Raw genomic sequence first — 1,108,579 nt, 5'->3', positions numbered from 1 at the left:
TTATTTTGGAAACTACATATTTTCCTTTGTGATGCTATAAACAATATAATTTCATGAATCACCATGCCGTAAGGACTGCTATATTTAATATTCTTAATAGAAGGCACAGGCATCAATAAGTTGTTTCTTACTAATGGGTGGGGACTTAGCGTGGGTTTTCTTACCATAGCCTAGGAAAGTCCATGGCGTAGTATAAGGTAGCCGGATCCAAAGAGGATGCCTGACAGTAAAGGTAAAATGTGTTTCACCATCTCTTAATGGTCTAAATTTGTCTTTAGATGCACGAGTCATTTACTTCTTTTTAAAAACCATTAATAGAAAACAGCCTGTGTCCAGAGTGATTCATCTGATATATATGAGAGACCTTGGGATGAGATGATTGCTCTCTGATAGTCCCTAATTTTCTCTCTTGAATAGTCTCTCAAATAATGTGGATAAATCCTTGACGAGGTTTTGGGGGAGCTAACCAACTTTTACATGGGTAAAAGTAAATAAAGTATGTCTTTCCTGCAAAGACAGCCATATCATTCAAAGAAATTTAGATTCCACTATTCCTTCTCAAACTCTTAAATGGAACAATAGTCAAAGAGGGGGGAACTGATAGATACCAATGAAATTATTTTTGGCACATATTTCTGAGAAATGCAGAAGGACTTCAGTATAGTCTTGAATGAAAAAGGAGACTTCTTAAATTAACATGCATGCAAATACTACAGTACATTATAATTTATTGAATAGCTACATGAAATTGATGTGATGTGAGTCACTGAATTTGTGATAATTCTCTATTGCTACTTTCTCAGTTTGCAAAGGCTTCAGTTCAGAAGAAGATATTATAGTGAAATTCTTCTGTTTCAGAAAGTAGGACTGAAACTTTATCAGGAATGAGACTTAGCATATGCTCTGTTGTGATGAAAATTCTTACAGTAAGCCTTAACATGCTAGTGTCTGAAATACTGGTTGAAACAAACTCGTGAAAAAAAGCTATTTTCACTATTGTGCTTATCACCAGACACGAAGGTTTCTTAAATTCTTTGTGTACTAAGTTGCTCTGAAAGTAGTGCCTTCTATTTATTTCCATGGAAATCACAATAGCTATGAAGAGCACAATGATGTTATTTGATACAGCACATTCTCAGCTACAAAACACTCTTTTTCAACACAGTCACCACCATTAGATATGGAGTTTTGCCATCAATAAACAAGAGCCTGCATGGCGTGCTAGTAAATATCTACCCCAGTGGAGAGCTGTTTCACAGCTGCTATGATGGCATCGTTGCTAGGAAAATGTTGCCCATGCGGTCCATCTATCATCAGATCAAACTGGATTATGGAGTCATAACTAGCTTTCTTACTGATGTCAGCATCTAGGTTTGTTAATTTCTGTTTTCTCTGACAGTATTTCATTTTTTTCTTCTCACTCCAGTTTCACAATGAAGTGACTTGTGTTTGGTAGTAGTGTCAATATCACTAGGCCAAGATATGTTACTATGTACCTATTTAAATTCAGGGTAATTCAAGGGTACCAGGCAATTTTTCAAGTCTCACCTAACATTGTATTGGAATTCTTTCAGTTAATCAAGAATTTGTTCAAAATATATTCCAGAATTAGCGCTTAGTGCTTGAAGAATATGCTAGTGCTTTCCAGTACATGAATTAGCACTGTTTGTATGTTTTTCTGTCTTGCAAAGCCAAAAAAATCTTCAGCAAATTGCTCTTTTGTGTAGATTCATACACAATTGGCATTATTTAGCAAAGCATGTGCAACATAAATAACTCATTAATATTTTGAAGTTTAATATGCTAGAGGGAAAAAAGAAATCCAATTATACAAACCCTTGTAGCAATAAATATTTTATTTTGCTTATGTTGTGATGTTCATTGACTGTAAGCCACACAAATTAGAATTTCTATTCTTTGCTTATCCAGCTGCTGCTTCTACTTGTTTCATTCACAGTGCTTTTGCATGAAGCAGCAAGCTGACACTTGCCTTGTTTTTTATTCATTTTTCTCAGAGCACCAGATTGGGATGACATAGTTTATGAACCATGTTTGAATCTATGAACTATGTTTGATTTTTGTAGGCAGAAATCCAGAAGAAGTACATCTTCGTAACTGTTCTGATCTGAAAAATTCTAGGCATTTTAAAAAGAGATTTGTATGGTTAGCCTTATTTCATAGTTACAGAAATTGAAGCAGATCTTGTTTAGCCTTGTGTCCCTAGGTCATTTAAGCAGTGTTGTCTGGATTTCACCCATAACTCACAGAAATAGGATTGGAAATTTTTAATTGCTTGTATGATTTGAGGTCCGAGTGACTGTAGGCGCTTTTGGTTGTTGTGGTTTTCTTCATTTCTTAGGTATTTCTTGTTCAAGCTAGGAACTTGAACCTGGAGCACTTGAGTTCTGACAATGATTCTCACTTTAGCTGGAAAGATAATCAATCTTTCTGTTCTTCAGACAGGCATACATTCATCAGTTAGTTTCATTGCAAGAATAACTCACATTTGGAGTTGTTCAAGTTAAATGAAAAGAACCTTAACTAAGGTCTATCCTCCCATGTTCAATAGTAATTTTATGTATTCCCTTCATTGAAATAGAAGGTGTTTTTCCTCCGTGTATATGGCTTGAGGCTTTTCAGACCACAAAATAATGGAACAAGAGTTCTTGTGAGCTAGGTCTAATGAGAGTTGAAGACTGAATTTGAGATAAACAGGGTCTGACAACTTTCCATTCCCTTATTTGTAGGACTCGCTTTTAACTTTAAAGGAAACTAAACAGTAAGGACAAATAAAACCCCTGAAATTTAAGGTAGTGTACTTGAATAAAAATGATTTTAAAACAGTAAAGCTCTTTAAAAATCACCTGTGTGAAGGAATAACAAAACTGTCTGTTGTTCTAGAAGTAACTTTCATATTCTTCCCCTTTCATCTCCTTTATTTCAACATACATGATGAAATCTGCAGAGATTTACATACAGATATTTTATCTGTAAATCTATCTAATTGTGCTTTGAAGGTTTCTATCAGTACTCTTTTCCAGTACCTTGTAAATCATTACTTTAAACACATCTTTCCCAGATATCCTTGCTCCAAACATCTGCATGGAAATCTGTTGAAAGAAATGGGAATCCTTTTTACTGGCTGTCATGGATCAGATCACCCAAAGATACTTTGGCCTAAGTTTCATGTTTGCTTAGGCACAATGATATGAATCACATTTCACTCTTCTTTAAAGAACGAACTGCTTGTTAACTGTAGTCACAACTAAGCTGGAGACAGACTGGTGAGGAAAGTATAGCTTAATATTAGCCAAAGTTTAAACCTGAATTTTGATGAGAAAAGTATTACACACAGTTTATACTAATTCTGAGTCATAGTGCAATGTGATTTTTAGAAAATTTTCAATTTCGCCTATTTAAATTTTACCATGGAAGAAAACTGCTGTTATTTATGTGCTGAAATATATAAAATAATATTTTTTTATGTTCGCATACTGGCATAAAAACATTGAATACACATTGAAAGAGAGAGTTGTCCTACCTGTTTTCCACTTTATGTTCTCTAATTAAGATACCTTAAATAATTACATGCTCTCATCTGTGCCTGATTGATTTTAATGATATCAGAGTGACTGGAAATGAAATTCTGTACTCCATAAGTCATCCAGTAATTATTTCTGTGAGAAGTTGCAGAATTTTCCTGAAAAGTATCTCAAATGTTTCCATCTGAGGTGAATATGTTTCTGGGAGTCAGGTTGCTGTGAAGTCTAAGTCTTTGCTCTGAAAATTTGGTCAGAAAAGGTACTCTGTCAATACAATGGCAATGTGATGAATATACCTTTAATTGTGAATCTAGCATTTATTTTGATCACAAAAAACATGAGAATTTTTTTAATGATACACAAGGAAAAACAGCCTGTTTTGGAAGCACAGGGAAGGAAAAACCTGCACGTCCTCCCTTATTTTTCTTTTTCTCTGGTAACAGCCAGTGAAGGGGTTTAGGGAAGTGAATGGTGTCCTTAAGAAATGAGCAAAGATCATTGCGGTGGAGAGAGAGGGGAGAGAAGTTTGAGGGAAAGCAGAAAATGCTGTTGTTGGAGAGGCTGAGGGAGTGGAATCAGGGTGATATATACTTTTCATTATCAGGAAAATTATTCCAGCAAGAACAGCATGAGACTTCATGAAATGTTTTTAAACTCAGTCTCCTGATAGGAGAGCATTACATAACTTGTGCTTTGTGAACACTGGCAACCCACAACCTACAGAAAGACACAGCCAGAAGCAATGCACTCAGCTGCTTGCTTAAAAAAAAAATAAAATCTGAGTCAAGCGTTAAACAGGCAAACTTATCTTTACACTTCCCCCATTCTCTCCATCAACAGAAGCCTGGTTTTCATCACAGATTAATAAGTGAAAGCTTTTATCATTTTACCGTGCTTCCCGCAGCCTTTTGGTAGAAATTTACAATGCTCCAAGTCAACACTGCCACAGTGCTTAAGATGTCTTTGCATGTTTGTTCACTTGAAAGAGTAGTGATAGTGGGGTTAGAGAAAGGGTTTTAAACTGCCTAAGAATATAACCTCAGAAACTTTGGGATGTTCTTGATTGCACCTGGTTTGACAAATGCCTGTTGGAGAGCTCTTATTATTGCTTTTGTCTTTCAGTTTTATAATAACTACTATTTTGTTAAAAAGACTCTTTGTTATATATTCTGTTGTCTCCTGAAGTGAACTATTTGTATCAATAGCTGTTAAGGAAATATGTGTAAGTGCTCAGGAATTCTAATTAAGCAGACTCAGCTGGAGCAAATAGCTGGAGGATTTCACAAGACTGTTTTGAAATTATAGGCAGGCCAGAAAACCAGGGAAATTCTTGAACTTTGGAGTTCTACCACAGTGGACTTAGCCACTAAATCTTACTTATTTGCTTTCAAATCAATGGGTTTGTACACCATATTATTTCATAATCCCTGTTGGTAGTTGTTCCTCTTTTTTACTTTCTCTTCCATCTGCCCTAGAAAAGATGCAATTTAGCCAAGCAAGCAGAACCTGTTTTGCATTTCTCGGAGAAGAGTTTATGGAACTAAATACTGTAGAACTTAGTTGGGTTAACATGATTTATTTACGAGAAAACAAAATGGTTAATTGTCCTTAGAGGTAGAGACAATCAAGCACTCAAGAGGAATTGAGTTGTAGGTAGTCACTGAATTTATGAAACTTTAATAGTTAAAGCTAATATTAAAGTCTAGTGTAATATATTTTCTGTGTAATATAGTCATTAAAAAAAAAAAAGGCTAAAACTTTTCTGTGTTATGCAACTCTTTATATCTCTGTTTATATGGTAAACACTTCTCTGTTTTGTTTTCCAAGGGCCATCATTCCCTGTCTAATCTACTCTTGCTAACAAAAATGATAGTAACAAGCCAGAGAGCAAGAGCATTCTCTGTCCCTTTGTTTTCACTCTGCTGAATGAAGACATGTTTTTCCCTTTGCCTTTTCTCTATTTTTTGTCAGGAAAAGGAAGACATTTGTATGTTGCACTAAAGAAAAGTGATTGAAAAGTGGAAGACCATACTTTTCTGTTCAGCAAGCAGTGATCTGTTTTCAGTCTGATGTTTGGTGAAAGGAAGCTTCAGAGCTGTGGGCCAGCTGCCAGGAATGTCTGATTTCCTTTCCACCCACTCCTATGATCCTCCCTTTTGGCAGTGATTACCGATGACCACAGCTGTCATGCTAGGTCATGGTAAGCTGTCAAGCAAGGTAGTACAAGAATTGTACAAGGCCCAGACCTTGATCTGTGCTGAAGAACAGAACCTTAAACTGAACCTTGTATCAGGCAGTATGCTAATATACCAGAGCAACCAGTATTAGACTGACGTCAGCTTATTCTGATTTCTTGAGAAGGTGGACAAATAGAAGTTATTTCTCTAACAAATAAAGCTTCTTCACAACTTTTTCATAGCTAGTGATATCCAAAAGCAAAAGGAAGGGCTGTAACATCAATAATGACAAAATTGGTTTAGTCCTCCCAGCCAGCTGAAACTATAAATAGTACTTTGGCTTGCTCTTGCTCATAAAAATGTAATAACACAGGAGAACTCCATAATCATAAGTCAGGAATCAGAACGATAGTGTTCAGATGGCTGTGCTGCATGCAGCACTCTGAAGGGGTGACCAATGGATGACCAGATGTCAATGCGGTGGATGTGGCTGAAAATCACAACAGGATTGCAGGCTTTGGTTCAGAAAATGATGAATGCTGTTGTCAAGGACATAATTTCTATAAAGAGGACTTTTATTCTATGAAAGGGAGTATTTTGTTAAGCGTCATGTGTTCAGTGCCAAGTGCAAAAATGTCTACTGAAGAGGTAGTGCTTTACTATGTCTTATACTGTACTGGCTTCATAACATACAGCTTTTTGCTGTAACATCTGCTCTTCTTCTAACAGTGTATTAAATAGCATGACTAAAATCCATTAGGTGTTTGCTCTGTATGTCTTTCTCAAAGGTAATGGCATTTGTATAGGAGCATTTGTTTTAAAAACATGCAAAAATAGGTTGTGTTCTGTTTTCCAGATGGGGGGGAGGGGTGGGAAAAAAGGTTAACCCCTGTGGGGCAGGAGGTCATATGTGCTGAGACTGTCCATTGTTTTTGTGGGAGTTTATAGCAGCCTTAGGCTGGCAGAGCCATGACACTTGCCTTAAAAATAGCCTTGGGTATATGAGATGTAGCTGATGTTGTTTTCCTCCAGCTGTCTTTTTAGAAGACAAGATCTGCTCCTTGGAGTCTTACTGCAGATGGAGGGATGATCCACCTTAGCAAGTCCCATCTGAACCTCAGATGGGTTTGATTTAGTTAGGTCATTCTGAAAGTAATGACTTCTATTTAGTTTTATGGAAGCCACAACAGCTACAAAGAGCACAATAACACTATTTGACGGAGCAAATAGTCACTACCACTAGCTGTGCAAGATCCAGCATGCTGTGCTTGTGAAAGTCTCTAACAGCAGAGGTGACCCAGTATTTCACAGCTGCTATGATGATGTTGTTATTAGGAAAATGTTTCTCATGCAGTCCGTCTTGCATTGGTTCAAACCAGTAGAAGTCAGAAGGCATCAAATTTGGACTGTATGGTAGATGTGTTTGGATGATCCAACGAATACTTGAAGTGTGCTCCAAAATCTTCAAACTGGCATGGGGCCTGGTGTTACAGTGTTGCAGGAGAAAGGTTGTCGTATTCTCTGGTCTGACTCTGGAAGTTCAATCTTTCAGTTTAGTCAATGTCACAATGTAGTGGTCAAAGTTGATGGTTTGCCCGGATTCCAGGAAATCCAGAAGGATCATCCCTTTCCTATCCCATAACACAGTCTACATCACTTTACCTGCTGGTGGCTGCATCTTGAACTTCTTTCTTTGATTGAGTGGCAACATGTAAACTTCCTGTAGACTGCTGTTTTGACTCTGGTTCATAGTGGTGACACCACATCTCGTCACCAGTAATGATGTGATGCAGGAAACTGTCACCTTCAGCCTCATATTGGTTCAATAGGTCCTGACAAACTTGCATACAGTGTTCTTTTGGTTCCCGCATGAGCTTTTGTGGAACTTACCTGATGCAAATTTTGTGATATTTCAGTTTTCCACCATCATTTCCAATGCATTGATGCCAGTATGTTAGCTCCATACACAGTTCCCTGGTCATAATCCACCAATCTGCACAGGTGAACTGACTGTGATGCTCTTTATTTGCTGCTGTGACAGCTGTGTGTGGCCATCCAGAACATGGCTTGTCCTTCATATTGCTCATGCCACTGCTGAAACATATCACACACCGCCTTACTGTGTGCACATTCACTGTTTGGTCTCCATAAATGTTCAGCAAGTGTCAGTGAATATTGACAGGTACCATTTTTTTTCTGCATGTAGGAGTTCAATGACACATCTTTGCTTCATCTATATTTCCATGTCAGACACCATTCTGTCAGACTGCCCCTCTGCTGCCATCTGTTGTACAATGAAAAAGTGTAACAATATTGGTGGGAAGATTCAGCCTTTATTGCCATACCACCAACATCCATCTCTGATGTCAGAGTAATAAATTGACATTCAGATCAGCCATTTGAAACAATAAGCACAGTTTCACTCCTTTTACCTTCTGTTAAAAAAAAATAAATACCTATGGTCTAGTAACGGATCATACATTAAATTAAATTAAATTTGATTTTATTAAGGTCTTACACAAAGTTTGGAGAAAATTCCAGGAACTCTCTGGACAAGCACCAGTTTCTTTATATTTCTCCTGGCCAAACAAGGCAACTAATGACTGCTTTTACAAGGCTGGAGAATCCACAGCTACAGTTAAGAGGGGTAAAAAAAAAAAAAAAAAAAAAAAAAAAAAAAAAAAAAAAAAAAAAAGCTGTAATAAATAAACAAGTCCATTCACAAACCCTTCCTCAGGAAACCAGCATGGGAAGTGCAGGCATTTAGAATGACAAAGCATGTTCTGCCAAAGTGCAACTTTCCAAAACAGCTGTAGAAATGGCTACAGTTTCCTTGAATTTTCATTTTAATAGCATTAATAAGCTCAACTGTTTATGTGTTAATCTAATTGTTTTCATGCTATCAACTTTATCTATAAGAATTCTATAAAGCTTTAAACTTGCAGAAGTAGCCCTCAAGAGACAGCGACAAACGAGTAAATGCCACACTGTGAACTCAGCTACCTCCCAGTCTCCATTCATTCAGGTACAGTTGGTTTTGAAACTGTGACAGAAGCTGCTGTTTGGTCGCCCTGTGGGATGCCACGTTTGCTTCATTTGTGCAGAAAGCTTTTCATAACTGTCCCATGTCTGGAGCACTCAGGAATGAATATGCTTCCTCTCTTTGAATAATGGCTGAACTCCCAGTGGAAGAGGATATATTTAAATAACCACGTTGCCATGTGGAGTATCTCATGATTTCAATCCTCAGAGTCCCTGAGCTATCTGAACGCATATTTATAATCATCCTGGTGAGCACTCTCCCTGGCTATTTATCAGCTGTGAGGCTGTGTTTCCATTTCACAAGTGTAATTCTATAACATAAGAAGATTTTATGTTTTGTCATTAGCAAATTTATATACGTATTTTTCTCCAAAAATGGAAGGTTCCTAATATAGGACAAACAGCTTCCTTTGTGTAATATTATATTTTTTTCCTCTTTCCTTTGCTGTCTTGAAGAATGGTGGAAGATAATATGCTGAGGCATTAACATGCTGCCATGTTAGTGAATTAAGCTTTCTCCTAGTATTTGCAACTGAAATTACCTATACCCACACTGCTGAACTCTCCTAAACTCAAACCAGACAAACCCCTGACTTCTGGGAGCAGTCTCTTGCTTATACTATCTCCTGAGCTGTGGTGAATAATTAACTGAAACCTAGTACTCTCCTGAAAGCTAACTGTCACATACTAAAACTGTGTCAGTGATGCTCTACCATTTGAACAGGAAAGGCATTTGGTGTTTTGTTTAATTTACCCATACAGGTGCAGATCTTGTCTATAGTCAGACTTGTCTGTCCTGGTCAAAACAAAGGGATCAAGTTTCTAAAGTGAAATTCAGATGCTAACATTTCAATTTAGGTTAGGAGCCCATATGGCCAACTTTAACCTTGATGGTTTCTGAAAGCCCAGAGAGGCATACAGTTTTGTCAATAACTTCCTTACGTTGCACTGTCTTTATTCGGAAGTGATACTATTTTGTTAAGACTGAGTGTCCTGGCACTAAAGCATCAATAGAAGTCACAAAATGATTTTCTGAGTTGACATTTCCTGAAGGACTGGGTTTGGTAGGTCTATCTGTGGGAGCAGCAGTGGGTTGAGCACAGAAGCCAGCAGCTTCAGCCACTTGTATTCAGAATCCTGGGTTACGATGATAGCTGTAGCTGTGTTGGAGCTCCTACTTAAATGATCAAAGCCACATCTTTCACCTCAGATAAGGACTACCAAAGCTGGTTGTTTCCTGTTTCCTGCAGAAGCCTTCTGTATTCTGGGCTGTAGATAAGGTGAATGGTAATATTAGCACTGGCTGTGTTTAAGAAGCTCTGCACTTTAAAGAAAGGAAGGATTCCAGGTGTGGTTCTCTGTTTGGCATTTTATTCAGCAGGTGTGTACTGTCTGAGGGCTCTGGCTGCTGGAGATCCCATTGTCAGGGATGTAGCTGCTTCTATACGGCACAGGAGTTGCTACGTGGGCTGAGACTGTATGGCCCCCTCTTAGAGCAGGTTACCTGTAGCATAATGTTCCCATATGATGGCTCCACTGAAGATGTAAGCGTAACTGAGGAAGTTGAAGGCAGGTATCCTCAGGTAATGGTTTACCATTTGGTTGTCTGCTCCAGTATAAATTACATGGCTGTAAATAGAAGTGGAGCTTTGAAGCTAGGATGTTCTTGTCTGTCTCAGCAGAAGTTGTGCTAGGAGGAGAAGGAAAGAGACATTCTCCACTGATCAGCTCTGCACGAGAATTGTCTACCTCTTGCAGCAGTTGTCCACATTTCACTTGTCTTGTCAATCAGTCTTATTCTTACGTTTGAGAAATATTCATATCTCATGCTTTCCACAGGGGTGCCTCAAAAGGTTCTTTAATTGTGTGTTCATTAGTAGAGACATATGCTGTATCTCAGACTATCCTTTCTATCACAAATGGTCAGTTAAATATCTTGAACTTCAGGAATCCTAAGAGGCAGAAGATTGCTGTGACCTGAGTATCCTGGATAGAGTTTTCAGGCTGACTAAAAATTACCTTCTGCCACTACACTATTATTTCTCTTTAATTTTTACTGAGGACAGCTGAAGCTACTAATGTCTTCCTGCCTGATAATAAGAGTGTCTTGTGGGGCATTTTTTTTTTTTTTTGTCTGGGATGTGCAGTAAGATTTAATATAGAAAAAAAAATAAGAAATCACAATAAACAGATGAAAATATTTTAAAAACAGCTCCAGGAAATGCAGAAATAAATTATTTTCAGAATGAAGTCCATCAAGCAACAGCTCCAGGGTGGATTTTGTACTCAGAAAGTTCTATTGATCAAAGCTCATATACTACTGATGCAATAACTCCATAGGATATCAGAGAACTGAATGCTCACTTTTTGGAAGCTGCAAACTGGCTCATACTGGATAATCAGAAACTAGAATCAATGCTCAGTTTTGAAAGCTTAGATTTACAGTTGTAAAATAAATCTTCCTACTTCTAGAGCAGTATTTTATGTGCATGGTAAGGAAGGAGTACTAATTTAAAACTGTATAAGAATTACATATTTTGATAACAGGAACTATTTTGAAAAGTGGGTCAACCCAAACTTGTTTAGAAAGATGATCAAGCAAAAACATTAAAGCAAAAAAACTTATTAAATGAATGCAAAATTATATTTTGATTGCAGTCTGGATTGACATTCAGTTAAGGTTAGACTTATGAACATTTATGTATAGTACTTCAATACCTTGACAGAAACTCAGGTTAAGATGTGAAGCAGATTTGCCAGAATAGTGCTTAACACTCTGTGAAGAAGTGCATTTCTGCTAGAGTTAAGAATTGGACTGGAAATTACTGGATTTCTCTGGGAGGAGACAGCAGACATGAAGCTGTATTCCCCAGGGTACTGGGGAGCTGGGGTACTGAGGCTCATGAGGAGCACTGCTGACTCAGGCTCTGCGGGAAGGCACTGAGGAAATCTCTGCCCTTCACATTGCTGCTGTCCATCACACGGGTTTTCCTGACTGGAAAGGAGATGGGAGGGGCTGAGGTCGCTGGGGAGGAAGCAGAACCTGGGACCATTGACCTCAATCTAAACACAATGCAGAGAAAGACAATAAACTCCAGGAGGAAAAACACAGAAGTGATTTACCTAGGAGGAAGTGAGAATATTAAATTCTTTCAAGTAACTTCAGGAGGTGTAGTAGAGGAAATCTATTGAGAACACACAGGGAAAGCAGCTGCCTGTAGCCAGCGAGTCATGTGACAGGCTGAAGTGGTGGTTGTCTGCTACACAACTCATACTTTACAAATGATTGAATCTGTTAATACTGTGGGATTATTGAAATGGTGCATTCACATTGCTTTTCTGTGTCTGGAAAAGTAGAAATGTTAGAAACTGTCATAAAGTCATCCTCATTTATCTCTTCATCTCAGTGTACATTCCACATAGCAAAATTGTAAACCCATTTATCTGGTGTTGACAAAGATGTGGGTCATAGTGACATGTGATGAGTATTATCTCCTCAGAGGTCTGCTTTGTCTATTTCAGCTGCTGCTACCTTTCTCTCTTCCATATATCCAAAAATATGCTGTCTTTAATGCAGACTAGAACTGTAATGATGAGAGTTGCCAAAGGATTTGCTGTTTTCCTTTTCTGGACAGTTTTCATAAATTTGTCACTATGGCTGTAGGCATTTGCAAGACTTCTGTTTTTGCTGCTTTTCCTTACCAGGGTATGAGAAGATAGTTGTGTGATAAATAAATGAGAAATTGGCTGGAAAGTCGGTTTGAACCACTGAACAAGTTATAAATAGAAACTTAAAGTATCTCTCCCTCTAAATAGAAATTCCTTGATTTTGTTCATTACAGTATTATGTTACATCGACTCTGGTTTCCATATAACAGAAGTGTACATCATATCCCTAACACATCCTTAAGTTCTTACACATAGAGATCGATTAACATACGTCAAGAGTAATTCTTATATTCTAACCATGCCTGGCTGACTGACAGCACCTTTGCATATTGAGGAGACGGAACACCAGAATTTAGGTTTCTTGAAGGAAGAATGTCCCATTCGCTGCTGCTAATCAAATAATGAGAATTACTTTCTCTCCAATCTCTTAAATTTGGTAATTTTATAGGCTCTACCGCACACTAAAACTTAACACATTTTGAACTTGAAAAAACACATGACATTCTCTCTCTTATAAAGTACATTTACTAAAAAGGCTGCTAGAAAACCATGGATTTACATCTTCGGAGTGTTTCCTTATGTAGGAAAGTGACAAAAAGGCAGCTAAACCCTTCCCAATTCTCTTGCCCCAGTCAAACTCTAACAACAAAGCAGGTGCAATTCTATAATTAAGTGAAAATAAACTTTTCTCTGTTCTCCGAGCTGATGCCGTACTGCCAAGTAATTGCAGTCTCTTTTGTACTTGTACGTAGGACATTGTGCTCATATTCAGTGCTATGAAAGAAAATCCAGAAAAATTTCATTTTGCAATGTTGAAAGCATTTGTTGTTTCAAGGAAAATAGCTTTTATCAAGTTGACAGTTGTGACTAAGTATTGAGTAAGATGGCACACTTGAAAGCATCTTTATTTTCTACCTATTGCCCGAAGCACCAGAGAAATTGTTCTTCAGGAGCTATCACAGAGCATATAGCTAAAGAAGGTGCATTCCAGCTTCTTGCTCTCAATATGTTTCATCATCCCATGTTTGGGTACAACTTTTTTTTTATTGCCTGTACTAATATAGCAAGTGACTGAACATAAGGAAATATATCTGATCATACCAATATTTCCTTGACATTAGTGGTTTCAAGCAATTATATCAGAAAATAAGGAACTGAGAAAAGCTTTGAAAAAGAATCTTTCTAGCTTTGATGCTGTTGAACCAACCAGCAATGAGAGTGGTTACGCATTTTGTTGAATGCTTGTTCATTCTGCATCATTAAAGATATGTTCAGGGCACCTAGTTTTTATTATTGTAACTAAAAGAATTCCTGAGTGTAGGAGTAATTCTGTGAAAGCAGCAATCACTATGAGTAAAAGAGATTGATTTACGTGGATAATTGTCTCTCTTACATTTTGTTTCCAATCCTTTTAATTTAGGAAGATCTAAATATCAAATGCATAGGAATTTTGTGACAAGGGTTTTAGATTCAGTCTTAGATTTTAGATTCAGTGCTTTCCAGTTTTGTTTCATCCTTCTTAAAACCACTGGCACTGTTGAATAGATAGTGTGTAGAGCACATGCAGCTTCACTTTTGATTTGTGTAACTTTCTTCCTTTGGATAATCTAAAATTAAGTAGTCTGGTCTCAACTGCAGATGTTCAAACTGTAAATCAATCCTACCTTCACATGTATAATAAACGTCCTGCTGCCATGGAGCGGCATGGTGACACTGGCACTTGCTGCAGGATGTTTGGTTTGTTAGCAGACTGGAGAAAGGTGGGAAGTACATGGGGACTTATTGGAACGTATCTGAAGAGTAATGGCTTATAAAGACTTGCCATAAATAATAATTGCCCAAGCTGATATTCATTTTAATGAATGCTTTACTGGTTTCTTTTCCCTGGTAGGGGACTCTCAGACTTCTTAATATAGGCACAGAATAAGCTCTTTGTGCTGCGGCTGTCTACCCTTCAGCACTTTGTTTTCTTCTCGGCTATCCCTTATTGCTGGCTACCAATTTCGCACTGCCTCCAGCTGTGAGGGCAAAGTTTACAGTGTCTTCAAAACCTGTTGTTTGTTTTCCTTGGTTGGGTCAAGGCTTTGCAAGGCACAAGGTGAACTGTGTCTGTCCCTTGCCTACTGGATCGCCCCAGGCAGCAGGGAGAATGTTCCTGCAGCTTAGCCCTGCCACAAGCAAGGATTGAGAGTGGAAGACTCGAGGTTGTGTCTGCAATAAGGCAGTACTGCAAGTTATCTTGGTAGCACAATGAAGATTAGCTGGATAACTTTTAAAACTATCATCAAAGACAGACAATTTTGCAGGGAAGCAATGTATCCACAAGGCATACATTATCAGGCTCTCTCTGTGGCTCATCTTTGTCTATTGAATATTTGCTTGATTCAGGTTTCTTTTTTTTTTAATTTTTTTTATTTTTTATTTCTTCCTTCTAAACTTGCCTGATGGAAAACAACTTCATTTTCTGCACTACCGATCTAACAAATTCCATAATGTCACAAAACCAGAATAGCGATTCTCTATCAAAGCGCTTTGTGTTCAAGTTCCATCCTACTGAGAAATTATGCCTAACCACCTTAAAATGGTTGAGAGATGTATTTTTAACTGGAGTTAGAATATTTCCTAAAGAAACCTAGAATCTGGGATGGAGTCCAGATGTACGTTTGAGATGACTAAAATGGAAAGTCCTGGCTGTTTTATTAGGCATGCCATTCAGAGTGCAAAACGAAGTGTGAGCAAAGAAAGCATGTTGGCATGGCAACAGCAAGTATAATTCTCAGATTCTGATCTGAGAAGGGAGCCATTTGTCCTAAGAGTCAGCTTGTAGCCCATAAAAGTTTTAAAATAGAGCAACTCACCTTCACCAAAGGCCAGCAACTGGAGAGATGGATAATTCCGAGCTTTTTGGCCAACAAAAGAATCTAATTATTCAAATGGTTGTTTTTCTGGCATAAATATGTAAAAAGTAATTGCTTTAATTGCAAACAATCTCTTATGCACAGATGCTCTCTGTTATTTTCAATAAGATATGTGATGTTTGTAAAAAAAAATAAAGACATAAGAGCTTTGCAGAAAATGCACTAGGTGTTAATGATCAAGTAACTAAAATCCCAAATCTGAAATTAATCTACTGCTTCGTACTGGAGCTCAGAAATGTATTTATATGTGTCCACTACTCATTACAGCTACCCGTCTGAAAAGACTAAGAGAAGAAATGAGGATGGGAAAGAAAGCTGTTTTCTAGATTGGTTTATTGAGACTGGAACTGATGGCAGATAGCTTAAACTGCACATGTGACACCAGGTATTTGGATTTGAATGGTGTTCATTTTCCTTTCAAGATTAGCTGCTCTGGATTTCTGAGAGAGGGGCTGGCTGCACAAGCCTCAAAAACATTTGACTTTCATTCCATCTGCCACCACCTCATCTGTCTCCATGGGAAGAAGAAAATTTACAGGAGTTAATGGAGTAATTAACCACTTTTTTTTTTTTTTTTTTTTTTTTCACTTGCACAAAAAAATAAGAAGCACCAGAAATATTGAGAATAATTTTGATCTTGCCAGAATGGCAATTCATGTTGTGGGCTAAAGTTACTTAAGAAATTTGGTTAAGGGTAAGGAACAGTGATCCAGAGGGAATGAAAAATGACTGAGGGATTCACAATGGAGAGGACTTGGGGCATTCCACTGGAAGGCAGACAAAGCTTAAGCATCTGTGTGTGCTCATAGCCTGAGGATCCTTGTATTGTTTTTACCTCATTGTTTGCAGGTGTCTCCACAGAACAGCAGGCAAAGAGATTTGTGCTAACAACCCGCATATTCACTGAAGGCAATAAAATCTTCCATTGTGTAGATAGATGCCTGTGAAGTAGAACTTTCCCAGTTTTCTGACACACCATACCATGCTTTCACTCTGGACAACTTTTAACAGCTGAAGGTATATCAGCCTTTATCACTGCACTCTGATTTGCTATTTAAAACTTGTATGACCCAATTGCATTGCTCTTTTTACATTAGGAAAAAAAAATTCATTAAAAAACATGCAAGACTTGAGCTTCATGCAGTTCTACACTATATTTGGAATGTGCGTTCTGACAAATACTAGCCTATATTAATAATCTGCCTATTTAATATTTTCTTTCATTTAAAAAGAAAGGTATTTACAATGTTTTCACTGTGGTAAAAGCCTTCAATAAATTTGCACTTGAAATGCATGTTATTTGGTTGACATTCTGTTGACATTAAGAAGCACTGGAAGAAGATTATAAGCACTGTACTTCCATGTTGTTTGATGAAGTATGGGTCCAGAACATGTTGAGACCTGAAATGATTTGTGGTGTTCTTTTACATGGTCCTTCCTTTTCTACTGTTGGTGAACCTGTTGAAATGTTCATCAGTAATGACGGAATTTTGCTGTTCAGTAATGTTGCCTGGAGCCTGTCTTACTGCCTGCTGAAATCAATGGAAACAAATGCATCAATCTCATGGAAATTTCTTTGCAGTTCTGATATTATTCTCACCACTGCGTTCTTTCTTGCTAGGTGTATTTGGAATATAGCAGGATATCTGTGCTGTGATAAATTCCTCTAAGCACATGCACTGTTAAGTGTTGCCCACTTAGATACTACCTTGGGCTTCATCACAGTGAATGGAGCATAAGAATGCAGTGATGTATCAATGTATGATGAAAATACTAAAAAGATAGTATTCTTTTATTTATATTTAGAGTATATCATATAGTGTCTCCTTTGGAGGAACACTTTAGTAATTATCGTCTTGCCACCATTTCCTCAGAGTGACTAGATTAACAACAGGTTATGGAGTATCCTGAGCCAGTGAATCTAAACCTTGTTATCATTTATAGTTTCCCTCTCTGTCCTATAATATAACTTCCCATTAGTTAAAAGTGTCATTCCAGGAAATTGCCTGCAAGTATATGTTTTGATGTGGGAAGGAAAGAAAGCTGTTGCCTTATTCCACTGAAACAGTAGCAGGTACTTAGTAAGAAGTAGGTATGTCCTTCCTTTATCTGTCAATTCTTTTCCATTTATCATTCAGTGGTATAGCATCTTCAGAAAGTTCATGCAGACCACTGTATCTCATCATTTTACAGGAAATCTGTAATGAAGTAATAGAGAGAGCGAAGGAATGGCAATAAATTGCCTGGTTACAACTTCCTAGTGGTGCTAGTTGCTGAATTTTATTAGACAGATGCTGGAATAATAGTCATATTAATTAATCATGGCTAAGTGGAAAGACATTTGCCTGTTATCCTCAGGACTAGTAGTTGTACTAAGGTTTTTTATTTTGTGTCATTTCTTTTCTTGAAAGGATAACTCCTTCTGATCTGGAATAGAAGAATTAACAGTCCTCAAGGCCATGTATACTTTGTACATCCCTAAAATACCTCAGCAGTTTTGATTCAAGGTTTGAGAGCTTTACTTGCTTCTGTTCCATGTTTATTGAATTTAGAAATTCATATACGTCTAGTAAAACAATAGCACAAGTAGACAGGTTTGATTTCAGCCTCCAATATATTTTTTCTTACTCTGTATTTTTCACCTTTTTCTGCTTCTGTGAATTCAGGAAGAAAAATGTTATATTTTTACATAAACTACTTTTAATCCAGAATGAATGACATTCTTGCGGGAAAGAAATCTGGCAGATGAAGTTCTGGATAAATTAGGAAGAGGATAATGCCATTGATGAATAATTCCTTGCAGACAGAGCATAAAATAACATCAGAAGTGGGGTTGTTTTACAGTAGGACCAGAGGAGGCCAAAGGATGATCATCACCACCTCTATGAAGAGAGGCTGAGGGAGCTGGGCTTGTTAAGCTTATGGAAGAGAAAGCTTTGTAAGGTCTTCAGAGGAAGACCTTACAGAGACCTTCCAGCAACTAAATGTAGCTCTTAAACAAGATGGAAACCAACACATTATGTGGTCTGATAGTTAAAGGGCAAGGGGAAAATTTTTTAAACTGAAAGAGGGGTGATTTAAATTAGATATTAGAAGAAAATTCTTCAGTGCGAGGGTGGTGAACAAGTGGAACATGCTGCCCAGAGAAGCTGTGGATTCCCCATCCCTGGAAGTGTTCATGACTGGGTTAGGTGGGGCCCTGGGCAACCTGACCTGGTGAGTGGCAATCCTGCCCATAGCAGAGGACTGGAACTTGATCATGGGTGTCAAACTTTTTGGCTTTCCTGGGCCCCACTGCGTGAACAGGATTTGTCTTGATTAATTCTTGTTATTCTTTATTAAGTCTTGCTAATTGAAAAAGTGATCTACAAATTCATTTTTATTCTCATGTGACTTATGAACAGTTCACTTTTTCTCTTTTTTCCCCTATTAAAAGCAGAGAAAGCCCATACCTGGGCATAGAGTTAATCCAGTGATTGTTAGGATTAATGGGGTTTTGGAGAGTGACCAGGATTAGTTGTCTTGGTTTAAGGTGTCTTTGTTTTTCATTTTGCATAGTCTAACAATTCAACGTCTTTATTTTCAAGGGTAATTCTGTTGGATTCGGACATCTGAGTGCCTTCTAGTCTTCCACATGACTTGACTTCAGATGAAAAATAGATCATGTATCTTAGTAAAAAGTCTGGTCGGAGATGTTGTGCTACTTCACTTTTAACTGGATTTTAATTTGACAGATGTATATTTAGGTAGCCTATATCATCTGACTGATGCACAAAACATATATTCCTCTACAGAGACCATGTGTCTGCTGCACCCTTCCCATTCCATTTATGCTCTTCTACAGATACTGCTGGCTATTCAAAAGATATCTATATGAAAATGATGACAACAGATTTTTTTTTTTTTATAACCAGAACATGGCATGACTGGAGCAAATCAAGAATGCTTCGAAGCCTGTGTGCCAGACCTCCTTGACAAGAGCAGGTGGTTGAAGAGTCAACAATATGACATAAGTGCTTTGAGTGTGATCTGAACGAGCATAATTGATTCACTACCTCATGATATCCATACACTTTATGGGGGCCTTTATTTCAATGAATGACACATTGAGACATAAATCAGCAACACAGAGAGATGTTTCTACTAGTGCTGATCAATGAGATACACCATTTATGCATGAGATATGCAGTTCTGTACTCACTCAAGACTTGTTACAGATGCTGTAACAGATGCTGTTGTTAAAGATGTTACCTTCTTTAATGGCGATATTTAGGAATATGTTTTGATGCAAAAGAATTCAAAAGTACTTTTTTTTACTTTTTTTTTCTTTTTTTACATAAAATTAAATTGTACCTTGAGAATCCTGATTTTCAGTTGCATATTGTATGATAAAATCACCAAAATGTCTCAGAAAATTGTGACATGCATAGCTTGTATATTCATAGGCAGCTAGAACACAGCATGCAGAAAGGGAATAGCAAATAATTTGACAGACAAAGTGAACTAACTTCCTGCTATGACAAAGTAACAAGTTCACAAATACAGGGGACACACTGCTCCAATATTACTTCTGACTTGGCACTATCTTGAATGATGTTCTCATAGGAAAGCTAAAGAAATAATCTTGTTCAGTCTTCAGAGTAAATGCAAAGCTGAATGAAAAGTGCATCTCAGAGAATATTTGCCTAACATTATTGTTTAATTGAAATGTATTGCAAATTTTCTATAGGGAGTTGATCTTGATTAAATGCTTTTAAATATTCTCATGGATTATCTGGATGAGAGAATAATATGATATGCAATAAATTTGCATATAACAGGAGATGGGGGATTCTGAACATGTGGGAAGCAGAATTAGAATCCCAAATGGTCTTGACAAATTGGAGAGATCATGTGAAAAAAAAAAAAAAAAAAAAAAACAGGATTAAATCCAATAGGGACAAATGCAAAGTGGTAGGCAGAAATAATTGATTGCACAAATACAGGATAGGGTAACACATGGATGTCCAACTTCTGGCTTGCCTGAGCCCCACTATGTGAACGGGATTTGCCTTGGGCTGCTTATATATAGGGCACTCCTAAAATAATGTCTCCTAATTATTTCCATGGAAGCTACAACAGATACAGTGAGCACAGTATCTCTCTTTGACAGAGCAGATTCTTAGCTACAAATCACTTTTCAGCATAGTCACCACCATTAGCTATGCATTTTTTCCAATTATGAACAAGAGCCCACATGCTATGCATACTCATCAAAACCTGCACCACTGAAGGTGATCCACACTTACTTTCATCACTGCTGAAATGTGCCACCCATTTTATAGACACTGTTTGGTGTCTATAAAAGTTCACCAAGCATCAGTGAGTGTCAATGGGTTCAATATTTTCCATGTGGAAGAATCCAATGTCATACCTTTTCTTCCATGGCTTCCATGTCAGATGCCATTTTGTCAGACTGCCTCTCTGCTGCCATTTGTCACATGGTGACAAAATATAATGGGATATTGTTAGGATGGCTCAGCCTCTACTGCTGTATGACCAACATCCACATCTGATATCATGGGCCAACATAATGAAATAGGAGACATTACTTTTGGAGCAGTTCTCATAAAATATATAGTATAGCTGATGTATATAAGTAATGAAACTTATTTTAACTGGTAATGTTTTTACAAAAACATTTAAACGAAAAGAGAGCAACAAAACCCATAAAACTATTGGAATATTTGACCTTGTTTTTGTGAAACTAGTTCAGTCAGGTACAATGGCAGTGGCAATTCTTTGTGAGCTCTCAAGGAGTTCATCAGAGATTTTTTGATGAAATTTTACTCTTCCTTTGCTTCATCCTTCAAAATAGTTGTTCACAAATGTACACAGTGTGAGAAGACAAGGACATGAATAAGGCACGACTGTGAAGCGAGGGATGTTTTTCTCTGGTAAGAGAGGTCTGATGAAAATCTGGTAAAGAGACGTGATCAAATTGCTTTGAATTGATGATTGCAATGTAATACATTCCATTTGAAAATCTGCAGGATATTTATGTCAACTGAAAAGAAAACCACAAATATACAAAAAAAATTTTTTTTTTCCAGTAATCTTGAAACCTAACCTCAAATTCCTTTATAAGAATGGAAATCCTGGCTGCACATTTTTTGCTGTTCACAGGACTGTGTTTAGCCAGTGCATACAATGCATACAATCATTTGCCATAACTTGAGTTAGCACTGCACTGAGCCCTCCCTGTATTCTTTTTTCAACCCAAACAGCTTTAATAGCACACTGGCTTACTGAATGATGAGTGTATGCCTAGGGCCAGGCTGGGCTGCTTGGTGGGAAAGAGCCTTTCCCTTTACAATGTGGAGTAGGAGGCAGTTGCAATGCGAGCCAGGCTGCAGGTTGGACATGCCTGGGGTAATGCTATAGAGGGCAGTTCTCATTGGAAAACATCTGGAAATTAAACTAAATCAAATTAAACACAAGTTGATGAATTATTAAAAAGCTAAGTGTTCAACTAGTATAAACACAAAAACCAGAATGCAGCCTGCAGAATTAATCTTCTGGTGCTTTTGTTGTGTAAGGACTCAGCTTGGATCACGTGGTCAAGCACTTTGGCTGGATCACTGTGGTAAGGAGAACTTGTCAAAATTTGAGTTATTATGCTCTCAAAAAAAGATGGAAGGGTAAGGGCAATAGTTAAGATGTAAAAAACAAAACCCACCCTGTTGTAAAGAGGGGGTAATATATCCTCTGTGGCCACAGCACACATGTTAAGAAACAATAAGCTGAATTATGCTAGAGAGTCAGAATAGTTATTAGGAAAACCTTTCTAAACATAAACATAGTGAAACCTGGGGATACAGTGAAGTCACTGTCATTAAGAATGTACATCTGTCACAAGGAACACAAATATTGATTCTGCCTGAGGATAAACCAGAAGACCTTTTCATGTCTCTTGCAGCTCTACTCTACATAATTTTATATCAAGACAGGAATAGGTTTTACAACCTTTTCTTATCTTGAATAGCGCCTAATTCCATGAGGAGGGTTATTGTATTAGGAAAAATTCTTAGTCAGCAAGAGCAATGCTAACCTGCTTATAAGAACTACCTTAGGGGAAGTTGTTTGACATTCTTTCTGTGTTAATTCTTTTGCTGAACTTAAATCAACTTGTGCCTGGAAGTATTTTAACATCAGTATTCCAGGTTAGTACAAGTATAATAAAAAAAACTAAAACTTCTGAAATGAGTTGAATGTGAATATTCAGTAAAATCAAATCTTGCTCAGTAACCTATGGAAAATTTTGGAAAAAAAAAGGACCGACTCTTGCCACATTAATACATACTCCTGCTGTGTCTGGCTGCATCAGCCTCAGAAGCTGGTGGCTATAAGAGACGCTTGCAGAGCACTGCATACTTTGGCATTGTGCACTGTGCCCGTGACCTGAAGCTCAGTATCCTTCCCAGCATAATGGTAGAAATTAGTTGCACAAAGTGAACCTTTTTACCATCCAGGCTATGTCATACATTATTCTCTCAGGACATCTTTTGTGCAATGTAAATGGAGAGACCAACGGGCCAAGGAGCAAATTGTACAAATTCGATTCCTGTGCCTACCCAGAACTCTCTCTTTTGGTAGGGACTTGATGTTCTGAAGTGTTACATGTGAACTGCTCTCATTTTCTCATCTATTTAGGCCAGAAATGAAATGCTTCAAGGAAGCAGTGGTACAGAAATATTTGCCCTATACAGAAATATAAGTATTTCTGAATATGTAGCATTTAGGGGAATGCTTCGGACCTCTCTGCTCCCTTATGTCTGTGGTAAGTCTTTTGTATGCTGCTTCCTTCCAGTTTTATGCACCACACGGTACCAAATTACTGTAGCAGAGATTGGGAAACCTCTGCTTAGCAGGTCTGGTTTATGGTTATGCTAAAAATAGAGGTGAAATGTGTAACTCATTTCAAGAGCAATTTCTTCACTGAGATCACAGGATCATTTGAAGCTGTCCAAACACTTAGGGTGAGTGTCCAGATAGTCTGGATTTTTTTTCAAGAAGTTTGGAAGTGGGACAGCTTACTCACTGTAGATGATTCATATCTTTATGTTCTAATTTGAAGTGTTTCACCACACCATGATCACAACTCCAAAGATGCCAGGTGATCATCAGACAGTACTTATACCTCTAAGATGATTTGATCTTTTCCAGCCTTCCAGAATTTTTATAACTTACTGGCATCTCCCCCAAGCACAAACAATTTAGATTCAAGAACAAGCAAAATGAATCTCTTTACTAAGCAATTAATATATTGAGTTCCTCAATAGACAAAGCTCTTAAAGCCAAAGCTCTGAAGACTAAAGTGTAGAGAACCTACCCTTCTCATGGACTCTTAAAGCACTTTTCCATATTCTTCTGTAAAGGTTTTGTCTTTTGCAGTTTTAAATCTTTTTGTCTAGACAGCAGTAAGTTACTGGCATACCTTTCAGTCAAGAATGGTGTGGTTAAATCTTTCAGATAAATATAGCTGGATATTTAAATACAAAAATAAATGTCTAAAGCTCTACTTATTAGTAGCATCTGTCTCGTGCTTGATGTGTACTTCTCAGAAATATTCTAATACCTACAGAGGCTATATTTAAGCAACCTTGCCTCTGCTTTGGTGATCACATGTCATGCCATGCTTATATTGTTGATTTTGTTGCTAAGTCCCACTGTGAGTTCTGGTTTCCAGTGTTTCAGGTTACATGTTTAAATCTGGCCTTCCAACTGTTTCACACTATCCTGCATGTCCTCGTCTACCGAAGCTGATACTCTGGAGGCCCTCTCTTTCCACACTGGTCCACACTGGCATGAAGAATTGAGTGGAAGGAGGAGTTAGGATTACAGATTTTTTGTTTATGATAGTTATTGACTTTCCACTTCGGAAATGTCACTAAGAGGAAGCCTTAGGAATCATATATTGGGAGTATGTGGTCAGCATATCGGCCTTTGCCACCTTCCCCCATTTCTGGACAATTTCATGTGCTTCCAAGGGAAAAAAAAAAGAAAAAGACCCTGGAAAGTATGAACTTGAGAGACATCAAAGCTGAGAAACTGAAGAAGACTAGGTGGAAAAACTCTATAATTATTTTCTATAAGCATTCTTTTTGATGTTTTTCTTTAGGACAGATAAAGAAAAAATCAATCTTATTCACTCATCTTTGGAGGATTACATTTAGTCCATTTGCGTTGTTGGAAGAGAGCTCTGTACACCTGTGAGGTTTCAAGTAACTTACAATATAAAGCGGTCAGTGACTTACATGAGACTTGGGCTATCCCAGTTAAATTCTGTGCATGATGACACATCAGTCAGCATGTGGGGGCTTAATTTGTGCAAGTAGAAACCCCTTGTGTGCTGTGTTATGGAAATTACTGTTCTGTGCCAAGAAATTTTATGTTACTCCATCAGGCACCACTCCATTTCTCTGACTCTGAATGTTTTCTGCATGTGCTATGGGTAGTTGGTGTTTCATCAGTGAAATAACTCTAGGCTCTATCTAAGTGCCTTGATGCATTGTACTTTTTTGGGGCAACATGTAATTACTGCTTTGATTAGAGCAGCCACTGTTGTTTGTTTTTATATTTAGAGCAAAGAAATGCAAACATCCTTACCATCAAGAAGGCTAGGTGGGGCAGTACTGAAGGTAGATTGTTTTTAATCTCTGTACTGCCTGTATGCTTATGTTCACGTGTGCCTATTTTGCCCTCTGGTTCAGAAAAAGTTGCTGTTTTTGAGGATGGAATAGCTTTTGGGGATAAGGAGAGAAAGAATCCAAGCTGAACAAATCCATATGCTAAGGTTTATTTCACCTTAGAAAAGTGATTTTGATTTTCATAGTCCCACAGGTTCAGTGATCTACATGCCAAATGGAGCTGGTTGGTTTTGATTTACAGATTCTACATTGTTTAGGAGATTATAGTCTAATTCTGCTGCTGCTGTGGCTAGTCAGGGCATGAACTGCAGTCATAATGATAGGCACTTTGTTCCTGGATTTTAGCATGCCAGGCAAGGAAGTCACTTCAAAGTAAAGCTGAAACACGTCAAGATGGGATTGCGGGGGAGAGCTCTAGGAGGTGGAAATTAGATTGCCTTATTAAAGTTTATCACACTCTGATGAATCAATGAATTTAGGCAAAAATTAAAAGGATGGACTAGGGAGAAAGTGATACAAATTGCTCTTGTTACTAGAGTTAGTATGAAAAAGCAAATATAAGAAAAAGATAACTGGAAATTTATGCATTTTTACGGGAAAATATTTTATTGCCAGTGGTTGCTTATTATTTGTATCAGACTGTGTTCACTGCCTGATTTGAGGTGAAAGGACGGGGAGGAGTCCCCCTGCACTTCTCACTGTGCATGTGTCTAATAAAAGATTCTCTGTCTTCAATGGATCACAGCTTCCACAGAAGTGGGATAAAGAGAGTTCCCACTTACAGAGAGAATTGACAGCAGGAGCTTGACTACTAGACTTTGAAAATGCCATTGAAATTGCTTGATAAAATGTAGTTTATGAATGTGTAAAGCTGCTTGAGGCATTGTGGTTTCATTGAGATTTTTCTGTTTTTTTTTTTTTTTTTCCTGTTTTTTCTTTTTTCTTCCCCACCCACCTCCCCCTTTCTTCCTCAAGGCTGGCCTGAGATCTTAGGAGCCACTGTAGTTTAGACCTTTTTATTTTATTAAAATGTGTTTCTTTTTGATTTGATACCTTCAGATCACGTCATGTATCATTGCAACACACATGAAGTACAAGAAGAAATCCCTTGGTTAGGACTCTGGTTATTTCTTTGAAACAAACAATTTATTTGCTACATTTTACCTCTTTCCAGCCAAACACAGTCCTCTTCCCTTTGATATTTGAAATTATTTCCTCAATCATTTCTGGGACTAATTTTTGGGTTGCTGCTTGCTCAAGAGTAGTTTATTGTGTGGTCTACTGACAAAATTTGAGCCGATTAGGCTTGCTAGTTCTTGCTTCTATCTAAAATAGAGAAGTGTAATTGTGAAGGCTCTGTTTCTGACATAATATTTACAATTCTGAACTTAAGAGTTGTTTTCTGTGCATTTTCTTCAATAGTCAATTAAGGTTCTTTGTTCTGGTTTCAGTCAGTAAATTTGCTCATTAGAGCATTTTTATGCAACTGCCTTTTGACTGAGACATCTGTGGAAAAGAGACAGTGAAAAAGTGGTAACTAAAGGAAAGGTTAACAAGTTAAACTAGACACTAAACTTTAAAAGATTTCAATTTGTGAAGCATTAAAGCTGCCTTAGATGTAAAATAATTTAGATCTTGATTCACTCATTCATCTTCCTCTTGCAAACAATTCAGGTTGGGGACTACACAGAGATTTTAATTTAGTTGTGTGTTTTTGCCCTGATGGATCAGCCCAAGGTTATTTTGCTCACCTGGAGATCTACATCCTGTAATAGACTGAGCCCAAGTTTGTTTTACAACTGGAATATTAATGCGTATTGAGAAAGCCAGATTTCTTAGAGGAAGTTTGATTTAATCTGGAAGCCCAAACACTTCTAAATTGATACGCTTATGCTGTGGCTGCACACGTGTGCATTCTTTGCCTTCTGACAGTGAGGCACAAGCCATGAAGCAAAGGTTCCTATGACGTTGGCATGGCAGAGCCCACTCTTTCTCCTCTCCTTCTCTCCCCTACCCTGCAGTTTTGGATTCAGGGGTCAGAGAGGTTCAGTGTGGGTATTGAATTACAACATTGTTACTATTCTGAAAAGGAAAATGCTTGAATGAAACATTTCTTTCTCCCCTTTTTGCACAGTGGGTATCCCCAGAAGTGAAGTGTACAGATGCAACTGTGGTACCTTTTGCTATTGTAGAAGTGTGTGAAAGACTTTTTAATCTTTTACCTGTTATATGTGATACAATAACATTAATATACGTTGAGCAGCCATTTGGGATTTTATATATTAGAGCCTCTGAGTATTTTGAAATTTAATCCTTGTGAAATATTTGACATCCTGAATGGGATAATTGACACAGGGATGCTAATTAGGGGGTTGTAATTCAGAAGGTTGTGATCATGTACTTTATACTGACATGTATATTGTCCCCTTGGTGCCTAGATATGTGCATCAAGAGAAGAGAGCAATACCCCTGGGAGTTCTGGAAATCAATCTCCTATGTTATACCATTTTTATAATGCTCTAGAAGGACAGGATTTGTACATTTTTCCATTTATTAAGCTAATTGTTCATAAAATATCCAGGCTTTGGAATAGTTCAACTCAGTTCATGTTTTTGTTTTTAAAACCCTGCAACAAATAATATCTTTCCCCAAAACTGAGCTTTTCACTTGAAGTGCTTTTAGTTCTCAGTGTTTCTTAAAATCTTAAATTCAATTATTTTCAGCTGAACAGAATCTTGTTTACCTTCTGCAGGGATTATTCTAGCAAATCCTGAAATGCAAAACCTTCTGTGGCAAGAGAGAAGAGGCAGTCTTGTGACTATAGCTCTGACCTGATGGACATGCTCTCTCCAAGTATGACTTCATTCAGGTAGTAAGACTAAGAACTACATTAAAAAACAGGAAGACTGGCCCTAGGCAGACAGGTGAGCTCATTTTTTTCTCTCTTTTTCTCCTGGCTTTGTGATCATACTACATGTGTAATCAGACTGTCTGCCTCCCTCTTTCAAACAGATCATTTCTTTAATGGCATTTCAATAAATCCAACAGCTCTTTGACTTGATTTCTTCATATTTATCTGGCTTTTCAAACTTTCTGCATGATAATAAGGCTTAAGTCAGGAACTTAAGCATTCATTTGCTATATTGTAAATGAATACAGGGAATTTTCAGCTAATAGTGCTCAAGGTGCATCTTATGGAGTACTGTTTCCACTGTGGCAGATAGTAAAGTGAAGAACAGGTTAAGATCCAATTAAAATTGCTGAAGTCTAACAAAATGTAATTACCAAATTTAAAACCACCCCGGGGGTATTGATCTCATTCCTGAAATACGCATAGAAGGATTCTTAATTTTTTTGGAATGGAACATTTCTTAGGTCTCCATGTGTGCAGCTTATCCAGGAGCTGGCTCTTTTTGCAGTACAGTGTGTCCTGTGATACTCATGTTTGAATATTGCTTTAGCAGTGATTCAGAGTTCCAGCTATTGTTTTACAAACACCAGTTCCTGCCAGGCTAGGGGTTTCCCCTGTCATCCCTTTCCCAAATTATCAGCCAGACCCAGCCCTCTTCAGTTCATAAAATCCAACAGAAGGCCCCATATGCTAGGATGGCTACAATATACTAATTATGCAATTCCAGAGTTGCAGCTACACTGCAGGATAAATAATGGTTATTCATCTTCATATCTGAACCCAAGTGAGGCATCAATGAGAGGAACATTTATTGCGACACAGTGCAGATGGTGACACTTTGTTAGAGGCTGTGCTTTGGTACAAGTTCCTCCTTTCATAATCACTGCATCATGCAGTTCTGCAGAGCCCCTCCTCAAAAGAGTCACACTGTCATTTCTATATTTTACTTAGGAAAAAAAAATGCAGATAGGCTTAAAATTGAAATGATGTACAAAAATCTGGGGAAGACTTTTTGCTGTTGAAACATAGATGGGCAGTATAGATGGACAGAGACAATGTGTCTTGGGAACAAGACATCAAGTGGATAGCTCTAGTGCAGCTACAAATTCAGCCAGTACAGAGGACCAGAAAGGGGTGAGGATGTCAGTGTCGGAAGCCTGGAGGCACAACTGAGTAAAAAGTGAAAATGGACATGTGACACACAGTCTGTGCCAGTGTTTTAACATCTCATGGCCACCGCAGCCACCTAATGGGGCTGGAACCTGCTATTGTCTAAGAAGCCTTTCTCCAAATTGAATTTCACCTTTTGACAGCTCTCATCTGTGCAACGTATATACCATTGTGATAGGACTGCTAGCGTCATACACTTATGATAAACTTCATCTCATCAAGGCTAATGAGAATAGCCATCGCATGTCTTCAGAAGCGTCCTTGACTTAACGGCAATGCCACATCTCATATTGTTGCAATCTTCCTTGCATATGGATATATCCAAAAGACTTTTTAAATATTTTTTTAAACCTTCATTTACGTCTCTTATGAAAGACAGAAGTTATTCATTTATTCTGTGTATGTGCATTTCTCTGAATTAACATTTACATATATTCTTGTTATCTCTACGTTTTTTTCCTCGTCTCCACGTACAGTTATTTAATCATGTGCAAATATGGATTATAACTTCTTTTGAGAAGAAGCTACATGCCCTTTACCTGCCCTAAAAAGCACACGGCACTCTGAAGTGTCATAAAATAACAGTACTCATCTTAATATATCCATATAATTGCATCTGTTTCATATGCCCTTAACCTAACATCTAATCATCAGTATAAATTCAATTAATTTACTATTTTAGTTCTATCCTCAGACATGGGTTAAGAGGTAGAATATTCAGACTCTTAGTCTCTCTTGGTATTTTGCTTCATTTGTGATGCTTCAGCATAAGACATACAGATTTCCAATTCTGACAGTAAATCTTTATCAGCTTTTTTTTTTTTGCTTTTTTTTTTTTTCCTGCTTACTATGTATAGACCCTTAATATAGCATAGAACAATGCTTTATTAAAACAAGCTGTTGTATTAAATGTGTGCTTACTCAGCTGGAAGCTAGTTGACCATTTCTGCTGCTGCTCTCAAGTTCCCAACTGCAGATGGAGTTGGGTTAATGTAACATAACTTTCCCAAGGGCCTACAGGAGAATTTGACATGTTCTCTACTACATATCCTCATCTTCCAAATTAACTTGAGGACAAATGGGAATTGTTTATTTGATAGTTCTCTGAGAAACAATGTTTTTGTTTCTCACAGAAGTCTCTGCCTTATATTTTGAATAAACCCAATTCCCTAAAAAGCTGATTAACACAGATGAAAGAATACTCTATGTAGAAAAAGGTTAAAGGCACACTTCAGTATGCAAGATAATGGGGAACAAATCTTTTTTTCAATTTTAGTATTTCAGCAGAAAAACAAGAATACTATGAGAGATAGTGTGTATGCTTCATCTTTGGTTCAGTATCATCCCAGCCTTCTCTGGGCATTTGGCATTCAGTTATGTTCAGTTATTCACAGAAAGCCTGAACAACAACAGCAGCAGTGTGGAAATCAACCCATGTACCCATATTACGGAGTGGTTCCAGAAGATGTGGGAAAGCCTACTGATGGAAAAGTTGATTTGTATACTTCTCCCTACCCCAAAGATACAAGAAAGCATCTCCTGTACCCAAGCATATTTGGAATCTGATCACTCAGTATCAGCCAGGTCCTAATGAACAATATTCTTGACAATATTTTTATCAGGAGGACAAAATGCAGTATTCAAGACTAAAGCTCACAAAAATGCAAAGCTAATAATACTATGCAAGTGGATCAGTCTTTAACAGAGATGACTGACAATAGATATCCTTCCTCTCCATTTGTCCCTGCAGACAGACAAACATGCAACTGGGCACGGGTCTACTCAAGGATAAGAAATCATTTTGTGCTGCATATACAATTGTGACACAGTACTGTGTGTTAGAAATAAATGAACTGGCTTGCTGATGGTTGAATTTTAACAGGAATCTTTGGTTGATTCTGCCAGAAGCTGTGCTGGTTCTTGGACTTTATGTTCTTCATAGGTGAAGGGAGCAGGTGACAGTATCAGTAGTAGTATCTTTCCCAACCCAAAATCGGGTTAAAGCAAAATAATTTAAGATAAGTAAAAAGCAGAAACAGTCGAAAAAGACTGCAGGTAGTGTTGCATCCATGGAAATACTAGAAGAAGTTTGCTCTTCCCTGCGCTTGAACACTGATCAATAAGCTGCTTTCATTAATCAGTGATGGTGATCTTGATGAGGTGACGGTCACTTTTTTGACTTCCCTTCTATAATGAGATAAACTCAAAGCACTATTGAAAGTGGTGAAAGATATCAGTAACAGCAACATCAAGGGTGATAGAAACCAGCACCACTGTACAATTTTAGTAATGTGGGGAGCAGATGTAACTTGCAACTTCCTAGAAAAGATATTAGACAAAGTAGCAATAATGATAATAAACCAGTGGAACCCTTACTATTCACTGAGATAAAAACACAGATATGGGTGCCATGGTTTGGTCTGGATTACAGAAGGAAGTTGAAGAATGTGCCTTCAACTCCAGGATCTAACAGGCTGTGAAAGAACAAGACGTGGAAGATATGCACAAACAACACATGTGACAAATTCCTCTAAGAATGTTATTACTCTCTCTTTTCCATTTCATTTGGAATGAAAAGAGAGTCAAACAGCCTATTCCGTTGTGTTCACATTTGCTAACTGTTTACACTTTCTGGTTAATTGCTTTCTATAGTTTAATGGAGAGAAAACCTCAAATACCTTATCTTAAAAGCTTACATTTGCCATACAAAAGAACTCACAAAGTTCATGCTCAATTGTCCCTTTCAGTGCAAATAAGATCTTTCAGTGATTTGAAGAAAGAAGAGCAAACACCTAAACAGACTCAAAAATGCTACTCATGCTGAGACAGCGTCAGAGAGGAAATGAAGGTTTAACAGTTCAAATACGGAATATTTCTTCTCTTTCTGGGGCAAGACAGACTTGCTCAGGAAGCGTGGCAATTTGCCAGAGCAGGGGAGCCTCCAGGAACTGAAACAGAACAGTACTGGTGACCCTTCACTGCCTTAGACCAGCTGTTGCAGAAAAGGCGAGCACTGGTGTGTGCACTGCTACGTGAAAGGGAAGAAACCAGAGTACATGAAAATTGTCACATCAGCATTAGTCTGGGAATGTGTATCTTTGTTGGTGGGAACGTAATGTTTTCAGGGTTTTTTTCATAATATTTTTTTTACGAGGTACATCTGCAATGATACATTTTTGTTCTAAAATGCTGCCTGTATTTGCGCAGTTGGGGGAGTTGGCTTCACCCTATGTACTCTAACTGTGTAGACTGAGGAAGAATCACAAATAGCAGCTGCAAAATTCTGGAAACCTAAACAGTGTTCAGCCTGGCAAGGTGATTTCTCATTCCCAACCGGATCAGCTCTGGGAACATCTATGCTATTGCACACAGACATGAGCTGAGTGGTGGGGACCAAGTGCACAGTGATTCAGCTGGCCTTTGGATATCTGCTCTCTGTACTGGTTGAGATGGAGAGAATACATTTGGGCTGCCTCTGCCTATATTACACACAGTCAGTGGGCTGTAGGAAGCCTATGAAGTTGGCTCGTTGGAGAGACCAGAGTTATGCTGCCACTTCCCTTGAAACCAATGTATTTTTGCCTCTCTATTGATGGGCTGGACAGAAAAAAAATGAATCAGATGTAGCTAAAAGGAAGTTCATGTCATGCACATTGTGGAGAGGTTCACAGGACATGTGAGGATGGGGATATTTCAGTCAGAGAAGAAAAGGAAGAGACAAATATTCAGTGGAGCACATGTGTTTAAGTTGCGCAGTGCTGATACACAGTGGAGGGCACCATGGTACCCTTTCAAAACTCACTTCATTTACCAGTATGAAAAGAAAGCAGTATTTGAGTACAGAAGAGGAACTCGGCAAGCCTAGAAGGAGCAGCAGCTGTTGAGTCAGCTATGGAGAGGGATAACCAGAAACACTGAAAGCTGAGCTCAAGCAGATGAGAGCCGAACAAAGAAACAGCAGAAGAAAATGCAAAAAGATGCAGCCGCATGGGCTGTCTTAACCTCAGTTTTCTCCTAATCCAGAGTGGCCTAAGGTTGGCTTTACAGTTGAGTGGGAAGTTTTCCTAAAACTTTGTTAGCCTTGAATGAGTATCTGATTCCAATGGTAACTGTCTTAATTTTTACTGAAGGACTCCTATTTACACCACTGAGGGATTCTGTTTTCAACACACTTTTATAACTAGAAAGTAATAAATATCCAGTCTGCTATATATTTATATTGTAGGGGAGGAAGAGGCAGATGTACTACAAATAATTTTTAAGCATTCCTATCCATGTTGTCTGGATGAAAATGACAGAACGTGGCCTTTCTTGAAACTCAACTCTTCTCATCTATACAGACATAATGCTGCTAGCTTGAACACTTTTCCTCCTGTTTTGAAATACATCACATGGGAGGATACTCCCAGTGTTCTTTTCCAAATTGATAGAGCTCTATCCTACCCTGGCAGTCACAAGAGCTTGCTGTATTCTTCTCAGATATGTATTTGCAATTAGTCATCCATACAAGGGGACTGTTTAGGACAAGCCTTTCCCCCAAAGCAGTTAATTCTTCAAAATGAAAATAATCAGATAATGAGTTCATTTCCGATTTCACATTTAATGCCAAACATTTTTGGGTAAACAAGATATGCTGGCAGAGCTCTCTCCTCATTGTATGTTTTTTATTAACTGGGAAACAGACAGTTGATTCTTATCCTCTCTATCAGCTCAAATAAATTACACATATTTTAGAATGGGAGGCTTGTGCAAACTGGCTGGCTGGTTTCAGTGTGGGAGCCCAGCAGCCAGGCTGTGCACACTGCACTGAGGTCAGCTGCTAGCGAGAACCGAGAGCCTCCAAAAGCCCAGCTTGGGAATCTCTCACTTTTTGATGGAAACTTTTACCACAGTAACTCATATTTTTGCAGCTTGAAAATAAGGAGGGCAGCAGACAGCCTGTCTTTGAAAACTTTATCATATAAGACAAGTCCAATACCTGAGCTGCTGCATCACTTCTGCTGACAGCCCCTTGGTAGTGAGAGGGTGCACCTGAGCAGCATGTGTGTTCCTTCATGGCTCTGTGCTATTCTTAAACTGACGTGGCCTTCAGCTGCTAGTGATGCACAGGGTAACAGACACTGCTAAGTTTTTGGAGCAAGTTGTTTTAAAAAGTTTGTGTAGAGAGGCAAGAATATAACAGAACGTGGGATGAATAAGTGTTAAATACTGTTTTTCCTCCCGTGAGCTCCACTTTGACTTGCTGTAGTTTTGCAGACCTGCCAAGGAGAACAGAATTTGGGCCCCTGAAGATTTTATAATTAATACCTCTTCTCAGGGAGGAGAAACTGAGAAGATAGAAATTGGGAAGATTTATTTGGAAATGCTATTTATGTCATGTCATACTTTATATTATAAGCATTAAAAGAAGCTTAATAAAGATATCCCAAATTTCAGTTAAGAAGCTGAAGCTTTCAAAATCATTCTTAATTTTAAACATTGTAGATTAAAATTCAGACTATTGTCTCATCTCTCTTGTACAGACAACATTTCTTCTATCTGAGTGTAACAAAAGCTAAAATGTCACTTTGTAAACAAGGGAAATCTGTCTTCCCATTGATGCTTTATACTGGGGAAACACTGAGGCTTATGGTGCTACTCCTGTCCAAAATGAGAACATAGAAACAATCTCTGAGGGAAAGAGCTCACAGTCTAAACATAAAACTAAGAGTGAGAAGATGGAGACAGAAAAGAAGGGAGTACAAATGGCAGCAATATCCATCAACACAGCTTCAGTTTAGCACTAATCACGCTGCCATTAATGTCTTAAATGGTTATTGCAGGAAGGAGCATTTCAAGGTAGGATTTGAAAGGAAGTAATTTGGTTGTTTTTATTGAGCTTTATATAAAAATTAGTGAGAAACATTGTCAGAAGAGTGTTTCTGAACCCAGGTTGTTTTCAGGAAGTCATTATTTCATCTCAAAAGTCTCAGATACAGATGTTGAATAAAAAGGATAAGAAGAACTTATTAAGATAATTTTTTGATGTACAAAACCATACTCATGACAGTGGAGGCTGTAACAGAGGTACATGAATGCAGCTAGAAAAAGACTTTGACTCTGCAAGCTCTGTACAAATCCTGGCTCTGGCAGATCCACTTCCCAGCTTTTTCGGATCCACTGAACAGAACTTGACTGGATTTTTGCAGGGGTACAGAAGACAGGGAGTCTGGTGTCCACAAAATGAAGCCAACGAATGCTGTGATTTCTGGGAAAAACAATATTTGCAGCATGGGCTCTAGACAGGAGAAACTGGGGCATTAGTAACGTGTGACTGGAGACAGTCTCAGCAATGCAGTGCTTGCTGTCAAAAGGATAAAGGAATGTCTTGAGAGAAATGCTCCCTTCCAACCCTCTACTTAGAAGGGAAAAAAGTGCAAATATTTTTCTTTCTGCTGTCATTCTGATGGTGAAGCCACCATTTGGATTTTCCTAACCCAATGTTTAACTTTCAAATGACAGAAATACAACAGGGCACAAGAGCCCAGTCTCAGTTCTCACACGTATGCTAGTTAACACTTTGATGGCTGAGTTATATTCTAAGCAAATCTAAGCTGCTTAAATAGTAAATATTCGGCAAATTATAGCTTCCCCACACTCCTAAAAAGGAAAAAGACTGAATATATTATCTAAGCTTTTTCTTTTTTAAAGCCCTTCTCAGATTGTTTTCTTTTCTTTCTCAGTAAAAGCCTGATTTGGAAAGCTATTGTCTGGAGATTGTATTTGCATAACAACAAATAGAGTCAACCTACATTGTCCAGTGTTGAGGGAAAAAAAAACTTCGGAGAAAAGGAAGGCAATTTGCCCTGCAATGAGTCATCAGCTCGGCTGTGCTGAAGGAAGAAGACATTTTTGAGGAAAAGGCTGCTGTCATATATCTACTGCAGAGGAGAAGAAACATATAGTGTGGGAATGGTCATACCAGGAGAACTGTCAAAGAATTGGGTATGTGCTTTAGTTTTCTGTTCCTAAGAAGCTGGTCCCTGGTAGGTTGATAAGGATAGTTGTCTGTTGCAATGCTTTGGGGTTATTTCAGCTATTTCAAGCCATATGTCTAGCGTCTAGGTTTCCACAAGTTTGAATTCAGTTAAATATCAACCAATTTTTCATTCAAGCAATGACGAATCCTCTGAAATTTCTGGTTCACACTTGTTTGGGATTTTTTTTTTTTTTTTTTTTTTTGTATTCTATTTGTCTCACATTTTCACATTTATAGTAGCTTTTTACCATGTTTTTCAGGGAAAAAACAGCGGTGAAGAGACATTCAGAAAATCATCATAATTCTCTGCAAGATCCTTTGAGGAACTCCACTAAAAGAAAACAAAAATGGTGTAATCTTGAGAAGTGATATTTTTCTAATGGATCTCGGTGCTTCATCATCTGGTTTGCCAGCCCATGTCAGTTATGAGAGTATATTTGGTATGAGCACCCCATTTCATCAGTTAGGAAGTAACCATGTGTTATAACCTGTTGTTGACTTATACACCCTGGTTCCTCTGGAAAATATGAAATGAAGCTGTTGTTCCTGATATTTCTCGAATATGGAATTTCCCTTAGGAATACTGAATTTAGACTGGTCTCCTGACCACTTTGAGGTTTGTCAGAGAGCAAACATCTCCCTTGCCCAAGCAAGATGGCTCCCACCTCCTGGAGAAATAGCTCACGAGAAACACTACAGCCTCCAACTAAAATGTAACTCTAGTTTGTCCTTCACGTGTGAAGCCAATAATGATTCTCTATCAGAGTTTTTGAAGATATTTCCAAGTATGGCAGGGCGCAGTGGCAGGCACATAATAGGACTTTTGGCATGTATTAGACTGTGCTCAACAACTCTGCTCTCTGATCCAAACATGCCCACCAAAAATAACTTCAGTGAACAGCCTTTATTTTAATTATTGCAGCGTGGGACTCATTAAGTTTTGCCAACAGTCTGGTTTATAAAGCTTTTTGTGTCTAAGCACAGAAACCCATAGTGTGCAGTTAACTCCCCACTGGGATTTTCCTGATCCAGACATAGGTCAGTCCTGCAACATCATCTTTCTTTACCTATCTCTTGCTTTTAATGCTGTTTACCCCATTGACTCATTGAAATCTCACCCTTTCTTTGCTTTTGTGACTGTTCTTTCCCAACTTTCTCTTCTAATTTTCTGTTTTCTCATTCAGCTCCACTTTTAGCAGCTGTTGGTGGATAGTTGGTGGTTCCCTCATAGTTCTAATCTCTGCAGGGCTCTTGGTGAGCTCTGTGTGTGGTTCTCCTCTTCCTCTTCTATGCTCTCTGCCCAGCCTACTGAGAGTATAATAACAGAACAACTACATTTTTGCTAATGAATTGAAAATCTGCATTTTCCAACCTGATCTGTTTCCTTTTGTCACTGAATCTTTCTGAGTTCTTCCCTATTTGTCTCCCTCTTCCTGCCTCCTTCACTTCTCATCCATGTCATAAACCTTAAAACAAACATAAGAAAAAAACGTCCCTATGGTTTTGTGGTATAAACTTCTATGTTCTGCAGAACCCTTACATGGCCCTGAGTTGACTGTGATCATTCTTCTGTCTTCAACTATTTGTTTAACCCTCTCTTTATCCAACTCTAATTTGTTTTGCAAGTAAGCATGTGCAATTTGGGACATGGCAATGGTGCAGTATTTAAGTGGTTTCTTTTACCTTGTAAATAACCTCAGATAGGCAATAAATTGTCCCTTTCAAAAAGAGTAGATGTGAAAGGGAAAAAAATATAAAGTCACTAGGAAGTTTAGTTTAGATTAGGTTTATTTCCTTCGGTTCATTTTCTAAATATGCCAAAAGAAACAGCCTTGGAAGGAAAGAATGGAAACTTCCCAGATCAGGATAACCTATAGCCTGGCAGTTCTTAGCAAAGACGTGGGTAATACAGATTCTTTCATACCTAGAGGGAATGGAGCCCAGAGCTCCTGCAGTGGGAGGGAGCACCCCAGCTGTAGTCTTATTGCGCAAAGCCACTAGCAGCAGCAGCACCTTCTTTCTTTGTTTTTGTGGAGGAGGGTGGAGATCCTTGACTTGAGATAGGCAACAAAATTCCATAGAGGCTTAAGATAATTCCAATTTCCTCAGCATTTCCTAATGGCTAATTTGGGTAGCTGCTGTTTGGGATGTTTACATTCTTCAGTGCCCAAACTCTGGATCCCACCAGGCAGGCAAAACCTGGAGTCACTAGCAGCAAGTTTTTTGGCACTGTGGGGCCAAAATCCTGCTTGTGTCCAGACCAGAATATTTATCTGTGTGTCAATAAATGCTTAGCACTACCATACCTTGTTCTTTCTTGCCTTGATAAGTACTACTAATATTAAGAATGTAGATGACATGATATTTGTTTTTAGCATTTGCATAATTTTTTACATGCTGTCTGTTACAACATCTATAACACACTGCTTGAATGCATGGAGCAAAACCAGAGGAATACCTTTGGAACAGCTAAATTCACACACTAGTGCCACTGAACTAGATTATCTATGAAGATTCCTTCCAACTGAACTATTCTATTCTGTTCTGTTATCATACTGATGCTAATAAAAAAAAATTCCTACAAGTTTCAAAATGTCAGAGTATTCTCCTGCAACATATGCAGTCTGTCCCTAATAAGATGTAATGTTTTGTGAGAATCTCTTCTCATTCAAGATATTTTCAAACTACTGGATATTCGTATGCTGCTCTGTATTTGACTCAGCCTGAAATGCAATATCCAACCTTTGGTCTGTACCCTGGTTCTGCTACCTTCCTTTCTGTGAATATGCAGTGGGGAATATGCAATGGGAGACTGTCAAAGGTCTGGAGGTCCTTCAGTCTCAAATTGCATTTGAAATTCCACTTTAGCATTTCCATAAGGCCCACAGATATTTTTGGCAATTTCCAGTAGTCCTTATCCAAAAGCATTTAGAATATAATTCAGATGTAGAATAATAAAACTAAAAACACAGAGAACAAAGGAGTGGAATAACACTGGATATAGTTAGAAGATCAGTGACAATTAGGTGTAAAGGCTTGGATGGAAGGACACTTAATTATTTTTCTTGATTCAATGCGACAGTGTAAGAAATGTTTCTAGAAGTCAGGATTGAATTAGAGGAGGGTTTTACATGAAGTCTGAATGCTTATTAGAGAAAGTGCTACAAACACTAAACTTTGTTATCTAGCATAAATAGTGAGGAAAAATGGTTTGCTGATTTTGTTCCCATCAGTTTGTTTTCTCCCAAGGTCCCAGTGCATTTTCCCATCTGTGATTAAAAATATAGATAACAAAGAAACTGTTGCCTTACTTTAAGTGCAAAGAAAACAGAACCAGAAGATGTGCTTTATAGGAAGCAGAGAGATGCTGCAATATTTAAGTATTAGCCAGCAGCTTTTTTTTTTTTTTTTTCTTAATCAGATTGTCTGAATTAATGGAAAAGCTATTACTTTAAAAATTTTCAACTTTTAAAAAGCAACAATCTCAGATCTTGTCAGTTTGGTGCCTACTCTCTGGAAAGTCACCAAATCTCACTTGTTTTGCTTGGGCCTCACTCAAACATAACTAGCCTCAAGCTAGTAAGCAAGCCAGCAAATGTCCTGGCTTGTAAAGAAATCTGATCCAACTCTGTAAACTGAACCCAGCCTAGGAGCAGTGGTGAGGGGAACATATGGAAAATTAATGACAGATAATAGAATGGTGGGACAGCCTTAAATGAAAAAAAGATTGTTATTAAGTTTATGCAACAATTCCAGCTAATGGTCTTTTGGCTGGAGGGTCTTTTAAGCTAAGAAAGTTACAGAATAGCTAAGAACTCCTTTTCACTTTGCCAGCACCAAAGCTCCAGAAATGGCTGCTGCTACACTGCCCTTACCACTACTGCCTGTTCTTAATTGATACCTGTAGAATTACTATATAAGCTGGTTCAGCTGCAGCAGCACTTTGGGAAGTGCAGCAGTTCTGGTCCCACCTGTTTAAATAAATGGGAGCCTCAGGAAAAGGAGTGGATTGGAATTTGCTTGTGCTCAAACAGTGTATGACAGCAAAAGCTAGGCTGAGAACTGCAAGCTTAGCCAAGCATTAGCATGAGGTGGTAAGGGCAGAATGGGTGTTTTCTTTTTTTCCTCCATAGACCTCCAGGCATTTTACAAAGATAAGCTGCTCATGGTATGGTGTCAGGAATAGGGAAACTGTCCCAGGGAGCTCATAGTCACTTAGCTCCTCTCTGGTGAGGGGAATGAGTTTCACAATGAAAAGAAAAGAAGAATGGCTCACTTTGAGAAAAGAGTGTATATTTCTGGAATACTTGTATCTCATGTTTATTTGGCTGTTGGCCTGGCATGCTCATCTAGCATAGTCATGAAACTATGGTGCCACATAGTAGTCTTTTTTTTTTTTTTTTCTAAAAAGTGATTTTTATTTTCTTTTATTTGTCCAGACTTGAATTACTGCAGACCAGCTAGGATGCCAATCTTCCTAATTAAAGACTAAAATGCCTTTCTTCCTTCCCATTCTCCTCACAGTGGAGGACCATGAAGCTGCCTTTACTTCTGAGTAACTCAGGTGTGTCTCCATTCCTTATCCCCGTGTCCCGTTGATGATTTAGTTGATCCCTTACCTTGAAGGTTTTATGTATGTCTGAGGAAAACCAGCAAGAGCTATGCTGTGGTAAAATGACAGGTGGTGGTCTCCATCTCTGTGTTGCTACATGACAGTCTATGGCTGCCAGATTACTGGCTTTGTTTCTTGGTGAGTAATTTAGCAGGAGGAGCAGAGTTTATGCCCCTGCAGCTGTACCTCACTACAGGAGAAAAATTGTTATTTAGTCTTAAGTTTGTTTCTGTTCCCTTCTTAAGGTGTTTTTCTTTTATAATCTGAAGTGAAGACTGCATGCTGCGATCCTTGCAAAACCATTCCTCTTTCTCAGGAATATACCATAACATTAGCTCAGTGTTTATAGTATTTCCTTTTTCTTGCTCATACTTGCAGTATGGAGTACAACACACCCTATTATCTAGTAAAAAGTAAAGTGTCAGCTGAAATGGAGTGGCATCAGAAAGTGTTTTATACATGGCTGTGATAGAGGAGTAGATCCTCACCCAGCTCAACAAGATCATTACCAAATGCATTTCTGGCATCATTTGCCCTACTGTGCACCAGCAAATGATGAGCTTGATTTTCTCACTCAGAGACCTTTTAGGGCCGAATGTGGAATAACTTACCTGGCTGTCAAGCCTTAAAAATAAATAAAAATTTTGTCGTACCATTTACTATAACTTTCTTTTTCTTTCTGAATCTGTTATTTCTGTGCCAAGAGAATGTGCCAACATTTAGTCCAAGAAGACTAAATCCACAGTGATCCTTCCTAGAAGAGCCTTGGGAAGGCCCTGGAGAGGGCCAGGCTCCTGCAGAATGTGTAAGGAGAGGTCTCTGACATCTTCACTGCCTGATGCTCTACTGACAGAACACACATTTTTCAAGCAAAAGGTTTTTGTTTTTTTTTCTCTCTGCAACTTTACTGCAGCTTAAAATGCAATTTGGGATCAAGATCCCAACAGAAAAAGTGGCTTATATTATATAGACAATTTGATCGTCACAAGGTTTCACATTATCCGTAAAAATTGATATTTATAAAATAAAATAGTTGCATACAAAAACCATAAACATATAAATATACCTTTATTTAATATTATCTATATACAGAGTGGCTGCGCTAATACCAATAGTAAAGCAGAAGAGTTTAAGAGGAAGGGGGAGTGACTTAATAGATTTTTTTCCTGAGAAATAACTTCTTCACATGGCTCAGCAATTGGGAATTAGTGTCAATGGGGAAGGAAAGAAATAAGAAATGTTTAGAAATACTGATGTTTCCAAACATAAATATTGCCATTTCTGTTTTGATAAATCTGTTTAAATCCCTTCAGATTCCTGTGGAGGAGTAAAACAGCCTGAAGGTACGACTTATGATGTAAAAGAGTGTTCTCTGTGACCTTAGCGAACCTATGAACTGACCAAGAAAGATGATGGCTCCAGAGGGCACAGTGCATGTTTTGCTTTTCTAAAGTCCTGAAGATTCAATACATCTGAAATATAAGAAAAAAATTTCCTGCAGGGCAGTAGAGATATCCTACTGACAAGAGGGAGCTGTATTCTTTTCTCATCACCTCATAAACAGTGGGGTTCTGACTAAGGATGTTAGGTAATGTGTGCCATATACAGAACTCAAAGGGGGTATTACTTTCATTGTATAACCCTTTAAGATCTGAGACAGTATTGTTTAACAAAGCATACTGTTTTTCTCTCTTGCTTTTACTGAGCTTTGATGCTGATTTTAGAACTTGACAGCTGTGTTTAGACTTGTCTTACATCTCCCATACAGAGGAGTGGGGGAAATATGGATGTTCAAGGCAGCAGGCAAAATAAATCGCATAAAAAGGCAGGATTTGTCATGAGGAACTGTGGGATATTCCACAAAGATACACTTCTAGCAAACCTCTCTTGGGGAGGAGTTCTCACTAGATGCTACTCCCTTATACACTAGTTGGGAGTGCCTTTTGTCTCAGAAGGGGACTTGTTGACAGATAATACCACCATAGAAAATACCATAGAAAGGTGTGAAGTCTGGTTAGGTGCCATCCTTCCATAGGAATATTTGTTTGGGATTGTGATCCAGAAGACCTTAAGAGATCCTTAGAGCGGTTTGACTTTCCTTGTAGCATTCCTCTTTGTGACAGTACTTAGGTATGAATATGCTGTGTGACAAAATAATTACAGTGGAAAAAATATCCATTATTAATGGATTCCAGAACTGAGAAAGTCAGAACACAGACTGCAGTAGCTGTAGAATGAAATGAAAATATGTCTTTTTTCATTACTTTCAAATCCCTAACATCAAACAGAATTTACCTTGTAAATAATATTAACCTGATAAACTGCTTAAGTTCATCTTTGAGAAATGTGAAGAGTTTATGTTTGTTCAATAGCTGAGTTTTTCAGATGGCCTATTTTTTATTTATTTGAATACAGTGTGAACGTTCAATATCTGGAAACACATGAAAACTGTGATCTAGCCCCATTTCTGTAGATATCCAAGGAGAATCTCTTGAAATAATTCAGTGGAACAGTACAGTGAGAAAAACGGGTTGGAGCCAAAAAAGGAAAAGACAGAAAATCAAGGGACATTCAAAACTCTAATGAAATAGAAGTCGAGGGAATCCTGTTCAGTGTCAAAATAGCTTTTTTTCTCTTTATTATTCTCTATAATGACAGAAGGCTGGATAGTATTCATTATTCTCAGCTACCACAAAACAGCATGCCACTGAGGTCCCTTAGTGAGTTATATGGCACAATATTGATTTTTGTTTGTTTGTTTGTTTGTTTGTTAGAGAGGATGACATTTCACTGATGTTTGATTAAGTCATAGGTACTCAGGGAAGAGTCCTGAGTTTCAGCAAGATTATATTTAAAGAAAGATGCAAAAGCCCAGTTCACTTCAGATATTCTTCATGTGCTATATATAGATGTTCTTGCTTCAAAGTCTGATTGAATTTGTTGGGCACAAAGCCTTTATAGCAACTTCTCTGTATGAATACTACCTCCCGACTATAAGCATGTCTATTCTGTAAATAGACTTCCCCCACTCTGATATGGAATGTCTTCACCTTCATTTCATCACCATTTCTTCAGAATTCATTTGTTTTTAACAGCTGAGCGATAGGGCATGATGACCAATCATTGCCATCTATTGCTCATGTTTTGAACACATCTTTAACTGGGTATCAGAAACAAGGGTAACTTAATATTTGCCACCATTAACCATTTCACATCGATCAGTTTACCAGAAATGTCAAAAAAATATACTTTTAAGCCAATAGAGTACTGTCTGTGTATGGTTGGTATCTCTTCTGTCCTCTATAAGTGGAAATTAGCATATTATAGGTTTTACTTAAGCACTGAACAATGGAATCTGTAATTATTCCCATAGAACAAAATATACAACAGAATTCTCACTACTGATCTAAGACGTTACACAAATATCCTCTTTGCTTAGCCCTCACATTTAGGCCAATTTTGAGATGGACAATCTGAAAAGTTCTCTAAGTATTTTGCAATAGCTTAGATCCAGACCCAAACATCATTGCTTGCAGTGGTCTTCAGTTCCAAACCACTGTGTCTGGTAGAAATGTCTGGAATGTGGAGTACTGTATTTAAAAACAAAGGAATGTGGAGTACTGTATTTAAAAACAAAGGAAAAGAATCCTTAATAGCTGCTCCATCACTTAGCTGAACAAAATCCTGTACCCACAATATCCTGGAAGAAGGGAATGGTAATGATGACAGAAATGATGGAAAAAAATGATTGAAATAAAACTGTGTATATAGTGACCAGAATTAATCATTTTGAGGCTTGGAACAAAGGTGAAATAAATAATTAAATAAGTAAAACAAAACCCCTGCTTTTATCCCATAAAACTCTTAAAAAGCTAGTAACAAAATTCAGAGGGCCCAGTGTTCAATTCCAAAGAAAACTCTGTGAAAGGCCAGGAAGCCATTTCTGCTTGGTTACCCTTAAGCTAAGGATCAAAGTAGAAAGATATCTCATTTCCATATATAACTTCAAAATATTTTTAAGAAGAAAATCAGAAGATGGATCTTAAGACTAGTTATTCTTAAGCTAACTTGTATTAGAGGAAGGATTAAGGAAACTACAATGTCTCTTTTCTGGGAGATGTGCACGTGCTCTATTGTACAGCAAACTTCTTCATATATCTCTTGTAATTTTTGGTCTGTAAAAAAACAAGAAAGAGTGGGACAGGTTTTTTATTGCCTCCTCTCATAAGCTTTCCATATGCTTCTATGACCATGTTTTGTTTTCAATTTCAGTGAAGGTTTTTATTTGGAGACTCATAAAATTGTAATTTATTACAGCTTCTTTTTATAAAATGGAGGGGGTAGGAGGAAAATATTGAGATAGCATGTGCAAGCAACCTCAAGGAATGAAATTGTGAATTTAAAGCATCATTCAGCTTATCAGCCCCTGCTTCAGTTATTGGCAAATGCATTTCCTCATTCTTTAACCTATGATTATGTATTCTCACTGTACATATAGAAAGTCTAAGTGACTTTTCAGGCAATATACATTCTTTTTTGAGGGGTATGGAATTCAAGAGCTGGACCTCTAAAAATCTTAAATAGGTCATTCTGATGTATAATAGGTGTACTGAGAAATGGTGAAGAGAACTGCCTCCTGAGAAATATCACTAAAAATCACATAATCTTGTTAAAAGTTTACAATCTTTGTGGGGCTACATTACTAACTGTCCAAGGCCTAATGCAGCCTACGGACAATGGGTTGGACATGGCTGGGCTATGATGGGTCGATCCTGGTGGGGAACAGAGCACTGAATGCTCTTGAATGTACACAGGTTTATGCTTCATTTGGTCTGCACTGTCACATTTGTGATTTGTTTAGATAGCAAAACTAGTCAACAAACGTACCCAGGTTCACCTGCAGTACCTGATTCTGCTCTGTTTTGAGGATTGGGTCATGGACCAGCCTGGGCCAGAGATCTTGTTCTGGAGTGGGATTTCTACAGAAGAAAACAAAGCATATTTCATTTACTATCTGCCTAGTTATTTTTCTGTGCTGTTCTCCAGTATTAAATTGGTTTGAATCAATCAAAGCCTTACACTTGAAATAGTGTAGAAACCAGGCTCTAATGCATTAGAGCATGGTCCAAAGTTATGATGAAACTTCAGGTAGTCACTGACTTCAGTAGCATGAGCATATCTTTTCCAGCAAGGAACTATGTTACTTTTACAAGATCACACCACTGGTGTGGGATATTGCACCAGCACAGCCTATCTAGAAGGTGCAATCAGGGAGGTAGTTTAAAATTTTGTGAAAACAATGCAAAAGTATATTTGATATGTTCTATGTTTGATAGATGTGTATGCATGTATGCACACACGCACACATGTTATTTGAATATCTTCTTATTTCTGAAACACTTCCCACTCTGATCCTGGAGCTGAAATTATATATGTTAAGATATGGCAGTAATACAGCACTACTGTTGTTTTAAAGTTTGGAGGGAAGGCCCTCCTGGTAAAAAGTTCATTGGGGTGGGTCAGCCTGAGCATTGAAGGAGAAACTCAAGTCCCACAGAATGTTTGAAATCTACTTTTGCAGGGGCTATAAGGAAATATGAGAGCTCCGCCAGAGAGAAACTGTTGGGTAATGGATTTTTTTTCCTCTAAATAGAACATAGAGCAGGCTTTTAACTGCTTTTTCCTCATCATAGATATTGAACCCCATTCACTAATGTTAAAGGGAAAAAAAAAGAAGAAGATTCCATGTAAAATTCCTACCAAGAGTAAATACAGAAATTGAAACGAAGTGTGCAACGCACACTCTTTTCTTTCCTTCCTGTTTTGTTTTGTATTTTCTAGCTCTGCTTTTTGGACAGCTGAATGGGGGCTGGGAAAGTGTTTACAATATTTTCACATGATTGAGATGGCAGAGTTCTTGCAATTCGTGAAAGGCCTTCTGTTTTCAGATGGCATTGAAAGTTTACCGTCTTTCCAGACAAAAGGAAGAGAGCCCGTTGCCAGCGGATGAGTAATGGGCATGGCCTCCAGACAATACCTCCTATCCAGCCCTAAATCTACATGGTGTTCTTAGGCTTCCCGGCTTCTCCAAAGCAACCTTTGTCTCTGCTCTGGGAGACCAAAACTGCTCGTTGGGTGAGTGGGGAAGCAGCCAAGAAGGGAAGGCTCAGTGACAACAGTTGCTCAGTGCTCAATGCCCAATATCTGCCTTCTTGCTATGCTACTATAATAGTTGGAAACCCATCAACACTCGGGCATCTCCTATACAAATATGTTGCAGACCATCTGTATAGTTCCAGTTCCAGAAAATTCCAGTAACTCACTAAGTTTTAATACTATTTTTTTTCCCCTCATTAATCTGATGGGCTGCCCTGAGATAAGTGATTAAAGCAAAACCGTGCCATAATTACCTCAGAGCTAAAGTTGCACAGAATTTGCCAATTCCTGTGTTTGTTTTCTTACGAGGAACTTGAAATAGGCATTTTCCACTGTTAATTTTTAGGTTCTGTTAATACTTTTCTTGTCAGAAAAACATTTTGGTGAAAATGATTGTGAATATATTCTATCAAAAACTCGACCAGATGATTCTAAAGTTTTTCCATAGTCTCTGTGCACTTGTTGATGTTATAGGGACCAGTAGATGATTGTTTAATTGTTTCTATTAAAGTTTCCTAGAGCTAGTCTGAATTGATGTATATATGTAATTACATACTACATGTGTCCTGTGTGACTGTCTCCCTGCCTACCTGCATAAGAGAACTTGCTTTCTGTTCTCATGTACTTTAAGCACATGGATAAGAGCTTTCTAAGAATTAACTGAGCAGCCATTAGCTACACTAAATTTTGAATATTTTCTCAGCTAAGAGTAGCCAGTTACCAGTTCTTATCCTTCTAGACTGATTTGATGGTGTACAGACACCAATTTGTTGGTGTCAGGAAAACAGGCAAAAACATTTTGCCTGGATTTCTTAGGGGGTGGCTGCAACTGCTACCAGCAATGTACTGATTAATCTGTAGTAACCTGTAGTGCTGACAGTCCCAGGTATACAAGGAGCATATTAAAGTTATTAGCCAAACTGTTTTCTAAATTACCTGAGTAGGGCTTTCAAGACAACTGATTCTATTTTTTGGACTTTTTAAAGAGTTAACTGTTTAAAACAGCATTGAAACAATCTGGCTTCATTTCTTCAGCTGAAAGAGCAAGTCAGCTGAAACTCCTTTTTGCTGAAAGGGGGAAAAAAGGGAGGTCGTTTTTCTTCTAAAGAGCATGACCATACACATTCCACTCTGGTGCTTTTAAAGGGGACTTCCCTGTTTCAGGAGCCCTGGAGCACTGAAATACCAACACTTCTTAATTGTTTAATATATTATAACTTAAAACATTTACAGAAGTGTTCTCCAAGAATTTCACTGTTCCATGTGCTTGGTCTTTCACCTCCTAAAATAATAGGCTATTTCCCCTTGGTTTTCTTGTGCTTGGTGCCACAGCAGGACGCACACTGTGCAGCAGGGGAAAGGGAAGTGGAAAGGAAGGCACAAGTGGGGTTCTCTGACATCACGGCTCACACGTGTGGCACACACAACCATCTCTATCTGGCATAATATGGCTGGAGGAAGGGGAAAATAGCATGTCTTGCACTTGGACATAAAATTTTTGAGGAGAAAAATATCACAGTGTTAAGCATTTAAACATCATGCTGCACAAAGGCCTTTAACGCTGTGCCCTCTGAGCAGCATCCCAGAGTGAGTGATAATTCTAGTACCCAGCAGAGCCAAGTTTACAGCACTGTATGATGCAGACATCTTACAGCCTTTCTGAGGCCATGCCACAAACTGTGCGTAGTGTTGCACAGAGGTGGTGTGATGGTGAAGTACTTTGCATGGAGAGAAAAAAGAAGTAATTCTGAAGAAAAACCAAACCTTATTTCGGTTCAGTGGAGGGAAAGTATGATAAAACAATTGGCCTGGCCTGTGCTTAACTAATTTAATTTTCAGTTTGTCTAGCCAAATTGAATGGGATCTTTTTCTGTTCTTAAGAAATCAGTCGCTTAACACTGAGCACTTGGGGCTCTGCCCTGTGCTTCAGTGGGGATCTTCCCTGGCACAGAAGGATCCGGGCTGGATCCAACCACAGCCATGTTATCTTCTGCTGTGGGTCCCAGCTGCCACCCGCATGCCATGTGTGTGGGTCACCTGAATGTGCTGTGGTGGAACTGGGCAAAGGGCCTCGGGACAGTGAACACAGCTGTTTGTAGAGTCTCCCTTCTTCCCGAGTATCCTCTTCAGTGTGCAAATACAAGCTTGCACAGATGGCTTTGGAAGAGTTGGAGTTTGAGGCCCTTCCCCAATGGCTCCCTGCGAGGCTTCCAGCCAGGAGCTGGCAGGAGGGTGGCAGTGGCTGCCCCAGGGAGCACTCGGTGCAAAGCTCAATGCTTCAGTGGCAGCAGAGGAGCGAGCCGCGCAGTGAGCAGCTCCAACCCCATGCTTCCCAGCCAAGCTGCCTGCCATCCCTTTGAACCCAAGGTTCCATGTGACAGGGCAGTGATCTGGCTGCTGAGCCACTAGACTAATATTGTTCTTTTAATCTTGCAAAAATGTGTTATAAAAGAGTTTGATTCACATGAGAAATTAAGTATAAGATCTGTCCTCATAAAGACATTATACCATGAATGCTCTCTTTCTGCTGGCTGCAAGAATAGGTGGCTCAGGGGTGAAAGGCTAGCATTTACATTTAAATACACCTATTGGAATCGCACAAACAGAAGGCTGAAACTACTGCACTCTCTCTGAATGCTTTTAGGGTTGCTGCTTTTTTATACTGCAGCATCTTCTCTCTCTCTCTTTTCTTTCTTTCTTTCTTTCTTTCTTTCTTTCTTTCTTTCTTTCTTTCTTTCTTTCTTTCTTTCTTTCTTTCTTTCTTTCTTTCTAAAAAAAATGGGAAACGGGAACCTAAAAGCCCTTAAAATAAAACAAAGGTCTTTATGTCAGCAGGATAAATGGATGAGCCTTTTCAAACTAATTATTTTACTTTCATCTGGATGTGCCCCTAGAGAGGTGAAATGCAGATATGAACGGCCTCCTCTGCTGTTATACTAACTGGTGCTGCTGGCTGGGTGTGATGCTGTTTACATTTCTCAGAGAAAGTGAACAGCACTTTTTTTATGCCTGCCAAACCCAGATTTCCCCCCTGATAAAACAGAAAGCTCCTTACCACCTGGAGAAAACAGAAACTGAAACACTGCGGAAAGAACACTTGGTGCCAGGGTGGCCTGGCAGCCAGGGTGAAAGCTCAGCAAAACCCTTGAAATGCACTCACTTAACCTGGGCCAGGGCTTTTTCTCTGGCAACTTCCTCCCCTCTGTGCAGTGACAGATGCTTATAGGCTGCAGTTACAAAAATTCAGGTATTACCTTTGCTTTTTCATACAACTCTTTGGTGAATATATACATATAAGCTATGTATTTTCCTTGACATTTTTTAATATTTCAGATATCTCTTTTGTACTTTTCCAGCCAAGCCAGGGGCAAAAACAAACAGTATGAATAAATGCCTTAAAATTACAGTGTAGCTGGAATTCAGAAATCAGGAGCTGCGTTCTGACTGACTTTTGCACAGAATCCCACATTAGCACATAACATAAAGCTAATAACACTAATCATTAAATGTGTTCCAGATGCCTCTCAGCAGTGAATAACTTAAAATCCAGATCTGGATGTGGCAGCTTCTTAATCTCTAGTTAACATTCTTTTCCTTTGGATAAGTATGTAAATCTGCTATCTTTCTATATAACCTTGCGTTGTGATGAATTCTAGTGTATTTTTTTATGAAAGTAATGAAATGATTCCAAATGCAGGAACTCTTCCAAGCTGAGTGAATGATCATATCTTCAGAATGCATGTGAAGAAAGAAAAAGGGAAGGACTCCTTATCTCTATGTCTAGTAGCCATTTATAGCTCTTTTTAAATAACTTATTTAAGTGTATTTTGTATTTTTTGTAGAGTGTGACCTTTATAATGCTGTGTAGCTGTATGAAAGGAAATCACATCCTAGTCTTCCTAGTTCTAGCATGCCTCAGTCTTCCTACTATATCTTCCTAGTCTTTATGAGACATAATAAAAGTTTCAAGAATATTGTCTCTTTTTATTTTGGTCATAATTTTATGCCAAATATTCATCACTCTTCCTTTTTCCAAACTGAAGAATCCTCTGTGACTTAAACTCTTCATGAAGAGAAGATCTCTACACATCGGATAACCCCCGTGGAGCTTTCCTGTTTCTGCTATGCCCTTTCAGAAGTGAGCAGATCAGAGGTGTATGTCCTGTCTGCTTTCTGACTGCTACTGAGAATTAACATGGAGTTTAAAGGTCTCTTGTAAAGAGAGGTTATTCTTCTGACCCACGGACACATAGGGCTGCTTTACCTGAATTCAGACTATTTTATACCCTCTGTGGAGTACTTTAGATAACACTTTGCACACCTATATGTTTTAATCCTACAGTGCAATGGTGGTGCCTCCATGCTCCTGAGGGATAAGTCCCTTTCAACCAGCCAACACTGAATATAAAACACCTCAGCCCAGTCAGAATTCAAGTAGCAATTATCTTCTGAACAATAAAACACCAATTAAAGCCCATGTTTAAAACATGGATGGTATGGTAGATGTTCTGAGGTTCCAGTTCCTGGCCCCAGTTTCCTGGTAAGGTAACTGATAGTGGTCAGGTAATTCCTGAGAGTAAGGACCAGAATTCTACAGCTATCTTCTACCACTATCTGATAGATAAGTTATTTCTCTTGTTTCCTTGTGGGATTCTTAAGTGTTTCTGGGGAAATGTCTTGGGAACTTCCAGGTCAAAGAAGGAAGCCTGTAGTTGCTTTTCAGTTCTCTTATTGTTAGACTGTGTAGGCAGACAGTGGTCTAAGTTGCTGTTTGAGGTTAGAATCAGACACCTCCACTCCAATTTAGGCAGTATTGTTGGAGATGGGTAAAGAAGTTTATGCTAAAAGTTTAGTATCCTTAAGTTATATCAAGCATAGCTTTACTGCAATCAAATACTCATTTCCTAGCTTGAGGCTCTCATTTCACACTCTGAATGAATAAAATACAGCCTGACCCAACAGAGGCTGTGAGAGGAGTGCAAGCTCTACTTAGAGGTTAACAACCTGATTTCTCTCTCCTACTAGTTTTACGGTCACTTAGCTCCATTGACTTTGGTGGAATGAGTCCTGATTTACAATGTTGCTTCAGAGCAGGTTTAAAGCTGTGTTACACAATAGCAATGCTGGTGCCAGGTCTGTGGGAGCAAATCTTGTTTGCATTGCGCATGCCACAATACTATCGGGTCTGAGACCCTAAAGGTCTCAAATTTAGGTCTCTCATTTGATACCTGAATGATTTAATATCAGTTATGGTTTGGATTTTTTTTTTTTTTTCCTCAGTGGCATCATTTATCAAAGTCCTCTTGTGGATTTGAAATTAATGTGTAGCCTAAAGGTTCCCAGACTTCATATTGGTATGTATTTTTTATGGAACACTCTTAGCTTAAAATGCAGTCAGATGTAAAAGCTAAACAAATAAACAACAACAACAACAAAACCAACAACAAAACAGAGAGTTATTTAAGAAACTGCTTGGAAATTAATTTACCTTCTGTCATCTCTCTTTAAAGTTTGCACACAATAGACTACCATTTCTTCAGACAGTTTCCTCAGTTCACAATGTCTGATGTGATGTCCCATTGCAGGCCTCTTCCTAACTCACCTTGGCATCCTATGTGTAGAGCGGATGGTGGAAATGATCTGAGTGAATATACTCAATTTAGGAATAAGGATCCATGTTCTTAGCTTGACTCATGTTGACACAAAATATTTTTTCTATAGGAAAGCTAACCACACCAAACAGGATGGACTTGCAATCTACTTCACAACCATGCCTACTGGAGCCCCTTTTTAGGAACTTCAGCCCATCTGCATTGAAGATATGGAAAAACTGGTGTTGTGCACACACATGCTTTTGTTTCCCCTCTGGTGTGACTTTTAAATTGCTACAGTATACCTTTCATAATTCTTAGGATCTGGTCTGTCACTGGGCAGCTGTTGGAGGACCTTATCTTCTCCGGGAGCCAGCACTTCTGTCTTCTTACTCAGTGCAATGGTGGTGCTCTTTGGAGAAAAGATCAGCTATCCTGCTTCCTGCCTTTTCCCCATAGCATGATCTGAAGTGGGTCAGAAGCATCAGAAGTACAGCGCAGAGGTGAAAAGAGTAATTTGTTTCCTGGGAGATGTCACTGTTCTCCGCTATCCTTCTAGAACACGTAGGCCAGCTCATCCAAAATTCATGTTCATACTGTGATAATTTGATATTGTATTAGGAATATGCCTAGTAGGGATAATGTGTTTTATGGCATTACATTAAGGGTAACAGTAAGCAAAAACATACACTCCCCCACTTAACTCTGCCAAAAGAAAACTCCACTATGGTTATTTATCTGATGCATCTTGGAGGCTTCAAGGCCTTTGTAGATGTCAGGGTTGATGTAAGACAGGCTTTGCTGAAGGAACCAGGTGGCTGCAGTGCCATCTCTCTACTGCTTTCTTTTTCCCCCCGAAATGCTGACTTCAAAATGTTTCTTATGTGCCTGGCTGCTGGAAGAGAGCCTCATAGTTGTGGTCTGTTAGTTCAACATTTACTATGCTGCCCAAATGTGAAAGCAAGCACGGAGGGTAGGTTCTCCCTGACTTCTGTGGGATCTGGAGCAAATCCATGAGGAATGCTACTGTTTTCAACACTTTTTTTGCTATGCCTGAGAACAGGCACACAGATATGAATGTTGTTGCAGCTGCCACATACTACATGTAAGCCACATGTTGATGATTATTGCTTTAAATGAGAAGGTCTTTGTTTAAAATGATTGTTTTCTATTCAGAACTTATCTAATTTTTATATGATATTCAAAAGTTTCTTAATGTTCTTAAGTGTTCTTAATGTTCTTAAGTGTTAATTTACATATCGTAGTCTGTATTTAGAAAAAATACTACTCAGATATATATTTATTTACTTCATAGACAGCTTTATAGTTATGGGGACCTAGCCCTTAATTAGTTGAAACAAATTGGACTGTTCATTCTTCAATTGTTTGTATCATTTTACGTTGTGATTTGTTTATTAATCATAGCTCTGCTTCAATCCCCTTCCCAAACAACAGTACTCTTCTTTAAAACATAATGAACTGTCTTGCATTTATGAGAACCTCATGGTCAAATGATGTTAATCCTGCCACCCTGCTGAATGCCATGTCACGGTGCCAATATTTGGACTGAGAATTGATTGCTGGCTTTGGTAATATTGGAAAGGAAAGAAAGATCTGGGCACACCAACTACATCTAAACTATGAAATAAAATTCTCAGAGCTTTTTCCTGGAAACTAACAGGAATGAAAGAGCTTGCATTAACACAGCTGAACTCCTTTTGCTCTCCAAATCACAACATCCACATCCAAAATCTCTACTGGAGATGGTCCCTGATACCGGCTAATATCCAAACTGTGCTTTGGCACTGCCTGGAATAATGCTAGCTAACTTGAACTAAAATTATGCCAGGGCTCAATTTAGTAGTAGTCACAAAGCCATCCATGATGGTCTATCCATGCCTTGGTGGTCCTGTTAAGTTTACTAGTGTCAGAATGAAACCTCAGTCACACTGGCAAGAGTCTACAGAAAACCTTTATTGGCCTCAATGATCAGAAGATACTGAGAAGTATAATTATTGGTTTGTTCACTTCCTTCATATTTTGGTTCTTTTTTTCCCTCATTCTGGCTATTACCAAAATAATGGTGAAATGAACTTTTTTTTCAGTCGTTCAGACTACTCTTTCAGAGTAATGAAATTGGGTTACTGCCTGACCGAAATTTGCTGTTAGTTTTGAGTGATCCTCTGGGTTAAGAAACAGGCAGACGTTCTGGAAAAGCCAGCTTCAGCTCTATTTCCTGGCAGACAATCTCCAGTGGCTCTGAGCAAGGGGCTTAGGTCATCTGTGATTCCTCAACTCATTTGGATAAAGAGTTAAAAGCTGCAAGGTGTTGAGACACAAACACACCAGGTGCATAAACACACTAAACTGATGTGAGCATAAAACTCCCTTTGATTTCTGTGGCTTTTTTTTTTCTTTCTTTTTCTTCTTCTTCTTCTTCTTTTTTTTTTTTTTTTTTTTTTTTTTTTTTTTTTTTTTTTCCCACAAATCTGGGAAGGGAATTTGTTTTAAACTCTGAGAAATGGACATGAGTGCATTCACCCCCTAATCAGGATATATTCAGCGTAGCTCACAGGGAGAGTGTGGATAAGCCTGAAGTATTCTACAGGGATGGCTGTGCTAATCTGGGGAGTGTCTGCTCTGTTTCTAGAGCTAGCTCTCTGCACCTGGTACCCCAATTAACCCATATAAAACTATCCTTCACTATGCTGTACTTCTGCATGCAGCAATATGAATAGGAATCAGGTAATTCATGCTATTATCTTTTTCTCTATTTTAAAGATAAATGGTAGTGGAGATCAAGTTGATTTTAAAAGCTCATCCTACAAAACAATTACATTAAGCTATGCTGTATTACAGAAATGACCTGCGTGTATTGAATTAAACCATGATTTTCCAGTGATCTCAGCAGCAGCAGCAGAATGGAGACGTTTTAATCATTGTATTATCAGTTTGTGAGGTAGGTAACTACTATGTCAAATTTTTGCTCTAAATGAAAAACAGTATTGTTTTATCCAGAAGGTTTCTGGTTTCTAGCACTAGCCTTTACTTTTCTTGAGGCTCAGACATATGATTGAATTACTGAAGCTGACAAGTACTGATTTCAACAACATCTAAGCAGACATGCTTTTTTGCCTTGGGTTTTCTACAGGCTCTGAGTGTGTTGTCAATTAATTCAGTCATTTGATGTGCAGCACCTTGCTGAACCATGAGAACTTGATTGTGGGCTTTCACTCAATGTTCCTTCTGGGTTAAAAAGCTTCTTTGTTTCTTAATTGACCTATTCACGGATCAGTCTCATAAAAGAGGCTATGGAGTCCAACATATACATGGGTGAATCCTATTTAAGAAAAGTGTTATGAAGAAATAATAAAACTAATTTACATATAAATGTATGTGTGTGTATATATATATTTTCCTCTGTACTTTGAGGACAGATTACTGAGAAAGGTGGAGGATGCCCCATCCCTGGAAATGCTCAAGGCCAGGCTGGACAGGGCTCTGAGCAACCAGATGTAGCTGTAGGTGTCCCTGTTTAGTGAAGGGGAGTTGGACTAGATGACTTTTAAGCATCCCTCCCAACTCAAATGACTCAGTGATTCTATGAAGTGGAATGCACTTCAGCAAAGTAGAAGAGGAACACTTGATTTTCTTCCTTTGGTTCCCTGCTCCTGCTTTGTTGCCCCCAATTCTGAAGCACTCTCCTGTGGCTGCTTGCATATGGCAGTGACTCTGTTCAGACCTACAGAGACTATTGCATCAGCTAAGGCTTGTAAGGCTATTATGTATTTATTTATGCAGCATGATCTTGAGAGGAATCAAGAGGACTTGAATCTCCCTCACGCTGATATCGGTGGTGTAGAAAGTGCTCAGTGCATTCCAGGGCAAAGCCTCAGAGGCTATGGATTAGAGAGCTGTTAACTCCTTTGTAAGTACGTGCAGATTCCTTTGGTCTTCACTGGAGGCGAGTCCCGACCTCCGTTTTAAAACAACAAAACCAACATTAGTTGTAGTGGCCCAAATAACAACAAAAGAATTTCTACCCAGACACCTTCCAGCGTGGGAGTGCTTAGGGATTATGCAGAGACTCAAGGAGTGAACCAGAGCTGAGATCTCCCTCCCTTTCTGTGGGCAGAAGTGCAGGCACTGCCCAGCCCTATCAGTACCTTGTGGCTGTGCAGATGGGGCTCGTGCCCCTTATGCAGGGTCCAGCACAAACTGGCACTTGTTCACAATGCACAGGCGCTGAGCAATGCGTGCAGCCATCACCCCAGGCTCTGTCTCAGGCTCTTTTTGACCCTCACTGTCTATTTTAAAGCTGGATCCTTTCAGTTTACATTCTCCCTCTAACAAATCTTTTTTTTTTTTTTTTTTTTTTCCTTCCTCTCTCTACTTCCACTTCTCAAACCTGCTTTGCCAAACTCCCCATTCCACCATCTATCTACCCCATATGTTTATATTTTCCTACTACTGAGGCATGTTGTGCTGACCTGCCTGGACAGAGCTCCTTTATCACAGAGATAAACACGATGTCCCCCTCACATAGAGCTTCTATCATGTGTGACCTTTCATCTTAAACTGCCATGACTTTTTTTTTTTTTTTTTTAATTAATGCTCTACTGTGCTGCTTGCAGAAGCCAGGAAAGAAAATCTTTTGTTTCTAGATAGAATACTGCTAAAGGACATGATACGGTCTTGTTTTTAATCCAGCTAATTAAAATCTGCATGTGCAGTGTAACTGAGAACACACAGCCTTCGCCCACCACTTTCCCACAGGCAGGGAATAAAGGCCTTTAGTGCAGAAGCAGCTAGCCACCCTTGGATAACAGAGAACAGAGCCCACAATTCATCCCAGCTTTCCTTATCATATCCGTGGAGGGCTTTCCCCTCCCTCCCCCTCTCTCCTCATGGAATCACTTACTGTAGCTATGTGCCTCTATACATCACTGCAGAGTGTAATCAAGTTAAAAATATGCTTGCTCTCATTTATCTATGCACCAGAGTATCTATGCACTCTGAATATAATTCATTTTCGGTAAGAAAATGGAGAAAGGAAAAAAAAAAAAGAACAACAAGAAAAAAAAGGAAAAAAAAAAGCATATTTCTAATCAGATGTCAAGCCTGTTTATGTTAAAACTGTTTTGCCAAGAACTAACTGAATAACACAGTTTAGCATTTCACACTTTTCTATGGTCATTATGTTGGGTTTTTAGGATTTGCTGGATGGCTGTGGTTATTACTAAGGCATGGTTATCACTAAGGCTGGCTTTTGTGTGTGTGCGCCAGGGAGAGGGTGCCATGGAATGTTTTTTTGTGAGGCATTTCCCTGGTTAGTTTTTCACTTGTTGCTTTTTGTTGAGTAACTGAAGTAGGGGAGGGAAGGGGGAGAAGGAAGGCAGCCGGGTGGGAAGAAACAGTACAGGCAGAATGGGAAACTGAGCCTCCACCTGTTTTCTCTTTCTCCAAGTCATGCTTTATATGAAGATGAGGTCAACAGGGAGCACAAAAATGTGCCAGGAGATTCAAAAGTTGGAAGGAGATTGTACAACATTAACAGAAAATGCATTTGAATGACTGTAGAGAAGCCCTCCCTCCTCCCATAAAGCACAAACAGGCTTTCTGTGGGCATCCCCTGGTAACACTCACAAAGAGCTGCTCCAGCAGCTGTGTGTATAGCCAAATACCACCATAGGCTGCTATGGAGAGGGCTGATTTCTGTGTCAGCTTCCTGACTAAAAGGCAACATAGTATACTTACAATTACAAAAATATATATTAAAGGAAAGTAGCTTTGAAACAATGAGAGTCTTGAACAAATATGCAACATGTCTGGAAATAAGTTATGTTCTTACTTTATTTGCCTGTAATGGATTATTCTTACAAGGGTTGTACTCAGGGAATGATTCAAGAGATATGAAAATGCTGTGTTTTGAATTCTAATAATGCTTATTAATCGACACCTGTCTAACTAAAGCACATAAAACCACTTCTTTTTTTTTAATACCTGAGTATTTTAAAAATAGAAAATAGAATGATTAAAAAGCATCAGAAGTACTGAGCTGCCTATATGTTAAAAAAAAAAAATATATATATATATATATGTATATTTACCATATTTGCCATCAAGTACAACAGTGCTTTTTGCCATAATTTGATTATCTTCTACTGACCTCTGTATAAATGAATATGTTGGCTTGTACATGTCACTTTATTTAATGCCTATGGAAGGATAGCAGAATAAGAAACTATTAGTATATTTATATAACACTGATCCTTAGTAGTTATGTAACATATGAAAATATGGTGCAGGATTCTGTATGTTCTCTGGAATATGTTTCTAATCAGTAGAGTGGTGATAGGTAAGAAAATATTGATCTATGTTTTTCCAGTTTTATATTTTCCTTCTCTGTGTATGTTGCAGTTTTCAATAATTTGAAAAAATGTATTAAATAATTGAATGTATTCAATAACTCAATAACATCTGTATTGATGCAATAAAAGGTTGCCAATGGTAAGTCATTTTTAAAAATAAAATTAGTGTTTATTATATAAGCAATATAAGATTTATGAAATGTATTTAAGTATGCTAATCATAATAAATGTGGCTTTTTTTTTTTTTACTGTTACTAAGTAACCTTCCTTAAGTATTAAAATTAATTTGTATTTTGGAGGAACACATAATTTTTACTGGCAGATGTGTTGTTCAGTAATTTCCTGTAATTCTGTATAACTAATAACATAAATTAGGCTGATGATTATTGTTTTTATCGCTAATAACAGTTATTGTAAATCCCTTCTTATGCAGAGGGCACATAACAAGATGTGAAAATTGACCACATTGCTATGTTAGTCACACATGACAAGCAGCATGGCATAAATTCCCACTCAAAAGTCAGTGAAGGGTGCTGAACATCAGGGCATGCTAAAGGTCAGGCTTAATAATGGGATATAAGCCTCAGATCCCTACAGTGAGCATTTAATATGTTGGAAATCAGGATTCCTTTACTAAGTCCCTAAACCTCTTTGTGAACCCAAAACTATATCCCAAAATGTTAGCGTATGATAGGGCTCCAAACTGAAGAGGCTTACAAGTCAAAGATGGAAGTTATTTTAAATGTTCGGCTATGACTGCAATAGGATCACTTCAGCATAACAATTCTTCTTTCCTTTACTAAATTCATATAAAATCACGTTCTTAAATCTGTGCCAGAACAAGTGAAGAGAATGATTGTGATTAACTTTCTTTTGACACTGCAAATTCCTCTCTCAGTCTAATTCTTGGATTTCATTGCATCCCTTCCAAACAAAAGCTGTCTAGGTTATTTGTGCAAGAATGTTTTATAAAGCTATGAAATGAAGGGCTGATTAATTGTGCTTTCTTTCTTCCAGTGATGTAGACTATGGCAATAATACTTAATTCAAACCCCTGATTCAGGAGGACAGTAGGAGGCAGCTGGTGAACTGCAAATGGAAACACGAGTCATCCTTGATTTGGTGCAGCTATGTAGCTCTGGAAATGGAAGGATAAATCTGAACAAAATAGATTCATATAATATCCTGAATTGAAAGGGACCCACGAGGATCACTGATTTCAACCCTGGGCTCCAATACTTAAACACTATGTCTGTCTGAGAGCGTTGTCCAAATGCTCCTTGAACTTCAGCAACTTGAGGCCATGCCCACCGCCCTCTGGTGCAGAACCTTTCCCTAACCTGCACCTGACCCTCCCCTGACATAACTCCATGCTCTTCCCTTAGGCCTCTGTCAACAGACAGCAGAGCTCAGCACTGCCCCTTGTTTCCCTGTGAGGAGTTACAGCTGCCATGAGTTCTCCCCTCAGCCTACTCTGTTCTGGACCAAGCAAACCCAGGGACCTCAGCCACTCCTCATACGCCTTCCCCCTCCAGATCTTTCACCATGCCTTTCTTTGGATGCTCTGTAATAGTTTTGTGTCCTTATTTTGGGGCACTGAATGCTTTAGCCAGGTTTTGCCTGTTGATTATAATTCTGTGTGAATAAAAACTGAGCTGGGAAATTGGGATTTAGCCTATTGCTAGCTTAATAACAACAACAGTAACTCTAACATGTAGTTATAAGTAATGGGAACACAGTGTCAGCAGTCATTGATTTCAGGTAATTAGTTATCAGCAATGGAAAGAGGGTGGTAGCAGCAGGAGGCTGGGGCTGGCTGTCCTTCAGACACTTTGGTGGGAGATACCACCATGACTCCCCTTGGCAGGTGTAAGCCACAGAACAGCAAAATGAGTAACTTCTTATTTTCAGCATTACAGAGGCTTTGTTTTCTCATTCATCCTTGGTCTGTGAGTAAAGTTCAAATTTTTCCCTGGGATGGGGTTAAATCCAGAAGGAGCCAGGAATGTCCACGTGGTTCTTCCTGCACTGGTACCCTTTGACCATGGTGGGCCCATTGGTGGGTGTTCACATGTCACCAAAAGACCACCCAAAGCCAACAAAACAGCCCAGAGGTATAAGGTAAGCAGAATGACTAAAAGCTCTTTCTCACATGGAAAAGCCATTCTGTGCTACCAAAAAATAAGATGAAACAAAAAAGTCTGAATTTAACACAACACGCGCACACTTTCTGAATGAATTTGACATAAAGGTCACTGAGGTGATAAGCAGTGCAGCGAAGCATACACTAGAAGTCATTCTCATAATTTCTCCAAACCCTATTGTTTGCACCTGTGGACTACTCAGGTAACTAGCTCACAACTTAACACATGCCCAGGCCATTCTCTTTCTGTAGGTGGTAATGCTTGCTTCTGCTGCTTGGGTCAAGGCCACGTGATGGACTTTGGCTGCTACTTCCCCTAAATGCTGATGCACCTTGATAGTGTTCTTGTTACTGTTTCCTTTGCTCTGCTTCCAGAAATCATTCTACCTTACAAACCTCTTCATCAATTTTTCCTTATCGTTTGATATTTTTCTTCATCTGTGAAGTGATACAGGTCATGTTTCAAATCTCAGTAATTGTCCTTTATGTAAATTTGCAAAAGATTCTGAGAGGTAGATAACCTTGCTTCTTGGTCTTTTTTCCTCTTTCTTTATGGCTTTTCATTTCATATAATAGTACTATCTATCACCTATAAAGTATAAATCAGGTTTTGTTTGTTTTTGGGTATCTTTTAGCCCATTTAAAATAACTTCACTGCTGAGAATCTAACCCTGTCACTCTGTAGTGCTCTCTGAGCTCTGCTTGTCCCTTTCTCTAGCTCAAGCAACTTCTGATTTCTAAACCTAGTACTTTTCGTATCTCCTATCTCAGGTGCTTTGTTTCAAGAGGGAGGATTATTAAATTTTTAGTTATTTCTTGTACTTCAAATCACTTGAAGTCTTCCTATTTCACATATTGCAATCCTTATCTTAAAGAAACTTTTTCAGGCTTGGATTCCCATGCCATGCATTTTCAAAGGGTTTCTCTTAGTAATTCCCATTGCAATGAGTGGAGTTACTGCCTCTTCCATCTGAAAAGTAAGTTAACAAGTTATGGTTTTTTTTTTTTTTTTTTTTTGTTATGTACTTTGCTTGGATTTCATTCCTCTCTCATTGTAATTGGTTTCCATGGTGAAAATGAAAAGTATGAGCAATTCAGGCTAAGGTTCTGGAGGGACTGTAGTCTTAAAATCTATGAATCTAAGAGGAAAATGTAAACGTCCTTAGTGAAGAAACATAATATGTTCCTGCATTTTAAGAAATGAAAAGTGATAATTAATCATGCTTTGAACTTGGTGTACCAGTCAAAAAGTCAACTCTGACATTGACTTAATAGCATTTAGCCAGCTGATTACAATACTCTTCCAAAACAAAAGTCTATATACCTTACCTTGGTCAATATCATAACGTAAATGTGAGTAATTGTAAAAACCCTTTCTTCCATTTTCAGACATTTTCTCCTGGAACAAATCCCTCTGAAGTCCCTGGGAGCAAAAGAGCAAGCCACCTGGTCTTAGGGCTGGCAGAACTGCTGCTCTCATTCTTACCACAACTCTGCCCTGCCTGCTCTCCTGCTTTTGCCTCTGTCAGGTTCATTGTGGAAATAAATTATGTTGTCACTATGTAGTTGGCAGATTTAAATAATTCTTAATAGATTAGTGAGACTTTTTTTTTTTTTCTGATTAAACTCTGTGACATATTGAACATCCAGCTGTTTTACTATTGTGTTTTTAATGACCGTTTCAAAGGGATGCCTTGAATAACCAGCAGAGAGATTTTTCCAAATGAAGGTACAACTTGAGGTGCTACCTCATTCTACAACAGTGATTACCCTTGTGCATACTGAAATTTTTGTGAAAAAAAAACAAAACTTTTTACAACTTGTATGAGTTAAGATCTGCTGAATTTTTGTTTAATATATTAGAAACTTACAGTCTAGGATAGCTGCTTTTTATTTAGAAACAAAGCACATCAACAACAACAAAACAGTGGAAGGAAAAAAAAAAAAAGGTTTGAGACCAATCACCCCCTGAAAAAGGAGATTAATAGAGGAAAATAATCTAGCTTTCCAACAAAAGGCACTCAACTTTTCTAATTGCTTTCTGTAGATCCTTCTGATCTAACACTGTTGTGTGAGCCTTTTACTTCTGGTGCACTTACTGATTTTTTTTTTTTTTTTTCCCACTAGCTCTTAGCTTCTGATAAACCCAGCAACTCATTGTCCAGCTTCCTGTTCCTGATATGCAGAACACATGTCAGAACAACTGGCCTAATGAGAGATGAAAAATGTGAGGGAAATAAGAAGTGTAAAGAAAGGATGCATAGAGACACCAACACAGTATAAGCTTTAGGATGGTGAAGCTGGGATTATAGCGATTTGGTCATCATGTAAATAAGTGAAATTTTTTTCCTGTTTAATATGGAAGTCTCTGGGTTGTAAAGGATTTGATGAAGGCATGGCTGTTTCTCATTAGCAGTGGCTGTCACTAAAATGAATATGTTGCTGAGTGTTCAGTTTCTGGGAAACGTGGTTGAAACATGAGCGGCTCTTTCGATGCAGAGCTCCAAGTCAGATGTTTTCAGAGGGGATGTTCCCCATTAAGTAATGACAGAGAACCATACGGAACACATTACAAATTGAAATACTGATTGATGAAGTGCCTGTGGTCAGCTTTCTACAGAAATGAGAATTTTGAATGTATTATCACATCAGCATGGAGCTGATCTCACGTACCATCACATTCTGTTTTTATTTCTTTTCTGCTTCACAATCTCACGTGTGCTGGTCCAGATCATATTTATAGCGAGCAGAACCTCAGACTGAAGGAAATAAAGCATCAGGTTTGAGTGCTGATGTTTCATTGATTTAGCTTGGCTCACAGAAGCTTGCTCAGTAAACTGGGTTTGTTCACGCAGCTGGGAAGATAAAAGCTTCTCCCCATAGCAAGCTTTTCCCCTCCTTTTTGAGAGTGGGGACTCAAAACGCTACACTACGTTGCCCTAGGGAGAAGTGGGGGTAACCTGGAAAGGCAGGGTAGTTCTTTGCAGCCTTGGGTTTATCAGACTGCAGGCTCTATTCAGACTTCCTGAGCATTAATGCTTTCTTCTTCCCACTTAGCTAGTTTGCAAGGGGGCAGTGAGGAATATCAGCTGCTTTGTGCTGATTTCAGGGAGAGATTTCTTGGTCTGTTTGCATTCACGTTACTTATTACTTGAGCTTCAAGTTCAGGTTTGTTTCAGACACATTGACCTCTTCTCTTTTAGAGAGAAAGTAAACAGGGCTGGTCACATGAAATGTGTGTAGCTATTCACTGTGTACACAGATGGCAAGTGCATGCATGTCTGAGTCACAGCACATTTAAAGAAAAATGTAGAGTCAAAAGGTAAATTTAGAAACGTAGGTCAAATTATCCAGCTTTCTCTTTTTTTCCTCTCTTTCTCCAAACAGTTCTTAAATGGTGCTCCAGTAAAAACCTGAGCAGGAATGGACTTAGTTATATATTTAGCAGTGTTTCAAACACTCAAATATTCCTATTTGAGATCTCAGTGTGAGATGTTTACAGGGCACCACAGATCAGGTACGAAGGCCAGGTCTTTCTTACACCTTCACTAAGGGGAGCTCACTCAAGAAGATGGAGTACCTTGGTTTATATTAGCACAGCTGAGGTCATAACTTGGCCCAGAACCTAAAAATATCTTATGCGAGGAATCTGAAATAAAATAAATACCTACTGATGCCTATAAATGTGAACAGAAGACTACATCTGAAATGAAAAACAAAAAGCGGGAAATATTAGGAGTTCATGTAAAATCCATTGATGTATTTTAGGGTTTTTGATTATCATTTAAACCAGACAACCAAGGCCTGACTATTCAGAGTAGTTAAGAGCACACATTCCCTAGCTGAATTCTCTTCAAAATACCTCTTTGTGACTTGCAGAGGAAATGATAACAATCTCCAAGCTTTCTTAAATACGTGAAAGGATTTTTTTTTTTTCTTTTTTCTTTCCTTTCATAAAGAATTAGCTGTGGCAAACTGTTTTTCAGGGATCTGATTTCTGCCCTTCAGACTTCTACAGATGTTCTGGAAAGTGCAGAACAAGAGTACCTTGCTGGCAGGCAATTTGTTAGTTCTCACTTGGTGTTTATTCATGGCAGAAATCTATGTTAGAGTGTGTGCCAGCAGTAATGTTTAAGTACGTTGTTAATTCGAAGGATAAGTAAGTGTGTAGAATAAATGATGAAATGCACACAAGTAGCTGTTTGAGGATACCAAATACGAAGCCATCTGCAAACTTCACAATTGTTTCATTGTTGTTACTCTATTAAAAATAAATTTATGCAAATATTAAAATTACATTAATGATTAGCTGAGATATCCTTCAGATCTTTACATCATGAAATCATAGAGGTCTCTGACTGTGTTGGCTAGTCACTGGCATTAGGTATAGCTTTTACTGGATCTGAAGGGCTTTACGGCAGGAGTAAAACTGAGTTATCTGCAGTCATCATTCTGATCATCTTCCCTACTTATATACATCTTCTTACTATGTAGAAGTCATGGGCTCTGCTACAATACTAATGCTCGGTAGATTGTATGCTAGTAGTCCTGAAATGCTTAGATGGGTAATAGATCAGGAAGAGCTCATTGAACCAGTGCCTGATATGAGCTTTGGTTCCTACGTTATTCTGCCAGTTCTGGAGCACCAAATACTCTGGAGTTCTTGCTTACAGATCTCCCCAAGTATAAAGTGAGCAACAGGAGTGATTTTGTTTGGATGTGAAATAGGTTTAGGTAAGGAGAGGAAAATGTTAATGTCAGGTTCTCAAATCTTCTGTGAATGTCCGGAGGAAAAATCCATGTGCAACTCTGCCACAGTGCACTGTTGAACCTGCGATAGATGATCAAGACTTTGATGCCATGAAGATTTGCCTTGGACTGGGTATCTATCAGCATGGGCACACCACCTTGTTTCTGATAGGGCAGTCAGAACTACCCTAAAAATGACAGACTGTCTCAATTAACCTGAAATTTTCCCAAAAGCCAGATAAAAAAAGGAATTCCTTCCTTCTCCCTTTGCTTGGAGTTTCCAAGCTTCTAGTGGGGGGATCTAAATAATGAAATTCAGAATCTATAAATTATTGAATTTACCTATTCATATATATGGAGATGCCAGCATACCTATTGACTCAGATGAAATGCTCAGGTAGCATTATACATATTGCTAATAGCTCTCATTACCATTTTCCATAAATGTAGGTTATAAAAAAGTCTTGCCAATATAATCAGCATTATTCCAGATTTCTATCTACTTTTGTTATTTTGTCTTCAGAATGGCTTTGTTCAGTTTTCTTCTTTTAAAGATGACGGCCTTATTTTTTTAATTGCCAATTTTTATACATTCCGTCTGTTTTAAAAATAATATTTTCACATTGCTCAGGTAACTTAAGATCTTCTTGCTTTCTCAGATGTGATCTGATGCTTACACATGGGCTTGGAAACACTACTACTTGCCAAAATTCTAGTGAAACTAGTGTGTTACAGACATCTAAGACATCTGAGACTTTTGGTCTCCTATAAAAGATCTGGCATCTGTACAGCCATTTAGGTTACTGGATGTGTTTTTGTTGGAAAATTGTCCTAGCACAACCACATTTATAAATATAAAGACATACTATGTTGCTGCTTCTCTATATTGCTATTTCCTTTCTAGATTGACATAGGTGATACTGCTAAGAGTACAAATCTAACTGCATCAGTATTAAGTGTTGTATTAGCTGTACCTGACATCTTGCTGAAAGTTGTGACATAGGCTTTTAAGTATTAGTCTCTTCTGAAACCAAGATTTAAGGTCTAATTCCACAAAATGTCTTCACCATCTTTTTAGATTTGCACTTTTTTGTCTGTTTGGTTTATTTGAAAGTTTCTGCAGTTAGGTTTCTGCTGTCGAATTACATCAGCATTTAGACATCAGGTAGGACCTTGAATATTATTAGTTCTGTCTTATTAATGTTAATACAAGGATTAGGAACAGTGTGGAAAAAAAGTAAGGCACAGACCTTTTGGAGCTGAACTAGTTCTCACCAGATATGAGTCCACACTAATACTGCATTTCTGTTATGAAACTTAATTTGAACTTCCTCAGAACTTTAGAGGCAGTCATCTGAGAACTAAGCGTTGCGGCTGCATAAAGAGTAAACAAATGTTTTTAGATGTGGTGGATAGATCAGACTGGATATGAGTTTCTAAGAACATACAAAATTAACTCAGTTTTATTTAGCAGAAGAATGGTTACTGCACAGTGGTAGCATCACACGTGATGCATCCTGAGTGTTGCAGTATCACCAACCAAAGAGATTTGTCACAGAAATGACTGTTCTTGGCCATGCTGGGAATACCAGTAATACGTCAAACCACTGTCGGTTATGCTGTTTCTCAGTTCGTGTGCTGAGTTGTGTACAGAAAAAAAGTGTATGTAAAGGTGTGGTTGATCTCTACAAAGTTACACTTACTTAGCTTAGTACTTAGCTAAGCATTACAGCCACTGGATTTCAATATGTCATTGCAGGACTCCTGGCATGAGAATATCATAGCTGGATGATCATAGCTGGATGATCACAGCTGGCCATCAGGGAGCAACTGGAGTCTACTGGGTCAGCAGGAACGATAGCTTGGACTTAAGCTTCCCTATGACTGTAACAGTTGCAGTGTCAAGCAATCCATTTTATGTATTGATCTGCAATTTCCTTTTGATTTCAGTATTGATTGTGGAACACTAACTTATGTGTACCACAAAGTTTCTACCACTTTTTTTTTTCCTTTTCTGGTACTACATGTGACTCCTCAAAAAACACACCACCACACGAACAACAAAAAACCTTTTTGGCCTGTTTTGTCTGTGTAGTACCAAAATGTCTTTGCACAAAATGCCAGCAGTTGCTCTAATACTCATTGTGCACTGTATGATTTTTCTTTTTCTCCCTCTGATTTTGACTGAATTGTGAGATAATTCTGAAGCATCAAATAAAAAAGAAGCATAAATCAAAGGTAGGACTCTGTCTTGGGGCCACTCAGCTCCCAAGAGAGCTGAAACAAGAGGGTCCTTCTACATCCCGCAGCAACAGCGTTTTTTTTTTTTTTTTTTTCTTCTGTAAGTGCTCTCTCATTCCTTCTTGCTCTCACTCGCTTTAAAGTGTAAATCTTACATAAATTAATCTGCAGGGTTTTTGGCTGTTTCCCATCCGCTGCTGGGGCGAATTAGACTTGCTGATGTTGTTTTGAGGGGGTCTTGCAACAGCATGAAAGAAATGGCCCAAGGAGAGAGCATGCTCTCTTTGGCTCTTCTTCCATGTACTCTCTGGCCCATTCAACAAAAAAAAATAAATGAGTTCAATTGGCCTGAAAGGCACTGGAAGATTGAAAACCCCTCTGTAGTACCTTAAAGAACCAAAATTACTTAATTAATGTGGAGGCCATTATGTGCGGTTACCATATGAATGAGTAAGTGGACTGCCTGAGTTACAGAGCAGGAAAGAGGAGAGGATATCTGAGGTCAGCCTTGTCAGGGTAAAGGAATCCTAAACAATGAGGGCATTGCTTGAAGATTTGAGGAGGAATTTGAAAAAGAGCCCTGAGAGTGAAATTAAATGAAGCATGGGAGAGTATTAGTGCAGATTAGCAGTGCTGTGAAGGAACCTGGCATTAGCTGCCAATCGCCTCTGAGCGTGGGCAGCCTCAGCTCTGCAGGCAGAAACTGGGCAAACTGCTGGGGTTTGACTGAAAAGTATTTTCTTGAGCAATGGTAAAAAGTTGCTTTTCCACTCTCTGTCATTGAATTCTGAAAGTGAACATGCCCCTTTCAGCTTTTTTTTTTTTTTTTAAATTTTTTTGCTGAGCAGACATGACAGAAGTAGGAAAAAGTCAAGCTTCTAAAAGTACTCAGGCACTCAGTGTAAATGTGAGATTCATTTAGTAGCACTGAGTTGTCATCACTAATGTACTGCTTCAGAGCAGAGGACAAAACCCAGTGAAATTAATGAAATTCAAAGCTGTGGTAGTCAGTCATTGGATTCACTGGAAGAAAAGAACAAACGATGCGATGTGTTTGCACACGTACCAAATGGAAAAGATGGATGTTGCTGTAGTGAAAACCAGACTCTTTTCCAAAATATGCAAGCTTACAGCGATCTAAATTTTTTTTCAGAGGGTTCTTTGAGGCCATTTCAAGATTTTTTCTTTGAGTTTATCTTATCAGCTGTAATAGTGGGCGTTTCCAGACAGCAGTACCTGCAATAACTCAATTTTACCGTATTCTTAAAACAAGAACCAGCTGAAGGTGGTATATTCTGGAAAATGTTGGCTACATATTTATTTTCTTGGGTTTGGTTTCATTTACTGTCTTTTTGAAGCGGTATTTTATTATGTGCTCTGGAGTAAAACTCTTGGCTGCTGGACATGAGTTCTAAGCACTTACCCTTCCTACCAGCTATGAATGGGATTGTTCCTAAAAGCATGCAGAGAGAAAGTGAACAATCTCTCTGAAAACACTTTAGTTGTGCATATGCTTTCCAGAAGAATACAGGTACCATTTGCAAAGCTCTCTAAGGAATCTCAAGGTGAGCCCTGCCAGGGTCTGTGTGAAAATAGGGATCATGTTTAGTTAGACTGTGTCCTTAGTTGTGACTAATGATCTCGACTAATTTCATAGATTGGTATAGCCCAACAAGGCTTAGAATAATCATTCATTACCCAGTGGTAATGCAGTTTAACTTTGTTGCTCACTAGCTGGCTGTATGAGCACAAGGATAGGTATTTCTTTTTGGAAAGCTCTTTTGTAGCTTTCTCAGCATCGTTATTCCTAAAAGCTGTACTTTGCAACTGCACATCTTGGTCACTGGCTTCCAAGGCATCTCTTAGATGCTGTTGAGCTGCCAAGGAAACCCATGTGCTTCAGCTGCCTCTGTGAAATGAGCCTAGATGCTTCAGTTGCTTTGGCAATAGGCACACTCAAAACTAAAAAAGTTTTTAAATAACACCAGAACTAGAGAACCAGGGTTTGGCTAGTAGTCTAAATTGGAGTAAATCTGTGGACTCCACACAAATGGTGCTTCATTGCATAAACTGCATTTCAGAAACAGATTAGATGACATTTTCCAATGTTCCTTCTGCTGCAATTGTTTCATTCTTCTGCAAAAGAACAGTTTAAGTAATTGAATTTTCCCTTGGGGTAGGAAAAATTTACCCCCCCTCCCAGCCCTTTCTTTTTATTTTCTCTTCTATTAATTTAATTGAAACCAAAATTACTTGAAATATTGGAGGCCTCCCATTACTAAACTAGAGCTGTGTGGGAAATGCTTTTCCAACCTGAAAAACTTTTGTATTTTCCTAAATGTTGCTGTTCTGAGAAAAAAAAACAACAACAAAAAAAAAACTTTTAAAGCAGGAGTAGCATGCTCATGTTTATTTAAGGATGCTAGCACTGTGAGACTGGCACGTAACCACCAGAAGTTTCACCTTCAAAATACCTCCTTTTTTTTTTTTTTTGATTGAAGGAAAGAGAAAGCTGCCAAAAGAGTGAATGGTTCCATGATTCCCTCCACTACTCAGAGCTTGAGCAGGCTTGCTATCAGGGCACTGTGTTTCAGCTGTGTGCTTTGCAGGTTGGTTGGTATGAAGGTCACCAGAAGTTTGAAACTAGTAAGAACTAACACAGCATAGTCACACAAGTACCAAGCATTCAAAATGTGTCCTTCAGCCTGACTGAGCAAGAACTACATTTCCTTCGGAAAGCAGTGTTGCTGATAAGTGATTCACTAGTCACCAGGGTTTATTTCTGCAGTTGTCATGCAGGGCTTCCCTGACTAACTGGGAACTGACTAACATGTTCCACCTGGCCTCGATGGGATGCATATTGATGGATTAAGCCTGGCTCTGCAGCAAAGCAGAGACATTCAGACAAGTTGGTTGCAGGTCCACTTGGGAGGCAGAACTACCTGTTACGCTATGAATGAGGATAGATCCTGATGGCATATTGATTTGGATACAGTAGAAACAACTTGGGAAGCCCTCCAAACAAAGTTCCTGACCAACACTGTTGTGTATTTCTGTTTTTCCCTTCCCTTCTTTTTCCTTCTTAAAAAAAATCACACTACATTGAGGAACAAAGAAGAAATTAGGTTATTTTTCTTAACTCTGTGAGAGTGAGAACAGCCTACAGAGGAATCACATACACCTTCTAAACAGTCTGCATTGCTACTGGTAACAATTACATATGTGATGCTTCTACTAATTCTGAATTGACCATGGAGTTAGTCATCATATCCTTCCGCACTGAGCACTGATTTCTCAACATATGGCCTAAATAGAGTCCACAGTTGAGAGTGACTTTATGTTAGCATAATGAATATTGGCCAAATTTTGACAAGTATTAATCTAATCATCAGTGGAGGACACGATTAGTTAGTAATGCTTTTTCTTCTAAATGTGTTGTGGTTAATATACTCCCAAAGCATAAGCAATCCCTTTTTCTCCATATCCATCTAAATAAAACACAGTAATTCTTTTTTCAAAAATTTCTGTGCTACTTTAAAAAGTCAAGTCTTAACCCTGGCACTGCTTCTTAATGAAATCCAATTACAGAAATGTGACTTCATTTTAAGAGCTTTTCTCTGTCCCTACTAGTTCATAGCAATTAGAAATCCTTTGCCTTACTAGTCTTTCTTCTATAAGAATTCTATTACTTAAGCTTTCAGATCTCCTCTGTCATGCATGAATCACAAATACATTAATTTTCAATGATTCACAATTTAAGCTAATAAAAATTAAGGCAAGAGGCTGGTAGCATCATGCTCTAGGATTCTGAGAATAGTTTAATTAAAAAAAAAAAGGTTCAAATCTCAAGAAAAAATGATATATGGGATCAAAAACTATTATTTTTTTCAAAGGATTGTGTATAGCTAATCCATTATTGAGAATGGCTGCTGCTCCTTCTAATTGGTTGAACTACTTAAGGAAATATTTCAGTGCAGTCATTAACATAGAAAGCCTGATTGTTTATGCCTTTTGATCATTGATGCTATCAGGGAAGAAGTTGGATTTTAATATTCTTGAGAAGGATGAGTAGAGTTCTGACTGCCATCCAGGTCTCGTGTTTGAAACAGTATATGTCTAAGATTCTTAAGTTGCATATAGATATCATCTTCTTTCCTCTCATCAAAAGTTTTCATAATAAATGCCTTTTTGTACTATTTATTATAAGCTATCCAGTGAGCATTTTGGGAGTCAAACAGATTAGAAGCAAGGAAGAGAGAACACATTCTCCTTTCTGTGGCCCGAATGAACTGTATCATGCCCTGGAGATTAATACTAGCTTTGGGATTCTTAATGAAGTATTTGACATCTATGATTCATTCTGAATAGCTGTAGAGGCTAAATCATATACCATCTGCATTTTTTTTTTCTGTTTAAAGTGACCCAGGTCTACAAGGTCTAACAGACTAAGGAGAAAGAGGTATTCATCCAAAGAAATGCATCAGCTAGTTTTGGTTTGGCAACTTTACTAGCATTCTCTTTTGCTCTGAAAATTGAGAAGGAATCCTACTGGGTGATCCCACATTTCTAGTGGATCTATCCTTGGGAACCTCTTGCCTTAATGAGGGATTTGTCTGGTTTTACTTGTGGTACTTTCAAATAACTGATCAGCCCAAAGGCTGGATGTGCACCATTCAGAATGTAAAATTAAAATGTGACTGGTCTGCAGACACATTGAGAGTACCTATAAACAGTACTTTCAGAAGTCCGTGCTATGTGTGGCTAAATTCACTCAGACCATCAGGAGATGCCTTAACAGAGCATGACCCTTACTGACATCTGGTAGTAGAAGTCAATGGTTTAGTACCTTAGTACCTTTACACTGAATTGTTTTCAAACTGTTATTATACAGTCCAATTATATGCAGTTGTACATCTTCTGGACTGGAAACTCTGAGAAATTTATATAAAAGAAATCCATTGTGGATGAAGAGGTAAGTCTGAAATTTTGATAGATACGAGGAGAAATAGTACCGGTTGTACAGTCTTGCTATCTTCAACAGTGGACAACAGTAAAACTGATTTTAAAAAGCTTGTTAAAGCTGATCTCAAACCATTCTTTTTTAGGTTGTTAGATAAGGTCATTTTATGCTAATCTTTTTCAGAGTGAGTCTAGAAAGCGATTTTTAAAAACACTTGTTACTAAAATCAGTACTGTGCTTTGTGAATCATTAACTCTCATTATACTCATAGGTAGGCTCCAGTATTTGGGCTGACTTTCAAAATGCTGATGGGAGCACACCCACAGAAGTAGAGCTGAGTGAATAATGAAACAGTGAATATTTTATCTGATACACTTTGGTTAGGTTCATGATGTTTGCAAGAGTAATTATTTTTGGAGGGTAATATTTTACATTGATGTGTGAGCACCAAGTTCTGGAAATAAAAGCTCTGCTGCTTAGCTGCTCGCTGCCTACGTGTGCACACACAGTGCTGGCATGCAGACTTGTGCATGCAAACGAAACCTTTGGTTCTGGAAAGCCACATGTGGCCTTTTCCACCATCCCCCAAACTCTGCTTTCTGCTAATATCTTTGCCAGTAAAAAAAAAACAACCCAGTGAACTTTTGCAGACACCAGTCATAAAAACAGGCCATGCACAGCAACAGTTAAATATTGGTAATGAAATGTAAAGAATCAAAGAAATTATTATTATTTTTTAAATTACTTTATCCTCTCCCACTCCCCCTAAAGCTGTGACTTTAGGAACATTTCACTGGTAAGAAAAATAATTTAGTTATTTCATGACTAGTATTATAGGTTGCTGAATGTTTGGTTAAGGAAAAAGTTACAGATCAGATTCTTTATTTCTGCTTACACAGAGACTTTATAAAATCTTTCAAAGAATCTTTTTATAAAGCTCTTTCACTTGATATAACTTAATTGTATTGAAAAGTTCACGACTTTCCAGTTGTGGCCATTGCCATTTAGACTGCAAAGGAAGAGAAACCTGATCACGGTGGCTGTTTTGAAACGAGAGGCACAGTAGTTGCTTGCTCTCATTCCTCCTGAACTCATCTGATGCTCTTCTACCTTATGGGAACCCCACCACTCAGAGTCTGCTGACCCTAATGCACATGGGCAGCTTCTGTTAGCAATCAAGGAGAGAAGGGACAATTTCACTCATGTGGGTGGGAGGTTATCTTTAATTGTTTACATATTATACCAGCATTATACTTTGTTCACATGTATGAATCAATCAACATGGTGCATGATTGTTCATCTGAATTGTGAGCTTAGGTGGCTAGGAGGAAATTGCTTGCTTGGGGAAGAGTCTATGGCTCCCAGTATTAGGTAGCATAAAGTTAACATGTTCATAAGATTGGAAGATACTGCTTTACTTGCTGGCTGCTCAGGCCCTAGATTCTGTAATTTATGGAAGTACTGATCCACACACGGCATATTTACCTGATAGGGAATAAAGTAGGATATCTACAGCATGTGTACAATTCTCTCTAGACTCATATCCTTCAGTCACCCTTAGTACAGGAAAAAAGAATGAGTTCTTTAATACAGATGAGAAAATGCTAGAAATCCCTACATCCTGAAAAAGCATTGGTAGGCCTGAGTGTTTTTTCTGACTATACCTATAGCTGACTTGAAAAGTGTCTCTCTCGCCATACAAACTCCACCTCAAAAGCATCACAGGATGTCGCTGGCTTCCAAATTCTCCTTTCAGAGCAGAGCATGTTTCCATATGACTTAGCACTGGAAAGCCTGTTTTGAGCAGGACTCATGGTTAATAGTATGACTACTAAATCTCAACAGCACTCTCTGCCCAGCAGTATCCAAACACTGTCTTCAGTGCCTAAATCAAGAGCTAACATTGATTTAGATCCAGACTGAACAGGTATGCTGCCCTCATCAATAAATTCCTAACAGTAATGATTCTCTATTGCTTTCCTGGGTCATTTCATATATAACTGTCCTGTTAATTTATCTTTCCTCCTGAAAGAGGAAGAAGTTAAATCTTTTTTAGAAGAAGCTTGGGACTTCTACACAATCTGAAGCATTATAGCTTGAATTGATAAAATGACTTGCTCTTTTATCTGAGCTTAAAGACTGATACCTGTCTAATCTATTCATAAAAGAAAGCAGCTAGGCTACAGATGTCACCTGGAAGAAACATTATATTCTGACAAAGTGCAAAATACATCCTGTCCTAAATTAAAACATCTCATGTCTGACCATGTGAATTTCAAGAATTTGGTAAGTTTCTTTGCTTAATGAAAGGGAAATCTTTAGCTAACTCACAATTTCACTGGCTGATAGCGTTACAGCTATCACACAAGAATGTCTGTCTCATGGCCATTTTAAGTAGGTGTTGAATCATGTCGTGTTCTTAGTTCAGTGGAAGAAATATGTATTTTTAAAGAATAGTTAGAGAGTGGTTACATTCTATATCACTATATTTATCAGCATTTTAAAATTTTCAGTTAAATTTTTAGAGTCTCACAGGAATTATGCTTCTTAGCTTTGTTTTGTCCTGTCATGAACAAATGTTTTCACAGTTATCTATAACTGGGTTTAATACAATCACTGTTGCACCTGACACTGTCCTGACTTGCAAGGATCACTTGGAAATCTTGACTCAATTTGCTCTCTCTCAACTCAGAAGCCATTTTTGCAATATGAGCCTTGAAACCAGTCTGGAACCATCACTGTCATTTCAGACACTTCAGGGCGATCCTAGCAATGATCTGGTAGGAGAAATCACACCATGTATGAAAGGTGTGTTTGAAAAACTAGTATCTTAAAAAAAAAAATTGCCCTTTTCACTCTCTAGCTGCCTGCTTACTTGTGCTTAGCTACATCACAATAATCTAATGAAAATGATAGACTGCAATGAATAACTTGTACTCCTCTGAATTCCCCAGCTCTTTGCTTTCTCCACAAATTTCCAAGTGTTTTGAAGAAAAACATTTATCCGATAGTACAATTTAGCAATCTAGATACATCAATCCTGAGCTGACTGTAGATGATGAAAGTACACTATTTATCTCTTAAGTGAGCATTATGGATGGAGAAATTAAATTTGGGCCTATATTTTGAGTTAAGTATGAGTCTTAAAAATTGACAGAGAAAGTTGCGATATCATAGTTTCAAAACTCTCAGTATGAGGATTATTTTAAACAAGTCACTGATAGAATTATCATCAGGACCACTACCCTTAGGTTATAGCTTTTCTATGTCTTTAATAGGAATAGACTGACAGTTGCATTTCATTTTGCATGGCATTTTTATTTCTCATAACATCTGGCATTGTTTGCTTCCCCTAACAATCCGATGTCTTCCTTCTGATCTGTTTACATACTTATGCTTTATCACTCCCAAACTCTTTTTTGTTTACAATTTCAAGGAATACAACACAACGCACAGATTGCTACTTACAGAATAAATTCAGGCATGCATGTTGCGTAATTAATTCCAAGAGTTCCAATTTACATATTATACTAATTACATGTAAAGTAGCTAATTACACAGCTAGAGTTACTTGTTATTGCTTGTGCAAGTTCGTGAAGCACAGAGTTTCCTTTATCTGTACCTTGATTCTACAGCGATCGAGCTAGCGAAGTTTGATGATTCAGAAGCAACTGAGGTAAAAACAGGTCATTGGAGTATCCTCTGAGATCTGAGTTGTGGCTTTTTTGTATCCTGACTCAGCTAGGTTTCTGATTCTGGGTTATGCTTCATGACTGTTTATTTTCCTGATTAGACCAGGGAAGTTGCAAAATACCGGTGAAAAGTATACATGGGAGAACCTTGTTCTTCACACAGTCTTACTGCAGTCAGTGAGATTGTCTTACATTTCTCTATAAGTTTGGATAGTTTCTTACGGTAAAATAATGAAATTGTACGAAGCAATAAAGGTGGAAGACAGTATTGTCAAGAGGATGTCTTGATGAAAATGAAAAAAGAAATAATTTACAAAACATTTCAAGTGAGAATTGCCCCTTTTATTTTCAAACCAGGACTTGGCCAAGTCTGGTTCTGGGTACTGCAACAGTGAGACAATAAATAACATTTACAGGAACGTCCAGCTGTAAGTATGTAATTTTGTGTATTTTTCCTTGATCTTAACACCACAGAATCTAAACATCTTACTGATACCAATAGTACCATGCCTTTCCATAATGCATACTTAAAAATTGCGAAGAATGAACTGCAGAACATTTTTGCCTCTTGTTCTGTCACAGCAATCCTGTGCCTAGCAAACTTTGAACATTTCTATACCTTGCTTCATGGTGAAGAATATTCTGCTATGGTACTCATCTGTGAAGAGTAGATGGCAGATCTAAAAGAAGGTTAATTGCAGTGAGCAGTATACCTTTTCCTCAAAAGAACACTACCAGTTTTGGAGTAAGCAGGACACCGTGAAAGAGGTAGTAGGTTGGAGAGACACAAATAAAGGAGTAGATCTTTTGTATTTGTTCAAATTATGTTCATGTTAATTTCTCTAAGCAATTAGATGCATGTATGTAAATATTTCTGCGAATGCAGGCTGACTATATAGCATGTCCAGTATCCTTTGTGGCCTGTCTGTATTTTAGCAACTATCAGTTATCAGAGACTACCTTAAAAACTGAGGATCTGGGCCCATGAACCTGTGAACCCAGAGAAAACAGGATTACCTAAAAGAAATTCACGTAAAAAAAAACTTTTGCAGGGTTAGGGCCCGTCAACGATCAAGCTTGTTTCTCCTAAAAAAAAAAAAAAAAAAGGGCAGCATCATTGTGTTCACATTAGAACATCTTTCTGTAATTGAAAACACATGTAAGGCGGTGCCAGCATGTTGCTGTTTGCATCTAAACAATAATCAAGATCTCACACAGTGATGATTTGTTGTCAGCTCTTTTTCCTGCACTAAACAAGTCTGACACTAGCAGCCCACAAGCTAATTAACTCAAGTATCTGGCATGGGAATCTACAGTATAGGTATCAGCAGAATATCCACAGAGCTGAAACATCCAATTGGACAGATGCTCCAAGGAGACAGAGTGTCTCCTTGAGGTAGAAAAGAAGAAATGTGAACGTTAATTAACAGGATTTCCGATCCTTGCCATCCAAGAAACTTTTGTCTCAGATGTTTGCTTGTTTGCTTTCTTCATTTAACAAAACCTTGAAAGAAAATTTTCCTTACTTGCTGAACTGGATGCTTCAGATTGAATATTAGTAACTTATCCTTAATTCCTTAATACTTCCTATCTCCCTTCAACATTTCTGGTTTACCTTTAGCCTGTTCTTAACACACAGAACAAAGTTCTGGCATCAGTCTATTTTTAATATCTACCCAGGTTCCTTGATGAGTCAAGACTGTGGGATGCCTCACTGTTCAAATGCCTTTTGTTGCTCCCTCAGGGTACCATTGGCATTATATACTCCCAGGGCAACCAGTATTTGGAAACAGCAAAAGTTTTTGGAATTCAGCACGGTTGCTTAAATATTGCTGTGGGCTGAAAGAGGTGAGCTGTCCATGAGGAAAAGGCAAGAACAGACTGAATGAACAGGACATTAATATTTTGACACCCTGTCATGGGGTTCAGATTTCAGTTTTACTATTGTCTGTGCGTCTTCAAGAATGGGAGGAACAGTTGTCTGCTTTTCTATTACACCCATTGAAGTCACGTGGAGATACGCATTCTCAGCCTCTCTTAAAATGGGGCCTAAGTTGTCATCTAAGAAGGGAAAAGAATGCTGCAATACCATCATTTATTAACTGCATCACTGAAACTGTTTTTTAAAAAAGACATGATTATGCCTCATAATAAGCAAAGAATACAGAGAGAGACACCCATATAGAAAGCCCAGTTCAGTGACTGTAGGCAGGTCCCAGGAGATCTAATGGAGACACATTTTAACTAAAGCAAATTAAATCCTTACTGAGCAAACAAGCAAGTGCAGTTGGGTTCATATCCATTAAATAATTGAAGCATTTGGCTCACAGGGTCATATTTACACATCAAAATTAAACACTTATGAGCACTATTCGGTAGAGAGTTTCTTTATTCAGAAAGGAGCTCTTGGGAATCACAGGTCAGCCATAGAATATGCCAAAAGGCAGCTATTTCTCCAAACTTGCCACTTTGCTAAATGTGTCTATACAAAGTCAGGAGTTTCCCACCTAAACTGTGGTGCAGCAATCTGCTCCCATCTATCTTCTGTTTGGCAGATATTGGGTTGCGCACTTGCCTGAAGAACAGGGTGGCCTTATTGAATTAATTCCACAGGGTAAGAGTTGAAAAATACATCTATTACTTTCCTAGCTAGAAGAGTTAGAAGTGAATCATTCTTTTATAACTTTTTTTTTTTTTTTTTTGGTATAGAAAATGTATGTAAGATTCATTAATTCCCAAGAGACTGTAAGTAGAGAGATCATGACTTTCCAGATGTGTGAGGAATGTACTCTCTTGGAGTTGTTATATCAGTAACAAAAAGATCCACAATTATAGCACCTTTAGCTAGGATAAGAATTATGTTTTGGAGCTTGGACCACTCTTCACTTATGAAGGAGGAAGTCTATACTGTGGTTCAAAAGTACCATTACAGCAAATATAACGTCGACTTGCTCTCTGTTGAACAGTATCACAGTTTAACTGCAGCAGCATTTAAGCTCATCCCAAGATTTGAGCATGTTTTGCTGAAATCAGTGCTGCTGTGAGCTAGAAGGCAGAGTTATTTCTCATTTTGCTTGCTCTTGAGCCCTTAAAAAATCCTCAATATTCCAATATTGATAGCCCTTAGATATATGGAGTTCTACTTTGTCCATTTGGTATCTGACCCACTCTGTACAGTAAAGTTTTCCTTTGAGGGAAGCTGTCCATGGATGGTTACATTAAGTTACACCTTCTGCAATTCAGAAGTAAACAAGAGGCTGGATTTATACATTTGTCCTGTCCAAATTTGAATCTATCTCAGCTTCTTGGCCAATTTGAAACAATGACTAAACAAAGAAAAAAACAAAACAAACCACCATAAACTTGAATCTTGTTGTCTTGCCACTGTTTAATTGAGGGTTGACAAGAAAATTTAGGGCGACATCTGTGGCAGTGTTAAACTGCATTTGTTAAGAAAGAACTTTTGCAGCAATATGTATGCTTTTCTTGTTCACTTTCACACTGAGCTATAAAGTTTCACTACAGCATTCTTTTCCAGGTTGCTGCTGTACTCTCATCATTAATCACTGAGTGAAATTTTGCTTCTGCTGTGTCTTCTGTACTGTTTACAAATTTTTTGGTTTTATTTCCCAAGCACTGCTTTCATCCTGCCCTGAATCATTTACTATTTTTCAGTTAATCCACTCTAGTGGAGTGGCAAACAAGACTGTCCACAAAGACATGCCTGCTGCTGATTGCAAGCATTTTTTTATACTGTAATTGTACCAGATGACATTGTGAAATGAATCTCATCTTGTAATACGGACTGTGAACTATATGGAAAGTGATCATAAGAAAGTCTCTATTGTATACAGGTCGAACCTATATTAAATTAATGGAAATCAGTGTTTGTGTTATCAGACCTGAAATTATCATCTTCAACAAAGCCTGGCATGCTATTTGTATAGTTACTGTTAATTAGAATATGACTTGTGAATCAACAACAAAAAAATAAATGTTTCATGCACCATTTATTTTAGAAGATCCCATGGTTCTCATTTGCCCTTGCTCTTTTTCTCTCCCTTGTTGTCACATTTAAAAGTCCAGCTACAGGAGAAGCAAAGGCTTCTGCCTCTGCTACAGGAACAAGTGTCCTAAAAGTCAGATGCAAAAATTCTTCTGGAAGAGATAATACCCAGCTTCAGACTAGCCATACTTGGTCACTATTTGGAGTAGGTCTTTTTAAACCTCTGAAGAAATGTCTTTATGAATTGCACGCCCTGATTTTGCAGTGTGGACACATTCTGAGTCACTTGTGAGACATCGTGTGTGTATTATGCAACTGCTCAAGGATTCAGATCAGTATACACATCAGGGTAGTGAGTGCAATCATGCCTTATTGCATGTCTGGCCTAGAAACATGTTGTGAAGTGTCTTCAGTGAGAAGATTCCACCAGTGTTTTTGTAGCTCCAACTGGCTGCTGAGTGATTTAATTAAGTTTTTTAGGATGACATAACTATTCTGCAAAGTGCCACATACTTAGTAGTTTAACAGTAAGGAAGGCAAGATGAGGGCATGTCAGTAAAGAAGAGCTTCCCACTTTGTTTAGATTTAGAGTTCATTCTTGTAAAAAAACATATTCTGGAGCATGATTTTGTCAGGTCCCTCTCATTTATCAGTAAAACCTCATTTATCGGGAGAAAATACTTCTTAATATGTGATAAAAGGCAGGTTGTTAACTTCATCCAGAGAGAAAAAAATACAAATAGATAAAAGAAGGATGAAGCAATACAACTCCCATCTGAATGTATGACTGTCATCATATCTAATGAGTATCACTGCACATACATGCGTACTCCATTATAGCAACACCAAGAGATAAGAGAGCAGGATTCTACGTGTGTTGACATCTTTTATATCTGGTTTCTGCAGATATAGGACTCCAGATAGATGAGCTCAATTAAATAGTTCACTTGCGAAAAACAAAGCAAATGCTAATATAAGAATTCCTACATTCCATAGTTACAACACATGAACAAATGGAAACACCCTATCTGGCTAACCTCATTGTATCTGATGCTTATAAATGTTTTAAACATGGTTCCTCAAAACGAACAGAATGCTTAGTTCTCCGTGTTAACTGCTTCTCCTGGAAAAAGTAGTGTTGGTACAGCTCGAGGAGGGAGTCATGTTGCAATCTCAGCACCAGCTTTGCGTACACGGAAGTTGGTGGGAGTGCAGGCAGTTTAAATATAGGAAAGATCTAATTGCCACTAATCATGTGATTACCTACAATTACTTAATATAGCTCTGAAATTAAAAAATAAAAATATATCATATTTATGCACTGATATATAACCCTGGCATAAGGTTGTGCTTTTGGCAGAAGTACACTGTAAACACATAGTAAATGGAAAGGCACTGCCTTGAGGAGCTATCAGTCTTGGGTTTATTACAAGGTGCAATCAGAGGAAATACATGTATAGGAGCTGAAATAAGAAGGATGTAGGATGAATACTGCAAGCATGCTTTTTCACAGGCTTGCTGTGTGTATGATATCCCAGTGAGCAAGGGGGCCCCGGGACCCTCCTGCTTTGAGCTGTGGCTTATTTAGGCACAGCTCCCATAGACTTCTGAGTTTTGACTTAAATAGAACCAGGGAAGGGAAATAAGGGCTTTTTGCAAAATGATGATCAGGTATGCACAAAGGGATGAATGTGTTTTCCACTATGCTGGCTTAGCATTGCAAAGAAAAACAAAGCTTGGGAGGAACATAAAGCAGCTTTTTATAATTATGATTCTTTCTGAGTTAGCCTGAGCCCTCCTCTTTCCTTTCTTTACCTTCCCTTTCTCCTCCCAAAATAATAAGTTTTGCCAATAATTTTAAGGAAGTCTCAAAGGGCCAGATGAAATTCAGAGGGAGGGATATAACACAGTTTCATTTCATTCTTTTTTTCTGTTTATTTTACCCCCTCCCCAAGTTTTCTTGCAATTTATTTCTGTGGCTTATTGCACAAAATGGAGGTAGTAAGGCAAAAATAGTAGTTAATGGTACTACCACTGTTTATTTCTATTAGCGTTTACATATGAAATGAAGGTACTTTGGAAGAGAAACAGACTGGCCAGTAAAACCTTTCACCCTTGTAAACTGTACATTTGGTTTGACTTTGGCTTAGATCCCAGAACTTGTCACAAGCTTTATTATAAAGCTGTAGTTCAGCGACAGTTTTGTTAGCTTTATTACAACAGCTCCCCTCCTTTAAGAAAAAAAAAAAAAAAGAAGTGAGCAAGCAAGAAGCTTTTGTTCATTCTGAATGCACTGCAGATTCTGGAGGAAATACACAAGAAAGTACAATTAGCTAGATAACTGGTCAGCATCAATCATCAGAATATAAATGAAGTTTATCTAAAATTTACAAAAAAGATACATCACCTCCTTAAAATAGTCCAAGAGTGACTAATCACATAAACAATAAGGCAGCCACCAACACTCAGGCATGTAACAACTTCTGAGAAAGCACAGGCCTAGCACTGCCAAAGAGTCTACAGATTGACTGGAGATATGGACATCTGGAGGGAAGATGCATGCTACACTTCAATATGAGATTTTTTTCTATAAGCTTTCCCAAAGGGGTAATATAGCTCTGGAGGAATTCACTAAGGGATATATAATGAAAACAAGGAGGAAAAGAAATGTGTTACGCAATATGCGATTATGAAACTGTTGGTCCCATCCTACTGTCGTGTATCCTATCTCCCCTGCACAGAGCTCCCACTTCAGGCCAAGTGTGTGTGAGAATAGTGTAGGTTACACTCTAGTCATGGAATTTAGTATGTCTGCTTCACTCAGTAACTATTTGTGAATTATTAAATCCTGTTACTGCAGATTGAACAGATATTGAGAAGATACGTAGAACTGCATTGGAAGATTAGTTGGTTCATTGCACTAGGTTGGGATTTAAAATACGATCTTGAGCTAAAGGGACTAATTTGAGACACAGAAAGTCTTCTTGACTCTAGCTCCTGTCGTTCAATTCCCTTTTAATACCTGAGTAAGTAAACTACGCTACCTATAGTTCAGTTCCTGTTGAGAGAACAGTGTCCTGATTAGTCCAGTCTAAACAGTTTAGGCTGGTCTTCCAGTCTAAAAATTATTTTAATCTATTTAGGTTTTCCACGCTGAAACCATAGTTGGTACTGGTTGTAAACTGCCGTGGTGCTGCCTGAATCCTCCATGGAGCTGGGCTGAAAACATTACCTTGCTGGTACTTGTGCTAAAGTATGCATCTCAGAGAATCATTGACATCACTGATGAGTAAATCACATTGTGTTGTTTTGCTTTGGGGTCCTTTCTGAATACAGTACAGTAACATCTAACACAATGTAAGCCTCTCTGCCGTGCTAAAACATTGGTGATGTACCTCAGCAACTTGTTAAGAGAGAATTTGTGTAGCAGATGAGTTTTGTATGCAAATGACCATTAAGTTCATTTCCACGGGAAAATCAGTTGTGTAAAAGTACACTGTTAAGGAATTTCATTTCACAATAAAGATGTGCAACTCTGAAGAAGTGTTTAGGGAACATTGATTTGTGAATTTTAATCTGATTATCAGGTATTTCAAACTATCCTTGAAAGCTCAATCAAATTACATCTTAAAAAGTCAGAATGAAATTATGAAGGATTTTCATCTATCAATAAGAGGCAATCAACATGGAGCTTGAAAGAAAGGGCCCCGTGCTGTATGCCACTGCCTATATTCTGTGAAGCATTGAGAATAAGATTGTTTTAACAGTCAGCAGGCGTCAGAGCCTCTATACCTCTACAAATCTCGCTCTCTCTGCTTTACATTCTTATTGCTTTCTTTGAGGGGGAGGGAAGTTTGAAGGTCACAGAATCAAGCTTTGCTTAAACAGAACCAGATGATTAATTACTTTTTGGGGGGTTTTGTTCCTCTGAAAACTTTATCCCAGAAAAGCAAGAGGACACACAAGGTGGTTGGAAGAAAATTATATTAAGATTTCAGAAATATTGTGCGTCACAGTTCTCTGGGAAGTAGCTTTTCATTGTTTAGCACGAGAGAAAGAAATACTAACAACTCAGGCTACACAGCTGGGATTTATGCTGTGTAATAAGTTTCCAAATAAAATAGTTTTATAATAAACTTTTAAATATTGCACTCATACTGAAAGTACTTATATTGGAAAGTTTCAGACTGAAAAATAATCAGTGCAATTAACATTCAAACTGGATTAATTGTGATTTTAGCTTTATAAACTCCCACTTCGTTCTCTCATGCCTTCCCCTCCAAAAAATTTGGAACTCATCACTGTAAATATCACCTCAAAAATCTTGCTCTGCTTTTCTTGTTATTTAAAGCAGAGATGTATGTACTTGCTTGAGCAAAATAAGAATGAATCTAATTTCTTCTTAAATCAGAAGCAGATCCAGATGAAGATTTCAAAATTATGGGAACACTTTTTATTTAGATTTCTGTGCATTTAAGTGGTATGTTCTAGGGAAAATGCTAATTATTATCAAATGTTGAAGTCTAGGTCACAAAACCTATTGAAACCACTGGGAAAACTGCAAACACTTTTGATGTGCTTTGAATCAGGACCATTCTGGAACAACCCCTGAACATAACACTTGGGATGGGCTGAAACATATCACGTTTTGCTATTCCAAAGGTGCTGTTTATCATGGCAAATGGACAACACAGTCTACTTCTTTCTTTGAATTTTTTTTTGGCTCAGTTTTGGCATGGACTGATCACCTTCTCCCAGCTAATGGCTAAATACCATTTGGATGATGGCTGTGGACCTAAGGCTCTTCTCAAGAGGTGATATTGGAGTGCTAACTCAGTTTGGGGACAAAGAAGGGAGGGCTGGCAGTGTGGGCCCAAACCTTGTTGTACCATTTATCCTTAGGGCCAGAGAATGGTTTTGGAAAAGTTAGCAGGTCAAAGGCTTGGTAGACGAGAGGCCACTGTTAAGTCTAGTACAAAAATTGCTTTTTTCCAGGGACATTTTACTGTTTTTAAGTGGGTTTACTCCAGAGTAATATTACCATATGTAGTTTCTCATCCCTCACTTCTTTTTACTAATCTTGTTCCAGCATGTGAGTTGATCGTAGTAGTAAATGTTTTGGCCAAACATATGGCAATGGACAGAATTAAGGTCCTGGTTTGTAGAGAGATCAGGCTGCATGGCCTCTTCGTCAATAAAATCCCATACACACCAGAGTTACTCTGTTTCCTGATGCCAGTCACACAGTCTGTGTGAGGAAACAAAAAGTTGCTGGTGCCACACCAAGCACTGGCTTCTCTAGAGCTTGAGTCCACCATGCCTTGCATCCCATCAGCTGGGCTGCAGGGAGAGGGGTCAAGCAGTAGGGCTAGTTCCTCCAGGCTGAGCTGCTCCGCAGCTCCTTTAGAAGAAAGCAAATGCTTTGCTACCTTTCTTTTGGTCTGCCTTCTGTTGATTTCCCCTTCCTCAGCACCAGGAGCTGGTTGAGCCCACTAATAACTCCATTCTTCATCAATGCCACCCAATGGGCATTTTACAAGGCAAAGTTTGTCTTAAAGCTCTTAGTAAAAGAAAGAAATCCTTTTTATAATTACATGAAAAGAACAATTATTTTCTCTCATTGGGATGAGATCAGAATTGGGCTTTCTGCAATTTTTCTGTCCAATATAGATTTGATTTACCACAATCCCCTGATGATTTTGGAGCTGATAAATAAATGTATTTATATGTTGCGCCTTTACATTTCTAGTACTAACTGAGGAAGCAGAACAATAACATACTCTTGTCAATACAAGCACTGCCCTGGGAATTGACTAATTAACATAAAACTCAGCCCTGCAGGGACATTTCCAGGTTCATTTTTTGCTGCTTCAGCAAACTATAGGGTTTAGCTGTTAACTACTTTCAGATGCTCTTTGTCTCTGAAGAAAGAAATAAAGAACATCCACGTTGCTTTAGGCAAGTTAATGATTCTACAGAACACTTACCTTTTTACCATATGCTTCACGGTGGATTAAAATCCTGAAGGAGTTGAGGATTATATAGCATGTATAGTCCTTTGGCAAAAAAACACTTACTCTGAACTAAAAGTGAATGGCTGAATGTGACATTTATATTCATTGTTTTTCCAGAACTACGTACTGAGGATGTTTGAATTTACTCAAAATAATTCTTCCAGTAATCCCAAAGCAGAAGTTTTGTAGGTGCTTTGATTTCTCTAGTTGTCTTAAGGTTATGACAAATAGTTCACAGCAGCTACTGGGAAAACTGGAGAAGTTTGCATATTCACTTCTGCAAACTAAGAAGGAAATTTGGCCTGACTTGGCAAAGAGATGTGCTTACAGTTTTGAGGAACATATAATACTTGGGTTTTTGTGTGTCTTTGTGATTTACTTTTCACTCACGTTCTTTCCCTTGGATGACAAAAGCAAAGTTTCTTGTCTAAGGAAAAAATAGGAAAGAAAAGAGAAGGAAATTCAAATGAAATAAAATTTTTAATCTCACAGATAAAGAAAAAACTTTCTCCCCTTCTTGTAGTGTTTGCTGTTATTATAGTCTGTTTTTAATTTCCACATCTACCTATTGCTTTTGTTTATGAATGAACAAAATGACGTTCTGCAGTACAGAATTCTGTAGAAAGAAACAAGGGAATAATTTTCTATCACTGCTGAAAACTTTTCAGTAGATCTTCATGTGCTGCAGCTAAAAGGACTTGAAATTTACATTTTGAAATGAGCACATATACTTTCAAAGTATTTTGTCAGAGCAGAAAGATAAGTATGTGTGCAAAATGCACATTTGAGAAAGCTGAAGTCACAGCACTTGCAGATACACGCAATATTCATAGTTTTGTTTTGTACGTACATTTACTTGTTAGTGCATGAATACACATATTTTGTGAGTGTGCTTCAGGCATGAGTATGAGAAGCCATGTGTATATATATGTTTATGCTTATTAGCACAAATTATTATGATTGCTCATACCTATCTGATCCTGGTGTACAGGCTGCATAAGCTTTACCCATTTGGAACAAAATTTTACATGATGTATGTCTGCCTGCACTTTTTTTCTCCCCCAGCAATTTTCAAACACGATAATTCAATGTTTGCTAAAAAAGGAAGAAAAATACCTCGTAAAACACATACTGCTTTACTCTTTATCAGGCATTGTGGATAGGTTTCATTTGTGTTGCTGTGGCTCTTGGGTTTCAGAACAGGAAAGCGCTCATTCAAAATGTAACTTCCAAGTCCTTTTAGCTACAGTACATAAAGATCTATTGAAAAGTTTTTGGGAGTAATATGAAAGGAACTGGGAGAACTTAGAGAAATAGAAGGATAAGAGGAAGTAAAAATAAATATGGAGCCAGCAAGTAGCCAGGACTATCTGCCAGGACAATGGGACTCCTGGGAAAAGAAAAGAGAGATGAGTGACTACAACATGAGGATTCAAAAGTAGGGAAAAGGAAATATTGCTACAGTAGTATTTTGAATAGGATGAGACAGCAAGTATTAGTCTGAGGGTGGTCAGACAAAAAAATAGCCTTGGTGCCCCTCTAGTACTTGGAGCATTACTAAATGTTTGTGAAAGTTACTTGGGAAGATTTTCAGTTCTTCTAATCTCCATCTACGTTAGCAGCAGCAATTTACTTCTGCCACTGCTTACTAGAACAACTGTCATGCCAGTTTGCAGAGATCTGTGCAGTGGACTTCAGTGCTTCCAGTATTGATGATTCTGGGAGTCAAAAAATGCAAAGGTGCTAAAAATAAGTCGATGAAGTGTTGCTATTCCTGTTTATTTGTATGCTCTCATGATCAGTAAAATAACTTTCATTAATTTAGTCTGCCTTTACTCTTCATAGAAAGCTTAAGGAAAACTAGGAATAAGCAGCTCAGTTTTATTCAATTTTTCTACAGAGCTCTCATCCTGCGCACACCAGCGGTGGCCATCTATCATATATTTACAGTATGTTGAAATGGAGGGAACGCAACATTTTTCCTTTATTGTCAGGAAGTGTCGAAAGTATTAATAGCATAAATTTTGCTAGCTAGCTAAAATTCTCACACTGCAATCTTGTGCATCAGCATTTTTTTTTTTTTCTTAAACCACAGATGGTCATTTATGTAACACTGTTGGAAACTGTCGCCATGTTCCACAGCAACAGGAAAATGGGATACATCTGCACTTTGTGGGGAAAAATACAAATGAACTAGAAGCTATGCAAACATTTAAATTACAGGGAAACAGGACTGCGATAAGCCCTGGTCTGCATGAGCAGGAAGAGAGTGTCAGCCTCACCCATGCCCTGAAAAAATGCTCACATTTATGGGCCGCTCTATTGTACTGAGTGGAAGTTTGTTTATGCAGGACCTTCCTTCCCTCAGGACTTCCTCTGAGAGGAAATGTCGTCACCATTTAGTAGGAGTCAATTGTTATGCATTCAAAACTCAAACATAAAATAGTATCCCTGAATGCAACAAAGTGCAAAGGAATAAATAAGATTTATGCATTTATATATTTGGAAACATTTACAAAAGTTGTTCTTGCTCACGAAGACATTCAGAGACCTGGATAAAAGCAAACAAGGCTTAAGTAGCTCAAATACTATCGTTTTAGAGGTGCTCAAGATGCCACTCAGTATTTGATGAATCCCATGACTTTTGTCATCGCTGCTAGTGCTCTATAGCTGATGTGGGAATATGTTTAAACAGAAGGTTGAAAATGAGTCTGCAGCTGTAAAACAAGGGTCATGCTCTTATGGGAATACTTGGCCAAGTCTGCTCCACGTTTTGTACTGAATGGCTCTGAATCTGAAGTGCTCTGGTTAAGCATTTTTCTCACACCATATTTCTGAGTTTAGTACTCCCTGAATTTTCTCTTTTTCTCATGGCAAGATATAGATATTGTTTCATACTGAAATGCCATAGTAGAGCTAATATTAGCATTACTTTCCCTTTGCCGCTGTCATCATGTTGCCAGTCCCCACCTTGTGAGTGGGGAATTTGCTGACCTATTGGAGTGCCACATTCAGAGAAGGCCTGAGGTTGGAAGAGCCTTCTGCAGATCTCCTCATCCACTCACCTGATAGGTCAGGGCCAGCGAGTGCAGATTGTCAAAGATGCCAACTAGCTGAGTTTTGACCTTTACCAAAGGGTTGGTGATGCCATATCTCTGGGCAACCTGCCAGGAGTGTTACTCTCAAAGTAAAAAAGATTTTTTCTCCTATTAACACGGAATCTTCTGTATTTTAGTTTGTGCCTGTTGTCCATATGCTTTTGTGAAGCTCACAATAACTGTGCTTTTCTGACATACAGAAAAAGCACTGATGGGAACCAAAAGAACAAAGACACCATTTTAAGATTTTGTTTTCCAATGACAAGAGTAGGTTAGTAAACATTTCTTTTTTTCAGGTGAGTATCAGTCTCTGGATATGTATTAATACTCTTTATAAGATTTAATTTTAAAAATTCCTATTGAAAGGATCACACTTTTACAGCCCCTTTGCAGTAGTAGGCATTTCCTGGAAATGATGGAACATGGTGAACTGACCATGATCCACAGCAGTCTGCAGGGAACACGTGTGTCCAAAAGATGCAGCCCAACCCTACTCAATGATGGCCCAGAAGTTGTCATGATAGTCTGTGTCCTGAAGATAAAACATCCATGAAGTCTTCTTCCCTACTGTATGATCAATACTAAAAATAAGTTGCCTGTCTCTCAGAGAAATTTTCTTGAAGATACATTATGACAACTTATGGAGCAAGAAGATTTGATGTATCTTTCCTGTGGAACACAAATTTTAATCCAAGGACAATATAGAAGTATTGCACAAGATTACACACTGGTGTCAACCTGATTAAAGCTCTTTTAGAAAAAGCACCATAGTCTTATTATAAGACTTAAAATCAACTTTTATTTATTTTATTTTATTTTATTTTATTATAAGACTTAAAATCAACTTATAGTAGTTGATTTTTTCCTGGCTAGAGACCTGGCCCAACATGATTACACCAATTGTCCCCTCCATCGTCTCTCTCCCAGTCCCTCCCACACATTTTCTCAGCCATGGAGCAAGCAAAAGCCTCTTGTTTCGTGCATGTGGATGTAACCGAGCATCCAGGCCGACCCAGTCCCAGCTCCTGGTCCAGGCCACCAGCCTGTTGTATCACCTCTGAAAGAACGTTGCCTGCGAGGCAGAAATTCCCACCATGGGAATCGCTCCTCTGTGTCACACAACAAAGGGCACCGCATTGTTTCGGTGTTAAGCGGGTGTTAAAATGCGCATATGTTGCCGGGGCTATTGGATAGGAGGGTCCATTTAGGAAGCAGTGGGTTTTCACTACCGCTGCCTGCCCTGAATCCCCTCATATTAGCACATTAGCACACATGCAGGCCTTCTTATCAGATTAGCTACAGTTGTCACAGATTAGTTCGCCCTGTGAAGGAACCGCAAAGCTACCTTTGACCATTCATTCAATAGAGCCAGAAAGGTTTTTTCTTGTTGCAGCCATCGGAGTGCAAAGCAAATTAAAGGGAAAATCTCTCTTTATTTCTGACTCTCTCTCTTTCCTAATTTGGTAACAGGATAACTGAAGAATAGATGTGAGGATAGGCTAAACAGAAAGACACTAATGAATACCTAATATTCACCTAGAAGATAATTATTTTAACCTGCTAAAAACATTTATGTGTTTTCTTCCCTCATCAGTGACAGTACTCTGCTGTTGAGAGATGACCTTTCTGAAACCAGTATGTTCTTTTATTTCGCTCTCTCTCTTTTTTCTTTTTATTTTTTTCCCGTCTCCTGTTTATTACAGTTAATTTACATTGTGATTCAATGATCACTGTTCTGCAAATTGGGGGTTGGGGATAGGAAACTACTTACTAATAGCTCTTTACATCATTTAACCCATCTTTCTCCTTAAAAGTTTGTGTTAGCTGGCAAAGTAAGCAATGATCCAGAATTGGACATGGCTTGTAGCCTACACAGGCATCAAGACTGAGCCTTTACAGGATGTGACACCTTGGAAGTGTGGTCACAACCAAGACTTTGGCAATCATCTCCAAATGAAATTGGTTGTAGAAGACAACTATGTAGTTAACAAAAACATACAGCTGAAATAGCAGGTTGGTATTTACACCTTTGACTTTAGAAAAATGGAAGGAAACTGTGGTGAGGAGGGAATGCAGCAATTCCTTACACCTTGGTGCTCTCTAGCACAGGTGTTCTACATTATTGCTGCCAGTACAGCATTACTGTGCTTAGGTTGACTTTGTCCCTGAGACAGAGAAGATTTAGACTGTAGCACTGGCCTTTCCAGAATCTTCTGTGGATTAACTGAGTGCTGCCTGAGTATGGGAGAGACAGAGGGGGTAACACCAGTATGAAAGTGGTATTCCAGGATTGATGTTCCCTTCGTTATATAGGTGATGTATGAAATTAGACTTGCAGACTCATTTATCAAGGAAATGAGGAAGAAACTGAGAACTGAACTGCGATTTTTCTCTTTATTCCTCTTTTTTTCTTTCTCCTTCCTAACTGCAGATTACCTAACTATTATCATCAGCAGGACTTTAACTGGTAGTTCTTCATTCAGTTTCTCCCACGAATACTGGAGCATAATCTGATCAATGTTGTTTACTAGTCTGTGTCTCCACACAGTCTTAAGCCTGGTTTGCTCAATGTGCTCTGTTGGTAAACAGTAAGAAGTACAATATATCATTTGTAAGAACACCAGTGCATTAACAGGGGTTAATGGGCTTCTGAACAAACAGCTTGTCCGTATGCTCTCAAGTGCATATAATCATATCTTTTTAAGACTATAAGCTTAGGCTCAGAGTGTGGACTCCTGGAATCATTTCTGACAGGGAAACCAAATAATTCCAACCTATAAAAAGTCCTCTGACTTATTTTGAAGATCTTGTTGAAGTGCACAGAGAGGGCTGTGAAGGATGAGGTAAAGCAATCCCTTAGAGCTCACAGTGAAAAAAAAGTCATATTACTAATGGTGGCTACCTGCTTTAAGTTATAAACAACCTCTGTTTATGATCAAGATAGCGAGGCAACAGCAGTAACAGCATAGCAGAGAGTATATGAGAGAAATCAAGCAACTGCATCCTGCTTTTGCCCTAAGTTTTTTGCATCTCGTTAGTCACTGAAAACAGTCTCAATACCACAAGTTTACCCAAAGAGTTCATTGTGACATCTGTTTCTCCTGTTATCAGATGGGTTGGTAAAACCTTACATTATTAATCTCCTGTGTTGTTTTATGACTAAGAACATCCAATGCTTATACTTTTATATTCTTGCATATTCAATGTGATCATTTTAAGATTCTTTATTTGCTGATACATATATATATCTATATATACGGTGCTAACTGATCTGTTCCAGTTTTGAATATATCTTCTGAAAGGGCATTATATGAAAAATGACAGTAAAAGTACAAGTCTTATTCTTGAATTGATTATTTTCCTGTTAATCTAGAAATAATTTTTTGTTTCTGTGAAAAATGTTTTGTTTTTTTTTTTTTATTCCTCCACCAATGTCATTCAACTGCACGCTAGGTGAGTCTACGTAGCTCACGCAACAACTTCAGTCATTAGTCTAAAATTAGAAAAGCCATTTTGTTGATTCTTCTTTCTTTATCCTGAAACAGGAAAATACCTTCAGAGCTGAAGTCCTAAATGCACAGTAACTACACCTTTTTTCTTCCTTTTTTTTCTTCTTTCCTTCTTCTTAGAATAAACTTGTAGGGGTCTAGTTCAGAATACAAATGTTTTGGGAGAGAAGCAACTTGACATGTCTTAATGACACACATAGTTTTGACCACGATGCAGAGGAAATGTCTGGGCTTTGGTCGCTCTATGAGTTAGTTAAAAGCATCACAGTATTTTCTTTGAAATAGCTATGAAATTCTAAAAAGCTATTTCCATCACAATATCAACAACATGTTTTTGAATATTTTGAGTTGCCTGCATTTGTTTGGACAAGCAACTCTTCTCCTAATTTAACTTACTGTATAAAAATCAAGCTTGATCAAGCATGAATAGTAAATAAATTGTTTTAGATACAGAAGAGTTGCTTCACTTCAAACAAGCCTATCCCATGCTGACGTACTCCTGTAGACTTTATGGCAGATGACCTGGTTCTTGGAGCCTTGTTCTGATTTATAATGTAGCTTTATTGTGAGAATAGTGGCTATGCAAGTTCTGACGCTTGGTTTTGCAGATTTGCATTCTAATACTTGGAGAGCTCAGTATGGGTGCGCAGTACGGGTATGCTGGCTCTTGGAACACAATGAGAATTATGGTTGTGCATATCTGGGCCAATAATTATTTCCACGTGCTTGCTAAATGAGTGCAGGAGAGAGAAGGCTTTCCACTTGTTTAGTCTCTTTTACTGACTTTGGTACAGTATTGAATTTTAATATGAACCTCTCCACCACCGCTACCTCAACCCAGCCCTGATAGATATTTGCCTGGCTTTCATTATAACCTTGGTGCATGAATGGCTGTAAATTCACAAGGCTGGAGGGCATCTTTGCTGAAGCTGGTATCTTTGGTAAATAATTTGCAGCAGTTTTGGAAGTGTTCAATGTAACTAAGCATCTAATAAAAGAGTATTTAAACAATAGAATTAGTTAAACTACTCCTATTATTTCTTTCTGCTAGTAGAAGTAAGTAAATAGTGAATGTTTTTTTCAGACACTATCTATACTGTAGGCAACTCGCACTCCCTATCATATGTGTGTAGATTCACAGGGCTAAAGAATATTGTGCTAGTGTATAATGCCCTGAGAAGTTATCAAAAGTAACAGTTTTATAGGCATAGTTAGGCTTTTCATTCTGTCAGAACATACTGAACTACAGAAATAATAGTATCAGAACAACAGCTGGCTTAGTCGCATAATGCTCTGCTATACAGTCTGGAGTTCTTGTTTTCATTTCACTTTCCTTTGTTTTAGAGACAAGAAAGGAAGCCCTTGGGTGAAAAGACTTCCAACTTTATTGCTTGACCGAAGTTAGCTGAATCTGACATCAGTGGCCTTTATTAGCTAGAGTTTTAATTAATTTATTTTTTTTCCCCTCTGGCTGCAACACTGACATGGTACTTCTGTTCAGTCACAGAATCAGTACCAAACAGGCCCTGGTACAGAGCAACAGATCTTTAAGGTCTTTTCCAACCTGAGCGATTCTATGATTCTAACAGGCTTTCTCAAGCAGCCTTTCCAATGTCTTGTAGTGTCATCCACTGTGAAAGCAGGGTTAATAGATAAATCATTCAGTACAGTCACAAACATTCCAGACTCTGCCCTTCAACTGCCCGGTGAGATATCACTCTGTGCTGTGTAGCTGCTATTTTAGGGAATAGCTTGAAATCATCAAACTTACCTTCACATGGAAGAAACAAGGATTTGCCATTGCCAACTCTATTATAATCTGAATTCTGCAGCCTGTATCAGGGGCTGATGCAGATACAGTACAGATAGAAAAGGGAAGGAGTGGTATGTCCTGCCACACTGAACTGTGCTAGCTGAGGGAAACTGATCCAGCTGTCCCAGACAACAAACTTCAGTGCACTGTTCTTGCAGAAAACAAGCAGTGGTCACTCAATAAAGCTGTAGCAAAGAAAATACCCCTTGCACATATAGAATACCTAAAAAATATTGCTGATGCTTTCTAGTTAATAGCATTACCCACACATTAGCCTCTATCACACTTGCTATAAGAGCCAATTCTGTTGCTTTTCTAACTTTTCTGGAAGATCACATAGATCACATAAAATTGAAGAAGAATGAAGTAAGGAATAGCATTAGAAACTCTATCCAAGATGTCTGTAGTTCTGTATGCCGGTGATGGATGACTCTTTGAGTTTTCATGTCCTTATGCAGCTTAGCAGAGTATGATATACAGTTTTCTTTCTGTTGTATTCTATGCTGAGATATACTAACAGCAGTCTGCATTCCTGAAGCAGCATGTGAAATAGTTTGTCCATAAGATCACTTTTGTTATCACATATGGTGTTGCAAGGAAATTTCCAACTTAGTTTCAAAATAGCTTTGGCAGAGCATAATATTATAACTAAGAAAGCCTCCTCCTCCTTCTTTTCCTAGTTTCTGTCAACACCTGATCAAGGGTCGGCAACCCAAACCCATATGAAGTTGGCTAACTTGTTTTTCTGTTTCTCCAGGGACAAAAGTAGACTTCATCACTAAGATAATGGCTCTTCATTTCTACAATGAAACCCTCTTCTTAAGTGTGTCTCATAAGCTAGATTTTTGCTTTCAGTTCTTCGGTTAGGCATGCAGCATATATGTCAGTTTAAACAAACACTGTTCCCAACATGTCTGGTCTGTTCTTTTGACATTCTTTCTTGAACAGGATTTTATTTGCCAGCTAGCTGCCTAAAGATTGGAGAAAATGTAAAGCTTTATTTCTTCAAGATGCACTGTGGTAGGTAGAGTGAAATTCACCTTTGTAATATGTTTTGTTTTTCTTATACTATATCTCATGTTTTGCTATAAGTTTGTGCTTAGAGGTTTTTTTGTTTGTCTGAGCCTGTGTCAAAAATAGAAATAGAGACATAAATTGTGTTGTGTCTTGTTTCTTGGCTTTGAAGTATTACTACAGACTGAAGGTTCACCAATATTCAGGAGTAGGTGTATTCAGGACAGGTATCCATCATTCCATCTATGATACGGCCACCAACAATTGGCAAATAAGACCTCATGCAAGGTCATGTGCTGCTTCTAGCCCATCAGGTAGTCATGTTCAGATACAAATAGTGGATCCATAAGCCTTATAGGAATATCCATTGCTCTGGCCAGACAAAGAAATGGCTTTCATAGAACATTCAAAGACTTTTTGAAGATATGCTTTTTTTTTTTTTCCTCCCTAGACTTCAGACATGTTGTTGTTAGAGGTATTTTTAGCTCTATTGTCTGATTATCTTATTTTATTTTTTGGATTTTTAACTCCTTTGGGAGACATAAGAAATGAGCTCTGATACAAACCAGCGGATTAATTTTGCTCTTATACCTTCAGTACAGCAATTTCACCAAGCATAGGAGATTGAAAACATTTTCTTTTCATTCAGAACAGTCCCACCACTTCACAAGAGAGTACAAATATAAAGCCCAGTTTTCAGAGGAATTAGATCAGAGTGATCAAGGGAAGCCGTGAATTTTCTGACTTAGCATTCTACTTATACTGTAGAAGAGCTTTCTCCACTTTCTTGTTCTTGCTCAGTTCTGGACAAAACAAAACCTTAATAAACAATTTGAAGTGCAGAAGTTGAACACTGTGTAAAACTGAACAGAAACTGTCTGACACATTGGAGGAGGAGGTTAGGAAGAGAAAGGATAGAAGATGCCAGGAAAGAAAATGTTTAGTGGAAAGCTAAGTTATAAAGCTGCTTCTTTTAAAAGAAGGGAGAAAAAAAGAGAGAGAAAAGGAAAGGATTGTATTGGAGAAGGTTGCTATAGTGAGAGTAATCTTACAACCTAATGTATGAGTGCTCTTAAAAGACTGGATGTTCCAGTTCAGTGAAGCAAGATGGCCCCCTGCAGTATTGTCAGCCCCCTCACAAAGAAATTTTGCTTCTAATCTAGGGACATCACTGTATATTGCACAAACAGATCTGCTATGGTTAACATCAGTTTCACTCAAAGGATAAGGTAAATGTTCTTTTACTTTAAAATATCAGTCAAAAAGAAAAAATTTCAGTTACTGACTTTGCTCCCTGTGCTTCTGAATGTCTCCTGAATGGGTTTGATGTGAGACTGAAATAAACGTGCTTTAAAACTCTGAACCCTCAAGAAAAAATACTCTCTCAAACTTGATTGATAGAAGTTGCAAAAGGGTAATAGTAGAGGCTGAAAGAGTCTTGCCAGATTTGTGAAGCCAGGAGAGAAGTAAAACTTCCTCATGAATGAGAAGGTAGACTTCAGGGAAAAAGCACTGTGCTCTACATGCATTTTGAATAGGAACTTTGAAGTGTATTGTGTGCCCGAAAAGCTTTTCATTTCTCCCATCCTATTAAGTTTCTCTTACAGTAGAGAGTACTATAGCATGTTTCCTTGGGAAAAGAAAGAAAAAAGAATTGATAATATATCAGTGTTTTGGCAACGTTTGGGACTTTCAGGATATCAAATTATTTTCAGTGCCACAACAAAATGCTACAAAGCATATGCTTTGTAGCAGCACAACTGCTGCATGCTTTTAGAACATTTAGATACATGTATGTAATGGAGTCGTGTATATGTAATCAATATACATTGTAACCCATGACTGATATCATGCAGCAAAGTGCAGAATTTATTGATTATTTCACAGATGTGCACTCAACCTTCCTCTGAAATAGACAAGGCTGCTGACTGTCAGTTTCAACTTCAGGCATACATCTAGGTCTCACGTTGCAAAAGCTAGGAAAAGGAGAGGAGGACCGGATAAAATGAGGTTTGAATATCATCTTAGCAATTAAATGCAGTGATTCATAAAGTTAATGAAGTCAAATAAATGCCTTTCCTAGTCCTGTTTTCACCCCTCCCTCCCCTCACTTTGTATACTTCTATGATTCCAGTCGCTGTTATTTGCAAGAACTAACATTGTTACTATGTAACTCAGTGCTTGATGGAGATAGATGCCAGCTGACCAAAAGAAAAAGCATTGGAAAAGATCATAACATTTCATATTCACACTTCAGCTAGTTCCCATCATATTTCCAACATAACTCAGGAAAAAAAAATATATACATAAAAAATGCACCAGGGAAATCTGAATGAGTGTGAACTTCAGTAAAAATTAATTTCCCCTGTAACTCCCAGTGTTGAACTTAACATATCACTCACAGAAACCCACCCAAGCTCTAAAGAATCAGCGTTGTGAGATCTGTGTGGCCTTCTACAGACCGCTTTGGTGTGGGAGCTTGGATTGTTTTTGACCCTGTGACACTGAATGGCCAAGAGCTTCCATGCAAACACAATGGTGCTGTTAGTGCCCGTTACTAAAAGCCTTCTTGTTTCTTTCAACTGCTCACAGACCTCCTAAACAATGAAAGAAATCCATACATCATTAATAAGGACATTTAATTTAAATTCTGCTCCAAGAGAATTCTCATATATCCTCCTCATTTTTTTTAAAGTGAAAATTGCTGAAGTCTGAAGTAAGGCAGAATCTTAACGCAGAGAAATGTTGGGCCTTATTTAGGAATGCCTGGAAACTAGTGGGAATTGTAATCATGAAGCAAACTGGAAACCAATACTGGCAATGGGAGCAATGGGAGCAGCTCCCATGAAAGTCTGCCGAGTTTGGGATAAGTCAGCTAAGGGAAAAAGTCTGTGAGCCTTCCCATGTAATGACCTCTTTTGGCTTGGGGAACTGTATGACGTACATTTCTAATGATGGTAACTTTATCCTTATTGAGCATGTATGCATTCAGACTTTCTAACACCCATTTGTTACTCATTTTCAGTAGAAAAGATAATTTCTAAATTCCAACAGGAAGTTTGTGTCAAAGAGAATGGAACAGGATAGCCCGTACTCACCTTTGTTGTGAAAGATTGTGAATCTACACATCGGTAATTCAATTCCAATCGTGAATGCTCGACACGGGCAAAAGAAGAAGGTTATTTGTCATGTGAAAGGAACATGAATCAACTTTTGCTTGGTTCCCTCTCTACTGTCCTCAGTAGAATTAATTATACAAGGAATGAATGCGGTTTAGGAATTTCAAAAGGTTTATTCTGCTGTCAGTTTGAATTTGAAACAATTTTCTTGGTTTTATATTTTTGAGGATAATAAGTGACAGAGTAGAGAAACCTCTAAGTTGGAATATATTGTGTGAGAGATTGGTTTTATATTGCTAAGATCAGTCCATCTGCCAAAGTAAGGCCAGAAACAACTAGTGCTGACTTCAGTATAGACATATATAACATCTTTAAGTGTTTAAAACAGAGTCTGTCATATACATAATCCAGAATGAGCCAGCGTATCGATGAGATGGGGAACAGCTATTGTATCACATTCATTCTTCACAGGATCCAATAACTATGCTCAATTACTTACTGTGTTTCAATAACATAGCAGATATCTATGTTTCTATGGATCTAATCAGCTATGAATCTATATTTGCCTTCCTACACATGCACTCAGAGACACATATAACTGTCTTTGCAAGACCAAAAACAATCTTGGAAAAAAAATTCTTCTCGTGCTATTAAATCTTTGACTTAAATAGAGTTATTGCAGAGTTCCACTACACTAACTGAGCAGAGTTTTTGTTTTAGATAGTAATTTTGCTATCATTCTAATGTATTCCATGTACAGCTCATACATAAATCCTTTTAAATTAGGTGATTCAAATAGACTCATAAAAGAGTTCTTCTATATTTGAGAATATATGTATAAAATATATTTCTCCAAGTCTTCTATGTGTCTTCACAATGGCTTGCAGTGGAAGTAACTGCAAAAATGTGCCAGTGAACTGTCCAAAGCACATTCAATGTTTCTTTTACCCAGATCCCCTTCTCTCTATAAACCTGAGCAGGGTCTTACCGAAGATGTCACATTCAGATTGGGGATCTTAAATTCTTTTTCAGATTCTCCCAACATGATTTGAAGAAGACACAACATCAAGACTGTGTAGGAACCTATCCATTTTAAGTGGATGCTGGAATTCGTGTATGCCAGGTTTTCCCCGTATACTGAGCAAATACATGATCACTTCATAGAGAAGTGAAATATCAGCACAAAACAGCAAATTAATAGGAAACAATGACAGGTATATGCTTCTGAGCATGAAAAGTTTCGTTGGGCTTCTGCAGAGAAGAACCTAGGTGTCCCGGTGGACATCGGGTTGTCCATGAACTAGCAGTGTTCCCCTGTTGCTAAGATGACCAATGGTATCCTGGGGTGCATTCAAAAGAGCGTGGCCACGTAAATAGAGGTGATTCCTCCCCTTCACTCCGGCCTGGTGTCACATATCTGGAGTACTGTGTCTACTTCTGGGCTCCCCAGTTCAAAGATTGACAGGAATCTTCTAGAGAGAGCCCAGTGGAGGGCCACACAGATGATGAGGGCCCTGGAACATCTCCCTTTTGAGGACAGGCTGAGAGACATGGGACTGTCCCACCTGGAGAAGATTGAAAGGGGATCTTATCAATACTTACAAATGTTTAAAGGGTGGGAGTTAAGTGGATAGAACCAGGCTCTTTTTGGTGGTGCTCAGTGACAGGGCAAGGGGCACAAAATGGAACACAGGAAGTTCCATATGAACATGAGGAAAAACTTTGTTGTGAGAGTGACAGACCTCTGGAACAGGCTGCCCAGAGAGGCTGTGGTGTCCCATTCTCTGGATATTTTCAAAACTGCACACTTTCCTATGTAACTTAGTGTAGGGAACCTACTTTAGCACTAGGGTTGGCCTAGATGATCTCCAGAGGTCCTTTACAACCCCTACGAGTCTGTGATTCTTTGACCTTGGGTATCTTTGCATTAGTATCTCAGTGTGGCTCAGGACTGTGAATTTTTAAGTGAATCTCCTGCTTGACCCCATCTATCACATGTTGGTTCATAACAGGCAATGAATACAATGAATTCTTTCAGGAATTCATTAAGCTGTAAGATGCAAACCTAATAAACTCCAAACCACCAGCTAGCAAACCAATTCACACTTGAATGTTCCTTTCAATGTGTAAATAGATTCATGTTGAGCATGTACAAATCTTTGCTATGTTTGTTTTCACAAATATTTGAGCAACTGAGCCTCATTAACTAGAACACTACCAGATCCTTGATCACAAAGTTCCTTAAATGAATATGCATGAAATCACCATTAGTTTTGCATTTACAGTAATTATTCTGCATGCATATTTAGCCAGGAAATGGACAGCAAAGAAATCACTGCACTCATTCCCTTGATCTCAAGAGAGAAAAGTATTTCGGGTCTGCTTCTCTACTGTTTTGCATTTTGTATGCTTCCCCAAAGTAAGTGTGAAATGTTATCCACTCTTTTTTGAAAACATTTCACAATGATGAATAATGCTGTTTCAGTAAGTAGTTATCAGTAAGTTGTCTGTATCTAATTCTATCTTATGCCTAGAATGTAAACTTTTGAGGACAATAATGTCTCATACTGGCACTATGCGGAGCAGAATAGGATCTTGCCCAACATCTGGAAGTCCTGTGCACAGTCACATTACTGCATTGAAGTCAAGCAACATTCAAGATTCCGGAGATTGTCCCCTCCTATTTAGAATAATGTAAAATGTAGAGGCTGTATGTTATCAAGCTATAAGTTAACGTAAGATTTGATAGAATACTAATCACTAATTTGCACAAGTAGCAACCAGAGATATTAATTTTATTAGCAAAAAGAAAGGCAAAACTTACTAAGACAATAGTTAAGAATTATTACCTCTGCTCTGGTAAATACATATAAGGGACGACATTATGATCTTGTCATTCCATGACCAAAAATGGAGATTCTAGTATGGGAAACATTATTTTCTGTTCCCTCCCTTCCTCCTCTCCTCCCCTACCCCCACTCTTTTGTTCTTTGCCATTCAATGTTTTGGTTCAAGTTAATTAAAGATTCCTGTTGCAGCCTCCTGGAGTGAAATTCTGGCACTATGCCCAGTGCAGCCATAGTCATCTGTAAGCAGCCCCTCCAGCGAGCTCCATAATGTCTCTAAGAAACTATACAAAGAGGAAGAAAGAAACTGAATCCAGATGGAATGGGAAATCAGATATTTCTTCCATTTGTGCTGAAATCTGAAGGGTGCCCCATAAGTTGAAAGAGAAGGCAATTCACATACTCTGTAGTCCCAGGGAAAAGCGTTTTCTCCCCCACCCCTCTGCCTTTCATTGAAGATGAATCTGTGAGAAAGCTTACAGTGAGTCCGCAGTCTCAGTAATGCAAAACATGTTTTCCCAACTCTGCATTACTCTGCTAGCTATAGAAAGGTGTAGGATAGACCTATCAGGGGAACACAAAAAAAGCAAAACAAAGGAATCAAAAGAGCAACCCAGGCAGACAAAGACTCTTCCTAATGACAGGGTTACAAGAGCTAGAATTTGATATCCAAACCAACATTTTGACACACAATTCATAATGAAAAGAGGACTTTAGGCATTTTAAATGCCCAAAGGGAGAGTAAACATGTCTAATACACTAAGACATAACCACATCCTGAACTGCTTGTTGTTAAAAGGCACATAAAAAAGATTACAAAAATGTACACTACACTGTCATTTCTTAGATCTCACATGCATAAAAATATTGAGGAATATCCCTGGAGTAGCACAGATGTGATGTATTTTCTGCTTGTCAGCTTCAGTGCCCAGTTCTTAAAACACAGTACAACACTCAATTGGTAATTTCTGAAGAATTCTCTGGGTTAATGACAGAATCAATAGAAATCAAAACTGTAGTTATTTGCAGGTATAATTTATGTAAGAATTACTGTCTGTTTCACGGTAGGTGCTGTGCTCACTAGGGATGTTCTGGAATTTGATAGAGGAAAATAATAAATTATGAAACTATCTGCAGAATAGTTTGTTTTTCAGTATGCATTTCATTTTGCTGTCGGTACCATGTGAATTTGCTGCTCAGTTTTTCATGGGCTTGGCTGTTTGGGGTGGGAACTGTTACATGAATATTAAGCTTTGGCCAGGACAGTTACAGAAGGGAAGTCTTAAACAGTTGTTTGCATTGGTAAAGGGTTCACATTTAATTTTAAAATATCAGGGCAGAGCGAGGTCTTGACCCAGAGAGTAACTTGTAGTGCAGGAGATGACCATCTGAGATACGAACTTTGGGCAGAGGTTAGGGTTCAAGGTAGCAGAGTGCGAACTGTTGCCTTAAAGCAATCCTTCAGGTGAAAGGAACTTGATAATTGCAGTGCGGATTTCCCCACACAACAGGTTGACTGGAATTGCACTGTTTTCCCCGTGACTAATTGAATATTCTGTTTGTTTTAAAACAACAAAAATGGTCCAAAAAGCTATTCAGGTGAAAGGAGTAATAGATGTATGCTGATACAGGTTATGTATGTTTCTTGCCCTTTCAAACCTTTGAAGCCAGGCTGGGGTCAAATTACTCAAACTCTGTTGACAAACATGTGGTCTTCAAAAAACAATCCCAGTATGAGCGGTGATGCTAATTTAAAATAACAGAGGGGGAGGAAAAGAAAAGAAAAGAAAAAAGAAAAGAAAAAACGAGAGGGAAAACCAGCACCAGACTACATGAAACCCAACCCAACTGCCACCTTCCCTGCGAGCCTTCTTTTGTGAGCCTGCCTTCCCTGCAGTGCAAATCAGCCATGGTTGGGGTTAAATGGGTAGCTTTTGTCTCCTCACAATGGCCGGGAGTGACAGGTTGAGCTAAATGATTTACTGGTGGAGATGATTTGAAGGACAGAACTGAGCAGCCTTGGGAACACCCGCACAAGAAAAGGACAGTAGCGCAGCAGCCTCTCCTCCCCCTCCCCTTGTCACGGTTTTGACTGAAAGATCACAGAGTGGGACTCTGGCAGACACAAGAACCATTGAGAAGTTACTTTTATTATTTATCCATGTCAGCTTTGCTTTGCTGAGAACAGACCTGAGGTTAATTAATCTTTACTTTTTTGTTGTTGTTGTTTTTAAACTTTATTGTTTTTCTTATTGGGGATGCAAGCCTCTAAGTTGGCAGGGTCACATGCCATGGGCAAAGGGAAAGTCTCTGTGTGAGACTTCACTACACGAAAGCTCAACAAACCTATCCCTAGCCAAAACAAAGCTTTCCACAGAGAAAGGCAATGCAGCAGGGGCTGTGGCAAAGGCAGCTGCTCAGAACGGAGCTATACCAGATGTTGTCAATTGGAATGTGCTAGAAACAGCACTGCCCCCCGCCCTGTTACACTGCCCCGGCGGCAGTACCAAGCGGGAATATGGCTCCCAGATTGTTTCCTGACGGCTTTTTGATCTGGCTGTGTGGGCGGGAAGGAACCAGCTTTGTCGGGCCGATGTAGGGTGTGCTGGAGCGCTGGCTGCTGCACGTTGCCCTTCTCCTGAGCAGACCAGGCATGTGGGGACAAAACAACGGGTAGGTCACAGGCCCTTGGACTCAGGGAAAGGAAGTTCTTTGCTTGGAAAGCAGGGAGAAGGCTGGTTGGAAAAATCAGCCCCAAAGCCCCTAAAATAGATAAGTATGTCATGGAAGGGGCATGGCACAGAGCAGCTAGGAAGCACCCGTGGACTATCATGCTTGCCCTTGGCTATGGGCATGGTATGGCCTCGCATATGAAGGGTAGCAGGAATTGGCTGCCCTTAGGTCTCTCAGTAAAATGAATATGATGCTTTCTTCAGAAGGTGCATCTCCACACATCAGTAAGGAAAAGAGATGAGCCTCTTTGGACAGTTGCTGTGAATTAGTCTGGGAGAAAAAAAAAAAAAAGACCATAAAAGACATAAAAGTTGGGTTTATGGATAAATCAGAACTCCCAATAAAATCTGTACTGCTCAGAGGAAGCAATGCTCTCTTTCTAAACAATACTTTACTCGCCCTATGATTTGCAAGCTATTGCTCAAGCATAGTGGAATAGTATGTACTGTCGAAGGTTACAACGTGTCATTGTCATTATTTGGTTCTGAGAAACAGATTGTAGCACTACTGTAAAAACCACAATATTTCTAGTGCCTAATGCCTAATGATTCACCCAAAACACTGTGAATCACATTGCAAAACATTCAGCAAAGCTTTATTTCAATATAGTTAGCTAACTTCAAAAAATGTCATTTGATGAATATCTCAGGCATCTTAACTCATTGGGGAAGAAGACTGAACAGTAAAACTACTGTGTGCCACAGCACATGGCTTCATGCTGGATAGATTTCAATCGTATTCTCATTTTTATAGTAGCTTTAATGAGATTTTATAGTTATTAAAAAAAAAAAACAACAATGTGAACATGTGAATATGATGGCAAAGCAACATTTCATACTAACAAATTTGAAAGACATAATTCAATGGAAATAAAGGATCTATAAAACAGCAGTTTTACTTGGAAAACAGAAGTGTTTACTGTTAGTTAATTTGTAGTACTGTAGAGCTGCATGCAGTATGGCATCACATGATTCTAATGGCTTCTTGAGTGTTCAGTTGCAAATAAACACTCCTGTATTCAAATACAAAGAGCAAAACAAACTAAATCTAAAAATACAAGAAGGAACTATGGCATTTTTTTGCTCTGAAAGACTACAGTTTCTGTAAAAGATGAAGCAACTCTTAAAAAAAGCCTATCCGATATGGCTCCAAATATGGATTTGTCTCTGTAAGATTAACAGCAGGTGAGAACAAAAAACCAAACATTTTGTATATTCTTCCAGTTGTAATCACTGTAATAACTTGTAATGTTGTAATGTTGTAATAACTGCAAGTTATGCTTGCTCCAAGTTATCAGTGCTGTTTACGTTTGTTTCTTGCCCAGTCCCCCTAGTTTGCATGAAGTTAGTGCAAAATTCCTACAACTTTTTATGCATTTACTATAGATAATGTGTCCTGTCCTTTCTTTTTCTGTGATCTTTCTCCTAACCTTAACTACTTTACAGCTCTTTTTCCACCCCTAGTTATGTCTCTTAGCTTTCAGCTGCCTTTTCTGACTCCTTCACACATTTCCAAATGTCATAACCCTCTTTAGCCAGTGTATCTGTAATAGTGTTTGTAACAGAGAAGGTCTGTTGCATCTGGCTTTGAGGGTAAAGCTGAGAAAACTAAGAGTGGGGAAGGAACACCTTGTAGGGTCCCCATTTCAGTCCTTATTTTTTATGCTATGCCAGTATTGCCACAGTCTTATCGGCATTAACCTATTTGTGTATGCCTAATGGGCGTCTGACTTGAGCAGAGTGACTGGATGTAATATATTGGTAAACAAAAGCCGTGGAAGAGGTTGAGTCACACAAAAGAGGAGCATGTTAACAGGAACAGGAGATTGTATAGGCTCCATGGGCTCTGTACCGCAGGTCCTCCCACACAGCTGGGAAACAGGGTGCCCTCAAGCAGTGCTGTTGGGTGGCTTCTGGTGATATGACAGATGTGGATTGGTCTTCGGTACAACCTCAAAACACTGCTTGGAGCCAGCTCTGAATGCTTGGTTAACTTCAGCCACTTACGTTTCTTCCCATTCTCAACAATTATTTCCTTCTAGCTGCTCTTTCAAAACCCTTTCTTTACATTACAATTCTTTCATTGCTTTGCAAGAGGTTACGTCACATTACAAGACTGAAAAGCACAGTGCAGCGTAGGGTAACTTTACCCAGATCTGACATTTCTTTGTGATGTGTCATATCAGAAATGTAAAGCAAACATTGTCCTTTTCCTGTTTGGGAAGCAGTGACTGCTGTGGGTTGCCCTACCTTCTGCCTGATGGAATTTATGAGACTAACGAGGATTCTGTATTGGACATAGGAGAAAACACAGTTATGAAGCTGCTCATGCTTTCTGGAGAGCCGCATGACAAAGAGCGGGCTCAGAGTCAGTGCTTCTGAGGTTGCAGAGAAGTTGGCAAGAAAAGCAATAGCAATTACAGTTGATGTTACTTGAGAATGAAAAGTGTTGAGGAAAAATATGTTAACGCACTGCTTCATAGTTTCTGCTGATTTTTTTTTTTTTTTTTTTTTTGCCTACTGAATTTCAACTCCTTTTAGATATGCATCTACCAAAAGGGAGCAACCAGAGAAGGCTAAAATTACCCTTAAAAAAACCTGAAGAATAAGAGACTATAGAGCATTTCACATCCGGTAAAAAAGTACCTCCTTGTACTGAACCTAAGCAAGACCTGACAAACATCATCTGCTATATCCTACATCATGTTTAAAAGAACTTGTGTTAGTTCATACGTGTGTATACAGGGAATGATAACCCCAACTCCCATTGCACAGTGTGCTGCCCTGTTGCTGCTTACTGCGTGTCTGCCTTTCACATCCTCATAATGACAGACTATATTTGCATTGACTATCACACGCTCAAGAGCCTGGATCTTCCCCATGCAAGGATCAAGTAGTTCATGTTTTTAAAAGAAGACTTATCACTTTATCACCTTGGGGATTACAAGCATGAAGCCCTGATTTGAAAGACTTATGTGATCGTATGTCTCAAGGGTTGTTTGCAGATAAAACATGCTTGGTGGGCCCCAAATGCTCAGTTTAGAGTCCTGCTGCTATCCCTTTGAATGACCTCGAGCAGTTCATTTCTCATTGCTGTGGCTCTGTTTTCCATTGATTTTTTGTTTATACCTGGCAATATTCTGGAAGGTTCTGCATAGCACCCTGTAAAATGAGTCCCAATCTCATTTTGGCTGTTAGGCCCTGGGACATTCAACAGAGTAAAAATACTTTTAAGCAGATTTTTAACTCTTTCTCAGACCTGCCTATTTTAACAAACCATCATGCTTTCCTGAAACGTGGTTATTTTTCCTGAAATATTCTGTCTGTACATTGGTCATTCTGGGTTTCTGCTGATGGGAAAAACCTTAGGGTAGTCACATCCATCACAAAACTATCATATATTTGTGTACATTTTACAGCTCGTACATAGAGGTAGTTGCATCAGCACAACCAAGATATCAGTAATGCAGCAGCAAAGAGAAGTAGCTGGCACAAAGGAATTAACAATTTCTTAAGATGGCATTACTGCTGGAGATATTTACATAGGTACCCGTGGCAACGCAGCCACGGACATGATCTCCCAACATAAATCTAGCGTTAATAAGTCCATTCCTATATTCCCAATAGCACAGTAAATTTGTAACTTAAGTGGGGCATGGTGAGCAGTCTAGCTGAACCAAAACAGACATTGGTGTTCTGTGGAGGCTTTTGAGCACCAGTCCTGCTCTCTGGGAGCACTCTGTGCACATGGGGAAAATACCCAAGAATGAATATTACATAGATATTCTGCATTTATCTTTGGAGGCAATGTGGGTTGGAATGGGATGAGTTGGGGGAAATGGAGACATAGCCAATTAAGGATAAACAAAAGTGGAAATTGTTTTGAGTTTCTATACCTGCTTTCTCTGCAGGGAAGAAATATTCCCACATTATGGGTGCAATGTATAGGGTCAGCCGTTCTATAGAGGCGCATGTTTTTGAAGATGATAATACTTTGTACCATAGTCTTTTCTTATATTCATACTTCCTCAGGTGAATAAGGTTACCTGAGTCACATCCCATCTTATAATGTTATTATTATTTGAAATATCTTGCTTCCCTTGATGTTATGCCTTTCCCTGTGGAAAATAAGTGAGACCTTTGTGAATACTGCATATTAATTACAAAAATATTTGAATGAATAGGGACTTTGTCATTCTGAACCCTAAGTCTAACTAACAATGGGATTATCTCAGTGATTTTAACTTGCCAGAAGAGAACACTAAATACAAAACAAAAACTTGCATAATGATAACAACTACAAAAAACTCACAAAACACACCTGTAAGATAGCTTGTGAGCCAGTTTTCAAGTTTATTTCATTTATTTAAGAATCCCTCTTTTACTCAAAATTTTGGCAAATGAATACAACACATTGTGTGAGAATTTTCTCACGTCTTTTAAAATATTTCCTGTGTAGCATCTTAGGTCCAGCTTTTGCCCCTGAAGAGAATGGGCAATTTGAGGATGTACTTATTTAACTGGACGTTCACTGGCCTTATTAGAGACCTACTTTAACGAGGGATGAAAAATGTTCCTCAAGTGCTGTTTCTTTCCATGTCACTGCAAAGGCGTGACAGACAGTTAAGTCTAGATGTAAGCAATGATATTGTAGATGGTGGTGTTTGATTAGACGAGCTGACCAAAGTGCTTGTACAGGAGCTCCAGACAATAAACACCCAAGAAATGTGTGGAAAATTAAGTGGGTGCTTAACTGAAAAGTCTGTTACATTCAAAAGTCATCCTTTACTGTCTCTGAAAATGCTTATTCTCAAGTCAAAGTGGAAATGGAGATTTCTCAGTGTTTATACATCTGTGTACAGGCAGTACCAGATCAATGCCTCCTCAGGACTTTTTTGTACATGGATTTTTTTGTACATGGATGGTGCAACAAGAACAGTTAGAGGTCAGGATGTCTAAATACGGTCTGGCTCTCATGGCCAGCAATGTCCTGCTCTGAGCTGGCTGTCACATAACCACCCTTTGCCAATCTGTGGGGGCTGCCTGCCTGCAGGAGCAGAGCAGCTGGGGCAGGCAGTGCTCAGGGTTGAGCTGGCCCCGTGACATCTGGTGTGCATCTCCAGACCACCTCGTGGAGTCTACTGAAAAGTATTGCACATGGCCATGATTCTGGCTTTCAGTTTTCAAGTTGTAATGAAATCCCTTTTTGTTTGGATGTGCTATAAAGCCCTATGATCTATTTTAGCTGGATTACCAGAGGCAGTTTTTTAAATGCTGCACTGCCAAATGTGCTAATCCATCTCAAGTTACGTCAGGGATATCCACGGCATATGAAAGTGTAAGTTGGCCTGGCATCATTAGAACTTGTAGGTAAACAAACAGTAAACTTTATTACTCACAGTGGGCTTAGATTATCTTCCAGTTATTTAGTAAATATGTGTCTATGTGTTACATAAAAGCATTCAGCAATGATTTTCAGGAAGCTTGCCCTGCAGTTAGAAGTAAAATACTTTTTCTGTATTTCATAATGTTAAAAAATAAAGACAAGAGCAGACCAGCTGAAGAACTGCAGGCAGTGCCCTCTCTGCACAGCTTGAACTCTCCCTATATTTATCTGAAGCAGATGTTCCAGGCAGGATGCACACTGCAGCCAGAGGTGAGGACGGAGGTGTACAGGACTTGAATCCATTTCAGTACAGCTCCCACATCCTGTTTACACATAGCTGCTGGCCTGAGAACAACACTGAGGGGGAAAAAAGGAAGGGGTGGGGGTTGCGATAGGAAGGAACAGTTGATTGGAGTCATGATACTGACACCACTGCTAGGCATGTGCATTGGGAATGCTGCAGATTGCGTTTCCCTCCACATCTCCCACTGCTGGCAACATTTTCTCTGCTACTTTGGCACGCTGTCTTCTGTCGTAAGGAAGGGGAATGGAAGAAAGAAAGAGCACTTCCTTTAAAAAAGAAAATAGAAGACAGCTCACCTGCAGAGACACTATGCTTTCTCTGCTATTCAGCAATGCTCCACAGATTGAAGAAAAAACAGAGCTGGAATTTACTGAGCTAGCTTTTCAGTCTCATTAAAATCATGGGTAGATTTTTAATAGTAGGAAAGGTCTTGCTGAATCACCAATGGGCAATGAGAATTATTCATAATGCTAAGCTCCATTTAAACAGTCATTCTGTTGGAGGATGGATTTTGCAGGCTAGGAACTTACTGGCAATTTGATTTCTACGTTCATGCAGCAGTGAAAGGCCTGCTTTTTTTCCATGCACTGGATATGCACTTCCATTTCAAGCCTCATTCCTTACAGCAATTCCACATCATCCACACGTACTCCTGATTAATGTTATGGAGATAGGAAGAGGAGCATATATACGTTCTACGTCTTTTTTTTTTTTGTTTGACATTTAAAAAAGATCGGTGAGGGCCCAGCTTTTCCTTGTCATAGCTTCAGAAAGCTGCTAATGGCAAATTTCCCAGGAGGCAGAAATGGAAGAAGCAGTTTTTCCAGGTTGTTTTTCACAAAGTTCACAACACGGCCTGGGAACACTATGTATCAGTTAGGCGTCCCTGTAATATTATATTCTGCAGAGACTGGCTACTGGCTTCACATCTCCATGGTCATGCACAGATACAACACGGGGTAGCTTGAAGAACATATATCTTCCTCTGCTAAAATGGTATGAACTTATCAACACCAGGGGTGTCTCTTCAGCTCGTTTTTTAAAATACTTGAGAAGCAGAACATATGTGTGACAGAAGTAATGAAGTACTTTATTTGACTAGGACAGCATAAAAGAAGCTGAAAACTTATTAAAAAGTCTGGAAAACTTTATTATTGTAGGGTTTTATAATCTATTTTATCTCCTACTAATGAGAATATAAAACAATAAAATTGCAACATAAAAGTTTCTACTTCGTTCAACCTTGAAGAGACAAACTTCTTTACCAATGCTGGTTGCTTTTTAAAGGGAAAAAAAAAAAAATCACACTGAACGCTTTTCTTTTTTATCCATGAAGTTTCAGGAGGAGACAGCAACTTCTAAACTATTGGCTGAGACAGGCTGCATCTCCTTGGATGCTTTGCCTTTCTTTACTATTGCTTGTATTATTTTGTTACGCAAGCAACTACTATGGCATCAGATTTTGATTTTATTTCAAATTCTCTAAAAGACCAGAAATTTGGGATCAAATTGGAAGATTGGAAAAAATTAATTCTGTTTTATTCTTAAGCCTATCTTTTAAGCTTCGATCTATGTTGTGCTTGAAATTCAATCTTCAGATAAGGAACAGCAGCCAATCTCTTTGGTTCCCCTTTGTATAAAACTGCCTATTGAGTTTCTTTTTCTCTGAAAAGACTATAAAAAAGACAAATTAAGACTTTACTATATTATTGCTAGTTTTCCCTTCTCACATTTATGTAGCTTTTTATTTACAGTGTTCGTTAAAACCTTTTCAAACCGCATATGGAAAAAGCACCACATCAGTACTAAAAAGTATTTGTGTCAGGGTCAGGTAGAGGCTGTCTGAAAAGTGTTTAATCTTTTGTCACAAAAAGCTTTAGAACAGGATGAAGCACTCTAAATGGAAATGCAGACACTAACTAGGGAATGAGACTATTTTATCTTTCCTAATATTTTCTATTTCCGTGTTTTTTTCCAGTATTTCACTGAAGAATTGGGTCTTTTGCACCATTTTCTGGTGGTGTCTTCAAATGTCTGGCTTAGAATTTGGCGTTAAAGTTCATGAAAACTAAAATGTTTTAAGGAAAAACAGTTACTGGTAGACAAACAGTAATATACCATTTCCTGACTTTTAAGTCTTTGGCCTTCAAAGAGAGGGTATGCTTTGCTACTGCCACATGGAAATACCCCCAGGATGGTCCCTAAGACAAAGGTCTCGTGAATAACAGCATAGTATCAAAGATGTGTAGGAACTGGAGAATGACAATCAAATAAGCGGTACAACGTTCATATCCCTTTCTAGCCAAAAATAGAATAGTAGCTGAAAAAAGCCTGGGAGAAAGTGTGGATATCAGCTCAGACTTATACATTATATATTTAAGCCAAGCTTCACTTCTGTTCATCTTTTACTGGAAGTATGATCTCTCTTTTTTTTCTTTTTCTTTTTTCCTTTTTTTTTTTTTTTTTTCCTACTGTAGTGGAAATGCAAAGTCATGGCTTGAAACAATAATTGAGCACCTGATAGGAAGGCAGGGCCAACCCAGGGGAGCTCAGGTGCACGCATGCACCTGAGTGATTGCACCTGCTAGAGCCAGAATCCACCCCTTCCTGAGCCTCATTTAAGGGCTGGCAGTAGAGGCAAGGGTATCTGGCTGGAAATCCCTGTCTATGGGGGGGTCTTCTAAAGGTAAGCAGTTTTTCTTCCTTTGTTTCTGTGTATGTGACTGGGGCTTCTTCTTATTTGCTGCAGACTAGGATTGTGCTACTCTACTATTATTACTGTACTGTCCATTGCATTATAGCACTACAGTTCCTATTGCTTTTTCTTACATCTGAGCTTTCTCTAAGCCATTTCCTGTCTGAGCTGATTCTTGACCTGTCACAAATGCTGTGTTCTCTCAAATTTTTCTTCTTTTCTTTATTTCCACCAAATGTCATCAGATGTCATCAGCAGCCCTGTCTTCTTCCTCTTGTAACCCCTTTTTCTTTGTCATATGAAGACACTTCAGCTCCTTTTCTTGATTATGACAGTTTTTTATGCGGTTGCTGAAGAGAGTTCTAGGGCTTCACATATGAAGTCTTTCACTTCTAATACAAAATAAACAAATATGGAAAGGATGTTGAAAAGCTATGCTGCTAGCTTATCCAAAAGAAGGATGAAGCCTTGAATGAGCCTTCACAAAGGTGCTTATGGCCAGCAGACAACGCATGTCCACAAGGAGAAGGAATCCAAGCAGTTTTTCCTGACGTGGAAAGGAAGAAGTCAGAATGTCTATGGTAACTGAGCTATCTGAATCACCTTCATCAGTAGGCTTATTTGAGCACAGAGTAAATGATGTGAAACAGACTACACTTATATACAAGGTGGATAATAACTAATTATTCAGACTTCAGAAGTTCTTAATATCTGTAAAATCAAAAGAACTGATGATTAGAAAAAGTAATATTTTCTTTACCAGACTAAAACATTTCCACGTGTTTCATGGGTAAATACTAGCTTATTATTAACTCTAGCATATCAATATAAACGTGCTCAGAGTGACATTTCTATGCCTCTGATAATACTGAGGTTGAATGTAAATATTTCAGCAGTCCAAGCACCCACAAAAGCAGTAGAAAATCATAGGCAACTAACATTTCGCCATTCGTACTTGCTTCTTGGGTAAGCTAAGGAATTTCTTTGGTTTTTTCTTCCCTGTTGAAATGATGAAACTGGATAGGGGTCACTATTACTTTAGTGGCAAATTAATAAGAAATTATATAGAAAACATTAAAAGCATTTGGTACTTATACCAGTCTCCAATAAAACTGAATGGTGGCCCTTCTCTTAAAGGGAATAAATGCTTCAATAATGCTTAATGTTCAGTCTGCAGTCATTCTTCTGGAATAGCGGAAATCAGAAATACAATTATGAATGTGAAGTGTCTGATGACAGTTTTAATTCCATTAATAGCGGACTTAGCTGCTGAGAGAACTTATTCTTAATGCAATTTTTCTGCTTTGAGAAGTATAGAAAGACTCAGTTTAAGTTGCATGCAATACGTTAATTCACATTGCGTACGCTCTCTGTTTGGGAACTTTACTTGCAATTTCATAGTTGCTGTTCTTACAATGAAGTCATTAAGAGAAACAAAAGGTGATAGAATGACTTCAGCTTGTTTAGCCTTGAAGAGCATTATAAAATATAAAGCAAGGAGAAAGGTAGTGAATCCAGTGCTGTATAGAAGATCATAAGCATACCCCTGCCTGTGAAGCTTTCGTATACAGTCTTTTTGTGATTCTTGTGCAGGAAAGATGGGTTTTATTCTCAAAATACTATGAGCTGCTACTACGAATTCTAGTGCAGGAGCTAGCAGGGCTTATCAAGAGAATTTTAGCTATTATGGGGAAAGGGGACAAAACAGGGCTCACCAGAGATAAGCCTAGGGGAACAACGCTGGAGGTGAGGCAGATGTCTCAGATGAAGTGCACCTACACCAATGCGTGCAGCATGGGGAACAAAGAGGAGTTGGAAGTGATTGTGCGTCAGGCTAACTAAGACCCAGTTGCTATTACTGAAGCACGGTGAGACTACCCCAAGACTGGAGTGCTGTGATGGATGGCTACAGGCTCTTCAGAAGGGACAGACAAGGAAAGGAGGATGGTAGTGTCCCTCTTTATATTAAAGAATGGTTTGATGTTGAAGTGCTTGGGGTTGGGAATGATAAAGTTGATTGTCTATGGATAAGGATCATGGAGAAGGCTTGTAGGGGTGACATCCTTGGTGAGGGTCTGTTATAGACCACCTAAGCAGGATAAGAAGACAGACAACTCATTCTATGAGTAGCTTGTAGAAGCTGCACAATTGCTGGCACTCATTATCATGTGACTTCAACTTCCCTAATATATGCTGGAAATATAATACAGTGCAGGGGAAGCAAACCAGGAGGCATCTAGAGAGTGTGCAAGATAGCTTCCTTACACAGCTGGTACGAGAGCCTACCAGGGTGGTGCCCTGCTAGATCTGCTCTTCCTTAACAGAGAAGGACTGGTGGGAGATGTGAATGATGAGGACTGTCTTGGGTAGAGTGACTAGGGAATTACAGAGTTCTTGTGTCAATTGGACAGATCAATATGATTAGAGAGGTGTTGCAATGAAAGTGTGATGGTGGAAGGGTCAGTTACAACAACCCCAGGCAACCCTACAGACTTAGGGAGGAGTGGCTGGAAAGCTGCCTGATGGAAAGGGACCTTGGTGTACTGATGGACAGTCAGCTGAAGATAAGCCAGCAGTATACCCAAGTGGCAAAGAAGGCCGATGGCATCCTGACTTGTATCAGGAATGGTATGGCGAACAAGACTAGGGAAGTAAGCCTGCTTCTGTGCTCAGCACTACTGAGGCCCCACCTGAGGTTTTGGGCACCTCAGTATGGAAAAGGCATTGAGGTGCTGGAGCAGGTCCAAAGAAGAGCAACAAGGCTCATTAAAGGCTTGGAGAATATGCTCTATGAGGAGAGACTGAAGGAATTGGGACTGTTTAGTCTGGGGAGGAGGCAGCTGAGGGGAGACCTTATTACTCTCTTTAAATACCTGAACGGTGATAGCAGTGAGAATGGGGTTGGTCTCTTCACACTGGTGACAGGATGAGGGGAAATGGCCTTACGTAGCACCAGGGAAGGTTTAGGTTGGATATTAGGAGAAACTTCTTTACAGTGGCAATTAGCCCTTAAATGAGGTCTAAGAGCTGGAACCAGTCTCTACCCCTTCTGGTTGCACAGGTGAATTGCCTTCACCTGTGCTCTCAGGGCTGACTGGGTCTCTTCCCAGGTGCTCAATCAGTGGTTCAGGCTGTGGCTTAACAGTTCCCATACAATTCTTCTACATACAAGGTCTCCCACAGCATTCTCCTGGGGAAACTGTTTATCCGTGGCCTGGACAAGTATACTCTACTCTGGGTAAAGAACTGTCTAGAGAGTCATGTCCAGCAGGTGACCCATTACAAGTGGTGTCCTGGCCTGCATTAGAAATAATGTAACCAGCAGGAGCAGGGAGGCAATCATCTCCTTGTACTCAGCTCTGGTGAGTCTGCATCTTGAGTAGCGTGTTCAGTTTTGGGCCTCTCACTACAGGAAAGGCATTGAGGCCCTGGAACGTGTCCAGAGAAGGGCAATGAAACTGGTGAGGGGTCTGGAGCACGAGTCTTATGAGGAACAGCTGAGAGAGCTGAGATTGTTTAGTTTGGAGAAGAGGAGGCTCAGGGGAGACATTACACTCTACAACTTCCTGAAGGGAGGCTGTGATGAGGAGGGGTTTGGCCTCTTCTCCCAGGCAACAAATAGGACCTGAGGAAATGGCCACAAGTTGTGCCAGGGAAGATTTAGATTAGATATAAAGAATAATTTATTCTCTCAGAGAGTGGTCAGGGACTGGAATGGACTGCCCAGAGAGGGGTGGAGTTACTTCCCCTGGCGGTGTTCAAGAGGTGTCTGGATGAGGTGCTATGAGATATGGTTTAGTAAATTAGTGGGTAGTAATGGTGATGGGAGGATAGTTGGACTAGATGATCTCGTAGGTCCTTTCCAACCTTGTGATTCTGTGGTTCTAGATGTGGTACTAAGGAACATGGTCTAGTGGGCAGCATTTGTAGTAGTTGACAGGTGCACTAGATAAACTTGGAGGTTACTCTTCCAACCTCAGTGTGTTCCACAGTACCTGCCCATTCAGAGGGGGCCCAAGTAACTTAGCCTTTCATGTACAGATGAATTAGCCTTCAGGTGTTCATTTGCATTACGCACTTATCTATCTTAAGTCTGTCTGTATCATATCTATCCATACCTATATCTCTATGTATCTGTATCTATATCATTTATCTATCTTAATTTTCCTTTAGCCACCTTACTTAAGTTTTACTTATGAGTTTGCTCAAATCAGAGTGACATATACTAGACAGACAGAAATTTGGTCAGACCTCAGAACTGAACCTACTACGAGCAGGATGTTGGACTAGAACCCTCCTGAGATCCCTTCCAACAGAAATCATCATCTAGTCCTATGATCAGGAGAAATAGCCAAGGCATGGAAAAGGGAAGGATAAGATCCATTTAGACCCAGAAGAAGAGCGTCCTTGTTTCACGGTGCTGCCTTAACTCTGCACTCTAAAAGAAAAAGTGCAGAAGTGGTAGGAAAGCATACAGGACAATCTCCTTGTGAAATAAGTAACAACCCCAAACACTTCAGTACAGAGGAAGTCCCTGAAGCACAGGGAAATCCAGCAACAATCCCCACGCTAGCAAAGAGGAAATGATTAGAAGTAAAATCCAGCTATGGCTTTGCACTCCTAGAAGGTGCAAATAATCATTAGGAAAGTGTTTGTTCATCATTTATGCATTAGCACTTTGAAGATGCTGAATCTGTCTGTTCCATAAAAAATTGTAAAGGTTTCAAAATGTAATTTATTTGTAAAATACAGCTTTATTTTGATCTTAGGATCTTCCTGGTACTAAACTGTTCCAGTTTTCCCTCAATTTCTCTCAGATATGTAGGAAGCCTATCATGGATGAGGAGATGTAATTCCACCAAATACAGTGTATCGATATGCATGGGAGGGATAGATGTAGAGTATTACTGTATTAGACTTTCTGGATACATAGTTTCATGTTAATTAATCCATTTTAAGTAAACGAGTGGAAGAATGAATAAGTAAGTAGAATCCCAGAGGTAAACGCTCCCTATTATTAGCAGCTCTGCTGTCACCTCAATGATCTAACAGAGGATATGCTACATCGTGTTTGAAAAAAATATTTTCTACAGCCCAGTCTCAATGGCATAAGATAGAGCAGATTTAAAAAATAAATAAATAAATAAAAGGTGGAAAAAAGGTAAGTGCGATGCTAAGAACAATGTAGCTGTTAAGTCACCTTGGTATTTATAGCTATTTCCCTGGAGAGAAGCACTATTGGAAACTCCTCTACTAAACAATTCTTTATTATACTAAGAGAATTAACAAACTGATTTCATTTTAAATAGTGTCTTTGATCCTAAAGGAACAACTAGTTTCCTATACTTCTCCCAACTGAGTGTATATATATAAAAAAAAAAGTGTTCATGTTTTAGAGCCTTCATCCTATTCATCCTGCTTATGGGTTATTTAATGAAAAGGGATAAACCTGGATCTCCAGAAAACCTAAGATCACTATGCACTTCTATATTCCTTCTTACTGTAAGGTCTCCGCAGGGTTTGCATGCAGTACTGTAGGGTGACTCAACTTAGTTCCAGTCACTGATATATATGACATGATATTATGTCTCCTAATGTTTGTATTATATTAGATCCTCGTATATTAAGATCTCCATTTTGCTTGATCTTGTGAAGAGATTTTTTTTTTTTTTTTTTTTCAGAGAAGGCAGTCCATAGTCCCGGCAATCTACAGTCTAGATCAGAGAGGGCAATGAAAAGCTTAGCTAGTCGTTAGATCCAGTGAAGTTCACAAGTACAGGAATAGAACTGAAACAACAAATGCACCCAGGAAGCCTATGGAAGAATAAGGCACAAATAATCTCTGGGCTTAGTTCTGCTATCACATAGGACAGATTTGGAAAAGTTCAGTTCTGTGCTCGGGTGATGAACCAACAGAAAGCAAAACATTGGGTTATATTCCTTGAATGTCAGACTCATATGAGATTTATAAATGGTTAGCGTTAGATCAGAACATTCTAGATTGCAACAAACTATTTACTAAAATAACTTGAGGAATCAGAGGATTATTGCAGTGAGTTTCATTTTTTTTTTTTTTCTTTAGTGAGTGGTTCCCTTTTAGACTGAAGTCTACTTAGTAAATATAGTGTTTTTGTGAGAATAGGTCTTCAAATTAAGCAGGGGTTTCTTAGTGTTGAGTGACAGGTGAGTAGAATTAAATTGGTCAGATATCTCAGTTGGTATGTTCCACACAGGTATTTAGTTTGGCCAGAAATAAATAGAGGAGATGCTGCCCCAACAACACTCGCTTGTCTGAATCTGAACACTACTGCAACAGAAGGGCACAGCACTGAGCTAACCTCACCATGTTTGGGTTATCTTGATGCAAAGAGAAGCTCCAAAATTCACTCTTTAAATCGGCTCTATATCTCTTGCAGCCTGAAGAAAGGCAGGAGGTAGGCTAGCATCTGACTGTCACATATATTCAATGTCCTGTAGTTTGAATATTTACCCAGACCTTGTCCACGGTACTACAGATTCCTGGCTCTAGAAATAATTCAAGCAACCTTATGATTCTTCCTGCTAGCTGGTGTTGGACTGGAAGGCAGATATGCAGAAGGAAGAAACTCAAATTGAATAGATATTCTAATTATTTTCAAATACAAATGAGGTCAATACTGATTTTTAGTTTAAATATTAATCATCTCAGCAGTGTGTGTGAGGGTAATTACATCTCTCATCTATGTTCAGAATAAGATGTTTTTGTCTGCCAGTTCTATCAATCACTTTGGCCTCTGTAAGAACAAGTAATGCCCTCTCAGATTACACTTTCTGCTACTAGAAAACTATGACATAGATGCTGTCACTGAAACCTGGGGGGGAATGGTTTCCACAAGTAGAGTGAGGTTATCGCCATATACAAGCTGCTCAGGTTGCATGGGGTTCTAAGCAATCTGATTGAGCTGCACAGGGCCCTGTTCACTGTAGTTGGACTAGATGACATTTAAGGGTTGCTTCCAACTCAATTCTGTGATTCTATGACATATTCTTAAGAAATGTGTGTACATGCGGCTTAAATGGCTTTTTTTTTTTTTTTTTTTTCCAGATGAGGCTTAATGCTGCATCTGAATTAAAGCAATCTTCATTTTTAAGAAGCTTTGGAGTTCTTTGAAAGTAGATGAATTTATAAATCCAGAGCTGGAACAAAATTAATTGTAAATCTTAAAAGAGAGTATGCTTCCAAAACATGAGGACAAGTATGACCTTACTGTAAAACTATGTACTTTAGCCTCTGGGTAAAAGTGGTGCATGAGAAGTTTATTTATGTTTAGGTGTGTAAATAAACAGTAAGCCTTTGGACACTCTTCTAATATTTCAAATGCAGTCTGCCAGGAGTCTTTTATTTCTGTTATGGCTTCAGGACATTAGGACCACGGAAACGCAGCTAAATTAAACGTTGCAAATGCAGAAGTATTTGTGGCACTTCTTGCTTTCTGAGGGCCTTGATTCAGTTGAACATGTGCTTTATTTAAAGGTAGGGATAGCAGCAGTCTGGCATGCTGCCCTCAGACTAAACTATTTTTCTATGTAAAGGTGGCAGAACCAGGTCCTTAGTTTTAACCGATCTGATGATTAAACAAGGGTAACCCTTTATCGATCATGACTGGCTTGAGAATTATACTGAATGCATTTATACAAATATAGTTTTTTTTTTTTTTTTAAGGTGTAGGAGTAAAACTGTTTTGCTCATGGAGTGCTACACAGTAGATTTTTCAGGGGTAAAATATGCCTGAAAGAATGTGGGCCATAAACACAATAGCTTATGAGAAAATAGTTTCCTTTCCCCATGAAACTTTTCCAAATCTCAATTCTTTCTTACTGTATTACCTAGCAAATGTCAAAACAATAGCAGCAGAATTCCTGAGGTAGCACTTGCAGTTGCAACAGCCAATCACTGAACGTTGTTGTTTTCACACCTTCTGCGATCAATTGGTTTTTATACACAGGGACAAAATTAACATATATACATACATTCTCTACGCTTAGCCCGGAAGCAACCTGTATGATTGAAAGAGCCTGTTCTAGAGTGGCAAGCGCTGTATATTATACCCTTCTGTTGTAGTCCAGGTTTAGGCAGAGAGCCATATAAATTCCACGTTAATATCCTCCAAAGTTAAATGTGATAACATATGAGCACTCGGATGCTCCAGTAATCACCCTTTTGTATAATATTCCACTAATTTGTCAAGGTATTATGAGTTCTGTGCTTTCTTCAAGCTGAGAATGCTTGAACCCATAGCTTTCATATGTTATGGAAGTGCTTAGGCCATGAGGTATTTTGGTTAACTTGCTCTCCACCCTTTCTCTTGAAGTACAGCCAGAAATGCTGCATCGTGGGCCAGAAGGAGTACAGCCAAGAAGAAACCTGACTCTAGCTTAAGGCTCAGGCATTTCATTAGAAAAGGAAGAAAAAAAGCCAGGGATGCCAGCACTCTTCCCTCATGTGTGCACACTATATAACTATTAAAACAATCCTGAGAGCAGGGTAAGGGCCTCAGATTATGTTATTAGGGACTCAGCTGAGAAGATAGCTAAATATGTACTGTAGTTTTGTGCTTGTAATAGCTCTGTGAAATACAGTTTCAATAAATCTTAAGTTCTTTCTCACATTTATAGGTAATATCATTGTAGCATTTGTTTTTTTTTCCTGTTTTCTTTTAGTTACCAAGCAGTTCCATTAAGAGCTTTTGAACATGTTACCAAGTGCTTGGATGCCAGTCAAACCGTCGACTTCAAGCTGTGGTGTATTTGGAAGACAGTTTACTTAGACTATTTATTAAGGAAATAGAGCACCCCGCTTAGTATCCAATACGCTACATATAGTTCCATATCTGGGTATGTTTTTGCTTCTTGACATACATAAAATCCATAAAATCACTGTTTTTATTAAATGTTCCCTTTCACGCAATTAGGCAAGCTATTAACAGTGTACCTTAAGACCACCGCTTTGTAGTGCTGCGGGCTTCACTCACTTGCCTTCCACAGAGAAGCATGAGCCTTCTTTGATCTACAAGAATGGACATTTACATAGTCTGTATTTAAATGTTTACGTATGTATACATACAATCATAGAATTGCTCAGGTTGGAAAAGACCTTTAAAAATCAAGTCCAACTGCAACCTCATCATACTACTCTAACAGCCCTCCACTAACTCATACGCCTGAGCACTGTATCCACACAGTTTTTAAATTTACATGTATATACAGGAAATATTTCTATTCATAACCAACCAACGTTCCCTCTTAATCATAAGAAATTAGACTCTCTGAGAATATTGGTCTATATGGAAGAAGTTCAATCCTGGCTGTAATACAGAATATCCTATTGAATCTCCTTCAGCTTTGCTGCATAGGCAATTACTAATTTGAGATTCAGAAAACGAAAACAAAGAAGAGGAAGCTCAACAAAAGAATTTTGCTTGAGAAACAGAAAAATAAAATCTCCCTACGGTATTACTTGAAAGACAGTGGAAAATCTTGACCTTTCTGTGGTCACGATTATGTTTAGGCCATACTGTATATGATATGATCTCTTAGTAGGGCATCTTTTCAAGGGTCAGCTGCTCACAAAGAAGGTTAACATTTATTGGCGTGTACAAAATGGGCGCTGCAAAACCTCAGTCAACTGCAAACCCTTGTCAGTTGGATGCCTAATTACATTACTTCAGCGTAATTACATATTGTATTTAATAATAATTTAACAGAGGCTTACTAATATACTTCAAATATCTTGGTCTCAAAATGATACTTAGCCAAAAATAGTCTATATGTCTATTGTACCAGTTTAAATGTTGCTCAGTTTCCACAAAATGTATTAATTTTACTGTATTACTCCCAAACTCACTTGTGAAATATGATGTCCGCTACTTATTTCAATTTTTGAACAAAAAGTGAATAGTTGCTATAGCAATTGTTACATTGCAGCGTGTTACATCATAACAGTTCAAAACAATGATGGCTGATGTTCTAAGTATTTTTTCACCTGAGCAGTAAAAGCAGGGGAAAACATGCTGAAGAAACCTTGAAAACTACAGCCTTCCTGTTGAGACATGGTTTGACATGGAGTTCAGGAACAGCAGACAGATCTTCTGGACTATTTTCAAACCAAGCTGAGGAAAACAAACAAAAATAAGAACACACAAAAAAAGAACCAAACGCATTTAAAGTTGTATAATTAATTTTTATAAGAAGTTGCTCATTTCAACTGTATTAAAATAGAGTTCTTCTCAGTTCATGTATGAGCTCTTCCCAGAACATTGCTACATTACTCTGGTGGCCTGAAGAAGGTAAAGTGTATAACAGCCTACTGATTTGCTCTGTGTTTTGTCACTTATGCATGTATAATTATTCACAATAAAAGCTCTATGACGTGTTGGGTAAAGCAATGTTTGATAGCGGTCTCTGCCAAGCGTTTTCAGGGATTTTGGCAGAAACAGAATCAACAGAGACAGATGGATCTCTAACCTGTACTTCTGAGATGTTCCTCAGACCATCAGGAACAGTGGGCAACTGCAAAGAAGAACAGGCCTTTGCATTTATCACACAAGAGAGTAGAATGATCTCATAGTTTACACACACTTTTCTCAGTTTTACATTATATTCAATTGACTAAAGTTACGGAGAAAGATTTTTCCATTTCCTATTCTTTCCATTTAAAATTAAATAAAAATTTACTTACTCTGTGAAACCATGCACAATAACAAATTAAATATAACAGTGTGAGAAAAAGAATCCATCTAATTCTCATGGAACTCTTTAATTTCTCCCCTTTCCAGTTCTTGCTTGGTCAATTCATTTTTATTCCTTGGAAAATTCCTTATAACATGGTCATGAATCTGATCAACGTATTTGAGTAACAGGAAATAACAGAGAAAAAGACTGAAAGTGATTGCTTGACTAAAAGATCTTTACTACCCTTGCCCAGATATCTTGCCTTCAGCCCATCCTAATTCAGTTAGGAGAAGTAGTTGGAATGTTTCAGATTACTGCAATTGTTTCAGCAGACAGGGAGAAAGATAATAGAACTAAACTAGGTGAGACTTACTTATCTACAGTAACTCAGTTTCATGTTCTGAAATAACTCTGTTACCTATACCACAATGTAGTGGTGATAGCTACGTTGGAAATGGCATTTATAAAGCACCTTTGACCACTTCACCTGAACTTAGATCACTAATCCATCTGGCCCAGGACAATTTCCAACACTCTCAATCTGTCAACAGTTCCAAGCAGCTGCCATCTCAAAAATGAAGCCAGACTTTCAGACAAATGTCTTCTTTCCTTCAAGATGTGGAATTGTTATTTTCTTTGCTCCTCTCATAAATTCCACTGTTGTGATGTGGGATCAGTAACTGGTCCTTGACAAGGTGACTGAAGAAGTGGCAGATCCAGTAGCTGATAAACCATTTTAAATGGAGATAAAAGATTAGTCACACTCATGATCTGGAACTCCCAATTCTAAAGAAATATGGGAATAATTTCTGCCCGAACTAAGCAGTGAAACATTATACTCAAAACTGCAAAAAGGGTACCTAAATCCTACTTGTATTTTTCAGAGATTTTAAGATATATTTTTGCTTACACACTTAGGAAAACTCCTAAGTTTCATTTTCATTGTAATGCTGTAGTCACTGGAATTAATATTTATATGTGAGAAGAAGTGATGACAGGAGTCCGTTTCAGTGAGAAAAAGGACAAGAAACTCCATTGGACTCACCTACTTCAAGTTCCCATTTACAAAATCTTCATTTTTAACAGAACCAGAATTATATACCTGGGTTAAAAGCAAGAGCATCCACAGGTATGGACTGTTGTGCGAACATGCACTTCCTACAGAACACAAAAGAATTTTCTCTTCGTGAAGGCCTCTTCCCTCTATTGAGTGCCTCCAGCACCCATCTCCTGAGCTGGGGAAAAGCTATTGCAGCTTTTCGAAAGGGATGAAATCCTTCCTCAGTATGTCCTGTTAGTTCCACCACGTTTGACCATTTTGTCTCCCTAAGCTTTGAAAAGAAACTGTTATGATGAAAACATTTTGGGGGGGGAGGGGAGGGGGAATTTTTCCTTTCACTATTCCTATTGCCTCAGCCAGACTGTGAGGGTCAGCACTAAGCTCAAAGCCCTGAATGGCTATGGCTACATTAGCAGCTCTCAACAATATCAACTGGCTTAAGTATAGCTCCCTTCTGATGCTTTCAAACCATTTCTAGGTGTAGAACTAGCAATTTCAAATATTCCTGAAACAATCTGTCTATGGCACAGCATGAAGATGCCCTGTTGACACAGTGTCCAGAACAGCATCTGCCTTGTGCTTTTAAATCTGCCCATAATACGCTGGTACAGAGGATAGATGTACCTACATTTAATAGAAGAGGTTAAACTTGCACAGGGGCTCAACAGCAAAATTTTACGATTTTTCATTAGGCACAGATCTATTTTCTTCCAGTTGGCTGACATTTTCAACTTGAGGTAAACTAATTTCGCAGTTGCAGAAAGGCAAAACAGTAATACTAATAAAACTGTTTAAAGTATGCTAACAACACTTCAAATGTAGTCCTCAGAAACACTGCAATAGCAGCTAAGTGGTGGTTGGAGTATGGTTTGATTTGTATTGATTTTTCTGTTACCTGGCTTTCGAGACATAAGCAATGTGATTAATGCCAATAAACACCAGCAGCTTTTGCATGTTGCACCAGAAATAAAGGAAAAAAAACAAACAAACAAACAAACAAAAAAAAAACCTATTCCATACAAAATGATGAACTTTATAATATCAAATGTATTTAAATTGTGGATTTTACTTCTGTGCATCGCATGGCATGTGGAGCTGTTGTTAGCGCAAATTTGACCTTGATCTCCTTTAATTCAGATGGAGTTGAAAGTACTAAATACTAACGAGGCCATCTAACACGGGCCTATGCTCATAGCCTTTCAAAAAAACAAACAAACTTATCTCTGGAATAAGGAAATAACATATAGAACCAGACATTTACTGCATAAATCAATAACACTTTGCATGACAGATAAAACAATCTCTAAGAAAATACTCTTTCTGGGTTTTTGAACCATCCTACAGAATTTAATTGATGAGATTTCAGTTGCTGCATAAGATGCAGGAGCTTGAAAAAAAAAAAAAAAACAACTGTACAAAACATATATGGTATTTCCAGTCACCAAATGTTTTATATTAGTTTGTATGAGGCCTTATTAAGTGGCAGTATAAGTATGACAGTTAAATTTTGTGTTCTCTCAGGTTTTTTCATCCCTGGGTATGCTATTCAGTAAGATTATTTTTTTCTTCATGAACTTTCCACTACAGCAAACAAAAAACTTTAAAACTTTCCTGGAAACAACCACTGCTGTTAAAGAGGAATCAGTGATATCAGTTATTCCAGATCAAATCCTTTTTTCACTTCTACTTTTTTTTTTTTTTTTAAATAGATCTGTTTAGAGAACACACTCCACGCAATCTAGACGTTGTGAAATTATGCAGTTTATCTTTTGATGAGTTTATCTAACTAGCTGTGGATTAAAAAAACAAAACACAACTTTTATTAAAACGTGGGAGCACTAGCAAAAGGCGGCTTTCCTTTAACAAATCCCATTTCACGACATTAAGAAGAAGAGTTCATTATCTCTCAGTTAAGTGAAATTGCTTCAGTCTTGATACATGCCAGCATCAGAAAGCTTTGGTGACTGTATAGACACTATCAAAGACCAAAGGGCACTAATCCACGCAGAAGAATGGAACCAGAGCAGGTGAAAATTTGTCACCACTATGACAAAATAACTCCTTAAAATAAAAACATCTTTCAGCGCTAAATTTAGTGCTGTATTAGCTGCAGTAGAAATTATAGCCCAATTACTGCTTGTTGAAGTATACTACAACTCCATTTTCACAGCAGTATTTCAGAACTTCAAAAATACAGAAACAAATGTTGTTATTCACGTGGTGCAGAAAAGTTAGCAGGAGTTTTTCTTTCAGAGCAGAGCTACTTGTTCAGAATTTTGAAGGAGTTTGTATCCAATAGCATCTATGTGTGACCAGCTTTTGAGAATTCAGCACTTAGAAATAGACTGAAGAAGTAATCCTACTTGTAATTACAGACCAGTGACTACAGGGGATCCTGAGTGTAACACTATAACGTGATAGAAAGTACAGCAATAACAGCATGGTAGCAAAGTCTTCGGCTGCAGCAAATAAGAACAAGCCCAAATGTAGCAGCCATGGGTAAAAAAAAAAAAAAAAAAAAAAAAAAAAAAAAAAAAAAAAAAAAAGCAGCTTGCCTTACCTTCAGAAGACCCCAGGTATGCAGCTATCTCCAGTAAGATACTCTCCCCTCCACTACCAACCCTTAAATGAGATTTGGGAAGGGGTGGATCCTGGCTCCACCCCTTCCAGCACACTGGTGCATTGCTTGCACCTGAGTTCCCCTGGGTTGGTCCTGCCTTGTCACCAGGTGCTCAATCACTGCTTCAGGCTGTGACTCAGCATTTCCACTGCACTGAAAAACTGGCCACCGGAACATCTTTTGTGTGATTACCATACATTGCCCGAAAAAGGGAGTGGTGTGAAAAGAGGTGTGATGAAGGTAGCCCAAACGGTTTGAGGGAAGGATGAGAATCAAAATAGCTTTAGATTCAAAGCTTCCTAGGTAATGGAAATAAAGACTGCAGAAAACTATTCTCAGTCACAGTTTTTACACCTCGCTAAAAATACGAGTGTAGTCACAGTGGATTCATGATGAATACTCTGTAATACCACAAAACCAAACAATGTTAAACCACCCACCTTTAGCCTATGGATAGAGCAAATGTATTGATAGGCATTTACTGTGAAAATATTTTACAGGGAGAGGAAATGTAAGGTCTTCCACGTGGCCTATCTTTTTTAGAAATTTGCTTCTGTAAAAAGATCTGTTTCAAGCAAAGGCAGAGGATGTTCTGTAACTATTTATCCCTACTCTGCGGCTGGGGGAATGACAGCACTCTCATGCATGCCACATAGGAAAAAAGAGGCCAGGCAGCCAGCAGGAGTCCTCATGTGAGAAAAGCCTTCCAAGGGAAAAGGGGGCTCGCTGAGCTTTCCCGTTGACTCTTAAGCTTCTGGAGGTGAGATTGCACCTTGGGACAGTAAAGACAGTTGGATTTCTGTTCCCGCTGCACGATGAACAAGTTAAGATGGTGTGAGCAGTTCACAAGGGAAGAAACTCACATCTGCAGGGTCGACAGTGGCCTTATATGGAAGATTTTTGGCATGGGGCCCCTTTTACTACAGGCACGGATGGGATTATGATGAGGACGCACTAATGTTTGCTAACCACAACAGAGCTGCCCTGTTTGACGCCACACATACTGAAGAGACTGTAAAAATTCCTTGGGGACTTTACGGAAAATAGATCTCTGTTTTAATTCTGCTCTGTGATTAGTTACTGCTTTTTATTTATTTATTCATTTATATTGCACTCATGGATTTATCTGTTTTGTGCAGTATATACAGCAGTTTACTTTCTGTTAGCACAGCAATGCCTCAATGCCACGTGACAACACAGGGCTTTATGTACTAATGGTGCCTACAGAAAGCCTATTGAAAACTTACCGTGGCTCACATTATCAGATTCTTTCCTTCCTAGCATTAGATCCACTGAAACATCTGTAAGCCTGCCCCGCTAAATAAAAGTGCCTGACTTGTAGAAAAGAATGAAAGCAGCTCTTGTAGAGCCTGTGTTTATAGCATGTCATACGGTAGAGCTTGGTCAGAATATTTTTGAAGTTAAATAGTGTTTAGAGAAGCTCCAAAACAAAAATCAATCCAAGAAAAAATTCCAAATAAAAGATTTCTGGTTTGTAAAACGTTGTCAGTCCTGCTTCCGTTGAGTAAGGTCACTCTACTAAAAACGGCTTTGTCTGCGTAGCTTTAACTTAGGGGCTTGATTTAAGTTTCTTTTTCAGCTGATATAATTCCACTCACATTGTGATGCTGTATTATTTCAGAACACTAAATTCTGCTTGGGAAGGTATATTTGCCTTCAACTTGTGGATGCTCTAGAACATACACCATCATCCATGTAGAAAAACTCCTGTACGTATATACATCTCCATCCAAGGAGACTACCTGAGCATCAACAAGTGTGCCACACAGAGGCCGTATGAGGCCAAACATTTTCAGAGAGACTACTTTGAGAAGATTCTGCTCCTCAGCTCCACCGCTAAGCTAAACTACATAACCGTACAGCAACTTTTAGGAATCTGACCGGGAAGTGGATATTTCTTGACGACAGATGTATAGCTCTCTTTCAATTGTTCTCCCATAAGTTAATTTCCTTTTTGTTAGGTTGCATGTCATGTTAAGCACTTCTTTAAGCTAGCTTCCCAAGCAGGCTTCTAACTAACCACTAAGTATAGGTCACAGCAGTTGTGTCCCAGTTCCCCAGCCAGACCACAGCCCATGCGGACTCCTCTCCTCTACTCTAATGGGGCTTTTGGGTGTTTCCATTGGTCTGAAGAAGAGTTCCTTGTCATGAATGTGACTGGTTCTACTTCACCTGAGTTTCGTGACAGTGTTTTTAATGGTCAAGACCTCAATTTTCCTTAAGATACTAAAAAAAAATTCTATCTTTTGTGATTGCAGGAGAACATCGAAAAAGTGGAGCCCCTCCAAACTGCAGAATCCGGGAGTCAGACAAAATACTTTCCACCACCTTATTTTTAAGGTCCTTATAGTTTCTACAAAAGCTCTCCTTCTTTAGTACCATTTTCTGTGTGTGTTTTTGGTTTCTTTTTCCAAGAGAAAATGGAGATAAGGGAATTAAATCACACCTTTTTACTTATTTTTTCTTCTCTGAGGCTGACAATGGGCATTTGCCAGCCTTTTGACTGTAACTAAAATCAGGGTTATGCTGATTTCATTAGAAGAGAAATAAAGAACAACTAGTCTCAAAATGGCAGCAGCTACCAAATCCCTCCCAGAAGAAAGTCAGGTCACCATGCCACGATGTATCTGAACCTGAGACAATTGGAAGGTGACTTCTTTCTCATCACACTCAAGACAGTGCTAAGAGAAAGGCTTGGGTGAGAGCCTCAGAGGAGGCACAGCCTGCCTGACAGTGTGGGCAGCGTTTGGTGGATCTGAGGAATTTGCAGTGCATGTGTCACATCAATTGTTTTCCTCTAGGAGTGCAAGAAGCTTTGCTTTTCCCTCTTATAAGTCCTACATTCTGAAGGTAACAGTCTGATGCTGACAATACAGGATGTGCATTTCTTGTTTATCTGTTAGCTACTTGCTTGCATAATTTCAGATGATATGAGTAATTGTTTTTTTCCTGCTTTCTTTTCTGTCTTTCTTGCATCAGTGGAAATAAAATATCAGAAGTATGGCAATACTGGAGTGAGTGGAAAGAGTGAAAACAGCAGTTTTCTTGGAATGCATTTTTATGCTGCAGGGGTTAGAAGCAAATGAATCTAAACAATGATATAAGAGAGTGCCTTTATATGTACATTTTTTCTTATTCCATTCTTAGCTATCAAAGATCCAAAGTTACTAATTTTACTGCAGAAGCAATTATTTTTCCAGTCTCTGGGCAGATGGATGAAGGATTACGGTTCTACTGCATTAATTGGTTTCTTTCTATTATTATTATTATTAGTTCTAGTTTTAGTGCTTTCAGTATATTCAGTGCCTTTTTAAGTTTGGTTTCTGTTGCTCAAGAAAGATTGCAACAGACTTATTTCTATTTTGTACACCCAAGGAAGTACTGCTTGTTATCAGCAGGAAAAGATGTGAAGCTCTGAGAAAGGAACTCACTGGTCTGCATTTAACCATACCATTTTGAAAAACACATTTAAACAAGGAATCATTCACATAGTTTACTAAGGGAAAAAAAATTGCAAATTAAATAAGGCTTAAAATAAAACAAATCATCCTCAGAGATGCCAATGGGAATTGTTTCTTTGAGCTTACACAAGAAAAATTACTTTCAAGTTATTTGAAATACCAGATTTTTGCCTTGCAAGTTAGAGATACCTTTTTAGCAAAAACTCTTTTCTTTATCCTCTTCCTCTGCTTTTCCTTTTTCTTTTCTTTTCTTTTCTTTTTTTTTTTTTTTTTGGAGAACATTATTTCAATTAAATTACAGATTTACTTTCTAAATAAAAGAATTTCTTACAAGTGTAGCTAAGAAATTAGTTTATTTTATGTAGGAAAATGGAATTAATGAGCTTAAACTCATATTCAGTAAACAAGATTATTTTTTTTTTTATATAAAGACATAGCTTTAAAAAATAGTAGCTTTAAGAATTATTCCTGATAATCAATTGCAAATCCTAATGAAAACTCTGCTCGTGCAGATATTTATGAAGACAGCATACAGGCTCTTGTTCATTGCTGGCAAAAATGCACAGCTAATGGTGGTGAGTATCCTAAAGAATAGTATTTTGTAGCTGAGAATGTGCTCTATCAAATAGCATTATTGTTATGTCCTTTTTCTTTTTTTGTTCTTCTCCCATTCTCTTATGTTTTTGGGGTCTTTTTTGGAAACAATTTTTTATTTGAAAATCTCTTCAATTCTGTCAGTTAAAAAAGCATTACTTGGAGATTTAACCTTTTTGGATTACAGGAACTTTTTATCTAACTTTGTTAGACATGAAATTTTCCAGACTATTTAGTTCCTACACTTGTTAGAGCAGCCCAAAATAGCTTTTCTGCTTCAATTTTTTATAAGGTAGTCAACAAATTTGTTCTCCCTTTTCCAGCATTCCTTTTTATCTGGAAAGTCTGCCTTTGACTTGACGATATTTAGTAATGTTAATAATTTAAACTTTCTGGATCTCTTTCAGCTACCCCAGATTTTGGGAAAACATTTAGACTATTAGAAATAAACTCCAGTTGACTCACCTCATCCAGCTTTAGAATCTGCACCGAAACAAACATTATACAGAAACATTACATTTTATTTACCCTATCTTCTAATACCATGAAGGCAGCAATAGGTATGGCTCTAAACAGCAGAAGAACAGCCAAGTTCAGTGTTAACAACTTTTTCCTTTTGAAAACTAAAGCCGTAAGCAACAGTAAAGAATTTACATTATACTTCCTACAGATAGCATTCTTATTTCACAAGCTGTTTGCGCCTGGCAAGATGCCCCGCTCACCAGGCCATGAAATTCACAGACACTCGTTTCTGCTACCACTGAGTAACTTGAATGTTGTATTTTGGCTGAGAAGAGTGACTTTTCAGCTGGACAACAGTCTGTAGCACTTAACATTTACAGGAATATGCTACATAACGAAGTTAAAAGAAGAAGAAGCTACTGAAACTTTGGCTCAGTACCCACAACATACAGTAACTTGCTTCATTTGCCATAACGCTGTAGAAGAACAAGAACACGCGAGGTAACTTGCCTGATAGTTGTGAGCTCTGAGTAGGAAACTAGCCAGGATGGAAATAGCTAATACAAAGGTATTACACCCTTGCCTTCTCACGCAGCAGTGTGTTTGCTTATCACCCACAGCAGAGGTACCACCTGGCATCCTAAACTGATACTCAGCGATCTTCACCAGTTCGTTATTCAAATACTTCCCAGCCTCTTTAGAAACCCCTTTGCAGACACATTTTCATCTTTGGCGTGAGATGCAGATCTTTTATTTGATGTAACCCTCAATACAACTTGCTGTAGCCTGCAGTACTGCTTATTCTCTTTCCCTTGTCCTGTGATTCGTGACATGTCTTAGTCACTTTCCAGTTTTGTCACAGGCTTCCTTTGTGCCAAGTTAATTATTCTTTATAAATAAGTTACTGATTTTATGTTCTTTGCATGTGCAAAGCAGCCAGTTCTCAGCCCTTTCTCTCTATTTTCTATATTTGTGGGGCTGCTGCTGTTTTCTAGCTCCAGGAGGGCACCTCAATCTCAGAAATTCTACTTTTCATCAAAAAACAACGGGGCACCAATTCTTACTGTGATCCCTACCCTCTCCAGCCAGGACATGCCTCAACTATACTGGAAAGAACTCTATGTACATCTCCTTCCAGTCCTCCCTTGCCCTGGTGTGTTAGAGAATAGCTGGTGGTAAGACTGAACAATGGTTAGCAGTGGTGACACAATTACTGTGACGTTAGAGGCCATATTAAAATTACCGATCCATTGTATTCATCATGTTTCTTTAGCATCCAGTGAAAAGAGTGGTCTGTGTCCTTCTACTCAGGTCTCAATATGTTAATCCATTCTCATTTGTCTGTCATGTTTTCTTCAGTCTCTTCCTCAAAATACATTTTGTGACACTCCCTTCAAACCACAGAAGTAGTCAAGAAGAGTCAGAGAGGAGGAACTTGCCTCACCTCTGCAATCAAGCCCTGGAAAAAATCAGACAAATCACAGTGCTGAATGAACAGACTGTTATCTCCAAACCCTCAGTGCACCTGCTTGTGCCTTGTTGCTTGGGTACTTTTTTCATCTGTAGCATATGCAACCTAACTCAGGTTATTTGGTATAGGAGTCTCATGTAACGATGTGATTTCGTGTGATTCTCTTCAGACGCTGGCCAGCTGAGAGGGACTTATAAAGAAGTCTCTGTCCTTTTATGGAGGCCTGGCCATATCTCTTCTGGAAATCAGACTCCTCTAAGACTTCATCTTTTCCAGACTCTGTCACTCTGGCAAGCTCCTGGGCAGGTTGTGGAGAAGTTTTTAAATGCAATTAACACAAACGACTTCCAGGATTGTCCTGAATGTAAACAATACCACCAGCAGTTTCCAAAGCAAGGCCTCTGCCTTTTTCTGTAAGATCACTGTGAGAACTCCCTCAGAAATCTCATCCTCAATTTCTTTACTAGTTTTTTTTTCCAAATCTCTGCAAAACCGGAGAGTCTTGAGGAGAACAAGTCGAAAAGTAGGCTACATAATCACAAGAGATGAAAAGAAATTCTGGAAATGACCCTATTCACAAATCTGATACTGATCATCTGCAATAACACACGAAGTATTGAGAAGAAAACCAAGTGTTGGCTGAACGTTTAACAACAAAGAGAGCAAACTAATTAGTTTGAAAAGAGTAAAAACCAAGAAGAAAAAAAAGGAAAAAAAGAAAAAAAGGGAAGTAAAGCTAAAATAATCTCTATTCAAAATTTTATTCCATAACAAGTCTCAAAGGAGCCTTTGGGTCTGTGATTCCCATATTTCAGCCTGCCATGTGTTCCACGAAAAATTTAGATCTGAAGATCACGGAGTCCTTGATTGTTCTTTGCACACTGGCTTTTGTTCTTGCTTCCATGCTTTACCCAACACCTCAGCAGTACGATCATTCCCTTAGGACTTGGAAAACCTGTTGGTTTTTTTTTTCCCTCCCTTTGTCTAACAGAATTCTGGCTTAGAAATCTCTCTCCAAAAAATTTCTGGAGGGTACCTTGGGAAATCTTGGGATTATAGGGGCCTCCAAATATTTCCCTGGAAACTGTTTCATTTTGAGTGGAGTAATTAAATACTTGTTAAGCCATTGGCTTTCAGGTTAAGGAACTTGCCTGGAAGGGGACAGATGAATATTTCAGACTGTTCTGATTAACAGTTCACTATTTTAAGCTAAGCCAAGTAGGGAACAAATCCCTAGCATTCTCCTTCCAAGAAAAGCTTACTTTAAAGTCTCATTCACACACTGCTTTGCTTGGTCTTTCTCCTTTACACGACACTCCTAGCTAGTCCAGAGTTATGAAGACAGTTCTAAAGAAAGCTGGAATTTCACGGTCAACATTTCCTGTTGCCTGGCATTCGTGGCTCTCCAGGCACTGTCATCCTTTGCAAAGGAGATTCTGATGTGCCCAACATAACAAGTCTAGTGAATCTCTATAAATAAGTTTCTTCTGTGGATATCACCTCTAACTGATTAATTTTCTTATGGTTTACCAAATTTCTATTCAGATAAAAATGAAAAAACTCTGCCAATTTCAACAAGCTATGGCAAGCATTTTGCTGCTAGCAATATACATATATGGATTGGAGGCTGTGAGATTTCTTGTGCAGGACCTCATCTTATCTAAAGCACAAAAGTTAAAGTTCAGCTTTTCCTCCTTTCAAGGCATGTCAATCACAGTGTTTGAGGCAATTCAAACTCAGTATGTAGAAAATTCATTAACATTCTTTGTACATTCTTTCCTGAAGTTCCCCATTTACTGAAGAAGTGTCAAAGCTACCATCTTCTAGCACATTTTTTCCAAGGGCAAAGAATTCTGATGGATTTTTTTCTAGCAATACTACAAATAGGCTTCTCCTTTTTTTATTATTTTCTTTTTTTCACAAAGTCAGGGAACAAATTGAGAGAACAAGAAAAAACAATTAAAGATTGTTTTCAGACTTCTTTATTCCTACAGATCTGCAGGTTTTGAGATGGCGGATCCATCCTTCATCCTTATTTTTTGTATGCTGTTATGTTGCAGTAGCTACCACTGCTATTATTAACACTTTTTTTTAGTGGTAGACGTTATAATACGTAAAATCATCCCATGCTGCATTCCCTAGCTATATTCCAAAAGATACACTGGCTTCAAGAAATGTGAACAACTCTCTTCCTTTATAAATTGTGATTATGGATAAAGCAAAGGGACCTATGTGTTTGCAAACTGTTAAAAGTTTTGCCCGCCTGATCCTAAAATGTCCCTGCAGAGTTATTTTGAACTTCCCGGAAAAAGAGAGAGGATATGAGATTGAATTACATCTATGATGCCATGAAGCTGAGAAATAGAGAACTTTAACTGAGAATGAAAGTGATGACTCACAACAGATTCTGCCTAGTTGTCTGTGTTACTCTGTTTCGTATTTTTAAAAAAAAAACACATTTAAATTTGCTAAGAAAGCAAAATAAATAATCTATAATTGGTGCTCATACTGTGAAAACCAAGAAGCCCAATTACTTTCTTATGTATCTTCGAAACAAAGAAACAAAGTTCCAAAAAAGCAGGTCTGAGGCCTGTATTCATAGACAAATCCTTCATTTTCTTCCTTATGAATCCTTCAGTGATTCTCCCAGCTCCTACTGCCTAATAGTGGGCAATCGGTGCTTTACAGAAATGAGGTCCTCGAATCGCCAGCAGCTAAAGGCTGAGAGAAGGGGATGATCTTCATTTTACCTAGGAAGCAGGCAACAACTCTTAGCTGGAGTAACTGCTAGCATTTCAAAACCTTATCTGGTTTATTAATAACAGTGGGACTGATATGAGCCACAAATGCTGTGGAGGATTCACAACAAAAGGACATTTGTTCTTTCTAAATAGGAAAGTGTCACTACAGATTCAAAACGAGAAAAACATACCATACACACACACACACACGCACGCACGCACACAAAAGAAAAATCCAAAAACCAAAACAAAACATACGGATATTTGGCCACATAACTTTGTCTCATACAATGTTAAAGTGAACACTGAATCTTGGAACAAACCCAGTCAGCTGAGGTCAAAGGTTTTCATGGCAATATGCTAGTAACCAATCTGTTCCTTTTTTTAAACATTGGTACATTTCTGTCTGCAAGCTGACCCATTCCTTAAGCGTATAGACACATCACTTAAGGATTTAATAGTCAGAGACACTGAGAAACTGTCCAGATCTCACTTTGACAGTTCAAGAGACAACTCCAAGAGGCTGAAATACTACTGGGATTTGAAATAGCACATACAAAGAGTCTCAATTTCTTCAGCTAGTTAAAGTGGTTTGTTTCTACAGTTTCATATGCATTAAAAATAAATGTATAGCAAGTAATATTTTAAAGTAACTTTCTGTTATACTGCTGGCATCATCTCCAAAACAGTCGTATGTCTTAATGACATTCCATTTACTTAACTGCTTTTCTCATTAAAAACACAGCCCTGGTGGTACTGATTGCTCAACATTCGACTAGATCACACAGAGCAGCCTGGTCTGAAGAGGCAGGCAAAAAACCCAGGGCAGATCAACAACCACAGGGAAGGGAAGTTCCCAGCTAAGAGTATCAGGTTGAGGAACAATGTGCACTGCCTGATGCACTTGATAGCTAGGAAGTTACTCATCACTGTTAGTGATTCTTGCTGAAAATACTAAAATAATTTCCAGTACTTCATCCAAGTATCTTTCAGCTGACGGTGGATCCAACACTATTAAAAAGGCTATGCACAGTTCTACACATAGAGTTTCTGCAAATGAAATTAAACGCAGAAGTTGATGAGGTATCTTCCATTTCATTTTGCTTAGCTGGAGAGTACATTAAAGCAGTGCCTTGAAAAGGATTGTTACAACACAGTCCAGAACTGCACTACACAGTTTAAGACCCCAAGTCCTTGTTTTTTCCTCTCTTTGTAAATCAGATACAACTGAGGCTTTATACTCTGAGGAGTATTTATTATTTCCTACCTTGGTAGGAAAAAATAATGCAAAGTTCTCTTATACTCCCAGGATGAAAGAAATTATTTTCCTTCAAGCTTTCTCATCACATCACTCTGCAGCTAAAATCTGTTTTTTTGCCTTTGCAGTGAAAATCAGTACCTCCAGATGGTGAAGAGCTGTTCGGGGTGTCCTTCCTCACCTATACAGAAGGATGGTGAGAATGCAATGGCCCTCTGATGCTCTCTGAAGGCCTGGTGAAAAGATTCCATCTGCACCAGCCTCTGAAGGAGAGCCCTTAAGGAACACAATGTAGACCCACCCAAAATCTTCCAGGAATATCTGCCAGGCAGAAATATTCCTCCAGGACACGCACGCAAGGTCTTTTTTGTGAAAGGTTCCAGTTGCTCTTACTTTTCACCTGTTTGCCCTGAGGTCTTGGGGGCTGGAGAAGAGAGCCATTAGCACCCAAGAGCCCTACAATTATGTCAAAATGGCACCCTGACTCTCTGTCTGTGCTGCATTTTGCAAGATGTGTATCCCAAAGATGGGAAATTCTGCAGAGTGTTTCTAACCACAAAAGACAAACTGTATGTCCCGTCCCTTGTGTTCCTTCTTCAAGAGGCTCAGCTGTGTTGCACAAGACCAGATGTTACGTGCTGCAAAATCATGACTTCACGTACTCTCCGAAATCTGTGATGCTGATGTTAGAAAATTCAAGGAGCTAACGAGGAAATAGATGCTAGTGCTTAATGCCTTATTTTTGTACTTCTCTTTGCTCATGGATCACTCTTAGTGCAAAGATCAAAATTAAAGTATGTCTCAACAGATTCCTGTTTGGTCTCAGTGATCTGCAGATCAGGAAGACATGAATAATATGCTGCGATTGGACAAGTATAATGGAAACATTTCATTGACGTACCTGGTGATGCCTGAGAATCCCAGCTTTCAGACGAGGCCCTCAGCTCTTTATCTGAGCTCTAATGTTTTGTTGATGAATGATCACATTGCAGTTTTGAAAAGTGCACAGAGACAACCCCAGGTTTGTAACTAGCATTCACTTTGTTAACACATAATATAATATGGAGGGTTGTTGCTGACTGAAGCTTGGCTGTTAATGTTTTCCTGCATAGCCACTACACTTATAGGCACCTAATTTATCTGAAAACAGTTTTTAGGATTCTGAGAGAGATGTTAAATAAAACTAGATTACATTTTTCCATTCTGTTTCACATACAAATCTCTATAAATATAAACCAATTCTGTGTGTGTAGTTTGAAAGTAAGCCTTGCTAGTGAGTACTTTTAGAGGGTTTTTCACATCCTTACTTAGGGGCAGTATCATTTCTCCATTCAACATGAAGAACATACTGGAAGAGACTGGAAAATCTGCAAAAATTACAGCTGTATCTCAATAAGTAACTCAACTCACAGGTACAACTCTGCTGCAGCACTTTCCCGAACACATATCTCTAGTGCAAAAGTCATTTTGGCACAAGAACTTTTTCCATGCTAGCACGTCCTCATTGGTTATCAACAGAATCAAATGTTATTTATTCAAGCAGTAGTTAACAAGCAGGGGTTTAATTACCCTAGAGCCTGTAGGCTGTTCCCTACAAAATGCAATCTCACGTTAGGACTTAATTATTTTTTGAAGAATAAAAAGATCTTGACAAGAAGATAAGTATGAGCTCAGGGAACCAGAGGTCCTGGTCCAAGTCATTTTCCTCTGCTGATTATGGATTTGGTGAAAATCAAATTTAATTTTGGTGAATTAAAATTTCTGACAGAGCCAGACTCTTTGAATGCTAAGTCAAATAAAGAGCTCCATGTGCTGAGTTAATAATTTTCTGGAAAAATTAATACCAATTAATGAGACCATTTGCAAACCTTCAGTAATATACAGAAAGGGATATGAGATACGAGCATTTTGAGAACAAGATGTATTTTCCATTTACTCACCACTTATCCAAGGGACCACTTTTCTTTGTCCTCTTGTCTAGTCAGATTGTTTTTTCTCCCGAAAAAAAAAAGTAAATAATGTAAATCACGTATATATGTGTAATGTACAAAATGGTCATTAACTACACATCTAACTTGAGCAAAAATTTGGTGGTCAGTTGACTATTTTTTTTTTTTTTTTTTTTTTTGAAGTTGTCCACAATGCTTTATAGAAGTAAAAATGAAAACCAAACCAAAACTAACAACCATGAAGATAAACATTCATGACTGACACACAACATCACACAAAAGCTTGACTTTTCAGATGAGAATATATTAGGCTTGGGAGTTTCATTGCTCAATAAATACGTGTTTCCAAAAATTGCAAGAGAGAGAGCTGGCAGAAGATAATGCCAAATGCACATGCAGTCTGTCTCAGACTGTTTTTTGGTAGCCACATCAAGTTTCGGAATTAAAAAAAAAATAAATAAATAAAGAAGAGAAACAAGCAATATGTTACTGGATATCATTTCTGATCTGTGTAGAAATGTGCAAAAAATACCTAAGAAGTTATTTAGAAGTGTTGTGAACTTTTTAATGCTATGACTCGCTATGCAAGAAATTTTCAAAGTAACAAAATTCTTAAAGAGATCAAAAAAAGAACAAAGAGATTCTGTAGAAACAATGGAGCAAATATATCTCAAGGATAACCCCACTGAGATCAGTGGAATTTCACTAGGGATATACTTGGCCCAGTGACTCCAGAAATGATGTTAATAAGGAGCCTTAACACTACTGCTAGAGAAATCTCTATTTAAACCATGCTGTGGCAGTTCATGTGAAAAAGTAAATGGGGCCTTCACACGAACTGCACAGCATGTGAGTGTGAATCAACAGGCTATAATAAATTGGTTTGGTTTCCTTCTCCCAGACTTAAGTAAATGTATTATATTGTTGCATTTGAGATGTTATAATGAAGGTTATGTCATTATTCCATTATGTACAAAAAAGCCTGATTGTGTCCAAAAAAAAAAAAAGAAAAAAAAAAGGCCTGACAATGAAAAATAGTTTTGAGAAAAAAAAGAATCTCTAGATCAAAATTAATGACTGATAAATCCCCGTTAAAAATCCTCTGTTTGTCTAAAACTTGATCTGATAGGCATCAATAAGCTTAGGATGAGGAAATATTTTGTAAAATAAAGGCACTATTTTTTTTTCTTTTTCAATGGAAAACAAACTGAAAGGGTTTCTAAAAAAATCTGCTTTCTTATAGAAAGAGAATGATTTAAACAGCGTGAAGTAGTGCAGTATCTGGCATCTATGATATGGTATATCCTTAAAAACTGTGAAAAAAAAAAAAACAAGCCAAAAAACAGAACTTGAACTGTTAGGGAAAGGAGTGACCTTTTCAACTTAAATTGATGATGATGATAAAGTAAGAAAGGATCAAGATTATTTAGGTAAAATAATCACCAATAACAGGACCGTTCTGGCCTGCCCCATATAGAGCACAACTCACATTTAAAGCTGTTTGTTCATCAGCAGATTTTAAGGCACTTTGCAGTCGCTGTCCTTGAAGTACTGATGGGGAAACTAGGGAAAATGCAAAAAGTTAAGGCAGGCAGTATCACTGGGTCAGTGCAATGGCCATTGGACTACACTACATCTCCCAAGGTGCCAGGCATAACCCAGTGACAACATCTCCATAGCACAGCACCACCTTGAAATATAACTGATTCTTTAAGCTACTTTCTGCTCGAGGGCTTTCAGGATTCAGTCTCCACCGAAGAACAAAATCTAGTTTCCTAATTTAGTGTCTGTTTGCAGTAAAGTGTTCAAAGTCAGCCAAAAAAAAGCCCCCCCAAAAATAAACCTAACAACCCACGCCACAAAACAAGTCTGTGAGCATGTGAAAGAGATTATAAGATGTAGTGTCTGTGCACTGGCCTGAACTCACCGCACTGGACTCTGTGACCCCAAAGGTCAGTTTCAGTCCTTTGCCCTATGAACAAGAAAACCATGTTGGGCTCCTTTTCAGAGCTCGCTGAAAAAGAAATGCAGCATTTCACAGATTTCATCTTGCACATTCAAAGCAATCATATCCTGACATTTCAACTGTTAAAAAGAGACAGTATTTACTACCTTGCATGAAACAGACCAGACGGCTAAAATGCATAACTAAGTTATGAGACAGAGGAATTCATGTAGATAGAATAAGACAAGACTCAAACTTCAAACTGATACCAAGCTAAATGCTTTATTGAAGCAAGATAAACCCATTAATCTTTTTATTTATCTTCCAGTTCTCTTTCACTGAAGAGAATGCTATGGAAGTGCTAGCTGAGATTCTGAGGGGAGCAGCTCCTGCCTCTGGTACAGCCTCTTCAGCTATACTGGGACAGGCGCTTAGCTCCTCCTGCCAGACTTTCCAGTCCCATTTCCCCTCCTTTCTATCTGATGTATATACTTTAAACACAAAAATAAGATCAAGAACTGCCTTTTATTACATGGTTACATAGTACTTGAGGTTTTGGTTTCAGCTGCTGCGTCCAGTGTGTTTGCAGTACTAATGATATTGATGAAGATATTTTTCTCTTCAAGTTCCCCAGCATCACCTTGATGGATCTTGTTGGTAGAGATACATACTTTATGTACATTCTATTTGGTTTAACATCCTGAGTATAAATTATTTCAATTTGGAAAATGCTAGGAGATGAAAGAGAAATGTTGCACGCAATTTTGCCTTCACTGTATTAACTCTATGGCATAACCATGCCTTCAATCCAAAATTAAAAGCAAGCACAGATATTGACCACACTTTAATCTGTACTTCATGGTAAGCAATTTTCATTCTGCTGTGTCATATCCCTCTCTATTGCCACAATTATACTTTGGATTTCTGCATGAATCCTTTGGGTTATAAATGTTCCACATAATAAAATGGAAAATATTTTTATGGAAGAGAATGTTACACAATCCGGAATGATCTCTCTCGTCATCATTTGTTCTAGAATTATTTAGATATGTTAATTACACTATCTGAATTTCATAAATAGCTCAAACACTCCAAGAGAGCACAAAAATTACTTACGTTTGGATCCTTTAACTGCTGTTTCTAAATTAGCTATTTTGGTCTTGTTTTCAGTTGTGCATGGCACAGAGCAGAGGTGGAGCAAACTCTCCGCTCTTCCTACAAATGACCATTTGTGACATAGCCTTTAACCCAAATCAACAATCTTTATGATGGCTCCTAATATATTAAGAACTAATTAATTTGTTCGAAGAAGGAAACATAAAACATAAAAAAAACAGAGGTAGAGAAAAGCCAAGCACAAACATTAAGCCTAGATCTTAGCAGAAATTAAGTGATGTTTTTCTCCCAGTCAGTATCTTTAGGAGTAAAACAAAACATTCCAGAAAGTGAGACTAAAAAAGCCTGAACATCACTATAAAAAATAAGAGCTTGTGGGCTTGCTGAAACGGAGCAGACGAAGTTTAGAAGATCCATTCTACTTAGACTCTTGAAAATATGATCTAATAGCACTAATTAATGGTATCGTTATGTAAATATACTGGTGGGTCTAATTTTATACAATAGTATATAGAAGCAAAACCCATCATTGAAGGCAGCACCTCCACACCCCGCTGCCTTTTATCCACTCTTCCCTATCAAGCAGGACAAAGGAAAGAATTTGAAACAAAATACACTCGTGGGTTGAGATAAAAACTATTTACTAAGGCATAAGAGGAAAATGGAAACAAAACTGCAATGATGGCAATACGGAGAGTCACAATGCAATTACTTGCCACCTAAGGCACAGCAACAATACAACAGCCTACCAGCAACACAAGGCCTCACCTCTTCTGACTGATACCCAGCAACCCCCCAAGCAGCAGCCAGCCCCTAGCCAACTACCCACAGATTTATGACCTTCCACATGATCTTACATGGTATGGAACAACTACTGTCCTAATTCAGGCCACCTGTTCAGGCTCCTCCTTGCCCCCGGTGCTGTGCTATAGAGGTGGCTGAAACCAGAATAAAGGCCAAATGGAACCACTAGTTAAAAATGATTGTTAGAGAGAAAAAAGCAGAAAGAGCTAAACAAACAAACTATATATATATATATATATATATATATGATTTGTGGACCTCCCATAATTAGCTCAATTGGGAAAAGTGAGTCTGCTCCCCTGTGAAACATTAGAGTTCAAAAGGTTTTCTGTGATTGTACTGAACAAGTTTTGAATGTTACTACAATCCTAGTAAGAGTAGCTATCACAAAAACAAAGCATTTTCAATTATCCTGCAATTCTCTTCTAGCCTACTAAGAATCTAAGCGTTGATCATTTAAATGGCTTGCTATAGTTCCATGCTTTATGCACTGGTATTTAAAAATGCTCCTACTGCCCCAGCAAGGCACTGCTGAGTTCATGTCATTATGTGGTTAAATACTTATTTCAAAAACCTACTCAAAGCTGTCTGAAAAGTGAGTAGGCCAGTCACAGCCATCCGCTGAAAGGCAGGAAATGCATTAAGGCAATAGAATACAGTTTTCCTCTAACATTTAGGTTGAGAAGTGTATAAATCACTATGTCATAGCATCTTAGACATTACAAAATGGTCTCAGCTGTAACAGCACGCTTCAGGGCAATATTTACTGCTAATTCTAATTATCTTTATTATAAGTATTCAACTTTGGTATTTTTATTTCCTTAGCTCCTCTCCCTCAGATTATTTAAATTACAAATTTCTGTTCTCATATAATAACTACACTTTACCACTATTATTAGGATGTCAGTTCTCATTCATGGTCACTTCTTTGGTTTATATGTAATTATGAGAAAATTAGTTCTTTCCCTTTATAAGTCTTCAGCCTATTCAGTTTGAATAGTACAATGAAATAAATTTGGTTTCTACTGCAGGGAGATAAGAAAGAATGCTTCAATTTCTGTTCCTGCTACATCCCACATTATATTTTGTTTAATTTATTTTTTTTTTCTCAGAGGGACACTCAGTAATGCTGCTCTGAAGCTTCACTCCCAGAAGAAGTAGGTTTTGACTGTAGGAGATGTAGCAGAACACTGTAATAACTTATAAAATTAGAGAGCAGTGCCCATAAAAGGAAAAGAGGGAGCTGGTAAAGGAGAAAATAAGCAGAAAACCAGAATAGGATGGAAATGCACCTATTCTGCCAACACTGTAAGGGAAGTGAATAAAAGAGAAACTGGAAAAAATACTGCCTAGCTCAACACAGAATGGCTGAGGTTGGAATACCCTTCTGAAAATAATCTAACGCAACTTCTTGACAAAAACAGTCAATAAGAGCTCGTTGCTCAGGACTGTGTCCAGTTGAGTTTTGAGTATTTCCAGGGATAGAGACTCCACAACTTGTTCAAGAGTTTGACCACCCTCATATACATTTTTTTTTTAATACATTTTTTTTTTAATTGAACTTTCTCTGTTTGTACCCATTGCCTCTTGTCTTTCACTGAATACCACTGAGAAGAGCCTGGTTCTGTTCTCTTTACACCCTTCCGTACAGTACTTCTACACTTTAAAGAGATCCCTCCTGAGTTTTCTTTTCTTCACACTCAACAGTCCCAGCTCCCAGCCTCTTTTCACATGCCAGATAATCCAGTCCCTTAATCATCTTCATAGCCCTTGGTATTCCCCAGTATGTCCATGTCTTTGCTGCCCTGGGAAAATCAGAATTAAATCCAGCTCTCCAGGTGTGTCCCATCTGTACTGAGGAGGCAGGAAGGATCCCCTCCATCAACCTTCTGGCAATGCTCTTCCTAACGCAGCCTGGGACACTGTTGGCCTTTTGTTGCAAGGGTGCATTGATGGCTTTGGTCAAGCTGGTGCCCATCAGAACCCCCAGAGCCTTTTCTGCCATGCTGCCTTCCAGCCACCTACACTCCAGCATGTAGTGGTACCAGCCACTATTCCTCCCAGGATGCAGGATTTGGCACTTTTCTGTTGAACTTCATAAAGTTCTTACTAGCCCATTTCTCCAGCCTCCTGAGGTGCCTCCTGAGGGGCATCACAGCCATGTGGTCTATCAACCACTCAGAGAACTTGCTGTGGGTACAGTCTGTTCTATCATTCAGGTAATTAATAAAGTATCCCTACTACTGATCCCTTGGGTATACCATTAGTGATTGGCCTCTAACTAGGCTTTGTACCACTGGTCCCAATTCCTTAAGTCAAGAAATTCAGCCAGTTTTGAGTCCACCCTCCACTGGCCATTATCTAGCCTGTACTTTATTAGTTTGCCTATGAGTAGGTTATAGAAGACAGTGCTGAAAACCTTGCTAAAGTCAAGATTATTTAAATGTTGAGAGTTCTCATCCATTATTACGATATTTGTTCCAAGGTTCATTTGATGCTGATAGTTTTCTTCAGCTGTTAATTAAAACTTGTGTGACTTGGGAAACTTAGCAGACAGATCCAAACCAAGGTAACTTGGGTTGTGTTCTTCTGCTAAAGGCATTCAGGAAATCGATGATTGCAGTTTCTAAGTTTTACGCATTCAAGACTGTCTTATACTTACAGTATAAGGTCCAACTTAATTTTACCAGACTTAAACAGTGCAATCAAATTCCAAAATATGACTGACATGACAAGACAAAGCTTACGAAATATATAAATGAAATTGCAGTTATCTTTAATTCCCAGAAACCCAGGTTTGTAATACTGACATTTAAGAACTCAAATTTATTTGTAGCATCTGTATAGTAGGACTAAAAGCAGCTTTTCTCCTTCTGTTTTCCCAATCCTATATTTTAACATCATTTAGATATATCCTCAGTACAAGCTTAGCTAAATACCCATGCACAAAGATACCTGCCTTCAAAATGCCAGATCTTTCCCAAAGTTAAACAATGGAACCAATTGCCTCATGAATGTTACCTTGATTATCAAGACCCAACTGGACAAAGCCCTGAAAAACTTGTGCTGATTTCAGCATTGACCCTGCTTTTAGCAGAGGCTTGACTGTATGACCTATCAATACTTCTTCCAGCCTGAATTATTCAATGATTCTATAAAGATTTCTTACTCAAATACACATTCTTTATGCATATTACATATATTAAAAAATAAGAGTAGGGAATGCTAGAATTAGATACGCCTGCACAACACTAATTCAGACCATGTGGTATACATATTAAGTACACATACTGGGGGGGAGGATTGAGGGGGAGCGAGATGCTACATCCATTCAGTCCACAAATAGGCAAGCTATACCTGCTTGTTTTCTTTTTATTCTTCTCTTTGGTTCAAGGCATTTTTTTTAATATTCAAACCCCACGCTGAAGAAAGACTTCATCTCTACGTAGTCTTTTCAGTGTAACTTCTCAGTCCGCCACAATTTTCATAGCACCCATGAGGCAAGGTAGTATCTCCGCTCCAACCTTACAGCCAGCCTCTGGTCTGAATTTTTAGAGAACTTCACGTTTAATTGCACATTTGTATGCCCCCACTGTCTTTAGTTGCAGCTGCTTGTGCTCAGCGCGTTTGAAAATCCAGGCTTCTAGGACTGCAGACTGGCTTGTCCAGCACAATTAGCTCAATCATAATGCACAATGTTTTATCTAGTGAGATAACAGTACAGACCAAAGGAAAATCCCATTCAATAGGATCTTAACGGTTACAACTCCCCGAGATTACAACCTTTTCCTCACTCCTTCATTACTTAACCACTGTATGAGATATATAGCATGTGGTAATGAAATATGAAATACACATATTTTACCGGGCAAATATCTCATTTGAAATGTGAAGTCCTCCATTTGAAACTAAACGTGAATCAGAGCTGAGATGTAGAAGTACGTTTGTTACTCCAGCCGCCAGGTCCCTTTGTCCTTCTGCTTTGGCACAGTAGTGGCTTGATCTTACACTTTCCTTGTGACAGGCTTCCAGAAGTAAATGTGAAAAGGCAGATCGCTTTCCACTGCCCACAGAAAACAGAAAGTCCCATTTGTTGTCTGTGGTTGATACATGAGCTATATCCCATGCAGAAGCCAAAGCTAGCATGGACTTGTTCTCTGTGAAAAAAAGGTAAATATTGGAAGAAAATATTTAAACTGCAGTGCAGAACCTGTACATCCACCAGCTGAACTTCCAGAATTAATTCTGTTGGTTTTAAGCCATTCAGCCACGTGGCTGAGATGCTGGACTTTAACTCTCACTCACAAAGCAGAAAAGTGGGATCACAGTCACCATAAACCACACTTGCTTCCCCCTACTCTTAAGGCATTTCAAGGTTTTAATGGCCTAATGGAACAGCTCTAGAGGTGTCTACGTTACGGAAGCTGTATCCCACCTGTCTGCTATTCAGAAAGTCCCCAGTCCATAGTACTGCTTTTAGCAAATGGTCTGCACCCCATCCTTCTGCTGTGTTGGGCAAAATGCAGCTCTCTGACCACATCCTGTTCATCAAGTCCCTGAAGAGCAGTGCAAGGTTCAAAGATTCACCCAAAATTCAGGATCTATTGCTTGACAGGCTACTTTGTTCCTTGCAGTAATCTATCCCAGCTAAAATCCACACCAAGGTAATGCTTCCAACAAACGTTTTCTGGAGATGCAACAAGAGAAAGAGGAAAGAAGTTTTCATACTGCTCCATGGATGACCTTCCCCAGAGAGAACTTCCCTGACTTTCCAGGCATGTGACAAAGGATGTCTCCTTCCACTCCTTCCTCAAGTTATGCCTAGGGATGCTATATTAGAGATAGTCCTTCTGTATATCTGTATACTGTTTCTGAGGCTATTGACCTGAATTATGATAAGAGCATTGACAAACATTGTAGTTGTATAAACTTGGGGGGAAAAATTAAATAATCACAACAAAGCCAACTGTCAAGAATAATAAGATTTTCCTTTTAGTGTAATAATAGTGTCATTAATTATTAAGGAAGAAAAAATAACAATGAATGATTGGGACTAAAAGTAAATGAGCCTAGAGGTTGCAATTCCTTCTTATATAGGAGTGCCCTCTGCAGTCTAGTAAATCAGGAGCAATGTTGTGCCAGCTCGCACTGTATTGTACCAGGGGAAATCAGGAATAACAAAGCCAGCGCAGTAAGTCGGGATGTGGAACTTTTGAAAACCTGTAGTATGGGATTTGCAGTATTCATACACAATTCTAGAGGATAAATGCTAACCTCTTTCTTCTTAGAGACACGTTGAAAGACCTGCGCAATCTTAAGAGGTTGTTTATCAGATGTAAAAGTTGCAGCTGAGAAATAACAACTTTCATCTTTGCTACTTGGACACGGGGTATTTTAGTCTGTTTCAAAGCTTAGCAAAAATTGTAAAGTGATCTTCAGGAATTTTCTTCAAAGGGGACATTGTCTGTGTCCTTTCAAGATTTTAAGCTCTAAAGCTGGTCACATGCTGCCATAATATTTTAATGTCATTCCTAGCTGGCAGGTAGCAACTTGCTTTTCATCAGTGCATTATGTAAGTAACCCAAGCATTAAGATGTGACCTCCTTTTAAAAAACACATTTCCTTATCGACTGCAAATTTTACAGGAACATCACTTCGGCTTTTATAATGCTTCATAAAAATAGTTACTTAAATATAAAAAAGTGTTTGCAAAAGAATATTTAATTAGGGGGAGGGGGAGAAGACTCTAAGCTTCTAAAAGTTTACACCGCCTCCAATTACTTTTCATGCTTGACTATGTAGCAGGGAATACTTCATTATACCAGGTCACCAACTTTGACATCTCTAACCCCACAATAATAGCCCTTTTTGTAATGTACCAAAATTGAAAATCAGTTTAGTTTGTGTTCTCACTAGGTTCATGGCTCCAGAGTCTAATATATTGCTGACTTGTATGCCAGCATTACTCCCTAGTGAGGAATATTAAATAGCCACGGCATATATTAGGAGGGGTGAAAAGGTCCAGCTCAAAGTCTGCTGGGTAGTTCACATTCGTTAGTGTTTTAAAAACTCAATAAGTTGCATAATGTTTCCACTTATTCGTGAAATTGTGGTATGATTCATATCATAGGCATCTTTAAATGATTTGTAGCCCACTTTAGTAGGTATTCCACATAAATAAATACTTCCTATGTTTGTATACATGACTTGTGCTAGTCAATATCATAAAGAGCCACAATAATGCCCGACCTATATTACTATGGCAAGAAGTTCCTACATCTAATGAAACCCCCCAAAGAGCCAACAGGAATGAAATAATGCAAAACACCTCTGCTTGGAATAGCCTTTTTTTTTTTGTAGCTTATCAAAATGTGAAAGCTATTTCCCTCTATCTAAAGTTTGTCTGCTTTCTACTTCTAATATTCTCTGTGTCTTCAAAAAGTTAATAGGTTGTGTCATTAAAATTAATGCTGATACACAGGTTACAGTGTTTGACTGCTGCTAGCTGGTTTGCTCCTTGATGGTGATAGCCCCTTAGCTCTAATCTATATCACAAATTGGACTAGATCCCCGTTTTTCAGGGGTCTTACTTTATTGGTGAGAACATCTGCCTGCAGTAGTATACTGTTTTTTCCAAGTATGTAGTAATTCTTCAAAAGAAAAAATACTTACAGAAGCTGAAGGATGATTGCTGTCCAGAGCAAACTGCTTTTTTTTTTTTCTTTTCTTTTCCCCACCACGATACGGTACATTGTCTTCAAGAAAGCAGGGGATGCTAAATTGAAGAGAACAAAAGATAAATTCATTGGACTTAACAATACAAGGGCTCAGTCAACAGCCCTCTTAAACAAATAAACTGGCTCCTGAGGGATTCTTTGAGAATCACTTATTCTTCCTGTTGAAATTTTGGGAGTGCCAAATGAAGTTTCACCAAAGTACCATCATCCAGAGAATAAAGTAGGTATCACAAACTCCTGTCATGATTTTCACAATCTTTCTGGAGCATCCTTAACACTTTTTGTTACACGTTTGTGTAATCGCAGCTACTGGTAGCAAATCCATGCAATCGTGCAAAGTGAAATGTCATGTGAGGCACAGCAAAGCATGAAAAGAATCTCTTCTATAAAGAACTACAACACAAAGAATTGCCTGACAGTGGGTTCTTCCAAAACAAAGACTCAGATTCCCTGTCTCAGTGTATGTGCACTTGTGACAGATACTGCAGTTACACCATGAAGATTTCCCCACATAACTCCAAGTGATCAAGTATTACCACTGAGTTGGCAGTTGTGGCCAAGCCAGGTGCCCTACTACAAACCATGCTGTGCAACAGCCAGCACCGATGCTCACAGTGCTGTCTAGAGGCAATCCGAAGGGCTGACACCAGGCATTTTCACCTTTTGCAGAGCAGGAGTGGGGCAGAGCTTATTAGTGGTGCTCCTGCTCCTACCAGCCAAGCTCCAGGTGAGGTGACTGTTTTATATGAGCCACATGAGACAGTGATCGTAACACAGTGTTGGCTCAGTGTCTATGAATCTGTAAGTCCCAGCTAAATAAGAAAATAATATCATTTTTTAGTTCTGATTTATCTGATATATTTTGAAAAGGATAATACCTACACTTAAAGCAAAGGTACTTTCTGGAAAACAAAAAGCAAACACAAACACTAAACAAAAATACAAATCTTTGCATTACTTACCAACTGTAAGTTGTTTTTTTTTCACCGTGATTTTTCTTCTTGTTTTCTCTTATCTGTCTTGTCTTATGTATCTACAAGGAGGAAAGTAAAAAAACAGACAATCCACATACATTATTACTTCGTTTTATCATAACGATGATGGACATTTTCAGCTTCTCATGTGGGAAGAACACTGAAATATCCATTGGAGTTTACTATTTATACAAAAAACCACAATATTATTTCACTGAAAAAGACAGCTTGTCTTTTGACATTGATATAAAATACATATTCTTGAATTTTGATTGCAGGGTAAACCTACAGGTTTTTTTTTTTTGTTTGTTTGTTTGTTTGTTTTACTATCTACTCTCTCTTCCACCAGTAGTCTTTTGAATGTTTTCCCTTTCCTCTGTACTCCATGCCAAATCACCTGAAGGAAGTACAATCAATTAGCATGCACGTGGGTCTTAAACGTGCAAAGCAAGCAGCCTGTTGTGCAGACAGATTTTTTAGCTAAAGTATATGAACTGAATCTCCCCCACAACATCATGTAGCAAAGTCTGAACTCTTGCAGCATGTTCTTTATGCACTGTCCCATGCAGATGACCTCTTTCACCACAGCTGGGCCCAACTGTGCTTCCTTTGCAAAGCGATTGCCTCACGCATTCTAGGGAACATGCAGATCTGGGCTCACCTCTCTCCTGGGAAACTATGTTAATTCTCCCTATGGAAAAAAATGCCACTGGGTCTATGTATCCTGACCTAATTTTGACTTCCCTTCTCACACATCAGAATAATTTCACTGAAAACTGTTATTTTCTTGATCAACAAGATGAGGATATGATCCTATTTCTCTTTTCACCTTTAAAAACTTACATACAATGCATGTACCAATGCAGCATGTGCCCATAAATGACACTATACTGGTTCAGGATATATTATGTGGCAGGCAGAAATGTTCATATAACATGGTAAACAAACAATCACTATAATTATTGTAATGTGAGAACCAGACATAAATCACTTTGAGCAGAAACCCAATGCAAATATTACTAAAATGTTGGCTGGCAGCCATTTCAAAAATGGTCAGATTTTCTTTAGGTGAACCAGATATAAATATGTGACACGTCTAATTTCTTTTTCTTTTATTTCCCTGAAGATTACAGTATTTTCAGTCAACACTGTGGTTTTTCTGTACGTTAGAATATGTATTTATGAGATAGATAACACTCAATTCCTCATTAGTCTTCATAATTTCACCATTATCCTTGCTGTTCATATCTTTCCCAGCCACAACATTACACTAATCTGCCAGAGGAGGAGTCTCTTGTTCCAACAGTGTCAGCTGAACATTCAGAATATCTAAGGACACTTTGGGGAAGAAATCTTCCCTGACAAGGGGCAGGACTGGGTGCTAACAGCTGTGAGTTCTTGGGACCACAAGGGTTTATCAGAAGTCTGTCTGTCTAAGTTGGGACCAAAAGCCCCATCCGGCTCCAGGTTTGCCCCCTGAGTTTGACTGGGTGCTCTCAGGAGATGGGATCTGCAGAGGTGACTGTAGAAATAGATTCAATCAACAGAACATGTTACATTTACAGAGCTGCATGAAGCTCACATTTGTGTTCTTTTCTGTCAGCCTCAGGGTTTTCTAAAGGAGGAGCCTAGGTGGCTTTCCGCAGTGCTGACTCAGGGATACCTGCAGGAAGCAGCAGGGACGTAGGAGGGCAAGCAGGGGCAGGAAAGGAAAGAAGAGAGCAGTGTCTGGGTCACTCATGGCGGCATGGAGGCATCAAACCTAAGCTGTCCGCATTATACGGCAATTAGAAATGCTGCTCCAGTAGCTGAGAATATACATTTCTGTGACTGACACTCTTCCTTCTGCTCCCTCCCACTTTGAAGGAGAAGGAGCAAAGACATCCCCTCTCACCCATTCATGCTCCTCTGGGTATCAGTGCGCACACAAGGACCCACCTGAGCATCTCAGAAGGCTGTGCCCACCACGGCAGAGAGGCAGGGAGCTGGCTGCCAGCCCTGGCTGGAAAAGTACTCCAGTGCCCTTTCTAGTGAAGGGTAGCAAAGCATCCCCTGGATTTCAGCTCTGCCTAAGATGCACGGTTCAACTCTTCTGCAGAAGAACTTTTTTTTGCCTTCATAAATTCCTACAACAAACTGACATGACACAAGGTCTGGAAAAGGGCTGTCTTCATGCATTTGTTAAAATAAATGCTAAACTACAAAAAAGTCCCCTTTCTAAGGATGTGGGTATTCTTGATGTTTCTTTAAAGCAAACTGTGATGCATTCTGAACAATGTTCAGAACAATGTTCAGAGTCCTGCTGAGGCTTCTATGGCTTAGTTATGCTTTATTCCCTTTTTACCCACCCACATACATGTTTTATCAATTTAAACTTTTTATAGATCCTCCTGAATTCTTCTCTTCTTTTCTCTTAGTATCACTCTTCTTTGCTTTTCTTGTTTCAAGTACAGAGTGCCTTCCATGTTTTTCATAGACATACAGAATGGTTCCTACGCAATAATAGAATCGATTGAGTTGGAAGCAACTGTTAAAGGCCATTTAGTCTAACTCCCCTGCAATGAACAGGAACACCTACATCTATATCAGGTTGCTCAAAGCCTGATCCAGCCTGACCTTGAGTGTGTAAATAAGGGTAAAAGAAGGTGTAAGGAAGAAGAAACAAATGGACTTCGCATTGCAACACACCTTTCTCCGGCTCTTCTATACAAAGTAAGTTACATTGCTTTAAGGGCCTTTGTCATTCCAAGACAATAAATTACAGGTAGAAGACATAAAAGATAGTAATGGAATCATCACTCATAATCTAACTTGTCAAAAAGCAAAAAATCATGGACCTATAGTACTAATTACACAATTGGATGCCTGAATATACTCCTGAAGTTGTATGGATTCCTTATAAATCAATGCCATGTTCTGGGTGCTAGACAGAGTGAATAAATAAATATATAAAAATATAATCAGATAATATATTTGCATATTTAAAATAAAACATCTAGAAAGTCATAGCAATTTACCTTTCAAACCAGGAATAACTTGAACCATTTTGAGCCCTGTCTTCTTCAGCGTTGAGACAACAACAAATTCCAGTGGGTTCTGTATCACTTTTTTGCAAGACAAGGTAAGATCAGATTCATGCTAAGCTAATATATTCATTCCTCTTTTAGAGCTTATCCAACTAAAATTCTTTTTGTATCTGTGTAGTACAAGTCTCTTAACAATTCAAAAGTATACTTCCTAACAACGCACTGAATTAGGGAGTAGTAACAAATCTGAATTCTAAGAAAGAAAAAAATGCTGGACTTTCTCAGTTGATAACTGCCTACTTGTTATATAAGACCTCTGTGCTAAGCTGAGCTGATTATAAAATAATAATAGTTTTCCTAGAAAAATGTAAGCGCTGTCTTAAAGACAGATCCTCTGCTGATCTCAAATACAAGACTTGAATTCTATTTTTAAGTGGGAATCACAAAGTAACAATATTTATGTAGAAAAGAGCAATGTGCAAAATGTGGAATGTGTGAAGTTTTTCAAATTATTTCTGGCAGTTGCACCACTTTAGATAAGGGATGACGAAGGCATGAGCAAATGTCTTGGCATCACTTGGTGCGAGTTTGGAGCTCTGCCTAGCAACATCTCTAAAATGAATCAAAGATCATCTGGCATCCTGCTTGATCTTTACCTAATGCATACATTGGGGCTAACATCGTTTCATTTCAGCATCACATCTAAGTTGGGAATATTTGTAAGGCATACCCACTGGCGTGGAAATAAACATCGCTTCACTAAAAGTCATAGGTTGGTCTTCATTTACTTTGGCCTTAATCATGCAGTAGGAGATCAAAACATGTTAACAGCTTAGGAAGAAAAAATAAGGCTCACTCCAGAGATGTGCCCCCGACAGTGCACACAGCATTTTATGAACTAATTTGCCTGCTGTAGGGGTGCTGGCCTGCTTTGCAGGGGTGCTGGACTCGATGATCTCTAGAGGTCCCTTCCAGTCCCTACAATTCTGTGATTTCAGTTAGTGTTTGTTTTTGTTCAGTTGAAAAACAAGATTCCATTGGAGATGAATGTTGTGTGAAAGATGTAAATACCCATTTCTGATTACATTTAACTTGGAGTGACTCAAGTAGGATCTGAACCGTATTCAAGATTGCACTGGGAAACACAGAAGTCTAGGGAGAGTACAGTCCCAGAATTAGCTGTATGAGACTGGATGGAATATTCTGTTCAGATAGGGAGCAGATCATTTCAGAAAATGGCATTAGTTTATTTTTTGCAAACTAGGAAAGACTTGCTTCAGGCAACTGAAGGAAGCAGCAATTGCCCTTTTTATTCTTTCTTCTGCTTCAGAGGATATAAAGCAATGAGTCAATTTTGATTCTCTCTTCAGTCCCACAGTCAGAGAGGCTGCCAAGTATATATTTGGTTCCCAAGGGCAAGAGGCCTACAAGCAGATATTTGTGATACTTATCCCTCTGGCTAGTGCTGAAAATTAAAGACACATGATGTTCAAACTGAAAACAACAGGCATAGCTTTCCAAAGACAACCAGCTGCTTCATTGGAAACTGCCAGAGCAAACAACTAGGAATTCAGCAAGGCTATTCACAAAGCCTGCTTTCTAGTTTGATGGTTTGGTATTTTCTGCTATGAGAGGAGACAAGTTAATCCTTTCAGAAAGGTGATAAAAGTGATTATTTATCATCCACTTTGTCCAGTTAAGGAGGTAAGAGTGTGTATGTATTCTGATTGAAAAAATAACTGAAGTTTCCTCAGTCAGCAAAGTAGTCCACGACATTCATATTTCCTAAGTACTAAGCATGTACTACATTCTGAGAAATTAGGAGGTCACTATCAAAACTGAGAGAAACTGTCATGATTATTTATTCTTATTTATTTTTTTTCCACATGGTTTTCTAAAAGAAAGCGAGAGAAACTGACACAACACAAGTTGTCAAATTGAGTCTCTACCAGCTATGCTTCATATAGGTCCAGATAACACTTTGCTGATGTGGTCCGATTACAACAAAAAGCCACAACGAGATATACATAACAACTTCACTGCTGTAGTCAAGTAAACAGAGAGGCAGACCGTCGAGTTAACTCTACTCAGGAGAATCACACTGAATTTATCTGAGTAGGACAGAGAATTTAATCTATTTCATACAGTAATCCATCTCCTATACAAGCATGTGAAGGAATGCCAGAAGTATGTTACTAAACTTCCCAACAGTTTAATATTTCTGCGTACCATCTTTGCACTTGTAAAATACTGCGCTTCTGCCAATGGGTATCACTTCTCATGCTTTGGCTAGGTCATTGACAGTTATTAACTAAAGCCTACAAAACTGAAATAACTCTAGAGTTCTACAGTGTGTAAATATAATGGTGGAAACTGAAAAATGCTGTAAAAACAAGAACAACAGTAGTCCTATAAGAGCTGTTGCCAGAAGAGTAAAATCCAGGCTAAAAAAAAGATGATTTTTAAAAAGGCAGTGCTTAACAAGGTTAGAAACACATGAACTGTGTATCAGCTACATATCAGATGCTCAAATTAGCATCAGCTTCTTCACCAATGGATTAGCATCAGCTTCTTCACCAATGGATGGCAAAGCATCTGGATGTGAACTTTATCTAAACCCTCTCCTGACCTAGACAGCGATTCGATCTATGGAGAGCATGACTTTATACAGTTTCTAAATTTCCCAATTCTAATTGGGTTGAACGCTCTCTGAAAAATAATACTTTGTACAAAGCTGTTAAATGCTGCTTGCTATTTCCTTGAACACTCTCTTTTCTTACTAAGAAGTTACACTGAATATTCCAGTTCTAGTTTTAGAGATTAGTCTGGTTCTTGGTAATTAAGATCTTGTTTCATAGCTTCTCATATCTAAACGCAAATAAGCGGGAGTGCATAGCAGTAGAGGATTAGCAAAAAACAACTTTCTCATTTCTAGCCATTCTAATATCATTGATTTGAACAACCATTTCATAAGTGAGTAAAATTGTATTTGCATTCCCTCAACAGAGGGATAAAAAATGGAACAGCATTTAAAAAAAAAATTGAAACAAATAGGCCAAGGGAGGGAATAGGGCCAAGATATAAAGGTCTGCCAAAAGAAAGGAAAAAAAAAAAAAAAAAAAAAAAGATTTTATCTCTATCCATCTATTACTAATCTATAATTGTAAAGATATAGCTAGATGAAAAAAAGGTGAAAAGGTGACAAGGAGAAAAATGTATTTGTTTTTAAGATAAGACATTGTCAAAGAACAGAAATTGTTGAACAGCTGATCTTCACAGCTTTTCCTGAAGACCCAGATCCGTCAAAGTGGTCTCAACTGAAAAAAACTGGCAACTTAATCCCTGTTCAGCTCATATCTGATCATGCCTTTTACTGATATAGTTTTGATTTCCGATCAGGATCGCATTTTCCGTTTTTTTCCCCTTCTGCTAATAACATTTTGTATGCAAATGAATAGTTCAATAGAAAATATGAGAAAATATGAGCTGGAGAAATTGACAGTTCAGATGAACTACATGAATGTTTGAAAACCAAAAATCTCTCTATACAGGCTAGTCATAACCTGTACTTCGAGATACTATTTTTTAAGTTGATCTTTCTTAAATAGAAAGGTAATTTTAGAAAATTATCATAGAAGCAAACAGGCTATCTTTTCTTTTCTAGAGTTGTACTTTCTGAGGAAGGGTGGAAAAATATGTAGTGTGTTCTAAGGATTTATCCTGAATAGGTGTCTGAAAGTGTCGTAGGCGCTACATTTGTGAGCAGACAATCATGGTTTCCAGTAAACCTTTCAGAAGCATTGAAGTGATGAAACTTCTGAAACTTGGACTTCTCCTCCGAGCATACAATAAACAACTAAAAAAATCAATGAACCAACCAACTAAACAAACAAACAAACAAAATCAAAATCAGAACCACAAAACCAATAATAAAAAATTCAGTTGGAGGCATAACTAGGATCTGTTTATAGAAATGAAAAACAGCTTTGTACTCTTTCTCTGCATGCACACACTGCTGAAGCATGCATTTTGGATGCCTCTGTATGAATACACTACATTCTGACAACGTGGCAAAAAGCCAATAAGATAAAACACATTATGAGATCATATTTTGTAAATCAGAACTTTCCCAAAGAGCATTAATGACATAAGAGATCTAGAAATTAGTAAAAAATATCAGTGTTTTCATCTCTAAGAGCTCATTTTATCTTATACCTATTTCCCACAATCTAAGCAATATGAAATTCATAAAAGTTATGAATACAACAGTTAAAACAGTACTGAAGAACTGGACTGGATCACCACTTTAGGGATCTGGATGACTACAGCATCATCTCTGAATGCAGATGTAAATTCAGTCTGAATTACACAACCGTAAATCTGGAATAACACCTCTCAGGCCCATGGATATTCTGTGAAGTTATAGAAACATAGCAGAGCTCAAAATCTGTCCAAAAACACCATAATGCTATCATTTATTCTCAAAGTTCTTGAAAATGTATTTACTAGCAGAGGAATGGCAAAAATAAAGACAGAAATTCATAAAAAGAGTAAAATGTTTAACAGAAGAAAAATACATTCAAAGATTAATTATTCTGGCACTATAAATTATAACAACTAGCCAATTTCTTGTTTGCTTTCAAACTTTTCAAACACCTGAGCTTACAAGCAGGTTGTATTCTTAAATTGCCTCTAGATATAATATTCACAGAAAGACACAGGCTGTAAACAATGATGCATAATTAAAATAGTTTGAAAAATCCCTGTGAAAATACCTCTGATTAAATTATTTAATCTTTAGGTTGGGCAGCAAATTTCCCAGGATTGTATGTACCTACATTATAGAATGGATCAAAGTGCCAGGCATGTAAAATGAGAAACAGACCACTACAAAAACGACTGAGTTAATCCATGGTATACACTTTTCTATCACAGCAAATGCAGTTCATGTGCAGTGAGCCATCAGTAATCTCAGTTTATTTTCCTGTAAATAATACAGCCCTGGTTAGATCAATTCATACTTTCAAAGCTACTGTACTTTAATTTGGCCGTACTTTACACTTAATCGGCAAACCACAGTCTGATACATTTTATGCAGATGTAATTGTTAGAAGAAAAATGTTATTATGTGTTCATAGTGGATCTGCAGAAGCCTAGAGCTTCATTTTGTTAGCTATAGACACTAGCCTTCACAGTTTCTGTACTGCTTCAGATGATTGTTGATCATGTGATATTTTAAATTCAACATAAATAAGTGTTCCTTTGCGGCCAACTCTCAGCCAATCTATTATGTTTTTTTTTTCATTGCTGTCACTACAGAGTTCCAAAAATATAATAAGAAAGTTGAAAAAAATAACAATTGTGATTTCTATCAATAGCACGATGATAACATAGATGTATAGATCCCATGCAAACAGTTTGTGGTCTGAAGTTCACGTAGCTTTAACTTGGCATACACAATCTGTGTGAGTCTGCGCCCAAACTCACACAGCACATCCTAAAACTTACAGCAATCTGTGTGATACTGCACCTGAATTATTGGTTTTGTACCGTGGAAATCATTCGGTACTATCAGATGCACAAGCTCCTGCTGTTTTGTAGGAGTATCGAGACTTCCTCTTCTGGATGCAAGAAAGCATCATGCACAACATATCACCAAAGACTTGTGACTTACACCAATCTCTGTCAAGGTACAAATGCTCAGTGTGCCTAATTCTCTGGTAGTTATCTCAGGTTCCCCAGGATCCTTACTAGCATGAGTAATTTTTCAGCATATGTAGGCTGCAAAGGAGACATTCACCGGCGTGTCCTCAGTGAAAGGGCTGTGCATGGCATGTAGACTATAATTTAGATTTCACCATCCTTTTCATTTTTAGTCACACCTCTCTTTTTCTCCTTAATTTTATTTGTACACAGCAAACTCATTCTCTTCAAATAGAAAATAAGGATCTTCCTCAATTAGTTAACTTCTCTCAAATTTTTAATAAACTGGAAAGCAACACATAGATTTCAACAACATAATAAATTAAAAAAGTACGTGCCTTGCCATCCCTGAGTGAGCTGGAGTCCATTTTGAGAACCTGGTTAGCTTCCAGCTTTGAAAGCTACTGAAATGATTTTGCTCTGGCCTGTAATGAGAGAAAATGAACAAAAGGGAAAACAATTACCATAGCAGGTTGGTTTCTGCATCAAAAAACCTGCCAGCTCCTTTTTTGCAGACTGACACCTTTTCAGACTTCTTTGTGACAAAACTCTGTTATGTTTATAGTACCCGCTGAGTGGCAAATTGCCATTACGAGAGGATGGATGGGGCTCACTCTCCTACTCTTGTTGCAAACTGTCCACCTAGCTCACGAACTTTCTTTATGATTTTGACTTTGCCTTTGTAATTCGACCTTTTTTGCAGTCTAAATCTTTACTAAAGTTGGAGAATTTCACCTCAAAACGGACAGAGCTGTTCTTATTTCTCCACAGGTCATGCAGAAAAAAATATCTGAGCTTTGCACAAAAGCTCAGTAGCACTTTTAAAAAGACTTACTCTCTTTCGGAGACATTTGCTTTAAATATATTAAGCAGTAGTCAGTGAGTGAGAGAAGACAAAAGAAAAAAAGTTTTAAATTAATGAAGGCCTACAGCATAATGAAAACCAGACAGAATCACAGTAGGGATGTGCTTTTGGACAAGGCTTCTGTTCTGTCCCTCTCTGACAGTTCATTGTCCAACACCAGGCCTGCTACCATTTATGCAGTATAACTGCTCCATGATACTCTCCCAGATGAGATGCTCAGTGCCTCTTGGTGAGCTTTCAGAAAAGGCTCAAACTCTTGGAGAATCAAAGCAATTTTTGCAATGGTTTGAGGACCTACATAGACTTTGTGAAGCCAGGATCCCCTCTGTGCTCTGCCAGTCAGCCAGTTCTCAATCCACCTCACTGTTCACTTGTCTCTCACACTTTCTGAGCTTACCTACATGTGTGTTATAGGAAACAGTGTCAGAAGCTTTGCTGAAGTCAAGGTACTCAACATCTGCTACTCTCCCCCTATCTGCTATTCACTCAGTCATGAGATCATAGAAGGCTACCAGGTTAATCAAGCATGATTTCCCCCGGTGAATACACGACTACTCTTGATTGATAACCCTCCTATCTTCCACTTGCTTAAGACTGTATTCAGAATAAGCTGTTCAATCTTTAATCAAACTGAGTATCTTACAATATTCATAGGTCATAGGGAACCTTCCATAGGCAATATATGTACTGCAAATGCTGTTTTTTTCTGGAAGTTCTAAGAATGTAAAGATAGGTATTTAAAACCACAACATACAAATAAGAAAACAAAAACACGTGTAAAATAACAAGAGGAAGAAGGAAGAGAGAAATAAGACGTAGTGCAACTTTTTTGAATCAGGTCAAAGTTCTAAAGCTTTTTACTTATATCTAAACGGGATCAGTTTTTTTTTTTTTTTTTTTTCTTGGCACAGTGGTTTGCAAGAATATCATTATTAGACACACAGCCTGTTAGTATCAGTTAGTGCTTTGCAATACCATAAATAACCATTCCTCTCCAAGATCTTTCCTAAATAGTAGGTAATCTAAGGAAGAACACACGGAATTTTACTCCAGCTGAGGAACAGAAGAGGATTTACACAAACGTTTAATCCCAAGGTAAATGGGAGGGGGCAGCAGAGAAAATGCCATTTATTTAAGCTGAAACTCTGCTTCAGTCCTATGCATCTCTTTCTGTGGAATTCTCTGTACAAGGCAACTGTTACAGGTGTTACTTGTTTATTAATGCTTTGCATTTTGAATATATAGTAAGATGAAGCTTGATGTTGGTGTGACTTTAAGAGGTCAGAAATTAAAGTCTGTTAATGCTTTTAACTAACAAAGTTAGAGCTACTCTCCCATTCTTTTCTTCTTAAAAAAAATTACTGGAAGGCCAAGCCCAGGAGCTATCATGAAGGCATTTATTACTGACTTACAAACAGCAGCAAAACTTAAAGGTAGATGTTATCACGTGAATAAGGGCTTCCTCTGTGCAAAGATAATCTCTGCCACAGGACTAGAATAGAGTGCCACAGTGAAAGGTGCCAGCAGTGGGAGGAAGCACATAAATTAGCCCTCTCCCCTTCTCACCGTTAAATCCATCCGGTAACAGCTGTTACCTATCCAGTCTATACAATCTCTTCTCCAAAATCTTTGATGTCCTGAAGACTGAAAAATCTAATCATGATACAGAAAAAAGCAAAAATATTGAGAGATTAATAAAAATACAAACAATTCTCTTATTGCAACACTTGATGAGAAAGTTCACCAAATCTGGTTAGTGAGCAAACTCTTTTATAAGCTAGACATGAATAGATGAAATTACTATTCATGGTTATGGAAATAAAAGAAGAAGGATTTGTTTCATTCAGCAGTCTTGCGAACAATGATATCTATTTTCATTTGCTTTGCTAAAGACAACTTGAAAATGAGAGCATTGAGGCTTCATTTGAAAGTTCAGCTTACACAGCCGGGGTACAATTTAGCCCATTGGCCTGGGGGCCTGATTCTCCATTACATCAGCTCTAATGGAATTGCATTTGTGCAATAAAGATGATAACGAAATAAATTGGTCATAATATTTGCGGGTGCCACTGTATGACCAAAACAGCTGGATAAACCGTACACCAGGAAGTCTGTGGTAAGGTGTCAAACGCAGACCAGCTTGTCTTCTGGCTGCCATTCCTTGCCATGGCTTCCTGGCCTGAGAGGTAACTTTCTGCCAGGAGAGGGACACTGAACCATGCACTGGGAATTACAGAACTCGTCCCTTAGGCACAGACAAAATGGCTCGAGATGTACTACTTATGACATATGCCCTACAGTGGCTAAATGAGGAATAAGTCCTCTCGCTTTTGCCCCAGACAAAAAGCGACTTTATGCTAACAGGCACCACTTGCAGCATGTAAACAGGCTGCAGTGCAGTGCCATACCCAGGGTGGGTGCACCATGTTACCCAGCCCCTCAAGTTATGTGGGATTACAAGGGACATAATCAACTGCTCCTCCCGTGACACAGAGAGACTCTGCTGCTTTGCATACACTCGTAGAAAAAAAGACTGTAAGATTTAGGTGAGGAGCACCAATATGCTTTCCTGTACAGAAACTGCACATACACCTGAGGTACCTGGTGGAACTGGTAAAACATTTTCCACAGGGGGACCTGGTCACACTGCTGTGGAACAGCAATATCACTCACACCAAATCTGAACATGCAAAGTGGGAAAGAGGAGATGAATTTAAAATACAAATTCCAAAGCTCTTCCTGCATCACTGTGCTATTCACCTATAGCACCTGTTGGTGCACAAACATCTCCCCAGACTGCTGTTACTTGTCAGCTCATAAACTCTAGAACTACTTCTTTCCAACTGGAGATTATTCATCACAAACTCTCAGCCTGACTAGCCACTGGCTTATCTTTCTTTAAATCACAACAAAATGGCTCTCTGTTTTTGAGGGGTAGAAGAACAAAAGGAGGGACCGATGCATTTTAAATTTTAAGGTAAAGAACCCTTCCAAAGTAGGAAGTATTTCAAAGACAGACTTACAAGGTTTGTGAAACTTATCATATGTGATTGCTGTTTATAATCTGCGCCGCACTCTGCCTCCTTCACCCTCTGACACATAGCAAGAAAACTGGATTCAAAATGAGATTGCACCATGGTGAATTCATTCCTTGAATTGCTTCGTATGTTTCAGCAACACACAGCGTGGGAACATGTCAATTAGCTCTCGCTTTGAAGGCACTGGATTTGCAAAGGTCAGCAGTGGCCTGGCCCATTTCTCAGCAGATCTTTGGCTTGCCTTTCATCCCAGGACTAACAGGGAGGAGGTCAGAGAGGAATGACAAAAAGAGCAAGCTTTCTGAATCAAACCTAAAGAATTTGACCACGCTTACAGTAGTGTGGAGGTTTCTTTTGCTAATAAATATGTAGTTTTTTGACAAAATTTATAGAAATAAGCTTTTGGGTTTACCCTTCATATTAAGCAATTCATTATTTTACTATAAAGTAAGAAATGTTTCTGAGTTCAACTCTCAAACTGGCAATAACTGCGTGAAACTAATCTACAGAAACAGCCTGCTCCCCCCATATTGCTCTTGCTGTGTGAAGGGGAGTAGCTGGGCTGGAAAAAAAGTGGAAAGATGAAAAACCTCAACCTACAGTGGAAGTTCTAAACCTGCGGAGTTTGTGCATTGTATTTTTCACTGAAAACACGTTTTCCAGTTGTTTAGCTTGCATCCATGCCAGCTTACTGAGACAGAGGTAGCTTCATTACCCTTTCAAGCCGGAAAACTCAGAAAATATTTTGGCTACCTTCCACACCTTATTAACATAAACTGGAGTTTCCTACCCCTGCTGGCAGGGCAGAGTGCTGGGAATGTGTGATCATGGCGTCTGGGCAGCTGTCACTGAGGTTAGCACTAGGCTTGCCATGGAGTACAGCTCCTGGATCCTGAACAGTGGTTTGCTGTGGGCACTTACGCCAGGAAGCCGCAAAAGAGGGGAGGAGGTGGGAAAAAGAGAAACAAGAGCAGGTTAGAAAGGAATCCAAGGAAACCAGCAAGCCTGAGTTTCTTCACCTGTACATATTAAATATCCCTTGCAGAAATGTGGTACATACAGTCTGAAAAACGTCTAGAAATCTGGGAATAATAGGCTTGTTTGCTCCATATGCATATTTTTTCAGCAGGTCACTATGCAAGTCTCAATTTCACTGGTGCAAGGGGAAAGTAGAGAGAGTTGCTGCAACTGCTGCAGGTCTTTATGAGCTGTAAAGAAATAGCTTTTTCGTGGCTCTTCCAACAAATAACATTGCAGCATTTTGGCATAAAACAAAATTTAGAAATTATTCAAATCACAGAAGGCCAAATCCCTATGTTCTGTAGGTTCCTGTACAGGAATCCAGCATCAATTCAAGTGATTTTTCCATGACAGTAACTGAGAAAAAGCTGAATGACAGTCTTTGCCCAGTCTTATTCATTCATCTCAGAGAATTCCCTCCTGAGCCTGTTCCAGGGACTTTTGGAGGCTGAGTTGTGGTAGAAGATGTCTGCAGCAACACTACAGGCCTTGGGAAACCTTTTGAAATGAAGCATTTATAGGATGTGTAAAAAAGGTGTAGGGCAGAACAGTTCATGAATACGAAGAAGATTAAAAGAGAGTGGCTATCGTCAAAATGACAGATGAGCAAAGTTTCTGTGACTTAGCAGGAAGTAATAAACACTGGTTTTAGGCTTTTAGCAGGGAAATGGCTTGTTCACCTACTACTGCCTAACTACATCAGGTTTTCCCAATATCTCATTATCTCCATGAAAGAATGAGTCTATGGAGGCCTTGTTACAACCCTATCAAGAAGATTGTGCCAGCAGCCCCGAAAGCATTCTGTTACCAAGTATTACCTCACATACCAGAAACTCTTAGGCTGATCCTTCACTTCCCAGTTGCAGATGTGGAGGAAAACATGGGATTTGAGTAACATTCCCCTGCTAAGGGGATCTGTCTCCAGAAAGGCATTCTGTCGTTCTATAAATAGAACTTTGTGCTAAGAGATCCCATGTAGAGGTTTGCCTGCAGCATTCTTGCAAGAAATTGATTTTTTAATTGTACCTTCCACATTTTGTATCTGTGTGCATGCAGGTAAATATGTATCTAACATACACAGTTAAGGCAAATGGAGGTGTATCTCAATTACCTGTATGCAGCTATTTGTGCTCAGCCATCAAATCCAAGTATCTTCTTTTTTGTACTTAACATCCTCTTGTCTACTTTCATTTTTAGTACACACTTTTATCAGCAGTATTTCCATCAACACTCACTTTAGCTTCCTTCAGTGTAGAAAGGCGTCATTACTGCACTTCTCGCACAAGAATAAGCTCAGTATCTGAAACAAAAAGTGCTGGTTTTAGTTTTCCTTTTTTTCAAAACAAAACAAAGAAAGTCAGAAGGTTAAACAACTGCAGTTGAAGCTATCATGTTGAGCTGCTATAAAAATGAAAAAGATTGGTCTGAACACACATTTTTTTATTAAAAAAGAATGCACATAAATTATAGCTGCTGACCATGTAGTCATTCTTTTTATGAGGTGTTTCCCTCTACTCATATATGATTTCCATATATAAATTCCCTGTTGGTCTGAAAACTGCTCACATGAAACTGGTGCTTTTCTTAACAAATTGTCCACAGAATCTGCATTTCATCTTGGACATGAAAAGTTCATTAGGGAAAAAAGCATCCCACTGTCCTGGTGGAAAGCAACACCAGACACTATTTGAGCTAAAAAAGGATCTGACTGCATAGCCTTTGTTTCCTGCTTTTCTACTTAATTATTTTCCATAATTTAATAAAAACCAGTGTAACATTACAAACTATAACAGTATCTGTAGTAAACCATTTAGACCAAGGCAGAAAAAAACAATTCAGTTTCATTTAGGATTTCAGTATGCTAAACTTTGTTTCTCTTAAAATTCTGTAGGAGAGGGAATGGGCACCTAGTTTTAGAACCGCCTTTTTCCAAGCACAGAAATCCTCTGCTCTGAAAGAGCCTGTTTGATGATATGCTCTCAAACCATGCAGAATAAAGCTTGAGAGCTGCTCCAAGCCTGCTCACCGGGGTCTTGTCACTGGGGAAAACCAGAATCAGATGCTCTTAGTGTTCAGTTGTAAATCTAAGGAAGCATTAAAAATAGCAAATTATGAAAAATTTCTTCCAGCACACATAAGAAAATCAAAATCCACATACATCATTATTTCAGTTACTCCATGTAGAAAAGAGGCAATGCTAAACTAAACCGGTCACATTAAGGGTCAGCTATTCCTCTTACTATGGAAGTGGTGCCGTCTCCTGAAAAAACCCATGGGTACAGCAGAGACCAGGTGAAGAATCTGCTCCAAAGAGATTTCTTCTTCTAGAGAAAAATGCTTGATTTGACGAATGCATGTCAAAGTGTGATAGACGGGGGACAATATTAGCTATGCTTCACTGAACTAATGTAAAAACAGAGCGTGGTCTCCAAAAGCACAGTTGCTTTCATTCCCATAATTTACTTTCATCTGTCTTTTTCAAAACCTTCCCTAATTAAGCTTAATTGCCATGCAGTCACACATTAGTGCAGCATTCTGTCCTCTTAAGGACCACCCATAAAATGTTTCATAGCATTAATCCTGGAAAGTGGTAGATAGCTTGTTTTGTTTTGTTTTCTAATGTGCCTAAGTGCCTATAATGCATAGTAATGGCTTTCTGGAACTGATACTTGACTCTGATTATAACAAAAAGATTTTTAGTTTCCATCAGGAAATTAGCAAGGTCAGAAGGGTGCTTGTGTTTGGGGAAAAACAAATATCTCTGATGGTTCAGAATCCAATGTCTTTGGAGTGCAACTCAGGCACGGTGATTCCCAACTCTGTCATATTCAACTTCTTAGGACAGTTATGGGGCAGACTACAACACTGGACACCCTTGGCTTTTGTGGGTTAGCTAGGTTCTCTCACAATAAGCAATGATTTGATTATCAGTGAAACTCGTGAAAACTATGCTTAGGTCTGAATAAAGCTCTAGTTCGGAGTATGTCTCTAAATAGTTTGTATCCATAATAGGGCATTTAGAAATAGTGAAACAAAACAACAGCAACACAGAATCACAGCTAAGTCAACTGAAGCATTCCCACAAGCAGGTTCACCTTTAAAAGTACAGCTTACCAGAATAGAGTAGATTTTATATCTCCTAAAGTCAAGAAGTTCCCAACATTTCTAGGATGCTCAAGCAAAAGGAGCAAGTTGCAAGTATCTTAGAAGAAACTCACTCCAAAGATGCTCAATCAAGCTGGGTGGGCTGAAAATTCAGATAGTCAGAGGGACAATAATGAAGAAGACAAGAAGAAAGTAGTGCTAGATAAATATACATATATATTTGCACAGCAGTCAGACGAGATCATGTTTTACAGCTCTGAGATTCAACAGCTTTGCTGACTATTGAGGGGATCACACACCTTGGCTAAAAATTTCATTTATCATTTGCACTGACTACTCATTGCTATGGATTCTGGATTGACAATTGCAGTATCTTAACCACTGCTAGAAACATTTCTCTTAGTTCAGAAATGACAAAAGAAAGGGAAGAACAACACTTAGGTCCAAGTTAGCATTTCTAAAATACTAAAAAATTATTAGGCTACTTTTAGTCCTTTCCAAAGTTCTCAAGCTTTGAGAGATATGTACATTGAATAGAGAAAAATTAAAAGAGAAATACCAAGAACTGTCTAACCAGCAAGGACTACTCACATGCATATTCCGTTGGTTAAATTTATCCAAACTACACAATACTAAAGATTCATTCGTTGAAAAAGTAAGACTCTCATGTGATGCACATGAGGCAAAAGTAAAACAGAGAACAAGAAACACACGCATTATTGCTTATGAGCCCAAATGGAAGTTCTGAGGCTGATTTAATATTTTAATGTTAGCAAAAATCAGTCTTTTCACTCATGCCTTTATGAATTTCAGAACTGAGCAAAACAACCTACTCCTAGGTTATTGGATTAGAATAAAAATACAAACATTTCATTTGTATTTTGTTTAATGAAAGCTAGAAATTTTCTAAGGACACAATTTCTTAATTTCTTTCTTACAAACCACAGACATAAAACCCTTTCTACGTTGACACTATCTATCTTTGTGCCTCATTTACTTCCCAGCCCAACATTTCTTTCTGGGTGAGGCCAGTACAAGGCAAACACTGTTGGGAAAACCAAAGTGACAAGCAAGCAAGCAAACCAGAGTGAAGAAAATAAAAGGAATATGTTTGCTCTGCCAAGTATGCTGTAGGACATTGAAGATATCGTAGCAGCAGTTGAGTTAATCTTAGAATTTTAATAGGTCATTATAGAAGTAATCTGCCATATATTATTAAACGGAAGTCTCCAGCTCAGAAATGATGGACTGACCTAGTGGTGTCCACTAGAAGCATCATTCCCATGGAGAAGCTACTGACTTCTTTTATTTTGGACTCACCTCTTTGGTTTCAAATTCTCTTTCAAACACGGCCCCGGTGGCACAAATGGCAGTCCTGGGGATGGCTGCACTTGGCAGGCAGGCTTGCTTGCTGCAGGGATCCTGAGCTTTTGGGCCTCAGCATCTTGTATGCAGCCTACCTAACCCATGGGGTATAGCCAGTAGTGTTGGGATTTTGTGGGATATGACTATCTGGAATAGCTTTGTGGCTATTTCCCCAGAGAACTCATGGTGCCATCTCTCTGGCATTTGTTCTAAGCATCTTTTTCCTTGTTCTTAAAAATAACTGAAATATCTAATCTCTAAAAATACCAACCTCTCACAAAAGTATATAGTTCCTCAGGGAAATGATGTTACAACAGCACTGTGTTCTGCAAATGTTTGTCTATCACTTACTTGCTCTTTCCCCTCAGTTTTAACTAAATCTCACAGAAGGACAGAGTTGTCTTCATGATCTGCAGACCCTTATAAACCCTGTGCAAACCAGGGACATCAAAAGAGCCAAATATCATGCTTCAGGGAAAGGAAAGCAGGCCGGCCCTGCAGCCATGGCCAAGACATGCTGGCAGCTCTCTGTGGCCCATGACAGGGCCTGCAGTGCTGGCCTGGCCATGCAGGTGGCCCTCCCTGCCAGATCCTGAAAGACCAGCAGGGCTGGTGGTTAGTAGAGGGCTGGAAAGCAGATGACAAGGCTGAGGAGACAGAAATCCATAGGAAATGAAGCTGCTTTGGTTTGGCTGCCCATGGGTCAAGTTGCTAGCTGATTTATACTGTTTTTTTTTCCCTCCTTTGTTGAGTTCTGCTGAAAATTCTTTTTCTGCTAATGATGCTTTCCAGGAAAAGTCTGCAGGGCTCCCTTCAAAACTTCTGGACAGTATTATTTATATGTTGAATGAGGGGGCAGAGAAGACAAGATTTTTCTTATGTTTTGCTTTAACCTTACCGATGCCTTTTTAGTGAACTATGAGCCAAACTCTCAATTTCACTGATCTTACAGTTGAGTAGATACTGTCATCTTCAATCCCACTTTTCCAGCTTCGGATCAATTTCATTAAAGACTAACTGAGCCTACAGACCTCCACATCTATCTTCTCCTAACCATTAATCTCACTGACCTCAGTGGGAGAGCACACGTGGGTTGGAGGCTCAGTACTGACATATACTTCATACAGACTTCTGTTTAATTCAGAGATGTAGCTACCCTGACAGTTATAATCCTGTCCTGCAGAAGTCAGTACTGAGTACAGAGCCAGTTCCTATAGATCTAGTTTGAATGTAGTTAATCAAATGAATTCATACTCTGTAGGCTTCACTACTCCTGAGGGTTACAGAAATACAGTAACACCAACAAATAATGATTAAAAATGCAGGAAGTCTCAGCAGGGAATGACTGCAGCATATCTACTTTGTTTTGATTCACATTTAATCCTGGCACAGACAGAAACAAGAATACAGTCAAGGCTGAAGAAAAGGATTTGTTCTAACAAAAGTACTTTGTTCGTATCTCTCTGTGAATAATGAAAGAATTGTGATGAACTCTATCTATTATAAATATATATAATACTTATTACACCAAACATATTTAGGGGCCTAGGTGACAAACATTAGTTACCTGGGGCACCTCAAGGCAGAAACAAACATTATTGATAAAATAAAGTAATATATTTTCATGGTTTATCTGGGTGAAAAGTGTTAAGTAGTTGATGACCAGGTGACTGCAAACTAAATACATACAAACCTTAGGAATCAAATCCAGCAAGCGCCAGACAAAGAGAAGCACTTACTCACCCAGGAGACTGCCTGTCTTTGCATCCTCCTTGGCAGTGGTAACTTGCTGGAAGCCTATAGTTCATCTCTGCACTTTGCTGCATATGGTATCTGAGAAAGAGAAAAGAGACTGATATGAATCCATGAACTACTAATCCTTCTCACTTTAGCTTTAAACTTTAGATTGGGCGTTGCAGCAAATCAGTAACAAGGTAATGATGCCTCAAGGTCAGTGTCTGATATCCTGCATGTTCCTTCTGACAAAAGTTTGAGTTACAAACAATAGCAAAGAGACAATTTCTACCATTGCTTGCACTCAGTCAACCAAGCAGGGAGTTACATTTACTGAAAGCAAAAAGTTGGTAATGCTAAAGTTTCTGATAGAACCAGGAGTTTCTTTGCTTTCTCCGCATTTTGGAAAACATTGAGATCAATAAATCCCTCCTATCTTCTGCAGAGGAAAAAAGAGCCCTGTGATCTACAGTAGCTCAGGAAAGTATAATTGTTGATGACCTACTTCTGATGCCATTTCAGAATTGATTTAATGATTTGCTTGCTGTCCTCATTGTAATGGCTTCTATCACTGTCCAGGAAAAATACACTGTAGCAGTGTATTTATTTATATCATGATGAAAATTCCACAAGAGCAGCACTCAGCAATGTTAGACTCAAGCTGTGTCTCTATGCACCTATAGTTATATTGCAGTTTGGAGCAATGCTCTTTTAAACAAAATCATAAAAAAAAACCAGTAACTCTGATTAGAATCTGAGTAGTACAGAAATGTCACCAGTCTAGAAGCATATCACTTTTATTGATTTATAAACCGTAAATTTAATTGTATCTGCATAGACATTGATCTGAATAAACTTATCTGGCTCAGGAACGTAAAAATCACCAGAAGTTCCTTGGCCTTTAGCTAGACTTTAACAGCATCCAAACAACACTCCAACAACAACAACAACAACTTTTCTTCTTTCTGCTGAAGCCATTACCCAACTTTCCAGCACAAATCCTGAACTCTGTCTCTCGATAGCCTGTGCTGTAAGAACGACAAAGGGCAGACAAGGGCACCAGACAATATAAACTGAAATGTTAGCTTGAGCGTAACTGGAGAACTACACTCTGCCAAATTCTGGCAAGCCTGAGCTTGCACCGCTGTTACCGGCAGGTCATTAGGGGAAGCTCAGCGGTGGTTCCTACTCACGTGGGTAGAGTTAAGGGCACCGCTGGGGCTGAGCCACAGCACGCAGCACCGCACACCCTGGAGCCACTGTCAGTCTGGAAGAAAATAGCATGTAAGCACCGTGCTGCACGACTTCACGCTCTGCATTGGGAAGATGGAATGACAAAGCACTGTGGGGATGGCTCTGAGACTTTTAGTCACACAAAGCAGGACCATTTCTACACACAGCCCCAGACTCCCCTGTATAAATATGGTTATAAAGCTACTAGTGTTCTCTAGCTATAAAGAGATAATACCAAACATAAAATCAGAGGGTTTTCTTCTTGTCTCCTGCACATATGAAAGATAGCATTAAAAGAGATTACTTTTAAATCACTTGCAATTTCCTTTATGCAATAAAAGGTTTTCTTTGCTTGAAATTTTCCTATTTATGGTGTGTATTTGGACTCAGTGTCCCTGCTTTTAATGATGCTAGCAGTATTTGAGCCATTCATCAAACGTGACAATTGAAAAAGCTAGGAGTTAATGGGAGCATGAGCAGTTTGACAAACACAGTCTTTTTGACAAGACTGAGGTCAGGACTAAAAGAACTGCTCTTGGTTAAATAAACAGAAAAGCAACAAAGTAAAAGCAAAATCTTTGCAGCCATTTATCAATGTTAAAAGCCTTTTTGTTACAAGGAACATAAAGTGAAGCTGCACACAGGGATGGGAATTAAATGGGATTGAAAGAATTTAGTCGGCTTATTTTTTTTAGGTGAAATTAAAATGCCCAATTAAAACTGAAGAATTATGTCCATAAAGTTGACATGTTGCTATAGGATCATACAATCGTTAAGGCTGGAAAGACCACTAAGATCATCTAGCCCAACCACAATATCTAAACCTATGCATTACTGTTATCTCCTTCTGAACAAGCTTATTATTTTAATGAACCCAATCTTATTCAAGTTAACAGACTGATTCAGGTGGCATTGAAAGAAGAATGATAAAAAACTGACAACTTTCCTGATTTCTGCAAGGCAGGACAGCAACCTATAGGCATGTCCTCAGCTGAGACTCTATCCACTGCAGCTTCAATAAACGTTTACCTGATATTAATTTGTTACTGGGAAGGCAGACCTTCCAGGGAATCTTTGCAAAATATCAGAGTTCTGCATTTGGCCACAACACTGCCTGTAGGAAATTCCTAGATGTCAAATGACTACTGGATGCTAATAATTAGTGTACTCTCTAACTTCCTCTCTGCTAGCTTCATGGACCATTTCTTTTGAATCCAGAAGATTATTTCAGAGTCCTTTCTCTCCTCCCTAATGTCCAACCCTTCAGAGAGTCCAGGAAAGGTAGCAAAACTGAATCTGTACTTGAACTCCCTAAGTAAAAAGCTTTTCAGAGAGTACAGCAGGCATGTAAAAAAAAAAAACAAAGGATAATTTCTTCACACTTTTAAGCACACAAAGGCAAGCACAATGAAATCCTAATTATCCCTGGTTCAGTCTTGCATCCTGTATACCAGGAAGACTCTTCAGGCATTTTAGCGTAAACTTCAATGGGACAAGACTCACCCTCCTGTGATTCAGCTTTCGTGCTCTATAAATTTGTGAGCAATAATATTCTCATTACTAGGTGAGAAAACACACATTTAGACATTCAAGTTCTTGGATATTATAGCTGTGCAGAGTATTTTTTTTTTTTAATCATCTTTTTAAACATTTGATTACCATAACCTTTTGTTTATATTGCTATGCAGAAACCACATGAATCATAAGGGAATTTCCATCAGAAGCAAGAAATCTGGCAAGACTCAGTAAGCTTTTGCAATCCTAAGTTTCAGGAAAGACTTTTATGACTTTTGGGGTGAACATGCTGCCAGATAAAAAATCCCTTTTCTTTTGAGACTTCTTCATCCCTTCTGTGGCTTGCATGAATTTATAGTTATTGGCAGTTTAGAGACAGTTAAGGAAAAACGTACGCATCTAGGCACAAACACCAGAAAGACTAAGAATGGTCATACAATTACAGGGTAATTTTGCGCATCTTACTGATTTCTCATGACTTTTTCTTCTTTCACAAGATAGTTTCTACAACTAACTAATACATTTAACAATTCCTATGGCTACTGGAAAATCATGAAAGATTTCTTTTCCTGGAAGTGATTGATTATAGTCTGGACAAATGAAATAATTTTCCCTCATTACGCTTGGAGCAAAACACCCATTACAAGAGCACTGCTCAGTGATTTGGAGCTAGGAAATGTATTCCATTTAGCCTGTCAAACACAGTTAAACTGCTGTCTTAACTCTGCCTCACCTCCTTTTCAAGACTATACTAATATAACCTAATTTTCACAGAAAATTCTGGACTCTGGGAGGCAGTGACTCTTGAGCTCTTTTCCAGCTGGAATGGTCTTTTCATCTGCTTAGTCCCAGGCCTTTCTGGCTAGTTTTACATAGTGTTTTTGTAAAGTATAACCTATAGTTTTAAAATAATTTATAGACCTTACTTAGATTCCTCTTTGGAACGTATCAGAGAACAAAACAAAACCAAACCCCGACAAACCAAAAGTAAACAAATCCCAATCCTTTTTTTTTTTTTTTTTTTTTTTTTTTTTTTTTTCATTTCTATTTTCCAATAAAAATATTTTTACCCGAAACACCGGCAGGGATGTCTGAAGATTGCACTGCCTTCTCTAATATAAACTTCCTTCCTAAAGGACATAATAGTTACTTTGTGTCATAGTCACTGCTATTGTTTGTTTTTTAATCTCAGTCTGACAAACTGTGTAAGTATCTGTAATTATATGACTGCAGCTAACCTTCAGTAAGGCTGGATCCTGGAACAGAGCACAACTAGGGCAATGATAATTTTAAGATGAAAATTTCATTGATCCATGCAGAATATACACAAATTACATTATGAACATCATCTTTACTAATGTAGTCATGCAATAGCAAGGTCTGGATTCAAAGATTCAGGAGGTCCCTTGTAGTCTCATGTCTCTTGTATATATTTTATGGATGGAATTATTCCTCAGCGCTATACAAAGAAAATCTCATTCCACAAAGGCGGGTTTGCTGCCTATTTGAATATTGGCTGGCTTTTTCTTCTTTCCCTAAAACTTCTGTGATCAGCAGTGTGTTAAACTGCTTAAGGAAATCAACCCTATTCATGTTTCTATACTCTTTTCTTAACCAAATTAAGTCGGTGCTCAGAGATTCTAACTGTGTTGATGGTGAAAGTATTCCCTTTAGTCTAGTTCTGGGGAGATGGAGGTTAGAATCTAGATTTTACTTTCACTTTGCAACACTATTGCAACCAAACAATAACAACGAAGCCACTATTATTTATTTCTATTATTTAAAAAAAAAAGAAAAAGAAAAAGATGTGAAAGCACTGGCAGTCTACCAAAGTCCTTCTGAGAATTCATATTCACTACTTCCCCATCACTTGTTTCCAAGAAAAACCCCTAAGACACCTGAACAAAAACTAGTACTCATGAGGTACATGGAATAACATGAACTGCAGGACTAAGCAGCTTAGGAAAGTTTTGCTTTGGCTAGCCCCAGGGAAGGATTTTGGGTGCTAAGGAACAGGCTAACTACAGCAGACACTGCAATCTAGGTGAATGCTAATATCTCTCTCAGGTAATACTGAGCAGTCACTGAACAGTCAGCTTGGTTATATTCTATCTAAACCAGTCCCTATATCAGGAGCTAAAATATATACCACAGAATACAAAGTGCATCTTATTGGTTCTCAGGAAAGACTACCTAAATTTTAATTGTAACTTTATTTAATAATAGCCCTCCAGCACACATTAAACACCCTTGTTTCCAGCCCCTATAATTTATTACCTTAATAGAAAATATTATTTTTGCCTGACATCAGTTTTTTTTTTTTTTTTTATGATTTTTGTTTGTTTGTTTTGTTATTAGTTCCTGAGTAGGAAATAACATAGAGTAGGATTTTTCTCAAAAGGAACAGAATAATATCCCTCCCTCACTGCCTGTGGGCAGCAAAGATGAACCAAGTCTTCAAATGGGAAGTGAATAGATAGAACAATATGACATATATAATAGAGACTACACACACATAATTTTCTTTGAAACTGTGATTGAGATGAGATTCTTCTGGGTAGCTAAGGATTTATGAGTACAGACACAGACAGACAAAAAATTGGGCAGGATCTAGAAGATTGGAAACATATTACCAAAAGACTTTTCTGACTAAAATTTCAGTCGAGTTTATCTGGTCCCTACAGCAAGTTATAACAGGAATCAAAACATTATTTAGAGGTGTTTTTTCATTATTTGACTCATCTGGGTGTTGACAATATTTCAGTATTGCCTATGGGAAATGGCCCAAATCATGGAATGAAATTCAAAGTGCTGGGACTTTGATTTGGCTCGGCATTTGATAATGACTGCAAGCAGAGAAAAATTTTATCAGGATTGCTTGCTACACAGTCATCAAAAATTATTTACTTTAACCAGAGAATATTTTGTAGCTATACATTTTTCTTTCAGACAGACTTCTGTAACTCTGTAACTTCATTATAGTTACTTTCGTGACATAAAAAACATTTATTAAACAAGCTAGACATTGGCCTAGACTCATTTTCATTTAAAACGTACATACAGAATAGTGATTTGATATGGTAAACACTTATACATCTTATATCCTTTCCACTGGGTCAATTAATGTGGTCATTGGATGCTACTTGCCCTTTAAGCCAATTCTGAGAAAGAGCAGAGCAAAGCCAGGCTGCAGTAAAAGACATTCTGCAAGGATGCTGGGCACTTAGGTCATATGTTAGAGCTCCAAAACCTTTCTTAATATACTGCAGATGTTGCTAAGCTTTGACTTTTTTTTTAAGCCATGTTTTCATTTACTATTTAGGTGGTCACTGTGTTACAGTGCTGCCAAGAAAGCCTTCGAATCTGCTAACAGTTTAAGAAGGGAATTAATTGTATTAACTCTTAGAGAAGTAACTGAAAAGAGTGAAAGGGTCAGAACATTAATTGCAGGCCTTCTGTCCTGAAATTGGAAGTTAAACCAACAGATAAGTCACAGTTCATCTACCTCAGCAAACAGTTTTTTATTTGTGAGCTGAAATTGTCACTACTGCTTGACCTACTGAGAAATTTTTGCTGGAAGAAAAGAGCTGATACAACGAGGGTCTCCAGAGCTAGCCTCAAAACACATGTTCCAGAGAGCCTGAAAAAATACTACCTTCAAATAAAGGCTCATAAATACTTCATTTCCCTTGTTCCCCAGCCTTTTCAGACTGAGAAAGATATCTGCTTACTCTGGCATTTTTGCATTCAGCCCTCAGCCTTCAGAACAATGTTACAGTTTTAAGGAGAGAGAAGACTTGTGCATTCAGAAGGCACAAAACACTGTGTCAAATTCTCATTCTTGCTCTCAGTGTTAGATCTGTCGCTGGATTTTTGTCTCTAACTGCAAGTGCTTCCAAAATGTCTTAAACTTGAATTTAAGAGAACATTTAATGTACTCGACATATTGGGGCACTACTGACACACAAGCTGCTATCACCGCTCTTCTGTACAGCCAAGCCAGTCCCCAGAGGCTATGGCTACTGTTGCTGAAGTGACATTCACTTGAGAGGAACTAAATCAAATATAGATAACCTGAGCAAACACTGAAGGGATCATTAGAAAATTAACATCCCCCCAGAAAGCTGCTGGAAGTTTATTGCTCCTAGTCCTGTTAATACGGTAAGCTACTGGGCTTATTCTTCTAAATAATTATGGTAGTTTTTCTACTTTTTTTTTTTTTTTTTTTTTAAATAGGGACAGGAGCAGAAGGGAGATGGACAGACCCACCCTCTGACCCAGAGGTACACACCACTGAATATATGTTCATACTTCACTATTAGAATTCTTACAGATGTAGATTTGAGGTCTGCTGTGCCACAAACTCTGCCTTTGACTCTATCCAATTAAAAGTAGGAACTTTCTACCTAAAAGCCAGTTTGCTGGGGTTTTTTTCTTCTTTTTTTCTTCTTTTTTTTTTTTTTAATTTTTTTAAATAGTGGTTGAAAAATCAGCAAAGAGAGAAGTAATCAAGTCCTGATATTGAAAATAGAAACAAATAGTACCTATCAAGCCAACAAGAGAGGTCATAAACTTAAATATCTTGCTCATTTAGTAAGAAACTGAGAATAATTTTCATATTAATAAAGACATTAGCTGCAGTCCAAATCAATACATGAATTATTCACACATGAGAGATAAATTTTTCTGCCATTTCTAAAACTTAGATAAGTGTTAATTCAGTGTATAAAACAGTACTGGAAAATACCAGGTTTTCTAACTATATTTATCTGCCTTAGTCATGTAAGTTCATCATAGCACTAAAGGTGAAAGAAATACCAATACAAGAGTGTTCTATGTCAAATCTCAAACCACTAATACGAAAGAGCGCAATTTATCAGATCCAAAGGAAAACACTATCTCACAGAGTCCAAACTACTACTATTCATTACATACCTAAAGGCTACTGATCAATAGACAGCACTATGCTCTTTCGTTCAATAGGTTCAAGCTCAACTGATTTTCATGGCTTCTTGAATGCTTTTATAACTAACAAGGCATGGTCCACACAGTGCTTTGTCACTGATTTGCAAATAATCTAATAAAATGATAGTAATAAATCACGAGCATCATTAATAAATCACCAACAAGCAAAGCAGCACACTGAAAGCAACATGAAAACGCAGATATTCCTCCAAATACTTCGGTAGGTAAACAAGCTAAATACATACTACCAGTTAAGATATGCAAGTTCAATTCATAGTAAATATATACATCCAAACTTCTACAGGTTTTCTGTTATAGTTGGCAAACTCTGCTTCTATGTTTCTTCAGAGCAGTTTCATGGAGAAAAATAAAAGAGAGAAAAGGAAAAAAAACCCAAAAAACAGAGGGGAAACAAAACTACTTAAGCAAACATATGTTTGGAGGACAAAAATATAAACCAGTCTGGTGATCCTTATGCTGTTAAAATCGCATTTTATGCCTATTTACTTTATCATTTTGTACCTCATAAATACCTACAGTAGTTAAAACTGTCAGTGATGTCACTTCAAAGAGCACTGCCTCTAGGAACAAATTCTTTGAGGTTTGTTCTAGCCACAGTGTGGTTGAGGTTATCACAGTACCTCTTTAAATCGAGAATCTAGTTGGCGTAAATCCATGAAAAGCACATACACTTTCAAATACAAAATTCAAGATTAATTTACTTACCCTTCAGGTATGGATTTACTGAAAGCTGGACATTTGGTGTGGTAACAAAATTTCAGAGTTCATAGAAAAATCCACCTCCAAGATACATATGGCAAAAGCAAAGCAGTTATTTTGACTCTAACATCACTACAAAAATGCATAAGCTTAACAAGCATTTACTTGAGATAGAATTCTAGAAACACAAATTTGTAGCTATCACACAAGTTAACTGGCTGAGGTTAACACTAGACTTCTAAAGTTATTTAAAGTACTTCCTGCTATAGTAAATACAAGGCCTAGTTACTTAATTTGCACCATTTTGAATTTAAAACCAAAAGGTTCAAGCAGTGTCCTTTGCTAGTAGTTCCAAAATTTAAAATAGGAGTGTTAAAATTATAAAGGGAACTCCACCTCTCTGGAATTCCTGTCCTGACCAAAGCTTCTTGCAAATGTCACAAAAAAGTTTTTTTTTTTCCCCTCAAGATTTCAGTTCAATATTTTAAGACTTGTTCTGATAAGACAAGCATCTGAAATCTCAAACATGAATGCAAATTAAATTCCAATTTAAATCTTTAGGTTCTCTCAACCACTTTTCTGATGACCCTTGAGCAAACATGTTTGTGTCAGTGGCTTGAGGCAAAATACATAATTACAGTGAACACTAAAACCACCTCTCCTCCCACAAAGTTTAGAAACAAAGTTTGATTCAATACTAACAGCCATAGAAAAGAAATAAATAAGGTGGTGGCTAATACCAAAGTGAATAATGACTTTCCATTTGAAGACCAGAAGAAAATCTGCTGCTGGAAAAATCAGATCACTGCCCACATTAATTCTTCAGTTGTTTTCTCTTTTAGCATTAAAACAAGAAACCAAAAATTTAATCTAATTTTTATAGCTTCTCTCAGTGGAATACAGAATAAAACAAAACCAATGATCTGATTTTTTTCTTTGGTAATGTGCAAAAGAATAGGAAAGTATGAAACAAAACCCAAATCCATTCTCTCAAATAAAACATATAAAAAAATCACCAAAAAAGAAAAGCACTTTAATGTAGGACAGAATTTAGGGCCAGGAGCTGCCTCTGATCCATAAGGCTTTTGTTTTTCTTTTCCAGGTTAGTTTTAAGATCCTTCTGGGGTTTGCTATGTACGTGGGCCAGTGTCTGTGAGGATGCCAGCGAAATATGAAAAGGTCTAAGGAACAAGCCATTGAAAGCCATAACTCCTGAGTTCTTTTCTGCTTGTTTTGGAGCTGTGGTAGGTGTTTCCCATTTTTAGCCTTCACACCTTTGTTATGTTTGGGTCACACATTAGAAATATTCCAAATGCTGTGGATGGAGACTTCCTCTTGGCCCAAAGAAGAAAAGGTTTTCATCTCCTATGGATTTCCCCTCTGCAGATCAGGACACTTCATCCACCCATATAAGGCTCAGTTTTGTGGTTCTGGTGTTGATGCTTCCACTGACTGCCAGTGCCTGGAACTCAAGTCTAAGCCTTCTTTGAGAAAAAAAGACAAAATTGGCAAATGCTTTCTAACTCAATGGACCTTTTAATTTAGACTTATAAAAACCTCTTGCCATTGCCACTTGGAAGTCAAGAGTAAGTAATGCTTAGCAAAAGAGGTCCATGGCTTAGCCTGACCTTTGCCTGCAGGAGTGACCCCATGGCTCAGCAGAAGACTGTCTGCCCCATCTGCAGCAGTGAAAACCATCAGTCACAGACCCTCCACCTCTCCTCGTCACTCCAAGTCAAGAGACAAATCATAATTCATTTCAGCACAAAACATTGCTCACCCTCTCACATTCACTGAAAAGCTTGCAATTCATGTTTTAAAATGGTATTCATTATAACTGCTTACAAAAAAAAAATTGTGAAGCAGTGACCACACCAACACTAGATCTCTTCCATGAAAAATATGGGCTTAAAAATGAAAAGAGTCTGTGTGGTGATTGCCTGCATCTGGTAGACTGTTGTCTGGCTTAGATTCACCCACGGCATCACTGCAGAGATAAAACTCTCTACAAAGCCACGGTGTCAAGTATTAGATTGCTTATAACCTTCTGCAGCCATACAAAGCAGCATAACACCTGACAATGCTATCTGGCCATCTATTTTGTAAAATATATACCATAACAAGCATAACACATAACAAAAGAAACCATAACAAGGGTAAACTCTACAAGTACTGGAAAAGAAGTTCAGAGGCACAGAATGATTTGGAGATGTCAGTACACACACTGCCTGCTGTGGCTAATGTGGGCTTGCTCAGTAGGGGTTGATTCTAATATCTCCATTTCACTTTCAAAACACATTTGGTGTTTTAAATGTTTCCTCTTAGTCTTCACTATGTTCATGTCTTATAGAAGAAAAGGCTAAAAAGCCTAAAAGAATGTTATAAATCAGAGGAAAGTATGATTTTATTTTCCAATCCTGTTGCTGTAACTGGCATGACTGCCTTGTGTTTACTTACCTCTAAAATAAGATAACAACATATATTAATTAAATAACAGCGCCTCTTGTTTCTTTCCTACATTTTCGTATTTCCTGTCTTTACATCTTTCCATCTCCTATTTTTGCTTTTTAATCATTTTATTTTCTACTCCATTTCTGCCCACAATTATTTTTCCATCTTTTTCCCTTTGCTACTACCTTTTCGTCTTCCATATTAGTCTCATTTTTATCTCTACATACCTGACTACCAGACCTTTTACTATACTGTCCTCTTTAATTTTTCCTTTTTCTCATTCCATTTTTTTTGCTGACTTTTTTAAAAGCTCTGTCTCTTTCCCACTTTCCACTTTCTTCTTCCACTGATGTGTTTTAGAAAACTATTTCACTCTCAATGTATTCTCTTTTACTCTGAGGCAGATTAGTTCAAAGTGCTGTTCTATTTCTGGAAAAAAAAAAAGCTAGACAAAACTTAATGGAAAGATGAAGAACATAGAGATGAAAAATACTAGGTTATCTTTGCAGAAGTTACCTTGTCTAAATTAAAATCTGTTCTTCTTGTGTTTCTTGTAATCTTTTGTTTTTGAGTCAGTCTGCAGGATCCCAAACAGGACCCTAACTAGGATCCTGAAAATATCTTATAATTCACAGAGATACAACACTAGTGCTTTCTTAGGGGTGTTTCCTACTATTTCAGTCACAATCGAAATCTGAAATCGGAAACATTTGTGGAATATAGTTATCTAGAGTGAAAGATTGTTTAGAACAGTGATAATTTTTACATATACTTTGGAGAAACTATGAAACTGAGCTATATTTACAGCTATATTCCTTCCTAAGGACAACAGTAAACTGTATTTGTGGCTGTTACAAACTCCAGAACGTAAGAGCAGGCACAGAAATGCTAATGCATCCTTGATATGCTTTCTTTCTGCCTCCCATTTTGGCTCTCTGTCATTCAGTTCCTTTAATAACATTTCACAAATATTTGCATTTTGAGCAATGATAGGTAATCATCAAATATTTGATGGGTAGCATTAATTCTTCAAAGTGATAAGCCATCTGTTTTCTTGACAGATTGTAGTTCATCTCAGGTAGCAGAGAAGACAATGCAAGAATCTGCAGTTCCTACAGGATCTTACCCCTATTGGACACTTCTGAGGTTGTCTCCTTTTGGTAACAGGTATCCTATAGTGTCCTATCACCTTCTTCCCAGCTTGATACCTACAGCATCATAGGACAATGACCTATAAGAGTCCTAACAGACTATCCATCCTTAACTCTCTTCCTGTGAACAGGAACACCTCCCACTAGATTAGATTAACCAAATCCCAATCCCATCTGGCCTTGAACACTGCCAAAGACGGTGTACCCTATACTGACTTGAAGCATCTCATCTGAGTTTCACTGATGTAGTAACCAAGGAAATTCAATAGCTGTAAAATGCCACACAAAGCAGAGACCACCGAGGGCCTTTTGTCTTGTGTAGTGGAGCTGGCTTGTAAAATCACAGCCATTTCCCCAAACAGCTGTTAAACCCACAGACATCAAATTCTGCTCTACATTATGTTTCCTTCCTTAGAGGGTGCTGAGCAGCTGCCTGCACTTGGCATGAAAAGGGCTTCTCCCTCCCTCTATTTGTTTAAAGCCCACAAGAACCAAGCCTCATGAAAATGCATGCATGGGGGTGGGGAAAGAATACAGACCAACCTGCTGGGTCCTCGCTCCTGACTGTCCACGTGTTTGGCCTCACACTCACAATTGGTCTTGGGTAGCAGTATTCCCAGCCAAGCTAAAGTTCTTCAAAGTCACAGAGAGGATCCATCTGGAGACAAGAAATTTTTCAGTGTTCACTCTTAGAGAAATTATGATTGGTCACACGTGCAAGCAATAATGAAATAATTTCAGGATTTATTCACCACCTACTAAAGTCCTAGTTTTGATGTTAACTTGACTGAGATGAAAATTTAACAGTAGTATGGAAATATGCAGTAATTTGAATTCCTTCCTTATTTCCCACTTCCCCACAACAAGCATGTAATTTTAGCACTTATGTACAACTTTAAATACAGTGGTCCTAAGAACCACCCTGGCAAAGGCTGTGACAGGTACTTACTGACACTGGATGATGCAGAGATCAAAGTGGATTCTGAGAAGGATTAGACAATTTGGAGTTGATAGATTTTTTTTATAGTTATTAAATACACTGATTAAGATGAGTCTATTTCAGAAACTTTCTCAACTGCTGACAGGATCTAGAAGGAAGCTTGGAAGGGAACATAGAGTATGTTCTCTGGTGAAGTATCATGCAACATCAGCAAAAGGATATGGGGCCAGATGGACTGTTGGTCAGACATAGCTCTGCGTCTAGGGAGAAGAAATCAATTAGCCTTTTGTTTGTTTATCATCTTCCTCTATTCACTGCCATTTTAGATTGCATTCTCTTCTTGCTCTGGGTGTGGGAAAGGTTTTATTATCAGCACGGGGTTATCAGTTCTCTATCAGTTAGCTATCAAAGGGTATCGCTCAAGGGGCAGAACCTTTGATGGAGGTAACAGGGCTTTACCAGCAGATTATGTAAGATAACAGTGATGTATGCAAGGTTAAGCCCAAAGAGTTTTCTCAGAAGTAGATAGTGAGTTTAATTTAAAAATTCCTGCATGTTTTTCCTCCTAAATACAGGGAAATAAAGTTACATGACACTATTGAATTTAAATTCCCAATACTGAAAGGAATGAAAGTTTTTGCAGAAGCTATTAAAAGTTTGTCACTATATGTCTGTCATTATACCTGCTGATATTACATGGTTGGTTTGTTAATATAACTAGCTCACCAACAGCATTCACATTAATTTTCACTTTTTACTATGTAACGTTAGTTACATATTTATTAGCCAGCCAGGCCATTTTTAGTAGTGTTATAGGAACAAAGTGTATATTACACAGCAGAACTGGGCTGCACCTGCAGCTGACCATTTCTATATTTATGGCTGTCTGACATCTGTAATAAATGGCAAATGGAAAATATTTGTTTTTTCTTTGGCTTAGTTGATTTTTTTTTCTTTTTTTTTTTCTTCATGTTTTAAAAATAAAAGTGAAGTGAAATACTTGGCATTAATTAGAGGCTTAAAATATCTGCTAGTCTCTTGCCAAGGTGCCCTGAAGGATCGGATCCATAGAGCAGAGCTCAGGAAAGAACTAGTTAGCCAACCTCAACTTTTACTGGAAAACTTGACTGGAAGAGCCCATATTACATTACAATTTAATTTGTAATCATATCCAGCCCCTTCAAGTCTCAGGAACTACAGTCTTTCATTGTGTAATTTTAAGATGAATAATTTACCATGTATTCTTAACAGATGGTTGGATTTTTGCAAACTTTACAGCAATCTCATAGACTTCAAAGTCAAATGAAACGTCTTCATGCAGTAATGTTTATCTCACAGATGTCACTGAATTATAATCAACATGTAGAGTCTATTTTTTCTCCTCCCTTACTCCCACCAATGATGCAACAGTTTCAGTCATAATACAAAGAAATCCACTGAAATGCAATAGAAATTCAGGCTGAAACTATTCCAAAGCAGTTTGTTGTGCAAAAATTCTTATCACGTAGATATCTGCTTTTCAGTTTAAATGTAGAAGTATTTATATAACTAATCGCTAATAAACCCAACTGAAAAGATACCATGATAAAGAGCAGGATTTCAACAAAATAAGATCAGATTGCTCGCTCTGCATACTCACAGATAAAGTAATTACATATTGAGGTAGACTCTTCGGAGCATGTAGCAATCAGAGCCAAACCAAAGTCATTTGAAACAAAGCTGGAGACACGGACAGCAGTCTGGTAACAATGAAACTGTCACTCAGGCCGTGGTCTCTTTTTGACTTGGATAAATATTTTTATTTTATTTTGAGGCATACTAGATCAGGTATAAACAGAATTTTGTCCGTGTTTTAAGGAAAAACTATGCTAAATCAATTTGATTGGTTTCTTTTTTTTTCTTATATTCGGTCAGATTTCTCAAATAAATCAAAATTTAATCTGTTGGCTCTTACCTGATTCATGAAATAGGGAAAACTGACTGTGAAAAAAAGCCATAATGAGCATGGCTTTCATGAGGAGAAACATGATGGCTTGGTGCTACTGTTGTTTCATAAATAACTCTGCTTTGTATGACACTACCTTTGGTAAGCCTCAGAAAAATGTACTTCAGGGAGGCTGGATGGAAGTTTCTTCATGCTGCTAGAAAGAACCCAAAACGCTTGAACTGAATGGAATTTCACATCAGTTCTGCAGTATCTGCTATTAAAATGAATGTTCCAAACCTCAGTGTTTGGTTTAAAATTACCAAGAAATATTCTTCCCAGGGGCATAACTAGGGAGATTTCCTATTCCCACATTCTTCTGCTATTCATCAAAGAGCTTTGTAACCTACTGACAGGGCATATATCACCCTCTATATAGCTGCTGATACTACAGAGATTGCAGGTTAATGTCACCATCAGAGTCTTTCAATCACACTGTGATTTAGAAATAAGTGAAATAATAAGGAGCAGAAGTCAAACTACAAGTCCATATTAATTGCTCCTCAAAGTTAGGAAATCTTGTGTTTATCCTTGTGTTCTTCACTGTAATAAAAGATATTGACTGACAAAGATCTGGCTGGATTTTAACCTCAACTGCTCATAACCTGCATTTTTACTTACTGCTGTAGTTTGTACCTTCATCTGAGAGCTTTTATTGTCATTTTAATACATGAGAAAAGTATCACTTTCCATCAGCTTCCTTTTCATAACTTCACTAAATGTTTCCCTATGGTGTGTCTGCAGCATGGTATGAGTATTTGATCGACAAGGTAGTACCAAAGCTAATCATAATTTAATGAATGGAAATTTTGCCTTTAGCTCATCCTGATGGTGTTGATAGTAGGGGTGGTTCTTTCTTACCTTTTTGTTGTTGTTAAGGATATCCTTGTGGGTGCAATTAAACCGGTGCCAAATTACCTGAAATAATTTGTGGTTATTAAACAAACCACTCTATGATGTGGAAAGTGCATTGTTCACTGGCATTCCATAGGCTAGCATCTTTATTTATTTATTTATTTATTTTCAGGAAAAAAAATGTAGTAACTAATCTCTGAAAAAAATGCTTTGTGTATGCTTTCTCTTGGGTGGTGGAAGAAAAGACTAAGCTATATCACAAAACTGCACATATGATCTACAGCTGGCAAGTCACATTACAATTAAACAAAAATGACCTCATGACTTATAAAAGCTGTTTAAAGAGACATCACTTGCAATGCTAACTATAGCAGTTGATGAAAAGACAAGATGCAAACCATCATCCTATGTCCCTGACACTGAATGATTTAGAAGTGCTGTGTTTGTGTAGTCAAAGTCATCACTGGCATTTGTTTCTGTGCGTGTGTATTTGTTTGCTTACGTAATGGTTTTTGTTTCTTTTAAAAATTGTAGAGTTGAACTAATAAACTATATTATCTTCTATCATAAAACTTACTTTTCTTGTTCTTTCAGTGCATAACGATTCCATGTCTGTATTCATAAGCTTTCTCCACCAGTTATACATGACGGTTGCTTATGGTTCCTACTGTTTGGTCTTTTGATTATTTAGCTATCAAATTTGTTATTCCCAAGGGTTTTAGCATTTCCACTGTATTCACTGAGGAACTCTATACCCACTAATTAACATTAGCTAGGGCAAACTGAGGCATGTATATTTTGGCCAATCATCTACATATCAGAACTAATGTATTGGTCTTAACCACATGTAGCTCTACAAGCATCAATAGCATGAGGTTAATATAAAACTGACATAAATGAGAAAAAAACTAAAAGCATGTGTTATTCTGTGGTAACTCTGGGGCAACTCCATTAGCACCAGTTGTCTGAATTGGGCTTATTCTAGCACGGAGGAGAATTTTAAAAGTGTCCCACTCTATCTTATTTGACTGCTTGATAAAAGTAACTGAAAAATCCCAGCTCGTCTGACAGATTCTTTTGACATTTCCCATAGGAAATGCTTATTTTAACAGTCAATACCTTTCCTAGATACTTGTCAATCTGTTTGGCCAAACAGCATTTACCCAGTCAGCAAATTAAGATGTAAAAGAAGCATATGGGGACATCTTCAGGTACTTTCTTTTCACAAACAATGTACAAGGCTTAATTTTCCTACCAGGAAGTTATAGCATCTACTGAGATTTCAAAACATGATTAGTTTCAGAGGCTTGTGTTTTTTAAAAACCTGTAATTCAAAATAAAGTTATAAACGTTGCAATCACTCCATGCCTGAAATCTGGAGAAACCTGGTTACTGCTGCCTCTTTGGGGAAAGAATGGGACCCTTTAGATTTTTACTGATAAGGTATGAATAACATTCTCATAAAGCTCAAAGATTGCCCAGATATACACATTTAAAATAATTATGGTAATTAAATAGAGTTGCAAGCAGCTATAGCTCGAGGCAACGCCAGTTAAATGTAAAGAGAAAACATCTTCTGCATATGTTTGTGATTTATGTAATTACATGCTTCTACAAGCTACTCACCATTTATTGGCAAACAGCCATCTCTTCTTTCATTACAATTTAGCCACAGTAACATACTTCGTCTGTTTGAAAAGCTCCAGTTAATAATGCCACCGAGGATGCATACAACACTGTAGAGTGAATGTGAAAAAATTAGATGTCATTTGGTTGCATGTTAAAAATAGCCTTTGTTGGCATGCTATTGACGTAAATCATGAATGACTCCATTTTAGACAACTAAATTACACCTTGTGTCAGTGAGAAATGAATAAAACCCAAGGTGTGTTTCATGTATGAGATTATGTGTTTGGTCTTGAGAACTACCATTTTTCTAAACGTAGTAATTTTTGAAAATTAATTTGTACTGAGCCATTCTGGGGCAAGTCCTTACCAAATCCAGTAGAAAGATAGCAAATTAAAATGTTACCTGAACAAAAACAGATTTAAAACTTAAGGGCTCTCCCAGGGTGCAGGCTCCTCTCCAACAGATTCACAGACAAATGTTTTCCCTAATATTTCAGAGATCAAGCCTCTGTACTTAGACACTATAATCTTTAGTCAAAATCCAATTAAATTTTTCAAGGAGATAAAAAGAAAAATGAAAATAATGTTTATATCTATATACACTTCATATTTTACCAGATTTTCTTATTTCTTACTATTCCCAATCAAGCCTGAGTTCACAAGATGACTGTTGTGGAAGTTTTTCTTCAGAATAAAAGGCACCAGGCTCTTGTTCCTTTATATATTATATTCTCTTAGCTAAAATAGTTTCATCACAAACAATTGATTTTGAAGTTCCTTGTAGAGTCTAGTTTGTTTGCACGAAAGGGCTCTGCTAGCTTCAAGTACAATAACAGGAATACAAATAAACAAAAATATATATGGTCACCAGATAGAGACAATGTGCTTGTAAATTTGCTGTGCCTGTAAGATTACATACATTTCTTAATAAATCCAGTATTTTGCTTATGCAACAGTTTTTGCATTTAGATGCGCAATTATATATTGAACTACTTAACATTTGTCAGAGTTGCTATTATGGAAAATATTTGCAAGTATATATGTGTATATACATATATGTTCAACTGCTCACAGATTAGTATTTAAGTACACAGTTAAAAGATACCTTAAATACATGAAATTCACTGTTTGCATACTCTACACTAACGTGCGATGTCTGAGAATCGAAAACACAGTTCTGCTATGCCAAAATACTCAATGAACATATCATGAATATTTAGACATTTCCATCATCCCAATGCCAATACGTTCTTATTTGCAATGTACTTCCTGACTCCTCACTGAATCAGACATAAAAAAAATTGTGGTCTGGAATCCTTACCAATCTCTGACCCTTCCCCACTGCTGGAAGTGAGAAAGCTTAGCAGACAGGGCATTAAAAGACAAGGATCTCTGTCTCGCCTTGAAAGGCTATGATCCGAAGCTACAAAAAAAAAACAAAAACAAAAAACAAAAAACAAACAAAAAAAACCCAACAGTTCTATTCTCATTACTAAACTCCACAATAGTTCTATAGACTCGATCTGTCTCTTCTGCTCATCCTGTAGTTATTCTTTTAGAAAGTATAGGAACTTCTACTGATAATATGAAAATTTCCCCACAAAATCATCAATGCTCTCCAGTTTAGAGTATTTACCCAAGAAAAGGAAGAGCCAAATCCTTGTTCTAAATCACCTTGGACTTCAGATTTGCACCTAAATCTTTGATATTCTGGTACCAAGAATATCCAGTCAAAATTTGCATATTAACATTGGGAAAACCTAACCAAAACCCTTTAGTTAAAGTAATTTCTTAATAGTTGTTCTTATTTCTGTAACTTGTAAATATTTTCCAAAACACAGACTGAGTTGGAAAACATCCAGTCCAAAGGTGATGCTGACTTCTTTATTTCAGCCTACAGGTGAACATGCTGCAGCCCAGACAGGACTTGATTAAGGAAGATTCTGGAAGCAGCATGAAGGCATAAGTGGAGTGAGCCACAGCTTACAGGCCCCCTATCTGTGGGCGTAGTAGTCACTTTTATAGTCATGACAATGTTCTATACTGAGCTTAGACAGTAAGACCAGAAACAAGTTATATTGTTCTGCACATTTTATATCAAAAAGCCATAAGCATCATCACCCAAGACTAAAGCATTTGGTAGCACAACTTACTTCTTCCTGTGTGCTTTTACAGCACAATACAGCTTTAGTAAGTGACTGAGCTCACAAGCGCTGATACAATAAAAGAGATACCAGAAGTCACAACAAATTTAATTGGAGTCAAATCTATAACACGTGCTTGAAATATTTGTACTCCTCATCTGCTAGCTAGCAGAACATGATCTGTTACTTAAGATTTCCTGGTGCTGTAAGGGCTCAGATGTGCCACAGTAACAGCTTTTCCTGTGACACTACAGAACACTGCAAGGATAGGGATCTGGTGTACGTAGAGGCCACGGCAACACAACACAGCACAATCACCACCTTAGAACCTATGGAAAAAAGAACAACTGCAAATGTGACTTCCAAATATACTGAGAGAATTAGGAATGCTGAACTCTCCTAAACCCTTGCTGGAGTAAAGAAGAATAAGGTTTCGTGACTTCTTTCTGTGATTCTATGATCTTTCTCTAAATCTGTTAGAGAAGAGAAAGTGATGAATAAGAGTGAAATTATGACAGATCAAAGTCTCCGTGAATATCATAAGCAGTTCCTAACAAACGTGGCCATCTCTACTTCCAATCTGAGGGGAAGTTTCTATGTGAGGAGCCTGGAAGGTGAAGGAACATTCCGTGTGTCTCTGACTGGCTTCCAAATTGTGGAGGCATCAGAGACTGCCAGGGCCATATCTCACAGGCCCTAAGTGATCTATTGTTAGAGACCATTCATGGGTGGATTTTGAGTGCAGGACACAATGAGGGACTGGTAGCCTTGAGGGCACAATGCCATGGTTTCATCTCTGTTGTGGCAAAAGAAAGGCAATTACGTTAATTTTGCTTTTCTATTTGACTTTGGTCTGCTATGACATTTTACTAAATCTCTGGGGATTGGAGTAATCAGGAACTTCTGGTAAATTAAGAAAGTAGATAAATAGAGACTTTTTAAAAGGCATTTCCCCATCATTCTCTGAAAAGGAAAGCAGGTGTTTGGCTCAAAGGGACTTGTTCTCTTGACAGTGCAGTGAGTGAGTAAAACTGCATTGTCCCCTAAAGCAAAGATAAATAACTTCAGAAAACATGAGAACTGAGCCCTTGGTGAGGAGCTGAATTGGGTGTCCACCCTCTTGAACTAATTTATAACACTGAAGATGTCAAATGACATGCTGAATGAAGAAATGATTTGTGACTTAGAAAAGATTAGCAGAGGCTTGGCCAAAGGCAACTCTATCTTGATAGAAGTGATCGACTGCCAAAATAAAGACTGCTATTAAGATTCTCATCTGGGAAAAGTGGGAGAGCTGTATTTTCCAACTGTGCTCTCAGTTATCCATAGACTTTGCCAGTCTATGTAGCCAGGATGAAAGCGTGCCAAGCTTAGCCTATCCACTGCGTGCCCTTCGGAAGGGCACAGGAAACTTAAGAAAAGTTTTCAGTACTTTAAGTACATCAAAAACAAAATAGCATTGGCAGTCTGACTTTAGAGTAGGCAGCAAACAGGCATCTAGCTTTAGGCACTAGGCATGATGTGAAATCTTACAATAGACATTGTTTAAAACCTGTATGCATGTGCTTACTTATCTGCACAGCTTCCTCACCTTATTCTTCTAAAGAACCCTAATTTGTACAATCAGAGCTTGTAATTCTCATGGGAGAGGCACCAATGTCACAGTCAGTTTACACAACTCAAAACATCCATGACAAACTACACATTCCTGTTTAAACTGGTATTATCAGTCACTGAACACACAACTAATTCCTGAGTGAGTTTGTCACCTTTGGGGCCAACTCCTCAGAGCGCACAAATATGTAGCTACACTGCTCTATGTTAGCAGTGGATCAGCCTGTTGGGTCAAGGCTTTTGGATGCTTTGTGTCAGCCACATGTTCTCCTGCAATTAGAACAGCAAAGAGACATTACAACAGAGTGTAGAAAGACATCCTGCAATTTAAGTTTCAAGGTGCAGAGAAAAGATGTCAGCAGCGATACCACACTGCCAGCTGTGTGATGTGGTGATTCTCTATCTATGGCAAAAAAAGAAAAAAAGAAAAAGAAAAAAAGTTAATATTTTAAAGTTAAAGATCTCATCTAACATTTCCAGTTTACAGGGCTGCAATTCAGCCAAGAGCAACAAGTTGCACACTAGAGGAATTTAGCTTTTGACCTGATTAGATGCTGGAATCATCCAGTTCCATTTTATGTGTGAAACTTCACACAGATTTAATTATTGAAGCCCTGAAGAAAAAGGCTGGAGGTGCTACAGAGCTGGCAGGTGTGAAAAAGTCAGGTATTGGCTCCTTACATTACTCCCCACCTCAGAAATCATATACACTTTCATGAGAAAATTTTCTAAAGGTGTAAGGCAGAGGAAAGAGAGAGATTTGATATCTGAATCCTGCTTGCGACAATGAAAATCCCCTCTTTGTCTGGGGTTAGCAAAGTACTTGAGAACACAATGAAACAAAGATTTTAATTATGATATTTGGGAAATTACTCACAAAGATCTTGTTATTGCTGTTGAGAGAAACTCATTTTCTAATGAAATTGAACAATAGTACAGAGAAAGGTAATTAGTGTGAAAGTTGTACAGGATAGAAGGAAATTCTCAGAGTGAAATGCACTCAAGTCAAAAATACAAAGTAGTCTCGATACAAAAGTGCTGACTGCCTCATACTACATGACTGGAGAATAAAAAACCTAGTTCCCCCTCTTCAGAAAGGGGAAAGAGTAATATGAGCAACCACAGAACTCAGCCTGGACTGTTATTCAGTAACAAAAAAGAGCCTAGGAAGAAGAATTAAGGTTAAAATAAGACTAATTGAATGTAAAAAGAAAACAGAATAAAATACACCTGAGGCATGCCAAAGGTAGATGTAATACACTACCCTTGCAGCACTCTGATGAAGTACTTCTGTCTGCACAAAGAAGGAAATCAGCTTTCATGAAATCATTAGGAACATTTTCAAAGGAAGAAATCAGTTTATTATGAAAATGGTGAGTTTAAGTACCAGTATTTTATTACATTTAAAAAACCTCAAGGACAATTGATCATATAAAAAAGTCAATTGAAGAACTGAAAGGTTATTAGATGTGCACCTCAAAGGCTATCAGGCTGGAACAGAATGTATTTAATACTTTCATTAACGAAGTTGGTAACAAGCAACATAAGTGTGCTCTCCAACAAAGGCTGGTGACCACAAAGAGCCAGGGAGCCCAGTCCATGTAGGAGCGTTGCACAGGCATGATCTTAACAGAGTTTAGCTGCATAGACTGCAGTCTTATATCAACAACAGAAAAACAGACTTTCTTTTACAAGCCAAGACCATGATTTACGCAACAAAGTAGGAAAGTGAGCATGGTATTTTATTTGATCACAGTCAGCACTTACAGAGGCAAATGCAATTTCAGGAGGCTTCAGGCAAGGTACAAAAGGGAATTATTAAAACTCCTGCACCATGCCCTGGTACTAATTCACCTGAGGCTGTGCATATAAATTCTCATCACTGACATTTATGAAAGGTAAACTCAGACTGGAAAATGTACAAAGAAGGACAATTCCAATGATAAGAGTATTGGATAGCCTGTCTAACAAGAGACAAGTAAGGGAACTTGGCTTATTAGCTCAACAAAATGTAGGCCAAGAAGGACTTGAATGTACTCAATTATTTCATCTGCTCTAGGCAGCACAGTGAGCAAAGAGCATGGCACAGCTCTCAATGTAACTGGAAACTAGGGGAAAATCCCCAATTGTTGTGGCAGTATGCTTCCTGTGCAGCTTGCTAGGGCTGTGCAAGCAAGATGCTGTCTGTTTTACCATGAAAGGCATTATATTTATAAACAAGATTGCAGTAATGTTCTTGTCTGCTGCAGTGAAGCAACTGGATTGGTGAGCCATAGCTCTCATTTTTCTTAGAGACTACCATACTACCAAAACATAGCCAGGGCTGTGGTCTGAGATCTTCGGCTCCAGCACCAAGCATCACTTGCTACCCAGTGTGCCAGAACAGAAGCAGCAGAAGTCAAGAGATGGAGCAGATCTCTGAAGAAACCCATAATACACATCAGATCATAGTATCTGATGCCAGAACCCCCAGCTATATCTGTTGATATAAACTGAACACAATTGCTCTCATGGACTTTGGCTGTGCTGTTAAGATCAGCACAAAACCTTTCCTTTACTGATTCTGATGTATTTTCCCTTCCTTGCCTTTCTCCTCCATCATTTTAAACCGATCTCTTAATCTCTCATTTGAAGCACATTATCAGTAGCATTAGTGCTTTTGATTTCATGTTTGACGTCGTCATTTTCTTCTGACATATGAGATCAGAGGTTATAAAGTGCAAAAGGAGAAAGGAGAAAGTTTAGCATTGAAATCAATGTACAGAACAAACACTTAAGCAGTGTAATTTTGTAATCCAAACGGCTGACTCAGACTCAATCACTGACCATTGTGAAGGAGGCATTATAAGACTTTCTAATACTAAGAATAATTATTTGCACCAATATGAGAAAACCTGCTGTAGTTATAGTATTGTAGAAGCACTTATCTTACTAAACTGCTGTTTCATGGCCTCACTGGAAGAAGCGTACGAATTCTAGCTGTAGTCTACTCTAGCAGGCTTACAAATTTACTGAAGATGATAACAAGTACAAAAGGCAGTGCAACGACTCTCATTACAAACAGAGCAGCCCAAATATTTCTATTCTCTTAAACTTTTTCCAGGACCTAAAAAGCCCTCCTCAAAAGAGTTGTTGCATTGTTTTGCCTGTGCTTTTCAGAAAAGGGCCTAGTGGGAATGAATGAGGGCAAAGAATGCTCAGGGTTGGCTTGGTTCAAAGTATGATTCAGAGGTCCTGCTAAACTCAAGGCACAAATCTTTATCCAGTTATTCGCTTTAACCACTGGTTACATATGATCCCATAGAATTACTATGGTGCTAAGTTAAAGGGGCTTAGCTTAATTATATATTCAAAACTATTGCAGCCTTTGAAACGTTATTGTTTTATTCAGAAAGAGGATTAAGGAGAAGTTACTATTCTTTGCACTGTTTCAAATACAGTGGAAAGCTGCTTCAAAGCATCAAAACCCTGCCTCAAGCCCCCGCCCCGTTTTGTACTCTACTAACTGTCCCGAGGTCCTTTGCACATACATAGATTCTATATGATAAAGAATGAGCTATAGAATAATATACTTGTTTCCTATTATTACAGTGTTTGCTGTAAGTGTGGCATTGTTACTTTTACAATGTACATAGCCTTTATGGAGAAGTGTGTTTCATTTCTTTTCCTAAGACAAGTAAAGATAGAGAGAACAATGAATAGAAATGGAAGATTAATAGCAGAAATTTTAAAATAATCTGACAATTTTCACACAATCCTAGGTTAAACTCAAGGAGGTTAGACTCCTACAGTACATCTAGATGATCTGAATTTGCTAATTAACAAACATCATAAGCAATGTACATGGCTTATGGTACTCTAGTAATATGCAGTTTACATCTTTGAATGAAATAGGAACACAGAGTGCAAGTTTAGTTACAAGCAATGAAAAGTGAAGTTGCATTTTCAGGATTTGTGCTTCCAGAAAACGTAGAATTTCATACATTATAGATTATGGAGAAACTTCTGTATTTTCTCAAAGAGGTCAAGTGGAAAATGTACACATAACTAACAATCTAAAAAGTCAAAACACTTCAGGAGATGTGTTATGCTGCATATTATTCACATATTGTGAATATAAAAACTCAAATGACTACTCTTTCTGAAAAAATCCCTCTCTTAGTTCTACCCATTTTTTAGCAAATTAGAGCCATTTCTGTCAGTGTAAAGCACATAATATAAGAAAGTGTTAAGTGGGGCTTACATTAATTTTAGTATATTTTCTTCTGAACTTTTCTCTGCTAAGACTGTGTTCTAGAAACAGAAATATGAGTAATAAAACTGATAATAGACAAAAAGAAACAGTCTGCAGTGTTTCTCTTCGTATTTTGGCAATGCTTCAGTTTAAAATACTTCCTTTAATGTCTTTAGCAATGCCCAGGAAAGATTTTAGTTCTAGCTTTAAAACTTTCCTAACTTCAAGACAGACAAAAAGTAGATCTTCAACTAAATCTATCCAGATTGGATTTTTTTTCCCCACAAATCACTGGGGTTATTTCTGTTTTGAACTTTTATGGTGGAGGACTTAAAACCTATCTGGGCAAATAAGTAAATAGCATATTGCTCAGTAACACCATGATCTCCAAACTTAAATAGCATTACACATCTGGAATTTGGGTGATTTTTTTTTTTCTTTCCATTTTTTCCCCCTTTTATTTTTTTTAAGATGCTGTGCCAACAGTGCCATAAGTCATTGGTTAAAAAAAGTTTAAGATGTACAAAAATGGTTTGCTATGTTTTGTTTTTCTGGCAGAATCGGAAAGAATAATTTGTAGCTTAATTTTGGAACACCATATTTAGTACTCTTTTTAAAAGGTGCAAAACCTGCTTCCCCACAAAAAAGCTTCATTCCTCTGCAAATGGCAACACGTCACTTATTTCTTTTCAGAAACAATCAGCCATAGACATACGTATATAAGTAGGCTTCTCTGAAAGTAATGCATGCTATATATTTCCAAAGAAACTACGACATACAAAGAGCACGAGCACTAATTGATAGAGCAAATTCTCAGCTACAAAATACTATTTTTCAACACAGGCACTATTTGCTATGCATTTTCACCAGCAATGAACAAGAGCCTGTATGACATTCCCTTAAGAATCTGCATCAGCAGAGGTGATCTGCTGTCAGCACTGCTGAAATGCACCACTCACCGTCTCGTTGTGCTCACATCCACTGTTTGGTCTCCAGAAACATTCAGCAAGCCTTGATGAATGTCAATGGCTGCCATTTTTTTCTGCATGTAGGAATTCAGTTCCACTTCTTTACTTCATACACACTTCCATGTCAGACGCCATTCTATCAGACAGCCGCTCTGCTGCCATCCATCACATGGCAACAACGTGTAATGGGATAGTGGGGGGAAGGTTAAATTCTCTACTGCCATAACACCACCATTTGCCTCTGACAATGTGGGCTAACATCATGAAATAGGAGGTATTAATTTTGGAGTAGCCCTTGTATATTCTCTCTATATAATTACATTATACATACATTATTAAATACAACATACAATGTATATATATATATATACACATCATATACATACTTATGTGTGTGTATATATCTATATCTATATACACATAACACGTTAACTTTTGATTTTAAGGGAAAATACTTTTAAAACAGCCAAGAATTTCATAAGCTTTCACTATACAATACCAAATCTGCGCTTCAAGCAAGAACAGCACTAGAACTAATGTCTTGATTTGTAGAAAGGAAAAAGGAATCTCCCCCACATTGTTGGGAATGTGACACGTGGGCTGAATAATCTTGTCTCCCTCTAATAAAAGGTACTCATACTCAAACCTTTATTATCAGCTAGTTGGCTGTCAATATTTAGAAAATGGAGGATATTTTTACTGGCGTTCTTTTGTTGGGAACAGTTAAACAGTTGGCAGCCTTTTAAAGTTTTAATTTTGATTTAATGCTGTCTTGTATCTAACTTATGACAGAATATCAAAGAAATGTGCTTGAGGAACCCATTCTGACAATATCAAGACATTGCATCTAACTTTACAATATGCTAATGATTTGCAGACAACTTCTCCTTCTTTGTTTATTATGCAAGGAAGTGGCTGTCTTCTCATGGGACACTAGACCATCTGTTATGCAGTCAGACAATATCAGCAACAGAGCTGTTCTGTTAGATTGAAAATGGCAAGACCTTGTTTTCTAGTATTGTTTCCTATATCATGCAATAATGATTGACAATACTTACTCAAACTGAATCCAAGTCATGCTAGAAAGGTAAAAATGTACAGGGCATAACTACAAGAAATGAAAACACAAGACAACTGACAAACTAGTAATTCTACTGCGGTGCTGTGAATTTACTAACACTGCTTAGCAATGTATCTTAACTACATAACAATAGTCTAACTGAAGGAAATAATTCATTTATCAGTTAAGATATATTTATAAATCACAGCAGAACAAGACTTTTAATAGAGGGTCACCCATAGCTAAAGTCATGAAAGAGAAGAGTTTTTTGGCAGCAACTGAGGTTGCAAAAGCTCAAATGTCTTGAGAGTTGACCCGCAATCCCTCTGGGAAACATCACTGCCTCAAAATAAATCTTTTTCTCCATTTTCAGGAAGGAGAATGCAGTGAGGAAAGCAAAGATGACTAGACTTCATAAGTACTATTTTCTTTTTGTGAGAGTGGGAAAATTATCCTCTCTGTAATTCAGGACATTGGTAAAATAGCAACACTGGTACCACTTTTAATGAGAATTATGGGGGATTGCATTAAAAATCTAGAGGTGGCAAGATATTGGTAATGGATTACACAAGTATTGGAGATGGATTTATAGTAGATGTCATGAAGATAACATCTTTTTTGCAGCAGAGAAAGAAAGAAAAAGATGATGTGAGATCAACTCTGTAAGGACCTAATTTAAGAAACATCTGATCAAAGGCTTGTTGATTCCTATCTAGAATCATGTTTTATCTTGTGCTTAAATGCTTTTCTTAATAGCGATGTTTTTCTGAATAAGTCTCACATTTAACTTAAAAGGCTTAGAAAGAACAGCCCAAAATACATCTAACTTAACATAACTCTCCAATCTAATCTCTTCAGAGGAGCATGGGTGCAGGCAGCCAGCTGTTACTGAAAACTGTCACTCTTCTAACTTTGAGTGCTCTGAGTACTCAAAAGTTTGTGGGAAATGAAGGTAAGATGAATGCTTTCTATTTCTCAAAATAGTCAGTGCAGGAAAGACTAAGATCTGATCCTATTCTCCTGAAACACTTAGTCCAACTGATGGTAATTGCTCAAAGGGAAGTTAGCGTTAAGTAGAAGAAGCCCAGGCCAGTGTGCATTATCTGATCTCGATGCAATCTCTTACAGCATTTACATACAAGTAAATACAAACAAGTACAAGTACATACAAACAGTGAAGCTAGAAGAACTAACTTACGAAGATAGGACTATATATATATATATATTTTTTTTTCCTTTTTTTCTGCAGGGCTTTGAAAGCAAAGCTGGAGAAAACTTCAAGAATATAAGTACAGTATTCAAAGGGAGGTGGGCTGGGAGCTCTCATCAACAGCAGGGGCATAATCACCATTTATGAGCTGTGATGTGATGGTCTTTGTGTTGCAGAATTTCAGCTAATAAATTAAAATCAAAGTCACATGGTAGTTAGAACCCAACAAGTACTGAACAATGAAAAGAACAAGTAACTTTCCTGGGTCCTCTTCCTTCTTCCACTACAGACACTCTGTTTCTGCTTTCTTGTTTCCAGCCACAGTGCAACTCCCTGACTTTTTCAGTTGGGGCAATTCCCAAAGCATAGAGCACAACATCCCTTGAGTGTAATGAAGAGGAAGACAAATAAACAGAATCACAGAATCGTAGGGGTTGGAAGGGACCTCTAGAGATCATTGAGACCAACCCCCCTGCCAAAGCAGGTTCCCTACACCAGGTCGCACAGGTAGGCGTCCAGGCAAGACTTGAATATCTCCAGAGAAGGAGACTCCACAACCTCCCTGGGCAGCCTGTTCCAGTGCTTCTTCACCCTCACCGTGAAGAAGTTCTTACGCACATTCGTGCAAAACTTCCTATGCTGCAGCTTATGTCCGTTTCCCCTCATCCTGTCTCCACGTACCACTGAAAAGAGACTGGCCTCACCGCTATGGCCGCCACACCTCAGATATTTATAAACCTGGATCAGGTCCCCTCTCAGTCTTCTTTTCTCAAGGCTAAACAGACCCAGTTCACTTAGCCTTTCTTCATAGGGGAGATGCTCCAGGCCCTTCACCATCTTTGTGGCACTCCGCTGGACTCTTTCCAAGAGATCCCTGTCTTTTTTGTACTGGGGAGCCCAGAACTGGACACAGTACTCCAGATGAGGCCTTACCAGGGCAGAGTAGAGGGGGAGGATCACCTCCCTCGACCTGCTGGACACGCTCTTCTTAATGCACCCCAGAATGCCATTGGCCTTTTTGGCCACGAGGGCACACTGCTGGCTCATGGCCAACCTGTCGTCCACCAGGACGCCCAGGTCCCTCTCCGCAGAGCTCCTCTCCAGCAGCTCATCCCCCAGCCTGTATTGGTGCATGCAATTATTCCTCCCTAGGTGTAAGACCCTACACTTGCTTTTGTTGAACCTCATCCGGTTTCTTACTGCCCAGCTCTCCAGCCTGTCCAGGTCTCGCTGAATGGCAGCACAGCCTTCAGGCGTGTCAGCCAATCCTCCCAACTTCGTATCATCAGCAAACTTGCTGAGGGTGGCCACTATCCCCTCATCAAGGTCATTGATGAAGATGTTGAACAACACCGGACCCAGCACAGACCCCTGGGGGACACCACTGGTTACAGGTCTCCAGCCAGACTCTGCACCACCAACAATGACCCTCTGCGCTCTGCCAGTCAGCCAGTTCTCAACCCAAGGAGGCACATGATAAAATGAAAGCTCCATGAGAATGACAGACAAGCCAAAATTTTACCAAGAAAGGATAGACACGGTCACCAAATTGGCGCTTGTCTTGAAAGTATCTCAAGGTTTGATTTAAATCATTATCCAGAAATATCTGACAGTGCAGAGATGTTGTGTAGTTGCTGTACCAAGTAGTAGGGGACATTGGAAACCTAGAACTGAAGTGATAGATGAGGAAGGAGAGTGAAAAACAGGAAATAAATGTACCCAGCTTGGTAACAGATACCCAAGTAGATCATAAAGATTTCTTCAGAACAAACTGCAAGGTCATCCCACTTAAGTAATGGGGCAAGAGGACCTCCTAGTGGTATGAGAGTGTGGATGTACCTACATGGATATCCAACTAGTTCATAGCCTTCAGAACATACAGAACAGCTATCATCCTTTTAGCTGCTCTGAAGGAACGGTAGCTGGAGTCACTGGCTGCTCATGGCACAAAGACATTATTTGTGGAGAAAATAAATACATCCAATAATTGGCAGGAAGTCAGCTGGTCACATATGTCTCACACCATTTTAAAGATCCCTGAAAAGGAACTGATTTTTTTGCATTCTTTTCTTTTACTATGAAAAACGTAAGTGGATTTGAGTAGCTTCAAAGCGTATTGTTAACTATCTCTGAACTTCTGGTGTTAGCTGGAGTTTGAAGTTGTTCCTGAAGACATGTAGCAGAACTAAGACAGTAGTGTTAGGGTAGAAATAGTTTTGGGATCAAGGTTGAATTCATCAGTAAATCTATTCTAAGGTATGTCCTTACCTAGCAGATGTTCCACTAAGAAGTTTGCTTTGTCCTTTGCCAAATATGGCTCTGAGCCCATATCCACTCCATAAGAGTGTTGTCGTTAAGGCAATTACAGGAAGTCTCTTTCCCCATGGAAAGCTCTTTAGGAATCTTTGATTATGAAGTAACAAGCATTTCCTGATGAGAATTTGGAATGTCATTTGTAAAAATTGCATACAAATGTGAACTGTTTACTACATGAAGTACTATTTCCCTAACTGGAAGAGTAGAGTTGGACATATAAAATATAATTAAAAGATAGCTGGGTAAAAAGTTTGTAAGGAATAGCTTGTTCAATGGATTTAAAACCCTCTCTCTGCTCAGAAATTATCTACAGTCAGTCTTTTGTTATGAAGCCCTTCAGTACTTCTCTTTGTTAGTCAGTTTTGTGCAAACAAATTTCTCCCTACTCATTGCACACCAAATGCTGACTGTAAATGTTCTCTTTAGTATTTTAGTATGTTCACCACTTGATAGATTCAAGCTGTGCAATTGGGTGTTTAAGTCACATGATGTTGTTTATGTTCTCAGAATCCTTTTGCCCCTAACGATTTTCATATGGTTGAGACATAAGTTTTGTTTTATGATTAAATGAAACTTGACTCAGAGGAGCCAAAATTAATTTTTCAGGAGCGTTTTGTACAAACAAAACTCGACTAACATAAACACATTAAAAAGGGGCCATGAGCACAGCTAGAGTAAAAAACTATTTAGAAGATGCCAAAGTGCTTGAATATGCTCTGTCCTAACGGACCCAATAGCCACTTTTTCTTCATCAGTTCCTAAATACCATAGTCATTATAGACTTTCTCAATTCAGCATGAGTCTGTATGCCATACCAGCGTTTTACAACATTTAAACTTTACATGAAAGTGATTTTACTGAAAACATGAAGAATATATATTTTCACACCTCTGTTTGTGCATAAATATTTCCAGGGCCAGCTGTCACTCTGCCAACTGTATACAATAAATAATTTGTTATTTCCACTCTCTGAAGAAAGTAGTTTTCTTTAAAACAAACCTTCACAATATGTGTTGTTTGCTACCATTTCAAGGCCTGCTTCCCCAATGGAAAAGAATGTGCTAAATGTAGCATTATCATGCAGGTCAGGCAGGGCAGCCCCGTACACATTTTCCCACAATCTCTGCTCATTAACATCTAGTTCCCCCATTGTGCAGATTTTTGGCTCTGTTCCATCAGAGCAGAGAAGAAAAATGTTTACAATATGCAAACTTGGAGGGACAAAAAAAAAAAGAATAAAGGCTTTGAAACGTCAGTCCTTTGGGATGAAAAGTTTCAAAGGGGAAGGTAAGTCAAAGGTTACTAATGGGATGTCTGCAACACCTGCTTTTAGTGGAGATTTTATAAACAAGCTTTACTTTTCAAGAATGGCTTGGCCTAGACAAAATACCAGCTAAAATATCTGTGGCTAGCTTGAGCAGCCTGGTACCTATGAACAGAAAGGTCAGGTTTGTTATATCCTAGCATGGCTTCTCACCCTGCTTTTATTGATAAAATGCAACTGCCTCAGTGACCAGCGTTGCTTTTCACATTACAAAGCTGAAGGCACTGGCAGTGTAGTATGCTCTGCTCTGCAGAGAAAGAGAAGGAAGGTGATGTTTGGTGCCATTACTAGGGAGCTCTGCTGTCTGAGGAAGAGCTAAACTGTCACACATGGGAACAAATTTGGCAGACTTCTGAAGTTTCCCAGCTCAGCTGAATGACCCTCCCAAGGTACTTGCAGTGGAGCAAGTTCCTGCTCATAACTCAGAGACTTCCAGTACTATTTTTCCTCTGAAAGTGTTAATGTATATTTCTAAGATTTTAACACTCGGAAGTAGGCACAAAAAGTTAAATCCTGCTGAATATTTACTGGGCCATTACAAACTTCCACACTTAATGTCTTTCATCCAGAGAATGTGCGTAAAACTGAAAAGCAATACCTTCATCTCACAGGCAGCAGCAGAGGAAGAAGGCTGTGTGGATGCTTGTTTTATGGCAGAGAGACTCTGAAGCAGAGACAGCATCCAGACTCCAAAGATGACTTCTGGACTCTCTTTGAGAAACCTTCATTCTTGTCCAGGGAAAAAGTGCAGCAGCTTCTACAAAAGCACAGAAATATCCAGCTTTAATACAGAAGAAGGCAGAATAATAGACAAAGCCACAAATTGATGTTTGTGTCTGATTGCATGGAAACTCATAAAGATTTCTCATTTTCATATCACAAAACTAATTACATTTGCACAAAGTTGGCACTGAAACAGCAAAAGAGAGAAAATTTTTCCCACAGGAAAGCATTATAAAATGTCACCTGCTCTCCTGCTCCTGCCATTCAAAAGTTCTGATCCACAGCAACCAACAGAACTGCTTCAGCAGGAACCAATCAAGATCTCTTTAATAGTCCATATTTAGCATCAGCGTGGAAAAGAAAAAGCCCCAAGATAATGAATAAGATGGTGGGTATTACAGTAGCTACAGGCATAGACAGAATTCCAGGAAACTTTGGGAAAACAGTTTCTAGTCCTTACTTAGAAAAACTGTTTGCCAAGTGCCTTAAAAGAAGCTCAATTTGTGGACAGTGGCTGTTTACCACAGATGACAGAAAATCACATTAGTTAAGATCTAATCTCTTCAGCTGAATTTCATTTTTGAACCAATAATTCCTGTTCATATTTCTCCAGAGAATTGCCAGGAGCCCCATGTGTAACAGCTGGGCACCAAGATATATTTGTTGGCTAAGGACATAGTTGCTGCATGAAGTTTTCTAAAGTGTATTTCTATACATGCACTTATCCAGAAAGAAACCATTTCCTATTCAAAACTCTTCAGTAAGCTACAAAAGTCCTAAATGGAGATAGTGATTCATAGAGATGCTGATTCAGTCATGTCATTTATGAACTGACTCATATGTGGCCAGCCCATAGCACAGGCAGAACAGAGCATAAGCTCAACTTTACCTACATCTGCTTATGTAGATACACTTTGGCTCACAAGCGTGTTTTTTTTTTTTTGTTGTTGTTGGTTTGCTGTTCTTTTTTCCCCCCAAGATAACTTTTAGAGCAACTTATCCCTGTAAATAAAATAGCAAACTTGATCTCAATTCACACATACAGATTCCAAATCTTGACAAATCTCATTTTCCAGTCACAAAGTCTCTCTATGTGAGTACAGTTATTTCACTTTCAGCATACAGCAGGTTGAAGAAAACCTTTAGTCAGGTATGAATATTTTAAGGTATTTTTTAAAATTAGACAATGGATGTTTTTAATGTGGTTTAGAAATAGCAGAGATCACTTACTTCACTCTGTGGAGTGATGTAAAGACTAGGAGTGCACTCTGTATGCCACACAAACGTAATCTAAGTTTATTTATTAATGCACCAGACGCTGAGAAATGTCTTCAATAAGCTATCTGCATTTTTCATGTTTGCAAATATGCAACACTCAAAGTTCATCTGGAGAGCTACAACAAGGTTTAGATAAATTCACAAAGATGACACTGCTTCTTATTTCACACAAGACTTCCCTCCCTGAAGTTCACAGAGCTTTCGCCAAGCCCAGTGGAGCTTTTTTACAGTTGGTTGAGATCAGAGTAGGGCCTTTTGTAAATGTTACGTAAAGAAACAAGTCAAATGTAAGCATTTAGAGTAAGAATCTGCTTTCAGTTTATATAATGATATGCCATGTAGAAGGGCTTTCCTATTTTATACTCCCTCCTTTCTCACACAACCCATGACTCTTTTTATACTGCTTCAGATCTTTTCCTCTCATCATTCCCATCACAAACTACATTTCTTTTGCATTATTTAAGCAGCATGTTGATGTGATCCAACTTCCTGCTTTTTGGAAGAAGGAATTAAGAATTTCTGGTGGGCTCTTCAGTTGGGTAGATGTCTGCACACAAGCTGAAAAGTTCAAATTAACTTCCAAAAAGCGACGAGAGGGAGCATTTACGAACCAGTGCTGGCTGCCATCAGTGTCTGTTCAGCAGGACTTTCCATGTAGAAAATTGCTCTGTTTTGCCCCAAGCCAGTTCACAGAAGTCATATAGCATTGTATGGGTGCTTAATCAGAAGATGACAGCATTCCTAAACAACTTCATTCCCTTGTCTGAGTAATAAACAGATCAATTATAATTGATGTTTGAACTCCAGTTTAACTGCAAAGAACCAGAAGCATAAACAACTAGAGGATCAGTGTGATGCTTTGGTATTCTTCAGGACTGCTTAAAACCTTCAAGGTAAATGGGCTTTATGCTGGTGTATGCTGTGTGCATCACAGAAGTGCTGATATGTGTGTTGTTTTGTTTAGGACCACTCAAAACTAAAAATTACTGCCTAAACACTCAAGAACATTGTTCATTTTCTTATCAGATTCAGCATTTAGGCAGTATTTAACTGTATCAATTATTTCAATGATCACTTTCTCTTTTCAGGACCGTATTTTGCATCAAATCCCTCTGTAAGAGTAAGGCTCTAGAAACAGGCTTAGCAGAGAAGCATGAATATTTAGTGGTGGAAGCCCACCTCCCTTAAGGCAAAAATCTCAGCTAAAGCACCTTGGCAGCATATTAATAGCTATAAAAGACTCTTTCTTTGCTGACCACAAATATGCTGTGGTCAACAAGAGGTCTACTCACTGTTTTGTTAAAAACAGTGATGATTTATTTTGCTTCAGCCATGTGTGAAACTAGTCACCACATTATGAATAATAATATCCTCTTAGTCTCAATGGAGCTCTTTTTAGACAGAAAGATCCACAAGGCATTTAACTAAATACTCAATATAGCAATGTACTTGCTGACCACTAAAATATAGCCATATCTGGGATGGAACGCTGCCGCTATTTAAAAATGCATGGCAGCAGAGCAGACAAAGGGGAAAAAAAATCCATTACAAACTAAAGCAAGAGCTTAAGTAAAATAGAACTACCTTAATTAGGCATAAGCATAGAGTGGAGCTAAAATTGTAAGTTTGAAGTGCGCCCTGGAATCCTTCTGCCTATAAGAAATCAGAAGTTAACACAGCACTTCTCGAGAGGATGAACTCCAACGGCACACTGCCCTCTACTGTGAAATGTAATCTGTAGAGGCTCGAAGGGGAGAAAGTTGTGTATTAAGTCACCCAGCCAGCTCATTTGCTGCAGCACTGTCCTGAGGTTATAAAATCTGGGGAGGACCAAACACAAGTGGTACAGCTTCAGCCTGGGCACACAGGACCAAGTTGGTGGCCTCATCTGTGTTCACAATAGTTGGCATTTGCTAAGCCAGCTCCTTCAAAACAATTTCCAAAATGGCAAAGGTGATGAGTAGAATGAGGTTTAGTATGCCTAAATGCATTTTATACATGTACAGTTCTAGTAGTTCTGATATCTAGTTAACCTCCATATTTTAACCCACCTCAGTAACAGTTTGCAATGCAGGAAATGTTATAGAACTGTATTACTTTTTACAACTTTGAATGACAAGCCATCCCAAAATTGACTAGATCTTGCTATGTTAATTTAAAACAAAAACAACACAAAAAAGCATCACTTTAGGAATTAAAAAAATCATTACCCAGTACAATGTGTTGCTGATGCTGCAACATATCAAAGCTAAAATTATTTAAGTCTACTTATGTTTCTGACATTTAAAATGGTTTTCAAACTGAGGACAGTTCTAAGACATGTTATTTTGTTCTCTTAATGCTTACTAAAATGTTCTATAGGGCAAAAACAAAGTGCGGAATTCCAGCAGGGAACGTGAAAGGACCCAGGAAGTTTTAAATAAAGGAAAATTCCTTAGATGACCAAAAATGACCAAAAGAGTTAGAGTTAGTTCAGTAGCAATGTTGAGATCCTTTGACAAATAACACCTCTATTCAGGAAGTTCCTTTTTTCCCCTTCTCCTGCAGTATATTCTGTCAGTTGGGCTTTTTCACCCATGTCCCTGGAACACATACATACACACACCTTCAAGAGCCAGGTGTCCTTAAGAGATCTGCAGCTGGTGTAACATTTTTCCCTACCACTTTCTTCAGCCTGCAAGAAACAAAGCTCTGTGTGATTCTAAATAATGCCAGACAGGACAAGCCACTTTTTGACTTTAGGTTGGCAGAAGTCTCCTGATCTACACTTCAAGTGGTGCTAGGTAAAGGAGAAGCATATAGTTCAGCCCTAAAATAGATTTGTGCATTTCCTTGGGTGTGTGCTATGGGTTATTAAGCAAATATCATCACTATTTGTCAATTGCATATCAACCTGAACTCAAGTTAAAAAAAGGAAGGAAGGTAAAAAAAAAAAAATATCTTGAAAGCCATAAGGAATAATTTATAAACACTACTGGTTTCTTAAGTTTTCCTATGAGAGTCTAAAGAGGATCACAAGACTTACACACCCTGTAAAGTTAAAGGAGTAGTCTAAGCAACTCAATCATAGTTGGTAGTAGTGATTTTGCAGAACATGAGCTGTACAGTAACAGAGATGGCAAACAGTTTCAGCTCTTAAAGTCACTTTTTTGTGACTTTAAGACTTTCAAAAGTGACTCTTTCTTTGTATGCACACTTCACTGCTCTTCAAACTTTGTATGCACAATGCTTAAAAATATTTTTTTTTTCCTTTGCTTTTACAATTTTTATATTTTTTAGCCTTAGCGAAATCTTTGTGGTCTTGGAAATACAGAACTGGGATGATAGAGGGGAAGGGAAATGTGTATATTTGCTGCATACAAATAATCCAAAATCAGATTTCAGCTTCGCCTACCTCAGAAGGAACAGTGTTCCAAGCTTCCTGCAGTTTGAGACATCAAAACTCCTCGAAAATGCTCATCCAACACCACTTTGAAAATCTAGATCACATTTGAGTTTCATATGTAAAGTCACTGTAAAGTCACTGTAAAGTCACTGCTGGACACATAAAACTCCTTTGTTTTGTTGAACTCAACAAAAATCACAGATAACTGTATTTAATTTTTTACCAGTAAGGAAAAAGAGAACGCTGGAAAGAAATGCAGATGATTTACAGTTTAGAAAGGCTTAGAAATAAATCAAACATTTGCTGCATTCAGTAGTGTTCTTTCACTGCTGTTAGCATAGCCCAACAAGCACAATAGCAGTGAAACTTTCAGATAAGTTAAAAGCCATTATTTTAACCCAGAAAAGAAAAAGAACTTTTGTATATGTTAGCAGCTGCTTAATAATAACAAATGAAGCTTCAAAAAAAGGCACATACTAACACCAACACAAGATGCTATTCAGGCTTGAAAATAAAATAAAATAAAAAAATCAGAGTTCTACTCAGCTTGGACATTGATATTAGATGAAAAAGAAAAATACTGTTTTTCTATTGCATTTCTGGAGACAGACATTGCTTGCTGAAGAACGTAAAATTCAATCCCCAAGGGAATCCCAAAAGCTTTCTGGCAGACATTCTGAAACTTAAGTTGACTCTTTTTTTGTAGCAGTTAACATTAGAAAGTAAAGAAATGGAAGACGACGATGAAGAGACGTAATCATGCTTAATAGTTACATGGCTCTGGCTTCTTGAATTGAAAAAGTATTAGACTGCCAGGACTTGACATAGTCTAACTTTATACAATAGACAGGTGGACCACAATTATTTTCAATTATTCTAAGTAGGTATTTAGTTACTTATCTTAATCTTTTTAGAAGAACACTGGGAAATAATATTCAAGTTTATAAGAATAGAAGATGATGTTTTCACTTATTTTTGTACTTCTAGCTCCCTGTAACCTAACAATGTCAGCTTTGTGCCTACAATGACCAGTTAACTAGCCTAACATCAGGGTGGGTATTTTTACATCAGGATATTTTACTGCCAGCATCCCTCCAAACACTGTTTAACAAATGTTCTCCATTCAAGCTGAACAGATGGAAGAAAAATTACTCTGAGGAATTGTAGTTCTATAGGCATAAATTATATGGATGCTTAGCAATAGGAGTGTTCAGGCTCAAGAGGATAGGGGTTGCCATAAAACTGACTTGCTTGTTTGGTCATGCAAATAAAAGCTCTCTGCACCATAAGCAACTGTAGACTAGCAACATTACTCTTACGGATTTTGGATATATATAGTCAGTTGGCATTTTTCTAAATATCTTTTACCAAAGGAAATTCTGCATCACTGTCAAACCTGATTAACTAATCAAAAAAACTCTGATTGCTGTACACTCCTCATGGTTCTCTTTCATATTTAAAGCTTTGACAGTTTAACTGGCTTTCCCTACTCTTCTCATATAGCTTTGTACCCACACATTTATTAAGAATGCATCTTCAGTGTTTTCTGGCTTGAGTAGTGCCCTTCTTTTCCAGTCAACCTAATAGAAACATATTAAACTATATCAGAATGTCAGAAAAAGGTTATTTGATTACGTGGGAAAATAGGAAGAATACCAAGAAAAAAGCTTGGGTCTAGATCTAATCTGTTATGGTTGAGAGCTCAAAAACAATTTTTAATGGATTAATACCAAATGCATTCAAAATGTTATACTTGAAATTCAAGATCTTTTAGACTCATCCATGAATCTTGTCTTATAAATTTGCAGATATATGTTTATATCTGCATAATTATCTTCTTGGTTTCAGTAGTTGTAACCTGTAACTGTAATTTGTTCAAGCACAGCTTTACTAAAGGAATTAAGTATTAGTCAATTCTTAGTCTCTTCCTCTTTTTAGCATCACCTGAACTGCTCTCTCATGCTGTTCCAAACCACCCTTACAATTACAGAGGCCAAGAAAAATTGTTGAAAGGTACTGTTTGAGTGAGAACAGCTCTAGTGGCAAAGATGCTGGAAATGGTAAGGACATTGAGATTATTGGTTATCCCTTTATCTGATTCCCAATTGAGATCAAACCCATTAAATGGCAGTGAAAAGTTTTGTTCACCTGAGATCCTGTCTTGGTAAAAAGACAGTTTTAGCTCATATTAGTTATAACAAACTGCAAGGGCTGCTCTGAAAGTACTGCCTCCTATTTTATTATTTTGACTCACTATATCAGAGGTGAATGTTGGTAATCTGGCAGTAGAGGCTGAACTTCCCACCAATATCTTGTTACATTTTCCCTCTGATGGCAGCAGAGAGGCAGTCTGACAAAATGGTGTCTGACATGGGAAGGGTTACAAGTGAGCACCTTTCCAGAATGACCAGCTTCTGAGACACCTACTGAGAAGTAACACAGAAAAATGGTTGTTTGATATGCTCTCCTTTATCGACTCTGAAGTATCCATTGCCCAGATTACAGAATTTCTCCCATCTTTAATAACACACTGAAAAAAAAAGACAAAGAAGAAACAAATCCATTGTCTGCAAAGTCATACCTATCTCACTTTTGGACTGGTGTAGTGTGTTGAGGCTGATTGGTTAGCAGCACCTTACAGCAAACACAATATGGCAGTGTGGACAGACTAGTCACATAGCAAGAGCATAGTAGTAATCTATGAGAAGAAAAAAAAAATTTCACAGATTCTGAGATTACATGCCTATCAGTTATTCTAAGTACACGGTAAAGGTTACTACACCAGGGATCCATATATTTATCATGGAATCTGTCCCAAAGCAATGGAAGGTAATTAATGAAAGAGATAGTCAGGCATGGCTTCAGGCAGTAATTCAATATTACTCAAAATCACTGCATGAGCAAACCTACGAACCAAAGAGGAAATGCATACTGTACAAGGACACTTGTGTTCTGAAACATGATCCCCCATGGAGTTTCCAGATGAAGCACTTTTCCAGTGATTAACTCAGTACATTTGAATTTCATTACTTAATGTTTTAGGTGACTAGCTGTTTTCTTCTCTGTGAGCTACAAATAAGTTTTCCATGAATAAAATCAGAGTAAAAGTCAGAAAGTGGCTAAACCATCTCAGGTCACTCAGAGCCCCATCTCTCCTCAATGACTCAGTAGAAAGTTGAGTGATTGTTTTTACAGCTCTTTTGATAACTATGCTACGCTTCCCTTACATTCCACTGGTAAGGGATCTATGCTAGATATGTGAACTTTTCCCTACTGGTACATCTCTTCCTACAGGATTCAGTAAGGATCAGCAGAGAGAGGCATTTGAGAACACCATGTTTTTTTAACTCATGCTGAGAATGCCTCAAGACTAACAGCTTTTGTAGTGGTATAGCATTCTCCTGCTCCAGAACCCTGCATGCTCCGTTCTTCCAATCCACAGAGCTTTTGTTGATTTTATAAAAGATGAGAGTCCTCAAAGCTGCCTCACAGGTGCTGTAAGCAATGTGGTTGCCTTGTCCTTCTCCAGGATGCAGGGAGACGTGGAGCATTATTTGTCTCTCCCCATTCTACTGCTAAACAAGAATCAGCTACGCCATCAGCATCAAATTATCTCTTCAAAGATCTCTTCAGAGAAATCTATGCACCATTCTAGAGACTGTCAAGAATGGATATGCCTTGCCATGCTTCTGGGATCACACAGTGGGACTAAAATTCAGCAAAGAAATTCAGATCAGGGCTAGAGAAAAATGAAATCAAATTTCAAAACTTTTTATTGCACTGTATGTCTTCTGGTTAAATTCACCAGGCCCTGGATTTGGTCAGATATGCAACATCAAAATATAGTTTTACCCTTTATCAAAATGTGGTATTTTAAGCCTGTTTATGGTCTTTTAGTTCAGCAGTATTTTCATGGGCTGCCTTTCCCTTTTAGAGATCAAAGATGAAATTTAGACTACGCTGACAAACTCAATTCTGGATTACATATGGATATGAAATGGTGTTTCAGTACCATTAAACTGTTTCAGCTTTCAGCAAAACCTTTTCCTGTTCCCCGTTGGGATGAAAAACAAGGCCTTTTGAAGTTTTATGTTAAAAACAAAAACATGGGAGAGACCCACACCGTCCCAGCTAAATGCCTGGTGGTCAGAGCTCTCATTTGAGCTCTCATTTGTCTGAATTTTGAATAAAAGCCTGTAACTACATTTCCCTTAGACTAAGAAACTAGACTAATTTCCAATACCAAGGGCTACCAAAATCTCTATATCAGCCTATTCTTGCATAAATTCTTCTTGCATAAATTCTGCCCCGGAACAGAAAAGTCTTAGTAGAAGTTTAATTAAAATTGAAAAATTTGTATTAAAATTGTAATGAAGAATAACATCATTTATACTAGTCCCATTTTTATTAAGACTCTCACCAGAAGCAAACTACACTAACCACAGTTGATGAGACTTTTAAAAACAAACACTGAAAAAATCCCTCCCAAGCCCATCTTCATACGTTCCTGGTACTTGTTCTGACATTCCCAAATGTAATACCCTTGGCTTCCTACTTCAATGAATTAACAGGAAGAAATGATGATATTTTCAAATGCTAATTATAAAAGCCTTAAAGATTTTGCTGGTGAATTTTCAAAGCATTACCAGTTTAGCTATGGGCTTACAAAGTCAGCTGCTTAACATAATTTATACCAGTACAAAAAAAAATAAAAAAAATAATCAAGCCGCCTGACCCAACTCCTGAGGAGGTCAGATCTGGAGGAACACCTCTGCCCAGTATCTGTGTAGTCTCCAATCGAAGCTGCAGCTGTTTTGCCCCCAATGCATTAATGCAGTTCAACAGAGTTCTCTTTGTAGGATACTGGTACCCAAGCAAATGAAGGTAAGGCACCTATAGATAACAAGGCCCTGCTAAGAGCCACATCTGTGTTTAATAAGGTGGCACACAGCGATGTGTTTATACTCTGTACTGCCAATATTATTTCAGGTGACTGGGGAAACAGCCCTGTACAAGGTTGCATGCAAGCAATGCTAGTACCTGTGTGAAGCCAAGAGGAAGCATATGGAGAGGTGCAATGCAGAGCTGTGCCAAAGCCCTGAGGTCAGGAGGGACTCCTGAGTGGAGGTCACTGCAAAAATCAAGACTTCTGTGTCTTCAAGTCTGTTTTGCAAGTTGAGTGTAACAGCACAAAATAGGCAGAAAGTGGGCTTTTAGGAAAAAAAACGTGACTGCTTTTTTATTTTGCTTCAAATCCGCAGAGCAAATTTCTCTTTCCCTGTACTTTCCCCTTCCCCTATCCCCACCTTTATCTTTTTTTTTTTCCCCCCCTTTTCACTCTCCCCACTAGATTTTCAAACATCTACACAGGTTTGTAGACAGACTGTTATACAGTAACTACAAAGGCATTATCTCTCACTGTACCAACAGCTGATGAGGAAAATTTGTTCTATCAATCAAGAGTTGACAACAGCTAAAAGAACTACTTTTAATTAGTGAAATACGTATTCTGCGCTTTAAATCATCAAGATTTTTTTTACTCAAAACACTGGTTATTCAACGCTTAAAGTGCTTGTCTTCTCACTTATTAAATTCTTTGAAAATACTCTCTCGCTCCATGACAAAATAATGAAGGAACCTTTTGGCTACTGTTAGAAAAATGTGACAGCACTGCAAGCTAGGAGGATTCTTTACAACTCAGAGGTCTTTACCTAGACATTTGATTCAGAAGTGTGCAACAGGGGCACCTGAAGGCTCCCATGGAATCCAGGACACCATAAAATCAACTCTCCAAAGGCCCAGCATGGCTCTTCCTCTACACCATTCCTTGCTGCACTGGGAGTCTCTGAGGCCTCCTGCTTTTGAAAGAAGTCAGTCACAGGTCATGTTTGCTCCTCAGTTAGTACTACATCTCTGATTATTATGCTTCTTTCCTCTCAAAAAGCACAGCAATGCAGCTGCTGGTAGTTACCCTTGGACTCCTCACATAAGGCTACGTTGCCCTTTTGCAAACAATTCTTTTGCAGAATTCTGACGCTTGAATTGGATTCAATTGGCTACAATTTTAGGCTTTGAGCAGACTCAAAACAACACTTTAACAGCCACATTCTGTTCATATTTTTAACCTTTATTTAATCATCATATATGCAAGTAGATTTGTCTTTTTGAATAAAAACCATCGTATGATAACAGATATCTAAGCTGTCTACAATTTATTCTAGTCTTGAAACTACTGGACAGAACTGTTCCTAATGCATATCTCAGTTTCATACTGTATCATTAAAACCCTAGACTAAGGTAATTGTTTAAAAATGCTGTTGCAATTTTAATAAAGGCATTGTTTTTGAATAAAAGGAAGGTAAGTGTCAGGATGTAACTGTTCTGATGACTGTACCATTTCCACATTATTAATAAAATACACATGTTTTAGAGCAAAAACTATAACATGTTCCACATACTTTTTCATTTGTTGTCTAACATATCTGGAATACATTAAAAAGTCAAATTCAATTATAGTTCAAACAATGCACACCATGAAATATACACTCATTGTTATGGAGAACTAAGACATAGTTTGAATCTCCTTTTCAAAGGGGCACCATTGCTGTGTAAATGCCACTGAGCCCAGCACAGGCCCATCAAACTGTGCATTTAACTCCCACATCAGTTGAAAATTCCTTTTCTAAATTCAACTTTCTTGGCTGTGCAGTCTTTCCAAACATTATCCTTAAAGAGAAAGAGTCATTACCAGCACAGCTTGCTTTTTCTGTTTTGTTATGACAGCTTTACTCTACCTCAAGTTAATGACGTAAAACTGGAATGACAAAATTTCTGTAAATTAATGACAGTGAGAGTTCCCCTTGTTCACAGGCAGCTTATTCACAGCCTTCCAAGTTAGTGACAAAGATTCCATTGACTTTAGCAGCAGCAGACCTTCAGCCATCTCTAAAATCCGTATATATTCTTGTTTTGTGGAGAAATATTTAACAACATTACAAAGTATGCCTTATAAAAACACAGAAAATATCTTTCTTCTTTAAAGTGCAAACGGACACAAAGTCTATAGGAATTTGCTTATTTGAATAAGAAGATTCTTGGCCTCAAATTCAAATCACAGACCACATCTAAAAGGCAGTGAGATAGCAATGTGATCAATCACACCTTATTTATCTTTAGCGCATAATGGGAACGCAGATCAGCAACGTTCCCTTTAGGGTTTTATTCAGCTTCTTCTGAAAAAAAGAAAACAAAAGGATGCCCAGAGACTCCAGTAAGCTGAATTTGAACATACGGTTTCTGAGAAAGAGCTGAGAAGCTGGTGCTTCATATAGAATTTAATTATTAAATGAATGTTTTCACAAAAAAAAAAAAAAAAAAGAAAAGAAAAAAGCTTCCACTGTATATCCACTCTTGCTAAGTTCACCTTTAGCATTCAGTCCTGGAAGTCTTTCTATATCCAATCAATAATAATTCACCTACTCACCAATAAGATGCGCTAGAGAATAATACTCTAATTTCTATCAAGAAGAAAGAAAAAAAAACTGCTACAGACTTTGGAAGTCTGGCATAAATATTTATTTGTTCCTTTCAACTGTTTTATTACTTCCTTGCTATTTAACTGCAACTTTCCTTAACAAAGAGAGCATGTAATAAAGTGCTTTGGTAATAACTGCAAACTTTTAACATTAAGCTGGCAGAAACAATCCAATTTTAATAACAGTCTCTCTTGGTAACCTTGTATTTTGACCCAAGGTGAAAGGTGAAGATTAAATCTCCTTCACCTTTCTGAATGCAGCTGCTGTGCACACAGACTTTAATTGATGTGAGACTTAGCTTTGTAACTCAAGACCATCTCCCGCCTGCAGCACTGAAAAATATGCGATTCAAGGCTCAGTTACTGCTGATAGCAGGTCCCACTCAGCTGATGGTCTGGACAGGAGAATAAAGTCTTTGTCATTATCTATTCTTCATCAAGGTGACTTTTTTCTTCTTCATAACTCCAGTATTCAGGTCAGGCTTGTAATGATGACCTCTCAGAAACATTATAAAGTGAAACAAACCAAAAAAAAAAAGTGACAAACCCACAGGTGAACAAAGCAGAAAGGCTGGAGCAGGGGCTACCCAGCACTCCGTAAGCAAAGGGTTTGTGACTTCTTTTTGTGGGGAAAAATGTTCTCACAGACATATATTTAATTCTGTTTTGCAATTGAGTGATCACAACATATTCCAAATCCAAACCAGTTTCCTCATCCTCTTCTCATCTACAGTCCAAGTGGTTGTACATTCAAGAATCAGCCTGGAGGCCTTGGCATCACAGCAGGTCTGGTTAAATTATTCTTTGGGATAACTAGGCAGAAATTATTTCAAGAATTTAAAATCATAGTCTTAAGTACTTGAACAATTTTAGTATTCAGGGTGCTGATCTAGACACTTCTGTCTGAAATCAGGGACCAAATCAAGACAACACAGCAAATGACAAAGTAAGATTCCATGAGCCTTCTTCTAAGCTTCCATCACATGGACGGATATGCAAAGGTATCCCAAAAACATTAGAAGCTAATCAAAACTGTTTTACAATTCCAAGTTAAATTTGAATAAACAAATAAAGATGACTTGCTGAACTGTGCCTTGCAGTCTTAGAGGCTTAGATATTGCCCTACATGTGACTGTAGTCACAAGGCAGCATCTCTAACACATGGCAACCAAATGCACATGCTGAGTTTAGATGGAGGACCAGTTTGTTGTATACATGCTGGACTCATTACTTCAAAACGAAAAGAAATGGATCTTTTGATGTATACTGGTAATGATGAAAAATGTGTGAGTATTCCCACAATACCTCAAACTTTATATACAAGACTATCAAGTTAGCATGTATTATATATGCATGATCTAAACAATCTGCATTGTTTGCTCTGGAAACAGAAAGAAAGAAAACGAAAGAGCAAAACCAAAGAGCATCACGTACTTCCAATCTAGTTTCCTATGTCATATGTTTCTGGCAGGTTTCCCTCTTGTAGGGGAACTTGGCTTCTTCCACTTTGTGATTTTAATTCCAGCATTTGGCAAAATTTAGGTTTCTATTCGCTGTCTGATTCCAAATTACCAAAGTGAAGATTTTTCCCTACTGCCTGCCAAGATGAGGCGATAAGAGTGGGTCTGCTCTGTAGCTGCCAGAACACCCAGTGGCATGTGTAACTAGATAGCATCATGTTTAAGGGCTGGTGAAGAATAAACTACACTTGAGCTGAGGAACACTGTTGATACATCTCAAACCATTCCAGTAATCCCAAGTCTCTTGATGCTTTCACAGAACAGTATTATTAGAGTATCACCAAGTACCATAGGTTTAGTACAGACAGCTCAGAGAGAGTTTTCCCCCACTCTGAATAGAGCTATTTAATGTGGACTTCAAGATCTTTTAAGATAAATTGCTCTCATAGTATGCTTTAGAATTCATTAGCCTCTCCAAAGAGAAAAATTTAAAACTGACCTCCCTACCTCCCAGTTCATGAAATGAGAACATGAAGATGCCTAAGGATATAGAGCATCTGCTGAATTCCACTGGATTGGGTGACATTTTCAAGGGCTTTAAGCAATTAGTCTGGTCATTCAATTTGTTAATAATTTCATTATTTTTGAAAAGTGGTAGAAGCCACCTTACCAAGGAACCTTAATTTTGTCGTGGCAAGATCTGTGCAACAGCTATGGAAAGCATTTGTAAAACTTCACTCTCATGCAGCTGGTAGCTACGTATTATTAGCAGCTTACGTATTATTAGGCATAGCTGGGACCTGGTTCTCCCTGTTGTTCTTTGCTAGTTAGATGATCATAGTTATGACAACTTCACAAAGTGCCACAGCCTTTAAGAAAAAAGTATGTTATCTGGTGAACTATGATTATCTCTGTGCTCCTCAGAGCTAATTGCCAATCAACAGATGATTAAATACGGCTCACAGATCTTATTTTATTTTTTCCAAAAGAAGAAAAACAGCTTTTCGGAGAGGTTAATATAATATCTTATATGAAACGTAACTTACTGCACATGTTGATTTCACAAGACTTGCTAATTAAGCAATATGTTAGCAGAATTTCACAAGATTCACAAGGAGAACTTGAGCCATACAACTATGATATCATGTAGTGCTACATTGTGTAATTGGTGATCTACTGTACCTTGGTCTAAAGAGGCTAGAGAAGGAGGTGAAATGGGAAACACAGAATCACTAACCTAGTCCTACATTATCATCTGATTAATCTGTGTGTTAGCTAGTGTCTAAGAAAAGAAAAAGGGAGAAAGAGAGGAAGAAAGGAGAAAGAGGAGAAGTAAAGGTCAAAATGAAATAACCAGGAATAGCCCCTATTTTAATACAAAAGCTAATTCAGGAAACAGGCTGAGGGTGCAGGGCTTGTTAATACATTATTGTGCTAAACTCAGAGCCAACAAGCTACACAGGAAAAATTAAGTTTCTATAGGACATAATATAGTCCATCTGTCAAAGCAATTTAGCATTTAAAGCCATAGCTCTACAGTGTTGCATGTGGCACAAATACCTGTATCCAGATCAAGAATCTCTTTTCTCCTCATTTTTCCTGGAGTTGTAATGTGCTACAAGACAGAACTCAGTGTAGAAAAGTCCTAAGTAATTATGGTACACAAAAATCAGAAAAAACCTCAATCATTTCCCTCCTACTCTGCACAATGAAGGGGTTAGACTCTTATTTACTCAGTTCAGAGAATATTAGTTTTAGAGATGAGAAAATTATTTTTGAGGAAAAAAAACAACCAATGAGATTTTACCACAGAAATGTTGACTGAAATATGAGGGATGGGAGGAAAATTCTGCTTGAGCATCCCTTCAAATTCCATGGAATTGCTCAATTCCATTTCTCCCAGAAGGATCCAGCAGTCTGCCATTGGTTTGCATATATATACACTACATGTCACATTGAAGACCAAAATCATATACTATTAAAACAGAACTTTCTTATACCTACGCATACATCTGTATATCTGTTGAATTGTTTTCACATGGGTAATTTTGAGCAATCCATATCATTTCTGATCCCAACTCCTAGTACAGTGAAAGAGCAGTTTCAAAAATATTAGGGTTGCCCTCACACTTCTCAACTCCTTTTCTGAAATGAGAATCCATCTGCTCCACGTCTATAGACAAACAGGAAAAGCACTTCTAACCATCATGCTCTCCAACAGCTGGCAAACATTACCTGGAACATTTCTCAGACTAGTAGAGCAAACCAACAGTTAGTCACATGCTAGAGACGGCTTATCCACTGGGCTTACTTGGAATTTAATTGTTCATACATGTTACTTTTCTGCTACCAAAAACAGGAGATACCTAAACAAGAAATACAGTACCTTCTATTCAACTACTTTACTACCAGCTGGTGCAGTGAGGTTTAGAGACAAGACAATACACTTTAAGCTTGAGGGCTAACATGGGCAATACAGACATTTCAGAGAAGACTTCCAACAAGACAACGTGAAGGCAAGTGTGGAAAAAGTTGCCAAGGGGAAGGTTAATTATGCAGCTTAGGGAGTTGTTATTGGGATTGATAGGCTAGAAGTAGAATTTGGGGTCCTTCCAACTCATTAAGCAATGTCTTACAAGGGTGCCTAATTGGATAAGATTTGAGATTAGTATTGAAAGATCTTCTACTGGACCTTTCTGCCTCACAGGTCCTATGAGGAGGTCAAAAGGACAAAAGAAAAGTCTTCTTGAATAAGGGCAACCGCAATTAGGAGTACTCAATGATCAAAATTGCACAAGTAGAACAGAAGGCTGGAGTGGGTTTCACAGGTATGTAAGAAACAAAAAGATAAATTTAAATTTAGTTTGCAAATGGATACTTATGAACTAGATAGAAATACTCTTTCCCAGGAGTAAACAATCACTGATGAACAAAAAAAAGAGAGTAAATGTAAAGACCAGATGTTGCCTATAAATGTGGCTCTATATGAAACAGAATCTGTCAGTTTAACCTCATAAAAAGCACTTCTCAAAATTTCTTACCTCTGAGATAAAACACGTGCGCTACAGAGTATGGAGACCTCCAGCAAATAAAGCATTAGTAAATTTCTAGTATATCAAGTTAATTTGGCTACGTGATTATTTGCTCTGCAATATGGTGTGAACTAAACTCTCATTATTCACCTCATGGGCCCAAGTCCCCAGATTTATTTAAATGCTTGTCTCTCAGTAGGAATTGTCTGTTTAAAGAAGTTTTGAGGGTCTGGGCTATAGCTCTCAGCTCTTCATTCACTTAAAAAATGTGGTGTGACTGCTTTACGCAGAAAGGGACTTTGACCCAAAACAGCATCTTTGTAAGAGGATTAGAAAAATTCCATTCTTTTAATGACTGGCTAGATGTTTGCTCTCCTTTACTAAATACTCTTTGTCTGTTATTCTTAATTATCAGCATAAATGCTTTAAACCAATCTTGTAAGTAATCTGTCATTTTATCCAAGGTTTTGTTGAATAGTTCTTTTGAAATGATCTGATTATTGGTTTCTTTAGGCCACCATTCAGCTAAATTCCCATGCCTGCCTTTATAATGGCACTTCTGCCATTTCTTAGACCTTCCGTTAAGATCCACAGCAGTACTATGTTTGTGTGAGCACCGGCACAGACATGTAAGGGGCTTCACTGGAAAGGGAAGATGCATATAGCTCTGCCAGAAAAAACTGGCATGAAACCTCTTCTCTAATTTTGCTGTGACACTTTTTGTTCTAAGAGTACTATTTTCACAGTGCTCTGATAAAGACAAAGTTTCTTCCAAAAATCTTGTCCCAATCAACTCCCTCAGATCCTAAGTAATTTAAAACTAGGCTTTCTGTTTGCATGCCTACAGATGGACATCAGCACCTAACATAGCTCCTTAAAATTCTTGGCTTAGGACTAAATTTCACCCCACTAATTTAGTCCTATGTTACAGGATAGCATGTGATAACAGGTCTTTTAAAACAACAGAGATGTATTTTGTAATTTAGAAAATGGCTCTGAGGAATCATTTGTCAGTTTAACGAAAATCTGAAACTACAGGTTTACATAATAGAATTAATTGTAATGGCCCTGCTGGAATGATTTCTTTCAGACAGGTTATTTGAAGGATTGAAAGAGGGATTTCACAGCTGAAAGAAAAAAAGGATTTATCCTAAGACTCATGTAAGCAAAACACGTTTAAGTTTCATAATACAGTGCCTTTGACTCTGTGGGACTACTGGTTTCACATGTCTTGAGATGTGGGAGACACTCCTATTCAAGGAGTATCTTCAAAGAATTCAGTCCTTTCCTAATGCAGGTGTTCATCATGTACAGAGGGCAAATAAGTTCATTTACTTATTAAAACGTGGCCTTACAGAGTCATAAACGTTACACGGGGTGGTGTAACACCCCTGCAAAGGTGGTGCTATAGAGTAAACAAAAAAATGTATATCTAACATGGAGAAGAGGCCTTTGACAAGTGACACTGATGAAAAAACTATAAAATACTACATAGCTCAGTCACCCAGGAAGCTGCAGGGAGTCATCAGCCTCTCATAATTCCAAACATCAGTTCAGTGGTGACCTTGTGGGAGAAAAATGAGTCTTAATAATCCTACGTGCAAGTTCGTTGCACATGTTCCAAAAGAGTCTTATTGGTTGCATTTTACACCCTTCATTCATTGATATTAACATCTGAGCATGTTGTGTGCCTGCATGTGTGTGGCAAGCACAATGCTTTAGGCTGCGGCTCCCCCTACCCTTCAGGCCCTCGGATAAGAGGTCATTTCCATTCCTCATCATTTCTTCCTCAGTGACTGGAAATATTCTGTCAGCCATTTGGCAGAGGGAACAAAAATAGTTTGTATTCTGACAATTGTGTCCTAGCAGCATTGTATCACTCATCCTAGCACAAGGGCAGTGTTAACTGCCACAGCTAAACACTTGTCAGGAAGTAGAATAACACACGAGTTCAACTCCATATGGCTGCTGCTCTCACTAGTGACTTCTTGGCTGGTACACTGCGCCCATGACTGGAGACTGACACTAACAGACAGGAACAAATTACACGGCCGCAGATGCAACAGCACATCTGATGCTCCAAGAAGAGGAGCAGGTGGGGTGAGGGTCCCAGAGCTCTGCCCAGAATTGCAACAAACAAACAGCAACAGTAGATTGTGTGACATGTGTAAAGGGCGAGAGGCAGTGCAGTTTGACATCTTTGCCATAAGGGCTAGATGGGCCAACTGACAGCTCCTGTCCTTCCCTCTCACAGCTGCACTTACCATATTGTACTCATTCCTTCCCTAAAGTACTGCTGAGTATTCAATATGCAAACACTGCAGTTCAAGAACATGTACTATGTAGCATGCTTAAAAACACAAATTCTGATACTGTTGCGAGACTAATTCCTCACATATTAGTTTGAAGACTCTCATCTTATATACATTTTTTGTATGCAAATATATTTTCCAGTATGTGCAAAATTGTTGCTCTGTGTCCTGTTGTAATACAAACGCTAATATGTAAAGTGAGGCATTTGCTTGCCTTCTGCTTCTCGGGCTGTAATTTTCTTAGGAGGAAAGGAAAGAAAAAGATTAAACCACATTTCTGACCTAGAAGCCTGAAGTGCTATTATGGTCATAGCAACATTAGAACTATAAGAAATGCAGTCCTCTCCACTGTGTGATTTAAAATGAAAACATAATTATCACTGTCTTCTGGTAGCAAGGTAGATAATTATGCATTGCATTTGTGCCACTTGTAATTTTATGCAATTTGTTCCAAATCTGTTGACAAGTGTAGCAAAGCACAACTAAAGGCTGGTATTTAAGGGAGTCTCTCAGGAATTACCACAAAATAAATAGATGTTAGTGAATCCCCAGTCCATAGAGGCCCAACTGCAGAAGCTGAGTATGGTTAAATGCTAACCTGCAAGCCACCTGCAACTTCATCTTGCAGAAGTGCTCAGCAAACCTCAGCCACAAGGTGTATTTAAGTTCAAGATATTTTCCCAGAAGGGTATAAAATACCAACTGAAGCAGTGCAACAATACAATAACAGCCATAATAAGGCATTCTCCTCAGCATAGCTCTGCAGCTAGGAGTGCATTTTTGGTTCAGTTGCCTTGTACAGGAAAAAGTTTGCCTCTTAGACTACAATTTACCCTGTATTACTTTGTTTATAACATCTCTCCACCCCTCCCCATGCCACCCAGAGTGAAAGAAAGTTCATGACACTTTTTATGTGTATTTTACAAAGAGCGCATTTTAAATAAGCTGGGGAGGTTAACTCAAGATCCTTTAATCCCGGTATATATCTTTGTTAAGGAGACATAGACATTGACAACTCCTGCTAGAAAACAGGTTTCAGTAAGTCTCTCACCCTGAAAAAGCCCCCTCAGCCCAAATTCAGCGACGTACATTCACTTTTCTTCTGCAAAGTGAAAAGTTGGTAGAGAAGGCAATGGCAGAGGAGTGCAAATCAACTTACACCCAAGTTTTACCCCAGCACTGCAGAGAACTCCTGTGGAAGGCTTGTGCTAACACCAAACACAGAGGAGCTCCCAACACAGAGATAGACTGTGCTTCCAGAATCAGGAGGGAATTTGGATTCTATCTGCTGGATGACAGACCCAAGCCTAGCCAGGTCACACCACGGGAGGAGGAAAGGGTCAGGGCATCACCAGGCTCACAGGTCATCCAGCCTTAAGGCAGAGCAAGGGGCTTAGGGTGGGTGCTGCACCCTACCAGCAAGGCCTGAGACTCCATGCGCTCCCAGTCCCTACCTGGCATAGTAGAAAAGACAGCCATGCCCTCACTAGTTTGCTAAGCTTCGCAGGCTTCCAGCAGCCTCCAAGCATACTATCTTGCAGAGGAGGGGACAAAATCTAGAGAGGCACAGTAGGCCTGTCAAAAGAGCAGCCACTGCTGTACCTGGCAGCTCTCTGGCAGGACAGTTTGCAAGGAGACATGTATCTTTGATTGGGATGGACTGAAAATAATTAGCCCTGTTCCTCTTTCCTATTGCTTTGCAATCTATTGTTCCTCCCCTCCCCCCACTCTGTTAAAGGTCATCAATATTTATTCATGTAAGTAGATGCTACCCCAGTTGACCTAGCTTGATGTCCACCCTAAGCCCTGAGAAAACAACCCATTTGGGTTACAAATGACCTCTATTACCTTCATTGACAGCTCAATGCATGTCTGCTATTCATGAAGTGAAAACGAAAGGGCTAATGAACTGCTGTATCTCCACCCAAAGGAGGAGTTTAAGGCCACTAACCATCCCAGCCTAGCCAAAATTCTCCCTCAAATACTTAAAAATATCATTATTTTCCCATTCCCTATTCAATTCTATTTTGGAGTCAGTCTCAGGGAAGAGCAAGGCATAACCATGAACCATAACGTTTTGAAACTCCAATGTAGTTACACTAACATTCCAAAGCTTTTTATGGTGAAAAGTACTGAGAGGACTGAAAGCAATAGTAGACAGTACATACGGATCAACACCTGCTTACACAAAGACCCACACATACATCAGTTTAGCTCTGGAAAAGAGAACTTCTTGATTATTTTTTTTTGACTGAAACCTAAAACATTTCCATAAACATATAAGCTTAATCATAAAACATTTGCTTTCCATAGAAAGATCCACAACCAGTTTTATTATGACTTGTGATTTTTCTTCCTCACATCAGTTCTGTTCATTTTTCAGCGAACTGCAGTGAAAAGACATGCCAGCTGAATATGTCACAACCCAGAACTGAATCCAGTGATCCAGCACAACCAAGTCAACATCTCACAAAAAGGTTTTTCAGACTTGATTAAGGAGTCCATTTTTTAAGTGATGACATTTCTTTCATGTTCCTATATATCAACCTGAAAAATCCAACATTCAAAAAAGCAGTAAATATCTTCAGCAGTATATAAAATATGGTATCTGGTAGCAGAATTTATCCATCTTTTAAATGTTTCCAGAAAGCCAGTTCAGCTAAAAAAATCTACAGTCTCTTCAGGCTAGAAAGACTGAAGATCTAGAAATATTTGCATGCCTACAGGCAAGATCTTTTTGCTAGGTCTGGTAATTTTCCCCACAGCAGCTGATAAGCTGTCAAGATAAAGCTTTAAGACATCCTTTCATCAATTACTAATTCAATCTTTGTCTAATTAAAATGTTTTAATAGTTCAATCTATATTTCTCTGGGAATTTTATTTGCTCTTTACATAACATTTCTCCCTAAGAAATGTCACACTTTTGCTGTGATTAAGTTGTTGGGTTTTTTTTGTTTGTTTGTTTTTTTAATCAGGACACAACTTCCAATCAGTTTTGCTTTCAAGTAACTTTACATTATTGCTATTCTGTGGTTTTCCAGATCTGAAGGAGAGTATTTACAGGGCAAAAATACTTCTCATTTCAAGTTACTTTTCTTTCTGGCACTTGTGCACCTCCTCATGTTACTACAGCCCCTTAGATCAGCTAGGGGCACACTCAGGAAACTCGAGAGAAGCCCAGGGTAACGATTCTCAGCATGATGCCCTCCTGCCAGGTATGCAGCACGGAGGAAATCACAATTATTTTCCTATTGCTGTTTACCAGAAGTACTTCCTCCTGTGAAGTGAATTAACCTTCCCGCAAAGTAGCTTACAGGAAGGGTTCAGACATGCCATGCACGAGAAATACACAGAGGAATCAAGGACTTAAATTCCAAGATGCAGAAAATGCATCAAGTGTGGACCTAGAAAGCCTCAGCTAAAACAGTGCCTTGCATCATTCCCTTCTCAGTTCCTGATCAGGCTGTGGCAAAACACATCCTCGGGAAAAACGAGTAAAAACAAATAAACAAAAGCTTTATTTAGAGAGTTGTTCTTCCCTGCTTCCAAGTAACTGGTTCTAAGACAAGAGCACTATGGTAAAGCTAAGTTTTAGGGCTTTCAGGCTCACACCTGATACAGCTGGAGGACCTCCTAACTGAGCTGTACAGGTACTCCAGAGATTACAGGCAGCAGAGGTAGGAAACGGACCATGCCATTTTGTTCCTATCATGACTTTTCACAGCCATTACTACCAAACCAGAGTGAAATTGCTCTAAGACAACAAACTTAGAGAGGGAGCCCTGCGAGATGCTAGGATGGCTTGAAGAGACTGAAAGAAAAATGAACTTATCAGCATTTCTTTCCACAGCACCTAAGTATTTTCTGCATTTGCAAACCTGCATTTGCAGAGTTGTGTCATGGCTTAGATTCCAAGAGTCCCTGGTTTGCTGACCTGTTGTATGTTCCATTAGGACCTATGTGCATGGCACATTACTTTGCATAAGTCATCCAGCAACTGAGAAATCCTGGAAACGTACCTTTGCAACATTTGACCAAAGCCACTCAATCTGAATCACTGGATCAAATGTACATTCCATATCCACTGATAAAAAAAACAATTCCAGACTTGTGGTTCAATAAACTTACTTCCATTGGAAATAATGGTTCTTGAAAGTTAAATATCCAAAACTGAAAAATAAAACTTTCAAAAAAAGCACTTGCCAGGAGCATTTGATTTTCTTCATATTAATGTAATTCCACTTCCAACTCAAGGTCTGTGTGTGGCCTTCATCTAATCTACACCTTTAGAGAGATGCAAGTGAAAATTTAAATATTTGGTAGTTAATGGTCCCCACTGTCTTTTTAAAATAAAATACATATATCTTCTGTGAAAAAATGACAAATGCATGTTTGCATCAATGATTTTCCTCCAGGCCTCCTCTTCTGCTTCCAGTCCTTCAAGGAATATTGTCTAAATACTCTCCAAGGATTTTCTCTGCTCTTGGCATGCATATGAAATCTGCTATTAGTGTCACTGAGAGTTATGTCTGCATATAACAAGGAGAATAGATACCTAAATAATTCATCAGACCCTTACGTAAGTATGCTTACCCTGATGAACAGCTACTATCAACATCTGTGGGAAGGTCCATTTCTAAATATTTTTAGAAACAAGAAGCTTTCAGTTATTAAGACTCTGCTTACAATGCAAGTGATTTAAACCAGAGATGTGCAGACAACACTGATTCCCTAAGACTTTTCACAGAAGCATCAGTCACTGATGCTGACACAGGAAAAATATGGGGGAAAGGCAATCAATGGGGCTACATTTTGACTTGACTTAATTCATTAATATTTGAAAACAAGTAAGACTGGTTTGCCCCAGGGATTGGTAATAGGATACAAGCCTTTCACCTCTAGGTCAGCAGTTCAAAGCCAACTTTGGTCAGTACTGACTGAAAGTCATTACTATCTATACGAACACTCTTCAAGAACGTATGTAAAATAAGTTGGTGGTCTCTGTTTATTTCCTAATGGCCAAGGCCCTGATTCAGCAAAGCTCTTAAGCATGCACTTAATGAGAAGCAGATGTTCAAATTCAAAAGGATTTAAACATCTGATTACAGTTAAGCATGTTTTTAACAGCCCTACTACTACGGGTAGACTGGAACACACACTTGCAAAATTTTGCTAAATAAGAGCCTCAGTATATCGGCTTGTCCTCTCTGTCTGTATGTGCACACATATAACTGACAAGCAAGCCCATTTAATCTCTCCCTAACTATTAACCACATGCTGGCACTGTGTGCTAATGATGGCAGAAGAACAAAACTATCAACTGTAGAAGAGTTCCTTTTCATTCATCCATATTAGTGATGCAAGACAGGAAAAAATCCTTGAAGAAATGTTATAAAGGAGAATATGAGGCAACAGAACTGGCTTGTCTTCCTTTCCCCTTTCTTTAATGTGGAATGTGCTTCTAAGCAACGTGGAAGAGAAATGAGGCATTCGCACAGCCTTCCTGGTGCTTATTCACGCATGTTTTGTGTGCATATATGAATCTAGTCTGGAAGAATGGAGGACTCATAGCAAAACCAAATTCAATATTTCTCTGTAGATGAAGTTCATTCCTTAAAAGACATTTAAAGAGGAAAAATGTTCTGAAATTTTATGTTTCAAAGTTTTGTTTGTACTTCAAAATCATTAGATCCAACATACCGTCAGAAGTTACTTAAGCACTATTGAAGTTGTCATCTCTCCTGCTAGATTAAATACCTTCTAGGATTACCAGTGGATCAGATTTTGTTTTGCTTCTTTTAAAAATAGTTGTATTCTGGGACTTCCATGGTGCCACTGCTCATTGTCTTGTACGATCAAGGTCAACTGCTGTGAAACATAAGCTGGTGTTTCAAACCACAACGGGCTCCAAAAACCACCATTTTAACATCGCAACTATGATGCTAGCATGGCAAGCGGAATTTCATCAATTACAAGTACTACTCCCCATCTCTAAAGAGATGAACAATGGTGTTAGCTGTATAACTCAATGTCTTCTCACAAAGTGAGGCTGAGCATTACAGAGCATGTTCTGGTCCCAGTTTCACTGTGCTTCAGTTGAAATGAATTGAGTGAATTATAACATGGAACTAAGATCAGCATCCAATGCTGCATTTGATAAACCTGGCAGGTTTTTGATCAAATATAGATGAGATCGACAAATTGGTTTGTAACAAAACGATCACACCTAATTTACTGAGACTTCAGTTATCACAGAAGATTTTTATCTTACAAAATTTTGGCTAAGGCTGCAATAAACATACTTCAGTAAAATGAATGAAACCAAACTCTTCTAAATTCACCCATTGCTAGTGGAAAAGCAGCCAACTAAGTCAGTGTTAACATTTGGCATGATTGAGAAGCAAGAATTCTCAGAAAAATCTTCCTAGAGAGTGCACTTGTTCTCTTTCTGGAATAACCAAAAAAAGGCTGTTCCAGAAACTCTTTCCTTACTCTGTTACAGGGATCTCTGTGCTGATTCCAGTGTTGGGAGCTGTTAAGAGTTTTGCTAAGGCTCTCCAGGCCTTAAACTCTCACTCTTGAAACATATATATAGAATTCATCCAATTTTTATTTATGAAATACCTACAGTTTTTATTATTATTACTATATTACACGAAGATTGCATATTTCAAACTCTCAACGCTCCTGAAATAACTTAAATGGGTTATTTATTTGTCTGTCTCAAATTCATTAACATCTCTTTGCAGCCCAAGATCAACCACCGACCTTCATAAAAAGCTAACAAAGCATACAAGTATAATCCAGGAAACTGGGAAACAAATAATTGTTCAGCTAAGTGACGCAACAATTTTCCTTACATTTCACACAGTTCTGTGTAGTTTTCTGGTAGAGCCCTTTAACACTGAAAGGAGCTCAGATTTGTCTGGGATACTACTGCAGTGCTCTGGTGCCAGAGCTATGCTTCTGCCCCTTTATTCCAGGAACTTTTTCATTAGTCATAGTAGCCAAGGGAAATTACACGTGCCACCAAGACACATAGATGATAAATAAAGGTTTGGATCTGCCTTTCCTCCTCCACTGTTTATGGAAGGGGTTTATCTGTTATGAGAGTAACTGCTAGGAGAATCAACTTCATTCCTGTCCTCTAGCATACATTAGACTTTGTTGAGAACAAAGAGAAGATCCTAGTTATTTCAAATGCTATGACCATAACTCAGAAAAGAAAGCATAACAATAGTCACTCAATTAAGGAAACACCTGCTTTTCATTTTCCTATAGTGTTTAAATGAAGCAAATTAAACAGTCTAACTGAGGACAAAAGTTTAAATCCAGGTTAGAAATCAAAGCCACTCTACCTCCAACTGATAAGCTGGGTGAATAGCTGCTTCATTCCATTTAATTTTCAGAGATTCTTAATCAAGTTTAAGAATTTGAATGAAGATTTGCTATTACCCTTTATGGTCCCATGATATAACTGCTAGGGTCTCAGAGCCTCAAATAACACTGAGAGATTCTTGTTACCTGTATAAAAGAACCATTCCCAGACCAGATGGGGACTTACTGCAAAACATCTAGGTCAAGGTCTGCATGACACAGAAGTGTTGCAACAGTTGCTCAAGCAGTATAGATGTGATTTGGGGATCTAGCTACCTACATTATGAAATCATATGCAGTAGCTTCATGCAGTAACAGACAAGCAGCTTCTAGCCTATGTCCAAACCTAGTTTATCTACTTAGTTCTATGCTGAACCATGCAGATACCACTCACTATGATGCAAGTAAAATCGTTGCTTCAGAGAACTCCAGCACCCCTAAACACTTTGGATTGCCTAAAGATACCAAAATAACCCCAAGATCTGAGCCTTCAGAACATAAGGTAGATAAAGCCCAAGATGAAAATTCATTCAACCACACATCAGCTAAAAGACTGAAGAAGAAACAAGCTTTTTTTTTTTTTTCTTCCAAACCAGCATATGGCCTACTGGAAAAACCAAGCTCTATCAGTATATCCTCTGAATTACATCCAGCCTCTGCCATAAAAGCTAGCAGCTAGGCTAGAAACTGAGAGAAGTTTGTATGCAGGAATATTCTTAGCATATGGAACATCACAAGGACTTCTCTGCAGCACTTCTGACACTACAGCAATGAATTAACATGGCAAGTAAATTGCTCTTTTCCCAAGTCATTTATCCCCAAAAAGCAGTGAGTTCCCATGGCTCTGTGCTCTGTAGCAGGGCAGGGATAGGCAGGCAGTGCAGACCATGCAGAGCACTTTGTCCAGGTACAATTAACAAATGTACAGTTAAAAGAGTGGTGTGGTTATGATAGTATTTTACAGGTTTACAGTTAGAAAGACAGTGGTGGAAAAAGACAACCAAAGATGAAATGCTTACCCATATCCTAAGCCCCTGGAGTCAAAAACTCCAAAAGGAGAGAACTCCAGAAAGAGATCCTTCTCCAGCGGCAGTCAGCCCTTAAATGGGGTCTATGAGTGGTGCAGCCAGGCTCCACCCCCTTCCAATCACACAGGTGAATTGCCTTCACCTGTGCTCCCGTGGCTGACTCAGAACTTGCCTCAGGTGATCAATCAATGGTTCAGGCCTTGACTCAACAGTTCCCATACAGTCCACAACAGACAAAAGGGCACAATGAAGCATGATACCATGGATTTGTGCAAACTCCTACAAAGCCTCTTAGAAAATGCAGCTTGCAACACCATTTGCAGGGCTGAATGCTGAACAAAGTTACATGTTTATGAGCTAATTCTCCGGTGTTTGGTGATGTGGTTTCATGCTCTTCATGTTTTCCCTTAAGCTGAGTGGGGATGGGTTAAGAAAAACTTCAGAGGGGTGCATTTTTCATGTTTACAAGGAGATATCTCCCAAACTGGCCCTTTCAGCCAGAAAAAATTATGGATGTTAACAGTTCTTCTCCCACTTTCTCATAAAATCTGGACCATTTTCTAACATAATGAAATGTGGAAAGGATTTAATTAAGAAACAGTTTTGCTTTTCCATAGGAATATTTTGCATGACAGTAGTTGGAAATAACTCAGGTCTGTCTGTTTTTCTTGGAAGGCCAAAGTTCATTTAGTACAAACAACTAAAGACATCACCTGTGCACGCTCCCACCTTGTTCCTTTCCCTTGACTTCCTCCTAAAGTCTCCAGACCCCAATTTGTCAGATGTCTACAGTGTCTACAGCAGGGTTTCTTGTGCCTGCTTGGAGACAGACTTCTCTCTTAGGAAAGCCCTTCTGGGAGCCATGGAGGGTTGGCTGGTATGCGGGCACTCCAGCCACAGCATTTGAAAGAAACAAACACATTAAGCCAATGTTGCAAGGATAAAATTGTTATCTGATAATAAGCCATTTTGTTAAGCACTAGAGCACTTATGTAAAAGATACTTTCTCTGCAAGTTTTCTGTTTGAACTCTTCAGCACTTTAACCAACAATATTTTACAGACAGGCACTTGAAACTTAAGCTGACAGCCAAGGTTTGGAATGAAATTTCTCTTCCATCTGTTTCTGCCAGTCTTCCAAACTATATCTGCAAACATAGCATAGGGAAAACATATTTCTAAAGGCTTTATTTCAAAGCTCTTGCCTTCCTTTTGCCTGTTGAATAACCTCTGCTAGTAAAACAGATTGGATGCACAATGATTGTCACTACTGAGTGTCAGTCACACAGTTAACATACATGCCCATAAACCTGACTTTTTCTGTCATATGACACCAAAGAATGATAATTCCATTAAGCTAAAGGAATAAAACCTTAAAAAGAAAACAAAAAACAAAGAAAACACAGCATGAATTTTCATTCTCTACGTTCTCAGAAATCAACAACTTATTTGGATTCATTAACAATTCAAAGAATCACATCAGGCTCACTTAAACATTATCAGGAATCTCAAGGGCTCAAGGGCTGGAATCAGCTCAAGGTGCATAAGAAGGTATGGTTTCACAAGATTTCCAATCTGACTTTGAAGATCCAAAAGGGACTGGATCCAAACCCAACTGAACTAAATGGAAAAAAATAGTCTTATATCTTAGTTTAAACATATGCAGTTTGGATGCAGTTCAGAGAAGTACTCGTACTTGGCCACTGATGTAAACGAAACATATTAACCTATAATTAGAAAAGAAAAAAAATAAAATAAAATGCACCAGAACAGATCTATATAAGGATAAATCTATGAAGTATTGCTTTATGCTCTGTCTAGCCATTCCAGGATTCCAACACCTTAACAGAGAAACAAAACAAACTATTGGTTGATTTATTCATACAGATTTTTTATAGTGATGCTTAACACACAGTTTTTCTCCCAACACTATTCTGTTTTCTTTAATTGCTATTTCAGGACGCTTTTCTACTGATCATAAAAAAAACAAAGAATTTATCACAAAACAAGATAAAACTATGAAATTGTTCTTAGCTTACTTGAATTTTCGTATTTTAATGGCATAAAAATTACTCTTAAACCACAGCACAGTATTAATTGCTAATTAGTTACTATTTTGGTTGGAATGTCTTCTAGCATTTTTAAGTCAGTTTTAATCCATATAAACAGCCCAGGAATGCTCTTTTTCAAAACATGTAATTACAGGGGATTATATTACATCTCCAGCAATTTGGCAAATGCTTGCAATGGCAAAAGATAAAAAGTAATACCAGTCATCTTGTAATTTCATACAAACAGAAAAAATGGTTAATTATCACTACGGCACAGTCTCTGGCTCTTTTTAACTTTTTTTAAATAAGACATACAGACTTCATAACACACACAACTTTTCTTCTACATTCTCCTTTGCTCACATCACTCCTGAAAGAGAATTTAGCAGAACTGGTATTTTTCTCAAAATTTCCAAAAGAATTATCTATATCACTACCATATGCACAGCTTTCATTTTAAACAAGGTTACATTTAAGAGGAAAAAAACAAACAAACCAAAGCAGAATGTTGTTTTTGCCGAGAATGAACTGGTTGTTACGTGCATTGTTTGCTGGCTAAACGACAGCAGTTTTTAAATAGTAATCATGTTTACAAACACCACAGTTCCTTTAGACCAAAATCAATCAAAATTAAAGAAGCTAGCTCACGGGTGTTCACCTACTTTTGAAAATGAACGACTGCCTGAAGCATTTAGCTTATGAGATCTCAGTCACAGAGATATAGACAAGCAGAAGATGAACATCCTTTTTTCAGAAGAATTTACTGGCTTGAGATAGCTGAACTCAGTAAATATCCCAAAATGTTGAATCCTGTTCTACAGCCTTCTCAAAGAGAAGCTCCCCCTGAACTCCTGTGCCTGCAGACGGAGCTAAAGCATAGGCCTGGGAAGGTCTGACACCTTGGCCTGGCCCTGGTGCCGGAGTGGTGAGGCCACCAAGCTCCTGAGGGCTCTGCTTCTCAGATGCCATGCTGACATGCCAGCCATGCAGTGGAGGTCAGCCATGCTGGCCAGGTCAGTGAAGCTGTGAGATTGAAGGGTTGGCAGAGGGAGAGCTGTGCTCTCTGGAGCCAGAGCTACATGGAGACCTTTCCCCCCCAGCAGCTCTTTGGTTTGTGCTGGACCTCTTTCTGCAAGGGCAGATGAAGAAGAATGAGAAGAGGCAGGGAACTTTTCTGCCTCTGAGACAGCAAAAACAACTTCCTTTCCCTTTTGTATTACTAACATTCAACCAGTTTCTTTATTTTAATACTTTTGCAAGGCAATTTCCCTCCAGTTCAAGCCCTAGCTTTATCCAAGCAGACTGGGGATCTACGAGCTAATGATCCTACTGACAGATATGCAGGCAGCCACTTCCTCATCATGGTGGCTGCTCCTAGCTGCATCCTACATTGTTCAACGCTTTGTTTCTGTACAGCTTTCCTCTTTTGCATTCTCTGAGCTAAGTGGCTTTTCACCATCTTGTAAAATGCTCATATTATTGCTTTACCCTGTTTTGTGCCTACAGCTTTTCCAGAGTTGTTCTTTTTACCAAAGAAGTAACAACTCTGCTTTCAAAGAGAGACAGGCTTAGCCCATGTGTGGAGCAATAGGCTCCACTGTCTTCTCATAGTAGCTCACTCCCGTTCTGCAGGCCCATAGAAGTCTTCCACAACCACTCCTGGCTGTGTTTGGACCTCTTTAACATTAAATTATAAAGTGTTTTAATGGGCCCTTCTTCCAGCAGACTCCTTGGCTTGTCATTCACTGCGGTTTTCAGCATCCACAGATGGATCAAGGTTTTTCAAGAGGCATTTCCTTCTTTTGATTCCATAAGTTTGGATACATGTGATAAGACAGGTCATGATTTTGCAATAAACATATACAGTCACCACTTTGTATGATTTCATAGAATCATAGATTATCTATAATCTAAAATCATCTAGTCCAGCCATCAATTTAGCAGTGAATAAGCTGAATTCTTCTAAATTTTAAAGTAAAGAAAAAAAAAAAAAAGCCTAATCAAAACCAAGGGAAAAGAAAAACATCCAGACTGTGTTTACAGCAGATTTCTGGTGGAGATGTTTTTAAATCCAAGTTTTTGCACTTTGGCAACACAGTCATTTTCTCTTAATTTTCCTAACAACCTGCCAATAAAGCCAGAAATATGCTTAGCAGAAATGAATTAAAGTGTACCTTTCTGTTGTTCTAAAGATAACACAATATTTCATATGGAAACAAGAAACTAAATATCCAAATCTTGTTGTCATCAAATCCTAAGGAAACAAGAATAAGCTCACTTATTTGGAAAAAAATAGTTTGGAAGTGCATGCCTTCTTTGCTCAGTTTGTCAGAAGCCTTAATTTTGAATCCATACATAATTCCAGTGCTAAACATGCAGAATTCAATTCTTTGTGAAAGCTGCTTTATTCCATGAGTCATTTGCTTCTCTCTTGATGCAGCTTCATCAATTTCAATTTTTACTGTGTGGTAAACCAGCCCACCATTTTTCTGTTGAAAATCATTGCCTTATAAATGGCTCATGAAAGGACTGATTCACATCCTGAGATAAAAATTACAATGGTATATGATTTTTTTAAAAAATCATGTAAGTTAAGCCATAGAAAAATCCTTGCAACTTAAAGCAGTTGAGATTTAGTGCAAGTCCGAACTCAGTTGGAGAGTATTTTTTCAAGAATTTGAACAGCTTAAATTTCTCAGTATAAACAATACTGTTAATGTCACTTAAGTCCTGGAAATCAGGTTTATTTGTCCTATGAACAAATAATGCTCCCTTCCAAGCACCAGATTTGTTTCTTTGTCAGACTAGCTTATTATGCTGTATTGAGTGGATAACAAGGCATGCATTTAATACATAAAAATCAGAGTCATGAGACACTGAAAGTTAATTATAATGTTGCAGAGTTTAAGGGTCAGGATTAACAGACTAGGCTTACTTCCCAGTAGGAGCAAAAAGGCCAGAGAAGACAACGTCCATCACAGCATGGTAATAAAAAGGGCATTAAAAGGACATTTGTGGAAACTACGCTTCCTCTATTTTTATTTATTTTTCTTACATGGAAAAATCTGATTTTGAAAGTTGGCCCCAGATACTTAAAATTAAAAAACGTTATTTGAATTTTGAAGTTTAAACTTAGTGTTTTTAACTTAAAACCTTTAACTTCTGTGCTTTTCCTTTTTGGCATTTGAGAAATACACTTTCCCTCTGATATTAGTTCTATTACAGTCTTGTGCTAAGAAAAGAAAAACTTAATGGAAAGAACATAGTGCCTCGACTGTCCCTATATACTACAAATAAAATAAAAACTGGAACAAGCTGAGCAGCATATGGGATTAGGTACAAATTAATATGTGTTACAAAGAGAATCAGGTTGTACCAAATATAGTCAGAACTCATCATTTTCAGATACATTTCATTTCCACACCTCCTTACTGGTATTTATCTCATGAAAGGATAAAAATTAAATCTTGCTAATGAAGAAAAAATTTAAGTTTGTCTTGGCTTATTCAGAAACATTCAGCTGTTTGTACTCAGGGAGTAGAACTACTTAATGTGGGCCTGCTCTTCAAGACTTTCTTCAGTTTTATATTTACTTCCTACTCTGGAAAATTTTCTAGTTGACTTCAGTGGATACTTTTGTCGAATTTTAAATTTAACTGGGAGTTAGTGCTGGATAGCACATAATCACTGCTAGCAATGTGAGTCAATGAGGCTATTTACTTGGATTGTCTTGACTTTCCTCTATAACCATGAACAAAGTGTAACCTTGAGGTCAAGAGCTTTTGATAATTCATCAAAGAGGGAAAATATATTCAAAATACACAGGACCAACCAACCGTTGCATTAAGAAAATAATCCCCCCTTGTGTACATTAAATACACAGATTTTGTGTGATTTGTAGCAACTTTGTCAAACCATCCTTTACAGTGCTATTTGCTATTCCTAGCCTTTGTGGTCAGTTTGCCACAAGCCAAGTTTCCAAAATAAAATATGAAGTTCCTACAACAAATGAAACTGTCCAGTAACACAGTGCAGTGTAGTTAGAGATTATACAAGTCAGTGAATAAAATAATGTGCTACTTATTAGTTACAGGACAGATGAAGCCAAGTCCAGGAGGTGGGTAAGGTCTTAGGACTGCTGCCAGACACTATTAAGTCACCATTGGTTGAAGGGTGAAGTCCAAGCCATGTTGAAGTCACCAGAAAAAGTCTCTGTGAGTCAGGATTGCACCTTAGGAGAAAGTAATTAACTTCATCATTAGGGTCATGAGTTCAAGTCTGCAGGCACTAATTCACTATGCCGTGAAACTTGCCTATGCTACAAGAGTAGCAGTTGCAAAACTGTGTAGAAAATGGCAGGAAGAAAGGTTGCCCTGGTGATGTTTGGAAACTGGTGTGTCCATGATTACATAGGAACGTATCTCCTTTTCCAAGCCAATATCAAGAATAACAAGCACTGACATGAAAAGAGATGAAGAAAAATTACAAGATGGAATTTCAAACATAGTTTTGGCAGTAGGCAAAATCCTAGCTTCCAGACCTTACAATAACTCTATCTACAGCATAAAAATAGGCTTAACTCAGCATCCTCAGATTGAGGCTTTGAAACTTGTGGCCTAATGTCCCAGTTGATCCATTTCAAATGCTTGTTGCCTATACTCATATACTCTAAGTTTGAGAAGAAGTCTGCTGGGCTTACTTCAGGGAAACCGCTGAAACCAAATTTTAGCCACAACAATTCTCCCATATCCCTTACATATATGTGTTTACATAACTCTATTTCTCCCATCCTTTTTGATGGGTATAGCAGTGGTGGCTGAAACTCGAGAACGGACATACAACAACTTACACCTTATTGTTAGCAGACTGAAAAAAACTGGAAATCAAACTTAATCAACTTATCAAGATTGTGTTGCCCTTTGCTCGGATAGCAGAGTAACCTTTCAACCTTAATACACATAAGCCAGAGGTCTATTGGAACAGTGCTCACAGTATACACTGACAGGAAAGACCACTGAAAAGTCTTTTGTACCATTACTTAATGTGAAGATTTTGTTATGACCAGTCAGACTAGAATAATTAAAGCAAGTAACAGAAAATCATTCTGGAAGGAAGGTCTCTGGATTCACATTAACCCAGGAAAAATCAAAATGATGCTGACTGAAAACAGTAAGTGCTCTGAAGAGTTAAGGAAGATGTCATCTTTTCTGTCACTAAACAACATCTTCCAAAGGAGTGACAGAAAGTCTTAATTTGAATGGCTGGGTAGTGATAGTAATTCAGTTTTTTGTGTTTGTTTTTTTTTTGTTTGTTTGTTTGTTTTTGCTTCTAGACTTTGCAGAAAACATTGTCATTTCTTGTTAGACAAGCATCTGGCCACAGTGATCCAAATGAGGGTTAATTATGGTAATCAACCATAGCTGAATATGAGCAGGATGTGTGTTTCAGTAGAAAATGCCTTTGCACTCTCCTGCAGAAACAACCATGTCTCCACCAGGCTCGCTTGCCATTGGCATTTATTCAGCTTCATCACTTTGGTAAACTACTAGACTACTATTTTTCTCAGAGGCACACTGTGCTCAAGGGCTCTGTGAAATCTGAACTACGGTGGTACAGACAGGATCACAAAGCCCAGATGAAAATACATGGGAACACCAGAGAAAGCATCTGAGTCACCAAAATCACTTTTCAATTAATTTTAGACAGAGTCAAGTCCTGGCCATTTTGGAGAAACTGCAAATTTTTTTTTAATTATTTTATTTTATTTTATTTTATTTTTTTCTAAAATGCTCTACCATAAAAAATGCCAATACAAACCAACCAAAGTTAACCTTAAAAAATCCCAAATTTAAAAGAAAATCACAGCTGAAATACCAAATACCACTTCAAACACTAACTCCCTGCTCACCAGGATTTTAACCCTGAAAACACTGATATATTAAGGATTCAAAATGATGGCACCAGGGGTTCTGGCAGCATTAGTGATGTAGACCAGAAATAAATATGTAGAAGCATATAGGTGCTACAGTTGGGGCTGGCTATGGTTTGGTTTTACAATCACAGTTACTATTGTCAAAGTACAGATTTTTTTTTTTAGGCATGGTGTGATGGTGACAATGTTTTCTGAAGTCGGTAACATTTAAGACCATGTTGAAGAGCCTGAGGTGAGCATCAGATTCTTGTTGCCAGCATTATAAGGAATCTGTTTATTTAACACTTAAAATTTCCCTTAGTTCAGAAAAATACCCTATCATTTCCTCTGAAGAGGGTTTGTAAAAGTGCTTCTTAGTGTTGTTCAAAGAGTATTTTGATGATAACAATTAGAAGTGATAAACAGCCCTTTCTGGTTCAGTAATGATGGATTATGCAGTACAGTCAAACGAACACCACTGAAATTGGCCTGATATTAGATACCCAAAGCATTTGTTTGCAGACTTGTTGGCTCTGATTGTTATTATGCTTGTCTTCCATTTTAACTACAGTTCATTTCCAGGCAGAAATTTCTACTGTTTTAAAAATCAGTCTGTACATGTTGTACCTAAAAGCAAATGACGAACATTTAGAGAAGGGTAGTAGCATGTGTATATTTCCAGAAGAAAAAAAAAAGCAGCTATTTCAGCAGAAACTGTTCCTGACAGTAAAAACTTAACTGTAAGCAGCTTGGCAGCAGAGATGTTACAAGGCTCGGCGGTCCATCTCAAAGGAGAAAAACAAACACCTCTAATTCATAAAAACTAGTAACCTTACTTTCATTTATGACTATAGGTAATGTCACATTACAAATTCTTGGCTGGAAAAATCTAAAAAGTAAAATCACAAGATGTTTTGACTGAGTAAGCTACAATCAGGTAACCTATGTTTTCCCATCATTGAGATAACAGAACAAAAATCATAAGTGGTCTTTTTAAAATGCCATCTATATGATGCTGTATGAACTTATAGTACAGACCTATCAATATTTGGGTCATATGAGTTGGGTCACTCGTGTCAGAGTTAAAGTGACCTGATTCCGCCTGTTTTATAACTTACTGACATTTCTTTTATCCACAACAAGGGTGCAACGCCTACCTGAGACTTGATCTCCTCACTTTTTTCTTTGATGTTCCTCACTCTGCGCCAAGGGTCATAGTGCTGGCAGACATGCTGTGGGGTATGAATGATTTAAAGCAACAGGTGAAAGTCTTTAAATGAGTGTATTTACTACCACCTTTCAGGGACTCTGTATCAGCTATGCTTGATCGTATTCCATGAGTGTTCTCAGATGCACTTTCCATTGTGTTGCTGTTTAGTGGCATGGTCATATTTCATGTAAGTTAGCTATTCTGTGAATTTCACATGCTCATCCTGTAAAGCTGAACTTGTGTGGACGGTCAGTCTCCTGGGCTTTCATCACTCAATAAGGGACAGATGCACTTTAGTGTTAAGCAAACTAATAGCATTTCCTACATCCCCAAGAAAATACATCTGCCTGCATCTCATCTGCTTACACTTTCTTTATCACTTACTTCTGTCACCTCCTCCTCTCACTGCATGAATCTAAAACTGTAACTATGCCTTAAACAACTTTGTTTCAAAACGATTTTATTTTCCTTCCTTCAAAATTTTTTTTAAAGATCTCCTCTCCTAAAGTTATGCTAGTCCATAAAGTGCTACTTTAGGCATTGTATGGCCATTAGCTGTGATTCCAGCACCACCTTCTCAACAAAGACTCCTCATATTCACAACTGAAAATTACAAGAAACCCTGCTCTTATTTCCAGCCACTTACCAAGATACTACATACATACTACATGACATGCAATAATGACTGCAATTGTAACTATGCAAAAATATATATACAGTTCAAACAAACCAAAAGCAGAAAACTGCGAAGTCCTCTAATGCAAAGGCAAAGAATACTCAGGACTGTGAAGTGCAGAGAATGTCAGTTATAGGTCAACAGCAAATTTAATTCTATTCACTAAATAACAAACAGAAGTAACTGTAAGAACATGAAAATATGTTCTTACAGTTACTGTATTCTCTGATCTGATACTCCTGTACTGAAAATTTATATACTCTGCTAGGAAACTAAAATTCTTCCTTCTCTGCTTCTGCTTGATTTATCTCATACCAGAATGAATGAACTGGTATGCAAAATAAAGACTAAACAAAAAGAAAACTCCTTGGCATAAATTATTCCAAGATAAGAGATGGTCAGTCAGGATATCCTTTCTGAGAGACGTGTTCTTTAGTGCAGTAGGAGCAAAATATTGATGATAGGAGGCAGTGAACTGATTGGAGATGACGAGAGAACAGACCAGGAATAAGGAGACCTCAGTCCTAACCTAGGCCACACCTACTTAGTTAGGAAGCTGTCCAAAATACTTTACTACTTAAGACTCTCCCCTCCCAACCCCCCCATTTTAAATATGTAGCAAATAAAATTATGCTTGTATTTCCTTAATAGTTCCAAGTAGCCTCAAAAACAGATTAGATTATTCAAATACAGAGTACAATGCTGTGGCACATCAAGAATTTAACATATTTGGGTGCTCAGATACACCTATATTACGTTTTAAAATAAATATTTTAAAAATTAAATAATTAAAAGCTTTAGAAATTAAACACGCGATCAGCTTCAGAGTCTATTTGCAGATTGATAGCGATCAGCACCTACAAATCCTCATGGACAGTAAAACACTGAAAAAGAGAAGAGAATGTTTTTCAACAATAGCTGATGTCTGCATCAGCAACAAAAACAGTCTCTGAGCACTGGCATCAAGGGGCATTTGATGTGAACAAAGTGACATCGTGTTTCATCAAAGGTTAATGAGTACACCAGTTCTGTCAGCAATATATTAAGACAGCAGTGTCACTGTTTGTCATACTTGATGAGTTCCAGGCAGACTGCAAGCATTGACATTTGTGGATTTGTTGGGGTTTCTTTTACCTCCCAGGTTCAGTAACTTTAATGTGACAAGTTATTATTTTACCATAAGCAATTCTTAACACTTTTTCTGCTGAATAAAAATGCTTTTGTAAGCATGGAGCTTGTGCTGACTGGAAAATTAGAGGCTTTTCTCAGTAAATTTTGTTTAACTAACAAGAAAAATAGAACAATGTAATAAAACATCAGTAGGCAGTTTCGGATTTTCAGTCTTCTAATAGAAAGTATCTGTGAAAGGTTTTATTTGTTTTGGAAAACACAATATTACTTAAATGCTTTCTTTTCAAGCAAAATGTATATGTAGAACTTTCAGATAGGACATTTTATCTATAACTGTCCATTGAAATCATGGAAAAACACATAGTTACACCAACAGGGAGGCAAAGAAACAGCAGCAGTGAAATGCAATACAAACTAAGGTCAGCACTCGGTGCTTCAATTTTGCTGCTAGATTGTTTGAGACCGTTTATTTCTATGACCATGTTTGATTTACACAAGCCAAGCTTTCAGCTCAATTGGTGTCTGGTTAGACAAACTTTAACTGCAACAGCTTATTGCACAAAGAACTTATTTACATCATTATATACCTGTGTTTCTCAAGGCAACCTGAGCTTTATGGAAGAATGACAGAAGACATGCTTCAAATAGAGTTCCGGAGGCCACCAAGTTTTCTTATGCCATTCCTGAAAGAGATTTGTGTCATCCTATTCTCAAAAACATGTAATGACAGAGGTCCCTCCTGTTCCCTGTACAATCCATTTGACCTTTGCAATAAAAAGCTTCCCTCTCCTCTGCAAAATGTCTGGTAAAAAGTGGTGAAGATTTTAATGGATATCTGCCTGCTATGTTCACACATAGAGTGGTCCCATTTGAGTAGAGAATTGTATTCCTTCACTTTTTGGCTTGTATCTCACGCTATTTGTTAGGGACGTGGATAGCTTGGAATTCGGAAATATCGTTTTGGTAAATTTGTTTTCTGGTTTTCAAAGCAAATGTAATAAAGGAAAGCATGACTTTTGCCCTGCCTTCCCTAAAGCAGTCCTAAGCAATCATTCTACGCAAGGCTGTCTATTCACTCATCCTACTCCCAAGAGCAACTTCTGATCCTATAGGTCACTTTCAGCCCGATTTGACAGGAATTAAGAGTTCAAAGACTTAGTTTCTGAAAGATTTGCGAAAAAAAAGGCGGCCAACAAAGAACAGTGACTCCTTCTGAATCAGAATAAGTGGACAACACATCAGACATTCAGAATACTTTTCTGAATGAGACTTTACAAAATGTCACTTCTGCAGGACAAGTTTTGATTGAAATTTGTTCTGTATAAGAGCTGAACTAGACTAAAGTATGTATTGGGCTTCTAAGTTCCAGAACTCCTGGATCCATTTACATTAGGCTGGAAAATATGTTTGCCATGATATAAAATTCTCAGTGAATAGAGTTATTATTCATTTCTGTGAGGCTCCTTTCATCAGAAGATCTGAAAGCATGTGACAAAGAAGGCCTTGAGTGTTATCTCTGTTTTATGAACTGAAGAACAGAGAGGGGAAGCACCTTGCCTGAGGTCAACAGATCAATGACAAATCCAGGTGTCCCTCAAGTAGCTCAAGCAGTTGTCCTGAAAGTAGCTCAGGCACACCTGAAACAGAATCAGATAACTTACTCTACTATCCTAGTTTTCTCCCTATAGGCTTGGCACTTGGTGTGGTGATCTAAGCTACTTTTACGCAAGAGATATGAACTAGCAGAAAAGGATCTGTTGTTTTGTGCTTTTTCTTTTTTTTCTCTTCTTTAGCAGAAAATACAACATTCACTGATTTTGAAAGATACATTCAGATGAGCATGCAAGTGCTGAGGTAATTCCTAAACCCAGTAGTTGCTTTTGAAAATTCAGTTCTTTATGTCTTGGAGTTAACAAAGAGATTTCAAGAATCATCTCCAGCCACAGCAGTTCTTGTGTAATTTGAAGGCAGAAACTCTTGCTGCATTTCAGGCTAAGTTTACTATAATTGTGTAGAAAAGTTCCATTAGCTCTCATTCAATCATGTAACCAGCATGTGTTCAGAATCTCAGTATGTACACTGAAGGAGATTATGTAGCCTAATGTATTGCATTCAGTTATACTCAAGAAACCTGTTCCATAATCAATGCCTATTCCCAAGGAATGTCTAAAAAATTCTCATACTTAAAATCAGACTTCATGCAGGATTCATAGTCATTTTACTAGAAACATTTCTACTATTCCACACAAATCCATTCAGTGTAAACAACCATGAGTAGAAGTACTAAATCTTGTTCCCTCTGCTAAATATTAGCAACAAACAATGATTCATTTGAAATAAGACTTCCAACTGCAATTCTGTCCCAAAAACTAAGTAAATGAGGTGCTAAAAGCACGGAATCCCACTGATCTCTCTAATATGTTGTACCACACAGCTGCATTTACAATTAAATTAACTGACAGCCTCCCTCACTACTATAAGTGGTCCTTCTGATGTCTTCACTTCAATAATGCAGATTTGAAGGGTCTTAAAATGGTATGATGCAGTCATTAAAAAGGATACTAAGTGGAACTTGGGCTTTAAATCTAGATTCATATATTTCATTCTGATGATACCAAAATCGTGATTTTCCTGTGCCTTCAGCAATCCAGGTATAGACGTGCTAATTAGTATTGTTTCTTTGAGTCCCAATGAAGCAAGTGACCCTTCTTTCTAAGTAAGGCATTAATCAATCCTAGATAACCAGCCAGCATCTTGACTATAAACATGATGCAATATTACAGCCATTCAAAATTTTTAGATATACACACTTAGCTGCTTCTGCATGGATGTTTTTATTTGAGTTGTTCATTGTAGTTTTGGGCATTTCTCTAGTGAAACACTTCATCAAATGTTTAATTTTCATCACGTAAGTATCCAAGCCACCTTCTATAAAGCAGAACTGCTGCAAAGCACAGTCTTTTTCCACCTGAAGTACAAAGAAGATTTCAACACAAACCTATGCCTTGTGCTGACATGAAAACCTTGTGCTAGTTACAGAAGCAGAGCTACTGGTAGCAGTCACCTTCTAAATACTGCTGGATAACCATGACCGACCACTTAACAGCCATCAAGTTCTGTGTTCTCTGGTAAGGGAGACACCAATAGTTTTGAAAAGGACTTTTCTCCTTTTAAGAAACCGAAGCAGTTACAAATCATGTACAGTTTTAAAAACAGTATAAATAAACTGTGGAGAAAACAGGAGAAAATGAAGGTTTGTTCTCTGTGATGTCAGAGAAATCACAGCAAAGCCTCCTTAAATGAAGGACTGTACCAAACATGGACATAATAATATTCTGAAAAAAACAGCACACAACAAGTATCCATTTTTGCATGTAATATACAGAAATACTCTGATTTCAATAAACAACATACAATGTTAATTAGGTTGGAGTTGAAATTAGGGAGGGAACTCTTTGGGGATTAGAGCAAAGTCTGAAAGCTTGAACTTCCACTGGGGCCGATTTTCGTGATTCTTTTGGTGGGTTAAGATTAATGAAAAGAGGACAAGAGCCAACAGTAAGCAAATGGAAACCAAATTAATTAGCCCAAGTGATTTTTGGATACATAATCAGTTTCAGAGTCTAACACTTACTGCTTTCAATGGCTAATTAAAACACTACTTAGGATGTTAAGGATTATATGTTTACTTGAAAGAAAGCAAGAATTTGGGATTTGGATTACTTCTTTGATCATTTAGGGTATGGCATTACATCCTTTTCTGCACATGTTTAAATAGGATGGCTCACATGAGTGAGGTTAGGTTAGTCATGTGCACATGTGATGGCCAGTCTTCATAAACACAGCAGGAAACCTTAGGACTGAAAGCCTAAATCTACCATTTTCGCCTACAGAGAAACCCCCAGGCTGGGAATTGCTATAAGTCAGATGATCTGTCAGGCAGGCACAATGTTACTGAATATGTACTGATGAATGGGATGGATATGCTACACAATGCTACATACATTTGCAAGGTTTGGCTTCTAATTTGTATGATGAACATGCTACACCTAAAAAAGCTTAGAGCTGAATATTCAGTTTTTATTTGCAGGCTTGTGTCCCATACTGGAAAAAAATGATTCCACTAATCAGTATAGTTGCTACCTAAAAGGAGATGTATGATCTACAGAAGACTGCATCAAATCTTTCACTCCATTTACTTTCAAGGAGTCAAAAATTTACAGTCAATTTAGAAATATAGTTCAATTGCAGTTAATGTAAAAGTTCCATATAACTATAAGGTACCACATCGTATATAGCACCTAGGGCATCACAACATCCACTAAAATGCATACTGCAACGTGCCTAGCTTCTGGTGTAATAACTCTCTGTTTTTTCCCCTACTTTAAATTATGACCTTTTTTTTTTTTGTTGTTGTTGTTTTGTTTTTTTTTGTTTTTTGTTTTTTGTTTTTAAAGCATGTAATGTGAGAGTTAACTTTGGAAACCAAATAGCATGTAGCCAGTTATATCCTTAACTACTCTGTGAGCTCCCTTCCAGATTTTCCAGATGTCTGGAAGACCACAAAACAATGCAGTGTGCTACATAGAACTTGACATTCTTCTATATCTTGTTCGCAGAGAGCTTAGCACAAGTGAATCCTCTTCAGTCATGAAGGCTGAATCGAAAAGTATCATAGGTAAGAGCAAAAAACTGTTCATATGCCATTCCCTTACCATTGGCATGCTGTGAAACATAAGGCAAATCTAAATCACTGAGAATCACTTCAGGTAAATACTACCATCTTTAGAGCAATGACAATTACTTGTTTAATACTCCTCATTTTAAACCTTTGAAGTAGCTGGATGGGTCAATTCTTAGGAAGGCTTTTCATCCTCTCTGGATACAAAAGATACTAACTGCTGTCTACGTCAGAGAAAAAAAGTTATTATTTTGACAAGACAGATGACTCTAAATCAGTATCCTCTACTGAAGTGCTTGACACACAACTACATGATCAATATTCACAGCCATTATTTATACTCAAACATACTTTTTAAAAAGCTGCAGCATGCTGTTTTTCTACGTTTGGGGACACAGAAGGAAGAAAGTGGGGCTCAGAAGATTCCAAAACAAGTTCAATCAGTAATATCATGACAAAATGAGTATGTGTCGTGCCAAACACAGCTCTTTCTACCTTTGCTAAGCTGGCAGAAACAATCCACATGCAACTACTTTTCATTAGGAAGGCAGCAACTATGAGATTTGACAGTACAGAAAGTATTGTCTGCTTCCTTCCTTGCATTAACTCCTATTTCATAGAATCATAGAATAATTCAGGTTAGAAGAGAACTCTAAGATCATCTGATCCAGTTGTTAGCCCATCACCACCATGCCCACTAAACCATGTCACTTAGTGCCACACATCACCACCATGCCCACTAAACCATGACATTAGTGCCACACCTACACAGTACATGAACACCAGGGATGGTGACTCCACTATCTCCCTGGGCAGCCTGTTCCTGTGCCTCATCGCTCTTTCTGAGAAAGACTCTACTCTTCTTCATACTGTTCTTATGTTATTCCATTGACTCTGTAAGTAAGTAGATTTTTAACTGCAAGATTATCAGCAAGGGACAAGAAAACATCTATTTCCCTACATAAGCAACTGTTTTAATGGTAATTGCAAATAGGTGGAAAATTCTGTGCTTATTACTGACAGTGTGCTGAACTCCCATAGGTTCACAGTTGTTATACATGGAATACAAAATATCTCTAGCTCTCCTTAGCTATTAAGGTTTAATATAGGCACTTCCCTAGTTCCATTCCCATCCCCACACCTGTCAGGAGTGCATGGACAAATACAGATTACAGGTATCCAACAGAACATACAGAAAGAAAACTTTTTTCAAAACAATTAATTTAAGTAAAGATCTATTTGAGTTTGAAAGTAAGAGAGGGTGGAAGGTCACAAAAAAAAAAAAAAAAAACAAAAAACCTGCACAATTAGGCTTTATTTTCTCTGTTTGGACATTCCATCTGTCCTCAAATCTTTGAAACCTTGCTTATGATGAAGACAGGTTACAATGGAGCACATGTGATAAAAGCTGGTGACAGACAAGGTCCAAAAAGGAATTTTATAAACCAAAATATATTTTATTTAGGAAATCAGTGAAGAATCACCCTACAAAATAATTCATACCACGTGTGAAGTGAATAAAATTGGATATTTGTACATCTGAAATTCTAGTCTGAAGTTACAGGAATACACAAAAATTAGTTCTCTTGTTATTTACTGAATAATTTACTGTATTTTCTTTTTTGATATGGACTACCATGTGCCAGCAGAGGAGCCAGAGCAATGCAGGCTGACTGGAGGTTTGAACACAGAGCTGCTTGTGAGGCCACATATGAGACATGCAAGTTACACTATGCTTTACTTTTGGCATCAAACAAACTTGTCTGAGTGAACATACCTGCCAAAAATTACATTAGCAATAAGGTATCTTGTGTATGTGCCAACACGTTTCCCTTCAAACAGAAATAACTTACCCCATGTGTCTGGCCTTCACTCATGTCTGAGACATATCTGCTGCAAATTAATTTAAGTTTTTGCTTTGGATGAAGAGACCGGTCTGCTAACTTGATGGGATCTGGAGCACATAATAAAAGAAGAGAGGCTAAGAGAACTTGGTTTGTTCAATTTTAAGAAGAGAAGTTGAATGGAGATCTTATGTTTTTTTTCATGGTGCTTTTAAAGAAGAAACAAGCAAACTTCTGGAGACGCATGATGAAAGCAAAGAGGCAACAGACATAAGATGTAGCCAAGAAAATTACAATTCATTATTTGGACTTTTTTTTCCCTCCCACTATAAGGGTGGTCACAGACTGGAAAACGAGCCTAGGGTGACAGAGGAGTCTCACTCATTAGAGAAGTTCAAAACCTGAGCAGCCCTGAGCAACTCAAGTTATCTTTGAAACTGGATCTAAGTTGATCTGCTCTACACAAGGCTGTTGGGCCAAGCAGCAACCAGTCCCCTTCCAGGCTGAATTATCCCAGTTCTCTCAAAGAGAGAATTTGCTGCTGCGATGCTACTCCCTTAGAAAAGTGGCTAACAAGAAACAGGAACAGAACTTAAGAATAGCAGTAAAGGACTTTTATATGATCCTCTGTAGGTCTCAAACACTAGTGGGGCATTAAGAAGTATTATTGGTTTGAAGATCTGCCTCATAATTTGTTGCATATGCTGTCAATGTAGTTTTACTGTCTCCAATGACAGCTTTTCCATTAAAAGATGATACTTCCACAGAGAAACCAGTTTACAGGAAAAGGAAGATGTAGACTTCGTTTTTTTTCCTTGTACTGATCCTCCCTCTTCATGCTTGCACTGCACAGAATAGTTGTTTGTGTGTGTGTGTTGGTTTCTTGTTTTGTTTTCTGGTTTCTTTTTTAAATATTCCTAAAAGGCTTCCTAGTGTTAGAACTAAAAACAAACAAAGAAAAAAGACAGGATCTGAGCTTCATTTTCATCAAGGATCCCTAATCTGATCTCAGAAAAAAACCAGCAGTTTTGCTTAGAATTAGCTTGGATTCCAAACAAACAAGTGAAGAGTTCGAAGATGCTCTTAAAGCAAATACAAACACCACATTGAATAGGCACTGAACTGAACTTGGAGATCTTGCACAGATATCCTAAAAGGACATCAGTTTAGATACTTGTTCTTTGCCTTAGTCTTTCCCTACAAAAGGAAATTTGCATCATCTTTTTGCCACTCTTTGATGGCTTAAAAATTCAACAGGAAAGGAGCTTTGTTGTATTACAGCATGTGTCCCAGTGCAGTCAAGTTACTGAAAACTTGAAGATTTTGCAAATGTAATGAACAGAAATAAAGAAAAAGAGGAAGTATTCCCTTGCAAATATACTCTTAATTTTGCTTAATTGAAAAATGATGGATTTTTGCACGGCCTAGACTTTTCTAACATTCTTTCACAGAACACACTTTCAGTTGTTTCAGCTGTACAGATTGTGTTCATGAGCAGACAATAAGGATCTCCTTCATCCAGCGACTATAAGGTAACTTCAGTTACAAGAAACAACAATTCCTATCTCTCACTCAGATTCAGATTTAGAATCACGATCCCATACAATCTTTGTTAGGCATGTGATGGGATCTAACTAGTGTACTGAGAGCAGAAATCTGACACACTAGGACAGAGTGTGGAATTGTGCAGAGCCATGTCATCCTTCTGAAGAAACATTTGTCTTTTCACAGTCTGTATAGGTTTGCAGAGTTTGGGTTTGTACATACTATTATGCCTTAAGATATCGCATGCAAATACTCTTTGCAGAGTATAAACCTAAGTAATATAAATAAAGGTAGAGCAGGTATGTCATGGAAGACAGGTGCTTTTTTTCTTCACAATTTTGTTTTCTAGCGTTTGTTTTTAGAATGTTCATCTGCAGGCCTTAAGGTAAAGAGATTTCCCAGCCCCTCCTAGAGCAAGCTTTCTCCTTGCCTTTGTCTGCACATTCCTAGACATTTTATAATCCAACTGTGACACGCTATCTGGAAGCAGTGGCCACAGAAAGAGCCTGCCTGCCAATGTGTCCTGACTAATGTAAAAGAACAAATCCTCCATTGTTGCCCATGTGCCATATGTCAATACAATAAAATCACTGTCTTCTGTATTGAAGGTTACATTTGTTTACGATTACAATGTTTATTTCTTGCTGTGAAACCATAACTATGCATGCTCTTTCTTCAGTTAAAATACAATTTCCACCCTCACCCTGTTAATCCCTCTTCCACCCCCCACTCACTTCTTTACAATGCACATATCCAGAGAAGGAAAATTCTCTTCTACATCCATAAAGTACGTATGTATGACTCTCATGGGTTTTTGTTTAAGTATTAATAGTCAGGTTATAATGGCATGTCTGTGGTGACAACATCTGAACACAAAACCATATTTAAGTACCTGTTTTTCTTAAATATAAGCAAGTGGGTATTTCCACCGAGGCCAACTTAAATAGTAGCATATTCCGTTGGGCTGGGATGCTACTGAAAGTGCCATGAAAATATGGAGACCTAGGTTTCATCTCTATTTCTCCCACTTGACCTTTAACTCTGCAGCAAATAGGAAACTATTTTGTGCTTTCCAACCTGAGACAGAACATACTGTGTGGTATTTTTTCAAGATGTTCTAAAACCCAAGAATGGATCAGTACAAACACACCATCAATGCAGATTAATCACATCTAGGACAAAGAAAAATTTTCAGTGTGCTGGCCTTTCTATATGAAAGACACAGTTCTCAACTGGAGAACAGCACTGCTTTCAGGTTTCCATAATGGGAGACTCATTTCACAACTCAGTGGCACCCACAGGAGCTCCACAGACAGAAGAACAAGAGAAAGCTATGGAAATCTTCCTCCGTGGGCCTGCTCCTACCCCTTGGGCTCCCTCCCCACCAAGAGAAGACATGACTACATTCTTGCTGTTACTAAGCACAGTTTTCTTTCAAATAACACAACGCTGTCATACAAACATGAGGCAAGTCAAACTCTCCAGTGTTTGTAACAGACCAAATCCCATAAGAAGTGCTCTCCAGTGAAATCAGCTGCTCCAGAAAGAGTGCAGGATGCGGTAATGTCAACACGTGTCCCAGTGAGAACCTACTCCCATTTGACTCCCGCGAGAACAATAAGTTTTCTGCAGTTTCCCATGGGAGTGATAAGTTTCGTCTCCCTGGAGCAGTTATTGATAAAAGCATGGCTGGGTTCAGGACGAATGAAGGTAGCTGCCAGGTCCCACCCACTCACACAATATATACTTTGTCTAATGTGCAGAGCAATACAAACTACAATATCTTTGAAGTAAATATTTGACTAGTTAAGTAATTATGCTGAAAGGTTCCCTATCTTTATTATACCTGAAAAAAAATTCATAAATCACCTGATGTTACATCTTTAAAGAAATTTCCTCTACTGGGGCAGCAGGAAATCATTTTCAGTTTGTGAGCTGGAGTAAAGAGGAGGAACGAAAGGCGGTAAAGTACAGGATTCAGTTTTTTTTGTTTTGTTTTGCTTGTTTTTTTCAAGTCAGGCAACAACATTAATTATTTGCTGATGCCATGAAGATTTCTAACAGGTCAAATTCAGCTGCATATAAAAAGACAGGTGTGTTACAGTTTTGAGTGCTCTTTTAATAAAGATAACATCTATACTGTAAGGAACAAAGTTCCTCACTTCCTGTTAAAGATGCCCATGCAACACTGGTGCAATTTAAACAGACATAGCTAAATATTGACTATCTGTGGAACAGCTTTCATTCTTGAGCCCTGCACATGATAAACTCTTACAACAAAAGTCTGAACTGCAACAATTGTCAAACTTCAATCACTATGCAGAAACAGGATAAAATTATGAGTCCCTATCTGTCTTTGCTTTTTCCATCTCTGTTTACAAGGACAATTTGATTTACAGTCTCAAATGAAGGTATTACTATGATGACTATTTGCTTGGATATATGATGAGAAAATAGCAGCTACAGCTCTGCTTTTTCTGCCTAGCTCTGGACATTAGTTTTTAACTATTGAAGTAAGTTAAGTAGAACCAAAAGACGATTCAGAAACGTGAAAGACTGATCCAAACAACTCAAAGGCTTTGTGAGTAACAAAAAATACCTAATATTTCCTTTTAGAAATGTCATGCTCCTGAGTGGCTTGGAGACTGTAATTTAAGCAGGTGTTATTATTAGTTTGTATCACCCTGTTTGCTGATCATACTCTTCATGCAGCTAAATTCATGACTAAAAAGACACAGACCTAGCGAGACAAGAAGTTATAACAGATTGGAATCCATAACCTTATTGGTCTAGGAAACAAAACAGCAAGTGTGGCACACAAAGCATGGCACCCGGAGCATGGCTATTTCAGTTCCTAGCCACAAACAATAAGCTACATATCTGATATTCTTTCATTCTTGTATCTTGATTTGCCAGCCTGGCTTTCTCATTTTAAGATATCAATGTCTTTCTTGTTTGCAGATCTGACACTCAAAACTGTGTTTGAAATTAGTGCTTCTGTAACACTGATGCTCATTACTCATTCATTATTTAAACATAGGCTATTTCTGCTGTTGGCTTTTTTTCCTCCTACACTGTAACTTATTACTCCAGGATCACTCTAGCATTATCCAGTCCTTTCCGTCTTCTTGTTTTGCCTTGTGCAGGATCGCAGTTTCCATGTTAGATCCTTCTGCCTTGCATTGTTCAATTTTCATTTTTATACTAGCTTGTAACTAGTTGACTGCCAATCAAATTTCATCTAGGTTGTTTCTTGTTTTCATTCAGCATACTCTTGGACTTCAGTGTCACACAAATCACTGAAATAATTGCAGATACAATCTATTAACTGAAGAAAACTCTGTCAGAACTACATACAGAATTACAGTCAGGATTTGTTCTGTTGCACAGATTTACAGATTACATGACAGTCCAAGAACATGAGTGTTAGCCTCTACAATTTTTCAGGTTAATTCTGGGCAAAGTTGAGTATTAGAAAGCAATATATTTAATGCACAATTCTGAGGTAATCAGTATTTAGGGTACTGTTGTTATTATGGCTGGCCAGAAATGATGAAGAAGATGAGCTTATAGCTATGAATGAAAGTCAGCAAAAACTGTGCAATCTTCCTTGCACATTATTTTACAGTGTTTTGCTGGAATTAACTGCTGTAGCAGAAGGATAAACGAAGTCACCAAATACACTGAAATAAAAAATAGAGTAATAGGCACTATCAACTCAAGCTTCAAGTCACACAGTACATAATCAAAGAACGGGGTCAGAGATATTTGCAGTCTATTTACTCATTAACTGCACTGTTCCTAAAAGACGGAAATATGGGTAAAAGATGGGTACAAATAACTGGAGATGAAAAGCAGGAAACATAGTTTTGTTTTGAACAGAACAGAGCTTCTTTTCCTCTGTTGAATTTTGGTTCATTCATACAACCATATATGAATTCATCATTAAACAGTTAGGGCCATGACAGGATCTATTGAGCATGGTGATTAAAACATAGCCTTTTTGTATGTGTGTGCAGTACATCAAAGCTATGGACAGGAAAATGGTGCCATTGAAAATGATTTAAACATATATAAGAATTGTTCTCACATAAAAGAAAAGAATAATTAGTCCAAAAAACTAGAAGAAAAGAATGTTCCTTTAATTTCCCAACGTGATCTAAGGGGCGCCCCGCAATCCTCATTAGATCACATTCAGAGGCATGTAACTGCAGGGCATTTACAAATCACTGAGTCAGGCATTTTGTTACAGAAGAAACGACATTTGAACTGAAAATAATTAGTTTATGGACTTAATTCAAAAATTTCCAACTTTCTTTACTTATGAAATAAAATTGCATGGCAATGCATTAACCACAAACACCATATTCCTCACCTTCCCTTTTCTACACAGGTAATACACAATGTTTGGTTTACAATTTGAAAAGACTCATTGATCATTTAAGCGTAGCTAACCATCAGGAGAAGCAGAGGATGGCTTTAGATGGATTTCTTAGCCCCTGGTAAGAGTGCTTTCCTTCCTTTATCTTACCGAAGTCAAGAACAGAGGTAAATAAACAGCTTGATATACAAAGGCTAATGTTCCTAATAACAATCATGAGGAAATTGTTTGATGGCTGGTGACTTTGCTAAGAAAAATAAAACATACAAAAAAATCCCCATGTCTGAAGTCTCAAATCATCTCACATCACACTGTAGTCAAGTACTCTGCTTATCTTCCTTTTTCAATTAATAAACGTAGAACTGGTTTGAGGTTTCAGAATGTTCAGCAATTTTCATTATTAGCACAGCAAGTAATTAAGAAACAATTACAAAGGCAAACAACGACATGAAAGAGCAGGAGTAACTCTATTCCTGTCAGTTCCACAACCACAATTTTAATGTTTACACTCAGTCTGTTCCCAGAACACTCACATATTTGACAGATCTATTGGGATTTTATCAAGTTGATGAAATATTACTTTCTGATGTTGATACAATTGATTGTTTTCTACATATTCATGTACTGTTGCTACATAGTTCTTGCCAACATCTTATAAGGCATAGTACTTACTCAAACAAATTAGCATTCAGAGTGCTGTTAGTTCATTAAAAATGACTTTCTGCAGAAAGATTGATCTATGTGATAATTTCCAGAAAATTGTTCCCATAACAGAAAAGAGAAATCAGGGGAGACTGAATGGGAGACGAGCCAAATTCTCTTATTGTTGGCCTCAATATAAATCAGTCTTCTGAGTTACCATCTACTATTTCAGACCGGTACTCCTTGCAGTTACTCTCCTTAGTACCCAAGGATGATAAGATACAGAAACAAAGCAAATCTTGCTTAAATGATCTGCTCTTCTCACTTAGAAATTGCATGGAGTTTTGGAAATATATGTATGCTTATTTCCTCTCATAGAATAAAAAATGCTTTTCACTAACGCATCATAGTTTTTCAGGTACTAAGGAGAGAGGATCGATCCAGTTGTTACAAATAATTCTGGAGTACTCTGTTCCCAGATCTCAACAATCGTGGATTAAGTTTCAAAATAAGTACAGAAACTGTTCTGAATATGTGTCCATGACTAGCATGAAAAAATTAAGATTTTATTTTCACTTGACAACGTCTCTGTGCTTCCTCAAATAATCTGCAGCCTCAGTCAACAAATCTAAGATAGATTTGGAGCTCCCAAGTGTGTATTAAGTAGGGAAAAAAATCTAATTCCTCAATAAATAATAATAATAAATTGCTCATGGAATTTCACCAAGATTAACAGCAAACCACAAAGGATAAATTGAGCCTCTGTTCCAATCTTCCACCTAGTTGGAAAATAAACCAAACTCTTATTATTTAAATGTCCATATACAGAACACATCACATGCATTTATGGAGTCTGCATGAGCCAAAGCAGGTGTTTCTGGCAGAATATAGAACAGCTCCAACCATTGGTAATTCAAGTGTGGATATAAACTATCAAAAAAAAATGTGATCAATCAATTCTCAAGGTATCAATGCTTGTTTTTAAAAGGATCTTGTTTCTTATATAACTGACCAGCATGCTTCAACATAAGCAGGTCTGATATCAGCTTTCACATCTTAGTAGAAATTCTGATCTACGCTTTGCCCAGTCTCCTGAAACACATAAGTTATCCAACACTTTGGGCCTCCTTCAGTAAAATACTTTCCTAGTAAATTTATTTTCCCATATTGCAATAACAGGTTTGCTTTGCAAAATTTAATCACAGCAGAGTTACCCACAAATCTACATCCAGCATGCTCTATTCTGTATTCCCACGCTTTTTAATATTTTTCATATTTCATCTTTTAGTACAGTCCTAATGAGAGCATATTGGAACACCACAGAACAAGGCTCATAAGAATGTGGTCTTGAAATAAAACATGGAACAGAAGGAGCATTGTATTACAGCCTCTGTTAATGTTTTAATGGTTGAGAGATTTCCAGCATGTTGGCAGTGTCAGGACAAACCAATTTAATAAATTATTAACACTAATCAAACATTTTTATGATGGCAGTCAAAACTTCCTTGGCAGTTAAGGTTAATTCTGTTGAAGTTTGACAAAGATGTTACTGTTTGATGGAAACCACGTTTAAAACTACAGCCTCCCTCCATTCAAAACCACACACTGCTCTGAAGAAATAGTTAAGCAACACTTCTCAAAGTACAGAAAGAAACAACGAATGCAGGACTAATGGTGTTTGTAGTCAGAGCAAGAGCTGATGAAGGATAGTGAAATGTAAATTGATTATAGCTTATATAATATGCCTGCCATAACTTGGGAAAGGATAGAGACTGTTATGGAGAAGAGAGAAAGCTCAGGCTGTCTAAAAGAATGCCAAATCAATCAATTAATAAAATGTAGAAATTCCTGGCATTTGACAACAGGGATATAGAGGAAAACTAAGAATTTTGCCATTCTTTAGGTTTTAAACTTTAGAAAACCTTCCTTCTCCCATACATCCTTTCATTCAAAGGGCAATCAACAATAACATCTAGTCCTGGCAGTTTAAACCCAGCACAGCAGAAGCTAATGAGGGGTATGGATTAACAATACAATGTTTCTTAGGCCTCCCCTGGGGCATCCCAAGTCTATACATCATCAATCTACTGCAAATTGATGTAGTCAGCCTGTGACAAGGGTCAGGTTTCCAGGACCAGCTACCAGGCATGATCTAGTCATTTTGAGTTAACCAGACAAACTCTGTGCTGCTGAGCTCTGGCCATATAAAATTCACAATTCCCCAGGCTTTTGGCGAGCTGAAATTCAACCGTAAGGAACTCCCAGTTATCCTCTGTGCCCACCTAGAGATCAGCACACCTTTCTGCAGTGATACTGTTGTTATTTGGCTCTGTCGTACACATGATACATCTTGGAAACTTCAGGCTCACAAGTGAGAAAAGCAGATAATAAACAGCCAATTTATTATTATTTTTTAATTCATTGTATGCTAATTATTTAGATTGAAAATACCGACAAGAAGAAAATAATCATATTTTTTCTCAGTATATGAGAACAGTAAGGAAGAGGAAAAGGTGCTCAGTAATACAAGTCTTTAAAGAAGAAATGCTTTACTGGAGTATCAAAAACTTTTGTTTTCCCACCACATTTTTACTGAATGATCACACACAGGATCTTGATTTTATTCAACAAATTATGGGCCACCACTCTTCCAAATACTCTGTACTACCTCAATACATGCATATTTGGGCTGACATCTCTTAGCTTAGCTCAGCTTTGTCAGTTGCACTGAAAATTGTCCCTTAAAATGGGAAGAGACACAAGGAACTGAATATATAACACAGAGAAAAGTGAGTCATTATGCCAGCAAAGTTTGTACAGCCTCAGCTAAAGCAGAAAAGCCACTAGAAAGGTTCTCATTGATTTTAATGGTTTTGATGACATACAGGCTCCTAGAGAAACTCAGCATTAAATTTACATAATATCTATATGATTAGCAACACATGAACTTAACTTTTAGTAGTTGTTTCTTATGGTAACTTTCATGGCTGTTAATATGTCACAAAAGGTATAAAAAAAAAACTGAATGAACAACCATACAGGAAAAATTGACTTTAGGATCCTGGCTACTGAAAGATGGCAGACTTCTGAGGCATACAATACACTTAAGTTAACTTTAAATATTCATAGTTACTTGTAATCCAACAAAGGTGTGAACCACAAGTAGAAAGCAGGCTTTTCTATCCATGAAGCAACTTAAAATTTAACTTATTTATTATTCATAATATTGCTATAATCATATTCCAGAAATACATTTTAGAATGTGGACACTTACTTAAAAACAAACAAACAAACCACACCAAATGCTAAAATTCATGTTATATTTTATCTGCTCCAAATTGATGGCAAGCACTAAAAAACAGAAAAAAGAACTGAGCAAGCCACTTGTGGTATGAACATCTGATGAACATTTGCTCATATTTATTCATGCTAGCACACTGGAATTTCTCTATCATGGACAGTCTTCCAAACACAACGTCATGCATATGAATGTGCACAAAAAGCAAATAAAAAGATGCATTAATACCTTTGAAGTAACTTTGTGGCTTTTATCTGATGGATGCTTGTAAATGCTTTGTTTCATTATTCACTCAAGTTTTTCACACTGCCAGCTAATTTCCACATGGGAAAAAGCCTCTAAGCTGCCAGGCAACCTCAATTCTCATTTTCCACTAGCCTCTGTGGGTAACAGTGTGGATTGAAAAAGTTTCTGAAAGACAACTGCATGTATGTGTTCAAAATTTAAGCTTGTACTCACGAAATTCCCACAGTTTCTCAAGATGGGCCCCAGTTATGAGATTAGACGGAAATAACAACTCACCCTTTTTTTATATTAGTGAAATTTTAAAATTGACTGGGACTTAGCCAATGGTTGGCTGGGGTTGAAATATTAGGATTGTGAACTTTTGCAAGAAAAACACAAAGCAGGTTTGGAAGTAGTAATGAAAATATTCAGAAATTATTAATATTGAGAAGATAGAGAAATGCAGACAGAAGAGATAAACCTATACTTTTCTAAGACAGTTACAAACTTCAAAAAGCACTTGAATATCTTTGATGCACCAGTATTACACACTGCTTGGACCAGTCGAGTTCGATCAGTCGTTCCAAGAAAACATTGGGAAATCTATGTGTTTTTATTTGTGTGTCTAAAGGAATTCTGAGGGACATGAAGGAAACGCAGGGGTACCTGTGCCCAACCTGTGTTCAGCAGCAGAAGGCTACACATACCTTTTTGAAGAATCACTATTTAAGACTTCTGAAGTTTCTCAGGGACATACTTTTCATCTTACACTTTAAAAAAAAACAACAAAACTGAGCGTGTGCACATACACTTTTAAGTGCCTGTGTAATATTTTAGGCACATAACCCATCAGTTAAAAGCAAAGTCTCAATTTAAGCTGATATGAATGGAAGTTTGGACAAATAATAACTGCAGTCTTTCTTTTAGTATATTATTACCCATAAGTGATTCTACCTAATGATGCTGCAGGTCTTTTAATTTAATCTGTTCTACAAACAGAGGATGCATTCACATTGTTATAGCTGCTTAGTATTAGGGATATTACACAGCCCAGACATTTTAAGAATGGCTGATAATATATGAAGTAAACATTATTAGAAGTCAGTATCAGCACTTTATTTAAATACAGGTTCACCTGAAGTGATTTGTAAGATTAAATTGCCTTCTATTTATTTTCTCCATTATAAAGCTACACAAAGTAAAATAATTCCCCTTCAGTGGAAGTATATGCAAACACATGTTCGCAGTAGAAAAGAGACCCTTTAGAAATAGCTTACAGATATCACGCTAGCTATCCATCTAGAGTGCTTGACTGTGTAGATCATTAATATATCAGAAGAAAGAAGAGTGCAGGTCTGCTTCACCTAGTGGATGCAACCAGTGGCCTCTTCAAATCCTGCCTGTAAATGGAACCCCAGGCAAATCCGTCCCCTGAATGAGCTCTGCACTGCTGACCTCCATTTAAAATCTACACTGCAGCTTCACCACTGCTGAGAGTGCTCATTAGCTTTGATCAGTAGCTAAGAATGGAGGCTAAAATCCTGAATCGCAGCTGGAGGAAATTTAAGTCATCATGTGGTCCTGACATTTTACCTATCGTATCTGGTGATGGAGCACATCAGCACCAACCATCTAACCCTGCAGTTCCAACTGCTCTCTCCATCTACAGAGTTGTTACTGGTGTCAGCTTGCAAAGCGAATGTCTTTTCTTCTTATGCTAAACCTACGAACAAACATTGTTCAGTGCAAGTCAGTTTTTTGAATAATAATAAATTAAACTGGTCTGTCTGTGCAGTACACTGGAGAGACGCCATCTAACACTGTGCACATGAAAGTTCGCTATTCCCCCGTTAGAACAATGCTGCTCCTCTTCCCACTTTAAAGGCTCCCGCCCTTCTCTGCCTCTCTTCCCACCTATCTTTATTTGGCTGCTTTTCCAAGGGCAGACGAGAATGCCAAACAGTTCTTTGAATCTTTTATTTTCAGAAAACAAAATACCTTCCCCCAGCTAAGAGAACTGATGCACTCTGCTGGCTTCGAACTCTAAGAATCTCTTTGCTGAAGCAGCTGTTGAATAATTTATATTTCTTAGAACTGCGCTGAGCATATGGACATTTTTGCTTTGATATATACAGAATAGTTGTTTTTCCTTCCTTTCCAATGCCATCTTGGTTTTCACTTAAAATTTCAAGGTAGGAAATTCTGAGAAGACTTCAGAGTCTGGGAAAATTATTTGGGTTTTGAAGGGAGGAGTGCAATTTGTGAGGGTTTTTTTTTTGTTGTTGTTGTTAGCATATTTTTTTTAATGTGAGGAAAAAAATCCTGGACAGCTTGTAATTAACAGCTCTGAAAAGTTAAAATTTCTTCAATGGCACACAGCACACCAAGTAAATCTACAAGAGATTCTTTAGCTTAACATGCCCGAAGCTGGATACAGTTCCTCTAAACCAAGGCGCAGCTCGCACTAACAGTTGCAGTATGTTAGCTGCTGGACGGTTGCTCTACACAGAATTATAAAGTGACACAGCAGTCTGGTTGAAAAAAACACACTCCATGCTTTGATGTTTTTAACCGCTAACTTCAAGAGGACCAACAGAGACCTTCCTGTTTTTATTGCAGCCTCTCTATCATTCCTCCCCCTGCTCCCACCCTCCTCTCCCACTGTTAGATGGAGGACTGTTATCTTTCAGTCACTTTGTAAGGTTGACTTGTTTACAGACTGAATGTCTCTGTTTACAGGCCTGTATCAGAGAACAAACAGGGCAAGTGTGACTTCCTTGGATCTGAAATGCGATTCTTTTTCCTCTTGGGCACGCAGGAGTGGCAAGGGAGGGGGAGAAGAAAGATCTTGTAATTGTTCTTTTCCTGGTCCGTTTTCCCTCTGGGTTAAATGTACACACCTGTACCCCACCAAGGTATTTTAAATCAGCCAGTTACTTAAATGTTAGCTAAGTACTGCTCCATGAAAATGAACAGCAGTTGCTTCAGAAAAAAAAAAAAAAAAAAAAAAAAAAAAAAAGGTCTACTTCAGAATCTGGTCCACCAATGGTAAAATCAATGGTAAACAAAAGCCTCTCTTAAAACCACTATTCTAAAAGTTCTATATTATACATCCACTCAGATGTTCATTTGGGGAACCTTAAAAGCTTACATCACATTTTACTGGGGACTTTTAAAGGGTGTCAATGGGGTAATTATAAGCATGCACAAAATCTAATGGTGAAATTTTAGAAACTCCTAATTACATGAGTTTGGATGCCCTCTATCTTGGATAATGTTTTATCTCAGGCACAACTTAATCCATTCAGTAAGAATAGTCCTCAATAAAGTATTCAAATGACATGATAGGCAGTTTGTTTTTAGTACTAATGGCAGATTTCTTTTAGATTTTCCATGACACTTGAGTTAAAAACATCTCAGATAAAGTATAAATCTGTTCTTGCTAATGATAATTTTTACATCAATATTTGTTTTAATCGCAGGATTCATTTTTAAAAGCCCCTGGTATCAACACTTGCTTTTGCACAAGCACACGTATGGGAGCACAAGGAGCTTTTAAAGACTCTACAAAAAGGCACAGCATATTCATTCTTACAGAACTTTTACATGACACAGTGGGCCAGCCAGATTTGTGCTTTAATCTATATGGGTTCACCAAAAGAGACTGAAAAACTTCTAAACTCAGAAAGTCCAGATTTCATTATGATGAAATCTAGGCAGTTAACTCTTTAAGAGCAACTCCCTCCAAATAATTAGAGAAGACAGGACAGGAAAGATTTAACACTTTGGTTTTCTTTCAACACCTGAGCTCATATAGGTGGGGCCTTAGGACACGAACACTTGGGTAGGCATCATCCAGTTACTCTGTGAGCAGCAGCAGCATTCAGTTCCTGTTCGTTCCTTGCTGAGTTCTTCCCATCTGCTCTGAGCCCTGACTTCTTCATATTCCTCAATGATATCCAAGTCTGCACTATGACTCGTGAGCGCTGTGGTCCCTGGTTCTCATCCTTTACAACATTCTTAGCACCTTCTCATTAGAAAAGCTAGCTCCCCTCCCTTCAGGGCCATGGTACATCACCACTTCTTAGTGATAGTTCACAAGCATAGAAAACCCTGGGCTGGGATAAATGCTGTCTGCCATACACCTATGCTGTACAACGAGATGGACAATCCAGTACAAGATCCACCAGCTCAAGTGACTGAACTTTTGAAACAAAAGAGAGAACTTGGTCTCTGTTAGAATTTTGGTACAACTTAAACTGTTTAAACACAGTATATTAGTTAAACCCCACAACAAATGCACCCTACTGCTCTTCTAATCACTGGTAACAATAGAGCTGCTCCTCCTTAATTGACCAGTCTTGAAGGCCTCCAAGGTTATCAGTCATTTGGTTTTCTCCCACAACAGCAGACTTCTCCTGCAGAGACCACTTCCATCATAGCTTGTTAGAGGGGCCAAAAGGTTGTCCTTCTACTTTCAGGACCAGCCTTGTAGGAGGTGCTGGCAAGGGGCGCTGGCAAGTGTCTTTATCTGGAATATCACACCTGAAAGGCTTCCTCAGCACAGACTTCACAGTTCCTTGTGTGTCATACAGGCTTCTCCCTCTGTGGTCTCACTGCTCCGGAAGCTGCGGGTAACACTGAGCTCAGTACATGCAGCTCCTGCCAAAGAGCGAGCAGCAAGTGAGGAGACAAACCAACCCTTCACAGAGCGCCAAAGCCTCCCTGCACAGTGCAGCACACAGGGAATGCGCAGGTTTGTGGCCATCTCCTGTTCTGTTTTAATCTAAACTGCTCTGTCCACTCATACTTCTTTCAGGTTTTTGCCCTGTCTTGGGAAAACAGATGAAGCTAATGAAGAGAAGGTGATTTTTAATCACAACCACTTTTTCCCTGGAGACCAAAAGCATATGTTTGAATTACTGGATTCTTTCCACTAATCACAAAGGGCCCAGTTGCAAGAGATGTTCGGTTTTCCACATCATGCATGAACTTCCTCCAGCTCTCCTCAGCAGTTTCGCATGTGGATGATGAAGCCATTTAGTCTAGCAAAAAGAACTGGCTTGAATCCTGGACCAGAATTCACATGCACATTAATTTATGTTTCTGGCATTCAGATATGATCAACTCTTCTTCTGTTCATTCCTGACATGTTCCTCCTTTGAGAATGGCTGAAAAAAACAACACTGTAATGCTCAGTTCCAAGTTGGACAAAATTTAAAACACATGCTTCCCTTCAGCATGCCCACCGGAAAGCGTAAATGACTCTTTCCCCTGTACCTTGGTACTGTCAGACCCTATTCTGTCACATGTTATTCTACCTCTACACTACAGACACCAGATTTTATGTTGTGGATTCTATTATGTCGGAGACACCTAGGCACAAGGTGATAAGATGCTTTGCTTCTTTCGCAGATTTACTCCTTACCAGGGAAATCTGTGGCAAAACACACAAATTCTTTCCACGATGTCTGAAAGTTCACAACTCTGCACAGATGAAGAAGATATGATCACGCACTATACAGCATTCCTATGAAGATAACCAAGACTGAAATTCTCACAAAATATGACTAATTCATGAATACACCTATCTAATTTTCAGAACAGAGTGTCCCCGGATCCTGAGCAGTCCCAGACATTCAATCAGCATTGCACTTGTAGCTAATAAGAACTCAAGACACCTCACAGACATTTATGTGTCGACCTTCATCTTTTCTACTCATTCTGTCAAATCCTGCTGGATTCCCTTTCTGTATAAATTATTACACTCCAGTTCCTGAGGGAATCATTTCCTGTCTGAAAGTACTGAGACTAAGGTAGAAGTCCACATCCACAAAAGCTAGGCTGGCAAACTGACTGAGCATGAGTTTCTTGAACTCTGCTCCTGTTAACAGATACCATAAAACATGTGCCTTTTCCTCTTCAAACCTACTTCTGTATGCTTGAATAGTGCTCACCACAAAGTAGGGCCTGCAGGCAAAGGTGTTTCTAGAGTGTATAATCCTGTTATAAAAACTATAATTTTCTTCATTGTATTATTTCCTGAGTTACTTTGGCCTGTAAAATCCAGCACAAACAGAGAGAACCTGGTACTTGAAAGTTTTTCTAAGAGTTTGAGCGCCAGCTGTTATTTTTGTTGCTATGTGTATACCCATGATGGTAGCCAGGATTACAGAGAGGATTACAGCTTTGTCTCCACCAGTGGAAAACAGCTGACAGGGCACTGGGTCTGCAAGTTCCTTTCCAAATAATTCTACTCACCTGTCCTGAGACCTTTATGAAACTCCTGCACTCTGCAAAGCTCCATTTGGAGCGCTAGGGCCCCCTGAGTACAGCTCTAGTGCCTGGAACTGCACAGATCTATTACAGTGCAAACTCTAATTAAAAGCCCAAGCAAAGTTCTTTGCCTTGCACTGAATTGCTTGCCCTGCTTAACTTTTTAAGTCCTTAAGTTCATCACTTACTGCAATGCATTAAGTTATATCAGAAATTTTAGAGCTACTTCCCCCCGCAAGTTACTTTCAAACAAGAATAAGTCGTCATATACTTGTTCCTGCACTCTGATGAGCTCTGAACTTTAATAAATGATTAATCCTATTTAGAAGTAACTTAACACTGCTTTAACTACATCTTTCCATGAAATGTCACTTTGACGTCCTCTGTTGTGTGCATTCATTGCAACTTTCACACGCTGTAAATTAAGAACATTTACACATGCAATTAGTGTTAAATAAATGCCCAGAAAACTCCTAGGAGATTATGCAATTAGATGGAGTAGCCTTTGTACTTAACACTCACGAAGAAAATCATCTACCCGTTTTGCAGAAATTGCAGACTGGGGTAACCACTGTACCGGCAGGAAATGCTTGGCTGAATCACCCAACCCAGCACTGAGTTCATAAATGGTGCCTTCTCTCTGGCTCTCCCACCTCTTCCCAGTGACTTAAAAGAGAAATCAGTATAGATTATGTAGCGTGAGCAAATTTGTTAATAGGAGAGTATTTAAAATTATTATTAAATTAACATTTTTGCAAAATAGAAGATTTAAGAGCTTGTATTTTTAATGCTGTAGTTAAATTTAAAAAAATTGCCTAGAAAAATAGAGGTATGTACACATAGGTCATCTAGATAGTCTGTGACAATACAGACTTTAACCCTTTCATATCCTGTACTTCAGTTATGGCACATGAAAATTCTACTTAGTATATGCAGCAGGGTATACGAGCAATAGACTTAGGAGAAATACTAATAAAAGCTCCATGGAAGTGGGAGCACATTTTATTTACTTGAAATGCACTGTGTATGCATACCTAAAGCAAATTGAAAACGACTGCCCAGTAACATGGATGGCCAGCACTCACCAAAATGGTTGGTTATACAACAAAGTGGGGAAAAGTAGACAAAGAAGTTCAAGAGTAAAGTGAACTCAATTCACTAAGACACTAAAACTTCATAGCCTAGGAAAGAGGGAAAACTTGATCAAGTTGTGCCTGACATATGGAATTTAATATAAACACACAAGAGGCAGGCACTTAAAAAAGCAAGTTTGGGAACAGAATGAAGTTTGGAGTTACATCCTGAGTTCGTAAGTCAGAGCCCCATGCTGACACCCGCACAGGGTCCCTCCATGCCCTCCACCATACCAAAACCAACCCTTGCTCCAAGAGGTCACCACCACAAACTCCTCACAAAGCAGCTCATTGTAACAGAAAGCTTCCCAGAGCTGGTTGGTGCTGGGGTACAATGAAGGTTGTGTAAGACATGAGCTAGTTGAGGCAGCATTTATTTCACAAGGGAAGAGAGAACCCTATTTGCAAGTGAACAGGGTTTATAAGTGCCGAAGTGTTTAAAAAAGAAATCAGAACAACAACAACAACAAAATCACAACATAAAACAGCTGCAGGGAAGTTGTTTTTAAACAAACTCTGCAGGCTGCATCCAGTGGAAAAGGTACCCCCGCGGATCCGAAGTCACCAGCTGCGGGAAATCCCAATCTCAGAGTGCCAGCGCCATCTTCTTGCCAAGGTGTTCAGTCGCAGTCTCTGAAAACCGAGACGCGCACCAACGACTTCTGGCGTTTGCTCATGTCTAAAACTGTAAGGCTTTTCGGCTAGTGCCGCAGAAGACACCCAGTTTGTACCAGCAGCTGATGCAGGGGGTCTCACTGGCTGGCAGCCCCCAGACCTCCCCGTGCCTCCTGCAGGGATGGAGCTGTTCGGCCCTTTTCATCTCTGCTCGCCTCAGCCAGCAAGAATCTCTCTTACAAAAGAGGAGTTTACAACTCACAGGAAGCTTCTTTAAAAAAAAAAAAAAGTCACACTTAACCTGGCCTCCTTCTCAAAACCGTATTGTTTTTCTTAGTGTTTTAAGAGAGCTGTTCTATCACAACTAATAACAACAATCATAGAAATGTTTGAGTTGGAAGGGACCCTTAGAGGTCATCTGGTCCAACTCCCCTGCACTGCACAGGGACACCTACATCGAGGGAGTTTACTTGTGGTGTTTTTAGGGTTGTTTTTTTTTGTTGTTTGTTTGTTTGTTTTTGTGTGTGTGGTTTTTTGTTTTTTGTTTTTTGTTTTTTTGTTTTTGTAAATAAATGAATTATCTTAGTAACTTTGAGGGGGAAAAAAAATGGATCTTAAAAAGATTTGAATTATATGTAGGTCTGGATAAGTGTCATATTTGTGGGACTTTCAGATTTATAACCATCCCCAACCATCCCCAACCAGGAACTCAATGCACTGCTTAGTCAGCAAGACTAAAACAGCATCAGCTCCCTGGAAGAGAGGCTAAGCTCCTGACTAATGAACCCTTCAAAGTGCTACAGAGTTCCACTGACAAGAGCCCAATGGGAAACCCATCTCTTCTTCCTGTGTTGAAAGCTCATGGCTGTGACTGGTGATATTGTCTGCGTGAAATGAACCAGAAACGCAGAAATTGCATCTCGAAGAATTCTGGAGTTATTAAAACTGGATGTGCTTAGATCTGTGATGCGCTGGTTAGTTACAGAGTACAACGCTGGCATCAGCAGAGGAATACTTTCTGTTTTACTGCCCCAAATTGCATTAAATATGACATGAAAAGATACATACTACTTTGGGCAAGAAAATTCTTAGCCTCTCCAGCTTACTCTTCTGAAGCAACTACCACTGAGACATTTGTTCAATGCCATCTTCAATAGAAAAAAGAAAATCTAATCCCCTGAACCACTTTAGGTGCCTGAATCCTTTATACTATGTCATCAATGCAATTTCACTCCAGTCACCAGATAACTTAAGTAACAGCCTGCACATTTTCATATATCTTTCTTCCAATTTCAATACGGGTTGGATGTGGAAACAAAGTCCTGCAGCAAAACACGATCTATTGCTGTTCCAAATATAACTTCAATAAGAAAATATATTCCATGCAGATTATTCTTTTCCAATACAGTTTTGTAGATAGCAGAGCATCAGATGATTCAGTTAAGTATTGGTGGTTACTTATTAAAAAAGTGCTTGAGCATTTCAAGACTTGCTCTCCCCTGCAATCCTGAGGTTAGAAGTGGAATAGCAACCACTGTGAGAGGATGTGACCTTTTAATCGCATCCAGGAATCCAGCACTTGCCTGTCTGCACTGCATGGATTAAAGACGTGACAAACAAGAAAGAGACAAAGCAGAATTGAAAGGTAGTGCATGCCATCCTTGTGGAAGTGCACAAAAGTATAGATTTCCTATGGTAAATAAAGAAGTTTGGATTGTACTTTATAGCTGAGCAAACTGCATGCAGTATTAAAATCTCTCTCACCTATTTACACAACCGTACAGACTTCCAATGAATTTAAGTGACTTCACTGCTCAAGATATAAAGAGTGAGTTGTCTACCTTTGCTCTTACAACTCACTGAAATTACAGCCAGATCACCACTGTTAGGTTTGTAAATGTTTCCAAAAAAATGTATGTTAAATAAAGGGTAGAAAATTCAAATGGAAAAATAAGAAATTCGAGATAAAAGACCTCTGGATAGAGATTAAAAAAAAAATACCACAAATACAACAGCATGAGAACTTATCAAATAGAAAAAAATACTTTTGACTTTCAAGAACTTTTGAAATTTTCAGTGATTGACATGCAAGTTGCATGTATGTCTACTTTGTGCTGCCTGCCTTGCTCTCAGGAACATTCTCTCCAAATGCATTGGAGAAACATCAGTTTAAGCTCTGAAGGATGTGCACACTCACCCTTACTTTGGGCTCTCTCCATCTGCGGAGAGGCTCCCTGGTGGAAGGCTCCAATGCCTCAAGCTGAAGCCTGCCACAACCCTGTCCATTTCCTGTTGGGAGTGTTTATACGTACACACATGTATAATATGTATATATATTTAATATCAATTACAGGGAAGACAGAACAGTCTTTCAAATATGTCAACATATTGTACAAACAGGAAGTGGCACCACAGCAACAGGTCATTAAAAAGTCTGTAGAGTAACCAAGAATCAGGACAGTCATCTGAAAAATGAGGGGGGAAAAAAAAAAATAAAAAATCAGGCCTTTTTCACCATGGTTGGCATATCCTAGATCTCACATAGTTTCATACCCTCGCAGAAGAGAGGTGTGTTTCATGAAACTACTTGAGCAAGCAGCTTTATAAATAACAACATATATTCACTGTGTATTTTCCTATGACACCCTCCCTAGCACTTAATTGCCTCTGATATTTTGCTGTCTGCTCAATGCACTCAGCTCTCTTATGGAGGGCGGAGAGAGGCTGGTGTCTGAAGAAGCTACTTTCTGACTGTATCTCACGTATTCTCTTATTTGTTGGGGGATCTTTCCATTGCAGAGGCACCCTGAAATCATCTGGCTGTTTCTGTCTCCTTGAGGACTTTAATTCCTTCCCCCTCCCCGCCTTGCACCTTGAAACAACATTATAAGGAGAGTCAGGACTGATTCATTTCTCAAGAAGCTAATGTAGGATTGCAAGTGTAGGCTGCCAGCTAGAAGTAATCCAAGGGAAAAAAAAAAGAAATAGTTATGCCCAACCCAAGTTCTTGTTCATGACGAATGTACCTGGCAAAGACAGAAAAGCCCAGCATTTGCAGTAGCACTGAATGCGCTCATCTAAGGAAGCATCTTAATTAGCATTTCCAATTATACAAACCAACTGAAGGTAACAGATTATAGTTTACCTGAGACATCTGAATGGTAACTCTTAAAAATATAGAAAGCAAAAGAAACGTAAAAATGAAATAAAGTACAATTAAAACCTGCCCTACTTCTCCCTAGTACCATTTTATAGTCCAGGCTGTCCCGGTGCAGCATGAGCATGCACACCACTGGCTGTGTTTTTTAACATCTGCTTCTCATTTTCTTAACAGGAAACCAATACAATTTCCATGACAAAGGAGGATTCTGGTCTTATACTCTCATTTATCAGTCACGTGTACATTTGGCAGCATCTGAACTTTATTCTCAAGACACTTAAGAAACAATCTAGGAATTATTACTTCTTGACAATACAAACAAATAAAGCTATCTATAAATAAACCGCAAAAAGGAGGGAGAGGTGCTTTGCCTAACACCCACAGAGGGACTGCCTCAGGGCCTATTCCCATTTGTTTTTTGGCCATGGCTGGGATCAGAAGGTCACTTTCTTTTTTGAGGCAGACGAGTACCCCTTGGTGTGAGCCAGAATGTGGGGAGCACAGGCCCTCACACATAGGCTTTTCTACTTGTGAGCACACACTGATGCCACAGAAGCACTGGCACCAGTTCAAGAGGCAGGGCTGGAACCCCTGTCAGCACCCTGGGCACACACAAGGGAGGAAGCAGCAATGAGGTGACATGCTTCCAGGCCTGGGCGAGGAGGAAGCAAGCAGTCTGGGAGGCAGCACAGCACCGTCCTGCCACACCAATGCTTGCAGCTCACATTCAAACTGTGTCTCAGCAGAGGGACAGAAAGGCTGTGCATAAGCTGTTTACACTCAATTCAGCTCAGTGAGTTTCAGTTTGAAAACCTAGGAAGAGAAATATTCTTTAAATAAGCTGCAGGCATGAAAACATTGTTAAATGTTTATGCTCTACTTCTGTGAGGCATTCTCACTAGCACCTATAAGAAGCAGGTTGACTTTCTTTTTTTTAAGCAAGAAAGAAATTTCACTCTCCGTAGCATCTCCCCTGGCTGCTCTTGTTTATTTTGGGTGCAGTCCAAGCAGCTCCTGGAGCAAACAGCGAGAACGCCCATTGGTGTATACAGAAATTGAACCACAGCCATGGGCAGTAAAAGACACAACCCAGAAAGCCTTGTTTTGAAAGCTAGGAAAGCACTATCAGTCTCTTGACTCACACGTTACTTACATGACAGGTATGTTTTAAAAGGACCAAACTTTTTCTCTTCTCTGTGAAAATGTCACTGGTTACACCACATCACATTTGCAAAGAAATCTTCACATTCCACCACGGAAGATTTCACAAGAAAATCTTGTCAAGACAGAAAATTGAGGACACTTGGTCAGAACTGTTTCAGTTTAAATATCTTCTGTTAAATTACAAGACTGACGCTGAAAATGTTTCCTCATGGCTGGGATTTTCTTGGAAAAGTAGATCACAAATCAGTTGGGCACACATTCCAGAGTCATTTAAAGGCAGATCCAATTAAAATAAAATGGCAAATTGCCTACCTCCCTTCGGCACCCAGAGGCTGTAGGTGTCTTAGATTTCTATACAGTTAATAGGAGTTATAAGCCTCAATATAGGCTAAAGCAGCCTTTGAAACAGGAGGCACAACCAACATAAGCGTGTTCAACATGCAGCTACTTGAAACCACCCTAAAGAAAACACTGAGTGTGAGGCACTGCACAAGATATCATCCTCAGCAAAGCATGAGCCCTTTGCTCCCTGATGAAGCAAGGTACCTTTCCCTATATGAGATCAGCAGTCTGGGACATCTATCCACAAAAATCTCGGACTTGCTTTTCATACAGTCAAGCAGAGGCTGTCCTTCTAAATGAAAGCTGGTTCCCCAAGACATGTGTAAAGCAATAACTCAGTGGTTGGAATACAACCCAGGAAAGCAGGGCTCTAAGTCTTTTTCATACCATGTGTGAGCCATTGAAAACAGGCCAGAGAGATTAAGTGGCCAAATGAGAGTACTGTCCAGACAGAGCAACAATAGCCCTATTTTTGTATACAAATTTATTTATATTCATTTTAGGTCAGCTCATTTCCTTGTTAAATAAACTATTTTTGTCCAAGTAGACCTGCTTGAGGTTTGCCAAGCCACAACAATTGAAGTTTTTAAAACAGAGATATGATGCCAGAGGTGGTCTCAAAAAATAAAGTTAAAATTGCAAAAGATAAATAGGTACATATATATGCATACATACACAAATGTACCATTTTGTAACCTCTCTAAAAACAGAGAAAGAAAAGGTTTAATCAACATGAGCCATTAAAAAATAAAGTGCGCCTTGGCTCAAGGAGTCAGTTTCACTCTTTGAGGCACAAGCAAGCATCCCCATTCGGATTTCAGTTAACAGGAAAAGGACAGGAAAGCACAGCTCTAAAAGCTTCATTTTTTTCTTGTCTTCATGACTGTTACATGAGCAACCTCATTAAATCTCCTGAGTATTTCTATCAGTAAGTGTTCAATACTGAGGAAATGCATGACAAAGATCAAAAGAAAAGAAATCCTTGTAAGCATAAATATCAGTCTTCACACCTTCATTAGCATATCTATCATGTAATGAAACTACACCCAAGCAGTTAACACAATATAAGCAGGACAGCAGAGAACCTATATAAAAGGGTAAATGGGAATGATCAATTAAAAAAAATCGTCTTTAGCCTGTGTCAGCAAGTTCTTTGTATTATTTACACATCCCTTCCATAAGGATGGAGTAATACTCAGTGCTTTAAACATCCCATGAAGAAAGAACTACGTAGAACATGTGAAAGGTGATATTAACTGAGAAGCAATTTTCCATTTAAATCCTTACCAGTTACACAAAGTATTACGTTTTTCACTGTCCTCTAGAGGAAAAAAATAGATATATATGCTGTTTTAGATGAATACAAATCAAGGTATTTGAGCTGTCAAAATGAAACAATTTATTTAGGGTCAGTTGAACACTAATTTATGCCAGGATGAGATACCAACAAAGATTCCTGGAAAACTTTCAATTGGATGCCTCTTTCTGTTTGTCATCATGGGCTGGCTCAATACTAGATTTCACCTCCAGTGGCCTCTACAATCTTGCAATTAGGATTTCCATTGCCCACTACTTATCATTCAGCTACAGACAGGATATAATGTAAATAAAATCCAGATATGAAAACTGAAGCTTATAAAGTGACTTCTATCTAGTCTCCAGTCTTCAAGCTTTTTTGCATTCTCTTAAGCCTTACACACATCTCAGTCACTTTTTACCTAGGGATAAAATGTGCATATTGACTGGTCTGTTAACCCAGGCAACAAGCATGTATCTTCATCCAATGGTCACTTTTAGTAGGTCTGTGCAAACATAACACAGCTGGGGATCTTGGTTTGGGGAATACAAAAAGAGTTCTATGCCATTATTTATGTCTTACTCTAGCCTAAAAATCTGTGGTCATTGGGTTGATACAAGCACTGCTATTAGCAACAGTCCTGCTGTACATCTCTCTCTTAGGATTTGGTGTGCAGGGTTCCCATTAGGTCTCAAATCAGGGCCACTAACTGTGAAGGTGAAGCAAAAGGAATGAAGGATCCATTCAGTAAGTTTCTCCAGGTCTCACTATTTGTGCTTTTATATAGTGGATAAATTGCACTAGGTCTACTCATCAAATGAACAGAAACTTGGATAAAAAGTAGACGTAGAATATCCATTATCCTGCCTCTGTCAGAAGGATAAGGTCTTCTTATCCTGTCTTGCCAAAGCAAGTATTACATCAGTTACTATAGGTGTATCTGTGTTCACACACTCCCCGCACACATTTACAAATGCAGCATTATATAGGGAATGTATGAACATATGTACGAATAGAAAGCCAACTCAGTTAGCATGTGGCTCACAGACAGCCTTTCCTGCCATCTAACTATGGCTATAAATGAATCATAATTCCAGCAAAAATTTCTGCTTTCAGACTCATGGAAAATGTTACGTTATTTTTGGCTCACGTCAAAGAAAAGCAAGGTGATAGAAGAGTGGGTTGGTAAGGTCCAAGTTCATCTGCATTTTCTTATGTACACATCTTTTGAGATGTCTCTAAGTTCTGTTTACTTTCATAGACTCAAGAAGCACACCGTTCACATTTATTCCATTTTATCACACTGTAGACATAGAGAACGTGTTTAGGAGCATGAGTTATATGATCTAAAATTTGATCTTATCTGTTCTGTCACCCGTACCCCTAGACAAAGTTGCCTGAATAGTGCTCCCATCCAGATGAAAAAAGACATACGAGAGGGAGACAGCCTTAACAAAATGAGCAGTCTCACCCACAAGATCTTTGCCCACAGCGATTCTTCCTGATAGAAATTCAAAAGAAAACCTAGTAGAATGTTTTTGCTATACATGTCACCCTTTTATCCAGCCGTCCAGTCAGACTGCTCATTGAACTGTCTGTCTCTGCCATCCTTTCACAAATCATGAATGCTAAAAGTAGAAGTTGGGCAAGACCAAAACATTAGATCCAAATAGTCCAAATCTGGGAAGTTAGAAATATGAGGTGTATAGCTGACATGATGGGCACTCTTACTGCTTGTGTCAGAATAGGCTGCTTACAAAAATGTTTTCCCTTTCTCCTATCAAATAGTCCTACAATGAGAACTTGCAGCTATGTTAGTCTTCCTTTTTGCTACAATACACCAGCAGAAAATAGCTGGTTTAAGTCTCAGGCGTTGCCACAATCTGATGCCCAATCTTGACCTTCCAACCTGCAAAACTACTTGATTCTACTCTGTACATTATTTCTGTCTTACCTTCCTTCCAAGAAAAGACTATTTACGAATGGATCTGGCCAACCTGTGAGAGGTGGAAATGAAGACACTGATCAGTAACATCACTCCCTGAAGGCTCCTGACCATATTTCCTTAGACTCAGTGTATGGAGAAAGAAAAAAGAAAAAAAAAAAGCAAAGCCTGTTAACCTCTTAGCCCTGCTGCAATTGTCACTGCCTTGCAGTTTCAACAGATATTTCTAGATGCACTGCAGTGTCTAAATAAACTACATAAAGAGGCAGTAGAAGATTTTCGCACTATGGGAAAACCTTCCCATTGTGAAATGCTACCTCGGTGCTTCTTCTTCGAGCCTCTTGCTGTAGGGGTTAGGGAGCAGAAGGCATTACTCAACATAGCTTGGGAGCTAATAGTTTTTTTCATTACAAGGTTGCTGCTTGAAACAGGGCATGTGCTAACTTAAAATGGAGCACTTTTAGTCCAGCTTCAGCTCAGGGCTGACAGACAGAAGCATCTCTTCTCCGAGAACCAGTTTCTTTAACATACTCTTGAATGCTGATGAACTAAAAATAGCTTTCAGTGGAGTACAAGCCACCAACAAAAGCAATTCCTATTAACTTTTAAACGGAACCTTTACAGTTCCTTTCCCACACAGATCTTTGCAGATCTTTTTGCATGCTGCTGGAAAGGCGGTGGGGAAGCACAACTTTTTTTTCTTTAGACTGAGAAGTGAGTTTTCAGTTAGCTATGTTTTCACATTTGGATTGGAAGAAAGTTCAAACAGTTTCACTCCAGCAACTGAGTCAATACACAACACGCTCCTGCTTGCATAGGAGAAATAAGCATGCAAAAAGCTACACAGAGAGCTTGCAGGGGTAATGAATGTTTGTTTGTAGAATCTGCCAAGGGTTGGATAGTGGGATAACAGAGCTCACTTGCAAAGTGCCTTGTATCATTTAAATCTCTAGATCATAATCTGCCCAGGGCTGTATCCTGAGCTGCAGCACTGTTGGTACAGGAACCTGGAGTATTACAGTTTATAAAATCATGCATTATTTCAAACAAACTAAACAAGCTATAATGTTGAAAAATAGTTTTGACAGTACAACTGTGTCTCTACTGGATAGCTCTGATGGGATTGCAGTGCTGGTCAGGAATCACACCTATTTGTATGCAGAGCGATGCAGCATGCTGGCAGACATCTGTAGCACAGCACTAGCCTCTCAAAGGAGATGAGGACAACTCAGAGGAAAATTTAGCTCATACCGAACAGTTTACGAGTGTAAAGTGATTTTACAGAGCAAGGTCCAAAGTGTTTTGTCTAATGTTGTTCTAGTTCGTTTCACGCGTAGTGAAGGCCCACGGGCAAGTGGCAACCACAGTTCCATGTCCCATACAGCTGAACCATCATCCTACCCTACACGTGTCTGCCTGTCTCACTGCCTGCTGTGTGTTGCCCCTGGCCTATGCTGTTCCTTGGAGCTTGCCAAGGACTTTCTGGCAGACTGCCAGTTGGCACAAGTCAAACCATGCCAGGAAACACGGCAGCAACTAAAACAGTATGGGACACCTATAGAAGAGTGCTCAAGGCTATGAGCAGGGCCACTTAACTTTCCTGGTGTAGACTTTAGCCTTTGCATGCACCATCGCACGTACAAGCTCTACATAGCACGTGGTTTATCTTGCATATCTATAGGAAGCATAGCCCACGTTTAGTTCTTAGACATCCCTGCATATCAAGTACAGGAATTCCAATTTCACATGACAAGTGTCCTATTCCAAGCTATTTTTCTGTTGCTGTACAGACACGGAGAGAAAACACATGAAAACAGGAGTGAATGATGTGTTATCTGACATCATTACAATAACTCCTTTTCTTTGGAAACTCAAACAGCTTATCAACTCAGTTGCTACAAGAAAAAAGCCACATTTCTTCTTTTTCTCCACAACAAATATTTTCAAGCAGATCAGGTATAAGTAATCTCTCCTTTCACTGAGTTAATGCAATATTGTATAATTAAATACCTTTCACACACATACACAAATAATCATAGAAGCATGGTTTATGACTAAGAATTCTCAAAGTTGGAAGATTTCTTCTGTAGAAAAAAAAAGTCCTGGCAAGCAATGAAAGTGATAGGTAGGGAGAGGATTTTCACGGAATTCAGCAGGTTGGATAAGTGTTCAGTCATTCATATGCATAAAATAGTCCACCTTTAGAATTACATATAGGTCTGTATGTTCTCTTCATTTAGTCCTTGACCTCGTACATGACAGCAGCACCAAAATATAGCAGCTACATATCACAGCACAAAAATGTCAGCACAGATGAATAGTCATCTGCTGGGGTCATTTAATACATGCTACTGAAGAACCATCAATGTCTGGCTATCAAAGCTTACAAATTATATTCCTCTGAGACAATAGATGAGTCTGTGACTTAAGAACCCAGGCTGTATGTATAGAGCTCATGTGCTCTACAATGGAACCATGAATAAGTGAGACTGGGACAAGAATTCTGTTTGCCTGCTTCAGGTCTACATTCAAAGCAGAGTTGGATTAAGAACAGTAGGTACCTGCAAAGTTTTAATTACACAGCCTGCAATGATGGAATAAATATTTCACTGCATCTGCAGGCAACTGCTCCAACACTTAACCATCCTTTTAAGTCCTAGTTATCCTCCATGCTTTCTCTCTACCAAGTTATATAACCTCTGATTAACAAACAACATTCAAACATGACTTTTTAACACTGAAGTTTTCTACGAAATTTCTGTAGAATTGTTTTCAGTGTTATAGAGTATGGAATTACTATCTCCTTCTAATCCCACAGTAAATATTTGTATTATATTTAAGTATTTTGATCCCATAAAACTGAATGCAAGATGATAACTTGTAACAAGAAATAGTTTATATCAACAGCAAAGGTACACAAACACAATACATATGAAATGTATAAGAACATAGGTTTCTGATAAGACAGGAGAGGAAGATAAAGGCAGGACACCATACTGTCCACAGAATTCAACATACCATAGCAGTATACTACTGTAGTCTGCTTATACTCTAAAATTAATCAAAGAGGTTTTGCCCAGCCGTGATCAAAAAGGCACTATAAAAATGGTTTTGTACACCTGAGAGCCAATACTGGATTTCTCAACAACAAAATCAAAGAGCAGCATTATTTGTTTATTAATTTCCAGAATCTGAAAGCCATCAATGATCAGATCTCAATTCTCTTGCCACCTCTGATTACCCAATATGAAAAATAGCAGAGAAGGATGAATAAACAATGTCCTTTAGCAAATAACTGTACAATGCTCTGTTTCCCATTATACCACAATACCTAGTAACAAAATTCAGATATTTAGCTTATAAACAAGAATAATATGTCAGTATAACTTGAAGAATTCTGACTTATGAACTCTTTCCTTCTATAACAGCTTTTTCAGCATTTCCAAGTAACTTTCAATGAATATAAAACATCATAAAAAGACGTATAGGTTTACTGCTGAATTACAAGCACTAGAGTAAGAAAAGAAACTCTTGAACATCAAGAAGCCAGAGCCACCTGCAAAAGGTCTTAAAAGTGTAATAGTTTTTTCTCCATTTGTTAGCAAAGATAAGAGGCCTGCTAAAACACTGCAGCTTGTATGTTCATTTTCACCTGTGTAAAACATTATCAGCTTGATTGCTTGATGAGCAAGCATTTTTCACCTACTTTACACTCACTTTAAGCAAGACTAAATGACTACACAAAGTAAAAGATAATGGAGGGGTGGAAGGCTCAAGGTGTTTCAAATTTTTAATTTTTGTGTTATTAGAAGTCAGATGTTCCTCATGAAGGATGACATCTATTAAAGTCTTGATGTTTAACACAAGAGTATTCTATTTGCAACACAGAAAACACTGAAATACCAACCATCTGAAAAATATTTACTTAAAAGTATATCAAGATAGGTTAAAATTCTTTGTCCTGTTAACACACTGCTTAAGAGTCCTGAAAGTCACAAGTGGACAAGTACAGAGCCATGCAACTGATTTGCTAGCAAGCATACAGTGATCTTATTTAATATAAAAGTATAAATAATAGTATTTTTGAACATAAAAACATAAAAAATGTGCTTCTTGCACATAATCCAAATGGCAATTTGTTTGTGTTTTAAGATTTTAATTCACCTGTTTCACTTCTGTGGTCAACCAATACTACAGCAGTTTTATCTTCTAAAGCTGATGTCTCACCTACAGTTACTTTATGCCAGCAGTCTGACTGACAAAGGTGACCATGGTTTATTCTTTTCCCTACCTCCACAGCCCTCCATTGGCATAGCTGTTTGGACAGCTTAGTGGCAGCGTACAGGGTGCTACTTTTGAAAGCTGTTCTAGTTCATGGTGATTTAAGTTGTATTTGAAACTAGATTAAACCTCATGAACTGATAATCCTCCAAAGATATCTTCCATCTACTCTATGAACCTGTCTATCCATAGCTTTTCAACCTAAGGACTAATTTACATCTATTCTTGGATGAAATACAAGGTTGAATAAAAAATAAGAATGTCAACAACTGTGCCCAGCGACATAACAAGGGGCAAAAGACACAAACTGGAACACAAGAAGTTCCATGAGAACATGAGTGCAGCCTGCTGCAGGGGGGATCTCTGGAGGTCCCTTCCATTCCCTACAATTCTGTAATTCTGTGATAAGGAAAATCATCTTTACTTTCAAGGTGACAGAGCACTGAAACAGACTGCCCAGAGAGGTGGATTCTCCTTCTCTGATAGATGGTGGAAAGCTGCTCAGCAATCACCTCCACCAGCTCTCAGCACCCTTAGGTGGATCCCGTCTGGCCAGGTGGAGTAGTAGATCTCTAATTGTCTGTCTGAATCTTGGAGGGTTTATTCTGTTCCCCATCCCAGACTTCCAAGTCAGGGGGTAGAGTTGTGATTGGCCTAGATGATCTCCAGAGGTCACTTCCAAACCCTATTCTGTGATCCTGTCATTCATATACAGTTAGCATAGCTGCAAATAGCTGCACTGGGAAAAAGATAATGGTTAAGGTGATTCACTGAATTTCAGCTTTTATTCTTTTAATTTTTACAGGCTATTGATTTGCAAGCCTTCTCTAAGCATGACTCTGCTCTCCTAACAAGCCATAAAAGCATCGAGCCTTGCTTTTGACCAGGATCATTACAAGGGACATAGGAAGTGGGGGATGAAATTTTATCTAGGAAGAGTGAAAACTGTGCTGTACCATAGAGAAAGCCCAAGGAGCTTCGCTGGACTGATGGTTACACAGCTGAAGATCCTTCAGCTGCTCTGGAGTCATTTAGTTTGAACTATTTTTAGTGTTTTATCATTTGTCCATAAAAATTCACTTAAATTGAAACGTGGCTCTCAAAAATATGATATAGGAGTGTGAAGGGTTTCATAAAAATCCCTTTTAAAAAAAAAACTGAAAGAAATATATTATGTTTAAGTTAAATATACACAAAGAAAAACAAATAGGCTTCCCAGTTTGAACTGTTTTCCCTCCCTTGTGTGCATATAACTTAAACAAGCTTTTATTTAAAACATGATATTTTCCAGACCCTTACGACCTTTGCTTGAATTAGGCATTCCTGGAATTTCTGATTTAAAATTGAAATGACTGAGTGGCAAATACAGCAGAATAAGAACACAAGCTCTGTGCTTTGGTAAGCTTATTTATAGCATGTTTTATTGCATGTATCAATATTAAAATCTCTCTATAAATTTTAACCAAAGATTGAAATAATGCTACAGGTAAGATTATATTCCCATTGAAGTATTTCGTTGTTCTGGGGCTATGGCACATCTCAAGATCAACCTTTCATTATACCATTAAACAGCAACTGTTTCTTTGGGCCACAATTCACTAGTATATTTAAGTGCGTGGCTAACATTAGGTATGCAACTAATTCCATTGGTTTCAACAGGACTATTCACTTCCTTTATGTTATACAAGCATTCAAGCCTTTCACTGAATTTGGGCCAAGCTCAGCTTCAAACAGAGCTCGTTCTTCAATTGGTTGTCTGATCTGCCATACTAGGAGAATACTGGGCATTCTGGTGAATTCCGAAGGGCATGAATAGATCTTATCAAAAATGTTAGAGAAAAGTAGAGACTAAGAGACCGCTTCTTCCAGCGAGAAAAAGTGTATGTATATATAACTGATCATTTTAATTATCTTGGATTAATAATGGACCACTGGCTTGGAGTTTCCTGGCTTTAGTGGGAGCATGATACAAATTTAGCTTTATTTAAACACAGAGTTACTTCCCTCCCTGACCCCCTTAATTCATTTAACATGCACTCCCTTTGGTTTCATTATGGAGCAAATCTTGAGCGAGAATAAATCCTGAGAGTTTTACTACCTAATTAAAAACATGTTTCTGTTCCACACATTGATGGGAAACTCATGTCTCAAAGGGTTAATTAACAGTCTTTACACATTCTGTATTTAGCTTGAGGTACAAAGCCAGAAACATAAATAATATCTCAGACGGAAACAGAAGGTGCAGATGGTTTTTAGATTTGGTTCTTAGTGCATTTTACACTAGCCAGAAGTATGCACTGTATAAAACCGAAACAATGACTCAGTAACCATACTTCATGTACAGTTATATTTAAAGTGTTCTTCCCCTTTTACAATATTATATATTTTAGGTTTATAAATAATAACCATAAGCTTGCTGCATCAGATGCCTGTAAGCAAAGAGCCTTGAGACAGGAGTGCAACAAATACCTTAAAACTGAGAGAGAGAAATAAGTAAGAAACTATACTGTTGTGTACATAACAGATAATCATCTGACAAAAACAAAATTACACAGAGAGGTGACAATAGAAATTACCATGCTGATTTACTAGCTCCATGTTTGCAAGGAAAACACTCTATAAAAGATCACTGATTTGGCATTAACTTTAAAAGAGACAGAATTATTAACTGAGAATAGCAGCTGAAAAAAAAAAAAAAAAAAGAAGTGAGAGAATCCTTCTGAGAAGCAAATGTTAAAAAAATTTCATTATAAAGGCATAAACAGAATATCAGCCCACAAGAGTCCTACTATTCCCTCACCAGTTCTCACTTAACATAAATATTCTATTGAATCCAAATGGCAAAGGACCTGGTAAAAGCCAATGTTAATTGAAACAGCTGAATGAGACCATTGACTTAGAGGCTGCTAATTGGGTAAAAGTGTTTGCAGGTTTGAGCTCACATACAATCGACTGTGAGACAGTGGAAATGAAAGAAGCCTGAGATGAATACATAAGACAGCTAGACTATCTCATTTCCTATTCTTACTAATTATTCTGTTCCAATAACTAAGTGGCCTTAGACATGTCACGGCACTAGTGTCTCACTTTAATGTCTCTTAAGGGGACTTAAATTTAACTAACCTCTAAAGGAACCATGAAAATGAGCTAATTTTTAACAGATGTTTTGTAAGAAATCCCTTTTGTGTAAGCTAATAGATTTGTGAAATGCCAATTACATGTTTGTGAAGAAAAAATTGCATTTTAGGATTGCACTAGCCTTGAACACAAAATGCCATCTACTGCTAAGCTAATACTGAACTTGGGAACTGGAACTCGTGCTTAACTGTCTGTCTTCCAGTATCAGATCACCTGTCCTTATAAGAGGGCTCCAGTCTGGGGTTTCAGAGCAGATATAAGTAAGGTATCCATAGCTTTGAATTAAAATGGAAGAGCTCCATGGTTTTTATCAGCTGGCTACGCACTGTTGCGCTGCTACTAAAGAGTTCCTCTTCAGTATGCTGGTAGGGTGGGAAGCACCCATCTATCTTTCTGTAGCCTACCTCTCCTTAAGTAAAGAGTGAAACTTGATATCTAACAGAATCTATGGACACCCAGATCTTTTACTTCAGATCCTCACAGGAGGGTTTCTGAATGCTTTTCTGCTTCTGAACTACTCAGAAAACATCAAATGTTTGTCCAGATAGAAAAAAACAACAACAAAAAAACCAACAGCTAATAACTTACCTGAAATATGATACAAAAAAGCCACAGGCTACAAAGGTCTTACCTCAGATAATGTAGAACACTATAGTCAGGTTTTATGCCATTTTCAATTTTGCCATAAAACTTCATGAAATAATTTGCTAAGTATCTAAAAAAAGTATCTTCCTGTTTCTGCCAGCAAAGCAGGGGTAACACCAGAACCCTGGCTAGCAAGGCTGGATGCTATGCAGCAGTTTCATCACAAAAGGTGAAGCAGGCATCCTGATGAATAAGGTGTTCAGTCTCTGGGCTTATGATGCGGAGACTGGCCGTGTCTCTCTCACAGTTCCTATATTCACAAGTTCTAAAGGCTTGGTGCACCAGGAGGGTACCTGGCCAGCATGTGGACACCCAGATACTCCTATCCAGATGCCCTGTCCGTGCTTTGCTGTAGTGATACAAAGGACTTGCCAACTATCAACTCCTCATGTCTCCTCACCCTTTTCGTGTTCTGGCTTCAAACCCTTCAGGAGATGACAGCAATTAATCTCCCTGGCCTGTTCCACCTCTGTGAGCCTTCAGGATTTACTCACTCTACTCTGTCTCCCAATCTGGGTAACTTGAAAAGCTGCACACAGATGTGTGCGAGGATCCCCATGACCTGCTAATCCAGCTGCTATCAACATAGGCTATTCTTGTAACCCTCCTCCAATTGTTCATTCATTCTGGTGTTTCTGCAACTGAAATGCATTTATGCTCTTAAGATACTAATTTTAACAATCCTCTACACCCTCACCAGCTTTGTTGGGTTATTTATAAGTAACATGTGAAATGTTTTCTGTTGTAGCTTCTGTGCAACCAAGCTGCCTGGATCTGCAAAGAACACAGCTTTTTTTGGTTATGCAACAAAGAAAGGGACCCTGCTTTGTATCCTGCAAAGTGAGGTACACCAGCAAAGAACACAGACTCACGGAATTTTATTAGCTGATGATGTTGAACAAATGGAAAATGAAAAGTTAATTTGATGCACTGGATAGAATAGTACTTCAAGAAAAGGAGAATAAAGCCAGATGAAAATGGGAAAGAAAAGGAAAAACTTCCCATGAGCAGAAGCACTGTACAGAGGACAGGTTCTTTTTTCTTTAGCTTACCCCCGAAGAAGGTAGAAGAACAAAAGAAAGAGATATCAGATGAAGAACAAAGTGCTCTCCTTCATCAAAGGATGAAGGAGGGTCCTCTCCAATCAGAAATATCTGAGCAGTGAAGCTGAACTTCTTAGTAAAGGGAGTGCAAGCTTGAAATAGAAAAAGACTAGGAAAAATGCTCAAGGCAAACACAAATACAAGCTTTTGCATAGATTGCATACAACATTATCTCATACAATTGTTCTCAGTCAGAATACCACAATAGAGACAGAACCACCAACCCAATGCCTGCCCCAAAGGGGTTTCCAGAAGGAGGTCTGCTGGAAGCATTCAAGTCAGCAGCCATTCAGTGTTGCACCCACATTCACAAAACACTTATTTATAGTCTTGTCTAGCACTAAATACTTTAGGACTCCATATGGGACTTAAGTGGACACCTGAAGTTTAACACAAGTGCTTGTCCAAGTAGTTGCAGTCTTCAGAACAGGATGAAGTCCTCTGGTATAATATATAGAATAGTATCCACATTTCATGTAGTATCAAAAGCTGTTCTAAGATGTTTAGAAATAGAATATATACTGGGATGTGTAAAATGGTTGGTGAAAAAAATGAGAAAAGAGAAAAAGAAGAGTGAAATATGTCCAGAAAATATGAATGCAAGAAAACACAGCAAAAAAAAAAAAAAAAAGTAAGGAATGGAGAGTGTAAGGAGAAACAGATAGAGTGAGCACTTACGTCCCTTAATCATCTGATATTAACCTGATACTCCAACTTTATTACAGCATCTCTCAAGTGTCTTGCTCAGTTTTCCCCTTATTGCTCTTCCCATTCCCTAACCACCATTTGGATCAAATAACTGCTTTCTTTTCTCCTCACCTAGTTCATTTCAGTAGAGCTCAGATTTTCCCTGTTTAGCTCTCTTGAACACTTCCAACAAAAATACAGGCACATTTATTCAGGATAATACAGGCATTTCAATACAAAATGCTTAATTCCAGAGTTCATTGCTGTTATCTGCCAGACCTTACGCATTTCATACTTCAATAACAGAATCATGAAAATTATAGTTAATTTTGAAGCACTGCTGGGGACTAGGGGGAGGAGGAAAAGAACCCTGTAATTACAAAATCACGAGCAGAGGGTGGTTAGAAAATTGATGATTTTCCACATCTTGTTTTCTACAAAGAATACATGTGATCAGTGACTTTTCTTTTAGGTATCTACTCTGGGTATCTGACTTGTGTTCATTTTGGTCATTTTCTTTCAATCTCCTATCCTGCCAGTCTAAGTCCTGTTTCTAGGAACATCTGACAGCCTGAGCAGAGATAGGCAGAAGTCTTCAACTGTTGTGTCACAAGAACAAAACCAATTTGTTTTCTGCAACTCACAAACCTTTTTTCCAGTCTAGGAAAAAATCCATAAGGCAGAGATTGCTGACCCCTCTATACCTGCATCCCCATCTATATGAAGATACTTTGTGCCTAATGGAAGGAGGAAGACAGTTACACATATGTATAACCTACCCGAGAATAAATGTAAAATTCTGAGGTAAAAAAGGATGTCTGCTCTGTTTTGGATGTAAGTAAGGACAAAAGACAAGGAAAATACATGCTGTTAAATGTGCAAATTGCTCATTGCACTCAGATTCTTTAGCTATTGATTCCTATTTCATAAAGGAAATTATTAGCTACCTCTTCCGAGAAGTGACTTTTTTGTGCCTGGAAGTTATAGACCAAATCCTGTTTATATTCTTCTTCCAGCATTTCATTTCAAGGCAGACCTGCTTGAATAATAAGAGAATATATTCCTAGAATGATGAGAAATGATCTCATACTGTAGAAAGCTGTGCCACAACTTCTCTCTAGCTAGAGAATGCTTAATAAGCCTTGCAAGTAATGCTTAGTTGAAACACAAATGCTTTAATTCTTTAACTTGCTGTACAATAAATTAGTTTCATCTTCTAAAAGTTAAAATAATCTGTTTCTTGTGCAGGCAACACAAATAGATGTCTTGAAGAAAAACAACCTGGGAGTAAATTGTAGCTCTTCTGAATCAGCAACTCCAGTTCATATACTGAAATAGCATCCACAGCAGCTGTCTCCACTGAGCAAAAGAGTTAGGTCCAGATAATCTGGAGCTGGTCCAAAGGCCAATGAAATAAAAGAAAAAGGTTCTTTCTCTTTCAATTAGCCTTGAATCCAGTCCTCAGACACTGAGTACAATCCAAGTCCATCCCCATCTTAAACTCTGCTCTGTCTAGCCACATACTGTCTGCACTCCAGGTAATGCAAACCTGAAATGATGGAGGAAGTATGTAGATCTACCCATGCCAACACTGCAAAACAATGTTTGTGCATGGCCTTCTACTGGCCTCTGTCCTTTGGTGAATTTCACTTCTATATTTACATCAGGATCAAAACCCAAACTCAACACCGTCTTAAGGAAATCTTTTTTTGTTTGTTTGTTTTCTCAAATATCTGGATCTTTTAAAGTTTTTTTTAACTTGGTTGAAAAGTAAAAAAGTAACATCTGTAAAGTGATGGAAATATCACTTAAGTAAGCTTTTGGTCCAGAGACCTGGAACTGGGTCCAAAGGAAAATAAGTTTTTGTATTATATTTTTTCAAAAAATAAGGAAAATTAAGTTCAAAATGGATTGTGCTTTATTTCTTGGCTTGCCAATGGAAAAACAAACAAAAAACAGCTAGTCCATTCAAGCGCACGTTATGTACTCAGAGTAGTAGTGTGTGTGTGCCAAGAACATTTTCTACTATACAATTCTCTTACTATGTATAACTGTATATTTCATTTTGCCTAGAAATAAACTCACAGCATCACACAGTGGAAAAACAATGGCCAAGAAAATTAACTACCCACAAATCAACATTGCTGTGTGGGCTTGCAAGTCAACGCTTCAGATGATTGGGAAATCCAACTCTATTTTTAAGTTCATATTTGTCCCCCAACCATTGCTTCATCAGCATGATAAACATTATAATTTGTGGCTCAAAAAAAAAAAAAAAAGAGAAACCTACCCAGCCAAAATTCTATTTAGGCTATTCCATAAGCATTCAGACTGGCATATGTGTATCCATGAATTTAAACAAAATAATAAAAATCAAATGAGTTACTTTCTGTGTTTTCCATTACACTGCGCTGTGATATTATCTTTTGGTACTTGGTACATTTAGAGGATGTAGGAATCAAATCTTTTTAGTTAGTTTGTAAACTCATGCACTCCAGTAAGCATTTTTGTTGTCTGCCTAATCTATTTATTTTTTATATAACAAAATACTGTGTGAGAGCTGTTGAAGGGGCAAACTAATGTATTTCACTACTAGTACATGTAATATTTACTTCAGACTTTCCCAGACAAGAAAAACAGACAATATTGAGAGACAAATCTGAAAAAGTCTGTTGATACGAGGTTATATGCTTCATCAGCTTATGCAACCACCAAAAATAAACCTGGTGCCCAAAGCAGACAGAACAAGAAAACTGAGCCAATGAACAGATGGAGTATATAATAGAAATGGCTACATATAAACAAGGTCTAAGCATTGTCAGTTTGGAGAGGCCAGACAAATATGTACAAAGACAGTGATAAGGAGAAAGTAAGTATTTCACAATGATCAGTCTGTTGTCAACTTTATCAATTAAAATTGGGTTTTGTATGATATTTGGACTTTTCATGTAGTTATTAGCATCCATTATCTATGAAATAGCTTCTGACTGGATTTAGTCTATGAAGACCAGGAACAGGTTTTATTCTCCTAGTTAAATCTTCTAGTGGAGAAGAATTCAGCAACAGTAAGTTTAGACAATTTATTACTTTGAACAGTTGAGCAGAGATTGTCAAGCAACCTTTAGGAAACTCTCTTAGTCAGTGATTTCAACAAAGACACCAGCATAGAACCTCTGCTAATCCTTTTCCTTTATTTAAGAACCATAGAAAAGAGTGAACAAAATCCATATCCCTTTTTCTTTTTTTTTTTTTTTTGCAGGTCTCCTAAAATAAACAGTATCATCTTAAATTGACAACAAAGAAGCATTTCCGTCTGAAACGCTTTTTCAAGCTAGAAAAAAGTATGTAAAAAAATGTGTGTCAGTATCAATTACTTCCAATAAAACACTGTAATATGTAATACTGCACAACAGTATACAGAGATACAACCACTGGGAGGACAGAGAAACATCTTTTAATTTTTGTTATACTCCTGTTAACATTTCCCTTAAAGTGATGGAAGGCACTCTAGACGTTTTTGTTTCTGAACTAAACTAGGAGGTTAAACATGCAAAAAAGAAAAATTATCAGAAAAAGCCATAGAAAAATCAAAGTTCATCACACATCCATCAGAAAATAAGGAAGGTGGCATTCTGGTCTCTCTCACCCTCCTTCTGTTCTTCCCAGACCTTAGTACCTCCAGTGCATTGGCCTGAAGTAAACAAAGGCTGACAGTTTTAAGAGTTTGGCTCTCCATTGGGAAAGCTGGGGAATTCTATACTCAGCTAATGCATATCATACCTGAAGCAGTATTACACCTCACTTTGGTCAGATGAAACTGCGCCAACACACCTACTTACTACCACTGCTTCTCACAGAAAGAATGAATGGCTATGCAGTAGGCTGTGGGGTTACAACAAGCAGATCTGCGTTAACAGCTTGATCCTACAAGTTTCATGAGCAAAAACAACTTCTTAAGGAGAAAAAAATGCAAGATGACAAGAAAACCCCAGAGCCCCTACTGTCCTCTTGATTTTGAGAGGAGTCTAAATACTTTTGTAACAATATTCCCTTTTAACATCTGCAGAGACCCTCTTACTCAGCAACTCAAGGTAAGACCATGCAGAAGAGAATAATGGTACTAGTTTATGAGCAAAAGCAGGTAATTTGGATAACTGAGTGACAATTTGAAGACTTCTTTCTGAGCAGACCAGAGTTCTGTTTGGAGGCCCTGCAGGATACTGTGTGTGTCTTTAGCTGTGCCTGTTTCAGGGCAGTTCTCATGTAGGTCGTTTGTGGGTTTCTGCTGCGAGTTCTGTTAAAGTACTTATCTCCCCTTCCCATGGCCAGGGCTCTTAGCTTTCTTTTTTTTCTTCTTTATTTCCTTTTTCTTGCTCCCTTGACAATAGCCTATGACAATGGTAAAGAATCAAGAAGGAAACATCATCTTCCAACATGGAGGAAGAAACATTAATTGTAAGAGGAAAACAGCACTTCCTACAGAGGCAGTCTGTTTCTCACCGTCCTCTCCACTAGGAGAAGTTTTTGCTTCCATCCCTTTCCCCACTGCCTTCTGACTGACAGTCCAATATTGTCTTAAAAGTTAAAGAAACAGTGCTTGTATCTTCACAGGAGAAGGTCAGCAGTATTTCCAAATGTAGCTCATATTTACTTAGTTCCTGATGAGAGGAAACCGTTATTTCTGAAAGCTGCTAGCATCAACCTTTCCTTGAAGAGAACTGATGTTCTTCTGTCAAATTTACATTCTTCAACAAGAACAAAACCACATCTAAAATACACTATTTTCTAAAGTCGAGGTGAAACTGGGCTGTGCTGAGTTATTTCATGACATTGAGACTTAAGAATAATATAAAAAAACCCTAAAAATAAACCTAACCACAAATTTATAGCACTCTTCTCCCAGTACATATGTGACACATAAAAGTCTTAAAGTTGCCAAGTAAAACACTCAGAAAGTCAGAACTGACAATATCCTTGACCTTACTCCAGTCCCCCTGTGAATACATAATAAAATGATTACACATTCAGGTTACTTTAGGGTGGGCACTTTTTTAAAAAAAAAAAAGTTTTGTTTTCCTTTAGGTTGTGGGTCCCTCTCTCATTTTCTGAATAGAATTAAAAGTGCTCACAAAAAAAAAAAATCATGTTCAGTTGGATGCTTAGACTTATTCTTCAGTGTGTGATCATAGTCTTTACTTGCTTTAATCAAAGCTCTTCTCAATATAGCTTTATTAAATTCCTCAGGATTTTTCCGTCATATCAAATACATTAGTATGCATTTCATATGTATTATCTTCACAGTATAGTTTTCATTTTGCAGCTGAAATAATGGTCAAATTAATCTCTAAAAGAGGTCATCTCTTATTGTGTCCAAACACAGTATTAACGACCATGTTTTCTATTTTTAGAATTCAAATAAATTTTAATTAGTAAAAATAGATCGTGATGAGGGGGTCAAATTTTACATTTTTAAATAATTCCTCTTATTCATGAGTTTTCTCTGTTGATAGAAAATAAAGCTTAAAATGTCATATTTAAAACAACATAAAACGCAGTCACTCAAAAAAAAACAATCCATCTCTGCTAACTGAATGATGTTTTTTTCTTTGACAAGATGAAGCAGCAATTGCTATGCAGAGATCCAGAGTTCATTGCCTATCCTTAGTATCAGAAATGTACATTTATTAAGTGAACATTGTGTTCTTACAGACTTGAAGTTAAAGAGTTCTAAGTACTACACAAAAATCAATTATGATTTATTGTAGGGTACTACCATAGTTAATGAAAGACAGATGAAGGAAATTTCTGGTAAAATCTACAGCAATATCATTACAGTAGTATAAACTTGAATATATTGGACTCCTAGTACAGTGAAGAGCTACTTAAAAAATCCTTCCTGGGATGAAAAGAAAGGTAGTAAGTGGTTCAAAGTTGCTGATAAGTTTGCAAGCAGTGTTTCTAAGGTACATGAGAAATCAACTTTAATATTTAGGCTGCATTCAATCTTTCAGGAAATTACAGGAAATTCCTGTCTTAGTAAGAATAGATGTCTCTCAGAGCTTCTTCATATGGAATATGCAGTACAGTGTCCCTGGAGGAATCAGAGGCCTCACATAGCTGCAGCCTGTACCTGCAGGAGAATTCACAAAATCCTGTGTAGTACCTCTTCTTCAGTGAAAGCACGAACATAGCTGTAGAAAGTTTCTTACTGTACACTGTAACAGGCGTGAGCTCATATCGTAGTCTTAGATCCAGAATCTCCTGAATTGCTTAATAACCAATTCCAACTCCAGAACTGAATGTTAACATTCCTCTTCTTTGTAATTGGGTTAAACAATTCTCTCTCTTCTTAATGCAAATATGTCTGCAATTCAATTGCTTTTAAGTCTGAAGGGCAAAATGGGAATGTGTGATTTAAGGTGTCCTTGCAAAAGCTTGTCTGCTTCTGCATATCTGAAATTTCTTATGAGGATCTTAGTTCTCTTTCATTGGTCATAGAAACTAAGACTAAACTAATCCTCACCACCGAAGACTTGACAAAAAGAGTCTACTTTCCCTGATGCACCAAAAAATTTAAAAAGCCTTAAATTTAGGTAAGAATGATTTCCTTCTTTATATATCCATTTAGCCTGATAAAACTAATTTTCAAACCTGTCGAAGTGTCTTTTGCTGTAGGCTGTTTCCCCTATAGTGATGGTATAGCATGCAAAAAGCATTCTGGTGACTGACCAACATGTTGCAGTGGTTTAGCAACTTCTGTAAATAGCCTCTGAGAAAAAAAAAAAAACAAAAAACAAGAATTGACAGCATTTTCTAGGCAGGAAGAAAAGAAACAGCTGGTCTGTGCAGGTTAATTGCAAAGCAGCATTATGAAAGAGTTAATAACAGGAACTGAAATTTATTTTCTTACCATGACTTAGTCATGTCATATTATAAACAGTATTTTCCTATCTGAAACACTAAGGCATTAGGATCATGTTTTCTACTATTCTGAAATTTAAGACTCCCCATTGATATTGTAGTATTGCAGTTGTCAAACCATTGGGCTCTTTTTCTACCAGAATACAGTGCTGACAATCAAAGAGTAAACAGGATCTGCTTCTGAATCAAGAGCCGTCATACTAGGAACTTTCAAGCAGCTGGGAAAAAGAAGACAAGCAGATGTGTTGGGGTACATGCTCAGTGTCATGCTGGATTCCAGCTATGAAACTACAACTCAATCTGAAGAGAGTTACAGACAAAATGGGACAGACTAGGTAGGTGAGATATGACTCCACCAGACAGCCTCCCATGTCTTTACTCATTTTGAGAATCAGACTGGGACCAAATGTTCTTAAGCTCTTGGAATTTCTGAAGAAGTGTTTTTTCAATTTCACTGTCCTGCTAGGATGGGAAACAGAAGTGCTGAAAGCTACAGGAAAAATGCTGCTCCAGCCCAGTTTCACAGTCTCAGAAAATCTGGAGAGCTTTTATAAACTTTGGATCAGTGACTGCTGCTTTTTCTGAACCAAACCTCTGAACTTTTGAAGTCTGCCCAGGATTCAGATAATTTGTTGACTTTCTGCATGAGACAGTTAAAATACTGAATGTACGTCTGCACAGTTACGACCTAATCACACTATGTAAACACACAGATCACTCCCTTTTCACCTGGAGAACCAGTGCTATTGTCATCGGGGTCATTTTGTTATTCTCCAGAGAACAGCCAACACCATATTATATTTTGAGCTCAGCAGTTAAGCCTACATATATGCATTTCCCGTACAATTCCTTGCCAAATGGAATTGAATACAAACCACTGTAAGAGGCCTTTGACTCACTGAGCCCTGTGATACCTACCAAAATAGCAAAGGTTTATAAAAGGTTTCCTGCTAGCCTGCTTCCACCAAAGGTCATCAGAGCTTAGAACAGTTTGTCCTGGGCACCTTTTGTCCTGTCCCACTGAACACAGTGATGTGAACATTGACTAGAGAGGGCAAGTTCAGTGTTCTTCCAGAGAGGGATGACCAACAACACACAACCACATGATCCTCCACTTCAAACTTGAGAAACACACTGTGACTTTGGAAAACAAAACAAACAAGTAGCCTAAAACTAAGATTCAAACTTGTACCAAATATTTACACTTCGATGTTTATAAAATACTCCACCTTTTTATTTACATGCAAATAGATGGATGAAACAGACCCAGGAAAAACAGAGAACTCAAGCAGAACCAAAACAAAGAGAACTCGAGCTATCTGCCAAAGTGGGTAAAAATCAGTGCACATCTTTTAATCTATTCAATTATCAAGAAGTATCCTGAATAGTACTCAACAGTTGTACTTTCTACAGTATTCTATTATTTTAACAAAAAGGTCATTGCGCATAGAATGTAATTACTGGCTCAGGATAAAATTAGCTATGCTGACTTAATTGATGCTATTTACTTTTGCAGTCTGTTGGCAGCTAGCCATTTTCACTGAATACCAGCCCTCCAATTAATCATGATGTTCCCACAGCTTGCCAAGGTTTTCAGCAATGACAGCTGCATTCTGGTAACAGCATATCAGCAAAAAAAAAAGCTACCCCTTTAAATTTAATAATGAATTTAATAACTATGATTTTATCACTCAAGGCACTGTCTTGAAGCATGATCTTCTGAAATCTTTTACTCTTATTGACTTGATCAGATTTTAGTGAAAGACAGTCCTTTTGTTCTCTCTAGTGACTGAATACATCATGGAAGAGCTATTAACAAACAAACAAAAACAATAAAACACTTTGGTAATCACTTAAATAATTGTTACAGAATATCACACATTTCTAGGTAGTACATATTACAATCATTAATCAGCAGAACGAAGGGTAGAAGGTGAGTGGGAAGAGGAATAAGAAAAATGTTCCTTTTCCGAATCCAAAAATCTCTGAGGGCCGTGCTTGTTCATCTCAGAGTACTGCTGCCAGAATGAATGCTTCTATAGTTTTCTACAGGAAATCCTCAAACCCACTCATTCTGATGGCACGTTATGATGATCCAAGAAGGTGGTATTTGTAGAACTGAAAACCAGGAAAGAGACATAGTATTTTGCCTTTGAAGAAATCAGCTGGATGAGGGCCCTCTTTTGACTCACCTTCAGCTTTCTATGACTGATGTCTGTTCTTGTCAGCCTGGCTAAAATAATATTTTGTTATTATTATTGTTATTATTTCAATATTTGATGGCTAACAGATGTGAGCTGGTACATCCCACTTCCTGTCACTGTGTATACAAAATTAAACATTCCTTTGCAGTTCACATGCAAAGAGCTGGAAGCACTAGAATCTGAAGTTCTAGTATTATGGAAAAAAAAAGAATTTATATATGTTTGGACATACAAACTTATATTTTTCTTCATAAAGAAATGTAAGCTGAGCATTGGATTGATCTCAGAAAGAAATTCAGGGAAGAGTAAAACTATTTTATAAACCCATGTGCTGATTCAGAAGACTACTTAAGTGATATGCTTTGACCATATGTGTCTTGATCCTACTGGGAGTTATCCAACTCAGAGTTTGGGCTTGAAGGAATGAGGGTGGAATAGAGATGAAGCCAATGACATTTTCTTTCCATTAGCTGGAAAAAACTGGCTAGGAGGAAAGAAGAGATGATACAAGCGGCATTTGTTGCCTAGAAACACGTTGTGTGTCAGGCCCCAGGAAAATGACTTAATGTAGCACAGTTACATCTGGGATTCTCTTTGCAAGAGATGTCCAGTCTGGTCCTTTTCATTTTACTAAGGCTTTATATTTTCAATATATCTGATTTAATTCTCTGTTAACAATACAACAAGAAAGCAGGAAACTCTTGCTTAATCAAAAAAAATTGTTAATGACCATACATGCAACCTCCACTAGCTTTTACAGTCCTCCAAACTTTTCCACTGCAGTACACACACACAGTTCTGTGCAGGCTATATGTTGGCATATATACATATATACACACACACACACTTAGGCCAGTACACATACGTGTATTCTTAATTCCATTATACAAGTCAAACATACATAACCTATTTGAAGCTACACAAAAACAAAATGATTTGAGTACAAATCTACAGAAAAATCTGTTTTCTGAACATAACCAAACTGTTCCTCAGAGTGCTTATATCACATTACTCCTGGAAAGCCAGGAAGTACAATAAAGTCTGTGTAGCATAAACCATTTCCCTAGCGCAGTCTAAACTCCAAATTAGGCCATGCAATGAAAACAGTGAGATACTGAGGCAGGGTTTATATGACATACAGTGTAACAGTAGGTGCACAGAAAAGCACCTGTGTTATTAAACACGACTAAGCTTCGGGGAGGGATTTGCAAAGCCAGTGTTTTGTTTCTGCTTTCTTGCAACTGTTCGTATCCATCACACGAACCATCATAGATTGTGTTTGCCACTCACTAGGACATGAATTACATAGATCCAGAGAGAGCCAGTAATTTTCTGATGGAATGAAGCAACCTTGGAAATGATTACTTGAGGAACCTGCTGTGTTTCACTTAGAACTGCTGAGGTGTTTGCCAAATCCAACATGTGATTCTGAGCTGAGAGGTAGAAGAATCTGTAGAAATTAGGAGACATGATAGGGGTGGAAAGAAGAAAGAACTCTCATCTCTCAGGGGATTTCATTGCTTCTGGCAGAGAACATATCCCACTAACATTCCTGCTCAGGAGGATAGGCTGCAATTCCTACTGTCAGTCCCAATCAAGCTGTTTCAGGGCCACCATGTGAGACCCCTGGCTCTCAAGGCAAAGCTCCATAGATCTCTGCAAATTTTCAAAGCCTGAGAACTTGAACTTAAAACACATCTCCCCTTATCTCTACTATGTGTGTGTGCCTGGAAAGCTAAATTGGAGAAGAGTTGAGTCTCCAGGAAAATATGGTAACGAATGTGACAAAAGTATGGACAGATTGGAATAAAGAGGGACTCATCCAGTACTCTGAGAAGGAGAACAATACATTTTGGGTCTGTTTTAAATTCTACAAAGTCCTCTGTTGTAGAAGCTTGTTTATCACGTGGGATCTATTTATCAAGCTAAGAAAACCATACATCCAGCGCTGCTTGAAGTCCCATATGATAAATTCTATTGTTATGTATCCTGTCATAAAGTCAGGGTAAATATGTTTATGGATGTGGTAAAGCTTTTCTGGTCTTCTCAAGCCTTTAATATTTCCAAAACATTACCTCAAAGAAATAAAATGTTTTATCTCAGAGAAAAATAAGTATGTAAAACAAGCTCACTAAAAATAAAGTAGCAAAAAAGTACTCTTAATTTCTGTTTTTTTTCTATTGCTAAACTTTTTGTACTAAGTTATTTGCCTGTCACTTCCATTCTCACTACCAAATTCCATCCAAAAGATTCTCATGATGATTTGTGAGTGGATAGCTTAGTTCCGATGTGTCTTTTCCCTCAAAAACAAGTATTGTTATATATTTATACATTCTCTCCAGATAGGCTCCCATCGCTTATGAATCGCATTTGTGTATGCAAAGATGCATATTTCAAACTAAGTTGTTTAATATCTTTTTTGCAATCAATTCTAAGCATTTGCAACTAGAGACATCTATTACGTTTCAGAAACTTAGTTCTACATCAGTATCAAGTGTCTTGTTCTATGATCTTGAGTCAGTTGGGAATTCAGAGATTTTCCAGATGTTTGGTATCTCAGCCAGAGATACAAGGAGCACTGCTAAGGACTGAAATAGGGAAAGGTGGAATTTCAAGCATTTGGTAATGTGCATGGTTCTGTAAGATACATCACTAATCGAGATAAACAAATGCACTCCAGTAACTTCTACTGCCAGGTGAACTTGCAAACACTAAGAGAATAAGAGAACTCCCCATTCAGCAAAAAGTCTCATGCTAATATTTTCCTCTGAGCTTATGTTTAGTTTCCACTCATTTCAACAGGGCTTAAGTAAAGGCTTTCATAGTTGAGGGCTGACACAAAGAAAAAACGTGGTTAAGTACCTTTTTGAGTCAGGGCCAAAAGCGAAATAAACAAATAACAATTAAAATATCCCATGCAATGTATAACATACGCTCATTCCTCTCATGACTTGTTTGACATATGGAAATACTGTATTTACGCTACTGGCTGTCTACTCTAGCACAGGTCTAGATGTACTGTTTTGTTGTGTTTTTTTTTTTTTTTTTTTTTTTTTTTTTTTTTTTTTAAAGTCTTGGATACCCTACAAGTTTCCAAGGTTTATTTTACTGTGGAGGAGGTACAACGCATGGGAATTTTTTTGTTATATTTTCTTTTAATGAGTCCTGTAAGCAATTGTTTCACAATACAGTCTGAAAGGCTAGAACAATTAAATGACTACAGATGTGTCAAATGATGCAGGAAAACCATGAGACACTTCCAAATGAGTAGGCGGAGGGTGTGAGGAGACCATATCCTGTAATATATGAATCTCAGATTCTTTGGCATACAGCTTATTTTTATGGAAATGTCCCAGTGAGCCTGGAACAATCTAATGATTTTCAAAGTATTTCAAATCAACAGCATAAAAGAGCTGTTGAGAACAATATTTTTATGCTATGCTGAATTTGAGTTGGCCAAGGAACAGCATACTAAAAAATATGCCAGAGCTAAAAGGTTAAAATTATTACTACATTCTCAAATCATAAGTGAGAAATAATATTAAGGTTCATTAGTGCAAAAGACACAGAGGAAACAATGCTGGTTGCTTTCATCTACTTTTGCTGACTCTCAACTTGGATGCCAGCCATGGACACAGCTTGCAACAATAATAGGGTTGCTCTAAGTTATGCCATCTTCCTGTGGGCCTCAATGGAGTCTTGTCCTGCAAGTCATTACACAGGAGCCACGTTTGTTGCTTTCCCTAAAAAGTTTTCCAGTGACTGACTATGCAAGAGCCAATTCCAGCTCTTTTCTTTCCAATTAATACCTGAAGGAAAACAGGTCTGGTGGCTGTGATCTCACAACCTAACCCAAGTCTTAACTTGGGCTGAGCCACATTTGACAACTTAAGTGGGAACATGGGTCTTTTTGCAGCAAAATTCAGACTGTAAGTTCCCTTGTACATTGAAGCTCTGCATGAAACTGCATATTAACACTACCTGACCAGTAAACCAAACACTGTTGGATGTGGTAATGACTCCTTGTATGAGTAGAAGAGGGAAACAAGTGGGCGGGAGATGAGCAAACTCCCTGCAGGAAGCATCAGATTTTCAACCGTAGAGCATTTCACAGGCGTCCCTCTGCATGATGCTATCCTTTTGCCCCAAGCATAATTCAGATTGGTCAAGACTATGAAATCCCAAGAAAAGCCTACTGTTGTCTACAGCTTTATGTTTTGTTTAGTTCTTTACAAAATATTTTTGTAGTCTTTGTTTCAATTAAAGAAAAAACAACAAAACAAAACACATGCTTCAATTACTGAAAATAAACTTAAGTCAGTTCAGAGTTGGCTCTCCTGTACTACAGGTTTATGGAAAGCTATCAGGAAAAATCAAATATGAAAAGTTTGACTTAGGTGAGTATATTTCCCAGCAGCCCATAGTCTGCAGGTTCCCTGCATCATTAATGCTGCAAATTGGAACAATACACCACCACAAGAGGAGAAGTTACATGCCTGAGCTTCCAAGCTTTTGTGCATTGGCACTGGACCTTAAAAGAGAATTTATGTCTTGCCAAAAAGCTTGGAGGCCACTAGGGCCTGAAAGAAAAGCCTCTACAAATCCAAATACTTTCTTTACAGTAAGTCCTCTTCTTCCCCTTTTCTTTATAGAACGTAATAAGATATTCTAAAAGTTTGAGTGCACATTAAAGGCTTTTATATAAAACTCTATAACAAAACAGACTTATGTGTATAAATAGATGTAACCTGGAAGTTAAGTGACATACAGCAAATTTGTATGATTAATGTTTTACACTCTGTGGGAAAAAAATAGTCTGTTTAGAACAACGTTATATAAAATTACGTTTTAAGTAATTGTCAGCAGATACTAATTACCACAATAGCTTGAACATAATGGAAAAAAGTCATCAGGACATAGGAGAAAAGCCATTAAACAGACATTTTGTTTAGCCTTCTAGTCATCGAAGTTATGCCACTATTTACAGAGATCAAGTAATAAGGGGAATTTCTATCATTGTTTGGGTTTGTAAAGAGGCCTCTGGAAAGTTTCTTACTCTTTCCAACTGAATAAAAAAAGAAGGGGCCCCCTTCCCCTTGCTTCTCCTGTCCAGAAGCAATAGTACATTAGAGAATCTGAACTTAACGCGGAAGTCATGACAATGTCCATAGTAATGCCTGCAAAAGGTCTTCACATCACTATGTAAAAAGAAGTGCAAGATCACATCCAATCCACAGAACAAAGCAGGGCACTGCAATAGACAGAACTACACAGCCTGTATGAAGAAAAGTCCCATTACAATACCACTACTTCACAAATGCTTTCAACAATAGAACACAAGTTGTTCAAGTTTTACAGTATAATTCCCACAACACTGACAGCACTTTAAGAAGACTAGATTCCCCCTAGAGTAACATATTACACAGCCTATTTTCTGACTTAATCATAAACTTGCAATGCAAGTGAAATCTAAATTCTGATTTTTCCTCTATCCTTAGAGAAACGGGGTATTATCTTTACCTATTTTTTCAGTTCAGAGAAACTAATGTAGCAGTCATTAAGAGAAAATTAGATTTTGAGTGTTTAATAACACAAATGGTAAGATGGCAATTGTTTTCATCATTACATGATTTCTTATAAAATCTAAGAAATACCTCCATGAATGTTTTTCATTATTATCCACCAATGTTTTGTGGAGCATGATGAATTAGTTAAATATTTCTATTTAAAACATCAATGGATAACTCCTTTTTGCTTTGCTCAACTCTAAACGTAACTAAGACATTATAATGCAAGCATTTATATATGTATTATAGGAAGAATACACAAGCACCAGAACAATGAATTTTTGACTAGTGATATTTTAAGTAGATTTTCAATTGAGAAAATCTCATAGTTCACATATTAGCTACTCTACCATCTTAAAAACAGCCACACACCTCCCATCCAGTCTCACTCAAGTTAGTGGAAATGTTTTCCTCAGCTATTAAGAACTTTGGATCAAAGATCAACAGATCTGCCCACACACTGCACCAAAAGGAAGGCTGAGGTCCGAAAGAAGCTGGAAATTAGTAAAATCTGGGGCAGAAGGGTTTCCAAGTCCAGCCCTCTCCTTTACAAGTTGCTTTCAAGTGAAATCTCTGCGGCGTATCACTGCATATAAAAACCTACATATTAGTATTTTGCATTTAGAGACTATAATGCTTTTTGTTCAGAAGATTCCAAAAGCACTTTACACAGTCAGTCAGAGCTATTCTTGAAGTAATTCTAAACATGGGATCATCCCATGAACTTCTGTCTTTACAGATCTGAAATTAAAAATATCTGAGCTCTGCGTGTGTTTGTATAATTAACAAATGTACAGTTAGAAGAGTGATATGGTTAGGATAGTATTTTGCAGGTTTATAGTTAGAAAGATTATCATGGTAGAAAGAGGCAATCAAAAACAAAATGCTCACCCATATCCTAGGCTCACAGTAGAAAACTCCAAAAGGAGGGATCTCCAGGAAGAGAACCTTCCTCAGTGGCAGTCAGCCCTTAAATGGGATCTAAGAGAGGTGCAGCCAGGCTCCACCGCTTCTGGTCACACAGGTGAATTGCCTTCACCTGTGCTCCCAGGGCTGACCAGGTCCTTTCCCCAGGTGATCAATCAGTTGTTCAGGCTGTGACTCAACAGTTACCATACAATGTTATTGTTTCACAGCAGAAGCCTTGTCTTGCTCAGAAAACTTCAAGGGATGTGGAAACACTGGAGAGCTGCTTAGAGCAGCACAGCATCTAGTTTATATATATATTTTTTTTCAACAGTATCTGAAATATTTTCATAACTTCACCACAGAAAACAGAAGCAGAGAAAGAAAAAAGCTTCCCAAGATCACCAAGCAGGCCAGCAGCTTGCTCAGTGTAATGGGAAAGGAAAAGATGAGCTTGAAAAACAGGATCCACTTGGGGCTGAGCCTTCAGGCCAGGCTTAGCCTGGTCCAGCATTTGTGGAGAAGGTGCCTTGGGCCTGCCTGTAATGGGGATCCTCCCCTAATAGTAGAGTGCTCTGGCACGCATCTTTGTGCCGCACAGAGTGGCACAAGGTGCTTGCAGCCCTGTATAGGCATATGACCCACATCTTTTCTGTAGTTTTGTTCCCCTTGATTTATAGGAAGAATACTGTGTCTTGTGTTACCCATGTGTGGCTACACTGTCATTTCTAAGAGTGACAAGATAGAGCAATCCTCAGTATGTACTCTTGCTATGCTGCTGCCATCTGGCAGCTGTTGCTGCTGTTACAGCTAATTCCTGTGATTCAGCTGAGCTATCAGCTGAAAAGAGACTTTGCTACTTAGTGAGTCCCATTGTCATGTTATCGGGTTGTCATAAGGCTAAAATAAAATTGAGAAACTTGAGCACAGAATGAATCATACTCACTTCCAGCAATAAGACTATAATAACTTAATTCCTCAGAAAATAGAATTTCAAGCTTCTTTCCTGCATTTCAGTTATCAAAATGTATTTTATATATAATTTGTATTTTATAATGAAAAAATGGGAAGGAAATACTGTAAGCAAAAATAAAGTGTTTCCTCAAAATGTTCAGCTGCCACAAGAAGCAAACCCTACAATCTCATGAATGAGAGTGATGTTTCTCACATCCAGTGATTCTACACATAGAGTTCCTCTGTGGGTTCAGAAAGTAATTGGCCAGAAGCTAAATCAAACAGAAATTACCATACTGAAGCAGACCATAAAATAGTGAGCGTTTTCATGAGAGACTTGGGAGAAAAATGGAAAAAAAATATTCTTTGGATTTATCATAAAACTTCCAAGGAAGTTAAAGAGAAAAGCAGAGGCTGTTTCTGGAAAGAAGGATTATTATCTGTTCAGGTCATTTTTAAAATAACAAAAAGTAAACTTGCCCTTAAGAATTCAACATTTTACTGGGGGGAAAAAAAAATCATGGTGATAAAAAGGAGTGGTTCATTTTAATTAAAAATATCTTGAAATAATAATTTCACTTTGTATTCCAGCAGGAAGTAGAGCAGACTTGGATTAAGATTATATAGAATATACATGATGCAAAAATGTTTTTGAACGCATAACATATAACTAATAAGCTAGACACTTTCATTTGTAGAGAAAATGCCTAGACTTTACATTGGAAAACTAAACTCAGCTTATGTCCATACTATTGCCAGATTTGCTTAGTCTTGCAAGTCTGGAGCAACAGTCTTCCAAAACTGCTCTCAGTTTTGTACAGTAAATATACAACATAATATATATATTTGTTCATTTCCTATCTGACTTCACTTCATCAGTCAGCCAGCTTGACTTCAGATGATTCTTTAGCTTTTTTGATTCTTTGTCCTTCTTAACCACAAGGGCTTCATGGATCTGTAATTAAATATATATTTTCCTGGCTATGGTATGGGTATACAAGATACTTTAAGTATTTGACCAGATGCTGAAGACTGGCCATTTTGATCAAAGAGCTGGAGAAATTTCAGTAACAAAATATGTAATATTGGAATCTTTGGTAAGTCACAGTATCCATGTCATAATTTTTACAGGAGTAGGGTTGTATGTCTAGCTCCCTCATATATTTAATAAATTAGTGGACATTTCAGAATAAAGGAGCTCAACCAATTGTTTTGTATAATTTCACACAATATTTTATATTGATTTTTTGTTACTTGAGGAAGAAGCATCAATATATTGTACTCGTTCTGATTAAGCTCTGTATTTCATTTCTAATGTCAGTTTAGAATGTAACAAAATCCTTAATGTCAATTTAGAAATGTAAATGATTACTAGATACACATTAGTTTTCACCTTCATTTTTGGCCACAATGATGAAATCAGAAGACTTTAGTGAAAAGCTGATACTTGCAGTAAATACATAAATATGTAAATGCAACTCAAAAAATATACCCCAATTCAATACCATTTTAAAAATGTTTTTCCAAATAACTGAAATATTGCTGGCTTTTAATCAGTATACCTGATCCAAAGTTGGGCTCAATAGAGGCTATACAGTTTAATCTTCCATAATAGTTATTAAGAAAAAAAAATACTACATAAGCTCCAGTCCTGAAATTTGGAATGAGTTGTTGTTTTTTTTTTACTTTTCCTCTTTTTTTTTTTTTTTTTTTTTTTTTGTGTGTGTGTACTTCTGTAACCAGAAGCATCAAAATATTTGGGCCAACCCTGTGGTAGATCCTCAGGCACAAGCTTTGTTGATTTAGGCTTTTGCTGGAATAAAGAACTTAGGACAGTTCCCATGCTACAGTGCATGGTGTTTTCTCAAGTGTCCTGAATATAGCTATTAAAATTCTTTCTCTTTGTTCCCACACTAGCTGAAAAATGAAGTTTTCTAATACTATGTGAATTAAATCTATATTATTTCTGAATTGAATGGTGAACACGATCAATTTAGCACTGTGAAAGATACAAAGGAATTCAAGGTAAAAGAGAAAAGATTGTTGTTGTAACACCACTTGAGAAAGAAGTTTGAGGTTGAACAGAGTTTATTTTAGAATTAAAAACAACCAGAAATTAAGTCCTCCAGAGATTATAAGTGGCATACAGAGTCTTCCACATTAAGGTCACCAGTTCAAACCCAGTGTAGGTCACTTACCAACTGGTCATTACCGAGTCATGGTTGGTCAGTGAGCTGATGATCTCATGGACAGGAATCCACACCACTAAAACCTCCACCACAATTGGCACCTTCAATGGATATTTCACTAAAGAAACCAAGGACTGAGCTGGGCACAGAGACAGAACAATCCTTTCACCATAAGAGGTGATGCCTCAAAGAACAGGTTAGTAGGATTTACAGAAAGCTTGTCTTAGCTGAAAGTTACTTCTCAACCAATATTCACAACCAATAATCAGGACAGAAAGTATTTGCATTAGATTTCTTCTGACCTGCTTTCGTGTTGTGATGCCCAAATAAATGTACAAATAAATGTACAAACAAGTTATTCTCGACTTTTTCAACAGGGTAGTGATTTCAGTATTACTTCTAGAGAAGATCACATAATTATACCCATATGCAATCCATTTCTCCCTCTCTCCAAATTATAATTTTAGATGTTGATTTCATTGCCAGGAAGAATATTCAGTTCACAACTAGATGAAAATAGATTTTCTAATAATACTTGATTTTTCATACACAAAAGGATGCTGCAAACACTTATAGGGCCTTGCAGAATGCAAGCGAAGCAAGTAAAATGAAAATATCAGGGCTTCACATTTAGTTTAAAATTCTAAGACAATTAAATGCACTGCAGAGTTCACTCCTCCTCACAGGTCCTTATTTTAGAGCACCAGCTTAGTTTGATATTTTACTGTACACTTGCAAAGAGGTAAAACATGAAATTAACTGAATCTTCAAACTTAAGAAGGGAAGCTTGTAATGAGAGATATGAATAGGTATGATCATCTCACTCACACTGCAGATCCTATCACTCTATAGCCCAAGAAATAAAGCACTTTATCCAGATTTTTTTTTTCCAGGAAAAAAAAAAAGCGTAAGTTAGAGGTTCAGTATTTGTTTCTGAGTCATATTAACAGTTATGACCTTGTTAGAACTAAAATATACAGTGGCTATACTAGTTCAAGACTAAGTGTCTAGCAAATCAAATATTTCATGGTCATAACTGGGCATGTAAGAAAGCATAGTAAACGTAGATGTTATTTCCTCTCCTCGTACTCTTCAACTCTGTAGGTACTCTCCACTCAGCACATTTTCTGAGCCTGTTATATTTAATCTATTTTAGAGGGTCTCTGTTTCAAATACTTCTTCAGTTTCCCTTGAAGTCATGTACATTTCTTATATCTGCAGTGTCCTTCAGCAACACAATCCATTGGATAACCACTCACTTTCCCTCACGTAAATTAACTACTTCAGATTTGAGCTAGTCTTTTGCTAGTTTCATTTGTTCAACCTCCATTTTTGCAATGGAGGAAAGTGTGAGTTTGAGCTCTTAATCAATATCAAATCTTGTCTTGCCTTTTATGATTTCACAGACCTCTTCTATGTCCTTCCTGAGGCTGCAGGTGCCCTAAACTTCGCAGTCACTCTTCCTATGCAAGCCACTTCATAGCTCTGATCATCTCCTTTTCTCTTCTTTATGCCTTCACCAACTCTAATATATTGGGGTGTTTTTTTTTTTTACTTAGAGAGATTAAAACTACACTACTAAAACTACATTCAGGTTGTGAATGGACCATACATAAAAGCACTTCCTGTTTTGTTCTCTTTTCCATTCCTAAAAAAAGTGTAACATTTTGTCTGCATAATTAAATGTTGCTAAGCACTAAGATGTCTTTGGAGTCTATCACAATACCAAGGTCTCTTGAGACAGATGTTGGTGGCATGGCTGTAGAGATTGAACCTTCCTGCCAATATTCCGTTACATTTTGTTGTCATGTGACAGATGGCAGCAGAGGGGCACTCTGACAAAACGGCATCTGACGTGGAAGTACATAGGAAGCAAATGTGTGGAACTGAATTCCTCCATGTAGAAAAAATGGAACCCACTGACATTCATCGACTCTTGCTGCATGTTTATGGATGTGAGCATAGCAAGGCTGTGGGTGATGTGTTTCAGCAGCAACGATTGTGAAGTGAAAGACGTCCACATTCTGGATGACCATGTACAGCTGTCACACCACAAAATGCAGAGCATCTCAATCAGCCCATCCATGTAAATCAGTGGATTACCACCAGGGAACTGTGAATGAAATTGAATATTGGCTTCAATGTACTGGAAATGATGATGGCAGTGTTGGAATATTGCAAAATTTATACCAAGCAGGTTCCGTGAATGCTCACGCAGGAAAAGAAAGAACATTGCATGCAACTCTGTCAGGACCTACTGAACCAATTTCAGGCTGAAGGTGACAGTTTTGTGGATCACATCATTACCGGTGATGAGATGTGGTGTCACCGCTATGAGCTGCAGTCAAAACGGGAGTTCATGGAGCAGAGACCTGTGAATTCCCCATCAAAGAAAAAGTTCAGGATGCAGCTCTCAGCAGATAAAGTGGTATGCGCTGTCTTTAGGAAGAAAAAGGTAGATCTTTCTGGTTTTCCTTGAACACAGACAAATGAGAAACTTCGACCACCACATTGCAATGCTGACTAAACTGAAGGCTCAGATTTCCAGAGTCAGGCCAGAGAAAATGGCAACTCTCTCTTGCAACACGATAATGCCAGGCTCGATACCAGTTTGAAGACTGTGGAGAACATTGCCAGTGTAAGCAGGACTGTCCTGCCACATCCACTGTATATTCCAGATTTTGTGACTTCTGACTTCCAACTTGTTTGGATTGACGAAAGATGGACTGTGTGGGCAACATTTTCCTAACGGTGATACTATCATAATAGCTGTGAAACAGTGATCATCTCCACTGGTGCAGACTTTTGTGAGTGCAGTATTCAGGTTCTTGTTCATCTCTGGAAAAATGTATAGCTGATGATGGTGACTATGTTGAAAAATAGTGTTTTGTAGCTGAGAATTTATCAAATAGTGTTATTGTGCTTTTTATCTGTTGTAGGTCCTGTGGAAATGAATAGAAAGTTTCACTTTCAGAGTGACCTATGTATTACAGCTTTTCTAGCAAAAGTTTTCTCATAGAGCTTATGATTCATAATTATGGTCTCAGTTGTCATCTTTTCAGCTCCATTTCTCCTTCTACTCATTTCTAGACTGCCAAGTATACAAAGTCTCAGTTTCTGTGCACAAGTACCACATGGCCAATTTTAAGTGTTCTCTTCCTGTTATGTTGGAATGACTACAGAAACTGCCTTTTCATTTCTTGTTATGCCTTCAGTAGACTGCTATAGATACCTCCTTGAAGCCAAAAGGGATGCCAGATTAAGACTGAGGTTTAATCCACAAAATAAACAAAATAAAGCTGCTTATAGACATTTACATAACGTGGACCATTCAAAAGCATATGAGAATTTCTTTCAGCTATTCTGCTACTTTTTACATGTATTTGAACCAGAAGTAATAGGTTATGTCCAAGAATGAATCCAAGCCACATGGCAAGAATGTAAGGGCAGTTTCACAGCAAGGAATTCAAATTTTATGCCTTATCAAAACTAGAACTAACTACTGCATTAAGATTCTCCCTTAATTCCATTCTGGTACAGAGCAGAACTATCATAAACAGAACCAACCCCTTTTTAAAATAAATAAAGCCAAGTAAGGAAATTGAAAATCTCTTCTAGAGGAGCCTCAATAAAAGAGGAAACTATCACTTTATAAAGTATCATGGACCTACCATCCTTTTCTAGGGGAAGAAAATGCTGCACAGTGCCCATGTTCCTGCCCCACTATGGGCTCACATCATCAGAGGCACCATAGCTCCTATTTTGTACTAAAAGATTTCATGTCAAAGAATAACTGTCTAACAGAGCCTAACAGATTTTCTCCTTACACAGAAGTCTCATCTCTCACCCCTCTCTCCTTCATAATTCATCAGGCATCCAGAAGAGAATACATTAATAACATTTCTAAATGAACTCTCCTGGACTGAAAGATGGTACAGTCTGCAAACTTGGTGCATTGCCCATCCTAAAAACTCCTCTTTAGAGTTCTGTAAAGGATCCAAGCAAGGAGAAGCCAAAATAAGCCATCAAAACAAAATACTTTCCCTCTAATGTCTCATTGAAGCAGTGGGTTTAAAAAAACATCAGACAGCACTTACCTCAGAATTCTTCCTAAGAGCCCCTAATTTTTTCTCAGAAAAAAAGAATCAAAAAACAACAAAAACACCTGCCCCAAACAGTCTCTGAGCCTAGCTAAACTAATCCTCTGAAGTACAAGAGAGACACAACCACTGCATCTTGGATGATTGCTCATTTTTCTTAACCTGAACAGTTTATCATCAGGTTGATGAAGGGGTTTCTAGCAACAGGACACAAGCTAAGGACTAGCTTTTAACAGAACATACCTTCTTTTCATGTTGGCTCACTGGCTTGTTTTCTCAACACTGACATGTACCAGCTGCTTAAAGAAATGAAACCTGTGTTATTTTCTAGGAGTACATTCTTAGACCCCGGCAAATCTGAGTATCAAATGTTAGTAAAGGCATGCAGATCTGATGCTGACTGAATTATGCTATTACAGATCATTATAATCCTAATCAGATGTAGTTGTATGTGGCAGGGAGCATCTCATGCCCTTCCTCACTATACTAGCAAATGGCAAAGTATTATTTTTGTAATACCAAGTACTGCATGACATAAGATCATCTCATTCAGAGACTGTTCTTTGTATGACCAAAATCCAAACGAGGTCCTGTGGATCTGGGCTTTGCAAAAAGCAGATTGTCTTGGAAAGAAGTCAGCAGACCTTCCACAGTGCTTCCTTTTGTTTGGGTTAGTTATCTTCCGAGTCTTCAAAAACACTACTCACCAGCAAAACTAGCATGTTAAATAGTCACATTTGTCCAGTGTATATTTGTGTTGCACTGGCCAGCAACTCCTCGTTAATTATCAACCCTTAGCTTGTACAGCTAGTACAAAATAACCAGTCCTATGAGATTTTTCAGAAGTTTCTTACTTCACTCAGATTGTCATCATGACCTAATCTTGACATGAAATATTGTGGGTCTCAAAGGGTCTGTTAGTGAAGAGTCAGGTGTGTGTTAGTAGTCTCATCTATCTGCCATTATTGTTCTTGGCTGAGTGAGCAAACTGAGCTTTCCTATTGTAAGTACTTTGGCCATCAGACAGCTGTCAGATGTTTCCAAAGCTGTGAGGTTAGCTGTAAATACTAGACCAATACTTTAACACAGTCAGGAAGATGTGCTGAAACTACACAGAGACATGACACCCACTGTCTACTGCTTTTGTTTAGACATACACCAAACAGACAGCTCCCCAGGTTAAAAAATGGACAAGAAACTCCAGCTCATGGGCCACCAATACTGGCAAAAGGTATCCATGTAAGTCCATACAGCAACATTTACACATTACTCCCCAGAATACCACATACTACTCAGAGAGTCCAGCTTCACCTCTGAAATGGCTGTTTCCCAGATGGTTTTGGTAGTGACTCACTCAAAAAAAGGCTAGTATTACAGCTCATCGTGGATGAAGTGAGGCTTGGGTGAATCCCAATGGCTGGTTCTTTCTCTGCCTGAATAATTAGGATACGGGCCAATCCTTCCCATGCACAACAGCTGTGTGCTCCTCAGCCATTGCTAAGCAGATAGATTCATAATCTGGAACTAGTAGTTTCTGTCAGTCAGCTAAATCTTATTACATCAGGCATAGGATAATCTCCAGGACATTTTGTAAGGCAAGGGGCTCTCAAAACACTTGCTGACTGTGCCACATGTGCAGGACTGAAGCAGACAGAAGCTGAAATTTATCAAGTAAACAACAACAAAAAAGAACAAGTCTAAAAGCCATGCTACTGACGTATGCATAACTGAAGACTGTAAAACCCATACATCCCCCTACACCACTTTTGAGCAACCTAACAGAAAATGGTATCACTGAACCCACTCTTCCTGTAGCCTGAAAGATGGTAAGTCACAGCTTGTGGAAATAAATGTCATTTCAGTGACCACACTACTCTTGCAAAGCATCCTCTTCCTATTTAATTATTCTAGATATAGAGCAAGAGCAGTTTATACCAGGATGGTGTTGTATCTGCAAAGATCAGACATTCACGAGACACCTTTGCAAGACTCTACACAAGCAAAAAGACTCACAGTATAAACAAATGTAGGATAGCTGAAACCATAGGCATTAACATCATCCCTGCTCTCAGAGCAAAAAGACACACTGAATACAGACTATCCCTTATATGAGCACCCTTCATCTGACCAGAGCTTTAATACTAGACATCCTTCAGCTTCAAAGCTAAGGAAGAAAATATGTAAAGAATTAGATCAGTTCTTGCCTAAAAAAATGCAGTCAGTTAATCTAGATGATGTTTCTGTTTGGGATTTTGTCATCATAGTGTCAGTGTTAGGTGAAAAAGCTCCTCAGAAAACCTCCATTCACAATTAGGTATCTAATGATGGTGATTTACATAACTTCTAGCATCCACCAGCCTTTTGAAACGTAGGTGGATTTTCTGAAGAACTCATAGTGTCAATGTAATGCACTTCTTTTTAAAATCCATGTTTGTATTTTGGGAATTACCTTTGATATCCTAGTCAAAAGGGAATGGCTGTATGTGGAGCTCTAAGTATTGCTGGCTCCACAGCATCTTTTATATCCTCCAATGAAGATCTTTATATTTCAGAAATCACATAACATAAAAAATACTAGCAAAATAAATTACTTATTTCAATTCACTTTGAGAGTTAACAGGCAAACTTTCAAATTCAGGGCATATACATAACGCCTCATAGTTAAAATAATCTATCAAAATGTCATTTGAAAGATAGTTAATTTTCTAGGGAATATAAAGTCTAAGGAATATTTAATAGCAATCCTTTTTAGACAGACTGAACGGGACATTTTGCCTGACCTTTTTGAAACTCTTCATCGGGACATAATATCTCTTAGAAATAAACTGTGTAGAGGGAAATATTTCTTCTGCTAAAGAACTTTCCTCAAAGAAAAATCATGAGGTGATAGAACTATAAACAGTCTGGACATGGACATTGCCTTTTTTTTTTTCTTTTCTTTTTTTTTTTTTTTCCTTTCTTGTTGGAAAGACTGACATCCTGGATTGAGAAATATGTTGAGGATCTACATACATACATATAACATCTATATAACATTTCAACCTGGAACACTGGCAACAGCTACAGCTGAGAATTGAACAGCCACAATAGTGGCTGTGGCAATTTAGTTTCCTTTTTAATTACAGCAGATTGGAAGAGTTGTTACCAAACAGTATTTCATTGGAATTTGATGATTTGGCAAATGCAGAACTTTTCACAGACATAGTTTAATTTCAAAGACATTTGGACAGACACTAGGCAGGTTCCAATATGAGCTTTGCTGCCAGGCAGGTTTTAAAACTTGGGTTCTTGCTGGCTACCTCATCCAGCTTGTTGGCAGCTCACTCAGCAGGCTGCTGGGAACCTGGATTTTAGGGTCTGTGGATCACCAGCTGTTCTTCCCCACAGTAATGCAAGAGCTCTGTTCCCATTAATAGAATATTCCAAGAGTTCTCTCTCTTTCTTCAACTGGAACAAAAACAAATGCCAAATCAACAAAAATATCTGAGCAAAAATACTATTTTTATCTCTGATTCTAATATCAAGGAACACAACTCAAAAATTAAAATGTCACTTAGCGAGAACTATTCTGTATGGGGTCTACTGTCATTAATAAACAAACCAGAAAAAGTGGGAATACTTTCTACTGGTGTATTTTTACATCACACATTTACATTACTATAGCATCTTTATTCCTGTGTCAAATGGCGGAATGTAATCGATAATTCTATACTGCAGAAGAAAAAAAAAGAAACATCATTGCTACACCCTGGTTTATTTCTAATACACTGTATTAAAAAAAAAAAAAAAAAAAAAAAAGGGAAATCACTGAATCACTGCTACATCTTCCTTCATGGTGTTTTGACATTAAAGCTAAAAACAAAATCTTATTAATTACCACTAATATTCTTGCAGTATCCACAACAACATGCTGAGATGATGACCTCATTCTACAATGCCTTTATAATTTTCTATGGAACACTAAGTTGGATGAGATGAAAACAAAGAATGGAAAAAGAGCTATAGGGCGGCTGAGGTGATCTAAATGCTGGAGTGAATTGCTGTCCAGATTTCAGTTTGGGTTTATACATATTTTAAAAGTTTCTTTTCTGTTTATAACTCTTGTTGAACACTGCAGAGACAATTTTTTTTTCCTGTATTTTTATTTGTACTGAGCTTCTCCATTTTTTGACAGCTTGGAAAGCTAAAGGACAGGGAAGAATGTTCAGACCTGTTCAGACAGCCTTGGCCAGCTCTTTTAAATCCTCTCTGCCACTCAGCAATGACTGACTATTTAAGAATGAAGACAAGATTGATCTAGCATTTTATACCTTCTGTATACTTTCCATACCTGTTCAACTGTGTCACCATGTTGTTAATATAGTTCTTCATATAAGAAATAAGGAAGCCAAGAAACCTGATTCACTGCCAACTCCTGCCCATCAAAAAGGACACTTGATTTGCATTCGATTTGTGTATTCAGTCCTGTCAACTTTTTTCTCCATTGAAATTCTTCCTAGTGAGAATAAAAATGATTCCCAGCCAGAAGAGAGAGCTGCTATTGGAAGCGCGCCCTCATTTTTAGTTCCAACTATCGACATTAATGAATTTCATTTGAACTGATTTTTTAAACAAGTAAAACAATTTTAATTACAGAGGGTGACATTTGCAGGACTGGATCTTGTCCAGAAACTAGCAGCCACTGGGAAAGCACTGTAAATATCAAGAATCCATCTCAGTACTGAGGTCTCAACAAGCAAATGTCAGCTTCAGTCAATTGAGTTTTGAGGAAAGCATTTGGGGTTTCCCTTTGCCTCTTCAGACCTGAGCAGTCTTCTCCAACGCTCACACAACAGCAATGCCACATTAGATACTGAGTAGCCTTATTTCGTACAAGACCTCAATCAATTCCTCAAACATGATCCTGGAATGCCATTTTAACCATAGTGACCTGGATTCAGCATAGATCCAAACTAAAGATTCCAAGTCTCTTCAGATGGTACTGGTCTAAATGGTTTAGATGTATACTGCAGCAGATTTCATGCAAGTGAAATGAGTTAATCCATCAGTTCTCTGTATGCCTCTCTTATGGAATCCTTCAGAAAGTCCTCAATCAAATACCAGATCTTTCATCCTACACATATCCTGCCCTGCCCCACAAAATTTATCCAGCTTCACTTGCACTTCAGTGATTTCTAACTGTAAAGTATCACTTCAGGAACTACTGAATGACTGCACTATCATAGTTAAGATTTTATCCTCAGAATTGCTTCTCTGTGAAATGTGTCAGAAGTTTTTGTTTCTAACACATAACTCGTAATACTGGAGGTGGATTCAAGAACGCCAGGTTTAGTTACATACTGGTCTCAAACATCGTGCCATACAGTTTCATTATTTCTGTAGATAATAGACTAGCTTCTAACTTCCACTATTTTCCCACATCACCAAATCTGTCATGAAAGCTAAGAATGTTACGGTGTAAATTCTTAAAAGAAATAAAATAAACAGTATTTTGAGGAAGATTTTTTTTTCTTCAGTACTTGTTCAGTGTTTTTCATTGCAAAGTTTTCTGTCCTCTCTTGCAAGATATAAAATAGAAAACTGGAGTTCCCAGAAAGGAATATAATTTAGACTATTCTCTTCTAATTCCAGTATTCTTAATTTCTACTTGAGTGAGGGGAAGAAGTTTGCAAAAATAGGTGCTTTTACCTGAATCATCATTCACTCATAGAGGCAACATTCTTCCTTTTCTCTCACATGGATATAGGCAGTTCTGATGACTCAGAATACAGCAAGGGATCCCACCTGGAACTTTCCAGAGTGAATTCAGAATAATAATAATAACTGCTGTTTGCTGTGATAAAAAATGGGGTTTGGGGCTTGGAAAGGATTCTTGGGTGTTAGAATCCAACATGCTTATACTATTAGCAACTATACACATCATCTATTTACTTTCTTGCTATTTCAGTAGCATAATGAAAAATGTTTTGATCTTATGGTAAATGTGCTGAAGTGGAAGTAGTTTTAGTATGAAAGCAGTACCCAGAGGACCTTCATGAAATTATCCCTACACAGCTGTCATAAATGCACAGAGTAACAGACATGGCAAGCCTAGCAGATTTTCCTTTATGGAGACAAGGTATTACAGAGCAGGGGAAAGAAGTCTGATTTGTAGATGGAGAACTGTGTACAGCTGAACTGGCATTTCTTTGTGTAAAGCTAAGATTTACTTACACTTAATAGATCCAGTTTTGCAACCATTATTGTCACATCATCATATGCACACTAATAGCCCAACTAAGCCCATTAAAATTACTTATGTGCATATACAAGACCAACCTGGATTCAGTATGTTTATAAAAGGAAATTTATCATTTTAATTTTATCTCTATTTAATGGCCAAAATACAATATTTCAATATGATGGATTGCGTTACGTCGTGCTGGCTCTTATCCATTTCTGGATTTCTCCAAGTTTGGTGGAGCTGTCTCTACTCCAATTTGCCCTTCTCCTGTAGAAAGCAGTATAAAGATTACTGGATTTTTGTGTGTTCTTTTTAGGGTTGGGGAATGTATATGCAAACAAAGATGATGCAAATAATATGACAGCTGATTTAAGAACAAGAATTACACTGCTGACATTAAACCTGCAGTCATCACAATTGGGAGGGACAATGATGAACTTCAGGTGCCTGCCTCTTCTTCCACTCTTCTCATCTTTCAGAAGAGGTTCTTACTGGCAGACTATTTACATTTTATCTCTACGTTCAGGTATGAACTTTTGTGCTTACAAATTATTTTTAGTATAATCAGTTACATTTTAGCCTGATCACATTCTGTATTTAAACTTCTGACCTCTTTTTACTTCAAAGTTTATTTAGAGAACAATTGCATGGCAAAAAAGGGCTCCATCAAGATTCAGAGCTGATTAATGTATTTTTTTTAGTTTTGTCTAACATCATCAAAGTATCTAAGGTCAGCCCTTCCTTTGTTATTGAAGGAAACGACAAAAGAGAATGGTACCCTCGCTCTTTGATGTACTTTCCCAGAAGGGGGAAGTGTTCTTGAAATTACTATAACTGTATGATGTCACTTTCAAGCATGCATAAAAGTTCTTTTTGGAAAAGTATTTGAGGTTTTCCCAGGGTTTTTAAGATTTCCATAGGATTTAAATAAGCTGTAGGAAGACCTTATGCAAATTCTTGTTAATAGTGATTATTTTTAGGAAAACTGTATTAAAATGAGTTCTTATCTATAGCAACATTGTACAGAAAGAATGTAAGAGCAGATTCAAAAGTAGATATTGAAAATTCATGCTGATAGGGGTGGCCTGTCAGAGTTCCACTCAGACACAGGTCAGGGAAGGCAGTGGAGAGCATCTCTATATGCAGGGCTCATTGGAGTCAACACACCTTAAAACAATCTCTGCACTCTACTTGGATTATTTTGCTCCTCCTGGATTTAAAGAGGTCCTTAGACTAATTTACTCACACTTTCAAGCCTACATTATTAGTGTTACAAGCACCCAGTGCACTATCACGATGCTACCTCAGCCTCATACCTGCTAAAGGTGCAGGAGAGTCCTCTTTTTTTTTTTTTTTTTGAGGAGTCTCAAAAACAAGCCTACATCCACAACTTGTGACTGAAAAATCTTCCTCTCATTACTACCAAAGATTTAAGTTGCCTAGAATAAAAAGGCGAGCATAACAACAACAACAAAAAAAATACAATGTTTATTATAACTAGTCTAAAAGTTCTGTTTTCAGAGAAAGCAGAGCAGGAAATTCTTACCCTCTCTCCTATCTATGTGTATGGCACCCATTCAAGAATAATGGAGATGAGGTGAAGAAGGTAGTCATGGTTTCACATTCCATTAGCACAAAATCAGTGATTTTATTCCAAATTCAGCAAATGACTAGTCAGAGAAATTTCTTGCTCTATTAAATATGACATCCTGATCATTTCGACTACTTGGGATCATTAGATCTATTAATGATCTTTGGTCATTTTTTTCTGCAAAAGCAGCTTAGAATACTACGAGAAACACCTCATACAAAACCCAAAAACCTGAATGTGACAGAACCAGAAGAAAACTACATGATGAGAGAGAAGTTGGAGAAACAACTATATTTCACAATGTCTCACTCTCTTCTGATTTTTTATCTTATTTAACAGAGTTGTTTCTCTAACCTCTGACATCATGGTTACCTCTTTGGGTAATTCCACCAGAAAACAGTTGAAAAAAACCAAGTTGAATCTCTTTCCTGACAAATACCAAAACATTTGTCTATTGGATACTATTCACACCAGTAGCAACAAGAAAAAAAAAAAGTAATCTATAATATATGCTTAATGTTTTACCATAATTGAAAGCTATGGGCAACATGGAACAGCAATGGAGACTTGGAGTTGAACAAATGAAGTTAAATACTAATGAAGAAAAGGACAGATAAAATTCTCTAGAAGACAAAAATTACTTAGGAGCTTACTTTCAACTTTCAATGAATTTAATATGAATATTAATTCTAGCTATTTTTATGCTATAGTTTACCCTGCAAATGGCACCTAACTCATCTCACAACTTTTGGAAAATCAGTCCTTACTCACTTCTGGAAAATTCTTTTTAACTGAAAGCATTATGCACACAATGTGTGGAAGCCCCTTACATTAACCTTGAAAGCCAAACAGAACAAGGCATGCAAGTCTGTATGGGAAAGGCTACTGATGAGTAAAGGGCGAAGTCCCTTTCCAATACCTCGCTCTTCTCACTCTGACCCAGAAGAGTTATTAGACACTGAAAGAAAAATATTATACTCTGATGTTGCACTAACTCTGCTAGAAATTCTCAATCTAGAAATGGCCAGTTTTCTATTTTTGAAGCTACATTTTCATACATTTATATATTAATTTTTCCCTTAGTGATTTGTAATTTCCTTACTTTTCAGTCAGTAGAAGAAACAACACTTAAATTGCAGATGATACCAAACGTCCTGGGCAGAAGGGCCCATGTGAGTACCTTTGGCAAGCATGGAACAGCTAGCAAACATACAAGTTGTTATATGCACATATATCTGACCCAGCTCACTTTATCCATTAAGTTCCAGCCATTTGAAATGCTTTATTCCAATAAAGAGTTGTTGCAGGAGTAGAGTCTATAAGTTTTAAGTCTTAGTTCTTCATCTTAACTCTAAATAGACTAAACAGGCACCAGCATCACTGACATCAGAGGGACTTGTGGTGCTAGCCCTTTCAAACCAGTAACAAAGCATTCTCATCTTTGTGGTTTTTTTTTTTAATTTCTCTTATTCTGCCAGTTTTTGTGACATCTTGAAGACTTGTCTCCTGTATGTTTAACATATTTTATTAAGGAAATACTTTTTTCAATACATTTTCCTAACACTGATCAGTTCTGTTAGCTAAGTTTACTTAGCTTACTTGTCACAGTAAAAACTGTGATGAGAAAACTCGTCTTTCTGGTTTTCAAAAAAAGAAATGTGTGTAATAGAGATTTAAATATGATTATATGATAAAAAACAATGAAAGAGAAAAGTAGAAACAATTCTTTTGCATTAGCAGTTTTTCTACTGATAGGCTGAATGTGCAGTTCACTTTTAAGTGAACTCAGCTCTGGTTCAAATCAGATTTTAAAATGAATCCATTGGATTTTGTACCAGAAAAGGAAAGGAAATGGCTTGCAAATATTGCTAAGAAATTAATACTATGCATGTTTCATTGCATAAGAGTATATGGTTTATCATTCACTTATAATTATTAAGGAAAGGCTTTGTATCAAATCCATTCCCTGCACAAGTTCAAAATAGGCTTGGTTAACCGTATTTATTTTTTTCAGCCAAGAGCAGAAGCCTAATTGCAGACACATCATCCTAAAAGAAGTTGCTCTCATGATATCTCTGAGCTGGCAGAAGGAAATGAGCACTGGAAAACTCATAAGAAAGTCTGATCATGTAACGTTTCCAGCCTTATTTCCAGACCAAAGAGGTTTGGACAAGTTTTGATTAAGCAGACTAATTTTTGGATGCTTATCTGACCTGAACAGTCTGAATTTTCTGTGGTTCAGTGCTGGTTGCTACTCATTTGAGGAGCTGTTGGCACTTCTATGTGTACAACTTAAAAAAAAAAAAATCTTTCATCCCCAATGCTTCCAGTTTGTTCTGCTGTGTGCTTAAAACCAACAATGTTGAACCAAACCTTCTTCTGGCAAGACAAAACAGAGGAGAGCAGAGGAGAGGAGAGGAGAGGAGAGGAGAGCAGAGGAGAGGAGAGGAGAGGAGAGGAGAGGAGAGGAGAGGAGAGGAGAGGAGAGGAGAGGAGAGGAGAGGAGAGGAGAGGAGAGGAGAGGAGAGGAGAGGAAAAGTGGCTATAAGTTCTTCAGACAAAAACAGATCCAAATTTTCATGCGTGCCATTACTTAGACAATGGAAAAGTGAAGATCTGCCTCTCAGATACTACAAACTCTGCTCCAGAGAAGCTGTAACAGAAATGTTCTGGTTTCATAAGACATTAAAATCTAAATTGAATTTAAGCCACCCACATAGTCTTTACAGTCAATTTGAGGGAAAAAAGTATCTCTAGAGCTACAAATGGCTGCTTGAGATCACAAGATTCTCTATATCTAAAGCTTCTCACTGAAAGAACTTGTCATTATGGGTGATGTTAGGATGCATGTGGATGGACACAAATTAATTGTATAATTGTTTCTGCCCCAGACTCTTCTATGAATTTCTTCTGCTTACTCAAAGTACCTTGGTTAGCTGCAAGGTTTTTCTTCCTATGAGACTTTTTTAAGATCTCCAAAACATTTTGATAAGAGCATAACCAGAGTAACTAAATGAAACCAGGTGAAGGATCACCCTCTCCTCCTAACCCACAGTACATGGCTAGGGCTATTCAAAGAGGTTTTGCTGTTTGATCCATGATACACTGAGCAAAGAATTACCACTGTAGTGTTCATGGTAATAAATATGTTTTTTTTTATTCTTTTTATATCATATCTTTCCTCCCCCCTTCTCCCCTCCCCAAGAATATTTAGAATTAATTTAGAAATACTCAGTGTGCAGCAGTTCTTTGCAGTTTACCTTGCTTAACATTCTACTATAAAGAAGTCCAGTTAGTCTGTTAAATTTTCCCGTCAACCCATATTGTATCTTATTAAATCTTTCCCATTTTAGTTTTCCTCCCTAATTTTTTCTCTGCCTTAGTTCCTCCTTTTCTTATTTGCAGCTTAACACTGTGGAAACTTGCAATACTGTGACTAATGGGGAGAGAATGATTCATAAATTAGTCACTAGCAAGACAAGCATCTTAGAAGCACCATAATAGCTTAAAACATTAGACCCGTTTCTGGCCCATGATCAAGCTCCTAGAGATCCTTGGGTAGACAGGTCTTAATAAGCACTAATTAAAATGATTGGCTCCTAACCATCCACCTGTAAAGAGTTTGGTTGTACAGCATTCTAATGAGCCAGCTGCAAAAGGAGCCAGGCATCTGTTCATGAACATCTTGTAGTCTTTTCTACTTCTCCTTGCTATTCTAGGAAGTAAACATGATATTAGGAATTTGCTTTTTCAGTCTTTGTGGCCCAAGATGTAAATTATAGTGCATAACTTCTGTCCACTGACTACATGATGTGACTATTGCTTATAGCCAAAACAAATTAGATTAGGTTACTAAAAAAGCTTAAAACTTCTCAACTGAAAACATCTAATTGTATATCACTCCAGACAAGCATGAACACAAAGCTAATAAAGCAAAACTCATCTTCTTGTTAATGAGCTATTCATAAGCAGGCTCACATGTCTCTCACTAGCTCATGGCACTAGTACATTGACACATATCAGATGTCAAGAGGAAGGTAGCTTTAGAGTACATATTAGGAAGAAATCTTTGTCTGTGAAGGTGATCAGAGATTGAACAAACTGCACAGAAAAGTTGTGGATGTCCCACAGGGTTCAAGGCAAGCTTGGATGGGGCTTCGGGTAAACTGATCTAGTACAAGGACTCTCTGCCTACAGTATTTAAGGTCTCTTTCAACCCAAACTATTCTATGATTTTGTGATTGCATGTTAGAACCACCAGCTAATGAGGCAGAAAGTCTAATATATGCAGCCACAAAGGAAGTATAGGTGGGGGAAAGCCCAGAGACTGGACAATAAACAAGGCCTTCTACTCAGACTTTTGGAGCTGCTTTCTCTCCCTTTGCCAGGGCACATGAGGCTGACACTCATTGCTGTGTCTCAGTTGAAGGGAAAATACCAGTTGTACTAACTGTCAATTTAAGTGGCAGCAGCAAGCAGCACAAGAGAGTGAAAACAGAGTGGATACTTTTGTAGGTTATTATTAGTGGCTATAAGGTGGACATGTGATGTTCTGGCAGAAAGCAATTTTCTGACATGGACTTTTTCTGAGAAAGTTATTCTCAAGCTCTGCCATCATGCCACTTCTCAAGATAGCACAGAAGAACACAAGTAGGGGATTTCTAAGAGAAGATCAGCAGGTTTTCAACACTACAAAAAATCAATTCCTGAAGTATCTTCTCTACAGTACAAACAAAATGAGCACAGACTGCCCAGACCCACTCCCCTAACAGGAAACAGGCTCTTTTTTTTTCAGTAAAAGTACTCCCACTTCTTCTCTTTACTGATTGATTTTGTTTTGCTTGACTTGACAAGACCAAGTTGGTCAAATCTGAATTATCTGCATGTTGCTGACTGGATCAGCTGCAGATTCTTTGGGATGCTTGTCATTTACTCTTACAAATTACATTAATGAGGGCTGTAAATCTTTGTTCTCTAAGGAAATATATACAACAAAAAACAACTCAAAGCTTTTAAAAAAGCAAGGATGCCCCTAGTGTGCAGGCTGCTCCTTAAATGCAATGCATTCTCTCTCAGAATTTGCCCTGGATTTCTTTTGGTTAGTCTTCTAACCATAAGCTAGTTAAATAAAAATTAAAGCTACCTAATGGGCCAATTTTTGCAAAACTCTTAGGGAAGAATGCAAGGAAAACACAATTGCACTTAGGTAAAGCTTTGCACGAGTAGAAATATTTGGCAAAGTGTTGTGCAAGCATGTTTAGAGTAGTCTAAAAGTTTGCTCTGGTGTTCTTTATCATAGAATTCACAGAGTAAAACAATGCCATCTTCTAACGAATTTAATTGTATTAAGGTTTTGTTTATTCTCAACTTAATCTAAAAAAAAAGAGAGAGAGACTATTATGACATCAAAGCATGAAAACACAAGCATTTTTTTTTTAGGCTAACAACATGATTAAAATTCAAGCCCACTGACTTTCAGTACTGCAAGTACAGGATGCATCAAAGCCTATTCCCCAGATCATTTTCCTCTGGAGTCAGTTCTTCAGAGACATATAAACAAGTGCTATAATGCTCCTACCCTCCCACCTTTTTCTGAGCTCTCATTACAAAACATATAGCATTCCTATTTACATGCATTAAATGAACAGTCTTAGTCATATACTAAAAGCTTAGGTTCCAGATAATGAAGATATAAAAGACAGACAATGATATGATGGCAGAAATTCAGGAATAAATTTTGAAGACATCTGTAATTTGACTTTGTTTAGATATGACAGCCTGAATTATATGTATGTATATGACTCCCACATGGTAAATCTATAGTATATTCATATATATACATTAGAATATATTTATCAATTAAAAAAAAAAAAAAAACAACACAAAACTTTGCCCAAGACAAAAAAGCGAAAAGAAATGTATTGCTTGTTTGAAATTATCATAAACAAATAACGTGCTATTTCCCTTTGAAGAATCATACTATAAGATGTATTATAAGATGATAATGAATTTCTAGCAACTTCAGCATTCTCTTTTTCTCATACCCATGACTTTCTTTGATATGCAGAAATCTAATTGCCTTCTTAATTACTTTGGTTTTGACACAGCTTTTTTGTTTGCACGCAGGGACTGGAGAATATTACTAATGCACATGTATTCATTGGTTTGACAGGAACATAAGCACTGCACAAAGTCCAAGATAGTTTTGAGTGTGCGTGATTTATTCACACTAAATGACACTGTTATTTATTGGCCAAGTATAACTTGTTAGTCTCAAGTGCCATGCTGTTTCATTTGTTAGCTATCTTGCATCTGATCTGCAGGTCTACCCTTGAAATGACTGCATCAAGTATCCTCTGCCAGAGGTAGATTTCTATGGAAATCTCCCAAGAAATGTCAACAGCTACAAAAATTCTTCAATGCCCTGCACCTTTGTATAACACTAATAACTCTGCACTTTCCACAAGCTCTGCAAAGGTCTTGTTAACACTCTCCATTGTCTGGACCAGCCTCACTCCATTAATCACATGGACTGAGCAATGCTAATGCCCAGGGAATAATGGATATGCCAGTACTTCTCTAATGTCCAGCAATTAATGAGTTCCTAAGTAAATTCTTGCCTAGTCGGAGAGTTACTCATTTCCTAAGATCTTTCCAAGTCCCATAGAAAAAAAAGAAGTGTGAATGTTTATTTGGATGTCTGATCATAACATTTCCATGCAAAAGAAATATCCTCAATTCCTTCTTGGAAGTGTTACTCTGCCCTCTGTGATTTCAGAAAGTCTGTGAAAATGAGCAGAAGGAGGATTATTGATCAGTAACTATTCTGACAATATCAGCACATATTATAATTCTCCTTTCTCCCAATTGTATTACATATTAAGCTGAAGATTATAATATATCTTTTATGTTTGATGTTTCATTATTTTCAGTTCTGCTAATTTTTTTGGAGAAATTCAATTTTACCTTGTCCCTCAATTATGTCATGTACATGCATAGTTGGTGATGACACCAACTAGCTTTCTGGGTGCATCTCTGAGAGTCTCAGAGCATGTCCTTTTGCGTGTTTTACCTATAAATATGTCATTTACAAGTTGTGGACTATTTAGTGGTTGTGTACAGTTCAAATAATTGGATGCCTAAGTCCAGGGCACAGATGGAATTAAGACGCAGGCCCTTTTTCCTAATTAGCCCATATTGACCTTAACATTGCATCCTGATATCACTGTAAGAGACCCAGAATATTTCAGTTATCATCATCTCTTAGGATCAACAAAACACAGTTAATAAATCTAATAACATATTGCTTGTTCAAAGAAATAGATTCCACTCAATCTTCATACCATCAGTTTCAGTTACTTACAGACAAGTAGCTAAAGTCGTTGGACACTTCCATGGATCAATTCAGTGGCTTAACCCTTCTGAAAGCTAATTAGCAAAGACTAAGGCAGAGCAGCAGAAAGATGAAACAGAGAAGTCTACTCTTTTTAAATGCCAAGAAACAAACAGATTTCTCAGTGGCCTACAGTACTATAACTCTCAGATAAATTTCATATAGGGATATGCCTTGTAAAAACGAGTAGTAATAAAGGACAGCATGAAAATATGCTCAACAGATGTAGCCACAAGTCTTACCGATATACTTCAGTGCTTCTTCAAACTGGGAAACAACGGCTGAGCAATTAATTTTAATATGTCCTTTTTCTTTTTAAGAACTGGTTTTGCATCTTGGAATGACAAGACAATGGAAAATGGTTTTAAATTGGAAGACGGTAGATTTAGACTAGATATTAGGAAGAAATTCTTTACTCTGAGACACTGGAATAAGTTGCCCAGCAAGGTTGTGGATGTCCACTCCCTGGAAGCATTGAAGACCAGGCTGGACGGGGCTTTGAGCAGCCTGGCCTAGTGGGAGGTGTCCCTGCCTAAGCAGGGGGTTGGAACTAGATCATCATAAATGTCCATTCCAAACCAAACCACTCTATGTCTTGGTAACCTTTTTTTTTGTGACTTTCTAGAAATTTCTCTTTTTCCAAAGCCACGACACCTTCTTTCTTTCTCAGTAACACACAAGTATTGTTTCCACTGAAAATTTTGTGGCCTCTTTGATGAAGCGTGAGTGTTTCAGCTTCATTCAAATTTTGGCAACATACTGAATTGAAAAATCAATGGGAATTTGATCAGTTCTCAGAAGGATACGTTCTGAATTATATCACAAAATTACACTAGATGGCCATTTGGAGGAATACTGCAGATGTTAAATGAATAAAAAATGTCTTCTAACAATGTATTTGGCTCTCTCCCTCCTCCTTCACTGCTTATCATAAATATAATCTTTACCATAGATGTGAAATGTATCTTTCAATCTTGTAATGTATCTTAGAATTTTTGTAAACAATATAAAAATACATCTGAAGTATGTTAATGCAAGCACTAACATTGAAAGTTCAACTGAAATTGTAGAAGAGTTATTTATGAGGAAACCATAACACAGATAAAAAGATACTGCCTATGTACTGGTTGCCTATTTGCCTCATTTTTCAGTTTCTATGGGATTATCCTGGCTCATGTATGGACTACGCAACACGCTAAAGCAGGACCTAAACAAAGAGAAATGAAATTTTACTAAGATCAGGTCTGCAAAGTTTCTGGTTTTTTTTTCCTTTTTTTTTTTTTCCCCCCCAAAAATTATTATTCCATAGCAAATATTTACAAAATGTTTGGATGAAATACACTTCTGGCCTTGAGTGCAAGTAAACTAATTTCCTGGCATTATAGCAAAACCACTTATCTCATCTACCACCTATCATTATCAATTACCGTGTTACAAATCCTGGAATAAACAAAAGGCCAGGAATGTGGAAAACCAGGTTTCAGGGCTCCTTAGACATTTTGCTGTAGTATTTTCATTAAGTCCAAACATAGTTACAGGTATTAGCAACAAAGACAGCAAAGGTAAATCTGGTCAAGAAATTACAAAATGAAATGGTCTGTTATAATTTGTGATGTTATTCTCTAAAAGCAGGGATCAAGATATGTATTTTTGAGCAAAGTGTCCGCCCTGGGTGGGTGCCTGTTTTGGGCACTGAACATCACTACTGCTGTCAAACATCCAACTGGAAGTTATTAACTATAGGGTATAGAAAAGAGATTGCAAAGGAAATCTGATCTCTGAAAGAATGACTGCACCTACTGAAAGCATTCACCTTAAGCTGCTCTATTTCCTAGTCTGGATAAAACTAATTTTTACTTTAACTATTAAACCTGAATATTTAATCTTATTGCCAGCCAACATGGCAAGAAGTCTTACATTGCCATTGTGATTACCTACCTGAAAGGTCAAAGACTTTATTTTAATAAAATACAGCTTTAAGTAGCCAAACTCTTATTTTTCATCACATCTGCAAGCAAAAACCCTGCAAAGGTCCATGGGAATTTTGACTGAATGAGAACTGAGTTAAAATTTTGGGCCTGCATTAGCAATTTTAACGGTAAATCAATTTCATCTCTGATGTTATTTAACCTATTTCATTGACAATTTTTCCCATCTCAAATTGTGTCATTCGTTTTAAAAGAAATCAAGGAGTTTTGCTTTTAAGAAATGTGCACAAGTCAACTGAAAAAAAAATCATCCTGGAAACTGAGAATATTTGCAAAGTAAATCTGTATGATTTAATTCTATAAATCTAATTCACAGCTTCACCATAACCCAGCTGGATCACCAATGAACTGAACTAATACAACTGAAAATCATACCTGTGTGCATATAAAATATATACATGGCTAGAACCTTAAAACCTACTAAAATGTTACTGTTTCTTTAAATTCACAGATACAAATAGCTTCCTGATGCAAAATGCTTTACTCCATCCTATTTTTATGTTCATGTCTGTGATACAGATCTGCCCAGATTGTTTTTATGAGCTTAATGAACAAATATATGCACAAAAATGTCCACGTCCTCATACAAACACAGAGCTTAATAAGAAAAATCAAGTTAGGTTGGATCCAAGGGAAAATATGCCTGATAAAACCTACACTGAGATTTATGTGTTTCCAAAGAACATTCTGTTGAAAAAAATCAGAAAGATCCTTGCTTATTTTGACTTCTTGCCTGGTCTGAGGGTTTATTATACATCTAACATTTGAACTGAAAGATTAGAAGCTCTGGTGAACCTAGACTGATTTCATCAAGGCAGGATTTGGGGTTTAGACTCATTGAGGAATGTCAATCTGAAGCTTCAGTGAATCTCAACAAAGTTGTTTGTCTGCCTCTAAGCCTTTAACTGGCTTCTCCTAGAAGAAGTACCCTGGATATACAAATTGAGAGACAATAAAACCACTTCCATAAACTAGAATATTTAAAAGATTGAAATGCACACACAATTTAAAATATATAGAGAGATTTACATTAAAAAGTGGACTTTTTTCTTCTACACATGCTTTTTAAAATCCTTCCATGATTTACCACATAAACATCTAGAGATGTTTTACTCAGTCATAAAGCTTGGTAAAATGCCTTAGAGGAATTATAGTCCAGAGGACATGCAAAAAATAATTCAAAGACAGACCCTGACCTTTTTTTTTTTTTTGTCATGCCTAAAACTAGGTAAAATGGGGCTTTTCTTCCCACAGCAGTCTTTTCCATTTTCTTCTCTTTTGTTTTTCTATTTCAGTGAGGAGGAATGCATCAAGGGACAGATGAATTAATCTTCAATACCATATGTGTACATGTGAATACTTCAGTATGTTCAAGAAAACAAGGCTTTCATACCTACCGTAGTGACTGATAAAAACACTTTTTTTCAGTGGTTGTCCTAAAAGTACACTGTAAATGCTCTCTTTCATAAGTCCTAAAGGCTCTGAACAAGACAGTGGAATTCCATCTGTACAATGCACGCTTTCATCTGTGTGATCATCAACACATGTTGAATATGTTTCTAAAAGGTTGTTTTAAAGCTCTGGCCATGGGACATCATGTGATCACTGAATCATTTTCTTCCAGCTGAGGGTACATTTTATCTTGCCAGACATTTTCATAGTTTGTGCAAGCAGTTCCTGAAGTCTGATTCAGCTGCTCATGATGTGGCTGTCTGCTTGTCTGACTGCAGGGGAAGGTTTAGAATTTCATATTCCTCTCTCCACACTGCAATTTTTAATCCTCAAATGTTTCCTGAGCACTGAACATAGGCTGGTTTGATTATTCCTGGCAAATAGCATTGAGGAACAGTTTGCTGATTAATTCTAAACCATACTGTGATGGTCTTCAAAGAACTCCTTAATAATTTTAAGTAAGCCATGAGGAAAAGAGCTTTTTTCCTTCCAAAATACATTCTGATGAAGCATGTTTCATACTAATGAAAATAGTATTTCCATGGAGTTTAGGAGAGCTTTGAGTGATATGTAATATTCTAATCTGCGCCATATTTAATAGGATTTATTGCATGCGTCTCTCATTCAATGACGTCAAATACACACCAAAGTGGATTTGATGGGTGGACTGTTTGATGGATGAGGAACTGGTTACAAGATCATACTCAGAGAGCGATGACCAATGGCTCACTGTCCAGATGGAGATCGATGATGAATGGTGTCTCTCAGGTATCAGTACTGGGACCAGTGATCTTTAATATCAATTTCACAAATGACATTGGCAGAGGGGTTAAGTGCGCCCTCAGCAAGTTTGCAGATGACAGTAAGCAGTGTGGTGCACTTGACACATTCAAAGGATGGGAAACTAGCCAGAGAGACCTGGATAGGCTCAAGAAGTGTGCCCGGGTGAACCTCAGAGGTTCAACAAATCCAATTGCAAGATCTTGCACTCGGGTCATCGCAAATCTCACTATCAGTACAAGCTGGCAGACAAAAGGATTGAGCACAACTCTGCTGAAAAGAATTTGGAAGAACTGGTGGACGGGAAGCTAGATATGAGCCAGCCATGTGCCCGCACAGCCCAGAAAACCAACCATATCCTGGGCTGCATCAAAAGCATGGTCATCAGGGTGAGGGAGGTGATCCTGCCTCTCTGCTCTGTGCTGGTGAGACTTCACCTAAAGTACTGCCTCCAGACATGGAGAGTCCGCAGTACAGGACCTGTTGGAGCGTGTCAGAGCAGGGCCACAAAAATGATCCAAGGGATGGAACACATCCTCTATGAGGACAGGCTGAGAGAGCTGGGGCTGTTCAGCATGGAGAAGGGAAGGCTGCAAGCAGTCTTTCACTATCTTTATAAAGACAGGCTACAAGAAAGAAGGGGACAGACTCTTTAAAAGCAGGGTCTGTTGTGAAAGGACAAGGGGAAAAGGTTTCAAACAAAAAGAGGAGAGATCAGGATTGGGTATAAGGAAGAATTCTTTTACAATCAGGATGGTGAGGCTCTGGAACAGATTTCCCAGAGAGGTGTTGGAAACCCCATCCCTGGAGACAATTAAGGTCAGGCTGGATGGGCCCCAAGCAATCTGGTCTAGCGGTAGGTGTCCCTGTTCACTGTGGGGGAGTTGGACTAGATGACCTTTAAGGTCTCTTCCAAATCAAACAACTCTGTGATTCTGTGAACCAAATAAGCGGGCAGATGTAGACTTCGGCACCTGAGTGAGTAGAAACCAAAATGCAGTAGCAAATTATATTTATCCCTAAAATATACTGGATTTTTTTTAGTGTTAGATCAGTGCACATCCAGAGCATTTAGTCTACCAAAATATTGATAAGCAGAGAACTAGATTAATGCAGTGAGCACCCTGGGCCAGCTCTAAACCTCACTCAACCTCTGTTGATACCAGTAGGTTATAATCCTGCCACTTGGACAGTCAAGCTATTATACCACTGCAAGACAAACTGATACAAATCAGAAGGTATAGGCATATCAGGTCTCTTTCTAGATTTACAGAGCTTTTTTTACATTTTATTTTGATACTTTTTTTCTTTGAAGATTCTCTTGGTGGAACATGCGTGCTACAGAAAACTGACCGATGTAAACTCTCTGGTGCAGTCACTGCCACAGATGATCCTAGACATGCACAGGCTTTCCTAACACTGTACAGCTTCTAAAATTTTTCTAGACTTCAGAGACATAGAAGGTCTATTAAGTGATCCAGCCTATTTCCCAGTCTCATTTATAAGCTGAATTTCTCTCTGCTTCTGCTTCATTCAATCTGGTTTTAAACTGTCTCAAGCAATGTGGCTTCCTCTACTTCCTGCAAGAGACAATTCAGTGCTCTAATAGATCTTGCTGTCAGGATGTTTCCCCTGATATTCTGCATAATTCTTCCTTTTTTTAATTTCATCCTATTAATGCAAGATATACTCCCTTTCCCTTAATTTATATCATTGTTTTTCAAAGGAAACATAACAAAAGTTTTAATGAAAAGGAAGCCTATCTTATGTAAACAATAAAAATCCATGTTATAAAGAAACATTTGCCTTACTTCTGTCAACCAGGGAATTAATATGGGGAACAGCAACACAGAGCCACAGTTCATGCTGTGTTGTGGTTAAACAGAACTCCAGCAATGAAGACTATTACTAATTCCACTACTTATTATTCAAGTGGGAGATAAATCTGGTAAACTTTTTCCATTGGCCCGCCTTACTAATTCAGTTTAATTAGCAATTTATGTAAGGGCTTGAATCCAAGGTCTTTGAAGTTGAAGGGATTCTTTCCATCAGCTTCATTAAGAACTGGATTAGGTCTATATTACATACGAAAACATCACTACTTGTAATACTAAGCTAAGAGCACAAAAGTAAATATTGTGGGAAAATCCAGAAAATACTTTTTCACAATTCCTTGTATATATTTTACTCCTGTCTGATTAAATCATCTGCATTCTACATTAATAGAGCAAGACAATTTTCAGACTCGTTCCATTTTCACTTTAAATGATTTATGTTGTAACAGCATGCAGAACAAAGTATCAATTTCTTTGACAAAGAGTTCATTTTCCATATGGTTTCAGTAACAAAAATCTTTAATCTGCTTACAGTAGTTATAAAAACAGTAACACTGAGTACCTCTTCCTAGCATTTCCAGAACAAATTCAGATGAAGTTTTATCCATGCATTATCACTTTCTTTGTTCTCTCTCTGTAGCTCCCTGGTAAATTGAATTTCACAGAACAAATCTTCATACAGGAATAAAGAGGAAAGTGCTAATAGCAGCTGTGTTCTACCTCTCTTGCACGAAGTTCAAAGATATTAAATGCATTCCATCACATGCTCTCGACCCACACTGTGCTCTGCCTCTCAAGAGACAGCTTGGGGTCTTTTATTTTGATAAATGACTCGTCATTCTGAAAAGTGGTCAATTTTCATCCTAGCAAAACAGGCTGATGTATTGACAATGAGATAACATCTCACAGCTTTGCTCAGTGATGTGTATTAAACCTTCTAAGCAAGGCATGAAGGCACATACATCCATACCTAACATATGGACTTCATCTCTTCCCCTCGCCCAGGCACTCTCTCCCTTAGCTATGTGCAGGCAAAGCTCCCCTGTTCATGCTAAATCATTGCTGGTCCAGTTAAAGAAAACAAAGTAGAGATAATGCTGCTTTTCTTTCCAGCCAGAAATGCTGGTTTCCTGCTTAAATGCATGCCTTTGATGGTGGTTCACTGGCAGAACTTGCCTTAGGTAAAAGAAACATAATTATGCAATTTTCAGCTAAAATACTTTTGCCCTTAAAGAGAGAGAGAAACTAAAATCTAATCCACTCTCCCAAGGAGTGTCCATTTGTGAATTTAAAACTATTTTTACTGCTCTAAGCTAATTTCTAGTAAAAAGATAAATAAGATTTTGACCAGAGATTACATGAAGCTAGAAAGCAGACAACTAGCGGAGCCTTATGGTCGGTATGGGCTTCACAATGGGGCAGCAAATCAGATGTTTTAGGAACAAAGCATATTACATTCACAGATTACATACATAAAACTACATAAAAAGGGCAGGATATATAAATGATAAACATCTTATTATAACACAAAGTACAAACTACATTTCCATATTCCAAGGTGAAAGAGGGTATTTCTCTCTCCATATCATACTGTCAATCTTAGAAGTCAATTTCTCAGACTTTAAATGAGTGAAGCTGAAAGGCTTCCAACATGTCATATTTAATGCAACTGACTGAACCAATTGCTGTGAAAGTCACTCAGTCACAGCCTAATAAAACAAGATATGAAGCAAGGCTATATTCACTAGGGAAATGTTCGCTTTACACAACACACTTATGATAATGGATCACGGAAGTGGTGGTATAGTTCAACTCACAGAAGTGACAAACAGTTATTATAATATTTAATACTTCTTAATAGACAAAATATGAAATACTGTATTGCTCACAACTAAGGGGTCCATGTCATTTTAGCGCTGATACTAAATGAGCTGTTTTCCTCCTCTTCTTCGCTGATTCCCTCATTCTTTTCTGACTTTTTCACTGCCTATGAAAGTTCTGATGCAACCTGTTATGGCTCGGCACTTCCCCCACTGAGCAGCAATAATCATCAGTGCTTAGGAAATCCGCTTTTTTACACTGTTATGGAAAGAAGCAGTTAATTTGTGTTTCTCATCAGGATTTAGCATGAAGTTGGTCATCTCTTAAAGGCAGTATTCTGAAAAAGTTCTGTGCTGTTCTTCTTTTAGCATTTATCTGCCTTCACCAGAGCAAAGTCTCAGATGGAGCCAAGATTTCTGTTCTATCATCTAAGGAATGATTTCTCAGCTATTCATGGTGACTGTTCTGAGTGATCTTGATGATGAGAGAGGTAGGTGGTAGCCTGAGCTCAGTTTAATTATGTGCCAATCCACCAAAGGTAAGCCACTGTTCATTAAAAGACTGACTCATGTCCCCTATTCTTGGAGACTGATGTTGATGATGGAGATCGTTGCAGCTGTACCTCTTCCATTTAAAAATGAAACCCAACACAAATGCGGACCCTATTTTCACTTTGCACTGCCAGTTAAGAACGCTCAAAAGCTGCAAAATTGGGAAGATTCTCTGCAATAGTTTTCTAAGCCTCCTGAATTCCTGCACAGATTATAACAATCCCATTTCAGTTGCAGGGTATCATCACCGATATCAGCAGATCTGGATCCATATCCTCCAACAGCCGGCCAATTTGTTTTCATAATAAACAATACCACAAATTACATAAAAAGCAGCCTACCTGCCAACATGTTTTCAGTCTTTATAAGAAAAGTAACACACTCTGCTATAATCAAAGGATTTTGTTTTCATTTTGATGAAGTGGAATATTGCATTCTGTCAGAAAGTTTCTTTCTGAGATACCATCAGTCTTTTGGCATTAGGGACAGTAGAGACTCCTGTAATGTGGTTATGCATAAACTGACTCTGGAACATTTCGGAAAAGAAAGAAAAGTATGAGGAAGATTTCAAGGATTTCAAGCTAAATTGAATTAGAAAACTACCAGAAGCACTTAATATACTTTATAAAGGATTCACATAATTAAAAACACTACTTGTTGCTACTATTACCACTTCAATTTCTTAGTCTTTCTATGACAGCTGGGAAAACGTTCCTTTTTTTCTGAATGAGCACTAAACATTCAATAAATTTGTAATGAATTTAGAAAGTAAAGTAAATAATCAACAGAAAATACTTATTTAAAGGAAAGTATGAGTAGTTCTTAGATGTTGAAGTTTGAGTACACAGAGAACATCTCAGACAGATGTAGTTTAATGGTGGTTTCTTGACTCTATATTCAAAGTAAACAGCACCCGTAAACAGCCACTGTTCACCAAATGTAGCAGGAATGGATATGGATGCATGTCCATGGACATTTTCATAGCTTCTGATCTGCCATTTTCTTAAACAAGCAATAGAGAACAGAGTATACACTGTCAGTATTACTTGCTATTTGAAAAGGTTTCTGTACATTGGTAGCATCATGCTTTTCAAAACATTTTAGTTAGGTTTTTGAGAGAGATTTCATAAGGGTTAATTATAAACTTGTACTTTGTGACTGAGAACCAGAAAACAGCACAGCATCTATATTTATCTGCCAAGAATGTACTATTTTGCTTACAGGTTTTATTTCAAGCGATTTGATTTGTTCTCATTACAAATACTCATAAAAAGGCTTAAAACCACTCAAGGTAAAAGTTTAACCTAGAGAATTCCCTTCTAAAATAAAGAGCATGGATTATCCTACTTTTACATTATATAGTTTTAAATATGTGTCAGCGAATATGGAAAATACAAGTGAGTTTGCTAGTTTGTAGTCTAGTGGAAAGATTTGATATTTTCTTGTTCAAGTACATATTTTCTTCCCTCTTCTAATGCTGCTCTTTCCTGATTCTGAAAACCCATAGCCTCTTATTAATATGGTGCAGGATGTCCTGTCCTTGGTTACAAGGGAATGTGGGAAGACCATATTCCAACATGTTTGCTCACAACTTTCTTTGAAATGAGACCTGGGATATCGTTGTAGGCAGCTAATATATTTCAGAAGTCACTTTTTCCTGTAACATTTACTTGGTATGTGATGGTTTTGTTCATTCATCAGAAAGAAGCCACAAAGCTGAAAGTATGGAAATACAATCTGAAAATGAATGTTCTTTTGTTTTGCTGTCATAACAATCACATCCCTAGCAGTCAGAGATCAAACAATAACACAAAATCTTTATATGTGTTTAGAGAAAACTGAGTTCAGTTTTGATTTTATACTTCACTAGATTATGAGTCACTGTATTACTGAGGGTGCAGAAGGAGGTTGCTCCTTTTAAAATAGAAAGCAGAAGCAGCAAATGCCTGTCACAGAGGCACAGTGGAGAGCCACTGTTTGAAAACTGGCAAGCTTGATATACATGTGAGAGGAAGGAAGGACACAAATGACTTCAGAGTAATGGAGAGGTACTTAAACTAGCAAACTTTGATCAATGTAGATCAATCACAGCAGTTCAGTGCACCACACAAACACATTTTCTTCAATGTTAGAGTTCCCTGATGCCCTTCTGACCTGTTTCTGCTCTGTGTCATCCAAAATGAGATGACCTAGACACATCTACATTGAACTTCAGTTGCCTTTGTGTCTGCTTCAGTGCATGATAAGCATAATGATAACAGAGATCACTGCAGTTCTTCATTTTACCTTCATAACTAAAGAATCTTGCTTGAAACTTACTTAATTCTGAGTAAATTACAAATGCCACTATTAACTGCAATCAATGAATCCAGTTAGTTGTGTGCGTTTATACATAAAAAAGAAGATATTGGGAATTTAAGCGTTTATAAAAAGAAAGCCAGATTTGCAGTACTGGATACCACAGACAGCAAAAGGATACTATTGATAGCCTTCCCTGAGATCAAAGATATCTATTAATAAGAATGCTAAGAGGCTAATGCTTCTTCAATTTAACTAAAATGTTCAACAACTGAGGAAATGAGATAGATGTAAGATGTTCCTTTCAGAGCTATTAGCAGTTTGAATTAATTATTAAGAAAGTAGAGGGTTGTTATCACTGCAAACGTTTTTCAGAAAACTCCCACTGATCTCAACTGTGGCAATGTAGCTTCAAGAAATAACAGAAAATACCTTAGGACTTGACCATGACTCACACTGAGGCAAAACCTTTTTAGTGTTTCTAACTGGGTATAAAGAAATTCATGAAATGCTTGTCTCTCTTTGGCTGTCAGGATGATGTAAACGAAACGGGCCACAGAATATCTTGATTTATGGTACATTACCTTAAAATGCAGTGGATTACTTTGAAGAACTGGCAGATTCAATCACTCATTTCACTTTCCAGGCTGTATGAGATTATTATTAATTTTTCTACTGAAGAATACTAGCTTTCTTTTAAAACCTATGTGGGGCAACGTGAGGTTAATGATACCCACTGATTGTTCTTTACATATTCCTCCATTCAATAAAACAATAGTAAAGCTTTACACAATGGAACATCTCTGTCCAAGACAGAAAAAGCAAGTGAGAATAGCCTGGCTGAAGCTTATAAAACCTCAGACAGAATTTGGCACATTACACAATGTCATCATTGATACTATCTATTCAACTATGTTTTGTAAAATAAGCTCTTCATGTAATTGTTCTGATTTTTACTTTTCCAGTTCCAAAAAGGAACATACTATAGGTGAAATAGATCAGAAACATTTACAATATTTGTTAACTGTCTAGACTATTCCAACACCAAATGCAAGTAAAAAGTAAAAGCTAAGTATTTCCCTGGGGATGCAGATCAGGCATATATCTTTGCAGACATTTTCTACATAGGACAGAATCATAAAATCCCTGGATTTGAAAGGGACCTTTAAAGATCATCTAGTCCAACCTTCCTGCAATGAACAGAGACACCTCGAGCTAAACCAAGCTGCTCAGGGCCAGATCCAACCTCCCCCTGAAAGTCTCCAGGGATGGGGAATCAACCACTTCTCTGGGCAACCTGTTCCAGTGCTTCGCTGCCCTCACTGCAAAAGACCTTCTCCTTATATCTAACATAATTCTACCCTCTTTAGGCTTGAAACCATTTCCCATTATTCTATCACAGACCCTGCTAAAGACTCTGTCCTCTTCTTTCTTGTAGCCCCACTTTAGATATTGAAAGGCTGCTATCAGGTCACCTTGCAGGCTTCCCTTCTTCAGGCTGAACAGCCCCATCTCTCTTAACCTGTCCTCATAGGAGAGGTGTTCCATCTCTTGGATCATTTTTGTGGCCCTCCTCTGGACACACTCCAAGATGTCTATGTGGTACTGGAATACAGCAGAGTAGTTGTAGAACTCCAGGTCAGGTCTCACCAGCATAAAGTAGAAGGGGCAGGATCACCTCTCTCTTGACCTCATGGCAACATTTCTTTTGTTTTATAGAGAACATTTTATATCATCAAAATATACTTAAAATACATGGCTGCAATCAGCTGTGCATGGAAATCAATACTGGCATGCAGAATAGAACAAGATACACTGAAATACCAGCAATGCTTCATCAAGATGTGATCTTGGACACTATTTTGCTTTTATATTTTCTTTTTGCTCATGGACTTTATCTAATCTTTCTCTTTTTTTTTCTCCTTTTTGTCAGAGACAGTACTAACTCAAAAAGCTGATGCTTCAAAAGAGATAATTAAATGGTGTAATTTTTTTTTTTTTTTTTTTTTTTTTGGTCAGTGGTAGAACAAATAAATGAAATCACTGTACAATGCCATTTATTTCACAAAGACTGTTAACATCTGGTCTGTTAGCTTCATAGGCAACAAAAAAACAAGTTAAATTTCTCATACAAAAATTGTTTATTTCTCAACAGAAAACCCAAGGTATGTTTTTTGGATATAAAAATGCTCAGAAATATTTTACTGGACAACAGCACCTATGATTTTTACAGCACTGATCTAAACCCATTTATTAGTAAATTTCCTCTTAATGCAGGCTTTGAGAATAAAATTGTCTGCTGCAAAACAATATAATGAGAAAAACACCATACTAGAAGTATATAAGTGTTACAGTTAACGTAAGAATCAAACTTCTGCTCTTTTATAAACGTTAACATTCGGAATGTTTTCTTATTCTGTAACAGTAAATAAGAAATGATCCACATTTGTCTTGAAATTAAACTGGGAAAAATTATTAAGGGTTGAATAAACATTTTTGTTTTGAAGACATGCAGGCTTTAAACTGCTTCAGCCCTTACCAAGAACTGGTTTACAGAAAAAAAAAAAGCCAACAGACCAGAATGTTTAAAGATGTAGACGTTATTTTTGTTTTTGTTTTTTTTATGATTTAATAATCAGTACTTGTCTAAGTCAAACTGTTCCTGTGAACTATTTCTAGTTCAACTAAATAATCAAACAACAATCAAAATAGCAACAACATAGCTGTTTTGGATGAATTTAAATTTATATACAGTTCCATCCTGTTTCTTTTTCTATTAAATGTTACCTCATGTCTTTGTTTGACTAAATAAATTTGGTGCACAAAGCAACTTCATCTACATATTATGGGAGTTTCTGCATATAATTGAACAGACTTTTAAGAAGACTAATATGGCCAAGACAAAAGATGTTAATATTTCAACACACACACTCTCTCATTGAGGTGATAATTCGATTCACAGATAACTAAAACTCTGTTTTAAATAAACGAACAGCATTTATCAACTCAGAATCTTTTGAGAGATTTTATAAGTTAGCTGTGTAATTATAATGAGAGCTTTCTTAAAGCTTAGCGTTTAAAGTTAAACTCCTAAACTTAGCACCCTAATAATGCCTTTCCCTTGCTGGTATTATAACGTTTCTACTACTATTCTGCTGGCAGAAAAAGGGAAAAAACCACTTGTCGTGGACAAGATGCACATTTTGTAAGAAACAGGTGACTCCCGAGTCCAGAAGCACAGCACCTATAACTGTTATTCAGGAGGGACTGCGTACTGAAAAGACTTTCTTTGAAAAAGAACAGGAACTGCAAACCAAAGTAGAGGTGGGGAGAAGCAGAGTTGCTGTGCAGTGGTTGGCTAGATCTGTGGCTACAGCCATCTCCTATCCACCGTTAGAAAGCATATTTTACTACAATATTCTTCTAAATAAAAGGAACATACCAAATATGTCATCATTTTAAATCTTATAAAACAAGATATACTTGTAACAAGACTGCTTCACAAATCTGAAATTACACGCATTCAGTTTACTCAAAGAATAGAAATAATCAAAAGGATGGTGTACACAGAAGGAAAGGCTGTACTGTGCCAAGAATCTTAATCAACAAGAAGGTATGTCAAGACAGCAAAAGACAGCTGTGTAAGTTAAAAGAAACAAGATAATTTTTTTTTTTGGAAGAACAGCATGAACTCCTTCAGCAATCATGGTGTTATTTTGCAGGCTGACACAGCATCACTAATGGGACTTAGGCAGGTGGGGCAGACTTGTTTGGGAGTTTTTACAAGTTATTTTCACTTAATTTTCAACAACAAGAGGCACATAAAAGCTTTCGAAGACGTGCTGCTTTAAGAAGTGAAGCAATCAAGAGCTGGAATAGTTATGCCATTCAGAGCATTGATCCACTTTACTGAACTGAGCACAAACTAGTAGCCCTGAAAATGCCACTGCACACATCACTTGCAGGCAGACACCTCCAAAAGATTTAGACTTGCTAACAGAAGAGAGGGAAATCTAACCTCCAGAAAGAATTTGTCCTATCACCCAGCTAGATGATTTACAAAGAGCAAACTCACAGTGTGCTGATGAAGGAGCTAAATGAACATCATGTTCACCCTGCCAGTCAAAATGTGCACTTAAGTCCCTGAAAAACAACTGTAATCTGAATCACAATAAAAACAATACATTGGAGCAAGGAAAATTGCTTTATTTGGAGCAGGGAAAATTGCCTTATTCTGCTGAAAATAACCACTGACCTTCAAGGAGACCTGCCTGGCTCTTCAGGGACATCAGAACTAGTCCTTCCTTAACAGATGACAACTGCCTTTTTGCAGCTTTTCTGCAAGCCTGAGAGAGGCTTTGGCTCCATGCTCATCATAAAGACAAACAAGAGAAGAAACTGGCAGTCAAAAATGCCCTTTTGTGTAGTAATAACTGAGTTGCCTGCAGCAAGCTGTCTAGGTGCCACTGCTTTTTTAATATTGTGTTACGACAATGCATCAGCAGATAAAATTTCACAGGACAAAGTCTGGGTTTTTATCTACACACAATGTCACATCATCTCAATTACACAAAATCAAACATGATGAACTTCGGCGCAACTTCAGGGCAATCTGGTTAAACAACACAACACCAAAATAGTTACATTTTTTAAAGAAAGCTATCTATCTGTGTAGCTCTTTTTCATGTCATACATTTTTGTATCTCCTCAGACAGTAAGTAACTTTTGGGTTGGAGGGGAGCATCCTCCAAGACACACAATCTGTGTTTGAGCACCTTCTAAACACCATGCATTGCTGCGCTGCTCTGGTAACAGTAAACACATTTCAGCTGTCAAAGTGCCTACAAAAGGATGGTCAACAGCAGGATGGAGACTTCTCTGGTGAGCATAAAACCCCTCAATATCCTTCTCTCCTGCACAAATAGGAAAACCCATGTAGGACATATGTGGAACTTAACAGGAACTTGCCCCGTGTGTAGACCTGTAAGTAAAACCCAATTTCCTGAAGCCAGAGACAATTGGTTTTAATGTCTTCAGGAAACTAAGAAATTGGTAAGTTTGTTTTAGCCCTCTACATTTTGTCTTCAGAGCGCAAGACTACTTCAATACAAGTCCTTAATTTGTCCGACTGCACATAGATATTACTGATGTAGAAACAGAATACTCTCTATCGTTTAGTGAAAACAAGTATTAATGTCAGCATATTACATTGTAATTCTCCATCTGATCATACATCCTAGTTTGTTTTCCAGTGGTTATCAGCAGCTTGCCTTCTCTCCCTTTTCTTTTTGAAGTACAGCATGATGAAATGTGAGAAACAATAATATCATCAAAAATCTTTTTCAAGCCTTGACATCTTGTTTACTACTATTACTGGAGTGGAAAGTGGGAATTCTCATAAATTTCAAAGATAGTATCTACCGCATTCAAATCTTACTAAATTACACTTTATTTTATATCCAAAAATAACGTATGCTGATTGATTCATGCAACTCTGATTTAACACAGAGCAATGTTAACATTAATAAGGCACAGTGATTCTGAATGACCTATATTAATGTAGCCAGTTTAGTGCAGCATTGTGCAATTTAGCAGTCTCAAAATACCCTACAAATTAAGAGAGAAAAGCTTATTTCTCAAAGCTAAACACAAGCAACAAAACAGAACCACAAGAATATTTCTGTGCACTGTTTTCCCTTTCCTTACTGTCCAATGATGCTGGATATCTGGTTAAATGTGTTTGTCTTTCAGCTTCTATATTGAACAAATTGAAGCAGAGGAATCTCAACATGAAGATTAATTTTTTTTGGTGGCTATGAGCAGAACTCTTGTTTATGTAAGTTGCTCCGTATCTCTGCCAAGCAGCATGTTTTTCTCTTTCTGGTTTAGTTTTGGCTACTACATGTGGGTGTGCAGAACATTTTGTTGTAGCGACAGTATCTCGTTTCCTGTATCTAAAGGAACGTCAAAATCTGGGCTTACATATTTCTGAAACTCTAAATAACCTTTGGACACAACTACTGATGTCACTGGAGAGAAGCTATTCAGATTATAAAATTAAAATTGTGTAGCTGTTTGTCAGAGAAGGGAAAAAACAATGGATGTGAGGAAAAATCAGACCTTAGCTGATAAGTGTTTAGGACAGACAGCACTCAATTTCTTAATATATCTTCAATATTAGCCTTTTGTTAGGTCAAGTTGATTTTTAGTTATGTTGTTATTGTCTTATTGAATTGCTTTAAGGAGAAGAAAAGATCAGAAAGCTCTAGCTTACCATGATTTCAAATCTGATCTTGGTATAGAATTGAAAAGCTGATTTCTTAGTTTACTATCTAAGGTCTTATCAAGCTTGCAGAACAAAAACCTGGGCATCAAGACCTCAATGATGGGCACAAATAGTCTACAAAGGTGCTGTCTTCAATCAAGTCAATAAAGCAACACGAATTCATAAATCTGGTTTTGATTTGAAAGTAATTTTGAATCTCTCCAGCTTACTTGTTACATAAATACTTAAATCTGACCCTTCTCCTGATGTGGCTTCTTGTAAAGAATAACAGTATTTGGAAAGACTATGGAATACAGCCCATTTTCCAGCCAGTGGAAGATCACCCCACTTCAGCACGCTATGCAGATCTTTCCTCCCAATCACTTTGAAAATTGCAGACAACAGGATTTATACTTTTCCCTAAGCAGTCCATTTCACAGCCAATTTCATCATGCTGTGTGTGTGCACCTTCCATGTATGTTTACTCTGTAATTGCTTTTGCCTACATGTTCCATTAGAAATAATTTGACCTTGGAATTGGAGACTGAAATTCAACTGTCAGTGAAGTTGCATAACTAAGTAAATGGAGCTATGACAATTGATGAAAATTGAATCTTCTCCAGGTGTTTAAGACCTAAATTCTTTGCTAATTTAAATCATGTGAAATTGCATAAATTTAGCCTTTTAGACATCATAATTTAACATTTAGAGACTCAGTTATGCTAGTTAACCCCTTTCCAGTGTGTTTATGGTAATACATTGTGCAGAACTCCAGTACCAGGTAATCATAACGAGTCTTGTTTTTGCAATGAGATGATTTCAGAAGCAGCCCAAATAGTGCATGTCTTTTCATATTGATACTATTTGACAAATTCATGTCCATTTGGCATACACAGACATAGTATAATGCCTCTTAATTTTGCTGTTTTCCAAAAATCATCTGTTTTAGCATAGGTTCCTTCTTCTTGTATTTGTTTTTATTATTATTATTATTAATAATAAATGATTAGCCTTGTATTGCTGCTTCATCTCCAGCTTTCCATTCTACTATGATATATTTTCTGTATCATTGTCTAGACTGAGTTGAAGACTCAGAGATTTTAGGACTGTTAATTTTCTGAGTGACTAACTCATTTTCCAAGGCAGTAACAAAGACCTCAAATGCAACAACTCCTAAGAGTTTAACTAGTACTATTGTATGACTGAATTAGCATACTCTAAGCGTACCGGACAGTTTCATCTCTCACTGTCATCATTTAGTCTGTTAGCTAGGTTTCATTCTGCTTATATTTTTAACTTTTTGCGTACTACTTCATGTCATTGAAGTACTAAAGGTGTGTACTGCCATCTTGTTGCTTTTTCAGCCATTAATATGAAATGTTTTCCAGTGTAAGATTAATGATTCAATCAAGTAATTTTGTATAGTGTAAGTTTTCATAGACTACAGTACAGTAATTAGTCAAGGACTAGTCAAACTAATTTTAAGACAGAAATCCTAGACAAGGAGTATTAAGGACACAAATAAATGTCATTGTGACATACCTAACTTAAATTCACATTGCTGCTGATGGTACAAAGTCACCTCCCAAGCCCAGTACAGGTACCATCACTATGCCAGAACTAGCTAACAAGTACACTTTTCACTGTCATCTCTCAAAAGAGCTTTCCTGTTCTCAAGAAACTGGATCAGTTCCACACTCCAGTGATCCAGTACAATGCATGCCACAAGAAGAAAGAGGAAAAAAAGTGAAAAACTGAGTCTCATTTGTGGTACGGAGAAGAGGCTATCGCCCTATTCAGGATGAGCAAGCACAAAGTATTAATGTAACTGTAAAGCTAGAGCTCCCACTGAAATAAATTCAAAAAAAGAAATTCAAATACTTTTCTTCATTTGCTTGTTCTTATAGTGCACATACCGTACAAGAGGTCAAAGGATTTACTATGGTAAAACATAACACAAGAATGATCAGGTTGGACCAAGCTCTTCTAGAACACCATGTCTACGTGGCACCAACATAAAATTTAGTCTAAGCTTGGAGCCTCACTTAGAAAAAAATAGTAAAAACTAGTTTCTTGTATGTCATCATTCAAATCGACCAAAGATTAACTTCTTAGCTCCCCCAGTCCCACACAAGCCCCATTGCATTTATGATTACATATATACATCAGCAGAATTCTATGGAAAAAAAAAATGTGTCTTGGTATTGATTAGCATTTGCTTAGATGTAGGTTCTTCTAAAGAAATAAAATTAGAAGTGAGAAGAAGAAAACTATAAGAAGCCAGAATTCACAGACCATGTACTTTGGAGACAAAGGATTTGACAGCACGAGTGCCAGAGGAACTTCTACATCTTCAAATGTAATTGGAATTCAGTAAAACAGTGTTATATTTGCAGGCGTATCTCCCTAAGGCCTCCAAAAAATGTAAGTCCTCTGAGAAATCATATAATATTTATAGAAACAAGAGATCCATATCACGCCTAGTCTAGTTTGTGGTTGTCAGTATGTCACACTGCAGATTATCAAATAATGCTATTGATTATTTCATGCAGATCACAACAGAGAAACTCTGCTAAGAAACCTGATGAAAGTTGGAAACAAAGGAGACATTTTAAGTTGAAACAGATGCCTGAAATTTCTTAGTGAGACTGGTTCTTGGTCTGCATCATTAAATGATTAGGAAATAGCAAGGAGGCCTGAAAAACACAGGAATTAATTTTAGATGGATTTCCAAGATTTCTTCAAATTATTTGGAGCAGTTCTCAGACATCTGAGTCTCATTCTTGGAGTAATATATCATATTCTTCATTAGTAATAATGACATTATTCTTACATTTAAGGTGACTTAAAAGCAATACAGAATTAATTCTTTCAATAGCCATTTAAACTCAGTTTTGACAAATGGTAGTCATTCCTTCCTAGAAAAAGGCTATACAGAACTGAACAGAGTAAATCTCTCTTACAGAGAGGTTTCTTATAAAAACTGTTGGAGTGCACAAAACAATCAAAGTTCTCTGCAGGAAAATATTTATTTAACAAATTTTGTCAATTAACCAGTTAGAAACAAAGACAGGAAATGGCAAGATGATAGTTTTTGTTCAGTAATCTTACTTCCTCAGGCATTTTTTTTTTAGATTCAGCCACCATGATGCACGACAGCTTTTCATTGTCTAGTGAGTAGTTATCTTATTTCTGGGAGACTTAAGAGCTGAACATGGCTAAAAGGAAATATTTTTTATATTTTCACGTGATTTTTATCTGCATAATTTTTATATCCCTATTTCAGCTGGTATGTCTTAGTTCAGAATGAAGTTAATATCAAATTATCACAGAATTACAGAATGGCCCAGGTTGGAAGGGACCTCAAGGATCATGAATCTCCAGCCCCCCTGCCTCATGCAGGGTCATTAACTTCCACATTTAATACTAGACCAGGCTGCCCAGGCCCCCATACTCTGGCCTTGAACACCTCCAGGGACAGGGCATCCACAACCTCTCTGGGCAGCCTGTTCCAGCACCTCACCACTCTCATAGTAAAGAACTTAGAATATAGAATATATATATATATACCTAGTATATATATAGAATATTTAGAATATCTATAGAATATAAAATCTATAGAATATAGAATAAATAAAGAATAAAGAACTTAGAATTATCTATTATATTTAATTGAAAAATTTTTGTCTTGTTTTGGACGCAATATTTTTCTTAATGTTACCATTAGCAAAACAAACAAATATGAGAAAGATATAAAAAGCGTTTATAAAATGGCAATTTTCCGTCCATTTTTAACTTGACTAGAACAAGCTGAATTTCATGAGAACAATGAAAGGCACTTCACTGCCAAATTTCAGCACACATCTCCAAACCACAGAGAATACACAGCTGTTCAGAAAACCAAATGAAGAAAATGAATTCTGGCAAAGCCACCTGTTCTTCACAAACCTCTTTCTTGGAAAAGGAAGACATTTTTATTAAAACTTAAAATAAAATAAAAAATTGATGGAACAATGCACGGAAAATTTCAGCTTACATTATTAGGATAAAATAGCTGGAAAGAACTGAAAACAGAGTGCTAAAGGTAGAAAGCATTAGGAAATGTTCACTGCTTCTCACGTGCCCCTAAGCTCACAAGCCTGCTCCCTCCAACTCCTTGCACTTTCCTGCCTTTTAGCAACAAACCCAGCTTGGGGGTGCGGTAGGTCACTATCTTCATGCCCTCATGCTGGACCAGTGCCGCTGCCTGCTGGGCAGTGAACAGGGGATAAAGTGTGGCTTTGGCCTGGGCATCCTATTCTGGTGCCTAACACAACTCACTCAGGCATCTCTTTCTGAAAGTCACAGGAGTAACAGAAAGTCAGAAATATACCAATCCATTATTCAGAGAAATACAAGCTTTGTTTTCTAAGAAAAGTCTGGAAAGCATGTTTCTGGAATTGTGGAACATTTGGAATATGCTTGAAGGCTCAAGAGGCTTTGATGCTTGAAACAATGAAATTTCATTTCTCCCCATGGATTCCTTTATTTCCTAGAGCAAACTTTGCAGTCTTTCTAAAAAAGCAGGGTTCATTAAAGACACCGAACTTTACCATCGATTTTTCCTCACTAGAGAAAAAACTACTGGACCTGCTGAAAAAACAGCTGCTTGAGCAAAATAGAAAGCAGGAAGATGTTTTACTTCAAGAGGTTCCATTAAGAACCACAAACAAACAAACCAAAATTTTAACTGCCCTATTTTTGTATGACTGAAATGAGAAGGGAAAAAAAAAAAAAAAAAAAGCCTCCACAACTTACCTACTCAGCATACTTCTTATATATAAAGGCTGCTCTGAAAGTAATGCCTCCTATTTTACTATGTTGGCCCCATGATGTCAAAGGTGGATATTGGTGATATTGGTGTTATAGCAGTAGAGTTTGAACCTTCCCACCAATTACATGTTGTTGCTGTGTGACAGATGGTAGCAGGGTAGCAGCCTGACAAAATGGCTTCTGACATGGAAGTGTGTATGGAGCAAAACTGTGTAATTGAACTCCTCCATGTAGAAAAAAATTGCATCCAATGAATTCTTTGATGCTTGCTGAATGTTTACGGAGACCAAACAGCGGATGTGAGTACTGTGAGGCAGTGAATGGTATGTTTCAGCAGTGGTGACAGCAGGGGTAGGTCATCTCCACTGCTGCAGATTTTTACAAGCACATCATGAAGGCTCTTGCTCATCTCTGATGAAAATATGTAACTCATGGTGGCAACTCTGTTGAAAAATAGCTTTTTGTAGCTGAGAATATGCTCTATCAACTAGTATTATTGTGCATTTTGTATCTGTTGTAGTTTCCATGGAAATAAATAGGAGGCATTACTTTTGGAGTGTACTGTGTGTATTTAAACAACCAGTTATGTTAAATAAAGCTCAGTTAAATGTACAGCCCTCACTATCACAAGAACAGAAGACACCAGAGAACCACCAATGAAAACTCTCCAGATTATAGTAGTTATTGTCTTCTTGTTCACATGTTGCATAAAAAGTGTTTAAAGCATACATCAAAACAGAAGCGATTACGCCTAGGAGCCACAGTCACATTTTCCTTGTGCTTGCTATGGGGAAATTCATTTTCAATTTGGACCTAGGACCACTCATGCAATCTGCATTTTTCAAATGAATAATTACATAAAATGACAAAAAACTACATAATTCAAGGGTATCAAAGACAAAAAGTAAAACAACTCAGTCCATTCTCAATCATGCCATTGTCCTGTAAACCCTTTTTTTAAATTCGATAGTGACAAGGTGCAGACTCTGTGGTAGCTTACATCTCCTGACTCTTTTTTTTTTTTTTCTTTTTATAAAATATCCCCAACTATTATTATAACCCAGTCTCCTGCATCTGCATCAGTATAAAATCACTCCTCAAGTTTTGAACAAAAGTAGATGTTATTATGCAATTTAACTTTTTTTTTTTTCAACAGAAAGACTAAAACATACTTACCACATAAATATAAATGCCATATAAATATATAGAGAGAGCCATATAAGTATATGGCTTAAGTGTAGAAGTACACTATATTGATTATATGTCCTTTGTTTGATATTAGACTTGTTTAAATCCTCTAAAATGTGAATATGTATCTGAATTGGACATGTATTTTTCATTTTCTCCCTTAAATAACATGTCACATTGCAGATAAAAACTCCAAGTCACTTGCACAATTTTGCTCATCGGGTTAACAAAACACTGCAGAATCCTCTAGAAAGCACACCCATTCATTATTTATTGTTTCAAACTCATTTGTTTTGCTAGAAAACATCAGCTGGTTGAAATTAAAGGAGGAAAAGACAGTTTTAATTAATATCTTCTTCAGTAATAGAGTTCCTAAAGTTGCAGAAGTAATCCCTTCTGACATTTTAAAAACAAAAAAACATCCCATTTGTATGTTTGAAATGATTTTTTCAGTATCAAATTTAAGACACAAAAAATATTAAGCCCAAAGAAAACGAGACATTTGGACTGCTCAGAAGGAAAACATTTTCTCAGATTGATGGCTCAATGAAATTGTACGCTTTTCATGCTGATTTGAAATATAATACAAATTGTAAAACTTTTTTATATTTCTGTAAGTATACGCACGTGTACAGAAAGTGATCCCTATGTGTATGCATATATCTACATATGAACGTGTGTATACAAATGCAGAATAAGATGGAGAAAGTATATATATTCCATATCTCTATATATGAACACCCTTTTATGCCCGTAACAGTCATCTCTGAAATCTGATGGACTACTTGAGACTGATTCACTCAGATGAACTACAGTAATAAATTCCCAGGTCAGCTGTGTGCTATCTCAAAAAAATAAAATCTAAATCAATACAATGTCTTTCTTGGAAGGAGGAAAGGAAATGGAGGGAATTTAAAGCTTTGAAAGGAAATCAGATGGGGCTCCCAGTATCTTTCTCAGAGTTTACATTAGAACCTCAAGATCTTCTAAGGCTTTTGGCTATAAATACAGATTTCTTAGAGCAACAGCCTAAAACTGGTTTCTGGTATGAGAAATAACTAATGGACACTTTAAAGGGAATATAGGGAATATGTGAAGTGCTGATAAGTTAGCTGATAAGACAAACAATTATAGGCTATCTATCTTCAGGAGAAACTCTGCAGAGGAGAGTGCTGAGCTGATTCAGAATTGGTTTGGTTTTGTTTATACCAATGAGCTTTCAAAGCTAAGAAAATCTCTTAAATTTTTAAATGTAATTAAAAATAAAAATAAAAAAAAAGCAATCTCAAAATAACAAACCACATGTATTTACGTATTTTACCCCTTACTTTACTCAGCACACTTTAATAATTATATTATTAAAAGTGAAAGTATTAGGCTCAGTGCAGTGTATAGAGCTTAGTGGTAGGCTTGTACTATTCCAACTTAAATATTCCACACAGCTGGAAGCTGTCAGCACAAGGAATAGGAACAAGGGGGCTGCAGTCTCCTTCAAGAAAGGACAGACATACTGGCTCTCTTCCAGGTTTATTTATTTTTAAGGTCGTGCTGAAGATGTAAAGCTTTGATTCCATCATCTATCCTGGTTTTGTCCCTCTTGCTGACATTGGATGATCCTGCTTTCAAACAGACTGCTCTCAGAAAAAAAAAAAAAAAAAAGAAAAAAAAACCCATTTCATTTATCTTTGTCCTACAACTGGTATGCAGCGAAACCCTCCTACCCACTTCAGTGTATCACATGCTTTTCTGAAAATGGAGTAGATTTTTATCTTATGGACTGGGGAATGGAGGTCAAGGGGATGTGGGGGGAAGAAGGACAATTTTCATTTCCTTTTAGTAACCTGCAGATGTCAATAGTTTAGAATATCCACAATCTCTACCATTATCCACAAAGAAAGTTTGGACTCAAGAGTTAACATCAATTTTATAACTGGAAATGTTTATATGACAGCCCAGATGCAAACACAGTTTTGAAACTGGGAACATTAAATACTAAAATAAGAAGAAAATTCAAATTCTTTCTTCTATAGTGCTCTGCCAATAAAGAAGTCTGTAAGTACAATTCAGGAAAATTCTTCCACAGACAAGAAGCCTAGCAGTATTTTGTTACAACCATCTGGTGAGTTCTACAACTTAAAACCGATTTAGGAATTCAGTGGAGTCAATTTGCATTTTACCAAATGCAACAATAAAAACTTCATGAACTTTAGTCTCTCATAGATGGAGGTCCCTTCAAGCTACTCTGCCAAAAAAAAAAAGAAAAAAAAAAGTTCAAGAAAATAATACTCAATTAAAAAAAAAAAAACAGAGTGCTTCCAAGTCTGCAGGAAATTTTGATACTTGATTTTAATCTCTTAATGAAAATAGGGAGATACAGTCAGAAGAAAATAGCCAAGTTTTTCCTATGCCTACAAAACAATCAACAAACTGCAAGCAAAGTCCAAGTCAAAAAAATCTGGGTTTTAACCCCATTTTAAGCTATCAATCAGTGCTCACTGACCAACACAGCTTATTTAAATGCTCAGTTATTTATCTCTTATCAACATCTGCTCTAACACAAGCAGGAGGTCCATTTTACTTGCAGCTGCAGAGGTCTCTGGCCCTGCGAGACGTTAACCAGATGTATCTGCCCCAAACAATAGGTATCCCACTGGATGTCACCAGATTCATGAAAAATCAAGAAAGAATTCAGGAAATGTTCTTTTAGGATTGAGCTTTCATAGAAATCCATCAACCAAAGTGGTTCAAATACACTGTTTTGGGTTTAAGGAATTTTTCATTAAGGCTTTAATGGCACTAAAAAGTTTCTAACCAAGTCTAGCAGACTCTTCCATATGGTGTTTTCACTTTAATGCTTTGTCCAGCTAGCAGAACAGTTAAAAGGAATTTCCTATAACTAACAATCAAACTCTGAGAAAGTGAAAAAAATTATTTTATAATGTATTATTGAAACAATTGTGCATAAAATATTTAATAATATTTGATACGTCTCAGTATTTGATAAAAGAGAACAGCATCCTAGTGACAGGGAATTTGGTGAAGAATGCTGTTCTGCTGCACAACTAAATATTTTTTTCTTGTCTTCTGTCCCACTGTTCCCAAAACACCTCCTTCTCCTCTCCTTCCAGTCCATCACAGCAACAAAATATATACTATGGAACACCACTTATGTCGTCCATGTTCAAATATATATATGTGTGTATATATATATATATGAGAACACATTTTTTTAAATATATACTTTTTTGGCACTGAAATATAGGACTGTTATATTGTTCTGTTACTAAATAAAAAGGAGTAATATACTCCATTAGGTAGAGCAACTAATGTAAAGATGACAGAGAAATAATCCTACTTAAAATTTACATGCAAAACAGCACAGGCCAGAACAAGATATTTTAGAATATGGTTTTGTTTGTTATTTGACTTAGTAGTATACTTTAATAGTAATCCCTAATGTACTTATTAAAAATTGGCAAGAATTTAGGTGGATACATTAAAAAATATATATACTTAATCCTGGTTAAATGAGACATATGTACTGGGAAAAAAAAAGAAAAGAAAAAAAGTAGGTAAAGTTTCAAGCCTAGTTTACAGTTCAACCAATAGAGGCTTGTGTAGAAAAAAAGGAAAACATCTGAAACACAGTAAAGAGGACAAAGGTAAATTCTACTATGTTAAAGCTCATATGATTATACTCAGAAAATGTAATTTTATTTTCTAGGAAAATTTAAAATTATTAAACTTGTACACAGTTGCACACAATCACATTAATTTTAGATATTTCCTCTTGAATCTAGGAAGTTGAAACTATATTTGAGTATATTAAGGGGTGTGTTTCTGTTGGATAACACTTGCTTTTTAAATTTCTCTGCATACAATTAAGTATGCTGTAGTGATTGTGCTCTAAGGTTACAAGCAAGAGTTATCCAAAGATTACAGCAATCTGTATGCCTCTAGTATAGTCAGAAAAAAAAAAAAAAAAAAAAAACAGAAAACCTTTTGTTAGCCAATTCTTACTATCCATAAGACTCAAGAGTTTGCCTTTCTATCACTTGATGACAGGGTTATGTGCTCAAAAGTGCTACTGCTTTCCTCTAGCGTAACTGCGTCAAAAATATGCCACTTCAACCCTAAAGCCCTGACTTTGTTTCATTTTTTCCCCCTTTTCCTTGTGTGTAGAATAAAAACATTCTTGAGAACACTTCAAATAATATTACAAACTTATTTCACCTACACAGAGATGTTTTGTCTTTCAACTCTTTCTCTGAATGCGCTCAGGACACGACACATTTGTTAATTAATTTCACCAAGGGTTTTATGATTCATAAATGTGAAATTGTTTTCATAGTAATGTTTCCTTGTTCACTGTTGCTCTCTTCCTGCTTCCTTTGTGTCTGACCTGAGCTAGTCTCATTTGGCATTCCCAGAGCAGAACAACTTTGTTTTTTTATAAGCCAAAGGTAGAGCTAATGGTATAGAGATTCCCATGAAGTGGGTGTTGCAGAAATCAAGTAAATAGCACCTGATTTCCACTGACCAAAAACAGGACCAGTAGGGTGATGAGAAAAAAAAAAATAATAATAATTAAAAACAAAGCTCTCCAAATACTTTAGAACAGTGGGAAAAAGAAAATAATGAGATATCTCGCAGCCTAGGGAAATTGAACTGGAAATAATTCCAATCAGGAAAGTATATACTCAACTTTGTGATATTGTGTAAATGGGTGTGAATTCATAGGAAATAACTTATGAAGTAGATATCCAGATTAAATCATAAATCACAGTGCCTGGGTCCAGAGTGTAAATGCTGATCTGAGGAAGTAAAAGTCTTCTGAAGCAGAAATCTCCTTATCTATCCTATAGTCTCGATATCACTTTCTCTGCAATATGTTAAATTGCATAAGACCTCTCATTGCAAAGCAGTATTTATGAAAGCACTATGAGGAGTCAAGTAAGGATTGGTATATTGTACCTTGGGCTTGATTTGATAACATGGATACATGAGAACACCGAATTTTTTAGCTTTTCAAGGACTCTTGATGGCTTATCACTCTCAACCTCTTCAGTATTTTTTCGCTAATATCTGACAAAGCTAAAATATGAATGTCCAGTGTCTTGCTTCTGAGTAGAAGACAGCACAACATTATTAAGCAGAAGTCTGTAAACTGTGTATTGGGAAGTCCATCAAAAAAGCAGTAACTACACAGATGCACATATGACTTGAGGTAAAATAGCCAAAACATAAATACATCTCAAATTTGAAATAAGAAGGAATATACTTGCTAACATTTTTGCTTCATGTTTGTATCTAGAATATTACAACCATTTTCAATGACCTTTAGTTACATCCAGTGAGGAACACAAGTTTGTGAAAAAGGGCAAATCCAAGTCTGAGCCCTAGATGTTCAAATCAAAATGTAAATACTTCTTTGTAAGATGTTATTACTGCAGAGGGTGCTTAAACTCACAACAGCCCTCCCCATTTGACCTGAAAGATTCCTAGGTGCTTTGTTTTCTACATGCTTAGAATTGCCCCAGTCTAAATAGCTTAGCACCTAGTTCTCCCATCCCTCCCAAGAGAGGATCTAGAAATTTGGCAAAGGAATGATTAGGTCCCCTAAGGCATAAGAAACATTAATCATTAGTGAATAATATCAAGAGCACACTGACAAGACAAGATTCCGCACATAATGCAGTCTTGCTCACTCTCTTCTAAAAGGATGGGTGGGAATCTCAATCTTCCATGCAGCAGTTTAATGCTTACAAGATTCAGCAAGTGAGAGGGCTGGGTTTAATAGCCTCCTAAGCCTACAGATATTCAAACCTCTTGCCTCACCTTCTATGGTCTCACCAATCAAGCTTTTACACTGGTTGCACATGCTGATATTGTTGATAGTAACCCACTCTAGAGAAAGGAACCCAAAATCAAACGGAGCAGTGAGAGTGAGCAAAAGACAGCATGATGTTCACATGGGATGGGGATTTTTGTATTCACACCAGACAGACAGAATTCAGGTCTCCAAGGAGACAGTCCTAACTACCAAGACATTCAAGACTTCTCCAGTCATGATTCAAAAGAAGCAGAAATCAGTGTTGCCTTTCCTCTGGTAGAAAGACCTCTGCTGTGAAGAAGGCATCTGCCCAGGATGCCTGTTCTGCAAACTGTGGCACAGTTCAGAGATACCTGATCTAGCCTTAAACAAGTTAGCTCATGCATTGCAAGGAACCACATCAAGTTCTTCAGCAACAAATGTACCTTGATAAAAGTATGCCTAAAGCAGACACAGAGTACCACACAATCTAAACTTTGAGTGAGTCTGGTTTTCAGATATGCGGTTGGCACCTCTTTTAGCTATGACTGTATGACATTATCTAGTCAGCCAGCAACTTGCCTGAATTCAGCTCTGATGCATGTCCTATGCAGGGTCCTCCAGTGTATAAATAAGAATTCAGGAATTCCACTATAAAGACTAGAGGGGATAACTTTAGAGATGCTAAGTCTTATTATTCAGTCAAACCTTAATCAGACAGTATTCAGGAATAGTGACTGATTAGATCCAAAACCTCACCAGCAAAACCACTGGCCCAATTTGAGATTAATTATAGGACAAGGCCTTTTTAGGAGGCAGTGCATCTACATCGATGTTACCAAGCACAGAATACAAGGGCAGGAGAGTTGTATGGGATTTATTAAAGGCACAGCCAACTTTCAGAATCCTTGCTGCTTACGTGAAAATTAGAAATGTTACTGTTTTTCACTTTTCAAAGTCAATTTTCAGAATCAGTTGAAAACAAGCAAATAAAAGCCATCTCAGCTTTCTGCTTACACAATGAGCATTGTTTAATCACAGCCCTGTGAGATATGGTAAATATGGAACATTTTGCCAGGTTACAAAGTAAAATGCAATTTAAAAATACACATTTAGTGTATGTGGAAATACACATTAATGATATACGAGGAAAGAGACTTTTTCCTGTCCCAGCATGAGTTGCAAAGGCAAATGAAAATGACCAGCAGAATTTCTTTCCCTAGTACTAAATGTTTTCAGACCTTAAATGTAGGTTGAACTCAAAACATTTGTACTTACAGTTGACCTTAATTTATTTTAGTTCAAGACAAGAATTTCTAACTAACTTAAAGTAAAAAAGCAAATAAATAAAGCAGGAGATTTGTTCTTGTTATAAAATATATATGAAATGATGAATATGGTTTCATAAAATGGTGCTTTAGTCAGCTCTGCTGATTTGTTGCTACAGCAGTACCTACTGTCATCTGAATGCAGATTCAGTCTACCTTCTTTGGCTACCAGGAAAGACAACGATGGTATTTAAAACAACGCATGCAATTTCCTGCATTTCCTTGTAGGAAAAACATATGTAATAGGAATTACTGGAATTAAATATATAACCATCATTACAATTTCACTTTGAAAGTCTTAAGAAATGTTTTATGATGTGCAAGTCTCTATCTCTGACCTTTACACTGACAGTGAGTTTTCCCTGACAAAATAAATGAGCCTCATCCATTACGTTTCACAAAAATTGTTGTATCAAACAGATTAGTTCTGTAAAATGACCACTGAAACTATAGCTCAGTGTGGAGCAACTGGCAGCAACCGTGGTTTGTGAAGCACTGATTTTACACTGCTGTAGATGAGAGGAACAAATGCAGAGCCTGCCCACTTAGGTTGAATGGGAATGAATGAGAAATCCTGACATGATGTAACATGATGCACTGGTTGGATGGTTGCAGAACTGCCTCTTCTGTCTGGTCTCAGTATACTGTTGTACATGATGATCCACTGCAGGAGCAAGATTTAAGCCAAAATGAAAGCTCTTGTTTATACACTGGTAGCAGAGCGAGGCATCCCTGGAATGCCATGGCTTTTGCTCAGGTAGGAGATACTTTGGGAGCACAAGGATCCCAAGGATGCTGCACTAACCTTACAGTATTCGAGAAGATTTCTGAAGCTGCTAGGTCAGCAAGACTGCTCTAAACTGCTCTGTAGGTCTTTCCTTTCTCGAGCATGGGTGTAGGGCAGTGATTTCAAATCTATAGAGGAATTTTTCTGTGCCGGAAGGTCAAAAATTCCCTTCCTGAAAAAAAAATAAAAATCTTAGTCTGAGTAAGTTTTACGCCAATAAAAATGAATTCCAGAGCACAGGAGACTCAAAGTGCCTTTTCGACCACTTATTTTCAAGAGGAGGAGATGCAATTTTATATAAAATCGAAAGAATGTTACAATCCATGAAGGAATTTGGAAACTGCAGGGGATCTCTGCCACAAGAAAACGGTTAACAATTTGGAAAAACCAGTTTCTAAGCTGATTAAGCAGAAGACAGTGTAACTCCCATATTATTCTGATTAAACAAAAAATTTTTTCTCATTCATCAATGATTAGCAAAGCCAAATTCTTAATTTCACTTTCTAATTGAAATTCTTGTTAATTTAATATATATCAGGAGTCTGATTGGTTACCATACTTCAGAAACATAAAACAGCGTTATATAAATATGCATCAAAGAGGATATATATCTGACAATAAAATGATTCAATGAATACATAGAATCCTACTCTGATATTCAATAAAGTGTAAATCTATAGTGAAAATACCCAGCCAAGGTCTGGCTCGTTCATTTATTGCTTATCCCCTGCCAACATGGCTCATTCTTCCTTCTGAGCTACACTAAAACCTAAAACCTAAAAAGACAGTGGAGAATGAAAGAAGCGTAAAGTATTGGAGCATTAGCATGCAGATAAGGTCATATCAGACAACTGATCACAAATCAAAATCAAGTCTTTTAACAACTTCCCTGAAGTGACATTAGTAAAAGCAGTATAAAACAAAAAAGTGCACTTAAGAACATATATTGAATAAAAGTTTTTAAAGGAATCGTTAAGAGTTTCAGTTTTCAGCTAAATTTCCAGACCCTTTGTCACAACTTGAAAAAAAATGGCATTCTATGCAGAGATATTTATAGACAGAAGGTAACAATGCTTCATTGTGATCTCCAAAGCAGTAAAACTAGTAACAACAACAACAACAACAACAAAAGCATCCAAGCAATCAAAATCCACAAGCTGAAAATATAATTCGTTTTGATTTCTTTCTCTCTGGTCTTCTATGGGATGAACATTTTGACTCTGTGTCTCTTGAATCTAAATAGATGAAGTCTCTGGAAATGCACTTGCATGTAACTGCAAAACACATTCTAGTTTGGCATCTGGAAAGGGCACTACAGAGACCAGTTTCCATCAAGGAGAAATGGCTTCTCCTTCAGTAAAAGTGTTGCCTCCCTGCAACAGTACTCTTCCTTTTTGTAGACTCCTCACAGATTGCTCCATTTAATGAACATCACTATATCTAAAGGAACATACCCTGAAACGCTGTGTCCTGGTGTCATGGTCCATCTGCACATCACCTACATCTAAGTCCCTTCTATAGAATGTATGTACTCAAGTTCCCAGTCAGGGTCCTGGCACCAGCAGTTTGCCCAGTTACATGGAAACTTGTTTCTTCTCTATTCTTCTGAACAAGATTCTTGAGGGCAATAAAGAAGAGGTGCCAGTGAAAAGTCTAGACTCAGCAGTGCCTAGTGAAGGGACAGGATTCAACAGACAAAAACTGAAATATAGGAAATTCCATTTAAACATACAGAAATACTTTTGTTTCCTTGTTTTTAAATATGAGAATGGTCAAACATTGGAACAGGTTGCCCAGAGAAGATGCGGAATCTACATCCATGGAGATACTCAAAAACTGACAGGGTGCACAGATCTGAACAACCTCCCTTCAGACTCTGCTTTCAGGAGAGCAGTTGGTACTAGCTGATCTCCAGCAGTGCCTTCCAACCTCAACTACAGTGTAGTTCTATCAAAAAACAGAATCAACACAACTGATCCAAAAAAGGAAAATGCATCATATAACAACCAAATGAACATAACCATGTTCCATACTACAGAATACGTTCCAAACCTAAAAATCCCTGGGACTATCAAAGAGAGAACAGCATGAATCACCCCAGTACTTCCTCTTTGCAAATTACTGTGGAATTTAGTATGATCTCCTTCAAATAAATAGACATTTTGTGAAAAAAGAGTAAGGTTTAGCATACATTTCTCAAAGGCATTGGTATTTCAACATTGCTGCTATGTTCCTAACTACTGAGCCACACAGCAAGTAAACAGACTGTTTGCTTTTGCATTAATATTTAACTTCTCCTATGAATTAATTGGAAGATTTCTTGATAAATTTTTGGAGAGGCTCGTATGTACACAAGGTGCAGCCAACTGCCAGTGTAACCAAGTTAACTGCTTGCTCTTAGTAACTTTTGTGCAAACACAGCACAGTCTTCCTCGGTTTGGCGGGATTAATAAGCAAAGACTTGGAATCTTTTCATAAGAGCATGAAAGCATAATGAGAACTGCGCTTTCCTCTTCACACTCGACTTAGCCTCAGTTAAAGAATCAGATCATAACATCCTTCACTCAAGTTTAGAACATTTTTTAAAATACACTTTTCTCTCCCTCTAGCTTTCCCATTGTCCAAGATAAGATTTCCTCTTAAACAGACTGCTCTCATTCAATAAAGTGAAGCAAACAGCTATGGACAAGAAGAATGACTGGGTAGACAAAATAGCCTGTGTAGATGTTTTCAGTATACATTTATCATTGTCAGGAACAATTTGTTGGAAACTAAAATAATTAAGGATGTAAGCCCTCAAACTCTACTAATGGCAGGTCAATCACACAGCTCCAAGATCCAAACCTAGACACATAAGCTTCCATTTACACCCACACACACAGCGTAAAACATCAAATGATAAAACAATGCAAAAAAGGTTAGCAGATTTAAGCTACCTAACTTTTTGAGAGTCAACGTAGAATTCGTTTTTCTAACATCAGAATTACATATCCAAGACATATCCAAGAGCAGTATTTGCAGCTGCTTTAAGGTGTCAACATCTTCCTAACTTGCAACTGTTTCCTGATATCTATCCCCTGAGACCAACATCTGTAGTTGCTACAACTTCTTTTCAGATAGCTGCAGAGACTGACGATGTCTCTTCTCAGCCTTCTTTTCTTCAGACTGAGTAACCCCAGTTCCCTCAGCCATGCTTCATAACTCTTATTTTCTGGCCCCTTCAGCAGCTTCATCCCTCTTCCCTACACAAGCAACTAATTACCCTTCTTGAAGAGAAGGCCCCAGTTTGAAGAAAATAAACAGATGCAAAATACCAACAAAAATTAATGTGAATTGTGAAGTTCATTTCTTTAATACAGACTCCTTTCCACCAACTCAGATGTTATGAGATGACACTAAAAACATTTCCTAGAGCAAGTTAGTTTTAATGTTTATTATTTGCTAACAAGTAGAAGAAATGTACCTAAACCCCTTAATTCTCAGAATTTGTGCTCTTATGACTGATACTGCAAAATACTGTCTTGATTCTCCTCAAATGAACTGCAAAATAATCCTGACCCTTCAGAACGGGGGTACAACATGAAGTCTTGATGTGAAACATGAAACAAACTGCTTTTCTCAACTTCATTACGATACATAGCAATTTTACTGTTTTGCATGGAATCTATAGGACTACAGGACCTTCTAAGATCAAAATAGGATCAGGATGGACATGATCAGCACCACATCAGATATGCTAATTTATCTGTAATCTATATCAAATGGGTGTTGATGTCTATCAGTCTCTGGAGAGAAGGGACTGAAAACAGATCCTCTTCTCTCCACCCCAGCCCAGCCTTGCTGGTTGTTTTTTTATATTTCTTTAGTGCTCCATTACCAAAAGTAATGCTGCATCAATAAGCACATCCCCAGCAAATGAGCATCGGCCTCTTGCATCACTGTTACTGAATAGGCAGTTTAGTCTTGGATGAAAAGCAATTCCTCTCTGCTTTCTACTACACTCACCCACAATATAGCATTATTTGGAAGAAATAATTTCTACGTTTTTGTAACACCATAATTTGGTAACATCAGAATCTGTAAATTCAGTGTTAACATGAACATGAAGTATTGGAATGCCGTGAATGTGGAGATTTTATTCTTAATATAAAAATAAAAATATTAATGGTACAATATTAAAAATCTGAAAACATAAAAAAGATGCATGTGTGCTAGACAAACAAACAGATAGATAGATAGATAGATAGATAAATAAATAAATAAATATCTTTGTGTTTAAACAAAGTCTGGCAAAAATTCAAAATACGTGACTCCCATACTAGCTCCAGCTCTACACAATGCCTCCTGCCTTGGCGTCCTCCATTGCACAGGATGCTGCTGAAGCACAACTCCCTTGTGGGCACATCCATGTTTTCCTCTCACCCCAGGTCTCTACCAAACTCAAACTGTGAGACAAATACTACTAAACTAATAATGTGAAAAGCCTGCTTCTGAACCCCGAGTACATAACAAATTTGCTTGCATCATTTCTTGTCGGAAATACTTTCCACTATATAATACAGAAAGTGCATCAAATGTCCATTGGTTAAAGGCATTGGCAACAAAAAAGTGAAACACAGTTCTTAGTCTTAATATGATTCCTTACTGTTCTTTTTATGCCGTTTCAGTCCCGTTGCATACCAATTCATGAACTGTCAGCTGTAATCAGCTGTGGTGTACTTGATAGATTTGTTTGCAAATAGAAGCTGGTTAACGTTTTCAGAATCAGACTATTTGAGGTATTGTAAATCATGTTTGCCTGCTTCTTTTCCAAAAAAAGCTAAAGAGAAATGGCTCACAGCCACACCATGAGTAAAGCTGCATATTGTTGTTTAAAGAAGATCAAAGGAAAGTATCATAAATAGGTTTGAAAAAATCCAGATTGTTTGCACACCTATGTAAACCCTTTTCTAATGGTTTAAGCACTAACAGTCACCTCAGCAAACACTTAGAGAAACCTAAATCTGTCACAGATGCAAGTATACTTGAAGTGAAATCATTTATTTATGTAGAATTATTATCATCATATGCCCACAATCATATCGCGCATTCCTCCTCTCACTGTTTATTAGCAATACTTTGTGATGTAGAAACTGATGTACTAGGGCTCAGAACAGCATATACACTATTATATGCAGTATACGTGTAACAGAAGATGAACTTCTCAGAATTGCTGTACTTTTTCAACAGTTAATGATGTCACAGTAGTTTTTTTCTATTCCACTGCATTAAAAACAGCTTTCATAACAGACATAAAGGAAAAAAAAAATAACAAAAAAAAACAGAAAATTAAGAACTGGGAATAGACATGTATAGTCAATATTCAAGGATCTGTAGAAATCATTACCATGGTGACATTCTCCTAATAAAACATCCAAAAAAACCCCACAAGATTTACATTCTAATCATTAAATTTCACCAGTTAATTTATACAGGGACTTCTAATACACTTCTATAGACTCTTTCCCTTGACTGTAACTCTAATTGTTTCCCTATGTGTACTGAAAGTGAAATACCTGGCTGCACCCTCTATGAATACTTTATCTGATCGTTCTCTCGCAAGCAACAAAAAACACTCAGCTGAAAGCCATTCCTCAGCTTTGATCTTGAAGCTGTGAACTGCACAAGCAAGAAGGCCAAATAGAGTCCAAGCTTGCATAAACTCTGGCATAAAGAAAGCAGCCTGCACAGGCATATATGACACCTTCCCAAGAATTCATCTGTCTTACAGGAGTGAGAAACCAGATGTGCTTTTCACTGTACAACTAGAGCCAGTCATGTACACTTAGGCCTATAACTCACTATTAGCTTGCCAGTAAAATCAAGGAAAAAAGAACTATACACTTCCTTGTTTTTGAAAAGATACATGAATATTAAGTAACAACAATATATGCTTCCTGAAAACTGATACTAATGTAAAAGTATACTTATATTTCAATATTCAATGTTACTCTGTTCACGGTGATGAAATTTGCTCTAGAAATCAATGCTCTAAATTCCTTAGAGTCAATCCAACACATGCTATTGTATTTACTAATTGGATTGTGTATTCAAGGTCATGCGCTCTTCATCATATGCAGATACTTCCACCACAATAATATAATATTTTATGTTTTCATGGGGCACAGGGAGCAGAATGAGAAAAAAAAAATCATATGGCTCTCAAATGGATTTTCCTTCAGAAGCAGTGAGTAAATGAACGAATTCTGCGTAGTTGCCGTTAGCAGGAAAGAAGTAAAAAAAGAGTGTGTGGTGAGAAGGCAGTAGTTGGGGAGGAGATACATGAGGAAGATGGCAGCAGCTTTGCTATAGGTTTGAAGGAGACAAGGAAGGTGTTGTCTTGACTTCCGTCATACTGCTGCATTCACCTAGTTGAGGTGGAGGATTTGCTCCTCTATGTTTAGTTTACCAGGGATACAAGCTGTCATTTTTAGTGACAGTTTGTCAGAAAAAATCTGTTTCCACTTGGTTAGGGAACATTCTTCAGACATGCTGTGTGTACTCTGGAAAGAGAACTGAATATAATGATGAGTATTGAAAATAGTAAACAAACATCCTGAAGGGAGGCATTTGGTTTTAATGGATAAAAACAAGTTTATTATTATTATTTTAAAAATGTATTGCAAATACTGTAAGGAATGCAAAAACAAAATGTAACCTAACATGGATTGCCTGACTAAAATGTTTGCAGGTGGTTATGTGATTGGTATACCACATATTCCTTACACGCTTTTGGGGTGTACAGGAAAGCTTAGTAAATATGAATTACATTTTGCATCTCTCCTTATGCTGTTAGGCCATATTTGTTTCACCTGTTGCTAACAGTGATGATGTTGAGAAAACTGGTGATTTAGAACGCGAATTTCTTCTAATATAAAGTACCATTTTAACATCAAGCCTTTCTACTACTTTAGCAGCTTGATATTGTGGATTTTTTATTTCCAAGAGGACAGTGTTAACTCTAGAGCCTTAGGCAACTGATAGCTTCGGATTATTCTCCTCTATTTACTTATGTTTCTATTTTTCAATTACTGCAACATTTATTTTGTTTCACTAAATTGGTGTATGTTATTGCTGTCTACACCTGCAAGCTGCCATAAGCCGCAACAGCGGCAGTTTCATGCACATGACATTTGAACTTATTGCTATCCAGACAGTTTGGACTACCAAGTCCAGTGAGGTCTATGGAAAGACTTGTGTCAGAGGTCTCTGGATCATGGTCAAAGCTTGCAGACTTGACTGCTTGAGATGTAAATTACTTGGAAATCTTTATAAAAAGTACTACCTAAATGCATATTAGTGTAAAGAACTATCATCCTATTTTGGTGACATCACTGCAAATATTTAAGGCTTCCTAAGTCATCCAGTTCCTTCTGTACCAGGCAAGACATAACTAGCCTGCATTCAGAATTCAGACACTCCTGATGTGTTTTAAGAATTCACTCTGCTCAGGGTATACTGGAAATTGCTTAGGTGTTTCCACCAAAAGTTTCTGCAAATGGATTAACTGCCTAACTGATAAACCTATGTCAAGAAACTGCAGCCACTCATTATGGAAATAACTCATTTTGAGTTATGGAAAATACATACCTTTCATCCCTAGGGCATACTGTATTTGGAAAACATTTGAAAAATCTTCAGATAGAAAAATTCTGTCTTAGCATTACCTTATATATCAAATCTGAATAGGTCTGAAATGGCAGCCAGAGAGTAACCTAACTCATTCACTTGAAGCCAATAACCTTGACCTATTGCACTTGAGATCAAGGACAGCACAGAGGACAGGGCAAACTTAAAAGAGATCAATAGAAGATCTGTTGTCAGTGAGCTTCCATTCTCATTCTCCCAACGTTCCATCATAATCCAACATAACGTGGCAGGGATCCAAAGGGAATATGTTGAAATGATTTAAATAATTCCCCCCAAACAACAGTAACAGGAAACTGCACATCCATCCCTATACTTCTCATTTACATTATCAAAAAGACCTATTCTCTCTCAAGATATTTGCAACACCCACACAAACTAAAAAGACATAAATGGATCAAGAATGTGAAGATGCCACATACCTCTACTTGTACTTAATGGTTGTGATCATCTGAGCACAGAGCACACAGTTTTGAGCTGCTGCTACATTTCTTTTTGTCACAAACCACATGTAACAGCTAACATCAATTTATTACATATTTACCATCCTTGAGTGAGAGAAAACTCTTCCATCTTTTCCATTTTCTCTTCAATTATATGCAATATTTGTACTTCTTGTGTCCACTTCAAGAATACAAAATGCTCTTTAATGATACCTGTCCAGACAGCACTTCAAGCAGCACTGATTACTACAAATCCAACACACCTGTTCTCAATTCTCTGCATTGCCTTTCTCCTTGAAATCAAGTGAAGGCCTTTACCTTCAAAACATGCAGAGGCCTATGACAAAGATAATGTGAAAGACCACATAAAGAACGGGAAAAATGCTGATTGTCAGCAAACAGGAAAATTCTGTCATGATACCTTCTAATGCAAGAGTACAGTTTGTTTGTGCTGAAAATGAAGTTTTATTGGAGACTAGCCACAAACTGAGGAATGAGCGCCATTAGAAACTGTGAGTCATCACAAGCATTTCCACCTCCTTCTCCAAATGCATGACATCCTTCTTGTCCTGACCTTCTCTCACATCAGTTTATCTATTTTTAAAAAGGATTTATTGCTTTTAGAAACAAAATCTACCAAAACCAAACACTGTACTCTCCAGCCAAATTTCAGCTCACAGAGAGGATAAGACAGAATGAAATACACATCATGGGCACAACATTCAATATCTGATGAGAAAGCAGTGCAGATGATACAGAAATGATGGCAGCACAAGATCTTTCGTAAAAGAAATATGATAAGATCTACCTGCTGTTGTAACACATCTAAAGAAATATAATTGCATAAAGGTATGCTTTGTGCATTAGTGCCAGGTCTTGCTGCATCTCGCATTCATTTATCTTATTTCTCCCCATTTTACTTAGTACCTAAGGTACAAGTCTGAAAGACTGCAATTATTTAAAAAGCATTACACTCACTGTGTGGCAAAACCTTATTTTTATTTATTTATTGAAACTGGGCCCTGGCTTCTACAACCACTTCACAGCCTACCAAAACATGTTTTTCACAGACACGATTATTTTGTTTTCAATTTATTTTATATTTCAACAACTCTATTTACTTGTTTTTTAACATTCCAACAGGATGACCATACACTAAAAAGCCTTATTTATCTCCTCCTAAGCAAAATCTCCCTCTTCATAGATACTACCTTGAATGATTTTAACAACAGTAATAAAAAAAAAAAAAAAAACAACCAACAAATAATAAAATACGTAACTGCATAGCTAATCAGACTGCCAAGGTCACTACTTGAGTGGATCATTTGTATAGCCTAAATTTTCATTTTACATCTCAGTTAAAGTCATGCTGGACCAAAAGATTGCAGGAGCACAGCTACAAACCAATCAGAATAGTAATGAAACTGTGGAAAATAAGTTTTGTCTGGTGTTACATGCTTTATACAACAATGCCCCCCCCCCAAATTCCTTATCTTTATATTTTGATGCACACAGAGCTGACAACAAAGTCGTGTAGAAGAGATGTCAGATGTCACCCTTATGGATATGTTGTAGCTTCTTTCTAATTTCTTAAGAATATATTTTGTACACTTTGAAGAACAGAAGTTACAAAGATGAAGAAATACGTTCACAAAGGCCCAGATCAGATACTAAATTAAAATTAGGTGTGGCCTCCTACCTCACAGACATCACAAACACCCACATTGAGCTGTTCTTTTTAATGCCCCATGCTGACTGTCTGAAGATGACATGAAGTGCTTGCTACCCACATTCAGAGTAACGAGTACCACACTACTGTCATTAATGTCATTAATCTCTATTGTTTTATGCTGGAGAAAATTCAAATACTGTAATCTCTGATGTTTCAGGAAATAAAGATAGTTTTCCTCCAACAGCCTACTGCTTAGCATCAGCTGCATAACCTAGAAGGATGTGCTGGGTTTTTTTGTTTGTTCGTTTATTTTTTTCTGGGAAGTTGTAATTCAATAATATGGCAGAATTTTTAAACATAGACCAATCCTGTTGAAATCAGTAAGACTGATAAGAGAGCTAACCTCCAAAAATCAACATGCTGTTTTACGAAAATATGCTTAACAACTATGCTTATTAGGGTCTATCTCTTCTACACTAGTGGTGAAAAACAAAAATACAAAGAATGGATGACAAAAGGATGCCATCAATAACAAATTAAATTTATAAAAGCCAGGCAAAGAAAACAAAACACTATTATGAGAAAAATGCCTATCTTCAGGTGGGTAAATAAAATAGCTTGTCTCTGTATCACTCCCTAAAAAGGAACATCAGAGTAAAACTATTGGATCAAATCCTATAGGAAAGAACACAGCCATTATCTTGTAAGTTTCAGCTGGATATTTCCCAAAAAAGTCAGTAACATGATAAACTTGACATCATCTAAAATCCTGCAACCTTGCTTTCTCCAAAGGTGATCTTTAGTGTTTCACAAGAGGTTAACATCCACAACCTATCTCGAATGACACTCTAAACAGGTATCACTACTGTTAATTTCAGGTAGTTAAAAAGAAAAAAAAGTAACCAAAAAACCTGTGACTTAAATATCCATTAGAAAACTGCTAAACTTCCTCCTCAGAAAATTGAAATGTGCCTTAGGAATACCTAAAGGTACAGAACACTTCTGAGGAAACTTAGCAAAGTCTCAAAAACTTCAGCTTCCTTTATGTCTTAATATATATTTCAGTTAGAGTCTGTAAACTCTTTTAAACTTGCCTTCAGATTTGTAAAAAACCCTGAAACCAATCACTTTCGTCTCTACATTCTGCAGTCAGGTTTCTGTTGCCTTACATGATGGTTCACGTTAACAGAAATGGTTCACATTTTAGAATATTATGGGACCATTTTGTAAATTGGATTAGAATGAAGAGACATAACATCTTCAGAAGATTTAGAAAACATAATGAGAGCATTGTAATGCCTATAGGTAAACTGTGTTTACACAGATCTTATCTAACCATCCACAGAAGCACCTGAAACAAAGTGTTAATCAGCAGCCTAAGAAATATGATTATTTTTATTTTTTTAGCACAAAAATGTAAATAGATAATTAAATCTTTCAACAAAGTGTATTTTTTTTCAGAAGTATTTATCCAATAGTATTCATTAGAAAGGTCCGCCCATATTAATGATGGAAGAGATCCCATGGAAGACCAGCTCATAAAAAATCCCACAGTTAAGAACTTATTCTACAATTCACATATGTGAAGTGAAACTGATTGGCTTGACTACAACTCTTTGAAGACATCACTCACACAAGTCCCAACAAAACCACAGCTACATTTGCTCAACCGCTTTATTATATACACCAGAGAAAAATGACAGCTTTCTCAATGGTCTCAATCTCATTAGTATTTAACTGTTCTTTTACGAAAGTTTGCCTGATGACTCAGAGAAGGTGCTCATCTTTATTAACACTGAAAACTTAGCACCCCTTTGCTAATAAGGTAAGAGTACACAAGAAATGCTATTTAATTCTTGACAACACTAAAAGTGATTTTGAAGTGTTCTGAAAGCTGTTTTTGAATCCAACTTTCCTTAATAAGCAACAGCTAACATTAACTCAGACTTCTTATTACGTTTGCTTAGTCCATGCACAAATATTTACTTACTAGATGTTTTTACACGTCTTTTGTTTTGCTGGCTACATATTAGACTGTTAAGATGAAAGATATAATTAGTGTTATAATTACTGTAATTTAAAAAAGCCTTAATCACTTACTTATCTTTTCCTATTGTGTGAGGGTCAGTAAACAAAATGTTACAATAGGCGGACTTTGACCTCATAGTTCTTAAGCCCCTGATTTTTTCCTAGTTTGTTATCAAGTAGATTTCAGTGAAAACTTATGATACAGGTCCAGTTTTTTAAGATTTTTTATCACATGCAACAGAAATATGTGCCTAAGTCTTTTGCTCTCTGGAAGTAGTATACAAAACTCAACACTGACACAGACCTTCATACCAGTCTTGTAAGGTCCTGATTCTGATTGCATTCCGTTTCTACAGGAGCACACAGCTGAACACCTTTCTAACTGATATTAATTGGGAAAAAATTTGCAGAGCAAGTAAAACATTTTTAATTTAAGGAAATGATTCAAAATTCTGAAAGTCTGGTTCAGATAGAATCTTATTTTTAAAACAATGCTGTAGAAATGAAGCCTATAATGAAGAAACAACTCATGCACAAGTTGCACAAAACTCAGTCTGATATATTGTTAAGCAGTTCTGTTGCCATTACAGAACAGAAACTCTGTGTTTCACACCTGGACTCTGTGACAATCTTTTTTGATACTATCCAAACGGTCTCAATTCAACTTCTAGAGGAGCTAAGAAGTGCAAAAGTTTGAGTTGAAGAAGGAAATTTATACTGGCTGCCAACTTAGCACATTCACACATTTCTAAAGACCAGCATTTTAATAAATTTAAAGATATTTTTGACAGCTATAGTCTGCTACTCTTACTTGCATCAGCTAATAGTGTCTGAGAGTCCATAGTAAAGTACTGTATATCATGGGTAAGGATAAAGTTTGAGTCTCAGAAATGTTACGTGGTATTTAAAAGAAACAATCATTCAAGATTTAAGTTCAGATTTTGAACTTCTGTTGTTAGCTTCTGTTTTATTTCTCTGGTTTTAATACAATCACACTGTAAACATGCTTAAGAGACTTCATTTGCTCAAACTTACCTTAAAAAGTAAAAACATCGTATTCTAGTGATACATATAAGAGATTACAAGCAAAACTTTATATTGTAATATGTGAGCATAATGTGTTCTTCAGCCCAGTATTTTGTGTGGAATATTTTTGGGAAAGAAAATTACTCTTGCAAAGTAATTCATCTAAGCAGAAGTTGGTCTTAAAAACTATCCTGCTACATGCTAAGCAATAATTCCAGCTGCAGGACATGAGAAATTGTATTTACATTCATTGTCTGCTGAGCATGAACTTTCAGAGCAAGAAATGATTACTAAAGCACTTTGCATCAATCCATACTATTTCTTATCAACTATAGTAAAAAAGCAACACTCGATTGGGTACTGGATGTTTGGACATATTGGAATAGGAAGTAGGCTTACAGATCTAAATTATTTTTTTCTGTTGCTGGCAAGAGACCATTTATTAATATCAGAAATACTTTCTACTTCAACAAAGTGTAGGTTAAAATAAATAATTCTTTTTGTAAACAGCTATTGGGTTAAGTTCAACAGCCAAATGTGACAGAAACAAGATTGCATATGTCATCAATAAACATTTGTTAAGCTATCTTCAGAGCTCGTCGAAATAACAGAAGCACAAAGAGTAAAGATGAATTAGACTGTTCTGCTTGGTTGAAAGAAAGGAGAGGAACAAAGTGCCAAAGGAGAGTTTTTCCATAAAGGAATTAATCTTCCAGACCACTGTCAGTTCTGTTAAAATTACTAGTGAAAACTATTATAATTACGTATAATGTACAATGTGTATACTAGGTATTATTGTTATTGCTTGCTGAGAGGAGTTATTTATATGACTTTTTAAGATCTTCTCAGCAAGTGATGTGAATATTAAAGAATTCAAGAAGTGAAACTAGCTTTCCAAAGAGTTTTGTCAAATGGCACAGAGTATATTGGAAAAGACTGAAAAAAAATCCCTTGGTATCTTGTTTTAATGGCAGTTATCTTATGCATTGCTGTAACTTCTTTGAAATATGAAATGAGAGGGCAGTGAGGTCTTTCAACTACAGAGTGCCCTTTGAAATTGTCTCAATTCAACCCTTACTTGTTACATGATCCACTGAACCTCTTTAACCAGTCTGAACTCACAACATGTTCTCACATCAATGTGGTCCTCTTTATTAACTGTTTAGGTAAGCTCTATAATAGACCCATTTGCCCAGCTGTATTCTTTCTAATCTCACAAAATCCCACTTGGCAAACACCAGTGACAGCGTAAACCTGTGGCAATCAGGGAAGGCTTCAGTTACTGGTTAACCTTCAACCCTGCACATACACACAGCTTGATCTCTGATCATTGTCAGGAACTGGAAGTTTCATGGCATTATTTAACCAACTCTGTTTGCTCTAAAGGTTTACCTCATCCTTTCCTCCTGCAGCCGCACTCTGCTGAAAGCCTTTCCCATCGCAGCCTCCATGACTTAAGATGTTGCTCTGATGGATGCAGCTGGAAGCCACCCCATGCAAATGACACTGCTGGACCAAATGGCAGCCACCGTCCCAGCTTAGCCTCTATGGCAGCGGTTACCTGCACTACACAATCACTGAGGTGTTTCTGATCAGAATCTAGGCAGCAAACACAGTCATTTAGATACAGCTGTACAGTTTAATCTTGGCAAGGGACTGATGAGGAAAAATATAACCATAGCAAGTCTATCTTATCTCCCACATTTAAACAAACTCAGTCAACTTTCAGGCAAATGTTGCAGTGAACTGTGTTTTTTTACACTTGAAACATTAACTACTGCACAAGAGCAGATACTGGATTGGAAAAAAAAAAAAAAAACAAAGCCAATATTTAGTTCTAAAAGTCTTTTCCCACTTGTGTTAATTTCCTGTATTAATAGCTCCCTCTTAACAGGGGGAAAAAAAAACAAAACAAAACAACAACAACAATAACAGAGGCCTCCTTGTCTTTCACTGCTGCAGGTATTACCAATGCTATCTCCGTGGCTCTTTCAGGCAGCTTAGTCTGTGTGAGGTGCTTCTTGATTAAGAATATACTTGTTGAAATGTTTAAGCTCAACTCCTTATGTTATTCTTCTGTTATCTTATTTTACAGGATTAAATCTCTCAGTGATGCTACTTTTATCTTATTTTGCCATGCTCCTTTTAAAATGCAAACATAAGACCAGACAGAGAAACAGCGATGTGCTTTGTACAACTAAACACTTGGGTGGTGTTTGATGATATCTCAAATATACTTCATTCTTAAAATTTTCATTGTATCTAAGGCTAACAAGGATATTCCTGCAGCCACAGTGTCTTTTCCACCTACCTTCTTAACCCCACAAGCACCATTTATTGGAGACAACAAGCAGCATCCTGTTCCTACTTGAACTAAATTTTATCCTAATTATATCTTGCTTTAAAACATACAATAAATGGGAGACCCTGAAAGTAAATCCAAAAGATCCATTCTCTAACTTCTGTTATTAAATTAACATTTTTAAATATTTTTGCTTAATTTTTTGTTTATCTATATATTTATTGAAACATATTTCAGTATTATTATATACATTATAAACTGTGATAAATATCACTGTCACATTCTTTGGAAATCTGAGGGTATATATGATATATCTTTAAAAAAATCTTCTAGACAACCTTGAATACCTTATTTTCTATGTCCTATCAGCCATATTAATGATTTCTACTGACATTATTTTGAAGCAATACTCTTCAAAGCTGTAGTGAATATATTTCTGTAATGATGTAAATGTTTTCCACTTTGAAATGTTTTCACAAGTGGCAATATTCTAACTCTGTAACTGCTCTAATAGTATAATAATTTGCCATTAATCTTCCTTAATATTAATTTTCTTTTTTCTCCATTCCTGTCTCTGAAAATCTAAACTGTGTCTCGGGAACTATAATAATAAGAAATGGGCCAACAAAAAAACCTATATTCTGACATATTCCAAATCTGATTTAAATCCAATCTTTACACACAAACATGTTAGATTTGGTCAATATTTATTTAAAAAATGAAGTGCACGTACAGTGCAGATTTGGCATTGTTAGAACACTGGCTACAATCCTGAATGTCTTCTACTTTGACAAAACCACTTCTGATTTTACTGCCAGGTATTGCCTGATAACATAGGATCTAAACCAACCATCTGTCATTTGTCAGTTTTAGAGATTCTCCAGTTCTAGCTGTAGAGTTTGTTTTATTGCACTCAATTACTGAAAAGTATGTCCTTTCAAGGATTTTAGCTTTCTAGTACAACTCCTTTGCAACTATTCAGAGCAGCGAAACAGGTCTTGCTTGTTTAATGAGGGGTTTCATCCCAAAATAAATTATATAACAGAAATCTGAAACTCCACCTTGAAAGCTCAAAAAACTGCATGTAACACTGGACTCCAGGGTAAACATTAAAAAAAAGCTCTGACACCAGCACAGACTTCTTTGGACAAAGAAAGAAGGATTAGCCGGGGGGGAGTGATACACAGACACTTAGAATGTTTAGGTCTATTCTTGTGCTCTTATATTACTCAGCAGCAACTGCATTTTATCTGAAAACATAAAATTTAACAGCATCTGACCAAAATGCTAAGCTGTTACATATCAAAATTCAACAGGGTCTGACCTATACTGTCATTTTTGCTTATTCATCAGTAAATGAAGGCAAGCTTTCTCGCCCATAAAGAGTTTCTGTCAATGGGGATCTCTTAACAGAGTTGCAGGCTCCCCAAGGTTCACCAAAAGGTAACCAAGAAAGCTCCTCCCTTTCCAGGCTTTGCACCACAGACCATATTTAGTAAGAAAGTGACCTGACTTTACAGAGATATAAATTTTTACAAAGTTACTACTATCCAATGCTTGCGCACAGTAAAAGTGGAATTGGGAGCAATTCTAAGTTTCACATGCTTAAAACTTTTTTGATTGAATGTAACTCATCCTCACAGCTTTTCTTGATGTATCTAAAAAAAAAAAAAAAAAGAAAGAAAGAAAAAAAAAAGTTTTAAGAAATACAACAGTAATTTTCAGACTTTCCAAACTAAACTTTCTGCCCTCTCAACTATAAAACTGACTTTTTTTTTTTTACTTGGATAGGCTTACGGAACAAGAGGATAATGTAAGAACATACAGTAACTCTAGAAAATAACAACTTCCTAGTATTTTCCAATGGCTTTGAACCACTAATGCAAGCCTTGTGTCTACTGCACGGGGCTGTAAATGTTATCCAGAGACATGGCTTCATTTTCAGTGTTAGATATAAGCAGAGAGCAATCAGACTGAAGGTTTCAAGAGCTGTGCCAGGCATGGCAGGCATGCCACAGGGACATTAGACTGATGGATTGGCCTGCAATGACAGTAATGGGGGAAGGGGCAGTCTTAGATTTTGGCACATATTAGAAAATCTTTCTGAGGCCAGCCTGCAGCAGTCATTGCTGTGATATCATGTGGGGGTGCCCAAGGAAGGGAGATACAAAGCACAGAGTAGGATGACACAGTCTTTTGAAACTGGAAAGTTTTCCAGGATTACTTTACAGTTCCATGGGAATGAAAATCCTGCCAAGGCTGCTAAATACAGAAGCATTTTCAAATCCATTAAAGCTTTTGCATTTTGGTATTTTTTCCCACTTCTTAGATTATTATTTTTTAATTACTACTATATTTTATATATGAAAGATAAGATGAAAGAGTTTGGGAACTCTTCCATTGCCCAGGATATTTCATCTTATCCTTTCATCTTATCCAAGGACTTATCCTTGTATTCATTACACAGAGGTATGATGTTTTCCTTAAACAAGCCACAAAATGATTTAAGTGTTATTGAATAAAAAAGCGTGTACTACATAGCTTATACAAATATTACTGAGTATTGAATATTTAATTGAAGATCATTGCAAATATTCGATAGAAACAATGAAATTGATGTACCAAATAAAATGTGGGAAATAAATATTTGAATATTCAAAACATACCCAAAGACGGATCAAGGACAAACTTGCCCTACATTGTTCAAACCCTATACTATAGGAAATATGGATATTATATTTAGTATTTTAAAAAAGGAGCTTTGCCTCTTCCTTTGCCTTTTCCATCATGTGTACTTTTTGCTCTCCCTACATTAGAAAAAAAATAGGCTTTTCTGAAAATCTATTCATGTAGGTCTAGAACCAGTTTTAGTATTGAGCAGACTGAACTGTTAGCTTGTTATTTAAACATACTGATACTACTGGCTATTATTAGCAATAATTATCTCTACTTATTCATAAAATCTATTTTGTCTTTAGCAAACCAAACTGGTTTATTTGTGAGACTAAGTTTTTGTTATGCAACATCCAGCTCAGAAAGAATGAGTCATTCATTGAGATCTCTCCATCCTTTCAGCTTCTTTATTTCTACTAGTGAAATAACACAATAACACAATTTCATTTAAATTTGATTTCCATTGAAATTTTCTTATGCTGTAATTCCAGTTTCACCATGGTCTTTCAACTGTTTATACGGCCCCTGGACCACAGGAATTCTCAATAATTTTACTCACATACTGGGCTGATTTAGAAGCTGTCAAGACATTCTCTCTTACAGTATGCAAAGGAGCCTACTTTGTCTCAGCATGCACATATAAATATCCATAAAGAGAATCAAAAGTGGGGAAGTTTCCATACATTGAGATTGAAACAATAGTAATACAGAGACACACATACAAGTATTTTACATACAGCAGTAACTGATTTTTATTATGATTGTGGCTACTTTGCCATATTTTAAATTACCTTATGGACTTAGCATGATTTTTACACTCTAAGCAGTATTTTTTAAAACTAACAATTTTGCTTTTAGTCAAAAAGTATCAGATATTTGCTTGGAGTGGATATCTTAATCCTCTTCTACACCTTTATTTTTAAGGAAAAATAATTTTAATGAGAAGCTTCAGGAGAAAAAATTATCTTCTGCAAAATAAGCAGAATCAGCACATTTTTTAAATATCTAATACAGTAACCCTGCCCCAGAAATGGGCTTGCTGGAACATTTGGACAGACCTCTTGTCAGAGAGCTCCTGGAATTTTTTACCACAGTGGGACTCCTAACATAAGGCTGCTTGAGGAAAAGGAATCATCAGTTTTTACCTGTCATAAAAACAACTCGTGTTCAGCTGTGGACACACACAGCTATCACATCCTGATTTTGGACAAGGCCACTTTAGTACCTGTCAGGTTGATAGAAAAAACATTGTTCTGGCGCAGGACCCAGGTAAGCGTCATTAAACCACGTTCCTGCACCTAACTCTGGTACCAACACTGCAGGAAAGATAATGATGAACTGGAGCAAGTTCAATGGATGCCACTGCAATGGCTGGGGCTGGAGCACTCAGTCCATGAGGAAAGGTTGGAAGTCTGCTCAGCCTGGAGAAGAGATGACTTTTCATGGGTGCCTGTGAGGAGGTTACTGAGAGGACAGAGACGGTGGTATGTGGTGGGAGGATGATCACTGACAAGCATAAATAAGCAAGTGTCAAACTGGGTATATGGAAAAACATTTTCCCAACGAGAGCAGGCTAACAGTGGATCAGTTTCACAGGGACCTTTTGCCACTTCTCTCCTTGCAGATCTTTACAGCCTCCAAGGATGTCCCTGTTCATTGCAGGAAAGCTGGGCTAGATGACTTTCAAAGGTCCCTTCCAACTCTGAGGAGTCTATGATTCAAGTACAACTAGACACAGCTCTGAGCAATCTTGTCAGATGCTGATTGGGCAGATAGTTGAGTCAGAGAGCTCTTGAATGCCTATCCAGCCTTAATTACCCTCAATTCCTGTGATAATGTGGAATAATTGTACATAACACATATGGCAGGTCCCAGAATTTCCCGGGTCTTGAAAATATGCTATATCCTAGGGTTTGGGAACGTTCAAGACAGGAATATAATCACTACTTGTAGTTCAACTGCAAGAAGTTTGAGAAATTTATAATGTGAATGCCAACAATAACTTCTCAAGACTGATTCATAAAATCAATAACACATTATTCAAAATTACTAAAATATTTGCAGCCGTGGGATGGGCTCAGAAGTATCAATTCAGCTAGGTGATTTTCATTTACCTCTTTATGTCACATCTACATCACATCTACATGAAACTTAAACAAAGATCATCAAGATGTTTGCACATTTTTCCAGTGTGCTCTTTTTTTTTTTTAATAAGAATTGTACCATAATATGGCATCTTTATTATCTGATAAGGAGTAAGGTTACAAGTAGCTATATGATGAGAATCTAGTAGAATTTGTTAAAACAAACGTATCTGACTAAGAGTAACGGAGTAAAGATTCTATAATATCAGTACTAAAATGTTTCTCCTTTCAAGTATTGTGTAGCCCAGTAACTAACAGAATATACATTTAAGACTGGAAAAAAAAATAAAAAGAGTAGGACAGAATGAACAGGACATTTTATACTCATCTTTGAATTCACCACTGTTTGGAAATGTAGCTTGAGAGGATTTTACAGCTCCAGCCACAGCCCACTGAACTCATGATACGAGCCCATTTGTCAATCCATGCACACATGGAACAAGGCATTATTTAATAAGAAATATGTTGTTTAAAGTACTCCCAAACTTTCACTAATAATTTAACCCTAAATCACTGTAGTCATTCAGTTTTTCAGATAAAATTACTCATTTCCTATTTGCAGTGAATGGTGAAAGATATTAAGTGTCTTCTTGAAGGCAACAATGCCACTGCATTAGTTCAGTTATTGAAAGACAACTAGTAATATGAAAGCTATCAAAAGAAACAATTCATTTATCTTCAGGAAATTGTCTATGCATCATGCCTGATTATTTTTTTTAATCAAAAACAACAGCACAAAACAAAGAATCCTCCTTCAAACTAGTCCAAACTGTATTTACTTGCCAAGATGGAACCCACATAAAAATATTATGAAAAGTCAATGTGAAAGAGGCTGTTCAAATTTCTCATGCAATTTTACATCAAAATTTTTCAACAGAGATATATAATTACTTTAGTTCCAAATAGCATTATTTTATCATCATTACATGCAAATAAAGAATAGAACCTGCATATCTTGATAACATACTCAGAGTACTGTATATATATCTATTCCTCTTATGACCAAAACCAACATTTACTATATAACTAATAAACAGGACTGAAATAAGAGAGAATTGCATCAACAGCTATCTAAGAAGATCTGCAACCTTTCCAAAGTAAAAATTGTCATACACTCATCAGTTTGGGAATTATTTGGGAATTCCAGAGTGGATATGAAAGAACTGTTCTTTACACAACTGTTAGCCAACAAAAATTACTAAAGGAAAAATCATTATCATCTAATGCTGCTCAGTCTTCTAAGATCAAATTCTGTGTGGGTGGTTCTTGGATTATGCATTTGCAAAAATATGTTTTGGAGCAGCTGAGCTATATGGATATCAATTACATCCTCTTGTGAGTTTTTCACTTTTTATGTTCACTCTTGTTCCTTAAAGTTCAGAAGTGCAGTACCTATCTTGATGACCTCAGCTAATTTAATATCTGATAAGATATTCGAAAAGATTACATTGCTGCTGCTCAGTCAAGGACAGACTTCCCATGTCTTCATTCTCAATGACTGGGATGCAACATCTGTAACAGTCAATGGACTGCTTTTGGATCATGATAGTATTTGGAATGAAAAGCAGAACTATAACTTGGCTCTAAAAAATGAACAAGTTGCAAAATTGTAGTCCAGATATCCGAAGTTGAGCATCTATTATAAGAGGTTTCAGTATTTGATCATAAAGTTCTGGTTTGGCTGAAAGAAGCTCTAAATATTAAGCTGAAACAGAAAATTTCTCTTTAACTGGTCTTTTTTTTCCCTGTGGTGTTCTACCCTAATTTCTAGCTCATAAATTGAACTAAACACTTAACCTAAACACTCAACTTGCACACCAGCTAGATAATAAGCATAAACAAATTACAGGAAAAGCTCGATTTCAAATTCTGTGTAGCGAACAGCCAAGACCTGGAGTACAACCAGTTTTAATCATACTCACGCTAAAGCATTAATTTTCAAATAATACACAGGAAGCTGGAAAAAATTTCCAAGTTTCCTACAGATAAATTTGCTTAGTGTAACCTATTACTCCGTATTTTTTAAAATACATTTCCTCCATCCACTGCCTTTCCACTCCCCCTTACATGGAACTGCCCTAAAGTCCAAGGATAGAATCTTCAAGTTGCTCTTCATAATTGTTACCACTGCCTTTCCTAAAGGCAGTTTGGGTTCTGACAGGCTAATAAGGAAATTTGGTAAGATCTAATTGTGCAAAAGTCCAAATTAACTTGTGAGATTGACAATGTGCTTTGCTTCAACTTTTGTTTATTGCCTATTGTAGATGAAATTAGTCACGATTAAAAGCCATCAAGAACATTGGGCCAAAAATACACTTAGAAAAGAAGAAAATTAGCAAAATTGCCACTTTTTTTTTTAAACTAAATGCGATACTTTGATAGAATCTCTTTCCTCAGAAACATTTATATTTTTCACTTTGTATCTCGATTTGTGATGGAGATTTAAAATTACTTGCACCTCTTGTTGGATTGAAAATATATTTCCATTTCCAGCCACCTTTACTCGTGGTTACTGTCACACCCCATTGTAACTAAAAATGAAGTCTTAGGCATACAATTAAAATCCCTTACATATGCTTTCATTACAACATGCCAAAGACCTGTCCATTATCTCTAGTAGTTTACAAATTCACCATCCATCTAGAGGAGAAGCAGCAGAACTTAAGAGTGCATCTCTTCACTTCCTCCAGGAAATGAGGAGCTGTGTATGTGGGTGGCTTAAATAAGTTTCAGGGAAGTCACGCTGAAATTACACTCAGCATCCAATTATTTTTTTTTTGTTTTCCAGTACCAGCACCATCTTGGATGAAAACTTGGCATGAAAAGTTTTGTTTATGTGGAATTAGAAGTGTTCCTGCTTTTCAAATTAAAAATAATAATAATAATAAAAACTCTGTATGGGGTCAGAACAGTCCTCACAGGATATTAAGTAGCACAAAAAACCTTGATTAGAGTTTTTACCCCTTCATGCTTGAGACAAGCATGGCCAGAACACAGTCATCTAATATAATTTAAGAATATCTGAATTTGATTAAATATAATTTTATCTTTGAGATTTGTTTTGTAAAGTCATTCAGAGGAGTATGGATACTACTCAGTGGGAGTCAAGTTGAGTTCTTCCTATCCTAAATAATCCAGAAATTAGAAAGCGCATACTGGAAAATATAAAATAAATATAGGGAGAAATCTCAATCTGAAGTCTAGATCCAAAACAAGGCAGATTTTGGAATCAGTGTAATTAATAGGCAACATCTAATAACCCTGGGCAACCTATTTGAATCCACTTGACTTTAGAGCCTTTTCTTACTAAAGAGAAGTCATATACCTCTAAGCCCTCAAGTGGTCAGGAAGAGAGAAGTCTCTTCCACTTACTCTGAATGGTTTCCTTGAAATAATGATGGCGCTCACCCTTGTTTCATTGTTTAAAATGGTAAGCACAAACATCTCATAGTAGATTCGCTGCTAAATGCAGAGAATACCTGCATAGTTACTGCTATTCTCACCAAGAATAGTGATAGAAGTCTTTTTTAACGATCAGCTTCTACTACATGTACATTCATAATAGTCTTAGGAAAAGATCACACTCTTCAGAGACTGCCCTACTGCGGTATCCTGTTTACACAATGATCTTTTAATCATTTCAGAAGAACACTGAATTTATTTTTCACATCATTCTTTACCATGAAATTTATAGTTTATAAACAACTTTAAACTATGTTTGCCCTTGACAAGGTCAAGAGGGGCACGCAAGCCATCAGCCACACCTCCAACTATAAAGTAGCTCAGATCTGTCATCTAAGTCAACGAATAAATAATAAAGATTGATGAAAGCAGCTCTTAAACTACTTTGGAAATGCATTCTATTCTCACAATCACTAATGGTTAGCCATTAAAAAAGAAAACAAAAGGACTTTTTGCTGGAGTTTTGTATTCAGCTGAAATTTAGAATCTGCTTAATACTTTCTTTAAAGGGAAAAACCATTTGCTGTAATTACAGAACCACCACATTCATGAGGAATGCTGTTGCATGAACTTTGCTGGAAAACATTCTTCAGAGTAGTTTTAGAAAGTAAGATAATTAATACATGTCTTCAGAATATCAGTGGTTGCTACCTAGTAAAGCACATTCCCAGTTCCCAGGCTTAGACAAGACTTCGGGAGAACGGGGTAGAATGTGTTAAACTACCAAACTGCTCTGTAGCAGACTGTTTTAACCTCAAAGAGAAAGTTATCCTTTAGCACTCCAGACGTACTCTTCACTATGAATTCAGACTTCCAGATGGTAGACTTACCACAAATTTCAGTCATGCACCTTTAATACTGTTCTTTAAGGGTTGCAATACATTAAAATATCATTAAGTAATATATAATTGAGCAAGCACACAACTGTGAAAATCTATATATGCTGATAGGTTTAATATGCGAATTTCAGGAGTAAACAAGAGTGGTCCAGGCTGGAATTCCATTTCATACATAGAAACTGTGTTGATAAATATGCTCAGTCAGTTTAGGACATAACAAAATAAAGTATGCTACAAAATCTTGTTCCTGAACAGGGGGATGACATTTCTTTTTCTGTATCAAGCAATTTTTCTGCTTTTTTCTTCTATGACTTGCATAACAGTGAATCTCCACAACTAAGGAATAAGAAATCACCTCACTGCCCTTATAGCCCTGTGCTGGAATATGAATTATGGTCAAGAGGAGTTAGCAGATACGCAGTCTAATTTGCAGGCTGGGATATGCTGAACGTGAATGGATAATTCCAATGGTGTTGCCGCCAAATTCTATCAAATCTCAACAGACTAAGTACATACAAGAGATTTTTAGAGTTCTGTAATTTGGCCAAATCTTGACAGCTTTCTCACCAAAATGAAAGAAGATAGTAATGACTACCAAATTCTGATCTTCTCCTCCACTTCAATAAAATCGTGAAGTTACAAAAATCCCAATCTGTAAGCTAAATTTCTTTAAACCTAAGTAAACAAACCCCTCCTGATGCTTTCTTAGCAACGGCTGCACCCTTCCTGCTGAACATTTTTCAGAACTATTTAGGCTGAGGCAGATATCCCATATGGAAAACATTAACTAAAATTACTAAAATTTAGCAGCTTTATAACCAAGTGAGTATAAGTCTTACAAAGCATTACACATCCTTAATGCCTCTTATTTCTACCCGTGTAACCTGTACATTAAATTAACTTAGGCATTACCAAATTACAGTGCTCTTTAACAGAATTCAAAGAAGGTGAAGTACAATTAGATTTTATTTTTTTTAAATGCTCAGAGGAAGATGATGCTATTGAACAGAAAACCTGTTCAGAAAAACTGCCATCTTTTGTTATAGCTTTCTGTGCACAATAACAAATTCTGCATTACCATCAGATCTAGTTCTCGATCCTGGATCTGGACCTGCTCAAGTTCAGTGTGCTTCACAAGCAGATTTCCCATGACTTCTTTTAGGTGAAAATCTGGTGAAAAGGTCCAACTCAGAGGATCCAAACTCATTACTGTCAAACAAGTGCCATAGAAAGTACTTTCAGAACAATTGCTACTCCACACCTCTTATCTGTTACTTACCAGAGGAGAGCTCTATTGTAATGAAAATATTGTTAATATTCATATTGTATTTCTGGGAGAACAGATTAGTGACCTTCTGTAAAACAGGCCTTTTTCCCCTCCCATTCTCTCATGTCTGTAAGTATTACTGTAGATCCACAAAACTCACTGAAATTCACTCCAACACTTCATCACTTATCGCATTATACATTATCAATCTACATACTGCAGAGCATATTCTACCTGATGGAGCCACCATCAAAACATGGAGGGAAATAGCTTAAATTTTAATTTCAGGAGTCCCTCAAGGCACCAGATGGATGTAACAGCAGACTGCAATTCTAGCTAGCGGCATTCAGCTATACTTTCAAGTAATTTCCAAACCTATGTCACTTGACTCTTCCTCAGGTTTATATAAATACCTATATGTGTATATATAGATATATACATACATATACATAATCCATCTATGCACTGAAGTCTTGCATGCATTCATCTCCGTACAAAAATAAACGTGACTTAATATTACCATGATCCATTCCAGTCCTTGAAATGCCATGACTGAAAGGGACAGATCTATCCAAGCAAGGCAGGAGCTACATTTCTACTTCTGTTATTCTGTATCTTATACATTCAATGGCAACAAACTTTCCATGGAAGAAACAACAAGCTTAAAAGCCTTCTGGGAGTTAGCAGCTGAACTGCACTGGGTCAGCAAGCACATAAATGCATCTGTAAATCCAACAAATTAACATATACAAATCAATTTCACAGGCATTTTTGCAAAGCGTAATTTAAGAGGATCCCTAATTTGTGTATAAAACCATAGAAACACAGTATTAAAATGAAACACATTGTATATGTCACTTGGATAACTCATCTATGGGTGATAGCTCCAAAATCATACAAAAGGTCGGTAAGCCCAAAACATGGCAGCCACAGTTCCATAACCCATCACTTGAAACACAAAGAAAATTTCAGTTACACCATAAGCTAAGGAAGATTATGTCTGAATTGAAATACTTTACTCCTCATCAGAAAGCAGTTATTATCATTGCTAAACTATTGCTTTGTTTCCACTATCTGCTTTTGAAAAAGCAGCTATTACTCATTCCTAGACACATCAGTTCATCTTGGGAAATTCAGGCTAAAATTTAAAGATGGCACTGAACATATCAGATAATTAAAAGTGTTTGTCACTAACTGTACCCCTCAGCACATGAGAGGTAGGAATTGTGAGAAGAAAACAGAGACACTGTCTGTATACCCTACATAGGTCCAGCCATGAATTTACCTGCTCAGAAAAAAAGAAAAAAAAAAAAAGAAAAAAAAAAGAAAAAAAAAAAAAGAAAAAAAAAAGAAAAAAAAGAAAAAAAAAAGAAAAAAGAAAAAAAAAAGAAAAAAAAAGAAGAAAAAAAAAAGAAAAAAAGAAGTATGTACCTTCCCCCTTCCTTCTCACCATAACAGAATTACATCCCCAAGGAGAAATTCCAGAATCATCACAGGTTTACAAGAGCAATCTTTAGTCCAATAATACAGAATTGGGCAAAGAGTTCAAAGTTGAACAGTAGGATGAGACACAAACAGAAACCTAATTAACAAAATCTTCCAAAACCAACAACTCATTTGTTATACAACAAAAACTCTATTATTAGGCAGTAGGGAAGGACTGTGCTATGCCAGTCTTTTCACCATTTTTACAGTTTCCTGTCTCTAATTCCTCAAGACAATCTTTGCATATCTTTTGCAGACAAGATCTCACTGCACTGAATGTTTCCTTTCATGCCAGAAACTATTATAGATGAATTAACTTTGATCTAATGATTTCTCCCAGTTAATGATTACTTTGAGACTACTGATCAGTCCTGCTCTCAATGAAAGCTCCTACTGCCAAACACAGATATTAAAGGACAGCTTTGACAGGAAAACAAGCATAGAAATTACTAGCACACACAAGATGATTATTTTGTTAAACATTTTGAATTCCTTTCTCTAATGAATTAGATATTCATCACACTGGCAAACTATTGAGCTTATCTATCAGGCCATTATTAAATTATTTTTTTTTAATTTACATCATACCCCATATATAATGATACGGGGAGCAAATAAGCCACCTTATGCAAACACATTTTATTTTCACATGGAAAAAAGCAGGCTTCTTTCTGAAGACAGGAACATTCCTTTTCCCCCACCCACCTGTTTGATTTATTGCTCCTACTCAAATGTCAGCATTTAGTTGTTTCACCTGGTTTCTTTTTTTTAGCTATGCAGCAAACTGAAATCAGTCTCTTGTCAAATTGCACAGCTTAGCATAGCTGAGTGAAAATTTTTACTACAGGTGGGAACTTATTTGATTACAGGCACTTCTATCATCTACACTGTTTTTCAAGACAGCAATGAAATACTCTACATGGCGAGAAAATAAGAAACATGGGCTTTTTTACATACACAAAAAAAAGGATGCATTTAATATTCTGTCCATGCCTGTATGTCCTTCTTAAGAGAAATCAGGCAATGAACACTGTGTGCTTCTCAAAGGACTACTCAGTAAAGTAACTGACAGCATGTGGTCCTGGGATGCCAAAGGAATATGCACTTCTGATGTGTCTCAACATGTGTGAACATCAATTAAAGAAAGCACTGAACACTATCTTCTAATTATGAAGGAATGTATTCATATATGCACCACAAATCAGATCCACAAATACATTCTCACAGAGTTATGGTAGATAAAGGACAGTATCCCCCCTCCACCATACATGACTAAAATTTGAAATAACAGGTTTTCAGAACTCATCTGGCAGAAACCAGCTAGTTTGACCCCATATGTTTCACTGTGCAGCCCTACAGCCACAAAGACAAAATACGTTCCCCAACAACATCAAAATGCACAGCACTTTTCAAGATAAAGAAAAGGAAGAATGGAATTCCCTTGCAGTATTCAATTTCCAGAAATGAGCTGACAGCCTTACAGAAAGAAACTAAACACAAAATTATGTTAGAAATGACATTTTCTATAACACAAACAAAATTCTTACAGAAATTTCTAAAGTTTATGAAGTCTTACTCGGAACAAGAAATTATCCTTTTAAAACTTGTATTTCATGTACTTTTTCTGCCAACAAGCAGTAATTCCAACAGACCACACAAATAAAACTAACAAATAATTATAATCCTCCTCTACAATTCTAGATGAAATCAATGTTAGCTTTCAGTAACTGTCATTAAAGGCCCCTGCAGATCTTGCTTATGATCAGAAAGTAGAAACTTCAAAATGTCTGAAAAGATTACAATATTTTGAACATTTCTGGCATAGTTGAACTAGAAAGTGCTGTATTTAAGGTGACTTAAAAAGGTGATTTAAAAAAAAAAAAAGAGAGAGAGAAGCAAAGTGCGAAGAAATTCTTTACAAAAATCTCTAAAATAACCTCAATCTTTAAAGAAAGCAGAGCCATTTGCTCAATCTGTAACAAACAATCCAACGTTGAAATGTGTAATATATGATTTGCCTCACTGAGCATTTCTCGTCATTTGAGAGAGTGCCTAAACAAATGAATTTTATTAAGTGCGTGTCCTGCACACTGTCAGCATGATGGCTTGTGAGAGTGCTTCTGCTTGAGGAACTCCAAAGCAATAACTCCTTTCCCTGAGTGAAACCTTGGAGTACTTAGGCTTATTCAACATAACTGCATTCCTCAAACTGGAATTACCCAAGCACTTGACACAAAAGCACTGTGGTGTCACTGTAGCTGAAGGACACTCCCTAGCTCCCCTGCACCAGGCTGACCATCTCCACAATCTCTCCCTACGTGGCCACCTTTGACAATCAAGTTTTAACTACCACCAAATGACTGACATGCTACCATATTGTCAGCGAGTCTTCCACACTTCTTCCAGAGAGTGTGGGAAACTAAGAAAGCATAAAATATGAGCAAAATGACTCAATAGCTGCTTCACCACTGAGTTACTTCCTTAAAGTAAAATGCCTACAACTATTGCACAGTTCTTCCTGCAGCTTGACACTCAAATCATCTGCAAACAGGGTGGTCTCAGGAAATACACAGCAAAAAGTTTTCATTTGTAGGTATGTATAAGAGCAGGAGCAAATAGCTGATGACATATGCTTACTTTTCTTTCCAGTAGATGAGCTGAGAGAATGAGATTTCATCTTTGTGCATTGCACAAGTGAATAGGGCTCAAACAAGTTTCAACAAGCTCACCCTGCGAAACACAACACCAGAACTCAACTAGAGTTCAGAAACTGTGGTTACATCTTGTCAAAATGCACAAATCCATCAAATAAACTAGTAATAGTGAGGACTAAATTCACATAGGTGCCAAAACTGAGTCCATAAAATATGTGAATACACACGCAAGTCCGTATTTACATTAGGAGATTTGCATGTGCAAATGGACTGTACCATGTATTTACCAATTATGTTCACATATGACTATCTTTGGCTCTTTTTGAAAAGATACCTATATTTCTCTTGATAAATCCTGGCCAAAGGCCTAGGCCAGTTGGAACTGTCTTCGCCAGAAACTGTGGACATGAAATACTTTCCAGGTGGTACTGAGTTCCTCACAGAATCAAGCCCCCAGACAGGGAGTTCTTGTTGGAGTTTCTACAGTAAAGCTACTGATGGTTATGATGATCAAATAAGCAGTGCAGCCCAAAGGCTTGTTCACAAGTTTAAAGGGAAGGCACTGTAACTGTGAACTTGCACAGAATAACAGCTTATTTAGCTTCTAGTAAATGAAGTGTTCTATCTAATAGATTTTTTTCTTCCTCTGATGGCTAAATGTTTCCCCTATTACTAATGTGTGAAATGATCTAGAGTATTAATGTTTGCATTAAGCAGTTACTTGCACAGGCCTTGGAAAAATGACAGCTTCTGGCAAAACTTACTGGAGAAAAAAAAAAATCCAGATTCAGATTTGACTTAAGGCATTACTGTTCAGTAAGGAGTGGTTTGGGCAAGATCTTATTTCCACTTTTGCCCTGCAAGAAAATAGGCAATGACTAGTAAATGAGTTGGAAATTATTACTATAATTAACATGTCTTCAAAGCAGCCTTTGGAAATTGTGCATGCGGCAACAAACTAATGAAGCTCCAGTTGCACAAAAACAAAAGGTCACAACAACCTGAGGGAAGCCAGGATAGAAGCTGTCTCAGAGAACTTTTCCCATATTGAAGGCAGACTCTGAAGAAGATAGTGACAGCAGCATCCTGCTCTGCATAGTTTCATTGTCTCCACAGTGAGACTCCCCATAATGAATGCCTGGCGCTCTCAACACATACGGATACATTTCCAAATCCTTGCAGAAAAAAGAAAATAGGAGGTATAGAGGAGTGGGGTAGGATGAAGCCAAAAGAAAGCAGCCAGTAAAGTAAATTGGTAACATGAAGAGAGATTTGTTTGGTCAAAACTTGATTTATTGTGTAAATGGTCATCAATCCAGCGTGCGCTAATTACATATGGCACGGACTAAGCAACTTAGTATGAAACTCTTTCAAAAGATACAGCTCAGCTCTGTACTTCAGTTTTTCTCTCAAAGGGAAGATTATATTCCTGTGGCTTTCTCTAATGTGCTTCAATCAATATCATTCCCTGCCTTCAAATTCCTTCTCCTTTTGCAGAATAAGAGAAAAATATCCTCATGCAAATTTTCCTTGTTTACTTGCATATGAAAATATGAATCAAATCCATAATAAAGTTTCTAATTGCATTATTTTAAAACTGGCAGCTAAAAAGAAATAATAGTTGGAAAAGCACAGCACAAGCATATTGTTTGCAGGCTTTATACAAGCACCCACGCACATATTTCTGCCATGACACCCACTTTTCCACATCATTCCTAATTTGCAATGTTCTTGTTGCTGGGCCAGTTCCAAATCCCACTGCAATGAATGTAAGTTTTACAGCTGGTTTCAGATTGCCTGGGACTCAGTCTAGGCATTTGGGCTATAAAGAGCATATCAGGAATGCTGGCTCAGAAGCGGGAAGAGGATCTGAGGGGAATTTCACAATGTTGATAAACAACTGAGCGTACAAATGATAGATGAATTGATAGCTGCATTGAAGAGAAAGCAGAAACTGTCCTTCCGACTGTTGCTATGTATGACAGTGATTGTGAGCTCTAATTAACCCTTCAATTCTTTTTAGAAAAGTCTGAGATTAAAAGCCTGTACCTATGAAGATCCACTTCATTCCATTGTTTTAGATTTTCTTACCTGGTTTTTGTTGTGTGATTTCAGAACTCATTCCATCATTCCTGGTAGGTTATTTCTCAGACTATAGTGTGAATCCCATCGACCAATGCATGAAACTTCCTGGATACTAAGCAGCAGCTTACTCAAAAAGAGTCTCTCATGTCTGCTCTTTCTGCACTGAATTGAATATCTGACAATGTTATTTTTAAAATCAAATCTGATGTAACTTCTCCTCTCCCTTTCCTCCATCATCAGCAGATAGTGGTAACAAACCGAAAGGATTTTTCACCTTCCATAATCTCTGTTTTGGGTACAAAAAGAGATTGCATCTTCTACAGCTTTGGTCAGGAAATAACAAGGGTGTAGAGGATGCTTACTAATGACATTTTCATTTTTGCCTCTTTAAGATTTGCCATAGCAAAAATACAGTAGGTGTAGTTTCGTGTTGATAAGTTTCTTTCTCTTAACAGCCGTAGGAAGTTATTCCAGTGATCTGAGTACACACACAGAGATGCCCTTTAGTAACAAATCTGTCCATGAAAGTGATCCATTTGAATGATGCCCAAATGGTACAGCAATTCCACTGTAACAGATAGCACACCATCTGTTAACTACATTTGAAGTCTGCAGTGGGACATGCTATAATCTTCTTTAAAATATCCCTGGGGTTGCTTTTACAGGCTTGGAAAGATAAGGGAAAAATATTTCTTCCTTTGGAAGTAACACTGCATGTATCTTTCTTTTATGGCAGGGCATGGGGCAAAACAAGGTGTACATAAAGCAGTGGATGTTTACAAAGCTAACACCACCTCTTAAATCTTTGTGATGTTTGGGACTGTGAGAAGTGCCTAGTTTTCTGACAAGCACTTCATGTTTAAAATAAAGAAGCTCTTCAGACAAAATCAAACTTTGGTAGGCAAAATTATACCATCTTGATAATGCTGGAATTTTGCATTTGCAAATCAGAATATTTATAAAAGTGGAAAAAGTTCAGAACTCAAACAGCAGGCTTTCATTAAGCTTTTCCAATAGTTAGAACTACAGAAATTCTTTTTGGAAAAAAAAACTAAAAATCACACCAATCCATATCCTCTGTAAATTATTTGGTCATTTCACCAGGTATTTTTTGTTTTGAAAACATTCAGAGAACATTATATTACTTCGTAAACCCTAGAAACTATGTCAAAAACTATTGCATGATGTAGCATAAATCAGCCCCAGAACAGAGTAATGAAATGCTTTATAACTGAATGTTATACATTTTAATGTATATTGTCTGCAATGTGAGATCTGTTTTCCCCCAAATAATCTTCCCTTCCCTATCCAATGATAACCAAGAAAGCAGATCTCATATGAAAACTAATATCTAAACTCTTACTCTCCCCTCCTGCTGTTTTATAAAGCAACTTGCTCCTTGGTGTTATTTCTTAGGAAACTTACGTTTCCTTTATCCCAAAAATGTACTCAGTCTGACCTTTCCTTCTCCCAGCAGTTTCTGCAGATAACAACTTTTCCTATATGATGACCATACAGCAAAGATGCTGAAAAGCTTTATTAGAGGAATGAGTCCTCATCAAGTCTGCTAAGCCTGCAGCCTCAGAAAAGAGAAGAGAGAAGCTTCCATGGCTGCAGTAGTTGTACAATAAAACCAATCCAAGAGTACTCATACTCATACTCTCCTCATGACCCATAATTCTGCTTTTCTTTCATTCAGTTTTGTTGAAAGGTACAGATCGTATTTCACACCACTGTTTCACAAATGCCACACTTGAAGATTAAATGAGGCCTACACAAGTTTTAACTTAGCATTTCTCATCTTCAGTCAGCTTGAGAAGAATTCACCCATCTATAACTCTATTAACAACAAGGCTGCTAAAGCAAGGAGGAGTTTGGTTCATTTTATTATTAGATGCCCTTTCAGATTTCCTTTATTCTAGCAGAGAAGTTGAAAACTGACAGCAGCTTACAGATTTGTTTTAACTAGTTGGGCAATAGACTGGTTTGTTTATCTTCCACTGAGAAAGAGGCCACATTTTATGACACTGTCCATTAAAAGTTCTGAGATACTTAGTTCTTAAACATTTCTGGAGTATTTAAGAAGCACTAAACATTTTGGAAAGTAACAGACATTTCTGATGAGTAACTGTTTAGGAAACACACAAAGGTTATCTAGCATTTAAAGAACCAAAAAGACAAGCCTGATGGTATAGCCTTGATAAGAACAGGATATCCAGCTTAAAAAATTCCTTTCAGTAATTATCTTTGAGCCTGGATGCCAAAGCTGACTCTCTGAACATCTCATTTTTAACAGGAAACTCAAGGAAATCATCAGCACACGACGATTTTATAATGGATGATCACTTTGCTTGATAAAGCCAAAGATTTTACAGCATGATTAGGAGCTAGGTGGGAAATGTGTCAGAATGATTCTTCTCACATCAACCAAGAGATAAGCCATATCAAGGAGCTCTCTTGTCATTTGAACTCTTAAGGGGCACAGCCAATTAAGAACAAGGTATTCTGCATCTAGCAGCTCAGAGTGCAGGGAACACTAACAGGAGGACTCCTGATCTACTATAGCCTTTAGGTTGGAGAGCTTTTCCATCATCTGTCACCATGAAAAAGCTTATATTTCCATGCTACAGTATTTGCAGATTTGAACAAGACATGTTTCTGTATATAAAAGGCTATTTCATTTTAAAGCACAGAATCAAGTCTTCCAGTACATTAAATGAAGATTTGTAGCCTTGACAACTGTGAACTGATTCATGAATTTATTCTGATTACAGCTTTTTTGTAAACAAATAAAATAAAAACCAAAACAAAACACACAAAGCCCCTTAAGATACTGTTTTCTAAAAATTGCCTAATTCTAGATAGGATTTATTTACTTCTAATGTCTCACAGGAGAGAAAAGCAAACCAGTAAGACAATTGGCAAAAAAAAATGCATATCTACTGTTTCAGCATACTTTATTTATAAAGTGTTTATAGCTCAGGTCAACTCAGAGGTGTACAGAGATCCCTGTGAATCACAAAGAGGCATCTATTTTTAAAGCAACTGGAGAATACAGGAATATCTTCCATCTGGAATTGTTTTTAGAAATGCCATCTACAGGGGCAATGTAGAAACATGCAGTCAAAGAATAAACAACATCTTTATACAAGGCAATTATTTTTCCAAATGCAGTCCAATCTGTGAATGACTGGTAAACAAACAGGGTAACTGCCAGTATAAATATTTATTTGAGAACACAGGCAGCTTCAAAACAAGCAAAAGTTTGTCTCAAGAAGTGAGTGCGTGCACTCTGCAGAAGAGCATGAATGGCTCTAAGCAAATGTTCTGTAGAACTCTGCATAAAACTTTCAAATATACAGAACATTTTAAAGACTTCAGCGTTATTAGCACAGTAAAGTTCATTAATCATCATGACTTGACTTTTTTTTAAAGTCCTCCAGTGAAATTTAGTATTAGCTGTTATTAAAGCAAATAAATAAAAGTTCAGAAAGCTACCTGATCCACATTACTTGTATTAGCAGATCTACTAATAAAGCAGTAATACTCAGTGCACAGGCAGCACGTCAATGGCAGTTAAATGGCAGCTACAGCCATTTGACACTTCACAAATCTTAAGTTTTAAAAAATATTTTATTGTAAAAGAGGGAGATCTTCAGAAATAATTAAACATTCTTAGTTTGTGGGACAATATAAAAATGACAACATTTTCATTAGAAAAAATACTGAAAAAATTGTTGAATTGTTAATTCGAGGAGGATATGGTAATGGTACTTCCTTAACTTGTTCAAGAACAATCACATTGCCTTGATTAGAAGTGGTAGATGCAATACTGGATATGGGCATCCTGTAATGCTCTCTCTTGTCTGAAATGAAAGAACTAGTCTATGAATAAGGAATTTTTTTAGTCTATATGGCATACTCGAGATCAGCTCACGTGAAAAAATAAGATGCACTCCAAATACAAGATAGCAGGGAGCTCTCATACTAAATGTTACTGAAATTATCCTTTTGGCTAAGGCCAAAAGGATACCACGTGGTTTTAAAGCAGAAATGTTCAACCAGCCCTGTGGTCAGCGTGCGCTGACTGGCTGACAACTGTCATGCGTGGTGTACCACTGCCTGGTTGTGCTTAGTAAGAAGTTTTGCCAAGATATAAAGGCACATCACTAAGGACTATGATACTGCAAGGTGTTGATTCTCTGGTAGTGCAGAACGTGCTGCGCCTGGCACAGCTGAGGTCAAAAAACATAATCATTTCCACAGATACTGGAAGCATCTCTCCTAAATATCTTGAACACGTAACTCTTGCAGAGGAATGTTTACTCGCCGAATATATGTGCAGTTTTAGAGTAAACTGCCACTGAAGAGGGATAAAGTCAGATAGATAGCTAGAAATATGGTACTTCCTTTATTCTCTTCAAGGACTTCAGTCTTTGACTAAGTAGCAGATTATTCTTTTAGTCTGTCTATTTACAACATTTTTCTTTCCTGTGTGAATGAGATCCAATTGCTATCCAGAACTTACCTACTTCTCACAGCTTTGGTCTCACTTTGAAGCTTTCTGCCTCAGGAAGAAGGGACTTGTCATAGGTGACAGCAAAACCTGCTACCCTTTCAAAAGGAACAGGAATTTTGAAACTGGTTTTATTGTGATGAGAGACTCTGAAGTAAGGGTTGCTTATGTCTGCTACACTTGATGTTATGTGCTGTGCCTGATAATTCAGTTATTGGCTGACACAAACTACAGCTTCTGCTTCCCTTTGAAATTAACTTCAAGTGACAATATCTTTGTTTTTCTCAATGCAAAAAGGTTTAAACTGTGATTTGCAGTCAAAAACAAAAACACACACAGGAGCCCTCTTCAGAACTAGACAACATTTTACTGTTGACTGACTCTCACTGTGCTGTCACTGAACCTGACCTTAAAATGAATGGGCAGCCATATCAGCACCTTGCCTTGTTACAGTCTGTTCTACTCAGCATTCTGAGTACTCCCAAGTGACTAACAGGAGAGAGCAATGGGTATCCTTGGCTGAGCCTTGGCAGTGTTTAAGAATCTAAAGTAAAACTCCAGGCTAAAAACCTCATTGACTGTCGTTAGCTGTTAGACTCCCTGAGCTGACAAGATATTTCCATTCAATGATGAAGTTTTTTAACAGCTGTGATATGCAACTGTAAACAGTTTGAAAAGGAACAAAAGCTTTCAGCCCTCTTAAGATATTGTGGTGGTTATTTTTAAATAGAACTCTGTGAAATTACTTGTTTTGAAGAACTGTGATGCACTTTTGATGGGAAAAAAAAAATCTACCTACTGACATTTTTAAAACAGAAAAAAAAACTAAACCAAAAAAAAAGAAAGATTGTGTACAAAGAGAAAATTTCTTATGATAATATTCATAAAATTTCTTGATTAGTATTAATAATGAACATGTTCCCAAACTTAGCAGGAAAATTCTACTGCAAGTTTTCTATTAAGCAGCATGTCAAGAATATACTGTCCAAAAGCAAGAGTTTAATGACATTTGCTTACTGAATTACTGAATTTTAATAACAAAAATATTTTGAAAGTCAAAGGCTTAAAACACTAACCAAATCTGCAAAAAGGTTATAAGAAATGCACTAAAGCAGTAAAAGGTTTATTATAATGTTATAAAACCTTAAATCCAGTATATTTCCTGTTTTAATTTATCTGCTGATCAGAACGCCAATTATTATTATACCTAATTATTATTTTTTTTTCCCCAAAATATTCTTAGAAAATGAGAAAAAACTGTCAGTTATGGAACAGCCTATTCCAGCACCTCACCACTCTCACTGTAAAGAACTTCTCCCTAACATCCAACCTAAATCTTCCCTCCCTCATCTTAAAGCCATTTCCCCTTGTCCTGCCAATATCAACCCTTTCAAAGAGTTGATGCCTCTCCTCTTTGTAGGCTCCCTTTAGGTACTGAAAGGCTGCAATGAGGTCACCCCGCAGCCTTCTTTTCTCCAGACTGAACAAGCCCAGCTCCCTCAGCCTGTCTTCATAGGGGAGGTGCTCCAGTCCCCTGATCATCTTTGCGGCTCTCTTCTGGACCCTCTCTCCCACAGCTCCCTGTCTTTCTTGTACTGGGGCTCTAGACCTGGACACGGTACTCCAGATGGGGCCCACAAGAGCAAAGTAGAGGGGGACAATCACCGCCTTGTCCCTGCTGGCCACCCCTCTTCTGATGGAGCCCAGGATACCATTTGCTTTTTGAGCCACAAGGGCACTCTGCTGGCTCATGTTAAGTTTTTCATCTATCAAGACCCCCAGGTCCTTCTCCACAGGGCTGCTCTCTAGGACCGCTCCTTCCAGTCTGTATGGATGCCTGGGATTCCTCCAGCCCAAGTGCAAAACCTTGCACTTTGCTGTGTTGAACCTCTTACAAATACGAATACAGTATGTTATAACACAGTGATGCTACCGCTTAGCTGTATTTCTCGGCAAGTTATAAATATAAAATTCCTTGGTCTGAATAATGACTAGCCTCTGAAATCATCAGGAGTAATAGTTTGATGACAATTGCTGTACAAGTTCAAACAACAAAGGGAAACTTGTATGACCCAGAAGAGAGGAAGAACTGAGCTCACACCTGGATTCAATATGTTCATGTAGCAGAGATTTGCATTTAATTGTAGCAGGAGTTAGCAGATAGTTTGCAAATAGCTGCTCCACTAGAAGAAAACTGTGCTGCTTTTTTTTATATCTGTATCTCAACAGTATTCTTTCACATTAAAACTGGTTTCTGAAATGTAAAGAGGAGTTAATGAACAATTGCTATTCTCTATTCTAGTCTTCAGTCCTAAAGGAGAAGCCATATTTCTCTCCCTCAGAACAGAAAGGATGAAAATGCAACTGAAAGCAGAATAATCTGACAATTAATTACAGAAAATGAATTTTTGTTCATCTAAATTACTTCCAATACATGCAGATAATCATCAAATGAAAGCTTCGTGAATTTCAAATATACAGCCAACACTGCTCTATTACACTGACTGAGAATATTTGTCAGTGATTTTTTTTTTTTGTGCTTTGTAGCTTTAGACTTACTAGTATCATCTTGTACAGTACAATAAAATCATTTTACTCCAGAAATTTTTATTGAGATGAATCGATATATTTCTAGCATTTTCTAGTCTCCTCTACCTTTCTCCAAGACTGTATTTAGGGTACTAATTTTCAGGCATTTTGTAGAAGCAAGACACATTTAGGCACACCTGTGAACTACTTCTGAACTTTTTAGCCAGTTCGATCAAATTTGCCATAAGCACAGTACCTACAAATCCCATGAAAACAGAAAACCAATGAGACATTGAAGGCTACTTTATTACCTTTGCACTAACTGGAAAAGGCAGCAGCACAAACCCAAACCATATCACAAAATATGGCTTACTGAAAGATAGTCTTTTTTGGAGTGAACTTGTAAAGTGAAAACAGTATATCAATAAAATATATCTATGTCAGGAAAATAAGCTGACAAATATTTTTCAAGCTGTTTGTAACCTGTGTATTTGCTGTGGGAATAGTGGGAATATATGTGACCTATTCAGAATCCAATCACTTTTTGAAAAATATCCAAAGCAGCAATCAGGAGTGATCCACTCCAGAAAAGCTTGACAGGTAGGAGACTGTCAAGGAAGAAGAATAAATTATCACACCGTTATGAGTGTACGCATGAAGATTTTCTCGTATTTTATAAATTAATGACAAGGACAAATAGAAAAGACAGAATACTAACTAAAATGAAAAGCTTCCAAGAGATAAGAAAATACTTTTGAAGAAGGAGGAGGAATCCTGCATTCTATTCCATAGCAAAATAACAGGAAAAATTTCTCCCAATATTTCCTCCTTATACTTTCACAAGTCATATGTTGATTATCTAAAAAACGTTTGTATAAAAGCACACTTTTTACTTAGCCCACTTCTTACGACAGTTTTATCCATTTTTCTGCCACAGATTCTATCTCGCCTCCCTCTTTCTCATCTCCAGAATCTTTAAGAAGAATTTAAACAAAATAACAAAACAAAATAAGAGATTTTCTGAGCCACAAAGATACATTCACAAATAACACAAGCTCTGATTTAGATGTGCATAGCTCATTCATTTGGATAGCCCAGTGTCTACAATTCCCTTGCAGAGTTCCATAAAACCATTTCAGTGGTTGCACAATGGCCAAGCCTAAGTAAAATGGGGTCCAGGGTTTCAGGAGCATCCTAGGATATCTCACAGTAATTCTTACACCTCATGAATGTTCACATATATCTCAGAAACAGGAGGAAATTGGCTCTGAAGTGGCTCTAAATTTATTGTGCAGATACAGAAATGTGTGTTTCATAGAAACAACTAGAAGCTGAACAAGGTCTTCCTGTATGTTCCTGTCTAAAATAGGTAATGTAACATGAACAGTTAAGGTCTGAATGTTTATCCAAACTTTAGAGGGAACATGAGGTTTTCTAACAGTTAATTATCATTATATATGGAGTGATATAACTTAAGAAAAAAAATAGCCACCCTATAAGCAAGACATTTACTATTATCATATTGAGAGAATAGCATTTAGGTAAATTCTTTCTTGATAGGTTCACTGATCAGCACATTTTTTCTGAAACTTCCAGCGTGTTTGACTTTCTTCAATCTTACTTATGTCAACAAAACAAAGTTTTATGTCAATCTGAAGAACATTCTTAAGATTTTCTACTGATTGTTCTTAGAGACAGTATAAAAGTTTATGCCTTCTGGATCCTGTCCTTTATGACCAAAGAACAGTCACAGAAAAATTGCTTGATTGTTTTTTTTATTTGAAAGGATGGTACACTTCTCAGTGGTTACGAGATTTCAAGATGGCAATTAAATGCAGAAATTTCTTAAATAGCTTTTTATGCTTTATAGCTTTGTGTTTAGACAAGTAAATGTAATATGGCTCAGTAGATCAGAAGATTGGTGCACTTAAGTTATTATTGTTCTTCCTGGGCTACATATGAGGGGATAAGTAGCATAACAATTAATAAACACCAGTAAATAAAACTTCTCACTGTTGGCTCACAAGCTTCAGTAGCTTTACTATCCAAGAAAAAGAATCCATGCTACTGCATGCCATGAATACCAAATTGATTTCCATGTTTTCTCAATAAAACATGAAGACACATTTTTTAAACTGAGAAGGTAACTATGCCAGTGCATGTTGGCTAATATAAATAAATGTAAATATAGGTAAAAATGGTATTTCAATTTTATTTTGGTTGTATATCATGCACTACAGAAGCCACATACACACTTCTTCTGACAGGAAAGGGTATTTTTTTTCAATTGTGGACAAATATAAATAAATAATAAGAATTGATTCATGATGAAATATAATTATTCCCTATGAAACCTTCTATTTCGCAATGGTTCAGATAGAATGAAGAATAAATCAGAGCTGTAGAAAAGATTAAAATGTACTTTATCTTAAGGAAAAGCCTTAGAGGAAGCATTCAATAACATGACAAGGTAGTGTAATGTAAAAAATACTGATAAATGGAAAGCAAAAACAAACCACAAACTTTGACTAATCAGAAAAAAAACTCTCAGTCCACACATGATTTAAGTATATATTCCCATTTGGCAGTACGCAAAGGGAACATAACTGAATTTCAGTAATTGTACTCAGTACCCTTTCAGAAAAGAGTTTCTTTTGTAAGGTCAGCAACTGAAAAAATTTAAGGTAGTAAGCGGCATGCTGCCAGGAGAAAATGCTCCTAAATTAGCATACCTTTGTTATCACCTCCACTTGATAACTTTAAGAAAGCAAGCTGAGGAGTTTTCTGTATCATTTATGTTTACTTTACTTTAAATTATTTTGGAATATTTCCAATGGAAAAAATCCAGACATTTTTTATAAATAGAAATTTTAGAAATTCTGACTTGTTAGCAGGTTATATTCTAAGGTAGAACTGATTCCAGAAACTATCACTTAAAACTAACACTCAACATAATTAATGCCACTCACTCTTATCAACTCTAAGTATTGGTAAATAATTTATTTATTTTTTTTAGGTGAAATCTGAAGAAACTGTCCTACAACTATACTTATCATCTCTAGATTTATTCCTTGCTTGCCTTCCAAATGACGGTTACAAGAATTGAAGTTGAAAGCTCAGGATTTCTTGCTTTGATTCTTTTTTTCCCCAGTTCCTTGGTTGTTCAATATTGTTTTTAAGCACTATACACTTAAAGAAAAGATAATACATTCTGGTACAGTTTTCCTATTGAAAAACCAGAAATCTTGTGTTACTCAAGTGCTTCCTATTATCTCTTAATAGAAATAAGCACTGGCCTTGTGAAGATTATTTCTCTTAAGACTTTTCATTCCCTCTGGACACATAAGATCTCTGACTCTTGCCTCTATCTTCCTTAACTCTTTATCTACAAGGTTCTATCCTTATCCTAATGAAGTCGGTGGTAACTTTGTCATTGACCTCAAAGAAGTCAGGATTTTTCTTCTCATATTCCTTTTAAAAGGACTACACAGCCTCCAACCAGAACGTTCTCAATCTTTCCACCACTTCTGACTCACTAATCTTTTTCTCCATCGATCACAAACAGCAAAGCTCTATCACATACAATATCAAAGCAAAAAAAAACAAAACAAGACAAAGAAGCCAGTTCCTGAGGAAATCTCATCTTCATTTTCTTTTCATCTGTGCTCCTTCACAAACACCATAAAGGAACAATGGAATAACAATCACAATCAAAAAATAAAAGCGCTACAGCGACATCTATTCTTCGTATTACTGTACTTGTTTACCACTCAAAAGTCGGATGTGTTATGTTTTCCTGTGAACAACCTCAGCTTAATCTTTTCTGAATTCCTGTCTTTAGCTTTGGGGATTTCTATGTTTTATTTCCTATTTGGCTTTCTATATTAACTTGCCTGATGCGTGATTCCCAGCAAAATTGCCACATACTTATGTATATGTTTGTTTTCTTTGGAGAATAGTAATTGTTCCTTCCACTACTTGTCTGAAGTCATGAATCAACAGACACTGCCTGACAAACTTGTTGAGACAAATATTGTTTTACAGAGCAAGTTAAAGACAAACATCCCTATTGTTCCTGATTTACTGTCAAACCAGAAGAAAAATGTTCTATTCAAAAGTCGGTGATTTACACCATCTTAAATAATCCTCCTCTTTTATATGAAACAACTGTAATTTGGAATGTCTATGCATTAAAAAAAAAAAAAAAGTGCACTGACATGGCAAATATCAAGGTTTTCCCACGAAGAGTATAAACTACTGCTTTTAGTTGGTTCCATTTCTCAACAAGAGGTGATAAGAACAATGTTTTGACTTGGCTTGTTGTCTAGTTCCTTGAAAAGCTGTTCTTGTTCTCATTTAGATGACAAATTAATTTTGGATAATTCAGCGTACATGTTATAGGAAGCTGAAAGTCTTGACCTCGTCTTGTGTATTATAGATAATTCAGTAAAAGGTATAGCTTAGTACAGGGTGCCAGAGTAGAAATTTTAATTCATTATACAGGAAAACACGCCTCTGCCCAGACATGTTCCTCTTGACTCCAGCTTTCTCTCTCAGTCCTAAACAGCAACAGTAACTATAACTATTCCTAGACAATGACACTTTTGCTCATGATAACAATGTACTACTTAGAAATTTTATCTGGATTACACTGCACCACAACTATGAGGATCCTATAACAAAAATAAAATAGACCTTCAAAGGTGGAAAAAAAATATATCAATCAGTTCTACGCGATTCATCTGACACTGGCATCTCTCCACAGCCTGGAAGTAGATACCAAAACACAAAAAAGACAAAAGGCAGAGCCCTTCCAGGTTTTCCTAATGTCACTTCATACAGCTTTTAATTTAGTTCCCATGAGTTTTCTTCAGCCTCTTCATTTTCACCCTTGCATTTGTCCCACTAGAATGCTACGACTCTTGATGCCTTTGCCCTACTAGAAGCCATGACAAAGTTAAGTAAGTTCAGCACAATTAGTGATGCAGAGGTAGCCCCGCAACAGCTGCCTAAATACCACCTGCAAACTCTGTAACAAGGTTCAACAGGAGTAACTGTTCATACAGACGAGAGATTTCCATTAAAAAAAAAAAAAAAGAGAGAGAGAGAAAGAGAGAGAAAGAGAATTACAATTCATTACAATTCTCAGTTTTGATCCTCTCCTACATTTTAATGCCAGAACAATTCAATCAGGTCAGAACTTGCAGTATTAAAGATGCTTACTATCAGCAGCATGCTTTATTTTCATGTGAGAAGCGCTCAGATGTGCAATCTTTTTCTTCTCTTATTTTTACTCTCCATTTACAGCTCTCACAGTATTAACAAGAACTAATGCATGCATGACAAAGGATGCTTTTGCTTCAGAGGAATCAGGGTCCCTCTTTACCAAAGAGCTTTTGTAAAACTGCAAAGGCCTCATAACAATCTTGCAGGAGCCTACGAAACTCCCAGCTCTTAATTTGACTTAGGCTTTTAAAGTATTTGCCTCTGGAATCTATATGATTTGACCTCAAGGTTTCCTGGCTGGAGTTAGTTTATACCAGAGTAAGTTAAATATTTTTAATCCATTTATAATAAACATTCTAGGAACTAATTGTTACTGTTTTTCTGAGATGCTTTAAGACACTTGAATGCAAAAAATGGTAGACTGCATTTGTGGAGGTTTAAAATGCACCCCAAACTATTGAGAGATTTACTGCAAAATCTTTTCTTTTTGTTTGTTTGTTTTTTTTTAAATGGCACTGGAACTGCTGCAGGAACATATTGTAACTGTAAATTATAAACCACTGACACAAGATTTAACCTCCTACACAAATACACACTGCAACTGGTGTTTCTTCAGAAAAGACATAACTATTCAGCTAGAAAGAGAAAAACATTTGGTATCTTAATTGCTTTCTGTACAAACTGTATAATTGCAGTTTTGTCCTGTAATTTCATAATGAAAACAAAATTATTTGTAACCTTCCTCCCCCAAAAGCAAAGAACAAAAACCCCCAAAAGATCAAAGGAGGAATGAATGAAATAGGGAGGGAGGAGAAAAAAAAACAACATTTTAATGTATTTTTTCATTCTTGGTGACATTCAACTACAACTTCTCTCTAGCCTGTTCTGGAAAATGCATGATAACAAAGTTGCAAATATTATTTTTCTAAGATGTAGCACAAATATCTAGGGCCATGAAATCTCTCAGAACAATTCGTAAATTCTCCTCTCCTCACTATCATCAGTAGGTGCATTCAAAATTGAATTCAAGATCTGAAATTCACAGTCGCCTTTCAGATATGCAAACAGCACAGAAGCAGCAGCAGAACTATCAAAGTAGGGACAGACAGAACGTGGCAGAACCTAGGTTAGCTGAGAGCTAAAAGAATATCTCACAGCACACAATGTGTTTAAGATGGGCATCTCAAGGATGCAGCAACTTTGAGACATCCAAGCCTCTACTGCTATATGAATGCAATACAAATGGTAGACTCTGGTCATTGTTGAGAGGTTATGGTAGAATCTGACAGTTTTAACAAACATCTCCAGGGTGAAAAAGAGGCAAGCATTTTTCAAGAACACCCTATGCAGACACGTTCTCTAATTCATAATATTTTCTAAAATGAAAGCTCTAATTCCACCACAATGAAGGCAGCTGCAAGAACACCGACTTACCTGAAAGACCACTTTATTCTTGCCTCTACTATAAGCACTCCAAAATACAGTCTACTTAACTATTTTCAGACTGCCATGCCCCTTTGATTTTCATAACTTCACCAATTCCAGTGTGAACGGGCAGATTGTTTTTAGCTAGCTACACCAGTTCCCAAAGAATTATATTAACACCCTCATTTCAGGTGTAAAGGAAACAAAATGGTGAAATCCACGCTGCAGTGAGAAGAGAACAAAATGAATTGAACTGACTTGTGTCTCCTTTAAAAATCATCAGTGGGCAATAATCAGTTTTATTGGTATGAAACTGGAACCACACTTTCAAAGCTGAGTAAGTGGTAGGCACTTACACAACTGAAGTATAACCATATGTGAGTTCAAACAAATTGTGCTGGTTATGAGAATAAACCTCATATTTTACTGTTTAGAAAATATTTTTTTTTTTTCCTCAAGGAATTTTCCTTGAGTGGTAACAATTTTGTTACCATTAGAAGGAAAAAAAAATAGTATGATGTCATTTTAAATGGAAACCTTTAAGTTCATTTTGACTTCTTACTACACCTGAAGAACAATATCACAAAAAATTGTAAAAGTAATTGCTTAGCTGGATTTACTACTCAATATGTATTTCTCTACATCTATTTTTTATATCTGTAAGTTAAAATACCAAAAACATGGTAAATACTGTCTTTGTATGAGATCTGATGCTGGTGAAATTGGAGAGAACAAAAAAGATGCATCTTCTGATAACTCTCTTTTTAATTGAATTTTCTCCTTGATAACTTGCTTATGTCCTTTTGGTTGAGAAGTACAAAAAAAATCTTAAATTACACCATCTTTCAGACAATAATAAAGTATTTAATAGTATTTTCCTTCTCAAACTTACTCAGTAGTCAGTAGTGACATCACAGAAGCAAGGAACAGGCAGAAGACCTAAAAAAAAAAAAATTAGGTTTATTGACAACATGAAATAAAATTAAAACCTAGAGCAAAAGGAAGGGAATGCACAGATGAAAAGTGATTTATAAAATTGCCTAGTTTTTTATATATATCTAAATAAAAACATAATTAATTCTTCAGTGAAAACCACATTTTTTCAAATAGCTATTAACACTACTTTTTTTTCATGAAAAAAAAAAAAAAACAAAAAAAAAACAGAGAACCAAAAACCAGAAAACTAGGACAGTAGTTGCATGGGAAACAAGTGAGATGAGATTAGGGTCTGATACTTAGGAAATCCTAAATGCAGCTATTTTTTACATGGACAGTATTTTCATCACAGAATGAGAAATTCTACTGTGTCATAACATTTTCCATAGAATGGTTTTGTTCAGAAATGGCTAAAACACTTCAAGAGCACATCTACAAGCAGGAAAATACACAACCATTACTAAAGAAATCCTATGGTTCTGTGAGGCTTGTAAGGGCTGGGGGTAAATAGCGTGAGGAGCTTGACCTATTGAAGATGACCACCGAAAATCCTACAGAATTTTGATCAAAATTATTAATCAAAAAAACTGCCATAGTACAATGATGTGCTGGAAACCTGCATTCCTTGCCCCTGCTCTGAATTCTCTCTGACCTTCTGTAGGAAGTCTGAAGATTAAACTAGACCATGCCAAGTCATTCCAAGTTATTTAGCTTGATACAAGAAGTGGTAGAGGAAACACTGAATTATGCATTAATATGCTCAGGGCAACATTCCCAGGGAACTAACACAGAAAAAAAATGAAAAAGGCAAGTACTGCATACAAATTAAGGCTCAACAAATAATAATTTCTGCAAACAAAAATACTAAAGGTCACAGAGGATGAGCTTTTCACTTTTTTATCTATCAGTTTTATACGTGTGTAAGAATAAGAAGAATTCTTCTTGTTCTCTGAATAAGAGTGGAAGATACACATTGGTAGGCAAAGTTGATACTTACAAAATATCAAATGAACTTAAAACAAGAGTAAATTAGTTTTTAACTTGGAAACAAAGGACAAAATTGGTGACAGAGCCCAATGTCCAATTCATGGTGATGTCTTAGTGGGATCTAAGATCACCACAGCTGAACAGACATACGTCATGGCAAAGGGCAAGCTACGTAGCTTTAAACGCATGGGCGCCTGCTCTGAAAATAATACCTGTGTCAAAACACATCAAGGGAACACAATGCTGCTTCACTGTTTTCAGTCTTCCGATGCTAAGAGTCAAACGTTTAGTCATCAAAAAAGAGAAGGTTCTGGGAGATCTCATTGTGGCCATCTAGTACTTAAATGGAGATAAACTTTTTACATGGTCTGATAGTGAAGACCATGGTCTGAAGAAAGGATGGATTTGAACTAAAGTAAGGGAGATTTAGATTAGCTTTTGGGAGGACATTTTTCCTTCAAAGGGTAGTGAGGCCCTGGCACAGCTGCCCAGAGAAGCTGTGGTGCCCCATCCCTGCAGGCACTCTAGGTCAGGTTGGATAGGGCCACGGGCAGCCTGAGCTGGGGGGCAGCCCTGCACATGGCTGGGGATTGGAACTGGTTGGAGTTTAATGTCCCTTCTAGCCCAAACCATTCTATAATTCTGTGGTCAACATTTCCGTATTAAGTACTGCTTCATGCATGGAGGCATTTGCTGTAAAAAGTTCAAGAGGGGAATTTGGTCTTCTGGATAATAACTCTCTGCTAACTATTGCTTGTATCTTCAGAAACTGCAAGTTATTTATGATCAGATGTTGATAATGAAAATGTAGATGCCTAAAATAATGACTAACTCACAAATCACTTGCAGAAAAAGAGGAAGCCTGTTAATCACCTTAGAATAATGAAACTTTTACCATAAAAATACTTAATAGTGGGACTACAAATCTAATAGCCTTTACTCTATTCACAAGGGACTTGCACTTAACAGAGCACGCTAAGATTTCACTTATGATTTTATTGTTGTGGAAAGTGGTAGGATATTTTCAGTAAGCCCACAGGGTTATGGAATAGAGTTTGTCATCACATTCACAGTAAGTTGCACCACAAAAAACTTAGTCTAGGTTTAACTGAGATACTGAAATTAAACAACTGGCAATGTGACTTCCTACTGTAGTCTCAGCTTCTCTGTAACAAAAGTGTAAGTTAAATAATGGTTGCTTCTGAAAAAACACCACTTATGGTCAACCCAGAAAAATACTAGTGACTTCCAGCTATACATACCTGTACGGAGAAAAAGACATGATAATGAAAACACTCATCATATTCTATGTTTTGCGTCAGTTTATACACAGTATGAGAGAATGGGGCTTACAATGATCATCAAGGGGGATATGTGGTGCTAAGTCAATGATATGATGGGACAGGGATGTGTCGAACATTTCAGTGTTTAGAAAATTAGTAACCACAATATCAGTAGAGTCAGAAAAACTAGATGGCTTCAGACAAAGTAAAAAAGTACAGACTGATTGTAAAATTATTACTCTTTCCTCAACTTATAAGCATATGCATATACTGAAAACATGTAACACTCCCACCATCTTAAATTCTCACATCAGATCGAATTACCACTATGTGAATCTTTGATGTTTAAATTTTGTTATGAATGTACCTTTCTTTTGCTGATCATCATCTGTATTAGCCACACAGGCTTAAAAATTAATCAGAGTATCTAAGCTGATCATTATTTTATTAGCCAAGCTTACTTTTGTTGATCTATTCTGTTGCTGACTAGCTCAGGCTCCAATTTAGCAGCTAAAGATCCCTTTGTCTATAGTGGTGGATCAAAGGTCAGACTAACTCCAACCATGTGGAGCCTAATGATAGCTAAGGGAGACCCATGATGGATATAAAAATAGAACTAAAGATAAAGGCTTTAATCACAAGTGACAAATTACATTTTTGATGTGTCAAGTTCAATATTAATTATTTTCAGCTGCTCTGCTTTTTCTTTTGTCTTAAGGAAACTACAGCAATCTGCTGACATGCATGGAAAAGTTCAGGTGCAAAATGACCTCAGTTCAGTTTGCAGATTTACAGGAAACCATATACTATCCTTGGAGCGTTTAAGTACTGCAGCCCCTGGAAGTACCGTGGCCTGTAAAAACATAAATCAGGAGAGAATAGTGCATTTTTCCCAATTTTAGAATGAGCTAAATCTTCTAATTTTGTTGCGTTTTACAGACTTACATAAAACAAGCAGAAAGCAAACAACAGATTTCTGCCCAAAGAAAATCAGCAATTGTCTGCGAAAAGATTTCTAATAAAATAACTTTGCCATAAATCATAAATAACATGAAAGAAGTGGTCATCTCTTTTCAAATTTTCCAGCTATGATGCTCCTTCAATGTCAGTCTGGGTCATCCATCCTCTAACAAAAAAGATTTATTATGTTTTATGCATTTTGCCCCTTCATAAATCCATTGCTTTCCCCGAGATTTTCGAAAACATTTTTTATTCATGGTAGAAAGCAATTAGGCTGCAAAAATTAATATATCCAGAAATTCTCTGAAGAAGAAGGGGAAAAATGAGTAAACTGCATTGAAGTTTCAAAGGAAACTAAGGTATGAAACGTGACAAATACCAACCTAACCATTTCTCTTTCTTTACCTTTGAACTAAAATTCAAATATTTTCAGATCATTCAGTAGAAGTATCAATGATATTTAATCTGTTGACTATATATGATATTAAGCTAGTAGCAAAATAAAACCTAGGGAACAACCATGGGGGAGTTTAAATATTCAGTCATACATAGAATCAATAGAACAAAACAAACACAAAAGGCAGAGTGATCAAAAATAATGTCTGAAAATATTCTTAAAACACCGATAACTGCATGCGATTATTAATCTGGGTTCTCTTACATAGAATATCTGACAGATCAGTTTTTCCTGACTATTGAAAACAGTAATGGTATGAAACAGAAGTACTCAAGATACTAACACAATCCTAAACTTAAACAAAACTAGGTAAGAGGTCATAAATTCTCAAAAATTCATTTGAATATAATTAATTAGAAATAGCTCATGATGCCACTTTGTAGCATCAAATGATACCACAAAGTCTGTAGCAAATTCGAAGAACAATTACAGAAGGCTTTGTGCTCAGATAAGAACTTGGAAAAGTAATACAATCAAGAACTCTGAGAGAAGGTATGGGATAATGTATAAATTGTGACAGAGATTTATCACTAAAGCAGCCATACACATTAACTCTTCTACTATTGTGAAAGCCATCAAGCGCTGTGGAATAAGCCAAAACAGAGATTTGTCCTGTTGACACACGGTCAAAATGAGACAAATAAAATGGACAAGCGGGCAGGTGTGAAACATTTATTTTCTTCCACTAAAAAGGTATTTCTGGAGAGAACAAAGCATTTCATAAAGTGGAAGAAAAATGCAGTGGGTTGACTGGGCTTCTATGTCACTGGAGGGAATGATTTCAATCTGTCATCTCAACCAATAGGTTCCAGAACCAAGATGCAGATGGCAGAGAGGAAAAAAAGGCTGAAAACAGGAGATTCATTGAAACACCTTTTAGCTATTAAGCAGAAAGACTGAGTAAACTTCATACTTTCTGGCTAAGAGTTGAACACCAAAACTGAAGCAGCTAATAAGGTGGTAGACAGAGAAAGGAAGGATTTGCAGCACGCCTAAGAGGATGAAAGAAGTTTGCACCACAGGATCATCACCAGCTGAAATCTATCCTTGTTATCAAGTACAGTGTGACAATCCCAGACTGCAAATTGTTCTTGCAAAAGAACAGAGAGGAACCCAGGGTCTCCAAGAGTGCTGCAGCACAAGAGTGTTTTATAAAACAGTTACACATACGATACTGTGTTTATGTTTTTCACTAGTGATTTTTTGATCTTTTTCATAAAATACACATAATAAGAGGAAAAAAATAGATTATTGAGTAGCAGGGAATTTAGTGAAATTTATTTTGGTTTCTGGTTGGAGCTACAGCCCCAACTTTGTACTCTTTGTTACTCTTGTAAATTGAAGCCTGGTCCTCTTTTTGTCAATAAAGCCTTGATCAACAGGGAAAAGAAACAGAAGACATGCACTAGCTGGACTGTTTGAACTTGTCTCTTTTACTGACTGATTCCACTACTGACCTGGGAGAAACCCGTAGGTATTACTATGTGATAAGGCTATAAATTCTTCCTTCAGCTGTATTCAGGAACAATCACATTAGATTAAATTATCTTTCTCTCATCATTACCTGACTAATGCTCATGAAGATGGTGTTCAGAATTATAAACTGAATATAAATGAGTCATCACGCTTTACTGCATTAATGTGCGCATGTTTTCAGAGAGTGACCTTTGGACTGACCTGCCAGAGGTATAGCCAAGCCATCATTCCCTGACAGGCTTTTACTGAGGGAGAAAAAATCTTCGTAATAACACAGAGGAATTTACTAATCTGACATCTAGTTTAGCAGATTAATCTTGGATTTTCTTTGATCATGACTGGCAACAATGTGCAGCAAGTCAAACCAATCAACAATTATTAATTAAGAGAACAATGAAGAGCAGAGGCTATTTAGTTATGAATGGCACACACTGACTGAATATTATGAGTTCCCAGATGAAAGCTGCATTTCCTAAGTGACGCAGATCAGAACTAGATAAGCTTCAAGATAGTTTTACAATATAAGAGGGAAGTCTGAAAGAATGTTACCGCAGTCCAGAGGGGAGTAGGGGGGGGGGAGAGGAAGAAAATGAAGCTGTAAAGCTGCCTTTAGTACCAAGGCATTCCACTAAGATTCATGCAAGTAGGTCTACAAATGTCGGCACAAGCCCTACAGTAGATACTTGTGCATTGCTTGAAAACACCAACATTTGAAAATCCTCATAGGCCCCATGAACAAAAACTAAAGAACAATGACCTAGTTAATCTGTCTCAGCTTTTCTTAACATTACGTGGTACGGTACTGCTCACACAATACAAAACCATCTCAAATGATAGGCCCAGTTATTCAGCTGGTGCAGTCTCATTTTTGTACTGCAATCAGGGGAATTATATTTCTTTATGCAACTATGAATGTGACTTCAGATATTCTAATACTGAATTTTCTGTTTCTTACATTATGTAATACGTAAAGTTGAGAATTTTGTCAAGAACTTGCTGCTTTTACAAAAGTAGACTGAATGAATACCTGACTCTACCCTTGTGATTGTTAACCAGGTCTATGCTGCTACCTGTGTAACATTATAAAGAGTGACTAAGCTTTAATTATTCTGGGAAATGCAGTAAATATAAAACAAAGCAAAATGCTTAAGGCCATTTTATTTTAATAGAACAAGTATAAGGAAGTAACAGGCATGTACCAGCTTAAAACTTTATTACTTAAATAATTGCATAATTATACACTGGGAAAAATCAGTTGATACAAGAAAAATACTCTTTAATGTTTGCAGTTTCTTGTGTTCTAACATTGAATAGAATTCTTTATGACCAAATAGAAGCAGATCTTGTAAAAAATTCAAGACACTCCTTATTACAGCATTCAAAGTTTTTCTCAAAGTTGCTTGTCAGCAAAGAGTGCAGAAGTGACTGGTGCTCCAGTGCTCAGAGCAATGAAGCAGCCTTGTAGGTGGGGGGCACTCTGGCACTGTCAAAATTGCAAAGCATATGCAAAGCCAAAAGCAGTAATGAGATGAACATCTACAAAGCGGAAATTTCTAATAGTCCACAGCTCTGCATCAAGCAGAGAAAGAGCTAATGAGATCCAAAGATCAAACCAAAATCAGTAATGAGGTAAACATTTTTAAAACATGGCTATTTAAAAAAATAAAATCGCACAAAGTTCACCATCACTTGAAACCAAGATTTAGTATTTTGCAGCTAGATGTATTATAGACTGAACATGTTAGCTACATGGTGAGCTTGTTTCACATCTGTTAGGCAGAAGATTCAAGCACAGGACACATATCAATCCTTTCCATTTTAAAATCCATGAGCACTTGTCCAATTTTGATGATAGCTGTATAGCCATACTATGAAAAGGCTGAGCTGATGATTGCCTACATTTGTCCACTGATCCTGTATAGTCTTGCATTCATATGATTTCTCCCTATAAATATTACATTATTGTTTAACTTTTCAATTAAGATGTTGCTATCATAATAAAAAGTTATTTTTGTTGAAGTTTTAAGAAATGAATTAAAATCGCCAACTGATCTTCTGTTAAAGTTATCAAATGGTAAAATACATTAACACACAGCTAGGTACTTCATTACATGCAAAAGTTACACTAGCAAACTTACATATCACATACTACCAGTAGTGTTTATGGTTTCTGCACACTAAAGCACACTGTGTATCAAATGTTTATTATTTAACAACTGTGACTAGTTTGTCCAGAATTCCAGCTTCTAATTAGTGGAAAATACACAGCCTTACAAAACTTAGCAAGAGAAGCAGAAGGAGTAGCATTTGAAAATTACTACTACTTGTAAATGACATTTGGGATGACTTTGAGTCTTTTTACCAGTATAACATACATCAAGTTCAAACGTAGTACACTTTTATTCTGATTTTTTTTTTTTTCTCCCAAATCTTTTGCTCAATTCCACGGTACTTAAGAAAAACATTTACTTATGCAAGTTATAAATTTCAAATAATCTCTGGCCATAACTAGAACATTTCTATTGTATCTGTGTTATGAAGTTGTCTCTTCATATGGGACACCAACTCAGCTCTTCAAATGTGCATATATAATTTCTTTATGACCTAATCATCCATAAAAAAAGGTAAAAGATCTGCTCTAAGCAAAGAAACCAGAACTACAGCAGCTAGGCTGGATCATTTCTGATGCTAGAAATACCCACTATAGTATCATATCCACGCACATTTGATTCTTCTTCCCTCCGTCATCTGCCACCAAATATCTCTGTATCTTATTTACAGCTGGATAAACTAGAAATAACTGCTGGTGTAAAATCAGATGAGAGAATAAATGCAAACGAGTAATTCCAGAGCAGAATTCATCACTCTAATGCCCTGAATACCCTTTGTTATAAATCTTTCCTACATAGGGAAAGGGAATGTGTATATGCCTGGAAAGTGATTTCATATTAAATGCTTATCTCATTTCTGTGGCTGGCCTAAATGAGTCAAACAGCAAACTGTAGTTGCTCATTTGCCTTGGACATTATTGCCAAATTAAGTTCTAAGCATAAATGCAGAAATTCAACAAAAGCAAAAATAAAAATAAAAAAAAAAAATCAAGATGAAAGAATTGCATAAAGACTGGGATGTATTTATGACTAAAAAACACAGTTATTTCTGCCACAGAGATCATATATACGGTATCTACTCTATTAGTTTTAACCACAAGATACCAGAAAATGCAGAGGTGCAGAATGTGACTGTTGTGATTGAGTCTACATTGAATTTGCCAAACCTCAAAAGAAGTTTCTCTTTTAAATTCATCTGCAGGCCTGGCTAAATCTCGCTTCTTCTTTAACACAGAGAAAACTGCAGAATAGAAAAAGTCTTTGTGGTCTGGCAAGTAGCCCTAATTTCATGAGCATTTCTTACTACATAAAATTATATTACATGAGTCTTGAAAACTTAATTTCATTTTTTGTTAGAGTAGTTGTAAGAGATGTTTCTTAAAGAGACAATTTTCATCCATGTGTAGACCCAGGCTAACTACTTTTGCTTTATATAATCACAGAATCACAGGTTGGAAGGGACACCTGGAGATCATCGAGTCCAACCAAGTAAAGCAGATTCCCTACAGTATGCTTCACAGAAAGCTGTTCAGATGGGTTTTGAGTATCTCCAGAGAAGGGGACTCCACAATCTCTCTGGACAGCTTGTTTCAGTGCTCTGTTACCCTCACAATAAAGAATGTTTTCCTCATGTTCATTCAGAACTGTGTTCCAGTTTGTGGCCATCTCTGTTCCTGTTTATTCCCCATGCTGCTTGCATTGGTATACAAGCACATGAGAGAAGAAAAGGGAACAGAGGATCCATGTTTCCACAGAGGAATGCAAGAGTATCATTAAGATTTACAACCTGACACACAAGTTATTTTTCAAAGAATTCACATCAGGTAAATTAATACCCACACTCAGCAGACGATGGTCAAATTGTTGTCCCCCGTAGAACTTTCTCATTTCTCAGACTGCATTTTGAGCAAAACTAAATAATACTTACTCAAAATTCAGCAATCACTTCAATAAAAAAGTCTGTATTTTCTTGTGGGACTACATACATTGCACATCACAGTTCCAAAATTCTGAACTGAAAATGGCTCAGGATGTCATCAGTAGTGTTGGCAAGCAATCTCTATAAGGGGTCTCAAGCTGAGAAATGATAAATTGAAGGTAACATATAACACCAATATTTCGGGAAAGAGGATTCAAAGAAGAAAAGCCAACAATCGAGACAATAAAGAATCACATTTCATTAAATCATTTAGCAATTTCTTCAACCACCTCACCAGGGTTTGAAGCCAATCATCAGACTCAATGTGCCTCATAACGTAACTAGTAAAGCAGTAACAGATTTTGGAGGAGAATTAAAAGCTGCAAAGAGAGCAAGTAGAAAGAAAACCGGCAGAGAGACTTAAGCATATAAGAAACTAATATATTCTAATATTTAGCTGGAGAAGTTACACAGAGCAATGAAGCATTTTAAAATCATCTCAAATGATTAAAAAGACCAGTAAGACCGGTAGAACTTCTCAGAGACATGATACTCAGACAGTATCAGAGCAAGATAAAAAAAACATAAGGGCTGCTCCAAAAGTAATGTCTCCTATTTTATTATGTTAGCTCACGACATTAGAGGTGGATGTTGTTCAAATGGCAGCAGAGGTTGAACCTTCCTACCAGTATTCTGATACGTTTGTTGCCTTGTGACAGATGGCAGCAGAAGGGCAGTCTGATAAAGTGGCAACTGATGTGTGTCACTGAATTCTTCCCCCATGAGAAAAAATTCCATCCACTGACATTCATCAGTGGTTGCTGAAATCTTATGAAGACCAAACAGAGGATGCAAGCACAGTGAGGCGGTGAAATGGAGCATTTCACTAGTGGTGACAGTGATGTGAGAGACAAGTCATATTTGGGGTGGCCATGTAGACTGTTGTGAGCACATTATGCAGGTTCTTGTTCACGGCTGTAGAAAACTCAGAGCTAATAGAGGCAACTATGGCAAAAAATAGTGTTTTGTAGCTGAGAATTAGAATTATTGTACTCTTTGTATCTGTTGCAGTTTCCATGTAAATAAATAGGAGGCATTACTTTTGGAGCTTACTTTTATATGTACCAATACAACACAGCTATAGGTCTTAGTCTTTTAGCACCATACATCAAAATAAAGGGGTACTCAGTAGAAGAAAAAGGCTAAATTAAATTGGTATGTGATACTTTTTCAAATAAGACTAACTTTTAAATCAAATTAGGCAGAATTTTACAACGCTGATTTGCATCATTCTTTGTAATTCATTAAGAATTAGAAATACAAATTTAGAAGAGGAATGACAATACAAAACCTCTCTGCCACACTCTCTCCCCTTGGCAAAAAGAATATTACAAAAAGCTACAGAATACATACACAGGAGAATGAACAATTTTCATTTGATCTTGGTGGTAGAATTCCACATTTAGAGAGGCAGGAAAGAAAAAGAAGCTCTTAAAAGGGTTTATTCAACATGGTGGCTTTTAACATCAGGGGCTCAGGCTTGACAAGTCAAGGCAACCTTCCATTATGAACATGCGGTTGCTACAAAATACTGCTTTACAAAAATAAAAAAGCACTGTGCAGGAACACGTGAGCCTATGAAACTGCTAAGGGACCTGAAGAGATTTGGTTCTAATGTTAGAATTAGGTAATCCAGAACTGACGTTGAAAACATTTATCACAATTGTGAAATCTATCACATGGATGTTACCTCCGCATATAATTATATACTGCAGCAGATTGCAAAGCTTATAAAAAGAAAAAAATATATCCACACTTCCCAGTAAAACAGTATTTCCATTCAGAAATACACAGTAGGGACAAAAATTAAAAGCCAGTTGTGCCATTACATTTAAAGTCACAGAAGCTCTTCGTATCACATATTTATATATTCACTCAATGAGAAATCATGAATCTGAAGGCAATATATCATCTGACTGCTTTATAAAAGAAACTAATTGCTTCTCCCCAGCAGTTTGGCCTACTCAATGGCACTGGGCAGGAAAAATCCTTTTTGCACAGGTGTACACATATTCCTGCTGCATTCACATGGGAAACCCACAGTACAGTATATTCAGGTGTCTGGAGTCTGTCACAGGGAGAAAAAGGGAGAGAAAGAAAAGAAAGAAAAAAACCCTCTATTTGAAAGCAACGCTTTCAATCTTAAAATCTGTTACCTATGAAATAAAAACGAAATCATTTTGTTGTGTGTCAAGGAGACTGTCAAATGGACAGCAATCTGAGGTGCAATTTTCCATTGCATATGTCTTGCAAAGATAAACATCTGATCAGAACAGTTTGCTGCTAGTAAGTGAAAATAAGAACCAGAACTAATACCGTAACTGCCAGCAGCTTCCAGATCATTAACTATTGTTTATTTCTCCTCATGTTCAGACATCAGACTGGAGTGATGGAAGATATAGTCATTAATTTGGGAGTCATTTCAAGATGTTCCCATAAACACTGAATCAGGATACTGGCAATCTGCCTAAGAAAACTTGCTGCCAAAAATTGAGTCTTTTTTCTTTTTTTCTTTTTTTTTTTTTTAGCACAGATTTTTATTGCTGGTGTTATTTTCTGCTCTCTAGTCCCTGCAATAGACCAACTAGGGTACATCAGAGAGTTTAGACAGGAACTGACTTTTTATACTCTATTCTGTAGCTACAGATGTTTTCTGCCTTTCTTACAACAACAGAATGTTTCACCATGAAATATTAATTAATCTATTCCTGACCTGTGTCATGGCAGACAAAAGGAAAGAATTCTATTAAAATGACAGGTGAGCTGTCAGAAAAAAAATAAACTGATCTGCTAGATTTCATAGAAAGTATGACCTTACTGGCATTTTAATGTTTATAGGGCCCATCTCACTTCTTAAAAATAATTTAAAAGGAAAAACAAGAAAGGAATGTAATCAGCTGTATCTTTGCTCATGCTATGAAAAAACACAATAACAGGGCAAACCTGTGACTAGAACGTCAGAAGAAACTGATGTAAACAACACTATAAGCATGAAATATTTTAAGGGAAGGAAATACTACAAATTATCAACTCTATCTTTTTTCTTGTGGGCTTGACAAGTCCATGGTAAATGACAGACAGCTACCACTAACTATGATTAAAACACTTCATACTTCCTGAGACTCTGAATCCTTGACCAATTGCTAGTTTATGCTTGTACCCCATGGAGCCTCATGGGGTACAGAAAAGTATCAGAAAACTAAAAATGTATTCTGAATCATACTATAGTTGTATGCTTGTTACACTTAGTGTATTTATGAGCTGCTGCTAATTGACAGACGTGATGGCAGGTTAAACTATATAGCATTTACAACTTGAAGATGTTCCAGAAGAACGAATAATTGTGCAAAGTAACTGAAGTTTATAAGCTTACATAGGAATTTCATGACATTTCTGATTAATTCAAATACTGTGCATCTCTGCTGAAGATGGCATCTTATTTAAGATCTTTAGATTGAAGAGAAAAAAATGAAAGTTTTTTTTCTGGTCAAGCAGGAGCTCCTTTTATCTAAGTTCCAAGTACATGGCAGAGAACACAAAAGAACCAAAAAACAAGAAAAAAATTGGAATACAAAATCCTACCACAATGTTAAAGGATCTCATGGCATATAGCATAGACTTTAGGATGCCAAAGTTGATGGTTTTAAATGTCAAATATTTATTTACTGCTATGTTAGAAGTAATCATGAACAATAATATTCAAGTGTTGTTTTGGTCCAAACATAATTAAATAAAATGTATAACAGAATGCAAGACATTAAGTAAATTGCATTTATAATACTGATATCAATTTTAGATTCTCTTCATATAACCAAAATTAAGTCTTCAGAATCTATTTCCGGATTAATATACAGAAAAGAAACCACATTTTTGATCGGATAGCTGCATTTTACTGAAAAAATTATGAATCAATAAACAGAAACCTTCAAATATCTGAAAACACCCTTGGATAGGAATTGCTAACATTATTAATTCTACATGCCAAATCATAAAGCCAAGAACTTCATATAATAATTCATACCACTAAGAGCTCAGTGGATAGGGTTCATAAGCCAGAAACAACAATGCTTCCTCCATAATTCTTCAACATCACCGTGAGACAGAAATGAACTAAAATGCAAACAGCTGAAGCATCACTCAGATTCAGCTGCCTGAAGAGGTCAGGCCACAACTTCCTCAGTTACCAGGTACAGAGTACCCTGCAGTTCAGCCCATGGGGCACAGCTGTAGTAGTCAGAGCAGGCACATGCCAGCTCTCCAATAACTACCTTCTTACCCTCATATTAAGAACTATTCTAAAGGCTACCCAACTTACACCAGTACCTCTTCCTATTTCCTTTCTGCCTTCCTTATCACACCTTAGTAACACAAAATAGTCTTGTCACTGTGGTCAATTTAACTAAATGACTGCTTAACAGCAGGCATGAGTAATATAGTTTGGCTGTGTTAATATCACCTCTCCTTCTCCCACACTTTCTTCCCTCAGCTGCCCTTAGAAGGAGCTCTTTCAGTGAATTATAAGGTAGAGTAATTTGCCACTCTAGCCTCAGACTGCTGTTACTTATGACCACATTTTTTTCTGCTGGAACAGTTCTTACAGCAGGTTCTAGTCCAAGTCCAGCATGGACAGAAAGGTGCAAGGAGGCACACCCATGCTGCTCACCAGGGCTACAGAATGAACTAAAATAGAACAAGAACCTGAGCACAGTATGAGTAAACCATGTCCATGACCCACAGCAGAAAGATGATGCTGGTGGAAACTAAGCTACAAGATTCTAGTAGGATGTTGCCTGTTACTGAATCCTGCCTCAAAAAGATTTAAGTATCTTTCTATAGATCCAAAGGTATTTTTATAAGACTTGATCATGACTTTTGCTTAAGGTTTCCTATGGCTGACTAAAAGTAAGGAGGCAAAGCTTATCACGACTGAGATAAACACATCAGACTTTTGCACAGCACTGGCTACAAAAAGTGATACAACTTAAGCATGACAGACTAACCACATAAACTTATGCAAAACTTTCTTTGCCAACCATGCCTGACTAATTTACATACCACACTTCCAACTTTCTATGCTTCTAGTCAAGAGGATAGGATTGTAAAAATAAAGCTATCTTTGCAAAATATCAAGAAATGCTCTGAAGTTCTTATTTTATTAGTAGTACTTGCTAAAGGGAGTTGATACTGTGACTGGAGAAAACAATGTTGATGTTCAATCTGGAAAAAAAAAAAAAAAATCAGATTTATCTCATCCTCTGTTTATTCCAAAGAATCTCCTACGAGGGCTCTCCAGCAGACTGTATGAGAGAGATGCATAGCAACAAAAATACAACAACTGTAACGCCATTGGCCCAGCACAGCTATCTGATCACGTCTGGAAACGACCACTTTAAATTGGCAGGAAGACATTTAACAAAATACAATGTGATTATGATCAGTTATAACAGCAACTTGTTGGAAAATACTTTTAGTCCTTTTACTATTAGTCTTTCAGTTTTCTTTAGTAGCTTAGCTTTCTTAACTGTAATATCAACTTCCTTCAATAATCTTTTGTCTTAAAAGACATAAGCAGATTAAACTTCCAAGGACTTCAAGCCTACAGCTGCAGACTTTCTGAAGAACACAAGTGAAAAGCAGAGACATTCTTTCTTCCGTGATGGTAGATTTATGGGAGATAAAAGGTATAAAGATAAAAAGATAAAGAAATCCCTAAGCATCGTTTCTAGGGCAAACTACTGACCTCTTCAGAGTACAATGAAAATTATTTGCCACAGATACATATTTTATTCCTTTAAAAAATTGTAAGTGCAACCTAATCTGTAACAAACTAAATGTCCACTACAATTCAAATTTCTTCTTTAATGACGTCTATGAAGCATCAGCTGGATGGATATACCTTTTGGTTGGATGTATCACTGGACATAGCTTGCATGCTTTCTGTTCCATTGCAAGCCAAAACAGAACAAGGTTTCCTTCCAACAATAATCAATTCAATCATGTAAACCATTTTTTAACTTGTGTGTGTATGTGTGTCCAGGACATTGTCCAGAGTAATTATTTTCTCCATTCAAGGTGAAGTTTACAAGCCAACAAATAATCTGTTCCATCACACATTGTCCTTGAACTCTTTATAATTGTGCACCAGGACTAAAATAAAAAAAATAAAAATCTGAAAGGAAAAAGATATTTTAAAAAATAGTCAAAACAAAACACACACAAAAAAGCCCAACTCTCCACACATTGTAACAATTGTCCAATTCTCCGGGGAAAAATATATGCTGCTCAGAGAGATGCAACATCCATAGTTCTAAAAAGTACCTGGAGCATTGCCATTTCAAATATCAAAAGAAAAAAAATTAAAGAAAGTGTATTTTATAACAGAGCTAATAGCAAATATAACAGAAATAAACGAGGTGCCAACATTTTTTAATCAGAAACATACTGCACAGTACTGCAACCAAGTTTTAAGATATTTACTAGTGGAAAATTTTTAACTTAACTTAAAAAATCCTTTGAAGCAGAGTTATCCCCTAAAGGTTGACATTATTTTCATTCTTATAGTAGCTCTCTGTTAAGCTATGAGAGACTTCATAAAATACTAAATCCCTAAACTAACAAAAAGAAGAATTTGCAAGATTCAGGGAACTCCAATATCGATTACTACTTTGAATTTCAGTATTTTTATATGAAATGACTACCTCTGGCAGCATTGTTCTTCAACACTATATACTTAGCATTTTATTGTAGATTTTGGGTTTCATCTAAAGTTATTTGGTTTTGTGTACAATGTCAACTCTTCATACTGTTTCGAGAAACCTTCAGTAGGCGCAGAGAGCTCGACTGAGTCTTTCAGTGCAGAGAATTTCATAGTCTTTCCCTTAGACTCTGCTTCAGCTCAGTAAACTGTGATGGAATACAAGACCTTCCTCAAACAATTTCACAGTTTTCATTCATTACCTTACCAGCTGCAGTTAAATACTCACCTTCCTTGGCAAAACAATTATTCCACACGGTATTATTTAATAACTAGAAATAACTGAGAAACTAGTTGAAGCACACCTTATAATTTTTAAGAACCTTATTTCAACTACTACATCTTCACATATTGCAGGAAAACCAGAATACGTACAATTATCCATCTTCTTTTCTGGTGATTTAATAACGTTAATGAGCATTAACTGACATCTTGTTAACTATTGAGAGGGAATGAAGACTAATATTTTCAATGGAAATTTAACAGGAAATAATTCTGAGACAGGAGATCTATCCTCTCATACTTGTTTACAAGTTATAAAATAAGAAAATACATTTTTTTTTCCCATTGTAAGGAAATATATACTATTGGCAACACTAAAGTTACATTGACATCAAAAATACAGGAAATCTTGAAATAATTCTACGTGTACTATGTACACAAACAGAAGAACCTATCTCTGAATCAGGTTGCTTCACAGTACTTCAGCATTTGGTCAAAAGAAGAACTTTTGATTTTACATTTCTTTTTTATTCTTGTAATACACAGCACATGCTTCTTGATCATGAAAATTCTGTAACTCAGCTGAAAGCACTCTGGAATATGTGTTCAAGTCCTCACATCAAGTCAGAGTCAGTTTTTCTTAAAACTGTCTATCAAACATTTTCACATTTCATGCAAACTATCTCTATGGCACCAATCAAACAATTCTGATAGTAAGAATGGTGACAATTCCCATATCCTGCACTGACACACAGAATGAGCTGTTATGTAGTTTTGTGTGCAACTTTACTATTTTTCAGACGAAAGAAAGGTTTTCCCAGAACTTCTGCCCACTCTCTTCTCACCTTGAGAAAAAAAAAAAAAAAAAGTTCTCTTCACAGAGGAAAGGAACTCTAACACACTCCTAACTGAGTACTGTAGTATTTTTGAAATTGAAAAACAGAAGAAATTCTGTTCTATCAGAGCTAGACATAACCAAGCACCAAGGTACTAGAAAGGTTAACTGCATAGAAGCAGCAGTATTGTACCCCTATAATGCATTTAGGTGTAGATCTGTCAGGAATGAAATTGAATTGATACTGCCTGAGAAACGATGTAATGTTTATGAAAGGAAAGGTGCTACAAAAATACTCAGGGCCACTACAATTGAACAAAACCTTTACTGCTACATGAAGAAAGGCAAAGATCACTAAGTAAAATTCAAATTCTGACAGATAATAACATACAATTGTCAAATGATTTTATTCATCACGCAGTTTTGTTCATAATTGTTTATACTATAATTTGGCAAGCCTAATGTAGTCATACTACATTACATACTACATAAATACTGCTAATATTTCCTCCAAACTAGGTAGCAGGATAACAACTTTGAAATTATGGAAGGAACTGAGGTGAGTTCTTGGTTCCTGAGTAACAGAGTTTTCCTTTCCCTGGTGCTTTGAACCTGGCACATCATTAGAAAACAACACTAATTTCCTTCACAAACTTAGGATTTGTATTACTTTGTTATAAAGCTTCTCCTGTCTCAACCACACCTAATCTTGTTCAGTTCTACACTTACCTGCAAAACATTAAATAACTTTTTAAAACTGTTTAAAAATGTACTATTTTCCTAAGGCATCTCTGCACTCACTTGATGAACAGTGAACAAGAACAAAATCTTGTTTCCTCAGACCTGTTATTCTCCAGTACTGTTCTCAACGTTTCTCCTCATTTACCAAGGTGATCAGTTTTGGTCCATATTACATACCTTGAAAACATGTCTATATTTTCAGGAAATTTGATAGAATACATTTAAGGACCTACTCGTTGCAAAACCTTCTGCATGGAAGAGATGATTAAGTATATACACATAATCTTTTGTCTTCTTTTTCCAAGAGTTGCAGACTCCTGAAAACAACAATTCTCTGAAACGCTTTTAAGTAACATATTGGAAATCCAAAAACAATTTTTGCATTTTTGGAATATGGATTTAGGTTCCATTTTGCTCAAAGTCTTTTTGATTCCTTAATGCCTGATATAACTGTAAATTGGACAATATTTTCCACAATCAGACGAACAAAAATGCATTGCTTAATACATTAAAATTATTTCATCTCCCCCTCCCTAAATCTGTACTCATGCACACATGACTTCATCACATAAGTTTCTTCTTGTTTCACACTAACTGAATAACACAGAGGCTCCAGCATCAGCTCAACACTGCGTATAATCTTCTTCCAGCTTGATATTAAAGTGCTGCTACCCATTCACTCACTATCAGGCTTAGGTGCAAGAAAAAAAGCTACATCCAAGGTTCAGTTAAGACTTGTCCCTTCTGTCTTCCTACCTGTCTAAGTATTGGGTCAATTCCTCAGTGTCAGCACCAAGGCAGTCTGGGTTAGTCCAGATGGAAGGAGCTGAGCTAACTGTACAGGTAAATTGAGAAGGGAGGAGACAGACTACCTTTATGCTTTCACCTGGTTTGATGAAATAAATTCATTTGGAGTTGACATGGAAGAAGGCTTTGCTATGAGGCTGCTAATTCCTCCTTTACTCCCTTGTGTAGTCAGGAGGAAGCTAGTGAAATAACTTACCCCAAACACAGTTAAGTGTTTCAGTGTTACCAAGCAAAAAGAATTTTAGAGTTGTGCTAGAACCTGATCCCTAGGAGCCACCATAAGATACTCTGAAAGTAGGAAAGTTTGGTTTTCTCTCCTAGGAGGTTAGGAAGTAAGACATGAATTATTTTTAACATGATCAAATGTGAAGACAATGTTCAAGTGAAAGTTGTTTCTTGCAGTAACGCATGTGACACTAAAAAGATTCTAGAGAAATCATACTGACTTATCTAAAATCAGAGGCCTGGACTAGATTCTATAAACACTTTCTTTTGGTACTTAAGACTCGGATATACAATCTGCTTCTCCCTCATAACAAAGTAGTCAAGAAAATCACACTTTTCACTGTGGTATTTCCACTAAAAATCCGCACACAAAATTTAGAAAAAATATAGTTAAATGATAACAGACTCAGTACCTTGTTCCTTTAAGCTGGACAATCAGAAACTTAATTCTTAATATGCAATTTCTAGGGACTTATGGTGGATTATCACAAGAAAAGACATAACCGTTCATAATTAAAACAGTATTGTCTGAAAAAAACAATCATGTCTTGTCACAGATTTCAAATACACACATTTTTAATACATTCCCAGGTTTTCTGCTGGGGATGTTTTATCTATGAGCGTCCAAGACTACTGATGTATTTTACATTGTTTACTGTAGGCTAAAAAAACAGAGCTACCTTAGTTTGCATACTTCAAAGTCACTGTCTTAATTTACTTGAACTGACTTTGATAGACGTCAAAGAAGGATAAGAGTACACTATTCACACACACTCCTCTTCTTCTCTATCCCCTCAAGAAAATTAAAAAGAAAAATAGTCCACCACTGCTTTCTTTTTACTCTTACACACTGCTAAGTGAGGCTAAGCTAGTATCTGCTATTGGAGAAACACAGTTGAGACCTGTAATACACATGCTTAAATTTAACACATTCCCATGGCGGTAATGAACAAAGCAGTCCTTCCTTTCAGGAAAATCCTGGACTCACATTCCCCTGGTCCCTGAGCAGTATAGAATTTAGAATAAAAACAGGAAACACATGTGGAAACCAGATATAACTGACCAAACCTAGCTATTAAACTAGGCCAGTAGCTTTTAAATGAATAATCGCATCTATTTTATACCTGACTGGTCCTTCCCTCACATACCAACTATTTATACTGAAACATTTAGGGTAGGTACACATATATGTGTATCTACCCAAAGGAAAGAACTACTGAAGTCTTTGCATACCTCATATTATCAGAGTTAACTATTGTTTCATATGTATTTTGAAAACGGAAACAATATAATTCCATGCAAGGATACTAAAAAAAAACCTAAATTTTTAATCCTTAACAGTATGCACACACAAAAAGCTAGTGCTCAAGTATGCTTCATTAAACATATACATACATATGCACATGTACACATTCTTGTCCAGAAATTAATCAAAATAACAGGGCAACACTTTTTAATGTAGCAACTAATAAGCCATTGTCATATTGCTGTTTTGTTTTTAAATAAAAATCTACTACCTTATGAAAAAAGTTGTCTAATTTCTGAAAGATTCTGACATAAACTAAGGATTACTTATTTCCCAAAAGGTATCTTGCAGAACAAGATAAGACAACCATGTTGTCTCTTTACAGAAGGGAAAAAAAAAAAAAAAAAGTTAATCTTATAGGTGTAGATATAATTTTAATTTGAATTTAAAGGATTTTGGAACTCCAGAAAGCTCTTAGCACAAAAGATCTAAGTGATGATAACACAGACTAGACTGTGCACATGAACTGGGCTCCTTTCCAGTAAAAATACTGCTTTCCTGTGTGTACTTAATGGAACATTAGAATTTTTATTATTGGCACCTAGAAAATGCAGTGGGACTCTCATGGGGAAAAAAAAAAAAAAAAAGTTGATTCCTTGGAGTTCTGTTGCCAGGACCTTTGATACACAGTGATACTGCAACCTTCTGCCTGTCACAAGTAATTTGCAGTGCTCTGAAGGTCTTCTTTCAGGAAAATTGAATACACCTCTCCAAATGCTCAGAGGACTCCTCAGAAAGGATACATTAAATGAACAGCTCTGAGAAGAAAAAGCTTCAATCAAGTGACACAAGAGGTAATAACGTGCATAATCACCTCTGAGAGGCAATAAGCCCTTCTCTAAAAGTATGAAAATAATAGTTCAAGTAAATGTGTTTCTCGAAGCTGGAGCCTCCCTTCTTTTCTGCAGTTACATCTCAATGGCAGGGGATAGAAGTATCTCCATGTACTTCATTTTGACACTCATGTCAACTGGCATTGCTTTGTTACCCGCTAACCACTTTTTCTACCATTTGCTCCTCAATAATAGCAGTTTTTTTTCCAAAACAATATAGTCACAAAAAAAAAAAAAAAAAATCATTTTATATTTTTAATCTTTTTATTCCCTCTTTCATATACCAGCCTTTCTTCATCCAACATCTACAATATATGGCAGGAAAACAAGCAAACCAGTCCAGGAACACTGGAGTACAGCTGTCTGTACTTTTCTGTGAATAACGTACATTTCACTGCAAGACTTAAGCAAGAGCAAGAAGGGTCAGAATGCCCTAAAATATTTACTGACTTTGACTTTTTCACTTAAGTTTCACACAGTTATTCTAAACAAACTGAAAACGTCTGTCTACCAGGACTGCATCCAATCAGTCTTTTCAGGATGGACTCCACTTTTTTTTTTTTTTTTTTTTTTTTTTTTAAATCACCTGTGTATGGAACTTGGAATTACTGGAGACCTGCAGATGCACTGATCTCTACCAACATGGAGCATATTAACTTAGCATCTAAAGTGAACAGCATAGGTCACCAAAGCCAGAGATGACTTCATGCACCTCTACTGTAGTACTGGCTGTCTCTTCATTAAGAAGCATATCTTCCCTTCTGAACCTTCTTCCTCCTTCAGTGCCTTTCCTAGGTCACTAAAAATTTGTATTTCTAATTAGAAGCATTGTCTTGGGCAATACCTCTCTGTTGTAACACAGTCTGTAACAGAATACCCCAGAGCACAAAGCCAGACCCGTGATCACTGGCAGCAGACGACTCTGTCACTGCTTATTACTTTTGATAACAATATGAGCTGTCATTAACACTAAGCACAACCAACATAAGAAGAAAGTGAAACATGGATTTCAGGAAATACTGCACGAACTGTAAATTGCATTCCCTCCTAGCACATGGGTTTAGGTGAAGGAAGGTTTAAATTTGATTGTTCTTCGTAACAAGCAGAGAAATAGGAGGTAGTCATTGAAGGTACAGAAGCCAGCTAAAATCAGTGGTGACAAGTTGTAACCCTGGTTACAAAAATCAAGAAGAGCAGTTACACAGGAAAATGAACATAAAGCAGACCAATCTTACTGAGTACTACTATATCCTTAGTGTATTTAAGCAAGGATAAGAGGACAACAAACATTTTAACTATCTTGAGTACAACTGTATTAAAGAAAGATTAGCTAGGTCCCAATTCTCTTCCCATGTTCAGCAGAATATGTTCTGCTAACAACACACACCCCTGCATAAAGCTTAGTTCAAAACATTGCATCCCACAGTGAAACATGTTACTACCAACTTTCCTGCAGTCAGATTAGGGTGTGCTAGCATATGTGAATTTGTCTTGCTTGGTAAACCTTGAATATGGCCTGTATCACATGGATAGCTATGTCCATGGAACATTCAGATCCATCAAACGGATCCACAGCCACTGTAGATCTTAATCAACTGTTCAGCTTACTTCTTTGTTGGGGTGTTATATTTATTCCCTTGTCAAACGTAAGAAATATAAGAATTCACATAGGCAAAAAGAACAGAAAACGGCAAGAACCGTCTTCATTGATAGCACTTCACCCACTGAGGAAAAAAAAAGCAACCAACAACCATCTGGTATACATTTCTAAGTCCTGTGGGTTGTCCGCACACTATCACCATGAGATACGTGAGTAGTACTCTTTAATTTTTTCACTTCAAAAGAAAAAAAGTTCAAATAAACAAAAAAGTAATTTGTTGTCCTGGCTTACAGCCTTAGTGGTTTGGTTGCTAAGAACAACAAAATACTAAAAAGGGCACTTATGCCAAAGAGATCCTTAGCACTGGCTCTGCTTTTATTTTAGTCACTAAAGTAGAACGTTTAATCTACTTGCTAAAAGTAACTTCTTCCCATACACATTTTGAGATCCACCACAGTGATCTACCTATTATTGGCATTATGTATGCAGACGTACACTGTACAATACTGCTCACAGAGAGAGGAATCATCTGGGTTAAAAAAGCTGAAGGTAGGCCTTCCATTTAAAGAGGCTTCCTTAGAAGAAGGGGGGAGGGGGGAAGGGGTGTAGGGGGAGGTGGAGTAACATTGTGGTATTGTGAGCTTTGACTTAATGTGAACTCTTCTATATTCCAGTCATGAGATTTAACCAAAAACAGCTTTGGGGATATCATGATGGGAAAAGCAAAGTGTGGTGATTGCGTTGGGAATATATTAGCTGGAACGCTGTCTCAGCAGCTGGCCAGCAGCCTTTTCAAAACAGGGTTATTCCAAGAACTATATAAATAAACAGAGGCCTTGGGAATTTTTATCCATCCAAAAAAATCTCTTTGCCAAGCCAACCATTACCCAAACTTTCTCTATATGTGTATCTCAAATGGAGGGTACTTTTCTACAAAGTAAGAGATTGACTAGCTATGCCTGCTAAATGCTTTAAGTTAGGATTTGGCAAAGGCAAATTTGCAAAGAGGAAGAAAAGGGCTTGGGGAAAATGGCTTTTCCAGAGGTCTACCCTCTAGTAATTATGTAGTTTATTTTTCACAATCAGGGTAGTGAAGCACTGGAAGAGTTTGCCCAAAGAAGTGGTGAATACTCCATCCCTGGAGACACTCTAGGCCCGGCTGGATAGGAACCTGAGCAACCTGATTTGCTGCAAGTGTCCCTGTTCATTGCAGGGAAGTTGGACTAGATGGCCTTTAAAGGTCCCTCCAGTGCAAAAGATTCTATAATTACTAGTGGGCCTTTATTTTGTTACTACTGCTGTTGTCTGTCAATAATTGTACTTTGCTTTACATTCACAGGGCTGTGGGTAAAAGTTCTTGCTATTAAAATAATAACAGAAACACCATAATTTGCCACACTGTAGCCCTGCATCACAACTCAGAGAAGACTTCAGAACCTGAAAATCATGCTTCTCAGCAAAGGCTGAGACAGACTGACAGCTTCAGTTGACTGGACACATAAGAATCAGACACCACGAGGTTCTGCCTCGTTACCTCTAAGACGATGAAAAGCTGCATTTCTGAGGCTTCCTGTTCAGATTGGAGATAGCTAGCCTCCAAAATCTATCTGAAAAAAATATGAAATGCACTTTCTTGCTCTAATAAGATTTGAAATAACAACTAGCATTGATATTTCTGGACTTTTATTGATCACAAGGTTAAACAGGAAAAAACAGTACAGTTACTATGAAAATATACAGAAAGAGGCCAAAAGTACAGATCTCCAGATAGCTGTTACAGTGTTTTGCAGACACTCAACCCTTTTTATTCCTGTGGCCCAAAAGGGAAAGGTTAAGCACTGAGAAATAACATGCAAGGAGTAAGTTCTGAACAGAAAATAGAGCCATAGTCAGTACAACACAACCAAAGAGTTATAAGAGAGTTTACTTTAATAATAAATATTCTATCATTTATTTTTTTAACCAATTCTTTATCACAAGCCTTTTTTTTTTTTTTTTTATTGGTAGCTGAACTTTCTAGAGTGGTGTAAGTCTTCTTGAGCTAACTTTTGTCAGGTTTGCCACTGACAGCACATAACCCTGGAGAAGAATGTAGAGAGCTCATGATAATTGTTGAGTCTCGTGAAACATAAATTAAGACTCCTTATAGCTACTGACGCACAAATACTAATGATCTGCACATTCTTTTGGCCAAATCCTAAGCTAAATGAGGCCATCATGATGTAATTTACAAGATGTGGGAATCCACAGGCCTTTGCACTTCAGAATTCCTAGGTACTTTCCAAAGATTTATTAATTCTTATAAAGCCCATGGGAAATCTACTCCTGGTGTACAGATGTGGAAACAGACATGGAGAAGTTAAGTGATTTGCCCAAATTCACATAGCCGGTTTGAGAGAAAGAACCTGTGCTGCCATTCCTCTCTTCTTTTGCTCTATTTACTTGTATTAATTGTTGAGTTATAGTAATGGAAGTCACACACCAAAAAAAAAAAAAATCCATAGGATAGCAAGAATAGAAAAAAACGCCTACATAAGATCATTTTAATGACATTAGAGAAAATGAAATACGACCTAAGAAATCATTTTTAAGTAATTTGTAATAAATTATGGAAGTTATGTAGATAATATAACTTGCAGAGTTTGTGCATATGGAAATAATAATGAAAGTGTACCAAAGCAATGCAACATTCAAGTTCTCTCTCATCCCACAAAAAACACCATTTGTAGATCTTCATAAAGTGAACCATAAACATCAAGTCCAATTTAATTGTGCTCAGACCAAGTATAATCAGATGAATATTAACCAAAGTATTTTATGCATTTTTTAAAATAATATTGGATGGTCTAAAAATTGCTATTCATAGGACTAAAATCTCCAGGGTCTTGAGAAAAACGGTTTGTTTAGGCTGATGCAGGTGCTGTGATTCAGCACAATAACACACAGGCTGCTCAAAGGCCCTAATACCAAAGAATTTGTGGCTTCCTTCCCAGTGACTCGAGCCAGATTAAGGGACTATAAAAATGAACAGAGCAATAAATCTCCACCCATTTTTTAAAAATGATTTACCAGGAATTTCTCTTGTGATGAAACATATTGGTATCCAAAAATGACACTAACACCTTTAGGCTTACGTGAAAGGTCTACTGCCAAGGGTTATATAACTCCCAAAATTAGGACAAAAATAAAAATAATGATAATGAAACAACACAAAATGTTAGCACTTAAAAAATGCAAAGGAACAGCGTCAGACAGAGTTAACAAAAACTGCAGCAGAAAAACTGCTAAGAAATTAATTTCCTCCTATTTATTTCTTAGAAACTATTTCAGAATTTTGACATTTTATTACTTCCTTTTTATATGCATTTTCTTTCCTTTAAATGCAAGATTTCCACAGTCAGAAATGCATCACTGAAGCCAGCTGTAGCTAGTTCAGAAGTTCACTTAAGGTACACCAGGATAGACATTACACAGAAATTGTTATAGAACTTACTAAATCTATTTTAAAGAATGCCAGAATGCATAATTTAGTATTTCTTAAGCATACCAATACTTCTAATATACACTATGTACCAAAAAAGATCTGATTGATCACTTACTCCAAATAAATTAAAACAACAGGTCAATGGTCTTCTTGTTACAAACATCTAAACTGCTAATAGGCAGGCCAAAATATTCACTATTAAAACAGCACACAAAATCAGCACAAGTGCTCTCGGAAATGTCTAAAAATCATATATTTTTTTTTAATCCGCAATTGTAGACACAAGCCTCACAAATTATTTTTTTCCCTCTCCATGATTGTATGCTTTTTGACAGTTAAGAGCTCCACATGATAAAGCTACATACTTGACAAATTCATTGGCACACACAAACTTCAGAAAGACATTGAGCAGATAAACAAAGATGTTGACACAGCAGGAGAGAAGGATTTCAGAAGGATGATGCAATCTCAGAAAACATTCTAGTTTTTCTTAAATACCATCAGGTGCCTAATGGCCATTTTTTTAAGACTTTTAAGTTCTTCATACTTCATAGTAAATACAGTGTGCTGACTCTTTCAACAACAAAAAGCCCAGTACCCAGAATGCCACTTTATGTGCACACTGTTAAACGGGTACTTGTAAGAATTAAAAGGGAACACTCCAAAAGTCTGAGGAGTACACACACACACCATTCAAAATGCATGCAAATTCCTGAAGGTTTGGTGATTTAGACTTTTGCCATATAACATCCTTGTCAGACAGCCACGAAAGATGTTCGAAAGATTTTGACAGTAAGGTTTCAAAACAAACTCTTAGCAGTTAAGTATTTTCATCTCGCTGTAAAATACCAAGAGCATAAATTTGCAAACTAAGTTACTTGCAATGGAGGCAAAGAAATATTTATACTCAAGAACCTCTTTGTTCTCTACATCAAGTTTGATGACTGCCTCCTGAGAATTTATCTATGTGGAAATGCCTTCAAAGAGCCTTTACTATCAATCAAAACATCTTTCAAGATAGTTTAATAATTGAAAAACAAAGAAAGAAGGGCAATTTAAATATTGGCATTAAAGACTCTCTCTGAAATTTGTTAGTTTCTTTTTGTCTAGACCAGAACTACCACATCAGGTGGTGACTGCTCTGCTCTGCTAAACCACAAACATACAGTGTATGGTAAACAAAGAATCTTTGTAAGGACTTCAAGCACTTAAATTAGAAATTAGACAGCAGAGCTGTAAACCAGAGGGACTCAATAAAATCAAGGACTGATCAAACAGAAAACTTACAAAGTTCAACAATGGAAAAGTTCTACTTCCATGACAGGAAAAATAAATTCCTTACAAACTACATACCTCTAGAAGGTGCAAATGAAACCAAAACAAGTATGCACGTTATCTGCTATTTAGAAGACGGCACATGGGAATATCTGAGAAACTCCTGGGCTAACTCACAAACCTCACATCTAAAAGAAAGTCTGATACAATAGTTCAATCAGATATCAGGTTTGGCCATTAAAGCACAGGAATAAGATGATAAATTTGTCATCAACTAACTTCAAGAAGTTTTAAAAGTACCCCTCTCAGGGATACCATCTCAGAGTCAAACAAACTGTAAACAGGTTAGATTGGTATCAGAAACAAATGTGGTTCTTTTTGCATCCATAACTAGTCATAACTTTGTACTTTTTTTTTTTTTTTCATTCATTTATTCATCTTACTCATGTGTAATGATGCACCAAAGCAGAGATATGTTAGAGCTGTAGACAAGGTTAGAAGGTATAAAATGTTCTTCGCGTCAACCTCTACTCAACCAAGGGCATTTTGTCCAAAGGAACTGCCTGCAGATTTGTCAGTCACAAAGTGAAACTGAGCAAAAAACTGCAAGGATTTCAAACCCACAAAACACAAATCCTTGAATTAGTTGAAGCAGCTGTATCTTCACGAAGGAAGACTGAAGGTACTGGCCCACTAAGTTTCAGAAACATGCTTCTTCACATGAAATGAAGAAAAAAAATACATAAAAAAAATTTCTTTTGTTTACATCAGCTCAAGATTGAGCAGAACTAATTTCCTTTTCCAACCACAAACTCTAACTATTTGACCAGATGCATTGTTCTCACAATAACACATGGAACATGGACTGGCATTTATTGACATAAAATGATCATAAAAATCTGTCAGGACATCTTGGATGGTTATTGTACCCCCTAGAGTTAATTTGTCCCAAATTTACAGCAAAACACTTGTTGATTGTTTCTTTAATTAGCTTCTGTTCCATGAAGCTTTTAGTGATACAACTTGTCAAGAAGTCATAAAGAGCTTGAGGTATTAAAAAGTTCTCAGGATTAGCAATCATTGGCAGTAGAATATAAACCTATTAGAAATCTTAACTAATGTAGTCAAATATGTGAAATAAATCATAAAATGAAATTCAAGGAAAACATATCTTCCTATTCTCATATAAATTTGGGCTGAGTTGAAGCTGTTTCATTTATGTACCTTAAGAGAACATAGTATACATAGGTTGATCCGAAAGTAATGCCTCCTATTTCCATGGAAACTACAACAGATGTAAAGAGCACAACAACACTAACTGATACAGAAAATTATTGGCTACAAAACACTATTTTTCAGCATAGTCACCACTTTTCCATTTCCATTTTTCCAGCAATGAACAAGAGCCTGCGTGATTCACTCATAAAAAATTGCACCAGTGAAGGTGACCCAGTGTTTCATAAATGCTACGACAACACTGTTTCTAGGAAAATGTTGCCCACACAGTCTATGTTTCATTGGCCTGAACAGATCAAAGTCAGAAGGCACCAGATATGGACTATATCTGGTTTAGTACAACAGTTTAGCTAAGATTGTCAGTATGCTTCAGGATCTTCAAACTGGTATGGGGACTGGTGTTGCAAGATAAAGGTTGTCTTTTTTCTCTGACCTGAGAAGTTCAAGCTTTCAGCTCAGACAGCACTGTGTTGCAGCAGTCAGAGTTGAGGGCTTCCAGTCTGGGTTCCAGGAAATCCTGAAGGACCACATTTCCTATCCCAAAAGACAGCGTACATCATTTTACCAACTGAGGGTTGCATCCATAACTTTTTCTTTGATGAGGAATTTAGGTTGCCACTCCATATACTGTCATTTCAACTCCAGCTTATAGTGTTGACACCATAGGTCACGGCTGGTAATAATGTGATCCAGGAAACTGTCATCTTCAGCCTCATATTTGTTCAATAGGTCCTGACAAACTTTCATAAGGTGTTCTTTCTGTTCCTGTATCAGCATTCATGGATTGCACCTGGTGCAAACTTGGCAGTATTCCCACATTGCCATGATGGTTTCTAGCACACTAAAACTGATATTCAGCTCCATACACAGTTCCTTAGTCACAGTCTACTGCTTTGTGTGGATGAGCTGATTCAGATGCTCTTCATTTTTGTGGTGTGACAGCGGTACATGGCCATCCAGAACAAGGCTTGTCTTTAATTTTGCTGTCAGCACTGCTGAAATGTACTGCCCACCACCTCACTGTACTCACATTCACTGCTTGGTCTCCATAAACATTCAGCAAGTGTCGATTAAAATCAACGGGTGCCATTTTTTCCACTTGGAGGAATTCAATGACAAACCTTTTCTTCATACACACTTCCATGTCAGACATCATTTTGTCACACTACCCTCTCCCGTCATCTGTCACATGGCAACAAAATGTAAAGGAATATTGGTAGGAAGGCTCAACCTCTGCTGTCATACAACCAACATCCACTTCTGATGTCGTGGGCCAACATATTACAATAGGAGGCATTACTTTTGGAACAGCCCTTGAAATGCAGCCTTACAGCCTATTTGAAAATTGGATATATTACAATATACAATAAAGGAAATCTAACGGCAAGTTGTGTTGCAATTCTGGAGCACATATGGAGACAAAGACAGAGAGAAGTTTGAAACCTAAGAATTTGGTCAATTTTGTTTACCCAAGTTTGTGCAAAGAAGTAAAACAGAGGGATACTCCGGGCATGCATGCAACAAGTTACAATAAAATATTTCACACAGCTGCCAAAATAGAATTAAGGAAAACAAACCCAAAAAAGTGCAGGGGGAGAATGAAATACACAAACCAAAAAACACCATACAAGTTGATCCCAGCAAAAAAAATTTAAGTACAGAAACTGAGAGAAAACAGCTACAAGCTGTGGCTGCAGTGTACTTTCTTTCAAATTCCAGAGAAAGTAGTGAACTGTAGAAAAATCATCCATAGAAGACACTGTGTCCAACAAGGCTTTCTCTGCCTTAGTACACGGAAGAGCAGACAAGCTAACTCACTTAAAATCTATATTAACAAGTATAAACTATCAATCATTGTGTGAGGGTGGGAAAAAAGGTAAAGTCAGTTGGTTTTAGAAAAATAATAATAGTAAATCTGTACAATCAGCATAGTCAGATGGCCTGTGTCATATAAACTTAAGAAATTACATCTGAAGCTAGTTTTATTGCATTTTTTGAGTGAAATATTTGGTTATTCAAGCTCATTCCCACAGTTCTTGAAGATAAACAGCTTCTGATGTCATCGTGGAGTTCTATTTTCAGAAAGCTTTATTTATTTCTAAGTGGTTTAATGTGCATCTGTTTACATAAATATTTAGATATGTGAAAGCACATCCTGCTCAAGCTGCTCTGATAAACAGAAGTCAGCTGTTACTCCTTTTCCACTCCTGACTCTGCTTGGAACACTGCCTATTCCCTAGCACTCGTTTATAATGTGGCCATTGTACTTAGAACCAGGAGTTTATAAACACATGCTTCAAAAACGTAGTCTCGCTTTCCAGCAAAATACTTCAATGGCTCTTTTATAATTAAATTGCACTGCATTTGGTGTGGCTCAGTGCACTAAAAGTTTACATTTCTCTGCAAGGCCTAGCTGACTGCACATATAGACAGTATTAGCAAATCTGAGAGCATATCAGAGACAATAACTCCAGTATTATCACTTCTGTGTGTGAATATTATCTCTACAAACTACTTCCACTGATTTTAGATTCAGAGCTTACAGAATACAGAACATAATACCAGGGAATCATCTCTGACTTATAGATCTGTTGTGATTCTTGTTTCACATACGAGAAAACAGCACAGAAAGATAAAGACAGGGAGGATTAATGTTCCTGCAATCTGAAGACTGGACCCAGAGGCAGCAGATCTAGACCAAGCTTTCGTATTTGCCACAAAGGTCTTGTGTAAGTTTGGAAAGGTCTCTTAGATGCTGGGCCAATAATACTAACTCAGCACATCCCACTGACTTCAGTTTCTGGCAAGACTTGAATCACACATGACATCCTAAACTACCAAAATTTTTCCTGTTACTCTAGCCATTTTACACAGAATAAAGCTTTCTTTTACCTCAGAAAAGATAATGGAGGTGTTCTTTTAAGTTTATATATACACTACAAAGGGTCAATCTTTGTTATGTACACAAAATTAGCTGGACACTTTCCCTGTAGTGTCAGGACCTATCTTTTGGAGGTGAGCAGGCTTGGAACACTTTGCAGTACAGTAAGTTGATTACAAATCATAAGAATCTGGGAAATGCTTCTAGCTTTTATCTTTTCAAGTTTAAGACTGGAATTAAATTCCTGCATTAAAAAAGCACACTTAAAGATGAAGATAGACTACAAACATCTTTCATGCTTTAAAAAATTAAATAATAAATTCCATGGAGGGGGGAAAAAAAAAGATGGAGAGAGAAAACCATCAACTGGTGCTCAATTTTTTCAAAAAAGATCTCATCTAGTCCAACTTGTTTATTACCAATAAAATTTTCAAGATCAGTCATCACTGCCTTATACCAGTTCTCACTGAAGTCAGCAAGTGTCTGAGTCTCCTTGTTTAATCTGAATCACAAGCACGCATATGAAGCAAGTCCCAGTTGTCCCTGTACAGTGAGTGTTGCATTGGAACACATGAACTGAATCCACCTTAACTGAAGCTAAAACAAAGATGCACTCCAGTCCTTGGGACCTCGATGAGAGCTAGCCTGAAGTAAACCATCTTAAAATGCACACACAATTCTGTGTTTTTCTCCTGCAAGCCCACTTCTATTGGCCTGTAATAGAACTGAGAGACAGTTTCCAGAAGGAAGGCGTTTTCCAGGTCTTCCTTTACCTTTCCAATGAACTCAGTCTTCAACTCATAAATCTTTCTTCAAGTACTTCATTTTCACTCTCTGAAAGCATCACCACTAAAAACACATTTGGGATAACAAATAAACAAAAAGTAAGAGGAGAAAGATGTGCATTTGTTTCATAGAAGTTTCTGTTTAAATAACTATACATCCTGTTTGCTCTCACTAAAGCCTGAAAATGTTGATCATCTTCAGAAAACCATGTAACAGATAAATGAACTACACAAATGACTATTCAGCTTTCAGTATTTGAATTGACTTTGAGAACTCCACGTATGTGCTTTAGATTAAAGAGCTTAAAACAAGCTGTACATACTCAACCACATCTGTTCAAAAAGTTGTGTCTGCAACAATAAAAAAAAAAAAAAAAAAAATCAGTATATTCCTGCAGCATAAAAAGTAATATAAGAAGTGACCGCAATATGCAGATGGAAATCTTTAAACACAAATATTACAGCAGAGGATAAATCTTTTGACCAGCTCCAGTTGGTTTCTCACACTTCAGTGAGACCATAGAAACAGTTTCTGGACTTATGAGATTACCTCCCTCTGTGAGACATTTCTAGCAGTACACAGACAAAATATTTATTTGTGCTGTTAAGGAGAAAAGGTGTGGGATACAAATACCTTTTTTTCCCCAAAGCTGACTATCAAAGTATCTAACGTGGCTAGGAATAAGTCAATAAATGCCCTATGCTGAGCAACATCAAAATATCTCAGGATGCATTCCTACTCTGTTATAGGATGAGAAAGAAAAAAAAAAACACATATTTTTAAAAATTAGGTTTGTGGGCAGGCACTTCCCACACACATCATTGCAAAGTCTTGAAAGTTATATCATTGTAGCCATTCAAAAATGACTTGGTTTTGAGGAAAGATTCATTTTTATCGTCTTCCAGGTGTACCGAAGCAATGCTGTATCAGATAGTATAGAACAGCACAGTACTATATAGTGATATCATCAGCTATTAGCATAAGGACTCACATGTGGAAGACCAGGAAGGGGGTAATCTGAAAACTGGAAATACCAGATGTCACTGGGGCTGCCTCAGCTCTCTTCACTTTTCACCTCTTGTTTATCCATAGCATTACACGGGGGAGGGGGGAAAAAAAAAAAAAAAAGAAAAAAAAGATATAGAACTTAAACCAAGAACATACATTATGAGAACCAGCATGCCAAGGAAATTCCCTTCTTAATAAAAAGACCTGCCTCAGCTTTACCACTTCTTAGAGAAGTGCTTCATTTTAAATGAAAATCTGTATTTCAAACCCAAGCTGTTTACAGACAACTTGATATCCAAAATCCTGTCATTCGTTACCTACAACAAATACAACTGAAAACTTCATTTAGAAAAAATCACGTGCAAGCATTGTGGTATTTCACATCTTTAGCAAAGTACGTAGTGGTAAATAATTTAATTTATCAATCAATTCCCCCCCCCCCTACTTCCTCTCAGTTTTCAGAATCAACGTCAAGAGACATGCATCTTATAAAAGAAAAATCTCAATCAGCACTTGAAGGACCCAGTGGGAATCTCCTGATGACTTCCAGATGTTGGCCACTGATACACTAATGCTTGCACCATGGAAAATCTTTCCAGGTGTTTGCAGTTCATGCATTGTTGCACAACAGGGATCAGAAAGCTATTTTTATGAGGGAAGATCATAGTTAACCAAAGGCATGCAGGCAACAAGACCACATAGACTAGGTGCAACTATCGCAGAAGTCACAAGGCTAACACCACTACGTGTTTGTACAGAGTGTACTGGGCAAGAATCTTGCCATATGGACACTATGGAGTTGATGAAGAGTCCTACACAGCCAGGCAGGATTGTTCTCTCAGCAGGAGACTGGGACAGATTGACCTTTTCAAAGATAACTGGAGTGATGCTCACCACTCTGAGCTTTAACTTTGTTTATCAGAAACAACTCTTTGTTTATCAGCTCCAGAGGCGAACGTTAGTTTGAATGATAATGTACTCTGTACTGCAAAACTGATAAACTGACTCATATATACCACATTTAAGATGGTGTCTGGGCACAAAAAAAAAACAACCAAAACAAAATGATACAAAGAAATGTAGACAGCTTCAAAGTCAAATGATAGATTCAAAAGTAAAGAATATTCACTTGGTTATAAAAATTGTGTGAAATTTCAAAAAATATTTAAGTAAGGAGTAAGAACAGTAAACAGAGATTGGATTGCTATTCCCAGTGTTTTCACTTAGTCTTCCATCTTAATGTCATCCTCAAAAAGTCAAGAACTACTTACAACATTCATCTACTTCAGGTTAAAACCTTAAGCTGTATATATTAATAAGCTCTAGGACCTTTTTTCATTAGTAGCAAATTGTTATCACTGAAATTAGTGAAAATAAAACATAATTTTATGAATAACTTCTGTGTTTAGAATGCTTAAGGAAAATACAAAAAACCCACATTATTTTTTTAAAGATTTTGTTTTTAAAATAAAAATCATTATGGTTTTAAAATCCAGATTAAAAATGATGGTGTGAAAAGCACACTCAGGGAAAAAAAAAAACAAAAGCAAAGCAAAGACTTCAAGTTGGACATCTGCAGTGATCTCTTATCTAAAACGACAGTATTACAGCCATCTGAAATGTTTCAGTTGCTTATTTAGTTTGCATGCTCCAAGTGTGTTTATTTCTACATTGCTAAGCTATGAATCTTTAAAAATCAGAATAGCTTTTAGTATTTATAGTAGGAATGTCTAAATGCAACAGCGACTCAAGTAAGCAACCAAAAATCTTTAAAGCTGCATATGGGATAACATATCATAAAAGATGTGTAATTCAGGGTGTAACTGATGATTCTATGTTGCAATATACATTTATCATCTGTAAAGCCTGACTGCAATTCAAATCTTTACAAACATTCCAAATTCCAAATCTGAATTTCCCAGCATCAACACACACCACTGTTCAGTAGGTCTTAAGGATATATGTGCATCACAATTTATTGTTGGCTTTGTTCCTTATCTTCTCTGAGTGTTATGCACATTTCTGATAAGAGAACAAATATAGTATACAGTTGTGAAATCACAAAATAAACCTTATGATTAGATACTGGTCAGGACAGAGAGAGCACTACAGATTGTTCTGAGGGCAATCAGGAATAGAAATGAGAGGGAATTATATCTAAAGCTTGTGGCTGTTCCTACTCTGAATTAAACCAATTTGAAATGCTTCAAAGGCAGCTGGGAGCCCATTTTAAGCATTATCTCCCAAAAACATGATCACACAATCTGCAAATCATCTGCATACTCTGAATGTCTATTTTAATTAAATGAGCTGCAGTGTACAGTAGAAGTAACATAGGATTAAAGTATTCTGGAATAATACAATCTTCAGGCATGTCTTAGCCAAAACAAAGTAAAACAGCAAAGAGAAAGCATTGAAGATCAGAGGAACAATTTGTTTTCTTTTCATTACTCAATATTTTTCTCAGCTTACTCTTGGCAAATCATAGTGTAATTTATTTGAATTACAGAAATTAAGACTATTTTATATATATATATAATATATATATTATTTATATATATTTATATATATATATATATAAAAATTAGGACTATTTGTACCTATCTGTTTAACAAAGAACAATGGACAAAGGATTTATCTTCTGGTTGCCTTTTTTTTTTTTTTTTTTTTTGTCTTTTTATTTCTGTATTTCTCAGTATACATGTAAAAGGTCTGTAGTATTCCTAATAACTTAAAAGCTGTTTGTCTGACCCAAGCACGTAATTAATGTTACATATTTCTAAATGCATTCAATGCAATTCAGTACCCAATCCACTTTTATTCCTCATTTCTGTAATTGAAGATAGATAAACACAATACCAATATTTTTATTCAGCCTATAGAAGTCCAGAAACTTCATTCAACTTCTTACCTACTCATCTAAATTCCCACTTGGACTGCCAACCAGATTCAGTGCTGTACAGACACATCACTTCTCCACTCCATTCCCATAAATACTTTCTCTGTAAGTTTTGAGGTTTAAATTTTCAGAAGTGTATCAGTAATTCCAAACTCATCAGCTTACCTCAGATACCTCAGAAAAGAAATTCAATTTTTACAAGATGCTGAGCATCTTAAAAAAAAAAAAAAAAATCCTGAATCTCCACCTAGCCCTGGGGATTCCAAACTGTAGACGCTTGTAAGTTAAATCACTTTTAAACTGTAAATTCCTGCAAACATATAGACAAACATTTAGGAGTAAAGGAAAGTCTCTGATGGAAGAAAAAAAAGTAAGGATAAAACAAACAGTCTTTGAATTAGGCATCAGTTTTTAGTTCATGTTTGGCTGCAGTTCCACAAGAAGTATTTTTCAAACATTTTTTCTAAAATTTTTTTTTATTACTATTATTTATTTATTTATTTATTTATTTTTAACTGTGACTTTTTCCTTTTATTTTCTGGTTTAGGGTAGAAGTCCATAAGCAGTTGTTTTGGATTTTTTTATAATGGATAATTAGATTTTGACAATCAAATCAATATGGTGCTTCATTAAAACTCTTCCTGCCAGTACAGTGCTAGATCTACTAACCCACCATTTTATCAGAGGCCTCTTATAAAAGACACTTTTATAAAAGACACTTTTGCAGCTCTAAGACTTGTGTCTTTAATGTTAATACAAGCTGAACATGAAACACGTTTGCTCATTCTGATCAAATCCCACAAGATACTTGACTGCATGTAATTACCCATCTTCTAAATATATTTTAAGTAAATATTTTAAATATTTACTATTTTCATTATTTTCATTTACCCCCACTATATGGCTATATCAACAGTTCCAGTATTTTGGAACAGAATATCATGTCATGTCCACCACTTATATGCAGGCAGTTAACATTACCCAGTTATATTCGAAAAAGCTTTACTTATCCCAACTAACACAGGGCATACAAGCCCATGTAGCAGCCAAATGCTTATCTATCTATAATCTGATCCATAAAGATAGCAAGTCTCTGACGTATTTCAAGTTCTCAGAATGTTTCAGGCCTATTAGATGTTTCTGTGGTTAGCCATGAAATGCCTGATCAAACCTAATACAGTTGTCAATTAGCAACAGGATTCAAACTATCAGCATTTTTCAAAAGCTTTTCACAAGTAAGAAGCCTCGAAACATTCAGAAAATAAATGTCTTATTTGCAAATACTGACCTAAAGTAGAAAATAAAATTAGGCTACCTTTAGAGAACAATTTGTCTTTTGGTAGCTAACAAATCAATGAATCACTAACAAATTAATGAATTTACATCTAATAAGATGTTTATGAGCTGTTATATTATGTGGATGGCAAGCTGGACGTGAGCCAGCAACACACTCTTGCAACCCAGAAAGCCAACCATATCCCAGGCTGTATCCAAAGAAGCGGGGCCAGCAGGGTGAGGGAGGTGATCCTCTACTCTGCTCTGGTGAGACCTCACCTGGAGTACTGCGTCCAGATGTGAAGTCCTCAGTACAGGAGAAACATGGACCTACTGGAGCACATCAAAAATGCTCCAAGATATGGAAGACCTCTCCTACAAGGACAGGCTAAGAGTGCTGGGGCTTTCAGCCCAGAAAAGAGAAGGCTCCAGCGAGACCTGATAGTAGCATTTCAGTATCTAAAGGGGGGCTGTAAGTAAGAAGGGGACAGACTCTTCAGCAGAGTCTGTGGTGACAGGACAAGGGGAAATGGTTTTAAACTGTAAGAGTGGGGATTTAGATTGGCTATAAGGAAGAAGGGTTTTTTTTTGTTTGTTTTGTTTTGTTTGTTGTTGGGTTTTTTGTTGTTGTTGTTTTTTTTGTTGGTTTTCTGTTTTACACAATAAGCATGGTGCAACACTAGAAGAGGTTGCCCACTGAGGAGGTGGATGTCCCACCCTTGGTGACATCCAAGGTCATGCTGGACAGCACTCTGCGCATCTGATGTAGCTTTACGCGTCCCTGTTCAGTGTAGGAGAGTTGGAATAGATAGCCTTTAAAGGTCCCTTCCAACTCAAACTGTTCTGTGATTCTATGGTAGGTATTTCCTTTCATTCACTCACATTCAACATATGAAAAGGTAAATTACATGCTGCGATTTCTACTCTAACTTAGCAACTACCTGGTCTTTGTTTTTGTTGTTCCTGGGCACAGGTAAAGAAAATACTCCAGCTTATAAATTGAAAAAAAGAACCATGCAATAACTCAGGGAGCTTTTATATAAAATTAACTAAGAAGTACAGGAAGATGCACTTCTCATGAATTCTATGGTCACTTTTTTAGCCAAAATTTGCATTAGTAAAAAAAAATAGTATCAATACTTCTTCCTTCTTAACTGGCCTCTTAAAGGTCAATTGAATTCCATTCAGATAGCCATGATGAACTTTAATTAAACTAGTGTTTTTCTTCTAGCATTTGTCACAAATTATGGCTAACAAGAGACAGCTGTTAAAAGATATCTAAAGGAAGCAAATGATTCTAACGGATGTTTCACAATGTACGCTGAGCAATGTTTTCTGACAATCTTGTATGAGAAGTTTGTTATTTACTATTAATTCCTCCCTCCTTTTAACTCTCTGTAACTATTTGACCCTATGCTTGGCATCTCAATTAGACATTCTCTCTTATTCAAAGGTGATTTTTTTTTCCCCAAACGTACCACAGTATTTCAGATTGCAGATTTAGGTCTAAATTTATGTCACGGGCGGCATCCTTGATGTGAATTTATTGGCTGTTTGTGTGACTTATCAGGGCTGGGGCTGTCCTCCCTTACACATGCCATTCTCCTCCTGCTTACCTTGGGGAGACTTTCAAGAAGACGTGATAGGCAGGGCCCCCTTCTCTTCTATCCCTATCATATCAAAAACAAATTGCAATTCATCACTAACCTCCACTGCCAGTGTTTCTTACAGAGAAGAGATGGCGAAATTCTTCCAGTCTCATCACTTCAGTTATTGACTAAGTTGATACATAAGCCTGAGACCAGTAACATATGATAGAAAGTTGCTGTTATATTATGTACCTTGGATTTTATTCTATCTCCACCATTCAAGACTACCAAAAAAGCTGCATGGTGAAGAGAGAATTAACAGCATTATGCAATGCTTTCATTAAACCATACTCTTTACTAGCGTACTGTGAATAGTTAGGGTAGTAAAACAACAGAATTAACACTGGATAGAGGAATGCTTGGATGTGAAGAATGATTCTTCTCATGAGGAACATGTCTATATAATATACTTCTTACAGGACATTATGTATTTGCCAGAGTTCTGATAAAAAAATAAATCCTTTAAAAAAATCATTCAGCCATTTCCTTACAAATGTTAGGTATTAACATGAAAATACATGGAATGTGCTTTTGTAAAAAATAACAACAAAACACACACAAAGAACACTTTCCTGTTTTTCATTAAATCTTGTTTCTCCACTGTTTGCATGAAGCAACCTCCTGCTGCAATGAGTAGAATGATTTCATAAATTTAAAGGGAAGGTGCCACAGGACAGTGAAAAAGCAAGCAGCCTATATATATGTAAACTGTTGTGATAACATAATAAAGAATATTTAAGTTATACTTCCAAGGAGATGCTACACAACAATTTCAGCATATTGGCTAAGTATCCATAAATAGCCTATATATTATTAAAAATTTAACTCCTTAATTGATTGTAAGTTATCTGACCACCTTTCTACCTACCCACATGTCCCCAAAATCACATGCTTGCAGTGCAAAAATATCAACTCACTCTTTCCCTTCAAAAATATGGCTCTAACTCAAGTCTAATCCAAAGTATCACAGATATATGACTTTGACAGAAAGTTGACTTTTTTCTTTTTTAGACAAGCTAAATTATTCCCTACTGTAGCATAATTAAAGTCTATAACTCAAAAATACATAGAATGAACTCAGCCCAGTAATTTTAACTTGCACGTTCTCAAGTCACTAACACCTCTCAATCTTAAATAAGCACTGACAGTCCCAACTCAATATTAACACCCTAATAATCACTTATTTGAACTCCATATTTAGAGGTCAGCCAGCTTACTTGGGTTGTGGCACAAGAGTTTTTTCAAGATCAGATTTCAATCTCTGCCCCTCTATTCTAGATATAAACATGACACAACACGTGATGCATATTTTTGATTATGCCTTTTTTGAAGGAGATCAACTATATTCCAAAAAATATACAGCAGCATTATGCAGCAGTTTTACACTTAAACACAAAAAACACAGCCCTACATTAGGCTAGTATTTGAGGGTTGATTCAGGATCCTTTTGACCTCTGCAGACTACACATCTACACCGTGAAATAATTTAACCCTTCACTCATTCCTGAGCCCGTTTGCTCACACTAAGTACAATGCTAGCTGTCTCTAAGCCTCCCTTCTAGGACAAATATAAAGAAGAAAATCTGAAAGCATGGCTCAGTCTGGACTCCTGACAGCTGGATCAGGGTTTGGAGCTCAGCTCACTTTTGAGCCCCATGCCTGAGCCAGTCTTCCAGAAGTTCCCAATAGTCACGTCCCTTCAAATACCTCATGGCACACAACACAACACTTCATTGACATGCTATAAGAACACTTTTTTCTTAAGACACAAAACATTTTGTCATGCAGACTCTTAGAATTAAAAGTAGTAATAATTGCATCTTCAGGATGTACAGGCCTTGAAGGAATCCCAGCTTGAGTACCAGACAGTGAACATAAATCGAGACTAATAACTTTAAGTTTGATCTCCAGTGTTTATGCAACAATCTGCCATTGGCTTTGTACACTTCCCCCACAGCTTTTATTTTATATGTTAACACAACATGTACACAATTTCACACTGAACTTCTGTAACTCTTTGGTGAAGTTTCCATTCTGGGACACTTTTAGAGGCTGAACTCTCTCAAGACAGAGAAACTACTTGGAGTAGAAAACATAACTTCCACTTGACTGTAATGTTTTTTGCTGTAGGCACGTGTACATTTGGATGCCAAGATGAACCCCATTTAAGAACACTAGCAAAACTCCCAAATGTGTCAGTGAGCTTAGCACCAGGTTCTAAATTCAAGTGACAGAACAGAAAGTCTAATTGAAAAACTGTACTTTAAAATAGTTGCTCTGCATGCTTTTCTGTGATTTTAACGATTTTGCAGATTAATAATTTTTATTAGTACGGAATTTAGCTTCCTGCCTTTGGCAATTGGTTTTGTACGGGCCTTAAACAGGAACCAACTGAACACATCTAGCTACAGCACTCTCCTGTGTATTTTCCTGACAAAGCAAGAGTTAAAAATAATTAGATGAAAACGAAAGAAATACCTCCTTGACATAACTGCAAATGATGAGGAAAATGATAGCGTAGAGCAAGGAAAAAACAAATATCTTCACAATATGAAAATATTCAGCTCTACGAGATGTTCTGACAGACCTTTGCCCTAATCCTATATCTACAATAACACAGACCCTATACCTACATTAGTAATTTAAACAGTGCCAGAGACCACTTTCTTGCCCTCGGGTTACCTGGCTTTGTCAGACCACACACATACAATAAAATCTTTTAGACTCCAACACCCATCCTCTCCCATTACAATATCCAGCCTTTTACCAGGACTGTTTTGAATCAATAGCTACTCAGACCAAAAGCAGCCCTCCATCTACTATGCGCCAGTAACAGGACACAATCTATTCCCAGCACCACTGACATGGCAAGATGATTTGTACAGATGTACCTAAGAAGCTATTCATACCAATATAGAGAACAGCAACATACTATTCGAACTACTGAGCAACACATGAAATACACTCTGAAATGAAATACGCTAATGAATTGCTGATCAAAGTCAAAGGTTAAATAGTAATTTTGGTCTCAGAAACTAATGGAACTTACTAATGTAATTTACTTTGTTATCAGTGTTAGCAGACATCAGAAGATACAAGAAGTGTTTAAATATATTGAAAAAATTATTTGTATCCCACAGCAAATCATTAACAATGGAGTGATTCTATGATTCTAAATGAGCCTGCAGAAATTCAGAGAACACACTGCACTCTAGCTACTAGTTTTCTATTCTTATTTTCTCAGTTCCTAATAATTGAGACCTCTTCTTAAGCTTACTGCATCCACTGTCCTGAAAGAATGGAGCCTCAAGAAAGCAAAAGAGAAGTTTTCCCCTTCCTCCCACTATTCCTCAGCAGCTCCCGCACATCCCTCCTACTAGCAATAGGAGCTGCATATTTCAAAAGCAGGAAAAAAGACATAGGGGTGAGTGATACATAACTATTCTCACATCTGTGCACTCCTAAGCTAAATTATTTATTTGGCTCTGTAACTTAATGCAAAGTACATATTAGACTGTCCTCACACAATCAAACAAAAGCTTCATAAAAGAAGCATTTCTAGTTTTTATATTTTCTTGCATGATACAGAGTTGAAACTTAAGAAAATAATTTTGGAATGCCAACTATGGTAGGCAGGAAAACACATTCTTAAGTCAATGACTGACACATTAGGAATAACATCCATGAATAGTATCCATTAAAAAAATTGAAAACAGATATAATTTTTAAGAAGTTTTGCATGTCCAAGGCCAGGTCTAAACAGAAAATGCTTTTATATCTATTACCAGAGTCAATACGTCTTTTAAACTTCAGTCTCATGACAGTAATACATTTTAAGCTTAACTTTATACCACTGCACTTCATGTTAGTACATCGTATCAAGAAATATTGACTTATTCTGACATGAAAGACAGGACAAAACAGGGACTGCAAGTCTTCTGCTTAGTCAATAGGGTGGAAAGAAGACAAATTTCTTAGTGTACAAACTTTCTACACACTTCATATATAATGTAAGGATAGACACACATGTAGTCTTTGCAAATATAAAGATACAGATCTTAATTGTGCTTTTTGGACTGCTACAGCTTTAGACAGATTATAGTTTATCAATAATTATCTAATGACTAGTCGATTTTCTAATGGCATTTTCTTGATGCACATTTTCCATTTTGCCTGTACATCAGCTTGGTTCTACCTTACGGATGGACGCATATATACATTTTTACCTCCTTAATGACAGCATAAGTTCATACACTTTTTGCATCTACATTTTCATCCGTAGAATAAAAAATAATAGTAATGCCTCACTTTCTCAAGCCCTATGAGCTTATAAAAGGCTGTATTCAAAGCACTGTAGGCACTGTATCTAGGCAGTGTAAATTCTTTTGATTTTATCAGTTCATCATAGTTTAAAAAACAAGAATGCCTGATTCTGTAGATTTTTACTGGTGTCTGCACTCCCAAAACCATTTAAAAATGTTTTGAAAAGAATGCCTTAAACTTATTACTCTACTTTATTTCCGTATATGTAGGCAAATGAATATATAGAATCACTCTCCAGAAGGACAGTAGAAGAATTCATGGTAGCATGTGAACAAAATCCATGATCTGCCCCAATATACTGTAGTCCCATTACAAGACTTTATCTGTAGAGTTCAGAGTGGGAAAAATCAACCTTTGGCTTCTGTGGATCTATGCTGTTCTTAAGTCCCATCCTTAGTGCTACTTGTTTGGAATCCTTCTTTGGACTCTTTCAGTAACTAAGTAGTAGCCTTGTACATGTTGTACCTCAACATCTGATTCCCAGGCAGACTGTTTGCAGTGATGACTGGTAAGGAAGGACTTCATCAATAACGCCCGTGTGCTTTTCATTGCTAATCCACCAGCCAAAATTAACTTATTTTAGACAGTAGATTAGAAATTTAGAATATTTAATAAGTTATGATCTGCTTCTTATTCAGAATCAGCTGTGCAAAATATAATGCAAACTCCAAAAAAAAACCAAACAAAGAAAAAAGATAAACTGATAACAGGGAACTCATTTAGAAAATTAACTTAGATTATGGGTAGTACTTTGAAAGGGGAAATAAGAGAATGAACAGAATTATTTCCCACTTTTTTTTTTTTTAAACCATTTGAAAGAATTAAGGATTTATAATATTTTAATGACAAGAGTGTGACAGAACAGCTTTACAACATAAAGTACTTCTGGATCCAATGCGGAAAGTAATAGTAAAGGCACCAAACATAACAGTGAGTTTTTTAGTCCAAGATATCTCCGTTGGGATACCAACTGTAATACTGCAGAAGTCCCTGGCATAAATATAATCAGAAAAATATCAACTAGTAATATGAAGGCTTCACTTTGTGTGATATCAAGAACACAGTGGGAAACAATTATAGAAGCTGATACTGAATGAATACTAATGAATCCTAGTCAGCCATAGCATATCACTGCCCTACAAACTAGGTGGACAGCACTAAAAATAACAAAGCCTTTTAATTTCAAACATGAGCTATTTATGAGATTGGTAGGCCCGTAACTGTGACTCTACAATACTGAAAGTATCACCACTCTAGCAAAGCACAAAAGCTGAAATCATTTTGTTGATTCAAAAACAGAACGACAAAAGTACACATAGTACACTATTATATTTCTGGCTTTAAATTTAAACTCAGCATAAATTATTTCAGGAATGCTTTGCAAAGTCCCTTTTTATATCTCCAATGCAAAATCTACTTTGATTGCATGGTCCTGGAATAAGGGTTATATTTCACATTTTATCATTTTTGGAACCAGTATGCTACAACACAGCTTTCTTATCATTCAGCCCACATCCCTCTCAAGGCAAAAAAAAAAAAAAAAAAAAAAAAAAAAGTATTCTGCATCATTTGTAGAAGCAGAGGGACAGACTAGAGTGGAAATCTCCCTTCACCAAGAGAAGGTTTGTATCTCCATAGGGAAACAAAACCAAAAGTTGAAGACTGTAACTAAGTTAAGTTACTGCATATGATATAGCAGTATTTCTTAGCTCAGTTGTCATCTTAAATGCACCAAATGGTCAAAAGGAAAAGCTGTAAATCTTTGTAAAAGAGGAGATAAAAAAAAAGTTGGACACAAGTAAGAAAGACTTCATCAAAATTAAATGCAGTTATAAGATTATAGAAGAATGACACTGTGAGCAGGCATATAAAATCTATGATCTATGAACAGAATTACAGATGCAGCTAGAGTCACAAAACAGGAACTTGAGATGAGATGCATACCCAAATCTTATTTCAAGAACAAATAATACAAAAACTGTCCAAAATACAAATTTAGATTCAAAAATAGAAATTTCGTGTAAGAGAGAAGAAAAAACTCCCTTCATAAAGTAACTTAAATGTGCATATATAAAGAGTAGAAACAGATCAGGTGAAAAAAGGCTTAAACATGATTGTAATTGCTTCTGCACATCATTCTTCTGTTCATAGATATTGCCCCTAAAGCACTCTCAGAGATGTTTCTCATCCATCTGAAATTTCATATTTAAGGTAAGTGAAGAAAAGGTCTACATCATCTCTCTTTCTATCGTGACCATTTCTGTTCTTTTGTGAATGGTGAAGACAGCTATGGCCAATAAGGCAGACAAGGTAAAAATACCCAGGATGTTGATAGGTCAGCTCTAGTTTTTAGCTATACATAGGGTAATAGAGTTCCAGACAAAAGTCTGGATATAAAAACATCTACTGTTATCTCTTTAATTAATTAGAAAGTGTTCATAACTGAATCTTTGAGTAGCAATATGACAGTCACAGGAAAAGCAAAGATCCTAATGTTTCAGAATAGAGACAAAAAAAACCACCAGCTTACAAACACATGCATAATGCTCAGGTAGATAGCTAAACATATACCTTGGGATCAGTCACAATTAAAAAATTGCTTCTGAATAGGGTTACTTCAAAGAAAGACCTGATGGTATCTTTGTGGATCTTCTACTTACGTCAGGTTTCGTTATTCTGGTGACTGCACAGGACAGAATAACAACTCAAAAATAATACAGGTATGTAGCCAGAGGAGGTAATGCAAGTATCCTCCTCTGTTATCCTCCTGTATTCCAATGACACAGTTCTGAGTGCATACTACAGGTATTCCTTATCAGTGGTAGGCAGGTATTCTTTATCAGCGCATACTCCTTCTCAGTATTTAGTAAACATGCTCCACTTGTGAAGATGCCCGCAATGCTAGTGAACTTTTAAGTTCACTAAGCAAGAGGGCCCACAGTTATGAGTGCCAAAGGGACCTGGCAATATCATCATTTATCCCACATGCTCCCAGATCAACTCAAAGCACTCTGCCCATGCTGCTCAGCCCACTAGGATACTTTCACAGTAATGACAGTCGTCTGCACATCAGTAATGAACAGCTTGTAAATTCAGCCTTGAGTGCTGCTCTACCCCACATCTGCTTTTCCTTATCTCTGTGTTGATGTATCTCTGCCTTATTTACCCTCACCCTAAATGATCACATATTCACTTTGAGGGGCAGACCTCAAACAGCACATCATTCCTCAGACATGTAAGCAGCAAGTCACTTCTGCAATGGAACCAACTGAAAGACCATAAAAAGACAAACAAAAATCTTTGCAAATCAAACATCAACATGCATAAACAGCTTAAGGAGCTTAAAGAAAACAGATGTCTTACAAAACTTGCCATATCTCTCCCAAATGTTTGACCTGGATCATATAATAATTTTTTTAAAATTTCTACGACAATTTCAAATTAGTTGAGGAAGTTAACTCAGCATAGGAATAGTTCAACTTGTAGAATCCAACTGTCTTCATACTGCGTCCTAATTTACAGCCAGCGTGTAAAACTAGCTTGCTTAGTGAAACCCAAAGAACCTTTCCTCCCTTTCAAGGATGCAGTATCACTACAAAACCCTTAGGAAATTCAGTCTTATGCAATATTTAAAATTCACATAGGCTGTAACAGACTACCTTTGGTAAAACAAGGTTTTACCTTGGAATGTTCAACTCACATTTGAGTCATTCTCTTGAAATCATTTCCTCCCAGGGACTATCAAGGTGAGTACAGGTTAGAGAATCGCACTTGCTATTAATCAACAGGAGTACTCCTTGTCATGTGATACTATCATGAGACATGAGTTAAGTCTTTAAAGAAATAACATACATTAGTCACAGCAATTTTGGGAGAGGCAGAAGGAAGACATTTGACCTTGCTAACTTTGGAATGGACATACAGGCTGAAATGGAATAGTCTCAGCTAGGCAAACATGTCTTCTCACCTTATAAGATCCTCCACAACTGATGGAGCCATGCTTTGTCTTCTTTTTGCAATCCAGCTCATATTTTCATTAATTTGTATTTTCTGGATATCAGCTGTTACAATCTTTGTCTTTCACAGATTAGGATTAATAATAGGTCATCAAAACATTACAAAATAAAGAATATTTTGTTGGACCTAAGCACCACCGCCTGTCTTTCAGACTGAACACTTAATAAGTAAAGGCCCTAAGCTAGCATCTTAAGTCATTTATATGCTCCAGGGTAATTTTACACAGCTGTGCTAACCCCAAGGAGGAAAAATAACATTTTAAACGGACTAGACACCATGGGAAATGTGCTGTTCTCTGCTGTTCACTGTGTTTTATTTGCAATGCAGAAATTTCCAAAACAGCATGAACAGCATCACTTTTGACAGGAAGCAGCAGTGCGTTCACACAGCTAGAGGAAAAACAGACTTCTCCAAAACTCTCTCCTCCCTTTCTTTGCATATGTACATACTAGTCAGATATAATGAGGTTATTTCTGGTCTTGTTAAATCCCTTTCTGCTGATGATGGATGAGCTATCATGGGACACATGGAACTTGATATCCTTTTCTAGACAAGGAAGAGGCAAGTCAATATAGAATTGAATTGAATAGAGCTGGATTCATACATGAGCAATAAAGTGCTCGCTTTAAACTTGGTCTCTGTCTTACAGCTTTCATAATCTTGCAGCAATTAATTCAAATTTGCGGAGTATTTTGGAAGCCACCTTATTGTCCAGGAAATTTGTTGGGAGAAAGCTCTTATATTTGCCTATAATAGTAACATTTTGTGAACAGGATATGGAATTTGGATGAAGACGCTCATTTTTTCAGAATGTCTAGTCAGAACTGGCATAGATGAATAACACTCGTCTGTACTTTCAATGGTTTATTTCACCTTGAGGTCTGTATAGACAACCATTTGCTGTACTTGGTTGCAGTTACAGACATCCTCCACTTGAAGTTTTTTCTCTTTCTACATATACACAGTCATAGAATCATATAGCCATTTGAGCTGGAAGGGATCTTTAAAGGTCATTTAATCCAATTCCCCTGCAATGAACAGGGAACTACAGTTCAATTAGGTTGCTCAGAGTTCCCTCTACCTGCCCTTGGACTCTGCTAAAGAGCACGTCCCCTTTCTTGTAATTCTCCCTTAAATATTAAAATACCACTGTCAGGTCTTCCTGGAGCCTTCTCTTCTCCAGGCTGAACAGCCCCATCTCTCTCAGCCTTTCCTCACAGGGAGAATGTTATAACCCTTGAATCACAATAAACATACCATTCTGAAAACTATGTGATTCTTTAAAAGCTACGATAAATTTCACAAATCAAACATTTTTCAATGTGTCACTTCACTCTTATTTCTCTCCACCAGCATTAAATCCAATGTGTCCCAGGAATTTGCAGTGAACAGACACTTCAAAATTATTATTTGTTCCATATGTGGAATAGCATCTTCGAGGCATCATTAATACAGATGGAAACAAAGGTCATATAGACTCTAAATCTTGGCACAGGGGAGAGGAAAACACAGCTCTGCATGCTTTTATCACAATAGATTTATATTTGATACTTGTATATACTTGTAGATACACACACACACACACACACCAAAATTCATACTTGTGTGTATATAAATAAATATAACAGATTTGAGAATAATACTAGTTTTCTTCATTCACAGCACATTAAGAAGATCAGTATAAAAAATGATGCTTCTGATTTCAGATTTGCTACTTTAAGCCTCTGAAAAATTTAGTATTACAACCTCCAGAAGAGCTATATAGTGATAAAGCAAGTGCAGAAGCTCTTCTTTCACAATCATCAGCAAACAGATAACAGAAATCTAAGTAGTTGTTTAGAGCGCAGGGGAGTAGTTCAGAAAACACCATCTAAGCCAGCTGCTTGGCAGACCAACATTATTTACTAAACTATTTTGTTGAGAAGCTGTAACTCACAGTAAAAGCACAGTCAGAACGAAGTGTGCCACATCTTAATTTTCCCTTGGCACAAACAAAAGCAGAACATATTCATTCTTAAACACAGCACTGCAAGAAAAGGAAAAAAAGGCTATATTGCCTCACTTAACATCTCTAAGGATGAGGGTTTTTCTTAGGTCTTTAAACAAATACATAAAATCACAAAAATTTCATTAACAGATTTTGAGTTTTGCCATTGAAACCTAATTATTCTGTCTTTGCTTTTCACAGGATGGAGTTCAATTTGAGCTAGAAAGCACAAAATCATTTCACCCTCTATTCATAAACCCACATTTGCTTGGACCCATTATAAGAAATAATATGAGAAATTCATTCGTTTGACAAACAGTAATTGAAATGGTTAGTCAGCACTGAATTATACTAAGTTATATAAATGGTTTCCTATCCTTTATGTAAGATAATTTATATGCTTTGTGGTTCTAGATTTTAAAATATTATGTAGCTACTATACACCACTGAAAACACATATCAGAAGTATTTAGCAAAAAACATCTTCAGCTGCATGTACAACCACACAGAGATAAAAGCAAGGAGTAAGTTCTCCCTTCTTTCCCCTCCAAAGTCAAGCAGAGAGCCATCTCAGAGCAGAAATGTAGTCCAGGCACTCCCCACAGAAGAGAAATCAGCTGTTTCACATCATGCTGCCCCCCAGCCCTTCCCAATCCTGCAGTCTCTGCAGGGTGATTTGGCCAACTCCAAGCATCAGTTTCAAAGCCTACTGTTAACCTGTCATACGCAGAGGTCACTTCAATGAAAAAGCTCTTTTTAAATTCTTTGAAGTTACTAGAAGAGATTTTTATTTTTATTTATTTATTTAAGTTCTTCTGTGCTTTCTGTCTGAAAATAAAACAATTTGGACTTCTTACTTCACCTAGCCATAATTTTGGAAGAAAAAAATTCAAGTATCACACCTATTTTATGCTTATGACTTTCCTGCAATTTTTGTTGCTGTTTTTTTGTTTTGTTTGTATTCGTTTAAATTTATAATAGGAATTTTCACAGGAACCTAAGGAAGCAGCTTCTCTGGAGCTATTCTATGAAGTCAGAAAATCCCAAATACAGAAAACCAGACACACTGATATGTTTGACTTCTGTACAAAGGAATGGTATATGTCCTGTGCAGTTTAGCTTGGTGATTTTCACAATACCAGTTCTGCATTGAAAACTTTCCTTTTCAAAACCCACTTTCAAAACAGAAATCTTAAATATACCAAATAAGATTCGTTCTCTAGGAAAACACAGTTCCACACTATATTTATCTCTTGGCACCTCATAAACATAATGAAAAGAGATAAAAGAATATAAAATGGAAAACATGATAAAATAACCCTGGAACACTCAAAGATATTTATTTATTTAAATAAAGGCAAGACCCATGCTGACGCTTCAGGAATTACTGACAATACAGAAATTTACTGACATCAAAGCAATTTTTACTGTGACTTTTCATCCAACCGCTGTGGGCTGCAGTTACCACAAAATTGTTTTCTACTCATTGCCTGTTACTTCATGGTAATTACTATGATAATTATACAAAGAATTTACATGTATCAACTGCCTTTCACGAAATCTCACGTTGTCTTTACTATTATATTTCTCTAGCACTTACTTCACATGCATATACAATACACCACACACACACACACACACACACTTCTCATCTCCAAATATTAGAGGATGATAATCTGTATAGTTTCTGGTTAAAGCAGTTCCAGGAGCTGCCTACACAGACACCTCTGCAAACATTTCATAATACGGGCCTGAGAAGACAAACGATGTGATGCCTGTTTCCAGAACTCAGGATTAGTTGTTACAAAAGCAAGCAATTTTCCAGTGTTAAAAATCCTCTCTCCTTCCCTTCTTCTGCATAAACAGTAACTTGTCAACAACCTTTAATTTGAAAGTTAAAAACAGCAAAGCTAGAAAATAAGTATACAGATTATTTTAAGTAACTTCATAGAAAAGGTAGCTTGCAACATGGCTGGAGGACCTGGAATCAATTTGTCACTGCGCTATTTGAAAGCTACTCCCTCCCCCACTCCTTGTCTCCAGAAGGCTTGGGATGGGCGGACAAGAGGAGGGAGCTAACTGAAAGCAGGTCAACTCTGCCTGTGAGAAGTCAAATAGCAGAAACTATTTGTCTGGCTCACTTGAATGTGAGCAAAACCTAATCCACAGACGATCTTACTGAGGACTCAAGGCCTTACTACACAGCACCATGCAGAGTGCCAAAATCCTGAAAGGTGACCTTGTATTCCTAGGAGGTCACAGCTCAATAACTAGATTGCATTTTTAAACAAGAGAGACACTTACATTTTTTGTTTACAAAAAATAATATCATTTATGAAATCTGAAGGTAAATTAAGCTTCTATGTAGAATATACCTTCAGATAAGTATAGCCTTATAAACAAGAAAAAGAAATTAAATTGTTTTTCCACTACCATTAATGTTTATTAATGCATTTACATTAATAGGCAATTATTCTCTTGAAGAATATTTATGCTTTATGATTGGAAATCAGTGACTATGTACCTGCTGCCATGCAAAGCTTATCAGTAAAGGAGTTCAACTGATTTCAGTTACAGCATAATTCATTAAGACACGTAGAAAGTGGCAGCTATGTTGCACATCACCTAATTCCTGCCTTTAAGGTAGAGTATGGTAATTAAGAGCTGACGCTCGCTCGAATTTCCAGTGGAAATTCATGCAGTTACTCCCTGGCAAACCCACAGATGTTTCTAGCATTTTCAGAGAAGTTCAATATGAATTCCAAGGAATGGATGTGACTTGAACAGAATCCTCCTGACTGCAGCATGTTTTTGATGATGTTCATGAGCCAGTATCCATGCTCAGAATTCCTTCATTCTATAATAAAAATTGTAATTATACATCACATCCTAGAGTTCCAGTCACAGTTAAGCTTTCCCAAAAAAATGCAGAAAAATCAGTTCTGCACTTGTGTTCCAATGCAACAGCAGAATTTGCAGAAACTTGTGAAGACTCAGAAGCTTATGTTAGTAATAGAATTTTCAGAATCCTTAAGCATTAAGTTGCTCCAAATGTATTAGTAATTAGGAAACTTTTGAAAAACAATTTCCTTTCCAATTCGTATTCAGTAAACAAACTGCAAACTCTCCTGAAAGTCTGCCATTCACACCTGGTTCTACCCATCTCTGTTTTGCAGTAGCAATTGCCCTAGCTTGAAGAGCATTTGCAGTAACTGGAATTTCCAATGTTACTGTTGGAAATTGTAACAAGAGCTGTAGGTTACTCACCTGTCAAGTGCTAACATTGGACCTACAGTGAACCATTTCTCTAATCGCCGAGTCCTTATTCTTAGGCAAGTCACAACATAGGATGGCACAAAGTGAAAACTGAAGGGAGAAATCCTTGGCTAGACTACAGTATGAGCATTAATTGTCCTTCAGTCATATCCTCCTTTGGTAGCAAGGAAATGTCTTCCCTGTACATAATAACATGTAAAATTTCTGTACTTTTTTTTTCTGTAGCCAAGTGAAAAATGATTTCTTTACACATGTTATCAGTGATTTCTTTACACATGTTATCAGTGTAGTTTTTCCATCTTCTATAAACACTCTTTCTTGTGGACAATTATTCCTTTGGGATTTCATGCCAAAACACATGCAAGAAAGCAGTATGGTAATTACACATGTAATCACTGAAAATAGATTGAAATGTTCATTTCCTAGACTCAGAGTGAAACTCCACAAGATGCAGTTCTTTCCCTTTCAGAGGTATAATGAAAAAGACAACTTTCCCAAGGAAGTAAAAACTTCACACACACACAAAAAAAAAAGGATCAAAACTGATTTTCTATAAAAAATAAGTCAGTAGTGAAAGCTTTCAACATATCTGAACCTTTCTTGGATGCTGTATATAAATAGAATGCTGTGGCACTTACAAGAAAAATAAATGAGAGACAAACTTGTTATCAAAACCTCAACATTTTCAGTTCACATGTTTTTAATTCAGGCATAATAGCAAGTAAGAAGAGAGAATAACATGGAAGAAAAGAAAAATTGATTACTAATGGCATATGGATCAGCTAACAAGGACAAAAACAGTTTAAACTAAATTAGATGGGATAAGTAGTAAGCTAAGTACTTGTTTGCTCATGAATGTTTCTCCCTTCATGAAAATAGGAAACACGAACTAAATTAAAGAACGTTACTATTTGAGGGCCCTTATTTACATTCAGACTAAAGCATTTTATTCCACTGTAAATATTTAATGAATTCCCAAATGCAATAACAGAGACTGCAAATGTAGTATCTTGCAGAATAAAGACTTAAATAGTCAGATGAAATTGTGGAAGTCAGAACCTGCTTTAACACGAGTATTTTAGCTAGATGTTTTCTGTGAAAACTGTTTTAGAGGAAGACTGTTACTGGAAAACATGATCAAAAATAAAAAGTAATCCTCTGAAGAGGTTCAGGCCTGCTGCTCTATTACAAAAGCACATGAACTATTTCATTTTATGCACCATCCCAGTTTACTTCAGCTGCAAAATAAGTAACCTATTGACTGTTAGTGCCAGTATAACTTTTTAGGACAGTCCAAGTATTGGATTTAGCTCTTCCCACATCCTGACCAGGGCAAACTGGAGCCAAACTGTCAGTTTTGGCTAAAAAGCAGGGTACCAACAAATTAAACCCATTTCTAGAAAAGCAGAATGTACAGTTTGTGTTATACATGAAGTTATTTTCCCTCTGCCCTGACACTTAGCAGAAAGCAGATTATTATCTGTTAAATCAAGATATGAGGACAGGATAGACAGAATAAAATTTACATATATAGTTATTGCTGTATGCAGCACATTATAGGAAGCTCACCGTACTGGGTTGGATTTGACCATCCAAACGTCCTTGGCTGCTTAGTACTCTTTCCAGAGCCAAACCAGGGGCATTCTTGGCTTCAGATAAATTTATTAGTCCAGCACATCCCAGTCTTCGGTTCCCTTGACACTGAGTTTTCTTTGTAAACCAAGAGGAAAACAGGATATCTGCAAATTAAAACAAAAACACAGCATGTTACTGTGAGCTTGCAGTACATGTGTCATTTCACAGTGGACATAATACAACATGTTTACCTATTTTTCAAATTTAGGGAAGAACAGAAGCCAATTAACTTTCTTGGTCAAAATAGAATATTACTGCTTGCATGCACAAATTGATTTTAATCTCTGTGAACTTGTTTTATAAGGATTGAATTGGAATTACTCTGGAAAGTTTCCAGGAGACATTTCTTAAAACATTACCATGTATGCACAATGTAGTCTTAGAGAACACGGGAAGAAGAGAATACATGATAACAGCAAGGGAATTTTCTGCAGGTATGGCAGTGAAATATTTGGATCTCTTGGAGGACAAATATTTGGGATAAAATATATAAATTCTACATTAAGATGTCCTGGAAGCAAGTACTGTCGTGTTTCTTATCACCTTTAATATAACTGTGATTTAAGTACATTCTGCATTAGGTAATTTCTTAACATTCATTTCTACCAACAGATCAGGATATAAATACATAAGTTAGAAGTTTAAGTTTAGCAAACAGTGAACAAAAAGTAAAAATAGATATAAGAACTTCAAAAAGATGACAAGTTTTCCTGTTGCATAAGTTGCTCTGAAAGTAATGCCTCATTTATTTACTATGAAAATTTCATTTACTATGAAAATTACAACAGATACAAAGAGCACAATAATACTATTTGATAGAGCCTTTCTGCCACTGTCGTGGAGAAATAGCTGCCACCCACTAGTGATGACACCCACTCCATGTTAAGGTATATAGCAAATCTTGTTGGCTGGCATAACCAGAAACTGCTGCATTAGCTCTATTTGATAGAGCAAACTCCTGGCTAAAACCCAATATTTTTGAACACAGTCACCACCACTAGCTTTGCATTTTCACCAGGGATGAACATGAGCCTGCGTGCTGTGCTTGTAACACTCAGCACCCGCAGAGGTGACCCACTGTCACTATTACCACTAAAACATATCATACACCACCTCATTGTGCTCATACGCACTTCCGTGTCAGACATCATTTTGTCAGTGTCCCTCTGCTGCCACCTGTCACACAGCAACACCATGTAATGGAATATTGGTAGGAAGGTTCAACCTCTGCTCCTGTATGACCAAGAACCACCTCTGACATCGTGGGCCAACATAATAAAATAGGAGGCATTACTTCTGGAGTGGCTCTCATACATGAAAAACTAATCCTGTGGAGTTACCTATCCTAAAAACAAAGAGAGAGTGTCCAAAGACAAGTGCAGCCTATAAACATTTTAGAAAGCTAACAGAAGTCTACACAAGTCCTTTGAAGAAACTCACTCCTTCCAAAACCAATCATGACTGCAAAGGCTCCTAGAACAGCTCTCTATCATATGCATGCACTATTTGTGTTTTTCCCCTCCATTCATCCATTCATATATGCACAGATCTGTCTTCTTTGTTTTCTGCAACTATCCCACTTTCCCATGACATTGTGACCTTCACAGCCTCTGCCTCCCACTCCCCTTGTCTCCCTTAGCAAAGTGGTTTGAACCATTGAGGCACAAATTATTCCAAATACAGTCACAGCACCTCACCCCACAGAAAGTTTTCAAACATGCAATTGCTTTGATTCTCTCTTTCCAAAACAGATCCACTAGAACTAACAAAGCCAACAGAGGACTACGATGGCACAGCACAACCTACACACAGAAAATGATTACACAGACTTGTGCTTTCTACTCCAGTCTAAGAAAGTTCTCATAAAGGTGACATTGCTAGCACAGTCAAAATTAATAGGAGCTTGTTATTCACTGTGTTATCCCTCATGAGACTTACTGAATAGCAGTCAAAACCAGCAGTGGCTAGGTTTAACCCATCCAGGACAAGAATACCTTGTTTGCTGCAGAGCATCTTAATCACAATAGGGTAAATGAACTATGCTGTGATGGATCTGACCCTGCTGTCCGAGTAAGGATCAGACAGTAATGTTTAACTTGCCCTTACTGGTTTTATTCTTAACCTCTAACCATTGTTTAGATGAGCACATAGGTATCTAGTCTACCAAGATCATCGCATTTTAAAATCCAATTCATGGAATCCATTACTGCATTTTGTATCCCTGGAAGTCCAGTTTCAAAAATAAATAAAAGTCTGCTGGCTTTTTCACACCTCCAAAGAGCTGTGCTTACCTGTCAACTTGTATACTTTTTGTATCACTGCCACTTTACAGGAAAAAGGAAAGACTGCATCTTGGCAATTGAAACTGCCAAGATAGGCCTAGCAATCCTGCCGTTTTCTAAAAATAGAGGTTTTGAAGCTAAAATAGTGGAGTATTTTCAAAATTTTTAGGGGCAAAATTCTGGTTAAAAAAAAAAAAGAAAAAAAATTACTTTGCTGGAATATCAAGGGATTAATTTACAGTATTAATAATGAGGAGTTCTATTGAGGTGTAGCAGTTTTTTTTCTGGTGTTGTACAGTATGTCATGTGAACATAACTGGAAGGAACTATAATTTATGAATTTATTAAGTTTTCTGCAGGCTAAGAAAGGAGGCACATAGACCACCCTTTGGTACATAACTGGCAGAATCAAAAATCAAGGTATTCTATTTCTAGAAGACCATATTCAAGATTAAGAATAGTATTAATTGGGCCACAAAATACAACTTAGTGCATTAAATTCATATAAATATATATTAAAAAACATATTGGTATGTCACGAAACCTAAGCCATGATCAAAATGGCATCTGGTTTTAAACACTTCCCAGTAACTCATGAAATACAACTGTGCCTGGATCCAAAATCACAAATACAAGAAAGCTCTTCACTTTTTCCTTCATCATCTGAAGTGTTCTTTCATGCCTAGTTTCTTATGCTACAAAGCACAGCACTCCAGTCTACAAAGACATCAAATGTACTACAGGAACTACTAACTTCTCCCTCATGTATGTATAGAACTCCATTTCCTATACTGGTTGTTCCAATCAACTCTGTTCTTTATTAAGCAAGGTATACAACTCAAAAATATATTTCGGATAAAACTCTCAGAATCTTCTGAGAAAGACCCTCAGATGGCTTACAGAAAGGTTCCTAAGAGGTATCTTGCATGAAACATATCATTTGAGTTCAAGTCTTATTCAGAACACAGACACAGCACTGGCATTTAAAAACAATCAAGAACATTTGACCAAAATCAGTTCCTATTCTGTCAATAGCAATATCAACATTTTTGCATTGGAACTAGCACGTTTGAAAATATTTTATCCTCCTTTTTTGAACAAGCTTGGCAAAGTATTTCTAGCATATCTCTGATCTTGGCAGTACAGCACTACCCATGAACACAGTTATCAAGCGGGGTTTGTACAACCATGCCTAAATCAGTTAGTGTTCCCAAGAGTTCACATGCAAAGAATACAAATTTCCAAACGTGGCTTCTACTATGCAAATGTTTTTAACTTCGGAAGTTAGAATTTTAAAAATCCATTACACTTGTTTGCAAATGGTATTGGCTGACAAATGGTATCTGTACAACCGATATATGCTAACAGGAAATTACTTCTACATCTGTTTGGCAAGCAATTAGTGGCATTAAAATGAAACTTGACTTATTTAGAGAATTGACTAGAGAACAAAAGTTCTTTTAAGTCATCTTTAAAGTTTTTACAGTTTAATCTCAATTTCCACTCACAATTTGGGCAGGGGATTAAAAATGTAGAAAGAAATACTCCAAATATTTTGGCAATTTTCCATCCCTGCCCTACGTAAAGGAAAAACAAGAATTTTCAAATTATTTTTTATTTTAGATAAATCAGCTCATATCTACCCTTCAAAAACACTTTCTTTCCATTTCTTCCAAGACTTTCAAGTTCTTCACCTCTTCTCACATATCTCGACATTGATCAACCAGTTATAATATTTTGTCTTCCAGACCCTAAATAACAAATTCAAGTTTTAAGGTGTCAGTAGGCCTGGACCTAATTAATATGGGATTTAGGTAGTATTTACAACAGCAACTTCTAGGCTGCGTTGTCTATAAATTGAAGAATTATACTTTAAATCCCAACAGCAGAATATTGCCAGTATGAAGCAAGTTTTTAAGATAACTGCCTAAAGTGTAGCAACATTTTCTGGGGCTGCTGCAAGCTTACCTACACACATATGATACGCTAATTCACTGACAGTTTTACTTTTTAGGAATAATTACATCAACAGCTTACTGACTTTTACACAGTACTGGTACACAGTTCCTGTTTTCTGTATGCCTGTGTTTAAGGTAGCTTGATAAAAGAATGAGACACCTCTTTTGGCATTTGTCAAAAAATGGTAATTACCTAATTATATGAATTTAGTAGCACGTGGTTAAAATAATAATAATTAAACATATCAACAGCCAGCAAAATATTAGATTCCAGCAGATCTGTTTGGAACATTTGCTAAACCACAGAATGGTTTTAAAACACTGTAGACTTTCTTAGCAGACACCATTTTTCAGTTTGTGAATGCAAAGGAGACATAGAAAGCAAGGTTAGATGTAGGATTCCTACCACTGGACCTTTAGATTGTGAGAAACAGAAGGCTGGCAAGAGGAAGAAGAAAGGCTATCATAAAATGGACTACATATCCTTTATTTATGCAGATGATGAAGCTGATGAGTCGACAGTTTCAGTGCAGGATTTGATGTCTCTCTAGAGATTTTTTTCCCATGTTGTTTCAGCTCGCACTCTTAAGTTGATAGAGCTACCAAGAGATATCACAAGTTACTTGGTAACTTGCAAAATTATTTTTATTTACAAGATTGGAAGGAAATTTTTTTTTTATTCTTGAAAAATAAGTTTAGAGTCTTATCTAAAGAGTACAGACACAATAATATGATTTTTTCTTTTCCCTATAAAATTGAATGCATACCAGATAAACGATTTCTTTAAGAGTTCCTAATTACTCCAAAGCAATGCATTCTGGCAGTGTATGTATCATCTACAGCTTTCTACTGAACACTGAAGGACTAGACAAGGAAACTGCAAGATTTCTTTAACAAATTTCTGCCAAAGGAAGAAATTTATTATTTGCTGCATTCATGTTATTTTAAGACACTTTCACTTGATTATTCAATATTTTCCATCACTGACTAGGTGATGAATACGGCTTGCCACCTGCCTTAATTTCTCTTCTGGTCTCCCAGCGTGAATGCTCTCTAAGTCATGAAAGACAAGGGAAATGGAAAAACTGCTAGAGATTTTTTTAAAATGTCTTCAGCACGAAAAAGAATACCAGATTCTGTACAGACAGGAAAGTCAAGACACTTCCTGGGTCGACCTGTTATCTTCTCCCTTGCAAAAAGTAATGACTATATTTTAGCCAAAATTAAGATCAGTAGAATTTTAGGGAAAAATACTGTCTCATTCTCAGACCATTCTGTTGTTTCTTCAGGAACCTTTCAAACACATTTTCTGGTAAGTACCTGGATTGTCCAGTGTTTGTTTTTGTTAAACATTATTATTTTATTTCAGTTCTAAAGCAAGATATTTACCTATGATAATCCAAGCTTTGGAAAGATTTAACCATGACATATTTATTAATTGACATTACCTAAGTGTGTAGCTAAGACAATAGGATGTCTGGGACAAGCTTGTAAATCACTTCAAACATTTAGCGTTACATTACTGCTATATTAAGAGACGTGCAGATATAAATCTAGAGACATTAAGTAGCTGTACTACTATTCTTTTTCAAATAAGGTGCTGCTTCTAAATATATATAAGATCCAATCGGTATCTTAAAACACATAACTTTGATATATGTAGAGATACCTATACAGACAGTTACTTTCTCACGTAACTATTAAAATTACATTTTATCACAATTACTAAAAATGAGGCTTCAAGTATTCAGTAAATATGCTTCTCTGTTTACTTCTCCAAGACAACCTTTTTCACTTATCCAGTGTTTCAAACCCTGAAAAAATCATCTTCTTTCTGTTCAGATATGAATGCCTAATTAGCTCAATGGACTACCATTGCTTGCAGAAGTTGGTGAATTATAAGGCAAATTCTTATATTCTATGAGTTGCAAGGATCTTTTCTTTGAAAAGGCTGTTTAACTTCCGTCACAGTTACCCTCTGGGCAGCTTCCATCAAGCATAAACTAGATACTGGGTTCAAATATATGTATTCTTGGAGATGTAGGAGGGAGAGCAGAAAAAAAAAAAAAAAAAGGAAAATACACCACACCACATTATTTACAATACTTCACTGACAGAAGAAGAAAGCAGAGATGAGCAGTTAATACAGTATATACGTTTAAAAAAAAGAAAAAGAAGCAATCAACAAAAACCCACACCTGCTGTTTCCCTGCAATCATTATCACCAAAAGATTTTCATCTGGGAGAAAGACTTACTAGTTTCATTAGGGAAACTAAACCTATTTTCAGCTCTAGAAACCAGCTTTCTGATTGTAATGTAAGTATAGCTGGACCACAAAAGTGAGCTTGCATTGTCCTAAGAAAACCAATTTTACTCTAGTCACATCAAACCATTACAGAACTGCCTTTTGACTTCATTAAAAAGTTGCAGAGAAAGGTATTGGAGAAGAGACTTAGTTATAATGCACCTTGGATTTTCTGATCTCTATCGGCATATTCAAGGCTCTAAGGTAGAAGCTGTTGGCATGAGCTAAATTGAAGTTTCATCTGCCCCAATTAAGAGTTGCTGAACTCAGTCTTTTCAAACACTGCTTATAGCCCGGCCAGATCAGACACTCCTGTGTAAATTTTCTCTTCATTGCCTGCTTACTGCTCCTGAATTGTTATGCTTGTGTGCAGGTCTGCCTTTACTGCTGAAAAGCTTCTAGACAAATTAAGCTCAAAACTTCATTACACAATTTTTTTATTTTTTTTTCCTCCATGGAAGCACAAAGCTTAAGGATTTATTTCTATGGAGGCCAGCTAAGACAGTTAGTGCATCACACACTCCAAGAAGAAAATATCCCCCTTCTGCCATAAAATGATATAGATAACATGCTACGGGTTTTATTTCTCATTATAGATCTCACACTATTCCTCCCATGACTTTATCTTCTCAAAGTATGAAGTCTTTTTACACAAAGGCTTTTAGTTCAGATTGGACCTGATTAAAATTTGTTGGGGAGCCTGAGGATTTTTTTTTTTTTGGGGGGGGGGGGGGGGATGGTGGGGGGGAAGGAAACAGATTTTACTTATTTCAGCCTGACATTAAAAAATGGTTGAAGGGTGAAATTTAGCTTATTTGGTAGGCTATATTTGTATAGAATGAAAAATGCAACCATGCTTCACATTCATGAGGGAGAAATAGGAGAATCACATTTTATGTGAATTTTATTTCTTCCTTTTCCATCAGACCAACCACACATCCTTCCAAACACTCCTTCTACTAAAAGAAGATGCATTCTGTAGGTTGATTACCTCACTTATGTATAGATTAGATCAGAACATCAGATGTTCCCACAGATCTGGGTGGCAACTATGTTGATTGACTCTAAGATGCTTAACGTAGCATGGTGCACAGAATATCTAGGTGTAATCACCTGCAAAGCTCTGGTAGCAAATAGGCTTTTTGCATTTCTGTAGAAAAGCTTTCTGAATTTAACCCCAGCTTGTGTGTATTATTTGGATAGCTACCAGTCAGTACATATGAGAATTGAATTAATTTTACAAAAATTACTTTGGAGCAATTCAAGTCGGGATAAGGAGAAACACGAGCACTGACTTCCTGAAGCTTAATTTAGCAACACTGTGCCCATCTGTGAAAAATATCCCATTATTTTGAGCATCTAGGGCATCAAGTAGCTCTTCTGTTAGCAGCAGAAGAGGAACTTCCCACTTTTTTGCAAAGGCTAACTTAGAACAGAAGCTTCATTGCCCAATAATTGGTAGGTCCTTGCAAACCTCCAGCCCTGCACAGAACTGTTCACTTCTGCGCTGCCTCTCCACCATTGTTTTCCTCTCACAAGGGCTTTGCTTTTGCTGCTCTGCCTTTGCCAGGTATTTACAAAAAGATCAGTGGCACGCTGAAGAGACTTCCTTAATATCACAGAGATACTGCAGTCAAAAGGTACCAACATTTTCCCCCACATTTGGGGTTTTTAATCAGACCGCATCTTTTGGCTACAGCAATAACCCTAACTACATTAGGTGCAGTTTCTTCTCTCAAACATCTCTTTATTTATGTACGTTAATGTCTTGCTCTGGGAAACTAAGTTTGAGTGGTTTTGTCATAAATTACGTGCAATTCACAAAATATTTTAAGAACAATCATAAATACTACTGTTAAAATACAACTACTGCTAGATCTGAATTCCATTCATTCATTCTTCATCCATTTTCTTAGTCTTGAAGAAAAAATAAAAAATTCATGGACTTTGAATAAAATAAACATTTGTATTCACATTTATATTCAGAAGTGCAAATAAAAGGAATCAAGATTTTATCTAAGTCCCAAAGACAAAATGTACAAAAAAAATGGTTGAGAGAAGACTGGATAAGCTCAAGGCAAGTTCTTACCTACAATTATAAAAAGTCTTTGTAGTTTTATTAATTCCACCACCGAAAGATTCACAATCTGCTTTCTGTTAAAGCTACATGGCTTTTCACAATATACCAGACAGTAATGAAGTCAGCAAATGTGCCTACAGCATTTTGCTTTAGAAACATATTACGAAAACTACAGTGTCAGATAAATACAGCTCTACAAACCAGCATCACTAATACACTTGAAATGCTTACCAAACAATGAGACCTCTAGGAGGAGCATTTTTAAAGCCTGAACAACGACCTTATGAACACAAGATTTCATCATAAACCAACTGAATTGCAATACCCAAATACCACCAGGATCAGGACAAATCTTCTCTTCATCCTATAAGTCATTCAGTGCTTGTTAACTTCTAAATAAAAATGCTAGTTCTTTAACACAGACTTCACACTTCACTGCACTTCCTGAAGTTTAGAACCCAGAGGTCAGGTTACAAGGATGAGGGACAGAAAGAAAGGGGAGAACTACCTCTGGGCAAATGCATTCGTTAGTTTTGGTAGTTTCTGAGAGAATGACTACTTCCCAAGAGAAGACAAACATTATTTGGGCAGAAAAAACTTTTTTCCCCTACATATAGTGATATGTCAGTCACAGAGAGTTTCATCTATCATTTTTACATGAATATGTTGGCATATATAACTTTAATGTCAACATGTGAGATTAGGCCAAAAATGGAGGTATCAAGCATTATGAAAAAATTTATAAACAATGGACATCTAGTATGGGCTGATATATCGGGATATATATAATGGGCATATAGTAATGGGCTGATTTCCAGAGAAGCACAAGATCACTATAAAAGGAAAAAAAAATTTTTTTTGAAGAGAACAAATGCAAACCAAACACATTCAGAAAATCCATAAGTAAAATATGCCAGAAAGGAACTGCCAAGGAGAATTTTTTAGGAGAAAAAAGACTATGTCAAAAGTATTCCAGAACTTGTGCTTAGTATCTTAGTACTGCATTTTTTATTTTTATTCAAAATTTCAAAATGCAGTACCTAGGGTAGCACGAATGCTGAAAAACAAATTATTAGACTCTCAATTAAAGAATTTTTCAATACCTGAAAGAAACTTCTCTCTTCTGAAATGCTACGTAACCTGACTTCAGCACTGAATAACACTTGTTAAAATTGTGGCTGTTTCTGTTATATTACTGCATCTCCTTGATTAGTTCCAGTACTACTAAAGCAATCCCAGAAGAACAAAGCCTACATACTTCAACATAGTGAGGGGTTTTACATGATTAAGGAATTTCCTCATGTTCCTGCTGAGTATTTAAAACAAAACAAAAAATCCCCCATATGTCCCAATTCCAATCTCTTTAGAACTTATACAAACATGTACAAGCACTTGTGGGTAAGACAGGAAATTATTTCTGACAAAACCCTAAGCATTCTCTGTCAGAACTACATAAAGATCAGGAGACCATATTGACAGTCTTCTGTGAAGTGATAATTCACGTGGAAGACTATTTGCTCCAGAAATCATTTTATAACATCAATGAAGCTCATATCACACTGATTGATTGCAAGAACATCAATCATATCACATACAGATACAAATGGTGAATTCCCAGGATTACATGTGATTTTTTATTTATTTATTTATTTATTTTTTAAATAGCCATTCAGTTCTAGGATGTCAAACACTTCCTCATCAATTGATTGTTTTCTTAAAAATCCTCTCATTAAGCAGATAAAAAGCAGGTAAAGAAAACATACAGTGTAACCATTGGATGTGCTTTTATGTATGTTGAGAAAGGCAGAAAAAAGATCAAATCTGACTGCGGATCACATTAACAATGCAATGGAAAAAAGCATACATGCACACAGACAAAAAAAACCCTGATGCTAGAAGCACAAATAGCCACTTAATATGCAAATAAACTTTATTACCTAATCACATCAATATTATGTGCTTACACAAGAAGCAAGCATGAACCTTCAAAAATTATCCAAAGGTCAAAATTGATTAAGAACTCTGTTTTTAAATATGAAAAAGACTAGCTCAGATTAGAGATTTAGGGCTGGAACAAAACAGACATTTTAAAAAGCACCTAAATCAACACTATTTATTTTCTCTTCTCTCTCTTCTTGCCTACTCCTTCATTCTATCGGAGTAGCTGACACCATATATATATGACTTGATAAATCCAAAACAACTGCCATTCAAATGCTGGACCAAAAGAATCCAAATAAACCATCTATCCCAACTCTTTCACTTAAGAGGAATGCTAATCCATCCATGACAATTTGTTTTGTCTTTTGTGAGTTTCAGTCTTTCCTCAAAGCTCATGTTTTCCAATGTGTTCCTTAATAAAGTTCCTCTCTGGACTCTTGACAACTAGTATGCATTTCTTAAAACACCATTCCCAGCCGAGACTTCACAGTCACCACTAGAAGAAGGATAATCAGTTCCTCTTCTCTACATTCTGTTGCCCAATTTTTTTTTCCTGTGTGCATCTGTTATTTTAACTTTTAGTCTAAGCCCAGTTTCTCTCTGCTTTACTGTTTCATATTAATGTTATAAATGAGAAAAGAAGTTATTCAACTTCTCCTATTTCTCCTTTTCTTCTTCCTGTCATCCTAAGGAGCAATCTTTGTGTTTCCATTAAAGTTCTCCTATTTTCAGATCATCATTCTGATTTGTCTAGACCATCTTCTCAAGAAGACGGTATCATTCTGTTCTCTTAAGTGTTGCAATTCCCACAAGTCATCTCTGTTCCATTAATCCCAATCATTAATAAGATCAGCAAAAAGTTAAGAATGCAGCCCTGTAAGATCCAACCTAAACTAACATATTCTTTTGGGTCGATAGCTTAAAGACCAAAAGCCATTTCGGGAGAGAAGAAAAGCCATTTTGGGAGAGAACTGTTTTCCAATCAGAAGTACACCATAATTCATATTTCCTTAACTTGCTTAGGAGAACACTGCCATGTAAGAGTGTATTGAAATCACTGTCAAATTCAAAATGGTATCTCACAATAGTTCTTTGTCCATTAGATATGCTATTCTTGCCAAAAAAAAAAAGCTATCAGATTTGTCAAAAACTAATTAGTTCAGTCAGCTATGTTTAACATTATTATTCTCCAAGTACAAAGACCTTTCACCAGTATGCATTTATAAATAATTAGTGCACAGATTTGCCTTTTTATTTTTCTTTTCCTGTTGTGGCTTAATCCAGCAAGCAACTAAACACCACAGAGCCATTTGATCACTCCCCCCAAGTGGAATAAGGAAGAGAACTGGAAACAAAAAATAACTTGTCTGTTGAGATAAAGACTACTTAATAACTCAGAAAAGGAAAGCGGGAAAAAAAAACAACGCAATGATAACTACACGCACACACACATCCACAATGCAATCAATCACTTGCCACCCACTAACAACACAAGTGCCAACCCTGCAAGCAACACAGCACCACTGTCCAACAAAGCAGTAGGTGGCTCCTTACCAACTCCCCACAGCTTTATAGCTTTCCATATGATGTTACCTGTATGGAATAATCCTGGCCAAATTCAGGCCAGCTGTCCTGTCTCCACTCTGCCCCCAGAGTTGCACCATAAAGGCAGCAGCTCTTCCCCAACAAGAAGCCTGGTCCAGCCCAGCTCAACATATGCTCCCATACTCAGCAACAACCAGAATACTGGGGAAGCGATTAACACTGTCTCAGACAAAGTCAGGATATTTCTCTATCTATCATGCTGCTGCTGCTTCATGAGAGTAAAAATAATCAGAGATTTGACATTATCCAGGTCTTAGAGCCACCAATTCTTCATATGACCCTACTACCAGTTCAGAGACTGTTTCTCACACTAAGGATTTAGTAGATAGTAAATAGCTCTTATTTTTCTGGCTTTCATTTCTATAACTTTATTTCATTATGCATTATCTATCGTTAAGCCCTTTAAGGTCACAATGAAAACAAAAATTGGATGCTTTAGTAGTCTTATGTTTGTCTTCTATTGCTTTCGTTCAAGAAAATCTTCAAGCTGTAAAACTAATTGTGTATCTTCTGGTTTTCTTACTACAAATCTAGGTTTCTGTATTTGCATGCCAAGATTGTGCTTTTAAAAAATAATAATAATAATTGCTACTGCAACATTCCTATACCTAAAAAGATATTCTTACACAATCCACTAATGTTTGTTACTTCCTTCCACATTAGTTGGCACAGTCAAAGACGGTTCTACCATGTTCGGTTCTACAAAAATTCTACTACAGAAGGTAATTAGTAATTAAATAATTAGCAATTACCAGCAACTAGAATTACCAGGCTACCCTTATTTTCCTGTCACATTTTGCTTCAGTTACATGGAAAATATTAACTTCCTTACTTCTGTGAGTTAATTAATTTTTAAATAGTGTGATTTGTGCACTCGAACAAAAAATTACTTCAATTGCCAGTCTACCTCTTTGTCAAGTGTCTCTTAATTTCATCAGTTCTAGTTACAGTGGAGTGATGTATATGGTCTTCACATAGTTTCCTCACTGGTACAAGTTCTACAAGTTCTACTTCCCCTACTGAAGAATGGACTTTGAAAAATGAGAATATAAGAATAAGTACAATGAATGAGAAGCCCTTAGGAAAACAAACAAAAGTGAACACAATAAACAGCAAGTTTCCTTTTGTTCATAACTGCTTTCTCATATTTGTGCTCTTTGATCATTTCTCTCTATGCTGTTTTAATATTAGCACTCACAAGGTATCTAAATTTTCAGTACTTTACAAAATTGAGTCAAGTATTGGTATACTTAATTACTGAATGCAAATATCTTAAAATCTGGAAATGCTAAAGATCCGCTTATGATATGGATCTTTCCTACATTGGAAAAGAAATCTGAGCTCAGAGTTGTGACGAACTATCAAGCCCCCAGTAAGCAATTTTTGTTTTTGCTTTTAACAACAGCAACAAAACATATCTGCATAACCTCATTTCTCAAAACCCAAGCTGTAACTGGACTGTAAACGTGACTCTAAAACAAGGTTCGAGTGACAGTAGAAGCTACAGGCTTATAAGTCTCACATTAGGCAAATAAATAATATTTGGGTATGTTATAGTACATAGTTGTATTCTTCAAAGAGTTAACAGAGAGAAATTCCAGGGAAGGATAGCGTTTATTCCAGTACCTATTAAACTGCTTGTGTTCACAGAACAACTAACATGATTTCTGTGAAGAAAAAAACTCCCTTAACAAGGCTAGTGCACTTGACTGATGGGGTTACTACGTAGCTGATAAAATGAGTATAACACCACATTTTCATGTAAAGATAACTGTCAACTTGAATTTCCAGAAGACGTTTAACAACATACTTAATTTCTTTAAAGAACACTAAACAGGCAGTGTATAAGAGTATAACATTGACTAAAGACAAGAAACAGCAGGGAGCAAGTCAGAGTTCTGTGTTGTAGGAACTGTAGTGTTTAACATATTCGTAAGTGACTTGGAAAGGGAATAGGAATGAGGTGACCAAATGCACTGATTGTACAGAGATATTTAAACAAAGAGTATGCAAATGTTTATATTTGAAACAGGACCAAAAGCAAGTGATCAAACTCATTTAGATACTGAATTTTTACAGCTGAAATGAAAATGTAATTGCAAATCTATGTCTACAGATTTATAGCACCAGGATCTGGGGGATAATGTTCCAGCTGGAAACATGAAGATCATTGAGTACCTAGGGATGCCAAGTATTCAGGAGTAACCAAAATGCCTGTGAGCCAGACCTACTGGCAATATTTTACCGTATTGTACAAAGCTCATTCATGACAAGAACACTTCCAAGTGTCATGGAAGTAGTTGCAGTATATCTACAGATGCATTAAGGCAAAGAAAAGAGTCTTCTACTAAGAGTCTCAAAAGCCTTAAACTGCAACTGGAAAAAGAAGAATACCAAGGCCCATAAGGTAAAGCTAAAGCAAATGTGGCGTGCAGTAGAAAAAACTGAAATACTTCAAACAGAATTTTTTTCCATCATTTCCATTCATTTCATCACACCTGTAACCATTTGCAATCTTACTCCCTGATTCAGATTTCTGCTTTCTTTCTGCTTTATAATCTCTGACTCAGCCCACATTTCAAAGCAATTTTTCTCCAAATAATAAAATGTAATCAATGATTATGCTTTCTAAAGCCTATTTTCAGTTTCTAAACCAATTGTTAAGAGACACTGCTAAACTGCAGGTGCAGAATCAAAGTTCTCAAGGTTGTTTTAGATTATATGCAGGGTGAAATAGATCTTACAGTTGCTAGATTTTCTTTGGCCTCTGTAGTACTTACTCATTTTGTATTTATTTCTATCTAGATTCTGTATTTGCTGCTCACTCTGAAAGTAATGCCTCTTATTTATTTCCATATAAACTACAACAGCTACAAAGAGCACAATAACACTACTCAATAGAGAAAATTCTCAGCTACAAAACTATTTTTTTCAATACATTCAACACCATTAGTTATGCATTTTCACCAGCAATGAACAAGAGCCTGCATGCTGTGCTCATAACAATCTGCACCAGCAGTTAACAGAGTGTCACAGCTGCTATGATGGTATCATTGCTAGGACAATTTTGCCCACACAGTCCATCTTTCACTGGCCCAAACAGATGGAAGTTAGAAAGTACCAAACCTAGACATACAGTGGGTGTGTTAGGATACTACCAGCAAAGACTGGTAACATGCTCCACAGTCGTTAAGCTGATATTGGGCCTGGTGTTATTGTGTTGTAAGAGAAAGTTTGTCTGGCCTGACTCTGGAATTTTGAGCCTTAAGCTTAGTCAGCCTAGTGATTATCAATCAGAGTTAATGGTTTGTCTGACAAGAAATCCAGAAGAATCCCAAAAGACAGCACACAACTTTATTCATCAAGGGTAGTGTCTTGAACTTTTACTTTGATGGGGAATTCACATGTCACCACTCCATGGACTGCTGTTTTGACTCCAGCTCATAGTGGTGATATCACATCTCCTTCAACCTAATACTGGTTCAATAGGTCCTGATAAACTTGCATATCATGTTCTTTCTGTTCCTGAGCAAACATTTGAGACCCACCTGGCACAAATGTTGTAATATTCCCACATTGCCATCATTGTTTCGAGTGCATTGAAGCCAGTATTCAGCTCTGTACATAGTTCCCTGGTTGTAATCCATAGATGAGCTAATTAAGATACTCTTAAGAAAATCTGGTCTCGAGTTGGAGCTTCTTATGGCAAAACTTTCAACATGGAGTTGAATTTTAAAGCCATGTTATTTTATAATGCAGGTGAGGCAGCTTGCAATAGAAACATTGTCATAAAGTAATCCAAGGCATAAAAAAAATACAGCGCTAAAATAACAATGTCTCTTAAATGAGAAAGCACAACCAATGAATTTTAAAGATTCTTCTTTCCAAGTGAAGACTGGTTAATAGCACTGTTAAGTGCAAATGGGAACAACTCTTTCTATAGTTCATAATGAACTACAGTCTTCAATACAGAGATGAAAATGCAACCAGCATAAAACATATTCAAAGGTCTGGAAATAATTCTGTTTTAAGAAGTGGGAGACTAGTTAATCATATTCGTGCTTAAATGAGTAACTGTGACAGGCTACAGTAAAATAGCCTATAGTTTCTTCCCATTCATGTTGCAATGCTTGTATTTTTGTTAATTGTTTGAGTGTAAATTTATTCCAGGAAAACTAAAAGGTCATTGTGATGACTGATTATACTGCAAGAATGTATTACATCTTAAAGAGAGAAATATGATCACTGGAAAAAGACATGGGTATCAGTAATATGCTTTCATAGCATATACCTTTAGAAACATTCCTTTCTTATTCTTTCCCTCCACTCTTTGAAGCAGGTGGTCTTGGCCTGGTGGATGGTTTTCAGGTTTTACTTTATTAGACTTCAAAGTAGGCCCTGGAAATCCAGGGAGCTACAATACTTTCTGCTTACCGAATAACACAGGGGGACAACCACCGAAGAGGGTAAAGTAGCGGAAGAACTCACTGCAGAGGTAGAAATCTATATATCAACATGTCATTCTTCCAAGAAACAGAAATAGGCAGAAGAAGGAAAAAAGTATGCAAAAAAAAAAAAAAAAAATGTTTTCAAGGAAAACAAAAGTAATTAAAACGTCAGCACTGAGAGCAGTTCTTTTCAAATCCTCCTCTTCCTCAGCTGCTTCCGTATCTGCATCTGTCTACAGCAAAAAAAAATCCATCTGGAAGCAGGTAGACAACATATTTTTGTTATTGCTTTGCAACAGAACACACCTCTCATGAAGAAAGAGCAAAATATTTATTTCACATTTTAAGATACCTCTACCATCCATGTGCAGGAGTATTTAAGCCCTTTTTCTCCTAGAAGTTAGGTAATACAGGAATTATGAATCAGGTTTTTAGAGTTCATGTTAAGCAAAAGTCTGCACTTCATTTAAAGTAAGAATTTTCCAGCAATATACAGTTGTACGCTTCCCCCCATTGCTCTCAAAACTCTCAAAAGTAAAGGTTCCAGATAACACACAGTCTTTGCCATGGAACATAAGCTTGAGTTTCTGCATGTATTTCATTTTGCTGTTGAAACATTTGAACTTCTACACAACACAACTTTTCCAGTACCAGATATTTCTGGACAAAAATCATCTCCAAACTTTCCTACGAAGGCACTTCAGAATATTACCACCTCTACTGCAGTCTCAGAAAACCGAGTGTTCTTTCTGTGGAGAGAAAAAAAAAAAAAAAAAAAAAAAAAAGGGGGACAGGCAATTCCTAGCTTACCAGCCAAGAGGTGCAATAGCCCTCTCCCTGGAGTAGTACCTCATGAATTTCCTTGTAGTCAACCTCAAAGCACAACAGAAAGCATCATTAAAACACTATTCAATTTCTTGAAACTCATACTACTTCAGTCTTAATTGAGTATTCTGTGCTCTCCCACAGAAGCTTGACTTTCCACTTACTGCAGACATTTGGGAAGAAAAGCTTATTTGTTTGTGACTAGGGGAAGAGTAATAATAATGTCAAATGGTTTTTCACTCAGTCCATCCTTCCTAAAGCAAAGAGTACTGAAACTGGCAAATTTGGGTGATTATGTTATCATCACTGAACATCTCTGATTACTTACACAGCTAGTCTAATTATAAGAGTAGTTTATAACTGCTGTGATAAATGATACAGCATTAGTAGAGAGACTGTGAAAGTAATGTGAATTGTATTCCTTAGTCTCTACTTATGAAGTGCCAGAAAACTTAGGCTTCTAAATGTAGAGAATTAGGACAATGCAGGTATTGGAGAAAGAGGCCCCAAACAGAAAACTGTTCAAAAAAAAAAAAAAAAAAAAAGAGTAATCACTTGTGCCAGGTACTATTTGCATACTATTAGCGCACACAGCTTGGATTATTCTGTATTCTATACCAGAAAACATGTGCAGCCAGGATGGAAGCAACTTTCACAAAATGTTTTCATGTCCTCTTTCATCTTTCTGTTTCCTTCTCCCATTTTCCAAATGCCACAAAACAGTTCATCAGAAAATTGAAAACACTCCCTGAAGTTCTGACAAAGTTATAAAGCACTGAAAGGAATAGCTGTTGTAACAGCACATTTTAATCACTAGCTTCCCAGATGTTTACTTACCATTTTAAATATTTAACATTTCTTTTATGTTACCAATTGGTATCAACCACTCCCATTTTTCTAGTGGTTTACTCTATTTATTGTCTGAATTTACCTCTGGATGCTCTCCTCAGACTTTTCTCTTGTTTATCAGAGGATGTTGTAAAAACTTTTCCACAAACCGGCATGTCCTTTAAAGACAAACAGCATGATATCTGAGCTCTGGTCAGCCAACAAAAACAGACAGGAATTCACTCAAGCCACAACAAGAAGAATTTAGAATATTGTGAAAATAGGAAATGCTGTCATTTATTGACTTTTGAAAAACAGTCTTGTGAATTTGATTATGTAGAACCACTAGACCATGCCCCTCAGTAATTTGCTGGCAAGTGGAGAATGTCAGGTTTAAAACTTCACCTGCATTTCTTTTTATTTTTTAGCTTGAGTAACTATTAAAAATCAGACTTATTAATTTTGCTTGTAAGTAAGAGCAAAAGACCAAAAGACTGGACCATGCCAATGCATGTCATCAAGTATAATTTCTTCCATTAGCTACGCTTCTTTCTACACAGTCATCCAAAAGAAAAAAAAAAAAGCATAAAACCTATCGTTTTTTTTTTTTTTTGGTGTTCTATTTATTTGGTTTCAGGAAATTCACTAATTGTTACCGTAGAAAAGCTTACAAAAGATTTTCATCATCTTGATTATGAACAGATCAGGTAAAACCGTGAATTCCAGCAAAGACAGGAAGACAACATAAACAGTGTAAATACTCACCCACATTACTTTACATTCTATATACAGCTATGGAATTTTGGTGCCAGCTGTACTGACACAGGTCTGGTATACAGACACCTGCAACAGAGCCCCAGGCTCTCCCACATGCCTTACCTAGCAAAAGCCTTCAGAAAGCTCTCAAACCCCTAGGTGGTACCAAAAGCTAGCTGCTATGAACCCACTTTTCCCCTTAGGCTGTACCTGGCAGGAGCATGGGACTCTTTGTGACCCTGCTATAATCAGTTCAGCTATACAAGCACTGTAGTGTTAAACGTCTGCGCAGTCCACTATGTTTCATCACTATCTGAGCACAGCATAACGTCAAACGAGGCAGCAGAACAGCAACCTGTGTCTGGTAGTGTGCTTAGAAATATATAGGCTATCGTTTTTAAGCTGAACAATTAGAAGCAGCTTGGACAGCACGACCAGATACACTGCTTCATGCAAGGATGTACAAAATTATCACAATAGTGAACTCTTTCTCTATTTGTTACTGAGCTTAGCTGAATCAGATGGAAGAAGAAATTTCAGTTGTTATCAAAGTTAACAGTGTAATAAAAGGAAACGATTTCAAAGCTGCAACCCTGTCAAAATGCACCAGAGCAACAGAGTTTTCCTCCTTCATTTTCACACTAGAGAACCACTTCTTATGCACATAAATCCGAGACTTTAAGAGAACTGTTCCCTATATACATGTTTGTTTTATGATTGTTCCAGTAGATTTACATGCGTGTTCACAGGACATAAAAGTATCTTATTTTATAGCGTAGTCTAGCAAAAAAAATTTGGAAAGAAACTGGTATTGAATACAGCTAATAGTTGGAAGTCCTTAAAAATAAAAGCTGACAGACAATAGAATAGCTTTCCATGTTAACTTTTGCTCTTCTTCCTCTTTTTCTCATTTTTAAAGCTAGCAACTGAATGGCTAGAATGAAGTAAATAGTACCATACATGGAAAACTGAGCAGCAATCGTGTGCACAACAGAGGCTTGATTGCAGGCGAACAAAGATCTGTCCACCCAACATCTGGATCTTTTTGATCCTTAGTAGATTGGCTGCCAAGTGATGGCGTCACTTGGATCCTGAAGACAGAGAGCACCAAGAGAGAGCTCTGATATCATCATCTCAAATTATCTGCGTTTTGCCCTGTACTTAAAGCAGTCTTTTTATAGACTAGTAATAGTGAATGAAGCTGGTTCCGCTCTAGGGAAAAACTGATTTCATATGAAGTTCCACTGGATGAAAGTTAAAACGATGAGAGGTACACTGAGAGATGCAAGGAAATGCATGTGTGGTATGCTCACAAGCACGTCATAAATTTATATAGAGACACATGTAAACACCACTCACCACTTTTAGCCCTGCACTTTCATGTATACAACTTCCAGGTTTTACACTTGCAACAATAAGCCTGTCTACTTACAGAATCATTTTCAAGTTCTTTCAACTAAGCACTTTAAAAAGGTTAGTTTAGAAAGCAGATTTTCTCCTCCTTCCATCTCTTTTATTGATTCGTTTAGTTGAAGCACAAGTGTGTGGTGCTGAATATGCATGCTTATTTCATTTCAAGAACACTGAGTACATTTTTCTGAATAGAGTCTTCTATTTAATGTTGTGCATTAAATTGGGCAAATATTAGATTCCTTTCTAAGAATATGAATACTGATAGGGCACTGATGGAAGCATCCTCAGCAAAGGCAGAGAATTTCACAAAGCCAGTGGCATTCGTGTAGATTTAAATTCTCTCACCAAGCATGCTTTAGGGCTTCATTAGATAATGTTGTTAGAACTCCCAGCTCCTGCCCTTGCTTAACAGGAGGGATTTCACAGCAGTTAAACTCCTGTAAAATTCTCTGCACATGGGGTATAACCAGGTCTCATGCACAAGACAGGATTTGGCCATAAACAAATGAAAGTGCGCAGAGAAACTGCACAACAACAAATGTTTGGCTTTTGATGGACAAATCAAGCTGCATAGGCACATCAAGTGTAGCGTAGCAGGAATGCATCACAGTGCACACTGCTGCACCATACAGTTAATCCAAAAATGGCTGGGTACCTTTGCTGCTCCAGAGCCGCTCCAGACTCTGCCGTTTGCATTTGAAAACTCTCCAGACTGTGCAGCTCTCTGTGCACAGCTCACTTCCTCTTTTTATACATACATTTCCACGTGGGTGATCAGTTAATGGGGTTTGCAGCATTACCGATAAAATAGGTCACATATTTCTGGATAAACCAAATGCTCTATTTCAGAAAAATTTCTAGAGTTATTAAGCATTAAGCAAAAACACTTGTATAAGCAAATAGTGGTTAGCTGTTTTTACAGATCTCCAAAATCATTATCAGAAATTCTTAAAAATCTGATGAAAAAGATTTGCACGAAATAAACGATATTGGCACTGTGAGACTTCTCCACAATGAAGTCCAATTTAAATTTTTTAAATTCTTTATCAAGTAGTTTCTCAAAACTCACTTAATTTCAAACTTTAAGTTACCTCTTCAAACAGAACAGCACTAGCATTGAAATAGAGAGGTTTCCCAAGAACTACTGAATTACATGTGAACTACATGAATGTCATAGATCTAGCTATGCTTACTTATAATTTGTCCCATTGAAAGCATTTTTAAAGATAAGTCTTCATTTTCTCAATAAACAACTTGGTTATAACAGTAACTGAAAAAAAAACATTCATTCTATTTCTCATTTTGCATTGCCCACAGGGATTAAGACTGAACAAAACACAGTCTCTCTGTGATCTAATGACAGACAAAGAAGATAACTGAACAACAAATGATGACCTAATTTAATGAAAACTCCTATTAACTTTTGAGTTGTAAAGAGAGAGATTTTGAAGAGAGATTTTTTTTAATGGAAAGTAACTATATTTTTTTTAAACTATTTTTACTACTTATATTCAAAAGGTAAAACTAGGGATCCATGTTGGGACTGATGTTTTTCAACATCTCAACCAACAATCTGGATAGTGGGAGTAAGCGTGCCCTAAACAAGTTTGTTTATGACACTAACTTGACTGGTGCAGTTGATATAAGAAAGAAAAGGGATTCCATCTAAAAGGACACAGACAAGCTTGAAAATTACCCACGTAAATGTAACGAAATTCAAAAAGGCCAAGTGCAAGGTGTTGCACTTGGGACAAGGCAATCTCAGATACGCATACAGACTGTGATAGCTCACTGAGAGCAGCTCTGAAGAGAAGGACCTGGAACTAGATGGTCTTTGAGATCTCTTCCAACCCAAGCCATTCTACCATCCTATGAATGCCAGTTCTGTCTTATAACCTTTATTTCAACACCTCATTTCGAGTCATCTAAGTTTCTTACTTTTACTACAATACTGGGATTGCCATTTTGGGATTTTGTTCCTTGAATATTGAGCAGTCTTCTTCTAGTTTCTGGCTGAGAAATAAAAATCACTATTAATCAGTATCTTCTAAATAATATCTTCAACCCATGGAGGCATCTTCCCATATAATGCAATCTTACATTTTCTTGAAGGTGATTTTGCAGTAACTTTCTTCCCTATATTTTACACCACAGTGGAGACACCACCTCGCCAATCAGCATATCTGGTGCTCTCTTCCACAAGATTTTTAACTCACAAACTCTTGATTTGAAACACCTCACACCACATAAAAACTAAAAAAAAATCATGTGAAACAAAATATTTTTATGGCAGATCCATTTCCATGGGGTAGGGAACAACTTAAATATTCTAATTCAACATCAACTTTTACTGTCCAACTATCCAACTGCACTCAGACTTAATTTTTTCAGTTACTAAACATATATATATATATATATATATATATGTGTGTGTGTGGTGTGTGTGTGTGTGTGTGTGTGTGTATATTTCCAGTGAATGCACAGGTAACAATTTCCTATTTAACCATTTTAACTTTTTTCTTCTCCAAATAGTAAAGTATACACCATATCACCGCTTTTCATCTGAGGCATAATGATGCAGTAATAAACACTGTTAGTTTGCATCTCATCCTATATGCAAACACATGAAAGTACTTGACTTCAGGAAGAAAAAAAAAAAAAACATGACTTTTTATGCACACTAATGGATACATTGGTGCCCAGCTGTGTAGTTAGATGGATTCACACGACTGCTCTATTCAGATCTCATTAGAGATAAATTACAGTATTTTAAACAAAAGATTTTATTTTTCCCCTGTATAATTTGGAAAAGTTCTCAATGAAAGTATCATCTCCAAATGCCTGAATCTGCACATTTGTGGTTTTCTTAAGGTCAATTCCTTTCACGACTTAAGTCAATAAAAGCCCTACCCTACAACTTCATATGTGTGGACTATTACAACTCCCAATTTCAGAGCTTTTAAAATCAGCTTTTCAGCTCTGCTCTTGGAAAAATCAGGATCTAGGTACCTAAGTGAGAATGCAAGCTACATAATTAATTTGACCCTAAAAGAATTCATATTTCTAGCTCTTTATTGCTAATTGCTAGAAATACTCTTCAGTCTTAAGATCAGTCTTTAAAAAAAAAAAAAAATCTATAGTGAGATATAAATAAATTCAGAGTTGATTTTTTTTTCATCTCAGTTTCCTCCTTTTGGATTTAACATGAAGGCAAATTTGGCTTTCCAAATCCAAATATGACATTAATAACGATATACACAACTTGTCTTTTGGGGGAGGAAAATGGGATGGGTACTACATCAGACAAGAGGAATGGAACAAGTAGGAAAAAAGAAGTCCAAAGCATACAATTTATGATCAAGGTAGCAAATGACAGCACCAGAAGACCAAAGCTTGTTTCCAACCAGATTTCAGCATGTTATTTACATGCTGGCCAAAACTGCATTTGGCACACAATTTAATACTTGCATTTTTAAATACCTTTTCATTTCATTTTCATAAATGAGCTGCTTTTTCCTTGGCAATAAAACCATATTTTTTAAGCTAGGTTGCTTGGCAAAGCATCTGAACCATTGCCAGAATTTCTCATTTCTTACCCATCATAAGTTGGTTTATTTTGTCTTCAGTTAGAAAATTGTAGATTTTTCAGTGGTGAAAATGAAGATATCATTGCTGCATCAAGATACTAACCACATCTAAAATAAAAATTTAACCTTAGAAAAACTTGGAATTAAAAAGTAAAATTAGAAAAATAACTTGAAATAAAGTAAATAAAGCTAACATTGGCTTTATGCAATCACACGTAATACCTGAACAGCTTTTCATTTAACAGTTTCTTCTTGGAAAGCCAAAGCTTGCCAATCATGACAGTTGATGAGCTGGGCCAGGATTTTTTTATTTTTATTTTTAATATAGTTATTTGGTTTATGCCAGAAAGAAATGACACAAGTTTGAATTCCATACACCGCGCCTCGCTTCTTATATGTATTTCCTCTAAACAAGACAATTTCAAAATTAGTAGAATGATTTACTGATAGTTTACATTTAATCTCCCAATTCCCTGTTCAACATTCTGCCCAGTTTCTGAAATCAGAGAACTCTGTCTTTTAGCACTGGCCCAAGTCACAAAACATTATCACCACCTCTGAAACCCCCTGGAGGGATAAAAGCCCTCCAGACGTGGTACCTCCAAACTGTTTTTTTTTTTGTTTTTTTGTTTTGTTTTTTGTTTTGGTCAGAACTGAAGTTGAATACACTCATGATAAAAAAAAAAAAAAAAAAAAAAAAAAAAAAGGCACAACTTTGAAAGCCAGTCCCTTGTGAAACCAAATAAGGCCAATAGCAAGCGATAAACAACTGTAGCACCGAAAGAGTTCTGTAGATTATGAGATATCTAATTCTGTAGATTATGAAATAATCTTGCAAAAAAATAATAATAATCACTCACTGCCAGACTGACCAGCTGCCATAAACAAAACTTCAGTTAATCTCTGGAACAATCTAGCTGGCAAATTACATCAGCATCAAGATAGTCCTAGATACAGCCAAAAGACTTTATCACACTCCTTTGCCCTCTACTGAAACTTCTGGAGAGCAGTTCTTCAGTATGTTATCCATATTTCCACTGGCAATTCTTTAAGAGACAGCATTTGTGTTCCTGTTCCTTTGGCAGTAACTGATTGCTTTAGGGAATTTAAGTACAGCAGAGAGAAAGTCAGAAACATTGTTTCCATGCTGTATGACGTTCATCTGAATGTCATAAACATTTCTGATATGCGCAACTGTCTCTGACATCTGAGTTTATTATAGAAAAATACTTCTACGGTATAGAGCAATTATAAACACTTTAGTGTAAGTTCAAATCAAGCAAATGAACCAAATGAAAATCTGAGCATGCCACACCTGGTTCTAAGCCTGTATCCTTATCCCACTCATTATTACCCATTCTTGTTACTTTTTGAATAAATTAAGATAACAAAAAACTTGAAAATTCCCCATCACTACAACAGACTGGCCTACTAGTTATGGACTGGTTGATCCACCATTGGGAGTACTCCCGTTTCTCACTTCTTTGCTCTGACAACAGCTACTTCTGAAATACCATGAGCTCCACAAGCTCTATCGCAGAAAAAGTGCTTTCTTCAGACCTCCAGCATGTTACTCCAGCTGCCTGTAATGGGACATATTTCACCTGCCTCTCCATTTACTATTTCCCTTGATGATACAGTGCAGAAATAAGCACTTCCTGGATTTGATTACACAACTAATTGATGGATGTAAGTTAGACCTGAGAAGCCTAACTGTATCACAAGAAATTCTCTGAAACTAAAACAAACCTAGAACTGCTTTAAAATGACTGCTAAAAATTTCCATTGTAACAGTGAAGGTCTAGCAAAGAGCTTGAATATAATCTTAATTAAAGCCAAACTGAACTTATTTGGAGACAAGTATGGAATAGCATTTTCCAGAGCAGAGTCCAAGAAAGCCTATTTTATGTGACAAGACAGTTCTCTTGATTTTCTTGACCTGGCCACCATTCTTTTGGCACTGGATTCATGAGGAAAAACAGTAGAAGGCAGGGAAAGAAGTTTCTGATCATGAACTGAGATTTTTTTTTTCCTTACCCTGCATGATTAAAATTTCCTGTCAACCTCAGGGGAAAAAAAGATATATAAGTAATAAATTGCCTCCTTGAGAAGAAATACATTTCTACCTAAATCTGATAACAAGAAGTGTTGGCCTGCTCCTGTTGTATTGATTCCTGTTATATTTTGTACGGTACATATCCTTGTCTGAGTTCTCTCAAATAACTTCTTCTGTTTTCTTTTCTTTTATGTTCCCTTTTTCTCAGTATAAGCAATACAAGGGCCAAGCTGCTGTCTCAGTTCTAATTCCTAATTGCTCAGTCTCAAGGAAATTTTTTTGATTACTTAAACTTTTTCATCTGAATAACACAGATAATATTCATGATTCACAAAAGATTTGGAATTTATCTTTATAACTAAAATTAAGCTTGGCATCGTAGAGTACTTCAGGACAGGGCTTACACAGCGAGATGGATGAAATTTCACGTACAAGTATATAGAGCAAGTGTAAAAAGGGGCATGTTCTGTGAGGAGGGACTTAGGCCACTTGGTTTTCTCCAATTTGGAGAGCAAGAAGCCAGGAGGCGATCTCGCTGCTCTCTGCTGCTCCTTAAGGATGGGTAGCAGTAGGAGGTGCTAGCCTTGCTCCCGGGAAAGAATGGCATGATGGAAACAGTACAGAACTGCACCAAGGAAGTGTCAAGCTGAACATTTCTTCACTGTGAAGGTGGACAGCAACTGGAATGGGCTTCCTAGTGAGGTAGTTGCTTCTGAAGGTAGTACCTTCAGTAATATGCCTTAAGCTTTGGTTGCCTGACCACATCAGTACTCACTGTTGGACTATGTGATCTTTGTTGGTCCCTTGAACTGTTCTATTCCCTTAAATATGTAAATATAGAACATGAATATCTGAATCATTCTCAGCATGAGAATGCTGAGAAAACCCATTCCCAAATTTTCTTTCCCTGTATGCAGTAATGTATCAGCACTGCTTAGGAGAAAAGACAGAAATAAGCTTCCAGCTATCCGTTAATGATATTGCAGCTTTCATAAAAGAAAAAATACCGACACATTTAACATTTCTACTCAGATTGTTATTTACATTTGACATTTCTAATGTTGCTTTTAAAGCTCGGGTTAATGTTCTTGCTTTCTTCACAGCTCATCTGCCTAATTGCCATTTAACTGCAAGAGTCATGTTCAGAATACTGAAAACCTAAAAAAATAAAACAAGAATAATGAATTGATTTTCATTAGGAAATTAAATCCACTTCTTTCCTGTAACAGGCCAAGACGTTAGTCATGCTTTTCCACTGAAAAAAAGTAACGTTTTCTGTTGTTGTCTGTTACTGTGTCAGTCATGCGGGTTTGGACACTTGTTTGATGAGATCAGCTCTGGGACCTTCTCTAACGAAAAAGAATAATGGAACTTGACAAGTGCCTTGACCAACAAGCTACAGAGCTTTTCCAAAGATGAGAACTCCTCCTAGTGAAGTATTTATTCTTTGACTAATAATTAAATCTTCACTTAGCTAGCAATAGCATGAGAATGAATATGTGGGAAAGTGTCTGATTGTAATTAGAAACAAAGAAGTGCACAAATGTTTGATTTCACATATAAATAAAAAAAAAAAAACAGATTTAGATCTATAGGTATAGTGGATTTTGTTTCCATTTCCAAATAAATGACTGTTGAGCCATACCACCACTGTAAATTATTTTTTTAAACAGAATTCGAATATTTTCCTGTTCTCATTTCACTATGATGATACTTCATAGGACAGCAAACAGCAACCAAACATAGATAGGTAGAGCGACAGAATAAAAGATTGATCTCTGTTTGACAGAAGCAGTTGGAGCTTCATTACTTGCCTATGACCAGGAAATGAAGTTACATGCAATTAAAATAATATATGTGCCCATTCTGTATTTTCTACATTCACTCGCTACAATAAAGTAGAGTTAAAAATTACTGGAGTGACAGCCCCAACTAGAAATAGAAAATTGCCATTTTCATATTGTCTGTGAAACCAGCTGCTGCTCCCACTTCATATTTTCTACAGGATGCCATTTATTAATACTTTCAAATGTAAGCTACAAATTACATTTTTATCTGTAGTGCTTTTTTCTTCCTTTGCATTTATCTGAAAAACACTAAGGGCACGCAGTCACAACTGTATGAGACCTCCACTAATGAACCCTACTGAGTATTTTGAAACTCCAAATAACTCCACTGTATTTGAAATAACTAATTCATTAAAGAAAAAAGGTGTTAACTTTGACTAAATAAGGCTATAAATATAAATGCAATCTTTTGTAAAAAATTGCTGTCTTAAAGGATAAGATAATTGTCATCAACTCTATGTAATTTTTCATTTCATACTTAGTTGAGATAGTTGACAGAATTGATCCACACATTTGTTTTGCTAAATTGTTGGATACAGGGTCTGATTCCAGAGGAAATGCATGGTTATTTGTAGGTACAGATTTTCAGAATATTGGTCCTATTAATAAGGATGCTTCACCTGCTTCCTTGCATTAGAAGAGTACCAACATCAGAAAACGCAACTCAAAGTGACAGCCAATTTTAGGGGCTTGGTCTCAAAATTCAAGAATTTCCCATTACTGAAATAATCCAGCCCCTCCATAGCCAAGATCCCCTCAGCAGACTCAGAGTGACTCCTCTTAAGTAGAATATTTTTTAAACACAGCTTATACTGTTTTCTGTTCTACTTTTGTTAAAGATAAATAATTCTTTCAGTGAAAGAAATTGACCAAATATCAAAATACCTTATTGCACAGAGCAACTTCACCTAATTTTCATCACACCCTTTTTTGCATAGCTTCTGGGCCTTTTTTTCTGAAAATACCACTAGCGCAAATCACAATCTCCAGCCTTCTTTCCCTTTTATCAAGTGATCCCACAGACAGCTTTGTTAGATTGTGATCAGTCCTCCACCCACTGATCCACTATGCAGCTATTCCTTGAGGCTAATGAAATCAGCTTTCATATTATTCTAACACACAAGATTGACTTCCTTATGCAGTAGTCACAGTGCATCACTTGAGAAACAGCCCCCTGAACCCAGATTGATAGCATCACAAGACTCTTTCTTGACTTAAGTTATATGAAGAGGGGAAAAATTCAGGAAAGCCATGATTTAATGCTAGAGAAAATTGGACTGTAGGGACTCCGGTAAAAGGTATTCCAATAAAAGACATTCCAGCTACATCATGATCACCATGAACTCACAACAATAATGGAGAGACAAAAGCTTACTAATAGGGAAAAAAGTTAGTAACATCAGATATTATGTTTCTTCCCATAATCTGCAAAAGAAACAATAGCAAGAAGCGCAATCTTTATTTTGATTGCTCTTCCTGATTCGACTGCAACTAATTGCATGCCTGAACCCAGTCAAACCAATTCTGTAGAAATAATTAGCTGATGCTAATGCACTATTTACGCATAAAAAACACAGATAGGACAACCAAAACACAGAGTTTGTATTTTAAAATCAGAGTAGGTTTCAGGGTTCTTTTTTCCCCCCGTTGTTGCTTGCCATTCTATTTCAACATTTTTCATAATTATTCTGGATCACACAGTTTGAAGTTTATCATAGCATTGCCCCTGCTTGTCTTCCAGCCATCCTCACTTCGGTCAAAGGATGAATCTCCACATTTACCCTAGACAACACCACAAACTTTTGCCCCAAGACAAAAGGGGCACAAGAAATTCTAGACACGCATTTCCAGTTGCACGCCTTCGCAATGCAACGTGAAGTACTAGCTTCGAAAGGCTGCTGTCTTCGAACAGATCTGGCTGTAGGCACTTCAAAATGAGCAGACCATTTCCATTATCTGCTCCTTAGCAACTGTGGTGGTATTTCTACAGTCATCTCCCGTAATGCCAGGACTCCCAGGCTCTGGCCATTGGCTCAATCTAACACCACACAATCAGTTCAGCCGAGCAAGTTGAAGCTTGGCAAGGAAACTCCTTCTCAAGGAGGATTTTGTTTCATTGGGTTTTGACATGGGTAGGATCTCATGCAAGGCGTGATTGTAGTCAGCAAACCAACCAGACTGCCTGGGTTTACGGTACAAGTGTTAACTTGCAAGTGGAAGGGACATGAGAAAGCTGAAGAAAGGTTTTCAGTTCTCATCTATAATGTTAAAATTTAAAAAGCAGTTTCTGTGAGAAACACCAGTGAGACTTAAAATCCAGCATTTTAATGGAACTGGTGTTTTATTTTGTTTGTGTTTGCATTCAGAAGGTCAAATACAGTTTTTCCCTGACTGCTTTCTTTCCAGTAGCATAGAATAATCCTTGCTAAAACTGTCCTAGTCACAAACCTCATTAAGGTAAAGTAAGAATGGATTTCCCTCAAACACAGAAAAAAAGAAAAGGAAGCATAAGATAGCCTGTTCCACTTAACTACCGTAAAGGGGTTTGGTTTCTTAAAAGCAGGCATATACTTCCTTTGCTTCCACCTTTGTAGCTGCACACATCAAAATGTGAAAGTTGACCTACTCACAGGAGCCCATTAATTAGTGCTGTTAAAGCTGTCACACTCCAGCTACATCAGTAAAGAGAGGCTCCTGTTGGTCTATTATCTGACTAAAAAAGAATGTTTGAACCGGCATGGAAGGTGACAGAAGACGACCCCAGCCCCACAGGTTTCTTGCTTTTGCTCTCTTTTTAAGCCAGCTGATTCTTAGGGCACAGCCACAGAAACAGCATAAATGTGACTGCAACAGGTGCTGGAGCAAATCAGCCTGAGATGGAAAGACAGGAGAGAGAAACACTGGTTCTGTCAAGGATTAGACTTGCTGATACTGAGTGTATTTTAGAAATCACACCCTTTTCCAAGACTGCTTTGGAAATTACACTCTTTTCAAAATATAAGTTATGCTGTTGCCCCCAAAAATGTCATTCTGAAACCACATGAACTAATGTAGTGTTTGTATAGCACAGTATTTGTGTTACAAGCTAGACAAACAATCTGGGAAGGAAATGCTTACACTACCAAAAGACTAACAAAGAAAAAAGCTTCTAATCACTGTGCAGATTGCTTAAATTTGCATCTGTGGGCAGCCTAGGAATTTATGAGTACAGGAGAAGTTTTGCTTTATCTTCATAATGATTGTAAACCCTAACTACATATATAGGGCAGTATTTTTCCTCTTTATCTCTTAACACAAACTTTCAGTTATTTTCATTAAGATATGAAAGAATTAACACAGCAACACATTATGTAGTTTTACAAGTGAAAATTTTAAATAGGCTACAATAGTAAATAGCTACCTGTATGCAGAGGGAAGTGTTCAAGGAAGTCTGCACGCACTTTAAGTTTTCTGTATCTAGCCAGAATTATATACATAAAGTCAAAATAAAGAAAAAAAAAATGGTGAAGTACTACAGTAGAAGTGGCAATATTTTTTATTAACAGCAATACATTTATTAACAGCTGGCACTCCTTAAGCAACCACTGAAGAAGGAAACTCTTCTGTAAATGCAATATATTTTCATTCTCTGTATAGGATAAATCCAATGCAGAGAAAGCAACTAAGCTAAGTCTTGAGAACACCTATGCATTTTCTTATAGAAATAAACGTGGAAAAGGATTTACCAGCACTGAAATCAACATAAAGACCTCTTGGTTAGCTGTACTTGGAAAACATTAAGCATTAATGTACCTAGCAATAACTGCCCCCCAAAACTGCCTATTTGTAGAGACAACATTTTATAAATAAGCACAGCTTCCCATTAAAATAAACAAAGCACTCTATTTGATAGCAGCTTTTTAGATTAGTAGAGATGTGAAGTCTACTGTGTCAAGCATCTCGAATTGTGTCAGACAAGGCTGGCAAGATGAATAGAGGCTTTAATTTCATTAATGCACCAGCACCTGACCAAACAAAGGTGTTTCCAGAATGAATCACCTGCATATACTAAAACAGATGCCTTTCCTAAGTTTGAAATGCATAAAGCTGGAGTTTAAACATAACAAACCACTGAATAAAAAGGTCTGTGAAAGCAAACTGAAGGATTCCTGTTGAACCTTCGAAGAGGTGAACGCGAGGCCTTGTCTCATTCAACTTCTATGCGCCAGTCACTGGGAAGGTTTAGGACACTTCCCTGCAGATTGCGATTTTTTTTTAGCTTTTAATTCCAATGGACTAAACACAACAAAGAGCTGAGTGTGGTTAAAGAAAAATCACCAGAAATGGCTATTCTCCCAGCATCAACAGCTCAAAGAGATACTGGTGCCATGAGAAGTGCTCTCTATGTGCCAGGGAGGAATTTTGGCTGCAGAAAGAAAAGGAAAAAATTCCCAGCAACTTAAAACACAACTACATGAAACTACAGAACTACAATTTTATTCTGCATGACTTCTCAATGAAAGGTTAGGAGCTTGAAATTAATGTAGGCAGACAAGAAAAAAATTATGACTAAGAATAAAGCAAAGAGCAGACAAAACTGAGCTTCCTCGTACTCCAGGAATAAAATCTTTTACAAACAAGTGCTTGTGTGAAATTACTATGCATAATTCAGATTTAAGAGATTGTATGCATAGACCTGAATAGTAAATTAACCTAACGTAATATCATTGCATAAAAGCACATCTATAATGAAACTATAAAGCAAAAAAACAACTCCCTCAGATGCCAATTGTTCAAACGAAATCCTTGGTCTTTATTTTCAGACTATGAATCCAGATACAGTCCTAAATAGTGGACAAATCAAAACAAGTATGATGATATTAGTACTAATAACAAAACCAAAGCACTAAAAAAAAAAAATACAAAATATGAAAACAGTACGAGTTATAAAGTTTCTTACATGATATGATAAAGTTACGTTAAAATTACTTCCAGTGTCTTTTATTTGTCAAGTCATGTTGCAACTTAAGCGTAAGAAGAACAGTGATAGAAAAATATGTCTACCCACAGGAAGAAGACTTTATACACACACACACACACACACACACACACACACACACACACACACACACACACACCCCTTATATTCTCTTTACTTAATCTGACAAATTTAGCATAGTTTACTTCTTTCTACTTTCTTCCTAATTTACCTAGAAGTCACTTCTGGGGCAATATGGGAACCACTGGGGAGACAGTCAAGACACATCTGCTGTTCTGCTTGCCCATAGCAATAGTTCTTTGCCTGATGAGTTTCCCTAGGCAAAAGCTGGAGGCAAGATAAAACTTGCTAACACTATTCGAAATACAGTCATTTGTATCTCACTGTAAGTCATATTTTAAAGTATATTTGTATTAGAGAGAGGAGGGATATATTTCTAAGAAAGAAAAGGGAAGTTTTCCCTTGCCTTTTGCCAAGGAATTAAGCAGAAAATAAATAAATAAATAAATCCTCTAACCTGTACTTTTCAAAGAAGCACAGACAGACAGCTACCTTGTGAAAAAATAAGCTAAACTGACTTAACAAAAATAAAAGTTTCATTTGACCAGCCATAGAGCTCATGCTGCAGAAGAGAAGAAAACTCTTTGTATTCCATATCTATAGAATTCTGACTGGTTAATATTTTCTGCATTTATGGTGACTTTTCTTTTAATGTAATAAATTGCTGAAGTGTAAAGATGGTGCAAAAAGCACCAACCTCTGCAACTAATCAGCAAAAACAAAAAAAAAAAAAAGGTGTACATGAAACTATGATTCATGAAAACATGAAGCCATAAATCTCTTAACCAAGAAAAATCTATGGCATCTCTTTACTCTAATTTACTCTTCCACTTAAATGGAAATTAGAATAGAACAGGTTCATCTTTTTATGTAATTATTCTGTTGACCTGAAAGCTTGAAGCTAATTGTTCAAAGTGTTGCAGTAATTACTCAGGATTAACAGAGGTTTCAATCCGGCTGACGTGCACTGCAAAATACTTGAATTGGCTTTAAAAAAAAAAAAATCCCTAATTCAATTGCCTTACAGCAGGTTAGCAGTTTCAAGTTCTTCAGCAGCCTGAAGAAATGGTTGCATGTTTTCAAACAGAAAATTAAAACTTTAAATGTATTTTAAAAAGATTATTTCTCATTAAAAAAATTGAATAAATGGACTTAAAGGAATGGAGTGCGGAAGTTCTGCCACATTAAACAACTCTGAACTACCACAACAGTATTTGCACTTCACGCTTCTATTTCAGCCTACTCTCTAAAAGGCAGCGGTACAGTGGGAGAAGAACAGAAACAAAAGCCTGGCGGAACCTCCACCACAAAAATGGCAGTGGAAACAAGATGCAAATTGCAAGAGCAGCTTCCGAGACACCACACATCGCCTGGTTGGCTTACATCTTCTCAGTAGATATATTCACTATTTTTCAAATATCCATAAAACAAAAATGTTGCATACGCAGCACAAGTCAATTTACTCAGAGAGGGAATCCACATGAGTTAAAGAAGAGATAATGGCTTACAGTTCATATGCGGTTTATCTTGGCAGTTCTGTTTGGTGTCTTGGTTTAAGCTCGCTGCTTCAAGTAAGCAGTAAAAAGACCTGGCAGAAGCTTAATATAAATAGAAATGCTTGAATTTAAAAAACCCACAAAGTCAAAATTGTTAGAATATCACAGCATGTTCCCAGTGCTACAGCAGTGTCACAGAATAAAGGGTAGAAATAAAGGAAATAAGAAGATTGTGCCAGCCTGTAAACAAATTATTTGATCCAAAGACAATGAAACAAAGTGATTTCAAGAAAAAGGCTCTAGAGGATTAGGAAGGAGGAAATAACACTAAGTCTACCCCAGTGCAATTGCAGGTCACTCTGAAAATAACACCTCTTATTTCTGTGGAAACTAAACCAGATACAAAGAGCCCAATAACACTACTTAATAGAGCAAATTCTCAGCTACAAAACACTGTTCTTCAACATGGTCACCACCTTTGCATTTTCACCAGTGTTGAACATGAGCCTGCATGCTGTACTTGTAACAATCTGCACCAGCAGAGATGACCCATTGTCACTGTCACCACTGCTGAAACGCATCACCCATTGCCTCAGTGCTCATGTTCACTGTTTGGTCTCTATAAATGTTCAGCAAGCATTGATGTCAGCAGGTGTCATTTTTCTACATGGATTCAATGACACACCTTTGCAACACATATGCTTGCTTGTCAGATACCACTTTGTCAGACTGTCCCTCTGTTGCCATCAGCAACAACACGTAATAGGATATTGGCAGAAAGGCTCAACCTAGAGGTTGAGCATCATATCACCAGCATCTGCCTCTGATGTTGTGGTTCAACATCATAAAATAGAAGGCATCACCTTCAGAGCGGCCCCCATAATACAGCATCTTGCAATCTCAAAACACACCTAAGCACAAAATCCAGCTTCTGATTTTGTATTCTCCATGTTGCAATTGATCCTGACGACAAGAAGAAACATAGAACATTTATATGAGCCAACAAAGCAGCAAACTGCACTAATGAGCATTAGAGTTTAAGCTTATCATCCGATATTAAAAGGATTTACAAAACCGGACACTTTACAGGCAGATTATTCAGTCATACGGCCTAGGAAACCCAGCTGCATTGCAAGTTTGTCATGATTTACAAATCCCCGTACAGTCTAGAAGGAAGCAGTGAGAAGACTCCTGCACATCCCCAGTCATTGCTATTCACTGACTGTGTTTGTGGCACTGAGGAGACACGGCTGCACCTATCTGCATGCACCTCTGCTTCGATTCAAGATTTGTTTCAAAGTAGTTTTGCTAGTGCAGGAAAGAAAAGACTTAATGTGCTCTACAATCAAAACATTTGTGAATGCACAATAGTCTGGAGAGCAACGCTTAAGAAAAACACAGTAAAGTGTCTCAATAAATTTAAAAGGAAATTAGGAGGGGAGAAGGCAAGGGGGAAGTACTAGACCATTTAGTAGCTCACTGGTAGCTCCCGGTCATTGAAACATCCAGCTTTGACATGAGATGAATGTAAATGCCAGTTGTCTCCCAGGGCTGTTATAACCACTACCCTCTTGAGAAAAGGCTTCAGCAATACAAGCTGCAGGACAGAACTGTGCTAGTACAACTGGAGAGAGAAGTCACAGTATTGTGGAAGATATTCCTCAGTCAGCAAATGAAACAACCTACATCTAACATTAACAGTCTCATTCAGCTATGGAAACTAAATTTTCATGAGATCATTAATGACTTCGAAGCATGGCATTCAAACTCCCCCTAAGCACCACTTCTCATCCAACGGGGATGCCGACTTGTTTTGGCCCTCAGAACAGTGCTTCTGCAAAGCTTAAGTCAGATGAAAGGAGCTAAGTTTTGCACAGAGCACAATGCACTTACTAGACCTGTCTTAAAGTAATGAACACGTCTATTCACTTCCTTAGTACATTATTAATTTGACACTCAAGGTTCAACTTCTAAACGCTGCTCTCCATCTCAAAACCCATGCATACATTAAGAGGCATGGTACTGCAGGTAGGCTATGGTCAGGCACAGTATTATGCTTATTGCAAGTCTCCTCCTACATGAAGAGGATCAATTGTATCAGAAGCAAGCTTGCCACATCTCAAGCTTTTAATTTATTGAAAACATCAAGTCTCTGTCTGCTGCAAAGGATGAGACATTTACCCCGAGTTCATGCAGCATAGCCATGTACATCCATCCCCAACAGGAGGAGAAAATGTGGGTGATGAAATGCTGCTAATGTTTCTTTCCTCCCACCAGATAATTACGTTGGGAAAAGCTTTCTGTACCCTTCTGGTATTTGCTACCAAGTAAACTCCTAAAACCAAGAAGTGTAATTTAGAGGACAGACAGAATTTGAATCTGTATCTTCATCTAGCCATGAAGTATGTAAGATAACAAAAGAGGGGTAACAAGAGTCTGGAATACGTACAATACTGATTTATAATGAATAAACTTGGAGGTGGAGGAACAGATGGAGGGGAGAATAAGTGCAATAAGAATTAAGAGGAGTAGACTGAAGGAAAAATAAATAAAATATTGTGCCTTATTTCAGTTAAAAAAAAAACACTGATAAATGCAGGCCGTATAAGAAAATGAACTACTACAGAATCATATGGAAACTTTAGTCTGGGTAGCAAAATAAGACATTGGTTTGTTCAAGTGATGTGTTTTTCTCTTCTCATATTACACCACAAACATCTTGTAAGAAGTAAGTCAATGTGAGGGGAATTATAATTATCCTGGAAGATTACTGCTGTGCTCTTGGCTCTATAGTTCACAGGAGGCAATTTTACACTCCCTCTGAGCACTGCACTTTTGACTGGACATATGACACTATGCTTGTTGTCCCCTGCCTCAACTCGAACGAGTTATAAAGCACACAGTGTTGCATAGATTAACACCACTATCACAGAAACGGCCTTAAAGAATGGAAGCAGAAGATTTTGAACAACTTTTATAGAGTCTGAGATGTCTCCAAGTAGCCCCCAAAAGTCCAGCTCTGGCTACATGTTGCAGTCCATGCTCAGGGCTGTGCAATGGTTACAGCAGCAAATCAGCTGTTAGCAACTCTTCTGTTCAACTGACAAAATGCACAAGCATCTGACGGTCTTACTTCTGTTGTATTAGACCAGGATAAACTTACATTCTCTGGCACTTTAGCTCACAATTACCTACACTGTCTCTGTTGTAGCAGATTTCATGGAATCAGATTTAAGAGGATCTACAAACTAGAATATCAAGATCTCATTTGCTGAGGCTGCCTAATTTATCCCCCTTCTGTGAAGCCAGGAGTGAAATGAACAAAGCTCTGGCCCAGATGAGTACTTCTAAGTACTGATTTTTTTCGTAGTCCCCTCCCTCCCACTCCATCACTTACCTGCTATTTACAGGGCTACTTGAAAACTACATTCCATATTTCCAGCTCCCAAGTCAATAAACAGCCACATCAATGTTATCAAGCAAGTGGCCAAAGAGCCAGGAGCATAGAAAGACATTACTCAGAGAAACGCTCTCTTGACCTTTCAGGAGCAAACAGGCTGGGGAATCTGCTGTAGTCCATTCTGCAAATATTTAAAGAGGAAAAAGAGCTGCATTTGCAACATTAAACAGTTGCTCAGTGCAAACTACAAAATTAAAAAACTGTAATATGTTATAAAAGTTATCAGCTGTGGAAGTTTAAGACATCAGTTAACTAACGCTACTCCATCTGAACGTGATAATTATGAAGATGTGAATTCACTTCTCACTAGACATAACAAGCTTCCTACATAATTTATCTGCACCTTTTTCAATTGTGGCAGGAACAATCAGATCAAAATTAGGCATGATTAAGAGAAGAGCCAGAAATTACCAAGTTCTTGCCAAAGAAGGAAATGAGAACTTTTAGGCACTTAAAGGAATCGAGTTTTTGAGTGTCATAAGAAACAAGTCACAATGCTTTCTGGTTTTGAGCCCAATGCAGGTGTTCAAACTATGAAATATGTCTTGCATATATTTGCAACTATTCTATTAAGTATTGCGTGTGCAACATCATCCACTATATATTTTAATATCACCTTGGGCCTTACAACAAGTTGTATTTTCAGTACTTTCCTGATGAAGTATTCAAGAATCAACAGGATTTATTTCCACCCTTTTCTCAACACTTCTGCACAGCTTGTGTGTGCAGATACCTATATAGATAGATAGATATCTCACCCCCCACACACACTAGATAGATAGATAGATAGATAGATAGATAGAAAATTATCATTACTGTTATTTGCCTCTTTATTTTCTGTCTTAGCAAGTAGTTTTCAATCTCAATTTATGAGTTTCTTTTCTTTGAGATTCTCTTCCCCGTCTCTCTGGGAGCTCGGGAGCACTGAGCGAAAGGCTGCTTGCCTAGTTGAACTATGACAATCCTCGCAGCACCAAATGCGTGGCTCAAAGGGTTAACGACAAATCTGGCCTCAACACGTTAAGACAAAATTGTTATAAGCAGTATAGCAGTGCAGTTTACCAGCTGCTGGTCACAATGCTGATCTTTTTGTTCAGTGTGGTATTCCTTGCTTTCAAGATTGTTTTTCTTAATTCTGGTTGCACTGTTTATCACTTGAGAATGTTTGCCTAGACTTACTTATGGTTTTGCCAGTTCATATATAGCACGTACCAAATTAAATCCACAACTGGTATAACATGGGTACTTAGTGACTGCAGGAAAGTTAACAAGTACACTCTTTCCTCCAAGCAAGCTAAAATATTTGTTGACAATTTTGAATACACAAGATATTCAAACTAAAATGATCTTATTGTTATGTAATAACAGCAACAAAAAAAAAGCCCTCACCACTCAACAGAAGCGCTTTTGCAGAATCACGCATATGGGACACTTTTCTGCAACAAATTACACAACTGTGAACTGTAGACTGAGACATCTTGTATTTAATTACAGTTCCTCATACATCCCTCCCAAATTAGCAGGAATATGTATTCAACTTCTAAAGTAATTTCATGAAACATTCCAGCAAAAAACTAAGGCAGAATCAACATTCTGTAGCACCTTTATTCTTTAAGCCAGCTGGCTGACCTCCTCCCTCCACTAACCAGTCTTGGGAATGTCTCATCTAGGACAGTCTCCAGTTAGCCACGTACATATTATCACAAAAATATTAAGACTATCTTGCACCAACAAATCACCAGGCCATAAACATTACAAAATCCACTGCAAGCTTTGCAGATGTGTCTTTACCTAAACCTTATGTACTTGAGCTATAACACCAAGATTCGTTACACTAAGATCTGGAATTTTGGTTGAAACCAAAGCAAAGCAGTAGCTTATATACACTGCTTTAACATTACATCTCTAGTAACACAGTTTTCAAAAAAAGGAAACTGACAAATTCTAATTAGCACATACCTTCTCAGTTCCAAAGAACTCAATATAAGACAAATTTCTTCAAAAAGTCTTCTGAAAACCCTCTTCAGCTTGAACTTACAGTTAGAAGGGAAACCATTAGCCACTTTTCACAGCATTCTGACTTAGGACTAACTTTACAATTTGATTATGAGGTCATCTAATCGTATTGTCTGTATATAGTCAACAAAGTACATCTAATGGAGAAACGACATTAGTCTAAGGCAGCATACAGTAGAGTCATTTTACAAAATATTTCAACTGAGAAACTACTCTGTGAATCTAATTCTACCTATACAAAATTGGATCGTTAACCTGATGTTACTTTTAGAGTTGAGATTCAATAACTGGTTGAGCTGACAATCCTGCATTTCTTGCAGTAAACAGTCCTCCATCTGTCTGTTCATCATTTTAGCCCGCAAACTTGGAATAAAACAATGCTGTTGCACGCTAGGGTAGACTTCCTTGAATTTTTTGCTGAGTAACACAAGAAGGTAGTTTTTTAGTTAGGAAAACAAACCTGGTGGTTGAAAATAAAGCTTACAGCAAAGGGAACAAGAATGAGTCTTTCTGATCAGTTTCCAGCCCAGTTAGTGCAAAATATTTTCTTTATATATTATACTGCTCATCTTACTCACTGCTTAATTAATCACATCTTCATATGTATACAGACAAGTGCAGACCCCTATATATACTATAGGTACCTAGCTATAGCACAACTATTGATAGCTAATCATCAGACATACAAATACATGTAATAAACACAGCAAATTATCACACAGCAAACATTGGGAATACTACCTGCAAGTTATTATCGTGGCCATTTTGCTTGGAGAGGACATTCCTGTTACTAGGAATTTCATAAGATCCTTGCTTTAGATAGTTTTTAAGGCTCAGTTCACATATTACAGAGATGTGAGGACATTTTTTCCCCCAAATTCAAGAACTATAAACTAAATAAAATCCCATTAAATAATACACCTATTAAGACTGAGTTTATGATTTCTGAGTACTGAAATTCACAACAGCAACCCAGGCAGATTCTGCAGGACTGCAATAAAATGAAAAAAAGCAACAACACTGCCTCTATTACAGACATCAATCAAATCAATGAACTAAACAAAACAAACCAACCACTATGTACCATCACACACTGATTTCCATCCCTCAAAATATGAATCTCCAGGTTATATAAGTAATAATTGGAGAAATCAGGAGGAAGCAACGGATATCGTAACGTTCTGAGCTTCAAACAGAAGCTTATTTCAGTTGCTTCAACACAACGGACCCCCTCCAGCATTTGGTACAATAGCTCACTGCTTTGTCAGGAAACAAGGTCCTTTTACAGTCTCACCAAATGGATTTTGGGGCTTTTCTGGGAGCAAGCAGGAAGTTCACTGTGTGATAGGGTCCTTTTCACTTTCCCTATCTGTGGAGCCAGCGTCACACTGGCAGCCTGGTTTTCTTAAAGCCAACCAAGGAAAGCCATCCAAAGGAAAGGCAAGCTAATTAGGAACTGAGCTCTTGTCTGAAGCTGATTTGGAGTACAAAATGGATCAGACACTGCTTTCAGCATTAGGAGCATTTATACTCTATAACCTTGTAATGAAATGCATGGGGTGCTCATTAAAATCATCTCATCTTAGAAAGCCAAGATCAGCAACCTGGAATACAGGCTTGGGAGCCATTTCCCCAGCACAAAGTTTACTTTAAAAGTATTGGTTTTCATTTCTATATGACGCACATAAAATCATGTTAGAAGTCAAAGAGCATTAGAGATTTCAAACCTTGCTGCCAACCTGTATGAAAGATCTTCTGTTAGTAAAAAGCTTTGTATTATTGGACGAGCAATTCAGGAACATTAAAAATATGCATCTCAGCTACAACTGTGATAGTTGCATAATGAAAGGTCACTCAAAATTAGATATTAAATTTGTTTTTCTGAATCTTGCTTCATCCAATCCACTTCATTCTCATCTATTTTCCTGTTGACAGTTGAGGTCAGGGCAAGAGCAATAAGTCATATCTAACACTTCAGGAGTTTACGCAATAACTGGCAACCAGAAATCCTTCTGACATCTGGGAACTAATTTGCGAGAAAAGCTAGTGAAATGAGGCCATCCTGAGTTATAAACACAAGTCTAATGATAACTTCCAGCTTTGCAGATCACTTTTTATAGAGTGGAAACTATGTGATTATGCGTATAGTTTCAATTGTCATTACCAAGTCTTTCCTACACACAATTCTTACTTAACTAATGAATCAAATCATCAGCTCACAAAATTCTCTACCACTTGTTCAAGTTATAATATTAAAGGAAAATCTGAAGAACAACAAATAATGAAATCTCTATATCACATACACACACACACACAAAAAAAAAAAAAAAAAGAAAACATCAGGGCTTTAAAGAACAAAACAAAAACATATTTTGGAGTTTCTAGAAACCAGCAGCAGATACTTATGTGTAGCCATTCAGCAAACAAAGTTATCTGCTCTGCTATGTAAAGTGGTTTTTACTCAGAGTTGGTATCTGCCCAGTCTTCCACAACCTACCCATTCTAGCTTGAAAAAGCTATGAGCTACGTGTACATTGCAATGTTAAATTGCAAAAACATAATCCTGACTGAGACTATGATCCCAGTTTTCCCTCTGCATTTCACTTCCAAAATTAGAACTCTGCTCTAATATCAGGTCTCTATCTTTCTCCATTCATCACAGCTGAGGTTCTTCCTTGAGTTCCTGTAGCCCCTTTAGTCACTGATTATGAAGCACATTACGAGAATTTCACAAAGCTTGTTGTTATGAAAACAAACAAGCAATAGCTTTATCTGTTAATGCCATTTTGTCAAAGCCAACAAGAAAGCTCAAGCAGCACAAAAGCCTTCGCACACAGCTCAAGGACAGATTCAATAAAAGGGAAATAGCAATTTTGGCCTGGTAAAACTGCAGCACGAGCAGACCAGCAGTTTGGAGCAGGCTGCATTAACACACACTTCAAACTTTTAGATGGAGAACAGGCATCCTTGTATATCAGTCTGCCCCTTCCAGGAACTTTTTTTCCCCCCCCAGGAACCCCAGAACAGAGCTGAGCCTGTGTGCCTCTCCCATCTCTCCTGCAATGCAGCTCTGGAGCTTGAAGTGTAGACATCCAGTTGGCTGGTCCAAGAGTTTGTTCAGGATCATTATAGTGAGGGCCCAACTGCTGAGCAGTCCCCAGTTTCTGCATCTTAAAGAAAATATTGCTCACAATCTTGAACCACGTGCACACCATTTCCTTACTACATAGCAGCAAAGAGGTTAGAAAGCTCCTGATATTGGATTCCTCTATAAGTAGAACAACTCTAGCCTCCTCTCAAGGGGCAAGTTGATGAGCAGTGATTTCCCCAGTACCCCAGATAGATCTTTTGAGAAGCCCTGGAGTTGAAATCCCAGTGGAAAATTTCTTTGACAGAAAGTTCAAGCAGTACTATTTATATGTTGTACTTAGAATTTAAAGGGCGATTATATTTGATTAAAATAGACCACAGCATCCTTGCTACAAGATGATTACTTTGTAGATAACTTTGTCTCTCCACCAGTGACTTTCAAGAGGAAGAATTAAGATATCACTACACTTCTGAAATAATGTCAATCATTCTGCAGTATGATACTGCTAATGTAGAAGGGGAACAGATGAAAGACAGAACTGAAAATTACCTGCTAATCCTTTCAAGAATTGGATACGGCAACACTTTGAAAACAAACGGAATAGATTAACTTATCCTACACATCACTTATACAAATTATCTCATTCCAATTTTAGAGGATTAGATGAAAAGTACATCTTAAAACACCAGGAAAAGCCTAGAAATGGTTCTTCAAATTGAGAAGGAACTGAGAAAACTAGATAATCACTGGAGCGTACTCCTTAGAACACTTTCTTATCTTTATTTTTCCTCAGTGGATGATTAACTGAGTCAGGGCCAAGGAAAAGAACAAGAGAACTTGCTTCAGACTGAAGCACGTAACCACACAAATTAGTCACAAGCAAGATGCCAGCCCTGTGATCCTCCTGGTCAGGTTACCAGATTTCCTTGTGCCTGCTGGTGATCAGTAAATTTGCAGACCAACCTGAAGTGGCACACGCAATGTATCTCATAACTCATACCGCTTACACAGCAGTGAGTCACTCCCCAGTGAATAGTTCACCTGCATGTTCTCCCATTATTTTCAATCAATGCTACATTTAGCATTTTTTAAGAATGTAACTGAAAGCTGTGTTTTTATTTGTTTTCACCCTACATTAGAAAGAAACCAACAGATGAACTTTGGAGGAAAACTACAAATGAGCACTTCCTTCAAACCACCACACAGTAAATACACGAAGTGCACTAATTTGAGATACGGAAAGAAGACTGAGATAGCCTGTTTACTAGCTTCCACAGAATGAATTTGAAAGGAATATTTTTTCCTACAATTTCTCCCTTTTTTTTTTCCCCTTAAAAACAAAGAAAAACCCACTGCGTTACAACATGAATTCCCTACTCTTATTTTTTGTACATTCCCCTTGTTACAAGAGTCAAAAAGGTACGAAAGAACTACCATGAAGCACTGCAAAAGAAGTTTTCAAACACTCTCAAGAGAAGTAGAAAGAGGGTCTGCTTTTATTTTAATCTTTCCTATGTGCTTGGATTAACATTATTTTTTTTTTTTTTTTTTTTTTTATGTCAGAACCATGAAAGCCAAACCAAAACACAAAGGAATCCTTAAAATGCCACTGCTCTCAGAATGGACAGATGTAACAAGCAAATAGTTCATTAACAAAAACCTGAAGTTTATAGACCTACTGATTGCAGACCACTAACACTTCCTATTATACAAGGATACTGTCATACATGAAGTACTGTTATCTTTCCAGAAGCTGACTAAAATAAGCGTTTCAGGAATTTTTTGTGGGTTTTTGTTGCTGCTTTTCTTCTAACAAACAAACAAACCTCATCAGTGTAATTCAAGTAATCTGTAGGTTTTCCATGACAGACTCTTCTAAGCAGGCTTTTTTGTTTTTAATCTGTCATGGATTTTCAGCGTTAGAGTATGTCTCTTGTAAACATTTCCAGTAAAAGAAATCTAAAGCTAGAGGTCTGTTTCCATTCTAACCATACCAGGGATTTCAATTGCACACCATCTGGTCAGAGCACAAACCCTGAAACTTCTCTTTCTCCATCAGTTCAAAGTGTGGTAACCTACTGCATACTTCCCAAAAAATTCTCTCTGTAGAATAAAGGTAGGTGGCTTCAAGCACACACACAGAAAAAAGTGCTACTGAAGATTTAGAAGTTCATAATAAGATGCTTATAAAACAAATTTAAGGACATTAAATAAAGTCAACAACCTTCACAAATCCTAATTTAATAATCCAGAGGAATCTCAGTATAAATACATAGAAGTTAATTTTTATATATTTCATAACATACATGCATTTGCACAGCTTTCACTGAGTTGAGAATATATAAACGCTGTATGCCTTCACATCCACCTCCTTTTATTATTTGGTGAAAGACACACAGCATTGCAGGCCACTCCTCAGCATTAGCATTTGATCGTTTGTGTGCTTATTTGCTGCCCTATGAAAAAAAGTAATGGGGTGAGCATTCTTTTAGGAACACAAAATAAAGATGAGGATGACAGAAGCCTAGGTGAATGCTCATTTCAATCCAGAAGATGTTTGAAAGTAAAACCAAATTAACACTGGATACGGGAACAGACTGCCCAGAGAGGTCAAGGATGTCCGCACCCCGTTCACGGCCAGTCTGGATGAGACTTTGAGCAACCTGGTTTAGAGGGAGGTTGCTACAGCAAGGGGATTGGAATTAGATGATCTTAAAAGGTCCCTTCCTATGCAAAACATTCTATAATTTCTCACTTAACCATATCAAGAAAAGGAAACGAGTACTTCTGATATGTAAAAAGAACGTTATTTTATAATTGCCCCAAATTCATTTCTCAGCTGAGCAAAACTCTTCAGAGTAGGACAGAAGTATCAACAATCAGAAAGCAATACCCATGCAAATCTTCATACAGGTATAGAAGACAGAAATTTCTAACTTCAGAGCAAATAGTCTTTGTGTTTTCATTTGAAATCATCTTTTACAGCACTGAAAAGGCGTAAGTCTGTAAAAAGCAGGGTGAAAGAGCGCAGAGGGAAACTGTACAGCATTTAAAGCCTTCATGTTGCCTGACCTTTTAAATTACTTTACTATATCACAATTTACCAAAAGCCTATTAAGTTCATTCTCAGTTGAAGCCAATGAAGATTGCCGCTAGGATTTCTCTCTTGTACAGAACTTTTATCTCCTAGGAATATAACATAATTTCATGGTTTCTTTTGCATTCATATCCTTCAACATCAACAGATATAAGACTGCCTTCAACAACTAAAAATTCTCAAAATTCTCCTGTTGCAGAATTACTTATTTGACAAACTTTGGTCTTGCACATTTCCAAAAAGTCTGAAAAGTACAGCTGAGATGAATTCAATTTGAAAGGAAAGTCATCAGGTGCTCATCATACACCTTCCTGTTGGATTGTATTCTATTTTGAGGGGATGAAATGAACCCATGCACTTATTATCAGGTTTATATGAAACAAAAATATGACCCAAAATAATTTCAATCACTTCAGCACGAATAGGAGACTTAACGAGGTTGACCAAGAAGCAGTGAAGTTACTAAAGAAAAAAAAAAAAACAATCCATAAGCATTCTCCCCTTCTTGTCTTCATTTTATTTACATTTTAATATCTGAAGCTGTCCCTTTCACCCCAACATTCTTCACATACAAAACAGAAGTCTCATCATACCTTTGAAATATGATGATGCCCATGTTTTGTTTTTTGTTTTTTCTCCCAAATGAAAAGATCAAGAATATGGTTTTAATATGGCTTCCACTTTAGTAATGTAGTGGAAGTGGAAGCCATATTAAAACCATATCCCTGATGACATGAAGCCTTGTGAACAAGAACACTGAAACTGCCCACTACTGGTTCTACCTGCTATGCTCCTTTCAGTGGCTATAGAGAGGTCTGTAAATAATTTGTACAATTATGACCTTAAATCAAAAATGCTGCAGCTAACATAATTATGTTAATGCATGGAGTGCCAGCATACAAACTTTGGGCAAATCTTGCACAACTCCAGTTTTTGTTTGCAGACATAAATGAATTATAATACCTGAGCAACTTTGATGGTTCATTTTATCAAGATCTCTGCTGTTATTTGCAATATGCTGGTATTCGAGACCCAGTCTAGACCATGTTTCAGAATTAAAAACAAACCAATTTCACAATGAGGTTAATAATTAGACCCACAGGCAGCTCAAACATTAACAGAATGATACCATTTACGCAGATGCACAGTTACAAATCTTTTTTGCGTGCCAAACAGAAATGAATTAGCTACATTCTGGAAGTGCCTCACCATGGTTGTGTGCTTCATTTCTAACCTACTTGAATGTTTTGCTGAAGTTGTTTCATAGTCCTTACACAATGTTTTATTACCTGCATTCTTCCCCTTTGATTCAATACACTGAACACACACATAAGTCACAGAACAGTATGTAAAAAAAAAAATAATTATTACATATTGACTTAACTGCTCTAACAACTCCATTCACTAAGAACCTCTTTCAAAATTTAATATTAAACTTGGGAAACGTGCCAAACACCCCTCTTTTACTTTTACTTGTTCTTCCAGACAAAGCTGATGGGCAAATTTTTCCATACACCATCTCCTGCAGCCCTAAGGCACAAATTTAATCAGACGCTGACTGCTGATTCCTTGACTTTCTGTGCAACTCCATCCTAATTCCCATTTCTAGAAGTTCAAATTCGTGTATCGCAGGGAGTAAATGAGCCTGACTTTCACAGACCAAGTAAAGAGAACTCTCACCAATTAGGTACATTCACATCTGCTGGATTTATTCCGTGGTATAAGCACTCAGTGAGCTCCTACTGCCCTGACTGTTCTTCAGAGAACAGGGGGAACTCCAGTCATCAATCTGGTGAGATATGGCAAAGCCTTAAAGAAGTGCATTTTTATTTGGTGTTTAACAAAATACCCTGGAATTAAGCCACACATACTAACAGCACTTGATGAAAAATCCCCAAATTTCCCAAACTTCTGTATCAAGTCTGTGCATTTACACAGTGCATTACAGCATTAACAGATTTGAGAAGGACAAGTGCTCACCATGTGTTTTATGCTGCAGGTGTTTAGGCACACAAGAACTCTGTCAATACACGACTCACTATCAATCCCCAACAGGCCTGCCTGTACAAGTTGCTCCTCTGGCAGCCCGCAAGGCACAAGTAATCCTGGCAAACAGCTTCTTCCACAGAATTAATGCACCACATCCTTCGTGAGCCATGCCAGACCAGAGGTGTTCTCTGTTCGCACACTGTGAACACCACAAGTGCCAATGACACTGGCTCCAAACGGGAGAGCTCTAGGCAGACACACTGTGCTGCTGTGGGACTGTGGCTGTCTCCATGCAACTTTCTTCCTCTTTCATTTGGGAAACTTGCAAATGGCACAAGAGAGATAGTGGAATGCTGCCATTACTGTAACATTTTCTTGGAAAGTTTTTTTTGTTTTGTTTTTTAAAACATTTTGGGAGCTTTGAACTTTAGTAAAATCTCCTTCAGGACTACCTATGTCGTTGAAAACCTTCAGCGCTGGCACTGAAGTTGGTGGATACGGTGTGCAATGGCTAGAAAACAACATCCAAATAAAAATAAATAAATAAAAATTGAAGGAATCTATTCTTTCTTAGCTGTTCCATGGACCCCATCTGACATCCATCAACATTAGTGTAATTTTTGTTAATTTCCACATACACCTATGAGAGAATATTCCTAAATTTAGAACAAAAAACCGCGCTAGAGAGGAAACACCTACAATTGCTTATATAAAGACTTGGCTGAAGATTTCTTTGATGCATCACTTTGCTCTGCAGTTCCTTTGAGGTAATTTATGATACTTGGCTGTTTTATAGCTTGTTCATTAATTCATGAGGGTCTTCCCGGAAAATCTGAAGTTAAGGTAGGGCACAAAATATACTACTGGGTTACACAACTTGAAAGCAAAAGTTTCCCTTCCTTTCATGTCTAAACAACGAGGTGTGATCTCTCCACAAAGAATAGGATCACTGCCCAAAAACTTGTTCTCATACAAATTTCTAGTGAAACATAACCCACAGTCTGTCATATTGGCATAAGTGTACTATGGTTAAGTGACTACTTTTCCCACCTATCTATTACCTTGAAAACAGTGCTTCAGCTCTGCAGCATTTTCATTTCAGAAAAGTGCTAAGCTCCAAGTACAAGATTAACTGCCGATCATTTTCTAGGTAGACCCATTCTAGCAGACAGAAGAGCTAACAAAATGGTCCCACCACCCCCAAAAAGGCAGCAGTCTTCTCTGAGGCTTTCTCATGCCTACCTCCCTTTCAGGGTAGCCTGTTATCTTGTTTTATTCTACAGCCAGCAAAGCTGAAAGTCTCTCCCAGGCTACAAACCAGCTGGGGTAACCCAACAATGTGAGGTATAACCACAGAGCTACTGGCAGTCATTCCCCATTAAAAATAAAATACAAATGTGGCGTTTGTTCAATAATCCATGAATTACCAGTTTAAAAGCACTCATTCAAGAAGCATCTTATATTAGAAGTACAAAATACTAAGGAACGTAGTCAACGTATGGAGACAAATGTGTATTAATCAAGTGTCTGCTTGAATTTGTTTTAATCACCTCTTAAGCTCATTCTGCTCATCAGATTTTAGTTTGTATTTGTATTTGAAATAACTTTGCTTTAAGCTGTTGCTATGGGTGTGTCCACCCTCACTCCCTAGCATGAAAGCTGAGGAATACATAAATTAACATGAAGCTTCCTTCCCCTGAAAGTTTTGTTTAATTTTAGAAGTGTCAGGGAAATGTTAATGCTACATTTTATTGCATATTTTCCAGCAGCATGTGGCATATGCCGAGAAGGGAAATAACACTGTTTGTCAGTGTGACTTTACAGCCAAGAAGAAAGGGGAAAAAAAAAAAAAAAAGTACCAAATTAAACACATAATTCATTAATTGTTAAATACTGTTCTTCTCTAACATCGGAGTTAATAATTTAAAATGGGCACAAAGATCCTTCTCTGCTTATCCAAACTTTACTGCAAGCCAGGAAAAAAGAGTTTTAATCAAGGGACTGTCTACCAAATTTGACTTACCAAGTTGGGAACAAAGTTCTGACAACTAATGCATCATTCTCTAACAATCCTTTATTTATGCAACTTTAACAAGTTTAAACTCTGTAATAAGTGATAAGAATAAAAATCACTAAATGAAACAGAAGCACTTGGGAATAAATTTATCTTTTCACAGAGAAGGAGACGTTAAAAGTGTTCAAATATTTACAGACTCAAGATTTCATGAAATAGGAAAATAATTTTCTATCCAGCTCAAGTACCTCTCATGACTCTCCTACATACTACATTTAAGGAGTTAAGTGTGCACACTCAAGATGAAGAATCCAGTAACACATTTTACTTTTACTTTTTTTTCCCAAGAAAGCGACAAATATTTATTAAATTTCATTTCCCTTAGGCTTCACTGGAACAGATGCCGATGGAATTTACCTGTGCATCTAATTTTGACTAGATACTCAATTCTTCCAGCTACCTTAAGCAAGTTTCTTGCTTGTGTCAGTCCTGTGCCTGAATTGATAAAATATCTGGTCCTCAATTCAGTTCCTCTTTACGGGTCTGCATCCAATACAGAGAAATATAGAAGAAACTAGCCTGGTGCTTGCTGCAGAGTTGCAAATGCAGCAAAGCTTTAGACTTTGAGCAGCCCAGTTACTAATGCAAAGCTGCACTTTACATATTTCACTTTTATAAGTAAAATAGAGATACAAGGGCAACTTGGTCTGACTCTTTGCAATGACTGTCACTCCAACTAAGAGCCTCTTCATGTTGAAATTCATTAGAATAAGCTAAGAATGGGTTTATTGTCTGCCTCTCTGTTTTTCATCAAGATCAGGACTGAACTGAAGAGTCTGCATTGTCCAGTATTTCTCTGGGATAACCGCACTACCGTCAGTGGAGCTGCCCTGAGAAACATCAGCTTTCCAAAAATAGAGAATGTTTCAGAACACAGAGATAAAGGATGTAAAGTTTCAAACTAAATCAGCTCGCCCTGCAATGTTAGGCCAAGTTGTCCATAAAGAGCATCTCTGTTTCACTTCTTCCCACCTTTAAAAAGATGCAGTATGGGAACCATACACAAAGCTGACATTATTGTAAATACTTCAAATCAGAAAGCTCTCTCTCATCCATATAATTACAGGCTTCCTATGTGTTTTATAAATAAATAAATAGATATGGTACTCGCTACCTTAAAATGAGCATTAAACCATTCTTTAAAATAGGGCTTTTCTCCTCATTTGTATTTTTTTCAAGCCCCCTTCCTATAGAAGTATCTAGAAGTGTCACAGGGATCAGGTAATGAAAATTCTTATGCAAGTGTTAGATCTAGAATTTCTAATTGTTACTAGAAAACTTCAAATGTGGGTGCTGTTGATTGCTCAACACCCACTTGTATCAGTTTTCAGATTTCAGAGATTTCAGGTACTTGGTGTGCAATTACAAGAACCACCACCTATATCTCTGGATGCAACCTGCTCATGGCACCGCCAAACGAGCAGCCTTTGCTCCCAGTTGATACTGAAAACTCCCCTGTATTATTTACCAGTGCTGCTGGGTCCCTCTTTTTAGGATTTCTAACTAGGAACTCACCGACCCTCAAGCACAGCTTCAGCATTTTTAGGTTCCTCTGCCATCAAGAAGCTGTACTAACAACAAAAAGAACAACCAACAGTTTTGTAGGAAGACTGGGGAGACTGAAGTCCAAATCCAATGTGAGCACCAATGTGGCAGGTCCTTGCCTAGCTTCATGCCTTCAACACAGCATCATTAACTAGCTTACAGAGCTTATAAAATAGATACAAATCAGTGGCTTGGGGAAGCCTATTACATCCTGTTACTTCTATTTCATCTCTGTAAAGCAGTTGGTTAGATATTCTGCTGATATTTCCACAGAATATGTTCAGTGGATGCAGAAACCAGAAGCATGAGCTTTCTCAGGCTTTCCAGCAGAATTTTCCATGAATTTGAGTTTTAGACATCACTAGGCTCATTACTGAAAAGACTAGCCAGTGAGACTGTACAGTATTGGTATTACCATTAAAGAGAAATACGAAACTAAGTTTTGCTTGGAGTCATGAGGGAAGGAGGGAAAAGAAAACCAACAGAACATTCTGTAACTGTAACTGGAAGATTTTGGAGAGAAAACAAATAAGGGAAAAAAATGCTAATCCCATAATGCTCATTCTCTCATAGAAGCTGTAGAAATTTCTTTCTGTAAAAATAAACAAAAGTGAACATTTTTGTGTAGCCCATTAGTGCCAGAACATGGAAGAAACAGCTTCAATTTTCTAAGGATTGAAAGGATAAGTAATAAGCTGGCAGGACCGATTAGACATTTGTGAGTTCTCATAAATATTACCTACCACAAGTCTAAGTCATTGCCAGACTCTGGCTTACATTGGCCTATTTTAACATCTTACCAACTTCTCCGCTAGAGAATAGCTGCTCTTTCAAAGGCTTTTGTTGGTGGCATATTTCCCCCCCTTCTAGTGCTTAGAAGATAGTGTCAAGTAAGTGACTATCAGCACCCAGTTGCCTCAAATTTGGTTTATAATCTTTTGGACTGATAAATCATGATTTATTAGGTTTTTAAGAGCTTTTAAAAAATGATGAAACACTAACAAAACTAAACGCTTTAGAGTAATAAGTCTGCATTGAGTATCACTGTACATAGAATAGATGAGTAAGCATTAGATTTATCAAAGCTGTGTTACAGATCACTGCAAATAATAAACTTGCATAATAATAGGCTCCACTTTTCAGTCAGATTCTTCTATCTGCTGAAGTAAAATGGAAGGCACACACATTTATATAGATTAAAATATATATCACACCTCCACCAATTTTGACAAGCTAAGCAGAGTGACAACTGAAATCATCACCTGTTACATCTTCTGAATTTTCAGATTACATATTGGTATACCTGAATCTATAGACAATAACAAACATGCAGACTTTCTTCGAGTCCAGCAGGCACAGGGTTGCTGTAGCACTGAAGTGCAGAGCATGAGCACTGAAAGTCCATAGCATGCAGATGAGCTATCCATTACATTAGGTCCTCCACTAGAACAAGGGAAAAAAGGTGACCTGGAAAGAACAGAATGACTGGACCTTGGGAATTCACTTTAACTGTATTGGAAAAGAAGTGCAACAATAATGCCAGTTAAATAAGATCTAGTTTTCTGCTTTGCCATATGGTAAAGGCAAAGCCTACAGTCTCATTCCCATATATGTTTCCCCATCTGCAGAGGAGGCCAATGACAAACACACCAATGAAAACGGAATCACAGCTGCATCCACTTTAATTTCTAACTGCAGGCAGAGAAGAGTGAAACTCTGCACAGAAGAATTCCACAGCCTCTCAGAAGGCCAGCTGGATCTGCTGCTTTCCTAAATGGAGGAGTGTCCCTATTTCTATTTCTGAGAAACCTCTGGCTCTAGAACGTGTTACAGCCACAAGACCTGCTGGCGCTTCAGATCTGATTATCTTTTTATAGTAGCACTTCCCCTTCTGCACTTCTGATTTTAATGTCAGGATTTAATGTTAAAATTGCCATAAGGGTTGTTGTAATTCCTTAAGATTTTTGGAGGGGTTTTGTTTGTTATGCTTGTTTAGGGAGGGAATTTTTTTTTTAAAGGATGGGTGATATGGGTGCTGTAGCAAGCAGCTGTCAGATCAGACTTCAATGGATAAGACTTCATTTACGTGAAAGAGGAATATAGATAAGAATTGCAACAAGGGATTACAGTAGTACGATTACAACTAAAGCTCCCTATACAATGATTTGCTCTGTTGCTACTCCAGAACGTAGAATAAAAAAGGAAATCAGTCACAGAAAATATAGATAATATTGTAAATTCCCCACTCTAATTTATAATTTCACTATTCAAGAACAGCTTTCCAGTTCCTATATCCTGCAATGATAACCTTGTATGCATAGTTTTGTACTTCTGCACAACCCTAACAAGAGTCTCAGCTAAATTCAGGCAATCTGAAACGTAGGGCTTTAATTAGACTTTAAAACAAGCAGCCTAGAGAGCAAAAATACTACTTAGAAACAAATGGCTAAACAAATTCCAGAGCAATTCACTTTAAATATACGGTCTCTACTTTCATGATAGCAACTGAGATAGCAGAGAGCTCTGTTTTCTCATTTAGAAGCCGAGTCTGTCATAAAGATACTATCCTGCTGGTAAATGGGATGTTTTGGAAAACACGAGCAGTCGTCCAAGTACAAATTTAAAAAGCATATGTCACAAGTGATAAACATTCCTTTTTTTTTTTATTATTATTATTCTCTTTGCAACTTCTACGTAATAAAATGAAAGAATTTAAAACTGTACTAAGGGGAAAAAATCCTAAATTGAAGTAAATATTTTATAACGCTTGTTCTGGGCAAAAAGAGAACAATTTAACACGCTAAATTTCTGACTCCAAGGAGACACAGATCCATTTGCTTTTGTTCCTTATCTGCAAGAAGAGTATATTATGACTTCATTTTGAAGGGATACTATGGATGAATCCTTTAAACATTTGTGAGATGTTAAGCAGCAAGGAAAGAGAGCCAATGAATACAAAACATCTTCAACATGATGAGAAAAACCACAGAGAATTGAGTCTGACCTACTGCTTTAGCTGAAAGCTAACCCTAAAAAGATGATTCTTGCTATGCCCATCACTCTTCCCATCTGAGAAACAGAGCACGCTTACACTTCTCATCAGAGAGAAATGGGGGCCATCAGACACGTACACAGCATCAGGTCCCAACGAGACCTTTCCACCAGTGAAGATCATTAATATCTTCTTGTTGAATAGACTAAGTCAACCCCCTAATTCCACCAAACTAAACAGTTGAATACTGATGTTTTAGAAGTCCTTTAAACTTCCTCATTTTGTAAAAATATAAGAACTGATTCATACATTATCATATTGCAGCTTCACACTATCACATCGAACAGTAATCCTTTACATGAAAGTCACAGCTGTGCTGGACACATCACACTCAATAAAGGCGGGACATCGTTCCTCTGCTTTCCCACACACAGCCTCTCCCCCATTCCTTAAGACAAACTGCATCTTCTCATATTTGAGAGCTCTTTCCCGACCAGAAACAGCTTCTTCCTTATTACCACCTCAAATGTCCCATCCAATATACAGAACTGATCTAAGCAGTGCTGTTCTCCCCTTGTATTAAACTTGAAAGCCTAATGCTTCCCCACACAAAAAGGTACATGGCCTCAGGTACCCCAAAAAAATCTTGTCTGCTTCTATCAGCTGCACTAGTCCAATTGCTAGATGTACACAAAATCTGTAGGCAGAGGTTTTCTTCCTCATATACTTGAACACTTTTAATGAAAGCACTACAGACACAAACAATACACCACACAAGAAAAATCCCAGAACACTGATTTACTTTCTGGAAACGTGAAAGACTAAGTTTTGTGACGATATTTGTCCAGTTCCAGCATGTTAAACACATGTAACATTCTCAGCCCAGTACATTATTTTTAACACCTATAAAGATGTCTCCTTTTTCCAAATGTTGCACAGTCTCCCTAGCAAGCTTTCAAAGGCCTTTTTCCTCGAGAAGAAATGTTGGTGACACAGGTCAGAAAATCATTTCTTTAGGCAAACTTCTGACTGCAAGATCCAAAGTACACCAGGACTGAGATGCTTTGCAAACTGCTTGCCAGCTGACTTTGTTCCACTTTGAGAACAAAAGCAACTCTTTAGAAAGCACTTTCTTAAAGCTGTTAATCCTTTAAAAAGGAAACCATTCTTAAATTATCTGCCCTATGAAAGCAAACAAGGAGCCCAGGGAGTCTTTCTGAATGGTTTACACAGCAACCTGAATAGGTTCCTATTTAAATTTACACAATAGGTTAATTACAGGGCCGCAACAGAAAAATATTTTTCATACTGTTTTCTTGAACATGTAAATAAAGAACACTTATCTTGTCATTCAGGAAGCACAGGCAAAAGTGACTTACAAAGGTATTTACCAAACAAAAAACAAACCCTCAAGCCTTCAGAATTGGAGGCTTACCTGCCATTAAAATACCAAAACATCGAAGAGAAACTGATGGCATCTTCTGTCATACTGAGACTACACACAGTTAACCTACCAGTACTTAACATTATGAGTCATATGCCCAGAATTCCCTTTGTAGAATGGTAAGTATCACGTAAAATCATCTAGATTAGACCTTAATTGCTACATCGGCTCTCATTTGCAGCAAGGATTTGGGAACTGCTGAATATCCACACACGTCACTCACTTCCACTATCAGCGCTGCTCAGCATCTCAAAGATAAACCAGATTTAAGTAGTTTGTAAGATCTTCTGGAATACCAGAGCCACAAAATGCAGTATTTCATTAAAATATGAACACATGGTCATTCTAGCAGACCAGAAGCAAGTATGTCATTCAATCCTGAAAGAACACATGTAAGTGCATATCCCAGATGTGGAAGATCATTTTTGTCTTTAAGACTTCATGTCAAATTCAGAATACACTCTAAAATATTGCCAAAGTAGCACAAGAAACTAACACCCCAATTTAGCTCATTGTTACTGCGGTGCAACTCTTCTTAATAAGAAATGTTGTTTAAAACCCACAGTGAAAGATTCTGGAAGAGATTCTTCCGTAAAAAATTCCAGCAGCAGAATGAGCTATGCAAAGAAACTGCCTTCACCAGTACTGCTCATTTAGAGAAAGCAAAGGAAGAGAGTTCACATATTTAGGACAAGTCTCGAAGTGAGACCTGAATTCTGTTGTTAAGTGTGTGAGATTAAAAAGAAACAAACACATTCGTGCAGTAATATCAACAGGAGCTACTCTTGAGTAATGTGTGAATACTGTTTTAGAACAAGTGACTTCTCTCACAAGCATAATTCCCAAACAGAGATAGGAGCCTGATAGTCCGATTTAATTCCAAGACAAAAAGAACTCTTGACATTACTTAGCTTTCTGCAAATCATTGTAAAGGCAGATTTAGCTAAGAGCTTAAAGCTCTCTATTTCTCGAACAGGACGTTACTATACAAAAGAAACAATATTGACTCTTTTTTACAACACACATTTCTCCTTTACATGAAAATACAGCAATATTCTGCTCTCCGCAGTTAACGACTTAAAGGATGACTCTGCTCAAAGCATCCAAAATCCCTGTGCCAAACCTTTACGACGTGACTGAGATAGAAGATAATTACTAATACACTTTCACAGTATGTGTGCACGTAGCAGTGAACCCAAGTTCTCAATGCATCTTAAAAGGAAAAAAATAAAGGTCGCTAATCTTTTCAAAGTACTTCCTCTTGAACATTAACAAAAGCTTTTTTTTTTGCTTTGCATTTTAAGAAGGCTTATGCAAGCTCCATTTAACCATGATGAAGATGCAAAATTAATTCCAATTCTCATTATTCCACTCAAGTTGCAAATGATCTCCAGAGAGGCCAGGAAGCCCCTCAACACAGACTTGTAGTACAACGCACAATTTTTATTGTGCTGCCTTTATTTTCAAGTACACAGACTGCTTTGACCACCAAAACATGCTGTGAGGACTTGACTAGCATAAGAGCAGCCTATTTCTCAGGCTGCTACTATTCCCAAAATTCTCACATGCAAGAGAAATTTACGTGTTTAATTTGCTATCACGTTCTGACAGTATATTGCTGAAGAACCACTCGTTCATCTCTGTAAGTCTAGCACCTGCAGCACTGCTCTTTGATTAAAAAAAAAAAAAAAACAAGGAGATTAGTTTCATAATTTTGATTGTGGTTTATTTGTGTGACAAAAGGCAGAATTGTACCAGAGGGTAACTCAAATGATTTAGCCTGAACTTTGCTTTGCTTATACTATTTTATTTTTTTTTCCCACCTGCAGGGAAGAAAAGCAGGAAGGTTTCCTCACTTCAGTCACTTTTATGGTAAACTCTAAAGTAGGTTCATAAAGCTTCCTGAAAAGACCACTGTAATTCCATTCATTTCATAATATTTGCTTCTGCCCAACAGTTTCATGAGCATAATCTGCAAGGTAAGTACGTTTTTAACCTCCATCTAAATAGTGGCATTTGTCGGATCTGATTTCCATTCCTTATTGCTTTGTGCTTTGAGTTGCCATTTACACTAGCATTAGCTGGTTGCAATACAGTCCATTCAGTGCATCTTGTGCTAAACCTAAAAATAGCTCTGTATTCTCCCCAGGAGAACACATGAAAAGTAGGTTATTTAGAGAGTTTAGGATTAGGTATACAATAGTTCATCATAGATAGATGTTCATCTGCAACAAGAAGTTTTTCTCTGAAGAAGACACTGAAGTCAGTCCTCTAGCAAGCAGCAACAGCTTTTATTTCCTTCACCCACTTACTGAAACACCCACGAATCAGCAAAGGCTGGTGTTGAGGAACCTTTCCATTTGCCATTAGTGCTAGAAATTGACCAGATACAATGAATACAAGCACATGCTTGATAGTACAAACAATGCTTTCAGCTGATTTCTCAGGCAAAAAAAAAAAATGAAACTGCTTTATTGCACCTGAATCTCTAACCACTGTGAATCATTAGCTTTTAGAGGTAACATCTGCTTAGTTATGGATACTGATGATCCACACGCAAATTGTCTGTAATAGTTTAAAAAAAAAAAAAAAAAGCACTAGAAAAGTCAGTGTATTTTCTTCTAGGGAAGAAATGGGGTTGTAGACTTAAAGACGTAATACGCAGGAAGTCACTTACAGCTCTACACACATGGTTCCAGTTTGAAGTCTGGCAACTTTAAGAGATTTGCTAATATTTTCACAAGTGAAAACATTTCTATCACACAGCCTCACTCGATCTCAAAGCAATTACTTAAAGAGTTAACAAAAAAATTTAGGCTTGCTCGTATTGCTTTTTAGTGTAGTGTTTTCTTACACAGCACAGTGGTATTTTCCATATGAAAGCCGTGTGTCTGGAACAATACCTAATTATCATCATCTATTAAGACCTGTATTACAAAACATTTTAGAAGTGGTTTTGGATTACTTTTTAGTTAGCCACCTCCTACCAGTCTTAACAGTAAGGAGCTTCAGAATCACTGCTAGAAAAACGAAGTTAACAGAGTACAATGCTGCCATCTGCTGAATACTGCTTCTCTCTACTATTTCCAAGTGTTCAGACACAGGCTTTTGAAGATTCACCTCTTTAATTTGATCAAGTTGAGGGAAAAACAAATATTTTTAGGTCAAGCATTTATCCAACTGCAGTCAACGACAGCAGCTCTACTTTCCAGTAATGCGATGACCACCCAACACTCGCTAAAACCCCACAGATCTGCATGTAATGTGTGCAACACAGCACCAAAACCTTGCTGAATGTTGCTCCTGTCAGCACCAGGCCCCTAAACCAGTATTTCATGCACAGTGTGACAACTCTGGAACAAGGTATCCAAATCTGTGGCTTCCTCTAGGTGCACAAAGCAAGTTGCTCACTAAATAGTGTTAAAGAGAAACAAAAATAAGACCATAGCAAAAGATGTGATCTTGTATTTCAGCAAAGCTTTGGATAATGGTGCATCTGCATCTTGAACACACAGGTTTGGGTGCCACAACGTAAGACATAAAACTATCAGAAAGCACCCCAAGAAAGGCTACAAAAATCGTGAAGGGTCTTAGAGGGCAGGATGTATGAGGTCCCTGGGTTTGCTCAGCCCAGAGCAGAGGAGCTGAGGGGAGGCCTCATGGCAGCTGCAGCTCCTCACAGGGAGCAGAGGGCAGTGCTGAGCTCTGCTCTGTGTGACAGCGACAGGACCAGAGGGAACGGCATGGAGATGTGCCAGAGGAGGGGCAGCTGGGGTTAGGGACAGGGTCTGCACCAGAGGGTGGAAGGCATGGAACAGGCTGCCCAGGGCAAGGTTCAAGAAATGTTTGGACAGTGTTCTCAGTTTGAGTTTTGGGTGGTCCTGTGCAAAGCCAGAAGTCATGTGCAGTGGTTCTTTGAGGATCCTCTCTGTGATTTTATGAAAGTACCCGTATGTCATTCTGGCTGTGACCCACACAAGCTATAGCAAGCAAATTTAGGTACAAATACTGAGTTCCCTCATGGTCTGTACTGCACAAGTATTATCAATGAAGCAGTCTCCAATTCATGCACTGTTTTCCAGTGTTTGATTGCTACCTCTTGGGTAAACTCCTTAGCTTCATTTATCTTAATATCACTTTTAAAGTGCATGCCAGATATTTTTGTCCTCACTTAACCAGTATAAATCTGAATAACTCCATTTAACAATATAGTAAACATGCACCTCCATTTCTATCGATGTAGACAAATCAAGGATGAAAGCCTGTACACCAAATTTTAATTATGCATGGCCTTACTAGACAGATGCCTAAAAATGCAAGTCTGATTTTTTCCATGTCTTGCATGGAAGTAAACAAGAACATGATTATTATAACACTACTGCATTAGAATAGTACCTGATATTCTTTTTGAACAGGCTGTAAGAACTCTAAGGGAGAATGCTAAACAGAAAACAATAGGTCTCTTTTGCATACAGGATAGCAAACAAGCTCAGCAAGCAGCCTGCCTCTTTGTTATCATTTTTCATTTCTTGAGAAATCCTTAGGAAAAATTCAGCCTCAGTCATATCATCTAATTTGACGCAGCTCCACAGTAATCATGATGGATTCATGCTGCATCACTTCTACTGATAAAAGGAAGTTACCAGAAGATTCCAGAAGCACTTAACTGGACTTAATTCCAAGCATAAACTCCTAAGTGCTCCATTGATGACTGTCAGTTTGATTACAGGATGAATCACATACCAAGAAATAGTATCACTGTGTATTTTAAGACAGTTTTATTTCTAGCAGCACTAGCAGGGTGGGGAGAAGGTTTTGCTCAGAGATTAAGACACTCATCCATAATTTCATTTACTTGTGGGATGAAGAAAGCCACATTTAGGAAAAAAGATTTTACAAATTAAAAAGAATTAAACATAGTAAGTTGACATTTTACACTAAATTGACCTAATGATCATAAATGATCATCAAACACAGAAAGAGGATGAAAAGAGTTTAGCAGTAAAGCAAAGCACAAACAGAACACATGAGAAATACAGTCAACAGCAGTACTAAGTTGAAGCAAGGATTTGTTTGTTCAGGGTTTGTTCAGGCTCAAATGTCCATTCAATAAAAAAAATGCAAGAAGCACTTTTGCAAGATCAAAACTCACATTTACAATTTCAAGCTAATGAAAGAGTGAAAACACTAGAAGTGGTTATGCAAGAGACAGAAACAGCATTTACTTTTTTTTGTCCTCTGTGCAATAGGCAAGATGTATTTGGAGCTGCAGCCACCAATGCTACAGAACAGGTTTTTGGGTCTGAAACTACCTCAGGACTCCCTGCAGACTGCCAGCATGGCTAGATTTACACATGGTAACTTGCACTGAGCACTTACTAGGACTTCATTGACCACTAATGGACCATGAACATCATGGAAACATCTAACCTATCAAATTAAATGAGCACACACAAAACAAGCACAGGCTATGTAGCACACAAAGAACTGACAATGTTACATCACAGGGTTGAGTTCACATATAGATTTCAATGATGCTGTTCTCCTAACTGGTATTTAATTGTTACTTTTTTTTTTTCTTTTTTGTTCCTTCTAAAAGAACACCTCACAGACCCCAAGCCTGATAATTAAATGTAGCTACTACTAATGCTGCTAATATTCCTCCAAGATTATATACTGAGCGGGACAGCCAGGACCAGCATTTTCATCACTTGTAATCACTACCAGTTTTTCCTCTCTAATTTGTCGGTATTGGTTATAGCTTTCTTACAGGATATGGTTTGTTAGTATTCAGCATGTATTGTTCACATCTACTCTAAGATTATTACTCAGTCAATGCAAGTACAATTGAATTTACATGTACTGTTCTTATTTCAACTGTATCCAAACCACAACTGTTATTGGAAACTTCTGGTCTAAGTATCTTTCCAAATTGATCCTTAAACCCTACTTTCTTATATTGTCCAGCAGCCATTGAGAAGAGTACACTACAGGAATTTTCACCCCATTATCCGATGGATTAGCTTCCAGAGAAAGCAAGCAACTTAATACACAGAAATATTCAATGTAAAAATTAAATAGCCAGGTTGGTATTTCAAACCAGAATTCATTAGAGACATCAAGGAACTGCAGTCTTCTAATTATCATGTTTCAAAAGGAAGTCATCTTGAAGGAGTTGTTCATCATGGGCCATTTATGATCAGCACTGTTAGCTGTTCTCCTCAGCCCGTTGCTCTATAGATGTCAGACCCCATTGATACCCCCCCATCATGAAAAGCGTGGCACACATTAAGCCAAGACAATCTGAGCTCAAAGAGCAACTCAAATATGCCCAAACTAGAGAAGTTTCTGTGCTTCTGCATTTGCACTGCAATGAGCAAAGATCCTGTGGATTTCCGAACAGTTCCTTCTTTCCCCTTGAATCAAATCGACAACTCAGGCAATGTGCTACCCAAAAACTTCTATCAGCATATTTTTGACTCTTTTTTCCTAAGTAAAAAGCATTATCATTTCAAATCACATGCAAGAACATAGTTCAGGTAGCTATGAGTCTAGGTCAGTAACCAGTTTACTACCCAGTAAAATACTAAATAAAATGCAAAGAGTCAGACAAGAAAAACAATTTAGCATAAAGAAATTCTCTTCTTCCAGAGTACAATGCATCTAACCAAATGATCGACTCTTTCAAAAAAATAACACGCTTTTAAGAAGTCAATTCAGACATTCATTAGATCATCTATCAAAGGAGCATTATGCCACTTATATCTGGCAACTCAGTGTCTGCAATACAGAAAATCTCATCCAAAATGATGCCTCCCAAGTGAAGCAGTCTTCACATTATTTACTGCTCAGCATGCACACAGATACAGAAGAGTTTATTATGCCCTCTCATTTCAGATGTTATCCCCAAGTATCATTTCAATGATTTTAGCAGCTAATGGTGAGTTAACATTCCAAACTGCTGCTTTTCTTCCCACCAATTGTGTTTTACTACTTCCATTACCTGTATTGTATATGCATAAGCAGGAGGCCTTCCTTTGGTCGGAGTTATTTACCCTATAACTCACAATTCTGTTTTCATCCAGTATTTACTGCTGAATCATGCCAAAAACCACATATACTGAACAAAGCAATGGATCATACTTTAAAGTCCCATGAAATTTCTGGTTTCCTTTCAGCCAGATGTAAGCTTCCCATTATTTTTGGCCAAACTTCATCCACTTCTAGAACATGAGGCAAATACATTGACATGGTGAAAATGTACTCATTTGTATTACACTTTAAAACAATTTTCCAAAAACAGTTCATCTCAGCTGCTTAACAGTTTGATCTTTACTTTTGGAAGCATTTACATGACAGGCTGCAATTGGAATACTCCTCAGCTTTCAGTAATCCACGGGAGAATGCTGAGATGTCCAAACATCGACATGATTTTACGTTCAACCATCTCTCACTAGACTTGAGCTTCATGCACCTGAAAAAGTGGAACTACCCACAGCACTGTCCACAGGTAATTTTAAACACATCCACGTGCAAGCTATCTGATCAGTTTCTACATTTGCCTCACTCAAACAACAAGCCCCAACTAGTGAGTCTGAGTAGTCAAGAGCACGTGGGATAGCCACAGTTTTCAGACAGGTCAGCATTCTTCAGCAGTGGTTAGTGAAATAACTGCTCAGAGTTCCAACACTAATTGAGTCTAACGTACAGAGACAAGAAACAGCAGAAAGAAAGCACAAGTTGTAAATACTGATTTTCCAAATCTCAGTGTAAATGTTCTCACATAAGAACACCTCAAATACATTACATTTGCAATGAAAAACAGTTTTTGTAACATCCAGATGCTCAAAACTAAGTAGACCAGCATCAATATCACACCGACATGACCTAAGCAGCCTTGAAAGTTTGGCCAAGTGTTTCAAGAGTATACAAATCCTGTCGGGCATTCGGGTAATCAGGCATCTGAAGGTGCTGGGACAAGTACCTTAAATTGTCAGATAACAAATTTGTCTTCAAGAATGACGACAGACCATAGTGCACTTAAAACTAAGGAAACAGAAGTCTCTAGCTCCAGAGGACTAGAATAAGAGACAGAATATGTTAACTGGGGCCCAAGACCCAAGCTGTTGACCACTCTACATAGCTCAATGTGGCCATGCATGTCCACATCGAGCCCCCTGGGAAACACATTACATCCAAGGCAATTCACAGAAGGATTCACAGGACAACATCTGCAGCCACATTACACTGCAAGATCTATACCAGCTGCCTCATGTCTATGTAAAATCCTTAGAGCTGTTGTCCAAGATGTGCAATAAGTCTAAGCAGGCAGCAAGCACGCAGGAAAATGTGGATGCAGTGAGAGAAGGAAGGATATGCAAGGATGCTTCCTGCTTTCCTCGGAAGGGTGCCAGCTTCAAGGCATCCCTCTCTACTGAAGCTGAGCCCTTCTGCGAGTGCTCTTGAGCATACACAAGAGCAAATCTCCAAGCCTCAGGCCTGGGCACTTCGCAGATACACTCCCTACTCCCCTTGACTGAGAGCACCTTCAAATCTATTTTCCTATACCCCCACCCCCCGAACGAAGTGGACACAGCTTCAATTGTAAAACATTTTCATCCTGCCACAATGGCATATGAGTTTATGCAAAAGCAGAAGATTTTCCAGAACGTAGTTCACTAACAAAGCTACATACAATTGCATTAATAACAGCTTTAATATTAACTAGGCTTCATGCTTGCTTGAACAAGTCTGATGCGACTCTCCTTAAAGAAAGATGAATGTTCTCTATTAAACAGTGAACAAATAGTCCTTAATTTTAAGGATTAGAATTGATTAACTATAATGCTTACCCCAATGGCTAAGATATACATACAATATATGCATGCAGTAAAGTAAATTGACTCAGAGTTTTATTATCCTCTACCTTGCAAAATAATTTTAGTTACTCATGTTTGTGATCAATCTGACAACCTCTCTCCAATACTTAAAAAATACCTGACTCCAAGCTACACCACAAACCTGCATGACCTGTGGCACAGTGTCCCAGGTATTTTATACATTTTTTTTTCCAAAAGATAAACCATTAAAAGTTGTTTCCCTAACATATGTGTATTTTGTGGTCAAATTTCTTAGATACATTTCCTAACAATACTCTAAATCTGCTGTCCCACAATGAAAGGTCTCTCAGCTAAAGCAGGCAGTACAGGCTCAATTCCCTCCTTCATGGGAACATGCCTCCACCAGCATTTGTAATCACAGACTCTACCCCCTGCCATTTCAGCTACTTTCCCAGCTTGTTCTTTCTCTGGGTTTGGTTTAGTTTGTCTTGCTGTGTCTTGAGTCTTTTCCAAGATTTCAAATATTTAGGCTGAACCAAAACTATTTGGAAAAAACAGGAGTCTTTTTCCACCTTAAAAGCAGAACCTAACACAGGAAACTCAGCATAAGCAAGAAAATTAAATGGGCACAAACATCAGTACTGATTATCCACTTCCTTCCTTTTCCAAGCCAGAAAGCTGAGCTCTCCAGCCCTCCCACACCCACTCTAATCCCTAGAGAGGCTGAGGGTTCCCTTACATTGGTACACTGAAGTAACTGCTTAAAATACACAAAGAAAAACTGCCTCTTGAGATACTCTTTGCTCGAGCAAAATGTGCAGGCTAATTTGCTTTCTATAGGGGCTCTATTAAGCTAGAATAACTGGCTGAAACTCATTTGTTTTTCACTGCCCTATACAGCCTGTTCATACACCTATAACCAGACAATGCTCCCCAAAAAGCTTCCTCATCTATGTCTCTTTATCCTTCCTCCCATTCTCTTCTGCTTTTCTTTGTCTGCCTACACTCTGCCATATCATTCTTGTTAGCTCTACAAAACGGGGTTCAAAGAGCAATACGAGTCCTCCTTATGAGCTTTTCTACTGAAATGCCCTTTATTATCCTTTTCCTCAGCTGCATATTAAGATTTGGGTTAAACAAGTCCTTCCCCTTGGTTTGCAAGCATCTGTGCTCTATTCCTCCCCTCCCAGCTGTTGTTTCTTAGTTTACTATCTCCACAGTATGGGAATCCTCAACAGGAAGCAGCCAACTGGACTTTAGGCAGCTCTGCAAGAGAGCCTCTAACAGCAGCTCTTCTTGAGCAGGTTTGTTTAGATGAATCCAAGCTGGACCTGCTGCACTGGCACTTTGAAAAAGTTCTGAATTCATATAGACTTCAAAAAACATGACACATCCTTATAGACCTCTGTTACTCTCAACACAACTAATCAACAGATTTTAATTTCAGAAAGTTCCTCGAGATGTTATACACGAAAGAAAAATAAATCACTACCAAAAAAGTATCTATACCTCCAGTTGATTTAGTTTATCTTGGAATTACCCTTGGAATTTTTGCCTATTGTTCTCTGCTGCACACAACGAAACATTTGCAAGCGATTTCTATTTTTAGGATGTCTGGGAACACTTGCTTGGGTTTTCCTTTTTCACTGTGGGGTCACAGTGCCATCTATTGGAAAAGTTAAGAAAAGCATATTCTTATTTGCTGTTTATTAAGACTAAAATATTACTTCGGATTCAAAGCAATTAAGCAGACCAAGTCTTCATCATAATATTTTATAGACATTTTTTGGAGTACACAAAACTCAATACAGTGGAAACTTCAAAATCAATACTCTCAAATAATATTAAGCAAACACTCAAGAGCCTCACAAAAATCAGAACTACAGCAACATGCAACAGGCAGAATAAATGGCAAGAAGTTGTATCAAAATGTTAAGTAGTTATTTGCAATAACTCTGTCCTACCTTCTCCTACCATCCTGCATCTCCCATTCCAGTGGGACATCCCATGCAAGAAATATGCAATCCATATTTGTTTCTCTATGAATCTATAAAATAATCTCTCTTTCCAGTCAGTGAGAAAGAACTCAAGGCAATTAGAAAAACACCACAGAGTAAGCGTAACTCCATACTTAACAGTGAATGAAGAACAACAGTAATTTAAAGGAGAGGGATCTCTTTAAAAGAGACCCTGGAAGGATTTCAGAGGAGCTAGGGAGCTACAGGCCTGCAATCATGATGTTCACATGTAGAAAAAAGAAAAACATGGTACAGGATACAAGACCTGCATCCCTAAATAAACAGGCCAGAATGGAGGAACCATGGTGCCAAAAGAGAGAAAACCCTCTCTTCTGAGAATGTTTTCAGGATTGCCCAAGGAACTGTCTGAGCCACAGCTGTTGCAGCCCTGGCCAAACTGAGGTCACCTATGAGGACAGTGACATACAGCAGTGGGTCTGAGGGACATAGACAGCATCTGGCTGTCTACTTATCAAAAGGCGAATGAGAAGCAGCTGAACAGACTGATACCAGGGAAAAGAAGCAAGAAGGAGGAAAGGAATTACCTCTCCCTGCATCACCTTAGTACATCTAGCACCTTATACCTAGAAAACATTTGTGTGATGTATATACTTACATTAAAGTTTTAGAAAATACTAATCACATACAGACACGGTAGTAGTAATGTAAGGGTAGATTTACATATATATACATAAACACTTACATGCTTATATGTATAAGCCACTACCAACTAAAATTAAAGCAGTAACCAATAGTTCAGAACCTGGAAGCCCAGTAAAACAGAGGAAATCTTTAGGATAAACAAAAATACATACTTTTTTCTCCTAAGCCTTAAGACAGCCACTTTTTCAGAAAAATACTTTTAAATGAAGGAACAATAGGCAGACTGGGGCACTTTGTCAGAGCTACAGAGAACACAAGGCAAGACCAGGGCTTCCCAAGCCTACACCCTGAGCAACCTTCCCAGGGCACCCAGCCTCATTGTTTCACCACAGCAGAGAGAAGCAAATAGCAGCAAACAAGCCCACAGCTACCACCCAAAGGAAAACACAGACTCACTAACCTCTGCTCCAAAATAGCACCCTTCGTCCTCATGCTTCAAGAGGCTGGCAGCAAGGCCCAGGCCATCCACACCAGAACAAAAGGATATCCTAGCACCACCAGGTGTTCACAGACAGGCCATAAAGAGTCACACCCCTTCCCAGATGCTTTAATTTATCTTACCGCATAGTCCAGCATTCCTCAGGATGTACTCAGACTTTTGTAAAAGTTCTGTACAACTTGTTTCACAAACAGCCATTATACACACGTAAATAACATCCTTTCGTCGTGTGAGCTGAGTGAATTCCCCCTTAACTGTCCTCATTTTACATGACTTCCAGTGTGAAATCCCCATATCTCTGTCAGGTGTTAAGCAATCAGGAGTGTAGACTTCTACTGCAAGAATGCAAACAAGTGTTGCTCACATGGCAATTTTGATTTTTTGTTTTTGTTTTTCCCTTTAGAGGCAGGATAGAAATCCTCTTTGAGAGAGAAGGAAAGATCTCAAGAATGAGAGAGGTCTTGAAGGAGGCTACAGCACAGTGCAATTCTGCTGCTCTCTGGTACAGCAGAAGCACATTACAGAGAAGCTGGGTCGTTGCTGTGAATGCAGTAAATAACATCCACTTTGTGCTCCTTGGATATGGTAAAATTGTGCTATCGCCCTCAGCAAACCAAGCCCAAACCTTTATTACAAACATAAAGCTCCTGTTAGTCAGGGAGAGGAGGAAGTTGTATTTTTCTCCGTCTTCGTAAGGTGGGTTCAACCTGGGGAGCAGGTTGCCTCTGCCATCACAAACAACGGGCTTTCTGTTATTCTTCTTTTCAGTTGCACAGAAACAGCACTTTCATTTTTTCTACTACGCTAACACTTCTGTAAACATTACTCCATCCTATCTTCACTCCCCATCATTTAGATGTACTCATCCATGAAGGAGAAAACATGAAACAGCATACAGAAGGTGAATTGTATCTCTACTCTATTTAGGCCTCATCATGCTGATACGGTGCACACCTCAGCCACAAGTGTATCATCACTGAAATCAATAGTGAAGTTCTTGAAAAATTCAGAGGGGCCAAGGTGGTCACTAGGATAGGGAAGATGTGGTAACTGAAGAACTAAAATTAGGAGTGTCAAGGAATTAGGTGTCTGCAGTTACACACCTGTGGGCTGATTTGGGCAATGGTGATGCCTCTGGCTGCACAATCCCAAGATTCTCAATAAACTATTTATATAAGTTACAGTGCTGTATTTTTACAAGCTCTGGGCCTAAATGCTTGAGATATCTTCCAACTTTCTCTTTCTGGAAGAAATTGCCCTTTTTCTCCAGCCTTGCCACTTCTCCAATATTAAAAGCAAATCTAAAACTATTTTAGTTCTTTTCCTTCCTTCTCTGGACTACACATTTGCAAAACATTACCGTGTTAACGAGAAGTTACAGTGAATATGCATGCTGAAGGAGGTAAATGAAGGGATGATCGCTTGCAGTGATCGCAGAAGTCAATAGTTGGCGCTGTGTTAAAAAAAGCTACGATAAAGCAACCTTTATTGCCTGCAAGGTGGCACATGCAGCCTTACCAGGGCAACGTTGGCTACTCCACACTAAAAAGCTACTCTATAAAAGTATTAAAGGCGCATCTATGTAAGCATGTGTCTACGCAACCGAATGTATAGAAAAAGTGCCCCATGCAAGCACTCCCTGTGTGTGTCCACTTCCCCTCCACTTCTACAACAACCAGAAACGATCTACCCACACACACACGGCTCGACCCCTCCGTGGCAGCAGGGACACGCTTACAGGCCCGCATATAATTTTTCCACAACCTTATCAGTTCCTCCATTTCCTCCTCAGGAGCAGTCTCAAAAAAAGCCCTTTCTTTCTCTCAAAAAGCACTGTGCTCCAGGTGAGGCTCGAACTCACAACCTCGGCATTGCTCGGCTTTAGTACTGCTGTATAAGTACCGCGCGCTAACCGATTGCGCCACTGGAGCCCTGACACCAACTCCTCCGGAACGCTTTATCAAGCACTCGCCCAGCCCGGGCGGGGGAAGGGCAGTGCGCTTGTTTCTTGTGCCCTACGTCCAGCTATGGCCCCGCCGCACCCCGGCTTCCTGCCCACGCAGCACTCTCGCCATTACCAGCGACATACTCCTGCGGGAGAAACGGGCTGGCGATCTCCTCGCCCCGGGAGGGCGGCGCCACGAAGCGCGGGAAGGCGGAGAGCAGCCGCGGCGCCGGCACAAAGCCCTCCCACTCCGAGTCCCCGCCGGCCGTGAGGCCGCATGGCGGCCGTAAGAAGGGTCCGGGTTTTCCCCGTAGCGGGAAGCGCGGCCGGATGTCGGGAGGACTGCCGAGATGAAAGCACTGAATGTAACCATTATTTATGCCCAGAAACAGCACAATATATACACGATTTATTACTTAGAAACAGTTATTAGAAAAACCCACTACCTTGTGCATGTATTTGTTGTTGAAGTGCAGTGCTAACATGAACTTGTTTTGCAGTCAGCTCTGTCACTTTATTTGTGGAAGGAAAATAGTCAACAGAATTGGCATCAGCAGACATTTAAACACAAACAGTGCTCCATTACTGCTACACAGTTGACACAAGGACATAATCTCTATTTTTCTTCTCATCATTACACATTGACATCATATTTACTTTCCTAGATGTGGACAGCTCTGCTGGGCTGCTGACATAATCGCCAGAAAGAATGGTTGTTTTTTGCATCTGCTTTACTATGGGCAAATCAACAAGCTCCAGACCTGTCAGAGTGCATGACTGTGCAGTGCTACAGGAGCACTTGGGTTTCCATGGCCTCTAAAATGAAATATTCGTGATCCAGCACAGCAGGTGATAGGCACTCAACCAGCTTTAAGTAGATGGCACTGATCTCCAGGGTTGAGTGTCAGCTACGTGTGGCTTCATGACCTCCTCCCCTACAGAAGATTCATAAATGAGCTGCAAACTTTGGAGGCCGTGCTGAATGGAGGCAGGGCTCTTCTTGCCTGTCAAGACAGCTGTTCTGCTGTTGATGCCATTACTGTGGCCATTACTTAGAATATGATTCAGTAGCATACAGCATTGACAGGTGAAGTAATACATAACCACTGTATCTTAACCACTGATGAAGGTGACTGGCAGAGAGAAGAAAACTGCTGTCAGTTCATTTCTCAGAGCAATTTTACATCACTGTGGATGTTTAGATGGCGGTTGTCTTCATCACCTTTACTAGCGCATCAGTACACTACCAAATAAAATAAATTATGCAAAGATTGGCATGAATATAATTTCATCCAACAGGTGCATCTTTGGCAAGTACAAAATTGTCAGCATGAATTAAAGCTGAAGCTGTGAATGCACAGACGAGATCTTTATTGCAGATTCATCCTTAGACAAGAGGGAAGACTCAGTGAATCTGTCTGGGATATTTATATAGATTACAATCAGCGCTGTTGTATTTTAATCAGCCTTCCCATAAAAATGATAGCGATAATATAGATCCAAGCAGATTTTGTAAGATCTTTAACTCTTTGCTTTGCAAAGTGATCCACTTGTTTTTTTTACATTTGTCCCCACCAACACTGGCTGAGGCCCTGGATAATATGTTTATAAATAAAAAACAGTGAAAACTTGGCCATATGAACCAGTTCATAAGTAGGAACAAAACTTTACTTGGACTCCCATCATAAGTTTATTTCCAATTTGAATTTTTATTTTCAACTTCACAGGGTTTTAAAAATATAAATATATAAATGATGCTTTCAGTTTAAAACATACTTCATTCATATTGTTACTTGAAGAATGTTTTCGGACATGAAAAGCACAGAACTGATCATAAGAAAAAAAAAAAAAAGGCAAGCATGTTCAGGTGCTTTTTTCCCTATTAACATTTTTCCCACATCCATAATGCAAAGGGTAGATTGATTACTTTTTAGATTTGTACTTTTACTAGTCTTGCATTTCTCTCAGCAAAAGCTGACAAATCTTGAGCCTTTACCTATGCCTTCCCCACCTCAGGGAAGGATGTGAGCCAAAAGCAGATGTAGAAGCCTGTGATTTTGGAACAGACTTTGAAGAATGGGAAAAGCAGAGTAGCAAGAAAAAAATTACAGGTCCCATCTAGTTACGAGGTATACAGACTTAACTGAGTCTCATAGAGACTGCAGCACTAGGTCTGGTCTTTGCCTCTCCAATACACTGCACAGAAATTGCGTTTTGTTGCCCACTACTTCCAGGCTGCATGGACCATTTCTTATCTCTCCTTAAAAATTGGAGCATTCCCTCACATTCACTACAAAATGGAGAGTCCATTAATTGCATTTTTCAGAAGGTTCCAAAAAATGCTCCCTCTTACAGTCACCTCCACTTACAAGCAATGGTAAATTTTATAAGTGAACTTCATTGGTTTCCTGAATGTTTTGTTTTTTTTCAAACCTCACTCTAGCCATAAAATGGATTTATCAGTTTATACTGAGACAGTGTTCTCTGCAGGTAATAATGCCTTGGATGCTGCCTAGTGGGAAAAATAGTGGAGACTAGAGATGAGAGTAGGGGGTTGAGACAGAATAACCCTACAGTTAAAACTTGCACATTAATATTGGCTTTATCAAATCCAGTATGTGTTTTTCCCTGCTGTGAATTTGGACAGTCTCTTTGCTTTCATGCCTGACAAATGGAGTCCTGCTCTGCAATCCCTTACTAATGATGAGGTAGAGCTTTACAAAACCACTGTCATTAAAAGTGCCTTCAGTTCTCCTGGCTGGGTCAAAATCCTCTCAGTGAAAGTGCCTTTTAAATAGAAGATCATTTTCCTTCACAGCTAAACAGTGTGCCAGCAGCCTACAGAACAAAAAGCACCTAAATGTTCTTGTCTGTAGGTCCAAAACTGTGCGTAATAAATCTGTTATGCAGTGATGTCTCACAACCATTAGTTGTTCTAACGGTGGAAATTTCACATACTAAATGATGTGTTTTTTATATATATATATTATTTTTTTTAATAATAATTGAGTGAAATAATAAGTACTTTGTGCTTATTCCAGGGGAAAGTATTGCCAATACCATACTGACTATAATAATGTAACAGAGCTATAATCCCCATGTGAATCTTTTTTTCCTAAAATAAGTGGAATTTTCTTGGATCAATTACGTAAGTAATTTAAACTAAATTGCAAAGAAGTAGTAGAGATGAAAGTAAAGCAGAGTCACTCTCATACTTACTAAAGTAAGAGTTACAGAATTAGTTTCCTCCCTCTCATAGGAAAGTTACATTGGTAAAAGCTGAAGAACACCCCAGTATGTACTGTTCCAGCATCCTGACTCTTCAATCCAGAAGCCATACAGCCCATAGGCACAGGTCATCAAGGATATATAGCCCACTTTTAAGTAAATCATACTATACTCTTACTCCCATGCACACTGACCCACTGAGCACAGTATAGATATTGTCACAAGACAAAGCTGCAGTAAGAGCAAATAAAAAGCTGTGACATTTTGTCATAAGCATTTTTATTTTTATTTTTTACAATCACCCATTTCATATATTCAAAGCCTGAAAAGAGTGTAGTTGTTAAAATGGAGTAATGAGGTGGACTGAAAGCAGTGAGCAATCCAATAGGAACTTCATAGATACAGAAAATAAATTAATGGGGGGATAAAGACTAATACAGACCAGGGATGCCTGATAATTATGTATTTCTTGTTTGCCTGCTAATTTTAGATAGCATGCTATGTTTTCCTGAAGGGCATCACAGAACTACAGTCAGCTCTCCAACAAGCCCTGCCACAGTACTGGAAAGGAGCGGGAGACTAATTAAAATGAACATTTGTGAACAGCTGCTTTTAGTGTTAAAAATGCAAGAGACGTTTATTTTTGTTGTCTTGCAGATATGGTTCCCAATATTTTCAGTCACATCCCAATCGTTTGGCCTAAGAAGTTTGAGGGGAGGTGGAAAAAGGAAATAGGGCTGTTATTAAGCCTGAAACACAGAAATAGATAGTTATGTACAAAAATACATTTTGTATTGTCTCTATGCATGTAACTGAACTTTGAGCACTGCTCTCAATTCACATTTAGCTTTGAAACTTGCTGTTTCTATATTAGACATGCCCAAGTTTTCATAACTCAATGTAACAAGACAATTTCTGTAGAGAGGTAACATTTGATGCAGCTGAGAGAATGAAGCGACCTCCTTTGGGTAGAATGAACTTCAGATGAAAATTCATTTTTAAAAAAGACCAGTCAATTATTAGCTAAGCTGCTTGAGCATTAGCACTCTTTCCAAAGTAACCTTTGGCTGATGGACCTGTCCCCTTTGACACTCGAGCCTGAAGACACCTCCTCTACCAACCAATCCTGAGCTCTGGGGACTGAGTTGCCTGTGGTTTGCTTACAGAAAGAGCACAGTGCGAACTCAAACATCTTCCTTAAAAGCTTCGTAGTAGCTGGTGGACCATGGAGCTTCTTGTGAATGTCAGACAATGGATAGAAGAAAACAAGGCAGCCTTTTTACCACCTGTGTGCAACAAGCTTATGTAAGTAAATGAAGGAGTATTTTATGTTGTCCTTAGATATATAAATATTCTTAGCTAAAAGAGGAAATTGTAGTTCTTCTCAGAAGACAACAGGCACACATACTGCAGCTTTGAAGAACAGGAAGTAACTTGCATGTATTTTGTGGTGATTGTGCAGAAGATCAGTTTGAGCATGCTTGCCTGACTTCAGCTTGTAGGCAATTAGGCCACTAAGGGACTTTGCATCAGGCCCTCTGACAATAAAATCATATAAATCTGAGGAGATTTCTGAGGCATCCCATCCATAAGTGGTAAGATCTAGCCAAGAGATTTGTGTTGTAGTATCTTAAAACCTGAAGCAGCTATCAGAGTTGCTGGGGGTCATTCTGATGCTGCAGAGGGACTAGATATGCAAGAGCAATCAGAACTGATGGAATATATCATATGAAGACAAGGAGAAAAGCAGAGGAGGAATGCAAGAATTGCCAGTTTCCAGGGCATTTCCAGAGCTGACAAGGCAGAGAAGGACCCTCTGTTCTGTATGAGGCTGAACAGGCAATGTTTTAGGGGACTAACTAGCAGCTTAGAGCTATGAACTGTATACTCAATAATTATCCATCTAACAGAGGAAAAAAAAAACATGGGAATTATACAGGCTTACAGCATGCATATTGTCAGTATCAGAGCCCTTGAACAAATTTCAGTGTAAATGGTCAAATTCGTGACAACGGCTGGTTGTAAAATTAGCGGGGATTTCCATTGTCACTGAATTCAAGGACACTATATTTAGTCTAAAACTACCTGTATGTAAAATTTTCATGAGAGAATAATTTATAAGAAATGATAGAAAACCTGCAAGCAAGAAGACTTGCTTTTTCTCCTTACTTTTCAATTTTAATTATTAAAAAAGCAAAGAATTTATGTCTTGCCCTATCCTGAAAGGCTACCTCTAATCAAAAGCTGAATGAGCAGCACTGTAGCAATGACATAAATTTCTGTTCACAGTTACATTTGCTTTTCAGATATATGGTTGCAAAGCATAAGTAAGGTAAAATGCACATCCTTACTGAGATGTTGCTATTGAAACTGAAGTTCTGTGTTCTGACTGAGAAATTATGAAACAAATCACCACAGCAGTTTCACAGTGAGAGAGAGAAGAAAATGTCTTCTCTTTATGAGTCCTCTCATTTCTTTCACATTCAGAACAGATTTAGGAAGCATTTTATAAAGCATAGTCAATTCTAAAGCTTACCAGTGATGTCAGTAAAATTTTATGTGAAACATTCATGTTTTTCTTTCTTCATCAGTAAATTGAACCTTCTTGTTTACTGAACTATTCTGCACAATCTACCAGCAGCTCTGTGTAATCATGAAGTAACTGTGAAGCATGAGGTCTATCAGAGGTTTAGAAAGTTACGCGAGTTCCTAAGCTGTCAGTGTTGATGAATCTCCCTCATAAATACTGCAAAAAGCTACACTGAAACAAAGGATATTTTTCGTGATAAAACTTGCATAGATTAAATAAATCTTTTTTTTTCTTATTTTTTTCCCCCAATTGAAACTTCAGTCTGTGGAGGAGGAGAGACAAGCCTTGTGTTACCTAGATTCTGAGTCTCTCATTGCCTGCTCCTGGTGCTTTAAGGATTTTCCAAAAAGCTTTAGGCAGTTTTCCAAGATTTAACTAATAGATTTCCAAGATTATTTTCAAAGACTTGATCATTTATGTGCTGAGTATGGCTGTAAGAAAAAATCTTCTCATGGCCTACATCACAAGGTGGCCTACATCTTAAAAAATTTAAGTAACTTATGATCTTAAATTTCAAAGATTGGTTAAAGTCTAAGTCTTACAGCACATCAGTTGGACTTTTTGTTTCTACATTTGCTATGGCTTTCAAAATTTATTCTTTTATGTTCCATTCAATTAAGAAAAATCAACATTTTAAATACCTATTTGGGATTTCAAAACAAAACCTCAATTCCTGAATCACCATCTACTTAAGAGTTTTACTAAAGTCAAGAAAACAATACAATGTAAGAGCTGCAATTTAATGATATATATTTTAATTACACTGCTTGCAAGCTTAACTACTTCTAACCTCAAAGAACAATTTGTGCCAAATCAGAACCCATGAATAGCTGATTTTTACAGGGTCACTAAGGCACTTCTAAAGCTCTTTGAGTTCAGAGTATGGTGCTTACAGTAAAGAGACCTCATTGTAGTCATGAAATATCTCATTCTTCACAGTCTTGAGACATTTTTAAAAGATTGCCTGCTGGTTACATTTTCTTTATGTGATTAGGAAGAGAAATAAGCGTATGTAAAACTTAATAGGCCATTGATTATCGTCTCATTCGAAATCTGAAAATAATTCAATCAAGTAATTTCCACATGCCTGAAACCTTTGACATTGAAACTGCATTAGCTGCATCTTAGATGGTCTTAACTGAACCTCTTATTTCCTATGGCTTTTTCTTCCTAACTCAATACAAGTATATTAACTGGACAACTTTGTTTAGCAGTGTGAACAAACAAACTTCTTGGAGTTTCTACTTGTATTTGATGGTGAGAATTTTTTGATGGGACCATTGTTTAATTGTTAGTAATAGGAAGAATTAACTCATGAGTGCCTGCTTATTATGTAAAAAAAATAACTAAATCCATAGAGTAACAGAACCAACATCAGGTTGCCTAAAAGTAACTAAAAGTTAAGGAATGATTTTGAAAGCAATATTTTCCCTTGTAATTATTGACTCAATAAAATTAATGATTTAAACCATGGGGCTCAAAAAATTGATTTTTTGGGGGTTTCTCAAAATTTACTCACCTTGAAAATAGGCTACAAGATACTCAAATACCCTCTCCCTTATTGTCCAGCATTGCTTTGAATTTATTTTATGAACTTTTCACTGTGTTTTTATTGTTTTGGTCTTCCTACCCTTCTTCAGTAGAAAGATTCATTAATGCAGAAGTATTTTGATGTGTTCTTGAACACAAATATTAAACATGTCTAACACAAACAGCTTTGATTGTGGTTCCTTATTTTAAGTTATTGGCATTTAAGCCAGGTGCTATAACGTGCTTCCCATGATGTTAGCAGTCAATTTAAGTATTGTAATCTAATTTAATTCCTTGTACTTGAATTTGATCAAGGAGATGTTTGTACGTATTATTTGTGATTTTTCTTTTGCTAATGCTTACTGTGGTGTTCTTTATCATTTAAATAAAGCATTTAAGATAGCAAAGTAAACATGACTATGGTAACAGATCAAATATATGCATTCAGCTGTTCAAAATTGCTTGGCTTCTCTCATTGAAGGCTTATGAAGTGCTGACAGAGAGACAAATATTTCTTCCCTGTGTTGCAGTGGACCATTGACCTGCTAGTTCTGTATTATGATCTCCATCATTACGATCTCTAGTACTACCCAAAATCTTTTTATTGAAACATAGATGTCAGCATCCCTCAGCTCACACATCAAAGAGGTCTTTAGGACAAATTTTGAATCACAGTTAACAATTCTGGATTATAGGACGTTTTGCCACACAAAGGAAACGGATAACTTATATTATCTCTTTCTTAATATAGACAGACTGACAGATAATTGGGGTGATGCCTATTCTTTGTGGAAACTGAGAAACGCTCTCTGGCACTCTCAGAAACAGAATTAAGATAAAGGACCTGAATTTCTTTTTTTTTTTTTTTTTTTTTTTTTTTTTTTAAATCATCCACAGCCATAAAGAAACCATTGCAGTGCTGTTTCACTTCAGCAAAGGCAGTATAAATAGAAGAGAGACAAGCTGATAGTTTATAGAATCATAAAATCCTTAGAGTTGGAAGGGACTTCTGAAGGCCACCTAGCCCAACTCCCCTGCAATGAACAGGAACATTCACAGTTAAATCAGGTTACTCAGGGCCTGATCTAATTTCACCTTGAAAGTCTTCAGGGTCGGGGCATCACTGGGCAACCTGTTCCAGTGCCTCACCACCCTCACTGTAAAGTAATTTTTCCCTATATCTAACTTAAGGCCCCCAAGCTTGAAACCATTTCCCTTTCTTCCATCACCACAGATCCTGTTAGAGAGTCTGTCCCCTTCTTTTCTGTAACTCTCCTTTAGGGGAAAGTCCACTGTGAGGTTACCTCAGAGCCTTCTCTTCTCCAGACCGATCATATTTAAAGGACGTTTTCCTGTCTTGTGCCTCTTGCATACCATTTTCTGTCTTTACAATTCAAAGCTCTTTCCACTGTTGATAAGCTTTGCCCCTTTTCATAGCTGAAGGCACTGAAACACCAAAAGAGAAATAGGTGGCCAGTGGCAGAGAAGGAAGATGCTCTAGGTCTCTTTTTAATTTTGGATGTTACTCCTTGCTCTTTTTTCACCAATATACTGTCCTCAAAACATTAAAAACAAAACAAAACAAAAAAACACTCCACAAAACTTAGATAGAAAGAAAGAACGCTATGTGTAGAGGTAGTTTTAAAAAGTCACTTTTCTTTTCTAGGCATCGATATCAATTGAATGTGATGTTTGTTGGAGGGCCTAATGAAAGAAAGGATTATCATATTGAAGAAGGAGAGGAGGTAACCAATAACTCATTTATATTTTGTTGTTTTAATTGATCTGTATGGTTAGAACGTTGCTAATTTTGAAGCTACAAATAAGCAATACCGATCTCAGTGGTGTAGTATTTATTAGATTTATTCAAATAATTAAACAGAATTATGCACCAGAACAGCACAGTCTGTGCACTTCCTTTTAAACAAATACAATGAGATCAAATCTATTCTGCTATAATTAGCTTCCAAAGGGAAACTAGATAACTTGTTCTTATCACTTCAATATGAATGGATTCCCAAGGCAGTGGTCACAGCACCAACCCTACCACAGTTTAAGAAGCATTTAGACACAGGGTTTGAATTTTGGGCAGACTTGACCTTTGTGGGCCTCTTCAACTCAGTATGTATATAACAGAGATTCTTAAAGAATCAAATCCATCCTTTTTTCTGCATATCTTCTGTAACAAAAGAAAGTCATCCTACTTCTTGGAGTTGTGAGCAGTCATTGGGCCAAAAGCAGAATATAGGAAGAAAGAGTAGAAACAAATGAAAATTGTTACAATCTGCTTTATTTACTGTCCTTATAATGGAATTCTTAACTAGGCCTACAGACTTATCTGCTTGCAATAGTATAGAGGTAACAGAAGTATCTCTTCAGCAGTCTTAATGGAAAGGAGACAGTAGAGGCTTGGCAACGAGGATTTTAGGATGGAAGACTATTTGCCATTTTTCCCAGTATGGTACCTTAATTTCATGCAATTCCAATAAATTTTGGCCAACTTATTTTAAGCACTTTTGGAAAGTTGAGACTAGGCATCTATATACACTTCTAATGAGAAGTATGTTGAGTTCAGTAACTAGAAAAAAAAGAAACAAAAAGAAACAAAAAAATGTCTTTACTTACCACCAAATAATTTCTCACAAGAACAACTCAATTATTTCACAGAAACCTTAGTTCATTTTCTGTTAGAGCTGTGCTGCATAGTTAGTTGTCTGCAGTCATTATATCTACCATTCTGAAAAATCAATTGCCATCTTATCAGTGTCTGACACCTGCCTGCTTTGTACAACCATAGTAGTCCCACCACCCAAACTCAGCTGTTGGCACAGCCCTGTCTGACCCTGCTCACTGGCTCCATTCTCATCAGCTGCATAGGGGCAGCCCTGACCACACCTGGTGTCATGCCAGCAAGTTGTTTGGAGGTGAGAAGTGGGGCAGTGTGGTACCAAGCGGTTGTTGCTGGCCAGAAAAATTTCTCATCTATCATGCATTTAACAAGAAAATTCCAGAGATACTTAGCTGAAGAAAATAAAATGTGTTTTTACCAACATGGTTGTCTGCCAGATTCTGTAGCCTGACTGCTTCGAGAGTACTGAAAAGAATATCTCATCTATAACAATATGCCATAGCAGGAGGATAAGCATTGACAAGTGAGATTACAAAGAGTGAGTGGATTTTCTAAAGGTCAGTAACATGAAGGTTTAGCAAAGCATAAAACCAAGTTAGGCACTGAAGTGAATGAGTCCAAATAATTTTTTGTCCTTAACTTAGCCTTTCAGGTTCTATACAACTACTTTGTTTTCTAGCTTTAAAAAAATGTGAGAGCTATAGACTGAAAACAAAAAGATGAGGTTTATCTGGAATAACAGTATGATCTACAATACTATCAGAGATTCACAGAATGGTTTGAGTTGAAAGGGACCTCAAAGATCATCTAGTTCCAACCCCTCTGCCAGGTGCAAGGCTGTCTTCCATGAGAAAGGGTATAAAGACAATAATTATATATTTTCCTCTTCTTTATGGTCTCATCTCTCCTTGCATCTTTCAGTTTATGCTGCTTTATCCTTTGTCCCTGATCAATTCTTATCTGGTTTCATTTTAAAACTGTCTTACCTCCTCTTTCCTTAAACCAAAACTCAGATGAATATCAGAATATCTTGAGTTGAAAGGGACCCACACCAATTATCAAATATCATTTACATCAGATTTTCTTCTTTTCTGGATGTGCTGGAGAGGAATTTGGCCTTCCCTTAATAAGCCTAAATCTATTCTATGACTTTTTAGCAGTATAAAATTTAGCCACATCCATAGAGAAATAATTTACATCAGTATGTCTGTAAATTATTACAGTATGTATATTATTACTAATTCAGTCATTGCAGGTGTATTGATACCTAAAATTTTCTTTTGTATAGCAATTCTTCTACAATTACTTAGTGATTAAAAATGGAGGCATAAAAACCCCATCATGGATCCAATTTGTACTCCATACCATAGGAGAACTCATAGTATCAGAATAAATTGGACCATAGCTTTTACACAGATGCAGTACCGTCAGATGTTGCATTTTACGATAGCTTTCCAATCAGACATTTGCAACTTCCTGTGATCTAATTAATCCTTTAAGCCCATGTTTTTCTCTTAAAAAAAATAGAAGGATCTTCCTAGTATGAGAGTATATTCCTGAATTAGACTTGGGATTAAAAAAAAGAGAGAGGGAGAAAAAAAAAAAAGATTCAAAACAGTGTTCAGCAATTATTTTGGCAGACAAAATGTTATTTATATCACCAAGCGATAATTTGACACCCAAAATAGAGACATACTGTTTACAGGCCAAATCCTGAATGCAAAAACCCTATAATCCTCTTGGCAAATATACCTGGTGCCTTTTTTTTTTTTTTTTTTTTTTTTTTTTTTTTTTACCATTGTCCTGGTGGCAAAAAGGTTTGGTTTGGAAAGAAGAGTTAAATTTAGAGTTGTTTATATCTGTTTAGACATGATTTTATGTCTGTCACCACACAGAGCTCATACCTCATGGCAGGCATGCTAGTCAGCCTGCAGTTCTCAGCAGGAAGCCGTTGACATGCAGAGATGACTGCCTGGGAGAATCCTCCTCCCGAGCTGTTGTCTGCTTGCACCTTTGGCACGCAGGTATATCAGAAAAATCTGTTCTGACGCTGAGAGTCTGGTCACTTCACTTGGAGTCTATAATCAAGTATACTAAAACAGTGGCTGGTCTAGCACAATTTTTTCCTATTCTCAGCAAGCAGCAGTATATATGTAGCTCTACAATTTGTTCATCCCTAATTTTCTGTGCACTACTGAGCTGCAATCTGTCTGCACAGAAATACTGTCTCCTACACAGGATGTTGTTTTCCATTGGACAGATTTTATAAATAGCAAAATTAAGCTGCACCTTACAAGAGATAAACCATTCACATTTTTTGGCTTGAGTTTTTGACTGTCATATTCTTTTTTTTAATTTATTTTTAATACAAATTTTAAGCTCCATCTTGCAATCTTCTCTATCAGGACAGGGATAACAAAAAAAATATCATACATCTATTCAGACAGACTCAAAGCAAAATTGAATTGCTTTGGGAAATGCATCTTCTCTTAAAATGTGACAAAACCCTGTGAGAAAGCACCTAAATAGCTATGCAGAAAAGGTTTCCTTAGTGTGTACTAAAAAGAAAGCATTTGTTTTATGTAACAAGTTTTTGTATGAATACTATGTGAAATACTGAAACTTGTACAGCAGCCCTGACATCGCGTATTTGTGGCACAAAGAGTTAGGGTGTTTATACAGCTCACAGAATTCATGGTGTATTTACTACATTTTTGCTTACTTGAGAAGCCTGAGTGGGGGAAGAGCTTAATTTTGTCTCATTCATCTTACAGCTTCCCAGAAATAATGTAAGTGAAATCTGAAGGGAACTATTTGTTTCAGAGGAAGTTAGTGGTGCATAAAAAACCATGATCATAACAAAACTAAATTGTAGTAAAATCATTTTCAGATTTTATTTATTGCATTGTGTGGGCTGCTTTGAGGGGAGGCGAGATATTCTAAATGTAGGATCCCAAAATTAGTTAGACTCCTCTTTGCCTACTCCATTCCACCACTTAAACAAAATGAATCTCAAATAACTGCTTTTAAATTTGTTACAATTCATATTCTCTTCACACCTGATGTTGAGTCTAGAGATAACTGTGCATTTCCATGCAGAGAAATTCAAATCAGCCTTTCATCTGCCACCTGCAACACATTTGCATTGGCACAATATTGCACTAGATTTTAAAAGTCCTGCTTCTCATTGTGCTGTATTCCACCTAAAGTTTTTGTTCTCAGCAGACAGATTGTTTCCTATAGATACAACCAGCTACATACTGATCCAGTCCCAAAGATCAGAGCCTTAGCATCACTCTCCTGAAGAGGAATGTCAGGATGGAAAGCTCCCCTCTCATTTGATTACATGGGCCAGTCCCTTCAGCTTCTTCTAGCATTTCTGCTTGAGATGTATTTGTCTCTGAAATATGACATAGATGTGTCTATCAGAGCTCATCTGCATTTCTCAACCTGAGCTTTGCTTTCCCTTTTTCTCCTCCTCACATACATACCACAAGTAGGACGTGGCTCCAATTTCTGACAGACTGCTCAAATGAAGGCTGTCCCCTTCTTCTAGCTTATGCTGCTCTCTAGGTAGCATGCTTTTGAGAAACTCTCCCCTAGCAATTTTGATTTACCTTTAGAATTTATGGGGATAATGGATATCAATGGGGAGGGGCTCTGACAGTCACTCCAGTTGGTTAGCCACATCCAACCTGCAGCCCCATACTATAAAGGAATCGATTCTTCCCCATGGAGTGGCCACACACACCCATCACTCAGTAACGACTAAGCCATCAGTATACTATTAATACCATGTCAACTAAAACCAGGCCATGGGCAGGGCAGTGCTGGCTCAAGAGATGGCAAATACAGCTGTATGCGTTTTGATACATTGGCTATACACAGTGCTCTAAACAGCAAAGAATAGGCAGCTATGCTTTCCATTTCAACCTCTCTTACCAGAGAGAAATACTCTTCACTTCACAACCATATCTTATTCACATCATCGCTTTCTGGCAGTACACATATTTGTGAATAATTATCAAAGGTGAAGTATAGGGAGAGAAAAATTTCATCAAAAATCTGACGATTACCTTGAGAGCTCACTAAGAATTGCAGTCACTGTCTTCAAACCAGACTGATGCATTAGTTTCACAAAGACAGGGTCACCTATCCCACCAGTTTTGTTTTGGTTCCTCCCTTTTCAATGCTTTAAGAAAAATATTAAAAATCAAATTTTTTATTACTTAAATATTAATGGTATTGTATATTTTACAAGGGCTGCTCCAAAGGTAGTGCCTCCTTTTTTATTATGTTTGCCACGACTTCAGAGGCGGATGCTGGTGGTGTGGCAGGAGACGCTGAACTTTTCCACCAATATCATGTTGTTCTGTGTGACAGAATGGCAACCTGACAAAATTGTGTCTGACATGAAAGCACGTATGGAACAAAGGTGCATTATTGAATTCCTCCAAGGAGAAAAAAAGTCCAGCATGCAGGCTCTTATTCACCACTACTGAAAAAGCTCAGCTAATGGTGGTGACTGTATTGAAAATAGCATTTCATAGCTGAGAATTCGCTCTATCAAATAGTGTTACTGTGCTCTTTGTATCTTGTGCAGTTTCCATGGAAATAACAGAAATTACTTTCAGAGCAACTCATGTATATGCAATCCAAGACAGCTCCTGTTTACTCAGTGAGACCCAGGCAAGACAAAAGGTTGCACATCAATGCCATAGATGGTACTGCAGTGCTTTTTGCTCTAGTAAAATTGAGAACATGAGTCAAAGCAAGAGAAACCTTTTTTGCTACCTGTATTTTAAAAAGCACATTATATCTGGTGAAAACTGTTTGAATATTGTAATAAGAAACAAAGCTTCTATTATTACAAAGCAATGAGAATAATGATCTTTTCACATCAGAAGGATTGCGAATTAGAAGTAAGTTTGCTTCATACAGTTGTTGGGATGAGACTTGGCTAGTATTCATGTTTCACAGGTGATGTGTAAATGAGAAGAAAAAACAACGTAGTTTTCTCTGCTTGTCACATCTGTTTACTTCCCTGACTTCTGATGGCTGATTACCCTAATTGTAATGAGTAAGGGAGAAAAATTGTTTTTCTCTGCTCACATGGATCAGTCACTACTCAAGTCTGGAGAACATACAGACTCTACTCCCACATCAGAATTTGCTTTGCTCATCAAATTAATTCAGTATTTAACAATCTAACATGCAACACAAGTCAAAATATGCCTAGTTTGGATGTCAGGAGAAAGTTCTTTACAGACAGAGTGGTGAGGTGCTGGAACAGGCTGCCCAGAGAGGTTGTGGATGTCCCATCCCTGGAGATGTTCAAGGCTAGATTGGATGGGGCCCTGGGCAGCCTGGTCTGGTATTAAATGTGAAGATTGGTGGCCCTGCACATGGCAGATGGATTGGAGATTCATGATCCTTGAGGTCCTTTCCAACCTGGCCATTCTGTGATTCTGTGAATCCCAAATTCCATTTTCAGAAGCAGTTCACAAAGTACACTGCAAACTGCAGGTATCTACAGATGTTTATTTATAAGCACTCAGCCACAGAAGCATTTGTGAAACTGTAAGCTACTGTATCTAGGCAGAGCTTGATATCAACACTGGATGTAAATTAGCAGGCCATACATTCACTGAACATTGCACAGCTTTACATTAAATAGACTTGTAGCTGGTCTGTGCAAACCAGTTAGAAACAATGTGTTCTTCCCCTATGACTTCCTTTATTACTTTGCTAAGATGCATGCATCTGGATGAAAGGACAGTAGTCCCACCGCTTTCATATGGCAGGGATGATACTGCTGTTTTGAAGGTAATGTTTATACTTTCTGATCCCCTAGTGAAATGAATTCCTACCAAAACAAGTAGTTTTGGTTACTCTCTCACTGAAGTAAACATCCTACTTCTCCATACATCCACCTAATTTTTGCCAGAAATGCCTGCCAGAGACTGCATATTTGGGGTGGAATACCTCTGTATTGGCACTTGGCACTGATTCAGCACTGGTCCTGCCACCTTCCTCTAAGTTGAACACAACACTACACAGTTTGAAGCATGATCACACCCACCCACCAGCACTTCATTACTTAGCTGTGGATTTTTTTTTCTGGGGAGCCGGGGGGGGGGGAGTGGGGAGGAGAGGAGAGGATTACAGGTACATCAGAAGAAGTTGAAATGCAAAGCTTAGTAAGCTCTGAGGAAAGATTAAAGTTCCAGCAAAATATCAGGATAATATTGTATTGGCAAACTGTCCTGTGAAATGGGCATGGACTGTAACTCAGTGAGATGTTGAACAAGCTGACAGTTTCCTCAACAAAGTTCAGGTATAATATAAGTGCATCAGTAAGTTTGGTAATCACTACCTTGCAGAGTGACATCAGATAATTTACGGATGACTAAATCATTCTGACATTTTCCCCAAAAAAGTTTGAAGAATAGACCATAATTTACAATAAAAGGTAGTATTAAATTCAGACAGAAAAACACTTCTATTAACAAAGCATTGCCCGTCTCACTCCTCCTTTCCCACTACAAAACAATTCTTTAAATTGAAATTTAGTATTGTATTAAGAATCTTTCCTATTGACTGTGATGCTCTACTATTGAGCTGAATGGTCCCTTTCCCCTTCCATTATGAGAAAAATACTCATCCATCACAAGCAACAAAATTCTCCTGTTCTTTCCCTCATCAGCACTTCCTTCAAAGTACCCAGGAGTAGCTTCTTCAGTAGCCATAGGGAAGATACCACTCCAAAAATCACCATTTCAAATGGGATCTTTCAATTTCTGTATTGCCAGTGCCGTACTAACAAGGGCCTGTGTGATAATCCATCAGGATCTTATGTTTTAGATAAGGTGAGTCTTTAAAAAAAAAAAAAGAGAGAGGTCATTTCTCTGCTCCAGTCCTTTCATGTTCTACAGTAAGCAATTCTAGCCTTAACTGGTATGCTCAGTAATGAGTGCTACTGTCACACTTATACAGTCTTCCAGTAGTGCACAGGAAAATGATATGAGGAGAACATGGCGAAATAGAGTACAAGAAGAATAAGTAGCCAGGTATTGTGGCCACCTAGACGAGAGTTATAATTAAGCCATGGTTATCTCTCTGGTACAAGGTGAGCTCACATAAGAGCTCCCTGCATGAGCTTTTTTCCAGTGTATTCTGTATATTCAGTTCTCTCTGCTGTTTCATTCCTTTGCCAGTGTATTTATTCTTACATTTATAAAGGTGTTCCTTGGATCCTCAGACAAATACATCAATCAGTATATCAGAACTTTCAGAAAATAACCCTGATTTAAAAACATGATTAATCTTTTCTAATGGTGGTAAAGGCTTGGTTGATGGTTTTTGTTACACTTGGGCGGTTTGTTTTGTCTTTGTTTCTCATCAGCTCTTTATTTCCATTTTGCTAAAATTTTAGTTAATGACTATAAATCAAAAATTTCATTGTAGTTCTAATTTTGAATCAGATGTCAGGCAATTTCAACCCGAATTTCAACAACTGCATAAATTGGTTTGGTTTCTAGACATGGCACAGAGAATATGAGAAATATGTAGAAGTTGGCCAGAGCACGTCTACACAAAAAAAGTTGATTGTTTGGATTATTGTTGTGCATCATTATGCAAAGTTAATAAAAATGCACTCATTTTTGGGTCAGTGAGGGACCTATTCCTGGTCAACAAGGGATCTGCTTTCAGATTGTAGCACAACTCTGCCATGAAACTTGAGGCCAGATCTGGGCACCTCAGAGCCCCAACAAAGCTACTCTTAGAACTACAGAAAGGTCACTGAAGACAAAATTACAAGTTCAGTGGTCCTGTCCTTATGTAAGCTTAGGGCATAATCCTTTTGCACACACAGTAGGCAGAAGAGCACGCAGAGGAGCAGCTGTTGCAGGGCTTCAAAGTATCCACAGAAATAAAGCAGAACAGCTTCTATATGGGCAATTATTCCCACATGAGAAAGCTCTGGGAAAAAATAATAAATACCACACACTTCAGGCAAAAGGGGATGCATACTTAGAGCATATTTGGAAAGGGCGGTATTTAATTTGACTGAATTTAACAGTGAAGACCCCGATGCATCTGTAATGAAAAACAGCAGAAATGAAGCTTTATATCCAGCTGAATTAACAGATATCTCAACCATGAAGTCCCAGTCCTACAAAATGTAATTGCTAGGAATAAAGACAATGGAATGGGGTTTCACTGCATTCACGGCAGAGCTCTTCAAGCAATTACAGACCGTCATAGATGTATATGCGCAGATAATGAAATATATATTTCATAAAATTTTAAAAAACAGTTAAGGCTGGAAGTTAGAATCTATTTGCAAACAGGCCGAATGTATTTGTATGTATATCCTTTCTATACAGAAGATGAAGTACAGAATATTTTGGAGCACCTGACCTAATGTTGTTTTCCCATTCCTTCAGCTTTTTTACCAAGTGAAAGGAGACATGTGTTTGAAGATAATTGAAAATAACAAGCATAAAGACATTGTCATCCGAGAAGGGGAGGTAAAACGATTGTTTTTCCTCTTACTGTTTTATATGGGTATGTAGCATGTAGTATTTATGAAGTATTTCAAGATCAATTTATCACTGCCGTGTAAGAGGTGACATCGGGCTAGAAAAAAATATAAGTAATAAAAGCTTGGATGCAACATGCAAATGCCATATAATTAACAACAAACTATCATGCTCTGTGCAACATTTCACAATTTCAGTAACAGTTAATCTCTAATCACTAGCTTTCACAACCATTATAATATCAGAACAGTTTTAAAGTCTATTTTTAAATAAAGCATATCCAACTGTATTCAGATGTTTCTCTGTATAATAGCTGACTTGCTACAGCACGTAGTTCAATGCTGTTAAAGAGACTGTGACTAGGTGTTTTTCTTGATGTTACTGCTAAAGATGTTTTACTATTGCTACTCATTGTTGTCCAAAGCTTGAACTGCATTCAGCTTTTGAAAGGATTAAATATAAGATTGTGGGACCACTCTTTGAAGAAAAGGAAATGTAATAGACCCAACAACTTAATGTCACTAAAAAAGAAGTAATACAACCTTTTCAATGACAAAACAGGATGTAAGCTTTCAAACCTATAGAAGAGGAGATTTCTGTAATGGACTCCGCATGGGCAAGTACATCCACCTTGGCATGTAACAGAAGAATTAATGAGAAGGAGCACACAACAGCCCTAGTGGGAAGGCTGACACCAGTCCTTGTGAAGCACTACTGTTAGTTCTGCCTTGCAGACAAAGAAACTGAAGTGACTTGTCCAAACTCAGTTAGAAACTGTAGCACTCAAGAACAGCACAGCCTTACTGCCTTCTTACATATTCACATAGCTGCTAGAAAGAGATTTGCTTTCAAACTTCAGTAGAAGGCTTCTCCCAGCCAAACATTACCTATTCTTTTTCTGACACTTGCATGAATTAGTAGTACCTCGTATTTGTTAATTATTTCTGAAGAATAACACTCCTCATTGTGCAGTCACGTCTTGCTATGTTGCAAGGACACCCGTGAATGATTAGTTTAGAAATCTTGAGCTGACAACCAATTTGCTTTTTGTTTTTATTTCTGCTCCTGAGAAACTGCAGTAAATACATTTTTTAAAGATTTCAGATAGAATAACTAGTTAGATTTTTGTTTTAATTGTGTCTAGCAATGATGATCAAACTGGGAAGGACAGCACCACGCTGCAATAAAGGCAGTGCTGATTGTTGACTCAGTGGTCATCATTCACTGAGAAAGCAAGCAGCAGCATCTTATATGGTATTGATACTGAATTAAATACGGCTGCAAGGAACAGCATAGATCACCACAGAGTAGCAGGAAAGTAGGGCAGCGAACAAAAGACTTTACAGGTTGGTTGCAGCAGAAGGACTACAGATGAAACAAAGACCTCCTAACATTGATGCTTTCCTATTTCTTCTGTCTGAACAGATGTTTCTCCTACCTGCCAGGATACCTCATTCTCCTCAAAGATACGCAGACACTGTAGGTCTTGTAATTGAGAGGCAAAGACAAAAGACAGAAATGGATGGGCTCAGGTGAGGTATAATTGTGAGCAAATCTGTTAGGATTCATAATGCGCAATTAATTTATCTTGTCAATACAATACTATGTTTCAGTTCCTTGATAATATAACAGATTTATCCTGGCAGTTTTGTATTACTTTTGTCCAGAAATTTATTTATCCATACAGACATATACAGAGATCTCATGCGGTGTTTGGCTTAGTCAAGCGAAGAACAGGTTGAGGTATCCCTACAATATGTGCTACAATTATAGCTATCAAAATATATATTGCTTACTACTATCATTTGAAGTTTTAAAGTCTCAGTTTTGTAACAGGACAAATCAGAAAAGATTTTTCTATCAGTTCTGGCAAGTTGAACATTAATTCCTTCTTAAGCACTGAAAGCAAAAAGATGAAGATGAGCTTTTCTGGCAAGTGTGCAAGTAGCTGGAAATAAAAGTCAGTTTTCTTAACACTAACACCTCTATATGGTAAACACATCTGCCTAGATTTCATTGCTATACGAGAACAATGTCTTCAAATAAATGAGAGTTTTATTTAGTATTCTAGTGGGAGCTGGAATAAGCCTTGTTCTGCTATTTTATAGCCTTCATAAGGGTAGGAGGGCAAGTCATGGCAGACAGAAAAGTTGGCTTTTTTTTTTTTTTATATTATATGGACACTGACCAAAGTGAGATTATAGTTACTCATGTAATTCAAAAAGATTTAAAATTTCAGCAAGGGCTGGAATGTACTGTTTCTGTCCTCTCACCTACAGTTTTGATGGTTGCATGAGCTGTATCATAGCAGGATGACGGTGAATATGCAAGCTGAAAATACTTTTTATTCAAACAAAATATAAAGAGATAGGAAACTAAGAAAGGGACCATTCAAAGAGTCACTGGAATGGGTTCCAAGCTGAAAACACACACAGTTAACTTAAACAGCATTTATCTATGCACTTTTTTGTTGTTTTTTTAATTATTATTTTCATAGCAGGCCTGATTTCTGAATATTGGCATCATTAAAAAAAAAGATACTGTGAGCTGAAAACTAGCTAGTGATCTGGAAAACAATGTTTACTTGAAATAAAAGACCTAAGTAGCTTTATGCAACTTCAAATAAAATAACGTCTTATACTTGAAGTTTGGGGATGGCATAAGTTGAATAGATGTTGACTAGCTTTCCAAGGCAGATAGAAATAGGGATTTGCTCTGTGATACAGTCATGTTCTTGGGGAAAATTTAAACTAATTAAAAGCTAGCATATGGTTAGCAGGTGGAAAAAGAATAATTAAAGCACGCTCTTAACTGAAAATATTAATCAGGTATCTGAAAATAAATCACTGAAGTGTTTTCACACTGAAATTATGAACAAAGATGCCTGAAGTCATGGAAGTAAAAGTAATGTTTATTTTTGAAGTGACATTGGCTCTGTGTGCACTACTAGGAAATGGGATTTAGAACCAGAGCTTCTGTTCTTGTCAAACTTCCACTCATCAACAGCAAAAGATTGCTTTGAATCATGCTGACTTAAGGACTAATGTGAGGCTGCCATTACATTATTTACCATGCCTACAAGCTTCAGTCATAAATCAGAGCCCCCAGCATGCTTATTATTGTGCAAGTGAAAGAGCATGTCTCAGTGTTTCAGCCTAATTAATGTTAACATTCTTTGTTTTATAATAAAAAATGCACTAGCAAAACTTAATCCTGTGGTAAAGAAGTTAAAGTTTGGTTTTAGATGTTAGATTGGATTCTTTAGTACTTCATAAGTTGTAGAGCCCTTCAAAGGCTTTCTTTGACTAAGACATTTGTAACATTTCTCTTCTCTGTAGATTCTCAGGTGTCCAAAATTTGTGCTCATAGCACAGCTTTTTCCGCACTGGAGGCATTAATGATGCTTCTCACTTCCAAGAGCTTTCTTTTTGCAAAACTTGTGGCAATACCTATATAGTCATATGACAGACATGATAACATAAATACTCCAGATTATAGTCTTATGAGCCTTGTTTACATCTTTAAACATTAATTCCAGTCACTAACCCAAAGGGCACATAAGGTCTACTTACAATCACTTGTAATATCTGACTGTACTGAAACATCCCTGCCTTATCATATTTTTTAAAAATTGTAGGTAAATTCTATATGTGCCATTGCATAGACTGCAACTATCTTGTCCAATTGATCTTAGCACAATTTAACTGTTAAGACAAAATAATGCAAGTAAAACACTGAGTTCCTTTTCAGGAGGGTGAACTAAATATCTCCCAAATTTATGCAATTGTAAGCCATATAAATTTTGGCAAACAAGTCTGTAAACAACCTTGTATTCTTATTACCCCACGCACAGACAATAAGCAAGTGGAGTATTAAAAGGAATATTTATCTAATACCTTAACAGAAACAGTTACTGGGGACTGTATTTGATAACAGTTGTTTTCATAGTAACCTTACCTAAAACAAGAGCTATTGATCCTAAAGTATTACGGACCAGTTAAGTTCCAGGGATAAAGTCAGGAAAGTTTGTGAAGAGAGTTTGGTGAATTATCTACGGTTGATCAGCAAAATTCATAAGCTCTCAAAACTAGTTTAAGTACCCCATCAGTCAGCTGATCAGGGAAGCTTAAAGCTTCCCTAAATAACCATGTGTTGAAACAACATACACCAATATTGAGAATAGTACACACTAAGTAGCTGTTTTCCTGAAAAGACTCAAACTACTTGATCTGTTAGTTAATAAAAGACTAATATTTTCACTTTGTCAGATACTATGTGGGAACATCAACTAATGTCCTCTTTGAAAAATGGTTTCACTGTGAAGATCTTGGCACTCAACTTGCACCAATAATTCAAGAGTAAGCTTGTTAATTTCTTTTCTAAATTAAAACTTTTAAATTTTAGAAGAACATTTGAAATGATCTAATAGACCATTATCAGTCTGTGATTCTATATACTTCACTTCCTTCTTATACTGCATTTTACATCGACTCGTCAAAAGTAAATCATTGGTCCACAGATTTTAATCATACCTTTTATATCCCAAACCTCGTTAAATGTGATCTTAAAAGAATTCCCCATATCTACCTGTAAGATACTTTGTGAATGTATAACAGTATACTTCTGCTAAATATGAGCGAAACTGAATGAATATTTGGTTCTAGTTTAACTAGGTAAAACTATAAACTATTTTGAGGCTTCTTTCACTCATTGCTTGCCTTGGTTTCATATTTTTAATCCAGATTGTACGTGAAAGATTAGGACTATGGCAAATTTGTTAAGTATTTTAAAAGCAGCTGCTTCCCAGGAAATATGCAGAAGTTATCAATTAACTTACTAATTTGCTAGATGTTCACTAATGATGAACTACCCAAGTAAAATCATACAAGGAGCAAGCAAAAGAAAAAAAAAAATCAGTACAGTACCAGAGTAGGGAATTTTTTAGTGACATGAATTTGTGGACTTTCAATCCAACCCTCTGCCAATAAAAATTGGTATAGCCCTGCTGAGTACATGCGATAATAGATGAGGACCTGGCATAGCTGTATTCAGCATTACTGCTTAATCTCTATTAATGTTCAGACATGAGCATAACTTTTAATGATGCATAATGTTTATTATTTTAGGTTTTTCAATTCCAGGCAATATAAAACCGGAAAACCAAATCCAGGTAACACGTCTTCTTCTGAAATTAATTTGCATCTGATTGAACAGTGATTCTGTGCACATATGGCCATATGAAAGATTACCAAGTTTGAGTTTTTCTGTGAGATTCATAAATGAAAATTATTTTGATAAGTAATCTTTCATTAATCATAAATAAAATCCTTATACATGATTACCAAAAACATCTTGGCTGTTCACATGAAGACATCAGGTAACAGTACAGTGCAAAAATCTCCGTATCTGTAACTGTCTTTCATGCCAAGAAAAATTGTTTCTAACTATAGAAAATGAGGTTTTAGTGAGTTGAACCTACAAACTGTATATTTGTACTCCTTCACCTATAAACTTAAGAAATAATGACACCTAGGCGAAGGCTCACGTTTTCAGTACATGTAGGGCATGATCTATTTAGCATTTTATTTCTATGCTATCTTGACCTATTTTTTATTTTGCCTCTGTTTGTAGATAGTCCAATAAGGAAATCTGTGGATGTGCACACATGCACTGCTGTGATACTCAGTTACACTACTCTTACAGCTACAGGACAGCTAACTTAAATTACACAGCACATCACAAGTTAAAGTATATTTTAGTTTCCTTCTCTAAAAGAGTTTTCAAATTAATTTGTCCTTAATCTCCACATCCATTTTCAAATGCCTTAAACAAAATGGTTTTTATGAATTACTCTGATAGAGATTAGAGAAAAAAGCCTTATTTTCATATTACTGCATTTCTCAGATTGATAGTCACCACGAAGTCAGTGGCTGTATAGATATCCAGTCTCAATTGGTATTCTAACAAAGTTTTTATACAAACACTAAAATGGAGTTAAGATTTTTAGTGTGACAGCGCATTCCTTAAACACAGTTGCCTTTGTTGGTCTCCCTCAAATAATAAGTTCACAGAAGAGTCCTGTATGGAACAGCAACCTTACAAGCCTCTGCATTTAGGAAACGTTAAGCCAGACAAAATACTGCCTGAAAGACTGCATCTGTACCTTCAACAGGTGCAACAGTCTCTCTGAATGACTATGAAATGTGCCTCTCAGAAAACTGCGCTTCTTAACAAACAAAGAAGTCTTGTCTCCTAGAACTTGCTTCTCTTTATATGAGCATCAAAATGTATTTAGTTTATTTTGAGCTCTTCCAGACTCCCAGAAGGTTACCATCACAGCTGTCTGAGATAGTCCTGATTACAGGTAAAGCATTACCTGTACTGTACCTGCTACATTAGCACTCACAGATCTAGATGACCTGTATGACATGCTTTGCTATCCCAACACACAAAAGAGTAATACCCTTATATTTATCTTTTGCCTAGTTGCTTTTTGAGTCGTGGTGTGTTGTTTTTTTTTTTTTCTTTTTGGAAATGAAGAAATATTAGGACAGCTGCTTTCTTTCATCATGCTTTCATAATGACTGGCATAGAAAGTATGATTTCAGATGAAGCCTCTAGATGCTGCTGTAATAAAAAGAATATCCTCTCACACATACTATCCATGTTCAATACATTGATTTTCACTAAGTGTCCTTCACCAGCGTGAACTAAGTGCTTATATCATAGAATCATATTATGGAATCACAGAATGGCCTGGGTTGAAAAGGACCATAATGATCATCTAGTAATAAGTCATAATATCATATTAGAAGCAAATTAACTATATCAAACCAGAGAAAAAGAACAAAGATTTATTTTGTCAATACTTTTGCAGAAGATGAAAGTGAAAGAACAGACCCAACAATCAGAAGTGATGATACCCTCAATACTTTTTTAAAAAAAAATTTGAAAAGTTATTGATAAATCCAGTAAATGAGCTTTTCCTTATAAGCCATTCAGAGAGCTTTACAAAGGCCAAAAGGCATGAGAAACTTCAATTAAAGTTGAAAAAAAGCCTTTTCAAGACACAGTAAATAAATAAAGCAAGTAAGTGTTCCTATTTTGCTCAGAACTCAACACACCTTTTTCCCTTGAATGGATTCTGCTTCATCCCTGGAGGTGTTCAAGGCCAGATTGGATGGGGCTCTGGGCAGCCTGGTCTTGTATTACATGTGAAGGTTGTTGGCCCTGCGTGTGGCATGGAGGGTTGGAGATCCTTGATCCTTGAGGTCCCTTCCAACCCAGGCCATTCTGTGATTCTGTAATTCTTACATTAGCCTCTAAGTCAAGGCAACAAATATTTAAAATGTTTTTATCCTAACTCTTGCTAGAAGCAAAAGGCAGTCAAACTTATATGGCTGGATTTCAGCCTTGGTAGCTTCTCAGTTTTTTCAGTGCTTAGTTTTCTTGGACACTAAGAAGATGAAAGTCATAGTGGTGTCTTGTGCAAAGAGAAAAAAGATGGCAGATTTTTTTAGTGACAGAGAAATAATGCTTTGAATCTATTCCCTCAGCAGCTTTTTTTTTTTTGTCTTCTTTTTTTCCTTCTTAAGAAGCAGATGCCAACAACCAGTATAACACTTGTAAGATTAAAACTAGTCTATGAAAAGGGCTAGATTTCAGCCTCTTCTTTTAATTTCTCTTCAGAAAATCCAGAATCCTTTCACTTTTGAAGTGCCATCTGAAGTACTCTTAATTTATACGTAAGTCAGAAATATTGCCTCCTCTCTTCAGGAATAAGTGGAAGAAAAACATCTTCAAAGAAAAATTTTGATTGCAGCTCACTCATACAGGAAAGCTAGTAATGGAATCAAGGTCCAATTGCCTTTTTTTTTTTTAAATGTAAAACCAACAAAAGATCCCTCCATGCCTACATCCAGACTTATTTATGCTTTCTGGCTTAGCCAACAGTAGGGAAAGTCTCCTTCCACGTAGGGAGCAGGATAATCAGAGTACACAAAGAGGCAGGAGCAGCCATTAAAAAGACCTGCTCTTAGACAAGTACATTTAGGTGAAATATAATCAGTCAGAAACATACTTTGCATGCAATCCTTACTTGACACACCTTTCCTGGAGAGATTTTGTACCAAATTATTAGCCTCTTAAGTTTTCTCAAGCCCTATTACAAATGGTTAACATATCTCCTTCCTTTTTTCGAGGAGGATGAATACATTTAATACCTAGGCTAGAAATGAATCACAACAGGGAATTTTTGATTCTCATCTTTTAGGTACTTCCCACATATCTATAGTGTAACTTGCCTTCTTTCTGCTTCACATAGAGGTATTAAAAGCAGCAGCATGCAAGCATTTAGATAGTAGGAAAACTCCCCTTGGCAATGTACTTTGCAAACTGCCAGCAGCAAGTCTACAGGACAGAGAAGTATTCAAGCTGACTAAAAATAGTCAAGCATTTTCAATTGCCTGGACCAACCATAACTGCACAGGAAACTGTAAGAATCTCCCAGGCCACATTCATCTCTCTCCCAAAGGCTGCCTGGAGGAGACTAGAGTCATCTAACATATACCTACAATCCCACTTAGCTATGCAACCTCTCATTCGCTTCATCCATTCCCTTTCCTTTATATTTAAAAACACTCCATATCACACAGATATATATCATCACAAGGAGTATACAGTCAATGATAGAGATGAAGACTTCAGACAAACCAGATAGATCACAACTAACCTAAGTTAGCAACATTTAGTAGACCAACAAAGGATTACGTCATCCAGAGTACACTGGCTGCCATATAAAACTGCTGCTAAACTCTTCTATCCCAAACCATCATCCAAAAGCAAGTAGTGCTGCAAGTTCCTTGGAACCAGGAGTTGATTTAGGACTCAGAACCACTAATGAAAGCACCAAAGAAAAACCCAAGGTCTTCAGGAAGAAGAGTGCTTCTCCTGCAATATCCTCAGCTGAGTCTCTTGCAGGGGAGGCAGAACATAAACTGCAATCTGAGAGCTCTCCTTATGCTTCACCATAGGAAGCAAGACACTGCTGACCTTTAAGAGCATAATGTATATAATAAACCTGCCATGAAAATTGGAAGAAATGCCATATAAAATTGTTTCCTTTCCATTCAGACTTCAGGAAAAAAAAATATCTAGTTTTTTAAGAAGCTCTAAAGCTCAGAGCAGTCTCACAGCAGGTACATCTTCTCTAATAAGGTAGCTACCTTTTCCCTCTCACTGTTAAACATTCCCCAGACAGCAACATCCAAAACAGACAACTCGCACTGTCAGTCTGACATTTTCACTGGAGTTTCTAAGGCTATTTAGTAATAATAGCTCACACATGCTGTACAAAGCCTCATCCCACAAATGTAGAAAGGGCTTATGGCACTTCCTCTTTCATAGACAGAGACAATGAGACAGCCACATAAAAGGCAGATTCAGAAACAGTAGGTAAGTTTCCCAATTTTAGGATTGTACTCCAAATCCTGGTCAAAGGCTAAAGCCTGGCATTATTAATTACAGTGATGTTGCTATGTTGTGACAAGCATTTAAGCAGAAAGATAAACTAAATCTTGCAATTCTGTTGTTCTATTTTACCCTCTTCCTTCTAGAAAGTGATGATGATGATGATGATGATATCTCCTTTTGGAGAGGCTATATTTCTTTATTGCAGTAATGTTGTTCAAAGCTTTCCATGTCAAACTTCTGTTTCTATTAAGAAAGTGTTTATTTTCTAGCACAGATTTAGTGACACAAAGAAAAATGTGGCTAGAAATAATTACACGGACAAGTCATAAATTAGCAGTCACACCAGTTCTCAGGGCACTCTACAAAAATAAATACAGATACATGGTGAAAAAGAACGATTACAGCCAGTGAATGCTGCATTTTCAGTTGAATGTTTCCGCATCTACACTCAGCAGCAGTGAAGTGAACCAACTAACTCTAAAGTAATAATTGTTGGTACTTTAGCTCTGGATTTTTTTTATGGAATAACTTTTTTTTTTTCCCAAATCCAGGTGCCTAAATTTATGTCTTTCAGTCCATATGTTTTAGATAATTTGATTCGCAGAGGTATTAAACTTCTACTAGTCTCATTGACATTTCCATTAACATTGAGAATGGCTGCTCCAGGAATTAGGATAGGAACACGCAAGGATATGCATATGATGTCACAGTACCCACTCTAGAAATTCAGCCTGTTGCTGTTCACTCTCCAGCAAATGAAGCCAAAACTGACTTCCTACTTGATGCTAGAATTCTTGATCTTGTGAAGAAGATGCACCCTGTGATGCTGAGCAGGATTCTTGTAGCATATTGGCATTTAAATATATATATATATATATATATATATAAATAAACATATCATACACATATATAGCATATATGTTTATATATACTGATATAAATATGAAAATAATATATTCATGTTTTTGTGTACATGCAGTAAAATTAAGAAATGTACAGTTAAAAGAGTGACATGGTTAGGATAATGTTTTACAGGTTTATAGTTAGAAAGATTATCATGGGGGAAAGAGACTATCAAAAATGAAGTGCTCACCGCATCCTAGGCTCGTAGTAGAAAACTCTAAAAGGAGAGAACTCCAGAAATCTCCTCCCCCTTGGCAATCAGCCTCTAAATGAGGTCTAACAGAGGTGCAGCCAGGCTCCACCCCTTCCAGTCACACAGCTGAATTGCCTTCACCAGCTCCCAGGGCTGACCGGCTCCTTTCCCCAGGTGATCAATCAGTGCTTCAGGCCAAGACTCAACAATTCCCATACATATATGTATTACTAAATACTATATGTATATATGCACTTTACTAAACCCTACCAGCTGCTAACTTTCTTGTATTCAAAAAGCTTTTCTACACTCGAGAGATTTTTTTTTTTATTCTAATGACAGAAAAATCTCTGCTGTCTTCACATTGATTTAGAAAATGAAGACTGTTACCAAAGGTAAAACAAAATATTTTAAAGTCTATTTGAAAAACTCATTGCTCTGAATACCTTTTGATTAAGCTTCTTTTATTTTTTTCTTCTTGTGGATGAATATACTTTCTAATGATGTTTTAGACATTTTTTGTTTTGTTTTCACCTGTGTGTGAATCTGACTCATAATGGTATTTTAGACATTTATACTGTAGCTATCTCTAACCAAAAAACTACTTTGCAGTACAGCTGCACTTGAGAGTATCCATGTACAATTAATGAATATACCAATGTTATGGTATAGCGGTGTACAATTAACGAATTTAGAGACGTTCACATATAACAGAGAGCTTGGCTATGATGTTATTACACCAAAGCAGGAAACAGAAATGACAGGTACACTCACCCATAACCTGGGCTCATGTGGGAAACTCCAGTGAAGTGAATCTCCAGAAGAGATTCCCCACTGGTGGTCAGCTCTTAAATAGATCTAGGAGAGGTGGAGCCAGGTTCCACCCCTTCTGACAGCACAGGTGAATTGCTTTCACCTGTGCTCCCGTGGCTGACTCATTGCTCGCCTCAGGTGATCAATCAGAGGTTCAGGCCATGATTCAGCAGCCCCATACAATCCATAATTTGAGGACAAAGTGCAGTGTTTCTAATCATCTCCAAAGGAAATTTGATGGACCTGTGAAAAGTGAGAAAACAACAGATATGCTGCTGTGAAAATAAATCACCAAAATTGTAATCTTATAAAGCAAGAAAGATATAGTATTTAGATTATAGCTTTTTAATGCTTCCAGGACCAAATTAGAATAAATCTACTGTAAAGATTTTTTTCCCTTCTTACTTTCTTTGGTGGAGTTTGCAATTCCACATCAATATGCTAAATATGAGTTAAGTGATATAAAAGTATATTTTTTTTCTTAAACATAGAAGGAAAAAAGCTTCCACTTTTTTATTTTATTTTTTTTACTGCAGGTTAATGGTACAAATTCTGTAGCTCCTTAAAGAGATATTGCTTTGCAGGAACTTATTGGCTTATTCCATTTAGTTTAATATAATGGAAAAAAAAAAAAAAGAGAAATTCTAATGGCAAAATCTCTTTCCATTGGAGAGGAAAAAAAAAAAAAAGAAGGTATTCCCATCCAGATCTTCTAGAGATTAAAAAGATTAATATAGACACTTGGTGCATACTATGATCCATTAAATGAGAGCAGCTTACGCAGCAAACTGCTGAGCCTTAGATGCACTGACCACATTTTCATACATCGTTCAAAGGCTGCACCTTTTTCCTGAAAGCCTGTGGGGATCATTCAGAACACTGCAGAGCAATGAAGGATGGCTTTAGAAAGAATCAGTACAACTCTGAATAAGGAATATACTGATATTTAATAAAACCTACTCTTCCTATGATTGAGGCTAAAATTTGGCTGTGAGGTCATGAGCTCGATGCCTTCAGGAGACAGCCATCTAGTGAGTTTTTCCTGCATCTAGGCTGGCATAATTACTTAAAATTGTTCTAGAGGCATTCCACAGTGGCTTCTCAGTACAAACGAACTAGGATCCCCAAGGTGACTGCACTGTCTCTGCATTTCACTTTGAGCTGGAAAATGACTAAGTTTAATTTCATATAGAAGTAACACATAGCACAAATCTTGAATTTTACTAGCTACAGTTAAATTACATTCAGTCCTCCAGCTATTTTAAATTAAATCAGATCTGAAGGAAAATTACTAGAAATTAAACCCACCTACAAATCCAGGAACACCACAAGAAAAGCCTTTTATTAAACTTAAAGTGATAGCCAGTTGACTTCACTGTGGACAGTGTATTTAATAACACCCAGGGGAGAAGAAGCACAAAAGCCAGTACTGAGTCTGTGAGAGTTGAGTGATTGTGTGGTCTCATTCCACTCACGTGGGAATGTGTTAGGAGTGACTCAGCAAAGGTCAGAAATGACATATCAGTTTTTTACTAAGACACAAGCTTGTCTGAAAGAAACAAAGAACACATTAACAAGAACTATACACATAGTTTTCAAATGTATTTTTAAGAAGCCTGGACACATAACAATTCTGACAACAGCTACAGAGAAGCAACCTCATCTAGACTCCAAATAAGACACACATCTTAACCTCAAGTACTGTCATGATAGTTGTGGCAACAAACAGTGCTATGGTCATGGTCTTTTAACTAGGCAGTGTCTGTACATTAAGCCCTTCAAGCTGAAAGCAACAGCAAAAATTTGCAAAGATCCAGAGAAATGTCACTGACAGCTCTCTGCCATTTTTTACAGATGAGCTCCTGAAAGAAACACCCTTCCCTCTAAATTGCTCTTCTGTAATGGAGCCATTCTCCTTCCAAGGCTGGCTGAATGATCATCGGGGAGAAATAAATCAGAAGCAATCCTTGAGAATGTTTGGAGATACCTTTGAAACGGAGGTAGGAGTTTAAATTGCTATAAAAGAGTGGGAGAGTTTTAAAGGTACAGATAATAGGTGCCTTGTATTCAGACTGAATGAATCCAGGCCTCACAACAGAGAAAACTACACACCCGTAGAGAGCAGTTCCCTTTTAGCATGCCCGGCCCCCGTACAAGCCCACTGTTGTCCATTGCCCTGGTGAATCTAGGACAGGGACCTGCTGTCTCAGCCATTGCTATGTGCAGAATCAACCTGAGTCTGATTTCCATTCACTTCCTTTCGGACTAAAACAGCTCTCTCCATCCCTCAATCCCATATTTCTCGAATCAAAAATACCAGCATGATGCAAATACTACTCACAAGTGTGCTTAGCTTCCCAGTATGTTTCTACAGCATTCTTGTTGCCAAGTCTAATTTGAACGTGTAAATACACAGTGTGTTTTTTTTTTTTCCTCTTCTTACCCTACTTAAATGGAAACAAAGAGAAACTGTACAGCACCCAAGGGCCAGGGCCATGCTAGAGCATTGCACTTCTTGGCCAGTCAAACACAGTCCAGTTTGGGTGCAAATGAAGCTGTCACCACTTGACAGCACAACACTTTACAAAAAATTCTCTCGCTGCTTTACTTGAAGAATTCATCTGACAGTGGAGTGACAGGGAGCATGGGTCTGTCAAGAAGAACACAGAGATGGTAGACAGTGAAGAAAAATAAGGTCTGATCCACAGCCTTTTTAATGTTACTGGGAGAATCTTTTTTACTTCAGCAGGCTCTTGACAGGGCCCAGAGTTCACGAGGAGGAAGTGCTTGTTCCCAGAACAGAAGCAGGAAGGATGTTGATGCCAAGCTGAGAGTGGGAGGAGGCAGTGGGAATAGATAAGTGAGGATACAGAGGACCATAAGGAGTGGCAGGTGTGATCAGTTCCCTTTTTATCTTATCAGGAGGAATCAATATGAGAATACAAAACGTAATGTGAATTTTAATGTCTGTAAAAATATCAGATTCTATGAACATTTTTCTTTAAAAATAGAATGTTTAAGTGCTGTGGGAAGATGAATATGTACTCTTCACTCATGGGAATGAATCTATTACTTTTCTTCCCTGACTTCTTTTTTTTTTTTTTTTTTTTTCCCCCCAGGTTATAGCTTATGGACCAGGAACAACTGAAAAAAGCAAAAAGAATTCAGATATCTGGATATGGCAGCTGGTGTGTGACAATTCAGTTTATACCTGTTAGCCCTTGAATTCATATTTCAAGTCAGAACAAACTGAACACTAGTACAGCCTCCTGGAAAGAGCAACAGAAATTGATTATTACCTTCTTTCTAATGGAAATCATCATAAACAGGAAACTTTGTTTGGCTTTAAACTTTCATGAAAAATAACTGAAAATTACTACCACCGTAAAAACAGTCTCTTTTCCCTCACCTCGTATGTTGAAGATGGAACTGTTGCCATCCTCCATGAGGTCTTGGTGAGGATTCTTATTTCTGCTAGGGGATATCTTGTAAATATATGAGAATGCCTCTATGTAATAAAAACCATCACTGTTACTTTTGCCTTGAAGCTTTTGTCCTCATACTGTAGGACAACTGGAATCAGGCAGACAAACTCAATAACAATCTGAGAACTTGTTTACACTAAAGTGCAGAAGTAGGTGGTCCACGTGCTCTTCTTTCTACTGGCTTCTACAAAAGGCAGCTCAAGGGAAACACTGCAGAGAACAGCAAGTCAGATTAGCTTGTGAAGCAGATGTTTCTATCAGTTCCCGTTCTGCTGAAATTCACAGGGACCATCAGCTACTAATTAAAGACATAACAATCTTGAAAGACACTTGTTTACACTGCGGCTCGCAGCAGACTGTGCAATCAAGACCGTGTTGCTGGCAGGAATCTGGTTCCTCTGCTTGACAAGATAATGAGAAGCGTGTTCTAGTGTAGATGGACTCCTGTTAGTGATTTCTGTCAGCTCCCTGCTGACTCATGGACTACTTTTCAAGATGTAAAAAGGTATTAGGAATCAGAAAAGTCGAAAAGGAGTTTGAAATACTCCTGAATGTTCCCTCTGTAAATTTCTAGAAAGTTGCACCTCTGGGTTAGATTTGTTGCAGTATATCCCCAAAATATCAAGCAGTAAGTTGCTGCTTTGTGATGGGGAACAATGAACCATGAAGCATGCTTTTATTGATGCTAATAGTGCCAGACAGGGAACATCAGCTGAATATTTAGCTAGCCCTCATAAAACTGAGCAAATTAGAAGTGCTCTTTCACTTCACTAATATTTCCATACTTACCTGCAGAATTTTCTTCCTACTCAAGACAGAACACATAACTAAAAGCTGACTGTCTGTTCTTTCCCTTCAGGAGGGTGCATCTACCGTTACTGTGGATGGCAAAACTCTGACTTTAACTGCTGGTGATAGCCTACTTGTCCGTGCCCAGTGTTTGTGAGTAGAGATTAATTATTTCCCAGACTCCAACAATAAATTCTGTGTATTTAGTCCATACCAAGCTGTGCATCATCTGCTGCAGAAACACAGCCACTGAGACTGCAGGATTTGCAGTAGTCTGCATTACTCCTTAGGGCAGAAGTCCATTCTGGAGCAAACAAAGCCAAGAATTCATCTGGCTTCCCCCTTGTGATTAAGCTGGGGAAAATACAATAAAAAATTGTCAAGAAAAAAACAATGTGCAAAAGATCATGAAGAAAAGTGAGAATACACTCATAGGCAATCACAGCAAATACTCTAAGCTTCCAACCAACAAAAACATGGCAAAGTTTGGGTGCCAGGCCAAGAGCACAGCTCTTCTCCTGGAGTAAGATTCATAGGGCTATTTCGTAGTAATGGCACATGTAATATAAATAAAAGAAAAACTGGTGAAAATAGTTTCCACAGAGAACAGAAAGGGAAAGTATTTGCCAACTCTTGTGAAAATTGGCATAGACTGATAGAGTGCCTGCTCTGAAGGAGAAGGATGTATACTCACTGGTAATGCAGTGCAGTAGATTGAAGGTATATGATTGTAAACAGCTTTGTTTCTTACAGGAAAAAAAGCAAAAAAAAAACAGATTAAAAAAAAAAACAACAACAACAACTATTGAGTAGTAGTGATTATTTTTGCTAATCACTAACACCAGAAATAATCTGCTGAAAGATCTGAAACTGCCCTGCTGCATAGAGTCTCTCTACATCTGTGATTCCAGTATGTACTCACCTCCTCCACCTCTACAAAATCACTTAATTTAATTCCCAATCCTGAAGTCCAATGAATGAGGCTGTTTTCAAAGTCCTGGCATGATGCCTGTGCAGAGATCTGCCAGCACAGGTCATACTGTGTTAAGACATTTACCAGTTTTCAACAGCAGGTACATATTATTGTATGTGTCACTACTATACACTGATACTGATCTCTGGCCATCTCTGAAACTAGCATAAACAGCTAATGTGAAAGTGTTTGACGACAAGACACAAATACTCTTGAACTCTTGGTTACTTATATTGTTAAAAAATATCTGTGCTTATGTGATTCTGTTTCAACCGTCATGTCACTGAGATCACAACATATGCCTTTCCCCTTGGTTCATCTGTAAGGAGAAAAATTCTTCCCTACTGTATCATGATGTTTGGCTTATATGGGTGATGATGTAGAGTAGTTCCCAAAAATATAAGACATACCAATATAGAACAAGTTTAAGCAGAAGAGAACCTGTTTGTAATTTCTCTGCTTCTCAGCAGCATCAGCACATTAGTCGTTTGTGTGGATGGTTTGGCCTCCCATATTCCCCCATACACACTGAGTTATCTCTGTTTTCCCAGGTACTGCTGGAAGAGATCTGAGGAATGTGTTGCTCTTTATATTGCTCAGGATCCAAAACGCAAGCAGCCTTATAACTAGTTTCTGTAGCACTTGACTTTGATGATAAAGAAGTTTTAACCTACTTGTTTCATCTTAATCATCTTTTAGTCAGAATGCCTGGAAATATGAACAATCTAACACAATGGTTACACTGGAATTAAAGGTAATCAAGTGCAGTGCCTTATAATAACTTCTTTTTACCCAAGTAGGTAAAAATTCAGCAAAATCTTCAACCAGTAATTATGTTAAAAACAAACAAAGCCATAGTTCTTACATGAAAGCAACTGAAAGCAGATCCAAGTAATGGGATTAGATATACAGTAATATAAATGATACTATCTAGAATAAATTAAAAGTTTTTCAAGTGCAAGTCTCGCTGTGCCTGCTTACTGAACGCTCTTTTCATCTCCTTGCCTCATGTTTGCCATTTCTGATAAACTGAGTATGCTAGCCCTCAGAGCACAAAGCTTTTGTTTGTGATAAGTTATAGATCTTCTGAGAGCTTTGGATAAAAATACCTTTTTTTTAATAAAAAAAAAAACTTTATCTGCTCCACTGCTTGAGGATCTCAATACCTTGGGAAAAAGAGGAGGGGGTGTTATGAAAGGGAGAAGCAAGAGTAGCATTGACATCAAACATTACATAGATCGTCACTGTACTTGCTTCAGGTAACTTGTTATGCATTTACCAGATCTGGCCATGCAGAGTCAATCACAGCCATCAGTAACACACCAGACATACCACGTGGGATCCATCTGTGAGCTACTACTACTAGCCACTACTATCATTGTGGCACCTGGGCAGTTTTTCAGCTGTGGAAATGTCTATTCAAAATAGCCAAAGAAGTGTGGTGGGGGTAAGTGAGAAGAAAAAAATGTAACCATTTTCTACTAAATTGTCACATCTTTTTGAATAAGTGTCAAATTGCCTTATCCTATTTTTATTCTTGAAACTATGTTGGTTTGGCTTTTTGTGTTGATTGTTTCCTTTTTTTTCTGTCTTCTCTCTTTTTTTAATATATTATCTTTCACATTACTAGCATTAGAAAACAGATTATTTACATTCTTGATTTTTATCAGTTACACATTTGAAAAAGCATAAAGTCTTTTTTTAATTATAGTGTAAGCTCAAAATACTTAACCACACTTAACTCGTCACCTACAAAGCTTATATGTGTATTATGCAAGTGTCCATACTTTTGGAGAGAAAGACTCAAGCAGCTTGGCTTCAACCTATGACTTGTATTTAGGTTCACTATCTTTCCTAGTAAAGCATATAGAAGAACTTTGCTACATTCTCCTAATAACAGGGGACCTGATTTAAGAAACTGAATCCTGTTCTTGGAGTTGTTAAGGATGTGAGCTACAACAGATAAAAGTATCCCTTGAACAAGGGAGCCATTAACTGATTATCATTGGGATTGGTATGCCTGTTTGCCTGCATGGCTGCCTGCTCCCTGAATGAGCACCTCTGGTTGAAGGAGGTAGGTCTAGGATGTCAAAGTGTTATATTATCAGTTTGGAGGTAACCACTGCAGTGCTCATTCTGTCTTTACTTCATATCACATGAACATTTCATACACACATATTTCACACAATGATAAGTAGATAGAATACTGTAACAAGCAGGGCAACATCTGCAGTAATCACTAACAGCTGTTCATACATTCAGAGGCACTGTGAGCTGTGGAAATTTCAGAATACAAGTTAAAGCATCTCTAGATTATTGATAATGCTGCCCGTGAAAGACTTCAGAGTTTAAAAATTAAGATTCCAATCAAACTATATTTGTGAAGAAGTCCTTCTAGAACAACTTCTACTCAAACACCTGAATTCTAACGAAGCCAAGTATAAAAGCCAGACCCAAAGCCTTAAGCTAGATCCATCACTCGCAATTCTGCCACTGCCTGTGCTCAGAATCCAGGGCTGACCAGGGCTGGGATATTACTGCTATTATCTATACAGTTACTTAGGCAGTGTGCAGTCCTTAAGTGTAACTAAAATCAGGATCTAAACAGCATGGAGAGATTGTTAAAAAGGCCTGGATACTAAGTACTAGGAGTGGAGAGTTCTGCCTTCTAATTTCTCTTTTGAGACTTATTGGGTCATCTCCTGAAGTTCAATGATTATTTGACATCCAAAGCATAGATGAGGAAATAACAATGTTCTCATTATTTACTCATTCCACAGCAATTTAGAAACCTGCAACTTCTTTTTCTATGAATTCAAAATAGTTCCAGAAGGCTCCTAATACTCACCGATTCTTTTCAGGCACTTTATTCCTTTTCTGTATGTTATGCATGTGTGTGTGTGTGTACACATGTATACAAAACTTGTATGGTAAACCATCCCAAAGATGCACCCATGCTTTTCTACCTATGAGTACGGGGGCCAGATGCTAATATGATCCCTGGAGAACTTTTAGCTGTCAGGCTACTGTTACTGTATCAGTTCAGTAGGTACTTTGGCCCCAGAGTTCACTTGTGTCCTGATTTGGGTATCCATTTTCAATCTGAATTGTACATATACTGTGTCATCCCATACTTAATGATCTTACCTCTATTACTGCATTTTGGCAGGAATGAGCTGAACATACATTCATACATAGACAGTCCATCTGTTGCTCACAATTTCTCTGAGACTCAGAAGCAATGCCTTTATACAAATATGCATTCTAACAAGAATTTCATGCAATAAAGCCCACATAGACCAGACATACCTGACTCTTTCTCATTAATTATTACACACTCAGGACTGTCCACAGTCATAAGCTGGTGCTGATGTGAAAGCTTAGAAGCACACACAAGGGAGTTTGAATCTACTGACAAGCATCCATAGAGTTACCCAAGGCTGTATTTCACCTAGCCTGGAAGTCATCATGAGCTTTCCTCATTACTTCAAATGGGAAAAGGCAAAGAGCTCAGATCTGCCTGTTATTGGACAAAGTGTCAAGAGAGACTGTGGTGGTTCAGTGCCGTTAACCTGGAAAGAAAATCAATAAGTTTTGTAAGAAAAAAGAAAAAACATTCAAAGCCAAGCTGGATGAGACTTGGAACAACCTGGTCTAGAGGGAGGTGTCCCTGCCAGGTGTCCATCCTCCTGTCCAACAACGGGGTTGGAACTAGATCATCTTAAAGGTCTCTTGGATCAATAACAAAACATGTTCATCAGCCCAGTCACATTATATATCAGCACCAGTAAAAAAATGCAATGTTAAGCAAAAGACAGGAAAACAGTGACCCTCACAGATCATGCTGTAAACAGATTGCAGTGATCAGCAGCAGAGCTCAAGGTTGTACAATTATTTTTATTAACAGAATGATTAAGGCAAGTTAACTGTCAAATGCTAGTTACATTTCAAATGTTAAATACAGTGCATAAATTTTCAGCTTGCAGAAGTCAAAAGAGGAACTCTTCTTCCTCCATTCTTGCTTTATTTTTAAACGTTGCTTGCTCTTTTGAAATACAAATTGCTAGATGCAGAAAACAAGACGAGGTGGATCATTTAACTTGTAAGGTGTGTTGTAATAAACCATTTCTTCAGGCCCATGTAGAATTTACTCACACCTATAAGCCAATCCTATGATTTTGCATTAGGATAATACTTTCATTTTGGTATTAAAAGCATTCGTAGTACTTTGATTTCAGCTCTCCAGACATATTAATGTTATAGAACAGATGCGCAAAATGCAATCCTCCCACCACCATTGCATATAAGTAGGAAAAAATACTTAAGCTTTTAAACAAATTCCTACAAAAACAGCTTATGCTTGTGATGCAGACTTTTCAGTGGGTTGGGGATTCTTTTTATTTATTTTATTTTCAGTTAATTCAGAGTGCACATCAATGAACACTTCAGTCTGATGAAGGTCATCATATCCTGGTCTGTATTTGATTGAAAATAAATAGTTCAGCATCCAAGTATGCAGCATAACTGCTGGTTGTACCCAAAATAAAATTGTTAATTTGTAATAATGTAGTTAAATAATGATACGATAAATAATGAAGTAATAATGAAGTTAAAGCTAAGATCTACCCTGCAGATTAAATACCTCAATTTACAAGTGCTAGCACTGTCTGGCTCCAGACAGTTATATTATCAGTGATTGTCCAGAAACTGTGGAAGTGCATAAAAACTCTCCCTTTTATTGTTACTAAAACTTTGATTAAATCTTGAAAGCTAAGGGGAAAATATATATCAAATCAATATATATGAAACAATTCTCATTCAGCACCTTTGCAGAAACAACCACTGAAATGGCAAAGTCACTGGGCAAATCAGATTCACTTCTGCAGACAGTTTCCCTGTTAGCAAATCTGTGAATTCTACGGGACAATTATTTCTAAACTACTGTTGCTTTAGATTAAATATACCTCCAAGATCTTAAATCAAGTAATTCAATTACATTGCATCTTGACATGCTTGAAGATCTGAACATTGCAGAGAGCCACCTCCATTGAGGAGGGCTGACAGGACTTGGTTTCTACTTTTTCCAAGAACTGAACAAAGTCCATTCTCTTCTTGCTAATCACTGCCAGATATCTATCACTTCACTTTATCCAATAGTCTCAGGAAAAGAAGCTGCAGGGACACCTTCAGTCTCTGTGAATGGGAATCATAGAATCATAGAATCACTCAGATTGGGAAAGACCTTAAAGATCATCGAGTCCAACCATGACCTAACCATACTACCCAACTCTAACAACCCTCCGGTAAATCATATCCGTGAGCACCACATCCAAACGGTTTTTAAACACATCCAGGGATGGTGACTCAACCACCTCCCTGGGGAGCCTGGGGATATCAAAACCTCATCTTTGCTGACCTGCAGGAACATCGCCACCATAGGCTACACTATTTGGGAATCTCTGCACCTTCTTGTTAAATCTCTGCACTACCTACAGTAAGACAAATTGAGCCATAAAAGGAGCACCCAGTATTGCTAGCAAGCTTAAGGATAATTCTTACTCCCCTGAGAGAATTACAGAAAATGTTACTCTATAAAATAAAAACTAATGCTAACAGAAAACACGTATTGTTACAAAGCCATTGTTTGAGTGACAATTATTTGGCTGAATACGTGTGATCCGAGTTGTCTGTTAGTGTCTTGGCGTACAATTAGAAAGAAGAAGCTCCAAAGTCCCAACATCACATTTGGACTTGGGAAAAATAATCAGCAGCTTCTCAGACCACAGATAGATCAACATGGTTTACAACATTCTGGGAAAAATGTTAAAAGTTAATGACTGCTTCTCAGTACTGACCATCAACTCTTACAGTTCCAACTCTATATGCTTTATTGGAGAATGGCAAAAAAACATTAAATGCAGAGGTCCCCATATAGGATAGTATCTTGCTATTCTCTTCAGGAGAAGAGTGGTAAATACCAAATAAAACTTTTGTATGACTTTGTGAGTGTATGAGAGACACATTCAAAGCAAGCACACATGCCAGAATATCACACAGAGTTCCCAAGATTTCTTATCAGGATTACTGACTCTCCAACCACAGCATGGAAGTGGAAGCAGAAGGAGAACTTGCTAGCAGCTAATCAAGGACCCCCAGCAGACTAACAATAGTGAACCTGGAGTGTGATGTAAGAGTAACTCACTTTAAAAGTGCAGATAATCAAAAGCACTGAATGATGCAAAAAGCAATGAAATCAAAGCTATTTTATGTAAAGATACAAAACAAAGTAAGAATACTGTATGAGTCCCTTCCAGACATGCTTTCAGTTCAGAGAGCAGAGATCACATACCTCGAGAACAAAAGTGATATTTAATAACTGTGGAACCATAGGAAATGAAATTGCCGTAAGCATTTCACAGAAAACATATGTAGCTTCCTAGAGTATATTTTAAATATATAATAATATTTTCAGCTACTAGAATTCACTCAGTAAATCTTGTAGTGATTTTCATAAATATTACAAACTGCAGTGACAAGAATTTATTTCTAATTTTTTTTTTTTTTTCATCCACAAACTATTAGATTAGCTTTATTTTTAAATCAAGGCAGAAATCTGCATGCTGGAGCTAAAATTTGACTGCCTTATCCTTTCAGACGTAGAGTTCAAAATGAAAATTAACCAATTTCCTGGCTTCTGTTCCAAGATGGATGGCAATGTTCAACTGTCTAAAGCTCTTTCTTCCATCTTCTGGATTAGCTAGGCAATCTACACCCAATTCTTCACTGAAAGCAGTTTGCCACTACTTACATATTGGCCAATTTAGGTGCCTCTGCCTGATTTATTCCAGTATGTTAATAGAATCAGGCTGGTACACTAAAATAATCCAAGTGTTGCTTTGCTGCGTGCAAAATACCACTGCACACTGTACATATGTGTGTACACATATATAGCCATATGGAGATTTGTATACGAACATCTATATACTGCATAAAGATACTCAGAAGGCATAAAGAATTGTGAAACCCTTTCTTTTCTGGTGAAATTTGTGCCAAGCGTGCTGTGTATGCTTGCTGTTTTAGAAAATGGCTAGCCAATTATTGGCAGACAGAGATGGAGATTGATACTAAAGGTCACTTTTATTTATGTCAGACACAGGATATTTCAGAAGCTTTTATGGAGCAGCTGCATCTGCACTCTCTGTGGGTTGGATGCACTCCATATATGCTGCTGGAGGACAGAAAAAGCAAGAGATTTTAGAAGAAGAAGGAACTATCCTGGGCTTCACTGGAAGCAAGCTCTGTAAGAAGCTTCACCTAAACAAGCCTTTCCACAGCCTCCCTGCAGCTAGGACTCTGCAGCTCACAGACACACCAAGTGAAGGGCCAGAGGTTGTTTTTTTTTTATTATTATTATCAGTTTTTTAATCTAATAGAAAGGTTTCATGGCATTTATTTCCTCCACAGCAAAATTAACTCTACTTGCAAAGCTTCCTCCCCCTCAGAGGGAAATAAGATGTAGGCTCAGAAACCCAAATCCGCAATGATATTTAAGTGCCTGAGGAACTGTGCCAGAGTGTCTGGCAGGGAAAGCTAAATAGACTCAATTTTAAAAGGAAGTATAGTGAATGGGGAGACAGATTGAAAGCTCCAGAGAATGAAGTACTCCTTTTATCTACTACAGGGGGAGCTATCGGGTGGCAAACAGAACTCTCTCCTTGCTCATTTGTGTGCTTTAATCCACATTACTGCCAACCCCATCTCTATTAGAGACTGGCCTTTGCTATAGCTGGCACCAAGTTGCTCACAAACGCTACTTTCATAACACCAACATCAGTCCAGTGGAGCTGGACAGAGATAAATACAGTTTGTGTGATTCACGTGCATGGTCACCTTAAAGTTGCTAGGGAAAAAAAAAAAACAAAAACAAACCATAGTCTTTGTAGAGGATGCTAACATTCTTCTTGCTTAAAAAGAGACACATCAAAACAGTAGAAAATGTTTGGCAAAAGTTTTTTATGGGTAAATTTATACATCCTGTGCATTCTGTCAATGAACTTATTTTCCATATAAAATCGTGGAATTACCAAGTTTGGAAAAGGCCTCCAAGATCATCCAAGTCCAACCATCCACCTAATTCTTAGCATTTTGTATCGAAATCATTTTATTTATTTCCTCTCCCATCTATACTGGGACAAATACCTTTCTTAGTTGCATTTGTATGAACATGTAGGTAATGGAATTACCCCAGTCTCATAGCACTGTAACAGACTACTACTGGCCTTTCATTCCACAATGCAATGGTGGAGCTACACTGGCACATAAGGGCTGCTTGACACAGGATACACATTATAACTTCAAATAGCATAACTTATTCAAGATAATTAATACTTTTGATGGCTTAACACTTCTTCTTAAATTAAAACACTCTTAACTTCTTCTTACAGTTGAAATTGGCATCAGAGAAATGCCAGTAATTCTCAAATCAGCAGTTTCATCCTCTTGAAAAGAAGCAGCTTCTAGATGTTCACTGAAATGTGAACATCCTGACACACACAGAAGAAGCACAGGAGGGAAATGAGAATATCTTTAAAAAGAAGTAGTCAATCTATTAACTTCATTCTCATTATTTTAGAATTCAAGTAAAATTTAAATGGACTGCAAAGTAATCTCTAAACTTAGCTTATTAATAATCTAAACAACAAAAAAAGTTAAGAATTATAAACTGAAAGATCATTTGTATTTTCCTTTTATTATTATTATTATTTGATCTTATGCTTGCAAAATTTACTGAGGGTGGACTGAAGCTACTGGAATTCAAATGAATTAAAATGCCAATAGTTAATCCCACCCTTGAATTTTTAAAAGCTCAACATACAGAGATTTTAGTAAATAACAAAAAGAAAGAATTACTTTGAAAATACTTTAGGGTATGAGGACTTAATTTCTTCAATTTCTTACACTGTTTCTTCAAATGAACATGCACTATTAGAAAATTACGTTCATTTACTTTACTTGAAGAAGAAAGGTTAGAAAAAGTATGCTAGAACAGGAGAAGAATAGTTATTGAATGTGTGTTTTAAAGGTATGCAAAAAACCTTTTTACACTGCTATATGATGTTCTTAGGGAAATCGTAGATGTAGTTTGTTCTCTGCCATAAGGTCTTCACTGAGAAGGTTCATGCTGTGAGGATTTCCATGGCAACTTAAATTGACATAAGTGTTCATTTTTAAAATTGAGTGCCCAGGGACATGATTAGCTACAGCAATACCACGTAAACCACCTAAACAGAGATCTTTTGTTCAGGTAAATCAGCTTGTCTTTTCCTCCATGGGAGCTAATTTCAGAATGAGCCACTAAATAAGTTAATAAGTTTGAAAAATCTCACAGCTTCTGTCCCTTTTTTTTTTTTTTTTTTTTTTTTTACAAGAAACAACAGTGCATTTCCATATACACATACAGCTGAAGTGGTGATTTCTTTAGATTACCACGTATGTCAGGTGACCTATAGAAAGTCTATATAGAGAAGGTTACACTGGAGTCAACACAAAGAGGCATAAAACCAGATTTTTGAGATCATTTCCAAGTCTACGAAAATAAATCTGCAAAGACACAACAAGAAGATTAAGAGTTCCCTCTAGTCCTAAATGAAGATATTTATAAAATAAGTACTCACCACTATATATTGAATTGAAGCTGCTATAACATGTTGATGTTCTGCTACAGTATAGCAGTAAAAATGGGGGGTTCTAAAGTAACAAACTTTGTTCCAAAGGGAAGAAGCATAACCCAACAAACTGATACTTGCCTTACCAAACTTGAAACGGGAACAGCCAGATCCTTTATACTGTTTCCCTCCAGCAAGGTAAGCATACTGCCCATCCCAACCTACAGGCTCTTTGGAGATAACAACTAGCCAATCCAGTCTTGATTCAATGTCAATTTATAATGGGATGGGGCTGATATGCAGAATGCTCTATAAGTTCTTGGCCCCTGCTGACTTTTCTCAGCAGTGGTCTTCCAAGGCATTGTCTGATCCAGCTGCATGTATTCATCTCATAGAGCTGATGGATGATATCTTTACTCATCAGCTAAAGTAATACTTAGAAAGCTTTTCTTCTGCAGTATAGTGCAGCTGACACAGATCATTAGAACCAGCTTGAAAAATACATTTACTTTTATGCAATCATCTGATAGAGAGAATTTTATATCAAGTAAAGTTCCGTAGAATATCTAGTTTTTATATTCACATACCTATCTCAGACCTCCAGCTGTATCCCATTAATTTATTCAGAGAAGTATAGTAATGTTTGAAATTTTCTCTGTTATGTTAGTCACTTCATGCAAAGTCTACAAAGATGCCCCTTTTTTTTTCCCTATAAGTATTATACAGAGCTATGCTCACAGAGACACTTTCTTACAAAAAAAAGCAAAAACACCTGGAAATAATTCTTCTACCATCTCATCTCCTTTCCTGTCTGAATGCTCAAATTTTATAATTCATTTCAAATGATATTTAAGGACTTATTCACGGAAGACATAATGATGGTGGAGAAAGATATCAAGAAGAGCAGTGGGTCAGATGGTCTGTAGCCGCTTACAACCATGTTGTACAGGAATATTCTGAACAATTCCAAAAACTACTCTGACTCTTCTGAGAAGATGGTAAGGTTTAAAGGGGCTTGTCCCAGGACAGCACTGAAAGGTAGCAGGGCCTTTACCATGGATTCTCTTTAAATCATACATAGGAAACGACAAGCTGATCTAGACAAGAACTAAGGCAGAATTTGCTAATGCAAAATTCCTGTACCTATGCACCAGCCGTGTCCTCAAAGCAGGGACTGGGCAGTGAAACAACTCCATTGCCAGAGCTGAGTGAGGAGGAGACATTCATCCTTGCTGACTCCTGTAGCTAACGTGCTACCTCTCAGACTGGGCACTGGAATATGACATCTCCTCCTTGTCGTTGTTTGTTCCCACTGAGTTCATTAAATCCTTTTGTTTCCTAGCAATGAAAAATAGTGAGTTCCAAGCATGCTACCTGCAGGTTTTGCACTCAGTTCATTTCCACATACAGCTACAAAGCGTGTGGATGAGACACAATATGGTCCTCTGTGACTTCAATGGACATTTCTTTTGCTGCATGCTCAGAAGAGCTTTGCTTTAGGATTCCCTGTGCTCTGGAAGAACTAACTCTCTCCTCTGTATAGACTTGTGTTATTTCTGTAGACCAGGAAGGAAAAGAAAAGCTGCACAGAAGGCAAATCCCACTATATCTGAGTGATAAATAAAGCAAATACTCTATGATGTAAAGCTCCCAGACTCAGCAAGGCACTGTACAAACTTAGACTCTGAGACAATCTGTTTCCCGGAGGCTTATAGGCTAAATAGCAAGCTAGAAAATGGAAGCTATGCAACAAGCAGAGAAAGGCATCTGACAAAAGCCTCATTAGCCCTTAATTTCCTTCACTCCTGGCATATGTTTGTTTCTGCTAGGCACTGACATTTCTGTAGGTCTGTAGGCTCAATATTTACCATGTATCCAACAGTGAGAAACAAAGACTACACAGTCCTCTGAATTAAACACTTATTGTGTTAAAACTTTGCTTGTCTAATCACTCAGTGTTGTGCAAATTTAAGTGCCTAACTGAGAAGAAAAAACATCCAGAGTAGAGCAGAGATGACTAAGAAAAACACTTCTGCTACTTTAATTGCTTTGTGTTGAGGTATTACCTCTTGGTGTGTAAACATCAAATTAGCAATATTCTAAGGGTGAACAGTAACACAGTAATCAAATAACCCCTTCCAGCTATGCAGCTTCAACTGTGAGCTCTCTTTCCTGTCCTTCTGTCTTTTTCTCATTATTTGGTGCACTAAAAATTCTTAAAAACGTATTGCCGTGCTGTACTCTATTAAATTCCAATTATCTTATCCCTTTGTACAAACTTCATAACACTGAATCTTATCAGTACAGAAAGAACTCTGCTGTAGCTGGTTGCAATGAGCCAGGGTGTTACTTTGAGCTCTGTATTTCTATACTCAAGGCTCTCTCATGCAATTCATTGGAATTTTCTATAGAGAGTCTAAAGGCCAGCACTATTCAAAACAATTTCAGATCATTGTTTAAAAAAATATATCTACTTTATTTAGATCAGTTTCTGCGGTATTGCTGTCCTGCTTCACAGCTTAATATCCTTCAAAATCTGATGGCATACTTTATCAGTATTTCAGATATTGTCTAGAGGATCTTAGTTGCCATTGCAAAGCAAACAAACAAACAAACAAATGAAAAAAAATCACAGCATTTTGGACACATACAGGCATGACACAATGGCATTCAGTAAATTGTCTTGGACTACCTTATGATTCAGAATGCATCTCCACTGAAGAACAGGCTAATGCAGGAAGTTGGGAGCAGTTCCCAGCCATCCTGCAGTTCTGTTGTAGGGCATTCAGGCAGATTTCCTTCAAATAGAGAAAACTCTGAAAAAAGAGCAGTCTTAAAGGACCACTCCCTGCAGCATAAATGAAGTTGTAGCATATTTGTCCACACTGCCTCAGTAAACACACCATCTTTTGGGAATGCCTCATTTAGATTGTCTTGTTTCTGAATCAAAACAAGTTTATGCTACTATTATCTATGGCTCAAATTTCCATTTCCTCTAGAATCCTATATTTAATCCCTTTCTATGAGTATAAATTTACCCAACTTTACCAATACACATAGTCATATTTGAATGACTATTTACGATGATAAAGTTTCAGTGAAGGCCAAAGATGTTTTCACTGCTCTCTTAAGTTCAACTGGCAGGAATCCAATGGATGCCAACTGAGCCAGTTGGGATTTTCATCTATATAAATAGGAGCAGGATCTGGCAACCATACAAATTACATCTGTTCCATTGCAGCCATCTGTAATTCAATCTCCAAAATATTAATCAAGTTTATCTGACATGATTTTTCCTCCATCATCAGCTCATGCTGCTGATTTCTCCTTGGTCCATTACAGTCTAATAGATTTTTATTCCCTTTAATATTTATGTCTTTAAGAAAGATTGAGTTAGATTCACTGGACTGTGATCAATACCACATTACTTCTTCCTTAATTGTTCTGTACATATCATCTGTTTGTTATATATGGTCCAAACATTCTTTACCAATATGTTTAGGCTTAACAGCGCATTTGTATATTATTCAACCTCTCTGTGCACTTAAAAAACAGTAAGTCTATCACCTCAATATCTTAATTTTCATGCCAATCTCTTAAAGTTTCATTTATTCATCTCCCTTATCCTGATCTTTCAGGGAGTACTCTTAGGTGAGGTTATATTTCATTTTTCTCAATAATAACAAGTGCTAGAGAAGTGTTTTTTGTTTTTTTTTTTTTTTTTCTCTCTGTTTATTTATTTTTTTTAAAATAAAAGCTTTGACTTCATAGAGCTACAGAATGGTTTGGGTTGGAAGGGACCATAGAGCCCACCCAGCTCCAACCCCAGCCATGGGCAGGGCTGCTCTCCCCCCCAGCTCAGGCTGCCCAGGGTCCCCTCCAACTTGGCCTTGAGCGCCTCCAGGGGTGGGATACCACTTCTCTGGGCAGCTGTGCCAGCGTGCCTCAGCACACTCATTGTGAAGAATTTCTTTCTAAAGTAAATCTAAATCTATCCTCTTTTTAGATTAAAGCCATTAACAGTAGGGCTATCACTCCCATTCAGTGCTGTAACTAGTAACTTAGATGATACAATAGATAGCATTTGAATTAAAACACAATCACAAATGGGGATGAATTGCCATAAATTAAAAGGTAAGATTAATATTCAAAAGTTTCTTGATAACTCTGTTGTAAACAAGAGAGTAAAATTCAGTGGGGACAACTGCAATGTGATAAATAAATATAAATAAAAAATAAATAAAAATAAACAAACTAAGTATATGGAAGCATGAGCAGCAACTCATGTGAAAGCTTTGCAAGAAAATATCTGGAAGTCTTCGTAGATCAGAAAATGAAAACAAATATATAGGGCATTATAAAGGAAAGAACAAACATTATAGAGATGTATAAGCAACTCCTGAAAGAATCCCTTCCAGTCTTTTGGGCACTCAAAATGCCACAGGTAGAGGCTTGTTTCCAGTTCTGTGTACGTCTTAAGAGGAAGGTATGCCAACTGGAAAGACTCTTTGACAAGATGAACAAATGTGGCAAGTCTAGTGGGCAAAGTTGGAAGAAATGAAAACTGACTGATGTAGGGAAAGAGATACACATTGACAATACCTATTACAATACAGAACAGGCTGGTGAAAAGAGAAAAGAAGTAGTTTGTTCTGCTTAACTGTGTACATTTGTCATTCTTCATATAGAGGCTTAAATAAAAATGACCTCAATGTAGACTAAGGACTGACTGCATTAGTGCTGAATTATAATCAAATTGCAGTGAAATTATTCAATTTCTGTCATTGCAGCCCAAGAAGACATAAATTACTATTGCAGTCCTGAGAGGACAATTTATCCTTTTTAAAGAAATTCTAAAACTTTCTATACTCCAGGAAAGGCTCTCCACACTTGATTACTGCTCTGCAAATATTAAGGCTATGCAGATTTTTATTCTCAGGCTCGTTGTTTTGACATACTGCAAGAAATATATAATTTTGGCCCAGCAATTTGCCCAACTTTTACTAAAATAGTAACAGGCAATGTTTGGGAAATTGCTGCTGATTTCAATAGCAGCAAGTTATACCAGAATATATTTCCTAAACAAAGGAAAGACAGATGTGTTGTTATATCCAGTACAATGTCTGTTATCTCAGATGTGACCAATTGCCTTCTGCAAAAATGTAACTTACTTCTTAACAGTCAATACTGCTACTTTCAGATACTGAAAAATCTGAATCATAAGCTTATTGAAAAAAACATTTTATTTTAATGTATTTAAGATTTTTTATTTCTACCCATCTATCTTAAGGTTAACCCATCCCAACTAAAAACTAAACAGCATTATCTCAAGAGCTGGAAACATCCTAGGAAGCAAGAAATATGCTGGGATTTCTCTCTCACTCACTCCCTCACTTTCTCACTGCCAAGTATTATATGACTGAAGAAGAGTTGGCAATCCTGGTTATGAGAGTTAAGATGACAAACTAGATGACTAGGGTCCAAATCTGTAATCCAGCCAAGCTGTCACTCCTTCGCTTTCCTCATATTTATAACAGCATCTGTTCCTTCTATCTTCATAGTGAGCGGCATAATTGAAGAAATGAGGAAATTTCCCCACTTTTTTTTTCCCTGTGTCCTATGCATGGCTTCTCACCTATATACCTGCCTGCCACACGGGTACATAGCTTGTGAAGCCCATTTTTGACAAGATATGAGAAGCTGAGATTTTATTTTTGATGGAAAGAAGGGAATTTCAAATTGTCACGAAGGCGGTGGATTACAGAAGGCACCTTCTGAAGCTGCTGCCAACTCTGCAGAACTTGGCTTGGAAAAAGAAAAACAGGCACACGAAATATGTTTCATCATTGAGCTTTTTCCTACATCTCCCTTATCAGTAATTAATGTGAGCAGTAGAATGTATACACTTCCTCAATAAAAGTAATGATCACGTAGAGGGCCAGAAGTTTTTAAACCAAAGCTTAAAAGATATCAAAATTACATCGGCCTTCTTCAGGATTTCTAGAGGGACTTTTTTTTCTTTCTCACTCAGAAAAAAATTGAAATAATATATTTTTCTTACCACAATCACTTTAGGTGAAGGTCAGCCATGTGTATCTGCTAAGAGTCTAAGACTAAGAGTGTCCCTAAAGCTACAGAAAGTTAGTCAGCACCACATGCCCAAAAGAAAGTGCTAATAATCCAGCATTTCCCCTGTGACTCAGGCTGACAGATATGAGTGATGAAGGGCACAGGTTGTGATAATGTGTTGTGTATTAAGCAAGAGAATGGCTGTTTCAGCAAAATATGCTTTGCCCTCAAAGCATATATGCTGCACTGATATGCCTCAGATATGAGGTCTGTCAGTACTAGGTGCCACTTTCTACTATCATAATAAAACAGTTGTTGAAAAGGACCAAAAAAAGGCTAAGTACTCCTTCCTATAAAGGTCTCTGGGAAAGAATTTCAGTATCATTGAACAAAGATCAGATTAAAAAAGATTAAGTGCTTTTCCATATTTGTAAGTGTGATCATTTTTTTAGGGTTAGCTGTTGCTGAACAGTCAGAGCAGATATCTGGGTTTACGGAGCAGAATTTCTAGGTTCAGAGCACTGTAAATATCATTTAAAACAAGGACTACTGCAAACCTACTGACTCCTTGTCTATGACCAGGCAAGCTTTATTTTTGTTATTTATTGTAATTAAATTGTTTAACTGGAAATTGAGTGATTCATCCTTCACATTGAAAATTTTATCACATAGTTTACCACTTGTCACAAAGTTATCTAGATCAGTCTATGCCTCTGACAGGCCTTCCATTTCTCTATAAAGAATTTGACAAAGGTGGACTTGGTACACCTCTGTTCATAAAAAGTGCATGTATCAGATCTCCTTTACAATCACCCAGCACTTTCTATTGACATATCCTGGGAAATACCAACATGAATTCTTAGCTTTTCTGGACCTGAGTGCAATGCCAAACTCGTCACATTCCACGAGCTCTGCAAAGGTCTCATTAATTTTCTGGCTTACTCAATTAATCACACAGATAGATGAGTTCATCACAGTTTCAGCAGAATCTATGTTTTGTACTACTGTTCTACCTAGCTGCTTTGCTATCTCCTACAGCAAGACATACAATATTGCTAATATCTGGGGAACTGCAGATATTCCAGTACTTCTGCAAAACCCAGGTGTCTGATTGAAAAAAAATAAAAATAAAAATAAAAATAAAAATAAAAATAAAAATAAAAAAGCATGCTCCTGAAAGAAAGTCTGTCTGCTCTATGAATTCCTTACCTGAGATACTTCCAGCCTTTTTCTTTCTCCTGCCATCTGAGAAGAAATTAATGTTTTGGATACACGGTCACATCATTTCTAAAAATATATCTTGAAAGATCTGTGTGATTGCAGCACTCATTAGAGTGTGCTGCATGCGTGTGTGTACATAGCGCCTACCTTATAACCTACTCAACTTCAATTTTTCCATCTCAGAGACTACCAGTTACCTTCTTTTCCCCACAGTATCAAAGACTACAAATCGTCTCAGTGTTCAAGGCTGATTTTGTAGGTCTTGGAAGTTCATGTTCCAGTCACACAGTAGCTATTTCTTCAAGAAGCATTGCTACAAATGGACTTCACTTTGTTTTACAACGTGCTACAATGGATACATTATGTTGTCCTGTAGAGACATTCTCCACTCCTTGGATGGGCAGAAAAATTTCCCTGTGAGAGATAAAATACAACACAGTGAAGACTGCCAAATTTGCAAAAGACTAACTTCTTAAAAATCCATTTTGCTGGGGAAAAAAAAACAAAAACAAAAACAAAAACCCAAACACCAAAACACCCAAACCCACAGGAAATTTTTCTGTCAGTTTAAGAAAATGGCTTTTAAAATAAAAAGACTCTAAAAATAAAAAGTTCCAACTTACTTACAGTACATGATGGCTTTACAGTATCCCCTAAATGATGTCCTTCATTTCAATAAGTAGTTTACAGGAAGAGAACAAATCTTTTCTGAGCAACAGCTATACACTGCTTATTTTTCTGTGTTTCCAGCTCATATTAGTAATATTTGGTCCTCCGGCCAAACGTAGGGTTCTGCTGTTGATTCCTTCTTTCCACATTCCTCTCCCTCTCTGTTTGGTTTGCTGCATTCATGAGGTACCAGGTGTGTCAGGCTCCAGTCTTGCCTGGGACCCACATCATAGCTTGTGACCACCATTTTATTGGGGGTACAACAGTAGAAGAAAATTTTCCATTTCAAATGGCCTGAATTAATGAGACACATCAGAATACTTTTTTTTTTTTTTTTTAAAGCATTATATTGATGTCATGTTTTGTATTACCTGAAGCATGAAGGCATTTGAAGGTACAAGATCTATCATGAAAATATTAGAGGACTATTCAGTGTAAAATGAGGAAAATTAGTTACGTCTCATCTGCACATCCCTGGAATATACAGTCAGTGGTCAATCTTCAAGGCTGCATCTCCCTTAGAGAGCTGTTCTACAGTATGAATATGAGGTCTGAGACAAATCTCCCATTTTTGCTATGTACTGCTTACAGATTCGGATCTCAGGTCTGCTTCCATGTGTGTTGATGTTCCTTTTGGAAGAAGTTCCACTACAAATGCACTTATCAGAGGTAGGATTTTCCAAATAAATGTGCAGGCTGCAATATCACACAATCCTCTAGGACGCTCTTCTTGAGCATACACCAACAGTAAGTAGCATTCACAAAACAGACCAAATTCTCCTCATACCAAATGCTATGACATCCTTCCAATTTACCACGTCTTTCTTTCATCTTTCTTCTTTCTTCAGTGAGAACAAAAATTATTTCTGGTTCAAAAATTCTGTCCATTCAATTATATGCCTTATTTTACATACGGAAGAGCAAGACACTACAAGTGTGGTATTTCTTGAAACAGTAAAGTTAGAAGTAGACAGAAATGAGTGACTTCAATTCTTTTATTGGAAGGACTTTTAAGAGTCATCAGCTGAATGTTATTGATGCTGAAAAATTGGGAAAAAAATAAACAACATGCAAAGACAATATCTAGAAAGCTAACACCATTAATTTGCACCTCCCTAACACTGATTTGTTCCTTACTTTTCTACAGACGAGAGCCCATTAGAGCACCTTTTATACAGGAAAGCTTTGAACCTCTTCTCTACAGCCTCATTTCATCTCTTTTAAGGCTGATAAGTATGATCATTACATTATTCTTCAAGTTAAAACATTCACTACACATTTTCATTTTTAAAATACTTAGCTTTTTAGAAAGAGAAACATACAATCCACAAACTGTAAAAGCTTGACGTTTTGCTGAAGGATATAAAAGTTCATAATGGCCAATTGACAAAAATGACTACCTTTCAACAAAAACAAGGAAAATCCCAGCAATATGAACTGAAAATAGCATTAAAGCATGAACAGAAGTGGTCACATACAACAAATGTATATGTGACAGACAGTTACATCATGCATTTTTCTGAAAGGCTGATTGTTTCTAATTGTTCTTAGTCCAAAAAAGGAATTGGCTTCTGGATTTGAGGTTTTACAAGGCTAAATATATATATTTATATTTATTTCAGGCACTAAAATAATCCTTTAGACTTATCCTTACTTCTAGATGAAACCCAAATACCTGGAAATCTATGTTTGATAACTATATCAATCTATTTCTTAAGTTTTTACTGAAGTGCTTCATATCATCTCAGAGGAGAGTGAAGGACTCAGAGTTTGTCTCCACAAAATGGAAGGCATTCTTGTGAAATATTTATACCAAGTTTGCAACAAAACCAGTGGGAGTTAAAAACTCCTACCAGCTCCCAGAAAAGCTCAGCATCTTGCAGTAAACCATAAATGAGCAAGAAGATCAAATATATTCCTTATTCCATATTTCAGATCTTTTAGATCAGAGTTAAACATAGGCACATTGGCTAGATGGAATAAGAAACACATATTACCTCTGCCAGTGGTATGAAGGCTGTTGACTTGGCAGCTTACAATTTTGTACATGGACTTTTATCTGGAAAGTTTCCTATTCTAGAGCAACAGTGGAAACAGTACACAGAAATATATGTAGTCACCAGCATCTCTGCAATTTCTTATCTAAGTGAGTCATCTCTCAAAATAGAAGATATTGTACGCCTGTGAGATTTTCAGGCTTTCTGGTCTGACTTTTCAGCTTGGATGCCAAATACAATTAGTGTCAAACATAAGATGGCAATTTCTGGGGCCCCAAAACTTTGGTCAACTAACTTTATATACTGTTTTACTAAAGTATTTCCAATTTTTTACTTCTTTTCCTAACAGAGGAAGATCTCATTAGTTTCTATATCACGAGAATGGTCAGGATCCCAGATAGATAGCACAATTTATAGGGTGCCTGTGTGAAAAGAGATGTGAAGATATGGTCCCAGCCACAAACAGCTTCAAATCTAGGGCCCTAATTCTCATCTGTGTTTGCCTGAGTCACAGCTCAACCCATTTTGGAGTTGGTGATTTATTATTTTATGTGAAGTATATACATAATACACATAAAGACATTTCTATGCATTTTCTCATATATTCTAATTACCAGAAATAAGATGACGTGCCAGCTTTTCCCATATGCCTCTCCACCCATCATTATCTGCCTTTAGTTTCTCAAACAAATCAGAGCTGGGGAAGATTTGTATTCAAATGGTCAATGACTTGAGGGGAGAGGGAGGAGGTCTGAGATTTGCAGAGACAATTAACCTCAAATTAAAATTCATTTAATATGAGCCTACAAATATTGTTTATCTTCCTTTTCTGTTGATTAAAGCATTACCTCAATTTTTTTCCACTCTGCCTCTTTCATACGCTTAATAAACTCATGCCCTGTGGTATTGGTGACTTTTACAGATCAGCTCCTCTACCACACATCAATCTTTATGCAGAGCATTAATGTTTTATTACTCTTGTTCTGGTCGTAATGATTTTTCCCTTCCTCTGCTGATTTTTTTCTTTTTTAATCAAAAGTAATTTACAGTGCTCTTCACCAAAATGAGCCTTTGCCAATTTAAAATACATCATGTGTGTGTTCTCTGACACTTGGACAAATCAAAAACCTGACCGACATGTTTTGCTGGCTTTTAATCAAGCTACATTAGGTCATAAATAACATGGTCCTGTAGGAATTTCCTTAACCATTGAAATTAAAGAAAAATGTCTTTTAAGTCACTTAAAATTCTGCTTTTCTGTGTCTTTTTTTTTTTCCAAATAGTATTAATAAGAATAACTGAGTGAAGAATCCTTTTAAAATACTGTATTGTATATTACTTTGATCTGCAGTCTCAAAAGTAAAACAGGTTTCCTCAAACATCCAGTTATTTGTTACTATTCATGGAACAATCACTGTGGACTTTATTGAGTAGATTATGAATAACTTAAATAAAAGCTATTCAGAATCAATATGAATCAAGGCAGACACCTACCTGTTTTTTCACCTACAATCTATTCTACAAGAAGCAGTTGTCAAGTTCACCAATACATCACTTAGCAGGAGATCAGTTCTGCCAAATATTTCCTTTGCAACATTGGCATGAACCTCATTTTCACTTCTCTGCTGTGCACTAGAGCTGAAACTTTTCCCTTTATAAACACAACCATTTTGTGTCAAGTTCACAAGATTCTTGGATAACAACAGCTTTTTACTATGGGTATTGTGTAGTATTTCTTATGCATTCCAGTAGATACTAGATTGTTTTTATAATTTTAATATTTTTCTAAATCTTCTCAGCAATAATTCATACTCATTTGCTAAATATTCAGCTAATCATTTCCTTTTTTAATTTTTTTTATTTTTATTTTTTACATTGCTGCAAATAAAAAGATAGCTGGTTATATTCATCTGTGACTTTGCTATGAATACAATTTATAACATGGTTGTACATTAGCCTCCAGTCCATATTTGTTAACTTTTCCAAGATGAAGATTCATGTACTGAAATTTTTTTTGAATCTTGCATAAGCTAGACATTATCTTGTCCCTTGGCAGAAATGTTGTAAAAGCGTCTTTTTCTGTCCATCTCCCTGCTGTTTAAGAAATAGGCTGATGAGATCATACGCTTCTGCCTTCAGACCCTTTTGCCAAAACTTTCATTCTATGGAAAAGAGAGTTTCTTCTGGGAGAATATAATCCTTGAATTTTGAAAAATCTTGACATTTTTAAACAATTAGGAGTGGTTATGTTGCTATGCTGCTTTTTCTATATGGCACAAAAATCCAACATCAAAAACTTAAAGCTCTTTATGCCATTCTACATTTAATAGCCCATCTCCACTGAAATGTGGTGTTAGATAGATATCAATTATTATTGCAGGGAATACTGTCACCTGCTGCAGTAAAGGAACTGAAGTGTAAAGATGTCTGGGAGGGAAAAAGGTACAGGGTGACTTACCAGCTCATAAGCTGCAACATGAAGACACAGGTTAGGCATCTGACTGAAGCTACATTTGAAAAAGAAAAACTAATTTTAAAATAAACAAAGCACAACAACCTACACTACACTTCTTTTCCCACAGCATACTTTTTATGAGCTACAGGACGTTCAAAGTGCTTAATTGAACAGAAATGGAAACAGAAAGCAATATTGAAGCCAGAGTTCTTAAACTGACGGCTCTATATGCTTCAAGCAACAGAGGAAACCGTACTGATAAGAATCATGTATGGGGGTAAAGAAAATAGAGGTCTCATATATTATAGAAAGACTTTGGTTGGAAGGAACTTCCATCCAGTTCCATCTCCATGCCATGGGCATAGATGCCGTCCACCAGACCACGCTGCTCAGGACCCCATCCAACACAGCCTTGAGCATCTCCAGGAAAGGAACTTTTTCCAACACCTTCCATAAGGAGCCATCTGTATGAAACTAGGAGGACAATCCACCAGTTTAAGACTTATATTTTAATATACGACAGAGTAGTATTTTATTACAAAATTCTTCAGTGATTTTCTATCAGTTCTCTGCTGCTACTCAACTGTCTAGCTGTGCATAGATGTAAACTTGCTAAATTGTACCACAGATGCCAACCTACTTAAGAAAGAAGGGTCTTATGAACAGTGTGTGATGCTCAGAAAGAGCATAAAGCCCCACTACCTCTCCTATCTTCAATGCAGACATCCTACGACCAGCTACACATCACCCAGTCCTGCCAGATGCTAAAGAGTACTGCACTCACACCCTGAAGGCAATTCTGGGTATCAATTAAGCCAGAGTCCTGTAAAGCACAATTCCAGAGAGAAGAGTCAGGAATGCAAATTAGCTCGAGCTGAAGGAATCAAGAGCCAAAGGTCTCAATTTTTGTTTTAAAAAAAGAATAAATGAACTCCATGGTCAGCTCTGTTTACATAAAGTGTTAGACCACGGTCACAATTCAGGCAATCTCAGCTTTTAAATTCTCCCTAGAAACGGAGAATCAGGCATGAAGGCAGTTCAGGCACGACCTTGGTGTACATAAAATGTATTTCTAATGAGCCCTTCTGTCTACATGTGAGAATCTAAATAAAGAAATGCCTAAAAATATTTTTATTGGAAAATAGTTTTTCTCAGTGCATTTGTAAAATTTCATCAACTTATATCTTTGTGATACTTTTCATTTTGTAGCACTGAAGAAGCTCAGCTCCTTTACGGTGGAATTAACTGGAATTTGGTTTTGGAGGACCAAACATTTTTTATGTATTCAGGAGTTATTGTGTCTGTATGTGCGAGGAAGTAATTTCAAAAGCCCAGACAGATGGATATTATTAGCATTTGCCGGCCTTTTTCACACCATACAAGAAAAGACAGTAGGACTACTTTCAAGATAAAATAGTTCATCTAGCTTCCCTTAATGTCCTCAAAACACCAGAATGATTTTCAATGGTATTAAATGTTAGGGAAAATACATTTAAGAGCTTGGCTTGCACAGAAAAATTGCTTTATTCCCATTCATGAGTACCCATGCAATCACAGAAGCACTTAAGTCTAATTCAGATATGAGAAACAAATTAAATTATATCAGTGCAGTTCTATACACATAATGTCTTATCAAGAATAACAAATTTGGAAGAGGAAAAAAAAAGTTGTATCCAGAACAAAACTTTGTGCCAGAAAAAAACTGTGCAGGCCAAACATTCAGTACATAGTACATAAGAAATCTCATCAGTGGTTATTTAACTTTTCTTAGAATATAAATTGATGTAAATGCATCTGTATAAAGATCTTTATCCTAAAAGCCATCCCCATCTTTTAGAAAGCCAACTTCAGGTCCCCCTGGTATGTGAAGATACTGTTACAGGAAGATAACGATTGTCAGTAAGTGGTTATATATTCTCAGTATGAGGACTGTTACAAGATCAGGCTCTACTATCTTCCTGCCTGTCATCTATCAGTATTTGGCAGCTTCAGTGCTAAAGCATGTGATTTGGAGCCTGATGGTATCTGAGGGATAACGTAGCACAGCTAAAGATACGAATATTTAGGGAAACCAAAGTAGTAACACTGAGCTCTCTCCTACACTCTGCATGCAATACAGGGCCGGAGAGCTCACAGACAGATCTGGAGTGGCTGAAGGCCTGGATGTGATCAAAATGAACTTCCAGGGATCCTCTGGGAACTTTGGCAAGCTCAGGATTAATTGCATGAGCTGCAGCCCTGGGACATGTGATGTCTGCTCAGTAGAGTACAAACTCACTGAGCCAAAAGGCAACAGCTCCGTGTCCTAGGCACCTCTGTGCTCTGGCAATACCCAGTATTCATCCATGCCTTGCTCACGCTTCTTCAGAAAATTGGAAATACACACATATACATGTATACATACATGTATTTTCTAATGGCTTCTGTCTGATTCTCTGGTTGGAAGGAGCATTTAAATCAAATAAGAACCTGACAATTTTCTTACACCGATTAGTGCTCAGAAACTCACAGAGCAGGAGGCGCTTGAGAAGTCTGCATTAGCCAAAGACTAATTTGGAAAGGAGAGTTTAAAAAATAAATAATTAAAAGCTCAGTGGAATTATGGGTGGGATGAATAGCAGAAAAAGGAAAATAGACTTCAACATGCAATCAGTGATAGAACAGTTGGAGAAGCACATTTTACTTTCACCTCAATGATCTGAGGAGGGACTTGCAGAGGAAATGCTGGAACTATCAGAAGGTTGTACAATCCCTCTACAAACACAGCAAATGAGGAAGAAAACAAACAGTTTCCCTCTTGGGCACCTACAGAAAACAAAGCAAAACAAAACAGCAGGGAACAAATAACAAAGATGTGAAATTGCCCGTGAAAGCTTTGATGACCTCTGGCTATGACTAGCCTAGAGAACACCAGCTGTGTGAATTGCTTGGGCTTTTATTAAAAATTCAATTAATGTAAGCAGTTGTAATAATGGAACAAAAAACTAAACTGGGGTTATGTGCAGTCAAGCCACAGTCCAATAATCCTGTTTCCTTTCTCAATCAAAAGCCTAATAAAAACAAGCACTCAGAGAGTGGGCTCATGGTGTTGCAAAGGGAGAGAGGATGTGCAAATGCTCAGATACTGCATTTGGAGAGGAGGGGCTCCAAACCCACAACCCAAAGACACAAATGTACAGCCACATTTCACTCAGAAGCAATTGCACAGTGAATGAAACTCATCTGAACACAACTGTGTGCTCTATATGGTCAAGAAGCCCAGATGCCAAATATTCTGTGTGTACCTGCTTACTGACAAAATACATCTTTTAGATTGCAGCAAGGGCCCAGGCTCTTTCAATAGACTTGAAGCAGGAGGCAGAGGCATTGCTACTATATGTGCATTCCCATTCCTCAATTTCTTCCTTCTTCAAAGCAATTTAGCTAAAGATTGATCTTGTACTGGTGACCTCTTCCTTTGTGATCTCTCGATGACAGACCTCTGTAATAAGATATCAGGGAAGGCATATATGCTCAAGAGGAAACTATATCACAGTACTAAAGAATTCAGGACAAAGAAGGAGTATGAAAATCTTACTCCCTAAATCCCCAAGGAAAATACATGTTCTTCTTTTCCTTCTTTCATAAAATGCATGCAAACAAACCCTTTGGAACATAAACCAGCTTTACTTCAGGCATTATGACAGGAGGAGGGAAGCACCAGACAAAAACCAGTCAAATAGCTACAGATCAGACATCTGCCTCATCACATGGCACAAAATTAACCTCAGTGGTTGGCACCATGCCGTCCCTTCTGCCAATTCCTGTGCTAATTTGGGTCACAATTTTATGCTCAGTATGGGAAAAAAAGGGAACAGAAATGTATCAAAATTAGCTGTTTTTTACATTTCGTAATGCTTACATCATCCTGGAATGCTGGAAAAGCATATATTTGCAATTATTTCTAAGTCAGCAATGCTCAGAGAGGAAACAAAAATATTGGGAAGATACTAAGACACCAGGATTCCAAAATTTGTTGGGTGCCACTTCATTCATAGAATCACAAATTATCACAAGTTGGAAGGGACATATAAGGACCATGGAGCCCAATCCCTAGCTCCACACGGGAACACCCAACATTCAAACCCTACGTCTCAGAGCATTGCCCAAATGCTTTCTAAATTCCGGCACTTGGGGCTGTGTTCACTGCCCTGGTCAACCTGTGCCATGCCCACCATACTCTGGTGCAGAACCTTTTCCTAGCATGGGTGTTTGCTCTATGAAAGGTAGCTATGAAAAAATAAGTAAATAAATAATATTTATACATATTTGAGAAATCATGTGTAAACTGCTAATTTCATGCATATGTGTCTGCTGAATCAAGAATTATCATGACCCAGTATATTTAAGATGTATTGAGACATCAATAGTTCAAAGAAAGTCAGAAGTGCTGTGGGTGAAACCATCCTGTTAAACTCAACAAACCTTGCAGAATTATAAAAATATTTTTCATTAGAAAACCAACTGTTCTGAAACGTGTCATGAAAGACAAATACTGCTGTAAGTTTTAAGCATTAGTTACGTTAAGAAACCCTTCAGCCTAATCTTTCTGTTGCTGCTATTTCAAATATACTACTGTTAACTCCAATTTACAGACCAATTTCCTTCTGCTGAATCTCAGAATTTTCTCACAAACTATAGAGAAGCACTAAGCTCCAAGTGTCTTAAAGGCAGATGGACCCTGGCTGCACACACAACACTGCACAACAAAGATATGGAGAGCAAACTCCCTCCCTCAAAGGGACAAAATCAAGGTACTGGAAAGGGACTAATTCATAAAGGTTCCAATGAAGGATCCTCACAAAACCATGTGACTAGAGTGAAAGATGCAAAATGAAATAGAACAGAATACAAATTTATATGAAGCTCTAGGAAGAAACAGAGGGCCCCCTAAGTGCTGCTTTCCTATACATAGGTTAAGAGTCAACTGACATGGACATTGTGTTGCTTATAGCGTGCATGAAGAAAACAAAGAAACGCTGTCTCTGGCTTCTCATAGCTGTTATGGTAACAAACTAATTGGCTCTGGGGAATCTGAACATCCAAAAGAGCTGTAGAAATGTTTTCCAAAGGTCAAATCAACATTTCCTTATCCTCTTCACATCATATGACAAAAAAATCATTTTTAAATTTCATTTCAGAATGATCTATCTCAATTTAAGATTTTTTTCTAGTTTTCAGACAGCTGTGATATAACAATAAAAAATACAACTCTTAACATCACAGCAAAAATGAGAATATTCTAACAATACTTACACAATAAAGAATTCTTATTTATTTCTTGTGACAGATCAAGAACAAGGGCGGGGGGAGGTTGGGGGGAGTTTCCACAAGACAATGTATCTGAAATTAATCTGTAAGAACACATTATTTCATGAGGTACAGTTATACCTATAAAATTTATTTTTTCCAGATTGCTTTAACTAGTTCTGTATGTTTAATAAACATTAAGTCCAATCCTCTGATCACGTATAATTGCAATTTCCTGCAGAGAAGATCATATTTAGGCAAAGGGCATTTGCAACATAATATGAATTGAAAGGCTTAGGAAGATTTCCCAGAAACAACCAAAAAGAAAGAAAATAAGTTTATTTCACAACGATTTAGAATCTAAAAAGATATCAAAATCCTAAACTTACTGTTTCACGGAACAGTCTGGAACATCTGATGGTAAAGCACAAGAAACTTTTCCTTACGAGCAATCTTCTTAGAATTCTTTCCCTGCAATACAGGTGTTCATGGCTCTTTGAGAAACAAAGTACTAAACAGTCAGATAGAAATAATAATGGATGTTAATATACTTTAAAAGGAAGTTGGATACCAAAATGTTTTGACAAAAATCACTCCAATGGTTATGCCACACCTGTTGGCTAATGACACAGATCCATGTATTTGGTATCCCACCCAAAATATGAAGCCATTTGTTGGTGGTGTTCTCCCTGAATGAGACTGTAAGAAACCAAGAACAGCACTCATGCTCTTATTCCAAGTGCGGTTTTGCTGGAATCCTGAGAGCAGTTCAGCTAGGTTTTGCATTCTTTCACTTAGCAAATATTTCATTAGTCCCTAAGATATCTCTGAACGGTTTGTCCATCACAGTAAGTATGCTATGACTCATACATTTCTAATAGACATGCCACAACTTGCAACTTCATTGTACTTTCTCTACAGCTCACTTCACAGGCTCTTGGCTAGAAAGTAGCCCTATTTACACCCAAATGCGGGCAGCAGACTTCAAGCAACAGCAACAACAAAGCCAGGTACAGCTCTAGAACAGCAGCAACAAGTAAAATGACAGGTGGACGTTTTTGATCATTCTTTCCTTGTGCTTGCAGTGAAATTAATCAGAGCATCTTTTGAGTTTTTAGAAGAATAGTTGGAAATCGAGCACTACATATCCACTCAACAAAATTACTGCCTATTTCTTACTGGTGATCATTCTGTCATTTTGTACATGCTACTGCTTGAAAATAGAGTACCAGTCTTCCAAAGATCTTTGCTACAAGTTTAATCTATTCATATCACCACTGACCAGGTCAGGAAGTGTTGAAATTCTTGCTGGCATCGCATTAGGCAGGATATTTAAAGCTATTAATAAAATATCAGCACCCTGTGCTATAAAAATAACAATTAGGGTCTGTATTACTGTTGCTCAGTTGAACCTCCTTGTTGTTTCCTAAAAGTTTTCCATTTTTCACTCATCAGAATTATGTACCTAACTAGTACCTCTCCTGATTTTTAGGCATTTTCTGCATTATTTTGAAATTGAAGCTGTTGTCCAAAAGGCACACAGTCCAAAGAACTATACAATGCTGATACACGTTGTTCTTTGTTATATAAAACACATGCTTCTTTCCTGCTGTTTGTTTCAGACAGCACTCTGGAAAATATGCCAAAAACTGTTGGTATTGTGGCTGCCTTATTCCATGCTTCAGTTGCCTGTATATAACTGAAGGGTATGCCTGAATTAACAATGTATTAGTTTTAAATCCAGAGTTCATAAAGAGATGCAGAACAAACTCAGATGGTATAACTTCTTCAGAATTGAGTTTGTACCCCTAGATAGTTGTTATGGTTATTAATTAAATCAAAAAGTTGCTTTCTGATCTGTACATTAAAAAAGAAAAAAGGTGGGTAGCTAATAAAACAGAGTAAGAGACAAGTCTGCCACACAGACTCAGACCAGGAACTGTTGCTTACACAAGGTCAACAAACTGACTGTGATGGGACTTGAGCACTGTGGCCATTTCTGAGCATCAGGTGGCATATACACAGAAGGCACACAGCTGAAGTTGGATACAATCATGTAGCACACACAATGAAAACAGCACATCTGGGGGTGATACAGATCAGAGAGAAGCAGACTTGTCTCCTTAGAGGAAATCCAGCATGATGCAGTTCTTGATACAGAGACCTTTACTAAATTGATGATAGCAGGTAGGGTGAATCAGGGTATAAATGTTGTTAATGAAAACTGAGTTCTGCAGCATCATTTAGGTAGTGGAAATCCACATTTATAAAATGCCTGGCAAACAAAGAAGCCCCAGTCTCAGACTTAGCTTTCATTTAACAGAAGTAGAAAAATCTCTTTTGAAGAGCTAAGCACTCTAAAATATTAGAAATCTGTCCAGTGTACCACCATAGGAGCTGGAAGTCTATCCAACTGTCTCTGTCTCAAATATTTTTCAATCTCTTAGAAAAATCCAGACACAGACAGTCAATCCTGTCTCTGTAAAAGCCAAGGGGGGGGGGGGGGGGGGGTTGCAATTATTTTCAATGAAGTCAGAATTTTGTTTATGAAATAGTAACATGCAACAGAACAGAGATATAAGAAATGCATTTTGATACGTTCTTTCAATAACGGGGTTCACATGCTTGACGCACAAAATGTAAGGCAAGCCCAAGCACAGAACATTCACCAAAAAAATGCACTGAGGTATGAAGCAGAAGACACAATAACAACATGAGAGCAGGGGTGAGCAGATGGAGAACTGGCATTAAAAAGAGAAGCAGAGCTTTGAAGTCATGGAACCACTACAGACTGACACTCAACTAATGAGATCAGAAATTGGCTTTTCATAGTGTAAATTTTGCCTCACTTATCAGAAAAGAAAATAAAATTAATTTTCCATGACTTGATTATCTCAGTCTAGAATCAAGCCAAATTCACTAATCAAAATTTGTTCTTTCAGTATCCAGTGCAGAATGAGCGCACACAGTGAAGATCAGACTGTGTGGTCAAATCTGAGTCCTTTGTTACCCTTACTACCTAAAATCTACAGGAGAGCTACAGACTGGGACTAGTTTCTGTTAGGAAGTGCACATCAGGTTATGAATTGTCATGCATACATGAATTTGAGTCATACAGGAAACAACTCAGGAATACATTTTTCTTGGTATAACTAGCTGATGCTGCTATGGTTTCACAGTGTTTCCCTGAAGCAGCAGTTCAGTTCTGTTAACATTGATTAACCTGCTGTTAACTCAGTGTTAACACAGTTGAGACCTTTTTCTTCAGTGTTTACTTTTCACAGTAAGCTTGTTACTTTCAGTGAGAAATGAAGTTACTTAGATTTCACAAACACATTATTCAAAGATCACTATGTTTCAATATTTATGATACTTCTAGTCTCCATAAACATTAGTAATTATGTTATCTTCTCCTTTGGTGACAGTCAACATTACAAAGTGAATGGAGCAAAATCAAAATACTTAGCAAGCTCATACTCAAAGTTAATTCAAAACTTCTAAGCTATCACTGAACAAGCAGCAGTCAAAAAGCAGCAGCAGTAGGAGAAACATAGCTACCTTCATCTGCTTATTCCAGAGCCACATAAAAGGCTGATATCAAGTTAGCCTTGAGAGGCTCCTAGATGGGAATTGGTGAGAGATCAGCAGTAGTTCTTATCAGAGAGGCTCACTGTAGACATTCAGAATTATCTTCCAGATTCATTTTTTTCATTTGAAAACTCCAGAAGGAAAGGCAATGCCATATTGCTACAAAAAGCTAAGTTGATCTTCCAACTGAATGAACCCTACCTTATGCTAATATGATGAGACTCCAGGCTTTAAAAATCCTTATAAATGTTTAAAAATCCTTATAAAAGTTGGTTTTATTGCTAATTTCAAACCCAGCACATGGTTAGAGCCACAGCTGAGTTTCATATTTATGTGTGGAATTAGTTCCTCGTGGCCTAAAGAGACTCTTCTCTAATATTTCATTGAATCTCACAATATCTGTTCTGTAGACAGACAACTGAGCAGAGAATGGAGAATTTATTAAGCAGAGATAACAAAGCACTGTTTTCATTTGCTGTTATCTTGTATGCTACGCAGCATCTCGAAGTTATGCAAAACACAACCGATGGTAGAGAATTTTTTTATATATGTCTGAAGGAGTATTGTGAACTCTTACAAGATCTTCCAGTATGCTTCTCCTGTATTTTTGGCTTTCAGCTGGTATGGAGTAAGATGTGATGGGCATGACTCCAAAAAATTTGGTAACCACTGAATGGGTTTATTGCAATTCTTGTATGCAGTGAGAGCTCTCTGCCAAACACCTGCCAAATATGTTTTCCTCACTGAATGGGTTATTATTCTTCATATGCTGTAGATGGACACAAATGTATAAAATTAAAACTCACTCATCCTATTTGGCATGAACTAGTGTTCCTGTGATTACAGACTATCACCATACATTCTGACTCAGACTGTCAAAACAGTCATTGACAGGTGCATTAGTTATACTTCAGGATGTTTCTATGACACTTTCTGCTATTTTCCATGCAAAGGTGAAAACCAGCTACATTCCTTGGTCCTGATCAAGAAAAAGAAACTTGCATATATGATTTTTGAAACATTTACTAGTCTAAAACATTAATGGGAAATATTTCTGTCTAGCTAGAAACCTTTTTTTCTTTTTTTCTCCTTTTTAAAGCATGTTATACTTGTTTTGATTTCTTTTGACCTAATGCTAAGTATGCAATACTCAAAAGCCAGAGAGAATAGACTTTTATCTGCAACACAATCCTCAGAGTTTTGAATTAATTATAAGCTTTTCACTTAACTGAGAAAGGAAGAATGATTTCTTGGCTGCAAGTTCAACTACTATTAAAATTACGTATTTGCAAGCAATCTGCTTCCATGATCAGAGAGTGCTTGTACTGCAGACAAAAGTAGTTTTCAGCTAATCCACATCATCCCACCTGTGACCACTGTGCTCCAACCTTGCTCACTGCCATGTTTTACAACAGCTGAAGAGCTGCACTGGGAGCTACTTCTCCACAGAGTAACGTTAGCTGGCGTCACAAGGGAAAAGAAACACGTGGCAGTATGTCAGTGCTAAGGTCAGCTGACTGAGTGAACCAAGCAAGGGGTAGGGTTCGTCTGAAAAATCCTTATGGTCACACAGGCACTGCCACTCTCCCCAGGCACTGCTCCGGGGAGCCATGGAATCTATGGGGCATCCAGCAGCTGTATACCAACAAGCAGCAGCTTCAGCTTGGGTTCTCCTCCACAGTGTGTGATGTCCACCTAGCAGTATTTTCCTTGATCTCAACTACTAGATAGGTTTATACCAACATGTTGGCACTGGCTGCAAATTAAGACAATTATCTAATTTGACCCTGCTTTTAGTGGGGCTGGATCAAATGCCCTTTTCAGTCTAAGGTCCTTTCCAAATTCTGGTTTTCTATGATCCTCTGATATGATCTTTCCTCTGCTCAGGCTCCATTTGCTGTTGACTTTACTCTTTACATTATTTCAATAAAAAAAACCCTGAAACAATTTGTACGTAGCAAAAGGAGAGAAATTCTCATTTGGAACAGCTACCAGGATAGCTTTTTCTCTCTTCCACGTCTCTCTCAAAGCAGAGGGTAGCAGCCAGACTCTGGAGAATATGTTTTCAGGGCACCTACCCATTGTAATAATTGATGTCATATACAAATAAAGTATTAGTTCCTGCTGCTAGGCCAACAGCCATTTTTCTCTTCAGAATTGTGCTCAGGCACTGTAACAAGCTGATTCAATGCTGCAACATATTGAAGAAAAACTGTGTTGATGTAATATAAAAACAAACCATTGATCATACTGACACAAAACAAACAACGGATCTCTTCAATCTCAGAAATGATGGCTGTTGCAAGTGTTACTAAATCATTCTATACTACCCCATAAACAGTGCTTATTGCTTGACTTTAAAGGTATTTTTTTGTTTGTTTTCTTCCCCACTGGCACATATTTGCAGCTTTCCCATTCTAGGTGCCATTTCCTTTACAAGGGAATGATAGCAGAGCCAGATAAGCTACTTATAGAGTACAACTCACACATCGGTTATTATCTGCAGCTCAGTAAAGTAAGAAAAGGTCCTTTCCCAATGACTAACCAGGATAAAAACAGCACAACCTGAATTGACTAACAATTCAGAGCTGTAATCCTGCTGGGATAAGAAACCAGTACTTTCACATTTCAGTTCAATGACTATAGACTACTGCGTGTGCTTGTCCTCATCAAATACCAATGAAACATTGCATTAACTGAAGGGGTTTTTTTGACAATTTTCTCTTCTTTCAAATGATCCATGAGCAGATACTTTAGTAATTTTCTGCTTTTTTTTTTTTTTTTTTTTTTTGCAAACATTCACAGTACAAATTTAAAAGCTACTCCTAGGAATATAAATCAGACCCTAGGATCCCCAAGAAATGTTTGTCATATAATAAAGATATATTTGTCATATAATTTTAGTAGGCATTCACTGTTTATTAAAGTCATGTGGCTGCCATATTACCTTGCTTACATGTCTTATTCAGCAAAACCTAAATATTTTCCATGGTACAGTCAGCCAGTTGCCTGAACCACAGCTGTTTCTCATCTCTTGAATTTCCTATCTGAGATAAAAGCCCAGTGTACACGTCTGAACTTGGAGACCTATCCTTTATCCTTTCTATCATCATTAAATACAGCTTTAAAGTCAGTTTCCTACAGCAACTACAGGGTAGCCACCATTTCAAACCTAAATATTTGCCAAGAGTTACCAGTGCAACTGTTCAAGTAGCATCAACATCACTAATCACATTCAACTGCCTTGTAATTAGAAATGTGATATAGTACTTTTTACCAGCCTTTTCTGTTTCATTTTTAAAATATTGATGTTTGACATTTTATTCATAGGAACATTCACAGAAATGAATTCTGGGTCTGTGGCTGAGATGCAGAAGGAGATATTATTTTTTTTTTGAAGTGTAATGCATTTGTAAATGTTTTTTTGTTGAGCCAGAGAACTGAAGCAGTAAGGTACATTCATAATACAACATATCACACAGCTTCATTATTAATAATGAATGCCAAGTACTGATTAAAAAAAGAAAAAAAAAAAAGCTGGTAAAAAAAGAGAGGATTTTTCCCAGAAAAAAATAGTAACAAAAATTAAAAACAATGGAAGTGCAATCAGCACCATTTTTGTTCCTCACAACCATTCCCACACCTCAAAAAACAAATCAAACAGCAGAAATCGTTTCAGAAATAAAATAAATGAAATAAAATCAGAAGCTCTGTCAACTGGGAGATTCAGAGCAGTAGTACCTCTAGCATGTCATATTATTGTCTCTATCACAGATTTTTTATCTAGGTTGTGCTACATTTTCAATGTTGCAAAATACTCTTTCTCACAATGGGAGAAATCAGACATATCATGGAAGTCTCTGATCAGAGCACATCAAGAACCACTTAATTGAGTTTGGGATTCCAATCATACAATCTTCAAAAAGATAAACATGATTTTCAGGATGCACAGTAGCAGAATATTTGAACAAAATATCTTATTATCATGTTTTGGTACATTGAGCCATTTGAAAGAAAATAATAAACCCAACTGAGTTACTTGTGAAAATATTCTAGATCAAAATCCACTTTTTCTACATAATAATAATACCTAAAAAAAGTACAATCAGTCTGACTATTTGAAGAAAATTAATATAAAAGCAGACTTCTTAGGGAAATTACGTAACTATTTAACTTTACATTTAGGATACTACATTACTTCTACTTTTGTTGGCAAGGCTGCATTTCATGGTGGTATATTGCTTCAGCAGTTCAATGGCTCAGAAAGAAACTGTGCTACAGCTCACTCCTATGCTGTGCATGCAGAATGAGTAACATTCAGACCAGCCTTTAAACTAAATATTAATTAGAAGCTTTTGAAATGCAGAAGCAGGACAAACATAAACAGGGAACTTTTAAAAATAGAATTATTTCCTGTTTAATAAGGATCATTTTCTCTCATGCTCCCACATAAAATGTTACTGATTTCTGTGAGATTAATTGCATGAATCTGAGTTGCAAGAACCTCTGATGCATAACCTTTGAGCAAACAACAGGGGTGCGTAAACTACAGCTTTGCATTCAAAATCAATTATGTCTCTGCTTCCATGTGCCAGTAACGTTATTGCCTCTTCTGAATATTTACTATGTTTGAACACTGCATTTGCTAGTTCTGAATTTGTTCTTATCATGTATTATGGAATCATTAATTCTAAGTTTGTCATAAATCAAATAGAAAATTGTGCATTTTTTAGATATGCATTTAAAGAAGCTTAGTTAAAAAGAAAAATGTAAGTAATAAAAAAGTTTTTCTTTGCTTCTTCCGCCTTATTTACCCACATCTTTTCTCTTAAATGCATTTTCAACAGTTGATCTGAAAAGACATGAGAAAGCTATCCCAGAAGAAACCAAACAGCGGACACGAATCCTCATGTTCTGATTACCTCAAGTACATTTTTGATTCCTAGAGTCCATAGACATGAAAAACTTAAACTTTTTAAAGCTGATGGAAAAGCTTGATAATACTCCTCGTGCACCAATCTCACCGTTTAGAGAGCTGAATGCTTCTTAAAAAAAGTAAATTATTTTTACTGAGTTTGGGGGCTTTTTAGAGGTATAAGTACATTCTGACTACACTTTTAATGTGCATTTGAGTAGTTCTTCATGTAGAAAAACTTGGGTATTTGTATGGGAACTGTTGAGACACAGCCTGAACCACTGATTGATCACCTGGGGAAAGGACCTGGTCAGCCCTGGGAGCACAGGTGAAGGCAATTCAGCTGTGTGACTGAAAGGGATGGAGTCTGGCTGCACCTCTTTTAGACCCCATTTAAGGGCTGACTGCCACTAAGGAAGGATCTCTAACCAAAAGTCTTTATTGCCAATCGATTCAATGATATTCTTTTCACACGTAAAGATAAGGATAACATGTTCAAGTATCAAAATGAAGCCTTATGAAATTAAGTACTTCCAAACTCTTATGGGCCAGTGGTATTTCCATGGACTAACTTTAGCACCATGGGAGATCTCTAAAATAAAAAACTTATTAAAGTAGAAAACCTTTATAGGATTGTTTCATGTAATAATTTTATTCATTATCTTTCTATCTACTTTCATCTTCCTCAGCAGACTAAAAAATAGAGATGTTAATGTCTTGCATATTGTGACAATTTATTACAATTTCTTAATTAAGTTGTATGCGACCTAAAAATTATTTTGTGGAATATACTGAAAAAGCTTCATGAGGGGTTTTCACTGCAATTCAATGTATGCAATGGTACTTATAAACCAGGACTGTTATATCACTAGCATGGAATAGTCTGCAATATACACATTCTAATATGTTTATTTAAATGTATGTTTGAAAGCAAGTAGGAAGCAGATGCTGTACTCCCTTACATTACACCAGCACAACTCCACTGGAATTCAGAATCTTCTGCTCTAAAGGCACAGTCAAAATTCATGCATAACTCCTGAGCAGCTGCCAAGTTCAGCCATAGCTGAAAGGCAGAGTTGTGCTTTCCCAGAAGCAGCTTTCTGAGAGCGCACAGATATGCCACCAGCAGATGGGCTAAGGGAAGAGCAGCTGCTCCATCCACCCTGAATGGGAACTATGAAATTTCCTGACTGGACTTCCCTCCGGCAGCTGAGGCAGAGGGATGCTCCTTGGAATGTGTGTCAGTGTGGTTTAACCCCAGCAGGCAGCTCAGCCCCACACAGCCCTCTCTTTTCTAGTCCTGTGAAGATGTGAAGAAGCATACAGACCCCAGGCTCCATGAACTCACTATTCGGACCTACTAAACAACACAAGTTAAACACAAAATGCATCACTATACCAATCCTACTAATTCTAGGGAGATTTAAACAAACAAACAAACAAACAAACAAAAAAAGATGAAGAAGGAAAAAAAAAAAAAACCCTATTTAAAAAAAAAAAAGAAAGAAATGAAATATAGCACATGCTCAAGCATGTATATTTTGTAACCAATCTTTGGTGACTCCAACATCAAGCTTGTCCCTACACAGCATTTCTCCATTGTCAGCTTTGTTACAGAACAAAATTCCTAATCATGTTTGTTATTACAAAGGAAAATAGAAGTGCTTTCCATATACGAAGAAATGTCCCAAGGGCATCATTGGCTTGTCCAGTGCCCTACCTGCTGTGTCAATTCAAGTTTGCTATATCAATGTCTAACTGTGGACCTTTTCTAGAACACAGTGAGCATCTGTGTGTTCCCTGTCTACAAATAAAAACACCAGTCAGCTATATTGGGCAACCAGTGCAGGTTATAGAACAGCAAAGCACTTCTGTGGTGGCTTCCCCACAGCAAGGAAGATGAGGGCCAAAATTTGTCATGTGATCGAACTGTGAGATATATTTTTACATATTGCCCTGCAAAGCAAACCAGAGTGAGCAGAAATCGGAGCCAAAGGATTCAGCATTAGTGTGATGATATCAAAACATTAAAGCAAATATGGCAATTACAACAAAGTTCAAACCTGGAAGACTCCTCATTCTTTTTGACTGCAGCTACTCACTGAGCATCTAGAAACTGTCCAAAAGATAATGAGGTTTCTAAGGGGTGAAGCAGAATAAACAGCAGCATATAAATGCTAACATTAAAAGCAAGGATCAAGCACTAATACAAACCATAGCTGTTTTATTGATTGGGACACTTCAAATTTATATTAGATCACTGTCTGTTTGTTTATCGTAATTGATGTATCTGCCTTGTTCAGATACTAGATTATCCACTCAATCTGGTAGATATGACAAAATGTCTTCTGTTCAGTAGAAATACTGTCCTCCCTAATACAAAGGAATCCTGACGAACTGTTCCCTCTATAGAACAGAGCAGTTCATCCAAGCTGTTCCGTGGGAATGGAGTTTTGCCACAGCACCTCACCTGCATTCTGATTAGAAACTCCAACCACTCCGACCACCTGTACAATGGACACAAAAGCACTTCTCAGTTCTGAGTTCAAAAATTCCCTTTATCACTGTCCTGTGCCATATCCAAGCCTCAGAAATGTAAGACAGAATCAATCAACAGTCTTTCCTACTAATCCTCATGCTGTACAGAAGTGTGAAAAATAACCAATAAGCACACTTAAATATTAAGAAAAGCCTTTACAAGCAGCTGGCAACCCCTTTCTACCAATAGAAACACACCGCTCAAAGCTATACTTTCATGCAAGAGATAACGAACCTTTATCATTTATTTCCCACCTTACCTAGGAATTTTCACTGGTTTCATCAGACAAAAATATCATTCATAACTGGACCTCATTAAAATTCTTATTTTGAAACTTGACAAAAGCCTATTGAGAAGAAGGTTCTATTCTGAAAGTTGTCCGCAAACTGTCATGCCATCAGACAAAAATGGGCTCTCATATCTAGCTATTATTTAGTGCTTGAGTATGTTTCTGCCATGCAGTCCATGCTGTGGTGATGACATTTTTAACAGCATGCTTGTGCATTCTTCAAGATAACTGACATTGAAAAAATGTCTGATTTCTTTCTGCTCATCCGAGGAACGATATCATTTCAGGAAGTGTGATTTTCACAGCAATAAATCGACTTCCTTCATTTTAAATTGAAATGAAATGCTTAAAAAAAAAACAACAAAAAAAAAAAAAAAAAAAACAGAACCCAAACACAAAAACTCTCAAAGAGCTGGAGGCCTGATCACTTTCCTGTTGACTCAAAACAGAGTTCCCTGGCTCCATTGTTCCATTAGTCAAGCCATGACACTGCATTGCACAGTGATCATTACATCATGAGTTGGACACTGGCAGAAACCGCTTGCCCTTCAGAAGTTCAGAGTCCACTTATCAGCAAGTCAGACTTGCCTTCTGACATGCTTCTGGTAGGGAGTTTGCCCTGAAGACAAAGCAGTTAAATGGGCACAAGATCCTAATGTTTTCTTCTTGACTATGTTTGTACAGCATCATAACTATTCATGATGAAAGCAGCCCCAAGAAGATGTTTTCCTCTTCTTTCTCAAAGACCTCTTTTAGCCCTCTACCAGAACAATCCTAAGTGGTGTAAATGTACCTACAATATAGTTTTGAAGGGAAAAGAGATCATTACTTGTAGCCACACTAGTTATTTCAAATAGCACTTTCCATTGCTTAGTGAAAAGGTATATTTTGAGTAAGTGCTTGGGAGGTGAAGACAAAGCCCTTTCCAGTTGGCATCCCCACCTCTGAAAGCTTTGAACAGAAGACAGCAATTTGAGACACTGATTTCTGGATGAGGTGAAAAATGAGGTGAGCTTCTTCAGAACAGCTCTCTTTTCATAAAGAGAGCTAAATGCACAAGCACTTAAAGGGAACAGCACAAACAAAACATTCACCCTTAGTAACACACTTATAATGGTAGCTGCATAAGAAAACACTTGCTGAGATACTGCTTTTGTAATACAAAATACAATGAATACTAATTTGGATTATTCAAATACAAGAAAACTGTATTTGAATCCTCATATTTTATTTTTAAAAATCTAGGAACAGGAACTGAAATTCCACCAAGCTCCACATTTAGCCAATAGAGCTTGAATTTGGGGTTTTTGTTATAGCTGGACTGTTTTAATAGGTAACTACTCCAAGCATTATGCACCCTTTGAAGAAGTATGGCTCCATACCTACAGGTGGGCTGGAAATAAGCATCTTTCACAGAACAGATAGCTTTCACAAAGAAAACATGTTTAAACAAAACAGAATTGTAGACATTAAAGTTGGAAAAGACCTCTAAGATCATCTAGTCCAACTGTCTACCTACCACCACTATTGCCCTGTCCCTAAATACCACATCTATGCATTTCTTGAACACCTCCAGGGGTGGTGACTTCACCATCTCCTAGGCAGATTGTTCCAATGCCTCATCACTCTTTCAGAGAAGTTGTTTTTTCCTAATATCCAACTAGAACCTCCCCTGGAGAAACTAAAGGTAATTCCCTCTCATCCAATCATTCTGACTTCCTGCTAAGGCTCAGGACCACAGGATAACAACAGCTAAATGAATTCTGAAACATGAAATATCAAAATACACATTACACGTTCTCTCATGCTGTTTTATTAAGAAGGCTAAACTTTAATAAAATTTAGTTAAATGTAGGTCTTCAAGTGAGTTTTCTGTTCACTCACTGCAAATGTAAATGTCTGCTTTACAAAATGAGCTTTTCTAGCATATACTGGGTAAGAACTGGCAAGCTAATACATAGCAGTAGTTTACTTTTATGAGAATACTAGGACTTGTTCCACATCTTTAGATACACCTGGGAAAAGAAACTCAAGACACAAAATCATACTATCATTATTCTGCTCTGTACATTTTTATAAGTAAGAATGAGAAGTTATACAGCCTCATGAACCAGTCCTATATCACTGTCTCTTACATTCTGGAAATGCTTGATGAAAAAATCCAAATAAAGTTTGGATTAAATGACAGCACAGAAATGTGGTTATTACTTATGGGCAATAATTCTGCAGAGAAGACATTTTTTGATGAAGATTCCACTTTTTCTTTTCTCATAAAAACATACTGGCCTACTTTCTGATTCAGTAAGCTTCTTCAAGATAACTTGCTAGAATAGGAGGAATGTATTAAAATACAGCTGTAACCTAGCAAATAAAACAGAGCAAAAGTTGAAACCAGAAGAAAAACTACAGTTCCTGTATCTAACTTGAAATAAAGAATACAACACAAATGAGAAATCAAGTTAGTAAATACTTAGTCTGGTCTTTAGCTGGTGAACAGGAAATATATTATCACTGAGACTAAGAAAAGGTGCATCAATTTAAAGCTGCAAAGAATCTGCTGTGTATCAGACATGACAGCCAAATCTATTGGTGTGAAATGGAGTCAGAGCTCTGTGCTGATAAATATACAGAGACAGAAGTTGTTTTAAACAGCAAAATTTAGATCGCTTGTGCATAGTCCTTGACAAAGCATCTAGAGCTTGGACAATTTTAAATCAGACTGGGGCATTATCCAGTGAAACCTGGTAGTCATTCAATCCTGCCTTTTCTTATCTCTCTCTCTCTCTCTTTTTTTTTTTTTTTTTTTTTTGTCTTGTTTGTTCTGAACGAGTATTTTATTGGAAAATACTCTTAGTACAATACTTTGTGTAGTGGTGGATACAGTTCTGGTTGCAGAAAAGCCTCATTGCCAAGTGACTGCCTTGAGTGTCCCTGTGCATCTTTTTCTGGCTGCTGTTTCTTTCCAACATCTTTCTCCTGCTTTTCAGATCCAGACCAAAAGGCATCATTAACTCCTTCTACCTCACTGTTAGCTAAGTACCTTCAGGAACAACACATACAGACTGAAAACTCTCATTAATGACCAGGCACAAACAGAGAGAGATTAAAATAATTTAATCCACTTAATCCTGAAAGCACAGCACGAAATAGACTCACATGAAAAATAGCAGTTGGAATTTTCCATGAAGGACGCTCTTCGATATAACTAAGGCCAAATGTTACTCTGCTTCTCATTTGGACTTAATTTCCCTACTTAAAGTCATCACATAAAACCTGCCTGTTAAACTAGCCAATTCTCCTAAGGCTGGCTGTTCCATTTTTATAAGATCAACAAGGTTTTAAGCATTCTTGGGAGCAGCTCTCAAGAGTTAATTACAGGGTGAGGAAATGGGAACACGCAGGCATATGGCCTTCAGATTCTGGCACAAAGCAGTATTCGTTTATGATCAAAAAACAGTTGAAGATTGGAGGCCCCTGAACTTAAAATATACATATATTAGAAGTAGAAATGCATATAACCCATTTGTTTAGTTAGGAAGCCTATCTTCATCATGCAATACCAACAATGAACGGCTGGTAAAAAGGAACACAGTGAGCTCAGCCTATTCCTTATCTTCACAGTTGATATCAATAGCATGTAGATCGATGACCATGTCAGGGAATCCAGTTGCTAGTTTTTCCACAAAACAAAATGAAGAAAATAACAAAATTTTGTCAGAATTATATTGTGACTCTCAAGATAAACCTTTCAAAGCCATTTCATTTGTGCTGGTAAGAAGCTTATGAAGCTAGTGCTCAGACTTCCCCATTCATTGGTATCAGATAGGCAGCTCTCCTCTTCATTCATCATATTTAAGAATCAAATTATTCCAATTTAAACATTCATTACAGTCACAAGCACTCAAACAAACCTTTGCCCCAAAACTGAAAATGGCAATGCAGATTGTGAGATCTGGGGTATTAATTCTGCCTGGCTTCAGAGTACAACTCATACTGAGTTGTCAGATGTCCTCTCCCCATCCCTCATGACAATGATAGCTCAAGCTATTTCACCTATCCATTAGATTTTGTCTTTTACAGAAATTCACGTAGGAGGCAGAGACCAATGAATATTTGCAGCAGACTTAACAGGTATTGCAAAACTACTATTGAAGAAGAAAGGACTTAAGCCAAATCTAAGTGCTTTTAAAAGCACGCTCTTATCAGGAATGAATACATCTGTTTGCAAAATAGAAACTCCATTTAACAATTCCATAAAAAACTATGCTTATTCCAGGGAGACAGAATGGTAAAGCTCTCAAACTATATTCCAAATGTTAACACCAAATCCCCTGTGCTGAATTCCTGTATTCCCAGTAAAAAATTAGTGGGAAGCAGTTATTTCCCATGCAGATAACTTTAATAGCTGATAGCGCACAGAATATTAAAACGTAGAAATTAAATGTTTGACTTTTCAGAAATTACATAAAGAAATGAAGAATCATTGAAGCAAAGCTTTCAAAGAGACTGAATATTTTTTGTTGTGTGTACTTCAGATAGGCAAAGCAATTCCAGCAATGATGGAAGCAACATACTAAGCCCATAAGTTGGTGGCATTTTCTATGCTGCATACCACAATATAATTCTGCTTGAACCCTTGGTAAGATTCGAATGGAAGCCATACCTTAATGATGTAGAAAAATGCAAGTCTTTTGATGTGTGTGTGTAGTGGTGGAGAGTAAGACTGAAGGCTGATAATTTTATAGTTCTTATAAATTAGTTCAATGTTGTGCTCTCCAGCATATTTCCTCTTGAGGGAAAATAAGCAGTTTCTGTTTTCGTAATCAATTTACCCATGAAAGCTCAGATCAGACACAACATCTGGTTTGCAGCGAAATTTTCTTTTCCAAAAGAAAAAGTGGATTAGTCTTTTATAAATGATTCAATAGTATTGATATTACAATCTGAGCAGAAATAAACATCATTAAACTACCAGACAATAAACACTACACTTACAGAATCACAGAACAGAATCATAAAATCACCAAGGCTGGAAAAGACCTCCAAGATCATCTAGTTCAGCCATCCACCTACCACCAATATTCCCCCACTAAACCATGTTCCTTAGTACCATATCTACATGTTTTTTGAACACCTCCAGGTATAGCGACTGAATTACCTCCTTTCCAGAACCTGATCACTATTTTGGAGAACAAATCTAATAACCAACCTGAACCTCCCCTGGTGCAGCTTGAGGCTATTCCTTCTTGTCCTATTGCTAGTTACATGGGAGAAGAGGCTGACCCCCACTTCATCACAACCTCCTTTCAGATAGTTGTAAAAAGCTGGAAGTCTGCCCTTAGCCTCTTTTCTCCTTTTCTCCAGACTAAAAATCCCATTTTCTTCAGCTGTTCCTCATAAGGCCTGTGCTCCAGACCCCTCACCAGCTTTGTTGCCCTTCTCTGGACACACTCCAGGGCCTCAGTGTCTTTCTAATAGGTGTCCAAAACTGAACGCAGTATTTCAGATGCAGCCTCACCAGAGCTGAGTATGGGGGATGATTACCCCCCTGCTCCTGCTGGCTATGCTATTTTTTATACAAGCCAGGATGCCATTAGCCTTTCTTTGTCACTTCTGATCAGAGTATCCCCCTAAATTGAGAATTTGCTTCATCTGTTCCCAAGATGGTGCTGCATACGAGGTAATGTAGGTGACACATGCGAGGTAATGAACAGATTCAAATCTGAGGGTGACAGGGTCACTTACCATAATGTAGTTTTTATCATTTTCTAATCTGGACGATATATTCTGAAATTTCATTTAATGTGTGGCTTTTGTGAAAAATTTGCCATCTTTGCTATGCTGGAGACAAGATGTCTGGGTAATGAGTCAGTGGATGACAGGTCAGTTTCAAAAGCTTTATCCAAGCACAGCTATTAAGCACTAAAAATTTCAGTTATTGATCTGAATTATTTCAGAGTAGAACAAGGTCACACATAGATGCAATATGAGACCATGCACCTCTCAAGTTTACAAAAGTACACAGTCCCACTGAGACCAGTGATGTCCTCAGAACTCTTGTAACCTTGTCTGAACTGAGGAAACACCCCAAATTCCTATAAAAAGTTGATTCTCTCTGTGTAGTTTTACCACATTTGTCTTACAGTAATATTGTCTTGGCTGCACAGGCCATCCCTGATTCATAAAATAATGCTAGTGAAAAATCAATAGAATTTAAACCTTGAGTTCAAAAAAATCACAGTAACAATTCCTTCCTTTCCGTTCCACCTACCTTTGGAGGAACCATTTTCTTGATGAACAAACCATAAGCCTCTTTTTTGTATACCAATCAGCAAGTTTTAACCTTCTCTGACTGAAAACTATCTGTAATCCCTGGAAGGCGGCAGCACACATGGGAGATCTTCCTCTCATTATGCGAGTTCTCGTAAGAAGATGCAGAACCATGACTGTTGACGGAAGCATGAAAATTAGTAACACTGCAGCATTCTGTCTTGTGATACTGAGAAATGTGAGGTGACTAGAGAAAGAGGCAGAAGTTACAAGAGAGGGACTTTACAACACAGGTGCAAACAAAATGTATTGCAAATAGCAGAAGTTCATTAGCACTGGTGGTAAATGCAAGACATAGAGCACATGCTGCACGAAGCAGTGCTAACAGGAAAAGTAACAGCACACTGAACTTCTCACAAATGCACTACACTCTGATCCAGACACACAGGGACGAAATTCATCTCTGACTGTATATCAAGTCTGGGCAAGACCTGGATAACATCTGCCAAGACACACTTGGATGAAAGCTAGGGGCTTGATGGACTGTATCAATTTGCAGCAATGTGCACAACTCAGCACTCATACGTGTATGAATATACAAATACATATTTGCATTAGGATAAAACAGACATTGATTTTTTATTTTTTTTAACCTGCTGGTAAGTAGTATTTTGTTTTTGTTTTTCATTTATTGTGTTAATCTTATAGGCAAGCAAATTATTTAAACAAGGTACAAATTAAAGTGCTGTGGTGCCCATAAGAATGTATAAGTAATTTGAAACTTGTTTTACTCTAAGTTAGCAGGACAACGTCAGACGTGCTTGTTACCTTTTGACACTGACAACATACTTGAGCTTTTACAGCTAACTGACTAAAGAATTGGTCCTCTATTTATTTTTAATTGTTCTTAGTATGTACACTAGATGGTGCTAAAGTTAAAAAATGAGTGGCAACGAGTTCCGTAGACTTTGCATGAGACTACTAAAATCCATGCTCTTCCCTTGCAGTGCGTTTAACAAGAAATCAGGAAAATATGCCTATTTACCTGAGTCTCCTCAGTGCTGACCATAAAGCATTTTACTAAAATTGTACTTCACTGACTTGCTTCATAATTACTACTGATTTTTAATTGCATATCTATGAAAGTTTTGCAGACAGACACTTGCAGCATCCTGCACCATTGAAAGCTGAATGAATTCCATGAATACAAGTACACTGCTACAAGGGATGCTCCAAAAGTAATGCTTCCTATTTTATTCTGTTGGCACATGACGTCAGAGATGGATTTTGGTGACACGGCAGTAGAGGCTGAACCTTCCCACCAATACTCCACTGCATTTTGTTGCTGTGTGACAGATGGCAGCAGAGGGGCAGTCTGACACGATGGCATGTGACATGGAAGTGTGTATGAAGCAAAGGTGTGTCACTGAATTGCTCCATGCAGAAATAATTGCATCCACTGACATTCATGGAAATTTATTGAATGTTTCTGGATTCAAAACAGTGGATGTGAGCACAGTGAGGTGGTGGGTAGTGCATTTCAACAGTGTCAACAGCAATGTGAAAAACAAGCTATGTTCCAGAAGGCCATGCACAGCAGTTGTACCATGAAATGAAGAGCATCTAAATCAGCTGACCCATGCAAATTGGCTAGTGGTGGTGACTATGTAGAAAAACAACTTTTTTGCAGCTAAAAATGTGCTCTATCAAATAGAGTTATTGTCCTCTTTGTATCAGTTGTACATTCCATGGAAACAAATAGGAGGTATTACTTTCGGAGCAACTTACATACAAACAACATAGAAAATGAATTTTGTCAGCCATCAGAAATTCAGTATCTGTGTTCATGACAGTATGAAGCAGAAACATCTGAAAATAGGATTATTTCTTTCTCAGTGATCATATTGGATTAACCTATTATTTTATGGAGAAGTTATCATACTACTTGACATTTCAAACAGATAAATTGTACCAAATACATTCCTGACCTTTATACTAGCTGCAGTCTGAATGTTGAGCAAGTCAGGCTCTTTTCAAGCAGTACAGAGAGAAAGGAGTAAGCAATTCAATGTCTACACTTTTTAATAGGTATCCAGTCCTGGCTGGAGACTGATAGATACTTCTGAATTGGCAGTGATTGAACAAGAATGGTCACAATCAGGCACAAGTGAGAACTCAAAATAGGTGAAGAAGAGACACAGATGTCAATGCTGAATTAGTCACAGGCAGATAAATGCAGGCAGTCAGAGACTCTCAAATCAGACTGACGGCATTGCATTGATTGATTTGAGATTTCTACTTTTCCAATAACCTTGTGCAATATTTATTTCTGCAAGTTTAATAATTTTGTGGGTTAGGCTGTGGACAGATCTCTTCTTCCAGATGTAGTCGTGTAGTTGAAGATACTACTGACCTGAGCTGTTTGTCTTCCATGGTCACCAGAGTCTCTCTGCTCCCCTCCCTCCTTGTTAGTGGATTCACTTCAATCATCTTTCTTTCTTTTCAGAAAATACCATGTAGTTAATCCTGATTTTCAGGCTGATTTTGAAGCAGAAAACTGTGGAGTCCATGCTATTCTTCCTGCTGAGAGAGGGCAGAAATCCCCAGCGGAAGATCAGTAGTGAGTAGCTGTTCCAGGGTGACATCTTCAGTCAGCACGTGTGTTAAAGTGAACACCAACCCCACAGCCTTAGCCCAGATACCAGCTCACTTTTGGAACATTTTTTCCAGAATTGCAAACCAATATTCAAGGGAAAAGGAGGTAGGAAGTAAATTAGTTGAATATAACAGAACTTCACAAGTCCCTCTAAATATCTGCACAAAACCTGAAAGTGATCTTGATTCTTTTTAGCTCTCACCTGCTGCTTTGTCACAGTTCAGCTGAAACAAACAAATGACTCCAATCTGCTGGAAATAACAAAAGGCAAGAGAGTGTCAAGGGCTATTTGCACAAAGAGAACTGTGCAATAAAGAAGTTCATAAAATCATGAGCAAAGTTCACCTTTATCCTCTACAAATAATGTTTTAACTTCCCTCTGTCTGTATAATGAAAAAAAAAAGCAATGTTTCATCCACATAGAACCACGAAGTACCTTTCAGTGTATTATACTGTCTTTTTGCTATGATGTGAAAAAAAAAATTAAAAAGCTGTGAATAGGAATCAGCCTAGATTTAAATGTAGGGAGACCACAAAGAGATAGTCATTCTTTTCTGCCCCTTAATTCAGAACAGAGGAATACACCCTTTTCTTCCCCATGTCACACAAGAGTACACCTGTAGAAACTGCCAAGGTGACACCTTCTCCTGCATCCAGGGCTAAGACAACCCTATGTCTCCTACCAGATTCTGAAACACTCTTTTTTTAAATAAATACCACAGGCACTTCTGCAAAGCTATAGATCTTAAAAGTACGTATTTACATATATTTTAATAATTGCAGGAAGATATTAGCCCTAACCTAAAGAGCTTACAAGCTTAGAGTACAATCCTGATTCAGGATTCTTTATTAACTTCAAGAGGATTTGTACAGATACAGGACATTGACCATAAGGATGTTTCTAGAAGCATCATGCGACCATGGAGATTAATTCTACAGTTCCTATGGTGAGAGTGGGATTTTCTGGAACATCCCCAGAGAGGATAACTGATCTACTCAGGAAATAATTTATCTATGCAGCTATACAGTCATACACACTGTTCCCAGATTTGAACATACAGAGAACCAAATGCTTGAATGGGAGAATGAATGTAGAATAATACCTCTCCTTTTATTGAGAGGTACCCATAATAACAGAGGTTGGTTCAGACCCTGCTGTTAAAGACAGCACCTCGCTCGCTGGGTTGTCAGGCTGTGTCTTCAATTTCAGTGATGTTTTCACTCTGGTTTTAGAACTATCTATGTAGGTTGGCCCAGATGGGCAGAAGGCTGAAATCAAATCAGCAAAATGAAAAGAGCTAATGAATCAGGTTTTCTCGAATTAACTGCTACTTAAAAATAATAAGCAACTGCAATTGATTCTTATTAGTGCATCAAAGGAAGATGGAGGAAATCCAGAGCTAGACAGTCACTTCATTTATATTCTTCTACTGAAATCTATCAAATTTAATCCACACAAATAGTAAACAGAAGAAAGCTACTCAGTATTCAAGTAGCAGGTCTAATTAGAGTCTGGCAAGGCATGCTTAATAGACACACTTGAGCCAAACCCTGAAGCAGAACTCCTTTAAGCTTCAGGGAAGGATAAAAAACCAAATAGGTTGAGATCGCAAGTTTGCAGCAAGCTCCTGACTTTAGAACAGACAGTACACAATAGTGGCTCCAAACACCCAAGAAACTGAAGAGACTTGAAATATTAGTCTGGATTAGAATTTTATTTGGCCAGCATATTATCTAGGTTCATTGCCCTCCACCCTGGTAGGTACAAATCTGTGATTTTGAAGATTATCATACTTCAAGTAAGACCTGAGCATATTAGATTAATTTTCATCAGTAAAGGAAAAACCAAAATAAAGAAAGGTGTAAGGGAAAGAGTAATAGAAAATAAAACAGCCTTAAACTTGAAAATGATGGAGGGATGAGGGAGCAAAAACTTCTAGGTGCTTATAGCATCTTCTTAATTATAATCTCCCTTAACATCATTCTGAAAAGTGAGTTAAAAGTCACAGACAGAGATATGCATTCAAGGAAGCATGGCAGGATCAGGGTGCCTGAACTTAGAAGGGGAATGGATCCAAATAAGCCATTAAATAAGAGAACTAGTGCATATTCTGGTTATGCAGCAGTGGAATGGGAGCACCTCCAGAATCCTTAGCTAGTCTCAACTATTTCTTAAGCTACAAATTCTATCACTGCCAAGAAACCTGCTTTAGTCCCAGAATGAGAGATTTTATTTAACCATGCCTGAACTGTGTACAAATTGCAGGATGGAGTCTAGCCCTCTTGGAAAGACCAATCAATACTTTGCCTACTGTTGCAAACAGGAAAAATAGGCACTAGGGCTGGGTTAACAAATGGCTAGAACTGAGTCAGGGTCCTGCAAGCAGACCATGGACACAGCTGCCTTATGGATTAAATGCATTTCCTAAGGATCAAAGGCATTCAGGGTAAGTTAGTTTAGATTCATTGTCTGATAAGAGATTAAAATGCTAATGGAAATCCAGATAGCTCCCCCCTGAATCAATGCAATTCTCTGTACAAACTGGTGCTCCCAAACCTGGAAACTTTGTGGGGAGAGTCTACTTTGTCTCTGTTTTTAATGACTGCAGAAAAGTTAGAACTTTGAGAGAAAAATCACACATATTTTAAGTGCCCTGACAAATGAAGTAAAAAAAAAAAACAAATGTGGAGTCATTCATCCCTCAATTTTCATTGCATCTGCTCCAATAAATCATTTTAGCAGTTCCTTCTCCCAGTATGCAACTATGAAGCTGAGGAAATGGCACTAGTGCAACAGCTTGATGAATGCAGTAAAGGCAAACAGAGAACTTGGAAGAGAAAGGACTGCTTGAGGGACAGTCCAATCCTTCAGCCATGGATAGTTACAGCCATGTAACAAATGAAAACTATATCCAGAGACCTATTATGTTTTGTCATGCTATTTTAAGCTTGTTCATGCTTTATTTACTTTTTAGCTTCACAGATGTACCCGTGAAGTCCTCTTATTGCTACTATTACCTGGAATGTTATTCTATGTGCCTAGGCAGAAAATATAAGAGAAAGAGCCACATTTAGCCCAAAGGAAACAGAAGCTGCTTCCTCCACATTAATGAAACTATTGATTCACATTAGGGGGCAGAAAATCTCCAAAGTAATAACAAAGCTGCACATGGGAGCTAGGGGAAACCAAACCTGCCAACAAATTAGGGAGTCATCACATTTTTCCGGACTCAATGCATACTAGATTTTGGGAAGAGATTCTGCAGCCATGAATCTCTAACTCGATAGGAAGTGAAGCAGCATCAAAATCTGGCTCTAACCCTTTTCTCCCATTCTTTTGCTTTAGGGAATAGAGACTGAAATTTATTTCATGCAGGAGATTTTGTTCTTTACAAGGCTCTATCAAGCCAGTTGAAAACAAATGTGCACATCACATAATGTCGCTGGCATAATACCAACTCTAGCGCTGGAGGAGCCTTCCAGCTACACAAACTGGACTTTGATTTGAGTGCTTATTTCAAAAACTTACTGGTCAGAGACAGCGTTTTGCCCTGATGTCTAGATGTTACCATAATATTAGTAACAAATAGATTTCATTTTCATAAAGTTCCCCTGCTTAGCTTACAGAGAAGTCTCTCCAAAAGTAACGCTTCCTATTTATTTCTATGAAAACTACAACAGCTACAAAGAGCACAATAACACTATTTGATAGAGCAAATTCTCAGCTACAAAACACTGTTTTTCAACATAGCCATCACCATTAGCTATGCATTTTCACCAGTTATGAACAAGAGTCTGCATGATGGGCTCATAAAAATCTTCACTAGTGGAACACATGAGCATCTCAGACCTCCTGCTTTTTGACTGTGGCTTATTCTAAGCTTGGTTAAAGAGATGCCAATTTTCCCAGCTACCCCAGCAAAGACCTATATCTGGAGATCATCTCCTCCTCACTACCATTGTTGCTCACCCAGAAGGATTGATATATGTAATTTATCATCCCAAATAAACCCAAACACCATACTTGGACTTGGAATCTGCCTACGCCTCTTGGCAGGAGAGGATGACAAAGAATATCCATTCTAAAGCAAGCACTTGAAACAAAATTTACAGATGCCTCCAGGATAGATGGGGTAATTAGGAGATGGAAAGAATTGTCTTGGACAAACCTGTGAAGCAGCAGTCCTGTTAGAATCCCAGTGTGTGGATCTCCTCCTCTGCAAAAAACAACAACAAAAACAACAACCAAAAACAACAACAACAAAAAAAAAACAAAAACAAAACCTATCCAAAGTAATTGAGGAAATTATTTTGCACATTAGTAAAGAAAACTATTCAGTTTATGTCCCATATTCTCATAGAAGTCACCAGTTCTAGGTGCTACCAAATTAAAAGCAGCGTAATTTTTTTTGACACTTAATACTGACCTGAAAAGTTTGGATGCCAATGTCAATGCACTGAAGACTATAATGCACACTGTATCTTCTAGAATGTAGTCCTTTCACCTAGATTTCACTTCAATCCTAGACATTTTTTCTAGTTGCAATACAACGAACAATAAACAATACCTCATGTTTCTCTTTCTCTCTGTCTTCTGAATCTTTTGTCTTTATCCAGACTACTATTTGTGTCTTTAACACTAGTGCAGTTTTAAAAGTTCATCACATTTCAGTTTGTTGTTTACTGAACAGACTATAAGATAGTGTCAATGCAGAATTTTTTTTTCCTGAAAAAGGACCAAGAGTCACAAAGCTTGTACACAAAGACACTTTAATGCAAATCAGACAGTAATATATTTCATTCTAAGGTGCTCCACATCATCAAATATTCAGCATTGATCCTCCCAGTTTTACCGTTCCTTTGAGAAATTCACTTGCAATCTAAAGAATTTAAAGAATTTTAAAAATGACAGCTTTTATTCTTCTTTTTAATTTAATTTTCAATACCGTATTTCAGCAACAACTGTTAAGCCTTTATGAGCATACTCTGCAAATCTGTGTTGATCATTGCATAGTACAATCTGAAAACTCTTATCCAAAACCCATGTATTCCAAAATTAGGTTTCCTCCCTCTACATGCAACATTTGAATAAAAAAGTCCTGACTTACTCCAAAAAATTCCACTCTGCAGTTATATAAACTCAGATCTTTTGACACCCACTCTGGTTTATGAAGACACAGGTTTATATAAAAGACCTTCAAGAAGAAATGTAAAACAAAAATATTTTTGCTGACATTTCCAAAGGATTCTAGCACACTTCCATTACCATAGCATTGCACATATACAAACGCACTGTCTGCTATATTGTACTTTGCAATATAATATTTCTGAAGGAGTATAATTGTTCTCTACACAAGGCTGTAGGATATTATGCTGTGACTACACCAGAAACTACTATGCAGCCATTCCATTTTATCTGTAACTTTATAATTAGGAAAGTGCCTAGGTTAAAATGATATTTATTAAAAAAGTCTTGCTTCAGATTAATAAAAGGTGCACATCTTTTAAGTGCCGACTCTGGTTCATTCTTTTTCTACTCATTTGTTCTTCTTTTCATTTTTAATCCCCATTTTCTTGTACCATGCTGTAAGTTTTGAACTACAGAAACAAATATTTGCCTTTGATCAAAACAAAAAAACAATTTAGAATGTAGTAGGAATGTCGCCAATGTATTTCAAGTATTCCCAGATTTCATTTCTCCATTCTACATAACCAAAGCTTCCTTGACCAAGTCATAACCTTGAAAAATAATCTGAAAAAAATATACTAAATATTTCAAGACTGTAGAATAGCTACATACTTGAAATTGGTAACATGGACATTTTGAATTTTAACAAAATCTTCTTCCTCTTTGTATGAGACCTTTGGACAAAAAAATGAGCATGTATTTTGCATGGTTTTTGAACTCTGTAGCTGTAAACAGAGAGGTGGTTTTTCAGATAGCTTTCTTATTTAGCTAACAAGAAAATAAATTATATTGCAAACACAGTACTGAAGCTGCCTAGATTTTCTTGCTCACATCCATGTTAAGAACCAAATCTCTTGTCCTTGCTTCTGAGGCATATGTTTATACTCAGTGTCATTGTTGATGACTGAGATATGTTAGCTAGGTTTAAAATAACTAGCTTGAGAAGCTTGATAAAAACAGTACTGTGGATATACTGTTATAACTTACACAGGAATGTGACATCTTTGCTCAAGGTCAGCAGGAAAAAAAAAAAAAATTCAACTCAACAGAAAGCATGGAATTGCGAGATGCTGTGGAAAGAACTGCCACAATTTCTACAGAAGTCAAACCAAGCAGGAACATATTTTCAGCTAATCTTCCATCATTGCTTTCTGTTGAAATTCACAGGTAAATTCTGTATCCATCCCTGGGGAACATCTCACAGGAAGGGTAAGTTTGAGAGAGAGCAGGTAAAGACAAAGGTGCGATACGCAGCGTGCAGTTTCTCTGGGCACTGTGTGCATTTTAGAGGAAGGAAGATCTCCATGCAGCTGCATGCAAAGTAGTTTGAGGATGGACCAGAAGTTCTATCAGTGAACAGTCTCCACTGCGTTAAACCTCTGCAAGTGTTGGCTGTTGGCTATTGCAACCAGTGGCATAACTCTGCCAGGCAAGGTCATAGCATTACTTCCACTGCTTCCTGATGAATTCCCTCAGCTTGAAGCTGCAAGGGAGGACTCTTCCTTACCTTGGATGCTTGATGCAGAAGATAACTGCATCAAGCTGCATAACAGGGAGTCGTTATGAATCTCTCACTCCTCAGAGGGAAAGAAGAAAAAATGATGTCACAAGAGACTGTTACAAATACTAATACTTTTGTCAAAGGCAGAAACACACGAGGATTTTACAAAATACTGGCTAGACACTGTAGCACACTGACTGAAAGAAATAATTCGAGTACAAGCTTAATAAGGCAGGGTAAAAAAGATATCCATCACCTTACAGCAAAAGACACTTTGAAAATGAGTCTGTTGTGTGTGATTTCAGGGGTGCCTGAGAGAGACAAAGCTCTTTCTGCTCATGTTTTTCATACTTTCAGTCAAATAGATTGCTGAATAATCATGTTTTCTTTATTTTAATGGGTGAGAAAGCTATTATGCAGAAGGTGTTTCCATATGTCGCAGTTAATAAAGGCAATTCTTACTAATAAGAATGGGTTGTGTCTGTTCAATATCTGATGAAAAACTCTCCTGTTGTGAGGAAAAAGCAGATCTTGTGGATAGAAGAGAATCCTAGGGCTGCACACTTCAGTGGCTCCTGGAAAAAATCTGTAAGCGGATGAATCGCAGGTCTTCTCCAATTGATTCCCAATCAGTGACATTCAGTAGGGTGCTCAGGGTACTAGAAGAATTTCAGGCCAAAATCTCTCCTCCTTATTCACCCTTTGCTTGCTGGTGAAGGACAGTGGACAAGACCTGGATCCGTCACTCTGTCAAATCATCAAGTTCCTTCGGAAGGTCAGTGTGCTTTCTTTTTCGAGGAAGCATCTGGATGACTGTCTCAAAAGTTCAAAATCTGACATGGTCAGCATGGCTAGTTACAGGCTGGTATCACAGATGCTCTTTCAGACTGAAACTGTAAATAGCATGGGGTGTATATTTCAGGAAGGGGAAGGGAAGGAATCACCCAGAGGTATGAGATACTACTTATACCTTCATCTTTCTAACCACAGAGCTGGGCATACATCCATAGCCAGATAATAAGCTGACATCCATACAGTGCTGTTAGAGTTACCTAGTAGTAAAGAACTAGTAAAGAACTAGAAAAAACATCTTGAAGCTTATTCCAGCTTATGGTGATACGTTCAGTGTCTGACTATCTGTTAAAAGCCATATGGAAACAAAATCTATTGAAAGACATAACTTGCTTAAGATAATCAGTGTATCTCAGCTAGGCTTACACAGCAGTGCTACACACTGCTTGCCCCTCGATCTCAAAGTAGGGCAGAGATTATTCACCTGTAAGTACCTGAGTAGAAAAAAGACCTGCCTCTGTTGCCATTCCCACTTTCAGGGGGACTGACAGCTTCCTACAAGTAGTTACAAAAGGCACATCATCTCTCCATGGTAAGTCTCCACCTGTAGCCTTACAAGTATGAATTTCAAAGCATTCTGCAGCAAGACAACTTTCTTGTCCACATGCATAAAAATGTAGTAATTATTTAGTGGAGAGTCATTGCTAATAGGAAATACTCTTATTTCCTCATGTTTTCCCAGGAATGGCATTCTGCTGGCTTTGACTGTTCAAAATAGACTTCAAGAAATACTAAAAATCCCCAAAGAAATAGGTGGATGCTTGTAAATATATAGATAACCATACCAGCCAGATGGTCATGGCCACACATGATGCTTTCCAGGATTTTAACCAAAGTTAATATGGTCAGCATTTTAAGATAGGCCACTCATTCTGGGCACTACCTAATTTGGTTCAAGTTTCAGAACTGCTGAACAGCTCCTCATTCCAGCCTTTGGTTGCTCAGCAGATCAGAAAATCAAATCCAAAGTGATTCAAGCCAATATTCAAAAATTCAAACATTTGAAGTCTGCAGCACTTTCTGAAGATGCTGACCCCTACTGGCTAAATCCTGTTACAAAGACACAGCAATTGTTTTGAAAACTGCTTATTTTTGTATCACACCACTAGAAGGCATAGACAATATTGTGGGGGCTACTCTGCATCCATATTTCTTCCCTGTGGTCAGTATGAATAGTCCCTCACTGACTATCCAAGTCTGACGAAGGGAAGTGGGGGAAATAGCAGAACAATCATCAATAGGCCTGCACAGCAAACCTTAAGTAGCCCTTACAGAGACAGAGGAGAACAAGGGCTACTGTTGGATCCTGACCAGAACACAGAACCCAGCCACAGTGTCCATATAGGTCCTGAAGATGTGGAAGGTCCCGTTGTTGACAATTAAACAAGATTTTAACATAATTATGTTGCTGATGCTGTTGTGTCTTCAGTGTGTGATGGTTCTTGGCTCTATTCGTGCCTGCCTATTGTTCATGAGAGATTTTGTCTTCACAAGAACAGGAGAACAAGGTGTTCTGGAAGCTCTTTTCAGCTGCAACTTGGTAAACTTCTTACGGATTTTTCTGTGTGAAGGGAAGGAGGAAAGGAGGGAAAGAAGAAAGAGACAACAGCAGAGATAAATCTCAGTCTTTAACAGGCAGCTGAGGAGATAATAACAAACAAACAAACACTCTTACCAGAGCAGGAAGGCTAGTTTCTGGAAAAGAGAGCTCCAGTCAACTAGAGGGAGCCCTGGCCATCAACTGATGATTCACAGTTGTCTCCAACTAGTAACTGACACTTGTTCAGTGAATTGGTATTAGACAATATTTGGATGATAACAATTAATTATATGAAATCTTGGGACAGAATATTCAAATGGGGAATCCTTGTGTGTGATTTCAATATAATAATGAATGGTCATAGAAGAAAGAACCAAAACAAATGTGTTATTTCTTTAGAAGTGATAGACTGGGAACAATTTTCAGTGTGGTTATTTTCACAGTATCAATTTTGCAAATAACGGATAGTCTGAGACTTTGGGCTTTTTGTCCTAGTGCCCTTCAGGTGCAGTAAATTCACTTTAATTTTAGTCAAACATTAACTAGAGGCGGTCATGTTGTTTGTATTGTAATCTTACGCATTCAAGGATAATTAGTTTCATAGAAAAAGCTTTGTTAAGTTCCAACTGCTCTGTTGTCTCTGTATTGTTATAAATCAAAACGATAATGCTGACTATAACCAGAGCAAAGTAGAAGAAAACATGGAAATGGTGAATACAGTGTATACTGAGAACTATCTTCATTGGCAGGGTCCAGAATATTACATGTTGGTGGAAAATTACTTATTTTCTGAATTCACTCAAGTCTGTTGTCCCAGCTTTCAGTTAGACAGTTTATAAATTACAAAGGTTTTGAGCTTATGGAAATGAACTACAGTGAATGCTGCCCTTTACCAATTAGAGAGATCAGATTTTCAAATTCAGACTTTCAAAGTTGAAAATCTGACCTGATTGCAAATTACACAGGGCTGATGTGCATCAGAGTGCATCAAGGTTTTGACACAGTAACCAAAGAATTGATTTTTTCCTTTCATCTTAATGAGCTGCTAGCTCTGAAACTGAAAAATGGTGGTCCTTGAAATTGAAAATACGGGGACAGCTTAAAATATCCTCTATTGAGTACTAAAATGGCTCTTATTTGCACATTAAATTTTCAAGCACATATTTAGTTGCTGGTTGAGTTTTCTTCAGGAATCTAAGCTACCAACCAAGTAACTGAGCCAGAGAAAAGAATCTAATCAAGGACAAAACAATAAGCCAAAAATCAGGAGAATATACTGAGTTCCTACAGATTAAGGGAGCCTGAAAATATGCCTATTTTGGTTTATGTTTTTAAAAGGCATAGGGAAGTATTTGTCTTAGTTGCCTGAAAGTAGGATGTCGACAGCATCTCATGGTCTGGAATACCAAGCTAGGATTTAGCATCATTCAGTACTAAGCATAATAAAAGAAAAGGAAATGAATTTCAAAAAAGCAAAGCTTCAGCTATTCATGCAGTCCCACAGAAACACAAACTCATTCATTGATTACTTTCTTTACATGGTCATCTCAATTTAAGCCTAAGGAGATATCAAATAAATTGACAAGGAATTGTATTCAGAATGGCAAGATCATAGAAACATAACCTGAAACTGTTAGAAATATGTATTTCTAAAACAATGAGATAGCAAGGCTTTGCAAATTTATGTTAATAGATGAGAGTTTTTTCCCACAAATATTATAACGGGGATCACTCCAGAAAAAGCCTACAGAACTGGCTCACTTTTTAATACATTTGTTTGCAGAATATATATTTATTTAAAGAACTGATGTTTTCATTAAACATGAGAAGCCCACAGTTTATAAAATGGTTCAGTAACAGTTTGCCCTTCTGGCTTTATAATATGGAAACTTCATAAGCTGTCAAGGAGTTCCTAACAATGAAAAAAATATACAGCTCATACCAAATGTAAGGATAGTAAAATATCTGTGATTAGAATTTATGATTGTTATTTAAGGATAGTAGAGTCAAGAGATGTATTTATCAACTAGCACAAAGAATGGCAGAATTGGAAAGAAGAAGGTCATCGGCATTGCATCAAGCAAACCACAAAACCGATTTGTCAGCCCTTCACTTATTATAAATGGAAGTAGCTCCATACAGGCAGTCAGAAGAGCTAATCTGGTACACGTTCTGAAAAGACAATCCAGAACTTCTATTTAAACAGGATTGTGAAAATGCTTCCAGAAATTAGCTTGCAGAAATAAAACTGGAAGGATGGAAATTTCCACAAACTTTAATAGCAAAAATATACAGAGTGGAGGAAACCGACTCATTACGCTGAAGAATTAACATCTAAAACAGTTAAACTTTTTAAGAGCCACTGATCATGTTTTACAACCCTTCATCAGGCTTTTTTTTTTTTTTTTAAACACTTGAGTAATCAGGTTATAATGGTAACTGACAAAAGGTAGGAAATTCAAAGATAAGGTTGTCTGTGCCTCTCTCAGAACACTTCAACACAATCTCCTCTCTCCCAAGCAATATAGCAAATTAAGGGCAGAGTCACCTTTAATGTTCAATTTCCTGTCCCTTTTTCAGTTAATGCCAGCCATATGTTTTAATTACATACAGCCTTTTATTTGGTGCTGGCAAGTAAATGACTTTAATATCTGTAGCGGTGATAACATCCTTTGCAGTTGTTAGGAAAGAGTAATGGCCATTTTCACCTGCTTTTTTCTTTCGATTCTTGTACTGGTGCTTGAAGCATGATGTGTTAAAGACTTCATTTGAAATGCTAATTAAAAATGTTTTAAAGCCCTTGCATTGTACTTGTAGTCCTCCTGAGACCAAAAGTAGGAAAATGAATCGAATCTTCAAATAGGGGATTGGTATATAAAGTCCACTGTGCTCATTTCTATGTCAGATCTGATGCACTGTTACGAATGTAGAGGGTGACAAATTACTTATGTCCACATGATAGTAACTGCAGATAAAGGTAAATAAGGTGCCTGGCAGCTATTCAGAGAAATATGGAAAGGTATGTGAGTACTGCATACTATTAAGATGTATATTCTCTTTGCAAGTTCTATGTAGGGACTGTGATATACTATGGAGAAATAATGGTTACACCGAATAGTGCATTTATGCCATGCTTAAAGACAATTAGACAAACAAGTTCATTGAACCAACCTGTTTCTAGGATTTAAGTGGATTCTGCACTTCTACTTCTTCTAACTAACCATCTACTGAAGTTTATAACCTGTTGTTGTGATATCTAGATTTCTCAGGAACAGAGATTTTCATGTCAGATGCCATTTTGTCAGACTTCTCCTCTGTTGCTATGTTACATGGCAACAACATGTAATGGAATATTGGTGGGAAGATTTAACCAACCAACATCCACCTCTTACATTGTGGGTCAACAGAATAACATAGGAAACAATACCTTTGGAGGAGACACTGTATTATTACATAGTTGTTGCTGGTTGTAGAGAATCTGAACAGATCCATAGCAAGCATAAGAGAATGGATTAGCTGCACAGTCAATACTGAAATTTCACTGCTTCTTTAGATTGGGGCTCACTATTCACTGTGACTTGCCAATTGTAAGCAGAAACTTTAATCTGCCAGCTTTACAAAATACTACCACCCTGAAGAGAGTGGAGTTTTAAACACTGACTACAATAAGAATTTTGCATTTTTGTATATGCTTTATGCAAAATTTGTAATCAGTGTTAATATCAAGACATGCAGAAAACAATAATTTTAAGTTTGCCATGTTCTATATTTCAAGTAACAAAGATGTGTGAAGTTGCTCCTGCTGCTCCAGGGCAATGCAAACATTGTGTGCAATAAAAGCTCTTTGAGTGCAAGCTCAAGGCTACCTAGCAAAACACAACTATTTAATAAGTAGCCATGATTCCTTGTGGCATAATTGTCTTAATTACCACTTATTTCCCCGAAGGCTTGTTGTATCCAAAAGTACACTATAACTCTTTAGTGGATTAAATTACAAGAAAGGGGACTATTTTAGGAGTCCTACAGTCTTTCCATTAATTTCAACAAGGCTTTTAAACTAAGTGAAAGGCAAAAAAGTGAGCAATGCTGAGTCTGCTAAAAGAAAAATTAACTGAGATGAACTCGTAGGTGCAGATACAGATCCTTAGAAACCTGGTAACTCTTAGCACTTCCTTCATTTCTACCGGTGTGGAAATGCAGAGTGGGAATGCTGTATTTCATTTGTCTATTTGGCTTGCTGATGTAGGCTTTTTTTTTTTTTCCCCCCCTTCGACACTTTAAGGCTCAAGTTTACCTATATATTCTATTAAAGTTCTGACCTAACCTAGTTATAGAAACTAGGACAATAAGCTCCTTTGTGAAATGCTCATTTACAAAACAAAGTATGTTTTATTACGTACATGGCTACCAGAAAACACTTGCCTTGAGTCACCATTTTACATTATAAAACTAATACAGGTGGCAGAGATGCTAAAATCTTTATGAGATTAAAGAGGTGCTGCAGTAGACACTTGAGCATCATATAAATGCTTTAAGAGCTTGCCTTATTTTTTCCCTTCTAGCAAGGAAGTGTTTTCCTTTGGTTGTGGTTATCTTCCAATTTGGCACAGATATTAAGAGGAAAACTGTTCTCTGTGAAAAATTTGCAGACACACTAGTTAAAAGTCATGGTGCCAGATCTTCCTGAGCAGCTTAATATATTATTTTCAAACACCATACCACCTTGAGGGCATTTTGTGTTTCAGAGCAACAGCTTAGAGTTACTATGAATACATAAAGCAGTAAGCAATGTTTTTGAGCCATTTCATTACAGAGAGGAAAGAGCCAGGTCAAGTGTTTAAAGTACAGAGTTCTATGACAGTATTGTGGAATGGCACCAGCAGCCTTTCTATCTCTTTCTACTTCTACTTGCTGCTGGTTTAAAATCTACTGAAAAAATCCAACTTCCTTGAAGCAGAAACTATTCCTTTGCATACATTTATTGAGTGCCTCCTAGAAGGGACCTGACTTGTTATTGAAATTATTTATATCACTTTTACAGCAAACAACTGGCATGGCTCTCTGAAAAATCATCTCATCCAGCAGATTTTTCCATGCTTTTGTTTCCTCTGAAAATTGTGTGTTTCATTAATATTGTAAAGTGGCTTTGAGTGCCCTGAGAGAAAGAATTAAAGAAGTGCAAAACATTATTCTCAGCATTACTGTTAATTTTTCAGCTGAATGTTGGAACTGAGATAAACTTATCTGTTAACCCCTAAGAAACGTTCTAAATAGATTCTGTCATAAAGCAGTCATCACATGATGACTAAACCTTAACAATCAACGATAGAATTATTCTCACAGTTCATCTGTGAGCTTGGTACATACCACCAAGAGACTAAATTTACCCACTGCAGATGGCTAGGACAAAAATGATAGCACATCAGTTTCACTGCAACATGGGCTTGCTCACTTTTTGGCAATGCTGGCAGCACAGTGGCTGTGACTCCTTCCAGTCCCCTCTGATTTGTGGTAAACACCATTTCAAAGAAAAACCTCAATATAGTTTGCAGGAATGACAGACAACGCAAGTCTCATCATGGATTAGGTAGCTGAGGATTTGCCCTACTTGTCAGGTGGAGTTTTGCTAACTTAGCAATGACATTGTCCTATGTTGCAAGCCAAAAAGCAGTGCCTATCGGAGAAGCATGCACAGAGTCATGTTCCTCAGTTTCCGTCAAAGAAGGGAGAAAAGTCAGTCTGTGGAGCCATGGCATTCAACCATAGCGCCCATCTTGGAGGGAATGAGACCTAGCAAAAGTAGATCAATGGAACGGGTGAAAAGTAAATTATTCATGCATTTTAAAACAAAACAACGGCTCAGGCTTCAACAGACTTGTAACCCGAGCTATGGGACAGCTGCTTTGAACCTTATTTGAAATTAATTAGCATCTCCTTAGTTAACACTGACTTCAGACAGCTTAAGGCATGAATTTGCTCTATTAAAGAAAAAGTTGCTTAACCTCTCCTTCCCTATAAGCGTGCCTACAAGATCACCACACATTTGTCAGTATGTCTGCACTCTGTGAATTCAAGGAGCCTGAAAGTCTTCCATGGGCACGAAAGCCAGAAGATCTCAAAGCAACTCCTTTATTCTTCCCCTACAGGATGTGGGTGAATTCCCACAGTACAGAATTTTATACTTTGCCAATAGAAATTGTCACCACCATCTAGTACTTTTAAGAAGAATAGTCACTCTGTATATTAAATATAACCCACTACTAGATGAAAATATATCCCACATGACAGCATACATTTTTTCCTCAGACAAAAAAATAGAGAAAATGCATCAGAGCTGGCAGAGTAAATGAAGAATTGCTTTCACCACCTTCCTGAGCATCTTGCATAGTAATTTATGATTCCTGTGTTATTCCAGAAGACAATTTTTTATATCTTTAAGAAGGGGTTAAGAACATACAGCATCTGAGTTCTGGCCTTGGTCTACAAACATTATGTGCCACATACATAGCAACAGATGGAATAAAACCCTACCTGACTAGTCTCACCATTTTGATTCAGAAAGATTTTTTTTGTTTTCTTTTGTTTTTTTTTTGTTGATTTTAATTCTGTGATTATGTTTGACTTAGATGGTTTGTCCCTTAAGCTAGGTATAGGATGGTCAGATGTTTTGGTGACACATGATCTAGCAGCATAATTCTCAAAGACATACATGAGCCCACAATTTAAGAGCTTTAAAGCAAAAAAAAAAAAAAAAAAAAAAAAAAAAAAAAAGATAGAAACTGAAGAACATGAAAAATATTTTTCTATGACATGCTTCATAAAAAAAAAATCTTGCATTTTGTTGTCTTTTCCACTTTCAGTATGCTTCAAATACTCTATCATAACTACTTTAGTATTTTATTTGTTAGGAGAATAATTTCTACGACTTTTTATGAGGCTTTTTGTTTGTTTCTTTTCTTACCTTGTTTAATTATTTCAGCTGAGGTTAGTGGCCTGAACTCTATGTTTACAATATTACATCTTATAATATCACCTGAGGCTGAAAAAAACGGCAATATTTTCTCTTTATCAATAATGCATATACTTTTCCTGGAATAATACATGTACTGATAGAGTACATTTGGATGAGTTTCTTGGCACTATTTGCTATTAAGCAAAGGAAGAAAATCAGAATTAATCCCTTCATACCAGAGAGAGCTGGATACCAAAATTTACCTTAAAAATCTGACCCTAGGGGCCTGCTCCACAGCATCAATTGCTCTCCTCAACAGAGGAAAGCTCTGCCACAAAATGACTTAATATGCTAATTTTTAAGGTAATCCTCATTTAAGATCAGAATTTTTATTTACTATTTATAGTACCAAGGGTTCACTCTAGTTCGTTTTCTGACTACACTCAGAAGATTTCACTCAGCTCTCCAGACTTATAGCCAACAGTTTTCCTGCCAGTATTGCACAATGTTTGCTGGTCTGTTTAATTAAAAAGTGCAGAACATCCATGAGAGTAGTTGAATATTAATATTATTCAAATTTACAGGCTAAAAGCTGGAGCTACTCAGATGTTAAATGCCTTGTCTGGTGCAATAGAAATTGTGAAGCACGAATCTGAGCTTTTACCACTTGCACAATATTTCTATTGTATTTGGTCAAGTAAATATTTTAACCTCTATTCATAACAAGGAATGAAATCAACCACTCATCTTGTCTCCTTAAATGTCTGACAAGAACTGACCGTTATCTCTGTGATTGTCTTTCACAGTCATTATGTTCTCCAGTATTTTACATTTAAAATCCCAATGTAGTTACTTATGCAAGCTTTTTCACAAAAAGAGACCAACATTTGCTTCTTCACAGCCTTATTTACATTAATGCTACAGAGTCTTGCATTTAACAGATCTTAAGGAGTTTAAATACTCAGAAGAGTATAAATAATAATAATGATTGAATGTATACGCTAAAATATGGACTATTTCAGAATTAAATCTTCTGTCAGTAAAAAAAAAAAGTAATCCTTGAAAACTGAAATTTAGCAGCAGTATTTGAGGATTACAGCCATCAATAGCAGAGAACTAATGCGATAAAGCTCTGTGGGTTAGGCACAGGAATTGTGAGGGGAAGCTGCTTTTACTCCTGAACAAGTGTTTCTTGAGCACTGCTACAGATAAAATCTGCATAATCAATCTTGAATTTTCTTTGATAATGAAATATGTGGAAGACTATGCTGGTCTGACAAGTTAGCACTGTCATTGTTTTTTTAATGTGTTTCCCAAGGCTCTATTAAGTGCTTATAAAATGGAAACTGGCTTCACATACGAATATGTTTTCTTACAGAAAATAAATTCTTGTTCAAAATGAAATAGTTTTTAACTCCCACAATAGAATAAGGCCAAGAATTACAAGGTGACACATTCCCACTGGGGATGTGGATTTAGGAAAAAGCTGAGCAACAAAACAAGCTAACAAAAAGTCCTGAGACCTTCAGTTAAAACATCCTGTAAAGAGGATTGGGTTCAGCTACATCAAATCTACTGCACAAACACAAAAGATGGCTTCTGAGGGAAAACCTTTAGAAATGGCCAACAGTACTGCAAGAAATTCAAAGTTTATAAAAAAAAAAAGACTGTAAGAAAACAGGTGAAAAAAATTGCGTGACATCCTAATTTAACATAAGGTTGAGTTACTGTCTGACACACTCAATCCACCTGTCTGCACTCAGTGGGAGCTAGGCATGCATTTAAGAGCTTTAATGAACTGGGATTAGAAGGTCTAACAAAACGAATGAGGTTCCTGGAAAAGTTAAGTAATCTTACAGGAGCTTTTCCATCAACATCTGTGCCTAAGACAATCATTAATGAACTTACCATCCCCGGGTTTTATTTCAGCTCCTTTCCCCCTTCCCTCCAGGTTTTCTAGGAAAATAAAATTTTGCAAAAATCTTGTTTGGGAACTATATTTCCCTTCTCAAATATAAAATACACTGGCTATTTCCATGTCTTCTGTCTGAACATGAAACAACTCTTCTCAAAGTGAACAGAGGATGGGTTCAAGTAGTTGAGTAACGCTTCTAGACGTGTCATTGCTCTTTAGCTGAGTCATGTAAATTAACCACATTTGAGCTTCTACCTAAAATGCAATTGCAAAATATGTTTTGGTATCTAAGCCACCATAGAGAGGCTGCACATGTGAATTTCTGCTCACAACAGGGTAGAATTCTACAAGATCATTTTACAAGATTCAACTGCGTGACTTTTCAGGCAGCAGTAACTAGGTCATTTACAACCATCTGTTCATAGTCCTCTGTCTCCCTGCTGTCATCACTGAAGCCGTGGACTAATTAATTTTCACCTTCTAATCAGTGGAGATAGATCTGAAGCTAACAAATTGCCCAGTCTCAGTCAACAGCTTCTGGACTCCTGTGGATAGCATTTCCGTGAGACTTCATTATCAATAAAGGTAAAAAAGTGTTTGAAAGGAGATCCCTTCTGATCTGCTCAGTGTATAACAGCCCTATGGAAGAATAAAGTAGTCTTCATTTGATTCTTCAGATGGAAAACCCATCTGTACATAATTACTCAAATCTCCAACAAAGAATTTAGTCAGCTTATGAATTTTGCTGTGAGGAGTAGGGCAGCAAAACGCTTGGATATACAGGCATGAGGTCTCACAGAAGCCTGTGAGGGAGCACCAAACTAAATCCAATTTTCTCATGTCCTGTGTAAGAGTGCCAACATCTTCCACTTAGCTTGTGGTTTTAATCAAGGTTAGTAGCTTACTACAACATCACTGAAACTTTATCTTAAACAAAGCTCCAAGCCAACATGTTGTATTTCATTTGTTCTGAAGACAAAAAAAAAAAAAAACAAACAAAATTCTTCACAGCTTATGCTCTTCAAGCCCAACAGAAACCAACAATGTCATAATTTATACTGAACTACTCCTTAAATGAGAGAATAGATGAAACACTGCAATTCTGGAATTGTTTTCCATGTAGATATCTATTATTCCTTTAACATGATTAAAAAAAAAAATCTTCACTTCAAATGATGCTGATTTTAGTTTCGTGGAAAAATCCTGCTCTTAAAAACAACAGCATTATTACAGTAATATTACTTTGATTCAGAAGGTATCATAAAGCAAGCTAGAGGAAAAGCATCTATAGATGAATAGCATCAGAAAGTATCTGCAGATCCATGAAAACTACTCAAAGAGAAACAAAGGGCAAGAGATTGTGACCTACTTTCTGTATTACTGATCAGAATTCTGCATCACAGCACCTCAGCTAGAGCTCAGGGGAGAATTATCACTTGTAAGGCATCAACAATACACAACATTCACCAATGTTCCACACTAAATAAGGTTAAAATAGCAGTTCACTAAAATGCTTAGACTATAGATTTTTGCTCTGAGGAAAGTGACAAAATATAGCAACTTTGAATAGTACTTAGCCATGTAGAACTTCTACCTGGAGCAGTGACAATTCCTCCCCAAACTCCCCATCTGTTATACTGTACTAGAAATGATTGCAAACTCACCTGGACTCACATGCATCCAATCAATATTTACAATCCTATCAACAAGGATTAGACATAATCCTAAAAGAGATATTCTAATTCTATAATCCCCGCTTTTCAAGATGTACAACAGTGATATAATCCAGCAGAAGTAAAGGAATCTGAAAAATGCATTCTTAGATAGAAATTTTCCTATTAGAGGTTTGCAGCCGGTGCATAGCATTGTTAGACTTGCAGCTGATTCTCCAAGATACAGACACATTCAGATATAGAATGTGAGTCTCATGGCCACAGTTCCATGCAGGTAAGAAATGAAATGGCACTGTGCTCTGTGATCCAATCATGGAGAGGCTCAGATCTGGAATCCCAATTCAAATCAAACCGACTCATCTTTATGAAAAGCAGAGGCCATCCCTGAGTAAACATTAACAATATTTTTTTGGTGCACAACTTTAATAATAATGGAGGTCAACTGAGAAAAAAAGTATACATGTCCATGAGCGTTTCTGTGATCAGAAACTGCATGTGTGAAGAGTTCTTCCTCTTCAGAGTAAAGAGTAGAATCCTGACTTTGATCCATACCTGCATGTATCTTCTTTAGTAAAGAATCAAGATACAAGAGATTTACTCCTCTACTCATCCCTTTTCTCCCAGCAATACCTCCAACTGTTAACTTCAACACAGTACCTGATATTAAAAGCCATGTTGGAAGGAGATGGGACAATGGCAAGTTATTAGCAACTTGTAATATAGTAAGGGTTTGGTTCACTTGAGTTTAGCGTTTACACTGATAGAACTACAGTGTATTGGTTGCCAGTGGTAAATGCCAGAGCACCAGAATTAGTCTTCCCCACTTCTGCAAAAGAACAAGGCAACTGATGGCAAAAGCAAGACACAACATTTTGCTCAATTTAGTTTGTGAGCACCACATTCTCTTTTTTTCTTTTTTCTTTTTTCTTTTTTCTTTTTTTTTCCAACATGCAACTTTAGCTTTAAGCTTTTGTGTGTGCTATGAGACATGCATAAGTAAAAATGAGTGCTATCAGGTAATTATCATAAACACTGTGATATCCTTACATAGTACCTCAACAAATCAAAGGAAGCTTTTTTGTTCGAGAGGAAGAACATGATGTGAAGAATATGAAAATTTCCTATATAATGCTGGCACAGGGATGCCTCTCAAACCATTTTATCAGCAAAAAGGAAGCAATGTCTGCTGGTAACAGCTAAAGATCACATTCTAATTTTAACAGTTGCAGTTAACTCATTCCCAATGGAGTTGCACTTACCGTGAGAAGGTTTCTAACTGCTTCAGCGCTGAAAGGAAACAAGCATTGAGTCATTCAACTGTAGTTCTATATGCAAATATGCTTCTTGGCCCATGAAGGGAAAGCATATGGAATCTGCAGCTATAACCCTTCCAGTCAAACCTTTCCAGACATTTCTTATAATGCAAATGCTGAAAAAAATGTCATTTTCCACACAATATTTAAGCTGTCCCTGTACAAATATCAACAGCACACACACATGTTCTGTTATGGACAGACTGTTATGTATAGAAACAGTATGCATACTGCAAACCTAGAATGGGTAAGAAAAATAAAAATCTACATTTTCCTTGACATCCAACAGCTATTTGGATTACTAGTTTTATTTACAAATTGCCTTATATAACTGAACAGATAGTAAGCTGATTTATTACATTTTCATTAAGTTTCACCAGACCACAATAAGAATTTTCCCAATTATTATATAGGACCCAGAATGGTAATTCATTACAAAGAATTGAATTTCACACATTGTAGCTATTTTTTGCACTAACCTCTAACAGAGCCTACAATAGAATCTACATTACAGCTAGTCAACAAAATGGGAATAAAACTCAAAAAGATTTCTCATCGCAAAGGTGATTTAGTAGAATGATCTGAATAAAATTCTTTTATAGTTATGAGACTATTGTCTGATCTCAATTATACACATAGTGATAGGACAATCCCAGCAGCTAATATCAAAGTATATTAAAAGGAAATAAGTAGACTCCCTTGGTGGGTAGTGATGAATGTAAGGCTCTTTAAAGAGTGATTTTTCATTGAATCATGTAAATAGATCTGCACTTTAGAATAAAAACTTGAGCAAGTTATTTTAGAGTAGGAAATGAGAATTTCTTTCTCATTCAGGAAGTGAATGAATAAAGAAAAATATGAAAATGTTAAATTCATTAAAGTTCAACATAAAATTATGATGTAACTTTATGGTAAGTGCTTTTGAACTGTCACCTACTTTTCACTTAGATTAATTCCTGCTTTGATTGTGTGACTGAACACAGATGTTGAAATCCCAAGTAAGCTGAACTCATGCGGGTGTCAGAAATGCCTAATAGGCATTCAGATCGTGGTCTTAAAATTCTAGGATAATACCAAGGATTGCCTTGGAAAAATTGGACTAATTGTAATTTCTATAATTACTTTCCATGCTCTGAATACTTAGAACCCTACTCATCCATCACTACCAATACCCTGGAATCTAAACAATCTGACATAAAGTGTTGAACTTTATAGAAATATGACTGGAGCTTAAATTCAGAGGTGGGAAGAATGATAATAATTTCTTTAAAATATAATTTAACATAAAAATATAGGCATAAAAACATACTCATCTTACCTATTGAAAGACAATAATGTTTTGAATGCTTATGTTATACATCTTTGGCTTGGTTAGAATGAAATCGACTGGCACCTCATTTAGTTTAGAAGCAAAAGGATTACATTATTGTGGTATAATTTTTTAGCTAAATGTCTGAGAAAATCTAGACTTACTGCTGGAGGTTTTATAGAAATATGTACCTTAAACTTTAATTCACTGCACAAGCAAAAATGTTTTGGGACAGAAATGAAAACTGCTATGTACCATACCAATCCAAATATTATACTGAAAAAATATTGTAATTAGCATATGCCTTTCTCACATGTATTTTTAACAAATACACATGACAAAACATAAGGACTCTGATGTAGAAAAATAGGGAAACATGCCTTAAAAAACAAGTTGGTATCTTGACTCAAATGTGATGATTTTTTTCTGAACTGAGCATTCAGCACATTTTTAATAGCTGCAAACTGGCAACTGAACTATTTTCCTTTTTCATTCTATGGTAGGACTGGGTAAATTGTGTTTTGCTTTCACAGTCATCTCCTCTATACGTAAGATTTCCCATTGCAGTTGTGTTGCATTCAACTATGTCATAGCCATACTCAACTGTATGAACTCCTATCACAAGGCAGGTCAATTATTAGAGACCAATGCCGATTTCAACTTCTCTCCCAAGGAGCAGAACATTTAATAACTGTCTGGAACATCAGTACACTATTAGCAGCAGGACCAGGTAGGGCTTTCCACTTCAAGTTACAAAGGCCAGAGGCAAATGAAAGCCAAGAAGAGAATGAGCTACATCATATCTCTTTCAAATAATCTTAGAGTAAGGGTGAAGGGAATCTAAAAAAAACAAAGGAAAAAGTAAGAAAGGAGAAAACATCCCTGGAGTTAGGGAAGGAATCAACTGGGAAAAAAAAAAAAAAAAAAAAAGGAAAAAAAAGAAAAAAAGAAAAGACCTGGGAGAGAGAAGGAACAATCTCATATGAAATGGAGTTTCAAGGGATAAAAGTTGCTGTCTCACACTAATTTCAATTTTGAATTTTGCACTTGTTATGGTTGAGGTACTATTACTCCTGGTGTGTTGATACCACAGAAGGAAGATAAGTGCTTGTGTACCTGTGCTAGACTTACAGCATTAGCTCTTATCAGAACGGGAGAAAACTGTCCAGGAGTGGCTCAATCAATGCAAGTTCTTAAGCACTGCCTGCTGCACTTCTTTAGGGATGCAGTATGACACTTTTAGACATTAGTTTTTTTGAAGGACAATCATTGAGGTCATATTCCGCTATGATCTCCATACAAGGGCCTTTCAAATGCCATTCAAATCATTAAAAAAAGGAAAGAAAAAAGCAGATGGAGTGACAACATCTAAACTCTTGTTTATCCATCATCATCAATGCAGAGGTGGAGACGGCACACGTTCTACCTCACTCAGAACACAGGTAGTGTGTTCTCACTCAGTTCTACCTCAGCCCTGGCAGGGAATGGATTCTGCGACCATGGGGATGGAGAGGGAGATTTGTAATATCAGGGGCAGATATAGCTATCTCAGATGAGTGTTTTGCAAAGGTAAGATTCATATCATCATACTTCAATCACTTAGAATTTAAATGTCTAAACTAGCCTAGTTGTCTGGTCTACATCTGAGATCAATGGGGAGACATAGCTACTGTCAGCATAGCATTCATCTCATTCTTCGACAGGCATCTCTCTATAATAAATGGGAATTAAAGCATTTAAAACCTCTAAACTGGCAGGTTGCTTAGGTTACCTGTCACATTTTGGTGATATACTCACTAGGGACTTGTTTGGTAGTGGCTATACACACTTAGCAGTATCACGCAAGCACTGAATTTTATCACTGAGGTAGACATCAGAAGCCTAAGAGCTTATCATTCTCCTACTATTATCTATGAATTGCTGAACCTCTCATTCAAAAGAAAATGAAGTACCATGTTTAAATGATCTTGAAATAACCACCAAATTATCACATATGAATATCTACCATAAACCAAATTAAGTATGTGTATTTTTCTTGGTTAGCTCTATATTTACATATATTATTCCCTGCCCTTATTTTATTATTGACATTTTTCTTTGACTGATAGCCTTTCCAGGCCTGTGAAATAATCACAGAACTGAAGCTCAGTCTGATGTTATTTGCCCTAATAATCCCCTTGCTTAAAAGCTAAGGAAGATTTTAAAGTGCTTTTTAAATAAGAGAACCAGCTTACAAAAATAAGACTAACTTCTTCTCATAGGTTGAGTTAAAGACTGAGACAGGACAGACCTTAGCAGAGAAAAAAAAAAAAAAAAAAAGAATAGAGGAGCCTCCACAAGCAATCCTTCTGTGATATCAAACTCTTCTGGGAAAAGTAAACGTTAATTAAATTTTACCAATTAATTTGGAAATGATAGACTGAAGAAGGCTGTTACCTTAGTTGGAAATCAATTAATATTCCAGAAAAGACACTGACTGCTATATATTTCTCTCTTCTGTGTTATATATTTTTCTAGTTCTGAAAATTTTAGTGTAGCCTCCATTGTGGAGACACCTGCACTTTGCTGGGTGATCAGCCATAAACTTCACTGTATTTGAACTACAATTAGTAACAATTAAAAAGTTCTAACCTCTGCCACACAAAGTATAAGACTGAAAAGGTGAAACACTGATAACGTTAATATGCAAGAGATGAAAATTGGGTGTACATTTTGATGTAAACATGGCTCTTAACTGTAACACAGCCTCAAATAATAATGACAAAAAACTGTTATTCAAATAGCGAATCAATAACATGTATGCAGTCAAGCCTCTTTCCCTGCTTCAATTTCATTTCTCTTACCTGGTCTCTTCTGTGGCTATAAAGAAACCATCATCTGAAGCATCAAGCCAATTTTGCCGCTGTCTCTTTATCACTGGAATGGCGCTTGCCTTAATGGTACTTGCACTGGCTTGCAAGGCCTTACCATTAGTTATATGAACGCGGGGAGCAGCATGCTGAAATCATAACAAAAAAAAAAAAAAAAAGGAAAGATATTTGCCAGAGAACAAGAATAGTTCTCTTAACTGATTCTGCAGCCTACACACACTGTCATTATCAAAAAACAGCTAACTTCTCAAACAAGTACCTACCAATTAGATAACATCTCCTGATCATCTCTGCACAGTGACATGTTTTAGCCACAGAATTGAAAGCTTTTTAAAACCCACTTATAAAAAGAGAAGTAAAGCATGAACCAATGTCATGAACCAAGCAAGCCTGCAACATAAATCTGTTGATTTTAGCAGCAAATTCATTTTGCAAATTTTTCTGACCAAAAACTCAGCATCCCAACCAATTAGTTTTTTGATCCAAGTATTGCATTAATCCAATAAACAATAAAAAATCCACATTTCTCACTTCATAGCTCTTTACTGTATTTGGCTTTATTTTAAATAAAATCACTGTATGAGACAAGAACCCCGGTACTGCTGTAAAAAATTTTTACATCATCTAGGCAGTGGCATAGTTCATAAGTTGACCCACCAGTCATTATATATCTAGAGCTGACTGCAACAATTCTACCTTCATTTTAACACAGATAACATTAAACATAAAATGGTACACTGATTCATCACTACATGTTTAGTTGGACTACTAGTTTAGCAAGATTTAGGGACAACAGGTGTTGTCTCAGAAGGCTGCCTTCTGATATACGTGCAAGCAGAGAGTGCAAGTACTCTCTGCACTGTCTGTAAGAAACATTTTGGAGGAAAATTCCACGACGAGCACATTAATTCTTGAATTTAGAGTCTTGTTTGCTGTGCAACCTGTTGTGAGCAGGATTAAGTAATTGCACTATTTGATAAAAATAGACATGTTAGAAGACATATGAATTCGAAAGTTTTGCTTATTTTATCTCACATGTACTCAGCATCATGTTCCCTTAGGAAAAAGTATTATTTCTTGCTGAAATAATCCAAGTATTCCTCATAACTGATTGTATTTTTGTAATATTCACAAAATGTGCCCAATTCTGTGCACTCATGGGAGTAGCCTCTAACTATGGGGAAAAAGTCCGCAGTCCTTGAGAAAGGAAGGTGCTGGTAACGTGTACAAAGTTTGGCAGAACACATGGAGCTGATCTCTTAAATCATGGCACAAAAATGTAACAGCCAAATATTACACTTACATTTAATGTATTTCATCCCCATTATGCCACAATTTTTGACACGCCCCAATCCAGACCACTTACTTCCTATAGTAGGACAAATTTTATTCATTTGAGGAAAAATTCCAGCATTCTTTACTTTAGTGTAACAAAAAGAACAATCACCTCTAAGTTTTCTTAGATGTGGTGCAACAAAAACAAGGGGAAATCAACAACTTCAGTGAGTCACAGATAATTCTTTCTTTGAATAAAATTATTTACCTTTGCCTTAGAGACAAAGAAGGTTTATGGTGAATTTAGCTGCTGTCGCACACAGGGAGACAAATCTTCCTTTGTAGGCCCTCTAATATTTGCCTAAATTTTTCCAGGTTTTCATTCACTGTCTAGACTGCAGTTTGATTTTCACATTTTGTTGTGTTGGCTTTGGTGGGGAGAAACAAGCAATGAAAGTGCTGCTAGAAGTAATTCAGCTGTTATTTACAATAAAGTCAGGATAAAATACATAGTTTGGATAAAATTAAAAATCCAAAAGGTATTTAACTGATGATGTCTTAGTGCACGAAATGGATACCGTTCAAAAAGTGAGCAACAATTCATGCATAGAAAAGGCAGTCATACAGCCCAGATGTACTGATTTCATACTATATTCTAACTGATTATTTTTACCAGGCAGTGGGCAGTGCCATACATTACAAAGGACCATTCAAGGGATCGAAGAGCAATTTTTTTTTGCTTCCTCAGCCAGAAACAAGTTTAAGTTCTCACATACAATTGTTAGTATCTTTTCCTTTCTAATATGCCACTGAATGTTTTCTTCACTCAAGTCAATCATAAACATGCAAAGTATGTTCAGGAATCATACAACATACAAGAAGTGCATTTCCTACAGCAAAAAATTTGTAAAACAGTTAAGCCTTATAGAAAAATTATGGTTTTTTTTCATAATACTTCTTCCATGGTAAAGACGGATGTCAATGCTAGTCCTGAACTGGCTTTTTTTTTTTTTTTTTTTTTTTTTTTTTTTTTTTTTCCATTTCTCAGAATCTAATTCTTATTCCAGGCAAGATATAGTATTACAGAAAACAGTGCAAAGGTTACAATATCATCTCCTCTCTCTCACATCATAATGATTATTGTTTTTTCTTGTATTTCTCTTTTCCATGAGTCCTTTCAATTTAGTCAGAGAAATTAATTATGCTTTGCTTGAAGACTAGTCTGTGTGCAAGGGACCACATTATCTTTAATTTCCAGTTAATAGAAAAAATTGAATTTCTCAAACAATTTAAAACTAGAAAAATCAGTTCAATTAGTTCCTCTAAAAAATATATTTACCTCTGTGTATTAAAATGAGCTTTCAGTGAAATGGTCATACTGAAATCAATACCCAGAGCAAACAGACCTTTCATACTAAGTACTTAAATGCTTTTTCTTTTTCCTTTTTTTTTTTTTTTTTAAATGATTCTCTTTTTTATTTTTCTCTCTGAGCATACACAGTTGTAGAAGGATTATGGAAGCCTCAGGAATATTGCTAGTACTGCCACAGAAGCTCTACTCAGTCAAACATCAGCACACACAATGCTACAATAATTCCGTTGTAATGCTACTGTGTGCAATTAGCAGCTGGCATTTGGATTTTGAGTATTTACTTTACTAATAAGATGTGCTGCCATTTTCAACAAATCACAGGTGTGTTGAGTCCACATAACAGTGGGAAAGTGCAAATCAGTAGGAGGCTAACTCAGAGCTTGCCAGCTGCACGTTGGACAAATCTACCTTCCCAATAAGTGATGACTTCCTCACACATTCTTCCTTATCTCAGTCTGAATGCATTCATTCTGATATCTTGCATCGCTAGAAAAAAATGTTCCACACCCCAAAGACACTATGAGAAAACTTCTAAGAGCAACTGGAAAGAAACAGAAAGCACAAGAAGGTGTGGTTTGGGCAAAGCCTCCTAGAGGTAAACTGAGCAAATAGATATTTAGGGCCTGCCTATGTGTCACAAAAAATAACTCCTTGAAACACATTTCTGAGCTCAACTGAGATGCCTAGAAAGGCACCTCCACACCACAGTTTGGTGTTAGGCCCCATAGAGAAATGTGTCCTGATCATGTATTGCTTCAGTGCGTTAATAAATGCACTCACTGAAGGTTTGGTGAGAAAACAAAGCTCTCACCAGTCAGCCTTACGGCCCAAGCAGGGAATAAAAAATCCCCATCACAACTTTAAGGCAACATGGTGCATTCAATAAAGATTGGAATCAACACAGAGTAATCTCTTGTAACAGTTCCACCTGCCAGGAAGGAGGTCTCCATGCTGAGGACTCTAAGACATTCTCAGAGGCTTCTGAAAACAAGTCATCTTCTGAAGGCATTCAGCAGGTCTCCGATAATGAGTTTATAGGATGGTCATGTGTTTGTCACAGCAGCTTCACAGTGCCGCCTGTCCCCCACTACAACATTTCTGCAGGGGTGCCATTCTCTGGTATTTAATCCACACACAGGCAGGTATGCAGCTCCATTTTTGACAGCTGCTTGCAAGTGCTGCTAATCAGCACCCACCTGGCAGGGACATGACTTTCCCATTTGTGTACACAACTCTTCATTTCCTAATGAGCACAAGTGAGGCACCTCCAATTCTCAGTGAATGCAATACTCTTTTTCACACAGAAGATACATTAAAAAGTGTTTGAAGTAAGCACATAACACCAGCAGGCACTATAAGTGTAATGTAAAAATTAACGAGGAATGACTATGCTGGCTGTGACTGAAAAAATGTTTACCTGGATTATCGTAAAATCCTAAGTGGCTTTGAATTTTTCATACCTAACCCTCTTCCCATCCCGAAAGGACATTTTTCCATTGCCTAAATCAGTGGGTTTTGTTTGGTTATTTGTGGTTTACATTTTTTCTCATATAAATTTTTTTCTCAAACAAAATCCAACGGTAAGATAAGATCTCTAGACAAAGAAAAAAATCACTAGAGGAAATCACATGTGCTCAACATGATTGGCAGTAATTCATATTAATTGCTTCAATTTATTTAATTGACCTAATTATACAAGATATCATGTAAACCACATCTAGACATTGAGTTTAAATTAGGTATTGATTTTTTTTTTTTATTTCTATTTTTTGCCACATCTGAGCAGTTTTTACCTGCTCAGGCATTATCCCTCTCAAAAGAATCAAGGTTTGGAGCTAGATTAGTTTACTTACTCAGGAAGACTTGAGACGAATGCAAAAATTAGAAAACATGTTTACATGGACTCACTTTTGGTATAGAACTTCATTCAAGAAACCTGAAGGCTATTAAAAGTAATCAAAACAGTGGATCATATGCAAGAAATTAAACAAATAGTCTACAGAAGTATCATTTTGAACATTCTGATTTTGAACATACTTAATCTTCAACAAAATGCCTGGACTAGAATTAATTCTGAAAATCCTAGTCAATGACTTCTGTGCAAGAAGAAGATAAAAAAAAGGCTAACTTTCCAAAGAAGCCAGGCTAAACTACTACCATGTTCATAACATTTAACAGAATTTACACAAAAGCTATACAACTTCTGAATAAACCACATCTTTAAATGCAGCACTTTGAAATAAATGTTTATTTATATAGATCAGTCAAATTAGTAATGAAAGACTATCCCAACCATCTATTCATAGAATAACAAGAAATCTGTTTTATACTTAAAATGGAGAAGATCCTCATTCCCCTCACACACAAACACACCCCTAAACAGTTTTCTAGGTTTTTTATTTTTATGAACAAGAATCTGAAACAAACAATAGGGGACAATGATTGTATTTGAATGCAGAATTCTTGAGCTTTAAAAAATGAAGATATACATAGTGTTCTCAGAAAAGCTGTGTGTTCTTTTCCATAGCAAAGTACACTCTATTCTACGTTGGCTTTGATTTAATGTATAACTTATGCTATTTTTTTCTCATTCTGTTTGATTAAATATTATGCTTAATTTTGTATCTGTTAGAAAATTAACTATAATCAGTCAGAACAAGTGGACTTAATTTCAAAGTAATTTATTTATTGCAGTAGTCATTCAAAAATGGACATTATCAATATAGCTTTACTATCTCTGTATTGAATAGACAGTCTCGTACTGCTTCTAATGTGCTGAATAATTTATTTTCTGGCTTTAGTGATATTATCACCCCACTGAGTCGTAAGAAATTTTCCACTGCACATTCAGTTATTTTATTAGAGAAGAGTGGGCACTGTCATAGCCTTTTGACACTGTATAATTAGCGTACTTATTTTTAATTGCACTTCTATTTATTTAAGTGCAATGGACAACTACAGCATTGCTTTGGTTGCACAGCATTAGTCTGAGAGGTCTGAGTTTTCAGCAAGGAGGTCTGGGGAGGCTCAGAATGCAAGAAGGCAAAGTACTCAAATTATTCAAAAACCTCTCTCTTACTGCTTCAAAAGTTTGCCATATTTTGTGCAAGGACACACTTGTATAGGAAAAGAACATTTCTTTGGTTAAGTTCTTACAGCTGTTTTGATACACTGAAAAGACAAACTGTCAAAATATGTGTTATCTTTGGAGGAAAATTAACAGGGAAAAAAAATTACAGGGAAAGGAAGAATGTTCTTTTCAACAGTCTCTTAACCTTTAGCTCTTTTTCTGACATCAATGCAAAATTTGAAAAACACTGAAAAATTTTTCAATCCCTTTCAACATGTTACAGCACAGAAATTCTACTGGTTAAACTTCTTATGTGGAAACAAGTCTACTTCAATACAATTAATCACAGCAAGGATTATATCACATCCAGTAGAAAAATGAAATTTTGCTTTTCAGATGTCTCCACTGCTTTGAATATTTGTGGTCTGTAGTCTTAACCAATTTATTATCCATTAGCATTAGACTATTAATGGTTATTGGTGATAAAGGCAATGAATAGCATTTACCCTTTCCTCTGTGTTGAATCAAGTTTCCATGTGGGAATTCACATGCCCCACAAATGCTGCACATGTGTAAGAGGTAATTATTTTAAATGAACACTGAAAACTGTAGGAGTGACAACAAAGGCTCTCGTGACATCATGTTTTTTCCAGGTTGTTTTAAAAATTTAAAAAGTCTGCCTCAAAAAATCAGTCTTTTTCTGAAGTGGATAGCCCTCACTCCAAATCCCTGCTAGATAGGCATGTTCCTAGTCAGTCTTCTTTAATTTTTGTTCAGTCCTTATCTAACTTTTATTAGGAGATTGAAAGAGAAAGAGACTGATAAAATGTCTCACTGTATAAAAAAACCAAGACAGACATGAAATCAATGACATTTTTATGCACAAAACTTTTTAATCTAACTTTTTAGAAGTTTATCAGTCAGTTTGAGTGTTTCCCGGTCCCTAGAACACAAACTATCAAACTTAAGATAAAGTCAGAAACCAACCTCACAGGAACGTGATACAAGACGTAACTCAACATGTTTTCAACTTTAAACATTCTCTGATGTGATATATGCATACAGTGTAAGAGATTTAATCAACTTTAATTTACATAATTAAAAAATCTCTTAAACATATAATACCAGAATTGTAACTGGATATTCATATATCTAGCTGCCAGCACTGTGATTTCTTAAACTATTCACCTTTACATTTTGACCAAGATTTCCCATAAAATGACTTGCTTAAACTCAACAGTGAGAGTGGACTTTATATGAAAACTTGCTAACAAGCTGACTTATAAAGCTACCATACCTAATTTGTGTTCAAAGGACAAATCATTTCTACAGATTGATCTACACCAAATATTTCCTTTATGCTTACCATTATTGTTCTTGTAGAGTGGCTGGAAGATTCTGGAAAACAGAAGAACCACAGTGCATTAGAGTATTGTCTTTACTCATAAAAACCTTATTTTCTTACGTCTACCCTGAAATACAAGATGTTTCTGCATGGCTACAACAAGGAGCATATCAGAAATGCAGGGTCTGGGAAGATATCTCATGAAACAAACATGAGAATCATCACTGAAAATACATAGCAGATAAAAGTATACTGTTACATGCACTCATTATTCTCTATTCTTAATAGTCCTCTTCTGCAGGAAAATGAAAAAATAGAACTAATTCATATTTTATGTCTCAAAATTTTTTCTTTGTTGCTTTTAAACTGTGGCATGATTTTTCATGAATGACTAGCATTGTAGAAAAAATACAAACAGTAACAAAATAATTCCATAACTATTCCCATTCTGAAAAGCTTTATGAAACTACCAATGTCCTTTACTTGAGAATTTTCATGGATTTTTATTTTATATGGCAGAAGGAGATTGAGAATTATAACGTTCGGAAATTTTAATTATCTCATATATGATAAATTACAAGTCAGTCAATCAAACACACATTTACATAATATTGCTGAGAAATCATGACCAGGCCAATAGCCAACACAGACTTCATCCTGCTACTTAACTTACAGTACATTTCCTTTGCTGTTGTTGTTTTTACTTTTCTCACCAGGGACAGAAGACTTGTCCTTTGTGGGGTTATAATACTACAGGTGTTACACCACAGCTGTGCTCTTCCTAGTAGAGTAGAGTGAAGAAACCTATGATATGCGCAATTCATATCTTTACGGTGAAGTTATTTTTGTTATTACAAGTTTATTTACTGTTTTGACATTACAGTCAAATAACATTTCAGGAATGTTCCAGAGACTACATTTGTGGAAGCATATAACTCTTGAGAAAGGATTCATTATTTTTACAAGCCCAACTTCCCAGAAACCAAACCAAAACAAAAGCAACAACAATACAACCTAAAAGAGCACAACTCTATTTCCTGAAGCGCTGAAAATCAGGTTAAACAAAAAGAATGTGGTTTCTTCTCTCTTGAAATACAAAGATATGTTACAGAGCACCTCCACTCAGTCACAACCAGACTGAAACGAACTAACTAAAGCACATACTTCCTATATTCAGATACTCCAGAAATAAGAATATCTTCACTCTTTTTCAGAGGTACTATCCTTTTGACACAGATTTATATGCCCAGTCCTACAAAGTCATGCTTCGTCATGATTCTACTACCAATGTTCCAGAATAATATCTTATTTGATATAAATTGATATTAATACCAATATTGATAAGTGATATGAACTGGGGACTGCAACACTTAACAGCAGAATGGACCTGGAGGTTGTTAAAAGTATTTTTCAACAATATATTTACACACTTAATACAACACAAACAGCTGTTGATTCTGGGATTTTAGCATTCTGATAACCTATTAATAACCAAGCAAAGAACTAAAGAAAGGCATGTTACACATGCAGAGTGTTTACACTCCATAAGAAAGAATCATTTTTTGCAACATATTTTTTTAATAGTTTAAAGTGCTGCAATCTCAGTTGTGAAACACCTTCTAGAAAGACTTGAGTAGATTTATAAATAAAAAAGTTACTGAAAGATCTGTTTAAGAAGTAGATGTAGTCAAAAGATTCTAGATCTAGAAAGGCTACTTAATAAAGCACTATTGTTGCACAGTTTAAACTGTTGCATACTCTGTTAATTAAGTATTCTTCGAACTCAGAAAAAAATGATCAAGCTATAAGATAATAAAAAAATAATTCTCACATTTCAAGATGCTTTACAAATTTTACTGACTGATTGTTTCTTCCTATTTATAGGCATTATGAGACTATAATATTTCATACTGTAAAACCACCAAAGAGTAAAATCTGAAAGAATCCACTGATAAATATGGTGCTAACTACCAAGTTATTTGAAGTTTGCATATAATTCCCCAGTGACATATTTTTGTTCCCTTAGAGTCTTTTCTAACAAGGTAAGAAGCCACATCTTTAATATCACACCAGCCTTATACCAGCTGATAACATGTTTTGTTTATATGTGCTAGTCTTTAGTTAGTTTGCTGATAGAAGATTTTTAATTTTTATTTTTAAATATATATATTTACAGGGTGATCAGCAAGACTAGCAGATGAGAGTTGCCCTTACATAAACCTTTCCCTATAAATAACCTTTATCATTGCCTTGTTATTGCATATAATCTTAAACTAAGAATCAGTTTGAATTTATTTAAAGATTACTCTTCGTCTTCCAAGATCAAAATCTGTAACACTAGAAAAAGAAAACACAGACAAGAAAAGCGAAAGAGCACAGAAACATACAAACGTATCAAAAAGTATCTTCCCCAGATGCAGGAACTTTCCAGCTAAACTGCTTAAGCAGTTTTTGAAAGTGCCTTCCATATTACATTATGCAATAAAATAGAACTTGTACTCTGCAATCATAGCTTACGATAAATAATCAATCCACTTGGCAGTAATCATACACAGAATTACTAAGTACAAACTCCAGATCTCAAATCCAGTACATGTAATTTGTGAGATAATTATGCTCCTAATCCTATTAACCAACTGATAGGATCGTCTTTCTGCAATTTTAATTCTTTAAAACTCTACCACTGGAAAGTAACCGGAACCTAATTCCTGGAATGACCACCTGCACTGTTTTGTGAGCTAATTTGATTACAAAGTTGTTCTAATTGTTTACTGTTTTAAGAGCTGGTTTATTCTGCCAATTATAAAAGACTGCATTACTGTGAAATAATGCCTACACATTATCTATATGTATAAAAATAAATTCTTATTCAGCAGCAGAAACTGGGGACAGCTCAGGGGGCACTTCACCATGGAATACCCTCAGCTCCCTCTGTGATCCCATTTAGCTTGCTCATTCTACTCAACTGCCAGTTTCAGATTTTCCTTAGTCCAACAAGATGGAAATGCTCAAAGTGAGGCATCAAGCACGAATGCTAATCTATTTTGAAGTTCTCAGAATTGAATGTAAGTAAAGAAGACTTACAAATAAACCATTTCACAGCTTCATATAAATAAAAGCTTTGAGTCATATATAAGTTGGGAAATAACAAAGAGTTGTAAATTTCATTGATAACTCTGCTTGCCCAACAAATGGCAGTAACATTACAAAAATATCCACATCTCCAGAGAGACCTACTTCCTGTACTCACATTTTCATGTAGCCAAGTATTTAAAAACTTTTACTAGTTACAGCAAAGATCAAAACTAGCCCACACATTTCCACAGTAATTTTCAGAGAAAAAAAAAATCTGGCTTTAAAACAATAAATAGCATTTGCTTCTCACTTTTCAGAAAAATTGGTACACAACCCAATATTAATTGCATGTTTTGTTTCAGCACAGGAGAAATGGTTACAGAAGATTCACACAATAGTTTATCACGTCTCATTTCTTCTCCTTCAGTTTCAAATGAGTGGTATATAAAATGAAGTTTAAAACATTTTAGTAGGCATATAGTTTATTAATGTGAAGTATATGCATAAAAAAAAAATATATGGTTTTATTTTTAAAATGAAAGGAGTATCTGATGTTTTTCAATATGCATTCCATGGTTGTAATCTGCCACCTTGGTAGAACTTCTCTAACTTTACCAAAACTAATATTGTGATAACAAAAAAAGCGAATACAGTGAAAAGACATCTCTCTCTGCTGAGAGATTCAATCCAATAGTGAAAATACCTTCTTCCTAACATATATTCACACAAGGTCATACGAAATAAATTGCAAGGAAACATTTTTTTTTTCCTGTTTCAAGAAATTTTTGAGCAGGAGAGATTTAGATTTTCTGCTTGTCAGTTAGGCAGCTTAGAGTTTCATATATTTGATGGAGAGTCTCAAATTCCCAATGGAAAAAAAAAAATAGGAGTAAAATATAAGCTTTCTTTCCTTGTTTATCTCTTCAACAGCCAATACTATTAATCATAAATGGAGTGAGAGAGACTGACCAAAATAGCACGTAGGAGAGAAGGTACAATTTTTTGAGGTCTTTCTCACTTTATCAATTGCTCATGTCACTTTCTTATCTTTCTACGATAGAGATGCATGGGTTCCTACAAAAATGGGGCAATTAAATTTCTTTCTCCTTCTTAGATACAACTGAATCCTTCAGTAATTTATTCCCTGAGGAACTGAAGTATGACTGTTGAAAGAATCCTCTTGAAGTTATCAAGACATCTCAGGCTGAAATACAGCACTGAAGGTCTCAAAAGAGGAAAATGGGATCATGGTTGTTGATTAAAATTTCTTCAGCTATAAACAACTGATTCTTCTACTTCTGCCCGTGCGTAATGAAATTGGTATCACTGGATACAGAATAATCTCTATACTCCAGCAGTGACTGTATCATCTTGGACATCCTGGGGATATTCTTGGTTCTGATGCATATAAAAGCAAAGAAACAGTTGTCAGTTGACAGAGATTACATAATGTAAAATAATTTTACTTGATCTTTCCAAATACTACATGGAAAATTATCATTACAGATCCTACCAAAACAACAGCCTAAAGTGAAACTCAATTACTTGGATGTACTGTTGTGCACAGTTAAGCATCTTGTGAAAGTAATTGTTTGAAATAATTTCAGACACGGTAATTTAAAGATCAGATTCAAAATATCTACAAAGCACCTCATAGTCACACATAAGTCTTATAACCAACTCCAGTCATAAGATAGGATGCAAGCAACATTCTGCAACTGTGATCTTCTGAAGATATAAATTTTTCCATTTGAAAGAGACTGTCTTCACTACTGAAAAGCACTTAAATATCTCGTGTTGATTTTCCTTATAGCAGCAATGGAAATTCTGTATCTCAGAGTAGTTAAAACCACCAGTATGCATATTACATGAAAAAACCCCAAAACGTTGTGCATTTTTCCAGTATAGAAAAAAACCTCTCTAATATTTTTCTTTCTATCCTACTGAATGCAAGATTTCCTCTTATTTGACAACAGTTTTAAAAAAAACAAAACACTTCTCTAAGATCATTCAGAAAAATTCTCCCTCCTACAGGAGAGAACACAAACAACTAGATCTTTAACTGTGAAAAGAAAAACAGCCTCTGATCACATCCTTTCTTCCGAAAAAACCAATAGTCCATAGTAACAGCCATAGTACTATAAATGACACACTCCCTCATCTGTATCAGTTGCACCAGTTTTTTGCTGGAGAGTCATACATGGACATGAAAGAGAATCTTGTACTGCATTGGCCATACTAAGGACTTAAGCCAACATAAGACTTCCCTAAGAAATGGTGACACGTTCTTATTCAGTCATAACTTACTTAAAAGCATTAAACCATGTATTACTGGTTTTTCCTCAGTCTTCCCCTTCTCTTTCATAGATTTGTTATAGTATGATATTCTGTAATAATACAGCACGCAACTCACCTGGGCAATACAATTGACTTGAAATATACTAATTTAAAAATATATTTACAAAGGCCCAGGTGATGTTTATTTGAATACTGTACATTAAAGTGTATCTTAAGTAAACATACTTCTATGGCTTAAAAAAATTTCTAATACTGTTTTGGAATAATTCTGGAATCTGCTAATTAATGCAATAAAACCAGAAACTATCAATAGTATTTTGGAAACAAAAAAGGCAAGGGGACCACAACCACTACTGAAAAATGGAGATTAAGATGATCCAAGTGACCCTAGCCAGCAATGATCCTAAATAAAAATTATGGTTATACGTGGGCAGAGGATGATAATGCAACTGATTTTATGCTAAAAAAACGTTAAGAAAACTTGAGGATATGTCAACAAAAGATAAATTTTGGACAGTAACTAAGCTTAGTGTTTATTAAACTTCTGTTTGACTTGGTAGAACAAAGTAGTCTAATGCAAATTATATTCCCATGATCATTGTTGTATCACAACCAGTGTGTCAGAAATTATTTTGCAGTTTGCACTGACTACACTTTGCAAGCTTTTAACTAAAGGGAAAACAAGGACAAGAACCAAAATTCATATTTTTATATGAACAAAATACACTTCCCAGATTTCTATTACCTTGGATATATGTTTTCTTTATGATTTAACAGAAAATAGATAAGTAGAAATAATTATCTCCTAAAGCAATAATTTACAGTTCTCAATAGCAATTTTTCAAATTAGATTTAGATTAGATTCAAATTGCTATTATGTGCAAACTGTCTTAACACAGTTATGTATTTGATACAAACTAATCAATGTGGTTTACAACAAGTTTTATAAATACTTTATGTTGAAGAGAACATTCAAAATAAAGAGAAGAAAAATGTTATGGAGCTCATCTCTTTAAAGGGATATCATCATAATAATGTTTACCTTGAACTTATTGCTATAGCTATCTTTGCTGTGGAAATGTAGCAAAGTCTTTATTTCCAGGTGAAATTCATTCTTCGCTTAAAGATTACAGAGACAGTCAGTCTAATGGCCAGCATTAGAGAGAAGAAAAAGCAGCTTTTGTTCATAATCACATGCAGAATCTACGAGATCAGCACTACGGTACTTCACAATGAACATCCACAGTGAAAATTCTGCTGTGTGAAATGTACTGCATTTATAGCTGTGCCTATTAATGGTGTCATTGTTTTATCACACAGTTGTCATCTTAGTCCATTGAATAGCTTGCGTTGCCATGCATGTTATTTGCCTACCATGTGACGGTTGTTCGCACTGTGAGCAAAGGTCCAAGTGATACTGTCATACATATATAGTAAATAACCACTTTTTGTCAAAAAATGTAGTGATTTCTAGGTATTGTTAAATGTACGGTAGGTATTTTCACTGCAAGATACAAAAGACATTGGCAATGACAGAAAAGTGTGATTGTTCTGGTAAAATAATGGATTGAGCTTTCTCTCCTGTATTTGGAATAGCATTTCTATTATCTTGTCTAAAAAGAATCTTTCTCATTTCTACCTTGACCTGTGAAACATGAAAACAGAAAATCACCTCTTCTGTGCTAATCATGTCTCAACAGCCTATATTTATAGCCTAACTTCTTTCAGATTTTCTACTTGCAACACCACACAGCAAATAATCTAATTGCTTACAGAAGTTACATCTCACAAGAAGAATTCAAGAAATGCAGTGCATATCTCTGCAAAATATTTTTTCAAATAAAAACACAAGGCAAAGTAAAGCATTTGCAGCATCTTTCTCTTTTCACTAAATTTGCTTTATTCCTTTCTTATGCTTTTATGTAGAGGTGAAAGATTAGTAAAAATGGTACAAATAGGTTTTGTAAGACATGGCATTAATGGTATTAATGTCACGCTCAGTGAATATGCATCACCATTAATTGCATTACGAGTGCTGAAAATATGCTGTCTACGCCTTAAATTTCTATGATTGTGCCTTCTTATTTAACATCATTTTTTAAAAACATGCACCCTACAGAAAAGTCATAAAACTTTGCTGTTTCAGGTCCACAAAAAATTGTGCAATTCAGAAATTTAATACAATGTTTCTTTTATACTCCTTTACTTACCATCAAGACCATTATGATGGCTGTAGTTCCTTTTTCCCAAAATACTTAGTGAAGAGTGATTGGAGGGCGCAAGCAGTCGTTTTGTACTTGGACTTTGAAGGCTTGGTGTTGATCTGATTACATTGGGTTTTGCTGCAGGGTGAATCTCTGTTTAAGACAAAAGGGAGAGAGAGAGAGATAAAGACAGACTTGATTTAAAAAGCTTTTAGTCTACTTGGTTTACTAAATTTGCACTTTAATTTCTAGTAAAACAGAAGTGAGTTTCTTTGCCTTCATACCTATTATTCTTCCAAATAAGGAAGAATCAATTTAATTTTACATTGCCTGAGTTTACTGCAATGGTGTAAGATATTCACAAGCGAAGAGACAAGAGATCAAACTGAAACAGTTCTGTGTTTTCATTTCCCTCCTCTTTTGGGTTTTGCATTAGAACTACACACCTACAAATTGTTAGTCAAGGAAACAAAAGCATTTTACAACAGTGAAGCCCCCACAGTGTCTTAACTTATTCAAAAATTTCTGTCAAAAGAGCAAGCTTTAAGGGATCATCTGAAATGCAGGTTGCTAGATGCAAGGATCAGGGAGAGAGCTACAGCACTACCCCAAAACTGCAACATCATTACCAAGGCACTGCCAGACTTCAATACAGAACTATTATTATGGATTCAAATATTCGAGAGCATCTAAAAGAATTCATGCAGGAGAATTATTTCAGAGATGGAAAAAGAAAAGCACATAAAAGGCAGTGAAACTCATCTGCCCAGTGGGATTCAGAGCAGGTAGCTGCTGAGTTTGCCAAAAGCTGGTGCAGTTGTATGGAAATTTCACAGTAACCTGCCAGATAGAAGCTGGCAAAGGCACTGAGCAGCAGCAACCAATGCCACATGGGCTGCCCGAGGCATGTGGCCCAGCTGAGACCTGCCACCTGAGTCCGCCACCAGTCAGAGATGCCCTCTGACAGGGCAGGGGAGGCTGGCCAGCAACTCAGGAGCCAGCTATCTGCAGAGAGTGAGAAAAGAAGGAAAAAATAAAAATGGGCTACTTCAGTAGCCCAGGTTTGCACCTGAAAAGTGACCCTTTCTGCTTTTTTTTTTTTTTTTTATAAAATAAAGCACGTCAGCTGGGAATATGCAACATCTAAAAGGAGGCGTTGATGTCCAAGGAGGAGGGCCTTCAGCCTCTGCTATTCATAGCAATTATGCAGGAGAAACCATTGTACAGGAGTCAAAGTCCACTCCGATAGCATATTTTTTTCTTCCACAAGTACTATAGTCCAATATCAGAGTGCATCACGTGCCCATTCTCATTGCAATCCTTCACACCTACCCGCACCAGGAGTCGGGGAGCTCAACAAAAGGTCTGAGGCAGCCACAATAACCTTTAATAGGCAAAAAAAGGGAGATGGGAGAGCCAAACACCCTTATCTGTAGAAAGGAGTATGACAGCCAGAGGGAGTCAGGCAGGCTGCATAGTGAGAAAGGACAGCACCAATAAACTTTGCACTGGAAGACTGTGGTTAACTGTCCAATGATTTGGTCACAGCACGTAATCTTACTTTTAAAAGTATGAACACTCTTATCCAAGATGTTTCAAGAGATTCAGATTAAAAAGAGTGGAGTGGGATAACACATTTTTAGTTAGAATGACATTAAAACCAAGGTTCTGGTAACTGCAAGACAGTCCTGTAAGGCTGCACATGTAAAGGCTAGTTCAATATCTCTGATGTTCTCACTGTTTGCTTAAGAGCTTTGATTCTAAAATGCTCATTTGGCAATCTCTTTCAATTTCCAGAAGGAAATGATTAATATTCAGGGCTACTACCACTAAAATATTATCTATTTGCAAAAGAGCTCCAGCAGCAAAAAAAATAATCCCCAGAGCTGGAACAACAAAGTAGAACTCAAACTCCTTCCGTCTACAGTATAAAGGAGATATAACTCTGTATTTCTAGTAAGTGCTAACAGCTGAGAAAGGATGCATATCCTTCCTTTGACATTTCTTCAGTTTGGAGGTGGTTAATCCTCAGTTTGCCATTTAGACTGTCTTTTCTCTTTCTGCAGATGAGTTAAGTAGCAGGACCAAGTTCTGCAAAAAAAACTTTATTAATCAGTCAGGACCATTTCTCAACAGTTTGAGTCCTTACACCATCTACTCTCATGCTCTACCTATAGACTTGCTTCAAATACTTGCACTTTTAGGGATCTTTTTATTTCCACTGCTATTAACCTTTTCTACTGCCTAGCGCTTTTCTTCACTGAAAATCTCCTATCCATTTGCAGCTTCTACTAACTTAGAGAACTAAATGTAACATGCAAATAATCTAAATTATCCCAATAGCTATGGAACAAATAACTGGCCAAATTCAGATTCTATGATCACTTCTGAAATTAAAAATAAAAATGAAATGAGAAGAGAAACAATACTTCAATTACATATTAGGAACCTTTGTTGTAAGACTGGCTTGCAGCCCCAAGTAATAGCAATAAAAACCCTAAAATCTCCCATTTCCACTAATGTCACTGAGGTACTCTATACATATACAAAGCAAGCTAAGAAAATTTGAAGTCTCCCGCTGAGCCACTTAACTAACTAAGCAGCCTGAATTCCATAGGTGCTTAAGCAGTTGGATCTCTCTCATCTCCTCTCAGCATGCATCTCTGCGGGCAACTCTAGACTGGTTTCCTCATAACTAAGAGGAAATATAGGGCATTTAATTATCTAAGGACTCACTTTAGGAGAGTTTGTTTTGTAAGTACAGTGAAGACTGAAGAGATTACAGGGGATTAACCCCAGCTCTCTAGAGGACAGGGCTTAGTTTTAATACTTAACCTATTCCACCTGGGGAACTGGTGGCCCTGAAGCAGAAGAGACAAAGGAAGACAATGACCTAGAATGAGCAGAGCACTGATATCCTTTCTGCCTCATCAGTAGGGCTCAAAAGAGTTGAGACAGTTAACAGCATTTCAATAAACGCTTGTGGGTATGGCCTGGAATGGATTTTAAAAGGAAAACAACTATCTCCTGTGTAAATTATCACATGACATTTAACACTAAACTTTAAAATAAATAATGAAAGCACTACTTATTCACTGGAACATACTATTACTTCCCAGTTTTCCCTCCCCACCCAAAAAATGCCATTATCAAGCCATCCTTACACAGCTAGCTTAGATGTATGCCCAGAACTATGTTGGGTGTACTTCTTATCCCTATAACAGGCATTGTTTGCCTTCTGTTGTACTGAGATGTTTCACTTCTCATCCACTCGGAAGCTAAGTGGATTCTACAGATACCTTGTATATTTTAGCATTGTTAATCATATTCACAAAACCCTCACCTAAGTGCACATAATGCTATCTAATATCATCCATCCATTTACTCCCATTAAATCAATAGACCTGTACTCCCAGGGGTACTAAGATGATCCCTTTCAGCCTAGACAAAACGACATTAAAAATATACAACATTTCCTAAAATACTCATGCTGTCATTTCTTCTTTTAGCTGCACAAATGGGGTCAGCCAGATGAGCCATCCCCTCCCCCAATCACAGCTCCTCCCAGAAAGTGGAAGCAGCTCTTCTCTCCTCCCTTCTGTACATATAAGTAACATAGAAAGCATGGCAGGGATGCACGTAGGAAGTTAGCACTGTCATTTACCTTAAACTACAAAGGAGGAAGAATCAAAATTCTGTGACAGTGGATATTAATTTTTCACTATCCTGTTTTTTGAATCTTGGATTTTGTTGAACTTGGTGTTCTGGAAGAACACTCATAACCACACTTATACCTGATTTCTGTTCCAGTAAGTCAGAAGACCATTATTGTTTACTTTGTTGTACAACAAACAGCCTCCTGTTGATTTAAATATTGAGCAGAAATATCTAAAATGAGTTCTACTTCTGTAGAACAGTGATGATACTCTGCAGAATTTCTCCCTGCTTCTGATCAATTGATTGATTTCTGTATTTATTTCAGGATAAATTAAAAGCTTCTCCGGTATTTCATCTCCCAGATGATAATGTAAATATTTAATTGTCAGTTCCTTAAAAAGAGGACCATTTCCTTTTTTTTTTTTTTAATAACAATTACAATGACTGGAATTCCTCCTCACTATCTTATGTGAGCATCTCATCCTCTTGGCTATAGTATCAGTACAATTTGTGTCATCAAATTACGAGAAGGTCAGTGTTTTAGGTTGGCTGAATTCGGCTCCAACAGAGAATGGGAATTTTGCACATCAATTCAAGAAGCACAGAACAGCACGCAAAATACTGAACATGTCCCCACTAAGTGCTAATGTTTTCAAACTACCAGACTGTTTTTTCCCATTGTAAATTGCATCAGGTTTCACTCTGCCATTTTAAACTAGTATCAGAAAGCCTTTTGCCTACATTTTCCATAATCAATCATACGATTTTCCAGCTGAATACAGTAGCAGACCAGAATATTTATTAATTTATTTCCTTTAGAATTTTCTTTTTACTAAAAGCAAAAATCTCTCATTTTATGCATATAGAATTTCTAAGTATCAGTAAATACCAAATAGTCATTTGATTTATTTTATGCTGGAGGAAGATACCCACCTAAATACCCAATGATACATGACAGTGGTTTTCTGGTACTTTTGATCTTCAGAGGATTTCCAGCAATTTCATAATGCCGATCTGCATCTGAGAATTTTAAAGAATAAAACTCAGTTTAAACATTTTACCATTACAAATACAATTAGGACACACCAGCCAGTTTCTGACTTAGACTTTTACCACAAATTTTTGTTTGATTTTCTTTCCTTTTTTTTTTCTTCCCCCCCATCAATGCTAACAATGAGAGATATCTAAAGGTAAGCTATGTCTTTACTTATGTAAGTGATTTTTAAATTATTTGAAAGTTAATATAAGATCTAACAGGAATTCCATTTCGCCTACAAAGTCATTTTGGATACAGTAAATTAGGCAACTGAAACACAAATGAAAAAATTCTAAAATAAAGGCAGCTCTGGCTATTAGCAAGAATTTACACTGAGTTTTTCACTTTATTGATTTCCACAATCTTGTCTGGCTCTAATTGGGGTATTACAGAACTTCAAGGCCTTTAATTCTGAAGTCTGAATTCTGTCACGTCTTACTCCCATGGTACGGTGATTCACATAATCCCACTGTGACTATCATGGAGAGATGAATTTTAAACAAACAGACAAAAAAGAAAACACAAACAGAAAAAAAGCTTCTATTATAACATCTAAGCAAACTGGCCAATTTGTAACCAAGTATGCATGACAGAGCTCAAATGTTTCAAAGACCGCAAATTCCTGAAAATGAAATGAAAATAAGCAGTTTAATAACTACCTAAATTTGATGCTATGACTACAGTCTCACATCTTTAAAGGCACTGAGAATACCCAAACATAGACCTTCTACATGCCCCAAGCACAGAAGCATTATAAAGAAGAGGTTCAGACTTAGGGATTAGAACCTATCAACCCAAGGCAAAAAATCCACAGGACACCAAGTTTCATTAGTCAGTTTCAGGATTATTGGAATAAGCTTTCTTTTTAAATTCTTTGGAAAGAATGTGTCATCTGTTTTACAAGATCATATAAGTAATCCCCATAGAGAGTACACTCAGAACACAGATTTCATACAAAACCACATTCACATTTTGATTTTGTAGATCTAGAATTGTCTCATATAGAATTTCTTCTCGCATATACACGCACCCATGTACACTTTTTTTGTATGCTTATCACGTGCACACAAATCTGCACTTTCTGACAAGCTTTACAAGAACTAGATACTAAAAATAGATTATAGTAATTATAATTATACTTTGCATCCACAGTGCATGTTACTAAAATATTCCTGTGTGTTTCAATCCCGCACAGGGGAATGAGTACATTACATACAGTTGTTACACCTACACGAAAAGGGTAACACTATACAGAACAATTTATCTTTGAGGAAAAACATATCATTTACCCTCTATATATACTCTATCCAGATCTGTGAAAAAATGTGCAGGTGATGTAACCACAGCAATGACTGAAATAAGTACATGAGTCTGTTCACAGGTGTTTTAAACCCAGTAGACAACGCTCAGCTTGTTTTAATGTTATTTTTTCTTAATGTAAGTAAGAACATACGCTGTGCTCAGTGAAGAAAATGCACTGGAGTTAGCGTTTGGAATATTTTTAACATTCCATAACACTTGAACTATTTTAATTGACAGTAGAAAGAAGCATCTCCACTGACTCTCTTTTAAAAAAAGCACAGGCTACACAGTGAATATTTTATAGTTTGGGAATAGTAGAGCGTTGACTATGAAGAAATTAGCAAGAAGTTTTTCCACCTACATGTTTTCACTGTAAAAAAAAAAAAAAAAAAAGACATTGAATCATAGTGAGATGCTAATATGCTGAGAATATAGACTGTAGAAGGAGCGCAAATTCCACACTTGAGACAAAACATTTTCACCAAAGGTGCCTGGTGGATATTCCAAAGCACTGCTGTCAATGAAACATGCTTAATGATGGCAGACTTTAACCCACAGTATGGTACTTCCATAATAAGTGTAATAAAGTTCATGATCTTTATGTACTACTTGTAAAAAACAACAACAAAGAAGTCCTAACATCAAACATGACTATCCTTGTAGACGCCAGAGGGAATGGAAGCAATGAGAAATAAAAAAAGGCACTGCAAAAAAAAAAAAACAAAAAAACAAAAAAAAAAAAAAACAATTCTTTAAAAAGGAGATTTGTATCTGATGGTGTATATTTTTCAGACATACCAAAAACAACAAGTGCTCTAGTATCTGTATCAATATGACAAGATCAAGTGTGATGCAAATACACAAGACACTTAAAGACTTGTCAGAAAAAAAAAACCAAACTAATTCTATGTATTGGTGTTCACTGCTAAGAAACTTAAGAGAAAACACTTTCATGAGAAAAGTATGAGAACTATTTCATATAAAAGTATCCAAAGGAAATATTTCAAAACAAATTAATGAATAAAAATAAGTTTCCAGGACCAAGTGAGATTCATCCAACCAGAAACTGCTGAGCATGTACAGTATTGGTGTTCAGTTATTACTTAAACTTCTTTCAATTCAAGAGAATGAAAACATAGGGAATGTGATAACATTCTTTAGTAAGTAGTTTTGTAGATTGGAAAAAAGGGCTAAGCTATTAATAGAGGCAAACACCAAGAGCCAACAATGACCTTGAAAACGAAAACAACTTTTGTTGTGTTCACATTATTCAGCAGTGCGCCCTCGCAACAAGGACAACTGCATGCTGGGCCTTACTAGCATGGGTGCAGCCAGCAGGGAAAGGGAGCTAACACCTTCCCTCGTGGCTGTTGTGAAACCACTGTCGAGTTCTGGAATCACCACTGCAAAAGAGAGATGGATATACTGGAGCAGATCCAGCTACTGGAAAGTCACCAGGCTGGTGGGCCACCAGTATAAGACATAAAGAGAGGCTGAGGGAACTGGGTCTGGCCAGCCTTTAGATAGGAAGGCCAAGGAAGGCTCTGAGATTCATGCAGATGGTTGGATCAGACATTCATAGGCCCCTTCCTACACACATTCTGTAAAACAGCGACTGCAAATATCAGGGGTCTGCAAGGATCCTCTGAAGGATCTTGATACACTCACACACATCTGATCCGGCATCCAACTTGGAATTTCAAACAGCTTTTGACAAAATGTGTCACAAAAGACTGTTACTTTTCAGTGGCTATGATGTAAAAGAGAAAGTTTTGTCAGGGATTAGAGCCTGATTAAAAGTAATTGTCTATGCAAAAGGATGTGTACTGTTCAACATTTAAATTGGTAGAATTGGTAGGAAAAAATGTGATTATGGAGTTAAAGTAAACAAAAAAATAAATGACTGAGCATAATCAAAACCGATTGCCAAGGATATCAATAAGATCAAGCACTGAACGTAAAGTAATTCTTACAGAATAGAATGACTGTAATATACAGATAAAACAATGGGTTCTGAATGACCAGCATGGAGAATAGTATTCTCAGTGTCGGTGCAAACACTTTCTATAAATAGCTGGGCAATACTTGAAAGTAGTTGCTTGGTGAAACGATGGTGAAATTATTACAGTATTAGAAATTACTATGAGAAGAAGAGTGAGTGTTTTGAGTTAACCAAGCAGGCAGCTCAGCACCACAAGGTTGCTCACTCACCTCCCTCAACCCAGTGGGATGGGGGAAAGAACTGAAAGGGCACACACAGAAAACAACACAAACACAAAAACCAAAGAAGAACTTACGGGTTGAGATAAAAAACTATTTGCTAAAACAGAAAAGAAAGAGGAAAAAACATAATAGTAATTATATATATTATATATATATATATATATATATATATACACACAAACACACACAGATACACACAAACACATGCACACAAAAAAAGTGATGCACAAGCAATTGCTCACCACTTGCTGACTGAAGCCCAGCCAGACCCTAAGCAGCAGCTGCCCCCCAGCTAACTCCCCATCATTTCTCAAGTTTTTTCCACGTGATGCTATATGGTATGGAATATCTCCTTGGTCAGTTCAGGTCAGCTGTCCTGGTTCTGCCCCTTCCCAGCTCCTTGTGCCCCCTGGTCCCCTTGCTGGCAGGGCAGTACAAGAAGCTGAGAAACTGAAACGTCCCTGGCTCTGTGTAGAGCTGCTCAGCAATGACTAAAATATCATTATGTTATCAGCATTGCTTTTCTTCTAAAACCAAACATAACATCACACCAGACATTATGAAGGGAAAAATCAGCTCCGTCCCAGTTGAAACCAGGAGCAAAATAGTGAGCAAAAGAGAAAACATACAACACTCTCTAAAATTATGGGAAACTGTGGGACACCACAACCCTTAAAAAGATACAGTACAATTAGAAAAGCTACAGGGAACAACATTACAAACCACAGTGTGAAATGGATTCTCTATGAGGTTTTAAACAGATTAATTTCTCAGCCTTGAAAAGGGATGACTGTTGTGAATACCAAGGAAATCAGGCATTCTAAGGAGATGATGATAGCGAATGGAGCTTGCCCTTTTAAATTTGAAAATGGTTAAAATTTTTTTGTACTTACTAGATTTATAGACCTCTTAAGCTTAGAGATTCTCACTTGTGAGTTATTTCTGCCATTCCATTTCTGCCAAAACTCTAACAAATATCCAACAAATTTACTGAAGATAGTTTACTGATTTACTGAATTTTTCTCCTCTTAGTAACGTTGGAAAGAAGTCTCACATTCTTTTGATTATTTTGCTGGCTAAAAGAACTCAAAGATTATAGTAGAGCAAAAATTTTTATCCTTTGTACAGCCAAAGATCTTCTGCAGCTATGAAAATCAAGAAGAAATGATTTCTGACTGGTAAACGTTGGTAAATGTTATTCACTTAAGAAGATTGGATAGTGTTTTGCCAGTACAAAGACTGTATGCTGAGAAAGACAAGTCAGTAACAAGACCTTTGCATACACTACTTAATTTTCACTTGTCTTTAACAAACAGTATTGTAAGACACAGCATCACGTACCAAATGTCTGTTATTAAATCTGCAGACTTAAAGGCGTATATTTTGATCATCGACTGTTCACTGATAACATTTTGTCAGCTGCATAGACAGTGTAACTACCCAAATATAAACTACTGTGATTATTACAGATAATTGTACCAATAAAACTGTAAGTGAGGAGGAATAAGCAAACAAAAAACAACCAATGAAATTAAAATTCACATTGAAGCAGTGAAGTTCACACATACATGGTTCACTGTCAGGCATCAACAACTTGTAAGATTGGATCTATCTCCAGCTGATCTCTGACTGCGGAGAAGAAAACCTACCACAGTTTCTTTTAATAAAATCCATTGACAGAATTATTTTGCTCAACTTTCTAAAAACTTGTAAACTAACAAAAAGGTTGAATATTTTGCCTGATTCAGAACATGAAAGTTTCCTTACTGAAACAGTTCACCAATTCTAATTATTCCTAAAAATCCACCAGACAAGTTTATAGTCTACTTATCTCTAGTCAGAACAAAGTTTGCAATTTCCATGATGGATTGAACTCCTAGGAAGAGACGCCATGATCTCTCAACCTTCTGGTGACCATACGTAGATTAAACTGAGATGTGAGTGTATCTTCTCCATTACCTCCTGCTGGCATCAGATCTGGGGTCATGCTACACGATTCACTAATGAGAAAAATCTGATTCTTTAAGCTAAACAAAGGAATGAAGAACACAGAATAGGGCCTCATTCTCTGCTAGCAGATGTAATGGGCTGAGGGAGATGATGTGGGTAGAATTACAGGAATCAAATAAATGCTCTGAAATCTGTGGGGTTTTCATTTGTTTGTTTGTTTTAGCACTATAAAAGCTTCCATGCTCCTCCAAGACAAAAGCAGTGTCAGCAGATAAATTCAAGCAGAATGCAAAAAACAATTTACTTCATGAGAAATCTAGTAAAAACTAGAAAATGAAAGCTAGAAATCCACTTTATCACTAACTTGTTCATTTCTCCTTTCTCATTACAGATAATTAATTTCATCTACAACCCAGCACTTGAACAATTTGCCTAAGACTAAGAAAGTATAAAACTTGATGCGCTGCTGGGGTTAGAGTCCCTGCCTTCCTCTTTTATTTTGATTTTAAGATTTTTGAGAGAGTAATGATGTTGGCATGGTGCCTACTACAATGTAGCTGTGAGATGCAGTTACAGCTCCCAGCACTTGTTCTACACGCACAGAATTATGTAATGCTTAAAGAGTCTTAAAAAAAAATTAGATTCAAGTGTCAGTGTACCAATATGGAAAAAAATTCTAACCATCTCATGCTATATTGTAACCTATTTTGGCTAGGTTATCTTCTAAGCATGACTGTAAGTACTGCAACAACAACACAACCATTCATTCAATATTGTAACTGCTCAGTGGTGTTCAACATATGAAATAATTACTGCTAATTAAGTACCTCATTTAAGACGATTAATATCAAGCTATCATTTAAAGATTGAAGGCATTCAGGGGAAAAAATGTCTATTTAGATATAACATTAAAATCTACATAGTGCACTGAACACAGGTCACCAATGTAAGTACATGAACAAAACTACAACAGTCAATTATTTAACAGTTTCCTTAAGGGGCTTTACTGGAGTATGTATGTGACAAAACTCATAAGCAGGTAAGAACACTGTAAAATTCTATAGAAAGATGGCAAATAACAGAAAATGTGTATATGTGCATTTACACACAAACATTAACCACATTTCATGAGACATAATTTGGTTAGCAGTACTATAAATTAACTTGAATGCTGTACTTAAACATCAACAACTAATTTATTTTTTTTTTCCTTCCAATCTATGTCAGATCTAAACCAGAAGCAGCAGTATTCACAAAGATGAAATAGCAAGGTCCAATTACTTTATGTAAAATGAATAATAAAAGACAGAAGCTACAGAAACAAACAAAATTGTTCCTGATGTTAATCTGATGTGGCACTTGTTCACTTAAAGGAACAAAGATGAAGCAGTCACGACATTGTTAGTCTGATACAAGAATGACTCTTCCATGCAGCTTTTTACCTCCTTTGTTTTAAAAGTTGAGAAGTGACTATAACATTTGTTCTACTACGATGATTAATGCTTGGATGAAACCTCCTACCTCCAACTTCTTGAGCAAAAAGTTCATCTGCAGTAAGAAGAAATAGATAAAAGATTCAAGTTCAAGTGAACAAGTTTGCCCCTGTACTCGGTATTGGTGAGGCATCACCTCAAGTACTGTGTTCAAGTTTTGGGCACCTCAGTACAGAAAGGACATTGAGGTGCTGCAGCAGGTCCAAAGAAAGGCAACAAGGCTTGTGAAGGGCTTGGAGAATATGCCCTATGAGGAGAGACTGAAGAAACTGGGGGATATTCAGTATGGGGAAAAGGAGGCTGAGGGGAGACCTTATTGCTCTCTTCCAATATCTGAAAGGTGATTACAACAAGAGTGGGGTTGGTCTCTTCTCACTGGTGACAGGACAAGGGGAAATGGCCTCAAGTTGTGCCAGGGTAAGTTTAGGCTGGATATTAAGAAAAACTTTACAGAAAGGACTGTTAAACACTGGAATAGGCTTCCCAGGGAGGTGGTTGAGTCATCATCCCTGGATGTGTTTAAAAACCGTTTGGATGTGGTGCTCAGGGACATGATTTAGCGGAGGGTTGTAAGTTAGGGTAGTGTGGTTAGGTTGTGGTTGGACTCGATGATCTCTAAGGTCTTTTCCATCCTGAGCAATTCTATGATTCTATTCTATGAACCTAATTCTAAAAATAATTTTCCTCCATGATTTAGTAAAAATCAGTGCCAATTAAGTAAGTTAAAAGGTACAATCGTTTCCTCTCAGAAAATAATGGTTATTTTGTATTAAGGATTGAAAATATAAGCACAGTCCAGCCTTGGAAATAATCGTCCCATGAAAGTATAGCCCATTTTATTGACACAATGGGCATACAGTTTCCTTAAATATGAAAGTTGTTCTTGGCTGTTTTCTTTCTTCTTTCAAAGCTGTACAATAGGACAAGTAAGCAAATGAGGACAATGAGCAGAAATATTCATCAAGTTCTGGAAGTCGGCAGAAGCAGGTGAAGAGTGTGCATATGAGAAACAGTTGGTGTTAAATTACATCAGGGAAAAATACTCAAAACCAGATTTTAAGCCTCTTATTATTTCTTATAATTAACACTGATATCATTGGCATCCTGGGAAAACATTTAGCACTAATCTAGTGAACATGGTTTTAAAACCAATGTCTTATATTCTAAATAGGTCTGTTCAATTGTACTACATTTGGTAGCATGCCAGCACGGCTTGTTTTGGAATATCAAGTGCCTCATTGGAGAACTGTACTGATGAAGACCAAAATAGAACCAGGCAGTGTGAGCAGTAAAACTACGCTCTTAGTACAGATACAAAACCTACTGAAATAGTGAGTGACTTCATAGGACTGTGGAACAGAATCAAAACATATGAACATACCGTGAATTCCTGATGCTATCAACAGCAACCCAAAACCATTTGTCATACTATTACTCAATCATTTCTTTGTTTTGACTACAAAAACAAAAGGCATCACACTGTATTTTATTTAAAACTAAATTTTAAAATAAAATGAAAAAAAACCAACAATGCAACTATGGTGAAATGATAAACTTGGCTATCATTACCCACTTGATCACATGATAAATTGTTGCATTACACACCATATCTAAATTCTTACAAATCCACAGCGATACTACTTACTCCTTGGTCAATTTCACTGAGAAAAACTAAATCAACTACACTTCTATACTTTCTACTTAGTAAAAGAATGAACAACAATATAAATGCAAACTTCTTTCACATTATTTAGTTGGAAGTATGATTTCTGTCACAACATGGATCCTCCACAAGATTTTTTTTAAATGACATTTTTTGTAAGCAAATTAGGCAATGGCTATGTCCCTGTTAATTCACTTGAAATGCCACCCACCTTTCCCAGCCCCCACCTCATCCCCGATCCTTCCAGCACCTTCCAAAACATTCTATTTTTGAAATAGTCTGAAAACTGTTCAAGGCAGCCAGACTTTAGGAATGTGTTGGTGATGTGCTAGACAAATGAAAAAATGAAAAGCAAAAGCATATAGACAAGAGATGTTTATTGAAAAAGAAAATAAAATTAAAAGACAAAAATGGGTGGGAAGCACAGCACACAGAACTAAGAATTAAAAAAACATCTTACATTCTGCCTTAATGGCAGCACAGTTAATAGGAACAAAGGGACGTCTTGCTGCCTGCCGCAGCCGAAGGGTATTTTTGCAGACCTGACGGGCAAGTTTTGTCCAGCACGTTGTGTGAAGAAAGAAAGCTTGGCGTGTTTTCACAGCTGACTTTGGACTTCCAGTGTTACGAACTGGAGTTCCTTGTGTGGCCTGCCGGGACATATGAGTTCTAACATGGGATTCCTACAGAAATAAAACAAAAAATAACAACACAAACTTGAATTGCACAATCTGAATGTTCCCTACTAGTGACAGGTGGTACCAAAAATAATTATGTTTAACAAAATAATTATCTAGTGTTATTCGATCCTGTCACGTCAAGTTGAAAGAACGAGCAGCCTTCTTCCACCAAACGAAGAAAATGAACAAAAGATATTCTCCTCATAATTAGTTACAAAATAATAATAATAATCCAAAAGCTGAATAAATTCACAAGGTAAATAAACTTATATGTGTAAGTGCTATTCAAAAAACTGGGGCTATATATATGAAGCTATGCAACACACTGGAGAGTTCTGCTGCGAACTGACATACATTAATACCATTCTAGATGAAATTAATGTTTTATAGTTAATATACAAATTGCTTGACAAGATGACATTTCTCCAACAAAAGTGCATGAAGTGGACATTAGTCCACCTTTCCAAGACTTGGTCAAATAAAGACAAGTCTGGGCAAGCACGATGTTTAGCTATACGAAAAACAGGAAAGAATTAAAAAGAGTAAGAGAAGTTTTGTAACATCATGGTTGAACACATATATAAAATGCATGCCATTAATTATTCAAACCACAATAGTGTTGTGAAGGCATCGCACTTCACTTCAGGAAGGCTTATCTACACAATCCTACCTCTGCAGGTTGACTGGAAGAGAGTTTATCTTCATCTGTCTGTGTGGGCATTTTCAGGCCACCGTATTTCTTCCAATAAATCCAACAAGATGCACACAATCTACACTGCATATTAGGAGGACCCCAAGAGTACCACTGGTGAGATTGTGAAGCTAAGGATGAGAGAACACCACAACTAAATTGCATGCTACATTCAAAACAGTATATCCAAATACCGTAATGCATGGCATTTCCTAAAAGCACTACCAAGAAAAATATTCAATCCATTTGATACTGAAAAAATAGCAACTTATTTAAAAGCACCTCAAAAGTCAACTCCAAAAAGTCTTTCTGCATTTATTTTCAAACTCAGGACTCTCTATCAGCAAAAAGAGATTTTCTTCCAGGGGTCTTCAAACACAAAAAAAACCCAATCAACTAAAACAACCCCAAACAAATAAACCCCTCCACTCTCACTCTCCATGATTTCTCAACTTAATGTGGAAAACTGACTAATTAGGATGCTTGCTACCTAAAGAAATTGTTTAAGATCCCTGTTTCTACTCTGTGATCTCAAAGTTACATGAAGCCATTACTTATAAGTCAAGATCCTCTTAAGAAAAGGGTAAGCACATCAACTAGCTTTTAAGATGCGTGCCTATCTTTATCTCGTGCATGTTCAGTCTCATTTGGAAACATTAATTTAGTCTTTTATTTTTGTAATCAAACTTTCACCAGAAAACTACTCTTTAAAAATATAACTTGAAAAACAGCAGATGTATGTAACCGGGACTTTTTAAACTAAAATAATATTTTCCATGTAATTGCTGTTTAAGACACAGAGAGCCATCACAATAAGTAAAGAACTTCTTTTTTGCCAGGCTTTTTGAGTCTTTTCCAGTTCAGAATTTTATTATATCTTCTCTTATATGATCTATATCAGAAGCTGCTATTTCAAGAAGGGACAATCACAAATGCACAAAATACTAGAGAATTAAAAAAAAAAAAATCGGAAACTACTCAATCTTGTCACAGCAACAACAACTGAAAAGCAAAAATAAAACAAAACAAAAATAATCCGCAATAAAAAAACTTAAAAATAAATTTAAAGCACAAGCAAAAGTAAATATAGATTTAAAAGGCTGAAGGTAAAGGAATAACATCACATCCATTACACTATACAATACTTGATTGTTCCATACTTACTAAATTGCTGAAGAAAAAAATTAATGAAGTGGACTTGAGTATTAACATTACATCAACTTATTGAAGGCAGTTCTAATCTGAAGTTATTTCTGCCGCACAGCTGATCAAAAATTATCTCTTACTTATAGTATGAAAATAAAAGTATATAGATTTTGTTTAACGTGTATTAAGATTAGCCAAAACTCCTCAATTATTCAAAAATTTATGAAAATTTGACTTACTATAGCAGCTTTCACAAGCCCTCCCTATTAGTGAGGCCTGTGCCTGGTAAGAGGCTCCCATTGCTCCATTGACCGTAGTGGGTTTCCCATTGTTGCTGGATATTTGATTGGGATTTGGTTTATTGCTAAAAAAAATAAATAAATTGATCAGTTTTCAGAAATTAATTTCGAACCTGCTAATAAAAATGAAAACAACTTAATTCCGGAATTCCGTCTGGTGACAACATCTGTAAAAATTAACAAAAGACTAATTTTTATGTTTTTCCGGTATTTTCAACACAGAGTTGATGCATAAAGAGCTGCTACTCAAATTTGCAGATCTTTGTAAAATGGTCAAACCTGCTTAGCAAGCTAAAGACAAAGCAAGCCTCAGTGTCAAACACTGAAATACGTCTGACACAGCACAGTCCCCCTTTGCAAGGCTTTACAAGTCGAGGTTGATCTTTCTGTGAAATACATAACACATGAAAGTAGTAACAATGCCTGTAATACAACAAGACTGTCCAGAATAGAGGACATCTTCCTGCTCTGTATCTAAACGAGAGCATGTAAGTTCCTTCTAAATGCAATATGCTGCAGTCCTATAACCGTGGCACAGATCACCCATATATCAGGTTGTTCTGCCTGGGTTGTGTCCTAAACCACTCATTCTAAGAGACTGAAGAACTTATTCTTCACCACTTCTCTATGGTGTATTCCCCTTCTCCTTTCTTCATTATATCCAATGAGAGACTCTTTCCAATTCACAAATACTCCTTATCAAGAATCTTCCCAAGGTACTGCAGAGAAGTATACTGAGATAAAGACACAAGGAAGATCAAGAGGTAGTCAAGTCTCTTTTTACCTGACTATCTCTTGCTTAGTTACCTTCCAGAGCAACCAGGAATTGAAAGGGACTCTTTCCTTATTGAGGACAGACTCTTGCTTTCACTGAAGGTACCTTCTCACAAGATCAAAAAGGTATTCAGCTCTAAGAATCAATGCCACTCAGATTCCAAATACAAGAAATTTGTCTTGAAATAGAGCATTAGAACTATGTTTACCTACATATGCCCCAGATTGCAGTTATCAATGTCTCAAGAATTCCTGTTCTAACACTTGAGTCTTGATGGTAAGACAAAAGATGGTAGTAAAACAAAATGAAGGCAAGTATCTGTATTTCAACAATAGGTTATGTCAAACAACACAGCTAGTCCTTAACAATTTTCCTAAATTGACAACTTCCCTGACAGAGTTATGTAACACTCGTACAAGACTTTTCAGCATAACCCCCTAGCCTACGATGTCAAGAAATATCCACGTTGCAAATATGACTTGAACTGTAAAACTCACGATATTTTTTCACAAATGAAATTAAAAGACTGAAATTAACAGTGTTGCTGTTTGTATTAAATCCATTTAAGAGAAAAAAAGTCTGTATGAAATATGCAAATTAAGATCTATTGTATCCAATTTCTACATGTAATCAGAAAGGCAACAATAAATTTTCAAAAGTATTTAATCTGGTATTCTAGTCTTCTTTTGTATATACATTGGTATTAATGGGTAAATTCACACACAAACTCAATATATCCACAAAAACGTTTAAAGAACGTCATCTATAACCCCCTCTCTTATCATAACCTTAAGGAAATCATAAATATGAAATAGAGATTATATCTTGGTTCTATAAGCCACACATTAACAAAAGCAAATCTAGAATCAAGTTTAAATCTAAAGAACTAAAATACAAATCTCTCAGAGGAAAACAGAATTCATTCATAAGAACTGATCAAAGGCAAAAGATTTGGGACTGTGTGCTACCTTTAATTTATAGCCAGAACATCTTGTTTCTAACTCAAGAACAGATGATATCAAGATAAAACTGTAACCAAAGTGAGTATCTGATTTTACGTAACTACATTAACAACAGCTTCTATTTTAAAATTCTGACTTTACACAAATATTAAATGTTGAGCCACAGAGATTCTGAAGCAACTATCTAGAAAAATTGCTTTTAAATGACAAAACCTTTCTTGCATGTGAGCAGTTCGCGTAACACTTGATCAACTTTTGCAGAAGTTCTCGCCTTTCCAGAACAGAAAGGTTGGTGGTCAAACCCAATGGACTGAAATAAGGACAAAGAATTTACAGCCTTTTCCAATTACACTTCAGCGTGTGTATGTACTACTTGCATATACATGCTAAAAGTATTAGGACAATGATGAAGGAAATATCATGTGTGTTGATACACTTTACATTTTCACCTATCAGTAATTCAAAAAAGAACTTTATTGTTATACTCACTAGGTAGGGATGTATACTTGTTTCAATTTACTTTCCGCTTCAGCTGCCTTCAAACGTTTCTAGATGAAAAATCAACACATGAAAATACTTTATTATCTTCAAGTACACAAACTCATAAAACTGCACGTAATCCAACCTTAAATTATTTGCGTTTCATCTCACAGTTCTACAAAAGACTCTAAGAAAAGTGTAGAAATCTAAAAGATGAAAGTCATTAAAAAAATAGAGCTGTCTATTTTTACTATCAGTTTGAAATTACAGCATGCTGTCCTTTCTGGTAAAACTCACAATCCTCAGCACACGACAACTCTGTAAAAACAACAACTACTGTGTATATAAATTACATCTACCAATAGAAAAAAAAAGTTTGACATTGTAGCTAACCCTCATCACAGAATAAATGGAAAATGAATGAGTGAAACTACACACGATAAGTCAATCAAGTAACTCAATACTTCTTGTGTGCTTTATCAGCTTGAGGCTGATATTTTATAAACAGTACAAGGAAGCAGAACAGGAAAGTCCACCAAGCATCTGTGTTCATTTAATGTCGTTAAAATTCTGTCAAGAACACTGCTACAGAGATAATCTGTGATTTTTCTAAGCTGTAACTTCCTTTCAAGAAACTCAATGCGTGCTGCATCAAGATATTATTATTACTTTAACTCCAAGTGGTTTTGCTAGTTTATTTAAGTTGGTGTTACTTGGCATGATATGAATGAACTTCTACACATGAAGGTTATCCATGACATATTGCCAGGACACTTATGAAAGTATTTATACTTAGACAATTTTCTCTTAAATGTTTCAACCTCACAGCAATGGCATAAAATCCTTGAAAGTTAACAGAAGACACTTCAGTGTGTTTGAAAATCATGAGTTACATGTCACTCTCTCTTGGGTAAAATATGGAGTCCCTTGATTTCAGTAAGGGTTTTGCCACTTTTTGCATCTCTAATCTCCACCATGACAGGTAGTAACCATTCTGCAGGTGCCTGAGAGCAATGGGAAACTTGAGATGATACAAAGAACAGCTTTCTCAGTAATAGCACAAGACATATAGAGTTCATCTCCCTACTGGATATCTGAAATATTTGTCTCTAAATAAAATATCAAGGAAAAACATTATCTTTCCTGTTCTAGTATTCAGAACACTATTATTCCTATTCACTCAAAAAATAAAAATGACTTTGAAAAAAGGTTTTTTTATTATAGAGGAAAAAAAGACTGATATTCTCCAATAATATGCCAACACTATCTACCTGCCTCCCAAGATTCTCCCTTTCTTTTGCAGGTGTTCAGATATTAGTCCATTTCTCCTACAACAGTCACTCTCCTCTGCTTATCTCCTATTTTTTGATATCCAATCTTTACAAAGTTTATAATCCAGAAATATAATTCTCACCTTGAGAAAAATACCATCAAAAGACTGCTCTCAGAGTCTTTTACATGAATCATGAGGCAAGTCAGAGGTTTTATCAGCTTTCTTCTGGCTGAGTAGCCTGAGCAAGCATCCACATATAAACAACTGCTCTTCTATTTCACAATCCATCCATGACCCTAACTCCCTTCTGTAAAAAATGCATCTTCAGGGAGCAATCTGTGACTATAGTGAGACTTCTAAGCAGTCCATGCCACTATGAATTAATTCATATTCAATATTAAAGTAATCTTCAGTTTCTTCCAACATAGGTTTCTTTCAACAACCTTATTCCCCTTCACATATGTCACCTTGTGATTGGAGCTACGGAAGCAACTTCCACTGACACATCTGGTGCAGTTACAGTCTATCGCCAGTACCAATCAACCTCCCGCAGGCCCAAAGCAAAAATATAAATATGCTATGGTCTGCAGCATAAATCAGTTTTTACAAGAAGAAAGAACAGCAGCATAACTAACTTTTAGCATACTTTTAATGCTAGTGGTTGTAAGTAATACAATTTTAACAACTCTTTTCCTTGTGTGTTTACTAAAATGAATCATATATTGTCTTCTACAAAATAATTTCACAATGTTACTTCAATATAAACTATATTTTCATGCACTAAAACGATGATTAACATTGTTCTCTACAATAACAGAAAATATCACAGCTTTAAAGTTGGTCAGTCAGTATGAATTCATATACTGTGAAAGAAGAAAGGATGCAGAAACAAAATCATCAACAAATAGTTGCAATTTGAGATGAACTTTCTGCCTATTGAAATGCAGAGGGCAAATGCTGGAAAACTGAAAAGATTCCAAAATCATGAGAAATCACACGTAGGTAACATAAATTTGAGAAGGGAAAGTCTGAAAGTTAAAGCTGGAAGTGTTAGAATGACAGCTACTTGTTTGTAAGGGTAATAAGGATAACAAAACACTGGAATAATTAATCAGATCTTTAAGAGGAAAATAACGTGAAAACATTTCAATGAGTGAAATGGGTCATTTGGCTTTTCTCAGACACAATATAATGTTGCAGGTACCAAGAATGATTACTGAAGGCCAGGATTAGTTTTGCTGGACAGGTTCAGTAGAGACAGAAGACTTCAATATAAATATTTCCCTTCACCTTTACTTGAAAGGAACATGCTCTAAAGGTGACCGCAGTATCTCCATCACCATTAAATCACCACCTTTAGCTAGAAAGTATGAGTGACATTTAGAGGTTATTATGACAAGGAAACATTCATTATGACTGACACAACACAGCCAATTCATGCAAAGAAATAAACAATTAAAGGGCAAATTTTCATATTAAACTGTATAAAGTCCTTATTTTATGTATGTATAATAAGTAAGAATGTACATCAACATTTTCCTATTCCTCAAAGCTATTCTACTCCTCAAGGACTGTATTTAGAGAAGACTCCAAAATTGCCACTTTCTTACTGAACATATTTTCTCCCTGAAAATTCAATCATTACAGCTTGTTCTGATAGGGAAAAAAAAAAATAAATCAAAAAACAAAACCCATAGTATCCTACAGATACTTTTTTTTTTTTTTTTTTTCCCTCTGATCTGTATTATTTCTACCATTCCAGAACAACCAAAACAACGTCAGGATGAAGTCCTGATCTCTGATCAGGAAGATTGCAGATATGTTCGGTAGCGTACAAATGACATAGCTGGTTTACACTGTTTTTGTTATTGATAATCATGCATGACTTTGAAAAGATCTTGCAATAAATCCTGTGGTGTCATGCCATGTTCTGAATTAGGATGTTACACCTTTATTACGCAAGCTCAATGTATCATATCTTTACAGGTGTAGCAGCAATTTTAATTAAGCAAAAATTTAGAAAAGGAGTCCCAAGAGTCTTTTGCCAACCAAACCAGAACAAATATTTCAGAAAAATTTCACATGAAACATGATCAGCTCTGAGCAATCTCAAATCAGCTAAGTTTTCAGTTCAATTTATCCTTAATCCAAACCTTAGAGTCTCAATAAAAACTTTTTTTTATCTGATTCTTCAAGATCCTCCAATGACCATTCCTCAGGAGTTGACCAACAGCAAAGCAAAACTCTGCTGGCAACGCCTTTTTAAGACAAAAAATTTGAATAATGCAAAAAATAAATGGGGACAAATTAAAAAAAAAATTCTTGAATACAGAGCAAGCCATTTTCTTTTTCTATTATCTAAAAAATCCTAGAGATAATTCAAAATTCAATTATATGGCTAAAAAAAAAAAAAAAAAAAAATCAGAAACAAGCAAACACCTTTTTCCTCACTTTTCATACCCCAAACCAAGCAAAGAAACAAAAATCCAACCCAAAACACACATAGAAAAAGAAAAAACAACCAAAACCACAGAGCAAGCTGCAGTAGTCATCCTCTGACATACGGCAACAAAAAAATCTGGAACAACTCCAGATATCCATTTAACAATACAGCTGTCATCATTCATTAGAGCATAAAATTTATTTTCAACATTCTGTACTTCATGTTTCTACAAATTATACAAGTGAATGAGCTACAAACTAAAATGTTAAGTTGTGAATTACAGTGAAGTATTTTAAAATATTTTGAATATCTAAATCAAGGAGTAAATAGGTAAATAGTATAATACGTAAAAAGTACTAACACTAAAGTCTTGCCTGTATCTGTCTCAAATAACCCAGCATAGGTATCCAAAATTATATCATCATTCTTCTCTTACAGGAGGACTCAAACATTCATTCAGAAGGATGAACATATTCATTGTGCAGAATGTTCTCAACTTTGTTTTTCTATCTTGGTCATGCCAAAGTAATAATTTAGCATGAAGTATCAACAGAATTTTCAAAACATTAAGAATCACATTCAATACAATCTCTGTTTCCTTATCCTTTGATTCCTTACACAGTTTTATAGCCTACAGCATTTGCTCCTTAGCCCATTTCTTTCCTCCACACCATAGCAAGATGCAGAAATCAATACTGCTACAAATGAGCATACAATCCACATGGCTTAAAAAGCACTTCACAGCTAAGTAGTGTACAGTAGGCATTCTAGGATTTTGGCAATACATCGTGTGAACAGCACAAAACCAGTATTCTGCATCCTAAAATATTACCATACGCCTCCTGCCACGTGTCTTTTTAAGAACACAAACGATTTTTTATTCTTTAGCAAGCTGAGATTTTTTTATTTTATTTTTTTAAAGGATGTGTCAGAATTATTCATGCTGAAATAACCATTAAATTACCTGCTGCACATATCTGTCAGTAGTTTTCCACATGTAGTAATATTCAATGATACTAGTCAGCGACTTCCAAGGGAGCTGAAAAACATGTTACAAACTGAAGTAGTACCAAGAAATTGCAGTGCTCACATTTTATTCAATACATGTTAAAATCACGTATAGCTTATGCAGAAATTTTAAAGTGCATATGCATTAAATACCTATCTTAAAAATCCATATGCATATAAATGCATGTACTAACAATCTTTCTTTATAATTAACAAAGATGCAGAATTGCATCGATATTAAATGAAATAAATGTCAGATGGATTTGGATATGTAAGCCAGACAGTTAAACTAAATGATCAAAACAAAAAGCAGGTGCATCAGGAAACACAAAGTTAAATCTGTTAGGAAGTGCATCAAATTAAGATGATATCAGAACTAAAATAAATCACCTTGACATGACTGTGTCTCATAATAGTTTTACTCTAAATAAGAAAAAAATACACTGGCTGTAGTACTTAACTCACAGGTTTTTCAAGACTCATAACAGCTCAGCTGCTCTTATAATACTGCTGGTTCTGCATCAACCTCTATGTACTCAACCATTAAGCACCAAACAAAAGGGTGCAAGTGACAAATTGCAATAAGAGCAAAACTGACACAGAGTACTTCACAAAAATTTCTGAGCAAGATCAGAGTAGTTAAATATTATTATTATGACATTCTTAACAATTTTGGGTGCACAAATTTATCAGTAAAGTGAAAATCTATGAGCCTAAAATCACAGATTCATAAACTAGTTTTATAGAAAAAAATTAAGCAGAGAGCAGCTATTTCTAATTAATACCCAATTATCTATTTCACAGAAAGACTAATTCAAATTCCATCAATTCTCTATTACTTAAATTTGTAAGACCCATACATATTTAATGCAATTTTTACTTATAACCTGGAAAGACATTAGAATTTTGTGCACAGTATTTACTGGAGGCATGCATGAATGCTAATAATAATCATGCTGTGAAAGCTTATCTTTACAATCTTACTCATTCGAGTAAGTGGGGGCTTTCTCCATGTCCTAAGACAAAAGAATAAGTTCCTGAACCTTTAATGAGTTCCTGAAAGCAGCAGAAGAAAAACCGTATCAAACTGCCTCTGCCAGCATACAGGAGCTTACAGCCAGTTTTTCACTCTGCTTGCTTTCAGACACTCGGACGAAGTGAATTTGACTCCCATTTCTACTTTCAGGTGCTGGGATTTGGGTTCAGATTTAGTTGTGTCTTCTTTTTCAGACAGTATACCACACTGTATAAATCTTTGGTCCAAACGACAGCAAGGTTATCAATTTGCATTTAACTAACAAGTAGCAGTGCAGCAAATACAAAAATTGATGCTGCAAAGAAACAGTAACACAATTCTGTTTACTGAAATTCATTTACTTTCTCAGGTAAACGATGCCTTAAGAGAAATCTGCCCAAGAAAGGGCTGGTGAGTAGCACACACATCTTCGGTGTGAGCTGACAGATGAGCTGCTTCTCAGCATGTCCATGTACTCCATGACACCTAGGTGAAACCCTAACTATCTGTTGTTGTCAACTAGTCCATTTTAACTTCTCAATATCTATTTTCTTTCCTCAACATTTATGCTACTAATACATTCATGCCACAGAATATGTTTACCATTTCTCTAAACTTCCATCTGCTACATCTATGAATGTGACATGAGTATGTTTGTTCACTCAATAGGCAACTGCAATTAATGGAAGATAATTAAGGTGGTTGAATTGGATAACCATAATCCTTTTTACACTGAGTCACACATCCCAGAAAACCTGTTTGACACACTGAGTACGAATTGCCTTTATTCTGTTTACTTGCACACCAAAATGATAACACACTGTATACAGAGACACAAGAATCTTCCTTAGGTCGCTCTTAGCTGCCACAGAAACCATAAGCAGATACAGAATAACGTACTGCCATTATGAAATTATAATAAAAAAAAAATTGAAAGACATACAAATGATAACCTTACCAACATTTTTGCAGGACAAAAATAACAATAAGTTTTTAGCAGTACAAAACCAGGAAGAGATAATTTTTGATTCCTGAGTTTTCTTTGAGGCAAAAATGGACCACTCAAATCAGACCAGCATGAAAAACATAGGACTAAGTTATTTTAAAATGAATGTGTTAACTTTAAAGCATATTTCCATGATTTTCTGATACTGGAATCTCATTCCTATTTTATATAAATAGTTTGAGTCAGATTTTCAAGGCATTTCCAGTATTTTCTAAGATATGAATGTCATACATTTGTGAAAAAATATGATCACGAAAGACTAAGAATTAAAATGCTGTTTAGGAAAATGTGTTTTCAGAACACAAAATATTCACTCTTTTCCCATTTTACAATCATGGGATGTGAAACGATTCAAGTAACTCAAGAAAATTAAGTAATTCTAATTAAGATAAAACTTTTAGGTTGATTAGGATACACATAGCTCCTTAAAGTCAGCAGAACCTCAACAAATTAGCTCCTTCAACAGTTCATGAGTCAATAGCAGACGAAAATGATTATTCAAAGACTAGATTGTAATTTGATTACAAATGAGCTGCTCTGGTCTATTAAAAAAGGTAAACTCTTTTATATCATTTAATTTATAATAATTATTTTGCTTCCTAATATTTAATGTTTATAGTATAAAGTTTGAGCTGCAACTTTAATGTCAAACAGTGCTGGTGACATTGACTAATTGCTGGAAAGTAAACGAGTCTGCCCTTTAAAGAATTATAATATAAGGGCTGCCACTGCATCTTGCCTTGTAAACCTGGGCTGATTCAGAAGACACCTCCTCTGGCACGTAATGACTCAAAGCGGTATGGCATAACTCTCTTCTTCACAATGTTGCTACCAGCTCCAGGACAGTCTTGCTTGCAAAGTAGCACCATGGTGCTGACTAAGCTGCTTAGGTTCAAGTTCTCAGACAGCATAGGATTAGATATAAAATGGGTGTTGAAACAAGTTAGCACACAGACTAGCAGTGTATTAACTTCTTTGTCTAGGCTTTTCCCACACATGTAAGATTAACTTACAAGGTATGAACTAATCGATAAATGTATTCTAATGAATAATTAACTGCTGAGCACTAGAAATGTACAGCTATCTCAGCATTCAGTCTTTTCATATTATCCATAACTTAAATCTTAATGGTCTATTTTAGATGATTACTTGAAAATAAAGGCTTGTTTTAAACACACTCTTCAACTTCAGAATATTACAAAGCAAGTGAAAATATATAACTTTCACTTCGAAGAAATTAAGGTATCTCACAAGATTACATGATTAATGCAGTGGAGAGCTTCCAAATTACATAAATTTTATCTCAAGATTGTGTGCACTGTTACCAACACTGTATGAAGTAATATGTAAAACACATCTTCTAATAGCGCTTTAAAAATGGCATGTCAATTTTTCCAAAGGTTAAAAGAAAAGTGACTAAAGATAGATACCATTCCTGTTTTAACTAAGGGACTGTAGTTGATTACTATCCCATATTCATTTCTGCTCTACTCTGGCTAATCATTAATTCGCCCCCTTAAGGCTACATAACCCTATCCTTAGATCTCTTGCATTTTGGGAGTACGGCAAGGGAAATTAAAGCACCCATGCTTTGGGAACTAATATTTGATGAAATAGGGAGGGTATCAGGAAATATCTACCTGAGATAAAAATCAGGTAGATTTTAAGCTATTTTAAATAGATTCAAATCTCACGAAGAAGTTATATTTGAACACTAAGACAAAAAAAAAAAAAAAAAGCTATTTCTGCAAGATATTCTTGCACAGTATCGATAATAGAATTTAACTACATGTAATAACACATTAAAATTATACAGAAGTTTCTTTTCCATAAATAACAGAGAAAAGGCTTAGATTTCCTTCCTCACAAGTTGCTTTAGGACACAACTTATAAACAGCAAATAAAATACATAGTAAATGCCTTAGGTAAATACTATGCATTACAAGACATTCAGTTAGAAGTCATAGTAGTCAGCTACTCTATAATTACAGCTTAGGACCCATTTATCTGCATGATAATTAACAACCAAATGTAGTTTACATTGATTTAGGTTCTAGAATTCTATAAAATTCCTTTTCACTCATATTTTCTCAAATTTGAGAGCTCTTTGATCCACAATGCAATTTTCAACTTCATGTGACAAACAGTGAATTTTTCCTTTAGAAATCAAGGAATTAAGCACGCACATATAATACACCTGTTAAAATGTCAGCTCTCCAGAAAAACAATGGCCTTCCCTTCCCACTTTTATTCAATTATCTGTTTCATTCCAGCAGAGCTTAGTGTTCAGCCTCCTCCCAGTGTTCCACACACTAACTTAAATGGACTTCTACATTGTACTATACAGTACTACTTTTCCTTTCCTAAATTGATTAGTAACACCTCCAAAGAAAAATAAAATTTGAATTCTCAGGCTGAAATTGCCATGAAAATGTTTCATTCAGCTTCAATCTTAAATCCAACCTTTACAATTTTTTTTGGCCTCTACCCTAACCCTTTTCACAAAACCCAATTTGAATGATATAGTACAACGAAGGAAATACTTTTTCTTAAAAAGGAGATTCTTCAAGAAACATGCAAGAAAAAACTGTAAACAAATTACTAACAATTTCAGCAATCAGTGCCAGAATTCATTTTATTTCATTACTCTGCAGTAGACTGCTGCAAACTAAAGCTTTGTTGTCCTGTAGTCTGATGCTTAATTATATTAAAAAAAAAAATCTCTATTTAGAAGGTATTGGAAAACTTTATAAATGCCAGAATATCTGGTATGTCAAAGTTACTCACTGTAGTGGACTTGAAAGCTATCTGAATACTTCTTTTTCTCTGCTAACCATAGAAAGGAACCTCAGAGTTTCCAAAAACACCCAGAAGAGTAAAGTGTATAGCTAATAAATTCCACTCAAAACTGTGAAGAAATTCTGACAATCTTCCAGAGCTTTTACAGGTCTCTGTAAAATCCTGGTAAAATTCTTGAACAAAACACACTTCCATACGAGATGCCCTATCTGGCCAGGGGATTATTTTCTGCCAACATCCTTCTGAAGAATTCCAAACAAGAAAGAATATTTACTATCATCTAGATAAAACATAAACATTAATTACATATATTAGCTGCACAAATTTCTCCTCCAGTTAATCTTTAAAACCTACAGAAAGTAGTTATGCTCACCCGTGTCACGGGAATAAAGAAGTAATCTACTTCAGTACTTACAAAGTCTTGTCGAATGTCGTTGAAGTCCTTTCCATATTTTTCCAATGCCTCTTCAAACAAACTAGCTTCTGATGCTGACCATTCTTCCATTTCATCTCTACACAAGACAGGTCCTCCAAGTGGCACTAGAACACTGATGGCACTGCTCAAATCATAGTTATGTTTATGCAATGTATCCATTGCATGAAACTAGGAAGGAGAGAATGAAAAAAAAAAAAGTTTAATTAGACAGCAGTCCAATTAACACAAATTCAGAATATTATTTTCTATATGCTATGCAACAAGCATCAACAAAAAGCTAAATTTAGAATCTATTTTGATATCATAGGATTTCCACTGTGAAACATGAGGAAAATAAATTCTTTATTACTTAATCTGGGAAAGGAAACATCTTAATAAAATGTTTGCTAAAAATAACATTAGTTAATTAGCTCCTGCAAATTACCGGTAAACATTTCTGGAGAATCTTTACTTGGTAGAAATTGGTTTCAAGTAACCCAGTGGAGACAACGGCCTATATTGACTGAGGAGCAATTTTAATTAGCAAAACTTCTAAATAGTAGCTGAAGAGCTCATCAGATATACCTATGCTAAATATTCTCACTTCTCAAAAAGGAAATAAGTTATTGTTTTCCTTATGATCACACAGAAAAACAAGTAAGATTTTTGTCCCTTGCTAAACAATGGAGATGGGTAAATTAGGTATTTGGTTTACTTCACTTTCCCTGTAACTGGAAAAAGAAAACAAACACCTTATAGCTTTCTTAACTTTACAGGTAACACTGGACAATCACAAATTATGATGAACATTAAAAGAAAGTTGTTGTTTCACAGACCCACCTGCAAGGAAAATGAGGAACATGCAAAAAGCTTTTCCAACTCAGCATCCTGAAAGCCATCACAACCTTAAATCTCTGTGCTGAAGGTGGTATAAGTGGTATTAAGTGCAGTACAGTCCGTGTGTGATGTCATCGATTTGCCACGTGCTGGGCAGTGAACTCTAAGGGTAGCATGCAAGCTCTCACATAGCCCTAAATTCATCTTATGAAAACTGAAACTTTTCAAGGAAGGAATGGTCAGTATAGCGCGTACATTGAAATTCCAGTTGAGTTTCTGCATACAAGACACAAATAATGATTCTCCTTATCTTTTGCCATCTCCTATGAGGTGCAAAGTCTGTCTCCAGCTCTCCATATACCTCTTTGAAAACTATGAGAGACAAGAGACTAATCGGCAAGAGATAATGTCACCATTATCCTAAAATAAGTCTCTTTACTTATGGTTCAAGCCACATTCACCAGCCTTGAGAAGAAGCCATTGTTAACACGAAGTATTCTAATATGGAAACACTGCACCCTAAAGTTTAAAAGTCAAAATCTTCAGATTAGAGAATTAAATTACTGATCTCTGGCTTATCATGTGGGCAGTAAGTAAAGCAAGCTTAAAGATTGAACTCTTACGATAAGTTTAAATTGTAGCCCTCATGGAAAAGCAATATATCCTGCAAACTTTCCAAGCTAAATCCAAATTTAATCATTGAAATCAATGTTCTTAAAAATTACAGTAGAATAAATCCTTGTTCTTTCTTTACATTCATTTTTCCACTTAAAATGAACAACTGCTTCTACAAAGGTGTTTTTTTTTCTGCTATTGCTGAAATTGACAGAGAAATCGGTGGGAAGAACAATCTTTACTGGGTTGTTCTAGAACAGAAGACTACTGACAAGTTCCTATAGTAGCACTATTGCCTTCCGCAGGTCTGTCAGCCTCCACTTAAAGGAGATTCCCACATTACCGTGAGCAAAATGCACCAGCAAAAGCAAGAATAACCAAAAGATATTGCCCAAGACAAAGTCCTGAAGCTTCTCTTTTTTTAAACTCTTTTTCCCAAGGATGCGAGGACTACAAGAAACAACTAATGGGAACACAGTAACCAAGGAGCAGGAGGCTGGGAAGAGCTGTCAGTCAGTGACTCTCCCAGATAGGGACTGGAAGAACACATGAGCCACTCCCCTAAGCAAGTTTGCCCAGAGCATACTCTCCAACACAAATGAGGGATCTCACCAGAGGAAAGATATTGTCCACACAGACAGAGGGAATTTCAAGCTCAAAATTTAACTGACAAAGAAAGAAGATGTCCGCTAAGACAAGAAAGGCAGGACAGAGCCAGGAAAAAAAGGAATAGCAGGGCATATTGTAAACAAGCTCTAACAGTTCCCAAAACAGCTGCAATTTCAGTAATCGAGTAAATAAACTAGACTGAAGTGTCTCCAAGATAGCACTTAAACTGGAAACTGAATATGGGTATTATGAATTCAACAATTTTGACATGATTATCTTATGTGCCCCGTATACAGAAGTCTAGTAAATTTAAAAGTCTTATCATCAACAATTGGTGCAAGAAGCATATGTTCATACTTTTTAACTTTCAAGAGACATCCAAGAATAGATCTCCTTCTTTATAGTAAAATAGCACGGGCTCATCAGAGCAAGCCCCCCACAGCCAGCACACAAACTGAATCTGTCAACCTCCTCTGCTTTAAGGGCACTTACCACTGGTGTACACATCTTGCAACATTTTGGAATTTGAAACAGGAGACCTTTCTTCTCAGAGATCGATTTCATTCTAAAACAAAACACTCTGTCTGGGTGCACCAGAAACACTACCTTTAGTTGTGTACACTCACCAGAGTGTATAATTGTAACAAACAAACAAAAAGTAAAAGTACACTATCATCTAAGATGTTAAACTCACATGGTTTTCATGTCTTTCATCAAGGTTTTCTAAATAACTTGGTAATTTCCTGCCTTATCTCATTACCTTCCCCAGATTTTCAAGATAAAAAAGATTGAAGGTAGCCTCTCACTGTTAAGCTCACAAGACCTTTCCTAATTGCATACACCTACCCTGAATTTACTTATGTTTATAAGCTATGCTATCAGATTGCTTATAGTCATTTTTAACTGGAACAACTAATTAAAACTGGAAGCCCACAGACACTGCGTACAGAATCTCCATTAATAAAACTTCAGGTGCAAGGGTTATCCAGCACTAAGAATACTGATGGTTTAATTGTCCTAGTATTAGGCACCTACATCCCTTCCAAACCATAAATGAGACCCACCGCAAGTTCTGCAAATGTCTGTACTGACTTTAACTGCTGTTCAAAATATGCTCCTAATTAACATGGGAAAATATGAAAGAATAATTACTAAAATGACAAATATGTCTTTTCTTAACTTAGAAGGAAGTACATTGCAAAAGAGGGTTTTAAAAGCTTGTGGGGGTAGGAAAATGAGAAAGAACAGACAGACACAATAATTAAATCTGGGAGGTTCCTCTAGTGCCTCATTATAAGATATGCCTTTCATTAAGTGTAATGGAATTGAATGGATCATTTGCAATGCAGAAACTTTTATATGGCACTCAAATGTTAAATGCATCCCTTTATTAGCAGCACTGCACATTTACTTTCAAACAGAGAGAAACTGCTATAAGAATCAATCTATTCTCTTAACCATTGAATACAGTTAAGAAGGATGTACACTGTGAGAGATTTATTACAAATTCTTAATCCAGTGCAATATTAATAAAATAAAAAATTTCAAATGGAAGAACTGTTATGATGGAAAAACTCATAGAAAATGTGAACAGATTTATGCCAGCAAGGCCATATCAGCAAGCATGAAACAAAAAGCAGCTTCATAATACAGAACAAACTCTCTTGAGCATTACTGAAAAAGTTACCTTTTGCCACTGCCTTTACTACACCACAGCAGTCCACGCTAAGTTTCCCATTTAATAGCCCTTGAGTGGTACATGGTAAAATGTAAAAAATCTAATATTTTTCTCATCATACTAATGAATATAATTTACCCAGAATATAAGAAGTGCCCTACTTCTACTAATTCTACTAATCAGATCAGTCAACCACGTATTGAAGTACTCTGTCCTTGTCAGCAGAACTAGAAAATTTCACTTAGAGTGTAAGTCCTGGGAATTACAAGTGCTAAATGATCAGCTTCTCTCTGGCTCTTACTATCAACTCATGGATCCATTGTCCATAAGTTTTCTAATCTTTTTTTTTTTTTTTCCTGCTAGCATTTCTTGTTCCTTCAAAATCTTGAGGCACTGAATAGCAGAGGTGCTTTACTGTATAAGACAATACCTCAATTCAAGATTTTCTAGCGACAGTTTCATTGAGTGTCCTCTAGTTCAAACATTCAATTACTTGATATGTAATGGACACTCTTTACTATCATCTCTATACTGTACTGCATAGGTGTCCAACCTTTTGGCTTGCATGGGCCACACTGAGTAAAGAGGAATTATTCTGGGCCGCATAAGCATAGGTCACACCAAAAGTAATGCCTCCTATCTATTTTTATGGAAACTACAACAAATGCAATGAGCATGGAAACTCTGTTTGATAGAGCAAATTCTCACCTATAGAACACTATTTTTCAATATAGTCACCATCATGAGCTATGCATTTTTGCCAGCGATGAACAAGAGCCTGCATGCCATGCTTGTCAAAACCTGCAACAGTGGAGGTCACAATGGAGGTCACCCACAGTCACTGTTATCATTGCTGAAATATACCACCCACCACCTCACTATGTTCACATCCACTGTTTGGCCTCTGGAAACTTTCAGCAAGGGTCAATGAATGTCAATGATTGCAGCTTTTTCTGCATGGAAGTATTTAGCAGACTGCTCCTTTGCTGCCACCTGTTACACAGCAATAAATGTAATAGAAAACTGGTGGGAAGGTTCAACCGCTATTGCCATGCCACCAACATCTGCCTCTGATATTGTGGGTGAATAAAATAGGAGGCATTATTCTAGAGTAGCCTTTGTAAAATATATAAGCAATATAACTTATTTAAACTGTTTGTATTTTTATTAAAGCATTAAAATAAATAAATTTTAAAAAAGCAACAAAACCATAAAACTAGTGGAATATTTGACTTCTTTTTCTTTCTTTTTTTTTTTTTTTTGCAAACCTAATGCATCAGTTTAGTTTGATTGCAACTGTTGCTGTTCTTAGCAAGTTCTCAAGCTGCTTGTCAGAGATTGTTGATGAAATTTTACTATTCCTGTCTTTCATCCTTCAAAATAGCTGTTCATAAATGTATATACTGCAAGAAATTGATGGCATAAATAAGGCATGACTGTGAAGCAAGGGATGTTTTTCTGTGGTAAGAGTGTTCTTATAAAACTCTGATAAAGAGACATATCTAATTTTTCTTTGAGTTGAACATATGATTGCAATTCTACAGATTCCATTTGAAAATTCACAAATAATACATTTATTGCAACTGAATATAGAGTCACAAATATATTAAAAAAAAATTATTTTTTCCAAAAATCTTGAAACCTATCCACAGATTCCTTTATCAGAATGGAAAGCAGGACTACATGTTTTTTTGCTGTTCAAAGGACTGCGTGTAGCCAACATATCAAAATGCATACAACCACTTTCCATGACTTACCACTACACTGAGCCCTCCCTGTGTCCTAGTTTCAGCCCAGACAGTGTTAATAGCACACTGATGGTTTGGTTGTTGCTGAGTGATGGGTGTGTGCCTGGAACCAAGCCAGGCTGTTCGATGGGGAAGAATCTCTGCCTTTACAGCACGGAGCATGGGGTGGCTGCATTGTGAGCTGTGCTGGGCCACACACAGCCCACCAGTTGGACATGCCTGCTATACTATAACACCTCTCTGTACACAACTATTTAAAATAACGAACTCCTGCTGGTGTCTTTGGAAGCTAAAAACGAAACTAATTTCTATGAAAGAGTAGGATTTTGTTCTCACACTGCTTTCCTTTTAATCCCTGTAGCACATCTTGTCATCTCAGCCACCATGAATATGCAAAGATAAACTTAGGTCTGTAATTAATATACTTTTAAACTTCTTCTAAAAGATGTAGTTGCTTATATCATAGTGACTACTTCAATGAACTGAGTAAGCATCCTAAGGATATCCTAAGGATATCCTAAGTATAGTTTTCTTCAAGAAGTTGTTTACAAAATTCTATTGCTTATACTCTAGAAAATTTACAGGCACAGAGGTACAATCAGCTCTATTACAATGTATTTTAAATGACACTACTCATCAATTTTACTAGAGCTCTATGCAACGAGTACTACTCTGTTTCCTGTAAAAATGATTGCATGTGAAGATGTTTAAACAGATCTCATTTGAAGCCAAGTGATTTATGGTACAATTACAATAGCAGCACTAACAGGTTATAGAAAATGCACAGGATTTTCTACCATATACATGGAAATAATCCACACAGGTATCTAGATGAATTCAAACATCTAGGGGACAAAGACTCCGGATTAGAAACATACTACTGAAATCACAGATATAGAAAAGCTGTAGGGTTTTTAACAAACCACCTACCAGTGTGATGTCTCGGGAGGCAGCAGCTGCACTCATGTGTAAACTAGGTTGCCTGACAGAACTACTGCAGTCCAATGCCCGAGCAAACGTGCCAACCGCACTGCAACAGAGAAAGAGTAGAGATAGTAAATGCATAAAGATTTTAAAGATCTATACCTTCTTTTTGAAAGACCAGACTATACGATATCTACCAAGGTGTAATTTTAAAATAAAAAGGCACATACTGTAACTTTAAGATTTTAGATCTTTGCTAATTTTATAAAGGCAAACTACTGAATACTGCAGTAAAAATTCTGACCTTCTCCCCCAAAAGTAACATCCTACATGTAGGAACAACTTGTTTGAAACCATCTACAAATGAAAAATACTCATGTAGCTTATTTCCTTAGAAGCCAAAAACTTTGTGTTTTGCAACTATGACAACTTTTTCAAAATTAGAAAGCCAAACCATTGTATAATTTTAAAACATAGTTCACCAACATATTCTGTGAGGAAATTAATAACATTTTATTCACTTCGGTAACACATGTTGGCTACTCCTATTAGTCGACTAAACACATTAGCACCTCCAAAGTCATACTTTTGTCACAGTTGTAAAGTAATAATGAACACGCTGATGCTTCACCCCAATTAATAAGAGCATAGCAGTATTACCAAAATGGGACATGATTTTCTCCAAACTTCTACCTTTTTGTGGCACAGAGATGGAGAATAGTGTGTACGGATGGTGATAGGAAAGATCTAAAGAATAATTTGACTGGGCTCAGCCCATCACAGAAGAAGTGAGCAAAGATGTAATGATATGTGAGAAAGATAATTAATAAAATAAATCACTCCAGTACCCTTAGAGTTGAAAAAACATTCTTAAAGTGCATTATAGCACTGTGATATTTGAAAAAATGATTTGCTCCAAATATAACACAAACCTAATATTCAGTGACAAAATAATAAGCATCAAGAGTTTTACTCACTGTGGGTTATTACAGACAGTGGAGAAACTGGTAACATCTGTTACTGAAATATTATCCTCAATCTCAAAACATTTAATATTGAACACATTTCAGTACACCACCAAAAACATTTAAGACACAATTAAGATTAAACAGCAGTGATTCACACACTGCAGACATTAACTGCTTCAATTCCTAAAGGCTGTGGAATTAATAAGCAATATTCAAACACTGTTCTGTAATCTTTACTCCTTCTTTACAGTGATAGCAAATATGTGACAAACATCTACACACTGGTGGTTTTTTTTTGTTTTTGGTGTTTGTTTTTTTTAATACTTGGCTATATATAAATCAGTATCTGTTCACAGATTAGTCCCAACAATCTACTGGGAACATATATCCTGATAGTCAGTCAACCCCTTTAAACAAGCTGGCCTTGATGAGGGTTGTAGCTAACAATCTTTGCTGCGATCCTTCTGTTGCTACTACTGAAACCAGTAAAGCAACATGCAGCATGACTGTATTTCCCTTCTGCTGCTACCTACTAGCTTATCTCTTTTCTTGCATAATTAACACTACTTTATTTGATTGTAATTCTAAAATAAAAACAGAGCACGTTAGGAAAATTACAAAATAGTTTCTATCACAGTAAGCTGCTTACAAAATTTCCAGGCTGACTTAAGGGTAGAAGCATACATGGATGACATTGCCCAGTATACATCAAGTCAAAATTAAGAGATGTGATAGAACTAGGTTCATTTCAAGAAAGTGATAAAAAGAATTGAAGTACTGGTTGACATCACTTCCAATGCTGTACTGAGTAGGACAAGATCATAATCATGATGATTGCTATGCTGGACTATGGGTTATGTGAGAGCAAAACATCCCAGAAATGCCATAAAGCACAGGCAGTATGCTGTTTTAAGGAGAAAGGATAGGGCATCTGCAGCTGTATTTCAAAATCAAATTATAGGTCAACTTTCCTGGAAATTTCTGAAGGACTGAGTTTTTCAGACAACCCAAAAAAGCGTAGAAATTCTAGAACATTTGACTATTAAATATTTACCTAGTCTCAAAACTTAACACAGTAATATGCTGCCCTCCATATTAACCAGCCATGCAGTCAAAATGAAAACTTAAGTATTTACTTTAAAAATAGTCAGAAAACCCTGGCTATGGTTGGCTTTTGTTTGTTTGCTTGTTTTCCCACTGAAAACACACACATAAGGTATATATTGATATAAAGTCCATACATTTCCTTTATGTTTTTTCCTTAAGTGACTTTTTAATAATACTACCATGAAAGAGTGATTTAAAAATGTTAAAAAGAAAAAAAATCTCATCAGTACTCATTTCCAAATGACACCCCATTGCCTATACCTACCTGCTAGCAAAACAAATTTCACTGTTCAGACAAAGCAGCCTAAGCCACCAAACTCTAACTATTATTTTTCTGCTTTTTTTTCCCCACCTTTATTCTTTAAGATAAATAAAAATGTTCCTGCTATTGTCAAGCCTAGAGACAAGGCTCAGAGAGGATTTAACCGAGGATTTAACCTCAGTAGAGATGAAGAAGATGGAGTCAGATTTTTCTCAGCAGTACCCAATGAAAGAAGAAAATGCAATAAGCAGAAAATGAAACACCAAAAATTCCACTTAAACACATGGAATTTTTTTTATTTCCTTTTTTTCTTTTGTTAGATTAGTACCCACCAGTATCCACTAGTATCACATATAGTGGATACTATGTCCACAGGATCAGAGCCACCAAAATGGCCAATGGCATCCTGGGTTGTATCATCAACAGTGCTGCCAGCAGGAGCAGGGAGGTGACAGTCCCCCTGTACTCAGCTCTGGCGAGGGCTGGACCTTGAGTACTGTGTTCAGTTTTGGACTCCTCATTAGAAAGAAACTGAAGGCCTGGAGGTGTGTTCAGAGAAGGGCAACAAAGCTGGAAGGGGTCTGTAGCGTACATTCTATGAGAAGCAGCTGAGGGAAATGGGATTGTTTAGTCTGGAGAAGAGGGGACTTGGGAGTGACCTTATTGCTCTCTACAGCTACGTGAAAAGAAGTTGTGGCGAGGTGGAGGTCAGCCTCTTCTCTCATGTAACTAATGAAAGGACAAGAGTGAATAGCACCAGGGGAGATTCAGGTTGGATTGGTTAGGAAAAATTTCTTCTCTGAAGTAGTGGGCAGGCACTGGAATGGGCTGCCCAGGGTGATGGTGAAGTCACCACTCCTGGAAGTGTTCAAGAAATGTTTAGATGCTGTACTGAGGGACGTGTTTTAGTGGGGAAATATTGGTGGTAGGTGTATGGTTGGACTGGCTGATTTTGGAAGTCTTTTAAAACTTGGTGTTTCTATGGTTCTATGAAATATATAAATGTAGGAAAAAGGCTTTTTGCTCTTGAGACACTAAACAAATCCTGTCAGACTACATACATAAGGCCAAATATATACATTCTTGCAAATGGGCAACACAAATAGAAAAAGTATTTTATCACCTTCTAACAAATAAAGTATGCTTGAGTGACTGAAAAAGCTGTTGCCTATAACATGAAGAGTAAATCATGTTCTTTCACCTAAAGCAGACTGAAAAAAAACCATATGGGAACACACATTGCATCAGGGAAATCACCTTTAAAAAACATCATACAAAAAGGTTTTTTTAAATGCCCTCTTAAACAAAATTACACATAAGAAACCACTCAGGAAAAAGTTCTTATTGACAGAATTTCAAATTTGCAAGAACAATTTCCAGGCAAAAGACAAATAACATCTCACTAGAAACCCAACAGGTACAGCCAATGCCCAGATAACTGCAATGAAGATACAGCAGAGGGATCTTCTGAGTCTGCAGAAACAGATTAATCATACCATAATATCAATTCCATACTCAAGCAACTTTTACTGGTCCAGCGTAATGATGAAAGCCTTTACCTGCAAGCACACAATATGCTGAATTTAAAGCTGCCCTAATTATTACAGGAGAATTTTTAAAGTCTGATTTAACAAAAACAAACTCCCATCTTGAAGTCTGTGAAAGCAAGCATATAGAGAAGCTTGGAAAGTGTTCCTGTCAGTTCAAAAGCAGCAAAGATGAGTGGAAGTTTGTGGAAGAACATCAATAAGGCAACTATCTCTAACAAGATGTTAGTCAGATTAGTGATTCATCTACCATAAGGTCTCTGATAGTTACAGTTAAGGAGCTATAACCAAGACTCATTCTCTCTGTAAAAATATCCTGTGAAGTTTATCAATTTCTACATGAATGTAGAACTTTGTCAGGGCATACACAGCACGGCATATGATGTCACAGCTAAGGGGAAGAAGAGATTCTCTCTTAAAATTTCGGTCTTTTCTTCTATTAATTCCCAGTAGATTGCCTACTGGCACAATTGCTTCCAGAGGAGAACATTTTCAACTTGACAGTATACTACTTAAACTTCCCAGGGTGGCTGCAAGATGGGAAGTGGAGGGATGTGAAGGCAATGAACAAACTCCGCAAAGATATACAATCAGTTTTGTAAATCTTCATCTTAGGACATAAGACCTTCCACTAATCATGGGAAGTTGATGTAATCTTCCTAGATTTCAGCAAAGCTTTTGATATTCTTACTCAAAGTATCATTCTGGACAAAACATCCAACAAACAGCTAGACAAGTACACAATATCATGGGTGAATAACTGACTGGCAAGTCAGGCTTAAAAGACGAAAGTAAATGCAGTTACATCAGGTTGGCAGCCAGTCACTAGTGGTCCCATTCTGGGGCCAGTTCTCTTCAATGCTTTCATCACTGACAAGGATACAGAACTTGAAAGTACACTAAATAAATCCATAGGTAACGTTAAATTAGAGTGAGCTGTTGAAGCAAGAGCAGAGAAGACTTGCAGAGAGATCCTGACAAATTAAAGGACTGAGCAATCATCAATCCAGCAAGTGTTGGTCTCTGCATCTGCAGTAAGGCAACCGAGGATATACAATATAGACTGGAGAATGACAGACTGGAGTGCAGCACTATGAAAAGAGATTTGAGTGTTCTGGTTTAGGGCAAGCTGAACATGAGTCAGACGTGTACCCTGGCAGCCAAAAAGACCAACCGCACTTTGGGGTGCCCCAGGCCTAGCAGTGCCAACTGGGTGAGAGGAAGGGTTATCTACTCTGCTTTGTGCAGCCTCACCTCCAGCATTTGGAGTAGGTATGAGTGCCACAATACAAGGACATAAGCTATTAGAGAGCACGCAACAGAGAGCTTCAAAGACGGTAAAGGACCTGGAGGACAAGGTGTGTGAAGAGCATTGAGGTCCCTGGGTTTGCTCAGCCCAGAGCAGAGGAGCTGAAGGGAGTCCTCATGGAGCTACAGCTTCACAGAGTGCAGGGACAGCGCTAAGCTCTACTCTCTGTGACAGCAACAGGGCCCAAGGGAATGGCATGGAGCTGTGACGGAGAGGGACAGCTGGGAGTTAGGGAAAGATTCTGCACCAGAGAACGGGAGGCATAGCACAGCCTGCCCTGGGCAGTGGGCACTGCCCCGAGTTGCAGGAGTTGAAGGAACATCTGGACAGTGCTCTCATCAAGTTTGAATTTTGGGTGGTCCCATGCAGAGCCAGGAGTTCGGCTCCATCTTTTTTGTGGGTCCCTTTCAACACATTTCATCCTCTGATTTTGAGACTCCATTTAAGCTGGAAGAGTAAAATAGTCAATCAGCAACTCATTTCACTGCACATGTAAGCTGGAAAGTATAAAGCAATTTCTCCTTTTGTTTTTCCTCTTCTCCAGAGCTGTTTTTTAAAAAGGAGAGAAAAGAAGAACAAAAATTGGAAACAGCATTAAAAGATTATTTGCCTAGCAAGATTTGAGAATATGCTCTGCAATCAGGTTAGAAAAAAGAACAGAGACAGAACAAATCAGGATAAACATCTCTATGTCAGCCACAATCAACAGTACCCTGTTAGCATTTTTCTAAGTGAAAACAGAACTTTTGTAATCTATTCTTAACTGTGAATTGAAGAATGAGAGAAACATGCTCTCCTGTGCAAGTGTAGAATCATCCTCCAGTAAAAACATTTTCTAAAATCTGTCAAAACTCTGTAAAGTGGAGAAATTATTTAAAAAGGTATTTGTGAATTCCAAGGGCTTCGATGGTCCTTAAATTAGTTTGCATAATCATATGTTAATTTATAAAACTGAACTGACCAATTTTTTTTCGCTAATAAAAAGCATCACTTCACAACTTTAATTTCAACGTTGACCTGAAATAATTGCACTGCATATTAGTCAACTTATATGCAAATCTGTCAAGTTTTGCATTCATTGCATTTCTTTACACTTTCTTTATTTCTTCTTTATATTACACCATGAAATTCAAAACACTGTAGTACAAGACAAATATTAGCACTGAAATCCTATTTCAAATTACTCTGATAGGAAAACAGAATGATGTCTTCATTTAAATATCAAAATCTACTACAGTCTTAAATACAGGCAGTCTAGCACAATTCACTCTCTTTTTCTCTCTCTTCTGTACTGGTAAACTCAATAAATATTCAGAAGTTTATGTTCTGATTTTCTCTTTTAGCTAACTGTGGGAAACAGAAGGGCTCACAATATGGTAAACAAGTTGAGTAACACGATAAAGGGGAATAAATAATCAGTAGAAAAAGGAAAAGGATTCTTTTTTTATTAGAGGATTTTAATCTTACCGTGCTACAACTAAAAACTGGTCAATCTGACGGTCTGTAAGGGGGCTATCTGGATCCCATATTTTTACTTCCAGCTTTGCCTGTTCTCTGTCATCTAATTCTCCTGTCAAAAGGTAGATGGGACAAAACACTTATTACTCACAATGTTTTTCTCTATGTACTTCTTGAACTACTTTTAAAAGAGACATTGTACATTTTAATATATATAAACATATGGAATACTTAATAATCAGCAGTTATTCATCTAAGTTCCATAATGAAACATTTGTAAAATAAGTATCTTCCCTTAACATCAGTATTTTAATTTGTTTTAAGGAGGCATTCTTAAAAGGTGCAGCATCAAAGAACTTTCATAAAATGTTATCACAAGCTTGAAACCAAAACAAAAATAACCAGTGGGGATTTTAAATTGCTTCTCAACTATATCAAAGTTTCACTTACGTCACATTAAAATTAATTTTACACTTAACCAGTTAGAGCAATTAAAAATCCAATTTGTAATCTGAATACAACTCAAAAACAGAAATCATTATGGAACAATGCTACCTGCTACATTTAATTATTTTTTCACGTCTTACTCTCAGCCTTTACATTATCTGTATTATTAACATTAATCATACTATTACAACTGCAGGGTATATTGGCTATTTAAACTCACTTACAAAATAATAAGGCTACAGCACAGTAAGTTACCATACAATACATAATCATTTTCTAAGCTCAATTGTATACACAGAGCAATCTGTGTACACGCACATGGCTGAAACAACAATGGAGTTTTCAGAAATTTAATTTGCACCGTGTTCATTATTAAAAACACTATTTTTCCAAACAACACACAAAGTATAAAAACACTAAAAGGATTCACATTCATATTGAAGCCTAAATCTTTTATTCACTACTATATCAATAACTACTACTGCAAAATGAGAAACACAACAGGCTGATTAAATAAAGCAACACATCATCTACTAGCATAAGGATACCTGCCTATGCAACACGGCCAACACAGTTGGAACCACAACAAATGAAGAGCAAATCACCATTCACCTTTGGTATTTTAGAACATAAGCATATTCTTCCTTCAGTGAAGATGTGATAAACTCAAGTGTTCAGTTAGTTTCTAATGCTTCTCTCTGGCTTTTGTGAGATACTGCAAGAATAAAAACCTGCCTTTTCCCTCAAAAAGTTAACTTGTGTAGGTATTTCTCACTGAGCACAGAGAAAATAACTTTAGCCTCTGTTATTTCACATGACTTAATGGGAATGGATAATCTGTATATGCATAACATCACTAAGACATGAAAAACACTGTACTCGTAAGAGTCTGGAAGCAGACTGCAGACCAAGCACCAGATCTTCTGAAATCCTATTAGGTATGGCATGTTTGTTTATTGCATCAATTCTGCAAGGAAAACGTGGTATATATTCATCCCTGCCATAAGCACAAGTTAGAACTGCATCGTGATATTTAGCTAATGGGTCAGGAACACTCTTAGAAAAACTAATCAAATCAACTTTTTCTGATGCACAAGCAATAAAGCCTTGTCTGCCTAATAGGACTTATGCTTCTATTTAAGCTAATTCACATTCAGAACTAGAGACAAGATTTCTAACACTCTCAAGTATGATTTTTTGTCTATAAACTTATTCAATGGACTACACACTTGTCAATACAATCATTTATTCCATCTGTGGCAGACACATTGTGGGTGATGTTCTTTATTTTATAAATAACCTCAGAGCACTTCACTTCAATCTGTTAATACAGTTTTAAAGTACCCTTCATGTTACTTAACTGTTTCAGGACATCACATTCTGGAGATCTTAAATGTAGAAGTATGACAATACTGAATACTTGGATAGGCCATGGTTCACAAAAAGAAAAACTTCATACAAACTTAGTACAGATATTCAATCAAAAGATGTCATCAAATTTGAATCAAGTTTGCAAAAAGATATTTAAAATTGACTAACAGATGTCCTACTTGAACTAGAGATAATTTTCTTTTACTACAAAATCTTATTTGAATTGCTGATAAAAGTAAATCTGCAATACTACCAAACTGTAGTTTGTATACATAGATAAAAGCAACAGAACCTATACCAAAAGAATCCATATATCATACAAGATAATTGTTGCAGTGACATTTAATATTTCAAATATGGTAGACAGGGAAATATCCAATATATATGTAGTCTCTGACAAAAAGCAGTTACAAGATATGCTTTCTTTCTGATTATTATTATTGTTATTTGCCAAAATGGCAGGAATTGTCACTTCAGTAGGGAGAAAATGAACCTAAATAGTTTAAATTGCAGACAAGCAGAGCAGCTGAAATCTTTTCTTCAGAAACAAAAATTGCATACATGTCCTGAAGAAATCAGTTTAAAAAGATCCCATAAAATAAACAAGTAAGTCTTCTTTTCATAGGCATTCACTCAAAATCACAGAATTTCCAGAGTTTGAAGGGACCTCTGGACATCATCTGGTCCAACTCCCTTGCTAAAGCAGGTTCCCTACAGTAGGTTACATTGAAATGCATCCAGATATCTTGAATATCTCCAGAGAAGGAGAATCCACAACCTCTCTTAGAGCCTGTTTCAGTCATCTGCAACCCTCAAAGAAATTTTTCTCATGTCATGTTCGTATGTTCGTGAACTTCTATGTTCCAGTTTCTGGCAGGTGCCCCTTGTTCTGCTGCTGCTCACCACTGAAAAGAGTCTGTCCCCATCAATTTAACACCCACACTTTACATATTTATAAACAGTGATGAGATCCCCTCTCAGCCTTCTCTTCTCCAAGCTGAACAGTCCCAGTTTACTCAGCCTTTTCTTGTAAGGGAGATGCTCCAGAACCTTAATTATCTTTGTGGCCCTCACTGGACTCTATCTAGAAGATTCCTGTCTTTCTTGAACTGAGAAGCCCAGAACTGGACACAGTACTCCAAATGTGGTCTCACCAGAGTAGAGGAGATCACCTCCCTCAACTCGCAAGCCATGCTCTTTGTAATGCATTCCAGAAAAGATCTGATCTCAGTGAACTCCTAACCATTATTCTTCAACTTTACATCTGTGAAATGGGTACATTATTTCTTAGCTATATTGCAAGGATATGAAAGATAGTTATTTAACATTTCTTACCCTTCCTTAGTCCAGCACAGAGTGCAACACAATGAAATTTTCATTACTGAAATACAGGAACAGACTTAGGAGACACAGCTTTTAGCTGATTATTATCTGAACTGTTGGGAAGTATATTAACAGCAGGTAATCCTACATCTTCTAGAACACAGCTTCACATGCTATGTAACACTTCAAAAACAGAAAACTAATAACTGAAAATGAGGTTTCAATTCAGGAACCACCTTCTTAATCTGACATTTAAAGACTGTTGGAAAACAGATTCTTTAACCTACAGAAGAAAAACAGTATCACACTTGTTTGTTTGTTTTTCTCACAGTGTTTAGCAATGAACAAAGTTCCAGATATCAAACTTGCTTGTCTAAAGTAAAATCTAAACTTTCTCCTCCAATATCACTTCCTTAGTTCCACTCTTAAGCACTCAGCATATTTCACCTGTCTATAATGAATACACAGAGGTTAGTTATCACAAGACATCACACAGCTTTTCACGAACAACCAACAGCAGGATGGAGGGGAGAGAAAACAAGCTATAACATTTTCCCTGCCACTGGGAAAAGGAGTTTTACATTAAGGTCAGGACGAAAACATCTTTAAGACTGTTATACAAACTATTTACTGACACTTCATGAGTTCAACTTTACATACACTGAATTCATTGTAAATATCTAGATGACTTGATCTTAACCGATGGAAATCACAATCTTTTTCATTAAAGCTCTGCAGACAATTCTTATTACTCGTTTTTTTTTTACTTTTTAAATGACTTCCAGTTGTTGCTAGTATTGGTAATAAGAAATCATCCAGAAAAAGATTCAAAATCTTAAACTCAATTTGATATACATGCTGCTAACTTCTGTGATGAAGTTACCATGGGAAAGATTAGACTACTTTGATATTATAAGCAAAAGGAAAACTACCTGTTTATTGTTCAGTTACAACACAATTTTTTCCTCTGACCTCATTAACTTGCCTGATAGTATTATATACAAGATATTAATTAGTCCTTCAGACAATGTGTTCTATAATTTATAGAAGTGGTATTCTAAAACTTAATACATTAACATAACACACATAAAAACACTAGTAGTGAAAAACAGTCTACATTAAGATTATACGTATAGAGGCCTCGAAGGAAAGTTATCAGGAGATAGAAGTTCTTGGTCTCCAGCAGGCAATTTAAAACAGCTGCTGACCATTTTTTAAGCCAGTAAACCACATATACTCCAATTGCCTCCTACCCTCTGGAGCTCTACTCTACAAAAATTTTAAGCCATTCTTCACTTGACAAATCCCTTCCAAATTAAACTTCTAACTCCATAGACTTTAGTGCTCTCCCAGTGCTTGGTCTTGCAGTGCTTATAAATAAGATGTTGGTGAACAAAAGGCAAGACCTCACAAAGCACTCAAAAGAAGTTTATTTCTAGAAATCTAAATTAAACAGAATTACTACTGGACTCAAAACAAATTCAGCTGTTCTCAGGCAATAATGACCAACTTCTCCATAATGCTGCATCAAGAATGGCAGGAACATCTGTTCAGGACTGGAAGAAAGGAACTAATAATGTTGTCACTTTCACAAAACCCTGCAGATCAGCACTCAAAAAGAAACTTCCACAGACCTGGGAAAACAGACAATAACATCCTCAAAACAGACTACTCCTCACTTTATAGTCCTTACCAATGTAAGCCACATTTAAAAAATAGTCCTTTCATTTTAACTTTTTATGGTAGATCTAAAGGTAATGACACATTCACATACTGCATAAAATCAGAAGGCCACCTTCTGGTTCAAAGACAAGGGTAATTATTCTAGAGATACCTGAAATTCACCTTATTTTGGAACTGTCTTCTTGAACTCCTTTGATATCTATGAATAAACCTCAACAGCGTGACCTGCAGCAAGATTCCTGCTCTCTTGCTCCCATTTCAGCTGACATTTTGTTCAACTTAGATTGTGCAGTGGTCTAACACTAGTAACCACAACAATTTTTCCTCAGCTCCTGAAAGAACAATGCATGAGGTCATGCAGTTTTCAGGAAAACATGGTGAAAAATATAAGCAAAAACATAACCATACTATATATAGGCATTAACAACATTTTAAATACTTTTTTTGGGAAGAGCGATACCATAGCCCATGGACACCATGTTCTTCCAAGAGAAACAAAGAAAATCCCACACCATTAAATTATAATAAAATCTCTAGTCCTGCAATTTCTTTTTACATAAGCAATGTTATGAATATGTGCAATATCTGGCCACAGTACGCTAAGGATAAAATAGGACTATTTGTTTGCATAAATTTAAACCAAATATGTAATTCAGATAAGAACTTTTTCTTTAGGAGGAAATATATTTTGAATTATTCAAGTGTAAAATGCATTTTGTCTGCATCTGACATTTGTTTTTCATTTTTTACAAAATAAACTTGAAAGAAAATCATACTTTTAAAAATGGTTACAATAAAATGGCAAAGGACACAAAAACTGAACATGCAATAAGCCCATTCAGGCAAAGTTACTGAGATGGAAAAATACAGCAAAGTCAATTAAACCCTAAGATGTTGTGACTTGAAAGGCAATTTGTGAGCTCACTGCATGGCATTACTTTGGATAATAAGCACATACACAGCATACAATACATAAGTGTATCTTTGTAAGGCCAACTACCACACAGAACTCATTTGATATTTGAACAGCCTCAGAGAAGTCTCTACAGCCATAAAAAAGACATCTTTCCAACAGCAATCACATACAGACTTCCATATCAATAACACCGTACAGATCATTCACCATGGGCTGAAACCAGTATGCCGAGAGAAAATAGCAGTTTGACCACCTCCTACAAGCTGCTGAAAAACAAGATGCTCATAAAAAAACATATGAAAAGAATGGCTACAGATGTGCATCTCCTTGAAAAGGAAATCATAGCTCTCTTGTTATGAATGCTAAAACTCTGACTTCTACAAGTCTTAAACTTAAGAACTACAGTCTTGCTCTTATAGGAGAGGGGAAAAAAAAGAGACTACTCCAAGACGCAGAAACACTTGAATAATTGCCTTCAAACCGGTGAACAGTTTTTATAAGATGTAATTTCCAACTCTTCTAATTTATCATTTGACTAATAACACAGAAGTTGTGAATTATCTGAGAATCAAAGTTCAGAAGTGTCCAAGTACCACATCATATAACATAAAAATACTAGAAGAAGCATGCATACATAACATAAACCACAGAATTATAGCAAAATGCAACAAATATTTTAAAATTATTAAGTGACCTAAAAGATAGGTGCACATTTCATTTCAAATCTATTTTTACATTTGTTACAAGACTCCATAAAACACCATGTTTCACAAAGCAAAGTTACTAATATCTAATTGGGCTTCTGTTCTATGCATGGCTGTAGTGCTGAAGTACAGATTTCCCTTGTAGATAAGCAAAAGTAAATGAAGTCTTTACCTAAAACAGGCAAAAAGAGGTCATTTACATGTGTTTTCTTTGTTTGTTCAATTTATAGTAAAACTGATCAAGAGCCCATAAACATTCATTTAATTGTTCAGCACAGAAATCACACAGTTGTCAAGAAAATGACTAGTAAGAAAGATGTAAGTGGTATTATAACCCTTTAAGAGTTTGACACAATCAATATTGTAAAAGAGTATTTTACTACTTTAGATGATCGTGGATTTGACAGTTACTTACAAAAACATTACTTCGCTGAGTTTAATAACAAGAAAAAAAAATATCTACAAATCACACAAGAGATTACCATATTTAAACTTGCTAATAATCAAGAAACAGCTCCTTCTGAAAAAGATAACAGAAAAGCTTTTGATGTTAAGTCAAAAGTGCAACCAAGCGAAACTTCATTTGAGAACAAAATATAATTGAGAACACCTAAGAAAAAACTTCATTTTGGTGTATTTATTGCCTTCAATAAATTCATCATATCTACTCTTAAACACCCTCTAATCTATTCAGGTAACCATTTTCAAGTGAGATGAATCACATCTCAGCATTATTTTCTGCTTTGATCATAAAAGAAATTCTACTGGGTTAGCAGAACTGTACTTTTTATGTTTGGCATTCTATTGCAGGTCCCACAAGCAGGAACTCCTGAATCTGGTTGTGGTATTCTTTATTTTATATATCTTCTGATAAAATGCTTGCTTCAGTGAAATAGGAAATTGTCATCATCTATTTGAACCAACGCCCCCCAAAGTCTTCCCTCCTTCTGGCCTACTCTAAGATAAGCAGCGGAAGTTCAGAGGCTACTTCACTCTATTAGATAGATCTAACGATCTATTTTCTTGCTAATCATTTTGTGTTAAATCTCAGGAAACAGCTCATGTTTTTACAAGAGAAAAAACAAATTTTTAAAGGCTATGCTTGCTCTGTAACTTGAATCACAGACTAGGCACATGCAAAGCTTTTTAGTGTATTACCATTTGCATAATCAAAGTGTACAGAAGATTTTTGGTTAAGTATTAATGCTGTTATGACATTAGTGTTTGAACTTGCTGATCTTTGAGTTCCTTATGTTTCCAGGCTAAGATTTGCTAAATGCTCAAGGTGCTGTCTCAAGGCTTAATAGAAAAGTCAAGTGATATTAAGCATGCTAATATCAGCAGTGACTGAGTACGTACTAAGAACTTATTTGCTACTCAGCATCATAACAGGAGGAAAGAGAGGTTCCTCTTGGAAAAAGCAAAACAAAACAAATCCAAACATATGACAAAAGAGAGCAATACAGACCTTGTTATATAAAACAGAGCTAAAAAAAAATCAAAGTTTATACAATTTGAATATACTCAGAACAATTTATGAAAGCATGCTTTTTAACCAAGCAATAGTAATAATTATGAACACAAAGCTAACAGTTGGGGTTTTTTGTGTTGTTTTGTTTGTTTTTGTTTCCCCCCCAGGCGATAGTGTATGTTTTGGTGTTTTGGTTATTCACTTATTTTAGAAGTTACTGATCAGAGACAACTGGTAGCTGTACCAAAACCCATCTACAGCAGAGGACTGGGCACTTTGCTCCTGGACTGTACAGAAGAGATGCTTGATATAAGCAACTCTTTGCTCAAATAAGCGTTTCAGCTCTCTGAGATGAGCACTGTATCAGCAGAATGTTATCCCACAATGGAAAGAGATTTGAAAATAAACAACTATTATATTGACAGAAAAAGCACTTGAACATGTGGTTAAAAGAGAAAGGACCTTATTTAGTATCACTCTCATAAGAAATCAAATTATTGGTGTATAATCTCCTGTTCTTCAATACAGTAAGAGTAACTGAAAAGACTCACAATTCAAACTGGAGCACATGACATAGGGGGAGAGGGAAGGATTTCACTCAACCATCATATTATTCCTTGCCTGAGGAAGATCCTGTAGTCTTATGCAGAGATGCTTGTAACAGAAGCAAGCTGTCGAAATCTAGTTTGGTCTTTATACAAAACTATAGTCTTTACTAAGTATAACTCGTTACTACAAATAAAAGCAGTGTAGATACAAAGTTTAGATATTTTCGATGAAATTTAACATAGCTTGTATTTGTTTATTATAAGGACTGCAGGAGTGTAGAGAATTGTCATTCTACGAACAAATTATGTTCTTCATATTCTTCTTAAGTACTTACATTTCTAAAGGATTTCAAAAGGTAGGTTATCTTCAAAGTCTACCTAATACTGCCTTCTTGTGCACTATCAATTCTCAATGACATCTTCACCCATCATCTGATTCACAGCAGACAGAATTCTGCACACTAGCTTACTGAGCAACTATTTGTACTCTTCCTACATTTGTGTCCCTGTATCATATTTCCAAAACGTTATTTAAAACATCCTCAAAATAAAAGGATTTCTCTCTTAATATGACCCTCTATACTACTCATACCTAAGAAATCCATGCTTCATAAATGCTTTTTAAACACTCCCTCTACTTTTTTTCCTCTTTCACACATAAGCACCTTTTTTTTTTTTTTTTTGACTTCCAGACATCCAATTGGAGATATCTGCAACTTAATTTATCAGCATTTAGCAGCTGTATTTTCAAAGTATTAAGCCGTACCTTCTTTATTTTGCATCTCTTTTGAAAACTCTACCTCTAAAGTAGTAATTTTGCTAGATGACATCCTGAAATAACTCATACAACATCAGTAACAGGCAAAGGGAGATCAGAGGCAGAAGAAATATTGATGGTAAAACCAAGCTATGTAGGGAAATGACATCAGGAAGTTTATAAGAGAATTTGGGATTCTATGACTAACCACCACTTCACTTATCCATGTTGAAATGTTGAAAAATTAAACTACCACTGAAAACATTACCTTTTAATCAGATTATGGGTCAAAAAATCAACTATAATTGAACTATGCTCGAACTGAAAAACAAAATATATAAATACTTCAGCATTCTTCAATGTTTTTGATTGGTAAAATACCGTTCAAATTGACATCAACTAAGCTTCAATAGTGCCAGCATTTCTGCAAACCCAATCTCATGTTTTAGTCTAGTATCCAGAATTATGACTCAAGCTTGTACTGGGAACCCAACAGTCAAAGTTACATTCCCCATTCAGTCTGTTCTGAAATACATGACCTCTAGTAAGCAAAGAGGCCCAGAAAATTTAAGTTCTCTCCCCCTTCCCCTCCATATATGCATTCAAACACACCCAAACAGAAGTTCCTTCCCCAAAATGAATGAGAAATAATGGAGTTGCTATAAACACTGATTCAGTTTTCTTTCTCGCTTGTTTTAGTATACCTTTGTTTTGTTTTTCATTTTTAAAAGACTGAATCCTTTTGGAAGTCACTGGGATACCGAGACAGGTAAGTACTGCAGCCATTCATCAGATAAGAAAACTAATATATTAGTATTTGAAAGCATATATATGAACAATATATTCCATCTTTTGGAAGGCTGTTTTACAATGATCCCAGTCAATGTCCACCTCCTCATAAAATTATCATCTGTACGCTTATCTATTGACAAGTAAGCATATAGTGACATGCACAGACTTTGGAAGTTGATCTATAATATCTTAATGCATGCCCTGTTTTAAATAAATCTTTTAATCTTCTAAAAATAAAATATCATTTTCTTTTAATAAATTAAGATGACAAAGTTATACAATTCACCCATGGGAGGAGAAAAACAGGCTTGTTTTGTCATCCAAAGTTTGGCCTATGCATGAAGTTTGAGTTTTCTTTCTAAAGGGGAAATGGTAATCTCAGTTAAAAATAAATAAATCCATTCCTGAAAAAAAAAAAAAAAAGAAAAAGAAAAAAGCATCTAGTCCTCCAATAAACAAACAAACAAAAAAAAGGAGTTTATTTAGACATAAAATAAGAATACTACAAAAAGAAAAAAATCAAATTCTTAGTCTCCTGGAATCTACCAGTGCATTCATATCAAAATGGATTTGTCCCCAAGCTGACAGCTTACACAGACAGCTGAATCATCTTTTCTCTAAGGTCTGAAGGCTGCAGAAACACAAATTCACAATTAGCCAAATCCACAGCGTTTTGGATATTTTTGTCCTTCCAAAACAAAATTATTTTTTCCACAGCCTCTGCAAATATGTGTAGATGACCAAAAAAAAAAAAAAAAAAGGTCTCTAATGACACCCAATCTTTGGTTTGTGTCTGAATCTTAATAACTGATGGACTCTTACTGCTTACTGAAGATATCAAGAGGACTGCATCACTTACTACACTTCAGGGATTAAGGATTGTAAAAAAACAAAGTTTTCAGTCTTATTAAGACTGAAATCCTGTCTTAATAATAGTAGAAGATCGAACTACTAATTTAACTGAAGCAAGGATTCGACAGAATCACAAGATTTGGAAGGCACAACTGGAAACCATCTAGTCCAAAACCCTCCAATAAAGCAACCTACAACAGGTTGCACAGGAGTGTCCGGATCTTGAATATTTCCAGAGGAGATGCCACAACATCTCTCAGCATCTTGGCTAGAGCTCTGTAACCCTCAGTTTTTCTTCAGATTCAAATGGAATTCCCTTTGTTTCAGTTTGTGCTCATTGCTCTTTGTCCTGAAAAGAGCCTGATCTCATCCACTTGACTCCCTCTTTACATATTAACAAGCATAGGTAAGATCACTTCTGTCTTCCCCATGATGAACAGCCTCAGGTCTCTTCCCTCCTAAGGGAGGCTTCCCTCATAAGGGAGATGCTCCAGTCCCTTAATTATCTTTGTGGCCCTCCACTGGACTCTCTCTAGAAGATCCCTGTCTTGAACCAAGAGCCCAGAACTGAACACAGTGCTCCAGCTGTGGCCTCACCAAGGCAGGGGGGAGAAGATCACCTCCCTTGACCTGCTGACGAAGCTCTATTTAATGCACCCCAGGACACCATTGGCCTTATTGGCCACAAGGGCATGCTGCTGATTTGTGGTCAACATGTCTGTCAGGACACCCAGATCCTTTTCTGTAGAGCTCCTCTCCAACAGGTGAGACCCTAACCTGTAGTTATGCATAAAGCTATTCCTTCATAGCTGTAGGATTCTGTACTTGCCATTGTTGGACCTCATACGATTCCTCTCAAAGGTAAGCTCCAGAATTTATTGACTTTTTTTTCTAAAAATCAAATTCCAAAATGTTAAATTTCCATTAAAAAAAAAAAATTCACTTGAGATGTATTATTTATTGCTCCTGAATTAGTCTCTATTGTTAATAATTTTTCCTGCTATATTCTGCTACTTAAAAGCTTCCTATTTGGAAGACAATGGCAACTCATCCTAAAAGCCCTCACAATTCAGTCAACCACTTCAAATCACATTGATGCTTTCTGTTTTCTTCATTAAGTCTATTAATATTGTTGTTTTCTTAATCCTCTGAGAAACATTCTTCTTGAGCATAAAAACATCTATATAATATTTCCTTTTTTGTGAAAGGCATATCTTATAGCAAGAAAAGCAGTGTATAATATTCTTGCTATTGCTTTGTTCCTAAATAAGTCTGTACTCTTTATAAACAAATCTAGAGTAGTCCTCCTGTAGCTTATTTTTTGTTACTAAAATAAGTAGTATTACACATGAGCTACTAAGCTGTATCTAACCTCCTGCTTGCCAGAAATTGAATAATTCTTCTTCTATATAGTTCATTAAATAAATTCTGTAGAAATAATACCTGCTGTGTACTTGAGACAAATATAGTATGCAAAAGTCCATCTCTAATAGAAAACACTCCATTTAAACTTAAAAATCTATGTATCTGGGCATTCAGAATTCTTTTGAATTAAGTTATAGTACTGTTTCAAAATGTTTTTTTTTTTTTAATTAATCAAAGAATATATAAATATTATTTTTAAGAACATTGGTATATCCAGATGTTTCTCAGAAAACTTTTTCTTTTGTTGGTGAACAATGTAGAGTGCACATTTCACTGAAGAAAATTTAAAATTTACCAAGCAAACATACTATAATTCAGAACACAGGCAGCTGCTCATACATCAACATTCAAATTCTAAATAAATATTGTATTTTAAATTCCGTTTTAAGAAAACAAAGTTCCTACACATCTTGTTCAGTTCTGCTAAAGAACAATGATTTGATGTAAGCTAATATTTTTAAATATGTAATCAAAATGGCGCACATTATATAAGCAGAGTCTGTATTAAGAGGAAGAGAAAGAATACAGTTTTCACTTATTCTGCGACTATGTTGTTATTCTACAGAATGGGTTGGACCTCAATTTTTTTATTTTTTTTTTTTTCCCCATGAAGCCTGCAAGAAAGATCTAACTGGTCAGTTCAATTACATAAAAAAAAAAAAACATAGAATGGGTAAATTATTAGCAATGTCTTTTCAAGAGCTATTCAAGCAGCAATCTTTGTTTCTTTATAATACCTACTGATATTCGTAGATATTGTAAGTCAATTTTCCAAGACCTAACACTTTACTTTCTCAGCTTCAATACTGACCAGTTTAATTCAGAATGCTAACATAAATAATACTGCATGATAAGGATATGTATTTTTTTTTTAACTATACAAGGAGCAAATATTTACCTTCTGCAAGCATGTCAGGTACATCTGCTTGATATCTAGGCCCCACTCTGATTTCTCCTTTGTCTGCCAAAAGCGTTTTCAGTGATGGATCATACACCAGTGAATAAAAAAAAGTATCCTAAAAAAGAAGATACATTTGCAATAGCATAATGAATTTCAGAATTAGCTTTGTAGATCTATCTCACCTTCCATGTGAAAATAATTAAAGTAACCCCTCTCATGTGCTTTTACAGACTACAGGTTTGGTAGAAGAATAAAAATTTTGAAACATTAATCATTTTAAAGAATGCAGATCTTTCATGTGAATACTTTTACATGGTTAATCAAAGCTTTACTCATTGCTAGAAGTTATTTCAGAATAGAGCAGCGATGAAAGGATCAATGCTCAAAAAACATACCAACAGATTTAAAAAAAAAAAAAAACTTAACCATTTTCCGAAATTTAATGTTTTCTTTCCTAAATATTTTACCATACTGACTTTTCATACATTAGTCTCGAGCAGCACAAAAAAAACTGTCTGAAAAGGGCTTACACAAAAATAGAATTGATATATCTTGTACATTCGTTTGTAGTAAAGGTTAGGTGTTGCTCTCAAAGACATTCTACAGATTATAAGTGGTTTTGGTGTAGAAACATGAAAATAAAGAAATGCTAATTCCAACCAAAAAAACCACCGTCTGCTTGATATTATATTAAGATTTCCAAATAAAAATACATTTATTTTTAAGGATATTTTGCATTACAAAACTAGCTTAAAGACTTATCTTTCAAATTCATGGATAATTTGTTTCCTTTCTAGTAAAACTAATTTTCTTCTACCAGAAAGGATAGGAGATGTTTTGCTTATAGTAGTTCAGAGTACTAAAAATTAAACTCCTATGCTACATTACACTCTAGAAGAGAGCATCCCATCTTTCATCCCATTGACTTTACAATATAATATTTTGTCTAGAAAGACTTGTCTTTCTAGAACACCTCAAGACAGAAAAATAATAACTACACAACAACTAGAGAGCAATTAGGACAAAACCAGAAAAATACCACACTGTGAATTTCCCTGTAAGTATCCACTACCTGAAAAAGTCTACATATTTTTATTTTGTAAGTTACCATGTGAATTACTTTGAGTTAACTATTTTCTCAGAAACCTGTAATGTGCCATTTCAGTTATTGTTCCAAAGCACTTTCAAAATCAGTGTTCTCAACATTTTTGTAACATAACATCCAATAAAGCAGTTGTTTGCCCATTTACTGAAAACAAAAGCATAAAGCATACAAAGCCAAAAAGAATAAACATAAAACCATTCCCAATATTTATAGAAATAGAAATCACAAACATTACCTCTTTCTCCAGATACGACAACACAGATTCTGTCTCATTCAGAAGTGCAACACTGCATTTTCCCCTATGAATACATAAGAAAGAACTGTTACTTTTGTAAAGCTAATTTTTTTGTTGTTGTCAAAAAACCCTGCAAATTTATTTTTAATCTAACTTCATTTTAAAGCAATGCAAGCAGGTATGGATGAAAAATGTTAAGTGTGATGAATCCTCTTGCTAGAATAGGCTTTTTTCAATTTCAATTATTTCTTTGTAACAATGCACTACTTCCTGCATTTTGGGCACCTAACTCCTACTTAATTTCTATCAATTTGGGCAGTGTTTACCATGAGGTCCTAGTGGTGTTGGACATAGAACAGGACCTTCTCCATAAATCCATTCTATATGCAACAGATTAGCACATAAATAAACACTAGAAAAGACAAATTACTTTAGGGATCTCTGGGATTTAAAGATATAAAGACTCAAAGATATTATAGCAAAAATCCCTCATTTATTTCAGAGAATGTTTTCTGTAAAACTCAACTGCAGATATTACATGCCAATTGTTAACTGCAAAAAAAAAAAAAAAAAAAACAACAACCAAAAAACACCACAAAAAAAAAAAACATCAAAAACATAGCTAATGTCTCTTTCATTACTGCTGGAACAGAAACAGACTTAAAACATTCATTAATATATGAGCTCTTGAATTTCTCTCAGTCTCAGTATTTGTCAAGAGAACCACAAATCCAAGGAGAAATGTTGGAAAAATTAGACTGAAAAACCTGAGCACAACGCACAACAGCAAGTAAGAAGATTCCTGCAGTAGAAAACGAGGAGAACGTCTCTATAATCAATTATGTCTTTCAAGATTTTTCAGAGCTTTTGACCTTGATAATTCCAGAACACAAATATCTAAAGATTAATTATATGCTATACCGTGAAGACAGTTCATCGACTTTTTTTTTTTTTTTTTTTTTTTTTTTAGTATTAAAGGCTGAATAGCTTACCTTTCCAGTTTACTTCTGTTCTATACACTTCTAGTATGCTCACTTCACTCCATACTACCCTTATTTAATTCCAATTATGGCAGGAGCATTCCTTCACTGCCGCTGTGGCTGAAAGGGCATAGTATTGACTGACTTTATATCATATTGCTGGAAGTTTAAAAAGCTTCGTTTTATTTCATTAAGAGAGAAGATTAATTTCCACAGCACATCTCCCAACTGAGTGAATTTCTATTTGATATTAGATTTCTTTGTGCAGCATTTTAACCATCTAATGGCTGGAATCATCACTAGTGTTTTATGTGCTTCTAAGATTTTTCACATGTATGAATTATAGCCTCAAAAAAAAAAAAAGAAAAAAAAAGAGAGAATACAAGACTAAATGCTAAAATGAAAAAAAATAAGAAGCACTTGGAAACAGGTAAGCTGATCAACTATAAGGAACACCACAATAAAAAGAATATGTATTACAGTTGCCAGCTTCCATGATCCACAAGCATGAAATACTTTCTATAAGTAATGCATAAAATCCCGTCATTTCTATATCTGTTCACTCTCTCTCTCCTTCCCCCCATGCCCCAACCAGAGGAAGATCCTCTCAGCCTACTATAAATGGTCAATTCGGTTAAACCAATGCTTTTAGCTCAGTATCTTGTCACAAACCTATCAATCACATATACTTAGGAAATAACTCAGTGCAGACTTAAGATGATGCATCCCTAAATATTCTTTAACCACCATTGTACTCTTCACCTCTTCTTCCAATACTAATAAACAAAAAGCCCTATGAGAAAATTAATGTGGTTTAAACCACACTGCAACCAGACTGGTCTTAGTGACTGGATAAAGAGAAACATCACTGCCATTTGTAAGAAGGGATGGAACACTGCATCCAAATCTAGGGCCCCCAAACAAGGCAGCTGTTGGAGCAGGTCCAGTGGAGGACAACAAAAATGACCAAAGTGCTGGAGCACCTCTCTATGAAGAAAGGCAGAGGGAGCTGGGCTTGTTCAGCATGCAAAAGACAAAGCTCTGGGAAGATCTCACTGCAGCCTTCCAGTACTTAAAGGCAGCTCATTATCAGGAGGGAGACTTTTTTATGTGATCTGATAGTGGTAGGATAGGGGAATGCTTTTAAAATAAAAGAGGGGAGATTTAAATTAGAGGTTATGGGGGAATTTTCACCTAAAACATGGTGAGGTGCTAGAACAGGTTGCCCAGAGAAGTTATAGATGCTCAGAGATGTTACAGCCACCTCCAAGGATGACACGTCCAAGGTCAGGTCAGATGGGGCCCTGGGCAAATTGGACTAGTGTCTGACCTACTGGTTGGCAACCTTGAAGGGGAGCTGGAAATAGATGACCTTTAAAGATCCATTGAAACCTTCTGATTATCATTCAGTTGTGATTCTGATTTGAGCTATATTCCTCTACCATGCCGCATCCCTGAATTCACTGTTCTCAATAGCAAAAATTACTGGTAAATAGCATCAGAAAGAATCAAAGATGTTGCTATTACATTCCTGGTTTTGACTTTGTCTATTTATGCTCTAAAAATTGTTATTATTTCCCAGGGAATTAGGCAAAATTGATCTTGTATGAATGTTGAGTGGATCTTTCTGATACCTCAACAACATACAAATAACAGCAAACAAAAAATAAGTTAGCATTTATGTCTTCACTTACAATTTAATTTTGATAAGATAAAATTGCTACTTCAGAATCCCTTCTACTCTCAGAGGTACTTAAATGTACTTAAACTGATAAAAGATAAAAAGTTGCTCCATTTAGCTGGCAACAATACCAACATAACTTGCCAGAGTATTAAATCAGCAAACAAACAAACAAAAAAAAAGGTTATTTACAGTTCTTTCAGTAAAAGTAAATAACAAAGCTTACCTGGGTATATGCTCATGGTATTATCAGCCTCTATTACATAAACCACTCAGGATTCAATTACTTCTCCTGTCCTAGAAAGCTCAACTGTAACTCAATTTTTTCTTTAAACCAGTAACCACGTGAAAGTTGTTTACACACATTACACCTTCATTCATTGCTATGTCTTAGAAGTTTTTTCCAGTTGTTGAATCTTTTGTTGTATCTAACTCCACCAATATCTGACAATTCTTCGCCATATACACACATCAGCTAAAGGATGCCCAACAATCTCCTTTTTTCATACCTACCACCCACTTGAGTTATTTCAACAAAGCCATACTGGCACAACACAGAATTGAAATCCAAGCACATTTCACACTAACTCTAAAACAGTATTTTTTGAAGAAAAAAAACAAAAACCAAACCAAATTAAAAAAAAAAAAAAAAACACACTTTAATGATTTTGCAGAAAAATAAATTCTTCAGTAGCCCAAACAGTGAGCTTCATAGTCTCAAAACCAAAATGCTAATAATTTACAACTAAAACAGCAAACAAACACAGGGAAACTAGTGAAGGTTATAAATAAATGGAAAGACATACTAGCTATCATGGTATGCAGCAGTCCCAAGAAAGTGAACAAAAAGATATTTTCTTCCTTTTTTCAGGGAGCTACTCTGCTTGTTTGCACTGTCCCTATAATCACCTTTAAGATTTTTCTTAAAGTGATCAATATTGTAGATATATTTTATACAATTCCTCAACAAAAATAATGATGAAAACCAGATCTTAAAAGTACCAGAATGAATCAAAATCAACAGCTATTTTTATCATTTGAAGTTCTTATTTTGGCCCAGTCCATCCTTTTAAAATAATAGAAACCTTTACAATTTCTGCTCTGTCACTCTTGCAGGCCATTTCTTCACCTGTTTTCACTAGATCAGTAAGAAAGCTCATGAGATGTAAGTCTTGTTTTAATAATTATCTGTTCAGACAGGAAATACACTAGCAAAAATTACAGAAATAAATTACAAAAGAAATGCAATACTTAAGCGTCTGTTAAGCAGCACAAGCCACAGAAGTGGAAAAGGCAGCCTGATGGCTAAAGTATTATGTCCCACAAATTTCCTGTTGTAATGCAGTTGTATCTTGGGTAAGACTGGCACAGAGCATGAACTTTCAGAACTCACTGCTCTGGGTTCCCACCAAGTCAGCAGAACTTGCTGTGCATTAGTCATGCTGATGCTATTTGAAGAAGAAAGGTAATACACGCAGTGGTGACCCCACAGACTTTGAAATTCTGCTCTTAACAATTACTCATTGCCTTCCTGAATTTGACAAGATAACATTGCGTAATTCCACGCAAGTAAACTGATTGTCCCTTGTTGATCTTGATCAAAAAATGCTGATCTCAGTAGAAATTTGAAATATGAACTACTAGTTGGATAGTAAGAACAAAGTAACTGCAAAGAATATTAGGAAATGTTATGCTTATGAGGAAAATCTGATTTGATTTTAACATATGCTGCTGCTTCAATGACAACTAGAAATTAAACAGAACATAAAGTGAAAAACTGAGAGGGGCCATAAAGGAAAAAAAGGGGAATAAGGGCACAGAATGTAAAGGATGAGACAGCTACCCTAAATGAACAAGGTATTTCCTGAATTAACTGAAATGTTTTTTGAAGATTTCCAAACAACTACTTTGAGCAAAGTCATGACCCCTTACAAGAAGTCTAAATTGCAATGACTATTGCCAAATCACATACTAGGAGCTGTAGAGTTTTAGGACCTTGCTCTAATTAAATAAAATTGATTCCCCACTTGTGGGAAGCCAATACCAAGTACACTTGCATATTTTGCTTTTAAGTGCAGCTCAAGGAGCACAGAATGATGCTGACAGACACAAATACATAGCAACTTCCAAGCTCTCCAAATTGCATAGATACTAACAAATGGAGTGCAAGATATTGCACTCCATGAAAATATGTTGAGTAGCATAAAAGCATTGTTGCAGTGACTAAAAGCTGTAACAGACTCCCCAGCTAGAATTTGGGTTTTTTTTTTTTTTTAATATTCACAATATAGAGAAGATAGATTCTGAAGAAGAAAGATCTGCACTCTTTGATTCCTCTTGGGCAGAGTTTAACTCCAGTCATTTACTGAACTCTCTCAAAGATAAGGGGGGAAAAAAGTCTCACTTTATAAATAAATACTACTGAGACTCATTTTTCCAACAAAACAATACAAATTGCCCAGACAGTACAAGATCACATATATGATACGCATCTGTTGCCAAAATGTACATTTACCTGCTTAACAGAGAATTGATAAAGTGCAACTAAAAAATGAATGTACAGCCAACTGACTTATGTACATCTAAATGAACCAGTAAGTGCTTGGCATCTGAACATACGCTTAGATCACATGGATGATCCAGAGTTTTGATGCTGAGTGTGACTGTCAATCTGAAAGTTCAAGGTTTTAATCTTAATTCAAATTGAACTCCTGATTTTGAGAGCTCCAAATTGATGCTATTTAAAGGTTAAGTCTGTCTTGGAACGATTGTGCACAACTGACACTAATTCAACAAAACCTTGACAAAACTCCACAAAGTAGTTTATAGACAATGTTCAAATTACTTTTTTCTTCATATGCTTAAATATTCCTGACTTCCAACTTCTAACGACAACCCATTCGGAAGAAAAAACATTTCCATATGAAAAACCTCATTTTTAAAAGACAAATATGAAGACTTTCCATTCAGTACCAATCTATATAGTTTGTATACACAAACAATTACATAATTTGCAGAAGAGCCGAAGTATTCAGCAACATTACAATAAAAACTTACTGAACAGTTGTAGAAGATGTTAAGATAAAAACATCTACATCTATGAAAGTGTGCATGTGGATGGCTGGCAACCCTGCCCATGGCAGTGGTGTTGGAACTAGATGATCTTCAATGTCCCTTCCAACCCGAGTCATTCTACAGTTCTATGAAATTATAATTTAAGATTGGATTTACAATAATACCATCCCAATTTAAATCACTGATTGTATTTTGAGTTCTGTTGCTGAGAAGGGTTTTCAGTAAGAGAATATATATGGAATAAAAAGAACAATGCTAAGAACAAGATCCAGATCATAATATGGAAACAATTTCTTGAACTAGGCATAGCAAAACTGTGTTTTCTTATCTAGTTAACACAATAGTATATATACTTCAAATAGATTATAGTAGGAAACTCAAGTCATTACTCTTTTTTCCTCAGGGATTAATTCAGTCTAAAAAGGAAAATAAATTACTTTTTAACAGAGAAGCAACAATACACACGTATCTAAGAAAGCCATGGGAGGCTGGTTAGGAACAATTTTTCAGCATGACATTACAGGGTCACTTAGCCCAGAAGCAACACTCATTGCTCCTGAACTACATAAGCTTTGCACTACAGGAAACATTCCAACTTGGCTATTATGTCACTGTGGGAAAAACTATAATTTTCTTACATTTAACTGACAGTCTTCTACCAATATTTTTTTCTTATACTCTGTTATTAGTATTGGCTATTGACCACAACTGAGAACAAGACAAAAGTACAGTCTAGACCAGAATCTTATCAGTGTAAGAATTCTCCAAATTCTACTGCCAAAGGAAAAAAAAAAAAATAAATAAACAACACAACAAAACTAACAGGCATCAGACATACTGCAAAAGCCACCCTGCTCTAAATAAACTCAATCCAGGAAGGAAGAACTCCTTAGCAATCCAAATGACCAAGTACATACCTATTCAAAGTAGATTCACTCATTTTATCTAGTCTGACTTACATTAGAAAATAAAAAAGATTGAAAGCTCTTGTAAATTATCTAAACTTTGTAGCTTATGTATTCTTACCCATTTGTCTGCTGAAAGCTTCTTGCTTGCAGAGAAAGACAACATCCTAAGATAATACCACCAATTCCTAGCATACCATACCTTAAAAAGTCACAATGCTACCATAAAATGACCTGTTCCATCCTACCAATTACCTGTCTTTGAGCTTCTGACTATTTGGTGAGTACTACACAAAGGAATTGTGAGGAAAAAAAAGCATTATTCTATTCCTGCATAGTTTAAAGTAGTAATACTAGGGTGAGGTCTGGCAAGATCATAAAGAAGACAAGCTCAGTATAATGAAAGTTTTATGATTCATTATGCATCAAAGCTAAGGCAAGTGAGAGTTTATTTAAAAGAAAATCCAAAAACTAACCTCAAATCTGAAACACAGACTTGTTAGATAGCTAGTAAAACTTAGCTAGTAGCAAGCAAAAATAATGAAATGGTAAAGTGAATCCTGATGGCTAAATAAGTTTAAACACAGATTATATGAAGCATTAAATTCAAAAGAAAGAACAAATAATCTAAGAAATTGATGCAGTCTTTTACAAGAATTGCCTACTAACTCTTGAAACCTCAATGAAAAGTGAAAATACAAAGACCAAGATAATAAGTGCATCTTCCCAAAGAGATTTTTTTTTGTGAATTGTTATACAAATAGTTGGCAGATCCTTTTCACCACATGCTGAGTTACATGATGCACTTCATAACATCAACCAACAATCTCACCATGATGACAACTTTTAAATAATTTTTTCCCTGTGCCTTATCATGACTTTCCAAAATGCAATATTTAGTAATGCTAAATCTCTGCAAATCAAAGCTAAAATACACAGCACTTTGGCTCAACTCAGTCCCTTGCTGGGACCTGACACTGCTTAGATGAACTATCTGCACCATGAATTATGCATGAATTCACTATGTGATGTGTATACATACTCAATGAAGGAAAGGGCTCAGTGAACCCACAGCAGTATAACACCATTGTAAAATTTGGAGATTACAGAGCACGGCAAAACTGCGTTTGTAATAAGCAAGAATTGGGAAGGAAGGAAGTAATTTATCACTGGAAGAGTGTTACTAATCTTATACATTTGAGGAAGGAGAGGAAGGATTAGTTTCACTTGTAACTTGACAGGTAGGAACAAAGCTATCAAGCCCTAGAAACCCAAATGAGAACATCTTGACACTGTCCTTCACTGCATACAATCATTTCAGAAATCAGTGCAATTATACATTCTTCAACACATTCCACCACATCAACACTGAGGCCACAAGACAACACTGCCACATCTGTTTTGTCCTGTGTGAAGCCAGGAGTTGGAATCAAGTATCCTTTTGGTTCCCTTCTTATTTAAGATATTTTATTATTCTTGTATCTGTCTGTGCATATTTTCTAAATCTGTTTTTTTTAGAGCCACAATGTATACCACTTCCTAAAGTTATTAGGATGTGAGTGAGCATCACCTAACATAAAACACAAAAGAGATTAACATTAAAAAAAAAAAATTATGTTTATATCAAAATGAATTATATTTAAAGAAAGTTATGTGTAATGTGTGTTGCAAAATACAAAGTATGGGAATATGGATTGAAACTGTATTACAAGATTTTAAAAGCAAACAAATCACATCAGAATTATTCAACACAACTTTACAGGTCATACAACTTCAGAATTATTTGTACAACAAAGAAGTTCAATCTGCTATAAACTTAAAGCACATTAATTTTAAAGTGGTATCACCAAGTATGCAAAAGAGACGTGTTTTTAATTATGAATTAGAATAAAATTAGTCATGGGTGGGTTTCTTCAGAGGGAAGGATGGAAGGGAAACAATGTCATTTTCTCTGCCATTTGGGTTAAAGTTAAAATGATTTTATTGCCTTAAATTACACACAGAAAGAGAATTTTTTTTTCTTTGCTGAAGATGCCAGTAAAAGTTCAAGATCTGTAGTTACCAAGAGCAACTGCAGATAATTCAGCCTCCTCTATTGCTTTTAGCTCTCTCCTCTTCCTTCTGAAGTGATTGAAGTGATTGAACTTGCCTTCTTACTCTTGAGAGAATTTAATCTCCTTTCTCCATTCCATTCTATCATACTATTTATTCTCTTATAAAAACTACAGACTGTGAAAACTAATCAAAGTCCACAGGATAGAGCTACTGAGTGTGTGACTTTTAGTGTGTGCGCCTTTCCACATGGAGAATATTGGTTTGGTGGACTAGTGACAGCAACAAATATCCTTTGCTGTGACTTCAGCAAAGCCTACAGCATGTTCTATATTAGCTTTTAACCAGACCAGTAACATACAGGGTAGATAAGCAGACAATAAGGTTGGAAGAAAACTTAGCTGGCCTATCAGGCTAAAAAGGTTGCAATGAGTGGTTCAAAGTCCAACCAGCAGCTGATTACTGGTGGTTCCTCCCAGGGGCTAATACAAAGGCCAGCAGTTTCACATCTTAAGAGTAATCATTCACACACTCTTAAGGAAACAGACAGATCCTACTGCTGTCTTCAACTACCTAAGTTGAAGTTTACCTGAAGAAGTAAATAAGAGAGAGAGATTATTTTCAGGGAAGCACAGTGACAGAACAAGAAGCAATGGAAGTTCCAAAAATGGTAGTCCCAATTAGATGTCAGGAAAGACCGAAACAGACATCCAGAGACTTTCGCAATCTCCATCCTTGGGTACATTCAAAACTCAACCAGTCAAAGCCACAAAAAACCTGATATAAGTTGATCCTGCTTTCAGCAGGAGTCTGGAATAGATGACCTTAGAGACGTCTCTTCAAAAGCATATTATTCCACAGCTCTAAAACCTTTTTTGAAATATTGTTGGGAAAAAGGTGCAGGGGCACCCTTCACAATATTTCAATCCTCACTTTATAGGAAAAGATCACAAATAAAATTTACATAAGCAATCAAGAAGAGCTGAGTTTGTGAATGTTCAGAAGTTAATATGCTCTATAAGATCTATTTTGTAGGAGAGGTGTTTGTTAAAAATTCATTGAACTACATACAACTTGTTCCATAACGCATCTGTTAAAGGTCTTATTAGCAAACAACAGTATAGCACTACAGCATTTAAACGTTTTGAAAAGTTATTCAAGTCATGCCACTGTATTTGCCCACTGTGCAATGCTGCACGTACCATGAATTCATGTGCTTTTATGGACTCTTTGTGAAGTGTGTACTGAAGAATCTCTTCTTCCTCCCTGAGTTGTGAGGTAAGAAGACACTTAAAATATTGCTTCTCTATAATCTTCTCTCTGGATAGAGAATACCTTATTTCAATATTTAAATGTCAAAGTGAAAGAAACTGTGCAGGACTACTATCTCTGTGCTGTATTTGGGAAAGCAGAGATTTGACATCTAAATGACTTTCTCCAAGACAGAGAACAAGGGGATGAATCAAGCACAGGAAATTAATAAAAAATTCCCAACTTACAGTTTTTATTTTGGCAGCAAGAAAGATAAGAATGTTTGAGAAAGTACATATGGACATACAAATATTCTCTCTAACTGGAGCGTATAACTACATTTTTTTTTCCTAGCTGAAGAAAATGGTCTGAAATGGCTGAAGGGAGATGGATGTTCTGTCTAAAAATCCCTTCAGAATGCAAACTTGTATGAATTCTTGTTTTACACTTACCACACTCCTTTTCCATTATGCTCCTGATTACTCTCTTCTATTTCCAGATACATTCCCCTCTTCCACTCCCCTCTCTCCCCCCCAGAAACCCCAAAAACTGTTCGACTCCTAAATAAAAAATGACTTGAGCACTTAGAATATTTACAGAAAGACATTCAAAACAAAACTTTTTTTTTTTTTTTTAGCTTTATCATGCCTCTTCTTATGATAGCATCACATCTAAAACAATACTTGAAATGCTTCTGCAACATTTAGCCAAACTCAATCATTACATTTTTCCATTTACTAAAGTCAGTTGAGGTAATTTTATTTTAGTGTGTGCAGAACTACAATGCAGATCTGACCACTGAGTCACTGTTCCTTTCTAAACCCATCTGTGGTTTCACTGGGCAAACAAAATGGTCATATTTCCTTTGGACAGCAGAAGAAGAATCAAGAATACCCTTCCAAAGTAGGCACAGTCTCACTTCGTACAACATGATCACTTGATGTTTAATTTGCAAGCTAGAGCTCTATCTATGACTCTGTCCCTTGCAAGGCTCAAATGCGAAGAGACAAAAGGCAATACTGAGGGTGGTACCAAATCAATTCATGGCTCTACCTGGCACAACTCAGCTGTAAGCAATCACTCCCTTTTGTAAGATAAAGGCTGAAGTGTTCAAATGGTTGGGCTACTGGCAGGCAAACCGCTCAACAGAATACAGATAAGCAATATTTAATTCTTACCTGATGTGAGTTGCCGGAAGAGACTCATACTGGCGAGAAAGGAAGAGCTCTCTGTGTTTCAGCTGATGTTTCTGTTTATCAGTCAAGTCAACCTCAATTGTAGTTTCAGACTCTTCTTCAACTTCTTCTGCAGAGAAGCAGAGCGTAGGTCGAAATTAACTCTGTTACATAATACACTTACAGCCATTTAACTTGACATTTCCCCCACCCCTCAGCAACTTCCTTACTATTTAAAAGAAAAGATGAGTTCAACAAGACTAGTTTATGTAAGTTGACAGAATATTAAGTATTTTTAATTCCATACCTTCTACTTATGCCCTTTACAAATTCCTCTCCTACTGTACTACGCACTGATGTCTTTCATACAGCTGTAAGAACAATCCTAACAAATTAAATTACTCATTCTTCATCTTCTTCCACCTTTTTTTCCTCTAGGTATGTTTCCCCCTTGCAGTAACATTCTGTTACTGATACTCATATTACTACAATTTTTACAAGGGTCCTGGGGAAAAGTACTTCATGAAACAGATATTTACTAAATGTAACATATTGGCAAATCACAGTCTGGGAAAACTGCCTTCCATTATGTTAACCTTAATAAAGACTAACAGCAAATATAATTTATTTGCACATTTACACAAGATTTGAAAATATTCCTCTTTCAAGCAATGCAGCACTATTTTGTCTAGAGGAAGATAAAACCCAGCAAGTCTTACGATATATTTTTGAGGGATTTTTGCAGTTGAAATCTATCTTTTATAGTTGTTCTAATCTGAAATTGTCCAATATTACACTGAATATGATAAAACCAAAGGGGAAAAAAAAAACACTCTCGTTTTAAAGTTTTAAACCATCTGTAATATGCTAACACAGAGGAATAATTAAAAGCAGACACTAGAAAGTGTCCCACAATGTTCACAGCAGTTGCTAATATACTATATGGACGAACACACCCTCCAAAATGCTATGTGGGGAGCTTTAAGGCTGAAATATGTCTTCTGAGAGGGACATGCAGAACTCCTACTCTAACTTCCCAGAAAGGACATAGTCTTGGAAACGCAGCATACAAAAAAACACAGACATTTGAATAACTTCTCAAAAGATTTAGCATTTTTCTACCTGCTGTATTATCCATCAGCTGCAAAACCAAATGTATTAAGACAGTATGTCTTAGGAAATTAAACAATGAAACCTCAGCCTTAGCTAGTATTTCATAGAGCAACCTTAGAACAAATCACCTCACCTGCTCTTCAGAAGAAACACTTTCTCGAATAACCTACATGCTACCTCAAAACAAAGCCTGCCTGTATCCTCATGGCAATCTGGTTCTATCCAAATGCAACACTACTATAGGGCTTTTTTTGTTTGTTTCTTTAAATCGTGACTTCCCACAAAAGTGATTAAACAGCATGAAGAATTCTTCAAATTGAGTTCCATCCACCATAAATCCATTTGGCTTGTAGGAACCCATTCACCTACCCTGTTCTGGCATGCAGTGTAGGGACAGTTTCAGCAAAAGCAAAGCCTGACAGTCTCACCTAACAGATCTACAAGTGCAACTCATACCACAACTCACTTCAGAGTTATCTCAAAATCTGTCATATTGACTATAAATAAAGCTTAGAAATCCCATGCAAATGCAAAGCATTATCAAATCAAGCAAGTAAATAAAGAAAAATATAGGTACTAATGTGAAAAGGTTTATGTTTCAAGCAAAAAATAACTATGATTTCTTTCTACAATAAATGACTATTGTTGGCTATATTTGTATTTCAAAGTTCAAGCACTAATATTTCTTAAAATATCCAGGTGTGCCAGTGTTTAGTTTTTTGAGATTATGGTTGTGAGGTTGTTTTTTTTTTTTTCCCACTGTTGGTTCTTCATTTGTTTATTTCAGTATATGCACTACTTGTAATATTTCAGAGGTCCAAAGTTCGCATTTGACTATTTCCTCTCCTTCTTAAAAAATATCAAAAGCACAAAGTAATCCAGTATTATAACCATCTGAAAACTAATGACAATAAACAGTCCATTAGAAAGCAATTTAGACAATTAAATACAGGCACCCACAGCCATTTCAGATTGACATATCCAAAATATCTCACAACATGCATGGTACAAAACACAGGAGAACATATGCCAGTTTGAAGTGGCAGCATTTGAAGTGGCAGCACAAAGCCAGGAATGATATCAAAGAGAGTTTAAAATTGCTTTTCAGATACCTACGCTGAAGTAACATAATAACTACCTTAAAGAGAAACTTTAAGAAATAAAATTGTGTACTCATGCTACATAAGGCTAGACTGTGTTGATCCAAGAGCCTGTAGCTGAAATAAAATCTTAGATGGAGCTTTTAAAATATTCCAAGCCCAAACATGAAGAAAAAACGAACAAACAAACAAAAAAAAAAGATGCGGAGTTTCATTTTTTGTCATGCTCATGAAAATCTGAGAAGCTCCAAAAGCAGGACAAGTAGCAGCCAGACATTCTAGACACTGCCAAGTTCCACCTCTTACTACAGCGTAATTTATCACCACAATTATTTTACAAATCTCTTGTAATAATAATGAAAAAGTGAACACTGGACAGCAGAGTGAGAAAACTGAATATTTAACCAATACACTCGATAGCAACGAACGCAAAGTATTCTGCAACTGAACCTTTAGACAATTGCTTTCAAAGCAGAGTTTTTTTTATTTGTTTGTTTTCACACAGATCAGCCCCTAATGCCTATTAGAAGAAAATCAGTAAAGACATTTCAGAATTTTTAAAGCTTTCTTCATCTTTCTGTCTTGTGTTTGCAGTGCCTGTGAAACTTTATTTACCATCCAAGGAGAAGTTATTCTTGTCAAGAAGAGTAAAATGGAAGGTACCTACAGGAAATCATGAAGTGGCACTGAAGTTGAGCATACTTTCAGTGCTAAGTAAGAGAGCTGAAGAAGGCTCAAAGTGAACAAACACTTTAATGGAAAACGATGACAATGACATACACAGGCCTCATCATTCTGAGAGAAAAACAAATTGTTTTCTCTCTGAAGCTGTTCAGCTGAAAAAAAAAAATATATATATATATATATATATGTATATATATAGTCTTAGGTATGACTACAAATACCGACCAATACAGTCAGATCTTGAAAATGACATAACCCCCTTCAGTTCTTGGGCGAAACTGAAGTACTGTTTTACAGTTCTTTATCTGGTCTACAAGAAAAAAATCATTTAAAAGAAAAATCTTTAAGAGCAAGAGCAGGGATATCTAGTGAACTTTTAAGGTTGTAGGACTATTTATTATACATGGGCTATTTATTATACATTTACTTTGATCCAGTATACTAGAGTGATCTGGTGACACTTCCCCTGACAGACATGCCCTTCCTCTCTTCCTATCTAACATTAATTAAGACTGAAGAGACTCAAATAACCAATGTATACTCTGAAGAATCTCTAATCACAGAATCATAGCGGTTGGAAAGGACCTCTAAAGATCATCTAGTCCAAAGCTCTGGATCCTCAAACATTTTTCATTCGCTCAACTTAAATGCATGTGCTTTTCCATTGCTCTACTTAAATAAAATAAAACGTGAACAGTTCTTTTTTCTTCTTCTATTTAAGTTATGCGGTACATCATTACAAAACAGTGTTCTTGGTAAACTTTAGAAGACACTTTTCCGTGCCACCTAATCTCTGTAGGTGTCTTTGTTTGTAGTTAGCGTGCTGACTCAAGCTTGATACAAGAAGAACTGCTTGTTTTTACAACTAAAATCAAACCAAATTGAGGGCAAGCCTCTAGAAACACACAACAAACATTTAATATAAAATGTTTAAAAATAATGACTTAAGATTCTGAAAGATACCTGAGAAGGTTTAAATGCAAGTAAAATGTTCCATGGTTAAAAATCAACTTGAAAACGTTACTTTCATCTAACCTATCACTCCTTCTAACCTAAGATAAAACGTGCCCACCATACACTCCACTTGTCTACTAAAACAGAAAATAAGACATGAGATTGAACACTGGAGGTTATCATCAGGAGCAAGTCTTTAGTTGTAAGAAGTTCTCCTTCTTTTGCCAGCAAACTGCTGTTTGTTTCAGCTAGAGATTAACTGGACCACAGAACAACGGGAACACAAATAATTCAGGCTGTCAGGGCTTCAGGACATCTCCAGTGCAAACTTCTCCACAGAGTGGGCACAGACTGTGAGGTCAGCCAGGATACTCAGCAGAGACCACAAAGCCTCTTTGGCAACCTGCTCATGGCGTAAAAGCTTTTCCTTGTATTGAATCTGATCTGCTCCTTTTTTCAATTTTGTTACTGCAAAGAGTCCAACTTCATCTTCCCTATAACCTCCTCACACATACTAGCAGAGCACTTTTTCTTCAGGTGGAAGAAGCTCAATTTCCTTAGTCTCTCCTGCCAGGGAAAGTGTTCCAGTCTCCTCTCCATCACTGCGGTGGCTTCTGCTGAACTTCCTCCAATAGATCATTAACTTCCCTGTGCCAGGAACCTAAAATTGGGTGCACTGGAGTGCTGAGTTATCACAGGGTATAGCCACTTCTAGCCACTTCCCTCCATCTACTGGCTATGTGCCTGGCAATACAGTCTAGAGAACTGGTATGCCTCCTGTATTGCAAGTGCCTGGTTGTCTGCTGGCGCTCCAGCGCCTCTCCTGCAGAGCTGCTATCTCCAGACCTTCCATCTCCATCCCATATTGCAATCAGAGGCTCTTCCTTCCTTCCCACGAGCCACACTTGGCATTAACAATCAGTTTAAGCAATTTATAGTGTTATAACAGTTTCACCAAGTTTAACATACTTTTAAAATTGCATTAGATCAGCGTAAAATTCAGTTCAAAGAGTGCCATTCAGTTTGACAGCTTCCAAACTTCTGTGATTTCCTATACATCTTTTTCTCTGAGCATAAACTGTACTATATGCACGGTGTAAGTAGAGCTAAATCTATATACATGGTAGGTATCACCACCATATTTTAAAACCTACAGATAAAAGGCTGAGAATGCTGAGCAGCAGCAAATTTACTGCACATATCAGATAGCAGTGTGTAAGTCTCAAGCTTAGCCGGTTGCAGCAAGAGCATCAAGCGTGCATTTGGCAGTTGGACACTGCAATAAAAAGGAATTATAAATATAGAGTTGAGAGAATAGAGAGTAGATCTGTTTGCTGTCAAAATGAATACAAAAGGCAAACATTAAGACTAACTTTATGAACAAGACTATTCCTACTGTGAATGAAGTGCTCTCTTAAGTGAGCAGTTGGCCAATTCGCTCAGTCTGCATAAGGTTTCTTGTCACATGCTGTGCTGTACTAACTTGGTTGTGATATTTAGCCCCCTAGTGCTGCAATGAAGCAGTTTAATCAACTTTGGGAGCTAGACGATGCACGGTTATACAGTCAGTTTGACTGAGAAACAGTTTACCAAAGCTGAATTAATCAGCTCTACTTACACCATGCCTGTTAGTACAGTCCTCAGACTGTATGTGGCATCTACTTGGTATTTAGCTGCTACTGTCAGATAGGATTAGAAATCTGAAACACAACTTGTGTTTCACTCACTTGGATTATGAGTCATTTTGATAGTATATACTACCACCTCATGTGTGCATCTGAGCAATTTAGCAGGTAGGAAAAAAAAAAAAAAAACAACTGGTTGGTTGTGCTTATAAGGAGCAGGTGTACTTTTTATTCCTGCTGGATAGCACAGATACATATACTCACTGCCTGTACGGGGTTTTCCATTTTTCTTACACAATGAATCAAGTGATCCTCCCACACAACGATATCATCGCTTTTCTAAAGGAGGTCAGAAATAATTGCATTCCACAACCATTAAGAACTAGGATGCCACACCTACTCCCCATAGAAAAATATTTCTAAAACCAAGGACAGGACAAGGTTGTTTCAGTATTTCTAAGTGGTATGTTATATAGTAACTACAGTAGCAATCCCAGGATTACAGTCACACAACTTGTAACTGTTTCATGCTTATTTTAAGTCTGTAGCATAACGAAAACCATGGCAATTCTCATTAGTAGAAAACTCCCCATTCCTAAACTTGATGGAGATTTTTGAGAGCAAGGACCTTGTCGGTGGAAGACAGAGAAGGATTACCTTTACAAGTGGCATGAATCACAAGTGCTACATGAAGAAATATATAATGATAAGTTAAATGCTAAATGAATAAGTGCAAGAGTAAGCATGCTGTGGTTTAACAGCACTATTCAGTGATGCAAAATAGTTTATGACAACACCTCAAAAAGGAAGGGTTTCAAAGAAGTATGAAAATGGTAATATGCAGGCAGTGATGAAATAGAGCTGGCAATACTGTATCAAAAAACCTAAAGGTAGACTTTTTAATCCTCTCCCCCTCGACCTGGTTTCTGTTTCATTTATTCAAATAGTAACTACTTCAAAAGAGGAAAATATGCTGTTACAGAAATCAAAGTGTTTTGTCATGAGTACACCTTTATAAACTGCAGCAACCTGTTGCAGCATGTCCTGCACATCGCGTTCCCTTTAGCAGTTCCTTAGAAAACAGCCTACTCAAAATTGTGCCATGGACAAAGCTACATACATTATGGTTAATATTTCCAATATCCATTTACTGGATCAGGCTCATCAGCTGAATCAGAGGCCAATTAGTAAATATTTTGAAGTGTAAATACCTTCCTGCCTAGCCTTAGACGTAAGTGAAAAGTTTTTGTTCTACCTTGATATCCAGGCTGGCAAACTACCCACAGAGCAGAATTGCATGCAGGCAATTTGACATTGTTCAAGAAAAACAAAAATATGAATCCAGCATCTGGCTCAACCAGATCATCTTTTCAACCCAATCATTCCTTCAGAGCAGCACAAACACTATACAAATCTTTTGGTACCAAAGTAGTCATGGGACACGTAAGAAATCTTCACCTTTATAACTAATTATTAGAAATTGAATGGGAGAAATCTGTATCTTACATTTCCATGAGACTGATCCTATTAGCAATTTTTCCCATCAGTTAGATTTTAACTTTTCTACACAAACCACCTGCTCATAAGACCGTTTCAGATGGCCTTTCCTTTAGAAATAGCTAAAGTATGCCTGATTGAACCAGTTACAAAGTGGTAGAATTGTCTCTCCTTAATAAAATGCAGTGTAAATATTTAAAAAACACGTATCACATAGAGATCTAGTAGCAACAAAAACCTTTAAGTGTTCCGTAAGAACCAACCCGGAGTCTGCATTTAAGATCTATACAAGTGTTTGCTTTTATGAAGTTAGGATAATAACCACAGAGTTTCAGAGATATAAACTGTTTTTCTAACAGCTGATTTATATCCGCAGTAGCAGGTATAAACAGCTTTTCAAAATTTGTTGGCAAAGGAAAGGCACAGATTGTAGAAGCACTTTCCTCCCCCTACTCAGGATGGCATATGATTCTGCTTATAAAACACAAATTATTTATCTTCTACACTGCCTCCTTCCAGAAGGGCTGAATTTTTGTTTGACTTTTCAGGGAGGAAAGAAAGAATAGCAAAAAGTAAAAATAAAATAAAGGAAAGAAAAGGATTTGTATATCCAGTTCCTGAGTAAGGTTAATTAAGACACATTAAAGTTCCGTGTTTAGGAATTTCAAATTAGAATAACATTACGCAAGGTAACATCCATTCTATGCCAACATGGTAAGAAAACTTTTGTTTATAGATTTGATGAGATGAGCAGGAAGAGTTGTTCATTCACTTTGATAGCCTTAGTCTTGAAATTTAATTTTTTTCCATCTTCAACCATGTTAGAGCTTTATCTTCTTGGGTTTGTTCTTCCCTTGATGCATGTATAGAGATTTTAAGATTCTAATTAATGAGAACTGTATATATGATCTGGGAAATGTATAAAGAAATAAGAAAATATATGACTTAAAAAAAAAAAAACAGTAAAACCTTTAGTTATGATGCCAGTTGTGTGAGGAAATCAGTGTAGAAATAAACATCGCATTGTATTAGCTAGTCAAATTTTCAATATATGTGACATGATTTTTTTCTTTTTTTAAATAAGCTGAAATAAAAGGTCAAAAAAAAAAGTCTTTCTACTACTCATAGCATTTTTAATTTTTGTACACAACACATTCAAATACCATGTTTGCTATAGTACCAAGTAAAAATATCAAAAATAATCATTTCTACTCTTCATACATGTTGAATATTCAGTATTTTGATCCTTGACTTTGTCTCTCATTAAAAAAAAAAAAAAAAAGTCTGAAAACAGAATAAGAGGGAAGAGTGCTGCGGAAGTATATGAAGCTAGTCACCCCTTGAAGGCAAAAATACAGAAGCTGTCCATTTGTCATAGCCCTTTTTCTTTATCATACTTGGCCTCTTGAAGCCTTACAAAGAACAAAGCATCAGTATTTTAATCTTCAAGGCAGCAACAAAGGAACTGTCAAACAGCACAGGGCCACAGTGACCTGTAGGACCAGAGCACAGATCACCGACCCTGCCAACACTGCATTTCTGCACTGATTTAAGCCAAAACAAGGGTGCACTTTTAATACAGGAAGCTGCAAAAAGTCACCATCTTCAGTATTGTACATTCTTCACAATCTCTAATGGAAACAAGAACTGAAATGAAAATTTAAGTCCATCACTTGGCACACCAAAATGGGAAGACAGCTAACTTAGTTTTTGATAGATGCTTAACCTGTTGTACGAGTAGAAAAACACATGTATTTACATAACCTCCGGATGTATGCATACATAGCACTTTATGCATAGCCCATCAACTATGCAATCTGCACCAAGACGATAAATCTGCAAACAAGTTTTGGATTCAGACAGCCTGCGACAGCCAAAATGAACTACTCAGCTCTCCAAAGTCTTTTAAGAATTTCATAACATAAAGCAGGCTTTTACTGGTAAAACTGCACTTTTCACCAGTCAAACTTGTTTTGCTCATGGGTGTGATACATTCCACATTAGAATAAAACATCTCTCTGCCAGGATCCTCACAGAAGCACTTGTGTAGCACATATGAACAGGTTCACACAACAAAGCTTCCCCTGTGAAGAAAGGGCTACAAACAGTGAGGGGGGAAAACAGAGTATCCATCAGACAGGCAAATCACGTCTCTAAACAGCACATCTATTCCAGACACCCACTCTGCCACTCCATGCGATCCAGGGCACATCAAACTCAGCATACAAGGTTGAGAATATGAGCCCATATCCTGTTATTCATGGAGGCTACATTTAACCAAAAATAAATAAATAAATAAATAAATAAAGCGTAAAGGCAAACCTCTACATATAGTCACAGTATATAATCACTCTACATTTGAATCTCATCTGCTACCTCTACCTTTTCTGTAATACCTCACACCAAACTACTCAGTGTTGCACAAATTTATCTGTCAGCTTGGGTAGCAAACACCACGTCCTTTCTCACACAGTGCTCTGTCCAAGCTAATAAGCCCTGTCTCTATCATCCTGTGTGAATTTAAAGGCATGCATAAGTATTACTGAGGACAGCTATCACAGACTTCATTTCACTGCACAATGTAGGCATATGCAAGAATTACTGCTGGGAAGCCTTTAAACCACCAGACCTCACCCATGATTCATACACCTAATTGCCACTGTCAGATGGGAAAAAAGTCATTCTATATTACTAGTGAGTTTACATCACTTGGATTTGTAAGTAATACACTACTGATTCAAATAGATGATCAGAGAACTCTTTGAAGATGTAAAATGCATTCCTAATTGGAGCTTTAAAGATACAGATAACCTAGCAACGTGGGATTTTTTAGACTAAAATTTATGCCTTGAGTGCTTTTTCTTACAGAGGAAAAGATGGAAACAGTGTAGATTTCCACAATCTTGAATGTTTCTAGGAGATGTGAAAGACTCATTACCTTTGGGAGACAAACAATTATGATCAATAATATCAATTTAAAATAACTATATTTTGTAGGTCATCAAGAAAACAGTGTAGGATCACACCTTGGCCTGCAACATTGACAAACATTAAGGTGGTAAAAAGAAGTTAACATCTGAGAGATGACATTCGCAAATCAAAGAAAAAGCAAAAATATTAAGTATGGCAATACTGATGCACATTTTTAAGCTTGACCAAATGGGAACAAATCCCAAAAAACACTGGGAAGTAGAGAATGCACAATGCTTAGACTGTTCTCTGTGAACCCTGCCTCCCTTCCAACAACTCAAACATGAAGAATTTATTTTGTGGGTAGAGCTAAAAAAGTACCTCCTTCTTTTGTGACCAAGTGAGCCACTCCCTACAGAATAAATGACTTCAGTAAACAAGGAATGAAAACACAAGATGAATTTCACAGATTTGTTAAACTTCTGAAATTAAACAGCTTTTAATACAAATATGTGGAAGTTGGTAATTTGCAGTTTTCTACTCTCCACAGCCAATCATAGAATCATAGAATCACAAGGCTGGAAACGATCGGCAAGATCATCTAGCCCAACTGTCCTCCCATTACCACTGCTACCACATCTCGAAGTTCCTCATCCCGACACCTCTTGAACATTGCCAGGGACAGCGACCCACCACCTCCCTGGGCAGGCCATTCCAGTGCCTGACCACTCTCTGAGAGAAAAAATTCTTCCTAATGTCTAACCTAAACCTCCTCTGGTACAACTTTTGGCCATTTCCTCAGGTCCTGTTTGTTGCCTGGAAGAAGAGGCCAAACCCCTCCCCATCACAGCCTCCCTTCAGGAAGTTGTAGAGTGCAATAAGGTCTCCTCTGAGCCTCCTCTTCTCCAGACTGAACAATCCCAGCTCTCTGTCGCTTCTCATAAAACTTGTGCTCCAGACCCTTCACCAGTTTCGTTGCCCTTCTCTGGACACATTCCAGGGCTTCAATGTCTTTTTTGTAGTGATTAGCCTAAAAAGATTCACAAAGTTAATCCAGATTTTGGTTTTACTTGTTTTTACATTCACAGAGATCAGTAGCAATGTCTTTAAACCTTTTAAGTTATGTATACTGAAAATAAGAGTTTGAAATTTAAAGTTAAAAGGAAAGAAAAAAAAAATAACTTCTAGGTATGACTGTCCAAAATCATAAATGTATTTTTAAGAGATGAACAATTAAAGCTAGCAGCTAGTTTGCTAGTTCAACCACACAAAGAACACACAGTGGACATGCAATAATTTTAACACGCAATGTCCTACATACTCAAATGCAGATCCTACATACTCAAGTGAAGAAGTATATATACATGCTTGCAAGTCTACTGTCAGAGCTATCATCTTTTGCAACTACAGACTTGGTTGGTAACCCATTCACTCCATTAAGAGAACACGAACATTCACAATCTAATAAAACATTCTGCACCAAAGGAACTGACTGATCAGCCACAGAAGTTAGTAATTCACACTATACTTAGAGCTGACAGTAAGCTGGCTAATGAGATAATATTCAGTATAGTTAACTACTAATTCCAAAATGTCATTCACAAAAAGACGACTGTCAGAAGCAAAGAGCTCCTCATTACTGTTTCTTTATTGTTTTTATCACTGAGGGGAAAAAAAAAAAAAAGTACACAGTTCCTGCACAAAAATGGAAGGAAAAAAAAAAAACACAGTATTTATGAGACAAACCAAAGCACCCTTGAAAAAGATAATTGGGAGCCTTGGGACAAGTTTTTCCTTGGTGACAAGGATGTGATTTTGGACAAGGCTTGCTTTATTTTAGCGAGTTCTGTACTTCCCCCCGAGTAAATTAGAACTGAAGTAATTCTCTCCGGTAAACAAAGGAAAACTTCACATTCCCTTGTCTCTAGAGATCAAAAAGGTCATGTCTTCCTCTACAATAACTTTCCCTCAAACTAATTTTTAGTGAAAGTGATAGTTATACAAAAATACCTTAGCATAAAAGCTACACTGCCACCGATTTAAGAATTTGTTATTGATATCGTTCTTAAATGGTCCTCCTAAGGTGTGTCTTACCACATCACAGACTTGAGGATACCCAGAAGCAACATTACATACTTAACTTTGCTACTGCTTATTTACAGTCAACTGAGGGAGACATGTAAACCAAGCATAACATGTAAAATTCCAGTCTCAAGCAAGAGATCCACTGGAGCTCATTCTCCCAGGTTTTCCTAGGCTACCACATTTGTTTTGCATCTGCTTGCCATTTCATCTTCCAAGCAAAGGCCCGAGTCTTCTGATGGCTTCCTCAGAACTCGCTATCTAAAAACTTGTTTTCTCTTCAAAGAAAAGAGGACAGAAATGCTAGGTCAAAAAAAATCATTTTCTCTTACTTCTTTGCTACCAGAGAAGGCGAAAGCGTCTAATCTGCAAACAAACAGTAGTTATACTTACAGAAGCCTTAAAACTATAAAGGCAGCATCTCACTGTACCAGTTACACAAGTCTGCACACCCACTCCTCAGGCATATCTAGCAGCCAACCCTCCTCCTCGAGAAATGTTCCGAGATTCTCTTATCCTTGATTCCCAACTTTGCCCTCCCAGTCTTTAACTCATTTTCCTCCTAACACTCAGAAAAAATGGTATACTTCATCATAAGGTAACACCAACAGATTTGTTTTCTTAACAGTGAGAGATAGGCCTTCTCACCTAGTGTAATTAAAAATAAAAGCTGTACCCTGACAGAAAACGTAATGTAGATTACTAAATCTCTTGGAAAAAGAACAGTTACACATTACTGCAAAAGTAACAAACCAACAGAACTCCTGAGTTCTGAATACCATTTCTCCCCCTACATCATAACCGTAAGTAAGATCCAAGTGGATTTGGGTGGATCCACAAAGGTGGATAAAAGGGATCATGTGCAATGCAAGAATTAAATGTTCATCTCTGGCATGCATTTGACAAAACATGCTTCTGATTAAACTTATGCTGGGGAAAAAAAATAAAAAATAAAAAAAAAGGTGTTCAAGGGAACTTGGAGGATCAAAAATAGCCAATTTTAAGTCTTCATATAAAACTTCAAAAGATATTTTATATTCTAATACATTAAATGATTTAAACTAAGTAACAAAAGTCTCACATTATAAAATTATTTTTCAGTGGGGATTTTGATTAGAGAAACATTTCATCCTTCTGATCAGCAGCACTTTAGTTTTATGTACAAAAAATACAATACTGGAAACAAACCAGAACAACAATAACAACAATCACAAGAAAAACCCATACAGCTTTCTGGCTGTTATCATCTGATTGCACAAAAATAATCCAGAAATACTGGATTATTGAAGCTTTGAATTACATTCTACCAAATACATGTCTCAGAAAAAAAGAACACCACAAAGTGTTTTAGGCACTTTACTTAGGAGTCCTTTACCGAAACTCCAGGGTTTCTACAGACATACAATTTTTCTTTTATGAACTGAATATAAGAATTGCTTTATTCCCATCTGAGTTCCAGTTACTCCTGATAAAAACACTGAAAAGCAAATCTTTAAGCTGTGTTTCTTGAATTGTTGAAGAGGATTAAAGAATTCTCATGTGTTCCACCTAAAACTAGTACTTAAGACCACTACTATGCAACTGCAACCATGTATTCAGAAACCTGATGACAAGAAAAATGTACAAGTGTAGCTACATTTGATTTACTTTTATCATTTTAGACCACGTAAGAAATTCTATCATGAGTACTATTTTACAGATAAATAAAAGCACAGAGAGAATATGTTATTTATCATCATGAGACATCAGTATCAAACCAAGAAGCGAGCAGAGATTTCAAACTTCCCACAGAACCCACCTGATCGCTAGCCTCACTGGTTCTTTGTTCCTAGAAATCTCTATGGCAGAAACAAAACCCTGAAGGAGAAATATCATGTTGTACAGCAATGAGACAAGAAACCTGACTGTTTAAGAGAGAATGCATCAAAAAAAGTCCTTTAAAAAGTGCAATTATAAGATGCACAGTCAGTAAGTGACCTCAACAAAGAGCATATGGACTTACAGAATGGAAAAAAAGGTAACAGTACCTAAATTTAAAAAAAAAAAAAGGAAATACAAAAGAAGGAAATACAGAAGTTAAGCCCTTCACTGTAACACAAAATTCATGCTCAGCATAGCCCAGCCTTTCCCTACAATGTTTATAATAACCCCACTTTATCTAAAGGATCAACTAAATTTCACAGATCAAACTACATTTGGCAATTTTTAACAACTTCCCACACTGGTAAGAAAACATTGCTATGCCACCCATTTATGTTTGCTTCTCCCATTTTAATGAGTTGTGTTTTTGTTCAATCTCTCCAAGTTAATTTCTTATGCACTTTGGTCATCTGTTGCAATAGCTCTTGCCTGCTCTTTCTCCCTATAAAGCCAGCCTTACCCTGTTGCATGAGGAAGGAAAGACTCCCTTCCCTATAACTCCATGGCAGCAGTTACCAGCTAAGAACTGCTGGGCACTGCACCTTGACAGAACTCAGCTTCCCTACTTAGAAGGCTGTTGAGGATCAAGAAGTACATCTTGTCAATATTTTGTGTAGGCTTTCAAGCTGGCCTTATCAGACCCTGTTTTACCAGTGTGTCAGCAGAAGACAAAGAGGAAAACGTACTATCTTCAAGGGCTCATAAAACATTGAACACCATCCCCTAGATTCAAGTTCCTGCAGTTTGCTAATGAAATTACTTACAGATCAAGAATGGCATACACAATGCTGGTAGAGAAATAAAAATGCTATCTTAAATTCCACCAGAAACACCAAGTTTGAAAAAAAAAAGATTTTAAGTATGCTGAATTCTCTACCCATGACCATTCCCCAAACCTAATTCACTCACTTTTCCCAAATATTGTTTAAAATAGGTTTGAAATTTTTTCAAGTTACTGAAAAAAAAAGACTACACTTCCTAAATATTTTCTTATGAAGGTATTTTAGCTTATTAGACAGAACCTGCATCTACATCACGAAATGCCACCTTTTAAACTGCAACGCTGCCCAAAAAAAGCCAGCCTCTCACCCAACTAAAAATCTCAAAATATACGTCAGTCAGGATAGGAAAAGTAACAATCAGTTGTAAAAGAAAATGTCATTAGAAAAGTTCAAGCAGATCATATAGTTGAGACTTCTCTGGACATGCACATTGGAGTAACCAGTGACTGGACATGAACTTCCATTTCATCAGAAATCCCTGTCTTTCAGCCTTCATTTTTAAACAAAGCCAGGTAGAAATGTTGAAGCACCAGCATGTTCAGTCATATAAACATTCTGTCCACAAATATCCAAATATTTTGTTTACGTACATCATATTTTTTAAACAGAATACTGATATTTCAGAAACAAAACATTTAAATTGATTTGACATTTAAATACATCTGCTGTGTGAGCTGCACGAAGATCCAGTCCAGCAATTTTACACTATGTGCCATTTTCTGTAATGAAATAAACATCTCATAAGACAATTTAGCTGTGCAGATTGGTCAGAAAGAAAGCATCGTGTACTGAGAAACATCTATGGAGAAAATTAAATGCTGAGAACAATGGTTATAAGAATTACTACCTGTAAAACATTGAGGCATTCTAAAGAGGCTTGTTGGATCAGATAGAAATCACATCTTTATTTTCTCACATGAAAACAGCGAGGGATTCTCAATATGGAAACCACAGTAGAACACTCCCTGGTGCTTCTACTGACTGCACAGCAGTGCTAGCTGCTACCGGAGAGAAAGAGGACCATCAGCAAGTCCTTTGTGCTGAAGTGCTGACAAAATGGCAATCTATACCTCACTGAGGAGTTACAAAATCTTTTTTCACTTTTTCAGACTGAATGATGCCAAGAGAACTACCATTTCTTTTACTTATTTTTTTTTTTTGATTACTTTAAAGCAGGAATTGAAGATTCTTGTTTCAAAAATCAAATTCAAAACTTATATTTTCAGTAAAATAACTTCCTTTCTCATCCTTCCCTTTCCCAGCACAGAAAAGAGAAAGAAGAGTGGGAAAGTTCAGTGAGACTCACCTTAAGTTCTACATTTCCATACATTTCACATAGAAGAACTGAAAAGACTGATGACACTGGAGGTGGACTATCATAAATAAGTCAACAATAATTCTAAAGTGTGTGCAACAGCACTTGAATCACTCTTCTAGATCATTATCAAAAGAACTCTTCCACTGAAATACCGTGCTACATTTAGAAAACGTCATTCTGAAAAGAAATAGAAATTATCTTTTTCTGTATGTGATTTCTCCTTGCTTTAAAACCAAGCTAGTACTTCATGCTACATGGTAAGTTGGAAGTAATTTAAATAAGACCAGTGAAAGAAGAAACTGAAAGCCAAAATCTAGCTGTTTCTCTTCACTGTGGGAACACACGAGTAACATTATCAGAATTTGATCTGAAGTCAGCTGTAAGGTATTTTCTTAAGAGTCCCATCACCCATCATTTACCTGCCCACAAAACACGGCATTAGATCACGTTTTTAAAGAGACGCACTGAGGTAAGTTACTGAATGGAGATTTACAACACATACAATAATTCTGAAACCTCATTCATAACTGAGCTGTTATTTAACAGTGTAGCACACCATTAGCTACAATGTTGCAGAGAAGTCTGGAGTTTCAGTTGTTGACCAAAAGGCAGCTCCCACATACAAGCTAAGTGTATGACAACAGTAAGAGTTTCTCCCTGTTACCATCACTTCACCACTTCTCTGAAAAAAACAGCAAGGTGATATTTTATTAATATCTGGTTCCAACAAGTGCACATCATAGCTATTTCACAATGTGCAGTGATTTTCACTCCCTTGGAATACACTTTAATCTTGGCAATAGACCTTTTAGAAGTGTTTATGCCTGACCCGAGTCAAATCAAATTGCCATCAATGCTCTAAAGCTTCAAATGACTTATACCCAATATGCACTTTTGACATAAAAAAAGGAAATGTAGTTAGCTATTCCAGATTTAGGGGAAGAAAAAAAAAAAAAAGCATTGAAATGGAGAGTTCCCCTCATTTTAAGAAGAGTTTAAATCTCCAAGAACCAACCACTAGAAACAGGGCCAATATCAGATAACAATAAGAATCTAACAGGATATTAATTAATGCTTAGTATAAATATACATTACTCTTACTAATTACATTACTACTTCAAAGAAATTTGAAGTGCAAAAAGCGAACAGGCTGTGATAGAAAGAGAAAATACTCATGCAGTCGACTTACTAGCATGCTTATCTGCAAGCATTATGAGGCTGTTGGAAATATCTCTTCTCCTGTAGAAGCACACCACTTTCGCTTCCACATTCCCATTAGCAGTCTACAAAAGATAAATTAAATCAGAGTACGTCCCTGCTCAGCTGAGTAACACAGACTGCACGTCCCCCACTTGCATGTTTTCCTTGTATTAAGCATTTCTTACATGAATAGCCAGACTGAAATAGAATTGCAGGAACTGCTTCCTGACATGGGCTAATCAATTTCGTATCAAATTACAGTATTGATTATAACTATTTACACATACAGTAACATACACTACTCAGCAACTAAGGGACCTACCACCAATATCATGCTAACATAAGAATACCTAAGAAGCAGTAGAACCTTGCGAAGATTTAAATATATATATATAAAATATAATCTAGTTATTTTATATAAAATCTAGTTTTAGACTGAAATGGGTATATCAACAAGTGTGTACTTCAACATTTTTTTCCAGTCATATTTTATATGACATGGTGTGTTTTAAAATTAACTTCAGCTTACAAGATAAAGTAGCCAAAAATATATATACACATCATCCCTGTTTACAGCATGATAAGCATTTTGCACAACCTTTTACATAAGAGTTTATTAGTAATTAATAATACTGCTTGATGGAATAGCAAAAAAATAAATAAATACACTGCTTTATGATTTTTAAAAGTCATAATAGTATAAGAACTAAGAAATATTCATGCTTTTCCCACACACTGAAAAAGCTCCATAGCCTATATAAAATTACACTCGGGACAAAGAGAGAGAATACAGTATCAATTTCAATTCACAATCCCCCATTCAAAGCTACAAAAAAAAAGCAATGTAAGAAACATGCACAGGAGCTATGTAGTATTACTGGATCACTGAAAAGTCTCACTGACACCTACGAGCTCTTTACATAGGTATCCAGAAGCAGACATGTTACATTATTGCCATCACTCCAGATGGATTCAGTGTCATCATCATGAAAAGAATTAAATTTAGTAACTTCCTCAATCATCCTCATGATTGGTTTGGATTTTTTTTTTTTTTTTTTTTTTTTTTTTTTTTTTACAGCAGGGAACTCCTGTTCACTGAGAATGATAAACTAGGCGTTTCCTTAGATAACAGGGTAGAATTCCAACTTATCACACAGCAGTATTTTAATAACTGAAATACAAACAAACGCATAACAAATCTCAAGGAAGTAAAAAAGGATTCAGAAAATTCTACCAACAGAAATCTTTCAGGGTGTTTAAATCACCCTTGGTTTTGAGAAAGTGCCCTGACAGTTGCTGAAAACTAAGCAGGAACCGTGGATGTTTGTGTACCTTGTTAAGCTCTTCAATTCGCCTAATGAGATACGGATTGCTGGAGGAATTTTCAAAATAAACATAATCTGCAATGAAAGAAAAAAAAAAGACATTATATTAATTCAAAAAATAACACAGCTAAAAATGTATTTTTTGTGCAAAAGGTTTTCTGAAGCTAGAGTGACCTCCAGGTGACCTGCAGAGGTCCTTCCCAACCTCAACCATTCTCTCATTAAGGGAGATTTAAGAAGAGAGGTCTTAGTGAGTTTCTAGATTATAGAAATAATACCCGTGTAACATATGTTACCTCACATTCATTATCACATGCTTCAGTAACACAGTTGTCCAGATGAGTAATGTGCATTTTGTGATACTTGGCTTTGTTATCATCTCTCCTCAGTAACATGTAAACTACATTCAACCATAACAGAGCCTCAAGTCGTGAGGTTCTTCTGTGCCAAAATCTCTTCCAGGATCATTAAAATAAAAGTATTCTCACGGAGTATATGGAAATTTGCTCACATCCTAAAAGCTACTCCCAAGGAACATGCAAACAAACAAACAAAAAACCTGACACATAAAACACTTCCTTCTATTGGTTTCTCAAAACTTGTGTCAAATGAAAAAGTAGCCATCAAACTATGATCACACTCTGCACTCCGTATCCGACTTTTGCACGATGTGTCTCACAAGTTTTACTTAAAAAGAAAAGGGAGTGAGAGGAACAGTAAGGACATATAAAGCCTTTTGTGATGCTTTGACGCAGAGCCTCAGATAGCTCAAATAGCACTGAAGATATCTCTCTCTGGCTGGTTATTGCCCACCCTTAAAGTTATAACAAATAAACTCAGTGATCTAAGAAACAAACCCAAGACATCAACAGCGCTGCTTGGGTAGGGATTACTGCGATGAGTAAAGGCTGATGGGATTACAGCCTCAACGCCCTGACGGAGGAGTGTGCAGAAGGGTGAGCTGTAGATATGTCAGCACACCTTGAAACCGACACAGAAAGAGACTGAGGAGATGAAGGGAGGGCACGGCTCCCTGCTAGCATCGCGCTTGGCAAGGAGCAGGAGCCAGGAATGAAAAGTAAACTTCTGCGCTGCACCTGAGCAGCGGCACCGGAACACAGCCACGTTCGTTCTACGGCGGGGGAGGAGGGAATGGAAAGTTATCAGAGTCCATTTCGACAGGCCGGGGATGGGAAATCCAACGTTTCTTTCGCTCCCAAGAGACTCCTCGCTCCCGCCGTATGCCAAGCGGCCATCTACCAGCGAACTAGCCAGGCCGGCAGATCCCTTCATCTACCCGTGCCGACGCGTAATTCATCTCCAGAAGATGCGGAGAGGCGCGCAGGAACTCGGAGGGCTCCGAGGCGCGGCCCGCAGCGCAGCGCCCACGGACGGCCCCGTGCCGCCTGCCCGCACCACGCCACCCGGGCCCGCCAGGCCGCAGCAGGGCTGGGCCCGGCCGTGCCAGAGGGCCGGGGGCGCAGCGCCCGCCAGGCCGCCCGATCCCGCACGGCCGCCGCGAGAGGCGCGAAGGGCGGCCATGCCATGCCCGGCAAGAAGCCGACGGCGCCGTTTCCCCTTTCCTTCCTCCCCTGCGGAGGGCGGCGCTGCCCTTGTGCCGCTCGGAGCGGGGCGGCCTCCCACCCTGCGCGCGGGGCTGCGGGGAAGAACCCGCGTCCTCCGCTTCCCCCCGGGCCGGGCTCGGGTGCGCCGCTCGAAGCCGCGGCGCCGCCGAAGGAAAGCGATGGGCACCGGGGAGCCCCTTCTCAGCCCGGCGGGTCGGGAGCGCAGCGGGGCGCGGAGCCGCGGTCGCCGTGCGGGTGCTGCCCCGCCGCCACCTACCTCCCACTCGGTACATGTTGGCCGCCATGTCTGCGCTCTGCGCCCTCCTCCCGCTGCCGGGCCGGGCTGGGCGAGGAGGGAGCGGCTCCCGCGGCCCCCCCGCCCCGCTCTCGCCCCCACCCTGCGCCGGCCCTCCCCGCCCGGGCACAGGACACGGCGCCGCGCCTCGAGGGGCCGCCGCTTCCGGAGCCGCCCGGCGGGGAAGGGGTTAAAAACCGCCCCTGCCGCCTCCCCCTCGGCGCGTGTCGGGCGTGGGGCTCGGCCGCGGCCCGCCGACCCCTCACGGGGAAGCCCCACCTGCGGCCGCACCCCCGAGGAGTCGGCGAAGCGCTGCCGAGCCCCCTTGCCGCATTGTGACTGTTTGTGCCCCGCTCGGGCCTTTGTTTCCCGCAGCCAAACGGCTTCATTCTCCCCGTGGACAGCTACTTTCGGCAGCTGGGGGAAAGTTTGGCACACGTGTGCGCGCAGCACCTGTTGATGGTCGATTGAGAGAGGGTTTGTTGCCCTACAAAGAGCGGGATGCGACCCAGGAGCATGCTTTGTGGCTTCTCAAGCTGTCTGCTGTGCTCGGTGAGGGGCAGCAGAAAGCATCCTCGACAGGACAAAGATAGATCCCGCAGCACCGCAGCGTAAGGAAGAGCTGAAGCAGCTGCTCACAAATCATCTGATGGGGGGGGGGGGGTGCCTGAGAAACATCGGTATTGATGTTGCAGGAAGGCACCTCCCCCTGTTAGTTACACAGTCTGCACCACCGCAAACCATCTATGTACTTTATGGCCAATTTTACAGTGGTCCCTTCGAGGAGAAGGGCTTTTTATCATTTCTCTTGCAGGGACGGTGGTGATTTATCACACATTTCACACCCCAGATTTTTCTGCATGCATCTTGAGCAGTACCAATCAAGATTTTCAGTTCATCCTGGGAGAAAAATGAGCTTCCCCAATGTTTCAAGTGATCTCTCCTCACTTTCTCCCTTTCTGTGAATCTGGGCCAATAAGATGAAGGCTTCTTTTACTGCACATTTAACTTTCTGAAATACTGCTTTAAATGAAACAGATTACAGAATTGCTGAATGATGTGCACCTGGCATACAAAACAGTCAGTCAGGTGGTCCTCTTTAATAAACAGCAACAAACTCAGGCATTGAAATGAAAGCTCTGGTATCACCCTCTATTTTGTCTCCTGGCAGGAACATCTGTGAGAGCTGACAGAAAGCCCTTGGGAGGCTGCAGCTCTATCTAGCTGGTTCCCCCCAGACACAACAGCAATACTGTGCCATGGACCCAAATAGAAGTGGCTAGAAGTTACGTGGGGGGTTATTTTCACTCTTGTGGTTTACTGCCTGGTTAGTGAAACAGAGGTTTCACATTGAAGGCAGGAGAATAGTAAAAGCAAACAGTTGGCTTGTTATAGTAGTTATCAATTAAACAAAATGCCTTCGAGCTCCTTCCTTTAGTTGAAGCCTGCACTGCACATGAGAGGAATTTCCCACGCTCTGAAGCTCACCATGTCCTCATCCAGCAAGGAGTGGATTTCAGTGGAAGTAGACTCTCCCTCCTGTGGTCTGAAGGCATAGGTTAGACATGAGGAAGACAGCTCCTGAATTTGCCATTCCAAAATCAGGAGTGAACAAACAGCCCAAGAATTCCCACAGTCCTGAGCTGCTCCTCCAGGACAACAAACGGCCTGAAAGCAGCAAGATAAAACCTTATTTACAGCTGCCTGACTAAGGCATGCGTAACAGCCCAAATAAATAAAGAATGCCATTTATATACCTTAGCACTGAATCCCTGGGCCTGATTGTTCACACTAAACCAACTCTTACAGTCACAGGCTTCACGACCCACTGTTGTGCAGTGTCCTGATTTTGCATAGCTCAGAGTTGCTGCTTCAAGCTTAGGAAAGAAAAGGCACTCCTTGCTGTGCTCCGGTGCTGAGCTGCAGCACTGCCAGTGTATCTTATTTCATTGAAACAAACATGAAAGCTTAGACACAGTTTATTTTCTGTGCTATCTCAGAATAGGAAAAAAATAAAGTTGTTTAAGCAACTTCACTTTTCTAAATTAAATGTAATGGAAAACTTGAATGCCATCTCATTTCAAGCACAACATTGCAGAGGAAAAAAATAAAACACACAAGATTTTTATCTCAACCTGGTAAATGAACTTCACTTAGCTGCAAACTATGCAGATTTTGAACAATTTACATTTACATTATTTTGGGTCCAGATAACTTCATTTTCAAGGTTCCAATCCAGTATCTTCTCCATAAATCTAAAACAAACAAGCTAGAACAAAAAGAAAAAAAGCAAGAAAAACACAAAAACCAACTTATATGAAACTTGCAGAATACACCAGTGATGAAGGCAAATCTTCCTACTAAATTAAACTGACACTTCAGAGGTCTAAAATAAAATACGTTGACTGAAGCATTGGTAAGACTGAAGTATTTTTTGACCTTACCTATAGGAACATCATACTGAAATCAACAAAAACAGTAAACAGCTGTTTTTACCTTAATGAAAGGTGCTTAGCTCCTTGTAGAGCTTTAATGGAGACATATTCTCATGTTGATACAACAGAAGGGAAAAGGCCTTCAGGGTTTCTAATCTTTGAGCCATATTTACAGTCCTAACTCAAAGTCCTTCAGATGCTGAGTTTTGGCGACAGAAAAAACATTAAGCAGTTTTGTTCATTTGTGCCAAGGTAATATGGCTGCCTTGTTGGTACATCTTTGCTGCAATGGGTAAGCAGGCAGTATGTGTGTACCCATACAAAGAGTTAAAGAACTTTACATTATTATCATTCCTTATCAGCCTAAGCTCCTACTCACACCGGCAGTAATTCATTGCCACAGAGGACTCGGGTAGTTCACAGACTTGTCCATGAATCAAACATTATATGTAGCATATACAAAGTCACTTTCATCTAGCACAGAAAAATATGCCAGTTAGTACAGTTTCAGGTCTGGCAGACTGGATTATGTACATGCCTGCAAAATCTTATAAATGATTTTCTAGCAAAAGCATAATTCCTATTGCTATTGCTTATTTAGTCACTGAAGAAATACATTTTTCCATGTTAATATTCTTGAATGCATTCATAAAAGCTTTAGATAACTTCCATTGTACAGAAGGTTTGGGGAAAATTTTTAAACTTACAAGAACATAGAATTCACTGTTTATTATCAAAAACAAAAATTGTGGTTGCCTTTACTGAAGCATAAACTAGGTGCAATCTGTTCCAGATGCTTCCATCTCAGCTTCTTTATAAATCAGTGAATAATAATAATAAAAAAAACCTACCTCAAACCCTCTCACAAAATATAATCTTCTCTTGACATCAGAAATAATGTGTTTTTTTTTTAATTTGTTTGTTTTTGTTTTTTTTTTTATCAGCTCTATGAATCAGATCTCTCTGGAGACAGATAGCTAAATATAATGTCACTATTTTCATTAAATATGATTTAAACTATAGCATAAAGTTAATTGCTGAATTATCAGTAGACTGCAGATTTAGAAGCTCAGTCCAAATCTGAAAGTCCTAAGAATGCCACTAAATCAATGTGTAGAGAAAAGTGGTGCTTATGCTGGCAACAAGATATTATTTGAGTGGGTATTGAAAAGAGATATTGGTAATAGTTTTCCACTAAGCATCATAGAGTTACGTAGATAGATGATATAGGCTGCCATATGGCACTGCTTTGAAGTAATGCATAATCTTATTTCCCATAAATCACACAATTAAATTAAGGAGATTTTGTGCAAAAAAAAAAAAAAAAAAAGAAAGAAAGAAAAAAAAGTCAGATCTTGTATCAGTCTTCATATTCTGACTGCATTTGCTATAACAAAAACATTCTATCACAAATGAAAATGCAACTATTGGTTTGAGGGAGGAATGTTAAAGTGTGGTTTGTCCTGAATCTCTAAGAAACTACTATTAATGACTGATGTGCGGAATCAAACTCTGTAACCCGAGTAAGATTACAAAGCAGGTATAGTTTATTCAAGTGCTGCACAGGCACCGGGTGCAAGGGGGATAGATCTGCCTAGCTTGCACACCGTCTGGAAAAACTGTGTTACAGATATAGGAGAAACTAATACATAATCATTAGTTTTCCGGGAATTCGGATGCATATTCATTACAGCCCCCACCCCCCCAAGAGTTCGTTAGCATACAGACCCTCCCCTCTTGCACATGCGTAGTGGGTCATGGGATGAAGATTTGTTGTCTTCCTCGCGAAGGCTTCTGACCTTTCTCGCTGTAAACTCCTGGCCTTTCGGGGGGCGTCCTCCCCAACCGGTTTCTTCTTGCCCTGTGGATATCTAATCACCTCCCTGCCAAGTGTCCTCGGGCTGTTCTCAAGCCCTTATCTTTATGGCCTTCATCCCCCTCACTATCCCAGGCACAGTGTCTGCCATCCCTTATTTTCTAACAAGCTCTACATTCTTGCTATAAACTATCTCTAACTATTCCCCTTCACCCCCCTTATTCTCAGTCACTGTGAAGAGTTTTGCCTTTTTACTTTCACTTATGGGGTCCGTCTCACCTTTCAATTCCCCCCTTTTCTTTAATCTAGCAGGATTTCCACCTGCTAGATTATTCCTTCTTAGTGTGTGCAATAAACTTTCTACCTTTTGCCTTAACTCATGTCTCTTCCATACTTCGCATTCCCTTCTAGTATTCCGGCATAGGCACATAGAACACCTCATTACACACAGGTAAGGCCCACCAATAGTACCAGTACGATGCATGCCAAGAAAAGCTGCCTTAACCATCCTAGATTCAGTAATCAACTAGTAAGTGAGCCCCTTACATCTGTTCTGCAGTCGTGTTATTGATACTTGTCCTATGCAGGACTTTTGTTTGCTCCCAGATTTTCCTTAAGTCTGTTCTCAGATCCTTATTTATGTAAGCACAGCAACTCTGATTTATTATTGTGCATACTCCTTCTTTAGCTGTTAATAGATCTAATGCCATCCTGTTTTGAAGTACTACTTTGGAGAAAGAGGATACCTCCTTTTGGATTGCTCGTAATGCATTTGTTGTGGCATTTTCTACTATTTCTAGAGTTGCGGAGATATTCACTATAGCCTTTTCCCACTGGGCTACTCCTAATACCGGGATAAGGGCTCTCACAAAGCTATGGTATCCTGTATTATGCCTTACCAATGGGTTATTTACCCTTTTAACCCTCCTTGGATTTTGATACTGGCTCCAAATAGTTCTCACTATGCCTGGTGGGAGTTTGAGTTCTCCTATCTCTGCCCAGCCACCAGAAACCTTTACCTAGTCGACACCTGCTCATTATATTACTTCCATTACGATATTCATGCCCACTAATGAGAGTGCTATTACTTTCCTTAGTAGCAGCCATTCATAAGTATAGAAATGTAAGGTTGATTCAAATAGAAGGGAGAAGATCACACATTTGTCAATAACAAATAAATTAATGTAACACAAAACACAGTACTATTGCAACCAAAATATAAAATGTAACAGCACACAACATCAACTTGCCACAGACACCACCCCATGTACACTGAAATAAAGCAAATTAGTAACCAACTCATCTTTTCCTTATGAGTTTAACTTTTGATGGTGGACTTTCCTTGACAGACCAAGTAGTTCCTCAGCATCTTGGAATAACCTCCTATATCATAACCATGTACCACTAAAGACTATATGTTCAAGAAATGCATTTATTTCACTCCACAGGCATAACTCTCACAGGTTTTGCCAGTAAACTCAGGAATAAAGTAAAGACCTTGTTTAGTAATCAGATAAAAGAATAAAGAAAAAGAGAAAAAGAGAAAAAGAGAAAAAAGAAAAAAAAGTAAAAAGAAAAAAGAAAAAAGAAAAAAGAAAAAAAAAGAAAAAAAGAAAAAAAAAAAGAAAAGGGAAATTTGCCCACCTGGAGATTTAGTTGGTAGCTGCCACTGTATTTTGCAGCTCACATCCTAACAGAAAAAAAGCCTACAGCTCTAGGATTCAGTCTGGTAACCTATTTTGTTCGCTAGCTTTGCAGAAGACTCGAGTGCACATCTGGCTTTTCTTAGAGTCTGTGAGTTTCGTGGCTGACTTTATTAGGACTAAGATAAGAGCTATTGTACACCTGCATTAGTTTTGATGTAAGTGAAGCTGAGAATCAGAGTAGTTGGAAGCACACTGCTGTGTTGCTTTCACATGCAGACCTAAATGAAGCCTTTTTAGTCTTAAATATAATTATACCGGATAGAGATTAAACACACTGCACTGGTTTTACTCTTTGTTTCTCCCCTTTCCTCAATCGATCTATTTTTCATGCTAAACACCCGCTAAAATGCTGTCAGAGGTGCTTAATGACACAGATTTAAGTAGAGTATGGTACATTCGTTTAAGCAGAATTAATTTAAGTCAAGGGCCCAGCATCTGTTTGCCTCAGTTTTTCTGGGGACTGAGTGATTACAGGCAAGTACCACCCATGTACAACTTATTGATCAAAGGTACAGTTAATCTCGCCGTGCTTCATCATGCCTCTAACCACTGTTGTGTGTTTCCATTATGGAAGGGCTTGACCTAAAATTCTCAGTACTGATCCTATTTCAACTTGAAAATCAGAATAATTGCTTTATGCAGGTCAGCATCATGACCCAACAATTGCTCGCTGCTCTGTTGGTATAAGAAACATCAGTTCTGAAATGGCTGGGTGAATTTCAGGGACATTTTATCTCTGGTGCAATACACACACACCTCCTTCCTCTTCAATCACTGGAACAGTGCCTGCTCACACAGTGAATTTACCTTTGTTATCAAGTGATGTTTATTTCTAAAAATAAATAGTGCCACAGAGGAGGTCAGTTGCCCACCTGGTTCACAGGCTGCTGACTTGATGACTCGCATCCCCACTCCGTGTGTGCTAAGGAGCAGCAGCACTCCCCAAGACTGTGGCAGCACTGTTATTTCTGAAAGAATCAGTGGTTGCTTTTAAGCTGACAATAATCATATACCTGGCTGAAGTCAGCAAAGTGAACGCAGCATTTTCTCAGGAAAACACAAAACATACCAGCAGGCAGCAAGAGAGCTGGAGACAGCCCAGGTCAACACACCAGGCATGCGGTGATGACACGAAAAATATTGAAGGATGAGAGGCTACAAGAGGCTCCCGAGGTGCAAAGCTGCCGTGCTGTTTTGTTTATTTGCTTTAAATCAGCTCTGTGTTATGCCTGGCAAGAATAAATAAACGGTTTGAAAACACTGTGCCCCATAACACACAACGACAGAATGAGAAAATGGTTACACCGAGAACAGGCCTGCTATTTCTTTGTTGCTTGCCAGGGAGCAAGAGATCTTACATATTTCATAAACAGGAATATAACCAGGAGTGTAACTTTGGATGTTACACCAACTTGTATGTCCTGCAAGTTCTGTAATTAATATTATCTGGTCATGCTGAGCAGGCACAAACTAGCCAGATTTGTTTCAAATAGGCACAAACTGAATAACTGAACAAGTGACCACCCTCTAAAGCATCCACATCTAGTGTAAATCTCCTGATTATAGCAGTTGAGTCTCTTTTTCTTTGTATGGAAGACAGATACCAGTTCTACTGTCTGATACTCCATGCCCATGCTCAGTCCATCAAGTTTTACTCTTCTCCCTGGCAGAGTGAAGATGTTTAGCTCTGTGATCTTCAGTGCCATTTAGCAGATGAGCCTACAAATACATGTTAACCTTCACAACTAGAACTTCTTGCACCTTTAGTCTTGGTTACTGCCAGGGATGGAAATCCATAAAGTCTAGATAACCTAGATTAACAGTCTGTGAATACCTGAGTTTTAATATTCTACAGTATGGCCTAGAATACCAAGCAATATTTTCTGCGCTTACAAAAAAATAACTCATATCATTTATATTTCAATATAAACAACAAGCAAGATACATCAGCTCTACTGGGATGGAAAAGTACAGCATATAGCTGAGATAACTGAGCCCAAACTGAATGCTTCCACTCCTCTGCCTTCCTCAAAGCTACCCAACCAACTACTCTGAAACAGGAAACTGGCAATGAGGAGAACTGCTTAGAGGGAATCTCAAATTCTTGCTTTCAAGAAGAATATGGCCAAAGAAGTGCCTTTTGCAAAATGCTCTTTGAAATAACCTAGATTCCCTAATCCAACAGCTCTGCAATAGAAAATATTTCACAGTCTGTCCTGCAAGTGCTGCTTTGGGAAAGGACTCAGAAGTTACAAACAAACAAACAAAAAAAGAAGATTGAAGAAAGGAGTCTTGAGCTCATATGCATTACAGTGTGTTTGGTTTCTTATTCTTGCAAATACAAGAATAAGCTGTACTGGAATAACTACCTTTTATACTGACACATCTGTGTTCCATTGAGGAGTCTGTAAAAGTTTTCAAACTAATGCATATCAAAGGCAATGATAAAAAATAAGATCAAATACAAAACACACACTGCACAAATCAAACCAAATAAAAAAACTAGGCAATAAGTTTTTGGGACTATTTTCACTGAAATTAGTTCCTGAATTTCACTTGAGTAATGACCAGCAGTGAGGTCAAAGTACAATTATCTACGTATGCAAAATGCCCAATGACATCAGAGAGAAGATTATGGTTATTACAGTTTATAGTGCTGAAGCACATATATTCTGTGAGAGAAGAGGCCAACTCACAGACGTTGCCTAGATCTGCTTTCAGAAGTTCTGGTCATACTCCCAAGAGAAGACTTAAAGCTTTGAGGACCACCTGGGTCTGTAGCCAAGCAGTGGTCAACACCCAAATGCATCCCTGTAGATCTCAGTTTAAACAGCTGTTGAATGCCAACTGCTTTCATTAATGTCAACTGGAGATGCAGAATATAAAGCATAGGCCTTAAACTCTGCATTGCTGGAGAGGTTTTGGTAATAACTATTCATAACATCAGCTCCCTACAACCTTCTCCATGAAAAGAGTTCAAAATACTGGAACATGAGAGGGAGGGGACAATTGCAATATTAATTTCCTAGTTATAAGAGAGTCAAGCCTTCCAGAATCTTACATCTTTAATGAATATTTTAAGAAGATTACATGTCCTGATGTGGTTCTTTTCTGTCAGTTTCCCTACATTTTCTGATGAGGAAGGTTATTTATGATTGTTCAATGAATATTTTACTCAGAACACAAGTCATGTGTTCAGCTATCAACCTTTTCTGTTTAGAAAATAAAATAACAAATAACTGAATATAGCCTCATGATCTGTTGTGACGGGAGAAGCAGGGGAAGGTGCTTGTGCAGTGTTGCCTCCTATAGGATGGCGTGCAAATACCAAGGAGCTCACACTACTAAATCTGAGGTTTTACCATGACTTCAACAAGCTTAATAAAATCCATAGAGCATAGAATATGTTAAGTTTATGTCGGCTCTTTTCTTAAAACTTGAAGAGGAAATTGTCATTTAAAGGTGACCAGCCATTTTTTAAAGGGCTGTTATGTATTCAGTTTTCCTCATGCACCCAAATGTAAAAAGAAGCAAGTGAAAGTATCAATTTAAAGAAGAGGGTCTTAAGCTATGTATTTACTTTTAAATGGGAGAAACTGCTGTTGAACAGCTTCCTTATTCACCTACAGATTTCTGTCTGTTGAGGACTGAAAGCAGTATTTGCTGCTTTATCAGTTCTTAACAAATTCAAGTCTATTTCTGAAGGCAGTGCACAGTTCAAGCACTTTGTTGTTCAGCAGTGAGCCGTTCCCTAAAAGCCCTGGGAAAACCTCATCACACTTCCAGAACTATTTCCCCACCACAGAGGACAGAAGAAACTCGACTTTTTCACGATCTTTCTGGAATTGAGTATTAAATTGAAATTCACCTTCTGTCTGCTGTTCTAAACACCAAAGGGTAGTGTTGCTATTTCAGACACATCAGTCTTGCAATCCCCTCTAAGCGCAAAATTTCTAAGCCCAAAGAACCCATCATGTCACTGTTCATGACTTTAAATTTTTCTCCATTGCTGTTTCCATTACCAGCCTCTATTCCAAGGTTTATAACTTGGCAGCAATAGTTTGCGCTGGGCTGAAATTTGTCCTGTGAAGTTTAAGGAACCCAGGAACTATTTTTTATCTTTTATTTTTTTAACTACAGAATTATTTCTTTAGTTGTAGGAAACAGAGAAGATTGCTTTTCTGTCAACAAAATACACAAAGAGTCTAATGCCTGCAAACAACTGCACCAAGGAATTTGTCTACGGGAAATAACTGTTTTGTTACTCAAAATAGCTGTCTCTTGTGTTAGTTGACCTAAAGGGCCACATCTTTTTACAGTGCAGACTCTTTTCCATGGAATTTGTTACTGCAAGCTAAAAAAATTACTTTAATACATTGAATATTGGAGTACTAGACAGACTATCATTGTTAGTGATGAAAATGTATAATATTATTTGCCTACGGAGACTTAGAAATACTGGGTCATAACTAACTCTCAGTCATACCACTGTAAATTCAGTCTAAGAGATGGTTAAAAAAATAGAGAATAAAAATCAACAGCACAAGCAGACAATCTGATTATATCTTTGGCAGTGCTGAGTATTTTTTCACATTCTGTTAAGTCATTGAAATATTGAATTCAAGAGACAAGGAGACTGTAAGGAATATTTAACAATTAATCTGTGGAAATAATGAGACAGAGCACATCGCTTGGTCCTGCTGGGACCCAGCCATGGCAACTGTATGCATCTTTGGATGGAGGGAGCTCTCCCCAGGCACAGCCCTGAAGGCACCACATCTCTGAAAGGGCATCTGCAGCCCCTCGGTTTTCTGCAGGCTGAGCAGGGAACTCCTCCGGTTACACAGAGGCACAAAAGAGGAAGAACTCATCCCTTCTTGAGTAGGACAATCACAAAAGGATTCCCTGCTTTTGTACTTCTTTCTTTAAAACAGACAAACAAAACAATAAAACATTTTCCTTCTCAATTCTTTTTCTCTCTGGGAGAAGGAATAATTTTTGCTAGCGGAAAAAAAAAAAAAAAGAAAAAAGAAAAGCATTTTGAATTACTGAATTAGACAGATCTCAGAACTAAAGGTACAACTGCAGGAGGAAAGAATTCAAACAAACAAGGCACTGCAAATGTGAGATGTATGTTCCCAGTGCAAAGTCTGTTTGGCAGCACAAATGTTTAAACAGATGAAATTTCTAAAAAAGAGAAAAGAAATAAAAGTCGCATTTAAACCTGATGGGGAAAATAAAACATACTGATGATGTGATCAAAATATTCTTAGGAAAATTAAGGCAGAAAAATGATCTTAAGGTCATGTGTTGCAGCCTTGAGCATGAATCCACAACAAAAAAATAATAATAATTAAAAGGAGTCCAAATCCCCACAAAGGAAGCTCATCTAGCTTCTGAAACACACCATGGGAATACTGCAGTTCCTGGGCAGAGAGATCTGCCACATAAACTTGTTCCTGCAATTTCCCACCTTTCAGAACCAGAGCAATATTGCATTCACTCAAGTGCAACACCGTGCAGAATGTCTCATTACATGGTGTGGAGCTTTTCAAAAGGACATGTACAAATTTCTTTCTATTACATTTCTGAGAATGTTTGTGCAACCCTTCCTCCCTCTGCCCTACTCCCCCCCATCCCTCCAAAAAACCACCATAAACTCCTGGCTACCAAAGGAAGACCTCATTTAGAATCTGAAGCAAGTGCTTTGTTTCATTCCAGCTCTTGCAATTGAAAGGCACGTAAACCTGCCTGGCACCTAACACACAAAAACCGAATTGTACTGAATGTTTACCAAAGATCTTTATCAGAGTAAATTTGCATAGCTCTGCAGGCTGCAGTAACAATCTGTTTCTTGGACATTATTTCTAAGCCAGGCAAGATTTGTTTTGTTATTGAGACTAGAAAATTTTGTCCTGGTGCCATGTCCAGGCTGGAGTCAGCCCTACGCTGATGGCAAAGTTGAGGCCCAAGTCCCCCCAACCTCAGCTGTTAGAGTTCGTCCCAGCAGGGCTGGGCTATTCAAACTACAAATTAGGGGCTATTCAAACTACAAATGCTGCAGCTCTCTGTGCTGCAGCGACGTTGGCAGAAGAGTCAGAGCAGCACTGGCCACTGCAGCAGCATGAGTGACACACTTGTGCTTTGCATGACACAACCACTTCTGAGAGCACACCCCCCACAGTGGCGAAGGAACATGTGTCCTCCAGCTGCAGTTTCATTATGGACTTGGCATGCACTGTAGAGGAATATCACGGTCTACTCTCTTCTCTTAATTCCACTCCTCCAAACACAGGGGGAGAGGAGGGAGTCCACCTTCCTTTTCCGTCTTTAGTGGGAAAAGAAAAAGTAATGAACACGTTACAACTTTCCAAGAAGCGACCTCAGTGAGTCTAAAGCATGGGGACAGGCCTGCCTGCATGTAGGTGGGGTCGGCAGCTGCCAGTAGAGAAACAGAAGTGTGTTGAAAGAGGCAAAAATGTGCTTAAAAAAAAATAATTCATGAAATCAGTAATTGCACACAGAATGAAACTACAGTAACTTAATCTGGAGGAGAACGTTGCATAAAAATTGTACACAAATGAATATTTCTGCAGTGCAAAAAGAAAAAAAAACAAAACATGTTTTCTCATGTAGTCGGTTTAATCACAAAAGCATTTCAGCTGTTCTGATCACTTTTTAGACAGAGAGAGCTAACAGTCTACTGTATAGTCCTGATGGATTTTGCTGCAAGTATTCATACCTGATCCAGAACATCTGTTGCTATATCCTGAAGTCACTCTTGACAGAAGTCATGAAGAATAGCCTACCACCACAAAAGGGTAGATGTTGCACCAGTGGTGAGGTGATGGGTTGATGGCTGGACTAGATGATCTTAGAGGCCCTTTTAAACCTTAATGATTCCATGATTCTATGAACGGAGAGGAAAACTGAAATTCTTTCTGGCTACAAGGGACATTTCTAGCTGTACAATGGAGATGATGGGATGATCACTTCCAGGGCATGACTGAGGAAGGAATCATTTGATATATGGGGTGAGAAGTCAGTACTTCTAGAAGCAGATGCTAACTCATGTCTGGAGTGCAGCAGTGAACACAGGGAAGATCCATGTAATTTACTTGGATGTTGAGAAAGATAACATCAGCACTTGGGGAGGACTGTAAACAATTTCTTACAAGCATCTGGGGATAACACAGATGTCCAATATATTAAAGGTAAGCCAGATGAGTTGCAGAAAATACTGAGGGATCATTAGGTTCTATCTGCACAGCAATAAGAGGCAAACTTCCATTCAACATCCTATGGGCAAACTCAGGCCAGAGAAGCTTTACTGGCTTCTCTTTAGCTATGATGGAGCTATGCTCCAGTTGTTCCTGAAGGTCTTACAATACAAAGGCTTTAACACCTCATTGCACTGCAGAATCGGGTCTGCCAATGTCCTGAGGAGGGATATGAACACACCAAATCCTCCAGCACTGCCACAGCCTCAGGAAAGGAGGATTTTTATGAGGTCAGGTCTCCTTACTGAGAAGCAAAGGGATCTCTTTATGTACAGAACAAAAGACGCTGCTGTTTTATTAACTTTAACTGGATAAGTATTTGACTTCAGTTTTAGTATGTTAGGAACGTGAGCATCTCCTTTAGGTTTAAAATAGTTACACAAACATTCTTCAATGTATGCAAACATGACAATTTTTATAACCTGTAGTCAACAAGACTTCCTGGAATTTCTGGAAGAACATGAAGGATTAGACAAAAAGACGAACTGTTCTTTTTCCAAATAAAAATCTGCACACGATTTGTTGAAGTGATTTCATTAAATATCCTCAAGTGTAACAGTAACAGGGTTTCTAAGTCGCATCTCCTTCCCCTACGAGCTTTAGTACTCGAAAAGGGAAATTATACTATTTCTCACTAAGGAACAAAACATGTTACCCAGTATTTTCAGAAACCTCTCTTTGGAATATTTTTTCACAAAGCTGGTAGAACTGTACTTACGGGGCACTAACTCCCTGTATTTGAGTCTCTCCTGTCTAGCCCTTGATGCTAATCACCTGCCAATGAATGAGCAGGCAGGCTCAGTCCTGTGCTGCCTCTGCTGGCCATGCAGGAGCTCTCTGCACTCTCTCCAGCCCTGGAATTCAGAGTCCCAGTAACCTTTTATGTTAGCTAATGCAAAAAAAAGTAAGATATCAACAAAATAAAACTTCACATTCATTGGGACCAGTTTTCTCCCTCTTCTCGGAGGGAGGAGATTCCCCCTGAACACAGCTTCCCTATGTCCCAGCATTTCTCTCCATCTCTGCAGAGTTTCCCTTCCTCTTGGTAAGCATTTTGCAATGGATCTCAGTAGTGTGAAAATGTATTCCTGTGTTCTTCTCTCCTCTGAAAATATGCTCTTGCCTTTGAATTCCCCATTAGCAAGTCTCCTCCTAATCACCTTCCTCAGGCAGGCAATGTCCTCCTGTTTGTGCTTGGTATCTTCCTGTCTATGGTTCTTTGTAACAAGTTGGATGAGCCAGCTAGCAGCCATCTCCAATCAAGAGGGCTTCATAGGACCCACTGATCATTGAACTGTAATGAACTTCAATCATTAGCCCGGGATCATGTTCAAGAATCTTTGCCAAACTTCATCTCAACATGGAGGTAAAAGACAACAGGGAATGCAGTTGTACCTCATACCACAAAAGCTCAGTCTGACCCATACTGAGCTCCTGGTATAAAATCCATTTATTCACGGCCAAATTTCCCAAATTGTTAGCATGTTTCATGCAATAAGTTAGTCTAATTCTAAATGTCAACCACAGATTGTATTCTGTGCACATGTATATATATGTGAGTACCCAGCTCTCTCCTAAATGTCATTCAGCCACTTTTAGAAACATTCATATTCAAAATTATTCAGATTTTTATAAGTGCCTCAGTGACAAGGGAACTGGTGCTCTCATGTCAGGTGCCATTGACAATCCCAACTGCATCTGTCATTGGACTTTGGTTTGCAGTCCTACATGGCAATAGGCTCTCTTCTCATAGGTTTTCCAGGTAGCCCACAAACCATACTGAAGCAGTGGGACTCTGGTGCGGAGACGCCAGATTTAAAAAATGGTTCTAGCAGAAATTGTTTTTCCCCCAAGATCTAAACTAAAGATAACTGCAAACCACAGCCCATCTGTGCACACCGAACCTTCTGAAGCACTTGTTCTATTCTTTCTTTATTGCCTCTTCAAGTAATTAAGATAAATTTTGTCAAAGCAGTTCCTTTAATACTGAAAAACAGTTTTCCTCTTCTAATTTTACATATACACGCTGCATGCTACCTAAGCAGGAAAATCTTTAGTTCTGTATGTACAAATCCATCATTAGAGGATCCTGCTGCACAGCTGAATCTCCTGGTGCAGCGGTCATAAAACAACCAAGGATCCTGAGGGAAGACACCAGAAGCCAATGCTGCCTTCACTAACAGCATTCAGTAGCTCCCTCGACTGAAGCACAATCTGACCTGGAGTTATGAGAGAAGCCTGTCAGCAAAACACGCCGATTCACTTACAATAATAGACTGAAGTAAAGAACCTCTGTTTTTAAGAGCAAACACAGTGCTGCACTCAAAACACAGAGGCCAGAAAGATTTGGAAATGGCAGAAAATATTTCAAGTTCATTAAACACCCTTAGGAGGCAATAGCACAGAGCAAGCCAGGAAAATAAATGTTGATACACAAAAAACTATTTTTACATAATGACTATTAATTGTGAAGTTCCTCCTGGGCAACAAACGATACAACTGTAACACCAGGAAAAGTGCAGTTGCTTTGATACAACAGCCAGTGTGTATTTCCATAGCATTTTAAAACAAGAGCCTTGCAGAGAAAAGAGCCCCCAACCACCTGGAGAGCTGAACTCAATCACTCCCTGGGAGAGGGCTTCACTGCACTTCAGGTTTTTAGCCAGCTCAGTCCCACCAGAGATCCACTTTAAGCTCTCCAACCACAGCCTTTAGAAGTGTCCTCTTCTGCTTATATTTGCACTTATATTTTGTGCTTATATGTTTCTGTTTATGGTCACACTCAGTTTCTTTAAGTGCTCTGTCACTTTCAGGATCTCCATCCTGTTCTTCAAATTTCTTCACTCATGAAATGAAACAACAAAAGGTTTTTCTGCTCACTGAAACTTCCAGGAAAATAAGACACACACTGAACTGACACTTGTAACGCCCGAGTAATTCCCATGAAAACATCCGAACTTCCATGAGTTGACCAATAAAGCTGCCATTCCATTTCTACAGCAGTGCAACCAGCTGCAGAGGGCCACAAATCAGAACACTTTCTGGGAAATCACAACTCCTGACTGAAATCCGAGTGTTTGCTTCCAGCAATTTGCTGTTCCTGGCGATGGAGCTTGTGGCTTACAGCTACCGACACCAGCTAGCTATAACAAATCACTATTGAAAGGTGGTAACTGTAACTAAAGTAACTGAAGTGCAACATGCCTGACCACAGAGAGGGAAGAAAATGGCAACCGACATTGCTGTCGTCAGGTTAGTTTTGCTTACCAGCGTTGATCCAAAGGACAAAACCACTGCACTCAGAAAAATTGAAAAACTCACACAGAAACCTGTATTGCTTCACCCGCTGGGTCACTTTCGAGCTACAACGTGACTGCAGCACTCCCAGCATGTTACCTGCTGTGCCACAGGGCCACACAGTGCGCGGAGCTCCATCTGCCTCAGATTGATCTCCTGAAGGTGCACTGCTGCGCTGCCACACGGGGCTCTGCCTGCTCTGCTCTCCTCCTCCGCAAACTCACAGCGAAGTAGCGGGTGGTGAGGTGTGCAGAGCAGGAGGCACAGCACAGTATTACACTGGAGGCACCCGGATAATGCCTTATTGCCGACACAGCTCCGGACAGATTTTGCTATTCTCTCTCTTTTCTTTTCTTTAACCAAATATTCTAATAATTGTTTCGGAAAGAATGAAGGCAGAAGCCTACATGTCAAAATAAATAAATAAATAAACAAACAAACAAATAAATAAAGAAGTGCATAGATTTAGAGGAGCTTTTGCTGCTTATAAACTTAAAGAGCAGACAAAGCACACGAACCAGCGGCAGTTGTTGGAAGCAAACACTTTTCCAGCCGTATGAAAAACAAAAGCCCAAAAGAGAGCAGAACGACGTTGATGTGGAGCTGACGCGCTCACCTTCCCAGCCGGCGTGGGGTGGTTCCCCGCTCCTCCCGGCGCTCTCGGGCAGAACAGCGACGCGCGGGGACCTCTAGCGGCCGAGCGGGGTCGGGCGGGGCGCTGGGACACAGCCGGCTTCATCGCCTCCTCCTTTCAGTCACAGCCACCGCTACAGAACGGCTCGGCCGTCCATTTCTTTTCACACGTGTGCAAACCTCGGCTGTGAAAGTAACGTGGCGGCGGCAACAACAACCGTAAAGACAAACACATGTACCGAGCGACACAGAACGGGGACGGTGAGAGCCGTTCGGACCCGGGGGTGCTCCCGAAGCCTCGCCACGGGTTGCGCCGGGCTGGGAGAGGCGCGGCCGGGAGAGCCGCGGTAGAACGACAGGGAAACGAACGGACAGAGAGAGGGTGGTGGGAAGGGACTCCCCGCGCGTGATGCGAACCCGTGAGCTCGGAGCGCTGGGGAACTGCCAGCTGCTGGCGGGGTGATGTTGCCGTGCTGGAACAGGAACGCGGGCACGAGGACTGAAGGCGCTGATTGACACTTCGAACTACTCGCGGCGTCCGCGCAGCAAGAGAGAGAGAAGAGAGAAAGAGGAGCGCTGCAGCCGCCTTCTCCAGCTGTGCAGGAGAGGAGGGCTGAAGGAGCCCAGCGACGGAGCCGAGCAGCCGCCGTCCGCGGTGTGCGAGCAGCTCTCGAATCCCAACTCTCAGCTTTTTCGGGGTAAAACACCCCAAACTTCTCCTGCGCTTGGGCAGACGCTCGCGGGGCCGAGGCGAGGGCTGGGGCTCCGCGCGGCACGGGGGAGGCGCGTCCCCTCCCCTCCCACCCCGCCTCCCGCCCGCCCGGCACCGCCACCGGAGCGGTGCGGAGCGGAGCGGAGCTCCCGGCCCCGCGGCCGCACCCGCGAGCGGAGCCAGAGCCCTCCGCCTTCCTTCCTCTTCCTCCTCCTTCTTCTCCTCCTCCCCCCGGCCCGTCGCCGAGCGCTGCGAGCGGAGCCAGGGCCGGGGCAGCCGCTGCCCCCCGCCGCTGCTCGCCGCCCTGCCCTACCCGCCCCCCTCCTCCGTCCCGCCCAAGCCATGAACTTTGGCCGCGGCCCCGCCGTGGTATTGAACGTCGGGGGCACCCGGTACTCGTTCTCCCGGGAGGTGCTGAAGGATTTCCCGCTGCGGCGGGTGAGCCGCCTGCACGGCTGCCTGTCGGAGCAGGACGTGCTGGAGGTGTGCGACGACTACGACCGGGAGCGGAACGAGTACTTCTTCGACCGTCACTCGGAGGCCTTCGGCTTCATCATGCTCTACGTGCGGCACGGGCACCTCCGCTTCGTGCCGCACATGTGTGAGCTCTCCTTTTATAACGAGCTCATCTACTGGGGGCTGGAGGGCTCCCACCTCGACTATTGCTGCCAGCGCCGCCTCGACGACCGCATGTCCGAGACGTGCACCTATTACTCGGCCGAGGAGCCGCCGGGGGAGTCCAGCGCCGGTCCGAAGGGCAAAGCCCGGCGGGCGGCGGCGGCCGAAGGAGGGAAGTGGCTGGAGAGGATGCGGCGGACTTTCGAGGAGCCCACGTCTTCGCTGGCAGCCCAGGTGCTGGCCACCGTCTCCATCCTCTTCGTCATCGTGTCCATGGTGGTGCTGTGCGCCAGCACCCTGCCCGAGTGGCGGGCGCCGGAGAACCGCAGCGTGGAGGAGCAGAGCAGGTACACAGCAGAGTCAGTCAGGGAGCCCTCAGGGTAGGAGGATCCTTTATTTTCCCGCTGTCCCGTGTGTCCCGTCCCGTCTGTCCTGCCGCTCGTCCTCGTTCTCTGTAGCTGCAGCCTCGGCGGGGAAAGCCCAAGTGCCGGAACGGGAGCCGGGGGCTGGGGAGAGGGCGCTGCCCCGACGGCCCGAGCGGCTCCGCGTTCCGCTGCCGGGGGATCCGCCGGTACGGGCACAGCGCTGCTCCGCTCTCTGCGCAGCGTCTCGGAGCTGCCGCGCCCTCCATCGTAGAAGCCGCGGGGCTCCTAACCCACAGAGAGAGGTTCGCACGCTCGGGAAATCGCGTTAGACTGTACTGTCTATTTAGGGAATCGAAGCTTGAAAAAACGCAGGTCCCTTCTCTTTGGGGAAAACACTTCGGGTGTTCACACAGGTCCTTCTGCTGGAGCAGACCCGGTGTGACGGATCTGACCTGGTTAATTCTGGCATGTGGGAGCAGCCTCACCCCGTCCCCTTTTGCCACTCAGCATCTCTGAGCGGACCGATCGGGCTGAGCACGGAGCTCCTGAAATGCTTCATCCCGTACCCCGCTGGGCGAATGTAGCAGATGTTTACATTTCCTATAGACACAACACGTGTAAACACACTACACATTGTGAAACAGTTGCAGAAATGAGAGCACGAGTTTTAGGCTCAGCTCCGAGTCCTCCAAGCTAGAACAACCCCTTTGTTTTTCCTCTTTGTGACCTCAGCTCGGGGTTACAGCCATGTAACTGCTGACTTCAGTATCACCACTCTCCATCTTCTGCTCTCCTAGGGAACAGAATGAGCGCTGCTCCACTAAGAGTTCTCTCATAAATAAGCCTCAGACAACACGGATTAAAGTAAACGCTTCTTGTATTTCCCACATCTCTTCGTTTAAAACCAATAGAATATTCAACAAAAAGTGTTCAGCTTCCACTCTGCTCAAGGGGCCCCACAGTGAAACTGCAGCCCCGTCATTATGAAATTACCATCTTTTACCATAGAGTTAATTGGAATGTGATATATCACATTCAGCTAAATTAATTCCTTGGAAAGTATTTTCCTAGTTTCCATTAACTTAATGGAAAGTGTACCTGTATTTCTGTCTGTAGCCGAGCCAAAGCATTAATTGTACGAACAACAAGAAAGCAGCTACAGAGTGAGAAGCTCTTGGTTCCTGCCCAGATGCAGCTATGTCAGAAGCTGCTTTTACACGTTCTTCCAGTTAGGAAGCCTTACATAACCTCTGCAGACTTACTTCAAATGGGGGATGCTCTGCATGGCCTCTGTGTAAGGCAGCACATTGTGTAGATATCCCCAATAGATATGGGAAAATACATGCAACAGCAACATAGAATCAACGTGATCAAAGATACAGCACTTCGGCCATATCTTTGATCGCGTCTTTATGATGTGGACATTAACGATTTTCCACTTACTGAGAGTTTAATGTGCAGACGGACAAGGCATATGACCTAATTTTTTATTTCATAGTACCTTCATCTTCAAGAACATGTATAGAAACACATAGTTTTTCTCCTCCGATTGATTGTATATGCGCAACAAGCGTTGGGGTCCTAAATACTCATGAGATTTTCTGTATAGCTAAGCACCTGCCAGTGTAGGGAAGGCTGCTTTTAAAATGGAAAGCGCTGCCAACAATAGGGTAAGTTTCCTTAGAACCAGCTGTAGTAGTGTTCGGATTGGCAATCACAACGGTAAAAGTTGCTGTGAACCATTTCGAACCTTCTTGAAAAAGTCCGTTGCACACAAACAGGCTGGTTCATTTCATGTGTGTCTTAGCCCATGTGCTATCTCTATATGTCAGTCAATACCAATTTAATGTGAACACACTGACAACAGGCACAAATGTGTTCCTGCCTGTCCACAGCTTGTCACCTCCTGAGGTGGCCTTGTCCCCTTAGAGAGCCACTCCTTTCCTTGTTCTGCCTGCTGCATAATGACTAAAATGCCTGCGATGTCTAGAGAAAAGGAGTGAGCTACCATCGCTTTTGAGCAATCCAGTTAAGTTGCATCTATAGACACTTGCCAGAGGATTTGACTTAATATATCTCGTTTTCATCTGACTTCATGTCATTTACATTTCCTTAGGTTTCCAAAACCTGAGCAGCTTACCTGAAAGTCTGACTTTAGGAATTGCACAGCAGTGCATGGAGTGATGTACTCTGGCAGTGCCGCCTGCCAGTGAGAATGCTCGTAGAAACTTGCCACTGGCTTCCAAGCCATCCAAAAGTTTGAAGTGAAATTCTGTCTTTTGTTTATTAAGTAAGGTATCTTACTGAAATGAAGAAATTCTACGTAATATATAATATGCAATAATGTTTATTGCCAAGAGAAATTGTGACATTATTGCTATATGGAGGTGGGTTTTGACATATAGCACTGTAGTTACCAGTACAAAGACTTTACATTATCCTTAAAAACACATTTCAAAAACTTTTAGAAATAAAAATTGAATGAGCTTATCTAGAACTCACCAGAAAGGAGATTTTGGATAGAACTGACTATTCAAATCAGTATCAGTCAGTGCTTAGAGCAGATGAGCATTACCTCAGGAAATTCAGTGACCCTAAAATCTTGCTGATAATTTCAGTCTTTCATAGGTTTACCAATAAAAAAAACACACAAACAAAACAAAACAACTACAACAAAAACCTGTCCTTTTCTCAATGTTATGTTACTTATGGCTTGGAAAGGTGCCACACAAGTCATTTCTGTGGCTAAACTGAGGTAACCACCCACAGAACCGCTTAGGGCAGCTGTAGTGGAAACAGCTCAGTCAGGGTCCATATCTGGACATTGTTTCTAAGGGCAAGGTAGTAACTAATTCCGTAATGTACAAAATCAGCCTCTTTAATGATGTTTGCAGTAAGGTTTACTACTGCTGCCAATTAATACCAGCTGTGTTTATATCTTTTTTTTTTTCCCCCCTATTATACAAACACCTCTTCACCAGAAGAGGAATTGAGTCCACCAAATTTTTCCCATATCCTTCTCAGAGACTCTTATGTTGTTATGACTTTTCACTATGATAGGACTGTCAAAAGGTGAACAGTGTACATCTGTTTTTGGTCCACACAATAACACCCTTTAGCGGGCTACAGAGAACTCCAAGGCTTTTAAAAGAGAGAGGGATGAAGAATCTGATCTCTGAATTTCACAGATCTCAGAGACAATACAATTCCCTCATTTGAAAAAGGATTGCCTTCCTCAGGTCTACGTTTAGGATGAGGGATGAGCTATTAACATTTTCTCACATTCTATGATTTCTCTCTCTTCCCTAACTTGGCAAGTTTCACTTACCAGAACTAAAGATTTGCATCAGATCTGCACAGTTTAGGAGCAGACAGGAGGGACACATGTCTCCCTTCTGTTGCTTCTGGCAATTTCAAGTCATCTTTGCTCTCTTCTGAACTATGCCAACAGTTGCATACTGAGAGTTTCTGATCACAGACCCATCCATAAAGTGACCAGAAGCATCATCTTCTGGAGGGAATTTAAGCCTGTGACAGGAAGTAATTTGAAGCTGCTTGACTTAGAGCCAGTGCAGTTCTACCTACTATTTTTCTAAAACTAAATATGAGTAGCTAGGTAGCATAAAAAGAGACTGTTGCCTCTTTTCCACTTATGATTAAATTGACATTGAAATAATCTCTCAGTTGTCACACGTATATGATTGCTGTGTTGTTATGCAAAAGAATTTAAACAGCATTTCTCAACAGATGCCAGTCAGCTTTTTTTTTTTTTTTCTGTCTGCAAAACATCAGCTTAAAAAGTTGCATTTGAATTTTAGAGGCACAAAAATCATTATTATTTCAGAACACCCAAACGTTCATGTTCAACAACTGTTCATAAACATAAGAAATTCTTTCTTGGAGAAAATCTAACCATATTTTTGCCTAAGTTCTAAAAGCAGGCTGAAGGTAATGAACGGAACTCCAGATTTAGTTTAAAAACCCAGATGTGGATTCCTCTTGTGAATTTAAGAGATTTTTGAAAAATTGAGATAACGCAAAGAATGGACATGCATCACTCCCTGGCCACAGTGGAACCTGAACAATCTCACCAAGGCTGGGTGCTAATCCCATGTTCCAAGAATTTGACAAAGATGCTGAGGACCCCAGGGCTGGAATGTTCCTATCCACATGTAGCCTGGAAGCTGGGAAGCACTTTCCCCTTCTCCAGGCAGTGCTGGTCATTACACCTCCCCACAAGAGGCAGGCACTAACCAACATTAAATGCATTGAGAGATAGTGCTACCAGAGCAGGGACAGAAGGGGAAAATGCCTGCAAAACTGGGTGTTCTATGGTCCTTGCTCTGCACTTTGTAGGTAGGCAGAAATCCTGTTGATTTCAAAAGAATTAAAAAAGGCTTTTTGCTGAAATGATGATGAGCCTTCCTGAGCAGGAGTTTGATCTTTCTGGCTTGGATTTTCTTCAGTTGACATGGAAATAGGATTTAGCAACAATTTAACACATCAGTGCTGACAGCCCGTCATAGACTGTCTTTAACTGTTTCATGTTTTCCTCGTGTCTTGTTGATGTCTATGTTCTACTTAGAAGCTCAATCAGTAACAGTGCTACAAATTAATATTTTGGGGAGATTTCAACTGAATCACAAGGGAATATTAAAAGTATACAAACTGGCACATTGGGTCAAGGCGTAACAGCAAGCTCAAACACTTTATGATGTTGTTATACTACAAAAAATTAAATCATATTGCAAAACTACTCTTGTTAGTGATTGAAAAATATTTTGCAAGCACTTTAATTTAGTGCACATAAAACTGTCTATTCCAAAAGGAAGTTATCAGATGGAACAGAAAATTAAACACTGACTGGATTACAGAGGAAGTGAGGCTCAGAAAAGCTTCACTGTCAGTTTATGGCCAAAAGACTCATTAAGTACCAAGAGGCAATTTCTTGAAAAACAAGCAAACAAACAAACAAAATCTCATCCTCTTTTATGCAACTTAGGTCTGAGCCAATGAACAGTAAGTTTGAGCAGAAATAACCTATAACTAATTCAAAATTAGAACTTCATATTCTCTTTGGTTATTCAGATTTTGTGGGGAATCATCAAATAAATACTTCATGAGCCTGTTTTTAATTTCCTGTCTCCTTTTTGGATATCAACTATTTTAAAATTGAATGGATAAAACAAACAAACACTTAACAAGAATAGGTATTACATTTTATCAAATAAAGCTCACAATTTAATTATACACTTAGATACAGATGCTAAAGCAGCTTATTATTTCAGGAACAGTCCATCATGTGAACATGCAGCAATATTTTAAAAATTGGTTACAGTTTGGTAACATTAGTGAATTTCAGTTGGCCTTAGCTTGATACTAAATTCTTTTAAGGGTTTTAATTTTCTTATTAGGTATTATTTATCCATTAACAAGGATATAACTTAGTTATAAAGATAAGTCACTATAAGGAAGAGGGAGATGATCTGAAAGTGGAAACATAGTATGTAGTGCTCTGGGTCTCATAACAGGTCAGAGGCTTCTAGTTGTGCTTACCAAATCACTTACTCACTCAGGTGATTTTATTATGATGGTCGAAATCCATCTACAAATGGGAAAAAATAAAAAGTGAGAAGAGAGGAGGAACAACACATTTCACTTGTGTCTAAGTAGTAAGAAAATACCCTTCTTTGTGAACTCCCAAGCCAGTATGTGTTGTAATTGATGAGAAAAATGATTAATTATATATATATATATATGGAGAAATGGAAGTGCAATATATTGTCAAGCAGATGTAATGCATCTCCATTATTTTGATCTTGCTTTGTCATTTTACATCATTGATGTTCCTTAGCTCTCTTGTAGTCCACAATAAAAGATTCTCCAGTCATTCCTAAAGCAGTATAACTGACTTACAGTATCTCATGCTCAGGACCATTGGAGTAGAAAAGTGGATTAATCACATTTCATCTAACATGGATTTTTACTTGCACAAGTATTTCCCAAAGTTATACCAGAACACTGAATCAGTTGTGATTTATAAAGATAACTTCTACTGAATCACAATGATTAGGACCTAGCTTCTTCAAGACTTGACTCACACATAACCTGCCAATTGGGATACAATCAAGGAATTACACCACCATTGTTTTAGGGGCATCAGAAGGAAATACCAAATATAGCAATTTTTAATGGTAAAATTAAAAATGGCTTTTTCACTTGAATGCTCAATGTCATAGGTCACAGGTAGAATTATTATCAGAGAAATCTCATAAGGAATGGAACAAAATTTGTTGACATTATCGAATACTCCTAGCTGCAAATTTATTTCCAGCCACATTTCTTCTTGTAATAGTTACAGGAAGACTCAGCCAACTTAGGAGCACTTTCAGCCTTCATTGGTTTGTTCATTACCATAGCCTTGCTGTTTGGCTCATTTTACTGAAGAAAGTTTTATGTATTTTCTACTCATGTATGTAAAAATGACTGAAGTGAATTTACCCAATAGCATTTTTTTCTTGATTTTTCAATGTGACAATAATTCACATTCATATAATAACTTTCATATGTTCTGTACAAGACTTGTTTAGAAAGCATTATGATCTGAACTTTCTTTTTAAAACCAAATTGGGATCTGACCTAGTTACTATTCACTATTATTATTCACAAGAACACTAGTGTCTTCAAAGGCTCAGTCTTTAAGAGAACACATAATTCTTAAGGGAAAGCTATTTTTGAAATTTGTGAGTCCTTACATCAGAGGTTGCTAACGTGAACAAGTAACTTATAAGCCCTTTATTAAGAAAGGGCCCTTGCTTACAGGGCTTTCACTGGTATTTGTGAAACACAAATAAGATCGTAACAAGGTCAGTGGCTGAAATCATAGCATACATTATGAGTATACATCAACTGACTATCACTATTGCCTTCACTTTTTAGTATATAACTGAAGTGAATAAAGGAATAAAACAAAGTTAAAACAAAACTTTAGTGTATGAAGCTTTTATGAAAGTTGTTTTCTAGTCTGTTAACATAATTACAGCAGTTATAGAAGAATCTGTCTCTCTAGCAGCCCACTGTCTTAACAACGTCAACAGATTTCAGAAACAGTAAATACGTATGTATATGTAAATGTGTTAAGGAAACAAAACTTTATGCTTTAAGTGACAGATGAATTATTACTTACAAATCATTATTGTTCCTATAGACAGTACCTTATTAGAAAACCTGCAGTAAAAAAAAGTTGCATCTAGTATTTTCAGGTCTCCACTCTAAGGTCACTTAGGTGTCAGATCTGTTGGTAGAGATGGTACTGGTGAGTGGCTTTTTCTTTGCACAAAAAGTTAGTGAAAGCAAAGGAAAGAGGGAAATACTAATTCCCATTCCATCCAATATTAAGCAAGTGACAACAGTTTGAATTCCTAAAGAAAAGGGTTATTTTGAGATGTGATATTCAATAGAATGTGCACAACCGTTATCAAATAATTGCAAAGAAAATTTATCTTCTGTTTCTACCTTAAAGTGTTTCAACTTGAAAATGTTCTCAAGTCTCACATGCTCATGCAGGACTTTAAAGCACTCAAGAGAGTACTGAAATCACCCTCCAGGACAGCAGTGCTTTCTTTTATCAAGGGAGATATTCGTATTTGAGAAGACAATCCTGTCTATCATTTTGCTCCCTGACATTTTGCTATGGCACAGTTTAGAGGGACTTACATTTAAAGAAAATATAAAATTCAGTAATGCTAAGCATAATGGTAAATAAAGGCACACTAGATTATTACTTTAGTACTATGTTTATCCCACGGCAAAGAATAAAACACTATCTGTATTCAGTGGCAATACTATGAAATCTTGAATATAGTTCTAGATAAGCCCCTGTTTGGGATGCAAATAAGACTGGTTTCAGCTGGTTCTTAAAGAGCCAATTTGCATGAATTATCTGATGCAATAGCTGATTTCCACCTACTCCATCTTCACTTTCATTCTAGTTTAGCAATCTGGATCAACACATTGCCAGTTCACTGATCCACAGCCCTTGGCATTCCTAAATGGATCAAGCCTCGCAGATTTAAAACAAAACTAAGAAGTATTTTAGATTACGTTACACACAGGCATTGGTGGTACACCATTTTCTCTAGGGTCCCAGATTTTGTAGGCATATTTCTCCAGTATTAGGGCAGGCATATACAATCCACAGAAAATGATCAGTGAATGAGGTCTTAACACAGATCAGTTTAAACTCCTCATTAGATCCTAAGGTTATTTGCTGAAATCTGGTGCTTCATGCTCAGATTAAAAACAGTGTGGCTTTCTGTTTGTCATTTGTGAAGGTCTGAATGTCAATTTGGTAATGTCTGTGAAAAAAAAAAAAAACATCAAACCTCCACTAACGCCCTTTCACAGAACATAAATGCTGTACTTTCTTTTTTTTGACAGGATAATTGAAGCTATCTGCATAGGCTGGTTCACTGCAGAGTGCATTGTGAGGTTCATCGTTTCAAAGAACAAGTGTGAGTTTGTCAGAAGACCTCTCAACATTATTGATTTACTGGCAATTACTCCTTACTACATCTCTGTTCTCATGACAGTTTTTACAGGGGAAAATTCGCAGCTCCAGAGGGCTGGAGTCACCTTGAGGGTCTTAAGAATGATGAGGATTTTTTGGGTGATTAAACTGGCTCGTCATTTCATTGGCCTTCAAACACTTGGTCTGACTCTGAAGCGTTGTTACAGAGAGATGGTGATGCTCCTTGTCTTTATCTGTGTTGCTATGGCAATTTTCAGTGCACTTTCCCAGCTGCTTGAAAATGGGCTGGACTTGGGAACTAAGAATAAGGATTATGCCAGCATCCCTGCTGCTTGTTGGTGGGTGATCATCTCTATGACCACAGTTGGTTATGGTGACATGTGTCCCATCACAGTACCGGGAAGGATTCTTGGAGGAATCTGCGTGGTTAGTGGCATCGTTTTACTAGCCTTGCCAATCACTTTCATTTATCATAGCTTTGTGCAGTGTTACCATGAGCTCAAGTTCCGATCTGCTAGGTATGGTAGAAGCCTCTCTGCTGAATTCTTAAATTGACCCAACTTGAATTCTGTTGTAGTTACTTGCTAAGCTTTGTCTTAGAAGAGAATGGTGGGAAGTCCCTTCATGTTTCCTCCTTGACTGAACAGTCCTATGGAACAACATTCTCGCCCGCCTGGAGAAAGCCCGTCACCATTCAGACAGGAAAGATGGCTACCTACCTTGGGCACCTTGCAAGGAGAGAGAGTGATGTTTTCAAATTTGAGAGAACAAAATGACAAAACAGGATTCAGAAGTCCTCAACCAGACCAGCTTGGTCTTCAGTTTGCCTGTCCACACAAAAGCAGAACAAATAAATGGGCTTAACACCGAGGTCCATCATTCCCATAATTACATCTTATATCATTCAGAGCAATGTGTAGCAGAAGTACATGCAGCTCTGAACGTTGCAGCAAAGACCTCCCTAACCACAGTTACTTTCTTCTCTGGAATCAAACCTTTAATAGAAGTGTTGTACTTTATGAAGATCAACATAAAAATACTGGCATTGATAAATGTATTTTGAAGTAGCTTAGTGAGAGAGCTACCCAGATTTTATGTACGCTCAGTTCAACTCCATCCACCTGAAATTACATATTCATAAGCATTGGTTTTTTTTCCACTTAATTAATTAACATCTATATCAGAGTGAAAGCTCTTAAGACAAATTATAAAATTCCATCACTTTAAACAATCTGGAGAAAGCATGGAAAACAAAAGTAGCTGCTCCCTGTCAAATGAGACTCTCCATCATCTTTAAATTACACAGTCCTCAACAAAGGATAAACTTCATGGAAGTTCTAAAAGCAACTGCCCAAAAGATATCAAAGAAAGTGAAATATAGAACTGCAAGTTGCACTTGGCAAAAGGGTATATTCTCCAGTGTAACTACAAATTAAAATGAATCAAGTTAGGTTCTGAAATGCTGTTCACTACATTTCTTGTGTAGTACTGCTAAATAGCCTTGTACTGTATAATTCTGAAAAGCTGCTATGTAGAACTGTGCAGTTACATATGAAAACACGTTTAGGTACAGCTTTACAAATTTGGGTACCAATAAACATCAGTGAGGAACCTCATTACTAACCTCAAAGTTCAGAGTCGTCAGCATAGTTGAATTTGGTGTGCTTGCCTTAAAATAATGCATTTAATATTACTGCGCTGTAGAAGCATCTTTTGTATATGTATTTGTTAACAGCTTTAGAAATAAAATGAGTACCACCTAGAAAACACGGTTTTGGAACTGCTTGCTCAGAAAGAAATATGACATTGCCAAGTGACTGGTATGTTGAAGGCTCTACTCTGAAAGAACACTTGAGACTTGAACAATTTATTAGCATTTTATGTGGTTTTAGTCTTAAGTAGTCTTAAGAAATACACTGAAAAATAAAATGTTTCTGAAGACCTGAAAAGAATTTTAGCAGCTTTCTCAAAGACAAGCTTGACTTTTCCTTCAGCAGTTTTTAAAGAACGCATTATTGAGTAACATTACAAACATACCTCCATTTCTTGCCACCGACACATTCCGGTGAGCAGATGATCAGCTGTAAACTTCCCTATTCTGCTATACTTATGCCTTTTGTATCAGAATTATGTAGTTCAGGAATGTGCTCTTGCAACCATAGAGAGGTGAACATCAGTTAAGCAAAAAATTCTTAGGTGAGATTCACAGCTGATGTTAGCTAGGCAAGCAGTGACTTCAGAGACACTCAGATGTCTTACTTCGGTGAAGATGCTGGCTCTGTATTCCTGCATGTGTACCTATATATATCCTGCATATATTATATATTATAGTCAGTTGCAATATTTTCTCCTCTTTACAAAAAAATTCCTCCTTGATAGAACTGAAATTTCAACCTTACATCGAAACACAGCTGTTTGAAGAAAATGATATTTTCATCTTCTGATGAAAAGTTTATTTTGATAGTATAAAAATAATCCAAATTTCAAGGAGAAAACTTCTATTTTTTTTTTTTCAAACTTCTCTCCAAATTTTTTCCTTTAAAAATGGAAAAACAAAAACAAACAAAGACCAATACCCAGTTAAGATCTTCTACCTACAAATTTTCATGTTATTTCTCAAGTATTAACCCTGGGAAAAATACCAATGAACGCCCTTAAAAATGACTTTGTCTTTTGTTCACTGACCAAATCAATACTCTGAGGTAGAACCCTCCTCCCACAAAACAACTCATCATCAGGATGACAATTGTTTGAAATCAGTATAAATGGAAATGCACTTTAAAGTATGTTGCAATCTTGATTCCAAGAGAAAATAAAACACATTTCAATATTACTCAATACTACCATAAATCTAATTTTTAGATGCCTGTACAAAGGAAAAAATATACATACAAATTAACACACATATTAACTATATCAATTTGAATCTCAATTTGCATCTTGAATCATTTTGTACAAGCAATTAAGTACAGGAAATTTTCAAAGATGAATAGATCCAGGTTATATCTGGTACACAAACAAAATGTTTGATCCTTTATGAATTGTTTTCCAGCTAATGAATTTGTTCCCCAGTATAAAAAGATTAGCTACAGAAAATAATTGTGTAAAGGAATAAGCCTGTGGAAATTATATACTTTTTTTAAAGTTTACGTTCAATTTTTGTATGGCAAAATGTGGACTAAATGACCTTATGTATTTTTAATTCAGCTATAATAAAATATTATTTTGAAACTGCTCTCTTTATAAGACAACTAAGAAGAGATACTGTTGGGTTGGTTCTTCTGTCATAGGGTTGGTGTTTGTTTTTTTTTTTCCCCCCTGTTGTTTTATGATTAACAGCATGTAGACTTGGTTTCCCTAGAAACCAGGTTGAAGTAACATGATCTCAATAGTAACCTTAAAAGAGAATCTTATTCTAAGCAATTAGGGTTCTTGATTTTTAGCAGTATATGTTATACCATTCTCTTTGGACAAGTGTTTTTCTTACTTTTTTGTTTAGTGAAACTGTAAAGAAAATGAATTATATTTGTGGTCAAAAATAAGAACATATTTGATCAGGTGAAACTTTTACTGAAAGTGTACTTGAGATCGTTTTTTATGCAGCCATTGGGTACAGTGCTTTCTTTTAAAATACAGCATATCAAAACCAGATGTGGACAAACTGGCTCATTTCTAGTATTTGTCAGTTTTAATCCAATACAATAAAAATGTTTAATGGTTGGTACCTCTTTGATCATTAGAAACATTTGCAATTGAAACAGATTAGAGAAAATTATTAAACATTAGAGAATTATTAAAAATAATAAAAGTGAAGATAAATGAAGACAACTTACAATTGTGACCCAGCCTTTCTGTTCACCTGATGTTAAACCAATGCCAATGAATTCTGAAATACCATTATCCATCTCGAAGACAGCAAAGCTTAATCATACCTTAGAGTAGGATCAAACTTCAGATTTGATCCTTAAGACTCACCTGCTGGGTCTGCAGACCTTCAGGGTACTCAGTGCCACTTAAACATTTGATAATTACTGAAATCACTGTTATTGAAAGGTGCCCACACTACATCTATCTTCCTTCTAGAGTTCCTCACGGAGCACCATCCTCAAAAATTGCAAAGAATGAGAAACAGTTTTCTTTGATGTAAGTCTGTGAAATAATATTTCTTTTATGGACTCCTGTAAAAAACAAACAAGCAAAAAAACCCCAATTGATTTAGTCAACTGGAGATTTTACAGTTTTATTATCATAGGGATCAGCCACTTAAATGCATGGAATTCACTCTTACTGCACAGTGATTGATGCTGGTGTACACAGCAGCAAGTTTGAAGATAAAAAATCCCATACGCCTTTCTTGATACCTATGTATTTAAAGCAAAAGGTACTTGGTTTTTGTATTGTCTATGACATTTTGTCCCTGTGAAGGAATCAGTCTCCAACTTCTTTAGTGTTCAACTTTGCTGTTTCAGAAAGAAACTCATGTCCTTATGTGTTCAAACCACTTGTCTGTTCCCCTCTCGGTAATGATAAGAAAACCTTACAAGCCTCAAGAGCCTGCCAGCAGTAGCAATATATACACACAGCAGACACTGAATTCCATACTCAAAGCAATGAGTCTCCCATAAGCTAGCAAAATGAACAAGGTCTGCTCTGCTCTGAACATTCTTCCTCATAAGAGATTCAGGATAAAACAACCAATTAGAATTTTGGTCTCTTGAGGTACCTTCATGTTTTTAATATTATCCTTTCCAGTGTGCTTACAAGATGTTTGCCAGAAAAGAACCTTAGCTCTGCAAAGAAAAATAAAATAAGATAAAAATAATGACTTGTTTTGACAAAATTCTTCAGAAAACATTTTCTGTTATTTGTTTGTGAAAGAAAACATACACATTAGTATATAGGACACCAGTTCTTGCTATAGAAAACAGATTTCTGTTTATAGTAAGGAGACTTCCTTAAGCGAGAAAGGTCCTCTGGCCTTGCTAGAGCTACAGCAGTTTACATTAGCTGAAAACATGTCCCAGCAGATGTGGAAGAAACAACAAAATATCACTTTTATAGTGGAAAACTAATATGATCTATGGCCTCTGAAGTGCAACATAAAGTAGGGGTATCTTTTACAGATGATGTAATAGGATAAGCATCAAGAAGGCTGCACTGGGAGCAAGCACAACTGATAATATGGTTGACAAGAAACTTTAAGAGCCACAGAAGATGAATAAAATAAGTATTTACTCAAATTAATAAAATATAAATGTTTGCAACTAAATCCCAGACTCCTTTATTCTTTACAAACTCAAATGTTTATAATTTCATAGAACATTTATATATTGTTTGCTTCTCTGTCAAGAAAAATGTATGCTATCATTTGGAAATGTAACGGATATGTTTTCTTGATGTGAATACAGAATTAGATGCCTAAATTCACAAAATAAAATTTACCAATTTTGTGAAATATTTTGTGGGTAATGGGTCAAGACAAACATGTTTAACTGTATAAAATGTTTTATTTTAACAAATTCTGTGGCTATTCATATTGGTACCATGGCAAAAACTTACTTTCTTTGGCTTTTGAGAAGCTTGTCATTTAGAATCTTGAAGCCTTACTTAACAGAAAATCTGTATATTTAATCCACAAGCTACTGTGAGACAATAAACAAACAATAGAAAGGATTATTCTTTTCAACAAAAGCAACTGAATATCATTATAACAATATCTGGACAGAGATCACTGACAAATGGTGTACTTCAGGGCTCAGTACTGAAACCGATGTTCTTTAGTATCTTCATCAATGTGGGACTGAGTTCACTCTCAGCAAGTTTGTGGATAACACCAAGCTGTGCGGTGTAGTCAGTGCAACCAGCGACAGGATGCCATACAGAAACCTAGACTTAAGGCTTAAGCAGTGGGCACAGGAGAACTTCATGAGGTTCAACATATCCAAGCACAAGGTCTTGCATCTGGGTTGAGGGAACCTCCACGATCAGTACAAGCTGGCAGATGAAAGGGTTGAGCATAGCCCTACCAAAAAGAATTTCGGGGTACTGGTGGATGGCAAGCTGGACATGAGCCAGCAATGTGCCCTCACACTGCTAGCTCCTGGGCTGCATCAAAAGAAGCCAGAAGAGCAAGGGAGGTGATCCTGCCCCTTGGTCTCTGATCGTGAGACCTCATCTGCAGTACTGCATCCAGATGTGGAGTCCTCAGTTCAAGAGAGACATGGACCTGTTGGAGTGCGTCCAGAGAAGGGCCACAGAAATGATTGAAGGGATGGAACACGTCTCCTATGAAACAGGCTGAGAGAGCTGGTGCTGTTCAACCTGAAAGCGACCTTTCAGTATCTAAAGGGGGGCTATAAGAAAGAAGGTGCTAGGCTCTTTAGCAGGGAGTGCTATGATAGAACAAAGAAAATAGTTTCAAACAAAAAGAGGGGAGATTTAGATTGGATATAAGAAAAAATGTATTTTATGATAAAGGGTAATGAAGTGCTGGAACAGGTTGCCCAGAGAGGTGGTGGATGTCCTGTTCTTGGAGACTTTCAAGGTTAAGCTGGACAGGGCTCTGAGCAACCTCACTGAGCTGTAGGTGTCCCTGTTCATTGCAGGGAAATTGGACTAGATGACCTTTAAAGGTCCCTTCCAATTCAAACAGTTCCATGTTGATGATAATTATGGGCAACAGAACTACTGGGGAAAAAAAAACAAAAACAAAACAAACAAAAAAAACACAGAAAAGAAAAAGCAATTGTGTTGTACATTTGTTATTCCAGAAGAACAATCTAGAACAATTGATCAAATCTGGCTTCAGGTTCACTGAAATATATTCATAGTTCTGGAGCTACAAAGCAACAAGAAGGTCCCCTAGTGCAATGCTTGCATTGCTGTGGCTCATGATAGGAGCTAAAGGGATGAAGTAAGAAGAGTAGAGATGCACTTTGGTGATTCATTAAGTGCAGCCACTTCAAGTGTACTTCCAAAAATGAATACAACTAATGTTCTTCAGAAAAAAAGTTTGAATATTTTAAGAGATCTCTGAATTATCAACTACTCTGGCATCAGCCCACTGCATTATTATGAAAATGAACAGACTTTCATTTAGAACTCATGAGCATTTTTACTTCTCACTTATTTATCAGTTTTCTAAGTTTTTACATAAAATAAATAATATGAGCATGCTCTGCAAACATTTTGTTAAAAGAACTTCTGAAATATTTTGGAAGCAAAAGTTCTGCTTTTAATGTTTTAACACATTATTTTATAGACACCTTCAGCACTTGCATCTCCTATCAATCCAAGATGTAACCACAAATATACTGAATACCAAAAAGTAAAATAGGATTCTTGCTATCTCAGGGAACATTTAATACATTTTTTTGTCATAAGAATTTCTAAAAGATAATGAAGAGATTCAATAAAATCTCGAAAATCAAAAACTTCAAAAATGACATTCTTTCCATTGTATTCCAGAAATTCCTAACTTCAATTTTTGTTTTTCTATTTCTTTTCATTCATATTTCATCAATATTGAAGTAAGAACTAGGAACCGGGCTTCTGTTTTCCTAAGTAATATACAACCATGGGTCAAAATTATAATGTTGCTCCAAAAAACAAAGACCAAAAAAAAAAAAAAACAAAAAAACAAAACCCATAATCCAAGACCAAAACACAACACAAAATAGGTAATAAGATGGAAGTGCAAGCAAGCAACACTGTTTTTCCCTGCAGCACAAACATCACTAATTTGTTGAGTCTGGTATACTTTTAAGTACTCAAATACAATTCCTCTCCGCCCCCTCCATTTTAGAGTTGCTCACACAGGATGCAGCATTTAGAAGTTGATCATTCCTATGTTGCCAAAAAACCTTTGTCAGCAGTACTGGCTGTGCCAAGATAGCACAGCTTCTCACCATGACTTTGTTGCTAGGGTTTAACATTCTAACTGGATGTCAGTGGAATCATTTGATGGAAAGCTAAGAACAAGTAAAACCTAGGCAGTTTATTTGAATAGCATCCTGAATCCTTGACATGATATAAGGATGCTGTTGTATAGAAACTATATAAATGTTATAGAAGAGAAACAATCCCAACAGGTTAATTTCTAAGCACAGTCAAGCAGAGGCCACTGAAAAGAAAATCTTCAGTAACAAAAATTATTTCAGTAAAAAATAAACTCAAATCTAAAAGTGTGGATTCCTGCCACAAAGTCTGGCTTATAGCCTTCAAATTTATATCGATTCCTTGCGTATCCCTGCCTTTGTATGCAGTGACTTCAGGCTGCACCTGCTGGGTACAAACTGAGCCTGTAGGTCACAACAGCTTTTTAAACTATGTTGCCTCAAGAGACTTAAGAATCAGATATATCTGGAAAGAAAACAAAAAAAGAATAGGGAAGGGCAATGAGTACAGAATTAAAGCTAGCTAAGATAAATTTTGCTTTGATTTTAGAAAATCTGCTTGACATCTGGATTATGGAGGACAAAGGCTTGCATGTACCTGCCAGATTATTCTCAGCAAGACCAGGGACTATGAAGCTTACTGGCTTCCCTCTGTATAGCAGATACCCTCTTCAGCACCTCTATCCTGCTTGTTTCCTTAGACCTTCCCTTTTTGCCTGATCCTCACTCAAGGAGCGTTAAGATTAAACATTAACATCCCACAACTGAGGCACCTCTTACCTTTGCCTTCTCTTCACTTAGATTGTTCCAGTCACATTTGGAATGCTATTCAGATTAGATAGCTGAGAGCAAATATCCGTTACATTTCTCTGTGTCAGCGTAGGCTAAAAAACTCTCTCCTCCTCTGCAATAAGTGTCACATATAATGGGAAAGAAACAGTCATGCAAAGCAAAGCAGTAAGTCACGCGAAGCTTTTACAGTGCAATACAGAATAGCCTAAATCATCCACATCCTACCCTTTGCCTACAGCTTCAGCCTGGCCCCTCACATCCTGCAGCCCATTCAAATCCACTCACACATCTGCAGTAAAGCTCACCAACACTAGATGACCTGGCAACTGAACAGGTATTGCCAATAGAATGTCCATGTTGCTGATTTGTAGTATCAAAAAAATAGAATATCCTGAGTTGGAAGGGACCCACAAGAATTGTCAATTCCAACTCCTGGCTCCTCATAAGACCACTCAAGATTCAAAACCTATGCCTAATAGTGCTGTTAAAAGAGTTCTTGAACTCCGGCAGCTCAAGGCCATGACCACTGCTCTACACAGCCTATTCCACGCCCACCACCCTCTGACGCAGAACATTTCCCTAACCCCCAGCTGCCCCTCCTCTGACACATCTCCATGCTGTTCCCTCAGACCTTGTCACTGCCCTCCACTCCCTTGAGGAGCTGCAGACTCCACTCAGCTCCTCTGCTCTGGGCCAAACAAACCAAGAGACCTTAGCTGCTCCTCATGCATCTTATCCTCCAAACCCTTTACCATCCTGGTAGCCGTCCTTTGGATACTCATGTTTTATGTCCCTCTTAGATTGTGGCACCCAAACTGCACCCACTGCTCAAGGTGAGACCACACAGTGCAGACCGGTGTGGGACAACTTCCCACTCGTGGCTGGCAGTGCTAGGCCTGGGGCACACCAGGTATGGTTGGTCTTTTTGGCTGTCAGTGTACTCTGCTGACTCACATTCAGTATTTTTTGGTTTATTTTTTGGTTTATTATTCTAAGTCGTTATTTCTTCTAGGCGTCTGTAAAGCAAATCAGACAATCTTGAAACAATGCATGTCTGCTGGATAGACCCTTTCCACCAGTATGCAAAAGCAATACTAGTGGCAACCGACAGCTCAGAATTTGGTATGCTTTATTTTCACTTGGTGTTAAAGAATTCAGTTTAAGACCCAGTTGAGGACTCATTACATTACATTCCATGGCCTGGGGGCATTTATCACTACTTAGAGGCTAAGACTTTTGTGCAAACTGAAAGATCATCACAGAGAGCTGATGGAAGGTTGATTAATAGGAAAGAAGAAAGAAAAAAAAAGAGATTGGAGTAGAGGGATAGGCAGAGGTTGAAAATACTAACTCTAGCTGTGCAAAATGCTCTGAGACAATTATGAAGTCCTTTCTAAAAGCAACTCACCAAAAATTAAGAACAGACAATACAGATGATTCCCAGACACCAAACACAATAGGGCTACAGAGTGCTCTCCAGCCCGCCACCCCATCACTGTTAATGTCCTGCCATGCCCTTCCTCTCTGCTTTACTTTGCTAGACTTTTTCAATCCAACTCCCTTCCTCTTTGGTTCCTACCCTTTTCATAGCTGCCCCATTTTCTTTCTGTTACCAGCTGTACTGGCCTCTGTGTGAGTACCAAATACTTCTGAAATGGTCTGCTTTCTCATCCTGTCTATTTCTTTCTGTTTTACTGTCATCTCTGCAGGTACATCCATAAATCACTTCCTTCAAGGCACTGTGTTAAAAAGCAGTTCTACAGTCCACTCATCTCTTGTAAGCATAATCCAGTTGAAATCTGCCTCCTTTGATAAGAAACACTTTAAACCCTTTCTTCAAGTTACACTCTGTGACAATTCGTATTGCCAAATTTGTGATTTACTATTTCTCTCTAAACATCTTGTGGAAGTGTATGCCTACAGAAGCAATTTTTCATATCACAGAGAAAAAATCTAGCACCATCCCAGCGCATTCACCAGTTGTCTCTCTTTCCATTGACTGATAATGTCTACCCAAAAAACATATGGCATCCACAGTAAGGAGATCCAAGGACTGATCTGTGCAGGCTGTAACTCAAAACACACATAAAAGCAAACAAAGGGCTTTGACTTAAACGCTCAGAAAAGTTACATCTCCTTTGAGAAGAGTGTTGGAAATTCCATGCTGAGATGACACATGTCCATGGAAAAGTCCCTATCCTAGCTTTTAATCATGACAGTTGATAGACTAAACACAACCTGTTGCTGCTTACACAAGCTGAAGTTGTAGTCAGCACCATGTCAGCCAGTTTCTTGCACTCCAGGCTAATACTAACATATGCAGCAAAGTCTGCTGTGGTCAGTTCCAGAATCTGGGCTCCCAAGCAACATCCTTAGCAATTTTCTCCTGATATTCTAAAGCACAGTATACTACAAACAATCCTTACTAATTTGCTTTTCAAAAGAGAATGAAACAAAAGCTCAGCTGAATTGTCTTGGAGACCACAGCAGGGAGATGAGAACTACAGTACTGCATTAAGCATTTTCACTGCTCAAAGACGACACACAGATCTGAAACAAAAGGCATTCAATGTGCATGGATGGTACATTTCAGAGTAAAAAAAGAGTAAATCCATTATAGAAACATGCAGTTATTTACCGGTAGTCATAAATAAACCGCAAGATCTCTATGATGTCTTCTATTTCCTCTTCACCCATCAAATACGTAAATCATATTTCATTATTTCAGATTTTTTGTAACCAGCTTCAGGAAATTTTTAAGCTTTAGGGATGAAATTGCTCAAAAAGGAAAAAAGTGAAAACAAATAGACAGGTATTGTTTCAAAGTCCAAACTAGTTTACATGTGAAGCAAAGTCAGCTCTTAAATTACACTTAGTATATATAGACCTTAAGTAAAAACTTCTTAATGGTGTTTGGAGAACAGTTCCCTTGTCTACACCCATAAAATTTTTCTGTAAGGATAGAAAGTAGATTTCACTCTCAATTCATTTCTTACTGAAGCAGTGCAAACATGATGTTATAATGTAATAACACAGTAAAAGCAAAAAAGAAAGAAAGAAGGAAAGAAATTAGAGTAATATGTTTCCTTTTGTTTTAGCACAATCTCTACATTATAAGGCAAGTGTTTAGCCAATGCTGAGAGGCTTGAGTCTGTAGGCTCAGATTATAGTAATGTAATATTGTCTGCCTCGTGGGAAATTGATTTGGGATGAGCAATGTAACTGGGGTCAAAGTAGTACCACCTCCAGCAATTCTGAGGACACATAGAAGCAAGTTTCTATTGTGCCTTTGAAAAGCAAGCAACAGGAGCTCTTGTCAAAAGGACACAGGGAATCCATCAAGAAACCATAATTCCCTTGCAAAAATCTAAAAGGAGAACTAAATCAGGGATGTGAAATAATCAAGAAAACGTGAATTAAAATGCAAGTAAAACCATGCTGCCAATACTCAGTTTCCATACCTCATCTTTTCAGCTCACTGAAGCTACAGAGCAGGACATGGCACTCTTACTAGAACATGCCTGCATTATGAATGCTCCTGCAAGCTCTGATATTCCCCAGCAAAAGCGAACTCAGATTTTCCCACTACAAGAGTCCAGACTCCTATACATTGAGCCAAATGAAAATCTTCACAAACAATTTTTATAACAGAATCAAAGCAGGACAAGTCAGGCAGAGTCGGTTCAGCAAAGTTTACAGCGAAAAACCTTTAGCAGACAGGCTGTAGCACTCTAGCACTCTTCAGTCCATTTTTGCAGAGCTGCTACTGCATTTCCTTCTTTCCTTTAACTCCAGATTTTCTCAGTGTCCTCCTGCACTTTTACCAAATCTTCCCAACTTCTTTCTCCTATGCAGGGAAATGCCGTTAGGGTTTTTTTTCATCTGCTAAGACACTCAGTTTTACACGTCCCTCTTTTGACAACAGTAAGAAAGCACAGATAGGTATACAAGAGCTGACAATGAAAATATTTTAAAAAGTAAAAATATCACTTTACCCTGGCAAGACAAAGGGTGAAAGCATCTAAAAACTTGCAAAAAACAAGTATATCTGAATTAGACTACCATGTGAAGAGACTACACTGGAACCCTGGATACCTGTTTACAGATGTCAGTGAAGCTACAGGAGGTTGCAGGGAAATTAACAAGGGAAGTTACAAATGTATCACAGCTTAACAGATCCCGCTGCTGGCAGAATACAATCTTCAAAGATAAACATTTTTAAACCTATTCAATTTTCAAAGTTGGAGACACTGATCACATGGCAGCAATTTATTTTTATTATGTTACCTCTGATGTACTAAATGATTCATAAAACAAGAACATTTTCTATGAGAAAGATTTCTCTAGTAACCACACAATTGACATTAGTATTACTAAATTTAAGCATGCCTTTTTATATTTTCCCTTCTGCAAATCAGCCAAACAAAAATCTATTAGAGTACGGCCTGTTGAAAAATAAGCTGGGCGTTCTGAGTGGGTATAGGGAGAGTTCAGTCAGCTCTCAATCGCTTTATCTCATGGCAGTACCTGGAATTGTGCCCTAGAGGTAGCAGTAGTGATTCTAGGCAGGCATCAGGATCTAGAAAATCCATCTTCACATCCCATTTTCCACAACTTACCAGGTCATGCCCCCCCCTGCCCCCCACCGTGGGAAGTAGTGCAGACAAGTGATGGAGTGAAGTGCAGAAGAAAACAGTGGATGCTGAGGATTGGACATCCACACCATGTACGTTCCAAGTTACTTCTAGTCTTCAAGATTACTTCTAGTCTTGGTCACTGCTGGGAAAGGATAAATTAAGTCCAAGTATTTCTGAACACTGTATAAGATAGGCAACTGATAATAACTAAAGTCATAAGTGTGAGTGACTTATGAGAGGGCAATAAAGTGAAAGACTTAAGCACTCAAATCAAGCGACCTGCTATAAGTTGCCCTGTGCATTTCCAAAACAATTATATTTAACTGCTAATATTGAGAAACAGCAGAGAATCTTTCCTCAGCTTGACTCTGTACTATTGTCTATTGCCACATATTACACAAATTGCACAGAGTATTTTGTGTGCAGTGTTTCTGTGGGCTTTTTCGGTTTGTTTGTTTATAAATCATTGTGCCTCATTTAGAGAATTTGCTGCAATATTTCTTAAATATGCAGTCATCTCTGGACTCCAGTCTTCGTGCATTTGTACATGGAAATGCTGACAAGATGAAATACGATGTATCATCCTCCCATTATCTACAACAAAGCTGAAAAATTAAGCATTTGCTGTGGACTGTTGACTGTTTGGAGATAAACACTCACAGCCTAGGGAGAGGGAGAAGAAGGAAGATTTTGGCAACTGAGTGAAAATAAAAAACCTTGAAGATAAATTTTACCACTAGATATTCAAAGATACAGCTCACTTCACTTGGGTGCCTATTTCACTACACATATAATATTTAAAAGAAAAGACCAAATAGTTTAAGTTACTGCCACACTGAGACTTCCCTTCTGGTCGTAGGGGAAAAAAAATGTATCAGAGTAGAAAAACACAGACGTGCTTTTGAGGTGCTGTTGTCTTTATCAGTCAAAAGCAAAGTGCAAAGGATCCTGTCTCTCAGCATGGTGTTTCAAAAGTGATAAGCATTTTATGCCATAAAGAGAAGGTACAATAATTTTAAGATTACTTTCTTTAAAAAGTATATATGTTGTTTAGGTAATTCTTATTTTAATGACAGAGAACACAGATGTCTCAATCAGATGAAAAGCTTACCTTCAGTTCTGCAATTCAGATAATACAGGGAAAAATAAAAAGCAGAGACAACAAAGCTGGGAAAAAGAGAAAGATGTATTTACTGGAGGTCCCTACAATGCTTTTCACATCCGAAAATGGGAGAATTAAACAATATTTTGTCACTAACCTTGAACAAACAACTGCTTCCACAATTTCCAATCTGCTATTAAACATGCAACACAATTGCAAAGGAACAGATTACTAAAAGCATAACTTATTGCCCCAGAAGCTTTATTCAAGCACTGGGGTTTACAAGAATTAGATCACCAAATTTTCAATTCCTTACTTATCTTTTTGAGTTCTCTCCCAAAACCTGAAAAGAATCTTACATGACAAGAGATTGATTCCCCTAAATCAAATTCAACACCTTTTAAGATGATTCCTCATTCATACACTATAGCCAACACAATGTCATTTTTGCCAAAATTGCTACTGCTACTAAGTATTTCTCATGCAGAAGCCCCACATGAAGACAAAAGTGCCCATTAAGCAAAATTGAAATAAATTGTTTCTAGACTCACCTAGAAGATAAATAGCTCTCTTTAACCCTATATAACTCATGGAAAAAAAAAAATAAATCACAACGATTTTTCTATGAGAAAGGCACAAAAACTGTGGTTAAATTTATACTCGTAGCTACATGAATACCTTTACAAAAAAGCTATCTTAATCACTTTTCAACATTGTTAAGTCTGTTGAAGAGAACTCTTTCAGCTAACAACAGTATTTCCAAGAGTCATCCGTGATGCATCCAGTAAATTGAGCAATAAAGCACCAATAAATTCAGGTAGTTTTTATAAACAATCACTACTTGAAATTACCATTCTCTGCATAGGATTTATTTCTTACAGTTGATAAAATGATTCAGACAACATGTTTACAACGTCACAGTCTCTTACATTAATAGAGCTTATGCTTGGTGATCATCATCTAGTTCGGAGGTTTGTATATATTATACATATACACACACAGATACACAAGGCAAATATTAAACAAATCCAATCTAGCACTTTTAAAAAATGAGTACTGCATAAACAAAACATAAGTGCACACAGCGATTTTATGTTCTAAATCCACCCACACAGTTGTTCTCAGGAATTCAAGGACAGATCTGCATGGGCAGATTCACAGAATTTGAGTTGCAGACATCTGTGCTGAAATATTGATCAGCATATGAGGGTGTCGTTCATTAAGCAATTGGAAAAGGTCTTGTTTTTTTATTTATTTTATCCTCAAATTGAAAACAAAAACACAACAATTTCACCAACAAAAAACCCAGAGTAACCTCAAGGTACTCTGCTTCCTCCATTTACTCCACAAAATCTATTCCCCTAAAAGCATAACCTTAAATTTGCATGTATGAAATCAGCTTCTTTAAAAAATCCTGGAAAAATAAATGGAAAAGATTAGACTACAGCATAGCTTGTAGACCAGTATTTTCTTCAGCTTCTGCCAACATCACTCCACAGATGAAGGTAAAACAATCCTAACAGACTGGCTGTAGATATCAGTCTCCACGAATTGCTCATCTCACTACTCAGAAGTTTGAATTCAGCTTAAAGTCTGATGCAGGAACTCTTCCTGCTGGGACATTCTGTTTATATTAGCAGTGCATACTTCCATGGTTCACAGAAATGGCCCATCCTCCTCTAACCCTGCTAGGGAGAGTGGCCTTTTTTTGCCCCCAGTTACTTCCCATAGCAGTAGTTTTACAATTTAATTCCATATCCTGTCAGCAAGTCTGATAAGCAAATATCTACAGACTAAAAGAAAGTTGGACCAAGATCTAAAGCACAAGCAATTTTCTTTCTTTAACAGGAAAGGCTTCATATTATCCTTTATTTTATTTTCCTTTTCAGGGAATAGCTCTGTGCTTTTGTGTTATGAGGACAAGCTCCAATTGTAATTAATTTTAATTGTTCTCCCATGTATCTCTTTTGCAAGGCAAAGAATTCCCAACCTTCAGTTTTCTGAGCTAAAAAAAGAGAGACAGCCTGTAGGTTTATGTTTCAACAGCTCACTTTTAAGTATTATAACTCAAATTAGTTAACTGAAAAAAGTGATGCATTTGCACATTTTTCGTTTTCTCCTCAGAGCTTCTTTCTGTAGCTTTCAGTCAATACTGAACATTTCAAGAACTGGACTCAACAAAGCAAGGAAAGTGGCATCATCTCCATATGTGAGCTGCCACAAGATTCTTCAAGATTCTGGATGCGTTCACATTGGAACAAAATGTAGAGGAATGAGATGTGAGCTTGCTAAGAAAACCTATTTGTCTTCACAAATACTGGAAGAGCAGGGCAGGGGGAGCTATGGTGCACATACAGAAAATCAGGCCCCAGGAAGGGTTTTCAGCAGTCACAGTACAAACCAGCTCTAACAGATATCAGCAGGCTGAAACAGTTTGCATAAAAAACATAGCCATGATTCCATTCTAAAAGAACACACATATCCTGTCTTCAGCATCTCTGTTCTCTTACAGGCAGATTTGCAGTCAAGCTCATCACCCAGTTCAGTTTTACCAGAAATAAGCAGAATTCTGAGCTGCAAAATCCTTTCCACCAAAAAAATAAAAATACAGCCCTCATTCCAATTCATGTATACTTCCCAGTCTTTAAAGGTACAGGGATTTCGTAATTCTTCCTGTAACATTTACAAAACGCTTTCATAAATCTCCTACTTACTGAGCAAATGATGCAGCACTGCTGGTTAATGCCCCTAATACCACGAGTAGATGTTTTGTGTCACACATGCAGCATCCTCCTGGCTCTCAAGAGGACAGCAGAGATAGACCTAGTGGAACAGCACCCTTCCTGGTGATGACATCTCCTCATAGGCACATCTGGGGCTGCACTCTGTGCTTACTGCACCCACGGCGCACCTGTGGTCCCACACAGCCCAATAACCATGAAGCATTTACCACTGGAACATCTTTTATTATGCGGAGTTGAGACCCCAGAGTGAGACTAGGGCAGACAATTCGCAGGGCAAAAGCATGTGCGCTGTGAGACGCAGGTAACAGCAGCAAGCTTTCGCTACCAAGAAGCTCAGACCAAACTGCCCCACACCCCCACGAAGCAGACATAAGGTCTGGTTTGTGGTGCGGAGCTGCCTTCGATCCACCTCTTTCACCTCGAGACCATTGACCGACCACCAGACGCCCGCCCGCAGCTGCTGCGCATGCGCAGAGCTGCCCGCCCTACCTCAGGGCGCCTACCCCGTGCCTGACGGCCGCTGCCTGCCTGGCTCCAAGGCGGCACCACAGCGCACCGAGCCTGGTGTTGCCGCGCGCGCGGGCCTCGCTCTATTCTCACTCCTTCGGCTTCTCCTCCGGGTGCTGCGTGCAGGCGCTCGCTGCGGACACCTGTGGGCCCTCGCGCGTCCGGGCGGTGGCCAGGAGGCGGCGGGGTCCTTCCGCGCCGCGCGTCGCCGCCGGTGGGTCGTGAGAGCTCGCGTGCCCACCATGTACTACAAGTTCAACGGCTTCACGCAGCGCCTCGTCGGGGCTGCGGCCTCCGCCGCCTACAACCCGCAGGTAACAGCGCTACCGCCGCCGCCCTAAGCGCCGTGGCGGCCGTGACCTTCGCTGCCCTCGTCCGGCTGGGGCGGGAGGCGAGGCCCGGAGCCCTGCAGGCGATGCGGAATAGCGGCTGGCTGCTGAGCAGCGCTGCACTGCACTCGTCTGCCTCTCTGGTTTGGTGCATGCGGAAATTGCAGCTATTGAAAGCCTTACAACCTTTGTTTCAGAGACTAGGCGGATATAGCAGTTTGCTTACAGGAAGATTAAAAAAACAAAAACGGCTATTCTTTTGCACGATGCTTACTCGTCTACTTCAGAAAGCCTTTTGCTGACAGTAACATTACTGCTCGTACTAACAAAAAAATCCCTTACCTTAAGACCTGCACCGTTTTTTCTCTCTTAGTCTTAGCATTCTTAAAAGACTTCATTTTGCACTTATTCAAACTATGTAACATAGCATGAATAATTCAGCCCGATTGAATAAATGGGAACTTTTTCAGTCAGTGTAGGTGAGGAGTCAAGTTAAAAACTGCTGCTTCTATTTAAGAGGTATTAATGACTGCCATGACCATTACATATACAGTACAAACTGTTCACTCAGACAACGGGCTTGTATTCAAAACAGTAGTAATGGGACCATTTGCAAATGCTCATCTAATCTTACCTGATAGCTTTTCCCTAATTCTTCAAGCCTGGCCATAGCCTAAGTAGAAATTTTGTCATGCTGCTGTATCTTCAGCTGATACACCTTACTTTGTTTGTACCTACTAAAAAGAATAAAGAATAATTTTTAAAAATTCACAAACCACAGATCTTTTAACTATGGTGAGTTGCTCGGACTTGGTTGAGAAACTTGCTGCTTAACCTTTCATACTGTAGAACAAAATCACTTAAGTCTGCTGTCGCAATGCCACCATTGCTTTACACGATCCGATCAAAAAGCATTCTCGTGTTAATGATAGCAAACATTTAACCTCATACAGCAAGGTATGATCTGCTGTGAAGAACCTGCTATTCACGTGAAAACTGTCTAGGTTCAGTAAGTTCATAAGAATTACTTCAGTTTATGTTCTAAAGTAATATTTCTCAACTTCCTTTCCAGTTTTCCCTTTTCATTTTGGTCCTTACCTCAGTCTTCTCTATTTTCTCATTCTGTGATTCAGGTTTGCCAATTTCCCTAACATTTGTAAACTTAAGTGTGGTGCTATTTCTATTAAATTGTACTCCTAACCTTTAACTCTTTTGTGCTGTCAGGAAAATGTAAATCTGCCTTGGGATTCACGCTAGCAAAGCAAACAGCTGTACAGAAAATAACATGCCTGGTCTACAGGTATGTAGGCATAAAATAATACAAGCCTGACTTCACAAACTACAGAATCATAGAGGTTGGAAGGGACCACTGGAGATCATCTAGTCCAACCTCTCTGATAAAGTAGATTTTCTACAGTAGGTTGCACAGGAAAGCATGCAGGTGGGTTTTGAATATCTCCAGAAAATGGGACTCCACAGCCTCTCTGGGCAGCTTGTTCTAGTGCTCTGTCACCTTCAAAGAAATTTTTCTTCATGTTCAGATGGAACTTCCTGTGTTCCAGTTTTTGCCCATTGCCTCTTATTATGTTGCTGGACACCACTGAAAAGAGCCTGGCTCCATCCACTTGACACATACCTGTTAGATATTTATAAGCATTGGTAAGTTCCCCTCTCAGTCTTCTCCAGGATAAACAGTCCCAGGTCTCTGAGCTCAAAATATTGTTCAGTTTCTTAAATATTAAATGTATCATGTAGTCCTTTGAGCAGAAACTAGAATTCCAGGTGCAGCCTTAGCTGCATACTAACATTGATCATTATGAAGATCAATTGCTCCTTCTATTTGAAATGTAACACAAGCAAGTTAACACAATTGTGTTGCGTCTTTTTTATGGCAAGTTAGAAAAAAGCAAACATACAGTTGTTTCAGGAGCTATAATGTAAAACATCAGTGTCATGTGCTGAAGTATAATGGCTAAATATAACAATAAAGGTAAGGAGGCCACCTCATGACAGCAATGACTGTACACTTAAAATTTAATCCATCGAACTGGATTACATAGGTTTTGTGTCAGAGTACAGCCATCTGAACTGAAAGGCAAGTAAACTGTGCCGACTTATAAGAGGTACGTGAGGGATGAAAAGTTGCAGCAGTATGCAAATTAGGGGGTGTTATTTTTTTTCCCCTCTCTTCCTACTTTCTTTTTCCTTCCCTCCTCTGTTCCCCCAACCCATGCATTCCGATTAGTTAAGGCTCATTTGTATAGCAACTGCTTGGAACATTTGAGAGGAAAAGTTAGAAGTCTCCTTGCTCTGTCTGACCTTGCTCTGTCTGACCGAAGTGTTGGGGATTCCCTTCTCCCAAACCTACTGCTGATAGGACCTGGGTACTCTGTGTAAAAACAGAATGACTTGGGCCAAATACCAGCCCAGAAAAGCTTATGATAGATATAGATTTGTCATTAAAAAAAAAATAAAAGTTTCTATTATCCTTGCTAAGTTCAGAGTTGTAGCTAAGAATGTCTTTCGTTAGTTTTCACTTTTTTTTGTTGTTGTTGTTGAAACCCTGGGTCTTCATACCAAATATATATTTTTGTAATGTATCCTTGTAATGACTGGCAGTGTGCCTGCCTAGCATAACTGGTACATTTACAAGTATTATATACCTTTATATTTTAATCTTTATTTATGCAGGGACTCAAACCAATAGTTTCCACTGAATCCCCAGCTCTGGTTTTTGGGACAACAACTAAACTTGCTTCAGATTTACCAGCAACTGATTCTTTCTTGGGTAAAAACCAGGTGCCAGACCTACAGAAACTTTTTCAGGTAATGACAACTTTGAGAGTAAATTACAGAAAATGAAAGAGTGAACCATATCTTGCTCTATTTTAACGTGGCTGACCACTTCCATCATTCTACAATGCTTAAATTTTTCTAGTTAAGGAAGTACAGTATAACTTGTATTTCTTCCTCAACCTTGCTTGGGGCATAAGTACAGAAAGTGAAAAGTCTAGTAAGTTTATCTTTTCATTTGCTTCAAAAAAAAAAAGTATCTATTATTTGACTAGTGGAAGCATTTTACATCTGGAATCCAAGCATTTGACTGCAAGTAGAACAGGAGGAGCAAAGCAAATCGTTTTGTGTATAAAAATTTGAATATTACAGATTCTGATGTTAATGCAATGTTAAAAAGAGCACAGTAAGGTTTTCAAAGCCAGTTTGTTAGCTATTCAATTTCTAAGCATACTGAGTCTTTTCATAAAATATATTTTTTTCTCTTCTTGTTAATAAAAAGATCAAGAATGTGTTTTATAACGTACCCTTTTCTCTTTCATGCCACTTGCATTTGGAATATATCAGTCTGACTCGGTGAATAACCTTTTCTACATAACTTTTCACATTCTTTTGTTAGTATCATTTTTCTCACCCAGGTCCTCTTTAGAAATATTTCACAATATATTTTTTCTGCCTGCATTTAATGCCTTTAACTAATACAATTAACTTGCTTTGCATTCGTCTTGCTAAATGAAAAGCACTTAATATATCTGATTGTACGTAGCCTGTCAGAGGGGAGATTTTCCTTATGAAAGTCTCTTAGTTCACCTGAGGTATCCCGTTCATTGTGTCTTCTGTATGAGTGTTTATTTTATTCTATTTATTTCTAAACTCTTCCCACAGAAAGCAGATGGGCTGCCTGTACACCTGAAACGAGGAGTTCCAGATAAGCTGCTTTATCGGACCACTATGGCTCTCACAATAGGAGGAACTATCTACTGTCTAGTAGCATTGTACATGGCCTCACAACCAAGAAGCCAAAAGTAGATGAACCATGACTCACAGGACTCAATTCTTAGAAGGACCTCCTGCGTGTTTCTCTTTACCTGCTTCTTAATTCTGTGATGATTTAATGTTCATCTTTTCAGATAAAATTTCTTGGAGAAAGATGTTTTTAAATTGGTTGCCTTATGTGTTCTAGAAATTAATATAAACAATGACTTTAAGTCATCAACTTACTGTTGCAGCTCAGCATTTGTTGTCTCGCAGGAGTGTATGAAGTTGGAGAAAGCTGAACTTTTTCTTCTCCTCACTCAGCTTCAATAACGTTGGAGATAGGACAGAAGTACCACTTTCTGGACTAGGCTCCACATTCCTTAGTGGGAGCTTGCTGCTAGTTTCCAAAAGCGTAAAGGAAAATAATTATTATGACATACACTGCTCATTTTACATAAGCAGGTGGCAGTGAAACTTCTCTAAATGCTGGCATATCATAAATACTTGTACCTCTGATGGTAGGGCAAATGGTTATCTCCTTGGAACATGTAAACTGGATTTATTTTATGTGAACATCACGATATGCAGCAGTATTGTAGCATCAGTTGTACCAGTTCTTGGACTTTTCATTTGTCAGATGCTCTCATGCAATAAAAATAAATACATGAGTAATAAAATGGAGAAGTCTTGAACATTTCATACCATTTCAGCTGACCTGGTAGTACTGGTACACTGTTATTTAGGTTTAACTTGTAGATCACAAGCCAGAAAATTGGTTGATCTACCTTACTGTAATCTTTTAGAGATGTTAACCCTCTTAAAAACCTACCTTGGAATTCATTTGTTGTTTTAATTATGTGTTTTAGTGAAACAGGTCACTGCATTTCATAGTTCAGCTGTGTATTCTTTCCAGCGCATGCACAAATTTATGTACATATAGGTACTGTCTCTAACACAAGAAAGACGTGGAGCTGTTAGAGCAGATCCAGAAGAGGTCCATGAAGATGACCAGAGGGCTGAAACACCTCTTCTATGGAAAGCCCCTAGGGAGATCTCAGTGTAGCCTTCCAGAGCTTAAAAGGAGCTTATAGGCAAGAGCATGACAACAAGGGGGAATGACTTAAAACTAAAAGAGAGGAGTTGATGTTAGAAAATTTTTCACTCAGAGTGGTGAGGTGCTGGAACAGGCTGTCTACAGAAGCTGTTAATACCCTGTCCCTGAAGGGGATCGAGGGCAGGTTGGATGTGTTGTGGGCAGCCTTTGCTGGGAGTAGGAGGCAAGGGAGGAGCAGCCATGTCAAAAGCAAGGGATTGGAATTAGGGTCCCTTCCAATCCAAGCTATTCTCTAGTTTTATGACATATGAGCATCAATGTCCTTTTCTGTGTGGGTGGAGGTGAATCTAATAAAACTTTTTTTCCCCCTGTAATATCATAGCCTTGAATCGCAAGTTTTACGTAAGTCCTTTCAAAAGGTATCCTCTAATTTGATAGATTCTGCTCTAATTTACAAACAGAATATTCACTTCCAATCATTCAGGCAATGAGTCTGGATAAGCATTAGTCCCTGTGAGGATTCATCTCTCTCAGAAAGGTGAATTAAGCAAAACAATTGATAAAGGAACATGAGATTTCCATTGGATCACTCAATTACAAAACAAATCAGTTCTTCTAGTAAAAAAGTTATACTAAAGCCTTGTTACTCTTTCACAGGAAAGAAAATAGCTGCTTGTATTGTGATCTCAGATTTCAATCAATGCTGTTATTTCAAGAATGGAGAGATGAGGTTACTAAATAAGAAAACTATAAGGATAGTTACTCAAAGAGTAATATAATGTTCTCCAGGAACTGGCAGCTATGGTACCTCAACTGAAAATATATTTTATCTTCAGTAATACATGCTTCCGTAGCACTAAGAATCTTAAATAGGCTGCTAAACTTTTCTATTTTGTAATTAAATAAATAAAGCAGCATGGAGGTCATTGTCTTTCCTGCATGTCATATATTAAGCACTCCCCTACAATCCTTCTAATAAAGAATATTTTGCAAACAAACTTCACAGGTAAATTTCCATAAGGATGAGTTTCTGCTTTCCATTTGTTGCTACAGTAGATGTGGATAAATTAACTGAACTATTATCCCATAGCATATTAACCAGGTACAATACTTGTCCAAGTACTTGTGGAAAGAACAGAGATGTATGTTGCTCAGCTTCACATTTATTTTGAAAGGAACTCAGCTAGAATATTGGGTTTATATATTACAATAGCAGTCTTGGCTGGAACTATGGGTATCAAAATAGCCTGATTCTCCTTGGTCTAGCTTTTTCCAACTCACTGTCAGATTTAGCATGTGTGCTAAACTGAAGAGAAAATACTGTAAAACTTGGCAGATAACCAGATACTAGATAATGCATTGTTTTATTATAAGCACTATAGGTTCTGAAAAAATTATTTTCACTTTTTCTTTCTCAAAAAAACAAAAACAAAAAAAGCATGATGGAGCTGAATCAGGATGTGAACGCTCCTTCAGTTTGTCAGATTCAATCCATACTTGAGTTGGAGTTTAAAGAGTAGAATGTTACCTGCTGTCAATAAGAGCAAAATGCATATCTATTCCCACAACAAAGCGCTCTGAGGAAGAAGAAAAAACTTGGAAGCTGCAGCCAGAGGGTTAGGATATAGAAATAAAAATCCTGCCTCAGTTCTCAATTAGTTTTGAGATGATCATAAAAAAATTTCAACATGATAAATCCTTTTTATTCCTAAGAAGAACATCATAAAAACAACAACAAACTGTTGGATACCTACTTTAAAATATTTGAGTGCCACAGACCTTATGAGGATTGAGAGGATTTAAATGCTTTGAATTGTTCTTTATGATGGAGGGACCTAATCTTATCCTGAAGTCCTCAAGAACACACACTTAAATAATCTTTCTCCCTGGCCAGATGTCAAACAAGGACTTAAGTAAGGAAAACAAGTAAGGAAAATGATGAGTGAATGTTGGTGTCAAGAAGGCTATTTCATTCCCAAAAATGAGAATCAGAATTGGATAATACAAATTTCACTATGCACTCTTCTTAAAAAGAAAAAAAAAAATAAAAAGTACTTTTTGGTTGTACCTCAAAATTTACACACATATCAGCACCAAGGACCAAGAAAACAAGTTGCATTTTTTAAGTGATAGCTTCTACCCAGATGCTTTGGCTTGAATACAGAGCAGAGAATAAATTGTAATAAACTCTCATATTCCATGGAGCTGGGGTTGGAAGGGAAAACAGCTGAGGTTTACAGTACTCAGGAATAAAATTATCTCATGATAATCATTCATCCCCATGACATTATCTTATGGCTGAGAGACCATCTTTTTCCTTCTTAAATGATCTCTCTGGCAGCCTGGATTCAATAGTTATATCTTTGTAATGTTTTTTAAATAAGATCTCTCTCCCTTCTTTTTACGTGGGTGTTCTGGAATAAATGCACTTGAGAAGATGTTGATGGTATGCAAGTATGTCTTCCAGCAGCTTTAAAAATAAGAGTATGCTAAGGAGAGGATTCCTTCCCAATAATATAGCATGACCATGTCATCTCAACAGATTTTTGCCTCAACATTTTAAATTGTCAGTAGCCTGATTATTTCAAGGTTAAGTCATTAATTGATCTTCCTTTAAAACATAGGTGTCCAAACTTTCGGCTTACTTGAGCTGCACTAAGTGAAGAATTGTCTTATGCCTCATAAAATACATAATATATGTAACTAACAAAACTTTTTCTTTTTAATATTGAAAAACTGTTCTGTAGATGAGAATTCGTTCTATCAAATACTGTTACTGTGCTCTTCGTAGCTAATGCCATTTCCACAGAAATAAATAGTAGGTGTTACTTTCAGAGCAACCTATGTTGCTAACTCAGCAATTCACATCTGCTTTAGCTTTGCAGGTGAATCCCTTCCCACATTGTCAAGTCTTTAAAGAAGCCATTACACTGCTGTACAGATGTAGGGGCAACAAAAGACTTGCTGCTTCCAGGCACCTCACTGTCTGTTTCAGAGAAGCGCAGGAAATATTTTATTTCCTGCAACTTTCTTACAGTTGTTATCTCAAACGTGCATCATATTCTTTTTTTTAAAAATATCTTCCACATAATGCAGTCATACACATCAATCTTGCTTCTAATCACTCTATGCATTTATGGTCTGGTGCTAGCTCAGACCTGAAGAGCATCATAGAATACCTTGGGTTGGAAGAGACCTCAAGGATCATCGAATCCAAACTCCTCGCTCCATGCATCACTACTCAACAGTCAAACCCTATGTCTGAGAGTTTTGTCCAGATGCTCCTTGAACTCCAGCAGCAGAACAGGGCAACCCCTTCCCTCACCTGAAACCTAGGGAGAAAATCTAACGGACAACTTCTTGTTAAACTTAGTACTGCATAAATGTAATAAAAATACGTTGGTCTTCTAATTGGAACTGATGAAATAAAGCTGATATTCACAACAAAACACACACATGAACACACTCATTGTGTGACCCAACAGAATTTACTGGCGCTGAGACTTCTTTTCAGGCTTTTATGAAACAACAGCAAAACCTTATTTTGCAATAAAGCAGTCTGGAGTCTATGCAGGATCACCAAGATGTGGAAAAACCAACAGTTTCCAGTGCTGTGATTTTAAAACCTCTGTTAAGAGAAGTGTTTTTTAAAAACACAATGAAGTGATTTCTGGCAAGCTTGAAATTAGATTCCCTGGTTTCTCAGAATTTCACCTGGAGGCCTTTCTAAAGCCCTATAAAACAGTTTTTCATAGCAAGCCTGTTAGACAAAAGTCTGGACTTCTATGTAGACATACTCCTAGTTATGCAGAAACTGGTAAATAACACCTATTAGATCTGTCTACAGAGAATCTGTATTTGATCCCTCCTATACAAAACGTGAATATTTTACTAACGCATCATTTTCTAAGTGTGACAATATTAGAGTGATTGAATAATTCAGTATGTAACCTTCAAGAAATTTCTCATTTCTACATGGCACATTTTTACTTTCACTGACCAACAGATTGTGAGAAAACCTATGTAATGCGATTTCCTGGATTTCAGACTCAAATCCCGCATTCTTTATTTAAATCTTATGGGATGAACCAATCCATGTAAAAATTAGAAGAAAATCTATCAGAAGCAGTATTAAACACAGTCTTCCCCTCTCCTTGACTTGCTGGTCCTCCTTTCCAGGAATGGATGTCAGTGTCTGTGCTTTTCCTACCACTGTTTCTGGGAATAGGAAGCAACAAGGAAACATATGCTGATGGTATGACCTTTCTTACTCATAGAATGAGGGAGATAGGGTGGCAATAGGACAGTTGTTTCTATGACATCAATTACTTTTATGGATGGAACTAAACAGCAAGACTGCAGTTTTCTCTGAAATTTTAGTGCCTCACCTGCCTGACTTGTCTAAGGAGGAGGGAATGAATACTTTGGCTGGTCAAACAGTAAGTCTAGCTACCATGGTTGGCACTTAGGTACAAGTGATAGAAGAAGTTTGTGAAAAGTTTCAACAAGCATTTTTCTGTTAATGGTTTTGTTTTGTGAAAAATCGCAAGGATCCATACGCTGTCATTTTTAGAGTCAGCTTTGTCAGCACAAAGTATTTGGCCAGAACTTGAAGAACCCTACCAGGTTGCCGTGTATCAGATGGATTCCTCTGAGGAATCAGAACAAGGTGCTAGTTCATTTTCTGGTTGTATTTCCATACTCTTCACTATTTTATTACAAAAAAAATTATGTTTGTTCAGATTTGCTTAGCAATCTCCCCCAGTTTAACTTCTACTGGCAAAATCTAAGCCAGAGTAGGTACGTACATATGAAAGACGTTCTTTATATTTCTGTTACAGTGGTCTGTTATACAAACATCCAAAGTTAAGTTCCAGGGCATTAGAAAATAAAAACACCAACAAACAAGACATCAAAAGAAGTTCCTGCCCATTTTCACAGATTATGATGGGAAGTACCTATAGGTTACAACACCACCATACTCACCAATCCTCAATATTTCTTTCTGATTTTATCTGTCCTGATCAGAAAGATCAAGTTACGGAGAGCAATTACTTTTTCATGAAGTGGTTTGCAATAGGCCACGTCTGCAGCTCCAGACAGGGCTCACGCTGACGTCAATGGAAGTTCTAAATGTGAGCGTGACAATATATATGACCCAGTTTTATGCTCTTCTGGGTGTGAAAAGTTAATAGGACGCACAGCGTAGATCAAACTATAAAGGAATTATACAAAAATAGTCCTTTTGCCATCAAAAGTATCCAACATAGATCTATGAGGTCATACCTGCATAGTGAAACAATGCAGTCCTGATTGTCAAGGCTGCAGAAGTGTTGCGGAATGGAAAATGGTGTGTATTCAGTAAATGGTAGACTGTGAGTCTACCATATGCAAACAATGCTTCTATCAAACACTATGGTCACATCCAAGAAAACAAAGAGAAGAATCAACACCCCAATCATTGAAAAGGGCAATTTCTAATTGGACACACTGGAATAAATGAAAAAATATATTAACTTTCTTAGATTTACTCAGAATCCACATTTATCTCATACGAAGTCAGTTGTGCATTACAAAATGTAATAGCATTTTTTAACAGTGATGGCACTGACAACTGTAAGCATCTTCATAGTTGTGTTTGTGGTGAACAACTGGGTTCTCTGGGCTGGAAGAGTCTGTCAGATCTCACAGCCTGAATGGCCATGAGATGTCATCTTATAATCTTTTTGTTGTTGTTGTTGAATGTAGGCCAAGCTCTGGTATTTATTTCAATAGCTCAATTTTTTTATTATTTTTTTTATTATTTTTTTCATTTAGAGTTCAACCCAAATGTGATTTATTCTATTAATCCTTCATTAATAATATTTGGTTAGGCCCGAACTATGAAGGTGATTCATTTTAATACAGTAATAAAAGGTTTGAAATGTATTTCACATCATGCACAAGAGGATTGGGGAAATAAAAAAGGCCTAGTTCTCAATTTATCAGCTGTAATTATAATACCTGTTCAAAATAAATTTAGAATAATGACATTTTAATTCAGTAAGAAAAATCCTCCTTGATTTCTATTTCAAGTTGAGCTTAAAACAGTCCATAGATCTTGAAACAAAATATTCTGCTCTCAGGTAAGCTAATCAAAAGTTAACTTAAAAATAGAAAAAAGTAAATGCTTTTTCTGAAGCTTTAAATGACATACAAAAAAACACAAAAAAATAACCATTTATGGAATAAGCCCACCACATTAAATCACATTCAATATTCCTTACTGTTTTTTTTTGTTTTGTTTTGTTTTGTTTTCTTCCTCATGCAGATGAAACCTTTCATTGAATTTAACCCAAGACTGAACAACTTTTAGAGTTCATCTTGGTGAAAGCTAACAGATTTTTTTAAAGAGCAGAATAAAATTTATCTGGCTCTAGTGCAAATGCCTTAAGGGTGTTTTAATATGTGCATTTATCTTTCACAGGGCTAAATCAGTAGAGTGCATGTGCTAGAATAAAAAATGCAGTAAAGAAGAAAAGAAACAAAGAAAGAAAGAAAAAGGCTAATCTGAAGGCTAATTTAGCATAATGAGGACTGAAAAAAAAAAAATATGGAGGAAAAAATAGAGCATAGTTTTATAGTAAAACAGACTTCATTAAGACTAGACTAGTACACGAGTTGAAATCCGGACTCCACTTCTTAGAGAAGAAATAGAAAGGAGCATTCAAAGAGCAGAAGAGAAAAATGATGGCAATGTGAATTTCCCTCTAGCGTTTCCCCAGCATGTCCAAGCTATCACAAAGAAAAATTATCCAAATAGTTCTATTAGAGCCAACACAAATAACTGCATTTCTGATGGAAACGTTCATGTGTGAGTTGAAAGAAGAAGGCAGACCTTCCATTACAGACCATTAAAAGCTTTGTATGAACAGAAGCCTGTTTTCTCTCAGAAGGCAATGAGGGCATTGAGATGTCTCAATGGAGAGGGCTGTTTATATGCGTTTCTCAAACAAATGTAGGCTGAGACTACAGACCTCAAAATGAAGAAGCCTGTTGAACACTTGAAAACAAGCTTGATTTGTACACTATTTCGTGGAACTTTAATGAAGTAGAAAACTGAAGAGTTTAATAACATAACATAGAATAGTGCTTTCTGTCTAGAACTTACAACTTGATTATTAATTAAAGTGACTATACTGCTTCTTCCAGCTAGAATGATTTGGAAATAATTTCTGGTTGATTGATCTCTGTGTTTTACCCTAGCTATTGAATTTTAATGTTGCAATATTTCATGTAAATATGTTTTTGTCTTCCTTGTTGATGAGATGTGAATCTCCATTTCAAAAATACTTAAAATTTAATGAGAAATATTTTCATTGGAATTTGAAAATTACCTAATATTAAGACAATGTAAGATTATCCTGAGACTCACAGCCACTTCAGACAGACACATGGCTTCAGGACAAACATCCCTGAGCACCAAGAAGGGGGGGGACATGAAGCATTAAGAACGACGAGGAAATTAAAAGCTATTTTATATAGGGTTACATGAAAAGGAAACATAGAAGGCTGATTATATGAAAAATTCTCCCTAGATATCTTGTGTTCAAAATTTTTCACTGTTGTAATGGGAGCTTTGCTGAAAATCTGTGATGTTTTACTGTGAGCCTTACTAATGTCTCTAGGCAACTCAGACTTAGTCCGAGTGAAAGACCATAGCCCCTATTGGATAAATTATTGAACATTTGTAGTTTGACTTCACAAAGGAAACAGAAAGCATTCAACACTTGATGGGATTAGAGTGTAGTAGCTATCATGATTGCTTTGCCTGAGACTGACCTTGGGGATTTATCTCATTTGAAAAACATGGGCAAAAAATCCTTCAGTACCTCTTTTGAAAGCACGAAAGGACACAAAAGTTAGGGGCCATCTGCGGAAGACTTGTAAGGCTTTGATGTTCAGCCTGACTAATGCTAACACAATTGTACAGATTATGGCTAACTGCCTTACAATCTCATTGTGCCCCACATTTGTTTTTCTAGAGCTTCTTCTCATGTCAAAACCCAACACACAATGTATTTAATAAATCTCTATTGATAACCACTTTGGAAAGGACATTTTCAGGTAACTCTGAGAGGAAAAGGTATGTTCACAATGCAGTGTGAAAGAACTGAAGCCAAACTGTTTCTGTGTGCAACAAAAATAGTAATGACTGTTCTGCAGTACTCATGCTTTAAACCTCAGTCTTGCCCTTCCTTCGAGGTAAACTCCTAGATCCCTTTAATATTTTAATCAAGGAACAGATAATTACGAGCTACAGACAAGCTAACAGACAAAATTAACAGTGTCAAAATAGCCCCAACAAATCACAAGCAGCATTTGAGTTCCGCCTGCTTCTCCTAACACACTGGTAGCATAAGTCTCTCAACTCTCTACTCAGTTAAGACGCTGATTTTTAAGAAGCTTACAGGAATTTAATTTTTCAGAATTTGAAGGAGATCAGCAAATACATTTAAAACAGTGTAAATTGGCAACTGAAAGATAAACAGTAGGCTGAATCACATGTTGCATAACCAATCCACCACATTGCAAGAAAGCCCTTGGTCCAGTGCAGAGGGGAGAGATGGCAATGCACCAAGACAGTAGTAATCTGAAGGACTGAAAATGCTGATGTAACTTGCAGTGATAGCCTATAGGACCCGAATTGGTTTGTGAGTTTCGTGATACTTTGCCAAAACATATTTGCTGGTGAGCATTATCTTTGTAGGAAAAGGTGCAAGGAGGTATGATTCACCCAGGTACATAGTGGTGTAGTGCCAAACAGCCAGAGTATTGGAGAACCCAAGTCATTGCATTCTACTGCATCTATATCAATATAGAACACGATCATCAGCAACTGATGTTATTAAAAATACCTATAATGCAGTAAAATACTGTTTAACTAATCATTTAACCAGGACAAGCAACATTAACAAACACTGAAAACTGCATCTAACTTTGTGGACCATCAAACACTATTCAATAAAATAATAAAAAGACTTAATGAGTTGCCATCATGCCTCAGGCAAATCCTTTCCACATAGCATCTACTGTGTATCAGGCAGCATCATTCCCTAGCAACACCAAACATTACAATTAGCATTTTAAGTCCCAAGGTTATTAGCCAGCTATGAACTCTCAGTACTTGGAAGATAAAAACAGAATATTTTTTATTGCTCTCATTCACCAGGTGGTGTTTTAATCATGATGGTGCCTCATTAAAAAGCATTACATTAATGCTGTCTGTTAGTAGAATCTGCAAAGCCTGTTGCACATTGCCTTTTAAAAAAAGTCTGTCAGCTTCCTACATTTTCAGAGTGCTTTGAGGTTTAAGTTAAAGCCCTTTTGAAGAATGGAATAACTGCACACTGAAGTTTTCCCCTCCAGTAGAAATCATGTTTGTGAAACAGAAGTCTGAGCAGATAAGTGAGCTATATGCGGAAACTGACTTTGTGAACTTGCAAGTGGAAGGAAAGCAGGAGGACTGTCTAACCTTTGGCTTCCACTCCCAAGATTCTTCTCAACAGAGGGAAGCATTTTCCCGTATTTGCCCAGCACAGCAGTGCCTCTGCCTTATTCAAAAGGTCCATCAATGGGCTAGAAAATTCTTAGAAATGTATGAATTGTATTTACAAACAAAATAAGTAAAAGCACTGCTGTAGAATAAAAATCCTCCAGTCCCTGGAAACAGTTAGTCTACTCCCCAAGTAAATGAAGGTAAAGGAAGTCCTCTGGCACCTATGTTGTGTTGGGCAAGCTACAAACCAGGCCCCTTCTTCTGGCAACTTCTGCTCCACCTATTTTGCTCTTCATGTTCTTTATTAGTTCACTTCTGCTTTCATGCAAAGACCTTTTGAAACTGTTTACTGAGGCTCAGATTTGAGAAGAATTAGTTTTGCTGAGAAATTGTCTTTCCCAGCCTTGGAGACTCTCTTTTTCAGAGCACTGCTCCTGATGACTACAGCTGCATCACACAGCATGGGATGAAGCAAGCCGGCCTCATTCCTTTGAGTTTGAAAATTGACACACACAGATTGTCCATAATTTCTCATTTCAAGACATTGAGTGCCACAGCTCTACCTGTGCCATGTTGCACTCAACCACACCACCAGTAAGATGTACTTTCCCCTACAGGGGGAAAAAAAGTACCTGAGCTTTTCTCATAGGGACAGTCAACATGAAGGTGAAGGCTAGCCTGCAACCTGAACACTTCTTAATTCCTCTGACAGACAACACAGGACTCCCAGCTTATTCCTGCTAATACCAAGATTGTGAGTCCTGCTGAACACTTCTCTCTGCGAATGTGAAGAAATAGACTGTGATGGTGTGCATCATAGCCTCTATAATCCAGCCTTCATTAAAAGGAAGCACTTTGGCTTCCTCCTGGAGCTCTGAAGACAACTACGAGGCAAAGAAGGGTGTCTTCAAGTCTCAGGTCAATCAGGCAAGTGGAAGCAGTTTCAGCTCACTCCACTTAGGAACTCTTTTACCTTGAGAGATCAATGGCTGCATGATGAATCTCAGTCCCATCACTCCCTGGGCACACTCCTGTTCCAGTGACAAGGTAAGATAAGAGGTGGCAGACTGGTTTATGGCCAGGCTGGTGAATTCATACAGACTCCCACATACTGGCATAGATCAAGTAACTGAAACACCAAGTTATAGTACTTTCAGATCCCTACCTGCCAATACATCTTATTAAATGGTGCAGATAGTATTTATTTGCATACAGATACTTGTGAATCTTAGCAGCCTGAACAATAGCATTTCTCATTACCAAGTCCTCCTCTCTACTCCTGACATCTAGCACCTGCACTTTGTCTTCCTGAAGCAGCAAAAGTATTCACTGAGCAGAGATATCTTTGGTTTTTAGCTTTTCTTTCAGAAGCTCAAATTCACACAGCCCACAGACTATAGTTCACCATCAATCCCTAGATACAAAGTACAGAGTTATAAATTACCCTGCAAACAGAAGACGGCTGTCCCCTGTGACCAGGGGGCTCTGATTCCCAATGCAGCTCAGTGGAAACAAAACATCAGAATCATGTGCTTTCTTTTCAATCCTGCAGATACCTGCATGCATGTAATGGATGACAATGCCACAGAATCTACGTTTTGGAGACTAAGAGTGTTTTGAGAGAATAATATGTGGAAAGGAGCTTCCTTAGCTTAATGATTCTTTTTAATACAGCATGTTTTACAGGAAGTAAAAACCTAAACAGAATCAAAACTAGTCCTGCGTTTGCAAAATGTCTGGAGATAAAAAAAAAAAAAAGAGAAGAAAAAAAGAAAAAAAGAAAAAAAAAATCAGCTTCCAGCTCACCTACAATGCCAATCTCTCTCATCCACATGTTCCTTCTTTTGTGGCACTAAGCCTTAAGTAGAAATCATCTGGGGATAATTCTAAATTGGCTCACCATTTGCCCTCCTATTCAGCATAGCAGCAACTTTCCAATTAACAGATATCCTTTCACTGGAGCCTACACTCTAAGACTCATTCATTACTCTAAATTTATCCACAGATTGAACATCTGTAATCAGGCAAGGTACTAGCAAATCCCTAGTACCTCCCTCAGCTAACCACATTATTGCTCATTAATTTTCTCCTTTAATGTTGTTGTCAACTACCGACACAACTTCAGCAAAACAAGTGGATCCCTATATCTGATTTTTATTACTAGTAAAATTTAAACATTTATATTCACCTCTGTAAATCTGAATCTTGTACATGCTGCATATCATTACATAAGAGTGTCTATGGAGAGGCTTGTACAGACCCTTCCAGTCTAAGAATAATTTCGGTTTTTAATTTTTCATTAATATTTTTCTAGCTGGAGCATGACAAATTCCTATCTGAGGCTGCATTTAAGAAATCTGAGCATTAAATGGATAAGAACTAAAAGAAAAAGGAGGCAAGTACACCTTCTCGTAGCAGGTGAACATTAAAAACAACAACAAAAAAAGTCCAAAAAGATTCCAATACCATCACAGATGGTTTGAAATCTAAAAAGAGACAGTGACACATCTGTTCAGTATGTGATGAAAATGAGCTGTAATTCATGAAAATAATATTTAAGAAAAAAAATCCCCAAACACAAGAAACACATTCATAAAAGAGATCAGCAATCCACATCCTGTGGTCACCCTGTCTTCTTTTTGCTTAGTGCTCCTTTCTTTCTCCTCTGTACACCTTGCGTGCCTTCGTCGTGACCAGTTTGCGACTTTCCTCCCAGCCCCAGCACTTTTTGCATTTCTGCAATGGGACCGCTAGACCCCTGAGTGAGCAGAGGCATACGCACACAGCCAACCTTTCGGTCTCAGCAATCACGCTGTTTTCAGACACAGTACTCCCTCGTGACGCCTCACGTTTCTCTTGCTGTGTCTTGCAAGGGTGTACAAAATATAAACAAGCAGTGATGAACCGCAGCATGAGCTGCGCAGCTACCCCTGCAATTCTTTCCGTTAACACCAGACTGTGGTGTCACCTTTCATTACCAAGCATTTTCCCCACTATCTTATCCAGTAGGAAATCTAAACACTCTATCGTCTAATACTCAGTAGAGCCCTATTGCATGAAGCTTTGTCACAGCAAATATCCTAATGAAGCAGAGGAGCTGTTCCTACTCTGTACTTTGCTACGCCACTCCTTGGAAAGCTGCATCTGGCCACTTGCAAAAGGAAATACAACTGAGTTTTTTCAGGCTGCAGTAATTTAGATAACAATCACCCTTAACAGAAGATGATGAAAACAGGAAGGAAAATACCTCTGCCCACATACCATTCTCAAAGGCAAATAAAAGCCTTTTGGAAAGAATACTTTTTCTTTCTAAAAATGAAATAAGATAAGGACCAGACAGTGTAACACTGTGTCTTCTTCAGGCTGACATTTTAAAATGCTATTTGTCCTTCATTCTTCACAGACCTCAAAATGAACACTCATCCATACTATCAGTGAAATAACATTATTCTAACTCTGCCTTAGAATGCTTCTTCCAGTTTTCATACTAAATTTTTCCAGCTCTTATACGCTGAGCTATACAATCTATTATAGCTTTTATCTTCACACTAACCACTTCAGGAGCCATCTGTGGATATTCTAATCTTTCTTTTTCTAACACCATAATCTCCTGATCTTTAATCACAAAAAGAAAAAAAAGATTTGAAAAGCTGTTCTGTACCTCCTGTTCCATGTTAGCAGCTGCTAAGTCACTTTGCTGAATTACTGCCGAGGAGCTGAGCCTTTCTGCTCTACTTGATATTTACTTTTAGCTGTGCTCCCTTTGTTCACCTTCCTCTGATGCTTCATTAATCTAGGAATGAAGGAATGAATAATATGCGGTTTCAACGTTCTCTATTACTCAATGACACTGCTTGTGACACCTTCATTCAGTACCACGTGAAAAACAAGCACATGATGTTTATTGAGCTAGATCAATGTCAGGTGAATGCAGATGTATTTTCCGACCATTGTTAGTTTTTTCTTTTTTTCCTCCACAGTGTTTAGTAAATGGGAGCCAATTGTAAGATAGTCTAGTTATACCAGACTGAACATTTACATGAATCAACATTAATATTGAAGTGAGATTTGTTAGGATAAAGAAGCTACACTGATCTCCACGGTGATTTGCAGAGGCCTCTTCCAACATATGGTTTTCTATGACTAATTCTAGCCTTCTCCAGTTCTGTCCAAATTACATTTTTTCCTTTGATCTTTCCTCTGCTTTGCCACCCAGGCTTTCTTTCAACATAGGCAATATAAAGTCCTTCCCTTTAAGAACACGTGTCCATGTATTTATGAGTAGCTAGTCTTTCAATAAAGCAATTCAGGGTCAAGTCTTTCCTGTCTACAGTCTCACCTTTTTCTCTTGTGTTCCAGAGCAATGACTGAAATAGCTGTTTTAGATTTATTGATACATTTTCTCTTTGCACTGAGACTTCACGAGACTGAGGTCTACCTTCTCCCAGGTAATCATCTTTAATACTAAATTGTTTATCATGTTGCCTGGTTCCATTCCAATTCTCTTCTAGGTAAATAACCTTCAATTACTTTGCTCTGGGGTATAACATGTCCAAGTGGAGGGAGACTGTACTGTCATCCTTCTTGTAGTTTTAAAAGAACTTGTGATGTGTACACACACAATGCAGCCTCTGTTTAAAGAAAACAACAAAATAAATGAAGAAAAGCCTCTCTCTTCCTCCCAGTTGTTCAGTATCGAAAGGGGGGCTATAAGAAAGAAGAGGACAGATAGGGCAAGGAAAATGGTTTCAAACTAAAAGAGGGGAGATTTAGATTGAATACAAGGAAGAATTCTTTTACAATCCGGGTTGTGAGGCACTGGCACATGTTGCCTAGAGAGGTGGTGGATACCCCATCCCTAGAGACATTCAAGGTCAGTCTGGGGGGACTGAGCAACCTGGTTGAGCAGTAGATGTCTCTATTCATTACACAGGAATTGGTCTGAATTTCAGGATCCCTTCCAACTTAAATGATTCTATAATTCAGATGAAGCCAAAACTTATTTTCACAGACCCGGAAGAGTCCACACAGATCACCTCTCCTGTGGTTCTAAGCCAATGAAACAACACGAGTAGCTATTTTTAAACTTCATTAATGGCACAAAGAATTACAACTTGGGTTATTTCTCTCTTAGAAATTAGTTAGTATTTATAACTTATTCCTGTATCCACTCAAACAGAAAAAAACTATAGCTAATGTGGAGAGGCTGCCATTGTTACATTAAATAGTGTGTTGGAAAAGCAATCTCTTCTGCCTAAATGCTTCCTCAGTGCTATTGCTAAGGTTAGACAGAAGGTCACAAACTTACTTTTCTGCCCTTGTTAGGTTTAGTACATGTATAGTGCAACAACAGTTCTGCAAGCTGGTTACTTCTGTTGCATCACATAATTAAAAGCTTTCAGTTATCTCTGAGGGGCTCATAAGAAGGCAAGTGTCACTTCCATCCACCCCTACAAATCCCACCCAATGCCTATTTACATGTTCTCCAGAAAAAGGGCTGTCTTACCCAATGTGTAGTTACAGGGTGCAGCTCAACAGTCTGCTATGGCCTCAGGACACTAACATCGGGGCAAGTGTTAACAACAGAGGTTACGGTGTTAAACACAGCCATGGCCCAAAAGCTTCATATAATTATTTGAAATAAGTATTAAATAATTCTTTTTTGGTGGATGACTTTCTTCAGTACAAACAACCAGATGAAGTTTTGAAGGAGTATGTGAGAACATAAGTGGGATGTTAATGAGTGAGCAGGGTGGTATTACCATGCCCCAAAGAGAATATTATCTCTGTGCTATGAAAGAAGCTAAAAATGATACCTGCCAACTATGGAACTACTTCTGCTTGAAGGAATAAAAGATTAAATAGCTTCAGAAAATGCCAGGGAAGATGAGTAATTATTTAGCAAGGCCATATTATTTTACATGAAGGATGATGGAGCACTGGAACAGGTTGCCCAGTAGAGTTGTTGCGTCTCCTCCTATGGAGATATTTAAGACCTGTCTAGACAACTACCTGTGTGACCTATAGTAGGGTACCTGCTTTAGCAGTGGGTTAGACTCAATGACTTCTTGAGATCTCTTCCAATCCCTGTGATTCTGTGATGTTAATTACATCTTGGAAAGAAAATTCCTGGTAGGGATGTTTCTGTAAGTTTACATCACTGAAGGAGAAACTTTCATGTTCAGTGTAATGAACTGAATAATAAAAATATTATAATAATCAGAAAAATAAAAAATAAAGAAAACCAAACAAAATCACAACAGAAAAATAAAACAATAAGAAAAAAAAAAAGCAAGCAAAAAAGTATGGAGATCTCATGTTGCAGGAAACCTTACTTCAGAAACAGGAATCAAAAACTACTTAGAGTTGCCCATAATTTCTCTGCTAGGCCGGGAAGCCCAAGACAGAAATATACCTCAAGATATTTTGTTAATATTCTGCCCTTAAAATAAATCAAAAAACAAAACAAACAAAATAAATCAAGAGCCATGCAGAATCCATTGCAGAACATTTAAATCTATAAATTTAAACTATGGAGAGAAAAATCTTGTGAGAAGTCAAGAAAATCTGAAGGATAGGAGTCAAAATATAATTTTGTTTGTCCACATAACCTTTCAGTAAAGCATAAAGAGATAACAAATTGATGAAATTCCCTTCTGCTAGGGAGAAAACTGTGGTACCACAGCAGTCTCTCTGTCCAGAATTATAAAGATTGCTTGGGGGCAATTACATTAACCTCAGTTGCAGCAACCGACAATTACAATAACACAAGCCCTACATCATCATTTGTCTTATTAAAGAAAATGCCATACATACCAAGATTACATGGTTGTCAGATTCCTGTCCTATCAAAACTGAGCATCCCAAGCTTTCATGAGCTTCTTAGTCTTACAGATAATATAAAAACTCACAATAGTACTTTCAGAATCATCTCAACAGCTTCTAACAAAAATAAGTGTTAAAACAACAATAAATTGAAGGGATGCTTGAGTTAAACAATTTCACGTGCCTTGAGCAATTGTCATCAACTAGCTCTTTCCAGCAACACAATATCACACAGAATGAATATCTGAAAGCCAGTACAATTTTAGTACTTTCACACGTAGCAATAAAAAAATTCTCTGTAGCTTATCCAAAATTCCCTCCCTATATACTGTGATCTCCAGACAAAGTTCATCTTCTTAGATGTTTGTGTCTCACTTCAGGTAGCTAACAGATACCACGGCTTCTGCCATGATGCAAAATTCAATAAAATTTATATATGATATTACAAACATATCAGGCCCTACCTTAACTGGATCACATTTATTCTTAAACACTTGTTTATTAGCAAGTGCTAGCAGATCCAGAGATCCTATACTGCAACCACATTCACACAAGGCCATGCCAATAGCTCCTCTTACGATTTCAGGCTCTGAGATCACCACCATCACCACCACCACCACCACCTAAAGAAACTACTAAACTAAACTCAGAAGGTCTTTACTTACTTACCTCTAAGGACACTTCAGCTCCTCTAGCTTTGCCATTATGAGCTGAGGAAACACTTGCAACAGATCAACAAATCTGGGAAACTTTTCAGTAGAAGGTAAAAATGAGGCAACAACAGGAGAAACAAATCCCAAGCAGATAGTGAGGGCAATATCCAGCTGACACTCTCCATCCTCTGTTGATTGACTACTTGTTACCTTGCAATCTGACTCCACCTGGCATAAATACCTTCATTTCAGTATTACTCTGCTTGCTCTTTCACTTTTCTTCTTTTTTAGCAGCAGATCCTCAAAGCCTTTCCTTAGGAATTAGAAAAAATACTATCTAAAATGAAACAACAAACCAAACATACAAAAAACTATACCTGAAAACTCAGTGAAATCCTTATTTTTAAAAGTAACGGAAAATGTAAGTTGTCATCTGAGAACAAGCTTGCTACTGCTACAGTCCATTGATTGCTTTATCTAGATCTTATGTATGATTTTCTCTCCCTCTTTCAAGTCTTCTCTCTTAGGAAGAATAAGAATTCCTAATTGTTCCATATTTGCGTGTTTTTCAGGATATCTGAGCTTTGTTCCTGTCTGGTCCTTAATTCCACATTAAAAGAATAAAAGCTGAATGTTCAAAATGTTAAAAAAAAAAAAAAAAAACAACAAAAACAATTAGAAGCACAAATGTAGGAAACAATAACACCTGATGTAAGGAATATGTTGGCTTTGAGACTGGTGTTTTTTTTTTTTTTTTTCCTGAGAGAAGAAAAGCTTTGTAAACCTAGACTTCAGAGTTCAGTTTTGGGTGAAGACATTTCCAGTGCTGTTGAGAGCAGGCTAGAAGATAATGCAGGATACAACACACCTGAGTTTGCAAGAGCATTAAGTAAGCCTGGTTTTCCTTTTGAGAGCTGAGAAAATGATTTATACTCACTTAATGTTTTGTTTTTTTTGCTCTAAAAGATAGATATCAAAATGTTTGGCTGTATAAAAGGAAAGAATACTTGTTAAAGTGTGTATTGTTATGTCTAATGAATAGATCAGGAATATTAGGTATTTACCTCCTCAAGAGAGAAAATAAAAAAAAAGGCGAAGAAAAATCACCAAGTTAATTGTATGAAATTAAGAGAAGGGTGAGCACTCAGGTCTGCAATTGACCCAGAAGCATTCCACAATTTAAATTTTAAGTTTATTTCAAACAGATCAGTTTTCCTTTTCTCTTAGAGTAAGAGTTTTTCAGCCCCAGGATCTGTAGAGAAAATCAGTTCTTTTCATTGAACGTTTTTTGTATTTTTCCTAATTAAAAGTTAGCTATTTAACTAAATGAGGCATTTGGTTTGATCTTCTTAGATACTCTTCAAAATCACCTAGGGAGAGAAATTGTTAGTTAAGAAAACCCCCAAACTGCAACCTCTTTTCCAAGCAGTGCTTTCATTAAGAAGGTTAGCACCATATTCACAGTGTGTTTGTCTTCAGACACACTTCAGTGTGTTTTTCCTCTTCCAGAATTGTTTATTTATTCTTCTTTGGTAAACAGTGTATTTATGGGAATGCACCACTTTTTGAAGTCCTCATTCAAAGACAATTCACAAAGAAATGCTCGTCATTGTTTGACTGGCAATTTCAGCTTTTTTTCTTTCTTGGTCTTTCTGTGCCTATATATGTAAGTGAATTGTTTGCCTCCAGCCTATTCTACCTAGTGACAGCAATTAGTTAGTCAATTAGCTGTAGACCTGCTCACAGCTTTGTCAGTTAAATTGACATTGAAAATGGGATAATATCAAGTCAAGGTTGTGTTCAACTGTCACACTAATGTGTTTCATTAGATGGAAAAGAATGTTTTGGTTTTTTTTTAGTTATAAGAACCACTGGGGCGGTTTTAGCAAGAGACGGGAGGTCTTCAGAGCAAGCCTAGTATAGTGTGAGAAGAGGAGCTAGCAGCTTTTGGGGATTAGTATAGACTCAGGATCAGACCATAGAATCTAAATTTGTTCTATGCTCTCTGATAACCGTTTTCAGCCTAAAAGCCTAACAGGGATCTGCTTCAGTCAATGCAGCATGCTAACCAGTCAGTATGTGTCTAATACAACTCCCTGCACGATACAAAACACAGTTTTGTATACTCTATACTCCATACATTCTTTTCTCAGCTAAGCATATCAACATGAATCAATGACAGCATACAAAATTTCAGATATGCTGATGGATTAACTCAGCTAGTAAGATCTGTTTGTCTTTGTTATCCTGGGTTGTTACATTGCTTTCCTGAAGCATTGGTGTTGGGTAGGCAGGTGCTAACAAACATGAATCTCTTGCAATTTCTCTTTAAACTGAAAATGATTAAACAAATACAATGAAATGAAAAATGTATATACTACAGAAACTGTTATCTTTGGCAATAAATCTACCCTTGATTACACTTTTTTTTCTTTTTTCTTTTTTCTTTTTTTTTTTTTTTTTGCTAGTGAATGAAGACAATTTTTATGTTCCTCTTGCTCTATTCTGTATTTCTAGAAAGTTTCAGCCCTGGTGATGCTTTTCAATGTACAACCTTTTTATACATTTTCTTGACTTGTTTTACCTCTGGTATTAAATACAATTCAGAAAAGATGCAGACTCAAGCATTTTGTTTATTCAATCCTGTGCAGTTTGCTTTGTGCAAAGAAAGCTTCTTCACTGGACAATATCATCCCTCTGATTCCCTTGAAAAGTTCCTGCAAATGGAAGCATAGCATAGCCTGGATGTGAGCACATACATACACCAAAGCCATGCTTGAATTATTAGAGCTAAGCTGAGGCTGTACTTCACTATTGTTGATAGAATCTCTAGAGAAATATCTTACTGTTATTAGCACTGCTCTAAGCCACTTTATGATAGTTTTATTGAAAAGACAAAAGTTCAAAGCTCCCTTTGGGAGATTCTGGCCAAAGCCATCTCCATTTTCATATTTTTTCAGCACTCCATGAAGTGGAATATAGTCCACAATTTTTTCTTTCCTTTAGGGTGTATTTTCTCCTGGCAATTTTCTGAAGGACAGAATATCATTGTTTCCTTGAAAAAAAATATCATCAGCACTCTCTGCAATACTAATCTGAGCCTTTTTGGTCATTTTATTTCCTTTTCCTACAAATTAAATTGATTTGCAGAGACAGAACTCTTCAAAGATATTCCCATAAGATCTTGGGTTAGATTAAGCCAGTGCTTCAAACGATAATGAATCTGATTCTGAAAAACAAATGTTTGTCTCTTCCAAATTGTGCCTGGTGTTCCCTTGAGCTTTACAATTCAGTGAGCATTAATGTTACACAGCACAAATGATGGGACTTCTCTGAGAAGACAGGATGCAGCTGCTTGTGCTTAATTAAAAGTTATAAGATTTGGTGGGTTGCTTTGATCTCTTTGTTGTTTCTCCACCTTTTGAGCAAAACATTTATCAAAGTCAAAATAGATGCTGCACATTTGTCTAAGTGAAAATCATTAGTGGGGACCATCTCTAAAAATTTTAGAAGAAAAGGACAATTCCTGTCAAGATGATAAAATTTACACACTTAATTGCGTTTGCATTGTTTTTTTTTAGATCTGTGTTAACAATAAATGCTTCTTACATGTTCAGATTGCAAGCAGATGAAGGTGAAGTAGTTTGCATACAACAACAAATATAGTTGCCAAAAGCCATTTATACCTAATTTATGTGAATATCAAATGCTCAAGAAGCCTATACCATGTAATATACAGCTTTGCATCACTGCAGAACTTTGATAAAGGTATTGGGGCAGGACCAGAATGTGTCACAGGCAGCATAAGATGCTGCTGGAATGGGTATGGGTAAGATTCCATACTGATGCATGAGCTATAGCAACAAGGATCTCATTGCTTTCCTATCTGTCCAAGAAGTAGCACAGCTTCTAATGAGGAGATTGCTTAGTATCGTTTGAGGAAAAGGGCTATACTGTACCAATTCAAATAGTAACAAAATCAGGGAAACCTGCAGTTCTCCCTCTCCTAGTGTATTTTGGAAAAGACATCAACATGTTTGCCTATGGAAGTTTGGATGCCCCATCCCTGGAGGCATTCAAGGCCAGGCTGGATGTGGCTCTGGGCAGCCTGGTCTGGTGGTTGGTGACCCTGCACATAGCAGGGGAGTTGAAACTTGATGATCATTGTGGTCCTTTTCAATCCAGGCCATTCTATGATTCTGTGATGTCTAGACAGTGCTCCAGAGCACAGGGCAGAGCATCTGAGCTAGGACAACCAGGCTGAGAGATGCATCTGAACGCAGGCACAGGCAGACACAGCAAAGCCCTTTTAAACTCTGAGCTGCCTCTCTATCCAGCAGTGCATTGCCTTGCACAGATGCAGTAGTCTGAAAATAACTTGAAAATCTCTGTTCTCTCTGCTATGCACACTGGATATGCCCTTACTTTAATCTCTGCAAGTCCTGTAGGTGGTTTTATAGCTGAGTAAACAAAGAACCATGAATGATGTCTTCTTAGTCTCTTAGCACGTACTACTCACTGCATTTAAATTTGCCTGAGGATGTCTCTCATTAGTCACCAGGGTTAATTTTCTTCATTTTCTCAATCTGATATTGTGAATCCCTATAGTAAAAGGAAAACCAACATTGTACTGATTCACCCTTTAAAATCAGTGTTTTTGTTAGAATTGTCATGTTGCTGTTTCAGGCAAATACAGTCCAAAACCTGCTGTCTTTTGAACACAACTTTGTGCAGAATAAAATGCTCGCTGTGTGGCCTTGTTTAAGCCACCTGAGACAAATAAAAAGAAAGAATTCCTTGTAATTCTAGGAGGATTTGCATAATATCTCTTTAAAAGATCAAATGTTCAGTTATCACAATCTTCAGCCACTGTTGTTGCCATGAAATATTTTACGAAAAGAATATCCAGTTCAATAACTTTTAAAGAATTTTTAAATGAGCAATTATAACAGAATAAAACTCCATCTTCTGTTGATTTAGATCATTAATGATTTCCTAACTCACTGCAAATCTAACACGGACATAGAAAAATTGTCTAAAGAAGGAGAAAATAATCTGTGAAAGAATAACTGGAAACATGACATTTTAAGGATCTTGATTTCTTGATAGAATCATTTTAGCAGTAGTGAATCTGTATGACTCACAGCCTTTTGAAGCCACTGGAAAAATGCCTACTTTAAAATTTGGATTTGACTCCATTTCATACAAAAAGAACCTTAGGTTTACATTTTCAAAAGTGCCACATGGGTGCTTTGAAAGCCTCTATCTTAGTGATGGCTATTGACTTGAATTCTATTTATGACGGCATCTGCCTGACTTGCAGTTTTGATCACATAGGCTTTACGAGACACAGCAAGCAGTATGAAACAAACTCAGCCCTGCTCCCTTCTCTCTGGTGGTCCCTGCTCTTTACAGCCTCCACAACCTGCCAACAGTCCCTGCCTCAGCTCTCTTGCTTCAACCCAACCACTGCTACAGAGGCAGTGCAATCAGCAAAGGAAGAAGTGAATAGTCCTTCTTGCCTTACCCTTATGTTGGCAGTGCTCAGAAGTGCATTTCACAGTTTTTGACAGATATCAACTACACATGCAAAACTATAGGCTGGATGTATCCATCTATCTTTATTTTAGTTTATTTAACCTGAGGAGGTGGGAAGAACAATAGGTAAAAACAACCTTTGTTGAACTGCCATCCCACCAGAGCAGAGATCTAACACTTTTTTTCAGCCTAACGAGAGCTGAATGTGAGGAACTCAACTTGCAGTCATCATCTCCCCATATCCCGATTGACTGGACACTTCTCAACTCAGCTAAAGCAAGTTAAATAAAAAACAGAGAAATGCTCTGGGACAAATGCATAACTAGAATGCTGAGAAGGGAAATTCTACTTATATAAAGCATCTCTGTTACTCTCAGTTTTTATCAGATAAACCAAAATCAAAAATTAATGTCTCTGGCTAGCAAAGCATATGATGGACAGTTTTGAAAGCCTTATCACATCAAATCCTCATGTATTGCAGTATATATCTATACCCACACAAAATACAACTGTCAGTCCCTGCCTAGCAAGGCTGCGAAAGGGCTGGTCTCCAGCTCTCCACAGTTTGCCCCCATGAGCCTACATCCTGGCCTGGACTGAGAAGATCCACTGACGGAGGCATAGAGGTAGAAAATAGAGAGAAAACACCATTCCGTGGAGTCTGCAGGACTTTACTCTTCCATTCACCACAGCAAGGATCTCATCCTTGCAGTTTTTCTGTCCAACTTGGAAAATAAAAACCATTTTATATCAACTGGTAATAATTTTATCAATAATGTTTTCAAGCAACTTATTTGAACCCTGTATTTGCATTCCGTGGCATTCACCTGTAGTACAGGTGTGGCTGGTGCATATGATCAGTTACGGGCTTTCAGACGTAAGCTGTACACAGTCCTACTACCGTCTTGAATACTGTTACATAAGAGTTTATCTTTCAAGATTTATATTACTTCATTTTGAACACTCGCCACTTAATTTAAATACAGATTACTCTTCCTGTGTTAGATCAAAAATATTTAGGGTTACAACTTAAGAAGAGGATTGAAGAGTAATAGAGAAAGCTTAACTATACATACAGCAGTACTTAGTGATATGTACCGCTTAAAACTCTTACGATAAAAAATGTAAGTCATTAATCACCCACAATCACACCACTGAAGGCAGTACCCAGGCAATAGATAAGCGCTATTGTGTATCTTTACTAGTGGGTAACAACATCACTGACAATACCATCTTATCATGCTACTGTGGAGCTTTAAAGACATTTTTTATATTGAAAGCAAAATATGACATATGCAGACAGAATTTGGATTTCTTCTGTTAACATCTACAAAAAGAAGAACAGCATGGCTATAAGTCAAGGGACAGATAAATTGTTGGTCTTTACTTCATATATTAATTTATGCACAAGTAGCTATCTGCATAGATAAAGGAAATTGCCTAGGGCACGCTCTGTGAAACAACAGGGCCACACTGATTTTGTTAGCACCTGAAAAGCCAATCTGGCTGCTGCTGCTATGCAAGCTGAGGGTTAGTTACTTGAGGTGAATAGAATAGTTCATTTGGAAGAGATCTGCAAAGGCCACAGAGTCTCACTGCTTGGAGCCCGGAACTGCCTGTAGTATTCAAGGCGAAGCTGCACCAATGTTAATACAGTGGTAGAATCAGCACATCTGGCTATGCTGTGTTTAATACACCCCATAATGCAGTTTGCTCTCTTGGCTGGCTGGGCACAATGCTGGCTCATGCTGAGCCTAGGTTGACCAGGAACCCCAAACGGTGGATGTCACTATAATTGCAGGTGGTACAAGCAGAAGTGACTTCCCTGTCACTGACAGGGACCAAACCTGTCCCTGACCAACCTCCAGCCTTACCAGGAACGGCAAAATTCTTCATTTCATATAGTGCTGACAAACCTTGAGCAAATAGCTATGAAATAAGAACAGAAATTAATCGTACCCTTTACTTTGTAGAATTATAAAATCATAAAGGTTGGAAAAGACCTCTAAGGTCATCTAGTCCAATCATTCACCTACCACCAATATTGCCCTCTGATTAATTAATCTAAGCAGCTACAAGATTCTAGAAGTTGGAAGTTCATTAGCTGTCTTAGCAATAAATAATGCAGAAGGCAGGAGTTCTGAAGAGGACAGAACTTGCCTGAGAGCTCCTATCAGACTTATTACTGAATTCTGCTGAAATTAAGAGTGTATCTCCATGGACAGATGCAGACAAGACCATATTCAGAGTTTTTGCTTTCAGATGATGTAATTTTAGTTGGTATTTCCAATCCAATTCATGACACAGGTGTGCTACAACAGAATGCTTATAACCGTCAGGTTGGAGCCAGAGCAGAGGAGCTCATTACTCATCTCCCTTTTTAGATGTAGCTTGACTTACTTGGGAATCTTACTCTCCTTTTCTGGACCATTTTTCATAGAACAGTAATTTAACTCTTCTTTAGATAATCTTCAGCAAGGTTTTGGAAATATGAATTTACCAAACCTTTCTATAAATAGGAAATTGTCCTGTAAATTTCTACACTATCTAAGGTCTCTGCCCTCAAATCATTTTCTTTTAACTTAAGGTACACAATCCCTTCTACTGTGTTGAATATTTTTGGAAATGTACCTTCTGTATTGGTGCTGGAGCAGGAAATGGCAGAAAGTGAATTTGTTTTAATGTTTGGATCATGCTGGGAGAGCACTTTTGCAGCAAGTCTCCTATCACAATGCAAGTACTGCTTTTTTCATTTTGAGGCATTTTTAATTATGAATTGCAAACAGTGTGTTAAAGGGCAAGTATTTTGCCACACTTTAGCTTCTGGTTTTAAATTTGCTTGTTCTTTGCCATCTGATGTATGAAGTCTCAGGAGATTTCTAACACTGCACTTCTAAATGAAAGTTTCTGTTTTTAAAATTAGTTTGGTATTTTGACACAAATTGATGGAGGGGGAAGGTGGTTGCACAAAGAAAACAGCTGAACTGTTGCATTATGAAAGGTATTAACATATACGTCAAAAGATGTTATTTTATAGATCAAACCTCAGGATAGTGTGTTAATTTGCTAAGCAAGGTAACAACATTTTTCATAAATGAAATAATCAAAGTAATCCTCTGGCACAGAAAACTGAATATCCACTTGCAAGCTGCGTTTATTACAATGTAATATAGTACAATTGTGGTAGGTGGAAACTTACTTAGACTTCAAGCACCATCTAATGCTTCCCTTATAGTCTGTGCTGCTAAGTCATTTCTCCAAGTTCTGATTGAAAAATAAAATAAAATCTTGAACGCCCTGATTTTGTTGAAACACAACGTGGAGAGAGCTCAAGAACTAAGAAAAAAATTATTCAAGGTGGATATCCTAATGGTGATATTCAATTCTAATAGTGATAGGTCAAAGGGGGAATGGCTTTAAACGAAAGGAAGGGAAATTTAGATTAGATGTTGGGAGGAAGTTTTTACTGATAGGGTGGTGAGGTGCTGGAGCAGGCTGTCCAGAGAGGTTGTTGATGTCCCATTCCTGGAGGTGTTTAAGGCAAGGTTGGTGTATATATTTATTTCCAACTACAAATGCACTTCACATCAATGTGTTTACCTTTTGAACACCGGAGGAGATCACAGAAGTTTCACCCTAAATTTCAGGTTTTTTACTGCAAACTTGGAAAAAAATATATCAAAGTGAGTGCAAGTGTTTACAACTGTTTTTCTGTTTTTTCTGTTTTTTTTTTTTTTTTTTTTTTGTGTGTGTGTGTGTATTTCATTTTGTTTTTCAGCTTTTAATGAACAGAAAGATAAATTCCTTTATGAAACAACTTAACCTTTACATCAAAACACAGTCACATGTCACCTTTAAATATAAATGCATGTGCCAGGCCACTCAAGAATTTGCATGGTATAGTGCACTTGAGTTGGTATACAGAGTGTGGATAGATATCAGATAAATACAGGAGTTCATTACATCAGTGTGCAAATTTCATAGAATAAACAGAAAGCCACAGAAACAAAGGAAAGGAGCGCTCTGAAAGAACACAGGCAAAGAAAAACCCATGTAGAGACTTCGGACCAAGAGCACAATATAGCAGGCTCCAAGCAGTGCTCAAAGCAACAATCTGATGCTGCTTTGTTCTACTCCATGCTGAGAAACAAAACCTTGTACACGATTTTCAAAGAGATATTATTCTACCAGAGAAATCTCCGTTGTCATCAGGTTTGCCTCCTATAAAAAGCAAAAGCAATGTTTGCTTCATCCTTCCTGTTTAGTGTTGGGAAGTGCAACATTATTCAATTGTTTACTAAATGCATTCCTATCTCGGCATTCTTTAAGCTGTTTATAAGACAGAGAATCAGTCACTTCAGAAAAAAGAAAAAGAGACTAGTGTTTAATAGAAGAATATACTATTGATTAAATGTTCAAAATTAAGTGCCTACCTTTCAGTTCATAGGATTTACTTAAAGGCATCCATTAACTTCATGCTCTGAAACCTACTTCATGAAAAGGGAAGAAGATGCTCTGCTCTTGGATCCAAAGTTTACAAGGTTCGCAATGAACGTCAAAGATCTAATATCTCTAAGTCACATCACCCCATTTCACAAACAATCAACTGACCCAAAAGTACTGCAGCCCGCATTCTTAAGCTTTCCTGGCTTCATATTCAGATGGCCAATGCTGCAATTTTTTTCCTGCCTAAGTCAACAGGTTATGCACAGATTTCTATAGCACTTATCTGCCAGTACTAACCAATCACACCGTCAGATGATTTTATCATTCAATACGTTGAATATTTTTTGAAATTTTTCTATATTGGTGCTGAAGTAGGAAAATGGCAGAAGATGAATGCGTTTTAATGTTTGGATCATGCTGGGAGAGCACTTTTGCAGCAAGTCTGCCAGCCATGGCTATTTCCTGCACCAGGGATGGCCTTATGAAACTGTCTCAAAGCAATCAAACTTGGCTCCTTTCAGATTCATGCCCAGCTTAGAGACATGCTAGGAGCACCTCTCATGTGTTTTAACCACTTGGAGGCAGCCAGTCCAAGCAAGAGCTGGTCTGAGCTCTCCCCTTCCCATCCCCTTGCCTCCACAAACACATGGAATGCAGGTGCTGTATCCACAGCATTGACTGTTTTGTTCTCCTGTTGCACTCTACTACTTGCTAATATAGACATAGCCATATTCAGAAGAGTTGGCATCGTACTCCCAAAGTCATGGCAATAATGGCATACCTACAGTACATGATAGGGAATGGGAAAGAAATGCAGCTCATGACTGTTTTTTTTTTATCACTAGGGACATTGGGGAAAATCTAGCTAAGGGTTTCTACACTTGAGTCCTTAATGCTGGGTCTCAGCTTCAGTTCTTACTGCTGTACCGTGCCATAAGGCTGTACCAATGCTAGAAGAACAACCCTGTGTATTGATGCTCCTTTTTGTGCTGTGGAATCCCTTCTCACTGCATTATTTCTCACTTTTTTTTTTGTCTCCAAAGTTTCCTGAAGTTAACAACGTAGCACTCATCCAACAAGGGTTTATTGCAAAGAATAAAAATATTCTAGAAGAATGTACAGTTTAAAGGTAAAGGCAATCATTTCCAGTGGAGAAGGGAGGGGGGAAAAAAACCAAACAATGTAAAACTTAGAAAGAAAATAATTCAGATTTTTCTATTTGCCATATATGTTGTTAGTAATTGTTATTTGCACATCAAGTAGAAGGCAACATATCACAAGAAAAATTTTTTTTCTTGCACTCATTTCTTTCTCCTGGATTAGGTTGTTAGTATGCTTGGCTTTTGTTTTCAAAGGTGCAAGTATAGAATAATCAGCAAACTTATTTTATAAAAGCAATATATAGGACAATTTTCCCCACAGTAAGATGCTAAAACTTGCATTCACAAAGATAAATTAGCTCTGTGCAAAGCTGTGCTGTAAGTCTGAGGAGAGCGTGTGGGAACCATGAGAGAAATTACTATCTAACAGGCTTGCTGATTCTGTGGCTATTAGTGATGTTTAAGGACATTCCAGAGCCAATATAACAGTTTTGAGGCTGGAAGTGGTACTGGAACTTATTCATATGATATTGATGAAGTATATGAGGACCACTTCTACATGCGTACAAGGAAATTAGAAAGACTGCATATTTAGAGAAAACTGCTAATAGATCTTGCGTTATACTCCAAACATTAAAACAATGTCTTCCTTCTTTCCTGGAGAAGCAAATATAACGTGACTCCCATTCAAAGCCCAAGGACATCAGTGGTAAAGTCACAAATATATTAACTTTTGGCCGTATTGAGCAAGTGACCTCTTTTTGTGGAATTAAGTCATTTGATATCTAGGACAACTTTACTTTGCTGTACTATCACTCCAGGACAGATAGGGACAGACTTTCACAGACTCTATCACGTGATGGTTTGCAATACACTCCTCACCCCAGTGAGTTCTGCATCACCAAAGCAATACTATGCATGAATGGTTAAATAGGTAGTCTATGTACTCACATTGTGTACAACAGTTATTTCAGTGACTGCCTGTAGACAAATGTTTAGGTACTTCATATACTTCTAACGTCACAGGTGTATAAATCACTGAAGTTTTCATTACATTGACAAATGTCTTTTCCCATATATATATATATATATATTTTTTTTTTTAAATTAAACATTAAATAATCACATAGGAGAAGATCAAAAGAAAAACAACCCCACCTCCAAGCAACAACAAACACAAAACCAACAAAACAAAAAAACACCACCAAATGGAGAGAATTACAGAAAATCTATTCCAAATCAAAGGGCTTGTACTTCTAAATTCTGTGCTACTTTTGGGTATTCTTAGGAAATCAGAATCCATTAAAGATTTTCCTTTCTTTTTCCTTGATTTATCCAAACATTTAAAAAGGACTGGAAATAGTGTTATCATTTTCAAAATACAATGGTAGAGCTGAACATCTAAATTTAATTGACTATAAAACCTCAAAAAGCAGTTACATAAAAACATGCTAAATATAAAGATTCGAGGCATGAAAATCAAATCTTCAAAAATGTACATATCCAAAAATGTGCTCAGCATGTAGATAAACACCAGCTTCTAAGGAAGTCTATAAAAATGACTAAGAGAGTGAAACTGGCAAGAAGATACTTCCAGAAGAGAAGAAATATTGAAAGAAAGGATTTTGGGGCCTGGAAGTGCACTGACCTTGAAACATTCTTTAAATGATTGCTAATTAAAAAATATGTATCCAATTGAGGTCTTGAAGTAACAACTCTACTTTGTCCTTTGCCCACAGTACTTCTTATGTTGAAAATTCTCACAGTTTTCAGTCCTTCCTATGGCACTTTCCGATGGCTGAAAGTAAAAGACCAGCAGTCAAGTTTTTATTAGTTCCATCAAAGAAAAGCAGCCATCTGAAGCCTATTAGGAGGCACTATCACCTGAATACCCAGTCACTTTACCCACAGCCATGACTACTAGTTTCAGAGCAAGGATCCTACTGGCCTTTGCAAGGAATTGTTCCTTGTTTGTTGCTGAAATTGTCTGCTCCTTTGTGTCTAAAAGTAGACCTATAGCAAGAAAAAAAACATACAAGTAAGCACGTACCCAGAAGATACAGTAGTTTACAGAGCAGCTCTGGTTGTAGCTTAGAGAACTGTGATGCTACCTGAGGTCACAGTACAAGATCCTGCTGAACTGCTGGAGCTAGACTGCCACCTATACTCCAGACAGAAAGAGGTCTATACTTGTCACAGATCGATTCATATAATAGAAATACTTATTTAAACTGTCAGGCAGCTTGGGAGGACTCATCCGGTAACTTTTCATTGACTTTTTTTTTCCTTCATGACAACCAAAAGTTATTTCAATGGGAAAGACATTATGGAAAAGGTAGTATTGTACTCCACAAAGGTGGAGGAAGAATAGAGGACACGAAGCACTGATAATGATTGAATTATCAAAGGTTTCCATGTACTACCGGTCAGGGAAGAATTTGCCCTATACCTTCACAGAAACTAGAAAGTTCTGATGATCCAGAAATAAGTGACAAAAAAAAGATTTTAAAAAGAATCAGTTCCAACACCCATGGCGAAATGACCTCTTCTGTACTCTGTAGGTTTCCCATATTAAGAGATGAATGCAGTGCAGTTTTGAAAAGGTGCTTTTTTACCTCTCTCTCCCTTTTTTATTTTTTATTTTTTATTTTTAAACACAGACCTCTTCAAATAGCTTGTTTTTGACATATTCCTGAAAGGAAACTGCCACGTGTCCCTCTGAGAAGGTTGAAGGCATGTTTTGTGCAAGCAGTGCTAGCAGTCATATTCATTTCAGTTCTCCAACAGAAGCTCTCTCCAGCATAAGCCCTATTCATATAGTTTCATTTCAGGTATATTCTAAGAAGCAAGGACCATCATAAATAAATAAATAAATAAATAAAACAAAGTATGCAGAAGAAAACTATCACATTCAGTAAAACTACTTTTTGAATTCTCGTTTCAAATGCATTTCCATATAATACATTAAGACAAACAGGCGATTCAATTCACTTTGCTTTCCATTTGTGTCATAGTCAAAATGAAGCTTCCTCTGCTTCCCAGGCATTAGTTCATGTTAACAAAAACACAGCTTGGTACAATGTTACTAATTTTTACTTCGCTTTGAACTGGTTCAGATCACAAGTACTCATATGTGTTCTGACTCCTACAAGACCTTGAATAACGTTTAACCACTTGATCACAATCAAAGCATACTTACATTTTCTCTAAGCATATGATTAATTTACCATTAGTTAAAAGTTTCCGCAATATTGGTTTTCATTTACTTATTTTTATTTTGAAAACACTGGCTCTTAAGAAGTTTATCACATTTGGAATTTATCCCTGCCTCAGCCACGTGGATTCAAATCCAAAGTAAAACCATGGAAGTAGTTCTTGAATTTCACTGATATAACTTACTGAAAACTTTTCACTTACTCTACATCTGTTGTTAATGATTCATAGAGCTGAACACTATTAGTAACATACTGACACCATCTCCAACTTCTCCCTTCCAATTTATCTTAGACTTGTCATAGAATATGCTGATGTTCCTAGCAAAGGACATTTTGTGCCTTGGCAGATTTCATTGCTTGAATTTGAGTACAACAATGGAAAATAACCCTGTCCTATCTTCCTCAAGAGGGCTATTGTGCTGACGTATTAAAGGGCTCCTCCTCTTTACTGATGCTAAAGAGCATAAGTCAACTAATCCAGACAGAACTGAAATCATCCTACTGCACTGTTATTCCTCCTGCTCTAATGGTTGTGCTGACATTTCCAAAGCATAATTGTGCTATTTCTTGAAATCTTTTTAATTGTGATTTTTACATCTGACAAGCATTCCGTTCCTCATGCTGACAGTACTTTGGCAGCATTCCTTTAATTTCTGATGTATTTGCCAGTTCCAAGAGGATGTAGACTCCTCCCATGAGGCATAGAGGTGACTTTTTTTTCCCCCAAGGGATAAAGCAAGTAATTCATTATTTGGATTCACTTGCCCCAAGCTCACTCTCACTTTGAATTGGTGAGTCACCCGGGTTTCTCCTTTTGATCGAGAGCCAGAGCCAGTAATGAGCTACATTCATCAACTTTTTTTTTTTTTTTTTTAAATACCAGAGCAGTTGGTGGCTAAATATGAATACAAAATAAAAGCTTGCCATGGGGAAAAAAAACCAAAACACTAAATGAAGTTTAACATTTTCTCATTCATAAGTTAATAACTTCCTAAAGTTTATTCACATACAAGAGATCACAAATGTTCTGCTGCAGAAATTCAAGGTTTTTTCAGAATACAGAAGGTAGAGTGCCAAAATTGCTTCCAGATAAGATAAAGAACTTTGAATAAAAGAAGAACCAAATAGAACTCAAAGAATGTGTTTCCAGATAAAGACCACATCTTGTCAGCATGTGTAATTAGCCTGCAAACTTTACAAGACAGCCCATCCTTTCTAAAGAGCTTATAGCCATCCACGACAGCATCCCAGTTGTGAGAGTGGTTCCACCATGTTTTGGTGATGGTTATTACGTCATAGTCCTAAGGGACTTGCAGTACATTTTATTGGGGAGTTGGCTTATACAGGTCACCACCTGATGATAGCAGAAGATTTTTTTAATGAGAAATTACACATTTTAGATTTTTTGCATAGAACAGGTAATTTGTTCACTCCTCATCTGGAAGTGTGTGCAGGTTATTGGACAGAAGATTCCAAAACCTGAACAAAAGTTCAGGTTGGGGTATAACTCAGAGATGTCAGACACTTTTTATAAATTTTCCCATCTTTTTCTACTACTGAACAAAGTGGATCTGCCTGCCACTATGACAAACTGTCCCAAACAGGGTTATTTCTCTGAAAATCCCATGAAAGTTGCCTTGGTTTTAGGAAGACTTCAAGACATTTGTACCATGGGTGTCTGGTGTTTAGTATCCTTGCTTGCTTTTGTCTGCAAGAAAAGGATGGCTTCTGTAATAATTTAAAGACTGTGGTGAAGCCAAAAAGAAAAGAAAGTGGAGCTCACCCAGTTCTAATTTGGTCAGTATAAGTATGCCAACTTCTTACATACGGAATTCCAGCTTTTTTATTATTATTATTTTTTAATAATAATAAAAAATTATTTTTAATAATTTTTTACCACTATCTATAGATTCAATATCACAACTACATCCACATATATTCCTACAGGATGGATACTGTGTGGCAGATGAAAACAGACAGAGAGGAAGAGAGCTTGTAAAGAATTTCCTTGTATTTTCCTTACAGGAGAGGCTGAGCTGGCAAAACGTACACTAGTCTACAAGCACTGATTGAACTTTGAAATAACTTGCTAGTTAGGGTCCTGCTTGGCATTTTGAGCAGATAAAAAAAAAAATTAGTTACACAATGCATTGTTTTCTATCATTTATAAAGGAACCTAAAAATTTCAGTCTGAAATACTCACAGACAATTACATTAAAGCCCCAGTAACAAAGAAGTTCGTAATCTATGAATGACTCAATTGTATTGTTTTTGTTGTTATTTGTTTTAAGCTTCTATTTCCAGTTTTATTTTTGCACAGCATTTTTTTTTTTTTTTTTAAATTTGGCTATCTTCAGTCACATGCTTTAGAAGCCACAGACATCCCTACTCTCCAGCTAAACTTTGTTTTTTCCTCTATGAGTTGTAGCATCTTGTTGTTTACTAAGCACTTGAGTGACAAGTAACACATATGGATATATATTACTCTTATGCTTAACTTCTCATTTCTTCAAGGGGATGTTAAGCAGTTCCTGAGCTTGGGTGATTATTACAGTTAGTATTACAGCTGGAAAGATTACCATGGTGAAAACAGGAAAAGGAAAAAACATGGAAAGAATACTCACTTGTATCCAAATGTCTAGATGCACAGGAAAGACTCTGTAGAGGAGAAGTCTCCAGAAAAATATCCTCCCCCAGTGGCAGTCAGTCCTTAAATGGGGTCTAGGAGAGGCGCAGTCAGACTCCACCCCTTCTGGTCACACAGCTGAATTGCCTTCATCTGTCCTCCCACACCTGTCTGAGTCCTTTCCTCAGGTGATTTATCAGTGGTTCAGGCCATGACTCAACAACTCCCATACAGCGATTAGGCAAGGAAGGAACTTTGATGTTTAGTCTATTATCTCCATTATAAATACTCATGGTATGTAGAGGACTATATTATGCTATAGAGTTCTAAACAAATCAAGAGAATTTGTCTAAAAAATAAAATTATCTTTCTATACCTGATTTCTACAATGTTTCTGCAAGGCATACAAGTACCTGAAATTTTAATTCTGATCTACAAGGCACATGGTTAAAACTTTTCACTACTGTTTCTTTTTTAAGAAGTACGCTGGTAAACCCACGTGTTAACAGGAGAGGCTCATAAAACCATTGATTCTATTGTTGTCTTTAATGGAATTGACTGATGCTGTTTTCACCTTAATGTTTACTCCCTCTTTTTCAAAGTAACAAATCACAAGGCTTTTCTGCACAAACTGCTGACCTAAAAATTATAATCTCTGGTCTTGTTTCCCTGTTTGTTTTTAAATATACTTTCAATAGCAAGGTCACCTGTGGTTGGAAACATCAGAAAAAGCAATGTAAGAAATATGTGTGAGAAAAAAATCTCTAAGTCTGGCAACACAACAAATGTATCTATTCAAAATACAAACATCATATAAAAATGTTTAAGCTGGATATAAAAATAGAGCTATGGATATATACAGTACAGTATTACTGAAGGTGTCAGTGCTTCACTTACAGATTTTAAATTGTCAGTTTGTCTCCCATCCCAAACAGAATTGGATATGTATGAAGAGAGTGTATGGCAGCAAAGCAGGCATACAGCATTATTTCCATGGCCAACCCAGGTAGCATCTAAAAATCAGCAGCTCAGGGACTTTCTGGGACAGAGGGTTCAAAGAGATTGGTCTACTTAGTAGCCATCAATAGATCTATATCCCATTAATTTCATTTACCTCTTTTTAAGATTATTTATACTTTCAAACTTCTGTGATAATAAATGCATTACAACCTCTTATTCCTTCTGATATCAGGAACAGGAATGGTATTCCCCTATTCACATTCCTACCCTTCATGGTATGATACATTTGAACAGTAGATCTTTTACCTGGTTCTTTTTCAGGCTGGAGTACCTTCTTACATATTCAATTCTGGTTTTGACTCTTTAATATCATTTTCTCAAGTGGAAGCTGTTCTGTTCTTATCTAACTATGCTTTGACTTTTTTTAAGACTTACTACAGCATATGTGGGCACACATTCTTTTTTCATTCTGTTTCTTTTCTAATAGTTTCTAACAGTTGTTTTTTTTTTTTTTTTTGTTTGTCTGTTTTGTTTTGTTTTCTCCTTCTGCTGATATTTTTGGAGAACAGACACTTAAAGGTCTTAGTGACCCCAGGATCATCTCTGACTGTTAAGAGCTAATAGCTCATCACAGTGTATACTTATCCTACTACTGCTTTATCATTCATCCCATTCCCCAGCATCAGGAGAGCCTACTGCAGTTCCTCAGTTCCTCTAGCAGATTTTTTTGGCTATCCTCATTGCTCATACAGACCTTGCAAGCTGTGCTGCGCTGTAGGTGCCCTCTCTCACACCCATGCACTACCTGAGCCCAGCAGCACCAGCCCTGAGCCATCCCCAACACCTCTGCATCCTATTTTCTCTGTGCAAAAGGATTCTCTTCCCCACTCCTGCTCCTCACCTTTGTAAACATCCCCAGATCCCAGTTGGATTTGGAAGGGGGCTGAAAAAAACGGCAATTGAAATATTTTATTGTTCACTGGAGGGGAACACCTTTGTGACTAGGATTTAACATATGACTATACAGATCTAGGAAAATCATCTGTGTTTCTGAATTGTGAGATACCTCTCATTTTGAATTCTGATACTAATGATTAAATGAACAAATGAATAAACTCTTTTTGTAAGAACATTGACACATCAGGTAATTAATAACCTCTTAAATTGAATTGTCTTAGACCTATCTTAATGCAGGATTCTCTGTTCAATAAACACTTGCTTATGGCTTAGTAGACTCACAGGAAATTGCTCTAGAAGAACAATTAAAGAAAATGAAGTTAGATTTGAATTTCTAGCAAAATCTTTATTGTGTTCAGCTACTCTGAAGTACAAATAACATTAACCTTTCATGAAATTATGTTAAATTACTTTCAGATCATTTTAACTCTAATAAAAGATGAGTCATAAAGAAAAGTCACCTGAATAATCTTATACTTATCTCTCAATCTTTTTCATTCTGCTATTTATATGGCACTCTCAACTTAAAACTGAGACAGGTAGAGGTACCAACCTACTCAAACACTTCAGCATATGGGCTGTTTTGTAAATCTGAACAGAATATGCTCACTGCCGGACACCTGTGATATAAGAACCTAAATTTTTTATTCCCACAAAATTTTTGAGTACAAGAGAAATAGTTAGGTACAAATATAGTATGGCTATACAACATTTTTTTTCCTACAAAAACCTGACTGATGGATACAATTTTTGGCACATTTTAGTAATATAACAACAAAAATTCTGTGATGTCTTTGAATACATTAAAAGCTTTCAATAGACTTATCAACTTATAAGATTTCAGATATGAAACCGTTGCACAATAGCTTTGTATTCAAGTCAGGCTTGAGCTCCTATTTCACTGAAACTCTTCTATCACTACTATTGAATTGAACAAATAACAATCTTTACACTTAACGGAAATCAAATATAACATGGAGCTATCCTCCTTATTTTGAGCAAATCTGACTCTAAATAGTCTTTCAGATCTCTAAACAATTACTGTCTTGTGTCTCTTGTTCTTCTGTGCCAGAGCTCTGCACAGTGTTTCGTGCTGAGTCTATATACTGAGACTATTCAAGCTCTCATGGCTTCAGTATTCTGAACATCATTTCAATGCATTGCATCCTTCTATTTGCATTTCAGTACAGTACCAGCTAAGTACAACTTTTCTTATCTCACCACACGGAATTATTTGTAGTTTATTACATGCTGCATGGGAATTGCCAGCATAAGGTGAAACAACACTTCCAGCCTGTCACAGAAATCCTCCCTTTAGGTTTCCTATGGAGAAAGAGAGGCATGGGATAAATGCAACCCTCCTGTCTTCTGCTCCCCCTGCAGTTGCATTGTGCTTCATGAAGAATCAGAGTTTTAGGCAGAGAGCAGACTATATCCCTATATGGTTCTGGTAAAGCAGGGCCTCCTGCACACTGCTCTGGGAGCTGCTCCAAAGCGAGGGCACCAGGAAGGTTCTCCCTTTTAGATGCCCTCAGCTGGGACCCTCCATCCTTTCCATAAAGCCAGCAGTTCAGGAGGGAGGGTATGCAGGGGGCTGCAACTTCCTCCCTCCCTCTTCGGGTTTGGGAACTGCTGCATACAGGCTGGAGCATGGGGTTCTCACGGGTGGGCTCAGAAATGCAGCATGAAGCACTAGGCCTGTGGTATTGAGGCTCTTAAAGACAATGCCCTTGAATGGCATGGGAGAAATAACTTAAAATAATCAGAACATTGTGATTTTGTTTTAGCTGAACACGAAACGCTGGTTGACTAGCTAGTTTGACATGAAATTTCCATTTCCATTTGAAAGGCTCACATTTTCAATAAGTATCCCTCCTAAATTCAGCCTTTGTTCTGGAGAAACCCTCACATTGTGAACTAAACATCTATTTCCACACATTCTCCACCGCCTCACTTTCTCCTTCATAGCTCTTTCACACAACATGGCGTGCCTCAACTTCACAAGGTGTTTTTCACATCACACCAGCACCTGCAGAGCAAACTCTATTTAATGAGGGTTTTTGCTTCAGGTTCTGTTCAGGGCACAAACGGAAAAAAGATGTTCACTTACCACAGTCCTGAGCAGCGGTTGGGGAATGAATGGTGCGCAGAAGACAAAGTTTAAATGGCACAGCTTTCAGCTGAAAAATACAGAATTTTGACCCAGCTTCCGAAGTCTAAGAACTGTAATTAGCAGTGACTAGACTGCTTAGAGCTAATGGATTCCCTACACAGTCAGTCTATCGTTTTGCTTAAACTCTAATGGAAGCGAAACGCTCCCTCAGCAATCAGCAGGCTGCAGCAGCACAGCAGAAATGAAAACGGAGAATAGGTGGGTGTTCTTGTGCTGCGTATCAAAACTTTGTGGAAGGAAACACATTTCTTTGTAAGAACACAATAGGGATGTTGAAAGGCTTGAGGAAGGATTTCAAAAATAGAGTGCAGGAACAATGTTTTACACTGAATAGGTCAGAAAGGGCTCTCTGCTGTCTGAAGACACACAAAGCTCTGCCTGGCTGTTTGGTACAGCATACTGCTTTCATACTGCATCTGACACATGCACAGCTGCCCAGATCTGAGGGGGGCAGGTGATGTGTCAGACTGCTCGGGGTGGTTCACCTCTTCTGTCTTTGTCAAGTGTTCTCCTGCAGAGGAACTGAGAGGCAAAATCTCCAGGAGTGGCTACTAATTTGGAGACTTTCTGTGCATATGTCTAGAAAACCTTGCTGGTAAAGAGGTCTGAGCAATATGGTTCACTGCTCCAAGGAAGAGACACTGCATTCCAGCATGTTTCAGAAGAGAGAGTGAACAAATCTAAAGCTTTTTTCTTTTAAAAACATCTTGCTTGACAGCCTTTTTAAGTTCTATTTTCTACACCTACGATATGTGGTATTGTAATACTATGTATCTGGAGTAATATCATTAGCCATCCCCTTCACATAGATACTGGGACATAGGAACAAATAATATTAAGCTGAATTATTCAAATGCAGAAAATTAAGGTCAATTGATAGCAGAGGGGACAGATTTTTTTTTTGAAGGTCTACTGCTGGCAGACCTATTCCTTGACCTTTAGAAAAAAAAAAAAAGAAATCTTATTTAGTTCATCTCATGTGATTAGATATAAACAGAGTAGACATCTGCTAACACTGCAATAATTCAGGCTACAAAATTATTTACATTATAGCTATCTATCCCTAGTAGTTTTCAGGCATTTATAACTTTCTGAAAAATTAATAAGCGCTGAAATTTATTATGCATCCAGGGCTCAGTCTTGCAATGTATATCTAAGCTGGTGCCAGCATTTATATTCACATGTTAGCACAGAATCAAAACAGCAGAAAAAAAGGCAGGAAGGCAGATTAAGGAATGGCTGAGTTCCTCCTCTGGCACTTCCGTCCCATAGGCCCATATATCTGATTTATATATTCTGTAACCAAAGAGCTTTGGGGTCACCAAAGCGCACAGTGTTCTTTTAAGGCCATACAAGACCTTACATTTAAAGACTCCAGCTACCTTGGAATCAAGACTTTAGTGTGTCTCCCTCTCCAAACTGAGGTAATTTTTTAACACTTGGAGAATCTGTGCTCTTTGCCAGCGTAGTTTTTAATATACTGTTTCCCCACAGAAATCTTTAGATTGACACCAACCACTGAAGTTGTACTCAGTGATGAACATACTAGGAACGTGACTATGGAAAAGAACAGAACTGGATTTATATCTTTAAATAATGGGTAATGCTTTGACAGCAGTACTTAATTTTTGTAAACAACCATATCCCAGTAGAATTAAAAAATGTTCTGCCATAAGTTCTCTTCAAGAAAATATGCAGCAAACTGTGTCATTTGGTTGTTCATGTGAAACAAAGAGCCAAAATTGTCAATTTTGCTCCTGGATTTTTTCTCTGAAGGCTCAGGGGGAAAAAAAAGAAAACAACAAAAAAAAACCCAAAAAAGAAACAAATCTATACTTGAATATATTTAGTGTTTTTCAGGCAGTATCTAGAACTATTTCAGCAATCTTCATAATGTTTGGTTCCCATCTCCCTACACAACCCTAAAGCCCAAAACACCACCTCTCAGTCCCTGCTGCTTCTCCCTGCCCGCTGACATACTCACTTTTCCATAGGTTGAAAGAAAAAATATATATACCTATCTTCTTATACAGGGTGTGTTCCCCTATTTTGATGCCTTTGGTGGTTTTCAGATAATGTGGATTTCCTGCAGCATTACAGCACTCTTGTTCCAATCTGGCAAAATACTTGCTGATCTTGGCTGAATTTGAATAGAAATAAACTTTTTTTTTTTTTTTCTCTATTTTTCTTGAGCTTATTTCTTACACCCATAAAAAGACTGATATAATAATCATAAAAAAAAAATCAGGCTTAGCTTGAAGACAAGAATTTTACTCCCAAATTACTCAATAAATCAACTTTAGAGACACTCATATCCTAAGATTAAAAAGTTACTGTTTGTAATGGAAGAACAGCACAGATATTTTGGTACCTACCCTTTTGATTACTGGTATAGTTACAAGTAATCAAACCTCAAGCACATTTATATCATGCTTGGATCCTAATAATTTAATTTATCACTTTTCCTCTTATGCTTTTTGAGAGGTGATAAGTTGGCAAAATGCATTTTTAATCTCTGTTTGCTACAAGTAAAACTGCCTCTGAAGTACTGGACATTTATTTCTACAGTTGGTTCTGAATTCAAATGCACTTGTTATAAATAATTTCTGAGACCCATGTAATATTTATGCAGGAAATCTGAAACTTCATGTCGTGTTAGGAAAAATGAAACTCAGGGAGGAGAGGTTACTCCATTGGTGCAGGCTAAAGGATCTGATACCATGCCTCCAAGAACATGGGAGCAGAGGTTGCTGCACTGCATTGCTGAAGGAACAGAAAGTCCCCACTGGCAGTCTGTGCACTCTGCATAGTGGTTTGAACATCAGTTTGTCCCCGCTCACCCCTGCCCTTTGCAAAGCTGTCACCCTCCATGCCAAGAAATAATGGCATCTTCTTGAATCTATCCAAATGTTTGAGGATTTGCCTCCACTCGACAAAATACAGAAAATCAGCTGGGATTGGTGTTCTGCATTTTTACTCCCCAAAGTTTTTTTTTTTTTTTTTTTAATTTGTCTATTTTAACCCTTGGAGGAGATGTTTAGGCATGTATTTATTACACTGCCTTGCTCAACACTATGTATTCTGTATGGGCTAAATTTTTGGGTTGAATTTAACTGTCCATCTTTCAGGTGAGAATTACTTTACCATAACGCCAAGTGGGATAGCTGTGAATGAGCTGGGTTCCCTGTACAGTCAGTAATAAAACTAGGTACAATTTGGGTGCAGATAATTTTAAGTGTATTTAGGAAGAAGTTAGTCACACCCTAGATCCCACTGTCTCCGTGTGCAAAGAGAGGTATTGTACACATCATTCGGATCATCTTCCACACATATTGTCATTTCAGACCTCAAACAATAGCATATAGTAATAATTACTTGATATGCTAATATAATCTCTATTGCCTTATGTTTACTTAAGAGCCACAGAGGTAAAATGAAAGACCAGAGAAAAACGTGCTTGCTTGGATTGTGGAAGGGGGTAATATGGCTCTGCTCCATGAAGGCTCCACATGGGTAAGGCCATAGCACAGCCCAGGATGGGAGCTCACACTCACCCCCAGGCTGTCAGGCCTCCGCCGAGGGCTCCTATGGTGTATGAAGAGGTATTTGTTCCTGAAGAGAAGGCAAAAGAAGAGGAGGTTATGCTATCTAGTGCCCACTCGGACCCTGCTCCTTCAGGAGGTGATCAGGGCTGGCTTAAGTCAAGCTGGCAATGAGGAGAAAACGCAACCTAAGGGAGAAGTGGGATCATCTCTTCTGAAAGAAATAAGATTGAGGAGAAAGAATATGCAAACAATCTTTAAATACCTAAAACACTGATGCAAAAATGGAGCAACCTGTTCACCATATTTGTAGCAGAGAAGACAAAAGGTTATTGACCTGAAGTAAAACAAGAGCTAATTAACACTCAAAGATTTTTTAGTGCTAAGAATACCAAAGCACTGTAATAAATGTCAGGATCCCCATCACAGGAAGAGACAATCAGGAATGTTGTGGGAGAGAAACAGACTGTGTAGCTTGCCAAGCTTTTTTTCCAGCTTTATTTTCCTACAGTTTTGTGCGTAAGCAGCTGATGCAGGAGAAAATAAATGCTCGTGTGGCATACCACAGACAACAGATAATGATCTGAACACCAAATGGATTGCAGATCCATGGCCCTCAGGTTTGTCCAGGCAGTTAGAACATTACACAGTATTAAAAGCAGATGAAGCAGACTACGTTAACCCAATAAGAATTCCAGGTGGTTTTATTGCAGAACTCTTAAAATCAGCTTGAATATTGAAATTAGGCATCAGTCAGTGGGGTGTTAGAAAACAGCTGTTCCTCAGCACTGAAATCAACAAACTTGTTCATATTACAAAACTCTACATTGAAGTCATTTTAATGAAGACTGTGGCCAGAGGCTAACTAGATTAATCAATGTAAAATAGTAATGACCATTTTGATTCAGAACCCTGAAAGTACATCAGAGGAATGCTTAGCAGCAGATTACATTGCTTAGGTCATGCAGGTGGAACAGCAGTAACAAGGGAAACATTGTAGCCCTACTTCATTCAAAGATGACATGGAGCATTGCTATTCTCCCCTTTTTAAAAACAAAAAGCAAAAAACAAAGTTCCATTATTACTTCTATGTTAACCTAATCCAGAGTACTTGAAGTATTAATGCTAAAGCAAGTGAAGCTGATTGGACAACTAGGAGATTTGAACTGGAGTAAGATATTTGGAGTAGCAATAAATACAATAGGAAGTTTCATTATGGCAAACCAGGAACTAAAAAGGGAGAGAAGGAAAGTGACTTAAAGCTTTGGCTAAAGCAAGAGAAGCAGTTACGGAAAGCAAGGGATTTGAAGTGCTGACACGGAAAAAGGGAGAGAATCACTAAGCCAGCCTTGACTGACAAGTGAAAATTATGCTACCTGACAAGGAGAGTGAATGAAAACATCTAGTCTGGATAAAAGAGATACAGACATCTTCTGTTGGCAAGATTATCAGAAAAGTCCTTCAGCAATATTTGGAATCCATTTAGGCAGTTTGCACTATGCACACTAAAATCTTCAGAATAAATAAGCTCTCTTTCTCGGAAAAAGCATTTAAAAATAGATAATGTTACAAATTCTGATCTTTAGAAAAATTAGAAGTTGAAATGTGTGTAATGTGACTTACAGAAAAGTTAATTCTCACTCTAGTTAAGAATGTGGAAGAAGAAGAGAAAATATGGGGAGGATGACAAGAGATTAGTGCAGGGCTGGAACCCAGATGCAATGCCTTAATACATTAATGCTATGCTCATACGTTAATGACAATACAGTGAAAGACCTAAAAGCTTCAGAGCTATACTTTTTTTTAGCATTGAGCAGTGTCTCAAAGTGAAATTTAAGTTTGTAGTTTGGCACCTAACATTTCTATACAGTACAAGAGAATTCAGAAGTCTCCAAAAAGCAAGGATCCAAGAAAACTACTGTGCAGAAAACCCCCTGAAGCTAGCCAAAAGGTAGCATAACAGAACACAGGACTCCATATGAGCTTCTCACTCTCCAGAGGTTTCATAGCTCACCAAGAGCTCCTTAACTTAACTGGGAGCTTCTAACAAAACTCTCAGCAACGGAGTAGTCTATGAGAGTTCGTCAGGAAAAGCGATCATCACTCCAATTGAAATTAACGTGGTGGTGCTAGCACAGTTTTTTATGTATATATATATATATAATTTTAATAATCTTTAACAAAGCCAAATAGGACTTTAACCCAAACCCCAAAGGACTGCTGCAATCTCTACCTAAAAAAAAAAAATAAAAATTCCTTTTTGCTTATCTTTGAGTCCTGAATTTTCTGTGTTTGTCCACATGGTGGCAACTTCAAGAAAAACTTCAAGAATGCCATGTTAAGAATCAGCAAGAATAAAACTTAGCAAAGCACTAGGTTGTTCCTTTAAGAGAACTTGCTTCTCTCACGTGCACAAGACAATGTTCATAGTAACTTATGAGCACAGGGCTACTGTGAAACATGAAAATTACAGTCTGTGACTGCTCCAGCTCAAGTCTTGAACAGAAAACATGCAAATGTAGTTTGTGGAAACCCAACTATCTATTCCTATACAGTTAGATAGAGCAACTCAGAAACCTTTCTCTTGCTCTAAGCAAGACAGCTTGGTTTGTGTCCACCAAACTGTATTTCTGCCCAGGGAGGTTGTGGTTTTTCCTTATCTGGAGCTATTCAATACCCACCTGGACACCTACTTGTGTAGCCTGCTGTAGGGGGCCTGCTTTGCAGAGGTGCTGGATTCAGTGACCTCTAGAGGTCCCTTCTAGCCCCTACAATTCTGTGATTCTGTATTCAGTGCTAAACTGAGGGAATCCAGGATGCATATTAGAAGAGCTTGTTGTTCCCGTTATTCCTTCTGTGTCTACTCTGAAGAGTACCAAAATATCATAAACCAAAACTGATACTGGGAAAATGCTAACAGATAAGCATGATGAATGATTCTAGACCTGAAAATCCCATCTGAAAGCCAGATCCCACTCTGGTTTGCTTAAAGAGCTGAGCTTTTTAGGCTAAGGTCATTAGGGGTATTTGCAAGCCTACAGCATTTCTGGAATATAAGACAAAAAAAAAAACAAACACAAAACAACAAAACAACAAAGAAATCATCCCAACAACAGTGGCCTCCAGTGAATTTAGACGGCATCAAAACCAGGTTACTTCTGGAAGGGAACAGACAAAACATTTGGATCAGATTCAGAACTTGGGTGCACTGATTCCTCTTAGAGTCTGGTGTCTCTGCTCTCTGCCGGTTAAATGAGGCTGTTACCACTTGCCTGCTTCCCAGCGCTGTTACGAGACTCACTGCAGGACTGCGAGGCAATCAGATACTTCAGTAAGTTGCTATCAGCACCCCTGGGGATTTTCTGCCTCTCGTAATCCTGCAGGAGCTGCCAATATGCAGAACTCTTCCTCAGACTTCCTATAACAGGCTGTTGCTTAGCCACAACACATCCCTCTGAGGCTATATAACTCCAGATGTCAACATGCGGTTAATCCTTGTGTGGGCGACAGGCCAGAGGTACAAATGTCTGTATGTAATTACCATTTTCTCATGACTAAACACCAGCCCATGCTCAGCGCCCACCTATCTCAGAAACTCTTTGCAACATTAAGTCTCCCTCCCTCCTGCTTCATTAAGAACTTGTGGATCTTGTGACAGTATTTTATTGACTGGTTTTGCTTGAAGAAGCAAAGCATGTAGCTACTGTGCTAGCACTGCATTTTAAATGATATTTACTTGCAGGTGGCATATGCCCTCTGAACCAGGGCAATGTGCCCAATATTCCTGTTATAGGAATATAAATTTGTCTTTTTCCTTGAAGTTTTCACTGCTCCCACTAGCATATTTCTTCAAGTGAAGAACAGGAGAGCCCTCCTGTGGCTAATTTAACACCTGTGGTGTCTCACAGATGGTACATACAGCAGTAGAAAATATATTATACTTAGGTTTTCTTTTGCTTTTAGCTCTGGTCTCACCAGTCATTAAATATGGTTGATTTAATCAGCTTCAAATTTGTTTGCCAGGCAGTTATATTTCAAAATCGTTTCTTTCCCACTTAAAATGAACAAGCCATTCCTCATGAAGTATCTGTGCTTCATTTCCCAGATTTGACAAGAGGAATGTAAATTATAAAGTAACCCTCTCTGAAATGTTTCTCTTGTGGGCTATAGGGCAGAAGAGAAGCATATGGGGGATTTATTATGCACAATGACCTCATTCTTTCCAAGTTCCCTTGCTCTCAGAAGACATATTTGCAATTCACACACACAATTCAAAACTACTAGGCTACATGTCTGCTGTTCACACACACACACAAACAGCTTCTTACATCACCTGAGGACAACAGATAACAAGCTGGGAGCTCACACTGTTTTTGCATTAGGGCTCAATCCAGAGGTAAATTAAGCCAACCTTAACATCCCCTATATTCTGTAAGAGCTTCTCAAAGGCATTGCAAAGATAAGACAGTCAGACCACCAGGGGCCTATTTAAATAAAAGCAATTGTTCTCTATATACTTTTGGAATCAAGCAGATGGGGCTTATTTCCTTATTCCTTCTCACAGTATAATTCAGGGATAAATTAATCCAAGTCTTGTATTTGAATTCTTACTAATGTCAACAGGAATTGGGTCTCTTACATGCTTTCTTAAGAGCGTGTTTAAGCTTTGTGAGGCACATGTTACTATGCAGATAACATGACAGATTAAATAGCACATCAAAGGAAAAAAAAATCCTTCAACTTCTCAAAAGAACCTAGTTTTTGCTCTGCTTGTAATGCAGACATCATGCTCACCATACTCTATACCTATTCAATGCTATTTCTCTTTTCATCCTCTTCCTACTTTTAAACTAGAATGAACAGATGCTACAGGGCAATGCTGCTGGCCCCATAGTTGAGAGATACATTGGATCTTCAGGGATATCAGGGTGGAAAACAATTTTTCATTTGGTTTCTACATTTGTCTTTTGCTATACCTGAATTATTTCTCACATAACATATAAGTGTTGTGATTTAGGAGAACAACTTTCCAAAGTACTAATCAAGAATATCAAAAACTGTATGATTATCTGGCCAGACAGTCCATAATAACATTGCATAAAATTTTATGACTGAAAACTGATTACTTCTGGAAAATCCCAATCAAGGTGCAGTTTAGCAGAAATCGGTGGCAATCTAGAAGCCCTGCCTACTCATTCTGTGTGTCAGCCAGAGGATTTACACACATTTTTCTTTCAAAGAAAGTAAAAAAAAGTCTTGAAACAGCATATCCAAAGGCTCCGTATGCAGACACTGCCCGAATCAGCTCAGATGAAGTATCATGGAAGCTTAATCTGAGATGACAAAAGCATAAAGCACATAATCTCAGTTTGCAGAAGATGTGACTTTTCCCAAAACTGGGTAGCTGGGATTAAGGACACTGGACTGCCTTCTAAAGGGGAGACTGAAGCTAATTTCAGGCCTAAAATAAATAAAAAACCCACATAATTTCCTGTACCTATCATTCTGGTCTAATCCTACATTCTTTTCTTCACAATGGCCTGAAATCAATAGATGATGGTAGAGGCTGTTCTCAACCCAATCAAGCTTATGATAGAATGAACTAGTTTGATAGGAGTTTTGAGGCAAGGACAGATCTCTGTGCAACAAATAATAAACTATCTAGAAGAACTGGCACCACTTCTACCACCTGAAAGCCACAGGAGATATAATAGTCAATGCTATGGGTATAGATTCTGTTATAACTCTAAAAGGAACACGCAGACCAAACTAGAAGTTGGGATGCTTCTTCATGCAGGGGACAGATCCAATCCCACGTATGATAGATAAGTGTTTAGGATATTAAAGCTTTTTTTTTTTTTAATTTTGGAAAATAAATGATGTTTGTGTCTTAGTTTCTCTAGGCAGAGATATATTCTGCAGCAGGATGACAAGAGAATTTGAATCCAGAGTATCTCCCTCTTTTTCTATTCTATATTTTCATTAGTCTGCTTGGTCAGAGGTGACAGACAGGTTTAAAATTTACAAGACACAAATCAAATCTGTTTGGGAAAGATCAGCAGTTCATCTGAATGTCTGAAGACCTAGGGATTGGGCTAATTTATTAAGTCTGCTTTAAAAAAAGAGGATAGAAAAATGCTTTCCTCTTGTACAAGCAGAAAATAGCCATTTAACTCAGATGCTGCACTATGGCATTCTTTTCTTTTCACTACGGTTTCTTTGTGACAGACTTTTTCCACACTGAAGAGCCAGACTTATTTATAAATAATATATTCTATCTCTGGTCTCCATTTAGATGACATGTAGGAGTTTTCATTGTATTCTTGGCTATAGAACTCCGGTGAAGTCTCATATATATGTACGCACACATATATGTATAGGAACATGTAAATAATTTGCCTTGGAAGAACAGAAATAATGACTTTAATAGGACATCCCTATGCATAATTGAGACTGAAGGGCTGTGTCTCAATTTTGTTTACTGAACAAAGGCTTGCTATGTTGTCAGCCATGAAGTCTTGAGCTGAAAAAGTTAATCCGTGTATTCTTTGAGACAAACTCCAATTCATTGCAGGGATATATAATTAGAAGGGATCTCCCACAGACACACAGATGTCTGTTAGAAATGGAAGTCATTTTACTTCCTTAGATTAAAAGAGCAAGACTTGAGTGTTTAGAAATCATCTCCTATTTTGTGTATTTTTATGGCACAGAGCATAATTACAAAAGGTTTGGTACTGAGGTATTTTGAAATACCAATAAATCTTGCCAATTACTTAAAAAAAAAGTCTTCTGTACCTTTCCACTGTAAATCATCCATTTAATCTTTAAAATCAATTTAACTTTGATGTTTTTATTATTTTGCTGTCATATTAGTAATTCAGATCTTCAAAGGTAAGAACATATTAGCCATTCAAAGCCAAAAATCAAATGAAACCACATTCTCTGCTCTCTAATCAGAGCTTTCATCTGCACGTTTATGATCTCAGGAAGAAGCCAAATTAATCCTAATTACCTCTAATTTAACTTGGCCACTCAAATAGGGTATGAGGTCACAGTTTTATCATACAGTGGGTATTTTAAATACTAGCGTACACAGACTGGAGATATTGCTGTGCACAAGAAAAAACCTATTTTATCACAGAACTTAAGCCATATTTAAAAATTGTACATAGGAACAGATACGTTCTTTTTCATTTTAAAACTGCAGACATCAGACAAAACACATTCTTTGGTTTGACATGCATGTGAAGTTTTAGGTTGCTTTTTAACTGCGTTCATGAAATCATTCTTTACTGTCCAACATCTTTAAGCCTCAAGTGACATGACACACTAGTTGCAATTTCTACAGTATTATGTAGCTTGACTTGAGAAGACACTTTCAGTTAAGGCAGGCTCTGGGAGAAGGGGCACCACAGACTGCTTAGGTAGAGCCAACATGTGCTCCTGATTGCACCTGGGTAGGAAGGAGGCAGCAGCCTCCACAGCCCTCAAGGCATGTCAGTTTGTCATTATTTCCTGCTTCAGTAACCACTACAGCTTTGCAAGAGAACTTGGGAATACTTGGGGTCAGCCAAAGGGCTGAAGCAATCAAGTTTACATTAATGTGCTGGATCAGCATAAATTACAAACTCTTTCATTTCACTTACCATATGTTGGTTTTGATTTTCGACTGTAAGTGAAATATCTAATTATCACTTCAGCACTCTTTTACTTAATTATCTACCAGTTTACATCTGCTGAGAATATCTTTCATTTGAAGTGCAATGATCAAATATAGTTAAAAGAATATTCTCAAACAAGACTTTAAGTAATTTAATACTTTTTTTTGGCCATGTTGGTGCTCCTAAGAGAGCCTGTGAAGACAGTGGCAAACCAGGAGTGTTCCTCACTACAAACTAGAGAGGGAGCAAATGTTACCCATTTATGTTACAGGAGAAGAGCTGGGTAGGATAAATTTTGTAATCAGAAACCCTTGAACTGGTGAGACTATTTATAAGAGTTATGTGTAACTGGGGAACATGGATGCCACGTAACCTCTGTATTTAATAAATGTTCAAAAGTTGAATGTTTTTATTATTGGAAATTATTGGAAAATTTACAGACCAAATGTTATTCATAGCAGTTAGCTGGCAAGTAAATTTGGATAATGGAAGTGTCATGCAATGAAGGAGTCACAGTTGTTAGTTGTGGTCCATAAGTTATTTTCCTCCCCTACACAGAGGAGCTCAGCATTTGTTAAGGAGGACATTTTCAATAATATAGCATAGCAGTTCAGAGCTCAATTCTGGGGAAATTGAATTCTCTTCCACTGTTGTGCTCCTAAATCAACTCACATCTCTACTGAGCAGTTAAATTGCTTCAGGATGGGGAGAGAGAAGCTTATGCATGGATTAATAACATATTTCTCCTCCACACTGAGACATAAAGCTTAACACAAGGGTGCTCTGGGTGGCCTTAAATTAAGGAAATTTCTCCTCTCTGCACTGAATGAAGAAGTATATATAGCATGATAGCTTTTACTTATTCTTGCAAGGACCAGGGAGAGAAAGTGACAGAAACTACAAGATGTCTACAGAAGTGCTTTCTAGATGAGATTGAACACAGTAATGTTTTCCACTGTAGGCCCTTGAGCCTCTTGGCTCCCAGAATGTGGGAACATCTTCCATTTTAGTCCTGGGCTTCAAAGTTCCTTAATGCACATGGCTCCAGTAGTGGATAGTTCTGGGTATATGAAGATAGCATTTCTTTACTGCAGACTCCATCATCTGTGCTGTTGCAATTTCTATTTTGCACGGCAGCATTCTGAGAAAAAAAAAAACAAACAAAACAAAAAACCTAAATCTGCACCAGAGCTAATAAATAAAGCATTCTTGCATTGCAAAAGCAATTTTTTAGTAACAGAAAGCTGCCAGAGCATATCAGAGGTTTGCTATCTGGTCTGATAGGAGCACCCCAGAGAAAGAGGTCACACAGCTGCTGTACTTCAGCAGTCAACTTAGTTTAGCACAAGAATGAACAGTAGGTAGGTATTTGTGATAACTTTTGAGACAACAGGTGAAACACTGCTGCAACATTCAGTCACTGGGATATAGCCTATCTGGACTAATATTCAGGAAGTGTGCTCTGTAATAGACCTTTTAAAAATACTTGTATTTGCTCTGTACTGTTTGGATTTCTTATTCCTCTGCACAAGAGGTTAACTTGTTTTGCTCACAGAAGACATATTTCAGAGCCAGCAAATATTAGGGAAGGAATAGTCTTCAATGAAATGTAACAAAATTGCTATGGAAAACAGATAGAAGTGCTATGGAAAAGTGATAGAAGTATTACAGTCTTGCATGGGCCAAGCTAGAGATTTTGTCATGGCTTGATAATTCTAGGGCGAAGACAAAATAGCTTAGCCAAAACAGCCTTCTAATGGTCACATCTGTCTGAGGAAACACATCAAAATGGAAAAATATGTCACAACCTAAAGTCTGGAAACCTAAAATTCTCAAGGGAATTTGGATTTTTATTTTAAAAAGCAATTTGCTAAGAAGAATTTGGTATGTTTCTTTGCAGTGGAGGAAGAAACACGATGTTTTGATTCCAAATTATCCTGAGAATGATGGGTATTTTGGAATCAGAAACATTTCTTGCTGAACTCTCTTAAATTGGCTTTAAATCACATTTAACCTCGAGATTCCTCATAACTAAGCTGAGTTATGATTAATATTCAGCATTCCTACTAGCTAGCTATAGACATAAGTATTTCCTGTTGTACAGTCTGTTTTGTATGCATTGGCCTTTGAAATATATTAAACATAAATAAGATATAGTTCTGTTACTCTATTTCTTACAGATCACGCTGTTCTGTTCCCAACATTGCTCTATTGTAGAATATGTGTTACTACTTGACAGGCTGTGTTGTTGAAAGTCAAAGTTAATTTTCCCCTTATTATTTTGTTTACTGCCTTGTGTGGGAAGAGAATCAAGCACCAAATACGAGGAAATATGCATGAAGAGATAGCATGGAACAGGAGTAATGGGACTACTTTCATGCTGATCTGATCACAAGTATATCTTCCCTACTTGATATTTCAGCATGATTAAATGCTTTTCTCAGGTGGATTTTGTTCAAACTCTCCACCATATGTTGAGTTTTCTAGTTGCCAGTTTCTGACTGAGGGCATTACAGCTAAGTCTGTAACAACTTGGCACATTCCAACCTCCTAACTGCTCAGAGTATCAGTAGACTGGATGCTGACACCAATTGGCTGCTTGCCTTTTATTTGTTTCATGAGTCATGATATACAAGTTCCTTCTGACCTGCAGGACATGCCCTCCACAGCATATCTGCAGCATGTTACTACGGGCATTCTTGCTTTCTCCATAGCAGTCCAAAGCTTAAAGACCTGAAGAGCACAGTGAGCAAAAAGTAAGTGCTGCCAGCTGAAAAACTGCCTCTCTTTAAGAGGAGATCCTAAGCCCTTATTAACAGCTGGCCAGTAAAACTGACTGGAATATTATCAGAATAGTCATGCCATCTGAATGCTCACCAGGTTTCCAAACTACAGGAGAACAAAAAATGCTTGGTCACAGATTAGAGCATTATCATTACCATTTCTAAATGCGCTCTTCTTTTGTCCTAAGCTTTTATTCCTAGTGAAAGCTGAATCCTCCTACACAATCCAAATTACTGAACCCTAAAGCACTTATCTCTGCTACTCTTCATACCAAGTTGGCTTTCATAAACCATAAACTAAGGTGGCTCAGGCAGCTAAACCAGATGATAAATTCATGAGCTTTGTTGCCTTAGTTTTTATGTGGAGTTGGAAAAAGCATCATCTGACTACAGGAGAATTTCTACTATAGCAGAAGGAAGCTGGAAAACAGTGATATATGGAGAAGGTTAGGAGCAAAGCAACCCCATAGGCTGTTGCATGAATTCCTCTCAGATTTAATCTTATTTTGTAAAACCAGGACAACATAACCTAGAAGGCCTGTTCTCTTGTTTCAAGTTTGAAGAAAAACACTACATATCTACCTATCCATATCAGTGTTTCATATATGAAAATCCTCAGGTTAAAAGGCAGAGATTCAGGTCCAATATATTGCTTGCAAGGTTGTTCTCTGGTCAGAATGTACCAAAGCCAGAGCTGGGCTTATATATGCTAATCTCATGTCCTTGGTTTAAAAGATAAATCAAATAATTAGATAGTATCTGAAGAGGACTGGCCCTGTACAACTGCCAGTATTTTAGTTCTGTGCCTTGGAAAAACATGTTTACAGTATTTAACCCTTGCTTGATGCTACCTCATTATGGGGTTTGAATATTCAAAACTCCTTTGGGACCACACATGGATTTCCACCCTTTCTCTTCCCCAATATTTTATTAGTTCTCATTCTGGATTGCTTACATTTTTCTCTTTTTTTTTTTTTCTTCTCTCTCCTGGCTATCTTTACTTCTTGCTTACCCTGTCTCTTAGAGAACATAGCTGTCAAACCCAGTAAAGAGGTCAGACTGGGGCCTCAAGCTGACTGCTTCTGAAATTCTCTGAAAATAGTTATGAAATAAAAAGTAAATTGAACTAGAGCGTATAAGCTCTGAAGTTTAATTCTCCTGGCCCTATATATATTAAAACACATTTAGAAGCATCATGTATTAAAACTGAAAGCATAACAAAAAGCATTAACCTTGCATACCTACAAAATTTTAAGTTCTTAATAGTATCAGTAGAGTTAAAAAGATAAGAGTCTAGGCAGGAGAGAACAAGGATCAGGCCAGAGGTGTTGTGAGAGAGACAGGAAGTCAGGAGTTCAAAGGAACATGAATTTAACAGTAGAATTTGTGAAGACGAGTATTTTTACATGTGTGAGATGGAGAAGTCAGAGTGATGATTGGATTTATTTGTGTGACAAGGGAATGAACCCAGTTTTGAGCTAAATGGTAGTATACAGAAAAAGGGGAAAAGGCATATAGAAACATGACACATTTCTTGCCGTGGGTTGGCAGCATTTCCCATAGGGGTCTCCCACAGAATTTTGTTCTACAAGAAAAAAGTCACAAATTTGCCACAACACTATTTTATACCATAGGGTTTGTAGAGCAGAGGTACCACTTCACGCCAAATGTCCACAGTTCCTTAATGACTGATATTCCCTCCCCTCTTAAATAGTCAATTTGACACCGCATATTTAGAACTAGATTCAGATAACAGTTAAAGCAAGAACAAGCAAAAAAGTCCCTCTGTATCACTGCATACAATCAATGAATATACAAATGATACAGTATATTTGAGAGCTTGGCTTCTGTAATTATTATACTACAGCAGAAAAGGACACTCACCCTGTCCTGGGCTCACATAGGAAACTCCGGTGGAGTGGATCTCCAGAAAAGATCCTTCCCCACTGGCAGTCAGCTCTTAAATGGGTCTAGGAGAGGTGGAGCCAGGCTCCACCCCTTCCTGCAGCACAGGTGAATTGCCTTCATCTGTGCTCCCATGGCTGACTCATTGCTCACCTCAGGTGATCAATCAGAGGTTCAGGCCGTGATTCAGCAGCCCCATACACATTGCTTGTCCAATAGCATTTTTTCATTGCATTTTTCCTCTCACCACCAAACCAACAAAGAGTGAATTATTTTCTAAAGTATTAACTTATTTTGAAGTGTTATAAACAATTCTGAGAGTCTGCTACACATATTATACTACAAGGAGCTTTGAGAAGTAAAGCTGTAAAATGAATGGCTCCACAGTAGTGGAAAATATACCAATTAATATAACTGTACAGCCCTTTATAAGACAGTAGAGCTACCACCTTGAGCCACTGCTGCAATTCCAGCAGGTTGTTTTATCTACTTACTGTTGAAGTCCATAAAAAGTCTGTGCTAGTTCTCAGACAAATTAAGGCAATTTGAAAAAATTCACCTATCATGATTATAACCCAAGCACTGTTGTAATGGGGGTTCTCAGATCTGTGCAAATCCCACCACGTCTAGCAATACACTAAAGTGAGTTTTATTTGCCAATCCAAATCTGCTGTAGTGTAAGGAAGTAGAAGGGGGAAAATAAAATCCCTACACATAGCACAGCTATGGAATATTTCTATCTCAGTAGGTGTTCAGAGAAGTTATTTTCTGAAATACTTGGCTGTAACACAACAAAAGCTTTGACTGTCCTTGTAAACATGCATTGGCAATTAAAAAGAAATAAAAAGAAGAAAATCAGAGTGAAGTGAGGCAATGTCTACGTATATATGTAGATATAGCTCTCATAATACTTAAAAGTAGATTCTTGATGCCATTTTATTCTGTTGCTAAGTGGAGCCAAGTGTGTGCAGATGCTGCAGGTACCAGTGCCGTTTCATATCAACAGTTTTGTCTGCAGAAAAAACTTCTACACAGGCTAGTCAGGTAACAATCCGCAGTGCAGTGACTTCACCTTTAACTATTTGCTTTGTTCAGTAACATGCATTTTAGATGAGGTTTCAGAATTGTGGCCTTTATTTAAAAATAAAGTACCTGGATGAAGGGATAGAGTCCATCCTCAGCAAGTTTGCTTATGATAAGTAGCTGGAAGGAGTGACTGACATACTGGAAGGCTGTGCTACCATTCAATAAGACCTGGACAGACTGGAGAGTTGGGCAGGGAGGAACCTGACGAGGTTTAACAAGAGAAAATGTAGAGTCTTGCACCTGAGGAGGAATAACCACATGCATCAGTACAGGTTAGGGAATGAATTGCTGGAGAGGAGCTCTGTTAGAAGGACCAAGATATTCTGGTGGACAACAGGTTGGCCATGAGCCAGCAGTGTGCCCTTGTGGCCAAGATGACCAGTGGCATTTTGGGGTGCATTAAAAAGAGTGTGGCCAGCAGGTAGAGAGAGGTGACCCTCTATTCTGCCCTGGTGAGGCCACAGTTAGACTACTGTGTCGTTCTGGGCTTCCCAGTTTGAGAAAGATAGGGAACTCCTAGAAGAAGTCCAGTGGAGAGCCACAAATATGATAAAAGGCATGAAGCATCTCCCATGTGAGGTAAGGCTGAGCTGGTTCTGTTCAGCCTGGGAAAAAGAAGAATGAGGGGGGATCTGAATAATGTTTATAAATATTTAAAGGAAGGTGAAAGGCAAATGGATGAGGCCAGGCCCTTCTCAGTAGTGTGTAGTAATGGGACAAGGAGTAATGGCCTAAAACTCATACATAGAAAGTTCCATACAAACATGTGGAAGGAATTCTTTACAGTAAGGATGATGGCGCTCTGGAACAGGCTGCCCAGAGAGGTTGTGAAGTCTCCTCCTATGGAGATATTCAAGACCTGTCTGTATGTCTGCTTGTGTGACATATTGCAGGGTACCTGCCTTAGCCGGGGTAAGGTGTTGGACTCCATGATCTCTTGTGGTCCCTTCCAATCCCTGCAATTCTGTGATTCTGTGTGATCTCATGTTTAAATCAGGAAAATGAATTAGAATGAACTCTGGCAGTTTAAGGCAGGCCAAAGAATTTAAGGAACAACTTATATAAGGCAGAAAACATGACAAATCCTTTTCTCAAAACCATTACAATACAGAATTTTGCCAGGAAGCTTGTACAATAAGTGATCCAGACACAAAAGAAGAATTTGAGAAGAAAAGGTCAGAGCAGATAAATACAATGAATTATTATGCATAGTGAATGTGGAGGAGTTTAGAAAATTCTGCACTAGAAGCATGCGCCCCACAACTCACTTTTTTTTTTTTAATGAAAAACACCTCAAAGGTTCAGCATTCAACTGAACTCCAGAAGAATCTATAAAACATGTTCATCAGCACAAGATGTTATTCACCCAAGAGCATGGAAGTAAGTGAAGCATGAAATAGCTTAAGTAATAGGTGCAATGTATGAATTCTTATTTAAAAATGCCCAGATACATAGACAACACAGATAGAAAATGGGACAGAATTTAAAAAAGCTAGTTAAAACAAAACAAACAACCAAAATAAATCAACCAACCCACACTGGTCCTTTCTACTGTGTTAAGTGGTTTGAGCCATGCAAATGGAATCTGTGGATTCAAAGAGGCAGTACAGATTTCTGAAAGAGGTCATGAGATCTCTGAGGGTTTTGAAGATGTCAAGAAGATACATAAAGAAAACAAAGTTGAACCAATCTCTTTTGATTTTTAAAAGGCATGGGTACCTCAAAGGCTCAGAAATGAAGCCAGGGGAATCAGATAGTCATCATTTAAACAAGAGATTATTTGAGAGATCTGAACACTAATTATCCATTAGCTGTTTGGTGGAAGAAGACCATATTTGAATTTCACAAGAATTACAATTTTGTAAAAGGACATTATGACTTTGCTTGATCAGAGATGACAAATACTCTTACATTATCTGTTTTTAATATGTCCTCATAACATGAGCATCTTTTGATCTTAATTGTGCTTAAAGGGATCTAAGCAGAGCTGCATGGCCCTGCTGGGCTCTGCTTGAAGAGCCTGAACCTTTCCCAGGGCACAGCAGAGCCATTTGAAGGGCTGCAGTGTTGTGGCAGACCAAAGGAGAAAGAGGAAGAAGCACAAAGAAAGGGCACTTGTGTAGGTAAGGCTATCTCTGACTTGGTCCCAGTGTCTGCATCTGTCCCTTCAGACACCACAACTTCTTCAACTTCCTCAATTCTAAAAGAAGCATGGCAATTTTGTCACAAGCTATTCTAAACAAACAACAAAAACAACAACAAAAAGTGAGAAAACATTCCTAAGAACATTTACTTGGGAATGTTTCTCCTCTTTACATATGGCATACAGTGAAACAGTTACATCAAACAACTAATTTCAAAAAGGGTGAGCAATACTAAGCTTGTTTACAGCGAGATCTTTATTTTCATAGTGGCAGCACAAAGTTTTATTTTGAAACACTCATTAACATTGTATTTTGTAAGATTTACAGTCTCACTTCTCCTTAGCAGCATATAACCCAGAAGATGCATGCCTGTACTAAAAGCTGTTTTTCCAGTCCATTATCACTATATATATAAATCTGTAGTGACCATAATATCCTCTAGAAATCAGTTTTTCTTCCCAAGACTCTCAGTAAAATTTATTTAAATTATACTTCAAAGCTCTAGTTACACCTCTTTGGCCAAATCTCACTGTCTTTCAGATGAGGCATCTTCAGTGTTTGCAATTCAGCCTCAGGCTCTTGTACATTCTGGTCTTTATTTTCTGTATTATTCGTGCAATAGAAGCAGCACATTAGGTACTCCGTAGACAAACATGAAAAATAGTCAGATGTTTCTTTATGGCCTGGCATCTGTGCAGTCACTTCACATGCTCAGAGAAAAGACTAAATGGGACCATTTGTTTGAACAGTAATTTATACACAGTTCACACTAGTACAATCAGATTCATACCCTGGATGAGAAACAGAGAAGTCAATATAGCTCATATCTTGCTAGTATCACGAGGAAGTGAAAATAATTTATGTCTTTCATCCAGTCCTCTCAAATGAAGCATTTATGGGATATGTTTTAGTATTCTGAGCATAATTCACCTACATATAATTTATGCTGGTTGATTAACCAGATAAAGTGACTAGTCACATTCATGCAGAAGACACTAATGCACTCATCACTCTGTAGGTACATTACAGTTAGTAGTGAGTATTTACCAAAATGCCCCTTGCCTCCATCAAAAAAAGTGCTAATTCTACACTCTTTTGTCTATATGGCATTTAGAGCAACTTCAAACAAGTAATTTATAATTACTGTTCGTATTCTCTTCTTTGCAAACATTGTAATGATTAGATATTACTAAATAAGGATATGACTGACAGAGTAGTTTGATTTGCTGTAAGTTATAAAGCTGAAATGCATCTCTTAAGAGAATATTCTCATTCTTCAAGAAGCAGTATCAACTTTCATGGGGGAAAGAAGATGCAGTATTTTCCTTAGAAAACAGAATTTACCATAGGTATAAGTCCTTCTTTCATTTTCCTCTATGAGAAAACAAATACAAATCACAATGAACCTAAAACACTCTTCTATTATTTCTGGTGCTTGAAAGATTTAAAAAACCATCCTTACCTACAGTTTATGTCCAAACATAGGTACTTGTTCCCTTTCTCTTGAGGTGCCTGATAGAAGGCTACATAGTTGAACTTAAACCTCACAAGAATCACTGCCTCAGCAGCCAGAGCCCAAGGATAGCCTCTCAGCCTGTAGTTGGGGAATACTGTAAAGGCAACTCAGAATGGATTTCCTGCAGTCATACACATTGTTTATTCACTAGATAGAGAAAATTGTTTATGACCAAAGGAGGCAAATGATGTCTTGATGAATGCCAACTTCTTTTAGCAGACATTAATTTTCAAGAGATTACTTATGCGTATAACATTTGGAAGAGCAGTGTGGATGCTAATGCAGCTAACAAAACATGTCATGCTACCCTTGTTTACACAAACTCTCTAAATCAATTGCTAGTTTCTAGATCTTCATGTTTGTCATGATCAAAGAAGTTGTAGTATAGCATATGTAGTGGAATGAAAAAATATAATAAAAATCATTTGAATTCAAGCTCCTCCTCTCAAACTTGTTCATGAGGACTAAAATGAAAACTCACCCCCAAATGCAGTTCACTGCTGAATCCATTTTCTGCTCTATTTCCTATGCAACTATTTTGAAAATGCAACTAATGTCAAATGGGCTTTAAAACAAGGTTGCTCAGTTGCTGTGAAATGAAAAACAAGACAAAAGCTCCCCAATTACACTTCAGAATACCTCCAAAAATTATATTCAAATTGTGCATCTTTCTCCAAAAGTCTGTGGTAAATGTTTTGATCCTCACAGAGAGGCATGTATTACTTTGGACCCCTGTTGTGTTTTGGCTTGAGGTAACTCATTCCATTGCTTTATCCATTGGTTATCCAATAAAGGAGATGAAAAAAAAAAAACAAACAACAAAACAACAGAGAGGTGGAGAGAAGAAATTCTTCTGATTAAGAACATTTTTACACTGATGACTAGAGTTCCTTTTAGAAAAGAGATGTTAAGTTAGTCTACATGCAGAAATAAAGTTTCTTTCTAAAACCACAGGAGTTGTTTCTAGGGAATTTCCTACAGACTGGGAGCAATCAATCACCAGTACATAAGCTGCATATCCATTAACAACTTGTACTGTAGTGTTCTTTACCTAATATGTCTCTATGGGATGGGCTCAGAGGGGTGTCCACAATCAGTTTGTGACAGAGTGGAGATGGCCTCCAGGGGCCATCACCTTGACTCAGTGACCCTAGGGACATCAGAAATCAGCCTGTATCCCGCTTCTTTAGTGCATCTGTCAGAACAATTCTTGATCCCATAACTCTTAAGAAAAAAATTAATGCACAATTTCTTTGGGCAGTCTGGAGGACTTCCAAGAACAGCTATAATTTGTGCAAAACTACAAGTTTGTGACCCCTCATGCTCTGAGAAGCAAAAAAAATCTTGAAGCTGTGGCATTGCAATGTAAATAATTTAGAAGGATGCCATCACTGTGTGGGGTCTGGCTGAGAAGGGAACTAGATTTGATTGCTGATCTCTGGGTGACTGCTCAAACTGTGTCAGTGTTGACATGAAGGTTTCATTCCCTTCAGTTTCTGTGCAAAGGTTGTGCTCTGGAATAGTGTGAGAAAGCCCCAGTAAAAGAAGGTTCAAAATGAATTTGAAATGTAGAAATATACAGCATGCTTTCAGAATCATATCCATATAACTTCATATATACTGGTTAACTCAGTGCAGTATATTAATTACATGTATGCCTTATAACATACATGATAAATATATATAGTAAACACTCAAAATAAGGAATAAACTGTGTATCATTTAAACCTATGATCCAGTTTGGATGTTGGTTCTGTTTTGTGAGGTAGGCTGGATTAGATGACCCGCAAGAAGTTCATTTCACCTTCAGCTATTCTATTATTAGCTCTGGAAATCACTCACTATCTTGAGGTCCTTGCTGTAATTACTTGTTTCTTATATAAGCATGGCTAGTTGGCTATCAATTTTTTTAAGAAAGCACCCTTGCTTAACAAAAACAGGCTGTCATAGCAAGAGAAAACAAGCTCTAAGCACTAACTGTGGGAATATATAAAAGCATCTTCACCTGTCACTTTGAGTTCATTCTTTTCTGAACTAACTTACATTCATCAAATACAAATTTATTATATTTTCTCTGTAAATCTACACACCATTCCACCTGAACTTTTGTCAGCCTGGCTACCATGTTTATGAAAAGCAACTTAAGTGATCAGATGGCATCGATTTAATATAGCATACACAAAGAAATTAATTTCAGTAACATTCAAAAATCCTTACAGGATAAAATTTGAGTTGTTTAATAATCATTTCCATAGACAGGGGCAAAGCTATGGTGGGCTAAAGATGAAATTCAGCGGTTCAAGCAAATGCACACAAGACTTACAGGGATAGATGCACTCATGGCACAACTAAATGACTTGACTTCATTGGCAGTGAGATTGGGGAATATTCATTCTGAGCTGCTCTGAGTGACTTTCAGGGTGACTTTGAGTCCCTGCCTCAGGCAATATTAGTTTTTGCAGAAGTATTATGCTTTGAGGGTTCAGACATTTGTAAACAGCAGATGTTAGAGGACACCCAAGAAGTCTATACAGCAGATTTTTCACTAAGAACACAAACACTGCTGAAAATCTGGAACCTACAGGCCTGATTTACTTTGAAGAAGAGGATTTCGTTGAGCATGATCTTCCTTCTGTAAACTAAAGTAGATCTTACTACAGCTCTGTACATGTTTAACATCCCACCCTAATTTGTGACTCAGCATCTACGTACTGTCAAAAAACAAATAACATTCTGCAAAATGAAAAATGAAGAAATTGCAAATTCAGTGGCGGACTTGAAATCTTAAGAGGGAAAAAAAATACAGACCAATAGCAAATTTCTTCATAATCCCTTGCTATGCATAATTCTGTCACCTGAACACAGCAGTATCATCACAGTTGTACTGTTCTCTATAGGTCAACCTGATAATAATTACCATTTCAGCAGGGGACAACAAGCTTTGCACGCACATGGCAAGCAGGAGCTCCCTGCTGCACACTTTTATGCCTGCTGTGCCAACCAGCATGCCGGCTTGCCCTTGGTATTCCTGCTCAGTGATCACAGTGAGGAGAGAAGCACAGCTGCCACAGAGGCTGCCAGACCTAGGATTTTGCATGGTAATGGGTGATGCTGCGCAAGGACCAAAGCATACAGGTGTCATCTGGCTTGAAGGTAAGTGCCTCAAGTTCATGGATCATTTCACAGTCACTTAAAGCTTTACTTCAATTAAATTGTGAGCAGTGCAGTTTTTGCACACTAGAGGAACAGTCCATAAAACAATCCATTTCTGTCCTTGTTTCTTGATTTCAAGACCATTTCTTTTAGATAACATTAGATGATTTTTGAGTTGTTACCAGTGTAATAACCAGAATAGGGGAAACAAACTCAGAAAACAAGAAAATCTTTGATTTCTCATTTTCCTCCTATACAAACTGAAGAGAAACAAAAGCCCTGTAAGGAAAAGGGCTGCAAATAACATATTCAGCCAACTGAACTATTAATCAGAAATAATTAAAAACATATCAAACGCTGACAAGCACCACAAGACAACATTATATATGCAACAGAAAGGAACAGTGGCTTTAAAATTGGGGTAGCCAGAAGGGAGAAGGAGGTGATCGTTTTTCTCTGCTCTGCCCTTATGAGGCCGGCCCCATCTGGAGTACCGCAACTGGGTCCGGGGCCACCAGCATGAGAAAGACATAGAGATGTTGGGGAGGGTCCAGAGGAGACCACAACGATGATCAGAGGGTTGGAGGACCTCTCCTGTGAAGAAAGGCTGAGGGAGCTGGGTTTGTTTAGCCTGGAGAAGACAAGGATCCAAGGAGACTTCATTGCAGCCTTTGACTACTTGAAAGGAGCTGACATGCAGAAGGGGGGCTGAGTTTTTACGCAGTCTGATGGTGACAGGATAAGGGAAAATGGCTTTGAACTAAAAGAGAGGAGATTTAGGTTAGATGTTAGGGGAAAATTTTTCACTTAGTGAATGGTGAGGCAGTGGCACAACTGCCAAGAGAAGCTGTGGTGCCCCATCCCAGGAGGCATTCAAGGCCAGACTGGATGGGGCCCAGGGCAGCATGAGCTGGAGTGGCAGCCCTGACACAGCTGGAAGTGGATGGGCTTTGATGGACCCTTCAACCCAAACCATTCTATGATTTCATAACTGATATCTCTAATTTTAAATTTGAGATTACCATATTGGAAAAATAAACAAATAAATAAATAAATTAAAATTAACAAAAAGCCAGGAACACAGTTGTCACACTACACAGAAATCCTGTATTAATAAAGTATTTTATAAATATTCAGGTACGTAATTGCTTTCCATCACTGTAAAACCATCTATTAGAAAAGAGTTCAGAAAGAATAAATAATCTATTGAATGCATTTGAAGTTCCCACTTATTTAGTCAGAAAAAACAAAATACCTTAGAACGGATACACTGCCAACCATTAGACAAAGACAAAAGCTGAAAGGTGGTTTAAACTGATTAAATATCCGGTCTGCATTTCTAACTCCATGCAGACTTTGATCCACCAATCAAAACTGAATTAAACAACTGAAAAAAATGAGAGAAAATCTTCAAGATGAGGAACACCATGCAAGTCTGTCACAAAGAAATTATTTTCAACATCTGATAAAAGAACTAGTAAAAAATTATACAAATGAAAGGGCCATTCTCAAAGACTGGCAAACGTTCAGAAGACCACAGAGGAACAATACATCAGCCCCCAAAGGATTAGCCATCCTGAGGAGCCCAGGTCTTAACAGCAGCTTTCCTGCCCCACAACCAGTCTGAGTGCTTTAGCACTCCAATTAGCTGAGGTCAAGCTACTCTTAAAGTGTTTCTTCACAAGGCTTCCTAAATTCTTTCTGTGTTTTATTGTGAGGACAGGGAATTTGAAAGCCACTGGAAGGTTATGGTCCACGCTTTCAGGACCATCATTCCTGATTCAGAGAATGGTACTCAGGGGCAGGGAAGGGCATTCTGGTCAATCTCCTGCCTTCAGAGTCCCAAATAGCTATTTTATGTGACATAACAACAAGATGCCTGAGGGAAATACTGTAATCAAAAGGCAATTTTCCTTCTAAATGACGGCTGTATCATAGGATCCACAAATAGTAAATTATATGATAATTAATCACTGGCTGCTTGATGATTTCCATTATAAATTATTCCAAGGAAGTAACCATTTAAAACATGCATATATTTATTATGAATTAGCTTATGACTTGATCAATTGGGAATATTCAGTTAATTGTGAGAATCAGATGGCATCAAAGAATTGCTTATAGATCTACTGATCAACCTGTTTAAGCCCAGCAGTGAACTGTATGTTATTAAAAGATGTACAGAGATGTTTGAGTTGAGCTGACTTCTTAATTGTTTGAAGATCTTCAAGAGAAGTCCTGAAACATTTAATTTTCTTTCAAACTACACGTCTGGCAGCTTGCTATGGCTGAAGTGTAGCACGTCTAGCATTTATTCACTTGAAAATTATTTTATCACACACAACTGAAAAGGTTATTTGAAAATAAATGTGGGATTCCAAAACAGAGTGTAATACTAGTGTGAATGAATATATTTCTGCTGATTGTCATCTGAAGCAGCCCAAAAGTTGCCGTGACCAGAAGCTTTTGAGTTTTTTGGAGGGGCCTCCTACCAGTAGAGACCTGCTTTGAAAACAGGTGAAGTTAAAGCAAAGGGCAGTTTTCTGCCTTCTCCTGATGAGAACAAAAGCAGTATATACTTCTGAGCCAAATTATGAATTCCTCCAATGTGTTTGCCAGGAAAATAAACTTCATCTAGAAAACAAAGGCTCAAAATTGAATCAGTGAAGAGTATTATTCTAATCATAATGACCTAATCTAATCTAAATGTAAATACATCAATATATTAGTGCTAAGACACTTTCAAAGAAAGCGTTTGGGAAATTCAGATTGCAGATGCTGAATATGACCACACTGTTCTTGCTTGCTCCCAGCCAGCCAGAGTCCTCTTCCCTGCCCCAACCCACCTCACACAGGCTGCAATCATGATTTGTAAAAGCAAATGGCAGGAAAGCAAAATTATTCCTGCCAGCACCACAGAAACATAAAAGCTCAGATTTTTCAGTCAGTCCTTGAGCAGAATTCATTTTACAACCTAATGCATGTAAGCTGAGGAGGGAATTTCTCTGTTTCATTCAATTTTTATGCCTGAAAACAGATTTATTTTATGTACAGCAAAATGAGTCACATTTGTGAATGAGAAATTCTCGAGTACTCAACTCTGCACCCTGTTCTCAGTCAGAATAGCTCAGTAAAAGGCATGTCTGAAAGTGGCCACTATTAGAATATAATAGAGCAGCATCCATAGCACCACTGTATAATATAATCCAGTGGCAGTTTTACAGCATATTTAATATTTTGACTGGTTTTAAATTGTAATATTCAAGAGGAGGAGAGTGACATTGCAGAGATATTAAATGCTGGGTGTTGCCTAAAAATGTGTCTCAAGAGGCTGGGAGATGGGAGAATATCTGTGGAAATCTCCTTAAAAATGTTAGTTTGCCAAATTAATCTCCATGTTAATTTGAGACAGAGAGTATATATGTACAGTAACAGAGCATATCAAAAAAACATCTAGGATTCTAGTTCTTAAAGCCTCTATTTCAACTTTATTTGTTCATTTTAGAATTATATTTAATTCTCTGATCACATCAACTTTAATTTCTGGTGCACCATTTGTGAAGTCACCATATTGTCAACGTTAATTTGCAATCATAAGCATCTTAAAACTTCTCACAAAAATACCAGTGTTTGCTTATCTCTCTTAAGTGTGACCTGTTTCCTTCCAAAGAATTTTTTTTTTTAAACAAAAAATTTATTTGAGGTTAAACAAAAATGAGAGTTTAGCCACCTCCATCCAAGGCAGACTCACCCTGTTATCTGGCAGAGAACACCATAAGTAATAGTATCAGAAAATAAGCCAGAGTAAGAAAACATCAACTGCCACAGACCACAAAGAGTAGGAATATGTATTTGGACGTGTATGGGAAAAAGCATTAGCAATAATTTTTTTTTTTTTTTTTTTTTTTTGAAAAATTTGTTTGGATTGCTCTTTGCCTCAATCACTTCCACAACGTTATTCCTAATTCTATTTGTGTTCCTACACAGCACAGTTAATAATTCATAACAGCACACTACAAAGTATGAATAGCAATGCATAAGTACCTTTTACTTTGTTCTCTACTTGTAACCTGCTTCAGAAATCCAATGAAAACAGCCATTTTCAGATGCCAAAACACAGACTAAAGGTAAAAAAAAGCTCACTTCTGTCCTCTTCCAACAACCATGCTCAAGGGAAGCCCCTGGATCTACTACTTATAGTCCTCACCCATTTTTGCCCCACAGCTGTGCTATTGCATAGGTTTACTCACTTTTTGCTAACGTCCATCAGACAATTTTGACAAGACCTGGTCAGCAGAACTGACACCATCTCCATACAAAAACCACATCTCCCATTTCCAGAAAAACATTCCCACCCAGCTATCAATTAGCAAATTGGTGAGGAGGAGTGGGTGTTGTTCATTCAAGTGAGGAGCAGAGTAGGTGAACCTAATCAAGGCGATGTCCTTCCCCCCGCTGTATTTGTGGGGGTTTTCTAAATTATTATAATTATTTTTTTTCTCCTGAATTTATCTCAGAAAAAGAGAGGAAGCAGAAGGGAAAATGAGAGTTCTCTTGTGACATATAGCATTGGTTTCTCAGTAAGGGCTTGAAGGCCTTGCATACAGACAGTTTATGAGTGATGATGTAGCACTGTAGAGATACTCCTATAAATATTTACACACATGATTATTAACTACTTAAGGAGAAAGACCTCTGTATTTCTCCTCCTGGGAAAACCTTAGGATCATATAAGAAAAGAGTGAATGAATAGAAATCCCAGCCTGTTATTGTAAATACATCCACAGACTACAACAAAAAATAGTGGTTCTCTTTGTGACTAAAATCTATGCAATCGGTGGCAAAACTTATCCTCTATCTCTGTGCTTTTTGACCTTCCTCTTTCTCTCCACTTTATCCTTCTGCAGCCTGCTGTAAGCATTTAGCTTGTAACCTGCAACACTGCCCAGCAAAAATACCTCCCAGCACCTCTGTTCTTCCAGGAGGTGAATTACTGTGACAGTTACAAGCTCACCCCTGCTGGTCTCCATAATATAGAAGCGTGTGTTTATCATACCCTTGAGGTAACTGTGTGAAACTTTATTTGACTGCTAGCCCAGGTCTTTCTTATGCTAGAGGCCCCAGAATTGATGGTAGCACTGTGGCTGTGGTCTCATAAGAGCAGAGCAGAGGCGACAACCTTGCTCCTCAACCTGCTGACTACAATTCTTTTGAAGCAGCCCAGAATCTACTTGGCTTTCTGGGCTGTGAGTCACACTGCTGGCTTGTCATCCAAGATCAGGCTAACATTGAATTTTTTATCTATGAACAACTCCAGTCCCTTCTCCATCCATTCTCTTCTCAATCTATGTTTGTGCTTAGGGTTGCCCTGACTGGGGTGCAGGACCTTGCACTTGGCCTTGTTGAACTTCATGAGGTTTTCACAGGTTCACACCTCAGACCTGTCCAGGTCTCTCTGAGTGGTATCCCTTCCTTTCATTGTGTCATTTACAGTGCTCGGAATATAAAATTACACACACATAAATGATTGTAATATTAGGCCTGAAAAATACATATGAGTGGAACAATGATAAATCTAGACTTATGCCATATTTTTGTGCTGCATGCTAAATAATCTGCATAATCAAAATGATAAATTGGCAACACAGTTTTGGGATACATTTGTACAAAGAACCCTGTATTGCTATATTTACCTTCATTGTCAGTGAATAATTTTATACTTATTGTTACACTAAAATTAAATCCTCTACAATAACATGACTCAAGTGCAGAGGTGTTGCTGTTCCTTATGTTCCATGCTGACCAATTAACAGGCTTGATTACAGCCATAAATTAATTTAACAGAAACTATAACCAGATTTTATAGCTCAGATGACAGATTGTTTCATTCCTTACGGAGCACTTTGTACAACACAGTAGTACACACTGTTAACAGTAATCAACAGCAATACATATTTTCAGGCCATTGTAGAGTTCTTGGTTTTGTCTTTATCTATTTCTATATTTTATTGCCTGTATTTTAAGGCTTCCAGTCACCTCATTGCTGTTAGAAACCATGATGTTGTTAATGAGTTATGGTTTTCTCCCAGAGCACATAAAATAGATCAAAGTCTCCCTCAGAAGACTTCAGTTGACCTCGACTTTAATGAGTACAGGCAAGAAGGGATTACTTTGATAAGCAAGCTTTACTGAGATGGTTTAAATAGACTTCTTTGGCCCAGTACACTGTAAGATGACATTGAATTTATAGTGTATCAGCAACGTCTTAGCTGTTTTCTGCTTCTCCTCTGTCTTTTTGGAAGGCTATATGAAGCTTGACACTGTTTTAGAAAGCATTTTTTTCAGGAATGTAACTCTGGTTATAAGACGAAATCTAAGCTCAGAAAAATCTAAATCTGACTATCAGTCATAGAAAACCATGATCTTAAACTCTAGTCAAGCCTGGAGGATTGAGAAATCTCTGAATATGTTACATTGCTGCTTTACATATATTATGATAACAGTCAGCTCTATTCCAGACTTAGATAAGTAACGGAAACCTTTGTTTGAACTGAACACTAAATACTCTTCCTTGTGAAGGAGATCATTTTCTTTTGTTTTCATGGATTTATTTGCACTGCTAAGCTGTAGCTTTTCTGTCAAGGAATTTTGGCAAACCAAATAATTATCTGTCTTGCATTTCTTAGTAGCTGATACATGCTCTTAGAATCTATTGCTTGCTCTGAAGACCCATTACAAACTCATTTGAACTGGCACAAACTCTTAAGCATTTGTTAACCTTGAGGCATTTTTGAGCATATGTTAATACTGTTTATATTCAAGATTTTAAAAGTAATTTAGCAGACTGCCATAAAGCATGGGAACATCCATCTGTCTAATGATATCTTTACTGAAAACAGAACTGAAACCATGAAAATTGCTTGATAATAGCACTCCTTAAGAAAAAAAAAAACAACATTTTTTGACAGTAAAAACATTTTCTGTAGTCTTACTGTCAAAAAGATTTTAAAAAAAGGAGTTTCAGAGTGTTACATACTGATATATACACTTTAGAGTCCCTATTTAGCCAGCTTCTGGTCCTGTTTCTGACCCCTGCACACAAGAATAGCAATAATTAAGTATGTTCAACTACATTTGTCTTCACATCTGATTATCCACTGTTGAACCTGGGTAAATCCTGATGGATTTCAATCCTGACCTACCTGAAAAAGAAACATAATGTTTTAGATGGGGTATAGTGGTTGCATAAGTGCCTCAGGTGGTATGAACGTACCCCCTGATGAGGTTCTGAACTTAAGATTTGGGATGAAAGATTTGACTATGAGTTATTTACTTATTTAAAATTGCATTAAGTGGAAAAACTTAATATTCAGGGGAGTTTATTTGTCATGTTGTCATATTATACTTTCATTTAATAACTTAAATGTTTAGAAAAATGACAGACTGTGTCAAAATTTAAGCCTGTCTATAGTAGATGATAACCTCAAGTCTGTTTTGGTAATGAATCAGAATGATTTCTATGCATATAAATAAGAGTTTGATGGCTGCATGTGTTGTAAACACTGATTAAAACCATAATTAGAGCTAGCTAGAAGAGCCGACATGAACTAATTTTAATATTGCACTAGTCTGATCACACATCGTAGTGATATGAGAGAAAAAAGGGTGAGGAATAGAGAAGTGCAGGCCAAGGAAAGCCACATTCTCCTTCCTCCTTCTAATGCAAGAGTGATGGTGTTGTAGTTTTTAGAGATTATTTCAAATCTTTTTATGAATTTATTCAGGGAAAATTCTTATTGTGAGAGTAACAAAGAACACCTGGAAAATCCATCCCAAGTGTTAGCCCATGCCAGTGGGCTCATTATTTCTCAGCATCTATAAAGACTGGCAAGCATCACTACCTATTGTGTTGCTAAGTTGTTTATTTACCTTACCCTGCACTTCTTTGTCTCTACTCCCATGAATCAGATGACTAACTTTTCATATGTGAAAAGCCAAAACCAGAGTATACACTATAGCAAATACTGGAAAAAACACTGACACAAAGTCTTCTAAATTGGTCCATTCAGAGCATTCTCCAAGTGTGAGTCAAGATCTGTCTTTGCCATGTATAGGACCTGAGAGCCTAGGTGTTTGAGATGGAATGCTAGAAGATTTTAACGGAGGTTAATAATTGAAGATAATGTAATATACAGAGGTTAAAATATATATACAGAGATTGTATAATAACAGACATTAAAAATTATAATTAATTTTTTAGAAATCCAATGACCTTCAAGTGAGTGGAATGAAGAAAACAACCATGCAGTTATTAACTCAATGAGCTTTTCATGAATGCTAAAAAAAAAAAAAAAAAAGAGAGAGAGAAAACCTGCAATCTTCATCTTGAGTTTGGCAAGAGAAGCCTCTATGGTTGAGCCAATATTTAGCATTGCTGATGGAGCACAGCAGCAGTTTCCACCTTCGCAAAGCATTTGAGAAGAGCATCTTATCTTAGCCTAACAGTAACTACAGGGAGAGAGGAAGCGAGGCTGCTGGCTCTTGCTTAATTAAATTTCTGCTGTTACAAGGAGGAAATTTGGTGCTAATCATCTTAAAGCAATCTCTGCTGTAATTGTCTCTTTGTGAAAACAAGAATCCAATAATGTGGACAGCTGAAGCAAAAAACAGGCTGCCCTCCTCACATCTGCCTGCCAACCTGCTTTGGGCAAGGAGCAGTTGCATGCCAGTGTAAACACTCCATCGGGGCCATTCCAACAGCTATGCCTGGCTGAGCACTCCCAAGTATGGTAAAGCAGTTACTGCCCAAACCCACCTTACTGCATCCACCTGCACAGCGAAAGCAAGTAATACCACCTAGTGGTATGCCAGTAATGTCTCTCCTATGTCACAGACCGGTCCTTGTGCTTAATTTAGATAGTCATCATTACTGCAGATGATTAATATTAAGAATAATGGGAAGCAGGAAAGAGCACCACATCCTTGGGAACACATTTAATGACTTATATTCCATCATATTATCTCATTTTGCGAGGCCATGAATCCCAGTAAACACAATGACACTTGAATGATATCTTTGCTCTCTAAGCTTCTCAGCACGCAACAGTAATATTTTCTCTTTCCAGAGATGAAGATATTGCATCGTTTGCCTTTGCACCAATCATGATGAAGCCTGAAGGATTTTCCACACTGCAGGATGGAGAAATCTGTTATCTCATTCTTACTTCTTCAGGAATGTGTCTACTTTGATAACAATAATGCAGTCTGAAATGTGTGGGTACTATAATCAGAACAGTGCATGTAGTTATTTGCTGATCACAGTCCTTGCTTTGGAGAGAAAGGATAACTGATCAAACCTCTTACGTACAATGCATAGTTTAAACTAAGATATTTTAACTTCGTGAAGCTCCACACTCAAAATATTTGCATTACAACATTAAATATATTAAACCAACTTTTAAGCAAACTTTTGTTTAATACCACTAAATTGTAAAAATACATAAAAATTTGGCCTAATATTAATTTCCCATCGTGTTCTTTCACAATTAAAGCTAGAGCCTGGAGTACATAGCAAAGCATTGCAAACTCCAGGAAAAAATCACTGAATATTCCTACAAATATTTGATTGTAAATATTTTTAATTGCACATTGTCATATTTTATACATCAGGTTATATTATGAATTTAAGCATCTGAGTAACTGGGCTGTTTATTTCACTTTCCAGGCTAATGAATGACGTGGTTCAGCTGAGACACACATATCCTAACACTAACCTCTTGGAGCAGAATCTGTAGTATGGAAATTACTACAGTTCTTTTGAGCTCAAAGAGCTGTATTAATCATGCAAGTTTAGAGTATTTTATCTTAAAAATACTGTGTAATTTAGGAATTCCCATTTTTTTCCTTCAATAATAACTGAATAGTAGAAACATGCTAATCCTATAAAATGGAAGTAACCACTTGCTTCCAGATCCTAACTAGTTAAACCACCGCACAATGATGCTGAAGTTGATAACGTTATGCTGGATAAAAGAGACAGCCTTTACCATGATATGTAGATTTGTTTCTACTATCGATGATCTAAACAAGAGCTGGTTTTCTAATTATTTGCCACTGCAAACGAAAGCATGAGAAAATAATTTTTACAATAGACTGGATGCTCATGAAGTATGAAAAATGTCCTGAGGAAAGAATCCAATTACTTAGAAAGACACCCGTTTAAGGAAAAAAATAAAAATAAAAAAATGGAGTACTAGCCAAGTTCCACGCAGAGATGAAAATCAGAGTCAACATTAATGTGCTAAGCATGATTTACAAAGCTATTGTAGAAGAAAATACTATTCATACAGAACAATTTGTGGTATCTTGCTTTTTTAATAGCATAAGCTTTCACACTTATAGATAAGTTTCTTTTGCCAAGATTTAGTTTTTTAACCAAATTTGTTTTAAAAAAGGCAAGCAACTAAAAGCATACTTACAGATTCAGTATGAAGTCATCCTGCCTTTCCTTGAGTCAAAAATGTTTTTCTGATATGTTTAAAATATGAGTGTCCAGAGTCATACAGAGATTCATGAAGATTTTACTATTTGACCTCAAGAACATAAAAGATTTTCCAAACACATTTTGAGTTCTTTTAATAAAGAGATCTCTGGATTTAATAATGCAAGAATACACTACTTAGATAGAAAAGAGCAATTGTATATCAGATTGTAGAACTAAAAATCCCTGAGGTAGTACTCTGAAATATGGTGGAGCAAAATTCACAATGACATGTCACTTTATTGACACTTATTCAAAATTCGTTGCCCCATAAAGTTATGCCATCGTTACCTATGAGAAGTGAAAATATTCCTAACCCACAACAGTAAAATCTTTACATAATCATATAAAACAGGCTGTCATCAGGTGGTTAATATTATAAAACTGTTATGTTAAGCCCAGATCAAAGTAGACTAAAGTGATTACAAGAAAAAAAAAAAGTCAACTGTCTTTTTTTCCTGGGCAAACTCTAGGGAAACAGAATTTTAAAAAGCTAGTATATCAATAACATATTTGGGAGACATCTGCCAGCTTTAGCAGAATTCAAGATTTTCAGTTCTGAGAGAAGTCAGATGAAGACCTTCAAATTGCTTAAGAGGAGGCAGACTGGGGTAAAGGCACACGTGGTAGAAAAGCTTCCCATCTGCCACCCGTCCCTTCCAGCTCTGCCCACCCAACTCCCATATGCTCAATCTTCATTCTTATTTCCATATCGTTTTCCTCACTAGCTTATTATCTACAGGTTTCTTTTAATTCACCATCTAGCCCCTTTCTTTTCATTTTCCATGCCTATTTTCTCCTCAATTCCTTAAATCTCTTCTTGATTTGAAAAATAACACACTTTTTTCTAGACAGATGTTACAGAGACAATGAATTAGTATTTTTTAGTATCCCAAACATGTTTACTGTGAAGTTTGCTCTCAGTAGTAAACTGGACAGGACTTTTATAGACACACATCAAGGGCAATTACCACTCCTTGGAGGTGCCAATTTCTCTGAAGGTTTTTTCTTGCAACTTCCAGTGTCCCTTTTTGTTTAAATGAGCTTAATCTCCTCCAATAGAATAAAGTTTTCATATGGAATAACCACAGAGAGGAGTAGCCGCTTTCTACAGAGACTTTTGTGAGAAACATTCAACATCAAACTGTATTCTTAAGAGCAAAACTTTTCTCCTAAGAAGCCCGTTCAGGCAAACTCCATTAAACATATATCCTTGTATGTAAAAAGAGAGGTTTTCTCCCTTCCACCAGTGAAAAACCACTAGAAATTAATTACACTTTTTGTTATTATAAGAATCAGGTCCTCAAAAACACGAATCTCCAAAGTTCCGAGTACCAACAGCCATGGTTTTGATGAAGCATAAGCTGCTAATAATGTTAACCAAGCTTAAAAATCTCTTCACATTGGGTGAAATTCAGACTGCAGAAATAAATACCATTCAAAACTGTTTAAGTAAATATGTGATTTCTGATGAAATTATCCAGGCAATGTGACTAGAGATATCTCTATCTCCATGTACTCTCCTTTCTGCGACATACTTTACCTGTTACCCAGAATATGTTACAGTACTTTACCTTCTATTTCTACGTGTTACCCTAATGCTGCTCTTACATGCATAAACTCCATTCAGCCGTTATCAGGGTACAGAAGGCAGCTGTTGATACTGAAATAAATTATTTGCTGTTTTGTTTGAATTATTTTTGTATATCAAATAGTTTTGAAACAGATATTATACTGGTTATGTAGTGTGTATCACTGAGTAAAATACAATTGTGCTAAAAAGATTTCACAAGAAGATATTTTATTAGTTTCTAATATGAAATGTATTTTGAGAAACTTTTCAGTTTGTGCCTGCCAGCAATAGCTAGTAAGGAAGTTTATTAAAGAAGTTCTGAAATATATCAGAGGAATCTTATAAAAGAACAAGAAAAAAAAATATTTTTGGTGGCTTTTATAACTGAAGTTTGCTACCAAAGGCAGAAATTCCTATTCATCGCATTGCATACATTTCAAGTGGCAGTTGCTCCCTTCAGCATTTTTCCATCTCTGTTTAAATGTGGTCAATATAAATATAGATTAAGAAAAAAAATTCTGCCTATTTTACATTTTTTTTTTTTTATTTATGTAGGTGTTATGGCAGTAGAGGTTGAATCTTCCTGCCAGGATTCCTTTATATTTTGTTTCTGTGCGACAGATGGCAGTAGAGGGAATAGTCTGACACAACGACATAGGAAGCAAACACGTGGAATTTGATTCCTCTGTGTGGAAAAAATTGCATCCATTGAAATTCACTGATGCTTGCTGAATTTTTATGGAGACCAAACTGCAGGTGTTCGCACAGTGAAGCAGTGGCTGATGCAATTCAACAGTGCCAAAAGCAATGTGAAGGACAAGCCACGTCCTGGATAGCCATGCCGATTTTTATGAGTACAAAATGTAGGCTCTTGTCCATTGCTGGTGAAAATGCATAGCTAATGGTGGTGATTGTGTTGAAAAACAGTGTTTTGTAGCTGAGAAAAACTTCTCTATCAAATAGTGTTACTGTGCTCTTTGTATTTGTTGTAGCTTCCATGGAAATAAACATGAGGCATTACATTTGGAGCAGCCTATGTGCTTTTTACAGCTTAAACAGGCTTTAGGCTGTAGGGAAGGTCTGTGCTTTCATTCTCTGAAAAGAACTTACACAAAAAATTCCTACTCAGCATCTTTTTAGTCTCATAACTTGCATTGAATGTAATGAAGAGTGATTATGGACAGGATTTTACCAGTGAACTATAGGCTACAGTAGAGGATTCAAACTGTCAGAGGTGTTCATGAACCATTAAAAACTAAAAGTAATATAATTCCATAGTCTTCAGGTATAGTTCAGCTCTAAATTCAAGTTTTCACTGAAACTATTTACATTTTGCTCATCACCAAAAAATGTGAACTGGGTAGTCGTCAGTTCTGGTTTCAGACACCAACTTTCCCTTGCTGCAGAATATAGCTTAAACACTGCACATGTCATACATCACAGAGCACCAAATCAAATGATTTATGAGTACCTCACAGGGAATTGATGCTTCTAATTCGTCAGTCAAAAGTGTAAGCTGCAACAAAAATCAGAGAGTTTTTGGTATTTGGAAACACATCTGTGGAAGATCAGACTTAGTATCCTCACATACCCATCAAGGCACATGGAAACATAAGGCAAATAGAAAACTCCTGCCAGGTTTATGAAGAACCCTAGGAATTTTCATACATGCATGCTCTTACCCACCCACTAAGCTGTTCTCAGGGTGCCAGAGCAACCAGGGAACCTCCACAGATCCCTGCTTAAGGTTCTCTGGTGCTGCAGTATGGCATTAAGCTCCACAGGGCTTGGGTTCCTCATCCCCAGTCTCAGATTGGGCAGTTTTACATTGGGACTCCCACTACAAAGAAAAAATAGCATTTCTCCCTTTCTACAGATAGTAAATCCATATATGCTGATTTGGTATTTTATACCTAAAATTTTGTTTTTGGTTCCAATTTGTTTGCAGAAAGACCAAGGAAAAATGATAATACAGTGATAAGCCTTCTTTTGCTTTAGTCTGGTATTTCTAGTATATTCCCTCTTCTCCCCATGGTACATTTCCAGTATATTAGCAATATGACATATTGCTTCATCTAGACTCTGTGGATTATTGAAGTATTTCTTCCTCTTAATGAGAGAAATTGGGCATTTGTTTACCATAAGTCCTGCCTTACTCATTTCAGGCTGTGGTAAATGTTTGTTCAGTGTCCCCTACCAGCTACAGTAATAACTCATATACTTAGGGGAACACAGTGTCTAACTATTAAGACAAATGTTTTTGCTTTTTTTTTTCTTTTCTGAAATTTCATTATGTACAAAGTAATTTCCTCTCTGTAAGTTATTTATGCTGTTGCAAGCACTAAGGAAGGATCACAATTCATTCAAACATCAAGAGACAAAAAGAAAATCCACATAGAAAGCCATGTCTCTGAAGAACTGCCCTAGAGCAAACACGTCTTAGCTTAGAAAATTAGTTTCTCTGAAGAAACATGAAGAATAGGAAAAGGATGAATAACCTGGGTGGACTTTCTCATTCACCAAAATGTGTTGCCCCTTGATGAGCCTGCTGCACCATTTTGCACAGTCAGGGAGTATGGATCCAGCCAGATTCTTACAGCCAGCTCTGCACTGAGTATAGAAACCTCCTTATGGCACAAACTTGCTGTGTTGATAATATTTGTGCATTTAAAATGCCTGCAACTTCCATATTTTTCAGTGTTGTTTCAATGATAGGGTACTTTGTCTAAAAGTTATAAGTTGTTTTATAAGTGAACTTGTACACTATTTTCTTACTGCACAAAAAATATTCATTTTAAACCTCCACTTGCACTTAACTTCCAGCTAACCAGCAGGAAACCACGAGGCTTAGATTCATTAGTTCAAGTTAGAAAAAAAGCTGAGATGCAGTAATACTGGCCATTCACATTTTCCATGGGATTCTTATCTCACACAGACTGCTGAGATATCATTTTACAAACTAGTGATAGATAGCATTGTCATACTGCCGTCAAACTGTTGCTTTTGATTCTAAAAACTGCAATGCTACAAGTTTACAATGGAAAAAAGAAAACAGATGTTAAATCTGCTGTAGTCTCTAGAGACAAAATTACAGCTCATTTCTGGTATTGTGAGTAGCTAGACTCAGCATAATCACAGTCTCATTTTAACCCCAAAATTAAATGGATTTCTCCTTGGCACTTCCCAGCTCATGGACTCACTACTACGTAGCAATGCATGTTAAACTGTACTCCAATTTACTGTCGGGCCAGCAAGTACTAGAAATGTGTATACACATAAAGTATGTTTGAACCACTGGAGGGTAGGCATGACTAAGTTATATTCTAGCAGAGCCTCAATCAATCTTTTTTATCTTCTTAAACCCCTTTGAGTGCGGATTTTAACTTTTGTGCCTTAAACTTCCTTGAGTCTTACGATAGTTCTTTCTTTCAAAATCATCAAATTTTATTTTAGAGAAAGAAATTCTATGCTTAGACCTTCAGAAAACATCTCAAAAACTTGACCGTGAAAGCTCAGAAAACAGGGGAAAATTAAAATGACTTTTTTTTTCCCCTTTTTCTTCCCTCCTTTTTGACTCCCCTCCCTCTCTTTTTTTTTTTTTTTTTATGATTTGGAAAGTGGTAAAAAAAGAGTCATGATTTCTGAAGATATGCAATTCATCCTTCACAAACTGCTGTAGCTTTATTGCGTGTTCCAGATGAGTAAAGACTATCTACTCTAAATGGAATTTAGGATTGCAAAGGTAATAAAAATAATTCCATTTCTATTATACTTTTTAAAAAGTAAACAGAATTAAGCCAACGTCCTAAAATTTAAGTTTTCTGATGAATAATTTGTTCAGGAGAAGGCAGAGTCCCCAGGACACATTGGTCCAAAAGCTAATCGCAGCACATGTTCTATCTTGAAAGGCAAATAAACATCAGAAACGTCCTTGTCACCTACAGTAGGCATATGCACACACTTCTGCCAATATCTCTTTGAGTCTGGCATCAGATTTTGCACCTTCTACACCACCAAATCCTTCCCTTCCGTTTTCAAATATTCAGAGGTATGTCACCACCTTCACTTGTCCTTCCCATTGCTTGGCTAGAATCCTGAGAATCTCTGCTCTTGAGATATCTCCTTGCTTCTTGCCTGACTCAAGCAACCTTGCACTAGATCTCTTCTGATCCTTGGACCTTCTTCTTCCTATTATAGGTACCTTTATATGTTCTTCCTTTGAGTAACTTACACATAGTCTTACTCTTCTTTCTGTTGCTCCTCCTCTACCCTTCAGCCCAATTTCTTATAGTTTCTGTTGCTGTTTGATACTACCTGCCCTTAAAATTTACTGGGGAATGCCTGTATGGGCTTGGGTCATAAAAGTTTGATTTCAACTTAAAATAGCAGGACTGCCAAATCTGCGTAAGCCCTATTATGTAAAAATGGCAGAGCAGTAACAACAGTATAGGCAAAACCTTGGGACCAGGACTTCTCCTTATTTAACTCATACCCTGATAATTTAAAAATGATTCTGTCATCACATCCTACATTTATCCTCATGGTTAATGAGCCTGGGTACATCTGAGGTCAGACTGCCAACATTGCAAAATCCAGCCATCGTTCAGCTTTTCCCATATGGGAAAAAAATATCACAATCTTTCACTGGAGGAAACTGTTTTGATTTCACTTTCAAATTTCCTCTCCTTACATTATTCCAGATAGTACTGCATGGATACTGCAGTACTTTTCCTCTTTTTACATATTGTGAAGTACTTGGCTAGGAATTCTCCATGCTCTAATGTGTTTGATCAAAAATTTGACTACCTCCTATAATTTAATTGTAAAATAAACACTTCCTCCTCCTCCAGATGATGTTTCCATGGAAACTGCTCATGGTATTGTTGCTACAGAATAGAGGGATTTTATTAATGGGTCTTTCTATTACTTCTGAATTTAAAAAACAGCTCTAGCTCAGAGTCTTGAGGCTTCCACATTTCTCATTTCTTGCAGAAAAATATATACAGATAATAAGGTATATAAAACAGGCTCCAATAACAGAGTAAGAGAGCCTAAATTCTTTGCTCTGTAGAACTTAGGCTGAGAAGTGATAGTTGAGGTGCAGGTGGAGTTGCATTTTCCATTTAATACTGTTTATGTAGAGTAATACAAGATACTTGTTATGTGGTAGTATATTTGTGATTTCAGAAGTTGATTCTAGGCATCATTGGCTAGAGACATTTTGAGTCCAATGGGAGTCTCCTGAAAACCAATTACATGTGAGAAGCACTGTTAGTGTGAAGGAAGCATCAACTTCTCATCTTTTTTATACACCTTCTTATCAGTTAGCATGCTTAGCAACACCTTTCTACAACTATTCATGTGAATACCCAGACCACAAAGCAGATCCTATTTTATCATGCCAAATTATATCACACCATGTCCATAGAAATTGTGAGTAAATGGACTCAATCTTTTACACCATGAAACTTCCATGTAGAACAAGAAGCTTTTTGGTAACTGACCCATGATTTATCTCTGTTTCAGTCAGGAAAGTCTTCTGGTATTTGGTCTCCATCTGGGAAAAATCTAAAGCAAAGTCAACATCTCTTCTACTTAGCAGCATGGAAAGATTGTATTTATGCTGTGGTATTACAGACCACTCACAGCTAAAAAGTTGGAGAAGTCTCTTCCATTCAGTCTATTTACTGACTTTACAGTGTAAAGCAAACTTTTCTACTCTCCTAGAAAATATTTACCTGAGTATTACAAAAGGAGACTTCAGCTCAGGGTATTGCTCCTGCCAAAGGATGCCTGCAGAGTCAGGTGGCAAAGCCACAAAGCATGTTTATGCTTAAACTATGTCTCCAAGGTTTCATCTACAACTGTTAGGATTAAGGAAATATTTTCTAAAAGGAAGAATGTGAAAGGGCAGAAATTATACAATGTCCCTGATCTCCTTCGAATCTATGTAGACTTCCAGTTGGTAAGTCCTGGAGAATCAAGAAAACTGCATAAAACCTCTTTTGCTGATATAATTTTACATCCAAAAGAGAAAGAGCAAGCCCTTATCTAGAAGTTACACTAGTGTTCAAAGAAGAAAAATAATCATATTATATATACTATATATATTATATATTGTCATGCATACATGACAATTTTACTTCTTCTTCTGTTACTAAACGCAAATAGGTCTTTGTCATCCATTTCTTTTGTGTTTTTGCTGTTAATTAGCAAGCCCAGAATAAAGAAAACATGACTTAAAAGAAGTCAACAGGAGGCAACATTCTGATGACACATGAAGATGCCATGGTATCTTGCTAAAGAAATCCCATTACAACTTAGCCAGTTGCATCTGGAGGTCTCAATTTGTTACTTTTGATGTAGGATTATGAGACCCCTTTTTCTCTTGTTAATTAACTACTTAAGAATTTCCTGAACATCCTACGATCTTTGATGAAGCTCTTCTTAGCGCCTTTCATCTGTTTACAGAGCTCCATTTAATAATACTGGCAAGATAATGTCAGCTGAAGTCTTGATATTTGTGAGAATGGCAGTCATCTTTGGCACTGGCTACTAATCATGATAGGTTCTCCTGAAACATAAGGTTTTCCCACTTGGTTTTTGGAGCTGTTGGGGAAAAGGTATTTAATGTTCTTTTTTTGATGCTAATATCTGAATTGCACCAGGTAACAAATGGCTCACAACGAAAGAATTCCTATAGTGCATTGTTAGATGAGTCTAAGGTTTCTAATACTAAATGATCAGTACAAATAACAAGTATCAATGAATTAAATGACATGGAAAGAATACCTTTCGATATTGCTACCTCTGTTCTTACCTACCAGTAAATAAACTTCGCATTTTCTAAGGAAAATGGAAGATAAAGATCTATAGCCTCCATATCATTTGCTGTGTGTGAGAAAGTGTTGTGTTGCTTGACTACATGTAAACCATGCCCAAAAGTATTGCTACATATCAGGAAGAATTTTATTTTTTTTTCCCCACTCTTATACTGATTTTTTTATTTTTTTTTAACGGAGCAGGTTTTTTTTTTTTTTTTTTTCAATTTACCCTACTGATTTTGAAATGAGGAGAGTTAACAGCTCTTTGCCAGTTTCACAGACTTTAACAATACACTTGCTAGATGAAGTGTTCTGATAGCTTTCCCATGGCCTCCTGAATTTTACAGCTTTCAAGTCTGAAAAAAAACCCACACCTGTCTGTAAAAGCTATTTCTCTAACACTGTATAGATGGAGGAGAAGTAGGTTTTACAGCAAAGAGTAATCTAAGTTGGTTTTCCCTACTGCTGACTTCAGACACTCACCTTACTTCAGTAAAGCTCTACATTTTTTGCAATCCGGTTCCTTCCCTTGTAGGATGTAAAGGCAGAACTTGCTTCACAGTCACAAGGTATTACCAGTCACTTGTTAAATTAAAAATTGTCAGAGTACATACCACATCCTCCCTGCCCCTTGTCCAGCTATTCTCATGCCTGATCCTCCACAGTGCTGGAAATGCCAGGATTGCATACTCTCGTGAGTCTGGTGAAGACAATTAACTGCAATCTCCACTGGATATTCTTTTGATAGTCTGCATCCCAGCTATGGCAACTAAGTGATTCTTTTCTGTGACCATTTACACAAAAAACAAGCCCACTACTAGTATGCATGGAAGATAACATTCAGAGCTGGGTAGAGAGATTTGATGGTTCTTAATTAATTGAGGAAGCTTTTGGAGTGCCAGCCTGCAGAACTTATGTATTAGTTTTTTGCCACTGCCATTCTCCGAAGTTGTAATGTCATAACTTAAAGACTGACTGGGTAAGAGCTTCTAAAGGCCATTTTACTTTAAAGAAAGGAAACAAAGATTTGCAACATTATATTTCCTTAGCTGGACAGTGGAGCTCAATCCATTCATTATTAATTCTGTAATCATTACCTAGAACATTCTTCTCAAAAGAAAGCAAGATTAGTGAGAACAGTTATAACATCTTTGAGAGAGATTTTATATAAACGAGGATGGTAACGCATGTAAACTATACTTTGATGAGAATGAGGATAGAGACTGTGCACTAACATGCAGAGCATCATAATTTGGAGTGCATTAGAAGCAGGTCTTCTAGCATCAGGCATTGCAATCTGCTATCTTACCCACAAATATTTTGCACTATAAAGTTCACACTTTTCTCTTACAATTACTGCATAGTCATTTTTAGAAAAGAACCTTATCCATGAAATTCCAATATTAGAACACTAATACAGTTTTTACTTAAAGTCTTAAGACAAAGAAAGATCTTTAAAGCAGCTAAATCAAGTAGCTATCCCATTTTGTCTAATGCATGGATGTTGTGACTTAGCTCTGCTGGCAACAACTACCGTCAGAAGGCTGAGTCAATGTATATCTTTGTAAAGAACACCTTATAAAAGCACGTGCTTATCTGATACTTTATTGATCAGCGTGGGTGTTCAAATGACAATTTCCTGCTGACAGCTCTGCTGAGTAATAACTTGTGAGCTCTTTAAATATTAAATATAGCTGGAAGACTTGTTTTCCACAAACAGGGGAATCCTATTGTTTAGAGCCTTGCAGGGTTAACGAATTTTTGTGTTACGAATAATTGAAGAAACAGAACCAAAAGTTTAAGGCTCTAAGCAGCTCTTCCACAGCTCTGAGAAGAGCTGGCTAAAACTAATGGAAAAATCACCCAAAGTTTGCTGGTTCATTTCATTAGCTTTTAAACACTGGTATTATTCTCACAAGCAAACTGTAATTTGCAACAAACAAATCATGAAAGCTGATCTGGAAACATTCCACATATCAATGTAATCAAGATTTCCAATAGTCTTTTTTAGTTTTCTTGGCAGAAATCCTAGGAACAGAAATCTAACATATCATAAAGGACAGGAGCATAAATGCTGGGAGATTAGCAAAGCAAGGTTTTGCAAGGACACTAAAAGCACCTCAGACAAAGCCAGCTTTTCCCACAGGATTAGAAATAAAGATGTACACATATTTTCTGATTACCTTGTGGCTGTTGGCTACAAGATAGGCTGGTATTGAGTGTGTAATACCTGGTGCTTGTGCTCAGAATTGCTCCACTATAAACAAGGATGTATTCACAATACTTCTGAATAAATTGATCCTGTATTTATTTGAAGATAAATAAGTTTATCTGAAGAATTATATTTTTCATACATGGAGTTGTCAAACTTCTGAAAGAAAAACACACAAGGTAAGTTGGCTGTACTATGTGTAAAATTGCTGTAAAGCAGAGAGGAATGGGAAGCTGAACCTGGAAACAGTTTATTTATCAACACTAAAATGGCAGAAAATCCTCTTTCCAAAGCTAGATGAGTTTTAAAAATCAAAGGAATCACACTAGGAAAGCAAACACTTTTGTTTAACTGCCATTAAGCTAAGCAGATTAGACCTAATTTCACTATAAACACATAAGAAACGTGTTTCTTTTCTTCTAGTCAAGCTCTATTACTTACCAGAGAAAGAAGACAAGATTGGCACACTAGCTGTTTCTTGAAAATAGAATCACATTAAGAACCACTGAAGAAGCCTAACATTCACGCACTCATTTTCTTTAAGGAGCAAACAGTCAGGTTTAAAATATCTTATCCTATTGCTGCTGAATTTTAAGAACAAGATGAACTGTAAACTAAACAGGACTATGTATCACTGAAGTGAGACAATTTACAGTTAGAAATTTATCACACTGTTAATATGACACAGCTTAACAGTTCTGGAATAAGCACAATCCTAGAAGAAAAGATGGGGGCCTCAGTTTGCTTACTTTTTTTTTTTTCCTTATAAAGTTTGCTGTTGACTTTACATGCATAAATGAAGCATGATTACTGTTGTCACCTAAAGCAACACCTTAAAGTTTCAACTACTTATTACTTTTAGAATTTGCTCACATTCTCCGAGTCCTCGGAGGAGAGTTTTGAGGCAAAATAAAGCTTCATCTGTAAAAATTAAATTACATTGCTCAGGTCACCTACACAAAACCTTCACATCTTTTTGACAAATGGATTCACTACTATAACTTATCTTTAAACATTCAAAGAATATTTGCATAATGTTGTAAACACTGAAAAACTCCTGTAGTGCTCACAGCAGGATATGAGGATTTCAACTGCATATAACTCTTATTAAAATTCAGCAAGCTACAGAGGAATTGGAAAATCACAGAGAAGTTAAAGGAAAATCAAAACAGGCAAATAGCCTTTTTTTTTTTTTTTTTTTTTAATTAAAGAAGGAATGAAGGTGCTTTTGTTCAAGACCCTTCCTGTCCACAGTGGGATAAGAAGCAGCTCTGTCACTATTGATCTATTGCTGTCCACTGTCGTTGGTTGTCCTCTTTTTCTGGAATAATCTGAAATGATGGAGGGAGAAATTAGTAGCATCTAACTCAGATTTAGCCATCTACCACTTCTATCTTTGTGGGCCTCTGCATGCAGTCATTTTTATCTCCAATGCATGGGTATTTTGGAGCAAGAATAGGCAGTTCAGCAGAGCAAACCTGTATCCTATGGAATATCCCTGCTCTGCACAGCAATTTGATTCTCATTACATGTTTGATGATTAAGGAAAGCAGATTGGCTATGCTTACAGAGTACCTCTGTTTTCCTCTGGGCAGACCCCAGAGTATATCAGAGATTTGAAAAATCTGGCTACATTCACAGATAAATGACCCCGGGCCTTAGGAGCAAGTGAGCACTACAAAATGATTCTATTAATTTCAGTTAATACACTCAACTCATGCAAATGATTTGCTGTGATGCTGAGAGCTGAGGAGTAGCTCAGACAGGGAACAATTCTGTTTGAATAACAACTGCCTTCTTTCCCTCTTAATCTCTGAAAAAATGATGAAGTAGACCCTGCAGGCAAGGGTGCCCGTGAGCCTGATAGGATGCCATTAGCTAATGCTTTGCTTTAATGTTTAAGGAACCAATGAATCTGTTGTTTTGTTCTGCTCTATGAACTGTTTTTTATATGACAGCTGTTGATACTGAGATTAATTTGCGGATTACTGTGTGTCCTCACAGCTTTGAGTGTATTAACCTCAAGTAGACTTTTACAGTTAATCTCAGCTGAAAAGGAATATTGCCCTAAAAATTCTGAGAAAATAAATTTTTTCCTACTTTCCTAGTGGCATTTCTCAGACACCAAATTAGAAAAGAATGATACTTAAAGGTTGTTTTCATGGAGTTACAAGCTTTTACTTTTAATTCATTCTACAAGTAAAGCTGACCAGGTTGTGACCAGCTTCATTATTATCAGAAGATATTTTAGGGAATACAACTGTAAAAACATAAGGCAAACATTCACATATGCAGCCTAATACTGGCTCTGTTGTTAGACCACAAATTACTGGTAGATCCTTGGTTTTCCACACATTGACCTCACCAGGAACAGAAATGAAATGCTTCTTGCCATGCAAAGCAAGGCAAAGCACAGCATATAATATCAAGTCACACTATCCATCACAGGAAGAGGAAAGACAAAAGAAAATAATTTCCTACTCTATAAATTCAATGGCTTCCTCTTGTCCATTGTTTTTATCAAAATACGTAGCATAGAAAGGAAAGAATACTAGCTTCTTGCTTTGCTTTGTCTCTTTCGATGCAGCATCTGAGTTATCGTAATTGCACTGAGAGCAGGGTTGGTCTCTTCTCACTGGTAACAGGAAAAGGGAAAACAGCCTCAAGTTGCGCCAGAGAAGGTTTAGGTTGGATATCAAGAAACACTTCTTTACAGAAGGGGTTGTTAAGCACTGGAATAGGCTGCCCAAGGGGGTGATTGAGTCACCATCCCTGAATGTGTTTAAAAACTGCTTGGGTGTGGTGCTCAGGGACAGGATTTAGTGGTGGGTTTTTAGAGTTAGGGTAGCATGGTTAGGTTCTGGTTGGACTTGTTGATCTTTAAGGTCTTTTCCAACCAATTCTATGATTCCACGATTCTAATATGCATTTTTGTATAACTTCTGATAATGTTATCTCAGAGTTTATAAACACACACTACTTGCGCATGATGTAGGTCTCAGCTGTTCCTCTGAATGATACAGGTTTCTGGTATTCCTCAATAGGCAGTTTAGAAACAAAATGCTCCTGGAAGGAAATCTCATCAGGTTTCCCAGGACTGTGCTGCAGGGAACTCCTCACGTTAAATTCTGCTGTCAGGCCAAAGTTTTCATTTGTGTCTTATTTCTGTGCCCTGATTTGGAGTTACACTCATCTCCTGCACAGTAAAATAATCATCATCAAAAGAAGACTTGGTCATTTCTTTTCTGCCTAGCATTAATTTAACTGTATCTACTAGATGCAATGTGTTTATACCTGAGAGTAGAAATGTGTGTTTAAAAAAATACATATATCTCCTGGCTTTGATAATGAAGACAGTAATACAATTCTATCAAGCTATTTGCCCCAAGCATTCTGGGTGATTATTTTCCACCAGACCCTTCATCCAGACACCACCCAGCTGGAGCGTGATGAGCAATGTCTAAACATTTCTTTCCAGAGAATACACTTTGTTGCTTTCCCAGTTATTCTGTAGCTGACAATAGTAAGACAAAGTTTGCATAAATACGAAGAATTCTACAAGAAAGACTTCCATCCCTTTATATCTTCATTTGAGGTGTGAATGCGTTTCATCATGAGCAATCCTCATTTCATTTGATTGTTCTGCCTATGAGCATAGTTTTTCTTCAGTAAGACATTTCTACTGTATTTACTTCCTCTAAACTCTTTTCTTTTTCTGAAGAACTGCAACAATTCAGCTATACAGAGAATTACTTTACGACCTTATTACCTTTCTAAAGCCAGTAAAACTAGTCTCTAAAAACAATTCTCAAATATTCTTCTTCCAGTGCTATGCCAGCAGGTGTTTTCTAAATACGTGACTCTTACTACAAGTGTAATTACCTTTTTGTAAGGAACATAAAAGTAGATTGACATATAGTGCTATTGAATGACAGAACTGCAGGACATAACCAACCAATGTCAGCTGAAAGAGAACCAGACAAATTTCTTTCTATTTATTATGATAGTAACTGCAGTCCTGTCCTTTTTGATATTTGATATTCTTATCACAAAAAAACAAATTTGCAAGAAGCTGTTTTCCCCTGAAAATTCATCCTGCAGAAAAAAATAACTTATTTAAACATTTGTATTGTCCAATAGCATTCTCTGCAACACCTCTGCAACAGTAACAAAAAAGAAGCTCCGCATAAATATGTAAATTATGTGACATGCTTGAGTGAGAGGACATAAAGATGAGATTTATCCACAGCTTCTCCCTAAGAAATATATGCACTTCATAAAGACAGAAACTACTATTTTCAGACCTGAAAGCCAAGAGGAGACAAAGTGTTTGGTCCACAGTCTCATAATTCTGTGATGGAAACATTAAGTCATCTAGCAATGCTTTCCTTGAGAAGTAGCCAGAGGACTGAAGGCTGTGGTCTCCAGATGCACTGAAATGATTACCTTGGAATTACATCTTTAAGTTCTGCTTGCACTTTACTGTTTTTTGTAAATTTTCTTTATTTAAAAATGCTTTCTATTGTTTAGAGCTTTATAGATGGGTGCAAGCGATCATTAGTGTCTACTGTATTGTATCTTTATGTTATATTGCAAGTCTTGTAGGCATAGATGAAAATGAACTTGACAAAGAACTGCTGTCTGTGAAGCTGCATAGAAATTCAGCCACATATTATTTCTCATTTCCAACTTTACTCACTGACAAGCAAAGGACACCATGTTTATTTAAACATTCATAAGAGTCATCCAACTGTTTATTTATCCGAAAGCAAAGAATGCAGGGAACAGCAGCCGGAAACTAGCACTCACAATGCCATACCTCATCTTTCTGTTCTTTCCTTGGACTGGTGCTTTCTGTTCTAGCTGCCTGACTGCAGTAGTTATGCCTTGAAATTATCCTCCAAACCAGAACCAGTGAAGAAGTTTAGCTAATTGTAGAGGAAATCTACGTACCACTACAGACAGACCACACAGCTTGTCTAACAGCTGCAAAGTGTAGCTTCTAAACGTGCATAAACAAAGCTCGTGCTAAATGTGTGATAGTATTGGGCATTGTAAATTCAGAATGAAAACTCTAGTAAACTTACACAAGGCAGCAAAACTTATCAAGAGTTGAACATCATCATTTAAAACACAGTTGCCATCATGATGTAGAGATAGCACACAGGGCTCTTGCACATGATTGTATTCCAACAGCGCCGATGAACATTTCAAATCCTGCTCTCTACTCCATTAAACTCATTTTATACCCATGGAATCCCATTATTGTAAATAATGAATTGTAAACAGGCAAATGCATTTGGAAACAATGTATTGATGAAAATGAGTCTAAGTCATGCAGTTAATAATATCATAAGTAAAACAACATCAAAGGAAAAGCAAGATTCTATTAAAGAGTTTTTTTTTTCCATAATGGTCTCTATCGCAATTGCACTTTGAGATCCCTTCTACATGCTCTAGGCATAAAATAACAACCCCCGTCAGAAAAAGTACGTGACCAAGGAAAAAGGTTGAAGCAAATATTTATGGAAGTGAAGTGATCTGACTGAAAATTCACTGACCACAGATAGGGAAAGACTGTGACTCTCTCAGTATGATGCCCAGATGTACATTTCTCCATCTTCAGACCTGGCAAACTCCCATGTGAATAGATGATGCCAAGCACTTCAAGCTAAACCTTTCCTGCAATAGGAATCTGCTCTCCTGCATCTGTAACTCAGATAGAGCTCACACCTCCTCTAGTCTAAAGCTGATGCTGCTTAATATCTAGTAATAAATTATTGCCTGTAAAGCTCTCACAGTGTGTAAAGATGTTCCAAGAATTACAAAGACTTCCTTGTATCTTGCTTGGATACCACCTCATCTACCAGGCCAAATCCAGTGCAGTTTTCAGAGCTTTATGAGCACATCTGTCACAGAAGAGCAACGGCAATAGAAAATGAAGTGAACATGCGCAGCAAGCTTTCAAGTGGAGAGATTTTAACTGCTATTCTTCATGCGCAGCCTTTCAGTGTAATAACACCAAAGCAATTAACTACTCATTCACAGCTAGAACGCTCACAGGTGCAAAGTGCGGAATTCATTTAAAATTTGTGATAATCTAACAGTCAGTAAAAATGCAAAATTTGTTTTGGCTATACCAGAATGTCTGGAATGTACTAAAGTGCTGATGCTTTCATCTGCGTTAATAAACAAAATAATAGCTCAATCAACAAAGAAGAACATGAAATATTCCAACACATAAATTAATAACATTTCTATAGGAGAGTATTGAGCAGGCTGCTAATGTATTTGGATTTATTTCAGAATCATTCATTATTGCAGACAACAGCAAACTACATTTTTATTTCACAAACAGTAAAATGTTATGGAAAAATAATAAAGTGTGATCATTTAGACTAATATTTCAGATAAGTTCCACAAATAGAATGAGCATTTGTAAAATATTTTCTTTTGGCAAGGTAATAATTTTTAAGTAACTTGAACACTTGAAAGACAACTGAATGAAGTAACTAGGATGGGATCTAATTAATGCAAGTATCTTGGAGAAGAAGAAACAGTCCTTGGATCACCACTCGGTGCTCGGGTGCAGAGCGAGGTAAGTGCAAGAGGGGAAGGTATTCACCACACAGAGGCACTTGTGAACTTCACAGGGATTCACCAAAGGACAAGACAATATTAAGGCTATTTTTTCTTGTTTTCTCTTTCAGTCTGTTTCTACATTCCCTTCTGCTTCACAGCAATATCTCAGCAGTAAAAAAGGCAAACATCTATGAGTTTGTCCTGCACTTTCACTCAGGCTTATGATTTATCTTTTTAGCACTACGTTTTTAAATTCTACATTCCCTCTACTCTTTTAAATATGTAATTTACATATGATTTGGTATCTCCATAGTACATCTATACTTCTCTCCAGCTAATCTCTCTACTATATATAAGTCAAACAAAAATATAAATATGAGAGAGAACAAGGATCTGCTGTGTCTTGGAGATTTCCTGCACTTGAGATGAAGCTAAAGGCAATAATGTAATATTTTGACTTGGGCTGTTTCTTACAGAGGAGAAGTAAAACTCCCTACAAAGGTACAAAGATATTTCTTCAAGCTTCAGACACGAGAGACTAAAATTCTTTCCAAGTAGCACTAGAAGATGTTCCTAAAAGTGGGTTTTGCTTTAATAGTACACCACGTCCACAAAGATATTACTTTCCAGAATATCCCCTTAGGATATAACAGATCTGATTTTTCTCTCCTTCACAGAAGTAAAAACAAACAAATTTCTTATAATGCCTGAAGATTTATTTTGCCTAGTATGGAAGAAGGCAGTTGCTTTTGCTTTATTAGCCAGAAATGGGGCAATTACTAGTGTTTCCTTAGCAGGATGTTGATTTCTTTAATGAGCAAGTCATCAAGGATTTGCTACATTTTTCTGAAAAATCTACGTTTTGAAGAAAACCTTTAACACTTTCCTTTATCTGCGCTCTAGATGAATAATCCAGTGCAAGCCTTATTTGCTTCAAGAGAGTCTATTCAAAATGTTTGAGGTGGTATAGAACTAATGGTTGTATTTCCTTAATTTTTATGATGACTGTCACTCTTTTAACAGATAACAAAAACACTTGAAGACAGGTTCCCTTGATAAGAAAAAGCTCTGACTAACCTTAGAGCTGCAAGAAAGTTAATACAGGAAGACACAGATGCTCCAGGTCCTCAGACTTCTAGTTTTTATTTATTTTTAACTTTAGGTTAGAAAAAATGACTGTATGAACAGCTATTTTATATTCAAGCCTGACAAGTAAAGGAGGAAATGCTCGAGATTCTAAAGGTGGAAACACTTTGGATGAAATATACAGTGAGCAATTGCAGTGCCATGGATGGTAAGGATGGCAGTAAGGTAAAGTGGTGACACTCCTGGAGAAGATGAAGAAAGGACAGTAGATGCAACTGGTTTCTGCTGAGGAAGCAAGATTACGTGCACTTAACAGATGTCACAGAAAAGGCTGTACTGCATTTTTATATTAGCGTTCACAAAATTTTTTATGGCATGCTTCACTCAGTTGATGTTAGCAGGTGGGTAGAAACGAAGGCCGGAACAGTTAAAGAGCATAATAAAGAATGGATAAATTGACTGTACTCAAGTCAGTGGGGCATGCTGAGATGTACCCTGAAGCCAAAGAAATCTTTTATGAATTGCTGTACTCAAGAAGTCACAGAAAGGTCATGAGAGGCAAGCACTGCGCTTCTGCTAATATGGAAATGATCCAGAACATTAACATATCATCTAGTTTTATACACTGGAATGCACCAGAGCAAATGTTATGTGATCAATTTGTAAGTACAAAGAGGAAAGGAAGGTGATCCAATGGATGCAGCATTTTCATGTATATTGAAAATGGTTGAAAAGAACATCATGGTTAATTATTCACCATGGTTATTGTAGACGAAATTATGAATAGCTGGGAAAGATCACAAGCTAGACTGGAAGTCAGACCTACTTTCTACTTCACAACAAGAACAGTGAAGTACCACAAATGCCTGAAAAAGTTAAAAACACAAAACTGAAGACTTACAGTAGCATGTTGGGTAAATAAGTGCTAAAGAACATTTAAAAATGACTTATCACAGCAAAAAAATGAAATAGCAGAATATGACTTATCTTCCAGGTCTGTATTTCTCAGATTATGTATCATATATTTTAAGTATTTAGCTTACAGTTTCCAATGCATCTGTATTTTTCTTTCAGATTTTCACATACTGGTTTCAAAAGGCAATACCAGATATCTATCACAATTCCTGCTAGCTCAGAATTTCATGAAGACCTTCAAGATATACAACGACTTTCATAAGATCTCAGTTCATCTTGTGATTAGGCAGCTTGATATTTATTTGTTGTGATACTCCTAGAAAAATGTCAATTTACAAATTAGACCTGAACACATCAGACTGTCCACGGACAGGCTTATTCTTCTATTTCAGGAGATTATGAAACAGTATTCTTTAAAATATTGTTTTTTTAAGAGAAAATATTTTTTTAGCAGGTGTGGATGAATTGTATGTTTTTTGACAACAAAATAACTTGGGAGATTAATTGCTTTTTTTTTTTTTTTTTTTTTTAATAACATGCCGTTCCTTCAGGAACAATAGCCCTACTTAATTCTGTAAATGTGTTTAAACCTATCACCATCACTTTATTTTTTTTTTCAGAAAAGGACTGAAGACAGGATATCTTATTTTTTTTTTTCCCCCACTGAGCTTCATTCATGCTCACCACCTCCTGGGCCCCATTCAGGATGAATTCTCTTTGTTGATTGAAATTAAATGGAAAGAATATATAATTTTGGGAAAGCATTGTTGAAGAGAGATGCATTTTCCTCTTGTCTTTAAAATGAATTTTTAATAAGTGTTTTAGTAGTTTTGCAAAAGTAGGGCTGCTCCAGCAAAATGTAGGTACCTGGGAAGCATCATGTAAACACAGAGGAAGATGCTGTCTGCTCCTAAAATGTAGCTTTTAATTCACCAGCTTTCATAAACACTCAAACGATATTGAAGGGCTGCTGAACTAATCAATTACTGCCTGTAGCAGTCTCAGAGGAACAGTTGCAGAGATAGATCGAACATTGAGATCACAGGTGTTGGGATTCTAAGTCAATCATCTGTGCAAGCACAAACAGTTAAGGGCAGCGTCTCACATAACACCCTCTCAGACAGTGTGGAAACAGGCTTACCACAGTCATTTTAGCCATTATTTACATTAGCAACCTACAATTTCTAGAAGTCTTATCTGCAGAGCCAGAGTGTAATGTTAACAAATCTCTAAACAAAATCAATTAGGTTAGATCCCTAAACTGGAAGAATTATTTGAGTAGGAAAGCAATAATTGTAGAAACAGGGGTCATTCTTACTTTTCATAAGATTTCCCTTCTTTTTTTTTTTTTTTTTTTTTTTTTTTTTTTTTTTTAGTTTTCAACCTTGAAAAATACAGTGCATAAGCAGTGTTTTATTTCTATCTCAATGCTGTAAAAAAAACATGCCAAGTGAAAGCTCAATGGCATGATATTCCTGGTATGTGCCACAGAAATGCAAATGAATGCTTTTGCATTCATAACCAGTGACCATCTCACGTTAAATGATGAAATCAGTAAAGAAATTATGATTTCTTTTTTTACTCAAAATGAAATAGCAGAAAAAAAATAAATTACCTCGCACCCCAAATTATTCTGTTTGGTTCAGAGGAAGAAGTTAGCTAAGATATCAAATTCCGCATCTTTTGTATGTGTTACAATTGGTGCTACGGCTGGAAAGATTATCATGGTAAAAACAAGAGAAAAAACAAACAGGGAAGGAACACTCACCTGCATCCAAAGATCTAGATTAGCAAAACTCGACAGAGAAGGAATCTCCAGAAAGAGAACCTTCCCCGCTGGCAGTCATCCCTTAAATGGGGTCCAGGAGAGGTACAGCCAGGCACCACCCCTTCTTCTAACGCAGGTGAATTGCCTTCACCTGTGATCCCAGGGCTGACTCAGTCCTTGCCTCAGGTGATCAATCAGTGGTTTGGGCCGTGACTCAACAATTCCCATACAGTATGGTATTCTGCAAAATAATTTGTACTATTTAGAAATTAAGAGAAGAATAAGGAAATGTATAAAATGAGATAGAATATCTTCTGGAGCAAGCCACTACTAATCAAAATGTGACGCAAACACTTGCAAAGTGATTGCACCCTGCCACGATCAAAATGCTCTGTTGTCCTATCGTCTCCTGTAGTGCAGAGGAGATTTAAGCCATTACAAAAAAGGCATGGGAAATTCTCGCATGTTACCTTGATCTCATTGCAGATGTCTGGACAAAGTGAAGGAACACAAAGTGATGCTCTAAGCAACTCACTCTAAAAAATAGCAGAAACAGTGTAATATTTCCTGAGGCTGTAGAATAAGACAGTAAAATTCTGAATGCCATTTCTCTTGTTAACAATTTGATCGTAGAATGGCCTAGCTTGAGAAGGACCATAATGATCATCTAGTTTCAAACCCCTGCTATATCCAGAGTCGCCAACAACCAGAACAGGCTGCCCAGAGCCACATCCAGCTTAGCCTTGAATGCCTCCAGGGATGGGGCATTCAGCTGATGTATTGTTTGTGAACATAACAAGTAGATAAAGTTACTCTTGTTCCAGATTATGAACAACTTTCAAAAAATTCTTTTAATGTGAAGAGGATATATCATGTCATTTCACAAAACTGGCAGTGACTGGGCCTAATCTGGTTAGAAGTTCTAATATCACTGAAATCAAAGTCTAAAATTCTATTCATTTTGGTGCAGCCATCTGCCTCACTGACACTGCAGTAGATGTTATTTGTAATACTCACATGACTCATTAAAAAAGACAAAGTAGAGACTGTACTAGGTTAGATAAGTGGAATGCAATTGTTGGTGACAGTTTTACTCAGTCCATCTAATAACATTCACCTCACCACATTATGATCTAGAGCAAACTGAGTTGGCTCAAATATAAATAAATAAAATCTAATAAATCTTAATCTATTTTTAGTGCTCAGATAATTTTTCAAAGTACTCATACTGGGGAGATCTGAAGTCTTTTGATCCAAGGGCTTGTTTGTTTTTCACAGAAACAGAGAAGGTGGAGTGCTAGGGTCATGATTCCTCATACTCCATACCTCCTCATACCCCTGTTACTCATATCTTCCTCAGGCAAAGATGATATGGGTGGTACAACAAAACCAGATTTCCATGCAAGAACAAAACTGTCAAAACCACAGATGAGGATCAGGGTTTGTTTGCTTTCAGAAACACTGTATGATGTAAAACCACAGTAAATGACTGTTGGATGGTGAACTGTTGAAAATACTGTGTAATTATACCTGATGAGGAGTTGTACTTATCTTACAGTGCTGTTTGAATTAGCAGTGGCAGATTGCTGTGACAAGTCCATTGTCCGTTTCTACTGCAAAATGGAAATTCATCCAATGTCTGAAAGATTAGAAGAAACAAAGTAAAAATGTGAATAGCTGGGAAGAAAAAATATATACATAAAAGAAAAAAAAAGCTAGAAAATTTGGCTGATATGATTTGATAGTGATTTTTCTGTATGACCCAATTCTTTATTTAATTTAAGAAATCAGAAGAATCCCATCTAAACTTTCTCTCTAAAAATATCTAGATTAAGCTTTTTCATTCATATCTTAAGTAAAATCTCAATTAATTCCACTTAACTTTCATTAGTGAAACATTATAGCAAACCATCCACTATATTTTCATGTTCAGATTCACAATCAACTCATCAACTGAAATACAGTCGCTCTCCAAAGACACGATTAATCTCATGGCCTTATAAAATTGTATCTGAGCTAACTGTGTAGGCTCCTTTCAGAGTCAGTAGAGCAGAATTCACCTGCTGTTTTAAATAGCTATCCCAAGATGAGATGAAGTGCAGCTCAAACACACCTGTTTGTTTCCACTGACTAACACGAACTTAGACTACCAGCTCAGACAGAGACCACTCTGATACAGATACCTAAATTTAGAGCAGTAAATCCTATCCAACATTCACTCTCAACCCATGCTTACCCACTGGGGGTAACCCGGTGCAATAAAAGACAGATAAGCGACATTACTTAACAATTTATGTGTCAACCCCATGTATGAATAATTGCCGAAGTTCAGCTGACATTGACAGCTTCACTTGCTGAGCTGCAATAACTCGCTGGTGAGAGTGAGCCACTAATCATACAATATCTTCCAGCTCATTCGTTATGCAGAAAGACTGGGAGAAACAAATTAATATTTTTTTCTTTTTTAACATTCTGACATTATTAAGGGGTTGGAGGGAGAAATAGTGCTCTACTGGCCATAAAATAATCAACATTTCATGGCACAATATTATCTCATCTTTTTTTTCCCAGTCATATTCGAGCTAGCTCCAGCTATCCAAACTCTTAACTTCTTAATTTTTATCTCTTCGATATGTGAACAAAGAAAATCAGGTAGCAGACTGACACTGATTATGGCAGAAAAGCCGAAGTTGAATTCCCTGCCCTGCGTAGGTTTTTGTATGCCCAATTTACTTTCATTTCTCTATGTCTCTGTAGAATTTTTCTTCTGGGATTTGGCAGCTATCTTATTGTAACAGCTTTTAAAATATTCTGTTCTTCATGTTGCAGACTTGTATATACTGGCAAAATGAGTGGTGTTCAGAATGAACTTTTTTCTCCTCAGAAGGTATATAAGCCACAGTGAATACAAAAAATGGCCACCTACCTTCTAAATACTAATTTGCACTGTGATACAAGAAATAGTTCCTAAGCAGTGGCTTTACCTGCCACTGCAACAGCAGTATTGCCTATGGTTGTCTTTCATGGCATAGTAGGGAATGCTTAATTTAAAGGAAAGCTAATATGCAAAAAGTATGCACAGCCTAGTCTTACAATCCCTTTCAAATCACAATTCTTTTTTTTCTTATGAATTCTCAACTCTCCTTTCAATTCCTTTTTTACACTTACATACTTATTTTTCTGCTGAATTCATCCAAAAATTGTGTAACTGAATGGATAAAGATATACTATCTTGTAATCTATACACATACATGTATACCTCTATTAATGTCCTCAAATAAAAGTACATAAGTGGCCAGTCAGCATCTGAACACAAGCTGATGTAAATGAATGACAGCCTTTCATAGCATTTTCTTTAATTTTCTGAACCAGAATTTCAGATGGCAGACTAAAGCAGGACTAGTATAAAATGCTGAAGTTGAGAGGTCTTAGGAGCTATACCAATTTAAGTCCGAAGGGTGCATAGAGCTTTTTTACCTGAAAAAGCCTGAAAAGCCTTCAAGATTCATACTCAAGCAAGTCTAAGTAGTAACCTAGTCAAAGTAGGCTTACTTGTTCAGGATATTCACAGCGAGGCACCTAATCACTAGAAGCACTTAATGCTTACTGCAGCTTACCAGCTTTCAAGAGATGCATTTGGAGAAGATGCTTTTTCAGTCTGGTTTAATGAGCAAAGCCTGTGGAGATCACTGAAGCTGTATTCCCAGCATGTGTTTGGAACTGCTGAAGTAGGTTTATTGAAATGAGCATAAATGTAGCCTAGCTGGATGGAGGGAAATTGGTATCATGTAAAAAGACTGTAGTGTGAACCTACTTTGCAGGATTTTTTTCAAACTGGTGGAAATGGCCTAGAGCAAGGAGAGGAAGGAGGAGGGAGAGCAGTTCACATGGCAGCATAAAATGTGTTTAAGTGTCAATTAGTAATGTGGGCGGGACAGTGAGTCAGCACACTTCAGCTGTGTCTATTCAGTAGCTCTGAGGCAGGATGGTGTTCCCTTCTGCTGGTAGAAGACTGCAAGAACACCAAGCACTGATGAAAAGGGGACTGTGGTCCTCTAAGACCTCTGTGTCCTCTCTTTGTGTCTCTTCAGGAGGAGAATGAACTGTGGTGGGCATCTTCAGAAAATATTCAGTTTGTGAAAGCTCAAATTCATTTAGCCTTGCCTAACACAATAAGGAAAAAATCCTAGTTTACAGGTTTTTTTTTTTGTTTGTTTGTTTGTTTTTAAGTCAGCATCTGTTTAAAGATTTCCAGGATAAATTTTTTGGAGTAGCCCTAAGGCAAATTGCTCATTTCAGAGCATAAGATGGAAAGTTCAGCAACATTTGCACAAAATCTGATTCCCCTGGGAACACCTCACACCTCCTCTGACATGTAAGCAAAATGAGTTTGTTCCACCAAATCTCCATCCCTGCTCGTCGCTTTGTGCAATTGTGCTGTCCTCCCACCAGCCCTGCTGCTTTCCCTTGGGGAAAGCTGTCTGTCAAATAAAAGCACAAAAAGAATGTGATAAAGCCAAAATTCCCTAGGCTTCTGAAAGTGGTCTTCTGTTGCAAGCAATACAAAAAGAAACAAAGGAATATAACTGCAAAACCTTTTGTGAAGCTTCTATTAAAGAACAAAGTTCATTACTATTCATATGGATGCCACAAATTATATCTTTAGCTGATTCAGATTGAAGTAGAGGAGATTAAGGACTGAAGGTAAATTAACATTTTCTAATATCAGATACCAACTCAACAAATTTATATGAATACATCCTGACTGTGAAACACAAACAGGAATCTAATTTAAATTGGATTCAAGAGCTCTACAAGCTCATACTTCTCTTGCTACAACAGCCAGAAACATTTTCAAATATCATTTGTCAGAAAAATTAAGGTGGATAGTGCAAGAGACATAACTCTTTTTGAAAATACTGCTATTGAACTCCAAAATCTTCTGATTTACACCGAAAACCACATATACTTTAGCTTAATACTGAGATGTCCAGACTGACAGATAATTTTAGGAAAATAGGAAGTTTTGAAAATGCTTCTCCTGCTCCCACAGGGCCCTCATGGGGATGAGCTTTTTTACCTCATAGGCAGCTATGAAGTTCAATTACAATGAAACAGTTTCTGTGCTAATGGTACTCCTCCTCCATGTATCTTTGTTAGTGAGCTGCAATTTGTGCTACCAGGATCTTCAGGCAAATTGTCTTTATTAAGAAATTTTTAAGTACTGTAAGTATTTTAAAGTTTTCATAATAATGTATCTCACACTGTTTTATAGCAGAAGCCAGCTAATTAGAAGCATTACACTTCAGTTGTCCTAAGTTGGATGTTAAGTATTTTAGTGCTATACATCAGTAATGGCAAGCAAGGCTCATGTCTATATCTGAGCAACAAGTAGACAAATGAAGGCATATTGCCTTTGTACAAATATACTAACTTGATAGATTCAGCCCTGTTACTCATATTTATGATGTACTCAGTCCATATGTGAATAATGTTGTAGTGAATTATTGGGAAAAAATACTTGTTTCTCAGCATTGAAGCAGTTGCAGCAGAGGAGAGACAACAACAACAACAACAACAACAAAAGTGTATTTGCATGTGATTAAACCATTGCTACTGATAACTATGAGTGGAAAACAGGGAGTACAGTGGAAACATTTAAATTGAAATATTAGGTAACTTAAATATTTGGTAAGGACTTACTAAGAACAAAGTACAGTGGCTGACATTCATGCCATCCAGCTTTAATTATTCCCAAGAGATGACAAAATTGCTTTTCAGGTTAAAGATGCACTGCCTTCAGCATCTCAGACTGAGGACTTCATTACTAAGCATGGCTTCACCTGAGACAAGAGATTGTTGAACACTGCAATTTTGTTAAAAATAAATGAAACAAAATGCCTAGAAACAACGATAGGAGTGAAATTTTGAACGTGCTGCCTGCAGAAAATGTAGTAAGCAAAGCCATGATAAACTAAGGAACTCAGCAGCAACATCCTTTCACTGCTCTCTCAGTTAGGAAATGCAGAGCCTTATGACTTACTGCAAAGATAATTAAAGCAATGACCTATGAAAATGCCTCACAAAGAAGGCCGCATTCTGCCCTCTACTCCTTTGGGAAGAATGGCCTCACATGTGGGAAAATGTCCCAGTTTGCAAGGAGGGCACAGAGGTATCGGCCTTGCAATCAGTGCATGCCCTTCAGATCAGCAGACGTATTTGAAAGAAAAATCTCACAGAGCCTTTTTGCTCCTCAGTTTCAAAGCACCTGGGAAATACCTGTATTTGAAGGCTGCAAATTAGGGCTGTGGAAAACGCAGTCAGTGCAATTGTTTCTGAGTTTCCATTTGCCTGACAAATAGCTGTAAATCCGCAGAGCTGTACCAAAGCATGCCAATACTTTTCCAGTTTTAAGGTAAGACTGATTGCCTTTAAAAAGAATCCAATAGTTTTACTGAGTTTTCAGCTTAGTAGAAGACTTATGTGGGTTTTCAATGAGTTCCTATAATTCATAAAACACTCCACAATCAATCCAGTCTTTCTATTTGGATTATCCCCAAACCATAGAACAGCAATACTTTGAACACATTTTCTATTTACTAGTTGAGAGTTTAGTGACACTTCACCTTGCAGGAACTATGGTTAAGCTTCTAAAAATTAGCCACATGATAAAAGGAATTTTCCCTTCTTAAAGTTTTCATATACAATAATTTTCTCTTTGAGTATTTTTGCATAAGTTGTTCAGCAATAGAATTTAACCACGTATATCTCTACAACAGAAAAGTTTACTATCTATTGACTGACCCCTAGTGGAAACAAGGTAAAAGCTGGAATAATTTTTAGTTGGCATTGAATATTATATTATGAGGAATATTTGGCTTTGGAGGGTTAAAATTGTATTTAATCTACATTATAAAAAATAACAAAACAAATCTGGGTATATCTCAAAGTATATCCAAGAGCATTATTGATATGGCAGGCTGAAACCAGACCCTGGAACAACAGCAGTTTATTGCAATTATTATGATGATGCACATTGAGATATCAGCTCATAAGTTCATTCAAACTAAGTAAAAGCATTTTAAAATGGCAGTGCTGGCTGTGGGGCACACTAGGGTATGGTTGGCCCTTTGGGCTGCCAGGGTAAAATGAGGATTTGTATTCAACTTGCCAAATGTTCATCTTTTGCATCAGCTTTGTGCATACACAGATGCCACCTTCCCCCTTGCTCCATTTTGACACCACTGTTGGATAGGCATCAGTTCCTAATGAGACTGATGTTGAGGCATTATTGAAAAGTAATCTTTTCTTCACTGTGTTATCAAACTCCATCTCTTTTGTAATAATCATTTGTTGGTACATGCAGGAATAAGGGGTGCATGTATGTGTGTGAGATATCAATTTCTGTCATTTATCTGGGACCCAGAAGTAATTGAAAACTTGTTCAACAGCAAGAATGCTGACCATATTTCTTCATTACTTATATATCTTCCCCATGTTCTCTTGCCTGATTACTAACAAAATTTCACCTCCTCTCCCTTGATGTAGTTGGATTTCAGATGATACATCTTTGCAATTAAGTCTTTAGTTCTATGGCATATGGCTGTTGATGGTTTTGAATGAAGAGAACATAGGAGCATCTGGAGTGCTTTGATTAAAAAATATATTGAATATTAAATAAGCCAAAACACTTGTAAAGACGTCTCTTACAGTCAAATCTCTCAATTTCTAGAGAAAGTATTAATGGGTAATTTTTAAAGCTGCTCCATTTGAAAAAAAATTGGACTTGCTATCTACTCAGCTCAGCTAGACCTCTCGTTTTGTTAATTGCCATCTTTTTGAAGCTTGGAGAAGCAATCTTACTCTGCTGTGTGATGGGATTGGAAGAAAGCCAGGGAGTCTCTGTACTAGAAACTTTTTGGACTAATATGGCAAGCCTGTCACATGTAAACATTTGACTTGAAAGAACTATTCTAGCTTCATATACATGCAATCCTCCAGTATTATTACTCAGCATCCTAGAATGTGCACCTTTCAGTTCAGCTATATTTATTTCCCTGCACTTACCTTTCAAAATGGCAGCCTGGAATATTTCTCATCTTGTCCTCCCCGCATACCCTCTCAAACATATCTTACTCCCTAAACTAAATTGCACCTTCCCTTCTCTTTTGCTTACCAGGGGCACTTTCTCTGATATAGCCAAACAACCTCTTTATAATTACTGTAATCTTCACTTCTTTACCCCAGCTTCCACTACCATGTTTTCACAGTTACATAACTCCTTGATTAATACAAAAGACAGAACAAGATCATTGCATAAAAAAAGCACTGAGCAGAAGTGGTATTTAATAATTGATATTTCATTAGGCTTTTCAAATGCATTTGTTTAGGGTATTAAATGAAGATCATAAAATGAAGATACTTCACACACTGAGATTGGGTGATTATTTGTTTTGTGTATTTTTCTTCATTCTTTTTTGACCATTTGTACTTTATAGATGTAGTATAAGAAGCTGATCTGGTTGATTTTTAAGGGAAACTTTTTGCAGATGACAACAATAGAGAAATATATAACAGCTCACTCACTGAGAATCTTTTAATTATGCAAACCATGCCCTATACCACAGTCATTGACAAATGTATATAGATATGTATTTATACACACAATGTGAGGAGAATAAACTGTCTTTGTTTTGTTGATTTTACTAAAGAGATATTATAACTGTTCCTGCAATGTTTATCATATTTATCAGTGTTCCTCTACTTTTTTTATTTATTATCTTTAATTTTTTATATTAGCCATCCTTTCCCTTGGCAATAACAAGAAACTATAGCTATATTTTTCTCATTTTTAATAAAGATTTAAATGATATAAGAGGAAGAAAAGTACTAATTGAATCCTGACTCTACTGTGATGTTTTGTATGATGCCATTTCATTACATGGATTATTCACAAACTATATAAAACCATGAAAATAAACATTCATTTTAATGGACTTTTCTGCACCTTTTTGGATTCAGGTCTTTCACCACACTGGAGTTGTTGCAGACACTTATCTCTATTCTTTCTGCCCTTGCTGTAATTATCATTCCTTTCTCTACCTACCATCCTGATCTCTTAGTTGTTTTCCATTCTTCATACTGGAAGAAGTCAGATTGTTGAATATCTTAGACTCCTAAAGGCTTAAGTCAATGTTAAACATTTACCTGTTACATTTGGAAAAATATAAGAAGAGGTTATGTCGTTACCAGGATCAATATCTTAGGAGTTAATAGTTTAAAATTTCTGATTATTTCATAGAAACTTCAACTTCAACTATCTCATAATACTTTGGAAATAAAGCACTACCTCACAAAATTCACCCTGAAAACAATGTGGACTGTGAAAAATGTGGATACCAGCAGGCAAACTATTTCCAGGCCATTTCACATGGACCATCTTTTCCTTCTTCATTCAGTAACAATGACCAGGTGCAGCTTGGGAGTTAGGCAAAAACCCTTTGAAAGTAGAGCCAGGAGGGTCTCCAGAAACAGAGCAGTAGCCTGCTGTTCCATCAAAAACTTGCATTTGGACTTGACAATCAGGATGCTCCCTTTAGCCTTGAAATAATCATGACAGCAACAAGAGCGCAAGAGAAGAAACTCACAGCTTTAACAGCAGAACAGCAGTTTGGGGTATAGAGTCACATAGGGATTTTAAGTTTGCAAAAAGTAATAGAAGCCCTGAAAACTTTCCAGGCTAAGTGATTTCTCACAGTACTTGTAGAAATTAAACTACAAACCTAGCTATGAACAATATACAGAAGGAAAAAGTATATAGTGATTTACTGTAGCCTTTTTAGAGACTGTAGTTATTCTTCCAGTGAATTTTCTCAGATAAATCACATTATATTAAAGTATTTGCATAATTTAGGGCAATTCTCTCCTCCAATTTCCTTCCAGATAATTCTTCATAGCTTTCTAAAAATACTTTGCAAGTATATACACAATTCTGATTTCACTAGTAGAGTGTGCATCATGTGATCAGAAAGACTATGCTAGAATTAGTCATTTAAGAACTTAGCAGCTAATGCATTTTTTCCTCTCTTCTAGACTACCAAAGACTGGCTGACTTTAGGAAGATCTCATTAACACTTTGCAAACTCATTTTCACCTTGCTTCTGTGAACTACATGTACTTTATATGCATCTACAATATAAGCTACTGTTTCATACAAATGAGCAACTTAAGCCTGTGATTTAATACTGCTGCCAGTTTTGCATTTCTAAAACCTGCTTCCCCCTCTAGCTTCTCCTATGCATAAAATCAACTTTACTCTTGGGAAATTTCTTTTTGGATCAGAACATTCTTGCAATTTGCCACTGGGTTACTGGAGTCTTAATCTGGGCCTGTTCAAGATTTTAAAACTAGTTTTTGTTTTCTAATTCATGTATAACACTTCTCACATCTACCTGGTATTTTGAAAGAGTATATGGACATTTTAGCTTCAGTTCTTTTATTGGGAATGAACGCAGAAATACGCGTGGACCAGAAGTCTATGCTAGCCTACTTAGAGTGCAATCAATACAATATCAAATCCATAAACCTTTCTGTACGAGTGAAATTTCCTGTAATCTGATTGTGTCCATTTAAAAAAAAACAATTTTTTTTCCACTGAATTGTGGAGTACTGATTTTAGAGAAACAGATGTTAGAATTGTAGTATTTCACTAAAATATTTTCTCTTCCTCATTTTTCTCTTTATTTTCTGTCTTATTTATTTATTTAAATTCCTAGTCTGAGCTTTGTATGGACAACCTAATCATTCTTCATAGAATACCTACTCTCTATTTCTATATGGTTGAAAACCCAAGGGATTACTAGGTGCAAGATTTGTGAAAAAAAAAATGATGATCTCTAGAGAACATTCTTGTAGTCTTGTGAAACGTTGTAAAGACTGTGGACAATTTTAAGCTAGAACTTTTTCATACAAGAATAATAAAATTGGTTTTCCGAACAATAATGGTGAATAGCAGTCCTTCTAGAACCATTTGGGTTTGCTAATGTGAATTCTTATTTTCTACTGCCAGAAAGCATAGTTTATTGCTGGAACTAAGTTTAAAAGGACTTTTTATAAAAATCACTGTTTTCTCTCAAATTTCAAATGTAAAATGTCCTTGACATCATGTACTCCAATGATACACAAGGTGTTTATGCCATTCAAAAAACACTGTCCTAATCCAGTCTGGCCAGCCAGAGACATTGGCTTCTCCCCCACACCCCCACAAACCTCTGCCTTGTCTCCAACTGCTGAACTATTTTATTACTTTAGCATAGTGTTCTTATGAGACAAGATACAAAAAGAGGGCAGTACCTACCTATCATATGCATACAGCATGGTAGATGGATTTAGTCCCATTCAGCTGAACCGGCTATTGAAATTTTGATCAGTTACTCTGAATTGCTTATTTTACATCACTTTTTCAATGTTACCTGCTTTTTCAAATGACTATCATCTCTTAGTACCTATTGTGCCTTCTCCTTGCTACCCTCTCTCTTCCACAAGCCCTTGGTGAACGTGGGGCTCTCTTATGATGGTGCCACTCAGCTGAACATAATGCTATTGAAAGTCCAGTACAACTCTGGATTTATATATACATTCATATATTAACAGGCATGAAAATTCTTTCTTTCTTCCTGAACAGAAGAGGAGGATTCAAGTCCCTTCTTCTGGGCACGTATTATTAAAAACAAAGCAAAACAAAACAGCAAAAAAAAAAACCTGAACAAACCCAAAACAACCCAAAACTCACAACTTCTATTCTGAAGATACTTAAACTCTAAAGAGAAGTGTGGTGGGTGTGAACATAAACTAAGTTTTGTGTTAGAGAGTTCACTGGATTTTTACAGTTTACAGAGAATATTTTTTGCAGTTTATGACCAGACAACAGAGAAATTTTTGCACCTGATTTTTCCTGTATCACATATGTATGTCTGGAAATGTTTCACTGTACAGTTGGGTCTCATTACACTTTAAGAGCTGCAATCATACGTTTGAGTCTGTCATAGGCTGAGCTACCCTGGAATCCAATGATTTCAGGCATTCTGTTCCTCAAGGAGATTCACACACTCCCTGTGAATGGAAAAATTATTATTATCTGGCTCGAGCTCACTTTATTCCTCTCCAGCACATGTCCCAGCTGGTGATATAATCACGGACTGTGAGGTGGCAAGGTCTACAAAAGAAAAGTAAGAAAGAATCAATTTTCTTTTCTCAAAGTATGAGCATGAGAAAGTGCATCAGTCAACTGCTACCTTATCTTAGATCTTCGGAAGTACACCTAATGTAAAGTAATTAACAAAGCAACAAGAGAGCTAAAGAGCAGCTCAAAACCGATTTATCAGAAGTACAGTTTTAGTATCTGGAAAAAAAAAACCCAAATCAATACCAGACTTCTACTTTGTGTGACAAATAAAATGTACTTTAAAACAAAACTCATTCCCAGCTCCTGTTAAAAACAAGTAACAAAACCATGGATTTTTGTGATCATTTTATCCCCACTGTTACCCTATGTCTTTTATATTCCATCAGCTGTTATTAGTGCACTGTTAATCTGTGGGCAATGACAGGAAAAAAATAGACATAATACATTTTGGAGGACTGTAACACGAAGAGAAATTGTTAAACTAGTCCATAAGCTCATAGCAATTTGCTGTTACACTAAACATGATTAGTTTGGTTATCTATTTTTATTTATCCAGTGACTGTAACCATATTTTTTTTATAACACAAAAGGTAAGGGGAAATTGGTATTGTTATTTTTTTTCCCCCTCAGTAAAAATAGTCACCTAAACCTGAAACATAATTACATTTAATAAGAGGCTCTTTTGTTTAGCAAAATATTTCACTAGTTTAATCAAAATGCAAATTATACCACGATAGACAAAAGAGGACAGTACTTAATAGCTAAGTATTACAGGATTGCACAGACTTTGCTGCTAGCTATTTTGAAAGATCTCATTTTTAGAGTTCAATCTCATAAATCTATAACTACAATGTTATGCGATTTTTTTCCAGAGCATCTCATGACTGGGAGCAAGTCTTCCCAAGACTTCCATGCCTGCCATACTAACTATATGGACTCCATAATTTTCCTGTATGCCCTGTGCATTGACCAAAAATGAATGCTCTCAGAACTTCTCTCTCATCATAGTCATAGCATAAAAATGCAGTAGAAATATTTAAACATTAACAATATTCTTACCAAGAAGCTGCTGCCTTCCATCCTGCAGGGGTGAGGTTGGTGTATGCTGGCCATAAACATAGGTCAAAATTTGTCACCATTTGTAACACTGGCACTAATTCTTCACCTTGTAACTTTACCTCATGTTCCTTCTATTTTTGTTATTCATTGCACAAGGGTTCACTTTTCTGTTCCAGTTGGTGTCCAGTCCAAGCAGACTATAACAACAGCTTAATTCTGTATGCCTCTCATTGCATTTCATCGCTTGTCGTGCAGACTCCCATCCATCAGCACATCACAGTAGTAGGATCTGGGCTTCTCCTGCAGAAATCAATACTGACAAATTTATCTTGTTTCTGTACACTTCCTACCAAAGTAAATAAAGCAACCAAGGAGGAAATACATTTCACTGAATGTTAGATGTCCTTATTCATTTAATCTCCAAGCTCTACAAGACTTCAAATGCTTGAGAGGTGAGAGTAGAGCAACGTCCTTCTAACTTCTGGGCTCTTTCATTTTAAAATTGAACTTAGGAATCTTAAAACAGCACAGAAAGAGATCCCTGCATTCTGCATAGATAGTTCAAAAGAGTTGGAACATGAACAGGACAACATTCCAGCCAAATCTACAATCAGGCCAACTGCTGCAGTAGGCAGTTAAGACTAGATTTTCATCCCTTAAGACCCATCGCTATTTCCATAGGTCTGTATGCCCTGTGCATTGACCAAAAATGAATGCTCTCAGAACTTCTCTCTCATCATAGTCATAGCATAAAAATGCAGTAGAAATATTTAAACATTAACAATATTCTTACCAAGAAGCTGCTGCCTTCCATCCTGCAGGGGTGAGGTTGGTGTATGCTGGCCATAAACATAGGTTCAGTGCCAGTAAGTAACCTTTTGTTTGAAGTGTTTGGGTTTTTTTTTTCCTGATACATAGAAAGAATGCAGAACATCAGTCCATAGCTGAGGTTCTGAGATCTCTCAAATACAAAGAGTATGAATGTGTCTCATTTTGTGTATATAATTACAATATTCATAAAATTAATATAATTCAGATTCTAGGCTGCCGTTTCCCACAGATCCAAGGAAAAAGATTTCAAGAAAAAACTGCACAGTAATAGCTACAGAGAGAGCACCCACCAGAAACACCAATCAAAAACACATTTAAAAATTTTACAATTTGGATGCAGAATATATTTACCTTAGCAAATTAGTAGAATTACAGTTTATTTGTTTTCTTTTAAGGATGGAGAGCTCCTTGCACTCAATAGAGAATGCATTCACCTGTCACAGATGTTTTCTCCTTACTTTTATTTTATTATCCTTCATTTATTTTAGGAGAACTTGAGTCCTTATCTTAGCTAACTTCTATAGAAAAGAATTAATTTGCCTCTTTTATAAAAAAAACATTAATAATAGATCTGGATTTAGGTAGTTTTCTTCCTCTGCCATATTTAGCTAATTTTAATTGAAAACAATGGAAAACAAAAATCAGATACTAAAGAGCAAGTGACAAACTGGAGTTGTAGAAAACATTCACTGCATATGAACCTGGAAATGACATTGGCATATGGAAAATATTTGCCAAGTTCCCTCACTGAAATATTATCTTTGCTAAGGATCATTCTGATTTATTTACAGTACTGCTGAAAGTCTCCTTTGTAACACAAATCCAGGAGTGACAATTAAGTCGGGTATAGCAAATTTTTTTTTAACATATGCAATTCTGGATTTACTTTATTCTGCTATACAAAGCACTTAACTCTGGTAAATTTAAAGATCAAAGGTTTTATGTTTTATTTATATGACGAAAAAGTGGTTTCTCATGCTTTACAGACTTCTCACAGGATAAAGTGGATTTTTACGGAATTTTGCTCATGGATTTATCTCGGTTCCAGTAGGAAGACATTCATGTATCTGTCCCTTTATCTTCTGCAGCTGGGTGTATTTCAGAATAATATTTACCTAGCTCACTCAACTCAACTTTTCATCCCTCTTCCCTGCTATCATTCCATGCCATCTTTGCTGCTCCAAAAGGGAATTAAGCATACTCCACTTGAGAAGAAAAAGAAATGAGTCCCAGATGAGCTTGATGGCTGGATTCTGCTACATTCTGTGAGAGAAAGATTTCACTGGCAATAGTTCAGCAAGCTCTCACAGAGATGTCAAGCATAATTCATCTGCAAATGCATTTGCTGGTCTCACTGCAAAACTGAAACCACAAAGCAGTCCTGTGCAGAGATGCCTGAGCTGGCTGAACACCCAAGAGAGAGCATAGCTGCCATAGGGTGCTACCTGTTTCAAGATATTAGTTTGCTGAGCTTCTCAGCACCGCAAGTATTTCACATCAGCTAATAGAACTAGCACCACAATTTGCTACCTAGACAAGCATATGGATTCAAAAAGAAAAGTATCATGGCAAATCAAAGGAAACCCTTAAAACAAGTCCTGCCACTAAAATGGATTCTCAATTCTTTTTCAATTTAGTCAAGCATTATAAAACATTGAAGAATTATTAAATTGACACTTTCCTGGTTTTATTTAGAGGCTGATAAAAAACAGTGCTGCTTTATCTCAAAATTATGAAACAAAACATTTTGCATAAAACAGCCTATACCACCATTCAAAAAACTGTATGTGATATAAGCACTCTTTCTTGCGGAAGGGTAGGGCTATTTTTTGTTTTAAATCGACATTATTACTTAAAACATGCCATGAGTTATTTCAAGTCCTCTATATTCACAGTAGAAACAAGTCAGATTATTTGTTGGCAGTAATGTTCATTGAGCTTTATCTCCTTATAATCCAGCTTGCAAATGGCTGTCAACAGCTTTAATTTGTGCGTATCTGATTGTTTTATGTAGCATTTGGCAAATCTAATTTAAAACCACAGATCGCTTGTAAGCCCTGTTTTCCTCAGATGTCACTGAGTAACTCCGAACAGTTACTCATGACATCTGAAACCAGGTCTTGTCTTTTTTTCTTTTTTTTTTAAATACTGCATTTAGGGAACTGACAGAAAATTGGAGCAAAAAATATCTGTAATTTGGCCATAAAAGCCAAAGCATTAGTACTTCAATGATGCTACCTTCTCTCATAAAAGTCGCATCTGGGATTCACATTGATGCTTGATTTTCCTGTGCAGCTTCCTGGCCAAACTACATCTCAGTGTTTTGTCTATCCTGCTTAAATAGTGCCTTTATTGCTGTTGTGGCATACAAACCTTTTTACAGAATCACAGAATGGCCAGGGTTGGAAGGGACCTCAAGGATCATGAATCTCCAGCCCCCCTGCCACATTGAGGACCACCACCCTCCCCATTTAATACTAGACCAGGCTGCCAAGGACCCCATCCAATCTGGCCTTGAACACCTCCAGGGACAGGGCATCCACAACCTCTCTGGGCAGCCTGTTCCAGCACCTCACCAATCTCTCTGTAAAGAATTTCCCCCTGACATCCAACCTAAATCTCCCCTCCCTCAACTTAAAGCCATTTCCCCTTGTCCTGCAGTTATCAACCCTTTCAAAGAGTTGATGCCTCTCCTCTTTCTAGGCTCCCTTTAGGTATTGAAAGGCTGCAATGAGGTCACCCCACAGCCTTCTTTTCTCCAGGCTGAACAAGCCCAGCTCCCTCAGCCTGTCTTTGTAGGGGAGGTGCTCCAGTCCCCTGATCATCTTCATGGCACTACTCTGAACTCTCTCCCACAGCTCCCTGTCTTTCTTGTACTGGGGGCTCTAGACCTGGACACAGTACTCCAGGTGGGACCTCACAAGAGCAGAGTAGAGGGGGACAGTCACCTCCCTGTCCCTGCTGGCCACCCCTCTTCTGATGGAGCCCAGGATACCATTTGCTTTCCAAGCTACAAGGGCACACTGCTGGCTCACATTAAGTTTTTCGTCTACCAAGACCCCCAGGTCCTTCTCCACAGGGCTGCTCTCAAGGACCGCTCCTTCCAGTCTGTATGGATTCCTGGGATTCCTCCAGCCCAAGTGCAAAACTTTGCATTTTGCCTTCTGGGCCAAGTGAATGCTTAGGGCAACTGATACCCAATTTCTTCATCTCAACCTTATTACAGTATCGGTGAGAGAAACCTTTGGGTAACGTCCTTTCAGCATAAGAAATGTCCTCTAACTATAGCAGGAAGAAAAATAGCCTTCCTAAATCAAAACCATTTGCAGTGTTGCCTTTCCTATGCAATCTTTCAGCTATTCTGTGCAGCTATTTCAGAACAGAATTGTGCTAGGAATCTCCAGGGACATGACAGAAACATTGCTGGGCCACTTAGAAAGAAACACTGTATTCTCATCCCAGTTTATCTGAGCAGACTCCTGGTCTCTCAAATATTTAATAATATCACTATCTACATAGGTAGTCTTTTTTCCTTCAAGCATTTGGAGCTGTAGCCTATTGAAGGCAGTTTTCTATTGATAGCCAGTTCTGAATAACTGTTGCTCCTAAGGCTTAACAACTCACTGTTGCTTTCACACTTTGATTCATTAAAATACAAACTCAGCCCCCAAAATAGAAACCTGAGCATTTCAAATAAAACGTGTGAAGAGCCTTGAAATCGAAATGTATTAAAAATCCTATTCATAAAGCCACTGACAAGTTATCAGCTCTTTAATCTATAACATCTAATTTAGTAAAGTTCCAATAGTACAAAATAACATCTCTCCAGAACAGTTTATTCCACAACTGAATCTATGTGACACTGTATTTCTGGAGACCACAGAACAAAACATGCACTCTTATTTGTTCACTGCTGCTTCTTCCAGGCTTGCAGGAAAATGGAAACTGATAATACCCTGACCCATTCTTGTAAGCTGCTGGAATGTTTCATACACGACTTGAGCAGTGCGTGAACATAGTGGCTGTGTCTGTGGCTTACTCACAGCCTCTCCAACCTACCATTTGCATTGCAAACATACACTGCTCCTTCCCACAGGCATACCTGCAACCTGCTCAAATACACATGAAAGAACAGACAGTGGTCCTTTCTAATAAAGCCTGTAGCTTGTATTTTTGCCTTTGCTTACTTTCCTAACAACAATAACAAATTCATCTTGAACAGTCCAATACCATAAGCAAGTTATCAATTACAAAGAGTGAAATTTCATTTTCTTTAATAACTTATCACTTAATTTTTTTACTTTTTTATTTTTATTCTTATATCACACTTGCAGAACTAAGTATATAAAAAACAAAGGAAAAAGGGAAGTAATTACTCCTTGGATAGTTTGAGTCTTAGGACTCAGTGCATCAAATTCCTTTTTTGTCTCTATTTATTCTTAAACAGAGACAACTTTTCAGAGCAGATGACAGGACAAAAATTTTCTTCCTTGTATTCTACAGATGAGCAAAATCTACCTACATTTTATAGTCTGTCTGGCTAACTTCAGTAACAAATTGTTGAGAATCTCAAATACCGGAATCGAAATCAATATGAAACTTGGTTTTGTACTTCAACAAGAAAGAAAAAATAGAAACTCCTTCACAGAAGAAACTCCTCCTATAACTCTTCCTTTTTCCAAAATATTTTCCTATGAGTACTTTAATACAGTAACTGCTTGTCAATTTTAATGTGTAGACCTCTTTTCCCACCTGGCATTAAGTCTCCTTTCCAAGCAGCTGACGCATAATTTCTTTCCAGGTCTGGTACAACCTCAGAGCTGTTTCTTCCTTAATTTGTCCTCTGGAGATGCTGCTCAATGCTCCAAGCTGAACCACAGCTCTTTGGGAACAGGCATTACCAACTCTGACAAGGTCAGGATGTGGGAAAGAAGGAAAGGTCTCATTAGTGGCAAATTGCCTTAGCAGATGGATTTTGATCCTGACCAAACACAACAATCCCTGTGCTTCACCTCACAGGCACAGAGTACAAACCACCGAGCTGCTTCCTAAAGCACCATTGGTGATGAACTGCAGTTCCCAAAAGCTTGTGGTGCACCGTCAGCATTTCCATGGTAAAGTTGTAGCATGGTGGGGCATCCAGAAGTGCAGTGGAAGGTCAAATGCCGCTCACTGTGATACTGACATGATGATTAATGCCTGCACTGACCACAGAGGATTCACATTTAATTTACACCTATGCAAGCAGACATGGCCAGCAAGATTTGATGTTGCTGAAACATAACCCTTTTGGCAGGTTTGTACTCATGTCATCTGGAGCATGCAGCATTTGAGACCTGACTGTTCTAATCATAAGAATGTCTCCAGATCCTTGGAGGAAAAAAAAAAAGAAAGAAGATGCCTATAATTTACTGACATTTTGATATTTTCTTAGCCACCCACAGAGTGGCTGAAGCTACGTATCAGCACTCATAGACGGAAAATAACGTGCTTTTCCAAAAACATCGCCGATTTGTTCATCCTACTATAAACATGATCTACAAACGTTGGTTGTAGCGTCACTCTGTTTTTACCTAAGTCCATGAACCCAAACTTCAGTAGCATGTCATCTGAATCACATTGTCTCAAGGTCTCAGTAACATGTGCTTCTGACTCACTTGGTCTCTCTAGTCAAAAAGAGTTGGGCCTTCATTGGTTAGATCCAGTAATCTTTTTTTACCACCAAGATGAAGTAGAGTTCATAATATTGTTACGTCTAACAATTCCTTCTGTAGGTTCTACATGTTGGTTACTTTTCTGATGTAGAATAGACTTATTCTACCTCAGCCCTTCCAAAAAGGAAGAGGAATGAAATTGAAGTGTATTTTCTAGAAACCTGCTCTGCTCAAAGATGAAGCCAGACCTCATTCCTCACATTCTCTTAGTTTTATTGTAATAGCAAATTAAGTGGGCTGCAAATATCTTTACAATTGTTTTATATTACTTGGATAGATACTTTGTGTCTGTGCCAACAAGTAAATGCTTAGCCCTTGACCAGTGAAAGAAATAAAATGCATTTCTAGTCATAATTGTCTGCAGGTGAAAGAGCAAGAAAAAAAAAAGTCTTGATAGCTAAACTGAGCTCCATTAAAAAAAAAAAAAATCAAGAGCTTAATTCTTCTCACCCTGAAAAAATAATAATTTCCCCCTCGTAGCCTGTAGCACTCAAGGCAGTAGCTTAGCCTTTAAAAACAGCATAGCTTGCCATTGCTACAATAACAAGGAATATTACCCTTCAACCTGAAAACATCAGCCAAGTTCTGGGGATGTGTGAAAAGAAGAAAACATCCTGCAGTTCCTTATTCTTCCCAAGTGCCTCCTACAGCAGTAGTCTGCTGAGGTCCTGCCTGGGACATCTGAACATGGGATAATTTCTATCTCACAGTAATTGTTGTGGTATGTTGGAATAAAAACTCATCGCACCCTTAAGTCCAAGAGTTCTGGTCTTAGATTTCCATATTTTCCAATACTCATGTCTGAGCACTGCAGGGGAGAGAAAAGGTAAAAAAAAAAATCACAGTCTCTTATGTGCTAAATGTCAATATACAGTTAAAGAATCTCCCCAGGCACTCATAGGTTGCAGAGTTGGAAATATCCTTTATTGACATCACAGGGGGGCACACTACAGAGCAATTTTCAATAATATTCATCATTCATCACTCCCTCAGCCTATCACCAAATTGTATCCCCATCTGTATCTATTTTATCAGTGAAAAATAGTTAAAGCATTCCTGTAATTATAACAGATGTAGGTCCACAGTTCTAACACTTAAAAATATCAAACTTCACTGTCAATATAACTGCAGCAAAATGAAAATAGGTGGTTGTATAGATGCCTCTTTCGTATTTGAATAATCAGTATGTCCACATGTTAGTCTACCTTCCCGATCATCAGTAAAAAGTATCAATGGAGAGAGCTTCTAATGAAATTTATTTAATGCCTTATTTCTAAAAAGAGAGTAATCATCTTCACCCGTGCTACGCAGAAACACTAGTTGTGGCAAGGAAAAGAATTATAGCAATAGAAAGTAAAACTTAAAAAAATTACAGTGACAAAATCAAAATCTAGAATAGAGATATTTCTATTTAGTGATATATGGACATTTCCTCAGGTGGATAATTTTGGGGTGCATTACATCCTCTTTGAATAATAAAAAAAACATGCCTATGTTTAAATCTTGTTTCTTGATGTGTTGCTCTCAGAAAAGAAAAAATTAATACAAAAATCTCATTATACTCAAAGTATGATTGGCTATTTGGAGAGAAGGATATAAAAAATTCCATCCTCTAGCTTGCTTGTGCCAGTCAAAGAGCAACATTGGATAATGCATTATTCTGTGTGAACCATCAGTGAGAGAGAGAGCTGGGGCTCGCTCCAAGGCAAGGCTGCCTAATTAACACCTCTCACCTCTGACAGTAACCATCTGGAGACTTGACATCCCAAAGCTCTTCTGCACTCAGTCCTCTCCCATGGTCCCTTGTAATAGACAGAGAGCTCACACTTCTCCCACAGCCTTGAGTGAAATGCAAATTTTCTGTGTCATTTAGTAATTCTTTCCTCCCCAGGGTCTGCATTTACAGTGTTTTTAAAAAAGAGTTCCTGCTGTATGCAGTGAAGTTTTATGACTAAAACTGGGTTACTTTGCTTCCAGTAAAGGAAAAAATGTCTCTTGACACCTGAGATACGGAGCAGCAAAACCAGGCTCTAGTAAGGATAGAAGAGACAAGGTAGTGCCTCTTCCTGCTTGTGGAAATCACTCAGGATCTCTTTTTACCTTTACGTGTAGCATGAAAATTATCACATCCCTGCTGAACTGCTAATAATCCACAAAAGAATAAACATAAAAACACTCAGGTCATATTTTAAGAATACCCAAATCAAGGCTATCTAATAGAGGTGGTGCGTTTGTTTGCTGTTTGTTTTCATTAACTCAAGACAAGAAATAAGGAGAATTAAAAAGTCAGACCATAGTTCTGTAATCAAGGTAGAAATCTCATTGCTACATCTAAAGATATGTAACCTGGCATACAACTGCATTACAGTTGATGTTACAGCTGGAAAAATTAGTGTTGTGAAAACAGGAAAAGAAACAAACAGGGAGGGAATGCTCACCTGCATCCAAAGATCTAGGTTGGCAAGAAAGACTCCATAGAAAAGGGATCTCCAGAAAGAGAGCCTTCTCTGCTGGCAGTCAGCCCTTAAATGGTGGGTCTAAGAGAGTTGCAGCCAGGCTCCACCCTTTCTGGTCACACAGATGAATTGCCTTCACCTGTGCTCCCAGGGCTGAGCCAGTCCTTTCCTCAGGTGATCAATCAGTGCTTCAGGCCTCAATAGTTCTCATACAAACCGGAGAGCAATAATTGGTACTATTTGACTTTTGTACTGAAAAACTTAATTGTGATTACCAGATGTGACAAGCACAGTGTCACCGGAGTGGGTGTATATGCAAACATATGTTAGTCACCATTCCTTTAAAGCTCTTTGTTCTCCTAAAATGCAAGATTCTATCACAAAATATTAACATATTCTATGCAAAACAAAAAGTCCATAAAAATATTTTTCAGGAGTTTTTTTTTTATCAAAAGTTAATATAGTTTAATTATGCTGTGATTTTGAGAACAAATCATGAGCATTCTTGAAATATGAAGTCTTTGTATCAATCCAGTAGAGTATGCAACCAAGGTAAGTTCTGAGTGTTGCGGCATGATTAGCTTGTGGTGTTGCAGTGAACAAACAGGACAATGATTCACATAAGATGTCCGTTGCCCAACCTTGCCTGCAGTCAGTGTTAAACAGAATGAGACGACGTTGGAAAATCACTAGAGATTGCAGAATCCATACTCTCCCACTTTTTATGAAGTTTCACAACTTGCAATGGCTGCATGGTGGATATATGCTCCAGTCATACCAGTGAAATTATGACAAGAATGAATTTAGGCTAATACATCTAATGCAAGAGGAAGTCCAAAGGGCTGGAAAAGGTGCACAATGTCCATTATTATGTACAGTATCAGTTTAGATATTAAATTATGTTTGTTAAAGTAATTGACATAATAAAAAGCTTGAGTCCAGGAGTCTTGTAAGGACTTCTCTTAAATCCTAATCATTGCTCTCAGCAACTGCGTAAAATGTATCAACTTTATCCCACAAGGGGAATCATTACCCTTTGACTCTGAATTTGCAGAACAGAACTTAAGGGCTTCAGTCTCTCCCACATGAGAGAAGACTAAATATTTCCATGAGAATTGCCTAGTCTGAGTTATATTTTTTGACACTGCATTATAAAACTTTAAAAACACTGGGAACATTGAATGTTCCACTGTGCTGAAGGCATCCCTACTGGGTTTACTGAGGTATCCCAGATCCTCTCATAGCCTTCAATCACACAACACAAAATAGTCAGTCTTCCTGTGCATATCTAAAAATATTATTCACAGCTGTTTTTGGATACACACTTTAGAACTGCAATGGATGGGCCTGAATATAGGTGCCGGAGGAAGCAATGTGAGTGGAAGGCTATACAGTTATGTGGCAAATTTCATCAGGAGATGCAGGCAACATTCATGATAGTCATCACGCTGTCTCGTTCTATTACATCAGTGCTTAGCCATAGACACCTTGATCATGAGAAGAAATTCTCCTCTTTTGCACTAGAAAAATGTACATAGGATACACAAAAAAGTATTCTAGTTAAAGTCCTTAGAACCCCAGGAATACAAAATGTGTCCACTTCTGACATTGCTCTCTGAGGCTGGGCTCAGTGCTGTGCAGAACAATCTGTAACTTTTGCATGAAAGCAAACTAGTGAAAATGCTTAAGCTCAGCTTATGAAATTTGCATCATCTTCACCAGCAGCTTTCACAGACCATTACTAACAAGCAAGCAAAAAATACTGAGCATCTGTCCAACCAACTTTCAATAGCTATGACGTTGTAAGCTCTGTTCCTTTTATAAATATACTAATTTCTGCTGCCATTAAGATTTCAATTCCAGATATGCTTTCCAGACACTGTCTCACAACCCTAATTGAGAGGTAATAGGACTATTAAGTTTATCTGTGACCCTCTTCCTTCTGACAGAAGCAAAATGTGGAGAGCTCAAGCTTCCCAGATTTCAGCCTCAACACTGAGGTTCCTTGCCAGATCTGAGTCTGACATGATGAAAGACATCGCGTCCAAAGTATCCAGCTCAGATGGTGGAGGAGCTGCAAGATACAATACTACAATACTAAATGAAAGATTGTATGTTTATTGTTTTTTTTTTTAATTATTATTATTATTATTATTTTAATTTAAAGGCTGAATTGTAGACTCGGCAGAATTCTAACCACTTTACATCGATTTTATGCTCTTGTAGCTTCTGTCATTCAGAGGGCAAATGTCTGTAGAATACAAAACGCATAAAAGCAATAACTCTTAAAAAGGGTAACATGACATGAGTATGATCTGTCCTCTTTAATCAGCAGACAGAGTAAATGAGATATAATGTTACTGTTTGCATACTCTGTGGCTTGAGCTCGGAGAGAAAGCTGATATAGTACATTTTCTTGAAAAAAAGACAATAAAAGCCCCAAGGCTTTTTACACACAAAGTGTAGTTCCGTTATCAGGATGTTTAAAGCCATTTACCATAAAATAATAGCCTTCCTGATCCTCTCACTATCCTGAAATCATACTGCTGTTCTGTAGTAATTATAACTTTTTCAAATGTTGTAAAATATAAGGCCGTTTATGGAAAAATGTTCTGCTAATCAAGATGTCTCAGAGAATTTGGTACAAGTTTTTTTCTTCTAATATATGTCATACAGGGGAGGTAATGGAGCTTTGCAAAACCATAACTAAAGCTTCTGCAACTCTAATTTGCTGGAGCTTAAACCCAAACTTGTAAGAACAGAAAACTCGGTAAGAAAAAAGTAAAGATACTGCAGTTTCCAAGAAAGTAAGCAGTCCATATGAATTTTGATTTCAGGGAGCAGGGATGTGTCTGTATGTGTTTCTGGGTTCGGGTCTTCCGGGACAAGTTGAAGAATGGGCAAAAGCCCTCCACAGCTCAGAGGAGAGTCCTGACCCAGCTCTTGGTACAAAAATGAGGAGAAAGCAGAGCTACCAGAATCACACATTTTAGATCTCACCCTTCATTTTTGTTGCTTTCCTTGCAAGTTAGTGCTTGCAAAGGAGGTTTGATAGTGTCTAATGTCTAGGTAGTGTCTAGGTCTCTCAGTTTTATTTCAGTTTCTCTATTTTCTTTTTCCAGAGTTTCATAGTCTGTGAGCCATCTAATTGACAGTACAACTGTGTGGTTATTGACTGCATTTTATTTACTCTGCCATTCATTTAACTGCCTTGATTCTCCTAGCTGTAAGCAGCTCTTTTTCAAAATATGTTAAGAAGGCAAGACCTCCCCTTCCAAAGCCTCTGCTCCCCAGCTCTTACCATTTAACTGTGTTGTCACTTTGGAGCACTCAGCATTCAGCACTCAGGCCTTTGCCACAGGGCCACATTATCATCTAGGCAATATTTCAGAGTCACTTTCTCAAGTCATTAACTATGGTTGAGAAGTTTCGATCTGTAGCTCAGAATAGCAGGTACATATTCAGTTTCAAAAAAAATAAAAATAAAAATAAATCTTGGATTTTGACAATGATTTTTGAAAACTATAACACTCTGAAACAAATGCTAAATAAATACACACATACTAAATACATAAACCCAAATTGATGACTTGGGCATTGATGTCAGGGCACTAACGGCCTTCTCAGTCCATGCCATCTCCTTGGGTCCCTGCCTGTGGACCAGGGCCAGAAGCCCTGTTTCATCTCAACCCAGGGCTGAGAGTCTTTCCTCTGGTGACACCACAGGAGTTTTTGTCTCCAGCCTTCCCTCCAGTTGAACCTCAGCCCTGTGCTGTGAGCAGCCATCTCAGAATGGAACTCACGTGTACTGAGTGGCAGCCAACTGCACCATGGCCAAGCCTGGGTGTAGTTCACTGCCAGTTAAGAGAGTTACCTGCACAGTGAGAGACCAGTAAGTTACAAACTGAGGGCTTGCAGGAAAATACACAGTGCAGACAGCTCAATCCGTATCGTCTCATAAAGTCCTCTTTTCTCTTAACACAGCCATTGATCAATCTGTGCAGCATCCTGTCACAGGCTGCTCAAGGAAGCTAGCAGTCACAAGTCCAAGCATCACTGGAAGATCTGAGCCCAGTTACATCAGATATTTTGTGAATAAAGAAAACCATGGTGTGTACCTACCAAAGTAAACATCCACACCACATCCCAGAACTTAAAAAGTGGAATTGTTCATAGTGACAGTTTCTCACAAGGCTGAACAGATAACTGCTGTATTACAGTTCTCATCAAGTTGATGGCAAAAGGGAACAAATGGATGCATAAAACAGGGAGAAATCAAAAAACATTTTTAGCACTGTAAATAATATAAGGCTATGGAGGACCTTTTACATTTTGTAAATGTGGGTCACAGTTTCAGGTTGTCTAATTTAAAAAGTGTTTGCATCTAAGGTAGATTTGATCCATATTAACAATAACCAACTTCAGCCTATGTTGATAGCTACCATCAACAAAGATAAATCCTTCTTGCATCTGAACATCAGAGTGGTTTTGAGTATATAAACTATATACTGTTTTCTTTAGCTAATGCCACCATTAGCTAAATATTTTCATAAAATTTTGATCCAACTTCTGCTAACTATCAGGTTTGGTTTTTTTTTAATATCTGCTGTATATCGGCAGTAACATAAGCATGAAGTCTTTGTTTTCTACGACTTCAGGAAGTTAGCACCCAGATTTTGAAGGCTGAAAGTTTGATAAGTATATTCCTCTGTGCCTCCCTTGTTCTAACACTTTTCCTTAAGTATTAGTTACAAGTTGCATCAATAATACTGGGTTTGTTGGAGCTTGGCCTAATACATCTATTCTAGTGTATGATTAATTGAAGGAAACTGGATTTCTGAAACAGTCATCATTCTTTCAGATGCAGAGAGTTTAAACTTAATTTCTCTTCAAGAGGAAAACTAACTTCTTTTTCTATTTCTGAAGATCATTTACCTTGATAATTTCATCAGAATAAGTATTTTGAACACGTTAGCAATGATCAAGACTACTGAATAACTTAGCTTAGACAATGTATTTATGCATCAAATAAAGAAATGCTAATAAACAGATGTTTGAGAAAGAATGAAATGAAGTCTGGAAAAGAAAGTCATAGAGGAGTATACATTTTCCAAAAGAAAAAATAAAGGGGGGAGGGGAATGGAAGTGGGGAAGGAGAGGGATGGAATAGAGCTACAGAACCAAACTATGGTTTCAGAAATACTGACATTGACAATGATTTCCCAATACATTCCATTTTCGGGGGGAAATATCACTGGAAGAACTATTTCAGAAATGATTCCTGTTGTGATTTATACAGAAATGTTTTGATAGACTGGGGGTGAAAGTATGAAATAGTTACACTTGTGGGTTTTTTCATAATTAGAACTTCAGCTGATACAACTCTTGGACTGGGGTTTCAGCACGTATGTGCAGATGGACGCTATATTCAGAGAGGAAATTCAAACAAAGAAACTGTAGGAGGGCTAGCGTCATAGTGAGGCAGCTTACATAAATTCTTTTTCTTTTTTTGCTGCCAAAATACACACTCTAATTTTACCATTGTTTGTATGGGTAACTTCCTCTTTGAAAATCAAAATGAATTCAGAGCAAAGAGCAGGTATAAACTTCAGGTAACCTAGAAATCTGTACCATGAATATCAGAAGATCAATGAAGTTTATAAATGACTGTTGGGACATAGATGGCCTTGTCACATGGTTGTAGAGAAAATCATGTCCCAGCAAAAAACAAAATTCTACATATTTAAGTTTAATGAATTCATCCACATTTATATTTCCAAAAGCTGAGCACTGATCAGATCACCTTCCATTTCTATGGGACTTGTGAAATTTCTCTGCATTGCAAATGCTCTAATGATGACAAAAGATTGACAGAGGAACATGGTAAGTTACTCTGACATTTTGTAGAATTGCTTGGAACTTTCATGAGCCTTTTTATTTTATAAAATGTTACTTTTTTTTTTTTTTAACTGACATATATTGTTCAGGAGTGATGGACCTAACAGCCTTCTATTGGTTCTACCACATATATCAGATTTCTATTCTTACATGATTTTAATTTACCCATCAGTACAAAATGTTTGATTAAAATAGACATGGGTGGGTGTGTGGCATAAATTGCACTCAAAACAGCAATTGAAAATGGGATTAGGAAAAATGATGCCCTTACAATTAATTGCGGTACTTTTTATTTTAGGAGAACTACCTGTTAGTGACTGTTTTTGGTATACTCTTACTGCTTCTTCTTTATTTGTCCACAAAGACATCTGTATTTGTTAATCCTATTGCATAACTGCTGCAAGTGGAGTTTTATATACACCTGCTTTGCAAAAATAGAGGAATATTATTGCGACAGGTTTCTCAAAGTGACAGATTCTAGCACTGGTAGTCTAACAAGGCAGTCAAATTAGTACTTCAGCCTTGTATTGTTTTGTACTTTCCTGTAACTGATAGTGGCACAATAGCCCCATTCTGCAGGTAATGGGAGTTTAAATTATGGGAGGAGAGAGTTATTTTACACAAAAGTATTCAAGCAAGCCCTTAACTTCCAACACTCCTTTCTTACTTTGGCTCTTTAAACATTTCTCTCCTCTGAAAGATGCATTAATTATTTTATATTATATATATTTATATAATATAATATAATATAATATAATATTATATATATATATATATATATATATATATATATATTTTTTTTTTTTCCTGGGAGAGGACTGCAATGGGGCTGTAGGGTGCCTACCAGCATCACATTATATGGCAAAGGGCAAAGTTTGGATCACTGCCCTTAATGTCAGGGCTGTCTGCAAGCTACCAGGATAAAAGATACCAGGGACACAAGGAGCAACTGCCACTGAAAATACAATGGAGTACAGCCTTCCATCACTCTCCCAAGCACAAACAATCCAAATCAGAATAGATATTATCTACGTTTGAGCCTTAATAGTAACAAAAGTAACATGAATACTAAGTAGACAAAATAAGCTGAGATAGATGTGCTTTTTAGCAATTCAGAGGTTGTTTGGAATCTCTGGAAACATCTAGAGAGGCTACAAAATTTAACTAAGAATAGCAAATTCCTATTTGAAAAACTAATGCCATTTGGATGAAGCCAACTTGAAAACTTTTGAAAAAAAGATTTTAAAATTCTCTCAATAACACAATTGGTCAGGGTTTCATTTCTTTGTAAGTAAAAGAAACATCAGACCAGAAAGATACAGAGAAAAAAATTGGCTATCAAGAGAATCAAATTAAGATATTTGCACAGTTTATTTTCTTAAGTCTGTGAAACTTAAAGATTAAATTTCTGGTATCAGCAAACTATTCACAAAAGTCACATATACTAGTGTAAAATAGTTAAGTTTGTAAAAGGGCTTTAGAATCACCCTGTTGTGGAAGAACTATTATTATCTTCCCTTCCAATTTGATAAAATAAAATTGAGTTTGCTTTCTGGGAATCACTCTTGATTTCCTCATAGTGAAATTGCATGAGATACTCCCTACATGTGATGCAAATACATGCCATACAGGTCTCAGTGTTGGTTAACAGCAGATTTCTGCCCTCAAGACAGAAAAATGCATTCAATGTTCCTTGCTGAGGCAAAGAGATGGATTTGCAGTGCCCTTCTCAACTGCCACCCAGCCTCACAGCTGATTAGATTTAATCCACACTGAACTGTCAACGAACAGCCAGAACTACAATTAGGTGACACTGAGAGTTTGGTGCTTAACACACTTGAGCCCTGCAGATATACAGAGATGCTCAGTTTCCAGCAAGCCTGGTTGTACCAGACAGCAGTGCTGGCTGCTCCCTCTGAAGGTCTTATGTTGAGCTTGCATTGGTCAGGTCCTGTGTTTGCACATGCACTTGGAAACCACAGGAAAACCTGTGCTGAGACTGGGTTTTTTTTCTACCTCAAAGTCACTCAGGGCAAATTGATCAATCTGTTGAAAATTCAGACAAGCCGCATTAACTCAGAATATGTTCAGGCCATCTCTTTTCTTTGCTGTAGCATCTGTAAGCAAGGTGACAAGTTATAAGCAAGTTTCTGGTTATGAAGGAAAGACTCTGATGAGAGTAAGGAGGTAAACCAAAGAGAAAACTTGCAGTTCTCAAGAGGTTAATGGGTAAACTGGGAATATATTGGAGGAAGGCCTGCAGGCTGATCACCAGTTGGTGGGCTTTTCTGAATAGGAGAGAGGAAATAAGTAGTTTGTGATATAGGGCAGATGTGAAATGGAATGATTTTGGCAGGGCTTGAACTAGATAAGCAAAAGAATAAACATAATGTAGGGAGGAAAAGGAGCAGGGAAAACTGTTGAAACAGCAGATGTCAGCAAGTTCTTGAGTAGGAAAAACTGACAGTGAACACAACTACAAATTGTAAAGGAAAGAAAAAGGGCCACGAGGTAAGGGAGACACAATGAAGACCACAGAGGGACAGCAGTCTTGTCACTTCTTTCCTCTGCTTAGACATTTGTGCTCTACATTAAAGAGCAGGAGAATCTCATTCAACTCTCACAAAAATCCTATTTTATTTATTTATTTTTTTAAGTTTTGTTGAATCTCTGGCAATTGGGAAGCACGTCTTGTTCTGATACATCTGATAAAGCTAAATCAAATAAGCTGCTTTCATTCTTCTGTTGAGAGATTAAAATTCCCTGATGAATAAATCTGAGCCTTTCTAGAGCCCAGCTTGCTTCAATAGCAGATGGCATAGCAGGCTGTTCTTCACGTCCTGCCTAAAGTTTCTGTCGTTATCTGAGCATCATTGCCTTTCATTCTGACCCTCTTCTTGACAGAAATCACTTTTTGCAAATCTTATAAACGCCTCATGAAAGAGCAGTAAAAGGACTTGCATATATGATTTCAAAATACATATCACTGCTTGCCGTAATTAAACATATTATGGTATGTAGTTCTCCTGTTCAATGAGTTTTTATTTATTTATTTATTTATTTATTTATTTATTTATTTATTTATTTAGAGTTAGAAATAAATTTACCAGTCTTTTGTGTACAAGAAAATTGTACTGTGGCAGTTGCCAATTACAATTCTCCATTCTCGTGACCCACACGCCACAGTCATTTGCTACATTCCTCCCTTTGCCAATATTTTAAGCGGTAACATTTTGTTCATTATTACATCATCCAAAAAAATATCATCAGCTAAAATTAAGCTTTGGGAAGCAGAAGAAATGGCTGCAAGTCTCCATATGTTATCAGTCTTAATTTTCTTCCCTCCCAGTCTCACAATCCTCCTTCCACTTGTTCCAGTAGTTCTCTTATCAGCTCCCTGAGGGGATTGCAGACTTGTCACTTCTTATCTCTTTACCACAAATGTGACATTTCTTAAAGTACAAGCCTGAACAATGACATCAGCCTCTGTATTTTCCTCTCCCTCTCTTTGTTAATGTAAAGTACTAACTCAGCCCACTCTTTTGCACTTGATATTCACTGAAATAAACAGTTAGCAAATACAAGCTGTTTTCTGTGCTTTTTAAATAACCAGAATAAAAATCTCTTGATAGATCATGATGAATTTCAGTCTGCTTGGATAGGTAAGAGAAGCTAATTTAAATATTTATTGTCTTTCATGACAAAAGTGGCTTTTTACAAGTAAACTTGAGAACCAAAGGTGACAGCTGGGCTTGTGGCAGAGTAACCTCTTCCCTGCTGGGATTATTGGCAGGGCTGCTGAAGAGGCCAAGCTAGAAAACACTCCCACTCTGAACATCTACCCCAGGATACTAAATCATAATGCTTATTCCAAACATGATGCCTTCTGCCAGGACTGGACAGATGATGGCCACTCATAGGGTCAGTTTAGTTAGCTATCATCGGTGAAGCACAACACCCAGACTTCAGGCAACAGATGGCAAAGTAGGGAAAAAATATAGAAGACCGTGATTACTCCCTACCAAAAATTACAAGGTAAAAACTTATAAAATGCATACATTTTGTGCAGATCACAAAGTAAAGGTCTATCTACTAAGAAAGCTGTGAATGAAGAGCAAGTCGAAAAGAGCTGATCAATACTTGGTTGTTTTCTGTGCAGATCCCTAGAAAATTTGGTTTGCCCAATCAATGTACTTTGAATGACATACTTAGAAGGCACATTTGAATAGGTAATCCCTAACAGATTAAATCTTTTTTACTGTGATGCTCCTGATGCTTGCAGACAACCTGTAAAATATTACAACCTTTCTTCAGAGCCCCTGGTGAAAAATGCCATCTGTCTTTTGGAAACAGATCCTTGTTTAAGTGCATCCCACCTAGAACAAAAATAAAAATCTACTAAACATGCTTGCGCAGGAGTGCATCACCGTGTTTACACATAATAAAAAAAATTACGTTGGGTCTTCTGGCCCCTAGGTTTCCAGGTCAGAGACAGCGCCTCTTCTCTGTGGCTGTATCAGTCAGTGCAAACAAAGTAGATGCCATCAAAATTGGCTTTGAGAGAGCTAAATACAAGCATTTATTATCATTGCCTAACCTGGAAAATATAGATACAAAATAATAAAATGCTAGGTGAGCAGGGGAGAAATTGCCTGCCTACAGCCACTTGCAGTGCACTTGAGAAGATACCAAACTGTAAACCTTTCTCATGGTTGGAAACCACAGATGTCAGCTCAGATGAAGAGTTCAGCTTGCCCTGACTGTCCTCGTGCAGGGCTGGTGAGCCCAGAGCACAGCAGGTGCTGAAGGCATCCTGCCACTTCCCCGCCAATGCAAGGTGTAAGAGAAGGCAGGGGGTGCCCAGTGGTGAAAATCAAGGCCAACAGCAAAACTGAGGAGATACCAAAATTTAGAAGAACCATATGAGCTGCCCAGATTCATCTAGGAACTCTTACAGCTCTGAAGCAGACCTGAATTACTTGGATATGTTTTTCAGCATATTCCTTAGCTTTTGACTCCTGATTTCATGCCTGAATGTCTTTTTTCACATTTCTTTGAAATGTACACTATTTCAAAAAAATTTAGGACTTCTTTGTGAATTTGTGGAATGATACTTTTACTGCTGATACTAACAGTTGTTAACTACAATTTCAACATCAATTTTAATTTTAAATGTATAATAAATATTTCAATATTTGAAATCATTATATTTGAAACAGGTGAATGACTCAGATACACGCATCTTACCAACACAAACAACACCTAAATTTATATTTTAAATTTACTTACTGGAATTACGTATGGCCAGATTAAGCCTTTACTATAATTCTCATACAATCATATAAAGCATACATGTCTGCAGCATAGTGAGGTGCATGCAATGAAACCTGATTAAATCTTAAGTAGATCATCAGGAAAATGGTCAACCTGTGACATATTATCCACTGCCAAATATACAAGGGAGGAAGACAAGACCTCACATTTTTACAATTTATCTTTAAATCATTTGGCTACTCGGCCCTAACCAAGTAAGGAATAGATTCTCAACAAACAGTTTACTGTGTTATATCTGGAACAAAATACATCTGGATTTGTCATCTGGTAACTTGGACAAAATTACATGCTTGTGTTTCTTTAAGATGGTTTAATACTTCTAATCTGTGATTATATAACTGTTCTTAAAGCTGAGATAAAAGGAGAGCAGCAAACTCTAGAACCTCCAGAGTTTTGATTTTCAGATCCTGTTCCATCTAAAGGCACCCTTTGCCCTTAGACTGAGTCATCAGAAGCCTTTAGGAGCTCAGCTGAAGTCATGACTGATGTAGTACTGTTTCAGGCTCAGTGCAGAAACAAAGGTTTTTAAATCTGTGCTGTGCAGGTTTGGGTAGTGTGCATGTCTACAGTGATTTGCACTCTTATGCAGCATTGAATGTCATTTTGCTCTTCAGTGGAAACCTGAATTAAACTCACGTTCAGGTGAACTATAATCAGTCTAGTGTAACGGCAGATCTCAAGATTCACTGGGGATCTCCTTTGCCAAAATTGCTTAAATTTTACCCATTACTAGCAAAGTTTGCAAAATGAAGAAATAGCTACTTGGACACTGATTTCTTTTTATTCCTCATTTTTGCCTCTGATGTCTCCTAACCATCTTCTCAGAACTGAACAGCCCCTGTATTTTATTTCTACGAGCAATCCCCAAAGCTGCTTTAGTCAGTAGAGCATAATCTTTCCATACTATTAATACCAAATATCCAGCTTTTAGTTACTTTAACTCCTATAACGGACACATATAATACTGAACAAACACTTCAAAAAATAAAATCCGAATCTCTAAGGGAAGGTAGACTATAACTGGGAAAAAGTCTAGATATTCAGCATTTCTTCTGAAAAGTTAGATAATTACTGTCATTTTGTAGACATAAAGACAACAATGCAGATAATTTCTAATTCCTCTGTCACCATCATAGAAGAGGTGAGCAAAGACAGTCAAATTCCCAAAAATGAGATTATGCTGAATTCTACCCATGACTTTTATGTGAAAGAAAAAAAAAGGCTTCAAAGCCAAAGAGAATAGTTACATTGCAGCCAGCTTCCACTTCAATTGGCCCCACCTAAGACTGCAAGGAAGTGTCAAATACAGCAGTGTTTTTGTTGTAGTTCTCATTCAGAATAAAACGGGATTCACTGTACCAGTGCTTTGTAAGGGGAGACCTCCAATCAATCATCATTATGGTGACAACTGCAAAGAACTATTCACCTGAGCTAAACATAAATTAGAGACTGCACCATAATAAATCCTGGCTAAAATACTAAACTTAACAAAATTACATTCAGTAATTCAAGAAATAAATTATCCTCTGATGTGTAAAAAGCTCTATACTACTATGAGAGAGCAACCAAAGTCTTTGGGGCTGGTTAATAGAGAATAATACAACTTTTTTTTCATAGAAAAACGCCTGGAAATTCTGCCAAGCACAGGCGTTCTCTTAGGATACTCTTGAAAATATGAATAAATTTTATACTCATAATTTACCATTTTAAATAAGGATAGATTTTCTTTTTGAAGTTCTACCTCCTCATAAAGAAGGGAGAGAAATTTACTGAAAGAGCGTATTGACTCCCAGGGGTATCAATGGTATTCCCAGTAAAGACAACAATTCAATGCAAGCCATATCTTTATCATGGGTTCTCCAACATTATATCCTTTCCTTTGTGACCTCCTGTTTCCTGCTAGCTTTTGCCTTTGTAGCTTCTCAAGAAATGTCACGCTGGAGTTGAAACAAATAAGGAATCTTGTTCTCTCCTGTTCACTTAGTATTCGGATCCTCAGCTGCAGCCCCAGGACATGTCACTCTCAAAGAAAGCAATAAGCTTTCTGAGGCCAAGTTCCTTTTTGCAGATTCCTTTCAGTATTCCTGCTCTGAGAATGTGAACCACCTGGCTGTAACTCTCTGGACTTCTTGGGATATTTTCCTGCTGGACTGACTATCTAAGCTAGTTGCTAAGATCACAGAGAATTTTGTGTAAAAGATGAGAAAAAAGTGAACAGTGTTAAAAAAACAAAAAGAAAAAAAAAGAAAAGGGGATGCAAATGTTTTATGTGACAACAAATATCTTGCTAGATAAGTAAGACATTAGGAAATGATTCTAATTACAGTGAAGAAAAACATACCAAAATGGAGTTTAAAAATTCCTTGTCAGGAAGAATTTCATGACCAGTGCATCACAGAATCGCAGAAACACCAAGCTGGAAAAGACCTACAAGATCATCCAGTCCAACTATCCACCTATCACAAATAGTTCTCACTAAAGAGTGCATAACCCAGGTAAAGATAGGACAATGCATATGTAAGGTAGTTTCATCTAGCTTTTATTTCTAATCAGAGTCTGGAATGGGAAAATTAGCATATAAGATCAGTTTGTTTCCCTCCCAACCGCAACCAGTGCAGCTTTCTTAAGAGTAAAAAGACCAAACAAACTGGAAGGGCAGATGATCTCTGAGTACCAGTAGCCTATAGACACTGGAACCTGTCTCCATTACAGCCCTCACATTATCTGCAGACTGTTGGGGAATACTCGTTCCTAGGTGGCTCACCGCAGCTGTCTGTCCTGCACAGCTCATCAGGCAGAGGGTTTACAAGAAACTCAGGACCATGGGTTCCTGTAGACTTTCATTTCCTATTTCATAATACTGCTCGTTATCCACACTGGAATGCATGATGAATACATCCATACGAGCCTAGTGGAAAAAACTTACTGGGCATTATCCACTTTATACTTCTCAAAGGCTCAGAATGTCGGCCAAATCAAATTCAATTTCCACTGAAACTCTCCAAAGTCTTTCCCAATCAAAGTTATAACCCCTTCCAAATGCCAGTTTTCAACTTCTGTTGCACAGCTATTCAAATTTTCATTTTTAAATATTTTCAAAAATGGCAAAATATTCTTTATTATTATCACTATTCTATTTACAAATGAAAGGAAGCAACTTTAATGGCCATCATTGCTACCTGCATCATACAATAAGTCTCAATTTTGGCAAGATCACTGCAGTAAGTTCATAATAAATGACATTAATACTGTATCCTTGCCAGAAGGGCACCGGTGCCACACTGCTGTGTCATACCCTGACCAGAGGTGATCTCTTTAGAGGCAGCAAAAAATATCATGACTGGCACCACAAGTGGCTGCCTCACACCTGCTGAGCTCACAAGGTCTCAAATGTTGAAGAAATAAACTGCTAAATAGCATAAAAAAAAACAAATATTTTCTCATGCAGGAAAAGATAGACAAACAGCAAGTAATTAATGACTCATTCTCATTAATATATTTGTTTCTGCAGACTCCTTAAAGCCTACCAACTGTAGGTTGTGTATAGGAGTATACTAAACTTTACACAAAGTACAAGCAAATCACAGCGTAATCCATCATTTTCACTGGAATGCTGGCAACAACTTTATTAAGCCAGCAAAATAGATTGCTCATGGCATCATTTCATTAAAAAAAAAAAAAAAAAGTACAAGACATGTTTACATTGTTGTTTTGCACTGAGGTACAAGTTCCAAGCTGTCAGCTTTCAGAAAACTCAGGCTTTATATTAAAAAAAAAAAAAATGACTGACTCAAGTTTCCTTAATAAATCTTTCTGACTATCTCCGAATAAGTTTTCTTTAGTATTCTGGTTCAACTCAAGATTTCACCTGCTGGTTGAAGGATCTTATATCACTATCCCGTGGGAGGAAGAAGATTAACAGCTGATATTCTGGAGGAGGAAAAGGAAAATGATCATGATTCATTTTGTACCTTTTTTTAAAATGGCTTGGTATTAGTTACTATTTTTAAGTGCTTCATTACAGCAACAAGGGAGCTTCCATCTATTTGTGCTTGATGGCTTAGTGGCTTTATGCATAAAATCAAAGCCAAAAGTGAAAGGAAGGGGGAATAGAGCTGTCCTAGTACAGAACCCAGACTCCTCTCTTCCTGGATGACAAAGTCTCCGTGTCACAGACTTCAGTATAATGATTTGGAGGGTAGATCTTGATCTGTAGAAAACTATTTAGAGAAGATGAAAATGCAACAAAGCACAACAAATTCTAATTACAAAGGCTTCAGCTTTTCAGATTTTTTCTCAACCATATTGAGTAAGCAATATTTTAACACTCACAGTCCATTATCATCATGTGATTGAGTGAATAATGTTCTCCATATAAGCCCTCATTTTTTATTTTTTTGCCCCACTGATATGATGCTTCCTAAAAGCCAGAAAAAAAGTTATGTCCTAGCTCATTTAAAACTACAGTCAAAGTACAAAACAGCTAGCTATTTAGCTATGGGATCACAGATAATTCTGAATGTTTATGTGTGTAACTTTGGTTGGAGAATAATTGGAGCTGGCATCAGACCTCTTTCATAAGACAGTTTCTCTAAACTTGCCACCACATTGTCGTCACAGTTATCTGCATGGTCTCTAGCAGAGCTGGAAAATTTGATACGGATTAGAAAAAACAGTGGCAGCTGTGGAAGAGCACTGTATAGAGGATGTATTTTATTCATCAATTTCATCACAACACACAGCACATAAGGGAAGCAAAAGCTAGGGAAGACTGAAGATGAATTCTATACCTAAGCTGCCAACAAAGAGGAAGCGTCCCTCAACACAAATTCAGGGTTCTCCTCAAATGTCCAAACATCATCCCCTTTTTCTCCTTGCATTCAGCATACACCATCCCCCACATTGCATCCTTTGACCATGAATGATAATTTCTCCTTCCCTGAGTCTCCAACAACTTGTAATGTATATTTCTAGTGCATTAAAAATATCTCATCTAGGAACTGCTGTGCTAAGTAATGCTTAGTAAAGTTTTTTTATAGTCCATAGTGGCAAGTGTACTTACATCCAGTGGATATGCATTGTCTTCTTCCAAAAAGCTTAGAAGATTCAACTGTCTGTGATTCTCTCTATTTCAAGTGAGTGCTTTTCTCTACCATTTTACCAGTGGACTAAAGCCCAAAGATTCACACATCTCACAGAAAGCAGAGTCTGGTTCTTATATTGAATTGCCATCTTGTAATAAAAACTCCTATTCTGAAAACGTATCTCTGCTGCTAACTGAGGCATCTGATGAAGTTCAGTTCCACATCAAGACTATTTTTGGTTACTGCAGAAAGTGGCTAAACAAATCTAGAATCAATTTTAATGCTAATTTATTTAAATTAATTGGATAGACACTCATACTAATTGTGTTTTCATTTATCTCTCAGATATTTTTGGTGAACTGTGAAAGAAGGAGGGAAAACATCTGTTCCAGGTGAATGACATATATAAAAACCATCAACAGGAGTATTATACAGAGGCTGTCTGAGCCACTAACATCACACTGCAAGTGGTGTCTAATGCATGTTAATAGGCTAAGCTTAGAAACAGTAAGAAAGCCTTGTTTTTGAATAGTTATGCTAATCAAGGTTAGATATACATAATTGGACACAGAAGATAAACTGAGAGCATAGATTCTGAGCGTGTCTAGACGAGGGCCACAAAAATGATATAAATGATGGAATACCACTCCTATGAGGACAGGCTGAGAGAGGTGGGGTGGTTCAGCCTGGAGAAGAGAGGGCTGTGAGGTGATCTGATAGTGGCCTTCCAATATCTAAATGGCAGCTACAGGAAAGAAGGGACAGACTCTTTAGCAGGGTCTGTTGACCCTGATAGAACAAGGGGAAGTGTCTTCCAGATAAAAGAGTGGAGATTTAGTTGGATACAAGGAGAAAGTCTTTTACGCTGAGGCTGATGAGGCACTGGAACAGGTTGCCCAGAGAGGATGTGGATGCCCCATCCCTGGAGACTTTCAAGGTAAGGCTGGATTGGGCTCTGAGCAACCTGATGGAGCTGTGCATTGCAGGGGAGCTGAACTAGATGACTTTTAAAGGTCCCTTTCAACTCTGAGAAAGGATTCTATGATTGTATGAAAATCCAAATGGATCAAAGATAGGAAATTCTAATATGACACTTAATAAGATAAAGGCCAACTTGCACTTTCAGCTCTTGGTGCACTGGTTTCAGTGTAATTAGAGATTTCTACAGCTTAGCTGTGATCAGAACCTGGTCCATTCTAAGCAGTGGTCAAGAATTAAATTATACCCTCTGATGCATCTCAGTTTTAAAAGAAGTTCTATCTTTCTCCAGTATCTAAAATTATTTCAGTCCTGTCAAGAACTGGGTGTATTAAGTGACACAGACTCAATGAATATTTTCCAGAAGCGAACATTATAGTAAAAAAGAGATCAAAGGATATAAGGCATATTATTTGGAAAACAGCTACTTTTAAAAACTGTGCACGCTAGACAGGATGACAAAGTATTTAAATGATTTATTAAGTGAAATGTTTTGTTTTCTAAGCAAAAGTTCCTTAAGCCCACTCACTAGAGATGTATGTTCACCACTGCCCTTTAAAAAAATTAATGGTGCCCAACCACTTGGGCTTTTCTTGCATACTTTAGGTAGGAGTCATAGTTAAGGAGGGCTGCTTTATATTTGCTGCTATTTCCTACAACTGCTATACTGCTAAAAGGAGAAAGTATGCACAGCAAACAAGACAAGACTAATCAGCAAGCAAAGCACTTTCATTAGACAAGTACCCTTTTATATCAATCTAATTACTTTCACAAAGCTTTTGTTTTTATTCTGGTTCCACTGCTGCTACTAGGTCAGATCTGAAGCTGGCACAATGGATACAGGAATATATGTAGAGTTAATTACAAGCGCTGGAGAGCAGCCAAGAAGATAGACTGCTATGAAACATTTACTTACATTCCGGAGGTCATACAAACAACGTTAATGGGATTCCCAGCATCAAGACTGCGTGAAAATGAAAAGGGGGAACCTCCCTTAGGAATATAGAAATGTAAGCTAAAAATGGAAAGTCAGACAAAAGAGAAAGAAGATTTAAGACTTATTAAGGCGAGGAACTGAGCTGTAATGAAATGAACACATCTTTTTTTACTGATATGCAAAGAGTAGTTTTTAAGGCTAGCCTGCCAGTCTGCAATGTTAAAACACAGGAAAATTGTGCTGCCAACAGGTGAGCCTCCTTCCTCCAGTTTTCTGGCTTTGTGACAAGTGTTTGGGTAGCAAATAGTGAACATCAGGCAGTCTCGTTCCAGTCTTCCTTCCTTACTCCTTTCACGTTGGTTTGATGATTTAAAATGTGCAGTCAGGATCCAAAAAAGGATAGTTTTGGATTGCCTTTAAAGGAACTTGTCTGTTAAATCCCTCATTTTGGTACAGTTAAGCTGCTGGCAACTGAGGTGCTGGCTGTATTTCCCCAAGTCATGGGAGACTACATGTCCCCCAGAATAATAGACTGATTGCCGCAGATGTGAAGAGGGTTAGGATTCCCGGCTACAGTTCTCTCAAAAGGGAGGACAGGATAAATTCCTGTCCCTATCTCCAGAGGCTAGGAGAACAATTTTGAAGTGAATCTCTTTGCTAATTCCACTTACACTGCATTTTTTTTTGTATCCCAAGAATATTGCAGAGTGCAAAGTTCTGTTAGCATTCAACTCGACTGGACAATGCATTTCAGGAATGCACATACTGTACTAATGGGCAGCCAGTCCTCACAATGAGACTGCTGCAATTCAAAAATAAATTCCCTCAAAACACATGCTGCAGAAGTCAAATACTCTAGTAATAATGGCTTTATGTTTGAGATCACCATGCAGTATTTTTTAATGTCAACAAAACCTGAAAAGATTAATTAGCTCATTTGAGCCACTCTAAAAAGAACTCAATTGGAACCTGAAAACGTTGTGTTGTATCTTTTGTAACTTTTTCAACTTTTTTTTTTTTGACTGTTTCTACACCATCAACATCTCATCTACAAATAAATATTTCTTTCATAACCTCTCAATACTCATCATGTGGCTCCTGCAGTGCTATGAGAAGAGATGGGTCTGTCAGCCTCAGTCAGTGTTCAAATCTAATCTCAGGCAGCATTTTCTAGTCCATGTTCTCATAAAGATGCTGTCAAAGGCATGTTTGTTTTGTGGAAATCGCTACCACAGCTTCTAAAAATCAAATCACTTATCCACAGATTCAAGTAACTTTTACACTTCTAAATTCCTTTGCCATACCCTGGTCAACAAGTATCCAATAAGGATTATTCAAATAGAGTAGAGAACAGACGAATGTTATGTTAAAAAGAAGGGACATGTCTATAGCACAAATCAATGTCTGATTCCATAATTCTGCATGGAAAATTTAGAAAAATATGTTTAAGTACTACAGAACATGAAATTACTATCAAAGTTCCTTTTTGAAGAATAAGCGTGGATAATCTGTTTTGTGCAGGTAGAGAGCAAGAGGTCACATTTTGGGGAATATGACCACTGAGGATAAGAAGAAGGCTGAGGTCCTCAGTGCCTTCTTTACATCTGTCTTTAATAGTCAGATCGGTTATCCTCAGGGCACTTTACGCCCTGATCTGGAAGTCTGGGATGGTATGCAGGATACACCCCCGGTGATTCAGCTGGAGACAGTTAGAGAGCTGCTCTTCCATCTGGACTGTCACAAGTCCACGGGAGCAGATGGACTCCACCCTAGGATGCTGAGGGAACTGGCAGAGGTGACTGCTGAACTGCTTTCCCCATCTATCAGTGCTCCTGGTCATCTAGAGAGGTCTCAGAGGATTGGAGATTTGCCAACGTAACTTCCATCTATAAGAAGGGCTGTAAGGAGGATCCAGGGAACTACAGGCCTGTCAGCCTGACTTTGGTACCAGGGAAAGTCATGGGGCAAATCATCTTGGGTGAGAGCACACAGCACGTGTGTGGCATGCGGGGGATCAGGCCCAGCCAGCATGGGTTCATGAAAGGCAGGTTGTGCTTGGCCAACCTCATCTCCTTCAACAGCTGGGTGACCAGACTGGTAGAAGAGGGAAAGGCTGTTGATGTAGTCTATCTAGACTTCAATAAAGCCTTTGACATGGTCTCTCACAGTACTCTTCTGGGTAAACCTGGCTGCCCGTGTCCTGGACAGGTATACCCTTCCTTTGGTAAGGAACTGGCTAGAGGACCGTGCCCAGTGGGTAGTAATTAATGGAGTTAAGTCCAGCTGACAATTTGTTACAAGTGATGCCCCCCAGGGGTTGGTGCTGGGGCCCATCTTGTTTAACATCTTTATTGATGACCTAGACGAGGGGATTGAGCGTACCCTCAGTAAGTTTGCAAATGACACCAAGTTGAAAGGTAGTGTCAATCTGCCTGAAGGTAGGGAAGCCCTGCAGAGGGATCTAGATAAGCTGGATCACTGGACTGAGGTGAATGGGATGAGGTTCAACAAGGCCAAGTGCCAGGTCCTGCACTTTGGCCACAATAACCCCATGCAACACTACAGGCTTGGGGCTAAGTGGCTGGATAACTGTGAAGAGGAAAGGGACCTGGTGGTGTTGATCGATGCTCAGCTGAGCATGAGCCGACAGTGTGCCCAGGTGGCCAAGAAGGTAACATTTGATTCTTCAAAGTAAAAGCGCGCATCACAAAACAACGTATCCACTTGTACTCCAGGTAGAATATATTTCCTGATGTTCAGTAAAATATTGATGAGTAGATGATGTTCGCACTTTCCCTTTTCAGGTGCGTTTCCCTTATCACTCTTTTCCATGAAATAATAATTTCTGCTTAGGATGCAATTACAATTCTGATAATTCTGTTTGTGCTTTAGTTTCAATTAAATTAAAGTTAAGAAGATTACTTCAGTGTTGCCTGTTCTTGGGTTTCTATCTGTGGGCTCTGGATATTGGAGCTCTTCTTGTTGCTGTTTTTTCCCTCAAGTCTCCATGAGGAATCAACAACTTCTGGGAAGATCTTTGCTTTCATTTCTCGCTTATATTTTCTAAATTTTTAAATTCATTAAAAAAAAAAAAAAAATCTAGTCCTGGTAGCTGTAAAGAAAAGCTTTATAGTGCAATCCAAGAATGTCAGTTCAGTTCGTGAGCCAGAAAATAAAATACAAAAAGAAGCCAAATATTCAATAAGAAAATAAATTCTCCTTATTGAAATTTAATTGGGAAACGGGGCAAAGAAGAAAGAGAAGGGACCAAAAGTTAAGCTGTGAATTCTTGTGGTTGACAGCTCCATTTCATCCAACCCACACGCTGACACAGCCTGGATACAGCATTTGCAAACAGTGCTTGCAAAGTGAGCCCTGTACATTTTATGTGCAACCCACAGTGCTCTCTCTACCTGCACAAAACTCAGAAGATGACCAGATGCCCTTTCAACAACACCAAGAACCTGAGTGGAGATATACAGAAACCGTGCTCCTTTTCAGATACCAAAGTAAAGCAGCAAAAGATTTCGCTGTTTCCAAACTGCTGCATGAATTTGAGATGAGCTAAATTCTCCTGTGTGAAAGCTAGCAGCAGCTGGCAACTGTGGTGGCTTCTTACGAGGTTCACAGCTCCACATACAATATCCCAAAGTGACATAAAAGCATGGATGTGCTTTGGTTCAAATAATTAAGCATTCAGAAGCTGTTCACGTGCTCTGCAACACATTAACACCACTGACTTCAATAAAGTTGCTGCTGCTTTCATATGTGAAGGATCTAAATCTGGCATATAACTTTAAAATGTCTGAATCTTTCGTCTTTCAGCCAGTGGTACTTTAAGCTCGTCTTGCTCACGTCCTATAGCCACAAAGCATATCCATCCTATACTGTGTTTTCCAATCAGACTTGCATATGAGCAGGATGCAACTGTATCCTGAATACAGGCCTCCAACAGAAATGTACAGACTATTAAAAGCATTCCTTCCAATTTTAAACAGGATTCTGCCAAAACACTTAAATAGAGACGGTCAGCAGACTGCACAGTGGTTGCCATGATGAAGTGAGACACCAGCTTAAGCTCTGTCTGCACCACAAATTTAACCACACTGGTAGCTGCTTGGTGGTACAGCCTGTTAATCTGGGCTCATCTCTGTATAATTCATGCTAAGGCGTATTTGCTCCCATCAACAGAGAATCTCAGTGTGTCTGTGGCTCTAAGGAAGCATGTGAGTGGGTGTGTGCTGTTCACAGATGTGATGCTATAGGGCTTCAGGAATGCAACTGAAGAGCTTGCTGACGGTTGTTTGTCTTCTAATTTAACGCCAGTCTTTTAAAGGTGAAAAAAATGGAAAGACTGGCTCTCAGCACCGCTTTGCAAACTGAGACAAGATGGGTTTGTCTTCAAACACCTGGATGATTTACTTTTGGAATTACATCCCTGGATACTACCCTCTCCTTTCTCTTGCAACTCTGACATAAAATCAGTGAAACAACATGAGAGCCCAATGGTAATTAAAACTTTCCATCACACTGCACTGACACTATCAAGACATGGGTGGATTCACTGACACAGTAGTGGAAGTCCGAAATCAGCATTGGTTCCATTCTTTAGAGATGCAGTGCTTCTGGCACTCAGACAGAAACGCCCACAAGTCTTGAGAGAATATGATAGTTGACCTAAAATATTTGTATACACTAGGTTATTCAAACAGTTTTAAAGATATTTCTGTGAGAGAGCCTTATTTCAGTTTGATCTCTGGCTCTGTGCTCAAGAAACATCTTGCACTTCACTGAGAATTTGCTGGGAATCTAGATTATATCCCAGTTCTGAATGCTTGGCCAAGGAGATGTAGGTCTCTGCCAGCAGAAATATACACTGCAAGACAGGCTGCCTCAGTGTATTTTACCAGTATTCCACCACATATTGGACTGATTTGAAACAACCAATTGCAATTGTATTCTTCTACAAAGTACACTCAGATCAGGCACATTTCACAGTGAACAGCTTCAGATGGATTTGAATATATATGGAAATTTTTGTAATGTAATCTTTGCAAGGAGGGAAGCAATAATGCACCCAAATATTAAAGAATAAATAATCTTTATGTATCAAGCATTGCACAGATAGTTATTCATTCCCAAGTTGATTAATCTTTCTTTGCAAAAATTTCTCTAGATAGAAGCACAGAGTTTTCTTTCCCCTTAAAAACAAAAAACAAAACAAAACAAAAAAACAACAAAAAAAAACTACAAAATAAACTGATCATTAAAAAATGAACCAAATGTCTGGTATGAATAAGAAATGGAAGCTAACAGTTTGTAAGTATTTAAAGGGGAGAAAATAATAAAAGGAACCTAAATATCAGAACAGTCTTATAATAGCATCAAACAAACCTTAAAATTAAGGGAGGGAAAAAGAAGCTGTAAATTGACTATTGGGAAAAAGTAGCTAAACAAATTACACGTAGAGGTAGCCAAGGAAAATGGCACCAGTCACCTGGGGCTGTTAGAACTGACTGACGTGGAGCAGAAGAAAAGCTTTTTCAGGATGGAACCTTCAACGTTAGGAACAGAACGCAAATCAAAATGGTTGTAGATCAATATTAAAAATTCAGCGTTCAATATCAGAACACATGTAGATACGTGGACAGTCTATACTAAATACATTTGTTTTGCAGAGGCATCTGCTGTAGGCTCTTTCTCTCCTGGTCTGAGTCTCCAGCTTACATCTCAATTCCCCATCTCATGTTTTAGCTTTCATCGTGTATTTGTTGCAGAGTCTCAGCTCCTAAAGTAAGTGGGCTAGGGGATGAGTTAGGTTAAAGCAGCTGAATTCAGCCCTGGTCATGCAGGAGGTCTGGATCATCTGGTTTCAAAATCAAAGCAGTAATCCCAAGGCTGGGTTTGTGTCCCAAGCAATGGGTCACCTTTCCTCTGAGGCTGTCAGTGTGAGTGATGTCAGATCAATAGTTGACTGTCGTTTTCCAAGTAACATGGGTTTTTTTAAACAGCATTTGCAAGCTGAGTTTTTCTAAGACTATTCATTTCTTCCTGACAAGCAGCAAACACACAAACTGTCTCATCTATAAGTAAAAAAGTTTTGCAGAGGAAGGCTCAGTTTCTAGATGCCAGCTGCCCTTACGGCACAATCCCACTGCTTCCAGATCCAGCCGCCCAAGACAATATTTCAGTGTTTGTTCCCAGGTGTGTGGTAACTGAGACACTCCTCTTCCATTTGCCACACTGCTGATGTCATTAAAGCAGAACTTGAACACTGTTCCCAGACAACACCTCCTCTTGGAATTAGGACTTGGATGGATCACAACGCCTCACACTGAAGTGAGGAAGCATATAAACAAGAGGAGGAATGGCTGTTTATGAGGGTGGATAGCAACAGCAAAAGGGGGAACAGTTTTAAACTGAGATAGGGAAGGTTTAGGTTAGATATTAGGAGGAAGTTTTTCCACGCAGAGGGTGGTGATGCACTTGAACAGGTTGCCCAAGGAGGTTGTGGATGCCCCCATCCCTGGAGGCATTCAAGGCCAGGCTGGATATGCCCAGGCTCTGGGCAGCCCGGTCTGGTGGTTGGCGACCCTGCACACAGCAGAAGGGTTGAAACTAGATGATCATTGTGGTCCTTTTCAATCCAGGCCATTCAATGATTCTAGGAAAGTCTCACCAGAAATTCAGTTCCAGTGCTCAAGCCCTGCAGCCATAACTTCCAATCACATCTCTAACCATTCACTCTGCAAACATCTCCACCTTGCTAGCCACTACTATGACCTTACTCTCCCATGTAATTGATCTTGCATCCATCCAGGCAATATCTATTCCAGAAATACACCTCTTGATAATATCTTCTCATGCACCATACCAGTTCACTAAAAATAACAATTAAAAAAGGCAATGCAAAAATATGAAAATTATAAATACTGTAACTTCCTGTCTCCTAGTCCTAAAATAAGCTATGAACAAACAGCACAGAATGTTGTTGTTCTTTTGTTTGTTTGTTTGTTTTTCCCCAACAGTTCCCAGAATGCTTGTCTTATTCTCTAGTGATGTGGTCTTGAATTATTTTATACTATAAAACTTCCCCACTATTTACCCCCACTGCTTCCTCAGCAGTAAGTACAATCAAAGGTACAATGAGAATATGCACACGCATATTTCCCTTCCTGCTCCCTCATCCAGGGACTGTTCTACAATCTGGTAAAAATTCCCCCCCATCTCGCAGCATGAGTATCTCTCCTGAATCTAATCTCTTTGTTGTTCCTATTGCTAAAATGTTTACCAAACTTCAAAACTAACTAATTTAGATTATAGCAGAGTGCCACCTAGTGCCAAGCAGGTTTGAAGTCAAAAAGCACGCTCTTATCTGATAAATTCTTGAACAAAAATTGGTTCTTCAGATATACTGAGTGGGTGCAAGGAAAGTATATAAAATAACAGAGAGGAAAATTATAAAACAGCCTGAACTAATTACATTATTTGTAAAGTTGGCAAAACTCTGCCATTACCTAAGCCTTACAGTTCTAGGTGAGTCTCTAAAGAGGTTATTACATCAGCACAGAACAAGATAGACACAAATGGATGAAAATACATCTCAAACTACTCAAGAAATGCCCAAGGGTAGAAGAGAAAGAATAGCCATGTTTACTTCAACTTTTGTTTTACATTACTTTTCTTTTCCTTTCAACAGGAAGAAAATCCAAATTCCTTACTGAAATGGTCATGTCACATACGGCAAAGAATATCTTATTTATTTCAGGTGTAAGTCATCTATTAACCCCAGAAAACACAAACTGAAAACTTTACATGCCCCATATCTCCCTAACGAGATATGAAGTGGAAACTCTGCTTCTGGGCTCTGAAAAGGGCCTTGGGCATGAACACAGGTTACAGACAGAAAAGTTCATACTTTTTTAGTGATTTTACTGATGCTTTGAGGAAGACTTTGGGCTGGCAGAGAAGGAGGGCAAGAAGTTATTCCTTGACAGTGCAAACAGAGATTAATCATTTCCTACTATAAAGGAATGATGTTCCCATGCTGTAGATGTTCTTCTCTAAGACCAACAAAGGAAATCTTCAACACACCAACAAAGAGTGTTCTGTAAAAGATTGTTAAGAAAATGACACCCAGCCTATAGAAATCTCACTCTTGTCTCTCAGTGAGAGCTACGAGTAGTTACTAACAACAGGCTCACACAGACCGTCAGGGTGGAGCACAGATATTCCCAGCAATACATGATCTGAGAGTAAGCCTATTTGCAGCTTGATGTCGTTCTCTTCCTTGGGTGTGTTTAAGAGAAAGCTGAGATTAATTTCCATTTATTATGAAAACACAGCTTATCGTTATGCCAGTATTACTGGGCAGAGTGAATCAAGAAATAATTCAATGAATATAGTTTCTGATTTCCTTCTCATCTTGTTCAGTGCTTGCAGACTGCAGCAAATCCACAAACCACCACTTTCACTATTTGCATTTGGAACCTGGTATTATTTAGAAGTACAGACTGAAGCATAGCAGTTATCAAATTCTTCCATGTTGGAAGAAAAATAATGTTTCCTAACAGCTTCATAACTGTTTCAAATTATGGCAAACACATCTTTGCCATGGGAGAACTTTGCACAATTCACAGGTTTCTTTTTTTTTACTTGTTTTGGTAACAGCAGGATTAGAGAGAGATGAAACCTTTGTAAGTGCAGCAGTTTGAAAGCTCTGCCTGACGTGCAGCTACTACATTAGCAAAAGTAATCTGACCTACTTCCTCCATGTTACAATTACAAGTCATCAGCTCTGACTCAAAAGCCTCATCTTGAGGAATGAGAGAGCTATCACTCTGCTGAGACTGCCTATTCATAGCCATGGGTGCCACAATGGAAGAATTTGGTGTAGCCCAGGAGGGCAACAGCAGGTCGGGTGTGGAGACACCTCTGTAAGATAGGGCCCTTGGGAAGACCACTCACTTTGAAGTATCAAGTTGCTCCCACCAAGCACGTTCCCTCTCTGCAAAGTGTGGGCTGGGTGGCTCTGGGTAGTATGAATGCTGCACACCTTTCCCCAACTGCATACTTTACGCTGCTCAAATGCTGCTGGTAAGTGAGAACACTCTGGATTTCAAACCTCAATAAAGCCTAAAATAATTAACAAGAAAAAAGTGAAGCTCTCTCCCCTCTTACAAAACTCCCAGACAGAGGCAAGGGGAAATGCTGCTGTCCCTCAGAGTTGATATTTTACTGAGGAGGTTTTCTCATGCTATGTAGAATTGAACCTACTTCAGCTCAAGCATAATATATTCTATGCAATCTTTAATCATTCAAGTTCCTGCCTACATGTTGTTTTTCATGGAGAAATTTGTTCATTTAATCAAATAAATAGCAACATCACATCACACTATTCCATATATAATAAATGCACGTTATTAAATCTTTACTTCTACACAAAATTCTGGCAGGGCAGCCCACCTCAGTTTTACAGAAGCAAGATTTCCTCATTCTATGCACAGGAAAACTGAGACATGGGGGTAGAACCTTTTGGCAACAGCTTCCCCACTGAGTTAGTACAAGATCAACCCCCTACCCAGACTTGGGTTTAGAAGACAGATTGCCATTGGGAAACTACTGTATCAAGCCCCAGAGACCAAACCAAACCCAACAAACAATGGGATCTGTCTTACAAAACCACTCAGACAAAATAAAGGGGCTGAGTCCAAGCGATCCTCGTGATCCCTACCGCTGGAATACACTTTTGGTTACTGCATTTGAACTGTTCAGACTGAAACACAATGCTCAGCTGCAAAATATTTTCTTTTTTGGCAGCTCACAATCTTGTTCCAAAGGCACATGTGAAATACATTCCTGGGTAATCTTGGAGTGAAGTGGGCCAGATGGTAGCAGTCAGATGTGACCCAGTTCTTCTTAAGCTCTCATATTTTCAAAGATGTGTGCTGAAAAAACTCATGCATCTCTCCCACAGCAGATACATTTCACGCAGGGCTTCTGAGGCAGCTCAAGCTAACACACACCCTCACCAGCTGCCTATGTCCTGGGGAAAAAGGAGCTGTGCACGTGTGTAAACTAACAAGTTATCCCATTGCAATTTTTATTCTGCTTCCCAAAGGAGAGCAGATCGCGAGGATGTCAGGCAGCCTCCTGGCTTAAGGAGGGTAAAGGAGAGGAAATACTTTCTTGAAGCTTCACTGAAAGGAAACAGATAAAAGAAGAGAGGGAGTGGAAATGGGTTCTAGCTGTTGTATCAGCTGGAGTGGAAGAAATGGCTTTCAAAACAGCCATAGAGTATTTCCATTTAAGATTTAGACTTCTTTTTCTGAGAAAGACTTCAAAACACATAATTCCTGTTCAAAAATACACGCACAAAGCAATTCTTCCAGAAGGTTCATTTTTTGTTCTTTTCATGTATTTGGCACTGACATCAGAATAACATCCCTAGTGTGTCAATGTTTCAACATTCAGTATCACGGTTCTCAGAGTAAAGCCACGTATCTAACTAATGTTGCAAAACCTATCACAGTAGGAAGCACAGCAAAGAAAAGCCCCACCAGGCTGGGTGGCCACTCAAGCCAACCAGCTGGATGGCTCCTGATCCTCCACTTTGTGGGACTTCCCACCCACCTCACAACAGTCAGGTTTTGGCTTTGATAGAGAACAAAATGTCACAGAGAAAAGGATGGATAGCCCATACAAACCAGCTCCAATATCCTGCAGCAGCACCATCCTCCCTGCATGAAGAGCAGCATGACCTGTGGAGTTGGAGCTGGCACAAACAACCACAAACAACCATCGCTTTGTAAAGATGTATGATACACAAAGAAAGATTCAGACTAATACAAATGTTTGGTTCCACACTGTGGCTTATCAGACTGACTGGTAAGAGACCCTTTGGGACCAGGAGGTATACACGTGCTGGCTGTTCTATTGCTCCTGAGGTTGGCAGTTTTTAACATCATAGGTACTTACTGTCATATGGTTGTCAAAGTTTGTTAAGAGCACAAAATAAAACCATTTGCAGGATTTCAGGATAAAGATACTTTCACTGACACAAAATAAAGGACAGGACCCAAACTATTTTGTGGAATGTCACCCGTTCTTCAGTTTCTCAGAGCAGATGCTTGCAACACAGAGGTTGAGCTGGAGAGAAGTGATTGTTCACCAGCCAATGAGGCAATAATACTCATCCAGTGCTGTAGGCTGCCTATGGAGATCCTTCCAAGAAAGTGAATTTCTTAAAATCTGAGCCTTATAGACCAACTACATAAAAATACAACTTGCTAATTAAGAAAAAGTAATTAAATGTTCTTCAAAGCCAAAATCCTATTCCCATAGGCTCACAGTCTACCCTGGAGAAAACAAGAAAGATGCATATTTTTTAGCCTATGCCCAGACTAGATTATCCAGATGATTGATATCGTTCACTTTGTGTCCAAAGTTTTGGCAGAGAGGTTAAATAATCCATTTCTACCTGCAGCAAATGGAAATACCAGATGTTCTGTAAGTGAATGGGGAAGTAAAAATAAACAATATGAAAAATGCATCCAGGGAGGGATGTATTTTTGGAAAACTTTTTCTATGTTGAGAAGCAACTGTGCAGCACTGTTTAATTTCATTCTTAACACAAACCTACTTGGAGCCAACTTAGATAATCACAGCTGTTACAAAGGCATTGTAAATTAATAGAACTATTTCATAAAAAAGAAAAGGGAGTAATGTACAAAAAATACTCAAAATGTCTTCACAAGAATTCATGCAAAGCAATAGGATTTCCCAAGCTACAGTCTATTTCCAACATGAGAAATAAACCAGTCTCACTGCACATCATCCTATCCTCACTGGGTCTACAACTTCACAGACCTAAGTTGGGAGATATTTCCACCCAGGAAAATTTTTACCCATCAGTGAGAAAGGTAAAAACTCTGACATCCAGCTCCGGCTTATATTGAAAGGAGGTTCAGAGATGAGTAAGGGAAAATATAGCAGAGCTAGAAAAACAGGACTGTACATTGCCACAAAACAAAATATTCCAGGGTCTTGCATCGAGTTCACCAGACTTTCAGATTAGTGACCAAATATTTTACTTCTTCAGCAGGAAAAGAAGGTACAGCCTTTATAATAGAGGCTCTCCTGAGTCAAGTTGGAAGACAAACTCAAAAGCTTGAATATGTAATTACTCAGTGCAATTCCTTAGTGGCAATGTGTTTCCTTTAAGGACATAAGTTAAGTTAACTAAATCAATTTCTCTCTGCTAAGGAAAGTGCTTATACAGAGGCACAGAATATTGGATGGGATGGAGATATTTAGAATTGCTTTGACTGAAAAGCAAAATAATAATATTCAAGTCTCCTCTCATCACAGTGGATGGAGAGGGCATGATTTCTGATGAGAGCTTGTAACCAGATCTGTTTTAATGGAACAGCATCCTCAGAGGAATACAAGTATTGGAAAACAAGACTTATAAGCAAATGCTATGAGAGCTATCAAGAGTAAGCTGAAGTCTCACATAGAAGAGGAACACTGAAATAAACTGGTTGAGAAAATCGGTGAAGAAAAAAAGCTTCAGAAACATTTTGTAACCAGGTTTGACAATCACGATACAACATAATTCCCATTCCATTTTCTCTACTAGAATATCAAAGGTTCTTACAAAAGGGCAAGTTCTTGCAGCTTACAGAATGAGAAATGCTAAACTACCATTTAGTCCACAAAATGCTATACTGGCAACAGCACCCCTTTAGTTAGCAAAGTAGGGTGACCCATCCATATGAAATCCCTTCCCTTCATCTTTCTCCCTCATTTCAGCTTGCAAGCTATGAAGAAAAATATCATCATTTCCTTGAATACATTCATTCCTGAACAAACTCAGATATCTGAACAATTATTTGGAGAACATTTATCTGTCATAGTCAAGAAAATTCAATGACACAATCCCATCCTTCTGTTATTTGTGTCATATGAGAACACATTTCCTTTCCATAAATAACTTCCAGAATCACCTTTCCATTTCAAATCTTAACTTTGTATCTCTGAGGTTTCTGACATAAATACTGGCTAGCGTTTGCTTAAAATTTGCCTCTTCTGAAATTACTTTCATACAGTAAATCTTGCCAGGCTCTCCACAGAAAGAAACGCAAGGTTAACGTATGTGTGAACACATATGCCTGAATAAACTCTAATGAATATTTACTTGGAAATCTCTGTTAAGGCAACGTAGGGCAGACATTTATCTATTTATTTATTAAACTGCAGCAGGAAGACCAGACACCAAATATTTCATAAGAATTATTCAGCATGCTCATGATAAGGAGGTTGGTGATTTGAGGATTTTTGGTGGTGGCTTTTTGGCCTTTTCCACCATCCCTCAAATCAATGCAAACAAATAAATAAATAAATAAAAATCACAAGTTTCCATGGAGCACTATAGATCAGGAAGCAAAAAATTACCATTATCTTCATGTATGGCCATGGGTTAGCACATGAGAGGTAAGGAAAAACAAGTATTGGTGTTGTTCAGCCAAAGGAAGTGCTGCAGACAACTCTATCATGTCTACACACTTAGGTGCCTGTATTACATTTGTCTTATTTTGGTTACTGTTTAGAATTGGCTTCTTCTCACCACTGTGGATCAGTAACTATGCAACCTCACTACTTCAGTGTTTCAGCAAACCTTTATCAATCACAGGAGAAAATAATGGTGAATCTTGTTTTTATTTTTATTTTTTCAAATCGAACTCTGCCCTGAAAATGAATTTGAAGTGAAATTTCTTGAGAACTTCCCAGAATAAACTTTGCAGAGGGCCTTTGAAAATTTGAAGGAACAATGGAAACCAAACAAATCAGGTTAAGGATAACAAAATCGTTTCATGTTGGGCTGATCAACATGTTCCTTTGCACATGTGATTTTAATTCCCTCAATTTCTTGCACATTTCATTAAATACATATTTTACAGAGATACAGCATGATAGATGTGCAAAAACTTTTGTGCAGAGAAGAACCCCCAAACCAACCTCCCAACTTCTTGCAGATGTACCTACTCAAAAACTTAGGAGTTGATCCCCATGACTTTCAGTTAGACAAGTCTCTAGAAACATTGTGAATTCTGCAAAATGTTGGACTGCAAAGTAAACCATTTATGGCAGTTCTCCTCATCTACAGCCCTCCCCTCTCCATGCACAAATCCTTCCTGCTCTCCGTTGTAGGGTTATGGTTTATTCCCACAGGATGATTCTCAGGAGATAACACATGCAAGAAGGAAATATTATAGTTGGCAATAATTCAGAACCCAAAATGGGATACAACCCAGAGTTTCCCTAAGTCTTTCCTTACAACAGAGCTAAAACAGAATGTCTTTCATACTATCTGTGACCTTGGTCAGACTCCAGAGAGAACTGGAAAGACACAGGAACTTGCTCTGCAGTCAAACCTGTGGCAGATCTTGTGGCAAAGCTTTCTTTTGCCCAATTCCAGCCAGTTGTGCTTAAATCTGTGGCAGAATGGGGAGGGGGGAGGGTTAAGGGGGAAGGATTGGGGAAGGAAAGAAAAAGTAAAAATCAATGCAGTAAATGAGAATTCCAAGTAAAAAAATTTCTTCCTCTGTCCTCTATGAAATTCATGAATCTTGATATCTGTGTGCTGCTGCTAAGATGAAAACACTCTGGGAGGAAATAATCCAAGTCAGTGAAACTGTTCCAAGAATATCACCAGCACTGACGATGATGATATAGTGCTTTCAAAAACCAGAAACTTTGACAGACCTCCATAACCTACTGCGGGGCAGAATGCAGCCCACAGCAACCTTTGGCCGGTTTGCTAAGTATATGGACTTACATCCCTACACAACCCTGACAATTCTGTCCTGGGTAAGATTTTTCAGCTGTTTAAAATGTCTCGCATGTTTTCCACCCAGGTAGCAGAAACACCACAAGACTACCCTTCACAGTTTAGGATATAAGCAACGTTAATGCATGACAGCTTTTGATGCAGGAAACCCAGCTTCGCATAACACACTCCAACCAACACTTAAGTTTTCATTTGCTAAACTTGGGGCAAATAGGAGTTCTGTTTATGCTACAGATGCTTCACATTAAACATTCATGACAAAGATCCCATTAGCATTAACAGTGTTGGGTATACGCATGTGCACAAGATTTTTATTATTCTCTCTGGTCTTAATTCTGTAGTGTCCAAGCCTTCAAGGAAGAGTCCAACTAATCCAAAGCCGAAAACAATGTTTTCCATTGAAACTCTACCTACCTGTTTTACAGTTTAGAACAGTGAGCCCAGCAGGGATGCAGCTCACACTCATCCCTTTGCCAGAAGAAACAACGGGAGCTTAGCATACACTTACCTCCTCTGCGTGCTACATAGCTCAGTTTTCTTCTTTTCTCACTGTCAGATTGAAAACTGTTTGTGTGCTTAGTTCTACTTTCCCTGAGCTCAGGATCAGTCTCCAGGCCTCCCTAATGCAATGATAACACTACATTTGTTCTCAACTCCTTTTATCTCAGTCTCAAACTTCCCAATTCTACTTTCATCATCCACACAGTACCAGACAAAGGCTTTCGTTTAAAACACTAGGAATCAATTCCATACCACTTCCATAGTAGTTGGCCTTTGAAGTAGCACCGTCATCAAATGTAGACAGCTTAGGATGTCCCCTTCTCTATAATTTTACTGAATACGGTTAAAGGCACATGAATTGACATAAGAGAGGCTAAAGGAAAAAACTTATTTCCAGAACAAGGATTTGATGGATATGTACTGGAGGGGGGAAGGAGGGGATGTATGGACACTGACTGGAATAACAAGATGGCCCATTTAAGGGAATTAAGTTCTGAATCACCATCATAAGCAAATGTCCCCTCTTGCTTTCAGACTGGAAGGTCAATAATGTGTGCAGGATGAGAGCAGGCTGTGTGATGGGTGATTCAGAGCAGGGTTGAGAAACTAGTGGTGCACAACAGAAACATCAGATTGATGAAACATCTCACAACGTGGAATTTGGTATCTCAAGAGCTATCTCGAGCACTTCTTTGGCTCACCATACAGAAGAAGTATGTTCTAGAAAGAGTAATGCACTTCATAAAAAAAAGTAGGGATAATGACTATAATCTGGACAACCTTTACTAAGTTAAATGATAGTGTTTTAGGCAGCACATCCAATGAACAAACAAAGCACACTGGTTGTCAGAAAGCATACTCTGAGGGGGTTTTTCACTTACCTGATAAAATGCCTCAAGTTTGCGAGTTATCTCTTTAGAAGCATTAACCTCTAGAATATATGTAAGGAACTTCAGCTCATCCATCCCAATAATGGTGTGCATCCAGACCTATAGGGAGCCATGGGGACTGTCCTGCAGCACTGAGATAGGAAATGCAGTCTGACCACTACAATTCCCCCCTATCTCCCTCACCTCATATCACGTTTGGAATGCTTCCCCTTCCCTACACTCCTAAACCTCCTTAAGAGCTCGTGCTTCCCTGCAGCATAAGGGCAGTAACCTAACCTTCTCTTTCAAGCATTAAAAAAATGGCCCTGGGAAGTCTTATCTGTTTGATGCTCGTACATCTCGTATATACACACAAATATATCACTGTATACATTAAACAGTTTACAATGTGTATGCTGCTCTGATTCCTGATTGTACAATCCCATTGTAGGCAGGTTTTCATTTTCAGTTGATTAAAGTATTAGTACATAAACCATCTGTGAGAAATAAGGATTAGACAATGGGCTTGGACTTGTTCAGAAGGAAAGCAAACAAGCAGCACAAGTCTCACACAAGTAAAATCCATCTAGTGTAATATTAATCCTTTTGTTGCCAGAATCAACAATTCATTGGCAGCAGAAAGGAGAATTTTTTTCTTTGGCTCAGTCTAGCTTAAATTTCACAAGGGCTTACTACAGTTCAGCTGAAATACTGCACTGAACTGAAGGAACTATAAAGGAGTATAACTTACAGAGTCTACACTTCGGACAGGATCTTGTTATCAGTGTCATAAAATGTAATTTTTGCTCCATTTTCAAAGAAAACTAAAGTCACAATCTATGCATTCTAGGGATGATTAAATAAAGCCAAGAGGCTAGAACTTAACACACATCATATGCAAGAACTTGTTATTTATAATGAGAATTACAGGAAGATCAAACATAAGAAATACTTGGTTCCCCATCACCCATCTACACCTGCAGTCTATTCCTTACCTACTCTGGAGCTTCCACGGAAGGAAAACAAGAAGCCCCACATAATATGTAATCATATCGTATCCCTTTATATGTAAAACCCTGTTAATATCACCTCAAATGAGATGCATCTGAATATGGATGCATATCATAAGGATGCACATGCTGGACATTTCCTAACATTCCAGTATTTAATTATGCAACATAAACAAACATTTTAATGCAGAGTTCAAAGTTTCAGTCATGCTCAATGGGATGCAATAGTTTTTATGTCTCAAGTGTAGCCTCCACATGACAAAGACAATCACCATTACAAGCTGCCTGAGCTGGCAGCAGAAGATGCTGTCCCACACCAGCAGGCACCTGAAGCCACATCCTGCTTCCATCGTGTGTAAGGCTGCTTCCCACTTTACTGAGCAGCCCAGGAAAAGCAGCAAAACCTTGTGCTGAATTTGGACAGAAAGGGAGCAGAGCCAGGAAGAGCATGCTACTGCACAGCTGCCCATACTCCAGTGGTACGTGATGTTGTGGGTGTGCTGGAAACAGCATAGCATGATCTTAAGGCATCTGCTTGTTCAGTTTAGAACAGCTATGTAATCTGATGGAAAAGAAGAGTCACTGAGGTTCCCAGTCAAACTCAGGATGTGGCAGCGATATTTTTTTTTGTTGTTGTTTGCTTTTAAGCAAGGATAAACATAAGGTATTTGGCTATCTTGGAGGTTTCTTTCTTCTCCATCTCATCCTCCTTTTGAAAATGACAGGAACCAGCTGCAAGTAAGACGATTCAAAGCCTTATAAAGGACAAAGAATCATTCACAAGGAATATATTAAGGAACTGAAGCATATTGTGACCCTTGATAGGACAAGGGGGGAAATGGTTTTAAACTAAACTGAAAGAGGGGACAATTAGATTGGATATAATGAAAAAGGTTTTTTTTTTTTTTTTTTTTACTATAAGGGTGGTGAGCCAATGGCACAGGTTGCTCAGAAAGGATCTGGATGCTCTATCCCTGGAGACATTTGAGGTCAAGTGGAGGGACTTGGAGAATCTGATTGAGTTGTAGGTGCCCCTATTCCCAACTCCTGAAGGAGTTGGACCAGGTGGCCTTTAAGGGTCCCTTCCAACTCAAACGATTCTATGACCTTTTTCATCTGCAACTGGACAGAGACCATCAGCAATGTGGAAGCATCATGATATTTAACGCATTATTTCACAAATAACCCTGTACTTTTCACATGACTTGCAGAAGCATGCAGAACCCAGGAAAATACGCCTGCAATACATACCAGGACTGATACTCACTTACCTGTAATCCCACAATGCCCATCAAAACGTTTGAAAAGTAAGAATGGGCAATATTTAGGAGTGTCAGCTGATGCTCCTGATGCTGAATGAACTTATTTTTAGAAAGTCATCAAGAAAGCACAAGATAAATGAGGTCCTTTTCCTTGTCTTCTAAAACAACAGACCCAGACATCACAAATGTGAACACAACATACACATAGCATACAGAAGGAGCCAGGACAGACATAAAAAAACACTGCAATATATTCTTTTGATTACTTTATTTTTTTTAATCTTCAAAATTTTCTGCCTTCAGACAGGAATGCATGATAGATAGAAATGGCTCAAACATCTTCACATGAAACACTCTTAATTCATTCACAATTATTTTTCTAAAACATCTACTGTTACATAATCCCACCCATTTCCATCCATTATCACAGATTTAATTATTTGTTAAACAGTAGTTGCCAGCAATTGAAAGCTGTAAGGCTTTTTGCATATTAGTAGAGTCTTCTGAACTACAAACACAAGAATATCACAACTATATAACTCTCACTTTACATGGCAACCCCAGGTGACAGATGTTCCAAATGAAATGTGTTGCTTACGTGGAGTTCATAAAAATGACAGAGAGCTCTGTGCCTCATTAGCTCTAAAATCCTTTTTCCTTTACTAGGATTGTTTTCTAAACCAATGGCATACTCCTCCTTTGGAACCATACAGTCTGATAAGCTGATCTTTATCTTCCGTTGCTGCTATTTGACAAATCTGCAAGTCAGGCAAACCAGAGCTCTCCAGTAAAACACTATGTACAGAGCACAGTTTAAACAGATGGGTTGCTTGGAATCCATTTCTCCCTCCATCCGAAGGGAATTACTTTGAGGTTTTCTGGAACTGTTGTAAACAAGAGGATATATTTTTTAATATATATATATGTGTGTGTATATATATATTTATATATTTTATATATAAATGTTCTAAATGTCCTTTGGGAGTCCATTTATTTTTTATCTTTCCAAATGATGACTAAATACCTGATCTGTAGCATTTCTCCTGAGAAGATACTAGTAAGGGAATGACAGTTTTGATGCACTTTGGAATGGCACAATCACGTAAACGCTTGCACAATTAAGACTTATGAACTCATCCAAAGTATCTAAACATGATATTCTAACTAAGAACTAAAATACCAGCACAATGCAGCAAGTTAAAAAAGAAAATTATATGTAATCAAAATATAAACAAGTACATAGGAAATGGATATCTGTCAGTAAAACTATATCTTTTTAAAGTAGGAAACGTATGCACTTAAGAAAAAATTGTAGCCATCTGACAAACTTCATTAAAAAAAAAAAAATTACTTTCCAAATGCATAACAAATGCCAAGATATCCCGTAACTGGCCAGGTATAGCCACATGAGAGCTGCATGGCTTAGAGCAACCTGGGAAGAGAGAGGTGGTGGGAAAGTAGGGGTGGGAAAAAACAAAGTCACAAAAATATACCAGCAAGTCTGAAAACAAAAACAAAAAATATCACATCATCTAAATTGCTGTATGCTTCTATCACCATTGCAAAAGGAACTGGAGTTAAAAAAAAAAAAAAAAGAAAAGAAAGATTGCAGTTTAATGATTCCTAGAGTTACCTCTAAAAGTTAAGAAAAAAATTACCAACTTAATATACTAATCCCAAGCACCAATTTAATAATTTAAGTTAACTGTATTTTTCTCTTACTACGGATGGAGCAAGTTCTGCTTGAAGGCTTAAAACTTAACTCTGGAGCCCATCTGACTTGTGTTCTTGTCACGCATTCTTGCCATTCACATTGAAGTCACTGTAAAGACTCTCTAGGCAAGCAATTCTTTGAAGAGACAATTGAATCAACTTTCAGGTCATGAAAAGTGAAACACACCAGTATTTGGTTAGTCTGTTATTAAGTAGCCTATAAAAATGGAACAGCTGACACCATTCCTCAATAGGATTTGCCTTAGAACTAGCAGCACCCAGGGCAGACCAACTGTGAGCATGTCTAGACTCCACTAGGAATTAGTAGTGTTAGAAAATTGCATATGTGTTAGATCAAAAAGGCATTGCCATACACGTGGCATCATTACATTGTTTTTCCTCTATTTTTCTCAGTAAGAAAAAACAAAGGAAAACAGCCCTACCAAGAGATTTTTGGTTTTTGTTTGTCTTCGCACCTAGAAAAAGCAGCACAGTAACTCCTCAGCTGGAATTGCTCAGTGCTTCCCATCAGCTTAGCTCTTTCAGAAAGCCCTTTCACATAGGTAAGGTGGTCTATCTCAGCTAATTCTCAGAGCTAACCTTTTTTTCCAGTATATATCTCATGCCACTTCCTAACAGCAATTTCAGAACTACAATGGATCTATGATAATGTCCACTACTAACTTTGACCAGATCTTGATGCAAACCACCGAAGCCAGACCCTTGGGATGGTTCCACATATTGAACTGAAGCTCAGACTAAAAATCTCACCAAAACTCAAAAAGCTGGAGTGGTCATGAATCTCAGCTACTTTTGCCTATTTGAACCCTCACCCTGTAATGAAAGCACGCACACCAAGGGACAATAACAACCATCTGAGCTGGGAGCATTATGACTCTGGCGAGTTCTCCTGCTGCTCCTCAGTGACCGTGGACTCGCTGTGCTCCTCACTCGTCTCATTGGAGGGCTCCTCGTAGCCTGGCTCAGCGGGGTCCAGGCTGCTCCCATCACTTTGCTCCTCACTCTGTTCCTCACTGGCCTCCGCGGACTGCTCCAAGTTGCTCTCCAGGGAGGCTGGAGAGCTGCCAGTTACACTTTCAGTTTGGTTCATTTCGTTAAAAGGCTGCGGGAGGGGAGCAGGAGACTGTACAGCATTCTCACTGGCAGGGACGGGCACTTTGGTTGCACCGATGTCTACAACAATGTCATTTTGTGGTAGAGTTACCTTCTCCACAAGTTTCCATTGGATAATACTTGTGTCTTTCCCTCCAGTTGAGATCAAGTGACTATCACTGTGGGTAAAGCTGACGTTTGTCACATGACTACTGTGAGCACTGTATTTGTGACTCGGAGCCTATTAAAATAAGCAGAAAAGAAAAATCACACATTTCATTACAAGAACACAGGATACTGAAATCTAAAGTTAATACTGTTCAGCCTTTCATTCACATATAAAAGTACCAATATATGCTTAGATTTCCCCATACGATACATCTTCTCTTCTTAATGTTTACAACTCAGGACAAATTTAGAACATTATTTGAAAGATAATGGTTCTTGACACCAAACTAGGATACTAGGAAAAACTTCTCTGAAAGAGTGGTCAGGCACTGGCATGGGCTGCGCCCAGGGAGGTGGTGGAGTCACCCTCCCTGGAGGTGTTCGAGAAACATGTAAATGAGGCACCTAGGGACAAGGTTTAGTGCACATATTTGTGATAGCTTGACGATTGGATTAGATGACCTTAGAGGTCTTTTCCAATCATAATGTTTCTATGAATTAAGGTCTTTGAACAGAATGAATCAAGCTTCTGCTCCAGAGCTTAAGGATAACTATGGCTACTTCATTATATATACATAAATAAATTCACATGGTATAAAAATCTTAATCTTATGTACCAACTGTTACGTTAATGGATAAAAGCATGCTTTCATCTCTAGCGCTGTTCTCACAGATTTGGTTGCCAGTTTCCAGAACAACCAGGCTGAAAGCAGGAGTCTGGCATGGAAATCATCATGTAGTGCAAACATACACATAAGATCAGACTGGTCTAGACTTACCTTTGGCTTGGAACAGGGATACTGAAAGAGATGGACCTTACAAAAATCATCAGCAACAGCAATCACTTTTCGATTATGGGATCTGACAAGAGCATTTATGTCTGTCCCATCTGATCCTTCAGGCCATACTCCTAGGAGAGAAGAGTGCAGATATTTGGATAGCGGATATTTATCAAACAAAATCTATACAGCTGTGACAGACAAGCATAACAAAAGAAAAACAAGAAATTCAATTGGAAAATGGAGCAGGTGTTGAATTAAATGTTGTAGTAATTGTCAGCATAATGCTGTTCTCCCACAGTCCCTTTTACCCCCAGGCCATCAGCCCTGGCCCAGATAGCCTCTTGGCCTTGATATATTTCCTGGTGAAAACCTCAGTCTTCCCTAATGCTGATTTTAAGATTAAGTTTGTTGCTTAGACTAGCAACTCTTAAATTAGCACTGACATGAGCATTTTAAAAGCAAGACTGCTGCTGAACTATGGAACAAGCCAAAGTACTGTACATTATTCAGAGGTTGTTTTTTTGTTGTTGCAATTTTTAATATTTGCATGATTCAACAGAGACGATTGATGATACTTTACACAGAAACCCAGACTGTGCAAGTTTCATAGATGAAAGTGCTGTCAACTGCTTAAGTACAATTCAATATGCTTTTAAGCAAAAAAATAAGACACTGATATGTCTAGACAAAAGAATAACAACACTGCTTGGATGAAAAGCAGTTGGATGAACAATTTGGGAAGGGGAGAGGCTGTAGTTTGAACAGAAATAAAGACCTCGGATATTATCATAAGAAAACTGGTGATTGACATCTGTGAGAAAAACTGAAAGAAAAGTAAGGTATCATATAATAAAAATTTATGCTAATGGTGCCAGATTTCATAGCTGAGAGTAATTTTTTTGATTAACTTGAGACTTATGGACTTGGACTTATGGACTTAAGGATTTTTTCCCTTCAACTTTTTCCACCTCAAGAATTTTGTGTCTGATTTACTGAGAGAGATATTCACCCTAAGATATGAAAAAAACCTTCTTTCTTATAATCACTGGCTTTGGTGGAATAAAAAGCACATGCTGCTGACTACCTTATACAGCACAAACCTCAGACATAGCACTACTTTATCTTTTCAAACATCTACATTTTCTTCTTTTTAAGCAAAATGGCAAAAAACGTTTTACTTTAAAGCTGTTTTCCCCCTCCTGGTTCTTCAGTGGGTGGAGTGAGAACTTCATTTTCTCTGACCAATAACAAAGGCAGATTATCACATTCAATGTAGTGCCAATAGACTACACGGCATATTATTCACTAAAGACATGAAATGGTGCGGAAGGCATTCAGAAATATTTTAATACTCTTGCACCAGTGAATTCAATCTGAAAAATATATTAAACAATTTCCAAGTAGCTTAAAATGAATTAATTTTAACTTTTTCCTGCATTCCTTATATAAAATACTATCATCAGCTGGGAGGAATAAATGAACTTCAAGCCATTTTCCTGAAGTTTTAGCTAGCACTAAGGGAGGCAGTGCTAAACAGCTAGGCTACTTTCTCTTCTTTTTAATTTAAGATTATAAAGACTAATATTCAAGATTGCATCTCTTATTAAACATATTTTTTGTGTTAAAAAATTCATTCAGCATTTATAAATGCCGGACAATCTTTAGTATAATAAAGCAGGGTTCACTTTCAGTGCAACTGGAAAGCATGGGAAGCTAAGGCATTAAAGTGACCAAGTTCTGAGTTTTTAAGAACTTTAAAATAAGAAAAAAAACACAACACTGAAATAATAGGACTTCAGCGGCTGTACTTCAATTTTAATAAATTCTGCTGGTCAGGAGTATGCCTCTCAAAAGAATCTGCTCAGAGAGAAGTGTGGAAAATGTGCAGTAAACAAGGAAGCAACTTCAAGTGCTCGGGGTGCAGACTGAGGATACCAGTAAGCCACTACAGGAGTATTGAGAGCCAAAAAGGAGCGATGCTATTCTCATCCCTACTGTGTGCTTCTATCCTCTTTCATCTGCCAACAACAGTGGAATGCCTGTGCCTACAGACTCCATCCACAGAGCTGAATCTGTAAAACACATGCTCCTGAAAGTCTAAATCCCATAAACTCAGCCCTCTCCCTTGAACATCAAAGTGAGCAGCGCCCAGGTTTTTCGGATCCCTGAGCCAGCTCACCCTTGTCAAAGCCAGCAGCAAATATCTGCGCTGTCTGATTTAATGGGAAAATTTTTGCCTTTGTCTAGGACCAAGCCACAATTATATGATTCTGAAAGTGGTGTCAAACCACCAGACAATACAAAATTAAAGCATGATGAATCTTGTCTAGCAAGTTTAAATACGTAGGTTGCTCTGAAAATAATACCTCCTACTTATTTCCATGGAAACTACAACAGATACAAAGAGCATAATAACGCTATTCGATAGAGTAAATCTCAGCTATAAAACACTCATTTTAAATACAGTCACTGCCACTAGCTATGAATTTTCACCACTGATGAACAAGAGCCTGCATGATCCAACATTGCTGTCACCACTAATGAAATGCACCACACATTGTCTCACTGTGCTCATTTATATCCAGTGTTTTGTCTCCATAAATGTTCAGCAAGCCTTGATAAAAGTCAGTGGGTACCATTTACTCTGCATGGAAGGATTCAATTCCAAACCTTTGTTTCATACGCACTTCCATGTCAGACTCTTTTGGGAAAGTGCTTCGATCAGCTGCTCCCTTCACTTTTTCTCTCTTATACCACCAAGTGACATAACTCCATCAGTAGCAACAAAGCCAGCTTCTTCTGCCCCCAAATTTTTGGTAGATAAAAGTACTCCAACTCCAACAAATGCGGCTTCAGATCTCAGGCTATGCCAGAAAGAGCAGTCAGTTCATTTGCCTTACAAAGTGTTTTCATTGCTCATGGAGAAAGGTCATATTAGCACAGAATAGAGAGCTTCGATTTTCACATTATTGTTTCCTGAATCTTCTGATATTCCACTTCAAAAATGCATTTGTGTTATGTTATGATTTCAGTTGTAGCTCCACAGCAGCAAAATAAGGAAATGACTACTATGAACTGATAGCTTTAATCAGCCTGGGCTTAAATGTACAGAGCATCAAGAGGAAACAGCCATCCAATCTAAATTTCACAGACAAAATGAATAAAAACATGCACATAGACAATCTGGTACACATTTATCTGGACAATGGAAGCCAGTATTTTTTATTAAAACTACATTAAGCAACTGCATTCAGCTCCAGAAAGAGCAAATGCCTGTTTATTTTTGATACCTACGCTCAAGCTCTGAATACCTAAAAAATACTTGCGCAGTTTATCAACCGGTCAGATTCCTTCCCTGATCCCTATATTCACTTTGCTCTGCCTCAGATCTTTGGAACTCAGAGACATGAGGCCTGGTATAAAGCCTCCAGATTCCTTCCACCTAATTTCTACGCCACACAACAGCATTAGTGTTAGCCCCCAAAAACCCGCAAACTTTTGATTAGTTGCTAACTAATCTTTTGACTAGTTGCTCATCAAGCAACTGGTAGTTCTAAAAATATAACTGATAGTTGTCAGAAGCTAAAACAAAGCACTTACGTTACCTGTTTTTTTTCTACCCTGTATAAACTGATATTCAGAAATGAACTCCTAGCAGTTGAGAAGAAAAGATCTGTAAACCTAACCTTCCCTTCTAAAGAAACTGCTGATTTACCTGCTTTTGGTGTTTCCTACAATGTGAACAACTGAGGGAGGTATCTGATCAGTGGTAGAAGCAAAACATTCAGCATCCTGCTCACACAAATTGGATTGAGTAGTACTTTTCAAGCTGACACAGAGGAGCAACTTGTTTAAGGTCAACAGAGCTGCCATCAGCAGGAGCTGCTTGGACTAGTTGCATACAGACCCAGACTATATTATAAACATATCTGTCAACTGCTAAATTATTATTATTTTTTACATTTTAGAAATAAATCACTAGGTGTACAATCTTTTACTTTCTAAGCAGTATTACTCTTTAAAACCAGTGTCTATTATTCATTTTTTACTACAGCTATCAAGGTGCTGTCATGATTTTAAGTCATGAACTATATCTTACACTTGCATAGTCTTTCTCCTATCCCAAAACAACATACGAAAAGAGCAATCTACATGTACCACAAGAACACTTAAAAATACCAGCTTTTTAGGTCAAACTCCAAAAGACAGCAGTCTAAAATGACAGCAGAAAAATCAAATACTACACTTCAAGATTTAAAAGATATCTAATTACAGTTACACTGTGCAGTATCCAGTGCTGTGTATCACAGACAAGTGCAATAGTCAGTCTCTTTGGGCTGACCCCTCCACCCCAGAAAGAAATCACAAAAGCATCAACTAGCTTTTAAATTAAATGGTGCTTACCAAACACTTGAAAGCCTAGCACACAAGTGTATGTCGTCCAATCTATATCCTTACAGTCAGAACGATTCCTGATTAACTTGCAGCCACTTGGAATGTCCCCTGTAATAAAAATGAAATAAGAGTTACAGCATATACCCTCACATTTATATAAGTGCTCTTTAAAGATGCTAAAATTAATAGAAACAGTAACAAAAAAAATCTTAAGACCAACTTGGAATTGCGCTGCAGAGGCAAAGATACACCAGTACCTTCTAGACACTTGATGCTTTGCCCAGTATCTAAGAGCTACATTTAATTTTCATTTCCATTTTCAGATTAGCATACCTCAAATACACTTCCCTGTAGTTTGAGTCCACTGCTACTGTAGAATAGTCTACAAAGTGTTTTGATGCAATAAATGCTTTAATGTAATAGCTGAATGTCCCCTTTCTTACCAGCTTGATAAGCATACTAAAAATCAGTCAACTATTCAGGAAACTCTGTTTATAAAACAGTGAGAAACTAGTGTCAGAGACTACTTGGACTTGCAACTACTTGGACAGCTTTTCAACTAGATAAAGAAAGGAAAGATTGCTTCCCAGTAAAATGTCTATCTTTCAATAAACCAGCCCAATGCCAATGGATCACAGCTCTTTGCTCTCCTGGGCAGGCAGTTCTAACCACCACCACTTCCTTTTGCTACAGTCAGACACTGCACTATCCAGATTTGAAGCCTAAGCAGTGACAAGCAAAAGGAACATGTCAACATGTCAGATATTTAAACCTCTGGCTCTTCCTGTCTATGCAGCAACAGAACTGTAGTCCTTTTTTCCCTCGCTAAAACTACATGAACGTTATAAAAAAATATTGTAGACTGATACACACTAAACAAGTTGAAGTTGTGGCCTAAAAACTATATATTAAATTCATATTTTCACATATAAAAAAGACAAAGATGAAAACAAGTTATTCATTAATTCATTAAGGTAATATTATTGCTTTGCTCAGTTCTCAGCATCACCAGTCAAAGTCAAGTTAACAAACAAACAAAAAAACCAACAGAACAGAGGCACAGACCTTTAGATTTTATCCCCCCAAAATAACCAGTACTGTTGACACAAATTAGACAACTATATATATATTATTTTCAATCTATGGAGATTTGAGCCAACATCAAAACGTAGCACCACTTGTTCTGTAAATTCTAAGCTGTTAACTTGATTTATGACCTTGTAAAGAAGTAAGCTATATTTGGCATTGCCATTAGGTAACGCACAGCTCTGAATAACATCAAGATATCAGGTTACAAGAGTTCAAATTAGTCAGCGAGCATTTCACACAGACTCGATCAAACACATTCTTCTAAATATTGTGATAGTTAATACATGTTTTTGTTTCCAGTACATTTCACGTCATACTTACAGTATAGTATTTCATAGTCTCCTGAGTTTGACATTATATACTTGTTGTCTGGGGACCAATCAAGGTGTGTAATATAGCTGGAATGTCCCTAAGGAAGAATGCATTAACATCAACACGAAGCACACATTTTAAATAAAATAGCAGCAGAAGTTGCAACCACGGATGGGACAGCTAGCAGGAGAAAAGCACCTCCCCACCCACCTCCAGCTACTTGCACTCCTTTAAAGGCTGCTTACTGCCCAGAGCCACACTCACTAGCAGCCAAGCACACACAGCTGGGCACCCTGCCTCCCCACGGCACGGCAGATTCCTCATGGGTAAACACTGTCGTCCCTCCCAGACCACAGCGTGATTTACACCAAGAAGGTACACTGCTAAAATACTGATGAGCTCACATTTGTACTTGCATTAAGAAAGTATACACCGTGACTAATTCAGAAAGACACGTTAACTTGCAAGGGATCACTTTTGGATCATTCACTATCCATTCAAAATAATTTCAAATGCATGCATCCACATTGAGATTATTTCTCTCTTTACTTATCTTAAAAACTTAGGACACTTTGATCAATAACCATCACGTAAAACTGCAAGATAAGGAAGCATTACAAGAAAACCCCTACAATCTTTATGAAAGCTTCTGCAGTGTCTTACACTGCACGTATACTAATTAATGCCAACTTCAAATGGAATCCTCCTATACTACACAGGTCACCCTGCCTAATAAAAACACCTTTGCCTGATAGCAGATACCAATAAGACATCAAGCACTAAATACCCATCTTTGGTGCTGCAGGAGAAACTAAATGTGCCTGGGTAGAATGTTTTACTTAAGCATTAGGTATTTTTGCTGATAGTAGTAATACTAAGAATAAAGATAAGAGAATCTCCAGAGAAGCTGCATATCTGCAAAGGGTAAAAAATATATTTTTTGTAGAAATGACATTCATTTCACTCTTTTCTTCTTCTACTTTTCTATTTCTTCTTTCTGCTCCTCTCCCCAAGGCAAGACTGCTTATTTTTCCCTTCCCCAAACACTTGCTGGACAACAGCATGCCACCTCCATGACAGACAGCTGCCCATTCTCCTCCCTTACTCATCAGGAAGACAATGCCCCTCAGTTCCCTCAAGGCCCCATGGCACTGCAGTGCTGCCTGTTCCTGAGCATCCCGTAGGGCCACACTGGAACATGGGCTGGTCCAGCTGCCATGTCAACCTCTTCTTCAGCACGGCATAAGAGATGCTGAGCGCTCCTCAGGGTTAGGCGTGGAAATATAACCTGCTCTGTGTGTCACTAGGACTTCTGTGAAAGGGTCTAAAAACACTAATGAGAAAAGTTATCCTTTAAGATTTATTTATGAACTAGTTTCTATGTATTGACGTAACTACATTGCAGTCATGGGTAGGATATATTGTATCAACAGGCAGACTTGGTATTTTGACAAAAAAATAAACGCAGTACTGGCTAGGATTCTTTTCCCCCTCTTATTTTCCAAGCCTTCAAATTTGCAAGCTAACTCCAAGATGGAAAAGAATTGGTCAGTCATTTACTAAATCCTGCCAGACATTTGGCAGCTGTTAAAATTCCTAGGGGTGGTGGGAAGAGAACAATGCAATTGGCCAGGGGGCTCCATGCTGGAAAATCCCTTCGAGCAAGCGATCCCTGCATGATGAGTCAGAACATAACTTTGTCACTATTTTTTAAGAAGAATAATCCAAATTTTCATTAAAAACCTTCTTCAGTAGCTGCTACCGATAAAGCAATACTTTACTCTCTTCTGTACCTTTACATATGATGACCATAATCACTCACATTATCTCTGGCTAGCAAAGTAATTTGACCACAGGAAACCCTCTCCTTCATTCGAAATGTTTGCTTGTTCCAGACTTCAGTGGTTTAAGAGTCAAAATGCCCACAGCCTACAGGACGGGCATTCATTCAGGCTAAGCTTAGTGCATCAGACACTTCAGCATGGCTGCTCACACGGATTTCAGCCCACAGCCCTCTTGGTAAACGCAGAGTACTTGCTCCTCCTTTGCTAACAGATAGCTCTGCTGTAAGGCAAACAGAAACGGCTATGGCTAGCCTTGAGCTGCTGAGACATAGGAAGTTCATAACCTAGCCCATACCTCCACATTGCTGTCTGCATAGCTGGAGCCCTTGAAAAACAGCTGCACAAGCCAAAGCAGTCATTTCAGCTAATCTGGAATTCCTTCTGATCACAGCCATGGCCACTGCTCACTGAGGAGACACGCTACAGGCCACAGCCATGCCTCTGCAGGAGCCCCAGAAAGCCTCACCGTGACTGAAAGGGGATTTAAACGTAACACTGGGAATATAGCCCTTATACACAAGCCGATGCTGGTTCAGTAGATAAAATCCTTCTGAAAGTATTCAAACTATGTTTTCAAGTTGGAAGAAACAACCAGAAATTGACTAGCAGGAGGATTGAGTCATACTACTTGGAGGTCACTCGGTGAGGCTACTGGATGACAGAGGAATGCCAAAAGGATGCAGTGCCAGTACTCAAGCCCTTGCCAGGACTGCCCCAGGTCCCAAGCACTCCTGGGTGCCACCCTGCTTCACATCAAGCTGGTTTTGGCCCTCTGGCACAGGAGTGAGTGAAATCCAGCCGGTATCTCTGCAATGCAGTTGGTCAGCTTGCAGGCTGCTGCTATCCGCTCGGGCTGGAAGGGTCAGAGCAGCTCAGCCCCAACAGAAAGCAGCCTGCTAATTTTGGCTTCTACGTGCAGTTGCTCAGACTGAAAAAGAACAGTTAACAGAAATCGGCACTGAAACACGAATTCTTGTTCATGCCTGAGTATAACAATGCTTATTTCTCCCACCTCAATTTTTACAGCCCACGTTACGTGCCCTCAGCCAAGGCAGACAAATGTATGAAAAGAAGCTGCATATCTGAAAAAGTCTTGGGGTGCACGAGGACAAAAAGGATAGGGAAGGAGAGAAACACTTTCCAGTGGGGTGTTACTTTAGCACAGCTTCACCATCCTCAGTCACTGAAAACTGGTAGTTGATTAATATTCCCAGCTGATTTGGAATTATGAGGCCGCCTACTAACACATTTGTTGCTGAAATAAAGTGGCATTATCAGCAAACTAATTGCTCTCTGAAATATTCTCCTACAACAAAAGGACAAGGAGCCTGAAGACCAGTTGATGCTGGTTTAAATTACAATGTGCTCTCTCTGGAAAGCAACACAAAAGATATAAAGAAATAAATGATCTCATATTTCTTCAAAGAACTTGGACAACTTGATGGACATTTTGCAAGCTAAAGCATTTTAAGATTAGAGGCCCTTGAGCAATTTTATCTTTTGTACCTAAAAAATAGGTGATGAACTGAAATGCTGTGTTGGAATAGAGCTGGCTGTCACTACCCTGGCTCACCACACATCACCCTCCAGGAGTCCCCAGCATGCCCAGTGCTCCAATAGTGTGGACCGGGTGGCATGGGATGTCCTCAGATGAATGGCCTGGAAACTGGGAATCTCTCAAAAATACCACACGTGGTACTAAAAGACTTGTCAACAACCAGCCGTTTCCCACCCGCAATAGGTTCCACTGTGAATCTTGTATCAAAGATTACCAGCATAACATATTACAAAGCATAGTTTAGGTTTATGGTCCTCTCACACCCACTTTCAAATTAAGAAAACAGCTTAAGAAGGTCCTTTATTTTAAAAACTAAAGAAATCCAGCTGATTATAAACACATGAGAAATGTTTTGAGCAGGGGATGCATTCTTTAAAAAACAAAAACCACATTTGATACGTGAACCTAGTTTTATGATATCATTTACAAGTTCCACTGAGGATCAGATGTTCATTATGTAAATATTCCCAATAACCTAGAGAAAGGTCTGAACTAAAACCAGGGTGTTAGACAACTTAAAAAGAAAAGAAAAAAATGTACGTCTTTTTTGAAACTAATCTCTTTAGCACTGGGACATCACGTAAACACAAGAACTAAAATAAACTTCATTACTTGCACAACATTTGCATTTATTTACCCTGGGCCAGAAATTTACTGGTATTATTCCAAATGTTGAAATAAAAAATTCAGCTGAAAATAGTGCTTATTTGCAGTCTCCAAAATTATATATTCTAATAAAATTGCATCATCTAACACTACGTTGATCCAAGAAGTACTTTATCAATAGGAATATACAAGAATCATAACATCAAGCAGTGTGGTGTGCTTGACACACTGGGGGGACCTGAGCTTGAGAAGTGGGTCATGTGCTCAGCTCGTCTTTGTGGCCCTGCTTTGGTCCCGTCCCAACAGCTCCATGTCCTTGAGCTGGGTGCCCCCAGAAATGGATGTAGTACTACAGGTGAGGTCTCACAAAGGCAGAAGAGAGGGGGTACAGACACCTCCCTGACTTGCTGGGCATACTGCTTTTGATACAGCCCAGAGCATGGCTGGCTTTCTGGGCTGAAAGTGCCCTGTTCATATTGAGTTTTTCATCAACTGACACTCCCAAGTCCTTCTCCTCAGGGCTGCCCTCAACACATTCTCTGTCTAGCCTGTACTGGTGCTTGGGATTGCCTCAATCTAGGTGTGAGACCTTGCACTTGGCCCTGTTGAACCAACACAATCCAGGCTGACAGAGCTGGGGTTGCTCAGCCTGAGAAGAGAAGACTCTGCAGAGACCTTCCAGTACCTAAAGTGGGCCTAAAGGAAAGCTAAGGAGGGATTCTTCACCAGGGAGTGAAGTTACAGGACAAAGGGTAATGGCCATAAACTAAAAGAGGGTAGGATTACAATGGGTAATGGCAGTAAACTAAAAGAGGGAAGGTTTAGATTAGATATTAGAAAGAAATGTTTACTCAGAGGGTAGTGGGGCACTGGAACAGATTACCCAGAGAAGCTGTGGATGTCTCATCTTTGATCCCACAAAGGTCACATTGCATGGGGGCTTTGAGCAATCTGATCTAGTGGGAAGTCTCTCTGCCTGGGGCACATGGATTGGAACTAGATGGTCTTTAAAGTCCCTTCCAACCCAAGTCATTCTATGATTCTTTGAAAAAATAACTCCAAACAAGTGCCATGTTTTCCCAGAAAGACTTTCAGCATCTAAATGAAAGACATTTCTGCATCTTACTGTTATTTACCATTTCAAAGAACAGTTAGTAGCTGAAAAATTGTTCATATTTGATGCAAAGGTATTCACCTCAAAACTAACAGTTGCAGTACACATTAGATGAAGTTTAAAATTAACTAAGTGCTAAAAAAAGACGTAAAAATGATAATCAAAATTAAAAGTAGAAAGATATCAATCTAGAGATTTTCTTTTTGTTCCACTGCTTAACATCTACTATCACATCAAAATACAAAAAGAACTGAATGTATTTGCTACAAAACTTACAGTGCATTTTCCATGTCTGCTATACTTTCTTCCATTTTCTGTTACTATGTAGAGGTAAATAAAGTTGTCATGGGATCCAACTGCAAGTAAGGTGCCATCTACAGCAGAAAATTAAAATATTTTATATAAACTAACAGAACTTTTGTTTTTCAAATTTTAATGATTTATCACTAAGACAATTGTCTCAAGCTATTGCTTGGTATTTAAGGGTACATAACTGTTTTCTTATATTGGTTTTCAGTCAGTATTCTTTTCATTTTGAGAATATGTTTTTTGGGCAAATTCTTTCACCTCTCTCTTTTAAATTAAAGCCCAATGGATAAAGCACAAGTACAAATCCTCAGATTGCACTACATTTATGGAAATTGTTGACAGCAGGTAGGCTTGAGTTTTCTGTATTACTAAAAATACAGAACAGTATTTATTCCAAGTTCATAGTTGTTGGGTTTTTTTTTTGTTGTTTGTTTTTTTGTGGGAGGGAGGAGCGGATCGCACATAAATCAGTACTAAATAAGATCTAAATAGCAAGCGGATCATTCAGTCATTGTAAGTAGTTTTTTAACCAGTGTTATCTCCATTTGAAAAAAAAAAAAAAAAGGCTAATGTGGTCAAGATTGCCTTGAGTCACAATTAAATACCTCTGTAGTGTCGATGAACAACAGTGGTTTGAAATAAATTACTGTGCTTGGCAGAAGTGGCAGCAGCAAAGGAGCATTTTATTCACTGACACTCCATATTATCCAAAAGCAAACAAGAAGCAGATTTATGAGATTCTTCTTCTACTCAGTTTTAACAGAGAATTCCTCTGCTGATCTGTCATGCCACCTCCAAGGGAAGAGTACTGTTTTGGAGTACGTGTAATCACGTAGTATATATTTAACAAACAGCTCTGAGTTTCAGATAGACCTAAATGCAGTTTTATGGCTTTGTATTACTAAACTTGAAAAATTAACTAAGAAGGTTATTAAAATATTACTTAAATCCCAAGCAATTTACAGCCTGAATAGACTGAATGCTAATATGTAGCTTTTTCTCTTCTGTTAATATGCCAACAATTTTAAATGAGAATTCTTAGTTTCTCTGGAAACAAAGCTAATAGAACAGATGAACGTGAAAGAAAGGCTGAGAAAGGAGACTGCAATGTCTGTAGTTACAAAGCTCCAAGATTTAGTATACAAAAAACAAATACACAAGCAAATATACAGATATTATTAGTCATGTATTATTGTGATTATTATTCAGGCATTAAGCATCCTAATGCAGGTTTTTTTTTTTCAAAGCTCCATCTTTTTCAGTGACTGGAGAGTAGTTGAACACAGCTTAAGAGAACAAACATCCCATTTATCAGAACCTAAAACACACAATTATTCTGAATGCACAAGTTTGCCGTCTGCCTACCTACTGAATAGCGCATCACTGAGAGCTGCTCGTTGCCATCAGTGTGTATTGAGACCAGATCCCTTGTTTCTGCATCCAGGACAAACCACCTAGAGAGAAGAATTCCAGTGAATATCATGTCCACTAAAAAAAGAACAACAACAACAACAACAACAACAAAAAAAAAGCAGCAAGCAAAAGAACAATAATCATTGACTTGCTTCATCCTGTTATGCTAGCCCTCGAGGGCAGCACAGCGAACATCTGTTTTTAATAGAATGCTTTTCTGGTTCACAGAACAATTTTCACTGAAAAACATATAACATTTTAAATGCAGCTGAATTTCTTCCCTCCCTTAAACATCGCAGTAATCACCAAAATGTCTCCTGGCCAATAAACATGCCACCGTATAGAAAATGTGTTGGCACCTTAACACCTTGAAGCTACAGCTGAATTTTGAATCTACCACTAATACTCCATTTTGAAGAATGGCTTTGATATAAAATCTGATCTTTCATCTTGTATGAAGCAAAGGTGAAAAACAACAACAAATGTAGTAGAATGAGGAGAGAATGGAAAACACTTTCACTTTCATCCTACACATATTCATCCCGTACATGACACCTGTTCTAATTGGTATTGTTTGTTACTTAATAGTAACTTCTATACTGCAGTATTAGTTGTATGGAACATTGAAAAAGTTCATAGATGTCCAAAAACCACTGACAGAAAAATGAATAAGATCAGCAGAACCAGAGCCTTTCATGACATTGTCTAGCCCCTAATAACAGCAGCAAATATTAGCTAGACAAAGACAACAAAAGTTAAATATATTTATATACACGTGCACACATGCATGTCATGAAAACAGAAGATGACAACATGATTAAATAGATAAAAGATGCCATCATAATATAATTTCTGTGTTTAGAGCTTCAAATCTCAGCACTGTTCACATGATGGCCAAGTTTATATAGCCAGCATCAAACAGCAAGCTCAGACTGTGAGTATGACAGCAAACTCAAGGGAACAAGCATTCTGCAAAAACTAGGACTGTCTACTCCAAAACCAACATATATAGTCTAAAATAAGCCCTGAGTAACAGCAGCACACATGGCTGCTTTCTATGGATGGAGGTGAGGTTCCAGCTCATGCTGATCCAGAGTCCAGCTGCTTGGCATCTGGAAAGCGACCCGTCCTGATGGTTTAGAAACAGCTTGTGGTTAGAGAACCACGTGACAGAAAGGAACTGAACATGTACATGAAAAAAAAAAAACCCACATGGCACTGACTGCTGAGCAGTCTGTGTGCAAGACAGATGGAACCAGTAGAAAACAGCTCATATGTTCTCAACGGACAGCAGCAGAAAGCACACTTGGTGCTTCTCAGTACTGTAAGCCAAAATGCAGTCTTTTGATTTCTTCCAATCTATATACTGAAGCTTTCCAAGCTATCTAAATGCAACAAAAGTATCAAATTGCTATTCAGTTCAAACACTGCCCCTTTGTCCCTGTCAAATATTTCAGGAAAATGTTATTTTTTTGATACATGACTGATAACTGAGATAGGATACAGATAATGAAAAACAAATGTAATAAACAATAAAAACAAACAAACAAGCAAATTTGGTACGGGGAAAAAAGAGAACAAGAGAGTGTGCTTATACCATATAGATTACTTTGATTAAAAAATAATAACCAAAATTTTGCTGTGATAGCAAAACTGCTTTACAATTACACCCTGACAAGATCACAGAACAAAGAAGAACACACATGGAGACATCACTGACTTGCCAGCATCTGTTTTTCAAGCAACACTAGAAGCCACTGCACCACTGCCCCATTCTGGCTTTTTTTCCCCCTGCACTTAGCACAGTGTCCAGGCTCATTACTGGTCTACATCTTTCATGCATGGGCAGGAAAGCAGGCAGGAAGACTTCTTCCTCTACCAAAAGATCTGTCTATCTGGCAAGATGCCACAACGATGCCTATTTGTTTCTTCTAAGCAGCAGTCATGGTGTCTGGTATTAAAACCTAATTATGAACCCAACAATAAGCAAAATCTTCCTTCTTTCATACAACAGCTGGGTTCCCATGTTGTGCTGTGCAGTGCTTCTGCTGGCCAGCTGCATCCCAAAATATCCAGTGAGGACAGCAGTGCTCCTGCATTAGGGACATGGCTCTCACTCTGACATTGAGGGTGGATCTTTAGGGAGCTCATTTGAGGTTCTGACCTGAAGTTGGTAGCTTTCTTGTTAATGTTTCTTCTGGAACATGAAATATTTTCAAAGTTTGGAAAAGCATGCAATGTATTGAAAGCACAGAAGTTGTATTGGATGGTATGAAACACAAGATAAAATTTCTGCAGGTCTTAAGAGCACACACTGAGTTTCACTGGGCATTAAAATATAGCATTTTGAGATACTAGTCTTTCTCTCAAGTTTTTTCCTGAACAAAAGATACTAAGAGCTGACCATGGAAACAGTAAGTGCACCACAACATTTTGATGTTAATGTAGGAAAGTAAGTGCTGGTCACATCTAATTCAGCTGTTTCTTTGTACCTCTGCAATCTGGAATCAAACATGTTCCCTTCAATCACCTAAGTTCTCCCAAAACTGTGGCAAGCCTTGTAATAAACCAGCAAGAAAACATGTCTCCATGAAATGTAGTCTAGCAGCTACAGTACTTTATTGGCATGCCCCATACATGCCACGTATCACCCACAGCTGGGTCCACCCTGGAGACCCAAGAAATACTGCATCCGGTTGCCAAGTGAACTCTCCTTTAGATACACAGATCAGATGAAATAATGCTGCAAGATAGTAGTTATCCTTCTGATTTGTATTCATTTTTGCTCCATTGTTATTGCAAGCAACATGCTTGACTTGTGAGTTAATATAAACAAGACTGAGCTATCAATATTTTCATCTGTTTCTTGTCACCCTATTCCTTTGCTTCCCTTATTTTAATAGATAACCTATCTGAAAAGTAGATTATTTATTTAGAAACAAAATCCCTATAGACAACTCTTTTGGGAAGTGAATTCTAATGACTCATGCCACTAACATTTACCAATGGCAATTTTCATCTGTGAACATACAATTTTTCTGATAAAATCACCAGGCAAACAGTATTCCAAAGTTATATTTTTGCACTAGTGCTTGAAATTGCCATAATGTTCAGGTAAAAATGAATGTTAAACCTGAAAAGTGTTTAGCGTGTTTACTGTAAAAGTCAACAAACCAATCTCATGACTGTGTTTACACGGACATCTAGGCTTCATTCCACAACAAATGCTGAACTGGTCTGTGTTTGACTGATCTACCTCGTTGGAGTTCTGGCTTGTTCCAGCCTTGACTCCCAGTCTTCAGTTTTCTTAAAAATGTTACTAATTTTTGCATCTTGCTAGTCTATTTCTTCTGTAATGCTTTTGAGTAGTTGTATCAATAGCCCTCAAAATATTCTACATTATTAGTCACAGGAAGATCTACTTTCTTGAAAATAGTACCACTGACAGCATGGCAAAATTATCTGTATGGTGCTTTGGAAAAAACTCACTTCTCTGGAAGGATTTTCCATTGCCAGACCTTTTGGGTTCTTCAACTCTGCATTTCCAGCAAATAGCAGCATCAACAAAATTATATTAGTTCTCTCCAAACCAGGCTTAGTCACTGACACCAAACATGCAGCAGGTATTTAAAGAAGTGGGAACAAAACCTGCAGCAGATCATTTGCAGACAGTCCCAACAGGGAAAATGATACTGAAATACTCATCAGGAGAAGCGGTATGTGAAAGCTACTCCAGAAACATGATGTGTTCATCTGATAACAATGTCGTGAAACTACAGACAAGAATGGGAAGAGACAGAAAATTCAGTTTTCTTCAGATATCACAAGTTCAGCCATAAAACTCAACCTCGTCAGTGCTCCATTCCTAATCCTTGCCTCACTGACCTCTGTACTAGAAACACAGCAGCACTAGAGCTGCAATAATACTCCAACCAAAGTTTAGGTTTATTGAATCCTAAACAAATTAGACTCATTTAACATTTGCTTTATGCCTTTTGGGTTGCAAATTGAGCAAGTTATTAAATGACTTGTTATAGGCCTGACTCTCCTCCTTTACAGTAATCAAAATTTATCATGCAACCCCATTCCTCTGGGAAATGACTCCCCTAGACTGGATTATCTGGCACAGAAATCACCGTGTGATGCCATGGCTAGTCTGTAAATCTTAAGCTGTTCTGTTTATCTTGATTCACAACTCACTCCATTCCTCATCCACTTGTACACTTACCAGGCCCCCACTTCAATTCAGTTTAATTTGTGTTTCTAACTTATCCCTAATCATGTAATTTCAGAACAAAAGAAATAGAAAGGCAAAAATGTATCTGCTTAATTGTAAGAACTTAGTAAACAAAGTTGTTTACTTAGTTGTTAGAACTTAGTAAAAAAAGAAAAATGAAAACACTAACAACCAACCAATCAAAAACTCCCGAAAAAACAAGGACATTTACATAAACTTACCCAATACGGTCTAAGTGGGTTGTCTCAAGTAATTTAAAAAACATGAATTTAAACTGAAAAGTGCTGAATTGAAAAAGTGATGTTAAATGCTGCAGGGAAAAAAAAAAAAAAAAAAAAAACAACAACAAAAAACACAACAAAAGCAGCCAAAAGCAAACACCAGACTGAATGCCCTGACTGCTCAATCTGCCTTGATTGGGCTTTGATGTAATTTCTAAAATGCCTGGTAGCTACCAAGCAATACGGCTTGATTTTCTTTTTCTTTTTCCCTATCTTAAGTTTTATTATTCCAATACCTTCTACTCTGTTTAATGAAAGTAGAGACACTTAATCAGTTTAATGCTATAGTTAGAAAGAGATTAAAAGGCACAACATGGAAATCAAATGTACAAGAACTAAATAAGATTTTTCTTAGGAAGGTACACTAGATTTTCTAGTCTGACTTTGTACCTAATGCATTTACTGCAGACTGTATCATCAACTTGGATAAGGAACCACCTTGAAAAATATTCAACATGTAGATTTTCCCAGGAAAGTTAAAGGTTGTTGCATATGCTCAGCAGTTTTTAAAAGCAAATTTTGAATGGTTTTTTAGGCATGTTGTTAGGTATAAAAAAAAAATTACAGGAGGCAGATTAAACAAAAAATAATTTTCTTACATGTGTTGTTTTGCTAACATATGAGTAAGAAATAGAACAAAAATGTCAGTAGATTTCCTAGCTGCTCCTCTAACCTTTCTAATGCTATGAATATCCTGTTTTTTTCTTTTGGTTGATACTTGCTAGAACTCCACCACATTGGACTCCTTTCAAGGGAGATGATACTGAGCCAAAGAGAATTTGGATATGAATTGAGACAATTTTTTTCCACCACAAAAAGATGCCTGAGTTAAAGGTCCTGGCTTGTGTTTTGACAGTTTTGAAATAAGCAATGGTTCTGGGATGAATACGAACAGCTCAACAGCACTTCACTGCAGAAATGTGCAGTGCTAACATTTGTCTTACACACAAAAAAATATCAGAATACTAGCCTGTTCACTTGACACTCCAGGTCAATCTAAGAGGTTGCAAGTGTGTTTGATTTGGAAAGGAGAAATGATCTGTACTTACCAACTGATGCTACATACACAATTAAAATGTATATGGTACTTCATGAAGTCAGAAAACTCATGAAACCCTCCCAGAACCAAAAAAAAAACAAAAACAAACAAACAAACAAACAAACAAAAAACCACAACCAAAACAGTAAAACCAAACAAGGGCTGGGTCTTTCATGGAAGAATAGTTCAAAAAAATAGAAAAGAAAAAACAACAGCCTAACAGTCAAATAATCCTTCTTTCTCATCTGCATCCTGTATGAAAGATCTGCCCCATCCCCCATCTTTTTAGAGTAGTTAACTTCATGCAGAAGAATAAAAACCAAAAAATATATATATTCTGATGTTTTCATACTACGACTCTTGTAAATCTCCTTTAAACTTCTAATCACAACTCAACAAATGCCTGCTTACCGTCCTGAGTGCGTTCCTATCGCAACCACTGCTCCGCTGGGATGGAAGTCGGCACAGTGCCCCGGTTCCTAAGGAGGGAGGCACAGACATGTCATTTGCCCACCTGATTTACAAACTCCAAAAAAGCCTTAAAAATCTTAGATGAACTGACAGAGTGAAAAACTACTTGGCAGACAGACTTTCTTATAACGGATCATTGATATACTCGCGACCTTCTCACAAGTAAAAAGCTGAACTTCTTCATAAAGAGATGCTTTCGTCTAGATAATAGGACAGAATTAATCAAAATATGATATGAACAATGACTGTAAGGATGAACTTCTAAAGCCAAACCTTTCTGTAGCCTTTGTAGGTGGTTTGAGTAATTGGGAAGAAAATTTCCCAATTGAACTGCAACAAGCAGAAAGCACTTGGAGTTTCATTCTGATCTGGGTCACTAGAATGTTTTTGGACAACACTAAACAGATTACAGCATATACAACATCTGAAGAACCTTGTTAAGCTTATCAAAAGCTTCTGAATGGCTCTTCAGTGCCTCAGTTACAAGATTTTTGCTTCTTTCAATCAAATGGGACAAGATGTTTCAGAAAATGAATGCCTTTTGTTTTTTTTCCAGCTTTATATTTAATGTTGAAGGGTTGACATACATCTAGCAGCCTGGTCCATTCCAGTGTGTGGTCCACAGAGTTCCACATACAAACTTGCCTATCTTGAGCACACGTTAAAAATAAGTCTTTGAAAGGATGTGATGCCAGTCCCCAGAGTTCATCTGTATGTCCCTAAAAAGAACACATTTGATTTGATAAAGAATAAAATAAGAAGTCTCAGATCAACACACAATCAGGGAAACTTTTACGATCTTAGAGTAACAGTTCAAGAAATCATTTTGCTCACCTGTACTTCTACTAGGAAACCATCATTAAATGTTCCACGTAAAACAAAGTTTCGTGAAGTACCCACTAAAAATTGATCTGCTTTTCCTTCTGCTACTGCCCTAATTGTTCCATACTGATCAGGAACCTAGGAAGAGAAACATTTGTAAAGCCACGTCACGTATCTTAATGCACACTTACTTCTGAAGGCTATAAATAATGCACAACGGTACCAGAACAGCAATTCTCCTAGTAAGAAGGAAAAATCTAATTACATATGCACTAGGCGAGGACTTGACCTCAAACTTACCTCATTTGTTTGTTCATTAGATACAACAGGACCTTACTCCAAAACAACTGGAATTATTCCAATTTAATAGGTTTCAGTAGAAAAAAAATGCTGAAGATGCACTGATTTTTAAGCATCAGATACATCAAATAAATGCACTCCACATTCTTACAACTCATAAGGATGGGAACAATATTTATAATCACTGTCTTCTTTTCAAAAACACATTGTGAAAACTAAGAAGAATCTTGTAGCCCACAGTAAATGTTTCCTGATTCTTAACACTTCCTGATTAACCTTACATAAAACATTCATATGTCATATGTCAGCAGTGACTCCATGTTTTACTGAGCTTGTTTACTGCAAGCTTGAACTCTCACTGCTTTATTTTTCAGTTTGCTTTTGTGTGTTTTTTTCTTCCTAAATGGCTTCAGAACATTTCCTAAATTTGCTTTAGAAAACATGCTTACTTTAATATTAGCTTCATAGCATAGAAAATAATTACAGTTGATCAGAAAGCTGTGTGATGGTGTTCTGGTTATATTTGTCACCCCAAAAACAAACAAACAAAAAAAAGCTTTAACTTACATTAATAAAAAGAAAACAAAGATTGATATGGAATTGTGCTTTGCTTAAGTCTAAGGGATGTACAGGATAACTCAACAATAACTTACACTCAGACATGCTTTCTAACGGTCAATAGTGGACTTGGGATAGTAACAAACTCTTTTCCTTAACATTCATGTGTAGTTCCATCAGAATCTTGCTATAAATAGACGCTAGTTATGTTGAGTAAATCACTGCTAGAGAAACTGAGAATAAACTACTTCAAGAGGTCATCTATTGTAAGGAAAACCCCCCACTATTTTTAAATCCATGATGTACATTTTTTTCAGTTTATCCTTATCACTGCCATACAGACAAATTACAGGCAGACATTTTCAATAAATATCTGTTTTTTAGATAAAGTCAAGAGAAGTTCCTCAACACAACTAATTTCTGCAGAGTATCCATACTTATCCTACTGATTATTCCTCTAATGTAAAAAGCTCAGCAAAGAACTCAAATCCTGGTAACACTGCCTTTATCCAGACAGGCAAACTTTAGAAAAAACAGGCAATACTTAAGCAAATATTCAAAAATAGGATGAACAAAAGAAACAATGGAAGAGCTGAAGATATAGCTCTCGTGAGCTAATTTGTAGGCTGAAAATTGATACGCTTTTATTACAAAACATCATCTTCCACTTAAAAATATAGCAACCAGAAAGTACGCTGTCATCCTAATAGATACTCTAAGGAACAGGGGAAGGCTCAGGATTGCTGATTATGCCTTGTTAATACAACCTCCTTGTCACTTTTGCCTTCTTACCTCAATTTCCCTTTCGGGATTCAAGTCATGATCCCACAGAATGATCTTTCGGTCTTTCCCACCTCCTGTTAGCAGCATCCCGTTCCTCATTTGACAGAGGGTAAATACACTGCCATCGTGAGCTTTGATTTGTCTGCTTATCTGATATACTCCTGCATGCACAAAAAAAATAATACAAAACACCACTCATTTTCTCAACTGAGGATTAGAAGAAACTGCATTTTGGCTTAAGAGTAAAGTAACAGTGCACAATCAATAATTGCATTTGGATTGTCAGGCTATTAGCACTGCATCATACTGCAAACACAAGGTGGTAGTGTTTTCTTACAGGATAAAAAGATAAAATAAAAGGCGTGTCTTTCTAAAGAGAAGTGTTTTGCCCTTAACCACCATAAAACTTGTGAAGACAACCACAATTATTTGCTAAATACTCTAAATTTCCTGCTATCCTACCTAGGGAAAACAGTTTTTCCAAATGCAAGAAAAACTCCCAAAGTATTGAGAAATATTTGCAATGCAAATATTAGCAGAGAATTATTTTATTAAAAGAAACTCAAAGACTTGTCTACAGTCTTATGGGAATGAAAATGAGGAAAAAAAGCAAATTATTTATAGCAAAGTTTCCAGGATGTGTGATCCTAATATCTGATGCTTGATGTTGCCTTACTTAAAAATAGTAAACTAGGATTTGGCAACTATCAGTGCAGTAATCTACTCAGAGTAAAATGCTAGAAAGAACAAGAGGAATGGAAACATTAAATGAAAAACAGAATTAAAGGAAACCTCTTGCATTCTAATTGGATGTTTATTTGAAAAGACGCTGTAGGAAAGTACATCTTAATAAAGGAAGATTTTAGGGTTTTGAAAATTTGCATATATGCAAGTAGTAAACACAGAAAAACTCTGAAACATCAAACACATAAATGTCAACATAATTCAGCTGACTCTGGCTACCACTGAAGTCCGTTCAAGTCAGCATGTTCTTACACTGTGAAAAAGTGTTTGAGATCAAGTCTGGTCACCAGCTTAATGTGATGAACTAACTGAAAGATCTCATATTCAATTAAACTGGTGTAAATAAGTGTTGTATTTGATAACTTTTCAGATTATATATGGAAAAGGTTATTTTGAACAAAATGAACCTGAAAATTAAACATCAGATAACTTGTTAAATTACTTTTTCATTGCAGTTTGCTTGAAAGACAAGACAAAATCTACCTACAAAAACAGACTTACCTTTAAATATTTGCTTTTTACATGAATGTTTTCCTGGCATACCAATTTAAACCAGAGTGTTTGAAATAGCTGCCAAGTAAAATGAATTATTCTTGAATTTATAAGTTACCTTAGGGCTCAACTGTTCCGGGTCTGCATATGTTGGATAACAAATCATTTTTCTTTCTTTTTTTACACAACTTTTGTCCTGAAGAGTAACTTTAAGCCATGTTCCAAATAAAATGGGTTTGAAACTATCCTTTATAGCCAAGACTTGAGTGCTGTCTTAACCAGACGCTCCTATTTGCATAACTGCTATAACTCTGGATTACATTTTCCCTTCATACACAAGTCCTCTTAACAGTATCCCCTGAGAGTAAGCATGGTATAACATAAGCCTTAGGAAACAAATGCAGCCTGCAGAATCCTCAAACAGAATCCATAGCCTCATGCAGACCACAGGATGAAAGGAAATATGATTAACTGCACAGTTGTAAAATGCAAAACATTTAGATAAAGTTTAGTTTTCATTCACTTTGGGCACAGAGAAACTCCAGATTGTTATTAAGTCACCAAATTCATGAGACGTGGAGTTCAGCATCACTTCTTATTAATAGCCAGGTTTTTCTTCTTATTTTGTTTCTAATGCAATTCTTTATATTTGTCTTCTACGGACTGTCTAATCTGTGATTAACTGTGAACGTATCCTACCTTTAGGTCCTTTTCCTGGAGTAGATTCTACAGTAGTTTTGCCCCATATAAGTATTATCCCACCTGAGTCTCCAGTGAGCACATCACCATTTCCCAAAAAAGCCAAACACTGAACAAATTTGGGCTTTTCATATTTCTGAAACAAAATAAGCAAGAGAAAGGGATAATTGCTTGTACTCTACATACTTAGAATAATGTATCCACACCCATACAATCCTGCATATACATAAATAGAATTCAACCTTTTTCTTGTTTACTACTCTGCTTGAACTATATGAGGTGACAACAAAACAAATTTGAAGAAAGCATGAGCAGACAATTCTATTGATTTTAAACTGACCTGATATCAAGACATTCTTACCCCAAATATCCCTTGCTTCCTTGATAATGAATTGCCACTCCAAGTCCAAAAAAATATATGAGATTTGCCACATGTTATTATGGTATTTGCATCAGTTGGATGGAATTCTACAGCAAGCACAACTTCATTTGTAGTCTGAAATAAAACAAATAATATTTATTCAGATGTTCTATTCTACTTTTACTAGAAACTTGTGTAAAATCCCAGGTTTCAGAACAAAGATAAGAGGAGCTACACAGGTTGTTCTATATATGAAAGAATCTGTAAATTCCCTGGCTGGCTGGCTGACTGACTGCACAAATCCTTTTTGTATCGTCTATTCATACTTGTTTTTTGCCTTGTTGTTTTTTTAAAATCAAATCTCAGTAAAAAAGTCCGTACTTTATATTCACTTTCCAAATCACAAGAACTTTGCCTTTTAGCATGGCTAAGAATTTTGCCATGGGAACTGAGTGAAATACGAAAACACATTTTTGTATTGAACACTGTTTAGTTTCTGCACAGACTTTTCTGAGTAACAAAACTGTGATAGAAATAACTCAGGCAACCTTAGCGTACCAGGATTATATACATTATTCTCTTTAGAAATTCTATAAAAATTCCTTTGCATTCTTTTTCTCTCCATAAAGAAGAGTCAAAAAGAAGCCTGTTCAACTCAAAATTCTGAAACATACTGTACAATCTTTGCATTTTTACTGGTCGCATATACTTCTACTGAATTATTAACACCTCAACGAATATTATATCCCTTATTAATGAATTTTACAAACAGACTGACTGGTCGTTTTTCTGACTTTTAAAGTAAACTCAACAAATCTTAATTTGAGGTAATTTTCTGGAGGCAATTATTCTGCATAATACTTACATAAATTCATTTATGCCCTTTTACTTCTATGGTATTTAAGCACATGCCTTAAAAGAGTATACTTGCTGAATCAGCACCCAGGGAAGTACTGTAGCTTGGCCTTATCCCACTCCAATATTTTTGGCTCACTTGAGGAGAACAGTCTTCTTAATTTTAATTTGTTGTTTATGAATGCATTTAGCTCAAGGAAGGGAACACTCTGCTCACACTGAACCCAGCTGTTGGTGAAGTGTGATACTCAAGACACTCTTAGATAAAGTCATGAATAACTGAAGCTGTCACGGCTGATTTGTTTGCTAGCCAGTTCTGAAGCATCAAGGACTGAAGGGTAAAAGTAGTCAAAATGCAATAAATAAAATGGGAAAGGAAATCTACAGAATGTGCCAAATAGCTTGATATTAAATATCTGCAAGGAATTAAAAAAAAAAAAAAAAAAAAAGCTGACATTTAATTACATTAACACTTACAGAACGGTGCATAGTTACTATCGGTACACATGATTTAGGGAAAACGGGCCCCCAAGCCCTGATTATTTGAAATTGCAGGTTTGTAATCACATAGAAATATTTGCTTATAGAGTATTTCACACACTGACTCATGACTAACATAAATTAAAAAAAACAAAAAACAACAACACAGAACTCAGTTCCACATCTATATTTATCTGTTTGCTTGTTGCAAGCAAGATGTCTCAAAACAGGGAGTTCAGCAGCAAGTTGTTATTGGATTGGGTGTTCTCATACTTCTCATCAACCAGAAATTCAGCAGCTGACAAGGGAATCAGGAAAGCAGAACAAATTGCAATCTACAGAAGTATATCTACCCTAAAAATCTATGTCTGGAACCTAATTCAGAGAAAAATGAAAGTAAAGAACATCTAAATGTATACATATTTTAATATAAAGAATTATAGACTGAATCATCACTTCAGTTCCTTCAAAGTTCCCAAGATTATTATTACTTTTTAATTAAGAAAAGTCTAGAGGATTGCTTTATTTAGATTAGCCCTTGGATAAGAGTAAAATTTAATTATGTGTTCCAATATTTAAAACTCTTCCAATGTACAAGTTAAGAACACATTTCTTTTGTGCCCTTATAAAACCCAGCAGTATTACGCAATTGGTTCCAAGATCAAATTTGTGTCTCACAAAATTATTGTATTTTTGAGAACAAAAGCATTTGTACTTTAGAATAGGCATCTGTGTTATATTTACCTTTATTTCTGCTACTTTTGATTTTTTCTGCCAATCCCATACAGTGAGCATATGTTCATTAGAGTCATCAATTACACACAAATGAGTACCAGAATCCTAAAAGAAAAAGGCAAAGAATTATCAAACCATGTTCAGAAACGAAGCATAGCAGTAACATTTGAAAAACACGGAGGCAGAAATATAAATCAAGCAAGTCCTTTGTAAGGAATTATATGATAGGTATATCTGGTATCTCCTTTTTGCTTACAGTAAGAAATATTTTTCCATAATCTCACAACAAATCATCATGTTTCAAAATACATTCTAGGAAAGCTTTAGAGTATCTTGACAAATCTTTCCCTCCCAGTTCTTTTCCTTTTTTTCCCTAATTAAATATATATAATGATCATGCTAGTAGGATAAATGTTCCTCCCTTTTTCTATTCTGCAAATATATTGTTTTTCCTCGAGTCTCAGAACACACAGTTCCAGTGTGGTTTTCTTTCTTAATGGTAACCATCACACACACAACTTTACAGTATTAACATTCAGAAAGCACCTCATCTTTTTCCTCACAGAGCATTAAGTACTGACCAGCTTCATTATGTAATTGATAGAACTGAATGAAGCAAGGTAACACTTTCAAAATAAAACGGTGATTACAGAAGCAGAAAGGTATCACATCTACTGGGTTAAATAACTAAAATGGCTCATACTTGCTCAAACCAGCTGCTTCAAGTAGATGTGCAGAAAGATTTGGAGATTTGTTTATTTTAAAGTAGATTAGTGCAGTTCTCTAACAAATTATAAAATAGAGGTGGCTGAAATTTTTATTCCCCAGTACTAATGCTATTGTGAGCATAACTAACTGAGCAATGCTTTGATGTTTGGAGAAATAGCAGAAAGAGAGCATAAGCATTTATTTTTCAACAGGTTGTGTCTGAAGATGCTTAAAACCCAACTGGTCCTACATAGTCCTACACAGCCCACCCTGGATAAGGAGATCACCAGAGGTATCTTCCCACCTAAACTGTTCTGCAATACTGTGTAAGCAAAATACAGCTGGGGTTGGTTTTTGATTTTTTTTTCTTTTTTGTTTGTTTGTTTTGTTTTTAAACAATTCTCTGCTGCTGCAAGAATAACAGCATGGATTTTCAGGAGGTCTAATATATCTTGGTGATTTGGTAAAAACACGAAGGCATCTTAAAGATTAAAATACACGTATTGTACACAAAAAAAAACCAACCTCAGCAGCAAATTGGAAATGAGAATTTTATCAGTGACAAACAACACAACACATTTTCATTTCTTACTATTCTGATAAATTTTGTGGGCACAGTGACAACACTTATAAGATTTGTATTTCTTATTCTATGTAGAATTACGAAGCACAAATTGATTTTATTTTTTTTTATTTCCTCTGTATGGATAAAATCCTATTACAGCAGTGCAAGCAGCCAAGCTACCATTTCCATCAGAGCCCACTAAAAGATGTCCATGAAGCTCAATAACATGCTTGTTTTTAACAAACAAATAAAAGCTCCGTCTTGTCCCATCCCAACCAAACCCAAACCACCAAGCCCAGTGCAGATTTCAATTTACAGCCAAGGTATTTCTGTGCCTATTTATTCACAGAGCTTGTTTGTTGCCATAACTTTAAAAATGCAATTTCCTGTTTTTCACCTCGCTTGTCAGCTGTTTTTATAGAGTACACTGAGACTTTACTAACACACTTTTAATACCAAAGCAGGTAAGCAAGGCAATCACATTCAGAAGGGTCAGACAAATTAGTTATATCCCAATAGCAGCATCTGTCTTACCGCTTTTGAAAAATCCAAGCACCCAACTCCACGCTCGAAAGTCCCCAGGCCGATAACCTGGTGTGTCGCCAGGCTCACCGAGTCCCACACTCTAACATGGGGCTGCAAGGGCTGCGCAAAAGCAATGGGACAAACAGTGTCATTGACAGCAAAAGCATCCAATGCAGCCATCAGGTTATGACATGCTATCCAAGCAGCAAACTGGGGTGAAATGCAGATGAGTTGTGTCGATATTGCTGTTGGACTGTGTCTTGAACCACAAGAGGCAAGAGTCGAGTCAGCTCCTGCCCACTGCATGGGAGCTACAGATATTATGTGGGCATTTGGTACTTGTGAAAATAAATGTGTTTGAACAAATGATGGAAGAGCCATCTTGAATTTCAAGCCCCAGTTTTAAACACCTTGCACAACAATTGAAAACATATTTTTTATAACACATTTTTTAAAGCATAAAAGTACACAGAAAATAACATTTAAAAAAAAACAAACAACACCCTAGTTGCACTGAGTCACCTAATTATAACCAATCACTGAAGGAAAATCTCCAAAGGTATATTTCATCTAACTACTATCCCAAAACAGGTTAGCTTCATAAATGCAAAACAATTACAAAATAAGTAGGAATTGCCTTAGGGACAGCATTCACCATAAAAAACAAAAAACACAAACAACAACAACAAAAAAAAAAAAACAAAACAAAAACCATATTAAGCAAAAGTTCCGTGGAAATTACAACAATATCTATACAATGACCACAGTGATTTCTCAAAAAAAAAAAAAAAAAAAGAAAAAAAAAAAAGAAAAAAAGATTTAAACATTTGAGTAAGGGATGTACTTAATGTGTTTCTCCGTTTCAAGGCATCTGTGTTATTTTCTTTATGAATAACTTTGTGCAGATAATCTCATTATTCAACTTATGAGAGCTCACCAAGGACAAAAACTTTTAACTATGCTTGTCCTTAACTGAGCAAGCTTTCTAGGAAAGCTTGATGCACCTTCAACAGATTCCCAAAGTTGGTTTCCCTTCCCATGAAGCCTTATGAGCACATGGACCCACCAAACCAGGGGAGAAGAGTTAATGAAAGAGATGTAACAAGTGATGTAGCCTTACGAATCAGTTATAAGGCTCACAGTTGCTTGCAGGATTAAATATGAATTTTCCAGGTAACTCACTGAAGACTATGAGCCTCTACTCTTTTTGATGTATGGCTGAGTCCTTATGTGGTAATACCTATCGCTAGAAATATATACTCTGAACCTTGGAAACAGCAAAATATCTCACTAAATGCAGTGCATAAGAAAAACTGCAAACAGAAGGTGATTATGAGATTAAAAAGAAAAACAAAACAATTTTCCCTGATTTTCAAAACAAGACACTACTGCTCGACAGCTCTATTACTTACCCTTCCATCTTTATCCACTCCAGCTAACTGTCCTGTTGCAATTCTAATTTTGTCTGGATGAACTGCAAGACTAAGACAGACAGAAATATGACTTGCTTTTGCTGTCATCAGCCTTCAGAACTGAGAGGTTTTTTCTTTTTTTCTTTTTTTTTTTTTTTTAGTTTTCATTTTTCAACAGAAGCCCATGAAGTCATTTCTGATTCTAGATCCCACTTTTAATGAGACAGCTTGAAAATTTTCTTTGTCAGACTATTTTGTCACACATAATACTGCAAAATCCTGTGTTAATCAGGCTTTTGGAATGGTTGCTGGCATACAACCAGGAGTGCCACAAGAGCCACCTCCACCTGTGCTCAGAGAAATAAATCTCAGGTTTGTACTAGACTGGGAGTCCACTGTAACAAAATACCCATTGTCTCATATTGAACTTCCTAGATACAGTTACTCGCCATTTTTATAAACACTGCAACATACCAAAGCCCAAAGCTTTGGATAGCACAAACCTGTGGAAAAACAGCTAGGAGGATGGTCAAGGGTACATGCACCCAGGAGTTAAGGACAAATGTCTCTAATGAAAATCTCCAATGTGGTGCACTCTTAGTGTAAGTCAAAATTTGCTTTTCCTTTGAACGTAATGTAAAAAAAAAAAAAAATCAAACAGATACTATAATTTCCAAGTCCACATCCTCATACTCCTATTTATTTTTTGACTAGCCTTGTCATTTTCTTCCTTTTTGTAAAATTACAAAGGTGAGGAAACTAAGACAACAGGCAAGATGGAACAGTAGATGGGGGAATTAATAAGTCAGGACGATAGACACCAAAATGTTTAAAATTCAGTCTAAGTTTCTGAAAGAATGTAAAGAACACAAGTCTGGCAGCATTCTTCCTACAGCAACCAATTACAGTTATGAAAGCAGGCTAGGAGAAAAGAGGTTTAGACAGCAACTCCTGTCTTCCACTCAGGTATAGTAAGGGTATACCATTCAAACAAAAGCTCTCTACTACTTTTCAGACTAATGTTGTGAAATGACCAACTACATTTGCATCAACAACAACACTGGCTACAATTTTCCTGCTTTTATGTTTTGTTTGCAAGTGTCTTTCTCTTACCTCAGATTGTCTAAATACTTGGATGGGACACCTATTCAAAAATGAGAAAATTATCATCTGTCTTCCATTTGATTTTCTAATACTCCTTAAGTCTACATATTGCCATATTGCCTTTAGCTGCTTGATCTAAAAATTTGGTTGATGTCAGTTTTTAATTCTTGGTGTATGTATTTAGAACAACTTATTCAGATACTCCATCTCTAGTCTGGCACTTCTAGAGTGTCTATATATCTGGTTTTAAATTTAAGCAAGAAACACTAAGCTAGTGTGGAGTGCTTTAGCTCTGTTCATTTGTATGGTGTTCACTACAGTGAAATCTGCTGGGACAGATGAAACAAAAGAATAACTACAATTATGATGATATTAATGAGATCACAGATACAGTAAAAGAATTAAAATAACACCTTACTGAATTATGACACACATACACGCAAATGTTTTATACTAACCATTTAACGCAGTCCGTGTGACCCAGGTAGTGTCGTTGAGTTCTCTCCTCATAATTAAATAGTACCACAACTGATGCTATGAAATATACAATTTCTCCGGTAGGAAGAAGGTAAACATTGGCTCTACAATCTCTTCCACGATACCCATATCTATATGTATATTTTTTAAGTCAAGGTTTTATAATCTCTGTATATCACACACAAAAATGCAAAACAACTGTAGAAAGGATGTTTCCTGGGGATCTCTCAGGACACAAAGTATCATTTTTGTTTTCCTCTGAAATTACAACACAATTTTAGTAACAGTTTAAAAATATATTAAAAAGAATCAAGACTTCAGAAAAGCAAAACTCTTAAAAAGTGATAATCATTGATGTGAAAATGTAAGGCACTGGGGTAAAAGAAATGTAACTATGTCACCTTACAGAAATTCTCAACGTGAATTTTCATGAGATAGCAGCAGGACGTCACTATCCAGGCTTAACATCTTTAACAGCAGTAGAGTTGGGCACCTCCATGCTGGGGACCAGTATATTGGCTCTGTTTGGCTTTACAAAACAAGCATGTGAAAATTCCTTCAGAAAAACGCAAACTTTGGCACAGCAGTTGCCAGGTTCAGGAAATAGTGTTTTAGAATGCTTTAGAGTATTTTTAAAGCAAATAAATCTTAAAAGGAACTGACAGTAAAAATAATAGTCTAGCCTAAACAACCCAATATAGATAAAAGGGATGATTTTTCTAAAAAACCTGCATTACTTCCCTGCCCCTACAACATTCAGAGTTTTTAGGCACCACAATCCAGACTTGGTTAGCCCTGATCAAATTTTACTATAACTTGTTATTACTTTGAAACTGGTGCACATTTCTCCATTTAGACTATTAATGTGGTGGTGCCTGTGTTTCAATTCCCACAGTCATTAAGTACTATTAAAATCATCACTCAGACTGCAGTAGTAGCTCTGAGATCTTAATTATAAAAAACAAACAAGCAAAAAACCCAACAAACTTTCCTGTCACGTCCTGCACAACACATAAGACAGAGGTTCCCAATTCAGCACCAACTACATCTGCAACAACAAAGAAAAAACATGCAACTTTAGCTGAAGGATTCCAAGCTCTTGGATAATCAGAAAGAAAGGACAAAGTCAAAGATCAACATGGAGAAATTTGAATGGGTCAAGCTAGCCCTCTCTTATTAAAAGCAGGCACAGTAGGCCAGTTTTTGGAGCATCTAAACCAGTAACTCCTCACTTGACAGCCTGGCCTCTGTTCTTCTCAGACAAGGGCTACCTTTCTACAAAATATACCACCACACCCCTCTCCTCAATGTCACCCTCCACTCCCCCAAAAAACCCTGCATGCTACCAGCAAATAAAGTTATTGCCTCTTATGCAGTCTCATTAAACTACAGCAATACTATGCCACTAGAACACTTGCAAAATTAAACAAAATCATTAAATACTGTAACTAAACCATGGTTTGAAGAGGGATAATGTATTCAGTCTTCAATTAAGCGCCTTAAGATCAGGGAAACGGAAACAGATTCTATATTGTAGAATAACACAGTGACTCTGAAGGTGAAATTATTCACTGTTTTCTTTAACAAATGATATAAAGAGAAATACTGATGGAACACAATGTTGAGATGAAAAGAAAGGATGCTTCTGATTCTTTTTTACCACCATTTAACTTCTCACCAATTTTTCCACTTTTAAACATCAGAGGAACAAAAAGAAACTCTAGAATGGCCCTTTACAAAAGCAAAACAAAACAAAGTGAACTTTCAGAAATGATGGGCTATAAGCCAATGAAAATATTATTTCTATACAGAAACACAGAGAACACTAGTCTAAATGTCATCTCAAAGGAGAAAGGCAGATCGTGTTCATCTCCTGAATATAGCAGGGACTGTAATGGCAAGGATTTATTGAGACTGACATCTTTGAACATTCATCCTTTTGTAGCAGTTTAACATGCAAAGCTATGGCTAAATATTTTGGCATCCACCACTGAGCTTCAGCATTCACCAAGCTGCAAAAATAAAAAAGTTGTTTTCTCAGCCCATTCCTTTCCTTCACTCTTTGTACAAATTACAGTACCAAACAATGCAGCATTTTTAAGGGCATGCAAAGCCATAACCTGCTTTGTGAGAGAAATTTTTACTTTCTTCAAAACAAGAGGTGTTGCTGCTCCACAGAACATCTTCCCGTCACCAAACTCTCAGAACAAAGTAGCAGAGATGCATTAATATAATAATTACTCTTTCTCTACAGAAAAACAAAAACAAACAAAAACAACAACAAAAGCCACAAATTTGATGCTTAATTTACACTAAATTTCAATGTTTATCTTTCAGTGAGGCTGATGTTCCAACCAGGGAAATTCAGAGGTAACTGCCAAAATATTGTGAAGGCTTCTCACCAATCAGAAGAACTGTTTTGCCATAGAAAATGACATACTTCAGAGCTTTTACAGTTTTTTGTTTGTTTGTTTTGAAGTGGATAAGAATAGTCATGGCCTCATGAAGTGATCTCTCTGAACAACAGAATTTAATAGCATTGTTACCGCTGACTTGAATTATTCTTAGAAAGAAGAGCACTGGTGCTAAAAATAAGCTTATAAAAAGGAGTCAGAAATTCCCTCCAGGAACTAAGTAACTTTACACTGGGAGAAGGAAGTTGAAAAGTCACTGCCACTCATTAGTAACACTGATGGTGATCTCAGCAGCTACTATAGCAGCCCATTCTCCTATTATTTGGAATGCCAGATATTCCTTAAACAGTTCTGAATTGAAGCAAGACTGCATCATAAAGCAGGGATGTCCAAACTAAATTTAAATGAAATCACTCAAGAAGTAGTCACAGTCAAGAGCTCAGATTTCCCCATGAGCTACTTCATCCTGCCAAGTCACTTAGATTTTTTTCCAACTGACAGTGCAGGGCAGAGAACAGCAGGGTGTTTTCTGTTGAACCTATAGTTCTGGGAGTCAGCTGTTGAAAATATTCCTCCTCCCCAAAACAACAACAAGCAAACACCAAGAGCCCTACCCTACCTCAAAACTTCTTCCCTCTCTTCTTGCCTGGAAGATGTTTATTCTCATAGTTCATCATTTAGCCTGTAAATGGCATGCTACAGAAAGGTAATATCAAAGGAAAGCCTGATTATAAACAACCATCCAGAAGGTAACTGCTGGAGAAATAAAAGCTGTTCAAAACAAAGCATACAGGTTGAACTATCGAACATTTGATTGCAAATCAAATCAATCAAATGTTTCAGTTGCAAAAAACTGGCATCACTAAAATACCTTGTGAATCACTGTCCCATGTCTTGTTCATAAAGTTCACAGGCTTCAGTCTGCAATTATATTTCGATTTTATTGCTGGTTTGCAGATTTCTCAGCCTTTGCACAACTACAAGATCTGCTGCTATAACTTTGTGTCTCAAGAACCGAATGCCAATTTTGTTCAACGTCATACAAATCAATATTATTGCCTCAAAAACTTCACAGCTTTCTCCTCATTGTTTTCTTCAGCATTATATCTAAAAGATATTCTACAAACAGAAACATACCAGTCTCATTTAGGATTATATTTCCTTAAACAGATTCCAAAAACATGTGGGCAGTTTGTTTACACAAGATATATTTCACTTATTTAGCCCTCAGCAAGAAACTGGTTTAACCTGAAATTGAGGTCATTGGACACTGAATAAGCATTTCCACACTGGGATTTGCACGTACTTAACTGATGGTATGATTTCACGATCAGCTTTCATCGGTCCAAACTTCTTGCTGCTGCTGAAAAAGTATGTCGGACCTTCCTCCAGTGTGCTGGTTGTGCTCCTTGTGTGTTTATGGCACAAATCAAATTAATGAGTTGATCCGGCTGAAAGTTAACTCCACAAAAAAGATTGCATTTCAACCAGATCAGTAACTGACTCAATTCATTCCATGGTCATATAAGTGCCAGCATCAACACCAAGGAGCAGTGATACTAGGAAAAGGCAGGGCACCACAGCTTCACAAAGACTAAGAGCTCAGCTTTCTTTCTGATCAGACTAGTAAGCCAAGATTCCTCCTTCATGTTCTAAGCTTTTACAATCTTTCTGCAAAGTTGAATGGTCTCTAGCTCCACAGTTGCTCTTCATAATTGAGTATCCAGTATCATTAGCTTCCCCCAATAAAAGCAGGAAAATAATAGGGAAATCATCTTTCCTAAAATGACTAAGAGAGGATAGTTTAAAAAACATGCATGTCTTAGTTGCTATGGGATATGCTGAGAGAGCTCCTCTCTGTACGTATCTCCTGACATATGACAGTGCATCATCAATATTTCTAAAAATCTTATTGCTTTCAGCAAGATCAGAAGGATCAAGCTTCAGATTATTACATCAACTCAAGTGCTGTCTAGACATGTTCTTTCACAGGACTAAAAAGCTTAATTATACAATCAGAACTTGACGATTCTGTAGAGATGAGAAGACATGAAAGAAGACCCAAGTGTGTGCAGAAGCATTTGTTATGAGCTCTAGATTTAATAAGCCTGAAGAATTGTTGTCAGCCACATAGCTACTCACCTCTTCAGAAAAAATTATTTACATAAAGTACACCACTCTTCCCAAGAAATGAATCCCTTCAATTCAGAGTTGAAACAAAATTAGTGCAAAAAAACTTTGGGCAGATGGCTACTGCAATCGTTTCCCATAGATAGGAGCTATGAGAAATCTTGGATCTTATTCAAGAGTTTCTGTTGATCTAAAATCTCCAGTTACGTACACAGAACAAAAAATAACTATATTCCTGAATACAGTCTATCTTATAGAGAATATAGGGGAGGAATATTGAAACTCAGTAGCTCTCCAAAGGCAATATTCTTCCTAAAAATAAACTGCACTTGGTTTCAACAGTAAAAAGAAAGTAAAGGTTTTCTGTTTCTGCAATTTAAAAATGTATTATGAAATACTGATAAACTGCTTTAACTGTTTTGCTATTGGTTTTTGTTTATTTGTTTTTAAATATCTTCCTCCCTTGAAGACAAGGCTAGATAATGAAGAAGAAAGACAAGACAAGACAAGAAAAACAAACAAGTCACCAAGAAATAGCTTCTGAAATCAAGGATACACCCACTCCAGTTTTAACTTTTCAGGAGGCAGCTCAGTCCTAATATCATCATAGTTTTCTACATCAGAAGGAATGAACATTGTAATTGGTCGACCCCGCATGAACATCTTGATATATTCTCCATCTGTTGGAGCAAACAAAATCATATTAATCACATGGCAAGTTTACACAAGAAAGGAGCACAAACAAAGCTAGCAGTAAGCACAGGGATGCAAAAACGATTGTGATACAACTATTTTTGAGAAGTGAGCTTGGTAAAGGCCTGGAAAAAACACACACACACAACACAGGCACAGTAAGTGCTAGTTGAATTTACATAACTTTCTAAACGGACAGCATTGTAACATTTTAGACATGCAAATTAGAGAGTTAAGATAAATTTTAAATCTAAATTAAAATGTGAAATTTAATAAATAAATAGTCATGGAATCACTGAAGGATATGATCCTTCGGTCTGAAACAGACTTCAGGAGGTCTTTAAGTCTCTCTTCTGGCTCAAAGCTGGATCTCCCAGAGCAGAGAAGGCACAGCCCACTGGGCACCTGGCTGCCTTCTTGCACCCCCAGGGCCTTTTCTGCAGAGCTGCTCCCTCAGCCCCTCCATTCCCAATCTGCATCCCTGTTGTAGCTCTTCCTTTCCATGAGCAGGATTTGGCATTTGTCCTTGCAGTTCCATGAGCTGCTTGCAGGCCCCACCACCCCTCCAGACTGCCTAGTAGTAAATGAAATTAGGTCCTACAAGGGCTTTCCTTCTACATTAATAGCAATTTTCTAACTTTAAAAAAAACTTTAAAAAATTCCTACAAATAAAACTTTCAAAGACTTATTAAGGTCTTTACACTCTACATGTGCAGCAAAAACAGCACTATAACGCAATTAAATCAGGCCTCAAACCCACAAGAAGAACTGCCAACACCTCCAGCTCCACTGACACAGGAAATGCATTTCAAAATATACTAAGAGGGACTCAAGTATTTCACAACTTTTGCATCAATTAAATGCTTTTTAAAAAATCACACTTCCTTCGATCACTTCTTTAGTAATTAGTATCCACTGTTAATGTTAATTTCACAAACCTAGAGTAATATAATACTTTGTCAAGAAACATTTTTTTTTTTTAATGTAAAATTTGAAAACCATAGCAGAGAGAACTCAAGAGTTCCCCAAGTGCAGATGGCTGATTAAGACTGAAGTAGAATAGCTATGGATTTGTAATACAATACGAAGAACTCTCCAGTCACATTTGATGTGACTAATAGCAAGCTTTAAAAAGTAAAAATCTCAAGACAATTGCTTTTATATTACTTTCAAAAAACAAATATGAGACAAACTTTCTATAAATGCCCTGGTAATGCTTACCAATATTTCCTGAATTAAGTTGCAAGATTATTATTCAGATTGCACGAATGTGAAATCTGTGTTTCGCATCTAAGACATCTAAAAATCAAAATTATTAGAAACTGAGATTTATTTCCACTGAATTATATTTTAATAGCTCACTCCAAACTTGCAGATCTAAAAAAGCAAGAGAAACCAGATGCAAAGACTGACAAATAAACAGTTGTGAGCCACATCAGAAACATTTACCAACCTCAAAGCCAGTGTCCTTGTCCTCTCTGAATTTGAAATATCCACACCATTTAGATTACAGAGACTTGATCTATCTGATAAGAAACAACTCACTTCTATCTTACAGTCAGAATAAAACGAGAGGGAAAAATTTGTTACTATTTTAATCCACTAAGTACTCAAAGCAATCTTGGACAGAAAAATACACTGCAAGTATTTCTTTCATTCTAACTGAAAACTCTTAACTAGGTCAATGAATCTATGCATCTCAACACTTTCCCTCACATGGAATATTCAATCTGAAGATTTCACAATACTGAAGGCTTAATTTGTCAGAAAGATTTTTTTTTTTTTTTTGCTCTTACCAGTTGATAGATCAAACAGCAGTTTGATTTCCTGATGTTTTTACAGTTTTAAAAAAGTTTTTTTTTTCTTATTTTTCTTTTTTAAGTCAACTGTCTGAGGAAGCAGATCCCAATTTATCAAATATACTGAGTTCTCAGCCTTACAAGATACAATTAATGTGATTGATTTTCTACTTCTAGTGTGCTGAAAACAACCTTCTGAGACCATAACTGATTTTACTTGAGTCTTGAGTCTCTCTTAATCCTGTTAGTATGTATGTTTGCTCTGCCCTGGAGGCAAGAGAAGAGAATTTTCCTGTTATAGTCCAAATACAACTGAAAGCCAGCAAAAAAACAAAACAAAACAAAAAATAAAAATAAAAAAATACAGGCTCAGAAAATTCTTCCTGCACAAAAACTGCTAATAATGGAGTAGCGTAAAATTAGCACATGCATAAAGGTTTTTCCTTACTTTGGATATTAATACAATGAAAGTGGAGCCATTTAAGTATCAAAGGAATCAATACAAAGAAGATGAAAATGAGTTGTCCCACTTCTTTCCAAGAACAAATACAGATTCTTTGAACAAGACCCCTTTGAGTCTGTCCATTGACAACAGTAGAAAAATTGCCTCAGATCAAATATCAAAGAACAAAGGAAATCACTTCCCAGTAGCTAAATTAAAAACAATAGTTATTTTGAATGTACGCTGCTCAAGTACATTGCTGAGAAAAGCAAAAGATCTGTGTTGTCACTGGTTTGACACAAATGTTTAGATAATTATTCCAAGTATGCCTTGTTTTTCCACCAAAACATTTTTACAATATATATTTTGTAAAAAAATAATACTGATCAAAACAGAATAATTCATCAATAACGATCTTTCTACTGAAGGCTGGTGCTTGTGCTCTTAAATATCATCGGGCAACACTGTGTTTTAAGAAAGACCATTCATTTCACAAGTCAAATAATCAATTTAATGCCAGGCTTGGCACCTCTGGTTCCATACAATCAGTGCAAAATCATGCCACAAATTCAGCTTTCAATTTCCCATTGCTTTTTAGAATGGTGGAGACAAGCTACAACGGAGATGCATATGGATGGAAGTAGCTGCACCTGTTGGACCCTACAGACAAGGAGTCCAAGTGGAATTTAGTCAGGTCTTTGGTCTCTGAAGTCTGGGGTAAAGCCTGTCTGCAGGGCTGTCAGATACAAGCTAGCTCTCTGAACTGCCCTATAAAAGAAAGAACATTTTTGGCTCTTATTAGCTAGCTGTGTGTATTCAAGATTACCTTTGAACATACATATTTAACACACTCGTTAGAGAGACACAAAATGGGTATGACTTGATTAAGCCTCTCCCCACAGAATGGGGGGGGGGGGGAGGGGGATAAGAAAAGCAGGCAGACAACCCATTGAAAGGTTTTTGTCCAAGACTGTAAATTTTCTTTCTTCAGAATAACCTGTAGGGCAGATATAATATTAATGTAAAAATCTTTTGATATACTAGAGAGGATGGCAGCATATCAACAAAACCATTCTTCAAGAGAAAGTAATTGCCTAAGGCCAAATTTTTGTAAATGCAAGTTAAGAAAACCAGGAATTTAACTCTTTCCTATCACACTGGCTCAAGTGCATATTCAACAGCGTCAGACAATCTGCTTATTTTCTGCTTTCTCAGTTTCCAGATACAAAGCAGTATGTAACTTTTTTTTTTCCCTTCACTTTTTGGAACTAAAGATTCTTTCCTATCTATCTCATAACTGAAATATGGATAAGTGGGTATTAGAAGGAAAGAAAGAAATTTTAAAGAACTTGGAGGTGAAAAAAAAACCCCAAAATCCTTTCAATCCTGTGTCTAGTAGCATGCAAACAGCAGGTATCAAAGAAAAAATTATCTGCTCCTGAAGAAGAGCTGTTCAGACTCCAACATCCACTGCACAGAAGCATTTTGAGGGCGAGGGGAACAAGAGGGGAGCCTTGAAAAGCTTCTGCACTCAAAAAATGAATCTCTGGCTTCTGCTGTCCTACCAGTCCTTTCAAATATGTGTCACATCCACCTAAGAGCACAGCTCCAGACCTGCAGTCAGCACACCCAGGTGCTGAGTAACTGAAGAGCTGAAGCTCAGAGCTGCTGCAGAAGGCAGTGTCACACAGCTGTATTCCTGCGGCTCCAAGGGCCAGCTCTCGTCTGGGAACAGCTGCTTTTGTGCAGCTTTGAGCTCCAATCTACAGCCCCTGCCAGACACTGCTTGGCTGTGCAATAATTCACCTCTAGAGTCTCAGCAATGTCTTTGCACAAGTGCCAGGGGACATAGGACCAACACTCCCAGTTTTGTGCGCTCAGGCTTATGAGTCTCACGTGGGAGCCCTCCAGCTGTGCTGAACCAAGCAATCTCCATACAGAGCTCTGCAGGATCCCCAGAGGTCTCTGGCTGAGTTAATAATTTCCCCAGAGATGCAAAAATACTTGATCCAACACACATCCTGCTATTTGACTGTCCTCTTGCATGATAAAATTTCAGTCTGGCTCCATACAGCCATAAAATTTGCCTTTTATGAACACTGCTGTCTATAACCGCCTGACATTCTACAGAGGAGAGCCTACCAGGGTTTTGAGGCATTATTTTTTTTTTCCTCTGTAAGGTTGTGTATGTCTGTTAGAATTACTTCCAATACACAATGGGATTGCATTTATGTTTTCACAATAAGAGGTTCAACCTCTGTGTGATGAAGTAGCATGTTAGAGCCCTTTTACTCACCATCTCATTTTGGCAAACAACCTTACAGGCTTTTATAGCTAAAACATTGCTAACAACTCCTGCACGTGTGATCTTGCACTTTGAATAATTTAATTCTATCTCCTCCTGCTCCAGACTTCACAAACATCTAGATCTTCCTGTATTAAATCTCCAGCTTCCACTCTATTGGTTTGGTCATTCAGATTCGCGTCATCAGTGAAATTTCCTGTGCTAAGTTCATTAGTGTAAACACAAAGCCAAATAGGTCCCGGCAGACTGAAAGCAGACATTAGGAAGCAGATTATCTGCTCTCCTGAGCAGATAGGAGTTTGTGAAAGTTTACAGCCTGCTAAAAAGAGAGGAATAAGTCTGTTGGTGAAACGAGGTGCTGCTATAGAGAGGGAACCCAGGAAGCCTGCCTGATCTGCAAGCAAACAAATGCATCTTGCTGCCTACCAGGGAACTACTGGTTTATGCTGCTCCAAGAATCTAGGACGAAACTTAAGTAGAGAACTGTGGACAAACAGAATGCAGGGACCAAGGAAATTCTGCAAAGTCTCCTTATATCAAAACAAGATTCCCATTAATGCAGACAAGCTTTTAATCAGGCCTTGTGGAAAATGAGAACGCAGCACAAAGGAAATAGTAAAATTCCACTTCATACAAAGCTGATTAATTCACTCTTGGAAGAAAGTTTAAAACCCAGGAATTCATGGAAAAAGATGGAAGTAACAAGTGAAAAATATTGCAGATGAAAACAGACATCAGAGATATATGGTAGTACAACCCTCTGAAGGGCTGAAATCAGTGCTTACATGAAACTAGCACAGGAAGCCTCATGCAGTGACACTTAAGCAATTCATTACTTTGTGAATCATATTCTCAGGGGAATACGGATGGTTTCCAGGCAAAAATGAGGAAAACAAGTAGGAACTGAAAACAGCAGAAAAAAAGATCAAAGAAATATCTACAGAGAAGAGCGGTTCAGGAGACATGAAAGCTGCTGATTATATCCTTCTGAAATTTGAAGACAGTGATGTAGCTAAACCAAGATCCTGACTTCCAAAAAAATAAGCCTCCCATATGAAATTGTCCAGGAGCACACAGTGGTTTCCTAGAAGCACGTGAGAAGACCTAATTGTCTCTTACTGATTTCTACAAGACCAGAGGAAACATTAAAATGCATTTTGTATCACTATTCATCATACCTTAGGCAGACTGAGGAAGCTCCATAAGTCTTAGCTGTAATTAACTGCTTTTCAGCTAGAAAATGTATGCATAATTGGAAGTCTAACGTGCATACAGAGTTGATGTTTATGTATGTGTGTGCATAGAAATAAATAGTGGATAACTAACAATTGTTCATCTAAGTAATTCTTAAGAAACCATTAGCACAATTGGACCTTGGAAACTATTAATGACTATTTGGGGTCTAGGAGAGCAAGGTGGACTGGAACATCAAAATATATACCTCAAACACTGCAGCTCAGTTCTATTTGCATTTATCATCTTTATCTCAACCTTGGAGCAAATTACTAGCAACCAAAAACCCCAACTGTCTCCAGCTAGCTTGGCCAAGCAGAACTCTAATAACATATAATAAACTACCACATCCAGAGTACACTTATTAATCTGTCTTCACGTTCTAGCTGCTTGACCAGTGAAGTTATGCTTTTTAATACTACAAATAGCTTCTTTCCCACAGGCTTTCTGCCTTCAGGCTTGTATCCAAGAACTCCATAGGACCACTAACCTGAGGGACAAAGGCTTAACAATCCTGTTTCTAATCTAAACCAATGCTAACTGCACAGAGAAAAAATAAAACTGCATTCAGCCAGCATGCCCAGATCACTGCATTTTGTGTTATGGGGGTCCCAAACAAGGTGGCTGGTCTGCCTGCTCCATCCCAACCCAAGTATCAGAGGCTGATGAACGAGAGAAGCAGGCAGGCACTGTCACTGCTAAGTGCTGCTGCAAAGCAAACAGTCTGAAAAAGCAGCTGGAACAAAGACCTGACTGGGTTTAGAATCATTTAATGGTTTTGTCTTGCAATTTCTTAACAGATCTTTGGTTAATAATTTTACATAATGTGATATGAAAATCATATGTGGAAACTCTAGATATCTGATAGCAATAACAGTTATCATTTACATTGAAGTAATTCAGGTTTAATAGTAATTCTAGTTTTTTCCTTTAAAAAAAAAAAAAAAAAAAAGAGTCTTGGAAAAACAATACTGCACACAAGTAACTCAGTAGGACTAAAATCAGTATCTAAATCCTTCCTGCTTAAAGTCCTGACTTCTTCAGGAATCAACGATAAAAACTAACAAATACATCAACGCAAACTTATTTTTCTGACAATGCTGATGGTTTTTAATAACATGCACTGTGCCCATACAAGAGCCAGAAGCCCAAAGAAATAGGAGACAGACCATTGCCTTCAGATACGTGAGCACCTTCAATAAGCATCTCTCTGCCTGATAACAAAACTGTTCTGAAATAGTTACTTGATTTTGTGCTCTCAGTGGACAGGACACACTGTCAGCAGGGTAAATATTTCCACTGTGAGCTTCATTGCCCCTTTCTGTGAAGCTAGAACTACAGCACAGTTAAAACTAACAGAAGAAAAAGTACTGGAAACTAATAAAGCACAATCTAAAAAGAAACAAACTTAGGAATGCAGTGAATGTTTTTCATTAATTCTTTCACATATGGTTTTTATTGCCATCCAAAAATGTCTAAATGTCTCTTATTACATTATAATAAGTGAACAAGGGATTCATGTACAGAGCTGCTATCACTGAAATCCAAACTCAAACTTAGAATCTCAGTGAAAAAATTACCTTTTATCTGAAAAACCCAACAATACCAACAAACCAAAAACCCCAAACCAACAGGTTCCTTAGCTCCTGCTAAATAAAATATGAATGCTTTATGATTAATACTTTAAAAAACATCTCCTGAAGTAAAAATCAAGATAGCCCTTATAGGCAATTATAAGCACCTGCTGGTAAAGAATTTAGAATAACTTCAGCGTCCTTTTAAGATCATAGCAAGCATCTGCTTGTTCCATCCATAACTTTATTGGATTTTCAGAGAATTTTAATACTTCTTAGTATTTGACTTTATTGGAAAAAAAATTGTCCTGGTTTGCAAGAAGAAACAAAGAATCTAACCCCAAAACCCCTACAACATACATATGGAAGTGTGTCTAATACTTCCCTCATTGGATTGGCATCACAAAAGCATTCCTGCATTGCATCTGCTTCAGCATAAGCCCAGATGCACGGAGCTAAGGACTAACCTTAATGTGCAGCAGGTGCAGCTCCCATGTGAGAGAGAGACATCGAGGGAGCAGTATCAGGTGCTGCAAAAGAAGGTATGACCAACACTGCTCACATGCATGGCCTCAGTGCTACGTGAGGAAATTCAAGGGATTACCCAGGAGGCAGATACAGGCTGTGGCCACTGGTAGGAGAGGGGTGCCCTGGTCTTGGTGATGTTCACATGTAGCTCCCACCGTGTGTTCTCTGGGGGCTCCGTGCCGAATCAGACAAAGCTAATGCCTTTCATCTACTGAAGCTTATCTAAGATTAATTCTCAGCTACTCCTCAAGCCTTTCATTTTCACAGATAATACTTCAACAGAAATCACAATGAACATACATGGGTGGACACAAGACAGATAATACTGCTGCTAGATAAATAAGATTCCAAGAACTAAGTATGCAAAAACACATTTATCTATTTTTTGTGGCATTCTAATACAGTGACAAATTTCAAAGTATCTTCTCAAATAATCTGAATCAAGAAAAGAAAGCAAAACTGATTCCACAAATGTTCACAGCTATGCAGGACGGTCATCTTCCATCCCATTACTGCGTGCAATCATCTTCTGTTACAATAATTTGCTATGTTACTCTTTCCAAGTGCATAAAGACACTGAAGGACTTCTTTGTAGATCTGTTTTGAAGCCGGATGGTTTGCACACCAGCTGCCTCCTAGAGCCCCTGCACACCATAGTTAAGAAGTGCAGTCATTAGCGTAGGAGGTGTGAGCTGGGGTACGCAGTGAGGCACATGCAGCCCAGCAAAAGGAGCAGCTCAGGCGAGCTGCAGGAACCTAATTAACAGCACACTACAGACTTGTCTTTAGAGGTAAAAGCTGACAAGCCACAAGTGTCTGAGCAGCTTGTTTCGCCTTTGGTTTGCAAAACAGGGAGGTCTTGTAGAAACAGCAGCAGCTGCAGCTACCCTCATCCTATCCTGCTCAAGACAAATCTGTCCAGTTGCAAGGATCTGTCTTCAGAAATCACGTTAACTACTGAATGTTCTGACAGTTGGATCAAGACATCCATTGGTAATCAGATATTAAATGGCAACTATCTCTTAGAGAACAGGTTTAAAGTCACCTGCCCCAAACATGATGTTGCACTGCAGAGAACTGGCTGAGCATTGGCTGAGCATTTCTAAGCTGATACTGGGAAGGGGTGGGGAGTGAAATCCCTCTGCAACTACCATAGCTTACAGGTGGTTACTTCTGTGATAGCAAACCCAAAACAAAATCTAACACATAACCAACACAGGCATGCACAGAAAGCTGACATAAAATACACATACAACTGTCATAAAATACATCCATTGGTCCATATTATAAAAAAAATGCAACTTCTAACTGCAACTTTGGTAGTGTTAAAGGTAGAATGATGTTTTGACACTATACATTTTAAAAACATTAGTAAATGCGTTTTCTGTGATGAGACTTTCCAGCTTCGCATGGGGTCACTAATCCACATATATTTCTCTTTCATTCAGCCAGGCTCAGAGCAAACTAAGGCATGACACACACAGAAAGGTATCCATTCATCATTCAGTGAAAGCTCACATCATCTGCAGTAATATAATAAATAGCAGAGAAACATCAAGGCCACGTAAGATATAGCCACCAAGATGAGAGAACTGAGAGACAGCCCATCTTTGGCAGATGCACAGAATTGTAGATGCATATTTTCAGGAAAGGATTAGTATTCAAGGTATTTTAGCTGTATGCAACTCGGTATTGCAAAGCTGTGTATTTTAGCAGGTATTTTTAGTGTGACTGGTTTTTTATTTATTTATTTATTTTGTAATTCTTGCAAAGCTAAATTGCAGCTGGTCTGGAGAGTACAGATTAGTTTTCTTTTTATAGTAACCATTGCTACACGTGGTTCTACAGCTGGTGTTAGGAGCCCTGGCATAAAGCAGCATTCCCGTAGCTTACGCATCCCTTTTTACTCCTATTGTCTTCAAATGATGCTTTTGATATAAATCAATTTAGAATATTGTATATCTGTAATTTTTCTGTAAATTAGAAAAAAAGTAAAGTTACTGGATTCAAGTTAATTTTACTCACATTAAAAAAAATTATGCTAGCTTCCAAAAATTCTGTTTTGTTTGAAAGAAAATCCAAAAGAGATTGAAAATAATCAAACTGTTTATAATGTAGTTTTGGTTGCAGCACACAATTTTGAGACTACAGATTTGTTAATTAGCAGCAAAAAAGCATGAAACAAAACCTCTGTGCATAGATTGATGTTGTGTACAGCATGCTTTAGGTAACATGCTTTAGTTTTGAAACTGCATGCTTCAGTACAATTTGCAGGACATCAAAGCAGAGTAGTTTGGCGACACGAGAAAAGGATTTCTTTTATTGTCACATTCCATCGTGATCAGAGGGATGGCTCCTTTCCCTGACTGAGCAAGCAGCAGCAGCAGGTAGCCACAGAATGCAAGATTGATCGGTATAAAGGCATACATTTTAGAAGAGACTCATTTGTCATGTTAGGAAACAATATGAGAACCTTCAGATTCTGTTCTTGTCTTATCAGCATGTGTATGTTTTAATATTGGCAAGACAGAAAGCTGAGAAAACAAATCTTTTAGTTGGCAGTTCTTAATAATCTGATATTTTAGGCAACAATGCAAGACTTGAAGAGCCTTATTTAAACACATTCCTCTCTAAGGAAATCACTCATGTGGTAATTTATTTTAGTCTACTCCAATAATCCACCTTGTATATATTAATATGCATACTGTAATCTATTTAAATAATAAGAAAGTTGAAATATCTCATTTAGGTGCTCAGAGTTTTTAAGAGATCATGCATTGATGCTCTTTGTGAAAAGCCAAATAAAAGATTCATGAGAGAGGTAAATTAGGAAGTGACCAATGGGCATAGCTTAATTCTTACCTTGGCTGTTTTTTTCACGAGTTGACATTTTTGCTGGTTATGGAACAGAAACAAAATATCTTAAAACTAATTTCTAAATTCTCACTCTCACCTGCTTGGATGAAGACTGGCACATAGTTCAAAAGCTTAATTTTTTTTGCTTTCATAACCTCTCTCCATTTGCAAATATACGTAGAGAAAAATAGGGCGTAGCCCCAGAGAAATAAAATGAATCCTCCCACCACCCACCAAAATTCTCTGTCCTATCTAAAGATCCAGTTTGATGAGGCATTATCCATAATTTCAAAGACCTTTACAGAAGCCTTGAGTAAGGGTTGGCAAGACCAGTCTTTGAAGTAGGCACTAACTCAATTTTAGCTCTGTATCCCTGTTTCAAAACCACAATTCCTAATGCATTTATTTACAGGAAATACTATTCAGTTAAAAATATTTTTTTTCATCTTTATTTAAAAACAAAATTTTTTATTTACCTTGGCTGATGATGACATCTTTGTGCCTAGGGAAAAATTCAAAGTTATTGTTAGGACTTCACGAAACCCATATCATCTAATTTTATATTTTATTCCATTTGGCACTATACACAGACTCTCAGAGTCTATGTATAATGTAACTGTACTACAGGATGCTATATAATTAACTTTGGTCAACATAGTGAGCTTTTACACACATTATTTCACTCAGGTCTCTATATTTTTATTTTCAAGTTAAAGCGTTTGACAGCATGGCAAAGGTTCCTAAGAACTACTTTGACAGAAGAGGTAAAATGATGTTTAAAATAAATTATCAAAGTTATATTTTTTGTGCACTGAAAAATCCATTTTAAGAGGAGAAATGTGTAACAACAAAATGTTTTAAGCTGCCGAACACCCTCACGTCTGCATATGAAGAATTTACCACCTGCCAAAACAAGTTGTCTGCACAGAACAACATGAAATTCTCTAGGAATTAATCCTGTTAGACATGTGGGTTAAATGTAAGCAAGTCACAGTTTCATTTAAAATGAATCCACACAGCACTGCTGGATACACACACACAAGGTCTTCTTAAGGAATGCAGTTTGGATGTCTTTCCTTGCCAGAACTAAGAATGAACTTTAACAAAAATTCTGTCTTTTGGGGGTGGGGGGGAGGGAGGGAAGAAATACCCATTTCTTTCTAGCATCAGAGCTACTTCTTATCAGAATAACATATCTAGATGGGGAACATATTGCATTATAAAAAAAAACAAAATCCACCCTTGAATACATTTGAAATTCAGCAGCAAGGTATGAGAGGCAGCCAATGGATAGAGGTCAGGTTTTTGCAACAGTGACTAAGGGTCAAGCATATGCATAAGGAAAGTTGTCTCTGGCTATTGGTACAGTCACCCTTCACCGTGCTACCAAAAGATAAATTAAAGACAAATTCACAGTTTTGCCTAAAAAACATTGAATGATTGGCTGCTGTGAGAACGCTTGTGACATCAGACTGACTTGCAGTTCAGTGTTGGCTTAAAGACTGAGCTTACTAAACAAAGTTCATATTCCGAGCTGGCAGCACAAAGCACATGTAAAAAATTTCTGTCCCGAGGCCTACAGCAGGGGCTGAATTTTATTCCCTTGCACAAGACTGGCAATTTTAGGTTGATTAGGTCAACTTTTATAATTGGGAACTTTAAACACAGTCTTTGCACAATACAATTGATTCTATTAGAAATCAAGCATGCAGGACCTAAGAAATGAGTTTTAATGTGTGCTCTTGAATGCAAATACTCTTTTTACTATAAATCTGAAAGTAAGAACAAAAGACTCAATACATTGTAATATCCATTCCTCAATCAGATAATAGTTTACAATCCACACTGTTGGAAGCTTCATTTTTTGCCCATTGCTTTAAGATACATGAGCTTCAAGCTGTGGACAGACAACTTTTTCTGATCTTTCCTCAGCCACTCTTGTCTTAGACATCTGATTTGCTCTACAGCAGAGATGATAGAAGGGTGGCATTTAATGTTTTCCAGAGAAAAAGCAGGAAAATGAAACAAGGCACTCACTTTGACCTTTCCTGAACCAATACACAAAATGGAAATAAAATTAAAATATACTTTTCAATATTAAATAAAGGAAAACCTTAACACTTTTTGAAAGACATTTCATTAGGATAATAGAAGTCAGGAAATAAATTTGATTAAGAAGAGAGTTGTTCATTCCTAAATATTATCTACAAGTACTCTGCTACAACTGAAATTGCCACAGGCCATTTAAGTTCTGATAGTGAAAAACAATAATAAAAGGAAAAGAAGTGCTTGCAAAATATGCAAGCCATAATCTCTCTCACACAACACTTCATTGAACCACAGCACTCTTCAGGCTAAACATAAAGCTTTTAGTAAATGTGCCAATACCTACACCCCCCAAATTAATTTATGATGTTTTTGTTCTTCTTGTTCCTAGGGAAGATGGTATGCACTTACACCATTCTTATTAAATATGTGTTTGCAGGTCTCATATGCAAGCTCAGGACACCATCATGGAAATTACTCTGAAAGGCCTGAGGAGTTTTACCTGTTGTAGCAGGAGTGGCTTTCAGGTAGTCCTGCCTTGGGTCAGTTAATGACTATTTGAATGAAGATTAATGAGTAGATGTACGAGCTCAGGAAGGTAGAGAAGCCGGCAGTACTTTTGGGGCAAGCTCAGAATTCAGAGGGATCTCTGAAAACAGCAGAGGGCTCAACCCAAAAGTCAGCATAATGATTTCAACAAAGCGAGCACAATTCCAAAAGATAAAAACAATACCAAACATACAAATATGAAGATGGAAGCTCAAGTGACAAAGAGGACAAAAAGTGGGTCACAGCAAGGGGTTCAGCAATGCGGAGTTAGAGCAAAACACAAACTTGTGTCTGTGCTAAGAGAAGCGGGTAAGTAACTACTCAGTGCTATTCTTTCCTAGTGAGTCCCCTGTAGAGAGACCAACTGAGAAAAATAATACTGAAGAAGAGCACAGGGGGAACAATGGTTTAGAGCACATTACCCACACATAAGGACAGAGAAAACAGGGCTTCCACATGGATGGGAGAACATAGCAGCTAAAAAGCAACAAACCATTGTCACCATTCACTACTGACAAAAAGGTCGCTTAATTTATAGGTGCAGCGGTTTATCTTGGATATCCAGGAATGTTTTTGCTGAGCGTGGCATCCCACTGCATTCTGGCAGCAGGATGTACAGAGCAAAGCATGGAAGGCTTCAGCCTGGCCTCAGCACCCATCAGCCTACCAGCCACTTTGAGCACCCTTCGGCTCACTCTTCCAGAACTAATCCTTCTTGTTAAGAAGGTGGAGAAGTGATGTTCTATGCTTTGTCAAGACCTTAATGAAATAATCAAACACTGTTCAATTCTTCAGCCCTTCTGTGACGTCTAGGGACACTTGGGTTCACTAGGGCAGTGCAGGAAAGCAAGCACAGTTGCTGTGTCAAAGTCAGCTGCCTTGCACAAAGTATTAAGAAAAGCTGTAAGGCAGGCCTAGAAAAACACTGCAACACTTTACTGTTTAAATAGAACTCTTAGAAGGACAGAAGTAACAGAAGATGAACCCTGGCATACTAAAGGTCAATCTGAAAAGAAAATCTCTGCCTATTATCTAGAAACAGTAAGCAGGAATTTGTTAACCAGTGACCTACCTGAAATCATAAATGTTTATTTTTGTAACTACAATCTACTTTAGAAACACACATGTCAAATCCAGTGAATTAACAGCAAGGAAATATAATGGCATTTTCAAATAATTATTAATCATTAAAACGACTGGCTAGAAACTTCACTACAGCAGTATTAAGCTATAAATCACCACTTGTAACACATAATTCTGCTAACCCAAACAGACTATTAAAATATATTTACACTCACGTCACGCTTTCACATTTTATAACTATTTTCAGATTCCACAGATATCCGGAGTATCATATTTCCAAATTGTGCAAGTAATTATTTGCAGTGAAAACAAAAATGCAAATGTTTTTTTGCACGTATTTCAGTCCACTAAATTGTGCAATTTCTTAATATTTTGATTTTTAAGTTCACTCACTTTTATGCACCAACTATACGTACTTGTCTGCATTCTTTGCCACTTTCGATATTAATTTAGATGTTGATGCCACTCTCAGTAGCTTGTTACGACTGTCATCCGAGCTCTCCCAAGCACCGTGAGGTTTTTCAGCAGTCAACGATCTCTTTATGCTAGAAGAAAAAAATATATATATTTTAGAATGACAAGTTAATAAGCTAAGAATAACTGGAATGGGTTTGCAACCGACAGGTCAAGCAGCAGTAGACAAAAGCAGAGCTAGATCTTCCTTCAAGCTGAAGCATGAAACAGGAAAAAAAGATTAGTCAAAAAGTTCTAACTGGATGAACAAAAACAACTGAGCAAGACAGATGCCAAATGTTTATCCATTCTTTTGCATTTTCACACATTCTTACATAAAAGACTTGAACAAAAAAGATCTCTGTACCTCATTACTACTTTGCTAACAAATTAGAAAAAAGGGGAAAAAAGAAGCTACAACATATTAGCTTTGAAGAATAAATTTTTAAAAAAATCACTCAGAAAAGTTGATTTTTTATTGACTGATACGCTAGTCATCAGATTTAAACCAACAATCCATGGTGGAACAGCTCTGCCAAACTATGATTGAATAAGGTTGCTTTGGAGGTAGCCCATTCTAAACAACATTAATAGCTTTAATCGTTTTGAATAATGTCTGCAAGCATCCTACATGAAGGCAAGCTAGGTTTAGTTCAATGTTATAGACAAATCTCCGAATTCTGATGTACTTTTTCAGCAATCTTATTGTAGCCAATTTACAATAATAGTAAGCTGAAATGTTTTGCAGTCATTTGTTCATTTTTTTAATACACAAATCAGGTAAAATATGTTCAAAAGTGATCTAGGCCATATTACTCTCATCCAACTGTCTTTGTCTGCATCTGTTCAGCTAGCAGTGTTACATGTCATCCCATCAGAAATGCTTTTTGCAGGCGTAAGTTCTGAACTGTAGCCTCAGAACTGGGAGCTCACCTTCACAGCACCTCAGGAGGCTAGAAAAGGTCCTGAGACAAACACGTTAACCAAATCATATTACACCACCAAGAGAGACAAAAGGCATTTATTTTTTTCCCCACATTGCAAAAGATTAGTATGCAAGACTTCAGGCAAACACCTTTATAGTGAGATACCAAGGCAAAAGGACAACAAGCCGCGAGTTCAGCTTCAGATAACGTAGAGTTTGTACAAGACATGAAGACAGCCTTTATGCGGTGTTATGACATGCATCAGTCAAGTGGAAATTTAAATATTTATTAGAATTCAAGCAATGCAAGACAACAATCTTGTGAACTACAGTAAATTTCAGAGAAATAAATTTAAAGGCTCGTTTGTCTCCCAAACAAAAAATGTTCAAGAAAAAAATGTCATACTTTCCCAAACAATAAAATAATGAACCAAAAAAAAAAGAAAAAGAAAAAAAAAAAAGCAAAAAAGGGAAAAAAAACTCAAAAGCTCAACGCACTAAGTGATCTGAATAGTTTTTAAATTCAGAATTATTGACCCAAATCATAAAATTCACTTCGCTAACTTTTCAGCCCATTAATTTTTTATTTTCTATTTTTTGTTCCTCCAAAAAGAACAGGAACACAGAGGCAAATCTAGAGCTCCTACCTCCAGTCAAGTCAAGCATTTCTGTGATTTGGATTTCAAAATACAACTTTACTCGAGTAAAGAATCAGAATAAAAGTGAATTCTCCTGCAAACTAGCAGGAATTAAAAGTGATAGAAGGCAAAAATCAAAATAAAGAAAAAAAACCTGAACTGCAGTCATATTATAGAATAATTGAATAGAAAAACATCCAAAAAAGATAGAATTGCAATAACACTAGCCTTTAAGAAATGTATCAGCAAGCAGTAAATGTCTATGCATGAAATGCACTCAATTCAACTATCTTAGATAAAACCTATAATGTGTTTTTAGAGAAAGATCAAGTCAAAATCATTGTTATGTACTTTAGGATAATGAATGATTAGAGGTAAATTTACTTTATTATAATTTCAATCACTGAGAACAGAATATTCTGCGATCTCAAATTTGCTCAAAAATTTTCAAGACATTTGCTCTGTTGCAATGCATATTGAATGCATATTCTTTCATAAAAAATATTAAACATTAACTCGATCAGGAAATTGGAACTATTTCACATGACTTGTTGTCAGATATGAACTCAGTGTCATTACAATCATTTTCTAGCTCTGTACTGTGAAAACCTTTTAGTTGGAGCAGAACTCTTGCTTTCTGGAGTTTGCCTGTGTGTTTGGAGAGTCTGTGAGGGCGGCTGGGGAGAAGGTGATGCTTGATTTTGTGGACTTTGATCATTAGAATGAGATTCCTCTTTTTTTTCTTTCTGTCCAGGAGGTTTTTCCTTCTTTTTTTCTGTACCGCTGTAAAATAAAGTATAATATAGGGGAAAAGGAAAAAAAAAAAAAAAAAGAAAGAAAGAAAGAAAGAAAGAAAGAAGAGAACAAGCAAATAAATTAAAAAGGTGGGAGAAAATGCCCTCTATGAAAAGATGGGCAAAGCACGTCACAGTATTATGTATATATCATCACATAAAGAAACTTCCGATTATTTACTCACTCTGTTCAGGATAGAATTTTGCTAAAACAAAATTTATTTACAAGCTCCAAAAATAAAAACAGTGATAGAATTATGGATGTTTATTTACTTATTTATACTGGATAGTTATACTAAATTTACTCTGATTTAAATCCAAATACAACTTTGATTTGAGCATGCTTGGGTGCTGCTCCAGCATTTGAAGCTGACAGAAGTGAATGCAGCAGAGTTCAAAGGAAATCATCCCTCAAAACACATCGCTGTTTTGAACTGCAGCTGGATAATGTCAGGCTATCTTGCCACTTCTTCAGTTAGTACAAAAGCACCAAGAATTCATCTTTATTTTCACATTACTGTATTTATCAGGCTAACATTTGAAACAGCTTTAAGCATATGTCATTAGCAACCTTAAATTCATTAACGATCTAACTAAAGGTCACTTGCATAGAACAGCACAATTTGCAGTATACGGAATGACATAACAAGTAACAGGACTTGAAAGAGAAGAACATTCCACAGTATGTGGCATGTTTTTTATAAGATTAAAATAAAAGTACTGCTTCCAAAATAAATGTATCAGTCGAACAAAGCAGCAGCTAAAATAAAGATAAAAGGATTTTCCTCTTACATTCAAAGTCAAACAGAAATTGCGCCCTTCTAAAGAACAGTATTTAGATTTCTCTTTCCCACATCACTTCTCTCAACGCATGTAATCTTAACTGTTTTTCCATTTACTATTTTTCTACAAAACACTATCCATGAAAAGGAATTAACTAAATACTCAAATCAATAAAAATGGAGTCCTGATTTTAATACAAGATTCATAGGATCCTCTTGGCTCAGTTGTTATCTCAAAGTGCATCATCTATCACTGAAACAAAACCTTCAAAACATTTGACTTTAATATTTCTACACGCTTCTGATGAAGCGCTGAGGATTTGGTAAAATAGCAGAGAATAACATAAACCCCCCCAAAATTTATAAGGCTCGATTAGAATTCTACACTAAATCATATAAACTAGTTAAACACATCAGTATAGTACCTCTAAGTTACATTTTCTTTTCAGTAAGAAGAAAACAAAACAGAATGGACATTAGGAAAAATTTCTTTACCTTGAAGGAGGTCAAACACTGAAATAGGCTTCCTAGAGAGGTGGTTTATCCTCATGTCTGTCAGTGTTCAATAGGCATTACATTTCGTTAAACCTGACAAGGTCAGTTGGACTTGATGATCATTGAAGGTCCTTTCCCACTCAGATTTTCTACTCTATAACGATGTGCCAGCAATCCTAAAATTCATCTCTTCATTCTTCCAGCATGCTTGTACAATTACCGTTTGCTGACAGCAGCACACATACTAACTTAAGTATTCAGTCTCATATTTTCTGTGTTATCTGAACTCATTCAGGTCATCTGATCCACATCCAAGAAGCCACAGGTTCAGATTAAGAATATTTTAATTTATTCACTGAACTTATCAGCTGTAGACTGTCCATTTCCTACATTCGACATGACTTTCACTACTTAGCTTCTCTGTTGAGCTCTGAGTCACTCGACCACTGCTAGCAGTTGCAGCACAAGGTATACTTGGTGTTCCAATACAGTGTTTTTTTTTATCTGACGCAAGGCTGCAAGTAAACTTTTCTTTCTTTTTTTTTTTTTTGGGGGGGGGAGGGGGGATGGGATGGCTTTACTTTATTTTAAAATATATTCACTGTAAAACATATTCACTGTGAGTGCTGAATGTATTTGATTTACTCACTCCTGCTAAAAGCTTAATTGCATTATGATTGCTATTGTAGAGTGGCTCTCCCACTAATATCTCTGGAACGCCTAACACCTCTTGTGCAACAACTGAAACCAAATCAAAGAGAGTACCTTTTTTCTTGTGGGTTTCTAAAGATTAGCTCTTCTGGGAAGCAGTCACTTAATGCATCCAAAAATTTGTTCCAAATCCCAACTTGATGAAGCATTTCTTCAGTTCACATTCAAGTATTTGAGATCTATCACTACCTGCGCTAATTTTCCAGATTCTCCATTTTCACTTAACCCAATGTTTCATCCCTTGGATCACAACACTCTGGCAGCTGCAGTGGAGGGTGGTCAGTCTGAAATTTTACAGCTCCTTACCAGAAGCTGTTTTCAGAAAAAATGTTTAGTCTTAAGGATAATGATCACAGGTTTCTGTGAGCACAGCACAAAGCACAAATGTGTTTCTCTGGTGATATAGAAAGCATGCAGCATGTTTTCTGTTGAAAAGCATTTTGGCATCTCTGTCACACATCAGTTCCAGACAGCTAGGATGAATTTTTCCTCATACATATTACTTCGCCTCTGAGAATCAGATATCATCTGTTTTTTCACGATATGTTTCTGAGCTCTGTTTTTAGTGCTTCTGAAGTGATAGCTGAAATTGTAGCATATGTTTGTTGAAATGAGACACAATGCTGTTGTGCAGATCATTTCCATGTTCAAGGTTGGTAGAGTGAGGATTAAGGAGTCCAGGTATGAAACCGTTTATTTGTAGAAGAGCTCAAAGATGGCAGGTCTACAGAGGCCAAAGGCCCAGAAACATGCAATATTAAGACTGTACAGCACACAGAAACTAAACTTCCAGTAGATGACTAGATGCATGGCTACAAATATTCAGAACGTGAAAAGCTAAGATAGGCTTTGGGGCTTTTTGGTAACTACATAAACAGATGACCATTTCCACCTACTGCAACAGTTGAAGCTCTAGCCTGAAAAGAAAGCCTGGAAAAGTAAAAGTGAAGTGTCCTACAATCTGATGATGCTATCCTTTAGCCTGACTCCTACTCATCATAAAGAAAAAGGTGTCTGTTTCCAACATGGCTATCCTAACTTTGTTAAGAAGATGGGACTATTGAAATTCACTTACGATTCCCAGCAAGGATCACTGTTTGTACAGAACAGTTTTGCCGTTGTTACAAAAAGAAAAAAAACTACCAGACTTCACATCCACAAAGAAAGAACTGACATTTGCTTTCATCTGTCTTAAAACAGTACTGTTACAAAAGGACAAACCTATTTTCTTCCAAATACCAAACAAATTTTATGGGAGACTGTGGAAAGGCATTAGCTCTGCTGAGCAAATAACTGAAAGCTGTGGGGTCTTAAAACATTCCTGAAACAGGCCTCCCCACCTGGATACTTGGTTTCAGAGCCTGGGCAAAGGTACCCTCCACTCATTAGGGTTTTCCTATTGTGACCAATCCGGGAATCATTTTAAAGATGTTAACTCAGATGAAAGGGATGCCACTCACACCACTCTGCTCCACTTCTGTACTCAAGTGCACAGCAGCCAATGAATCAGAAAGGCAAATGCAAACTGAGCTCTGCTGGAAACGGACTGGCTCTCATCAACATTCTAAGAGCCACATGGGTAAGATTAATGCAAAACTGCTAACAAATACTTTCCTGCAGCAGTGTCTTTTGTCCCAGTGCCTGTTGTGCTAGCAGATAGAGACATACCATGATCAGTTTCTAATTTATTGCTGAAAAAATAAACAAGAAGACACGCAATGCTCTATGAGGGAGAAGAGTGAAGTGCAGGGTATTACTCTTCTTTTCCACATTCTAAATGGCACTAAAGGTTGTTTTTTTTAAATTTGTTCTTATACAGTTTATATTTGCATTCAGCAATTTTATTCCCTGAAATATATCATTTTCCTGTCTTCTTGTATAGCACAGTATTTACATCCACAGCAGAAGATAAAACAGCTACTGGAGTTACCAGAGAACTCTGCAGAGGCCAAGAATTTGTTCACATAATTTACCACAGTTATACATTAAGAGAATTCTCTGTCCTGTGGCTATATCAGGCAGCTTGTTCTTCCCAATGAACCAGTGTAAACTATTGATTAAATAAGTCATGCAATGATTATTTAAACATCCCACAGAAGAAAGTAATTATAGAAACACTTTGCTTGTTGCAGTCAGCAGGAACCATTACACTAGGGGGAAAAAAAGCCATTGCTTTGTGCATAGCTCATTTAAAATTCAAATACTTAAGCTTAAAAGTGCCATTTTTACATATTTGAGATCTCATACGTATTTTGCAAAGATGAAGACATTTTGATTTAAGATTTTATGTACAAAAAAAAAAGTAAACTTCTGTCTTAAAATTCACTATTGTTTCATCATTACTTTACTATTGCCTGCTATTCACACTCAAGACAATTAAATCAGTTTTGTCTTTAGTTTCCTTGTGGGTGGAAAGAAAAAGATCTGGATGAATACCAGAAGGAAAGTTTTCCATTCACACTGGAAGTATATTTGCCCCTTCTGTCTCTTGCTGGGAATGCATTTTGGCCAGTATACACTATAGAGATACTGTCTATTTATGAATTCTTTTTAGAACCTTGCTGTAAGCAACCAAACAACATGGCATGCTTCCGAAGCTTATTTTTACATTATTACACATTACTTTCCCATTTCACTTTATAAAATGTGATTTCAATTTTAGTAACCAGTTGGTACCTTTTTGCAGCAGATGAAAAAGTTTCTTTTCTGGCAACAGATACAGAGGAACTGTGGCTTGTTTTCCTGCTTCCTGTACTCCCATTGGTTATACAGGACATCGAGATAGCTTCTCGGAGGCTTGGCTGACCTAGGAAATGAAAATGAAGAGCAGAAGGCTTTAAGCTTTACATCCCCGTCTCAAAGATCTGTCAGAGAAACCATAAACTTTCAGAGGTGGACCTGCTAATTCCACAGCAGCAGTCCAAGCACCAACCAGCTGGTATCCAGTGGCATACATTCATGACAACTATAATCTAGATAGCTGGAGAAGGGAGACCTGAGACACATAGAGAAAGGCAAGGATTCACTATGACAGGAGACACCCTCTACTGCCACAATGACAGCATATAGCTTCATTCAGTGACATGTCACATTTCTTTCTAGTTGTGATCCACAGAGAGAATTATAGATAGATTATGGCTAGCCTTGGTAAATTGGACAGCTGCAGTAGAGCAGATCAGATAACTCCAACTCTTTTTCAAAACCATCACAGTTCACAGATAGTACCATACAAGGTCTGTTGCTTTCAACCTGTTGGTTGATTTTTCTATTTTTTGTTTTGTTTTGTTTCCCCACTTAAGTCCAAAGAAGTTGCAGAGAGAAGCCCTTTCTATACTACATGATTCAAATTATCCCCTAAATAATATCCCTTAAAGTTACCCCTCAGGGTTGTGATAGTAAGGATTCAAATATTAAAGTTTTCTGTTTATTTTCAGCTGCCCATTTCCATCTTAAAAAGGTCTACCTTTTAGCACGTGTTATTAAATTTAATTATTTTAATATGTTATTAAATTTCTGAAATAGTTTACTCCATTGAATATCTGCCCCACCCAGTGAGCACTCTGCAAAGCATACTGCAGACTCTCTTGATTGAATCAAGGTGTAGATAAGGAAGGCTGTCCATCAGATGCCCACTTTACTCACTGAGAAGTTTGAAAATATGCAGTGAATGTGGGAGGGGACTGCAAAGAAGAGGGGAGGGAGCATAGGCTCTTCTATCTAAAGGGCTGAATACTAATCAGCATCTTGACCTGCCTCTGCCACAGCCAGGGAAATACAGGCATTTTACTGGAACCTAACATTTCACCATCTCCCACTAATCTTTTTTAGGATCCTGTCTTATTTTTAACGTCATATTCAGAAAAGAGTTTTGTGCTCCTTTCCCTGTAGTTCCAAACTTGTGCTTTTCCCTTCTGAAGCATCCCATGCACAGGAGGAAAAAAAAGAAAAAAGAAAAAAAAAAAGAAAAAAGCACCCAAAAATTAGTAGTAGCCACTTCTGTCCACATCTCTGTGCCACATCCCCACTGCATAAACAGAAAATTGTAACTGATCCTCATGGGGTCATGATGTCACTCAGGCTTCAGCAGCAAGCACAAAGGACACGACTGACAGGAAAATCATACATCTGTGTTCATGGCAGGCTTGGAATAGTGTGAAATAAATAAGGCATGAAGCCACATGTCAAAGAAGTCAGGAAGAATCAACTGCTCTGTGCGTGGAAAGCAAACTCACGTGGTCGTATCATTAAAACAATACCAGCTTTGGTCAATTTATCCAACTGTGGTTCTGTCAAGCCGGTTCAGGGACAAACTAATGCTTAAACAAGCGCATTACATATGCGGGAGACGTGCCAAGGGACTATTAAGTTTCAGAACTATTTGACTGGAAGCAGAAATGGGCAGACATGAGCTGACTGCATCCTGATTCAATTGCACCAAGCAACACAAAAGGGACCACATCTAAAATTCACATTGTAAGAGGCCAACAGAGCACACAGAATATCCCAGAAAGAAGACCAAAGAAAACCTGAAGAAAGTAACAACACTTAAGTGCAGAAACACTGCAAAGATCACCACTATTCTTCCTAAATTCTTCACAAATCAGCTCTGCTTAGTTTCTTCCAACTCTGTAATTCTTAGAGACCATTTTATTGGACATATTTGCAATATAGATTTCAAAGGTTAATAAACCATACAAAAGCTACAAAACTCAACAGATTTTTACTCCCTTCTGAAGCTTGAATTGCAAGAACAAGAGCATACAAGCTGAAAAGACACTTTTAGCATTAGAAACCTATAAATTAGATTCTTTTATTTTCGCTGACAAAGTAAATCATCTTCTTTGTGGAGATGCATAATATCAAGGCCTATGATTCACTCGTGAACTGCACATGACCTTAACATCTCTGTCTCCTCATCATAATAGATCAATGCCTCCCCAAACAGCACTAGTACAGCCTTCCAGAAACGGGAATCTGGAGGCATAATAGTGGCAATTCTCAATTCTGCCAGCAAAGCATTCACTGAAAAGCATAAAGAACAGCAGTCCTTCAAGCAAGGTACAGAATCTCACCATTGCTTTCTTTAAAACATTTGCACTCAGACCAAAACAACAAAAATCTTGGGCACTGCATTGGTCAATTTGGATTTTTTTTTCATGTGTCAAAATACATCAGGCTCTCTTTTACAATCAGAAATAAAACTCTGGTCAGTGGCAGTTTGTTGCCATAGAACAAAATGTAAAAAACTGCACACAAACACAAAAAACACAATCACCCTCAAATACTCAACACATTTAAGAAATAAGAAAACTTGTTCTCCAAGGGAAAATAATCAAGTATATCTCTAATTGTATGCAAACAAAAAAACATTATGATTATCAATTGTTACAACAAAAGAAAGACCAGTTTAAGCCCTGTAAAGTCCCAGGCAGCAGAGCATTAAATTCTGGCTCTCCACTGGGACAAACAACACAGAGCTCTTCTCAGTCAGATCGAGAGCCCAAGCTGGCCCAAGCCAGTCAACTTCATGACTTTTAACCAGAGGACCTCTGTAGTCAGATGGTTTCAAAAATTAGGAAAGTCACAGTCTTCCTCTTCACTGTATTTTACTATCGGTAAAGCAAAGTTGCTTCAGAGACCTATATAATAACGAAGAAACTCAGGAAAACACAATTTCCATATCAATGGACAACTGAGTTGTCCCAGCATTCAGATCGCATATCTCCCCAGTATCGTGTTGGATGTCTCCTTCTAGAATAAACAGTCTGAAAATTTTCAGAACAGTACTCCATTTTATCTGTAGCTTTGGAACAAAAGCCAGACAAACTGAATGTACAATGAAAGCCAGCACATGGTGACCAGGATTAAAGCCAAATTGTCAGAGATCAAAGTGGTAAAAATATATTTTATGGATAGTGGTTCATCTCTGTTCTGATAATTTTCATAAAGCAATATCTGTTGAGTTCAAAGAAGTATTTCATTAACATCTGTCAAGTGTACATGTGTGAGAAAGAAAGATAAGTAGGATCAGGAAAAAACACAGGACACAACAAACCGATAATATATTTCCACTTCTTTATCAGCCTTGATTAGCTAACTGTGGGAAAACCTAGGCATAGCTGTAAGAGACAGCGATAAGTTTTGAAAACACACGTCTCATGATAACACAATAGCTTTTCTTTCCAACATACTAGAGCTGAAGCTAGTAATTCATTTCTGTTCTCCAAACTGGTTATAGTTTATTGTCACCTTCTCTTGCATTATCCATAATAATTACTTGAGCATCCTCATCTGATCCTGACAGGTAAACTGCCTTTCTTCCAAAGAAAAGCCAAAACTTACTTTCTCTTCTTAGGATAACTTCATTTAACTGATGTAGCCCTGTTAAAGTATTTTCTCTGTACATGTCATCCAAGAGGATTTAAAACAAAAACCTCAAACAAGTTATTTCTAAGAAAAACAAACCAAAAGAGATTTGCTTATATAATTTTTAAGCTTTTTTTTTTTTTTAATATAGCAATAAAGCATATGATATCAAAACCATATACTTAAATATTTTATTTTTACCAAAATTTAGAAAATACACCTATGTATTTAAAATATATTGCATGCATAGGTGTTTTGTGCAAATAAAACTGATAGCTTGAAAAACAGAACCCCACTTTGGTACTCATACCAAATGCATGTACCATCTATGCTTAACCCCACTATTAGTCACTAGACAAGCCACACGGGTAGCAGAACACAAGGCTTTATCAGTACTTCCCAAAATAAAGCCATCAAAAACTTGAAATTATGATAAATTTAGGCTTCAAGATATTATTAAAAAACTATATTAAAGCCACTGTAGTTGCTTCTTTGTTTCCAAGCTTTCAAAGAACGAGAAGACACTCAGCTGATGGAAGACTGGCAAAGACTCTGGAGCACTAAACCTCCATCTGAAAAGAGGAGGCAGGAAAAAATTCCTTCAGTACTTTGGTGCATTCAACTATTTCATCACATAAGTTAAATTCCAAATGAAGACATTCTAAGCAAAAAAAAAAAAAAGTTCTGTTCTTCTATCCCATGAGCAGAAGTCACAGGTCAGAATGAGGTACCAATTCTCCAGTAATGAACAATATAAATCAGGAAAAACAAGTCAACTTCCTTTACTGCTAATTGATTATATTTAATCTCACTTAATAATTCAACTTAAAGTCAAAATTAAGTTTTGAAAGTCTTCTTAAATCAACTACTTCTACCTGAAAAAGTTTCAGATTTTTTTTTTTTTTTAAATAAACCCAATTTGTCTTTTCCAATTAAAAGGAAAAGAGCAATCTAAATAGAGGCTTGTTAAAATGAATTGGTTTGAAAACATATAAAGCCTAAGTATCTTCCATTGCACCCAAATTTCTCTCAGTAGTTACATTAATTACAACGCTAAGAAATAATTTAATATTTATTTACAGATTTCTTGCATATTTTTATACCTATCAATGTACACATTTCTTACCATAACTACTCCTTCAACAGACAAAACTAGTTTTTCAGGTATTATGTTCCCAAAAGTCTAGGAGAGCCACACTCCTAGTAGTAGATTTAAAATCTATTCCTGAGGGAAACTGAAGACTTCCTTGGTGTGAGAGAACCAAGAGCTTATTAAAACCACATAGCACTTTTTCTCCCACCCCCTAACATCCTATCATTATTGTATACTTTTGTCTTCGAACAATTCCAAATGAGCTCTACTCAAGCAGCGGAAATTTTTAGAAAAAGTATCCATGGTATTTTGAAATAATTTGATAAATTCAGGCAAAGAGTCTTGAAAAAAGCTACTGAAGTGTTATAAAAAACAAGACAGTTTTTGCTTTGGAAAAGCTAACTGCATTGTTTAGCTATTCAAGGTTGCAATTCGTAGCATGAGAAGCATCATGGAGAATAGTAGAGCAATATCTTAGGAGTATTAGTACACACTACTAAAAAAACAACCAAAAAAAACCACAAAAAACAAACAAACAAAAAAAAACCCAAACAAATATCTAAAAGCATACCCAAAGCTGGAAGAAGCATATGGAAAAAGACTAAGGGTACTTATCACTACAACTGAAAAACAATCCATTTCAATGCTCTGAACAGGATTATTAGTTTGCAGAAGTTAAATAAAAGAAAATCTACTTTCCTCTTCACTTCTCTTTCCTTCAACTTAGTTTAGCTGCTAAATGATCTTGAGTTAATTAACATGCTCTAGATTCAACTACTTTGAATAGATGAAGAACATCAAGAAAAGTACCGCAGAGGCAAGACATTAAAGAAGGCAGAAGAAAAGCAGAAGACAGGAAAAAATGGGGGAGTAGAAAAAAACAAATTCCAGAAAGAAGAGATGGCACTAAAACCAGTACCTGGGAAACCCATTAAGACCTCAGGAGTGTCATTATTGGTAATGTGAGCATACTGCCTGCAGACTTTAGTTGGACTATTCCCATGAGTAAAAGACACACATACAAGCATGCCAGGTAAGTATTAATGCCATGGATAAGTGCCTATAATCTGTCTTTACGATGAACATTTTCCAATCTGCATTTCCATTTTCAGTTCTGTTAGCATTTAATAATTAGACAACATAAACACGTACCCTGTTAATAGAACAACTATGCACATTACAATGTTTTAAAACTAAAACCACTAATAAAAGCCTATCTTATGCTTTCAGTAGTTAAGCTTACTGAACACCTGAAGCCATTTTTTAAATATAAATGAAAATGCATGTTATGAAAGTGAAGCCATTGTTGATAGAAGGTAGAAAATATAACTGAAGCATTTTGCTTATATTAGTGCACTGCGATGGAATATGACACAAGATAGTAGTTTAGAATTTTTCTTATTCTTCTGGACATGCTGAATAGACATTTTGCACCAGAGAAGGGAGCAGAAAAGCACAGAAAACTCTCAGGTTCCTACTAGAAAAACTCACTGAATAAATTTCAAAAAATTGCATTTCCAGTTGCAATTGCTAATGCAGATCCCCAAGACCTCTACCATAAGTAAAATAAATGCCTCCTGGTTTCCACTCCTCACTGTCACGGGAGAACCTCTCTTCAAAATGCTTCAATTTTACTTTGTGACCTAAATTTGCCTGCAAATTATTTGACATCAGTTCTTGTCCAAAAAGTGGAAATGTTTCTCCCGGAGGCTAGTCTGTGACAAGCCTCCTCCTTACTTCGAAGTCTAGAGAAAGGACATGAACTCTATGGGCAGAGATCAGGGTGTACTTTCTCATCGTCAACCACTCTTTCAGGCAACAGCACCTACCCCAGCAACGTGATGAGCCTGAACAATTTTACTGGTGCCATTGTGAGACACACTAAGACTTTGAGGGATGAATTCTTCTGTTACATACATTTTGACATCCTGAAAGATTTTAATGGGTTTACCAGACACCAGCTTTGAGTCAGTCTATCTTGCTGGCAGCCACAAGTACCAGGCTGCCTTACATTTTCCTTTTCTTCAATGTCCAGGTAAGCTTTGTTTTGAGAATTTTAACAGCATCAGTACATGTGGCAATGAGAGCACAGAGCTGCTAAAAACAAAGAACTTCCAAAGAAAAACTTTTTGCGCAGTCTTTTATTAAAAAAACAAAACAAAACAACAAAAACCCTACAAACTCAAACTCACCCATACATCACAATCTCCTTCCCCCAAACCCTGTAGCTGCTGAGGACTTGTTCCCTAACCAACCCCTTCCATATTTCCAAGAAACTTCAGCACCATCTTTAGACATGGCTATTTTGCTACTCTGTAGAAATTTGTAGCTGTTGCAGAGATGCAAATGTATTATCATAGCCTTTTTATTTTGAAAAGATTTTCTGTTTGGAATGATTTTACACTGAGAAATCCTAAAGAGGAAGACAAGCCACACCAACACTGTGTGCTTTTCACTGTGCAGTAGCACAACACATGCTAATTCTGCTGCAAGGTACTTCCCTTATCTAGTGTCTGCACTTCATGCTTGACTAGGAGACACAAAAGTCAGCAAAAAAACTCTCTGCCTTATCTCAAGCAATTTGCAGATCACCTGGCATCACATGAAGAGCAGCTTGCTTCTGACTTGCAGATGGACAGCCAAAATTTTAGGCAGTAACCTGCTAAATGATAGACCATGGAGTATAAATAGAAATCTACCCTTGCCTCCGTCAAATTTTTCACTGAAGACTGGACTACATTCAAAATAAGTATGCAACAAAAACTACATAGAAAAAAAGAAAAGCAAAGACTACAAAGATAATGCAAGAAATTCTAGCCTCACCTATGGTTGATTCAATCACTCAATCTAAAATAAAGGGCTATAAAAAGTAAGAGAAGAATTAGCTTTCCAGATATGCAATGCAGGCATACTAGCCATAAAGGATGAAGGGAACTCTTCTCGCACCAAGTTGGCTTATCGACTTCAGAATGAGAAATATCAGTTTAAAAGTGATCTGTAGTTGCTCTTTTCAGCATGAACTGGTCTCTTTACAGCACTTATTTTTAGCTTATGAAAAATCTCTCTCCAAAGACACTGCTGAACTGGTTATAGAAAAACACTGAGGCTTTAGAAAACATTTCAGCAGCATGTAGGAGAGACTCTCTCAAAGCAGGCTAGATACTGTCTGCTACTGAGATTAAAACTCTGATGGAAAGATTCAAGATGCCTTTTTTTTCCAGTCCCATTACTTCTCAGTTTATTTCAGAAGCATCTATCTCACTACCTTGCCATGCTTCAAATTAAACACGTCTCTCAATGTATTCAGAAAAACATGCACATCTTTTCTTTTTGCTCATTAATAATGACAGCACGTATTCAAGTACTGCATTAGAGACATACTTCTGTGAAATATGAAAATAAAATGAAATTAAAAAAAAACACACTGTATTATTTGATATGAAACTAATTGCTGTAATGCAGAAATTGACAGAATCATGAACACCAGAAAGAGTTTTGGAGAATTACAATAACCTTTGTAACAACCATGACTTAACTAGTAAAAGCCTGTTATACACTCATGAAATACTTCAAAGAAAAATTAAAATCAATGCCTCTATTATTTTTGTATGACAATTTAGATCTTCTGCCAATCCTGTTCATTCAGGAATATAATACATTTCCCTTTGTTAAAATGTTTGAAGGGTTCCCCACCAACTGAATGCAGTTAAAATATAGAAAGCAAAATAAATCACCCACAGCATCACAAAAAGCTGTGCGTGATTTTATTTTGAAATATTTAATAAAATATTATAAAAGTTTAAGATCAAAACAATATTAATATCTAGTTCATTCTCCACCTCCCACAGCCGTATACAGTCTTTTTCTTTCATGATACCTTTATGCCGTCAATACGCAGCTGATTTCATGGTAAACAGTGAAGCTAAGGTGTTGCATGGTTACCTTAGGCAAACTGAAGATGAGTTCACATCACCCACAACTTAAATATAGTGCCAATTTAGTCTCAATTCAATTACATGCAGTGTATAAGCTTTTATGCATCCATCTCACCCTTCCGCCCTCCCATCCACCTTCTTTTTCTCAGTTACTGCCGCTGTCATTAATTAGTAGAAATTTCATAAAGTTGAAGATATTTAGATCTTCCCTCTTCCACTTTAGGAAGAAAATATATCTATTTCTCACTGAACAAATTAACCTGCAGAACATGGTATAGCCCCAAGGTCTCCTGTATCCCCAGAAGTAGACAGCTACAAGTCATTCTGCAGAATGAGGCATGTGCATCACATTTTCTGGGTATCAAACACTTCCAAGACAAAGGTCTTTATCCATACTTGTGCACATCTCAGTTCCCCTGCATGTAAACAGGAATAAGGTTCTGTGTTACATTCCTTTTGCTCATGCTTTCTCAGTTAGACATTTTCTTTTTGTCCTAATAGATAGCAGACAGCAAAGATTGATTTAGCTGAAATACTTGCTTCAGCTTAATTTACAGAGTTAGACAAGGATGTCTCAATCTTGATGAGACCGGAGATGCGTATCAGACAGATAAAGCTGCATTTATAAGCAGGGATGACAACAGTCTACCATTTAGCAAGTAAGAGAGAATGGCAGGATTCACAATCCAAGCCAATTAAGCATCATCACTTCCTTCCATCTGGCAGAGAGACTGCAAAAACACTTAATTAAGCAATTTGATCTCTCTGCCATAACTAAAACAATTCAAACTTTCAGCATTGTCAGCTTTTACATTTTCAGCCTCTTTAACAAACACAGGTATGGTGTGTCAGTTCAGTGTTATACCAGTGTTGGCGTAATAGCTGAACTTGAAGGCTGAAATACAGAGAAAGAGTCCAGTAAATTCTGGACTGCATGATTTCATGGAGATAAATGCATTTATGATGAACTAGAACTGTAAATTATCTGAAATGCGACCTAATCTTTTACTTAGTTGTAGGTCTAACGTATATCACCAACATACATAGTTGTAGTTCTCCCTCTCTAGTTTAAAGTTGGGGTAAATTCCAATAACAATGCAAATAGTCCTCCAAAAAAGGAGAAAAAAAAAGTTCTCCAGAAAAGGAAATGTTCATGGGAAAAAAATCACAAAATATTCATGCAAATATAGACAAATTCGTGCAAACAGTATCCAGGGTTTTTCTTGTTTTGCTTTTGTTGTTGCTGTTGTTGACATGTTTGTTTTAAAAAATTTAAATAATCCTAGATAAAAGAACACTGTTTCCCACAAAATATACCTGCTTTTTCCAAACAAAAAGGGGGAAAAAAAAGTTACCGATGGGAAACATATTAAATGATAATGTTCTGACTGAAAGAATTTACTAAACATGAGCTTACCTTTACTTGGAGCTGATTTTCTCACAGAAGCTACATGGTCTTCAGAGATAGCAAGGCGCCTTAGCACATCAGCCAACGCTGCTTTTAGGACAGTGATTTCATCTTCTTGTTGTTGTACTCTCAGCTCTAAGGCTGAAAGTCGGTCTTGGACATCAGATGTGCTTGCAGCTGAGATGCTGTCATCTGTATGGAGTGGAAACAGTAGAAAGAGAGATTTAATTGTTTTGTTCTAAACCAAAAGCCATGGAAAGACATATACAGCATGAATAAGTCTATCCCATCCTTTTGAAGTACTCAAGATGTTCAAACAAATATGTTCAGGCAAAGCAGGACGAGATATTATATTAAACAAATCAAATTAATGCTTCAAGATAGAAATATTTCTAGTCATCAGCTAAGAAGGCTTAAATAGCATGGCTCCATTGTAAGCAGAAGAGGAAATCACTTTCTGTTAGATGTGTAGAAGGAAAAATACGCTTTTATCAGTTTAATAAAGCCTGAAATTAAGTTTATTTACAAAGCTAGCTAAACTACAGTCGAATTTTGCAATGCATTCTTTTGGTACCATTGAAGAATTTTAAATGATATGAAAATTTAAAATGATATAAAGTTAAAAAAAAATACAGTTGGAACGTACAAGTGTCCGACATTTTTTTGGTGTTTGTTTTTTTGTTTTTTTAAACATCACCACCTTGCACAGGCTCAAAAAAAAAAAACAAAAAAAAAAACAACATTATTATAACATTTGGCCTGAAGTGAAAAGAAAGTAAATACACTAAAAAAAGGTTCCAAAAATCTGCTTGGCCACACAGAGATAGATTAGCATTGAAGGCATACTCCAGCCAAATCTATTCTTCAGTGGTAAAAAGGAAATTACAGCTTCTGCATATTCTTTGCTTTTGACAGTTCTTTGCGTTATTTCTGCCAAGCCAAAATAACACATAACAGATTTTCATATTTGGCTGTTCCAATAAGTCACAGTCTAACCACTAAAAAAGATCCATAAAAGAATACATTGCTCAATCACAAGGTACTGAATTCCTTATCCATCCTGCTTTAATCTTATTAAAACTCAGGAAGAAATGGTTTACAAAACGTAACCTTTACTCTACAACAGACAGTATGAAATATTTTATGAAATGATTCCAAACAGAAAATTCACACATTAGGGGAATACATTGGATCTTACTACTGAGATTATATACAACCCAAACTTTAGCTCACTAATCTGATAAATAACAAGGAAAAAAATTGATATAAGGACAACTAAAAACTTGTCACTAAACAGCTTAACCTTTGAAGAGCTTGTATAAGTGAAACACAAGTCAAACTGTTCCAATTAATTAAATATGAAAGAAATTTGAGTGTCAACTTCCATGCTTTTAAAATACAAAGCCTACATGTACGATAGCCATTACTGAAGAAGTAAGAACTTAGCCGACTGAAAATCATGATACTTTTACGAAGCAAAAAAATTCCTGCAAGGAATTAACAAAACAAAGTAATAACAGTAGTAAAATGTTAATTTTTATTAAACTGAAAGGAACAGTTAAGACCACACTTCTCCCAAAAGAAAACAGTTTTGCATAGTGACTTAATTCACTATTTTGTCAAACCAAAAACAGAAATATATCACTTCGTGGTTAATACTAGTGCTAATAATAATACATGCTAATAAATAAGAAGAACTGTAGAGGAATTCATAAGATATGCAATCAGACTGAATCCCAGAGACAATGGATCAGAACTCTGAACAAAATGCCTTCAGTATCACCAGCCATAATATAAATCATCTACACAAAAAAAAGGTCATTTTTTAAAGAGTTATTTTAATAATTCTATAACTCAGCTTGTTCTCTGATCTCTCATTGGTATTTTAGAAATCCACACCATGACTGCTACTCCAGTTAGAAAGAACTGTTTAGGATTCATCTGTTGAAAACTATTTTCAAAGAATAAAAACCCATCTGCTTTAAGGAGCTACAGGATATTCCTACAAGCACACATGTATCTACATAGCAAATAAAAAGGAATTAAGGTCAATTTATATCAATTAAGTCATGAAGAGTTTTAGCTTTAGCAAAGTGTATTGAAAGAAGAACCACATAATTCATACTGCTGCTGTAATCACAATATTAGCCTTTAAAGAAATGCACAGGACAAAATGAACACTGTACTAAACACTGGCAATTATTTTAAAAGTAATTATCACAATCTTCGCATCTCATCTTATTATACCAGAAGTCTAAGCGAACACGAAAGTGTGACATTTCTTTTAACTTTTATTTTTCACTTGCTTTTTAGTTTTCCTTGTCTGTTAGTCTTCAATTAATCAAATATTAACAAGTCTGATAGTGGTTAAATATCCAGGTACTTCAAACATGCAGCACATTACTATAAAAGATTTGTAAAAGAACTAAGTAGTTCTCTCTTAGCTATGTCAAACCATCATTTTAGAAGCCAGACATAGCTCTGTTCTTTGTGTGAAGTCCAAATAACAGTAATTACCAAGCCAGGAAATGCTCCACTGTCGGTTTCTCTTTGATGAGCACAGCCAGAAGTGCACTACAAGGGCTTTTTTTTAATTTATTATTTTTTTAACCTCCTCTGTCTACCAGTATTGAGAAGACTGACTGTGCCAAGCTGTAGCACCTCAGAAAAGAGGCCCATTAGATTGCTCCCGCCAGCCTCAAAGTCACAGTATTGCCACTAATTACAAATTTCCAAGGGCCAGTGGAGAGCCAAGACTTTCTGCATGTAAGAGAAAGCTGCAATTTTACAATCTTCTCAACATAAACTAAGATGGTGAAGAAGTTGAGCAATGTTGGTCTCTACTTGTGCTATGGAGGTTCAGACCCTAAACAAAGCCCAGTGAGTTGATGCAGAAGCACTCTCAACCCCAACAACCTGTCAGAGATGGCAGGTGTACAAATGGGACATAAAAAGGAAATCAAGAAGATTAAGACATTTAGCTGACTCAGAAATAGGCAACACAATGATCTGTGTGCTTAATGGAAGAAAACAACCAGCAGCTGCTTTGCACTGCAAGGGCAGCACATGAAACACAATTGACTGAAAGAAGTTTAACATCAAGAAGATCACCTGGAAATCGAGAATATTTTGTTTGACCAAGAATCACAGTCACACATTGTGAAGACGTTTTGGTATTCTCTATCACTCTACAGAAGCAGGGTATGTTCTAAGTGATGACAATTAAACAACATGTAGGAGTACAGAAAATGAATGATTCCCAATCCAAACACTTCACCCATGAAAGCGAACCACTCAACTGAACTCTAACATGGCCTTCTTGACAGTGCTTTGAAAGTAAATCAGCTAGGAATTAGTTTAAAAGAAGATGCCTTGAAAGTAAATACCACTGCAATCCTTGAGATTACTTTAACGAATCTGCAGGGTGCGTTTTCCAAATACCTGTCTCTGGGGGATTTCTTGCTTTAAAAACACATACTTTTAATCCAGAGAACCTTTTCAGAAGAAATTTAAACAAAAAAACAATCTTCAAGGGCATGCCATTCCCTTTTCTGAAGGAAAAGGTTTATTAATGCAAGTTCAAAGTCAGTAACAAGCAAAACTTAAATTTATCGTTCCTATCTCTTCTCCCACTCCTAAACATCTGGCCATTCCCTCATGCCACATGGGGCATCCAAGCCTTCCATGAGCCACTCAGCTTAATAAACCAGAGGGAGCTTCTTTTATTCAAAAAGAGAAATGAGGTCAGAAAATCAAGCCAGAGACTTCAGTGAAATTCACTATTTATTTTAATTAATCCACGTCATTTTCAATGGGACTTTCATCTGGTTATTTTTTGTTATAACCAAATGGTACAATTTCTGATGTCCTGGTCATTTTTCCCAAGATGTCCATAACCTCTACTCTCAAGAGGGACTTTGCAACAAGATCCATTGTGAAGAAAGCACTATCTGCATTGCTGGCTGGTGAAACTAAGGAATTTCCATGTAAATGGGGGCCTGAGGATTTTCCGCCTTGAAAAGCAGTGTAAGATAAGGGCATTAGAATACAAAAAAAGGCAAATATATGCTAGGTCTAAACATACGGCACACAATAACTTCCAAAATGAGAAGATTTGCTATTTTATCATACTTCACCAGTTTGATTATTAATTTTAGCCATTAAAATATTAACTCTCCTGCTTTTGAACTAAGCAGGGATGTGCTGTTGGTTTTTCATAGCCAACAAGCGGCACTTAAACAGATGCATTATGCTCCATGCAACTTCTCACAGTCATGAATCAAACCACTCCCAGCAGTCTGAACAAACCTGCAGCTCAAAAGTTCCCTTAGGCTTTGTCAAGGAGCTCTGCCAGTGGGATCCAATGCATGGTGAAGGCACTAAGAACTCCCAACACATCTTTCACTCTCCTTCTCACGTATCACTGAGCAGGTACGTGAGGATAACAGCATTTGAAAGATATGACCCTTAATCACTGTCTGTCTGAGAGAAAACTGAGCACTCTACATTTAAAACATTTGTATTTATGTATATCTTACAACTGAACTGGGGCCCCTAAACAATTCCAGAGTATCCATTATCCCTTCTTGGAGCCAACTCCTGCCAGCTCTGACTAAATGTAAGTAAGGACTTGCTTTTAGACACAAGGAACATTTCAGAAAAACAAATTCTACAAGCTCCAGCACTTGGAAATCTAAACCACAGGATGGAAAATCCTACATTTTGTCCAATAAAACCACACAAACCACAGATATTTTTAAACCACTGTCTGCCAAAGCACCCACACAGTTTTCTGTTTTCCCCAGAGCACTAAGAGTCTTTTATTACAGAAATGCAACAGAAATTACAGGTATAAAAATCTGGCTTACAATTTCAGAAGACAACTGACCCAAAAGAATCCCTGCTCACTAGAACTGTGATGTGCCCATGTGCACAGGAAGGCACGTATTTGCACAGCCTGAAACTTTTGTTCTGAAGACCACTGAATAATTTGACTCTGGCTGAGAGTTTTAGTTCCAGAGAGATAACAAATTTTTTCTACCAAGTTAAGCGAAGGAAAAATTCTCTGTAGTTTTCTGTTGCTTGCATGTCTTTAGACTAGTTTATCAAAGGTGCAAAGATTCTGTTTTGCATTCTTAATACAAAATTCACTAAAAAAAAAAAAAAAAAAAATCATTAGATGCCAACATCTTTTGCTAACGGTATCTTCACTTCCACCTCCTCCAAATGCCAGCATGCAATCCTGGGTTTGTAAAGGACACGTCATGTAAGGAGCATGGGAACAACTGGAATGAAAACAAATTAAAACACACAACACGAACACTAAAGATTAAGAAAGCCTGATTTTCCCAACAGATACCTTATCAGCTCCTAATGTGTCCCTGGAGGCTAAAGTCAGTGACATGAAAGCTGAGTGGGAAGTTCTCCCCAACTTTTCCTGTTGCAAATGCAAGACTCAGGCCTCTAACACTGTTGATTACCCCACGTATTATTCACTTCTTTTCCTACTTTTTCCCTCACTTTGCCTCATTCCCCATTTCTTCTATTCAGAATTAAGAACAACGCACTGCTTGATCTCATTTACAACTGCAAAGGTGTAAAAGGTTTCTTTACAGTAATGCAGATGTTTTGAAACTAATGTAGGTAGATCATTGTAGACAGGTCCCCTCTCACAGCTCACCTATGGTATGTCGGTACTTTGAACACCAGCTAAACTTTTTATTTTCTTCTCACACAAACATTTGTTCAGGTTTTCAGAAAGAACTTATGTCATCATCCGTCACTCAACCAGTGCATGAGTACTGTCATGTTGAGAAAATCATCTTCTCTGAACAATTCAATGAACTGATATACATTTTATTATTCGATCTTATTTTAGCTCCTTTTGTGATAGTGAAAAAAAAAAAACAAACAAAAAAGAATGTATTACTCTCTATTGGCCTTGCACAGATGCTACCACAGAATCAGACCATAAAATGCAAGTGCAATGTCTGGTGGACCGTAAGCACCTAAAACATTAGAAGCAGTCATCTTAAAGGGTAATCTACATTTCTAATCATAGACCACGTAATAAGAGTGGTCATTTTTCACTTTAAAATACATCAGTGTAGTCCACCATGTTAAGTATACAGAACTGAGCCATAAAAACTAAACAAAAAAAAAAAACACCTCTTGCTCAAGGCTGAAAATTTAGAGTGTGCGTAAATACCTCAGTTAAAACCCTGACAGGAATATGGTTTATTCTGTCAAGAATTTATGCATGACTTTGATAAATGAAAACTGGCCCATCTGGAACAGATCTGTACAGATCTGTGTATATCTTTATAGACAATCACAGAACCCAAAACTCAAATATAAAAAACAATAAAATAACGTGCCATATACTATAAAATTAAATCACCATAGCACTGCATTAAGTTTTAAGATAAGAACAAAGACATAACTACAGTGGAACAAAGTTTCCTTTGGACTTTTCAATTAAGCATACTGCACATCCATATTACAAGCATCCTGCTCTGTCTGTCGATGATTCACAAGATTTTCTTACAGCACATGAATATTCTGAAATGCAACAGCTGCTACTGATCTTTGTAAATTTTGATTGTTTAATGACTGATTTGAAATGAGTTCACATCTGTGAACCTGCACTACTGCAACGCTATATTACAGAGAACACCACACATGTTTTGAGGCAATCTCATTTTAAAGAGTTAGTCTGACATGCGTGATGATCTATATTTTCATCTCTAATAATTAGTTTTGCTTGTGGATGCTGAACATATCTGTGCACACAGACTTTCATATTTATTTATTTATATATTTGTTGGCACAAAAAAGCAAGAGAGAAAGATTAAAGCATAATACACAAAACATCATGGAAAAATTAACTTTGCAATAACCACAGTTACAGCACTTTGATAAAAATATTTTTGTAATAATCCAGTACATCTGCTGCTGTAAATACTCATTTTAATACTGATAATCTAGAAATTTATTGGCGCAAAATTCACAGTGTACAACTCCACTCTGTATTTAATTAACTGGATCGTTTAGCTTGCCCAAGTTTCCAGTAAGTGTGTTATCTACTGGGCACCCAAGTTTAACAAGAAACAGAACAGATTTCACACGTGGCCAATACTAGATTTGATAAGCAGACTGAGGATAAAAAAACAAACCAACACTCCTGCACATTTCTCCTGTTTGACATAGGAATCCACATAATTATTTGAAGAAGCAGGTAATTATGCTGGCTCTCTCTCAAATATCCTTTCTCCAGATGGATACTTCTTATCAACTCCATCTCCATTAAGATGCATCTAAGCACTAAAACCATTCACTGTATTTTCACCACCCACTAATTAAAATGCCTTGTGGTTTGTTAAGAATTTTCTTTTTCCAGCATTAGCACCTGATCCCTCCAATAATCTTTTGAAGCTCAAGCTTTTCAATGCTTGGCCTTCAACCAGCAAGACATGCCCTTATCTTCCAAAACAGTGCTTCTGAACAACACATGTAGAATTCATGATGACTACAGGGTCCTATGTGGGATGCTCTACATAACTTGTTCAGCAACAGTCCCAGTCATCCCAGATTCTTTTTAATATCAGATGGTACCCTGTTTTCATGTCACAGCAATAGAAAGTGAGGCACAGCATCTCTTACTGTTATATAACATACATGCTTGGAAGTTCACAAAGGAACAAAATAGTTCACAGTGACTGCTGCAATCAACTGCTCTACTATAAACTGCACATGCATTAAAAATAACATTGAGTCTTAAAATCCTCTAGATTGGAAAAAGTCTTCAAGATCAGTAGTATACAAAGTTGGAAATATATCATAATTACGCTAGAAATGTCAGCATTATTTACAACAGTGAATACATTCATGATAAAGTCCTAACATTCTAATTTAAAATTTATAAATTAGTAACTTTATTAATGACATTTATTAATGATCTTGATGAGGGCTTGAGAGCACCTTCAGCAAGCTTGCAGATGACGCCAAATTGGGAGAGACTGCTAGAGGGGAGAAGGGCACTGCAGAGGGACCTGGATAGACTGGATCGATGGGCCAAGGTTAACTGTATGAATTTCAATAGAGCTAAGTGTCAAGTCCGGCATTTTGGTCACAACAACCCCAGGCAACCCTAGAGGCTTGGGGAGGAGTGGCTGGAAAGCTGCCTGATGGAAAGGGACCTTGGTGAACTGATGGACAGTCAGCTAAATACGAGCCAGTAGTGTGCCCATGTGGCCAAGAAGGCCAATGGCATCCTGGCTTGTATCAGGAATGGCGTGGTGAGCAGGACTAGGGAAGTCATCCTGCCCCTGTACTCAGCACTGGTGAGGCCTCACTTTGAGTACTGTGTTCAGTTTTGGGCACCTCAGTGTGGAAAGGACACTGAGGTGCTGCAGCAGGTCCAAAGAAGGGCAACAAGGCTTGCAAAGGGCTTGGAGAATATGCCCTATGAGGAAAGACTGAAGGAACTTGGGACGTTCAGTATGGGGAAAAGGAGGCTAAGGGGAGACCTTATTGCTCTTTTCCAATATCTGAAAGTTGCTTACAACAAGAGCGGGTTTGGTCTCTTCTTGCTGGTGACAGAACAAGGGGAAATGGCTTTAAGTTGCACCAGGATAAGTTTAGGTTGGATATTAGGAAACACTTTTTTACAGAAGGGGTTTTTAAGCACTGGAATAGGCTCCCCAGAGAGGTAGTTGAGTCACCATCCCTGGATGTGTGTAAAAACCATTTGGATGTAGTGCCCAGGGACACGATTTAACGGAGGGTTGTTAGTTGGGGTAGTATGGTTAGGTCATGGTTGAACTCAATGATCTTTAAGGTCTTTTTCAACCTGACTGATTCTATGATTCTAACTTTTCCAACCAAACAGAGCAGACTAAAAATGATAGTGCTAGGATCTCTCTCTCCTGAGCCCAGTCAGCTTCCCCAGGTATCTCACGCCCACGGCAATCAGGCTTCTGACAGGCATGGGGCTGTCCTGCTTATTGGGCAATAACTTAATTAGAAAATTGGGTGATTAGCAGATGCTTTTGACCTTAATCTTTTTAACTATGCTCTTCATCTGTTAAATGCAAGTATTATCCCATGCTTAACCCATAAAGGTTAATTAACACTGGTAGGCTACTGAGACACTACCATAAGTTCTGTAGCAAAGTTGGTGTTGAAATTCATATCCTTGAAAAATGAGACTAAAAGTCCTGCCATAAAAATAACATCGGTAGCCAAGCAAAGAAAATTTAAAGCAACTCAATATCGAGCAACTGCTTTTTAGGTAGACTTGTCATTTCTGAGCACTGACTGATTCAGAAGAGACAACAATCAAATAATTAAAAGGCTGCACCTTAACACCTACATGATCCAGAAGCCTAAATACAGGTTTGAAGGACTACCCCCATTATGTCTTCTATGTTTAGTCTTCAACTTCACATGCATAATCATTTTAATTAAAGAAATTTAATTACAACATAAATCTACAAAGACAGTAGTGTTGCTTGTCACTGATCTGCTCAGCACCATTCGAGATGAACTGGTACTATCCAGGCTTGGACAAAAATACCAAAGCATCATACAGCAGGTCCAGCAAATGCTGTGCAGAGTGATCTTTCTTTCCAAGAATATTTTGCCAACTCGTTTACACAAAGTAGTACCCACCAGTTATGACTGCAGGGCAAGGAAGTTGGTATAAAGGTCTGTAAGTGGAGGAGGAAAAAAATTAAGAAGAGCACTCATAGTCACGTCAGATTCTTTCACTCCTTCCCCACGCATTCTGTTTACTTATTTAACTGTTCTTGTCAGAGAAATGATATTAATTCCTATTTAGAGCAATGTCTGTATATTTAGGCCTATTTTTGTAGAATTTAAACTCCAATTCATACAGTTTACTGCCAATTTTCCAAGACAATTTATTTCACTAATGTGCAAATAAAATCCAGTTTGCAAAGCATTCAAACATCAGCTTGCAACAACTCAGGCAAAACTCAACATTTACCATCTCTGCAGCAAATCTCCTCTGTCTCAAAACAGTATTCAGTAGTACCAACGTAGTTTTAATCTGAGGCTTATGGACACCCTCCAATACCTTAAACATTTTTTGTTCATTAAGGCAACAAACCTATCTAAGTTTTTGTTTGAGCTTCTAAAAAGAACACTTTTGCCCTGGAGGAAAGCTTTTTCTACTCACTATATTCATTGTATTCTCATCAGTTGTGGTGTCTAATTTCAAAAGCAAAACAGAAGAGCACTGAGATCATTGAGATAACATCAGTCAAAGCAACACACTCTCTTCTACAGATTCAATTTATTTTGTACCATGCAGTGTTTATTTGCAAAATTTTACTCATCTCAAATCATGACACACAAATGAATGATCTCCAGCTTATGTTATCTAGGAATCCAGTTAGGCACTGTGTGTCTAAAAGGAAATGTTGGAACATTTCTGAAATTAATTGTGCTGGATGCTACACTTGCTGCTCTTTTTTCCTTCCCTCAAGACTCATAGATAAGTATCTAATTGGTAACATCAAAAAAGCCACTGTACAAAGTTTATTTGATCTCACTCTGTGCTGTTCTAACCCACTCTATCATAAATGCAGCTGTCCATCAAGTCAAGAAAAACAGAGAGCCATGGTCTATTTTATTAAATTTCCCTTCCCAAATAAATATGTTTCTACTCAAACTGCCTCTTTATGAATCTGTGTTGCATGGGTTGTGCCTCTGTCAGCGTTTGCTTTTTTTAGTATTTAGGTTTTTTTAGCAGTATTTTACAAGCTATAGGATGTTATGTTGATTTAGTATTACGTTTACACAAGAGGAACGTTTGCCTCTTGGAATGATGGGCACACAAAAATGCGTGTATTAGAGTACTGACTGGTTAAAGAGATTCATTAACTGATATTGATATGAAACACAGCATAATGCATGCTGTTCTCTCTCATTGTTATCTTCCTTAAAGCTTAAGGGAAAGCTGGCCCAGCCCATCCTTTGTAGTACAGTTTCAAGGTCAAAATTCAGCCTTGCAGTGCAGACTGCTCTTCATCTCTCCTAAAATCCACAGTGACCCTCTTGTGGATGCCATACTCCTCACCATCAGCCCACTGAAACTCATTTTTGTGCTACTGGCATCCCTTGAGGTCCCCATCCTGAAACACCCCTTGCTTCTGAAGAGAATGTAGTCCCTCTCAGTCTGCTGTGAAGGACGAGGTCCTGTGGGCTCCAGTGCCACATCACCAGGCCAGCATACACATGAGGGTACTCTCTGGTTATTATATGTCTGAGTTACATGACACAGCCATTTCAGATAAATGAAAAGATTTTCTTGGGAAGAGGCTTATCAACATGTATTATCTTAGTTTTTTGGTATTTCAGGTATATGAGTTCCTTCTACTCCCACTTTTCTCTGACAAGCTAAAGTGACCTTGCAAAGTCATTGTCCTTCCTTATATTTTCTTATCTGCAAGCAAAAAATGACAATACGTTCCCTTACCTGTGAATTTTAAGCTGTACGAAGAGACAAGCACTTCTGGATGAAGTGCTCTATCTAGTGCAGATCAGGTTACATTTAGTGCTGCATCCAGAAGATGCAACAAGAAGATGCAACCTTATGAATGTTACAATATCTCACAGAAGGGCTTGGAATGGATCTCAAGGATCATCCAGTTCCAGCCCACCCCCCCAGCCATGACTGGCTAAGTCAAGCACTAGCTCAGGTTGCTCAGGGCCCCAGCCATACTCTTTGTGTAGGCAAGAATAGACAGAAGGCTTCCTTTTACTATTTTTTTTTTTTTTAAGGACCATTGGTTTTTGGGAACATGAGACCAGACCTCTTTAATCATGACCTAGATGCAGCAGGATGCTGAGAGCAGCAGGCCTAAAACACATTTCAGTTTTCCTCCTCTAAGATGCCTCCCTGACTTTTATAACTGCTCGCAGCTTTGGCACAAGAGGGACACCCATATCACATCTAGTGCTGACTGCAGGTGCACCCAATACCAGGGTATTTTTTTAAAAAACAGAAAAGAAATAAATCTCCTCTGTTCGAAGCAGTGTTGGTACGAACACAACTAGGCTATCTGCTCCAGTCTGAGGATGAAGCACAAGCTCTGCAACTCCCACACAGACAGGCTGTGAGCTGCTATCTGCAGCCACTCACTGCACATTAATAGTCAGCTTCATTTCAGTTGCCACAGAAGAGCAAGCATTGAGAAATGAAGAGAGTATTTCCATTCTACATGTCACAGAAAACAGAGCAGACAGGAAGCAGAAATACCTACACTGGTACAAGTTGATAGCCACCCTCAAAAAGGGGAATTGATCATAAATACAATTAAAAACCTAACTAGTTCTTTAGCCACAGTCCTTTGTTTTATTACATCAGCGACTAAACAGTCCCAGTGAAGCCTGAAGTTAGCACTTCCTATAAACAAGGTGTGGGTGGAAAGCATTGCTCACAGCTCTCCTGCTGCTGTGGCTGCTACTGTTTGACAGAAGCCTTACCGCACAGCCACCAAGCCTGCCATTCTGCAGCATGCTGCCCTCAGCTACTTGGACGTATTTCACATCAGCATTTCATATCTGACAAAGAAAGGTCCTCTGCTAAACAACTCAGTCTGCAGCTCCGCCACCAGGTGCTGCCATGTTTTTTTCAATAAGGACACCACTAAAAACTTTCTGCAAAGGCACTAATCCTACAAACAAACAACATTACAGTGAAATTAAGCTAATTTCATCCACTCATGATAAAGAAGAATTCTAGAACAGCAGAACAGCTTTAATGAATAGTATCAGTTGCTAATCCTGACACTATTATGCCTGAGCACAGCTGAAAAAGGGTGTATTAAGCTAAAAACAAGAAAAAAAAAGAAATAGATAAAGCCTTCTCTATTCTAGAATGATGGAAAAATAAACATAGTTTTACAAAAAAAAATCCTGCGTGTCAAATGGGATGTATGAGATTACTACACCACACTGTTTAAAAGCAAAAACACAGCACCAGCTACTGCTCAGTGAGATTTGCTTTCCCGCTTAAGAAAGGAAAATTCCAATTGAATAGGAAGAAGTATGTTTCATCTTTATTCAGGTTAAGATATAAGGCAAGTCTCTAAACCTAGGAAGGAAGGAAAGAGACATGTAAATAGAGTTCTGTGATGCTACAGAGTCTCAAGGAAAAAATAGAATTGATTACTGAACCAGATTACCTAGGTTAAGAATGTTTATGTTAAGAGCTTTCAAAATTTCACCACGTTTTATGTAGAAGTTCCTTACAAAAGTGCCATAATTTCACATGATTGATAGTGATTATCACGGATGTGTCCATGGAAGTTGTCTGCAAGGTAATAATATGCATTTTCACAGGAATGCCTTATCCTTCCCTTCTCAAAGGATGGTTTAGGAAAACACATTTCTGATCTTGAATGTTTGTCAAAGTTCATAAACCTAAAGGTACCGTATTTGTATGAAAATTATTTAAATCCATCATATTTCATATCATTTATTTTTTACATGGATGAAATCTCTGAAGTGGGAAGAATTCTTCAGGCTTATTTTTCTATTACTTGTTATAAAGCAACAGTTTTTAGGTAAAAGAAAAAAAAAATAAACACGCTCCTTCATACACTTAAAGGATCCCAGCTGCTCTGAGAGAATACATCAGTGAGAAAAAAAATTGCTTTGTACTTTTTCAACACCTTGTAATCATTCTGAGCATCTTATTTTCCAGCTACTGTTACTATTTTTTTTAAATGTTACCAGGAAAGGAACTAAGTTGGTACGAGTGCAGGGTTGGTACGTTTACAGCCAAAATCTTTGGACTACAGAATAGGGTACGGCCACATAAACCACCAGCAAGAGAGCAGAAGAGGGAGTCAACAGCACCACAGCTTCCCTGTAGGAATAACTCAAGTATACACTCTTACTCAAGAAGAAAAGCCAGTCTATCAACCCACATTTACTAATTCGTTGTGTCAACAAGCTGTGAGTTTTCACCTTCACAGAGCCCTCCACAACTGCTGCTCAAAGCCGACAATCTAATTGGGTAGGACCAGCCCTTGTGAGTGCAAATCCAAAAGTCACTGTTGGCAGGCAAAATGCAAAATTCTTCCCAGCTCTGAAAGATATGGGCTGAACTCCCACTGATGACCCATGGACAGAGAAGAAAACCTCATTCAGCTTCTCCTGGAAGGAAACACTCCTCTCAAAATGTTTCACAGATACAAGAAATCTGACCGAATATTGTCATGGATTTTAAGTACTTCTGAATAGCACCACAGACAAACAAGAGAAAAGAAAAACAAAACTCATGTGCCATTTAAGAGTGTAAAAAGAACAACAACAACAAAAAAAAGTCAAGAAAAACAAAGGGAGAAGATACGGCTTCTGAACTTTACCTATACTGTTATAATGCATCGAAGTGTCTTCTCATCACACTGACTGTGACACATGGTCCTTCTGTCCCTTTTCCTCCTCATGGAGTAAGATCTGCATGTTCAGCAGTTTTGCTGAGTTTATTTGCACATTCTGCTCTCACAGCTGCTCCGTGCTGTCTGCAGAGGGAGCAGGTTAAACAAGCATGCCTGAAGGGAGATCTGAATCACTGCTGCTGCCCTGATCAATTTACTCTTCCATGTAAAGCAGAAGTGTGATGCAAAGTTCACAAAGATAACTTTTTAGGTCTACTAATCTGGGCATGATTCAAAATGCGAGAGCAAAATTTTAAACCTGAGAATATGAGTACACATCTGAATCTTTGTCTGACCTTTAATGATAGTTTATCACATCAACTGCACCTTTGATGTTTTTTGATACTTCACCAATTTTTATTTAAAGCAATTTGCAATGTGAGTTGCCATCCACTTTCTGCAAGCTCTAAAAAAAAAAAAAAAAAAAAAAAAAAAAAAAAAAAAAAACCCAGCTAACCGCTACCCTGTGCCAGTCATCATCATTTCAACCTCTCTGTGATGACTAATATATATTGACTAATATATATTCCTAGAACTGCTAGAAGTGAGAGAGCAGAACAGGCAAAGCAGAAGAAACTTTGCATAAAACCATAACCACACATTTGAAAATTAACTATCATGTTAAAGAAGTGAGACCATTCCACCAAGTAGGTATAGCCTTCTTAAGATTGTAAGATGAAACCCCTTAACCACTTTAAACTTGTAATTTTATTTCCTGTCTTAATAGCAGTACTGTTATTGGTGTTAAAGTAGATATTTACTGTAGATATTTAGCAAAGTATGCACACCAGGGATAATTTTTTTTTTTTTTTTTTTTTTTAGAGTTTTATTTAATTAGTTTAAGATGCACATGTGCAAAAGCTTTCACAGACTGGTCAATGTCAGCAGAGAGCTCTGGAGCTCAGTTGGTTCAGCCCCTACTTAAGCAGGGACACCCAGAGCCAGTTGCCCAGAACCATGCCCAGGTTTACACTCAATGATGTGCATTGGAGACCAGTACCTTTCTTGACACCATGCTGCCCTGCCGGCTCTGCGTGAACCCACCAGGACAAGTCCCTTGCCCTTGGCTACCTGGAAAGCGAGTGGCATATAACAAGTAAATAGCACTTGGATGATACATCCAGTGAAGCCTGGAATCAGAACAAGCTGGTCTAGCTTACAGCTCACCTCATTAAGCACAGGCTCAGCTAATGCATGAAGCAAGTAAATATTGCTCATTCCAATAGCCTTTATAATTACTTCATATAAAAGCTGAATAAAAGGCTCATTTAACTCCGCCAAATTGGTAGGAGAAAGGAAGTAGAGCTATAGTAACCTGCTAAGGAAGTAGAATTAGAAACAAGCATACATTATTCTTCAACCTCTGGTAGAGTTATGGGTCCATGGTATTTTCATATCCTATAATGAGACAGGATTTCACCTCTAGATCGATCAGCAGGCTTTTTATTGCAGGAGAAGACACCAGTAAGAATGGCATACGTCAGCATTTTCTTCCATAAAACACAGTATAAAAATAAAGAAATGTATAGGAGAAAGGTGAATTCCACTCATCACTACTTATAGAAAATCCAATTTCCAAGCACTTAAAGACTTCAGTTATAGGCAGGAATGGACAAGTCACAAATAATGCAAACCTTTGCATCTTCAACTCTTGGTGAATGCTGATCCTCTTCGTAGGGAACAGTCTGACCTTCTAGCAGAGCATTGATCTGTACCCTGACCTGTATAACCTAAACTAAGTTGTAGCCCAGATCTAATTTGATAGCCAAGATCTCTCTGAAGAGATGCATCATGACATAAGCCTGGCCTGTGTTTTAATTGCAAAAGACTCATTAAAGACAAGTATATAAAAGAAAAGAAAGCTGTCACTATTAACACCAAACTAGCTTTCTTAAAAATGTGAATAAACTTCCTATCAGCACTGACTTCCCATTTATTAAAAGGAAGTTCTAGTTCTTTCCTGCTGAAAAAAAATATATTTTTAGCTTTGCCAACAAATGAGTGAGTAGATATATGTACATACAATGATACTCAGAAATAATAAAAAAAAAAAAACACCAAAAGAGACAGATTTGAGTTTTGTTGTTATTTTTCTTTGATTTTGTGTTTGTCGAGCACAAACTAATTCACTGTTACAGGTAACAGAGTAGCAACAGCTCTCATAACAAAGTGTATCTTCTTAGGATCCTCAATAAATACATAAATAAGTGTAAGAAGTTATTGCCAAAAATTTACCTAAAATGCCATATAATTTCTGCAAGGTCTTAATCTCCTTTACACATAAATAGAGATAACATATATTGCCAAAAAAAAAAAAGCAACAAAAAAAACCTACAACTTAATATGAAGCTTTTTCCTACTTCTTGTTACTAGATGCCATCTTGTGAAGTTTCTAAAAGCCCTGGAGGCAAGGAGCTCTTGAGGATGTGGTTAGAATTTTCATATGAACAAAGCTCTATGTAGATTCTCCATGATAGCACTTTTTCATTTCTGTAAGTTTACTTGACAGCCAGGGAACATTCCACAAAAATTTTATACAAGGGTACATTAGGTCTTATGACGTAAGTAAGAATGAAATTTTAAATCAGCAGAATATATTGCACTGCTAAAAATATCCAAAGTCACATTTTCTTTCAGTTACAAATGCTGACTTGGAACTTTCATTCAACAGTATCTTCAGTTTCGTACCAAATTTTTTTTTTCCTAGAAAATTTTGATTAAAGTATAACGTATGCTTTCAGAAAAGAATATATTTGTTGTATCTTACTGTCCTAGATTTCTAGAAAAATCTGAGGCCACTCCATCATGCCACGCTTTCTTCCAAAACTCCATGTATGCCTCAAACTCAAGCCTGAGACTGTGCTATTGTGATCATATGATCCCAAAAAATAACCCTCTAAAAGCCATTAAAGTCAATGAAAATGTCTCTACATAATCCTAAACTCATCAGTAACGATGCTGGCCAATTACAGTCATAAGAATTTATCTTCTGCTGAATTTGGTTCTGAAGATAAACCATTAAACATTTGCCCCTTTTTACTCTGGCACCATAAAAAAAAAAAAAAAAAAAAATCGCATAAGCCTGCACAAAGCTGTATGAAGCACTTTAATTTTAAGATTTCCAATTCACCCTCCCTCTTTTTCCCCAGGGTTGCAACATCTTAAATTCTAAACTGAATGCTTTGAATTCTGAAGCAGATAAAGTTCAGTGCATTGCTCACTTTAAGAAAGCACGCTGTGGCAAGGTCATTTCTCTCTCTCCCATTAAATACACATACCGATTTATGTACCGAGTACCTGCCCGTACTTATTTTTTTAAGGAAGTTTTCCTGCTGACAGATTTATTGTAGACAAAACATGTCTTACATCAAAACTGCACTAAAAAAAAAAAACTGCTCAGTAAAGAGTGTTTCACTGGGAATAATACACTTCTCTACTACGTACAAGAACAATACACGTGGTCATTAATCTGATTCGGTTGTCTTTAATTTTCCTCCCCTAATAACTGAACTCATACTTTTGGCTGATAATAGCAAGAATGCTTCAATTAATCATCTGGTTTACACTGAACACAGGTCAGCTTGATAGCAACTGCTGAAAGAAAGGAAATATGTATTGAAAGATTTTAGATTTATGAAGACAAAAATAAAAGTGAAAAAACAAATCTTACCTCTGAAGGGCAAATAAACATTTTACACACACAGAAATACAGTAACTTTAAACTGCAGCAGATAAGTTATTTTCACCACCTATTTTGAATGAAACTTTACTGCCTCCTGCCTGAGAGGCCCTTGTGCAGCCCATGCTTCCCTGCAGGGGCTTCATCAAGCTCTCCTGTCTGCAACATAAAAATCGAGGTTTGGACCAAAGGGAGCACACAGCAGCAGCTCTCCCCATGCGTGGAAGGGGTGCTTGAAACACTCCTCTCTGGCAGTGCACGACCCACTCTGGGATGTGCTGCCAAAGGCCACGCAAACTACCAAAGCCACTGCATCAGAAGCATTCTGCCCTGCCAAGTATTAACCTCCCAATCACCTTCCTGCTATTTCCTTTGCTATCCACAGATAGCAGATTTATTGGTTTCTCATAAAGTTTGCTCAAGGACACCATGCTGCAGCAAGCTATCTCAGCCTCTCCATAAACACACCTTGCCAGCTGCTAGCAAGGCTGCAGTCAACTCCACCACCCGGATAAATCTTCCCCCTTTGATGAGAGATTTCCCTCTCCCCTGCCCAGAGATGACCATACTTTACCCGTGCAGAAGCTCCCCGGTGCTGGGGGATCACAGCCGGCCGCCAGGCAGGGCAAGCTGCCCTCCATTGCTGGCCCCCAGCTTGGCCCCTCTGCCTGCAGCCCCGGCCAGAGGCTGGAGGGGGTGGGATGGGGACAAAAATCCCAGGCTGCCGCAGGGAGTGGCTAGTCCTCCGACGTCAGAAACACACCAATAAAGGCACTTACGAGTGCATGCAGCGCAGAAATACTTCACCGTGCGCTAGCTATCCATCAGCGATCCCAACATTACGACTGTCTTGCCCTTCCCCCCCACCCCCGCCTTAAGGGAAGCAGAATTTACCAGCTGCTCTTCAACCTGCTGAAAGTCAGAAAATGGCCATTGTTTATATACACACACAGGGTCTTGTAGCGCCCTCCACTTAAAACTAAAACAATTAGGCTGTCACACAGATATACCCTGCCACGTCTCTTCCAGAGAGACAACATTGCAACATACTCACAGAGAACATTAAACACAGCTTTAATATTGTGATGGTAGCTACAAAAAGACAACAGCCGTCTATTTGCAATAAGTCTGAACAATAAGAAGCACCGCAGATAGCTAATGACGAGGATTTTTATATTTGGTCAATCCAAAGAAACGATCATTGTTCCAAAGAATGTCTATTTGTGTCAAAGAAAACCAATCTAACAGCAGTAAAACCACAATATGAAATGAAAAGTTCATGCAGAGGGGAGGGCAGCAGGGTGGCTATTTGTTTAGTATTATATTGGAATATTTTTCCTATGACATCTTTCAAGGCAAAAAAGCAATGACGTCACTAGCAGTATACTTGTATTCATTTCATTAAAATGAAGCAAAGTACCAGGTGTTTATGAGCAGGAGCTTTGCAATGCTATCGTTCTGTTAAGTGGAAGAGACCTCATATTACAAATGCATTACAATCTATTTAGTACGATTGTGATTTTGTCTGCCTTGCAAGATGAAGCACAGCCAGATGAGAACTAATGAATGCAACATGTGTTCATTCTTTTGGTAGCCATGCCTGCAGCCAGTTGGCAGAATGAATGCAGCAAGATAAATGTCAAAACAAGGCTATTTGTGAATATGTATTGCATATATTTTGCCTCTTCTCTCTATCATTCTTTGAATAGTTCGTTTTCAAACATTGTAAGCATATTAAATACTGCCTGATTTAAGCTTTTATTTCCAACAACAGGATAATCAAAAATACATAGGGGAAGTTCACGACTCCATTCAAAAACAAGGATGGGCAGAATTTTTTTCCATGCTCACAAACAAACAGTTGATAAGAAGGTTCATAAAAACACATAGTAAAGAGAGAGCACCAAGAGTTTGGCATTTCTTACCCTGGAATTATCCATCTGCATAATTCTAGGAGTACCTTCATTTTCCAGCAGTTCCTGGAGATACTATAGAAATCACACTGGAGGAACTGACCTCTGCAGTGGTTTAAAAAGCCAAAGCCAAACAAAAATATCAAGAAAAAGCCCAGACAGTCAGCTGAACATAACTATCCTATATTAAGCAAGACAGACAATGACTGTGATTAATGATTGTAATAAAAAGAGCCTAAGAAACTGAATGATGGAAAGTGATAAAGGGCAAAAGGCAAGGGAACAATTAAGTAAACAGCCCTAAGCCAAGATACTCAACTCACAGCTGCAGCACTGGGGTTGACCAAGACCCCCTGCTTTTCAGTTGTCCCAACCAACGTGTTGCATCACATTATTAGAGGAAAAAATCCTCATTGCAAGATGAAATACTGAGTGTTGTCTTGGGTGGGCTGGACACACAGATACATTTTAGTATCCCTTAAAACTTAGCACAATTACAAAATACGGGAAAAATCCATCATCAGGCTGTTTCTGTCTCAACAAAAGAAAAAAAAACTGCAATAGGGCAGTAAGCTTCTTGAAGAAGTCTCATCTTCAGGATGAGACTATGAAGACTAGTGTTTGAAGATAGTTTTCAGACACCCCCAGTACACTTGCTCACCCTGAAAACTCTCATCCCATCTGCCATCTATTGCCCACTAATTTGAGGACCTGGGTCACAATTCCTTCATTAAATACCTTTAAATCTTTCATGAAAACCTTGACCTCTCATTTGGATTTTTCATTGCCCATCTGCAGCCAGTACCTTCTTTCCTAAGCCATCTCCCTCTTGCAACCCTCCTATCTCCAACAGGTGTCTACCTCTAACAGACCTAAGCACCATCTTAGGCTTCCCTTCTCTTGCAATATTTTAGCACAACTCACACTTAAATAAAACACACACAGAGTAGGCAAGTAACCCTTGCCTAGGAAAAAAATATGTATTAACAGTGCAAAGTACAATGTTATACCCATGAAAAAGAAAAATAAAAACACCAATCTTTTCAATCTAATATAATAAAGCACACTAAAGATCAGGAGTAGAACCAAGCATGTTGAAGAAACATGGTTTGTTTGGTTTTGTTTGATGAGTGGGTGGTATTTTTTGTTTTGTTTTGTTTTTTGGTGTTGTTTCTTTGGTTTTGCTTTTTGTTTTTTTTCTGTGTTTTTATCATCAACATGGGAATTTTCTAGAACATTACACATCTGGTAAGAACAGTGGATGTCTCAATACTGCAGAAGCATCAGTCAGATGATGAGCCTAAGGAAAGATCCTTTGAGACACTTCAGCTTTTTAAGCACTGAAACCCACTCCAAACCACACAGTCTTCAGAGGTGGGGGCACATGGTTCCTCTGACTTTTGAGGAAAGCCACAGTAAGACACAGACTCTTTTGAGTTGAGTTATCTCTCATGCAAAGAGAAGGAAGCAGGTTCCCTGCCACTCTTACATTGTTTTTCAGTATCCCAGATCCAGCTGAGTGAGCTGGGCTACCCCCCAAAAGCTACTGTCCCTCAAGCCACACAGGCTAAGGAATGGACATTGTCTTCCTGGGTTATCATTGGTAATTGAAAACCAAAAGAAGTTTTGGTTTCCTTGGTTGAGTTTCCTTGGTAATGATCCTGCTTCACAGAAGGTATCTGTTGTATGAAGGTTGGAAAAGGTCTACCCATGTTTTTATGGAACCAGGATCTCCACCTCCCAGCACAGCAGGCTGTAGAAACCACAGATAACATGTGAGGTAGATATGTTGCTTACGCCATTATAATAGCCCCTCCATAATAATAATCCATCCATTACAACGCTCCCACTTATCTTTCCTTAAAGATATAAGGTGGGTTTTTTTTTTGTTTTTTTTTTTTTTTACACCTTTTGTTACTAATATCTCTAATCAATATAAAATAATCAAGTATACAGAGATTAATTTAATGGCTCTTTGAACTGCAAGAAGAAACATGAGTTAATAGTATTTCTTCACTTATATCACTATATATAAGAAACTGATTGTGTTTCTGCTAGAAAACAATCCTTCAATCATTTTGCTTTACTCTGTCTGAAAAGGAACTGCAACCACGTTTCAGTTGACAATAACCTTCGGGACCAAAAGTATCACACTCCAGCAGCTTCTGCATCACTGCTACAGCCTACCTCCAATCCACAAAGAGAGAACAGTAATTTCTTCAGTGATTACCCAAATTCTTTAGAGAAATGAAGTCATCCAAGCAAGAGCATAAAGCCTCACCAGTCAATAGCAGCTCTGCCTTCTGGTGACAGAAGGCAGTTGTGAAACAGCTAGACTTGTAAATCGCACCTCATTGCTGCTTCACTGCCAGAAAACAAGAGCAAGAACTGATACATAAGACTGGAATACCAGGAGTTTGCAGTGCCAGGGAAGGCAGTGCACAGCCTCAGAATCCACAAGCCACTGGTCCTATGCTGAACTCCTCCATCCTAAGGGCATTTTTCCTAAACTACAGCTAACAAGCAGAAAATGTGAGAAACAAGACATCTGTATCCAACCTTTAAAAGCCATCCTGAGGCTGCCTTCCAGAGCTAAACGGTAGTGGTGGCTGTGCAGTCAGCCACCCTGGGAAATCTGGAGAAGAACTATTTGTTGTTTTTTTGTTTGTTTGTTTGTTTCTTTTTTTTCTTTTTTTTTCTTTTTCCCCCCCTCTAGAACATTATATAATTAGGGGGAAGAGGGGGTGGGAAGAAATCAATAAAAAGCAAATACACATGTATTTTAAAAGTAAGCACCAGAATAACTGTTCTTGCTGCATGGTTATTCAGCTGCATCAGCTGCCCACTCACAGCCCTGCCGAGGTGGCAGCACACTGATGGGCAGAGCAGGAAGGGTGGTAGTGCTAGAGGCTGGTGTTTCACCAACCATAACATCAGACAACAGCTGTAGCACGCCTTCCGCTGCCTGCTAGCAGCAGTTGCAAAGCAGACTGCTTGCAGCTGCTTTCCTGCCTACCCATCATACGCAATAAGGAAATGGCCAACAAACAAGATGAAAATGTATTAAATCTAAAACACAGCCAGGAAAAGGTTTCTCCAGTGAATTTTACTTTGGGCATATGTTCCAGAGCACAGCTGTTGCATATTCAACACAGTGGCCAGTGAAAATGTGCAACCCTGCCCCCCTGAGAAAGAGCATGAGCGCTGCATCCCTGCCAGAAGTAGCCTGTATTTTTGGAGATCATCGTAGTTTCATCCTTGGTCCAAAACCCGCTTAGATTCGAATGCACAAGTGGTATTTCCAAAGCTACTGGTAAACCATGCTATGTTGTTAAACACATTCTCCTCCTCTGAAATTAATCAGCAAAATTATGATTGTTCACGTAAATGACTAATTGGCAGTCTTAGTCACACAAAGCCCTGGTTATGGACTAGCCATGGTGAAGTGCCCAGCTGCCAAACCATTCAGCTTACCTCTGCAAAAAGAGAGGGGGATGAAACAACTGCAAAAAATGTTTTTTGACAAAGCACTTTGAAAATAAAGTATCTAGTTTTAGAAACATTACACTATTTAAGAGTTGCATATTCTTTCAAAAAGGGTAAATGTCTTTCTTGCCTATCAAAATATCTCCTAATGTTGGCTGTTGCCATATGTTGATTATTATTGCTACTTTTAAAAGTCACTCTAAACTAAATTTAGCATGGAAAGAAATACAACAATAAAATTTGAAACTAGTCCACAATTCACGACAGAGAGTTTCTCATTTACTATCCACTTTGAAATGCTGAGGAACTGGAAAAGCTGTTATGAAAACAACACTAATAAAAAAAGAGAGATCCTGGCCTTAAAACTGATGCTCATGAAGGATGATCAGCAAGAGATTTGCTGATGCACCTAGCGCTCAGTGCACCGCAGCGATGCAATCCCTGTCATGCACAGAAAGGTGCTGTGTGGGCAGCAAGAAGGACTGGAAATACAACCCACAGGTGGCTCTGATGTAACCACTCATCAAGTGGCAAGTCAATGAGGGAAAAAAGACACAGGTACTATTCTGGCTTTGCCCAGATAGCTTTCATCGTCTAGACTCCTACGTACTCTATCAGAACTCATACCCACCTGAGCAGTGGGGTGATTACCCATATTTGGCACCTCACTGTGTAAACATCGTATCTCCTATTTAAATATTACCTAGTACACGCAAATGTGATGTAGGTGTCAGACCTTCAACTATTACAACACCTCAGAGTTTGACCTTATCAGGATATCATTTACAGCCACAGTTTTGACATATTACATTTAACAGGTGTACAGTCCATAAATTAATTACCCCACTGATGGCACAGGCTATCAAACGAAGTGGTTCAAAGGGAATCTGAAAGGACACTTTTATATCTGTCATTCCTTCAGATGTACCAGTCAGCATATTTTGTACTCTCAGTAAACTGGGTCGTAATGATAAACATCATAACCTGTTTACAAATAAGAGGACTGAAATATTGTGAAATCCTAAGGTAGGGCTTATGACCTATACTATAGAATATAACATATATCATACCTATGTTAAAAAAAAAAAGAAAAAGGTTGGAAGCTTCCTGTGCACGTCTCATTTTTCAGTTGTGTTCTCGGTATTATATTTCACCTTCACTTTAAAACTTCGTGAATGTAACACAGGAGACTGACTGAAGCAGATCACTGGGGAAAAAAAGGACCATTAAGAATAAGTCATACTATTTTCAACTGTCATTAGAAGGAACTAGCTTGGTTCACCATGCATCCAAAGAAGTCAAGAGACCTTTCAACCAAGTTAACAAACTATATGCCATGCTAGAAGTCATGTTTATTTCTAAGTTTGAATAACATTACCAAAATTAAATTAGAGATTGATTGCTGATTTATTCTTCCTGCATGAAAAATTGATGTTACAAAAAACTGGCACAATGATACTTTGGGCAGCGTCTCTGAAGAAAAAAAAACCAAGGGATAACAAGAAACACCATACAGCCTATGCCACTGTAACTGATAGGTCTTTCACGTGTCAAGACTAAGGTCAGCCTCTGAATACAGACATGCATATGTGGATATTGCCATAAAATATTCTATAGGTCAGGACAAATTATTTCTTCCTTTGGATCATCAATTCTGTTATGACAGTTAAAGGTCAAAGCAAGAACAAAATGAACAAAAAAAAAAAGAGAGAAAATAAAGAACATGCTTTGGTGTGCAGTGGTAAAGGTCTTGCTTTGCCGCTGTGGTGTAGACAACAATGTATCATGTCAGGGAAAAAGCCAAAAGCAAAATAGAGAAGGTTTTGGTGGCATTAAGAAATAATAGAATTGTATTTTCCAAGAATCCAACTTACTACTGAAGCTTCAGAGACCTACCAAAGGTCAGACATGACAGGAATTAGACGGTATTGTATTACATGAGGGACATTTTCATACTCGGCAAAACCATCACCCAGGAGTCGGTTCCAGTGGCCATGTGACTGGGCTCACTGTGCCCTTTATTCTCTGTTTTGAACACATAACCATCAGAATACTCACTTCAGAATACAAGGCACTTAAAAATCCACATATTCTTCCTTCTTCTAATCCCAAGCCAGAAGAATTTTTTTTTCTAAAAAGTCAAATCATCTCCACAGCTTCCAAAGTTTGCCATAATAAAACTTTAGAAGACAAACTATAACAGTGATTTATTTGTCAGTGAGTTTGTAGTCAACACAGTAGCCTAAAGTACACTGAGCAACTGACAATATTACATCTTCAGCACAAGTTTTACTTGGTAGAAATATTTTGCCTAGTATCTTTATAAACAGGAAGACTCAGCTATTTCCTTCAGCTAAGTGCTGGAGAGTTACTAAAATAAGACAGCCTTCAGCAAAATCAACTTGAAAGTAACAAACCTGAAATGCAGGACATTTTAACACCAGCATAAGAATAGCTCTCTGTTGGCTGTATTTACAGCTCAAACTTTTTTTTTCTTCCTATTTTCAACATAAGCAAAGACTTCTATAGGAAAACACACACTACCAAATTAAATTGTAAGATACCAAAATGAAAGGACTATTAGGTAGCAGCGAGAAGAGAGACTGAAATATCAAGGAAAATAGAAATTTAGTTTTTTCAGAGGTCTTCCCTAGAAGTTCTGTGTTTCTTTAGACACCATTTGAGGATGCTTTCAGCTTACAAGGCAATAGTTTTGAAGAAATCAAAAAGACATCATCCACTCAAAAAATAAAATCTGCCACTCCAGTTCAGTTACTCAAAATTTCACCACCCAATAGGAAAATATAGTTACACAATGTTAAACAGCAATTAATTGTTGCCAATCAGGTGAGGAGCATTTTTAATAGCTAAGTTATACCTGAAAAAAAAATGTAGATTTCTGTATCTAAAAATAATCCTTAAAATAACTGCTTTGTGTCATTTTTATTTCTCTATCACTCTACAACTCGTAGTTTGCAGCCTCACAAGGAGGCTCCCAGTGAAGCCCAGCTCCTCTAGAACAAAGCCAAAAGACAGTAGTTGTAGATTGCAAATGACGACACACAATACCTGCCGAGATTTTGTGAACTGCGCACTTCCATATCAGAATTTTCATCAGAATCTTGACAGAATTCAAGTCCTTTCTCTCCCCTCCACCAAAGAAGGATCATTTGATTTAAGCCACTTGATGTGTAATCAACAATAGACTTCACCTGCTTTGTCAGTAACAAGTGGCCGGGGTTAGGTTCCATTAAAGCAAATTGCAAGTTTTAAAGCATATCTGCATACCATCAATTTCATAAAATCAGTTTCATCTCACAGCATCCTTAAGAGCCAGAGAGAATACTAGCATTGGAAGGAGGTGGGAGAATTTGAGAGAAGATTAAATTAAACAACAGTTTGAGGGAAGCATCTTGTTAATTTCTGCTTTCATTGATTAAATTAGATCTGTGGTATTAAAACGGATGTAAGAAAACAAAACACTGCTAATTTGCATTGCCTCCTTCCTTTTCTCATTTAAAAATCAATTGCTATATCCTTCAGCAGGACATACATTAAAAAGAATGAACTAGCCAAAACAAGGGGCTGAATTTGCAGCCTGATGCTTATCACTAGCTCCAAGAGCCACACAAACTGGCCTGGGCTCACACTGCACCTCTGAGACTACTGAGCACCAGCATCACAACAATGTGATGAGCATTTGCTTTGCAGAAAACCCAGATGCTAACTTCCTTAAAAATAACAGATGCCTGAATCTATACTGGCAATACATTTTAAAGGTAAATAAGCTGTTTATTTTGGTGAAGCCTTCCACTCTACCAGAAGAGAGCTTTAAACCCAAACAGAACCTGGCACTGCCTACACCACACATGAACACATGGTGTGGAGCCAGTTGATGTAGCCATGTCAGAGAACAGTGGCATGGCAGCTGTCCTCCAGACAGCTAGGAGCCGTGCACCTTTGTGGGATGAGCCCAGCCATCCCCAAAATGTGGCTGGTAAGGCCTGTGTAGAACTGCTCTCAAGGCGTCCCCCTTCGGTAAATGGATTAGAGGAGAAATAACCCATACGTGGCATGAAGCCCTCCAGTCAGGGTATGGCTTAAGCCATGAGGGAATTAGCAGTTCAAACTAGATTCACTGCTGGCAGATTCAATTTTGTAGCAAATATTCAGATCCTACTGCCCCGTTGTGCAGGAAGGGCTCAGCCTGGGTGGAGGGAACACGGCACTCCTGGCAGGGCCTATTGCCATCTCTTGAGCTCTGGTTTAATACCACATGGCAACTTCTGTAAGTTTCTAAGCTAAGGCACCCTCACAAAGATTACTGAACAAACATTTCAGTAAAATTATAGCTAAGTAGCACTTGAACATCTTGTGCCACCATAAACATGTGACTCTGTTATTCCTTCTTCTATGGCAGCGTGTTCCCACCAACTGAGTCTCAAATCTACTTTTGTGAAATGAATGGCTGGTATTATTCCATCAGAGTTTAAAAAAATTCTGTTTTGCAAATTATTCAAGTAATCTATTTTTCTCACATTTGTTTTGCCAGAAAGAAAATTAAGTTATAAATTCATTAAAATGACAAAATTAAAATTATGCTGGCTTAATAAAGGTCTTTAGGGGGGAAAAAAAAGTTTCATAGTACCACATGAAATAGGCTCAAAATAGGTTTTAATGATGTTCTTCTTTCTGAGCTGAATTCCACTAATGGGCATTAAAATAGAAGGCAAGTCTACATGTGAAATTACTTTGTATTAAAGAGTAACACATTTGAGATCAATCTGCTTTTCCCCATAGGTAAATATAAACTTGAAAATTGACCCACTGCAGTTAATTCATCACTAAAATGGTATTTACAATCAGGGACATTTTCCTCAGAGCAAAAAAGTCACTGATTTCTCATTTATGTATTAGCTCTACCTTAAGTAGGAAAGGTGAGAAGGTATAACTGAAGTCTAAAAAATAAATAACGTTGCAGTTAATAATAGCATCACCTTTTCCCAGATAGGCTGTGGCTCCAGTACTGTTACAGATACCACCCACTCATGTTATGGAATGAAGTAAACTAATTCCCCAAGGGAGGCGTTCCTTTTTTCAATTTATTATTATTATTTTTAATTCCATCTCTAAAGGTTCCTTGATGTTCTCACTTAAGCAGCACAATCACCTGCACAGGGTAAAAAAAAAAAAAAATTCTTCTACAATTGCAAGTATTTTCCAAGATACAGGGGAGTCCAGAATGAAGCTCCACATAGGTCAGCTGGATACAGGCACTAGATATTAGGCTCTGTTCAATGAGATAGCAGCTTCAACTGAACAACTATAAACAGTATCAGTTTCAATTTAAATACGTTTGTTTAAACTATATGTCATGTGACAGGCATCCACTGAACGCAAGAATGTAAAACTTGTTAAGCAGACCTTAAATATAAGGCCAGCCTAAAAACATGGAATTATTAGGAGGGGGGTACATGTGTTTTGATTATCTTGTGTTTGTTATATCTTAGCCCATGTCCCCTGGTTAACGCTGCACTCTACAGCTGTGCTATCTCCACGCTTTCTCCATTTGCAACTTTGAGAGCTGCAGACTTCCTGCTTTTTTTAAATATACACAGAAATCCTCTTCACCATGATTCACAGCTTTACGAAGAGTGACTTTAGGAAAAAACAAACTCTTGAAACATTTGCCATAAAGTCATGCCCCTCAGCAATGCAGCTGATGATGCTGATGCACAAAATAATACTAAAGAGCTACTCGAGGTCTCCTCCTTCAGCAAGATTGTTGGACTTCAGTCTCTGAATACATGGCTCGTGGTAAAGGTCACTGCAGCTTGGTGCGTCAAAACACTTACTTGAACGTTTGCAGCAAAATGAACAAAGTGCTTTATTTTTATGGGCCATATTGATTGTTCCAACGAATGCTGACCCTATCTTCTACAAACAGAGCAGGGTTTAATTGCACTAGAGCATTAAGCAGACAGCTTTTAAAATTCTATTAAACCTGAGCACCTGTTTGAACTGCAACCGACTGTGTTGCAAAAGACTGAAGCAGGTGCCATTCTGCAAAATAACCAGTATTCCTATATGTAGGAAGATACATTTCTAAAGTAAATACAAAGCAGGTAACTGAAAAGGAAGAATCCAGTTTGCCTTTTGAAATCTTCTTACAAACAAACACAATTTCATGTGTTCATAATGCAGAGGTACAGCATAGCCTCCCAGACACCCAAACACCAACACCAAACCTCGGACTGAGCCAGGCCTTTCCTCAGGCAAATCACTCAGCTGCAATGCTCTTCCAGCAAGCACAGGGCACAAGGTGCTTACAGCTCTGTGACAGACATGACACACACCAGCTCTGTCACCTCTCTGCAACAAGCAGCAGGGAAACAAGCATTGTGAGCTGCCATCCGTGCTTGCACCGATGGCATTTCCTAGCTCCTCCAAGGGTAATGACACTAATACTGGCTGCTTCCCCTCAAGAATGTGCACAAAGGTTGCCAACTCCACAGGTGCAGGAATAGAGAAAAAATTGTACTACATATGTAAGTCTGTGCACACATACATATATGTGTATACACGCATAAATCTGCAACCTACAAAACCAGGCAACCTCTGGTTCTTCAGAGCATCACACTTATTGTGCATCAAGGACAAAGCCAGCATCAAAGCAGAGCACGCATCTGTTCAACACTCATATGAGAGAGGAAGGAAATAACCATACAAGCGAGAACAAAAACAACACACTTGTGAAGTTTTGTGGTTTTGAGACCCCTTACTGTGGGAGAGATTATACCCATATCTTTTTAGACCTTTAGAAGGAATAACATACAACTTGGCTCAGCTGCTCCTCCTGAACTGCCAGGCACCCTTCCCTTTGTTTGCTGGCACCAAAATTAACAGCATGCTCACCTGTTTAGGGAGCACCAACAGCATGGTGCAAGGATAAATCACAGTGCATTAGAAGAAGCTGTTATGCAGATGCGTCCCACTTCCTCTTCCTTCTCATAAAAAATAAACAATATATATCACAATTCGTTATTCCAAATGTAATCAAATCCTGCCTGACATCAAGACTTGCTGATGCCTTCCCTTTGCCCATCGCTCTTCACCATAAACTCTTAAAAAAAAAACAGTACATAACATCTACACCCCCTCAAACATACAAATAGAGCAAAGGAAGCCATGCTCAAAAAAAATTATTTCCACAGTAAGATGATGAGTGTCTTGTCACAGTGAGCACCAAGTAGATTCAAAAGAAGTTAGTACCACAAAAGGCTACCTTTTGGTACATTAAGGAATATAAGTAGTAGATTAAGAGAAAGATAAGCTTTGGAAAAATAAAGGAAGTACTAAAACATACATCTTATTCAGTGGATCCATCTGTCAGACCTATTTGGTGTAGAAAGACTCAATAATTGACCATATCAGCAAGTTTAAGAGCTCAACTTCCAGTATTTCACTGCCACTAAAAGAGTTCAACCTGTGTGTAGTATGCAGAGCCAGATACTGTGTGGCAATAAGTGACACCATCACATATACCAGCAGCAACATGGACAGAGGCACCAAAGGTTACACGGCAGTTAAATGCAAAGGAATGAGGAAGCACTGCATACCAGTAATACGGTTAGGAAAGAATGGGTAAAAGAAGTAACAAATTTTTGGCAACTACCACTCTGGGGAACAACTGGGATTCTGCAAAGATTAACACCTAAACAAGAACTGCAGTCCATAGAACAACCCCATCATCACTGATCATCATCACTGAGAAGTGTGAACTCTTAGAAAACCAACATATCAGATGGAAAAAAATACAACTAATAACTTAAAAAAAAAATCACAAGCATTAGTAATGGCATGATAACTGGAAGACTCCTTTGGCCATCAACCACCAGGGATTTTTTTTGTCAGTTGTTTTGTCAGTGGCTCAAGGAGCCACGAACCAATCCAGTGGCCATTTCAGATCACTTCATAGGAACATGCCCAACAGTCTAGAATCTGGGGAGGGTAAACCTGAGAAACTACTGTCATTTTTTAAAGGGGCTGATGGCTCTGTTTCAGAAGGTGTTTATATGCCAATTGAAAGCCCCCTCCCAGTTTTTGGATTTGTTTTTCAAGCTAAAGAACAAACTTGGTGATAAATATTTCACGCAACCTAGATGTATAGCCACCTTATCAGTAATGTTAAAAAATAAGCGGAAAAGCTTTCAATAAAAATTGGGAAAAAAAGAAATACAAGCATGTTTCAGAGCTTACAGGGTACAACCATAAAGAAAAACCAACTAAAAGTCTACTTGAGGTGAATCATGCAAAAGAAATCAGGGAGGTATAAATGTTACTGTGCATTTCAGCTTCAAAGGGACAGAAAGGCAGCTGCACACTGAGGTTAGAGAGGTAAGGAAAAAAGATGCAGGAACAAATACTGAAGCAAATACTTTGCCTTCTGTTTAAATAAAGATAATAATATGGTACACTGAAAATGAGGATAGGATAATGGTTATTACTACATACCCTGTGGAAACAAAATGAGAACATTTACAAAAAATAAATGAGGGGATCTGGATAATCTCCGTCCCACAATGCTGAAATAATTGGCACATGTAACAATGACAGATATGCCAAAAATCATTAAGAGAGGGAGGGAGGAATTAAGTAGTTTGGGAGAGAAGGAAGACAATCTTGACACTACAATGAACTTGATACTACAAGATCTGAAAAAGAAATCAAAGAAACGTAGTAGTGAAATGAACACTGAAATGAAGGTAAATTTAATTTTAATAGCATAATTTATTCATAAAAAAAAGAATAATACAAATAATACAGCAAGCTTAAACCAGAGGTAAAAGCAAGGACTGATGTGGTCTCGCTTGGAATAATATCTAAGGTGGAGATCTGTAACACTCGAAAGAAAAAAAAAAAAAAAGAAAAAAAAGCACTAGCAGAAAGAAATGCTGGGCTTGTACAACTTGGAGAAGAGAAGACTCCGGGGAGCCAGCAGTGTGCACTTGCAGCTTGGAAGCCCAACATTATCCTGGGCTGCATCAAAAGAGGGGGTGGCCAGCAGGGAGAGGAAGGTGATTGTCGCCCTCTGCTTCACCCTCCTGATGCCCCATCCGGAGAACAGCATCCAGACCTGGAGCTGCCAGTACAAGAAAGATGTAGAGTTTTGGAATGGGTCCAGAAGAATCTGCAAGGATGATCAGAAGGCTGGAGCATCTTTCCTATGAAGAAAGGCTGAGGGAGCTGGACTTTTTCTGCCTGCAGAAGAGATCTCATTGGAGGTCTTCCAGTACTTAAGGGGAGTTTATAAAGCCTTTTTACAAGGCCTGATAGAGGAAGGGGGAAGAGGAGAAATATTAGAAGGAAATTCTTTACGTAAGAGGATGGTGAAGCACTGGCACAACCAGAGAAGTTGTGGTATCCCATCCCTGCAGGCACTCAAGGCCAGGTAGGATGGCGCCCTAGGAAGATGAGCTGGGGAGGCTGCCGTGCCCACAGTTGGGGTTGGGGCTGGATGGGCTTTAAGCCAAACCATTCTAATTCTATACAAAAGGTAAGATGTTCAGGCAAAGAGGCAGTACTGTATTCCTTAAGTACTGTGAAATCAGAGCTACTAAATATACAATGTAGTGACAAAAAAGCAGGTACCCACTGAGTATCTGGGAGATAAAAGTCGAGAGAAGTCATTGCTCTTGAAACTATGTCATAGAAATTTGACTGTCTTTTGGGCTGGCTGGAACTACAAAAACACAATAAAATTTGTGCAGCAAGTGAAAGACTATTATAAACAATGATTTTTACTATGAACTGGACCCATTAAGATGAGATGAAGGTGAGAATCAGAACACCTCAGAACACAAAAGATCTTAGCCTCCTCTTAGCATTTTTAAATACTGATGTTTTACTGTTACTATAACAAAAAGTTGGCATTTTTTAGTAAAAAGAACAACAACAAAACACAATAGGAATGATCAATTCTATCTAGTACTGGTAAACCAGTAGCTGCAGTTTTATAAATAACATTGTGGTTCCCTAAACCAAAGCAAAAGGAAAACAAATTGTAAAAACAGCACGCTTCCCCTAAAAAAACAATTTAACTGAAATAATTGCACACAATACTACTCAGAGAATACAAGATAGAGAAAAGTATTTTATGAGGGAAGCTAAAGCACTTGGGATATTTTAGCCTAGTAGTAAGGTGCTCAAATCAATACAACACTGAAGGTACATCTTGAGTTGAGCAGTGCAAACTTCATAGGAAAAGGATGGCTTGTTCAGAGTGGAAACACAGAGTATGGTTCCAGTCTGGAGAGTGGAACAGCCTTCGAGCAGGATGGGGCAGATGACGGGCAAAATCCGATTCAAGAGAGAATCTCAGATATTCACAGAGCAAAGATAGCACCTGTGGTTTGAGGCTTCAGGCAGTCAATTTGAGGCATTTCCTAAGAGGATCACAGATGCATCATTACTAGATTGCATCAATTTAAAGACTGTACTGATACCTTCCACTGATTATCTGAAACAGAAAAATAAATTCTTTAGCAATCCAGTGTTTGGCTCAGGCACAGAAGGATTCCTCCTGCCCTGTAGCAAGAGCAACAGCTCCAGACAGACAGAGGGCAAACAGCACCGTGCTGGGAATGGAGGCATCAGGGGCTGCATGGTATCTCAATCAGATTTTTTTCTACTGTTCAAGTGAAACTTCCCTGGGTCAAACTTCCATAGTTCAGGTACAAGACCATTCCCAACTCATCCTCTGCTATAACAGGGATGTAGGACAACGTCTTTGACCTTTCTTCTTGTCTCCTTGGGACGCACTGATGTTTATACACATTCTCAGCCTTTCGTGAAAGGCTTTCAATTTGTTAGAACGTGGAGAAAGTGAGCAACATGCCCATCGAGATTTAAACTTTTCTCTTCTACATTCTTGTTTGGGGAAATTGTCCCCTTCACTCCTTTAATCCTAAGTCAGCTGTACTTTAATAGTCCATTACAAGAAGAGAAACAAATCTCAATATTTACTTTCTGTTGAACTATCAGATAAACGCTAGGTCTATTTCTGTTCTATTCACATTCTCCCACAATTTCCATTACAAGGTATGCACTGAGCACTTTGACAAGAAGTTCCCCACTGCTAATGACCTCAGTGCTGAAGAAAAAAAGGAAATATTTAGTTAAGTTTGGGTTTCAAACAAAAATATGTTCTCAAAATTGAACTGGAAATCTCATCTTACTTCTGTGCAATGAAGTCTCACAATTCTAGCAACTCAAAGATATAAACTCCAAATTTTGCTAAGCAATCTTAGCATTATATATTTCCATTTCACTGGAAACAGTTCTGTTTATTTAACTGTGCTGGACTATCAGTAAAACCTACCACATTACCCTTCTGATTCATTTGGTTAGAAATGGCTTTTGATTAACTTTTGCTCTCTTCCTCAGTTTGCACAGCATCCAGCACACAGAACTACTTGCACTGGGTATAATATACAAAATACAGTTCCATCTAAAATGAACTTTCTGATCCTTAAATTGTAAAGATAACATTGATCTGTCCCGTGTTCCTTATTTTCTTATTCTCAGTAAGGCATGAGATCTAAAAAGGATGTCTGTATAACGCATGACAAAAATGTTAAGTTTTCAGCAAGTTTATGTTTTACCTTCCACATAATATACTCCTTGTCTTAGGCTCTACTCGCAGGTACAAGAGCATTCTTCTGGCAAAGTAACCCTCTTTCTTTTGCTCTGCTCTTTTTGAAAATGAGTTCATCTTGCCATGCCCTCTAACAGCTTGCAGTAGTCACCTCTGGAAAAAGTTCCCTTCTCCAACTTGTAAGCATGACTGCAGCCTATTTAAAAACAATCTTAATCTCTCCATCCTTAAAAACGAGAAAAGTTGATGATGTAATGGTCATCCATGGAAAATGGTTTATAGTTCTCCGAAAGCAGCAGGCTACTGTTGAGCCCAAAGCAGTTCAGAGATGAACAAGAAAGGACAAAAGTGTATTTGATTTGCGTAACCAATTCTGATCTTATCCCTGCTCAGTGGTGACTTTACAGCCAATAAAAAGTAGAAGAAAACAGAAAGGAAGACTAAAAGCGCAAAAGTTATGCAAAGCCTACTTTAAGCTTTAAAAAAAAAATAATCTTATTCTTTCTCTGAAAGAAAGTTACACCTCCTCAAAAAACCCAGGAAAGACTAGGATATGAGAACAATATTGCATGCGCATTAAAACCTGAAACGATTATCCTGCCATTAATACCTATCTTCAGTTTATGCCCATGTGTTACTGCTTACTGCTCATTAACCCGTATCTCATTTTTCTACTATTCCAAACCTGAAAAAAAATAACCAACCAAAAAAAAAAAGCCAAGAATTATTAGATTTAGGGAATTTTTCTTACAGAGAAATATTGTTGTTTTTTTTTTTTTTTTTTCCTCCTGCTTCTTGATTGTGGAAAAGCATGAAGACAGTATATATCCTATTCAAAACTCAGGAGAGTATTTGATCTCTCTCTCTCTCTCTCACCAGCCGTCTTATAAGAATGCAGCTAGTATATCTTCCAAGTATTCTGCCCTTTTCTTTGCTTCCCTCCTACAGGAAAAGAGGTGATCATTTCTGAGAATATTTTAAAATGCTTTGTTTTAAACTGGTTTTGAAAATATACTGCAGCAAATTTGAGGGATTAACTACAGGCAAAAGCAAACTTGATAACCAAGCATACACCAAAAAGCAAGCCAACTCTTCCTGCATTAAGATGATAGTTATATATAGCAGTAAGAAATATATGTGAAATTCACTCAATACCCTAAACTCTTTTGAGTTTTCAGCACTACCAGCCATGCCCTGCAGCTGCTGGCATCATATCATCAGGGAAAGCATACAGTTTAGAAGAGATTTCAAGCTGGTACTGGTGTTTCACCACTTGCATTAGACTCACATACAGCACGCTTTTAAAATACATGTGAAACACCTAGCTATTGCCAATAGTTTTCCACATAACAAAGTTATCAGCAGCACTGCCAGCTCCAGGAGCTACTACTCCCCTGTTGCATTGCAGCTTCAATGTACGTAAGTTCATGCCTGTGCTGGGACCAACTATTCCTGCAGCACAGACCTGCTAGACAGCTCACACAGGATAAAGGACCAAAATCTTCATTTCTGGCTCACGTTAGCAACTTGATGAAAATAAGCCTGCTCATGGAGATGTACTGAATCCCCCTGCAGTACCTGAGCATCACCAGCTCCGGTTCCTAGCTCAGGGGAAGTCAACAGGACCCAGAATCAGCACAATCCAGAAAATACTGCCTCTGCTAGAGCTGGAGGTGACTCAGGTACATAACTAAGGAAAAGCAGTTTTAAAAAATGACTCCTCAAGCCCAGAAGCTTCATTGAGATTCCTCTGCCTTCCAGCCTGAACTCTGGCAGATGTACAGGCTCTCAGCTCCTGACCAAGACTACCACTCACATGCCAAGACAAGCCACACAGAGCTCTTATGCCACCCAGAAAAGTCAGAGGCAGAAAGACCACCTTCCCACCATTACTGCGCTTGGGAAAAAGCATCAAGATAAAAATCAACATTCTGTTATTAAACTTGTTAAGAATCAATGCTCTCAGTTCCTCCTGATTAGTGTCACCGTTTTAATGAAATCATTCTCTGCAAGAAGGTTTTGGAACTAAGCCCACAAACCAATGATCCATGAAAAACGATTAGAACTATTTCCTTTTCGTAAACTGTGTAAGCAGCAGAGATTGTATCAGTCAGGCCTAGAAGAAACTCATCATACTACTTCCACCCAGCCCCTCTTCCCCCCTCCCCTTCTTTTTTCTTCTTTAAATATACTGCCATTCAGTAATAGAGAGCTTGGTTTTTGCCTCCATGTATTTGAAACATATCAGCCTTTGACTGTGCTAAATAGAGCACTTCCTCACACAAAACATCTATTTTCTCCTCCTCATGCTCACATAAGTTCTATCCAAACAATCTGAAGAGACAGGATGTTTAAATTAAAAAAAAAAAATCACTCTCTGGAAGGCACAGAAAAAGGGATCTTTTCAAAGAGCATTGTCAGTTCCTGAAAAGCAATCCAAACTGCTAGACTGCTGGCCCATATTTCATGACCCAGTGTAGCATCACACCCATACTAAGCAGTTATAATTTGAGAATGTTGAAATCCATCAGTTCTTCTAGAAAATACTTCTGACAGCAACAAAATATTAAGATGACCAAGATTCACATAATTCTAGTTTTAAACACAATTTAGTTTGTTCTGAAGTTCAATCCTTCTTCTCCCCAGCTGTCAAAACCAAAGCAGCCTCCAACTCCGCAATGAGCAGGACCTTTCCCACTCACTATCCTCAACTTTAACACCACTACTAGCAAATCCAGGCAGCCCAACCAGTGGCCTCACCAGCCAGCACACAAAATAGCCTCGTTTCATTTGAGTTTGAGGATGCCATTTCCTTCTACGCTGCACCCACATCCTCTACAGACACTTTCTTAATGGTACGAGGGCAGCCTAATATTTCTCCTGTTCAAGTTGCACAAAAATTTACTCCAATAGCCATCCATCTTCCTAAATGTTTGTGAAGCAAGTTAAAAATTTATTATGGTAAAATATATCATTCTACATTATTCTCTTATTATTCCTGATACAAACCTGTGGTTTTCTAGAATTTCAAAGTTTTCCCTCAATTGGAAACTGTTTACATGGGATGGATGATAGCCAAGGAGATACAAGTGTTTGGTAAAAAAAAAAAAAAAAAAAAAAAAAGGAATTGATGTAATTGAAAAACAGAATCTAAAGTTACAGCTTGTGAAGTTACAGTTAAAGTTTTGGTGCAATTAAAGGACAAATGGTATTTTTCAGAAGCCCTACAGTAGAGAGCTACACACGTAGCTTTTGTATTCATAAGAACTGTGGATCAGTAAGACCCTAGATACATTAAAATAAAAGCTAGATATAAGCTGCAATTTGTATTAACTTGCTACCCCCTTGAACCATCACCTAAAGATGCTCAGGGCTTTCCTTTCCTTTGTTCTTCTTATAAATACAAATAATTCCTTTACTAGTAGGTGTTAATGCTTTAATGTCTCCTTAGTCTCTTTAGACTTTAATGTCTCCTGTCACAGAATATATATAAGTCACTCCAAAAGTAACGTCCCCTATTTACTTCCATGGTTATTACAATAGATATACAGAGCTCAATAACACTATTTAGTAGAGCATGTTCTCAGATAAAAACACCATCCTTCAACCTAGTCACCACCATTTAGCTATGCATTGTCACCAGCAATGAACAAGAGCCTGCATGCTTGTAACAACCTGCATGAGCAGAGGTAATCCACTGTCTTTGTCACCACAGTTGAAACACACCACCCACTGCCTCCTCACTGTGTTCACATCCTCTTTGTCTCCATAAACATTCAACAAGATTCAGAGAGTGTCAAAGGGTGCATTCTTTTCTTCAAGGAGAAATTCAGTGCACCTCTTTGCTTCATACACAGTTCCACCTCCGATGCGATTTTGTCAGACTACACCTCTGCTGCCATTTGTTGCATGGTAACAACACGTAATGGAATATAGGTGGGAAGATTCAACTTCTACTGCTATAACACAACCATCTACCTCTGATGGCATAGGACAAAATAATAAAACAGAAGGCATTACTTTCAGAGCAGTCTCACATTAGCCTCAGTTTTATACACATTTCAAAAATCCCACTTCTTTTCACTACGAGGTAACTGCATATTGTCAAATGGTTAGCATTTACCAGGCAGCACAGAAAACAACATGATTTTAATCTAAACAAATGTGATATTAAATGTAAATATTTACGTAAAGTAAGAAGAAGCAGACATTGCTGAGCACATGTTCAAAACACACGTGTACATGAATTCAAGCTGAATTCATGTACACACGTGCACATGTACTTTCCTGAAGTTCCCAATCCCCTCTAGAACAGGCCAAGAAGATTTTCCTAAAATAACTTCCTATCGCCAACAGTTTGATATGTCAAAAAGTGCTGAAGCAAAACACCTCTTTCACTGGAGATTTAGCAAACAGTTGCATGTGTTAATACTGTACCCTTAAAAATCTGTTCACTAAAAGCAAAGCATACTAAAATTAGCTCTTCATCCTTGACCAGGCGGTGAAAAAGGCTTAACTTGAAGGCCAGATGCATTGTTCTAGCTAAACGCAAGCCATAAGTTTTCAACAAACAGTTACTTTGGCAACCTTACACAGATCAAGATCACCCATTCTACCTTCAGAAAAGGGTTTACAATTTACTGTGTTAATGGGACATTGTTCATTCATTTATAGGTATGCCAGTTCACACAAACTGGATTTTCAATGCAAAAAGTCTCCAATTAAACTATTTAAATCCCCCTTTGGGAGAATGGGAGAGTTCTGGTGAAAGTTGGCTGTCTCCCTTTGCCTCTCCTTCAACTGAAAGGAAAAAGTCAATACAAGTGAAGTGGACCTAGCTATGTAAGAAATAATCCAAAAGCACAGAACAATCTGCTATAACACCTGGAGATACAAGGACCCAGCAACCTCTTTTAAGCAAAGAATACCTCAGTGGGCAGCTGCAAACAGAAAGTAAGGATGTCTGTGTGTTGTATGCAGGACAAAACAAAGCTAAAAGTTTTCCATTTCACCCCCCCCCCTAGAGATATAAAGAGGGAAGACTTCATTGTGAATATACAGTAAAGTGCTGTTAAAGCAACAAATAGAAGTACTGGTCTCCCATCCAATCCCAAAGAGAAACTACAATAAGCAAGGCATCACCTTGCCTTGCCATTATCCCTGACAAATTAGCGTCTGTACAGCTCACTCCAGCATAGACTGTAGTGGCCACAGATGGCTTTTTTGAAATCTTTCCAAGTCAAAACCTCTTTTTGCTGTGCTTATTTCCTAGGTTCTGTTAGACATTTGATCACAATTTTAAGTCTCGGGATTAGAAAAGTTTCAAAGGCAGCTCTGCTAAATCTTACCATCCTCTCCCATTGAAAACACAGCATGTACCACTTTTAGGCAGAGTAAACTTTGGTAATCTTCATGCAAATGTATTTGGGCGTTTCATTCTCAGGGTAGGTAATAGAGACGTATGTTCTCTCCACGTCTAGAGAATTTTCCTCAAGCTAATTGAAAACAGGTATATTTTGAGTAATGAATATGACTGCCAATAGTCTTGCAGGGAGGCATTGCAAGAATGATTAATAGACTGTGAATATCACGTAAATCTGTCTTCAAGTAAAAGGATCATCTCTGCATGGAATTAAACTTAAGTAGTCAATTATCAGTGCTCTGAATTGTACGTATTTCCTTAGTAAGAAAAAAAAAAACAAAACAGCACAATCTAACCCTTCTCAAAGGTTCTCTCACAAAATGGGTACGTTTTATATCCAAAACGCAGACAGAAAAGCAACACTCATCTACAACATCTTAAAATTAGATTATATTTCAAGCACTTCCCAAATTTTCATACTATCCCATTTTTACATTTCTTCATTTACTACTTACTCAGAGGTCCAAGGGAAAGGCAGTAATCAGTCAAAATGCTGGTAAGTAAAAGGTGGCTTTCCATCCACCACAGACAAGTTGCTTTCCATGAGGCTGTTTGACATCCACCCAGTTACTTAGTGATAACTTCAGGATAATCAATAGAGGAGAGCTGAACGCCACAGAGACTTCACCAGCTACTACTAGTCCTCCACCAATAATTTGCAAAAGTCTGTTTTCTTTATTTACTTCTACACTAAACAAGTTTGGCCCCTAGCATTATGCTTGGCTGGAGAAGAGCATTAAGTAGCCACTGAATGCTCTCCAAGTGCAGGACACTTCATCATATCCAGCCCTTTTATCTACCCACGTTAATGCAAAAGCTAAAGCTCAGCAACATCCAGCACAGTGTCACGATATTTTCAGGTTTACCAGATGTTTAGAAGACACTTCAAATACTTGTGAGCTTGGTAAAAGAAATTAGCTTTTTTTGTTTAAGGGACAAATTGCAGAAGCTTTGCTATAAAATGGTAGTATTTGATAGTTAGCTGCATGTGAATGCACACAAATAAATATAGATAGCTCTGGGCAGGAATAGATGGACCTGCTTTTGAAATGATGATCCTTCAGGACTTGATTTCAAGACACTGAAAATAACTTTTTTTTTTTTTTTTTTTTTTACCCCCGGAAAGAATTAGAATCTCTAATTTTTAATTACTTGCTCACTTTCAGCTAAGTAATGGAGATGCATTGTGCTAATCAGAAACCCAGTCCCATCCTCCCTAGAGCATACTCATTATGCTCACAGTGAAATATGCTTCAGAACTGTAATCGCCATTCAAAATCACTAATTTTGAAAAGATTCTTACAAAATCCATAATCACAGGAGAACAAATCCTTGTCATTAAACAGTGAAAACCATATTCACACAGTTATACAAGGAGCACTTTCAGCAGCATGACCCATTAGAAAGGTATTCTCACATTACACCAATATAAAAAGCCGAAGAGCCACACTAAAAACTGTACAATGACAGTGAATGCATGCCTATTCTATTCTATCCCTCATCCCTTGCAATGGATGGCAACTGCAGTCTAGCCATAGCCATTCCTTTATTTTCTTCCCCCACTCCTCAGGTATCAAATGCAGTATGAAATGCTATTCTACAAAACCTACACAATCTACACTATTCAATACGTATAAATACTGAGTTATCCTTACCGTAATGATTAGGAAGAGAGTCCATCTATCCTACCGTCCAGTCAACTTAGCACAAAGCTAAGAGAACGCACCAACCTCAACAACACGTGTTCCTTTTGAACAACTCCACTGCAATAGATGGCAGAAAACCACCTCTGGTGTTTTGTTGGAAGAGGAATACAGCTATGTACAAAGGTTAAAACTGAAAACTTAAAACTGCTTAGCAGAGGTGTGGCTGCTGAAACCTGACATAGTTGCGTCACCAAGTTTTTACTTTGGCAAACACAGCTTCCTGAATTCAAACAAATCTTAGACAGAACTATCTTTTGTTCCAGCAAAAACCAATTATTGCACAGACATGCTTTCAAGGTCACTAGCGGGAAGAGTAAACTACACCAGGATGTGTCAGTCACAAATAATGGTTTAAAAAAAGTTAACACCAAGCCTCCCACACTCAGCAGGATGCAAAGTACTTACTTCCTTCAAACTGACCACAAGGAAACACAAAGATTCACAAAAAGGCAATAATATTCTTCTGTTATAACTCATTTTAACATTCCTTCCAATCAAAATGATTTGTTTGGTATTGCTTTAGTATGTTTTGTTTGAATGATTTTGCTAGAAAAAAAAAAAGTTGTCTTCAAAACAATGTTAAGAACAGGAGAAAAAAATATTTATTGAGGACTTTGTTCTCACTTATATTAGGAAATCTAATGAAAGCTAAGATTTGGAAAAGGTGCATTTTCACAATGACTAATAAGAGCTACACAATTTATATTATTATATTCCCCCAAACTAGAATAGCACTCTAAATAGAAGTACTGTTGTACTTACATTAATAAAAACATCTGCATTTAACAAATGCAAGTAAAAATATCCAATTATTCCTAAAAATACCACTTTCCAGGAATATATATATTCAGATTAATAGTAACAAAAACAGACATCAAAAAACAAAGTCCATTTTTGAAACACATATAATAGACAAGGTTAAAAAACCCACACGTGTTTTAAAGGGAAATGCAAAGCACGCTTCTTCAGAATTTAAAACAACTTCTTTTAAAACCAAGGAGGAAGGTCACACTGCATTGGTCTGGCAGCGAGGTTTTGTACCTTTCTTCAAATGAACTGATGGTAAATGAAGTTAAATACGAATTACTGGACTAGAGAGACACCAGCATGTTCTTGAAGGTTATCAAGGAGAGGAAAGGTATTACCATGGGTTTTCCTATGCAACTGGTAAAAATAGGAGCTTCCTTTAATTCAACTTACATTCCTCGTTCAATTACTTTCAAACACATACTGAGTGATAATGAAGAAAACAATGCAATTTCTGCTTTTCTGTCTGTTTATTTTTGCCTTTGACAAACATATGCATTATCGTATCTACTGCTTCATTACACTGAACTATAATTCAGGATGCACAACTATATTTCAGCCTTACTGTGCTTCAGAATTTAAAACAATTACAAACAAGCATTCCAAGAGCATTTTTGGTAAGACACTGTTCACTGGTGCTTACTGAATGAAAAATGCTTTTAAAGCAACTAACACAGGAAAAACCACACACAGGTAGATTTGATTCAGAGCAGAGTTGAAGCAAAGAACTTGAATTACTGCTTTTATGATTTACTGCTTTTATGGACATATTCTCCACGTACACACACACATGCAATGATTAACTGCCATAATTCAGTGCAAACAGTAATAAAAGGAAGTTAAAGCGCCTTCCTTTAGCAAGCTTCAGAAGTACATACTGAGATAACACTTTGACATGAGGCCTCCTCATGCCCAAGAAAGTACTTTGCATCCATGACATACAGCATTTGAAGTGTGAGTTTTCTGCTTGAACACGCCTGCGTAAGCAATTCACACATGAATTATTTATGTACACACACACCTGAGTACAAAAGTAACAAACTCAAGTCTAAGTCCAATAGGCATGCAAACTGCTTTGCAGATGTGCTCTGTAACACATTCTGGCCAATTGAGAGTAAGAGTACTTGCTAAGCACACAGTAAACTTAAAACCCCTCTAAACATATTTCATTCCATGCATCCTATTGTAGGGTACCTGCTTTGGAAGCAGGGGTGGGACTCAATGCTCTCTTGTGGTCCTTCTAAGCCTTGCAATTCTGTGACACAGCCAGACTGAGATGGGTCTCCTGCCTGACATGACAAAATACCCACATCCTACAAATTCAGCCTATAATTCATGCACCAGCTTTTGAAAACTTCACAACAGACCTCAGAAATCTGAAGGACTAAAGGGAAGACCCGCCATACCCAGCGTGACATCAACATGAAAAAGGAAGTAGACAAACCACACCACTAAAGGAACATTCCTGTAGCCTCTGGAGGACCTGAGGCACACAGAAGCTGAGAGCTACCCATGCAGTAGGGCTGGGCTTCAGATAAAAACTGTTCACTTAGGGAATGTTCTCCAGAGGTCCCTTCCAACCCCAATGATTCTGCCATTCTCTGACTACTGGTTCATTTAACCAACAGCACATTTCTAAAATAGTCATTATTTGCTTCTTCATTTACGTTAAAAACGCATTCAAAAATGCTTCTCCCCAAAATGAAAAAAAAAGGAAAACACCTCTGAAACATGCTTATGCCCAAGAGCATGATAACTGTATAACTGTAGCTTTCTAAACATAGATTATTTATTTACTGTAACATCTACTTGCTACCCATATGAAAGACTAAATCATCCCAAATCTTAACATAGCTCTCTGCTTTAGCTTCTCCAAAGGAGAATGTTTCAGTGTAAACATTACGTCTGTGAGAACAAGGATAGGGAAAAAAGAGCGGGTGGGTGTTTTTCCTTTTCCTTGGGTTCAGTTTCACCAGCTGCTCATTGTTTACAGGCGATGCTCTACCTTTCCATTGTTTCAAATACTTCCCCCACCCCTCTTTTCAATCCCTTAGAGGCAGGCACATAGATAAAGCGCTCTGTTTTCCTCCCTGTATTTAAAGTTTGGTTGCTTAACCTTGGTTTCGAGACTACATCAAGGTTCCATTTCAATCTGTACACTCAGTGTTCATCCTTCTCCCTTCCTTCACAAGACAGTAATTAAACTTCTGCAAATCCTATTAGTCCAACATAATTTTCTTGTCTCCTTGTCATTCCCTCCCGCTGATTCATCAGGTTACTCTGTATTTCTTTATGAGTTTGCCCAGTTCTTAACTAAAATAGTAACTGATGATTCTTACAGTTTTTTTTTTTTTGTCATTTCACCCTACTATTCGCAGTGACAGCAAGAATGCACATTTTTGGAACACTGCAACTCCCTCATCCTCCAAATTCAATGGAACTTTTTTGGTATATTCATCTGGTCACAACGGCTTGCTATGTGTATTTCAGCGCACCAGACCAAGCACCATCCTACAGCTTGAAAATAATTCATTCTTATTAATAAGACAAAATAAAGTCCACAAAACTGAAGTATTCACCACCACAGCCCTTCTACTTTTTCATTTAACTACCAATTACAGAAGGAACTATTGCAACTCTTCCTATTTTTGTGAAGTGACACATTACAGAACAGGCCATCTGCCTCACAGACCTATCACCCATTCTGGTTTCCTTCCTATACATTTGTCTCAAGCATTTTATGACTCTCTGTATTAGTTTCAGCAGGGCTGAATTTCCCTTTTCTAAAAGATCCCTGTTGACTCAGTCTTGCTTTATTACTTGTCTCCCAACTTCCCTTCCCCCCTCCTCCAGCATTTTATTTTAAGGAGAGGAGGTGTGTTCGTTTTTTCTCCTCCTCTTCTGAGACCAGATGTTACTTAAAACTTTTACGATCTAAATTTAATTACTCAAATTTTTTACCTTCCTAAGTTAATGCTATCAGGAATTTGTCTGAAGGGCTAAGAAGGAGGGAAATAAATCCTTCCTCCACAAATTCACTGTAATTGTATGGACTGACATTAGTTATCGGCTTAGAGTTTCTAATTTTTATGTGCTTTCCTGTATATTAGTTAGGGTAATTAGGCAACTATTAACAACCTTGATGTTCACAACAAAACCACATATTGCCCATACCAGGATGCATGAACATGGCTTAGTTTCCTTTATGTATTATGAAGATATTCAAAACATTTTCCAGTCCAGGCTAATCTGCTTTAGTTTTAAATAAGCAAAAAGTGTGGGGGTGAAGACAGAAGAGGAAAACTCTTTAACTGTTAACTGATATATTTTTTTTAATTTTTATTTTTATCGTGTCCAGCATGCCTAAGTTTAAATAATTACAACTGCTGTAATAGAATTTAGAAAATTGCAGTCAGGTGTCTCTATTTTCTTCCTCACAATGCAGGCAATCAAAACTGAGGGAACCCGTGAAAGCACACACAGCTTAGATCCTCTTTCCAGATCAGTAATTCTGAAGTCCAACAAACACCTTTCAATGGAAAACTGCATTTTTTAAAAGTTCTTACACTGGCAAAAAAAAAAATTCTTCCTTCATATTCCAAGTTAAAAGTATAAGTAGGAAAAACTGTGTGTATCATTTTGAATGATAACTTTAAATCTTTCAGCTAACCTGAATCAATGAGAAAATCTTCCATTTACCATAAGCAAAAACAAAACAAAACAGCCTAATATACACAATTCTAATTATATCTCTGATATTGTCTGTATCAGTAATTGGTTAATGTTGGGAAAGTTGATTAAATAGATAAAACATTTTTAAGAGACCTTGTTCTAGATGTAGAAAAAAAGAGCAAAGCTTATGATTAAGCCCACTAGAGCACAATTTGATGCAAAATACAAGTCAGGACAATCAGTCTTTTTTTTTTTTTTTTTTCTTTCTCCATTTTAACTGTAATCTAGTACAGCTTCTCACTGTATCTAGATATATTTAAGTACACTATAATTTCCAGCCCCCACTTACCTGTTTGGGAATTTTGTTTGTTTAAATACAGCAGTATTTTAATACTACTTAACAGTATTAATTGTAACTTGTTTCTGCCACATGCAGAGATCTTTCAAAATTGAGACATTTAAAAATCAATTTTGCACTTGTCTATTCTGTGAACTACATTCAAGTCCAAATTTTGATTCAAATTCAAATGTGAATCCAAGAAAAAAGTTATTTTAAAAATACCTTTATCTTTTGGCTCACTCCACTTGTCAGACGTTCCAGACTGTTTTACAGAGGCACAAACAGTAATGCCAGCTCTTCATGTAAATTCTGAAGTCATACACACCTCTTCCTTTAAAATTCTTATTCAGAATATGTTTCTAGCATTTTAGAAGGTAAGGATTTTGTTTCATGCCTACCTATTCTCTGTCTCTGATTTGACATATGTCCCCTGTTGAGCACTGTCAAACTGCAGGAATGCATGCCTCAGGAGGAAAACGCTTTCTTGGAAATAGCCTGAAGGTTAAGGGGCTGTCTTAATGGAGAGTAAATTAGTTCTCCATTGCTTATTCTTCCTAAAAATGCCATTACTGTTACTTTATGCTCAAAAACTCAGCAATAAAAAGCTAAAAAAATAAATAAGTGTCTGAAAGGAAAGAGCTGATAACTCATTTATGGAAGTTCTACTTTCATCTTAAGTGTATGAGTTAAGCTTAAAATGTATAGGTCAACAGCTACTTAGACTACTGGAGATGCCATTTATGGTATTGCGTGTATCAGCTATACATCAGCTATCAGCTATATTCAAGCAAAAACACATAACTCACCAAAGCAGAGAACAAAAATATTATTCTACAACTAAAGCAAAACAGAAAAGAGGAATGTCTGGTTATTTTTAAGCACCTCCATGGAAGTTCTACAAGATTCCTAATACTGGCAGTTCCTTTTGGTCAGCCCAAGAGGAAAAGTACACGTGGTAAAGCACAATTAGTATTTTGAGGAAGGATACATTTGTTTCTGAATCTCCAGAATTCACAAATCAAGAGATTCCATCTCTAGCACATAGAAGTACAAAAGATCAGTGCTATAACAGCAAATTAAATCAAAAGCCTCAAGATAAGTAACAAAGTGGGTTCATTTTGCTTCATTGCCAGCATGAAGAGACGTTTGGGTTGATACAGAAAAAGCAGACTAACATCAACAGGTGCAACAGTTGTTTCAATTTGGAAAAGTAAACCTTAAACACAGCTTAAGTGCACCTTTGAAAACAGTTTTCTTCCTAGAACGCCTGATGAGGATTTGAATTTCTTCAGTATCATTGACTAATCACCTCTTCCTTATCTATTACATCCTGCCCTTTAAACAGGTAATGTTACATTTTCAAAACAAGCAATGCAGTAAAATTTTAGATCCTTCTGAATTTAAAACTAAACAAAAATGGAAGAGTTATTTCCCCATCTTCATATGTTATGATGGAAAGGATGAACAAACCAAGCCACCGCTTCAAGGAAAAAGAATACTAGCAATAGTATTGACCAGTGAAAGCACTGGTCAGTTAGGGTGGCAGTAGTATGGGTTGGAAGGGACATAAGGAGATCACCCAGTACAACCTCTTGCTAAATCACCTACGAACACGTGAATTTCAAACAACCCTCTCACTTCTTTTTGTTTATATCTTTAGCATCAGCTAAAGCTACAAAGTAGTGTTTTTTTCTCCTTTTTAAATACATGGGTATTTATTTAAATATGACTGAAAATGGGTACACACACATAACAGAGAGCATCCAAAGGAGGGCTACAAAGATGGTGAAGAATGCACAAGGCAAGGTGTGTGAGCAGTGGCTGAGGTCCCTGGGTTTGCTCAGCCCAGAGCAAAGGAGATGAGGGGAGGCCTCATGGCAGCTGCACCTCCTCACAGGGAGCAGAGGAACAGTGCTGAGCTTTGCTCTCTGTGACAGTGACAGGGTTGGAGGGGATGGTATGGAGCTGCGTTAGCTTTATACTAGGCATTCGGTAAAGGCTCCTTAATGAAAGGTGCACTGCCCCAACAACAGCTGTCCCTAGACCAGCAGCTCTACTCCAGTGAGAGTCAGCAGCTCTGAAGAGCTGCACTTCCCCAGAGCAGAGTATAAATCTCACCACCATTTTCCCCTTGGTTTCACCTAGCCCCTCTCCAATAGGCCTCCCAAAACCTGCATGGTGAATGCAGCTTTTTTCAAATGGCTTATTTGAGTGTGTGTACATGCCTGGGGGTGGTTTTGTTTGGTTTGGAGCAATTAAACTTGTCAGAAGACTTCAGAAAAAAACAGCTAAAGAGACATTCTCTTGCGTAAGACATTAGTTTAAGCATGCTGAAAACTGATGCAACACAGAAATGTGTCTTCCTTTATTATTTTTAGCACAGGGATCCACCTCCCTGCTGCCACAAGCTACACCGAGGGAATATTCAAATAATCTTCCCGTAAGCGAGCAGAAATTATGCACGCTTACTGGGCAGGATAATTACCACTGCCATTATAATGCATGTTAATTGTGCATGGCTTCAGATGGTTAAACAAGCACCATCAGAGAGTCACCACTGGATTTTCAAGGCACACAGTGAAAGTCAATTGTTCTAAATACTTTACTAAAAAAGTAAAGTAAAAGCAGTGTCAATCATAGCTGTCACATAGCTTCAAACAACTGGGCCTACTAACAATGGAATACAGAGGCCATACAGACACGGGAGGCTTGCCACCACTCATAAACCTGGCTGGAACCCGCTGCAGTGGCAGCAAATTCAGTTCCTGGAGCAAATGCCCATCCACCAGCCCCAAATCCTGCCAACAAGCAGGCAGTCACTGCCAGTGCATTATTTCAAACACCTGCTTGCACCTGGGGGGAATGAGGGAGCACAGCAGCTGAGCCCCAGAGCAGAGGAATAGGTGGTGGGTACCGATCACACAGTGAGCAGGTATATTAAATTGACTTTAAATTCAGCCTCAACTCTGTTTTTAATTCCATTTTTACTTACATTTGCACTCTCACTATGCTTCCAAATTCTTCTGACAAATTTCAGATATCCCTTGTTGCAATCCACAGAAAATATTTTTTCCCATGTTAGGTTTTTTGCCCCCTTCATAGATTAAGTTTCTTCTTGTTCTAACATAATATTTACTAAATACAAAGTGCCATGCAGTTACAGACAGCTCTGTCTCCAGCTCTGGTGTGTCCATGTGCAAAACTCCAAGAGCTCCTGCTTTATGAAACAGACATCATTAGACAATTCCACATGCAACTGTGACTGCCACGTACCAAGAAAGTTACAAGTTGCAGTTTCCAAACAAGCTTTAGCTTTCTGTTTCAGTAGCTGATAGAAAGAAAAAGCATGCTCAAAATTCATACTAATGCTATCCCCAGCTTTCTTCCTAACAAGGTGTCATTATAATCTGATATTTTTAGAGCTCCAGTTCTTTATTTAGTATCTACCATGTTATACCTGGTACCACGAAATCACAAAATTTGCTGAAATTATGCAAAGCTCTTATTAAAAATAAAAGACCTCATAAGAGCATCACCAGTTACTAAAAACAAAAAACAAAAAACAAACAAACAAACAACATGTCACATCCTCAAAAAAAAAAAAAAATCTCATAATCATAATCCCACAGGCAACTTGATTAAGTTCTTCTGTATGGAATTTCTTCCAAACCTACAAGTCCCAGATCCCAGTGGCACAGCTGGTTGAACCAGTGGAACTACTCTGTCTGTATTCAATCTCACAGTCTCCACAGAACAGATTAAAGATCAGGGTCATATTTCATCAGAAGTTTTTTGTGTCTATTTCTAACAGCACAGAATTCTAATTAAACTAAAGCTCACAGCAAGATGTTCTCAAATCAACACAGCAGCAATTACTAGATTACCAGTAATTATTAGAGCAGCAATTACATTCACCAAAATTAACTTGGCAGACTGACTAAGGTGTTTTAAATAGCTGTATAGCTGCAAATCAATTTTTATGCAATGGGGAACATGCATCTTGTGATCAACAGAACTACTTAAAAGTTAGTTGTCCTCTACAGATAGACTACAGTTACTGATTTGCATCAGGAACCTAAGGATTGCATGTGATCTTGACTAAGTCACAACGAAGACCAGATTTGCTAGTTTCGTATATATTAGTTTACACACACACACACACACACACACACACACACACACACACACACACACACATATGAAACCGCAGTTGGATATGCTTCAGGCAACACATGAATAGGAATAAAATAAACAGAAAAACATAATATTCATCATTGCTCATAACAAAGTAAATAATATAAATAACTCATCTTCCATTAATTTTTACTGGGCTGCCAGTTGAAACAGATTTTACTTTTCTTGTGTAATTGATGGTAGACTTAGAGTAAATACTTCTCAAGGTAGAGCAAACAGGCTTTTACTCAAAAAGAACACATTCTTTGTTGTAAGTATTCCTGTTAGCATCAATCTGTACCTCTATCGCCTTACACAACAAAAGATCATGATTTTACTTTGTGCTTCCAGCAAACTCAAAGATCTAAGAACAAAAGGTCAACGCATCTACAGTCTCCTCCATATTTGACATGTCAATAACTCATACTAGTACAATACACAACTGTATAAATTCATGTGTAGAACGGATCTTTCCAGGTTAATTGCAAGAATGTTAAGGTTAAAAAAGATATGGATATGGATTTAGAGAGAAAATATTACTTAGTTTGATCATAACTTTCAAAGAAATTGTATCAATGCTTATAACAACTAATTCATATGAGAATTTTCTATGGCAAAGTGTGTATTTTTGGCTCATTTTCAAGGCCTCCTGTTCTGATCTCTGCCATAATATTCTTTTGCAGGTGATGTTCTGATTATTAAAAAAAAAGTGAGTTCTGGTGTGATGAAAATTAAAGTTCTTTCATCACAGTGTCTCATCAAAGAGATATCCATTTAAATCATCTTTCAAATGCTTGCGTGCCTGCAAAGCCAACATACTCCTATATCTTTTGACAATCAGAGCTACTTGGCATAGTTAAAAGGCATGCAAACACATCTTTGTTATTGTGCAAACTTTTCTAAGTCCAACTCAAACAAAATGAAAAAGAAAAATGTACAAATAATAATGGATCTGGTGAGGTTAGCAAAATGAGTATACTTAACAAGGCACAATTTAAAGTTTACCTGAGTTAAGTACGGGTATGTGTATATATTTGAGATAAAGGATATGCACTGAACACATGTGCCAAAGCAACAGTAAATAGAAGCATCTCTAGAGTGGCAATACCTTCCAAAGACACTACACTACAGAGATCCAGCTCTACATAACCGATGCACGTATTTGAATGCCTTTCTGTAGCACAAGCCAAACTCTTCCCGAGCCCAACCCTATGTTAATCCCCTTTTCCCCCCCAGTGCCCGTGCTTGAGTGGTTGCACTGCATCCATGGAGCAGCACAGCTACACTTAAAGCTTCTACTCCCTGCAGTACTTTTAGGGATAGCAATTTCCAACTTGCTAAACTGAGATTTACACTAACTATCCTATTAAGTATCAGTCATAAAACAATGGACTGCTGCTGTCAATTTGAGGGAAAAGGAAGGGGGATAGAACAGGATATGTCAAGGAAGGAGAGCAGGAACGTGGGTGTACAACTCTTGAATCTGACAATGCAGGGCCATACAGTACTGTCACACGGAGCTGTGGCTGAGCCCTGCAGCCCTTCAGCACTACTGCTGAAACCTTTCCTCCACACAGCACCATCCTCTCTTAGCAGCCACATTCCTCACATTCACACAGTGGGAAGAGCTCTGAGAGCTCACTGATATCAATGGCTCTGAGCTGGAAATATATTCTATCATCCGTTTGTTCCCTAACAAGTTCCCTGCTCGATGTTTTCCAGCTACAACTTCCTTATGCCCACTGTGACTGTCAGGCTATACAAAAAGCCATTCTCCAGCAAAATGCCAAACACCACTAATTACCTACTTCACAGTTCAGATGAGCCCAAGTGTTTCAAAGCAGCCACCCTCACAGACCTCGAGGATATTCAAATCACACCCTAGTTCACTTTCAGAAGAATAATTTGCAAAACAGAATTCCAACTATGATTTGTCATCAGCACTGGAAAAGACTATCCCAAATCATAAAAGAAATTCATAAAAATGACATAAATACATGACTGATTCTAAAGTAAGGTTGAAAAACTAAAAATAGTTGCAATATGTTCACCTGAAACTCTGCTTCTACAACCACCTATTTCCCTTCAAACCACCTTTTTTCTTCCATCAAGCTGACCATAAAAGTCCTCCACACTCAACCACTGCAATGAAACTCAAAAAACTCACCAACTCATACCAAAGAAATTAAAACAACTGCAATTCTCCATTTAATTTCATTCACACTTTCAACATGGATACAGACTGGTAAAAAAAATAATAATAATTTTAATCTACCGAAATCTATTCTTCCCAAAATCAAATCTTTCTTAAAATCAATGATGTATTTTAAATGATTACAATACAAATCATTTGTACTGCTATTCAGATTTTCATTTATCTGCTTATCAAACATGCATTTGTGAAGCACAAGGATCGAATGATCATTTTTACATTCATGTAAGTCATTTTTAAAAGTTACATGAAAAACTAGCTGGGTTATTTGTCTCCATGTGGTGGTGGTTAGTGGTTCTGGTTTAATGGTCTCAGGAGCAGCTGTTTTCAAGCAGTGCTCCCCACAGGTCAGTAGGGAGGTCAGTACCACCTCATCTTTCCATTGGGGTGAATACACCCTCATCCTGCACGTGCAGAACACCAACCTGGGCAGGACTGAAATGGTAGTGATGAGTGCCCCTCACCAATATCAGGAAAGGCTGGAAGACTGGATTGACAACAGCATCACAAAATGCAGCAAAGAAATGCAGAACTCTGCAACAGCAGGACAACCTTACACAGCAGTACAGGCTGGGGAGACTGAGGAAAAAAGCTAGGGATCCAGGCAGACAAACAGCAAGTAACAAACAGGGCATCTTTACAGCCATCATTTTTGACCACACACTGGGTTGTGTGAGCAAAAACACAGCCAGAAAGCTAGCAGAAATAATTATTCCTTTCTGGGTGACAGCTAGACACATCCAAATTTGGAGACTGACCAACTGGAGAGAATCTAGTGGAGGATCACTGAGACCACAAGCTGGCTGCAGCACATGTGCGATCTCAGAGAAAAAACTGAGCTCGTTCAGCCTATGGAAAAGTCAAATGGGATATAATTGTACTCTTCACTAACTTGGGGGCAAAGGCTACAAAGAACAAAACATCCAACTCTGCTGAGAGGTGCATGGTGAAGGGGCATGCATGAAGGAAACAACACAAATCACAAAAAGGGAGCTCCAACTTAGCAGTTTGTTTTAGTGCTAAACCTCTCCTAATGCAGACTTATTTTTCTTTCCTATCCATACCAGTTAAAGCTCCAACCTTGGAGAAGTTCAAAATTCAGATCCCAAATAAGACAATCAGATCCCAAAGGCAATGCTGCTGGGGGAGGGGGATGTTGGACCAGCTACCTCCAGAGGTTCCAGCCTACAATTTTCAGTGATTCCATAATCTATTCTTGGAGGTCAGACTCAGTATAGGATTACAAATATAATATAATAAAATACCAACAAGTCCAAATATACTGCCAGCCAGAAGGCAGGAATAGAAAATCCACTCTACAGTCTTTGGATACATTCTCGTCAGCAGATGCTCTAAAAGGTTGGGTCACTCTCAGTGCTTATTCTTAAGAGAAAGGGCAAGACAAAAAATAAATAAATATCCAGAAATACTGGAGTATTTCTGACATCTGTATGCAAGAACATCCACATAACATACAGCAGATGATGCAGATTTTCATCACTGAAAACTGATTACCTCTGAGCAACAGACAGAGGTAGCCAAGAAGCTAATAGTACAAATTTAACAGTGAATAAACACATGGGACAAAAGACAAGCAATCTAAAATGGAAAGTTTCTTTCTAAGATGCTCTCTGACATTCTACTCCCACAAGGCCATATTCTGAAGTCACAACTCCATGACTGGAGTATCAACATTTCAACAAAACCTGAGTATTATTAAGGGCTGCTTCAAAAGTAACATATCCTATTTTATTATGTTGGCCCATGCCAACAGAGGTAGATGATGGACTTATGGCAGTAGAGGTTGAACCTTCCCACCAGTATTCTGTTAAATGTTGCTGCTATGCAACAGATGGCAGCAGAGGGACAGTATGGCACAATAGCATCTGATGTGGAAGAGCACATGAAGCAAAGGTGGCCACTGAATTCCTTCATGTGGAAAAAATAGCACCCTCTGACATTAAGTGATGCTTTCTGAATGTTTATGGAAACCAAACAGTGGGTGTGAATGCAGTAAGGTGGTGGGTGGTACATTACAGCAGTGATCACAGTGGGGTACCTCCGCTAGTGCAGATTTTTACAGTCATACAGGCATACAGGTTCTTGTTCATCACTGGTGAAAATGTATAACAAATGGTGATGACTATGTTGAAAAGAGTGTTTTGTAACTGAGAGTTTGCTCTATCAAACAGTGTTATGGTGGTCTTTGTTTCTGCTGCGGTTTCCACGGAAATAAACAGAAGGCATTGCTTTCAGAGCAGCATATGTACCATATGCATCACCCAATTTCTCTCCGTGGAGAGATTCGCTGTAGAGCATCCAACTTCATTCTGAAACATAATCATGTAAACTTGCAGAAATAGAAGCATATGATAGATAGCCAAAGTCACTATAAAATCTATAACAAACAATCCAGGGAAAATAGATTTTCTGTAATAGAGCTGATGCAACAAACTTTACTCCAATATAAATGTCTGCCTAGTGCCTCAAAAAGGCAGTATTGCTGCATTTGGGAATTTATTGATGCTAATCAACAGAACTTCGCCAGTAAGAGAGGAACAGCACAGATTTATACTAGATAGTATTAGACCTGCTGTGATTTTGTTGTATGTACCAAAAAATTTTCATTTAAGTCTATTGAGATAACTTCAATCTATAGTGACAGACGGTCCTCACTTCAGAAAGCTTGCTAAGGAGGAGAGGGAAAAATGTTGTTTCAGTGTATGACAGCTTAAACTGGAAACAGACAGAAGTATACTAAGCTTTTAAACAATGTGAGCTATTCTATACGTAAAATACAACAGTAATTACTGCTTTTTGATAGTAAATATAGTGAAGATACTGAATGCTTGAAGTCCATGCTAGCTTTGGAAGACTAACTGAAATTTACTATTAAATTTGAAACCTGTCTCTAATTCACATTTCCTAGCAAGGTGAAATAATTAACAGCAACCTGCATAGATGGAAAAACTAAGGAACCAGTAAACTCTATGGATATAAACCATATCGAAGGACCTATCTATTACAACAACTAAATGTAAACCCAGCTGCAAAGGAGAACTCATAAGCATTTAGCAAATCAGATATTCAATCCAGCCATAAGAAGGTGAAGAAATTCAGCACAGAGTTTCCCTGTCCTTAAAATGTTGAGAGATGTAATAGAATTCTGAATGAAGAACTGAGACTTGCTTGTTTCTTCACTGATCTCACAACGACCAATGAAGAAGTTCACTTCAGGGTCAGTGATGATCTTCAAAATATCAAGAAGCAAGAAGGACGGAGTTAGTAACAAGATTTTTTTGTATATGCAAAAACATACACTGACTCAGATCTTCCTATCCCATGATTACATGGGTACACCTCATTTAGACTAATAAGAATGCTATTCTCATATAAAAATTACTATTTTGAGGAGTTTTCTTCTGTTGTCACTTACAGATGGCAAATTTCAGGAGGTTTCAGCACTGTTAAGCAAAGAGTTCAATTTATCCTTCCTCTGGAATAAAGGCAAGCTTGTCCAGTACTATGACTCTCACAAAAATCATAGAACCACCAAGGTTAGAAAAGACCTTCAAAATCATCCAGTCCAACCATCCACCCAGCATCAATATTTCCCCACTAAACCACATCCCTTAGTACAATCAAAATACAACAAAATATTTACATCCACAGAGATATTGCTTAAAGTTGCGGTCATTTACAAAAAAGAAGTGCACAAATTGAGGATGCTGAGGTGAGCATGTGTGGGTAAAAGTAATTTTAGAAGTTAAAATATTGATGATTTACGTAGTAAAAGGAAAGGGTCTGTAATTAAGAAATATGGAGGCCAATACAGAGCGAGTATGCAAGAATGTTAGTACTGACATTTGGAAAACACAGCCTTTACTATAAGATCTGGTATGTGAGCAGAAATCTACTGAGAAAGAGGATAAAATGATCTTCCACTATTAAGAAGATTCCTTGTTTCACAGGCAGAAATGCAACACCTGGTGAAATGGGTATCTTGCAATGTATTGAATTAGCACTCCTGGATTAGTATCAAAAACATAGGAAAGATGTTAAGTGTTAAATTCCTTATCATTGCTGTGGAGTCGCAAATTCATACTTCAAACATACATTACATTCATGCAAAATAAAATCACTTGATATGATCACAAAAGTAACATGCAAACACACCTTAGTCCTAGCAAGTTTTGCTACCTCCTCAATTGCAAAGGAATAAAACCAAAAATAATTCAACCAAGATATGTCTGCAAATTGGCTAAAAAGCAAATAACAAGCCCTACATGCACAGATGTAAGGAGAGAAAAATAGAACATTGAAAGAGCAAGTGTGGTAGAGCTTGATTGGTGACTGAAGATGCCAACACTTATCAGTATCTAACTCTTGCCTATGTGTTTGTGTCATTTACAAAAATGCATTCTGAGTGAATGAGAGGCACTTCACGACTCAAGATAGCGTGGCATCAGAAATTCAGAACTGAAATAGATACATCTTGGTTAAACCATTTGGAAAATGGAATAAAACTGAATAACTACTTAGATATTTGAAGGAAGTCAGAAGTCACATCCAGTGACTTGGTGCAATGGTTCACTAGACTTGAAGTTCATACAGACTAGAGGCTTAATTGTGTCTACCCAAAGCATCTAGAAAACTGCATTACACAATCACACATATTTGTCATTCAAGTTATTCTTATTTGGACAATAAGAGGGCACGACAAAAAGTAGGTGAAGCTAATGCAGCTAAGGAAACAAAATCAGAACCATTTCACAGTATGCTTCTAAAAATTTAAATCCCATATGGCAATTGCCCTACTAAAATTTGGTGCTTTTAACTTGATGCTTTAGGATTGTAAGCTGTGAGCACCTGCCTTTGTATGCAAAAGCAGCTGCAACTCCTTTTGTGAGCAGTTTTACTGAGCTTTTCAGCAACATTTTTTAGATTCCGGACCATGCATAACAGTTTCCTCTTCAGAAATCTCAAGCTAAAAATTTCAAACACTTTTAATAAAAAGAGCAAAGAAATAAAAAGGTATTTTTCAGAAGCTGTAATATCTCTATTTATAAATATGCTTGTGCCAAAAGCCATAACAAGCTTTTTTTTTTTTTTTTTTTTTGAGGAACTTCTCTACAAAGAAATTAACTACATCACATTCAGGTATGTCATTCAAGAGTGGGAGAAAATATATCATTTAAAATACTGCACATTTTTATGCAAATATCTTTCAGCACATTTTAGTTGCTGCAATTCCTTGTGGCAACCCAGGCTATGAAATGAGACCACACAATGCTCACATAGTATCAAAATTACTACATATTAAGAATTCCATTCTCATGAAGCAGCTTTTGCTATGTAGATGAGGACACTATGGATCACCTGCTTGTAAAGATAGTTGGTATTTCTTTAATCTTAAGTAATTAAAAACCCCACCAGTCACCTCCACTATTTCCCTTTAGTATTCAAATGTAATAATGCATTTTCTTCTCTCTAAATTTTTTCTTTTTTTACACAGACCAAAGTATTTAATCTACTTATGTTTAAGCATTTAACTCAGAGACAGTGTTGAACGTTGTATTCTGTTAACCCACATTCACCAAGAGGACATATCTGCACCTCCTGTTATAGCATCACCCTTCTTTTTTTCCAAATTTTAATTCCTCCTAGTGGTTTAATTCCTCATTTAGCAGCTGGCAACCCTGCCCAAGGCAGAGGGATTGGAACTAGATGGTCCCTTCCAACCCAAGTCATTCTGTGATTCCATAGCTCCAGGAAATTACTGCCATATGGGCCTGTGCTCTTCATGCCCAATTTCTACCCAAAGGCAATTTCTGTGGAAACAGCGAGTACAACTGCTTCAGCCATTTTTCAAGCTGTCCGTGCATACACTACATATTTTCCTTGTACTACAATCAGAAAATCAATGCTGACAAAACCAGTCTACACATCTCTGTTCCAAAACACGGTTCACATGAGTTGCTCCAGGAGCTGAGGAACACACCTGCCCCACCAGCCCTACACCCTTTGCGGAGGCACAGGCAGGCAGGTTTTGTCAGCCTGCAATGGTTTCACTCCAGGTTTCGCTCATCGTCCTTCAGTAAAATACTGTTGCCTTGTAGAACGGTCAAAACAAATGCTTCTGAGGGGCTGAATCCTACCGGCATGGTAGGAAACGGGAGGCTGAGAAGTTCCCTGAGAAAAAGGAGCTGCTGGTGAGTGTGGTGATAGTATCTTCCTGAAGGCCAGCTGCTACTACAGAACAATCAGAGCTTAAAAAATGCCAGACAGGCCTCACTGGTGCTACATCATCTGTTTAAGAACAAAACAAAAAACACAGTAAAGAGCTACCTGCAGCACTGTACAAGCTAACCACCATCATGTCTCAAAGCAAGTTTTCCAGATTTAGCAATGCTAAAATGAATAGAACAGTCACAGAATTTCACTTGCAAAGCAGTGCTTCCGAGAGCGTCCTACAACAATGACCAAGAAGCAAATCAAAGCTGAATATTGCAAAAGGTAGCTCTCTCCCTGAGTCCTCAACATAGCTCCATGAAACTACCCTCCCTTTTATACACAAGGATTTATGAATATGTTTATATTTGCACATTCAATGAGTGAACTAACTTTTCAAACATGAAGGCCAGCTTTTATGAAAGCCACAAAACCATTTAAAATACAGAATTCAAACCAAAAGAAAAAAAAGACACAGAGATAAAGATGGTTACAAAGGCACATCACATTTCTGGCTATTCCTCCTAAGATGCTCCAATCAATTTAAAAGTGCTGTGTGAAAACAGGACAAGCATAACAGAAGATCAGCAATCCCAGTCCTCCATTCTACTAAATTTTGCTCTGCTTCTAAACCTGGCCTCCTTCCTAGTGGCATTTCAGAAATAGCACTGTACAGTAGGTTTTGTACTCCAGAAGCTATTTTACTTAGTTGCACTTTTCCATAAACGTATAAAATACTATTCTTCTTCAAAAATCAAGATGATTTCTCTCAAACCACAGATACTTCTAACATCAGTTGAAATTGATCTGAAAAAAGTAATTGCTAACATTTTATTCAAATTTACATTTATTGTAAAAAGGATTTATCATGGAGCTCTTTTTTTTTTTTTTTTTTTTAACATTACACAAAGAAAAGCAACAATCTGCAGACAAAAACAGCAGCTAATATTTCAAAGCATGCAAAGAACATCTTCACTTAAAGACTAGTTGGAAGTCACTGGAGAAACCTTACCAAGGCTTAAATTAAAAGGTTCTGAAGTCCTACTTCATACTTTGCATGACTTCTGAGCAATCACTAAACGATACTGTTAGCCCTAAAAAGTAGTAAAAGCAGCATAAAGCTCTTAGCCACGAAAATGAGTTTTCCAGATACTCTGATTCTGTAATTGTAATGGCCAAGATTAAATTCTACACCGTCATGGAGTAAATGCAACAGAAAATACGCAGCCTTTCTTAAACTCCAGAAATTTGGCATTGACAGCAGAAACAAACCAAGGGAGGATGAAAATGAATAAGCAAGATAGAACCAGCACTTCTGCTGCTAGTTTGTCATCCACAGTCACACAGAGACCCCATGTGATGCTGTGGCTGAAATAATCTATAGACATGGGTAAAGTTAATATTTCCTGTAACACCAAGTTATAAAATACTGTTAAAACTGTTTGAGAAATAAGCAAATAAAAACAAAGGAAAATACAGACAGACACATGGAGTTAGAACTGCAGGGATTATTCCATGTTACCACATTACATCCCAGTGCCTTATCACAAGGAATAAGCAAACAAGCACCAGTAAGGACTTGAAAACCAAGTGGGGCATTTCTCATGGGGATCAAAGATGATCAAATAGCCTAGAGCAGGAGGGCAAGAGAACTGGAATGACTACTCAAAAGCACTCCTCATGCAAGAAAGTCCCACGCAACCTGAGATATAGGAACAATGGTGACTTCATCAACTATAGCACGAAATTGCACTTTTTTCACCATGCCAATAAGTACAGCTGCAATTTCTGAGTCAGGGTATTTAACCACTGCTTTCAACAACATGAACTAAGCTCACATTTCTATTTCTAAGGTTCCTTTTGTAACAAAGGGGTCTTTAAATTATCTGATAATCACAAAGTACTCCATTCTCTTTTGAGCAGAGAAGCATTAAGAAAAATAAACTGGCAAGCCCTCAAAGCATGTTTCTTTCAAAAGTAGTTACAGGGTGCACTAGTGTTGGCAGCCAGAGTTGAGGTTGCAAAACAATTCCATTATAATATTGTTTTAGAGGTTTTTAACTTTCTCAAATATTTACCTTTTTATTTAAAAGGTTTCACATTCACTGTGGGAATACTCTTGATAAGCATCTGAATATGCTTTTAAAAAACACATCAAAAATAATCACACTGTAAAAACACAATCACTTAGGGATTGTATAACAAGAAAGGTCTATACAATCAATCAAAGCCTAACACATCCCTGATTTGTGATAGTGCAGCTATGCAAACTATGTAGCCAAAATGTTGGGGGTGAGGGGGAATAAACAGGTAAATAGAATATATTTGTACGTCTAGCAAACCAACTATTTTTTTTGGGGGGGGGGGAGATTAATAAAAAAAATTCTGAAGAAATTCCATCCAAAATAATGAATTATAAACCATCAGTGTTCCATCTGGAGTTATTCAAAAGCACATATGGTCATATGGCTAATGTAGAAAAAATCTGTAATTTGATATTTATTCACCTTTCTTGTGAATAGCTGCTCCACAACATACTAGCTTTAGAATATTGTGCACACAGTCTGGTCTGTAAATTAAAAATTAAATCATTAAGTCATTAATTGGAGGCTACTCTCATGAAAGGTATAAATGTGACAAAATTGGAATTAAGTTAGCTGTTGTTTTATTTTAGAACACAGCAACTGTAAATCCCAATTAAAATATGCACACATTCCAGATGAGAAAATATAAGTGCCTTAATAAAGACAACTAGCAAATAGCGATGATGAAGCAGAATAATTACATCTTTAGTTACATTCAAGTTCAGAGTTTGTTTGGCTTAAAAAATGGTAATATTTTTTATTTGATCATATTATTTTGATCATATATTATTTTTAAGATTACAAATGAGATTGACTACACTGTGCATAAGGCACTGGAAAGGGAAATCCATTCTTGAAGACAGAAGCACCCAGTGTTGAATCCTCTGGAGACAGCGTGACAATGGAAGGAGGAAAAGAAATGCATAAAATTTGAGAGGGAGAAGAAGGGTGTTAGGCTATGGACGGAGGAACAGTGATGACCAAAAGCATCCAATTGGCTCTCATTCCCCCCAGCTCAAGAGTTTTTCAAAACCATAGAGGCACAATATCACCTGTACATTCACTTTCCAAATCAAGATTCTAGATTCTTTGCCCTCTCACTTCCAAGACCTACGTCTTCTGTCCTTCAGAGACGTCATTCTACCTCTGACCTTCTGTACAGTGGCTGCATTCATGCTGCACAATGGTGATGCTCATGATGAAGAGTAATGCAACTAAGTCAAAGGCAACACTGATGCAAAGCTGGTGCTACCTCTGTGCCTGGGCTCCTTGTGGAGGGCAAAGTCAAGTCAACAAGTCTCAAAGCTCCTCAGAAAGGCTGGATGACTTCTCCAGCATGACTAAAAGGAGGTGAAAGTTACTACTCTTGCCTGAAGACATGCAAGAAAGTAGTTGTCAACAGCAAACTGTCTAACTCAGCAACCACAAATCATTAATTAGCCTCCTGCAGAATCCAGCCTTTTAATTCTAAATACATTATGTTATCATACCTCATTATGTATGAGGTTGTGAGAAGCACTCATCTTGTTCATTTTCTCTGCTCTCAAACACAGCCATTAGCCAGTGTTAACAGGAAGAGGGTTTACAAGAGCTGATTAGTTAAAAAAAAAAAAAAAAAAAGTAATAATTACAGTAACTCTTCTGTTCCCAAGCCAGGAGAGCCTGGCTCTCAGAAACACCTCCATTGCTGATTGGATCCAGCTTGCCCTATGCCCAATGAGGCATCATACAAACAGATGAGTTTACACGCTCAACAAGCAAAGCATGGTCCTGGAGACAGGAGCATATTGTTCTTGCTCCAAGGAGAGAGCGTAGGCAGAACGCAACCAGAAATCAAGTCGTTCTGGTTTGCCCTTGCCACCAATTTTAGTAACATTTTCACACAGACAGGAAAAATGATATACCAAAGGACGATAAATACTACATCAAACTGAACCCTTTCTAAATAGCTTAATATGCAGCTCCTCTCTAGGGTTCATTGAAAGGAAGCAAAAAGAAAAATCCAGAATTCCTGTAGAATGCAAACAGTATTAACAAGACTCTGCCAATATGAGGCAGAATAAATAACTATAATTACGTACAATATCTTGATAATTACAATAACTGCTCTATGTGGTTTTATAGGTTACCTTTCTAGATCAATAAAATAGAAAAGCAGCACTGGAAAGCACCATTAATAAAATTGTGTTCAACTACAAAGTCAAAGATAAGTTTTCTACTGATTATGTTGATGCATATTAGGTTCAGAAAAGCCTTCTCACTGATAAAGCAGACACAGTATATGCTATACAGGTGAAATAGAACATGTACAGAAAGAAATCATTAACTTTAACAATACTCAACACATAGATCAGCTATAAAAGAAGCACGGAATCTTCAGTGATCTGAGGTTGTACATCCTTCTGGGCTTCCTGTTTTAAGTACGTAATTGATGCAATAAAATCCCATGGAAAAATGACTCATGTCAAAGTAATCAAGCCATAATGATTAACAAAGAATTGGAACATACTTATACTATAAAAACACTTCTCAAATGAAAGTGCCCTTAAATACTATGTTTTATTCAAAGTTGAACAAGTATAGCTCTATTCTGCAAAAAAAGTTATGTAATATTTCCATAGGTAAAGTCATCTTAAAATGCAGCAACTGTTCTGTAAATAAACAAACAAAAATCTAAGTAAAACAAAACAACAACACAAATGTGAACTTTGGGGAACTCAAGAAATACTTTACAATATCAGGAAAACAATTTCTTAATTCACTAAACTAACCCTAAAAACTTACTTTCAGTTCCACAGCAGTATGGCTAATGGTCATCGATTAGCATATGTAAAATTAAAGGAAAAGTAGAAAATCATGTGGCAGCTATCATCTCATTAAAGAAGAACGGTTCTTGTTAGAGGAGAACAGAAGAGAAGATCCTTATTGAACTGAGCAGTCAATGCAGCACTGAAGCAGCCACTTTCTGCTCTAAGCTCCCTGGAAATGGCCCAGCAACATGTGAAGTTCTCACAGAGTCAAAATGATTCAGTTTTCCATTTCAAAAATATTGTCAGTTAACAAAAAGCAAAAGCTAAATTGCTAAAACCTATTCTAACAGCTGCTTCCAGGAGATGGAAAATGGCTTGTACCTAGTCGGCATCTGAGGAGGGTACAGGTTAGAAGAGTGACATTATGTGTCCATGACAACCAAGAGCACAGCAGAAGAATGGGGGTCACGTTGTGCACCATCAGATTTGGACCAACAAAACTGATAGTGATTAGCAGAGCAGGGCTGCCAGCATGCCACAGCAATCCCTTGGGTTTGAAGGGTGACTTTATGCTATCGCCAGCACAAAGCTGGGGGCATGCAGCCATGGAGCCAAAATCAGAACAGTGACAGGAGCACAGCCACCAGCTGGAGCTGTGGAACCACCAAGTGTCATTTAGAGAGGACAGAGAAAGCTTCACCATTTCCCTGTTTTTCCCCTCAGGTACAAAAAAAGTCTAAAGTGTATGCTGACTTCAGGTCCCATCACTCTCCCTAGCACAGCAGCACTACCAAGGATGACCACTGCATTTGCTTTCTTTGCTGTCGAGTACACTACGAGGACTAGCTTCACCTCTCCCTGCTTCTCCTGTCTGAGGATGAGAACTTAGCTGTGCAGCTAACAGCAAAAATAGTCAGGGCCCACCTTAGGAATTTTGCAGCAAAAACTTGAAGTTCAGCAGCAGTTGTAAAAAACAGAAGGAACAAGAACTGAAACAAAACATCCATACAGATACTAGGGGGTGGGGACAAGTAGTTCTAAAAATGACACAGTGTTGGAAACTCCAGGTATTTATAGTGGTGAGCATGATATTATGGCAGCCCAACACAATAGGAAGAAATACGAGTTGCTCAGTAGAGCCTCATTCCAGACAGCTGCAGCCTGTCAGCATCCCTGTGACACTTCTCAGAGGGCAGCTGAGGGTGGCTCCCACCGCCTTCGATTGCAGCAGGCCTTCCTTTCAGACATCTGCCAGCAGGACCCCAGCCCTGCCTCCTGGCACCTCCAGCACCAAGGTGGAGACAAGGCGGCACGTGGCTGGAGGCCATTGACCAGCTGCTCCTCATACAGCTTGGAGGAGGTCAGGGACAACACATACTGTGCATGCTGCAGAAAGGGGCACATCTGTGCACAAGCTAAGCTGATGACACTCAGCACGACCACCAGCATGAAACGCTCATGTCTATAGCTTTACTCCATAGAGAATGATACGGATCTAAAGTACAACAGCACAAGGCTGTTAGCCAGTGATCCATAATCTCCCAGGGCAGTTAAGGGTGAACAGGAGACTCTCAGATGACATTGGTCCTACCCAACTTTCCTCTTAAAATGCCAACACAAAGGTCATAAGACGGCACACAAGAGCTGTTTGCCAAACTGTAGTTCATCTTGAACAAGTGACTTCTTTCTAGTAAGGATTTATACATTTTTTTTTACCTGCCAATTACTTTAACTTCAAAAATATTTGAGTTTTAATCTGTACAACACTGAATGCAAAAGACTTGCAAATAGCAATAGCACAAAGGAAAAAAAAAAAAAAACAAAAAACAAACTACTCCAGAGTCAGTTTATAGCTTCACAAAAGCAAAAGCAAAACACATATTACAGTGAATAAGATTATTGTAATCCTGAAAATATGTTTAAATTTATCTTTAAGTGAAGGTGGAAAGGTAGCTATATCTAAGTCCCTATCAAGTATAAATGCACATATACTGATAAATATACTATACATGCTACATGCTGCAGATATGCAGATACTCAATGTATGCTTTATTGCCAATTTCACTTTCCATTTTATCAATAGTTTTGGGGGGGGGGGGGAAAAAAAAAAGTCCTTTTATGGTTTATAAAAAGGGAACAGTGAATGCTGACATTAATTCACAAAAGCCGCAGCCAAGCTATGGCTTTGAGTTCTTTTACTGCTAAAGCTGCTCTAGCTGTAGGAACAGGAAATTGAAATTTCTACTGCAAATAATAATTACGTAAATGCAGATAATTAAAAGCATGTTAGCAAGAACCTCTACACTCATACACCTCTATTATTTAGCTAGTCAATAACTGAACCAATGTTCAGAGAGCACACAAACATTAGGTCACATATTCTATCTCTGGAGGTTCCAAATCACTAGAGATTGGAAGGAAAAAAAGAGGGGAGCAGCACCATGCAAGTCAGGTCTCATTTGGTTTCAAACTTCAGCTGCAGGGAAACAACAGGTAAAATTTCAACTGAAACAGCCGTAATATCATATTTATTTTATTGATTTAAGTGTAGACAGAATTTCAAATGGCCAGTTTGCAAGCCATAAATGTTTGAATTGAAGGAAAATCAGGAGTAAAGCATACATTAAGCTGTCCAAGTACATAGCAAGAAGCAGTGTCTGGTACTTGCACAACTTGCAAGCGCCACCAGCAGAACTTCTGCAGCACCTTACCACACAGTACCAAAGGGCTTGCAATCCTCTTGGTCGACAGGGATTATGACTTCAGCACCTGACTATTAAAATCCAAATTAACCACTCTCCCAACTTCATATTTCTCTAATGGCAAAGAGTAGAACATATAGAAAAAAAAACAAAAACAAAAACATAGAAAACCATGTTTTTGTAGTAGATACACATACAATAGATACACATACAATATGAATGATCCAAAAGCTGTTCAAAATTCCACTGTTTGGTATTTAAAAACAAACAAACAACTTTTCTCCATCATAGTAGTTTAGAAAACAGGATGACAATTTAACTACTGTCCAGTGCTATACAGCTCACTGACAAGTTAATCCCATGGTAGAACAACATAAAGTTCCTACAAACAAGCCACAATTTCCTATGTTTTCCAATGCACACCAGGAAATTTAACCCAAGTGAAACAATTCACCTCAATCAGACATCCATAATAACTGGCAACCTCATGCCCCCAGTTTGAATACCTTTGTACCAAGGTTACCTTTGCAATAAATTTATACATAGCAGACTCCACAGGCAACTTTCATTTTTCTGCTAAGCATCCTCAGCACTTCCTAGGAGTTCCAAAATACCTGCTGTGGCTTCCAGTGCTGAAGAACAATTGTGGCACCCTTTAGAAATTGCAGCCAGCCCTTGTCTTGTGCCCCTGTCAAGGCTGTAATTCACACTCCTACAGCTGCCTGTGATCACAGCTCTGACATATCATTTTATGAAAGGATTGGCAATTTGACTGTGAAAGGACACACAAAATTAGAAAAGCAGAAACAAGCATGTTGATGCCATACAGAGCATCTCTGGACTGGCACGCACACACACACAAAATACATTATTTATACTGTAAATATGTTTTTATGTGGAACTTTTAGTAGAATGTTTACTGCTGGATGCCAACTCTCTACATCAACAGCAGAGTGAAAAGTAGAGTCCTACACTGAGATGCATCTTCAAAAAAAGTTGTCCAAAATCAACTACAAGATTCACACCACAATGACAGTGCTACATGACTTAAAATTACCAACGGTCATGCAGCAGCATAACAAGGACTATTCTCATATTGTTTGCAAGAACTCTACCTAAGTCTAAATGTATTAAATCATCTCATTCAGAAGACCAAAGAGGGGTTTCCCTTGCATTGGCCAGTTTATCCCCTTCCCCCTACCATACACTATGTATACTGCAAATCTATATAGATAATTGATGCAAAAAAACCTGGAATATTCAACTTCCTTACCCTGCATTAGTTTTCACTCCCATGTCCATATACAATAGTAAAGAGTTCACACAATAAATAAGACTTTTATTACACTGAAATCTTAAAGCAACTCATTGGGTATATTTTCACTGTCATCCAGTAAATACAGGCACTTTCCATGCAATGCATCTTAAAACAAAAGCTCGCCTCTACAAGAGTACTTAAGTAACAGGTAATAAGTACAGATTTGGCACATCTATATGTAAAAAATGAAAATCATTTTAGTATTAATTTTCTAGTTAAATTAAATTCTCACTGGAGTGTTTTCACATCATGAAATTGCTGAGGTTTGTTTTTTGTTTTGTTGTTTTGTTTTTTGGCTTTTTTTTTTTCCAGTCCTTAGCTGAGGCTGCTTTAAACATCAGTCTATAAATCAGCTGATTATAAGTTCAGACCCATTTTCTTTTCATCTAAACCAGCTAGCACAGAAAATCTACTTAATCACATTATTTTTCCTCAAATCACTTGCTTCTAGGAAGAAACAGAGTCATTAAGAACCTCAGAGTGATTGCTTCCAGTCGATTCAAATATTACATGAACTTTTGTAGAGTTTGGTGGTAGTTTCTAGGGTTGGTTCCCCTTCCCCATCACTTTTTCAAATCAAGCAGAACAAAAATAACAAGTACAAAACAAGGCTAAACACTTTTCCAAGGGAAAAAAAATAAATCTAAAGAACTTAATTCCATTAGCTTACTGAAATCAGGAAATGTTGCTTTAGTTATAGAATTAAAGAATATTATGCTGTTATTCAGAACCTGAAGTCATTAGAAGCTGTATTAATGCCTGTATTACTCTATCTTTCTGGATCTGGCCTCGTCACCACTGGGAACACTGCACATTCAGCCCGCTTCATTCCTTCATCACTTCTGCAACAACACGGTATCTTCTTACAGTTCCTTTTCCTTCTAACCAGGCATTTCATAAATTGATGTTCTCAGCCACATCAGCTCCAAGAGAAATCTGGTATGAGATGACAAACCAAAGGAAAATAAGCATGAAAGCTGCAGAAAAGGTAGCGGGGCTCCCTGCTTATTTTCCTTTTGCTTCATATCCCATACCAAATTCTCCAGGAAGCTTTTTCTGGAACAAACATCCTTTTCTAAGCTTTCTCCTAATGAAACCTTCCCCCTCCCCATGCTGCAAGATGATAGTTTGGTTAAATATGCATTTTTTGGAATCTAAGTGAAAGTGGCTGAGCTGAACACTGCCGGAAGACAGAAACCATGCAACTGCCTGAGCTGGTTTTTCATTCCAAACAAAACCTGGAAATTATATGCATGTACCACACTTTGATATCTGTTGATATGCAGGTAAAGCAGAGCTCAGTTTGAAAGCAAAGGCACAAAACTCAGAGTAAGAATTTAGGTATTTCTTAGCTTTATACTAAATGTTTGCCCAAGCTATACTAGTTTCTGCAAATCTAGGCCACTAAAAGCTAGTTAAAACAATCTAAAATAGGAACATTAACAAATAGAAACAGCATCTCACCAAACTAACACATTTTTAATGCATCACACACAAAAAAAGATCACATTTACATTAGGAATACACCAATTAAATACATGATCTTATTACTCTGGTTCTTCAGCTGAAAGAATACGCTCAAAAGAAATCACATTCCTAATTATTCCACTATATCTGCCTCCAAAAGTAATCTATGTATGCACCTTAATTATTAATTAACTACTCTAGTAAGAACTCAGCCCAAGAATTTTTGGCTGACTGCAACAACAGACAGAGCCTTACTGTTGCCATACCCATACCAAGCAACCTTTGACCCAATAGAGCACCTTTCAAAAATACTGTTGTCACAAGTAATTGAAAATATAATAAAAATTACACAAAATAATCCACAAAACCTAGAGAACAGCAATATCAGCAAATCATGTTTCTTCAACGTTGTACTATTTTCATGGAAAAATGCCATTCCATATCCCATGGTGCTGAGAAACCAGAAACATAGAAATCCGCCCAACTCCAATGCACAAGAGGCGAAAAACAAAAGGGATCTCACAATTGGGCTTATCACAGCTATCAGAAATGTTTCAGTGGCTCAGAACTCTTTCAGGCTCATTCCAGGCAACAAATAAATAAAAATTTACAGATGCACTGAATTTGGGCTGCTTGTTATTGTTGTCCCACTCATGATTTTAACAGACATGTTTAGAGTTTAGGAAGAAAGCACTACAACCACACAAACCACTAATTTCCTGCTTGATATCTCTGATGGTATTTGCATAGCACGCACTGCAACAGGAGGCTACAGCAGTTTAATACAGCATTTCATTGCTAAACAAAGTTGTAACTTTCCTCTTGTTTGAGTTCTTGTTTGAAAAAGCTGAAGTGGTATTATCTAGACACAAACATCGCTACATCTCTGAGTCCTGCAACTGAGAACTTTTCATGTACAGTTCCTACCTTTGAAGGTCCCTCCTTCCTCATCTCTCTTCAGAAACATGGGCATGGTGGCAACTTGTTGACTGTTGTACTAGATATCTTCAGATTATCAGTCTTTTCCTACCTTAATGATTCTATAATTCTGCAAGCAACAAAGACCACATTCGTAGAAATGCATCCTGAACGTCTACTCAGCCAAATTCTAGCAATGAAACTCTTACGTCATAACACATCCAGCAATTTCTTTCCATTCCAGTACCTCCTGCTCCTGGAAAAGAGCTCGGTCAAAGAGTTTGTAGTCCTATAGGATTACACCTACAATTCCAAGCCACTCCAAAGCTTGTTATAAAAGCTGGATGTACTACAGGATGTATAATATAACCTTAAAAAATGTGTTTGTTTTTAAGGTGATATTCATCCTCAAAAACTCAATCTGCAAGATAAACCTTTGGCTGGTCTCCTGCCATCTTTTCAACACAACTTGCCAGTGAAACTCAGTGGTCTAATTAACTACAGACCCACGTAATGCACACAACAGGAAACCTCTTGAGAAAATGGCATGGTCTACTTGCGACTGTGAATGAGGGGGAAGGAAACAAACTGGAGCCCACCCTCCTCCTGCTGTTGTTTTGTACTGCAGTAGGTGCAAAGCTCTTCAAAATCCCATGGAAAGGGGACATTTTTTCTTTTGTTCTCCAAGAGAGAAACAACGTGACATACAGTAAGCTGTAAACAAACTAATAGTTCTGCCATTCATTTTATGTATATTTGGCATTGTTAATTCAATTATGCTTGGGAACATTTGCTCAACTCAGCAGCTAAATGAAATTTCGCATTTTAAAACAACCTCTATTATTCCTATGTCATATTCCTATGTTATTCCTCATTTAAAAACATAAAATGTGGTGAAATCATTACCTCTTGTGTTTGGACAGCAAATACAACCTTTTCTTGGGAACAGCCATTTCTTGGTTTTGTGTCCCCAACTCAGAACAAAGAAATCCAAATATTTTGTCCTTAAAATCATAAAGTTCTCATGAAAACGTATTTTCATTTGCTTAAGCTAAACCACATTTCTAGGCCTAACTCATTTGCAGCATCCCTTTAGGGAGCCAAATCTTGGGCTTAAAAGCATTTGTGACTTCAATTTATCCACTGGGTTTCAAACTCCCAATTTTCCCAGAGGATTATGAAAGTCTGCCAACTTAGCTTGATGCATTAAAACTGTTTACACAAGTTCAAAATATATTTCAGCATAAAACAGTTTGGCTTCTGCTCCTTTCCACCTATTTATTTTTTTCTTTTTAAGCCCAAATAAACTGGAAGGACAAATGAGAACCAACTCCATTCTGGAATACTTCATTAAAACTAGAAATTGAGTTTCAGTAAAATGCAAATGAATCACACAACAGACAACAGTGACTGTTTTTCTCTAATTTAACAGAACACCTGAAATCAAAGGTACATGTGTTGTTCCAGATGTAATGCCTATTTATTTCCGTGGAAACTACAACAGATACAAGAGCACAATAGCACTATTTGATAGAGCAAATTCTCAATAGTACTATTTGAGCAAATTCTCAGCTCAAAACACTCTTCTTCAGCATAGTCACTGTTAGCTATACATATTCACCAGAGATGAACAAGAGCCTGCACGCTGTGCTTGTAACAATCTGCACCAGCAAAGTTGACCCACTGTTGTCACCACTGCTGAAACGCACCACCCATCACCTCTGTGCCCACATCCAGTGTTTGGTCTCCATAAAAGTTCAACAAGCCTCAACGAATGTCAGTGGGAACAACTTTTTCTCAGGGAGAAATTCAATGACACACCTTTGCTTTATGTGAACTTCCATGTCAGATGCCATTGTGTCATACTGCCCTTCTGCTGCCATCTGTCACCTGGCAACAAAATGTAATGGAATATTGGTGGGAAGGTTGAACTTCTACTGTCATACTACCAGCATCCACCTCTGATGTTGTGGGCCAATATAATAAAGTAGGAGGCGTTACTTTTGGAGCAGTTCTTGTAGATGAACTTCTCTAAAACATACAGTAAGTTTTTATACAGCAGAACTAAGCTGCTTCATCTCTTCCCCTTCCATTACAATTTTAGTGCATATAAGAGTCATGCGCATGTACAAGCTACTCTAGATAGCTAAATAAAATTCATATAATACAAAGAGTAACGCTACTTATACAGTAGGTCAGATTTGCACTCACTAAAGCATCTTGCCTAAAGACTGTAAGACCGCACATTCAAGCAGAAGACACCACAAAGAAGGAAAATGGATTCTGCAATGCTTACTAAAAAAAACAAAGTTGTTGTTACAAATGAAAAATCAATATCTTACAAAGTAGAACAGACACTAAAAACCAGGAGAGCAGTTGGGAAAATGGAGTTTAAAAACATCAAGACACAGCTATATTTAGCAAACAAGTTAGGCTGAAGCTATTAAGGATGAGCAGAAAGGGCAATCCACTGAGACACACACCAGTCAAAATAAAACAATTAAGAAAATGCACCTCATCCATTCAATAAGAAGTCTTAGGGCATAAAACTTGGGAAGCATATTGCTACGTACCATCACTGAACATGCCATGAATAATTGAAATACGGAGCCAAAAGAAGAGAAAGAATATCAAAAGTAAAAAGTGAAACGTTGAATAAAAGTAGGAAGTGATAGAGGAATGGGAAAGATTAAAAAAAAAAAAAAAAAAAAAAAAAGTAGAGAAAAACATTTAACATGTTCTGAGATTTAGCCATAAACTCAGAGTTTTAACCTCTCTGGCATCTCTTCATATCCCAGCCCTCCATCAGCAGCACCCTCTCACTGCCACTGGTTGAATTACCAACCTAGGCTGCAGGCCTGCCCATAAATCAGAGTGCATGTGTGTGATTCCCAAAGATGCCTGCAAACTCTCAGATGAGCCCACATATCACCCCCACAGGGCTTCCAGGTGTCCCTCATTCAGCTCCTCACGAAAGCAATTCCCATAACGCCAAAAGTTCTGCATCAATTTCATCAAGCTGGTGAAGCAAAAAAGAGTAACAGCTCCTCTTTAAACTCAGCATGTTTCCTTATAGAGAAGTGAAACAAAGCAAGCAGAGGCTCCACCTGAGCTCAGGAGCAACTGTAGGAAGATTTCTTGAAAAGGATGTTAGTGAAACTCATGAAAAGCTGTTTATCAGGTGATTCTGATCTGTTAAACAGAACAATCTCCCTACCAGAAACAGTCAACAGCAGCAACAGCACAGTCCTGCACTGTCATCATACACACTATGTGTTACAAAATTAATTACCCTATTACATTATGTGTGGGTAAAACAGGAACAACATTCTTGGCCTTCAGATTACATTCATTAAGGATTAGATTTAGCAAGGATCTAAAAGGAAAAAAAAAAAAATAATAATAAACCTCAATAATTGCAGACACCACAATACAGGGAGTGACAAACAGGAAAAAAAAAATCCTTTCAGAGGTGGTTTTTCTGGCAAGAGAAGATTCTATCAAATAACTACGCTGTCTGTATTAGAAATATTCAGAGAGTGTGAAGTACACAGTGTTAAGGCCAAAATTATCCCTTGCATCTCAGGTATTAAGAGCCTTTCTACAGCAGAGAGAGAGAAACTTTCTCACAGATTCTCCTGCGTTTGAGGTTTATGGTTTCTTTGTTCAGCTGGCAATGAGAAGCAGGTCTGCTGTGTGCTGCCCATGCAGCAAGAGGGGCCACCAGACAGTTTCCACAGCAAGCACTGTCCTCCTGGCCACCCTCACACCCCCGGTACCAGTCACAGCCATCCTTCTCAGGCAGGACAGATCGATGTCCTGCCAAAAGTTTTGCTTTTGAGAGAGCTAGCACACTGACAATAGCACACAGCAGTCCCAGGAGCAGAGCCCAGTGAATTAAGTTGAACTCATTGTCTGCAGCCTAAAAGGGCATCCATTAGAAAACAAAACTAACCCAGATAAATGACAAACCCTCCAACCTGCTGCAGCCAGTCTCTCTCCCTCTCTCACTGCAGGGCTGAAGGGGCTTTTGCAATGCCAGAGCCTCAACAGGCATCACAGGCTTTTCATATCCAGAGGAGGAGCACATTCTCACAAGAGTCTCAGTAGTTATCCAAGATAACAGCTACAGACATGTTTTCCAACAACTTTGAAACAAACTTTAAATGCAAATTGAGAATTTAAAATAAATGAATCTGACCTACATGTCACCTCTGTGATAAGATGTACTGCAGTTAAAAGCAGTACATACAGTGACAAAACAATATGCAGATCCTGTGTGATATGGAAAAAACCTCTTTTTCATTTCATTTCTCAGCTTCCCCTCCTGTAGCACCAACAGAAGAGCAAAGCCATCCCCCTTAGCCATTACTACTCTCCTCTGTTTTCTCTTCCTCTGGGGGAAGAAAAAAAAAAAAAAAAAAAAAAGACATGAACTTAACCATATTTTTTCCCCTTTAACTCTTAATTACTTTGCCTGAAACTTCAGGAGAGGAGTGATTTCTAAGCTTTCCAGCCTCCCGCACAGAACCAATGGTTACAGTTTGTAAGTTGCGAGCTCTTTGTTTATTTTTATAAGTTACTGTTCTCCCACAGACCTCATTGCTGGAGACAGTCCTACAACACTCTTCATGCCACGTTGTTATCATTCTGGTGACAAACTTGGAAACAGACGTACTCTTTTTAAATGCATCTTATGAAGGCTTCCACATCTTTAGTTACAATTGGTTATTGTTACAGAGCTCAACAAGCTGAAGCCTTCTCAGAACAGAAAACAATGCAACAGCTATGAACAGCAGAAAACTGTCCATCGTGGAACATCCCACGACTTACTCTTTGTGAGTCTAAATCTAGTGGGATTTAAAGGATCTTGTACCATAGCCAGCTAACCTTGCAGAAATAAGAGGGCTATTAAATGGACGGCTTGAGAATTGACCCAGAGAATTAACACAGTGGCAAATGCTTTGTATTCAGACCTTCCAGCAAGAGGCACTGGGAAAAAGACAGCGACAGGACAAAGGGGTGCAGTTTTAAAATGAAAGTAGGAAGATTTACATCAGATGTGATGAAGAAATCATTTACTCAGAGGGCAGTGAGACAGTGGCACAGCTGACCGGAGAAGCTGTGGGTGCCCCATCCCTGGAGGCACTCAAGGCTAGGTTGGATGGGGCCTGGGATAGCCCCGTCCAGGGCAGGGAGTACAACTGGATAGTCTTATAGGTCTCTTCTAACCCAAACCATTCTACAATTCTATGATTTGTTACTCCAAAGAAAGTATCAGTCCCAGAAAGTTAAGATTTGGGCCCAAGAAAAGCTTCTCTCTCTCTACACTTCAGTAGGTTTACAATACAGTAAAGCCAACCTAAGGGCTGGCAAACCTCTCCAACCCTCTAGCAAGCCAATTTATGGACAAACTCATATAACACATGGGCAAGCAGGCAGGCTAGGATTGACTATACACTATAATGTTGGATGGGATGTGAAAATTAAAGTTAGAAGACCAACAGTTTTGCCAACAATGCAGTCTTACAGCTTTCTGCTGGGCCACCAGTTCTCGTGGGAGCATGACAGTGGAGGAGACCGAGGCAATTGTCTGTACCATGAAAAAGAGAGATGGTAAAAACAAGGCAACGCCTGCTGGCAGCCTCAGCTGTACTATTTCTCACACTGACTCTGTTTGCCAGAACCTCACAGTCCTCTTCTGTCGGTGGAACTAATAATGCTTTCTTTCCCATGAAGATGCTGCCTCTGGGTTGCTTTGATCAGGACCCCAAAGCAAAAGAACTTGGCCAACCTTACCAGCCACCATGCTGTGCCTGTGTCTTGGCAAGGGCATGAGGCAGAAGCCCAAGAGCCCTGTCCGAGTCCCTGGATTTCTTGCTCCTATTCAGAAGCACATTCCTTCACCTCAAGGGATGCATCTTAAACAGTGGATGGCCAGAATTCACCAAGCCCTCAATTCATTGAGCTCCCAGTGAGCACTCTGTTAGAAACACTTAGATGTGAAGTGTGCCAGACCTGACCTAACGAATGGGATTCAGTAACTGCTTTGCTAGTAGCAATAATCAAAATGCACTCAAGGCCCAATAAATGTGAAATAATTCAGTGCTTTATCAAAAGAGCAAGCCAATACCCATTTCAGCTGTGGAACTTAACTAATAATGCCCTATTTTATTTATTTGTTTTTACTCTTTACAGTAAGTGGATGGCTCCACTCTTGACACATTGCTACACAAGCATGTCCTAAACCAACAACTAAAACAATTTTTTAAATTACATATGAAATGGTTTCTTTCATCTCTTTATTCTCATGAAAGTTTTAGTATGGAAGCCAAAAGAAAACAGCTGCGGGAAGTATTTTGGACTGCAGGAGACATGCAAAAAGGTATTTCTGCCTGTGCTGGAGGGCACAATCTGTAATAACATTTTGCCTTCCAGATGATGACAGGAGGCATTAAAAGGACAGCTTGCTCCCTAATAAGCTCGCTTGACTGGTAAAGCACGCACATACAGAGATAGCACAGTTTTGCCAACAATAATGGCAATTAATTTTTACGTTTCACTCCAAATTACATTAATTTATGGCCTTCCTAAAAGGCGCTTAGCAGACAGCTGATTAAATTCAAGCCATTAGATTTTAATTAGAGATGTTTTAAAAAAAAAAAGTCTCCAAACAACTCGCACATCTTTGTGCATGTTACACGCTTGTTACCAGCAGCAGCAAACAAGAAGTGATCACAAAGCACCAAGCAGGCAGCACGGCTGAACCTGGGAGCATGGGGGCACGCAGAGCTCTGTGTTTTGGAGCCTGAAACTTTGGATACACTCTCCCAGCCCACATCCTGCAAACAACATGCACTGATGCTTACTACAGAATCAAAATCAAAGGCCAACTAACAATATCATGACATACACTTTAAAAGATTGAGCTGAGCTTAATCCTCATTAAATTGTAATAAAATCAACAGGGCCTGCCTGACCAAACAGTGAAACAAATTAAAGGTCTGGATGGAGCCTGCCTTAGTAAGGGGAGCAGGATGCCCCAAGCAGGCATTGCCTCCATGCGCAGCACTGACTGAGACGATGCTCTGCAAACAGCCTCCAAGCTGGACAACAGTGTTTCGTGATTTCAAAATCAGTGTTGGGGTCTTCCCCTCCCACACACACTTCCAACAGTTATTTCTGAATAAGGACCTCATAGGAGGCAGTAGTCCCTGAGCTAAAGGCATACGGGTGCTCTTTGATATGGTGATCAATTCCACCACTGGGTAAAGAGGTTCATAAATATTAAGCAAGGTATATTTGCATACATCACCCACGGGCACAATTTTCCCAGTGAAAAATGAGAATAGAGCATTCGCAATTCTTCCCCGTGTCGCTTTTTGATCGAGAGATATGAAATAATCAGAAAAGTTACTTGGGCAAGGAGAGTGGATCAGGCCAGGAGCCAAGGTTTATTAAAAAGTAATAAAAAAAAAAAATAATAAAAAAGTATATTTTAAAGAAGTGCACTGTTCATTATGGTGCACCAGTTTGGTTTGGACAGGTGCCCAAAACGTGGGAGCAGACATTTCAGAAACCTTAAAGGTTGGGATCACACTCAGCACTATTGAAACGAGTCAACTTTTCCAGAAAATCGAGAACTATTCCCTATTATTATAGATTTCACACAAGTGCTGTAAAATTAACTCCGTGTCATTTTTAGAGGGGCAGATTTATTCTCCTGCCAAAAATGGAGGGGGGCTGGGTGCTGCAGTGGGTGCAGCAGGACTGGGGCTGGCACAGAAGGGCTGCAGGTAGGCAGCACATTGCTCGGTGTCCTGCAAACCAAATAGGCAGAGCTGTGCCACCGAAAACAAATTAAGATGCACGAGCTCTACAGTTCTTACATGTAGAAATAACGTCAGGTTATACTTTCAAGTAGGACGGCTTCACGCTATATGCGAGTTATCCTCTGAAACATTCAGAAAGGGGCTGCTGGAAGGTTTCTCCTAAACTACGCGGTGACAATTTGCCGTCGTCTTAGCGAAACCGAAAAGAGCACAGGCTGTCAGTTCCCCGGGTGCACCGAGGCGGGTGAGCGATAGAAGTTTCGGGTTCGGGCGCAGCGCAGCACGCCGAGCTCCGGGCAGGGGCTGCTCCCCCGCGCTCCGAGCAGAGCGGTGCCCCGAGAAGGCGGCCCCGGAGCCGGCCCGGGCTGGGAGCAGAGGGCGTCCCGGGAACGAAGCCGTCTCGCCGGGCACCGGCCGTCCGAGGTCCCTCCGCACTCGGAGCAAAACTAAAATGGCATTAAGCAGAACGAGCCAGCCAAGCCCAAGTAAGTAACTCCGGGGAAGAGCAAGCCCACGGCGAGGAAAGAACAAAGGAGGCAAGTGCAGCCGGAGCTCTCGCAACAGATGGTTTGAAGCTGACCAGATTTCGCGCTGGCATCCCCTCCCTCTCTCTCTTTCTCCCTCCCTCCTCGCTTCCCTCCCCTCCCGCCGCAGAGCGGGTGGCGTTGCGCGCTCAGCTCCGCGTCTCCTCCGGCTCCAGCTCCCGCTGGCGCTGCCAGCAACCCGGCGCTGCCCTCAGCGGCTCCCGGCCCGGCCGCAGGTGCGCGCCCCCGGTCCCCGGCCCCGCGACTGGAGGGCGGGCTGCCGCCCGGAGCCAGGCTCGTCCCGTCCCTCCCGTGCCGTTCCGTCCCGCCCTCCGCCCCGCGCTGCCCATAGCCGCTCACCCAGGCTCCCGGCGAACCCGTCCATTTTGTCCTGGGGAAGGCTGGTGCCACAGCCCGAGGCGAAGCCGCTGTCGCCGTCCAGGACAGGTTCATTCACCCGCGGAGCGGCGGCAGCGGCGCCGCAGCCCGGCGCTCATCGGCCGCCCGGAGCAGCGGCTCCCGGCGCTCGGTGGGGGGCGGCTCCGGCTCCTCCTGCTGCTACTACTGCTGCTGCTGCTGCTGCTGCGGGGCCGGCGGCGCTGCCCGGCTCCGTCGCTGAGCCGCGACCCTAACGCGGTGCCGAGTGCCGAGCTCCTCCCGCCGCCGCCAGCACCGCCCCAGCGCCCCGTGCTGTCGTGCTTCCGACTCCGCCCGCCCTGGCAGCCGCCGCTTCCCCTGCGGGCGGGACGGGGACCGGGCCGTCCTCGCTGCCGGCAGCACCGAGCCGATCCCGGCTGCCCCCGGGGAAAAATCCTGCCGCCGCCTCAGCGGCCGGCAAAGGGGAACGGGAGCGCCCCGTTCCTGCCCACGTCCTTGACGCCCGTACGCCTGAGAAGCGGCACCCGCAGCCTCTCTGTTGGGCGTTTGCTCGGATTGCGTTCAGGGGTTGTGAGACCGTTTGTGAGACGCAGCGATCAAAGCTGGGATTTCCTTAGGTAGCTATGGAATCACTGGTTCAGACTAATTTGGGGGTGAAGTGCTTTAGCAGCCGTTGGAGCTGTTCGTCCGTACAAAGTGGCTCCCCGAGCCGCCTCCTCGCTGCAGCCCCGCTCCGGGCTGCTCCCGTTGCTTCCAGCCCCGCGCACGTTGATGAGGAGCAATACAAAGCAGAACCAGAAATTCAGGTCAGCCGTGCTGCGCTCCGGCCCGTCTCCTGCATAAGAGCTCGTGCATTAAGCAACGCCGCCAAGTTGTGCGATGCGTTGCTTTCACCCTGGCCAGGAAAAGCTGCGTACCCGTTGCAACATCCTGTTGTGGTGCGAGCGCTTTCCTCTCGTGCACGCAGCGAGGGGGGCAGATGCTGCCCCATAGCGCTGCTGTTGCTCGCAGCCGTGTCCGCGGACTTTTTAGCCTGGGAAAGAGAGGCACAGAGCTGAAGGCAGCAGCAACAGATCCTTATCTAGATGCTTAATTACTGCTGGAGCTCAAATGCTTTGGATTAGCTGGGTCCTGCACAACACCGCACCACAAGGTAGAGCTGCTGAGAGAGCCAGCTCTCCACTGCCTTGCTGTAAGCACGGTAGGGTGCTCAGGTAGCATTGAAAACCCAAACTTAAATACTAACATTTAAAAAAATAAAGCTGTTTCATTGTGGAGTTCAGGAACCAAATAAAGTTAAGAAAATTAAAAAGCAAAGACATTTACTCACTGATACGTGAGTAAATGAGTGAGTAACTGAGACATGATAACGGCCTGTCAGTATCTAAAAGGGGATGTAAGAAGAAAGGGGCAGACTCTTCAGCAGGGTCTGTTGTGACAGGACGAGGGGAAATGGTTTCCAGTTAAAAGAGGGGAGATTTAGATTGGATATAGAGAAGAAGTTTTTTACTGTCAGGGTGGTGAGGCACTGGCACAGGTTGCCCAAAGAGGTGGTAGATGCCCCATCCCTGGCCGAGCCTCTTGGGGCTGTGCTGGGGCCCACGCATACATGAGGAGTCTCCTCTTACTTAGGAGAGCAATGGAAAATGTGACCTGCAGAAGGAGGTCGCCGTGAAGCACTCAGCAAAGGCTGAACGCATTCCTAGGATTTTTACTCTGCTCTTGAAGGAAATAAGATATTTTCCCCTATTGTTTCATTTTTCTGGCACGTTTTCCTTGGATCACAGGTTTTTTGAACTGTGCTTCTTATAAGAATACCTTAGTATTTATTTTATTTTATTTTTAATTGACATAGTTTGGCAACATTCAGCCTGGGAGTTGTTTAAAGTTTTTGGTGGCTTGAATGTAAATTGTAATTAACCACCTTCTCACTGAGGAAACACAGAAAAATGATTAAAACAAAACAAAATTGCTGAGATTCTTGTACGTGCAGTTGAGAGTCCGAGCCTCTGAGCCCCTTCACTTTGCCCGTTAGAATGAGAAATCTGCTTCCCACTCTACTCATCTCCTAGTACTTGGTGCATGATTTCCTGATCCAGAGTGGAAACATGGAATGAAATGTCCTCCATCATGCTTTCCTGGTGCAAGCAGCCCCAGCCAGTGCTGACCAGGAGGCAGGGAGCCCAGCACCACCTGCAAACCCAGGGGGAAGCAGCACGTAGTTTGGAAGCAGCTCTGCCCAGCAGCTGGAGGAGGCTGAAGCAGTGAGGGATCATATCCTGAATGTGGTGCTGCTGATCCTTTGAGGGTATTTGGGGTTCTTTATGGTGCCCTGTTCTGAAGAGGAACAATTTTATTGGTTTACCATATGGCATGGCCTATTGGTAATTCTCCCAAGCGAGGCTGCATTTGTAAGAAGTTCCCAGGAGTCACTGATGTAAGGGAAAATAATTTGGTGCCTGACCTAGAGGTGGATTAAATTACTGTTTCCTGGTTTACAGAAGGTAATCCCCTTACCTCCAGCACAGAGTCTGGAGGTTTCCTTTCTGAGCTGGGATTTTTCCTCCCCTATACATGACCAGAGGGCATGAATCACCTGCAATGCCGAATGCCATGGGAAGCAACAAGAGTCATGCCAGGGACTTGAGCAGAACTGGGGACATTTGATTATAGCCTGGCAGGTAGCAGCAGACGCTGACTGTTGTTGAACCAAATGCCAGTGTTGTTGTTAATTAAGTGTTTACATTAAATCTGGCATCGGGCTATCCAAATGGGACTGAATTTATTAAGTACTGTGGCTATCTTCAGTGATTTTGACAAAGACTCCCAGCTGCATCCTCTGCTGTGTGTTTATTAAAGTGAATGGGCAGCTAAATGCGTTTGGTAGTGCATGAGAGGGGAAAAAATGAAAGTCTTTCCAATTCCTTAAAACTCTTTACATTATTCCTAGCAGTCAGAAGTGAAGGCATACCTAAGGTTCTGCCGATGGTCCTCCATTTTGTTTAAGATATCCAAAGAAACTATCTTCCCAAATAAAAAGATCAAATTTTACAGGCATGTTTTCAGAGGCTAAACTATGTACTAGGTGGACTCTGTAGCAGGGTGGATTGTAGTCTTATTTCTATAATGCCACTACTGTGTTGTTAATTAGTGTGGCAAAAAAATCTCCTCAGTCAGATTTTACTTTTGGAGCTATATGGAGCTGATCTTTTGCAAGTTTAGTTATTTCAGCTTATTGCAAATAGATTTGATCACAGTCTGCAGAGTCATTCCTGAATATTCAGAAATATTTCATTTCATAGGATAAATGCAATTTTATGATAATCTGAAAAGGAGAAAGAAAAAAAAAGCTCTTTTTTTATTAAAACATACTAATGTTTTTTGGGTCTCTGTTTTGGAAACCCAATATATATTTTTATTTGGAGGAAATGCAGAACACTCACCTTCTGAAAAATCAAACTTGGTTTTGCTGTTTTACATTGATTACCCCAAAATTGCAATCCCGAGTTATTAATGAAACTCTGGCAAGAAGTGCATAATTTCCTGGTGTCCTCATTAAGCATGCATTTTGGCTCAAATGTAGAACCTACAAAACCTGTTAGTTTAAGCTACATTTGACATCCTTGAATTAATGTATTTCTAAAATGGCAGTTTCATAGAACTGTAACTACTGGATAAGAGAAAAATAGCAGACCTCTAGTGCTAATTCATTCACCAGCCCTGGTGGGGAATAAGCAGATGTAGTGCGACTCTAAGCATTCAAAAAATTGGCAGAGTTGTAATAGAGATAGTTGGAAATGTTTTTCTAAGGAGGGGAAAGGCTCAGCATTTTAACTAGAGAGCAGGTTGAAAATTTTATTCTGGAACTTTGTTGATACTGAGATTACTTTAAGTCAGGAAATCTGAAAAACATTTCACAAAGCTGAAAAAATAGAATCTTATCTTCCTTCATCTCTCCCCAATGGATACGTGGTCTGGTTTCTCATACCAAAGAGCACACTCAGTTGTTTTCTCAAATTAGTGAGTTCCCCATGAAATTCATACCTTGGTCCAAGCCCTATAAAAGTCTAATGTCTTACATAAGTGCTAAGTTAAGAATTTAGCTGAAGCATAAACTGGTGCATTGGCATTGTATCAGCCATTTACATTAGGGTGCATTTTATTCCCTGCCTCAGGAAAAAATGTGCTTCAGCTTGTAGTTGGGAGCTCTGTGGTGAGCTTTGGAGAGATCTGTTTTCTGTTCTCCTACTTAGAAAAATTAGGAAAAGGTAAAGCTAGTGGTGCTAACTAGAGATGCTAACTACTATGCATTAAAACCACTGGAAGAGGTGGTGATTTTGAGACTGAAGGGGTTATGGGTATCCCTCTTGGGAACAGAATAAATTAGCATCACAATCAGATTATTTTTTTCCTGACTTAAAACATCTCCTGTAGCTTTGCATTTTATGCAGATAATTTCCACAATAACAAGCTGGTCCAAACAATATGCTGTGTGCACGTGTATGTATCTGTAAATAAATGCACTCACATAGATCCTTCTTCATCAATGCCATCCCCCCTCTGTGTAATTCTGTTTAGGCCATCACTCCACTTGAACCATTTGTCAGTGAAAGGAAGTGCCTGCCGAGAAGTGATACATTACTGTATAGTTTCTTGCTGTGAAATGTTGATTTTAAAACAGGCTGGCAGACTGCAGTCGATCCCATAATAAAACCAAACAGACACATTTTGGGAGGTTTTGTTTTTCTTTTGTCCTGTTGTTATGCCCAGTTTAAGGAATCTTTTATTGTCTTTCAGCTGCACCATACTCAACAGTAAATTTTTGCATTTCTTTGGCCTTTTTGCTTCTGGGAGTTCGGGATTCTTTCCGATTTCCATTCCTGCATTTTTAAGCCATGACAACCACTATATTGCCCAGTCATTACCTATCGTGGCAGGTGTGCAATGTTTTCTTTTGGAAAGGATAATGTTAGTATGGAGATCTTCCCCCATTTTACAGGCTGAGAACACCAACACGGATGTTAATGCAGGGGCACAGGCTGAAGAATGAAGGCAAAATACAGGTCAACACAGTCTAAATTGAAACAAAATGGAAAGTCTGCTCTCAGTACCGTGGTACACAATAGAGTATCTGGGCATTGGTACCTTCCATCCTACAGTAATAGACGTTTTCATTATTTCTCCACGAGAAAAGGTAGATGTAGGAAGGAGGCTGCTGCCTTCTTCTAGGAAGTAGATCTTCTCTTGAACACACACTGTTAATGTATTTGTGGGAGAGATCGTACAAAAATGGTTTCAGCATCACTTGCAAAGTATGATTAGATATCTGACTATATCTTTACTGAATGAATAATGTCAGGAGCATTGCTACCGATCAAGAAAATGAAAATTCTAACCCTGATTTCTTAATGCTCATCAAAACATATGTCTCAGTTTAATATCTCCTGCTTTCATAAGTCCTCCAAAGCCTTTCAGGCAGATAGTGTGATGGGGCTGATAGGTGATTTTTATTTAGACCAAATTTGTAAAGACTTGAAAGTGAAGTTTCTGTCTTGCACTACAGTCCCTAGATGTGTGTCCTTAGAGGAGTTAGATTTTCTGCAGTGAACAGCAGTAGATTATTAACTTAGACATAATAAGGCACAGTGCTTAGCTAGGGCGAATTAACTCATTTTCAGACAGATTTACCTGTGCCTGAAGAATTAGTTAATAAAGCACATTTGTTTTAATTTCCATTACCTACTCTACATTTACAAATTATAGCTCCTGATTAATGACATCAGGAGTTGAACTTTGCCTTTTCAAGCACCAGACACATGCTGTGCTGTAGAGACATTTACATTCCATTTATGCAAGTCGTCCAATTAAAACTTACTTATAGAAAGTATATAATACACTAGGATGAATACATTATTTCCCCTATTAATCTGCATCCTTTGTTTTTCAGCAGAAGTGGCCAACCTTCCACTATGCCCCAAATGGGAATTCATGTCAAAAAAAAAAAACAAACAACAACCCAGAATGGGCAGTGGAAATAAAGGAAAAAAATCCAGGTCATATTAATAATTTGTCCTTCTTAAATGAAGAATAGGGAAAAAATAAGATTTGCCCTTAATTTTGTTTATATATTTGCGTTTAAAAAGTGAAGAAACGTGGTCTGATCCTATACAGAACAGATGCTCCCTTGCATAAAGGGAAAATGCTACAAAATGGAGCTGCCTCTGTCACAGAGTGTCCATGTTTCAGGGAGAGCACAACACTCAGGAATATCACCATGAGCTACTTTAGGTTCTCCTTTTGAAGAAAATGAGAAAAATTAGCCAGGTGCTTTCCAAGCAAAGACAGACTGAAATAAGCTTCCAAAAGCTTTCTGGCTTATCTCTCTTATTAAACACAGGAATGATGTTCATGCAGCATTCATGTAGAGATGGCTCTAGATGTAGCTGCACAACGGCTTTTGCGGTTCCTCACTTCTGTGAAGTATTTCATGTATTCCCAGTGCCCTTCAGCTCACATAGAATGAACAGAGTAACCTCTGTGGAGCCTTTCTGGTGTGCAGCCAGCATCAGCCTTTCCTGCCAGAGGATGGTTTTCCTGCAGGTGCTCACAAGAAATGTCGATTTGCGTGGACATCTCCAGTACCAGCAGCTCTGCAAATGAAAGAGCTCTGTTTGCTGTTTCCTGAAAGCATGGAGTTAGTATAACAGCTTGAATGATATCCGTCTGCATCTGCATGGTCCAGGAAATTTTGCCAGACTGTAAGCAGGGTTAATGTAGTAGGTCAGAGGAAAAATCATGGTACAGTGTTTGAAATCTTCAATGCTTCCATATGAAAACAGTAGATGGCAGCAAGAGAGACAGTGTACAACCAAACCTGGTTTTTGCTTTCTTTGCTTTGATGGGTAGGCTTTAAATAATTTCCTGAGTAACCTATTTTCTCATTGGTCATGAGAACATAAGAAAGTTGAAAATTACCTTTTCTTTTTGATGTGTGATCTTGATATCTGTGATTTTCATCCTAGAAAGGTATTTCATGGCTCAAGTCTCTCTGGCCTGGCACTGAGGTATCCTTTCATCCTTTTTTGTGGTTTACAGTGTTTGAGAAATCATGCTGAAGGCAGGGGTGAGTGCCTGGAGCAACTCAGTCTTTTTATTTCGCTTTAAATATAACAATGAATAGGATTGAATAGGAAGGAGTCTCCTTCTGTGACACACTTCTCAGATGAGATCTTTCATGTGTCAGGACCACAGCCCCCCAGGATTTATCACTGAATGCAGAAAATCTATTGGACTAGAAGCAAGGTATGAGAACTTTTCTGCCTGAGCACCAATGGAGTCCCACGCAAAGGAAGGCTTTGCAAAAGAGAAAGAAAAACATTATTCAAGAACTAATACTGCTGAAGTTGCGAGACTGGCATTAAAGACAAAATTTCATTTAATATCCAGGTGCTCATGAATTCATCCTTTAAACAGCAGCCAAAGGAGGTAAGATTTCCACAGGTAATTCAAAGCATCAAAATTAATCCTGCAGCTCCATCTCTACAAAGGTTTAATATGTTTTAAAGGAAATAAAACTTAAACTGTGAGAAGGGCAAGCTTCCCTTAGGGCTTCCTAGCTGAGGAAAACAAGTACATTGGGATAGTACTGTGTCAAATTTAGAAAAAATATCTTGAGTTAACCATTCCTGTGGCGTTATGAGTAGTGTATTTTGTTGTTGTTGTTGTTGTTGAGCAAATTCTCCAGTCCTATTGCTTTGATGGACATTCTTATGTGAAAATTTTTCTTACTCTTCTTGCACGTTATGCTGAATACACAGTTGTCATATGCTCTGTAGATCCCTTTACACATTTCTAATCAGGCAACCCAGTCCTTTTCCAAGCTGAACTTAGTGTTTTTCTCTTTACTCTGCTAATTCTTTTACCATCTACTTTTCTGCTCTGGGATATAAGGACCTTTTTGGGGGCTCAAACGGCCCTGCCAGGCTGATTTCCTGTTCCAGACTCAGTTCACAACCAATGGTGATTTTCTGAAGGTTCTTTGTTTCAGATTTAATCAAGATTTCTTACAGCCCTAGTGACTTCAAAGGTGAGATGCTCTCCCTGCTCCCATGGAAGACTTTTAGAGATTTCCTTCTCTTTCCTTGTCTCTGCATTCTATGGTTGAAGTATGCATGATAACGAATACATTTTCTTTCTGAATAAAAGATGCATCAGACAGAGTATATTGGCAATACATACTGCTTTTCTCTGCCAAATCAAAGGATTTAGAGATATCTCCAGCATTTCTTCATGTAGAAACCAATTGTGAGCTGTTCTATTTTTTACTGTTCCAGCTGTTAAAATTCATAGAGATCAAAATCAGATTTAAATGTTCTTTCCATAAAGACTGTCAAGCTAGATTCTTGTTGGGAAAGAATGGGTGATAACATAAGGAGGAGGAAGATGATCTATTCCTCTTATTTTTCCTGGCTCACCACGTTTGCTGTTATATTTTGTGCTTAAAGTAATTTTTCATAGCCCAAGAGATCTGCACTGAAAGGGCTTTCTTTTTTGGTCTTGTCCCTCCTACTTTATGTCACACATCCACCATGCTTTAGAGCTGTGACTATCTGAAGGGTTACTTGTACTGACCTGGGTAAGACCATTTCCATTCATTCTGCAACAGCAACACTGGAGTGGATCAAAGGGTGGGGTTGCCTCACATATTTTAGCAACGTGGGAGAAGTAACTGGTCCTCTGGTTTGTGAAGGAGAAGACAGCAAATGACAGTAAGGTGGAAAAGGCAAAAAGCATCATCAGGCACTAGTAGATGTTGGTTTGTTATTGACATGAAACCATCGCTATTTAGAACATATGAGTTTCAGGTAAATTTGGTTGTGATGACAGGTTTCCAGTGCCTTATTGGCCCATATGTTTAAAAGGGATACTACTGAAAACACATGCGTACCTCAGGCAGCGAGTGTAGAACTACATTTGGGTCACCTTAGTGTGTAGTCTCAAGCTCTTATCAAGGGCTCCTGTCCTGCCCTAAGGTCTGGATAGTAGTTGGTGGACAGTACCAGTTTCTCTGTCTGCTCATTACAAAAACAAGGTCACAAAGGAAAATGAAAATGCTCTCCTATTACAGAAGGAGTACACCCATTCCTACCTAGCTTGTTCTCATGTTAATAAATGCAGGATGGTGAAAATACTGAGTCAAAAGTATATGTCTCACAAATGTGAGAAAAATTGCAAGACGAATAAAGGAATTTCAAGAAAAAAATATCTTTTGTCCTCTTTTTTTTTTTTAATGTAATATGTAAATGTTAGTGAAACCACTTTAGATCTGGAATGTGAGAGTATGAAATAAGCACGGTTTGAACATAACATGAATATTCAGTATCAATAAAATGCTTTTGGTGCACTTGAAATTGGTTGTGTTTTGTTCTTCTCAGCATTCTTTCTGTGTTTAGTTCCTGTATCATCTATACCAGTTATTTAAGAAAAATTGACCTGTATTTTATTTTTTTAAAAAGAAAGGAGGCCCACATATGCATGCAGGACAAGTTTCCTTTTTCAACATTCCTACAGCTTGCTAAATGATTGCAAGTGCCGTTTATCATCTAAGTTCATTTCTGCAGAAAAATCTGAAATGCCGCTGGAATGCACGTGGCGAACTGAGACATTCTGTCAGCAGCAAAACCCCTAATCAGAGTGCCCAGTAGTTTTAAGGCTGAATTATGGCTTGGATTGATTTTGTGGTGACTTTTGTTTGGTTTCCTGCCATTATTCCAGAAAACATAAAGATCAAAGAAATAAAGTCATATTGATTGGCTCAGCTCTGGTCAAAAACTAGACTTGTGAATTTGTGTCTTCTAATGTATCTAACATTTTACAGATGTCTTGGTTCATGTTAAAGCTAGGGATGCATGTAGATTGAATTATCAGTGGATTAGAACCATCTGCATTTAGTTTGAAAATATTTTTGTGCATTTGCTGTCCAGCAAAATGCATAGAGCAGCCTCTTGATAAATGAATTCCAGCAGATACCTGAAAAAAAATAAATGAACATTGAGACAAATCGAGGCCATGTCCTATTTACTGATGGTTATCTTTTTTCAAAGAATCCACATTACATGTGATAGCTCTTGTGACTTTGAGTCCATGAATTCCACAGGACAAGAGCTCATCTTTGATCATGATTTAATGGTGAAAGGGATCAAATCTGAAAAATTTGCATGAAGACAGCTAGAATCCAGCCCAGCACCAGATTCACAAGACAATGGGAATGACTATTTCGTCTCCTGTCTTACATTTCATATGCCTTGATAAAAAGATTTAGAACAACCTGATCCTGATTTTGTAATCTTTTACACTGACTCTACGGATTTCCAACAGAGTAGACCAGGTGCAAAATGATGAAGAGTCAGAACAGAGGATTGATATTCTGGCAAAAGTATCCTTAATTACTCACCCCTTTTGAATCTCAATATCAAAGTCTTTTAATGATGCCTCAGGACCTACAGTAATACCAAGCACAGTATAGAAACAGGCAGTCAACATTTACATTGCTGAACTAGATTTAGTGACTCTTTGAAGTCACTATAAAAGTGTTGGGAATTTAATTTTCCTATTAATGGTAACTAAAATACCAGGATCTACACTCGCAGCAGTATTAGATAAAACAGAAATCGTGTTTGCAGCATTACTACTTCATAGCTTATTCTATTATGTTTTTTTTTGTTCATTAATAGTACAGTATAAAGGATAAATTCTTGCTTAGTGCCCAGAAAGTATTCCATTATTGATGTCCACTTACACTGCAGTGATTCTGGGTGCTCATTTGTGAGGAGAAGCATTTGCTGCAAAATTCAGAAATGTATTCCCAAATTCATCTCACTTTACAAATATATACTAGATTTAAAATACATTTTTAACAGTGCTTAGTAAAACCAATTATGTTTTTCTTCAGGGGTGATTCTTGCCAAATTTACTGCATGGGATAATCTCACCAGAAAAAGTCCAGGCTTAATAAGAAATAGTGCTTTATATTTTCATTAAGTTTGGGGAATATTTCTTTGCAGAACTTTTTTCCTGAAGCAGATCACTGATGGTAAAATCAGAGTGCTTCTGCTACGCATGTTTTTCCCATAAACTTGGAGTCCCTTTACAGCACAGGCTGATGCTTCTGAGAAATAAGGCTTTGTCTCGAGTACAGAGCCAAATCAATCATTAAACTCCCATACGTAAGGTTTATGATGTAAAGTAGGCCCCTAAAACTGAGCAGTGTTTTGCATCAGGTATTATAGTTATACGATTTTTAAAAACTTGCCTTCATTCTCATGTGTATGTATTTATATATCAAAGGAAAATACAAAACAGAGTTCTAGCTCTGTCTTCCTTTTGTCTGAATTGTCATTTCTGTGGATTGCATGGGAACCATACTGGCTCATCACAGTTAAGCATCCCTTCCTTTTCTTTGCTAATCACCTCTTTCATTCTCAGTGCATACTATTTGACTTGCTGTAGAGAACTCCAGCAAAAAGCATTACTTTTTGAAGAACTCCCAGGAGGTTCTTTCCTGGATGTCCTATTTGATTTTTTCTTCTGAACATCAATTTAAAAGGAAAATGTGGCTCTTAAAATTTCTCGGCCACAACAAGGAAGGCTGGAATGCATTCAGGTCCAGAGTCTGTGTACTTGTGCAAAGAATCATTTCTGTGTACAGATGTCTCCATTTTTCCTTGGTATCAGCTTTAACTATTTCTGACCAGGTGTCTGACTAACTTTTACCAAGCTTCTTCCAGCAGCATGAAATCAGTTAGGGAAGGCTTGCACAGATGCGTGCTTTCTCTTCTCTTTTAGCCTACTCAGCTTTTGGAGCTCTCTTCACATGGGATGGGATGGAAATTACTTCTCACTGATACCTGAAGTTCTCTTCTAGTCATGTTTCCTATTTCCAGAACTTCATCAGAGACTTTTAATTTTGCCATGAATGTTGCAATATTTATATTATTTCACAAGAATAATATGATAATGGAGCTATATAATAACATATGACCACTGCACTTTAATGCAATATGTGTTCTATGGTGTAAACTTTACTTTCATACAATATCTTGCAATACATATCTATAACTGGGCTTTGTAGTCTGTTCTGAAGTGTGAAGTGTCTATCCCTAAAAAAAAGTGAGTAAATCATTAGACTTCCATGGATCTGCAGCAGTCTTTAGAAGCAGAAAATGCTGTACTGTGCTTCTCTGCTGAAATAATCATAGTGCAGCTTCCACTGTCAGGGCAGGGTGGCTCTTTCATTTTCCAAAAAATAAACTCAGTGGCATTATTCTGATCTGCAGTTGGATCACACAGCACTCAGCAAGAAATGATGTGAATGAGGCAGGGAGGGACCAATCTGGCCTGCAGAGAGCCAAGTACTTCTAGCCTCATCTGCATGATCCGTGCAGGATCTGGGTGACAATTGTTGCCTCATTGTATCAGGATGTGATGGAAGGACCTGAGGCTGCCTGACACTGAAGGAGCTCAGCTGCTGTTCTTACTGAAATGATCACAAAAGCACCATGAGAAAAACTGTCAGTAACAAGAAAATGCATCTTGATTCACCATATGAAATTAGGAGCAGATACTGCATAATTTGCATTCCATATAGATTTGAGGAAATAATCTTCCTTTTTTTTTTCCTAGCTACTGATAGTTTACATAGGTGGATTTACACTTACAGATAATGTAAATTGCAACATTAAGGAGAAGAAAACGACGTATTTTTTTAGCTTGGTTTGCTAACATAACTACACAAATGTGAAAGAAAAAAAAAAAGCAAGTAAAATGATGTTAAAGAAATAAAGTCTGTCATCTCTTCTTCCATTTACTTGCCGAAACTGGGAAGCTTATTTCTTGCTATGTGCACATACTGCTTACAACACTATCACCTGATCATACCCACCCACCTCCTGAAGCCTGGCCAAGAAGGAACTCCATCCCAAGAGGCTCCTGTGAGAAAGTAATTGTGTAGAAAGTCAATGAGCCCTCATTTTTTAAATGCAAACCACATTTTCACCACCTCTGTACCAAGATTTGCCAACATCTTGAATGTAAATACCAGACCAACAATAAAAAAAGATAAGTCCAATGCTGATTATCTAGTAGTTTAGCTATAAACTAGGCATGAGATTTAAGGATTCTGAGTAGCCAGGCAGTGTCACATTCAAGAATTTCTTACTGGTTTATGAGGGAAAATGAAGGATAAAAAGAGGTGAGGTTTCATGATATGGTGGCCTACACTGTTAAATGGATTATTAATTGATTAGATTAGAATAAATTATGTGATGCAGTTCCAGATTTATAAAAACAACCTTAAATTTCATTGAAAGCTTGTAATACTTGATACTGTGCTATTGGTTATCTACAGTGTTGTTGAATTATGTCCCTGTGAACTTTCCTCTAATATTCCCCAATTTTTGTTGTTTTTTGTGGGTTGCTTGATTGTTTGTAAATCTTGTGCACTCTATGTGAAGTTTTCTGCAGCATTCCTAAATTATAGATATTTTCCTCATAAGCCTACATTCCTGAGATCAGACATTCTGCCTATGGATTCATTGATTAACCATGCCTGTAGGACCGTGACCTTACTTCATTGCAAAGACATAAAATCATCAGTTTTAAACTGGTAAGATGAGTGACAGAGAAAAGAAGGTAGAAAGCCACAAGCATCAGAAAAAGATGTCAATAGGAAGCAGAGTAGTGATGTGAAGGAGGAAAACAGGGTGCTTGTTTCTGTGGCAGCAACTCTTCCTCTGTCTCATGGCCAATGCTCTGCTGCAAGTGAAGCAGCCTTGGGTGCAAAAGAAAGTGTTGTCAAGATCTGAATTGGGGTGAGCAGGGCAATGATGGCTGGGGCCACAGCTCTGGGTTCTCCATAGACTCATGCTTCTGCAGAGATATCAGTTGGAATAACATAAGAGCAGCATCGGAGGTAAGAATGGCACAGAATCTGCAAGTCTCTTGTATAAAGAATGTAGCTTTTTTCCTCAAGGCTCTTCTCTCCTAAAGTCAAAATGAGAACCTTTAGCAGAAATCTGATAGGGAGACTCCACAGGTCCATATGGCTTTGTCCAAGTTCCCTGAGATCACTGACAGCAATTTTGTGTTAACTTAAATGGACTTTGGTTAGGACCTGGTAATAATCAGAGTACAAAATGTCTGGCACTCTCAGGAAAACAGGTGGATGAATACATAACTAAGCAAAAAATGAACTTATGTGTATTTATTGTGGACAGCTGCAAGCAAAATACCACTGTTTTAACCCTATGCAGCCTTTGTTATGTGCCTGCATTCCTTTGTGCTTAACACCTGTTATTTATCAGTTGCAGCACACCAGCATTGCCATATGCGGAAGAATTGGCTGTGATTGATACAGACACCATCGCAGCGCATGGCCTTGCATGAAGGACTCCTGGGGATGCCAAGGACTCTCAGTGTGAGGAGGGACCACTGACTGCTCAGTGTAGTCTCTGAGTTTGGAAGCTTGTGTGGAGTAAGTACATGTGGCTCTTCTCCACTTCTTTGAAAAGAAGGACAAATTTGCAAAAGGACAACTAATAGTTACTGAATCTGATGCAACACCATCCACTAGTGAATTTGGGTTTTCAACCTCACCTAGACTAATTAAGGAGTGATTAATGAAATATCCTTCAATATTATTCATCAATAGTTATTTCTGATGCAAGGATAATCTCTAAAGATATGAATCAAGAAGCAGGGGCAGTGCCTAGAAGACATTAAGTGCAAAAGAATAACTTTCATGCAGAAACTTGCCTCAGCAGCAGTGGCTTGCCTATTCACTACACGATCTCTTCTGCTTTGCTGGTCTGGAAAGGATCAGGACTGCTTTTGAGACAAACCCCCATTGACTCCAGCAGCAAAAGGCTCAAATGTTAAAACACTTTTTTTTTTTTGGAAACACTCTTGTATATTTTCAACTAGCACCTTTATACTTTGTCAGTTTACCACCTGCTCCCACTAAATCCACAGACTTTTGTTCTATCTTTTGTTGATAGCTTCAGAAGGGTTTAAAATCGGCCCTATAATTTCACTGGAAAAAGTAGAATTAAGGATGGAATCCTGATTTCTTTGGATTCAACAAAACTTCAATGTTACTTAAGTGCTAGTGATAGCAAAGATAACATTCCATTAGGAGCTTGATTCAATTTATATAATTATATGACATATTTTCATTTATGCAATGACTAATGTTTCCTTGTTATTGTTTAAAAGAGATTTCAAAGTCTGTACAACTCTTTTTTACTTGCCTGCAGGGGAAAGAAACACTTAAGAAAAATTTGCTGGGACACTGTATTCTTAATGGCATTAGTTTTGATGTTCTTTGCTTAAGATCTACTCTGTCTTTTTCTCTGCTTTTCTGTTGTCTTCCAGAATCTTACAGGGTCATGCTGAGATGGCAATCATCAGTTGTCAACATGGCCTGAGCCTGAGTCTGATAAACACAGATGGAGTTTTATATTTCAGACACTGACTGTTGTGGACATATTAAAAAAATAAAAATAAAAGGAAAAATTCAGGGTCCACTTGCTAATCTGTGTCAATTTAATGTATTTCTCTTCTTTCAAATGTTTTCATGCACCCAAAAATCATCATACCTCAGCCTAGGCCTTTTCACTGCTTCCATCAATTACTTGGTAAAAGGGATCCCTTCCCAGTGTTATACTCCAGAGCTCATGTTTCCCATTACAGCTCTAACTGTAGTTGGTGAGATGTGTAGAGCAGGATTAAAATGATGCCATAGGGATCTTAAAGTTTCTTGTTCTTTCTTCCGTCTTTTTAACGGGTCATGACTGAGTTCGCAAATAAACACTGCATTTGCAGAACCTGTTTGTTTTTATCACTCTCCACGGGAATGACTGCAGTCCATTGGGTGGTATTACTCTGGGAGGAAAAGTACTCTTCTTTCAGTTACCACACCATCTCCTCCCTGTCTAGCGAAGCCATAATTGTCAGATCTCCACCAGCATTTCTCTGTCTGGATGTAATAACAGGTTTCTGTTTGACTATATTTTGTATATTTAACATTTAAATCTTCCATTTCCAAGATTTCCTTTTAAGTAGAGTTGTCTTCCTTGTCCTCTTAAATACACCTTTTACCCTTAAGCTTATTTGAAGATGGGTCTATCTGCAATGACAAGAGTATTATATAGGTATAAGTAGACAAGCACCTAACATTACCTGGCTTCCAAGAATGTTATCTGGCAGAAAATGCTGGGAAGAGAATGGTTTAATAAAAATCTCTTCTACTTTTGCCTCCGTCACACCTTAATCGCATCAGTGGAGAATCTGAGACAGCCACCCCAACACAAGCCTGGAGTCTGCTGCAGGAAGAGCAGGTTCCTCTCATGGTGCCTTCTGTTTGCTCCTTATGGCTAGGAGGAGGAAAGCACAGTGAAACCTGCTGTGCTAGTTAACATCGGGTGATGTTAAAGATCATGGAACCTTGGATCCTCCTTTGGTGTATACAAACCTAATATATTGCAACAGCACATACTGTGAAGCCAAAGCCCTGTATTTATTTGTACTTACAACAGAGTTTTCACTATCCCCCAACACTTTTTTTTTTTCCCATAGACACTGAATATATGGATTGTTCTAAACGTAATGAAGAACACATTTTGCAAGTTTCTATACTAGCAGAATAACTGCAATTGTTATTCATAAAATACAGGACCTGTTGCTTTGGTCTGCATGCACCATTTATTCATGTTTCGTTATTCACTGGGTACAACTCTTGGAATTTATTTTTTTCCAGTGGTACTTTAAAGTGTCCCTTTATCATTGTTTTGATATCTAATGCTTGGATTCGGTGAGCTCCCTAGAAATAAACTCAAGTCCTACTCACTTCCATGTTGGCATTTTTGGAGAATTCATTCTTCTCCTTTCAGCTCTTGTAAATGTGTTCAGCATGGAAGAAGCATTTTCTTTCTCTCATGCTCTTCCATAAACTGTGCATTACCCTTGGCTTCTCCATTCTCCAAGCTGTTCCTCAAGGAGTGTGAGCTCAAAGTTGAGTGCACTGCTCTCCCCATAGGTTTCCATCTGTTGAGCAGAGGAGGTAACAAATCCATCGCTCAGCACCAAATGCTTCTCTCACCCGTCTCAGCCTTTCACTGAGCTACTTGCAGCCTGGAAAGACAGTTGGCCTCCTGAAGTAGTGTAAATTATTTACATTTGCTTCAGCCTCTCCTCTTTTTCCACGCAGTCATCAAGTGTTTCCAGCACAAAAGGAATACTTCAGGCAGAGTCCCAGTGAGAGAGGAACACCCAAGTGGCAGCTCCTGCCCAGTACCTGCCCAGGACACCATCTGACCTCTGCAAAGCTTCAACTTCAAACCCTGCATATTCTTGTCATGGATTACTGCAGAATTTTGCTTCTGATGAGTGTTCTTGAAAAGATGCACTTTTCCCAGATATTTTCAGAAATAGGTTCCAGAAGGGATATGAATATAAATTAAGCAAATTTGATTACTGTTTGGAAAGTACATTTCAGTACAGTTTGTGGCTGTTCTTATCCAGCAGTGCTGTACACATACAGAGCAAAGTAGTTGTTATTTGGGTGTCTGCCTTGCATTCAGGTAATTCTTATGTACATTAGCTATGAGTATGTCATATTTCTATCCAATTTATAAAACAATTTTAAGATCTCTCTGTGGATCCTAGCTGACACTTCCTCAGCATGGCCAAGATGTCCCCATTGCTGCCCAGGGAGGCAGCGGAGGGGGTCCCTGGGCATCCGAGGTCTCCTATGGCACCTCTTCCGATCAGCCTTCAGAGCCCCCCAGAGCATTAGGGGAGAAGGGCAGCTCACACCCCTCCACTCCGCAGCCTTTCTCATCACATTTTGCTCATATAGAAATGGTATTTTTTTCCTCCTTTCTTCTTTCCATGGATGTCCTTCGGGACTGAAATGGTTAATGAGATTCGGTGCAGTCATAGGGCTCACGGAATTGGATCTTCAGGCACAGAGCCTGCAGCCATGGCTCTTGAGTCTGACCATTTTGCAGGCTTCAGCTGTCACCAGAGACAGGCAGACAAAGGAAATGGTCCTTATTCTTGCTCTCTGCAGAACACACACATTTAAGAGCAGCCAGACTTTGGCCTTCTGTTTTTCATTATGACTGTTTAAAATGTGGTGAGCATTTTCCAGAAGGGGCAGGTTGTGTATTTAATTTATGAAAGTAAAGAGGAGAGGAAGAGTCATCTACATTCCTTTTGGTTCAGTGATTTGTAAAATTGTGAGAACTGGGGTATTATTCTGCCATATCTTCCAGTGATTATTCACCAGATGTCCATGTGCATTCTGTTTGATATGGAGAATGACTATTAAAAAATACGTAGTTCTATTTTATTTGTTATGTAGTTTTGTGCAGGGCTCTCATTAACATTTCTTGATAAGAAGGATATATACACAGAGGGGAAAAAAGCTGCAATATGTGGATACTGTTTCAGCTCTGAAACCTCAATATTTTTGGAATAACTTCTACCTTAGCTTTTGGAACTTGGAGATACACAATACGTGCAGGGAATGCAGGAAAAGCCTTATTTTGCTTCAGCCATGTATATGTCCTGGGCTGCATAGTACAGAGTGTGTATTGGGAACTGGCTTAGAGTTGAGACTTGGCAGTGTACAAGTATCCACGGGACAGATAAATGAGCAGTTTGTGCTGACAGACCCTGCTTTCACCTACAGAATTGTAACAAGACATCACTTGTCAAAAAAAATTGAGGGTATCATAGATATGGTTCTTTCCTGATTTCTTGATAAAGTTTCTTGGTCTAGGTCTGAATTAGATAAATAAACTGCCTTTGCCCAATAGATGAAAATTCTCTTCTGCTCTGTGAAAAATTTTGCAGAGCAAAGGCAGTTTACCTCAACATGTGAGATAATGCTCAAGAAAGCATGAGAACACAGATAGGAAATGAATAAACAAAAATAATCTTTATTGGTCCTATCCCACCTGTACACCTCTCCCAAGGAAGTGCCAGAGCTTTAGCATGTGAATAAAGCACTCTGTCAGCTCAATTAAGATGATGTACCAGCCCTAGGCATTCAGAAGTCATAAGTCAGACCACAAAGATCATTAGATTGTTTTTAAAATAATGAGGCTTAACAGTAACAGATTCACAGTTCTTTTCACTTGCTTGGGACTATTAGTTTTCAAATTAATTGCAACTTCTCTTGGCAATTCCAGGAGCAAATTAATTTCTAACTGAAAGCCATGGGATTCTAGGAACAAAAGTATTTTTTAAAATGCCTAAAATGGTAAGAAATATTCCTCTTAAAATACTGCATGAGTAGCTGGGAAGGACTGGGTTTTTTACAGCAAGGATGAAGAAAGAAGAGATAAAATTAATTCCAGAACTTGATACTGCTGACATGATGAGGGAAGGTAAAGGACAATATAACTTATTAATACAATACACATGTTTACAGTGAATCTGTTGTAGAGATGGGAGGTTGCCAAAGACTTTAAAAAGCATACAGATACACACAAAACCCCTCCTGCAAGGGGAGAGTTAAGTATCTCTCTGCAAATTCTGGAAGCAATAATGATGACTGTATTTCTTTCTTCCCTAATCTCATGGTGAAGTAGATTGGGTGTTAGCTTGGGAAGGAAAGCTTTACTGCCACCAAGAAATATTCCTGGATTTCTCTCAACATTTTTACCTCACTCTTCCCCTTTCACAGAAGGAGCTAAAGACACGGACAGTGCAAAAAAATATATTTTTTATTCCTCATTCTTTCCTCCTACAATTCTTTGTTAAGATTTTACATGCACATTCAGGGATGTTGACTGTGTGTTTCGTCCATGCTTCCATGAATACTATCAGCATGTCACGTTAATGACAAAAGCAATTAAATATGTTCAAGTTAAATATGTTCAACTATGCACAATTTTACCTGCAGAAGCAGCAGGGGAGGAAGAATTGGAAAGTCTGGCTTTGAGGAGATGAACAGTCGTGTGTTCACTCCTCTAGGAAGAGCTGGTGGTGCTTCTAGGCTTGCATTGCATTACTGGAGGCATTGGAGGTGTACTTGAGGAACATCTCTGGGCAGCTGGCTGATTGCAAGGAGCTTGCCATGGCCAATGTTTTGCTGCTTATGAGCAACCTGAAGAGAACTCTGTCAGATCCCATATTTCCTGCTCTGGTGAGGGCAGATTTAGAGGAAGCAGAATTGAAACATTTTCACAGCAGGGAGGAAAAAGAGAAAGATGAGGAGTATGGCACTAAAGAAGGAAGAAAATCTGATGGAAAAAAAAGAAGAGCTGGCAGTACGGAAAGCCAAGTCCAAGTACTAGCCTGCGGGTCGCATGAATTATCCATACAATTAGGGTAATACGTTCCAGGGCAGTTACTGTGGAAGAAGTCCCACAGGACTTGAAGCAGAATTATTAAAAAAATCCAACCACAGAAAATAAAAACAAAATGATGAACAGATGAAAGATGCCATTTTTTACTCTTCAACAGACCATGCCTGAAATGT

At 37.6% G+C, this 1,108,579-nt stretch overlaps 5 protein-coding genes, 3 long non-coding RNA genes and 1 other non-coding gene across 19 annotated transcripts in view; 5 read left to right on the top strand and 4 right to left on the bottom strand.

Moving 5' to 3' along the window:
* The window catches only part of LOC104909589 (uncharacterized), a 299,514-nt gene extending 236,731 nt beyond the window's left edge, over positions 1–62,783 (top strand). Inside the window, exons 1-3 of one of the 3 annotated variants that reach the window (XR_014881995.1) lie at positions 53,615–55,240; positions 55,355–61,986; positions 62,399–62,783. This is a non-coding gene — a long non-coding RNA (uncharacterized LOC104909589). Of the gene's footprint in view, positions 1–16,197; positions 55,241–55,354; positions 61,987–62,398 lie in introns of those variants that run through there. The other 2 variants (XR_014881982.1, XR_014881991.1) reach the window with 2 other exon arrangements.
* An 80,436-nt stretch (positions 62,784–143,219) lies between these two features.
* On the bottom strand, positions 143,220–734,632 carry MTA3 (metastasis associated 1 family member 3). The gene is made up of 37 exons (XM_085219339.1): positions 734,439–734,632; positions 732,604–732,671; positions 731,261–731,354; positions 714,090–714,216; positions 702,968–703,031; positions 701,625–701,742; positions 688,447–688,549; positions 681,793–681,892; positions 675,376–675,564; positions 670,097–670,171; positions 665,426–665,484; positions 663,140–663,264; positions 661,734–661,885; positions 660,844–661,066; positions 651,650–651,736; positions 647,066–647,212; positions 639,504–639,535; positions 632,394–632,548; positions 611,477–616,409; positions 607,510–607,555; positions 607,065–607,234; positions 604,653–604,827; positions 587,440–587,521; positions 585,046–585,242; positions 554,400–584,566; positions 454,391–454,560; positions 400,107–400,153; positions 203,878–204,036; positions 188,407–188,516; positions 183,545–183,659; positions 170,976–171,065; positions 165,874–166,062; positions 162,271–162,357; positions 160,178–160,264; positions 151,099–151,169; positions 150,072–150,174; positions 143,220–147,556 (listed from the first exon to the last, which is right to left on the bottom strand). Exons 1-19 carry the CDS (start codon positions 734,464–734,466, stop codon positions 616,274–616,276), a joined length of 2,082 nt encoding a protein of 693 aa, XP_085075465.1. The 5' UTR covers positions 734,467–734,632; the 3' UTR covers positions 143,220–147,556; positions 150,072–150,174; positions 151,099–151,169; positions 160,178–160,264; positions 162,271–162,357; positions 165,874–166,062; positions 170,976–171,065; positions 183,545–183,659; positions 188,407–188,516; positions 203,878–204,036; positions 400,107–400,153; positions 454,391–454,560; positions 554,400–584,566; positions 585,046–585,242; positions 587,440–587,521; positions 604,653–604,827; positions 607,065–607,234; positions 607,510–607,555; positions 611,477–616,273.
* TRNAI-UAU (transfer RNA isoleucine (anticodon UAU)) lies at positions 524,427–524,521 on the bottom strand. The gene is made up of 2 exons: positions 524,484–524,521; positions 524,427–524,462 (listed from the first exon to the last, which is right to left on the bottom strand). It is a non-coding gene; the product is annotated as a tRNA-Ile (tRNA).
* Positions 528,871–560,640, top strand: HAAO (3-hydroxyanthranilate 3,4-dioxygenase). 3 transcript variants are annotated; one of them, XM_003203885.5, is made up of 10 exons: positions 528,874–529,068; positions 533,550–533,628; positions 542,963–543,046; positions 544,484–544,590; positions 547,327–547,416; positions 548,185–548,228; positions 556,293–556,438; positions 557,558–557,626; positions 558,783–558,865; positions 560,237–560,640. In XM_003203885.5, exons 1-10 carry the CDS (start codon positions 528,989–528,991, stop codon positions 560,313–560,315), a joined length of 861 nt encoding a protein of 286 aa, XP_003203933.2. In that variant the 5' UTR covers positions 528,874–528,988; the 3' UTR covers positions 560,316–560,640. The 3 variants fall into 3 exon arrangements, with proteins under 3 accessions (XP_019468251.2, XP_003203933.2, XP_010705061.2); XM_019612706.3 differs by lacking the exon at positions 542,963–543,046 and having other exon boundaries at positions 528,871–529,068; XM_010706759.4 differs by lacking the exon at positions 533,550–533,628 and having other exon boundaries at positions 528,878–529,068.
* Positions 734,633–752,093: 17,461 nt separating the features above from the next.
* KCNG3 (potassium voltage-gated channel modifier subfamily G member 3) lies at positions 752,094–767,543 on the top strand. 2 transcript variants are annotated; one of them, XM_085219340.1, is made up of 2 exons: positions 752,094–753,333; positions 761,758–767,543. In XM_085219340.1, the coding sequence occupies exons 1-2, from the start codon at positions 752,678–752,680 to the stop codon at positions 762,401–762,403; spliced, it is 1,302 nt and encodes a 433-aa protein (XP_085075466.1). In that variant the 5' UTR covers positions 752,094–752,677; the 3' UTR covers positions 762,404–767,543. The 2 variants fall into 2 exon arrangements, with proteins under 2 accessions (XP_085075466.1, XP_085075467.1); XM_085219341.1 differs by having other exon boundaries at positions 752,625–753,300.
* LOC146544904 (uncharacterized) lies at positions 755,664–761,787 on the bottom strand. Its single transcript, XR_014881996.1, has 3 exons — positions 761,431–761,787; positions 760,533–760,612; positions 755,664–758,923 (listed from the first exon to the last, which is right to left on the bottom strand). It is a non-coding gene; the product is annotated as an uncharacterized LOC146544904 (long non-coding RNA).
* Positions 767,544–779,657: 12,114 nt separating the features above from the next.
* Positions 779,658–784,302, top strand: COX7A2L (cytochrome c oxidase subunit 7A2 like). 3 transcript variants are annotated; one of them, XM_085219337.1, is made up of 4 exons: positions 779,702–779,839; positions 781,079–781,154; positions 782,546–782,680; positions 783,533–784,302. In XM_085219337.1, exons 2-4 carry the CDS (start codon positions 781,140–781,142, stop codon positions 783,674–783,676), a joined length of 294 nt encoding a protein of 97 aa, XP_085075463.1. In that variant the 5' UTR covers positions 779,702–779,839; positions 781,079–781,139; the 3' UTR covers positions 783,677–784,302. The 3 variants fall into 3 exon arrangements, with proteins under 3 accessions (XP_085075464.1, XP_085075462.1, XP_085075463.1); XM_085219336.1 differs by lacking the exon at positions 781,079–781,154 and having other exon boundaries at positions 779,666–779,839; XM_085219338.1 differs by lacking the exons at positions 781,079–781,154; positions 782,546–782,680 and having other exon boundaries at positions 779,658–779,839.
* Positions 784,303–937,224: 152,922 nt separating this feature from the next.
* On the bottom strand, positions 937,225–1,088,352 carry EML4 (EMAP like 4). Of its 4 annotated transcripts, none has more exons than XM_085219333.1 (24): positions 1,088,014–1,088,352; positions 1,008,297–1,008,479; positions 998,162–998,291; positions 993,313–993,486; positions 991,104–991,232; positions 987,486–987,511; positions 987,016–987,048; positions 976,136–976,259; positions 971,017–971,166; positions 969,455–969,524; positions 968,052–968,162; positions 966,254–966,349; positions 964,175–964,309; positions 963,814–963,949; positions 961,888–962,039; positions 960,250–960,375; positions 960,003–960,134; positions 959,356–959,423; positions 953,340–953,428; positions 951,942–952,039; positions 946,553–946,640; positions 945,152–945,250; positions 940,745–940,875; positions 937,225–940,038 (listed from the first exon to the last, which is right to left on the bottom strand). In XM_085219333.1, the coding sequence occupies exons 1-24, from the start codon at positions 1,088,036–1,088,038 to the stop codon at positions 939,574–939,576; spliced, it is 2,970 nt and encodes a 989-aa protein (XP_085075459.1). In that variant the 5' UTR covers positions 1,088,039–1,088,352; the 3' UTR covers positions 937,225–939,573. The 4 variants fall into 4 exon arrangements, with proteins under 4 accessions (XP_085075459.1, XP_010705055.1, XP_010705054.1 ...); XM_010706753.4 differs by lacking the exon at positions 1,088,014–1,088,352 and adding an exon at positions 1,050,573–1,050,764; XM_010706752.4 differs by lacking the exon at positions 1,088,014–1,088,352 and adding an exon at positions 1,027,015–1,027,119.
* LOC146544903 (uncharacterized) lies at positions 1,087,351–1,103,976 on the top strand. The gene is made up of 3 exons (XR_014881971.1): positions 1,087,351–1,087,614; positions 1,102,392–1,102,561; positions 1,103,461–1,103,976. It is a non-coding gene; the product is annotated as an uncharacterized LOC146544903 (long non-coding RNA).
* The last annotated feature ends 4,603 nt before the right edge of the window (positions 1,103,977–1,108,579 follow it).

Source organism: Meleagris gallopavo, chromosome 2 (assembly GCF_905368555.1).
Source record: "Meleagris gallopavo chromosome 2, MGAL_WU_HG_1.1, whole genome shotgun sequence".
In the NCBI taxonomy this organism is placed as follows: domain Eukaryota; kingdom Metazoa; phylum Chordata; class Aves; order Galliformes; family Phasianidae; genus Meleagris; species Meleagris gallopavo.
The sequence above is the reverse complement of the archived record's forward strand: the minus strand, read 5'-3'. Positions and strand labels throughout refer to the sequence as shown.

Bases quoted from the DNA above. Each gene is read 5' to 3' on its own strand.
- HAAO (XM_003203885.5), top strand. From the start codon at position 528,989: ATGGAGCTTCTTGTGAATGTCAGACAATGGATAGAAGAAAACAAGGCA. The intron at 533,629-542,962 runs GTAACCAATAAC...CCATTCCTTCAG, and splicing joins ATATTGAAGAAGGAGAGGAG to CTTTTTTACCAAGTGAAAGG. The intron at 548,229-556,292 runs GTAACACGTCTT...CATTTTTTACAG, and splicing joins AACCGGAAAACCAAATCCAG to ATGAGCTCCTGAAAGAAACA.
- MTA3 (XM_085219339.1), bottom strand. From the start codon at position 734,466: ATGGCGGCCAACATGTACCGAGTGGGAG. The intron at 681,893-688,446 runs GTAAGATTAAAA...TCTCTGTTGCAG, and splicing joins CAGTTTTTAGTTGTAGCACG to TGCGGTTGGCACGTTTGCTC. The intron at 670,172-675,375 runs GTAAGTACTGAA...CATGTTTTTCAG, and splicing joins ACGACATTCGACAAGACTTT to CTCCCTTGGAAGTCGCTGAC.
- KCNG3 (XM_085219340.1), top strand. From the start codon at position 752,678: ATGAACTTTGGCCGCGGCCCCGCCGTGGTATTGAACGTCGGGGGCACC. The intron at 753,334-761,757 runs GTAGGAGGATCC...TTTTTTTGACAG, and splicing joins TCAGTCAGGGAGCCCTCAGG to GATAATTGAAGCTATCTGCA.
- COX7A2L (XM_085219336.1), top strand. From the start codon at position 779,768: ATGTACTACAAGTTCAACGGCTTCACGCAGCGCCTCGTCGGGGCTGCG. The intron at 779,840-782,545 runs GTAACAGCGCTA...TTATTTATGCAG, and splicing joins CCGCCGCCTACAACCCGCAG to GGACTCAAACCAATAGTTTC. The intron at 782,681-783,532 runs GTAATGACAACT...CTCTTCCCACAG, and splicing joins ACCTACAGAAACTTTTTCAG to AAAGCAGATGGGCTGCCTGT.
- EML4 (XM_010706752.4), bottom strand. From the start codon at position 1,027,081: ATGGAGGGCAGCTTGCCCTGCCTGGCGGCCGGCTGTGATCCCCCAGCA. The intron at 962,040-963,813 runs GTAGGATACGTT...TTGTGCATGCAG, and splicing joins TCCAGGAAAAGGACCTAAAG to GAGTATATCAGATAAGCAGA. The intron at 946,641-951,941 runs GTAAGTTTTGTA...ATTCTTCCTTAG, and splicing joins GCAGACATGGAAAATGCACT to GGACATTCCAGCTATATTAC.